This window comes from Geotrypetes seraphini, chromosome 1, assembly GCF_902459505.1.
Source record: "Geotrypetes seraphini chromosome 1, aGeoSer1.1, whole genome shotgun sequence".
Lineage (NCBI taxonomy): Eukaryota > Metazoa > Chordata > Amphibia > Gymnophiona > Dermophiidae > Geotrypetes > Geotrypetes seraphini.
Window position 1 is genome coordinate 130597008 of NC_047084.1, and position 834176 is coordinate 131431183.

General features: G+C 44.5%; 4 protein-coding genes across 5 annotated transcripts; 3 read left to right on the plus strand and 1 right to left on the minus strand.

The window, feature by feature from the left end:
• The first annotated feature begins 9832 nt into the window (after window positions 1-9832).
• On the plus strand, window positions 9833-97462 carry FGF2 (fibroblast growth factor 2). The gene is made up of 3 exons (XM_033938690.1): window positions 9833-10041; window positions 38924-39027; window positions 96021-97462. Exons 1-3 carry the CDS (start codon window positions 9876-9878, stop codon window positions 96204-96206), a joined length of 456 nt encoding a protein of 151 aa, XP_033794581.1. The 5' UTR covers window positions 9833-9875; the 3' UTR covers window positions 96207-97462.
• Window positions 97463-97919: 457 nt separating this feature from the next.
• Window positions 97920-200452, minus strand: NUDT6 (nudix hydrolase 6). The gene is made up of 5 exons (XM_033938675.1): window positions 200149-200452; window positions 195294-195497; window positions 148926-148981; window positions 109733-109787; window positions 97920-98348 (listed from the first exon to the last, which is right to left on the minus strand). Exons 1-5 carry the CDS (start codon window positions 200387-200389, stop codon window positions 97954-97956), a joined length of 951 nt encoding a protein of 316 aa, XP_033794566.1. The 5' UTR covers window positions 200390-200452; the 3' UTR covers window positions 97920-97953.
• SPATA5 (spermatogenesis associated 5) lies at window positions 166982-627783 on the plus strand. 2 transcript variants are annotated; one of them, XM_033938624.1, is made up of 16 exons: window positions 166982-167095; window positions 211344-211468; window positions 222835-222992; window positions 239177-239235; window positions 246256-246846; window positions 259497-259626; window positions 267719-267775; window positions 271752-271875; window positions 276535-276790; window positions 297161-297315; window positions 304488-304697; window positions 318950-319003; window positions 328257-328336; window positions 382128-382254; window positions 566921-567085; window positions 626292-627783. In XM_033938624.1, the coding sequence occupies exons 1-16, from the start codon at window positions 167029-167031 to the stop codon at window positions 626466-626468; spliced, it is 2535 nt and encodes an 844-aa protein (XP_033794515.1). In that variant the 5' UTR covers window positions 166982-167028; the 3' UTR covers window positions 626469-627783. The 2 variants fall into 2 exon arrangements, with proteins under 2 accessions (XP_033794515.1, XP_033794506.1); XM_033938615.1 differs by lacking the exon at window positions 166982-167095 and adding an exon at window positions 201946-202125.
• Window positions 627784-666572: 38789 nt separating this feature from the next.
• Window positions 666573-672700, plus strand: SPRY1 (sprouty RTK signaling antagonist 1). Its single transcript, XM_033938702.1, has 2 exons — window positions 666573-666818; window positions 669997-672700. The coding sequence occupies exon 2, from the start codon at window positions 670051-670053 to the stop codon at window positions 671023-671025; it is 975 nt and encodes a 324-aa protein (XP_033794593.1). The 5' UTR covers window positions 666573-666818; window positions 669997-670050; the 3' UTR covers window positions 671026-672700.
• Window positions 672701-834176: the final 161476 nt, after the last annotated feature.

Below are 834176 nucleotides of genomic sequence, written 5' to 3' on the forward strand. Positions count from 1 at the left end.
TGAGTAGTGGTAGTAGCAGAAGCTGTTTGAACGCTCAGTGACATCACAATGCATCTAGGTCATACCCTGAATTCTTGATGACATTATAATGCAGTGTATTGATGCACCTTCTTATCCAGTTTGTCTGTTGACTAGATTATAAGCTCTTTTGAGCAGGGACTGTCTCTTCTGTGTTTTGATATACAGTGCTGTGCATGTCTAGTAGTGCTATAGAAATGATTAGTAGTAGCATGGAATGTTGATGCTCTTTGGAGATTCTTCATGGAATGTTGATGTTCTTTGGAGATTCTTCATGGAAAGTTGATGCTCTTTGAAGATTCTTCATGGAAAGTTGATGCTCTTTGGAGATTCTTCATGGAATGATGATGCTCTTTGAGGATTCCACAGAATAGCAACATTCCAGAATCTCAAAGAACATCATCATTCCAGAATCCAGACTTGATACATCAGGCTCCGTCTCTGGCAGTCTTCAAATTCAGACTCAAAGCCCACTTTGAAGTTGCTTCAATTCCATACTCCAACCCACCTTCTAAGCACCAATTATCATTCTCTCTCTAATTCCCCCACCTGAGCACTGTGTCTAGATGCACCTTCTTGTCCAGTTTGTCTGTCTTAACTAGATTGTAAGCTCTTTGAGCAGGGACTGTCTTTTCTGTGTTTTGATGTACAGCATGGTGTATGTCTAGTAGCATTACAGAAATGAGGAGTGGTAGTAGTAGTATTATTTTCGATAGGACATCTAAGTCTGAGTTTGAATGTTATGGGAAAAACGTCCATAAATCCAGTAAAGAAAATGTCCATTTTCGAAACGACCAGACATCTATTTTTGGGGTTTTTTAATGATTTATCTAGACATTTTGGCCCTATGTGCATCTATGTTTTGGGCTATTTTTTAATATGAAAGCATCCAAATGAAAAACACACCAAAGCAAGCCATTGGGACATCCAAGCAGCCAGCTTTCTTAGCAAACTGTTCAGGGGCAGCTGAGCATCCAACGTACAGCAGAGGGCGCTCTAAGGATTACTGCAGTGAATGCCACAATAAAAAGTCCCAGATACCCATATCACTATAACCTGCTTATATTGTATGGGGAGCCCTCCAAAACCCACCCCAAACTTACTGTTCATTACATAATAGTCCTTATGCCTGAGGGTGTCACCTTTATTTAGGTGAATGGAGAAATGGAACACAGATAATAGTTAATATCTTGAGTTTTTGCTGACTGTATGTCAAACACATTATTTTCCAGCATACCAAAGCAACCAGGTTGACACAGAGGTTCGAATGCACTAAAGCAGGGGTGGGCAAACTTTTTGACTCATGGTCCACAATAGGTTCTTAAATTTGACAGAGAGGCCAGACCACGAGCACCTTTCTATCTCTCCATCCCTCCCATCCCCTTGTGCAGCAGAACCCTTGCCCAGCTTCTACCCTTCCCTCCCTCGTGCAGCAGGACCCTTGCCCAGCTTCCATTCTTCCCTCCCTCCCATCGCCCTGTGCAGCAGAGCCCTTGCCCAGCTTCTATCCTTCACTCCCTCCATCATACCATCCCCCCTGTGCAGCAAAACCCTTGCCCAGCTTCTATCCTTCCCTCTTTCCCTCCCATCCCTCGTGCAGCAGAGCCCTTGCCCAGCTTCCATCCTTCCCTCCCTCCCATCCCTTGTGCAACAGAACCCTTGAGCATCCTTCCCTCCCTCCCTCTTTCCCTCCCATCCCTCGTGCAGCAGGACCCTTGCCCAGCTTCCATTCTTCCCTCCCTCCCATCGCCCTGTGCAGCAGAGCCCTTGCCCAGCTTCTATCCTTCCCTCCCTCGTGCAGCAGGACCCTTGCCCAGCTTCTATCCTTCCCTCCCTCCCTCTTTCCCTCCCATCCCTCGTGAAGCAGAGCCCTTGCCCAGCTTCCATCCTTCCCTCCCTCCCATCCCTTGTGCAACAGAACCCTTGAGCATCCTTCCCTCCCATCTGAACCCCGCTGAACGCGAGCTCTACATACCTCCCTCCATAGCAGCATCGGGCCGGCAGCACTCTAAACAGGCTGCTTCACGGCCTTCTCTCGTCAGGGCCTTCTGTGTGCCGTGTTACTGATGTCATCATCAGTGATGTGGCAGAGGGAATTCCCCGACGGGTCGGCGGGGTTCGGATGGTCGGCAGTCCGAATTAAAAAACTAAACAGGCCAGATATGGCCTGCAGGCCGTAGTTTGCCCATATCTGCACTAAAGTCACCGTGCATTTACCAATTATTGCTAAACCGGTCGAACCAGTTTAGCATTGACCTAATTTAACTGACCAATGCACACAATGGCTCACCACATGCTTTTCTGTGCATCAATTGCAGTCTCTGACTCTGCTATGCAAATGACCTCATTAGTATTACATAAGGTCATTAATATTAAAATCAGCCCACCAATCAATGCCCTAACATCACTTTGTGATGCACAAAATATAGCGATTACTTCTAATGACCCCCCCCAAAACCTGACAGGTTACCAATAGGTCTGACATATTGTCCCTCCCCCCATAAAAAAGAGAGGTAGGAGAGATTCGCACTCCCTCCTGCCTCGGCCACCCACACAATACCAGTGCCTATTAAGAAAAAGTCTTCCTGTCCCGAATAACTGAGCCCCGCCCTCCCGCCCTCCAGCCGACCTCTTCGTTTTTGCTTTCGTCGGGGGTCAGGTTCCTGAAGAAGGGCTCCTCCCCGAAACCAGCGTGGTTGAACCTTTTCTCCTGGCGCGGTTTTTGCTCGTTAATGTGTGAGAAGTGTCTCAGATAAGTATTTTTTTCAACTTGTAGGTGATTTTTTGTTTTTGATTTTGCTGAATGTTTTTGGGGGGGTCTGGCTGGCAGGGTTTTGTTTGGGGGTCGCTCAGGTATTTTTCGTTGAATTACATTTGATTTATTCACTGATTTATTATTTGAATGATTTATTGAATTACTTAATTTGCAGCACACCAGGGTGCTCGATGATGGTGTGGGGGTGGAGGCTTTTCGCCTTGACCCAGAAGTGAAGTGCCGGAGCTGGACTCCTATCGCTGATGGTTCACACTGAGAGTACCCTTCACTTATATTATATTATATTATAATCACATGATTCTGGTTGTGAGTTGTGAATATAGAAACATAGAAAGATGACGGCAGAAAAGGGCCAAGGCCCATCAAGTCTGCCCACTCTATAGACCCTCCCCTTAATATTATACAATGTTTTACCCTGACCCACTTAGGGATCCCACATGGGCGTCCCATTTATTCTTGAAATCTGGCACGCTGCTGGCCTCGATTACCTGTACTGGAAGCTTGTTCCATTGATCAATCACTTGCTCCGTGAAGAAATACTTCCTGGTGTCGCCGTGAAATTTTCCGCCCTTGAGGTTTAGTTCCCTGAGCGCCCTTCAAACAAACCCTGAAGTGACTTGAATTGCCTCGTTACGTTGTTTCTACAGGAGGTTGCTTCGGGGCTTCCCCTGCCAGGTGTGTACATGTGTGAAAGTCACTTTTCCAATAACTGGTGGGGTGGGATTAGGGCCAACCTCCAAGAAACTAATTTGCATGCAAACTCAGCTGAAATCAATCACCATTTTAAAATTGGACAGTTAATTAGCCCACAGCGACCCACATGGACTTAACAATGATTTTTCGTACCTGAGCTAAGTACAGAGAGGTGAGAAAATGTGTTTTCCTGCAGGGTTCTCTCAGGGTTTCCGCCTCTGACATTGTGCTTGTTGCAGGTTTCCGGGTCTCGCTGTGTCTTTGTCGGGTAGACTTCAGAGCATACCCTGAAGAAAGCCACAGCATGGTGGCTGAAACGTCGGTTTCTACCTGACAAAGACGCAGCAAGACCCGGAAACCTGCAACAACCACAATGCCAGCTGCGGAAACCCTGAGAGAACATCTAATCCAGCTCCACGGGGAGAACATCTTTAAACTTACCAGAAACTTTTCCACTCTATGGACTTTCACAACAAAATTAAAATTTCAGACCAACTGACTTTCCCGCCAAAATTCAAATTGGTGGACTGCCCTGTTCCCAATCAGGTCCGTGAACCCACTACTTACAAACTCTTCAGAGCATACCCTACCAAAAGACGTAAATTGTTCTACCTGGGTGCAACAAGGGACCATCCTTACATATAGATTCCTGTGGCTCTTCACTATTTACCCTCCTCCAATGAGAAAAATGGTCATTTAACCCTATCCTCTGGTTTTCTGTCCAATAACCAATTCCTAATCCACAACTGAACTTTGCCACCTATCCCCATGACTGTTGAAGTTCCTCATGAGAGGCTCCTGAGAAAATTAATCAAAAGCTTTCTGAAAATCGACATCAACCGGCTCGCCATTATCCACGTTTATTCACACCTTCAAAGAAGTCAAGCAAAATGGTGAGGCGAGATCTCCCTCGGCTGAACCCATGTTGACTGTCTCATTAAATCATGTTTGTTTACACGTTCCACAATTTTGGATTTTTATAATCGTTTCCACTATTTACCCTTCCCTATTGAGAAAAATATCTATTTAACCCTACCCTCTGTTTTCTGTCCAATAACCAATTCTTAATCCACAACAGAACACTGTATCCTATCCCACGGCTTTTTATAATTTTCTCACCTTCAGGCTTCTGGATACTGTTTACATGCAACACAGTCCAGGACTTGGTATCAGGGTCTGGGACTTCTGCCAAAGTGAGTTGGAATGGAATTTAGTGGAGGAATACTGGTTCCTTTACTCCTGGGCACTGCCCTCTGGCCATAATTCTGAATTTTCCTCAGTATAAGCAGCAATTACCATCCTACAGCCACAAAATGACTAAACCCAAAAAATACTTTACTGCAGTTCAAACAGGCCAACAACAAAGAAATTAAAGTATATACTTAGACCACAAGTGGTTTAAGAGAAAAGAAATGAGGTCAGGTTAGTAGAGAGAAATCCATAAAGAACATACCATAATATCGAATCTAATACTGGGAGGTGAGAAGCTGATATGCACGGACGGGGAGAGGGACCTTGGGGTGATAGTGTCCGAAGATCTAAAGGCGAAAAAACAGTGTGACAAGGCAGTGGCTGCTGCCAGAAGGATTCTGGGCTGTATAAAGAGAGGCGTAGTCAGTAGAAGGAAGAAGGTGTTGATGCCCCTGTACAGGTCATTGGTGAGGCCCCACTTGGAGTATTGTGTTCAGTTTTGGAGACCGTATCTGGCGAAAGACGTAAGAAGACTTGAGGCGGTCCAGAGGAGGGCGACGAAAATGATAGGAGGCTTGCGCCAGAAGACGTATGAGGAGAGACTGGAAGCCCTGAATATGTCTACCCTAGAGGAAAGGAGAGACAGGGGAGATATGATTCAGACGTTCAAATACTTGAAGGGTATTAACGTAGAACAAAATCTTTTCCAGAGAAAGGAAAATGGTAAAACCAGAGGACATAATTTGAGGTTGAGGGGTGGTAGATTCAGGGGCAATGTTAGGAAATTCTACTTTACGGAGAGGGTGGTGGATGCCTGGAATGCGCTCCCGAGAGAGGTGGTGGAGAGTAAAACTGTGACTGAGTTCAAAGAAGCGTGGGATGAACACAGAAGATTTAGAATCAGAAAATAATATTAAAGATTGAACTAGGCCAGTTACTGGGCAGACTTGCATGGTCTGTGTCTGTATATGGCCGTTTGGTGGAGGATGGGCTGGGAATGGCTTCAATGGCTGGGAGAGTGTAGATGGGCTGGAGTCGGTTTTAACGGAGATTTCGGCAGTAGGAACCCAAACACAGTACTGGGTAGAGCTTTGGATTCTTGCCCAGAAATAGCTAAGAAGAAAAAAATTAAAAATTTAAATTGAATCAGGTTGGGCAGACTGGATGGACCATTCGGGTCTTTATCTGCCGTCATCGTCATCTACTATGTTAATCATGTCTTATATATCGAATATTCTTCTAGAAATAGGAGCTCAATTTGATTTATATAATTAGATCACAAAGAAAGATCCATTAACATTCATTGGAGCTAAAGCCTAAAAAGCAATGAAACTTAGTGGTTTTTAAGGTTTTACAAAAGATCTAAAGAGATAAACACGATCTAATCTGAGGGAGTACATTCCAGCCTGTTCTCATGGTGGCCAATCCAGGTCATTAGAACCTGGCCAAAACCCAAAGAGTGGCAACATTCCAGCATCTCAAAGAATAGCAAGATTCCGGAACCCCAATGAGAGCAACATTCCAGAGCTGAGATTGTGATGTCATAATGCCTCATTCCATCAATGCCTCAGAGCCAACCTCATCAGTGATGTTACAATGGCTCGATTGTCCTTACTTGGCACATGTAAGAACATATGAATAGCCTCACTAGGTTAGACCAATGGCCCATCAAGCCCAGTAGCCCGTTCTCACGGTGGTCAATCCAGGTCCCTAGTACCTGGCCAAAACCCAAAGAGTAGCAACATTTCAGCATCTCAAAGAATAGCAAGATTCCGGAACCCCAATGAGAGCAACATTCCAGAGCTGAGATTGTGATGTCACAAGAGGGCATCCCTGGAAAATCAGAGGCGGGAAACTACGAGGTGACACCAGGAAATTCTTTTTCACTGAAAGGGTGGTTGATCGTTGGAATAGTCTTCCACTGCAGGTGATTGAGGCCAGCAGCGTGCCTGATTTTAAGGCCAAATGGGATCGACATGTGAGATCTATTCATTAGGCAAAGGTAGGGGAGGGTCATTAGGGTGGGCAGACTAGATGGGCCCTGGCCCTTATCTGCCGTCTATTTCTATGTTTCTATAATGTTTCATTCCACCAATGCCTCAGAGCCAGCCTCATCAATGATGTTACAATGGCTTGATTGTCCTTACTTGGCACACGTAAGAACATAAGAATAGCTTCACTAGGTCAGACCAATGGTTCATCAAGCCCAGTAGCCCGTTCCCACAGTGGCTAGTCCAGGTCACTAGTACCTGGCGAAATCCCAAGGAGTAGAAATATTCCATGCTACCGATCCAGGGCAAGAAGAGGCTTCCCCCATGTCTTTGTCAATAACAGGACTATGGACTTTTCCTCCAGGAACTTGTGCAAACCTTGTGCTATCTGCTCTTACCACATCCTCTGGCAACATGTTCCAGAGCTTAACTATTCTCTGATTTGTATAAATGAAGTAATGGGGGAGAGGGGTAATTTTTGAAGTTTCATTGTTTATTATGAAAGGAAAGGATACTCTTTATTACAGTATATGATTTATATATTATGATATATTGAAGGGTAGGGAGGGAATGGGATAAATTATATTGAATATGAATAATTATATAGTGATGTTTTTAAGTTAAAATGAGGCTACTTTTTATTTCACTTGATGTAAGTTATAAAAATGAATAAAGAAGTAGAACGGGTACAAATGGATCAATTTTTCACTCTGTCAAAAATGACAAAGACTAGGGGACACTCGATGAAGTTACAGGGAAATATTTTTAAAACCAATAGGAAGAAATTTTTTTCACTCAGAGAATAGTTAAGCTCTGGAACGCGTTGCCAGAGGTTGTGGTAAGAGCGGATAGCGTAGCTGGTTTTAAGAAAGGTTTGGACAAGTTCCTGGAGGAAAAGCCCATAGTCTGTTAATGAGAAAGACATGGGGGAAGCCACTGCTTGCCCTGGATCGGTAGCATGGAATATTGCTACTCCTTGGGTTTTGGCCACGTACTAGTGACCTGGATTGGCCACCATGAGAACTACTAGGCTACTAGGCTTGATGGGCCATTGGTGTGACCCAGTAAGGCTAGTCTTATGTGCCTGGTCAAATATATACAGGAAAGGAGAGCAACAGCACCCAAGGACAAGACGCAGGCAGCAAATTCATGCTGTGAAAATTAAAAAGGTATGGGAGATGGGAATGGAGGGTGTGTGTGGGTGGGAAGGAGCTGGGAGGTAGAGAAGAGGGTGGGGGAGGGGTGCCCTTGCCATGCCACTGTGTGTGCCAGTACAATGACGCTGCTGAACTGGACATAGCACAGAATTGTTTTTGTTCACTCAGAAATGCTGTACCTGTTGCAGTGTTATGGGGAAGAAGAAAAACCAAAGAAAAAGAAGACCCAAGAATCGATCCAACGGAGAGCAAAAACAGACAGTGGTAAGATGTTCTGATGATGATTTATTCACAATAAAATCATAAAAATGCAATTACAAATGCAAATAGAATACATGTCTTCCTCAGGGGTCCAGTTGATGTATAAAAATAAAAAGGACTAAAAGCAAAGAACTTGTCTTTGTGCAGATAGCTGAAAGTAACTGAAGACAGTCAGAATGTCGGGTAAAAAGTTTTGATTTTAGTCCTTTTTATTTTTATATTTTTGCATCAACTGGACCCCTGAGGAAGGTGGTTGGACTATTATATTTCTATTTGTGATTGCATTTTTATGATTTTTTTTTTTTTTTAATCTTTATTCATTTTCAAATCAAACAAGTGCACAAAAATATATCATACAAGTAATTCCAATATAGCACTATAATATCTAACACATAAAATCTAATAGTGTAAAAAAAAAAACCTCCACCCACCCTTCATCACATTTTCAACTAAAATAGAGTATACTATATGTATATAACATATGATAACAAATCTTATTAAATTACCCCCCAAATCCACCCTCCCCCTTGAGTGTGCTAAACAGGGCTAAGAAAGAAAAGAAAAGAATTGATGTCTATTCATTGCAATACTTTGCCAATGGCCCCCATATCTTTACAAAGTTATTATATGTCCCTTTTTGTATCGCTATTGCTCTTTTCATCTTATAAATATGGCATAATGAATACCACCAAAATGTGTGATTAAGATTCTTGTAATTTTTCCAATTATTGGTAATATGTTGAATGGCAACCCCTGTCATGACTAATAAAAGTTTGTTATTATATGACGATATTTGACTCTTCTTCCTCATAGCCATTCCAAATAAAACATTAAAAAAATGGCATTTTTATGATTTTATTGAGAATAAATCATCTTCAGAACATCTTAGCACAGTCTGTTTTTGCTCTCTGCCTAAACAAGAAAGTGTGGGTTTGGGGTTTTTTTTTTTAGTGCTGCTGCCGGTTTCAAGGGCTGTTGAAAAGTTCTCAGCCCAGAGAATGTCCTGGATACAGTTAAATGAATGATCTGAATTTGAAACATGTCAAAAGAGAGAATTTTGCTTCTGTAATTTGGCACTTCAGCTCCAGTGGCAAAATAAGGCTCTGAATTTAGGAAGTTGGTTGGTTGGGGCTGAGAACTTTTCAGCACCTGCTCCTATGCGATACAAATGAGCCAAGTCTAGGACAATTGAGTCATTGTGACATCACTACTGAGGTTGGCTCTTAGGCATTGGTGGAATGAGACATTATGACATCACAATCTCAGTTCTGGAACGTTGCTACTTTTGGGTTTCTGCCAGGTACTTGAGACCCGGGTTGGCCACTGTTGGAAACAGGACACTGGGCTTGATGGACCTTGGGTCTGTCCCAGTATAGCAACTCTTATGCGAGCTAAGTCTAGGACAATCGAGCCATTGTGACATCAGCGCTGAGGCTGGCTCTTAGGCATTGGTGGAAAGAGGCCTTGTGACGTCACAATCTCGGCTCTGGAACGTTGCTAGGAGGAGGTGCTGAAAAGTTCTGGCCCAACTAAGAAGAGAATGGAGTGGATGCTCAGAAACAATATTGGCACTTACTGAAATAAGAAAACGCTCTGAATTTAGGAAGTTGGCAGGTCGGGGCTGAGAACTTTCCAGCATCCCGTCCAACTTAACAGTGGCCAGACCGGTCCTAAAGCTCGGCTTAGCGTGGGAGAGTGGGTGTGTTTGGGACGGAGGAGGAGGAGGAGGAGAGGGACTGGGGAAGATGGGCTCAGAGGGTGCGTGAGAAGGCTGCACTGGAGCTCGGCATGGCCGCCGGAGACATCACCACCCTGCCGCCCAACCCCGACGACGCCTTCCCCCCGGGCAGCTTCAAGGAGCCCAAGAGGCTCTACTGCAAGAACGGGGGCTACTTCCTGCGGATCAACCCCGACGGTCGGGTGGACGGCGTCCGGGAGAAGAGCGACTCCTGCAGTGAGTGCGGGGGGGGGGGGGGGGGGGTTGGATTCGGCTCGTGGCTGGGCCGATCTGGCCAGGGCAGGATCCCTGCATAGGCAAGTGCCTAGGGTCTCCTCAGTTGCTGCCCAGCCTCTGGTGAGGAGGGGGCTGCTGGGCTGATCTGGTTTATAGTATATCCCCTGCTGGTAACAGCCAGGGCAGGATCCCTGCATAGGCAAGTGCCTAGGGTCCCCTCAGTTGCTGCCCAGCCTCTGGTGAGGAGGGGGCTGCTGGGCTGATCTGGTTTATAGTATATCCCCTGCTGGTAACAGCCAGGGCAGGATCCCTGCATAGGCAAGTGCCTAGGGTCCCCTCAGTTGCTGCCCAGCCTCTGGTGAGGAGGGGGCTGCTGGGCTGATCTGGTTTGTAGTAAATCCCCTGCTGGTAACAGCCAGAGTAGGATTCCTGCATAGGCAAATTAGGCACGTGCCTAGGGCCTCCTGAGGTTATTCTCCAGGCAGCAAGCAGCGTATCTTCCCTCCTGTGTCATCCTCTAATGGTTTTCCCATTCTGAAACTTTTTGAAATGTATTTATACTATGACCTGGGGGGAGGGGGGGCAATTGGCTTATTTGCCCAGAGCTTACCAATGCATTAATCCTGCTTTGACACAACGAGCCCTTGTAATTTTAAGGAGCTTTAAACGAAGGGAAAGAGCAAACAAAATCAATAACGTCCCCAATGCAGTGGCTGGGATTGGAACTCATTTTGCTGGTTGATGAGAGATCGGGGGGGGGGTGTCATTTCACATCCCTTTCTTCTAACTTTCTGCACGTGACAATTTTTCTCGTGTTGCCAAAGCAGCACATTAAGTGATTTAAGTAAAACTGGAAAGAAATGATTTATAAAACTGAAAGAAGGGGAAGGTGAAATTTTCCAGGAAACCCCATGTTGACTTTTCTCACTTAATCAGGAAAAAATAACTTACTTTTAGCCAGCAGCAAGTCATGCACCACAGAAATCAATTTCTTTCACCAAAGGACGTTTATATAGGATTCTGAAATCCTGTTTTTACAAGCTCCTGGGAGATCAGGGTGCTGTTGTGCTGATTGTCATCAGAAGCTGATGGTGGGAGCAGCCTGATATATGAAAGACTGAGAGCTAAAAAAATCACCCCAGGCCCAGCTGAATTTAAAAAGTTGGAGTCCATAGGCAGGACTAAAGGGCAGTGAGGGGGGGGGGAAGCAAGCAGAAACAGGGTGCTCTTTCCACTTGAGAGTTGGAGCCTTCCAAATTTGGCACTCTAGGCAATCGCCTGTGTTGTCTATTTTAATTAAAAACCCTTTTATCCTGCACTACCTTCAGTTCTAGACAGCATACAAATTACATAATCCAAAAGGAAAATCGTAAAGCAATATTTATCACTATATTTATACCAGTGTCTCTCAAACTGTGTGCCCCCCCCCCCAAGAGATTCTGGGTTTGCCATGACAGGTTCCAGAATTAAAAGTTCCCTTCATAAGTATACACTAGAATAGATGACATGTACGTCATATGAATTTATTTATTTTCAAAATAGGACGAATTGTGGCTAGTTTTTAGATTTGAAGAAAAACTCCAGATGTTGGGCTATGATTAATAATAGACAGTAGGATGGGGAGGGGAGTAAGCTTGAACTAGATGCTTTAAACCAGGTGGAGGGAATGGGGTCCCTTTGGCTGTAAGTTCTTTTCATTTTACTGACTTTTAGATAGGGAAGTCAGAAATTGCATTGGAAATGAAGACCAGACAGAGATGAAGATGTGGGTCAAAGTTTACATCTAAGGCCGGTAGTGAAGGAAGATGATGGTGGAACTCCAAAAATGGACAAAATTTCCATCAAGGGCATTGAGCTGTGGGAATCGTGAAGAGGTTTGAAGATAGAGTAAAGATCTTTTGTAGGAATAGAGCAGGGGTAGGCAATTCCGGTCCTCGAGAGCTGGAGCCAGGTCCGGTTTTCAGGATATCCACAATAAATATATGTATGAAATAGATTTGCATCTCAAGGAGGCAGTGCATGCAAATCCATCTCATACATATTCATGGTGGATATCCTGAAAACCTGACCTGGCTCCGGCTCTCGAGGACTGGAATTGCCTACTCCTGGATTAGAGGAATCATGCAGTCTTTTGGTGATATAGGTCTCTTTTGCCTTTTTTGAACTAATAGTTGCCAGATTCTGGCTGCCGTCTGCAAAACTGCATATCAATTACGCTTGGGCGGGGAATGTTTGATGGGTCGCGTGGGGTTTCTTAGAGATGCAATGGGGATGTTGACTGGCTTACTTCTGCTGTTTTCCCTTTATACCAGGGCCTCCTAGAGGGCCGTAATCCAGTCGGGTTTTCAGGATTTCCCCAATGAATATGCATGAGATCTATGTGCATGCACTGCTTTCAATGCATATTCATTGGGGAAATCCTGAAAACCCGACTGGATTGCGGCCCTCAACAAGGGACTTTGAGATCCCTGCTTTATACCATATTGATATTGCTTAGGCTTGTCTTGTTGGCTGGTTGTACAGTCTGTATTGCAATTCACAATAAATATACATATATAACACCACCTATCAGAAAATATAGGTGTCTGCAATATAGGTCAGCGTTTAACTGGTCTACATTGCAGACGCCTAAGTTAAGTACATAGGAGTTGCCATACTGGGTCAGACCAATGGTCCATATAAGAACATAAGAATAGCCCTACTGGAACAGACCAAAGGTCCATCAAGCCCAGTATCCTGTTTCCAACAGTGGCCCAAGTACCAGACAGAAACCCAAAGAGTAGCAACGTTCCCAAGCTGAGATTGTGATGTCATAATGTCTCATTCCACCAATGCCTAAGAGCCAGCCTCAGCAGTGATGTCACAATGGCTCGATTGTCCTACACTTGGCTCACTTAAGAACATAAAAGTTGCCATACTGAGACAGAGTAATGGTCCATCTAGCTCAGTATCCTGTGTCCAACAGTGGCCCAAGTACCAGACAGAAACCCAAAGAGTAGCAACGTTCCCAAGCTGAGATTGTGATGTCATAATGTCTCATTCCACCAATGCCTAAGAGCCAACCTCAGCAGTGATGTCACAGTGACCCGATTGTCCTAGACTTGGTTCCTATACATGCTCACTTATGCGTACTTTATTTTTTAGTTGGTTTTTAAATGATGCAGTCAATAACTGCTCTAATAAAAGCCAAATAAAATAATTAAGTTAGGCCACAGTAGGGCACCTAAAGTCATCTAACTTATGATGCCGTTAGAATATGACCCTAAATGTATATCTGAGGTACTAGAGCAGGGGTGTCAAAGTCCCTCCTCAAGGGCCGCACTCCAGTCGGGTTTTCAGGATTTCCCCAATGAATATGCATGAGATCTATTTGCATGCACTGCTTTCATTGTACGCTAATAAATCTCATGCAGATTCATTGGGGAAATCATGAAAACCCGACTGGATTGCGGCCCTCGAGGAGGGACTTTGACACCCCTGTACTAGAGGATTAGGTTAAGTTCATTTGAATCTTGGCTTTAATAAATGAAACAAAGGGTGAACATATTATAATACTTGGTTTCTTTGTTTGGTACACACACGTGCAAATGGTTATCGGTACTAATGGACGTGTGTCCCTCCTAATGAACAGCTGAGCAGCTGATGTCAGTCAACGGCAGGGTAGCTTTCAGAATTCTTGCCGTCAGTGTGGTTTGCTCTGACCTCCGGCTGAACTGCCTTATTGCTCTCCAGAAAATCAAAGAAAGGGGACTTTGAGGTGAGAATTGTGGGTCGGGGGCACTCTATTATCTGAAGCAGAAATTTGCATGAAATGGGATGGGGGGGAGGAAGGGCAGCTAACAAAACCCTGATGCTATTGTAAAGCCAGTTTCTCGGCAGGAAACAAAACAATTTCTTAGAAATATTGGCAAAAGCCTGAATTCTAGTATTGAAACCAGGCTTTTACAGTCCTCCAAAACACCCTTCCCAATCGTACTCTCGCCCATTGCACTTCAATTTCAATTGTGTGAGTTCTGCCCGAGCAGCCCTTCCAGTCGGGGATCCAAGAAAAAGAATTGGGGGGGGGGGGGTAGCTGCTTATTTTCATGCCAACAGAAAGGAAGGACATCAAACAAAGCTGAGTATGGAGGAGCTCCAGTGTGAGCTGCAGCTTCTCTCCTGCACGGGCCAGTCTGGTCTGCTGCCACAGGCGCATGAGGGACAGGCGCTGGAGCAGACAGAGCAGCTGCCCTTCTGTGCTTCCCACCCAGCTGCCTGCACAGAGGAAGAGGAGGAGGAAGGAGCCTGCAGTTAGTGGTAGACTCTCAGGCAAGATGTTGAGTGATGGGAGGGAAATGAGGTGAAATGAATGCTGGATGGGGGAGATGGAGGAAGAGGATGTGAATGTCAGGGGAGTGAGATTAGGTGAATGACGGGTGAATATCCATCCCCTCTGCACTCTGCCATGCGGACTTGGTACAGTTTTCCTCAGGGCCTGCATTAGGGGGATGCAGACAAGGCAGTTGCTCTGAGCTCTCATGCTACATGGAGCCCCCCCCTACTTGTGTGAAACCGAAGGAGATACAGCCAGTTGGTAAGCTTTGGGACCCCTCACAAATTTCTGTCCTGGTTTTCCTCTGGGATAGGCCCATGGGATCTGCAGAGAGAGAAAGAGATAATGGTTACTGCGGATGGGCAGACTAGATGGGCCATTTGGCCTTTATCTGACGTCATGTTTCTATGTTTCCTAGATGTACATTGCCATCTGTTCTGCAGCAGGTGTGTAAGAATCAAACCTGAAGAGATGAGAATGGCATAGTGGCATACCAAAGGGGGGGGGGCGGGGGGAGGTCCGCCCCGGGTGCACGCCTTAGGGGGGTGCACAGCCGGCTAGGTCCGGGTTGTCTGTTGCCGGTCCGCGCAGGGCCGGCAAGATCGAATTGGGACCATCGGCAGCGTTTGGGCTGCAATGGCGATGAGCGGCATCAGCGACCTCCCCCGCGACGCAATTCATGATCGGCAACACCTTCCCCCCCCCCCCGCGATGACACTTAAGTTAGGCAACAGGCCTCCTTCTACCCCCGGCATCAACAGAACTTCAGATCGGCAACGCAGTGCTCAGTCCAAAGCTTCCCCTCTGAACTGCCTGAGCGGAAACAAGAAGCTGAGTCAGAGGGAAGCTTTGGACTGAGCACCGCGTTGCCGATCTGAAGTTCTGTTGATGCCGGGGGTAGAAGGAGGCCCGTTGCCGATCTTAAATGTCATCGCGGGGGGGAGGGGGGTTGCCGATCTTGTTGCCAAAATCGTAAAGGTGAGAGAGATGAGCCTGTGGTGGATGGAGAGATTGAGAGAAGGGGGCAGATGATGGAAGTGGGGAGAAGGGGGAGAGAGAAGAGGGCAGATGATGGAAGTGGGGAGAAGGGGCAGATGATGGAAGTGGGGAGAGAGAAGAGGGCAGATGATGAAAATGGGGAGAAGGGCCAAATGATGGGAGTGGGGAGAGAGAAGAGGGCAGATGAAGGAAGTGGGGAGAAGAGAGAGCAAATGCTGAATGGAAGTGATAAAGAAAAAGGACATATGCTGGATGGGGAAGAAGATAGAGTTAGTGAGATAGAGTTAGTGGAGGGGTGAATGAAAGGGGTGGTATGCTGTGGGTAGACACAGTGAAAAGAGGGAAACTGAGGACTGCATAGTAAGAAAGAATTTAATTTAGACGGAGGCAGAAAATAAAGAAGAAAGACCAGAGAAGGAAAGGGAAGAGAGAGAGATGCCAGAGAACGGGGAAGAAGACAGAGATATCAGATCTGAGCAGAGGAAATGAGAAGAGAGAGATGTTAAAAACCACAGGGGGGAGGGAAAGAGAGATGAAAGGAGAAATATGCCAGACCATGAGGGAACAGAGGGAAGAAAATGGATGCCAGACCAAAAGGGGGGGGTCTAGAGGAGAGATGGCAGGGAGAGACAGACAGTTTCTGGAAGGGGCAGATGCTGGATTGAAGAGACAGGGCAGATGCTGGAAGGAAAATAATGAAAGGAAGATAAAAGCAGAAACCAGAGAGAACAAAAGGTAGAAAAAATCATTTTATTTCTATTTTGTCATTAGAATATATTAGATTTGAAATATATATATCCTGCTAGAGACGTAACTGGGGACTGCAAAGCCCAGGCAGTGCTTCTTTAGCTAGATGGAAGGAGGGGATAAATAAAAGGAGGGCACATGATGGGGGGGAAAAGGATTGAGTTAGGGAAATACTGGAGGGGGTGAGGGAAAGAGGTGGGGAGCTGTAGGTAGACAGTAAAAAAGGAAAATGATAACAGGGTAGTAAGAATGTAATCTAGATGGATGCACAAAATAAATTGAAAAAGAAAATGAGGGAAGAAAGGGATTGCAGAAGAGAGGTGTGGGAGAGGGAAGGAGAGGAGAGAGATGCCAGATCAATGGGGGTGAAAGGAGAGATGGAAGGGGGAGGCATACGGTTTTTGGAAGAGGCATAGAAGGAGAGAGGATGCCATATAGGGGCAGAGAGACGGCAGACAGTGGATGGAATGAAAAGAGAACAAGAAGATGAGGAAAGCAAAAACCAGAGAAGACAAAGGTAGAACAAAAATTTTCTATTTATTTATTGCTTTAGGAGACATATGTCACTGTTTCTGAGGAGTCTTAAATAGTTTATCAGGTTTAAATTTCTTAGCTTACAGACCTCAGTGGTACCACCTGTATGCCACTAAATGTTTAGATCATACAGAACACTGGCACCCCTATTCGTCATTGGACTCTTATGATAATAGCTTTAAGACTCCTCAATTGATACTTATATCCTTTTGACTAAGTGGAGGTCTGAAAACTAATAGAGCCGGTTGTTTGATTTGTATTGACTGTTTCTGTGGAGCATTTTATGCAGAGTCCAGCTTCTTGCTGGTTCAATTTAACCTTTGTCTATGTATTTCTATTTTATCCCCCCTTTTACAAAACTGTGGAGCGCCAGCCGTGATGGTAGCAGCTCTGATGTTCAGAATTCTATAAGCGTCAGAGCTGTTAACCACCGTTGCTAAAATCCATACTACAGTTTTGTAAAAGGGGAAGAGGTTAGTTTGTTATGACATATTCCATACTAGGCGAAGGTGTTTTCTGTGTTCTGTTTGTTCGAAAAACATGATTTTCTGTTAGGATTGACGGTGTAGGATTGATCTGTACTAGTCTGGCTTGTTTAGTTTTACAATGGGTGTATTGATGTACTGTTCACTGCAATATGTAAGATGCTGCCTTTTCCTAGGTACTCATGTGTGACGTGTGGCTTGTTACTAAAAATCATGTTTTTTCTTACAGATGGGGGGGGGGGGGTGCCAAAAAATGATGGGCCCCGGGTGTCACATATGCTAGGTACACCACTGGAATGGCACTTTGAGTAAAGCGATGGGCTCCTTCTGAAACTTTTTTATATGGCAGCTTGGAATCTTTTTGATCTGGCAATTTCCTCATTTTGCTTTGGTCTTCCAGCTCAATCTGGTGCTGCAAATCTATATTACCTCTCTACTTACTTTAGTTCGATCTCTGTAGTGAGAGTTATTGCCTGGGGCTTTCGAAATCCAGCCACTTGCTCTCACTGGCTCCCTCTGGTTTGTGTAGGATATTCAGTACTACTAAACCAGTCGCCTGAAGATCCGAGCCAGGACACGGAACTGATTTTCCTCAATGCATAGCACGGAGATAACCATCAGGGCCTGGAATCTGAACTTATGTCACCATTCAGTTCGCTTGGGACTGGGAGTGTGTGGTGCAAGGGTTAGAGCTACAGCCTCAATACCCTGTGGCTGTGGGTTCAAATCCCTTGCTGTTCCCTGTGACCCTGGGCAAGTCATTTAATCCCCTCATTGCCCCAGGTACACTAGATGGAGTTTGAGCCCACCAGGACAGATAGGGAAATATGATAAAATACCTGGATGTAAACCACTTAGGTCAGGATATAAGTGGTATATAAATAATTAAAAAAATTAATTAATAATAAACACGCACACAAAAAAATTAATGTGACTAGGAACTGCTGAGTAATAAGCTAAACCAATTAATGTCTTACATGTGAGTGACAAAGGCTCTAAATCAGTGGTCTCAAACTCAAACTCTTTGCAGGGGCGCATTTTGGATTTGTAGGTATTTGGAGGGCCGCAGGAAAAATAGTTAATATCTTATTAAAGAAATGACAATTTTGAATGAGGTAAAACTCCTTATAGTTTATAAATCTTCCCCCCCCCCCCCGAAGACCTGCATGTTCCCCACTTCTTTGCAGTGTCCTCCAGCTTCCCCCCTGGCCTCCCAGTCTTAGTTTCAGCTAATTAACGCAGCCTGCAGAGAGGATCGCCGGTGCTGTGATGTTCCTTGCAGGCCATTGGCCTCCGCAACAAGTTCCCTCTGCCGCAGTCCCGCCTCTCCTCTGATGTCAGGGGCAGGATTGCGGCAGTGGGAACATGCTGCTGAGGACCACGGCAGCCTGCAAGGATTGCTGCAGCACCGGCAATCCTCTCTGCAGGCCGTGGTAATTATTTGAAGGTAAAAGTGGGAGGCCAGAGGACACTGCAAAGAGCGAGCAGCACTAGTAGAGGCCACGGGCCGCAAAATAGTACCTGGCGGGCCGCGAGTTTGAGACCAGTGCTCTAAATGAACTCAGGAAAGCATGGGTCAAGCAAATAGAATCTTTAAGGGAGAGGAAAGGATAGACGGGATCCATCATATGGCCTTTATCGACCTTCTTTTTCTATGCTGCTTCGTTTTCACATATATAGCCACTTCAAAAATTAAAGATGTTTCAGTTTAAGAGGTGAGGCGAAACCAGTGGAGGTACCACATAAACTTTAGGCGAGCATTTCTGTACACCACAGGCCTCTTAATTTAGGCCTCTAGAATTTAGTCAGGCTTCAAACTGTGTACTAGGCCTTAGAAGAAAACAAATCAAAATTCAGTAAATTATATATATTTTTTTCCTACCAGCTTTGTAATGCTTCTTGTAAGAACTGCAGAAAACAAGCTTTCACTTACCTTTTCTCAGCTTTTGTGCTTTTAGTTCCTACATAATAGGCCGTTTCACTCAGTCTCAAGTTGAAAAGTACAAACGTACCCCCTAATTCTATATAGGTGTCAATTAGGTGTCTAAATTTATGCTTACATGGACATTAGGCTAAGGTGAGGAATGGCTAGGGTTACCAGATGTCTTGGGAAACTCTGACATGTCCTCTTTTGAGAGGACTTTCCAAAATCCGGCAGTTTGTCCAGGTTTTGGAAAGCCGGCCTCCAGCCACATCTGGAGGGACGATGTCACATAGGCATCCGCACCTGCTGGAGGCCCTCCCAGAGGTGGCCTGGAGGTCAGGGAAAAAAGAAACAAGGCTGTTTGGGGAGTGGGGCTGAAGGTGGAACGGAGCTGTGCTGGAGGAGGAACAAGGTGGAGCTGGGGCAGGGCCTTGCATCTGGGTTTGCCCTTCGTTAAATATGGTAACCCTAAGAATGGCCTCCTGGCGGAGGTGGTGGAGACGAAAAGTGTATTTTAATTCAAGAAAGCTTGGGATAAGTACATTGGATTTCTATGGGAGTGAAAGGGGTAAGCCATATGGCAGGGGTGTCCAATGTCGGTCCTCGAGGGCCGCAATCCAGTCGGGTTTTCAGGATTTCCCCAATGAATATGCATGAGATCTGTGTGCATGCACTGCTTTCAATGCATATTCATTGGGGAAATCCTGAAAACCCGACTGGATTGCGGCCCTCGAGGACCGACATTGGACACCCCTGCCATATGGTCTTTATCTGCCTTCATTTTCTTATGCTTCTAAAGCTGCCAATGGGATCCAGATTTGCAGGACAGGGTTGACTCAGTCCTGGGTTTACTCCAGTGCATACAAGGACTTGTAGTTCTGATTTCCCCATTCCATTTCCTAAGAAAAGCAAGACTACAAATCCCGGCACGCACCTGGGTAAACTCAGGAGTGAGCCAATTGTGTCCTTTGAATCTGGCTCCAGTTGGTAGCCAAATGGGGTAAATGCGGGCGCTTTTCTGTAATACCAAAATTAAAAATATAAATATTTGGGCCCCACCAGCTGAAGACCTCCCTCCAGTCAGAACACTTGCAACCTAGACAGCGGATGGCAATGTCCCCGAGCCACAACCACTGCCAGCCTACCTACCTGTGTGAAATTTGTGCGCAAGGGAAGGGAGAGGGAGCAGAGGAGCCAAGAGCAGCCAGGAGGTCTATGCCACGATGTCATCTGTCAGTGATTATGTGTCTGTTTAAAGCATTAACTGGCAGAAACCTTTTCTTGTAGCTACGTACCATATTTGAAATGGAGTATTAATACATGAGGCGAGTATCTTTTGAAGGCTGTCAGTGGAAGCCTTTCCTTAGAAGGGACTGTGCTTGCAAAGCATGAGATGACACTAACTTCGTAAATATTTGGGATGCATGGCTTTTATTGCCAGGGAACAAGAGCGGACATTTAGAAATGCAGAAGATGTTACCAAAACTGTTATCTTGTGCAGGGCCTCTAAGTTTTTACATTTTTATTCAATTTTCCATACATTCTCCCAGGGGAGCTCAGAATGGTTTAGAAATACATGAATTTATTCAGATACTCAAGTAGTATTTTTCCCTGTCCTGGTGGGCTCACAATCTATCTAATCTAATTTGGGGCAGTGGGAGATTAAGTGACTTGCCCAGGGTCACAAGGAGCAGCATGGGTTTGAACCCACAACCTCAGGGTACTGAGACTGTAGCTCTAACCACTGCGCCACTCTAGAAATCAAAATGCAGCAAAAGTGAGCCAAGTATAGGACAGTCCAGCCATTGTGACGTCACCGATGAGGTTGGCTCTTATTGGTGGAATGAGGCATTATGATGTCACAATACCAGCTCTGGTTATCAGAGGCTGGAACTTTTCACACTACTGTATTTATTTATTCAGTTTTCTATACCATTCTCCCAGGGGAGCTCAGAATGGTTTACATCAGTGTATCACAAACTGTGTGCCTCCTGAGATTCCAAGTGTGCCGCAGCACACTGAGGAGGAAGAGAAGCACTGGCCAGCTGACTTGCCTCTTGCTGTGAGGCACCTCCTGTAGGGCCAGAGGTTCACCTGCCAGCACTGTATCTTCCTGTTGTTGTTGCGTTTCTCTCTGCACCCCCCGACCATCACCCCCGGTCCAGCAGTGGCAGCTCCGTGTGCTTTTTAATTTGGTCACACAGCTGCCGCTAGGTTTAATTTAGACGCGGTTTCATCCAGGAGCATCAGGGCCTTTGCTAGGTCGGCCGGCATCCTCAAAACGGGCCAGCCTAGCAAAGACCCTGATGCTCCCGGATTAAACCGCGTCTAAATTAATCCTAGCGGCAGCTGTGTGACCAAGTTAGAAAGCACACAGTGAGCTGCCTCTAGAGACGGGAGAAGTACTGCTGGACAAGGGAGGAGGGAAGGCTTAAGGAGGCTGTCATAGGGGAAAACACCTTCCAGGGATTCAAGACAAAGTTAGACGAGTTCCTGCGGAACTGGAACGTACGCAGGTAGGACTGATCTTGGTTAGAACACTGGTCTTTGACCTAGGGGCCACCGCGGGAGCGGACTCCTGGGCACGATGGACCACTGGTCTGATCCAGCAGCGGCAATTCTTATGTTCTTATGAAGGGAGAAGGGGGAGGATGGAAGGGAGAAGGGGTACTGCTGGATGGGAGCAGGGAAAGGGAAGGGCGAAGAGGTGCTGCTGGACCTGGTAGAAGGGGAAGGAAAAGAAAGATGCTATACACTGGAGGGAAGGGTGAGATGGTGGATGGGGAGAGAGCATATTAACTGTGAGTGGGGTTGGGGGGAGGGAAGGAAGGACAGAAAATTGTTACAGGAGGAGTGAGAGTGATGAGAAAGGGAGAAATGGACATGGGGTGGAGGAGATGGAGAAATGATACATGGGGAAAGAATATGGGATGGGGAGTGGGAAGGAAGGATGTCACTCGAGGGAAGAGGCAAGGAGAGAGAGAAAAAGTGTGCAGGAGGCAGAAAGGGTTGGACTCATGGAGAGGGTGAGATGGATGGGGAGGACAGAAAGGAGGGAAGGAGAAATGTCACACTTGGGGGAAGGAGGAGAGGGAAGAGAATGAAAAGTTGGACTCATGGAGGGAGAGAGAGATGTTGGTCAGGAGAAGGAAGGAGAACCGAAGGAGAAGAAGCATGCAGGAGGAAGAGAGAAAGAAATGTTGAACTGGTGGAAAGGAGGGAGAAATGTTGGACCGAGAGCGGGGCCAGAAAGAAGGAAGAGAAGGGAGATGGACTGCAGGGGGCAGAAAGGAGGAAGGGAAAGAGAAATGTTACATTGGGAGGAAGGGGGGGGAAGAAGAGATGACAAAAGGAAGGGAGAGATACCAGACCAGGGAATAGAAGGGAAGGAGGGGAGCTGGTAGTGCAATAGAAATAATAATAATAGTAGTAGTAGTAATAATAATAGAGAGAGATACTAGACTGGGAAGGGGGAAAGGAAGGAGAGAGATGTCGGACCACTGGGAGGAGGGAGGGAAGGAGAGAGATGTCAGACCATGGAAATGGTGAGGGAAGGAGAGAGAGAGGAAGGGAAGGGAAGACATGGAAAAGTAGATTTTGAGAAGAAAGCAGAAAAATGGAAATATTGAATGTTAAGTTAATGCCAAAGATGGATGCAAGTTTGTTCCAAACAGACCGGGGATTTTAAATTACAGTCCACTTGAGGGGGCAATACTTTCAAACTAGAACAAAACACAAAACCCCCCTCTCATCAATACTGGGCAAGTTTCTCAAATAATATCATCAGATAACATTTAAAGGCTTTTAAATATCTAAATGTGCTCATAAGCTCTTCAACAAGGCGCCACAGCAGCGGTACAATGTCGCTGGAAAGGTGCTTGAATGTTAATCATAACACATTGAATGGAGCAAGGATTCTCGCTTCTCCTGGAGTGGCAAATGTTTTGGCTCTACAAAAGCTGTTTAACAGTAGACCACTTATCTGAAAAGGTCAGTTCACGGCTCCAACACAGTCTGTGTTTCGCTACGCTGCATCAGGGAGCCGGAAGGATGAGCTTTTTATATGGGTTTTATTTGCAGTGTGCAGTTTCTAAGAAGAAGAAGGTGCTATGAAAATTGTGCTCATAGTTAAGAAACAAAATTCATTATAAATACAGTGGTACCTCGGTTTACGAGTGCACCGGTTTGCGAGTGTTTTGCAAGACAAGCAAAACATTCGCAAAATCGGCGCCTCGGAAACCGAGCGCGCTTCGATTTGTGAGCGCCCCCCCTGCGAACCGGCACCCTCCCCCCCGCGATCCGGCAGCCCCCCCCCCCCCGCCGCCATCGGGCCCCCCCCCCGCCGCGACCTGAGGTCCCCCCCAACCCACCCGAACCCTCTTCTTACCTTTCTGTAGCCTCCGCAGCGGCACTGGCACCAGCATGTCCTGTGCGTGGTGCCGGTGCCTGAAGATCTGCTTCCTGTGCTGGGCCTGAGAGTTCACATCGAACGTGAACTCTCAGGCCCAGCACAGGAAGCACATCTTCAGGCACCGGCATGCACAGGACATGCTGATGCCGGTACCGCTGCGGAGGCTACAGAAAAGTAAGAAGAGGGTTTGGGTGGGTTGGGGGGACCTCAGGTCGTGGTGGTGGTGGGGTGCCGGATCGCGGGGGGGAGGGTGCCGGGTTGCGGGGGGGCCTTCGGGGGGAGCAATGCCGGTTCTCGGGGGGGGGGGGGGGGGAGCAGCGCTGCTGGCCTGGGGGGGGGGGGGGGGGTGGGAACATATCAAAGCAAGTTTCCCTTACTTCCTAGGGGGAAACTTGCTTTGATATACGAGCATTTTGGATTACGAGCATGCTCCTGGAACGGATTATGCTCGTAATCCAAGGTACCACTGTATATAATAACCATGTATTTAGAACATTGTTGTAGTCTGGCTGCACGGCAGGTTACCTGATGAAGCTGTGAACTGACCTTTTCAGATAAGTGGTCTACTGTTAAACAGCTTTTGTAGAGCCACTCCAGTAGAAGCGAGAATCCTTGCTCCATCCAATGTGTTATGATTAAAATTCAAGCACCTTTCCAGCGACATTGTACCACTGCTGTGGTGCCTTGCTGAAGAGCTTATGAGCACATGTAAACATTTAAAAGCCTTTAAATGTTATCTGATGATATTATTTGAGAAACTTGCCCAGTATTGATGAGGGGGGTCTTTTGTGTTTTGTTCTAGTTTGAAAGTGAAGACAGAGGGAAAAACAGTCAAAGGACAAGAAGGTCCTGGAAATATAGTTAAAAGCACAGAAAAATAAAGTCACCAGACAAGAAAGGTAGGGAAAATGATTTTATTTTCAATATAGTGATTGAAATGTGTCAGTTTTGAGAATTTATAGCTGCTGTGTATATGAAAAAGGAATGGAAGAAAATTGCATTACAATTAGTAAAGGGGGCGGGATCTGGGGAAGAGCTTGGGAGGGTCTAGGGCGGAGTTTGGGAGGTCTGTGGCTGGGGGAACTCAGTTGATATTTGTTAGACTTCCCTGCTGGCATTTCAGGGCCCGTCTGGAGGGCCTCTGCGCATGCCTGGATGTCAGCGTGATGTCATAACGGTGACGTCCACGCACTTCTTTAGTGTGCCCCGGCTCGAGAAAGATTGAGAGACACTGGTTTCCATGAATTTATTGAGGTACTCAAGCATTTTTCCATGTCTGTCCCACAATCTACCTGGGGCAATGGGGGTTTTCTCTTATATAACATTGTATTTTATGATTTACTGGTTACAGAAGCCAAATCAAGCTGAACTACCTTGTTTTCACTTGGGTTACTGGCATGCACACTAGAGAGTTGCACGGGGACAGAAATCCCACCCATCCCCGGCAGGAACCTCTCCATCCCCACCCGTCCCCACTAGGATCCTCTCCATCCCAACCCGTCCCTGTCAGGATCCTCTCTGTCCCAACCCGTTCCTGTCAGGATCCTCTCTGTCCCCACCCATTCGCACTAGGATCCTCTCCGTCCCCACCCGTCCCTGTCAGGATCCTCTCTGTCCCCACCCGTTCCCACTAGGATCCTCTCCGTCCCCACCCATCCCTGTCCCCACCCGTCTCCACCAGGATCCTCTCCGTCCCCACCCGTCCCTGTCCCCACCTGTCTCCACCAGGATCCTCTCCGTCCCCACCCGTCCCCGTCAGGATCCTCTCCGTCTCCACCCATCCCCACAAGGAATTACCTCCATCCCCGCCCGTCCCCATAAAAAGTAGCAATTACTTCTGACAAGATAATCAATTTCACAGTTTCTTTTGTGTTTGTGCTGCAGTTTTCCTTGTGGAATCTCTTTGGTGAAACCCTTTTTTTGTTTTATGTTCAGGTAATTAACTTATAAACCCCCTCTTTTACTAAGGCTGACACGTCCATTACATTATATGGACGAACTCTGCTTCCAAAGCCTTCCATCCCTGTGGGAGTCCCGTCGGCTAGAGGGGGGTCCCCGTGGGAGTCCCGTGGGCCAGAGGGGGGTCCCCTTGGGAGTCCCGTGGGTTAGGGAGGGATTCCTGTGCGATCCCCGTTCCCGTGCAGACCTCTAATGCACACAAAGCTGGGGAGTAAAATTGAATTACTGGAAAATAAATTGTCCTGGCCGGGATCATGAGCGGAGGAGTCTTGTCTCCTGTACAACAGGCTTGTGATCATCCCAAGAGGCCGTCGCATCTTCTAGTTTCAAGTTTCAAGTTTAATCTTTATTTGATGAATCGCTTATAACAATATCTAAGCGATGTACAGTATAAAAACCATCAGATTGTGGTAATACATTTAGTTTACAAAAGTCAATTAAAAGACAGACAATGTTGGACTAACAAGAAGGGGTGGGAAGGAAGGGGAAAAGTTACAATTTTGTTTTATAATAGAAATTAACATCAAAAGGGAAGCACATTGGGTAGTAATGGGTTAAGATGATATAAGAAGAATGTGAAAACTTAAAATGTTATGTTTTATGAATCGAATGCGTCTTGAAATAGATATGTTTTTAAAATTTTCTTAAACGTGACAAGGTTTGTTTCGTTTTTAATATAATTAGGAAGGGAGTTCCATAATGTAGGGGCTTTCACAGAAAACATATCATTTCGTCTTGTACCTATGATTCTTAGCGAAGGGATTGAAAGCAATTGTAATGAAGATGATCTTAACGAACGAGAGGATTTGTATGGGACAATCATTTTTGCAATATATTGGGGTTCGTTAAAGGTCAGTGTTTTGTAAACCAAAAATAAAATTTTAAAGGTAATTCGATGAGTTATGGGAAGCCAATGTGATTTGATTAATAAAGGGGTAACATGGTCAAATTTCTTTGCATTGTGAATTAATTTGACTGATGTATTTTGGATGATTTGGAGACGTCTATTTTCTTTTTGAGTTATGTTGATTAGGAGAGAATTACAGTAGTCCAATTTAGAGATGATAAGAGAGTGAACTAAAATATTGAGTGATTTAGCATCTAAGAAACTAGAAATTGAACGTAAGAGCCGTAATCTGTAAAAGCATGATTTAACTATTTCGCTGATATGATCATGGTCAAATGTGACCCAGTTGTAAAGGAAAAACGGATAATGGTGCATATCAGAGTCAAGATTGGGACATTATAACAAAGCACTGAGAATTGCCAAATAGTTGACAGAAAGATTCAAAGGTAGTTTCCGTGGGTTCAAAAGAATTTCCACACATATTTTGATGGGTTGCCTCAGAATGTTACATCTTATGAAATCCAGAAGGAAACTCTCTTTGGCACGATGCATGTGTGTAAACAGTCAGAGAGACACAGAATGTGGAGACATTTGCCCCTCAAAAGGAAGGTGTCTCGGTGGGACCACAGCTGCAGTACCTGAGGTGTCTAACAGCACAAACATCTCGTTTCTCGAACACACAACTTATCAGAGGGAGTGAATGATACAGGTCCATTCCAGTCTTCCACCGTAAACATTGTTTATCCCTTCCAACTATTTTCTCTCTTTAGTCTTTGTAATTTTTCATTCCTGCTAGCTTTTTTTTTTCCTATTTCTCTCTCTTTCTTTTTATAATAATCTTTTATAATAATCATCTTTCTTGAGTCAGGTTATAGTATTTTTAACTTGGCCTTTGGCTGGCTAGGGGCATGATTATATGGAAAGTATTTTGGGCTTTTGTAAGCTGGCTCATCGCAGCACTATGACTGTGTCTTCACTATAATTTGGATCCAGTTCTGTTTCATGACTGTTGAACAAACTCACAGGGAAACCTGATCCCACCCAGAGGTATTCGTGAAATGGTACATTTGGTACTTTTTGAAATGTGAGGGTTAAATTCTAGCTTGCCCTGATTCTGCTGGTAGGCCGTTCCAAACCTTGTCTTTGGTTCTTACAAGTTTCTTAAACTCTTTTATGGGTTTTTTTATCACCAAGTTTTGAAACAATCCACACGGCCACTTAAATTAGAGAGATTGTTGTCTGAAACGTCTGGCCACTCGATCGTACGTGTTTCCCTGGCCTTCTTAGAAGCCCGATGCAGCTGCTCATAGGGTTGTGATCATAGCTGCTTCACAGTAACATAGTAAATGATGCTAGAGAACGATCTGAAAAGTTCTCAGCTCAGCTAAGAAAAGAATGACATGGACAGGGTTCAATCAATGATCTGAAACAATGTCAAAAGAGAGAATTTTGTTTCTGCAAACTGGCACTTAACGAAATAAGACAACCCTAACCCCTTCCTGCAGGCCCCTCATTACCTCCTTCTGTGTTTTCCCTTATTGTCTCCTTTTCTTTTAAACATTGTAGTTCTCCCCCCCCCCCCCCCCCATTCCTCCCATGGTTAAGAGAAAACACCTCAGCACAGGCAAAAAAATGCTAATTATTCAACTAGATCTCACCGTAGCATTTGACCTGGTAGACCACGACATCCTGCTACAAATACTAGATACAATAGGAATCACAGGCAAAGTACACACATGGTTTCCAGGATTCCTACAATCCAGGACCTACAGAGTAAAGACAAACAAAGAAAAATCAGAACCATGGTCCAACCCCTGTGGCGTACCCCAAGGATCGCCATTATCCCCAACACTCTTCAATCTCTACATTGCATCCCTCGGCACCTGCCTAGACAAAATAGGCTTAACCTCCAATAGGTATGCAGACGACATCACCATCCTCCTTCCTTTTGAACAGCCATCGCCCACCATGACAGACACACTACACAGAACTCTAGAAACAGTGGCAACATGGATGAAAGACCACAAACTAAAACTGAACCCAGACAAAACAAAATTCATACTTCTCGAAAAAAATAAAACCCCCAACCATAACAAACCTAGTAATAAACTCAATCACATACCCCATTCAACCCGCTCTAAAACTTCTGTGAATGACGATAGACAGATGCTGCACCATGCAACCACAAATCCACAAAACAATACAGAAATAATTTGTGGTCATGAGAAACCTAAGGCAAGTTCGAAAATTCTTCGACAGAAAACAATTCCAGCTCATGGCCCAGTCCCTAGTGCTAGGTCTCCTTGACTACTGCAACATCCTATATCTCCCCTGTCCCGCAACAATGATAAAACAACTACAAACAGTACAAAACACAGCTCTGAGACTAATCTATTCACTAAGAAAACACGACCACATCATCGACTCACACTGGCTCCCAATTCAAGCAAGAATACTATTTCAATTCTACTGTCTATTATTTAAATCCATAAATGGTGACAGCCCAGCCTACTTGAACAACCGCCTAATCCAAACTACCACAACCAGACACAGGAGAACCCAGACACCATTCACATACCCTCCAATCAGAGACATCAAACAGAAAAAACTGTACGATGGCCTTCTAGCCACACAGGCAGCAAAACTAGACCACCAACTCTCCAATCTACTAATCGCGACCCCAGACTACAAAACTTTCAGAAAAGAAATAAAAACCCTGCTATTCAAGAAATCCATGAAGACGAACTAACACCGTATGAAACATTTCAATCTACTCTGTAACACCTCTGGACATGTCCAGAAATCCTCTTCTGTAATCTGCAAGGTAATGGCGGAATAAAAATCACTAATGTAATGTAATGTAATGTTATTCGTTGTTTGTCCTCTCCCATTTTTATAAAACGCTTAGAATTTGATAAGCGTTTAATCAAAGTTGTAATAAACTTGAACTGGAATTCTCTTCAGCTACGGTGGCAAAATAACGCTCAGAATTTAAGAAGTTGGCTGGTTATGCTGAGAACATTTGCTCACCCCCTCGTATGTAGTGAAAGTGAGCCAAGTGTAGCACAATCAAGCCATTGTGACATCAGTGATGAGGTTGGCTCTTATAGGCATTATGACATCACAGTCTCAGCTCTGGTTATGAGACTGAAACAGTTCACACTACCAGGGGGTGTTGAAAAGTTCTCAGCCCGACCAATAGAGAATGACATGGATATGGTTCAATCAGTGTAGGCGATGAAGCTGGATGATTAACGCTCATTTCCCTGACGAAGCTTTAGCGAAACAGGGGGCCCTGTTGGAAATCGTGGTGTGCAGCTTATGCTCCACTTTGCGGGTTTTTCCTGCTTCTACAGCCCAGCATTATGAAGACAACATTTCAGATAAGTTCGATGATGTTTTGACAACTGTTCTTTAATTAGATAAGAAGTATTTTCACTTATCTTTGGAGTTTTTCAGACTGAGGATGTGTCTTCCTGCTTCAATAATTGCATATTGAGGCAGGTTTGTCTATGACTTTGATTGTACCCCTATTAGACACGGAGGTCTTTTCTCCAAATTTTTTTGGCATAATCTATGCTTCATTATATTGATGTGTATAGTGCTGGGTACATTATTGGATGTTTATTTCTATAGAAACATGATGGCAGATAAAGGCCAAATGGCCCATCCACAGCATCCACTATCTCCTCCTCTCCCTATTGGCTAAAGCTCTTAACATTTGCATCTCCTCTTCCTATAGGCTAAGGCTCTTTACACCTGCATTGTGAGGTCATAGAGCTTTATGGTTATAGAAACATGGAGGTAGATAAAGGCCAAATGGCCCATCCAGTCTGCCCATCTGCAGCATCCACTATCTCTTCCTCTCCCTATTGGCTAAGGCTCTTAACATTTGCATCTCCTGTTCCTATTGGCTAAGGCTCTTTACACCTGCATTGTGAGGTCACAGAGCTTTAAGGTTAAATAAACATAGTAACATGATGGCAGATAGAGGCCAAATGGCCCATCCAGTCTGCCCATCCGCAGTAACCATTATCTCTTCCTCTCTCTAAGAGATCCCACGTGACTATCCCAGGCTTTCTTGAATTCAAACACAGTCTATATCTCCACCACCTCTTCTGGAAGACTTTTCTCCGCATCTAATATCCTTTCTGCATAAAAGTATTTGCTTAGATTAATCCTGAGCCTATCACCTCTTAACTCCATCCTATCTTAACTCTCATTCCAGAGCTTCCATTCAATTGAAAGAGACTCGACTCATGCGCATTTACATCACGTAGGCATTTAAACGTCTCTATCATATCTCCCCTCTCCTGCCTTTCCTCCAAAGTATACAGACTGAGATCTTTAAGTCTGTCCCCATATGCCTTATCACGAAGACCACAAACCATTTTAGTAGCCTTCCTCTGGACCGACTCCATCCTTTTAATATCTTTTTGAAGGTGCGGCCTCCGGAATTCTACACAATATTCTAAATGAGGTCTCACCAGAGTCTTATACAGGGGCATCAATACCTCCTTTTTCCTACTGGCCATACCTCTCCCTATGCAACCTAGCATCCTTCTAGCTTTCGCCGTCACCTTTTCAACCTGTTTGACCACCTTAAGATTATCACATAAAATCACACCCAAGTCCCGCTCTTCCATCATTCACATAAGTTTTTCACCCCCCCTAAACTGTACCGTTCCCTCGGGTTTTTGCAGCCCAAATGTATGACCTTGCATTTCTTAGCTGCCAAATTTCAGACTATTATTCAAGTTTCGCCAGGTCTTTCTTCATGTTATTCACTCCATCCGGCGTGTCTACTCTATTGCAGATTTAGGTATGATCCATAAAGAGGCAAATCTTACCCGACAGCCCTTCAGCAATATCACTTATAAAAATGTTAAAAAGGACCAGGCCCAAGGACAGACCCTTGAGGTACACTATTTTGCCTAGCACTGAAGTCAGGCATTTCCCAGTCTGTAATTTCCCAGATCTCCTCTGGAACCCTTTTAAAAATCAGTGTCACCCTCCAATCTTCAGGTACTACAGATAATTTTAGCGAAAAGTTATAAATCACTAACAGCAGGTCAGCAATTTCATGCTTGAGTTCTTTCATTTCCCTGGGATGTATACCATCCAGTCCTGGTGATTTATCACTTTTTAACTTGTCAGTTTGGCTTAATATGAACTTCGGTCATTCACTTGTATTTTTCTAATTTTTCTACATCTGTGATCTGCTTGAAAATCAGTATTTGGGAGTGTTTGTTTTGACAAGTTTTCAAATTTTTCAAAGCCTCCCCTGAAATCATGAAAATTCTCTATTAATGACTGGTAGAGATGTGTACATGTCTTTAAAATTTACTTCAGAATCTTAGAGAGCTCGACTCATTCTGTGAAAATGCTGTAAAATGTCATTCCACATAAATACAAACTCTAGCGTTTGCATTTGGTTGGCAATGTTTCCTGCTTTTTTTGGTATCTACTTTTTGCATCTGGTCCTCAGTAAGATTTTCTAAGGCATCCAGTATCTGAGCGTATGATTCCAAAATTGCACTCGTTACTGCTGTGTGTGCTTCCCAACAGTTTGGTAAAAAGGCAAGTTAAGCAACATCGTCTCCATCGAGAGCTATACACTTAGGGCCAGATTCTGCAAATTGGCAGCCACTGCGATCACGTATCAATCATGTTACAGCGCTGTTTACAGAATCGTGGCTAATGTCAAAGGTAGGTTTTATAAGCCTACATTTCCGGTGCCTACCTTTTATAAGAATTGCATCTACAGAGATGTCTAACGGCACCTAAGGGTATTTCAGGCATAAACCATGCCTATTTTAACCTTATATGCCATTAGGCATCCCAGTAGACATAATTGCAGTGTCCTTTTTTGCAGGTGGCTCTGGGTTTTTTTATATCACTTTTCAATTGGTTTTAAATGATGCGGTCAATTGTCACGCCAATTAGCACAAATTAAAATGATTGTTAGGCAGTGGTAGGGTGGTTTCCAGTTTTTTCGTATCATAGGAAAATAGGTTTTGTCAAACTCTGTAAAATACTCATTGACGTCATCCATGACTTAATGGACTGTGGCGCCATCTCTTGGACATTTACCAGATTTTTCAACCCACTCTCGTATGAAATAACATTCATTATGTCTTAAAATTTTCTATTGCATGCCTTTTATAATGTCTTGAGACATTGGCAGCCTGTCATAGGAGTGGCCCTTACACTTTGAAAAATCAACTTTGCGAGCTTCACATAAATAACGAAACCCTTTTTGATTTGTAATTTCTTTACCAGTATGACTTTTCAAGTTAATAAATGCGATAAATCACTGGGAAAGTTTTCCATCTTTTGGAGACATATATCTTCAAACCATTTTTAGCCCTCTCCCTTGTAAGCCAAATGCCTCATTATTTCAGCCGCTCTCTCAGGAGTACTGTAGAATTTTTAACAAGGCTTTTGTAGTGTGACAGTGTTAAGTTTATGGTTCAGGGTCAGGACCCTGGTGTAGTGTATGTGAGGTTCTGAGCATTGTACTCTGAGGGTATAAAGGTTTTGTTCAGGGTCTTCGGGCTAGATTCACTAAGCAAACCTATCGTGTACCGATCGGTTTGCGAGCCCTTTGCGACCCGATTCACTAACTTCTGTCCCGGTCATCCTCCGATCTACGCATGCAAATGAGGGGGGAACAGCATTCAAATGCAGACAGGAAGCAATTCACTGAAAAAAAGCAACACTGACTGGGCTGGCTGATCCAAAATAAGCAACTGCTGAGGACCAGTCGCTGAGGTCCTTTCCGACTGCCCTGCTTCTCTGCCCCGATCTCTTGCTATGCCCCGAATCTCTCCTGCCACCCCGATTCTCCTGCCCTTCCCCATATTGCGAGCCCATGGTTTTAACCCATGGGTTTAAAGCGGGTTAAAACCACAGGCTCGCTGGGCTAGTAAAAGTTTAAAAAAATAAAGGCGCGGCTCTAGACACTCTTAGACGCATGTGCAGACCATCTGCATCGGGACCGCAAACTAGCGATCCATGCGGTCGGAGGGGGGCGTTCCTCTGATCGCCCTCATTTAAATTTTTTGTTGTCAATTTGTCGGCTTGCACGGATTGGCCACGGATCGGGCATGAAAAGGAGGTTAGTGAATCTAGCCCTTTGTTCTGATAATGTGGCAGGGTTTAATTAGCGCTCCTAATAGAACCAATATAATAATTTCCTGTGCGGTGATTAGATATCCTCTGTGAATGAAGCAGAGTTTTGTGACTACCTTTAAACATAGACTAAACTTTATTAAACTGCCTGACTGTGTCTAATTTCTAATTCATCTTGAAAAAGAAAATTCTTTCTTGTATCAGTTTGAAGCTGAGGTTTTTGGGGGAGACTTTTAGAAGGGAATATTAATAATTCATGTTTTTTTATTTAGATAGTTAGGGAAATGGGAATTTTATGCCCCCTTTACAAAACCGTAGCACGGTTTTTAGCGCCAGCCGTGGCGGTAACAGCTCTAACCGGAGGAGTGTGTGGCGCAGTGGTTGGATCTACAGCCTCAGCACCCTGGGGTTGTGGGTTCAAACCCCGCGCTGCTCATTGTGACCCTGGGCAAGTCACTCAGTCCTCCATAGCCCCAGGTACGTTAGATAGATTGTGAGCCCACCGGGACAGAGAGGGAAAATGCTTGAGTACCTGATTGTAAAAACCACTTAGATAACCTTGATAAGTGGTATATCAAATCCTAATAAACTTGAAACTTGATAACGCGCATAGGACTTCTTGCTGCTTTTTGGAACCCTGCTAGGTACTCGTAACATAGACCAGTCGCCAGTGTACTGGGTTAGATGGACCCTTGCTTTCAACCAGTAGGAAAACTCCGATGTTCTTATGGTGAAGGTTCTTTTCATTGCTGTCTAGACATGCCTTATGAATCACCTATGAGACAGCCTCGGTAGTTCAGCGAGACGGTCAGTGACACACAACTTTGGGTGATGCCTCTGGAGGGAAGGACATGTGAGAAGTCCGAACATCTGCCCGAAAGAAAGAAGAATTAGAAAACTCAAAAGTAGCATTCTGGTGTCCTCGTTTGTAAGTGGCGAACACAAATCTTATGCTGCGGCTTGTATAAGTCTTGCTTGTCTTCACTGAGAAGTATTGAGTCATCGCAGTGAAATGTAATTCCTTACCACTGTCTGACAGCAGTGAGAGAGTCTCCCTTTAGCTTTCAGCAGACGGAAAAATGATTCTGCCCCACACATTTGGACCACAAATGGGTCACACCGCAAATGTATATAAACCCACAGAAGCATGCAGCACACACTCACACACGCCAGAAACACTACAGACAGACGCCAAAGGCTTCCCCTGGACTTACACACAGCTTTCGCATTGCCTTCTTGGTCCCTGCCCCTCTCTTACATACAGGGCAGGATTAAGCCCTTTGGAGGCCATTGGCAGGCAAGTACATTGGGCCCCACGTGGTAATAAAAAAGCATTTAAAACCCAAAGGGGCCCTTAAATGCACTGCTTCTGGATTCCTTCTGCCGATTGGACAATGCACAGGAGGATAGATAAAAGTGGGGAAAGCCACAGCTTATCCCTGAAGTGGAGTAACATGGAGTCTTGATAATTTGGGGGATTCTGCAGGTACTTATGACCTATACTGGGCTAAATGACCCTTTGGTCTGACCCAGTACAGCAAATCTTAGTAGTAAGAGGCAGGAGGGATGCCAATTCCATCCTGCCTCTGGGCTGCTCTTCTTAAAATGGCAGTGCCCTGCTACTGCCCGGTGCATCCTGAGATGCACCAGATGTGGCCTCAGTACCTTATAAGGAGTTTTTTTTCCTTATATGGTACCTGGGCCCCACCCAGAGATGGGGCCTCACCGTTTTGAAAAGGGAAGCACAGAGCCAACAGGAGGGAATAGCTATCCCTTCTCCTCCTACAACTAAGGTACGTGGAGGGATGGGGGATTGGGCTCAGCCTGGTCTGGGGGAGGTTCAAGAGTCCATTAGACTGCTGGGGCCAGTGGTAGTTAGGGGGTTAGGTGGTGCTGAGAGTCCACTAGACAACTGGGGCCAGTTAGGGGATTACCTTAGCTCAGTGTTTCTCAGCTCGGTCTGGGAGTACCCCCTTGCCAGTCAGGTTTTCAAGATATCCACAATGAATATGCATGAAAGAAATTTGCATATAATGGAGGCAGTGGATGCAAATCAAGTTTATGCAAATTCAATGTGGATATCCTGAGAACCTGACTGGCAAGGGGGATACTCCAGACCCGAGTTGAGAAACACTGCCCTAGCCCAGCCCCAACTGGCCTGGGGGGGGGGTTCAAGACACCAGGGCCACTGGTAGTTTGGGAGTTGGGCTCGGCCTGGCCCAGTGGGGGAAGGATCAGGTCAGGGGGGTTTGGGACTCCACTAGACCACCAGGGCCAGTGGCAGTTAGGGGTTTGGACCCTGCCTTGGTAGGTCTGTTTGGGCTTGGGATCAGGGAAGGGGCTGGCATGCTGTGGCATGCTTTTAAAAAAAAAATAAAAAATAAAAAATTTTTTTTGACTTGACTCAAACTTTTTTGTTAATGCCTGAGCCAATTAGCAGGAAAGTTAGTTCAGAGTAATGAGCAACAAATTGCTGCTGCTGTTTTAACGTGGCATGAATTTGCATGCTCATTACTGTGAATCTTTTGAACATGGGCCCAAGGGAGAGGAATGGCCAGCCCTTATTTAAATGTCCAGTTGTGAAACCTCACCTTCAAAATGATCTAAACAGGGTGGAGTCAGTCCAGAGGACAGCTCGTAAAATCTTCAAGACTTCAAGATCTCGATACGTAGAGTTTGGAAGAGGAGATATGATGTAGACATTTCGATCCCTCCACAAAGGAGGCGAGTCTCTCAGCCGAAAGAAAGCTGTGGAACAAGGGGCTGTAGGATGACGGTGAAAGAAGATGGATTCAGGAGTAACCTCAGGAAAATTTGATGGTGGAGAGGAGGATTGTATCTCGATTCAAGAAGGTTTGGGCCGATGCCAGAGGAAGAGGAATTGATTGTAGAGCTTAAAACTAAACTAAACTAAAGCTTAACTTTGTCTACCGAGTCATCATTCTGAGAAGGCTCGACTCGGTTTACAGCAATTAAATAAACAGGGAATGATTTACAAGTGATAAATAGAAGACGATAGCAAAATTTCAAAAGAATTAATTTTCAAAATGTTTGGCAAATAGAGTCGTTTTTAACGATTTACGGAAAAATTGAAACGACCTGGAACTCCTTAAAGAAAAGGGGAGATCGTTCCAGAGTTGAGAGAGTTTAAAGACCAACGATTGACTGAAGATCTTGACGCCTTTAATCCCTTTTTTAGAGGAACGGAGAGTTAAAATTGTTGGATACCTCTTGCAAAGGAGAATCAATAAACGTTCCAAAATAAAGGAATAAGAGGATTAAGGATACCATGTAGAATTTTAAAAGAAATACAAGCGCATTTCAATTGAGTTCTAAAATAAACCGGGAGCCAATGAAGACTCTGAAGCAAAGGGGCCACATGGTCAAATTTACGTTTTCCAGTTGCATGGATACGCTCAGGGTTTTTTTTTTTTTTTTCCAGCTGATACATGGTACCCGCAGCTGCTCAGGGTATTTTCCCTAGTGAGCTCAGAACGGGCTACAGGTTAACATACATAATATACAGGGTGCCCACAAAAACACTCCTTGATTTTCAAGGGTTATTGGAATATGTTTATAAATGAGATGACAGCAAATACAAGTCCCAAAAAGCACGCTTAGCAAGATCTTGCACAAGCGTTTGCACTTTCACCCTGTAGACAGTCAGCCGGCATCTCGCGGCACACCTGGAATAGTTTGTGACACGCTTTAACCAATATGTTTTATCAGTTAAAATAAGACGCCATAATAATAATCATGAGTTTATATTCCGCAAGGCCGTAAAGTTCTATGCGGTTTACAATAGTTAAAAAAAAAACAATAAAATAAGTTGAATAGAAATAAAAAAGTTAAAAGCCAATAATTAGAGTCACTAAAATGATCAAAATAGTGCATAATAAAAAATGTTTACGAATTAGCTGCCTAAATACTTCAAAAACAGAGATGTTTTTCGATGGCTCCTAAATCCCCCAGAAGCAAAAGCAATTGTTCTAAATCCTGACCCCATAACGCTGCCTGATATGAACAAAGATTTTGATGATGCTTTTTAAGAGGCGGAAAACCAAAATTCAGATGTGAGTTTCTCTTGTGTCTGCTGGTTGCAAAAGAGAAAAAAGCTCAATTATATATTTGGGAACTAAACCAAACAAAGCCTTAAAACTTCGCCCGCGCCTCCGTTGGCAGCCAATGCAGTACTCGATAGGAGGGTGTGACGTGATTGTATTTCTTCCATCTAAAAGTCCTAAACTACCCCTCAAAGTGACTTCCCCCCACCCCATTGCAACAAGCACATTCAGTGGCGTAGCAAGGGTGAGAGGTGCCCCCCCCCCGATCCCACACCCCCTCTTCCCTTGTACCTCTAGCTGAAGTAGTTGCTTGTGGTGGTCAATAACATGCTCCTTGTGACCCCCGTTGGCTCTCCCTCTGATGTCGCTTTCTAGGGAGAGCCAACAGGGTCGCAAAGAGCACGCGGTTGAGTGCAGCGAACGAGAAGTTCAACTAGAGGTATGGGGGAAAGGAAGGGAAGAATGGGAAGAGGCGAGAAGGGGTAACGGTGGCCCAGGGCGGACTGCCCCCCCCTTACTATTCCACTGGGTGCATTAGAGTGTGAGCCCACCGAGACAGACAGGGAAAACGCTGGAGCACCTGAATAAATTCATGTAAACTGTTCTTTTTTTAAAAATAATTGTCCAACTTTGTCTTGAATCCCTGGAGGGTGTTTTCCCCTATGACAGACTCTGGAAGAGCATTCCAGTTTTCTACCAGTCCTGGATGGCTCCCACTCTTTCTAATGTACCTGGGGCAATGGGAGGATTAAGTGACTTGCCCAGGGTCACAAGGACCAGTGTGGGTTTAAACCCAAAACCTCAGAGTGCTGAGGCTGTAGCTTTAACCACTGCGCCATGCACTCCCTTGGGAAAACAGTATAGAAAACTGAATAAATAATAGTGTGAAAAGTTTTAGCCTCTGATAACCAGAGCTGGTATTGTGATGTCATAATGCCTCATTCCACCAATAAGAGCCAACCTCATCAGTGATGTCACAGTGGCTTCATTGTCCTATACTTGGCTCACTTCTAATACATTTTGATTTCTAGAGCGGTGCAGTGGTTAAAGCTCCAGCCTCAGCACCCTGAGGTTGTGGGTGCAAATCCCACGCTGCTCCTTGTGACCCTGGGCCAGTCACTTAATCCCCCCAGTGCCCCAGGTACATTAGACAGATTGTGAGCCCGCAGGAATAGACAGGGAAAAATGCTTGAGTTCCTGAATAAATTCATGCAAACTGTTTTGAGCTCTTTTGGGAGAATGGTATAGAAAATTGAATGAATGAATAAAAGTGGCTTTTCCTGGATTCTGCATTTCCTCACTTCAAACTAGGACCGGGTAATGTTCTTATTTATATCACGGGTATGTTGTACAGCAAGTATCTCTTTATTTTTCTGCAGAAGGACATATGGGGGGTTGCACCATAATATAATTTCTATATTAAAATGCAGTAAGACATTGCTAATTCATTTTCCTCTTGATTTCAGTCAAACTGCAGCTTCAAGCGGAGGAGCGGGGTGTGGTGTCCATCAAGGGCGTGACTGCAAACCGCTATCTGGCCATGAAAGAAGATGGTCGCCTGTTGGCACTGGTAAGTCATCATTGCTTTACAGTTCCCCAAAACTGGGGCCTTGATTCTGCAAAGTGCGTCAAGATTGTAGGCAGGTGTAGGCATCCTACAGCTGATAAATCAGCCAATCGGGACGCACATTTTAAAAAAAAATGCTCCCCAGGCAGGCCGCCTATATTGAAGGTGCCTCTGGGAGCCTAGGGAGGCCCGCAAGACCGGTAGCCTTAGGCGGCCCTACGCGTCTCCCTAGTAGAACGGTAGACACTTTCAATGTAGGTCCGCAAAATGCTGGCCTACATTGTAAGTAGACGCGGCCGCTATACTTATCGCAGCAAGGGATCTCTGTACCGCAATAGATATAGCAGCCACGGCCGCCTGTCCCCCCCCCCCCCCTCCTGACGATCGCCGGCAGGATGGTGCCTAACCCCTCTTGCCAGAAGGCCGCCCAACCCCCCGATCACCGGCCGCCCAACCCCTCCTGCTGGCATGAGGGTGCCCAACCTCTCCTGCCGGAGGATGCCCCCCTCCGAACTCCTCCAATACCCCCCCTGCTAACCCCCCCAGCACACTAACCTTTTAACGTTGGCCAGCCGGCCGGTTCTTCTCATTGAAATGAGGCAGGCCCGCCCCTTTCCGGCCCATCCTTGATAAGCCTAAGGCCTGATTGGCCCAGGCTGTAGAAGCCTGGCCCAATCAGGCCTTAGGCTTATTAGGGATGGGCCGGAAAGGGGCGGGCCAATCAGGCTCATCAACTTTATCAATTTTTGACAAGTCAGTGTTAGGTACTTTTGCAACCTTCACATATGGCAGTGAGACTGCTTGAGTATATGTAGTTTGAAGCAATGTTTGTTTAAAAGGATTTCCATTTTCACAATTATTGAGTATTATTGAAACACACAGTTGGGGGCTCAGTCAGTGATGGTGTGTGGAACAGAAGCAGTTGCATTGGTGCATTCTGGTATAGCTTATGACTTCACCCCCTCCCCCCATATTCACTTGTTAATTAATTTAAAAGCTAACATCTAATCCAGAATAATTGATTGAAAAAAATTGTTTGGACTGTTTGATTAGGCATTTTGTGGTTGTTTTCCTGTGAGGACTTTATCAATTTTTGACAGGTCAGAGTAAGAAAACACAACTCAGCGGTAGTCTGGTTATTCGCAAATAAAACCTTTACATAGCAACTTAAGTAGAAAAAATGCAGGATACACCATTCGGAAATCCAAATGCAGCATACCCAGTCCAGAAACATGAAATAAACCAAATCTGCACACACCACAGACTGTGATGTGGTCTCCACTCAATTTTAAGGGAGGGACCCAGATCCAAAGCGGCTGGAGGAGAGCTGACAAAATTCTTCCCACAGAGGGCAATGGATCAACCAGAGGTACAGCTAGTCAACTTATTTTAACTCCTTCACACTCTCTCTCTGTTTAGTGGTTACAGCTCCAGCCTCAGCACCCTTAGGTTGTGGGTTCAAACCCCACACTGTTCCTTGTGACCCTGGGCAAGTCACTTAATCTCCCCCCCCCATTACCCCAGGTACATTAGATAGATTGTGAGCCCACCAAGACAGATAGGGAAGATGCTTGACGCACCTGTATGTAAACCGCTTTGAGTCCCTTTCCCTTATGTCATAATACCTCGTTCCACCAATAAGAGACAACCTCATCAGCGATGTCACAATGATGTCACAATTGTTCTATACTTGGCTCACTTCTAAGATTGCATTGGAGGAGAGTGTGGTGCAGGGTTAGAGCTCCAGCCTCCGCACTGCACTCTGAGCTTGTGGGTTCAAATCCTGTGCTGCTCCTTGTGACCCTGGGCAAGTCATTTAATCTCCCCCCCCCCATTACCCCAGGTACATTAGTTAGATTGTGATCCCACCAAGACAGATAGGGAAAATGCCTGAATACCTGATTGTAAACCACTTTGATAACCTTGATAGGCAGTATATAAATATCATTTATTTAAAATTTTATATGCTGCCTAATTCATAATGCAATAAAATTATGTCATGGAAACCAGGGGATTGGACTTGTATACTGCCTTTTTGCGGTTGAACATTCAAAGTGGTTTATTTTGTACCTGGAGTAATGGAGGATTAAGTGACTGGCCCAGGGTCACAAAGAGCAGTGCTGAGATTTGATCCCACAACCTCAGGTTGTTGAGACAGCGGCGTTACTCCTAGGGCTACCAGATGTCCGGGTTTGGATAAGTTGTCAAAACCCAGCAGTTGTCCGAGTTTTGAAAACCTCGTCTCGTCAGTGCCACTTCGAAAGGGCCTCTGTGCATGTGCGCATGTGTCGCATTGCATCCGTGCATGTGCAAACGCAGACCCTCCAAACGCAGTCCTGAAGAGTCTAGGCTTGTGTGGGGTCGGGGATAGAAGGCAGAACGAGGCGGGGTGGGGCGGGGCCACACATCCTTTATTTTTTTTTTTTAACTAAAATCTGGTAACCCTAGCCACTCCTCACTCCATTGTTAGACAGGAAAGCACCCTATCCCTCAAGAGACACTTTTTCACAGAGTTATTGCATGCTATCCATAACCCTACCATTTGTGTCAAGTGAGAGCAAGAACAGACTTGCACTCTGCCATCTTTTCAAATGCTGCTCTGAAAAGACCTCTCCATGTCCCACAGAAAAGAAAATGACAGATCCCCTTACGCAGGTCCCAGGCAATATTCAGCTAGGACCTAGAAAAGTATTTTATGCAGGCCCCAGCAGACCGTATGACTTTGGGTGGCCAGCAGCAATCCAGTCAAATCCAGCTGTTCAGCTAGTGTCTGGAGGTAGCCTGGTCTAACTTAGCCATTGATGGTCAGAGTTTAAAAAAAAACGCTGACTGCCATTGGCTGAATATTGACAGTAACTTAGTCCCATGCTCTCCCGGCATGAATTGGCATTTTTTAATTTGAATCTGAACTCTAGGTCCCTGGGAGAATTCCCAGATTCTTCATGCGTAAGGACATAACTCTGTTACCTTCCTGCATATCAGAAAATACTAAATTAAATCACCCGTGCCTCTGTTGCTCAACTCAAGGCAAGCCAAATGCTGAAGTGCTAGGTAGACGCATACCTGAATGTACATTAGCTCGGATTGCCAGATGGCTTCAAGGCGTTGGATTTGATGCGTTAATGAATTTGCAGTGTGAATTTCCTCAAGGAAGCTCAAATGTGATCTGGAGTTCTAAGTGACCGAAGGCACCCTGTCATGTGTTACTCCCGACACACCATCTACCCGATTCGACAGGGAGATGGTGGGGTTCCGAGGCTTTCTCCTCCTCACTTCTATACTCTGGTGGTATTGTAATTTGAGATATTTGGCATATAGCATACAGGTTTGGTTGCATTCATGCCGTCCTAATCCTGTGCCACATATTCCAAAATTTATTGTTGACACCCGCACTTTGGTCATTGTGGTTTATTCTTTATTTGCTTGAGTTTTTCTTACTACGTCTCTTAAGAATCCCTCCTTTTAACTCTCAGACCTGGCTTGTAGTCATGGTACAATGAAGCTGTTTTTGAATGAATACTTTCTATTCAACCACTTCAGTCATAATTCCTTCCAAAAGCAACATACCAAGTCTGAAATGATTACAGGTTAATTCTTTTTCTCAATGGCTAGGGAGATGACTGTACGTAGAAATAGTTGGGCATTCCAAAGAAATTTGGACTCGATGGACTTCTGGTTGTCTTTCATTCCAACTAAGTGACTCTGACCTGATGCCAGATTACGAGTCTTGTAGGTTAAAAATAGAACCTTTTTTTTTTGTGTTTGTGTCAATAAAGCTTATTTTTCTGAAGTCATAGAGGAGAGGACGTGAAAGTTAAACATTGCTAGTTGCCTTATTAGCTGCCAAACCAAGGTTTGATTAGGACTTTAATGCACAGCAGACTTCTTATCCCACAAGGCAATGGCACGGACCCAGTTACCCGTAGCAACACAACCCCAAGACAAATATTAGAAATCCTGCTGTGGTAGTGAAAGTTTTCAAATGGGGGAAGGTGGTTTGGATTTTCTGGGATGTTTAGAACTTTTTGAAAAGTTCTAGGTGCTTCATGAAACGTTTTAGGCTCCATCAACTAGTTTTTGAAAATTCTTCTCACCAGATATTTTGCAGAACAATACTGAAAGAAGTTTGACTCTTAAGACAAGGCTGCCCCAGATCAACAGATCTAATCAGATGCCACCAGGTTGTCAGAGTTTGTAAAAACAATCTGCAGCATCCACTATCTCCTCTTCTTCCTAAGAGATCCCATGTGCCTTCCCCATGTTTTCTTGATTTCAAACACAGTCTGTCTCTACCACCTCTGCCGGGAAACTATCCCAAGCATCTACCACCCTTTCTGTAAAAAGTAATTTCCTTATATTACTCCTGAACCTCTTAACTTCATCCTATGCCCTCTCACTCTGGAGTTTCCTTTCAATTGAACATAAGAACATAAGAATTGCCGCTGCTGGGTCAGATCAGTGGTCCAACATGCTCACTAGTCCGCTCACGCGGCGGCTCCCAGGTCAAAGACCAGTGCTCTAAAATGAGTCCAGCCTCACCTGCGTACGTCCCAGTTTAGCAGGAACTTGTCCAATTTTGTCTTGAATCCCTGGAGGGTGTTTTCCCCTACAACAGACTCCGGAAGAGCGTTCCAGTTTTCTACCACTCTCTGGGTGAAGAAGAACTTCCTTACGTTTGTATGGAATCTATCCCCTTTTAACTTTAGAGAGTGCCCTCTCGTTCTCTCTACCTTGGAGAGGATGAACAATCTGTCTTTATCCCTTCAGTATCTTGAATGTTTCAATCATGTCTCCTCTCAGTCTCCTCTTGTCAAGGAAGAAGAGGCCCAGTTTCTCCAGTCTCTCACTGTACGGCAACTCCTCCAGCCCCTTAACCATTTTTAGTCGCTCTTTTAGTCTGGACCCTTTCGAGTAGTACCGTGTCCTTCTTCATGTATGGCGACCAGTGCTGGACGAAGTACTCCAGGTGAGGGCACTCCATGGCCTGGTACAGCGGCATGATAACCTTCTTGGATCTGTTCGTAATCCCCTTCTTTATCATTCCTAGCATTCTGTTTGCCCTTTTCGCCGCTGCCGCACATTGCGCGGATGGCTTCATTGACTTGTCGATCAGAACTCCCAAGTCTCTTTCCTGGGAGGTCTCTCCAAGTACTGCCCCGGACTTCATGTATTCGTGCATGAGATTTTTGTTACCGACATGCATCACTTTACACTTATCCACGTTGAACCTCATCTGCCATGTCAATGCCCATTCCTTGAGCCTGATTATGTCACTTTGTAGATCTTCGCAATCGCCCTGCATCTTCACTATTCTGAATAACTTTGTATCGTTAGCAAATTTAATCACCTCACTCGTCGTGCCAATGTCCAGATTGTTTATAAAGATGTTGAAGAGCACGGGTCCAAGCACCGAGCCCTGCGGCACCCCACTGGTGACACTCATCCAGTCTGAGTATTGTCCATTTACCCCCACTCTCTGCTTCCTATGGATTCATGTGCATTTATGCCATGTAGGTATTTAAATATCTTTGTCAGTTGGTTTTAGAACCCACATAGATGGGGTCATATTGGACTTAGTGCTTACAAATGGGGAAAGGGTTTCTGATCATCTGGCATCCAGTGATCACTGCATGGAAAGGTTTAATTTTAAGATGGATATAGAGAGGGCTCATTCAAAAGTGTTCTAGGTTTAAAAAAAAACTAACTTTGTTTGGATGAGGGATTACGTCAAGGAATTGTTGTCTGGATGGGAACATCTGGAAGAAGTAGAAATGCAGTGGGCAAAACTGAAAGGAGTTATTGTAAGGGCAACAAAACCTTTTTGTAGGCAAGTAAATAAAAGTAAGAGGAAAAGAAGGCCCTTTGGTTCTCAAAAGTAGTAGCTGAGAAGGTAAGGAATAAGAGGTTAGCTTTCATAAACTACAAAAGATCGCAGAAAGAGGAAGATGGGCAAAAATATCTGGAAAAGTTAAGAGAGGCTGGTCTTGTAGTCAGGAAAGCAAAGATGCAAATGGAAGAAAAAAAATAACTGACACGGTAAAACAGGGAAACAAGACATTTTTTTTAGATATATTAGTGATAGGAAGAAGTGCAAAAGTGGCATTGTGAGACTCAAAGGTGAAGGGGAGGAATATGTAGAAGCTGATAAAGAAAAGGCCAAATTGCTTAACAAATATTTCTGTTCTGTGATCAAGGCTAAAGTGCCGGGAGCTGGACCGCAGAAGACAAACGTGAATATGGATTGGGGAGTAATAGACCCTGATCGGGGTTGTGTTCATGAGGAGCTAGCTAAAATAAAGATATACAAAGCGATGGGGCTGGATTGTGTACATCCGAGGGTACTGAAGGAGCTTAGGGAAGATCTGATAACTCCACTGACTGACCTTTTCAACGAGTTTCTAGAGTTGGGAGTGGTACCGGAGGACTGGAGAAGGGCAGATGTGGTCCCTCTCCACAAAAGTGGAAGTAAGGAAGAAGTAGGGAATTACAGGCTGGTAAGTCTGACTTCTGTGGTAAGTAAATTAATGGAAACACTTTTAAAAAACAGAGAATAGTGCAATTTCTGGAATCCAGTGGATTACAGGATCCAAAGCAAAATGGATTCACTTGAGGCAGGTCTTGTAGACAAATCTGATCAAATTTTTTGATAATTGGATAGAGGGAGTGTGCTAGATATGGTGTATTTAGATTTTAGCAAAGCCTTTGACAGTGTTTCACACAGACGTCTAATAAATAAACTGAGTGCCCTTGGGATGATTCCCAAAATGACGGGCTGGTGAGGAACTGGTTAAGTGGAAGATGACAGAGGTTAGTGGTCAATGGAGATTGCTTTGAGGAAAGGAGAGTTACCAGTGGTGTGCCTCAAGGTTCTGTTCTTGGGCCTGTTCTTTTTAACATTTTTATAAGCGATATTGCTGAAGGGCTGTCGGGTAAGATTCGCCTTATTGCGGATGCTGCCAAAAACTGCAATAGAGTAGACACGGAGTGAATAACATGAAGAAAGACTGGTGAAGCTTGAAGAAGTGTCTGAAGTTTGGCAGCTAAAATTTAATGCTAAGAAATGTAAGGTCTTGCATTTGGGCTGCAAAAACCCAAAGAAACAGAACAGTTTAGGGGGTGAAGAATTTATGTGCGCGAAAGAAGAGCAGGACTTGGGTCTGATTCTATATGATGATTTTAAGGTAGCCAAACAGGTTAAAAAGGTGATGGCAAAAGCTAGAAGGATCCTAGGGTGCATAGGAAGGGGTATAGTGAGACTCTGGGGAGACCTCATTTAGAATATTGGGTACAATTCTGGAGGCCAAACCTTCAAAAAGATATAAAAAGGATGGAGTTGGTCCAGAGGAAAGCTACTAAAATGGTGTGTGGTCTTTGTCATAGGGCATATGGAGATAGACTTAAAGATGTCAACATGTATACTCTGGAGAAAAGGCAGGAGAGGGGAGATATGATAGAGACATTTAAATACCTACGTAATATAAATGCGCATGAGTCGAGTCTCTTTCATTTGAAAGGAAACTCTGCAATGAGAGGGCATAGGATGAAGTTAAGAGGTGATAGGCTCAAGGAAATACTTTTTTACAGAAAGGGTGGTTGATGTGTGGAACAGTCTCCCGGAAGAGATGTTGGAGGCAGGGACTGTGTCTGAATTCAAGAAAGCGTGGGATAGGCACATGGGATCCCTTAGAGCAGTGGTCTCCAACTCAACCCCTTTGCAGGGCCACATTTTGGATTTGTAGGTACTTGGAGGGCCGCAGAAAAAATAGTCAATGTCTTATTAAAGAAATGATTTCCAGTGATTTCCAGAATCCATTTCAAATGCTCCTGCCTGGCTTTTAAGATCATTCACGGCATCCTTCCTCCCTTAATCCCACTATCTTATAACTCCTCGATTCCGACTCTACGAGACCCACCCAAAGGTATAAATTATCCTTCCCCTCTCTACACGGCATTCGCTATGCAGGCAAACTGGGAAAATCCCTTCTCTTCAGAATCACAGGTCTTTGGAACGACCTTACTAGCCCGCTGCGGAACCTGGGCTCCCTCCAATTATTCCGCAAGCAACTGAAAACCTGGTTTTTCACTAAAATGTAATTCTATCCCCCCTTACTCTTCTCTTCTATATATAAGTTCATGTAAACCTTTTTTTTCCTTCTCTTCCTATATTTTAAGTTCTTGTAAACCGTGCCGAGCTCCACAACATCCGTGGAGATGATGCGGTATATAAACTTAAGGTTTAGTTTAGTTTATTTTAGTTTAGGTAAAAATCTTTATAGTATATAAATCTTTCCTTTGAGCTGTCTTAATAATAATATTGTCATTTATAGCTAAAGAGACATATGATCAAGAAACTGTTTTATTTTTCTTTTGTGATTATGATAAACATACAGAGGGCCTCAAAATAGTACCTGGCGGGCCACATGTGGCCCCCGGGCCGCGAGTTTGAGACCACTGCCTTAGAGGAAGAGATAATGGTTAGTGCGGATGGGCAGACTGGATGGGCCATTTGGCCTTTATCTGCCCTCATGTTTCTATATCTCCTCCTCCTGCCTTTCCTCCGTGAAAAGCTGGCCTATAGTTGTCTAGATTCTACAGGAGCCGAAACACACCTTGGAATCCCTTTGCATAGAAATTCCATGTGTAAAGGGGAAAAGGATAGCGATAGGAATGTACTACCACCCGTCTGATCAGGATGAATAGACAGATGCTGAAATGTTATCAGAAATGAGTGAGGCTAACAAACTGGGTAACACAATAATGGGTGATTTCTACTCCTTCAATATTGACAAGGTAAAAATGTAACATCGGGGCATGCTAAGGAGGTAAAATTTCTTGATGAAATCATGGACTGCTTTATGGAACTGTTGGTTCAGGAACCAACAAGAAGCAAAGCAATTCTAGACCTACACTTCTCCCTCCGGATTCGCGGGGGATAGGGGCAGAGCCGGACCGCGAATGGCGAAAAACCGCGAATATCCGGCTCTGACCCACCCCTGCCTCCTGCCCACCTTCCAGGCCTTACCTGGTGGTCTAGCGGGCTTTCGGGGCAGGAGTGATCTTCCTACGCTCCTGCCCCGTGCAGATCGCCATTAGGAAATGGCTGCTGTGAGTTCCCGTACTCTCTCGAGACTATGACAGGAACTCCCTACAGCTATTTCTTAATGGCGATCTGCATGGGGCAGGAGCGTAGGAAGATCGCTCCTGCCCCGAAAGCCCGCTAGAACACCGACTGGGATGCCGGGGGGAAGACTTAACGATGTTTTTTTTTCTTTTTTCCCCCTCCCCAAAAAATCTCGAATATGTGAAATCGCAATTGCCGAAACCGCAAATGGGGAGAGGGAAGTATAGTTCTTAGTGGAGCGTATGAATTGGTAAGGGAGGTAATGGTGCTGAGGCTGCTTGATAACAGTGATCATAACATGATCAGATTTGATATAATCCCTTAAGTTCACAGAGGAAATCCAATACAACAGCATTTAACTTTGAAAAAGGGAGACGAAGACAAAATGAGCAGAATGGTAAAAAAGAAACTTAGAGGAGCAGCTGCAAAGGTCAAAAATTGACATCATGTTATTCATTAGTACCATCCTAGAAGCCCAGACTAGATATATTCCATGTATTAAAAAAGGAGAAAGGAAGACCAAACGGCAGCTGGCATGGTTAACGACTGAGGTGAAGGAAGCTTTTAGAGATTAAAGCGAATCCTTCAGAAAACGGAAGAAGGATCCGAGTGAAAGTAATTGTAAACAGCACGAGAAATGGTAAGTCAAATGCTAGGTGCTAATGAGGAAAGCAAAGAGAGAGAGACCTTGAAAAGAAGATTGCATGGGAAGGTGTCACACTGCAGGACCTGCCTAGCTTGCAAGTGGCCTGCATGGTGTCTTTTCTGAGGCCTTGGCGTGGCTTCCCTAGGAAGAGGGAAGTCTCTCTTCAAGTAGGTAGGAAGACTCATGCACTATTTCACCAAGTCAGAGCGCCGTTTGTAGAAACATGGAAACACAGGCCAGTGTAGTTCTTTAAACAAAATCAGATTTTTATTGTTGGTTTGTCAAGCCAGGATTGAACTTTCCAAAACAGAATCAGTCTTTCAGAGAACATAAGTCATTGTTGCAGTTCAACAGGGGAAAAAAAATGAAAGCAATTTTTCTGCATAAAGTTATTATTTCCAAAGTTCAAAAATTCACACACCTTCTCCCCCCCCGGTATGAACAATCCTTGCTCCATTATGGTCCTTTCAGGTATGAGTATTTTATGAAAGTTATTACTTCAATATGGAAAAGTTCACAGGCAAAAGAAATTAGCTCAGCGCTTCCTTGAAACAGGGAAAGAGCACAAAATTTAAACCCCAGCTTGGGAGCTCCAGACACACTCAGCCCAGTGTTTGTTCAAACTTTTAAACAAATAACACAGCAGGGAGTCTTGAGATTAGCTTTCAGTCTTAGGAAGGCAAAGGCCTATCACTCTCTTGCTCTTTAATTAGAGTCAGCTGTACACAGTTCCCTCCCTGCAAGAAACAAACTGTATTGCTTCAGTTTACAGATACTACTGCCTCAAAGACTGATATCCATACTTTCTGTATCAGTCTGTACTTCCCCAAAAGGGTATCTATTAATTCTTCTATGACAAGTACTCAGTCATTTCTACATCATGACCCTTGCCTGTTTGAGGGGAATAACTCCTCCCTTCCACCTCTGGCTTGGCTGCTGACCTTTCCTCAGGTCTGTTCTCCTGCTGTCTGGCTTGCCAGTTCTCCCTCTCTTTTGCTCTCAGAGCACTGAGCTTAAATGGCGCTAAGCCCCGCCCTTCTCTCCTGGGAAAGAGGCTTAGCTCCAGCTCATCCAGGTAGTGAGCCTGAATTCCCCCTACTGGGTAACCAGGGCTGAGCTTTTCTTAAAGGAGCATGATTCCATTTCCTGTCCTCATGAACCTTACCAGGTTTTCTACTTCTTTTAAATCTGGAAGGTACATACTACTGAGGAACCTTATACTGCTGCCATTCAATAGCTGATTCAGGATTTGAGGGATAGTCAGCCCACTCTAACTCCTTACTGTTTACTTGGTCAGCTCTTCTGACCAGGGACCGTGCTTTCCTTTCCCTAATTCCTGGGACAAAGTCAGAGCCCACTGTGGGTTTGTCACAAAGGAAAAACACATAGTAAAAACTTTTTTTTGATATATTAAAAGCAAGAAGCCGGGAAGATAATCTGTTGGACTGCTAGATGACCGAGGGGTAAAAGGGGTCTCAAGGAAGACAAGGCCATAGTGAAGAGATTAATTGAATTCCTGGTTTAGCTATAATCCTCCGTGACCACTTCCAGTTCCAAACTCTCAACTCTAAACTAACCAATGACCTGGAAATTCTCACCTGCAAACTAACCAAAGAAGACTGTAAGGATAATCTGATCGTTACAGTATTCTATACACCCCCTAACAAATGGAACCTAGCAAAAGAAGATCTCTACAAATTCCTCCTCACAAACTCGGTAGCCGGTGCCTATAATCTTCTTGCTGGCGATGTCAATCTACACCTTGAGCAGGAAGAGAATTCCAATGTTGCAGATTTACTTTCCTTCCTCACATCTCTAGGTTTTTCCAAACCTCCCCCAACAAAAACCCACAGGAAAGGTTACCACCTAGACTTGATCACATTTCTTTCCAATGCCCCAACTTCCCCGAGCATAAGTCTTTATGGTGAAGCCTGGGCCAACACCCCCTGGTCTGACTACCTTCTATGCAATTTTAAATTACACTGGCTCAAAAATCAAACCAAAAGGCATCCAAAGATCAACCACAAAGATAAAATGACTTGGACAAGAGGTCAACCAAACCCATTAGAATTTTTGTCACACTATAACGTAATATCCATCCCCGACTTAGACACAAACTTCATCCTAGAATGGAATAATTTCAGCAATCAGGTCCTAAATGACATTGCACCACTGAAAGTTTGTAAGAAAAGACACCGTCCATCAAACAGCTGGTATGATGCTGACCTATTAGCAATTAAACAAGAAGTTCGCAAAGTAGAAAGAATATGGTGCAAATCAGGAAAAGATAATGACAGATACACCTGGCGCCTAAAAGTCAAAGAGTACAAAAGAATGATTAAAGATAAGCGCTGCAAACACTACTCCCAAATAATCAACTCTCCTTCGCTGAACAGCAAAGAACTCTTTAGAATAGTCAATTCCTTATTTGATGTCGTTCTCCATGTACGTTCCCACTCAGATCTTCCATCCTCTGCTACAAACCTAGCCAACTACTTCGCCACTAAAATTAGTAATCTGAAAATGTCTCTCACTGCTACAAACGCTGACCCATCAACCAATCCACCTGCTCTAGAAAATGAAGGCTCAACTACAGTCATGAACTGAACTCATTTCGAAAACCCAGACTGGAACCAATTCCTCAAGTTCTACTCTAAATACGCTAAATCCAACTGCCTGCTAGATAACTGTCCACCGACTATCATGAAAACAGCCCCCTTCCCATTCAAAGCCAAACTTTTCCACTGGGTTCTCTTTGCTTGTCCACTGGCTACTTCCCAATAGAACTCGGCCACATTCTTGTGACTCCAATCATCAAAACCCCCAAAGAACCAATCTCATCAGCCGCCAACTACAGACCCATTGCCAACATACCTCTCTTCCTTAAAGTAATGAAAGGCCTAGTCAATCATGACCTCATGACATACCTAGAGAAGTTTAACATTCTTCACGACTCCCAGTCAGGATTTTGCACCAACTTCAGCACAGAAACTGTCTTAGCTTCGTTAACTGACCACCTCTGAGGAAAAAGCACACTGGTACTTCAGTTTGACTTAAACAGTGCCTTCGACCTTGTAGACCACGACATTCTGATCAGTTGCCTCGATTCTATTGGCATTTTGGGACAGGTACTAACCTGGTTCACAGGCTTCCTAAAAAACCGCACCTACCAGGTTCACAGCGATGGAACCTTTTCCCATTCTTGGAGTAACCCCTGCGGAATTCCACAGGGCTCCCCTCTCTCTCCAACTCTATTCAACATCTACATGGCATCACTTGGTCATATGTTATCCGCCTTAGAATTGAAATCATTCATATATGCAGATGACATTACAATTATCATCCCCATAACCTCTTTGACAGAACAGACTGAACAATTCACCTCATCCATTCTCACTATGGCAGAACAATGGACTACACAATTCAAACTAAAACTAAACCCAGGAAAAAAACAAACTTTTCCTCGCAAGTCCCAACCACAAACCAACGAAGACCTCTCTGAAATTAAACGGGCTAACCTACCCAATCAATGCCACCACTAAAATCCTTGGAGTCATCCTAGATCGATGCCTGACTTTTGAAGACCGTACCAATGCTCAGGTTAAAAAATGCTTCTGCTCCCTCTAGAAACTCCGTACCATCAAACCATTGACTTCCTCTCCTTCCGATTGCTGGTCCAGTCTCTAATCTTAAGTACCTTAGACTACTGCAATATCATATATCTAGGATCCTTCAAGAAAAACATCAAATACCTGAGAATCATCCAGAATACTGCCGTCTGCCTCATTTTCGGTCTCAAAAAGTCGGAACATGTAAGTCCATTCTACCGAAAACTTCACTGGTTGCCGAAGGAAGCAAGGATCATCTTCAAGTTCGCCTGCCTTTGCTTCAAAACCTTAACGGGTTCATCCCCGATCTACCTGTCGCACCATTTTGTGTTTCCAGGCACCACCTGCACACGTAGCGCCTACCTATTTGCCTTCTCCTCCCTGAAAGGCTGTGTCTACAAGTGATTCCTTGATAGAACACTGTAATTCCAAGCTGGCAAATGGAATAAATGTCTAACCACCCTCATTTCAAGTGCTCCCTCTTACCAATCCTTCAGGAAATCTATTAAAACCTATATCTTTGATAAATTTCTCTGATCCCTCCCCACCCTGCTATATCACTGAAATTACCTGCTGTCTAATATCCCTCCTATACAAAAACTTTATTTCCTTAAAAGAACTATGATGGAAAAGAAAGAAGAGGAAGAACAAGAACAGTTAGAAATCTCTGAGCTACTGGAATCATCTGAAATTGAAATTCTGGGTCGTGCTACTTTGATAGTATCTTTTGTTTTTCTTTCAAGATAAGGACATGATTTTGAAATTATATTTTAATTTGAAGCAGAATTTCTATTTGGGGGGAAAAATTTATATTTTTCCTGATGTTTCACGATGGACTCAGATTCGAAGGAAGGAATTTATTCAATATAGATCTAAGGTTATTTCTTTGGGAGCTTCTTTTCAGTTGAGGTTTCCCTGTAAATGTCTTATAAATTACCAACAAAATAAGTATATTTTCTTTGAACCAGAACAGCTGCGATTTTTCCTAGAAGGGAAAGGGATTTTCGATGCTCCTTAGGAAGTACAGGTTTATTCACGTCTGTTAATATTAGCCAAGGTTAACTGCTCTATTCTTTAAACATTTGTATTTGTTTCCCTTTTTCCTGGAAGGGTTTATTTACTTACTTTGTTCTCCCAATTGTGGACTATATATTAAGTTTGTGGAAAGTTTGTGTCTCAATGATATCGATGATATTTTTTCTAATTTTCTTTTCAAAGTTAATTCTTTGTCTGTAATTAATTGATAATAAATAAAGATTTAAAAAAAAAAGAAATTACCTGCTGTACCTCTGACATATTTCCGGTTATATCTAACCTCTCTTGGCTCACCAATATAATTTGAAATCTGTTACCAATGTACTTGACAATACTTTCTGTAACATCGCTGTATATGTACAGTCTCTTCCTCTGTAAACCGCTCTGAACTGTTTGTGGTATTGCGGTAAACAAAAATAAAGTTATTATTATTATTGTGGCGAGCTGCAGGCATCGACTGAGACGGACCCTTGACGTCACGCCGTTCTTTAGATATATTAAAGGGAAACAGCCGGCTAGGGAAGAGGTGGGACCACTGGACGACGGAGACCTGAAGGGAGCGTTGAAAGGAGGCAAATTCAAAACTAATGCTAGGAAGTTCTTCTTTACACAACGTGTGGTGGACACCTGGAATACAATTCCAGAGGAAGTTATAGGACAGAGTACAGTACTGGGGTTTAAGAAAGGTTTGGACAAATTCCTGCTGGAAAAGGGGATAGAGGGGTATAGATAGAAATTTACTGCACAGGTCCTGGACCTGTTGGGCCGCCGCGTGAGCGGACTGCTGGGCGCGATGGACCTCGGATCTGACCCAGCGGAGGCATTTCTTATGTTCTTATGTCACCGGGTCCGTCTCGAATTGGATTCAAAGTGTGCCGCCGCCGCGGACAGACCGGGAGCAGGAGAACCTATCTGGGGGAAAGGAGAGTGTGCTGTAGTGGCTACCCCCGTGCTTTCCACAGCAGCGGCTTTTCTTTTTGTTGGTAGCGAGCTGCCTTGACGTCACCGGGTCCGTCTCGAATTGGATTCAAAGTGTGCCGCTACCGCGGTTGCGGCCGCAGGGTGTGGCCGAAGGGGCGTGCCCAAAGCGGCACGCCAAGCCCCTTGGGAGCCCCTTGGAGCCACGAGGAGCCGGGGAGCCGGATCAGAACGTTTATGGTAACTTCATATAATTAATGTTGGGTCAGCATGGGGAAAAGGAAAATTAAACCAAAGAGTTCAACTCCAGCTATTTCTGGCCCCTTGGATAGGCATTTAACATTAGTGACTGGAAACTCTGCTATAGCACCAGTTAATATGAATTCTTCTTTGTCTGGTGCTTCTATGAGCCCTCTTGAACGATCTCCTCCCCTTCATCCAGTATCCGGTGATAGCAGGAATTTATTCCGAACAGGTGGTAACCCCCACTCAGATAAACAAGTTGGTTTTCTCAGAAATACCTAAAGTTTTGGATTTTGCTGGTCTAGTGGAGGAACAATCGCCTACGGGGGAAGCACAAGATATTACACTCAAAGATTTGTGGTTAGGTATTACTAGGACTGAAGGGTTTCTTAGGTCAACGATGAAACAAATGGGGGATTTTTCACAATCTGTATCTTGTAAATTAAAAAATGTGGATTCCAATTTAAGTTGTTTGGACAAACATTTAAATGCTACGGAAGCTCAATGTAACACATTACAAGCTGTCTCAGTCTCAGCTGTTAAAGATTCTACTGTGATACATGCTAAAATAGAATCTATGGAAAATATGAATAGAGCGAGAAATCTCCGCTTGGTCAATTTCCCTGTAACTCATTTATTATAACCTGAAATTTTGTTAAAAATTTTTTTAAAGAAATACTGGGGCTGCCCAATGCGGAGAATTTTCCAATAAATAATTATTATTATGTACCTCAAAAAAAAAAAAAAAAGAATCTGCCCAAGAGGTGGACCGTCTGGTCGCTACAGAAATTAATTTAACTGAATTTTTGGAAGACACTCAAGATGTGATTCAGAGTCGGTCCACCCTGGTGATAACATGCATGAGTGAGATAGATAAAATGTTAATCATGAAACTTTACTTTAAAAATAGGTTAACCAAATTTTGTGGTGACTTAGGATTTTTCCTGACGTTTCTAGAGCTACTCAGTTTAGAAGGAAAGAGTTTTTGAAGTTAAAGCTTAGAGTCTTGGCCCTAGAGGCATCTTTTTATTTAAAATTTCCCTGTAAATGCTTAGTTAAGTTACATGATGTTGAATGTATTTTTTGGGATCCCATTCAACTGCAACAATTTTTGGTTGCGCGCGAGCAGAAATAGTATTATTTTTTACTGTATTGTTTCATTCCTAAGATTTTGAGGAGGAATGTATCCCTATAACAGTAAGGAGTGATACAAGGTTCGCAAAGGCGAGCTGAGAATCTTTCCTTTATGTTTTCTTTTACTTTTTGTTGTATTAGTACCCTGCTCCCCTGTTTTGTGGGCTTAAAAAGGATTTATGTATAATGAAATTATGTATTTTGATTGTAGATTTCTCTTTTTTTTCCTCTTATTAATGGATAATATATTATTTAAATTATAATAAAAAACTTATTGAACTATTATTATTATTTTAGTCTTCACTAGAGATGATATGGAGAAGTTACCAGTGCCAGAAATGGTATTGAAAACTGATGAATCAGAGAAACTCAAACAAATCTATATAACACTGGAAAATGTAATGGGTCAATTTGATAAATTGAACAGTAGCAAATTCCTTATTTCAGTCTTCACTAGAAATGATGTAGAGGAGTTACTGGTGCCAGAAATAGACTTGAATTCTGATGAACAAGAGAAACTCAAACAAATCTCTGTAACATTGGAAGATGTAATGGGTCGATTTGATAAATTGAACAGTAGCAAATTGCCTGGACCAGATGGTATACATTCCAGAGTGCTGATAGAATTGAAAAATGAACATGCAGAGCAATTGTTAGTAATTTTTCCAGCATCGTTCTGGAAGACTGGAGGGTGGCCAACATGATGCAGATTTTTGAAATGGGTTCCAGAGGTGACCTGGGAAATTATAGACTGATAAAAGCAATGGAAATAAAGCCCAGATGCCTCAATCTGTCCTCTTTACTTCCATTGCTTTCAATGGAAGTAAAATCTGGATTTCTCAATCCATCCTTCTTTTTCTGCAGCCATATGGTAACCCTAGCGAGACTGGGACAATGGGCATCAAAATGGCAGATGACGATTAATGTGAGCAAGTGCAAAGTGATGCATGTAGGAAAGAGGAACCCGAACTATAGCTATGTGATAATGGGTTCCATGTTAGGAGTCACCATCCAGGAAAAGGATCTAGGTAAAATCGTTGAGGATACTTTGAAACCCTCAACTCAATGTGCATTGGCGACTGAAAAAGCAAATAGAATGTTAGGAATTATCAGGAATGGAATGGAAAACAAAGATAAAAATGTTATAATGCCCTATGGTTCGGCCGCACCTCGAGTACTGTGTGCAATTCTGGTTGCCGTATCTCAAAAAATATATAGTGGAATTAGAAGAGGAATCAGAAGTGGGATTAGGGAGAGGGTGGTGGAATGTGCTCCCGAGGGAGGTGGTGGAGAGGAAAATGGTGACAGAGTTCAAAAAAGCGTGGGATGAACACAGAGGTTCTCGAATCAGAAAAAATGAAGGCCAGTACTGGTTCGACTTGCATGGTCTATGTCCGTATATGGCTGTTTGGTTGAGGTTGGGCTAGGAAGGGCTGGTTTAGATGGGCTGGAGTGAGCTTAGATGGAACCTATGTATAGAACTGGGCAGAGCTTTAGATTCTGGCCCAACAATAGCTAAGAAGGATAATTTAAATTTAAGTTAGTAATTAAAAGAGTGGGTAGGGTTGGGCAGACTGGATGGACCATTTGGGTCTTTATCTGCTGTCATCTACTATGTTACTATGTAGAAAAGGTAGAGAAGGGCAATAAAAATGATCTTATTGAATCTAATCATTAGTCTCATACCCAGAGGGACTCGAACCGGTTAACAAAATATTATCTTAAGACCATAGATAAACAGTCATAAAAAGGAAGAATCAGTAAATATCAGCTAGGGAATTCTATCAATTATCAGTAAGATATTTTGTAAATAGATACGTTTTCAAGGTTTTTCTAAAACAAATCAGCGAAGAGAAATTTCTAATAACCGACGGAAGCTCATTCTAAATTTTGACCATAGTGAATGGCAGAGAATGTGAAAGCCTACCTAAAGTTTGAATCCCTGGCAGGGAACATTAATTTAAATGTATGTATATTCCTTGTGGACTGAAAACGATAGGAATTAAAAGAAAGAGGAAATAATGGGGAAAAGATCCCATATAAACTCTTAAAGATCACATTTGCACATTCCAATATATCGGAAGCCAGTGCAATGCCTTCAACAATGATAAAAGGGATGGGATGACTTCCCTATGAGGAAAGGCTAAAGCGGCTAGGGCCCTTCAGTTTGGAGAAGAGACGGCTCAGGGGTGATATGATAGAGGTCTATAAAATACTGAGTGGAGTGGAAAGAGTAGATGTGAATCACTTGTTCACTCTTTCCAAAAATACTAGGGGACATGCGATGAAGCTACTAAGTAGTAGATTTAAAACAAACTGGAGAAAATATTTCTTCACTCAACATGTAGTTAAACTCTGGAATTTGCTGCCGGAGAATGTGGTAAAAGCAGTTAGCTTAGCACAATTTTAAAAAGGTTTGGTTAATTTCCAAAGACAGAAATCCATAAGCCATTATTAAGATGGACTTGGGGGAAATCCACTGCTTTATTCCTAGGATAAGCAGTATAAAATCTGTTTTACTCCTTGGGATTTTGCCAGATACTTCTGACCTGGGTTAACCACTGTTGGAAATTGGATACTGGGCTTGATGGACCTTCAGAATGGCAACTCTTATGTTCTTATGACTTTTCCTCCAGGAACTTGTCCAAACCTTTCTTAAACCCAGCTATGCTAACCACTGTAACCACATCCTCTGGAAACGGGTTCCAGAGCTTAACTATTCTTCAAGTAAAAAAAATTTTCTCCTAATTGTATTCCCTTGTAATTTCATTTAGTGTCCCCTGGTTTTTGTACTTTTTGAAAGGGTGAAAAATCTATAACACTCAGGAATTTGTAGACCTTAATCATATACCCCCTCAACCATTTCTTATCCAAGCTGAAGAGCCCCAACCTCTTTAGTCTTTCCTCCTACGAGAGGCGTTCCATTCCCTTTATTATTTTGGTTGCTCTTCTTTAAACCGTATCTAATTTAAAAAAAATAATACTGTTGACCTGAGATCCAAAAAGGGCCAGGAGAGATTTGTTTATTACGGCCTAGAGGTTTTCATTATAGCAAAGTATTTGTAATGTTTATCTGAGGCTTGAGGACGCTTCTGTTTCGCTCTCCTCTCCTGCACCAAAAGCATCAGCCTTGAAGAGAATTTACAACAGTGTAGCCTGGCTAGTGAAAGGGTAAAATTCAGTGCTATGATAACAACATGGCCTGTCGTCTTTGAGTATTTGCAGACATTCTACCAAGCTAAGACAGAGACCAAAGAAACTACAGTTCTTAACCAGAGAGAAAATTGAATTCTGTTTGAAGTCTCTCCATGGTATCCGTCTGCCCCCCTGTTGCTCTTTTGAACCTCTCTACAGTCCAATTCAAATGCGCCCCCTACTTGGTATGCCTAGAAGACCATTGAGTTCCTAGATTTTTGACATTCCATCCCCCATCCCCGTTGCCTTTTACCTAAACCTTGCTACTCTTCTGCTCTCCATGGCTTGCCACTGTGACATCTAGACCATCTCCGTTGGGAGATCTTTGCAGGCGTCTAGCACCCTCTCAGTAAAGAAGGATTTCCTCTGAGCCTTTCTTCTGCCAGATTTAAAGCATGACGCCTTGCTCTTGAATTTCCTTATCTGTGGAATATTTGAATGCTTCCATCATATCTTCCCTTCTTTCCTCCAGCAAGTACAACCTCTCTATGTTGGATCTATGACCTTCTCTGAACAGCTTCCATCATGTTTTTTCAAAGGTCTGACCCTCAAAACTGAACTTAGAATTCAAGGTGATCTGTACAAGGACTTTAGTGTCACTTTTTCCAGTCATGTCCCTCCAAGACAATTTGCTGCAACCGGTCACTGCTCCAGTGTAAGTGGATTGGAATTTTGGTTCTAACTTGGCAGATTCTTTTAACTGCCTATCCGCAGTAACCCACGTGCCTATCCCACGCCTTCTGGATTCAGACACAGTCTCTGTCTCCACCATTTCTTCCGGGAGACTGTTCTACGCATCTATCACCTCTTAACGTCATCCTATGCCCTCAAATTCCAGAGCTTCCTTTCAAATGAGAGACTCTACTCACGTGCATTTATGCCATGTAGATATTTAGAATTATTCTAATGCAAGGAGAACAAGGCATATTGGCCCCATGTGCTAATGAATGCCATGTGCCATCCACTTGTTAAGCAATTCCACATGTTAATGAAACTTTACCGTACTTGCCTTTCGAAGCCTATGCGCAGGGCATCTGTCAGTTCAAGTAGAAAAGACATTCCTCTGCCCCAGAATCACAGGGAATGTCACGGGGGAGGGGAACAATTTTCCTCATTCTTATACTAGGTCACTCCTATAGGTGCAAGCTGTGGATCAGCAGAGATATATTATTCTTAGGAGTTGGTCCTATGTAACATTTGCCAGTTCCTATACTTCTTTTTTGTAATTTTAAAATTTTATTTGCACATTCAAAAAAAACAAACTTCCGGAGGCTGTTATAGGGGAAAACACCCTCCAGGGATTCAAGCCAAGGTTAGACAAGTTCCTGCTGACCTAGAACGTACGCAGGTGAGGCTAGACTCAGTTAGGGCACCGGTCTTTGACCTCAGGACCGCCACTTGGCATGATGGACCACTGGTCTGACCCAGCAGCGTCAATTCTTATGTAAGATACACTTAAAGGAAATCCTAAGATATTACATAAATTTATCATTAGACCTTAATTCCACCTACATTTTTATCTTTTTCTTTTATCTAATAGAAAACTTTCTAATTGAGAAGGACAGTGTAGCCGATGCCAGACAGACTTCTACGGTCTCCATCCCATCTACCACATTCAGATCGTGGGGAAGGGAAACCATCTGAGGCTGGAACTTAGCAAGTACAATGAATACTGGTTATTGCTTCAACATTGCCTTGAGAATGAATGTGCCTGATGGGCAGACTGGATGGACCACACAGGTCTTTTTAATAATAATAATAATAGTTTATTCTTATAAACCGCCAAACCATCAGTTCATGGCAGTTCACAATAATAATGCACTGGGCATTGGAAATACAAAGTCATAAGGCACTGATTAAGAATAGAAGTTACAGAATTCAGAATAATAAAACATTACTGTCTTACTATGTAGATAATACTGTAACTGGGTTCTGGCGATGGATTTAAATCCCAACCTTGGGCTCTCTTTTATGGGACAGATATTTTGTGTGTGTAATACCTGTAAAATATCAGTGCCAATTAAAAAAAGTGGAACCCCCCCCCCCCCCCAGTTACCGACTGGTCTAAAGCAGTCGTAAAACCCGATGCAAAATAGCCAAGCAATGTAAGTGAATCAATCGCTTGGCTATTTGCATGGCCGGATCGGAAAATGGGCGATTGAGGGGAAAAACACGCGGTGGGCTGTTTTGTGAATCGGGTCGATGAGCAGCAAGTTTAGTGGCGATCGCTGACTTTAGTGAATTGGGGCCTAAGTCGTAATAGAAGTTTCTACTTCAGCCCGGGGTGCTAAATGCTGCTCTGATGCCCGAAGGCTTTCTGGAGCAGCTTCAGAGCATTTAACGCTCCAGGTTGCGGGAGAAACCTCTTCCACAGAGCTTTATTACTGGGGTTCCCAGAAAGGTGGTCAAGCATATGGTAGCTGACTGTACTCTGAAAGTGATTTTCCTTTTTCTGGCACAATCCAGTATAGTACCACAAAAGCCGTTCAATCATTTACTCAGTTCAGAAATCAAGGTGAACAATAAATCTTCCACATAGCTCACTCCTCCAAGATGCTCTTCAGAAGGACTTAGGCCTAGGAGTAGAATTTCTCTATTCATTCATTCAGACTCCGTGGAAAATGTGCATCCACTGGTACCTTTATTGGCTTCTTGACTAGTAGAGACACAAGCAGAAAACCAGTACCCCTCCCCAAAGAAAGAATGAAGATGACACAACCAACTGCAGAGCTCACCATTTATACTCACTGGCATGACTCACTTCCACTTTCTCTAGACCAGGGGTGCCCACACTTTTTGGGCTTGCGAGCTACTTTTTAAATGACCAAGTCAAAATGATCTACCAACAATAAAATAAAAAAAAAAAACACAAAGCACACTGTACGCATAGAAAATGTTACTTATCATTCCTATTCCAGGGTTTTCAAAGAGGTCAAAGCAGATGACTCTATGCACTATCACCTCAGTAACAACCATACAAAAATAGACAAATATACCCCCCTCCCTTTTTACTAAACCACGATAGCAGTTTTTAACGCAGGGAGCTGCGCTGAATGCCCAGCGCTGCTCTCGACACTCATAGGCTCCCTGAGCTAAAAACCTCTATTGCAGTTTAGTAAAAGGGGACCTTAGTGTAAAATATAGACAGCAGATATAAATTCAGACACATTTTGATCACTAAATTTAAAATACAATCATTTTCCCTACATTGTCTGGTGATTTCATGAGTCTCTGGTTGCACTTTCTTCTTCTGACTGTGCATACAATCTTTCTTCCCTTCTTTTAGCCTGTATGCTTCTTCTCCTCCAGACCTCATTTCTTCCCCCAACTTTTCCTTCCTCTTCCCTGCCCTTTCTTTCTCTCTGCCTCCCTTTCATTTTTTTCTGTTTCTCTTCTTTCCTTCTGTCTCCCTGCCTGCCCTTTTTCTTTCTTTCTCCCTGCCCTCCCCCAAGCCACTGCCATCGGGGACCAGGACCCAAACGCCACCAATAACAGGCCCCAAGCTCTCCCTGCTTCGGCCAACCAGCATTCCTCTCCCCGACGTCAATTCTGCCGTCGGGAAGAGGAAGGCTGATCAGCCCAAGATCGTGATCAACCTATTGGGGAAATGCTGCCGGGTCCTGCCTTCGCGGAAACTGAAAGTAGGCAGGACCCGGCAGCAAGAAGATGCTTCATTTACTTGTCTCCCGCCTTAGCCCGTAGTGAATGCTTGCTTCAGGGCTCTCAACATGTGCGTGCCGGCTTCCCTTCTCCCCTCCCCCCCTGACATAACTTCCGGTTTCGGAGGGAAGAGAAGAGAAGCCGGCACGCACACTTTAGAGCCCAGAGCATAAGTTCGCTACGGGCTGAAATCTCCAAGCCGGTTTTTTGGGTTTTTTTTAATGTTCAGCAGCGGCAGGTGACAGCTGGGCGAACCGCCCAGCTAAAAGGCCCTAGGGAGAACACTGGAGAGGAAGGCTGATCGGCCCGTAGATCAGGACGGCTACACGAGTCTGCGATCGACTCACGTTGCCTTCCTGAGCTACTGGTCGATCGCGATCGACGTGTTGGGCACCCCTGCTCTAGACTTAAATACATAGCCATTTCTGATAGGACTTCTAAGTCTGACTTTGGACATTTTCCACAAGATGTCCAAAGGAGAAGAGAAGAAACAACCATTTTGAAACTGGCCACCGGAAGACGTCCACACTTTTTTTTTTTTTTGGGGGGGGGAGGAAAAATTGCCTACTTAGATGTCTTGGCCGCCAGGATGTCCAACCCTTAGGACGTCCAACTTTATTTGCCATTTTCAACCACAAAACCTTCCAAGTTCAAAATGTCCTACTTCAGACCATTTGGACGGGGGAGGGGCCAGCATTATAATGGACTGGTCACATAAACATACCAGTACAGCAGTGGGGCATCTTAGACGGTACTGCTGTGAATTTCACAAAAAGGGTGCCAGAAGTACATTTTACCTTAACTTATTTTTATTATTTATTTATTTATATAACACTTATCAAGGTTATCTAAGCGGTTTACAATCAGGTACTCAAGGATTTTCCCTATCTGTCCTGGAGGGCTCACAATATATCTAACATACCTGGGGCAATTGAAGATTGAGTGACTTGCCCAGGATCACAAGGAACACCATGTAGGGTGTATGGTGAGCCTTCCAAACTCCTTAAAGCACAAGGCACTGGTGATCAATCAAACCAAAAGCATAAAGCTTAGGGGAGGACCTCGGAGACCTTTTTAAGCCAATATGACAGAAAGAGACTTGGGAGTACTAGTCGACAAGTTGATGAAGCCGTCTGCGCAATACGGCGAAAAGGGTGAACAGAATGCTAGGAATGATTAAGAAGGGGATCACAAACAGATCAGAGAAGGTTATCATGCTGCTGTACTGAGCTTTGGTACGCCCTCACCTGGAATACTGCATCCAGCACTGGTCGCCGTACATGAAGAAGGACACGGTACTTCTCGAAAGGGTCCAGAGAAGAGCGACTAAAATGGTTAAGGGGCTGGAGGAGTTGCCATACAGTGAGAGATTAGAGAAACTGGGCCTCTTCTCCCTCGAACAGAGGAGATTGAGAGGGGACATGATCGAAACATTCAAGGTACTGAAGGAAATAGACTTAGTAGATAAGGACAGGTTGTTCACCCTCTCCAAGGTAGGGAGAACGAGAGGACACTCTCTAAAGTTGAAAGGGGATAGATTCCGTACAAATGTAAGGAAGTTCTTCTTCACCCAGAGAGTGGTAGAAAACTGGAACGCTTTTCCGGAGGCCGTTATAGGGGAAAACACCCTCCAGGGATTCAAGACAAAGTTGGACAAGTTCCTGCTGGACCAGAACATACGCAGGTAAGGCTAGACTCGGTTAGGGCAATGGTCTTTACCCTAAGGGCCGCTGTGGGAGCAGACTGCTGGGCAAGATGTACCACTGGTCTGACCCAGCAGAAGCAATTCTTATGTTCTTAAATCAGGTTAAAAAAGCAGGTCAAGCCTCAATCATTGGTCGAACCCCAAAAGCTTGCTTATGAATATTAGTAAGTATTCAATGTTAGTAATCTTTAACGTCACACTTATAAATTTAAATCGTTGTGTATGCTAGGAAGTTATTGGAGCTATAGAAATAGCAATGAAGAACCGCACTTCAAAGAGATCAACATGCCTGAGACACACTTTGCACAGTACCGGCACCCCCGGACCAGTCGGTCATTTTTGGTCATCAAAAGCCAGCGCCACGCTTGGGGAATCACCCAGTGATGATAGAGAATCACCCAGAATGTTATTTTAAATATTAATGAATCCATTTTACTACCTCTTTAATATTCATGACTTTGTTATCGTATATTTGCATGGCAGAATCGGAGTCCGCCAGGAAGCTCGGAAAAGACCACAGTGAGCCGTTTTGAAAAATCGGCCGGTAAAATACTGCCTCATTAAACCGGCGGCCATTGTTAACTTTTGAGAATCCTCCCCTCCGTCTGCAGTTTATCTACATTTACACACACAGAGTTGTGGGAGGGCACTTTATGCCCCATACCACAAAGGCATGCAGAATTATACCGTTTGATATCTTTGAAGGGCAGTTTCTAGAGGCTACACTGTCTTTCTAGCTTTCTAATGAGGCCTTTCTCCTTGGGCAAACTAGCTCTGCCCATCCCAACTCTCTTTTAATAATAAGGTACATACTGGGTTCTCCTAAAGTCCAGTTTCACCACCTGCTGTCCTGGGGGCTACGTAAAGGTCACCCTTATCCATCAAAAGCATTTAAATGTCTGCATTATATCTCCTCTATGATACAGACATTTATTTATTAAAAAATTTATATATCGCATACAACTATGCAGTTTCCATGTCACAAACCCAACACTTATATCCTCCAGTTCAAACGCTGAAGCTAAAGCTCAAGGCTTAACTCTTTTCTACCTAAAGCATACAGTTGAAGCACATATGCAGGGGAATTTGCCTCAGAAGCTACCGGGCAGTCATTGCTCCAGAGCTAGGAAGGAGAACCCGAAATCCTCATTGGTTAACCTTCAACATTCTATTATAGGCAACCCCACTATAACGGTAAGGTGATTAAATCTTAATCTAACAAAGTGCAAGCCACACTTATCTGTTGCTTCACGACAGACCTTACCGTTATAGTTGGCACAGTGGGGTAGTATATGAGAGAATATTGAAGGTTAACCAATGAGGAATTCGGGTTCTCCTTCCTAGCTCTGGAGCAATGACTGTCCGGTAGCTTCTGAGGCAAATTCCCCTGCATATGTGCTTTATCTGTATGCTTTAGGTAGAAAAGAGTTAAGCCTTGAGCGTTAGCTTCAGCATTTGAACTGGAGGATATAAGTGTTGGGATTGTGGATTTTTGCTCCGGTTCCTCTTTATTTTTCTTTTTGGTTTCCGTATCACGTACATAAAATCTTTTTTCCCTCTGATTATCACATATAACGAAGATATGTCTAAACAACATCCTTAATCGTCCCTGTTATAAACAGGGATAGAGCGCAAATTTGATCAATTCAGAAATACAAGCAAGCTTTAAAGCATACATTGCTGTCAAAAAAATTCTAAAAGGTGATTATATCCCTTAGCATAAGAAGGCATTGGCAAATCATTGGGTTTTCAGCATTTTCTTAAAATTCATCCTCCCCACACAAAACCGCAGGTTACCAGGCAAAGGCGTTCCATAATTCTACGCCAACCACGGATATCATTGATTCTACCATGCATGGTCGACATTCTACCCTCCAAACTTAATTTCATCCCATTTACATCTTTAAGCTCTCTTCTCGGTTTATAGAACTCAAAGAATTCTTGTAAGATCTTTGGGGAAGCAGGATACAATATCTGATGTATAATTGCAACAATCTTAAATACTTAAATATACAAGCATATTTTCTTCTCTAATTCCACTGCAGTTTCTCTAATAAAGATATTAAAAGTAATTACTGTAGCCTCATTGTAGGGCCTTATTTGCGTGAGCCAGATGGAGCTCAAAAGCAAGGCCAAAAAAGTGGGACATAGAAACATGATAGTAACATAGTAAATGACGGCAGATAAAGACCCGAATGGTCCATCCAGTCTTCCTAACTGTTCATGCTCCATAAATTAATCATTTAATTTAAATGGTCCTTTTTCTTAGATATTTCTGGGCCAGAACCCCAGAGTCCTGTCCGGTAGTGTGCTTAGGTTCTGTCTACTGGAGTCTCCGTCAAGGCTCACTCCAGCCCATCTTAACCATTCCAGCCATCAAAGCCCTCCCTAGCCCGTACTCAACTGAATGTCCATATACGGGACACAGACTATGCAAGTCTGCCCAGTACTGGCCTTAGGCCTGGATGCAGTAAAGATAATCGGTAATACCGACTGGATTGACCGATTCTCAGGCTGATTCTGAACTAGCGATCAATACACTACCAAATTTGCAGAGGAAGATTTTCACGGAGCTACAAATCATTTGCATGCAAACTCAACAGATCAATCGCTCAGTGAGCGATTGACACATGCGCAAAGCCCTAACACCAGTCATAGGGGAAGCAGTCTTCTGTCACAGAGAACAGTATAGAAAATAAATAGTGTGAAAGGTTTCAGCCTCTGATAACCAGAGCTGGCATTGTGACATCATAATGCCTCATTCTACCAATAAGAGCCAACGTCATCAGTGATGTCACAATGGCTTCATCGTCCTACACTTGGCTCACTTTTGCTGCATTTTGATTTCTAGAGTGGTGCAGTGGTTAAAGCTACGGCTTCAATACCCTGAGGTTGTGGGTTCCAACACAAGATGCCCCTTGGTGGGTGAATGTGTGTACTATATACAAATATGAACAAATTAATGCAGAGTGTAGGGGACTTAGTGGAATATTCAACAAAATATGGTGCCCATTGACTACATTTGTACAAATATAATACTGTATTTTGTCTTACTTTTTTCTTGGTTTATTTATCTATCCCTGGAGAAGAGGAGACTTAGAGGGGACATGATAGAAACCTTCAAAATCCTAAAGGGCATAGAGAAAGTGAATAAGGACAGATTCTTCAAACTGTGGGGAGCCACAAGCACTAGGGGTCACTCGGAGAAATTGAAAGGGGACAGGTTTAGAACAAATACTAGGAAGTTCTTTTTTACCCAGAGGGTGGTGGACACATGGATGTGATAGGCCAAACTCTGTACAGGGGTTCAAGGAGAGTTTGGATAGGTTCCTGGAGGATAAGGGGATAGAGGGGTACAGATAGAACTTGAGGTAGGTTATAGAAGTGGTCAGAAACCACTTCACAGGTCACGGACCTGATGGGCCGCCGCGGGAGCGGACCGCTGGGCGAGATGGACCTCTGGTCTGACCCAGTGGAGGCAACTTCTTATGTTCTTATGTACACATCCAGGGAGGGTGGGGGGTTGGGAGGAAATATTGATAATGATATTTTAGGTAACTTGGTTTCATTTTATATTATTTACTTGGTTCTTATGTTATTACTATATGCAAAATAATGTAATTATTGAATGATAGTTCTGTTATCTATATAGATATTAGTGTTATGACTGAATGCAATAATATACTGTTCTTTTATTTATATAACACTGTTCTTGTTTAAAAATCAATAAAGAATTAAAAAAAACAACAAAAAAAACCCCAAGATTCCCCTTGTGACCCTGGGCAACTCACTCACTCCCCCCATTGCCCCAGGTACATTAGATTGTAGGACAGACAGGGAAAACTGCTTGAGCACCTGAATAAATTCATGTAAACTGTTCTGAGCTCTCCTAGGGAAATGGTATAGAAAATTAAATAAATAAAAGTGCAGAACAAGCCATTTGTAAAAAATTATTAAAAACACAGGGCTTCTTTTACTGAACCGTTTTTTTGGAAACCATCTAGGATTTAGGCCGTGGGACCGCTGGACGACGGAGACAGGAAGGGAGTGGTGAAGGAGGAGAAAGAAGTGGCAGAAAGGCTTAACACGTTCTTTTCGTCTGTATTCGCAAACGAAGACACATCCAACATACCGGAACCTGAGCAATTCTTCAATGGAAGTCAAGCGGAAAAATTAACATCCATGGAAGTGAGCCTTAAAGACGTGCGCAGGCAGATAGAAAAACTAAAAACTGACAAATCCCCGGGTCCGGACGGAATCCATCCAAGGGTTCTGAAGGAATTAAAGGAGGAGATAGCGGAACTACTGCAGCAAATTTGCAATCTGTCCTTGAAAACAGGCATGATCCCGTTGGACTGGAAGATAGCCAACGTTACACCCATCTTTAAAAAGGAATCAAGAGATGACCCGGGAAACTACAGACCGGTGAGCCTGACCTCGGTTCCGGGGAAAATGGTGGAAGCACTGATAAAAGAAAACATCGATGAACATTTTGAAAGAAACGAACTTCTGATAACCAGCCAACATGGTTTCTGCAAGGGGAGATCGTGCCTAACGAACATATTGCACTTCTTCGAAGGGATTTACAAACAGATGGACAAAGGAGACCCCATAGACATCATATATCTAGATTTCCAAAAAGCCTTTCGACAAGGTGCCTCATGAACGTCTACTCCGGAAACTGAAGAACCATGGGGTTGAAGGAGATGTACATAGATGGATCAGAAACTGGTTGGAGGGTAAGAAACAGAGGGTAGGGGTGAAGGGCCACTACTCAGACTGGAGGAGGATCACGAGTGGTGTCCCACAGGGCTCGGTGCTCGGGCCACTGCTATTTAATATATTCATAAATGATCTAGAAACAGGGACGAAGTGCGAAATAATAAAATTTGCAGATGACACCAAACTATTTAGTGGAGCTCAGACTAAAGAGGACTGCAAAGAATTACAAAGGGACTTGAACAAACTAGGGGAATGGGCGACAAGATAGCAGATGAAGTTCAACATTGAGAAATGTAAAGTATCACATGTGGGAAGCAGAAACTCGAGGTACAGCCATACGATGGGAGGGATATTATTGAATAAAAGTACCCAAGAAAGGGACTTGGGGAGTAATGGTGGACAAGACAATGAAGCCGTCGGCACAGTGCGCAGTAGCCGCTAAGAGAGCGAATAGAATGCTAGGTATAATCAAGAAGGGTATTACAACCAGAACGAAAGAAGTTATCCTGCCGTTGTATTGGGCGATGGTGCGCCCGCATCTGGAGTACTGCGTCCAATATTGTTCGCTATACCTTAAGAAGGATATGGCGTTACTCGAGAGGGTTCAGAGGAGAGCGAAATGTCTGATAAAAGGTATGGAAAACCTTTCATACGCTGAGAGATTGGAGAAACTGGGTCTCTTTTCCCTGGAGAAGAGGAGACTTAGAGGGGATATGATAGAGACTTACAAGATCATGAAGGGCATAGAGAGAGTAGAGAGGGACAGATTCTTCAAACTTTCAAAAAATATAAGAACAAGAGGGCATTCGGAAAAGTTGAAAGGGGACAGATTCAAAACAAATGCTAGGAAGTTCTTATTTACCCAACGTGTGGTGGACACCTGGAATGCGCTTCCAGAGGGCGTAATAGGGCAGAGTACGGTACTGGGTTCAAGAAAGGATTGGACAATTTCCTGCTGGAAAAAGGGATAGAGGGGTATAGATAGAGGATTATTACACAGGTCCTGGACCTGTTGGGCCGCCGTGTGAGTGGACTGCTGGGCATGATGGACCTCGGGTCTGACCTAGCGGAGGCATTGCTTATGTTCTTATGTGTATAAATGTAAAAAATAAAATCAATTATTACTATGCTGAACCTTGTACCTCTGAGCTGACATCCCTGCCGCCTAGAGCTTACAGTTGAAACTGTGTGTACGCAAGGGATCCCATTTGATCTGTTTCAGTTTCCCGAGTCTGGCAGATTAAATGAAGCTCAGCAAATTCTTTCCATGTGGGCTGCATTTCTTCTTTGGATGTGACACTTCATTCTTAATTACCGGAGAAATCCCCAGTCTGTGATTACTGCGTAAGAGCTAAGGCCCAAAACACCCTTTCCAGTCAGTCGCTTTGGCAGCCCATCAGATCCCTGGGGTTTGGGCAAGGCAGAAAAAAACCTTATGGAGCCCAAGAAGGACTACTGATGAGAAAAAGCACTTTGAAAAAGTGTTATTTGCACTTGACTGTTCCCCCTCCGCTCAGCTCAGCTTGGGAGCACAGAGACATAAATGCAGACTATGGGAGCAGGAAGGGCAGTGAGCAAAGCCTCCGCAGTGTCCGCACCCTGTGGTGGGGGGTTCAAATCCCATACTGCTCCTTGTGACCCTGCAGCTTATTCAAAACACGGCAATCAAACTCATATACAAAGCAGGAAAATATGATCATATCACTCCACTGGCTACCTATCTCGTATAAAATCCTACTGCTGGCTTTTTTTTTTTTTTTTGTTCAAAATATTTTTATTGATTTCATAGATATAAAATAGAAAATATACAACAAAGGCTTCCGAGGAAGATGGCTTTTAAAATAAAACTTACGCGCTCACCAGCTTTCCTTGACAAACTTATTTTCTACGGACCCTCAGATCAGCTGACCAGAAACACTAATCTCTCTGTTACAGCTCCAGCCCTTGACATCCGCCTCGGGGGGGGGGGGGGGGGAGGAAGAGAGAGAGCGGAGAGAGTACGGTGCGCAAGGGAACAACGGCGGCGGGGACGGCCAACTTTCAGGAAGGGAGGGAACACAGGCGGGGATCGTGAGAGTAGCCACCGCTGCGTCTTTCAACAGGGAGCAGGCCAGACCGTAAGCCGCGCATGCGCACTTCCTATGGGTCGCTACAGCTCACAGAAAACCGGCGCATGCATAGGAAGTGCGCATGCGCGGCCTAGCGTTTTATTATATTAGATGATGTAATTACAAATCTTCCCTCCTCCCTCCCTCTAATTTGCGTAAGTCGTCGTATTTGTCCATTTAATGTGCAACCTTTTCTTTTTACCCCATTCCTAAATTTATTTTAATGTTTTTAGCTTTGTAAACCGGCCAGATACATGATGATGGTCAGTATATTAAAATGTAAATAAACTTGGAAACTTAATCCCACCACCGCCCCAGGTACATTAAACGGAAAAATACTGGAATACCTGAAGAAATTCATGTAAACTGTTCTGAGCTCCCCCGAGAGAACAGTATAGAAAACTGAATGAATAAATAGTGTGAAACATTTCAGCCTCTGATAAGCAGAGCTGGTCTTGTGACATCATAATGCCTCATTTCACCAATGCCTAAGAGCCAACCTCATCAGTGATGTCACAATGGCTTGATTGTCCTTTACTTGGCTCACTTTTGCTACACTTTGATTTCTAGAGTGGCACAGTGGTTAGAGCTACAGCCTTAGCACCCTGAGCTTGTGGGTTCAAATTCTATACTGCTCCTTGTGACCCTAGGCAAGTCACTTAATCCCCCCATTGCCCCAGGTATATTAGATAGATTGTGAGTTCACCAGGACAGACAGGGAAAAGTGCTTGAGTACCTGAAGAAATTCATGTAAACAGTTCTGAGCTCCCCCGAGAGAACAGTATAGAAAACTGAATGAATAAATAGTGTGAAACATTTCAGCCTCTGATAACCAGAGCTGGTATTGTGACATCATAATGCCTCATTTCACCAATGCCTAAGAGCCAACCTCATCAGTGATGTCACAATGGCTTGATTGTCCTTTACTTGGCTCACTTTTGCTACACTTTGATTTCTAGAGTGGCACAGTGGTTAGAGCTACAGCCTTAGCACCCTGAGCTTGTGGGTTCAAATTCTATACTGCTCCTTGTGACCCTAGGCAAGTCACTTAATCCCCCCATTGCCCCAGGTATATTAGATAGATTGTGAGTTCACCAGGACAGACAGGGAAAAGTGCTTGAGTACCTGAAGAAATTCATGTAAACAGTTCTGAGCTCCCCCGAGAGAACAGTATAGAAAACTGAATGAATAAATAGTGTGAAACATTTCAGCCTCTGATAACCAGAGCTGGTATTGTGACATCATAATGCCTCATTCCACCAATGCCTAAGAGCCAACCTCATCAGTGATGTCACAATGGCTGGATTATCCTTATACTGTACTTGGCTCACTTTCTAGAGTGGTGCAGTGGTTAAAGCTACAGCCTCAGCACCCTGAGGTTTGGGTTCAAACCCATGCTGCTCCTTGTAACCCTGGGCAAGTCACTTAATCTCCCTCATTACCCCAGGTACATTAGATAGATTGAGAGCCCACCGGGACAGATAGGAAAAAATGCTTAAGTACCTGAATAAATTCAGGTAAACCATTCTGAGCTCCTCTGGGAGAATGGCTTAGAAAATTGAAAGAATAAATAAAAGACCAAAGGGCCCATCTAATCTGCTCTAATTTACAGAGCCGGCCTGTTCCTAGGCTTCCCCTTTATATTTTTGCATGCAAGGACAGAAACAGTGGATAAAACATCAGAGTGGAAGTGTACCCTAATGATTAGTGCAGTGAATGTTGATTCTAGGGAACCAAAGCTCCTTGTGACCCTGGACAAGTTACCACATCATTGCCCCAGGTAAAAAAAAAAAAGATTGTGAGCCCACTAGGGACTGAGAAAGAACCTGCATATAGTGTGTACAGCACTGCATGCATTAGCACAGATCAGTGGTATTCAACCCAGTCCTCAGGGACCACCCAGCCAGTCGGGTTTTCAAAGTCTCTGTCATCCATATTCATTGTGGATATCCTGAAAACCCGACTGACCGGGTGGTCCCTGAGGACTGGGTTGATTACCACTGAATAGATTATGCAAATATAAGTCAGAAGAGAGAGATCACTGGAGAAGGACGGTTAGAGCTCTTCAGATTGGAAAAGAGACGGAGATAGGATTGAAGTCTACAAACTCCTGAGTGGAGTAGAACGGGTACAAGTGGATCCATCAAATATTACAAAGACTAGGGGACACTCGATGAAATTACAAGGAAATACTTTTAAAACCAATTGGAGGAAAATTGTTTTCACTTAGAGAATAGTTAAACTCTGGAATGCACTGCCAAAAGATGTGGTAAGAGCGGATAGCGTAGCTGGATATAACAAAGGTTTGGACAAGTTCCTGGAGGAAAAGTCCATAGTCTGTTATTAAGACATGGGGGAGCCTCTGCTTGCCCTTGATCGGTAGCATGGAATGTTGCTACTCCTTGGGTTTTGGCCAGGTACTAGTGGCCTGGATTGGCCATCATGAGAACGGGCTACTGGGCTTGATGGACCATTGGTCTGACCCAGTAAGGCTATTCTTATGTTCTTATGACATCGTGTTTGGGAAGATTGAAGGAACCAGGCAAAGAGGGCGACCTGCAATCAGATGTCTGGACACGTTGACCACAACCATGGGGATGACGCTGGAGGACTTTACCAGATTAACACAAAACCAATCTCGTTTAGATCTGTAATTACATTACATTACATTACATCAGGGATTTCTATTCCGCCATTACCTTGCGGTTCAAGTCGCTAGACTCCAGCATGAGTCGATGGCACCTGAGTAACTAAAGTTAGTTGCCTATCTTAATTAGTAAATTGACATCAGTAATGAACTTTAACAAGCTCATAAGTGGAAAAAAAAATTAACTGGGAGCTGCTTATCTTCTTAAGCACAATTCTACAAAAGATAGTCACCTAATGCATGGCGCCCAGTGGCGCTTAACACCTAGGACAAGAAGCTATATTGTACTGATGGGCTGCATATTACTACAGTAGGAAAAAGAAACCTTCCAGAAAAATCTAGACAATATGTTTCTAGGCATTTAAACTAGAAGGTGGGGGTGGTGTATGTACGAAGGACAATTATAGAGACCACCCCCGGCAAAAGAAAAGATGTGATAGTAGTAAAGGCTGCAACATAAGCAATATCAGCAATTCATTTCTTAGTATTGCAACGGAAAGTGAAACGACACAAAAATCCATACGAAAAAGGAGATTATCGCTGAAAAATAGCTGGAAAGCGATGACCACAAATGCTCGCAGTCTAAGCAACAAAGTTCATGATCTGCAAACCCTGATGTTAGAGGCAGATCTAGATATTGTCTCTATCAGTGAATCACATGGATGGGATGCAAACATACCGGGATATAATCTTTTTAGGAAGGACAGAGATGGTCATAAAGGTGGAGGAGTAGCTCTCTATGTAAAGATCAATATCCAAGCGACCGAAATGCAAGGGACCTGGGGAGAGGAAGAAGCGATATGGATTGCTCTGAAAAGAGAAGATGGAACTTCTATCTACGTGGGTGTAGTCTACAGACCTCCGACTCAATCGCAGCAAATTGATAAGGATCTGATTGTGGATATCCAAAAGTTTGGAAGGAAAGAGGAGGTTCTGCTGTTGGGAGATTTCAACCTGCCGGATGCGGACTGGAATGTTCCGTCTGCGGAATCGGAAAGAAGTAGGGAGATTGTGGATGCCTTTCAAGAGGCTCTGCTCAGACAAATGGTGACGGAACCCACAAGGGAAAAAGCGATATTGGATCTGGTCCTCACAAATGGAGAGAGTATCTCTAATGTTCGAGTGGGTGCTCACCTGGGAAGTAGCGATCATCAAACGGTATGATTTGATATAACGGCTAAAGTGGAGAGCAGCTGCACGATACTTAAAGTCCTAGATTTCAAACGTACAGACTTTAATGCAATGGGAAAGTACCTGAAGAAAGAGCTGTTAGGATGGGAGGACATAAGAGAAGTGGAAAGACAGTGGTCTAAGCTGAAAGGAGCGATAAAAGTGGCTACGGACCTTTATGTGAAGAAAATCAATAAAAACAAGAGAAAAAGGAAGCCGATACGGTTCTCCAAACTAGTGGCGGAGAAAATAAAGGCGAAAGAGTTGGCGTTTGTGAAATATAAAAAAACCCCAAGAAGAGGAGTGCAGAAAGGACTACAGGATGAAACTGAAAGAAGCCAAGAGAGAGATACTTCTGGCGAAAGCACAGGCGGAAGAACAAATGGCTAAAAATGTAAAAAAGGGAGACAAAATTTTTTTCAGATATATTAGTGAAAGGAGGAAGATGAAAAATGAAATTGCTAAACTAAAAGATGCTGGGAACAAATATGTAGAGAGTGATGAGGAAAAAGCAAACATGCTAAACAAATACTTCTGTTCTGTGTTCACAGAAGAAAATCCTGGAGAAGGACCGAGATTGTCTGGCAAAGTTACACGAGAAAATGGAGTGGATTCTGCGCCATTCACGGAGGAGAGTGTTTATGAGCAACTTGAAAAACTGAAGGTGGACAAAGCGATGGGACCAGATGTGATCCATCCCAGGATACTGAGGGAACTCAGAGAGGTTCTGGCGAGTCCTATTAAAGACTTGTTCAACAAATCTCTGGAGACGGGAGTGATTCCTGGGGATTGGAGGAGAGCGGATGTGGTCCCTATTCATAAAAGTGATTACAGGGATGAAGCAGGAAACTACAGGCCGGTGAGCCTCACTTCAGTTGTTGGAAAAATAATGGAAGTGTTGCTGAAAGAAAGGATAGTGTACTTCCTTGAATCTAATGGGTTACAGGATCTGAGGCAACATGGCTTTACAAAAGGTAAATCGTGCCAAACGAACCTGATTGAATTTTTTGATTAGGTGACCAGAGACCTGGATCGAGGACATATGCTAGATGTAATTTACTTGGATTTCAGCAAAGCCTTTGATACAGTTCCTCATAGGAGGCTGTTGAACAAACTTGAAGGGCTGAAGTTAGGACCCAAAGTGGTGAACTGGGTCAGAAACTGGCTGTCAGACAGATGCCAGAGGGTGGTGGTTAATGGAAGTCGCTCGAAGGAAGGAAAGGTGACTAGTGGAGTCCCTCAGGGTTCGGTGCTGGGGCCAATCCTGTTCAATATGTTTGTGAGTGACATTGCTGAAGGGTTAGAAGGAAAAGTGTGCCTTTTTGCAGATGATACCAAGATTTGTAACAGAGTAGACACCGAAGAGGGAGTGGAAAATATGAAAAAGGATCTGCAAAAGTTAGAGGAATGGTCTAATGCCTGGCAACTAAAATTCAATGAAAAGAAATGCAGAGTAATGCATTTGGGGATTAATAATAGGAAGGAACCGTATATGCTGGGAGGAGAGAAGCTGATATGCACGGACGGGGAGAGGGACCTTGGAGTGATAGTGTCCAAAGTTTTAAAGGCGAAAAAACAGTGCGACAAGGCAGTGGCTGCTGCCAGAAGGATGCTGGGCTGTATAAAGAGAGGCGTAGTCAGTAGAAGGAAGAAGGTGTTGATGCCCCTGTACAGGTCATTGGTAAGGCCCCACTTGGAGTATTGTGTTCAGTTTTGGAGACCGTATCTGGCGAAAGACGTAAGAAAACTTGAAGCGGTCCAGAGGAGGGTGACGAAAATGATAGGAGGCTTGCGCCAGAAGACGTATGAGGAGAGACTGGAAGCCCTGAATATGTATACCCTAGAGGAAAGGAGAGACAGGGGAGATATGATTCACACGTTCAAATACTTGAAGGGTATTAACGTAGAACAAAATCTTTTCCAGAGAAAGGAAAATGGTAAATCCAGAGGACATAATTTGAGGTTGAGGGGTGGTAGATTCAGGGGCAATGTTAGGAAATTCTACTTTACGGAGAGGGTGGTGGATGCCTGGAATGCGCTCCCGAGAGAGGTGGTGGAGAGTAAAACTGTGACTGAGTTCAAAGAAGCGTGGGATGATCACAGAGGATCTAGAATCAGAAAAGAATATAAAAAATTGAACTAAGGCCAGTACTGGGCAGACTTGCACGGTCTGTGTCTGTGTATGGCTGTTTAGTGGGGGATGGGATGGGGAGGGCTTCAGTGGCTGGGAGGGTGTAGATGGGCTGTAGTAGGTTTTAATGGAGATTTCGGCAGGTAGGAACCCAAGCACAGTACCGGGTAAAGCTTTGGATTCTTGCCCAGAAATAGGTAAGAAGAAAAAATTAAAAAATTTAAATTGAATCAGGTTGGGCAGACTGGATGGACCATTCGGGTCTTTATCTGCCGTCATCTACTATATTACTATGTAAAGTAGGTGTTCAGAGGTGGAGAAGGACTTAGGCATCACTAGGTCTAATTATTTAAAGGACTTGGGTGCCTAAAATGTAGGCCTTTAAAACCCTGGCCTAAATTCCAGCCGTCTAAGTTTTAAGACGCTGCAAAGCTTGATTCTGTAATGGATGCCTAAGTGTGATTGACATTGGAGAATGACACGGGGTCCCCGCAGGAACTCAATTTTCCCCATCCTGTCCCTGTGAGTTTTGTCCCTGCCCCATTCCTGTAAGCTCTGCCTTAACCGCACAAGCCTCAAACACTTATGATTTCAAAGTGTTTGAGGCTCGTGAAGATGAGGACGGAGCTTGCAGGAAGGGGGGAGGGACAGGAAAAGAACTCGCGGGGACAGGACGGGAAAATGAGTTCCAGCGGGGACAGGGAAAATTTGTCCCCGTGTCATTCTCTAATTGACATGCAAGAGGCCTAACTTTATTAGTAGGCTCTTTCAAGCAGGGACCATATCTTGTATGTTTAAGGTAAAGCGCTGCAAGCGTCTGGTAGCGCTAAAGAAATAATAAATAGTAGAAGTAGTAACTTTGAGCGCTTATCTTATTTTAGGTGCCAATTACAGAATTTGGTCGTTCACAACTCTAAAAAAGAAGTTACAAAAATGCTTGAAAAAATTGCTATTCCAAAATGATCAGAATTGATTGTCTGAATACCAAGAGGATCTTTTAAGTTGTTAGAACCCTCAAGGATGTATCTCCCTCTCAGAATGAGTTCTCAGAGAAGATCCCTACTGTTGATCAATTAGCTGATTATATCTAGAGTAAATTAAGTATTCCCTGATATAATTTTGAAAGATATTTTTCCATGACAGCAGATACAGCAGAATACAGCCCTGAGACTTGTCTGTTCACTAAAAAAACATGACCCTATCACAGAGGCAGACCATGACTCGCATTGGCTTCCAATAGAAGCGAGAGTGAACTTCAAATTCTACTGCTTACTTTACAAGGCTATCAACGGAGAAAGCCCAACTTACTGGAATAACAGACTCAATCAACCCTCCTCAATCAGACACAGAAGATTATTCACTATTCTATTACCCACTATCCAAAAATGTCAAACGAAAAAAACTTTATGACAACCTAATAGCCTCCAAAGCAGCTGAGTTGGACAAACAACTCACCACTCTGTTATCTTCATCCACAGATTACTAAACCTTCAAGAAAGAAATTAAAACCATACTCTTCAAAAAACACAACAATCCCAACCCAACATCCAACACTCTATAAACCCTTAGTACTCTCTAATATTTTTTCTAATTACCAAACATTATCTAAACCCCATAATTCTCCCTTAAAATTTTATCTCATCGTTTATTCTATTACTTCAAAGTTGAAATGTAATTCTTGTTTTTAGTTTGGATGTAATCCGCCTTGAACCGCAAGGTAATGACGGAATAGAAATCACTAATGTAATGTAATGTAATAAAGATCTGAACAGTTCATCCAATCTGCCCTATAATTACATGCGTTATAATTTCATGATTAAATTAAAATGTCTTTATTCTTTTTTATTTCTGGGCAATAGACCTTAGAAGTCCCGCCCGGTACTGTCCTTAGGTTCCAACAGCTCACTCCAGCCTATCCAAACCATCTCATCATTTGCAGAATTCAGACCACAGAAGTCTGCCTAACACCGTCCTCATGATCCAAATTGCTGGGGCTTCCATTGAAGCCCTCCCAAGCCCATCCTAAACTGATGATGGGAAGGATAGTTTGAAGCATTTCGATACTTGTGAGTTGAAGAAGGATGAGGGATTTTAATATCAGAGGTTAGTCCATCTCAGTTTTGCCCATAGATTGCTTTATGAACCATGCAGGCTTTCTTGAATTGGATTTGCTTTTTCATGGACAGCCAGTGCAGTTGTTCTATTAGCGGATTTACCCGCTTGTACCGATTCGTTCTGAGAATTAGTCTTGCAGCCGTGTTTTGTAGTACTTGGTATTTTGCGTTCTTTTTCTGTAATGACACAGTATTGTCCTTAGTTGTCTCATCCTAAAGAAGATGTTTTTCTCTAATGAGGTGATGTGTGTGTTGAAGGTTAAATTTGAGTCTAGTGTGACTCCCAGTACTTTGGAAGAATTTTCTATCTTTAGTCTCTCGCCTGTGGACAGTTCTAGCTCTGTGCTTGGTAGAGTTATAGTCTCCAAACAATAATATTCTTGTCTTTGATTTGTTTAGTTTGAGGATGTTCCTCATCGTCCATGCTCGTACGCTGTCAATGGTATTTTTCAAGTGATCTAGGGCAGTGTTCTTCAACCACCGGTCCACAGAAATTTCCTGCCGGTCCACAGGGCCAGCATGTGCATCAGGCCCAAAACAGTGTTCTTCAACCGCCGGCCCAAGGTGCGATCGATGCGGCGTTATCTTCAAGCCAGTTCCCTCTTCCTAACTGATTCAGTGCACAAAGCCATGGGCAGAGGCTCCTACAGGCATCCTGTGCCTGAACCGGAAGCCTTCTCTCTGGCATTGCAAAGTCAGAGGAAAGGCTTCCAGATGAGGCACTGAATGTGCAAGATGCAATTAGTACTATTATGGGGGTGGGGTCTGGGATGGAGATTGAGTAGAGATGGGCAGGGTCTGGCCCACGACTTAGCCGAGTGTTCTTCAACCGCCGGTCCATGGACCGATGCTGGTCCACAGAATAATTCTTTTATTTCTGCCGGTCCATAGGTGTAAAAAGGTTGAAAAACACTGATCTAGGGTATTTTCAAAGGATTTTTGGCTATACAAAGAATGAAGATGTCATCTGCGTAAGAGAGGATGAGATTCTGGGTTGAGAGCAGGTTATTTCCCAGAGCTCTCAAATAGATGTTCAGCAGTCCAGGTGATAGTGGAGAGCCTTGTAGAACACTGCAGTTGACCTTCCAGTGCTAGGATTTCTTGTCATCTTTCCAGACTTCATAGGTTCTGGGGTTTTTTTTTTTAAGAATTGTGTAAACCATTATAGTGCCAGTGGCATACCAAGGGGGGGGGGGGTCCACCCCAGGTGCATGCCTTAGAGGGGGTGCACAGCCGGCCAGGTCCAGGTCGTCCTGCCCTACGGTGCAATAGGACCTGCACCTCAGCATGGCTGCCGGTGGACCCCCCTCTGATGTACTTGCTCTAGAGCAAAGTCAGCTGCTGCGCTGACGTGCAGGAATGTCCCCCGATGACTCGTCTGCCGGCTTTGCTCCAGAAGAAGTAAGTTACGTCGGAGGGGTTGGACCCGGCAGACGCAGTCATCGCGGGACCTTGCCGCAATTCTCTGCGTCTGCCGGGTCCACCCCCTCCGACGTAATGTACTTCTTCCGAAGCAAAGCCGGCAGACGAATCATCGCTGTACCTTCCAGCAAGCGGTTGCCGACTCTGCTCCACAGCAAGTACTTCAGAGTGGGGTGGACCGGCTGCCGGCAGCTACAGTCATCGCGAGAAAGGAGCAGGACTGCTGGAATGGAAGAGTGGTGGAGGGAGAGAAAGAGGGCAGGGTGGTATGGAAGGGTGGTGCTGATAGAATTGATGTACAGGGAAAGGTGAGAGAGACATAAGGGGAAATGATACTGGATGGAATTGGATTGGAGGGAAAGAAAGGGGCAGATGCTGATTGAAGAGGAGTGGATGGAGAGAGAAAGGGCAGACATTGGATGGTAGTGGGAAGGGAATAGGGGGAGTCTATGCTGGATGGAAGTGCGGGTGGGAGAGATAAGGGAACAAATGCAGGAAGGAAATGGGAGGAGAGAAAGAGGGGAGCAGATGCTGGATGGAAGTGGACAGAGAGAGGAGAAGGTACTAGATGGAAGGGGTAGAGAAAAAGGGCACACGATGGAAGGAGGGGATAAATAAAAGGAGGGCACATGATAGAGGGAAAAGGATTGAGTTAGGGAAATACTGGAGGGGGTGAGGGAAAGAGATGGTGAGCTGTAGGTAGACAGTAAAAAAGGAAATTGATGAGAGGGTAGTAAGAACGTAATCTAGATGGATTCAGAAAATATATTGAAAAGGAAAATGGGGAGAAAAAGGGAAAGGGATTGCAGAGGATAGGTGTGGGAGAGGGAAGGAGAGGAGAGAGATGCCAGACCAATGGGGGTGAAAGGAGAGATGGAAGGGGGAGGCGTACAGTTTCTGGAAGGGGCATAGAAGGAGAGAAGATGCCATATAGAGGCAGAGAGACGGCAGACAGTGGATGGAAGGAAGAGAGTAACAAGAAGATGAGGAAAGCAGAAACCAGAGAAGACAAAGGTAGAAAAAAAACCTTCTATTTATTGCTTTAGGAGACATGTGTCACTGTTTCTATGGTGTTGCATTGTATGCAGAGTCCAGCTTCTTGCTGGTTCAATTTAACCTTTATCTATGTATTTCTAATTTATACCCCCTTTTACAAAACTGTGGAGTGTTTTTAGCGCCAGCCTGTGGTGGTAGCAGCTCTGATGCTCAGAATTCTATGAGCGTCAGAGCTGTTACCACCGTGGCTAAAATCCACACTACAGTTTTGTAAAAGGGGGAAGGGCTAGTTTAGTGATGACATATTCCATACTAGGCGAAGGTGTTCTGTGTGTTCGAAGACATGGTTTTCTGTTAGGATTGATGGTGTAGGATTGATCTGTATTAGTCTGGCTTGTTTAGTTTTACAATGGGTGTATTGATGTTGTTCTGCTCACTGCAGTATGTAAGATGCTGCCTTTTCCTAGGTACTCATGTGTGACGTGTGGCTTGTTACTAAAAATCATGTTTTTCGTACAGATGGGGGTGTTTGTGCCAAAAAATGATGGGCCCCGGGTGTCACATATGCTAGGTACGCCATTATGTAGTACCATACACTGTATTCCTAGTTCATTTAATTTGAGAAGTAAGAGTGAGCTATTCACTGAATCAAAAGCTACCAAAATGTCAAATTGTAGCAGTTTAGATTGCTTTGCTTTTCTGAGTTGATATCTTACTTTAGAAACATAGAGTATGATGGCAGAAAAGGGCTGTCGGCCCGACAAGTCTGCCCACTCGAATAACCCTCCCCCCTAAACACTCCCTCGAAGTGACCCCACATTTTTGTCCCATTTTTTCTTAAAATCGAGCACGTTGTTGGCCTCTACTACCTGAAGTGGAAGATCATTCCAATGATCAACCACCCTTTCGGTGAAGAAATACTTCCTAATGTCACCATGAAATCTCCCACCCCACTTTGGATGTTAGTTCAGATTGTATTTTCAAGTTTGTGCCTATCGTGTTCTGGTATTTTTTTCCTTTACTACCATGATCAGTTTCTTTTTATCCAGCTGTTTTTCATTCAGATTGGGACTGTCCCTGGTGATCAATCACTCTTCATTTTCAACAATTCTCTTAGTCACGATTCTCTGACAGCATTTTTTTTTCTCTCAGGGTCATGATCCCAATGCGTTTCCAGTTCAATAATGCTGCAGTGTTCCAAAATTTCTAATGGATGAGATGTATTATCTTATTATGCCTTTCCGTATAGAAATTTTCTGCCAATAGAATTTCACAACAGCTAAGAGATGAGTAACTGGTTCCAGCTCTTTCTTACAGAATCTACATACAAGGGGCTGCTGAAAAGAAGAGAATGATATACCACTTATAATAGCTGTCTAAGCGGCGTACAGAATTACAATATAAAAAATTTAAAAATTTTGAGGGATAGAACAAGGACTTAAGATGTAACACAACATACTGGAACAAACGGAGAGAAGGGTTGAACTACAATTGAAACAGGACAGAAGCTTCTAACGATTTATGGGTTCGATTAGATCTGATTTTACAAGTCTCCAGTAAAGATAATTGAAATCTATGTTGTATCAGTATGATGCATTAAGCAAGATGATTGTATGACTGTACTAGAAGGATGATTTAGGGTTTAAGAGTGGGAGGGGGAGGAGGGTTAGGGTGGGAGGGTAGGAAATTGGATGATTATTATATATGACTGTTGTTGCAATATGTTGGTTCAAATAGCCCAATTAGGGCTTACAATTTGTTAATTATTTGATTTTTTTTGTATTTTAAATGAAAAATTCTCACTAAAAATATATTTTAAACATAAAAAAAAGGACAGAAGAACAGAAATTGATGGCACATTGCTCTTCCTTAGTTGGAATCTGGAGGAGTAAGGATGTCAAAGGTTGTAAGCATCCTGAAATAAGAAAGTTTTAAAATTTGTTTTAAATTTGTCAACATTTGACTCTTCTCTTGACACTTTTTGTTTCAATGATATGAAATGAAAAGTGTCACAAAAAAGTGTAGAATAACCTCGTTATGTTCTTGGTTGGGCTGAGACCTTTTCAGTGGCCCTTCGTACGTCTTTTTTTTTGGTCCGTTGCCCAATATCTTCGCAGAATTTTCAACCTGAGCTGACTTGGGAGCCCATGAATCAACCCAAGTTCAAGGTTATTGTATTCGATATACCGCCTAAGTACCTCGGCGGTTCATATAAAATGGTAACATTTGTTCAAATGCTTCAAAGGTAACCGTACAAGTCTGCCCAGTAACTGGCCTAGTTCAATCTTTAATATTATTTTCTGATTCTAAATCTTCTGTGTTCATCCCACGCTTCTTTGAACTCAGTCACAGTTTTACTCTCCACCACCTCTCTGCGAGCGCATTCCAGGCATCCACCACCCTCTCCGTAAAGTACAATTTCCTAACATTGCCCCTGAATCTACCACCCCTCAACCTCAAATTATGTCCTCTGGTTTTACCATTTTCCTTTCTCTGGAAAAGATTTTGTTCTACGTTAATACCCTTTAAGTATTTGAACGTCTGAATCATATCTCCCTGTCTCTCCTTTCCTCTAGGGTATACATATTCAGGGCTTCCAGTCTCTCCTCATACGTCTTCTGGCGCAAGCCTCCTATCATTTTCGTCGCCCTCCTCTGGACCGCCTCAAGTCTTCTTACGTCTTTCGCCCAGATACGGTCTCCAAAACTGAACACAATACTCCAAGTGGGGCCTCACCAATGACATAACCCAATCTAGATGATGAGGGAAGTCTCATACCGCCTTTAGCATCTGTGAGGGCCAATACCAGAGCTTCCCAAATTGTGGGTTAGGTACCACAGATGGAGTCACAAATCCTTCTTTTGGGGAATCTCAATTTTACTTGGCCGCTACTTTCAGTTCAGCTTTGCTTTCTGGGTGTTCAAAAGTAGAGAATGACACGGGGACCTCCATGTCCCCATCCCGTCCCCATGAGCTCTGCCCCTGCCCCGTTCCTGCAAGCTCTGCTGTAACTGCACAAGCTTCAAACACTTATGATTTTAAAGTGTTCGAGGGTTGTGCAGATAGTACGTCACGCTCTTTAAGATCCACCAATCAAAAACTCTTAACAGTTCCATCACTAAAAATCATTGGAACTTGTCGCCCCGACATTTTTTCTGTAATAGCCCCACAATTATGGAACAGTTTGCCCCAGTATCTTAGAGTAGAAAATGATCTGAAACAGTTTAAAAGCAGCTTAAAGAGTTTCCTTTTTAAAGATGCGTTTAATTTATAAGCTTAATTAAGGATTATTATCAAATTTTTCCTTTTCTCCCCTACCTGTTGTTTTTACCATTTATGTTTTCTTTATATATACGATTGTAGTTCTACCCTTTCTTTCCTCATGTATCTGTTAGTTTGTATGACTTTATTTATTATTTTGTATGATAATATGTCAAATTTATGTATCCTTTTATAATTAATCTGATGTATCTATTTTTTATCTGTAAATCGCTTAGCAAATTAAATTAAGCGATTCAATAAGTCAAAAATAAACTTGAAACTTGATGAAGACAGAGCATACAGGAATGGGACAGGGACAGAGAGACTGTGTGGCGACAGAGAAAATTTGTCCCCATGTCATTCTCTATTTCAGATTCAAGTTGACCTTCATTAGAACAGAATATTGAGCTAGTATCCAACTGGTCTGGGTGGCAAGAACAGAGAAAATTAATTCCCTAGAAATGATCCGCTTCACTGACTGACATGTTTCTAGTAACTGTTTCCTTAGAAAAACAAGAATAAAAACCTTCTGAAAAGCCATAAAAACAAATGTCAGTGCGTAAAATCATAAACAGATAGAGATGAAAGGCTCTGCCTCGGGGTAGGATCCACTTGCCAAAACCATGTCAGACAGATGTTTGAATTAGAAACTAATCCCTCTGACCAGGCCATCATAGTCAGCTTATGCTTTGTCTCAGCAGGAAAACATTCTGTCCATTAAAATTTCTTAAATGGGAGATGGTATGTCTTCTCTACTGCTTGGCCAAGATCGAGTAGTTCCACTGGTTCTAGAGAATACTGGATCCGTCGCTGTTCTAATGTATTACAACAGCGACTTCTGTAATAAAGCATTTGTAAAGCTGTCTATACGTAGAGACATGTTAGAAACAGACCCTATTCTGTGTACTTTACATAACATAAGAACAGATTTCTAGACCGCATAGCCAAATGTTCAATGCTATGGAAAAAAATACAAAGAATGTTGTAAGAAATACGTAGATATCTAATTGGTGAAAAATTTAGAAAAGAGAAAGGTTTTCAACAATTTTCGAAAGTGTTCATAAGAAATAGATCTCAGTAGCAATGATTGAAAATCGTTATCATGATATGAGAGAGTGTGCTGGTGACATTTCTTGCTTTTACAGCCCTTAACTGATGGAAACGTGACTAAAGCGTGGGATTTTCCACTGTTCTTAGGTGACCCATCGACAAGGTATAATGGAGCGACTCCAAAGCGACTTTATAATATACACAGCTCGAGTTTTTATTTTTTATTCATTTCTATTTGTTACATTATTAACAAATCCCAAGAAAAATATATTTTTTTTAAAATATAGGAAAAAATACACTCATAAGTCAACGTAAAGTCCACATTATTGGGGCTGTTTTATTCCTAAGTAGGCAAAGAAAATATGGGTTCCTTTTACGAAGCCATGTTAGCGGCTTTATCGTACGCACCTTTTTAGCGTGTGCTAATCCCCGCGCTAGCCGAAAAACTACCGCCTGCTCAAGAGGCGATAGCGGCTAGCGCGGCTGGCAAATTAGCGCGCGCTATTACGCGTAAAAGGAGCCCTAAGACGCGTTAGGGCATTAACGTGTGGAATAGCGCGTGCTAGACCTTAACGCCAGCATTGAGCTGGTGTTAGTTCTAGCCACGTAGCGCGCGGTAATTTCGCGCATGCGCTAAAACCGCTAGCACACCTTAGTAAAAGGAGCCCTATATCGAGGAAAGCAATCTCAAATTTTACAGTCGTGGCGGGCATAAATTTTTTCCTTTAAATCACTTATCTTCAACCCCAATGTTAGTTTCTGACACTTTCTCAAGTAAAGGTTTATCTTTTAGAAATAACTCTAGTTGGGATGGATCCACAAATATGTACTTATTCCCTTAGGATACTAAACAGTTACATGGAAATCTAGAACCGAAGGCTTAAGAACATAAGAAATGCTTTCACCGGATCAGACCATAAGTCCATCTAGTCCGGTGACCCACACACGCGGAGGCTAAGCTAGGTTTTCCCTGATGAAGACCTTGTCAACCCGTATCCCTCAATGTGATTTGCACGAAGGTGTGCATCCAACTTGCCCTTGAATCCTAGAATGGTGGTCTCCTTCACAACCTCTTCCGGGAGAGCATTCCAAGCGTCCACCACTCGCTGTGTGAAACAGAACTTCCTGACATTTGTCCTGGGCCTGTAGCCCCTCAGTTTTAGTCCATGACCTCTTGTATGAGTCACATTTGACAGTGTGAATAACGATGTTTCTTGTTCTATTTTGTCGAATCCTTTAAGTATTTTAAAAGTCTCTATCATATCCCCTTGCAGTCTTCTCTTCTCGAGGGTGAACAATCCTAGTTTGCCGAGGCGTTTTTTTGTAGCTCAAATTCCCCATACCTTTTACTAGCTTCGTGGCTCGCCTCTGCTTAAGCTGTAGGAACTGTCTCCTCCGAGATTGTGTCTGCTTGGCCACATCAGGAAACACTTTTAATTGCTGACCACAAAACACGGCCTGGTTCTTAGCCAAGTACAGTGACCAACAACGTAGCACGCTTTGTAATATAATCCTTAGAGGATTCCAGGCGTCGAGATCTATTTAAACTATCAGGAGATACTAACTGATCCATTTCCCCTTCCTCTGCCACACTCTTGGAGCTCCTGGAGATGTAATAAACATTACCAGGGGTGAAAGAATCCAGGAGTTCCAACGGGGCCAATAGGAAAATGAAGAAACCTAAGATTCCTAGTTTTGATTAACCCCCTCTTTTCCTAAGGCGCGCTGCTAAACTCTAACGTGTCCATAGAATATAATGGACGCGTTAGCATTTAGTTTTCCATCTTCTCTAATTGAAAATGCAATGATACACTATCCTTAATATTTAACTTCACAGAAGATTGTAAAGTAGACACCGAGGAATCCAATTTATCCAATCTATTTCCAATCAGAGTTAATTAACTCTCACGTTCAGTTACTTTTCTAGTCATCTCCAAAGAAAATTGACAAAGCTTGGAAACGGCATCTTGCAAAGAGGTTTCAATTCGATTCACCACCCTAAGAACATAAGATTTGCCATTGCTGGGTCAGACCAGTGGTCCATCGTGCCCAGCATTCCGCTCACGCGGCAGCCGTAAGGTCAAAGACCAGTGCCCTATTTAAGTCTAGTCTTACCTGCATCTGTTTTGGTCCAGCAGGCACTTATCTAACCTTTTCTTGAATCCCTTTTAACTTTAGAGAGTGCCCTCTCGTTCTCTCCACATTGGAGAGAATGAACAATCTCTCTTTCTCTACTAAGTCAATTCCCTTCAATATCAGTCTCCTCTTTTCAAGGGAGAAGAGGCCCAGTTTCTCTAGCCTCTCATTGTATGGCAACTCTTCCAGCCCCTTAACCATTTTTGTCGCTCTTCTCTGGATCCTTTCGAGTAGTACTATGTCGCCATACATGAAAAGGACCAGTGTTGGACGCAGTACTCCAGGTGGGGGCATACCATGGCCCGGTACAATGGCATGATAACCTTCTCTGATCTGTTTGTGATCCCCTTCTTAATCATTCCTAGCATTCTGTTTGCCATTTTCGCCGCCGCCACACATTGCACGGACGGTTTCATTGACCTGTCTACAAGTACTCCCAAGTCTCTTTCCTGGGAGCGCTCTCCAAGTACAGCACCAGACATCCTGTATTCGTGCATATGATTTTTGCATCACCTTGCACTTATCCATGTTGAACCTCATTTGCCATTTCGCAGCCCATTCCTCAGGTGTGTTTATATCTCGTTGTAGGTCTTCACAATCCTTCTGTGTCCTCACTACTCTGAATTGCTTTGAATCGTCTGCAAATTTAATCACCTCGCTCGTCGTCCCAATTTCTAGGACGTTTTTAAATATGTTGACGAGCATGGGCCCGAGCACCGAACCCTGCCACTCTCCACTTGTGACGCTTTTCCAGTCCAAGTACTCTCCATTTACCCCCCACTCTCTGTTTCTTATCCGCCAACCAGTTCTTAATCCACATGAGTATTTCACTCTCGATTCCATGGTTTGCAATTTTTCGAAGTAGACGTTCATGGGGAACCTTGTCGAACGCCTTCTGAAAATCTAGATAAACGATGTTGACCAGGCCACCCTTTACTATCTATCTGCCTATTTACTCCCTCGAAGAAATGCAGTAAGTTTGTCAAGCAAGATCTTCCTTTGCTGAAGCCGTGCTGGCTGGTCCTCATCAAATTGTATTCGTTAAGGTGATCAATGATGCGATCCTTTATCAGCGCCTCTACCATCTTTCTCGGTACCGAAGTCAGACTCACTGGTCTGTAGTTTCCCGGATCTCCCCTCGAACCTTTCTTGAAGATCGGCGTAACATTTGCCACTTTCCAGTCTTCCGGAATCTTTCTTGATTTGATTGACAGATTTGTAACCTCTTTTATCTCTATTCTCTATGAATTTCACTGTATATCTTTTCTTTCCCTTATGCTTTATTAATTTTATTGTGAACTATGTTGAGCTCTATTCTTAAAGAGAAGATGCGGTATATAAGCTTAAAGTTTAGTTTAGTTTAGATTTGCTATTAGTTGAAGCAGTTCAGCTATAACCCCTTTCAGTTCCTTGATAACCCTTGGGTGGATGCCGTACGGTCCCGGGGTTTTATCGCTTTTAAGCCTATCAATCTGTCTGCATACCTCTTCTAGACTGACCGTCAACCCTGTCAGTTTCCCTTCTTCATTTCCAGTGTGTAGCCTGTTGGTTTCTGGTATATTGGATAAATCCTCTTCAGTAAATACAGACGCAAAAAATGTGTTCAGTTTGTCAGCGATGGCTTTGTCCTCCTTTAGCACTCCCTTTATTCCATGGTCATCTAATGGCCCCACTACTTCCTTCACAGGTCGTTTCCCCTTAATATATCGAAAGAACGGCTTAAAATTTTTTGCCTCCTTGGCAATTTTTATCTCATAGTCTCTTGTGACCCCTCTCACTGCCTTATGGCACTTGCTTTGATGTTGTTTATAGTTTCTATAGTTTATAGTTTATTCAATTTTTGATTAAACGCCTTTTCGATACTTCAAAGCGTTGTACAGAGTAAAAAGTATTAACATTTCACAAAAATGACGATTAAACATACTTTCCTATAGTAAACTACAGGAATACAGACCGTACAAACTGGGTAAATGTTGACCTATTTACCATAGAAACATAAGGATAAGTGGGAAGAAATACACTTGTAATAGAAAAGTGAGGAACATTTAAGGGAAAAACACTTAGGACTAGGGGAACAGTATAAAATTAATAGTTGAGGAGAAGTGGTTCAATTAAAAGCGTCGTTAAAAAGAAAGCACTTTAAATTGCTTTTAAAAGTTTTTAGGTTTTTTTCCATTTTTATATACAAAGGCAGAGCGTTCCAGATTGTAGGGGCTGTAACAGAAAACGTAGTGGTGCGACGTGTACCAATGATTTTTAAAGAGGGAATATGAAGGTTATATTGAGAGATGGATCTTAGAGTTCTTGGGGGGTCGTATGGGATCAGAAGTCTATCTATGAAAGCTGGTGAGTTGGTCTGCATTGTTTGTGCTTTTTCCAGTTTTTGTCCTTTTTCATTCCTTAAACAAAGTCTTCTTGTCTCTCATCGCTTCCTTTACTGCTACAGTGAGCCACACCAGTTCCTTGTTCTTCTTCCCCTTGGAACCTTTGTTGATACGTGGTATATAAAGATTTTGCACCTCGGTGACCATGTCCTTAAAAAGGGACCATGCTTTCTCTGGCGGGTCGCATTTTCTTATACAATATGATGGTAGTGCCTCGCTGGTTATACCTGCTACAGACTTTACCAATCTGGTTGCGCAGGGTGGACCTGGAGGAATTGTATGGTGCTTTGAGGGTATTTCTGTGGCGGGGGCGGCGGCCTCGACTACCCCTGCGGGTCTTGATGTTATCAGAGGCGCAGGGGGGTTTCGGTCTATTAGACCTACGAGCCTATAATCTAGCGTGTGGTATGAGATTCGTCCGAGATTGGTGTCTGGAGAGCTCCTCCTTCTTGACTTTCTCGGTGGAAAGGGACTTTTTGTATCCGGTTTCAGGATTGTTTCTGCTGCATGCACCTTCGGCCCAACTAGACCCATTACAACGGGGACATGTGGTTTGGGCTTATATGAGACTCATTTGGAAATTGCTATGCAAACATCTGGGTATAAATTATGGGGCTTCTCCCATGTTACCATTTGTGGGGAATCCCCAGTTTAGCCCGGGCAGTGACAACCGGGTTTTTCGGCTCTGGCATTCACGGGGAATACGTAGGATTGGGGATGTTCTTGACGACCGTGGGGCCATTTTATCCGCCGCCGGACTGGCGTCCCTATATGGATTGGATCGAGTGGATGCTTTTAGCTATATGCAACTTCGCCATTATGTGCTCTGTCTCGAGGGAACCGTCCGGAGTGCTTCGGTGGTGAAGAGATTGGGTCAATGTCTGGCTTTATGGGAGGACACAGCTCCGCGCCTTCATTACTATGTCACTGAGCTACAGATGCCTTTACTAACAGAGAGGGCTGGGGCATGGAGCGCTGACTTAGGGTGCAATATTACGTCCCAATTGCTTTCTCATTGTTTTGCTTCTTTACGCACTCTTTCCTGCAATATGTTACATAGGGAACAGGAGTATAAATTCCTCCAGAGAATGTTTATCTCTCCACGGAGGGCTTACAATGCGGGCTTTGCGGAACATGCGTGGTGCCCCAAATGCCCTGCGAGTGGGACATATGTGTTGGGGCTGCCCACTAATACAGGTTTTTTGGAAGCGAGTGTGGGCCTCCTGGCTTCCCTATCTATCAAGATGCCAGCGTGTACCCCGGATATTGCGCTTTTTCATGCTGGAGAGGCTCTCTCCAGTTGTACAGGGGGGCAGAAATTATTGGTATTCAAGGCTTTGCTCCTGGCTAAGAAGGCCATCCTGATATTCTGGCGGGTTTCATCTATACCCTCTTTTCCTCAGTGGCACGGGTCTCTTTATGAGCTAGCGCTTATGGAGCGTAGGATGGTGGGGACTCATGATGAGGGCAGATGGTCTAAATTTCAGGATGTGTGGGAGGGATACTGGTTATCCTTTTCACATAGGGAGCGGAGCATGTAACTGAATAGTTAATCGTTTGGGATGTGCTGAACTGGGTGGGGGATCATGCGCTCTTTCCTCTTGCCCCTGACGAGATTGGATCTTTGCTTTTTGATTATTCTTTTTCTCTTTTCTTTTTTCTCTCTCTTTCTCTATTCTCCTTCAGAAGGTTTATACACCATACGGGTCTGGGTTTGGGGGGGGGGTTGGGGGAGGGGGAGGGGAGGTTCTATAAGGGGGGTGGATGGGGGTTAAGGAAAAAAAAAAAAATACTGTATTGGGCTGATGTGGATTTATGCTTACATGCATTTGTGGGTACTCCAGTTGTGTTTGTATTTTGGTGTTACTGACTTGTACCTGTACTGCGTTGTACTATATGTTGATGTTTTTGCCCAATAAAGAAATATTATATTAAAAAAAAAAAAGGGACCATGCTCTAGTGTATTTACAGTGCTTATCCTCTTCTTCTTCCTCACCATGACTCTCATTCCTTTGTAGTTCCCTTTTCGGAAGTTCAGTGCCGTGGCAGTCGTTTTGGATCGAGTTTTTGTTCCCGTGTCTAGGTTGAAGTGGATCATATTGTAATCACTGTTTCCCAGCGTCCCTTCTACTTCTATATCTTGTGCCAGTCCTCATAGTCCATTTAGAATTAAGTCCAGAATTGCATTTCCTCTCGTATTTTCCATGACATGTTGTTCCAGGAAGCAATCGCCTACAGTATCCAGGAACTTTGTCTCCCTACTGCAGCTGGAGTTGCCTAGGTTCCAATCTATCCCCAGATAATTGAAGTTGCCCATGATAACTGTGTTGCCTCCCTTGCATTTGCGTTTGATCTCGTCCATCATTTCTCCATCAGTCTCTTCGACTGCCCTGGAGGTCGGTAGTAGATGCCGATCTTGGTATCCATTCTATTTGTTCCTGGTATTTTGACCCATAGAGACTCTACCTTATTGTTCATTTCCGGCATGTTCTCTCCAGAAGACTAAATTCCCTCTTTTATGTATAGGGTAATACCCCCACCTTTTTGGCCTACTCTGTTCCTGCGGTATAGTTTGTATCCCGGTAGCACAGTGTCCCAGACATTGTCCTCGTTTCACCATGTTTCCATGATGCTGATGATGTTTAGGTTATCTTTTTGTGCCATAGCTTCCAATTCCCCCATTTTATTCCCAAGGCTCCTCGTGTTTGTATATATACCAGCCAGACATCTTGTAACTGTTTTATCCTTAGAGAAAGAATCTATACTTGGCTCTGGTACCATCTCAACAGGAGCCAAACATTGTGCACTAGTTGTTACTATGCCCTGCTTTAAAGACTCCATAGTTGGGTCCAAAACCAATAATTGTGAAGAGAGTGATTCTTTCCTGTCTTTGGAGTTTGAATCAATCCTTCCCTCTGAACTTGGAACTAGTTGAAGAGGTGGTGAAGGTTCCCCTGATGATAAGGAAGCAGATTGAACAGATACGTTTACTTTATCATTAAGAAGTACTGCTGGAATGGGGTGAAGATGACGGTCCATAGGTTCAACAGCCGAAGAAGATAAAGAAGAAATCATTTTTGCTTTTCTTTTCCCTATTACTTAACAAAAAAAAAAATCCTGCTCTCTGCTCTTCAGGGCTTTGAAGGGGCTCATAAAGGGTGTGTCCTGCCCCTTAGGCCATGCCCCTTCAGACTCACGGCATGAAGATTTTAAGAGGCCAAATAGGACCTCTCTTTTTCGGCATTGGTCTCAGTAGCTGGCCACAGGGGGTGCCTGTTTGCGATGTTCAAAGATGCCCTCCAGCTCGAAAACAGTCCTCCGTGCAGCGCAGCATGAAGATCTTAAGAGGCCAAATAGGACCTCTCTTTCCCGGAACTGGTCTCAGTAGCTGACCACAGGGGTGCCTTTTCGTGATGTTAAAGGTGCCCTCCAGCTAAAAAACAGCCCTCTCTTTGCAATTTACAATCTATAATAATAATAATAATAACTTTATTTTTTGTATACCGCCATACCCAAGGAGTTCTAGGCGGTTCACATTTGTTTATCAAAAAAAAATTACAAGTGGTTTAAAACAATTGAACACTATTAGAAGCGAGCAATAAATTACAAGTGGTTCGAAACAATTGAACAATATTAGGAGCAAGGAAGTAGCTGAGGTTAGAGAGAGAGGGGAGAGTGTAGGTCGGGGGGGGGGGGTTGGAGATGGGTAGGCTGGGAAAGAGTTGGAAGGGGGCAGGAGGAGGTTGTTGTTCATTGGAGAGGGGTGTTAGGTGTCTTGTCCATGGAAAAGGTGAGTTTTGAGAGATTTTCTAAACCCGAGGTAGGTGGGGGCCTCAAGGACAATTTGGGCTAGCCATGGGTTCAGTTTGGCAGCCTGGAAGGCGAAAGTTTTGTCAAGGAATCTTTTGGAGTGACATAGTTCAGACAGACAAGACAGATAGCTTAGCTAGTTTTAAGAAAGGTCTGGACAAGTTCCTGGAAGAAAAGTCTGATATTGAGAAAAATACAGGGGATACCAGTGCTTGCCCTGAATCGGTAGCATGGAATATTGCTATACCTTTGGTTTTGGCCAGGTACTAGTGACCTGGATTGGCCACCGTGAGAACGGGCTACTGGGCTTGATGGACCATTGTTCTGACCCAGTAAGGCTATTCTTATGTTCTTACCCCGAGGATAGAACATATCACTCCAGTTTTGAAAACAATGCATTGGCTTCCAGTCCAGTCCAGTCAAGTCCAGTCCACAAAGTGATCTCGACCATGCACCAAGTGGGAAATTTATTAACCAGCCCGTAGGTTATGATCCGAGGGTGGGATGAGGCTGATTAACGAATTTGTTTAACCGATCGTAACCTATGAATCTAGTGTATCTCTCCTCCCAACCTGTACCTTATTTTTGATGACTTTGCATTGTTACTTCTTCGACTTTGTATTGTAACTACTTCGCTGATTGTCCAGCGCCTCTTGTTGTAAACCGCCTCGAACTTTCATGGCTTTGGCGGTATATAAAATAATATATTAATAATATATTAATATATATTATTAATTATTATTAATTAATTATTATTATTAATTAATTATTAATTATTATTATTATTAATAATAATAATAATAAGGAAAAAAGAATTCATTATGTGAGGTCGAGGAACTCCATGTTTTTAAAGTAATTGTAAAATTTTGAAATTCGCTTCCTGGGGGTTTGAGATTATGTAAAGATCGTATGAATTTCAAGAAACAGCTGAAAACCCAACTGCTTGTAGATGCCTTCATGCGATGTTTAGAGGGGGGTTCATTGACCTAGTTTGGGCCTTGCTCTGTCCCTTAGGGCTGAGAGATGTTTAATGTGGTGGGAGTTGAATGATGATGTAGCAATGCCAACTTTAGATTATTATGGAATGTAAACATTATATAAAGTCTGTTTTTAGGGCATTTGGTCTGTTTTAATATTATGTATGTTACTATGTACACTGCTTAGATTTTAAGCGGTTTATACATTTTTAAAAATACATAATCAGGGAAAAGATTTCAAAGGTGGGTTAATGGGTACAATTTAATTGACCACTGGAATCATATTATTGGGATACAGCTGTAAAAAATCAAATCTTATAGTACAAAATAATCGGTGTAGGAGCAAAGTGAAATGGGGCAGGGGGGCCTAATCCTACTAGGCTTTATGAGATGGCTTTATATGGCACCATATAATCAAGCTTCCCAAGATGCTGCCTGACCCGGTACATGAGTCTCTGTCTCTGGCAGTATTCAAGTCCAGGCTGAAGGCCCACTCCTTCGAAACTGCGTTTAAGTCCTAACTCCACCCATTTTGTAAAGCACCATATTTGTCATTCCCTCTCCTTCCCCTTGTATTTCCCTACACGAGCAGCAAATATTGATTCACCGTTTTTGTCCAGTGTGCCTACCATAGATAGACTGTAAGTTCTTTCGAGCAGGGACCGTCCCTTGCGTGTTTAATGCATAGCGCTGCTATAGAAATGATAAATAGTCACGGAGGTCTATTCTTCGGTCACTCTGGTGTGCCTCAGGAGCTGTGCTTGAGAAGGCCATGCTAACACCACTTTCCCTTCTTCTTTCAGAAAATCATCACAGACGAGTGTTTCTTCTTCGAACGCCTGGAGCCTAACAACTATAACACGTACCGTTCCCGGAAATATACCAATTGGTACGTGGCACTGAAACGGACTGGCCAGTACAAAAATGGATCCCAAACTGGACCGGGCCAGAAAGCCATCCTTTTCCTGCCCATGACAGCCAAGAGCTGAGTTCGATGATCACCTCGAACTCGGGACATTGCGACACTACAGACTGGCATATTTTCTTCTTTTAAAGAAACAGATCTGAGTGAACGTCTGCTGTCGCTATCATTTTTAACTACTTTGGCAGACCGGAAATGAAGTGTCGTGGCAGTTATGCTGCTGCTTAGCCAGTGCTAAGGAATGAAGGAAAAAGAAGAGTTGTGAAAACCTACCGAGCCACTTCCAGCTCAGTAATGCTTCTCCTTCCCCGTTTTTGAAGCCTAGTTCAGACTAGAATACGAGGGGGGGGGGGGTTTCTGAAAAGTTCTCAGCCCAACCAGGAAGAGGTTCAATCAATGATCTGAAACAAGGTCAAAAAACATAGAATTTCGTTTCTGCAAATTGGCACTTCATGAAATAAGAGAACACTCTGAATTTAGGGAGTTGGTTGGTTGGGCTGAGAACTTTTCAGTCCCCCCTCGTACTCATTTAACATTTTACATCATAAAAGAATACGAGACATTTGCATTTTTAAAATAGTAACTTACCTTTGATAATATCAGAAAGTTTCTTTTAATAATGGGGTTAATATAAGGTGTACTGGAATAAACCAGTGGGACTTCTACTGGAGATTTTTGGAAAGAAACTTCAGCAGACTATCGGCCTCTTTTACAAAGCCACGCTAGTAAACAGCCCCGAAGCCCTTTAACAGCCCCGAAGCCCTTTAAATCTCTAGGGCTTTGTAAAAGAGGCTGTCTGTTTCTACTCTAATATTGCACTTAATACATGTATTTTATTGGGTTTGATTTTTTTCTGTGATAGACTGCAAAAATACAGAGAGTCGGACTTGCCATAGGGCACATGGTATTCCAGGAGCTAGAGAGTCCTGTTTTGCCCATGTACTTGAACATAGTATGACGTTAACATATGTTTTGTGTCTAAACTACATGTCCTGGGTTCTGTTTGATTACAACTACTTGTGCTGGCTGAGGGCTAGAAGGAAGAACTATTTGAGACTGGTTATAAATGTTTTGGGAGTAAGCCTGATTGGGGATTGGGCCTCCTTCCCTCCGTTGTGTCACCTGTATGGAGTTCCCATTGCCTGTGGCACCACCATTCCTAGGTACTTTTGGCCTTAATCTTCTTTTTGAGTTTAGCCTGGCTGTCTGCTGCAAACTTCTCTAATGAATTAATAATAATAACAACTTTATTCTTGTGTACCGCCCTACCATAAGTTCTCGACCAGGAATTCATTTTCCCTGCTTGAAAGGCAAACGTTTTCTCCAAAAATTCTCTTAAATCACCAGGCTTTTAAGGTAGGGTACATAAACATATGATTATTTTGAGTATTCCTTTTAGCTTTATACAACTTAAATTGGGAGGACAGATCTCCTGGAGCCAATTCAAATAACGCTTTAAAGCAAATACATCCAGATTTAAAGAGAGCTCTTGCCTCAAATGATAACCCATGAAGCCATTGATAATAAGAGCTCACATGATCACATTTTCTTCAGCCCAAATATCAATCGGACTGCCGTATTTTGTATTAATCGAAGTCTTTGTAAAGTTTTTTGGTGAGGCCCTAAGTGATGTCACAATAATCAAGAACGGACAGAATTGAGGACTGAACTAGTTTGAAAGATGCTTCCAAGACCATGGTCTCTATCTCTTGCAAGCCTTTCCTTCTGCTACACTACCAATAATTCCACAGTATCAAAACCAAACCAAAGGCTTTTATTTATAAGCTCTGAATTGATCCTTAATGTGAAGTTTGTCATAGGCCTGTCCCATTTTGGTAAGTCCTGGGGAGCTCCCTGTGGTAGAGTTTGTAGAACAGACCCGTATAAACGGCAGGAAATTCTCTCATAGGCAGGTCAATCTTCTCAAACCCTTCTCGAAACCCATAGAGAAGCAGATTGGCCACTCTGCTTGTGATGGGCGTGGTGTCCTTCATCTGGGCCAACTTCTCTAGGTCCATCCACTCGCACTTCAAGCATTCCTGTGGGCAGAAGCTTATGCTGAAGGTGAGGGGCTTCAGGCGACAAATCAGATACATGTCAGACTTTCCAAATGCTCCAGGGTGCTTATGCTGCTGCCTTATGCTAAGGAGAGACTTGAACTCAGATCTGATGCCGGTCTCTTCAAAAACTTCCCGGATCGCTGTATTTCCTAAGCAGAGGAGCATAGTACATGATCAGCTAGGAAATAATAATCACAGTATAATGAACTATCTAGACACAGATAGCCTTTAATCTCAAATATCTTTCAAATAACATTAAATAGAGAAAAAACATCAACTCCAAGAAATATGTACAGTATGTTAAAACTGTCTATAAGTAACACAAACCTGCCTCAGTTGACACATTTTATAATAAATTGACGCCCAGATTAGAGCAAGGATGTTTAAAAGAAAGAATGAGGAGGGAGGAGAGGAAACTGAGAAGAAAGACATTTAACACTGGTGGGAGGAAATGGTTTAAACCTGACTAAAACAGAAAGAAAAGGCAAGCGTGATGTCCAAACCAATGACTAAATTTATTGTGTGAATTACAACACATCCCACAAGGTTCCTTGTTTCGGCATATAAAATGTGGCAAGGATGTGGTAAGAGCGGATTGCATAGCTGGTTTTAAGAAAGGTTTGGACAAGTTCCTGGAGGAAAAATCCATAGTCTGTTATTGAGAAAGACATGGGGGAAGCCACTGCTTGCCCTGGATTGGTAGCATGGAATGTTGCTACTCTTTGGGATTCTAGAATCTTGTTACTCTCTGGGATTCCGGAATCTTGCTTTTCTTTGAGATTCTTAATGGAATGTTGCTACTCTTTGGGTTTTGGCCAGATACCAGTGACCTGGATTGGCCACCGTGAGAACGAGCTACTGGGCTTGATGGACCATTGGTCTAACCCAGTAAGGCTATTCTTATGTTCCTCAAGGGACACTGGAGCTTGAACGAGCGAGCAAAATAAAAGAAAATAACCATCCACAACACTGTTGCTTAGATTCAAGCTTTAAGATCTCATTCTATCTAGTTAGATTGCAAGGCAGAAATTCTGCTTCATCAAGACCCTCTGCTAAGATGTCCAACTTCTTAAGTAAATTTCTGTAGTACGCTATATATGAGTATGTTTAGTGTCCAGTGTCTGGTTATTTTCAGACCAGAGAACTGCGACCAGACCAGACCAGAGGACTGCGAAGAATTGCAAAGAGACTTGAACAAACTAGAGGAATGGGCGACGAGATGGCAGATGAAGTTCAACGTTGAGAAATGTAAAGTACTACATGTGGAAAGCAGAAACCTGAGGTGCAGCTATACGATGGGAGGGATATTATTGAAGGAGAGCACCCAAGAAAGGGACTTGGGGGTAATGGTGGACATGACAATGAAGCCGACAGCACAGTGCGCAGCGGCTGCTAAGAAGGCAAATAGAATGCTAGGTATAATCAAGAAGGGTATTACAACCAGAACGAAAGAAGTTATCCTGCCGTTGTATCGGGCGATGGTGCGTCCGCATCTGGAGTACTGCGTCCAATATTGGTCGCCGTACCTTAAGAAAGATATGGCATTACTAGAGAGGGTTCAGAGAAGAGCGACACGTCTGATAAAAGGGATAGAAAACCTTTCATACGCTGAGAGATTAGAAAAACTGGGACTCTTTTCCCTGGAGAAGAGGAGACTTAGAGGGGATATGATAGAGACTTACAAGATCATGAAAGGCATAGAGAGAGTAGAGAGGGACAGATTCTTCAAACTTTCGAATAAAAGAACAAGAGGGCACTCGGAAAAGTTGAAAGGGGACAGATTCAAAACGAATGCTAGGAAGTTCTTCTTTACCCAACGTGTGGTGGACACCTGGAATGCGCTTCCAGAGGACGTAATAGGGCAGAGTACAGTACTGGGGTTCAAGAAAGGATTGGACAATTTCCTGCTGGAAAAGGGGATAGAGGGATATAGATAGAGGATTACTGCACAGGTCCTGGACCTGTTGGGCCACCGCGTGTGCGGACTACTGGGCACGATGGACCTCTGGTCTGACCCAGCGGAGGCACTGCTTATGTTCTTATGTTAATTCTATTTCCTCCAGAGAACTCTCACCCTCTCCATGTCCTGTCTCCTCTCCACTGGCTTTGTGAACTAGCTCCAGCTCCGAATCTTTGCCATGATGTAGGAGGAAGGGATATAAGAAAGGTAAGGGCTCCTGCATCTTCATTTGTGGCAGGGCGTACGAAACGTGTTCATATTTCCAGCAGTGATCAAGGCTCCGGCTCTTGTGAAGGATGAAAGTGTACAAGTGGCCATTTGGTTGAGGATGGGCTGGGGAGGGCACTGGATTCTGGCCCAAAAATAGCTAAGAAAAAGGACCATTTAAATTAAACAGTAATTTAAAGAGAAGGTAAGGTTGGGCAGACTGGATGGACCACTCGGGTCTAATATGATGAGGGATGGGCTGAGCTGGGCAAGAGAGTAATTCCAGGCTTTCTTAGGGTCTACAGAGGCAACAGAAAGGGAGGATATGTCTGTCTTATCAATCAAACATGCCAGTCTCCCTTTACTGAGAGGAATAAGGATGGTGAGTGGACTACACCCTAGTGAACCCAATAAAGTCTCCATAGGACAGCTTAATGTTGGGAAATGGTGCGGCTCTGTGGTTTGCACAAATGTGAGCTACATGTCAGCATTAGAGGACAGTTCTGAGTGCATTTTCAGTATTATTTTTAAAAACGAGGAAAGCTTTTTACAGTCATATTTTGAGCTTTGTCTTGGCCGACTCAGAGGTCTGCTGGGAATACAGCACCAATCTGCAACTGAGTCACAGGCATTCAAAAAGTCTGAAACAAGCCCCATGCCCCGAGATTCCCATCATGAGCTTCTTTTGTTCTGGTAGATAAAGGCCAAATGGCCCATCCACAGCATCCACTGTCTCCTCCTCTCCTCAAGAGATCCCACGTGCCTATCTCACACTTTCTTGAATTCAGACACAGTCTCTGTCTCCACCACCTCTTCCGGGAGACTGTTCCACACATCTACCACCTTTTCTGTAAAAAAGTATTTCCTTAGATTACTCCGGAGCTTGTCACCTCTTAACTTCATCCTATGCCCTCTAATTCCAGAGCTTCCTCGACTCGACTCATGTGCGTTTACACCACATAGGTATTTAAACGTCTCTATCATATCTCCCCTCTCCCACCTTTCCTCCAAAGTATACAGATTGAGATCTTTAAGTCTGTCCCCATACGCCTTATCATGAAGACCACGCACCATTTTAGTAGCCTTCCTCTGGACCGACTCCATCCTTTTTATATCTTTGTATATTCTACACAATATTCTAAATGAGGTCTCATCAGAGTCTTATACAGAGGCATCAATACCTCCTTTTTCCTACTGGTCATACCTCTCCCTATGCACCCTAGCATCCTTCTAGCTCAGGGATCTCAAAGTCCCTCCTTGAGTGCCACAATCCAGTCAGGTTTTCCCCAATGAATATGCATTGAAAGCAGTGCATGCAAATAGATCTCATGCATATTCATTGGGGAAATCCTGAAAACCCGACTGGATTGCGGCCCTCAAGGAGGGACTTTGAGACCCCTGTTCTAGTTGGTCCTTCTGCACTGTCCTTTAACCCAGCACTGGTCGTCAGGATTCAGCGATTCACTTTGGCTTCCTGTTTGTAGTTTCTTTCTTAGATATATTTAACTTATAAAAATCAGGGAAAGAAAAGGGGAATTGGGAAATGGCTGTGTGGTGTCTGAATGCTTTACATCAGCCTGGTTTCTGAATATGTACTTTCACCTTTTTGGCCCTGGTTTTCCCCTGCTTTATCACACAGATGGAATTGCCTTCCCTTCCTCCTTGGAGGGGGAGAACGAGGCCTCCCACAACATTCCTAGAGCAAAGCACAGCCAAACTGTCCTGTATTTTCCCACTTCAGCAGCAAATGGTCCCTTAGAGGCACCCACGTTTTCCACATGGGTTCCGAACTCCTTCATCCACCTCCACACACACTACTCTTAGCACAGAGACAATGGTTGAGAAGCAAAAATATAGCTTAATATATTCTTTGACTAGCTTCCAAGTGCTAAGACTCCTTTCCTCAAGCCAGAGCGAAATGATTTAAAGACGACATTACCAGAAACTAGAAGTGAATCAGAAGACGATAGTCAACAGGAAGAGGAGTGAGGTTGATGGATGATTAGAAGGTAAAAGGCCACAGAATTAAGGAACCAAGGTCTGTCTCCCTGCCCATCTCATTTCTATTTAAAAAAAAATGTTCTGTTTATTGACATTTTCAAATCATAAATCCTACTAAAAATTCAAGATATAGAGGAAAATAAGAGTTGGATTAAGAAAATAAAACTATTTACCATTACTACAAAGTCCTCCATTTGGGGGGCTAGAGAATACATTTAGGAGCAAATAAACTAAGATAATACATTTCAATAAAATTCTGAGTGGAGCAGAAACAGATAAATGTGAACCAATTGTTTACTCTTTAAACAATAGAAAAACCAGGGGATATGCCATGAAGGTACTAAGCAACTAAAATTCAATGCAAAGAAATGCAGAGTAATGCATTTGGGGATTAATAATAGGAAGGAACCGTATATGCTGGGAGGAGAGAAGCTGATATGCACGGACGGGGAGAGGGACCTCGGGGTGATAGTGTCCGAAGATCTAAAGGCGAAAAAACAGTGTGACAAGGCAGTGGCTGCTGCCAGAAGGATTCTGGGCTGTATAAAGAGAGGCGTAGTCAGTAGAAGAAAGAAGGTGTTGATGCCCCTGTACAGGTCATTGGTGAGGCCCCACTTGGAGTATTGTGTTCAGTTTTGGAGACCGTATCTGGCGAAAGACGTAAGAAGACTTGAGGCGGTCCAGAGGAGGGCGACGAAAATGATAGGAGGCTTGCACCAGAAGACATATGAGGAGAGACTGGAAGCCCTGAATATGTATACCCTAGAGGAAAGGAGAGACAGGGGAGATATGATTCAGACGTTCAAATACTTAAAGGGTATTAACGTAGAACAAAATCTTTTCCAGAGAAAGGAAAATGGTAAAAAAAAAAAATAAATACGCGACGTCAGTTTATTTTTTCAGTCACTGCACCCCAGACATGGAATTCTCTACCGAGCTTTATAAGGGAAGAATCTAATTTAGGAAAATTTAAATGTAAACTAAAAACATTCCTATTTAATGACGCATTCTTAAACTAACTATGCTTCTAAGTATCTTTTTTAAATAATCATGAGAATTTTATAAATTTTTCTTTCGAGTTTCATTTCCTATTTAACTCTCTTACTAAATTTTATCTTTTTAAAATTATTATCATTATCCCTCCCTTATGTGCTTTCCCTTTATGTTTATTCTTTTTATTTAAAATGTAACTTTTTCCCCATACTTTCCTCTTGTCTCCAGTTTCGTCAAATTTGTTTGTTAACCTTGTGAGTAATACCTTCTATGATTCTGTTTTTACATTGTATTTTATTATATTGTACATCGCTTCGAATTTAGATGAAGCGATTAATCAAAAACATATTAAACTTGAAACTTGAAACTTGAAACTTGACATAATTTGAGGTTGAGGGGTGGTAGATTCAGGGGCAATGTTAGGAAATTCTACTTTACGGAGAGGGTGGTGGATGACTGGAATGCGCTCCCGGGAGAGGTGGTGGAGAGTAAAACTGTGACTGAGTTCAAAGAAGCGTGGGATGAACACAGAAGATTTAGAATCAGAAAATAATATTAAAGATTGAACTAGGCCAGTTACTGGGCAGACTTGCACGGTCTGTGTCTGTGCATGGCCGTTTGGAGGAGGATGGGCAGGGGAGGGCTTCAATGGCTGGGAGGGTGTAGATGGGCTGGAGTAAGTCTTAACAGAGATTTCGGCAGTTGGAACCCAAGCACAGTACCGGGTAAAGCTTTGGATTCTCGCCCAGAAATAGCTAAGAAGAAAAAAAAAAAAAAAAAAAATTTTTTAAATTGAATCAGGTTGGGCAGACTGGATGGACCATTCGGGTCTTTATCTGCCGTCATCTACTATGTTACTATGTTACTATGTAGTACAGTTAAAATAAACTGGAGAAAATATTTTACACTCTTATAATTAAGCTCTGGAACTCTTGATAGAGGATGTGGTAAAAGCAGTTAATGTAGCTGGATTTAAAAAAGATTTGGATAAATTCCTGGAAGAAAAGTCAAAACATAAGAATAGCCTTACTGGGTCAGATCAGTGGTTCATCTGACCCACTAGAGACTTAAGTTAAAAAGTTGTGGAGGAAAAAAGCCTCAAACTTAACAGCCAATGGGAAATGGGTGGTTGCTTTGCAGGCTTGCATATGGATTTAACTACTGTCCTTGACAAGCTGAATCTTCAGGTGAGTTACATTTCAGCCACAGTAGGTATTTTCAAGTCCCAGTGAGCTTACAATCTAAGTGCTAGATTTGCTAACTGTGCTACTGTATTAGCATCTAACAAGCTTGCCTATATCCACGACTTCTTCACATCTCAATCTCTCCATCTGCTCGCACTGCGACCTCAATATGCCCATATACTTATCACTATCTCTCCTACTATAGTCCTATCTATCATATCCTCAACCTATCACTCTCCACGAAGACTGTGCCCGACACCTTCAAATATGCCGTCTTCATGCCGCTCCTCATAAAACCCTTGCTGGACCCTAATTGCCCTTCCAACTATCGCCCCGTCTCCCTCCTCCCCTTCTTATCCAAGCTACTTGAACGTGCTGTTGAGCACCGTTGTCTTGACTTTCATCTCGAGCTATCCTTGACCCCCTTCAATCGGCTTTTCACCCTCTCCATTCCATAGAAACTGCCCTTATTAATGTCTCCAGTGACCTGCTCTTGGCCATCCTCATCCTCCATGATCTATCTGTGGCTTTTGACTCAGTAGATCACCGCCTACTCATCGAGACCCTATTCTCACTAGGGTTTCAGGGCTGTTATCTCATGGTTTTCTTCCTACTTTTTCCATCATAGTTTTAGTGGATCCTCTGGTGAATCCTCCTCAAATACCATCCTGCTATTGGTCGATTTGCCTCAGAACTCTGTCCTGGGACCGCTTCTGTTTTCCATCTACACTGCTTTCCTTCGTGCTCTAATTTCCTTCCATGGCTTTGCCGATGACTCACAGATCTACCTCTCTACACCTGAAATTTTCACATACATTCAGGCCCAAGTCTCAGCCTGCCTGTCTGACATTGCTACCTGGATGTCTCACAGGTATCTAAAATTAAACATGGCAAAGACCGAACTTTTTATCTTTGTTCCTAAACCCACCTCTCCTCTGCCCTCCCCCCCCTTCTCTACTGCCATAGACAATGCTTTCATCCTCCCTGTCCTGTTATCTCGCAACTTCGGGGTGATCTTTGACTCATCCCTCTCTCCTCTTCACAAACTCAAAAGGCCACCAAAACCTGTTGTTACAGAAGAGAGAGAGCTTCTCTTTGTTGGACTTTATTATGAACTAAAATCTGTAGCATTTCTGGCTGGATTTAGACATCTTGCTTGCCTCTTTCTTGTTTTTGTGTTACTTTCTCTACATCGCCAAAATTCGACCCCTCCTTTCTGACCACACTGCTAAGACCCTCATCCATACTCTCATTTCCTCTCACCAATACTACTGCAAACTGCTAAACCATGTCTCTCCCCTTCAATCCATCCAGAACTCTGCCGCACTTCTCATATTATGCCGGTGCAGCTGTACCCACATGACTCCTCTCCTCATGTCATTCCACATACAATTCAAACTACTCTTACTGATTCACTCCACAGCTCCTCAATATCTCTCCTCTCTCCCTATACTTCTCCCCGGGAACTCCTCTCATCAAGTAAGTCCTTCTTATCTGTACCATTCTTCTCTATGGCCAACTCCATACTCCGTCCCTTCTACCTTGCTGCACCGAATGCTTGGAACAAACTGCCCGACTCGTAACATCAAACTCCATCTCTTGCAGTCTTCAAATCCATACTCAAAGTCCACTTCTTTGATGCTGCTTTCAAATCCTAACTCCAACCCACCTGCTGAGCACCAATATCTGTCTTATCATTCCTTCTGTAATTCTCCACCTGAGCACTGTGTATAAATGTACCTTTTGTCCAATTTGTCTGTCTTAACTAGATTGAAAGCTCTTTCGAGAAGGAACTGTCTCTTCCATGTTTAGTGTACAGCATTGTGTATGTCTGGTAGCACTATAGAAATGATAGGTAGTAGTAGTAAGAGTTGCCATACTGGGACAGACCAAAGGCCCATCAGTCCCACTCTCCTGTTTCCAACAGTGCCCTACCCATGTCCCAGGTACCTGGTAGAAACCCAAAGTAGCAACATTCCAGAGCTGAGATTCTGATGTCATAATGCCTTATTCCACCAATGCCTAAGAACCAACCTCTGCAGTAATGTCACAATGGCTCGATTGTCCTATACCTGGCTCACATAAGAACATAAGAGTTGCTATATTGGGACAAACAGAAGGCCATTCAAGCCCAGTATCCTGTTTCCAACAGTGGCAGAAACCCAGAGTAGCAACAATCCAGAGCTGAGATTGTGATGTATTCTTCATAATTTTAAGCAAATTTATATTTGTGAAGTAACAAGAAAGGGGTATTGGAGGTTATATTTTCTTCTCTCTCGTTCCTGTATATATTATTGAACCCACGATTTACCCTTCTCCATTGAGAATATTGACCATTTAAACCCACTCTCTGTTGTCTGTCTTTCAATCAGTTCTCAATCCATGACTTTCTAATTTCCTCCAAAATCTTTCATGAAGCACCTAGTCAACTGCCTTTTGAAAATCCAGATACACAATATCAACTGGTTCACCTTTATCCATATGTTCATTCACCCTTTCAAAGAAATGCAGTAGATTGGTGAGGCAAGATTTCCTTTTTCCAAATCCATGTTGACTTTCTCTCATTAATCCATGTTTACATGTATGTTCTGTAATTTTGTCCTTTATAATAGTCTCTACCACTTTGCCCAGCACCGACATCAAACTCATCAGTCTAGAATTTCCTGGATCACCTCTAGAACCCTTTTAAAAATTGGCATTATGTTGACAACCCTCCAGTCTTCCGGTACCATGCTGGATTTTAAAGATAAATTACAAATCACTAACAATACATAGAAACATGATGGCAGATAAAGGCCAAATGGCCCATCTAGTCTGCCCATCCGCAGTAACCATTATCTCTTTCTCTATTGGCTGAGGCTCTTAACATTTGCATCTCGTCTTCCTATAGGCTAAGGCTCTTTACACCTGAATTGTGAGGTCATAGAGATTTATAGTAATAGAAACATGACAGATAAAGGCCAAATGGCCCATCTAGTCTTCCCATCTGCAGTAACCATTATCTCTTTCTCTCTCTATTGGTTGAGGCTCTTAACATTTGCATCTCCTCTTCCTATAGGCTAAGGGGCTCATAATCGAAAGAGAAAAACGTTCAAAAACCGGCCTAAATTGGCACTTGGATGAACATTTCTCTAAAACGTCCAAGTGCCGATAATCAAACCGTGTTTTGGATGTATTTCTAAATGACTTAGGCCTTCATAGAGCCGCTCATCGTCCAAAGCTAAACAGGGCATTACGGGAAGCGTGTCGAGGGCGGGATGTGGGCCGGCTTAGACTTAGTCGTACAGCATGTATAACCGAAAGTTAAACAACAGAGCCTAGAGGAAACTTGGATGTTTTGACTTAGACCATCTAAAACAAGGTCTAAGTCACTAAAACCCACCTAAACTCACCAGATAATCACTGAAAACACATAACACAGACCCCAACACACTACCCCAATGATCACTAACACCCCCCCACCCCAATAAAAATTTTAATCATAACTTGAAATTTCAGCCTCCAGACCATCATCACCTGGCTGCCTAGCATAGGAAAGCCTAGTCGTCCAACCCAGAGGCAGCTTAAGTCATCTTGGGGGTGGGTTTGGGACCCATAGAGAGATGGACCCATGCCCATAAGCTCCTGTAATCACTGCATTGTTACTGAAACTTGTGCACTCCCCTATACACCCCCAAAACCCTTTTGTACTGGCATATAAGTGGCTCCTGCATCCATAAGGGCTATAGGGGTGGTAGATAAGTGGGTCTAGGGGATTCTGGAGGTGGTTTGGGGGGCTCATCGTCACCTATAAGGGAACTGTAGTGAGGAGAAGCCATGGCACCCTGTTTGTGAAGTTCACAGCAGTGCCCTGTAAGGTACCCCACTATTTAGGTGCCCTGTCTGGGTGTTCTATCAATCACTTTGCAGACCCCTCCCACGTCCAACAGGGCTTGTTCTAGACGTTTTTGACTTGGACGGACATTTGTACGAAAATGGACTATAAAGATAGACGTTTTAGATCAGATCTGCAGGACGTATAATTTGGACGATTTTCGAAAGTCAAAAGAAGTTGGACGTCTCTTTCGAAAATGTCACTTAGGCACTTTTTGACTTTGGACGACTTGTGAAATGGACGTAAACGGACTTAGACATCCCTTTTGATTATGCCCCTCTTTTAAGGCTCTTTACACCTGAATTGTGAGGTCATAGAGCTTTATAATTATAGAAACATTGTAACATGATGGCAGATAAAGGCCAAATGGACCATCTAGTCTGCCCATCCGCAGTAACCATTATCTCTTTCTGGCCTCATTGTAAGTAATGGGACCCGATTACTATAACACAATAGACATTACAGAGTTTAGCAAATCTATGCATTCATTCCCAGAGAGCTGAAAAAATATTTAAATAATACAATCATTACAAAGTTGAATTTCTAACAGGACATCTGGGCTATTCTCCACCCCCAGGAAACAGCTATGCGTAAATCATGTAAAAGTCGACACTAGAGGGCTGATATTGAAAAGGGACAGTGCCACGGAATATTTCCTCTGGCCACCTGTGCTCATAGTGCCACGGTGACTCCAGATGGAACTTATGCAAATAGTGGAAAAGGATCTGCATAACTATGGACAGAGCATATTATTTGTACCATTGATGATTATTAAGTGTTATATTTATTGTTAATTTGTTTGGATATATTGTTACACTTATTGTAAATTTGAAAATGAATAAAGAATTAAAAAAAAAAAATAAAAATCTATGGACAGAAATAAACTAAGCTCTCCTTTTCCTAAGGTGTGCGCTATATTGCCGTGCGTGCTAACCCCACACTACGTGCCAAAAACTAACGCCAGCTCAATGGAGGCGATAGCGTCTAGCACGCGCGGCATTGCAACGCACGCTAAAAGCGAATGTGGATTGGCCATATGGATAGTGGTTGACCGCAAAGTCAGCATAATGGTTCTGAATAGTTGGATCTTTTTTAATCCACAATTACTGGTGATTAAAAAAAAATGCTGACCAATGCAGGCTCAGTCTTTCCTCCTATCTGTTTGCGCAACTCCAGGCAATATTCTGAACTCCAGATCTCCCATTAAATCACTCCTATGTGTCTCATATTGAGACCAAACTGCCTTTAGGGAGGTCTAATGAAAGGATATGCTAAGAGGATTGCACTAATTATAATTAATGTCAGAATACCTACCAATGTCTTCACCTGGCTCGGATAGACCTCCAGGAAACTTCCAGGCATTTGTGGCCTGCAAAGAAATGAAACCCAGTAAGAAAGATATGCCAAAACCCTGCCAAAATGGTGGTTAGTCTACTTACAGAGAGCTATGTCCTTAACCAGCAGTTAAAGGTTGACGGAATGGAGGCAGCTTTTTCAGGGGAAGTTATTAACTGATATGGACATGAAAAAGATTTTATACTCATAAGAACATAAGAATAGCCTTACTGGGTCAGACCAATGGTCCATCTAGGCCCGTATCCCATCTTCACAATTATCTGGCAAAAACCCACATAGAAACATGGTGGCAGATAAAGGTTAAACAGCAAGCAGTAGCTTCTCCCATATCTGTCTTAACAGCAGACTACAGACTTTTCCTCCAGGAACTTGTCCAAACCTTTTTTTTTAAAACCAGCTACATTAACTACTCTTACCACATCCTCTGGCAACGAATTTCAGAGCTTAACTATTCTCTGTGTGAAAATAATATTTCCTCCTATGGGTTTTAAAAGTGTTCCCTTGTCTTTGTAAATTTTGATGCAGTAAAAAAATGGATCCACTTCTACATGTTATACACAACACAAGATTTTGTAGACTTCAATCATATTTCCCCTCAGCCGTCTCTTTTCCAAGCTGAAAAGATCTAACCTTTTTAGTCTTTCCCCATGCAAGAGGCGTTCCATCCCCTTTATCATCTTGGTTGCTGTTCTTTGAACCTTTTCTAGTACCGCTATATCGTTCTTGAGCTAATGAGATCATAACTGAACACAATACTCAAGGTGAGGTCACACCATTGAGCAATACAATGGCATTATAACATTCTTAGTCTTGTTTACCATCTCTTTTCTAATAATTCCTAGCATCTTGTTTGCTTTCTTGGCCGCTGCCACATATTGGGTGGATGTTTCAGCGTATTGTCCACAATGACACCCAGATCTTTTTCTTGAGCCTCCAAGGTGGACCCTAGCATCCATGATTTGTCTTATTCTTCCCAGTGTGCATCACTTAGCATTTATCCACATTAAATTTCATCTGCCATTTGGACGCCCAGTCTTCCAGTTTCTTAAGGTTTTCCTGCAGTTTTTCACAGTCTGCATGCGTTTTAGCAACTTTGAACAGGTTTAGTGTCATCTGCAAATTTAATCACCTCACTCATCATTCCAATTCCAAGATCATTTATAAATAAGTTATATAGCATCAATTCCAGTACAGATCTCTGTGGCACACTACTATTTACCCTCCTCCATTGAGAAAAATGGCCATTTAACCCATCCCTTAGTTTTCTGTCTGATAAACAATCCACAACTGAACACTACCTCCTATCTAATGTTTTCAGGAGCCTCTAATGAGGAACTTTATCAAAATCTTTCTGGAAATCTAGATACACTATATCAACCGGCTCACCTTTATTCACACCTTCAAAGAAGTCAAGCAAATTGGTGAGGCAAGACCTCTCTCAGCTGAACCCATGCTGACTCTTGTCTCGTTAAATCATGTTTGTCTACATGTTCAACAATTTTATTTTTCATAATTGTTTCCACTATTTTGCCCGGCACTTAAGTCTCAAGCTTACCGGTCTGTAATTCCCTGGATCTCCTCTGGAACCCTTTTTAAAAATCAGCGTAACACTGGCCACCCTCCAATCTTCAGGTACTACAGATGATTTTAGTGATAGGTTACAGATAACTAACAACAGATCAGAAATTTCATGTTTGAGTTCTTTCAGTACCCTGGGATGTATACCATCTAGTCCAGGTGATTTATCACTCTTTAACTTGTCGATTTGGCTTAGTACATCTTCCAGGTTCACCAAGATTTCTTTCAATTCACCCGCACCAAGATTTCTTTCAATTCACCCGCCTCATCACCCTTGAAAACCATTTCCTGTTCAGAAAGATTTCTTACATCTTCTGTAAAGATCAAAGCATAGAAATAATTCAGTCTCTCTGCTATGGCCTTATCCTCCCTAAGCGCACCTTTTACTGCTTGATCATCCAATGGTCCTACGCATTCCTTTACATGTTTTCTGCTTTTGATGTACCTATAAAAATAGTTACTATGAGTTTTGCCTCTTTGGCAAGTTTTTCTTCAAATTCTTATTTAGCTGTCTTTATCAATGCTTTGCATTTAACTTGCCAGTGCTGCTTATTTTCTTAGAAACATGATGGCAGATAAAGGCCATAAGGCCCATCTAAGCTGCCCATCTGCAGATCCATTGGGATCTTTTTTCCATTCTTTGAAGGATGCTTTTTTTTGTTGTTGTTGTAATAGCCTCTTTCACGTCGCCTTTTAACCATACATAGTAACATAGTAGAAGTCGGCAAATAAAGACCCGAATGGTCCATCCAGTCTGCCCAACCTGATTCAATTTAAATTTTTTTTTTTTTTAATTTTTTCTTCTTAGCTATTTCTGGGCAAGAATCCAAAGCTTTACCCGGTACTGTGTTTGGGTTCCAACTGCCGAAATCTCTGTTAAGACTTACTCCAGCCCATCTACACCCTCCCAGCCATTGAAGCCCTCCCCTGCCCATCCTCCACCAAATGGCCATATACAGACACAGACCGTGCAAGTCTGCCCAGTAACTGGCCTAGTTCAATATTTAATATTATTTTCTGATTCTAAATCTTCTGTGTTCATCCCACGCTTCTTTGAACTCAGTCACAGTTTTACTCTCCACCACCTCTCTCGGGAGCGCATTCCAGGCATCCACCACCCTCTCCGTAAAGTAGAATTTCCTAACATTGCCCCTGAATCTACCACCCCTCAACCTCAAATTATGTCCTCTGGTTTTACCATTTTCCTTTCTCTGGAAAAGATTTTGTTCTACGTTAATACCCTTCAAGTATTTGAACGTCTGAATCATATCTCCCCTGTCTCTCCTTTCCTCTAGGGTATACATATTTAGGGCTTCCAGTCTCTCCTCATACGTCTTCTGGCGCAAGCCTATCATTTTCGTCGCCCTCCTCTGGACTGCCTCAAGTCTTCTTACGTCTTTCGCCAGATACGGTCTCCAAAACTGAACACACTACTCCAAGTGGGGCCTCACCAATGACCTGTACAGGGGCATCAACACCTTCTTCCTTCTACTGACTACGCCTCTCTTTATACAGCCCAGCATCCTTCTGGCGGCAGCCACTGCCTTGTCACACTGTTTTTTCGCCTTTAGATCTTCGGACACTATAACCCCAAAGTCCCTCTCCCCGTCCATGCATATCAGCTTCTCTCCTCCCATCATATACGGTTCCTTCCTATTATTAATCCCCAAATGCATTACTCTGCATTTCTTTGCATTTAATTTTAGTTGCAAGGCATTAGACCATTCCTCTAACTTTTGCAGATCCTTTTTCATATTCTCCACTCCCTCTTCGGTGTTTACTCTGTTACAAATCTTGGTATCATCTGCAAAAAGGCACACTTTTCCTTCTAACCCTTCAGCAATGTCACTCACAAACATATTGAACAGGATTGGCCCCAGCACCGAACCCTGAGGGACTCCACTAGTCACCTTTCCTTCCTTCGAGCGACTTCCATTAACCACCACCCTCTGGTGTCTGTCCGACAGCCAGTTTCTGACCCAGTTCACCACTTTGGGTCCTAACTTCAGCCCTTCAAGTTTGTTCAACAGCCTCCTATGAGGAACTATCAAAGGCTTTGCTGAAATCCAAATAAATTACATCTAGCATATGTCCTCGATCCAGCTCTCTGGTCACCCAATCCAAAAATTCAATCAGGTTCGTTTGGCACGATTTACCTTTTGTAAAGCCATGTTGCCTCGGATCCTGTAACCCATTAGATTCAAGGAAGTACACTATCCTTTCTTTCAGCATCACTTCCATTATTTTTCCAACAACTGAAGTGAGGCTCACCGGCCTGTAGTTTCCTGCTTCATCCCTGTGACCACTTTTATGAATAGGGACCACATCCGCTCTCCTCCAATCCCCAGGAATCACTCCTGTCTCCAGAGATTTGTTGAACAAGTCTTTAATAGGACTCGCCAGAACCTCTCTGAGCTCCCTTAGTATCCTGGGATGGATCCCGTCTGGTCCCATCGCTTTGTCCACCTTCAGTTTTTCAAGTTGCTCATAAACACCCTCCTCCGTGAACGGCGCAGAATCTACTCCATTTTCTCGTGTAACTTTGCCAGACAGTCTCAGTCCTTCTCCAGGATTTTCTTCTGTGAACACAGAACAGAAGTATTTGTTTAGCACATTTGCTTTCTCCTCATCACTCTCCACATATTTGTTCCCAGCATCTTTTAGCCTAGCAATTCCATTTTTTATCTTCCTCCTTTCACTAATATATCTGAAAAAATTTTTATCTCCCTTTTTTACATTTTTAGCCATTTGTTCTTCCGCCTGTGCCTTCGCCAAACGTATTTCTCTCTTGGCTTCTTTCAGTTTCACCCTGTAGTCCTTTCTGCTCTCCTCTTCTTGGTTTTTTTTATATTTCATGAACGCCAACTCTTTCGCCTTTATTTTCTCAGCCACTAGGTTGGAGAACCATATCGGCTTCCTTTTTCTCTTGGTTTTATTGATTTTCTTCACATAAAGGTCCGTAGCCATTTTTATTGCTCCTTTCAGCTTAGACCACTGTCTTTCCACTTCTCTTATGTCCTCCCATCCTAACAGCTCTTTCTTCAGGTACTTTCCCATTGCATTAAAGTCCGTACGTTTGAAATCTAGGACTTTAAGTATCGTGCAGCTGCTCTCCACTTTAGCCGTTATATCAAACCAAACCGTTTGATGATCGCTACTTCCCAGGTGAGTACCCACTTGAACATTAGAGATACTCTCTCATTTTATGTTCTTCCCACCTTTTTTAATATGTGGAATATATCTGGTCTGGACTTCCACAATGGTATTTTTAAACAACATTCACACCTGGTTTACACTTCTGACCTTTATCACAAACACTTTTAGCTTCTTTTTAACCATTTTTCTCATGGTTACCCTTGTGAAAATTAAATGCCACCATAGTAGATTACTTTAGTGATGTCATTCCAGTTATCAGCTCAAATTTGATCATGTTATGATCACTCTTTCCCAGTGGACCCAATGTAGTTACCTCCCATCCTGCATTCAACTAAGGAATAAATCTAAAATAGTTCCCCCTCTTGCCAGTTCCTGGACCAGTTGCTCCAAGAAGCAATCATTTATGATGTCAGTAAGCAGCTTAAAACTATTCCCCACCCCCACACGTTGCTAAACTGCAATAGAGGTTTCTACTGCAACCTGGAACCCTAAATACTCCGATACTCATAGAATTCCTATGAGTGTCGGAGCATTTAGCGCCCCGTGTCTCGGTAGAAACCTCTATCGCAGCTTATTCCTTGAGGGAGTTGAGAGAGTTCTAGTTGGGAAGAATCAGACAATCCAGTTTTGAGCGGTCATGCTCTACACGATTTTTGTTCCTGGAAATAAGCGTAATTTCCTAATTACTCATGCCTAAAAGTATAGAAAATGTCTGTTATTTCCATAAAACTTTGTTTTTGTGACCAGGATAGACACATTTTGCAATTTACTTTTTTAAAATGCGAGAACACAGAATTTTCTTCTTTTCATTCATAAAAAATCAAACAAAGCAACATATGAATCATAATTAACATGCATTTATACTGAAGTTATACAAAGATTTGATTTTAATACTTGCTATACCGCTCAAACCAATGGTACAGCGATTTACAATCCTAAAATCATCACATATCCCCCTTCTACTAAACTGCTATAGCGGTTATTAGTGCAGGGAGCCATGTTGAATGCTCCGCGCTGCTCCCGACGCTCATAGCAACTCTCTGCGCTAATAACCACTATCGCGGTTTAGTAAAGAACATAAGCATTACCTCTGCTGGGTCAGACCAGAGGTCTAGCATGCCCAGCAGTCCGCTCACGTGGCGGCCCATCAGGTCCAGGACCTGTACATAACCCTCTATCTATACCCTTCTATCTCCTTTTCCTTCAGGAAATTGTCCAATCTCTTCTTGAACCCCAATATCGTACTCTGTCCTATCACATGCTCTGGAACTGCATTCCAGGTGTCCACCACCCTTTGGGTGAAGAAGAACCTCCTAGCATTGGTTCTGAATCTGTCCCCTCTTAATTTTTCCAAATGCCTTCTCGTTCTTGTAGTTTTCGAAAGTTTGATGAATCTGTCCCTCTCCACTTTCTCTATGCCCTTCATGATCTTGTAAGTCTCTATCATGTCCCCTCTAAGCCTCCGCTTTTCCAGTGAAAAGAGCCCCAGTTTCTCTAGTCTTTCAGCATACGAAAGGTTTTCCATACCTTTCATCAATCTCGTTGCTCTTTTCTGAACCCTCTTGAGTAACGCCATATCCTTCTTAAGGTACGGCGACCAATATTGGACGCAGTACTCCAGATGCGGGCGCACCATCGCCCAATACAACGGCAGGATAACCTCTTTCGTTCTGGCTGTAATACCTTTCTTGATAATACCTAACATTCTATTCGCCTTCTTAGAGGCCGCTGCACACTGTGCCGACGGCTTCATTGTCTTGTCCATTATTACCCACAAGTCCTTTTCTAGGGTACTTTCACCCATTACCAGCCCTCCCATTGTATAGCTGTACTTTGGGTTTCTGTTTCCCACATGTAAGACTTTACATTTCTCTACATTAAATTTCATCTGCCATCTCGCCGCCCACTCTTCTAGTTTGTTCAGGTCCCTTTGTAAATCTTCACAGTCCTCTTTTGTCCCAACTCCACTAAAGGGGGGGATAATGCAATAAAATTATCATTTTAATAATAAAAACACTTGTATCACAATTATATAGTTCATCAAGATCAACCAGCTCTTATTAGTAAATCTCCATATATCACCATGGCATTCTATTTATAAGTTTGTAACAATCCGATTCAATTTATTTCACAAAACACTCAATGAAAAGCCAAGTTTTCAATAATTTCCAAAAACTCAAATAACTTTGCATTGGTTGTATTTCAATTGGCAATCTATTCCACAAACTAGAATTTGCATAACAAAATGCCCTTTATGGGGTCTTAATCGATTTCACTTTATCCAGAGATGGTAGTAAATGCTTCTGTGATGAGCACAAAGACCACGATGGGGCATATGCTGTCAACTGATCTGACAAATACGTTGGAACCTTCTACTGCGAGGCTTTAAATACCAGACATAAAACTTTGAGGATTAGCGATAAAAGATTGTAGAAGTGAGACTTTTTTGAGATTTGCAATTATGTTGTAAGTCACTTTCACAAATCAGCCCCCAGATGTAATCTCCCATTGAACTGGATAGAATCATTTTTATTCTTTTTGCTTATTTTGATAACTATGTTTTCTTTTAGTATTATGTCTGTTTTACTGTGAGCCACTTAGGCTTTTAAGCAGATTATAAATATTTTAAATAAAATTTAAAAAATCACATTCTCATTTGCTGTTTATAGTAATGGCTTTTGAAGTCCAGTATATCCTTGTGGAAGCACTTGCCTTGCTCTTCTGAGTATGCTTCTATGTTTTCCTTGAATGTCTTAAGAAGAGCATCAAGGATCCTACAGCCCATTTTATTGTAATTCTTCACCAGAGTCTCAACCAACTCCATATAGTTTTCAGCCTTGTGATTGTCCAGGAAGCCCCAAACTACTGCAAAAAAACCCCCAAAAAACAAAACACTAAAAAACAACACAAAAGCCACTTTCTCCTTCCTAGTTAGCTTCTTGTGGAAATTCCTTGCACTCTAGGGCACCAACTTTGACCTTTGCCTCAGACAGATTAGGGAAGATAGCTTGAAGGTACTTGAAGGTTGCTAACTCCTTATCTAGAGCTCTGACAAATTGTTTCATCAGTCTCAATCTGATGTGCAGTGGTAGCATCAGCATGTTCTGGGGGGTCCATTAGTGGTACCCATGTGATGCTGTTTTCCCCCACAGACAACTCAGTCCGCTGTGGTCATTCATGCCTTTGGCAATGTGTCTTTGTGTCCCTACTGTCCTAAAGGCAGAGATAGCAGGGAAACTTGGTAAAACCACCTTGGAGACCTATTAAGAATGCCACCATTTTGAAGTCTCCAATGACCTCCCAGCTATACTCATCATATGTTAAGGCGCCTAGTAAGGTCTTGACGGTGTTGCAATCTTTGAGGTGCACTGAGTGAGCCAGTAGAAGAGATGGGTACTTGCTCTCATTATAGAGCAGCACAACTTTGATGCTCCTGGATGAGCTGTTGATGAAGAGACGCCACTCTTTCGAGTTACAGGTGATTCCAATTGCCTCAAACAGACTGGTCACATTGTGGCAGAAGCAGAGTTGGGTGAAGAAGATGGAAAAAGCTTGGTGACGCTGTTTCTGAACTGTGACTTGCACACTTTCATCCAACAAGTTCCACTGCTTGAGCCTAGACATCAAAAGCTCAGCACTGGACTTGGTGAAGCCAACTTATAAGAACATAAGAAAAGACTTACTGGGTCAGACCAATGATCCATCAAGCCCAATAGCCTGTCCTCATGGTGGCCAATCCAGGTCACCAGTACTTGGCAAAAACCCAGAGTAGCAACATTCTCTGATCAAGTCGCTGAGGTGTTTTTGGTTTGGAAAGTATGAGTTTCTTTCATCATCTACACTACTAATATTGTAAACTGGATGTACAACGTCTTCCTTACTCTCTGACTTGCTGCTCTCTTCTGAAGACGGCTGCTCTCTCTCTGGGGGAATGGTTATGGGGAGTTCAGGGCAATGTGGCACCGAGGTGATAGATAAAGGAATGTCCTATGAGATTGCAGATGCATGCTTCCAGTTCGACAATTGGAATAGTCTACCATGCAGAAGTATCAGTTGCTTGAGTGGTCAACGAGTTTCTGCAAAATTCTTGGGATAGCGAACTTCTTGTCTCTCTTTACCTCTCTGTACCATCCTGTAGGAGAACAAAATGAAATCGTGGTAATGAAAATAAGGAATTTATTTCACATATGACTAATGTGTATGAGATTTTTGCAACATATTTCATATTTGATATGTTTTCAAATAACATTGAAAATTTTTAAATTTAAATATTTTTAAAAATTAAACATTCTATGAAAGTTTATAGTGGAAAATTCCACAATCCTAGTGAGAAACAAAATTGTCTTACCTTCCAGAGTTGTTTTGGCAGTGCTCACGTGTGAAGTGAGGTACCCAAGATTTGTCTTAATCCTCAACAGGCATGCCGAAATATTCCTTGTAGGCATCGCACATCTTAGCAGATGCTTCTTTGGAGTAAGGTTTCCCTCGTCTTAATAAATTGGCCACACAAAGCAAAATGCATCTGCCGGATGTTTGTGCCTTAGTATAAAGGTCCCTAAGTTTACTCAGCTTGAAAACCATCTGGAATGTTCTGCAAAAAAGGTACATTTCAAAATATCAATGTCCCAGTCACAAAAGCAAAGTTTGAAGGGAATAATAGCCATTTTCTGTGCTTTTGTGGCATAGGCAATTGAGGAAGAACATATTACTCAAGAACAAAAAACAAGAACATTTGATTACATGATGATACCAGGTCATGAATGTGTTATGAAGTTTATGCTAGCGGATGAGTTTTTAATTTTTATATTTTGTAAACTGCTGTGAATGAATTTTGGCCACACTGGCAGTATAATTTATAAATTGTATTCAACGAAATTAAACCAAGCACTTGGGCTCAGAAAGATCAGCCAAGCTAAGCCCACAATGAAAAATGCTCTTGGTTCTCCATTGGAAAAGCTGCAACATCTTAACCAGATTCTGTTAGAAGTGCTTTTTTGATTCGTACGCTTTCATCAGGCTTTTGGGAATATGATGCCAAAGATAGCATTACCTGTCTGTAAGGATAAACTAGGGAGTGGTGAACAGCTGCTAGTGGACGTCCCTGTTAACAGACTTCGTTCCCTATGCGCTGGGGTGGGCTTTTCTTGAAAATAACCTCCCATTCTAGTGCTCAGGATACTGGGCTTAGACCAGGGAAGTCAGTGTTAAAGCCCTGCTTCTTCCACTGGTGATCTTGGACAAGTTACCTTATCTTCTCCTGCTTCAGGTACTGAAAGTATCAGCTCTTCAGGGCAGGGACATACTTGTATCCAAATACATATCACAACAGTACAGCACTGCATCTATCCAGCTGTATCATAAAGATGAAAAGTATTGCCATCTGATAATGCTTTGCTGTACACATATCCCTCCATATTCGCGAGGGTTAGGGGCAAAGCCAACCTGTGAATACCAAAAAATTGCTAATAACTTTAGGGTTGACTCTGACCCACCCCTGCCTCCCAAACCTCTCCACTGTACTTACTTTTTAAAGCCTGGTGGTCTAGCGGTGAAGCGGGGCTCCTACGCTCCTGCCCCGTGCAGAGCCGGGAACAAAAATGGCTGCCGTGAGTTCCTGCGAGAACACGGGAACTCACGGCAGCCATTTTTGTTCCCAGTTCTGCACAGGGCAGGAGCGTGGGAAGATCACTCCCGCCCCGCTTCACTGCTAGACCACCAGGTTTTAAAAAGTAAGTTAGTGGAGAGGTCGGGGAGGCAGATGAAAACCGTGAATAACCGAAGTTGCGAGTTCCGAACCCGCAAATATGGAGGGAGATGTGTTCTCAGACAAAGAAAGGGAAGCTGCTCTGTAGTGAAATGGAATGCAATCTGCTTAGGCCCAGCAAACTGTAAAACTGTTTCTTCATCCAGCACTGCTAAATGGAGTTTGCACCGTCTTTTTGTGGTTACACATTCAAAGTGGGCCACATAAATACAGGGACTTATTTTGTATCCAGGGCAATAGAGGCTTGGAGGACGTTCAAGACCAATAAAAGGATTTGTAGAGTTCTCGAGCATTCCTAGCAGTCAGTCTTTCTTTTTTTAATATTTTAACTGAAGGAAAAGCTAAGCCTCAGCATGACAGAGCTGTGCTTTAAAGGGTGTCAGGTCAAAAGGACAAAGGCGCGCGCAGACAATTGAGCACAGCGCGGAGGTGCGCGCCGAAGAAAATGACTGTTTTTAGGGGCTCCAACGGGGGTGTGTGTGGGGAACCCCCCCCCCCCACTTTACTTAATACAGATCGCGCCGCGTTGTGGGGGCGTTATGGGGGGTTTACTGAAAACTTCACTTTTTCCCTGTTTTTGGGGAAAAAGTGAAGTTTCCAGTAAAATGTGGGGGGTTACAACCCCCCAAACCCCCCACAACGCCGCCGCGATCTGTATTAAGTAAAGTGGGGGGGGGGGGCTCCCCAATAAAAACCCCCGTCGGAGCCCCTAGAAACAGTCATGCAATGTCCCTCCCCTGATTTTCGAGGGCATCCATGGAAAATCAGGGGAGGGACATTGCATGGCGACACCAGGAAATACTTCTTCACCGAGAGGGTGGTGGATCGATGCAGGTGGTTGAGGCCAGCAGTGCGCCTGATTTTAAAGCTAAATGGGATCGAAAGGTGGGATCTCTTCGCAAAGGGAGGTAGGGGAGGGTCATTGGTGTGGGCAGACTTGATGGGCCTTGGCCCTTATCTGCCGTCACTTTCTATGTTTCTATTTTCTTCGGCGCGCGTCTATGTCTTCCGCGATTATGTCTATGAACCCTTTAATGTAATGTAATTTATTTCTTGTATACCGCTACATCCGTTAGGTTCTAAGCGGTTTTAAGAAAATATACATTTAAAATTAAAAATAAGAAGTAAGAAAGGTGCTTAATAAATTCCCTTACTGTCCCGAAGGCTCACAATCTAACTAAAGCACCTGAAAGTTGTTAAAGAAGTGAAAAATAAAGAAGAAGATTAAGGTTAAACATTTTAACTAGACAGCATTGATCTGAATAGTACTTTGGTAGTGGAAGAGAGGAGAAAAAAGGAATAGATGTAAAAGGGAGAACCGTTGGACAATAGAATTTTGGAGATAATTTAAATGAAGGAGATAGAACATAATAAAGGCAGAATTAAAAACAATAGATAAGGTTAAAGAAAATTCATAATATGATAAGAAAAATAAAGTAAAAATGAAAAATAGTGTCTTTAATCACAGTTTCAGCGTCATTGATGAACTTGGATCAAGCAAGCTGCTCCTAGGAAGTAGCATCATACGAGGCCCACAGTGACTACTAGATTACCCTCTTTGTGGGAAAGCCGCCCGGTGTTGAAAGACTGTGTACGCTGATGCCGTTGTTACTAGGGTAAATAGGGTACTCCTGTCCTGTATTTACTGTGCCAACCTGGGCCGACGGACAGCGGGACACCAGGGCAGAAGTCCTCCGAATCTCGGGTAGGCAGGTGATGACTAGACCAACGCTGTTGAAGTCTTGCATGCAGGATATAGGCGAGGGAGGCAAAAGCACTGCAACAGTCATAAGTCTCCGAGCTTTAAAGCGTTCCTTTGATGGTAGGAGTCCATGTAGAAAATTCAGGCCTTTGTGTAGCTGTTTTGTGATTTCTGCTTCACTTTTGCTCAGTTCGGTGGGTATCTTACACAGCTTCTGCTCAGTGAAACTGAAAGGTTAAGGCCAACGCGTTCTCAGCATTCCACTGCCTAATGCCAGCAGCCAGGCCTTCTTACTCTGGTTTCACTCTGCAGCAGTTGAAGTCTGAGCACAACGTGGAGCAGGTTGACTGTCACAGAATGGCCACATGTGCGCAATTCAAAGTTCTCACTGTGTTCGGTGATGATGTGAATTCACAGGAGGAAAGACTGAAAAGATTAGGGCTCTTCAGCTTGGAAAAGAGAAGGCTGAGGGGAGATAGGATTGAAGTGGAGTAGAACGGGTAAGAACATAAGAACATAAGAAGCGCCATCTCCGGATCAGACCTTCGGTCCATCAAGTCCGGCGATCCGCACACGCGGAGGCCCTGCCAGGTATACACCTGGCTTACCCTATAGCCAACCATATCTCTATATGCCTCTCTCAAGGAGATATGCATCTAGTTTGCCCTTGAAGCCTAGGACTGTCGATTCTGCAATAATCTCCCCTGGGAGAGTATTCCAGATGTCAACCACTCTCTGTGTGAAGCAGAACTTCCTGATATTAGTCCTGAACTTGCCCCCCCTTAGCTTCATTTTATGTCCTCTTGTCCGTGTCAAATTGGACAATGTAAATAATCTTCTCTGCTCTATTTTGTCGATTCCTTTCAGTATTTTGAAGGTCTCGATCATATCCCCACGCAGTCTCCTTTTCTCAAGGGAGAACAATCCCAGTGTTTTAAGTCGATCCTCATATTCCAGTTTCTCCATACCCTTCACTAGTTTGGTTGCTCGTCTCTGCACCCTCTCCAGCAGTTTTATATCCTTCTTTAGGTAGGGAGACCAATGTTGGACGCAGTATTCCAAGTGTGGTCTGACCATTGCCCTATAAAGCGGCATTATAACTTTCTCCGATCTACTCGAGATTCCTTTCTTTATCATGCCCAACATTCTATTTGCCTTATTTGCCGCTGCCGCGCATTGTGCCGACGGCTTCAGGGTCCTATCTATCAGTACACCCAGATCCCTTTCTTGTTCACTTTTTCCCAGAGTTGCACCTGACATTCTGTACTCGTATTCCTTATTTTTACTGCCTAAATGCATTACCTTGCATTTCTCCACATTGAACTTCATCTGCCATTTCTCCGCCCAGTTTTCTAACCGACACAAATCGCTCTGGAGTTCCTCACTGTCCTCCTGCGATCTGATTTCCCGGCAGAGTTTTGTGTCGTCTGCAAACTTGATGATCTCACTGGATGTTCCGTTTTCCAGGTCATTGATATAAATATTAAAAAGGATCGGCCCAAGTACCGAGCCCTGGGGTACACCACTAGTCACTTTCTCCCAGTCGGAGAACTTCCCATTTATGCCCACTCTCTGCTTCCTATTTTCCAGCCATTTGCCTATCCATCTTTGTATATCTCCCTCTATGCCATGGCTTTGTAGTTTCCTGAGAAGTCTTTCGTGTGGAACTTTGTCGAACGCTTTCTGGAAGTCCAAGTATATTATGTCCACCGGCTTTCCACTATCAATTTGCTCGTTCACGGTCTCAAAGAATTGGAGTAAATTCGTCAAACACGATTTCCCTTTCCTGAATCCATGTTGACTGGGTTTCATCAAGTCGTGTGTGTCCAAGTGCTGAACTATGCTATCCTTGATCAGTGATTCAATCATCTTGCCGGGGACAGACGTAAGACTCACAGGTCTATAGTTGCCCGGTTCTCCTCTCGATCCTTTTTTGAAAATTGGCGTGACGTTTGCTTTCTTCCAGTCGTCTGGTATCTGACCAGTTCTGATTGACAGGTTTGCAAGTTTTTGCAATAACTCTCCGATTTCAACCTTCAATTCCTTCAAGACTCTTGGGTGAATTTCATCCGGTCCAGGGGATTTGTCACTTTTAAGTTTGTCGATCTGATAGTATATCTGATCTAAGTTCACTTCAACTGTGGTGAGGCTGTCCTCTATTTCTCCTGTAAACAGTTTCTCCGCTTCAGGTATTGTTGAGGTGGATTGATTTTTCACTCAGTCAAAAATTACAAAGACTAGGGGACACTTGATGAAGTTACAAGGAAATACTTTTTAAACCAATAGGGGAAATTCTTTTCACTCAGAGAATAGTTAAGCTCTGGAATGCATTGCTAGAGGTTGTGGTAAGAGTTGATAGCGTAGCTGGTTTTAACAAATGTTTGGGTCTTAAATCTATTCACACTCTTACCTCTCAAGTGACCCTCATTGAATTGAACTATAAATTCTACTTACGTCTTTACAGATCACCAACATACCTGTATCGTGCTAACCTCAGTACATCAGATGCGTGTATTAAATGCGCTCAACCAAGAGCAACACTGGGTCATCAGTTTTGGTCATGTCCATTGATATTGGGCTTTTGGATACAACTACAGCGGCATATTGCCTCCATGTGGCACCAAGGTTATGTTAACCGTCCGGAATTGTTGTTCACGATGGAATCACTCCCCCGGGTGTCTCCGAAAGGCTTCCGAGGCTTTTTGGCCCGGACTTTCCTCATGGGAAAGAAAACAATACTACATTGTTGGATTGTATCGGACCCACCAACTTTGTCATTTTGGAGAATTCTGATGCTTCGTCAAGCATCGATGGAGCGTATGTCCTTAACCTCATTGGACTCACCTAGAGGCCGGATATTTTGCTCTGTTTGGGAACCCTTTTGGTTAACGTTGACTCATAAAGCACGTAGTCACTTGTTGAACCCGTAATAAATTGATTGCTGGAGGATGATCATTGTTACAGAGGGAAGTTGGGGGGGTGGGGTGTTGGGGATAGGGAGGGGGAGGGTGGGGGGATGATATTAGTTTGACTTGTGTATTTCTACTTTTCTTGCAAAATCAATAAACATATTTAAACATAACAAAGGTTTGGACAAGTTCCTGGAGGAAAAGTCAATAGGCTGTAATTGAGAAAGATATAGGAGAAGCCACTGCTTGCCCTGGGTCGGAAACATGGAATATTGCTACTCTTTGGGTTTTGGCCAGGTACTAGGGACCCAGATTGGCCACCAAGAGGATGGGCTACTGGGCTTGATGTACCACTGGTTTCACCCAGTAAGGCTATTCTTATGAGGACACTTATGAGTAAAGATTGCTGCTAGATCATTAATTAAAATCTTAGTGAAGCTGCTATATGTAGGTACACATGTTAATTAAATCACCTGTATACTCTTCTTATACATTGTCTTAAAGTTATAGAGTGTCTTTTATCATTCTCACTGCACTGGCTTCAGAGTTTTGTCCATTGAATGACATCTTTTGATCATCTGTATTTACTTGTCAATGAAATAAATACCTAAATGCTTTAATTTGCATTCCATTCTCATTATTTGTGCATTCCTGATGCATGATTTTGTGTATCCGTGGTTGCAGCCATTGTGACCAATATTCTCCATTCATGCTGCTGTGTTCACGTATTCGCAGACCCATTTTCACTTTGTGATCTGCTGTTTGCTTCCAGCTATGGTCCCCCAAGTGTCCGGAGAGTGAATTACAACTATCTACAGGCTCCGAGTGCTGTCTCGTGCAGGAACCTAACCCAATTTTTCCAGTTGGATCCATTGTTCACTTTCCGTGGTCTTGAGACACAACGTGTAATGCTGGAACCTAACCTCTTTTTTCCCCATAGATTCAGCATTTTGTTATTCATGATTTCAAAGTTCACGAACATTTTTAGGAGCCATACTACCGCGAATAATGAGAACAGACTGTATAAGTATCGTGTGTAAATTCAGTACATAAGAACATATGAATTGCCACTGCTGAGTCAGACCAGTGGTCCATCATGCCCAGCAGTCTGCTCACGCGGCGGCCCTCTGGTCTAAGACCAGCACCCTAACTGAGAATAGCCCTACCAGAGCACGTTCTTGTTCAGCAGAAACTTGTCTAACTTTGTCTTGAATCCCTGGAGGATGTTTTCCCCTATAACAGCCTCTGGAAGAGCGTTCCAGCTTTCCACCACTCTCTGGGTGAAGAAGAACTTCCTTACGTTTATACGGAATCTATCCAGAGAATGCCCTCTTGTTCTCCCTACCTTGGCGAGGGTGAACAACCTGTCTTTATCTACTAAGTCTATCCCCTTCAGTACCTTGAATGTTTCGATCATGTCCCCTCTCAATCTCCTCTGTTCGAGGGAGAAGAGGCCCAGTACACCAAAGATGTTTCCTGGCAAAAGCCAGAAACCATTACATAGTAACATGGTAGATGGCAGTAGATAAAAGACCTGTCCAGTCTATCCAGTCTGCCCAACATTTTCAGGACACAGACCAAAGAAGTCTGCCTAGCACTGGCCTTGTTTTCCAATTACTAAAGCTGTCATCCCTCCCTCCCAGTGACTTTGTGCAACTAGCCCGCCCCTCCTCTCCCAGTCCCCCTGCATGTCTACCTTAGGTTCCTAGTGGTCCAGCAGTGAGGCGGGGCAAGAGTGATCCCTTTACACTCATGCCTGAAAAAATGACTGTCACGAGTTCCCGGGCAAGCTTCACCCAGGAGTTTTGACCTGGACCTCGAGTCATCTGGGCCCCCATACCACTAGAGAGACCAGGGGAGGCTAAGCCAGTGGCTCCCACCCCCTGTCACATGCCGCTTGGCACGTGGAACATGGACAGTCCTCGGCCAGCCAATCAACCCAAATCTGGAATGAATCCTGGCATCCTGGCCTGAGGAGTTCATCGAAGGTGATTTTAATCCAAATTAAGTTGTTTTGAGGCAGATACAGACTTTTATTCTAAAACTAGGAAATCCAGGATGGCTACCACAGTAGCGATTTTAACATGAAAAAAACAGCCCTTGGGAAGTGAATAAGGGGTCAAAAAAATTTCACAGAATAGGATTTTAGAGGGGGGGGGGACCCTGTCCCTAGCCCCAGAAACCTTTAATAAACAACTTATGCCCTCAGAGTCTGTTTTCTCTTGCAGCCAGAGATGTTCCATAACTGTGATCCCCTGCAGCACCGAAAACCTCACAAGTGGATAAAAACCCCAAATTAAAAGAAAAATATATTTATTTATGACAGGCTCACACACACACAGAGTAAATGATGGCAATAAAGACCTCATGGCCATCCAATCTGCCAACAAAGTGGCGAGAGCAGTGCCCGCCACGCTGTGCGGGGCCCCAGCCACCCATGCTTAACCTAGAGAATGACACGGGAACAGGGACAAGTGGGTAACATAGAAACATAGAAACATAGAAATAGACGGCAGATAAGGGCCACGGCCCATCTAGTCTGCCCACCCTAATGTCCCTCCCCTACCTTTGCCCTGTGAATAGATCCCATGTGCCGATACCATTTGGCCTTAAAATCAGGCACGCTGCTGGCCTCAATCACCTGTAGTGGAAGACTGTTCCAGCGATCAACCACTCTTTCAGTGAAAAAGAATTTCCTGGTGTCACCTCGCAGTTTCCCGCCCCTGATTTTCCACGGATGCCCTCTTGTTGTCGTGGGACCCTTGAAAAAGAAGATATTTTCCTCCGCCTCGATGCGGCCCGTAAGATACTTGAACGTCTCGATCATGTCTCCCCTCTCTCTGCGCTCCTCGAGCGAGTATAGTTGTAATTTGTCAAGCCGTTCTTCGTATGGAAGATCCTTGAGTCCCGAGACCATCCGGGTGGCCATTCTCTGCACCGACTCCAGTCTCAGCACATCCTTGCGATAATGTGGCCTCCAAAATTGCACACAGTATTCCAGGTGGGGCCTCACCATGGATCTATACAATGGCATAATGACTTCCGCCTTACGGCTGACGAAACTCCTTCGTATGCAACCCATGATTTGTCTTGCCTTGGACGAAGCCTGCTCCACTTAATTGGCAGACTTCATGTCCTCACTGATGATTACCCCCAAGTCTCGTTCTGCTACCGTTTTTGCTAGGAACTCGCCATTAAGGGTATAAGACTTGCATGGATTTTGGCTGCCCAGGTGCATAACTTTGCATTTTTTGGCATTGAAGTTGAGTTGCCATGTCCTAGACCAGCGCTCCAGTAGGAGTAGGTCATGCATCATGTTGTCGGGCATTGAATCTTCGTCTGTTGTGCATTTGCCCACTACATTGCTTAGTTTGGCGTCATCTGCGAATAATGTTATTTTACCTCTAAGCCCTTCTGCCAAGTCCCTTATAAAGATGTTGAATAAGATCGGGCCCAAGACTGAGCCCTGTGGCACTCCACTGATCACCTCCGTCATTTCGGAGAGGGTGCCGTTCACCACCACCCTTTGAAGCCTACCTCCAAGCCAGTTCCCAACCCATTGCGTCAATGTGTCACCTAATCCTATAGAACTCATCTTGCTCAGCAACCTGCGGTGTGGTACGCTATCGAATGCTTTGCTAAAGTCCAGGTACACGATGTCCAGGGACTCCCCAATATCCAGTTTCTCCGTCACCCAATCAAAGAAGCTGATCAGGTTGGATTGGCATGATCTCCCCTTAGTAAATCCATGTTGTTGGGGATCCCGTAGATTCTCTTCATCCAGGATCTTATCCAATTAGTGTTTGATTAGAGTTTCCATTAGTTTGCTCACTATCGATGTTAGACTCACTGGTCTGTAGTTTGCCGTCTCCATCTTGGAGCCTTTCTTGTGGAGTGGAATGACGTTAGCCGTCCTCCAGTCCAACGGGACGCTGCCTGTACTAAGGGAGAGGTTGAAGAGCGCGGACAGTGGCTCCGCCAAGACATCACTCAGCTCCCTAAGCACCCTGGGGTGCAGGTTGTCCGGCCCCATTGCTTTGTTAACCTTGAGCACGGTAACAGCAAAATATGTGCCAGAATGACTGCAGATATAGAAGCCAACGCATGTTCGGCCCCTTGGGAGTGGTAAAACAACAGGTTCCTGCGGTTAAAAAAAAAATGACATTTACTGAAGATTTTACCGATTTCCTTCCTCTGATTCTGCTGCCGCACTCACCTCCTTCTCTCAATGCCAACGAGGCTCTCTACAGCAGATCTCGCGATCAGAAGTACACAACCTACAGATTCAAGAGCGATTTGCCTATTGAACTCAGAATTGACAGTGTAGGTGCCCCTTTGCTCTGTTATAGGATGTGTGGCAAGCTAGTTCAAATATAGAGTGAGTGGACAGAAGTCACTACAACCCACATAAGGTTTGGGAGAAGAGCCAGGACTACAGTTTTTAACCCTTCTTTCCCCTCAGAATCTCAAGGTGACGAACAGTATAAAATATGTGTACATTGTTCCCCCGGTCATTCACGGTTTGCGGTCCCGGTCATTCAAGGTATTCTCTGACCAGGACTTCCTGTGCTTAAGTCAGGCTTCACCAATCAGGAGCTGCGTGTCAAAACGGCTCCTGATTGGTGAAGCCTGACTTTAGTGCAGGAAGAGGCAGTCGGAGCATACCGCGAGTGATTTCCTTCACTCGCCAGCGTTCCAGCTGCCCTCTCCTGCCATCCCAGGTGAAAAACCGTATTTGCGGTTTTTCGATATTTGCAGGGGTTCCTGGAATGGAACCTCTGCGAATATCGGGGGGAGTACTGTATATCTGAACCTTTTATAAAAGATGATAATTTTATATATGCTTCATTTATATTCAAATAGAAAAGAAATAGTTCTCTCTCATTCTGCAACAGCTTGCTATGATGGGTTACAGTTACCATATGGCTCCAGAAAAAGAAGGGCGGATTGAGACATCCGGGTTTTGCTTTCATTGCTTTCAATGAAAATAAAAAGAGATTATGTATTTATCCTGGTAAGCTCTTTTCCAGTAGATAGGTGAGACATTCTAGATAGAAACATGATGGCAGATAAAGGCCAAATGGCCCATCTAGTCTGTCCATCCGCAGTAACCATTATCTCTTTCTCTTTCTGAGAGATCCCACGTGCCTATCCCAGGCCCTCTTGAATTCAGACACAGTCTCTGTTTCCACCACCTCTTCGGGGAGTCTGTTCCACACATCTACCACCCTTTCTGTAAAAAAGTATTTCCTCAGATTACTCCGGAGCTTATCACCTCTTAACTTCATCCTATGCCCTCTCATTGCAGAGTTTCCTTTCAAATGAAAGAGACTCGACTCAAGCACATTTACATTACGTAGGTATTTAAACGTCTCTAACATATCTCTTCTCTCCCGCCTTTCCTCCAAAGTATACAGATTGAGATCTTTAAATCTGTCCCCATATGCCTTGTCACAAAGACCATGCACCATTTTAGTAGCCTTCCTCTGGACCAACTCCATCCTTTTTATATCTTTTTGAAGGTTTGGCCTCCATAATTGTACACAATATTCTAAATGAGGTCTCACCAGAGTCTTATACAGAGGCATCAATACCTCCTTTTTCCTACTGGCCATACCTCTCCCTATGGAACCTAGCATCCTTCTAACTTTCGCCGTCACCTTTTCAACCTGTTTGACCACCTTAAGATCATCACATACAATCACACTCAAGTCCCGCTCTTCTGTCGTGCAGATAAGTTCTTCACCCCCTAAACTGTACTGTTCCCTTGGGTTTTTGCAGCCCAAATGCGTGACTTTCCATTTCTTAACATTAAATTTTAGCTGCCAAATTTCAGACCATTCTTCAAGCTTCGCCAGGTATTTCTTCATGTTATTCACACCATCCGGCGTGTCTACTCTATTGCAGATGTTGGTATCATCTGCAAAGAGGCAAATCTTACCCGACAACCCTTCAGCAATATCACTTATAAAAATGTTAAAAAGAACAGGCCCAAGAACAGAACCTTGAGGAACGCCACTGGTAACATCACTTTCCTCAGGGTGATCTCCTTTGATCACTACCCTCTGTTGCCTTCCACTCAGCCAATTCTTGACCCAGCCCGTCACTTTGGGACCCATCCCATGGGCACTCAGTTTATTTATCAAACGTCTGTGTGGAACACTGTCAAAGGCTTTGCTAAAATCTAAATACACCACATCTAGTGCACATCCTCTATCCAATTCTCTGGTCACCCAGTCAAAGAAATTGATCAGTTTTGTCTGACAAGATCTACCTCTAGTGAATCCATGTTGTCTCCAGTCTTGTAATCCACTGGATTCCAGAAACTTGACCATTCTCTGTTTTAAAAGCATTTCCATTAATTTGCTTACCACAGAAGTCAGACTTACCGGCCTGTAATTTCCTACTTCTTCCTTACTTCCACTTTTGTGGAGAGGGACCACATTCGCCCTTCTCCAGTCCTCCGGTACCACTCCCGACTAGAGACTCATTGAAAAGGTCAGTCAGCAGAGCTACCAGAACTTCTCTAAGTTCCTTCAGCACTCTCGGATGTACACCATCCGACCCCATCGCTTTGTCTACCTTTATTTTAGCTAGCTCCTCACGAACACAACCCTCTGAAAATCGATCAGGGTCTATTACTCCTTCATCCCTATTCACGTTTGTCTTCTGCGGTCCCGCCACATGCTGCAGAAGGAATCCACTCCAAATTTTTCACTCTGGCCAATCGGAATCTAGGCCACTCCCAGTGCATCCCAGAATGCCAAGCAGGGGTGGGGAGAAGGGAAGGCAGCAGCAACAGCTCTGTTGCCAGCTGCAGAATTTGGAAAGTTCTGGTCACTGGACCTGAGGTGGGGGGCAGTGCTCCCTCTAAGCGGGCGGGTGTTGTGAGCAAACTTTTTTCGCTGTGAGCTAAAAATATCGGGCGCCAGCAAGTTATGAGCCAACTCGCCCGATTCTCCTCTCGCCGCCCTGCCATCTGCCGTACGCCGTGCGCTGTGACGAGAAACTTGTGCGCTGCGAGGTAATATTTTGTGCGCCAGCGCATGCCAGCGCAGCTTAGCGGGAACACTGGTGGGGGGAAGGTGGCCGTGAGTTGGTGAGGCATGGAAATCCCCACCAGCTACAGCAAGGGAGATGTTCATTTTGAGGAGGCCTAAGCTCAAAGTGGGAGGTCCAGCCCCTTCTCATGGTTATGCTTTATTTGTGTTCCAAATGAAGTACAGTACTTGCTGAGTTTAACGTTTTGGGATTTCCAGTTCAGCTTTGGCATTCATATTTCAATTTCTAATTTGTGATCCATTGTTCTATATTTGGTGAAGGTCTGTCTGTCTGTCTGTTTTGTGTGAGAAGAAGTCATTTAAAGGTGGGTGGGGAAATTTGGAGACGGGCAGGTAGAAGAGGGGCCCTCTCCTTAATTTCTGCCCTAGGCCCCAGCATGTTTAAATCCGGCCCTGCTCCCCTCTCCTGCCTTTCTTTCACAGTCCACATACTTTAAGTCTGTTCCAATACGCTTTATGATAAAGATCAATGGAAAGATACAAATTGCCTGGTCACACGGATCCTTAAAATTTGATCCCTGATGCCAGTAGTCTGTAGATAGCAGAGTCTCAGCACTGAAAGGAGTCCCCAGTTCAGGAGCATAGAGGAAACACTGCTGCCTGTGGGTAACGCAGTGGCACAGCTGGTGTGCATTGACTTGTCAGTGTTCACTAAAACCTAAAGTTTGGTTTATGAAGACAGAGAGGATAAGGAACATGCTAAAAAAAGATTAAAGAGCAATATGTCTTGCAAAATACTAGGAAAAGCCAAACAGCAAAAATAGAGCAAAGGAAAAAATGAACAAAACACATATAAAAACTTTAAAAAAGCACACCTTACAGGGAAGAACTCGTATTTCCTTGGCATTCACAAAATACTGGCTGGTTCTCAAGTTCTCAATATTTTTCCAGCAGCAGACCTTCCTTTGAAAAATGAAATCCCAGAAGCAGAAAGAAAGGGTGGCAGTGCACCTTGAGGGCCTACGAGAAGACAGACGAATTCCAGCACCTTCAGAGGAAGGGAAGCATTTCTCTAAGTGCTGAAACCATGAACCAGTTTTACTAATGCAAACATCCTGCCGGCTACAACACTCAATCATGTCAACGTGGAAAACGGGCAGGATTTTAGAGGAAAAACTAATGATGGGTACGGTGAAGTAATTCGGTTTTAAACAAAGGTGCTGCTCCAGGAGTTGCTGTCCAAGCTCACTCCAGCCTATCCAACCATCCCGTTGTGTGCAGGATACCCACCGTAAAGTCTGGCCAATAATGTCCGCATGTTCCAAGTTAATGGGGTTCCCTTGATGCCCTCACCAGCCCATCCTACACCGAATCACCATATATAGGACACCGACGGTGCAAGTCTGTCCAGTACCGGCCTTAGTTCTTTCATTTTTACCATTCAATTTCTAATTAGAGATCCTCTGGGTTCAACCCATGTTTTTGAATTCCGTCACCGTTTTCCTCTCCACCACCTCTCTCGGGAGGGCATTCCAGGCATCCACCACCCTTTCCATGAAAAATAATTTCCTAACATTACTCCTAAGTCTTCCTCCCCACAACCTCAAGTTATGCCAAGGAATTACGGTACGTACAGTACTGTGTGGGTGAAATATAATCATTCAATCAACAGTATAATGGATTATATGATGAAAACTACTTGGGCAATGTATTTGGACAAAGCAAATAAGCTTGGGGGGGAGGGGGCTTACGCTTGGCATTTATGAAGTAAAGGAGTTAAGTGTATGATCAGAGAGATTCGGCATGGAGTTTGGGCTTGAATGTCCTCAATAGGGAGCAGAGGCTGAGTGGAAACCCCGTCTTCCATAGTCTGACCAGGAGGAGAACAAAATTTAGATGCTCTTGTTTCTGCTGCAGTTTCAAGTTTTATCAAAAATTTGATGCATTCATGCAACATCGTAGGCGTCAGAACGGGGGAGGCCTCAGGGGCCATGGCCTCCCCCCAAATTCTCGGTTGTCTTTTTCTTCTTCCGTTTTTGCCCTTCTCCCGGGTGACTTGTTTAAATCCTGTTGGGAGCCTACCGCACAGCCGCCGCACAGTGTCAGACAGCAGGCCTGCCCCGGAACCCTTCATTCTACTTCCGGGGTCAGGCCTGCTTGTGGAAGCTGCACGACGCCGGGAGGAGGTGGGTGGGAGACTCTGGAGCTCCTGGGCCCCTCCAAACGAAGCAGCATTCCGCTGCCTATGTGCAACATACGAAGCTGTTTTAGACTTTTTTATCGCCAGTCGCAGCTCATAGGAATTCTATGGTGATAAAAGAAAAGCTTAACGCAGCTTCGTAAATGGAGGGGATTAGTGTAGTTTATGATTAGCTTTCGAAGGTAACCCCTTCTTCCTCAGGTCAGAAATAAGCAAATGTTGGCACAATCAGTATATATAAGGGATACGTGAAAGCTTTTCAAACATAAGAAGTAAAATATACACTACGGGGCTGATATTCAGAGTATGGGAGGGAGGCCAGTAAACTCCCGTGGTTGGCACCAAGTCCAGATATTCAATGTCGGGCCATTTCAAGTGATCGGTGTTGAAAATCTGATCTATTTTTTGTCATCTCCAATGTAGCCATCTAAGTCAATTTTAAACACCAGCCAGTTAAGTTATAGCGGCAAAAGATAGACCAGCTATTTATATCATGGCCCAATTTGGACACTAAACTTGGCCTGGTTAGCTCTTAAAATTGGTGATCCTTGTGCGATAGAGCCAACAAAGTTTTAACAAATAAGGCCTGGATTCTCTCCATGTGCACTGTTAGAACCTAACCTCTATTCTCAACGTTTTGTAATTTGCAATCTCACAGTTCACAAACATTTTCGGAAACCATACTACTTCAAACAACAAGAACAGACTTTACTTAATGAACAGAATTGCAATATGGAGGGTCCCGTTTATCCAGCAAGAGGTACTCAGAATTATAAAAGAGACGGGCTCAGGATCAGAGTATTGGCCTCTGAGAAATAAGATGGCTTCTGCCACTGTCTGCCTCTAAATGTAGGTAAGTTGCTAAATCTGCCTCAGTTATCACATCTTTCTGCAGTTGTAAACCAAGGGCTTGCCTTATTCTATTCTCAAATTCACATTTTTGGGTATTAAAGTTTCATGATATCTTGAGTTGGTTGCAAAACCAAAAGAAGGGCTGCAGAGGTGATGTACTAGGCTCAGGAGCTTTACTGCAGACAATAAAATGTTGCTTTCCAAAGAATGGATCACATTGGCTAGAAACCGGGTCCTGACACAGTCCATGTTTCGAAAAACACTTCTTCCTCAGGGGTCCAAGATGTTGAAATTCGGTATTCCATGAACCATATGGAGAATAGCAGTTGAACATCAAATTCATAGAAAACATGCGGCGAAAGACTCCTGTGGTGAAACGTAGCTCAGTTAGGAGCTATGGTAAAAGTGGTACCCAATCCCCCCCTCCCAGCTAGACTTGAAGTGTGCAGCTAGAGGTGCCAAGCCAGTTAAAACCAGAAAAACAGAAGTACTGCAAACATTGAGCTGTAAGCTGTTCTTCCTATGTTGGAAATACTTTATCATGTCTAACTGGAGAACATTCCTCTTTCAGCTGAGCCTTCTTGCCAAGTTTACGCATTGACAGGCAGCAATACTGATTAAGAGGGGGGCCCTTAAATACACAAGAGGAGCTCAATTTAGTCTAAGGCTTGTGAAATTCTTTTATGTCTTCTCTTCTAAAGGAAAATGGGGAATGGGGTGCCTCTTGCCTTCGAAACTCTGGATGTAGTACAACTTTGCTCTGGTCATGAATGCATCTTTTCATTCAAGTCATTAGCAAACCTAGCCCGGAGGAACTCTAAAGCTGCCATCCACTGAGCAAAAGCTGGCTTACCTCAATGCAGAAACATGAGCTACATATAAGAGGAAAGAGGGTGGGAGGGAGACTGCTGCTTCCATCACACACAGCACTGGCAGTGCTCCCCCCCCTCTGGGACCTGTTTACTACATGCAACAGAACCAGCAAAAGCGCAAGAAGTTCAAACAAGCAAAACCTTTATATCTCCTCCCCTTTTCACTTGTAGCTGCATTCACCATTGTGAATAAACTCCCCCCAAAACTGAAGAGCACCACTGAGTTGATCCCTGCTCCCCTATAAAGAGCTTCATGCTAGCGTCACATAGACTCGTGTAACTCATGAATACAGCATGGACAGCTGCAGAGAAAATCCTCATCTGAACTTTATGCATCTATCACACAGCACAAATGAATGAATGAATGAATACAGCATTTCCAGCAGAAGAATGCATCTTCATCAGAGCCCCATGGAGGTTTAAAACATGAAGACAGTTTGGACAACTGACAAGCGATTGTTGACTGATAATAAAGTGTTGTGTTTTGTCAATAGCGCTTACGGTGGAAATGACGTCATGAGACACGGAGCTATAAATCAGGCAAAGTAGTGGCGCCAAATTGTGGACGGAATAGGAGGGAACTCCCTGAAGCAGCCATTCGTTGGTGACACAAGAGCCTTGTTGGATCTTGACAACGGTTCCTTATCTTCACTTCAATGCCGAAAATGTTAGTATAGGGAGATCATTGCGGCAGATTGCGATCCTGGTTTTGTTAACAGCTGTGAAGATAAGTGAAACTTTTCCTTAGGTTCTTTTACCTGTTCCCTGTGCACAGTGGTGGGGTATGTTGCCGTTTTGAAAGATTACATTTTTGAGAAATAGTGGAGTTTTTTGCCCATGATACAGAATAAGAACGGCTGAAAAACTCATTGGGTTGCTGTCTGCATATGAAATAAGTGGAGGCTTTTTCTCCACTGTAATGAAATGGTTTTTCAGTGGGCATTTCCACCACTTGGCTAATAACATTTTTTTTTTTTATTAGTAATTGATTTAAATGTTTCTATCATATCTCCCCTCTCCCGCCTTTCCTCCAAAGTATACAGATTGAGATCTTTAAGTCTGTCCCCATACGCTTTATGACAAAGACCACACACTATTTTAGTAGCCTTCCTCTGGACCGACTCCATCCTTTTTATATCTTTTTGAAGGTGCTGCCTCCAGAATTGTACACAGTATTCTAAATGAGGTCTCACCAGAGTCTTATACAGGAGCATCAGTACCTCCTTTTTCCTACTGGCCATACCTCTCCCTATGCAACCTAGCATCCTTCTAGCTTTCGCTGTCACCTTTTCAATCTGTTTGGCCAGCTTAAGGTTATTTTACTGACTGTATACCACCTAGATATTTTTTGATAGACAGTATATCAAAAAAATAATAAACTTGGAATCACATACAATCACACCCAAGTCCCACTCTTCTGTCATACACATAAGTTCTTCACCCCTTAAACTGTACCGTTCCCTCATGATTTTGCAGCCTGACCTTTCATTTCTTAACATTAAAGTTTAGCTGCCAAATTTCAGACCATTCTTCAAGCTTCGCTAAGACTTTCTTCATATTATTCAAACACCATCCAGGGTGTCTACTCTATTGCAGATTTTGGTATCATCTGCAAGGAGGCAAATCTTACCTGACAGCCCTTCAGCAATATCGCTTATAAAAATGTTAAAAAGAACAGGCCCAAGAATCAGTGGCATACCTAGGGTATGTGGCACCCGGGGCCCATCATTTTTTGACACCCCCCCCACCCACCCTCCATGTAAAAAATATTTTTTGTAATAACCATGAAACGGTATAAATGGTCAGAATAGAAACAGGGAGTGAAAATATTCTTTTATTGAACCTCATATATGTAACCATTATTCCAAACATAACATAACATAAATTATGGCTGAATTGTCATGACATTAGAAGTACATATGGAGTAGTTGCAGGTGATGCTTGGGACAGTTCTGATTGTGTTAGTTCGGTTTTATGTGTTTTTTGAATAGAAGGGTTTTTATTTCTTTTTGAAGGTTTTGCAGTCTGTGGTTGATATCAATTGGTTGTAGAGTTGGGGGTCGAGTGTTGCAGCTCGAATGGCTAGGAGGTTGTCGAACAGTTTTTTCCTTTTGACGCTTTTGGTTGGAGGGTGTGTGAATGGTGCGTGAGTTCTCCTATGTCTGTTTGAAGTGGATTTAATTATTTAGCTGAAAAAATTAGTTCCCCCCCCCCATTCCACACACATTAATTCTCTTCCATTTTTGTTCCCATTATAAAAAACACTGATAAGTTCCCAGAAAAAAAATACATTAAAATAAGAAGTGAAACCAAAGGCCCCTACAGATGAGAACATAACATAAGAATAGCCTAACTGGGTCAGACCAATGGTCCATCGTGCCCAGTAGCCCATTCTCATGGTAGCCAATCCAGGACACTAATACCTGGTCAAAACCCAAAGAGTAGCAACATTCCATGCTACCGATCCAGGGCAAGCAGACACTTCCCCATGTCTTAATAACAGACTATGGACTTTTCCTCCAGGAATTTGTCCAAATCTTTCTTAAAACCAGCTAAGCTATCTGCTTTTACCATAACTTCTGGCCACTTCATTTTTAAGCTTAGATCTTTCCTTCCAAACAGAGACCTTGCTAGAGGTCAAATACAACACAAGGGAACTTCACACAGACTTAGCTGTGCAGGAAATGTGAATCTCCTCATACACCCACCTATAGTGCAAAAATGTGCAAAGGTCTGTTTTTTTTTTTTCTTTCGATCAATAAATAGCCTAATGCCACACAAGCAGCACTGTTATAAAAGGTCAATGCTAAGGTTAACAAAGTTTCCTTCCTTGGACCACAAGGAGATACTGACAAACCACTGGAAGAGATCCCAAAACAACTACCTAGGCACAATACCCAAAGACCCACTCAGTGTGTGAACCAGTTGAGTGGAGTGGACTAACTGGGGGGTGGAAATGGGCCCGGAGTTTGCTCAGGAGAATTTCCCAGACCACCTCTTCCTCTCAACACATTGACACACTGCCACCACCACTAGGAACACCTCACTGGGTAGGCCAGCAATGCTTAAAAACTTTATAAAACACATTATTATATTTTTTTTATAAAGCACATATTTTAACTGAATTCTCTGACATCCTTAGCCTTTCCATTCACAAAAATAGAAGGAAGAAAAGTTCCCATTTCCTGCTGTCTCATGTCCCCAGCCTATACAATATTTTTCTTCTGCAGACCCTTCAAAAGTCTGACCAAATCCTCATTTCACTTGCATTATAAAGTACTGAGGATGCCATCTCTCCCCAATCCCAGGTCCTAAAGTCTGAGACAGTAGTGCAAACTGCCCGATTCAGGAAGAAAAATTTCGATTCAGCCTATTTAATTGGTTTTTTGATTCAATTTTTCTGCCCAGTTGGGTGATTTTTTTCAAAAATCCTGGTGGGTTTTATAGCTTTTTCACCCCCTTTGGCTTCTCCTAACCACACTGGTGCTGTGGTGTAAATAAAATAAAGAAACAAAAAGGACTTTTCCTCTCTCTGTTAAATCCTAGCTCACGTTTGCGGTCTAACACCAGCTCTGGCAGGATACACATTTCAAATCTGACATATTGTAATCACAAAACAGAAAATAAAATTAATTTTTCTACCTTTTGTTGTCTGGTTATTTTTCAAATCTTGTTGGTCCCAGGCTCTGGTTGTCTTCTGATAACTTGCTTGCCAGGGTCTCCTTCTTTCTTCATGCTAATCATCCATCTGCCATCTCTGTCCTCCCTTTCCATTTCCCTTCCCTCCCCAGGAAGTCTGGTATCTTTCCTTTTTTTCATCTCCCTCCACAGATCCACCTTTTCTTAACTACCCTTTCATCCGGCATCTCTCCCTCCTTCCCCACCACCCCAGGGCCCACCATCTCTCCCTTTCTCTTCCCAATTACCCTCCTATCCAGTATCTCTATCCCTCCTCCAAACCATCCCTTATGTCCAATTTCTCTCCCTTTGTGTTCCTTCCCTCCCTAAATCCCATGGTCCATCATCTCTCTCCCTCTCCTCTATTTTCAGACCCATTATTTCTTCCCCCCCCAAAGTCTGGCATATGCACATCTCTTTGAACACCCCCTTCCCTCTGTGTACTTCTATACCAGGGTCCCCCCCAAAGGTCTGTTCCCCCCCTTGAAGACCTGCACCCCCCTTGAAGGTCTGCACCCCCCCGAAGGTCTGCACCCCCCGAAGGCCTGCACCCCCCCGAAGGCCTGTCCCACCCCCTTGTAGGCCTGTCCCCCCCCTTAAAGGCCGGCCTGCCTGTCCCCCCCTTGAAGGCCTGCCTGCCTGTCCCCCCCCTGAAAACCTGTCTCCCCCCCATGAAGGCTTGTCCCCCCCCCTTTAAGGCCTGCATCTCCCCTTGAAGGCTTGTCTCTCCCCTTGAAGGCCTGCACCCCCCCGAAGGCTGCACCCCCCAGAAGGTCTGCACCCCCCAGAAGGCCTGCACCTCCTTGAAGGCCTGTCCCACCCCCATGTCCCCCCCCCTTAAAGGCCTGCCTGCCTGTCCCCCTCCCTGAAAGCCTGTCTCCCCCCATGAAGGCTTGTCCCCCCCCTTTATAATAATAATAATAATAATAACTTTATTTTTCTATACCGCCATAGTCAGGCGACTTCTAGGCGGTTTACATTGTAAGAAGGCTGGACATTCAGCGAATAACAAGTACAGTACAATACTAATACAATACAATAAATCCACATATAATACAGTAGAGTGAGTCTAAATACAATACCATACAATAAGTTTAAATACGGTACCGAATAAAGAGTCTAGATGCAGTACAATAGTCTAAATGGTAAACTTACATACTAATTGGAGATCTAAGGGTAATGAGTGTCTGAAAGATTTAGAACATCCGTGAGAGGGGTCTTAGTGGGGGAGGGGACCGTTTTAGTCAATGAATTTAGCGAATAGGGTGGTTTTGATCGATTTGCGGAAAGTATTTAAGGCCTGTATCTCCCCCTGAAGGCTTGTCCCTCCCCTTGAAGGCCTGTACCCCCCCCCCAAAGGCTGCACCCCCCCAGAAGGCCTACACCCCCCCCCGAAGGCCTGCACCTCCTTGAAGGCCTGTCCCCCCCTTGAAGGCCTGTCCCACCCCCTGTCCCCCCCTTAAAGGCCTGCCTGCCTGTCCCCCCCAAAAGCCTGTCTTCCCCCATGAAGGCTTGTCTCCCCCCTTTAAGGCCTGCATCTCCCCCTGAAGGCCTGCCTGCCCGCCCCACCCCGAAGGACTGCTCGCCCCCCCTCCCACCCCCCATCCAGATGTCCGGTTCTTCCTCTCTGGCCTCCCCGCACCATTTAGAGTAGAAGCAGCCTGCAGCAAGATCGCGATGTCAGCGATCTTGAGCTGCTTGTGCTGTCCTCCGCCGCGGTCAGTGGAGGGGGCGGGACCGCGGCGGAGGACAGCATGAAGCAGCGCAAGATCGCTGACATCGCGATCTTGCTGCAGGCTACTTCGGTACTCTTAATGGTGCGGGGAGGCCAGAGAGGAAGAACCAGACGTCGGGGGGGGGGGGGGGGGAACGCCAGAGCATCCCCTCAGGGCTCGCACCCGGGGCAGACCGCCCCTCCCGCCCCCCCCCTTGGTACGCCACTGCCAAGAATAGACCCTTGAGGCACACCACTGGTACCATCCCTTTCCTCAGAGCAATCTCCATTGACCACTACCTCTGTCATCTTCCACTCAACCAGTTCCCGACCTAGTCTGTCACTTTGGGGCCCATCCCAAGGGCACTCAGTTTATTTATTAGACATCTGTGTGGAACACTGTCAAAGGCTTTGCTAAAATCTAAATATACCACATCTAGCACACTCCCTCTATCCAATTATCAAAAAATTTAATCAGATTTGTCTACAAGACCTGCCTCAAGTGAATCCATTTTGCTTTGGATCCTGTAATCCACTGGATTCCAGAAATTGCACTATTCTCTGTTTTAAAAATGTTTCCATTAATTTACTTACCACAGAGGTCAGACTTACCGGCATGTAGTTCCGTACTTCTTCCTTACTTCCACTTTTGTGGAGAGAGACCACATCCACCCTTCTCCAGTCCTCTGGTACCACTCCCAACTCTAGAGAAGCATTGAAAAGGTCAGTCAGCAGAATGGTCAGAACTTCCCTAATTTCCTTCAGCACCCTCCTTGTAGAGTGTGCCCTCAATGAAATCGCTGGAGAGAGAAAGAGATAATGGTTACTGCGGATGGGCAGACTAGATAGGCCATTTGGCCTTTTACTGCCGTCATGTTTCTATGAATAAATAGCCATACAAATCCATCTTGAAATGGAAGCCTTAAAAGCTGGCTTCCCCAGGCATCTAAGATTGCTTAGTACTAAAAGATGATCTGAGAGATGAAAATTATTCATCTCCTCAAGATAACGAAGAATAACTCCCCTAACATCCATTAATGGCAAGACTTTGTCCTTTTTCTTTGAACCCGTGGCATAGAACGCAGGTAGCTGGTCTTCCTGATTTACGTGGAAGGCCGAGACCAGTTTTGGCAGAAAGAAAGGTACCGTGTGTAGCGAAAACCCAGTCTCTGTAAACCTGAGGAAAGGCTCTCTATGTGAAATAGCCTGCTGCTTCACAACCTTTCTTACTGAGGCTACAGCTACCAGAAAATCCATCTTAACAGTAAGATCCATTATCGACACCTCTTGCAAGGGGCCTAAGTTTGGAACAGCCAATGCGTAGAAGGATGCAGCTGCATTGCTCCTTTCAAAAATATTGCTACATCAGGATGTGAAGCCAAATAAACTTTCTCCACTTGAGCCCTAAAGCAAGAGAGGCCCACCACCTGTATTTTGAAAGAACAATCACCAGGCCCTTCTCTATCACATCCTGAGAAAATGCTAGAACCACTGATAGCAGAGCCTGAAATGGCTCCACATTCTGCTTAGCACACCAGTGCTGAAAAGTCTTCCCAGGCTTAGCACAGGCTGCAACAGTCGCCGGTTTCTTAGATGTTAGGAGGGTAGGCATGACCACCTCCGGGTAGCCCTTGTGCCGTAAGCCAAAAGTGTTCCAGATTCCCCCTCCAGGGTTACTGAACCCTGTGAGAGGAATTGAATGAAGCAGCAGTTTGAGACATTGGTCCCTCTGTAGATGGACCAGATCCACGTATCACAGTCAATGTGGCCAATCTAGGGCAACCAGGATTATCAACCCCTGGTGGGTCACTATTCTTCAAATGATCCGCTCTATCATGGGCCACAGGGGAAACATGTACAACAGTTCCTTCTCTGGCCAAGGTTGTACTAGAGTGTCCATGCCGGCGCTTCAGGGCTCAGATCTTCTGCTGAAAAGTGAGATACTTTTTTGTTGGCTGCTGATGTCATCAGAGTGAATGTCGGATGTCTCCAGATGCCACCATTGCTTTTTGATCCTCACTTTAATTCATTGATACACAGGGTGTATAGCAATCTGTGCTGGTTGTTCCCTTTCATATTTCCTCACTAAGCTTTAATATTATTATCTCATTCTCACATTTCACCGTGGTATGTGCATACACTACTTCCATCCAATCTACATAAGAATATAAGAACATAAGCAATGCCTCTGCCGGGTCAGACCCGAGGTCCATCGTGCCCAGCAGTCCGCTCACGCGGCGGCCCAACAGGTCCAGGACCTGTGCAGTAATCCTCTATCTATACCCCTCTATCCCCTTTTCCAACAGGAAATTGTCCAATCCTTTCTTAAACCCCAGTACCGTACTCTGCCCTATTACGTCCTCTGGAAGCGCATTCCAGGTATCCACCACCCGCTGAGTAAAGAAAAACTTCCTAGCATTTGTTTTGAATCTATCCCCTTCCAATTTTTCCGAATGCCCTCTTGTTCTTTTATGTTTTGAAAATTTGAACATCTCACATTCTCCTTATCACAATCTTCCCATAGAACCCCTGAGGAAGGAGTGTTTTCCAAAGCACGGACCGCGTTGGGTCCTGTGTACTCACACAAGAGAACCATTTGTTTGGAATGCTACATTGCATTTTTTTCAATAAAGATTAGACTTTCATACCTTGCACATCGTTTCTGCAGTTTTTCTCCTTGTTCTTCTCCTTTGTTCTGCAGATAGGTTGGATTGATTTTTTGGGTGTCAGGTCATAAACGCGCCTGGACAAAGGCGCGCGCAGACAACTGAGCGCAATGTGGAGGCGCGCGCCGAAGAAAATGACTGTTTTAAAGGGCTCCGATGGAGGGTGTGGGGGAGGAACCCCCAACTTTACTTTATACAGATCGCGCCGCGTTGTGGGGGCGTTGTGGGGGGCTTAGGGGGTTGTAACCGCCCACATTTCACTGAAAACTTCACTTTTTCCCTAAAAAACAGGGAAACAGTTAAGTTTCCAGTATAATGAGGACGGTTACAACCCCCCAACCCCCCCCCCATTGCCGCCGCGATCTGTATTAAGTAAAGTGGGGGGGTTCCCCAACAAAACCCCCCTTCGGAGCCCCTAAAAACACTCTTTTTCTTCAGCGCGCGCTTCCGTCTTGCGCTCAGTTGTCGGCGTGCGCCTTTGTCTTCGGCGGTTTTGTCTATTAACCGTTTTTTGTTTTGATTAAATTTTCAGAGACATATTTTGACCTTGGACAGACACTCTCAGCCCTTGTCGTTTAATTCTTTCTAAATTCCACTAGGTTGAAAAAAATAAGTACACGTCCCCCTCCGTGAATTCCATATCTACGGATTTGCTTATTCGCGGTCTTAAACCAAAAAATGCATATTCATTTTTCAGGCTATTTTAAGCCCTGTAAGCCCCCCCTTAAGCCTTACCTGGTGGTCTAGCGGGTTTTCGGGGCAGGAGCTATCTTCCCACGCTCCTGCCCCGTGCAGATCGCTCACAGGAAATGGCTCGAGAGACTACAGGAGCTCAAGGCACCCATTTCCTGTGAGCGATCTGCACGGGGCAGAAGCGTGGGAAGATCACTCCTGCCTGAAAACCTGCTAGACCACCAGGTAAGGCTTAAGGGGGGGGGGGCTTTCAGGGCTTAAAATAGCCGGGGGAAGAGGGGGTTAGGGGTAGAACCAGCCCGAATATTATTTGCGGTTTTTTAAAATTCATGGGCCGGCTCTGTCCCTAACCACCGCGAATACGGAGGGGGAAGTGTATTATACTATATTATATATTATATATATATTATATATACTATATTATATTATACTATTACTATATGAACACAGAAGATTTAGAATCAGAAAATAATATTAAAGATTGAACTAGGCCAGTTACTGGGCAGACTTGTACGGTCTGTGTCTGTGTATGGCCGTTTGGTGGAGGATGGGCAGGGGAGGGCTTCAATGGCTGAGAGGGTGTAGAGGGGCTGGAGTAAGTCTTAACAGAGATTTCGGCAGTTGGAACCCAAGCACAGTACCGGGTAAAGCTTTGGATTCTTGCCCAGAAATAGCTAAGAAGAAAAAAAAAAAAAATTTAAATTGAATCAGGTTGGGCAGACTGGATGGACCATTCGGGTCTTTAACTGCCGTCATCTACTATGTTACTATGATACTAACCCTGTATGCTTGCAGTTTAGCAAAGTTAAGTTTTCTTAAACCGCTTTACTTAACTACCCTAATGAATAAATAGAAAATAAAAGCTAATTTTAGAGACGGAAACAAAGGAGGATTTTAGACTTATTGAGAAAGAGGCTCTAATATAATGTAGCCATCGATTACAAGGGATGGAAAACCTCTCATATGCTGAGAGATTGGAGAAACTGGGTCTCTTTTCCCTGGAGAAGAGGAGACAGAGGGGATATAATAGAGACTTACAAGATCTTGAAGGGCATAGAGAGAGTCGAGAGGGACAGAAAGAGAGAGAGAAAGGGAGACAGAGAGAAATAGAGAGAGAGAAAGAGAAAGGGAGAGAGAGAAAGATTGGAGAAACTGGGACTCTTCCCTGGAGAAGAGGAGACTTAGAGGGGATATGATAGAGACTTACAAGATCATAAAGGCATAGAGAGAGTAGAGAGGGACAGAAAGAGAGAGAGAAAGGGAAACAGAGAGAAATAGAGAGAGAGAAAGGGAGGCAGAGAGAAATAGAGAGAGAGAAAGAGAAAGGGAGAGAGAGAAAGATTGGAGAAACTGGGACTCTTCCCTGGAGAAGAGGAGACTTAGAGGGGATATGGTAGAGACTTACAAGATCATGAAGGGCATAGAGAGATTCGAGAGGGACAGAAAGAGAGAGAGAAAGGGAGACAGAGAGAAATAGAGAGAGAGAAAGAGAAAGGGAGAGAGAGAAAGATTGGAGAAACTGGGACTCTTCCCTGGAGAAGAGGAGACTTAGAGGGGATATGATAGAGACTTACAAGATCATAAAGGCATAGAGAGAGTAGAGAGGGACAGAAAGAGAGAGAGAAAGGGAGGCAGAGAGAAATAGAGAGAGAGAAAGAGAAAGGGAGAGAGAGAAAGATTGGAGAAACTGGGACTTTTCCCTGGAGAAGAGGAGACTTAGAGGGGATATGATAGAGACTTAGAAGATCATGAAGGGCATAGAGAGAGTAGAGAGGGACAGAAAGAGAGAGAGAAAGGGAGACAGAAAGAGAGAGAAAGAAATAGAGAGAGAGAGAGAGAGAGAAAATTGGAGAAACTGGGACTCTTTTTCCTGGAGAAGAGGAGACTTAGAGGGGATATGATAGAGACTTACAAGATCATGAAGGGCATAGAGAGATTCGAGAGGGACAGAAAGAGAGAGAGAAAGGGAGACAGAGAGAAATAGAGAGAGAGAAAGAGAAAGGGAGAGAGAGAAAGATTGGAGAAACTGGGACTTTTCCCTGGAGAAGAGGAGACTTAGAGGGGATATGATAGAGACTTAGAAGATCATGAAGGGCATAGAGAGAGTAGAGAGGGACAGAAAGAGAGAGAGAAAGGGAGACAGAAAGAGAGAGAAAGAAATAGAGAGAGAGAGAGAGAGAGAAAATTGGAGAAACTGGGACTCTTTTTCCTGGAGAAGAGGAGACTTAGAGGGGATATGATAGAGACTTACAAGATCATGAAGGGCATAGAGAGATTCGAGAGGGACAGAAAGAGAGAGAGAAAGGGAGACAGAGAGAAATAGAGAGAGAGAAAGAGAAAGGGAGAGAGAGAAAGATTGGAGAAACTGGGACTCTTCCCTGGAGAAGAGGAGACTTAGAGGGGATATGATAGAGACTTACAAGATCATGAAGGGCATAGAGAGAGTCGAGAGGGACAGAAAGTGAGAGAGAAAGGGAGACAGAGAGAAATAGAGAGAGAGAGAGAAAGAAATCGAGAGAGAGAGAGAAAGAAATAGAGAGAGAGAGAGAGAGAGAGAGAGAGATAGAGAAAATTGGAGAAACTGGGACTCTTTTCCCTGGAGAAGAGGAGACTTAGAGGGGATATGATAGAGACTTACAAGATCATGAAGGGCATAGAGAGAGTCGAGAGGGACAGAAAGAGAGAGAGAAAGGGAGACAGAGAGAAATAGAGAGAGAGAAAGAGAAAGGGAGAGAGAGAAAGATTGGAGAAACTGGGACTTTTCCCTGGAGAAGAGGAGACTTAGAGGGGATATGATAGAGACTTAGAAGATCATGAAGGGCATAGAGAGAGTAGAGAGGGACAGAAAGAGAGAGAGAAAGGGAGACAGAAAGAGAGAGAAAGAAATAGAGAGAGAGAGAGAGAGAGAAAATTGGAGAAACTGGGACTCTTTTTCCTGGAGAAGAGGAGACTTAGAGGGGATATGATAGAGACTTACAAGATCATGAAGGGCATAGAGAGATTCGAGAGGGACAGAAAGAGAGAGAGAAAGGGAGACAGAGAGAAATAGAGAGAGAGAAAGAGAAAGGGAGAGAGAGAAAGATTGGAGAAACTGGGACTCTTCCCTGGAGAAGAGGAGACTTAGAGGGGATATGATAGAGACTTACAAGATCATGAAGGGCATAGAGAGAGTCGAGAGGGACAGAAAGTGAGAGAGAAAGGGAGACAGAGAGAAATAGAGAGAGAGAGAGAAAGAAATCGAGAGAGAGAGAGAAAGAAATAGAGAGAGAGAGAGAGAGAGAGATAGAGAAAATTGGAGAAACTGGGACTCTTTTCCCTGGAGAAGAGGAGACTTAGAGGGGATATGATAGAGACTTACAAGATCATGAAGGGCATAGAGAGAGTAGAGAGGGACAGATTCTTCAAACTTTCGAATAATAAAAGAACAAGAGGGCATTCGGAAAAGTTGAAAGGGGACAGATTCAAAATGAATGCTAGGAGGTTCTTCTTTACTCAACGTGTGGTGGACACCTGGAATGCGCTTCCAGAGGGCGTAATAGGGCAGAGTACGGTACTGGGTTCAAGAAAGGATTGGACAATTTCCTGCTGGAAAAGGGGATAGAAGGGTATAAATAGAGGATTACTGGACAGGTCCTGGACCTGTTGGGCCGCCGTGTGAGCAGACTGCTGGGCATGATGGACCTCAGGTCTGACCCAGTGGAGGCATTGCTTATGTTCTTATGACCATTAATATCTCTGAGGTCTTTCCAAGTTTATTTAATCTTTGATATACCGTTTATCAAAAACATACCTAAACGGTTTACAATTATCAGAATATTGTTAAAATAAAATATAAACTTCAAAGTAAATAGTGTGTGGGGGGGGGGGGCGACAAAACAAATAGACTTACTGGAATAAAAAGGAAAAATGGGAAATGGTAAAAGCTTAAATACAATGAAAAAAATAAAATGTTAAAAGGGAGGGAAGAAACAAAAGGGCTCCTTTTACGAAGGTGCGCTGACGTTTTTAGCGCACACTGCCACGCGCGCAAACCCTGCGCTATACGGAGAATGCTAACGCCAGCTCGTTAGGGTCTAGCGTGCAGGGCTAAAAACGCTAGCGCACCTTCGTAAAAGGAGCCCTAGGTTAGGGAATCGCTTCAAAAGAAGCGTTTCAGTTCGCTACTGCCGACTACAAAGAAGCTGTTAGGGCTCTGGGAGAATAGAGTCAAACTGAGAAGGCGCCTTTCAAAAGGAATGGTTTAAGTTTACATTTGGAGAGGTTCTGGTTAATATATAACATTAAAAAATTTTAAATGGCTTCATTTTCTGTTAAACGTTAATGAATACATGGTAAAGGCTTAAGATTAACCCAGAGGTAAACTTACTTTATTTCTGTCTTGGACCACCAGCACTTTCCCAGTATCCACGTCTAATACAGCGCCTGAAGGGGAGGAAAAGAATTAGCTGGTTATTCAGTGGAAAGATGGTTTTCAAAGTCATTTCAAAGTCATGGGTCAAATGGCCTGCAATTCCCCTATCTGGCTGTAGAGCAGAGGTGCACAACTCAGGTCCTCGAGGGCCGAATCCAGGATTTCCCCAGTGAATTTGCATGAGATCTATTTGCCAGTACTGCTTCCATTGTATGCAGATTGATCTCATGCATATTCATTGGGGAAATCCTGAAAACCTGGCCTGGCGAGGGCCGAAGTTGTGCACCCCTGCTGTAGAGACATGTGGGCTTCAGCTGACTGCATACTTTTATCTCGGTTAAAAAGAGGTGCGCCTGGGGATGTTTATGTCTGGGGAGGAAAATAATGTGTGTACACTTGATTTTCAATGTGTGTGCACTATTTTAACTTTGCCCGCCCTCTATGCAAACAGCAGGTGTGAGTACCTGGGCAAATTGAATGTGTCTACTTTACAGCTGCTGATTTTCAAACAAGAACATGGTGGTTAGTTTATTATTGAAAACTGGCTGCAATGTGGGTTATTTAAACTAGCCTCTGTTAGGAGTTCAGGCCTAGAATTGTTGTCTTTCCCTCCCAGAGGAACAAGGCAATAGCAAAAGCCAGCAGGATGCTTTCCGCATAGAGAGAAAATGGCCTTCTGGAGCCAGGCAACTCTCGAGGGGAGGAATACTGGTCTCTGATCTAACCCTCGGTAAGCCTGTTAGACCAGCCTGCCCGATAGACCCTGGGGGTGACCAGGAGGGCCCAGTGGTGATGTGAGAGACCAGAGAGTGATGGGGCTGTCCTCATGGAGAACGGCTGAGGGGACAGGAAATCTCTTTGTGAAACAGTTTGCCCCAGAGAATAATACAGTAAACTAAACCTTAAGCTTATATACCGCTTCTTCTCTATAAAGATAAAGCTCGACACGATTTACAAAAAAAATTAAAAGGAAAGTGGATAATGCCTTTTAGTGAGGGGAAAAATAATTTGAACTTTTGGATAGATCTGGTCTCACAGAATTCCAAGATAGAGGAATTAAAGGGGGAAGAGTGGCATGCACGATCTTAAAAGTTAGGCAGGCACATTTAAAGTAGGCCCTAGAAATTACTGGGAGCCAGTGGAGTTGTAACAAGAGTGGAGAAACCTGGTCAAATTTGCTTTTTGCAAAGAGCCACCTAGCTGCAGTATTCTGGATCTGCTGAAGTCTTTTCTTGGTCAGGCTTAAATAGACCGAAATACAATAATCCAACCTCGAAAGAATGATTGATTGTAAAAGGACAGCAAAATGTTCCTCAACATATGGAGACTAAAAAAATTTTTTTTAAACCAGAGAATTAAAAGGGTGATTAAATGAAAGTGCTGAGTCTATAATGCCACCTAAAATTTTACTTGAGAATTCAATCTGCAGTGAAGATCCAGAAGGTAATGTAATGAACGGAAGTAGCTGATCTAATTTTGGGCCAAGCCACAGTAGTTTTGTTTTGGACTCATTCAGCTTCATTTGAAGAGCAAGGGCCCAAGATTGAAGTTTCATTATGCATTCTATTATATGCATTCTCAATGAGGTTAGTAAGATTCGAGTCTATCTCGAGAAGGACAAAGATGTCATCTGCATATGTATACAGTATTTCAAAGGGGAATAAATAGAAAAGCTTCAAGATAGACATATAGATGTTGAAAAGAATAGGGGACAGAGGTGATCCCTGCGGAACTCTGCATAACGGCTTCCAAGAAGATGATATGGTGCCATTTATATTAACAGTTTATGAGCAGGATTAAGAATATAAGAACATAAGAAGTTGCCTCCGCTGGGGCAGACCAGAGGTCCATCCTGCCCAGCGGTCCGCTCCCGTGGCGGCCCATCAGGCCACTGCCTGAACAGTGGTTTCTGACTAATTTTGTAATTTACCTCTAATCCTGTCCCTATAACCTTACCTCTACTCCTATCTGTACCCCTCAATCCCTTTGTCCTCCAGGTACCTGTCCAGACCTTCTTTGAAGCCCTGTAGCGTACTTCTGCCTATCACATCCTCCGGCAGCGCGTTCCATGTAAGACTATAGAATCAATACCTATCTTAGAAAGTTGGTAGATCAATTAATCTTGGTAAATGTCATCAAAGGCCACAGATAGATCAAATTGTAATAGAATTGCAAACTTATTACATGAATGTAGTTGTTGAACCTTTGAGATTAATGAGACCAATAGAGATTCGGTACTGAAATTAGGGCTGAAATCATATTGGCAAGGTAAAAGAATGGAAAATCTCTCTAGATATGAAAGCTGAGCAGATATGATAGACTCTTAATATTTTGGTCAGGAGAGGAATACAGTACTCCCCTGATATTCACGGGGGTTCCGTTCAAGAAACCCCCACGAATGGTGAAAAACCGCAAATATGATTTTTAGCAGGGGAGATATGAGAGGGCAGCCGGAGCGCCGGTGAGTGAAGGAAATCACTTGCAGTATGCTCCGACCGCCTCTTCCTGTACTAAAGTCAGGTCTCACCAATCAGGAGCTGCTTTGACACGCAGCTCCTGATTGGTGAGGCCAGTGGCGTACCTAGCATATGTGACACCCGGGGCCCATCATTTTTTGACCCCCCCCCCCCAATCTGTACGAAAAACATGATTTTTAGTAATAAGCCACATGTCACACATGAGTACCTAGGAAAAGGCAGCATCTTACATATGCAGTGAGCAGTACATCAATACACCCATTATAAAACTAAACAAGCTAGACTAGTACAGATCAGTCCTGCAGTCAATCCTAACAAAAAAACCATGTCTTTCGAACACACAGAACACAGAAAACACCTTCGCCTAGTATGGAATATGTAATCACAAACTAACCCCTCCCTCTTTTACAAAACTGTAGTGTGGATTTTAGCCACGGTGGTAACAGCTCTGACACTCATAGAATTCTGGGCATCAGAGCTGCTACCACCACGGCTGGTGCTAAAAAACGCTCCACAGTTTTGTAAAAGGGGGGATAAAATAGAAATACATAGACAAAGATTAAATTGAACCAGTAAGAAGCTGAACTCTGCATACAGTGCACCACAGAAACATGTCTCCTAAAGCAATAAATAAATAGAAAATTTTTTTCTACCTTTGCCTTCTGTGGTTTCTGCTTTCCTCATCTTCTTGTAACTCTCTTGCTTCCATCCACTGTCTGCCGTCTCTCTTCCCCTATATGGCATCTTCTCTCCTTCTATGCCCCTTCCAGAAACTGTATGCCTCCCCCTTCCATCTCTCCTTTCACCCCCATTGGTCTGGCATCTCTCTCCTCTCCTTCCCTCTCCCACACCTCTCCTCTGCAATCCCTTTCCCTTTTTTCCCTCATTTTCCTTTTCAATTTATTTTCTGCATCTGTCTAGATTACGTTCTTACTACCCTCTCATCAATGTCCTTTTTTACTGTCTATCTAAAGCTTGCCACCTCTTTCCCTCACCCCCTCCAGTGTTTCCCTAATTAAATCCTTTTCTCCCCATCATGTGCCCTCCTTTTATTTATCCCCTCCTTCCATCGTGTACCCTCTTTCTCCAACCCTTCCATCTAGTACCTTCTCTCTCTGTCCACTTCCATCCAGCGTCTGCTCCCCTCTTTCTCTCCTCCCATTTCCTTCCTGCATTTGCTCCCTTATCTCTCCCATCTGCACTTCCATCCAGCATAGACTCCCCACTACCATCCAATGTCTGCCCTTTCTCTCGCCATCCACCCCTCTTCAATCAGCATCTGCCCCCTTTCTTTCCCTCCAATATCCTTCCCCCTTATGTCTCTCCCCTTTCTCTGTACATCAATTCTCTGTACATCAGCACCACCCTTCCATAACACCCTGCCCCCTTTCTTTCCCTCCACCACTCTTCCATTCCAGCAATCTTGTTCCTTTCTCTCCCTTCATTCAGCAAGGTCCCACGATGACTGTAGCTGCCGGCTGCCAGTCCACCCCACTCTGACGTACATGCTCTGGAGTGGACACAGCAGCCGCATGCTGGAAGGTCCCGCGATGACTCGTCTGCTGGCTCTGCTCTGGAAGAAGTAAGTTACGTCGGAGGGTGTGGACCCGGCAGACGCAGGGAGTTGTGGCAACTTACTTCTTCCGGAGCAGAGCCGGCAGATGAGTCACCACGGGACCTTCCTGCACCTCAGCGCAGCTGCCGACTCTGCTGCAGAAAAAGTAAATCAGAGGTAACGTGACCATTTATTTTTTTCATCAAAAGGGGACATCTATTAATTGACTGTGTATCCTTTCTTTCATTTCTTTCTTTCTGCACTCAGGCCCAACAATTGTCCCTTTCTATTCCCTCCCTCCTTCCTTCCCATGTCCTTAGTGGCCCCAAATTCCTTGCCTAATCAGATGACCTCTCTCAGATATTCTTTCCCCTTATAACCCTAATGCATTATGTAATTTCTTTCTCTCATGTATTCCTTCCCTATGCTTCCCTAATTATTATGTAACTTCCTTCTTCTTACATTGAGTAATTCGCTGATTGTCCAGCCTTCTTTCTATGTGAACCGCCTAGAAGTCAGTTGACTATGGCGGTATAGAAAAATAAAGTTATTATTATTTCTGTCTCTATGGCATTACTGAATTGAGGTTCAATTATGAATAAATCCCATGTGATACGAGATCTGATTCTTACTCACAAATTAGATCTGTGCTGTCTGCTAGAAACATGGCTAACAGAATCGGGTGCAGCCTATTTAAACCAAGCTGTTCCAACAGGTTATCGAGATCATTTAAATAATTGACCATCATATAGGGGAGGAGGCGTTGCGATCCTTTTCTCCCCTCAAATACAGATAGATAACATTTCTCTTTTTTGGAATGATCTGATAGAGACTCTTCAATTTACACCTTTCAATAGAAAGACTTATTTTATATCTTCCTCCTCCTGTATCTAACTATTCTATTAGACACCTTCAGGAATTTGTGTTTAAATACCTACTATCCTTTATATTAGGAGATTTTAATATACAATTCAACAACACCGAAACATCAATAACTAAAGATTTTAGTACATTTGTTACTGATTGGGCCTTAATATGCATGTTCAAGAACTTACTCATAAAGCAGGTCATTCTTTGGGCCAAATTTTATCTAACCAACTACCTAATCACTTTATTCATGATATTAATTTACATATCCTACCATGGAGCAACCACTCATTGATGTAGTGTATCTAGAGTTTCAGAAAGCTTTTGACAAAGTACTTCATGAGAGGCTCCTGAGAAAATTATAGTTCAGTTGTGGATTAGGAATTGGTTATCAGATAGAAAACAGAGGGTAGGGTTAAATGGTCATTTTTCTCAGTGGAGGAGAGTAAACAGTGGAGTGCCACAGGGATCTATACTGGGACCGGTGCTATTTATCTTATTTACAAATGATCTGGAAATTGGAATGATGAGTGAGGTGATTAAATTTGCAGATGACACTAAACTGTTCAAAGATTGAGGAAAAATTGCAGGCAGACCTTAGGAAATCGGAAGACTGGGTGTCCAAGTGGCAGATGAAATTTAATGTGGACAAATGCAAAGTGATGCACATTGGGAAGAATAACTCAAATCACAGTTACTGTATGCTAGGGTCCACCTTGAGGGTCAGCGCAAGAAAAGGATCTGGGTGTCATTGTAGACATTACGATCAAACCTTTTGCCCAATGTGTGGCAGCAGCCACAAAAGCAAACAAGATGCTAGGAGTTATTTAAAAAGGAATGGTTAACAAGACTAAGGGGTCTTAGCAGGGTTAGCGCGTCAGACATTTCATCACGTGCTAACCCCCGCAGCCAGCTAAAAAACTAACGCCTGCTCAATGCAGGCGTTAGCAGCGAACGCGGCAGGCGGTTTAACGCGTGTTAAACCCCTACCACAGCTTAATAAAAGAACCTCTTAGAATGCTATAATGCCCCTGTATCGCTGCATGGTGCGACCTCACCTAGAGTATTGCGTTCAATTCTGGTCTCCTTATCTCAAGAAAGATATAGCGGCATTAGAAAAGGTTCAAAAAAGAGCAACCAAGATGAGAAAGGGGATGGAACTCCTCTCATATGAGGAAAGACTTAAAAGGTTAGTTCTTTTCAGCTTGGAAAAGAGATGCTGAGGACAGATATGATTAAAGTCTACAAAATCCTGAGTGAAGTAGAATGGGTACAAGTGGATCGATTTTTCACTCCGTCAAAAATTACAAAGACTAAGGGACACTCGATGAAGTTACAGGGAAATACTTTTAAAACCAATAGGAGGAAATTTTTTTCATTCAGAGAATAGTTAAGTTCTGGAACGCATTGCCAGTAGATAGCGTAGCTGGTTTTAAGAAGGGTTTGGACAATTTCCCGGAGGAAAAGTTAATAGTCTGGTATTGAGAAAGACATGGGGGAAGCCACTGATTGCCCTGGATTGGTAGCATGGAATGTTGCTGCTCCTTGGGTTTTGGCCATGTACATGGCTACTGGGCTTGATGGACCTTTGGTCTGACCCAGTAAGGCTATTTTTATGTTCTTATCACATTCTATCTTTCATCTTCGGGTCCTACACCATTATTGAACTATAAACAATCAATAGGGATTTTAGTAAAATTGCATCCAATACTTTACTGAACAAATCTCCGTTAAATCTAGAATCTAAATCTCTTTCATTACAAGAACAAACAGTTATCTGGAATGAAAGACTTAAATCATCTTTGGGTGAATGCGTACCTTTGATAGTTAGTGAATAAGTACAAAAGACTCACCCAAGAACTACTTTGTCTGAAGAGACAGATAAAAGAAGCAGAACGCAAATGGCATCGCGATCGCTCCCAGAATACACTGCTTTCTTATAAGACAACAGCTATTGCTTGCAAGAAATCCAATTACTCTCAAAAAAATTAAGAGAGAACCAAATACCGTGGTATTATATAAAATATTTAAATCTCTAACAACGTATCACATGACAAAACCTAAAAATAATGAAATGCCATTTGCACAAAATGTAATGGAATATTATCAAAATAAAATTAATACAATAAAACAGACAATTCCTGGCACCACATCAAAGAAGTCCAACATACTTGACTCAGATGAAGATTTAAGAGTAAGAAGCAGTATGGCGAATTTTAACAAACCATCTCTGGACCATCTGTCTAGAATTATATTGAGCCTTAATATGACTATGGCTCCATCAGATCCAATTCCATCTACATTACTCAAGAAGTCTCGTACATGGCTACTTCCTTTTATATAACAAATGAAAGTGAATAGTCTTCAAACAGGTAGGTTTACAGAAGAATGGAAATATTGAGGCCAAAATTCAAGAACATATCATCAAAAAGTCCGATAGCTAATCTTCCAATTTTGTCAAAAATTATAGAAGCAATTATACATATGTAATTACAAGATTTCGTGACCAAAATGAATGTACCTCATCCTCATTAGACAGGGTTTTACCATCATCATAGTACAGAGATTACCTTAATTGAAATTACTTCCTTTATTCCCAGGGCTTTTGATCATTTCAAAAAGGTTCTGATTATATCATTAGATCTGCCATCAGCTTTTGACAAAGTCAGTCATTCGTTACTACTACTGTAGTTTGATTACAAGAGATAGGTATTAAGGAGATGGTTTGGTTCATACTTGGATAAACGTCCAACTAGAGTAATAACAGGAGATTTGAAATCTGTACCTTTTAGTTCAAATATTGGTCTTCCTCAAGGATCAATATTATCACCGATCTTATTTAACATCTTCCTTGCTCCACTTCTTACTCTAGCTCAATCGCGTGGTTTTACGATGTTCGTATACGCTGATGATATTTAAATTCTTTATACTATGGACTCTGATTCTCCTCTGAAATCACATCTGATTCTCCTCTGAAATCACATCTGTTAATTAGAATCTGATACACATAGCAAATTGGCTTACTGAAAATAAACTTAAAATTAACCCAGAGAAATCGACACAAAGTTAAGGGAACAGAAACCCCACATAAAATCCAACAAAGAAAGAACAAGGGTCATCAATTGGATCCTTTCAACAAAAGGACATCACGTTCATAAGACGTTTTATACATGTGTTTCCGTATTTATTTTGAATTTATAGAAATAAAAGATTGTCTCAAGGTTGACATATTCTATCCCACTCCCCACTTGTTCTAACATGAGAACATAAGCAGTGCCTCTGCTGGGTCAGACCAGAAGTCCATCGTGCCCAGCAGTCCGCTCACACGGCGGCCCATCAGGTCCAAGACCTGCATAGTAATCCTCTATCTATACCCTTTTATCCCCTTTTCCTTCATGAAATTGTCTAATCCCTTCTTGAACCCCAATACCGTACTCTGTCCTATCACACCCTCTGGAAGCGCATTCCACGTGTCCACCACCTTTTGGGTGAATAAGAACTTCCTAGCATTGGTTCTGAATCCGTGCCCTCTCGTTCTTGTAGTTTTTGAAAGTTTGAAGAATCAGTCCCTCTCCACTTTCCTTGTTAGATGGGAAGGGAAGACATAGAGAAGTAAATCTATTTTGAGAAGAAAGCAGAAAAATGGAAGAAAGTTGAATGTTAAAAGTTAATGCCAAAGATCGATGTAGGGCAGAAAGTTGAAGAAGAGAAAAACAGTTAAAGGATAAGAAGGCCCTGGAAACACAGTTAAGAGCACAGACAGAAGGAAGTGCAGCCAGAGACTGGGAAAAAATGGTTTGAAAAGCAAAACCACCAGACAACGAAGGTAGGGGAAATTATTTTATTTTCAATTTAGTGATTGAATTGTGTCAGTTTTGAGAATTTACATCTGCTGTCTACATTTTGCACTGGGGTTATACTGCATGCATAGTCTTACATCTTAGGGCTTCGTTTGTATATATTAGAACTTTTAGTTTGTGGTCCTGTATTTGCATAGGGCTATCTGTGTTCAGGTACGAATGACTGTTGAGAAGCATACAGTGTGCTTTGTGTGGTTAACTATTATATGTTGTTAATCTAATATAATAAAACGGTAAGCCGCGCATGCGCACTTCCTAAGCGTGGGTCCGTTTTCTGAGAGCTGTAGCTAGGAAGTGCGTATGCGCGGCTCACCCCCTGCCCTCTCCGTCGTCTCCCGGCTCCAGCGGCGTCACAGTTTTCAAAGAGGCGCCGGATTGTTTCAACGCCGAACCACCAGTCGTTAAAGCTTCTGGCGCTGACTCCCGACGGTGGAGGAGAGGCAAGGTAGAAGAAGATTTCCGCCGCCCCCCCCTTCCCTTACCGTGGCCCCAACTGGCGATTTAAGCAGCGTGTCACATGCTGCTTCGGGCCCTTCTACTACCCTGATTTGCTCCGGATGTGCCAGAGTAAATCAGGCCAGTAGAAGGGCCCAAAGCAGCGTGTGAAGACTGGTGGACACGCTGCTTGAATCGCCATGTGTACTCGGACCCGCGGGAAGGGAAGGGAAAGGGGGGGCCGCCGGCAAAGGACTCGGGCCCGCGTTTGTAGTCGCAACTGTGGGAAGTGAAAGGGGGTAGAGGAAACAATAATGCTGCTGCACAGAGAGCTGGTGTGGGGGGAGGGAAATGGAGGGGGAGGGAATGCTGCTTTGCACACACAGACAGAGGGAGGAAGGGAGACAGAAAGACAAGAAGAAAGACACAGCGGCAGGTGCACAGGGAACTGGTATGGGGGGAGGGAAATGGAGGGGGAGGAAATGCTGCTTTGGACAGACAGACAGAGGAAGGAAGGGAGACAGAAAGACAAGAAGAAAGACACAGGTGCAGGGAGATATACAAACAGACAAAGAGGGCCAGGGACAGAGACAGACAGAAAGAAAGACAGCGGGAGTCGTGTCAGGAGGGGTGCGGGATGCCGCAGAGGGAACTTTTCCAATGGGTGCAACTGGGCGGCTGTCGGGAACCTCTGATCAGGGGCAGAGCAAGGTAACTGTATCATAGGGATAAGAAGGAGGAGGGGGGGGGAGAAAAAGGAAGGGACGCCTACTGCTGGACAGGGGGAGAAGGAAAGAGGTGCTGATGGACAGGGGGTGGGTGAAGAAAAAGGAACGGAGGCCTAATGTTGGACAGGGGGAGAAGGAAAGAGGTGCTGATGGACAGGGGGTGGGTGAAGAAAAAGGAACGGAGGCCTAATGTTGGACAGGGGGAGAAGGAAAGAGGTGCTGATGGACAGGGGGTGGGTGAAGAAAAAGGAACGGAGGCCTAATGTTGGACAGGGGGAGAAGGAAGGTGCTGCTGGACAGGGGGCAGCTAAAACAAAGGGAGAAGGGCTGCTGCTGCATAAGGAGAGCTGTGAAGGGGTGGTGGTGGACACAGGAGAGGTAAAAGGAAGGGAGAATGGACAGGGGGAGCAGGCAAGGGGTGGTGATGGACAGCCAAGGAAAAAGAAAGACAGAAAGAAAGAAAGCGGCTAAGGAGAGAGAGAGAAAAAAAGAAATAAAGAGAGAGACACACACATATATTCTAGCACCCGTTAATGTAACGGGCTATAAGACTAGTAAGATTATATTGTGTGTATATAGGAAAAATGAATGGAAAAAATTGTATTACAATTAGTACTATTATGGGGGTGGGGTCTGGGGGCGTTCCGTTGCCTCTGCCTAGAATGACTATTTGAATAAAGTTGGGATTAAGTATGGTAACATCTATGAGGTGAAAATAACCAGGTGAATGGCTGGAATGGCATCTCAGGACGAGGAAGGATCTATACTTCTACTAAGACTAAGTGTCTTAATAAAAAATTCAGCCTGCGACTTAGCCTGTGTTTTAGATTTCAGGCCCTTATGTAATTGAGTTTGACACCCCGTGTTAACACATTCAACAGGCCGCCAAAACCTGTCATTTCTTTCTCTGCAACATCGCTAAAATCCGGACTTTCCATTCAGAGCCCAACGCTAAGACCCTTATCCACGCTAGACTACTGCAACTTGCTTCTCACAGGTGTTCCGCTAAACCATCTCTCTCCCCTTCAACCTGTTCAGAATGCGGCTGCATGCCTCGTATTCCGCCAGGGTCATTATGCTCACATGACCCCTCTCTTCAAATCACTTCATTGGCTTCCTGTTTCCACCTACAGCTCAAACTCCTCTTATTGACTTACAAGTGCCTTCGCTCTGCAGCTCCTCAGTATCTCTCCAATCTCTCCCTATACTCCATCCCTCCATCCTCTAAGCTGTCTCTTATCTGTACCGCCCAGGCCCCATCTTGGTGGGGTGCCAGCACACATCCTCCTCTCTATCTCCCTGCTCTTTCTCCACCCTCCACTACTTTGCACACTCGCCCCCTTCCCTCCCCAGCACTTAGTTAACGTTCCCGGCGTGAGCAGCAGCGCCAAACTGCTGCTCACACCATCATCAGCTCTTCCTCTGGTGTTATTTCCTGGACCCATGCCTAGAAAGTAACGTCAGAGGAAGAGCCAAAGCTGTCATAATGACTTATAGATTGCACGCTCTTTTGAACAGGGATTGTCTCTTGTGGGTTTAATGTACAGCACTGCGTGTGTCTGTCTGTGCTATAGAAATGATAGGTACAGTATAATCTCGTTATAACGGACTCGCTTATAACAGAACCTCACCTATAGCGGATGAGGTCCGCTGGTCCTGGCCGTGCGCTATTATAAACATACAGAAAATCATCGCATATAGCGGACTCGCATATAACAGACTTTCGGATATAATGGACAACCAATTTGGTCCCCAGATCCGCTTTTAACTGTAGTTTCCTTTGGCTATAATGGACACGAAGGCTCCGCCTACAAGGCGCGTGGCGTGCCGGTGATATAGTATCAAAATGCAGACCAGAAGAAAATGACAGAGTATTTTTCTTTGCAGGACAGTGTGACATAATGCTTTAGAACATCTTTTAGGGCCTGTTTACAAAGCCGCGTGGTAACGGCCCCGAAGCCCATAGAGATTTAAAGGGCTTCGGGGCTGTTACCGTGCGGCTTTGTTAATCAGGCCCTTAGTGTTCTGGTTTTGCAATCATTTCGTGCCATAGCAGTGTTTTGCTGAGTTTTGTTATTGATGTTGCTGATACGCTTGTGCAGTGACTGTTGTTCATTGATTGAACGTTGTTTCAAGTTGACCTAAATAAAGTTTTTAAAAAAATGCAACTCTAGAATTATTCCAAAGGGACATGAGTGGGCCTTCAGCAACAGAGATCTCAGCCGCTGCGTCTAATAGTTGAAAAGCATGTTGCGTTGCACTCAGCAAAGAATACTTTCTCAAGTGTCTAGGTATCGACACTGTAAGGAAGCAAGAAATGTGTAGTGGTGCACATAAAAAGCATTCCATTTCAAACCATGCTGGTTGATCTTGTGGATAAGAGTCAACAATCCAGTGAGCTCCGTATTTGGCTAAGGATGCGATGTAATAATAATAAAAATCAGGTAAATTTAAGCCACCTTTAATTTTAGAGGCCTTCAGCTTGGCAAGAGCGATACGAGGTTTTTTCTTGTTCCAAATAAATTCAGAAATTTTCATATTAAGCCAATGGAAGAGCGGTTTATGGCAGAGAAGGGGAAGCATGGATAGAATATAATTAATTTGTGGGGCTAAGGTCATTTTAATGGAGGCTATTCTACCCCACCAGGACAGATAAAGCGGGAATAAAATCCCTTTGGAATAATTCTAAAATTCAAAATAAGGGTAGATCCCTTTCATGGAAGAAGTGGCAGCGGGCGGGTGTGTGGTTTGTTCATCAATTGATTTCCTCTACTTCATTTATCCCATTTGATACTTTTTGTTCTGTAAACTCACTCTCATCCTCTGTATATCCTCAATGGCTTATACTTACTGGAATATTATCTAATGTGCAAATGCACCCTGACTTTATGACCTCTCAACAAACTATTCGGCACTGGTCTACTTTGGCTTTACTGAAAGGTAAGGCGATATCTCTTTTTTATAGTATCTTAAGAGATCATACCTTCACCTTCACACCTCAATCCATGAACCATTGGGGCTCTATTCTAAAGACCACGCTTTCTGAAATAGATTGGGAACTCTTCTGGTCATCTACAAATCGTCCTCTATTATCCTCAAGAGTTTCGCAATCGATGTTCTTTGTTATGTGGAATGCAGTATGGACTCCATTTTGAATGTGGAAAGCGAAACTGAAACAAGATCCTACTTGTTGGAACTGTTTGAAAGAGCCTGGAACTCTTGATCACATGCTTCTTCACTGCACTATGGTTCATTCCTTTTGGATTTGTATCTGGGACACCATAAAATCTATTACCAAATGTTCAGAAGATATCTCCATAGATATTATAATCCTTCGTTCTCAACACCCTTGTTTTGCATTATCTAACTGTCCTCCTAAACTTATTGACACCATGTTTGTGACAGCTCTTATGCTCATTTTGAAAAATTGGAAGTCACCCGCACTATTAGACTACACCTTCTGGTGGAACTCCTTGAGCATGTACCACAAATTCGAATCATATGCATATGAAAAGAACATGATATTCTACAAATTTGATGCGAAATAAATCACCTTGGTCATTCTTAGATTCATATGTTCATTCTACCTTGTAGACACTTTTGCCTCTCTCTCTTTTTCTCTCTCTCTTTCTTCATCTCTCTTTTTTCTTTTTATTTCATCCTCTTTGCTTCTCTATCCTCTCTATTTCTTTTCTTAGCAGTTTCAAATACTCTGAACTCTTCTTACTAATCTATTATATGCAAATGACTGCAATTATGATTTCTTTTGTTCTACATCACTATTTCTTATTCAATTTTTATGTATTTGAACTGCTTTCTGTATATTACTTATAATATTCAATAAAATTATTGAACTTAAAAAAATGCAACTCTGGATAGAACAGACTGATTTTCCAGGTCCCTTCAAGTCTGATATAGCCTTTGTGTGAAACGTGGCCACGTCAGGTACTTTTGGGTTTCTTGGTCTGCTCTTGTGCTTTGCTTTTTAAAAAAAATTATAGTGCAGAAATTGTGCCGTGTGGACGGCTTCTATGGTCCCTATTCTCCCATCCAAGTGCTAATCAAATTTTGTTTTCTCTGCAGCCAAGGTTACCATCTCTGTTATTAGCCCTATATGAATCCGTGTAGGAACAAATTACAGCACTTCATCCTTTCAACTCTGAAACAATGCCTGCCTTTGTTTCCAGTCCCTTCCGTGATCTCACTGCCATGAGAGGTTTAGCTAGCAAATGTCCAAATGAACACAGCTGTTTTAGCTGCTTCTTTCAGTTTTGGTTGTCCCTGCTCTTTTTATTAAAAAGAGCAAAACAATGTGAACAGCAGAATAATGTATTAGGAAGCATCTCTGTTTATTAAGAAACCCATTTTAGTGTCTTTTTTAGTTCTACAGTACTCCCGCGAATCTTGAAAAACCGCGAATACGGTTTTTCATGGGGCAGACTGGAGAGGGCAGTGGGAGAGGCAGGAGAGAGCAACCGGAGCGCTGGCGAGTGAAGGAAATCACTCGCTGTATACTCCGACCGCCTCTTCATGCACTAAAGTCGGGCCTTACCTGCGTGTCGAAGCAGCTCCTGATTGGTGAGGCCCGACTTTAGTGCAGGAAGAGGCGGTCGGAGTATACAGCGAGTGATTTCCTTCACTCGCCGGCGCTCTGGCTGCTGTCTCCTGCCTCTCCAGCTGTTCTCTTCTGGTCATTTGTAAAGACCCAACACTAAGGATTTGGTCTGATGCAAAGAAGAGTGTTCGATCTGTTTTCTAATGTGGAGAGGGGGAGCGTTAAGGCGGAAGAGGGGAGCATTAAGGATTTCAATGGACCAAATCCTTAACGCTCCCCCTCTCCACATTAGAAAACAGTTCGAACACTCTTCTTTGCATCAGACCAAATCCTTAACTCTCCCCTCCCCCCCCTCAACACGGCCCACCTTTCTTTACTCTTTCCCCCTCCTCCCCCCTTCCAAGATCCCTGCCCCCTCCCTCTCATAATATGCATGTTCCCCCCTCTCATAAATTCAATTGTACTCTCTTACAGTACATACCGTATGTGCTCTGTATTAGCCCTTCCTGCACCTAAATTGTCAATGTAAACTAGTTTGACCCTTCGATTGCCTTGTTATGTTCTTCTTTTTTCAATCGCACTGTATGTAATTCAACTATTTGTTGTGAACCGCCTAGAACTCCCTGGGTATGGCGGTATACAAAAATAAATGATTATTATTGTTATTAACTGAAATCTTAACCAACTTAAGTGGGAAAAAAATGTAATAGGGAGAGTGTAAAAGGAAGGAGATGCAAGGGGAGGGGAGATGGAGATTTCATATTAAAATGTTAATTACTGCACACATTTATGCCTATGAAAAACTTGATAAACCGCCAGGCTCTATCAGATCTGGGCAGTTTAAAGCATAAATAAAAGATGGAATTTGAACAGGACTTAAAATAATTTGACGAAAATCTTTTTCCGCAATTTAAAAACACCATTCTATGTCATACTGAACATTATCCCAGGACAAGCAGGCATGATATTCTCACATGTGGGTGACGTCATCTACGGAGCCCCAGCGCGGACAGCTTTTCAAGCAAACTTGATTGAAGTTTCAAGTTTGCTACACTGCACCACGCATGTGCATGCCTTCTTGCCCACTAGAGGGCGTATCTCCACCTCGTGGTCCTCAGTTCAGTTTTTTCCGCAGAGCCAGAAGCCCTGTGGAAATTGTGCTCTCTCTTTTTTTTGCCTTCTGTCACCCACAATAACTGACCACTAAATCTTAACTCTGTTAGTACTACTCAATCTGTAACTTTGTAATCATTGTAAACCGCATAGAACTTCACGGTCCTGCAGTATATAAACTGCTATTATTATTATTATTATATACCCAGATGTTACTAAAACAACGCAGGAGCGTAGGAAGGTGTTTCTTTCCTATAGACAAGAAGTCCTGGAATTAGGTGCAACTTTTAGGTTATCTTATCCTTGTAAATGCTTTATAAGATTTGCTGGGTTGAAATATATATTTTATGAACCAGATCAACTGAAAGCCTTTATAGACTTCAAAAAGATCACCAAGGTATAGGATGATGGGACTTAATTAGATATAGCTGTATTGTGTTAAGGTCTTTAAACCTTTAGTTGATTTTCCTCGTTGAATTCCTTAGATTTAGAGCTTTTTGGCCCCCCTACCCCTTTATTGGTGGTCTAAGGAAGATGGGGTTTCGTGAATTTTGTTTGACTATTTTCTTGTTTTTAGATTTCTTTTCTGTAGCAGGTGGATATTTGTGTACATTAGTTGGAAAATTCAATAAATAAAAAGAAGATGGAAAAGAACTCTATCAATATACAGGAAAAATCCATCCACTCAACCAAGACACAATCATACTATCTTCATGCAAATACACTGTTCCCCAAGACACAAATGGCAATCAGACCAAACTACATGTCTTTAAGTCCCCAAAATCTAAATACAGTATCAAAAGCTTGCTTAAAATAGCAATATTTTAAGAGAGTCTTTTTTGTGTGTGATTTGTTTTATTTTGAATATTTGGGTATTTGAGAAAGACGCATTTTGAATGCAAGCAGCATCTTTCTCACTGCTCACCACATATTAGATTCTCTACTTATTCACCCTTATAGGACCCTCAGGGACCCCTGAAGAAGACTTTTTGTCGAAACGCGGACCGTGTTGGGTCCTGCGCCCCTAGTGGACTAGGTCCTTTAAGGTTTTTATGTGGATTACTTTATTTTTATGTGGATGATTTTACCTTATGTGGATGGTTTTAGTGTACTTTGGAAACTTTGACATTTACAAATAAAGTCCTTTTAAGGAACATCATCACTCCACAGAGTTTCTTTTGCTTTCTCCTGCAAGGCCTCCCTTTTCCTCCTATCTAAGCTTGAATCCTTTGTCTCACTGCTGTATTTCCTGGTCACCTCTACAACCTTTGCCCTCATGTGTCAGAAAATGTATAACCTCTCTCTGCTACCTGTTGCCAAGCTCTGTCCTTATTGGTCTCATCTCCCCACCCTCCAGGCTTATGGTTGTTCCCTGAGGATCCTTTGTCTCGGGGGTCAGTCACGCTTTTCCTTCCCGCTGAAACCCATGTGGCTCTATCCCCAAACAAAGGACTAGTCTTTTCACCTTAAGCTACCCGACCACACATAAGAATAATTCTGCATTTCATCTCTGGAACTTGGAAAACCTTACTGTCTAACTATTCTCTCACCTCTGCCCACAAAGCCTCTGTTCAAATTTTCACCTTCATCCTTAGCTGCAATATTCAGAAGTCCACTGACTGAGTACATCCACTATATTTATATTTCAGAAAATTATAAGGACTTCCCAGGTGTGTGTTGGTGTGCTAAGGTTTAACTTTCTGGAGAGTATAACATACAGTATGTCTACTTAGAGAGTCCTGGACTTGATTATAGTTCAGTGCTCAACTTTAATGCCATCAATTGCTGTAAGGTTTGTTTGTAAAATAGGGATAAAACAGAGACTTACAAAGATGAGGTACGAGAAGACAGTTTATATAGTTGTGGAAATTATCTTCATTTTAAAGAACGTTTTTCTAGTTTCTTGTTCGTGACCCCATGTCTCTAACCACTGCAGTTGCTAAAGGAGATATCTTGTTAAATCTGCCTTTGAAGATTATAATTGAAAATATCAATCACTTCTTTGACAACATCCTACAATCCCCACATTTCATTTCTGACACAGGACAGCATCAGCTACAGCAGTAACAGATGTTCAGGCCATGAGTGGCTCAGACCATTTAATGGCTATAAACACTTTACAAATGTTTTATAAACACTGCCTCAGCAAAAGAGGGGTTTTTTCTCCCAAACATAATTTGCAAAATGTTTTTCTTTAAAGGAAACTCCAGATTTCCTCAGAATGCCTTATCTTCCACTATCTCAGCGATTGATATACAGCAGCTGTTTGTGTTACAACATCAATCCTCGCAAAGAAACCTTTTTGTTTACTCCTGCCCAACTTTCAAGCTTTCAGGCACAGCAAAACAGAAAATGCTTCCCATGCCAATAGCAAAAAGTCAAAAGGTAGAGGAAGGCTGAATGAGGACTCCTACCCCTTGAAATGTACATAACAGCATGGAAGTGGCCCATAGAGCCTACAGGGATAAATGGACAGAAATGATGGAATACAAGGCCCCAGTCTGCTGGCTACTGCTCTTATCACTGCATTCTTGGGTATGTTTTAGTTGTTATGTTGCCAGTTGTCAGAGATTTGCAATTTGTTTCATGCTTATATGTCTTCTCCTCTCATCCATCCAAGTGTACCATCTCCTCTCTCTCTTCCCCGTCCTCTTCCTGTCCCCTCCATCCATGTGCACCATCTCTTCTTTTCCCCATCCCTCCATCCATGTGAACCATCTCTTCCCTCTCTTCTTTCTCCATCCATCCATCCAAGTGCACAATCTCTTCTTTCTCTTCTCTTCCCCTCCTATCCATGTGTACTATCTCCTCTCTCTTCCCCCTCCTCTTCCTCTCCCCTCCATCCATGTGCACCATCTCTCCCCTCTCTTCTTTCCCCATCCCTCCATCCAAGTGCACAATCTCTTCTTTCTCTTCTCTTCCTCCTATCTACGTGTACTATCTCCTCTCTCTCTTCCATCCTCTTCCTCTCCCCTCCATCCATATGCACCATCAGTTCCCTCTCTTCTTTTCCACATCCCTCCTTCCATATGCACTATTTCCTTCCCCTCCCCTCTATCCTTGTGTCCCCTGTTTCTCTCCTTTTTGCCCCTCCCATTCAGCATTTCTCCCTTCTTCCTCCCTCTCTCCTCACCTAGTTCTTAAGCCCCCCCTCACCTCATAAACTACAATGAGATCACCAACGCATGAGCAATTCTCTTGCACTACCTGCGGCCTTCTCTGCACAGTTCCTTTTTTGTGGCCCATCAACTAGAAACAGAAAGTTGCTTCACAGTGGTGGTGGACCGAGGAAGAACAGTGCAGAGAAGGACCCCCGCAGATGAGGAGAATTGGGGCTGCGCAAGCACCCTCCTTGCAGTTTTTGAGGTGAGGGGGGCCTTAGAACTTGGCAGGGAACTATGAGCCTCACAAGAGGTTCTATTGCTAATTTTTTTTTGGGGGGGAGGTCATGACGCGCCCCCTCCCCCCTGTTCCAATGCCTATGTTTAGCACTACTTATATGGATAACTATCCTATTGAGGAAGTCTGTGGGCAAAGTCAGAGATTATTCAGTTATCAGCTATATTCAGTACTTCAACTTGGAAAACCATCCAGATAAGTTAGAAAAAGTATCCCAAGTGATATGCGGAAAGCGATTCAATATCGTTTCTATCTGGAAGTGCTGCCAGTTTACCCCTCCGCTAAGCCAAGGGAACCTGTCACCAGGAGTGGGATCCCTAGGATAGTAGACTTGGGGGTGGGTCAGTGGAGTGGGCAGACCTGATGGGCTATGGCCCTTATCTGCCATCATCTTCTATGTTTCTATATCTAGATATGCAGATTTTTTTTTTGTCTGAGGTGACTGCCATAAAAATGCTGCCTGTTGCTGGCTGACACTGGGAGGGGGAAGCGGGAAATACTACTACTACTATTAATTATTTCTATAGTGCTACCAGATATTCCTCTTTCTTATTACTAGCTCTGTGCTTCTGATCATAGAAAGGATCTTCCTACAGTCAATTGTATAATGGAGATGTCTGACATGACCTCTCTTCCTACCATGCATGATCCTCACAACTTCGGGGTCATCTTTGACTCCTCTCTCTCTTTCTCTGCACAAATCCAACAGATTGCCAAAGCCTAACGTTTCTGTCTCTATAATAACACTAAAATCCAACCTTTCCTTTCTGACCACACTACCAAAACCCTTAACCACGCTCTTATCACCTCTCATCTAGATTACTGCAACTTGCTTCTTACGGGTCTTCTACTAAACCATCACTCTCCCCTTCAATCCATTCAAAATTCTGCGGCACAACTTATATTCCGCCATCGTCACTTTAGCCCCCTCCTCAAGTCACGTCATTGGATCCCTATCCATTTCCGCATACAGGTCAAACTCTGCAGCTCCTCAGTATCTCTCTTCTCTTATCTCTCCTTGTACTCCTCCCCGGGAACTCCGTTCATCAGGTTTATTGTTTATTGGGAAATCAATTCAGAGCGGTTTGCATGAGCTTCTGTAAAAGGTGTTACAATACATGAGTTTCTGTAGAGGTGTTAAAATAGAGTTATTAATACCAGCATAATTATGGCATAGTCAATCAATCATTCTACTTATGTTACTGGCACATCAATCGTCCTACTTATATGTATTTGTTCATATCAAATCAATCGTCCTACCTATCTTCACATCTAATATTAGGTTTGCTATTGTAGCTAAACACACAATATTTATACACCTCATATGGAGTTTGGCCTATTCAACTAAATATAGTTTATATTTAAATCTTTTTTATTAACAAGAAAGAACCACAAAAACATTAGCAATAACACAATCAAGAAGTTTACAATCAGATCTACCTACCATGGAGGACTGCACTCTGATATCCTCCATTGCCCCACCAAACTGTCCCCCCCTCCCCCGGAAAACCCAACCCACCCTCCCCCCCATCCCCAAACAGTCAAACAACCAACAAATAGAGACATAGTGAAGGTTATACAGGTGGATTGTTAAATAGCTGAAGTCGATTTAAGATGCGACGACGACTTCCCCGGAGTCAAAATGTTCAAATAAGGAGTCCAAAAATTGACAAAATCTCTGCTTCTTCTGCGAGAGGAATAATCCAGCTTGGCCTTCAGGCCCATCAGTTCCTGCAGTTTGTTTCTCCAGTACCAAAAGGAGGGGGATCTTCAGCCAACCAATAATTCAAAATACACTTTTCCCCCAAAATGTAACATTTACTCAAAAGCAGTTTCTCTGCTGAAGTATACACAGAGAGCAGAGAAAACTGAGCAAACAGCATATAAAAAGGATGGATTTGGTCCAGAGAAAAAGGCTAGTAAAATGGTGTGTGGTCTTTGTCATAAGGCGTATGGGGACAGACTTAAAGATCTCAATCTGTATACTTTGGAGGAAAGGCGGGAGAGGGGAGATATGACAGAGATGTTTAAATACCTAGTAATGTAAATGTGCATTAGTTGAGTCTCTTTCATTTGAAAGGAAACTCTGGAATGAGAGGGCATAGGATGAAGTTAAGAGGTGATAGGCTCCAGAGTAATCTAAGCAAATACTTTTTTACAGAAAGGATGGTAGATGTGTAGAACAATCTCCTGGAAGAGGTGGTGGAGGCAGAGACTGTGTCTGAATTCAAGAGGGCCTGGGATAGGCACGTGGGATCTCTCGAAGAGAGAAAGAGATAATGGTTACTGCAGATGGGCCATTTGGCCTTTATCTACCGTCATGTTTCTATGAAGTACAGATATAAGAATGGGTACCTGCAAAACCCCCTGCAGATAGGAAGTTAGGTCCTCTCAAAAACCCTGAATACACTCACAAAGCCAGAGGCCATGAAAATAAGAGTTCACTTCAATAATGCACTTTTTACATAACTGAGTATCCACACATCCCATTTGATAAGCCTGACTTTGGGAAACATACGCTCTCAATAGGGTTCTATAATGACATTCACGGAGCTCAGCATTATGTACAAGAACAGGAGTTCGTTTAAGAGCTCCAAGTAAAAGATCCGCTCTAAGTTCTTTCCTCAAATCATGATGCCAGGCCCCCAGTATGGAAGAGAAATCACGGGAGGGACTGAGGTCAGTGAGCTAACTATGAAAATAGGAAACCGAGTTCTTGGCCCCAGGATCTGCCATCAGAAAATGGATCCCAAAATCCTGAGATAAAGAGCTCGCGGATAGAGAGCCCACATAATGCTGCAACTTACAATGGGCATAAAAGAGTCCAGGATGTGATACGCCCCTAGGCAACAGCTCATCACATGAATTGAGCGCTCCATCATCCCGCAAGATGTGCAAAAGATGCTCAACTCCCCCAGCCCACCACCTACCAAAAATAGAAGGAGCTACCTCAGGGGGAAAGAGAGATTTCCTACCAGAGGTAATAGGACACTAACATGGGAATCCTGATTCCATAAAGGAAGCAACCACTGCCACACCACCCAAAGAGGTCTAAATAAAACATTACCTCTGCACTGTTGGGGCAACTCTGCCAGCCAGGCATGGAAGAGATAAAGGAGGTGAATGGGATAAAAATAATCCCACTCCATAGTTATATCAGCATACAATGTAGTACCCAATATCCAATCCCGGACATGATGTAGGAGACATGCCTGGATATAGATAACAATATTCGGCACTGAGCCCAAGGCCCCCCCCCCCCAACAAAACTTAGATAACAATGAATATAAAGCTCTAACATCTTTCTGTAAGAGACACAAAGGAAGGGTCTGGAGAACACAAAGCCATTTAGGGAATAAGACCATCCTAAAGAGATGCACCATCCCCATCAGAGAAAGCGTCAGATCCCGCCATACTGGTATCTGAAAGCAAATGGTCAACGTTCAGGCGATAAAGCTGCTGAACATCCATAGATAATCTAATCCCCAAATATCGAAAAGAGGACCACACCCATTTCAATGGGAAATCCCACCCCCAGGACCTCCGAAGCCGCTCAGAAGAAACTAACGCCTCTGACTTCCCCAAGTTCAAAGCATAACCAGAAAAATCACCATATTTACATAAGCTTTCCAGTAAAGTGGGTTAGTCAGAAAGACCAAGAGGTCATCAGCGAACGCTACTACTTTAAAATGAGTAGCTCCCAAATGTAAGCCGCTGATGTCTACATTAGATTGCAACCCTCTGATCAAGGGGTCTAAGGAAAGCACAAATAACAATGGCGACAAAGGGCATCCTTGCCGAGTGCCCCATTCGAATCACAAAAGGGGTCGAAAAACCCCCATTCACCAAAATCTGCACCACTGGATCACTATACAGTACCCGAATAGCGTTAAAAAAGAAGGGACCCACCCCATAAGCTCAAAGCACAGCAACAGGTACCCTCGCACGGTCAAAGGCCTTTTCAGCGTCAAAGCTAATAAGTAAGGAGGGGGCCCCGTCCGCACAAGCCTTCTTCAAGGCCAACAAAATCCGTCATAGGTTCTTAGATACCAGGTGATCACGCACAAATCTCACCTGCTGTTCCGACACCAAAGAGGGCAGGACCCGGGCTAGGCAATTAGCAAGAACATTAGCCAAAAGTTTAGCCTCATAATTCAATAAGGAAATTGGCCTATACGATTCTGGTAAAGACAAATCCCTTCCCGGTTTTGGAAGAACAACAATCTACGCAAGATTCAAATACCAGGGTAGGAAGCCCTTAGCCACACTTAAATTGAATACTGCCGCCAACACGAGAGCAAACTCATCCACGAGGAGCTTGTACAACTCTCCCCTGTACCCATCTGGTCCCGGTGCTTTTCCCATAGGACTCGCCCGAATCATCCATTCCACATCCTCAGCAGAAACAGATTGCTCCAACATGTCCGTTTCACGAGGAGACAGTCAAGGTAAATCCATACTATACAATTATACTTACTTATCTAGAACCCCAGGCCCCGGAGGATCATACAAAGCAGCAAAATAATTCCACAACGTATCACCAACGGGAGCGTGCTGACATCATCAACCAAGATGGCCACTTGAACACCGGGCTCCGCGCTCCTCACCATTCTAACAGCCAAAATTTGCATCCTACCTGGTAGTTGGCGGTTTTCCTTAGCTCCCCCTTCTCGGCACTAGTGCGATGCATCGGCTCATACTCGGGATGGCCCAAGCGGGGAAACACACCATTAAGGATTACGCGTATCAAACGCGTGCGGGAGATGGCCCAAAATCAGCTTGATCTATTTATATCCCAATGTGTTTTTCTTATCAAGTTCCTGATTGGGGGGAGAGGGATGGGTCTAGCCAACTGTCTCCTCTATGTTGTTTTATTGGCTAAAGTAGTCTATGAAGAGGATGGTCTTTATCCCTTTCTTGAACTTTCTGGTTTCTTTTTCTAGTTTTAGTTCCTTTGTGAGGGGATTCCACCAGCTTGGAGCCATCACGACTCTTCTCTACTGCCAACTCCAGACTCCATCCCTTCTATCTTGCTGCACCATATGCCCGGAACAGACTGCCTGAGCTAGTACGTCAACCTCCATCTCTGGCAGTATTGAAATCTAGGCTAAAAGCCCACTTTTTCAAGGTTACATTACATTACATTACATTACATTAGTGATTTTTATTCCGCTTGTACCTTGCGGTTCAAAGCGGATTACATAAGAAGAGAACTGGACATTTCCAGGATGGTACATGACAATAGAGAATACAGTTTGAGGATAGAGACTTAATAACAGAATGATAGTAAAGACTTAATAACATCGGAAGATGTTTTGGACGGCAGTGTTTTGGTTTCTTGGGGGATGGGGTGAGGGAGGTTAGGCAGATTGTATATGCTTTTTGAACAGCAGTGTTTTGATTTCTTTACGGAATGTCTTGAGGTCTGATGTTGTGGTTAACAATCTGGTGATGGAAGGTTCGAGTTTTGCAGCATGTGTTGCCAGGAGGCTATCATAAAGCTTTTTGCGGTAAGTACCCTTGAGTGGTGGGTATGTGAATGATGTCAGTTTTCTTCTTGTTCTGGTTACTTTTAACTCCTAGCGCCTACTCATTTGTAAAGTACTCAAGTCTGTTTTATCATTCCCTCTGTAAGAAATTCCTGATCCCCTGTTTGTCGGTTGTAATTAGACTGTAAGCTCTATTGAGCAGGGATTGTCACTTACATGCGAACGTCTAGCTGGACTATAGAAATGATAAGTAGTAGTCGTAATAGAGAGGCTTCCAACCAGGTCCTCATTCACCCTGCAGCAGACAAAAACTCAGAACTAACAGAAGACTGAACTCTCACCCATCAACGTAACATTAACATATCCTCGTTTCTCATGCACGGATGAGATTCCTGAAATAATTTCAACATCCAATTCCTTCACTTTGTTCATTCATCCTCTATGTCACAACATACAAAGAATATTTGCAACCTTGAGGCCCTAATTAGTTGTTTTGAATCCAAATGTATGTTTAAGCAAATGATATCCAGCTGTCGATCCTTTGAGCTGGGGATCTGACATTGTTTAGCAAGCTTTCTAAAAGCTAAATGAAATCCTGTGGGTGGAAAAGTCTCCCTGACCAGGACCAAATTCACCTATTAGAGGTGAATTTGGCTCTTAAGAATGAGGTTAAGAGTCTTGGGGTGATACAGACTCTTCTCTGTCTTTAGAAGTTGAAGTGAAAGCTGGATTTTATTTTTTTTTTATTTAAAAAATTTCGATACCGTCTAAAGCAGTGTCCTGCAATCTTTCTCAAGCCGCAGCACACTAAACGTATTGGCCGCGGCTTGAGGCATCCTGAAGTGTGCGGATGTAACTGTGATGATATCTTGCACATGCATGATGTCATCACGTCAATTTCTGCCCATGCACGAAGGCCATCCAGACGGGCTCTGAGATGCCAATGGGGGTGGGGTAGGGTGCTGGAGAGAAGGAGAGGAGCTGGTGCTGGCTGATTGCCGCGAGAGGCACATCCTGTAGGCAGTCAGCCAGCATCTCTCCTCCTCCCGTGTGCTGTGGCATACCTGAAATCTCCGGAGGCACACTAGTGCGCCACGACACACAGTTTGCGATACACTGGTCTAAAGCCTAAACGGTTTACAAAATCTTACATACATAAGTTTTAAAACAAAATAAAAAACAAATACACTTCTCCATCCCTATTCGCGGTTTTGGCGATTGCGGTTTTGAATATTTGCGATTTTTTTTTTGCCTGGGCTCCCCTACAGAATCACTTGGAGGCAGCCTGTATCGACCAGAACCAGCCACGGGACTTGGATCAGGGCGCAGAGGAGGAGGCGATCGGAGGTGAGCAGGAGCAGAGCCCTCAGCTGTAGACGCAGCTCCAGTGGCAACTTCATGCGTGGACCTTACCTGGTAGTCTAGCGGTGATGTGGGGCAGGTGCGATCTTCTTACACTCCTACCCCATGCAGAGCCTTGCTGTGCACCCATGCCGCGAGTTCCCGTGTTTTGTGCTAGTGGAAACCCAGCCCCCTGACGACGCAGAAGCGAAACGGATCTCCCGCTGAGGCGTTTGCAGTATTGAAGAAAATGACTGTGGATCTACAAAAAGTATCCTGTTCCAGCTTGATTGGATGACTACCTGTTTTTGATTGGTCTTCATGCTTCAATTTTGACAAGTTGTGGCATGGACTGTGTGTTCTTTTCTTTTTTTCCTGCTGGAACTTATGGCCTGTTTTACAAAGCCGCACTAGTGGCTGCAGCGCGGTATTGGCCCCGAAGCCCATAGAGATTTAAAGGGCTTCGGGGCTGTTGCTTTGTGGCTTTGTAAAAGAGGCCTTTAGACTGTCTACTTCATACTTATCTACACTTCTCATAAAGAGCAATTTTTCAAGTTTATTAACATTTTGATATACCGACCATCATAAGTATCTGGTCGGTTTACAATAATAAAAAGTAAGAAATTAATTAAAATATTACAGTTGCCTGCTGTGGATTGGGAAGGGGATTCGAGGGCTCACTCTTTTTACAGCTTAGCTCTGTTATGATGAGTGCCTTGATGGACTTGAGGCCTTTTTCTCCTTCACTGGGTTTTACAGCAATTTTGCTTCCCTCTCACCAGTAGAAGGAGATTCATTTAGTAGTGTTTTTAGTAATTGAAATCACTCATTATTATAGTGTTGTCCATTTCTCCAGCTTTCCTAATCTCTGAAAACATTTCTTCATCCGTCTGCTCATTTTGTCCCGGGGGACGGTAGTATAACCCCACCTTTATATTCCTTCCCTTCCCACATGGAATTTCTATGCATAAGGATTCCACACTGCTAACTATGCTATGCAGAATGTTTATTTGATTTAATTCAATTCCCTCTTTAACATATAGCGTAACCCCCCCTCCAATATGATCCACTCTATCCTTGCGATATAATTTGTACCCAGGTAACACAGTGTCCCATTGATTGTCCTCCTTCCACCAGGTCTCCGAGATACCTATTTTAGCTATTTCATCATTCAGTGCTATAAACTCTAACTCTCCTATTTTATTTTTTAGACATCTAGCATTTGCATACAGACACTTCAAATTGTGTTTTTTCCTTGCAACTACAGGCTGCCGAGAAGACAGGGAAAATGTGAGTCTTTTACTCTGCCTTCCTCTTAAACCCTCCTGGCTTTCATTCACCATTATTGGAATCTCTCTACCGGGACTCCCTAAATATTACATTACATTACATTAGTGATTTCTGTTCCGCCGTTACCTTGCGGTTCAAGGCGGATTACATAAAGGATCTATCTGGCCATTTCCAGAGGAATTATAGAATAGATAGATTGGTTCGTAGAGATGAGGTGGTTCTTGTGGCATTAGGTTGTTTTAGAGAGTAGAGATGCTTTAGGTTGGTTTCAATTGTTGGGAATCAGGGTATGGTTTTTATTTCTTTTCTAAATGTTCTGTAGTCGGGTCGTTATCAGCAAAGTAGAGAGTTGGTGGTCTAATCTCGCTGCTTGTGTGGCCAGGAGGCCATTGTACAGTTTTTTCCATTTGACTTCTCTGATTGGGGGGGTATGTGAATGGAGCGTGGATTCTCCTCTGTTTAGTTGAGGTGGTTTGGATTAGGCGGTTGTTTAGGTATGTTGGGCTGATGCCGTCCATGGTTTTAAATAGAAGATAGTAGAACTTGAATTGTTTTCTTGCTTGAATTGGTAGCCAGTGTGATTGGAGGAATGCCTCGGAGATGTGGTAATGTTTCCTCAGTGAGTAGATGAGTCTCAGGGCTGTGTTCTGGACTGTTTTGTGAGGCAGGGGAGATAGAGAATGTTGCAGTAGTCTAGGAGACCCAGCATTAGGGCCTGGACTAGGATCCAGAATTGTGCTTTGTTGAAGAATTTTCGCACTTGTCTTAAGTTTCTCATGATTGTGAAGGATTTCTGTATTATTTTATTGATTTGTGGTTGCATGGTACAGCTCCTGTCAATCGTCATTCCTAGTAGTTTTAGGGTGAGTTGCATGGGGAATGTGGTTGAGTTGACTACTAGGTTTGTTATGGAAGGGGTCTTATCATTTTCTAGGAGAATGAATTTTGTTTTGTCTGGGTTTAGTTTCAGTTTGTGGTCTTTCATCCAAGTTGTTATTGTTTCTAATGTTTTGTGTATAATGTCTGTCATGGAGGGTTTTGGTTGGTGAAAAGAGAGAAGAATGGTGATGTCTGCATAGCTGTAGGAGATTATGTTTGATTTATCTAGACAGGTGCCAAGGGACGCGATGTAGAGGTTGAAGAGTGTGGGGGATAAAGGGGATCCCTGAGGTACTCCACAGGGGTTAGACCAGGGTTCTGACTTTTCGTTGCTTGATTTTACTCTGTAGGATCTGGTCTTTAAGAATCCTTGGAACCATGCGTGTACTTTGTCTGAAGAATGTTATGGTCTACCAGGTCAAATGCTGCGATTAGATCTATTTGTATGAGGAGTATTTTTTTTCCTGTACTGAGGTGTTGTCTAGCTGTGTCCAGGAGGGATCCTAGTAGTGTTTCAGTGCTATATAATTGGTTCTGAAGCCAGATTGTGTATGGTGGAGAATGTTGTGGTCTTCTAGTCAGTGAGTAGCTTGGCTACTAGGCCTTCCATTATTTTGACATAAAGTGGTATCCTGTTTCAATAGTATCCTCCAAGGATACCTCTCACCAAACTATCCGCTCCCGGGTGACTGTCGGCTTTCTCCCACTTCTCAGTTTAAAAGCTGCTCTATCTCCTTTGAGCGTTACAAAGGATTTCATTTGCCACTCATCAATAGTACATCCTATTTGTAATTTATAAATAGTTGTACAGAATATTGTCCCTTTTTATACTTTAACAAAAACATTTAAATGTAAAATCACAAGTGTTCGAGGGTTGTGCAAATGTGCTGATGGGGCGGAGACAGAGCTCGCGGGGAAGGGGCTGAGATGGAACCTGCGGGGATTGGGCCAAACCTTGCCCCCATGTCATTCTCTGAATTAAGAACATAAGAACATAAGCAGTGCCTCCGCCGGGTCAGACCATAGGTCCATCCTGCCCGGCAGTCCGCTCCCGCGGCGGCCCAAACAGGTCACGACCTGTCTGCATCACCAGAAGGGGCTCCCTTGCCACCTTGGTTTCTCATTTAAGTCCTATCTTCCCATCGTAGTCCTAACCCTCCGGTCTTGCACATGCACGACCTGTTGGTTTTCTATACTTATTTATTACCTGGTTAGCTTTCTATACCTGTGTTACATCCCAGCACCTCTCTCAGTATCCCACGATCCCTTTATCCCTCAGGAATCCGTCCAATCCCTGTTTGAATCCCTGTACCGTACTCTGCCTGATCACTTCCTCCGGTAGCGCATTCCAAGTGTCCACGACCCTTTGGGTGAAAAAAAACTTCCTTGCATTTGTTTTGAACCTATCTCCCTTCAGTTTCTCCGAATGCCCCCTCGTACTTGTTGTCCCCTTCAGTCTGAAGTATCTGTCCCTATCCACCCTCTCTATGCCCCTCATGATCTTGAAGGTCTCTATCATATCTCCCCTGAGCCTCCTTTTTTCCAGAGAGAAGAGCCCCAGCCTATCCAATCTCTCGGCGTATGGGCAGTGTTCCAGCCCCTTTACCAGTTTCGTTGCTCTCCTTTGGACTCTCTCAAGTACCGCCATGTCCTTCTTGAGGTGCGGTGACCAATACTGAACGCAGTATTCCAGATGTGGACGCACCATCGCTCGATACAATGGCATGATGACTTCCCGCGTCCTGGTTGTTATGCCCCTCTTTATGATGCCCAGCATCCTGTTGGCTTTTTTCGAGGCTGCTGCGCACTGTGCAGATGGAATTGTGCACCAAGAAATTGCATCATCCCCCTAAGAGCTGCCTTTTGATTATCCATATACTTAAAAGACCACAGTGGAGTGAAAAACCCCTCAGCATTTGCTTAATTCAACCAGCCCTTATGTAGTATGTCAGTTCAAACGAGCTTAAAGCAAAGCAACACATCACAAGTGAAAAAAGAACTCCACTATGTTACAGTAATTTAACAAGTAACTACAGTCCAAATTATAAACAAGTAAAGGCATGAAGTCTCAAAGCTGCTCACAATGTCCTCTTGTTTTAGAAGGTCAGCAGCATTTCCAACTCAGATCTTGGCATTCTAGTTCAAACTTCTCAGTAGAGAAATGTCTGTTTCACTTCATGCTGCATCAGGAAATTTACAAGCACTTGAGAACATAAAAATAGCAATACTGGATCAGACCAATGGTCCATCTAGCCCGGTAGCCCATTCGCACGGTGGCCAATCCAGGTCACTAGTACCTGGACAAAACCCAAGGAGTAGCAACATTCCATGCTACCGATCCAGGGCAAGCAGTGGCTTCCCCAATAACAGACTATGGACTTTTCCTCCAGGAACTTGTCCAAACCTTTCTTAAAACCAGCTACGCTATCCGCTCTTACCACAACCTCTTGCAACGCGTTCCAGAGCTTAACTATTCTCTGAGTGAAAAAATATTTCCATATATTGCAGTTTTGTATTTGTGACCACTAAGAAGTAAATATAAAAGACAGAAGTTTTACCCACTTCTTTATCTGCTATTAGATTAATGAGTGTGGAGCAACAGTCTGATCTCTTAAAGCCAAATGGACAAGAACAGAGGCCCGGATGCACTAAAGTCACTGTGCATCTAACGACTGTCGTTACACTGGTGGACCCGGTTTAGCATCAACCAAATTTAACTGACCGATATACACAATGACTCACCACGTGCTTTTCCGTGCATCCGTTGCAGCCTCCGACCCTGCTATGCAAACGACCTCATTAGTATTAAAATGAGGTCATTAATATTAAAATCAGCCCAATGATCGATGCACAAAATATAACGATTACTTCTAATGACCCAATTAAAGAGCACTGCCAGCAACCTTGCTGGCTCAAGACTCTTGCAGTCTCTTCAGTCCTTGCTACACCGGAACAGGAAGTTACATCAGCCGTTCCAGTATAGCAGGATATAGCCAACTCCTGCTGCCACTGCCCATAACGGTCTACTTTATCCCCTCCCTCCCTCCCTCTAATTAACCTTTATAAACTGATGGCGGTGCTAGTGATTGATTAAAGTAGAGTACTGCTAGCAGGCTCACCAGCTCCTACCTCTTACGGTCTCTTCAGTCCCTGTAACACCGGAACAAGAAGTTACATCAGTTGTTCCAGTATAGCAGGAGCTGAAGAGATTGCGAGAGGCTGTGGAGCTGGCAAGCCTGCTGGTAGTGTTCTACTTTAATCGCTAGCACTGCTGGCAGGCTATAAAATGTTAGTTAGAGAGAGAGAAGGAAAAAGAGCGACTAACCTGACCCACCCACGGAGGGAGGAACGAAGGATAGATACCCAATAGAGAATGACACGGGGACAAATCTTTCCTTGTCCCCATGGGAACTCATTTTCCCGTCCTGTCCCCACGAGTTCTTTTCCTGTCCCATTCCTGCGAGCTCCATCCTCATCTGCACAAGCTTCAAACACTTTAAAATCATAAGTGCTCGAGGTTTGTGCGGTTAAGGCGGAGCTTACAGGAATGGGGCAGGGACAGCAACAAAACTCATGGGGACGGGATGGGGAAATTGAGTTCCTAATTCTCTAATACCCAACCACAGAGGGAGGGAAGAGAGAGAGAGAAATACCCAACCATGGAGAGAGGATGGCAGGGAGGAGAGGATCACAGGAAGATTTGTTGGGAGAAAGAGGTGCAGATAGGGGGATCTTTGAGAGGACCAGATTTTGAAAATGAGGGGAGGGGGCAAGGGAAATGGTGACAGGAGGGAAGGAGAGAAATGGTGAGCACAGAGTGGTGAAGAGAGGGAGGGAGGGGAGGGAAGAGAGGGTACCCATGGAAGGGAAGGGAAAAGAAAGGAAGGGGAGGGAAATGATGGTGCCCATAAAGGGAAGAAAAAAAGAAGAGATGAAAACTGTAAGGTTTAGCTCCCCAAATGTAAGGTTTGGAGGGGTAATGTTGAGGCAGCCTTACAGTCTCCCAGGTTCCGGGTTCAATACCCTCACAGAAGATTAATTAGGAAGTAAAATCAAATGACAAGCACAGACAGAAGTGATTACATTGGCTTCCAATCCCAGCAAGAATACAATTTAAATTCTACTGTCTACTATTTAAGACTTTATACGGAGACAATCCAAACTATCTGAATAACTGCCTCATCCACAACACCTCAACCAGACATAGGAAAACTCACATCCCATTCTCATACCCCCCCAATTAAGGAGGTCAAATGGAAAAAATATATGATGGCCTCCTGGCCACTCAAGCAGCCAAACTAGACAACCAAATCGCCAATCTACTGACGGCATCCCTAGACTACAAGACTTTTAGAAAAGAAATAAAGACCATACTCTTCAAGAAAGCCCTGAAAAAGAAATAACACCGCAAGTTTCAAACACCACCTCTCACTAAAGGCAACTACCCCAAACAAATAACCATACTCATTTCTTATTCTCTTTGAAAATGACTAATTTTCTTTTTCTTTTGTAAGTTCTAGTTGTAATACATCCTTGATAATTCTTTTGTAATCCGCCTTGAACTGCAAGGTAATGGCGGAATAGAAATCCCTAATGCTAGAGGAAACAGTGCTGGGACTAAAAGAACTCCTCACCTTTGAAGAAGAAATCCGCGAACAGGAGAAGCTTCTAGTGGAGTACAGTCCAAATCACGAGGTTAAGAAGCTAGAGAGATACATCGAGGAAGCTCACCAAAAGCATGTGGAGAACTGTACCCAAACAACCCAGGAAGAAGGCCTGGTTGAGAGAAGAGAAGACACCCCTGCAAATTCTGGAAGAACGGAAGCAGAGATAAGGGGCGATCACACACAAGGAGTAAGAGGGAGACTGCAAGGGGACATCCCCCACCTAAAGAACAGAAAACAACTTCAGGAGTACCGCAGGAGGGAGAAGATTGGTCCTATACCATGGATGTCGACCTATGACCCCTAAGGAACCCCCAAATAAAGAAGATGGGGATCATCGTGGGAGACTTCATCGTACGTCATGTGGACAGCCACACCGCAGGAGGGAGAGAGGATAGAATCGTCACCTGCCTGCCTGGAGCAAGAGTGAAGGATGTGGCCAACAGGATCTCCAGGATCATAGACAGTGCTGGGGGAGAGGACACTGCTGTGCTTATCCACGTGGGAACCAATGATGTGAGCGGACGGAAGTATGACAGGGAAGAAAATTGAAGATCAGGGAGATGAAGGTGGCCTTCTCCGAGATCCTCCTGGTACCAAGAGCGGATGGAAAGAGACAAGGGGAATTGTAAGCGATCAACGCCTAGATGAGACGATGGTGCGAAGAAGAGAGTTTTGACTTTGTGCGCAACTGAACAGCGTTCTGGGGAAAAAGCAAGTACTACAGAAAGGATGGACTACACCTCAACAAGGAAGGAGCAAGAGTATTGGCAGGCAACATGAAGAGGGCCATTGAGAAGGCTTTAAACTAAAGGACAGGGGAAAGTCGACCTTTCTAGACCAGCCAACTCCACCCTTCTCTCTCCTCTGCCCTTCAAGTAAGCCATCTCCATCTCTCATTCTCTCTCTCCACTTCCAATCAAACCATCTATACCTCTCTGCTCTTCCCTTCCAGTCCAGCCACCTCCATTATTCTCTCCAACCCTTCTAGACCAGCCAACTCCACCCTTCTCTCTCCTCTGCCCTTCAAGTAAGCCATCTCCACCTCATTCTCTCCACTTCCAATCAAACCATCTATACCTCTCTGCTCTTCCCTTCCAGTCCAGCCACCTCCATCTCTCTCTCCAACCCTTATAGACCAGCCAACTCCATCCTTCTCTCTCCTCTGCCCTCCACCTCTCTCTCCACTTCCAATCAAACCATCTATACCTCTCTGCTCTTCCCTTCCAGTCCAGCCACCTCCATCTCTCTCTCCAACCCTTCTAGACCAGCCAATAATAATAATAATAACTTTATTTTTCTATACCGCCATAGTCAGGCGACTTCTAGGCGGTTCACATTGAAAGAAGGCTGGACAGTCAGCGAATGATAAGGAGCCTAAAATAGAAAAGTTACATAAACAAGGTACATACTAATTTAAGTTCCATGGGTAAAGAATACATGAAAATTGGAGCTTCCTGAGAGATTGAATAGCGTTTATGGGGGGTTTGTTTTAGTTTAAGGGGGGTCTATTTTAGTCAATGAATTTTTCGAATAGGGCGGTTTTTATTGCTTTTCGGAATGCATTGTAAGTCAGTTTGGGTTCATTTATGCAGTTTCGCAACCAGACTTGTTGTTTATTCGCTTGGAACATGAAGGTTCTATCCAGGAAGGATTTGTATCTGCAGCCTGAGATCTTCGGGTAGGCAAAGATGTTTTTGTTTCTGGTTGTTCGTGTGGGGTTGTGCAGAACGAAGTGAGTTTGCAGGTAGGAAGGTGCTAGTCTCCAGACTTGTTTGAAACAGATACAGTACATGCAAATTTGAATAGTATTCGCACTTCTATTGGTAACCAGTGTAGCTTTTTGTAGTAGGGGCTGATGTGGTCTTTTTTTCTCAGTCCGAACATTAAGCGAACAGCGGTGTTTTGTACTAATCTCAATTTTTTTTACTGTTTTTTGTGGGATACCCAGGTAGATGATGTTACAGTAGTCAAGGAGGGATAGGATCAGTGATTGCACCAGCAACCTGAAGGATGTTGGGTCGAAGTATTTTTTTATGGTCCTTAGCTTCCACAGCGTGTAAAAACATTTTTTCACAAGTAAGTTTGTGTGGTCAGCCATGGTTAGATGTGTATCTAGAGTGATACCCAGTATTTTTATGGTATTGGATATTGGGTATTCGTGGTTGTTGATTTTTAGCGATGTTCTCGTAATTTTGTCATTGGGGCTTGCCAAAAAGACTTTTGTTTTCGCTGTGTTTAATTTCAGTTTGAAGGTGGTGGTCCATTTTTCGATTTCTGTCATTGTGTTTGAGAGGTTGTCGGTAATTTCATTTGTGATGTCGGTTAGAGAGATTAAGATGGATATGTCATCTGCGTATATGTAGTGCTTTAAGTTTAATTTTTGTAGGAGATGACCTAAGGATGCGACGTAAATGTTCTCTCTCCTCTGCTCTTCAAGTAAGCAGTACAAGGCTCTTCCTCATCCTACCTAAACAACCGCTTAAACCAGATCTCCACCACAAGACAAAGAAGAACCCCAAATCCTTTTGCCTTCCCTCCACTCAAAGGCACACAATGCAAGAAAATGTTTGACAACCTTCTGGCAACACAAGCAGCAAAACTCAACCATTCCATCTCCAACCTGCTGACAACATCGGACGACTTCAAAACATTCCGTAAAGAAATCAAAACCCTGCTTTTTAAAAAATTCATCCAAAAACCTTAAACCACTTCACATACCTTCAGCTAAGTTCACCTACCTCCAGATAATTCACCTACCTCGACTGAACTCATCTACCACCAGACAATCCTCCCCCAATTATCACACCTAATCACCCTTCAAGTAAACAGACCATAAAAAGATTGTAATCTTGCCTACTCTAACTGTATTCCATTTGCTAATATCACACTGCTAGGCACTGTCAGTTTTCTATCCAACCCATAAGATCCCCAAGAAAAAAAAAAAAAAAAAATTGTATCCTCACTGGAAAATGTCCAGTAAAATCCTCTGTAATGTGATCATCACTGGAAATGTCCAGTCAAATCTTTTGTAATCCGCCTTGAACTGCAAGGTATAGGCGGAATAGAAATCCGTAATGTAATGTAATGTAATGTAATCTCCACCTCTCTCTCTCCACTTCCAATCAAACCATCTATACCTCTCTGCTCTTCTCTTCTAGTCCAGCCACCTCCATCTCTTTCTGCAGTTCCTGACCAAGTTTAGCACTTGCATCCCTCTCTTCCAGTCCAACATTGAATTCTCTTCTCCCTGGTTCCTCAATCCTCCCTCTCATGTGTCAGCATAACAGATGTACAGCTTTGTGTTGCCCCTGGGTCTAGCCCCTATGGCAAGAGCAACTGTATGTCAAAGGGGGTGGGACCCAGCAGACACACACAGTATGTTTGAGCTGATGCAGAGCTGTACTTTGCAATGCTGACTTTGGAGAGAAAAAGCTGGGAGGCTTGGGTGGGGGGGGGGGGGGGCTGAAGCCAGAGGGCAGGGGAAAGAGGGGAAGATGATGGACCAATTCAGGGAATGCGGACATGGCAATGGAAAACAGGAAGGACTGGGGAACAGGGGTCTGAAATCAGGGACAATTGGTAATCCTGTGCAAGGATTATGCCATCATAAAGGTAAAGCGTGCTAGGGCAGGGGTAGGCAATTCCGGTTCTCGAGAGCCGGAGCTAAGTGTTTCAGGATATCCACAATAAATATGCATGAGATAGATTTGCATCTCAAGGAGGCAGTGCATGCAAATCCATCTCATACATATTCATTATGGATATCCTGAAAACCTGACCTGGCTCCGGCTCTCGAGGACCGGAATTGCCTACCCCTGTGCTAGGGAGATACAAAAGAGCACATTATGGGCTGTGGATATTTGAAACACACAGTAATCCCTTGCATTCGATTTCTGGATATCAAACCTACAGTTTTAGGAACTCTGGTCAGATCTTTCAGATGCTGTTATAAAAAAAATCTTTTTTTTTGTTTTGTTGGAAAAGATTTTATTTTCATTCTGTATACAAGTTAGAGAGTGCATGCAAAGCAATATACTGAATATAAACTGAGATTTTGGGCCCCCCAAAATGGCCCATCCTGCACCCACCGCGAGCCTCCAGTACTCCCTGGTGGTCCAATGGTGTGAGGAGCCGGAGCTGTCATCAATCCCTTCCTCCCCGTGACTTTGTGCAACTAGCCCACCCCTCCCCTCCACTCCTGGTCCCCCTGCACTCAAAGCAATGTATTGCTTTTTAGCTCATTTATTTAATTCATTTTCTATCATGTTGTCCTCAAAGAGCTCAGAACAGGTTACAGGTTAAACATACTTTGTATACAATTAACAGGTTACGATTTGCACTGGATTTGTCATCTGCTGTAAAGTGACATCACTCGAGTACCAATGTTGATCAGTAAGAATGGCCTTTATGTATATCCCCCCAGGACTGCAGATGGTGAAACTAGACTATAGGTGAATTCATCTTGTACCAGTAGGTGTCTTATTATCAGTAAGGAAGACAGTATGAGAGAATGAGGAAATTAGGAGGCCAGGATGGGTCAGGAAGCTGCAAAGACTGCAAATGGGAACCTCACTGAGGCTACAGAAACAGAAATGAAGAAAACTGTATAAATAGTTAGGACTTTGTGCTACAGGGCAGATCATTTGGGGAAATCTTCCTGGAGTGTTCTCCCACAGCTGTGTGTATCAGTACTTTGAAAAGGTAAACGGTGTCATTATTTAGCTGCTTGGGACTAACCAACAAATAAAGAGCTCACTTTGTTTAAGGATTGTGCCTTGTTTCTTCAATGTCGGTGATTCCAGAAGGGGTTTGTTTGTTTGGTTTTTTTATAGGATATGAAAAATCTTTACTTTTGAACTATGCCAGTGTCATAAGAACATAAGAATTATCACTGCTGGGTCAGACCAATGGTCCATCCTGCCCAGCAGTCCGGTCACGCGGCGGACCCTAGGTCAAGACCAGTGCTCTAAATGAGTCCAATCTCACCAGTTTAGCATGAACTTGTCCAACTTTGTCTTGAATCCCTGGAGGGTGTTTTCCCCTATAACAGCCTCCAGAAGAGCGTACCAGTTTTCTACCACTCTCTGGGTGAAGAAGAACTTCCTTACGTTTGTACAGAATCTATCCCCTTTCAACTTTAGAGAGTGCCCTCTCGTTCTCTCTACCTTAAAGAGGGTGAACAACCTGTTTATCTATTAAGTCTATTCCCTTCATTATCTTGAATGTTTCGATCGTGGAAAATCAGGGGCGGGAAACTGCACGGGGACACCAGGAAATTCTTTTTCACTGAAAGGGTGGTTGATCGCTGGAATAGTCTTCCACTTCAGGTTATTGAGGCCAGCAGCATGTCTGATTTTAAGGTCAAATGGGATAGACACGTGGGATCTATTCACAGAGAACGCTAGGGGAAGGTCATTGGGGTGGGCAGACTAGATGGGCCGTTGCCCTTATCTGCCATCTATTTCTATGTTTCTATGTCCCCTCTCAATCTCCTCTGCTCGAGGGAGAAGAGGCCCAGTTTCTCTAATCTTTCGCTGTACGGCAACTCCTCCAGCCCCTTAACCATCTTAGTCGCTCTTCTCTGGACCCTTTCGAGTAGTACCGTGTCTTTCTTCATGTATGGCGACCAGTGCTGGATGCAGTACTCCAGACCCCCAAGACAAATGGAAGACATGGACACGGAATTAATTGAAGACATAGAGAATATCACTCTACGGGGCAACACTGTACTGCTTGGGGACTTCAACATGCCTGATGCAGACTGGAACACATTTCTTAGAGCATTGGAACAAGCTTCCAGTACAGGTGATCGAGGCCCACAGTATCCCAGACTTCAAGAATAAATGGGATACATATGTGGGATCACTGCGAGGGTCATACCAATGAATAGGGTCGCTAGGACATAGACTTAATAGAGCAGGTCAATAGAGTTAAGGGGGCCAGTAGACTTAAAAGGGTGGGTCAATGGTATGGGCAGACTTGATGGGCTGTAGCCCTTATCTGCCGTCATCTTTCTATGTTTCTATGTTTCCAGGTGAGGGCACACCATGGCCCGGTTCAGCGGCATGAAAACCCTCTCCGACCTGTTTGTGATCCCCTTCTTTATCATTCCTTGCCTTCTGTTTGCCCTTTTCGCCACCGCTGCACATTGCGCGGACGGCTTCATCGACTTGTCGATCAGAACTTCCAAGTCTCTTTCCTGGGAGGTCTCTCCAAGTACCGCCCCAGACATCCTGTATTCGTGCATGAGATTTTTGTTCCCGACATGCACCACTTTGCACTTATCCACGTTGAACCTCATTTGCCATGTTGATGCTCGTTTCTCAAGCTTGATTATGTCACGCAAACTTTTTGGCGCCAAAGCACACTAAACCTGGTGCCATATCCGGAATGCATCCAGAAGTGCGTGGATGTTGATGCGATGATGTCATGCGCATGCTTGACGTCATCACGATGTCTGTGCTTGCGCAGAAGCATTCCGGCTGTGACCCTGAACCTGTCACTTTGCCAGTGGGGGATCCAGGTGTGAGGAAATGAGACGCCGGCAAGGAGGAGAGTCAGCGTCATCTGACTGCCTACAGGACGTGCCTCTTGCGTTGAGAGGCACGTCCTGTAAGGAGTCAGCCGGCACCAGCGCCTCTCCTTGCTGGCGTTTCACAGCACACTTGGAATCTGCCGCGACACACAGTTTGCGATACACTGAACTATGCAAACTCAAATGTCACCAACAGTGGCGTACCAAGGGGGGGGCAGTCCGCCCCAGGTGCAAGGCCCGAGGAGGTGTTCAGTTGGCCACTTACCGGGGAATAGGCGCTGAATTCTCCCTCCCTGCTGCTTCTCTTCCCCGAGCCGAGCAACTCTAGCCATCCGATGTCAATTCTGACGTCGGAGAGGACGTTCTGGGCCAGCCATTCGCTGCATGGCTGGCCCGGAACGTCCTCTCCAACGTTAGAATTGACGTCGGGCAGCCAGAGTTGGTCGGCCCGCGGGAAAAGAAGGAGGGCGAATTCAGCGCCGGCCTGTTTCCGATGGCCAGTGGCAGCCTTTCCCCAGCGGTGGTGGCAGCATGGTGGTGGTAGCGGCGGTGGCATGGGGGAGGGAAGGGAGAAAAAAAGAAAGGGGGGAGCCAGGGAGCCAGAAAGAAAGCAAGGGGGGGACAGGGAGCCAGAAAGAAAGAAAGGGGGCATGGTGAAAGAAAGAAAAAAATGGGGCATGGGGAAAGAGAGAGAAAGACAGACATAGAGAAAGAAAGGGGGCATGGAGAGAGAAAGAAAGAAGGGAGCAGGGTGAAAGAAAGAAATGGGGCATGGAGAGAGAGAGAAAGACAGACATACAGAAAGAAAGGGGGCATGGATATAGAAAGAAAGAAGGGGACAGGATGAAACAAAGAAAAAGTTGGGGGAAGGAATGAAGTCTGGAGGAGAGGAAGCATACAGGAGGCTGAAAGAAGGGAAGAAATATTGGATGCACAGTCAGAAGAATAAAGTGCAACCAGAGACTGATGAAATTACCAAACATAAGGGTAGGAAAAATGATTTTATTTTCAATTTAGTGATCAAAATGTGTCCGTTTTGAGAATTTATATATGCTGTCTATATTTTGCATTATGGGCCCCTTTTACTAAACTGCAATAGCAGTTTTTAGTGCAGGGAGCGTCGAGAGCAGCGTGGGGCATTCAGCGCAGCTCCCTGCGCTAAAAAACGCTATTGCGGTTTAATAAAAAGGGAGGGGTATATATGTCTATTTTTGTATAGTTGTTACTGAGGTGACATTGCATAAAGTCATCTGCCTTGACCTCTTTGAAAACCCGCGGAATATAAATGATAATTAACATTTTCTCTGCGTACAATGTGCTTTGTGTTTTTAAAATTTTATTGTTGGTAGATCATTTTGATTTGGCCACGAAGGTAACGGGGAGGGAGGGAGGGGAGCTGCCGAAAGACATCTAGTAATCCTTGTAGGCTTGACTGCAGGGAATTATTTTTGTAAAATCATGTTTTGTTATGTGACTGGCATTATTTAGACTTTAATTTCTATGAATGAATAGAATGAAAATGATATAAAATTACTTGCTTGTTTTTATGTGCGTGCGCTGAAGGAAATTGGAGAGAGAGTGGGCTGAGGACGCTGAAGGAAAATGGGGAAGAGAGAGTGGGGAGAAGATGCTGATTTATAAATTGACAACTGTACAGAATATTGTTTCTTTTTATACTTTAATATAATAAGTTCAATATAAAACAATTCAAGGCTTGTGTGGATGGAATCAGGTGGTTTGTGGGGATGAGTACCGAGCTTACGGGGATTAGTCCAATAAAATGGTATTTTCATATTTCTCATTATTTGTTTTATTTTTATTTGTTAATTTGTAAAGTGGTGATTGTTATATATCAGTTTTTCAAATTTACATCTACTGTCTTTATATTTTGCACAGTATTAGAGGACATGTATTACTGTTTTTGTGGTGTTGTGGTGTTGCATTGTATGCAGAGTCTGGTTTCTTGGCAGTTCAGTTTAACTTTTTGTCTACATATTTCTATTTTTAGTTTGTGATTATTCCATATTGGGGTGTATCTGTCTGTGTGTATGAAAGGGACATGGCTTTCTGATAGCATCGACTGTACTGGATCAATTGACTGCAGGATCTGGTTTGTTTAGTTTTACAATGTATGTGTTGGTGTTCTAGTGCTCACTGCAGTGTTTAAGATGCTGCCTTTTCCTAGGTACACTCTTGTGCGATATGTAGATTGTTACTAAAAATCATATTTTTCATATAGATGGGTGGGTGTCAAAAAATGATGGGCCCCGGGTGTCACATATGCTAGGTATGCCACTGGTCACCAGTCTTCTTTCTTGAACTTGTAGCCTAAGCTTTGCAGCTTGAAGGAATGATAGCGTCTGTCTTCATACAAAATTTACTGTCTTTTCCTGATAATAATAAACTCAATGTTACATCAAGATGCTGAGTTTGCTCAACCTTTGGAAAACATGTTCAAACATGTCCATTGAAAACAGTCAGCCCAATGTCTTCATTCTGCTGCCCTCTGCTGGTCAGTGCTGTAATACAAAAAGCCAGATGCAGTGACTTTTAATGCATATCAGAGTGAGTATAACATAGAAACATGAAGGCAGATAAAGTCCAAATGGCCCATCCAGTCTGCCCATCCACAGTAACCATTATCTCTTTCTCTCTCTGAGAGATCCCATGTGCCTGTCCCAGGCCCTCTTGAATTCAGGCACAGTCTCTGTTTCCACCATCTCTTCCGGGACACTGTTCCATGCATCTACCACTCTTTCTGTAAAAAACGTATTTCCTTAGATTACTCCAGAGCCTATCACCTCTTAACTCCATCCTATGTTCTCTCATTCCAGGGTTTCTTTCAATTGAAAGAGACTTGACTCATGTGTATTTATGCCACGTAGGTATTTAAATGTCTCTTATCATATCTCCCCTCTCCCTTTCCACCAAAGTATACAGATTGAGATCTTTAAGTCTGTCCCCATACGCCTTATCATGAAGACCACACACCATTGTAGTAGCTTTCCTCTATGGCTGCTAAAAAGGATTATTTTGACCATAAAATTGCGCTTGTGAATTATTTAAGGTCATGAAGAAACTAACCGCCACGCCAGGATGTGACATAGATTGTGCTTTTTCGAGTCATCAATTTGTACAGCATTTTACGGTGAAGGTGCATGCTATAGCTGATTGTTGGTTAAGTTTGACACGGTATCAGGGGAAGATGTGAAACGTATTATTCGTTGTCTTAATAAATTGACCGGCTTCCTAGACCCATGCCTGTGGCAGTGCTTCCATCTATAGCAGAGGTGTTGGTACCATCATTATTACAGACTGATTAAATCTTTAGACGCAGGATGTGCTCTGCCTACATTAAAAGGAGCTGTAGTGTGTCCGCTGTTAAAAATTTGTAAGAATGGAACGGAATTAGATCATTGATTTTCTGGAGCTTCATCAGTTGCTGGATAGTTCTCAATTCAGCTTTAGACCTAGGCACTCAGCAGAACATCTATTGTTATCAGTAGTGGATATGGTGGGTCTAGGATTGGATCGCGGAACGTCTTATTTCATGGTAATGCTGGATGTGTCGGCAGCGTTCGATACTTGTTGGATAGGTTGCGTGCCCTTGGAATCAGAGGAGTTGTATTAGAGTGGTTTTGATCTTTCCTAGAGAATAGAGAGTTTTGTGTTGAGTTTGATCAGACGAAGTTGGGGTGGTCTTCCTTGCACTGTGGGGTTCCTCAGGAATCAGCTTTGGCTGCATTGTTATTTAATATATATTTGTTATCACTTTGCAAAATGTTCAAAGATCTGGGGCTGCATTTCTCTCTTTATGCGGACGATATACAGTTTTTGATTCTGAGTCGGCATTCTATGACTGAGGCCCTGGGAGTGCTTCATTGAGCATTTCAGGTGAAGCTGAAAGTCTCTAAATCAGAGATACACTTCTCCCTCCATATTCACGGTGATAGGGGATTAACATGACCACGAATACTGGAAAACCGCAAATAACTTTTTCATTTGTTATTCGCAGTTTTCTTTTAAATCCTCCCGCATTTGCTGAAACTGCGAATAACAATCTCGCGTTCCGGTAGCTCACCCTTATTCCAACCTTACTTCATTCCCGCTCCCCACATTCAAACCTACCTTTGATGTTGCCCGTTAACACTGAACCTACAACTAACCCTGGAGCTTTCCATTTCCCGCCTCCTCTGACACAACCACTTTCCCTGTGCCACGCCCCCCTCTTCCCTCTTGACTCAACTTCCTCTTTCTGGCGGGGTGGGACGCAGTAGAGAGAAAGCTCTGGGGTCGCCGCACGCAACCCCATGTAAATTACCATGCAACCTCAGAGAAAAGTTTGAAGGTAGAACCAGTGGGGTTTGAGAATGAGCGAGAGATGCCAGACCTTGGTCGCAGTACTGTGGATGGGGGGGGAGGTATGCTGACTGGTGAGAGTGAAAGAGAGAGGAAGATGTCAGACTGTGAGAAATGGGGGAGGGGGATCCCTGGTCCTTGAGTGCGTATGAACGAGGGGTGCGCTGCGTGTGAGCGCAGCCAAATGCATGTGATTTGGTCTCTTTTGACTGATTCTTGACAAGAGGTGGGAATCTGCGATTTTCTTTGTGCACGCTGCGAATCGGTGCTTGGAAAACATGGCAAAATGTTTCTCTGCAACCATGGATGACCTAATTCGGGTGGGAGGAGCAGAAAGAAAAAAAAAATGTGAATAATCGAAACCGCGATTGCTGAAACCACAAATACGGAGGGAGAATTGTACTCTGTTTCGGTCGACAGAATCATTTACAAGCATTTCCCTCTGAGGTCATGTTAGATAATGCTACAGTCCCTGTGTTGCGGCAATGGAAATATTGGGGGGTCATACATGATTCCGCATTATCTCTTTAAGGCACAAGTAAAAGCAGTAGTTTCGGGGGTATTTTATCGGTTACGTATTTTACGTAGATTAAGAGATTCATAAATGATCTAGAAACAGGGACGAAGTGTGAGATAAAGAGACTAAAGAGGACTGCAAAGAATTGCAAAGGGACTTGAACAAACTAGGGGAATGGGCGACGAGATGGCAGATGAAGTTAAACGTTGAGAAATGTAAAGTATTACATGTGGGAAACAGAAACCCGAGGTACAACTATACGATGGGAGGGATGTTATTGAGTGAGAGTACCCAAGAAAGGGACTTGGGGGTAATGGTGGACATGACAATGAAGCCGACAGCACAGTGCGCAGCGACCGCTAAGAAGGCAAATAGAATGCTAGGTATAATCAAGAAGGGTATTACAACCAGAACGAAAGAAGTTATCCTGCTGTTGTATCGGGCGATAGTGCATCCGCATCTGGAGTACTGCGTCCAATATTGGTCGCCGTATCTTAAGAAGGACATGGCGTTACTCGAGAGGGTTCAGAGGAGAGCGACACGTCTGATAAAAGGGATGGAAAACCTTTCATATGCTGAGAGATTGGAGAAACTGGGTCTCTTTTCCCTGGAGAAGAGGAGACTTAGAGGGGATATGATAGAGACTTACAAGATCATGAAGGGCATAGAGAGAGTAGAGAGGGACAGAAAGAGAGAGAGAAAGGGAGACAGAGAGAAATAGAGAGAAAGAGAGAGAGAAAGAAATAGAGAGAGAGAGAGAGAGAGAGAAAGAAATAGAGAGAGAGAGAGAGATAGATAGAGAAAATTGGAGAAACTGGGACTCTTTTCCCTGGAGAAGAGAAGACTTAAGGGATATGATAGAGACTTACAAGATCATGAAAGGCATAGAGAGAGTAGAGAGGGACAGATTCTTCAAACTTTCAAAAAATAAAAGAACAAGAGGGCATTCGGAAAAGTTGAAAGGGGACAGATTCAGAACGAATGCTAGGAAGTTCTTCTTTACCCAACGTGTGGTGGACACCTGGAATGCGCTTCCAGAGGGCGTAATAGGGCAGAGTACGGTACTGGGGTTCAAGAAAGGATTGGACAATTTCTTGCTGGAAAAGGGGATGGAAGGGTATAAATAGAGGATTACTGCACAGGTCCTGGACCTGTTGGGCTGCCGCGTGAGCGGACTGCTGGGCACGATGGACTTCAGGTCTGACCCAGCAGAGGCATTGCTTATGTTCTTATGATTATCTGTCCGAGAATCATTTTAAAACACCGTAATGCTAATGATCAATCCAGTGCTGGATCATTGCAATGCTTTGTACATAGGCTTACCACAACGTGTTCTTAGGTCCATGCTCAAAACACCACTGCCCATTTGATGACGCATGTTTCTTGGTCTGTGCACATTACGCCAGTTGTGAAAGTTCTGCATTGGCTGCCTATCAGGGCTCATATCGCGTTTAAGACTCTGTTTAATTTTTATACTTTTGAATGATGGTGGTCCGGAGCTGTTGCGATCATTGGTGAACTTTTACGTTCTGTCATGGAGTTTACGCTCTAGAGTTCAGCTTTGTCTTGCTGTGCCCTCCCTTTCTGTGGTTAACCTTTGAGTCATTGGAAAGTGATGTTTTTGGTTCAGGCTCCTATCTGTTGGACTAGGCTTTCTATGGACACCTGGAATGCGCTTCCAGAGGGTGTGATAGGACAGAGTACGGTTTGGGGGTTCAAGAAGGAATTAGATAATTTCCTGAAGGAAAAGGGGATAGAAGGGTATAGATAGAGGATTACTATACAGGTCCTGGATCTGATGGGTTGCCACATGAGCGGATTGCTGGGCATGATGGACCTCTGGTCTGACCCAGCAGATGCATTGCTTATGTTCTTATGTTAAACATTTTTGAACCAGAGATAAGCATTAGGTAGTCTCCATCAGATAACTTTGAGTAGTAAAGTCTCATATCTAGTGTTTTGGCAACAATGTCAGCCACCGACCTCCTGACTTTCCTATACTGTATAAGGAAATTATAGTGTGGAAAGTAACTTTCTTACCACCCCATCACATGCTCAACAAAGCAACTTGGCTCAGCAATGACCATTTATGAACACAGGCCCTTGCATGGTTGGCAACGATAATAACATTATAAGCAGTGCCTGGCCCCTCTAAAATACAGCACAGGAGCTGGCGAGGCACTGTGGGTCCTTCATCACAAATATTCTTCAAGCAAAGTCAGAGTACGATAAACCTCTTGATTTATTTTGAACTGACCTGCAACTCCAACTTGATGAGTAGCAAACCCTGGCAACCTGCTCTGGCCTTCTCTTAGCCAAAGCGTGAGTGTCGATGTGTCGAGTTCTGCATGGTGAAATGTGAAGCCTTCGGCCGCTGCAACAGCTATAAATCTGCTCTGCAGGATGGGAATATGCATCCAGACCGCAGCTCTGCCCTCTGCTTTCCATTGCTTGATAGACTCTGGAACGTGAAAGGATACGACACTCCTCAGACCCTTGAAAAGATGGTGCAGTAACAGGGTGCAAAGACTAGGGGACACTCGACGAGACTTAAAGGAAGAGGCTACAAAATCCTGAGTGGAGTAGAACAGATACAAGTACAGATACAGATACAAGTGGATCGATTTTTCACTCCATCAGAAATTACAAAGATTAGGGGCACTCAATGAAATTACAGGAAAATATTTTTTAAAACCAATAGGAGGAAATGTTTTTTCACTCAGAGAATAGATAAGGTCTGTTATTGAGAAAGACATGGGGGAAGCCACTACTTGCCCTGTATTGGTAGCATGGAATCTTGCTATTCTTTGGGATTCTAGAATCTTGTTACTCTTTGGGAGTCTGGAATCTTGCTATTCTTTGAGATTCTATGTGGAATGTTGCTACTTTTTTGGGATTCCGCATGGAATGTTGCACTCTTTGGGGTTCCAGAATCTTGCTTACTCTGAGATAATGGAATGTTGCCACTCCTTGGGTTTTGGCCAGGTACTAGGACCTGGATTGACCACCGTGAGAACGGGCTACTGGGCTTGATGGACCATTGGTCTGACCCAGTAAGGCTAGTCTTATGTTCCATATATCCACCATTTTCAAAATCTATTTATCTGTTTATAATGATAGGGCTAGAGATATGATAGAGACAGAAATTTATTTATTATTTATTTAAAAAATTTATATTCCACATATTCTGCAATTCTATGCGGAGATGACTCCTTGGTCTATCCATTTGGATTGATTGGAAATCATTTACAAAGTCAGTATCGCATTCTTGCACCGCTATGAAATTCTGGTATTGAGTACTATTCTTGCACTGAGCCTTTTTTTATTTTGATTGACATCCAGATAATGCCATTTATTTTTATTGGTCATACCAGATTGTGTTTTTGTCAACTATTTGGCTTTATTCATTTTGTCACTGTGCTGAATGTATTGTGGTGCTATTTTCTGAAATGTACACGGAGTGTATGTGTGTTGTTTTGTTTGTGGTTTTGAAAAAATTTAATAAAACATTTCTATAAAACTAATAAAGAAATATAAATAATAAAAAAAATATAAAACTAATAAAGAAATATAAATAAAAATAAATAAATAAAACTAATAACAAAATATAAATAAAAAAACATTTCTGAACTTAAAAAACATCAACAACCAAATTACAGCCTTATCATACTAAGCATATTACAATACAAGAAGTAACAATAATTTTTAAAAAAGGCCAACTATCTCCCTCTGCTCTCGCTTGATAGAAACTGGACTGCTGGCACATCACTCTACTTCAAGTTGAAAAAGTGCGCAAAAACCGAACAGTGTTTAAGCTTTTTTCTAAACTGAACTACCGAAGAAGCTTGCCTAAGGTCCAAAGAAAGCTTCTTCCAACAAGTCGGGTCCTGCACAGAAAACATCACTCGGAAGTTGAGCTACAGACAAGGAGGTCACATCAAGACAAAACTTCTCTTGAACCAGATGAATGAGATGTTTAAATACCTACAAACCGTGTTTCCCCAAAAATAAGACACTGTCTTATATTATTTTTGGGCCTCTAAAATGCATTAGGTCTTATTTTCGGGGAAACTGCCCAATCACAAACCCACACCATCTTTCTATCCCCACTGCCATGCAGCCAAACCCCCACCGACCCTTCCATCTCTCCCTCCTCCTGCCGACCCCAAGACTGACATATCATTACCTACTTCCAAATGGCAGCATCGCGGCAGCAATCTAAACGGGCTGCTTCGGGCCTTCTCACGTCGGGATGCTCCACCGCCGCGTTGCTGATCATCAGTGATGTGGCAGAGGAAAGCCCCAATGTGAGATGGCCCGAAGCAGCCCGTTTAGATTGCTGCCGCGATGCTGCCTTTTGGAAGTAGGTAATGATGTCATTCTCTTGGTCGGCGTGGGTTGGGAGAGATGGAAGGGTCTGCTACGGCATTTAGGAAGATCCTGGACTTTTATTTTGCTTTTCCCTACACCAAAAATAAGTGCTTCAACTAGGGCTTATTTTTGGGGTAGGGCTTATATTAAGACCTACCCTGAAAATTATGCGAGGTCTTATTTTCGGGGAAACATGGTAAATGCGCCTGGGGCAAGTCTCTTTTAACTGAGAGGAAGCTCTGGAATGAGGGGGACAGGATGGCGGTGAAAAGGGAGAGATTCAGAAGTAACCTCAGAAAATATTTTTCCACAAAAAGGGTGGTCAATGCAGGAACGGCCTCCTGGTGGAGACGTGAAGCGTATCAGAATTCAAGAAAGGTTGGGACAAGTATGTTGAATTTCTTGCAGAGCCTGTAGGGAATCTATTGTCTTCTGAATGCTGGCTTCCTTGATGCCTCGCCTTCCAGGAGACTCCAAGAAGAGCAACCGGGAGAGCTCTAACCGATACTCTTCTCTGATGATCTCCAAGTCACACTGGTCCGACATACAAAATGTTGAAGTTAACCTCCCACTGGAAGGCGAGTGGGCCAGCCTCTTATCATTGTGAACTTTGAGAAGAGGCAGAGGGCTTTCCCCACTGCATCCTGACTTGTCTGTATGAAAGGAGAATTGCTTGTTGGCCAAATGAGAACGCTGGTTGAACTGCTGACAACCAGGCCTATAATGCCTGCTGTCCTGAAAGTGAGAATAGACTAAACCAGAGCCCGACTGAGAGGAACTCTGGCCTGTCCTCAGGCAAATGCTACAGTTTGGTCTCCCCCAGTTCCTTCACTAAATCAGTGAGTTCCTCGCCGAATAGGCAACAACCCCAAAAGGAAAGACATACAAGCCAAGACGTAGAGGCTGAATCTGCCGCCCAGCTCCTTAGGCAGAGCAGCCAGTGTACTACCACTGCCAGGGACATAAGAACTGCCATATTGGGACAGACTGAAGGTCCATCAAACCCAGTATCCTGTTTCAACAGTGGCCAAACAGATTTTATGTGGCTTATCCTGTTTCAACACATTCTCCGGCAACAAATTCCAAAGTTTAATTATACATTGTGTGAAGAAATATTTTCTCCGGTTTGTTTTAAAAACTACTACTTAGTAACTTCATCGCATGTCCCCTAGTCCTAATGTTTTTGGAAAGAGTGAACAAGCGATTCACATCACCCCCTTTCCACTTCACTCATTATTTTATAGACCTCTATCATATCACCCCTGAGCCGTCTCTTCTCCAAACTGAAGAGCCCTAGCCGCTTTAGCCTTTCCTCATAGGGAAGTCATCTCATCCTTTTTATCATTTTCATCAACCTTCTCTGTACCTTTTCTAATTCCGCTATATCTTTTTTGAGATACGGTGATCGGAACTGCCCACAGTATTCAAGGTGCAGCCGTACCATCTTTGTTTTCCATTCTTTTCCTGATAATTCCTAATATTCTATCTGCTTTATTAGCCACCATAATGATACCTAGAACCTTTTCCTACTCCTAATATGGATCCCTGCATCTCGTAGCTATAGTTCATTCTGCAGCCCCTTAGTATTTCTCCTCTCGCCTCTCCTTATACATCTCCCCAAGAACTCTGTTCCTCCGACAAATTGCTTTCATCTATGCCCTTCTCCTCCACTTCCAATTCCAGACTTCAGTCCTTTCATCTTGCCTCCCCTCATGCCTGGAATAAACTACCTGAGTTTGTCCGCCACTCCCCTTCCCTTGTTCAAAAGTAGGCTGAAAACCTACCTTTTTAAGACAACCTTCAACTCATAACCCTACTCTCCTCTGCCCTTTGCTCACCACTACCATCCCTTCTAACTGTAACCCCTACCCTGGCATCCTGTTTCTGTCTTGATTGTAAGCTCATTTGAGCAGGGATTTTCTCCTTTGTGACTCTGCTCATAACATAACAATCTGCTTTTATACTGCAATACCGTGAAGCTCTATGTGGTTTACAAAAGCAAAGTACAATAAAACCTTGTATTGCAAGTAACTTGGTGTACAAGTGTTTTGCAAGACGAGCAAAATGTTTTATTAAATTTTAACATGATAAACAAGTGATGTCTTGCAATACGAGCACGTATATGCGTAGCATGTCATCACAACTGAGCCGAAGATGCTGTGAGGCCTTGCAATACAAGTACGCACTGTATTCACGCGTCACAACTGAGACGATGGTTCTTCTCTCTCTGACATGGGAGTGTAATGACCGTACTATATTTTCTATTAAAGTTTTTGGGTTGTTAAACGAATTGTCGGAGTTTCCATCATTTCTTATGGGGAAATTCGCTTATATATTCGAGTGCTTTGGATTACAAGTATGTTTCCGGAATGAATTATGCTCGCAAACCAAGGTTTTACTGTAGTTACAATTAGATGAGATGTCAGAGGAAGAGCCGACGCTGCTCGCACCAGGAACGTTAGAGGTATGGGGGAAGGGAAGGGAAATGGTGCGCACATGGGGCGGGGAAGGAGTGTGGATGTGGGGGGGAGGGGGTGAAGATGGCGGGGGAGGGTGCCACTGCCACTTGCTACACTACTGTATATATATATATTGCAAACATAGTATTATATAGCAGCTATTCAGAGTTCTGTCAGGGAAAGCAGCGCAAGTTTTCAGCACTGTCTGATCCCTGGAAATGAGAGTCAAGGCAGGGGCTGAGTTGCTGGACGCAGTATCTGATGTCAGATTTCTTGCTTTACCCTGCAGCCAGCTCTGGAAGGCCCCTTCGTGTGCAGTGGGGAGCTCCTGAGGCAGGTGGACGGTGACGCCCCCAAACTTATCCAGCAGTGCTTCCAGAGGCAAGAAAGAGTGGGGCGAGTGCTTCTGCAGGGACATGCTGAGGCTTAGCTTTGGCACCCTGCACCAAGGGGTCCGACAATAGATGGGCACCCCAGAGGCCCAGCACCGTATGCTAGTCTGTGTCAACATCCCCACTGGCATCACTGATCCCAGGAGCAAAGTCTCCAGTCCAGGCAGGCCATACACAAAAGCAGAGCAGACAAATTACCAAATATCTCTTAATAGAAGAGCCCGCTAGAGTAATCTCATCTGAGGTACAGCTCCATCCCTGTGAAAGGAGCAAATATACCTCTCAGAACAGAAAAGGGATGATGGCTTCTGTTAACGACATAAAGAGAGAAATATTTGGTGGGATTATTCAAAGCATTTATGTTATTAGATGAGTAACCTAACTGTAACCCCTAAGGGGTAACTATGGCAATGGGAGCTAGCAAAGCTGCCTAAGGTACGCTGATTTGGGAGATTGATACTTGTGGATGTCCTGAAAATATAATTGACAGTGTTTGTATGCATGGGGTGGGGGAGGGAGGCATTTGGATGGTATAAAAGCATCTGCATTACTGAGAGGGTGGCCTTTGGTTGCCCACACTGTCTGCCAAGACCCAAGAAGGGGGGGAGGGGGTGTCCTGTTCTGGTATAAGAAGCAGGGGCTTCAGAAAAAAAATATGGATTGTCTCTGCTCAGTAACAGAGGCAGACTGAGACAGTCATGAGGACTCTGGGGCAAATGGATTAACACCTCATGAGCAATGCAGGTGGGCAATCAGCTGGAGTGGGTGAAGAGTACCACACTTTAAAAAGGTGGATGGGTCTAGGTATCTGACAGCAGTGAGGGGGAGTTGAAGAGCTGAATTTCTATAGAGTGTAATGTAAAGGAGCAATAGACGGTCCCTGCTCAGAAGAGCTTACAATCTAATTTAGACAGGACATTTCAAGGTCTAGGTATTTGACAGCAGTGAGGGGGAGTTGAAGAGTTGAATTTCTTTAGAGTGTAATGTGAAGGAGCCTTTACAATAGACAGTCCCTGCTCAGAAGAGCTGACAATCTAATTTAGACCGAACACTTCAGGGTCTAGGTATCTGACAGCAGTAAGGGAGAATTTAAAGGTTGAATTTCTATAGAGTGTAATGCAAAGGAGCCTTTATAATAGACAGTCCCTGCTCGGAAGAGCTGACAATCTAATTTAGACAGGACATTTCAGGGTCTAGGTATCTGACAGCAGTGAGGGGGAGTTGAAGAGTTGAATTTCCATAGATTGTAATGCAAAGGAGCCTTTACAACAGACAGTCCCTGCTCGGAAGAGCTGACAATCTAATTTAGACAGGACATTTCAGGGTCTAGGTATCTGACAGCAGTAAGGGAGAATTTAAAGGTTGAATTTCTATAGAGTGTAATGCAAAGGAGCCTTTATAATAGACAGTCCCTGCTCGGAAGAGCTGACAATCTAATTTAGACAGGACATTTCAGGGTCTAGGTATCTGACAGCAGTGAGGGGGAGTTGAGAGTTTTGGGGCTTTAGGAGAATTATCTAAGGTTCTGCCTCGAGCCCCCTTTTCCCGCTTCGCCCAAACGGTCCGTCTCCCGCGCCTTTACTCGTTGCATTTCGGCGCCGCTTCCTCTTCGCCCCGGAAGTAGAAGTCGCCTCAGCATTTGGCGCCGTAACTAGGGCAACCGCAGCGGGCAGCTGGCTCCGTCCCGGAAGTCGCTGCGCTGCTCCGGAAGTTGTTGCGTGGGAGCGGCCGGGGCCGGTCATGTCGGCTTCGCGGAGGAAAAGCCGGGGGCGGGCGGCGAGAGACGGGCTCGGTGCCCCCGAGGGCAGCTCTCCGGGGACGGCACCGGCGGCCGGGAGCCTGAGCGTGACGGACTCCCTGGAGACAGGTAGGCGAAGGGCCGCCGACGAGAGCTGGGCCCGAATGGCGGCGATTCAAGACCCTGAGCTGAAGGTTCGAGGCAAAGAGGGGGCGAAGTTTATCAAGTCCGGTTCAATGGACTCAAATAGGGCGCGATGGACCACTTCTGTTGTGAATCGGTGTCGCTCGGCACACCTGCCCTTCCCAGCCACTATATACTATTACTAGTCTTTAAGCCCGTTACATTAACGGCTGCTAGAACATATGTGTGTGTGTCTGTCTGTCTTTCTTTTTCCTTGGCTGTCCATCACCACCCCTTGGCTGCTCCCCCTGTCCATTCTCCCTTCCTTTTACCTCTCCTGTGTCCACCACCACTTCACTGCTCTCCTTATGCAGCAGCAGCCCCTCTCCCTTTGTTTTACCTCCCCCCTGTCCAGCAGCACCTCTTTCCTTCTCCCCCTGTCCAGCAGTAGGCGTTCCTTCCTTTTTCTCCCCCCCTCCTTCTTATCCCTATGATACACTTACCTTGCTCTGCCCCTGATCAGAGGTTCCCAACAGCCACCCAGTTGCACCCATTGGAAAAGTTCCCTCTGCGGCATCCCGCACCCCTCCTGACGCGACTCCCACTGTCTTTCTTTCTGTCTGTCTCTGTCCCTGGCCCCCTTTGTCTGTCTGTCTTTCTGTGTATCTCCCTGCCCCTATGTCTTTCTTCTTTTCTTTCTGTCTCCCTTCCTCCCTCTGTCTGTCTGTTCAAAGCAGCATTCCCTCCCCTCATTTCCCTCCCCCCACACCACTTCCCACACCACAGCAGCATTAGCATTTCCTCTATCCCCCTTTCCCTTCCCATGGTCCCGACTACAAACCTGGCGATTCCAGCAGTGTGTGCAGCAGTCTCCACACGCTGCTTCGGGTCCTTCTACTGCCCTGATTTAAGTTTCAAGTTTTCAAGTTTATTAGGATTTGATATACCACTTATCAAGGTTATCTAAGTGGTTTTTTACAATCAGGTACTCAAGCATTTTCCCTATCTGTCCCGGTGGGCTCACAATCTATCTAACGTACCTGGAGCTATGGAGGACTGAGTGACTTGCCCAGGGTCACAAGGAGCAGCGCGGGGTTTGAACCCACAACCCCAGGGTGCTGAGGCTGTAGATCCAACCACTGCGCCACACACTCCTCCACATTTACTCTTTCATGTCCCTAATGACATCATCAGAGACGCGGCAGAGTAAATCAGGGCAGTAGAAGAGCCCAAAGCAGCGTGTGAAGACTGCTGCACACACTGCTGGAATCGCCAGGTTTGTAGTCGGGACCACGAGAAGGGAAGGGGGGGTGGCAAAGGACTCGGGTCCCGGGCGGCGGGGTCAGTTTAAGAGCCGGGGCGCAAAGTTGCTGGACTCCTCAGTGGGGGCGCTGAGTGTCCGCAATCCCTCTCCTCCGAGACACCCCCCCCCCCCGGCGCTGGAGGAACGGAGATCGGCAGCTGACTGCGGTCCCGGCTTGTGGAGGTGATCGGCGGCTGGTGACGTATAAGCACGCATGCGCACTCCTGCGGCCACAGACCTACTGATCATGGAACACACAGATAGGAGTGCGCATGCGCGGCTAGCGTTTTATTATATAGGATAGGAAGCTTTTGGTTTGGTTAAGTCCCACCACACATAACACGGACTCCTGCCTAGATTCCCTTAAGAGCATAAGAATTGCCGCTGCTGGGTAAGACCAGTGGTCCATCGTGCCCAGCAGTCCGCTCACGCGACGGCCCCCAGGTCAAAGACCTATGCCCTAACCAAGACCAGCCCTACCTGTGTTCATTGTGGTTCAGCAGGAACTTGTCCAACTTTGTCTTGAATCCCTGCAGGGTGTTTTCCCCTATGACAGCCTCCGGAAAAGCGTTCCAGATTTCTACCACTCTCTGGTTGAAGAACCTCCTTACGTTTGTACGGAACATTTCCCCTTTTAACTTCAGAGAGTGCCCTGGGAGTGAAGTGGGGTGATATCCATGTTAGTACCTTACTGTCCATCTAAAGCCCTCAGCTCAACTTCTCAAAATCTCTTAACGATTCCATCTTTGAAGCACATCAATACTGTACCTGCCCCTTCTCTTTGGAACTCCATCCCTAACCATCTTTGTTTAGAAGCATCCCATTCCCATTTTAAAAACATTCTTATTTCAAGATGCTTTTTGATACCTAACTGCCCTTATTACGGCTACATTTTTAAAAATAATATTTATTCAGATCCTCTCCTAACATATCTTTCCTTTTCTGTTCACTTTCCTTTGATTATTGTAGTTCTTCCCATTTTCCCCTCTTGTTCCTGTTTGTCTACAGTTTGTGTATTATTTGTTTTACTAACTCCCCATGAAGTCTATTTTTGTAAAGTTTTAACCTACACTTCTGTTGTTGTAAAAAAAAAAATATTTTTTAAAATTATTATTTGTACACCGCATAGAAGTTTGATTGAGCAGTATAAATTTTTTTAAATAAAACTTGAAACTTAGTCCACTTTCCAAGGTAGTATGAAGAAATAAAACAAAGTAAATAGGGTGATACCTTTTTTTATTGGACTAACTCAACGCATTTTAAGATGAACTTTCGAAGGTAACCCTTCTTCACATCAGAAAAAAACAAATGTTAATAAATATCAATATATAAGGAAAACATGAAATCATTTCAGGGATAGGAAGAGGAAGGGCGGCTGGGCAGCAGACAGAAAGATGGCACAGCAGGTTGAAATGTCTTTATACTACTTTAGATTTCCTTCATAACAAATTTTTTTTGGGGGGTGGGAGGAAGAGGAGGAGAAGAAGAAGAAAGAGAATGGACCACATGGGGAGAAGGATACCTTATCCTCCACTGGGAAAAAAAACACCCAAATTCCAGGAGAAAGAGGTGCTAGCTGGGGGTGATGTGGCATAGTGAGGAAAAGAGAAGAGATTGGATGATGGGGGAGAAACGGTGGAGCCAAGGGAAGGACAGAGAGATGCTGGGGTGAGAGGTGGAGGGGGACCCCAGAGATGGCCAGAGGATGGAGAGAGATACTAGACTGTAGGGTGGAGAGACAGGGACAAATGCTGGTCCTAGGATAGAGAGGGGAAGAAGCTGGACATGAGGAGGCACATGGTACAGAAGGATGGTGCTTCACACTCGGGGGGAATATGGGGACAAAGAGGCCCAGGTGCTGAACATGAGAAAAAGGATAGAGACAGGGACACATACGCAGAGAGAAGATGCTAGGGCATAGATGGAATGAGGGTGGGCATGAAGAGATAAGAAAATCAAATGGACAAGAAACCCTGGAAAGAGCAGAAGATGGATGTGACTCATGGGTGGGTGAATTGTGGGGGTAGAGAAGGGAATTATAAATTGGAGAGGGAATTTTGAGGGGTAGTAAAATCTGACAATTGTTAGGCATGAGTGGGTATGTTTTGATAGGTTGGGAGAAGGAGTAAAATGGGGGAGGTAAGAGAAAAGTGTTAAACGTGTGGGGAAAGGTTGAGACATAAAAACATAAGAATTGCCATACTGGGACAGCCTGAAGGTTCATCAAGCCCAGTATCCTGTTTCAAAGAGTGGTGCACCCAGGTCACAGGTACCTGGCAAGATTCCAAGGAGTAGAACAGATTTTATGCTGCTTGGATTTCCCCAAGCCATCTCGATAATGTGAATGACCTGGAAGACTGTAGAGAAAGAGGTGTTGAAAAGGTTTGGGGGTTCTGCAGAGGAGTATGAGAGGAAAGGGGCAGATCTCTGAAGGGATTGAGTGAGGGTGGAAATGAGAGACAATGGGAGACAGGGATGGATCTGGGGTTGGTGAGGGCAAGAGAGGTAGTGGAGGGTAGATGAGGGCTGAGAGGATGAGTACAGAGGATGAAAATGGAGCACTAAGGTGTGCATGAAAGATGTGACAAGGGACTAGGAGAGGGGGCAATTTGAATATTTTTAGTATGACATGTAAGAGAAAGAGCTCCGTTGTTGGAGAATATGGACAATCCTGTAGAGAATCCAGATTCCACTTCCCACAGAAGAATTTGTTGAATGATGCTATCTATTATAATGGCAGTTTTACTGAGCAGTTGAAACTAGCTGGAGGAGGAGGATTTCTTTAGTCATAGAAAGCCATGGTGTCTTATATTGCTAATTTTAAAGGGGGGGGGGGTGTTGGGGAGAAGAGTGTGTGATGTGATGGGCATGATGCCCCCACCCACATACCTAGCTTTGCCCCCTCAAATATTTTTGTCTAGACACACCACTGGTTTGAAGCTTCACCTGTCACATATGCAGCCATTTTTTTTGGTTCAAACAATTTTTATTAATGCAAACACAGCAAATACAACACTAGCGCACCCCAAAGGTGCACAGTACAAATAATAATGCATCATATACAATAATAGAACAAGCATATACAATAAAAGAGTAACATCAACCAAACTCCCTCCCCTTCCTTCTCTACATAGGGCAAGTGAGATTAATGAGGGTGGAAAGGTACTCCAAAGCCATGTACTCTTATGAAACCCAAAATTGTCACACCACCCCTTCCCCCCACCTGAACCACTTATCCTTTCTTTGACTAATTGCCAGAACCTTCAATACACCCCATTTCCCCTCCTCAAACCCCCCCTCTCCTCCCCCCCTAATGATACTCTCCACCCCGTTCCACCAGTACTCGCCATTACTCTCCCAACCCAACTAACTAACAAATTAGGACACCCATCTTAAAACCGCACTGCGACCCTTAGGATGTAAGACTTGCAGATAAGGCTCCCATATATTCAAAAACAACATCTTTCATTTCCTAGACCCTCCAGAATCTCGCGCCCCCCAAATGACCAACTGATGCATTGGTTCCACCAATGCCAATATGCCGGAGGGTCCGGAACCGTCCAGCACTGAAGAATACATTTCCTGGCCAGTAAACTCATCTTCCTACACAAAGCTAGATGCCCCCTAGGTAAATGGCCAAAAGCCTCTGGCAAATCCAAGACAAAGTGGTCTGGGGTACTGCGTAAGACTCTCCCAATTAACCCTGACATATATAAGAGATTATACGCCTCCAGAAGCGCTGAATAATGGGCAGAACCAAAAGACATGTCCCAAAGTATGACCCCCGTCCCACATTTATGACATAGTAGTGTAGGAAGACCTCCACTATAAAACATCTGTGTACGAGTGTAATAAGCACGAAAGGTCACCCTATAATACGTTTCCCACAACCAAGCACACGGGGTCACCCCAGGCGTCGCCCTCAAAGTACGGGCTACATCCCAATGTCTCAGATTAATCTGCAATTCTTTTTCCCATTTACCCTTGATGCTCTGGTAGTCCCTGGCAGGTTGTAAATCTTGCAGACTTTTAAATCTTCAGGTCATTGAAGATCTAAGATAAAGCAGAATTTATCAGAATTTGACCAGATCTTCAATTCTGCCCTAGTTCTTGTGATGCTTAGAGTGGAATGCCATTACAATTTCTTGTTTTGTGTTTAAAGTTTCCTATGCAGATACACTGGAAGAGTTTTTGGCAATGATATTTCCTATGGGAAAGCTCCCTTTGCAGACAATGTACGAGAACTCTCAAGCTTATGAATCAAAGGTGTTTGCTCTAAAAACTTGCTTGAGCAATCTTTTTCCTTTAAGGCAACCTTAATTTGGAATGCTCCTCCTGAGACTGTTAGATTCATTAACTTTCTGTTTAAGGGATAATTGATGTAATGCTTAGTTTCTTCTTTTAAAATTTATACATTGTTTTTGTTTCAATTTTTTTTTTAAACACTTTGGGAGCTTTTTAAGGGAAGAAGTAGTATATTAGACTGACTAGTCTTATAGCCCCCTTTTTTTTCCTTAGGAACCTTTCAGTCATGCCGCCACAGCCTACTCTCCACGTGGCCTGCTAAAGTCCGAATGCCGTCTCCAATGAAACCCCCTCCCTCCAACATGTCCACACTTGTAGGCCCGTTTCCTACCACCCGGACAAATATTTGTTGGCGTTAAAAACCCAGTCCACGGCTGACAATAACACCTCCGCTGAAGAGTACCGTTCTCTTCCCCCTCTCGTTGCTCACACTGCGTTTACCTCCTTTCGCGTCTGCCCTCCGCCACAGATGTCTCAAGCCGCCGCGCATGTGCCTGAAGCCGAGCTGTGAGTGTGGGGCTGTTTATGGACGAAGTTCATTTTTAATTTTGGGTGTCACGGTGGCTCCCCTTCGTCGGAATCCTTCTCCGTGAGAGGACCCACTGCAGCAGTGATAGGTGGAGAGCAAAGAGGCTTGTCTGGCGTGCATGCGCACTCCTACCGGCCACAGCCCAACAGATCAGATCTCAGGGAACACGCTGGTAAGAGTGCGCATGCACGCTTAGCATTTTATTATTATAGATGAATCTATAATAATAAAACACTAAGCGCGCATGCGCACTCCTACTTGCATGTTCCGTTTTCCGTGATCAGTAGGTCCCTGGCAGATAGGAGTGCGCATGCGCTCTTAGGGTTCTGTTTCTGTGCAAGCACACTCGCGGACTTCAAGGTGAAGTTGTTTATTTATTTATTTAGATTTTTATCCCGTCCTCCCAGTAGCTCAGAACGGTTTACAAGTAAGCATTCACAATGGAGTGAATTGGACATACAAGATTATACAGTAGATATAAATACTTGGACATACGAGACTGTACAGCAGTGTAAATATAGGGACTATACACCAAATTAAGAACAGTAGTTTAAATATAAGTAGTTTAGTTTAGATACGAGTTATTTGAGTATAGGTTGAGAGTGGACTATACAGAAATTTTTGGCAGAAGATTAGAATGGAGAAAGAAGGGTAGAGGTGGGGTTTAAGGGGGTTGGATGTAGACTGAGGGTGACCTTTAGTTGAAGAGGAGGGTCTTTACCATTTTCCAGAATGTCATTAGTGAGTTCTGTAGTCTGAGTTGAGGGGGAGTTGGTTCCAGAGTTGGGGAATGAAGTGGCTGTAGGAGCGTTTGCGGGCAGTTTCTGAGAGGAGGGACCTTCCGGCTGGAATGCATAGGCGTATCTCCGTTTCTGAGCGGAGGGTGCGGGTGGGGATGTAGATGGGTAACTTGGATTTTATGTAGGAGGGGGTGGTGGCATAAATTTTTTTGTGTGCTATTGCCAGGGCCTTGAATGCACAGCATTGGCTAATTGGGAGCCAGTGTTCAGCGCGGAGTGCTGGGGAGATGGGATCATGGTAGTTGAGGCTGTGTAGGAGGCGGATAGCTGCGTTTTGGACCCTTTGGAGGCGCTTGAGATCTTTTTTTGGTTATTCCATTAAGTAGGGAGTTGCAGTAATCCATTCTGGAGAGGACATATGCGTAGAGGAGTTGGGCTAGGTCAGGTATGGAGATGTAGGGTTTGATCCTTCTCAGTTGGTGGAGGTAGTAGAAGGAAGTAGAGACTACTTGGGATATGTGGGTGGTTAGGGATAGATGTCCGTCTAAGGTTACTCCTAGGCTGCGTACTTGATCTGTTGCTGTTAGTAGAGTGGAGTCCCATGATAGTGTTGGGCGTGTGTATTTGATGTTTTTTTTCCTGATCCATAAGAGTTCGGTCTTAGAGGCGTTCAGTTGTAGTTTGTTGTTTGTCATCCAGGTTTTCATGTCAGAGAGGCAGTGTTGGAGGTTAGCAATTTGGGACGATGGTTTTTTGCCTAGTGGGAGGAGCAGCTGGATGTCATCGGCATAGGAGTGGATTTTAATGTTGTACTTTTGCGCTATATCAATTACAGGGCTGGCCTGCTCCCTTAGTGCCTTGCCGTAGTGCATTTTTAAGTTCAAAGACGCGGCGGTGGCTCCTCTCACAATCTCCATCTGCATCAGAAGTCCAACGCAGGTGGGGATCGTGAGAGGAGCTGCCGCAATAACTTTAAACTTACAAATAATTCTGCCAGAGTCGGCCAGACAGCAGGAGATGAAGGGCGAGGGTGTAGGGGATTCTTAGAGGGCTGGAGAAATGTAATGGGGGAAGTTAAGGCGAGAGGGAAGGCCATGACAAAAACAGAGAGGGGTAGGAATTTGAATTAACATCGGGGAGAAGGCAAAGGGGAAAAGTCCAGGAAATCAGAAAGTTCAGGGTAGGAGGGAAAGAAGGAAGGAGAGGGTCCGGTTAGTTCCTCGGCCTGGAGGAGGGAAGTAGATAATAAGTAGCGTTGTATCGGGATTGGAAAGGAAGGGGTGCTGCTGGACAGGGGGGAGATAAAAGTAAGGCTGCTAGCACCCGCTAATGTAACGGACTAAAATACTGGTAGAATAGAATTCTCCATCTATGCAACAGAGCCAACTATTTAGGAGACAGGAAAGGTTAACCAGTTCGAATGGTGCTAATATCAGCATGCTAGCTCAGCACATCCCTACCCATTCTCCGCCAGACACGAAATGAATGATGTTCTTGCAACAAACACAGCCAGTCAGGTTTTTAGGATATCCACAGTGAATATGCATGAAAGAGATGGCTTAAAATGGAGGTAGTGCATGCAGATCTACCTCATGGACATTCATTGTGAATATCTTGAAAATTTGACTGGCTGTGTTTGTTGCAAGAACACCATTCATTTTGTGTCTGGCGGAGAATGGGCAGGGATGTGCTGAGCTAGCATGCTGATATTAGCACCATTCGAACTGGTTAGCCTTTCCTGTCTCCTAAATAGTTGGTAAGTGCTGCTTGGTAAGTTTTCTACATGACCACAAACTAATGCCATTGCCAACATTAATGCGTGGCCAGAAATAGGAAAATGGGTTTAGTGTGTACAAAAAATCCTCTTTAAAAGTTATGCTCCTAAATTGGCCTCTGAAAATTTACTAGGGAATGGTCCCTAAATTTTTACTCAAAATTTTACTGAACTCCTAAATTTAGGAAAATAAAAAGGGATGACAACGAGTGGATCTAAGGCAGAGAAAAAACTTTGAAGCTTAACGCTGTATTTCAACATTAGATTAATAATTTAGGCAAATGAATGGCAAGCCTATGCTTATAAGTAAAACTTAAGTTGAATTTTCAGCTGAAAATAAGGCACACTTTAGAAGCCTAATAAACCACCCTACACAATCCCTTTTACCAAACCACATTGCAGTTTTTAGCACCGGTCGTGGCTCATAGAATTCCTATGAGCGTCAGAGCTGTTATTGCCTCGGCCGGTGCTAAAAATCGCACTACGATTTTGTAAAAGGAGGGCTAGGAGTTCGTTTTTTTTAATTCTTTGTCTGTTTTTTGGGCCCAGTGTTTGACTTTCATTTTCTTTCAGGTGAAGACAAGGTGCCCAGGGCTTGCAGAAGTTTCCTGGTCCAGCTGGGCCTCAATAGCATGAAGTCAACCAACATATGCATAGGTCGCCCTGTCTTGCTTACAAGTGCTGAGAGGAGACAAGAGGTGAGGACTCTCTTCTCGCCTACATTATGGCACTGATTATTAGAAATGAAATGAAATTGCTGGGGGGTAATTGGGCAGTGTGCTGACTGACTACAGCTTTGTAGACGCCATGTTTTTGTGGGGTTTTTTTTGTTTTGGGGGGATGTTACCAAGTGATGCCAGGTGAATGGGAACAGGCTGAGTCATTCCTAGGTCTGGCTTCTAACTTTTACAGTCCATGTTTAATGCTTTTTCCTGAAATCAGGTTCTGCCTATTTGGACTTACAAATAGTTTTCAAATTAAAAAGAGAGGAGGGCTATGGAAATGCCTCAGAACAAGGACTTATGAGAATCCTCGCTCACTTTTTGTAAACAGCTATGACTCATGGAAGAGTCCAGCCACCTTCAAGCATGAGTTCTCAAGCTCTCAAAAAATAACAGGAGAGCAAGTATTCCTTAAACTCTCGGAATCAGAGAGCTTGTCTCAAGATTGGGCAAATTCAGAGTGGAGCAACAGTACGTGAAAGACGGGTGCTTTGTGGTTCAGACCTAAGTACTTGTAATGCACAAGAAGCTGGCTACTGAAGCCATTATCTGAATCTCTGAGAATATTTTGGAAATGATTGGCTGTCAGTGGCATATATTACCTGAGAGTGGAACAAGTTTGCAAGAAAGCTCTTAATACTGGCTGCTGTTTAATAATCTGGTGGGGCTGCCAGAGGTCTCAAGGCCCGCTTATTGCTTTTTAGGAATATTTTCATTTGTTAAATTTGAGGGATTGTGATTGATTGCCAACTTTATGGGCCAGAAGAATTAACACTTGCTGGAAATGGTTGTCTTCTGAGAGTACCATACCTCCTTCGGTTTATTCTTCACTCTGTCCATCTTGGTTATTTGATACACACGTCCAAGAGTTCCATACCTCCTTTGGTTTATTCTTCACTCTGTCCATCTTGGTTATTTGATACACACGTCCAAGAGTTCCATACCTCCTTTGGTTTATTCTTCACTCTGTCCATCTTGGTTATTTGATGCACACAATCAAAAAATATCAGGGTTTGATGTGATGAAAACCCTAGAATTAAGATAGAAATATTGCTGTATTGTGAAGATGCAGGAGGGACGAGACTGCCAAGCCTGGGTTGCACAACTGCTGGGAATTGGGGGTAGTTAGCAGCAGCATATGAGCAGTCTTGGGTAAGCTGGGAAGAATATTGTGCTGAAGAAATGGATTTGATGGCTATATTGGACAGTATAAGACAGGGATCTCAAAGTCCCTCCTTGAGGGCCGCAATCCAGTCGGGTTTTCAGGATTTCCCCAATGCACATAGATCTCATGCATATTCATTGAGGAAATCCTCAAAACCCGACTGGATTATGGCCCTCAAGGAGGGACTTTGAGACTCCTGGTGTAAGACCAAGTAAAGTAGTACAGGGAGGGTCATGGGAGATATCAGTGGTACATTAATATGTGCAGTAAGACAAAAACCACTCTGCAAAAGTACATTTACAATCAAGTAATAGGTTGACCATTAAACTTGTCAATAATAGTTGACCAAGCAGCATGAATATTTATCATGTAATGAGCTGATGAGGATAATTAATTGTAGACTATCAACATTTATTTTTAAATTTTATTGTTGTCTCCATGCATATGTTATCAAGAATGAATTTTGAGGAGTGATAGGCTCAAGAGCAATGTAAGGAAATTCTTCTTTACGGAGAGGATGGTGGATGCCTGGAATGCACTTCCGAGGTAGGTGGTGGAGAGGAAAACGGTGACGGAGTTAAAAAAAGTGTGGGATGAACACAGAGGATTTAGAATCATAAAATAATAGCAAATATTGAACTAAGGCCAGTACTGGGCAGACTTGCATGGTCTGTGTCTGTATATGGCTGTTTGGGGTAGGGTGGGCTGGAGAGGGCTTCAATGGCTGGGAGGGTGTAGATGGGCTGGAGTGAGCTTTGATGGAGACTTCAGCAGTTGGAACCCAAGCACAGTACCTGGCAGAAGAAGAAAAAAAAAATTAAATTCAATCAGGTTGGGCCGACTGGATGGACCATTCGGGTCGTTATCTGCTGTCATCTACTATGTTAAGTCTGACACAATCACAGAAAATCCCAAGTTACCATAAAGTAAAGAGAAGCTAGACATTAACTGGTGTCCGATCATGTGTGGTAAGCAGCTAGCGTGTGTCGCTCAAAATCTTGAGAGAAGTGAAGAAACCATCAAAATCCTTCACCTTAAGAAATAGACAGCACTAGAAGACAAGTTGGAGCTGCTGAGGAGAGATGGCTTTCAAAGGACCTTCAGTTCCCCTATGATTGTAGGGGATGGAGCTGGAACTCAGCAGGTGTCCTGACCGAGGTAGAAAGGGAGAGCTAGAGAGCTGGGGCAAAGCTTCCTGGTAAAAACCCTATGGATGCCAGCCAGGAGGAAAGGTGTGTCTTCCAGCCAGATGGAGTGGAAAACCTGGGAACACTAGAAGCTGCACATGTTCTATCGCAAACTGTGTGCCTCCTGAGATTTCTGGTGTGCCACGACACACTGGCGAGGAGGAGAGTCACCCATGCCAGCTGCCTGACTAGCACATCCTGTAGGAAGTCAGCCGGCTTGGGTGATTCTCCTCCTGGCTGGCATGTTTCCTCCTCTTTCTGCACCTCCCGGATCCCTCCTGCGGTGGGGTCACAGCCAGACGGGCCTCCGCGCATGCACAAGTGTGATGTCATCACGTTGCCACCCGGGTGCCCTCCGGCTGGGGCACTGGATTTGTGTGCTGCTGGCTGGAAAGTTTGCGACCCTGTACTAGAGAAAACCTAGATGTGGACTTTCGACATTATGAGCTGTTTTATTCTGGTTAGTCTTTTCATGTGCAAGCATTGAAGAAAGACTACTAGGAATGTAGGCTTTTCAAAGCAGAAATTTAACAGTTTAATGGATGTTTTGGTTAATGCTCCTGCAAGTTTGTTAGGGAGGGGATTAGAATCCTGGTTTTGAAGCCAGCATGAAACTACTTGAGTGCCTAGGTTACTGGAGATGAAGAAATCCTATGCAGAGCAGCAGAATCCCAGAAAGTATACAGTACTTCCAAATGAAAGTTTGAGAAAGACTGTAAAGCTTGAATAGCTTTGAGAATTATATTGCTGCAGTATTTGTGCTGGGAAAGAAAATGATGCTGTCCTGTAGTTTGGTCTGTAACAAAATGATGAAAAATAAAAATACTACTCCTTTTTCCAAAGACTGTTTATTTTGCCACTGTAGTAATAAAAGGATCTGAACAGTCTTCTATAGTGGAGGAGGGGCTATAGTTCCAAGGAAGTACAGTACTCCCCCCGATATTCGTAGGGGTTCTGTTCCAGGAAACCCCGCGAATCTTGAAAAACTGCAAATACGGTTTTTCATGGGGGAGAATGAAGAGGGCAGTGGGAGAGGCAGGAGAGAGCAGGAAGGAAATCACACGCTGTATGCTCTGACCGCCTCTTCCTGCACTAAAGTCGGGCCTTACCAATCAGGAGCTGCGTGTCAAAGCAGCTCCTGATTGGTAAGGCCCGACTTTAGTTTAGGAAGAGGCGGTTGGAGCATATAGCGAGTGATTTCCTTCACTCGCCGGTGCTCCGGCTTCTCTCTCCTGCCTCTCCAGCTGTCCTCTCCTGGTTGGCGGTTCGCAGTCGGAAAATATAACGAATGACCGGGACCGCGAATGACTGGGGAACACTAGTAAAATGCTGCCTGAGAACATCCAAATGGGCATATCGTAAACACTGGCTGCACCCTGCCAAAAGAAGGTGGCTTACCCAATAGTACTGGCATTGACCTTGAGGAGGTGCTGTGTGATACAGGACAGTGAACTTGTTCAGACTAGATCAGACATGGGCAACTCCAATCCTTGAGGGCCGAATCCAATAGGGTATGCATGAGATCTATTTGCATGCACTGCTTTCAATACATATTCATTGGGGAAATTCTGAAAATCCAATTGGATTTCGGCCCTTGAGGACTGGAGTTGCCCATATCTGGACTAGATGGATGTTCTGTTCTTATTGACGTTTTCATGGGTGTATTTTTGCCTTTAAGCGATCCAGCTCATGTTTGGGAATTTGCCGCCATCTGTTGCTCAGAGTGTGAACTGCACTTTCTATATAAACTGCTTGTTGCAGGTTTCCGGGTCTCGTTGCTCTGAAGACTGTAAATAGTGGGTTCACTGACCTGATTGGGAACAGGACAGTCCACCAATTTGAATTTTGGAGGGAAAGTTAGTTGGTCAGAAATTTGAGTTTTGTTGCGAAAGTCCATAGAATAGAAAAGTCTCTGATAGGTTTAAAGATGTTCTCCTCATGGAGCTGGTTATTTAAACTGTTGGTCTTGTTTGAGACAGGGGAATCCAATGTTACGATTTTGGTTCAGTGGGCTGTAATTGAAAAGTTGCTTTGTTTTGGCTCTTTTGAATTTTGGATGGTGCTGGGAATTTGTTGTAAGGTATTTGCTTTGTCTGAAAGTACAAAAAGACCTATATTGTGTAAAAAAATAAAAAATTGCCTACGCTAGATGTGCAAATGGACAGTAGCCAGGGTTGAAGCCTTGACGATGGCGCTACTGCTCACAAGTTTCCAACTTGTGCTAATTCAACCCTTTGTGTGTATGCTTAGCTCTGTACAACACAACAAAAACAAAAAGAAGGGTCCCTTGTTTGGTAAAAGGGTTTTACTTTAATAGATTTTTATTGTCACAATAAATTTTGCCTGCATCTTGTACACATATCTGCAGTTAAGTTTTGTTAGCTCTGTACAACCACATCACTACCTCATAACTCCCACTTTAGAACTCTTTACAGATTTTAAGACAGCCCCATTGTAAAGTAATGCACATTATGGCTCCTCAGTAACTCATTCCTGATTATCCTGAAACCACTCTGGAGGTAGTAGTTCTGAAAGGGGGTATTTTCTACAAAAGTAATAAATGCATTCTGCATCTAAGGACTTTTCCAGGCCAATCCTCTGGCTTAGAAGTGATAGCAGAACTCAGGGTGCCATTACTTGTTCTCTTTGGGTATCCTGGCTTTTCTAAAGAGGTGATAGAGGTGTTCATCCACCCTCTTTTTCAGAATGTACATAAGAGAATATATAAACTCCACACTTCTGAGGGTCAGAAGGTGAAGAATAATAATATACCGCCCAACCATAAGTTCCAGGCAGTTCACATCAAAGAAGGGCTTTACAATCAGTGAAACATACATATATGCAGAGATACAACAATATTCAAGTTACAAACTTATCAAACAGATAAGTTTTAAATAACTTCCTAAAAGCATAATATGATTGTGCTTGAGGAATCAGAATACTTAACCATGAATTCATTTTTCCTAACTGAAATGCAAAAGTCTTGTCCAGAAATCTCTTATAACGACAAGCTTTTAACGATGTATGCGTAAACATATAATTAATTCGGGTATTTTTGTTAGACTTATGTAACTTAAATTGGGAGGATAGGTATCCTGGAGCCAGACCAAACAGTGCTTTAAAGCAAATGCAACCAAATTTAAACAAAGTTCTTGCCTCAAATGGCAACCAATGAAGCCATTGCAGTGTTTTCCCCAGAAATTTTTTTCTAGCCGGGTGGCATGAAAAAGTAGCCGGATGGGGCGGGACGGGAAAATTTGGTGGCGGGGAAAATTAAATGTGTACTGTTTTTATTAGTTAATTATTATTAATTATTTTCCAATGCTCAATATGACTTCCTTTTTTAAGGTTTGACACTTGTTCCAGAATATTTTTATTAAATTTAAGAAGTATCCAATTCTAGACGTGAATAATTAGATATTTCCCCTCTTTCAAATGGTATAAAGCAGTGTTTTTCAACCTTTTGACACCTAACTAAACTAAACTAAACCAAACCTTAAGTTTGTATACCGCATCATCTCCACAGAAGTAGAGCTCGGCATGGTTTACAGTAATTGGTATAGAAAGAAACTACAATGAAAAGTAGAAGGGCTTAGAAAGAGAGGCTTAGTGGGAATTAGTAAATCGATGAGGGAGACCGGCGGAAATAAAATAATTATTTTGTGGACCGGCAGTTGAAGAACACTGGGCTAAGTCGTGGGCCAGACCCCGCCTATCTCCAACCAATCTCCGCTCCAGACCCTGCCCCCATAATAGTACTAATTGTAATACCATTTTTTCCATTCATTTTTCATATATACACACACACACACAATATAATCGTATTAACCACAAAATTAAACTACACAAAGCACACTGTATGCTTCTCAACATTCATTCCTACCAGAACACAGATAATCCCATGCAAATAAGGGACCGAAAATGAAAATATATACAAATGAAACCCTAAGATTCAAGACTCTGCAAGCAGTACAACCCCAGAGGAAAAGAAACAAATGCATTTCTTCCTGAACAGACAGCAGATATAAATCAATTACTAAATTAAAAAATAAAATTATTCCCTCCCTGCTGTGCCTTGCTTTCTGGTCTGCTCCCCGGTGTTATCTTCGGGCCGGCTCCCTCTTCCTCAGTGCTGCAGTGCACAAAGCCGTGGGCAGAGGCTCCTATGTGTGTCCCGCGCCTCATCTGGAAGCCTTTCCTCTGACGTTGCAACTTCAGAGAGAAGGCTTCCAGTTCAGGCGCAGGACGCGCATAGGAGCCTCTGCCCACGGCTTTGTGCATTGCAACACTGAGGAAGAGGGAGCCGGCCCGAAGACAACGTTGCATCGATCGCACTGTGGACCAGTGGCTGAAGAGCAATGTCTGGGGCCTGATGCACGTGCCAGCCCTGTGTACCGGCAGGAAATTTCGGACCGAAGCCTGAAGAACACTTGTATAGAGGTTTAAAAAATGGAAATACATTAATGAAGTCATTAGGTTCAATCTAGCCATTTATTTATAAGAATTACCGCTGCTGGGTTCAGACTAGTGGTCCATCGTGCCCAGCAGTCTGCACGCGCGGCGGCCCCTAGGTCAAAGACCATAAGTGAATAGCCCAGTCATAACACCTGAATCGAACAGAAAATCAGTGTCAGGACTGCAAGATTGTTAGAATCCTCAGTCAGATTGAACAAGACTGGACTATTCGGCCAAGAATGAGCAAAAACTACACCATCCCACCTATTATATTAGTACAGAACTCAGAATAACCTCCCACATTTTATTACACTGGCCCTTAAGGACTGATTGCTGGAAAAGGATGACAAATAATGAGTATGGCACAAGTCTAGGGCAGGGAAGAACAATGAAAATGTACAGGATTTTACACAGAACTTTTATTTTTGCATAAACTCCCCAGGAATATTCTTTGCACAGGTGGGGCAGGGAGACTTTTGCTGCTGCAGCTGTGACCTTAACAGAAAATGTCATTGTGAGGTGACATACTGTATCGACCCAAGAGAAATCAAGCCATTGTCCCATTTCAATTGCACTTCTCCCCCCCCTTTCTGCTACTAACCTACTCAGACTCTCAAGTGTAGCCCGACCTGATTACACTAGTGAAGACAGAGCAAAAATAGTAAATGAAATAATAATTTAAAAAAACACATTTAAGATGACCATGGAAATAATATCCCAGTGGCTTCAGAATTTGACTTGACTGACAGCCTGCATGTTTTTCTACTGTTCTTGAGGTGTTTTGTTTTTTTCCCTTTTAGCTTAAACGAGATACTGATGTGTATGAAATAAACAATTTGATTCATCAGACTGGTACACAAGATAATGTTTTAGCCCTGACAAGTTTAAAAGCTTCTTACTTTCCCACAGGAAAATACCACAGGAAAAGGGCCCTCCTTCCTTCCCATGGTCTTGGCATCTTTTTTCCTCTCCTCTCCCTGGTCTTCCCCCCAAAAAAAAATTAGGTGCAGCAGCAGCATTTCTCTCCCCCCCCCATAGACCTCTCCCCCCGGTCAGCAGATTGGCTACAGGCTAAAGCAGGAGATAGGTTAGCGATGGAGGGAAGCTTACAACTTGATACTCTTGCTTGCTTCGGGCCTGCCTTCAGGGAAACAGAAAGGAGGAAGGCCCGAAGCAAGCAAGAACACCAAGTTGTAAGCTTCCCTCCTTGCCCTAACTCCCCCCTTAGCCTGTAGTGAATCTATTTCTCGGACCTGCTTTATTCCTCTTAGGCACCTTCTCCCTCCTTTTCTGTGTGCCAGCAGCAGTTACTGAAACACGCAGCTACTAGCTTCCGCCTCTCCTCTTTCTGAAGAACCAATGTCCAGCCTGTCTTGCAGGATAAGCAGCAGAAAGATAAGCACTCGGTCATAATGAGCGAAACCAATCAGAATAATAAAGCGAAACCAATCAGAAAGAAGCGCACTTGTCATAAGGAGCGAAACCAATCAGAAAGAGGTGCACTCGTCATAATGAGCGAAACCAATCAGAATAATAAAGCGAAACCAATCAGAAAGAGGTGCACTCGTCATAATGAGTGAAACCAATCAGAAAGAGGTGCACTCGTCATAATGAGCCTGCAGCCCCTGCCTCCAACTGTGACCGTAAAAACTAACCAGCAGTAGGAAATTTTTTTTAAAAAGTAAAGCTGAAAACCCACTTACTGGCGCTTTAAAAAAAAAAAAAAAAGTCAGGCTTAGGCGAATTTGCAACCGAAATGACAGCCGGGCACTCACCTAAATTAGCCGGGTGGAGCGCCCGGCTAAAAGGCGCTAGGGAGAACACTGCATTGATAGAAAGGACTCACATGGTCACATTTTTTTTAGCCCAAACATTAAGCGCACCGCCGTGTTTTGTATTACTCGTATCCAATTTAAGATTTTCTTATAAGATGCCAGGTAAATGATATTGCAGTAATCAAGCAGCTCCAGGATATGGCATTCTCCAGTTGCCACACCATAGAGAGATTGTCAAATTCTGTCTCTTAAAAGGTTGAAGGACTCGTGCCTTGGTCTCTTCAAGTCTTGAGTCTAAGATTTTAATCATACTGGGAAGAGTAAACCAGAAAGCTATTCTTCTGATCAAATTTATATAGTTGAATAACTGCATTCCATTTTGCAGGATGCTGCAAAATTTGAGCTTTTCCACCAAGAAAGGTAAAAGGAATTTGAAACCCTTATGGAAAGGAGCAAGGAATGTGAAAAAAGATCTCATTTGAATTTGATTTTTTTCCCCAGCAATGTCAAGAGCCTTTGCTGTGAATATTGACACCCACAAATTCATGGCTATGTACTTTGGCATTCTGTGAAGATGGGCATGAAAGGCTTGCTAATAAGTAAGCAGTTTGTATCCAAAGAATATGGTCCATATAAGGTAATAAACCAGGACCCGACACGGTCCGTGTTTCGAACAACACTGCTTCCTCAGGGGTCCTAAAGGTATAAAAACCACATTCTTGGAAACTATTTGGTATACAACTGGATAAAAGAGTGCAATTTAGTAGCATGGCACTGCGATGTTGCTCACCGGATTCATTTTTTATCTACTAAATTGCACTCTTTTATTCAGTTGTATACCAAATAGTTTCCTAGAATGTGGACCCCTGAGGAAGAAATGTTGTTTGAAACACGGACCACGTCGGGTCCTGGTTTATTACCTTATGTGGACCATATTCTGTGGATACAAACTGCTTAGGTATTGATTAAAGACTTGGTTTTTTGTACATCATCTCTGCAGGTCTCTTTTTTGTTTGCTGTTTGACATATTACTGCCGTTCTGTTGGATTCTTTTTGCTTGTGCTTGCCTTTCAGGCTTGCTAATATGCCATACAGCAGAGAGAAGATCTCAGAAGAGGTGGATCTCTTTAGAGATGAGAATTGCATACGGGAGACCTTCTCTGATGCCAAAAGTATCAGGATGGCTTCCTGAAGGTAGCAGTTTTTTCTTCTCAAGAGCTCTTAGTTGAGGCCTCTTCTTTATAAGTCTCTAAGGAGCCTGGGGATATAGGGAGGCCTGAGTTCAAATCTTGCTTTGCAGGCTGATCCTTTTAAGACCTTGGGCAAGTCACTTCACAGTCCGCTGACTCAGGTACAAACCTTATTTTACAAGCCTTCATGGGGGAGTAATGTAATGTAAAATCCAAATACGGTCATTAGATGAAAATTAGGGTTAGCGTGTTGATTGGATCCAGAAGAAATAGCCATTTCTCCAGTCTGTTCTAGAAAATCACCCTGTAAAAAGGGGTGAGGGGGGTGATAAGGGGTGCATTTGAGGTTTTATGCAAAACTTTGGGCTCCTTTTACTTAGCTGCGATAGCGTTTTTAGCGCACGCTAAACCCGTGCTAGGCGGCTAGAATTAACGCCAGCTCAATGCTGGTAGCATCTAGCACACGTGGTAATTCAGCGCACGCTAAAACCGCTATCGCAGCTTAGTAAAAGGAGCCCTTTGTCCCCCTTAGAACCTCAAGCTGGGGCTTTCATACCATGAGGAATGGCTACGAATTGTTTTGATATCCAAAATTGCTTTTCCAGAAGAGCTTATCAGGCTGGAAATCTTTTGTACCACCTTTTTTTTCTTTCAAGGAGTTAAGTTAAATTTCTTGAAGTAACTGACACCAGAAGTAATGTGTCAATACAAGGGGGAAAAAAGATAACAAAGGAAATACAATCAATAATTTTAAAACCCCTCCCAGCAAAACCAAGCCCATCCTAGCTGTTGGGAAGCAATTTATAATACATTCTTCAGACATAAAGAGGGGCATTTTCAATAGGACATTGAAGTCTGAGTTTGGGCATTTTGGGAGTAGAGAAAACGTCCATTCTCAAAACAGCAAGACGTCTTATCTTTTTTTATAATGACCTATCTAAACATAACATAACATAACATCATACTTATTAACTGCGTGACCATAAGTTCTATGCGGTTTACAAAAGACTATAAACTAAAGACAATTTAAGAGTGACAGAAATTATTTGACCAACTATTTTGAAAAGATTATAAACTTAGTATATCTCTCTCTTTTGACCGTTCTCAAATATAAAAACATCCACATCAAAACGCACAAAAGCAAGCTTTTCAAACATTCAGTCAACCAGCATTCTTAGCAAACTATTCACAGACAGCTGAGAACAGCAGAGGAGCACTAAGGATTACTGCAGAGAATGCCATATTAAAAGTCCCAGGTACAGATGTCACTGTAACTTGCTTCTATAAAAGTCTGTCCAGCATTGGTCTTGCATCCGAACTCCTGAAGCTCCATCTATTAAGTATTCACCATACTTTTTCTGAATAGTGACTCTCTGTTTTTATCCCAAACATCTATGAGATAATTCAAGAATGCTTGGGATAAACGCAGAGGATGGATGCAAAAGACTCTTCCATTGTAACATCAGTGGTAATACTCCTTTAAGGATACAAGGCAGGAGCAATGTGAAAATTAAAATAATTACCTGGCCCTTGTGTGAGGCAGCAGTGCTTTTTCTTTGCTTATTGGCAGGTCTGTACTGCGTGGCCAGTCTCTGGATTCCCTTTGGGGAAAGTTGGTCTGAGTTCACCGACACAGAGGAGTCTACAGGTCAAACCTGGGGATGGGGTTCTGGTGCAGCCTTTGACGGGTGCAGTCCTGGAGGCAGAGGAAATCCATCTATCTCTGAGGTAAGGCATGAACTACTTATACTTAAAAGTTCTTGAAGGTGAGTACGGAAACCAGCCAAGCTGAAGAGCTATTATTCTCTGGTTAACAAATGCTGTTAGAGCTAGGCTTTCAGACATAGCTCTTAAAACATTTGTTAGCCTAAACATAACATAACATCATTCTTTGTATACTATATTGACCAAATAGCTCTGAACAGTTTACAGAATAATAGTTATCAAAGATAATACAAAAAAACCTATTAGAAGTCGATCTAAGAGTTAAAATGCTTCTGAATCAACCAAAACTTCAGCTGTTATGAATTTTCAAATCATGTTCTAATCTAAGATCTTTTGGCCTAGAATTCCATAATATTACTCTTGCAAAGCATCAAAGAAGATAGAGCAGGAACAGAAAGCTTTGCTGAAACCATACCCAGTCTGAAAAGAGACTAAAGAAGACAAATACTCAGGGCTACCGCCATACCAAATTTGGAAAATTAAACATAAAATTTTAAACTCTAGTCTAGCAGCTATAATAATAATAATAATAATAACTTTATTCTTATATACCGCCAGCAATCTTGCGACTTCTAGGCGGTTTACAATACGAGAACTGTAAATACAATAAAGAGAAACTTTACATACAACGAATTAGTCGGTTTACAATACGAGAGACTGTAAATACAATAAAGAGAAACTTTACATACAACGAATTAATGAGTATAGCAGTGTGCATCTGATAACATTAATAGGAGACCAATCTAAGGATTTTAGTAATGGACTTACCCTGTCAAAAATTTTGATTTATAAAGCAACACTTCACTGATAAAGTAGACAAAATATGGTCTCGCTTTCGACTCCATTGCACAACAGACTCAGACAAAATAACTAAAACCACAACTGGGAATCTATCTCACTTCAAAACTATCTCCCAAAATAGCATCAATGAGATACTAGACACTATTCGCCCTTCCAGCTCCAATCTGGACTCGTGTCTGCCGCACCTTTGTAGACTCCATCCTTCTCTCATCAACACCTCTCTAAAAACAGGTGTAGTGTCCACAAACTGGAAGTTGGTGGTCATCACACCTATCTTGAAAAACTCATGCTCAACCCTAACGTGGCCGGCAACTTTAGACCTGTCTCCAACCTACGCTTTGTCTCCAAGATCCTGGAAAAAACAATTGCACTCCTTCATCAACGAACAAGGAGCCCTATCCGTTTTTCAATTGGGATTCAGGAAATTCCATAGTACTGAAAATATCCTTCTCAACATCGTTGGCGACTACTGGAAACTCATGGACAAGGATGATGATATCCTTCTGGTACTGCTGGATCTCAGTTTGACGTTCAACACTATTGACCATCCTCTCCTCGTTGCACAGCTCTCTGAAATTGGAATCTGAGACACTGTGTTACGATGGTTCACCTCCTTCCTGAATAATAGATCCTAAAGTGTACTGCTCAACGATGAGCTATCGAAACCCAAACCGATAAAATGTGATGTTCTGCAGAGGGCTCTGCAATCCCCTCTATTATTCATGCTCTACATTAGACCTGTCCTAGATGTAGCCCGCAAATACCAAATACAGATTCACTCCTTCGCAGATGACATCCAAATATACCTATGCTAGAAGAAAACTAGGATGCCCAAATTGCTAAACTTCTGAACTGCCTCTCAGAAATCAAAAACTGGATGTCCGTCAACAAATTGCAACTAAATGCCTCCAAAATGGAACTCCTTTGGATCCGCAAAGAATGCTGCAACCGCATCTGTCCCTCGCTACGTTGGAACTTGACTACTATAACTGCAAAAGGCCAAGTATGCAGCCTAGGGATACTCTATAATTCCAACCTATCACTCTCCAACCATATCTCACAGGTGGTATCTTCCTCATTTTACTACCTGCGACAACTCCAAAAAATAAGGAACCACTTTTCAGAATCCGATTTTAGCCAACTACTCTATGCTTTAGTACTCTCCCGCATGGATAAATCTAATCTAATCTTCCATTTGTGAGTCGCACATACCTATACAGGCTCAAGGCGACAGGATTACTGCAATGCACTATTCAGTGGTCTTGTGGCAAAGAATATACTATGTCTCCACCATGTCCAAAATGTGGCAATCAGACTTCCACGCAGGCGACCCTGTCTCCCAGGCTCTATTGGCGGCTCACTGACTGCCTGGTCAAACATTATGTCTTCAAGGACCTTATACTAGCATTTAAATCCTTGCACGGCATGGCGCCAGGCTACGTGTCGACCAAGCTCCCTCTGTACGTACCAAACAGGTCCCTCCACTCCCAGGATGAAATATGCCCCCTGGTCGTGCCCGTCAACTGCAAACCGCCAAACAACATTCCTACTTCCATGTCAATACTGAGCCATTGGAATCGATTGCCCCCGCACATCGGATCCCTTGAAGGACTCCTCAACTTTAGGAAAGCACTAAAAACATACCTCTTCACCTCCCCTTCCCATGACCAAAAGATTACAAAGAAATGTACATCAGTACTAGATCCCTGGTATGTGTTACGTTAAGATAAAATTTGTTTAAAAAAAATCTTAGACCCCTAGTATGTGTCAAGTTAGGATAAAAACTTGTATCGTAAATTAGTACTGAATATATTATGTATGTTTAACCTGTAACCCTTTCTGAACTCTTTGGAGAAAAACAGGATAGAAAATGAATTAAATCCCAGATAACGAGTTCTTAGGAAGATCCAAGTACAATGATGTGCAATAATCAAGTCTAGAAAATATTAAAGCATGAATAATTTTTGCATGCCCAAAAGGAAAATAGGACCGAGCTAAAAACAAATACAGCTGAGATTACGGTAAATGTTGATTTCAGAATCTCCTTGTAGTCAAGAATCCAACCAGAGCCCTAGGCTATGAACCTTGGATTGAAGATTAACTCTTTTACCGTTCAAAGTTAGAAGAACTGGAGGTTTCCTGCTCGCTCATAATAGCCATTTTTCTGGGATTCAAATTGAGGCAATAATCTGTTTTGGCTTGGTTTCTCTTTTTTTTCACAGCTTTATTTTTTTTAACTGTTTAATTATTGCTTTATTTATTTAAATTCATTTTTCTATACAGTTCTCCCAGGGGAGCTCAGAATGATTTACATGAATTTATTCAGGAGCTCAAGTATTTTTCCCTATTTGTCCCGGTGAGCTCACAATCTATCTAAGGTACCTGGGGCAATGGGATTAAGTGACTTGCTGAGGGTCACAAGGAGCAGCGTGGGTTTGAACCCACAACCTTAGGGTACGGAGGCTGTAGCTTTAACCACTGTGCCACACTAAGTTTCCATGTAATTCAAGGTGGTTGTATAATAAAAACTAGGGTAAACAAATTATACTAAAAAACAACGTAAAGGGACAACAAACAGATTACATTAAGACTGGACAAACAGGTACAAAAGGGAATAGGGAGAACTACAATATAATTTTAAGGAAAGAGAAGAAACCGGGAAAGAACAAGAGGGCAGGGTAATAAACATGTAAGTCTAAAAGAAATGGACTAAGAAAAGTTTAAAAATCCTTATGACAGCTAAACTTGGAAAGCATCTTTAAAGAGGAACGTCTTAAGAGAAGACGTGAATTTCTCAAGGGTGATTGTCTCTCTTAACAAATTTGGGGCTGAGTTCCAAAGGGTGGGAGCAACCTAGTATTTATATGGTTCAGTGACAGAATAGCTAGTAAGTTTTCATCAGAGGATTGAAGGGTGTGTGATGAAGGGTATGGAATCCAAAGTCTATTGATAAATTCTGGCTGACCTGTTGTTCTAGTTTTAAAAGTCAACAATATGTAACTCGATGATTAATAGGGAGCCAATGAGCTTTAATTAGAAGAGGAGTTACATGGTCAAATTATTTTAACGGCAGTATTCTGGATTATCCATAGACGTCTTAACTTGTTCTTGGTGATTCCATGGTATAAAGCGCTTCCGTACTCCAAACAGGAAATGACCAGAGAATGAATGAGTGTTTAAAGCAGAGTGGTCAAGAAGTTTAGCTAAGGAATGGATCATTCTTAGACAGAGCGCTTACAATTTCTGTATAAAGGCTGCATGGTATTATGTGGGATGGCCTGAAGGAAGGCTAGATGACCCCGGTGGTCCTGAGGCTCTATGATGTCCAAGTGAAGTATGAGTGGCCCAAGTAATCTCTCCATACAGAAGAGATGGTGGTGGGAAGCGGCTGGTCCCAAGACTTTAAATTAAGATCATCTATAGCAGTGTTCAAACAAAGTTCTCCTGACGGAATTCTGTGCAAAAAATTCTGAATTCTGCACACAATATTCTGTAAGTTTATTTGTCAAAACTGAAACAATATTTTTGCTGATGATTATTCATATTCCATTTATGGGGTTTTTTCTCTATCATGTTGGTTCCAGCTTCTCTTTTCTTCTTTTTGTCATCATCTAATTCTCCTTCAAGTTGTTTCTATCCATTTGTCTTTTCCCTCACTATATCTGCCTCTGACATATTGATAATTTCTTTTCAGCTCTTTCCTGCCTTTTTCTCCTCTTTTTCACTTTTTAGCTACCTATCAAATTTCCATTTTTTCTCCCATTCCTCATCTCATTCCTTCCTCTGCCCTCCATTCCCTTTCATCTTCAACGCATCTCCTATTACTATATTTCTACCCTCTGAAATATCTGTCCTCTCATCTGTTTGCTTGCCACCCTCTCCTACCCCTCAGAGTTCTACCATTCTCATCATCTTCCTTCTTCCACTCTTATAGCCCAGCACCTGTTCCCTCTTTCTTCCCTGACATTTCCCTCTCTCTTCTCTCAGGCACTATCCCCTGTTCTCCAGCATTTCTCCCACTCTCATCCCTCACTCCCATTGCCATCACTCCATTCTGCTCCTGGATCCAACATCTTCCTCCTCCCCCCTCTATCTCCTGTGTATCTCTCCCTCGCTCTTATCAATCCCCATGTCCAACACCCATCTCCCTCCCTCCCCCATGCAGCATTCTCTCCCTCCCTCCCTCCCTTCTACTGCCATATCTAACATTTCTGTTTCTTTTCCACCATCTCTCTCTCTCCCACTGTCTTGCGCCCTGGGTTAAACCTCTCTATCCACCTCCATGCATCATTTCTTCCTTCCTCCCCTCCATTATCATGTGCAACATTTCACCCTCTCCCCTCACCATGCAGAATTCTACCAGGTGTAACAAAGGCAGAAGAGGGAGAAGATGAATTTCTGTGAATGTCTGTTAAGTGGGAATATTATACAGACCTTTAGCACAGGGAAAAGAAGTGTTTGGGGAAACATCTTAAGGCCAATGTGCCAAGGAGGTAGATCCTGCTTTTGTGTTAACTTGTAACCTTTCCTCGGTTCTTTTTGGAGGATGGGTAAAAAAGATATAAAAAGGATGGAGTCGGTTCAGAGGAAGGCTACTATAAATTTATCATTGAATGTAATACACATAACAAAGAATATGGAACAGTCAAATAACAAATATGATACAAAGAGGTTTTCCAAAAAACATCAAGCCTATATTATTGAGAGAAGACTGTTTCAAATTCAAAAGTAAACAATAAAGGCAAATAAAAAAAGAAAAATTATCCAAATGGGACCAGCCAGACCCACAAGGAATTTTCTTTAAACTCTCAGCACTGGAAAATATTAAAGGACCCTCAGTCAAAATCAGAATAATCACTTCAAATTAATTTTCATTACCCTGTAAGAATAACTCTAATTGTGTTGGTTCCCAAAAATATAATCCTTATTTTGTAAGTGTATCGAGCACTTACAGAAAAACTTTAAAAAGAAGGTAGCTCCCAGCCACAGAGCTCTAGATTTTAAAGCCACAAAGGTCTGGCCACGTCGGGAAACATCATAATCTTATCACCAGAAAATTTAGCCTCTTTATTTTTAAAGTATAATTTTAAAATCAATATCTTATCCACTTCATTTAAGCAGGAGACCAATAAAGTGGACCTTTCCTGTATCAGATCTTGGGAGTCTTCAAGAAATTCTGTCCAATTAAGATCAACAGACACAAGCTGGTCCGTTCCGTGCTCTCCTGCCACTTTTTTCTTTTGAGGTATATAATATATATTGGAAAAAACTAACGAATCTGCACTTGCCATACCCAATATCTCCTTAAGATACTTCCTAAAGTCAATCAATTTGTACCTTTGCTTAATCTTTGTAAACCGCATAGAACTTCACGGTATTGCGGTATATAAGCTGTTATTATTATTATTATTATCTCTGGGGAGATCAAATGTGTTTTAGGGAAATTTATCAAGTGCAGATTCTTAGCCTTTGCCAAATTCTCCATCATTTCTAATTTCAGGTAAATATTGTATGAATTCTTAATTGATGATGCAGAAAAAGAATGTAAATTTAAAAATTGGTTTTCAGCTAAACCTGTTCTATGATCAAGAATTTTTATATTAGAATCAGCATTTTCAAGTTTATTCACCATTTCTTTAGAGAATACTTGAACTTGATTAGTAACTGATTTTAACATATTCTCCATCTGTACATTTTGTTTCCACAAATCGCTCAATGTAGCTTCCTGTGGTATTTCCTGTTGTTCCTCAGCCATTCCAGAAGAACTAATAAGTTGTGGAAGTTCCAAGTATGTCATAGTCATGGAAGGCTGAGGAACAGGAGCAATTTGGGAAAGACCCTCCTCTATACCAGGCCTTAATCCCTTAACCACAGGGGGAGGAGGTGGTATCCTGTCTGGAGAGCTAAGAGAGGCTTCAGATATTAATTCTACTCTATTAACTTGCATTTTTTGTTGCTCATACTAATTAAGTGTCGATCTATAGGACCAGACTGAACTGGTGTTGATACATGAATTTTAGCTTTATGTTTGCCCATAATAAACATTAAAGTCAGTAAACACTTAGCGTTTTCCCAGATTGGCTCTCCAGGCTCTTTGTGGCTCCTAAGGGGCTCCCGAGGGGCAGGGTGGACCCCTTAGGGCTCGCCCTGTGGCTGCGGGCTACTTAAGTGTCAGCTTTTTCACTCTGAAGAATGAAGCCCCCGCTGACTGGTAGGTGGCTGTTAATAGTGCCTGGTGTTCAAATTGGCACTTTCAGGGTCCAGGAAGTCAATCAAAACAAGTATTCAGAAAAGCAGTGCTGCTCGGGGACAGACTTAAAGATCTCAATCTGTACACTTTGGAGGAAAGGCGGGAGACAGGAGATATGATAGAGATGTTTAAATACCTACATAGTGTAAATGCGCATGAATCGAGTTTCTTTCATTTGAAAAGAAACTCTGCAATGAGGGCATAGGATGAAGTTAAGAGGCGATAGACTCAGGAGTAATCTAAGGAAATCCTTTCTTACAGAAAGGGTGGTAGATGCGTGGAACAGTCTCCTGGAAGAGGTGGTGGAGACAGAGACTGTGTCTGAATTCAAGAAAGCCTTTGATAGGCACCTGGGATTTCTTAGAGAGACACTGTCAAAAGCTTTACTGAAGTCCAGGTACATGACGTCCAAAGACTCTCCCAAGTCCAACTTTCTTGTTCTGGGTAACAAGAAAGTTGGACTTGGGAGAGTCTTTGGACGTCATGTACCTGGACTTCAGTAAAGCTTTTGACAGTGTCCCACACCGCAGGCTGCTAAGCAAGATGGAATCGATGGGGTTAGAAGAGACACTAACTGCATGGGTCAATGATTGGCTGAGTGGCAGACTTCAGAGGGTGGTGGTTAATGGTACCCTCTCTAAAACATCGGAGGTGACTAGTGGAGTGCCGCAGGGCTTGGTCCTGGGTCCACTCCTTTTCAACATATTCATAGGGGATCTGACTCAAGGGCTTCAAGGTAAAATAACACTATTCGCCGATGACGCCAAACTATGTAATATAGTAAGTGAATGCAGTTTACAGAATTATATGGCGCAGGACCTGCTTACATTGGAAAGTTGGTCCTCAACCTGGCAGCTAGGCTTCAATGCTAAGAAATGTAAGGTCATGCACCTCGGAAGCGGAAATCCATGCAGGACGTACTTCTTGAACGGAGAAACTTTAACTAGGACTTCAGCAGAACGAGATTTAGGAGTAATCATCAGTGCAGACATGAAAACTGCCAATCAAGTGGAGAAGGCTTCATCTAAGGCAAGGCAGATATTGGGTTGTAGCAATAGAAGTTTCGTCAGCCGAAAGCCTGAAGTCATAATGCCGTTGTACAGGGCCATGGTGAGACCTCATCTGGAATACTGTGTGCAATTCTGGAGGCCACATTACAGTAAAGATGTGCGCAGAATTGAATCGGTTCAGCGGACGGCCACCAGGATGATCTCGGGGTTCAAGGGTCTCTCGTACGAAGAGAGACTGAACAAATTGCAGCTCTACACTCTCGAGGAACGTAGGTAGAGGGGAGACATGATCGAAACATTTAAGTACCTCACAGGACGTGTCGAAGTGGAAGATGATATTTTCTTTCTCAAGGGACCCTCTGCCACAAGAGGGCACCTGCTGAAACTCAGGGGCAGAAAATTTTATGGCGACACCAGAAAGTATTTCTTCACAGAGAGAGTGGTTGATCATTGGAACAAGCTTCCAGTACAGGTGATCGAGGTAGACAGCGTGCCAGACTTTAAGAATAAATGGGATACCCATGTGGGATCCCTATGAGGGTCAAGATAAGGAAATTGGGTCATTAGGGCATAGACAGGGGGTGGGTAAGCAGAGTGGGCAGACTTGATGGGCTGTAGCCCTTTTCTGCCGTCATCTTCTATGTTTCTATGTAAGAGATAATGGTTACTGTGGATTGGCATACTGGATGGGCCATTTGGCCTTTATCTGCCATCATGTTTCTATGTTTCTAAATAAACTTGGACTGGAGTCTTTGGAAGTTCTGGATGCTGCACAGGGGTGCTATTTGTTCTAAGCATGCTCTAGAGCAGTGGTCTCAAACTCGTGGCTCGGGGGCACATGCGGCCCGCCAAGTACTATTTTGAGGCCCTCGATATGTTTATCATAATCACAAAAGTAAAATAAAACAGTTTCTTGATCATATGTCTCTTTAGCTATAAATAACAATATTATTATTAAGACTTGGCCAAAAGGAAAGATTTATAAATTATAAAGAGTTCTACCGCAAGCAAAATTGTCATTTCTTTAATAAGACATTAACTATTTTTTCTGCGGCCCTCCAAGTACCTACAAATCCAAAATGTGGCCCTGCAAAGGGTTTGAGTTTGAGACCACTGCTCTAGAGGAGTCTACATGATTTTTGGGACTGACAAATGGATATGGTGTCACTAGCTGCAGGATGAGGGAAATTGTGTCTAGTGATGAGAAAAATTTTCAAAGTCAAATATGCAAGTAACTCATAATTCAGTACCCCAAAAATGGGACATCCAAGACTGTAAGATGGCATGCCGAGTGAAGCAACTCTTCATAGAGTGTAGAAATCTGTCTCTGACCTTGACCACAGGTCATAATGAAATATTTGGCAGATCTTAAAGAGAAGATTCATTCCTCGTTTGTATACTCCCAGGATAAGCAGTGGCTTCCCATGTGTACCTAACCACTAATTATTTATGGACTTTTCAATCCAGCAATGATGGATGCCTTGACCACATCCTCTGGCAACAAATTCCATGGCTTAACTGTAGGTTGAGTGAAAAAAATACTTCCTCTAATTTGTTTTCAATCTGCTGCTAGTTTCATGAAGTGTTCCACAGACTTGGAACTGTTCGGAAGGGTAAACAATTGTTTAGTATGTACCTATTCCACCCCACTCATGGTTTACTAAACCCTATATCATATCTGCTGTCCCCTCCCCCCCATCACTGAAGAGCCCTAATCAGTTTAGCTTCTCTTCATAGAAGAGCTGTACCTTTACATAGAAACATGACGGCAGATAAAGACCAAATGGCCCATCTGCAGCATCCACTATCTCCTCCTCTCCCTATTGGCTAAGGCTCTTAACATTTGCATTTCCTCTTCCCATAGGCTAAGGCTCTTTACACCTGCATTGTGAGGCCATAGAGCTTTATCCCAGGACAAGCAGGCAGCATATTCTTGACTCATGGGTGACGGCACCGACGGAGCCCCGGTACGGACAATTTTAGAGTGATTGCACTCTAAGAACTTAGAAAGTTCTAGTTAGGCCGCACCGCGCGTGCGCGAGTGCCTTCCCGCCCGACGAAGGCGCGCGGTCCCCAGTTTCTTATTTTCCGCGGAGCTAAGAAGAAGTGTGTTTCCAACGGCTGTTGGAAATTTTTTTCATTGTTACTCGCCTTCCCGCTCGCGTGTTCTTTTTCTTCGAGAATTGTTCTCTTTCTTATTTTATTTCGTTTGTGTTAAAAAAAAAAAAAAAATCACTTTTTTTTAATTTTTTTTCGGTCGGCCTGTTGGCACCATCGAAGCCTCGGGCTTCGATTTTGCTACGGCCGTTTTTCCCTTCATGCCCCCTTCACCGGGTTTTAAAAAGTGTTAGCGGTGTGCGCGCCCTATATTATTATCCGACCCGCACAAGTGGTGCCTGCAGTGTCTGGGTCCGGACCATAGGGCAGAAACGTGCACCCGCTGTAGTTCTCTTCAAAAGAGAACTTTAAAAAATCGTCAAATACAGCAGCGGATCCTTTTCGGTACCGCTATGGAAGTTCCACCGGTATCGACTCCTGCAACTTCCTCCAAGTCGACACTGGTAGTGTCGGCACCGCAAGATCCATCGCCGGTGTCGCACCCCGTAGGTAAGCCGGCTAAGAAGCCTTCCCCTACTGTTCTCGGGCCGCCAGTCGAGCATGCAGTGAGCCAAGTCCTGCAGACTGCGCGCCGGCCCCGTAAGCGCTCCGCTCCCATTGAAGTTACTGCCTCTTCATCGGCATCGACTTCGCCTGAGCTTCGAGCTGCACCGCAGGTACCGAGCAAGAAAAAAGCGGTACCGGTGCCATCGGGACCGACTCTGGATGAGCGTATTGCCTCCATCCTACAGGTCCAACTTAAGGAGCAACAATTGCTCCCGGCTCTACTGACTCCAAACCTTCCAGTGTCAATACCTACTGAGCCTTCGGTGCCGATTGTCGACCAGCCTCTTTTATCGGCATCGACGTTATCGGCACTGCAAAAATCTATATCTATGCCTGTTCTGTCGGCAGAGCCGAAGTCTCTTCGGCGTACTGCTTACTCGGCTTCTGATCCGGTACCGTTCTCTGACACCCGTACCGCTGTGCAGTCACCGGGTACGGTATCGACACGTTCAGGGAAATCGGTACGCAAGACCAAGCATACCGAATCCTCCACTCCCCTTTCTCAGGGCCGTCTTCAATCGGTACGGGACCCTGACTTGTGGGATGAGTCTGACGATCCCCTCGGTACCGAGGAAGATTATTCGTCTGATGAGGATGATCCATCGGTGCAGGATCCTTCTAGTAAGCCAGAGCACTCCTCCTTCACCAAGTTCCTAAAGGAGATGTCAGACACCCTTTCAATTTCTCTAGAGTCTGACTCTAAAAAATCCAAGGCATTTCTCGATGCTTTGGATTTTGACCAACCTCCCAAAGAGTTTTTGAAGTTACCCCTCCATGACATCTTGAGGGAAACTTTTTACAAGAATTTGGAAACTCCTCTAACAATTCCAGGAGTCCCTAGGAAACTGGAATCACTTTATAAAGTGATTCCTATTCCAGGGTTTGACAAACACCAACTTCCCCATGAGTCTCTGCTGGTGGAGTCGACCCTGAAGAAATCTACGGGAGCTAGTGTATATGCCTCTGTCCCTCCTGGCAGAGAGGGCAAGGCCATGGATAAATTTGGGAAACGTCTTTACCAAAATGCGATGTTGGCCAACCGTTCAGGTAATTACGCGTTTCACTTCTCTTTTTACCTGAAACATCTCATCCAACAGGTGGCCTCTTTTCAAAAGTATATTCCGGACCGAAAACTTCCTGCACCTCCAGCCTTTTGTAACTCAGGAAGTTTATGGTCCGTTCAATTTATGATACTTTTGAACTGACATCACGGGCCACTGCTATGTCTGTAGCGATGAGACGGTTGGCATGGCTCCGAGTCTCAGACCTGAATGTGAACCACCAGGACCGGCTTGCCAATGCGCCCTGCCTAGGGGATGAGCTGTTTGGGGAGTCCATGGATACCACCATGCAAAAGCTTTCTGCCCATGAAACACGGTGGGACACCTTGTTGAAAAATAAGAAGAAGCCTCCTCCTCCTCGTCCATTTAGACAACAACCATCGTATCAGAGGAGGATTTCTGCTCGGCCGGTTCAGCCTCATCCTCCTCAACCTCGGAGGCAACGCCAACAGCACCAACAGGCTCGTCAGCAACAGCCGCCTACCGTAAAGCCTGCCCCTCAAACTAAGCCGACGCAGCCCTTTTGACTCCCTTCTCCAGGGCATTGCCAGTCTTCCTCCCTTGATGCGCCTTGAGATCTTGGATAAATCACTTAACCCTCCTTTGCCTCAGGTACAAACCTTAAATTGTAAGCCCTCAGAGGACAGGAAAAGAGCTACTTTATTTACCCAAATATAAATTGCCTTGAGCTATTACTGAGAAAAGTGTGGTCTAAATCCAAAATTTAGTACCAGGCATAATTTAAGTAAAAGAAAACACCAAAAATGTCACTCAGGATCTAAAATTCTACTATACTATTTATTTACGGTATTTATTCATTCACTTTTCTATACCGTTCTCCAAGGGGAGCTCAGAATGGTTTACATGGATTTAATCAGGTACTCAAGCATTTTTCCCTGTCTGTCCCACAATCTATCTAATGTACCTGGGGCAATGGGGGGATTAAGTGACTTGTATAACCAAAAAATCTTCTATACAGGAATGAGAAAGAAAATCAAATCCAACTCCTATAACTTTCTCACTGGTATTCAAGAAATAATTTACTTATGCCACAATTTCATTGAAAGTTTCATGCACATCAATTCTTATAATAATGAATGAGGGGAGAGCCTCAGAACCCCGTGCGTAATGATTTCAATTACTGCACTAGAAAGGGAAAATATCTTCACCGGATCTTGACCCCCCTCCTACCTACAGCAGACACAGTAAATGTTTCAAAATGGTGTCGGAAAAATCAAAACTACTTAGCTTGTAGGTAGAATGTTCAATGATGTTGAAAATGTATTTTAGTCTCTGCCAGTCCTAGGCTAGCTACCGTTTCGCTAGACAAGCTGTGTCAGGGCTCCAGACAGCATAGCAGCGTACTGATTCACACAATAAAGGGCAAAATGAACTCAACTCTTTAGACTGTTGAGTGACCAAAAATGAGTAATGCAAATTTTATGAAATAGTCACTCTGTAAAGTCAAAATGGAGTAACCTAAATATGGTACATATCAACTCCTAATCGAACTCTGCTTAGAGACATGAAGGTAGATACCACCGCCTCACCACCCAATCATTGCAGTGTTCAGTATGAGTTACAACTAGTGCTGATGGTAATTAATTACATTTTCACAAGCCACACGGGCTATAGAGTATACATCATATGTTCATGACTTTTAGATCTACTAAAGTTTATGAGACTTAGCTTTTAAGTTCATTGGTTCCGACGTACCACGTTTCGGTACTGCTTCAGGGAACCGGCACTAAACTTCAACTTAGTTTCAAACACAGGGCGTAGTCTCAAATATTATGCACGGGTTGACATTTTCGCCTCGTTTGCTTTCTTCTTAATGCTTAACGCGTTGATGAGGCGGTGGTCTTCATGCCTCTGAGCAGCGTTTGATTAGAAGCTTTAATTTCAACAGGCTTGGCTGTAACATGAGTGTTAAAAAAAGGTCCATTATCTGCACAAGTCACTTAGATCGCTTCCCAGAGAACCTTAGAAACATGATGACAGATAAAGGCCAAATGGCCCATCTAGTCTGCCCATCCGCTGTAACCATTATCTCTTTCTCTCTCCAAGAGATCCCACACGGGCCTATCCCAGGCCCTTTTCAGTTCAGACACAGTCTCTGTCTCCACCACCTCTTCCAGGAGACTGTTCCATGCATCTACCACTCTTTCTGTAACCGTCATGACTTAAGCAAAGAGCAAGGTAAAAGATTTTGCCAAGACATAAAACAATGGAAGCCAGATACCAAGGAAGATGGGATGCATACATGATGGCAGACTATGGTTGGAATCTTATGCGGGGTTGTCCTGGTAGATCCTTCATAGAAGTCTTACAAAAGGAGCTTCTTGTGTATCGAATGACTGGAAAGTTTGTATCATCTTGTACACTTTTCTATTCATTTGTAATGTTTCATTCATGCTTAAAAGATATTAATTTATTGTAATAATATTGTACACTTGTTGAGAGAAATAAAAAGGAATAAAGATTAAAAAAAAAAGAAAAAAAAAAGATATTACCGTAATTTAAACACTACATTAAAATATCCTGATTTTTTAATGGGCGAGTAGAGTGAAGAGTGGTATATGGCATATGTTCTGTATCTCGAAAACTAGAGCTGATAGGAGAAAACCGGTGCCATTTTTGGAATCAGCAGGTCAAATATACCCAGAAACAGGTCGAACATTTGAGGCACCAAAATGAGTGTTGGGCTCGTGTTATTCATGTAGAAGGACCTTATGAAATTTGAAGAACATAAGAATTGCCGCTGCTGGGTCAGACCAGTGGTCCATCATGCCCAGCAGTCTGCTTCCGCGGCGGCCCCTAGGTCAAAGACCAGTGCTCTACCTGCGTACGTTCCAGTTGGAACTTGTCCAACTTTGTCTTGAATCCCTGGAGGGTGTTTTCCCCTATGACAGACTCCGGAAGAGCATTGAATACATAGCATATATGTTACCTGGACTTACCACGTCCCAGTTTTCTACCATAGCCAAATGACAGATGAAATTTAATGTGGGCTAATACTCGGACTGGAGGAGCGTCACCAGTGGAGTGCCACAGGGCTCGGTGCTTGGACCCGTGCTCTTCAACATCTTTATAAATGATCTGGGCATAGGTACAATGAGCGAAGTAATTAAATTTGCGGACGATACGAAGTTATTCAGAGTAGTGAAGACGCAGAGGGATTGCGAAGATCTGCAACGTGACATAATCAAGCTCGAGGAATGGGCATCAACATGGCAGATGAGGTTCAACGTGGATAAGTGTAAAGTGATGCATGTAGGTAACAAAATCTCATGCACGAATACAGGATGTCTGGGGCGGTACTTGGAAAAACCTCCCAGGAAAGAGACTTGGGAGTTCTGATCGACAAATTGATGAAGCCGTCCGTGCAATGTGTGGCGGCGGCAAAAAGGGTGAACAGAATGCTAGGAATGATAAAGAAGGGGATCATGAACAGATCGGAGAAGGCTATTATGCCGCTGTACTGGGCCATGGTGCGCCCTCATCTGGAGTACTGTGTACAGCATTGGTTGCCGTACATGAAGAAGGACATAGTACTACTCGAAAGGGTCCAGAGAAGAGCGATTAAAATGGTTAAGGAACTAAAGAAGTTGCCGTACAATGAGAGATTAGAGAAACTGGGCTTCTTCTCCCTCGAATAGAGGAGATTGAGAGGGGAATGATCGAAACATTCAAGATAATGAAGGGAATAGACTTAGTAGATAAAGACAGGTTATTCACCCTCTCCAAGGTAGAGAGAACAAGAGGGCACTCTCTAAAGTTAAAAGGGGATAGATTCCATACAAATGTAAGGAAGTTCTTCTTCACCCAGAGAGTGGTGGAGAACTGGAACGTTCTTCCGGAGTCTGTCATAGGGGAAAACACCCTCCAGGGATTCAAGGCAAAGCTAGATAAGTTCCTGCTGAACACGGACGTACGCAGGTAGGGCTGGTCTCAGTTAGGGCGCTGGTCTTTGACCTGAGGGCCACTGCGTGAGCGGACTGCTGGGCATGATGGACCACTTGTCTGACCCAGCAACGGCAATACTTATGTTCTTATGGGCAAATGCAAAATGATGCTAGTTTCCATTGAGTCACCACCCAAGAAAACGATCCAGGTGTCATTGCAGAGACTATGGGCTCCTTTTACTAAGCTGCGTTAGGTCTTTCACGCGCAGAATAGCACGCACTACACGCATTGAGCTGGCATTAGTTCTAGCCGCGTAGCGCGGGGTTAGTGTGCGCAAATCTGCTGCGTGCACCTTAGTAAAAGGAGCCCTATGTTGAACACATCTGTTTGGTGTGCGGTGATGGCCTAAATTTATTCTTTTCTTTTACTTTCTTTTTTCCTTCCCTAATATCATAGTGGCTCTGTATTGCTCTGATTTTGTTTCTATTGTAACAGGGAGAAGGACAACTGCATCAGCACGGAAGAGCTCTCTGCCTTTATTCTTAGGCATTTTGGTAAGACAAAGCCTCTTTTATTAAAACAAATCTCACCTAGTGCTCTCTCCAGTCTGCAAGGTTTGCTGGCCCTATACTGAGGCAGGATGGGGCTCATATTCAGAGCGATTTAAGCAGGTCGCTGCCTGAGTGGGGATAGTGAGTGGCACTTAACCAGAGAGTACGGCTGAATAGCCCCTCGGACTACCCAAGTAAAATGATTTCTGTATTGTTTGGTTGGAGGAGTGTGTGGCGCAGTGGTTGGATCTACAGCCTCAGCACTAGAGGTCTGCACGGGAACGGGGATCGCGGGGATCCCGCGGGTCCCGCGGGGATCCCGCGGGTTCCCCCCCTGGCCCACGGGACTCCCACGGGGACGCCCCCTGGCCCACGGGACTCCCACGGGGATGCCCCCCTGACCCACGGGACTCCCACGGGGACGCCCCCTTGTCCACGGGACTCCCACGGGGATGAAAACAACCTACCTAAATTCTGGCGATGCAAGTCTGGCGTCGCGTCGGGAAATAGCCATGTTGAGCAGTGAGCTCAGCACGTACACAGATGAAAGCCTTGCTTGCTGATTGGTCCGGCGGCCCCGCCCCACCGTGCCGCCGGACCAATCAGCAAGCAAGGCTTTCATCTGTGTACGTGCTGAGCTCACTGCTCAGCATGGCTATTTCCCGACGCGGGCATTAGGCTGTTTTTTGTCATTTCGGGTGGGGGATGGCAGCGGCAGCAGCAGCCTGAAAAAGAAATCATCCTGGCCGGGTTCGGTGTCATGCTCCGGAGCTTCTACAGCCTTCCTATCTCCCTCTCCCTTCTACCTGCTTCCGGCCACATCCCCTGCTCCGCGGCTCTCTTCGGCAACTCACCAGCAGCTTCTGACGTCGGGGCCTACCCTCTGCGAGTCCCGCTTGTTTCAACTTCCTTTTTCCACAAAGGCGGGACTCGTAGAGGGAAGGCCTCGATGTCGGCAGCTTGTCTTGATCACCGCTGCTGACGAGTTGCTTAAGAGAGCCGCGGAGCAGGGGGGTGTTGCCAGGTGCAGGTAGAAGGGAGAGGGCCAGATGCAGGACTCGTGGGTGAGGGAGGAGAAGAGAGAGGGGAGAGAAACAAAAGGAAATATTTCATACTGGGCTGGGCCGGAGTGGAGAGAGGGTGGAAAGATTCTGGCTACAGGGTGCAGTAACAAAGGAAAAGAGGGGAAAGCTGAAAATGGAGATAGTGACACAAAGAAGAGAAAGGGTAAGCAGGACCTTCTGAATAAGGATAGAGATACAGAGGGGACATGAAGAGGAGGTGAAATAGAGACATAGAAGTAATGCTGAAAAAGTGTGTGTGGGGGGGGAGATAAAGACATTGAAAGGGCAAATGGTGAATATGGGGTAAAGACAAGGACAGAGACAAATGAAGATTCTGAAAAAGTGGTGAGATAGGGATATAGGTGAGATGGACACAAAGAAGGGTGATGCTGGAAAATAGGTGGAATGGTAATTCTGACAGACACAGAAGGGAAATGCTGGATCAAGGAGAGATGGGGCTCAGGCTGGATGGAATGAGGAGAAATGCCTTGTTGGCCCGGAACTTCCTCTCCTACGTCAGAATTGACGTCAGGGAGCGGAATGCTGGTCAGCGCGACGCTTCTGCAGGGAAAGCTTGGGACAGCGGTGGCTTGGGGACTATTCCCCGATGGCGGTGGCAGCAAACCGAGTGGCTTGGGGGAGGGCACGGAGAAAGAAAGAAAGGGGGCAGACAGAGAGACAGAAAGAAGGGGGAACAGGGAGACAGAAAGAAAAAGTTGGGGGAGAGAATGAGGTCTGGAGGAGAGGAAACATACAGGAGGCTGAAAGAAAGGAAGAAAGATTGGATGCACAGTCAGAAGAAGAAAGTGCAACCAGAGACTCATGAAATCACCAAACAGCAAAGGTAGGAAAAATGATTTTATTTTCAATTTAGTGATCAAAATGTGTCTGTTTTGAGAATTTATATCTGCTGTCTATATTTTGCACTATGGCTCCCTTTTACTAAACCGCAATATTGTTTTTTAGCGCAGGGAGCCTATGAGCATTGAGAGCAGCGCGAGGCATTCAGCGTAACTCCCTGTGCTAAAACCTACTATTGTGGTTTAGTAAAAAGGGAGGGGGTGTATTTGTCTATTTTTGTATTTTGTTACCGAGGTGACATTGCATAGAGTCATCTGCCTTGGGAAATGTATATGGCAGATATCTTTGTTTTGTGTTCAAAAGAAAAGGAAATGCATTTCTGGTTTTATTTCTACAGTGTTGAAGTACTTGTTGGCCCTTGCTGTGACTGGTGGGGATCCCCAAGCACCGCCAGCAGAGGACCTCCTCTAGAGATGGTCAGAACTCCCCTCCACCAAGCGCAGCAGTCGCTGGCAGCATCCATGAGCCACTGAGGTGCCAGCATCTGTGACTCAGGGACGCTACTGCTGCCTGCCAAGCTTGGCAAAAGGGACCCCAGGCCAACTGCAAAGGAAGTCCTCAGCTGACAGTTTGTGGGTTCTCATCAGCTGAGTATTTATATTTTATATTTACATTAGAGGTTCTGGTAGAAACCCATTTACAAAGTATGTATTCTTCCCAATTAATATTTCCAAATTAATAGTCTCTTTGCTTATTTGTAAATGGGTCTCTACCAGAGCCTTTAATTCAGTAGCATAATTAAATAAAATAACTATTTCTGAAGTTTATAGGGAAGGATGGTGACGGAGGGGATTCCTCGCGGGGACGGGTGGGGACGGAGGGGATTCCTCGCGGGGACGGGTGGGGACGGAGGGGATTCCTCGCGGGGACGGGTGGGGACGGAGGGATTCCTCACGGGGACGGGTGGGGACGGAGGGATTCCTCACGGGGACGGGTGGGGATGGGTGGGATTTTGGCGGGGACGGGTGGGGACGGGTGGGATTTCTGTCCCCGCGCAACTCTCTACTCAGCACCCTGGGGTTGTGGGTTCAAACCCCATGCTGCTCCTTGTGACCCTGGGCAAGTCACTTAATCCTCCATAGCCCCAGGTACGTTAGATAGATTGTGAGCCCACCGGGACAGAGAGGGAAAAATGCTTGAGTACCTGATTGTAAAAACCGCTTAGATAACCTTGATAGGTGGTATATAAAAACATAATAAACTTGAAACTTAATAATAAACTTGATTTGTGATTGCATGGTGCAGCATCTGTCTATCGTCATTCCCAGAAGTTTTAGAGCGGGTTGAATGGGGTATGTGATTGAGTTTATTACTAGGTTTGTTATGGTTGGGGGTTTTATTTTTTTCGAGAAGTATGAATTTTGTTTTGTCTGGGTTCAGTTTTAGTTTGTGGTCTTTCATCCATGTTGCCACTGTTTCTAGAGTTCTGTGTAGTGTGTCTGTCATGGTGGGCGATGGCTGTTCAAAAGGAAGGAGGACGGTGATGTCGTCTGCATACCTATAGGAGGTAAAGCCTATTTTGTCTAGGCAGGTGCCGAGGGATGCAATGTAGAGATTGAAGAGTGTTGGGGATAATGGCGATCCTTGGGGTACACCACAGGGGTTGGACCATGGTTCTGATTTTTCTTTGTTTGTCTTTACTCTGTAGGTCCTGGATTGTAGGAATCCTTAAAACCGTGTGTGTACTTTGCATGTGTGTAATCCGCATAGAACTTGCAAGGTGTTTACAGCATATAAGAACATTTGTAAAGTAATGCAAAATAAGTGATCAGGGAGTTTATTTTGGGAATGTTGAAAATATGGGCATTGAACAGATGATGGGGTTTAAGAGTTAAGAGCAGCTGCAGTCACCCATGCTCATACTTGATAACCACCATTTTACCTAAACATGCTAGGGTGAAGTTCTGGTAAATCATCTCTACAGTTCCTTGATAAGGACCAGCTCTGATAGAGTTTAAGAAAGCATGGGATAAACAGAAGAGGCCTCTTGGATTTATATGTCCCAGAGAACACAAAGTGATGGAGAAAATAAACTGGAACAGGGAGTTGAAAGAAAGGAGCGTGATGGAGCTCTAGTTTGGGTTCCTCTTTTCCACATTCATCACTTTGCACTTGTTTATATTAAATGTCATTTGCCATTTTGACACTCAGTCTTCCAGGTTCACAAGGTCCTCTTGCAATTTCTCACAACCCTCTTGCGATTTAACTCTGTCATCAGCAAATTTAATTATCTTATTAGTTATTCTCATCTCTAGATCATTGATAAACATGTTAAAAAGCAGCGATCCCAGGAAGGACCCCTAGGGACCCTTCTCCATTGAGAATATTGACCATTTAAACCTACTCTCTCCAGTTCTTAAGCCATAATAGGACATACCTCCTATCCCATGACTTTCCGATTTCCTTGGAAGTCTTTCTTGTGCTACTTTCTCAAATGCATGAGTAGGCCTGAGCAGAGGAGGACAAAAAGGGAGTAGGTGGAAGAAAAGCATGAGCAGCCCTGAGAAGGAAGCAGGCGTGGCATTCCTCTATATTTTTAGGCACCCATGAATACCTGAAAGTGCCACGTTTACTCTGTGCAGATACGTGGCACCAGCTAGGTGGGTCCCAATTTCTTTCACTCTTTATCCATGTTGGTAATTATTACATAAGACTCATCAGTGTCCTCATGGTGATTTGTAGTGCGGTGGAACACTTCAGAACATAAGAATAATTTATTTACAACCTGCTATACCTTAACAGTTCAGAGCGGTTTACAACAAAGAGAATCTGCCAGACGCAGATGGAACACATGGGAATTGTGTAACTAGCATGGTTGGGTTTGTTTCGCCAAAATTGTCATACAAAAGAGATTTCACAGGTTTCCTTAAACATTTAGGAACATAAGAACATAAGAAGTTGCCTCTGCTGAGTCAGACCAGAGGTCCATCCTGCCCAGCGGTCCACTCTCGCGGTGGCCCATCAGGGCTAATTGCCTGAACCGTGTCCCTGACTAATTTTGTAACTGCCTCTAATCTACTAATCCTATCCCTATTACCTACCTCTACTCCTATCTGTACCCCTCAATCCCTTTGTCCTCCAGGTACCTGTCCAGACCCTCTTTGAAGCCCTGTAGCGTGCTCCTGCTTATCACATCCTCCGGTAGCGCGTTCCATGTATCCACCACCCTCTGAGTGAAAAAGAACTTCCTGGCGTTTGTTCTAAACCTTGGTAAGGGGAAAAATTCACAAAAGAGGTTTCTCAAGGAAATTTGTCATACAAATAAGATTTGATAAGACAATGAATTCATAAATAGGGCACTTAAGGTTTTGCTCCAGACACCAGTCTGGTAAGCTCAAGTTTTGTCCAGGAATCTTTTTACAGTACATCCCTTTAGCGTAGGAAGAGAGAATAGAGAAATTCTCCTTATGGGTCGAAGATTTGTAGAGAATGCAAAGCGGTTGACAAGATACTGAACTTTTTTCCCTTTTTCCTGCATAGCTACCTCAGGTGAATTCAAAGTGTTGAAATGTAATACTCTGGATATTCAGAGGGGCATAAAGCACAGTTACTTACCGTAACAGGTGTTATCCAGGGACAGCAGGCATATATTCTCACATGTGGGTGACATCATCCCCGCATCGGGGCTCCATAGATGACATCACCCACATGTGAGAATATCATGCCTGCTTGTCCTGGGATAATCCAAAGAAACGTCTAAGTCCAATTGGGACGTATAGTGCTAAATGCCCAAAGTTGGCAGTGGGGAAATGCCCATTCTCGAAAAATATGTCTAAAATATATATATTTTTTGAAAATCGTCTATCTGGACGTCCAGACCGCCAGTATGTCTATCTTTATACCACATTCTCGACCAAATTTTTGTCCGAGACCCAAACTCCCAGAACAAAACCGTTTGGACGTGGAAAGGGTCTGCAAAGGAAGGACTGGCTGCGAAAGGATCTAGCCCTAAAAAGAGGAAGGACGCAGTTCTAAAGCATGTTAAAAGATAAGTCAAAATCTCTTATGAATTAAAAAATTGAAAAGTTTAATATCAATTCATATCAATAAAGAGATTTAAATTGAGCATAAAGGAGGAGGTGGAAATTTGGGTCGATGATTAAAACTGCAGTGTTTAAAATCAAGCAGGTCTCTGAGACCCTTCATCCTCCTGTTAAAAAACAAAGTGGAATTTTTCATTGTTTTGGACTCCCCCCAGAACACCCCCAAAACCCACTAAACCCACCTGTCTACAACCCCAATAGCCCTTATGGCTGCAGGTGCCATCTATATGGCAGTAGAGTAGGGTTTTGGGGGTTTTGCTGGGCTCACATGTTCTACCATGAATGTAGTGGTTAGAGTGGCTTATGGGCCTAGGTCCTCCTCACTATGGTTCATTAGGCCATTTAAGAGACCTGTGTGCAGCTCTACTAGGTTTTCCTATACTAGGTGCTGATGTTCTGGAGACATGTATGTACGTTTTTATTCCAATCTTTGTGAAATCAGTGAACACTGGGGGAGTGTGGGGGGGTCTTTACTTTGTCTCTACAGTGGTTATCTGATCACTTTGGATACCTTTGGGCACTATACCTGTTTTTACATTGTCTAAGTCACAACGTATAAGTTCCATCCAGGAAGTCTCGTAAAACCTTCAATTATCCCTGAGGGACGACCAAGTCTAGGTTGGCCCACATCCCACCCTACCCACTCCTCCAGAAATGCTCCTTTTAGCTCTGGGAGCACAGCGGCATTCAGAGGCCTAAAAAGTCTCTGGATACGTCCAAAAAATAGGTTTGATTATCGGCACTTGGATGAGCTGTCTTTTAGGTCGTCCAAGTGCTGACTTGGGAGGATTTTTAGACGTGTTTAAGTTTCGATTATGAGCCCCATACTGTCTGGTGTAAAACTTGAGCCCCCCCCCAAAGAGGTTTTCACTTTATACAGTGGATTGTGTCGAGCAGAAAACCTACTACGATGATGTGAGCACTTTTCCGTGCAAGGAAACGAGAGGCGCTCAGTCTCTGCCAAACTCAAGTGGTGAAAGCTTCACTGTATTAATACTGCCACAGTACTATTGGAAAAAATAATATTTTCACTCCTTTTTATAAATCTTATGCAGATGGGAAGATCGTTTTGCCTGGCAACCTCCTGAGCGTGGTGTTCCTTGGAAGACCTTGCAGTTTGATGGTGACAAGGGTGAGAGGAAGCGATGGTGCCACGCTGGCAATGCCATGTGAGATCCCATTCAACAACACACAGGAACCAGCTCTGGACACCCACGGCCTCAATCTCTCCTTACAGCTCAGCCAGTTGGACATCGGAGAGAGCCCAACTGCTGCCAGCACACCACAGAAATGGGAAGAACCCAGAGCATCACTAGAACTTAGTGCTGTAGGGGAAAACTCTGCACTGGAAGAGAGCCCAGAGCCCCTACAGAGCTCTCAGTCTGGTCAAGGAGAGAGCAGAGCACAGGGGAGCTGGCTTCAGCCTGTTACAGATTTGTCAAAAAGCAACATTGAGGCTTTCTACAGCATCTCTATAAGAACTAGGATGAGTTTCACAGTGACTAAGCCTGGTGCTGAGACTCAGAAAAGACACAAGGCAGCCAGAGTTACTTATGATATGATAGGAGGTTTGAGCAGCCAGCTGAAAACCATCCAAGAGACCATTGAACTACCTCTAAAGCAACCAGACCTGTTCAAGAGCTATGGTAAGGTGCCTGTGACTGTCTTCAGCTTGTACTTTCAAATCTTGCTGCAGGCTATCTAATTTCTAACATAAAGTGGTGGAAATTTCTGCTCAGTTAGTCTTTGTGAAATGAATTAGTTTTGCCAGTCTACTTCAGTGGCCATAGCTGAATCATATTATGGCACCTATATAAGGGCATAAGATGTACCATACTGGTTCAGACTAAAGGCCCATTGAGAGAAGCCTCCTATCTCTTAAGAACATAAATGTTGCTATACTGGGACAGAATGCAGGTCCATCAAGGCCAGTATCTTGTTTCCAATAGTGGCTAATCCAGGTCCCAAAAGAGTAAAAGAGATTTTATGCTGCTTATCCTAAAAATAAGCAGTGGATTTTCTCAAGTCCATCTTAATAATGGACTTTTCTTTTAGGAAATTAGCCAAACTGGTTTGTTTGTTGGGTTGTTTTTTTTAATCCCTGCGGAGCTAACTGCTTTTACCACATTTTCTAGCAATGAATACTAGAGTTTAATATCATGTTGAGTGGAAAAATATTTTCTCCAGTTTGTTTTAAAATTACTACTTAATAGCTTTATTTATTTAAAACATTTATATCCTACATATCCCAAAATCCATGCGGGTTACATAAGCATACATACATAAGCATAAATAAACAAACAGCCAAACATATGCACATTAGCAAAAACATTCCTAAACATTCTCTTATAAATCTCCTAAAATAAGTAATAACTAAAAAAACCCTGTACACTACCAAAGGCTTCCTGAAATTCTAATCTAATCTAATCTTTGGTTTATAGACCGGGTCATCTCCCAGTGGAGCTCGACTCGGTTCACATATAATTAAGACTAGAGTACATAGCAGAAAACATAGGAGAAGGAAGAACTAATTAAAAACTAAAGTACATAAGAAAAAGAACTATAATATTATCATTTCGTTGAGGCTGTAGTTAAACCATTTAAAAATTGCGAGAACAACAAAGTTTTCAGGAATTTGCGAAATAATTGCAGCTGGCCTAAAAGCCTAATGGAGTCAGGAAGTTCTATTGTAAACGCAAGCAGCGTCTCACTTCCGGTTCACCACACAATTGTTTCCCACGTATTCACCTTTATAAGACCCCCAGGGACCCCTGAAGATGACTTTTTGTCGAAACGCGGACCGTGTTGGGTCCTGTATCCCTAGCGGACTAGGTCCTTTAAGGCTTTTATGTGGATGATTTCAGTGGACCTTTGGAACTTTGACACTTTCAAATAAAGTCCATTTAGGAACATCGTCACTCCACAGGGTTTTTTTGGTTTTCTCAGGAAGTTCATTCCAGATCTCTACAGACTTGAAAACAAAAGATCGACTGAGCTTCCCAGCAGATAATAAGCCTTCAAGCAGTTACGAAAGGGCACATTGCATGCCCCCTAGTTCTTGCATTTTTGGAAAGTGTAAACAAGTGATTGCACTCCACTCCGTATTTTGTAGAGCTCTCTCGTATCTCTCTTCAGCCATTTCTTCAGCCCTCACCTCATTAGCCTTTCCTCATCCCCTTTATCATTCTCATTCTCCTTCTTTGTACTTTTTTTTTTTTTTTTAATTCTTTATACATTTTTAAAAAACTTACAATAAGTGTATCAGCAAATAAAAACATTTTAAACTTAGATACAACACTTAATATTCTGCAAAAATCCAGTTTAGAACTTATCTCCCCCTCCCCCCAATCAATAACAATCTTTAAACACAGAAAAACATTTAGGGCTCCTTTTACGAAGCCGCGTTGGCAGCTTTATCGCACGCACCTTTTCAGCGCGCGCAAACCCTCACGCTAGCCGGAAAACTACCGCCTGCTCAAGAGGAGGCGGGAGCGGCTAGCACGGCCGGCAAATTAGCGTGTGCTATTACGTGCGTTAAACCGCTAACACGGCTTCATAAAAGCAGCCCATAATAATCCCCATCTCCACATTCCTTACATTTATACAAAGACCAAAATCTACCCCCCCCCCCTTCCCCAACTTTGGACATACATAATTAAGGGGAAAAATAGAATTCATTCATTACAATAATTTGTTAAAGACTCCCAAATATCCTGAAATTTTCTTAAATGCCTCTGCTGTGTGGCTATTACCCTTTCCATCTATATAATAAAACCCTAGCCGCGCTTGCGCACTCTTAACTGCGTGCTTCCATGATCCGTAGGTCTGTGGCCGCAGGAGTGCGCATGCGTGAGTCCCCAGACTACCCACACTCGCTGACGGGACTGGCCGCCAGCGCTGGACTCCCTGCTCTCCCCCAATATTCGGCCCTTCTCACCAGCGGCGGAGAAGGCTTCCGACGCTGGCGGGGATCGAGAGGAGCTGCGGCGACACCTTGCGGGATGGGAAGGGAAGCGCCGAAAAAACACTCTAGCCGCTATGTTCTTCGCGGTCCCGACTCCAAAATTGCCGATTCCAGCAGCGTGAGCAGCACTCTACACACGCTGCTTCGGGGCCTTCTACTGCCCTGATTTGCTCTGCTGCGTCTCTGATGATGTCATCAGGGACGTGCCAGAGTAAATCAGGGCAGTAGAAGGCCCAGAAGCAGCGTGTGTAGAGTGCTGCACACGCTGCTGGAATCAGCAGGTTTGTCGGGACCGCAGGAAGGGAAGGGGGGTAAGGGAAACGCTACTGCTGCACAGGGAAGTGGGGGGGGGGAATTGAAATGCTGCTGTACAGGGAAGTAGGGTTGGGGGAAATGCTGCTGCACAGGGACATGGAGGGGGAGGGAATGCTGCTGTGGCTGCTGCACAGGGAAGTGGGGGGGGGGAAAGAAAGACAGCTAGCACCCGTTAATGTAACGGGCTAAAATACTGATTTATACGACATAAAGAATTCCACCAGAAACTATAATTCAGTCTACTCCAGTTCTTTCAATTGTGCTTTTTTAAATTTCACTACAGTATATCTTTTTTGAGATGCAATGACCAGTAATAATAATAATAAGAACTTTATTTTTCTATACCGCCATAGTCAGTCGACTTCTAGGCGGTTCATATCAAGAGAAGGCTGGACATTAAGCGAATTCCAAATGCATGAGGGGAAAGTTACTGGAGAAAAGAGTTGTAGGGGAGGGAAAGTAAGGGGTGGGGGTAGGAATTGCCTGAAGAATTGCTTAGGGGTTTGAAGGGGGAAAAAGCATAGAGAGCGCAGAATGGTCTGTTTAGGTGATTAATTTGTTAAAGTATTCGAGCTGCAGTCACACCATGGAGCACTATAAAGGCATTATAATAATAATCATCTCATTTTTCTTTATCTTTTCCTTTTCTTTTTTTCTCAGGAAGAATTTTTACTGAAAAATTTTCATATTACAAAAACAAAGCATTATGATGGATACTCATATAGGATATAGATCAGGGATCTCAAAGTCCCTCCTCGAGGGCCGCAATCCAGTCGGGTTTTCAGGATTTCCACAATGAATATGCATGAGATCTATGTGCATGCACTGCTTTCAATGCATATTAATTGAGGAAATCCTGAAAACCCGACTGGATTGTGGCCCTCAAGGAGGGACTTAGAGATCCCTGGTATAGATGGTATCTGTGATAAAACAGTGTTCTCAGGCAATTCCAGTCCTGGAGAGCCACAACCCAGTCGGGTTTTCAAGATTTCCACCACAAATATGCATGAGATTGATTTACATACAATGGAAGCAGTCCATGCAAATTAATCTCGTGCATATTCATTGTGGAAATCTTTAAAACCCGACTGGGTGGAGGCTCTCCAGGACCGGAATTGCCTAGAAAAATATCTAATATTAGAATAATCACCATGGTAGAAGATGGCCAATGGACAAACTGTAAGGGGCTCATAATCAAAAGAGAAAAACGTCCAAAAACTGGCCTAAGTTGGCACTTGGACGATCATAAACGAAAGACGTCCAAGCGCCGATAATCAAACCGGGTTTTGGACATATTTCTAAATGACCTAGGCCTTCATAGTGCCGCTGAACGACCAAAGCTAAACGGGGCATTTCAGGAGGAGTGTCGAGAGCTGGATTTGGGTGGGACATGGGCAGGTTTAGACTTAGTCGTACAGCATGTATAACCAAAAGTTTTACAACAGAGCCTAGACACAACTTGGACGTTGTGACTTAGACCATTAAAAACATGGTCTAAGTCACAAAAACCCACCTAAAGTCACCAGATAAGCACTTCAAACACATAAAACAGACCCCTACACACTACCCCAGTGATCACCGACCCCCCCAACCCCATAAAAATCGTAATCACACCTGTAAAATTCAGCTTCAAGAACATCATCACCTGGCAGCCTGGCATAGGAAGGCTTAGTCGTCCTGCACAGAGGCAGCTTAAGTCGTCTTGGGGGTGGGTTAGGGACCCATAGAGAGGAGGCTCCATGCCCATAAGCCCCTGTAATCACTGCATTGATACTGAAACATGTGCACTCCTCTATACACCCCCTAAATCCTTTTGTACTGGCATATAAGTGGCTCCTGCAGCCATAAGGGCTATTGGGGTGGTAGATAAGTGAGTCTAGGGGATTCTGGAGGTGGTTTGGGGGGCTCACCATGACCTATAAGGGAGCTGTAGTGAGGAGAAGACATGGCACCCTTTTTGTGAAGTTCACAGCAGTGCCCTGTAAGGTACCCCACTATTTAGGTGCCATATCTGGATGTTCAGTCCATCACTTTGCAGACCCCTCCCACGTCCAACAGGGCTTGGCCAGTGATGGTTAACCTTTTTGAGCCCGAGTGCCCAAACTGCCGCACAAAACCAAAGAATTTCCTCAAAGTGCCAGCACGTCAATTAAACCTTAATAACAAGATTTTAGTATCTAAAAACTCTTTATAAAGTTGCCTGAACTATGTAACATCATTTTTAAAGGTTGGAATCTTTGTATTGTCAGAGAATCAATTTGATTCACAATCCTTTGGTTTTCATTTCAATTTATAATGTTTTAATGATTTCATTCATGGGCCGAATACACACATACTTTTCTCTGTCGCCGCACTCTTTGACCAAAAGATTTGTAAGCCTGCAACCACGTCAAGGTAGACTCTTTCAGCAGCTCCCCTCCCTCCCCCTTACCTTTGTGGCCATGTCAAAATGATCTACCAACAATAAAATTTTAAAAACGCAAAGCAAGCTGTACGCAGAGAAAATGTTAATTATCATTTATATTCCGCGGGTTTTCAAAGAGGACAAGGCAGATGACTTTATGCAATGTCACCTCAGTAACAACTATACAAAAATAAACAAATATTCCCCCTCCCTTTTTACTAAACCGCGATAGCGGTTTTTAGCGCAGGGACCTGCGCTGAATGCCCCACGCTGCTCTTGAAGCTCATAGGCTCCCTGCGCTAAAAAACGCTATTGCGGTTTAGTAAAAGGGGGCCATAGTGCAAAATATAGACAGCATATATAAATTCTCAAAACGGACACATTTTGATCACTAAATTGAAAATAAAATCATTTTCCTACCTTTGGTAATTTCATCAGTCTCTGGTTGCACTTTATTCTTCTGACTGTGCATCCAATATTTCTTCCCTTTTTTCAGCCTCCTGTATGCTTTCTCTCCTCCAGACCTCATTCCCTCCCCAAACTTTTTCTTTGTTTCACCCTGCCCCCTTCTTTCTTTTTCTCTCTCTCCATACCCCCTTTCATTCTGTATGTCTGTCTTTCTCTCTCTCTCCGTGCCCCATTTTTCTTTGTTTCACCCAGCCCTCTTTCTTTTTTTTTTTTTGGCTCCCTGTCCCCCCCTTTCTTTCTTTCTCCTTGCCCTCCCCTATGCCACCACCATTGGGAAAATGCTGCCACCGCCACTGGGGAATAGGCTGCCACTGCCGCTATCGGGAACAGGCCGGCGCCGAGTTCGCCCTGCTTCTCTTCCCCACGGGGCTGACCAACTCTCGCCACTCGACGTCAATTCTAACATCGGAGAGGACGTTCTGGGCCAGCCAGGCAGCGATTGGCTGGCCCAGAATGTCCTCTCCGACATCAGAATTGACGCGGGTGGCGAGAGTTGGTCGGCCCCACAGGGAAAAGCAGGGAGAACTTGGCACCGGCCTGTTCCCAATGGCGGCGGTGGCACTCAAGTGGCTAAAGAGATGCAGTTTGCCAGCCTAGGGAGAACACTGGGGCGTAAAACCGGGGCAGACCGCCCCCACCCCCACCTTGGTATGCCACTGTCTGTACCTCACTCCCTCCCTATGACCAAAAATTCTCCTTTCTTCTATTCCCCGTGTACACAACCATCTTTTTCCCTCCCTTCCTCTCTCCCAAGTCCTTGCCTTCTGTATCCAAAAACACATTCCCTCTCCCACCTCAGCATCTCTTTCCCTCCCTTCCTCTCTCAAAAGTTCATGCCTTCTGTGTCCAAAAACCCATTCCCTCCCACACCTCAGCATCTCTTTCCCTCCCTTCCTCTCTCCCAAGTTCATGCTTTCTGTGTGCAAAAACCCATTCCCTCCCCCACCTCAGCATCTCTTTCCCTTCTTTCCTCTCTCCCAAGTTCATGCTTTCTGTGTCCAAAAACCCATTCCATCCCCCACCTCAGCATCTCTTTCCCTCCCTTCCTCTCTCCCAAGTTCATGCCTTCTGTGTCCAAAAACCCATTCCCTCCTCCACCTCAGCATCTCTTTCCCTCCCTTCCTCTCTCCCAAGTCCATGCCTTCTGTGTGCAAAAACCCATTCCCTCCCCCACCTCAGCATCTCTTTCCCTCCTTTCCTCTCTCCCAAGTTCATGCTTTCTGTGTCCAAAAACCCATTCCATCCCCCACCTCAGCATCTCTTTCCCTCCCTTCCTCTCTCCCAAGTCCATGCCTTCTGTGTCCAAAAACCCATTCCCTCCCCCACCTTAGCATCTCTTTCCCTCCCTTCCTCTCTCCCAAGTCCATGCCTTCTGTGTCCAAAAACACATTCCCTCCCCCACCTCAGCATCTCTTTCCCTCCCTTCCTCTCTCCCAAGTTCATGCTTTCTGTGTCCAAAAACCCATTCCATCCTCCACCTCAGCATCTCTTTCCCTCCCTTCCTCTCTCCCAAGTCCATGCCTTCTGTGTGCAAAAACCCATTCCCTCCCCCACCTCAGCATCTCTTTCCCTCCTTTCCTCTCTCCCAGGTTCATGCTTTCTGTGTCCAAAAACCCATTCCCTCCCCCACCTCAGCATCTCTTTCCCTCCCTTCCTTTCTCCCAAGTTCATGCCTTGTGTCCAAAACGCACTCCCTCCCCCTTTTGTGTTCCCCGTTTGTCTCCCAGCCCATCTAAGCAACTTTCTCAGCAAAATGTAGCTTGAGCCGTGTAGGCTTGTCTTCTATTTCCTGCCTGTCCCGCCGCGCACACATAGCTGATCGGAAATCTTCCCCGACTTCAGCGCTGACGTCGGAGGGCGGACTTTGCTTAAGCCCTGATGCCCTGATGGCGGCCCTGCGCGTGCCAGCTGCAAGGCCTTCGCGTGCCACAGTTGGCACGCGTGCCATAGGTTCGCCATCGCTGTTCTAGGCGTTTTGGACTTTGACGAAAAGTTGGACAGAAATGTGGTATAAAGATGGACGATTTAGCGATTTGGACGATCAGATCAGCAGGATGTATAGTTAGATGATTTTCGAAACGAAATAATATTTGGACGTACTTTTTGAAAATGTGTCCTAAGCTATTTTTTACTTTGGACGACTTGCGACTTGGACGAAAACGGACTTAGACGTTCCTTTCGATTATGCCCCTCTAAACTTTCAAATCAAAAAGTTAACAATCAAACAAGCCAATTCTTCATGAGCAATAGTACAGTATAATTATACAATATGTTCTTATATAAGAGACCATCTTCCAATTATTTCCACAACAGCGCTGAAGATACTATTTCATATTAGTTTCATTTCATTTCAACCACAAACTGAAAGTACTCAATGGGAGTTCAGACTTCCACTCAAATTAAACAATTTCTGGTGGTGGTAATCTTCATTCTTCCCAGTACTTATTCTTTTTTTCTATTTTTCTAATTTCACTCTAAATTCCTTCTTTCGTTATGTTCAAAATACCCAACATATATTACCTTAATTTCTCGACAATTCTTTTGTAATCCGCCTTGAACCGCAAGGTAATGGCGGAATAGAAATCACTAATGTAATGTAATGTAATGTAATTATCCATATTTCATTGTTTCATTCTTTCATTTATTTCCTAAATTCATTTAATAAATAAATAATTTATATAAATAGCTTCATAACTTAGCTTTAGTAATGACCACTTCCCCTTCCTGACGTGTTTCGCATAGCTTTGTCAAGGTCGGGGGAACTGTAAAAAAAAATAAATAGAAAAGCAAATGAGAATACAGATAATTTACCGCATAGTAAAGTAGCTCGTAATCTAATTTTTAATACCCATACATTCCCTATTTTTTACCTTAAAGATGAGCTTCTCCTATTTAAACCAGCTACTGGCAATCCGAAAGATGGCCACAGCGTTCTGTAGCAGCGCTGAAATACACCCTCCCGTCTTATGACGTCATGACGCCAACTCGCCACCTAGCAACCTGACAATCAGACTGGATGGCTCAAGTTGATAGTTAACAATACGTTCTTTGGAGGAATCTGCTCCGTAGTGATTGCTTGTCAGGTTGCTAGGTGGCGACTTGGTTACTACTTATCACTTTATGTATATGTTTACAAGGTGGTGGTAAAGATTTGAGGGCAGTATCGCCATATTTCTTGTAAAGTAAAATAGTGTTCAACCAGAAATAAATCGATAATGATGAGTTATTCTTCCAAAGTTGGACAGTTAATTTCAAGACAACTGATATTAAGAAATCATATAATAAAGCGTACATATATATTGGACAGATTAGTTGATGTTAAAATGGATTTCCGAATGACACATTTAAAGCTTATTGGGATGCAGTATTTTAGAAATTTTAGACCAAATATCTGACCAGAATAAAGAAACATTGTTACATTCAAATAGAATGTGCTTAAAATTACGGGGTTTAGTTTTACAAGACCAACAAAGAACATCTACACTTTTTACCACATTTCAAGGATTCGATGAGTAGCCGATGAGACCTGTGCTGAAGTAGGCATAAGGACTGAGTCATAGCGGCGGATAATGGTGGTCTAGGTCCATCTAGCCAGAAGAACGTTGGTTTTCTTTCCATTGGTTTCTTAGCTGCCACTGCTCACTGAGAAGAGGGTTTCAGCATATCAACGATGACACCTAGATGATTTTCTTGGGCAGCGACTCCTAATGTGGAACCTTGCATCATGGAGCTATAGTTTGACTTCCTCTTTCCTACACACATCGCTTGGCACTTGCTCACATTCAAGGTCATCTGCCATTCGGATGCCCAGCCTTCCAGTCTCATAAGGCCCTCTTGCAATTTTTTCACAATCATCTTGTAATTTAACAACTTGGAGTAACTTTCTCATCAGCAAATTTAACCTCTAGTTATTCCCATCTCTGGATCAATTATAAATATGTTAAAGAGCTGCGGTCCCAGCACAAACCCCTAGAGAATCCCACTATCTGCCCTTCTCCATTGAGAATAATGACCATTTAACCCAGTGGTCTCCACTCAAACCCTTTGCAGGGCCACATTTTGGATATTGTCGGTACTTGGAAGGCTTCAGAAAAAAATAGTTAATGTGACAATTTTGCAGGAGGTAAAACTCTTTATAGTTGATAAATCTTTCCTTTTGGCTAAGTCTTAATAATAATATTGTCATTTATAGCTAAAGAGTCATATGATCAAGAAACTGTTTTTATTTTACTTTTTGTCATTATGATAAACATACCCAGGTCTTCAAAATAGTCACATCTGGGCCCCGGGCTGCGAGTTTGAGACCACTGGTTTAACCCTACTCTCTCATCTTTAACCAGCTCTTAATCTACAATAGGCCTCTACCTCCCATCCCATGACTTTCTAATTTCCTCAGGCGTCGTTCATGAGGTACTTTGTCAAATGCCTTTTGAAAATCCAGATACACAATATTAACTGGCTCACCTTTATCCACATGTTTATTCAGTGCTTTAAAGAAATGTGGTAGATTGGTGAGGCAAGATTTCTTTTGATTAAATCCATGTTAGCTCAATAGTGGCAGATCTGAAATAGTAGATGATTTCTTTGCTTCTCACTCCAACTTAGCTAATAATAGATGTTCCTTTTCCTTTTTGTATGGGCTGTACAGTCCAAAGTGCATGTTATCCCCTCCTACCAACAGGTTGAGGTAGAGCACAGGTGTCAAACGCAAGGCCCGCCTGGCGCTTTTATGCGGCCCGCGGTGCGATGCGGTGTTTCCATTGCTGCACCTGGGTGTTTTATCTTTTGGCCAGCTCCCTCCTCCTCAATTCCGCCATGTGCTCAAAGCTGCAGGCAGTGGCTCCTTGCGCGTCCCGCGCCTCATCCGGAAGCATTCCCTCTGATGTTGTGACATCAGAGAGGAGTCTTTCGATTCAGGCGCAGGAATGTGCTTAGGAGCCGCCACTTGCGGCTTTGAGCACATAGTGGAAATGAGGAGGAGGGAGCCAGCCAGAAGATATACTGCTTGAAAGCTATGGAAGTACTTTCCAGCACAGGACAACAATCTGTCAAAGCCTGAATGGGAACGAGAGCTTCTGGCTGGCCTGATCGCCTTTGGACCTACTCTCAGAACTTACTTCATCTTCCAAGGCTGCATTGACACAGAAGACACAAGAGCACAGGTACCTGGGGAAGATCCTCATTCTTCTAATGAAGCCCCTCTCCCCTTCCCCTTAGGTTTGAACACGTGGAACATCAATGGCTACTAGGATTTCATGACTCGTAGCCTAATCCTGGTTAAAGAGCTGAGAAAGCATGTGTGTAGTTGTGATGGAAGCGAGATTCTAATGAAGTACAGAAAAGATTATGGCAAGCCTGCGCGCTGTGTTGTTCTAATTTTGTGATTAACCATTTTGTTGTGCATAAGATTATATTGTGTGTAAATATGAAAAATGAATGGAAAAATGGTTTCCAATTAGTACTATTATGGGGGCGGGGTCCTGGGGGCGGAGATTGAATAGGTCTGGCCCGCGACTTAGCCTGTGTTTTAGATTTTGGCCCCCTTAATGTGATTGAGTTTGACATCCCTGAGGTAGAGAAACGGATCTTTCCTAGAGATATCATTGGTGTAATCTGTTGGTGCTTAGTGGAAAATCACAGTATTTCTCTAACCTCCAGCAAATGGTAGGATATTTCAAACTAATGCTCTTGATCTCTGGCTTAGCTCCCAGCTCCACAGGCTACATCTGCACAGCTTGATCAAGACGAATGACTGACTTCCGGATTTCCAGATCTGCTCCACTGCCCCTAGTTGTGTTGATAGTGTCCATTGGCAGGTTCCCATTCCCTCTCTGTTGCCCATGCATCCTGTTTGGGTGTTCTCCCCTTGGGCTCTCCTGCAACTCCCTGACAAAAAAGAATCTAATTGTCTATTCCTGAGCTAGCCTTGTGGTAAAAAGCAATGTGTTCATCTTCTAGTGTGAATATTGAACTAAAGTATTCATTCTAGTGCAGTGGACTTCACAGTTTTTTAGGATGGGGCCACTTGGCATTCAATTGAGCTGAAGGAGAGCCACCAAATATCTTCCCTTGACTGATGACCAGTGTGTGTCCATTGCTTCCAGCCTTCTTTCTTATTTTTATTGGGGATGGGTATTTCCAAATGCTTTCTCTTCTATTGAGAAATATCCTTCAAACATGTAGTTCTTCCTCCCACCTGCTTCTCCCTTTCTGACCTAAGAAGCAGAGAATAGGGAAAAAAAATCTGAATGACAATGGGGGGCCACCATTGGCCCCTGGGCCTTGCGTTGAAGAACAATGTTCTAGAGCAGTGTCCCGCAAATTTTCTCGAGTTGCGGCACACTATAGGTAGTGGCCGTGGCTCGAGGCACCTGGAAGTGCACGGATATTGCTGTGATGACATCACATGCATGCGTGACATCATCATGTCGATGTCCGTGTGTGTATGAAGGCCCTCCAGGCGGGCCCTGAGACGCCAGTGGGGGGGTTCCAGAAGGGAAGAGGGCCAGAGAGAAGGATAGGTGCTGGCACCCACTGATTGCCACGAGAGGCACATCCTGCAGGCAGTCAGCTGGCACCGGCGTCTCTCCTCCTCCCCAGTGTACCGAAGCACACAGTTTGAGATACACTGTTCTAGAGCAATGCTCTCCAGTCTTTCTACGGTTTTGACCCTATGGAAACTGCGCAACCTCTGGGGTGTGGAAAACAATGATGTGCTATGATGCACCTGCCCAGGTCATGACTCCAAACGGAGGTTTCACAAGCTCTCTACTAGAGGTGTGTTTCCTTGTGATGACTAATCCCATCTTTCGGTTTGATTTGCACTGTTTCTTCCTGACTGCATGGAGACTCGCTCTTCCTGTACAGATTCACAAGGCACTATGCCCCTCTCCTATTAATGATGCTCAGATGATATCCCTTGTAGTTAACCACATGCTCTTTGGTCATGTGTTAGGCAAAGAATAGAAGACACGCATCAACATACGCTACTCTGTATAACAACCTGAAGCACACCCGCCCTGTGGTGTGGAAGCACTGATGACTTTGCCTCCTGTACTTCAACAGATTTGCATTGTATCTCTTGCTGTTTTGGAATGAACGTTTGAGTTGACTAAGCACTAATTTGTTTTGTGTTTGTTTTAAAGGGATTCCTCCTCCTCGTGGCGTATTACTCTATGGCCCTCCAGGCACAGGCAAGACCATGATAGCCAGAGCCGTGGCCAGTGAAGTCGGAGCTCACGTTTCAGTCATTAATGGGCCAGAGATTATGAGCAAGTAAATATCAGTTATGGTCCAGAAGTGATTCCAAGGCTGCAAATGTGCTCTTTGCTTTGGCTTTATTTAGTGTGATGGGGCGAACCTGAGGCGTTCTGTTTTCTTGGGGCCAGAGAGAAAGATCTACTGCCCAGAGATGGGAATAGAAAATGATTTCAGAATTGGGACGTTGGGTTGGTACTGGCTGTGAATGAAGAGCACACCCAATGCCTTGGTGAAACATTGGGTCAGTGAGAGTTGAATAGTGTTCCCTGAATTTCCCTACTTGTGTGCTTTCAGAACTGATCAGGAATGCCATGGAAGTAGCCACCGCTTGGTGCCTGCCGTGTCATTAGGCTGGGCTTCCTTTTCTGGTCATTGGTAGTGGCTCAAGAGCATTTCTTCAGTGGTCTGACTCTACTTAGCTCTACGTTCTCATGGGAACAGAGCCCAGTATTGATCACTTGGGTGTAGGCAGTGAATCATAAAACTTTCCTTGTGACCTCACAGCGGACTGGATTTTCAGTATATCTCCAGGAAATACTTATAAAGTCTCAGTGGATAATTTGGGGAACCATTTGGAGATTGCACCTTGAAAAGAATATAAAACAAGATGGTCCAGAGGGTGTGTACTAAAATGGTCAGTGGTCTTTGCCGTAAAGTGTATAGAAACAGACTTAAATATTGCAATATGTATACTTTGGAAGAAAGGCAGCAGAGGGGGAGATAGAATAGACATTTAAATACCTTTTGTGGCATAAATGCACTGGAGGCAAGTCTATTTAAACTGAAATAAGCTTGGGAATGAGGGGTTTTGGATACTCCTAATTGGAAAGGATGGTAGATGACTGGAATGGCTTCTTAATGGAGGTGGTGGAGACCGAGACTGTATCTGAAATCAGATACATAGGATCTGTAAAGGAGAGAACTTAGGAGATATATTAAGGCCATATAGTCTTTATGGGCTGTCATTTTCTGTTTCGAACCAAAATTGTAATATAGCAACATTTGTGTGTGGGACCATCAGTCAGAGTGGAAATCTGGTCTTTATCCATCCATTCCTATAGACCATATTATTTAAAAGACCACAAGTACTAGGGGTCACTCAGAGAAATTGAAAGGGGACAGGTTTAGAACAAATGCTAGGAAATTCTTTTTTACCCAGAGGGTGGTGGACACATGGAACGCACTTCCAGAGGTTGTGATAGGCCAGAGCACAGTACAGGGGTTCAAGGAAGGTTTAGATAGGTTCCTAAACGATAAGGGGATTGAGGGGTACAGATAGAAGCAGAGGTAGGTTATAGAAATGGTCAGGAACCACTTCACAGGTCATAGACCTGATGGGCCGCCGAGGGAGCGGACCGCTGGGCGCGATGGACCTCTGGTCTGACCCAGTGGAGGCAACTTCTTATGTTCATCTGGTCTCCAGTTGTGTCATATTGCTCCAGTTTGATTCTCCAACGTCATCAGAGCTGCAGTTTCAAAAAGTACTGTGAGTTTTATTGCTCCCAATAAGTAAATCAAACCGTTTTCTCTTTATATAACGCCAACTCCACGCTCAAGACCTTCAGGCTGATCTCAGCTTTTCACTGACACTTCCACACAGCACAGTTACTTACCGTAACAGGTGTTATCCAGGGACAGCAGGCAGATATTCTCACATGTGGGTGACGTCATCTACGGAGCCCCAGCGCGGACAGCTTTACAAGCAAACTTGATTGAAGTTTCAAGCTTGCTATGCCTTCTCCCTCCACTAGAGGGCGCATCCCCACCTCGTGGTCCTCAGTTCCATAGCAAGTATGAACCGAAGACCAAGTGGCAGCCTTACAGATGTCCTTCACAGGAGTAGACCGGAGGAAAGCAACAGAAGCTGCCATAGCTCGGACCTTATGCCCCGTGACTCGACCATGGAGCGTGAGACCAGCCTGAGCGTAGAAAAAAGAAATACAAGCAGCCAACCAGTTGGACAAGGTGCGCTTGGAAACAGGACGTCCCAACCGATTAGGGTCGAAGGACAAAAACAATTGAGGAACCCTCCGATGAGACTTAGTGCGTTGAAGATAAAAAGCCAACGCCCTCTTACAGTCGAGCGTGTGAAGTGCCACCTCTCCAGGATGAGAGTGGGGCTTCGGAAAAAACACCGGAAGAACAATGGACTGATTGAGGTGGAAATAAGACACAACCTTAGGCAAAAATTTAGGATGGGTGCGAAGAACCACCTTGTCATGATGGAACACAGTAAAAGGGGGGTCCGCAACCAAAGCCTGCAGCTCACTAATCCATCGAGCAGACTTGAGCGCAAGCAGAAAGATCACCTTCCAAGTGAGAAACTTAAGATGAGATTTGTCAAAAGGCTCGAAAGGAGGCTTCATCAGTTGAGCCAAAACCACATTAAGATCCCAAACCACAGGAGGAGGTTTCAGAGGAGGATGAACATTCAAAAGACCCCTCATGAAACGAGTAACCAGAGGATGAAGAGAGAGAGAGCGACCCTCGAGATGCTGATGGAAAGCAGCAATAGCACTGAGATGCACCCGAATGGAAGTCGTCTTCAGCCCAGACTGGGATAAATGCAACAAATATTCCAGGACCGAAGTCACCGGAACCGAACTCGGATCCAGATGGTGCGAGGAACATAAGAACATAAGAAGTTGCCTCCACCGGGATCAGACCAGAGGTCCATCGCACCCAGCGGTCCGCACCCGCCCATCAGGTCCATGACCTGTCAAGTGTTCCCTGCCCTAAAAAAACCTATCCTTACTTCTATCTGTATCCTTCAATCCCCTTTTCCTTCAAGAATTTATCCAAACCTTCTTTGAATCCCTGTAGTGTCTTCTGCCCCACCACAACCTCCGGGAGTGCGTTCCATGTGTCCACCACTCTCTGGGTGAAGAAGAACTTCCTGGCATTGGTTCTAAACCTATCCCCTTTCAGTTTCTCCGAGTGCCCCCTTGTACTTGTTGTTCCCCACAGTCTGAAGAATCTGTCCCTGTCTACCTTATCTATGCCTTTCAGGATCTTGAAAGTTTGTATCATGTCTCCTCTAAGTCTCCTCTTTTCCAGGGAGAACAGCCCCAGCTGTTCTAGCCTGTCGGCATATGAAAGGTTTTCCATACCTCTTACCATTTTCGTCGCTCTTCTCTTCTCTTCAGGATGAAAATCTGGTCCACTTCTGGGAATAGCAAAGCCCAGTCGAGACCTTGCGTGAGGCTTCCAAAACCTCCCGTACAGACTGAGAAACAGGAACCGAAGTCAAGGGGAAAGGAACCAAGCCGTCAGATGTAAGGACTGAAGACTGGGATGCAACAGCGAACCCCGACCCTGAGACAGCAGAGAGGGAAAAACAGGCAGAAGCAGAGGCTCCCTGACACTGAGTTGAAGAAGCAGGGAAAACCAGTGCTGATGAGGCCACCGAGGCGCAATGAGAATCATAGTGGCTCTGGACGATTTGAGATGTACCAACGTTCTCAAGATCAGAGGGAAAGGAGGAAACGCATAAAGGAACCTCCCTCCCCAGTCGAGAAGAAAGGCATCGGCCTCGAGACGGTCCATACATCCGAGAACAATAGAGGGGCAGTTTGTGAGTCTCCGGGGAGGCAAACAGATCCACCTGAGGAGTCCCCCAGCGGTCGAAAACTTCGTGCAGAACTCGGGAGTTGAGCGACCACTTGTGCGACTGGAGAAGACGACTGAGTTTGTCGGCCAGACAGTTTCTCTCTCCCTGAATGTAAACCGCCCGAAGGAAGATGTTCTGAGAGACCGCCCATTCCCACAGGCGCAGGGCCTCCCGGCACAGGGACCAAGAGCCCGTCCCTCCTTGCTTGTTCACATAGTACATTGCCACTTGGTTGTCCGTCAGCACGAGGCAGAACGCACGAGCAGCCAGAAAAATGGCTAGAAGATCCAACACATTGATGTGACGAAGACGGTCCTCCGCCGACCATAGACCTTGAGTCCGCAGACCGTCGAGATGAGCCCCCGAAGAGTCCGTGGTCAGGACCTTGCGATGCGGAGGGACGAGAAAGACCAAACCCCGGAAAGATTGGAAGAGTTGGTCCACCAACGGAGCGAGCGCCTCAAGGAAGGAGTCACTGTCACCGGAAGGGAAACCGGGTCCCGATCCTGACGCCACTGGGAGGCCAAGGTCCGCTGAAGAAGCCTCAGGTGTAAGCGGGCGAACGGTGTGACATGAACCGTCGACGCCATGTGGCCAAGTAGAATCATCAGACGCTGCGCCGACACCGAAGGCAGGAGCGAAATCTGTCGACTCAGGCGAAGCAAGGCCTCCAACTGTGGAGGAGGGAGGAATGAACGGAGGCGAACCGTGTCCAGCACGGCCCCGATAAACTGAAGGGATTGAGCAGGGCACAGTTGGGACTTGGGAAAGTTCACTTCGAACCCCAGACGTTGAAGGAAGATGATAGTCTGTCGGGTCACTGAGATAACCCCCTCCCTGGAAGGGGCCTTGATCAGCCAATCGTCCAGGTAGGGAAAGACCTGCAGACCCTGAGAACGCAGGGCCGCCGCGACTACCACCATGCACTTCGTGAAGACTCGAGGGGACGAAGCCAAGCCAAATGGGAGGACACGATATTGAAGGTGCAACTCCCCCACCTGGAACCGAAGATACTTGCGGAAGGCGGGATGCACCGGAACATGTGTATAAGCTTCCTTCAGGTCCAGGGAGCACATCCAGTCCCCTTCTTCCAACAGTGGGTACAGGACCGGAAGCGACAAACATGTGGAACTTCTCCTGGACAAGGAACTTGTTGAGCTTCCGGAGGTCCAAAATGGGGCGCAAGTCCCCGGTTTTTTTCGGGACCAAAAAATAACGGGAGTAAAACCCCCTGTCCCCGTTGTTTGGGGGGTACCGGCTCCACCGCCCGAAGGCTCAACAAGGCCCTGGCTTCCGAGAGGAGAAGCGGAAGCTGAGCTCGGTTGGAGAGAGACGCGCCAGGCGGATTGTCCGGCGGCGTATTCCTGAAGTTTAGTGAGTAACCCTCCGAGATGACACGGAGCACCCAAGCGTCCGAAATGATCAGAGTCCAGGCCGAATGAAAGGTCTGCAACCGGCTCCCGATGGGAAGCGGGGATGGCATCAGCGCGGAGGGGGCCCGCCCCCATCCGCTCAGAGCGTCAAAAAGACGGCGCCGGCTTAGACGCCCCTTGCGCCTGAGGCTTCTGGTGTGATGCCTTGGCCTGCTGAGGGGGTCGCCGGGGAGGAGGCCTGGAGAACGCAGGCGTGGACTTCTGCGGGTAGCGCCGTGGCGGAGGTCTATACGGCTTTGGAGTCACCAACTTGGCTTTGGGACGGACCAACGAGGCGAAAGAGCGCTCGTGCTCGGATAGGCGTTTAGTAGCCGCCTCCAGGGACTCATCAAAAAGTTCCGAGCCCACACATGGCAAATTGGCCAGGCGCTCCTGCAAATTCGGGTCCATGTCCACAATGCGCAGCCACGCCAGACGGCGCATTGCCTCCGCAAAGGCGGAGACCGGGGATGACAATTCAAAGGCGTCATAAATGGCATGGAAAAGAAACAGGCGCAGCTGCGACAAAGTGTCCATGAGTTTGCCAAAGTCCCCCTTATGCGAATCAGGCATGACCCCGTGATAACGGGGCATTGCCTTCACCAGCTGACGCAGATAGGAAGAGAAGGTGAAAGCGTAGTTAAGCACCCGGTTAGCCATCATCGAATTGTGGTAGAGGCGGCGCCCAAACTTATCCAGGGTCCGCCCCTCATGCCCGGGCGGGAACGCTGCCGAGACTCGAGAAGGCTGGGATTTTTTCAAGGACGACTCCACCAGCAAAGACTGGTGGGACAATTGCGCCTTCTCAAAGCCCTTACAGGGGACCGTGCGGTACTTTGATTCCATTTTCGAGGGAACCGCCATGACCGCATAAGGGGAGTCCAAGTTCCGCAAGAATGTCTGATGAAGAATCTTGTTCAAGGGCAAACGCGGAGACTCCCGTGGAGGAGATGGCAAATCCTGTTCCTCCAAAAACTCTTTCGAATACTGGGACCCCGATAAAAGGTTGCGGTCCAAAGCTTTCCCCATATCCATAACAAACCTCGAGAACGAGGAGGGCCTCGATGGAGGGGAAGGGGAGCAAGAGGCCCGCGCCGCCAAGAAGGACGGGGATGCCTCATGGGAGTACCTGGGCTCCCGACCGGTGCCAGACTCCGAACCCCAGGAAGCCACACCGAAGGACTTTGTTGGAGTCGGAGACCTCCGAAGCCCCGAGGAACCCCTCGGGGAAGTCCCCGGGGTACGAGGCACCGAGGCAAGCTCCCTCCTCCTCGGGGAGGAGTCCCTCGATCCCCTCCCCGCAGGGGAACGGAAAAGCCTTGGGTTATCCAGGCGGAGCTCCGAGACCCTCAGAGTCTCCGCTCCCCGGGTCGGCGAGGAGCGACCGCGCCGCCGAGGCGACCCCCGAGGGCGCTTGGGCTTTCTGGGCTGACGCTTCGCCTGAGGCCGACCCGAGGGTGAGGACCCGCGGGAGGACCCCGACGAGGAGGTGGAAGAGGAAATCCTGCGAACCCGGCGCACCTTGTCCCGAGGCCGCACACTCCGCGCAGGCTGGTCTACTGCCGAGGTCGAGGGCAAGGTCGGGGCCAAGGCCGGGACCACCACCGGAGCCGAGGCCGGGGCCGAGGTCGGGGCTGCCGAGGCCGAAGCTGGCTGCAGGTGGGCCAGGGCGCAGGACAGCTCCGAGGCGATAAGCGCTCGGAGCATGTCCTGGAACACTGGGATCGCCATCATAGATGGCATGTCCGAAGTCGGCGGGTGCTCCCTCGAGGGCGACCTCGGCAATGAGTATTCCCGCGGAGCACCCGACTTCGACGCCCGGGGCAGGGCCGAGGACGACCCACCCGCCCCCGTCGAGGAGCCCGAGGATGGCTTCTTAGAGGACCCTGGAGTAGAGGAAGGAAGCGGGGACTTACCCAGGGTCGGCTTCGGGGTCGAGGACGCAGGCTTCGACGATGGAGGCAGCCGCGGCGAGGTCGAGGGAGTCGAGGCCGAGGTCAAGGCCAGGGCCAAGGCCGACGTCGAGGCCTTCCCTGCCGCGGGGTCCACACTGAAGAGCTCCGCCATGCGAGGCTGGAACGTGGAGCACCGAGTGCAGGAGTCAGTTGGGTGATCCGCACCCAGGCAAACCAGGCACCACCGGTGGGGATCGGTGATAGAAAGTAACCGATCGCGCCGGGTGTACTTTTTTAAAGCCCGTCAAAGGACGGGACATGAACACAAAAAACGGCCGGGAACAAACGAGGTCCCGCAGCCGCAGCTCCCGGGAGCACCCGGAGCCGAATGAAAAAGTTTTTTGGTTTTATTTTTTTCGACGGTTTCAACAACGCGAACAAAAGAAAATAATAAACAAAGCACAGCGACCGAGAAAAATAACCCAGCCGCGGTGGCAGAAGGCAAAAAGGCACGGAGCACAAAATCAACAGGGCTTCTGGCTCCGCGGAAGAAACAGAACGGAGGACCACGAGGTGGGGATGCGCCCTCTAGTGGAGGGAGAAGGCATGCACATGCATGGTGCAGCATAGCAAGCTTGAAACTTCAATCAAGTTTGCTTGAAAAGCTGTCCGCGCTGGGGCTCCGTAGATGACGTCACCCACATGTGAGAATATGCTGCCTGCTTGTCCTGGGATAATGCTAATGTTTCAAAACGTCTAGTTCATGGACAATAATGTCTCAAGCAGCTTGGTCATCTTCCAGTTGCATTTGCATTCGTGTAAACAGATGTGTCAAAACCACTCTGACTGGGTTTTTAATAGTATCTTTTTATTTGCTTATGGTTTTATGGATTTTTTTTTTTTTAATTTGTCGCTGTTCAGCTGCTTGTTTTTCATAAACATATTTATGGTATGGTTCATAGTGGCTGCAGATGGGTTGTTGCTTTACCATCCTCTCTGTGGGATATCTTTATCTAAAATACTCTTTCACAAGTAGTCAGCTTAATTGTGGGAAATAAAGAAAAGATTTGCAACATTTCCATACCTTGCATGTCAGGTCAAGATGAAAAGCACCCGTTACAGTGAGAGTAAGAGCTGTCACATGCTGGATGTCAAAACTCCTTTATTAACATCTCCTCTGTCCTCTATAGGTTCTACGGAGAGACGGAAGCCCGACTGCGCCAGATATTTGCAGAAGCCTCCCTACGGTATGCCTGCTTCAGATGTTTGTGAATGTGGGAATTCAAACCTTTTTATTATTATTTTTTTTTTAATCTTGGGAGAAGTGGTAAAATTCACGGCTTAGGACTTGCAGTAATGTTTGGGGAACGGAATTCTCTTGAACTGCCAGGGAATGATTTCCTTCCGCTTTCTAGTATCCAACCTTTTCCACTGACTACATCAAGCTGAAACGACCAGGACTTGGAGAACAGTGATGTCAAGTGGCTGCCCTCACATACCAAAGACACTTCCCCCCACCCCTCCCCAGATCTTACAAGTATAAAATGAAGGCACATCCACCATGCTCAATTCTAGTCCTAGTGGGATGCCATTGACCCCGTCTGGCCTGCCTGTTTGTGAGATTCTTCCTTTCTTGATCGTCTAAATCAGAGTTTCCCAACCCTGTCTGGAGGACCACCAGGCCAGTTAGGTTTTCAGGATAGTCCTAATGAATATGCACAAGAGAGATCTGTATATAATAGAGGTGCCAGGCATGCAAATCTGCTCCATGCATATTCATTAGGGCTGTCCTGAAAACCCGACTGGCCTAATGGTCCTCCAGGACAGGTTGGGAACCAGTAGCTAACTGAGTATCCCTATATGATAAGATGATGGCTATCCTTGAGGTTTTTTATTTGATAATGTATTAATTGACTTTTATGTATATATTACCTGTTACTTGCTTAGTTGATAAGCAGCATAGAAACTTATCCCCTGCTGCTTTTGTTAGGTCCATTTTTGCATCAGGTGGTACTGCCTATTGCTGAGGGTTGCTGGAGTGGAGGAGTGGCACCCTGAGGTTGTGGGTTCAAGCCCAGTGCCACTCCTTGTGACCCTGGGCAAGTCACTTAACCCTCTTATTGCCCCAAGTATCATAGTTAGATTGTGAGCCCGCCAGAACAGATAGGGAAAAATGCTTAGAGTACCCAATTAGATGGCGGTATATCAGATACCAAATGAATATGAACATGCACTAACAAGCCTACGTGAGGGGGTGCTGAAAAGTTTTCACCCGATCAACCAACTGAAAAGAGTGAAGTGCCAATTTGCAGAAATGAAATTCAGTGTCTTACCTTTAGCAAGGAGATGCTGCTGCTACAATCGTGCTCTCTCAGCCACCATTAACGTGTCAGTGTTTTTGTTATGTGGGATTCCTCAAGAATCGATCCAGCTACTGTTTTGCCAGTGGCTCTGCTTGGAAGCAGCAGCATTCGGGACTTCCGTAGGAGGAGAGTGTAGTGGTTAGAGCTACAGCCTCAGCACCCTGGGCTTGTGGGTTCAAACCCTGTGCTGCTCCTTGTGACCCTGGGCAAGTCGCCTAATCCTCCACAGACCCAGTTATATTAGATTGTGAGCCCACCGGGACAGATAGGGAAAAATGCTAGACGTACCTGTATGCAAACCGCTTTGAGTCCCTTTCCCTGATGTCATAATGCCTCATTCCACCAATAAGAGCCAACCTCCTCAGTGATGTCACAATGGCTTCATTGTTCTATACTTGGCTCACTTCTAAGCTTGCATTGGAGGAGAGTGTGGTGCAGTGGTTAGAGCTCCAGCCTCAGCACACTGAGGTTCTGGGTTCAAACCCCACGCTACCCTAGTGACCATGGGCAAGTCACTTAATCTCCCCCATCGCCTCAGGCACATTAGATAGATTGTGAGCCCACCAAGACAGATAGGGAAAATGCTTGAAGTACCTGGATCTAAACTGCTTTGAGTTCTTTTCCCTGATGTCATAATGCTCGTTCCACCAATAAGAGCCAACCTCCTCAGTGATGTCACAATGGCTTCATTGTTCTATACTTGGCTCACTTTCGATATTGCATTGGAGGAGAGTGTGGTGCAGTGGTTAGAGCTCCAGCCTCAGCACCCTGAACTTGTGGGTTCAAACCCTGTGCTTCTCCCTGTGACCCTGGGAAGTCACATAATCCCCCACTGCCCCAGGTACATTAGGTAGAGTGTGAGCCCATTGGGATGGTTAGGGAAAATGCTTGAAGTACCTGTATGTAAACCGCTTTGAGTCCCTTTCCCTGATGTCATAATGCCTCTTTCCACCAATAAGAGCCAACCTCCTCAGTGATGTCACAAAGGCTTCATTGTTCTATACTTGGCTCACTTCTAAGATTGCATTGGAGGAGAGTGTAGTGCAGTGGTTAGAGCTCCAGCCTCAGCACCCTGGGGTTAAGGGTTCTACTACTATTAATTATTTCTCTAGCGCTACCAGACACACCCAGTGCTGTACAGAGTCACAAAGAGCTTACAATCTAAACAGGCAGGTCACTTAATCCACCACTGCCCCAGGTACATTGGATAGATTGTGAGCCCACCAGGACAGATGGGGAAAATGCTTGAAGTACAAACCGCATTGAATGTGGTTGTAAAACTACAAAAAGGCGATATAAAAGTCTTAATCCCTTTCCTTTTTGTATCCTCAGGCCACTAGTGTCTCAGTACCAGGCATCTAAAAGGAATAACTGAAACTGTTAAATATTTTTTTACAGAAAGGGTGGTAGATGTGTGAAACAGTCTCCCAGAAGAGGTGATGGAGACAGACTGTCTGAATTCAAAGCGACCTGGGATAGGCGCATGAGATCTCTCAGAGAGAGGAAGAGATAATGGTTACTGCGGTTGGGCAGACTGGATGGGCCATTTGGCCTTTATTACATTACATTAGTGGTTTCTATTCCACCTTTACCTTGCGATTCAAGGCGGATTACATAAGAGTTGTTATGATAATAGGAAGAAACATATTGTTAAAATATTAAGAAGTACTGAGGAAGAGTTTGAGCATTTTCTAATTTCTTAAGGAGTAGTTGGTAATTGCAGGAGGAGTTCCGAGCCTGTTTGGTTGTGTTATATTGGTTTTATGTATTTTTTGTAGTCTGTGGTCGAAGTCAGCAGATTGGTGAGCTGTCAGTCCAGTTTTGCTGCTCTGGTGGCCAGTAGGTTATCATATATTTTTCTTCTTTTGACATTTTTGGTTGGTGGGTGTGTGAAAATTGTGTGGGTTTTCCTGTGTCTGGTTGAGGTGGTTTGTGTTAGTTGATTGTTCCAGTAGGTAGGGCTGTCTCCGTTTATAGCTTTGAAAAGAAGGCAGTGGAATTTGAAGTGTACTCTGGCTTGTATTGGGAGCCAATGTGATTCGTGGTATGCTTCTGTGATGTGGTCATATTTCTTCAGTGAGTAGATAAGTCTTAGGGCTGTGTTTTGCATTGTTTGAAGTTGTTTTATCGTGGTTGCTGGGCAGGGAAGATATAGTATGTTGCAGTAGTCTATTAGGCCTAGTATTAGTGATTGAACCACTAGTTGGAATTGTTTCCTGTCAAAGAATTTTCTGACTTGTCTTAGGTTTCTCATGGTTGCTAATGATGTTTTTATTATTTTGTTGATTTGTGGTTGCATGGTACATCCTCTGTCTATTAGTACTCCTAGGAGTTTTAGCGAGGGTTGACTGGGGTATGAGACTGAGTTTATTACTAGTTTAGTCAAGGATGGGGTTTTGTTGTTTTCTAGGAGGATAAAGTTTTTTTTGTCAGGGTTAGATTTTAGTTTGTGTTCTTTCATCTATGTTGCTACTTTTTCAAGTGTCTTGTGTATTTTGCCTATCATGGTGGGCTCAGGTTGGTCGAAAGGGAGGAGTAAGGTGATGTTATCTGCGTAGCTGTAGGAGGTAATGCCTAGTTTGTCTAGGTAGGAGCTTAGGGAGGCAATGTTGGAGACAGGGGTGATCCTTGGGGAACTCCACATGGGTTGGACCATGGTTCTGATTTTTCTTTGTTTGTTTTGACTCTATAGGTTCTGGATTGTAGGAAACCTTTGAACCATGTTAATACCTTTCCTGTAATTCCTATTGAGTCTAGAGTTTGTAGGAGGATGTCATGGTCAACTAGATCAAAGGCTGTTTTATTGCCTAAGAACTGTGCTTATTTGATTGGCCATTGCTTTCTGTTGTTTCTTTTTCAGCCGGCCAGCCATTATATTTATCGATGAGCTGGATGCTCTGTGTCCGAAGAGAGAAGAGGCTCAGAATGAAGTAGAGAAGCGAGTGGTGGCCTCATTAATCACCCTGATGGATGGCATTGGGGCAGTGAGTATCCTGATACCAAACACTGATGATAGTCAAGGGCTTACAAGGGGCATCTCTTGGTTGGAGATAGCAAAGTCCCTACAGCAATGCCTGTGTCACAGTGCATATGACAGACTCAGTATACACTTATTGCGTTGTGAGGACATGCAAAGAATATTATGAGGTAGCACAGATGATTGTAAGATAAAATTCAGAGGTTTCTGTGACATATTACCCAGGGATTAAGAGATGAACATATTGTGGTGTAGTGTTCAAGTCTTCTTACCCAGATACATTTGTTTCTTAGATTTTGGTCCTTAAAGAGTAATTTTACAGTGGGACACCTCTTTTTTTTTTTTTTCTTTATTTAATTTTTCAGATACATTTCCAAGCATAATCATCTTGAACAGAAAGATTGACAGAAATAAAATCTCAAATCTAAGGAAAGCACTAAATCAAATTTCAGGAAATATCAAACAATTTCTATCATTCTCAAGTCTTCAATTATAGAGATTCCAAGATTCAATATGTGACTAAATATAATAATCAGGAAACTTATATCAAAAGGAAAAAAGAAGGCAGCCTATAATGGTAGGAGATTAATTCTACTTTAAGAGGTTGTTATGCTTATTATTTATCAAGGCGTTTTAGAGACAAAAATCCAGTCAGCTGGGATGGATCAAAGAAAACATATTTATAGGGTTTATATCTAATTATGCATTTGCACGGATAGCGTAGGAAAAAAACTCCACCAATAGAAGTTACTGCTGGTCTCATCAACAGAAATTCTCTCCTTCTCTGAGTATCTTTGGAGATATCAGGAAACATTAATATTTTTTGTCCCCAAAATTTTTTTGACTTATTTTTAAAAAATAACCTCATTATCCATTCCTTATCAGGCGCTAAAGCCACTGTTACAGTGTTTCCTCAGAGGTTTCCAGCAATTTGGAAACATCAAGAGGCTTGTCCTGATAATTTTGATCTTGGTCCGATTGTTCCTGGCATTTCTTATCAGGAAGATAATACACTTTAATAAAAGGGGGTAATGATTGTTCTGGAACATTCAGGACTTCCAAAAAGTATCTCTTCAACATGTCTCTAGGAGTTGTCATAGGAATTTTAGGAAAATTTAAAATCCGTAAATTATTTGCCCGATTATAGTTTTCAAAAGATTCTAATTTTCTCCGAATGCTGATATTATCTTTAACTTGCACTTCCTGAAGATTTTTAATTATTTTCAATTCTGTATTCAACTTCTTGTTTCAACTGCAAAATTTCTTCTTTCTGTATCTTTAATTTTCCTTCAATCTTGCGGGGAAAGAGTTTTCCCCAAGTTCACCATTAAATCCCAGATGGTTTCCAGCGTGACTTCTGGTGGTTTTACTAACGAGGAGAAATCTTGCAAAGGCATTACAGTCTTACCGGCTGTTGGTTTTGCCTCCAATGTCCCTTGTGCCAGCTCCTCAGATGATCTTCCAGCCACAGGCAGCTCTAGGGACTCAAGTTCCCCCACTGACTCCAACAACAAGCCCTCAGATGGACTAGCCTCTCGCAGTGTGAGCCCTGCGTCTTTGGGCATGCTCAGTTCCTGCAGAGAGCTTGCTTGCTATGGCTGTGGGGGCAGAACTCTATGGTCTGGGCTCAGAGTAGCGCCAAGCCCCAAGTCGTCCGCAATGGCGTCACTTGCCGGCATGGCAGCAGGTGATTCCCAGACTGGTCCAAACCTCTGGTAAGACAACGAAGAATTTCATCTATCATGCCACTAGAAGGGATCCCGAGATGTCGGGAGGCTCCACTAGTTCCTTTCCCCCTCCTTTTCGGCATAATGGAAAGCAGAGAAGGTATGCAATTGGAAAAAAATCCTTAGGCGTTTCTCCCATTAAGTGGCTGCTGCGGCCATCTTGGAATCCCTCAGGACACCTCTTAAACATTTGAAAAGTATATTCCTTTTCTGGCTAGACCAGTCCAGATGAGTGGGCTATGTCAAGCCAACCTACCAGTTTTTAAACTCTGCTAAGCTAATTGATTTCACCACGTTATCTGGCAAGGAATTCCAGATTTTAATTACACGTTCTGTGAAGAAATATTTTCTCCGGTTTGTTTTAAATCTACTACTTAGTAGCTTCATCTCATGCCTCCTAGTATTTTTGGAAAGAGTAAACAAACAATTCACATCTACCTTTTCCACTCCAATCAGTATTATATAGACCTCTAGCATATCACCCCTGAGCTGTCTCTTCTACAAGCTGAAGAGCCCCGTCTTGCACTTACTCCATGTTCTGGTGGTGATATCACTGAATTATCAGTGTTCTCTGTCTCCATCTCCCACATGCCTTGTCTAGTCTAGCAGGACTCAACAGAAAGGAAAGTAGCAGGTAAGAACACATGTCACCTCCTCTTTAGGGTGTTCCTAATCCTTTCCCTTCTCTTTCATCAGAAGGTAGGCAGACCAACTGATGTCACATTTTTAGCACAAGCTTTTCCAGTCCTGGTTTTACTCCTAATGTACAATGGGGACTGTGCTCTGATTTCCCTGAGCAAAGCATAGGATGATATCTTCATGCACTCAGTGGGGCTAAACTAGGACTTGATGAACCTGCTGGTATTAGTACAGGGCACATTTGAAGATTCTTGAAAGAAAATGGCCCTGTATTGATGGCAGAGATCACCTGGTGTTGAATGGTGATTTTACTCTTTTTTTTTTTTAATCTTTATTCATTTTTTAAAACTCACAATAAGTGTAGCACAAAATACAATCATTTTATACTTTAACATCACTTAATATATCATCAGATTATAGCTCTCATCAAATATCCCCCCTCCCTTATACCCAACAATTAATCATAAGCAAAACAAATCATAAAATATTCCCACCCTGGACGTGTATGAACAAAAGGGAAAAAATGAATATTTATTCTATGCATTAATTTCAGTCTTTACAGTATCTTGCTAATGGCTCCCAAATAACCTGAAATTTTATTTGCTGCATGGCAATTACCCTTTCCATTTTGAATATGTAACGCAAAGAGTTCCACCAAAAGCTATAATTCAGCCTCTTCCAATTTTTCCAGTTAGGCGTAATCTGTTGTATGGCAACCCTTGTCATAATGAGTAGCAGCTTATTGTTATTAGAGGATATTTGACTTTTAGCCCTCATTGACATGCCAAACAATACGGTATCATAGGATAATGCCACCGGATTATCTAACAAACTATTCATTTGACCCCAAATTGATTTCCAAAAGGCAAGTATCAACGGACAATAGAATAATAAATAATCTAATGTTCCAGCTTCGAGATGACAGTGCCAGCATCTATTACATTTAGAGCTATCTAACTTCTGTAAATGAACCGAGGTCCAAAATGTTCTATGTAACAGAAAAAAACCAAGTTTGTCTCACCGATGCCGACACCGTACATCTCATCCTCCAAGCCCAATACGTGGCCATTGAAATGCAGTAATTTGATGCTTGATCTCAATGTTCCAAATGTCCCGAAGACCAGTTTTTGGTTTCTTATTTAAAAATTCAGATATTAATTTCTACCACTGAGCAGCCTGATTTTACTCTTACCATAAGTGAGGAGCTCTGCTGTCAGGATACCTGCTTGGTTGGAACTAAAAACATCATGAAAATTTTGGAGTAGGCAAGTTAAAATACATTGGGAGTCTGATTATACTTGTGGATCTGCATAAGTCTTCCACATTTCTCCAGTCATGAGCAGTGTTTGCTGTTTCCAGCAGAAAAGAACCTGAGGGAGCTACTGCTGACAGGCCCTGATGCTCCAAAGCTTTCCATGCCTGTAAGACTTCTTCAAACAGTCTTACGGGCATGGAAGTTCAGCTTCTGATTCACAAAAGGGTTCTCTGAAGCTGCTGTCGATCCTTATAGCAGCCACCGAGAACCCTATGCAAATGCATTACAAGGAGCTCTTTAGTTTTCTAATGAGCTTTCCTTGTGATGCACTGAAAGGGACGCCTCCTCCTCCCACTTTTACAGGGAAACTTTTCCAGCTGCTCTGTTGCTGCCGGTAGCTGTGCCTTCCCCAAAGGAAGAAAAACCCCAGCCTCTGTTCTCCCTCTCTGCCCATCAGATGGCGGCTCTGGAGCCGTGATCAGTTGAGAGCCGGCAGAGAGGAGAGCACGGCTGCTGGCTTGGCAGATTCATGGCTTCCCCTGCCTCTCAGAGCTCGGGCTCTGCAATCAACTGATTGAGTCTTCTACCGGCACCTGCACTGAAGCCAGCAGGGGAAACCCCAATCAGCTGATTGCAGCTCTGGAGTTGGCAGGAGAAGCCCCGATCAGCTGAGCCGGCAGCCGCTGCTCTCCCCTCGGCTGGCCCTCAGCTGATCATGGCTGCAGAGCTGCCATCAGCTGGGCAGAGGGGGAGAATGGCAGCTGCAGGCAGGAGGAAGAGCTGTGTTTAACGATTGCTCTTCTGAGCAGGCGCAAGGCACAGATCCTCCCCTCTTTTACGGGACTACTCCACACAAACTATTTGTATATGATTTGCATGCTATTTGTGTGTGCATAGCCCTGTAAAAGAAAATCGCTCCCAACCTGGAGCATTGTGTATCTAGCTCTCAAACCTTTCAGTTTCTTGCAGCGTTGACCACTTGTTCTTAGAGATGACTAGTTTCTCAGCTATATCAGATCTGTTCTCTGTCTTGTGTCTGCTGCAGGAGGAAAGTGAGGGGCAGCTCTTGGTACTTGGTGCCACGAACCGTCCCCACGCCCTGGATGCTGCTCTTCGCCGGCCTGGCCGTTTTGATAAGGAGATAGAAATTGGAGTCCCTAATGCCCAGGACCGTTTGGACATCCTGCAGAAGCTGCTAAAGAGAGTGCCTCACTCTCTAGCGTTGACTGAGCTGCTTCAGCTGGCAGATGCTGCCCACGGGTATGTGGGGGCAGACCTGGCGGCACTGTGCAAAGAAGCAGGTGAGGCTAACGGCTTATGGCTTTGGACTGGAGAAGGGACTGCGTGTGGCTTTAAATCTGGGCTTTTTGTGTTGCAGGATTATAAATGTTAGAGAGAAAGCGAAAACCAGAAGCTGTGCCACAAAGTGCTGGCAGTGTACCCTCTACTCTAAGAAATGTCTATATAGCAAAAGCATGTTGCACCAAATGGAAGTCTCGTTCCTGGTTCTATCTTTCTCAGGGTTTCTTGTAGAAGTTTTAGCCTTAGGCTTTCGCCTGTTGGGCTTCTTTTTTCTATAGCAGGACACTCTCATTCCTGCACCATCTGGATCGCTTGCTCCATCCAATTTTCGTAATCATTTTCGGGACAGTAAGGGAAATTTTCAAGTACCTTTCTTATTTCTAATCTTAATGTATATTTTCTGTAAACCGCTTAGAACCTAACGGATGTAGCGGTATATAAGAAATAAATTACATTACATTACATTACACCTTTCCTATTGTAGAACAGAGGCAGTGTCACTAGAAGCCATTTCTCTGAGACTGCGCATTAGTTTAATGTCAGCTAGTGTTCTGCCTCACTGATTTAAGAGTTCCTTCTCTACAGTGCTCTCCTGAGGGGGGCATTAGCTTCTTTCACTGCTAGAATTTTCCAGTCTGGTACAATCTCCCCCTGGAAGTGTTCTAGGATCTGTATTATGAGGACATACACACAGGAGGTGGAGTTTTTCCTACCTAGGATTGTTATACCTTCCACAGTCTGAATTTCCAAAGGAAACTCTTGTAACAGAAAGGCTCTTGCGGATTCAGTTCCCTCTCCTGTACGCCAAGTTTGTATTACCATTTTCACTGTAATATCCCGAAAGCACCCAAACCAGTTTCTATTTCAGATCTTTTTCTTGACACACTGGGCTCCAAAGTGGTTAGAATGAAGTGTAGCAAAATATACCAAAATTAAGGTAAGCTCTTTGGGATAGGTCCCTGTAGTTCGGGTACCATTTGTGTAGCCCCTGGCCTCCTATGGTAAGTTATGTGCACAGGAGGCAGGCTAGAAGGACACTATTAGGTAAAAAGAGGGTAAGTAGGACAAATAGAAATTCCCCCTTTACCAGTACATTCAGGGGTTTGGGACACTGATCTCCAGAGCTATATGTATAGAGGTAACCAGCTGTTTAGAGAAATTTTCTTCCAGCTCCCACAAAACTATTAACCAGAGAGAGCCAAGCTGCTTCTCCCTACTTCCAAGTGCTCCCTTCCCCTTCTCACTCCAACCGCTGTTCTTAATTGCAAAGCCCTCGAGCCAATGGCAGCCCGCAGGGAGCTCTTGTGCGGCTCTCAGCTCCCCAGCAGCGATTCTCCAGTGCTGCCGGTGCCCTCCTCTGAACTGTTCTGTTGTAGTCCACCCCCCCTCTAAAGCAACTTCCTGTTTCAGCTTGGATAGACTGCAGCAAAAGAACCATGCAGAGGAGGCTGCAGGCAGAGCTAGAGAATTGCTGCCACGCCAGCGACCGTGTAGTTTTCGTGGTGAGGGAAGCTTTAGAACTGGGTGGGGAGAATGTTTGGTGGAACCAGAGGTTGTGGGGAGAGATGGAGGAGGAAGAAGGGAGAGATGCTGAAGGGAAGGGAAGGAGATGTGGTTGCACATGGATAGAGGGAACTGGGAGAGAAGAGAAGAGAAGAAAGGGAAGATATGGTGCACATGAACAGAGGGGAGATGGAAAAATTGTGGTGTGCATGGATGGAGGAGAACGGGAAGAGTTGGAAAGATAGATTTGAGACTGAGGCAGAAAAATGTAAGAAAACTGAATATGAAAATCGGTGCCAAAGAAGGATGTAGTGCAAAAAGGTGAAGGAGAGGAAAGAAGGAGCAAATGCATAAGGAGGCCTTGGAAACAGAGTTCAGATGGAACAAGATGATCAGAAACATAAAATCACCAGATAAAAGCCTTTGTTATTTTCAGTTTAGTGATTGAGATATCTCGGTTTTAGACTGTTCAGGACGAAATGCATTTCTTTCCATTTTTCTTGTGGTGGTACTGTCTGGCATACGAGGGTTTCGTTCGTGTCCAACAGTACTTTTACTTTGTGGATTTGTGTTCGAAGAGGGGTTTTTCCGTTTCTGCTTATGTGGCTTGAGGCCAGGTGTTCTGGTGGGGATAAGAAGTCCAGAAACTTTGGTGTCGTAGCCCCCAAGTAGGAAAATATTTGTTGGCTTTGCATCAGCTTTTTTGGACTCAAAACGGTCCAGACTTAAAAATGAGTGAAAACCACAGGCCTATACTGTTCTCAAGCAAAAAAAAAAAAAAAATTTCCTCTGAATCTTTCAAAACAGCCAATAGTAGCTCTCTTCTCTTGGTAGTGGGAGGCATCTATATAATGGACAGACAGTTTTCCTCTTGGACAGTTTTCCTCTTGCTGTGACTTCAGAGGCATATTTGTTGAATTTCTGTACTTTGAAAGATTCAGGGCTAGATTCTCAAAAATTAGCGTTAAAAATCAATGGCCGCTGTCACAGCCGTTATTGTAACAATTTTAAAAAAGTGCTCATGCAAATGAGGCTGGTGGAGAGTAGCGAAGGTTTGCTAAATTTGCATGTGCCCATCGCTGGTGATGCACAGAATAAACAGAACCCCTCCCATCCAACAACAAATGAAGCTGCTGAAGTCGAGCAACCCGACCCCCTCCCCTAGCAGTGGGTGAAATGCCCGCTCTCTCTTGCTGCCAAGCAACACATCCCCTGACACCACCCGGTAGCAGGAGATAGGCCCACTCCCTCCCGCTGTCGACATCAAGTGACCCCCCCCACCCACCCGACACCCCACCCCAGCAGTGGGAGAGATGTCTACTCTCTTGCCGCCAAGCAACGCACTCCCTGACACCTCCTCTGGCAATGGAAGAGATTCTCCCGCTGCCACGTAGCCATCCCCTGACACCCCGCTCGTGCTTCCAGTGACTCACCACCCCTTCTACCTTACCTTACTTATGATGGCTGGCTGGAGGGATGCCAACTTCCTCCAGCTAGAAGACCTACCTCTTCAAAATGGCTGGCCTTCCCCTCCGTGCTGCATCCTGGGATGCACTGGGGAGGGGCCTGAGGCTCTGATTGGCCCAGGTTGTTTAAGGCTCCTCCTATGGGAGATTTGCATGGAGTAATCATTTCGATATTAATGACCCCGTTGTACTACAGTCTCAGAGACTGCTAGAAACCTCGGGAAAAACCTCAGTAAGCTGTGTTGATAATCCGCCACTAAAATACATGCACACTAAACCAGCTGGAACTGATTTAGCGAGCACATTAATAATAATAATAATAATAATAACAGCTTATATACCTCAATACTGTGAAGTTCTATGCGGTTTACAGAAGATTAAGCAAAGGTAAATTGATTGACTTTAAGAGGGGAGGAAGAAAGAGTATTAATAGGACAGGAAATTCATTGTTGAGGAGAGAGTGATCAATAGAACAAGTTAATTGCTATAGAGGGGAGAGAGAAGAGAGGATCAGTTGTCTAGATGCTTTAGGAACAAGTGTGTTTTTAGATGTTTCCTAAATTCCCCATAAAAAGTGGGCGAAAGCAATTGTTCTAGGTCTCTACCCTATGATGCTGCCTGGTGTGAGAGAAGATGTTCATGGTCTGAGGTAAGTACCTTTACCGCAAACGAATCGCTAGGAGACAATTTGACTCAAATGGGTGGCTCACAACAGGAGCTTAGCAAACAGAAAGAGTGGAGAGCTATGTATGTTAACGCACACAGCCTAGGGAATAAATTTCTAGAACTAGAAACAGAAATAGTTAATGCAGACATAGACATAGTAGCAATATCCGAAACATGGTTCACAGAATCTCATGGGTGGGATATAACCATACCGGGATACAACCTGATTAGACAAGATAGAGAGGGTAAGTTAGGTGGTGGGGTAGCACTTTATATCAAAGAGAACATTAAGACAACCAGGATCACAGATGTCAAGTATACTGGGGAATCCATCTGGATAAACTTGGCCAGAGGTGGAGAAAAATGCCTGTACCTTGGTGTGGTATATAGACCTCCGAGACAATCGGAGGAAAAGGACGTAGAATTAATTGAAGACATTGAGAATATCACCTTACGGGGGGGGCTGTTCTATTGGGAGACTTCAACATGCCTGATGTAGACTGGAACACACTATCAGCGACAACTTGTGATAGCAGGAGGATATTAACGTCCATGAAGGGAGTACGGCTCAAACAAATGGTAGTAGAACCCACTAGGGCCCAGGCATCCTGGACCTGGTACTTACGAATGGGGAAAGCGTCTCGGACGTCTCGGTGGGAGAGACGCTGGCCACCAGTGACCATAACATGGTATGGTTTAACCTTAAGAAAGGCTTCCCTAGATCACAAACAAAAACAAGGGTACTCAATTTCAGGGGCACTGACTTCGCACGCATGGGAGATTTCGTCTACCAGACGCTGCAGGTTCAAGAAGTAACTGATAATGTGGAAGCTATGTGGACAACCTTGAAATCGATCCTTCATGAGGCAACTATCCGCTACATAAAATCGGTAACCAAACAACAAAAAAAAAGGAAACCCCAATGGTTCACAGATGAAGTATCACACCTTGTCAAGGAGAAGAAAAGAGCATTTCTATCATACAAACGCATGGGGGAAAAAGAAGCAAACATTGAATACAGGACAAAGTCTGCAGCAGTCAAAACAGCAGTCAGGGAGGCCAAACTTCGTATGGAAGAAACTCTAGTGAAGAACATCAAGAAAGGGGACAAATCCTTCTTCAGATACATTAGCGACAGGAAAAAGAACACAAACGGGATAGTACGCCTTAGAACGCCAGACAGGAATTATGTGGAAACTGTCTCCGATAAAGCCAAACTACTGAATAGTACGGGATAGTACGCCTTAGAACGCCAGACAGGAATTATGTGGAAACTGACTCCGATAAAGCCAAACTACTGAATGATTACTTCTGTTCAGTCTTTACCTGCGAGTCACCAGGGCACAGGCCTCGGCTGGATGCAAAGCAAAGCATGGATGACCCATTTCAGAAGTTTGAGTTCACACCAGCTGATGTTTACAGAGAACTGTCAAGACTCAAGGTGAACAAAGCCATGGGACTGGACAATCTGCACCCAAGAGTGCTCAGAGAGCTATGCGATGTTTTGGCGGAACCGTTAGCCATGCTCTTCAATCTCTCCCTAAGTACGGGGAGAGTCCCCCTGGACTGGAAAACTGCCAATGTTGTTCCTCTGCACAAAAAGGGTTGCAGAGTGGAGGCTGCGAATTACAGACCAGTAAGTCTCACATCAATAGTGTGCAAACTCATGGAAACTCTACTTAAAGGGAAATTAGACACAATATTGGATGAGGGGAATCTGAGGGATCCCTGTCAACATGGATTCACTAGGGGCAGGTCATGCCAATCCAATCTTATCAGCTTCTTTGACTGGGTGACAGGAAAGCTAGACTCGGGAGAGTCTCTGGACATAGTGTACTTGGATTTCAGTAAAGCGTTTGACAGTGTCCCACACTGTAGACTATTAAACAAGATGAAATCGATGGGGTTAGGTGAGAAACTAACGGCATGGGTCAATGATTGGCTGAGTGGAAGACTTCAGAGGGTGGTGGTCAATGGCACCCTCTCTAAGACATCGGAGGTGACTAGCGGAGTGCCACAGGGCTCAGTCCTGGGACCATCCCTTTTTAACATATTCATAAGGGACTTGACCCGAGGGCTTCAGGGTAAAGTAGCGCTGTTTGCCGATGACGCCAAACTGTGTAATATAGTAGGTGAAAGTGATCTCACGGATGGTATGGTGCAGGATCTGATCAAGTTGGAAAACTGGTCTTCAACATGGCAGCTGGGCTTCAACGCAAAGAAGTGTAAGGTGATGCATCTCGGCAGCAGAAATCCATGCAGAACATACATCTTGAATGGAGAAACACTAGCTACGACCTCAGAACGGGACTTGGGAGTAATCATCAGTGCAGACATGAAGGCTGCCAAACAAGTGGAGAAGGCCTCATCCAAGGCAAGGCGGATGATGGGATGTATCAATAGAAGCTTCGTCAGCCGTAAACCTGAAGTCATAATGCCACTGTACAGAACCATGGTGAGACCTCATCTGGAGTACTGTGTGCAAGTGATCAAGGCCACTAGCGTGCTCGACTTTAAGAATAAATGGGATATCCACGTGGGATCTCTACGTGGGTCGAGCAGCACTCTGACTTAATGGGGTGGGACAGTAGAGTGGGTAGACTTGATGGGCTTTAGCCCTTTTCTGCCGTCATCTTTCTATGTTTCTATGGTGTTTTTTCAGTTTACAACCTCTCACTGGGGGGGAAACGAAATTGGAATGTGAGCTTCTCTTGTATCTGTTGGCTGAGAAGACGAAAAGGTCAGTTATATATTTAGGGGCAAGTCCGTGTAGTGCTTTGAAGCAGAAGCAGGCAAATTTAAACTTTACGCGCGCCTCCATTGGCAGCCAATGCAGCTGCTGGTAGTAGGGTGTCAGTAGGGTGTCACGTGGTCAAACTTCCTCAGCCCAAAGATCAGTCTGACTGCTGCATTTTGCATCAATTGTAAACGTTGCATATTCTTTTGGGAAATTGCTAAATAGGTGATGTTACAGTAGTCATTAAAGGCAGATTTTAGTTTTGAGACTCTACCCTTCAGTGAACACAGAAATCCCCCTGCTCACATTTCTATAAAAGACTCTCTTTGAAAGTACCTGTTCTCTCTGTGACTTCTGGCCCATATCTTCATTAGTTAAGAGACTATTCTTTATTTATTAGATTCTCATAAGAATTACCGCTGCTGGGTCAGACCAGTGGTCCATCGTGCCCAGCAGTCCGCTCACGTGGTGGCCCTTTGGTCAAAGACCAGTGCTCTAAATGAGTCCAGTCTCACCTGCATACGTTCCGGTTCAGCAGGAACTTGTCCAACTTTCTCTTGAATCCCTGGAGGGTGTTTTCCCCTATGACAGACTCCGGAAGAGCGTTCCAGTTTTCTACCACTCTCTGGATGAAGAAGAACTTCCTTACGTTGGTGTGGAATCTATCCCCTTTCAACTTTAGATGGTACAGACAGAATCCAAAGGTCAGGATGTGTTCTTTAGTGGCTGATATTAGTCCACAGAGAGTCATTTTCTGAAAATAGTTGTAAATAGGGGTAAAAACAGAACTTTAAGAACATAAGAAGTTGCCTTCACTGGGTCAGACCAGAGGTCCATCGCGCCCAGCGATCCGCTCCCGCGGCGGCCCATCAGGTCTATGACCTGTGAAGTAGTTCCTGACCATTTTTATAACCTACCTCTACTCCTATCTGTACCCCTCAATCCCCTTAACCTGGCCTATCACAACCTCCGGAAGCGCGTTCCATGTGTCCACCACCCTCTGGGTAAAAAAGAACTTCCTAGCATTTGTTTTAAACTTGGAAGTTCTTTTTTACCCAGAGGGTAGCAAAAGATTCATCCTCTCTTTCATTTTCAAACTAACCGAGCTATATATGGATAAATTCAAAAAGATTTGGGGACCATTAACAAAATATTGTAATAATTGAATTTCATTTTCCCATAATAAGAAAATAGTTAAAGAAGAAAGGGAGGGAGGGGATATGGGAGGGGGGTTTATACTCTTTATTATAAATTATAAATAAAATATTATTAATAGATGGTATTCTTACATGAAAACAATGTAATAAAGGGAAGGGAAAAAGGTTAATAATTTAAAAAATAATTGATAAAATCATTACAATATATATGTTGTATAACTTTATAAGAAAAATAATTACAGTTATATGATATATAAAATCATAAGAAATATAAGATAAGAAATGTTATGAATAAAATACATTATAGAAATATCAAGTGTATTATTAAGATAATTGTATGAAAATTTATGACACTTGTTGTTAAATGAAAAAAAATCAATAAAAAAACTTAAACAAACTAACCGAGCTCTGGAATGATTTACCACTTTCACTTAGAAGTCCAGGCCCCTTTGTTTTATTTCGGAAAACTTTCTTGTTTACTAAACACTTTCGAAACTAAGGGCCTGTTTTACAAAGCCCTGCTAGCGGCTGCTGCACGGTAATGGCCCCGAAGCCCATAGAGATTTAGAGAGTTTCGGGGCTGTTGCCGCGTGGCTTTGTAAAACAGGCCCTAAGCCAGGGGTGTCCAACCTGTGGCCCTGTGAAGTATTTTGTGCGGCCCCAGTCGAGGGCGATACAGTGTTTTCCTCTGCTGCCCCGAGTTGTTTACCATCTTCCGGCTCCCTTCTCTGTCTTGCTGCAGTGTTTGCGCATTTGTGCGGCCCCAGAAAATTTTTTTTCAGCCAATGCGGCCCAGGGAAGCCAAAAGGTTGGACACCCCTGCCCTAAGCCATTCTAGATTACAGTTTTCATTTATATTTAAGCACTATACTTACATAAGAACATAAGAACATAAGCAGTGCCTCTGCCGGGTCAGACCACAGGTCCATCCTGCCCAGCAGTCCGCTCCCACGGTGGCCAAAAACAGGTCAAGGCCTGTCTGAATCATCAGAAGGGGCTCCCCTGCCACCTTGGTTTCCCATTTAAGTTCTGCCCTCCTATCGAAGTCCTAGCCCTCCGGTCTTGCACATGCACGACCAGGTTGGTTTACTCAGTATCCCACGATCCCTCTATCCCTCAGGAATCCATCCAATCCCTGCTTGAATCCCTGTACCGTACTCTGCCTGATCACTTCCTCCGGTAGCGCATTCCAAGTGTCCACGACCCTTTGGGTGAAAAAAAACTTCCTTGCATTTGTTTTGAACCTATCTCCCTTCAGTTTCTCCGAATGCCCCCTCGTACTTGTTGTCCCCTTCAGTCTGAAGAATCTGTCCCTATCCACCCTCTCTATGCCCCTCATGATCTTGAAGGTCTCTATCATATCTCCCCTGAGTCTCCTTTTCTCCAGAGAGAAGAGCCCCAGCCTATCCAGCCTCTCAGCGTATGAGCAGTGTTCCAGCCCTTTTACCATTTTTGTTGCTCTCCTTTGGACTCTCTCAAGTACCGCCATGTAAACCGAGTCGAGCAACTTTTGGTTGAAGACCCGGTCTATAAAATTAAGTTTTAGTTTAGTATGATGATAAATACCAAAGAGGGATCACCTACTGAGCTTTGTACATGGTTTCCTCCGAGGACAAGCAGGCCATATTATCTTTCATGTGGGTGACATCAACCACAGAGATCTGGTGTGGATGCTCAAAGTGTTCCTTCACTTGAAAAGCTTGAGGGTGCCTTCCTGCCAGACTCACGAGTCAGAGCGTAGCAGTCTCTTTTTTTCATCTGTGGTGAGAGGAGAACATTTTGTTAGCAGCTCCTCTCAGCCTTGTTTTTGGCATGTTGGGGCCTTTTTTTCTCTCTCTCTTAAATTGCCGTTGGGTAATTTTTCCTTCCTTCCTCATACTGTTTTTAAGTTTTCTTTATTTTTGAGGCTCACAAGGCCTTCTTAGGCATGAGCATTGGCCAGGAACTTTCCCCTTCTTTTTAAATCAGCGAGTGCCCCTTTTTTCACCGTGTAAACTTTCATGAAAGCAGAGTGAGTAGCAGCTTTACGAATGTGATGAGCAACTTTTGAATCTTAACTGGCAAACCAATAAGCCCTATCATGACCCTTGAAGAAGCCCATTGGTGCGAAACGGACTGGGCCTCCGTCGGGTTACTAAGATAAGTGCTTAGTAGTATTTCACAGATAAGCAAGATGCAATCAGTTGAATTTTGAATACACAGTTGCTGGTCACTTAATGCTCATTAACAAGAACAATTTAATATTTAATCACTATATTATTTAGTCTAAAGTTAATTACAAAAGCAAAATGAAAATGTTATAAAAAGTTTAAAACAAATTTTTTTTTAAACATTCAAGGGTTTTTGACCAGTGATGATACCCAACCCCAAAAAGATTGTGACTTATTGATCGCATTCTTGGGGTATTTTGAGGTCTTTTTTCCCTTGATTTAAATTACATTATATACATCATTAGTGTTCCATCATTTTTGTACAACCTTTTTTCACCATGGCCATTTGATTTAGCCACGGCTGTTTTTCCTTCCATGTCATTGAAGGCTCCCAGTGACTTCAAACGTTCTGTTCGGTGCAATCAGACTTTCTCTTGTTCTGACAGCCATTCCTGGTGTATTCAGCATTTGGCGCCAAAACTTAACCTACACTCAGGAATTTTGGACGCCAATTATTCCAATCTGTTGGTTTTAGTTTCATATTCTTTAAGTCTTTCTTTTTAATCTCGGGGCTAACATGGCTGACTTTACAGGAAAGCTTATAGCCTTTCTCCTTCTCTACTTGCTAGGTGCGAGACGTTGGGTTTCAAGAGCCTTAGCATTTGAACCAATCCCAACCTACTTTACATGGGATAGAGTCACTAGGCCTGAAAAATCACTTGGCCCCCCTCGTGTCCTTCACGACTGCATGGAAACAGGTCCTTTCCCAATCCCTGTGGTTAATGCCGCCTGCCATTCCTCAAGACCATCGCACAAAAGAAAACGATTCCTAAAAAACTTACAATGTTCTGAGCCCTCAGCTCCTTCGGAACAGTACAATATTTCTGGAGCATATCTGAACATTCGTTCAGTTAGGAACCAAGCACAATTAGTAAAGACTGGCTGGAAGAAACCCACCTGGACATTTTACTTTTAACTGAAACATGGCTAATTTCTGATCAGGATACTATCATAGGTGATATACTACCTTTAGATTACAAAATTATTCCTCTATCAAGAAACTCAAAAAGAAGAGTTGGTTTAGCAATAATTCTTTGAGATCATTTTGAGGTGGCAGAAAGATTCAGAAATGTTCCCAACTGCATTTGGCACTGCTGGGCAAACGGAAAAAACATTTCCCAGCACACCCTGTACATGCTACTTCCTATCAACTTTACAAGGAAGCCCTATTTGGCTCAGTGCAAGCTCTAGCACTAGATTTGACGGATTGAGCATACCCTGGTTTAGGAGTGAGGTTCATTGCTGTCATGGTTTGCAGACACTGCCCCAAGGGAAAGACCTTCTATTGTGCTTTATTTCAGCTGGGCCTGCTACGTACAGCCTGAGGTGTGACAGATTCTCTATGGAAATGTCTGTGTTACAGCCTCTGGGTCTCAGATGATACGCCCATTAATTGGCCCGTGCCCTCTCCTATTGATTCCCTCACCCTGTAAGCTGCGCACTGGGAAACATTCTGAACTCTTAACTCTGCAGTGGATTCTGGAGTGTGGTCGAGGGCCTAGTTTTCCAAATATAGTGATTTCTGCTAAACTGGTCCTTGTAAGGCTGCGGGTGCAGGTTCACTGCTGCTAGGAGTTTGCTCTTGGAGAGTTTATAGTGAGAGAGGAAGTGTTTTGCCATGTGAGCCTCTGATCTAATCTGCAATAGCCTTCCTCACTGCAGTTCATTTAGTCTGTTGTTGGGAAGCCCTTTGCCCCTGCCTGAGATTAATGCCATTATTTACAGAGGAATCGTGGAAACCTGCAAATGCCTTAACTTCTAGACTGGCTGCGTGTTCCTGCCTTTCTTCAGCTGGCAGAGTCAGAATGTGGCTTGTTTTTTTTTTTTTCAATGGAGCAGACGTGAGCAGTAAGAGGAGAGCAGAGATCAGAGGGAAGACTTTTTCATTCATCAGGGACTATTATGATTACACTCTTGGGGCTGGATTCTCAAAACGTACCGTGCCCTTAACAATGGCCACTAAACCAGTTCCAGCGGCTCAACGCGGTGTTTTCTGAGCTTCCTAGCAGACTCCGATTCTGACATGCAAATGTAGTACAACAAGACCATTAAAATTAATAGTAAAATGGGCAGTTCTCTGTCATCACTGAGTGATTCCCTAACCTCGTTTTGTGCTACATTTGCAGGCAAAATTTTCCTGCAGGGTTTGAGCTGTCATAGCCTTGCTTTCCAGTCAGTGCCTGAGCACTGATTGATTCGGGCACCGATAGGAAAGAAAGGCTTGACAGCTCAGAAACCCCCCCCTTAAATAAAATTTTAAAAAAAGACAATTCCTCCCACCCTCCCTCTCACTGATTCCTCTTTCCAGGACCATTTGATGCCCCCGTTTGGCAGGAGGGATGCCCACTCCCTCCTGCTGCCTGCCACCGTTGTCCCCTGCCCCCCTGACAGCCCTTTCCCGCACCTTTAGACTGAAGGACGGTAGGAGGGATGCTCATTCCCTCTTGCTGCTGGGGGTCCCCTGCCCACCTGACAACCCCTCTCATGACCCCCTCTCGTTCTTTTAAGATGAAGGATGGCAGGAGAAATGCCCATTCTCTCCTGCTGCTTGGGTCCCCTGCCCCCAATGACCCCCAACAACTTCCCGCTCCCTTGTACCTTTAAGACGAAGGTTGGCAGGATGGATATCCATGCCGTCCTGCTGTTGGGGTCCCCTGTCCCCCCCCCCCCCAACAACCCTCCCCCCCTCCGTATCTTTAAGACAAAGGCTAGCAGGAAGGATGGCTTCTCCCTCCGACTGGCAGGCCCGCCTCTTCAAAATGCTGAGCCTTCCACTTTCCGGTGCATCCAGGGATGCACTGGGGAAGGTCCTAAGCCTCTGATTGCCAGAATGACTGTCTAACAAAGTTTGCTCTTTTGCAGATGATACCAAGTTCTATAATAGGGTAGACACTCTGGAGGGTGTGGATAACATGAAGCGGGATTCTGGCGAAGCTTGAAGAATGGTCAGGCAATTGGAAACTAAGATTTAATGCTAAAAAATGTAGGGTCATGCACTTCGGCTGCAAAAATTCAGGAGAACGATATAGTATAGGAGGCAAGGAACTTCTGTGTGCAGAAGAAGAGTGGGACTTGAGGGTGATTGTGTCTGGTGATCTTGGTGTAGCAAAACAAGTAGAAAAGGCAACAGTCAAAGCCAGGAGGATGCTTGGGTGCATAAGGAGAGGAATGGCCAGTAGGAAAAGGGAGGTGATAATACCATTGTATAAATCTCTGGTGAGGCCCCTTTTGGAATATTGTGTGCAATTTTGGAGATCCCACATTCAAAAAGATATAAATAGGATGGAGTCGGTCCAAAGGGCTGCTACAAAATTGATTAGTGATCTTTGTCAAAAATCATATGGGGACAGACTTGGAGAACTTAATATGTATTCCCTGGAAGAAAGATGGGAGAGAGGGGATATGTTAGTAACGTTTAGATATCTCTGTGGTGTTAATGTATAGGAGGTGAGTCTTTATGAAATGAAGGAAAACTCTGGAAGGAGAGGACTTAGGTAGGACGAAGTTAAGAAGTGATAGGCTCAGGAGTAATGTAAGCAAATACTTCTTTACAGAAATGGTGGTAGATGTGTGGAATAGTCTCCTGGTGGAGGTGGTGGGGATGAAGACTGTATCTGAATTCAAAATAGTATGGGACAGGCATTTGGAATCTCTTAAGAGAAAAGGAGATAGTGGATGCTGTGGAGGGGCAGACTGGATTGGCCATGCGGCCTTTATCTGCCTTTAGATAATTCTGTTAACCGCATCGAACTACCAGGTGTATAGCGGTATATAAGTAAAATTTTATGTTATGCTATGTCATGTATCTATTTCAAATTTTTTTTTTTTTTAAAAGACACATTTTCTGGCTGCCCCTCCCTATACCCCATTTAAACAGACAGGATTGGTATCCCACCACTCCAACTTGTTCTAGAACATACGTGTTCTTGGAAGCTGGAGAGCTTCAAATCCGTACAGATAGGGCTAGTACAAGGGTATTAGTCGTCCTATGTAAACCTTCATCCTTAAGCCCCGCCCTTAACCATCATGATCACCCCAACACCAACTTTGTCATATTTATGTAAATGGGGTCGGTTACAGTGGACTTTACTATTGTAGGATCGGGCACCAAGATGGTCACCCTCCCCTTTGGCCTGTCTACTAGAAAAGAAGGTATAATTAAATCAGACTAGATGGACCATTTGGCCTTTATCCGCCGTCATTTTTCTATATAAATTTCATTTCTCTAGCTCCCTGCCCTTCCCCTCATTCTACATGATTTCCAGTCTGGCTTTCGTACAAATTACAGCCTTTTTCATTTGTTTTCTTGGGGAAAAAGTGCATTGGTAGTGTACTGCAGTTTGACTTGAGCAGTGCCTTTGACCTTGTTGATCACGACATCCTGCTGAGAGCCTTGATTCCATCGGCATCTCCAGACAGGTACTAAATTGGTTTATGGGTTTCCTAAAAAAATGTATTTAGGTCTACAACGAAGGAACCTTCTCCCAGGCTTGGTCCAATCCCTGCGGAGTGCCACAGGGCTCCCCACTCTCCCCCTCACTTTTCAATATCTACATGGCATCACTGGGAAATATGTTATCCGATTTTAAAGTGAAATCATACATATTGCTACACCTTGGATTTTGGCCAGGTACTAGTGACCTGGATTGGTCACTGTGATAACGGGCTATTGAGCTTGATGGACCATTGGTCTGACCCAGTAAGGCTATTCTTATGTTCTTATTATTCCCATAACCTCCCTGACCCAAGAGACAGAACAATTCATCTCATCTGTCCTTACCAAGGTAGAACAATGGACAATGCAATCTAAATTAAAACTGAATTCAGAAAAACCTAAGATTTTCTTGGCAAGTCCTAAAGCAAGATCATGAACATCTCCTTGAGATTAAATGGGTCAGACAACCCAATTAATCCTACAACCAAAGCCCTTGGTGTCACCTTGGCCTGAAGTCTGGCTTTTGAAGACCACACTAACGCTCAAGTCAAAAAATGTTTTCTCACTTTATGGAAACTCCATACCATTAAGTAAAACAGGGGAAACAAAACCACAAACTCAAAAGCAAAAAAACAAAATGGAATTGTCCCAATCAGAAAGGTGAGCACTAAAAAAGTGTCCTTCATCTCATCTGATAAATTCAAATGCCCAAAATCTTGTGTGTATATCCAAAGACTCAACGACTTTGGATATACACACAAGATTTTGGGCATTTGAATTTATCAGATGAGTTGAAGGATACTTTTTTAGTGCTCACCTTTCTGATTGGGACAATTCCACTTTGTTTTTTTAACTCCATACCATTAAACAAAAGCCAAAACCATCCACGTCCAGGCCGTTCAGGGCCCCTCCGCGCCGCTACCCACAAAAATCCACTCCTGCCTTCTCGCGGCCTCCGCCCAGGCGCCCGCAAGCTCACCATCGGGCCCTGCCCAAGTCCCAACTGCCAGCGACTACCAAACCGTCCCCGTCCTTTTGACGGGACACGCGGAAGGGGGCGGGCCCCCTCCACCGTAGTCCCAGGCCTCCTTCCCATCGGTGGTCGCCTCAAGGTCTTTTACCTTCGCTGGGAACAAGTCACGATGGACGCATGGGTCCTTGGCGTGATCTCATCAGGATACTCTCTCAACTTTCGGGCCATTCCTCCAGACAACCCCCCAAGGAATTGCCCTCCCAACCGGACGCAGCTACCCCTACTCCTCTCCGAAGCTCGAGATCTGCTTCACCTGAGAGCAGTGGAGGAGGTTCCCCCCGGCCAACGGGGGAAGGGCTTCTACTCCCGTTACTTCCTGGTACCGAAAAAAACGGGAGACCTTCGCCCAATACTAGACTTGAGACGCCTCAACAAATTTCTGGTACGGGAAAAATTTCGGATGCTTTCCCTACCAACCCTCTACCCCCTGATCGACGAGGGCGACTGGCTCTGCTCCCTCGATCTGAAGGAGGCATACACACATGTTCCAGTGTACCCCGCTCACCGCAAGTTCTTGCGTTTTCAGGTGGGAGACCTGCACCTGCAATACCGAGTCCTCCCCTTCGGCCTAGCATCGTCACCTCGGGTCTTCACCAAGTGCCTCGTGGTGGTCGCAGCTACCTTACGCTCCCAGGATCTTCAGGTTTTCCCCTACCTGGACGACTGGCTGATCAAAGCCCCATCCAGGGAAGGGGTTATCTCAGCGACCCAACAGACTATTATCTACCTACAGAGTCTGGGGTTCGAGATAAACTTCCCAAAATACCAACTACGGCCCTCGCAGTCCCTACAATTCATCGGGGCCACGCTGGACACGGTTCGCCTCCGTTCCTTCCTCCCCCCTCCGCGTCTAGAGGCGTTAGTAAGTCTGAGCCGAAGGATCTCACTGATGACCTCGGTATCAGCTCAACAGATGATGACTCTCCTGGGCCACAAGGCCTCCACCGTCCATGTCACACCCTTCGCCCGTCTCCATCTGAGAATCCCTCAATGGACCCTGGCCTCTCAATGGTGTCAAGACCGGGACCCGATCAATCGTCCCGTGACAGTGACTCCTTCCTTGCAACGATCGCTCCGCTGGTGGGCCGACTCTTCAAATCTTTCCAAAGGTTTTCTCTTCCTCGCCCCTCCTCACAGCAAGGTACTCACCACAGACTCGTCGGAGTATGCTTGGGGAGCCCACCTGGACGGCCTCCGCACTCAGGGGATGTGGTCAGCAGAAGACCGCCGCTGTCACTTCAACGTGCTAGAACTCCGGGCCATCTATCTCGCAGCTGTAGCTTTTCAACATCTGCTTCACGACCGGGTGGTTCTCATCCGAACCGACAACCAGGTAGCAATGTACTACGTAAACAAACAAGGAGGGACAGGGTCTTGGCCCCTCTGTCGGGAAGCCATGCGCCTCTGGAAATGGGCAATCTCCAACAACACCTTCCTTCGAGCGGTGTACATACAAGGAGCACAAAACTGTCTGGCGGACAGACTCAGCCGCCTCCTCCAGCCACACGAGTGGTCACTGCACTCTCAGACCCTACGACAGGTGTTCGAAAAGTGGGGGACACCGCAAATAGATCTGTTCGCATCCCCCCACAATCACAAACTGCCCCTCTTCTGCTCCCGGATACACTCCCCGGACCGACTTGAGGCCGACGCCTTCCTCCTCTACTGGGAGGGAAGGTTTCTGTACGCGTTTCCGCCGTTCCCTCTGATCCTGCGGACGCTGGTCCACCTGAAAACGGTGAAAGCCACCCTGATCCTGATTGCTCCTCGCTGGCCACGCCAGCCTTGGTTTTCCCTTCTACTTCAACTCAGTGTCAGAGATCCACTGCCTCTGCCTCGGTTTCCCTCTCTACTATCACAGAGTCAGGGTTCGCTGTTACATCCCAATCTTCAATCTCTTCATCTGAATGCTTGGTTTCTTTCCCCCTGACTTCTCTCCCCGTGTCTCAGTCAGTCAAGGAGATATTGGAGGCCTCTAGAAAGACCTCGACGAGAACCTGCTATTCTCAAAAATGGACCAGATTCTCAGCCTGGTGCTCCTCTCACAGCCAGGACCCGGTGTCGGTCCCCGTCCCTCTGGTCCTTGACTATTTACTTCAATATATCTCACTCCGGCCTAAAGACCAACTCCATTCGAGTACACCTCAGTGCGATTGTGGCCTTTCATCAGCCCCTGGAAGGAAAAGCCCTCTCGCTCCACCCCTTAGTCTCTCGCTTCATGAAGGGTCTTCTGAATATCCACCCTCCTCTCAAACCCCCTCCGGTGGTTTGGGACCTTAACGTGGTTCTGGCTCAACTAATGAAACCTCCATTTGAGCCCCTAGACAAATGCCATCCTAAATTCCTCACGTGGAAGGTGATTTTCCTGCTTGCACTCACTTCCGCCCGGCGAGTTAGTGAGCTACAGGCTCTGGTAGCGGACCCACCCTTCACTGTTTTCCACCATGACAAGGTAGTACTCCGCACACATCCAAAGTTCCTGCCTAAAGTAGTGTCTGATTTTCACCTCAATCAGTCCATCGTCTTGCCCGTGTTTTTCCCCAAGCCCCACTCTCACCCCGGAGAGGTGGCGCTTCACACTCTTGACTGTAAGAGAGCGTTGGCCTTTTACCTCCAACGCACTCAACCACACCGGAAAGTCCCACAATTATTTTTGTCCTTCGACCCAAACCGGTTAGGCCACCCAGTTTCCAAGCGCACCTTGTCCAACTGGTTGGCCGATTGCATCACCTTTTGCTACGCTCAGGCTGGTCTCGCGCTGCATGGTCGAGTAACGGGACACAAGGTCCGAGCGATGGCAGCCTCCGTAGCGTTCCTCAGGTCCACACCTATTGAGGAAATTTGCAAGGCTGCCACGTGGTCTTCGGTTCATACTTTCACCTCCCACTACTGTCTGGACTCACTGTCCAGAAGCGATGGCCGGTTCGGCCAATCGGTATTGCGAAATCTATTTGCTTAAATTGCCAACTTCCCTCCATCTCTTTTCAGTTAGCTTGGAGGTCACCCACATGTGAGAATATCATGCCTGCTTGTCCTGGGATAAAGCACAGTTACTTACCATAACAGGTGTTATCCAGGGACAGGAGGCATATATTCTCACAACCCGCCCACCTCCCCGAGGTTGGCTTCTTTGCTAGTTAAGTGAACTGGAGACCACAAGGGGATGCGCCCCCTAGTGGAGCAGGAAGGCACGCATGCGTGGAGCAGCAGAGCAAACTTAAATCTTCAATCAAGTTTGCTTGAAAATGCTTCCGCATTGGGGCTCCGTAGATGACGTCACCCACATGTGAGAATATATGCCTGCTGTCCCTGGATAACACCTGTTACGGTAAGTAACTGTGCTTTTTTGCACTTAGGAGCTTCGTTTTTGCTCCAAACTTCACTGATGAAACGCAAGCGCAGTTTCGGAGACAAGTTCTATAAGTCATCTGAGCATTCTAGATTAGATGCACGCAGAGTGACTCTGGCTGCCAGAGAATTCCCCCCTAATCCCCAGAATTTGTTAATCTGATGTATCAGGCGTTCCTGGTTTAAAAAGACCATGCCTGTTTCTTCAACTCAGAATCCAGTGCAGCAGATGGGATCTTCCAGCATGTCTCTTATGTTCTCTCTCATCGCTCCTGCTTCGGTCTCTTTGCCCCTGCTGCCGCAGGTATGCTCGGCAGCATCAGCTGATGTGGCTAATCTTGCGGATCTGCGTGATCCCGATGAGAGTGGGTCCTGCGATCTTGGGGATGACCCATCTGTGAGCAGGCTGTTTGAATCTTGCCGCCTGACGGATATTATTACTGAGTCTTTATGAGAGTTGAACCTGAATAATTTCTTGTTTCTGCTGGGGGGGGGGGGCACAGTGAAGAGGAGCATGGGGCTGGCAGCAGGGCTGCTCTGTGAATCACTGCTGCCGCCAGGCAACCTTTGTGACAAATCTAAAGGTAACCAGGCGGATGGACACAAATTTTGATTGGGGATGAAAGGATTAGATGCCGTAAAGGGGAGCAGCAAGATGCATCTCCCACAAGCATGCCGTCTAAGTTGGCCTCATTATTGGGCCATCCCTGGCTGTTATGCATTTCATAACTCACATGTTTTTTGCCAGGATTATATGCAGGGGAGTGTGTGGCATAGTGCTTTAAGCTACAGCCTCAGCACCAAACACATACTGCTCTCTCTAATCCTGGACAAGTCAATCCTCCATCGCTCTAGGTACATTAGAAAGATTGTGAGCCCACCTGGACAGACAGGGAATAATGCTTGAGTACCTGAATAAATTCATATAAAGTGTTCTGAGAACAATATAGAAAATGGAATAAATAAATAAATAGTTAATCCTCATACAAACAGAAACAAGACGGCAGATAAAGGCCAAATGGCCCATCTAATCTGCTCATCCGTGGGAACCAGAAAAATCCTTTGCTGTCTACAGTTGAGGCCACTGAGCAGATAATTTTTGTCTGAGCATCTGCTAAATTAAAAAAAAACAACAACCCCCCCATAACCCTCCCCCCCAGCACTCTCAATGGGAAACATTGCAGGCCTAAAATGTGAGTCAGACCTTAAAAATTTTCTGGGTAAGTCAACCATGGATAAAAGATAACAGGATACAGGTTCTCGTCGACTTACGACCTATTCAAGTTACGACTTTACGACGCGTTTACTACGGTTTCCCCGCCAGCTGTTAGCAGACCCCGTCTCCCGCCCTCCCAAGTGTCGCTACGCAGATTGTGCTGTGCTTGACTTAGAAAGTAAGAAAATGTTGATAAAATATTACTTTAAGATGATTACAATATCTAATACAGTATTCTTACCTTAGTCTAACATAGGCCGACTTACGTCCTGTCAGTCGGAACCAATTACGGTCGTAAGTCGACGAGTCCCTGTATGTGAAACTGGCTGTAGTCATTTACTTCATATTTTCAGATAGTTTATTGAGAATATCTGGATGGTGATAACTGAATAAATGCTGCTGAACATTGCTGCAAATGAGAGAGAGAGAGATAAAACTGAAACCCAGGCTCGCTGGCGTTTTGAGAGCTCCGAGCTTGCCTGTCTACCTGAAAGCCTGCAGTGTTCTGTTTAGGCCATTTCCTATCTGGCTTGGAAGGGATTTGTGTTGCATTTCTTGTGTTTGTGTTCTTAGGATGAGCATCTGTTATTTCTTGCAGGCTTAAACGCTCTGCGGAGAGTGCTGGGAGCTGTGGCCAAGCCTCCAGACGGCGAGGTGGCTGGGTCGGTGATGATTACTCTTAACGACTTCCTGCAGGCGATGAATGATGTCAGGCCCAGTGCCATGAGGGAGGTGGCCCTAGATGTGCCAAAAGTAAGCCATTTCCTTTGCACACAGTGGATCCATTGTTACAGGAGACACATAATAGGGCTCAATTACCAGATGCCTTGCTCCCGATTTCTCTCTTGCTCACACGCGCACGTGCGCAGACACACACAGCCCAGCTGCCTTCACCAGTCAACTCAGTCCTGGAGTAACCCCTTTGGCAGTCAGGTTTTCATTCTATCCACAATGAATATGCATAAACTTGATCCCATCTGCTGCACTGTCGGCCAAGTCTCTTCCCTGAAGAAGCCCTTTTTCTGGAAACTAAAATCTTGTTAAAATGTTTATTTTATTTTTATTTTTCCTCTAACTCTACTTTTCACTTCTCTATTACCCTCCAGGTACTTTAGTTAGATTGTGAGCCTTCGGGACAGTAAGGGAATTTTTCAAGTACCTTTCCTATTTCTAATCTTAATGTATATTTTCTGTAAACCGCTTAGAACCTAACGGATGTAGCGGTATATAAGAAATAAATTACATTACATTACATTACATTACAAACCATGAAAAAAGAGGAACTGGAGTAATGAACTATTAATCGTTATAAATCTGCACCTCTAACCAACATGCCATTAAAACTTAGTTCTAACAGAGAACAGCAGGAGGAAAAAGCCACAAAGAGAGATTAGTACTTCTCCAGCTGATCTTCACAAGGACAATCTGCACAAACCTGAAACACCTAACCCCCAAACCCTGTCACCAGATCTGGAAACTCACCCTTTTCCCCACACCTGAAGAGCTACTGAGAGGATCTGCTCTGCTGCGAAAATAAAAAACACATCCATTGCAACATTTTGTCTGGTGGTATTCAAACTTGGGAAAGGTAAACTTGGGTTTTAGTGGGTTATAGTTCTCTTATTTAGCTCAGCAAAATCAGTCAGGCAGTGGTGTAGCCTTTAGAGTCTGTTGGAGAAGGAGGGAAGAGGACATTCTCCTTCTGAGAGGAGAAAAGGAGAAGACACATCGGAAGAAAAGCTCAATTGTAGATTCCCTTCTAAAGAGCTTTGGGGAGAAAAGCTCAATTGTAGGTTCCTTTCTAAAACCAGTTTAGATCTTAAAAGAACAAACTTTTATTAAAATCCTAAGGTTCTATATACTAGTCTGATATATTCCTAGTAGCTTAAAAAGGTTAATTTGCTCGATAACAAGATTAATAATAATAATAACAGTTTATATACCGCAGGACCGTGAAGTTCTATGCGGTTTACAATGATTAGAAAGATGCTACAAATTGAATGGAACATACATAGTTAGAGATTAGTGGCTAATAGTTTACGGGATCAGATTTAGGGGAGAGATTGTGATGGGAGCAATTGTACAGATTCGTTACCTAGGTAATTCAAGAACAGGTATGTTTTTAGGTGTTTCCTAAATTCGCCATAATTATTTGCGTGTATAATTAGTTTTTCCAGGTCTTTGCCCCATAAGGCTGCTTGATACGATAGAAGTTGTTGATGGTGTCTCTTAAATTTACATCAGACAGTAGTCCAGCAGCACGAGGGTTGCTATCCAGTCTTTTGCATTGAGTTTAACATGTATGACTTTCTCCAGGTTGGCAGGAAGTTATATGTGTATGCTCGCTGCAAAGAGTTCCTCCTCTCAGAGAATGAGTACGTTCCCTTGAGGCAAGAGTAGCAGACTTGGAGGAGCTGAGGGAGACGGAAAAGTACATAGAGGAGACCTACAAAGATGTTGTAAAGAAGTCCCACCTCCAGTCTGGTATCCCCTATGCTGCCTTGGAGGAGAGAGGTTGCCTAGAAGGAGAGCATCACCCTGGTGAAGCAGGAAATAATCCTGTAGCTAAGACTCACCCATCAGGGATGCAATATCCTCTCGCACCGAGGATGTGTCTCCGGGGGCTTCTGCCCACGAGAGAAAAGTTAGGACAGCGGTTATAATTGGTGATTCGACAGATAGAGTGGCGCTAGAAAAGGCTCAAAGAAGAGCGACCAAGATGGTAAAGGGGCTGGAACTCCTCTCGTATGAGGAAAGACTAAAAAGGTTAGGGATCTTCAGCTTGGAAAAGAGACGGCTGAGGGGAGATATGATTGAAGTCTACAAAATCCTGAGTGGAGTAGAACGGGTACAAGTGGATCGATTTTTACTCCATCAAAAATTACAAAGACTGGGGGACACTCGAAGTTACAGAGAAATACTTTTAAAACCAATAAGAGGAAATATTTTTTCATTCAGAATAGTTAAGCTCTGGAACATGGTGCCAGAGGATATGGTAAGAGCAGATAGCGTAGCTGGTTTTAAGAAAGGTTTGGACAAGTTCCTGGAAGAAAAGTCCATAATCTGTTATTGAGAAAGATATGGGGGAAGCCACTGCTTGCCCTGGATCGGTAGCATGGAATGTTGCTACTCCTTGGGTTTTGGCCAGATACTAGTGCCCTGGATTGGCCACCGTGAGAACGGGCTACTGGGTTTGATGGACCATTGATCTGACCTAGTAAGGCTATTCTTATGTAGCTGTGAAGGATAGAGCTATGTAAATTGGCTCACCTCCACGCTTCTATCATGGGCATAAAAACTCCTATTTGCTTACACTCTGTCTATAATATAATAACAAACAAGTCTTATCTGTGCTGTGCTGTTCCTTGAGCAGCCAGGGATCACTCAAATGCTGTCACATTCACTGGAAAATTCCATGTTGCAGAAGCTCTGACACTCGTTGCTTAAAGTTCCTTAACTTATGACTGACGCCGAATCCTTCTTACATTTGCCGATGATGGCCAACGTTTCACGACCAACTAGTCGCTGCTTCAGGGCTCTTGAAGTGTAAAAAATAAAAGCCTAAATCCAGGGAACAAAAAGGCATAAACCTCCAAAACAACGGAAATCACATTAGGCTGCAAACATCACTACTATCACTTAGCTGCAGGAACCAAGCAAAAATGGCACCTTATCATCCATTCATAAAACAAGTCAGACCATTCTTGCACAACTGCGATTGGACGCTGAGAAATCAAAATTGAAAAGAGCCAAAAAGATGCAGAAAACCTGCAAATCCCCCCCCCCCCCCCAGATGAACAAGAAGAATAAATCTATAGGGCACGATTTAATAAAAATAAACCCAAACTATCGTTGAATTAAGTTCATAATGCTAAACGGTATTTAATTTAAATTGCTGTTTTTTTTTACTTGTTTTCCAAATCTTTCTTATGGATTGTACATAGTGTTCCCTCTCAAATTTCACTGGATGTATTTTTACAGGGTATGCGTAAGAGGATCTGTCACCGAATATCTTGGTAAAGGTCACCGGATCTATTGCAATATATTTCTTCAGTTAAGGGCCTAAAACATATAAGAAGCAAAATAGTAGTACAGGTAGAAGATCCTTTTTTCCAGGCATAGTTTGTTTTTCGGAATTTTTCAGATTTTGGAATGGTAATGTTAAGTCAGACCAAACTTTTATTCAGCCATTCTACAGATACACCATGATGAAGAGGGGGGAAGAAGCAGTGTTGACCACCACAGGGGGTTTAAGAGAGGGGAAGGAGAGATGCTTAGCCACCAGAGGGGGGGGGGGAGTTAGAAAGGGAATGGAGAGATGCTGGGGTAGAGAGGGGGAGGGATTTAGTATCCACTTTGGGGTGGAGGTGGCACACTGCTGAAGGTTTGCCTAGGATGTCATATGCTTTTGGAATGGTCCTATGTGAAAGTTAGCAAATGAAGAAAAAAAGTTAAGACAATAATCATACCAGTCAGTAGGGGGCAGTAGAGCAGAGTTAGAGATCAACTGAGGAGGTTAAAGCAAAGAGCTTTATTTCAGTTTGATTAGGTGACTTCAAAAATGCCCAAAGTGCTTTACGGTATAAAATAATTTCAAACTGATCCAATCTCAATCCCACATCTACCCAATCCACTCTCCTCATATTATTTCTATCCCTCAGATATCTGTAATCCCCATTGATGCACCCGTAGAAGGGTCAGGGGGATGATCACTGTGGAACTTAGTTCTTAAGAATGAAGGGTCAAGGAAGAAGGAAAGCCAGAAGTCAAAAGGAGTGAAGAGTTTATCCAGGGGATCAATAAATGACATCTGTCTGGCAAGATAATCAGGTTATTAAACAGATGAAATGGAAGAAAAGGAATGCAATCAAGGTAGGAGAAAGGGTTGATCTCTACAGGATGGGCAACACCACCAGCAAAGCCTAAAAATTAAGAAGGCCATTGGAGAAGCAATTACCTTAATCTCAGATCAACAACTAAGACAGTCCTCAGTAATAATAATGAGAATAAACTTTATTCTTGTATACCACCATACCGTTTAGTTCTAGGCGGTTCCCATTCAAGCGAGACTGTACAGTTCAGTGACAATACATTCTTAGAGAATACAGAGTATAATTGATGTTTAATTTACAAATTTTTCAAAAAGATATGTTTTCATAGATTTTCGAAAGGTCTGGGAAATGATTGTACTTAACCAATTGTTCAATTTGCCTGCCTAAAATGCAAACTTTTATCAAGAAATCTTTTATAATGGAAAAGCCGAGGATGGGAGATGAAGGTTATTAATGTTGGAAGACTTGCTGGAAATAATGGACTTTCCATTGGAAACATGAAAAAAAGAGGATGGAAGAGAAATGTTTACATTTGCAAAGATGGGAGGACAGTTGCCTTAGAGAGCCAGGATTGGGATTGATATCCCCCATTTGCAGGAAGCGTAGGAGAATATGGAGAAGAGAGAAGAGATGCAGTGACGGCGATGAGGATGAGAAGTTTTCACGGAGAGTAGAGTTTGGTCCTTTACTACACTATCTACCTCAGGTTATAGCATTGATATCAGGAGACTCCTTAACAATTGAATTTTCATCTAGAATTCTTGGTTTTATTTTAGATTCTTCTTTATCTTTAAATAATCAAATTAACAATTTATCTAAAAAGTGCTATTTTAGTTTATGGATGTTGAGGAGAGTTTGAGGGTTTTTTCATCAAAATCATTTTGCGGTTTTGGTTCAAGCGATTATTTTGGCACATCTGGATTATGCAAATTCTCTGTATATCGGATTAACCAAATTTAATCTGAAGAGGCTGCAATTTATTCAGAACACTGCGGACATAAATATGATCATAAATATGAGGTTATTTCATTGGCTTCCTGTTTACTGGCAAATTCAATTTAAGTGTGCCAATATAATTTTTAAAATTTTACATGGAATTTTTTCGCCTTTATTAGCTCTTTGGTTTCACACTACCAGGAATACACATACATTTAAATTGCTCTTCCCTTCTGTTAAAGCGATTAAAACCCTAGGTAAATTCTCACATTCCTTATCCTATTCCTTGGTAAAAGTTTGGAACGATCTTCCCTCGATTATCAGAACGTCATTAACTCTATCACTTTTTAGGAGATAGATTGAAGTAATCAGTTATGTCATGATAAATTTCTTAACATGGTTTTGATTTCTCTTCTGAAGGTTTTGTAGTTTGGTGCTGAGGTCAGCAAATCAGTGAAGTGGTTGTCTAATTTCGCTGCCTGCGTGGTGAGTAGCCCGTCATGCATTTTCTGAAGCTGTATACCTTTTATTGGGGGGGGGGGGGAATGAAGGGAGTCTGTGTTCTCCTTGGTCTGGATGAGTTGTTCTGAATTAGGTGATTGATTAAGTAGATTGAACCATTGCCATTTAGAGCTTTGTAAGGAATGCAGTAGAATTCGAAAAGTATTTTTGCTTGTACTGGGAGCCAGTGAGTGTCTAAGTAGGCCGCGCTGATGTGGTCATATTTCTTCAGTGAGCTGTTTTTTGCACTGTCTGTAGTTGTTTTATCATGGTTGTGGGGCAGGGTAGGTAAAGGATGTTGCAGTAGTCTAGAAGTCCTAATATCGGGGCCTGGACCAGTAGTCGGAATTGAGTTTTATCGAAGTATTTTGGATATGTCTTTTTGAACTGTTTTGTTGATTTGTGGTTGCATGGTACAGCCTCTGTCTAGCATCACCCCTAGAAGATTTAGGTGAGGTTGTAAGGGGTATGTGATAGAGTTTATTCCCAGTTTTGCTATGGTTGGGGTTTTGGAGTTTTCTAGAAGTAGGATTTTTGTTTTGTCAGGGTTTAGCTTCAGTTTGTGGTCTTCCATCCATTGTTTAATGTGATACTGCTACAGGGTGGTGGAAGCCCCTGTAGGTTGTGGTCTCCAAAGTTTTGAAGTAATGTAAGCATGGAGATGAGCTTCAAACTTCCCAGTATGTGGCCAGGTGCTCAAGAAGCGCAAGGTAGTAGCAGCAACCCGGGCCCGACATGGGTCATGATGATGGCGTTGACCACCAAGGCTGCTGAGAAAGGTAAGCAGATGAACTGCAACCCTCCCTGTACTATTAGAATATCTCCCATTCCTGTGTTTGAGTTTCTTACAGTAACTCAGCGACTAGAGGATGATGATTGGGACCTGGTCTTGGCTGAGCAGGAAGCTTAGAACGTAGAGCACACTCGTAAGATTAAATAAGTATTAAAGCTGTGGACTTGTAATAAAAAAGAGTTACTCTTGCCGCAGTCAACTGGACTTCTTGGATATCAAAGTGATACCCCCACACAGACTTTTCTGCCCCTGCCCTGTCCCCATTTGAGGTGAGGAATTACACATGTACCTAAGAGAAACATTTGGTTCTTGCCATCCTACCAAATACAATTCTTCACTTACTTCTGTTGCATATTTGTGATCTGGTTCCACCTCTTAGGTACTTTGTACATATATGGTCTGACTTGTTCAGTGTAACTTTTGTTGTCCACAAAGACATTCTTGTCTGACTTGCTGGGCTCTCTGATCTCCAGGTGAACTCAGTTCGATCCACTCTCCTGTGGCTCGGGGCCTTTACAGGAAGCAGCTCACTGATTTTGGAGATTGTTTCAGTGCTGCCTGGAGCCCTAACTTTTCTTACAGCAGAACGCTGAGAAGTTACCTGATCTGCTGCACCTGGCGAGAGAGGAATTGTTGCTTGAAAACCATTACAAAGTCCCTATTAGCGACTTGAAGCTTTTTTCTAAGGCTGGTGATGCCAGGAACATATTTTTCCACTCTGTCCCTCTTTATACCACACACATGCCACATTATGAATTTCAGAATGCTGTTACCTAAGCAGATGAAAAGAAAGGGTCACTTCCTCTCACCTGCTGCTCTGACATGACTGACCCCCCCTCCCCCCCCTGTGCTCTGCTTTCCAGGTATCCTGGTCGGACATAGGAGGACTGGAAACTGTGAAGCTGAAGCTGAAACAGGCAGTGGAGTGGCCACTCAAGCACCCGGAGTCTTTCCTCCGTATGGGAATTCAGCCACCGAAAGGGGTCCTGCTTTATGGACCTCCTGGCTGCTCCAAAACGATGATAGCCAAGGCCTTGGCCAATGAGAGTGGATTGAACTTCCTGGCAGTAAAGGTAGGGCTTCAGTTTGTAATAGTCCTGCACGTTTGACCAGAGAGTTAAGGTACTAACTTATACTTTTGCTACCAGGGTATGTTGTCGCATTGGCTGGAAATCAAGAAGTCAGCATAATATTTTCACTCAACAACTAGAGAGGGGCATTTCATTCCCGCTGACATGCACTTCCCTGGGGGAGTTAAGCAGAGAAATGGCTAGAGTGAAATGTAGAAGAAGCTGGCAGCTCTGAATTAGAGAGTTGCGCGGGGACAGAAATCCCACCCGTCCCCGCCAAAGTCCCACCCGTCCCCACCCGTCCCCGTGAGGACTCCCACCCGTCCCCACCCGTCCCCGTGAGGAATCCCTCGTCCCCACCCGTCCCCGCGAGGAATCCCCTCCGTCCCCGTGAGGAATCCCCTATGTCCCCGCCCGTCCCCGCGAGGAATCCCCTACGTCCCCGCGAGGAATCCCCTACATCCCCACCCGTCCCTATAAACTACAGAAATAGTTATTTCATTTAATTATGCTACTGAATTAAGGCTCTGGTAGAAACCCATTTAAAAATAAGCAAAAAGACTTTATTAATTTGGAAATATTAATTGGGAAGAATACATACTTTGTAAACGGGTTTCTACCAGAGCCTCTAATGTTTATAAATTTTTATCAACACAACTAATATACTACTTTATCCTTAAGCAAAAAAAAAAAAAAAAAATGAATTTTTTTCCTACCTTTGTTGCCTGGTTTCTGCTTTCTTCATGTTCTCATTCAATTCCTTCCATCCACTGCCTCTCTTCTCTCTGTGTCTTCCATTTGCTCTGTTACTGTGCCTCTCCCATTTTCCCCCCTCCCAAATTGGTCTGGACTGGCACCCATCTTTTTTCCTCCACTCCCCCCATAGTCTGGCACCTCTGTCTTCTTCCCTGCCAGCGTCTTCTTCCCATTCCCTCTTCCCCATTTCCTTTCAGTGTCCTTCTCCCCCTCCATCTTCCCCATGTCCTGTCAGGCAGCATCCTTCTCCCCCCTCTGCCTTCCCCATGTCCTTTCAGCGGCCTTCTCCGCCCTCTGTCTTCCCCATGTCCTTTCAGCGGCCTTCTCCCCCCTCTGCCTTCCCCATGTCCTTTCAGCATCCTTCTCCCCCCTCTGTCTTCCCCATGTCCTTTCTGCGGCCTTCTCCCCCCTCTGTCTTCCCCATGTCCTTTCAGGGTCCTCCCCCCCCTTCCTCCCGTTTACCCCATGTCCTTTCAGCGGCCTTCTCCCCCCCCCCCTGTTTTCCCCATGTCCTTTCAGCGGCCTTCTCCACCCCTGTTTTCCCCATGTCCTTTCAGTGGCATTCTCCACCCCTTTGTCTTCCCCAGTGCTTTCAGGTTCCTTCTCCCCCCCTCTGTCTTCCCCATGTGCTTTCAGCATCCTTCCCCCCCTCCTCCCGTTTACCCAATGTCCTTTCAGCATTCTTCTCCACCCCTTTGTCTTCCCCAGTACTTTCAGCGGCCTTCTCCCCCCTTAAGCGTCTTTTCTTCTCCACTCCACCTTTCCTCCCTCCCTTTGTGGCGCTTTCGCACCCCGACCGACAACAGAACAGGCCCGGTCGGACAAATCTCCCTGTCCTGTAGCCGCGAATCTAAATTACCTTCTTACAGCAGCTGGAGTAGTGAAGCTGCTGTAAGAGGTAATTTTAGATTCGCGGCTACAGGGCAGGAGATTTGTCAGCCGGGCCTGTTGTCGGTTGATCGGGGGACCTGACCGGCTGTGCACATTCTCCGGGGCGGACCGCCCCCTCCCCCCTCTTTCGTTCGCCATTGCGCCTTCTCCCTACCTGCCCTGCCGCACACAGCCGACCAGAAGTCTTCCTGATGTCAGCGCTGACGTCGGAGGAAGGGAGGGCTTTGCTTAATGCCCTCCCTCAGACGTCAGCGCTGACATCGGGAAGACTTCCGTTCGGCTGTGTGCTGTGACAGGGCAGGTAAGGAGGAGGAGACTACCCTCGCGGCTCGAGTGCACTGCGATCCAACCCCGCAGGAAACCCCGCGACCCTCGGAGGCGTCCCCCACGAGATCCCCAGCGACCCTAAGGGGCGTCCCCACGGATCCCCATGACCCAAAGGGGGAACCCGCGGGATCCCCGCGGGATTCCCGTCATCCCCGTTCCCGTGCAGCTCTCTACTCTGAATTTGGCATTTGCTCTGTGACACTGGACACGGGCTGAGGATGCTGCCAACATAGAAACAGCAGTGGCTTGTTCTGGTGTATGTCGCAAGCAGACAGAAAGAAGAATGTGCTCTTTGTCTTAACTGTTTAGCTTTTGTGACATTTCTATCCATGTAAATCCCTATTGAGTTAGTTAATGTAAATGATTTTAAACCTTTTTACTGTAAACCACTCAGATAAGTCATATTAATTAAATTTAATATAGACATATCTAGCCTGCCTTTTACTGTAAGAACAGCCATACTAGGACAGACCAAAGGTCCATCAAGCCCAGTGTCCTGTTTCCGAAAGTGGACAAACCCAGGTCCCAAGTACTAAGCTAGATCCCAAGGAGTAAAACAGATTTTATGCTGCTTATCCTAGGAATAAGCAGTGGATTTCCCCAAGCCATGGACTTCTCTTTTAGGAAATTATTCAAGCCTTTTTTTAAACCCTGCTAAGCTAACTGATTTCACCACATTCTCTAGCAATGAAATCCAGAGTTTAATTACATATTGTGTGAAGAAATATTTTCTCCAGTTTGTTTTAAATCTATATTAGTACAGTAGAACCTTTGGTTTGTGAGCATAATTCGTTCCAGAAGCATGCTCGTAAACCAAAGTGCTCATATATCAAAGCGAGTTTTCCCCATAGATAGTAAGGAAATCTCGCTATGATTCGTTCCACATTCCAAAAAGATCCCCCCACCTCCGAGGCCACTAGCGCGCTTCTACCTCCAATCTCCGGGAACCGGCTTCGCCCAACCCCACCCCCGGGGAACCAGCATCGCCCCCCAAACCCTTACTGCGATTGGGCACTGGCACACAGCACCAACCCACAGGACATGCTGGTGCCCAAAGAGCCTGATTCTGTGTCTCCAAGAACGTGAACTCTCAGGCCTTGAGCATGCGCACATGCTCAAGGCCCAGCACAGGAGGCAGTTCTTCGGGCATCGGCAGGACATGCTGGTGCCGGTGCGGAGGCTACACTGAAGTAAGAAGAGGGTTCAGGTGGGTTGGGGGACCTCAGGTCGCGGCGAGGGGGGTGCCGGATCGCAGGGGGGGGGGGTGTTGCTCGCAAATCGAGGCGCGCTCGGTTTCCGAGGCGCCGATTTTGCAAATGCTTTGCTCGTCTTGCAAAACACTCGCAAACCGGTGCACTCGTAAACCGAGGTACCACTGTATTTCACTAGTTATTCCCATCTCTAGATCATTGATAAATATGTTAAAAAGCAGTGGTCCAGCACAGATCCCTGGGGAACTCCACTATTTATATAGTGGGAGTGTGTGGCACTGGGGTTAGACCTATAGCCTCAACACCCTCAGGTTGTGGGTTCAAATCCCTCGCTGCTCCTTGTGACCCTGGGCAAGTCACTTAATCCCCTCATTGCCCCAGGGACACTAGATAGAGTTTGAGCCCACCGGGACAGATAGGGAAATATGGAAAATACCTGAACGTAAACCACTTAGGATAAAATATGTATAATACTCTCCCAAAATCAAAATGTATTGCTGTTTATTAGTAATCACATAAGTGTTGATACTACAGAGCGATACACAACACCAGCAAGAGAGCACAGATTTCTCGAAAAGGAGGAAAAAGCCTCAGATCCCCGTCTGCCGCCAGAGTTTGATCTTCGCAGGCAGACTGGAAAGGGAAATCACCTCATTGGCTGTAAACCCCCCCCCCAAAAAAAACAAAAAACACCCCTCCTCTTTCCCCATCCTATATACACTTATTTTCACTCAATTTCTAATTATCTAAAACTTTCATATATATTTATTTGTGAAGGGTAAGATACTTAGCTTATCGTAAAGCTTGTTGCTCTCAACTCTGGTTAAATAAGTTTGCCGTCTGTGGCCGCCTGGGGCAACGGGACTCGCTCATCAATTTTTTTTCAGTAACTGCTCCTCAACTTTGGAACTCTATGCTGATCCATTTACAAGAAGAATCATCATTAAACCGCTTTAAATCAAAATTGAAAGACGCCTTTGATTTATAAATTTCCTACAGATGGGATCTCCCCTCCCCCAATGTACTAACCCTATATGTCTCTCTACCTGGTCCACTGAAAAGACAGGTGAGAGCCATGTCTGTGGAGTGTTTGGGACGAAAGCCAGTTTGCAGAGGATCAAGAATCTTGTCGAATTGAAAGGAAGTCCAAGGTAGCGATGGAGAAGAGCCACGCTTTGAAGTAGATTGGATGGGAAACGGAAGAAGGGAGACAGGGCGAGAGTGAGGTCCAGCAACGGTTTGAAGGCAAGTGGAATGGATAGGTTGAGAATATGGCAGCCTGTGAGATGGGGGTCGAGTAGGGTCTGAGGGGCATGTGCGGTTTCAGAGAAGGAAGGAAAGTCAGCGGTCGTTGACGGAGGGTCGAAGAGGGTGGGATCAGGCGAGGGGAGCTTCCTATCACACCACTACTTTTCATGCTCAAAAGTGCTTTCACCCCCTAAAGTGTCTGTCCCTTGGTTTTTGCAGCCCAAATGCTGCTACTATTAGCATTTCTATAGTGCTGCCAGATGCATGCAGTGCTGTACATTACATGTATGACCTTGCATTTCATAGCATTAAATCTTAGCTGCCAAATTCTGGACATTAGCTATAGGTGAAGAGTAGCCTGGTGGTAGAGCTGCTGCCTCAGCACCCTGAGGTTGTGGGATCGAATCCCAGCACTGCGCCCCTGACCCGTGAGATTGTGATGTCATAATGCCTCATTCCACCAATGCCTAAGAGCCAACCTCAGCAGTGATGTCACAATGGCTCGATTGTCCTGGACTTAAGAACCTAAGAACAACCTTACTGGATCAGACCAGTGGTCCATCTAGCCCAGAATCCCATCTTCACGGAGGCCAATCCAAGTCACAAGTACCTGGCAAAACCCCAAATAGTAGCAGCATTTCATCTCACCGATCCAGGGCATGCACTGGCTTCTCCCAAGTCTGTCTCAACAGCCGTTTATGGACTTTTCCTCCAGGAACTTGTCCAAACCTTTTTTAAAGCCAGCTACATTAACCGCTCTCACCACATCCTCAGGCAACGCATTCCAGCGCTTAACTATTTTAGGATACCCAAAATGAATGTGCACGAGAGAGATTTGAATACAGTGAAAGCAGGAGCGTTGCAAATTTCTCTCATGTGTATTCCTTGTGGCTTTCTTTGAAAAGCTGACTGGTTTGCTGCATCTCGCGGACCAGATTTGAAACCCTTTACATGAATCACATCACTTTAAAGAATTACCCTCTTAAATGTTTGTTTGGCTTATTGTCCCTCTCTCTTTCCTCCTTCCTTCGCCTCTCCTCATTCTCTTCTCCTGTGCTTTTTTTTTTTAAGTTAAAGAATGTTGTTGACATGACAGATTGTATGTCATGAGTTAGTCTGTTCCTCGTACAGTATGTATACCTTTCTCCTGCCTTCTTCACTCCCATATCTGCAGGCAGGGACGCCACTGGCTTCTTCATCAGCCTGGTGAGCGGGAAATGAATTTTCTATGTGTACACATTCAGCACCTTGGATTTATCACTGTCGAAGTTTGGCTGGAGTTTAGTGTGAATATTTTAACTTAAAATTACTACTCGTATATAAAAATAGGCCTCATTTTAATTAGCCTATCATTTCTCCTTCCTCCAAATATTTTTTTTTCCTATTTGTTCTGTTACAAAGATTAGAAGATAGCCTTGAGTGTAGAATTTGAAATAACTCTCTGTTTTGTGCATTTAATAATCCTGCCAACTCTGGTACTGTTTAAGCATGTTGTTGATCTCTTTTTAGTGGAATTTGTATGTTGTGAGAGCTGAGCATAAGCAGAAGCCTTTATTAAACATATTATATGAGTTAGTGAAGGGAATAAATCCCAAACTTTGCTCTGAGCCTCCCCTAAACTAAAAGGCATGTCCGCATTTGTGGCTCGCGTTATGTTGCTGGGTAAAAAGACGGTCCTGGCTGGCTGGCTGGCCAATGCACCCCCTGATCTGCAATGATTGTACAATCTTCTTTGGAACGCAGACAATTTGCTTGATTTGGGAGCCTTTTTGGAGGGACTTTACACCAGTTGCGAGAAGTCGTTTCTTGAATACGTGATTCCTTTTCCATTCCATGGTATATGGTGCCTTTCTGGGATTATGTTGGTAGGGGCGGGTTAGGGGGGTAGAGGACTGGGGTGGCAGTGGGGTAGGGGATTGTTTTTGGTGCTCTTATACTAAGAAAATGGTTGTATTTTGATGTGAATGTTTCTTTGTGCACTTTGTTATCATAAAACACATTTCAATATAAAACTTTGCTCTAAAGCCAGTAATTAAGGAGGAAAAGCCTCAGAAAGCTTCAATATACAGTGTTCCTCCACGAATTCGCAGTTCGCGGTCTCACTCATTCATGGTCTGCTCCGAATCGCTTCTTCATATGGTCAAACCTGAAATTGACCCTACACGAGGCAACTAACCGCTACATAAAATTGGTACATAAACAACAAAGAAACAAAAAACCCCCATGGTTTTCACTGAAGAGGTCCTCGTACCTCGTCAGAATTTTGAGTTCACCACCAGCTGATGTCTACAGCGAATTGTCAAGACTCCAGATGAGCAAAGCCATGGGTCCCAGACGAATTGCACCCTAAAGAAGGGGAGAGTCCCCCTGGATTGGGAAAACAACGAATGTTGTTCCTCTGCATAAAAAGGGTTGCAGGGCAGAGGCTGCGAATTACCGACCAGTGAGATCTCACATCGATAGTATGTAAACTCATGGAAACACTAATTAAACGTAAGTTGGACACGATCTTGGATGAGGGGAATCTTAGGGATCCTAGTCAACATGGATTCACTAAGGGTTAGATCGTGGTCAATCCAACATCATCAGCTTCTATTGATTGGGTAACAGGAAAGTTGGACTCAGTGAGTCTCTGGACATAGTATACTTGGATTTCAGCAAAGCTTTTGACAGCGTCCCACACCGTAGGCTACTAAACAAGATGAAATCAATGGGGTTTGGGTGAGACGATAACTTGCATTGGTCAATGATTGGCTGAGTGGTAGACTTGAGAGGGTGATGGTCAACGGTACCCTCTCATGAAACATCAGAGGTGACCAGCGGAGTGCCGCAGGGCTCGGTCCTGGTCCTCTCCTTTTTAACACATTCATAAGGGACTTGACACGAGGGCTACAGGGTAAAGTAAACATTATTTGCCGACGACGCAAAACTGTGCAACATAGTAAGTGAAAGCTTTTTACAAGATAGTATGACACAAGACCTTTGTACGTTGGGAAAACTGGTCCTCGGACATGGCAGCTAGGCTTCAATGCTATGAAATGTAAGGTCATGCACCTCGGTAGTAGAAATCCGTGCAGAACTTACACCCTAAATGGAGTAACATTAGCCACGACCTCAGTAGAACGAGATTTGGGAGTTATCATCAATGCAGACATGAAGGCTGCCAAGCAGGTAGAGAAGGCCACATCCAAGGCAAGGCAAATGATGGGATGTATCAATAGAAGTTTCGTCAGTCGGAAACCAGAAGTCATAATGCCGCTGATACAAAACCATGGTGAGACCATCATCTGGAATACTGTGTGTGCAATTCTGGAGGCCACATTACCGTAAAGACGTGCTTAGAGTTGAGTCGGTTCAACGGATGGCCACTAGGATGATCTTGGGGTTTCAAGGGTCCTCTCGTACGAAGAGAGGACTGAGCAGACTGCGCTCTACACTCTAGAGGAACGCAGGGAGAGAGGGGACATGATTGAGACATTTAAATACATCACAGGACGTGTCGAGGTGGAAGATGTCATCCTCTTCCCCAAAGGACCCTCGACCACAAGAGGGCATCCGCTTAAACTCAGAGGAGGGAAATTTAGTAGTGACACCAGGAAGTATTTTTTCACAGAAAGGGTGGTAGATCACTGGAATTAAAGCTTCCGGTGCAGGTGGTCGAGGCCACCGGCGTGCTTGACTTTAAGAGTTAAATGGGACATGTATGTGGATCCCTACGTAGGACGAATCACTAGCATCTAGACTTATTGGGGTGGGTCAGTAAAGTGGGCAGACTTGATGGGCTATAGCCCTTTTCTGCCGTCATCTTTCTATGTTTCTATGTAATCAGGAGCTGCGTGTCAAAGCAGGACTTTACTAACAGGAAGAGGCGGTCGGAGTAGACCGCGAGTGATTTTCTTCACCACGCCGACGCTTCAGCTGCCCTCTCCTGCCTCCCCTGCCTTTTGACAGGTGAAAAACTGTATTTGCGTTTTTTTTGAATTCGCGGAAACCCCGCGAATTTTGGGGAGTACTGTTCAGCCCCAGGGTCAGATCAAGGGACTGTGGTACCCTGTGAAATTTGATGTTGAAATAGAAACATGATGGTAGTTAAAGGCCAAATGGCCCATCCAGTCTACCCAACCGCAGTAACCATCATCTCTTGCTCTCTCCGAGAGATCCCACGTGCATATCCCAGGCCCTCTTGAATTCAGACAGTCTCGGCCTTCACCAACCTCTTCCGGGAGACTGTTCCAAGCATCTACCACCCTTTCTGTAAAAAAGATATTACCTCAGATTACTCCGGAGCTTATCACCTCTTAACTTATCCTATGCCCCTCTTGTTGCAGAGTTTCCTTTCAAATGAAAGAAACTCGACTCAAGCGCATTTACATTACGTAGGTATTTAAACGTCTCTATCATATCTCCCCTCTCCTGCCTATTTCTACCAGGAGTATACATGTTGAGATCTTTAAGTCTGTCCCCATACGCCTTATGATGAAGACCACACACCATTTTAGTAGCCTTCCTCTGGACCAACTCCATCCTTTTAATATCTTTTTGAAAGTGCGGCCTCCAGAATTGTACACAATATTCTAAATGAGGTCTCACCAAAGTCTTATATAGGGGCATCAATACCTTCTTTTTCCTACTGGCCATACCTCTCCCTATGCAACCTAGCATCCTTCTAGCTTTTGCCGTCACCTTTTCAACCTGTTTGGCCACCTTAAGATCATCACATACAATCACACCCAAGTCCCGCTCTTCCGTCGTGCACATAAGTTCTTCACTCCCTAAACTGATACCGTTTCCTTGGATTTTTGCAACTCAAATGCCTGACCTTGCCATTTCTTAGCTATAATATTAGCTGCCAAATTTCAGACCATTCTTCAAGCTTCATTTAGGTTGTCCTCATGTTATCCACACCATCCGGGGTGTCTTCTCTATTGCGATTTGGTACCATTTAAGATGAGAGTCACTGGTGTCAGAACAGGTTTGGGAGAGGGACCTGTGATCCAGCATGCAGTAGTTTTGATGGGTTCAAAACCAATTTCTGGGCACTAGAGCTGGTCTTATAGAGCAGGACTATAAAAGATTTAGGTCATGGTGAAAATGGGAGATGTTAGAAAAAGTAGAATACCATCTGCATAGAAAAAGATCTAATGTTTAACTCTTGAATCAGTGTAGCTAAGGACTCATAAAAATAGTGAAATGTAGGTGGTTAGCGATTTCCACTGAACTGGACGAAGGAGTTTGAACAGTGGAAGGATAAGATGAGAACCAATGGTAAACAGCTCCAGATAGGCCACTATTGTATAATGAGACAGAAGTAGTGTGCAATCTGTCAGGTCAGTTGTTGCTGAGAAGTCCCAGCGATATCAATAGGACAAAGATTTTTTTTTAAAAATATGTTTTTTATTGAAAATGTTTTATATTACAAACATATACTTGGAATACTGTGTCCAACACTGGTCTCCCTACCTAAAGAAGGATATAACCCTGCTGGAAAGGGTGCAAAGATGAGCCACGAAGCTAGTTACAGGTATCAAGAACATGAGCTACAAAGAACGCTTCGGAAAACTGGGATTGTTCACCCTCGAGAAGAGAAGACTGCGAGGGGACATGATAGAGACTTTTAAATTATTAAAAGGATTCGACACAATAGAGCAAAGAAACATCGTTTATTCACATTGTCCAATGTGACTCGGAAAAGAGGTCATGGATTGAAGCTTGAGGGGCACCAGGCCCAGGACAAATATCAGGAAATTCTGCTTTGCACAACGAGTGGTGGACGCTTGGAACGCACTCCCGGAGGAGGTTGTGATGGAGACCACCATTCCGGCATTCAAGGGCAAGTTGGATGCACACCTTCTCGCAAATCACATTGAGGGATACGAGTAAACAAGGTTTCTCAACAGGAACACCTGGCTTGGCCTCACTGCGAGTGCGGGTCGCCGGACTGGATGGACCTAGGGTCTGATCCGGCGAAGCCATTTCTTATGTTCTTATATTCTTACATGCCAAACAGAACAACAGTACAATAGTCAACAGCAGACAACACAAAAACCTCCAATGATTGATCCATTCACGAAGGCCTAAAAGACCCCCCCGCCCAAAAAGACCCACCCAACCCAACCACCACCCACCTCCCCCCAACCCAGCATCTCCAGTGTCAAAAGTTCAAGAGAGAACTTCTGGCTCTATGAGACAGACCGTCCTATACAGGGGCCCAGATTCTCTGAAATTTCCGCCAGAGACCAGGGCCACCCTTACGCACATCCAAGTATTCAAATTTTAATAGAGTAAACAGTTCATTTCTCCACATCATAACCTTAGGCACCTCAGGCTGTCGCCAGAAAACAAGGATACATTTTCTGGCCAATAAGGAGGCCTTGTGGAATAGCAAGTTACCCCCTCTAGATAAACCCAATGTAGTAACTTGGGAAAAAACTAAAATATCTGCCCGCAAAGGAATCGGCTTACTCAATGTCATTTGTAAATACAAAGCAACAAAAGAGTGAAAGGTCTGAAGTCGGTCACAGGACCAAAACATATGAAGCAGGCCTGCTGGGTGGACTGGCACTCAAAGATTTTTTTTTAAATTTACTACTTCAAAAACCATAAAACATACTTTTAATGATTACAATCACAAGCATCAGCTTGTATAAAACAACGAAGTAGAAAAAGAAAAACCTTTACTTAAGTATGGATGGATGAATTATGCCACTGAGTTGGCCACCGACTTGTGGGGAATCCCCCCTGTGAAGTTTCATGGCCTTCTCCCACGCAGTAGTGTCACAGCTGCCCAAGATAGGGCCTCTCAGCCTACACCACCTGGCATTCCCAGGCGGACTCCAGTCAGGCCCGACCTTGCTTAGCTACTCAGGGTGGCCAGCACATACACAAAAATACAACTCTTCTCTTAATTAATGAAAATGGAAAAGGACATCATCCATCAATCTAATTAAAAAACTCAATATATTCTTCAAGTCCAGGAAAGCTCTAAGTTGATCAGGAGCCAAAAAAGATCTATTTAATTCCAGCATAATGAACCAGGACACTTGCAAGGGTGACTTAGGAAAAAAACTTGCACCAAGATCTTTAGTTTCCTGTCTCATGGTTAGAAATAATTTCCTGTGTTCTTGAGTCAATTTTGTTCCAACATCAGGATAAATGCACGCCCTCTGACCCTGAAACACATTTGCATAATTGCATTAAGATCTTGCTCAAACGCAAAGGAAATTAATTAAGTAGATCGAACTTCATTCTTCAGTCAAAGAGTTCTCAAGAAAATCTGATAAATTATTTCAAATCCAATCTTGGTCCCAGATTATTCACTTCTGAAGAATTCCTTCTGGTTTCTTCCTTATAGCCATATAATATAATCAATTTATTGGAGGTATAGGGCCTCTTTTACAAAGCCGCGCAGCCCTTTAAATCTCTGTGGGCTTCATGGCCATTACCGCAGTGGCCCGCTCTAAATGGCTTCGTAAAAGAGGCCCATAGTCTCTGAGGTAAATCCCAAATTATTTATTAGGTATTCAGTGTTCTCCCCAGAAATCTTTTCCCAGCCGGGTGGCAATGAAAAGTAGCCAGGTGGGGCGGGCAGGGAAATTTGGTGGTTAGATAGGGTCATTAATAATAATAATTTTATTTTCTTGTATATTGCCCTGCCATATTCCTAATTTAAATACAACATCAATAAGAAATACAATTCAATAAAGTACGAATTAAAACACACCATCGTTATTAACTGTTTATAAAAAAAACATTCTTGCTTATTCAAATAGGTAAGTTTTCAATAATTTCCTAATTTGAGATAAGAGTAAGACTGGATGATCAAAGGGCACCATCCAGGAGTTCATCTTCCCCGCTTGATATGCTCATGTCCTGTCCAGAATGGTTTTATAAACGACAGGCCTTTAGAGCAGGGAAGATGAACATACCGGAGTTTTTTATGCATTTATTTGACCTTGAATAATTTCAGGTAAGATACTAGATAAGAAGGCAATAAACCAAAAAGTGCCTTGTAACAAATACAGCAAAACCTTGGAGTGCAAGTAACTTGGTTTGCAAGTGTTTTGCAAGACAAGCAAAACATTTTTATTAAATTTTATCTTGATATACAAGCAATGTCTTGCAATACAATGTACATACAGTATATACACATCACAACTGAGCCGATGGTTCTTTTCTCTCTGACGCTGCAAGAGTACAGTGACTGTTCTAAACGATGCGAGGTCTTGCAATACGAGTACATACAGTATACATGCGTCACATCATCACAACTGAGCCGATGGTTCTTCTTTCTCTGACGCTGCGGGAGTGTAGTGGACTGTTCTAAACGAGCAAAGTCTTGCAATATGAGTACATACAGTATACACGCGTCACATCATCACAAACTGAGCCAATGGTTCATCTCTCTCTGACGCTTGCGGAAGTGGAGTGACTGTTCTAAACAAGCGAGGTCTTGCAATACGAGTACATACAGTATACACGCGTCACATCATCACAACTGAGCCGATGGTTCTTCTCTCTCTGACGCTGCGGGAGTGTAGTGACTGTTCTAAATGAGCGAGGTCTTACAATATGTACGTATAGTATTCTGTATTAAAGTTTTTGGGTTGTGGAACGAATTGTCAGAGTTTCCATTATTTCCTATGGGGAAATCTGCTTGTGATATACGAGTGCTTTGGATTACAAGGCATGCTTCTGTTATGAATTATGCTCGTAAACCAAGGTTTGACTGTACAATCCAAATTTAAAAACACTCTGATTCAAAACGGGAGCCAATGCAATCTAGTATAAAAAGAACTCACGTGGTCATATTTCTTTAGACCAAAAATCAAGCGGACAGCGGCATTTTGAACTAATCGAAGTCTTAATGAAGTCTTTTTGGTTAAACCTACAATAATCCAGGGTAGACAGTATGGTAGACTGAACTAATAGCCGAAAGGACTCTGTATCGAAATATTTCTTAATGTTCCTCAGTTTCCATAGTATTGCATAACATTTTTAAATTAACAGATCCGTATGTTTCCTAAAAGTTAAACTGCGGTCTAAAGTTATTCCCCAAATTTTCAAACTAGGTACTATTAAATCCAGTGGCATACCTAGTATATATAACAGCCAGTGCTGATCATTTTTAACAACCTTCTCCTCTATATAAAAAAGTTGTTTTTAGTACTAAGGCTCCAATTAATTCAAAATACAGCCATAAAAATCAGCACATTGGCTACCAATATTACATTGAATTACACACAAAATTATATTATTAGTGTTCAAAATTCGCTCCATTATTTCTCAGTCAATTTCTGACACCCTACACTCCATCTCGAACTCTAAAATCCCTAAACCACAATCGCTTAGTAGTTCCTAATTTTAGAGAAATATTTCTTGATTCAATTTGTAACTCAATAGTTGCCTTCAGGGTCCAAAATTATGGAACGCTCTTTTTAAGAAAGATCTCAAAACTTCTATTTTCCAATGCGTTTTTATAAGCATCAGCTGTAATATCAATCTCACCAGATGAAGCATATAGACCATCCTTCCCCTGTTCTTTTCTATCATAAATTGTATTTCTTTCTTTATCCTCCTGTCACATAATGTTTTATCATTATTTTGTTGTTTTAATTTTAATTTTTTTAATTAATTTTATCAGTTTCTAATTATTTGTAATTATTATTTTATGTAAGCCGCTTAGCTGTTACATGATTTGCAGGATATCAAAAATGAATAAACTTGAAGATTCAGGGTTTTCAGAAACACCGCGTTACCTGGACTAAACTGAGTGGTATATTCAAAAAGTAATGGAAGGAAACTGTTTTTTTTTGTTCTTCTCAGGGGCCTGAGCTGATGAATAAATTTGTGGGAGAGTCAGAGCGCGCTGTGAGAGAGGTAAGAAAGCTGTGTCTTGCAGTAATCATCCCCACAAGCAGTTATTGCTGGTAATCCATTTAAACATAAGAACATAAGAATTGCCGCTGCTGGGTCAGACCAGTGGTCCGCTCATGCGGCGGCCCTCCGGTCAAAGACCAGCGCCCTAACTGAGTCTAGCCCTACCTGCGTTCGTTCTTCTTCAGCAGGAACTTGTCTAACTTTGTCTTGAATTCCTGGAGGGTGGTTTCTACTCATAGACCAACTTGGTTAACTGGAGCTATTCATGAAATCCATAATCTAATAGTTGATCTACTAGGACATGTTTGAAGTGAAATGTTCGATTGAATTTCTATTGCAATGCATTAGGATAGTTTTTTCTGTTTTAAACTAAAAGACGTTTTTTCAAAGGCCGTCTCTTGAGCATGCTCAGGTGGAAAACAATGCCTGCTTCAGGCAGAGTGTGTGTTTTGCAGAGAGGAAGAAAAGGAAGAGTGACTGCCTGTGTTTCTTACAGAGGCTAAGTTTATGTGTTAAGGGAGTGACAGTGTGCAAGCGTTTCTCAGAGTAGGTGTTTTTCTCACTGGGAGAGTAAATAAACATATTCCTTACAAAACCATTGATCTAAAAACAGCAAGGATAATATCAAAATGTCCCTACTTAGGAATAAAGATAGTGAGTCAGTCGCTGTGGCCGGCCGATTCTCTGGCTGATTCTCCAACAGCAATTGTTTGCGTGCAAATGCGACTGATTCAATCGCTCAGTTCTAACACCAGTGACAGGAAAAGCAGCCTCCTGTCATTGCTGTTGGGATGTGCAATCCCATGCTCCCCTGTGCCGGTACCTCCGAGCCACCCCCGAACCCCTCAAAAATATGGCAGGAGAGATGCCCACTCTCTCCTGCCACCAGACGCTGACACTCCTGCTCCCCACTCAACCCCCACGAGCCAAGAAAAAATGACAGGAGGGAAGCCTACTCTCTCCTGCCACCAGATGCTCCCCTCTCCCCTGCCAAACTTAAATATGGCAGGAGGGATACAGAGGGAACCTAAGGGAGTCCCTGATTGGCTCAGACTACTAAGACCCGGCCGAAGGAGAAGGGCTTGAGTCATCTGAACCAATCAGGGCCTTAGGCCCCTCCCTGTGCATCAGATGATGCAGCAGGGAGGGGCCTAAGGCCCACATTGCAGACAGTGGCCAACGGATGAGAAAGAGGGACTGACTGAGCACCCCTCCTGTTCCCGCTCTAAAGGTACAAGGAGGGAGTGGGCATCACTCCTGCCATATTTAATGTTATTTAGGGGGGGAAGCATCCTCCTGCCATTTTTTTTGGTTCGGGGAGGGAGGCGTGTCCGTTAGAGTGCTGTGTGCACCACTTAAACTAGTGTCCCACGAACATTTTGACTCTGCGGCACATTAAACTCAGCGACACGGCTGGAGGGCATTTTTGATATCTTGCAAATCATGTAACAGCTAAGCGAATTACATAAAATATAAGTACAAATAATTAGAAATTGATAAAATGAATTTAAAAAAAATTAAAATTAAAACAATAAAATAATTAAAAACAATATGTAACAGGAGGATAAAGAAAGAAATACAATTTATGATAGAAAAGAACAGGGGAAGGCAAGGGCAGAGCCAGAGAGGATCGAAATACGGAGGGCGAACGACTGGCTGCGAGGATGGTGGCAAGGAGATGATGCTTCGGGTTTCTGCACCATGGAGAAGCACTGCAAAGGGCTACAGGGACAGGATGGGCTACACCTGACCAAAAGAGGGAGAGAATGTCCTTGGACACCGTCTAGCCCGCCTTCTCCACAGGCTTATAAACTTAGGTAAGTCGGGGGAGGGTACAGGCATAAACAACATACCTGGCGAGCTAAACTGCCTAATACTTTTTTGAGGCTGAGGTAAGTAGTCACCAAAATTCTGGATCGGGGGTGAGTGCACACACTTTCAAGTCGGGAGTAGGGTCATATCATATTTATGGGTCACATTGTAATTCTGGGTCTAAGGGGAGTACACACTGTAGTTCTGGGTATATGGGGAATACACATTGTAGTTCTGGGCCTAAGGAAAGCACAAATAACGCAAACAATGCTAAAGGTGTTCAAATAGCTCAAGCAGAAATATCCCCATTGAGACATAACAGAAATACAACATGGAGGGCTATGTACGTCAACGCACACAGTTTAGGAAACAAGATCCTGGAATTGGAAACAGAAATAAGTAATGCCGACCTGGATGTGGTGGCGATATCCGAGACCTGGCTCACAGACTCCCACGGGTGGGATATGGTCATACCGGGTTACAACTTGCTTCGCCGGGACAGGGAGGGCAGAATGGGAGGAGGTGTAGCATTATATACTAAAGATGACATTAAGGTCACGAGAATCACAGATGTCCAGTACACTGGGGAATCCCTTTGGGTTAATTTGGCCAGAGGGAAAGACAAATGCTTGTATCTTGGCATAATTTACAGACCCCCCAAGACAACAGGATGACCTGGATATGGAAATAAATCGGAGATATAGAAAAATATCACCTTGCGTGGGGACACAGGTATTGCTAGGTGACTTCAACATGCCTATGGGATTGGGTTACACTGTACCTCTGCTTCCGGAAGCAGCAGGAGGCTATTAAACACTATGAAGGGAGCAAGACTCAGGCAACTGGTGTTGGAACAACAAGGGATCAGGCTAATACTGGACCTGATACTTACCAATGGAGAAAGTGTCACAGAGGTCTCGGTGGCGACACATTGGCCTCCATGTGACCACAACATGGTATGGTTCAATCTCAGGAAAGGTTTCACTAAATCGTACCACACTGACCAAGGTCCTCAAATTCAAGGACACAAATTTCAAAAGAAATGGAGACTTCGTTCACCAGGCGCTACAAAGCCAAGCTGAAACTGATAATGTGGAAGAAAATGTGGTCGACCTTGAAAGCCACCATACAAGAAGCAACAAACCGCTATGTTAAATCAGTAAGTAAACGGCGAAGGAACAATAAGTCACAGTGGTTTACTGCAGAGATCTCAAACCTCATCAAGGAGAAGAAAGAAGCTTTCATCTCTTACAAAAAATCAGGGAAGCAGGACTCTAGAGCAGACTACCTGACCAAATCAAAAGCCGTCAAAACAGCAGTCAGAGAGGCTAAATTCCACATGGAAGAGTCTCTGGCAAAGAACATCCAGAAGGGAGATAAATCCTTCTTCAGGTATATCAGTGACAGAAGAAAAAACTCAGGCGGGATTGTAAGTCTTAGGAATCCAGACGGAGACTATGTGGATAAGGATTCGGAAAAAGCCCAACTATTAAATGAATACTTCTGCTCAGTCTTCACCCGAGAAGCGCCGGGGCTTGGCCCTCAGCTACAGACAAGGGTTGGCTCAGTTGACCCTTTTAGTGACTTTGAGTTTACGCCCAGCAGTGTCTACGGTGAGCTGTCAAAGCTCAAGGTTAACAAAGCAATGGGCCGGACAACCTGCACCCCAGGGTGCTTAGGGAACTGAAGTGATGTCTTGGCGGAGCCACTGTCCGCGCTCTTCAACCTCTCTCCTTAGTACAGGCAGCGTCCCGTTGGACTGGAGGACGGCTAACGTCATTCCACTCCACAAGAAAGGCTCAAAGATGGGAGACAGAAAACTACAGACCAGTGAGTCTAACATCGATAGTGAGCAAACTAATGGAAACTGCTAATCAAACACCAAATTGGATAAAATCCTGGATGAAAAGAATCTACGGGATCCCCGACAACATGGATTTACTAAGGGGAGATCATGCCAATCCAACCTGATCAGCTTCTTTGATTGGGTGACGAGAAGCTGGATATTGGGGAGTCCCTGGACATCGTTGTACCTGGAGCTTTAGCAAAGCATTCGATAGCGTACCACACCGCAGGTTTGCTGGGCAAAGATGAGTTCTATAGGATTAGGTGACACATTGACGCAATGGGTTGGGAACTGGCTTGGAGGTAGGCCTTCAAAGGGTGGTGGTGAATGGCACCCCCTCCGAAATGACGGAGGTGATCAGTGGAGTGCCACAGGGCTCAGTCTTGGGGCCCAATCCTAATTCAACATCTTTATAAGGGACTTGGCAGAAGGGCTTCGAGGTAAAAATAACATTATTCGCCGATGACGCCAAACTAAAGTAATGTAGTGGGCAAATGCACAACAGACAAAGAATTCAGTGCCCGACAACATGATGCACGACCTACTCCTGCTGGAGGCGCTGGTCTAGGACATGGCAACTCAACTTCAATGCCAAAAAAATGCAAAATTATGCACCTGGGCAGCCAAAATCCATGCAAGTCTTATACCCTTAAATGGCGAGATCCTAGCAAAAACGGTAGCAGAACGAGACTTGGGGTGATCGTCAGTGAGGACATGAAGTCTGCCAATCAAGTGGAGCAGGCTTCATCCAAGGCAAGACAAATAATGGGTTGCATACGAAGGGGTTTCGTCAGCCGTAAGAGGGAAGTCATTATGCCATTGTATAGATCCATGGTGAGGCCCCACCTGGAATACTGTGTGCAATTTTGGAGGCCACATTATCGCAAGGATGTGCTGAGACTGGAGTCGGTGCAGAGAATGGCCACCCGGATGGTCTCGGGACTCAAGGATCTTCCATATGAAGAACGGCTTGACAAATTACAGCTATACTCGCTCGAGGAGCGCAGAGAGAGGGGAGACATGATCGAGACGTTCAAGTATCTTACGGGCCGCATCGAGGCGGAGGAAGATATCTTCTTTTTCAAGGGTCCCACGACAACAAGAGGGCATCCGTTGAAAATCAGGGGCGGGAAACTACGAGGTGACACCAGGAAATTCTTTTTCACTGAAAGAGTGGTTGATCGCTGGAACAGTCTTCCACTACAGGTGATTGAGGCCAGCAGCGTGCCTGATTTTAAGGCCAAATGGGATAGACACGTGGGATCTATTCACAGAGAAAGGTAGGGGAGGGTCATTAGGGGTGGGCAGACTAGATGGCTGTGGCCCTTATCTGCCGTCTATTTCTATGTTTCTATGTTTCTATATGCTTCATCTGGTGAGATTGATATTACAGCTGATGCTTATAAAAAACGCATTGGAAAAATAGAAGTTTTGAGAGCTTCCTATAAAAATTTCTTATCCTAATCAGGATTCAAGGCGGTTTACCACAAAGGGGGATACAAAAATGAATAAACAAACGAAGCATAATGTCCCCTGTATCGTTGCATGGAATCTTGATTACTCTCTTGGATTCCGGAATCTTGCTATTATTTGAGGTTCTGTATGGAAATGTTGCTACTCATTTGGGTTTTGGCCAGATACTAGTGACCTGGATTGGCCACCGTGAGAACGGGCTACTGGGCTTGATGGACCATTGGTCCTGACCCAGTAGAGGCTATTCTTATGTTCTTATGAATTACAAACCAAAACAGCAGACTGGAACAGGAACGAATGGGAAAGAGAGGAAGAACTACACTATTCAGATAGAAAAGTATAATTGGGGAAGGCAATTACATTCAGAGCACTGGCGTAGGGCAGTGGGAGGTACTTGGGGCGGTGGAAATCCTCTCCCTTCCCCATACCTGTTTAGTTTCCCCAGCGCAAGCAGTATCTCCAACTCGATGCCGGCGTCGGCTCTCCCTTTGATGTCACTTTCTAGTTGCAGGACCTGGAAATAACATCAGAGGGTAGCGCCGAGGCTGGTGCGAGCAGCAAGTTGGAGCTGCTCCTTGTACCGGCGAAGATCTAGGGGTACAGTGGGGGGAAGTGAAGGCACAGGCGTGGTGTGGGCAGAGAGGGGCCGGCGCCCCCACCAAGACGGCACCCTGGGGCGGTCCGTATTCCCCTGCCCTGCATTCAGGTACAGTAGGGTACAGTGGCATACCAAGGAGGGGTGCGGGGGGGGGAGCGGTCTGCCCCAGGGTGCACGCCTTGGGGGGTGCACCGCCAGCTGTTCTCACTGCCTCTAACGCCAGACATGCAGCTTCCGGACTTCTCTAACCCCCTATCGCTATTATTTTAAAACGTTATGGCAGCTGCGGCGCTGTATCCATCGGAGGAGACTTCTAATCTCGGCCTGCCCCGGAACTCTTCCTGCAGCAAGCACCTGCCTAGGCGGGAACAGGAAGTTGCTGTTGCAGGAAGAGTTCCGGGGCAGGCCGAGGTTAGAAGTCTCCTCCGATGGATACAGCGCCGCAGCTGCCATAACATTTAAAATAATAGCGATCTGTGGTGGGGAGCAGGTGTGGGGAAATCTGGAGCTGCAGGGCCGGCGTTAGAGGGACTAAGAGATGATGGTGCCACAGGGTCCCGCGTTGGGGGAGGGAGGAGAGAAAAGAAGAGTAACCGAAGCATTGGCAATTTGGGGGGGAGCAGCTGTGGGAAGTCCAGAGCTGCAGGGGAGAGTTTTGCTGTACCCAGCTGGAGGGAGAAGGAAGATGAGGGAGGGAATGAAAGGAGGATGCCAGGGCTTGGAGGGAAGGAGGAAGGTATGCTAGACTAAGGGAAAAGGAAGGGGGAGATCTCAGAGCATGGAGGGGGAGGGAAAGATGGAAGGAAAGGAGAAAAATGCCAGAGAATCAGGGAAGGGCAGATACCAGACTTGGGGTGCGAAGGAAAGAAAGGATAAGAGAGAGATGCCAGAGCATAGGGGATGGGTTGGTGACAGAGAGAAAAAAATGGAGAGGTGGCAGAGCTGAAATCAATCATGTACAAAGGAGAGAAGGGGCACAGGATAGATAGTTATGAAAGGAGCATAGAAAGAAGGAAGATGTTGTATGGAAGAGAAAGAAGGCAGATATTGGATGGAAAGGGAAGAGAGGGGCAGTGACTGGAAGGGGCGAGACAGAAGGTGAACAGTAGATGGAAGGGGTAGAGAGAGGGACAGACACTGAATGGAAGTTTGAGGGAGAGGAGGGAAAGCCACTGAATGGAAGGTGTGAGGGAGAGGGGAGCAGATGCTGGAAGGAAGTGGGGAGGAGAAATAAAAAAGGGCACATGCTGGATTGAGGACAAGGATAGAGATACTGAAGGATGAAGGAAAGAGGTGGCAAGCTTTAGGTAGTAAAAAAAAAAGGACATTGATGAGAGGGTAGTAAGAACGTAATCTAGACCAGTGTTTTTCAACCTTTTTTGGCAAAGGCACACTTGTTTCATGAAAAAAATCACGAGGCAACACCACCATTAGAAAATGTTAAAAAATTTAACTCTGTGCCTAATATTGACTATATATAAAGTAATTCTCTTGATAGGAATCAAATAAACACCAAAGAAAGTATTTTATAATGCTGCCACCGCCAACAACACCGTTGGCGGCGGTGGCACTCAAGTGGCTAAAGAGCCGCAGTTTGCCGGCCTAGGGACAACACTGGAGGGTGGCCAGCTGTGCACCCCCTTGGGACGTAAACCCGGGTGGGGCAGACCGCCCCCCCACCCTGGTATGCCATTATCTATACCTCACTCCCTCCCTATGACCAAAAATTCTCCTTTCTTCTATTCCCCGTGTACACAACCATCTCTTTCCCTCCCTTCCTCTCTCCAAAGTCCATGCCTTCTGTGTCCAAAACACTCATTCCCTCCCTTCCTCTCTCCCAAGTCCCATTTTCTTCTGTGTCCAAAAACGCATTCCCCTCCCCCACCTCAGCATCTCTTTCCCTCCCTTCCTCTCTCCCAAGTCCATGCCTTCTGTGTCCAAAAACCCATTCTCTCCACCACCTCAGCATCTCTTTCCCTCCCTTCCTCTCTCCCAAGTTCATGCCTTGTGTCCAAAACGCACTCCTCCCCCCTTTTGTGTTTCCGTGTTTGCCTCCCAGCCCATCTTTGCAACTTTCTCAGCAAAACGAAGCTCAAGCTGCAAGGCTTGTCTTCTGCTTCCTGCCTGCCCTGCCGCGCACAAATAGCCGAACGGAAGTATTCTCCGACGTCAGCGCTGACGTCGGAGGGCAGGCTTTGCTTAAGCCCTCCCTCCGACGTCAGCGCTGACATCGGGGGAACGCTTGCGATCGGCTATATGTTAGCTGCAGGGCAGGCAGGAACAGAAGACGAGCCTCGCGGCTCGAGATGTATTGAACTCCGCGGGTCCCCCGTCCAGCTCTCTCCTGTCCACGTGGGGCGGACCGCCCCTCTCCCTAGACTGGTGGTACTGCCTGATGGCGGCCCTGACCGTACGGCACACCAGGCAACATCTCCGCGGCACACTAGTGTGCCGCGGAACAGCGGTTGAAAAACGCTGATCTAGACAGATGCAGAAAATAAATTGAAAAGAAGAAAAATGAGAGGTAAAAAGGGAAAGGGTTTGCAGAGGAAGGGTGTGGGATAGGGAAGGAGAGGAGAGAGATGCCAGACCAATGGGGGTGAAAGGAGAGATGGAAGGGGGAGGCATACAGTTTCTGGAAAGGGCATAGAAGGAGAGAAGATGCCATATAGGGGAAGGAGAGATGGCAGACAGTGGATGGAAGGGATTACAAGAAGATGAGGAAAGCAGAAACCACAGAAGACAAAAGGTAGAAAAAAAATTTTCTAGTTTATTTATTGCTTTAGGAGACATGTATCACTGTTTCTGTGGTGTTGCATTGTATGCAGAGTCCAGTTTTCTTGCTGGTTCAATTTAACCTTTGTCTATGTATTTCTATTTTATCCCCCCTTTTACAAAACTGTGGAGCGTTTTTAGCGACCAGCCGTGGTGGTAGCAGCTCTGATGCCCAGAATTCTATGAGTGTCAGAGCTGTTACCACCGTGGCTAAAATCCACACTACAGTTTTGTAAAAGGTGGAGGGGTTAGTTTGTGATGACATATTCCATACTAGGCGAAGGTATTTTCTGTGTTCTGTGTGTTCGATAAGACATGGTTTTCTGTTAGGATTGACGGTGTAGGATTGATCTGTACTAGTCTGGCTTTGTTTAGTTTTACAATGGGTGTATTGATGTTGCACTGCTCACTGCAGTATGTAAGATGCTGCCTTTTCCTAGGTACTCATGTGGGACGTGTGGCTTGTTACTAAAAAATCATGTTTTCTGTACAGATGGGGGGGTGTCAAAAAATGATTGCCCCAGTGTCACATATGCTAGGTACGCCACTGAGTAGGTATACTCCGGTACTCGGGGGGCTCAGAACTGGAACTGAGACAACGGAGGAGGAAGTGACTTGCCAAAGATGGCAGGAGCTCCCTTGATTCTCCTTAATAGTGTGTTTTGTCTTTGGGGGTGCAGTAGGCAGGCCTGTTTTCTTTTAGCACTTATTTTTCCAAATCCTTTTCCCTCTTTGCATTCTTTTCCTAGATCTTCCGGAAGGCCCGGGCTGTGGCTCCTTCCATCCTCTTCTTTGATGAGATCGATGCTCTGGCTGTTGAACGGGGAAGGTAAGAGACACTGTATAAAAAAAAGAGAGATTTAGGTCTAGAGGCACTAAACCAGTTGTCTCAAACTCGCGGTACTATTTGACGCCCTCGATATGTGCCTCGAAATTACCGAAAAACTATCTAAACTTCACTTTCTGCATGTTGCACTGCTTTCAGCTGTGTATAGCTGAAAAGATCAGAAGCGATAAGGAAAAATTTATAAACTCTAACGAGTTTTACCTCATGCAAAGTTCTCATTTCTTTAATAAGACATTAAACTCTTTTTTCTGAGGCCATTCCAAGTACCGACAAATGCAAAATGTGGCCCTGCAAAGGGTTTGAGTTTGGAGACCGCTGCACTAAACTCATCATGCGGTTTAATGATTGTCAAACTAAACTAGTTTGAACTGGTTTAGCATTGAAATAAATTTACCAACCGATGCACACAGTGGCTACACCATAGAAAACATAGAAATTGACGGCAGATAAGGGCCACGGCCCATCCAGTCTGCCCACCCTAACGACCCTCCCCTGCCTTTACTTTGCGAATAGATCCCATGTGTCTATCCCATTTGGCCTTAAATCAGGCACGCTGCTGGCCTCAATCACCTGAAGTGGAAGACCATTCCAGCGATCAACCACCCTATCGGTGAAAAAAGAATTTCCTGGTGTCACCACCGCAGTTTCCCGCCTCTGATTTTCCACGGATGTCCTCTTGTTGCCGTGGGACCCTTGAAAAAGAAGATATCCTCCTCTGCATCGATGCGGCCCGTGAGATACTTGAACGTCTCGATCATGTCCCCACCCTCTCTCTGCGCTCCTCGAGCGAGTATAGCTGTAATTTATCTAACCGGTTCTTCGTACGGGAGATCCTTCAGTCCCGAGACCATCCCGGGTGGCCATTCTCTGGACCGACTCCAGCCTCAGCACATCCTTACGGTAATGCGGCCTCCAGAATTGCACACGGTATTCCAGGTGGGGCCTCACCATGGATCTATACAGAGGCATAATGACTTCAGGCTACGGCTGAACGAAACCTCTGCGTATGCAACCTATGATTTGTCTTGCCTTGGAAGAAGCTTGCTCCACTTGATTGGCAGCCTTCATGTCCTCACTGACGATCACCCCTAAGTCCCGTTCTAGCATACCGTTACTTGTTAGGATCTCGCCATTAAGGTATAAGTCCTGCATGGATTTTGGGTACCCAGGTGCCATAACTTTGCATTTATTGGCATTGAAGCTGAGCTGCCATGTCCTTAGACCAGGTCCTCTAGTAAGAGAGTAGATCGTGCATCAATATTGTCGGGCATTGAATTTTTTTCTGTTGTACTTTTGCCCACTACATTGCTTAGTTTGGCGTCATCGGCAAATAATTGTTATCTTACCTCGGAGCCCTTCTGCCAAGTCCCGTATAAAGATATTGAATAGTATCGGGCCCAAGACTAGAGCCCTGGGCACCCCGCTGATCACCTCCGCCATTGCAGAGGGGTGCCGTTCACCATCACCCTTTGAACCCTACCTCCAAGCCAGTTCCCAACCCACTTCGTCAATGTGTCGCCCAAACCTATGGAAACTCATCTTGCTTAGCAACCTGCGATGAGGTACGCTATCGAAATGCCTTGCTAAAGTCCAGGTATACGATGTCCAGGGACTCTCCAACATCTAACTTCCCCGTCACCCAGTCAAAGAAGCTGATCAGGTTGGATTGACAGGATCTCCCCTTAGTAAATCCATGTTGACGGGGATCCCGTAGGTTTTCTTCATTCAGGATCGTATCTAATTGGTGTTTGATAAGAGTTTCCATTAGTTTGCTCCCTATTGATGTGAGACTCACTGGTCTGTAGTTTGCCGCTTCTGTCTTGGAGCCTTTCTTGTGGAGTGGAATGACGTTAGCCTTCTTCCAGTCCAACGGGACGCTACCTGAACTAAGGGAGAGGTTGAAGAGCGCTGACAGCGGCTCCGCCAAGACATCACTTAACTCCCTGAGCACCCTGGGGTGCAGGTTGTCCGGTCCCATTGCCTTGTAAACCTTGAGCTTTGACAGTTCCACGTAGACACTGTTGGGCGTGAATTTGAAATCGCCAAATAGGTCTACTGAGTCAGCCCTTGTCTGTAGCTGAGATCCATGCCCCGGCGCTTCTCGGGTGAAGACAGAGCAGAAGTATTCATTTAACAGTTGGGCTTTTTCTGAGTCCTTTTCCACATAGTCTCCGTCTGGTTTCCTTAGACGTACTATTCCCCCTGAGTTTTTACTTCTGTCACTGATATACCTGAAGAATGATTTATCTCCCTTCTGGATATTCTTTGCTAGAGATTCCTCCATGTTAAATTTAGCCTCCCTGACTGCTGTTTTGACGGCATTTGACTTGGTCAGGTATTCTGCTCTGGAGTCCTGTTCCCTTGATCGTTTGTAAGAGATGAATGCTTTTTTCTTTTCTTTGATGAGGTCTGAGATCTCCGCAGTGAACCACTGTGGTTTATTGTTTCTACGGCGTTTACTTACCAGCTTAACATAACGATTCGTCGCTTCCTGTATGGTGGCTTTCAAAGTCGACCACATTTCTTCCACACTATCGGTTTCTGCTTGGCTTTGTAGCATCTGGTGAACAAAGTCACCCATCTCTTGGAAGTTTGTGTCCTTGAATTTGAGGACCTTGGTTAGTGTTGCAGATTTAGTGAAGCCTTTCCCAAGATTGAACCATATCATGTTGTGGTCGCAGGCTTTTCCGTGCATTTGTTGCGGCCTCTGACTCTACTATGCAAATGAGCTCATTAGTATTAAAATGAGGTCATTAATATTAAAATGAGTACTCCAACTGATGCCCTAGCATTGCTTAGGGATGCACAAAATCTAGCGCTGACTTCTAATGACCCCAAATAGTCACTCCTGCCTCGGACACTCAAACCTCCCCCTATACTCCTGAGCTCCCCTAGAAGATTGCGGCCACCAATTGAGGCCTTTAATTTAATTGAGGAAATTATTTTTTACAGAAAGGGTGGTAGATGCGTGGAACAGTCTCCCGGAAGAGGTGGTGGAGACAGAGACTGTGTCTGAATTCAAGAAGGCCTAGGATAGGCACGTGGGATCTCTCAGAGGGAGAAAGAGATAATGGTTACTGCAGATGGACAGACTGGATGGGCCATTTGGCCTTTATCTGCCATCAGGTTTCTATGTTTCTAAAAACATAAAGCTCTATGACCTCACAATGCAGGTGTAAAGAGTCGTAGCCAATAAGAAGAGGAGATGCAAATGTTAAGAGCCTTAGCCAATAGGGAGAGGAGATGCAAATGTTAAGAGCCTTAGCCAATAGGGAGAGGAGGAGATAGTGGATGCTGCAGACAGGCAGACTGGATGGGTCATTTGGCCTTTATCTACCTCCATGTTTCTATAACCATAAAGCTCTATGACCTCACAATGCAGGTGTAAAGAGCCTTAGCCTATAGGAAGAGGAGCCTGTATCCGAATCCTCGGTCCTCAAACTTTGCCTGATATCCTGCAACTGCTCCTTAGACCCATTCCCCTCCTACCTATATGAGGAAATTTCCGCGCAGGCCATCTCTTCTATTACCGAATTCATCAATTCCGCCTTACACTCGGGCCTTTTCTCCCCAGAAATGGGCCATATTGCCCTGTCCCCTCTACTGAAAAAATCAGACCTAGACCCCTCCATACCATCCAGCTATCGCCCAATAGCAAATATCCCTCTATTAACCAAGTTGCTCGAGTCCATCATAGCCACCCAACTCACATCATATTTAGAGAGATTCTCTATCCTCCTACCTTACCAATATGGATTTCGTCCCAATTTCAGCACCAAATCACTACTGACCTCCTTAATCTCAAAGGTCCAACTACTTCACTCTCGAAATAAGTTTGCAGTCCTCCTTCAATTCGACCTTTCCACTGCTTTTGACGTTGTTCACCATGACATCCTAGTCTACCAACTCTCCGAGATAGGCATCAACTCCACAGTTTTAGACTGGTTCTCAAAATTCTTACGTTCTTGTTCTTACACCGTCAACATGAATGGCACCTCATCCGTCCCCTGGCAACCAACGTGTGGAGTCCCGCAAGGCTCTCCTCTTTCTTCTATTCTGTTTAACATCTATATGTCCTCCCTTAAACTCCTCCATCTATCCCCCCCTAGAAACAATTTACACTTATGCTGACGATATCCTAGTCCTCCTCGAGACCGACCCAAACCTTACCAACCTCTCGGAGAACATATCCTCCTGTATAATGAACCTCCAGTCCTGGGCCCATACTGTCAAAATAAAACTGAACGAGTCCAAAACTAAACTACTTTGGCTCAGTCCTAAACTAGACCAACTTCCCACCTCCATCCCCCTGTCATCTGGCTCCACTCTGCAGCTGGAGTCCTCAAGCAATGTTCTGGGCATCATCATCGACTCCACTTTGTCCTTCAACGATCACCTCAATTCCTTGGCAAAAAAATGCTATTTCAACCTTCACATGCTGAGGAAAGTAAGATCCTATTTCCATCAAAATCACTTTACCGTTCTCGTCCAATCTATCATCCTGTCCAGACTGGACTACTGCAACTCAATCTACCTAAGCCTTACCAAGAAAAACCTTCATAGACTTCAGCGAATCCAAAATGCTGCGGCCAAGCTCATCTTTGCAAAAAGTAAATTTGACCATGTCTCACCGCTCCTGTCTAAGCTTCACTGGCTTCCAATTATCGCCAGGGTCCACTTTAAATGCGCCTGCCTAATTTTCAAAATCCTTCACGGCATCCTCCCTCCCTTCATCCCACTCTCCTGGAACTCCTTAAATCTTAATACCACCAGACCCACTCACAAACTAAAATTATCCTTTCCTTCATTAAAAGGCATTTCCCGTGCAGGAAAACTAGGGACCTCCCTCCCCTTCAGATTCACTGAGCTCTGGAACAACCTTACCTCCCCACTCCGGATCCTGAGTTCTCTCCAACTCTTCCACAAACATCTGAAAACCTGGCTTTTTTCAAAAATGTAATACCTACCCCATCTTTGGCATCCTAAGCCCCCCAAATATCCTTCGCACTATACCCTTTAACCTTATTGGAGTTCCTTTCTCTCTCAAATCTTGTAAACCGTGCCGAGCTCTATGATTGTGAAGATGATGCGGTATATAAACCTAAGGTTTAGTTTAGATTAGTTTAAGAGCCTTAGCCAATAGGGAGAGGAGGAGGTAGTGGATGCTGCAGATGGATAGACTGGATGGGTCATTTGGCCTTTATCTACCTCCATGTTTCTATAACCATAAAGCTCTATGACCTCACAATGCAGGTGTAAAGATCCTTAGCCTATAGGAAGAGGAGATGCAAATGTTAAGAGCCTTAGCCAATAGGGAGAGGAGGAGATAGTGGATGCTGCAGATGGGCAGACTAGATGGGCCACTTGGCCTTTATCTGCAATCGTTTCTGTTAATGCAATATGGGTCTATATGCATTTAGCACAAAAACAAAACTTCAAGTACTTACAGAAAATAAAGATAATGTCGACCCCTGAGGCACCTCACAACCAAGCTCTGATCATTCTGAGTGACTTGCCCCAACTTCGACACAAAACAATCTTTCAGACAGAAAAGAGGAGAGGTTGGGTTTTGGTAATATTATAGAGGATGAAGCTGTAAGCTCTCTGGGCATTTGCATCTTCCACCTGTGCTTGGAACAGGGTGTTTGCAAATGCCAATTTTCCTTTTCCTCTTCTGCTAAAATCTTTCTCAGCCACTTGATGGAGCACTCAGACAGATTCTTCCAAAGTCTTTTGGAATAACTATAGCAATCTAAAGTCAGCATTGCAGCTATTTCAGAAGATGCAGAGAGAAGCTGATGGACTCTGTGGACAGCTGGCTACCCAAGGAACACCATTCTCGCTTGATTCAGTGCGACATCCAGTGTGCTGCAGAGCCACTGCTGACTTTCCTGGAGGAGCAAAGAAATTTGTTCAACAGCTACGAAGGTAAAGAAGCTCTTAGAATGTGCCTAATCGAATCTAATACAAGATTTATAAATCACACTAATAGCAAATCGTTTAAGGTGATTTACATTAAAAGAAGAAGATCCAAAATCCAATCTAGACATCCAAAATAAAAAGTAAACAAAAAAGTTTTTAACATCTTACAAAACCTTAGATAACAAATTTCAATTCTTACTTGCACTGGTAAATTATTCCAAATAGCGATTATAAGAACATAAGGATAGCCTTAGTGGGTCAAACCAATGGTCCATCAAACCCAATAGCCCGTTCTCACGGTGGCCAATTCAGGTCACTAGTACCTGGCCAAAACCCAAGGAGTAGAAATATTCTATGCTACCGATCCAGGGCAAGCAGTGGCTTCCCCCTTGTCTTTCTCAATAACAGACCTATGGACATTTCCTCCAGGAAATTATCCAAAACCTTTTTAAAACCAGTTACGCATTTACAAAAGAGAAATTAAATTGATGTTTAAATTGTATTCCTCTGAATTGTGAAATGTGTAACAAGAGAGTCCCACTTAACCTGATAGATGAATAGTGTAAGTGAGAGAAAAATAAAGCAAGGCAATCAGAAGGTCTTGTATGATGAGTCGAAGAAGCAGTTTTAAATTCAATACGTTTCTCAAAAGACAACCAATGAAATGTTTGGTATGCTACAGAGGTGTTATCATATCTCTTCAAACACAAAAATGAACTGCAGAGGTGACGTACAGGAACTTTATTGAAGATAAAAAAAACTGTTGTTTTCCACAGTTAGGTTCTCACTGCAGGAGTCCAATCCTAATTCTTCAATCAGGCTGTTACAAACCAGTTGCACTCCAAATAGTTTTCCATAATTGAAGTTTATGGTCAAATATATTTTATTGAGCAATCAAGAAAACAAAGAGACACAACAAGGTCAAAAACCAGCTCAAAAGAGTTTGAAATATCCCCCCAAAGAACCTCCCTCCCCCAAACCCAACCCAAAACACCCGCCTTCCCCCCCCAATCCCACCCCTGGGTCCTCCTTCCAATCACCCAAAAAAGAAACAAAGAGCAAGTTATACATAAAAGGAAACAAAAAGATAAGCACAACAAAAGCATCAATTAAGTATCCGTCTACGAGCCAGAGGGGTTAAAGTAGTCCAAAATGGTTCCCAAGTGGTCTGGAAGAGGCGGCCCTGGCGAGAGGACAAATCAGTCACATCCCGGCGCTCCCACATCAAGAGAGCAATCATACGACTCCTCCAAAGGGAATAGTCCGGAGCTTCGGCCTCAAGCCATTTCAGCAAGATACATTTCACAGCAATCAGGATAGACCACTTGAGGAAAGCTGCAACTCCTTTGGAACGTGGAAAGTAGTGAGGTATAGTCCCAAACAAAAGCAAAGGTGAGCTACGAATGGTAACATGCCAGAGATTCTCCACAAAAGCAAAGATAGCAGTCCAAAAAAGCTGTACCTGAGGACAAGTCCAAAACATGTGTCCCAAACTGGCTTCTGGAGCCTGACAACGAAGGCAGGCTGCGTTTAAATGAAAGTGAGCCAAATAAGCCCTTTTAGGAGAGATATGTAAACGAAAAATCAATTTAAAATGTTGTTCCCAAAAGGTGGTATATTTACGAAATGCTGGCAGACGTCGGACAGCTTGAAGAAGTAGGTCTGAAGGCAAGTCTACAGCAAGATCACAAGACCAAGCATCTCGCAGCCGAGAATGGTCAAACAAAGGGCATTCATCTTTCAAGTGGCGATGATGGAACTTGAGGGGGACCGGCTCCTGTGAACCAATGGTAAAGGCCGTGGACAACAACTCTTGGCAGGAGGCCTGCAAGGAGCTAGAAGGTAAGGAAGAAATGTAATGGTGGATTTGCATATAAGCAAAAAAGTCAGAAGGGGGAAGAGCAAATTCTGTTTGCAATTGAGCAAAAGATTTAGGGGTACCATCATCAGTAACCAAGTGAAATAGATAATGAATGCCCTTCGTTTCCCACCGAGCAAAACTCGGCCCATCAATCCCAGGCAGGAAAGAACCATTAAAGCGAAGAGGTAGAAAGGGAGAAACAGAGGAAGAAAGAGTGTGAAATTTACAGACCCAACGCCAAACCTTCTGCAAGGGTCGATGCAATACTTTCAGAGAAAGAGACTCAGGTGCAACAGAAGGGACAGAATGCAGATAGGCACTAAAGTGAGCAAAATGAAAACAAGTAAGTTCTAGAGAAGTATTAGTGATCGCTGAAGTACCCCTAAAGAGATCGTTAATATGCTGCATGCCACAACCAATTGTCAAATAGCGAAGATTCAATAAGCCCAAACCCCCTCTATACCAGGGAGTCACCGCCCGCTTATAAGACAAACGAGGTCTCTTACCAGCCCAAAGAAATTTCTGGACCAGGCGCTCCAGTTGGCGCTCGTCACGAAAAGTCAAATAAAGGGGAAAGACCTGAAAAACATAAAGCCAACAGGGAACTAGCAGCATGTTATACAAATGCACTCGACCCAAAAGCGAGAAAGGAAGAGATTCCCAAAGATGTAACTTATTTTGTAAAGCCTGAAACAACGGTGTCACATTTAACCGGTACAGATCAGATAAGTCCAGTGGAATGTGAACCCCCAGATACCGCAAAGCGGAATCAGCCCAACGAAGAGGAAAAACACCTTTCCATGAAGTTCGTAAATCCGGTGGAAAAGGTAAGGCCAAGGATTTATCCAAATTAAGGGACAGCCCCGGATAAAACCCAAATTCAGAAATTAGATCCAGAGCTGCCCGGAGAGAGTCTTCAGGGCGAGTAAGAATTAAAAACAGATCATCGGCATACGCCAAAGTCTTAAGTTCGAAGTCGCCAACCGAGAGACTTCTGACCTCCGCAAACCCCCGAAGAGTGCATAACAAGGGTTCCAAAGAAAGAAGGAACAGAAGAGGGGAAAGAGGGCAACCCTGCCGGGTACCACGAAGAATAGGGAAAGAGTCTGAGCGAGTCCCATTGACAAGCAAAGAAGCATGCGGATTAGAGTAGAGGGAACTCACGGCATCCAAAAAGAACCCTCCGAGCCCCACATACTCCAAGGTACGAAACAAAAAAGACCAGTGAATGCTATCAAACGCCTTGGATGCATCCAGGCTAACAAATAGCGTCGGAATTTGGCGAGAATGGCACTGAGCAAGAGCAAGAAGTACCTTGCGGACATTGTGTACAGACTGGCGGCCCCGAACAAAACCAACCTGATCCTCATGTATAAGCTGTGGTAAATGAGGAGCAAGACGATCAGCCAGCATGCGTGCGAAGAGCTTGAGGTCAACATTAATTAGAGAAATGGGGTGATAAGACCCCGGCAAATCAGCATCCTTACCCGGCTTCAAGAGCAAAGTAATAAGGGCCTCATTCGCAAGGCGCGGAAAAGAACCACGGGCAGTAGCTGCATTAAAATACATCAACAAAGGTCCATAAAGAGAAGAGGAAAGGAGCCGATAGAAGTCACCCGAGAACCCATCTGGGCCCAGAGCCCGATCCGAGCGGAGCGACTTAATGGCAGACTCTAATTCAACCGCCCGGAATGGACTATTAAGAGAAGAAATCACAGCCTCTGACAAACGAGGAAGCCCAGAAGAGTGAAGATAGTCCGTCATCATCTCCAAAGAAGCATCATCCGGAGCTTCATATAACCGACGAAAAAAGTTAAATAAAACCCCAGAAATCTCAGAAGTTTGAGACACCACCCCACCGCCCCGGGTCCGCAAAGATAAAATCGGCTTCCTACCAGTCGTAGCGTGAACCAAACGAGCCATAAGACGTCCAGGTTTGTTCCTGTAGCGAAGAAAACGATGTTGATCAAAGACTTTGCATTTTTGGGAACGAGAATGAAGAAGGGAGTTCAAGGCCACCTGAGTAGACAGATAACAGTCTCGAGTCTCCTGAGAATGGTGAAGAGAAAAGGACCGCTTCGCCAAACGTAAGGCCCGTTCGAGAGTAACGATCCCTTGGTTAATACGCTTGTTACGAGCACACAGAAATGAAATGATATGACCTCGAATCACCGTCTTCCCAGCCTCCCAAAACAAAATAGGATCATCCATGTGGGAAGCATTATTCGTTGAATAGTCATCCCAATGGGCCTGCAAAAAGGTACAAAATTCCTTATCCTGTGCAAGATAGAAGGGAAACCGCCAGGATGACGCTCGGAGGTACAAAGAATCCAAGAAAACATCTACCCAAATCGGGGCGTGATCCGAAATAGACAGAGGTCCAATCTCAGCCGATTGAATGGAAGGAAACATAGAGGAAGACATGAAGATATAATCTAAGCGAGACCAAGTGCCATGGGCACGAGAAAGATGAGTGTAGTTGTGAACTTCAGGGTTCAAGAGGCGCCAAGGATCCACAACCGAAAGAGAGTCACAAAAGTCCGAAAGAAGGTGACCCTTAGAACCCAAAGAAGAAACGGGAGATCCGGATTTATCCTGATCAGGAGTCATGACCAAGTTAAAATCTCCCAGGAGAAATAGAGGATCACCAGGAAAACGAGAACAAATTTGGAGCAACCGCTGCAAGAAGGCCGATTCACCAGAATTAGGGCCATAAACCACTAACAAAAGATAGGAGCGCCCTCCCAAGGTAAGGCGTAAAAGCAGGGATCGACCATCAGACTCCTTATCCAAAACCTGGACACCAATGGGAGAAGACTTGCGGACCAACACAGCAATGCCCCCATGACGGCCCGAAGAGGAAGCAAAATACACCTCCCCCACCCAAGAACGACGCAACTTAAGATGTTCTGCATCAGTCAATCTGGTTTCTTGTAAACAAGCAATATCAGACCGATAGCGCTGTAGAGCAGCAATTATTTTGGATCTCTTAACAGGCGATGTAATCCCCCCTACATTCCAAGATGTAATTCTAAAAGGGGTACTCACAACTGAAAGTCAGAAAAGATGCGAGAGGAGAGAAAGGAATCCAAAAGAAAACTACCCCAAGGGCCCAGCCCCCCCCCCCCAGAGTAGCAGCGACCACTTAAGGAGAACAATACAGTAAACATTATACAAGAGAGCATAGCAAAATTGAGGCAAACATACTGAAGGAGGACCCCCCACCCCCCAAAACCCACCCCACCCACACCCAAACCCCCCAACCCAGCAACCCAGTATCCCCAACAACAACAATCCCGTCCCATAAAAGAAATGGAAAGAGAGCCACGTTAAGATGTGTCAGGGGCCCCCAGTCCCCGTACCGCACACACCCCAGGTCAAGCCACTACATCCACAACCAGGCCAGTCATCCAACAAACCACGAAACCGGGGGTTGAAAGCTAAAAGAAACTAGAAACATAAAGACACAAGACCCAGGACTCCTCAGCCCCAGAAGTCCATGGAAAGCAACCCAGCCCCCCCAGACACTCACCGAACAAACCACCCAACCTCCCCTCCTCACAAGGCAATGCTGACAGGCACCAAAACCCAGGCTATAAAATCCGGCCCCAGACCCACAAGCAAGTCCCATGCAAGCAACCAACAAACAACCCCCCCCCCACAACAGCACTATCCCAATGGGGCTCATGCACACCACCTCCCCAGCCCAAACACAAACACCACAACCACTTACCAAGCAATCAAGAGACAACAGGCACACAAACAAAAGGGAGACAGGCACCATAGAAGCTACACAAGAAAGGCCCAGGTACCCAGTCCCAGAGGGTCTGAAAAAATATACTCTAAGCAGGGCAGTCGGGACCCCATGAGGCGCAGAGCACACTGGGCCAAAGTCACCCTCACACCAGAGTCACCCCCGACACCAAAACCAACGTCCCCGGGCAGCCCGTCCCAGAACAAACATCCAACAAAGTGGACTAAACCGCAGTCATTCACATCAAAACAACAAATACAAATGGTGAAAGGCACAAATATTTAGCACAAGTGCCAGAGGGTAACAAACAAGAGTCAGGAAGTCCAAATCATGGTGCAGGCATACGGACTGTGGGGCTTAGGACAACTTCATAAGTAGTCAGTGGAAAACCCAGCCCATGTCAAGATATGCCAAATACAGGAGGTGCCAGGAAACCGAGAAAGCACCGCAGGGCCAGCCCCAACAAGAAACCAGAAACACCATTAGCCATGAGTCTGGAACAGGACGCCCCAGCCATGCCCAGTGCTCAGGGGGCTGAGGAAGAAGGCCAAGACTCTCCCGGCAAAGCATCAATGTAGGCTTGAGCTGCCTCCACCGAGGCATAGGTTGCCCACCCTTTAGAGGTCCAAATCTTCAACTGCGCTGGATACAGAAGTTGGAAGCGCTGTTTTCGCTCAAACAGCTCCGAGCACACTCTAGAGAAGCGACGACGACGCTCTTGCAGCGCGGGCGAGTAGTCTTGGAAGAGGCGCACCGGAGTCCCCTCATAAAGAAGGGTATTCCGATGTTGGCGGTACTGCTTCATCAGCTCCGCTTTGACCGCCGAGTGATGGACCTTGAATATGGTAACCCTAGCGCGATCACGGTCATTGGTGCGCCGGCCCAGGCGGTGCGCTCTATCAAGCTTCAGGGGACCCACTCCAGCCGGAAGGGGCAGTGCAGACTGGAGCCACGACTCCAGCACAGTTAAAAGGCGAGATTCAGAAACTGTCTCTGGGAGACCCACCAGACGGAGGTTGTCCCTTCTCGAGCGATTCTCGAGATCCTCCAGCTTGTCTGCTTGTTTCTGGAGCTGGGCCTTCAGGGACGCCACATCCGCCGCCGATGTCACGTGGGAGTCTTCAACCATCGAGACTCTGTGTTCCAGCTCTCCTGTGCGTCTGGTGGTTTCCCCCAAGAGGGACTCAAGCGACGCAAGCTGGGAGGAGATCTGGTCGAAGCGGGAATCCAACGCCCGCACCACCGACGCTGACAGTGCGACAATGTGTGCCTCCGATAAGGGAAGCGTGGAACCCAAGTCTCCCGCCGCCGCCATCTTGGAATCCAGCCGTGCCGACCTCGTCTCCCAATCTTTAGTACTGCGGCCGGACTTAGCGCTCATGACAGGGCTAGCGCGCTGGAGAAACCCGTCCATACACTACCCCGATGGTCAGGGGAGAAGTGGGACCCGAAAAGATCAAGAAATTATTCACGAAGAGACTCGGGGCCCCGGAGCACGAGTAAGTCACGTCTTACCCGGTCCAGCACATCACATGACTCTCATAATTGAAGTTTATAACAACTTGGACCCCTGAGGAAGAAGTGTGTATCGAAACATGGACCATGTCGGGTCCCGCTTTTTTCCATTGAGAACCTAACTGTGGAGAACAACACATCACCTCTGGGTTTGGCTGCTCCTCTCCACTGCAGATCTGTTGCATTTCTTTTTGTTTTTTCTTCTGGAATCATCTCTCTTCAATCCATGAATCAACTGCTTCTTTTAAACCTATTTTGAATTTAAATTCAAATGCAAAGAATTGCATTAATCGTCGAGGTAAGAACATAAGCAGTGCCTCTGATGGGTCAGACCAGGGGTCCATCCTGCCCAGCAGTCCGCTCACGCAGCGGCCCATCAGGTCCAGGACCTGTATAATGATCTCTGTCTATACCCTTCTATCCCTTTTTTCTTCAGGAATTCATCCAATCCCTTCTTGAACCCTGATACCGTACTCTGTCCTACCACGCCCTCTGGAAGCGCATTCCAGGTGTCCACCACCCTCTGAGTGAAGAAGAACTTCCTAGCATTGGTTCTGAATCTGTCTCCTCTTAATTTATCCGAATGCCTCTCGTTCTTGTAGTTTCTGAAAGTTTGAAGAATCTGTCCCTCTCCACTTTCTCTATGCCCTTCATGATCTTGTAAGTCTCTATCATGTCCCCTCTAAGCCTCCGCTTTTCCAGGGAAAAGAGCCCCAGTTTCTCTAATCTTTAAGCATATGAGAGGTTTTCCATACCCTTTTATCAATCGCGTCACTCTTTTCTGAACCCTCTCGAGTATCGCCATATCCTTCTTAAGGTCCGGCGACCAATATTGGACGCAGTACTCCAGATGCAGGCGCACCATCGTCCAATACAATGGCAGGATGACCTCTTTTGTTCTGGTTGTAAAACCTTTCTTAATAATACCTAACATTCTATTCGCCTTCTTAGATGCCGCCGCACACTGTGCCGACGGCTTCATTGTCTTGTCCACTATTACCCCCAAGTCTTTTTCTTGGGTACTTTCACCCATTACCAGCCCTCCCATCATATAGCTGTACTTTGAGTTTCTTTTCCCTACATGCAAGACTTTACATTTCTCTACATTAAACTTCATCTGCCATTTCTTCACCCACTCTTCTAGTTTGTTCAGGTCCCTTTGTAAATCCTCACAGTCCCCTTTAGTTCCAACTCCACTAAATAGTTTGGTGTCATCTGCAAATTTTATTACTTCGCACTTCGTCCCTGTTTCTAGATCATTTATAAATATATTGAACAGCAGCGGTCCAAGTACCGACCCCTGCGGAACACCACTCGTGACCCTCCTCCAGTCAGAGTAGTGGCCCTTTACTCCTACCCTTTACTTCCTATCCGCCAACCAATTTTTGATCCATCTATGAATGTCCCCATGGTTCTTTAGTTTCCGTAGTAGGCGTTCATGGAGTACCTTGTCAAAGGCTTTATGGAAATCTAAGTATACGATGTCTAAGGGGTCCCCTTTGTCCATTTGTTTGTTAATTCCTTCAAAGAAGTGCAATAAGTTCGTTAGGCACGATCTTCCCTTGCAGAAGCCGTGCTGGCTTGTTTTCATCAGTTTGTTTCTTATCTAGATGTTCATCAATGCTTTCTTTTATCAGTGCTTCCGCCATTTTCCCCGGAACCGAGGTCAGACATACCGGTCTGCAGTTCCCCAGGTCACCTCTCAATCCTTTTTTAAAGATGGGCGTAACATAAGCTATCCTCCAATCCTCCGGGATCACGCCTGTTTTCAGAGATAGGTTACAAACCCGCTGTAGTAGTTCTGCTATTTCCTCCTTTAGTTCCTTCAAAACCCTAGGGTGGATTCCGTATGGGCCCGGAGATTTGTCACTTTTTAATCTATCTATCTGCTTATGTACGTCCTCGAGGCTTACCTCCATTGATGTTAATTTTTCTGCTTGATCTCCTATGAATATTTTTTCAGCTTCTGGCATGTTGGATATATCCTCTTTTGTAAATACTGATGAAAAGAACATGTTTATTCTATCCGCCACTTCTTTTTCTTCCTTCACCACTCCTTTCCTATCTCCATCATCCAGCGGCCCCACTTCCTCCCTTGCAGGCTGCTTCCCTTTAACATAACTGAAGAACGGTTTGAAATCTCGCGCTTCCCTGGCTAGCTTCTCTTCATATTCTGTTTTTGCTCTTCTAACATTCTTTTTGATGCTTCCTGTGCTCTTTCCAGTTCTCCACGGTTTCCAGTTCTCCCCGGTTTTGTCCTTTTTCCATATCCGGAATGAATATTTCTTGTCTCTTATTGCTTTCTTCACTTCTTTAGTTATCCACGCCGGGTCTTTTGTTCGGTTCTTTTTGCATCCTTTTCTAAATCTGGGGATATACAGGTTTTGCGCCTCGTTCACCGTGTCCTTGAATAATAATAAAATAACACTAGGATTTGAACTAGCAATGCAAAATGATGTTCAAAAAATAGGACTTCTCGTGAAGGAAGCGATCAAGACAAGTTCCTGCTAAACTGGAACGTACACAGGTGAGGCTAGACTCATTTAGAGCACTGGTCTTTGACCTGGGGGCAGCCATGTGAGCGGACTTCTGGGCACGATAGACCACTGGTCTGACCCAGCAGTGGCAATTCTTATGTTCTCATAATATCTAAAGTCTTCCTCCAAAGATTAGCGATTCGATCGCCATATGTAAGAAAAGTATCTATAAAACCCCGTAAGACTTTTGAGGTTTTTTCAACTGTGAGAGAAATACCACTTTGTATAACTGACATTTGTCGATCCCAAATGGTGACGTTTACGACTTTACTCTCAAAGGCAGGAGAACATTTGACAGACATAATTGAATGTGGCTGTGAACAACATAACCAACAGTCTCAGGTACTGTCTTGATGCTTCGGCATACTTTTTGCTACGGTACACTGACCGTAGAACGAAGGACATTGGCGTGCCGACTATTCCACTCAGTCAAATGTGTACAGCGACAAGTGCACGCATGAAGGGAATGGAATTGTCGGGGCGCAAATGTAGTGGGGGGTAGGGTCGCGGCAATCTTTTAATTTAGAGCGCGAGAGCATGAAATTGTAAAAGGTTCCCCCCCACACCCGCGTCAGAGCGAGAGCACGAGTTGTAATCGAGTTCTAAGTGTAGTAGGGGGGGTCCCCCCATCCCCTGAACGAGAGCGCCAACCCCCCCTGAATGACAATGGGGGGATTTCCCTCCCACATCTCCCCTGAGAGCAGAAAACGGAAGGAATAGGGCGGCATGCTTGTGTCCTGCGCGAAACTGTCGGGGCTGAATTGTCAGCACACCAGTGTCCTACGTGCATTTGATGGGTCACCTTTTGACCTTTCAAGCGCCTCTCAGAAACAGATCGTTTGACCCGGAAAGCAGCTGGGCAATGAACTGATTCAGCGGAGAGAATTTGTCACCTACTATCATGGACAGAAATCAGATGGCAGAAATGGATGGATGCTGGGCTGAAATCTGAGTTGCAATACACTTCTCCCTCCATATTCGCGGGGGTTAGGGGATTAACATGACTGCGAATACTGGAAAACTGCAAATAACTTTTTCATATGTTATTCGTGGTTTTCTTTTAAAAACCCTCCCACATTTGGTGAAACCGTGAATAACAACCTTGCGTTTCGGTAGCTCAACCTTATTCCAACCTTACTTCATTCCCGCTCCCCCTCTGACGCAAGCACTTTCCCTGTGCCATGTCCCGCCTCCCCTCTTGACTTAACGTCCTGTTTCTGGCGGGGCAGGACGCGGCGGAAGGAAAGCTCCAGGGCTGCCATAGGGAACTTATGTAAACCACTGCTACTGCCGGCAACCTCAGAGACAAGTTTGAAGGTAGAACCAGTGGGGTTTGAGAATGAGCGAGAGATGCCAGACCTCGGTCGCAGTAGGAACGTGGAGGGAAAGATACCGGACCATGGGGGGGGGGGAAGCATGCTGACTGGAGAGAGCGCAAATGCGCGTGACTTGGTCTCTTTTGACTGATTCTTGAAAAGAGACTGGTAATCTGTGATTTTCTCTGTGCACGCTGCGAATCGGTACTTGGAAAAATGTGGCAAAATTTTTCTCTGCAACCATGGATGACCTAATTCAGGTGGGAGGAGCCAGAAGTAAAAAAAAACGCAAATAATCGAAACCACGATTGTGGAAACCGCGAATACGGAGGGAGAAGTGTATCTATATAGCTCTGAAACAGACTTTAACCTTACCAAATTGTGAGGAACAGCGGTCGGTCTCACCTATGGGATGGATAAAAATTGAGCTGTGTGCAAGGATGAAACAGGAGCAACTGAATTCATTTCACTCGTGTCAATTGAAAGTGATAAGAACATAAGAAGTTGCCTCCACTGAGGCAGACCAGCGGTCCATCTCGCCCAGCGGTCCGCTCGCGCGGCGGCCCTCCAGGCCCGTTGCCTGAGCAGTGGTCCCTGACTAGCTCTATAACCTATCTCTACTCCTATTCCTGTAACTTACCTCTACTCCTATTCCTACAACCCATATCTACACCTACCTATACCCCTCAATCCCTTTGTCCTCTAGGAACCTATCCAAACCTTCTTTGAAGCCCTGTACAGTGCTCCTGTCTACCACGGCCTCTGGAAGCACATTCCATGTATCCACCACCCTCTGGGTGAAAAAGAACTTCCTAGCTTTTGTTCTAAACCTATCCCCTTTCAATTTCTCCGAGTGCCCCCTTGTACTTGTGGTTCCCCTTAGTTTGAAAAATCTGTCCCTGTCTACTTTCTCTATGCCTTTCAGGATCTTGAAGGTTTCTATCATGTCTTCCCTAAGTCTCTGCTTCTCCAGGGAGAACAGTCCTAACTGTTTCAGTCTGTCAGTATGTGAGAGGTCTTCCATACCCTTTATTAGCTTAGTTGCTCTTCTCTGGACTCCCTCAAGTACCGCCATGTCCTTTTTGAGGTATGGCGACCAGTACTGGACACAGTACTCCAGATGCACGATATAGTGGCAGGATGACTTCCTTCGACCTGGTGGTGATACCCTTTTTAATGATACCCAACATTTTGTTTGCTTTCTTCGAGGCTGTGGCGCACTGCGCCGACGCCTTCAGTGTTGTGTCTACCATCACTCCCAGGTCTCTTTCAAGGTTACTGACCCCTAGTAGTGATCCCCCCATTTTGTAGCTGAACATCGGGTTCTTTTTCCCCACATGCATGACCTTGCATTTCCCTATGTTGAAGCTCATTTGCCACTTTTTGGCCCACTCTTCCAGTGTCGTTAGATCCTTTTGGAGATCTTCGCAGTCTTCCATGGTTTTAACCCTGCTGTATAGTTTGGTGTCATCTGCAAATTTAATGACCTCACATTTTGTTCCCACCTCTAGGTCGTTTATTTTTTTATTCATTTTTTCTATACCGTTCTCCCAGGGGAGTTCAGAACGGTTTACATGAATTTATTCAGGTACTCAAGCAGTTTTCCCTGTCTGTCCCGGTGGGCTCACAATCTATCTAACGTACCTGGGGCAATGGGGGTTATGTAGATGTTGAACAGGAGCGGTCCCAGCACTGACCCCTGCGGAACTCCGCTCGTGACCCATTTCCAGTCTGAGTAATAGCCCTTTATTCCAACGCAAAAGCTTCAATGAAGGTGCTGTATTGTAAGCCCTGTGCCTTCAAGAGCAATAAATCTCCTAGTAATCTGTTAGGCAGCCAGTGAGCTAGATCCTTGATTAGACACATACTTGAAGAAGTGTAAAACACTTGCACAGTGTGACTCAGTGGTTAGAGCTGCTGCCTCAGCACCCTGAGGTTGCGAGTTTGATCCCAGCCTGCTTAACCCCCTATTGCCCAGGTACCTAAGAGTACCTGATAACATGTCATGGCACATGGGCTTGCGTGTATCTGAGAAGCTGAAAGCTGTGCTGTCGGTAGTTTCTCAGCGGAGATGCCAGACTAGGCAGCGGCACATGGGCAGTGTTGGAGGCGGAGGATCGCATTTGATGCAACAACGGTGGCACCTTCGATTTTATATACTGCGCAGAAATAGTGTTTCTTGTGTAATGGCTATCGACTGGGAAGGGGGAGAAAGGCCTTACGTTGTTGCTGGCCCAGTCCTTCCAGCCATTATATTAATATGGGTCTGTTTAGATGAATATAGAAGTTAGAAAGTCAAAGGGAGGCCGAGCAAAGTTTGAGTGAAGAAAATCATCTTCATTAAATGTTTTTGGAAGTTCCCTAAACCTAAGATTACCAACGCAGTGGTTTGGCGTGGGAAAATGCTTCCCCTCCCCTGCTCTGATGGGGGTCACCTGCTTCTTCTGGCTTCTAATTTTTCCTTCCTTCCCAGGATTCCAACATTGGCAGATGTGCACCACATCACAGCAGGGGCATGAAATTGGCTCTTTTATGCTAAGTCTTTCCCATGTGGGTAATTGTAGGGTCCTGTGATGAGTGTGCTCCTTTTTCTCTTTCATGCTTGCTTCTTGCTTTCTCACTTGGGCAGTTCTCAGAAGGTTCAGGGTGAAGGAATCCCTCATTCACACTGGCTCTGCATTTCTGTTCGTCTAATTCCTGTATTTAATCTAGGCTGTCGCATACAAGTTACACGCATTATGTCCCGTTTAATACTCGTCACATCAGCAGGGTTAATTATCCTTTAGGACAGTGATTTCTCAATGCAAGCTGATGTAATTTGGTGGGAGAAGTCAGCAAGCTAAAAACCATGAATAATCGAAATTGCAAATGCTGAAACCGCGAATACGGAGGGAGAAGTGTACTTAACATTGTCTCTTTTATACAAGTAGTTTTAAGCCCATCTTCTGGGTGCAAAACCCCAGACTGCCTCTAAGTGGCACTGCTGAGCCTATGAGAGACCTGCAGCTCTGATTAGCTTCAGTGAGTGCTGGAGCTGTTTTGGTGTGTGCCAAATGGTGAACAAGGGACAGAAAGACGTCTGATTTATTCATCGATCCTCTATATCAGTTTTCCCAAGTCAGTGTTGGAGTACCCTTTTGCCAATCAGGTTTTAGGATATCCAGATGAATCTCCTGCATTTTCATTGTGGATACCCTTTTCCTCTACAGCCAACTCCAGACTCCGTCCCTTCCACCTTGCTGCACCCTATGCCTGACTCAGATGATTCAAATGATAGGATCGACTTAATTATACTTTCTGGTGGGCAAACTTGTGTTCTAGTTATAAATATCAAAGAATGAATGCTGAAATTTTAGGTTATAGTAAAGTATTTCACATGGTGTGGAGCCCATTGGCATCATTTAGTGAGTCACAATAGATGTCATGTACCTTTTCTTTTTATCTGACCTCCTGGGAGGGAGGGTGGTGAGAAATGTATTATTGTTTCTTATTCCTATTTTATTTATTATATATCTACTTTTATTAGTTAAGGGGGGAGGGGGAGAAAATGAGTGTTTTTCGAATTATTTGCATATTTAAAGTGCGTTTCTTGATTTGTTTATGTTTAAATTCATTGTATTGCACTATTTATATTTTAAAATTAATAAAGATTTACAAAAAAAAATACTACTTTCAAACTGATTTATTGAATTAATACTTACCATTGGAAGCTTGTGTATCAACATAGTACTTTTTTGGCTTCCTGCATGCTTTGTGACTTAGTCCATTATTTTCAAGGTACTGGCTGGCCAATGTCTTTCATCAATAAATGAGCACGGAGATCTACTTCACAGCACAGGCTGCTTGAGACTCAATCAGAGCAAGGTCTCATTATATCCAACTAGAAAAAAATGTCAAATTGATTATCTGGGAGCTAAAATCTGGAATGACCTACCGCATGAAATTAGATCTATATCTACTGACAGCTCTTTTTGCAAATTGCCGAAAACTACTACTACCACTAATTATTTCTATAGCACTGTAAATCAAAATACAGAAGAAATAGTCCTAGCTCCAAAGAGCTTACAATCTAGTCAAGACAAATAAACTGGACAAGAAGCAGCATCAATACACTGTGTTCAGGTAGGGGAACCATATACAGTTGTCATCAGGAATTCTTGCTATGACCTAGATGCATTGTAATGTCACTGAGCATTCAGACAGCTTCTACTACTACCACTACTCATTTCTATAGCGCGGCACTGTACATCAAAACACAGAAGAGATGGTCCCTGCTCAAAAGAGCTTGCAATCTAGTCAAAGCAGGCAAACTGGGCAAGAAGGTGCACCAATACACAGTGCTCAGGTAGTGGAATTACAGAGGGAATGATAATTGGTGCTTAGAAGGTGGGTTGGAGTTTGGAATTGAAGCAACTTCAAAGTGGGCTTTGAGTCTGGATTTGAAGACTGCCAGAGACAGAGCCTGACGTATCAAGTCAGGATTCTGGAGTGTTCTTTGAGATTCTGGAATGTTGCTACTCTTTGGAATCCCCAAAGAATAGCAACATTCCAAGAAGAATCTTCAAAGAACATCAACATTCCATGAAGAATCTCCAAAGAGCATCAACATTCCATGAAGAATCTTCAAAGAACATCAACATTCCATGAAGAATCTCCAAAGAGCATCAATATTCCATGAAGAATCTCCAAAGAGCATCAACATTCCATGAAGAATCTCCAAAGAGCATCAACATTCCATGCTACTACTAATCATTTCTATAGCGCTACTAGACATATGCAGCACTGTATATCAAAACACTGAAGAGATGGTCCCTGCTCAAAAGAGCTTACAGTCTAATCAAGACAGAGAAACTGGGCAAGAAGGCGCATCTTTGAGTAATGGGCCCTGCTCAGCACATGATGCCTTATAATGCTGCCTTTAATTTTTAGTCCTTATCCACTCTTTGTTTGTTTATTTATTTATTTAATTCAATTTCTATCCCGTCCTCCCAGTATCTCAGAATGGGTTACAAGCAAACATTCACAGTGGAATACATTTGGACAGGACAAAGACTATACAGCAACTTAAATACAGGTCAGGAATGGCGAGGAGAGAGTACAAGGGATGATTGCAGTTGGAATTTGAGTTGAAGAGGAGGGTCTTTACCACTTTCCGGATGGTTATCAAGGAGTTCTGTAGTCTGCAATAAAACATTTTAATAGAAAGCAAAGGGTCTAAGAAGAGGTCGAACATACAGTAGACAAGACAGAGTAACAGGAGTTGGAAAATAAAGGGATTAATTTAAAGAAAGTTGCACATGAGGTCAGTGTATGGCGCAGTGGTTAACGCTACAGCCTCAGCACCCTGGGGTTGTGGGTTCAAACCCACGATGCTCCTTGTGACCCTGGGCAAGTCACTCTTCTGCCAAAATTTCTATCTTTAATTGTTACCAGTTTTTCCCACTGGTGCCCGTCCTTCGTTCAAATGTACCAAGTTAACAACTTACTTCTCATCAACATCTTAGGTTATCTTTTTCACCTTCGCAGTCTTGTAACTCAAAGCGCAATCTCCTTTCTCTTCTCCTACTTATGCTCTGAATATCGTCGACTGTATAATGCTACTCATTGTGAAACCGTGTAATACACAGACCCTGTAACTCTCCTGTTACTATCACTAGATGTTCAATGCTATACTCTGTAATTCGCTGTCTGTACAGTTTCTCTTCATTGTAAACCGCCTAGAAGTCGCAAGATTGTTGGCGGTATATAAGAATAAAGTTATTATTATTAATCCCCCTCTTGCCCCAGTTACATTAGGTAGATTGTGAGCCCGCCGGGACAGACAGGGAAAAATGCTTGAGTATCTGAATAAATTAATGTAAACCATTCTGAGCTCCCCTGGGAGAACGGTATAGATAAATTGAATTAAAAAAAAAAAATAGTAAGGTGCTTAGTCCTGCTATAGTATATGCAGCCGGTGTGACTAATAAGTTAGTTACCCTGTTTCTCCAAAAATAAGCCCTAGTTAAGATCCCTCCCTCCCATCCCTTTATACACCGGAACCCCATTGACCCTCCCATACCTCCAAAGCCTTCCCTCTGCCACGTCACTGAAATTCTGTAACTTCATAAGAACATAAGACTCAGCATTCCCGCAGGGAGATCCCTCCGAATGAGTACGGCGTACAAAAGATCCTACAGCCATTTCCTACCTCAGCTATGGAACCGACTACCCACACAGATCAGGTCGCTAGACTCGCTAATGACCTTCCTCTTCCGCCAATTGGGCCATTAGAAACTGCCTCCTCAATAGACTTCTCCTAGTACTCTTCGCTATGACCAGTCTGGTCTCTAAATAAGTTCTGTTATTGTCTACTGTAACCTATTTGTTGTCATGACTAGTCTGTCTTCAAACGATTGTGAATGTCTACTTGTAACCCGTTCTGAGCTTCTGGGAGAACGGGATAGAAATCGAAATAAATAAGAATTACCGCTGCTGGGTCAGACCAGTGGTCCATCGCGCCCAGCAGTCCGCTCATGTGGCAGCCCTTAGGTCAAAGACCAGGCTCTCTACAACAAATACAATCATGCAGCCTACAACCTCAAACACTACGCCCCATATCTGTTAAAAGCAACCAGCACTAAATTCCGTACCTACCTCATGCGGTGGATCAGTTACATAGTAACAGGGAGCCAATTTCCACAAGACCTATCCGAAATCATCATAACCCCTATCCTGAAAGACTCAAAGGGAGCTACAGATCAGCCATCCAGTTATAGACCTATAGCCTCCATACCGCTTTACATCAAGCTAATGGAAGGCTTCGTAGCAAAACCTCACCGAATACTTAAAAAACCACAACATATTCCACCCCTCACAATCAGGCTTCATAGACAACTACAGCACAGAAACACTACTAGCCTCCCTCTTAGACACAGCCAAACAACACCTAAGTAAAGGCAAAAAGATGCTACTCATACAACTCAATCTCACAGCAGCATTTGACCTAGTAGATCACAACATCCTACTACAAAAACTGGAGGCAATAGGAATCACAGGCAGAGTCTACAATTGGTTTGAAGGATTCCTCCGCTCAAGAAAATACAGAGTTAAAGTAAACAAGGAACAGTAGGAATCCTGGAACAACCTTTGGAGTCCCCCAAGGCTCCCCGCTATCTCCAACACTCTTCAACCTTTACATAACCATACTTGGCACACGCTTATATGAAATAGGCATAACTTAATTCAGCTATGCAGATGACATCACCATCCTCCTGCCTATCGACCAAACCAACCCCAACACAACGAACAAACTACACACTGCACTAGAAACAGTGTCAAAATGGATGAGAGACCACAAATTAAAGCTGAATCAAGACAAAACCAATTTCTTACTTCTAGAAAAAAACAAAACCCCAACCATAACAAACCTAGAAATAGACTCCATCACATATCCCATGAAACCCAACCTAAAACTTCTGGGAATAATGATAGACAAAGGCTGCACCATGCAACTTCAAATCAGCAAAATGATCCAGAAGGCATTCGTAACCATGCGCAACCTAAGGCAAATCCGAAAATACTTCAACAACGAACAATTCAAACTCTTGGTACAAGCGTTAATCCTAGGACTCCTAGACTACTGTAACATCCTATACCTGTCATGCCCAACCAACATGCTAAAACAATTACAAACAGTCCAAAATATAGCTCTTAGACTGATTTACTCGCTGAAAAAATATGACCACATTACCACCGCCTTCCGAGATTCACACTGGCTCCCAATACAAGCACGCATACAATACAAATTCTACTGCACCCTTTTCAGAGCTCTAAATGGAAATGGACCAAGCTATCTGAGCAACCGCCTAAACAGGACCAAGGAGACCTCATGCACACTTTACCCACCCCCAAATCAAAGGTATACAAAGCAAAAAAATATACGACAGACTATTAGCCACCAGAGCAGCGAAACTAGACCACCACCTCAATAGTCTGCGGATTATAATGCCCAACTACAAAACATTCAGGAAAGAACTTAAAACCTTTCTATTCAAGAAATTTATCAAATGATCTAAAAAACCTGATCGACCCTCTACAGATCCCGATGCATACAACATCTATTAACCATATATTCTCCCTGGAAAGGCCCAGGCCAACTCTTGTTGTAAACCGCCTAGAACTGAAAGGTATTGGCGGGATAGAAGATACCAATGTAATGTATTTGAGTCTAGCCTTACTTGCATATGTTCTGTTCCAGTAGGAACTTATCCAACCTTGTCTTGAATCCCTGGAGGGTGTTTTCCCCTATAACAGCCTCCGGAAGAGCGTTCTAGGAGAGGGGAAGAAGAGGCAGGAGACTATGAGGGGAATCGGCGAGAGTTAGCTCTGCCCACCCCCGACATCGACCACCGAAACTCCCCCTTAAAAGGGGAGGGGCCAACGGAGCGGAGTTAATCGGAGCTTGGGCAGGCAAGCAGGAGAGAAGAAGCAGTTGGTGAGAGAAGTAGAGGGAGAGAGAAGCAAAAGAAGAGAAAAGCGCAGGAGAGGGGAAGAAGAGGCAGGAGACTACAAGGGGAATCGTCAAGAGTTAGCTCTGCCCACCCCCCGACGTTGACCACCGAAGCTCCCCCTTAAAAGGGGAGGGGCCAATAGTGCTCAGCCGTTCAGCGCACATTGAAGGCGAGCGTTAAAGGCGCTCGCCTTAGCGAGAGCGCTTTTGCTAAAGGCCTTGAGAAGGGACGAGCCACCGCTAAAGGAGAGCAGAAGGAGACCACAGCAGACACAGAGGACACAGCAGGCGCAGAGGACACACAACCAGGCAGACACAGCAGGCACAGAGGACACACAACCAGGCAGACACAGCCGGTGCAGAGGACAAACAATCAGGCAGACACAGAGGACACAGCAGACCGGCAAGCGGGCAGTAATGGAAGCATCAGACAGAAGCAGGATGTTGAACTACCCAGTTTTCTGCACCATCTGCCATATGTATGACTACCTCCTCTCTGGGAGGTGGTCTTATATATGCGTTTGGTGCGGAGAACTGGAGAGCCTGAAGAAACAAGTCAGACTCCTGGAGGGCAGAATACTGGAACTGGAGGCACTTCAAGCAGTGGAGGAGGAAGACAGAGATGCAGAGAACATCAAGCCAGAGGACACCATCAAGGAAGAAGTCCGAGAGCTGGAGAGGTTCATAGAGGAGGAATACAGAGAGGCCGTGGAAAATCACCAGCAACAGTGGAACTGCCGAGATACACCTACAGAGAGTGTGCACCACCTGATGGACAACCACCAGGAAGAAATGGGTGACACAGCAGCGAGATCTGGAAACAGTGGAGGGAACCCACAAGAAAATGAGTCCGGTGCAAGCCAACGCCAGGATGAGAGAAAATGGGATGGGAACAAAGGACACGGACCTACGGCTGGAGAGATGGACATACACCAGGGACACAGACCTGCGGCTGGAAAATCAAGAGAAGATAGGACAGCAATCGTCATGGAGGACTCCATCATCAGACAAGTTGACAGCCACATAACGGGAGGAAGACTGGATCGGCTGGTGACCTGCCTACTAGGTGCCAAGGTAGAAGACATAGTGAGCCGCATCGACAGGATCATTGACAGTGTGGAAGAAGAAGATATGGTGGTGGTGATCCATGTGAAGGCAAACAACATGAGCAACAGGAACTACAGGGAAGTACTGAAGGACCAGATCCAGATGCTAGGAAGGAAGCTGAAGACCAGAACACAGAAGATAGCATTCTCGGAGATCCTGCTGGTACCTAGGGCCGATGAGAAGAGGCAGATGGAGCTGCAAGCAGTCAACGCGTGGATGTGGCGCTGGTGTGAGGAAGGTTTCCACTTTGTGTGCAACTGGACAACGTTCTGGGGGAAGAGCAAGCTATTCAGAATGGACAGACTCCACCTCGGCAGAGACGGAACGAGGCTACTTGCAAGCAACATCAAGAGAGAAGCTGAGAAGTTTTTAAACTAGGAAGAAGGGAAAAGCCGACAGTTGACCGAGAGAGAGAAAGATAGAAACAAAGAAACATAGAAATAGACGGCAGATAAGGGCCACGGCCCATCAAGTCTGCCCACTCCAATGACCCTCCCTATCTATCTTTGCGGATAGATCCCACGTTTGTCCCATTTGGCCTTAAAATCTGGCACGCTTCTGGCCTCAATAACCTGAAGTGGAAGACTATTCCAGCGATCAACCACGCTTTCGGTGAAGAAGAACTTCCTAGTGTCACCGTGCAGTTTCCCGCCCCTGATTTTCCACTGATGCCCCCTTGTTGCCGCGGGACCCTTGAAAAAGTTCCACTGTTGCTGGTGATTTTCCACGGTCTCTCTGAATCAGGTTGGGCAGACTGGATGGACCATTCGGGTCTTTATCTGCCGTCATCTACTATGTTACTATGTTACTATGTTACTATATCCTCTTCCACCTCGATGCGACCTGTGAGGTACTTGAATGTCTCGATCATATCTCCCCTCTCTCTACGTTCCTCTAGTGAGTAGAGCTGCAACTTCCCTAACCGCTCCTCGTATGGGAGCTCCTTGAGTCCCGAGACCATCCTGGTGGCCATTCTCTGGACCGATTCCAGTCTCAGCACATCCTTGCGGTAATGCGGCTTCCAAAATTGCACACAGTACTCCAGGTGCGGTCTCACCATGGATCTATACAGTGGCATAATGACTTCAGGTTTACGGCTGACGAAACTCCTGCGTATGCAACCTATGATTTGCCTTGCTTTGGATGAAGCTTGCTCAACTTGATTTGCAGACTTCATGTCTTCCCTGACAATCACCCCTAAGTCTCTTTCTGCTTCAGTTTTTGTCAAGATCTTGCCATTTAGGGTGTAAATCTTGCATGGATTTCGGCTTCCCAGGTGCATGACTTTGCATTTTTTGGCATTGAAACTGAGTTGCCAGGACCTAGACCAGTGCTCCAGTAGAAGTAGGTCATGCATCATATCATCTGCCATTGAATTATTGTCTGTTGTGCTCTTGTTCACTACATTGCTTAGCTTGGCATCATCGGCGAATAATGTTATTCTTCCTCGGAGCCCTTCTGTCAAGTCTCTTATGTAGATGTTGAACAAGATCGGGCCCAGGACGGAGCCCTGTGGCACTCCACTTATCACCTCTGACATTTCGGAGGGGGTGCCATTCACCACTACCCTCTGAAGCCTACCTCCAAGCCAGTTCCCAACCCAATTTGTCAATGTGTTGCCCAAACCTAAAGAACTCATCTTGCTTAGCAACCTGCGGTGTGGTACGCTATCAAATGCTTTGCTGAAATCCAGGTAGACGATGTCCAGAGACTCACCAGCATCCAGCTTCCTCGTCACCCAGTCAAAGAAGCTGATCAGGTTGGATTGGCAGGATCTCCCCTTAGTAAATCCATGTTGGCGGGGATCCCGTAGTTTCTCCTCGTCCATGATTCTATCCAATTGGTGTTTGATTAGGGTTTCCATTAGTTTGCTCACTATCGATGTGAGACTCACTGGTCTGTAATTTGCCATCTTTATCTTGGAGCCTTTCTTGTGGAGTGGGATGACGTTAGCTGTCTTCCAGTCCATCGGGACGTTACCTGTACTAAGGGAGAGATTGAAGAGCGCGGATAGCAGTTCCGCTAGGACATCACCCAACTCCCTGAGCACCCTAGGGTGTAGGTTGTCAGGCCCCATTGCCTTGTTGACCTTGATTTTTGACAGCTCGCAATAGACGCTGCTGGGTGTAAACTTGAAATTACTAAACGGGTCAACTGATTTAACCCTTGTCTGTGGCTGAGGGCCGATTCCCGGCGCCTCGCGGGTGAAGACTGAGCAGAAGTATTTATTTAACAGTTGGGCTTTTTCCGAGTCCGTTTCTACAAAGTCTCCGTCTGGTTTCCTGAGACGTACTATCCCGCCCAAGTTCTTATTTCTGTCACTGATATACCTGAAGAAAGATTTATCTCCTTTCTGGATGTTCTTTGCTAGAGACTCCTCCATGCGGAATTTGGCCTCCCTAACTGCTGCTTTGACGGCCCTTGACTTGGCCAGATATTTTACTCTAGAGTCCTTTGTCCCTGATTGTTTGTAAGAGATGAATGCTTTTTTCTTCTCTTTGATGATGTCCGAGATCTCCGTAGAGAATCACTGTGGCTTGTTGTTCCTACTCCATTTGCTTACTGATTTAACATAGCAGTTTGTTGCTTCCTGTATGGTGGCTTTCAGAGTTGACCACATTTCTTCCACGCTGACGGTGTCTGCTTGGCTTTGTAGCGCCTGGTGAACGAAGTCTCCCATGTCTTGGAAGTTTGTGTCTTTGAATTTGAGAATGGGAACCGGTATACCCAGAGGATAACGTACAGGAAAATAGAGGGGAAGACTCACCAGAGTATACCGTACAGGAAGATAGAGGGGAAGACTCACCGGATCACAGGTAAGACAGATCGTAAGGGACACGAGAGAAGGAAATGCAAGAAAGGAACAGGCCGCAAACTCAAGTGTATGTACATGAATGCAAGGAGCCTTAGGAATAAGATGGGTGAATTAGAAGCTATGGCACAAAAAGATAACGTTGACATCATCGGCATCACGTAAACATGGTGGACTGAGGAAAACGTCTGGGACACTGGGATACAAACTATATCGCAGACACAGAGTGGCTCAAAAAGGTGGGGGCATTGCCATATATGTTGAAGAGGGAATTGAATCTACTGGAGAGAACACGTCACAACCGATGGATAAGTTAGAGTCCCTATGGATCAAAATTCTGGGAACAAATGGACTGGAAACGAAGATCGGCATCTACTACTGACTCCCAGGGCAGTACGAAGAAATTGATGGAGAAATGGTGGATGAGATTAAACGCAACTGTAAGGGAGGCAATGCAGTTATCATGAGTGACTTCAACTATCTGGGGATAGACTGGGACCTAGGTACCTCCGGCTGCGCTAGGGAGACCAAGTTCTTGGATGCTGTAGGCGATTGCTTCCTGGAACAACTTGTCAAGGAAAATACAAGAGGAAATGCAATTCTGGACTTAATTCTAAATAGACTGCGAGGTCCGGCACAAGGTGTAGAAGTAGAAGGGATGCTGAGAAACAGCGATCATAATATGATCCGCTTTGACCTGGATGCAGGGGCAAAACATCGGTCCAGAACGACGGCCACGGTACTGAACATCCGAAAAGGGAATTACGAAGAGATGAGACTCATGGTGGGGAAGAAGATTAAGAAGAGGATAAGCACTGTAAAAACGCTAGAGCAAACTTGGTCCCTTTTTAAGGACACAGTCACCGAGGTGCAAAATCTATATATACCGCGTATATATAGATCCAAGAGGAAAAAGAACTGGCATGGCTCACTGTAGAGGTGAAGGAAGCAATCAGAGACCAGAAAACTAAGTTTAAGGAATTGAAAAGGTAAAAAATGGATGAAAACTGGAATAAGCACAAACAACATCAACGCAGGTGCCATAAGGCGGTAAAAGGGGCCAAAAGAGATTACTAGGAAAAAATAGCCAACGAGACAAAAAACTTCAAACCGTTCTTTTGATATATTAAGGGGAAATGACCCGCGAAGGAAGCGGTGGGGCCATTAGATGACCAAGGAATAAAGGGAATGCTAAAGGAGGACAAAGCATTCGCCGACAAACTGAACACATTTTTTGTGTCTATATTTACCGAAGAGGATATACATAGCATACCGGAACCCATCAGGCTATATGCTGGAAACGAAGACAGGAAACTGACAGGGTTGACGGTCAGTCAAGAAGAGGTATGCAGGCAGATTGATAGGCTTAAGAGCGATATATCCCCGGGACCGGATGGCATCCATCCGAAGGTCATCAAGGCACTGAAAGGGACTGCTTCAACTAATAGCCAATCTGTCGATCAAATTGGGAAAGATTCCAGAAGACTTGAAGGTGGTGAATGTTACGCCGATCTTCATAAAAGGTTCGAGGGGAGATCCGGGAAACTACAGACCAGTGAGTCTAACCTCGGTACCAGGAAAGATGGTAGAGGTGCTGATAAAGGACCGCATCACTGATCACCAAGATGGACACGGTCTGATGAGGACCAGCCATAATGGTTTCAGCAAAGGCAGATCTTGTTTGACGAACTTGCTGCACTTCTTTGAGGGAGTAAACAGGCAGATAAACAAGTGTGACCTGATCGACATTGTATATCTGGATTTTCAGAAGGTATTCAACAAGGTTCCACATGAACGACTACTTCGGAAAATTGCAAGATATGGAATCGAGGGTGAAATACTCACGTGGATTAAAAACTGGCTGGAGCATAGGAAACAGAGAGTGGGGGTAAATGGACAATACTCAGACTGGAAGCTTGAACCCGTGCTCTTTAACATCTTTATAAACGATCTGGATATTGGTACGATGAATGAGGTGATTAAATTTGTGGATGATACAGTTATTCAGAGTAGTGAAGACACAGGGGGATTGGGAACATCTGCAACGTGACATAATCAAGCTCGAGAAATGGGCATCAACATAGCAAATGAGGTTCAACGTGGACAAGTGTAAAGTGATGCATGTCGGTAACAAAAATCCCATGCACGAATATAGGATGTCCGGGGCGGTACTTGGAGAGACCTCCCAGGAAAGAGACTTGGGAGTTATGATCGACAAGTCGATGAAGCCGTCCATGCAATGTGCGGCGGCAGCAAAAAGGGCACACAGAATGCTAGGAATGATAAAGAAGGGGATCACGAACAGATCGGAGGTTATCATTCTGCTGTACTGGACCATGGTATGCCCTCACCTGGAGTACTGCGTCCAGCACTGGTCGCTGTACATGAAGAAGGCCATGGTACTACTCAAAAAGGTCCAGAGAAGAGCGACTAAAATGGTTAAGGGGCTGGAGGAGTTGCTATACAGTGAGAGATTAGAGAAACTGGGCCTCTTCTCCCTTGAAAAGAGGAAACTGAGAGGGGAAATGATTGAAACATTCAAGAAACTTAAGGGAATAGACTTAGTAGATAAAGACAGGTTGTTCACCCTCTCCAAGGTAGGGAGAACGAGAGGGCACTCTCTAAAGTTGAAAGGGGATAGATTCCGTAGAAACGTAAGGAAGTTCTTCGCCCAGAGAGAGTTAGAAACCTGGAACGCTTTTCCGGAGTCTGTTATAGGGGAAAACACCCTACAGGGATTCAAGACAAAGTTGGACAAGTTCCTTCTAAACTGGAACGTACTCAGGTGAGGCTGGATTCATTTAGAGCACTGGTCTTTGACCTAAGGGCCGCTGCATGAGCGGACTGCTGGGTACGATGGACCACTGGTCTAACCCAGCAGCGGTAATTCTTGACCACCCCATCTCCAACTTACTGACAACAATGAGCGACTTCAAATCATTTCTAAAAGGAATCAAAACTCTGCTATTCAAAAAATTTATCCAGATATCTTAACTCTTCCCCTTGTCCTTCTCCTTCCTTGTAATAGTCTCACCCCTTCTTGTAATTTTTTCTCTCTTAAGTATCAATCATGTATTCAATTCAAATTCTACTGTCTATTATTCAAAGCATTAAACGGCTCCGCCCTTCCCTATCTAAACAACCGCCTAAACCAGATCCTCACCTCAAGACAAAGAAGAACTCCAAACCCTTTTGCCTTTCCTCCACTCAAGGGCACTCAGTGCAAAAAGATGTTTGATAACCTTCTGGCGACGCAAGCAGCAAAACTTAACCACTCCATCTCCAACCTGTTGACGGCAACGGGTGACTTCAAAACTTTTCAAAAATAAATCAAAACCCTACTTTTCAAAAAATTTATCCAGATATCTTAACCCAACCCTTCCCCCTCCTCCTACATAAATTCTCCCCCAAAACCTCCACTTAAATAATCTCTTCCTCCCCAAAACACCAACCAAGTATTCAGATCCCTGAAATGTAACGTAATCTTATTTGTACTCTAACTGTAATCTATTTGTTATATCACACAGTAACGTACAGTCAATTTAATATCCAATTTGCAAGTTCTTCCGAATTAATCCAGCTACCTCTCCTCCCTTGTAACCCCAAACCCCCCCCAAAAAAACCCCAAACTGTTATAACTTCACTGGAAATGTCCAGTTAGCTCTTTTGTAATCCGCCTTGAACTGCAAGGTATAGGCGGAACAGAAGTCCCTAATGTAATGTAATGTATTCCACTATGTAACTTGCAAATCTTTTGGAAATATCCAGTTGGCTTCATTGTAATCCTAATACCTAAACTGTAATGTTCCTAGAAATGTCCAGTTAGCTTCTTTGTAATCCGCCTAGAACTGCAAGGTACGAGCGGAATAGAAGTCACTAATGTAATATCTAATCTAATCTAATCCTTAGGTTTGTATACCGCATCATCTCCACGTTCGTAGAGCTCGACGCAGTTTACAGTAGGAGAAATAGGAAGGAACTACAACAGAGGGTTAGAGGTAGAAGTGTGAAGAAAGTTTAGAGGACTTGGGATGCCAAGATATAAGAGTTTCCTTGATTCCTAAGTTGGAGGGAGACTTACATTTTTTGAGTAATTCTTATCTTCTTATGTTTACAACTCTCTGGGTGAAGAAGAACTTCCTTACGTTTGTACAGAATCTATTCCCTTTTAACTTTAGAGAGTGCCCACTCGTTCTCTCTGCCTTGGAGAGGGTGAACAACCTGTCTATCTACTAAGTCTATTCCCTTCATTATCTTGAATATTTCGATCATGTCCCCTCTCAGTCTTCTCTTTTCAAGGGAGAAGAGGCCCGTTTCTATAGGCTCTCATTGTACAGCAACTTCCCCAGTCCCTTAACCATTTTTGTTGCTCTTTCTGGACCCTTTACAGTAGTACTATGTCCTTTTTCATGTACGGCGACCAGTGTTGGATGCAGTATTCCAGGGGGGGGGGGGGGCATACATTTTTGATGCAGAATAAATTCAAATAGCATTAACTTAGCAAAAGAATAAAAGTAATGGTTTGCTTCTTTTGTTTAGGCTTTCACTGCGATCACCGTTTTAATGCTATGAGGTTTTCACGGGCAACGGCTGTTTTGCGGCCTTCCCTCAACTGCGTCACTAGTAACCCTAGTTAGGCGCCTCTTACAGAATTTACCCCCTCCCCCCGAGCTGCTGTTTCTTAAGAGATCTTCACGTTTGAAGGACAATATCGTCAAGAGAAGAGAACTTCATTTCAGAATGCATTTTTCTGGAACATGGCCCAGATTCTGCCTCTGAGCTTGCATATGTGGCACACGGAAGAATTGATATAATGTGCTTAGCATACATCGCAGAGACTTAATTGGTTCTCCTTGTGCTAAAAAAGCACAATATCAGATTTCCCTATCCATACATCTTCTTTGGATCCCTTCAATAATATATATACGTTCTCGGTATCACAGGTTTCTGTTTTAAAAATAACCCTCGAGCAGAGAAGACTGAGAGGGGATTTAATAGAGACTTTTAAAATAATAAAGGGATTTGATAAAATCGACCAAGAAGAAGCATTGCTAACTTTTTCGGATGTGACACGGACAAGAGGTCACAGACTGAAACTGAGTGGCAGCAGGTTCAGGATGAATGTCAGGAAGTTCTTTTTTACGCAGCGCGTGCTGGGAATTTGGAATGCTCTCCCGGAGGATGTTGTGACAGAGATGACTGTTCTGGGATTCAAGCGCAAGTTGGATGCACACCTTCTTGCAAATCATATTGAGGGCTACGGTATAACTGGGTCTCCAATCAGGAGTACCTAAATGGGCCGCCGCGTGTGCGGATCACTGGACTGGATGAACCTCGGTCTGATCCGGTGAGGGCTTTTCTTATGTTCTTATGTTCTTAACAGCAAAATGCAGCCTTCATTTTTTATTTATGAAAGGAGACATTTAATACAGCAGGAACGGGCATGGCGGAGGGGGCCCTGCCAGGCAGGAAAGAGGGTAGAGACAGAAGTTGCTTGTGATGGGGGAGAGAACCCCACAATTAGTAACATGGCCAATATTTGAAGAAATTATACATTCACGGGGGGGCCATTGATCTCATAGTTTGCTTATATTGTCAAAACTTTCCAATAGCTTTGGGTCATTTACGTTTGTAGCTGGCTGTCAACATGTGCTCTCCTATACAGGTTCAAGAAGAACCTTCTGGGTCCCTGCTCCACAAAGGTGCAGTTTATTCTAAGAAGGTGTCCCGATGGGACTAAAGCTTGAGCCTTTAGTGGGGGGTTTAAAACGCATCAAGAGATGGGCCAGTGAGGAGATATAAAACTGTACTGAGTTGGTTACCCCATTCTAGGGTCTACAGGAGTAGAGAATGACTTGGGGACAAATTTTTCCCTGTGCCCGCGGGAACTCATTTTCCTGTCCTGTCCCTGCCCCATTCCTGCAGCCTCTGTCCTCTTCTGCATAAGCCTCAAACACTTTAAAATCATAAGTGTTCAAGGCTTGTACGGTTAAGGCAGAGCTTACAGCAATGGGACAGGGACAATGACAAAACTCGCGGGAACAGGGAAATTGAGTTCCTGCAGGGACGAAGACAAATTTGTCCCATGTCATTCTCTACACAGGCGCCTTGGCTCCCTGCTCAAGGGGTTAAGGAGAAGGAGGAGAGCACAGGGATTGACAGTGCATAGTGAAAGGAGCAAGATCTGTTCCCACGAGCCAGTCTGATCCACAGCTGTCCCCTGGTGCATATTGGAAGGCGAGAAGTTTGAACCCAAAAAACTGAGGTATAGAGTACCATAAGCAAGGAATGATTTGTCATCAGGGAGACCTGATCCTCTGAAGGAGAGTAAAAGCATGAGCTACTGTCAGAAGGATAAGGATGTGAAAACTTGGAGCAGTGGAGCTGGTGGGTGCTGATATCTTAAAGAGACAGCAGATAGTGTAATACCAAGTCCTATCAAATGACCTCTTCTGAAGGGATAATAAATACAGTAAAACCTTGGATTGCAAGTAACTTGGTTTGCAAGTGTTTTCCATGACAAGCAAAACATTTGATTAAATTTTAACTTGATATACAAGCAATGTCTTGCAATACGAGTACATACAATATACACGCATCACATCATCACAACTGAGCTGATGGTTCTTCTCTCTGATGCTTCAAGAGTGTAGTGACTGTTCTAAATGAGCGAGGTCTTGCAATACGAGTACATACAGTATACACGCGTCACATCATCACAACTGAGCTAATGGTTCTTCTTTGACGCTGCAAGAGTGTAGTGACTGTTCTAAACGAGCAAAGTCTTGCAATACGAGTACATACAGTATACACGCATCACATCATCACAACTGAGCCGATGGTTCTTCTCTCTCTGACGCTGCGGGAGTATAGGGACTGTTCTAAACGAGCGAGGTCTTGCAATACGAGTACATACAGTATACACGTGTCACATCATCACAACTGAGCCGATGGTTCTTCTCTCTCTGACGCTGTGGGAGTATAGGGACTGTTCTAAACGAGCGAGGTCTTGCAATACGAGTACATACAGTATACACGTGTCACATCATCACAACTGAGCCGATGGTTCTTCTCTCTCTGATGCTGCAGGAGTTTAAAGACTGTTCTAAACGAGCGAGGTCTTGCAATACGAGTACATACAGTATACGCGCATCACATCATCACAACTGAGCTGATGGTTATTCTCTCTGATGCTTCAAGAGTGTAGTGACTGTTCTAAACGAGCGAGGTCTTGCAATACGAGTACATACAGTATACACGCATCACATCGTCACAACTGAGCTGATGGTTCTTCTCTCTGATGCTTCAAGAGTGTAGTGACTGTTCTAAACGAGTGAGGTCTTGCAATACGAGTACATACAGTATACACGTGTCACATCATCACAACTGAGCCGATGGTTCTTCTCTCTCTGACGCTGCGGGAATGTAGTGACTGTTCTAAACGAGTGAGGTCTTGCAATACGAGTACATACAGTATACACGCATCACATCATCACAACTGAGCCGATGGTTCTTCTCTCTCTGACGCTGTGGGAGTGTAGTGACTGTTCTACTCGAGCGAGGTCTTGCAATACGAGTACATACAGTATACACCCGTCACATCATCACAACTGAGCCGATGGTTCTTCTCTCTCTGACGCTGTGGGAGTGTAGTGACTGTTCTACTCGAGCGAGGTCTTGCAATACGAGTACATACAGTATACACCCGTCACATCATCACAACTGAGCCGATGGTTCTTCTCTCTCTGACGCTGCGGGAGTGGAGTGACTGTTATAAACAAGCGAGGTCTTGCAATACGAGTACATACAGTATACACGTGTCACATCATCACAACTGAGCCGATGGTTCTTCTCTCTCTGACGCTGCGGGAGTGTAGTGACTGTTCTAAACGAGTGAGGTCTTGCAATACGAGTACATACAGTATACACGCATCACATCATCACAACTGAGCCGATGGTTCTTCTCTCTCTGACGCTCCGAGAGTGTAGTGACAGTTCTAAACGAGCGAGGTCTTGCAATACGAGTACATACAGTATACACGCATCACATCGTCACAACTGAGCTGATGGTTCTTCTCTCTGATGCTTCAAGAGTGTAGTGACTGTTCTAAACGAGTGAGGTCTTGCAATACGAGTACATACAGTATACACGTGTCACATCATCACAACTGAGCCGATGGTTCTTCTCTCTCTGACGCTGCGGGAATGTAGTGACTGTTCTAAACGAGTGAGGTCTTGCAATACGAGTACATACAGTATACACGCATCACATCATCACAACTGAGCCGATGGTTCTTCTCTCTCTGACGCTGTGGGAGTGTAGTGACTGTTCTACTCGAGCGAGGTCTTGCAATACGAGTACATACAGTATACACCCGTCACATCATCACAACTGAGCCGATGGTTCTTCTCTCTCTGACGCTGCGGGAGTATAGTGACTGTTCTAAACAAGCAAGGTCTTGAAATACGAGTTCATATAGTATTCTGTATTAAAGGTTTAGGGTTGTGGAACGAATTGTCTGAGTTTCCATTATTTCCTATGGGGAAATTCGCTTTCATATATGAGTGCTTTGGATTACAAGCATGCTTCTGGAACAAATTATGCTCGCAAACCAAGGTTTGACTGTACCAGAGAATACAGGGCCACCATGGAATGAGATTATGGATACAAAAGGAACTGTTTCTACCAAGAGAGAGGAGAAGGGGCTCAAGGAACTAATAAGGGAGGTGATAGGCACCAGACAAGGGAGTAAGGATTGTTACTACTTTCCAGTCTCCAGTCTTCAAAGATGTATGAGCTGGAAGTGAAGAGCCCTGCTCAGACAAACCCTCGGAAACAGTTTATTGTTTTTTCTCCCTGTGTATTGGAGAGCCTTATATATGAGGATTTCTCGTACTATACTTAGAATGGTCTTCCAGTTTCATTGGTGGCTTTGAATGTACTAGGCCTATTTAATATGAGCAAGTGCAAAGTGATGCATTTGGGAAAGAAGAACCCAAACTTATAGCTAAGTGATGCTGGATTCTGTGTTAGGAGTCACTTCCCAGGCAAGGGATCTAGCCGTCATTGTTAAGGATAGCGTAGCTGGTTTTAAGAAAGGTTTGGACAAGTTCTTGGAGGAAAAGTCCATAGTCTGTTATTGAGAGAGACATGGGGGAAGCCACTGCTTGCCCTGGATCAGTAGCATGGAATATTGCTACACCTTGGGTTTTGGCCAGGTACAAAGGACCTGGATTGGCTACCATGAGAATGGGCTACTGGGCTTGATGGACCATTGATCTGACCCAGTAAAGCTATTCTTATGTTCTTATATGTTGAAACCCTCAGCTCAATGTGCAGTGGCAGCGGCTAAGAAAGCAAACTGAATGTTAGCAATTATTAGAAAAGGAATGGAAAGCAAAAATGAAAATGTTCTAATGCCCTTGCACGACTATGGTATGGTCACACCTCAAATACTGTGTGCAGTTCTGGTTGATTATCTCAAAAAAGATATAGTGGAATTAGAAAAGGTACAGAGAAGGGCGATGAAAATGATAAAAGGGATGGGACGACTTATGAGGAAAGGCTAAAGTGGCTAGGGCTTTTCAGCTTGGAGAAGAGATGGTTCAGGAGTGATATGACAGAGGTCTATAAAATACTGAGTGGAGTGGAAAGGGTAGATGTGAATCACTCGTTTACTCTTTCCAAAAATACTAGGGGGCAGATGATAAAGCTACTAAGTAGTAGGAAAAGATTTGGTTCCAAGATGGCAGCAGCTTACCTTCTGCGTCTCTGAGGTCGATCTAAGCAGGAATAATTTTTCTTGTTTCCCAGTGTTTCCTCATCGTGGCGAGTATGCCACATTCAAAGTGAAAGGGAGCTGTTCGTGTCGAGCCCCCTGCAGCACGAACTTCTACTCCCTCACAACGCTCCACGTTCAAGTTCATCGGAGTGGCTCCCTCGACTATCGGTGGAGAGTCCGGCGGTACCCCGGCTGGAAGAGAGGCTGGGGCTTTGGACTGGGAGGTTTCTCTCTCCCCCCGATGTCTGAGCCACCGCCGCCTCTGGCGTTCATCGCGGCTGAGCCGGGTGTGTCTCCCGATGTGACTTTCTTGAGGGAGACCCCGGCAGCAGGGGCTGTAGCCGCGCGGAAACTGCTGGAGGGAGGAGAAATCATGGAGATAGCTCCTCAAGAACGAAAATTTGCGGCTGTGTCATTGGAGAGCATTTGGGAGATTCTCATGAAGATCAATAATACAGTTTCCGACTCTTCTAGAGAAATTGCAGCGCTCGTGACTACAGTTAATGCCTTGGGGGAAAAACTGCAAGGTACTACAGAGCAATTTAATAAGGAAATTACCCAGGTTAAATCTCAAGTTTCTGACTTACAGAACCTATCTTCAGATCTGGTTAAAGACAAACTAAATTTGAATAGGAAAATAGAACAACTGGAAAATTACAATAGAAGATTAAATGTGTCCAGTACTGGTCGCCATACCTCAAGAAGGACATGGCAGTACTTGAGGGGGTCCAGAGAAGAGCAACTAAATTGATAAAAGGTATGGAAAACTTTTCATACGCTGACAGGTTGAAAATGCTGGGGCTGTTCTCCCTAGAGAAGAGGAGATTTAGAGGAGACATGATAGAAACCTTCAAAATCCTGAAGGGCATAGAGAAGGTAGACAGGGACAGATTCTTCAGACTGTGGGGAACCACAAGTACTAGGGGTCACTCGGAGAAATTGAAAGGGGACAGGTTTAGGACAAATGCTAGGAAGTTCTTTTTTACCCAGAGAGTGGTGGACACATGGAACGCGCTTCCGGAGGTTGTGATAGGCCAGAGCACAGTACGGGGGTTCAAGGAAGGTTTGGATAGGTTCCTGAAGGATAAGGGGATTGAGGGGTACAGATAGAAGCAGAGGTAGGTTATATAAATGGTCAGGAACCACTTCACAGGTCATGGACCTGATGGGCCGCCGCGGGAGCGGACCGCTGGGCGCGATGGACCTCTGGTCTGACCCAGTGGAGGCAACTTCTTATGTTCTTATGATTCTCAATTTTCCTAAGGCTACCTGAGTGCCTCCTATAGAAATGTTAAGAAAATACCTCATTGAAGTTTTAAAATACTCATCTGATCTAATTCCACCAGTTAATCGGGTATACTATATTCCTTCAAAGAAACGGATAGGAGCCATTCCTGAACTAGGAGCAGCTGTGGAACAATTAAATCTTACAGAAATAATTGAGTCATCAATTACAGATTCCACAGAGAGAGCTACACTATTAGTTTCTTTTGGTTTTGAGCAAGATGCAAATTCCCTTTTGAGATTATATTATCGGAACTCTCAACTACCATTTCCGGGGAGAAGGGTTTGGATATACCCAGATGTTGCAAGACAAACACAAGAGAGACGTAAACTTTTTCTAGCAATGAGATCTGAGACTGTGACACTAGGCGCATCCTTTTTGCTTGACTGTCCATGTAAATGTTTATTTAAATACCTTGCAGTTAAATATGTTTTTTATTTATCTGCACGCATTTCTTGATTTGAAGAAGTTGTCTACTGGTAGTGTTAATTAATGTAATATAGGGAACCTTCTGCTAAACCTAATCCAGATTACTTATTACATTATTATTGCTGTTTCTCTTCACATTTTCCAGGAACTGTTCAATCATGGATTGTGGTCTAAGAAGGTTTTAATAATTTTCTTTTTTCTCTTGGGATTTACTTTGTATTGTAACGCAGCTGTTTTTCTTAAGCAAGGTTGTCTTGTGTTAATTTTGAAAATTCAATAAAGATAAAGTTAAAAAAAAAGAAGCTACTAAGTAGTAGATTTAAAACAGATCGGGGAAAAAATTTCTTCAATTAAACTCTGGAATTCGTTGCCAGAGAATGTGGTGAAATCAGCTTTGCGGGGTTTAAAAAAAGATTTGGCTAATTTCCCTCGCCGGCTGCTTTCCTTTCACATATCGGAAGAATGGTTTAAAATTTCCTGCTTCCCTGGCTAGTCTCTCTTTGTATTCTTTTTTTGCTTTTCTGACCTCGCGGTGAAATTCTTTCTGATGCTTCCTGTGCTCTTTCCAATTTTCCTCAGTTTTATCCTTTTTCCATTTCTGGAATGATTTTTTCTTGTCTCCTATCGTCTTCTTAACTTCATTGGTTATCCACGCCGGGTCTTTTGTTTGATTCTTTTTGCACCCTTTTCTAAATCTGGGTATATACAGGTTTTGCGCCTCGTTTCCCGTGTCCTTGAATAAGGACCAGGCTTGCTCCACAGTCTGTGCATTCCTGGAGCTTTTTCTGAGTTTCTTACTCACCATTAGTCTCATGGCATCATAGTTCCCTTTCTTAAAGTTAAACGTTGTTGCATTGGTTCTCTTCCCCTTTCTCGTATTGCAAGACCTCGCTTGTTTAGAACAGTCACTACACTCCCGCAGTGTCAGAGAAAGAAGAACCATCGGCTCAGTTGTGATTTGGCATTCCTAATTCCACTTTGAACTGGATCATGTTGTGATCACTGTTTCCTAAAGGTCCCACTACTTCCACTTCCTTTGCAGGTCCTTTCAACCCGTTGAGGATTAGATCCAGGATAGCAGTCCCTCTCGTTGGTTCTTTGCAAAGCTGTTCCATGAAGCATTCCCGTACAGCCTCCAGGAACTCCATTTCCTTTGTACATTTTGAAATTTCAAGACTCCAGTCTATACCGAGATAGTTGAAATCTCCCATAACTATGGTGTTTGCATTTTTACATTCCCGCCTCAACTTGGCTCCCAGTTCTGTATCCTTGGCTTCAGTTTGCCCAGGTGAGCGGCAGTACAGACCCATCTTTATCTCGGTTCCATTTCTTCCTGGTATTTTAACCCATAGTGATTCCAGTTGGTCATTTGTCGCTGCTGCGTCCACTCTGGTCGAGTGAATGGGGTCCTTTTATGTATAGTGCTATTCCTCCTCCTTTCTGATATGTCCTGTCTCTTTGGTAGAGTTTGTACCCTGGCAGTACTATGTCCCATTTGTTTTCCTCATTCCACCAAGTTTCCGTGATCCCTATGATGTCTAGCTTCTCATTTTTGGCCATAACTTCTAGCTCCCCCATTTTGTTCTTTAGGCTCCTTGCATTAGCGTACATGCAGTTCAAGTCCTGGTATTTTTTCTTCCTTGTTATTTTCTCTTGCGTTTCATTTTTCTTTCTGTCCCCTTCCAGATGCTCCGACTCCAGATTTTTGTCTCTTTTGTCTTCCCCTCGTGGTACGTTCTTTTGATCCTCCTCTTGTTCCTTCCCTTCGTCTTGCTCCATTTTGACTTCCCCTTGTAGTACGCTCCTCCTATCCTCATCTTGTTTCGTCCAATTCCCTTGTTTTTTTCAGCTCCTGTTGTGTGCCATTTGTGTCTTCCCAGCATTTTTCCCACTCAGTATCTTCTCGGGATACTTTCTCACGAATCATCGACACCTGGTCGAATGTCGGCTTTCCCCTTCTTCTTAGTTTAAAGCTTGCTCTATTCCTCTCCTGACATTGTTTGCTAGTAGTCTAGTTCCCGCCGTGCTCAGGTGTAGTCCATCTTTCCTGAAGAGCTTGTTCTTGCCCCAGAACATTGTCCAGTTCCTCACGAAGTGAAATCCCTCTTCCTCACGCCATCTCCTCATCCACGCATTTGTTGATTGTAGTTCCGTCTGTCTCTTCACATCTGCCCTCGGTACTGGCAGGATCTCTGAGAACGCTATCTTCTGGGTCCTCATCTTCAGCTTCCTTCCTAAGATCTTGAACGGTAAGTGCATTCCTGCTGTAGTCTCTCCTGGCGACATCGTTCGTCCCAACGTGGACTATCACTGTGTTTCTTCCGTCTCAGCTCCTTCCAGGATTCTTTCAATTCTGTCGACGATCAGGGAACACGCAGGTAAGAGTGCGCATGCGCGCTTAGCATTTTATTATGGATATGGATATTAGAAGGATATGGCGATACTCAAGAGGGTTCAGAAGAGAGCGACGCGTTTGATAAAAGGTATGGAAAACCTTTCATACGCTGAAAGATTAGAGAGACTGGGGCTTTTTTCGCTGGAAAAGCGGAGACTTAGCAGGTATATGATAGAGACTTACAAGATCACGAAGGGCAAAGAGAAAGTGGAGAGGGACAGATTCTTCAAACTTTCGACAACTACAAGAACGAGAGGGCATTCCGAAAAATTAAAAGGAGACAGATTCAGAACCAATGCTAGGAAGTTCTTCTTCACCCAACGGGTGGTGGACACCTGGAACGCGCTTCCAGAGGGAGTTTCAAGTTCAAGTTTATTCAGATTTGATTAATCGCTTTATCGTAATTCAAAGCGATGTACATAATAAAATTACAATTTAATAAAGTAATACATTAAAGAGTATTGACAAAACTAATGACACATTTAACAATACTGGAAACACTTAGGAAAGAGAGGGGCAAGAAGTTACATTATAATATAAAGATGGGGAAAACATTTAGGGAAAGTACATGAGGCAGGGAAAAGAACAAAGTCTTGGAATTATTTTATAATGAAATTATTGTTGACTTATGAAGGCATCAATGAATAAAAAAGATTTCAGATTACTTTTAAATTTTTCTAAGTTGGTTTCTTGTCTCAAATGGTAGGGTAAGGAATTCCAGGTTTGGGGTGCAGTAACAGAAAAAATGTATTGGCGTCGTGTATTTATGATTTTAAGAGATGGAATTGTTAACAAATGTTGTTCAGTAGATCTTAGTGTTCTATTCGTTGTGTAAGGGATAAGTAATTTATAGATAAAGGCCGGAGTTTTAAAAGAAAGAGATTTGAAAGTGAGCAAACTAAGTTTATATATGATTCTATGAGCAACAGGAAGCCAATGAGCTTCCTTAAGAAGTGGAGTAACGTGGTCGAATTTTTTGGCTTTGAAAATGAGCTTGATAGAAGTATTTTGTATGATTTGTAAGCGTTTGATTTCCTTTTGAGCTATGCCTTTAAAAAGTGCATTACAGTAATCAATCTTTGAAATAATGAGAGAGTGAATAAGAATATTAAGAGAGTTATTGTTAAGGAATTGTGCAACAGAACGGATTTGACGAAGCCTAAAGAAAGATGACCTTATGACATGACTGATATGAGTATGAAAAGAAAGTTTATGGTCAAAGATGACGCCTAATATTTTAATATTGTCTACCTCTTGTAAGGGATGGTCCTTGATAGTAATCGGAAATTTAAGCTTTGGATTATCTTTCCAAGGAAACAGTAATACATTGGATTTATTAATGTTTAATGAGAGCCTGTTATTATTTAACCAAAGATGTATTTTCTCTAATTTTGCATTAATCTCAGAAGTAATTAAAGGGTTATCAATGTCTATGGGGTGTAAAAGTTGAATGTCGTCAGCGTAAGCGAAGACATTAAATCCGATTGATTGACATAGAGTTAATAATGGGGCAAGAAATATATTAAATAATAGCGGAGACAGTATTGAGCCTTGTGGGACGCCATTTACGGAAGTAAAAGTATTAGAAGTAGTGTTATTAAAACAAACTGAAGAGGAACGATCTGAAAAGTATGATTGAAACCAGGAGAGCACTTGGTCTGTGATTCCTATTGATTGAAGTCTATGTAGTAATAATTCATGATCGATCGTGTCGAAAGCAGATGAAAGATCCAATGAGATTAACAGAACAGACTGGTGATGGTCTAAAAAATAATGAATTATAGTAGACATGCCTATTAGCGAGTGTTCGGTAGAGTGATGTTGCCTGAAGCCAGTTTGGTTTGGGTGAAGAATGTTAGTTTTTTCAATGAAGTCTGAAATCTGATTAAATACTATCTTCTCGGTTAATTTTGACAAAAATGGTAAGTTGGCAATAGGTCTGTAATTTGACATGTCTTCTACGCTAGTTTTGTGGTTTTTGATAATAGGGTAGATGATAGAATGTTTCCAAGTTTTGGGAACGATGCCTTGTTTTAGACTTTCACTAACCAAGGTAAGTATTGCAGGGCCAAAGATCGTAAAAAATCGTTTAAGAAAAAAAGGAGGAACTGGGTCGTTTTGAGAACCTTTTATGTTAATAGAGTTAATAATGACTTTTAACTCTGTTAGATTAGGAATGTTAAAAGTGGAACATTTTGAGGATAGTACATTAGAATCAATTTGCACTTGACTAGGGGAATTTAAAGTAAAAGTAGATCTGATCTTATCAATTTTCTCGGTAAAATAAATAGCTAGTTCCTGAGCAGAGAGGTTAAGTTCACCTTCATGATTTTTCCGTTTATTAGAGTATGTGATAGAATTTAGTATGCGATAGAGAGAAGAAGAATTAGTAGCTTTCTGAAGGAAAGTTCAAGAAGGAATTGGACAATTTTCTGAAGGAAAAGGGATAGAGGGCTAGTATACAGGTCCTGGACCTGATGGGCTGCCGCATGAGCGGACTGCTGGGCATGATGGACCTCTGGTCTGACCCAGCAGAGGCATGGCTTATGTTCTTATTATAGTAGATAATTCAAAATGTCTGTCATATGTTGCAATGGATGTACTAAATGCGTCCGCCTGGCTGACAGTCTTTACTGGGGTTTATTTTTGGGGTCGGGCTTAGATTACGAGCATCTTGAAAAATCATGCTAGGGATTATTTTATTTATTTATTTATTTTCCCAATTTTCTATACCGTTTTCCCAGGGGAGCTCAGAACGGTTTACATGAATTTATTCAGGTACTTAAGCATTTTTTCCTATCTGTCCCGGCGGGCTCACAATCTACCTAATGTACCTGGGGCAAGGGGGGATTAAGTGACTTTTCCAGGGTCACAAGGAGCAGCGTGGGTTTGAACCCACAACCCCAGGGTGCTGAGGCTGTAGCTTTAACCACTGTGCCATTTTCCAATTAGGTCTTATTTTCAGGTAAATATGGTACTTGGGACCTGGGTTGGCCACTGTTGGAAACAGGATACTCGGTTTGATGGATTCTTATGTTCTTAATAATGATTAGCAACATTTATGCTTACCATTAGGGAATCCATTATTGGTCTGTGTTCAGTAAGAGAGAAGGATTTGAAAGATCTGAGGTGTTTTAGCCATGTCCCGCCCTTGTACAGCAGGAAGTTACATCAGAGTTACAGGGAGGTACTCGTACTTTTAAAAACCAATAGGAGGAAATATTTTTTCACTCAGAGAATAGTTAAGCTCTAGAATGCGTTACCAGAGGATGTGGTAAGAGCTTAGTCCCCATAATTTCTGTACAAGATTACAATACATGTTTTTATCCTAACTTGGCAGATTCTAGGGGTCTAATATTAATATGCATAATATACAGATTTTATTGGTTACAGTTTGGCAAAGTACAAGGTTTTCAATATAAGTTTTGCTTACGTGACACATATGGCCTCTTTTACAAAGCCACACGGAAACAGCCCTGAAGCCCTTTAAATCTCTATGGGCTTCGGGGCCACTAGTGCGGCTTTGTAAAAGAGGCCGATACTGGTTCTGATACCAATATACATTTCTTTGTAGTCTATTGGTCAAGGGCAGGGGTTTAGGTGAAGAGGTATGTTTTTATTGCTTTTCTAAAGTTGAGGAGTCCTTCAAGGGATCTGATCTGTGGGGACAGTCGATTCTAGGGGCTCGATATGAAGTTGAGAGTGGGACTGTCGGTTGGCGGTTTGAAGTCGAAGGGTATGACCAGTGGGCGTTTCTCATCCTGGGAGTGGAGGAAGTTTAGCCATCAAATAGCCCGGTGCCATGTCGTGCAAGGATTTGAATGCTAGCTTCAGGCCCTTGAAGACGCAATGTTTGGCTACAGGCAGCCAGTGAGCCGGACCTAGAGCCTGGGAGACAGGGTCATGGGCACAGAGGTCTTTTGGTCTCTTGAGTCATCCTAGATTATTCCAGATAAGAATTGGCGCTGCTAGGTCCATCGTGCCCAGGAGTCCGTTCACACGGCAGCCCTTAGGTCAAAGACCAGCGCCCTGAGACCAGCCCTACCTGCGTACGTTCTAGTTCATTAGGAACTTGTCTAACTTTGTCTTGAATCCCTGGAGGGTGTTTTCCCCATGACAGACTCCGGAAGAGCGTTCAGTTTTCTACCACTCTCTGGGTGAAGAAGAACTTCCTTACGTTGGTGCGGAATTTGTCCCCTTTCAACTTTAGAGAGTGGCCTTTCGTTCTCCCTACCTTGGAGAGGGTGAACAACCTGTCCTTATCTACTAAGTCTATTCCCTTAAGTACCTTGATTGTTTCGATCATGTCTCCTCTTTTCTCTAATCTCTCGATGTACGGCAACTCCTCCAGACCATTTTAGTCGCTCTTCTCTGGACCCTTTCGAGTAGTACCGTGTCCTTCTTCATGTACGGCGACCAGTGCTGGACACAGTACTCCAAGTGAGGGTGCACCGTGGCCCGGTACAGCGGCATGATAACCTTCTTCAATCTGTTCGTGATCCCCTTCTTTATCATTCCTAGCATTCTGTTTGCCCTTTTTGCCGCCGCCGCACATTGCGCAGACGGCTTCATCGACTAAGTGATGTCATGTTGCTATATAATATCTTTAACTATTAAGAGCTGCTGTTCTAGGGAAGAAGGACCTGTTTTATATACATTTCAAAAATACATCAAAAGTGAAACACAGTTTGAAAAAGTATTTATGGACGTTGGCAGTGATGAGATACTGTTTGCAGCCACCACGAGTGATTGTGGAGTCAGTGGGTGGTAGAAATTAATTTTAAGTCTCATCCACCGTACAATGTGAAAGGCACAATTGATTTTGTAAATTTCAAATTGACAAAATAATTCATTTAATAGTTATTTATAATCTGTTTTCAATATCCACATGGTATATTGCCAAAGGAGTTATAATATACATGCAACCAATTTATCACGTTAATGGAAATATCAGTTACAGATCTCCAGCAAATATTGGAACCCTATTGATTAGGAAAAATGAAACAAACGGTGAGAATTGAGGTGTATTGTCCACCTTGGTCTGTTTTCATTTGAACTTTGCACATGGGATTCCCTCCGGACTGTCCCTTGTGATCTTATGTCCACAGTTCTGTCTTAAAGGATTCCAAAATACCAGCGAACGGACGAGCTCCACGATACTGAGAGTGCCTAATGAAAGAGTCACTTTTTGCCCCAGAAATCATCTTTTCCTTGTCTGTAGCTGACTTGAGGTTAACTGGCCGGGGGTGGGTGGGGGGGGGAGCATGTGGTCTTTGTCCCTTGCTTGTTCTATGGCAGGACATGGATGTCAGAGCCATTAGCGCATATAGAGGTCAGGGAGAGCAGCTCGGGTGCAGACTCCTTTACATACTCTGTAAAGAAGAGGCTGCAGGGGTTAAGCTCCGATTTGCTCAGCCCTTAGACGGCTGCATTTATGTCCGAAGTCTCGGCAGCATCTGTCTGCAAAGCACACGGTGTCCTCAGAGTTACAGCTTCTTGGAGCTCACACCAGGTTTTCTACAAGCCGGGTGCTTCTCTGGGATATTGCACGAACTCCCTCCCACCGCAAAGTCGGCTTGCCAGAGGATTGTACCTAATATGGCTTTGTTTAGTTGTCCTGGTGTGGCGTGCAAGATGTCTGCAGAGAAGGTCAGGACATTCATAAATCTCACTAGTCCATTTTCAGGCATTTTGGTGAATGGCGACTTGCCCATGCGTTTGAAATCCTTTGGCAGGAAGCATGCGTGACCCAAAAGACCTTAGCACCAGGTTAGCATGCATAATATACGATTAGCCAATCTTTCCCCCTTCCGTATTCCAGCATCTTTTCTCGTCTTTGCTGTGTTTTGGTCCAGGGATGTGTGAAGGATGACTCTTGTTTGGATAAATGTCGAAGGTGATAGCATTTTTTTCATGTAATGTATATTAAGTTAGAAAAAGCGAAATGCTCTTCAAGCCATTCTTCAAAGGTTTATGTGGAATTTTGCAAAGTACAAACACTGCAGTTCGTTAGCAAATCTACTCCCATCTCGCCCTTAGTGAATGAATATATCTCGCTCCTGTAGGTGGTGAATTTCTTGATGCTTTCTCGGCAATAAGCTTTGATTCGCCCTGTTTGCATTGGTTTTCCTTGTCTATTTGAATGTCACAAAATGTTCTTGTCTTCATGATGCTTTCAATAAATAAATACATTTTTTTATTCCGCTTCAAAACCGAAGCAGATTACGCTGGTAACATACATAATATTACGTCAGTGCAACGATATCACATTCTACAGACCCTGCCTGACAATTCAGTTTTTAAAAGTTTCTTCAAAGCTTTCCAGTCTTGACAGCTCCCATCCCATAACCGTGGACCATCCCTGCTTTTTATCGTGTTCTCCCGGGACATCTTCATTGTAAGGAATATTGTTGGCTTCCAATAGAACAACAAATCAAACTTAAAATCCTTTTCCTTGTGTTCAAGCCTTTCCGCTACGGTCTATCCAAATACCTTCATTGTCTAACTATCCCATATGCCCCACTACATACGCTTCGGCCCATAAATGATTACCGGCTGGAATCCACACGACACGGTGGGTTTTTTTTTCTTTATAGCATTTATATACCAATTATAGCCTAAGTAGTTTACATTTTCCCCTGTCTGTCCTGGTGGGCTCACAATCTATCTAATGTACCTGGGGCACTGGGGGGATTAAGTGACTTGCCCAGGGTCACAAGGAGTAGTGTGGGATTTGAACCCACAAGCTCAGGGTGCGGAGGCTGTAGCTCTAACCTCTGCACCACACTCTCCTCCAATGCAATAGCAGAACTGAGCCAATGAAGCCATTGTGACATCACTGATGAGGTTGGCTCTTATTGGTGGAACGAGGCATTATGACATCAGGGAAAGGGACTCAAAGCGGTTTACATACAGGTACGTCAAGCATTTTCCTTATCAGTCCCAGTGGCCTCACAATCTATCTAATGAACCTGAGGTGATGGGGGGATTAAGTGACTTGCCCAGGGTCACAGGGAACCCTTAACCCCAGGGTGCTGAGGCTGGAGCTCTAACCACTGCACCACATTCTCCTCCAATGCAATAATAGAAGTGAGCCAAGTATAGAACAATGAAGCCATTGTGACATCACTGAGGAGGTTGGCTCTTATTGGTGGAACGAGGCATTATGACATCAGGGAAAGGGACTCAAAGCGGTTTACATACAGGTACGTCAAGCATTTTCCTTATCAGTCCCAGTGGCCTCACAATCTATCTAATGAACCTGAGGTGATGGGGGGATTAAGTGACTTGCCCAGGGTCACAGGGAACCCTTAACCCCAGGGTGCTGAGGCTGGAGCTCTAACCACTGCACCACATTCTCCTCCAATGCAATAATAGAAGTGAGCCAAGTATAGAACAATGAAGCCATTGTGACATCACTGAGGAGGTTGGCTCTTATTGGTGGAACGAGGCATTATGACATCAGGGAAAGGGACTCAAAGCGGTTTACATACAGGTACGTCAAGCATTTTCCTTATCAGTCCCAGTGGCCTCACAATCTATCTAATGAACCTGAGGCGATGGGGTGATTAAGTGACTTGCCCAGGGTCAAAAGGAACAGTGTGGGGTTTGAACCCAGAACCTCAGGGTGCTGAGGCTGGAGCTCTAACCACTGCACCACATTCTCCTCCAATGCAATAGCAGAAGTGAGCCAAGTGTAGAACAATGAAGCCATTGTGACATCACTGAGGAGGTTGGCTCTTATTGGTGGAACGAGGCATTATGACATCAGGGAAAGGGACTCAAAGCGGTTTACATACAGGTGCGTCAAGCATTTTCCCTGTCTGTCCCGGTGGGCTCACAGTCTATCAAATGCAGTGGAGGATTAAGTGACTTGCCCAGGGTCACAGGGAACCCTTAACCCCAGGGTGCTGAGGCTGGAGCTCTAACCACTGCACCACATTCTCCTCCAATGCAATAGCAGAAGTGAGCCAAGTGTAGAACAATGAAGCCATTGTGACATCACTGAGGAGGTTGGCTCTTATTGGTGGAACGAGGCATTATGACATCAGGGAAAGGGACTCAAAGCGGTTTACATACAGGTACGTCAAGCATTTTCCTTATCAGTCCCAGTGGCCTCACAATCTATCTAATGAACCTGAGGTGATGGGGGGATTAAGTGACTTGCCCAGGGTCACAGGGAACCCTTAACCCCAGGGTGCTGAGGCTGGAGCTCTAACCACTGCACCACACTCTCCTCCAATGCAATCGTAGAAGTGAGCCAAGTATAGAACAATGAAGCCATTGTGACATCACTGAGGAGGTTGGCTCTTATTGGTGGAACGAGGCATTATGACATCAGGGAAAGGGACTCAAAGCGGTTTACATACAGGTACATCAAGCATTTTCCCTAACCGTCCCACTGGGCTCACAATCTTTCTAACGTACCTGGTGCAATGAGAGGCTGTAGTTCTAACCACTGTGCCACAGCTCCAGCATTATGCAATTCATGACCTTTAGCCATTTGCAATGAGTCTTATTGAAAATTGCTGTAAAGACATGGCTGTTTGGTCTAATGGCTGTGATCCCAGAACCGTTGGTTCAATTCCCCTTTCCCCTGTTACGTTGTCGGTATGGCTGGTTCTATCCTATCAAGATTTGTAGTTCTGTTCCAGCATTTTAAGTTGTAGATTCTGCACTGCCTTGCTCTACTATCGTAGTTAAAGGTGGTATCATAAATTCAAAATAAAGAATTAAAACTAAATCTAATATGTCTGGGATCGCTTTGGATCTTGTGTGAATACACATCGATGGTCAGGTGGCTCCAACAACCACGCCAGATGGATAGGAGAGCATTTATTGATGGCTTAGTTCTCAGCCAAATAAAACACAGTTGGAGAGGGGGAGGTTTGTCTCCATGAAGTCTTGCAATTGCGTGAATGTCAGGTTTGAGACAGGTCTGGAGCTGCTTGGGTTGTCTGGGTCCATGGCTGCTTTTACTATAGCTGATTTCCAGCTCTGTGGAACTACACCTGTCGTAAGGGACTCGTTTATTAGGGGCAGGATGGATTCCAGGAATAGCTCGTTTGTATCCAGGAGTGTAGTGGAGAGACATGGGTCCAGGATCGAGGTCGTGGGGCGCACGGAGTTGATTGTGGTTTTAAGGTCGTTGAGGGAGATCGCTTTGAAACTGTTCAAGGTTTCTGTCTTGTGTGGAGTGGTTTGGGAGTGTTTTGGCCTCTGAGTCTTAAACAGTTCTTACCTCAAACTTCTGTATGTGTGTAAGCATAAAATAAGCTGCTTTCAAATACCTAATATCAGGGGGAGAAAAAGCCTCAGGAACTAAAGTTCTCACCAACCGCCCTCTCAGCTTAGAAACTCTTTTAGAAATTGTACTTCAATTTGGGCAAAAATAGTTCACATTAAATAACGGTATAAGGTTTCCTGCTGCTGATGCCAGGGTTTCACTGAAATAAGCTGCTTCAGGGCCCTGGGACTATGCGAAATTGTGTGGGCATGGCTGCTCCCAATGAGTTTCTCAGCTGTTGAGGAGGCATTTTCAGTAGTTGCTGAGAACTTGGGCCCTGGAGCTTTTTCTCCTCCTGTTATTAGGTATTTGAACAAAACTTATTTTATTCTTTAAGGACATGAGATGACTTAAAGCGGTCTAGAGGAGGGCTACGAAAATGGTAGGAGGTTTGTGCCAAAAGACGTATGAGGAGAGACTGGATGTATACCTTAGAGCAGGGGTGTCAAAGTCTCCCCTCGAGGGCCGCAATCCAGTCGGGTTTTCAGGATTTCCCCAATGAATATGCATGAGATCTATTTGCATGCCCTTCTTTCATTCTATGCTAATAGATCTCATGCATATTCATTGGGGAAATCCTGAAAACCTGACTGGATTGTGGCCCTCGAGGAGGGACTTTGACACCCCTGCTCTTGCCCCTCGTTAAAAGGCGTCATGTATGCAGATAAATGAGCCTAGGTTCCGCAGCGAAGCAGGGAGGTTGTTCCAAAGCTCAGTGAATCTTTCTTCAAATTTACTGAGCTTTGGAACAACCTCCCTGCTCCGCTGTGGAACCTAGGCTCATTCCAATTATTCCGAAAGCATCTGAAAACCTGGCTTTTCTCCAGAACACAAAGCTGTCTATTGAAAATGTAAAGCTAGCTCTCCTCTTCACAACCTCTAATTTCCTATTATGTCCTTCCCTCATTTACTGAATTACCTGTAAACTGTGCCGAGCTCTATCTTTATGGAGATGATGCGATATACAAACTTAAGGTTTAGTTTAGTTTATCCCTGGAAAAGAGATGGGGAGAAATGGATGGACGTTTTGGGATCGGCTGGGAATGTGCAACCAGGTATGGTCACGGGTTGGGCTCAACGGTGCTTTACTTTTCCTTTCATCTTATGATTGTTCCTTTGTGTCTATATATTTGTTTTTTTGGTGCTATCTTACATTTTTGTACTGCTACTGAATGTGAAATTAAGACAAAGACACCTTTATATTCCATGTGCTAGTTTTCAGAGTCTGCTGGATTTGCTGATTTTAGAAGGGAAAAATCATCCTGTTTTTTCTTCCTTCAGTTCTGCAGGCACTGGAAACGTGGCCGATCGTGTCCTGGCTCAGTTGCTCACTGAAATGGACGGCATAGAACAGTTAAAAGATGTCACCATTTTGGCAGCCACCAACCGACCAGATATGATAGACAAGGTAAGGAGAGTTTCACATGTGACACTGTTGAACCTTTTGGCTTGCTAATCTAATCTAATCTAATTTTCATTTTATATTCCGAATCTACTCGGTTTACAGTTCGTTAAAAAATGAAACTTAACAAGTAAAAACTGTGGGATAAAAACAGAAATTGGTTAGATTAGATGGATGGAAAAAGTTAGAAAAAAGTATGTTGAATTGCTTCAAATTACTAGATGACAGCTAAAATCAAATTAACCATTGTGAAAACAATCAGGTTTTTAAACTTTGTCGAAATTGAAATAATTGATCAGAAGCCCTTGGTGAAGTTTATTTATTTAAAAAAAATTTATCAACCGCTTATTCCTAAGCGGCATTATAAAAGTAACATACATAAGATAAAGCAAACAGGTTTTATACAAATCTCTTGAATTACAAATGCAATAGTTACATCTTAAAACCCAGATTTCATAGATCCTCACAGCACCATTTCTCTTAAAACTAGCAGTAAACAACATATCTCTTATTGAAATGCTTCTAGAACTAAAAAATACTATCTGAATTCCTGAATAAAAAGCCAAAAACTAGTCTTCGGGACATTTGGAGCATTGAGATAAAAAGCATCAGATTTCTGCATCTCAATGGCCATGAATTTGGACTTGGAGTGTCGGCATCTATGAGACAAACTGTTACATAGAAGTTTCTGGACCCCTGCTGGCACTGTCGTCTTGATGTAGGGACACTGGATCATCTGCTCTTCTATTGTCCTTTGATACTTAACTTTTGGAAGTCAATATGGGGACAGATTAATACCAAAGTGGAGGCATGAATTCCATTGACGTATGCGGAATGTTATTGCATATTAAGCCTCCCCACGGATCGCTATAAATGCCGGCTTTTTCTAATTATGACCGGGATAGCCATGCAAATGATTACTCGCAATTGGAAGAATTGGGATCGCTTTAGTTTTCCTTTTTGGTTGGCAAGCTTATGTTTAACTTATAAATATGAGAAAATAAATGCTGACTTGCTGGAGCATAATAAGATATTCAAATTAGTTTGGGGTCTTTTGTAGATTTGCTATAGTCGTCTTTTATCTTTATTTTCCGTTGTTTTTTCACCCACACATCCAGAGGGGGGTGGGAGCGGGAGGGGGGGGTATTATTCCTATGGTAACGATTGATGGGGAAGGGAATTTTTATCTTTTGTATAGATTCTGATTGATTATAAATGCTTAGTTGATTATCATTATTTGTATATAAATTGTATTGCACTTTTTGTTGGCATTAAAAACTAAATAAAGTTAAAAAAAAGAAATGCTTCTAGAAATAACATGGTTTATTAATAATAATAATAATAATAATAATAATAATAATTTTATTCTTATATACCGCCATACCCAAAGAGTTCTAGGCGGTTTACATCAATTAGGTTAGGATCCGCATTGACATACAGATTTACAACAATATATCAGGTTTACAACATAATTAGCCGAGTTTGGCAGATGTAGAAGGAGGAGGGTAGCAGAGAGGGGGGAAAGAAGTGATCAAGAAGGAGGAGCTGAGCCGGGCAAAGGTCAGGCGATTACCGGGAGGGGGCGGTTAGGGGGTCTTGTTTGCTGAATAGGTGGGTTTTGAGTAGTTTTCTAAAGCCGAGGTAAGTGGGGGCCTCCAGTATCATTTGGGCTAGCCATGGGTTCAGCTTGGCTGCTTGGAAGGCGAAGGTTTTGTCTAAGAATCTTTTGAGGTGACACAGCTTTAGCGAAGGGAAGGCGAACAGCTGAATTCTGCGGGATTTCTTGTAAGAGCAGTAGAGGTTAAAGTGGGGATTGATGTATCTTGGTGAATAGCCATTTACCAATTTGTAACAGAAGCATGCGAACTTGAAGAGCACTCTGGATTCGAAAGGCAGCCAGTGGAGTTGGTGGTAGAACGGGGTGATATGTTCCCATTTCTTTAGGCCATAAATGAGGCGAACGGCGGTGTTCTGGATCATTTTTAGTCTCCTGGTAATTTTCTTCGTGGAGTTCAGGTAGATAATATTGCAGTAGTCTAGGATGCTTAGAATGGAAGCTTGCACTAGAAGGCGGAATGAGGTGTCATCGAAGTATTTTTTTATAGTGCGGAGTTTCCAGAGTGCCGAGAAGCATTTCTTGACTATGAGGTCGGTGTGATATTCTAGGGATAAATTTTTGTCAAACATGACTCCCAGGATTTTTAAGGTATGTTCGAGGGGGAAAGTCATTCTTTTCAGTTGAATTGTAGTGTCCCTGATTTTATCTTTGGGGGTGGCTAGGAAAAATTTTGTTTTATCAGGATTTAGTTTCAGTCTGAATGATAGCATCCAGAGTTCAATCTGGTTGAGGATGTTTGTGATGTATTCGAGTAGTTCTGGTGAAACACTGGTTAGAGGGATGGCTATTGTGATGTCATCTGCGTAGATGAAAAATTTCAGCTTGAGGGTGTGTAGGAGGTTACCTAGGGAGGCCAGGTAGATATTGAACAGTGTGGGGGATAGGGGGGAGCCCTGCGGGACACCGTAGATGTTGTCCCAGCTATATGAGAAAGAGTTATTCTTGAGTACCTTGTAGGTTCTGTTTTTTAGGAACCCCTGAAACCAGTTGAGGACCTGATCGGAGATGCCAATGTGTGCCAGGCATTCCAGGAGAATGGTGTGGTCGACCAGGTCAAAGGCACTGCTCAAATCTAGTTGTATGATTAAGGCACTAGAGCCTTGACTAAAGAGCGTGTGGAGATAGTCAAGAAGGGCGGCTATGATGGTTTCAGTGCTGTGATCCGCGCGGAAGCCAGATTGGTTGTCGCTTAGGATGTTGAATTTCTCTAGGTATGCGGAGAGCTCAGCTTGTACCATCCCTTCTGCTATTTTGGTGAATAAGGGGATGCTTGTAGTTTGATGGGGAATTTGGTGATTCTTTTGTGTTTTTTATGATAGGGGTAATCATTATGTGGCCTTGCTCTGGCGGGAAGTTTCCTGTGGACAGTAGGGAGTTAACCCATCTCTTCATGTTTGCTTTGAAGAGGCTCGGGGCGGTTTTCATGATGTTTGGTGGGCATGTGTCCAATTTGCAGAAGGAGTGGGTGTATTTGTTGTAGTAAGTATTAAAGGTTTGCCAGTCTATTGTTGAGAATTGTTTCCAGCTAAGGTCGGTTTTGGATCCTGGGTCTGGGTTAGGTAAACCAGGGTCTGGGAGAATGGGGAACAGTTCGAGGGGATTGGTCCTGGTAGGTAAAGTTGATCTTAATTTTTGAATCTTGGTGTTAAAGAAGTCTGCAAGGGAATTGGCGGTTAGAGTGGATTCTTCATGGATGTTTGTGATGGTTTCGATATTGTATAGGTCATTGACCAATTTAAAGAGGTTCCTACTGTTGTTTTTAATGTTACCAATTTTGTGAGAGTAAAAATTTTTTCTTTTTTCGTTGGTGAGGTTTTTGTAGTTTTTTAGTTTTATTCTTCAGGCCAGTCTGTGTTCTTGGGTTCTTGATTTATGCCATAGTCTTTCTGCTTTTCTGAGTTCCTTCTTTAGTAGTAGCAGTTCTGAATCGAACCAGCCTTCTTGGTTTGAAGTTCTTATTCTGCGGGTCTTAATGGGGCGATCTCATTTAGTATGTTAGTACTATCCTTGATCCAGGAGGTCATGAGTTGCTCCATTTCTTCGGATTGATTGGTGGTTAGTTCGAACCGAGACCAAAAATCCACTGGGTCAATCTTTCCTCTGGTAGTGTGGGTTTGGATGATTCTAGTTTTGCTGTTTTTTGGGGGATTATGTTGGCATCCTATTGAGAAGGTGCATAGACAGTGATCCGACCAGAGAGAGTCTGACCAGCTGCCTTGTTTCCAATAGAATATGGGATTGGCTTGTTCCTTGGAGGAGAAAGTTACCAGGTCTAGCTGGTGACCCCTTTGGTGGGTTTTGATAGGGGGTTGTTTGGCATAGCCTAGTTGGGTGAGAAGTGACCATAAGTTCGAGATTTCTGGTTGGTCAGTTTGCTCCAGATGGATGTTAATATACCCGCATAGTAGGTTATAAGGGCTTGTTAAAGAGTTGGTTAGTAGGGATTCCTCAAAGACCTCTTTGGCCAGGGTCCATTTTTTTGGAGGGATATAAAATAGAGTGATAGTTAGTGAGGCGGGTAGTGATTTTGGGGTTAGAGAGATGGTTAGAATTTCTGCGTTAGGCGAGGATATTGTGTTGAGAGTGGTACAGTTTAGCCGGTCTCGGAAGATTATTGCTAATCCACCTCCTCTTCCCCATGTTCTGGCTAGTGAGAGAATCTTGAATCCTGGGGGTAGACAGTCTTTAATGATAATGTCCTTGTCTGATTGCAACCAGGTTTCCGCGAGAAGGACAAAGTCGGGGTTAGTTTCCGTCAGCCAATCTTTGATCAGAATCGATTTATTTCGCATAGATCTGATATTTAGGTATGCGCCAAGTAGGGGCTGGTGGTTGGTATGGTCAGTTGGGGAGAGGTGGGAGTACACCAGTTTTTTTAGTGTTCTTGGTTTCTTTGGGCGAGGCTTGGTCTGTTTGTGGGGGAGGGGGTGGGTAGGGGGCGATTGGAGTTTGGGTGGTCTTGAGTAGTGTGGAGAGTGCAAGTAGGGGATTTGGGTTTTACTGAGCGGTGTAGGGAGATGTGAATGGGGATGGGGGATGTGTTAGAGTGGTCTGCATTGCAGCATCTAGTGGTGAGCAGGTAGAGTAAGAGTAGTGCTGCGCATTGATGAGTACGCAGTACTGTTAAGTTCTATGCGGTTTACAAAAGATTAGTGAAGTACAAGTTGATAGAACTTAAGGGAAGGGAGAACAAGTGGGGGAGAGGACCAGTGAATCGTTAAGGAGGGGAAAGAGAGGAACGGGTCAACTGTCTAGGTACTTCAGGAACAGGTGAGTTTTGAGGCGTTTCCTGGTGGGCGAGAGGAGTTGTTCTAGTTCTTTACCCCATAAAGCTGCTTGATGTGAGAGAAGGTGTCCATAGTGTTTTTCTAATTTGCAACCTCTGACCGGGGGAGAAACGAAGTGCAAGTGGGAGCTTCTCTTGTGTCTGTTGGCTGAGAAGGAGAAGAGCTCAGTTATGTATTTAGGGGCAAGACCGTAAAGAGCTAGTTTAAGTTGTTCCCTGTGTGGAGGAGGAGAGTCTCGGTTGGTCTTAGAAGGCGTTTCAGGCATCAGGGTGGCATAACCAAACGTGCCAAAATCAGGGCTACTGGGAGAAAACCGTCTTGTGCCCCCACAGCACAGGGAGCCAGAGTGCACTTGCCCTGCTTTCCACCTAGATAAATACATGGGAAGGGGAAACTTGTGTAGGGTGAGAAGAAGTTTAGGCTCCTTCGTTTCATTCCAGAAAGCTCTCTTGTTTTTTTCTGCTTACGTTATTGTTAACCGAGTCGAGCTGCTTGTGGTTGAAGAGTTTTAGTTTAGTTTAAGGGCTGATGCGGGTCCATCTGCCGACCCACTTTATGTACATCCCCTGTAAGCACCACGATCAGTTTCTCTGTGATAGTGCATTAATCGGGTGCTCCCCAGTTTATTATTTTTATTAGAAAACTTTCTACATCGTTTAAACCTAAACGGTTTCCATATCGTTACATACAGTTTTCCTTGAGTTGCGCTAATAAGATCCCACACAGAGTATCTTGTTTAGTTCTCCTTCCATAAAATCCTGCCGTTCTAAGAAGTTCCCTGAGAGAAGCCTCTCGTTTCAAGCCGCTAAACTGAATTCATGGCTTGGAAAATCTTCCTATTTAGACACACCTTTTGGATAGGTTGGTATCTTAACACACTGCTATGTTTTTAATAAGTCTTTTTAGCTCTATTTGATGTACTTTTATCTGTATTATATGCATCAACTTTGCTGGTTAGGTTAGTTTTTAACTCATTCTTTTTTAAACTGTTAATTAGTTTAGACTCAGCTGATATTTTATTTGTATTATATGCATTTCTTTTATCTATTGAGCTGGTATTTTATCAGCTTTCTCTTTATTTCTTAATGTATTTTATCTGCATTATATTGTAAATGCATTCCACTCATTATTGTTAAGTTTCTCTTATTCCAATCTGTTGTATTTCATCTGTATCTTATGTACTTGCCCAGTTTGTTGTGAACCACCTAGAACTTTTTTTAGTATGGCGGTATATAAGAATAAAATTATTATTATTATTATTCAGTAAGACAAATAAAATCAAACATTAACATATAATCATCAGAAAATCACATAAAGTGCCCATCAAAAGAACAATCGCAAAGATCAGTTCCTAGAAAAATGCATTAACAAATAACTACGTTTTTAAAAGTTCTCAAATATTGTGATTCTTTGTGAGCAGCAGATATCGATCTGTTCAACTCCAAGTAGCATTAAAGAATGTCATTCATGCTGAAAATCCCTTTGTGAGATCTGCCCGTTTATGTTCTGGCTGCGTGATATAGAGTGCTTGCTGATATGACCCCACCTTATGACACTAAACTAAACTAAACCTTGGGTTTATATACCGCACCATCTCCGCAGATGCAGAGCTCGACACGGTTTACAGGAAATAGGGTGAGAGAGAACTCCAGTGGGGAGTTTAAGAGTAGGAGTAGAAGGGAGGGTGGAGGGAGAGGCCTAAGAGGGGAGAAGTGTTACAGTTTTGAGAATAGCCAGGTTTTTAGGTGTTTACGGAAAAGTTGGAGGGAGCTTGAGGTTCGGAGCGGGGAAGTAAGGTTATTCCAGATCTCAGTGGTTCTAAAGAGGAGGGATGACCCAAGTTTGCCTGCATGAGAAATACCTTTTGTGGAAGGGAAGGATAGTTTAAGAGTTTGGGAGGGTCTGGAGGAGGTAGGGGTTGGGGAGTTCCAGGATAGAGGGATGATGGCAGGAAGGATGCCATGTAGGATCTTGTAGGCTAGGCACGCACATTTGAAGTGGATCCTGGGGATTACAGGGAGCCAATGAAGCTTAGATAGAAGTGGCGAGACGTGATCAAATTTGCTTTTTGCGAAAATAAGCTTAGCCGCGGCGTTCTGAATCCGCTGAAGTCTGTGGAGGCTTTTCTTGGTTAGGCTAAGGTAGATAGAATTGCAATAGTCCAATCTGAAAAGGATGATGGATTGTACTAGGACTGCAAAGTGTTTTTGGTGAAAATAGGTCTGACTTTCCTTAGCATGTAAAGGCTGAAGAAGCATTTTTTTACCAAGGATTGGAGATGGTCGTTGAAGGATAGTGCGGAGTCTAAGGTGACACACAGAACTTTGCTTGAGAACTCGAGCTGTAATGAGGATCCGGAGGACAGTGGGATAGAGGAGGGTAAATGGTCTAATTTTGGGCCGAGCCAAAGGAGTTTTGTTTTGGACTCGTTCAGTTTCATTTGAACTGTGAGTGCCCAGGATTGGAGGTTTGATATGCATGAGGATATATTCGTAGAGAGGTTAGTGAGGTTCGAGTCGGTCTCGAGGAGGACGAGGATGTCATCAGCGTAAGTGTAAAGAGTTTCAAGGGGGGATAGTTGGAGTAGTTTCAGGGAGGACATGTAAATGTTAAAAAGGATTGGGAGAGGGGTGAGCCTTGCGGGACACCACAGGTCGGGATCCAGGGGGAGGTTGAGGTGCCGCTCATGTTGACCGTGTAAGAGCGGGAGCGCAAGAATTTGGAGAACCAATCAAGAACTGTGGAGCTAATGCCTATCTCGGAGAGTTGGAAGATTAGAATGTCGTGGTGGACAACGTCAAAAGCTGCGGAGAGGTCGAATTGTAGAAGAACAGCAAACTTGTTACGAGAATGCAGTTGTTGAACTTTAGAGATTAGGGAGGCCAATAGGGATTCAGTGCAGAAGTTGGGTCTGAAGCCATATTGGTAAGGTAGGAGGATAGAGAATCTTTCTAAGTAGGAAGAGAGCTGGGTAGATATGATAGACTCAAGCAGCTTGGTGAGGAGAGGGATATTCGCTATTGGACGATAGCTGGATGGTATGGAGGGGTCTAGGTCAGCTTTTTTCAGAAGAGGGGTCAGTGCGATGTGTCCCATATCCGTAGAGAATAAGCCCGATAATAGGGCGGAATTTATGAGTTCGTTAAGAGATGTGATGGCCTGTGTGGGGATTTTCTCATATAGGTAGGAGGGGAATGGGTCCAGGGGCATTACATCATGGCATTTGTAAGCTGCGTGCTATTCTGACATCGGTAGGTCTTATAGGGATCTCTGTGAACTGCTTCCCTGTTTGGATTATCCACATTTGCTTCTGATCGAGTTGTCGTTAGCTTCTGGGATGGATTCTAGGTGATTTTCACTTTCCACCGCTGAATGGCATCAGGTGTCGTCATCAAAACATGACAAATCTCCATTATTGGCCTGATTTCTTAACGGGATGCCTACATTCTATAGACACGCTAGGCTCCCCCTAGTGGACAAATGCTGATGTGCCTTCGTTTAGGCGTCCCGAAGACACATGGATTAGTCGATTCTATTGTAGCACTGTCCTTATGGAATCCTCTCCCAGACTCCTTGTCTACATTCAAATCAGAACTTAAAACCCTAGTCAAAGATGTTTACGATCATTATGCCTTCTCTCTTCGATTGCATTTCCTTTCCTTCTTCCCTTCTGTCTCTGTCACCGCCTAGATTTTCTTAGATAAGCGGTTTATCAAAACCTTAATAAACTTGAAACCTAATGACACTTGGACAACCCAAGTTCTGTTCTAGAATAGTAGCGTCACTTGGTATCATTGTGGCACCAGCCATAGTCCTTGAGTAAGTACGGGCGATACACTAACGGTAGCACGAAGGACATTGGCACGCTGACAATCCCATCCTGACATTTGCACACTGGACAAATGCGCACCACCCTATTGTCTATTGTAAGTGGAGTTGGGGGGGGGGGTTGCGGGAACGGTGCGCGTCAGCATCCCCCGATTGTAGTGAGGGCGGCTCCCCCCCCACACAAAGGGAACGTATGGAGTTCGTGCGAGGAAAGCATGAGTTATAAGTGGAGGGGGGGTTCCCCCCTCAACGAGAGCAGGAGTGTATTAGGGGGTTCTCTCAAATACCCTCTTCAGTGCGCAAACGGGAAAGCAAAAGCTAAGGCAATAGGGTGGAGCACATTTCTCCTGTGTGCCGATGTCGGGGCGGGATTGTCGGCGTGCCAATGTCCTGCGTGCATTTGACGGGTCACCATGCGGGCACCTAAATGTGGCAGGATCACTATTTTCTGTAAATTATGTGCAATGGCATAGTAAGGAAGGTTGGTGGCCGGCATCGCTGCGCCTTGCACCCCCACTCTTCTCTGACGCTTGAGGCACCCCCCTATGTACCTCTTGAAATGTTCGCAGGCCCATGGCAACCAGAGGGCATCCGCTAAAACTCAAGGGTGGGAGATTTCATGGTGACATCAGGAAATACTTCTTCACCGAAAGAGTGGTTGATCGATGGAATGGTCTTCCACGTCAGGTAGTTGAGGCCAGTAACGCACTTGACTTCAAGGGACGATGGGATAAACATGTAGGTTTGCTCAGGGGAAATGCTTAAAAAGAGGATTCTTGTTGAGGAAGGGTTGTTGGAGTGGGTTCGCTCCAAGAAATTCTTAGAGGGAGGGTTCTTGTTGAGGGAGGGTTCTTCGAGTGGGCCAACGGCCCTTTTCTGCCATCATACTCTATGTTTCTATGTTTCCACCCACTGCTCGCACCTCTCTTGGCTACCCTTTGACATCACATCCTGGTTCCACTGCCAGGAAATGACATCAGAAGGGAGCCAATGCTGCTCGCGCCAGTGAACATTTAAGGAGGTGAGGAGGAGAGGCACTGATGCTCCACCCGGGGCAAGACAGTACCAGGTGTGGTTAGCCCGCCTGCCTCCCCTCCCTTATTATGTCACTGGTTATATGTACAGATTTTTTTTGGGGGGGGGTTACAGTTTACTGCTTTTCGACAAATGTTTAGTTTGTTAGGAATTTTCTAAATGGTTTATAATCCAGGATAAATAAAAACCAAAACAAACCCCCCCTCCCCCTTCAGAACAGATAAAATACATTGACCGGGAGCCCCACCCCCCTGCCCCACCCGTTTGTGCACCATATTAGTTGGGTGCCTGTACAGAAGAGCACGGTCAAGGGCAAGTGTGCACTTCAACGTGTAAATTCTAGTGTTCTACACATTTGCACATGGAAGGGGCTCTTTAGGTGTATTTGCACCGAAAACGTAAGAACACAAAGTACATTAACAACAAAAATGTTATTCACCTAAAAACCTAGGTGGCTTACAGGAAAAACATATTTAAAATAAACAGTTAAACATCCCCCCAATTCAACCAATTGCCTGTTTCCTACCCACATATTATATAAACTCTGCATACACATTGCATCTCTGCCCAAACAGTGTCCTCAGGAATGCCCGCTTGGATAGGCACAGAAGAACATAAGAATTGCCTTACTGGGTCAGACCAATGGTTGACCAGCACATGCACAACCAAACCCATCAAACCAAATCAAAGATCGGCAGGAGAAACACCCACTCTCTCCCGCCACGCTCACACAACCTCCGGACACCCACCCCTGACAGCGGAAGAGTTGCCCACTCCCTCCCACCATCACCCATCCCCTGACAACTTTTCTCGTGCCCCCTGTGACCCTCCTCTCCTCCCTACCTTAGGCCCCTCCCCGGCACATCCCAGGATGTACTGAGAAGGGATCAGCCCACCATTTTGTAAGAGGCGGGCCTGCCAGCCGGAGTGGGAAGGCATCCTTCTGGCTGAAACTTCATGAATAAGGTAGGGAGGGGCAGGGGGCAGTTGTCAAGGGGGTTGAGTGACGGAAGGGAGTGGGCCTCTCTCCCGTTGCAGGGTAGAGGGGTAGTAGTGTCAGGGGACTGTACGGCAGGAGGGAGTAGGCCTCTCTCCTGTTGCAGGATGGGGGTGGGTGGGTATAGTTTTGGGTGATTGTGAGATGGGGTTGGGGAGAGTGGACATCTCTCCCGCTGCAAGGTGGAGGTGGGGTAGTGTCGGGATTGTGTGGTGCAGCAGGAGAGAGTAGGCATCTCTCCTGCCAATCTTCGATTAGGGGATTATTTGTTTGTTTTTAAATTTGCATGTGGGGGGGGGGGTCTTAGCTGTTAAACTTTACTTTCCTGTCAGTGCGTGAGCCAATCAATGCTCAGGTACTGATCAGAAAATAAGGCAACGACAGCTCAGACCTGTCCGCAAATTTTGGCCTCAAATGTGGCACAACGAGGTTAGAGAATCACTCGGAGTGTTCCTTTTAATATTAATGACCTCGTTGTAGTGCATTTGCATGGCAGTATCAGAGACTGCTGGGAAACTCGGAAAAGCCTGAGAGCCGTTTTGATAATCGGCCGCTAAAATACATGCAAGCTAAAAAAGCTGGAATCTTCCCCTGCACCTACCTCCAGCGGATGCCAAGGTCGCTGGTTAAGGAGGAGCAGAGTCTAATTGAGCCCACATCCTGCAATTATTTCCTAGATTTACTGACTAGAATGAGGCTGGGGTCATTGGCATTCCCACATCGTTTTCCTGTTTTTATTGAGAGCTATTCTTGTTTGCTCATTTTCTGAATATGAATGCACACGCCAACACCAATGTCTTTATTATAAGTAATTTATTTACTTCCTGGCAACTTCATTACCAAACTCATAAGCTAAGTCCTTTCCCACAACATCTGGTATGAAGACTGAAAGTGTTCTGGGAGCCCCAGGCAAACAGAGAACCTGAGTGCAGATAAGTCTCATCTGTCTGCCATTGCCTTAGGCTCCAGTTGATCTCTTGGCTTTCCTCTGTGCCCATCCCGGACTATATTTACTGCTTGTGACTCCACCAGCTCCTCTGGGAGGCTGTTCTAGGCATCGACCAAAATTTCCATGATTAAAGATTTCCTGATGTCCCCTTAGAGTTTCATACCTTGATCTCTTCTACTCAGCACATGACACATCGACGCAGTGGTTAGAGCTATAGCCTCAGCACCTTGAGGTTGTGGGTTCAAATCCCATGCTGCTCCTTGTGACCTTAGGCAAGTCACTTAATCCCCTATTGCCCCAGGTACATTAGGGAGAGCAGTGTCCAACAAACTTTTCCAGCCGGCGGCGCACTAAATGCAGCGCCTCGGCTGGAAGTCGAATGCACAGAGGCCCGTCTTGCTGCGACTCCGCCGTTATAAGGATCCGGGAGGTGCAGGGAGAAGTGGAGAGACGCTGGCCAGGAGGAGAGTCGTCCACGCTAGATGATTTCCTACAGGACGTGCGTCTCGCCGTGAGAGGCATGTCCTGTAGGCAGGCAGTCGGCATGGACGACTCTCCTCCTCGCCAGTGTGTCTTAGCACGCCGTTTGTGATACGCTGAGGTAGAATGTGAACCCACTGGGAAAATGCTTGAGGACCTGAATATAAACCACTTAGGCTATAAGTGGTATATAAATACGAAAAAGAAATACATTTTGTAAGTGGGCCTAAATGACATTCATCGAAAAGTCCCGCCTAAGTCCAAATCTCCTCCGGTTGGGCCTCTGGCACCGTTTTCCCAACAATGTGGCATTCACTTCCATTACCTCAGAGGTTTGACTAGCTATTTTAGCTTTAGAAAACTTGGCTTTTTAAGCAGGAGTTGACTTGATTATTTGATCCGTTAAAGCCCCACTGTGTTGCTCATAGGATTCCATTTAAATGAAGATTTCTTACTTGGAACATTAACATAAGAACATAAGAATTGCCGCTGCTGGGTCAGACCAGTGGTCCGCTCCTGGGGCAGCCCTTAGGCCAAAGACCAGCGCCCTAACTGAGACTAGCCTTACCTGCGGACGTTCTGGTTCAGCAGGAACTTGTCTAACTTTGCCTTGAATCCCTGGAGGCTCTTTTCCCCTATGACATTTATGGACAGACTATTACTACCTCAAGATTCCTTCGATCCTTTCAATCCCTTCCCTCAGCCAGATAGTTTCTCGGTTGGGGCCCCCACTTTATGGAATTGCCCTTCGCAATCATCTTAGACAGCAAAACTGCATTTCTAAATTTAAATCAAACCTTAAAACGTTTTGGTTTAAAGATGCTTTTGAGGTTTAACTTGACTTGTTCTTTGTAGAACTCTCTTTTATTACCCCTTGCCCCCTAATGTTCTACCCTTTTTCCTATATGTAGAAAAAAATGTAACTTTAAACTCTACTTTCCTTTGTATCTACCGTGTTTCCCTGAAAATAAGACACTGTCTTATATTAATTTGGGGCCCAAAAAAGGCACTAGGTCTTATTTTTGGGTCCCCTTCCTTTCTCTCCCCCATCCCCTTCTGCAATATCTTTCTATCCCTCCCGTCCCCCCCACCGCCACCGCCACCGCCACGCACCCTGCCACCCCCCTGCTGACCCTTTCATCTCTCCCTCCCATGCGAACTCCGTCTGCAAGCCAAAATACCTGAAAACAAACGGCAGTGTCGGCAGCACAGGCTGGATCACAGCCTGCCCGTCTCACGTCCGGCCATTCCTCTGCCGCATCACTGATGATGTCATCAGCAACACAGCACGGCCAGGCGTGAGAAGGGCAGGCCGAGAATCCAGCCTGTGCTGCCGACACTGCCGTTTGTTTCCAGGTATTTCAGCTCACGGTCGGGGTTCACTTGGGAGGGAGAGATGAAAGGGGGGGAGGAGGGAGAAGCGCTGCTGCCAGCAACTAGGGCTTAATTTGGGGGGTAGGGCTTATATTAAGACCTACCCCGAAAATCATGCTAGGGCTTATTTTTGGGGAAACACGGTAGTAGTGTTATTTAGTTGCCTGTTTCTTAATTTTAATGTAAACCGCTTAGATTCCAAGATAGGCGGAATATTAAATAGAAATAAACTTGAAACTTGATTTTTTTTTTTGCAATTGTAAGCTATAGAGAACTTATGGCCATGACAGTATATAAGAATTCTGTTTAAATAATCCACCTTTTACAAGGCGGATCACAATATAAGTATTCTTGATTACTGTAATATTATATATTTAGGTTCTTATAAGAAAATTCTCAAAAGATTGAGAGTGGTTGAAAATAGTGCTGTCCACCTCATTTTTGGTTTGAAAAAATGGGAGTATATTTCCCCTTTTTATCAGAAACTCCATTGGCTGCTGATAGAGTCCAGAATTTTCTTTAAATGTTCTAAAGCAGTCTTTGGTTATCTTGTTCCTCACTTCTCTCTCAGCCATCCTACTAAGAGGACACGTAGAGTGCCTATGTTTACATGTCCCTCCATACAAAAGGTTCTTTGAGAGAATCCTTTCATTTCAGGCCGCTAGAGGTTCCTTCTTCTTCTGATTTTAGAAAATTGTTAAAGACACAACTGGTATCCTAATGCATCCTGTTTCTACCTTTGAACTGTTTTTCTTTTACTTTCTCATGTATTTTATCTGTATTAGTTCTATTGCTCTGAACCGTCTAGAACAGTGGATTCCAACTCCAACCCTTTGCAGGGCCACATTTTGGATTTGTCGGTCCTTGGAGGGCCTCAGAAAAAAAATAGTTAATGTCTTATTAAAGAAATGACAATTTTGCAGGAGGTCAAACTCTTTATTTTATTTAATTCCATTTCTATCCCATCCTCCCAGTAGCTCAGAATGGGTTACAAGGTTTATAGTTTATAAATCTTTCCTTTTGGCTAAGTCCTAATAATAATATTGTAATTTATAGCTAGAGACATAGGATCAAGAAACTTTTATTTTGCTTTTGTGATTATGATAAACCTAATCTAATCTAAACCTTAAGTTTATATACCGCATCATCTCCACGAATATGGAGCTCGACACGGTTTACAAGAACTTAAATAATAGGTAGAGAAGGAGGAAGGTTTACATGAAACTTATGTGTAGAAGGGAGGAAAAAAAGGGGAGAGGATAGAGTTACAATTTGGTAAAAAGCCAAGTTTTCAGTTGTTTGCGGAATAATTGGAGGGAGCCCAGGTTCCGCAATGGGATGGTGAGGTCGTTCCAAAGTCCTGTGATTTTGAAAAGAAGGGATTTTCCCAGTTTGCCTGCATAGTGGATGCCGCGTAGAGAGGGGAAGGCTGGTATATACCTTTAGGCGGTTCTGGAGGAGTCGGGACTGGAGGAGTTGAAAGATAGTGGGATAAGGGGAGGAAGGATGCCGTGAATGATCTTAAAGGCCAGGCAGGAACATTTGAAATGGATTCTGGAGATAATTGGGAGGGACTCAAAATAGTATCTGGCGGGCCGCATGTGGCCCCCGGGCCGCGAGTTTGAGACCACTGGTCTAGAACCTCTCGGTATGGCGGTATATAAGAATAAAATATATATATATATATATATATATATAACATTCATAATAAAATCTTCCAAATACTAGAGCACACAAAAAAATAAAACCTGCATCAACACAAAACTCATTCTGAGGCTCAACTCTGTGAACACAAAAGTTCCCCTAATGGGTCAGACCAAAGGTCCATCTAGCCCACTACCATGTTTCCAATAGTGATCAGTCTCTCTTATGAGGAAAGACTAAAGAGATTGGGGCTCCTCAGCTTGGAAAAGAGACGGCTGGGAGGAGATATAATTGAGGTCTACAAAATCCTGAGTGGTATAGTACATTGATTTTCATCCTTTTAAAAAGAACAAAAACCACATGGGAACACTTTTAAAACAAATAGGAAGAAATAGTTCTTTTACTCAAAGAATAGTTAACTCTAGAACTTGTTGCCAGAGGAGGTGGCTACAGCAGTTATTGTAGCTGGTTTAAAAAAAGGTTTCGACATGTTCCTGGAGGAAAAGTCCATAGTTTGTTATAGAGATATGGGCATGGGGGAAGCCACTGCTTGCTCTGGGTTTGGTAGGACTAGGGGGAATGCGATAAAGCTACTAAGTAGTAGATTTAAAACAAACTGGATAAAATAGTGTAATTAAATTCTGGAATTTGTTGCCAGAGAATGTGGTGAAATCAGCTTAACAGGGTTTAAAAAGGTTTGGATCATTTCCTAAAAGAGCAGTCCATCTAGGTCATTATTGAGACGGCTTGTGGAAATCCGCTGCTTATTCCTAGGACAAGCAGCGTAGAATCTGTTTTACTCCTTGGGATCTAGCTGGGACCTGGGTTGGCCACTGTTGGGAACAGGATTCCGGGCTTGATGGACCTTCAGTCTGTCCCAATATGGCAGCTCTTATGTTCTTGTACTGGGGACCGGCATAGGGGATGGGGGCGATGTTGAAGCATGGGTGGGGGAGACAAAAGAATAATTGTTTTAATTGTGATTATTTTTTAAAATCACAATCCATAATTATGGCTCCAATTGCAGATTTAACTGTGACTAACTTGCAGCCCTGGTGCTTATGTTACGTTTCACAGTTATTTGCTTCGGTTCCTCAGAATCATCATCATCAAAGACTTTTGCCAGGTGAAGACCAAAGCAAAGAATTGCTTAAATATAGCTGTTATGATTGTAAGTGCCCAAATGCTGGATATTTATTGGTCCAAATGATTCCCTTGCAGGCTTCTTATTTTTGAGGCACTTGAAGTTGGGTTTTTTATTTTTGTAGCAAGTTTCTCTTTTTTAATCTTTTTTTTTTCCTGTCTTATGAATGTTGTAAAACTGATGTCCATCCTTCTGCTGTATTCTGTTTTCCTTCTGATTTTTTTAAATGCCTCTCATGCCTCTCCTAAGAACATAATAGCCTTACTGGGTCAGACCAATGGCCCATCAAGCCTAGTAGCCCCTTCTCACGGTGGCCAATCCAGGTCCCCAGTACCTGGCCAAAACCCAAGGAGTAGCAACATTCCATGCTACCAATCCAGGGCAAGCAGTGGCTTCCCCCGTGTCTTTGTCAATAACAGACGATGGACTTTTCCTCCAGGAACTTGTCCAAACCTTTCTTAAAACCAGCTACACTATCCGCACATCCTCTGGCAATGTGTTCCAGAGCTTAACTATTCTCTGAGTGAAGAAATATTAACTCCTATTGGTTTAAAAAGTATTTCCCTGTAACTTCATCGAGTGTCCCCTAGTCTTTGTCATTTTTGACGGAGTGACAAATCGATCCACTTGTACCCGTTCTACTCCACTTCAATCCTATCTCCCCCCAGCCGTCTCTTTTCCAAGCTGAAGAGCCCTAACCATTTTAGTCTTTCCTCATACGAGAGGAGTTCCATCCCCTTTACCATCTTGGTCGTTCTGTGAACCTTTTCTAGTTCCGCTATATCTTTCATGAGGTAAGGCGAATTATGCTGGAAATCTTTAGGTCTTCCCTGGATTGCCACTAACTGTCCAGCTTTCCTGAAAGAGCTTCTACCTGTATTTAACTATCTCACGGGTTAATCTCCCTTTCGTTCTCGTGGACATCTTCCAAAATGCGCGCTGCTTTCTCCCTGTTCACTCCTCTCCTGCCAAGGTTCTGCAGCTGTTTCCATTGCTGTGTTTAATCACTCCAGCCTGGTGTGTCCCCTCCTTCCTATAAACAGCAGAGAGCCAGCGGCTTTGTTTATGGATCCAGCCGGGCACCGTGTTTCAGCCCTGCCTGGGATGTGGACGTGCAGGACATGTTCCTACCAAGTTCGCTTTTTGGCCTTTTCACATCACAGGGGATCAAAGATTTGGGCTGCTTCTAAACATCCTGCCCTCCCATCCTCTTAATTATTCTAGTTGTTAAAGCAAATAGATCAAGTATTGTTCTGGGCCTCCTCAGTCCTCTCACTTTTAACAAGCCTGCGAGTGTGATGGGAGCGCAGGTCTCAAGTGTCTGTTGGAAGTGTGCTCGGAGCAGCAATAAAACCCGTAATGAATGTAGCTTCCTCTAAAACCAGGGAAGGCTATTTTTGTAAACGTTTGTGATGCCAGAACAAAATGCAGCAGGGAAAGAGTGGAAAACAGCCAAAGAAAGGATTCTGGGAAAGGGAGCTGAGTGCAGGACTGGATTTAGCGAAATTTCTGGTGGCCCCAGGTTTGTTCAAGGCGAGGTATGGTTTAACATAAAATGGACAATTTTGTTAGCAGCATAACATTTATAAAATGAGCAATCAAGGAGGTAAACTGGAGATGACAAAATGAAGCCTAGTAATCGGACTGAGAGGAGATACGATTGAAGTCTACAAAATCCTGAGTGGAGTAGAACGGGTACAAGTGGATCGATTTTTCACTCCGTCAAAAATGACAAAGACTAGGGGACATTCGATGAAGTTACTGGGAAATACTTTTAAAACCAATAGGAGGAATTTTTTTTTTCACTCAGAGAATAGTTAAGCTCTGGAACGTGTTGCCAGAAGTTGTGAAAAGAGGAGATAGCGTAGCTGGTTTTAAGAAAAGTTTGGACAAGTTCCTAGAGGAAAAGTCCATAGGCTGTTATTGAGAAAGACATGGGGGAAGCCACTGGTTGCCCTGGATCGGTAGCACGGAATGTCGCTACTCTTTAGGTTTTGGCCAGGTATTAGTGACCTGGATTGGCCACTGTGAGAATGGGCTACTAGGCTTGATGGACCATTGATCTGACCCAGTAGGGCTATTCTTCTGTTCTTATCATGATACAGAGCGTGGGGGCTCTTCCTGAGAACGCTTCTTTTGACGAGGGTGTAGATAGTGATGCCCCTTGAAAGGACCCTAGAGGCTTTAAAGGCACGTAGGGGACTAGCTTAACCCTCTCTTTTACGAACGCATAGCGTGCTTTTAGCACCGGCAGCGGAATTCCTATGTGCGTCGGAGCAGTTACCGCTGCTGCCGGCGCTAAAATCCGCACTATGCATTCGTAAAAGAGGGTGTAATTCTTTAGGGACTAAGGACCGCCAAAATCAAAGATAGAGTTTTAATGTTGGGGATAGCCCTAATGAATATGCATGGGGCAGATCTGCATTCCTATCATCCTCATTACATGCAAATCTCTTTCATGCCTATTCATTAGGGGTATCCTGAAAACCTGACTGGCATTGGGGTCACAGGAAGGGGTTGTGATATGGCTACACTGCTGAAGCTAGTGCAACTCTTATAAGTTTGACCAATGTACAGGACACTCAGTAGTCTAGTTGTAATGTTTTGGCAAATATGGCTGACCTGAACTCTGCCACCTTTGCAAGAGGTTTATAGCAGGGATCTCAAAGTCCCTCCTTGAGGGCTGCAATCCAGTCGGGTTCTCAGGATTTCCCCAATGAATAGGCATTGAAAGCCCGTGCATGCACATAGATCTCATGCATATTCATTGGGGAAATCCTGAAAACCCGACTGGATTGTGGCCCTCAAGGAGGGACTTTGAGATCCCTGGTTTATAGCCATAGGAGTAAGAGTTCTTTTTGGAAATCCTGTCCACATCTGCCACATTTTACCGAGGGTGGTGGCTTCTATTCCCCCTGACTGCTTTACTCTTAAGAAAGAATATTCCTTCTTTTATCCCAGGATGCTGGGATTGTCAACTATCTGACTGATGATCTGGTAAGCTTTATTTTAAGAGCAAGGTGGGAAAACTCCATAGTACCAGTCTGCTGACAATTAAATTAGATTGTCTTTTTCCTTTGATATTTCTAGAATCCCAAAGAGTAGCAACATTCCATGCTGTCGATCCAGGGCATGCAGTGGCTTCCCCCATGTCTCTCTCAATAACAGACTATGGACTTTTCCTCCAGGAAATTGTCCAAACCTTTCTGATTAGAGATCCTCTGTGTTCATCCTACACTTTTTAAATTCTGTCACTGTTCCTCTCCACGACCTCCTTCAGGAAGGTATTCCAAGCATCCACCATCCTCTCTGTGAAAAAGAATTTCCTAACATTACTCTTAAGTCTACCATCCCAAAACCTCAATGTATGCCCTCTAGTTTTATCATTTTCCCTTCTCTACATAAGAACATAAGAATTGCCGCTGCTGGGTCAGACCAGTGGTCCATCCGCTCACGTGGCAGCCCCCAGGTCAAAGACCAGTGCTCTAAATGAGCCCAGCCTCACCTGTGTACTTTCCAATTGAGCAGAAACTTATCCAACTTTGTCTTGAATCCCTGGAGGGTGTTTTCCCCTACAACCGACTCCGGAAGAACGTTCCAGTTTTCTACCACTCTATGGGTGAAGAAGAACTTCCTTACGTTTGTACGAAATCTATCTCCTTTTAACTTTAGAGAGTGCCCTCTCATTCTTTCTACCTTGGAGAGGGTGAACAACATGTCTTTATCTACTAAGTCTATTCCCTTCATTATCTTAAATGTTTCGATCATGTCCCCTCTCAGTCTCCTCTTTTCAAGGGAGAAGAGGCCCAGTTTCTCCAATCTCTCACTGTATGGCAACTCCTCCGGCCCCTTAACCATTTTAGTTGCTCTTCTCTGGACCCTTTTGAGTAGTCCCCTTGTCATTCTCTAAATTTTGAACCCTGGCTTCACTGTTTCTTAGCCCACTGCTCTAACCATTAAATTGCTTCTCTGCTCTGCTTTGAAAGCAGATAGGCCGTTGCCTTGGGTGAAAGATCTGCTGGCACATTTCAGGACAACTTGAATGTGTTGGAAGAAACCGGATGAGAAGGAGAAATCTTGATTTGTTTTAAAATGAATGATTTTATATCCATGTGAAGGGAATGGGACTTTCTGTGTGGTTAGACCATCAAAGTGGTTTACTTATTTTAGATAGGTACTTATTTTGTGCCTGGGGCAGTGAAGTGTTGCCCACAACCTCAGGCCTGAGGCAGCTGCTGTAATGACTAGGGCCACACCTCACGCCGAATTCTCAACAGGATTCAACTGAACCTCCCCTCGACAAAACATCTCCAATACAGAAGAATCTTCTAATCCATGTTCACCTTCCTTGGAGTCAAAATCTGGAACAATCTCACAGAGACTATAAGAACTGAAACCAATCATGCCCTTTTTTGGAAGAAACCGAAAACCTCACTCTTTGACAACTAATTATTCAAAGACCGTCTACGCACCTGCCCTTCTACGTAATATGATTAGGATCTTCTCCTCCCGTCCCCCCTCCTCCACCCTCCCGCGTTCCCCTCGCTTCCCTTTCCTGTCTGCAAGTCGCCTAGAGCCTGATTACGTATGTGTGACACACAAATACTAGATTAGATTAAGTGCTAAATCTTATCAATGAATCTGGCATTATTGATAGGCTGATCACACCAGCAATTTTTTCAGATAGTAAGTGTATTAGGTAAGTAGATGTCCTGAAGCCAGCCTGGATTGCTGTCTTCTTTCCCTGCCAGCACAGACTGTAGGCCCTGGGCACATAATTACTGTCCTGGTGAGGGCTAAATCCCTTCTTCCTCTTGAATCTGTACAGCGACACTGTGTCCCAGACTCACAACCCAGGGGAGCTCAGACAGGAAGGGAGATGGGGCTTCCTGAATCAGATTGTTTGGCCTCCTGCTGGGCCAGATTTGAATGTGGAAAACATCAGCCCTGATGGGAAACATCCAAGGGGCTGGAATGATAGAGCCTGGGACTCCTGACGGTTACACAGTGCAGAGAAATCGCATCCTAGATGAGCCAGTTTGCATAAGAAAGACAGGCTGTGTCAATAGACAAATGAAGATGAATGAGATATTTGGCATTGAGGGGGGGGGTGCATTAGTCAGACCTGTTGTATTTAGATGGATAATAACCTGGTTTCTCTCACCGTTCTGACACTTCAGACCCAGGGAAAATACCTGCAGTGTCCAAACAGCTGGAGCAGAGAGAGATATGGAGCGTTCACCCCACTAACATGACAGTTTCATATTAAAACCTAAGGTGGAAATTTGAAAGCCCATTTTCATGTTTGCCACGTGGAAAATGGCTTTGATAACATTCCGTGACTGAATTCAGGTGACAAGGTGGTGCATTGGCATTCCCAGAGGTGTGGCTTGGGTGCGGAAGGGATATGAGAACACGCACACACAGCATAGGGACACGCTGCACCTTTTTTGGCTTTTCTGTCCTAGGTGCCCATATAAAATCCACCAAAGAGTCATTCGTAACTGATTTTTTACTTCTCCTTTTCCCCATTTAGTCTAAAAGTTATTATGTTACAGCCTGATTAATTCATGCAAAGGATCCCATTTCTCCTGTGCTTTTCTGGGTTAATACTTAGAACTAGACAACAGATGGCGCTGTTGTACAATCAGGCAGAAGCACTACATTCCTCCAACCAACCCCCACCCCAACTGAATTCCAGAAGGCTGCCAAATTTCTTTTCAAGTAGTCTTGTCCCGAAATACAATATGGGAAAGGAGGAGCAGAGAGTAGAAGGAAAAACACCTTGATTTTGGCCCTGCAGGGCTTGTGAAGTCTCAGACTGAGGAGGTGTAACAAAAAGGTTCAGAAATTCTTGGCCATGGTAAGGGAAGTGGGGGCTGCAAACTTGCCCATTTATCAGATTGACATGCATCAGGGTATTTGAGTGCTGCTAGCAATACAATGAAGTCAGAGGTGAAACCGACAGAAAAACACTTCGGATTAGCTAGAAGTATTTTCACTGAAGTCCTGCCAGCTTCCCTTGCTCTGTGTTGGGCTGGGCTTGTCACCATCCTTTGCCAGTCTTTTCTGTTCAGTCAAGAACACCACACGATGCAGCAGGGAATCCTACAAAAAATCTCCAGTACAAGCGTATTTTTCAGTCCATGCTAAGCTTCCTCACAGAAACTACCGGAACGCGGAGCCTAACCACACCGAATTCTGGAAATAAAATGACACCATGAATCTCCTGGTACTCCCCTCCCTCCTTGAATCTCTTCTGCTCTTTTTTTCCTACCTTCTTCTCTCTGTTAGTCGCCTTGAGCCAGCCGTAGGTATGAGCGACCCGGTGCTCTGTCAGGTGCTATGGAGAGTTTTTCTTTTTAAAAAACCAGATTGCAAGCGCTGTCCGGCACTTGAAAATGACCCTTAATGTGTCTCTCCAGGCAGGGCTGTGCACATTTGGTAGGTGCTGTATAACTGATCCTTAAGAATAATCGGCTGGCTTTTTGAAAGGTTGAGGGGCCAACACAGAAAGCAGCTGGTTAATGAGTGGTCTATGTGCTCGTTACTGACCGTATGATACAGAAAGGGCTTTAGAAGCAAAGTTAATATGTGCAGTAGACAGAAAGACACAGTACGTTAAGATGTTAAGTAAGCAGGTTATTAGTTATCCGCAGGCATTGTGCGCTAACTCACGAGCACAAGAGAAATGTAGCCTCAAGTATGAGGCAGCATAGAAGAGTTTGTTGAGAGGATATTTAGACTTCCCTTAACATAAAAAAATAACACAAGAACATAAGAACATAAGCAGTGCCTCCGCCGGGTCAGACCATAAGTCCATCCCGCCCAGCAGTCCGCTCCCGCGGCGGCCCGAACAGGTCACGGCCTGTCTGAGTCACCAGAAGGGGCCCCCTTGCCACCTTGGTTTCCCATTGAGTCCTATCTTCCCATCGAAGTCCTAACCCTCCGGTCTTGCACATGCACGACCCGGTTGGATTTCTATACTTATTACCTGGTTAGCTTTCTATACCTGTGTTACATCCCAGAACCTCTCTCAGTATCCCACGATCCCCCTATCCCTCAGGAATCCGTCCAATCCTTGTTTGAATCCTTGTACCGTACTCTGCCTGATCACTTCCTCCGGTAGCGCATTCCAAGTGTCCACGACCCTTTGGGTGAAAAAAAACTTCCTTGCATTTGTTTTGAACCTATCTCCCTTCAGTTTCTCCGAATGCCCCCTCGTACTTGTTGTCCCCTTCAGTCTGAAGAATCTGTCCCTATCCACCCTCTCTATGCCCCTCATGATCTTGAAGGTCTCTATCATATCTCCCCTGAGCCTCCTTTTTTCCAGAGAGAAGAGCCCCAGCCTATCCAACCTCTCGGCGTACGGGCAGTGTTCCAGCCCTCTTACCAGTTTCGTTGCTCTCCTTTGGACTCTCTCAAGTAGTCTAGCAGCCTCCCAACTCAACTTCTCCCTGCACTTACATTATAAAAAACATCCCTGGTATTCCATCAGCCTCTAGACCTGACACCCCCCCCCTCCGAAAATAAAAAGAATACTTCTCTGACCTTCTGTTCCCCCTCCCCGGTATGACCCCCATCTCCCCAACTTAAAAAATATCCCTAGCGTCTAGTGCAGATATAGGCAACTCCGGTCCTCGAGGGCCAGAATCCAATCGGGTTTTCAGGATTTCCCCAATGAATATGCATGAGATCTATTTGCATGCACTGCTTTCAGTGTACATTCAATGGGGAAATCCTGAAAACCCGATTGGATTCCGGCTCTCGAGGACCGGAGTTGCCCACCTCTGACCACCTGCGCAGGCCACCTCCAAAACGTACCTTCAAGATGCAGGAGCAATGTCCACTTGTTCTGCCTCTGCATGCCATCTTGGAAAATGGTGGTTCCTGACCCTAGTGGTGTATCTTTGAATGTACTGCGCAAGGCCAATCTGTCAAAAAAGGCCATTTCTCTCTTATTTGGTGGTCTGGGCAGAGACTATCAAATAAGGGGAAAAATCTTTTATTTGTCTGGCTGACCCCACTCTATACATCCCAGAATGCACTGTGTGGAATCTCAGGAGTCAGGCCCTGATATTTTCAAAGATGGCAGCTTAGAGGTGGGAGCAAATGAGCATCATTGCTACTACTTAAAGTTGGATGTGTGTGTGTTGGGGGGGGGATGCAATAGATTATCAGGAAATTTTTCTTTTTATGCAGGAGGAGGTTGGTTTGGGTCAGGGGACGGGAGCCACTAGACTACCATGGATTTTGTTCTTTTAGGGGTTTTGAAGACAACAACCTTTTTTTTTTAAATGTCATCCTTCCTCACAGTACGTGAGCCACTGACAGGAAGGGGGCGTTTTTGCAAAGAGGTGTGGATAGTAATTTGCATACTCATTGCGTGCTCTATAACCAGAGTATAATTTACTGTTAATTTTGGAGTAGAATCCACGCGTTGAGCCATTGGTTCCTAGCTCTACCGTGCGACTTTCTGAATCAATCCCTAAATTTGTAGAACATTGTGTGCCTCTTGTGTTAGTCAAATTTAATTACAGAAATAACAATTAATAAATAAAAGAGAGAACAAATAAATCTGCTATATTAATTCCCTTAGCATGCATGCGCACTTCAAAGTTGGTGGGTCTATGATCCGTGGCGCCGTGCCCACATCAGCTGATTTCCTGATCTCCGACGCTGCCTGACTTTTGACTACGATGTGCTTGCCGGCTTCCCAACCCTGATTCCTCCGAAACCGGAGATGGGGGGAGGGAGGCGAAGCGAAGCCGGCAAGCACAGTATTAGAGCATGTCCAAAGTCGCTTCCTGACTAGGACAGCATTGAAGGAAGATAGGGCAGGGAGGGAGGCTTCAACTCGCTGCTCCTGTTTGCTTCGGGCCTTCCTTGTTGTCGGGTCCTGCCTTTGCGGAAACAGAAAGTAGGTGAGACCCGGCAGCGACGAAGGACCGAAGCAAGCAGGAGCAGCGAGTTGTGAATGCTGTGCTGCCGATGACTGTGTGAGACCCGGGGGGGAAGGGGGGAAATGAGAAATGCTGTGAGACCAGGGAGGAATGCTGCAGCAGCATCCTTTTGGGGAGACAGAGGGAATGAGGGAGAAGGAAGACAAAGGGGGGGGGAAGAGAAATGCTGCTGTTGCACAGGGTGAAGGTAAAAGGAAGAGAGAAGGGCTACTGCTGGACAGGGGGGAGAGACAGAAAGAAAGAAAGAAATACAGACAGACAGCGGACAGGAAAGACAGACAGACAGGGGGCCAGGGAGAGAGAAGGAAAGACAGACATACAGAAAGAAAGAAAGAAATACACATCTATTCTAGCACCTGTTAATGTAATGGGCTAAAAAACTAGTAGAATATAAATTGATGATAATCTTATTGTCTTAACTTAGTAGCTCTTGGAAGCTAAAAACTCCTTCCTCAGGTCAGGATGGAATTTATAGGTAACAGTGGAAATGCTGCCTAGAGGTTCCACTTGAGATCCACAGCAATGATCATCCTATCACCACCCCTCCCAGAAGGTTTCTGCAAAACAGAGAACTGGACATTAGAGATAAGAACATAAGAATAGCCTTACTGGGTCAGACCAATGGTCCATCAAGCACAGTAGCCCATTTTATTTTTCTATTTTTGTGAACCGCATCAATCCGTGAGGTTTTGCAGTCTAGAAATGTAATGTAATGTTCTCACGGTGGCCAATCCAGGTCACTAGTACCTGGCCAAAACCCAAGGAGTAGCAACATTCCATATAGAATCTCAAAGAATAGCAAGATTCCGGAATCCCAGAGAGTAACAAGATTCTAGAATCCCAGAGAGTAGCGACATTCCATACAGAATCTCAAAGAATAGCAAGATTCCGGAATCCCATAGAGTAACAAGATTCTAGAATCCCACAGAGTAGCAACATTCCATACAGAATCTCAAAGAATAGCAAGATTCCGGAATCCCAGAGAGTAACAAGATTCTAGAATCCCAGAGAGTAGCGACATTCCATACAGAATCTCAAAGAATAGCAAGATTCCGGAATCCTAAAGAGTAACAAGATTCTAGAATCCCAAGAGTAGCAACATTCCACGCTACCGATCCAGGGCAAGCAGTGGCTTCCCCCATGTCTTTCTCAATAACAGATACATTTAAGATAAGATGTACTTTTGAGTTTATTTTGATGATTATGACTTTATGTTATTTTTCAACTAAAATTCAAAATATGCAATGATTGGTCGGTGAGGCTTTAAATGTGAGATAAATATCTCCCACAGTCTCCAGATCTCTGAGCATATTTTAACACACTGATGCAATGTTTTTGTAGTTAAAACAGTTTTAATGCTGTTTTACATTCTTGCACAACAAGAGTATAGATATATTAAATATATGTCCACTTACATAGAAACATAGAGTATGACGGCAGAAAAAGGCCGTCGGCCCAACAAGTCTGCCCACTCGAAGAACCCTCCCTCTAAGAATTTCCCGGAGCGAACCCACTCCAAGAACCCTCCCTCAACAAGAACCCTCTTTTTTAAGCATTTTCCCGGAGCGAACCTACATGTTTATCCCATCGTCCCTTGAGTGCGTTACTGGCCTCAACTACCTGACATGGAAGACCATTCCATCGATCAACCATGTCACCATGAAATCTCCCACCCTTGAGTTTAAGCGGATGCCCGCTGGTTGCCGTGGGACCCGTAAGGAAGATAACTTCCTCCATCTCAATACGGCCCGTAAGATATTTGAATGACTCTATCATGTCGCCCCTTTCTCTGCATTCTTCGAGAGAATATAACTGCAGCCTGCTTAGACGTTCTTCATATAGGAGATCCTTAAGTCCTAAGACCATCTTAGTGGCTATACGCTGAACCGACTCCATTCTCTTCACATCCTTTTGATAATGTGGCCTCCAAAACTGAACACAGTACTCCAGATGACCTGTACAATGGCTTATGATTTCAGGCTTACGGCTGATAAAACTTCTCTGGATGCAACCTAGCATTTGTCTAGCGTTGGCTGAAGCTTTCTCCGCCTGATTGGCAGTTTTCATATCTTCACTAATGATTACACCCAGGTCTCCGATGGTTCTTGTTAAGTTTTCACCATTCAGGGTGTATGTTCTGCAGGGGTTACCGCTACCAAGGTGCATCATCTTACACTTTTTGGCATTAAAACTCAGTTGCCAAGTATTACACCATTGTTCCAGTAAAAGTAGGTCCTGCCTCATAGTGTCGGACTCGGTTGCGCTGTCCACAATGTTGCATAGTTTAGCGTCATCCGCAAATAACGCAATTTTACCTCGAAGTCCCTGAGGTAGATCCCTTACAAAGATATTAAATAGTATCGGACCCAAAATCGAGCTTACCCTGTTGTTGCTAAAATTTACTCTTTCTCTTGAGTTTTATGACATGGTCAAAGAAAGGGCATATGCAGTAGAGAATGACACGGGAAAAAAATTTATCACCGTTCCCGCCCCGTCCCCATGAGCTCAGTACCCCAGCCCTGCCCCATCCCTGCGAGCTCAGTCCCCAACCCTGCCCCATTCCTGCGAGCTCAGTCCCTGGCCCTGGCCCTGCCCCATCCCTGCCCCGTTCCTGCGAGCTCAGTCCCCATCCCTACCCTGTCCCCGCGAGCTCAGTCCCCATCCCTGCCCTGTTCCTGCGAGCTCAGTCCCCATCCCTGCCTTGCAAGATCGGTCCCCGTCCCCGCCCTGCAAGCCATCTGATCCCATTTGCACAAGCCTCAAATAGTTATGATTGTATGCTGAACTTATTTTATTAAAATATAAAAGTATAAAAAGAGAATATTCTGTGCAATTGTCATTTTATAAACACAAATAATACAGAGCAAGGATCAACAAAACCCATCTCCCCTCTCTTTCACAAATATCCCCTTCACTATTGTGAAAACTGAACAAACCAAATTACTACAGAATGCTACATAGAAAAAATCAAGCTAACAGAATACTTTAGTCACACATGGCAAGAATAATGTTAGGGGAGTGCAACTAGGGCAACTTGCCCCTGGTCAGAGAGAGAGCCCTAAGCCAGCTGGAAGCTAAAGAAGCACAGCCTGGGCTTTGCATTCCCCAGTTATGTCTAATACCAGCTCTAGCAGGATACATATTTCAAATCTGAAATATTCTAATCACAAAATATAAAATCTTTTTTTTTTTTTTTCTTTTTGTTGTCTGGTAATTTTATTCTTCAAATCACATTTGTCTCAGGCTTTGGTTTTGGGTTCCTTCTGTCTTCATCGTGGCATGGCTGGCTCCTGAAGGTAAAATAGGCCCAAGAGGAGCTGGGGAGGAGATGCTGAGTCTGACACAGGCACAATTTTTTTTACCACAGGAGCAAGACTTTTCACTGCTTCCATGGGGTGGTGAAAGGTCTTGTCCCCATTCTTGCGGTAAACCAGTTGCAAATATCTCCATTCCTGTGGATTTACTGTGGTGACCACGGTTTGCCGCAGTACATGGTCCCCGTGTCATTCTCTAATATGCAGCAGAAGATGGACTGGAGGATAGGGGCTTAGCTATAGGCTGGCCCTGTCCGCCCAATCTTTGCTTAGGCCCGCCCAGTCTTTCCCATGGCAAGCATGTGGAGGATACCATCCCAGCATTCATCCATGCAGTGCAGGCCAAGAAGAGCTTGCTGCAGTGGCTCAGGCACTGCGGTTGGGCCAGGCTGTAGCGATGGTCCTGATTGCACCCCCCGTGTAGCCCAGGGCTCTGCCTCCCAGGAACAGTGATTCGCTGTCTGCTGCAATCCCAGCTCTGGAGATTACGGGATAGGCAGGGTTCGATGGCACACTTAGTGGGGTGTTGGAAGGGAGGGGAAGAGAGAGGCTGCATGGGCTGTGTTGGGGGGGGGGGTCAAGGGAAGGAAAGAGAGAGATGCCCACTTTGGGCTCAGGCCGGCCCAAAATTGGCTGTCTGGAGGAGCAGAGGAATGGATGCTGAGGCAAGTAGGAAAGGTAGGGTAAATTAATATTGGAGCAGGAGGTAGGTGGGCAGATGCTGGGGAAGGGGGTTTGGGAAAGAGATGGGGGAGAGGTGAGATAATGGGGACAAAGAGGGCTTTGAAGGTGAGAGACAAAGGAAGGGGACAGGTCTTTGAAGGAGGTGAGAGAAAGAGTGGAAATGAAAGTATAAAGGGGAATGGAGTCTGGATAAGATGGCGAGATGTAAGAAAGAGTCTGGAGGTGGAATAAGGATGAGTTGCAGGATTTGCGAGGGGATGAGAGGCAGAGGGTGGGAATGGGAAGCTAGAAGGTGCCTGAAAGATGGCAATGAGATGACTAGAGAGACAGAGGACTAGAAGGGGAAAGGAGGAATGTAATCTAACTAAAAGACAAAAGCAAGGGAGGGAAAACATAGACAGCAGAATAGGGGGAGGGAGGGGGGTCACAGGAATCATGGCCCTACAGCACCAGAGGAGGGCAAGGGCAGGGACAGAACTTGGCTTGTAGACTCTCAGTTAACCGGCACCCATGGGGATGGATACATGTCGTTTCTGGTTGCTTGAGACTTACTATAAAAATAGGCCTAACTAATACTATGCCATACCATAAACTGTTCCGGACAAGTGGTAGGCAAAGCATGTGCGTACTCAGGTGTGGCGTGCCAAGTTAACACTTAAATTTCCATCACAAATTGATTTTATTTTCATTTTTATTTAAAATATTATAGTAATTCTTTGATTTATTTTTTTTTTGCTGGTTGCTTGAGTTCCATTTAACAGAGTCCACTGTAAGAGGATGTTCCACTGTCACAGAGGAAGAATTCCAGGAGGGTGAAGGAAAAGAGAAGGAGGCGGTGAGAGAGGAATGTGTACTATGGAGGGAGAAGCTGAGAGATATTAGGGAAAGGTGTGAGGAGTGAGAAGGAAAGCGAGAAAGAAGGGAGAGAAAGTGGAGAGAAGCAGATGGGAAAAAGCAAGAGAGGCAGAGCAAGAAAAGGGAAGGTGAGAGATGAGAGGGAAAGAGGACGAGAAGCAAGGAGGGAGGAGGAAAAGAGCTGAATGGAATTATGGAGAAGTGGGGAGGAAGAATGTAAGGAGGGAGGAGGGGAGAAGCAAACGGAAGAGTATAGAGGAATAAAGGAAAGCCAAAAGAAATGAAGGGGGAGAGAGTAAGCTAACCAATGCCGATTTGAGGGGAGGGAGAGAAAACTCTCTGACTTTTGCCCTCCCCCCAATGAAGTAGTCAACCGATGCCTAGGGTAAAGCTGAATTTAGATTGGATTTGGACAGGCAAAACGTTCCATAATTTAATGATTGTTCCAGGAAGGAGTCTGTCCCTGTGGAAGTGGTGAAATCTGTTACTCCTTCATTTTCAAGAATGCATCTTGTTTGGTTTGGCTTAAACTTGAAGCTGCTTTGGCAAAAAGATTTCCTGAAAGATCCTTGTGAGGCTCTTTGATGTATTTTTGTAGAGTAACACAGATTAAAGACAGTGTGACCTATCTAGTCTGCCCAGTAAGGTGTTTGGTATTATTTTCTTATTAAACGATAGGTTCTCCTTCCCATGCTTTTGCTTATGGTATATCTGGAGTTCCTTGCAAATTAAGCCTTTGGTTTGGGTGGTAAGAGCCACTCCGCTCCCTGTGGGCACACCTGTTGTGAAGTATAAGAACATAACATAAGAATTGCCGCTGCTGGGTCAGACCAATGGTCCATCGCACCCAGCAGTCCACTCACGCGGCGGCCCTCTGGTCAAAGACCAGCGCCCTAAGACTAGCCCTACCTGCGTACGTTCTGGTACAGCAGGAACTTGTCTAACTTTGTCCTGAATCCCTGGAGGGTGTTTTCCCCTATGACAGGCGCCGGAAGAGCGTTCCAGTTTTCTACCACTCTCTGGGTGTAGAAGAACTTCCTTATGTTCGTACGGAATCTATCCCCTTTCAATGTTGTTTGACGTTGTTAAGTTAAACTGCTCTGTAAGATTTTATTCTCTTGCTGTATAGAGATCCCTCTGTATTTATTCCACACCATTTCCAATTTTGTCGTTTTTGTTTCCACCTCCACCGGGAGGGCATTCTAATCATGGTAGATGGGCTTGTCATGCCACTGGGGCTTGCGCGCATCTAAGAAGCTGAAAGCTATGCCTTCGATAGTTTCCCTTCCAGTAGGGCCTCCCAAGGCGGACAGGTTTCAGCGGAGACGTCAGACTAACGATGTACCGCCCATCTGGGCAGCAGCAGCAGGTGGGAAGTGTTGGAGGCGGAGGATCGCGTTTGATGCGGCAATGGCGCCAACATCGAATGTATACTGCGCAGAAGAAAGGCCCGGCAATCTGCTTTTGTATTCTGCCATGAAAACTTGATGGGTCATCAAGTTTGAAAGACTAGAACAAGAGTTGATAGCACCAAAAAAGAACCACCAGAAAAATGGTAGAAAATGGATTTCTCTACAAAAGTGGTGACAGTAAAGAGGTAGAAAACTGTCGGCCAGTAAAGCTCACTTAGGTGTGAGGACAGGATAGAAAACCAAATAAATAAATACACTTCTCCCTCCGTATTTGCGGTGGATGTGGGCGGAACATAGCCGTGAATATGAAAAAACTGTGAATAACTTTATACATGTTATTCGTTGTTTTTTGTAAAAGTTAGCGTTTTTAGTATTGAAACCGCGAATAACACTTCAACAGTTATTCACGGTTTTGGGGGAATAACAATATTTATTGCACAACAATACAGTAGTACAGTAATAATCTCAGGGCTTAGGGCAGGCAAGCAGCGATTCCCAGCGATTTTCAAGGTACATGATTTTCTCCATGCATGCTGGGAAGCAGCGTTTCTCTCTATGGATGCTGGGAAGCAGCGATTGTCAGAGTGAATGTTGGTAAGCGCTAAACTTTTTTATCAGTACAGTAAAAGAAAAGGAACTTTACTCATGATGTAATTTTGGGGGGTGGAGTCAGCATGCGAAAAATCGCGAATAAGTGAAACCGCGAGTGCTGAAACTGCGAATATGGAGGTAGAAGTGTAACTACCTTTTTTAAAAGCCCAGGATGCCTTTGTTATGTTAATATTAGGGGATGTTGTTTCCAGTCAGTGGTGCGCTTTGGAGAGTTTGTGTCGTGTAGGCTATGTACAGGGAGTGGAGATTCCATTCTCTGAGGAGATTAATAATAAATAAACTTTATTCTTATATACCGCCCTACCATAAGTTCTGAGCGATTCAAATAAAAAGAAGACCGTACATTCAGTGAAGCATACAAACAGTTAAGAAAGAATACATCGAGGATATGGCGATACTCGAGAGGGTCCAGAGAAGAGCAACAAGAATGATAAAGGGCATGGAAAACCTTTCATATGCTGAAAGGTTGGACAAGCTGGGGCTCTTCACCCTGGAAAAGCGGAGACTTAGAGGCGACATGATAGAGACTTATAAAATCATGAAAGGCATAGAGAAGGTGGAGAGGGACAGATTCTTCAGACTAGCGGGGACAACAAAAACAAGAGGAGACAGGTTCAAAATGAATGCTAGGAAGTTCTTCTTCACTCAGAGGAAGGTAGACACCTGGAATGCGCTTCCAGAAGAGGTGATAGGACAGAGTACGATATTGGGTTTCAAAAAGGGTTTGGATGATTTCCTGAAGGAGAAGGGGATTAAAGGGTATAGATAGAGGGTAACTATACAGGATAGTAAAAGAATAGGGAATAAACGATTTAGGTGAAGGATCACTTGCAGGTCATGGACCTGGGGAGCCACCGCGGGAGCAGACTGCTGGGCACGATGGACCCCTGGTCTGACCCGGCAGAGGCAAAGCTTATGTTCTTATGTTATGTAAATTTCACAATTTATCAAACGATTTAGTCCTAAAAGAATAGTAGGACTGGGCTTGGGGAATGAGAGTTCATCTTCCCTGCCTGGAAAGCAAACGTCCTTGCAAGGATTGGGAGAGCAAAACTTGACAGAAGTTATTTGCTTACGTTCCAAATTTCATTCATTACTTACCTTTTCCAAATCTGAGCTCAAGGTAAATTACATTTAGTTATTTTTCTGCCAAGTTCTACCCGAGGCAGCGGAGGATGAAGGTGACATGCCCAAGGTCATGGAGCGCCAGTGGGAAGAGCGACATTTGAACCCTGGCCTCTGTAATTCACAAGCCGCTTCTTGAACTACTAGATGACTCTATTCTGTGTTGCAGGGAATCTGTATGAAACGGATTGTTAAGGCCATTTTTAGAATTGGAGTGCCAGGATCAATTATAAACACCTTCAAGTATTGTAATGCTCTCTATGTAGGGATATTACAGAGGCCTGCAAAAAGATATAACATTTGATGAAACGGCAACTGGAAGAACTAGGAGATGTCTGTGGCATGGAAAAGGGCAGATCGGATTTTAAAAATCAAAATGGTGGCAACCCTACGTCTGCTTGGCCCACCAGACACTATTTTTATGGGGTCATGTGGTGTGGGTTTTATTTGGACCATCATGGGCTATTTTTGTGAGGTCTGGGGATGAAATTAGGCACTTAGGGGCCCTTTTTGGCCAACTTGTTTTGTGGGGTTGGAGGACCAAGGAAGGTTTTGGAGCGTTGAGGGGGGGGGGGCACTAGGTTACAAAAGAAATTTTGTGGTGTTAGTTGGATATGAGGGCGTAGGGGGTTCAGCAGGCCTGGATTTTTTTTATTTTATGTCATTCTTCCTATCAGTATTACAAGTCGTTCTTTGCTCATGCACTGACAGAAGGGATTTTACTCTCCATGCCGCAGATGTGCTTTATTTTTCCTGACAGCGCACACTTTATAACGCCACTGTAATAAAGATTTTTAGAATGTTATGCACTGAAGCTTAGCACTCTGTTCTAAACCCTTAACGGCGCAGAGGTCAAAGTCTGTGCCAGAGCTGGGATTGGAGCTAACTTAGGCACAGGGAAACAAATTGGCTCCCCCAGGGTCACCCAAGCACTCTGAGACCAGGATAATAAAGTGAGGGAATTGGAACTTGTATCTTAGACTGGCTTCTATTGCACGCTAAATCTGAGATCGCCAATTGCAACAGAGAAGGAACTGGGGGTTGTCGGAGGATGTGTTTAAATGAAAACCAAGACACATTTTCCAGGTCGGTAACAGTGGCTTCTTTTTTTCTCTCTTCTCCCTTTTCCCGGTGTCTGCGTTAAAGGCTGTAGTAAATCAGAGAAGGCAGCTTTCAGGCTACCATGCAAACTGAGAAACACTGTGCCTTGTTCCTCCTCTCCACATTTATTACTTTCCTGAAGTAAACTAGTCGGTCTGCATATTTCCGCCTTTTACACATATATTGCAGCCAGACTTCCATAAAGCATCCTCATTTTGTTTTACAAGCATAAATATAATAGCTAGGCACTGACTTGCAATTAGAGGAGAAAAGCCAGCCTGTGTTTGCATTCGGTATTGTGCCACGTCTGTGACTTCATTTAACAATGCATGGTTTTTCTACCACTGCTCCGAATAACTTTACAGTCTAAGAGCTCCACTCTGTACCTGTAGAAATAATCTGTATTCTAGTGCAATGGACAGTAGGTTGTTCTCTCCATGCCCCCGAGCCCTGCAGAAGGAATCCACTCCAGGTTTTCAATTCCACTTCCTTCATCAGAGGACTCTGCTGCCTCCTTTAGTTTTTCCTTCCGCACATGAGCTGGAAGTTGTCTTTCTGATCTGCTCTGCATATTTCTTTATTATTTTGATATTTTCAAAGTCTTCGGTGCATCAGAGCTTCTCAGTGTGGGGGAAAGCTCTGCTTGCCTGGAGTAGAAGCAGACTTGGGTCTGCAACCGGCAGGTTAATCCCTTGGGGACCTGTTTGGCCAGTCTACAGAAAACTTTGTGAAGAGCTTGGGGTCCATATCCCTAGTTATTTAGGCCGCCTACTGATTCATAGGGGCTTGAGCGCAGGCTGTTAGGCATTCGCAGGGGGCTCAGTGGGGCTCTTCAGGGTGCTGGCTGCAATTTTCCTCCCCCTGCCTTGCATTCACAGCTCCGCAGGGGTTGAGGATCAGTCCGACTAGCAGTCAGAAGATCACAGCATTTGGAGGACCGGCTGATTGAGGCAAGGTCTCTTCTCTCAGATTCAGCTACAAGTTAAAGCTGAGGCAGGCTGCAGCATCTTCAGAGCACATTGTATACCGAGTAAGGCTCTTACAGTCTATGGGCATAATCGGGGAAACCTGCCATATCCCTATCTCTAAAATCCTGTTTTCAGAGTTATTTTACTTTTCATTAAAGCATTTCTGAACTGTTTTTTGGCGCTAAAACGCTGCTGTGGCATCCTTCTTGGATTTTCCAATTTTTTTCAAAGTTATCCAGATCATTCAAATCACCTCATTTTGCCTCAGAACTGGCAGGGATGGAGTCCTCAAGCTCTTTTACCCCTAATTCATGCCAGATTTGTGCTGGATGGATGCCAAAGCAGTGCCCTTGTGCCTTGTATCACGCAGCAAATGAAGGGCAGGCGGGAGCTTCGGACTTAGCCTCATCTTTAGTCTCTAGGGCTGAGGAACCTTTGGGGAGACCTGTTTCTTGCAGAAAATCTCTCCCAGAGTCCCGGACCAATAGCATACCTAAGCGTAAGAGCAGAGAAGCTGTGAAGCCCAAGAGACGTAAGGTGGAGTTACCTAAACAGGACTAAGAACATAAGAATAGCCTTATAGGGTCAGACCAATGGTCCATCAAGCCCAGTAGCCCATTCTCACGGTGGCCAATCCGGGTCATTAGTACCTGGCCAAAATCCAAAGTGTAGCAATATTCCAGGTTACTGATACAGAGCAAGCATGGCTTCCCCTATGTCTGTCTCAATAACAGACTATGGACTTTTCCTCCAGGAACTTGTCCAAACCTTTCTTAAAACCAGCTACACTATCCGCTCTTACCACAACCTCTGGCAACCTGTTCCAGAGCTTAACTATTCTCTGAGTGAAAAAAAATTTCCTCACAGTAATTTCATCGAGTGTCCCCTAGTCTTTGTAATTTTTGGTGGAGTGAAAAATCGATCCACTTGTACCATTCTACTCCACTTCAATCCTATCTCCCCTCAGCCGTCTCTTTTCTAAGCTGAAGAGCCCTAACCGTTTTAGTCTTTCCTCATACGAGAAGAGTTCCATCCCCTTTACCATCTTGGTGGCTCTTCTTTGAACCTTTTCTAGCGCCACTATATCTTTCTTGAGATAAGGAGACCAGAATTGAACGCAATACTCCAGATGAGGTCGCACCATGGAGCACCACTTCACCTTTTAACCACACCGGCTCTAGTTTCCTCCTCTTTCCACATTTGCTGATACATAGAATGCATCTGGTCTGGGCTTCCACGACAGTATTTTTAAATAACATCCACACCTGGTTTACAGTCCTAACCTTTGCAACTGATCCTTTTAACCATTTTCCTCATTTTATCATTGTCGCCCTTTCGAAAATTAAACGCCCTACAGTAGATTTATTTTGCGACGTTACTCCCGGTATCAGTTCAAATTTGATTCAGAGCTGCCTAGTACAGGCTTTTCTCATGAATTTGTTAATTTGATGTGGAGAACCTATTTGGATAGCTGGGATCCTCATAGAAGATCTAGCGCTGAGCCAGGGGTCACGCAAGGGGGCTTGGTCTCCCTCTTCACATCAGGGTCCTTGGCAGAAGCTGTCCAGGACCCTGGGGACATTTCTGACAGAGACTCAGAAGGTGAGGGATAAGTTATTATGGCCTAGATTCAGTAAACTCACCGATCCAATCCATGGGCGATCCATGGCTGAGTCTTCCCGGGCAACCGATTCACTACACCTCCCCATGCAAATTAATGCGATCAGAGGCACGCCCCACAGCGACCCCCAGAGCGATCCTGACGCCTGCGCTTGCTCTCCACACAAGCAAGGTCAAAACAAGGGGGGCTTTAATGAAACAGAACATGCTTCTGCCTGTCTGTCTTATCCCCAGTGCTGGAAAGCATACGTAAAAGGCAGTGAAAGAGGATGGAGAAACTGAATTTTAAGGCGCTGATGGAAAAGTTCAAAGCCACCAGTCTCCATCTCAAGCACCTTTCTCAAAACGTACCAGCCTTATGGCTCTGAGTTCTAATTCAATTCAGGAGCTGCATGGACACAGGGCTGGAGGGGTGACGGGGGAGGGAGAGAGCATTAGTCCCTGGCTTTAAGAAAAGAGGTTACCCCAAATGGAAAAGAACATGCTGCAGCCAGGAACAGAACACGCTTTTAACCCGCGGGTAAAACCACGGGCTCGCACTGCAGGGAAGGGTAGCAGAGAGCAGGAGACGTGTTTAAAATGTTTTATTTTGTTGGTTTTATATTTTTGATACTGGGATTTCATGCTTCAGAGCCCATGAACGTAAAACTCCTCTGGCTTTGCATTCAGACATATCCAGATTCATAAAGGGGGCACTGAGGCTCAGACCACTGGTAAAACAACTGTTTCTGTCGTGGAACCTTAACATGGTTTTCCAGGGCCTCAGTCAGGCTCTGTATGAGCCTATTCAGCAGGTGTCCTTCTTGGATCTTACAGTCAAGACTGTTTTCCTCATGGCCATTACATCAGCAAGATGAGTTTCGGAGCTGCATGCCCTGCCATGCAGGGAGCTTTTCTTCAGGATCACAGAGGAAGTATTGTCCTTGTGCATGGTTCCATCCTTTTTGCCAAAAGTCATTGCAGCATTCCATGGCAATCAAAAGGTAAGATTACCAGAATTCCAGACCACTTGGTCAAAGAAAAAGAACCAGATTCTGAGAAAGCTGGATGTGAGGAGAGTCCTCCTATGTTATCTAGTGATCACTAATGAGTTTTGACTGTCGGATCATCTATTTGTGCTCACCAGTCAGGCTAGATGTGGTAGGCCAACATCTAAAGCTACCATTTCAAGATGGATATGGATGGCCATCTTGTCAGCATATATTGCCTGTGGCAAGCAATTGCTAGTCTCTTTGAAAGTGCATGCCACAAGAAGCATAGCCTCTTTGTGGACAGAAGCACAGACAATTGCACCTGGAGAAATTTGTAGGGCAACGATCTGGTCCACTCTGCACACATTCTCCAAGATCTGCAGAGTGGATGTGGCAGCACAGGAGGACACCATCTTTGGGTCATTAGTGTTACAAGAAGGCACAGAGGTTCCACCCTAGATTTCTAGAATTGCTTTTGTACCTCACGAATGACACACCTATTGCACTAGGAAAAGAGATTAGGTTCTTACCTTGCTCCTTTTCTAGTAGATAGGTGTGTCATTCTGAAATCTCAGCCTGCCAGTTATTTCTCTGCCTGCCTACTGTCTCAACCAGAAGTTTGAGTCAAAACTAAGAGTTTGATGCTATAATTCATTGGGGAAATGTTTGAGCTCCATAAATGTTTCTGATTGAAGTTCAGGTGGTCATTGGGGGTAGAAGGTAAAGCACCTGAGCTATTTTAGATGGGACTTGGGAGTTTGGGGCTGCAGCTTGGTGACCTGGTGGACTAAAATTGCATTTTAGATGCCTTCCATATAGCATTAGACCATTTCCACAAGAGTCAGATACAGAGACTGAGGTTGATGACTCGTGTAAAAAATCAAGTTTATCTTTTACCACACCTTGATAACCTCGTATTAGTTTCCTTTTTTATTTCTGATACTTCTTATTTATGTATTGATTGATTGTTTGATTGATTGGGATTTATTAACTACCTTTATGAAGAGGTTCACTCAGGTTGATATACAGCTTAACATAATAAAAATGATCAAATAAGCCTAAAGACGATAACCCTCCCCCCCCTTTTACAAAACTGTAGCGCAGTTTTTAGCAGTGGCCGTGGCTCATGGAATTCCTATGAGCGTCAGAGCTGTTACCCCTGTGACTGGTGCTAAAAACTGTGCTACATTTTTTAAAAAGGAGGTGAATGAGGTAAATTTGGAAATGGAACATTTAAACCTAATATTAAGATTACCGTTAAACAGTAAACATTTAACAGCACTATGGAACAACTGTGCAACAGACATTTTAGGTTGGATTTGATTTAAATCAAATCAATTTAAATCACTGGTCAGAAAAATGTAATTTAAATCATGGTTTTCTACAGAAAGACTCATTCTTGCTGATATAATCTTAAGATTTACAACCAGTTAAAGGTTTCATTTTTTGAAAAATAATTTTTCAGATTAGTTTTATGATTACATCAAAAAATTATTGATTTGGTTATACAATTAGAAATAATTATGAAATTATTGTGAGGGGAACTATCTCCAATTTAATAGGTTAACCATTCATACTTAGACAACTTTTCTGCTATACTTTATTGAAAAGAGAAAAATAATCACAATTTAAGGACTTCTCATGATGATATTTCATTTGGGCCTCCAGGCCTTGCATTTCTTTGTTGCGGTGTTTGCATTTTGCATGCATGCCTGCCTTATCCCGAAAACAACTGAAAACCTGGCTCTTCTCTAACATCTAACATCTCTTTCCCCTGTCCACATGCTCTTGTAAATCTTTCTCCTCTCTCTTCCTATATTTTTAAACTTTGTAAACCGTGTCGAGCTCCACTTCCGTGGAGATGATGCGGTATATAAACTTAAGGCTTAGTTTAGTTTAATTTAGTTTAGAAAAACTTCATTAAAATATTCCCAAATTGGGTGTTTTTTACAGTCTGCTGCCATTGTAAGTTTTCACCTCCTAGGAGAGAATAATATGATAAACCTCAGGCTGTACACACAAGGATCCCAAGACTTGTGGAGTATTTTGCTCAAAAGGTTTCACTTTCATTTTTACTGCTTGCCCTTCCCTCCCTACACTTAGCTCCTTGTGCAGATATATAAACTTAGCTCTTAAGAGCTAAGGGGTTGATTCTGTGTGCAATCGATTTGCAAAGGAACAATAGAACTAAGATCTTTTTCTCAACTCTGTATATTTAATAACATTTTTGCTGTGAAGAAGCAGCATGCTATCTCTGCAGACAGTTTGAGAAATGCAAAAACCAAACATCCGAGATAACATTTTCTAGATAAAATATTGCCCATGATATTTTGAATAGTTTAGTGGAATTCATTTACCCCCCAAATTTAAACATTGCATGAATATACAGCCTCATGTTACATAATTAAAAACTAATTCTTATTTCATGATGAATATATAAAAACAGGGTATAATAAAAACATACATTAAAAGCAAATAGCAAACCAATGCTTCAAACGATCACACACTGACAAACATTGACTTACCGATATGATAAATGTTAGTACAATATCATAATAGACATCAGGGGAGAACATTCTAATATTGGAGGTATAATACGATGGCAGCAGCAATACTGATGACACCCAAGATGGCTGTGGCTGTGCCATAGAAAAGTGGAATATCAAATCCATTAAATTGTTGCATTACATTCAATAGGATGCAGCAAATTATTCTTAGTAACTGTATATCTAAGCCTTCATTATCAAGTTCCGCAGTGCCACAGGGGTTTTTCCGAGGGATCTTATCTGTAGCAGTTGAACTAAAATACTTTCTATATGTGGATGATTTCCAACTTTACATATCTCTGGGCAAAGATCAGGCTGAGTCTGTGAGGAAGTGAATCATATGCCTGGAAAGATCTCAAAATAGTCCATCCTAGACTGTCTCAAGCTTAACCCTCTGTGTATTTGAGATTATGTGGTTCAGGCGTCCCCTCTACCTGCAATATGGAATAATAATCAGCCACAAGAGATGACGGGTGAGGAGTCTGGGAGAAGTCAAACAAAATAAAAACAACCTGCTATGTTTAGCTTTCTTGTCAACATGGTTCGAGAGAAGCTGGTTGTACTGGTCCAGCTTGATTAATCACCTGTAAATCACTTTAGGGCCCTTTTACTAAATTATGGTAAGTTTCACCCTTACCGCAGGTTCAAAGCAAAGGGGGGGAAGGGTGCATTCAATCTGCCCAGCATCCAATGCACAAGGCAGACATTTTCCACATGGCCACTGTGGTATTTGCAGCACCTACTAGTGTTGGAGCGCTCGATTATCAGGCATTGCATGGAATGTGGTGCAGACAACAGTAAATAGAGACATAAGAGTTGATGTGGTGGCATACGTCCACTTCTGCTTCCTCCCCATGATTTGATCCCTCTAGCCACAAACTCCCACCCCTGATTACACTCTTGAATGATTCAGATGTTCAAATACTTGAAGGGTATTAACGTAGAACAAAATCTTTTCCAGAGAAAGGAAAATGGTAAAACCAGAGGACATAATTTGAGGTTGAGGGGTGGTAGATTCAGGGGCAATGTTAGGAAATTCTACTTTACGGAGAGGGTAGTGGATGCCTGGAATGCGCTCCCGAGAGAGGTGGTGGAGAGTAAAACTGTGACTGAGTTCAAAGAAGCGTGGGATGAACACAGAAGATTTAGAATCAGAAAATAATATTAAATATTGAACTAGGCCAGTTACTGGGCAGACTTGCACGGTCTGTGTCTGTGTATGGCCGTTTGGTGGAGGATGGGCAGGGGAGGGCTTCAATGGCTGGGAGGGTGTAGATGGGCTGGAGTAAGTCTTAACAGAGATTTCGGCAGTTGGAACCCAAGCACAGCACCGGGTAAAGCTTTGGATTCTCGCCCAGAAATAGCTAAGAAGAAAAAAAAAAAAAAAAAATTTAAATTGAATCAGGTTGGGCAGACTGGATGGACCATTCGGGTCTTTATCTGCCGTCATCTACTATGTTACTATATGTTAGAGAGTTGCACGGGGACAGAAATCCCTCCCATCCCCGCCCGTCCCCGCCAGGATCCTCTCCATCCCCACCTGTCCCCGCCAGGATCCTCTCCATCCCCACCTGTCCCCGCCAGGATCCTCTCCGTCCCCACCCATCCCCGCAAGGAATTACCTCCATCCCCACCTGTCCCCATAAAAAGCAACAATTACTTATAATAATAAATAATAATAACAGTTTATATACCGCAGGACCGTGAAGTTCTAGGCGGTTTACAATGATTAGAAATGTTACAGATTGAATGGAATAAACAAAGTACAGACTTAGTGATTGATAGTTCTAGCGATCGTTTGTTGAGGACTAAGATTGTATAGGTTGGTTTCCTAAGTATTTCAGGAACAAATGTGTTTTTAGGCGTTTCCTGAATTCCCCACAGCAATTGTTCAAGGTCTTTACCCCATAATGCTGCTTGATGTGTGAAAAGATGTTGGTGATGACTTTTAAATTTAAAACCTCTAACCGATGGAGAAACAAAGTTCGGATGTGAACTTCGCTTGTGTCTGTTGGTTGTGAAAAAGAAAAGGTCTGTTATGTATTTAGGGGCTAAGCCATAAAGTACCTTGAAACAAAAACAACCAAACTTGAATTTCACAAGTGCCTCCATCGGCAGCCAGTGTAAAAGTCGATAGGAAGGTGTCACGTGATCAAACTTCTTCAGTCCGCAAAGTAGTCTAACTGCTGCATTTTGTATTAGCTGCAATCGCCACATATTCTTCTGGGGGGAGTGCCAAGTAGGCGATGTTACAATAATCGAGTTGACTCAGTATAAGGGATTGTACCAGAATTCGAAATGATGAGACATCGAAGTAAGCTCTGATGGACTGAAGCTTCCAGAGGGTGAGAAAGATTTTTCTGATCAAGGAGTCTACCTGGTCTTTCATGGTCAGATTCTGGTCAAGTGACAGGATCATCAATTCCACAGTTTATTTTGTGTTTGCGCTGCTATTTTCCTTGTGGAATCTCTTTGGTAGAACCCTTTTTTTGTTTTCTGTTCAGGTAATTAACTTATAAACCCTCTCTTTTACTAAGGCTGATGTCCATTATATTATATGGACGAATCCTGCTTCCAAAGCCTTCCATCCCCATGGGAGTCCCGTTGGCTAGAGGGGGGTCCCTGTTCCCGTGCAGACCTCAAGGATGCCGTGGACCACCAGAAGAACTAACAAATCGATTCTGGAAGAGATCAAACCGAAGTCCAAATGATGAAGTTACGACTGTCTTATTTTGGTCACACTATCAAAAGAGAGAGATCATAAGAACATAAGAACATAAGAACTGCCTTCTCCGGATCAGACCTTCGGTCCATCAAGTCCGGCGATCCGCACACGCGGAGGCCCTGCCAGGTGTACACCTGGCGTAATTTATAGTCCACCATATCCTTATATGCCTCTCTTAAGGAGATATGCATCTAGTTTGCTCTTGAAGCCTAGGACGGTCGATTCCGTCATAATCTCCTCTGGGAGGGCATTCCAGGTGTCAACCACTCTCTGAGTGAAGCAGAACTTCCTGACATTAGTCCTGAACCTGTCCCCCCTTAGCTTCATTACATGTCCTCTAGTCCGTGTCAAATTGGACAATGTAAATAATCTTCTCTGCTCTATTTTGTCGATTCCTTTCAGTATTTTGAAGGTCTCGATCATATCCCCACGCAGTCTCCTTTTCTCAAGGGAGAACAATCCTAGTGTTATAAGTCTGTCCTCGTATTCCAGTTTCTCCATACCCTTCACCAGTTTTGTTGCTCGTCTCTGCACCCTCTCCAGCAGTTTTATATCCTTCTTTAGGTAGGGAGACCAATGTTGGACGCAGTATTCCAAGTGGGGTCTGACCATTGCCCTATAAAGCGGCATTATAACTTTCTCCGATCTACTCGAGATTCCTTTCTTTATCATGCCCAACATTCTATTTGCCTTCTTTGCCGCTGCCGCGCATTGTGCCGACGGCTTCAGGGTCCTATCTATCAGTACACCCAGGTCCTTTTCTTGTTCACTCTTCCCCAGAGTTGCACCTGACATTGTATACTCGTATTCCTTATTCTTATTGCCTAAATGCATTACCTTGCATTTCTCCACATTGAACTTCATCTGCCATTTCTCTGCCCATGTTTCCAACCGACACAAGTCGCTCTGGAGTTTCTCTCTATCCTCCTGCGATCTGATCGCCCGGCATAGTTTTGTATCGTCTGCAAACTTGATGATCTCACTGGATGTTCCTTCCTCCAGGTCATTGATATAAATATTAAAAAGGATCGGCCCAAGTACCGAGCCCTGGGGTACACCACTAGTCACTTTCTCCCAGTCGGAGAACTTCCCATTTATGCCCACTCTCTGCTTTCGGTTTTCCAGCCATTTGCCTATCCATCTTTGTATATCCCCCTCTATGCCATGGCTTTGTAGTTTCCTGAGAAGTCTTTCGTGTGGAACTTTGTCGAACGCTTTCTGGAAGTCCAAGTATATTATGTCCACCGGCTTCCCACTATCAATTTGCTCGTTCACGGTCTCAAAAAATTGGAGTAAATTCGTCAAACATGATTTCCCTTTCCTGAATCCATGTTGACTGGGTTTCATCAAGTCGTGTGCGTCCAAGTGCCGGACTATGCTATCCTTGATCAGTGCTTCAACCATCTTGCCGGGGACAGACGTAAGACTCACAGGTCTATAGTTGCCCGGTTCCCCTCTCGATCCTTTTTTGAAAATTGGGGTGACGTTCGCTATCCTCCAGTCGTCCGGTATCTGTCCAGTTCTGATTGTCAGGTTTGCAAGTTTTTGCAATAACTCTCCGATTTCAACCTTCAATTCCTTTAAGACTCTCGGATGAATCCCATCCGGTCCAGGGGATTTGTCACTTTTAAGTTTTAAGTTTGAAAAGATCGAAGGAACCAGGAGAAGAGGGCGGCCTGCAATCAGATGGATGGACACGTTGAAAACAACCATGGAGATGACGCTGGAGAACCTTTCTGAACTAGCACAAAACTGATTTCTTTACAGATCCGCAATTCATCAAGTCACTAGGACTCGAGTACGAGTCGATGGCACCTAACAACATCTACCACTTATAGCCTAAGTAGTCTACATTCAGGTATTCAAGCATTTTTCCTTTCTGTCCCAGTGGGCTCTAAATCTATCTAATGTACCTGGGGCAATGGGGGGTTAAGTGACTTGCTCAGGGTCACAAGGAGCAGCGTGGGATTTGAACCTACAACCTCAGGGTGCTTCTTGAAGGGCTGTTCCTCCTAACACACCAAGCTTGCCCCATGCAATAAACCCCCACTCTCCAAAGCACACCCCTCCCCCAACTCCTTCCTCTCTGGGTCTTATCTGGTCACTTCATTAGTAGTTTAGGGGGTCTCGGACAGCAGTGTTCACTCTTTGCTGCCGCCATTCAACATGAGGCTAATGATCCCTAGTGGTAGTCTTGTGGTAGTACTGCTAGCAGTCTTCCTTCCATATAAGGAGCAAGGACCACCTGAGATTCCCTGAAATATTGGTGCCTACATATGACTCAGAAAAGTTGGGGTGGCAGGTGTGACGTGTCAGGAGGGCTAGTTCAATAGTGGTATAAGGGGCGTCAGGGGGAATGCTGTCAAACCTCCATCTCCAGCATGCTGTACTCCCAGATTGCCAATAGCACAGCTGTACTTTACAGGCGGCAGTAATGTCAGCTGTGTGTTTGGCAGTCATGATAGCGAGCATGTGGTGCTAAACTGTCCACCCACGCTACGTCCATTTCCTGCCGTCCTCCTGCATTAATAACAATAAGAACAACTTTGTTTTTATATATCGCAATACCACAAACAGTTCAGAGCGGTTTACAGAGGAAGAGACTGTCTACAGACAGCGATATTACAGAAAACTTTTGGAATTACAGTAGCATGTTAAGGTTAATCAAATTTGTCTGCATCAAGGCAGAAGTGGAGTCAGAGAAATTTATCAAATTGATTGACTTCCTAAAAGTTTGATAAGAGAGTACGTTTGAAATAAAGTTGGTTAACATTTATTCCATTTGCCTGCTTGGAATGATAATGTTCTATCAAGGAATCTGTTAATAGCACAGGAGACGACAGAGCAGACCCCTACTATTGTCTAACGAACAGTAAAACCCATGTTATCTGCCATAGGCTTTCTTTATAAGAGGCTTGGGGAGACTAAGCTTCCCCAGCCCCAAGCACTAACTTTCCCTCCCTGCAAATGCTCACTCTCTGCTGCTATTCCCCCCAAGTCCAGAAGCTGCAAAGAAAATTAAATCATGACTGGGACCAGAGCCCTGTGTATACCACTACAAGTTCTGCTCATCTCTTCCCTCCACAAAACAGGAAGTTACATCATGGGAAAGGGAGGGATATGAGCAGATGCGGTAGTGGCATGCACAGGGCTCTGGCCCTGTGCATGATTTAATTTTTTTAAGCTTCCGGAGTCAGGGGGACAATGGAAGGGAAAGTCACACTTCCTATTTGTTTTACCACCACAGACTAGGGCAGGAAGTAGCCCAAAAGAGGTACCAATGAGTGAAAGGGGGTGGAGGGAGAGAAAGGGTGAAGGGATGAGATAGGACCATGGAGAAGTACTATTGGGGGGAGAGAGGCAGAGGGACAATGTACCACCACTTCTCATATCATCGTACCTTAGTAACATAGTAAATGACAGCAGATAAAGACCTGAACGGTCCATCCAGTCTGCCCATTAGTTATACCCATTAAAAATACATGATTAAATTAACTTGTCTCTTCTTTGATATTTCTGGGTCATAGACTGTAAAGTCCCACTTTTGCCTCCCCAAACATCTGCGTCACCGACCACCTATGTCATCTGCTTCATGCAGCTTAGTAAAAAGGCTGCTTTTACATGTTATCAATATTATGGCGTTTTTGATGGAATAGTTACCCCTACACTTCAAAAGACCAATGTTCCTAACCACCCCTGAAAATATGTGTAGTCTCTCCCAAGAATGTTCCAAAATGTGGCCTCACCTTCTTCCTCTCCATCATGGTTGGTATTTTCCTACTGTTCTCTCTTGACATTGTCATAATGACCGGCTGCCTTCATATCATTAGAGGGGATTGCCTGCACCTCAGTTCCCTCTAGTTAGTCTCTTTCTGGTGTGGTGACTGCTAATTCTTTCTTTTCAAACAGCGTTTGATTCTGGGATTTCTGCATCTTGTTTTAACATTACTTAAGTATAGCCTTTGACCACTTTTGTTTCTATCAGAGAATATCCAAGGGAGAGGTAGTGATTTCAGAGCTTAGTAGTTGGTGCAAATGGGCAGACTTAATAGCCATATGGTCTTTGTTTTCTAGAGGGCTTTTTTTTTTTTTTTTTTTTTTTTTTTTGGGGGGGGGGGAGAGATGATAGGTTTTCCTGGCTACTTTATTCATTTCACTTAAAGGCTCATGGTGCCTGAGTCAACAAGGTCTGTTCTTGGACTGTGGCACCAAGAACTTCCATTCACAATCCCTTCTTTATGAGTCCTACTACCCAACCTAACCACTTGCAATGACAGTCCTTGGCCAAGGGGCTTCCTTTGGAACTTGCTGTGTGTTCTCCGAGTTGACCACTAGATGGTGCTGTTGAGCTGTGACACTGCCTCCCTCCTCAAGCAGCTGTGAATGTTGCCACCTCTGGACCTTGGCTGATTTTGGTCCTCCAGTCTATGGGACCTGACTTGGTAGCACACAGCATGACCTCCTTTCCAAATTGTTTAAAGTTCTTCTTCATCTTATGTAGTGTTGTCAACTTTCATATGACTGAAGTAATAAGGTGGGAAATATGGTCAGGCATTAAGAAGGAGCTTTGGTGGCTTTGCCTGAGTTTGACTTGGTTTGCTACGGCTCTCCTTTCGTGCAGGTAAATTTGGGTTCACAAACTGGAGCTGAGGAAGCACATCCAGAACTGCAGAATGAAAGCCCCGAGTGACCCAGCTCTCCATCTGGTTGATTTGTATAGGCCTCCTGTTCCTGGCTGGGGTTCAGTTGCATGGCTGCCCTTCATGCTTGGGGAAAGGCTCTGACAAAGAGCAGCGTGTGGGATTCTGGTGGGAGGGCTGTGGAGATAGATGAGTTGAGGAGGAGGGGGGCAGCCTACGTCGCTACATAATCCTCATCAGACAAAAGCCATGGAGACAGGAAGTCAACAGAGTGTGAAAAAAAACAACAAACAGCAAGGTCCTGCAGGATCACAATTCCTTTATCCCTTCAGTCAGCCCCAACCTCTGCGGGCATCTGGCTCTGCCTTTTAATGACAATGGTGGTATGTTAATTGTCATCCCTTGACAGGGCCAAGGCTGTCCTGCCATTCTTTAATCCACATGGGGAACGGGGGGAGGGGGGGGGAGGTGGCTGTATTTTACATGGAGGCTTTCACACTATGAAGCTCAATGCAGCTTCCACAATTGTCATTGGTTTTGTGCTTTCTGCAAATAAAAGGTCCATGAATTTGGAAGCCCCGGAGCAGAGAGAGATCCAGTGTAATTGCTTCCCTTCCCACAGTCCAGCAGGATTCATACCGTACTACAGAGAGATCCAACCTGCCAGTTGGTTGTTTCTTGACTTTTATTCTTCCTAAGGCAATTTTTCTTTGAGTGGATGGTAATCCAAACATAACCTAGAACAAAACGCCCCCCGCTCGTGCCTTCAGCTGCCAACCGACGGTCCTACTCCCACTGGAATCGACTGACCCCGCAGATCAGATCCCTTGAAGGACTCCTCGGCTTTAGAAAAGCAATAAAAGCACACCTCTTCACCTAAACCCCTGCCCTTGACCACAAAGAAATGAATATATAAATGTACCAGAACCAGTATGTGTCACGTAAGGAAAACTTGTATTGTAAAATCTTGCATAGTAACTATGGCAAATCTAATCTGGATAAAACTTATATCGCAAACTTGTACTGAAATTATGTATGTTTAACGGGATAGAAAGCGAAATAAATAACCCCCTCCTTTACAAAGCCGCGCTAACGTTTTTAGCCCCGGCCGTTGCTGTAACAGCTCCGACGGTCCTAGAATTCCGTGGCTGGTGCAAAAAACGCTAGCGTGGCTTTGTAAAGGAGAAGATAACGAAACAGGTGGGGAGTGCTGGAGGCTGTTGGCTGCATCCTAGACCCTTTTGACCATCCCTGTGAATCGGTGAGGACATTTCTCATAGTGGCGCTTTTGTAGATTCTTCCCCCTCTTTTACTAACGCGGAGTGCGGGTTGTAGCGCTGGCAACTGCTCCGACGCTCGTAGGAAGCGGAAGTGGAAAAAGAGAATCCCTGGAGTGAGTGAGGTTTGCGGGAGTTAAAACAAAGATCCCTGCGGACCCCACGTCATGGCCATTTTCACTTTAAATACGTGAGGTCCACGGGATCCTGATTTTACCCATTCCATCGCTCTTCTGTCCAGCTGTTTATTTCAACTGGTCCTATTTTTGTCCTGGTTGAATTTCTGATGCGATGGCTACCACAATTAGAGAGCCTTTTTTCTGAGCATCTAGTGGCTTAGGGCCCTGTGGTCTTACTGAATGGCACCCAGTAAATGCTTCATATGTGTACTTACATAAGGACATAAGGATAACCTTACTGGGTCAGCCCAATGGTCCATCTAGCCCAGAATCCTGTCTTCACAGTGGCCAATCCAGGTCACAAGTACCTGACCAAAACCCAAAGAGTAGCAACATTCCATACAGAATCCCAAAGAATAGCAAGATTCCGGAATCCCAGAGAGTAACAAGATTCTAGAATCCCAAAGTGTAGCAACATTCCATACAGAATCCCAAAGAATAGCAAGATTCCGGAATCCCAGAGAGTAACAAGATTCCATGCTACTGATCAAGGGCAAGCAGTGGCTTCCCCCATGTCTTTCTCAATAACAGACTATGGACTTTTCTTCCAGAAACTTGTCCAAACCTTTCTTAACACCAGCTACGCTATCTATTCTTACCACAACCTGTGGCAACATGTTCCAAAGCATAACTATTCTCTGAGTGAAAAAAAATTAAGAGGGGGAGCTAGCTGCCTCAGGTGCTGTCTTGGTGGAGACATGGCACTCAGGCTCATGCCCTCTCCCCCCCGTACTTCTATAAATCTTCATCAGCATGAGCACTTCTTTGGCCTGCTGCTCCCCTCTGAATTCACGTCCAGGTCACAGGGCCAGGAAGTGACATCAGAGCAAAAGCTAACACTGGTGCGAGCAACAGGCCAGAGAAACTGCTCACATCTCATATCTCAGTTCTGTAAATTCATGATGAAAATCTTTGCAATGTACCACTAATGGCTCCTCCATTCGATTCGTGTGGTATATTGCAAAGAATCACGAATCGAATGGAGGAACCATTAGTGGTACATTGCAAAGAATTTCATCACGAATTTACAGAACTGAGATATACAATTCTAGAGAAATGCAAAGTAGCTACAAGAAGAGGCAATTGTCAACGCTATCTCCGACAAAGAGAACAATGGTGGATATACCTTTGGGCACTGTTAGCCCAGGAGGTTTGAATAACAGAGTGGAGGGGTCTGCCTTTTTTTGAGTAATGTTCTTTTTCTAGAATGTAAATGCAAAATCGTGACAGTTGCAAAGAATGGGCTTTTGTGAAGTTGGTTGCCTTTTAAAATCTTTTTTGTATGATTGCTTTTTGTGAATTATTGCACTTTGAATCAGTCTGGACAACACAGTGTTAATTTCTGTATTTATTTTTGAGATCCACCCATGTTACTATGCCATTTTTTGGATTTCACCAGCAGTAGACTGAGGGTCCACCCGGGACCGACGTCATTAAAAGGGGAGGAGCTACGACTTAGTTTAAATTATGCCTGAGCGTCTTTGAAACCACGGCGCCATTTGGATTGCTTCTGTATGAAGGCATATTTGCAGCGGTGCTGTCTTGTTGGTATCCCCTGACGCAGCTTTGACAAGCGAAACGGGGACTCCCTGTCGGGTTACCTGAGAAGGGACATTAGAACTTCTACTTGAAATGGACCGGCAGAGAAAGCAACATCGCTGGACCCAAAGCTGAAGCTAAGAGGTCATAATGCCACTTTATAGAACAATGGTCCGACCGCACTTAGAATACTGTTTCCAACACTGGTCTCCAAACCTTAAAAAGGATATAACTCTGGTGGAGAAAGTGCAGAGGCGAGCCACAAAACTTATCAAAGGAATGGAACATTTGAGCTACAAAGATCGACTCAGGAAGCTAGGGCTGTTTACCCTTGAGAAGAGAAGACTGAGAGGGGATTTGATAGAGACTTTTAAAATATTAAAAGGATTTGATAAGATAGACCAAGAAGAAGCATTACTGAAATATTCTGATGTGACACGGACAAGAGGACATAGCCTGAAGCTGAGTGGCAGCAGGTTTAGGACAAATGTCAGGAGATTCTGTTTCACACAGCACGTGGTGTGTGCTTGGAATGCACTCCCGGAGGAGACTACTGTTCTGGGATTCAAGCGCAAGTTGGATGCACACCTTCTTGCATATCATATTGAGGGATACGGTAAATCCGGGTCTCCAAAAAGGAGTATCTAAATGGGCCGCCGCGTGTGCGGATCTATTTGACCCCACACAGTCTATATTGGATATCATTTCCCATCTTTTGGTACAATCTTTAGAGAAGGGCGTCATTACAGAGAAGGAATTTAAATTTTTGAATTGTCCATTTCCTCGGATACCAGTTATTTATTTTGTTCCTAAAGTGCATAAATCGTTGTCTAACCCTCCGGGTAGGCCGATTGTATCCGGGATTGGATCTCTTCTTGAACCTTTGTCTGCTTTTGTTGATTTTTTTCTAAAAGATAGAGTCCCATTAGCCCCTTCTTATGTTTTGGACTCCACCAGTATCATCCAGTTTTTGTCATCTTTTCAGGATGTACCCAAGGATGCGATTTTACTTACCTTTGATATTACTGCCTTGTACACCAACATTCCACAGCAAGAAGCTATTGAAGTCATTAGAGAAGAATTGCAATCTCTTGAGCTATCTGACACACGAATTCAGTTTCTACTAGATGTAGCACATGTGGCACTCAGCATGAATTATTTTCAATTTGACCAGAACTTTGACCAGATTAAAGGCACGGCCATGGGGTCTAAAATGGCCCCGTCTATAGCCTGCCTGTATGTTTCTCAATTTGAACATAAGTTTTTATATTCATCTGAGTATGTAACATGCACAAGAAACAGGCACCGGGACTCAAAAGGTTACTGTAGCTGTGCAAAATGCTAAAATGTTATTTTTGGAATATAGTATGATTTCAATTACCCCAGCATTGACTGGTTAAATGTTACATCAGGGAGTGCTAGGGAGGTAAAATTCTTAGATGTCATAAATGACTACTTCTTGGAGCAACTGGTCCGGGAACCGACAAGAGGGGGTGCTATTTTAGATTTGGTCCATAGTGGAATGCAAGACATAGTACGGGAGTTAAATGTGTTGGGTCCGCTGGGAAACAGTGATCATAACGTGATCGAATTTGAGCTGATACCGGGAGTAACGTCGCAAAAGAAATCTACTGTAGGGGCGTTTAATTTTCCAAAGGGCGACTATGATGAAATGAGGAAAATGGTTAAAAAGAAGCTAAAAGGATCAGTTGCAAAGGTTAGGACGGTAAACCAGGCGTGGATGTTATTTTAAAACACCTTCGTGGAAGCCCAGACCAGATGTATGCCACATATCAGCAAGGATGGAAAGAAGAGGAATTGAGAGCTGACGTAGTTAAAAGGTGAAGTAAAAGAGGGTATTAGAGCCAAAAAACCCATCCTTTAAAGAATGGAAAAAGGATCCAAATGAAGCAAATAAGAAGAAACACAAGCACTGCAAGTTAGATGCAAAGCATTGATAAAGACAGCTAAGAAAAAATATGAAGAGAAACTTGCAAAAGGGGCAAAAAAACCCATAGCAATTTTGTTAGGTACATCAGAAGTAGAAAACCTATGAGGGAATCTATGGGACCGTTGGATGATCAAGGAGCGAAAGGGGCGCTCGGGGAGGATAAGGCCTTAGCAGAAAGACTGAATGAATTCTTTGCTTCGGTCTTTACGGAAGAAGATGTAAGAGATCTACTTGAACCGGAAATGGTTTTTAAGGGTGATGATGTGGAGGAACTGAAAGAAATCTCGGTGAATCTGGAAGATTTACTGAGCCAAATCGACAAGTTAAAAAGTGATAAATCGCCAGGACCGGATGGTATACATCCCAGGGTACTAAAAGAATTCAAACATGAAATTGCTGACCTGCTGTTAAAATCGTCTATAGTACCTGACGATTGGAGGGTGGCCAATGTTATGCCGATTTTTAAAAAGGGCTCCAGGGGAGATCCAGGAAATTACAGACCAGTAAGCCTCACTTCAGTGCCGGGCAAAATGGTAGAAACGATTCTAAAAAATAAAATTGTGGAACACGTAGACAAACATGATTTAATGTGACGGAGTCAGCATGGATTCAGCCGAGAGAGATCTTGCCTCACCAATTTGCTTGAATTCTTTGAAGGTGTGAATAAACACGTGGATAAAGGTGAGCCGGTTGATATACTGTATCTAGATTTTCAGAAAGCTTTTGATAAAGTTCCTCATAAAAGGCTCCTGAGAAAATTTAGTTGTGGATTAGGAATTGGTTATCGGAAAACAGAGGGTAGGGTTAAATGGTTATTTTTCTCAGTGGAGGAGAGTAAACAGTGGAGTGCCGCACGGGTCTGTACTGGGACCGGTACTATTTAACTTATTTATAAATGATCTGGAATTTGGAACGATGAGTGAGTTGATTAAATTTGCAGATGATGCTAAACTAAATGTCACATCCTTCAGCTACGCAGACGACATCACCATACTCCTCCCCTTCGACCCATCAGATACCACCACCACAACAAAGCTGGAAACAACCTTAGATACAGTAGAAAAATGGATGATGGATCACAAACTAAAACTAAACTCAGAAAAAACAAAATTCCTCTTGCTCGAACAGGCCAAAACGCCTGCCATCACAGAACTGAAAATCAAAAACACCAAATACCCAATACAACCCGAACTAAAACTCCTAGGAGTTATAATAGACAGATGTTGCACAATGCAGTCCCAAATCAACAAGACGACCCAGAAAGCTTTTCTAACCATGAGAAATCTACGTAAAATCAGAAAATCCTTCAACCCAGCACAATTCAGACTAATTGTCCAATCCCTAGTCTTAGGTCTGCTGGACTACTGTAACTCCCTCTATCTTCCTTGTCCAGCCACTATGATAAAAAGACTCCAGACCATCCAAAACACCGCCCTCAGACTGATCTACTCACTCAGAAAATATGATCACATAACTACTGCCTTCTTAGACTCTCACTGGTTACCCATACAAGCACGAATTCAATTCAAATTCCACTGCCTATTATTCAAAGCGTTACATGGCTCTTCCCCTCCCTACCTAAACAACCGCTTAAACCAGATCTCCACCTCAAGACACAGAAGAACCCCAAACCCTTTTACCTTTCCCCCACTCAAAGGCACACTACGCAAGAAATTGTTTGACATCCTTCTGGCAACACAAGCAGCAAAACTCAACCATACCATCTCCAATCTGCTGACAACATCGGACGACTTCAAAACATTCCAAAAAGAAATCAAAACCCTGCTTTTCAAAAAATTCATCCAAATATCTTAACCATTCTTCACCTACCTCAAGATATTACTTCCCCAAATAACCCACCTAAACACCTTCCAAGCAAACAGACCCCAAAAATTAGATGGTAATCTTACTTACTCTAACTATATTCTCTTTGTCCATATCACACAGTTCGGCACTGTCATTTTACTATCCAACCCCTAAATCCCCTTAGGAATCTATCCAGCTATCTCTCCTCTGTCAAAAAAAAAATTGTATCTTCACTGGAAAATGTCCAGTCAAATCTTTTGTAATCCGCCTTGAACTGCAAGGTATAGGCGGAATAGAAATCCGTAATGTAATGTAATGTAATGTAAACTGTTCAAAGTTGTTAAAACGCATGCGGATTGTGAAAAATTGCAGGCAGACCGTAGGAAATTGGAAGACGACGTCCAAATAGCAGATGAAATTTAATGTGGAGAAATGCAAAGTGATGCACATTGGGAAGAATAACCTGAATCACAGTTACCGGATGCAAGAAAAGGATCTGGGTGTCATCGTACACAATACTATGAAACCTTCCGCCCAATATGTGGTGGCGGCCAAAAAAGCAAAAAGGATGCTAGGAATTATTTTAAAAAGGCATGGTTAACAAGACTAAGAATGTTATAATGCTCCATCTAGTCTGGGCCACCCTCTTCCATTCTGCACCCACCCATCCATGACCCCTCACACCACCCCACCCAGCCAACTGCCTCTCTCGCTTGTACACTGAATCCCTTCCCTGCTGCCCATGGTCTGGCATCCCTATTTCCCTCTCTCCACGGCCAAGCATCTGTTCTTCCTTTCCCACCACCCCTTTCTGGTCTGTTTCACTCCTTCTCTCTACCATTCCTCCTATTCCTACTTGTAGGTCCAGCATCCATGTCCCCTCAACCCACCCCACTCTACCACCTCTCTCACTCGCAACTCTTCCTCCCTTTCCATCCTCCTTTCTAGTCTGGGTCACTTTCTCCCGCACTCCCACTTTTGGGTCCAGCATCCATCTCCCCTCTCCTCCCCTTCATCCTGCGGATCCACCATCCATGTCCCCTCCCTCTTCCCTTCTGCGAGTTTGCCCTCTCACTCTCTGACCCACATGGGAGAGGAAAGGGGTTGTCAGATCAGGAGCAGGATGGCAGGGAGATGCCACAAGTGTGTGTGTGGGGGGCACTTGTGGCATCTCCTTGCCATCCTGCTCCTGTCCTGACAACCTCCTTCCTATCCCATGTGGGTCTGGCCTCCAGTGGACCTCCTTCTCTGTATGAAGCCAGTATCTCTAACCTGCGGGCCCTCCCAAAGCAGCAGCACCTGCTTGCAGCCAGGAGTTTTCCTCTGTTGCGTCGGAAGTGTTTACAGCGCTGCTTCGGCTGACTGGCCACCGCTGCTGCTTTGGAAAGGCCCGTGGGTAAAAGATACTGGCTCCACACGGTGGGGGGGGGGGTTTCAATCATGGGGGGGGTTGATGGATCAGGAGCAAGACCAGGAGTGCGGGAGATAATAGGTCTGTGTAGAATTCTGTGCAGATGGGGAATACGGCGCAAATTCTGCACAAAATTCCAGCAGGAGCAAAACAGGTATAAGTCTAAGCATGTTTATACCCGGGCATAATTTCTAGAATGAAAGGATACGCATACTTTAATTTTGAAAATTTGCTGAGGCCCAAATAAGGAAACGTGTGTATATACATGCTTGATATAATGTGTGGTGTTCTTCAATTACCCCTATAGATTTACAAAAGTCGAGAGATAAGGATTAACAAGCAAGCTGTAGGTGAGACCTGTGATAAGCTGTAAAAGGCCAGTGACTGGCTGAAGGCGTGTTATCACCTCTTACCTCCCTCTTGATCCTTATTTCCACATATCCAAGTAGATTAACATGGCAAATTGCATTTCTTTGCACAGTATCCCAAAGGAATTCATGGTGGCTTGCAAGACACCTTCAAAACGCAAACAGAACCAGCTCCAGATCTTTGTGGAATTAGAATCGGAAAAACCAGTCCTGGAGTACTAGAGACATACAAAAGCCCTCTCCGTTATTACAATGCAAAATACAAAAATATCGGACAGGTAGGGCCTCGTTCGCCTAACTTCTAGGTGGCGGTCAGCACGGTTGTCAATCAAGCGCTAGGCGCTGCTTATAGAATCATGCTTAGTGGCGCCTAGGTATGCTTACGCATTGGTATGCTTGGCCGGCACCGAACTCGAACAGCTAGCGATTCCTGTCAACCTCGCCTATTCTCTGCCCTACTTTTCAGGAAGAGGTCAGAGGGCATCTCGACTTAGATGTCACTAGGCACCATGCAGATATCGGCAGACAACCTAAATTAGTAACAAAAATAAAAAGATTTGTAATGTGTTTTTAATTGCGTGGTCAGGTACCTTGCCATTTAACCCTTTAAAAATCAATTAAGTTATATGCAAATTATACACACACACACCCTTTTTTTTTTTTACAAAACCATAGTGTGGTTTTCAGCGCCGGAGGTGGTGGTAACAGCTCCAACGCTTATAGGAATTCTATGAGTGTCGGAGCTATTACTGCCGTGGCTGGCACTACAGATTTGTAAAAGTTTGTGGGGGGGGAGGGGGTTAAGGCATCTGCAAATAGGGCGCCTGGCGGCACCTAGCATAGGTGCTATTTACAGAATCAGGTCCACAGTTCCCAAAACTAGCGTAGAAAATCCATGGCTTCCTAGCGAAGAAAGAGCAGGCACATTCTGTACATCCCGAGGGGTACAGGAGCAACAGCAGCCACTAGGCCGGAGTGAATACGTCATGCTCCGTCTTTAGCAGTCATCATGATGATCCAAGCGAAAAGCCCACTTTCTTGAAGCTGCTTAAACTCTTTCAGAAACTGCCCAACCAGAAATGTCCTCTCTGTCCAAATTAGGACTGTAAGCCCTTTTGAGCAGAGAGTGGTAGAAATCTGGAATGCTCTTCCGGAGGCTGTTATAGGGGGAAACACCCTCCAGGGATTCAAGACAAGGTTAGACAAGTTCTGCTGAACCAGAATGTACACAGGTAAGGCTAGACTCAGTTAGGACTTAGGTCAGTTAGGCTAGACTCAGTTAGGTCTTTGACCTAAGGGCCGCCGCGTGACCACTAGTCTGACCCAGCAGTGGCAGTTCTTATGTTCTTAGTTAAATGTACAGTTCTGCATATGCCTTTCAGTGCTTTAGAAATGATAAATAGAAGTCGTAGTAGGCAAGAAACGGAACTTGAAGACAGTACGAGCCAGCTCTGTGCTGTTAGTTTACCTACTTTTCTTTGTAGATTACTAGCGTCATTGGGTATGCATGAAACATAACATAGTAACATAGTAATGAAGGCAAGGAGATAACACTCCAAATGGAGATCGGACTTGCCCACGCACTCATTTTCTCAGTGATCAGTTATGGATGTGAAAACTGGACACTACGGAAACATGACAGAAATAAGAATGACTCATTTGTGCTTTGGTGCTGGAGAAGGATTTGAGGTGTGCCGTGGACCACCAGAAGAACTAACAAATCGATTCTGGAAGAGATCAAACCAAAGCCCAAATGAGGAAGTTACGACTGTCTTAGTTTGGTCACACCGTCGGAAGAGAAAGATCATTGGAGAAGGACGTTATGTTTCGGAAGATCGAAGGAACCAGGTGAAAAGGGTGACCTACAATCAGATGGCTGGACACATTGAACACAACCACAGGGACGACACTGGAGGATCTTACCAGACTAGCACAAAACCAATTTCTTTTTAGATCCAAATTCATCAAGTCACTAGAACTCGAACACAAGAATTGCCGCTGCTGGGTCAGACCAGTGGTCCATCGTGCCCAGCAGTCCACTCACGCAGCGGCCCTTTGGTCAAAGACCAGCGCCCTAACTGAGTCTAGCCCTACCAGCGTACGTCCTTGTTCAGCAGGAACTTGTCTAACTTTGTCTTGAATCCATGGAGGGTGTTTCCCCCTATAACAGCCTCTGGAAGAGCGTTCCAGTTTTCCACCACTCTCTGGGTGAAGAAGAACTTCCTTACGTTTGTACGGAATCTATCCCCTTTTAACTTTAGAGAGTGCCCTCTCGTTCTCCCTACCTTGGAGAGGGTGAACAACCTGTCCTTATCTACCAAATCTATTTCCTTCAGTATCTTGAGGTGTTAAGACTTTTTCAGGGATTTCTTGAAGAGTATAGTCTTTATTTCTTTTCTGAACATCTTCTAGTCTGGGGTTGTTATCAGTAGATTGCAGATTTGATTATCTAGTTTTGCTGATTGAGTGGCCAGGAGGCCATCGTACAGCTTTTTCTGTTTAACTTCTTTGATTGGAGGGTGAGTGAATGGAGGGTGAGTTTTCCTATGCCTGGTTGAGGTAGTTTGGAGGAGGTGGTTTGTTCAGGTAGGTTGGGCTCCTTTTACAAAGCCGCGCTAGAGCCTTAACGGATGGAATAGTGTGCTCTAAATTGCCGCGCGCGCTAGCCACTATCGCCTCCTTTTGAGCAGGCGGTAGAAGGAGCCCAAAGTTTTCTCTAACTACGTTTCCTCCTGCTCCAAGCTCATGCTGTAACTTTGCTGCGTTCAGGCAGCCTCTCTTGGTATAAACTGCCTTGAACTGAAAGGTAGGACGGGATCGAAATAAAGCTAGTGCATTACGGGACGCAACGAGTCAGAAGATGATATCTCCTCGACCATCAGAGGGCATCCGCTGAAGATCAGGGGAGGGAAGTTTCATGGAGACTCCAGGAAGTACTTCTTCACCGAAAGAGTAGTGGATCATTGGAACAGACTCCCACTCCAGGTGATAAAGGCCAGCAGCGTGACGGATTTTAAGAGAAAATGGGATCTTTAAGGGAGTAAATTCAGGGGAGGGGATACTTGGAATGGGCAGACTTGGTGCCTTTTCTGCTGCTTTTTTCTATGTTTCTATGATGGCAGATAAAGGCCAAATGGTCCATCCAGAGCATCCACTATGTCCTCCTCTCCCTATTGGCTAAGACTCTTAACATTTGCATCTCCTCTTCCTATAGGTTAAGGCTCTTTACACCTGCATTGTGAGGTCATAGAGCTTTATGGTTATAGAAACATGATGGCAGATAAAGGCCAAATGGCCCATCCAGAGCATCCACTATCTCCTCCTCTCTCTATTGGCTAAGGCTCTTAACATTTGCATCTCCTCTTCCTATAGGTTAAGGCTCTTTACACCTGCATTGTGAGGTCATAGAGCTTTATGGTTATAGAAACATGATGGCAGATAAAGGCCAAATGGCCCATCTGCAGCATCCACTATGTCCTCCTCTCCCTATTGGCTAAGGCTCTTAACATTTGCATCTCCTCTTCCTATTGGCTAAAGCTCTTTACATCTGCATTGTGAGGTCATAGGGCTTTATGGTTATAGAAACAGACTCCCACTCCAGGTGATAAAGGCCAGCAGCGTGACGGATTTTAAGAGAAAATGGGATACTCACGTGGGATCTTTAAGGGAGTAAATTCAGGGGAGGGGATACTTGGAATGGGCAGACATGGTGGGCTATAGCCCTTTTCTGCCGCTTTTTTCTATGTTTCTATGTTTCTAGTGATTTTTATTCCGCCATTACCTTGCGGTTCAAGGCGGATTACGGAAGAGGATTTCTGGACATGTTCAGAGGTGTTACAGAGTAGATTGAAATGTTTCATACGGTGTTAGTTAGTCTTCACGGATTTCTTGAATAGCAGGGTTTTGATTTCTTTTCTGAACGTTTTGTAGTCTGGGGTCACGGTTCGTATTATCATTATTATTATGATCTGTTCTTCTTACTGAACCTGTTGCTCTGGTTTTTGTTTAGGTTTAAAGATTTAAACTTCAAAAATGATAGGGAAGGCGCCAAACAAAATAGAAAGGGGACCCCCCTCCCGGACGCAAAGAGGAGCTTGCTCAGTACTGGGATTGCTCAGCGCCCACTGGGCCCCACTCAGCCGGCTCCTATGTTCTCTTTTTAGAAGTTTCTCAAACCCAGCAGTTTGTCCAGGTTTTGGAAGTCTCTGAGCTCAGGGCTGCATCTGGAGGCCCTTGGCGCATGCGTGGATGTTGACGTAATGACATCCGAGCATGTGCAGGGGCCCTCCAGACCTTGGAAAACAGAGCAGAGCTGAAGGCAGGACGGGGCCAGGTGTGCTCTTTCTTTTTAAGAGGAATTCTGGCAGCCCTGCCTATGGTATACAGTTATTTTATTTGACCTGGGGGCTGCCGTGTGGGCGGACTGCTGGGCGCGATGGACCACTGGTTTGACCCAGCAGCGGCAATTCTTATGTTCTTATGGTATACCGCCATTATTAACAAAAAAAAGTTAAAGCGGTTACTAGGATGAGTGTGATTGTAGTGGAAAATATGAAAAAGGATCTGCAAAAGTTAGAGGAATGGTCTAATGCCTGGCAACTAAAATTCAATGCAGAGTAATGCATTTGGGGATTAATAATAGGAAGGAACCGTATATGCTGGGAGGAGAGAAGCTGATATGCACGGACGGGGAGAGGGACCTTGGGGTGATAGTGTCCGAAGATCTAAAGGCGAAAAAACAGTGTGACAAGGCAGTGGCTGCTGCCAGAAGGATTCTGGGCTGTATAAAGAGAGGCGTAGTCAGTAGAAGGAAGAAGGTGTTGATGCCCCTGTACAGGTCATTGGTGAGGCCCCACTTGGAGTATTGTGTTCAGTTTTGGAGACCGTATCTGGCGAAAGACGTAAGAAGACTTGAGGCGGTCCAGAGGAGGGCGACGAAAATGATAGGAGGCTAGCGCCAGAAGACGTATGAGGAGAGACTGGAAGCCCTGAATATGTATACCCTAGAGGAAAGGAGAGACAGGGGAGATATGATTCAGACGTTCAAATACTTAAAGGGTATTAACGTAGAACAAAATCTTTTCCAGAGAAAGGAAAATGGTAAAACCAGAGGACATAATTTGAGGTTGAGGGGTGGTAGATTCAGGGGCAATGTTAGGAAATTCTACTTTACGGAGAGGGTGGTGGATGCCTGGAATGCGCTCCCGAGAGAGGTGGTGGAGAGAAAAACGGTGACTGAGTTCAAAGAAGCGTGGGATGAACACAGAAGATTTAGAATCAGAAAATAATATTAAAGATTGAACTAGGCCAGTTACTGGGCAGACTTGTACGGTCTGTGTCTGTGCATGGCCGTTTGGAGGAGGATGGGCAGGGGAGGACTTCAATGGCTGGGAGGGTGTAGATGGGCTGGAGTAAGTCTTAACAGAGATTTCGGCAGTTGGAACCCAAGCACAGTACCGGGTAAAGCTTTGGATTCTCGCCCAGAAATAGCTAAGAAAAAAAAAAAAAATAAAATAATAATTTAAATTGAATCAGGTTGGGCAGACTGGATGGACCATTCGGGTCTTTATCTGCCGTCATCTACTATGTTACTATGTTACTATATGTTACTATATTGTCTGAATTATGCTGAAAATATACCTGCACCAGCCCTGCCTAAAATGGGCAGAGAAGGAGCCTGGCCCCTGTTGACCTTGCTGGACAAGCTTTCGGGCTCCCTCTGGGACCTCAGTTTCTAGTTGCTCCATTGCTTCAGTGCACTTGACGTTCTAGAGGGGTGGCAGGGTGTTCACCTCTAGCGCTCGACCTCATGAGCAGCATTTTGTCCAGCTGCAGGGTCATGTCAGGCTCTCTTTTTCACTGTTACATAAGAGAAAAGAAAAGGAGGAAGAAATGTAATTAAAAACAAAAAATGCCCTGACTTAATAAGCCAGCTCGGTGCCAGAGGGATATTGCCCTGGGATTGGCAGCTGCTTGCTGGCTCGCCTTCCTCTGTCCGTTTCCCGGTGCCCCACTAATAGCTCCCTTGTTCCTGACAGAACAAAACCTGCACTTAGTGCTCATTCAGGGAGAGTCATTAAAAGCAGGAACACGCTAATTGTAAACATGCAGAATGCCTCCCTAGCCCGGCCCAGTGCTCAGACCTCTCCCTCCACTGTAGCTCAGGGCACAACAGTCCCAGGTTCTCTGGCACCAGCGTTCACAGTGGGCTTCAGAGGTGAAAGCCTGTCTCCTCTGACTGCTCTACCAAGCTGCAAAGAGCAAACCAAAAGGACAGCATTTAGAGCCCAATGGGGCTACTATTTATCACTTATATAGCGCTGTACATTTTGACATTTCATAGACGGTCCATGCGCAGAAGAGCTTACAATCCAACTTGGACAGACAGACATGACAATAAGGATGCAGAACCCAAGGAGAGAGGAGTTAGGAATTGAAAGCTCTCTCGAAGAGGTGGGCCTTGAACACTGCCAGAGACGGCCTGCTCTTGTGATACAGCAGAGCTCAGGATCTGCCCTCTTTCTACAGCAAGAGTTAAGTCCAAGAGGAACTTGATCTCTCACCTTCACTCCTTGCCTTTATTATGGAAGAGGAGTTTAGTGCTTGTCCCTATTATACAGAAGGGGCTTGGTTGCACTTTTGCTTTAGTCCATAGGATACAATGAGAGCGTTGTTCCTGTCCTAATTATACAGGAGGAAGTCAGTCCCTGTTATACAGAAGGGCTTGGTCCCACCTTTAAGATACAATAAGAGCTTTCTTCCTGTCCTTATTGTACAGGATGTCAATATCCCTGTTATTAATATACAGGAGGAAGTTAGCCTCCGTCCCTCTTATACAAGAAGGCTTGGTCCTACATTTCTTACAGATGAGGATGCGATCGGAATTTTGTTCCTGTCCTTATTATAAAGTGTAGGCTCTGTGAGAGTTCCCTCCCTTCCTTCCTTATACAGGGAGGGGTGGTGGGATGTAAAAACAGAATCACATTAATACATTTTTTTGTAAGAATATTTGTTTCCAAAGCTGTCCGGAAATTGCAGAGATAATTAACGTACAGCCACAGGCTGCTGTCAGCTTGTAGAGCTCAGCCCTGCAAAATTCTTATTTACTTCTTTGAAAAAGTATTAGCCAGGAAACCCAGATTAAGGGGGGGTCCTGGAGAAATTAAGTCAAACACTTAACAGCATATCAATTACTTAAATCTCTAATGAAAACATTTGCATGTCAGTTCAGCTATTAGATATTCCTGTCCGCAGATTGGAAGCTGCAGAGGGCAGAACATTTGTGCGGGAGCTGGAAGCTCCCTGCTTTGCTCAGAGCACAGAACCCGAGCCCCACAATGTGCACATGAGCACAAAGGTTTTGTGGTAAGTGCAGCTGTTGTGCTCATGCCCAGGCAAACCCGGAAGCGCAAGCACACATCAGGGTATGAGGGTAAATCAAAAAGTAACAGCAAAATACATTTAATGGCTTTAATAGAAGTAACTCTGAGCAATTGAACAGATCACTTTTCCATTTGTTGTCTTCTGCATTCCTACAGAGAAGTTTTTCGGCTGCTCCCAAAGCCAGGTGAGCACCACTTCCTTTACTTCATCATAAGAACATAAGAACTGCCGCTGCTAGGTCAGACCAGTGGTCCATCGTGGCCAGCAGTCCACTCACGTGGTGGCCCTTTGGTCAAAGACCAGTGCTCTAAATGAGTCCAGTCTCACCTGCGTACGTTCCAGTTTAGCAGGAACTTGTCCAACTTTGTCTTGAATCCACTATAACAGCCTCCGGAAGAGCTTTCCAGTTTTCCACCACTCTCTGGGTGAAGAAGAACTTCCTTCCGTTCATACGGAATCTATCCCCTTTCAACTGTAGAGTTCCCTCTTGTTCTCCCTACCTTGGAGAGGTTGAACAACCTGTCTTTCTCTACTAAGTCTATTCCCTTCATTATCCTGAATGTTTCAATGATGTCCCCTCTCAGTCTCCTCTTTTCAAGGGAGAAGAGGCCCAGTTTCTCTAATCTCTCACTGTACAGCAACTCCTCCAGCCTCTTAACCATTTTAGTCTGTCTTATTGAATTTCAATGCTGCTAATAAGTTTATTTTTCATAAGAACTTAAGAATTGCCACTGCTGGGTCAGACCATTGGTCCATCGTGCCCAGCAGTCCGCTCACGCTGGTCAAAGACCAGTGCCCTAACTAAGACCAGCCCTACCTGCATACGTTCCAGTTTAGCAGGAACTTGTCCAACTTTGTCTTGAATCCCTGGAGGGTGTTTTCCCCTACAACAGACTCCGGAAGAGCGTTCCAGTTATCCACCACTCTCTGGGTGAAGAAGAATTTCCTTACGTTTGTACAGAATCTATCCCCTTTTAACTTTAGAGAGTGCCCTCGCGTTCTCCCCACCTTGGAGAGGGTGAGCAACCTGTCTTTATCTACTAAGTCTATTCCCTTCATTATCTTGAATGTTTCGATCATGTCCCCTCTCAGTCTCCCCTTTTCAAGGGAGAAGAGGCCCAGTTTCTCCAATCTCTTTGTCTTTTGCTCTCTGGGTCGCAGTGATGCACCCACATCTCATTGTCAGTGACAATTCTCTCCAGAATACTCAGATCTTCTTCATACCGTCTCAGGAAATCGGTTGCAACCTCCACACACCGTTGCTTGTGCAAATCAGTAAGCTGTTTGAGATCCCGCAATGCGCAGACTTTCCCTTATCCCAAGTCATCATGCATTGTGGCAAATGCAGATCCATAGTTGATATCCAAATTTGCAGCCAATTGAGACATCGTTGTGCATTGGTCATCTCTAATCAAGGCATCTACTCTGTCAATGTGCTCTTGTATGCGCGATCAGAATGACCTTGCACCCACTCATAAATCTTTCACTGATTCATGGTGCTATGTCCATAGGTATGTCCGATCTGTACCCTTAGTGAATCTGGCCCATTGTTCATATAGCCTTCCTGGGATGACTGCTGTGCTCTTACTGAATACTGTATATGAAACCAGTTTCCCATTATGGGGCCCAATTTGTGCTAATGGAATTAGCATGTGCTAAATTCCAAGAAGGCCATTTTATATCGATGAGCAAAGACTAGGGGACACTTGATGAAGTTGCAGGGAAATACTGTTAAAACCAATAGGAGGAGATTTTTTTCCACTCAGAGAATAGTTAAGCTCTGGAACGCGTATGCTAGAGGTTGTGGTAAGAGCGGATAGCGTAGCTGGTTTTAAGAAAGGTTTGGACAAGTTCCTGGAGGAAAAGTCCATAGTCTGTTATTGAAAAAGATACGGGGGAAGCCACTGCTTGCCCTGGATCAGTAGCATGGAATATTTCTACTCCTTGGGTTTTGACCTGGATTGGCCACTGTGAGAACGGGCTACTGGGCTTGATGGACCATTGGTCTAACCCTGTAGGGCTATTCTTATGTTCAATAAGCCATCAGAAGCCAATGTAATTGTTGGCTTTTTTTATATGAGCTGAATGTAGAGGTGTAGGGAGAGTGACCTGACCTGATGGTGCCCTAATGATAGCCAAACTGGACAAGGTAAAGAGTAAATCCCTTCAGGAAAGAATAAACCAAAAATGAAACAAGACCCATGAAAACAAAGACTCTCTGCAGCCTTGATTCACCTTTTTATAAGGCAGTGTTGTAAATCAAGCTCCACTGCTTAGGCAACAGGAAGACTGGAATGAAAGTTCAATTACCTGTTGCTTTGAAATTCAGAAGCAAAGGAAACAGAGAGATGTAAGATAGAAATGCTACCTGCCTGGACAAGATCAGAGAATGAAAAGCAGGCGGAGGGAGGGACAGGTGAGATGGGAAACCATCGCTGTGCGTGAAGCAGCATTTCCTGGTGGACTGGTGTTTTTGCTTTTGCATTCAGTGGCTTTTGTACTAGATGTGAGCAGATCAGAGCAGAATAAATCCCCATCAATGGAAAGAGTCAGGGGGTTAATATGTTCATTAATGATTCCAAAGGGATTATGTGGAATGGGCACCTAGCATGGCAGGGTACAGGTACAAGATCCTTGATCTGAAATCCTTGGCACCAGGCGTATTTTGGTTGTTTTTGGAGCTTTTTGGTTTTCGGAATAGCAATGTTAAGTCAGAGAAAGACCATAAAATTGCCAGCACACTTTTTTAAAAAAATTTTCAAAGCACGTCAGACACAAACATGTTCCAAACTATGGAACTGCTTCTCACTGCCACCCTGAGTGGAATCTGCAGCTCTCTTTGGCATTTTTTTCCAAATCTCATTTACGTGTCAGAGTGGTTAGCGAGGGTGGGGTTACCAGGTGTCTGTCCTCTTTGTAGAGTGGCGGGGCCACGTGTCCTCGCAATGGCGCTGCATTCCGATTTAGGCTCGGGCTGCTCGGTCATTGTGAAGTGTGTTAATAAAGCTGCCGCGTCTGATAACCCACCAAACTGCGTAATGAGTTTTGATTTATTGATTTCAAATATTTACCGTCCGTACAATCTACAATTCTGTTCCTTCCTGGATGTTAAATAGAAAGAAAACAGAGAAAAGAAAAGAAGGTGATACCTTTTTTAAAAAAAATTGAACTAACTTAATCCATTTGTTGATTAGCGTTCGAGCAAATATTGACAAATATCCGAATATACTGTATAAGCAGTTGCGTAGAGAGGGTGAGAGGTGCCCGGGGTGGTGGCGCACCTCCCCCGCCCTTGTCTCTGCTCCTGCTCTCCTTTCCCGCTCCCCCCTGCCGCATGCACGCCCCCCCATCCCTTCCAAAAGCAACAAGAACTTCAGCGTACTCCTCTTGACCCAGAAGTGATGCCAGTGGGAGAGCCAACACTGTCGCGAGAAGCACGTTAAAGTTGTTGCTTGTGGTGGCGAACACCTAGAGGTATGGGGATGGAAAAGGGGCGTGTGTATGGCGAGGGGAGGAGGGGTGCAAGTGCCTCCACCAACATGGTGTCCAGGGCGCTGAATGCCCCTCGCAGCTTCCAACGCTAAAAACCACTCTCGCAGTTTAGTAAAAGGGGGCCATATATAGATAGCAGATATAAATTCTCAAAATGGACACATTTTGACACTAAATTGAAAATAAAATCATTTTTCCAACCTTTTTGTCTGGTGATTGCACTTCCTTCTTCTGAATGTAAATCCAATATTTCTTTCTTTCTGTCCCCCCCACCCTTTTCTTTCTGTCTCTTTCTTTCTCTCTCCCCCTGCCCCCCCAAGCCCTCACACTGATTTCTCCACTTTTCCAATTCTTTCTCTCTCCCTGCCCCCCCAAAGCCATCGTGCCAATTTCTCCACTTTCCCAATTCTTTCTCTCTCCCTGCCCCCCCCCCCCCCAAGCCACCACGCCGTTTCTCCCTGCTTCCCTGAACCAGCCTGGCGCATAGAAGCACCAGGCCCACAAACCTTTCCCCTCCCCCCCCTACGACGTCAATTTTGACGTCAGAGAGGAAGTTCCAGGCCAGCCAGGCAGTGACTGGCTGGCTCAGAACTTCCTCTCCGATATCAAAATTGACGTCGGAGGTGAAGGTTTCTGGGTCCGGCGTATGTACGCACCTGGCCTGGCTCGGGGAGGCAGGAAGAACAAGATCTCAAAGGCTCGCGTTGCTTTTGCGATCTACTGGTCGATCGCAATCGACCATTTGGCCACCCCTGATCTAGCCCAATATCTGGTCTTCACAGTGGTCAATCCAGGTCACAAGTACCAGGCAAAAACCCCGAATAGTATCAATATTACCCTGCTACCAGTCCAGGGCAAGCAGTGGCATAGTGGTTAGAGGTACAACCTGTGCTGCTCCTTGTGACCCTGGGCAAGTCACTTAATCCTCCACTGTCCCAAATTCATTAGATAGATTGTGGCCCACTGGGACAGAGAGGGAAAATGCTTAAAGTACCTGTATGTAAACCACTTTGGGTGTGGACTTTTGCTCAAGGAACTTGCCAAACTTTTTCTTAAAACCAGCTACATTAACCACTCATATTACATCCTCTGAGTGAAATTTTTTTTTCTATTGGTTTTGAAAGTATTTCCCTGTAACTTCATCGAGTGTCCCCTAGTCTTTGTCATTTTTGACAAGAGTGAAAAATCGATCCACTTGTACCCGTTCTACTCCACTCAGGATTTTGTAGACTTCCATCATATCTTCCCCTCAGCCGTCTTTTTTCCAAGATGAAGAGCCCTAACCATTTTAGTCTTTCCTCATATGAGAGGACTTCCATCCCCTTTACCATCTTGGTCACTCTTCTTTAAACCTTTTCTAGCGCTACTATATCTTTCTTGAGATAAGGAGACCAGAATTGAATGCAATACTCCAGATGAGGTCAAACCATGGAGCAATACAGGAGCATTATAACATTCTTAGTCTTGTTAACCATCGCTTTTTTAATAATTCCCAGCATCCTGTTTGTTTTTTTGGTGGTTGACGCACATTGGGTGGAAGGTTTCAGTGTATTGTCTTCATTGACACCTAAATCTTTTTCTTTGACACTAACCCCCAAGATGGACCCTAGCATCTGGTAACAATGATTTGAGTAATTCTTCCCAATGTGCATTATTTTGCATTTATCTACATTAAATTTCATCTGCCACTTGGACGCCCAGTCTTCCAATTTCCTAAGGTCTGCCTGTAATTTTTCACAATCTGCATGCATTTTAGCAAATTTGAAAAGTTTAGTGTCGTCTGCAAATTTAATCACCTCACTCGTCATTCCAATTTCCTGATCATTTAAAAATAAGTTAAATAGCACCGGTGCCAATACAGACCCCTGCGGCACTCCACTGTTTACTCTCCTCCATTGAGAAGAATGACCATTTAACCCTACCCTCTGTTTTCTATCCAATAACCAATTCCTAACCCACAACTGAACTTTGCCACCTATCCCATGACAATTCAATTTTCTCAGGAGCCTCTCCTGAAGAATTTTATCAAAAGCTTTCAGAAAATCTAGATACACTATATAATAATAATAATTTTATTTTTATATACTGCCAAAGCCATGAAAAGTTCGAGGCGGTTTACAACAAGAAGCGCTGGACAATCAGCGAAGAGGTCAACAAAGACATCTATACAATCTTATATAATGGAAGAAGTAGAAAGCTATATAGTTCTTAAGGTTAATGGTTGAATTTGCAGTGCTATAAAATTCTTAGTTTACAAATCAATTGAACAAACTCGTTTTTATCAATTTTCTAAAATTGAGGTAGGTTGAGAAGTGCGTGATAACGTTACTCAGCCAATCGTTCCATTTGCCTGGCTGGAAGACGAGGGTTCTGGCCAGGAATCTTTTATAGTGGCAGGCCTTTATTGTTGGGTAGGTGAACAGATGTATTCTTCGTGTGGGCCTAATAGAACTTGCCAGATTAAATTGGGAAACTAGGTAAGTGGGGGCCAGACCAAGTATTGATTGATAACACAAACAAGAGAACTTAAACAGAATTCGCGCCTCCAGGGGCAGCCAATGGAGTTTTTGATAATAGGGGCTTATGTGATCCCATTTCTTCAGGCCAAAGATCAGTCTCACCTTTATCCACATGTTTATTCACACCTTCAAAGAAGTCGAGCAAATTGGTGAGGTAAGAATTCCAATGAAAAGGTATCAACTGGTATTTTTTTGTTGTTTTTTTTCTTTGTTAATCTTTATTTATGTGTATTTGGGTAGACTAACACAGCAGTTACACGACTTTGCCATGCAAAGAAATCAATATATAGTATATAGTCATTCTGATATCTTTTTCATGGTCTCCCTCTTTTTTGTGCCTTAAAGGCATAGCTCTGCATTTTTTAATACTGAAATTTCTCTCCTGAAGCTTCCTTCAATCAGACAGAGTAGCAATTAATTTACTAAGTAGTAGATTTAAAACAAATCTGAGAAAATATTTCTTCACACAACATGTAATTAAATTCTGGAATTTGTTGCCAGTGCAGGTGGTGAATGCAGTTTTGGCTAATTTCCTAAAAGCCCATAAGCCATTATGAAGATGGACTTGGGAAAATCCACTGCTTATTTCTAGAAAAGCAGCATAAAATCTGGATTTTGGCAGGTACATGTGACCTTGATTGACCACTGTTGAAACGAGAACACTTTTGGTCTAGTCCCAGTATGGTAACGCAGATGCTTTAGGGCAGGGGTCTGCAACCTTTAAGACATAAAGAGCCACTTGGACCCGTTTTCGAAAAGAAAAAAAAACTTGGAGCCGCAAAACCATTATAAAACAAATCTAACACTGCATATATTGTTTCTTATCTTAATGCTATATACAGGATCACTAAATTGAAAATAAAATAATTTTTCCTACCTTTGCTATTTGGTGATTTCATGAGTCTCTGGTTGCACTTTCTTCTTCTGACTGTGCATCCAATCTTTCTTCCTTTCTTTCAGCCTCCTGTATGTTTCCTCTCCTCCAGACCTCATTCTCTCCCCCAACTTTTTCTTTCTGTCTCCCTGTTCCCCCTTCTTTCTGTCTCCGTGCCCTCCCCCAAGCCACTCGGTTTGCTGCCACCGCAATCGGGGAACAGCCCCCAAGCCACCGCCGTCCCAAGCTTTCCCTGCAGAAGTGTTGCGCTGACCAGCATTCCGCTCCCTGACGTCAATTCTGACGTAGGAGAGGAAGTTCCGGGCCAACAAGGCATTTCTCCTCATTCCATCCAGCCTGAGCCCCATCTCTCCTTGATCCAGCATTTCCCTTCTGTGTCTGTCAGAATTACCATTCCACCTATTTTCCAGCATCACCCTTCTTTGTGTCCATCTCACCTATATCCCTATCTCACCACTTTTTCAGAATCTTCATTTGTCTCTGTCCTTATCTTTACGCCATGTTCACCATTTGCCCTTTCAATGTCTTTATCTCCCCCCCCCCCCACTTTTTCAGCATTACTTCTATGTCTCTATTTCACCTCCTCTTCATGTCCCCTCTGTATCTCTATCCTTATTCAGTAGGTCCTGCTTACCCTTTCTCTTCTTTGTGTCACTATCTCCATTTTCAGCTTTCCCCCCCTTTTCCTTTGTTACTGCACCCTGTAGCTAGAATCTTTCCACCCTCCCTCCACTCCGGCCCAGCCCAGTATGAAAGATTTCCTTTTGTTTCCCTCCCCTCTCTCTTTCTCTCTCTCTTCTCCTCCCTCACCCACGAGTCCTGCATCTGGCCCTCTCCCTTCTACCTGCACCTGGCAACACCCCCCTGCTCCGCGGCTCTCTTCAGCAACTCGTCAGCAGCAGTGATCAAGACAAGCTGCCGACATCGAGGCCTTCCCTCTACGAGTCCCGCCTTTGTGGAAAAAGGAAGTTGAAACAAGCGGGACTCGCAGAGGGTAGGCCCCGACGTCAGAAGCTTGTGTCGATCGCTGCTGCTGAGTTGCCGAAGAGAGCCGCGGAGCAGGGGATGTGGCCGGAAGCAGGTAGAAGGGAGAGGGAGATAGGAAGGCTGTAGATCTCCGGAGCATGACACCGACCCCGGCCAGGATGATTTCTTTTTCAGGCACCTTACAAGTCCAGCGTCGCGGCGGGAAATAGCCATGCTGAGCAGTGAGCTCAGCACTACACAGATGAAAGCCTTGCTTGCTGATTGGTCCGGTGGCACGGCGGGGCGGGGCCGCCGGACCAATCAGCAAGCAAGGCTTTCATCTGTGTATGTGCTGAGCTCACTGCTCAGCATGGCTATTTCCCGCCGCGACGCTGGACTTGTAAGGTGCATGCCTGTGTGACACACTACCGGAGCCGCAGCAAAGGTGGAAAAGAGCCGCATGCGGCTCTGGAGCCGCAGGTTGCCGACCCCCGCTTTAGGGGGATGACTAGTACCAGTAGGCCATGATAATGGCCTCACCTGGAATATTTGTCCTCTTTAGCACATAGAGGAAGATTCTCTAATATTGGCGGTAAAATCTGCTGGGCCACTCTCGCAACCATAAATGTAACAATTTCAAAAAGACGAGTCATTCTCGAAAAACCGTTCATGCAAATGAAGTTCACAGAGGTTCACCAAATTTAAATGAGATGAGTCACTGGTGACAACAATCGGCACATGTGCAGAACAGATCATGGTAAGAGGCGTACGTGGGCGAATGTGCTGGGAAAAGCTACGCCATAAGCACGCATATCATGCATGTGCCTTGGAGCACAATACCTGCACCGATGGATGGCATGGGTGAATGTTGTGTCAACCAAAGGCATGCCAGTGCTATTGGATGAAGGGAAAGGAGGGGAGGACAAAGTGTTGGCTTTCAACAAGCACGCAAAGATAGCCTTTAATGCATGTGCTTGAGAAGTGAGCTCTTGAAATCTTTTTCCTCGAAAACTACAATAATTTATGTGCATGGTGTATTTTTTTTAAATTTTATGATGAGCCACAGCCAGAAGCACGTGCTTGAGACATGCTTTGTGCCATCCTGGCACTCCCGGACCAGCTCGTAATTGTTGGTCATCAAAAGCCGGCACTGCGCTTGGAGAATCACCCAGTGATGACAGAGAATCTCCTGGAGTGCACTTTCAACACCAAGGTATCTCGTAGAGTAATGCTTTAAAAATCAGCACAAGAACTTTTTTTTTCTGTGAAAATGTATTTCTAGAGGATGCGGAATGAGGGGTACTATTAGGAAGTATTTCTTCACAGCAAGAATGTGGGAGACATGAATCAGAGAACTAGATTAGATAACACTGAGTCAGACCAAACTAGTTCTTTGTTTCCAGGAAGAGCCGTGGTTGCAGCTAGGAAAACGGAGGAGACTGACAGAAGATGTCCCTGGGGAAATGAATGCATCTTTGGGTGGGGCCGGAGGCCCGGCTCAGCATCCTCAGCAATTAGAGCAAAATGCCAATTTCCCAAACAAAGGTGATAGCAATTATCCTCGCCTTCCCGTTTCTTTTGAAGTGGCAAGCATTGTAGAAACAGCAGGGCTGCATTCCCGTGTCTTTGTTCTGCCATTAGCAAGCCCCAAAGCTCTGTTTAATAAATAGTAGGTAGAAGATGCCAGATCCAGGTATCCCCAGAGGATAAGATTACATTATCAAGCGCGGTGGGATCAGGAAAGGCAAGGAGAAGGGGGATCTGCCCCAAACCACAAGCTAATTACAGGGTGCCATAATTGCCGGGGTGTCTTCTTTTTTTGTTGTTGTTCAAGTCTTGCTTAAGCATGGCACGTAATTAAAAGCAGAATGGATACAGGAGTGCACATTTTCACAGTTTGGTTTTGCAACAAAAAGGATTTGCACAAAAAAGTCCAGAACCCCTTTGCCTGTGCCGATGGCTTTTGCCTTCACAAAATAGCCACCGCTGCTTTTAGATCCTCTGGCTGCTAAAATAATGAAGATCCCCCTTGTCATGGGGCATTTCATTCCTGAGTTGTTTCCAGTCTTTGAAGTGCTTCCTGTCATTGCAAATCTCAGTAAATAGAAAGCACATACTGCAAAGCACGAATAAGGCTGCAAATGAAAAGAAAGCTTTGAGACAAGCAGACACCAAGGTGTGCACAGGGCCTACCCTATCACTGAATCGACCAGGTATCCACCTGGGGTGGTGGCGAGACACTGGCACAGCCTGAGAAGAGCACAAACCTGTGCCAACCCTCTCACCCCTACAGGAGGTTGGTGTTAGAGGGAGTGGGATGCAGCACGGCCTGGAGCATAGACTTTTGCTCAAATCCTCATACTGTGCTGAGTTTAGCTTTGCCGTGGTCTCGGCCTGGATGGAGGTAGCAACAGGCCTAGCATTGGAAAGGAAAAAGGGTGAGAGATGCTAGTAGCAAACATGATATGAGATGCTGAGCAACTTGGAGGAAGGAGGGCAAGGGAGGTGTTGGGTTATGAGAGTAGGAAAAGGAAGAGGAGATGAGATGAGATCCTGGACACAATGGATGGGAGGAGGGCTAGGGACGGAAGGGGAGATGCTGGATTACTGGAGGGAGGGGAGATATTGGACACTTTGGAGGGGTAGGGAAGGAAAGATGCTGAACTATGGTAGAATAGGGAAGGGAAAGAAGGCTTGGGGAAATCCACAGCTTATTCCTAGGATAAGCAGCATAGAATCGGTTTTACTACTTGGGACCTAGCTAGGTTCTTGGGACACTGGGCTTGATGGCAATTCTTATGTTCTTAAGTGAGCCAAGTATAGGACAAAGAAGCCATTGTGTCATCACTACTGAGGTTGGCTCTTGGTGGAATGAGGCCTTATGACATCACAATCTCAGCTCTGGAATGTTGCTACTCTGGGTTTCTGTCTGGCATTCGGGACCTGAGTTGGACACAGTTGGAAACAGGACACTGGGCTTGATGGCAATTCTTATGTTCTTAGGAGATGCAGCGACCAGAATCGCCACAATACCCGAAAGCAGTCACACCACAAAGCGACACGGAGGCATCACAACATTCTCTGCCTTGTTCTCCACCTTTGTCTTAACATTTCCCGTCCTTTTTATCATTTTCATCCCCCTTCTCTGTACCTTTTCTAATTCAGCTTCATCTTTTTCCGAGATGCAGCGACCAGAGCTTTTCGGCTCTCTACTAGATGCGACAGAGGCATGGTAACATTTTCATCTTTGTTTTCTATTCCTAATATTCTAATGCAAAAAGATTGGAAACATAAAAACATGACAGCAGATAAAGGCCAAATGGCCCATTCAGTCCCCATCCACTATCTCCTCCTCTCCCTAAAAGAGTTTTCCTTCATTTGAAAAATGCTCTCCTCCTGTACATTAATTTCACAGAGAGATTGATTGAGTTAAAATATTTCTATCCTGCAAATCCAACAATGCTAAGCGGGTTCCAAAATTGCATACGTAATCAAAAAACTACACTAAAAAAATACAAAATCTGTGTAATAGCTAGAAAAACATCTCTATAATATTACTTATTTCTTCTCTCCCACATTTGTTTATTTATTTAAAAAATTTCTATACCACCGTCTAAAACAGGGGTGCCCACACTTTTGGCTTGCGAGCTACTTTTAAAATGATCTACCAGCAATAACATTTAAAAAAAACACAAAGCACACTGTACGCTGAGAAAATGTTAATTATCATTTGTATTCGGATATTTTTTCAGAGGTCAAGGCAGATGACTTTAAAATATGCACTGTCACCTCAGTAACAACGATACAAAATAGATAAATATACCCCCTCCCCTTTTACTAAACCGTGTTAGCGGTTTTTAGCGCAGGGAGCTGCGCTGAATGCCCTTCGCAGCTCCCGACGCTAAAAAACACTTTCGCGGTTCAGTAAAAGAGGGCCATAGTGCAAAATATAGACAGCAGATATAAATTCTCAAAACGGACACATTTTGATCACTAAATTGAAAATAAAATCATTTTTCCTACCTTTTTGTCTGGTGATTTCATGAGTCTCTAGTTGCACTTCCTTCTGTAAATCCAATATTTCTTTCTTTTTGTCTTTCTGTCTTCCCCTTTTCTTTCTGTCTCTAATTCTTTCTCTCTACCCCTGCCTGCCTGTCTTTCTTTCTCTGTCCCCTGCCCCCCTCTTTATTTCTTTCTCCCCCTGCCTGCCTTTCTTTTTCTCTCCCCTGCCCCTCCCCAAGCCATCGTGCCGATTTCTCCACTTCCCTGATTCTTTTTCTCTCTCCCTGCCGCAACCCCCCTCCCCCTAAGCCACCACGCCAATTTCTCCCTGCTTCCCCGAGCCAGGCCTGGCCCAGAACTTCCTCTCCGATGTCAGAATTGACATTGGAGATGAACTCTTGTGGGTCCGGCACTTGTATGTGCCTGGCCTGGCTCGGGGAGGAAGGAAGAACAAGATTGCAAAGGCAACATGATCAACTCGCATTGCCTTTGTAATCTACTGGTCGATTGCAATCGACCATTTGGGCACCCCTGGTCTAAAACCTAAATGGTTTACATAAAAGCCCATGGAGAGGGTGGTGGATGCCTAGAATGCACTCCCGAGGAGGGTGGTGGAGATGAAGATGGTGCGGTGTTCAAAAAAGCGTGAGATGAACACAGAGGATTTAGAATCAGAAAAGAATAGCAAATTTTGAAGTACTAATGCCAGTACATCTGTATATGGCTGTTTGGTGGAGGATGGGCTGGAGAGGACGTCAATGGCTGGGAGGGTGTAGATGGATTGAAGTGAGCTTTGATGGAGACTTCAGTAGTTGGAACCTAAGACCAGTACCAGGCAGAGCTTTGGATTCTTGCCCAATAGCTAAGAAGAAGAAAAAAAAGAAATATTTAAATTGAATCAGGTTGGGCAGACTGGATGGACCATTCGGGTCTTTATCTGACGTCATCTACTATGTTACATGCTAATCAGTTCGCATGCTCAGTGTGGTAGGGCCTACCAATTAGTTCTGAACCTGCCCCCTCTCCATCCCCAGATATGCCCCCATGGGTAGCGCTCACCTACCCAGGCACCAAAACCTACCTGTCTAAGGAGGCTTTTAATGTATAACCATCCTGCTAAGGATGCGACTTTCCTTCTCCTCGTGTTCCTTCCATTGGTGCTTCTTATTTCAAATAATGTCGTTCTACCAGGTCCCTCTTGTTCCAGTTTGTTTTGTCAAGTCTTTGTGTGAGAAATGAAAATGCTTTGCAAAACGAGCAATTAGTATGAAGAGCCAATGTAGATTTACGCGGGTGACAGTAAGGGCTCACACGCTATCTCTTTTAATGGCCACGCAGTAATTTATTTATTTAATTTGTTTTCTATCCTGTTCTCAAAAAGCTGAGGACAGGCAAAATTACCCCCCCCCCCCTTTTTACAAAACCAAGGAAGCATTTTTTTTCGTGCTGGCTGGCGTGCTGAATGCTCTGCGTTGCTCCTGACGCTCAGGGGGGGGGAAGGGGAGTTAGTGCTGCCCATTAATAAACACAAAAAAAGGAAATTCCCCTATTGTACCCCAGTGATAAAAATGGTCTTAGCTTAAGAGTGCGCTCAGACCCCTTAAGGAATTCTTTGTTTTGGGAGATTTATTTTATCCTCGTGCTGATTGGCTAAGGGCTAGATTCACTAACCTGCCTTGGCCAATCCGTGGCAGGCCGCCAAATTCACATGCAAATGGGGGCGATCGGAGGAACGCCCCCCCCCCCCACCCACCGCATGGATCACTGGAGAGCGATCCTTGAGCATGCGCAGACCATCTTCCTTGACTGTTCATGGTCTACGCATGCGCTGGCCCTTCGTGCCCAGCAGAGCTTTTTTCCTTACTTTACTGGGTTTTTTTTTTTAACTTCACGAGCCCGTGGTTTTAACCCGCTTTAAACACGCAGGTTAAAACCACGGGCTCGCACTGCGGGGAAGGCCAGACGAGTCGGGGCTGAGCAGGGCGGCAAGAGGAGAGCAGGTCATAGAGGAGAGCAGGAGAGTCAGGGAGGCAGAGAGCGGGTTTATTTCAGGGCTGGCAGGACAGTCGGAAAGGAGGGGAGTGACTGGTCCCCAGCAGTCGCTTCTTGTTGATTGGCCAGCCCAGTCAGTGTTCAAGAGTTTTGTTTAGTGAATTGCGCCCCTGCCTACTTTGCATGCCATTTCCCTCATTTGCATGCACGGATCGGAATCAGATCAGTGCACAGGTTAGTGAATCGGGTCAGAGGGAAATCAGTTCGCAAAGGGCTCGCAAACCGATTGGTACACGATCGGTTTGCTTAGTGAATCTAGCCCTAGGGAGGTAAAGCAGGTGTACAAGCTTGAAACGTGTGAGGAGTAGCACTTTTCCTCAAGGCCCCCGCTGCCTTCCTTGAGAATGCCACCCGGCTTGGACCCAGGGCAGGTTCCTGCAGTTGAGAGATCCTCAGACTTCAGACCCAGCATCCAGCAGAGCTGAAACAAAACCTTTGTTTACCTTGGCAAGTTCTGGGTGATTAGCTGTTGGCAATGAGCTGATATGAAGTGATAAGGCTAAGAGAGCTGGGGTAATGGCAGGGCTCTTGGGGCCTCAATGAGAGGTGCGTCCGTCTCTTGCCCGAAGTAAAACTGATGACATGGTCTGATAGACAAGTTCTCTCACAAAAGGCAGTGAGGAATTTACGGGCACCTGAAGGCAGTACAAGGCCTCGATGAAAGGCCCACTGAGTGCTCGACACTAATTCATGGCAAATTGAAATGCGGGTAGAGGCTTTGAGTTTGCAACTGGAAAACCCACCTCCAACTTTCAAAGGCAGACTGCTTGTAATTCAAGTGTGCTTCGGTGCCACTGTGAAGTTCACAGGAGAAATATTAATTAGACCCGAGATGCAAACTGTTTATTATAGCATGAAATGGCTAATCAGATCCTTGTTTTATGAACACCACTTTGCTATCTTGGTTCAAATGTTAATCCTGTCATAACTAGACTACTGCAACTCATTATACGCAGGTCTACGTTCCTCACAACTACACAGATTACAATTGATTCAAAACTAGCACAAAAAGTGGATCTCACAAACATATCTGAAAAAATGATAAAGGTGCTCAGTAAATGAACAAAACCACCAACAGGTAATGGCTAAATCTGGAACATCATAGAACCACCCCTACAATTCAAAACAGAATTGGAAAAAAAAGATCCAAAGACGTTCCTCAAACAGTTCAACAAGTGGCAGATCTTGGTCCCAAAACAGCTGAGGATGAGCACAGTCCAAACGTGAACAAAAAACACATCCAGACCATACGGTGAAACCTCGTGAAAAAAGCTCAGTCCCAAAAAATACACCCTGCAAAATGTCCCTCATCCATCAAGGCAAATCCATCCAGAGTGCACTAGGGTCAGCTGCTCTGCACAGTGGATGGATTTGCTTTGATCTTATTCATTTACTTTTAATGAACATTGCACTCCACAGTCTCCACCTTTTTGGTAACCTTCTCTTACTGTGGGACCCTTGAGCTTTTGTTGTTTGTTTATTAGATTATTACAATGTTTACATTTTTAGACTGTCCCAGAACAATTTTTTAAAACCCTCAAAACTCCAAACTTTGCAAAATACAGCTGTAAGACTAATTTTGAAATTGAAGAAGAGTGGTAGGATCACACCTTATCTACAGGAGCTTCACTGGTTACCAGTTGAAGCTAGGATCTATTATAAATTTTATAGTATAGTGTTTAAAATTCGCTATGGGGACCTTCCAGATTATATACCACAACTTTTTAAGCTCGCAACTGAGACAGCTTTTAATTTAAGGCAAAACCATCCTTATCGTTTTCCTGAAATTAAAAATAGAAAATATACCAGAATTTATAATTCAACCTGGGCTTATCAAGCGGCTGAACTGTGGGAAAAACTGGCTATTCAAATTATTCAACAAATTAACTTTAAGTGTTTAAAAAAAAAAATCTGAAGGCCTATTTTTTTGAGGAATTTGTACTTACGAAGTTTCAATTGTAGGATAAGCATTTCACAATTTTTGTATTAACTCATTTGTTTTATGTAAACCGCTGAGTGGACTGCTGGCCACGATGGACCACTGGTCTTTCCCAGCAGCGGCTGTTCTTATGTAAAGATTGTACTGTATATGTCACACCAACCTATCTGAGGCACTAGTACACATATTCTTGGAACTCCACTTCTCATCAACCAGAATATCTAACACCTCGCAGATGATCTGATAAGGACAAGACTGAACTGCTTAACAATTATTTCTGTTCTGCACATGAATGAAAGATCGGGGGTAGGACCATTGAAAATGAATGCAATTGGGAATGGATGTGTAGTAGAACAGGAGAGATTCTCAGAAGACTGTGTTTGTGAGGAGCTAACTAAATTAAAGATGGGGCTTGATGAGATATGTCTGAGGGTACTCAAAAGAACTTAGAGAAGTTCTGCCAGCTCTGTTGTCTCATCTTTTCAGTGTTTCCTTAGGGTCTGGTGTGGTCCCATAGGACTGGAGAAGGGCGGATGTGGTTCCTCTGCACAAGAGTTGAAGTAAGGAGGAGGTTGGGAATTATATAGGCTGGTTAGTCTGACCTCGGTAGTGACTAAACTAATGGAAATGCTTCTTAAGCAGAGGATAGTGAGATTTCTAGAACTGAATGGACTGCAGAACCTAAGGCAGCACGGTTTTACAAGAGGCAGGTCTTGTCAGACAAATCTCATTGATTTCTTTGACTAATTAACCAAATGGTTGGATATGGAAGGGGTTCTAGATGTAGTGTACTTGGACTTTAGCAAAGCTTTTGACATGGTACTGCATACAGTATGGGCTCTAAAGTGACAAACTGGATTGAAAGCTGGTTAAATAGAAGGAGGCAAAGAGTAGGGGTAAATGGAGTTTGCTCGAAGGAAAAGGATGTTTTATGTGGAGTCCCTCAGGGATCTGTTTCTGAGCCGCCTCTTTTTAACATCTTTGTGAGTGATATTGCAGAAAGACCATCTAGCAAAGTTTGTCTTTTTGTGGATGATACCAAGCTCTGTAATAGGGTAGACCCCCCCTGGAGGGTGTGGATCTGGTGAAGCTTGAAGAATGGTCTGGTAATTGGCAACTAAGATTGAATGTTAAAAAATGCAGGGTCAAGCACTTGGGTTGCAAAAATCCAGGAGCAAGGTGAAGTACTTCTGTGTAAAGAAGACTAGGGCTTAGGGATGATTGTCTCTGATGATCTCAGGGTGGCAAAAGAGGTAGAAAAGCCAATGGTCAAAGTCAGGAAGATGCTTGGGTTAAGGAGAGGAATGACCAGTAGGAAAAGGGAGGTGATAATGCCATTGTTTAAGTCTCTGATGAGGTCCCATTTGGAATTCTGTGCAATTTAGGAATCCACACCTTCAAAAAGGTATAAATAAATGGAGTCGGTCCAGAGGGCTGCTACAAAATTGGTTAGTGGTCTTTGTCATAAATCAAATGGGGACAGACTTAGAGACCTCAGTATGTATACTATGGAAACATTGATTCACTCAGAGAATAGTTAAGCTCTGGAACGCATTGCCAGAGGTTGTGGTAAGAGTAGATAGCCTAGCTGGTTTTAAGAAAGGTTTGGACAATTTCCTGGAAGAAAAGTGCATAGTCTGTTTTTGAAAAAGACATGGAAGAAGCTATTGCTTGCCCTGAGTCGGTAGCATGGAATGTTGCTACTCTTTTGGCTAAATGGACCATTGGTCTGACCCAGTAAGGCTATTCCTATGTTCTTATAGACCTCAATATGTATACTCTGAAAGAAAGACAGGTGAGAGGGGATATGATAGAGACATTTAAATATCTCTGTGGTGAGTCTTTTTCAAAGGAAGGCAAACTCTGGAAGGAGAGGGCATAGGATGAAGTCAAGAGGCGACAGGCTCAGGAATAATCTAAGGAAATACTTCTTTACAGAAAAAGCTCGAAAAAGCCAAATCTCCTACCATCACAGAACTGATAATCAAAAATACCAAATACCCAATACAACCCGAACTAAAACTACTAGGAGTCACCATAGACAGATGTTGCACAATGCAGTCCCAAATCAACAAGACGACCCAGAAAGCTTTCCTAACCATGAGAAACCTACGCAAAATCAGAAAATTCTTCAACCAAACACAATTCAGACTAGTCGTACAATCCCTAGTCTTAGGTCTGCTGGACTATTGCAACTCCCTTTATCTTCCTTGTCCAGCCATTATGATAAAGCAACTCCAGACCATACAAAACACCGCCCTCAGACTGATCTACTCACTTAGAAAATATGATCACATAACAACCGCCTTCTTAGACTCCCACTGGCTACCCATACAAGCACGAATTCAATTCAAATTCCTCTGCCTATTATTCAAAGCAATACAAGGCTCTTCCCCATCCTACCTAAACAACCGCTTAAACCAGATCTCCACCACAAGACAAAGAAGAACCCCAAATCCTTTTGCCTTCCCTCCACTCAAAGGCACACAACGCAAGAAAATGTTTGACAACCTTCTGGCAACACAAGCAGCAAAACTCAACCATTCCATCTCCAACCTGCTGACAACATCGGACGACTTCAAAACATTCCGTAAAGAAATCAAAACCCTGCTTTTTAAAAAATTCATCCAAAAACCTTAAACCACTTCACCTACCTCCAGCTAAGTTCACCTACCTCCAGATAATTCACCTACCGCGACAGAACTCATCTACCATCAGTCATTCCTCCCCCAAGTATCACACCTAATCACCCTTCAAGTAAACAGACCATAAAAAGATTGTAATCTTGCCTACTCTAACTGTGTTCCATTTGCTAATATCACACTGCTAAGCACTGTTAGTTCTCTATCCAACCCATAAGTTCCCCAAGAAAAAAAAAAAAAAAAAAAATTTGTATCCTCACTGGAAAATGTCCAGTAAAATCCTCTGTAATGTGATCATCACTGGAAATGTCCAGTCAAATCTTTTGTAATCCGCCTTGAACTGCAAGGTATAGGCGGAATAGAAATCCGTAATGTAATGTAATGTAAAGGGTGGTAGATGTGTGGAATGGTCTCCCAGTAGAGGTGGTGGAGAAAAAGACTGTTTGAATTCAAGATAGCATGGAACAGGCATGTGGGATCTTTTGAGGAGATTGTGAATGCTGTGGATGTGCAGACTGGATGGGTCATTTGACCTTTATCTGCCTTCATGCTTCTCTAAAATACAAACAGATATTCTGCATCGGGAAGCAGGGAGAGCTTGGGGCAGCGGTGGCTTGGGGCCTGTTCCCCGATGGCGGCGGCAGTGGTTTGGGGGAGGGCAGGGAGAAAGAAAGGGGGCAGACAGGGAGACAGAAAGAAGGGGGGGCAGGGAGACAGAAAGAAAGAAAGGGGGCAGGCAGGGAGATAGAAAGAAAGGGTAGGGGGTAGGGAGAGAGGAAAAAAAAGTTGAGGGAGGGAACGAGGTCTGGAGGAAAGGAAGCATACAGTAGGCTGAAAGAAGGGAAGAAATATTGGATGCACAGTCAGAAGAAAGTGCAACCAGAGACTCATGAAATCACCAGACAACAAAGGTAGGAAAAATTATTTTATTTTCAATTTAGTGATCAAATTGTGTCCGTGCCCCCTTTTACTAAACTGCAATAGCGGTTTTTAGCACAGGGAGCCTATGAGCATCGAGAGCAGAATGGGGCATTCAGTGCAGCTCCCTGTGCTAAAAACTGCTATCGCGGTTTAGTAAAAAGGGAAGGGGGTATATTTGTCTATTTTTGTATAGTTGTTACTGAGGTGACATTGCATAGAGTCTTCTGCTTTGACCTCTTTAAAAAAAACCCAGAATATAAATGATAATTAACATTTTCTCTGCGTACAGTGTGCTTTGTGTTTTCTAAAAAAATTGTATTGTTGGTAGATCATTTTGACTTGGTCATTTTAAAAGTATCTCGCAAGCCGAAAAAGTGTGGGCACCTCTGATCTACCAATAAACACAGGAACAAGAATCCTGCTGCCTAAAATTCAGAAAAGAGCTAAAAACATTCCTATTTGACCTAAAGTAATCTAATCTAGTCTTTGGTTTATATACCGGGTCATCTCTCGGCGGAGCATGACTCGGTTTACAAATAGTCAGGAGTCCAGAATATACATAAATGATAGAAAATAAAAATAGAGTTTAAATGAGAAAAACTGTCATAAAAATAGATCTTACCTTATTATCGGTTAGTGGATTCTGCATGTACACTTTTTAAATATTGTGAGAAGAGCAAGGTTTTTAAGGTTTTCCAAAATAATTGAAGTTGGCCTATCATTCTAATAGAACCCGGTAGTCCGATCCGAATCTCTACCAACTTAAAAGTATGACTGACAAAGTTTCCCAGCTGATTTAATTCCCTTAAAGGAGGGACATGATAACTTATACGTCTGTGTGCTCCTCACATGGTAGGATCTGTATGCATTCCAATATAAAGGAATCCAAGGGTCAAATATTCCATAAAGAAGTTTAAAAATAATGCTTGTACATTTAAATTGAATCCTATAACAAACAGGTAACCAATGAAGCTTTCTAAGCAAAGGAGAAACATGATTGATCTTTCGTTTCCCGAAAATGAGTTTCACCTCTGTATTTTGTAACAACTGAAGGCGTTGCAAACTGCCTTGCTTGATGCCCAGATACCCAGAATTACAGTAGTCCAATTGAGCAAGCACAAAAGACTGAACCAACAATGAGAAATGCTCCTTATAGAATAATGGTCTAAATTTTTCAGCATGTGCAGACTGAAGACGCACTTTCTCACTAATGAATTTATTACATTACATTACATTAGAGATTTCTATTCCGCCATTGCCTTGTGGTTCAAGGCGGATTACAAAAGAATTATAAAAAAAAGTATTACAAGAAGAAGATATCTAGAAATTTCTAGAGGAGATAAAGAGTAGATGAGGTTGCTTTGGGGAAATGGGAAGGAGCTAGTGGTATTAAGTCATTTGCAGGAATTTCTTGAAAAGTAGCCTCTTTACTTCTTTTCTGAATGTTTTGTAGTCTGGGGTCATAATTAGTAGATTGGTGATTTGGTTGTCAAGTTTTGCTGCTAGGAGACTATCATATAGTTTTTTCCATTTGACTTCTTTGATTGGAGGGTGCGTGAATGGAGTGTGGGTTTTCCTGTGTCTAGTTGATGTAGTTTGGATGAGGCGGTTGTTCAGGTAGGTTGGGCTGTCGCCATTTATGATTTTAAATAGTAGACAGTAGAATTTGAATAGTATCTGGTCACAAAATGAAAAGGAAGAATCCAAGATGATACCTAGAACTGTGGAAGAGAACTCAATGTGTAGCGTGATACCAGATTTCAATGTAACAGACCCAGGAAGAATTTCCAACTTTGGCCCGACCCACAGTAATTTTGTTTTTGCAGCATTCAATTTCATTTGAATGGACCTTGCACATGATTGAAGGTTAGAAACACAACAATCTATATTTGCAACCAAGTTATTAAGATCAGAATCAACCTCCAACGAAATGAAAATATCGTCTGCATATGCAAACATAGTTTCCACAGATGTAAGACAAAAGTTTTCAATGAGGTCAAATAGATGTTAAAAAGTATTGTTGACAAAGGGGAGCCCTGAGGAACTCCACATCCAGGCTTCCAAATAGAAGATGTATTACCATCCAAATGAACCTCATAAGATCGTAATGATAGAAATTTAGTAAACCAATTCAAAACTACTTGATTTAGAACTATATCTGAAAGCATATGGATCAAAATATCATGGTGAACTACATCGTACGCGGCCAACAGATCAAATTGCAATAATATTACATATTTGTTCTGCACTCGTATATTTTGAATCTTTGAAATTAATGACACTAGAAGAGTTTCAGTGCTAAAGTTTGGTCTGAACCCATGTTGAAATGGTAAAAGGATGGAAAATTTCTCCAAGTAGTTGGAAAGTTGGTTAGCGATGATAGGTTCCATCATTTTTGTCAATAATGGTATGCTTGTGATTGGGCGATAATGAGAGGGTCCAAATCAGCACCTTTCAATAAAGGAGTCAGGATTATGTGTCCCATACTTGATGAGAAATGTCCATTTTCAAGAAAATGATTCAATAGTGAGGTCAGCTATGTAATAGCTTGTGGGGGCGGAAAAGGATCCAATTTGCTACCACATTTTTTCAATTTCTCACATAGCTTTAAAACCTGACTTTCAGAGACTTAATCAAAGGTGTTCCAAAGATGTTCCAAAGATGGAAAAAGATTAGGTCTATGAACCTCTCAGTCTCATTTCATCAGTGCTAGTCTACAGATGCTGATCCTCCCTCCTCATGAGCGGTTTCTACTGCTTCAGCTTTTTTTCTTTTCTCCCATTTTCATTTTGATTCCTTTATCTTCTATAGAACAAAATAACTAAAACTTCTCTGTGCACTGGGATCTGATGATACCATTAGATATGCCTATGATAGTAGCTTGATAGGTATAATCTATTTCTATAAGACCCATCCCTCATTCAGATCTAGGAATGTACAGTCTAGGTATACTTTGATTCTTATAGATGACCTGGTGGGCATGGAGGAATTTTCTCATTCATTTCGCCTAGTTTTTCAAGGGCTTTAAGAGGCCAGCCTACAATACCAAAGGTGTTTGACAGTGCAGGAAGTAAGAGTTGATTAATTCTTATTCCATGATCTTAATGCACTCTTCAATATCAGTTTTAGTTTCCTATAATATTCTTTCCAGGTTTTTGTCTCAGCAATTTCTGCTTGATAGCTGTTCCTTTCTTCATGCCTACATATTTATAGATGCCTTCCTGTTCAAGTTCCTTTATCTCACAGACATCAATTAGAGAAACATTTTCCATTTTTCTCAACTTTCCACACTTGTCCAGCCCAAGCGTCATCTTGATGTCCTCTGAAAACCTTTGTTCCGCTAATTATTGGTCACTGGAACTGTAGTGTTTTAGGTCATTCATAAAGAGTAAGGGCTCCTTTTACTAAGCTGTGGTAGCGTTTTTAGTGCGTGCTAACCCCCGCGCTCTGCGGAAAAACTAACGCCGGCTTAATGGAGCTTTGTAAAAGGATCCTAAATGTGATGTAGTTTGTAGAGATCTGGAATGAACTTCCTGACAAAACCAAAAAAACCCTGTGGAGTGACGATGTTCCTAAATGGACTTTATTTGAAAGTGTCAAAGTTCCAAAGGTCCACTGAAATCATCCACATAAAAGCCTTAAAGGACCTAGTCCGCTAGGGATACAGGACCCAACACGGTCCGCGTTTCGACAAAAAGTCATCTTCAGGGGTCCCTGGGGGTCTTATAAAGGTGAATACGTGGGAAACAATTGTGTGGTGAACCGGAAGTGAGACGCTGCTTGCGTTTACAATAGAACTTCCTGACTCCATTAGGCTTTTAGGCCAGCTGCAATTATTTCGCAAATTCCTGAAAACTTTGTTGTTCTCGCAATTTTTAAATGGTTTAACTACAGCCTCAACGAAATGATAATATTATAGTTCTTTTTCTTATGTACTTTAGTTTTTAATTAGTTCTTCCTTCTCCTATGTTTTCTGCTATGTACTCTAGTCTTAATTATAGGTGAACCGAGTCGAGCTCCACTGGGAGATGACCCGGTCTATAAACCAAAGTTTAGATTAGATCTTTTGGAATGAGCCTGAATCCATCGTACTTGGTGGATTTAGGGCTCCTTTATACAAAGGTTCGCTAGCAGTTTTAGCACACGCACTGGATTAAGAACATAACATAAGAACATAAGCAATGCCTCCGCTGGGTCAGACCTGAGGTCCATCGTGCCCAGCAGTCCGCTCACGCGGCAGCCCAACAGGTCCAGGACCTGTGCAGTAAACCTCTATCTATACCCCTCTATCCCCTTTTCCAGCAGGAAATTGTCCAATCCTTTCTTAAACCCCAGTACTAGCTAAGGCAGAAGTGGGGACAGGGAGTATCTCTGAAATCTGCCTGGCTGAATTTCGAGGTTAGGAATGACAAATTGTCCATGCCAGATTTTCATGGTAAACGTGATGCATTTGATCACTTCAGGATTTATTTTGTATATTTCAAGGCGACTTATTGTCCAGGATTATGAGATCCTATCAAAACCTTTCTTGTAGTCAATCCATGGTTTATTAAGATTTCTGCGTTTCTTAGTGCTGACCATGATGGCTTTGGTCAACATTAACTGATCTTTTGTTCCCTCTGTTTTCGATCTATAATTTTTAGGAATGTTACTTGGATCTTCCTTTGGAAGAAGTGTTATCAGCCAGTGTGGTGGAAGATCGCAGCTACCTACCTAGTCAAATATCCTACACGTTCATACACATAACCAAAAACCCCTTCAGAAGCCCCTTCCATACCACACCCACCACCCAGGCATGCAGAAACACACATATATATCCCCATCCCCTTCCCCTCCTTCCACAGGTGGATTCTGTGTTGCAGCCAGTTCCCTTTTATTTATGTTTTGCAGGTACTGGTTTCATAGACCCTCTCACTGCTTTCTTTGGCAGATAAAACCCTAAACAAAGCTGCAGGCGGTAATAGCACTTCATAGCAGACTTTATCTGCTGTTCACCTGAATATGTGCTCTTGGGTTCTCCGATTACCTCCTCTCCTTCTCAGTGAGCATATGCCCTCCATAGGTTCTAAGTTTGGCCATAAAGGATTTTTGCAGTGTTTGGAGTTGAGCTTGTTGTGGCCCATCTTTGAGAAACGGGGTTTGGCGTGGTCTGGGACTGATTTTCTAGGAGAGCTTTTGGCTTTCTGTGTGCATTTTCTTTTTCTAATGTAACCCTCTCGCTCTTGGCTAACGTGAAGGGGTACAATTGGGTGTTGCGTGGCCTTTGAATTCTTCAGGGGTCAATGGAGATAGGACACGTTTTCCACAGAGAACAAAAAGGCACAGTTCACACTGGCATGCATTATTCCTAAAATCATACCTAGTTACTGAACTGAAAGATGCAGGTTATTCCAGAGAAAAATGGTACTTAGCTTGATGGGCCAAATTCCAGAGAGCAGGAAAGGTTAAATGCCACTTTGTGGTTTCTCTAACATTATGGCTGTGCCTATGGAAACAGGTTCTTTGATAGTAAAGGAGAGGGTTGTTGGTTTTTTTTTTAATTATGAATAAATCTTTACTGAATAATAAAAAAAAAAGTATCAACATCGCATAAAATATCACACTGAACTCAAACCGCAATACATAACTCCTGGCCCACCCTCTACAGGGGTAGCCCTACGTAGACTGCAGAAAACAGTAAAATACAAAATACAGGACCCCCCTCCCCTCCCAACAGCCAAGCACAAATACACCGCAAAATTTCCCCAAGTCCCCCAATCCAAATCCCACCCATAAGGTCCACTGATATTCAGTCCTTCATTTTCCGAAGAAGCAAGGTCCAATCCCTCTGATGCAGATCAAAATAGCCATGCTGTTTTGCAGTTACACTTTCCATATGGCTTTGAGGTCCAATCCGGTCCCGCCATTCTCCTTCCTTGGGCACCACTCCCGTCTTCCAATGAAGAGCAAGCAAACACTTACACGTACAAAATTCAGTAATCATTTTCTCAAGTTAGTTAATCCCAACAAAGAAGTCTGAGGTGTGAATTAAAGCTACTCCCCCAACCAGGTGGTCAGACACCTAGTAACCATAACCCAATAATTACTCACCAAGGGGCAGATCCTCCAAATATGCAAAAAGGTACCGCCATTCCTCCCATATCTCCAGCAAACATTGGAGTATAATACCATCTGGAAACAATCTTGTAGGCATTTTCTTGAACCAAGAGGAGTGTGTGGTGCAGTGGTTAAAGCTACAGCCTCAGCACCTGGGGTTGTGGGTTCAAACCCCTGCTGCTCCTTGTGACCCTGGGCAAGTCACTTAATCCCCCCATTGCCCCAGGTACATTAGGTAGATTGTGAGGCCGCCGGGACAGAAAGTGAAAAATGCTTGAGTACCTGAAGAAATTCATGTAAACCTTTCTGAGCTCCCTTGGGAGAACGGGAGAGAAAATTGAAGAAATAAATAAACAAACAAACCGTTTCCCACTGTTCCTCAGTCAAGTGAACTCCCAAATCCTCCCCTAAAGGAACACACGGGTTTAGTCCGTCCCCTAAGAAAGGCATACCACACAGAAATGAGACAGGCAACCCGACTCCATAGATTCTCCACTTGCTCCTGATTCCCCTGTGAGTCTTCTATCGACCCCTGGGCCTTAGCTGCAAATACTGGAATAGATCACTAGAAGGCAAAGAATATCAAAAGGTATCACGAAACACCCAAATCCCCAACCTTTCCCATCGAGCAAACACAGCAAAGAAGAGTTTTAGGACCCCTGCACTCCTTAGCTAAGGTTTTAGGGAAGGGAATTAGTGACTCTTCAGTCCTTTGGAAAGCGAGAGAAGTTAGCTTGGTGGATTGGTTTGATGCTTTGTGATTGAAAACATTTCACCGTAAGATCATAACAGTTGCCATACTGGGACATACTGAAGGTCATCCAGCCCAGTATCCTGTTTCCAACAATGGCCAATCTAGGTCACAAGTACCTGGCAAGATCCCACAGAGTAAAACACATTTTATGCTGCTTATCCTAGGAATAAGCAATGGATATCCTGAAACTATCTTATAATGGTTTATGGACTTTCCTTTTAGGAAGTTATCCAAACCTTTTTTAAACCCTGCTAAGCTAATCGCTTTCACCACATTCTCTGGCAACAAATTTCACAGTTTAATTACACGTTGAGTAATATATGTTTCATATATGTATCTTTAATTGTTTTATTATGTGATATATGTGTGGGTTTTGGGATTTGTTTGTTTTTACTTACTTGATATGAGTCACTGCAAGAAAACCAGGTTTTTGGTCATTATTTACGTCAATTTAATTGTTTTGTGAACCACTTCAAATTTTTTGGGCCCTGTTTTCAAAAGAGATTCGCTGTTCTGACCTTGTGCTAAAAAAAACTCATGACAATAGATGTTAATTTACCTGTCCATATCTCAGTCCTTCAGAGCATCACGTTGAGGTGAATTTTGAACATTTTAGCTTGGTCACTAAAGGGCCAACTCTATAACTTGTTGACTGTTTTAATGCCGTGCTCTGAGTACCGTTTCTATAATGGCATCATTGTAGAATACTAGTGTAAGTTGGCATCGATATGCCTCCATTTAGCCACACCCACTTATACCAGGCCTTTGGCTGTTGTAAATTGGGTGCCATGCAGGAGATAGATTTGCATCTTAAGGAGGCAGTGTATGCAAATTCATCTCATACATATTCATTGTGGATATTCTGAAAACCTGACCTGGCTCCAGCTCTCGAGGACCGGAGTTGCCTACCCCTGCCATAGAGTGTTAATACAGGGTGGTTGAGGATGTCAGAAACCGGCTTGGACGTAAGTGAATGAATCTCTAGGCCAAGACTTACAAGTTCCAAGTTTCAATCATTGATCCTCAAAACCTGCCCCTCCTTCTATGATTATAAATTCTATTCTTTATTATTTCTTTCTTTAAAATGTTTCCCACAGTGGATCGTTCTTCTTATATTCTATATAGATTATTATCCACCCAGCAAAGAAGCAAAATACCTTATCTTAAGTAGATGCAAATGATCTAAAGCCCGACTGGACCCATTTCGCCCTTTATATAGGCTTTCTCAAGGGTTCAATAAATGATGCTGTATCTAATGTTATCTGCGTCACTCGGGCCCCATCTGGCTTTGGATCATTTGCATCTACTTAAGATAAGTTATTTTGCTTCTTTGCTGATCTATAGAGAAGACTAGCTGATGCCCCGAGACCCCCAGAACATATCATCCCAGGCATACCAAGTTTCGTTCAAATCGGTCAAGCCGTTTTTGAATTACTGTGAGAATGTCAGCTTTTTACATTTTTTCCATTGACATGAATGGGTGAAATCTGATTTTCTGTTTGTAGCTCTGCCCACGTGTGCAGGTGTGCCGCGAGACCCCCAGAACATATCACCCCAGGTAGTGAGGGATCTGCATACCAAGTTTCGTTCAAATCGGTCAAGTCGTTTTTGAATTACTGTGAGAATGTCAGCTTTTTACATTTTTTCCATTGACATGAATGGGTGAAATCTGATTTTCTGTTTGTAGCTCTGCCCACGTGTGCAGGTGTGCCGCGAGACCCCCAGAACATATCACCCCAGGTAGTGAGGGATCTGCATACCAAGTTTCGTTCAAATCGGTCAAGCCGTTTTTGAATTACTGTGAGAATGGCAGCTTTTTACATTTTTTCCATTGACATGAATGGGTAAAATCTGATTTTATGTTTGTAGCTCCGCCCACCTGTGCAGGTGGGCCGCGAGACCCCCAGAACACATCATCCCAGGTAGTGAGGGATCTGCATACCAAGTTTCGTTCAAATCAGTCAAGCCGTTTTTGCGTGATCGCAGCACATACATACATACATACACACATACATACCTCCGATTTTATATATATATATATATATAGATAAGAAGAAGGATCCACTGTTGCAAAAATTTTTAAGAAAGAAATAATATAGAATAGAATTTAAAAGGAGGGGGAAGGTTTTGAGGATCAATGACTGAAATTTGGAACTTGTAAGTCTTGGCCTAGAGCAGGGGTGTCAGAGTCCCTCCTCAAGGGCCACAATCCAGTCGGGTTTTCAGGATTTCCCCAATGAATATGCATGAGATCTATTTGCATGCACTGCTTTCATTGTATGCTAATAGATCTCATGCATATTCATTGGGGAAATCCTGAAAACCCGACTCGAGGAGAGACTTTGACACCCGTGGCCTAGAGCTTCATTCACTTACGTCCAAGCCGGTTTCTGACATCCTCAACCACCCTGTATTAACACTCTATGCTTCAGTCTACAGGATTGTATTTTTCCTGTAAATGATCCCTTTCTGATCCCATACACCATCTTTTCAGACGTTGTTGTGAGTTCGATCCCAGCCCCATCCTTGTGACTCTGGCCAAGTCATTTAACCCCCAGGTACATATTCAATGTATTGTGAGCTGCTTTGGTTGAATTTTCATGAAAAGGCAGTTGATAAATCCCAGTGAATAAATTAATATCCTGGCCGTCCTCCACTTACACAGTGCTTCATAGAAAAGTGCACAATGGACCTGCAGGCAGTTATAAATCTGTCCCTTGACAGGCTCAATCATTAAGATGTTATCAATACATTTGGGTCCATTTGTCCTTGAAATGCAAAAGAACCATAGGGGCCTGGATTGCACGAAAGGTGTTGAAAAGAAGACAGGACAGAAATTTATTTTCTCAGGGCTCCGCTTGTCATCATCCGCTCTCCCAGCTTCAGAAAAAGGTCAAACTGACCTGCATCAGGGCTTTGTGTGGGCCTGAACCTGACTGAAGGGCATCAGAACAGACTCAGCTGCTAATGGGTTCATTTCCTGGACCAAACATATGGGGAAGCCATCTCTCTGCTGCCTTCTAAAGAGAAAAGAAGAAATATACCCCAAATCAAGCTACCGTGTTTCCCCGAAAATAAGACAAGGTCTTTTTATTAATTTTTGCTTCAAAAAACGCATTAGAGCTTATTTTTGGGAGCTGTCTTATTTTTTTTCATGTACAACATATTAGCATCTTTTTATCCCTCCCATCCCCCTGTGCAACAGAACCCCACCTACCCTCCCGCCATGGTACCTCGGAATCCGAACGCCCCAGAACTCAAACAACTTGGAATCCAAACTATTTTTGTTATTAATTTTTGTCCCGAATCCGAGCGTACGAGAACTGCAAGCGTTGCTCAGCCCAAAGCTTCCCCTCTGACGCAGCTTCCTGTTTCCGCCTGGGCAATTTGCGTCAGAGGGAAGCTTTGGGCTGAGCAATGCTTGCAGTTGCCGATCTTGCTGTCTATGTCACAGTACATTCTTCCTGCAAAGCCCAAAACAAATCCAGTGTGTTTACTGTTAAATTTATTTGAAAATCTAAGTTTGTGGGACCCAGGAATGGATTAATCCAGTTTCTATTATTTTCAATAGGAAAAATTGTTTTGGAACTCGAACGGGGTTCTGGAACAGATTAAGTTCGGATTCCAAGGTACCACTGTACCTCCGCTCCGAAGCCTCCAAAAACAGCAGCGGCAGCAGTGCTCTGAACAGGCTGCTTTGTGGCCTTCCTCCTGCCGCGTCACTGATGATGTCATCAGTGATGCGACAGAGGGAAGGCCCTGGCAGAGAAGGCCGGGAAGCAGCCCATTCAGAGCGCTGCCGCCGCCGCTGCTTTAGGCTTCAGAGTGGAGGTATGTCAGGTCTCACCGGGGTGGGGGGGATCGCTGAATCGATGAGTTCAGTTTTTTCAGCGAATCGGGCAGCACTAGTATCAGGGATGGAGTTGGGAACATTCAGGGGAGACCTTGGGAGTCGAGCTTAACTAGGGACATATTAAGAGCATCTTTAAAAATCATGCTAGGGCTTATTTTGGGGGGAAACGCGGTATTGCTTGTCCCTTTCTTCAGCTTCAAATTCCCTTCCTCCTGCTCCTTATTCACTATTTTCTGTTCCTCAATCACTGCTCCTCCTCCTGCCAGCTTCAGTCACTTTCATCAAAAAGGTATCTACACCTCTAGCCAGATTTCTTCTAAGGTCCTTAGGTTTGGCTGCGTTTCTATAGTATAGTTGAAAATTCAGAGATAAGAGACCCAAACATGCTCCCTGGAGCAGTTAAATACAAAAGGATCTCAAGGCTCTGAACTCTCCCCTTAGGCATGCTGGCTGTATTTGTAAATTGTTCTTACTGGTCCCTGTTAGGAAATGCACCACTGAACTGGGAGGAGAGTCAGTGGGAAGAGAAAAGGCAGAGAGCAGGCACAGGAGTTGACCTTTATCTACTTTCTCCTATCCTTCCTAAAAGTGCAGTACACGGGGGTGGGGGGGGATTGCTGACATGCCCCTGCTGGTCTAAGGAAAGCAGTAATCACCAAAGTGAGAGGAACAGCAGCACGATATTTCTTGCCGCAGGATACTGATGCTGGGACAGACATGGGCACACGTAGGAAATGCCAGCATTCTCCTCATTTCGTATGTCGGAAGGATATTTAAGGTGATCTTCTATAGACAGGGTTATCAGACTCCAGCACAGGTCATCAACCTGTCCCAAAGACGGCTGCAACTTGTATTGAAATGGCAGTGAGCTTACTCAGGATTCCCTCCCGTAACACTGAAAACATTGAAGCATTGAAGGTTCAGAATTTCTGCTTTTAAACTGCCTGTTTTTTGCTCTTTTCAAAGTGGTTAAGGGCTGACTCCACCCCCAGAAGGCCCTCACAAGAGCTGGGTGGGCAACTCCGGGCCTCGAGGGCCGGAATCCAGTCGGGTTTTCAGGATTTCCCCAATGACTATGCATGAGATCTATTTGCTTACACTGCTTTCAATGCATAGTCATTGGGGAAATCCTGAAAACCCGACCGGATTCCAGCCCTCGAGGACTGGAGTTGCCCACCTGTGTGCTACCACTGATTTTCAGCTGTGATAACTGGTTAAGTGCCGCTGAAAATTAGCGGATAGCTCCGAATAAGCGATTTAACCAGTCAGCGGCCATTTCTGGCCAGTTCAGTTGTTTTCAATACGGGACCAGATAGTTTATAGCAGGGGTGTCAAAGTCCCTCCTCGAGGGCTGCAATCCAGTGGGGTTTTCAGAATTTCCCCAATGAATATGCATGAGATCTATTTGCATACACTGCTACTCTTTGGGATTCCAGAATGCTGCTGTTCTTTGAGATTCTGTATGGAATGCTGCTACTCTTTCGGATTCTAGAATGTTGCTACTCTTTGGGATTCCAGAATGCTGCTGTTCTTTGAGATTCTGTATGGAATGCTGCTACTCTTTGGGATTCCAGAATGCTGCTGTTCTTTGAGATTCTGTATGGAATGCAGCTACTCTTTGGGATTCCAGAATGCTGCTGTTCTTTGAGATTCTGTATGGGATGCTACTCATTGGGATTCTAGAATGTTGCTACTCTTTGGGATTCCAGAATGCTGCTGTTCTTTGGGATTCTGTATGGAATGCTGCTACTCTTTGGGATTCTAAAATGTTGCTACTATGTTGGATTCCAGAATGCTGCTGTTCTTTGAGATTCTGTATGGAATGCTGCTACTCTTTGGGATTCTAGAATGTTGCTGTTCTTTGGGATTCTGTATGGAATGCTGCTACTCTTTGGAATTCTAGAATGTTGCTACTATGTTGGATTCCAGAATGCTGCTGTTCTTTGAGATTCTGTATGGAATGCTGCTACTCTTTGGGATTCTAGAATGTTGCTGTTCTTTGGGATTCTGTATGGAATGCTGCTACTCTTTGGGATTCTAGAATGTTGGTACTCTTTGGGATTCCAGAATGCTGCTGTTCTTTGAGATTCTGTATGGAATGCTGCTACTCTTTGGGATTCTAGAATGTTGCTGTTCTTTGGGATTCTGTATGGAATGCTGCTACTCTTTGGGATTCTAGAATGTTGGTACTCTTTGGGATTCCAGAATGCTGCTGTTCTTTGAGATTCTGTATGGAATGCTGCTACTCTTTGGGATTCTAGAATGTTGCTGTTCTTTGGGATTCTGTATGGAATGCTGCTACTCTTTGGGATTCTAGAATGTTGCTACTATGTTGGATTCCAGAATGCTGCTGTTCTTTGAGATTCTGTATGGAATGCTGCTACTCTTTGGGATTCTAGAATGTTGCTACTATGTTGGATTCCAGAATGCTGCTGTTCTTTGAGATTCTGTATGGAATGCTGCTACTCTTTGGGATTCTAGAATGTTGCTACTATGTTGGATTCCAGAATTCTGCTGTTCTTTGAGATTCTGTATGGAATGCTGCTACTCTTTGGGATTCTAGAATGTTGCTACTATGTTGGATTCCAGAATTCTGCTGTTCTTTGAGATTCTGTATGGAATGCTGCTACTCTTTGGGATTCTAGAATGTTGCTACTATGTTGGATTCCAGAATGCTGCTGTTCTTTGAGATTCTGTATGGAATGCTGCTACTCTATGGGATTCTAGAATGTTGCTGTTCTTTGGGATTCTGTATGGAATGCTGCTACTCTTTGGGATTCTAGAATGTTGGTACTATGTTGGATTCCAGAATGCTGCTGTTCTTTGAGATTCTGTATGGAATGCTGCTACTCTTTGGGATTCCAGAATGCTGCTGTTCTTTGAGATTCTGTATGGAATGTTGCTACTCTTTGGGTTTTGGCCAGGTACTAGGGACTTGGATTGACCACCGTGAGAATGGGCTTCTGGGCTTGATGGACCATTGGTCTAGCCCAATAAAGGCTATTCTTATGTTCCTATACCATGAGAACTTCCCTCCCCCCAATCTTTTTGAGGTGTCTATAAAACAGCCAGTTATGGTAGATGGGCTTGTCGTGCCACTGGGTCTTGCGCCCATCTGAGAAACCGAAAGCTATGCTGTCTGTAGTCTCACTACCAGCAGGGACTTCCAAGAGCAGTATTGGAGGCGGAGGATTGTGTTTGATGTGACAGTGGTGACATCATCAAATTGAACGGCCTGGCAATTTACTTTTGTATTCTGCCATGAAAACTTGATGATGTTCACCAAGTCGCTGGGGCTTGAATATGAGTTGATGGCACCTAAAAGTAAAACAGTTCTCCTATTTATGTCCATTCCCCCCCAAATAAAACCCCCAGTCTGGCTCATTTTCTATATCTGATCAAGAGCAGATGACAGCAGCGACTTAGGGCAGGTTTGTTTTGCTCTGTGCTGAGCTTAAAATCTGAGCAATGATTAAGATAAATAGAAAAAGGATTTCTATAAGTCCATGCAATAGAAGAAAACCTGGAGTGGCTCAGACCTCCACTGGTATCCTTAATCGTCCCAAATGGGTGTGAGCATAATGAAATCCTATTTGGACAAACGAGTGATGTTATAGGGATGTGAGTAAAAGAATGAATGGTTTTAGTGACAAATTCTCTTTGCTCTTTCTTCCATGAACAGATGTAAGGATCCTCCCTGTGTCCGCATGAGTGGGGTCACAGCGGATGCTCATTGTTCTGTACTGTGGGGAGGCTTTGGTCCTAATGGGTGGATTAAGGGAGTAGGATGCCCCCGCTGCTTTCTTGCCTGCAAAAAAAGCTAGAAAATATGGCCCGGAGTCCTGGGCTTATAGGCTCAAAAATCTGTCAAATTGCAATCGGGATGGAGGAGCAGGAGACTGAGCGTCAGGGCGGAAATCCCAATCCTGAGCCACGATGTCCACGCGATAAATCCAAAGAGTCGGAGAGTTCTGCTGCGGGACTTGATTTTACCTTCCATTTCGACACCCCCACACCCGTTCAAGTTGGCAAATCAGCGGTGCCGCCATGCCAGTTGTCAGAATCCGTGAGACCAGGCTCGACTTATGACAAGAGAAGGAGCTTTGGCTTTTATTCCAAACATGCAGAAAGCAGTAGTCGTATCTTTGGACTGAAAGGGAGGGAGGCGTAAGCCAGTGCAGGCCAGGCAAGTACCCTATGAGAGGAATGCTCAGCAGTGCTGGGATCTGTTGACATGCGCTGACCACGCGATACCTTTTTTTAACCCACAGAAATGCAGGCTTGTCAGATTCATAACCCCTGTGCGTAAGAGAATCCAAACATTTTGGAGCTTTTTGAACCCCTAGGGGTGCAGCAGTGCATGGTAGACATGCGTTCAGCGTGCGGGGGTGCGAGTGTCTTAGTTTCTCTGGAATTCGATTGAGCAATATCTCGAGAGAAGATCCTCCAGCCTATGTGTTAGAAGCTATCGCTTAAGCAAGAGAAAATACCTGTTGCATAGATTGCTGGTACTCGTTCTTTAGAAAGCAAACTCTCCAGGCTGAACTTGAAAATTCTTGGCTACGTTTGAGTGTGTGAGCAAACTCCTTAGTCTCAAAGCTCAGCTGGAAGAAAGCATGGTGGAAGTTTCAGAAACCCTTAAGATTTGGGGTGTGAGGGTAAAAAGAGGTTTTGAAATGCTGTACTGGGAACAGAAAAGGGGCTGGGATTTGATGCACTGCTTTTTCTGAGCGGTTTACCTGGGGCAATGAAGTCTTAAGTCACTTGCCCAGAGTCACAAGGAGCTAAAGTGGGAGTCAAGCTCACTCCTCAGGGTGCTGAGGCAGCTGCTCTAACCACTTGACCACTCCTCAAAGCTCTAATCCACCTGTTCTCAGGACTCCACATCTGCCCAAATCTCCAACGCTTCATTGATAAGAACATAAGCATCGCCTCTGCCGAATCAGAAACATAGGTCCATCGTGCCCAGCAGTCCACTCCCACGGCGGCCCCCCAGGTCAGTGACCTGTAAGTGATCCTTTACTTAAGACATTTTATCCTATATAGTACCCCTCTAACTATACCCCTCAATTCCCTTTTTCTTCAGGAACTTGTCCAACCTCTTTTTGAAACCTAAAATCGTACTCTGCTCTACCACCTCCTCCGGAAGCGCATTCCAGGTATCCACCACCCTCTGAGTGAAGAACTTCCTAGCATTTGTTCTGAATCTGTCTCCCTTCAATTTTCTTGTTTTTGTTTCCCCCGCCAGTCTGAAGAATCTGACCCTCTCTACCTTCTCTCTACCCTTTATGATCTTGTAAGTTTCTATCATGTCCCCTCTAAGTCTCCGTTTTAAGTCTAAAATTCAAAACAATAGACAAATATAGTGCAAAATATAGACAGCAGATATAAATTCTCAAAACTGACACATTTTGATCCCTAAATTGAAAATAAAATAATTTTTCCTACCTTTGTTGTCTGGTGATTTCATGAATCTCTGGTTGCACTTCCTTCCGGTTGTGCATCCAATCTTTCTTTCTGCCTCCTGATGATTCTCCCCTCTCCCAAAGGAACGAAGTACAAATGTATTTTCACCTACATCACCATCAAAACTTGGAACAACCTACCAGAAAGGAAACGAAGTACTTAATACTCAGAAGAAAGCTGAGAACATTTTTATATGATTAATTGTCTGGACAGATCTCTCAATATAACCCTCAAATAACATAACTGTCTATATAAATCAATAACCTCTCTATTGACTGTGACGTGGTCTACTAAACAAAAACACTTCTCATTTGACTGTAATGTTAGTACCTCAGTTCTTCAGACTTCCATCTAAAATTCTGTATTAGTTCATTGTTCTACCTGGGGACCCATCAAATGAGCGCAGGACAACTGCGCTCCAATAAAAGCGTCCCGACAATTGCGCGTAGGACTAGTGTGGCCCTGATTTGCTGACACTCCTCAGGCCCCTCCCAAGGGACGGGGCCTGAGGAGTTGTCCTGCGCGCACTTGCTCCTGCGCTCATTTGTCGGTGTGCCATTCTACCTAGAACCTGTTCTTTGTATTCTCCCCATGCTTTGTATGGGTCTCTTAACATTGTAAATCACCTTGATCTTCTTTAGGCTAAGAACAATCCACAAATTGAGATTAGATTAGATATGACTGACAGACGGAAAGAATTCCTTGTTGTTACCATAGAAGTCTCTTCTGTGCAGAGAAGACTCTAAAAAAATGTTGTTTCGATATCTGTCCGGCTAATATGCTGGAACATATCCCTTTAGGTTTCATGTCATGGCTGACTAATTTTGTTAAAAAAGGGCATATTCCCCAAAACAACTTCTGCCATTGCCCCAGGATTGGATTTATCTAAAGGAACAAACTTTAGGCCATGGCCTGCCAAACTTATTGACAGTTCGGTGTCAATGTTCAAGTCTCCGATTTTCTATGTCTAACTAATAGATTTCACAGCTTCAGGGCTATGCTAGAATTAACGTCAAAAGCAAAATTGTACCTAAACAAAGGAAAACAAACTGTCCTGTTGCAGCTTGACATCTCTGCTGCTTTTGATGCAGTGACGCACTCTCTCTTGCTTCTAAAATTGAGTTTTAAAATGGTTTACAGAATTCCTAGGCAACAGAGCATACAAAATAAGAAAAGACAATAGAAGGTGACGGCAGAAAAGGGCCACGGCCCAACAAGTCTGCCCACTCTAATGACCCATCCCCTAAATTCTTCCCTGAAGTGATCCCATATGCTTATCCCATTTTCTCTTGAAGTCCAGCGTGCTGCTGGCCTGGATTACCTGCAGTGGAAGACTATTCCAATGATCAACCACCCTCTCGGTGAAGAAGTACTTCCTGGTGTCACCATGAAATCTCCCACCTCTGAGTTTCAATGGATGTCCTCTTGTCGCCATAGGTCCCTTAAGAAAAAAGATATCCTTTTCCACCTCAATACAACCCGTGACATATTTGAACGTCTCAATCATATCCCCCCTCTCTCTACGCTCCTCAAGTGAGTATAGCTGCAGTGTACCCAGCCTTTCCTCATACAGGAGATCCTTGAGTCCTGAGACCATCCTGGTGGCCATTCGCTGAACCGACTCCATTCTCTGCACATATTTTTGATAATGTGGTCTCCAGAATTGTACACAATATTCCAGATGAGGTCTCACCAAGGATCTGTACAACGGCATTATAACTTTGGTCTTCCGGCTGACGAAACTTCTTCGGATACAACCCATCATTTGTCTAGCCCAAAGCTGGAAGGCCTTCTGTGGTGTTCCACAGGGCTCCCTGCTGTCCCCGTCCTTATTCAATGTGTATTTGGGAGCCCCAGGTAAGAGATTCTCCTCTACTCAAGCTGACACATTTTCTTATGCAGACGATATCAAAGAATCCTACTTAACAAGGCTCACTGAGGTCACAGAAGAAGATATTTGGCATCTCATTCCCTGTTGCATGACTCAATCAGGTTTTAGATCTCACGTTAGTACAGAGACGGTGTTAGCTTCACTTTTGGACCATCTGAATAGCCTTTTGAGTTGGTGCTTCAGTTTCATTTGAGCAGTGCTTTCGATTTAGTTGTTCATTGTAAATTGCTTGAATTTTTGGATTCTTTGGGAATCCAGGGTAAAGTATTCTCATGGTTTAAAGTATTCCTGGAATCAAGATTTTTATCAGGTTAAATTTAAGGATACCCTTCCAGTAATCTGGAAGAACCCGTGTGGAGTCCCGCAGGGCTCCCCACATTCTCCTACACTCTCGTTGGGTTATTGGATGAGTAACATGGGCTTGAGGTTCTTCAGCTGACAATATTACAATATGTTGCAATACATTATTCAACAGTACTCAACTTATTGAGTCTGTGTTAAACATGATGGAAATCCTGGATGCAAGAATTCAAGCTGAAACTAAACCAGGAAAAGACTAAATTCTTTTTTGTGCCATCACAAAATATTATTTTTGAACCAACAATAATAACTTTATTCTTCTATACCGCCACAGTCGAATGACTTCTAGGCGGTTCACAGCGAAGAAGGCTGGACAATCAGCGAATTACAGAATGCAGGAAGTGAGGGTACAACTTATTACATAAGAAATAGATAAAAGGAAAATATGAATCTTAAGTATATAGTGTAGGTCTCTTGTATGCAACCCAAGGAATAAAGCTGGACAATCTGCAAATTTTTGAATAGAGCTGGACAATAAGGCGAATTGCAGAATAAAGCGAAATACTGAAAAAAGTGAATTACAGAATAAATTAAGATCAATTCAGTATCATTTACAATAAGCTCAACAATTAAAATCTTGGGAGTGGTTTTTGATCAATGCTTGACTATGAAATAGATACAATAGTTCAGAAGGGTTACTATACCTTATGGAAACTTCGTCCCATCAGATCCTACTGCCTTCACACTCTTGGTTCAAACATTACTTTTGAGTATTCTAGATTACTGTTACATTGTATATCTGGCAAGTACTAAGAAAAATTTGGCCAGGTTGACTTTGGTTCAAAATACAGTGGAACCTTGGTTTACGAGCATAATTCGTTCCAGAAGCATGCTCGTAAACCAAAATACTTGTATATCAAAGCGAGTTTCCCCATAGGAAATAATGAAAACTCGCTTTGATACGTTCCTCCCCCCCCCCCCCCCCGAGGCCAGAGGCGCTCCTCCCCCCCACTCCGCGCGAACTGGCACCCCCCGCCAGAACAACTTAAACTTACCCCCCCCCCCGAGAATCTTGGCGAGAGGGAGATCTGGCGCTCCCTAACCTCCAAAAGAGACCCCGCCATGCTCCCCTCCTCTCCCTTAGCCGATGTTCTAGCAAAATTCTTCAACGATAAGGTTTCTTCCTTGAGATGCTCCTTCCCTCCTTCAGTCTCCTACAACTCCCTAGTGCCCTCCGATTCCACTCCCACCCTAATGGTCTTCAACCCTATCCCAGCTGACAGATCCTGGACCACCTTTGAGCGCGTATCTGAATCCCTGGTCCTCAATCTCTGCCTCAAACTGAAATCCTGTAACTGCTCCTTGGACCCATTCCCCTCCTACCTATACGAGAACATTCCCGCTCAGGCTATCTCTTCTATCACCAATCTCATAAACTCTGCCCTTCAGTCGGGCCATTTCTCCCCAGAAATGGGTCATATCGCCTTGACCCCACTACTGAAAAAATCTGACCTTGACCCTTCCATACCATCCAGCTATCGCCCAATTGCAAATATCCCTCTCCTAACCAAGATGCTAGAGTCCATCATTTCTACACAACTCTCATCATTCTTAGAGAGATTCTCTATTCTTCTACCCTATCAATATGGCTTTCGTCCTAACTTTAGCACCGAATCCCTACTGTCTTCCCTGATTTTAAGGGTTCAACAACTTCACTCTCGAAACAAGTTCGCCGTCCTCCTACAATTTGACCTTTCCGCTGCTTTCGACGTTGTCCACCATGATATTCTTGTTTACCAACTCTCTGAGATAGGCATCAACTCCACAGTCCTAGATTGGTTCTCTAAATTCCTCCGCTCTCGTTCTTACATATCCTTTTCAACATCTACATGTCCTCCCTAAAACTCCTCCACCTATCCCCCTTGAAACAATTTACACTTATGCAGACGACATCCTCGTCCTCCTCAAGACCGATTCGAACCTCACCGACCTGTCTAAGAACATATCCTCTTGTATAATGAACCTACAATCCTGGGCCCTCACTGTGCAAATGAAATTGAATGAGTCCAAAACTAGACCACCTACCCACTTCCATCCCATTACCCTCTGGCTCATCTCTGCAGCTTGAGTTCTCGAGCAAGGTCTTGGGCGTCATCATCGATTCCACATTATCCTTCAATGACCACCTCCAATCCTTGGTAAAAAAATGCTTTTCCTCCTTTCAGCTGAGGAAAGTTAGATCCTGTTTCCATCAAAAACATTTTACCCTCTTTGTCCAATCCATCATTCTTTCCAGATTGGACTATTGCAACTCTATCTACTTAAGCCTAACTAAGAAAAACCTCCACAGACTCCAACGGATTCAGAATGCCGTGGCCAAGCTCATCTTCGCTAAAAGTAAATTTGACCATGCCTCCCCGCTCCTGGCCAAGCTCCACTGGCTTCCGATAATCGTCAGGGTCCACTATAAATGCGCCCCTCCCTTTATCCCTCTTTCCTGGAATTCCTCAAACCCTAATACCACCAGATCCTCCCACAAATTAAAACTATCCTTCCCCTCGCTAAAAGGCATTTCCCATACAGGAAAGCTAGGGATCTCCCTCCACTTCAAAATCACTGAGCTCTGGAACAACCTTACCCTCCCCTCTTTGGAACTTGAGCTCTCTCCAAGTTTTCCGCAAACATCTGAAAACCTGGCTTTTCTCAAAAATGTAAGTCTCCCTCCAACTTAGGAATCAAGGAAACTCTTATATCTTGGCATCCCAAGTCTTCTAAATTTTCTTCACACTTCTACCTCTAACCTTCTGTTGTAGTCCCTTCCTTTATTTTCTACTGTAAACCGCGCCGAGCTCTACGAACGTGGAGATGATGCGGTATTCAAATCTAAGGATTAGATTAGAAGTCCTTGAGCATGCGCAGATGCATGCTCAAGGCCGGCAGAAGCAGGAAGATCTTCTAGCGGCATCGGCACGTCCTGTGGGCTGCGTGCAGGTGCCAGGACCGGGGGGGGGGGGGGTAAGTTTAAGTTGTTCAGGCGGGGGGGGGGGGGCCTTTGCGAGCAGGAGGGTAGGTCCTTCCAATCCAATTTCATCAGCTTCTTTGACTGGGTAACAAGAAAGTTGGACTTGGGAGAGTCTTTGGACGTCGTGTACCTGGACTTCAGTGTCCCACACAGCAGGCTGCTAAGCAAGATGGAATCGATGGGGTTAGGAGAGACACTAACTGCATGGGTCAATGATTGGCTGAGTGGCAGACTTCAGAGGGTGGTGGTTAATGGTACCCTCTCTAAAACATCGGAGGTGACCAGTGGAGTGCCGCAGGGCTCTGTCCTGGGTCCACTCCTTTTCAACATATTCATAGGGGATCTGACTCAAGGGCTTCAAGGTAAAATAACACTATTCGCCGATGACGCCAAACTATGTAATATAGTAAGTGAATGCAGTTTACAGAATTATATGGCGCAGGACTTGCTTACATTGGAAAGTTGGTTCTCAACCTGGCAGCTAGGCTTCAATGCTAAGAAATGTAAGGTCATGCACCTCGGAAGCGGAAATCCATGCAGGACGTACTTCTTGAACGGAGAAACTTTAACTAGGACTTCAGCAGAACGAGATTTAGGAGTAATCATCAGTGCAGACATGAAAACTGCCAATCAAGTGGAGAAGGCTTCATCTAAGGCAAGGCAGATATTGGGTTGTATCAATAGAAGTTTCGTCAGCCGAAAGCCTGAAGTCATAATGCCGTTGTACAGGGCCATGGTGAGACCTCATCTGGAGTACTGTGTGCAATTCTGGAGGCCACATTACAGTAAAGATGTGCGCAGAATTGGACGGCCACCAGGATGATCTCGGGGCTCAAGGGTCTCTCGTACGAAGAGAGACTGAACAAATTGCAGCGCTACACTCTTGAGGAACGTAGGAAGAGGGGAGACATGATCGAAACATTTAAGTACCTCACGGGACGTGTCGAAGTGGAAGATGATATTTTCTTTCTCAAGGGACCCTCGGCCACAAGAGGGCACCTGCTCAAACTCAGGGGTGGAAAATTTCATGGCGACACCAGAAAGTATTTCTTCACAGAGAGAGTGGTTGATCATTGGAACAAGCTTCCAGTGCAGGTGATCGAGGCAGACAGCGTGCCAGACTTTAAGAATAAATGGGATACCCATGTGGGATCCCTACAAGGGTCAAGATAAGGAAATTGGGTCATTAGGGCATAGACAGGGGGTGGGTAAGCAGAGTGGGCAGACTTGATGGGTTGTAGCCCTTTTCTGCCGTCATCTTCTATGTTTCTATGGTCAATGGTCCATCTAGCTCAGTATCCTATTTCCATAGTGGTGAATCCAGCTCCCAAGTATTTGGCGGTAACCCAAAGAGTAGCAACATTCCAGAGCTGAGATTGTGATGTCATAATGCCTCTTTCCACCAATGCCTGAGCCAGCCTCATCAGTGATGTCACAATGGCTCCATTGTGCTATACTTAGCTCACATAAGAATAGCCCTACTGGATCAGGTCAATGGTCCATCTAGCTCAGTATCCCATTTCCATAGTGGTAAATCCAGGTCCCAAGTACCTGGCAGAAACCCAAATAACAACATTTGAAAATACACTGTTGTCATAACTGCCACAGGTTTTTTTAAAATGTTGTTTTGTTCCATTGTGAATGGCTGATTTGAACATGGTAAATCCCTTCAAATAAAGACCAGTTGGGCTGTCCAGTTTGTTGAGTAGAAGTTGCAGTGTTCGCCTCGCAGAGCCACCCTTTACCTTCCCTCTGTTTGGAGCTGCTGCTCTAGGAGGTTTGACTGGGGCAATCAAAGTCATCTAACTGATGCTCACCATGCCAATGACCGTTGGCGCACACATGATTCCCTAGACTGAGCAGAGGTGCTCCTGAGGGCGAGACTGGGGAGAGGCTTGCAGATGTGAATTAGGACAATCCAGTAACTGGGCGCCCTCATTAATACGCAGGATCCCTTGACACTAATCTCTAACAGTGTGCATAAGTGGCGTGGTGTAATATGGGCGGGGCTCCCACTTGGACGCATAACTTACTGCACTGAGGAAGTTTCACGCATCCCTGCTGCATTTCTCTGACTGGCGCCACTGTGGCGATACTGGTTCCATTATTCTTCTGTAACAGCCCAGATGCCATTATAGGAAAGGCTTTCACCGTATGGCATCAGGTGTCAATGCCCCGGGATAATGTTTGGTTTGACCTACGCGGAGGGAAGATTGACGGATACTGTTTACACGTATGCATAATTCTAGAATGGCCTCCGTAAAGAGCATTCTCTGGACAAAAAATGGGTCTATTTAAGAGCTCATGGGCAGTATGTGTAATTCTGGGTATTAGCCTGGACCCATGATCTTGCCAAGGCAGTATTAACGTAATGACTGTTGTGCGTGCCCCAGGGAATGGAATTTGTGGCAGCTTGTGACTGATAAGCACATGGAAGGTTTTAAACAGCTTTTTTTTTTGACCATTTGGCTAAGAGCTGCCGTATAGTTCCTGCTCGAGACAGACAGAGCAGCTGTTTGTCCAAACTGAGTAATGTAGTGGGCAAATGCACAACAGACGAAGATTCAGTGCCCGACAACATGATGCACGACCTACTCCTACTGGAGCGATGGTCTAGGACATGGCAACTCAACTTCAATGCCAAAAAATGCAAAGTTATGCACCTGGGCAGCCAGAATCCTTGCAAGTCTTATACCCTTAATGACGAGATCCTAGCAAAAACGGTAGCAGAACGAGACTTGGGGGTAATCGTCAGTGAGGACATGAAGTCTGCCAATCAAGTGGAGCAGGCTTCGTCCAAGGCAAGACAAATCATGGGCTGCATACGAAGGGGTTTCGTCAGTCGTAAGGCGGAAGTCATTATGCCATTGTATAGATCCATGGTGAGGCCCCACCTGGAATACTGTGTGCAATTCTGGAGGCCGCATTATCGCAAGGATGTGCTGAGACTGGAGTCGGTGCAAAGAATGGCCACCCGGATGGTCTCGGGACTCAAGGATCTACCATACGAAAAACGGCTTGACAAATTACAGCTATACTCGCTCGAGGAGCGCAGAGAGAGGGGGGACATGATCGAGATGTTCAAGTATCTTATGGGCCGCATCGAGGCGGAGGAAGATATCTTCTTTTTCAAGGGTCCCACGACAACAAGAGGGCATCCGTTGAAAATCAGGGGCGGGAAACTACGAGGTGACACCAGGAAATTCTTTTTCACTGAAAGAGTGGTTGATCGCTGGAATAGTCTTCCACTACAGGTGATTGAGGCCAGCAGCGTGCCTGATTTTAAGGCCAAATGGGATCGGCACATGGGATCTCTTCACAGGGCAAAGGTGGGCAGACTAGATGGGCCGTGGGCCCTTATCTGCCGTCTATTTCTATGTTTCTATGTCTTGGCAGTGGGTGTTAATTGGCACGCCTGCCTCAGCTTCCGCCTGCAGAACCCTAGCTTGTACACACATAGGATTGCCTAAATGCAGCTTTCATGGCATATCCACAATGAATGTGACTCCCCCTTTCCCTCTCACCCCACTCCCCCAGTTTCCCCCGCCTTTCCCCCTATTTTTCCCTCCCCCTCCCCTTTTTCCTCTTCCTACCCCCCAACACCCCACCTAATACTAATGCATCACTGAAGCCATCTGCACAGTGCGCAGCAGCCTCGAAAAAAGCCAACAGGATGCTGGGCATCATAAAGAGGGGCATAACAACCAGGACGCGGGAAGTCATCATGCCATTGTATCGAGCGATGGTGCGTCCACATCTGGAATACTGCGTTCAGTATTGGTCGCCACACCTCAAGAAGGACATGGCAGTACTTGAGAGAGTCCAAAGGAGAGCAACGAAACTGGTAAAAGGGCTGGAACACTGCCCATATGCCGAGAGGTTGGATAGGCTGGGGCTCTTCTCTCTGGAGAAAAGGAGGCTCAGGGGAGATATGATAGAGACCTTTAAGATCATGAGGGGCATAGAGAGGGTGGATAGGGACAGATTCTTCAGACTGAAGGGACAACAAGTACGAGGGGGCATTCGGAGAAACTGAAGGGAGATAGGTTCAAAACAAATGCAAGGAAGTTTTTTTTCACCCAAAGGGTCGTGGACACTTGGAATGCGCTACCGGAGGAAGTGGTCAGGCAGAGTACGGTACAGGGATTCAAACAGGGATTGGACGGATTCCTGAGGGACAAAGGGATCGTGGGATACTGAGAGAGGGATGTAACACAAGTATAGAAACCCAACCAGGTCGTGCATGTGCAAGACCGGAGGGTTAGGACTTCGATAGGAAGATAGGACTTAAATGAGAAACCAAGGTGGCAAGGGGGCCCCTTCTGGTGATTCAGACAGGTCGTGACCTGTTTGGGCCGCCGCGGGAGCGGACTGCCGGGCGGGATGGACCTGTGGTCTGACCCGGCGGAGGCACTGCTTATGTTCTTAACCCCAGTACCCCTTCCATATATATATATATATATATATATATATATATATATATATATATATATTTCACATTTTTTTCATATTCTTCTATTGAGATATGTCTGCTTTGTTTATAATTATTTTGCTCTAACATATGTGGCCTTTCAAGTCTTGATGTATATATGTTTAATATAACAATATCATGTAATTCGCATGTCTTATATATAAATGGTGTCTCATTATTTTAATGTTTTATTATTTTTAATTCTGTGAATTATAAATGTTTTTTATATTTTTTCAAATTATTTTATGTTGTAAACAGGCCTTACCGAAACACGTACATGTCGGGTCTTGAGTGAATAAAAGGATTGAGCACCAAAGGTTGCCTCATTTGGCTTTCTTGGGAGCGTGTTCTGCACATCCTGGAATCCAGCTGAGATACTGCAAATATGCCATGATGCTTTATGCTACCCGGGCAGCCTCCCTTGACAATTAATGTAGGTATGGATTACGGTGCCCTCTGCCAACTCACAGAGCTCTCTACCACTGCTTTGGGGGGATGCCCAGCCAACTAGGTTTCCTGGAAATCCACAGTGACTATGCTATATTTGAGAGGGTTCAGAGAAGAGCGAAAAGAATGATAAAAGGTACGGAAAACCTTTCATACGCAGAGAGGCTAGAAAGGCTGGGGCTCTTCACCCTGGAGAAACGAAGACTCAGAGGAGACATGATAGAGACTTACAAGATCATGAAGGGCATAGAGAAAGTGGAAAGGGACAGATTCTTCAGCCTATTGGTAACTACAAGAACAAGGGGGCACTCGGAGAAATTGAAAGGGGACAGGTTTAGAATCAATGCTAGGAAATTTTTCTTCACTCAGAGGGTGGTGGACACCTGGAATGCGCTTCCGGAGGCTGTGATAGGACAGAGTACATTAAGGGGATTCAAAGAGGGATTGGACAAGTTCCTGAAGGATACGGGGATTGAGGGATATAGATAGAGGTAGAGATAGGACCATGAAATGGTATAGATAGAAGAAAAATGGGGATTAAAGGGTTTTAGGCAAAGGATCACTTACAGGTCATGGACCTGATGGGACTGCTGGGCGCGATGGACCCCTGGTCTGACCCAGCAGAGGCAACTTCTTATGTTCTTATACTGTTCTCTCAGGTGAGCTCAGAACGGTTTACGCAGGTACTCCAGCATTTTTCCTTGTCTGTCCCGGCGGGTTCACAACCTGGGGCAATGGGGGATCAGGCGACCCATCCAGGGTCACAAGGAGCAACGTGGGCTTGAATCTACAAGCTAAGAAGATAATATGGTGAGACAAGGCGTTGCAAGCATAGTTTGGCATGGCATGACTTGGCAAAAATGGTAAGGCAGGCGTGCATGACAAAACAAAGCATGGAAGACACGGAACGGCAAACAATGGCTAAGCTCTGGAGGATCTTCCTCTGCTGCCATTCTGCTGTCAGTTGGCGTACCTCAAGGATCTGTCCTGGGACTTCTCCTTTTCTCTCTAATTTCCTCCCACAGGTTCCAGTACTACCTCTGTGCTGATGACTCGCAAATCTACCTCTCTACCCCTCAAATTTCTACAGGAATCCAGGCCTGCCTCCCTGACATTGCTACCTGGATGTCTCACTGCCATCGAAAATTCAACTTGGCCAAGACTGAACTCTTTCTCTTTCCTCCTAAACCCGCCTCTCCCTTTCCCCCCGTTTTCTATAGCGATGGATAACAATCTCATCCTCCCTGTCTCGTTGGCTTGCAACATCTTTGACTCATCGCTCTCCTTCTCTTCGTATATCCAACAGACTCAGAACTTGTCGTTTATTTCTCTATAGTATTGCTAAAATCCATCCTTTCCTTTCTGAGCACGCTGCCCTCATCCACACACTCATCACCTCGTCTGGATTACTGCAATGTGCTTCTCGCAGGTCTTCCGCTAAACCATATCTCTCCCTTTCAATCTGTTCAAAAAGCTGCTGTGCACCTCATATTTCACCAGGGACGTTATACCCACATTATTCCTCTCCTCAGGTCGCTTCACTTTCTCCCTGTCCGTCTCTGAATACAATTCAAACTAGGCAGGCTGTTCCAGACTCCTCAGTATCTCTCCTTTCTTATTGCTCCCTATACCTCTCCCCACCCCACTCGGGAACTGCGTTCATCAGACAAGTCCCTCCTGTCGGTACCCATCTCCTCTACTGCCAACTCCCATCTCCGTCCCTTCTACCTTGCTGTGTCGCATGCCTGGAACAACCTTCCTGGCCTCTTATGTCAGGCTCTGTCTCTGGCGGTATCCAAATCCAGACTGAAAACCCACTTCTTTGAAGCTGCGTTTAAATCCTAACCCTACCAACTTATCTGTCTGTCATCCCCTCTATAGTCCTGTACCACCTCTCCATCCCCCTCTAATTCCCTTCATGAGCACTAAGTTCTGACTCCCCTTTTGTCTTGTGTGACTGTCATAATTAGATTGGTAGCTCTTCTGAGCAGGGACCGTCTCTTGCGTGTACCATGTGCAACGCTGCGTGCGTCTGGTAGCGCTATCGAAATAATCAATTGTTGTTGTTCTTTCCAATGAATGCAGCCTTAGCTCTGGTCAGTTTCCTCAAGACAAGTTCTGCAGACACATCTCAGTGCCCTCTGCCACCTCTGCACCTGGTAAGCCTCCCCCGACAATTCCTGCAGATGTACCAGGCAGCGCTTTCTGTCGCCTCTGCACCTAGGGCAGCTTCCGCTGACAATTCCTGCTGACCCTGAGCAACAAAGCTTGCTTCCCTCAACCTTGGGATCCGGCACTTTGATCTCCCTGGGAAGTTTCCTGTCTCTTGTCTTGACTTGAAAGGCCTGAAGCCTGTGAATGCTCTGCCTCTATTTTCCCAGTGGGGCCAAATGGTACAGGAACACTTTCAGCTGACCCTGCTTATTAACTTCAACAGGGAACCTCCTGCTGTAGAGCTCAAAGAATGTGCCTGCTGAAAGCTTAGTTTCTCGGCCGGGTAAAAGGGGCGGTAGGAGGCACTTGGCATTTACCCTACACCTTTTGGTCATTCAATTACTTGCACTTCAGCCGAGTGGTCTGTGAAAGTTCATGAAAAAAAAAGCAGGGGTTTATCTAGAGATCGTCTCTCTTTCCACGTCTCGCCCTTCAGTATCCTCTTCTTCATGTGGATTCAGCTTCAGAAAACTTTATTGACACATGACAGGCAGGTGCGGCTCACTATAAAGGGTCACAGGTGCTCTTTCAGCAGTGGAGATAAGCATGGCCTCCAATGTTGACAGTGCTGGTTGGGGGGTGACCTTGCAAACCTGAAGCACTTGCCTACCCTTGTGCACAATGCAGCACCCTGTGTTTTAGTGAGGGGGCATATTGTAAGCTCACTTTCCCTGCTTTTCCTTATGGTTAGGTGAAGAATGGTTTTAGTCACCTGTGTGAGCAAAGTTAGGTTGACCTGTGCAGATCGGATAAAATCTGTGAATAAAGTGTAGATCAGGGATCTCAAAGTCCCTCCTTCAGGGCCGCAATCCAGCCGGGTTTTCAGGATTTCCCCAATGAATAGGCATTGAAAGCAGTGCATGCACATAGATCTCATGCATATTCATTGGGGAAATCCTGAAAACCCGACTGAATTCCGGCCCTCGAGGAGGGACTTTGAGACCCTTGGTGTAGAGAGTCACAACAAGAAGACCAGTTTTTCCCAACCCTGTCCTGGAGGACCACCAGGCCAGTCGGGTTTTCAGGAGAGCCTTAATGAATATGCATGGAGCAGATTTGCATGCCTGGCACCTCCATTATATGCAGATCTCATGCATATTCATTAGGGCTATCCTGAAAACCCGACTGGCCTGGTGGTCCTCCAGGACAGGGCTAGACTAGACTAATCATCCTCAGTCCCCCTTCATTACCACCAGATGAATTAAATTGGGGAGGGAGGGGGTAGGAGAAGCTGCTACCTGGATATCTCTTGCTAATTGGGACAAACCTCAATATACCTCGGCTAGTGCCACTGAATATCCGAATAGATCACCTTGGCAGTATCTGGAAGTCTGAGGGTAGAGTCTCAACAGTGGCAATATTTAGCCTGCGAACTAGGTAACTTGCTATACAGACCAGCAAAAAAAGGTTGTTCTAACTTTATCCAGGAGTCATCTGGTGCTGGGCTGAATATTGCTTGTTAGGGTTACCAGATTTTACATACATAAAATCTGGACCCATAGACCTGCCCCCAGGCCCTCCAAGTTCCACCCGTCCACGCCAGGCCCCAGCCTCGCCCCTCAGCCTGCTCGTCGGTCATGCACGGATGCCCTTCCCAACACAATCTTTTCAAAACCTGGACAAAGTGACGTTCACAGCAGTGCCCTGTAAGATGCCCCACTGCTCTGTTGCCATTTATGGGTGACCAGTCCGTCACAGTGCTGGCCCCTCCCACATCCAAAAGGTTTTGTTCTGGGCATTTGGGACTTGGATGAAATTTTGATCAAGAATGTGGTATAAAGATAGACGACCTGGCGGTCTGGATGAACAATAGCCTGGACGTTCAGATAGACGATTCTCAAAAAAAAAAAGTATTTGAGTCGTTTTTTTCAAGACTGCCGACTTTGGGCGTGTAGTGCCATACATCCGAATTGGACGTATCTGTTTATTCCTAGCATAAGCATATCAGTACTTGGTCAGGATACTGGGCTTGATGGACCTTCGGTTTGTCCCAGTCTGGCAACTCTTATGTCCTTAAGAAGTGGCCCTGGACTGAGGAACAAGGGCGGGACCTGGAGCATCTCACCACCGCAGGTACAAAAGGATTTGTTGTAAGGAGATTGGGAACATGAGGAAGAATTGAGTAAAAATGTGTCTGAAAAATGCTTTGAGAAACTTTTGTAAAATAGCTCTGAAAGTTGGAATTTCAACTCAGATTTTCAAGTTATTAGTTTTTCATCAGTTTCAGCTTGATTTATTTCAGTTAAGTGAAAGACTGTATGAAGTGATTTGAAACCAGGGAAAATTATTAGGATTTTTTTATTAGGATTTTTTTTTTATTAGGATTTTTTTTTTTATATACCGCCTATCAAGGTTTTCTAAGCGGTTTTTACAATCAGGTACTCAAGCATTTTCCCTATTTGTCCCGGCGGGCTCACAATCTCTCTAACGTACCTGGGGCTCTGGAGGATTAAGTGACTTGCCCAGGGTCACAAGGAGCAGCGTGGGGTTTGAACCCACAACCCCAGGGTGCTGAGGCTGTAGCTTCAACCACCGCGCCACACACTCCTTCAGCCCAGCGGAGGAAGTGCAGCCCCAGCCTGCGCCCAGCTCGAAAACCTGCACTTTGTTTTCTAGATCCTGAAGAGAGAACTGATGCCCCAGAACCATTGTGAGCGAGTCCAGTGGCACTGGAGAAAAAGCCATTTAGGTTCATTTAAATGTACTGATTTTTTTGAATGTTTTTACAATTCGTTAAGACTCTTGACAAAGGCATATTTGCCGAAACACTGTCAGTGTCGAGTCTACAGATTGGTACGGTGGACAGTGACATCTTTTCCTCACGACTTTCTTCCTTGGCTTAAATACCACTGGCCATATTATTTATTTATTTAAAAAAAAAAAAAAATTATAACCCGCCTATTAACAAATCTAGGTGAGTAACAAAATGACATACACAATGCGCTAAAAACAAGCCCAGAACCATCATAGCATACAAAGTACGTATAAAAGAGCCAAATTTAAACATGCTTCAAACTGGTACCAAAAAAAACGTTCATACAGCAAAGTCTTGAACCCTTTTCCAAAATGCAAAAGCATATTAGTTTGGCCCAAAAGTTAAGGAAGAGCATTCCAAAGCATTGACATGAGTCACACCACCGCCAGTGAAGGAACTTCCAAACCAATTTTATCAGAGGTCCGTAACTTGGGATGAAAGTCTGTGGCAGCCATTAGTTTAAAAATTCATTCATTTGTATTTCACATATCCTACAATTCTATTATGCAGGTACTGATGCATTTTTCCCTGTCTGCCCCGGTGGGCTCACAATCTATCTGATGTACCTGGGGCAATGGGGGGATTAAGTGACTTGTCCAGGGTCACAAGGAGCAGCGTGGATTTGAACCCAGAACCTCAGGGTGCTGAAGCCGTAGCTTTAACCACTGCACCACTCTAGAAATCGAGATGCAACAAAAGTGAGTCAAGTATAGGACAATGAAGCCATTGTGACATCACTGATGAGGTTGGCTCTTATTGGTGGAATGAGGCATTATGATGTCACAATGCCAGCTCTGCTTATCAGAGCCTGAAACTTATTTAGTCAATTTTCCCAAGGGAGCTCAGAACAGTTTACATGAATTTGTTCAGGTACTCAAGCATTTTTCCTTGTCTGTCCCAGAAGGCTCACAATCTATCTGATGTACCTGGGGCAATGGGGGGATTAAGTGACTTGTCCAGGGTCACAAGGAGCAGTTCGGGATTTGAACCCACAACCCCAGGGTGCTGAGGCTGGAGCTCTAACCACTGCACCACACACTCCCCACAATTGCAGGCAAAAATGACTACCTGAGTTGATCTTTTCTTCAACAAAAACCACAAATCATTTGCTACTCCTTTACCTCCACCAGTTCAATTTTGTATCATAGAATCTTAAAAAAAATATATAAATAAAAAAAGGCTGGTTTGATCACTTTGTGCTTCCCTTTCTAACGAGTGCCTACTTCAGATTGAGCAGCGCTGTGTCTAGTGTCAGTACAGAATATTCTTCTTTGGAAAGATAATGCAGAAAAGAGCCCAGCAGGCCTCGAAATGTGATGTTGGATGAAAGGGGGCTTTGTAGCTGTTCATAGCAGCATTGCTGAGGATTTATCAGGAAAAGGAGACTTAAGAGCATCAGAAATTTGTGCCACTGTTTAATGAGGAGGAGGAGTACAGAGCCCTTTTCTGAGGAGTCAGTTTTCCTCTCCAAATTCACAGAAGCTGAAGTTGAGTTTTCCTTCCAGAACTGGATATCAGAACCCTACAGCTTATATTAATGTTAAGGGCACTCAAAGTGGGGAACCAGACAGGGTTGCCCCTTGTCACCCCTTTTATTTGTCTTGGTTATGGATCCTTTGATTCGAGAGGCTTTAAATAATCCTGAAATCAGAAGATGATATTTTGGTTCATCTGTTGGAGCTTCAGTGGACTCTCTCGGGATTGTTGGAGATTTTTGGTGCTTTAAGCTAAATATAAATAAATCTGAAGCTTTATCCCATACTGGGACAGATCAAAGGTCCATCGAGCCCAGTATCCTGGCCAACCCAGGTCCCAAGTACCTAGCTAGATCTCAAGTATTAAAACAGATTTTATGCTGCTTATCGTAGGAATAAGCAGTGGATTTCCCCAAGCCATCTTAATAATGGGCTATGAACTTCTCTTTTAGGAAATTATTCAAACTTTTTTTAAACCCTGCTAAGCTAATTGATCTCACCACATTTTCCAGCAACAAATTCCAGAGTTGTGTAAAGAAATATTTTCTCTGGTTTGTTTTAAATGTACTACTTAGTAGCTTTCATCGCATGCTCCCTATTCCTAGAAGTTTTGGAAAGAGTAAACATCTCTACCTTTTCCACTCCACTCAGTATTTTATAGACCTCTATCATATCACCCCTGAGCCATCTCTTCTCCAAGTTGAAGAGCCCTAGCTGCTTTAGCTTTTCCTCGTAGGGACGTCGTCCCAACACTTTTATCATTTTTGTCGCTCTTTGCTGTACCTTCTCTAATTCCACTATATCTTTTTTGAGATCTACACACAGTATTCGAGGTGCGGCCGTACCATAGAGCGATACAAGGGCATTTTCATCTTTTTTTCCCATTCCTTTCCTGATAATTCCTAACATTCTGTTTGCCTTCTTAGCCCTCGTTGCACCGTGTGTTTTTGCTAACTGTGCTATCTTCTTTTCAAAGTGTCTCTTTGCCTTCCTTATTAGCGCCTGACATTCCTTGTTCTGTTTACAGTTATTTTCAGTCGGATCCTTTCACTTTCTGAACGATTCTCTTTTAGCTAAAATAGCTTCCTTCACCTCACTTGATAACCACGATTGCTGCCATTTGCTCTTCCTTCCTCCTTTTTTTAATACATGGAATGTTAGAGATTGTCTTCTTCATGAGGAATCTCTTACATCATTGGCCTTGGGTCATTCCGATGCAGCCTAATTATGCGCTGCACGCCCGATCTTTCCTTGAAGAGGAACATCTGCCTAAAACCTATACGAGCAGAGCAGAAGAAATTGGTTCACTTTGGGGGAGGGATATTTTAAATGTGGGCAACAGTGCCATAAGATGACTTTCCAGAACCAACCAATCCGGCAGATTCTCCGTGAGTTCAGGAAGGATCCATTTTCTCTACCGTTCTCCCAAGGGAGCTCAGCACGGTTTACATGAATTTCCTCAGGTCCTCAAGCATTTTCCCTGTCTGTTCTGGTGGTGGACCTGGGGCAATGGGGGGGTTAAGTGACTTGCTCAAGGTCACAAGGAGCAGCGTGCGTTTGAACCCACAACCCCAGGGTGCTGAGGCTGGAGCTTTAACCACTGCGCTATACGCTCCCAGTTGTCATATCTCCTGTTTACATCGATTGGGTTTTGCAGGGAGGGATGGATTTTTTCTGGAAAGCATATCGGTGCTCTATATCTGTTCGTGAGCTTTGCAGGAGCTTCTTTCTTGGAATGATTATACTGAGGCCCTAGGTCTTTGTCACAATGTTTACCTGGAGCGCTTTGTTATGGGAATGTCCTTTTCTAGGTTTCACCCCAGAACTAGCTCCTCTCCTCTCTTCCCTTGGATGTTTGAAGTACTCCTTGTCTCATGGTTTTTGGATTTGCTCAAAGATACAGCATTTTTGGTCTCAGATGGATGATAGATGCAGCTGATGGAGGGGGTTTTTATTTGGAAACCCGCTGGCGTGTGACCCATTGAATAAGGGGGAACTGCTCCTACTGGCTAAGGTCAGTCTAGTTGGCAAGAAATGTATTTTCCAAGGTTAGGTTAAGATTACTGGAAACGGAGAAATGTACTCTACACCTATATGACCCTAGAGGCACGGGATACAAGACACTCCTTAAAATGCCCAAACTTGGTTTTGGATAGATGGGATGTTTATATACAATCCCTTCCTGCTAGAGTTCAAAGCTTAGTTAACAGCTTAATGTATAATTTATAACTCAGCCCGGTTCCTGATTAAACATTGGATTTTCTGGGGAGGAAGGTTTTTTTTGGAGAATACGGAGAGGTTTGGAGAGGGTATGTTGGATAACTTGGTTTGTATTACACAACTTAACAATATGCTCTTGTTTCTGGTTTTATTTTTGTGATCTGTGTTTGTGTGGAGAGTGTGTGGCGCAGTGGTTAAAGCTACCCTGGGGTTGTGGGTTCAAACCCACGCTGGGGTTGTGGGTTCAAACCCACGCTGCTCCATGTAACCCTGGGCAAGTCATTGCCCCAGATTGTGAGTCCGCTGGGACAGACAGGTAAAAATGCTTGAGTAGCTGACTAAATTAATGTAAAAAAAGGGAATCGTCAAAGAACCCAAAATGTGTCCTGAAAACTTTGCCCTGTGTGGCCTTCATCCATCTGGCTGCCATAGGCACCGTCTCACCCAGCTCATATAAATCAATTCAATTGGTCAGCAGTGATGGCCATAGAGAAGTGGTAGGTTATGTCTGGAATATTTCCAAACAAAGGAAAACATCTCTGGAGAGTCAGGCAGAAGACCTGCAGACAGTCAGCTGTTGCCTAGGGAGGGAGGAGGTGTCTCTCACACACATCAGGGTTGATGGCGGCAGCCAGTCTGTCCTGGAAGGGAGCCCCCCCCCTTTAAAATTGGAAGTAGCAGTAACTAGCCCTGCCTGGGAAGGATATCAGGTGGCTGCTTCACCTGACACCCTGGGGCTCAGGCCCTGCTTGTGGCTTATGCCTCTCTGCTGAAACAGCACAAACCCAAAGCCATATGCTCCCTTTTCTTGGGTAATAGAAGCATGGGCCTCCATGCCAGGAAAACTTGCCCGCACTCAGCAAGAAAAGGAACTGGTGTCCAAAAGTTTATGTTTAGAAAAGAATGACATATGAATAAATACGAGGAACGACTTAAGAGACTGGGATTGTTCTCCCTTGAGAAAAGGAGACTGCGAGGGGATAGGATCGAGACTTTCAAAATACTGAAAGGAATCGACAAAATAGAGCAAGAAAAAAAATGATTTACAATGTCCAATGTGACACGGTCAAGAGGACATAGACTGAAGCTAAGGGGGGGACAAGTCCAGGACAAATATCAGGAAGTTCTGCTTCACGCAACGAGTGGTGGACACCTGGAATGCTCTCCCAGAGGAGGTTATTGCGGAATCCACCATTCTAGGATTTAAAAGCAAACTAGACGCACATCTCCTTACGAGAGGCATAGAGGGATACGGGTGACTAAAATTACGCCAGGTGTACACCTGACTGGGCCTCCACGTGTGCGGATCGCCGGACTTGATGGACCGAAGATCTGATCCGGAGATGGCAGTTCTTATGATAATCATCATGGTTTGAGTCTTATACGACAGGGACATCAATACCTCCTTTTTCCTACTGGCCATACCTCTCCCTATGCAACCTAGCATCCTTCTAGCTTTCGCCGTCAACTTTTCAACCTGTTTGGCCACCTTAAGATCATCACATACTATCACACCCAAGTCCCGCTCTTCTGTCGTCACCCCCTAAACTGTATCTTTTCCCTCAGGTTTTTGCAGCCCAAATGCATGACCTTGCATTAAATTTTAGCTGCCAAATTTCAGACCATTCTTCAAGCTTTGCCAGATCTTTCATGTTATTCACACCATCCGACGTGTCTACTCTATTGCAAATTTTAGTATCATCCACAAAGAGGCAAATTTTACCTATTGCTTATAAAAATGTTAAAAAGAACAAGCTCAAGCACAAAACCTTGAGGCACACCACTGGTGGAAAAGTATCTTTTTCTTAAATCCTAGAAGCGAGAAGGGAAAGCCTTGTCCTGAAACACAAGCCAAACCACCCTGACTACGTCACTCTGGGTCTGGAATGGGGGGGACACCCTGGTATTTTCTTTTGTGTGCTGGTTCATGAGAGCTATTGGAGACAAGTACTGAAATTTAACAGCAAAAACAGTGACAGTATTCAACTGATGTGGGATAAATACAGAAAATCCCGTCGTGTGAGGATGGAATCAAATGACACGGAAGCCCAAGTTTATTTAAAATTTGATTAAACGCGTATCTTGAATTCTAGGCGATTTACAATGATAAAAATGGGATTCAATATTTAAAATAATAGACGTGTACAAACAGAATAGGAAGACATGAAATAAAGTTAAACAAAAGGAAAAAGGGAGAACTACAATAAAGTTAAAAGAAGCATTCAAGGAACTACTGAAGAAATAAGGCAGAAAAGAAAAGTCATTGTTCAAAGGCGTCTTTAAGTAGAAGACAATTTGTCGAGATTTTGCTCTTCTCTAATATGAGTTGGCAATGAGTTCCAGGTCATGGGGGTGGGCACTAATGATCCCGCATGCCACCAATCACCCCTCCCCACCTCAATATCCCTCCCAGCTGTGGGAGGAATGTTCACTCCCGCTGCCACAACCCCCCAACGCCCCCGTTACCTTGTTTACAAAGGCCAGCCAGAGATATAGGAACATAGTCCTATATCTCTGGCGGTCCAGAGGAGGGGGTCCAGAGGAGGGCGACGAAAATGATAGGAGGCTTGCGCCAGAAGACGTATGAGGAGAGACTGGAAGCCCTGAATATGTCTACCCTAGAGGAAAGGAGAGACAGGGGAGATATGATTCAGACGTTCAAATACTTAAAGGGTATTAACGTAGAACAAAATCTTTTCCAGAGAAAGGAAAATGGTAAAACCAGAGGACATAATTTGAGGTTGAGGGGTGGTAGATTCAGGGGCAATGTTAGGAAATTCTACTTTACGGAGAGGGTGGTGGATGCCTGGAATGCGCTCCCGAGAGAGGTGGTGGTGAGTATAACTGTGACTGAGTTCAAAGAAGCGTGGGATGAACACAGAAGATTTAGAATCAGAAAATAATATTAAATATTGAACTAAGGCCAGTTACTGGGTAGACTTGCACGGTCTGTGTCTGTGTATGGCCGTTTGGTGGAGGATGGGCAGGGGAGGGCTTCAATGGCTGGGAGGGTGTAGATGGGCTGGAGTAAGTCTTAACAGAGATTTCGGCAGTTGGAACCCAAGCACAGTACCGGGTAAAGCTTTGGATTCTTGCCCAGAAATAGCAAAGAAGAAAAAATTTAAAAATTTAAATTGAATCAGGTTGGGCAGACTGGATGGACCATTCGGGTCGTTATCTGCAGTCATCTACTATGTTACTATGTTACTATAGTGGGTCAGAACAATGGTCCATCTAGCCCAGCATCCCATCTTCACAAGTAGAGAACGATACGGGGGCAAATTTTCTCACCCCCGTCCCCGCAAGTTTTGTTGCTGTCAGCTCTGCCTTAACCGCACAATTCTTGAACATTTATGATTTCAAAGTGTTTGAGGCTTGTGCAGATGACGGCAGAGCTTGCAGGAATAGGGCAGGGACGGGAAAAGAAGTTCCCGGGGGGCCAGGAAAAAATTTCCCCCCCCCCCCCCCCCGTGTCATTCTCTGGTCACAAGTATCTGGCAAAAACCCAAATAGTAGCAGCATTCTATGCCACCAATCCAGGGCAAGCAGTGGCTTCCCCCATGTCTGTCTCAACAGCAGACTATGAACTTTTCCTCCAGGAACTTGTCCAAGCCTTTTTTTTTAAAACCAGCTATATTAACTTCTCTTACCACAACCTCTGGCGATGCATTCCAGATCTTATAGGCCTAAAGAAAGACGTGGGGGGAACCTGCATGTTTCTTCACAGAGCAACAGCAATGACTATCCACTTTTCTGGGCAAACCTAATGCGCCATGGCTGGTCTGTATCTGACATCTGTTACTCTGACTCAGCATTAGCCACATGAAAACAGGGAAAAGACCATCCTTACCACCTCCTATCTCTTCTTTCTTAGGGATCTTGTTTGCTTGTCTTCATTCACTTCCAGTCTTTGTCTCCACCACCACTTGGATCCTTTATTCAAGCAATCTGGGTGTACATGGTGCAATTCAGAGTATAGACCCAACACGGGCCGTGTTTCGGTCACAAAAGACCTTCTTCCGAGGTTCGGATTGCAAAGAAGCAAAACAAAATACTGCCTGCAGATAAATCGTTGCCAATCGAGGCACCTAGTTTCTCCCCTTTATCTTCATCCTGGGCCGCCTCATTCCAGAGGTTCCTTTCAATGAAAGCGATTCGCTTCCTGCCTACTTTTGTTTTCACTCATTATTGTAGCAGTTCCTCTATATCCCCAGAACAATCACATCCACTCTGCAAGAAATATAACTCCAGGATTCAAACAGTCTTCACAGCTCAATACATTTCATTGCTCTGAGATTTACACACCAACTTCCTTATTAGCCCTTTTCCCCCACACTCAGGGGAAAATTCTCAAATGTTGGTGGTAAAATCCAATTGGCCGCTGCCGCTACTATAACGATTTCAAAAAGGTAAGCCATTCTTTAAAAAAACTGCGCATGCTAATGAGGTTCGCGGAGGGTCGCTAAATTTGCATGTGCCAGTCGCTGGTGATAGTGATTGGCAGGGGAGAGTGTGGCGCAGCCTCAGCACCCTAGGGTTGTGGATTCAAACCCATGCTGCTCCTTTATGACCCTGGGCAAGTCACTTAATCCCCCCTTGCCCCAGGTACATTAGGTAGATTGTGAGCCTGCTGGAGCAGACAGGGAAAAATGCTTGAGTACCTGAATAAATCCTTGTAAACCGTTCTGAGCTCCCCTGGGAGAACAGTATAGAAAACTGAGTAAATAAATAGTGTGAGGAGTTTCAGCCTGGTATTGTGATGTCATAATGCCTCATTCCACCAATAAGAGCCAACCTCCTCAGTGATGTCACAATGGTTTCATTGTCCTAGACTTGGCTCACGTCTAATACATTTTGATTTCTAGAGCGGTGCAGTGGTTAAAGCTCCAGCCTCAGCACCCTGAGGTTGTGGGTTCAAACCCCACACTGCTCCTTGTGACCCTGGGCAAGTCACTTAATCCCCCCAGCGCCCCAGGTACATTAGACAGATTGTAGGACAGACAGGGAAAAATGTTTGAGCACCTGAATAAACTCATGTTTACCGTTCTGAGCTCCCCTAGGAGAATGGTATAGAATAAATAATAGAAATAGAAAATAGAATATATAATAAATATATTTTCAAAAAAACCTAAAATCAAAGATTGGCAGGAGGGATACCCACTCCCTCCCACCAGCGACGTCAAGCAACCCCCAACCCAAGCAGCAGGAGGGATGCCCACTCCCACCACCAATCAACACCTCCCCCCCCCCCACTCACTACTGCTACCAAGCAACAGCCCCTCAACACCAGTCCCCCCCCTCCCAGCAGCAGGAGAGATGCCCACTTCCTCCTGCCGCTAAGTACCCCCCTCAACATCCCTCCCAGCTGTAGAGGAATGCTCACTCCCGCTGCCAAGTAACAACCCCCAGAACCCCCCTTACCTTGTTTACGAAGGCCAGCCAGAGGGATGCCTCTTCAAAATAGCAGACCTTCCCTTCCCCAGTGCATCCTGCGATGTGCCTGGGATTGGCTTAGGTTGCTGAAGGCCCCTTCACGCTACACTTGTATATATGATACTATATTTGCCATGCTATGCTTGTCTGTGTGACTGTCTGCCATGCTAAGCTGCCATCCTATGTTTGTCATGCAATGTGCTGTGTCATGTTGTGTCACACTGGGCCACGTTTGTTATGCTATGTTTTACCAGGCTTTGCTATGTATGCAAGCTTGTGACTCATTCTAGGCTCTCCTGGGAGGACGGGATGTCATTAGGCATCTATTCCTTCCTTTACTAACTAAAGCAATCTCACATATTTTAAATACCTCATCTTGTGGAAAACGCCATTCATCACGGCTCTTTCTGGACCAAAATGGCGAAGGCATCAGAAGCTCGACTTTTAAACCCTTGCTCACTCTTCCACCATCAGTCATATAAGTAATATGTAATTGCTGGAGGAAGTTGGTGTGTAAATCCTAGAGCAATGAGATGTGGCACTGCTGTGAAGATTGTTTGAATCCTGGAATTATATTTATTGAATTAGTGTTATAGCCCGTTACATTAACAGGTGCTAGAGTAGATGTCTGTCTGTCTGGTTTTTTTTAAATATTTGTCTCTCTCTCCATGGACGCTGTCTGTCATTCTTTCTGTCTGTGTCTCTCCCTGGCCCCCTGTCTGTCTATCTTTATTTCTAACTCTATCCTCTTCCCTCGATCCTGCATGTGCCCTTTTTTCTTTCTCCTCCCCACTTCCTTCCAACGTCTGCTCCCCCTGTCCCTCAGACTTCCATTCAGCAGCTGTCCCTCCTCTCCCCCACACTTCCATTCAGTGTCTGTCTCCCTCTCTCTACCTCTTCCATCTACTGTTCACCCTCTGTCTTGCCCCTTCCATTCACTGCCCTCTCTTCTCTTTCCATCCACTATCCACCCTCTCTCTCTCTGTTCCATATGGCATGTACTCCTTCCTTTCCCCTTGGTCTGGCATTCCTTCCTCCTTCCCCCCCTTCCCCTTACGACTCTCTTCTCCCTATCCTTTTAACCACAACCACATCGTTGCCTGTAACTTTGATAAATTGATGTGATTCCGCTTGTAATCTCTGATCTTTGTTTAATTGATGTGAACTGCCTAGAACTCCCTGGGTATGGCGGTATACAAGAATAAAGTTATTATTATTATTATTCCCTCCATGCCCTGCCATCTCTTCTTCCCTCCAAGCCATTCTCTCCCCCTCTGCTCCCTTTCCTCCTTGAACTTCATCGGGCAGTAACAGCAGCATTCACAATTCATTGCTGTTGCTGGCTTCAGGTCATTAGTGACGCGGCAGAGGGACTCACCGGCAGGAGAAAGCCGCAAAGCAGCCTGTTTAGCGTGCTGCAGCTGCCAACGCTGGAGGGAGGTTTGTTGGATTTTGCTGGAAGGGTCACATGGGAGGGAGAGATAGGAGGGTCAGCGGGTCCCAGAGCGAGGATGCTGCCGCTTAGTGAGTGAGTGGAGGAGTCAAAACGCGCATGTGCACTCTTGCCGGCCACGGACTGACGGATCACAGAACACACCGGTAAGAGTGCGCATGCACGCTTAGGGTTTTATTGTCTATGTATGGCCGTTTGGTGGGGAATGGGCTGGGGAGGGCTTCAGTGGCTGGGAGGGTGTAGATGGGCTGGAGTAGGTTTTAACGGAGATTTCGGCAGCTGGAACCCAAGCACAGTACCGGGTAGAGCTTTGGATTCTTGCCCAGAAATAGCTAAGAAAAAAAAAATTTTTAAATTTAAATTGAATCAGGTTGGGCAGACTGGATGGACCATTCAGGTCTTTATCTGCCGTCATCTACTATGTTACTATTAGAAGAGATAGTGGTTTCAGCTGGAACTGGCCATGTGTTTTGGGGGAAACCTGGAGGACTGGAGCATACAGAGGTGGAGATTATCAGAATTTCATGGCGTAAAAATCATTTAGACAGATGGATATAATTATCTATATATCAGAACCTATATCCCTGCCCTAGAGAGCTTAAGGGCCTGATTTACTAACCTGTGCTAAGAGAAAATAGGCTTATGTTAAGTAGAGTGCATTCACTCATTAGCACGTTCTGGTTCAATAGAGAGTAATGTTACTTGCCCAAGTCACAAGGAATTAGTGGGATTGAACCTGGCTTCCCTTGCTCTAAACCTGCTGCCCCTTCACTTTGCTGTTTGTTCTAGGTGTATTGGTGCAGCGACCCCTTTATAAGATGATCAGGGACACCCAAGTTGCAGCGAGCCTGGGGTTACCATGGAAAAGAGGATTTGGGGGATAAGCAAAGTTCCTCTCTTCTGCTATAGATGTGTGATATATTTCTATGCACTATACCTTTGGGAAGGTAGGCTGCCTTGGAAAATTTCAAAGGGATCCCCTCACGGCCATATGTGGTTATCCAGGGAAAAAGCTCTTATCCTTCCTCCCAGCCTCATTCAGAGAAAACTTCTTGCCTCCCTGCAGAAACCAGCTGTCCTGCAAAGCTGTGCTGAAAATAAAGTCACCACAAAGGCCGTCTTATGATTACCGGGATTACTAAAATCTCTGCTGGAAAGCGGCAGTGGGGCTTACTCTTTCTCTTCCACTTGCACAGGAGACTGTAGGTTTTGGAGAGGCAGACTCCCATCGGGGAACACCCAAATCACCGGTCCCGCTCTGCTTTTTGAAGGGTGGGAAGGAATACATGGTCTGTGAAGCCCAGAGGTTAGGGCTAGTGCTCATATCATCACAAAAATTGTTCTGCAAAGCTGCCCTTTCTCTGTTCGTACACAAGCTCTGCTTCTCGTTTCAGGATACACTTCTCATATTTTTGCATTCGGGTAGGAGTCCATTAAGTTTGCAAGAGTCTCTGTATGGATCTCAAGGAACAGAGCTGTAAATCCCTGCCAAAGTACAAGGGTGGTCAGTAGCACTAGAGGACATAAGAACATCAAACTAGCCTTACTGGGTCAGACCAAGGGCCCATCAAGCCCAGTAGACCATTCTCACGGTGGCCGATCCAGGTCTCTAGTACCTGGCCAAAACCCAAAGAAAAGCAACATTCCAGCATCTCAAAGAATAGCAAGATTCCAGAATCCCAGAGAGTAACAAGATTCCAGAATCCCAGAGAGTAACAAGATTCCATGCTACCAATCCAGGGCAAGCAGTGGCTTCCCCCATCTCTTTCTCAATAACAGACTATGGACTTTTCCTCCAGGAACTTGTCCAACTCTTTCTCAAAACCAGCTACGCTATCTGCTCTTACCACATCCTCTGGCAACGCATTCCAGAGCTCAACCATTCTCTGAGTGAAAAAAATTTTAAAAGTATTTCCCTGTAACATCATTGAGTGTCCCCCTAGTCTTTATAATTTTTGGCGGAGTGAAAAATCGATCCACTTGTACCCATTCTACTCCACTTCAATCCTATCTCCCCCTCAGCCATCTCTTTTCCAAGCTGAAGAGCCCTAACCCTTTTAGTCTTTCCTCATACGAGAGGAGTTCCATCCCCTTTACCATCTTGGTCGCTCTTCTTTGAACCTTTTCTAGCGCTGCTATATCTTTCTTGAGATAAGGAGACCAGAAATGAACGCAATATTCCAGATGAGGTCGCACCATGGAGCGATACAGGGGCATTATAACATTGCCCCAGGTACATTAGATAGATTATGAGCCCACCAGGACAGATAAGGAAAATGATTAAGTACCTCATTGTAAACTGCTTAGGTAACTTTGATAGGCAGTATATAAATACCTAAATAAATACATAGCATAAGATGAGATTGCATTGTGGTAGACTCAGCTGGAACATCAGGAAATACTTTTTCACGGCGAGGATAGTGGATGCCTGAAATGCCCTCCCTGGAAAAGCGGTAGAGGCAAAAACAGTGACGGAGTTAAAAAAATGCATGGAATAGATATAAAAATCCCTGAATAAAACGAAGAATTGTACAGATAATGGTGAGCAGGAATGGGCTGAAATGGCAGCCCCAGCAGTGAAGTCAATGCCAGAAGGACTTCTATGGTCTGAGTTGATTATGTAGCAAGACAGATCGGGATGGGCTGGACTTCTACGGCATTACCGATCGGGAGCAATCATAGAGTCGGAGTACAGGGGAGAGGGGGAAACATGGTGGAACTTAGCAAGTAAAAGTAATAATGAATGTGACTGTTGGACCACACGGCCGTCATCTACTATGTCAGTCTGCTTGGGGGTTATGGAGGGGGGGTGGAGAGCCATGTGCAGAGAACAGTCACTAAATGGTGCAAGAACCTGAAGGAAGGGGTTGTAATGGTCCCAACTTCTTTCTGCTTCTCTTAGCTTCTTGCGGTTCCTGCTGGGCTGACTCTGTTTTCCTGTACTCAGGAGCTCCCCTTCTAATCTCAAACATCCTTCCCTGCTCTCTGGAAAGAGGATTGTTTGATTTTCTCTTGCTTTCATGTTTTGAGACTTCTGGTGGCTCACAGCCTGCAGAAAGAAATCAAACAATGCCCTGCTGTCTTTTGATGTCTTTTGTTGTGGTTTAATTCTTGTACTGTTGTTAATTAGATTCCCTGTGCCCCCACCCCACACACACACTTCACCCAGTTCATTCAGCAGAACACATGAAACCATCATGGAACCTTCCTTTAAATGAACCTCTCCTTCTCAGGACAAATTTTGTATCAGGAAATCCCCAGTGGTCTGAGGAAATAGTTCTCTCATACCCTAACTGAACAGAATGAGCTGAAATCCCCATTTGGGAAAGTTAATTTATCTCACTGTGTCTCAGTTCTGGCACTATCTATCTTTGTGGTACCTGAGTTCTAATCCCAGCTCTGCCAGTGACTATCTCTGTGACTCTGAATAAGTCACTGTACCTCCTTGTACCTGAGTTCTAATCCCAGCTCTGCCAGTGACTATCTCTATGACTCTGAATAAATCACTGTACCTCCTTGTACCTGAGTTCTAATCCCAGCTCTGCCAGTGACTATCTCTGTGACTCTGAATAAGTCACTGTACCTCCTTGAACCTCAGTTCTAATCCCAGCTCTGCCAGTGACTATCTCTATGACTCTGAATAAATCACTGTACCTCCTTGAACCTCAGTTCTAATCCCAGCTCTGCCAGTGACTATCTCTGTGACTCTGAATAAGTCACTGTACCTCCTTGAACCTCAGTTCTAATCCCAGCTCTGCCAGTGACTATCTCTGTGACTCTGAATAAGTCACTGTACCTCCTTGAACCTCAGTTCTAATCCCAGCTCTGCCAGTGACTATCTCTGTGACTCTGAATAAGTCACTGTACCTCCTTGTACCTGAGTTTTAATCCCAGCTCTGCCAGTGACTATCTCTATGACTCTGAATAAGTCACTCAACCTCCTTGTACCTGAGTTCTAAGTATTTATTTATTTGGATTTATTAACCATGTTTTCATGAAGAGATTCACCCAAAGTGGTTTACAATAGATTGAATAGAAATCAGGGACTCTTAAGTATTTTCCCTATCTGTCCCATCAGGCTTATTGTATGATGATTATTTTGTACAGGATATCTAGGCAAAAATGGATCTTCAAATCTGTATGTCCAAACTGCCCTAAATGAACCTTTTTAAAAATATATATAACACCACAAAAATTAGGTAAGTATTTGTCATGGTGGGAGTGGGCTAATGGTTAGAACTGCTGCCTCAGCACCCTGGGGTTGTGGGTTTGATCCCCTTGTCACTCTTTGTGACCCAGCCAACCAAATCCAGAAGGGACGTAACAGAAAATGCCTTTGTGTCACTCCATGGTGCGACCACATCTAGAATACTGTGTTCAGTTCTGGTCACAGCAGAATTAGAGAAGGGCAAGGAAAACTGAAACAGAGAAAAATGAAGACAGGTAAAAACCATATGGCCTATCTAAAGGGCATTGGATGGCCTCCCTATGAAGGCTAGAGCTCTTTAGCTTGGAGAAGAGACAACCAAGGGGGAGATATGATATAGGCTTATAAAATACTGAATAGAGTTGAATGGGTAGACATGTTTACCCTTTCCAAAAATACTAGGACTAGAGGACATGCAATGAAGCTACTAAGTAGTACATTTAAAACAAACCAGAGAAAAATATTTCTTCACTCAATGTATTGTTGTAATAATAATTGTTATCGTTATTATTAAACTTTGTAATTTGTTGCTGGAAGATGTAGTAAATGTAGTTAGCTTAGCAGGGTTTTAAAAAAAGGTTTGGCTCATTTCCTAAAAGAAATGCCCATAAACCATTAAGATAGACTTGGGAAAATCTGCTGCTTGTTTCTAGGATAAGCAACTTAAAATCTTTTTTACTCTTTTGGGATCTTACCAGGTACTTTTGACCTGGATTGGCCACTGCTGAAAACAGGATACTGGGCTTGATGGACTTTTGGTCTATCCCAGTATGGCAACTCATATGTTCTTATGAGGAAGTTGTCTTATGCAAATGCCATGCTGGCCATCTAGACCTGACTTGAAAATTGGTAGCTTCAAGTCATGAGAAAGTAACACTTTGATATTTATTTGAGCTAAAAATATATCATCACATCAAGCCTAGTATCCTGTTTCCAACAATGGCCAATACTCCTTGGGATCTAGCTGGGTAATGGGATGGTGTTAGATCCTACGGGGACGTTTCTACGAGTGTGTCTAAAATGACAGCTGATTGTGAAGGTAGTTCTGCAAGGGTGGCTGGGAAGGTGCAGTCCATTCTTTTCAGCGGCAGGGCTATTGTGAATCCTCAGGGAAACCCAGTTCAAATCCCACTGTGGTTCCTGTGACCTTGGGCAAGTGATTTAACTCTACTGCAGACATGTCAAATTCTGGCCCACGGTGTAATAAAATTTGGCCTGCCAGACAATTTCAAATTTGCACTTAAGCTGGCCCGTCGGTACAAGCTCTGCATGAACTGTAGGTTCACACAGATTCCCGGTCTCACATTAATGGAGCCTACAGAGGATTGTTGGTCGGCTGTAGCGATCCTAGCAGGCTGCCGTAGCCTCAGCAGTGCGTTCCCTCTGCCACGGTCTCGTACATCAGAGGAGGGGCGGGACTGCGGCAGAGGGAACGTGCTGCGGAGGCCGACGGCAGCCTGCTAGGATTGCTACAGCTGACTGGCGATCCTCTGCAGGCTGCTTTAAGTGAGATTGGGAAGCCGGGAAGGAAAAGAAGGCCAAATATCGGGCCAAAAGGAAAGATGCCAGACCTCCGGGGGAGGGAACTGAAATGGAAGGGAAGAAGAAAGTAGGAAACCCTGTCAAGTGAGTTATCAGAAGATAACCAGAGCCTGGGACCAACATGATTTGAATAATGACTAGACAACAAAAGGTAGAAGAAAGAATTGTATTTTCTGTTTTGTGATCACAATATGTCAGATTTGAAATGTGTTTCCTGCCGGAGCTGGTGTTAGACAGCGAGCGAGAGAGGAAAAGTCTTTTTTATTTGCTTTGTTTACATCACAGAGCCGGCGTGGGGTTGGAGAGGTTGGAACCCTAGACTTCTACTAAGACGAAGGGCTCCTTTTATTAAGGTGCGCATTTATCGTGCGCTAAATCGGTTAGCGTACCTTAATAAAATGACCCCTAAGTCTCTTAATAAAAAATTCAGCCTGCAACTTAGGGCTCCTTTTACTAAGGTGCACTAGCATTTTTAGCACGCGCTAAACCCGTGCTAACGCTCAATACTGGCGTTAAGGTCTAGTGTGCACGCCAATTCAGCGCGTTAAAGCCCTAAAGCACCTTAGTCTGTGTTTTAGATTTTGGCCCCTTATGGGATTGAGTTTGCTCTATTGCTTCTGATTAGACTGTAACGTGCTCCTGAGAAAACATCCAAGATAGTAATGGAAGCAAGGGAGGGTTCATTTTAATTTTAGGGTCTGCGAAAGATGCTAACGTCCAAGTACTTGCTTTCCACTACATGTGGTTGATGTGGAAACACAAGACAGGAGGAAATTGCTGAGATGAATCAACAGTTCATCTAAATTAGTACCAAAAGCTTTCCTGCATTCCTTTCATGTGTTTTATGCCATTCCTCTTTCTTTCTTTCTTTTTTTTAATCGCCTCCTGTTTACGCTTTTATGGTTGATAGGATGTAGTAGTGTCACGTATAATAATAATTTATTCTTGTATACCGCCAAAGCCATAATCGTTCGGGGCGGTTTACAATGAGAAGTACTGGACAATCAGTGAAAAAAAAAATACAATACAAATCATCAGAAATACATTCAAAATAAAAGATGAAAAACAGTGAATCGGGTTACAAATCGATCAAACAACTGTGTTTCTACTAATTTTCTAAAAGTAAAATAATACCCAACTGGTCATTCAATTTGCCTGCCCGAAATGCAAGAGTTCTAGCCAGAAATCTTTTAAAGCGACAAGCATTTACTGTTGGGTAAGCAAACATTTTGATTCTGCGTTAAAACGGTCTAGAAAAAAAGGAGAGACCAGGTGCTCAGAAGCCATCCCAAATATTGATTTAAAACAGATACAGAAAAATTGAAACCAAACTCTTGCCTCCATCGGTAACCAATGTAGTTTTTGATAATAGGGAGTAATATGTTCCCATTTTTTTCAAACCAAAAATCAGCCGAACTGCTGAATTTTGAATAACTCAAAGCCTTTTCAGTGTTTTCTTATATGTACCCAAATAAATAATATTGCAATAGTCGAGCATACTTAAGATGGAAGACTGAGCTACCAGACGAAATGATGCTACATCAAAATATTTTTTAATGGCTCGAGGTTTCCATAAGATCGAGAAACATTTTCTGACTAGGCAAGATTTCTGCACCTAGAAAAGGAAGAACAGCATTGCTGGCTTTGAGCAGCTGTTTTCTGACGGTTCTTCTGCAAAACAGTGCCGGCTCCCAGGGTGAGGAAGGATAAGCTTTCAGCACTGAATTGAACAGAGTGGGTCTGAAGTTGGGGGTTGAGCCAGGCCCTTGTGTTCACAGCACTCCTGGCCTCCCAGCCCTCTCCTTTGTGATCTTGTGTCCCCATGGCCTTTCTTCCCCGCTTCTTCTCAGAATTTATGGAAAAATGTTACACTATCCCTAGTGCTGTGCAGTTTTGCTCTGATAGGTGTGTTGAACAACAAATCTTGATTTTCCATCACCTCTGAGCTTTCTATTATCCCATTCTCTTACTTTTCTCATCTCTAGACTTTCATCTCTCTCCTTCCTGCAAGTTGTTTTGTTTCCTTCCTTCCCATCAAACACTTCCTCTACCATCTGCACATTCCCTCTTTCCCCTCCAAGTCTTTCCTTCCAAACTCATAGCCTTTCTCCTCCCTCACCTGCCAGGACTCTCACCTCTCACCTCCCTCTCGAACCACCAATTTTGTCTTTCTTTCCTCACTTCCAAACTCTCATCTCCCCTTCCTTTTGCATCACATGTTCTTCCTATCTCCATTCCTTTCCCACTTGCAAACTCCTTCTGTTATAGCTTTCCTTCTCTTTTTTTTCCAGTCTCTGTTTCTTATGTCTCTCCTCCCTGACACAGTCTCTCTTTCCCTTTTCCTCTACTTCTACTACTTATCATTTCTATAGTGCTGAAAGGCGTGTGCAGTGCTGTCCATTTGTAGATTTGTTGGATCTGAGCAGAGAAGAAGAGAGAGGAGTCAAAGATCACCCCGAGGTTGCGAGCTGACGAGACAGGGAGGAGGAAAGAGTTATCCACAGAAATAGAGAATGGTGGAAGGGAGAAAAGATAAGAAGTTTGGTTTTAGCCATATTCAGTTTTAGATGGTGGTGAGACATCCAAGCGGCAATGTCGGACAGGCAGGCTGAGATACGGGTCTGAATTCCTGTAGAGATAGCAGGTGTGAAGAGGTAGATCAGGGAGTCATCAGCATAGAGGTGATATTGAAAACCATGGAAGGAGATCAGTGCACTGGAGAAGAGAAGAGGAGAGAGCCCAAGATGGTGCCTTGAGGTACATCGATGGACAGTGGAATGGCAGCAGAGGAGGATCCACCATACCATACACTGAAAGTAGGGTAGGAGAGATAGGAAGAAACCAAAAAGAGAACAGAACCCTGGAATCCCAGCAGAGACTGTGTTGGTGATCAACAGTGTCGAAGGCAACAGACAGATCGAGAAGGATGAGGATAGAGTAGAGGCCATTGGATTTGGCCAGGAACAGGTCATTAGAAACTTTAGCAATGGAGAGGGCAAAAGCCTGATTGAAGCGGGTCAAGAATATCATGAGAAGAAGGGAAGGCCAGGCAGCGGCAGTGAACAGCACGTTCGATTAGTTTGGATAGGAAGGAGGGAGGGGGATGTGGGGTCCTATAGTTCCTACAACTTTTACCCTATATATCTAGTTATGATACTGTATAGATATACCGCCTTAGGTGAATCTCTTTCCCTCCTCCCTAATGATGCGCAAGTTTTGTCTGTTAGATATACAATATGTTGTATGTTTTGTTCCCCTGAAAGTTATAAGGATTTTAGTTATGAGCATTGCTTTGAAGTCTGATTAAGTGATCAATCCAATTTTAAATAAACTTGGAAAGACGGGAACAGAAATAATTTTCTTCCCTATTCCTTATCGTTGACAGAATGAAAGCTTCTTTTTTTTTTAATTCTTTATTCATTTTATCTTTTACATCAAATGCACAGAAAATATAAACCATGAAACTAAAACATCACTTGAGATTCCACAGTTTCCTTAAAATAAGAAATATCCCCAACCCTCCCACCCTATCAATATCAGATAATATATATAACACTAGTTGTTTAGCCCGTTACATTAACGGGTGCTAGCAGCCCTTCTCCCTTATTTTTACCTCCTCCCTGTCCAGCAACACCTCTCCCCCTTTCCCTGCTCCCCCCATATAGCAGTAGCCCTTCTCCTTTTATCTCCCCCTGTCCAGCAGCACCCCTCCCATTCCCTCCTCCCCCTGTCCAGCAGTAGCCCCAGGAAAAGAGTGAGGATCACAGGACCAAAGCTTTTACTGACATCCAAGTAGGGGAAATCCACTCTCCCCACCTCCTTGCTCCTGCTGCACTTCCTCCTTGGCTATACACACGCGCGCGCACACACTTACATACAGCTCTCCGGCTCCTCGCGCCCCTCCTCCACATTCCACTTCTTCGGCGGGGGCCAACGTTTTCTTTATTTTGTTTTCTTTTCACGTGTTCCTCCTTCATGGAAAAACAGCACTACCGGCCAACTTAGTCCCTTGCCGCCCCCTTCCCGCGCCGCACAACCACCTTTCCTTCCCTCCCTCCATCAGGTGCAGTGAATCCACCAATGTTAAAAGGAGCCACGTCGAAATCGGAGGCCTGCCACTGCCGTAGCACTTTCCCCTCTGCCTTGGCAGAGAGGAACGTGTTACGGTGGCGGCAGGGCTCCAATTTCAAAGCAGCTCCTTTTAACATAGGCGGAGTTGAACTGACCTGATGGAGGAAGGGAAGGAACGGTGGGGCAAATTTCGGCAACAGCAGGAATTGTTTGGCGGGTCAAGCACCGTGAAACTTTGTTTCTTTAGGCAGCCCCGGGGGGGGGGGGAGGGGGTTGAATCGTCGATGTGCAGGCCGCTGAGACGGGAGTGAGCAGTTCGGCTTCCCCTATCTGGGGAAACCGGGGAAATCGCCGTGCCGAACTCAGCTGCGCATCGGGAGTGAGTTTTTCGACTTCCCCTATCTGGGGAAACCGCCGTGCCGAACTGAGCTGCGCATGGGGCCGTAGTAAGCGCGGGGCATGCTGCAGTCTTGGCGGCCACGGACATACGGATCATGGAAGCACGCCGATAAGACTGCGCATGCGCCGCCTACGGTTTTATTATATAGATGATATAATAAATACTATCCACCCCCCACCCCATACAAACATTTATTTTAAACAGGGAAAAATGATAATTATTCATTACAATAATTATAATAATTGATTAAAGCTTCTAATATTTAGTAGTGGCTCTTGGTTTTAAGCCAGGGCATAGGGATTCAATAGCTAATGTCACTTTTTATGGACCAGAGGGGAAAGGGATTGGAACTTGGATACCACCTTTTCATAGTTGTACAATCACACTCAAAGCAGTTCACATATATACAGGTACTTCTTTTGTATCTGGGACAATGGAGGGTCACGGGGCGCAGTGCTGGGATTTGATCCCACAACCTCGGGGTGCAGAGTCAGCAGCTCTATCACTAGGCCACTCCTCACCTCTGGCTCCTGCTTAAAATCCTCCAGTCCAATGCCGAGTGTTGGCAGCTGTGTAAGGCCCTGTGGGGATCCACACACTTTTGCTTCCCGTTTTCTCCAGTTGACTTTGGCACTTGTGCTGCTGCAAGGGAGTGGCACAGTGTTGCTCCTGCCGCTGTCACAGTAGTCAGGTCCTTTTTGTTTGTGCGTGTGCCGTAGGGGGCCTGACTTTCCCAGGCCAGGTGGTAGAGAGAGCTGAATTTAGCTCTCTAGTCCACAAAGAAATCCGGGAAGAAACCTCCCCCCCCCCCCCCCCCCCGAGTGAATGGCCAAAAGAGTTCACTATGCTGACGACATAAATTTGTTTGAACTGACTTTATCATTGCCTAAGTTAAAAAAATATTTCTTTTCAAGTTTGCCCCCTTTTTTTCTTGCAGTCTAACAAGTTTTAATTAGAAAAAGAAACAGTTGAGACATGATGTCTTCGGATCTGAAAGAAGTGCCTCTGTTTAAACACAAAATGATGTCATGTTCGCGAGAGCTTGCAGGGCCTCTAGAAGAAGAGAAAATCCCCTCTCCTTCTTGTGGTGAGAGAGAGGCTGATTTATGAGGGTTTATTGCTCGCAGGCTCTTTGACATCGTAGTGTTCCCACAGTTCTCAGGATACACTGTCTGTGTTCTGGGGGGGGGGGGCTCCTCCATCCCATAATTTCCTCAGGATAAAAACAGCAGCATTAGTAAACCAACTTGGATTATGAAGAGGTAGACATTTTGCAGTGCAGTGGGAGAAGGAAGGAGACTGGTCATCTCACTGCCAGCCTCAGAACCAAGACGTGAAATGCTAATACCAGTACTTTTGTTTTAAATGCATTTCCTTTTCATCAGTTCATAGAATATACCTAAGAATAAGAACACAAGGCTAGCCTTACTGGGTCAGACCAGTCTTCACAAGTACCTGGCAAAAACCCAAATAGTAGCAAGATTCCATGCTACCGATCCATTATGAATTTCTAAAACTGTTATACTTTTAGCAGAACAGAATTCTTTATTGTTAATTATTACTCCAAACTAATTATTACTCCAAACTAATAGGCACAGAATCCTTAGACACAAAGAAACTCTTCCAACTTGTGAAGAACCTCACCGACACTCAACCATTCCTAATCCACCCTCCAACGGCCACCCAACTAGCGGACCATTTCAAGAATAAGATCGCAAATATTAGAGCCTCCTTCAACAACTCACCGTCCCTCCTAGACGAGATCATAATAAACCCTACAACAGATGAAGCCACTGCAGCTGACAGGCACTGGTCCAACTTTACAAAGGTGCAATGGCTGGACATGAACAGACTCTACAGAAAATACAGTCGAGCGTCATGCGACCTGAACAACTGCCCGTCATATCTACTGACAAATGCATCCCCCAAATTTAGAGCTTGCCTCTTGCAATGGATGCAAACAACTCTCATGGAAGGCCAATTCCCACAAGACCTAGGGGAAATCATAATCACCCCAATACTGAAAGATCCCAAAGGACCAATAGACACCCCCTCCAACTACAGACCCATCGCCTCAATTCCATTATATATTAAACTAATAGAAGGTCTGGTTGCCAAATACCTCACCAACTACCTTGAAGACCACAACCTACTCCACCCAACTCAATCGGGGTTCAGATCTAACCACAGCACCGAGACACTGCTAGCTTCCCTTCTACATATAGCCAGACAGCACCTTAGCAAAGGAAGAAGGATGCTGATAATTCAACTCGACCTCTCTGCCACATTCGACCTGGTCGACCACACCATACTTCTTCAGATATTAGAAGCAATAGGGATCTCAGGCGAAGTATACAACTGGTTTCAAGGATTAAGAACATAAGAACATAAGAAGTTGCCTCCGCTGAGGCAGACCATAGGTCCATCCTGCTCAGCGGTCCGCACCCGCGGCGGCCCATCAGGCCCATTGCCTGAGCAATGGTCTATACCTATCTATACCCCCCAATCCCTTTTTCTTCTAGGAATCTATCCAAACCTTCTTTGAAACCATTTAATGTTTTCTTGTCTACAACAGCCTCTGGAAGCGCGTTCCATGCATCCACCACCCTCTGAGTGAAAAAGAACTTCCTAGCGTTTGTTCTAAACCTGTCCCCTTTCAATTTCTCCGAGTGCCCCCTTGTACTTGTGGCGCCCCTTAATTTGAAAAATCTGCCCCTGTCTACTTTTTCTATGCCCTTCAGGATCTTGAAGGTTTCTATCATGTCTCCTCTAAGTCTCCGCTTTTCCAGTGAGAAAAGTCCCAACTGCTTCAATCTGTCGGTATATGGGAGATTTTCCATTCCCTTTATCAGTTTAGTCGCTCTTCTCTGTACTCCCTCAAGTACCGCCATGTCTTTCTTGAGGTACGGCGACCAGTACTGGACACAGTACTCCAGATGCGGCCGTACCATTGCACGATACAGCGGCATGATGACTTCCTTCGTCCTGGTCGTAATACCCTTCTTAATGATACCCAGCATTCTGTTTGCTTTCCTAGAGGCTGTGGCGCATTGCGCCGATGCCTTCAGTGTTGCGTCTACCATCACTCCCAGGTCTCTCTCCAGGTTACTGACCCCTAGTGATGTTCCCCCCATTTTGTATGTGAACATCGGGTTCTTTTTACCCACGTGCATGACCTTGCATTTCCCCACGTTGAAGCTCATCTGCCACTTTTCGGCCCACTTTTCCAGCTGCGTTAGATCCTTTTGGAGATCCTCGCAGTCTTCCTTGGTTTGAGCCCTGCTGTATAGTTTGGTGTCATCTGCAAATTTAATGACTTCACACTTAGTTCCCGCCTCTAGATCATTTATGTAGATATTGAACAAGAGCGGTCCCAGCACCGACCCTTGCGGAACTCCGCTCGTGACCCCTTTCCAGTCTGAGTAGTGTCCCTTTACGCCAACCCTCTGCTTCCTGTTTGCCAGCCAGTTTTTGATCCATCAAAACAAGAACATACAGAGTAAAAACAAAGGATCTTATATCGGAGCCTTGGACCAACCCCTGCGGAGTACCCCAAGATTCCCCACTGTCACCCATGCTCTTCAATCTTTACATTTCCTCCCTTGGTACCCTGTTAGACAAACTCAAAGTAACTTCATTCAGCTATGCAGACGATATCACCATACTCCTCCCCTTTGACACACAAGACCCCACCAAATCAGGCACCCTGGAAAAAACTCTAGAAGCAGTGGAAAAATGGATGACAGAACATAAACTGAAGCTCAACCCAGATAAAACTAAATTTCTACTGCTTGAAAAGGACAAAACCCCTTCTATAACTGAACTAGAAATAAAAACTACCAAATATCCCCTACAACCCACTCTCAAACTCCTTGGAGTAACAGTAGACAGAGGTTGCACTCTTCAGGTGCAAATCAACAAAATCACATAAAAAACTTTCTTCACCATGCGCAACCTTCGCAAAATCAGAAAATTCTTTGAAAAAGAACAATTCAGACTCATAGTTCAATACCTAGTCCTAAGTCTATTGGATTACTGCAATATCCTCTACCTTTCTTGTCCTACCTACCTAATAAAACAACTACAGACCGTGCAGAACCCTGCCCTCAGAATGATCTATTCCCTTGGAAAATTTGACCACATCACCAACGCCTTCCTAGACTCACACTGGCTTCCAATACAAGCCCGCATCCAATTCAAACTATACTGTATGTTATTCAAAACCTTAAACGGAATGGCACCCACCCACCTAAACAACCGTCTAAACAGGAACATCTCAACCAGACAGAGGAGAACCCAATCCCCTTTCTCCTTCCCCCCTTTTAAAGGAACTAAATGCAAAAAGATGTATGACAACTTACTTGCAACACATGCAGCTAAATTGGACCCCTCCATCACCAACCTACTGACAGCATCAACTGACCTCAAGGCTTTCCGCAAAGAAATCAAGACCCTACTATTCAAGAAATTTACCCAAACGTCCTAATCCCTTCCTTTTCCCCTCTCTCCCCCTCTTAGAATCTACTCATCAAAATTGCTTTAGACCTTACGCCTTAATTGTAATTTGTATTTCTCTTCCTGGAAATGTCCAGTTATCGTTCTGATGTAATCCGCTTAGAACAGAAAGGTACAGGCGGAATATAAGCCAGTAATGTAATGTAATGTAATGTAATTGAAAGCTTCTATACCGCTGCTAATGATTGGGAGAGTCGATTTCGAGCTTTGTAATGGTGTTACAATACATGAGCTTCTGTAAAGGTGTTACAATACAGAGTTAGCGTTTTCTGAGTTGGTTCTCAATACAGCCCCCTTAAACCATAATCAATCCTTTTTCTTATTTCCTCGCCTATAATATATAATCAGTCTGTCTGCTTATACATACAGGGCCTACTTGTACATACCTATATAAAATATATCATACATTTATTCATATTATTCCTTCTTCAAAACTGCATGCATCATTCGCCATATACTTTACGGAAACTCCGCGGCTCCTCTCATCTAATTCTTCTCCAAGGCATGGTCTACTTCCCGTAGACCCCTCAACAGAATATTTCTAAATCTCCCTTCCACAAAAAATCTGCAATACAAACGTGTTTTCCACTCCATGCTCACCTTTCTAGACGTAAAAACCTTACTGAAATGACCAGGACGGAACCTAACTACACCATATTCCAGAAGGAACTGAAAACTCATCTATTTGACACTTAATCACCTCTCCTCCCTCTCCACCCCTCTTCCTACTCCCTCCTCACCCCCCTCTTTAAGTCGACTTGAGCCTACCTAGGTATAAGCGACGCAAAAATAGAAGATTAGATTAGATTATACACACATATAGCGACACGTCTGATAAAAGGTATGAAAAACCTTTCATACGCTGAGAGATTGGAGAAACTGGGACTCTTTTCCTTGGAGAAGAGGAGACTTAGAGGGGATATGATAGAAACTTACAAGATCATGAAGGGCATAGAGAGAGTAGAGAGGGACAGAAAGAGAGAGAGAAAGGGAGACAGAGAGAAAGGGAGAGAGAGAGAGAAAGAGAGAGAGAGAGAAAGATTGGAGAAACTGGGTCTCTTTTCCCTGGAAAAGAGAAGATTAAGAGGGGATATGATAGAGACTTACAAGATCATGAAGGGCATAGAGAGAGTAGAGAGGGACAGATTCTTCAAACTTTCGAAAAATAAAAGAACAAGAGGGCATTCGGAAAAGTTGAAAGGGGACAGATTCAAAACGAATGCTACGAAGTTCTTCTTTACCCAACGTGTGGTGGATACCTGGAATGCGCTTCCAGAGGGCGTAATAGGGCAGAGTACAGTACTGGGGTTCAAGAAAGGATTGGACAATTTCCTGCTGGAAAAGGGAATAGAGGGGTATAGATAGAGGATTACTGCACAGGTCCTGGACCTGTTGGGCCGCCGCGTGAGCAGACTGCTGGGCACGATGGACCTCAGGCCGACCCAGCGGAGGCATTGCTTATGTTCTTATGTTAATCCATATTTAGTATCGTGTAATGTGTTCATACTACTCCTATTTTAATTTGCGCCGTCTGTATTGTGATCTATGTTCATCTTGGAAGTACTAACTTCCCGAGAAGTCCAATTATCTGTGCTATGATTCTCTTATCCCCTATAGATGTTCCTAGTGGGGACTAGTCAACTCTCTCCTCTTTGTTGCATTATTGGCTATAGTAGTCTGTGAAAAGGATGGTCTTCATCCCTTTTTTGAACTTTCCAGTGTCCTTTTCTAGAATACTTATTGTGTGAGAATTAGTAGGATGGTGAGTCCCCTACATGGGAATGACGTCAACTGATGGAGCCCGGGAAAGTTCTTACCATGTGTGTGCAATGAAGCTTCTAGAAAGACTAGGGAGAGCTTTCTGGCATCCAGATTCTATCAGTGACATGACCCCCATACAAAGACTTTGATCCTGCTGTCCACGGAGAACACGTCCTACAGGTAAGTAACTCGTTTCAATTTCTTAAAAAAGACAGTAAATAAATCCTAATAAACACATGAATAATTTTATAAGGAGAAGAATGACATTCCAGCAGAGATGATTGGAGAGGGCGGAGATGAGTGAAACTTTGGCAAATATGGAAGAGTATAATCAAAACATATGTCTAAGTCCAATTTGGATGTATGGCGTTAGATGCCCAAAGCTGACAGTGGGAAAATGCCCGTTTTTGAACAATACGTCTCAAAATTTTTTTTAGAAATCGTCTATCTGGACACCCAGACAATCAGGTCGCCCAGATCTCCAGGATGTCTACCTTTATACCATATTTTGTCCAAGTCCCAAAGGCCCAGAACAAGACCATTTGGACGTGGGATGGGCCATTCCTGTAATATCACACAGTAACGTACAGTCAATTTAATATCCAATTTGCAAGTTCTTCCGGAATTAATCCAGATACCTCTCCTCCCTTGTAACCAAAAAAAATAAATAAATAAACCCCAAAACTGTTGTAACTTCACTGGAAATGTCCAGTTCACTCTTTTGTAATCTGCCTTGAACTGCAAGGTATAGGCGGAATAGAATTCCCTAATGTAATGTAATGGACTGGCCACCTAGACATGGCAATAGAGCAGTGGGGCACCTTACAGGGCACTGTTCTGAACTTCACATAAAGGGTGCCACATAAACATCTCACCAGAAATCCGTTACAGGTTATGGTGAGCCCCCCCAAAAGCCACTTTACCCAATAGCCCTTATGGCTACAGGTGGCACCTATATGGCAGTAGAGTAAGGTTTGGTGGGCGTACATGTTCCACCATAAATGTAGTGATTAGAGTGGCTTATGGGCCTGGATCCTCCTCTCTATGGTTCACAGGCTATTTAAGACACCTGTGAGCAGCTCTACTAGGCTGATGTTCTGGAGACAGGTATGTATGTTTTTATTCTGATCTTTGTGGGAATGTGAGGGGGTCAGTGAACAATGGGGGGAGTGTTTGGGGTCTTTACGATGTCTCTCCAGTGGTTATCTGTCCACTTCGGATACCTTTTGACACTAACTCACAATGTCTAAGTTTCATCCAGGATGTCTAAGTAAAAACATTTGATTATCCCTGCGGGATGACTAAATCTAGGTCTGCCCCCATCCCACCCACATACTGCCCTAACTCCTCCTCCAGATAGGCCCCTTTCAGCTCTGGACGCACAGCGGCATCCAAAGGCATAAGAAATCCCGCTACATGTCAAGAAAGTCAGTTTAATTATCGATACTTGGACGTCCTGTCTATTAGGATATCAAAGTGGACGTTTTAAAGTTTTGATTCAGGAGCCCCATAGGGTATCCTGAATGATAAGAAAGCAAAAGCAAATTTAGATATCAGGCAATACCTTCAGTATAGCATTAGGAAGGGGGATCTGGTCAGGCTGTCTATGCCTGTCCGGATTTGCCGTATCTTTCACTGCTTTTTTTTTTTTTTTTTTTAAATCACGTTTTAGTCCCAGGAATAGTTATTAGCAAGTGAAGACCATACATGGAAACAGCCAAATAGGTTTGTTCATTCATTCATTAGGATTTATTTACTGCCGTTATGAAGAAAATCACCCTAGGTGTGGTGTAGAGCAAGAGTAACTTAAACCTATGAATGGGCAATAGACAATTACAGCAGTAAAAACATCGAAATAACAGCTACATGCAATGTCAATACAACATACAATAAAACAGACAGCATAGGTGTAAGCAAAGGTGGAACATATTGGTAAGATAGGTTAACGGGGATAGAAAATAAGGAGACTCATTTCACAGCATAAGCACTGCCATACTGAGGTAGACTGAAGGTATCCTGTTTCCAACAGTGGCAGAAACCCAAAGAGTAGCAACATTCCAGAGCTGAGATTGTGATGTCATAATGCCTCATTCCACCAATGCCTAAGAGCCAAACTCATCAGTGATGTCACAATGGCTCGATTGTCCTATACTTGGCACTCATAAGAACATAGGAATTGCCATACTGGGACAGACCGAAGGTCCATCAAACTTAGTATCCTGTTTCCAACAGTGGCCAATCCAGGTCATAAGTATCTGGGAAGATCCCAAAGATGCATAAATATAATCTCAGCTGGGGTAGGAGTGGATAAGCAAGTCTTACTGCCCTGTGAAAGTTACCGGTAGTTGCTTCTTCCATTAAAAGTAGGGTTACCAGACATGTCCTCTTTTTGACTGTCCGGTTGCCCGGAGGGATTTCCAAAACCCAGCAGTTTGTCCGGGTTTTGGAACTCCCCAAGCTCAAGGCCACGTCTGGAGGCAATCTGCATTTGCACGGACGTAGATGCGATGACATCATATGCATGTGTGCATGTGTGTGATGACATCATATCGACATCTGCATATGCGCTGATGGCCTCCAGACCTTGGGGAAGGAAACAGGAGGTTCATTGGGGGGCGGAACTGGGGTAGGATTGAGACGGTGCCAAGTGTCCTCTTTTTTTTTTTAAGAGAAAATCTGACAACTCTAATAAAAGTCCTGGATGAAGAGCCAAGCTTTCGCCTTCCTGAAGTAGAGATAGTCTTGTGTTCAGCAAAGCTTTGTAGGAAGTAATGCCAGAGTGTGAGGGCTACTCTGGAGTCTTGTTCTTTTGGATTTTAGAAGAGTTTTCTACCATCCATATTCCAATTAATGTCTGTTCCAGCTTTCCTGACAGAATTTCTGTCCTGTGCATCGATTCTATCAGAGCAGCAGAGGGGTGTGTCACTTTTAACTTTTATTAAGTTCCTCTTGAAAACAAAACTTTTGATGATCATGCTTATACATGGCTAGACAAGACATCCATATGCAGAAGTCAGTAATTGACACTAAAGACTGAGATGTGGAAACGGGTCATTTGAAACACTCGGTAATCATTCTTCTCAGGGTGGTATCCTCTGAGTAATTTGTTCATTGATTGCCGCTGGCCATTCTGCTCTGTGTCCAGTATTCCTTGTAAGCTGTGCGCGTGTGCACGCACCCACGGGCCAGAACGGGAATGCACGTGCCCTAGAAACTGTGCAGACAACATTCTTGCTGACTTTCTTTATTTTAAATGTAGGCTATACCGTACACATCAAGTCAAGGCTGAAAACTTGCTCACAAAATGTTTTTCATGTGCACTAAGGCCAGCAAAAATTCAAGGGCATTGTTGTCTGTGTCCCCAGCAGTGTTTCTGAGAATGAGCCAGTATGCGATGGGTTCACGTCATTTGCTTGTGGCACTGGGTGCTACGAAGTGAAGTGGGGCTCAGGATGCCAATGGTGCAGTACAGTGGGATCAGAAATTAACTGGCAGTGGAGTAATTCCATGTCAACTGGTCCAATTTCAAGGAGGGTCCCCACTCGACATCTTCCACGGATACCAAAAAGGGGCCCCTAACTCTGGACCTAGTTGAGACCATGCCCCAAATCTTTGGATAACTTCATTAGAGGTCCCAACATATCCCCTGAAAAAATGGCATCAATTTCTGAGATGGTCAAGCAGGGAGCTCTGGACCACTTGACATGGAATGACCCAATGCTTGCTACTTCCTGCCTCTCTCATATCTTCCCCTGCCTCTGCATTGCTGTCATGCAGATTGTTGCATGTGTGTGACTTACCAGGGAAGATGAAGTCTGCATTTTCCCTCCCATTTAAAAATTTTGAAACCCCTACAACTTAGGATAAGAAGATAATACCATGCAAGTTCTCTTCACTTTTCCTCATCCAAGCTTAAACTAGGCAGAGCTCTTACCTATAAGGGTATACTTACTTGTATTTCATAGTCCAGTAGGGCCCAGAGCCACTCCTGAATTTTCCAGAGTCTCATGTCTGCTCCTGCAAAGTGCAATCACCCCCATGGTTAAATACTTATACTCTGCTCCTACTATTAACATTAATGGCTCCTCATCCCTCCCGTGGAAACCGATTTGTGGAGTTCCTCAGGGTTCACCTCTATCCCCAATTCTTTTCAATGTTTATATGTCCTCCCTGAAACTCCTCCAACTGTCCCCCTTGGAAACACTTTACACTTACGCCGATGACATCCTTGTCCTCCTCGAGACCGACTCTAACCTCACCAATCTCTCTGAGAACATCTCTTCATGTATATCGAACCTCCAATCCTGGGCCCTCACCGTACAAATGAAACTAAACGAGACCAAAACAAAACTACTATGGCTCGGCCCAAAATTAGATCAGCTACCCACCCTCATCCCACTATTCTCTGGCACCACATTGCAGCTTGAGCACTCAAGCAAAGTTCTGGGCATCATCATTGATTCTACACTGTCCTTCAACGACCACCTTAACTCCTTAGTAAAAAAATGCTTTTTCAATCTTCACATTTTAAGGAAAATGAGATCCTGCTTCCATCATCAACACTTTGCTGTGCTCGTACAATCCATCATTCTTTCCAGACTGGATTACTGTAACTCCATCTACTTAAGCCTAACAAAGAAAAGCCTTCTTAGACTTCAGCGGATTCAGAACACCGCGGCTAAACTAATCTTCGCAAAAAGCAAATTTGACCACGTCTCCCCGCTTCTGTCTAAGCTTCACTGGCTCCCAGTAATCCTTAGGGTTCACTACAAATGCGCCTGCCTAACCTTCAAGTCTTTACACGGCTTCCTGCCTCCCCTTTTTCCACTATCTTGGAACTCCTCTAATCCCAACACCACCAGATCCACTCAAAAATTCAAACTATCCTTCCCCTCTTTAAAAGGCATATCAGGAAAATTAGGGACTTCCCTCTTCTTCAGGATCACCGAACTCTGGAACAGCTTTACTGCCCCGCTTCGGAGCCTGATCTCCCTCCAACTCTTCCGAAAACATTTGAAAACTTGGCTTTTCTCTAAAATGTAATGACCCCTCCCGCTTCGATATACTAAGTCCCTCTAAACTTCTCTTTACTAAGTCCTTCTACTTTTCATTGTAGTTTCTTTCTATATCAATTCTTGTAAACTGTGCCGAGCTCTACTTCTGTGAAGATGATGCAGTATACAAACTTAAGGTTTAGTTTAGTTTAGTTCAAATCTGAAAAAGGACCTGTAGGACCAGGGCAGCAAGCATCTCTCCTCTTGGCTTTAAAGGAGTCTGTCCTTTATATCAGGAGAGACCAGGATCGTGGCATACTCTGATGTATGAGTGACCAATTCTCACCTAGAGATTTCGTGACTTCAGTGAGCAGAGAGACTGAAAGGGACCATCTATTCTTTCCTGCGGACTGGGATGATTCATCGCAGCTGTTTCATTGCGGGACATTTCAGTGCAGCTGCGATGAATCAGCCACGCTGAATCTTCCCTTTCCAGTGGGAGTGCTTGAGGCGTTGCCCCCTCCTTCCCAAATACTGAATCGGGGCAGCAGCACCGTTTATGACGCTATTCGCTGGGTGCGCAAGGGCAAACACTGCGAGATAGGCCAAAGCAGCTTCCTCCACACGCGCCAAGTTCAAGTTCAGTTTATTTGATATACCGTAAATATAAAACCAGAAGGCAAATCTTAAGTGGTTTACAATTTAAAAAAATTTAAATTTAATAACAAAATAGAAAAAAAACAAATGAAATAGGGTAAGACCAGAAAGAAGACAAAACGTAAAGGAAAACAATTGAGAACATGGGGAAAGAGGGAATCGGGGATTGCAATAAAAATTAAAAGGGTGGGGAAAGAGATGAGCAATGTGGTAAGGGAGGGAACAAAAGAATTTAAATCTGCCCACAGAGAAGAAAAGTAGCCATCAGGAGGAAGTTAGTTAAGAGCTAAAGGCCAAAGAGAAGTCATAGGCCTTTAATTGGGCCTTGAAGGTGACAAATGATTTCTCGGAACGAAGGTAAAAAGGCCAAGAATTCAAGAGCCATAACACAGAATGAAGAACCGCTAAGGATGTCCAGGAAAAGTTGTCTAAATGAGAGAATGACTAACAACTGCTGTTGTGAGGAGCGAAGGGTTCTTTCAGAGGAGATTGAGAGGGTACATGATCGAAACATTCAAGGTATTGAAAGGGATAGACTTAGTAGATAAAGACAGGTTGTTCACCCTCTCCAAGGTAGGGAGAACGAGAGGGCACTCTCTAAAATGGAAAGGAGATAGATTCCGTACAAACGTAAGGAAGTTCTTCTTCACCCAGAGAGTGGTAGAAAACTGTAATGCTTTTCCGGAGTCTGTCATAGGGGAAAACACCCTCCAGGGATTCAAGACAAAGTTAGACAAGCTCCTGCTGAACAAGGACATACGCAGGTAGGGCTGGTCTCAGTTAGGGCGCTGGTCTTTGATCTAAGGGCCGCCGCGTGAGCGGACTGCTGGGCACGATGGACCACTGGTCTGACCCAGCAGTGGCAATTCTTATGTTCTTATGTTCAGGCGAATGTGGGACCGGAAGACTATATAAAAATGGGGAAGATCACTCGAGAGAATCTGGTGGGAAAGAAGCCCATCACAGAACTGCCCAGCTCGAGCTGTTTTGGTTATTTCAGCACGATTTACTAGCTGCAATGAATCGTCCTAGACCCTCCTTCCTGAGCTGAGACCATCTGTCTGTTCAGGGGGAAAATAAAGACTCTTTACTTTCAAGTGCCGTTGGGCTAGTCTCTTTCACTAAAATTCTCTCGGAAAAAAAAAATCAGCAGGTGGAAAAGCGGGAAAGAAAAGGCAGTTGTTTGTGAGATTGCAGTGCCTGGCTCCTGTAGAGTAAGGAAGCCAAGACCGTTCAGCAGGCACTGAATGGCCCTCGGCCTTGAGATCATTGTGAGTGGAGAGGAACAGCCTTCCAGCCCTGAAATGAAATATTAGGTAGTATGTGACAGGAGAGGGCTTGCACTCTTGGCAAGAGCCAGGAAGAGCTTAGCCCAGGCTTTTCCTTTTCATGCCAAAGGGCTGGGCTTTGGATTTTCGTTCCCTACGTCTGCTACTCTCTAGAGCTTGATTAACAGTCAATTGTGCAAGAGTTGGGAAGGTGTCTGTGGCCTGGATATGGCTGTGAAGGTTGAGGGAATGAGAGGCAGAAGCACAGGAAGCCTTGTAATAAAGCTGCAAATGTTTCAGATATAGAGCTGAGGGAACTTTGGCTTCTGAAGCATATTTACAAGGTAACACGAGCATTGGAAAGGAAATTCCATGAAATTCAGAGAAATCTTTTTTAGCATGTATGCTGTGACAGTACCTAGGGACCAAATAATAGACCAGGGGTAGGCAATTCCGGTTCTCGAGAGCCAGAGCCAGGTCAGGTTTTTCAGGATATCCACAATAAATATGCATGAGATAGATTTGCATCTCAAAGAAGCAGTGCATGCAAATCCATCTTGTGCATATTCATTGTGGATATCCTGAAGACCTGACCTGGCTCCGGCTCTCCAGGACCGGAATTGCCTACCCCTGGAATAGACCAATACTGTTTGCATTTGAAGATCAGATCTAAGCACAGTGCACCTTAGGTATCCCAGTGGTAATGGTATCAAGAACATAAGAAGTTGCCTCCACTGGGTCAGACCAGAAGTCCATCGTACCTAGCGGTCCGCTCCGGCGGCAGCCCATCAGGTCCGTGACCTGTGAAGTGGTTTCTGACCATTCCTATAACCTACATCTACTTCTATCTGTACCCCTCAATCCCCTTTTCTTTTAGGAACCTATCTAGACTCTCCTTGAACCCCTATAGCGTGCTTTGGCCTATCACAGCCTCCGGGAGCGCGTTCCATGTGTCCACCACCCTCTGAGTGAAAAAGAACTTCCTAGCATTTGTTCTAAACCTATCCTTTTTCAATTTCTCCGAGTGCCCCCTTGTACTTGTGGCTCCCCACAGCCTGAAGAATTTGTCCCTGTCTACCTTCTCTATGCCCTTCATGATTTTGAAGGTTTCTATCATGTCTCCTCTAAGTCTCCACTTTTCCAGGGAGAATAGCCCCAGCATTTCCAATCTGTCAGCGTATGAGAAGTTTTCCATACCTTTTATCAGTTTTGTCGCTCTTCTCTGGACTCCCTCAAGTACCGCCATGTCCTTTTTGAGGTACGGCGACCAGTACTGGACACAGTACTCCAGATGTGGGCGCACCATTGCCCGATACAGCGGCAAAATGACTTCCTTCGTCCTGGTAAACCTCAGTTTGTCACTGCATTTCTATGAATTGTTAGCTAGTATTTGAAGAGAAGGAACTTTTTATGTCTGTTACTATATTCTTGAGATTTATTAGAAACATAGAAACATGACGGCAGATAAAGGCCAAATGGCCCATCTAGTCTGTTCATCCGCAGTAACCATTGTCTCTTCTTCTCCCTAAGAGATCCTACGTGCCTATCCCAGGTCCTCTTGGATTCAGACACAGTCTGTCTCCACCACCTCTTCCGGGAGACTGTTCCACGCATCCACCACCCTTTCTGTAAAAAAGTATTTGCTTAGATTACTCCGGAGCCCTTCACCTCTTAACTTCATCCTTTGCCCTCTCATTGCAGAGTTTCCTTTCAAATGAAAGAGACTCGACTCATATGCATTTACATCACGTAGGTATTTAAACGTCTCTATCATATCTCCCCTCTCCCGCCTTTCCTCCAAAGTAGACATATTGAGATCTTTAAGTCTGTCCCCATACGCCTTATCAAGAAGACCACACACCATTTTAGTAGTCTTCCTCTGGACCAACGCCATCCTTTTTATATCTTTTTCAAGGTGCAGCCACCAGAATTGTGCACAATATTCTAAATGAGGTCTCACCAAGGTCTTATATAGGGGCATCAATACCTCCTTTTTCCTACTGGCCATACTTCTCCCTATGCAACCTAGCATCCTTCTAGCTATTGCCGTCACCTTTTCAACCTCCTTGGCCACCTTAAGATCATCACATACAATCACATCCAAGTCCCGCTCTTCTGTCGTGCACATAAGTTCTTCACCCCCTAAATTGTACCGTTCCCACGGGTTTTTGCAGCCCAAATGCATGACCTTGCATTTCTTAGCATTAAATTTTAGCTGCCAAATTTCAGACCATTCTTCAAGCTTCGCTAGGTCTTTCTTCATGTTATTCACTTCATCTGACGTGTCTACTGTATTGCAGATTTTGATATCATCCACAAAGAGGCAAATCTTACCTGACAACCCTTCAGCAATATCGTTTATAAAACTGTTAAAAAGCAGAGGCCCAAGATTAGAACTTTAAGGCACACCACTGGTACCATCCCTTTCCTCAGAGCGATCTCCATTGATCACTACCCTCTGTCTCTTTCCACTCAACCAGTTCTTGACCCAGCCTGCCACTTTGGGACCCATCCCGAGGATACTCAATTTATTTATTAGACATCTGTGTGGAACACTGTCAAAGGCTTTGCTAAAATCTAAATACACCACATCTAGCGCACATCCTCTATCCAATTCTCTGGTCACCCAGTCAAAGAAATTGATCAGATTTGTCTGACAAGACCTACTTCTAGTGAATCCATGTTGCCTCCGCTCCTGTAATCCACCGGTTTCCAGAAACTTGACCATTCTCTGTTTTAACAGTGTTTCCATTAATTTGCTTACCACAGAAGTCAGACTTACTGGCCTGCAATTCCCTACTTCCTCCTTCCACTTTTGTGGGCAGGGATCACATCTGCCGTTCTCCAGTCTTCCGGTACTACTCCCGACTCTAGAGACTCGTTGAAAAGGTCAGTCAGCTACCAGAACTTCACTAAGTTTCTTCATCACCCTCAGATGAACACCATCCAGCCCCATTGCTTTGTCTGCTTTTATTATAGCTAGCTCCTCATGTGCCTAAGGCCTCTCCCAAGGGCGAGGCCATAGGCACCTGGGCCAACCAGAATCCTAGGTTTGCCCATGTGCCTAAGGGCAGGGCCAACCTAAGATTCTGGTTGGCCCAGATGCCTAAGTCCCCTCCTATGGGAGAAACCCGAGAATCTCATTAGAATCTCGGAGAGAGCGGGAGCTAGAAGGCCTTGAGCATGCGCAGATGCTCAAGGCCCAGCAGAGATCACCAGTAGGCGGCAGACTCCTTTGGCACCGGCATGTCTGGTGCCCGATCATGGTAAGGGTTTAGGCGGGCGGGCAGACAGGGGGCAATGCCGGTTCTCGGGGGTGGGGGCTCGCAGATCAAGTCAACGCTCGGTTTGCGAGGCAAGATTTGTGAGAATGTTTTGCTCGTCTTGCAAAACATTCACAAACCGCATTACTTGCAAACCGAGGTTTGACTCTACTAGCATAGCACTTGAGTAGAATGGGTGAATTAGTGACATTAGGTATTTCGAGTTAGTTGTCTACGGTGTGTATGCTTTCAAAGAAGAGAGTTTTTCATTTTTTGGGAATCTGTTGTAGAATGTTTCCATCCTGATGTCAGTAGGGAGGTTGTTCTAGGTCTTGGTACCAAGATATGTGAAGAGTGAATCTAATATGCGTTTGTATTTAACCTTCTTGGGAGACGGGAGGATCATATGAAATAATTTCAGTTTTCTGGCTGACATAGACCAGGAATTGACAAATAGGTTTATGAGTAGTTCTGCGGTTTTTGCATAAAGGATTCGGAACTTTATGCATGAAAGTTTGAAGGTGAGATGAGGCAGCCAGTGTAAGTTCTTATAGTAAAGTGAGACGAAGTCAAATTTTTTTTAGTTTGAATATCAGTCTGACCGCTGTGTTATGAATCATCTGTAGTTTGTTTAAGGGAGTAGAGTTTAGACCTGCATAGAGGGATTTGCAGTAATCCAACTGGGACAGTATAAGCATTTGTGTCAACACGGCAAAGTGGCACTCTTGAAAAAAGGGTCTGATAAGTCTTAGGCTTCTCATATTGTAAACGGTTTTCTTCCTTAGGTTGGATACTTGAGATTTGTATGATAAGGTGGAGTCGAGTATGACTCCAAGAACCTTGAATGTCTTGTTTATATCCAGTGTGGATCCAGAGGTTAGAGTTACACCAGAAGGAACTGTGTGTGCAGCGTTATAAAACCATAGAAGTTTGGTTTTGTTGAGTTTGTTGGATGCGGTCCAGGTCTGTATTTTGTCTATTCCATTTGATATTATCAGCGTTGTGTTGTTAGAGTCTCAATTAATTGGGATGAATAGAAGAACGTAATTTGCATCTGAAAATATGCATTCATTGTTGTTGGATTTGGTATGGCCTAGCGAGCTCATAAAAAGGTTATAGAGAATCGGTGATAACGGTGATCCTTGTGGTATTGCCAGTTTTTTGAAAACACATCATCTTTGTAGATAAGGTATTGTCTGTTTTGTAGGAAGTCTTTGAACCAGTTCAGGACGGTTCCTACAATGCCTATTTCGTTGAGTTTGGCTAGTAATAGTTGGTTGTTGACCGAATCGAAGGCTGCCGATATATCAAATTAAAGGAGGAATGCTTGATTTTGGTGGTTAATGTCAATAACAGGATCTCTGTGCTGTGATTTGAGCAGAATCCAAATTGAGTAGGATGGAGGCAAGAGTGTTGCTCAATGTAGGTGGAGAGTTGTTGGCTGACGTGTGTTTCAAGAAGTTTGGTTAGTATTGGGATTCCTGCTATGGGTCTGTAATTTGAGGGGTTAGAGAGGTCTATGTTCTGAGCTTTGGGGATCGGCATGAGAGCAATATGCCCCATTTAGGGTGGTAGTTAGCCGTGGTGATTGTTTAAGAGTTTTGTTAGCCATTCTATTATGTGGTCAGGGGCTTCTACTAGTAGATGGTTGGAGCATCGGTCAAGGATACTGCTGCAAGTGGATAGTTTGTTCAAGAGAATAACAGTGGCTATTTGGGATAAAGGCTGGAAAGTGCTCCAGATTCGGGTTTGCTGGGTTTGATTCTGGAGGTATTTCATTCGGCTGGATAGATATAGGGGCTGTGATGGTAGCTTTTTTGACTTCTGATTATACTTTTTAAATCTTGTTTTGGAAGAAGTCCGCTATGATCTGCGCATTAGTTTGGGAGCCAATGTCTGAATGACCTAGGATTGGGGGTGAAGGCGTGGTACGGATTAGGCAGAATAACTTTTTGATGTCAGTTATTGTTCTCAATTTCAAGAGTGTAGTAGGTTTTTTGGCCTCAGCGATATGGAATTAGTAGTTGTTGATAGCTGATCTTCACATTGATTTGTGTTCTGGGAGATTGATCGTTTGCCATTGTCTTTCCTGTCTTCTACAAGACTGGAATTTCTCCCAGTCTCTTTCCTCACTCCCATCACCAAGCATCGCTCCATCACTCCATTCCGGATCCATCTCCCTCTTCCCCCTCCACCTCCTGTGTATCTCTCCCTCCCTCTCATCCATTCCCATGTCCAACACCTCTCTCTCCCTCCCTTATGTCCCGCCCCCCATGCAGTACTCTCTCCCTTCCTCCCTACCACTGTCATTTCCAACATTTCAGTTTCTTTTCTACTGTCCACCATCCCCCTGCCTTGTGCCCTGGGTGAAACCTCTCTATCCCCCCTCCATCACCATCTCTCCCTTCCTTCCCTCCATTATCAAGAATCATGTGCAGCATTTCACCCTCTCCCCTCACAATTCATGTCTCACATCTTTCCTTCCTATCCCCCCTCCCCTGGTGCAAACAACTTTCCTTTTTCTCACCTCTCCCCTTGTGCCAGCTTCTTTCCTTCCTCTCCCCTCCCCCATGCCAGCATCTTTCCTCTATCCTCTCCCTTTATTCTCGCTCTCTAAATAAGGCTTGCTTTACTGGGTCACAGCTTCGGTAGCAATTACCACACACTGCCTGCCACTAACCCTCTGATGTGGAAAAGCTTCTAGGTTAATGTCAGGCAGCGTGTGAGAATCGCTGATGATACCACAACCCGATGGAGCTGACACTGTCGCCGAAGGCGATTCTTTACGACTGTGCAATTCTTCTGAAATTCTACATTGAGCAGTTGTACAGAATTCCACCAGGAGTAAATTACCCTCCACATATGCATATGTACACATGCAAGAAAAAGACCAGAAAGTTTTAAAACAGTAGATTATTAAAACATGGCTTTTCCTTCCTGAGGACATATGACACTTTCGTCACAATCAGGCTTCCTCACCTTCAGACATTTTTTGGATTGTCAGAGAAAACTGCTCTGAGCTGTGTTCTTTCTATCTTCCTTCCCTGGTACTCTCTGTTTTCTTTTCCTAATCCCATTGGTATTAACCTCCAGAGCTCTGCAGGCAAAGTATGTGACATCCAAACAGGCCTGCCTTTCAGTGCTCAGACAGCAAGCACGCAGCCTGCGATCGAATGAAACAAAGCATGCAGTGTCATTTATCAGATCAAGACCCTGAAGTTTAGCTCATGAAGGTGATCAAAAATATGGAAGGCAGCGCCAGGTAAGGAGCACGGTTGCTGCAAACAAGAAAATCCTGGAACCTGAACGTAGCCCCCAGTCGCACTGTTTCATTGAATCTCTGTGTGAACAGAAGCAGCACAACCTCTGCACCGATGCACAGTTCAACTCAACATTTTTCATGTATAATTACTATTTATTTATAAATTGTTTATAGATTCAGTGGGTTCTAAATTTTGTCTCTTTTGGCAGATTTAAATAACAGCTTCCAAAAGTTTCCTGCAGCTAGTTTTTCTATTCTGGCTGTGTCTGTATTTTTTATTTTGGTTACTGTATTTATTTAGGTATTTAATAGAGCACTGTTCGAAAATATGGCATCGCTCTTCCTTGCAGATCTCAGAAATATTCTTAGATCTCCTGGTAGCACTGCGTCTTTGAGATCTTCCCACAGATCTTCAGTGATGGAGATTGTGAGGACCATTACAAAATCTTCCTCATTCTTTCCTATACTGTTTTTGAGGTATGTTTCAGCCTTAATTTCTTCACTGACTATGGGACATTAGCTTCTAACACAGTGTACGTCAATGCAAGATCCGGCAACCAGTGGCAGCCTGTGGATACTTTTGGGGTAACCCTCATCATCAGTCTGGCTTTTTTTTTTTCTGCTACTCTTTGCCTCTCTAAACAAGTGCATGATAGAAAGGGGCAGGTGGATGGGAAGAAGAGCCACATGCTTGAAGAACATGGCATTTCTCAATAGGTGAAGAGAATGCATTTGGAAATGTCTTCAAGATATGTCCAATAAACAGTTTGAAGTTGGGCTGGTGGGATGGATGTCATTGATACATAGAAACATAGAAACATAGAAATTGACGGCAGAAAAGGGCCATAGCCCATCGAGTCTGCCCATACCAATGATTCACTCCCTGATTCTTACTCTCCTAGAGATCCCACATGAATATCCCATTTTCTCTTGAAATCTACCACGCTGCTGGCCTCAATCACCCGCTGAGGCAGCTCGTTCCAATGATCGACCACCCTTTCGGTGAAGAAGTACTTCCTAGCATCACCCTGAAATTTCCCTCCCCTGATTTTTAGCGAGTGTCCTCTGGTTACCGAGGGCCCTGTAAGACTGAAGATATCATCTTTCACCTCTATACGCCCAGTAATATACTTAAAGGTCTCAATCATGTCCCCTCTCTCTCTTCGCTCCTCCAGTGAGTACATTCGCAGTTTTTTTAACCTTTCTTCATACGTGAGATCCTTGAGCCCCAAGACCATCTTGGTAGCCATTCGCTGAACCGACTCAATTCTCAACACATCTTTTCGGTAGTGTGGTCTCCAGAATTGAACACAATATTCGAGATGAGGTCTCACCATGGATCTGTACAGTGGCATTATGACTTCAGGTTTTCTGCTGACAAAACCCCTACGGATACAGCCCATCATTTGTCTTGCCTTGGACGAAGCCTTCTCCACTTGATTGGCAGCCTTCATGTCGTCGCTAATGATCACTCCTAAATCTCGTTCCACCGTGGTCCTGGACAAGGTTTCACCATTTAGTGTGTAAGTTCTGTGTGGATTTTTTTTGCCTAGGTGCATTACTTTACATTTTTTAGCATTAAAGCCTAGCTGCCAAGTTGATGACCACTGTTCAAGCTTTTTTAGGTCCTGCGTCATAAAGTCAGGCACACTGCTTTTATTAACTATGTTGCATAGTTTGGCATCGTCGGCAAACAGTGATACTTTTCCTCTAAGTCCTAGGGTCAAATCTCCTATGAATAAATTGAATAGAATCGGCCCTAAGACGGAGCCCTGAGGTACTCCACTCATCACTGCTGACGTTTTGGAGGGGGTACCGTTTACCATCACCCTTTGAAGCCTACCATCTAGCCAATCCCTTACCCATGTAGTGAATGTATCTCCTAATCCCATCGATTTTAGTTTGTTCAACAGCCTGCGGTGTGGGACGCTATCAAAAGCTTTGCTGAAGTCCAAATATATCATGTCAAGGGACTCACCGGCATCCAGATGATTGGTCACCCAATCAAAGAAGTCAATCAGATTAGATTGGCAGGACCTTCCCCTGGTAAATCCGTGTTGATGAGGATCACGTAAATTTTCTTCGTCTAGAATTTTGTCAAGTTCCTGTTTGATCAATGTTTCCATGAGTTTGCACACTATGGATGTGAGACTCACCGGTCTATAATTTCCTGTCTCTGTTCTGCAGCCCTTTTTGTGGAGTGGAATTACGTTAGCTGTTTTCCAGTCTAGGGGTACTTTTCCCGTGCGCATGGAAAGATTGAAGAGTACGGATAGTGGTTCAGCCAGAACTTCACTCAGCTCTCTGAGTACCCTGGGGTGTAGATTGTCTGGCCCCATGGCTTTGTCTACTTTGAGTCTTGAAAGTTCGTGGTAGACGCTACTAGGTGTAAACTCGTAATCACGAAACAGGTCATTTTGGCTATCTCTTATTTGCAGTTGTGGACCATTTCCCGGTGCTTCACAGGTGAATACTGAGCAAAAGTATTCGTTTAGCAGTTCTGCCTTGGCAATATCAGATTCTGCGTAGTTTCCATCTGATTGCCTAAGGCGTTCTATTCCATTTTTGTTTCTCTTCCTGTCGCTAATGTACCTAAAGAAGGATTTGTCCCCTTTTTTAATGTTCCGTGCTAGATCTTCCTCTGTTTGAAGTTTGGCTTCCCTGACTGCCTTTTTGACAGCCTTAGATCTGGCCAGATAGTCTTCTTTTGCCTCCCTTTTCCCAAGATGTTTATAGGTGATAAATGCTTCTTTTTTCATTTTAATGAGGTCCGAAAGTTCCTTGTTAAACCATTGTGGTTTTTTGTTTCTCCGGCGTTTGCTTACTGTTTTTACGTAACGGCTAGTTGCTTCATCCAGAATGGATTTTAGATTTGACCACATAGTTTCCGGATTGTCAGTTTCTGCATGGTTTTGCAGCTCTTGATGGACAAAGTCTCTCATGTGGTCGAAATCTGCCTCCCTAAAGTTGAGGACCCTCGTTGCTGTGTTTGATTTAGAGAAGCCTTTCCTGAGGTTAAGCCATACCATGTTGTGGTCACTGGAGGCCAGCGTGTCTCCCACTGATACTTCCGAGACACTGTCTCCATTTGTGAGTACCAGGTCCAGTATTGCTTTTTCTCTGGTGGGCTCTAATACCATTTGTTTGAGTTGTGCACCCTTAATGGAGGTTATTATTCTTTTGCTACCGCTCATAGTTGCTGAGAGGGTATTCCAGTCTGCATCTGGCATGTTGAAGTCGCCTAACAGTACTGTGTCACCACGCAAAGTGATGTTCTCTATGTCCTCAATCAATTCTTTGTCTTTGTCTTCCTGTTGTCTCGGAGGCCTGTATACCACACCGAGGTAAAGGCATTTTTCGTTCCCTCTGGCCAGGTTTACCCAAAGTGATTCCCCTGTGTATCTAACATCTGTGATCCTGGTAGTTTTGATATTATCCTTAGTGTATAGTGCTACCCCCCCTCCTAACTTGCCCTCTCTGTCCCGACGAAGTAGATTGTAGCCTGGTATAACCATATCCCACCCATGTGAGTCTGTGAACCAGGTCTCGGATATCGCTACTATGTCAAGGTCAGCATTCCTTATTTCTGTTTCTAGTTCCAGGATTTTGTTGCCCAAGCTGTGTGCATTAACATACATTGCTCTCCAAATTTGTGATGATATGCCTATCCCCGTTAGTGTAGCTCTTGTTTTTTTGTATATACTATGGGTACTTACCTTAGGTTCAGAAGTGTGTGTATTACTTTCTTCCCCAGGATGGATCCTTACTGCTCTGGTATGTATGTGTGAACCCTCCCCCAACTTACCTAGTTTAAAGCCTTCCGAAGTAGATGTGCTAGTCGATGTCCAAAAACTTTCTTGCCTCTCTTTGTTAGGTGAAGTCCGTCAGGTCCCTGTAGTCCTTGTAGCGCTGCTCCGTGGTCTAGGAATCCAAAGTTCTTCTCTAAACACCATTCGCGAAGCCACTCGTTGGTCCTCTGCCTTTGTCTCTTACCGGGAGAATTGATGAGAAGACCACCTGTGCTCCTGTCTGCTTTAGCTTCCTTCCCAGGGCCTCGAAGTCTTTAGGGATGTTGTCTGATGTGTTTCTGGCAGTATCGTTGGTACCTACATGGATGAGAAACATAGGGAAATGGTCAGTAGGTTTCAGAAGTTTGTCTATACTGGTGGTGATGTCGCAGATCCTGGCTCCAGGGAGACAGCAGACCTCCCTCGACTGCAAATCTGGTCTGCAAATTGGACCTTCGGTGCCTCTTAGCATGGAGTCTCCGATGACCACCACTCTACGCTCCTTCCGAGGGGGGGTGGATCGGGCAGCGAGAACTGCAGCCGGTGTTCTGTGTTCAGAATCCTCCTCTGCTTCATCCTCGTCAGTTCCTTCTTGAAGGACGTGAAATCTGTTTTTCAGGGAAAGTTGTGGCGTTGGTGTTGAACTGCCCTGTTTGAGAGAAAAAGAAGAAGAAGGTGAGAATGGGGGGGGGTTTCTTTGCTTGCCAGTAGAAGAGGTTACCAGCTGCCAGGGACCGGCATCTCCAATCATTTCCTGTATTCCGATCGTTGAGTTTAGAGCTGTAGGTTTGGGAGTGCCAAGGATGGTCTTGTCAAGGCTTCGTTCTGCAATATGAGACATTTCCTGGATGGCTTCGTCGATGAAGGCCTCATCCTCCCTGATGCACCTCAAGCGTTTCACCTCCTCCCTGAGGCTCCGCAGTTCCTGCATAACGTCCTCGTCCGCTTCTACCTGTTTCATCTCGTCTGTCTGCGTAGAGACCGAGGCATACATATGGTCAACAGTGTCATAACTTCACATGGGAAGATATGGGAAGATATGTGGCGATTCTCTTTCAGCTCATTAGATCCAAAGTGGCTATCTTAAAAATGAGTGAAGACCACTGTTCTAGGTCATGGTGATATTTAGTTGAATCTAGTCTTCCTTCCTATTCAACATCTTTATAAGAGACTTGGCAGAAGGGCTTCGAGGTAAAATAACATTATTCGCCGATGACGCCAAACTGAGTAATGTAGTGGGCAAATGCACAACAGACGAAGATTCAATGCCCGACAACATGATGCACGACCTACTCCTACTGGAGCGATGGTCTAGGACATGGCAACTCAACTTCAATGCCAAAAAATGCAAAGTTATGCACCTGGGCAGCCAGAATCCATGCAAGTCTTATACCCTTAATGGCGAGATCCTAGCAAAAACGGTAGCAGAACGAGACTTGGGGGTAATCGTCAGTGAGGACATGAAGTCTGCCAATCAAGTGGAGCAGGCTTCGTCCAAGGCAAGACAAATCATGGGCTGCATACGAAGGGGTTTCGTCAGTCGTAAGGCGGAAGTCATTATGCCATTGTATAGATCCATGGTGAGGCCCCACCTGGAATACTGTGTGCAATTCTGGAGGCCGCATTATCGCAAGGATGTGCTGAGACTGGAGTCGGTGCAAAGAATGGCCACCCGGATGGTCTCGGGACTCAAGGATCTACCATACGAAAAACGGCTTGACAAATTACAGCTATACTCGCTCGAGGAGCGCAGAGAGAGGGGAGACATGATCGAGACGTTCAAGTATCTTACGGGCCGCATCGAGGCGGAGGAAGATATCTTCTTTTTCAAGGGTCCCACGACAACAAGAGGGCATCCGTTGAAAATCAAGGGCGGGAAACTACGAGGTGACACCAGGAAATTCTTTTTCACTGAAAGAGTGGTTGATCGTTGGAATAGTCTTCCACTACAGGTGATTGAGGCCAGCAGCGTGCCTGATTTTAAGGCCAAATGGGATCGGCACATGGGATCTATTCACAGGGCAAAGGTAGGGGAGGGACATTAAGGTGGGCAGACTAGATGGGCCGTGGGCCCTTATCTGCCGTCTATTTCTATGTTTCTATGTTTCCACACATTGCCACTGGCTTCCAAATAACGCAAATCAGTATAGATCCACTTCTGGGATTAATAGTTAGTCTACTAAGTTTCCCTAAGCAAGTGTTCTTCAAGGCAAGGCTCAGGGGCCAATAGCAGCCTCCTCCTCACCTTTCAAGGAGGAAGAGTTGCATGCTTGAAGGACATAGCATTTCTCAGTAGGTGCAGAGAATGCATTTGTAAATGCTTAACTTCTTGAGGATACTGGCTATATAAAGTTTTAATAGAAAAAAAGGACAGCAATAAAGCTCTAATAGTTTCTTAATCAAGGACCCCTAGCCTCAATCACAATAAAAACAAATTTGCAAACATAATACAGTACTTCAAAATTTGCACTGAAAACACATCCTACTTATTGTCTCATATGGTCTTGTAGTTATTAACTTCAACACTGATCAATATATGATCAATGTTGACCATAGATGACATATAATCAGTGAAGGAACTTCATACTTATAATTGGAAAGAAGATCATAAGGGCCTCTTATAGCTTGTGGCTATTGCAGTGCCCACTCCAGTAGTCCAAATCTTATAATAATCTGTTTCTCCCACCACACTCTCCCATCACTTAGTCACATTGTAAGAATCCAGATTTCAAAGTTCTAAAGCTCAAAGATTATTGATAATCAGTTGACGCAAAACAAATTCCCAACACGTGGGGTGATACATGAGCACAGCGCTGTAGTCTTAACGGACACTTAAGTATCACCCCACACATTGGGAACTTGTTTTGTGTCAATTGATTTTCAATAATAAGAATAGCCGTACTGGGTCAGATCTATGGTCCATCGAACCCAGTAGCCCATTCTCACGGTAGCCAATCCAGGACACTAATACCTCGGCCAAAACCCTAGGAGTAGCAACATTGCATTATCTCAGAGTAAGCAAGATTCCGGAACCCCCAAAGAGTGGAACATTCCATCCGGAATCCCTAAAGAGTAGCAACATTCCATACTATCGATCCAGGGCAAGCAGTGACTTCCCCCATATCTGTCTTTTGATTCTTACAATGTGACTAAGGGTTCCTTTTATCAAGCCGTGCGTGACTGTTCATCACGCGTTAACCCCCGCACTGGCCCAAAACTACCTGCTCAAGAGGAGGTGGTAGCGGCTAGCGCGTCCCGCGGTTTAGCGCACGCTATTACGCCCGTTAAACTACTAGCATGGCTTGATAAAAGGAACCCTAAGTGATGGGAGAGTGTGGTGGGAGAAACAGATGATTTTAAGATTTGGACGACTGGAGTGGGCCCTTATGATCCTTTTTCCAGTCATAAGCATGAGGTTCCTCCACCGATTATATGCCATACACTTCCCCCTCCCCATTCGCGGTTTCGGCAATCGTGATTTCACATATTCGCGATTTTTTGGGGAGGGGGAAAAAAGAAAAAAAACCCCACAGTTTAGCCTTCCCCCTGGCGTCCCGACCTTACCTGGTGGCCTAGTGGGCTTTCGGGGCAGGAGCGATCTTCCTACACTCCTGCCCCGTGTAGATCGCCAATAGGAAATGGCTGTGGGAAGTTCCCATCATAGTCTCGAGAGACTACGGGAACTCATGACAGCTATTTCCTATTGGCGATTTGCACGGGGCAGGAGTATAGGAAGATCGCTCCTGCCCCGAAAGCCCGCTAGACCACCAGGTAAGGCCGGGAGGGAGGCGGGAGTGGGTCAGAGCCGGACCAGAAGATATTGGTGGTATTTCACCATTCACGGTCTGGCTCTGCTCCTATCCTCCGTGAATCCGTAGGGAGAAGTGTTTATGCTACGTTGATCAGTGTTGAAGTTAATAACTATAAGACCACATGAGACAATAAGTAGGATGTGTTTTCAGTGCAAATTTTGAAGTGTTATGTTTGTAAAATTATTTTTATTGTGATTGAGGCAAAGGGTCCTTGATTAAGAAACTGTTACCATTGTTGCTGTCCTTTTTTTCTATTTTGATTTTGGGTCAGCATTAGTTTTGTGATTGGATCATCTTTAGGAAAAGTTTTAAGGTAGACTGATGGGGATGAATGTCGTTGACACACACTGATCGGCCTCAAAGGAGAAGATATCTGGTTGCTCATTTGGATCCAAAATGAATGAAAACCACTGCCCTCAACAATTAACTTGGGAATAAAGCGCATGCCAGCAGAAGGCCCATTTGACAATGTGTCCTAATTTCCATCTTATCTACCCAGCAGAGAATCAGTGGAAAATTGGCAGCAAATAAACGGGATTACATTAACGTAATGCAACAGTTATCGTGGTGCAGTTAACTTAGGGTTGCCAGATTTCCTCTTGGAAAAATGAGGATGCCTGGCTCCGCCCCCATTCCTCCCTCAGCCCAGCCCCCACACAAACCTCCCCGAGCTCGAAGGCCGCATTTGGAAGCCTTGGCGCATGCATGGACATCGATGCAATGACGCGATACGCATGTGTGCGCGCCTATGATATCATCACGGTGACGGCCATTCAGGCACAAAGGCTTCCAGACGCGGCCTCGAGCTCAGGATTTCCAAAACCCTGACAAACTGCCCGGATAGTCCTTTAAAAAGAGGACATGTTTGGGTTTTCTCGGACGTCTGGTAACCCTACGTTGTGTAATGCGCAATGCCATTAACACTAGCTGTTTAGGCGGATGCTGTAAATAGTCGCAGTAGCCCTGTATTAGTCTGGCCAATTAACTTACGGTAACTGCAAAGCCTCTTCTAATGACACATTTGAAAACCGTTTCTTTTGATTTTTTTTCGATTGCTTTTGCTGTCTTTTCTCTTATCGGTGTGTGTGAACTGCAAAGCCTTACCATACTTCGGTAAATCAGTTCCTAAATGTTCTTGTGGTTGTGGCTAAATCCTTAAATTTTCCTTTCACTTTGTTCCAAGAAGATTCAGGCATATTAAGGTTTTCCTTTTTTCATATTTACTGAATGACTTTTGCAGATCACCAATGTATAATTAGCAGAATATTGTGGACCTGAGGACAACTACTGCAGAGACAGCTAAACTATTCAGCAGATCATCTGTTAATCTGACCAGCTTCTAGTTAATTCTATCAGAGACTTTTCTTGGCATGTCAGATCCTGCCTTTATCTCAGCAGCTCCACAAAACTTCCAGTTCTCAGCAGTGTTTCTGACAGTTGAAATTGCAAATTGGAAGTGGTGAAAGATCTTTCATAGAAACATAGAAACCCAATGGCAGATAAAGGTTAAATGGCCCATCCGCAGCATCCACTATCTCCTCCTCTCCCTGTTGGCTAAGGCTCTTTACACCTGCATTGTGAGGTCATAGAACATTATTGTTAACACTTATATCATGAGGTCATAGAGCTTTATGGTTATAGAAACATAGACGGTAGATAAAGGCCAAATGGCCCATCCACAGCATTCACCATCTCCTCCTCTCCCTATAAGATCCCACGTGTCTGTCCCACACTTTCTTGAATTTAGACAGTTTTTGTCTCTACCAGCTCTACTGGGAGACTATTCCACACATCTACTACCCTTTCTGTAAAAAAGTATTTCCTTAGATTACTCCTGAGCCTATCACCTTAACTTCCTATGCCCTCTAATTAATCTGGACCTTCCCTTCAAATCAAAGAGACTCACCTCATGCACATTTAAGCCACGTAGGTATTTAAATGTCTCTATCATATCTCCCCTCTCCCACCTTTCCTCCAAAGTATACTGTACAGATTGAGATCTTTAAGTCTGTCCCCATATGTCCCTTATGACGAAGACCACACACCATTTTAGTAGCCTTCCTCTGGACCAACTCCATCCTTTTTATATCTTTTTGAAGGTGCGGCCTCCAGAATTGTACACAATATTCTAAAGAGGTCTCACCAGTCTTATACAGGGGCATCCTCCTTTTTCCTACTGGCCATACCTCTCCCTATGCACCCTAATATCTTGCTAGCTTTTGTGCCTGTTTGGCCACCTCAAGATCATCATATACAATCACATCCAAGTCCCTCTCTTCTGTCGTGCACATAAGTTCTTTGCCCCCTAAACTGTACCATTCGGGTTTTTGCAGTCCCAAATGCATGACCTTGCAATTCTTAGCATTAAATTTTAGCTGCCAAATTTCAACCATTCTTCACACCATCCGGGGTGCATATAAAATAAATCTGTTAAAAATAATATTTTTAAATGATGAGAAAAGGAAACTCAGAATATCATAAGAAAAAATTCCTAGAAACTTTAAAAACACGTCTGAAATCCAGCATCACCTTGAGACTACCCAAGCACACATCTCACCTGCTGCACCTTCTGAAACCTTCTAGTGCATTCTGAGAACTGCCAAATTCTGCTTTCCTGTGTGTCCTGAGGCTCCAAGCCCACATAAACATCCCCATGCTCCCGTAATTAATCCCAAAATGAGACTTTACATAAGAATTGCCATGCTGGGTCAGACCACAGGTCCATCTAGCCCAGATCCTGTTTCCAACCATGATTAATCCAGGTTACAAGTATCTGGCAAGTGCCCAAAAAGTAGCAAGATTTCTTGCTGTTTACCCTCCAGGGATAAGGAATGGCTTGCCCAGGTGTATCTTAATATTGACATTTGTTCAAACCTTTGAAAACCCAGCTACATTAGTTGCTTTTGCTGTTGTTCCAGCAATGAGTTCCAATGTTTTCTCCAATTTGGTTTCAATGCATTATCTTTGTAAGAGTAAACGGCCAATTCAAGTTTATATTTTCTGTTCTGTTCCACTCAAGATTTTGTAGACTTCTGTCATATCTCAGTACTGAAGATGCGGACGCACCATTGCCCGGTACAGCGGCAGGATAACTTCTTTCGTTCTGGTTGTAATACCCATCTTGATTATACCTAGCATTCTATTCGCTCTCTTAGCAGCCGCTGCGCACTGTGCCGTCAGCTTCATTGTCATGTCCACCATTACCCCCAAGTCCCTTTCTTGGGTACTCTCATTCACTAACATCCCTCCCATCATATAATTGTACCTCGGGTTTCTGCTTCCTACAGCAGTCTCAAACCTTAGCCAACCTCTTTAGCCTTTCCATTTGCAATTTGTTCTGTCATCTTAATCATTTTGGTTGCCCGTCTCCTTATCTTTTTTAATTTTGCTGTATCTATTTTGAGATGTGGTGACCAAAATCGAGCAAGTTCTCAAAGTGCAAGGAGTTATCAGGAAAGGAATGGAAAAGAAAGATGAAAATGCTATGGTACGGCTGTACCTCAAACACTGTTTGCAGTTCCGGTCGCCGTATCTCAAAAAGATATAATGGAATTAGAAAAGGTACAGAGAAGGGCAACAAAAATGATAAAAGGGATAGGTCAACTTCCCTATGAGAAGAGGTTACAGCGGCTAGAGAAGAGACAGCTCAGGGGTGATATGATAGAGGTGCATAAAATAATGAATGGAGTGGAAAGAGTAGATGTGAATCACTTGTTCACTTCCAAAATACTAGGACTAGAGGGCATGTGATGAAGCAAGTTTCAAGTTCGTATTAAAATTTGATGTACACGCTTTGTCAAGTATTTCAAAGCGTATTACAAATTTAAAATGGGGGAAACAGTATAATAAATTAATACAAATTAATATATACTTACAAAAATCCGATACAGGTACAAAAGGAAAGGGGGGATGAACTGCAATAATTAAAAGAAAATGTAAGCTAGGATTTAAGAGAGAGAGGAAAAGTCTTTTTTGTTTGTTTATTTTGTTTACACCACAGCGCCAGTGTGGTTAGGAGAAGGCAAAGGGGGTGAAGAGGGTATAAAAGGGGTGAAAAGGCTATAAAATAAACTTACCAGGATGTCTGAAAAAAAAAAACACCCAATTGGGCAGGAAAATAGAATCGAATCGAAAAACCAATTCAGTAGGCTGAATCGAATCGAATCAAAATTTTTTTTCCTGAATTGGGCAGCACTAGTGCAGAGGGAAGGAGAGCTATAGAATGGGAAGGTAGGGTAGTTGAAAAGAGAAAGGGAGAGATGGTGAACCTGGTGGGGTGAGGGAAAAATAGGGAAGGAGAGGGTAGTTGTTAAGAGAAAGGGGCAGATGGTGGACTTGTGGGAAGGAGGAGGCAGGAAGAGATATGGGATGGGAGGGCAGTTGGGAAGAGAAAAGGAGAAAAGTTGGGTCTGAGGATGGAAAGAAGGGAGGGAGGGAAATTTTAGGTCTGGGGTAGAAGGGAGAGAGAGATGCAGCATCTCTTTTTTTTCCCCCTTCCTCTCATTGTTCAGCATCAAGGAAGGAGGGAAGAACAACAAAACAGAGGGAGAGATGTTGGACTATGGGGAGAGAGGATGAGAGATGGGCCCATGGGAGGGCAGAAGGGAAGATAGGTGGGATAAGAAGATGCTAGGAGATGGCGAGAAAGGGACAGAAAAATATAGCCTGACGAGTAGAGAGAGGGAGGAGGATTCTAGAAGTGGTGAGCCATGTAGACGAGGTCAAAAGAAGGATGACAAAAAGATGAGTGAGGGAACAGTTAGTACAGTGGTAGAAATGTGGTAGTGGGGAGTAGATAGAAGGAAATAGGCTGGAACAGGAGTGAGATGGGAAATGGGAGAGCTAGAGAATGAGAGGAGATGGAAAATTGATAGATGAAAATTTAAAAAGAAGGAGAGGGTGAGATTTGAGTGGACAGGCAGGAAAGAATGCTGAAAGGGAAAAATCAATATGTTGGAAACAGGCATTAGAAGGGAATGGAACAAAGGAGAAGAGGAGAAAAACCAGACAGCAGAAACTGGAAAGAGAATTAGTAGAAGACAGACAAAAAACAGAAAGAGAAACTGGAACCAAGATTATAGAAAAACAAGTTCCTGGAAGAAAAGTCCATAGTCTGTTATTGAGAAAGACAAGGGGGAAGCCACTGCTTGCCCTGGATTGGTAGCATGGAATGTTGCTACTCCTTGGGTTTTGGCCAGGCGCTAGTGACCTGGATTGGCCACCATGAGAAAGGGCTACTGGGCTTGATGGACCATTGGTTTGACCCAGTAGGGCTATTCTTATGTTCTTATGTTCTAAAAGTGTTTCATTTTGAATTTATTAAATGGAATATTTTAGCTTTGAGATATGTGCATTGTGTTCAGTGGCCATGCCAACCAAAGACCTCTTCCTCCAGTCCAGCAACCAGAAATCTCCAAGCTTTGCAGCTAGTGGCAGCTTTCTCATGCATGAAATCCAAACTGGGGGTGGGGGAGGGAGGCGGCAGCAGCAGAAGCTCTGAAATACTGCTGCCAGCCGAAGAACTTGGAAAGTTCTGGTCACTGGACCTGAGGAGGAGGTGAGAGGCCTAGCCCCCTTTCATGGTTTTGTCACTGATTATGTTCGGTACAAAATGAAGTACTTGCCGAGTTTAGCTTTTGGGGCTTTCCAGCTCAGTTTTGGTATTCATATTTCTATTTCTAATTTGTGATCCATTGGTGTGCCCTTGGTGAAGGTCTGTGTGTGTTTTGTTTGTGAAGAAGTCATTTCAAGTTGTTTTACATATGTAGGGTTGACAGATTTTCCTTTTGGAAAATCCGGATCCCTAGCTCTGCCCCCAGGCCCACCCTAATCCCGCCCCCAAGCCCGTCCTAGCCCTGCCCCCCACTGCCCTTGTTGGGCAGGTAGGAAGTCCGCGCATGCTCAGACGCTACGTGATGACATCACGTGCACGCACGGACTTCCTCCCTGCCTGACACAGCTTTTCAAAACCTGGACAAAGTGCTGGGTTTTGAAAGGCCGTCCGGATCCCAGACATGTCCTCAAAAGGAAATCCGGACATCTGGTAACCCTATATATATGGTAGTAATGGTAGGTGGGGAAATTGGGGGATGGGCCAGGTAGAAGAGGAGGCCCCCCACTGCTAAATTTCTGCCCTGGGCCCCAGCATGTATTAAAGCAGCCCTGCTCGGATCTTGTAGCCTATTGAATTCTAGGCAATTCATTATCCTTTCTTTCAGCAACGTTTCCTACTTCATCTGTGCGATAACTTTGGTGAAGAGGGACCACATCCTTTCTTCTCCAATCCCACAGAACCTCTCCCATCTCCAAGGATTTATTGAACAAATCTTTAAGTGGATCCTCCAGAACCTTCCTGGGATGGATCCCACCTGGTCCCAAGGCTTTGTCCACCTTCAATTTTTCAAGTTCTTCATAGATACTTTCTTCTGTGAACAGTGCGGTATCCACTCCATTCTCCAGCCAATCGCGATCCTTCTCCAGGATTTTCTTCCTTCCTCCTTTCACTAATATACCTGAAAGAATTTTTGTAATACACCCAAAAACAACTTTGATAGCAGAAAATATGTATGGAATTCTTCTCCCCTTAGTTTCGTGGTGGCACCAAAACCCTTTCCCAGCCGTGAAGGCGATGTCACAGCAGCAGCCACCTTTAACCATTCATGGGGTATCACCTCTGGTTCTTCAAGAACATGAGAACATAAGTAATGCCTCCACTGGGTCAGACCTGAGGTCCATCGCGCCCAGCAGTCCGCTCATGCGGCGGCCCAACAGGTCCAGGACCTGTGCAGTAATCTTCTATCTATACCCCTCTATCCCCTTTTCCAGCAGGAAATTGTCCAATCCTTTCTTAAACCCCAGTATCGTACTCTGCCCTATAACATCCTCTGGAAGCACATTCCAGGTGTCCACCACACGATGGGTAAAGAAGAACTTCCTAGCATTCGTTTTGAATCTGTCCCCTTTCAACTTTTTTCCGAATGCCCTCTTGTTCTTTTATTATTCGAAAGTTTGAAGAATCTGTCCCTCTCTACTCTCTCTATGCCCTTCATGATCTTGTAAGTCTCTATCATATCCCCTCTAAGTCTCCTCTTCTCCAGGGAAAAGAGACCCAGTTTCTCCAATCTCTCAGCGTATGAAAGGTTTTCCATCCCCTTTATCAGACGCGTCGCTCTCCTCTGAACTCTCTCGAGTAGCGCTATATCCTTCTTAAGGTACGGTGACCAATATTGGACGCAGTACTGAAGATGCGGACGCACCATTGCCCGGTACAGCGGCAGGATAACTTCTTTCGTTCTGGTTGTAATACCCATCTTGATTATACCTAGCATTCTATTCGCTCTCTTAGCAGCCGCTGCGCACTGTGCCGTCAGCTTCATTGTCATGTCCACCATTACCCCCAAGTCCCTTTCTTGGGTACTCTCATTCACTAACATCCCTCCCATCATATAATTGTACCTCGGGTTTCTGCTTCCTACAGCAGTCTCAAACCCAAGTTGGCCGCATATCGATGCCGAAATGTGTGATGTAAGTGTCAGCATTAGTCTTCATGCAGAAATTGTTGGACTAGGTGGGAATCTTGAGAAATAATCAGAAATAGATTTTGAAAATGTTTGCCCATAGCTTGTCTTTACTCTGGAGAGAAATGCGTGCCGTGCCGCTTGGATGACATTCTGGCAGGAGGCGAGGGAGAAGGTCTCCATCGGAAGAAGCAGAGACTAGGCTGTCTTTCTGCTGTCATTCCAGGCCTGGCACTCTGCACAAGTCTTGAGCCAGCCCTGGTAATTTAATCATTCTGCAGTGGTTTTAGAGGGGGGAAGAAAAACACTGTCTTACCACTTTCCAAAAGCTTCTGAATAGACTTGTAGTCCTTGGCAAAAGTTCAAGAGATCCTATCTAAGGAGAGCTTGGATTCTTTTTTTTTTTTTTTTTATTTTCCTTGCATGTCAGTTTGAGGTTATAGAGTAACATCTGTCAAACGTTTGCTCACCTCTGGCCTTCAGCTGCTGCAGCTATGGCATTTCCTCTCCTGCCTTGTTTTCCCCTCCTCTCGACCCCTTCCCCCTCTTCTGCTTGCTCCCTTTTAACCAAACACTTTAGGTGGGATGACGTGATTATAGAAGCATCTCTCAGCGCAGAGAGAGCTTTGCCAAATCTGGTATTTGGGTTGGAAGTCAGGACTTCCCAGCTGCTTGAAAACAGGAAGTATCTCTGCGAAGTGATGGATGACTCGCCTGTGCTGAAAGAAAGGAAGAAAAGTCTCTTTTACGCCTCTGGGCCAATAATTCACTTTTCCAGTTGTTCCATATATTCGTATGGTACATTGAAAAATGCAAAACACTAAAGAAATATAAAGTGTACATGACCAATCTGTTTCAGAACTAGTCACAAATCACCTGCAGGGGTCTAGGTTTGATTCTGGGCTAGCCGGAGTGGGGAGGGCTGCAGAAGCAGGGTCCACAGCCCCCCGAGAAAGGGAGTGTTGGCTTTCACTTACCAACAATGCCTGCTGTAGACTCAGGAGGAGCACATTCTGGCCTGACCAAGAACTATCATTGGGATATCTGAAACAAATTAAAATAAGGGAGAAACCCCAGAGGTGATTGTGGATGAAGGATTATCGTTTTATACGTAGTACCCTAACGGTTTACACAATGGCCTAGGAACCATGAAGCTCTTCATGACCTTGGCTAAACCATTTAAGCTTCCGTTGCTCCAGGTGCAAAGACTAGATGGTGAGACCACGAGTAACTGAGAAAGTAACGTACCTGGAAGTAATATGTAAGGTGCTTTGGTAGTACCACAGAAAAGCAGTGTATCCAAAATATAACATTTTCCTCAGTAGAAGCCTGTTTAGGTTTTGTTAGACAGTCATGAAGGAAGAGGAATAAATTGCTTGGCCTAAAATTAAAAAATAGGCTTTGGATTTAGGCAGATCCCTGGGCAATTAGATGTCAGGAATAATTCTAATTCCAGGTTCCTTTGAATAGAATTATCTTTTCTAAGGTGTGTGTGTAGGGGGGGGGGGCAGTGAGTTGGGCCTGCATGGGAGAGTCGCTCTGCTTCCCTATACTCCTGCCTAAGACGCAAGCCAAAGATGCGCTTCTTTGCGCAGTTTACAAAAGCAACTGAAATCCAAACTGAGAACAAGAGCTACATTACCCTCACATCCACAATATAACATACATCAGTGGACCAGAAGACAGTCGGCTGTTTGAAACCTATAATGTTCCACTTAACAACCAGGCTGGCATGAGCAAAAGGCAGAAGTTGCTCGCATTAGAGGTATGGGGTGGGGGAAGGGATGGCGCGAGGGTGGCATGGTATGGTAGGACGGAGCAGAGAGGAGCCAGTGCCCCCAAGGCGGTCTGCACCCCCCTTTCTACACCACTGATTTTGTAGGTCAATAAGAGGAATTTGAACTGTAGATGATAATAGCCACCATTGCTTTGTGCCTAGTTGATTGAAAAATAATTCTGAATGATAACCATGGGCATGTAATGCAGAAAAAAAAACAGGCTAGAGTTCAAAGGGTTTACTCTCATCCAGTGGTTTCAGGGCATGAAACCTGAGCTGAAATAGTCTATTAGTCTAAAGAATCTTTCCATGGAATCCTGTGCTCATTGGCGGGATCTTGGGGACAGTAGCATTACGTTCCAACGTTTTAACCCCTGCAGTAGGCAACAAGGCGGAAGACCAATAGATTTGGGAGGGATTGGGATGGAGCTCTCTTGGTGTCATAACAGACCAGAAGGTTATGTGGCAAATGGTTTCATAGTATGACTTTCTGCAAACACCCAGACTGGGATGCTGTCAAGATAGAGTCATCTTTAGTACTGGGAGGGGAGGAAGTTGTAAAGGGGTTTGTTTAAAGCCTTCTGAATAACTTTGTGATATTATTCTTGAACTTTAGGGATTTAAAGGCCCTATTCTACCTCTGGAACCATCAAGTGAAAAATTGGAACAGTTATCTCAGGTACTTTTTGATGAAAGTTTAAGAAGAGAAAGAAAAAAATATCCTCTTTGTCATCTTTTGGACATATCTGTACATTTTGGTAGGTCAAATAATAAGTTCCAGTAATTGAAGGAAGACTTCTTAAAATCACTTGGCCCTACCCTTTTTAGGAGGAATACAGTTCAAACTCCTCTTACTAATCTAATCTAATCTTTAATTTCTGGATCGCTCTGTGCCTATCTAGGTTCAAAGCAACTTACAAATCAAGAATTTGACATTACATTTAGAAATTACAATGCAATATAAAATTTCAAGTTTTATTTAAAATTTGATTAATCCTTTAATCTTACTTCTAAGAGATGTTCAAGAAATAAAAGGTTTAAAGACATTCAAGGAAGTACAATATATGAGACTATGGGGAAGGGAGGTAAGAAATGCAATATAAAATGGAAAGCAACGGATATGGGAAAAATATAAGGTAGGGATTTGAGAAAGGAAAAGGAGAAAGCGAAAAAAAGAAAAGGGTTATGAAATAGAGTTAAGCTCGGAAAGGAGCTTATCGTAGCTTAAAGAGTCAGAGATCGAAGGCATCCTTAAAAAGAAAACATTTAAAATAGCTCTTGAACCTGTCGAGAAAACATTCCTCTCTTAAATAAGTGGAAAGAGAGTTCCATGTTTGAGGTGCAGTGACTGAAAAAATATATTGTCGTCTTGTATTAATGACTTTGAGAGAATGGACTGTTAATAAATGCTGATCATTTGATCTGAATGGGGGCGTATGGTATCAGAAGTCTGTCAATGAAAGATGGGGCCTTGGCAAGAATTGTTTTAAAAGTACTGTATTTTTCGCTCTATAAGACGCACCTGACCATAAGACGCACTCACCTGTAGAGGAGGAAAAACAAAGGAAAAAAAATTGTGAACCAAATGGTGTACCCTGTCCTACCGCCATACCCTGTACCCCCTCTGGTGGTCTAGCAGTAGGACAGGACAGGGTATAGGGCAGTGTTTTGGAAATCCCTCCGGGTTTTCCCAGATGTCTGTAACCCTAAGCAGTATACTATGAGGTAGTTACCAGAGATAGTAGAGGTAGTAATCATTCAATAAAGGGGAACATTGAGCTGTCATGAAATTACACTACAGCAGTTTGAAGTACCATACAGTTGAGTTAGATACAAGTAGATTAGTGCGATTATGTCATGTTGGGTTTGGAGAGGGACCTACAAGTACATTCACTCTGCAGCTACTCAATATCCCTTCACACTTATCTCCCCCCTATTCTCCCACCCCACTCCCCGTGAACTCCTTTGAGCAAGTCTCTCCTATCCATACCCTTCTCTTCCACTGCCAAATCCAGACTCCAACCCTTCTCTCTTGCTCCTTCCCAGTATTCAAATTCAAGCTAAAAACCCACCTTTTTGTGGCTGCTTTCAACTCCCAACTCCCACTCACCATAAGATATGTCCATCCTATCATTCTCTCTGCAATTAACTCCTCAACCCCTATATGTCCTGTCTGTCCAAATTAGATTGTATGCTCTTCTGAGCAGGGACCATCTATTACATGTTAAATGTATAGTACTGCGAACGCCTTTCAGCACTATAGAAATGATAAATAGTAGTAGTATTTTGAAGGATAAAAATCCAGTTACAATTTAAAATTAGTGTTAAGGCAGGCAGTGACAATATTATCATGAATACATTATTTATATGCTGCCTATCAATGGAAGTTGTCAAAGTGGTTTACATACAGGTGCTCAAAATGGAGGATGAAGTGACTTTCCCAGGGTCACAAAGAGCAGCGTGGGGCTTGAACCCTCAACCTCAGTGGCCACTCCATCCTCATTTCTTACAAGCAAGCCTTGCTGCAGTATCATTCTAGCACTTCCTATGACCCTCCCAGCCTCATCAACATTGCCATCCACTATTCCCTGCGTCTCTCCCCACAATTACACCTGGTGTAACAGCTGCCTGGCTGGCCCGGAAGTCCCTCCCTGACATTAGAATTGACGTCGGGTGGCGAGAATTGGTCGGCCCCGCGCTGGGGAAGATAAGCAGGGAGAGTTAAGACGTCGGCGCGGCCTGTTCCCCGATGGTAGTGGCTTGGGGGAGGGCAGGGAGAAGTAAGACCTCGGGTGCTGGCCTGTTCCCCGATTGCGGCGGTGGCAGCCTGTTCCCTGATGGTAGTGGCTTGGGGGAGGGCAGGGAGAAGTAAAGAAAGAAAGGGGGGACAGGGAGACAGAAAGAAAGAAAGAAGGGAGACGGGGCACAGACAGAAAGTAGCATGGAGAAAGAAAGAAAGGGGGCACGGAGAGAGAGAGAGAAAGAAAGAAGGGGGCTGGGTGAAAGAAATAAAAAGTTGGGGGAGGGAAGGAGACAGATGCCAGACCAGGGGAAAGGAAGGAAGGAAGGAGGGAGGGAGATAAAGGAAAGAAAGAGATGTCAGACCATGGAAATAGGGACAGAAGAAGAGAGAGACAGAAGGGAAGGTAAGACATGGAAACGTAGATTTTGAAAAGAAAGCAGTTAATTTCAAAGATGGATGCAAGGCAGAAAGTGAAGATGGAGAGAAAACCAGTCAAAGGACAAGAAGACCCTGGAAACATAGTTAAATGCACAGAAAAATAAAGTCACCAGACAACAAAGGTAGGGAAAATGATTTTATTTTCAATATAGTGATTGAAATGTGTCAGTTTTGAGAAAGGAAAGATATTAAACTTTAAATGTGAGGGCTGCAGAAAAAATAGTTAATGACAATTTTGCATAAATTAAAACTCTTTATAGTTTATAAATCTTTCCTTTAACTGTTAAAGGAAAGATTTATAAACTATAGTTTTACCTCATGCAAAGTTGTCATTTCTTTAATAAGACATTAACTATTTTTTTCTGCGGCCCTCCAAGTACTACAAATCCAAAATGTGGCCCCACTAAGGGTTCGAGTTTGAGACCACTGCTTTAATCCTTCTTCTAGAAATTCAGAGGACCTCAGATTTAGTTGGATTCAATTCATTATGACACAATAAAGTTCCTATTTCCTCCAGACATCTGTTTACACACTAAGTCCCTCCATCTGATCCATGTTTATCCTCATGATGAGCTTGATATCGTCTGCAAAAAGATGACATTTTGCATCTTTGGATAATGAGTTCAAGGAAGTTAAGTTCATATTGAAGCATGTGGGGGAAACGATGGCGCCCTGGAGGACACTAAAGAGAGAGAACTTAAAAGAAACTGATTCTGGGCTCTGGTCGAATCTAATCTAATCAGGATTTCTTAATCACACTTCTCCAGAATAGGTTCAAGGCAATTTACAAGATAAGAGGCCCATGCAACATTATGGGGAAAAGTTACATCACAGAAGGAGGGGAAGAAGTGACAATACATTAAGGAGGAGATCTGTGTAATAACAGGGAAAAGTTACATAAGCCAGGTGTTATTGGCACAGACTAAAAATGATCTAGCAGTTAAGAAGGACTCAAACCATTGATGCGTTCTGCCTCATAAGCCAATCAATTGCACTCACCCCTTGCGTTTCAAAAAAGCTTTCCTGGACATCATGTACTTGGACTTCAGCAAAGCATTTGATAGCGTCTCACACCGCAGGTTATTGAGCAAGATGGGTTCGATGGGACTGGGTGAAACATTAACCGCATGGGTTAGGGACTGGCTTAGAGGTAGACTTCAGAGGGTGGTGGTAAACGGTGCCCTCTCCGATTCGACGGAGGTGATCAGCGGAGTGCCGCAGGGCTCAGTCTTGGGCCCGATCCTATTTAACATCTTCGTAAGAGACTTGGCTGAGGGGCTTCGAGGTAAAATTACATTATTCACCGATGACACCAAACTATGCAACATAGTAGGTAACCGCACAACAGATGAAAGCATAGTGCCCGACAAAAGCTCAATGCCCGACAGTATGACGCAGGACCTACTCCTGCTGGAGCATTGGTCAAAGACTTGGCAACTAAGTTTCAATGCCAAAAAATGCAAGGTCATGCACCTTGGCGGCAAAAAATCCATGCAGGACTTGCACCCTAAATGGTGAGATCCTAGCAAGGACTGTAGCAGAACGTGACTTGGGGGTTGTCATTAGCGAAGACATGAAGACTGCCAATCAAGTGGAGAAAGTTTCATCCAGGGCTAGACAAATCATGGGCTGTATCCGTAGAAGTTTCATCAGCCGTAAGCCCGAGGTCATAATACCGTTGTACAGATCCATGGTGAGACCCCCATCTGGAATACTGTGTACAATTCTGGAGGCCGCATTATCAAAAAGATGTGCGGAGAGTTGAGTCGGTTCAGCGAATGGCCACCAGGATGGTCTCAGGTCTCAAGGATCTCCCGTATGAGGAACGACTGGGTAAGTTGCAGCTGTACTCACTCGAGGAACGCAGAGAGAGGGGAGACATGATCGAGACGTTCAAATATGTCACAGGCCGTATCGAGGTGGAAGAGGATCTCTTTTTCCTTAAAGGGCCCACGGCAACAAGAGGGCATCCGTTGAAAATCAGGGGCGGGAAATTTCATGGCGACACCAGAAAATATTTCTTCACCGAAAGGGTGGTTGATCGCTGGAATAATCTTCCACAACAGGTAATTGAGGCCAGCAGCGTGCCAGATTTTAAGAAAAGATGGGATTGGCATGTGGGATCTCTTCATGGAGGTAGTTAGGGGGTGGGCCATTAGTGTGGGCAGACTAGATGGGCCGTGGCCCTTTTCTGCCGTCATGTTCTATCTTTCTATGTTTCTATGTAACCACCCCACTAATATGTGGTAGCCCCCCCTAACTCATTCGTGAATAACCTACAAAATCATCCTTTTAACGTTCAGAACACTCCGTAACAACCAGCCAGAATTCTTAAACCGTTTTCTAATTCTCTACACCCCCAGCTAGAACACGGAGATCACAACCACGAAATCTTTGAACGGTTCCATCTCTCCATATTATTAGCACTACACGGGCAACAAACTTCTCCGTCACAGCCCCGTCTCTTTGGAACTCATTTACCCCCGGAACGACGGGATGAACCCATGCCAGATCGTTTCAAAGGAAAACTAAAATAAAACTTTTTAGAGATGCGTTCCACCTCTAATGCACTTCCCTTATGAAACATTATCTTCATTTCTGCTTTGCTTATCAGATGGGATCCCCCCTTCCTTTTGTATTTCCCCTATATGGCTCTCTTTCCTTAATCCTATCGTTCCAGTAGGTCCTGTATATTTTAATGTATGTTACCCAATTTTATTATGTACAAACCACTTAGAAGACTGATAGGTGGTATACAAATTTTTATTCAACTTCAACTTCTTTATCTATATGTTCCTGTGGCCTACTGTAGTTGAATTGTATTCTATGAATCTATAGCTTTAACATTACTACTGCTATTACCATTTATAAGAATAGCCTTAGTGGGTCAGACCAAAGGTCCATGAAGCCCAGTAGCCCGTTCTCACAGTGGCCTATTCAGGTCCCTAGTACCTGGCCACATTCCAACATCTCAAAGAATAGCAAGATTCCAATCCCAAAGAGTAGCAACATTCCATACAGAATCTGAAAGAATAGCAAGATTCCGGAATCCCAGAGAGTAACAAGATTCTAGAATCCCCAGAGTAGCAACATTCCATGGTACCGATCCAGGGCAAGCAATGGCTTCCCCCGTGTCTTTCTCAATAACAGACTATGGACTTTTCCTCCAGGAAATTGTCCAAACCTTTCTATAGCGCTATGTAATAGATCGTCCCTAACTTTATGCCTTTAATAAAATTATACACATTTAAAAATAAAGAGGAAGTGAGCCAGCAAGGGGGGAATCCAGGAAGTGGTTGGCATTGTTTTTTTGTCAGCGGAGTGAATGGTTGCTGTGCTTGCTTTCATTATCAGGGCAGGCAGGGATGTGGTGACATGGGGATTCTTCCCCCCCCCCCCCCCCCCCCCAGCTTTGTGTATGAGTGGCAAAAGCTTGTTAATATGCTTCTCTTGGCAAGCTACTGGTTTTCATTGTGGCTATACAAAATCTCTAATGGCAGGCGTGTATGAGTAGTAAAGCCCGAGGGGTCATTCTGACTGAAGAATTAGCATCTCCCACTCAAACATAAGCCACAATTAGTTAGCTCGGGTGTTATTGGCACAGATACAGTGTTTCTCTGGTAAGTGTCACAAATGCTTGAAAAGAGCTCAGGATTGTGAACTGAATTGATCACAGAGCTTCCCACCTTTTCATACTTTTCTTCTCTCCCACATAGGCACTAGATAGCATTAACCCTTTGCGCAGGCGTGTGCTGCCGTCAGCAAAGTGGCATAGACGGAAGGCAATTTTTAGATGAGTCAACAGGTGCAGTGGGTAGGCATGAGGCATTTCCTCTCCACACAGCTCATCCTGCTCCCCCACCAATCTTAAAAAATTAATACCTTTGCTGACAGGGATCCCAAAGTCCCACCAGCTAAAAACTTGCTCAGAACGAACCCTCAGGTCATCAGAACACTGTGGCAGTCAGTGGCAGGGCACTAAGAAATAAGAATAGCCTTACTGGGTCAGACCAATGGTCCATCAAGCCCAGTAGCCCGTTCTCACGGTGGCCAATCCAGGTCCCTAGTACCTGGCCAAAACCCAAGGAGTAGCAACATTCCAGCATCTCAAAGAATAGCAAGATTCCGGAATCCCCAGAGTAGCAACATTCCATGCTACCGATTCAGGGCAAGGAGTGGTTTCCCCCAGCTATGGACTTTTCCTCCAGGAAATTGTCCAAACCTTTCTTAAAACCAGCTACACTATCCAGACCTTAACTCTTCTCTGAGTGAAAAACTATTTTTTCCTATTGGTTTTAAAAATATTTCCCTATAACTTCATCAAGTATCCCCTAGTCTTTGTAATTTTTAACAGAGTGAAAACCTCATTTAATATAATGCTTACAATTCTGAAGGCCGCACCTTCAAAAAGATATAAAAAGGATGGAGTCGGTCCAGAGGAAGGCTACTAAAATAGTGTATGGTCTTCGTGATAATGCGTATAGGGACAGACTTAAAGATCTCAATGTGTATACTTTGGAGGAAATGTGGGAGAGGGGAGATATGATAAGAGAGGTTTAAATACCTATGTAATATAAATGTGCATGAGTTGAGTCTCTTTCATTTGAAAACTCTGGAATGAGAGGGCATAGGATGACATTAAGAGGTGATGGGCTCCGGAGTAATCTAAGGAAATACTTTTTACAAAAAGTGGTAGATGCATGGAAGAGTCTCCCAGTAGAGGTGGTGGAGACAGAGACTGTGTCTAAATTCAAGAAGGTGTGAGAGGAAGAAATAATGGTTACTGCGGATGGGCAGCCTAGATGGGCCATTTGGCCTTTATCTGCCATCATGTTTCTATGTTTCAGTGTGAAAAATGAACTGCCATAGCAGAGTAAAGAACAAAATCCATAGTTGCAAATCACTGTGACCACCATATTACCAGAGAATAAAATAGGTCTCAAGTCTTCAGCCTTATTAAATATTGGTGCTGGTATCCGTGAACACAAGAGCTTCTTGTTCAAGGAGGAATGTATCTAGATCACTGGGTGAAAGGTAAGTTTATGTTTTGTTATGTAATCTTTATGTGAGTGGGAGCAAGCAGGCCCTAAGAAATGTTCAGAGCTTATAGGTGAGGCCTCCAATGCCAAAAATTGGCACCATTTTTCAGCCATAGCTTTCGTAAAATCAGGTGTAATATAAATCATTTGGCCTTGCCATTGGATTTCATGCAGGGAACGCATTTTAGTCAGAATCTTTTCTACCTGTGGGTACCGAAGCACTTTAAGGAATACAACACAAGGACGTTGATTTCCAGTTGAGGCATGTTCCGGCACACGGTGAGTCTGCTCCAACCCAAATGGCTTGTTAAACGATAGATTGAGGATTTCAGTGGATCACCTCCTTCAGATTTCTCATAAAGCCCAAGGATATGTAAATTATTTCTTCTGCTTCTGTTGCCATAATCCTCCAAAATCGAATCGAGGCGATCAATGTCTTTTCGGTCGCTGCTGCTGCACCACCGACACATCACCTAGTAACTTATATTTTCACTCCAAGACACCCAAACACGTTTCCACTGCTGAAAGTCAGGCAGTAAGTTGGACAATCTCAGCTTTGATATCTTTAATTTCAGCCAAGAGAGCAGAGATTTGTTTCCGGTACTCCTCAGCCATAATGTCATCCAGAGTAAGACTTTGCTGATCTTTAGAAGGAGAAGGCGGATCTTGCTTTGGTCTTTTGGCAGCGGAGTTCAGACCAAAAGTAGCTTCAATCTTCCCCGATTTCTGATGCGGCACATTGAAGGAAGTAGCTGGAATCTATGTGTAGGAAGGCAGTAGAAAATAATAGACTAGCGATCTGGAAAGTTGGAGCTAACACGCTATGGAAACATAGAAACATGATAATAATAATAATAACAGTTTATATACCGCAATACCATTAAGTTCCATGCGGTTTACAATAGACTAAGCGAGGTACAAATTGATTGAATTTAAGAGGGGGGAAGAGGAGAGTTAATAGGACCGGAAATGCGTTGTTGAGGAGAAAGAGATTAACAGGACAGAGGAATCACTATGGAGGAGAAAGACGATGAGTGGGTCAGTTGTCTAGATACTTTAGGAACAGTTGAGTTTTTAGACGATTTCTGAATTCCTCATAAGTACTGGGCGAAAGCAGTTGATCTAGGTCTTTACCCCACAATGCTGCTTGATGTGAAAGAAGGTGTCAGATAAAGGCCTGATGGCCCATCCAGTCTGCCCATCCGCAGTAACCATTACATCTCCCTGCTCCTTTCTTATCACTTCACTTCTCCATGAAATGTACAATCTTTCTGGGTTTCAAAGAATTTAGGAATGATCACTGTTATGCAGAAATTGGAAGTCTGGGGTTAGTCTTATGTTTCTTCTAGAGATGAAGGTTGCCCTGAAAAACTACACATTTTCTTTGATTGAGAGACCAAGGTAGCATAATGCCATTCTAGCAAAAGTGCAATGATGCTAGTGAAAACCCATCTTCCATTGCATTGGCGCTCGGGGAGTGTGGTTTCGGTCTTTGCGTAATGGCTGCTTTTGTGTTATTTATTTTAAACAAAACATGGCATCTCCTAGCATTCTGGATACATTTTCCATCCTAAAATACCACGAGAATCTTTTTAAAGAAACACTAAGGAAGGGTGTTAGCTTCTTTGGCGCTTTGTAGGAAGGAAGGCTCTTTCCTCCTATTTTTTTCAGCAGAACTTTCACCGACAGAATGAGGCTGGGAAAGAACAGGCTGGCCAAGAGCCCAGGACAACTGTACAAATCTAGGGTCAACAGGGATTCAGCGTGCAGTGCCCTGGAGATGGACGTAAACAGCAAGAACCAGCTAAAGCCCAGCATCTTCAAAATGGCCTCTATGGTGTCAAAACTGGAGGGAGCAGGTGGAGTGTATTCGTTTTTATATGGTGATGTATGCAGTGCTATACAAAGAAAGCAAGCAAGAGAAGCAAAGAGACACACAATGATAACTCGAGGCCCTGCAGACACATCGAGAACTTTTCATTTAAATAGGAGAAAAGGGAGGTAGAATAGGAAGCAGAAGGATGACTGAACCTTTTCAAATGTAGACCCCATCAGGTGGAGCAGTGATCATGACAGACCAAAGGTCCATCAAGCCCAGCATCTGGTTTCCAACAGTGGCCAACCCAGGTCCCAAGTCCCTAGCTAGATCCCAAGTAGTAAAACAGATTTTATGCTGCTTATCCTAGGAATAAGTAGTGGATTTCCCCAAACCATCTCAATAATGGCCTATGGATTTCTCTCTTAGGAAATTATCCAAACCTTTTTTAAACCCCGCTAAGCTAACTGATTTCACCACATTCTCCGGCAATGAATTCCAAAGTTTAATTACACATGTGAAGAAATATTTTCTCCGGTTTGTTTTAAATCTAACACTTCATTGTATTTTTGGAAAGAGTGAACAAGCGATTCACATCAACCCTTTCCACTCCACTCATTATTTTATAGAGCTCCATCATATCTCTCCACAGCCGTCTCTTCTCCAGGGTGACGAGCCCTAGCCACTTTAGCCTTTCCTCATAGGGAAGTCGTCTCAAACCTTTTATCATTTTTATCGTCCTTCTCTGTACCTTTTCTAATTCTGCTATATCTTTTTTGAGATGTGGCAACCAGAACTGCACACAGTATTCAAGTTGGGGCCATACCATAGAGTGATACAAAGGCCTTATATATGATGGATGTTATTTGATATATTTGTAAACTGTTGAGGTTTAAGCAGGTTAGAAATGTTATAAATGAATAAATACTTTATATATAGTACATACTTGTCTGTATGATAGCTTCAGGTGTTAAAACCAGTCTTAGTAGAGTAACAAGTAAGTTCCTGAAATGGCCTAGTGGGCGGTGTAGTCAACCATAGAGATGGAGATTCAGGCCCATACCTCACCTATGGTGGAATATGTGAGCCTTCCATAATCCACCCAAATCCCACTGTATCTACTTATAAGTTTCAGCTTCCATTAGTTTTGGGTGGGTTTTGGAGGGCTCACCATACAATGTAAAGGAATTATGCTGAGATGTGTACCTGGGTCTTTTTAAGTGAAGTTCACTGCGGTGCTGCCTAAGAAGCCCCACTGCTCTTCTGGGATGTCTTTGTGGTCAGTCTACTAAAACTGCTGGCCCCTCCCACATCCCAATGGTTGTTTTCTATGGTTTTCTTTTAGACTTTTTTCTCCCCCAAAAATGGTCAACAAAGATAAACACACTAATGATGAGCACAACTATAAATGTTCATTTTCAGGGAAAAAAAAGATTAATGTTTTAGTGTTTCTTCATATTTCAGAATTCATTATTATTTTTAACTTATCAATTCAATACTTTCATGAATAAACTTAGCTTAGTTCAGCTGTGTTGTTGCACTGCTCCCACCAACGCGTTTCGAATCTTCTTCAGGACGGGACTAGTGCTGCAACAACATTTTAAGCTCCACCGCTCTACTTATCCAGCAACCATTCTGACAATGTTGTTGCAGCACTAGCCCCACCCTGAAGAAGATTCGAAACGCGTTGGTGGGGAGCAGTGCAACAACACAGCTGAACTAAGCTAAGTTTATTAATGAAAGTATTGAATTGATAAGTTAAAAATAATAATGAATTCTGAAATATGAAGAAATTGAGAGATACAATGAATCAGAAGCCAAAGATGAATTGCCCTATATAAGAGATAAGAAGCATTATTTATTAATATTTAATAGAAAATAAGTATTTGCAATAGTCACGATATCCACAGGGTGAGAATATCTTTGACTAGTTCTTTGCAAACTTGATTTCATATGGCAAGAGATATTTGTTAGAACTTTATCCTAGGAATAAGCAATTCCCAAGTCCATTTTAATAATAGTTTATGAAATTTTCTTTTATTAATTATTCATTAATTAACTTAATTTTTAACCTACTACTACTATTAGTAAATTGGTTCCATTGAGAATAATACTGTATTAATCTAATGCTTAGAAGGCCCCTGCCTAAGGGGGTATAAAAGTTACCTACAATTCCTGAATTTGAGCTCACTTTGAACGTGGATTTAATTGCAGATGTAACTAATGTATAAACCAATATATTTTATCCCATGGTTTGCAAAAACAATGGAGAGATTCATAACAATACATTGCATTATTGGAATATTTGGTAAAACATAATATTTTGCTTGAATCAGAGAGACTAGAAGACACTGGCTTAGAAGTTTATTGAGCAAGGGAAAACAAGTTTGAATAATTGTGTTTGATTTAGCTTCTGCTTTTGATGTGGTGGACCACAAATTACTGTTTTGAAGCTTAATGAAATTGGAATCCCAAGAAAGGTATGGACTTGGATTGATGCTTTTAAAATTTTTTTCCGGATTAAGATGGAGGGGAAGTTATCTGACTCTGTGAATGCCTCAAGAATATCTGTTATTAACATGATTTAGCCTAAATCACCAGTAATCTGTTTTTCTTTGAAGTGCTGGTGACCAGCAGACCCTTGGCATGTTCTCTGGAGTGGCATCCATGGCAGCTGAGGGAGGCGGATAACCCACATGCCTCATTTTCTCATTGCAGGCTTTGATGCGCCCTGGACGGATTGATAGAATCATCTACGTGCCGTTACCAGACGCTGCCACGCGCAGGGAGATCTTCCGACTGAGCTTTCGCTCCATGCCCGTCAGTGAGGAGGTCTGCCTGGACCAGCTGGTCGAACAGACTGAGACGTACTCAGGAGCTGAGGTAAGGGTGTCATCGAAAGATCACCAGGACTCAAGATGCCTCTAATTCTCTGACATTTACCCCTATAATCTAGTGCTGAATATTTTGTTAGAGGTGGAATGAAAGATTATTGTATTTTGTTTACTGCTGTGTTAGTAGACAGTAACATAGTAAATGACAGGAGTAGTGGAATATTATGTAGACACCAAAAAATATTCATAAAATGAATCCAATACCAGATACTTAGTAAAGCAGGTTTCTGAATTACTACGGAGAAAAGACCTCAGTATTTCCTGAGAACAAACTCGGGAAACTACTATGGCAAGTGCATAATTGTTATAGAAAAACACATCCTTGGTCTAAGAATAAAGTTCAATAAATAGTGTTTCACAAAAATGATTACAGTGCTCCCCCGGTCATTCGCGGTCGCGGTCATTCTCTGTATTTTCCGACCGCGAATGACCGGGCAGGAAAAAGCAGCCGGAGCGCCGGCGAGTGAAGGAAATCACTCGTGGTATGCTCCAACCCCCTCTTCCTGCACTAAAATTGGGCCTCACCAATCAGGAGCTGCGTGTCAAAGCAGCTCCTGATTGGTGAGGCCCGACTTTAGTGCAGGAATAGGCGGTCGGAGCATACCGCGAGTGATTTCCTTCACTTGCCAACGCTCCAGCTGCCCTCTCCTGTCTCCCCCGCTAAAAAACGTATTCGTGGTTTTTCAAGATTCATGGGGGTTCCTGGAACGGAACTCCCGTGAATATTGGGGGAGTACTGTATTTCAAATTCGCTTATACAAAATAGGAAACTTATCTTGTTAATATCTTTGTATCCTCTGGTATAGGAAAGATCACCGCAGTTCTATGTTTCTATTCCATGTTCTATGTTTCTATTCCATTGAAAATCAGGGGTGGGAAATTTCATGGCGACACCAGAAAATATTTCTTCACCGAAAGGGTGGTTGATCGCTGGAATAATCTTCCACAACAGGTAATTGAGGCCAGCAGGATGCCAGATTTTAAGAAAAGATGGGATTGGCATGTGGGATCTCTTCATGGAGGTAGTTAGGGGGTGGGCCATTAGTGTGGGCAGACTAGATGGGCCATGGCCCTTTTCTGCCGTCATGTTCTATGTTGAAAGTAATCACCCAGCGCTATTTAATTTAATTTAGCAATGCACGGGGGACGATCTTAGAGTTCCCGACAGGCCCTGTTTTGCAATCATGCTGCATCAGGGGAATTTATTGAAAAAAGAGCTACCGCTTCAAGGATCTTCTTTGAGTAGTGGAATGCCATTTTGGTTGCCCACGCTCTGCTCTGAACTGTACTCCACCTCCAAATCTGTCCCTGGATCTGGCATCTCAACTTCTCTTCCCTACCATCCCATAGTCTTCCCTCCATCTTTTCTCTCCTTCCCAATCTTCCCCCCCCCCCCCCATGGTTTCAGTCCATTTCTCTCCTCCTTACTTACCTAAAACTAAACTAAACTAAAACTTTTCTTTATCTACCAGGTCTTCAACCAAAATGGAGCTTGACTCGGTTATCAGTAACTAAAAAAATACAAAGAAAAGTAACAGTCAGAACATATTAATGTGACTGATTTCCAAAGTGTTTGGCAAATAAAGTAGTTTTTAAAGATTTGCAAAAAAATTGAAAAGGACCAGGACCCCTTAAGATAAGAGGAAGTTCATTCCATAGTTGAGATAATTTGAAGACCAAGGATTGACTGAAATTCTTGATTCCTTTGATTCCTTTCATTGAAGGAAGGGAGAGTTTGAATTGTTGGGTGCCTCTTGCATAGGAGAATCTCTAAGCTCTGTACAGGTTTATCTTTCAACTACTAACCAATTATCCATCTCTTTTTCTCATACCATGGGTCTCCTGGTTCCTGTCTCATTCCTTCCCCAGCCTTCTAATTCTTTCTCTTTCCTCTATTCCCTATTATCATATTTTTACCATCTGTACTTACTATCATTCTTTCATTCATTTCCTTGACCTCTCCTACATGATTCCCCCTTTCTCAGTGTTTCCTCTCTCCCCTCCCCCCACCCTTGCACCTGAATGTTTATGCCCTCTACCCCCAGCATCTCCCTGTAACATTTCTCTCCCTCTCTCATACCTCCCTCACTACTCCTGTGGTCTTCTTCCTTCCCTGCCCCATGGTCCAACATCTCTTCATCCATCCTCTTCTTTCCTGCATCCATCATTTCTCTCTTTCTTCTCTGTGATCCAATGTTTTTCCTCCCTCTCCTCCGCCCTCAGGCCCATCATTTCTTTCTTTCTTCCCTTTTACCTCTCCATCCCCTTCTGGGTCCATTATTTCTCTCTTTCTTCCTTTCCCTATGATCCAACATCTCTTCCTCCTTCCCCTCCACTCTCAGGCCCATCATTTCTTTCTATTTCTTCCCTTCCTCAGTTCACCATTGTTCTCTTTTTTCACTCCATAGGGTCCATCATTTCTCTTTCTCGCCTCCCTCTCTCCCCCATTGGGTCCATCTTTTTCTCTCTCTCTTTCTCTATCACTTCTCCTTTTCTTCCATCCCTCCTCTCCACCCCCTTCTGAGTCCATCATTTCTTTTTCTATACTCCCCTAAACTTCTCTTTCTTCTCTCCCCTTTTCCCCTGGGTCCATCATTTCACTCTCTTCTCTCCCCCAGTTGCATACCTTCTCTTTCTTCACCCCCTGAAACCATCCTCTTTCTCTCCCTCCATCATCTGCCCCCCAGTCTACCTGAAACAGCGTCTTCAAGAGGTCTCCAACAGCGGCAATTCAGAGATGCTGCCAGTGGCCTGCTTGAGGCCTCTCATCTGATGCGAATTGCCCCTCTGACACAACTTCCAATGTTGAGAGCATCTATGAATTGCTGCCAGTGTCTTTCTGGATCACAGAAAGGAAAGAAGAAAATAGGAGGCATTAGACTGTTCCTAGCCCTTGAGCACCACCCCGGAAGGAAACATCTTTCCGTCTACCCGTGTAAGCCACATGCTCTCCTCCTGTGGATAAAATGACACAAAATGACACCGATTTTGTGCCAAACTAGAGCCCGTAATGTTGACCTAATAATACAATCATAGGCCCACCTAGATCATTCGTGGTACTGAAAGGAAGAAGAAGTGTTCTAAGATCATAGAAACATAATAACACAATGGCAAATAAAGGCCAAATAGCCCATCTACTCTGCCCTTCCACAGCATCCACTATATCCTGCTCTCCATAAGAGATCTTATGTGCCCACACTTTCTTGAATTCAGACACAGTCTCTATCTTCACCTCCTCTTCCGAGAGAATATTCCATGCATCTACCACCCTTTCTGTAAAAAAGTATTTCCTTAGATTACTCCGGAGCCTATCACCTATTAACTTCATCCTATGCCCTCTAATTCCAGAGTTTTCAAATGAAAGAGACTCAACTCATGCACATTTATATTACGTAGGTATTTAAACCTCTCTTATCATATCTCCTCTCTCCCACATTTCCTCCAAAGTATACAGATTGAGATCTTTAAGTTTGTCCCCATATGCCTTAACACGAAGACCAAACACCATTGTAGTAGCCTTCCTCTGGACCGACTCCATCCTTTTTATATCTTTTTGAAGGTGTTGCCTCCAGAATTATACACAATATTCTAAATGAAGTCGCACCAGAGTCTTATACAGAGGTATCAATACCTCCTTTTCCCTACTTGTCATACCTCTCCCTATGCACCCTAGCATCCTTCTAGCTTTCGCTGTCACCTTTTCAATCTGTTTGGCCACCTTAAGATCATCACATACAATCACGCCCAAGTACCGCTCTTCCGTCGTGCACATAAGTTCTTCACCCCCTAAACTGTACCGTTCTCTCAAGTTTTTGCAGCCCAAATCCATGACCTTGCATTTCTTAGCATTAAATTTTAGCTACTAAATTTCAGACCCTTCCTCATGTTATTCACATCATCAGATTTGTCTGCTCTATTGCAGATTTGGTATCATCCACATAGAGGCAAATCTTACTTGACAGCCCTTTAGCAATATCGCTTACAAAAATGTTTAAAAAAACAGGCCCAAGAACTGAACCTTGAGGCACATAAACAGCTTGAATCAAAAAGCACAAAAGAATTAAAAAGTAAGTAAAAGTAACCTATTACTTTCACATGAATTTAACATATTACGGTCATTAAACAAGTAAGTGTTGTTGTTGTTAGGTGCCATCGACTGGTGTCCGAGTCCTAGCGACTTGATGAATTGCAGATCAAACCCGCCCCCAGGCCTACCCATCCCCGCCCCATTCCTGCCCCCACTGCTTGCTCTGATCGGGCCCTCTTGCTTCACACAATTTCGGGGGAAGCTTTTGAAAACCCAGACAAAGTGCTAGGTTTTGAAAAGCCATCCAGACCCCCTCAAAACCCGGACATCTGGGAACCTTAAATATACACATTTTTGATTCCTGAAAAAATCCGGACAGTTGGCAATCCTAGCCTTCTGAATTCTGAGCACATCTGACAGCCCCTTACCCGTCCCAACTTTTGGGCTTGTGGCACATGCCTAGTTTACTTATGTGTTAATGGGGGGGCTGTCTCTATATGTACACATGAAGTAGTCAAGTATAGGTAGATGGTCTTGCGCTAGTCCGGAGAGATCCTCCAGCGTCATCCCCATGGTTGTTTTTCCACGCGTCCAGCCATCTGATTGCAGCTTGCCTTCTTCGCCTGTTTCCCTCAGTGTTCCCAAACATGATGTCCTGCTCCAGGGATCTCTTCTGTTTCCACAATTGCCGATCCAGGTCACAAATCCAAAGAGTTATCGCCATTCCATGCCACCGATCCAGGGCAAACAGTGGCTTTCCCCATGTCTGTCTCAAGAGCAGACTGTGAATTTTTCCTCCAGAAACCTGTCCAAACCTTTTTTTTAAAAACCCATCTATGTTACCACAGCCTCTGGCAACGCATTCCAGAGCTGAACTAATCTTTGAGTGAAAAAAGTATTTCCTCCTGTTCTGCCTCCAACGGCCAGCCACCACTGCTGCTGTTTTAGAAGGTAGGCTCAGAGGTATGTAAGCTGTCTCTTTGTCGGCAGCCTGAACTCGCTGCTCGGCCAGAGACGGGCCTTCCTTTCTGCCGGTCCTGCCTACTTCTTGCTTCCTTAAAGGCAGGACCCGGCAAAGAGGAAAGCCCGACACCGGCAGAGCAGCGAAGTAGTTCCCGGACCATGACACCAACGCTAGAAGCATCCCTTCACGGCCTGCACCTGGGGTGGACCCCTCCCCCCTTGGTACATCACTGGGTAAAAGCGTTAGGTCTACAATGACATCTAGATCTTTTTCATGGGTGCTGGACCCTAACATCTGATAGCTATCATTTGGATTATTCTTGCCAATTCACATCACTTTGCTTTGGTCCACATTCCATTTTCTCTGCTATTTGGATGCCCAGTCTGCCTGCAATTTTTCACAGTCTGCATGAGTTTTAGCAACTGAACAGTTTAGTGTCAAGAACTGGTACAGGTGAGGAAGCCCCAAATACAAGGGATGGGCACGGCTCCCTGAATCAGCTCTCTCTGCAATGCTCCCTTGACAATATGTTGACTCGGTGTTCTGGTGCAACAGTGGGGAATATACCACCAGAAGGAGAGACTGAAATGAGAAAAGTGTGATGTAACTTTTTCCCTCCTCAGCCCTCTTAGGACCATCCTGCTATGTCCTGCACTGGCCAAGTTTCCGAATTAATGCAAAAGTTTGTTGTCATTTAAAAACAGATGGGAATCCAATGCTGGAGGAAATCCAGAATCTTTCTTGGTTGATGCTGCTGTTTCCTGGTTTGGGGATTTTGTCTGAATATTATTTTTAGCAGGTTATTACCTAGGCAGCCTTGGAAACTTTGTGTTCAGGAAACAACTAACCACAGTTCCGTGCATTTGGGTTTGGAGCCATTCTCTCAACAACTGGCCATTTTAATTTGGATGACTTCAAGTGAAACCAACAGATTGGCTGAAATAAAATGAGATAGTTTCAATCATTTTTAGGCAGCCGTTCAAACCATTAGGCTATGGCTTCATGTTCAATCAGTTTTATTAGTCTATCATTCCAATTATCCACTAATAGGGGGACCAAAACCCTTTTCTAGGCTCTCATCACCTCACACTTAGACTACTGCAACGTACTTCTCTCAGGCCTCCCACACATCCATCTCTTACCCCTTCAATCCGGTCAAAATGCTGCTGCACAACTCATAGTCCATGACACCTGCTATTAGATTATATTACATTAGTGATTTCTATTCCGCCATTACCTTGCGGTTCAAGGCGGATTACATAGGAGTTATCAGGATGTTACAAGAATTGTAACATTACATAAGAATTGTAGGAATTACACAAGAATTACATAAGGATTGTCGAGAAGTTAAGGTGATGCCTGTTGGGTAATTAGAAACATATTAGATTAGATATGGGTAGAGAGTGGGTAAGTGGAGTTTGGGAAGGAACTGGTCGTGTTAAATAGGTTTTATGTATTTTTTGAAGAGTAGGGTTTTAGTTTCTTTTTTGAAGGTTTTGTAGTCTGTGGTCAAAGACAGCAGATTGGTGATTTGTCTGTCTAGTTTGGCTGCTTTGGTGGCCATTAGGTTGTCATATAGTTTTCTCACATTATCCCTCTCCTCAAGTCACTTCATTGGCTCCCCATCCATTTCCGAATCCAAGTCAAACTCCTCTTACTGACTTACAAGTGCATTCATTCTGTAGCCCCCCAATATCTCTCCTCACTTATCTCCCCCCTATGCTCCCTCCATGAACTCCATTCATCGAGCAAGTCCCTCTTATCTGTACCCTTCTTCTCCATTGCCAACTCCAGACTCCATCCCTTCTTTCTTGCCGCGTCATATGCCTGGAACAGGCTGCCTGCATCAATACGTCATGCTCCGTCTCTAGCAGTCTTCAAATCCAAGCTAAAAGCCCACTTTTTTGAAGCTGCTCTGAACTCACTGTTAGACACTTATACCCATTGTTCCATTCCATCTACCAGAATTTCCCCAACCCTAAGATGTCCTGTCTGTTCAAATTCGATTGTAAGCTCTTCTTAGCAGGAAATGTTATATTTACAGCACTGTGTACGCCTTTCAGCACTACAGAAATGATAAATAGTAGTAGTAGCAGATGGGGATGGTTGCGTTGACACCACTGTTCATTCTAAGCTGTGTGGGAGTCCTCCAGCTATAGTCCTGCCAGTGGGAGGTGCTGTTTCACTATCACATTTTCAATAGTGAGGGACAGGCAAGCCTGGCAGTTCTCCAGGTTACATGCCTGTCTCTAGTAATTGAAAACACAATATTGAAGCATTGCCCCTCCCCCCATGGCAGCAATTCAGTTGGTGGTCTCTAGAGAATGAGACGGGGACAAATTTGTACCCGTCTCCGTGGGATCTATCTCCATCTCCATTTCAGCTTATACAGATGAGGACAGAGCTTGCAGGAATGGGGCAGGGACAGGGATAGACCCCTTGAGGATGGGGACAAATTTGTCCCAGTGCCATTCAATGACTGGCCAAGATGTTAGAGGATGTGGTAAGATTACAATTATAAGAGCACCTTACTCAACATCAAATATTAGATTCCAGACAATCGGGTTTTCAACCTAATCACAGCACTGAAACTGTTCTTTGAGAACTAATTTTATGCAGCTGGATTTATCTGTTGCAGTTGACCTGGTCAATCATGAAAAATTGTTGGACAGATTAGAAAAATCTGGTGTTTTTCTGTATTTTTAAAACTAAACTAAACTAACTAAACTAAATCTTGGGTTTATATACCGCATCATCTCCGCAGATGGAGCTCGACACGGTTTACATGGTTAGGGAAGGAACGGAACTCCAATGGAATTATATAAGTAAGAGAGAAGAGAGGTTAGGTGTGAGGGTGCCAGGAGGGGGACGGGGTTACGTTTTGGAGAAGAGCCAGGTCTTCAGATGCTTACGGAATGGTAGAAAGGGGCTCAAATTGCGGAGAGGGGAAGGGAGACTATTCCAGAGCTGAGCGATTCTGAAAGGGAGGGAAGAGCCAAGTTTACCAACAAGGGAGATGCCTTTTAAGGAGGGGTAGGATAGTTTTAATTTTTGCGTGGATCTAGTGGAGATTGGATTCAAAACATTGAAATCTCCAGGTTCTGTGGAATAAGTCATTGTCAGAACCTTGGAGAACGCTTTGTGATGTGCATTTTTATTTCATGTGTAAGAGTAAAGTGCAGAATGTTCTAGATCTCTGGATATAACATACTTTTCCTGTGCAGACGATATTTCACTTTCGTTTCCTGTGACTATAACTTTTCAAGCGACAATTGAGGTGATTGAGAAGATTTCCCAGTGGATGCTTATAAATGAATTAAAAATCAATCCAAACGTATTCTGGGTGGCAGGCACAAATTAAGTTAACAATCGCTGAAGTCCTAAATGTATTTATTTTTTAGTTGGGGGGTGGTGGTTGGATTCCACTTTGGATATGGAAAAGCAATTTAATGTGACCGTGAAGAAGGCTTTTTTGAAAGTGAAAATGTTTCACCATCTTAAGCCACTGTTAGAACCTTCTGACTTTAGAACCATTTATAATCTATGCTTCTAAGTCAGATCATTTGCCATATTTTCGCAACCTTCTGATGACCACCCCAGACTACAAGACATTCAGAAAAGAAATAAAAACTATACTTTTCAAGAAATTCCTGAAACAGCCCTAACTTCACATATTCTTAACAACGCTAAAATTGACAAAAGATCTACTCTTTACTACTCTAGTAAATCAATTGCTCTCCCATTGTAACCCCATTTTATAAATCTTTTGTAAGCCGCCTTGAACCGCAAGGTAATGGCGGAATAGAAATCTGTAATGTAATGTAATATATACCCCACACTTGGATATAACCTGCTCCTATGTATAATCCACTGAAATCAAGCTTTAATGTAAAAAAAACATTATAGCTAGCCCACACCTGTTGATTCAGCAAATTCTTAATTCCTTTAATGGCTCCCAGTGGCATAGTAAGAGGGGGGAGGAGTGAAGGGGCAGTCTCCCCCGGGTGCCATGTTGGTGGGGACACCGACACCCCCTCTTCCATTTCTCCCCTCCACATGCGTGCCCCCCTTCCCTTCTCCCATACCTCTAGTGGAAGTTGTTTGCAGCGGTCAACACCGTGTTCTTAGCGACCCCGTCAGCTCTCCCACTGACATCACTTCCGGGTGCCACGTATAGGAAGTGACATCAGAGGGAGAGCCACGAGCAACAACTTCAGCTAGTGGTATGGGGAAGGGAAGAGGGCACACGCAGCAGGAGGGATTTGGGGAAAGAGCAGAGGGGGGGATGGAGCAGGCAGGATCGGGGGAGGTGGAGACTATGGTGGGGGAGGAGTGCCACTGCCCTGGGCACCTCTTACCCTCGCTATACCACTGATCGCTTCCCTATATCGGTAGCATGGAATGTTGCTACTCCTTGGGTTCTAGAATCTTGTTACACTCTGGGATTCCGGAATCTTGCTATTTTTTGAAGTTCTGAATGGAATGTTGCTACTCTTTGAGGTTCTAGAATCTTGCTACTGTTTTGGATTCTAGAATCTTATTACTCTTTGGTTTCTGGAATCATGCTATTCTCTGGGATGCTATATGGAATGTTGTTACTCTTTGGGTTTTGGCCAGGTACTAGTGACCGTGAGAATGGGCTACTGGGCTTGATGGACCATTGGTCTGACCCAGTGAGGCTATTCTTATGTTCTTATCCTATCGTTTTTTGCATAGACCCATTATAATTGCAGAGCTGATGATTTGGGGGCTATATATAGGCCTACACAGTAAGCCTTTTCAGTGCTCATCATTGCATTGTAAATGGATCTAGCAGTATGTAATATTTGTGAGATGAGAACACAGCGGAATTCAAGCGTACTCGTAGAGTATGCAAAAGAACACGGAAACCGAGCAGCTGGATGAGAGCTTTCGAGAAATCTGTTCGTGAGCGGCGCAAAGAAGACCATCTGAAAGCATTACATCAAAATCAGGGGCGGGAAACTACGAGGTGACACCAGGAAATTCTTTTTCACTGAAAGAGTGGTTGATCGCTGGAACAGTCTTCCACTACAGGTGATTGAGGCCAGCAGCGTGCCTGATTTTAAGGCCAAATGGGATCGGCACATGGGATCTATTCACAGGGCAAAGGTAGGGGAGGGACATTAAGGTGGGCAGACTAGATGGGCCGTAGGCCCTTATCTGCCGTCTATTGTTTCTATGTTTCAACGTTAAATGGCACGAAATGGTAAGACTGCGAATGGCCAAAGTTGGAGGAAAACCTGGAAAGCTTGGTCCTCTCACAAAGGGAAAACCAATGGGTTGTTTCGACCATCTCTTCTAATGGCGAATTTGATAACTGAAGCCTATGAGGGATCTGTACATTTATCTTCATTAGGTTAATTAAAAGGACATTGTGTTGTGTGTGTTTTCTCTATAAGCATAATTACCACTATACAAAGGCCTCCATCTGTGTAAAAACATACTGATTTAATTCCCCGCACCCCGTCTGCCAGGAAGCCAAAACTGTATGACCCGTGGGTAATATACGTGAAAATACAATACTGTAATATTGCTCTGTTGGGTTTGCAAGATACGCAAACCCAGTGAACATAAGAACATAAGAATTGCCGCTGCTGGGTCCATCGTGCCCGGCAGTCCGCTCACACAGTGGCCCCAGGTCAAAGACCAGTGCTCTAAATGAGTCCAGCCTCACCTGCGTATGTCCCAGTTTAGCAGGAACTTGTCCAGTGATTTCAGATTATTTATTTATTTAAAAAAATCTATATATTGCCAAAATCTAGGCAGTTTTTAAAACAACATAGAGAATAAATAATAACAATACAACTTATATTCATAAACTCTCCTACATCCTCCGTTATGAACATCCTCATTTCGCTCACATAAATACATTGTCCTATAACTAAATCTTCCTGAGTTTTTAAAAGTATCACTGAAATACTCACATAAATACATTGACAAATAACTGTGTCTTCAAAAGTTTCTTAAAAGTATCCCTGGGTTTACATAATCGTAACTGGCCTGTCAATGAGTTCCAAAATTTCACCCCTACTATTGAAAACAGAGAATTCCCGACCCTGGTATGTATCACATCTCTCCCTTTCATCAATGACAATCTCATATCCTGTGCAGATCTTAGTTCCCTTCTTGGCCAATACAACTCCAACACATTTCGAAAACATCCAGGGGCTGTTTTCCAGACTGGACTATTGCAACTCCATCTATTTAAGTCTAACCAAGAAAAGTCTTCAAAGACTTAAGCAGATTCAGAACACTGCGGCTAAGCTAATCTTCGCAAAAAGTAAATTTGACCATGTCTCCCCGCTTTTGTCCAAACTTCACTGGCTTCCAGTAATTTCCAGGGTTCATTTTAAATGCGCCTGCCTAACTTTTAAGATCCTACACGGCATCCTTCCTCCCCTTATTCCACTATCTTGGAACTGCTCGAGCCCTGATACCACCAGATCCACCCAAAAATTTAAACTACCCTTCTCCTCGTTAAAAGGCGTCATCTATGCGGGAAAATTAGGGACATCTCTCTCCTTCAGAATCACAGAGCTTTGGAATAACCTTACTACCCCACTTCGGAATCTGGGCTCCTTCCAACTATTCTGAAAACATCTGAAAACTTGTCTATTCTCAAAAATGTAGCACTTTCTTCCCTCTATATTCCTCCTCCAACCCTTACTACGGTGCTCCCTCTTTATACTAAGTTCCTTTAAACCTTCTTCTTACTAAGCTCCTGTAAACCATGCCGAGCTTTACGATTGTGGAGATGATGCGTTATATAAGCTTAAGGTTTGGTTTAGTATGATATAAAACCTGATGTACAATTGAGACTGTTTTATATTGGACTCTCTGCTGTACAGGAAGCCAGTGTAACTGGTGTCCCACAGGGGTCAGTGCTGGGACCGCTGCTGTTCAATATATTCATTAATGACCTGGAAACGGGGACAAAGTGCGAAGTTATCAAATTCACGGATGACACAAAACTCTCCAGCAGGTCAGAACTGTTGAGGAATGCAAAGATCTGCAGAGAGACCTGAACAAACTGAGTGAGTGGGCAAATAGATGGCAGATGAGCTTCAGTGTAGAGAAATGTAAAGTCTTGCACATAGGGAAAGGGAACCCCATGTACAAGCTATCCGATGGGAGGGAGGGTACTGGGGGAAGGCAAACTAGAAAAGGACTTGGGGGTTCTGGTGGATAAAACAATGAAGCCGGTGGCACAATGTGCAGCGGCCTCAAAGAAAGTGAACAGAATGTTGGGCATTATCAAAAAAGGTATCACTACCAGAACGAAGGAAGTTATCCTGCCACTGTATCGAGCGGTGGTGCGCCCACATCTGGAATACTGCGTCCAGTACTGGTCGCCGTACCTTGAAAAGGATATGGCGATACTCGAGAGGGTCCAGAGTAGTGCAACAAGGATGATAAAGGGCATGGAGAACCTTTCATATGCCGAAAGGTTGGACAAGCTGGGGCTCTTTACCCTGGAAAAGCGGAGACTGAGAGGGGACATGATAGAGACTTATAAAATCATGAAAGGCATAGAGAAGGTGGACAGGGACAGATTCTTCAGACTAGCGGGGACAACAAAAACAAGAGGGCATTCAGAAAAATTGAAAGGAGACAGATTCAGAATGAATACTAGGAAGTTCTTCTTCACTCAGAGGGAGGTAGAGACCTGGAATGCACTTCCAGGAGAGGTGATAGAACAGAGTACATTATTGAGGTTCAAAAAGGGACTGGATGACTTCCTGGAAGAGAAAGGGATTACAGGGTACAGATAGAGGGTTACTTTACAGGATATTAAATAAATAGCATATGAACGTTTTAGGTAAGGTGCACTTACAGGTCATGAACCTGTGGGGACGCTGGGCACGGACTGCTTGGCACGATGGACCCCTGGTCTGACCTGGCAGGGGCAAATGCTTATGTTCTTAACTGCTTCAGAACTGGCATAATATGGGCCATCCATATTATTGCGTGAAGCACCCGCAATCAGTCTTGCCCTCCCATGGGAGGTGGTGGAGAGCAAAACGGTGACAGAATTCAAAAAAAGTGTAGGGCGAACACAGAGGATCTCTCGTCAGAAAATGAAGGCTATAAATTGAAGAACTGAGGCCAGAACTGTGTCCCATAAATGACTGGTTTAGGATGGGCTGGGGAGAACTTCGACGGCAACTCCAGCTGGTCTGACCTAAGGTCAATGGCCCAGAAATATCAAAGAAAGACAACTGAATTTATAATGCGTGGACCTCTTGGGCATTCAGGTCTTTTATCTGCCGTCATTTGCTATGTTATATGTTACTAAATGCAGGAACATATTTCTCTTATTGTAATCTGCCTAGATCTTATTGGTAAAGAGGAATGGAAATGCTTTGATTCGATTAGACTCACCTGAGTACTGAGATACTTCCGGTTGGCGGCTGCCTTCTAGCCTTGATAACTTCTGCAGTATGCCCTAGTCTTTGTACTTTTTGACAGACACTTGATTTGCGTTTCCCTGTCCATCTCCAGTAAGGATTTTATATAAATCTATGGGCAGACTGGAGGGGCCATTTAGCCTTTATCTGCCATCATGATTCTGTGACCTTCAGCCATCTCTTCTCTAAGCGTACGTTTTAATTGTTAAGAGTCATGCATTTGATATACAGCCAAAGCTTTTTATATTTTATATACAGGCACTTTCTCTTCATGCAGTTTGATGAAGCTCCTCTGTTCAGCTGTCCATGCTGTCTTCATGATTTGTATTTATCAGTATGACATTTCATGAAGCTTTGATGGTCAGCTCTTCAGCTGTCCATGCTGTATTCATGCTTTGGAGCTCTGCTGCTCTTTGTACTGTTTTCCTACTTTATATCTCTAGTGCCAGTCAGCAGAGCAGTGTCTGTCTTAGATTTGAGTGAAATGGTGTGGTGGCCGTGTTAGTCCATATTCAAAGATAGTACACTTCCCCCTCCGTATTCGCGGTGGTTGGGGCAGAACTAGCCCGCGAATATTAAAAACCGCAAATAATATTCGGGCCGATTCTGCCCCTAACCACCACTTCCCCCGGCATTTTTAAGCCCTGAAAGCCCCCCCTTAAGCCTTACCTGGCGGTCTAGCAGGTTTTCAGGCAGGAGCGATCTTCCCATGCTCCTGCCCCGTGCAGATTGCTCACAGGAAATGGCTGCTTTGAGCTCCCGTAGTGTCTCGAGCCATTTCCTGTGAGCGATCTGCACGGGGCAGGAGCGTGGGAAGATCGCTCCTGCCCCGAAAACCCGCTAGACCACCAGATAAGGCTTAAGGGGGGACTTACAGGGCTTAAAAGAGCCCGAAAAAGCATTTTTTGTTTTAAAACCGTGAATATGGAGGGGGAAGTGTATAAAGAAATAAAGTAAATAAGGTGATACCTTTTTTATTGGACTGACTCAATGCAATGTATGAGTAGTTTTCAAATGTAACCCTTCTTCAAATCAGAAAAAAAGAAAATGTCAAGAAAGCATTTTGGGGGTAGGAAGAGGCAGGGGTGGGTGGGCAGGAGATAGAAGTCTTTCTAGTGGGAAAGAAAGGCCAGATCTGGGTTAAGCTCCATCTGTGCTGGTCTTCCATCAGCCACCTAATTTGAAACAACCAAGCTCCCCACACAAAGTCACAGAGAAGAGAATGGCACACATCCTTGTGATGTGACAAACTTCAAACTGTACAAGATCCCACGGTCACTCGTATGGGAAAAACATTCAGCAGAAAGGGATCCTTCCCAGGTTCCTCTTCTAATGTGGTATAGTGCAAAGAGGCATGTTCCATCGGTGCAACAAGCCAAATGCTACAGACCAGACTCAACCTACTTCAATATCATATTAAGACTTGCAATACCAACCAGGATGTCACCTCTGTCGGAGAACACTTTGGAAAAACTGACCACTGCGCCAGTGATATTATGGTGAGAAGACTAAAAGGGAACTTGAGGACAATCCAAGAACGTCAAACCTTTGAAATCAAAATAAGGTATTTTGACACCTACCAGACAGGACTTAATGCTTTCTTTCCCACTAGAAAGACATTTAAACCTGCTCTGCCCCCCTTCTGTCTCCTGCCCACCCACACCTGCCTCTTCCTACCCCTGAAATGCTTTCCTGATATACACTGATATGTGTCAACATTTGCTTTTTTCTGAATTGAAGAAGGGTGACCTTCCAAAGCTCATCATAAAATGCATTGAGTTAGTCCAGGGGTAGGCGATTCCGGTTCTCGAGAGCCAGAGCCAGGTCAGGTTTTCAGGATATCCACAATGAATATGTACGAGATGGATTTGCAAATCTATCTCATGCATATTTATTGTGGAGATCCTGAAAACCTGACCTGGCTCCGGCTCTCGAGGACCGGAATTGCCTACTCCTGCGTTAGTCCAATAAAAAAGGGATCACCTTATTTCCTTTGGTTTATACTATCTTGTCTTAGATTTCTAATGATGGAAGGAATGTTCAAAAGCAGGATTCTCTCCTCTGGAATGAAAGAAAAATTTGGCTCATTGGTCCAGGGTCTTGATTTGGCTTCACTGTTGCTGGCAATTTGTGGTCCTTCTTTTTCCCTTTCCTAGAGAAGTGGTCATGGACTCTAAGTTCTGGATGTAATTATTTGCCTTTCATTACCTCAGCTCAAGACATTACAACTGTTGTTTTTAAAAAAAAAAATTGGATTAACTGCCTTTCTCATGAAGAGATTCACCCAAAGCAGTTTACGGTACATTGAAGAGTAATCAGGCCCTCTGAAGTATTTTCCCTATCTGTCCCGGCAGGTTCAGTGGAGGGTTAAGTGACTTGCCCAGAGTCACAGAGAGCAGGCTGGGATTGAACTCACAACCTCAGGGTGCTGAGGCAGCCGCTCTAACCACTAGGCCATGCCTCCACTGGCTTTCCTGCCCCAGAGAGCTGACAGGCAGGTGCGTCTGTATGTCTCATGCACGAACCATGATCAGCACGCAGTAAGCAGAAAAGCAGCCCGACTGCTGTTCAAGTTGGCTGGAGTGCTCCTGTAAGAAATAGCAAGGCTTACGCTGTATCAATAAAGTTCAAGCAGGTTAAGTTTTATGTAAGTTGGCATGAAAAGGAATTTTTTTTCTTTTTTTTTACTACACGTACCCGGAGGCTAATACAGATAGGATGTTTACAGCAAAGAGAAAACAAAGCTTTCGTGTGGGAACACTCTGTGCACCGTAACTGCCCTGCTGCCAGCGTGCCAGGCACAAGCCACTGTCTGCCTGCTACCCCCCTCCCCCTCCCTTCGAGCTGGGAAGAGAAGGGGAGGAATGCTAAGCTCAACTTTGTGGAAGGGGAGATAACGCTGGCCGCTGGCCATTGTTTGTCTAAAATCAGAAATCCTTTACGGACGGGTGATCCTATCGCCATCACTTATCAGCTTTGATTATGGACCGCGTCAACGTGGATCTCGCTGCCAGCCTGTCCTGTGCATTTTCCTCGCAGCTTTATTAAACCGACGGGCTCCCTATCTGCATTAGCATTTTTGTACTGCGGTTAAGAATTCCCAGAGCTTCCTGGTAGGAGCGTACCTGAGCTGTCCCCCTCTCTTTATCCATCACAGTAACTGGAAGCTCAGCTAAAACCGGTCAAACCAGGAGCCTGTCTCTTAGCTGCATGATCTGGAGAAGCAGGATGGTCCAGGCAGTGCCTTGAGAGCTGATCGTACAGCACCATGGCGAAATCTCTTACTGTATAAAACTTGGAGCCACTGAATAGATAACTTTGTGTCTGGGCCTCTTCATGTTGGATGAGGGAATTGAGGCATTAATATGGACTGTGCCAAGAAAGTTAACTGAACAGCGCCAATAATCACCCCTATCAGAATACACAAATGGTTCACAAAAAGTTGCTCAGGTAACTTATGCAGGTAAGATTACGACTGTGTGTTTAGCAGTCCAGTGTAACCAGGTAAGTTACGGAAACGTCTGGTTGAAGGTTAAGGTGCTGGTGGCCAGTGTAGTTTCTGCAGGAAGGGAGTGAGGTGCTCCGTTCTGAATTGGTTAGAGCAGGGGTGTCCAATGTCGGTCCTCGAGGGCCGCAATCCAGTCGGGTTTTCAGGATTTCCCCAATGAATAGGCATTGAAAGCAGTGCATGCAAATAGATCTCATGCCTATTCATTGGGGACATCCTGAAAACCCGACTGGACTTCGGCCCTCGAGGAGGGACTTTGACACCCCTGAAATAAAGCATCAAGTAAGAAGAAAACATGGTTCAAAGTTCATCTAATTCAGGGGTAGGGAATTCCGGTCCTCGAGAGCCATATTCCAGTCGGGTTTTCAGGATTTCCCCAATGAATAGGCATTGAAAGCAGTGCATGCAAATAGATCTCATGCATATTCATTGGGGAAATCCTGAAAACCCGACTGGATTGCGGCCCTCGAGGACCGACATTGGACACCCCTGGGTTAGAGCAAATAGAAACTTGTTTTGGTTTGACCGGCACTCTCACCCAACTGGCAAAAGAATTGCTGGTTAAAAAAAAAAAAAATGCCCCTCGAAGCACCGGTGGCAGCGGTCCTGAACCGCAAACCCCCCTCCCCCTCTCAAGCCCCGAAGGGGCAGAAGCAGGCGGTGGTCTTTGAGCCGTGAATCCCCTCACTTGCTCCCTCCCTTCCTTACCCCAAGCTCAGCCAGTCAGTGGGAGGCAGCCTCAAAAGAGGCTGCTCGCGGCCATCCCCAGCAGGGCCTTTCAGAATGGTTTTCTATGAATTTCTTCAGGTCCTCAAGCATTTTTCCCTCCCACTCTATCTAATGTACCTGGGGCAATGGGGGATTAAGTAACTTGCCCAGGGTCATAAGGAGCAGCGCAGGATTTGAACGCACAACTTCAGGGTGCTGAGGCCGGAGCTCTAATCACACACTGCGCCACACACTTTAATAAAAATTATTTAACATAAAAATGTAGAAATGTAATCACTCAAGGAGATCACATTTTATACAGGTAGATTTAGTGATGGCTTAAAGCTGATATTGTGGCTATTGAACCCTAAATTTCATTATAGTAGGACCCTAAATGCAGTTATAGGAGGAATATTCTGGGCCCTTGCTTCAGAGAAGGTGAGAATATGGCCCCAAAACATCAGAGCTTTCGCTTTTGGAGGGAAATCCAAAGGTGTCCAACTAGGATCATGGAGAGAAGCAACGAGTGGGGAACCCCATCCGGGGACCCTGCCCTAGGGAGTAAGAGAAAGGACGGGCTTGTCAGCCTGAATCTCAGCTATTTCTTGGTGCACCAAGGAAGGAGACAACTGTTCCTATAGGAAGTGACTTGAACAGGGGAGTTCAGCAGGTCTGGTCCCAGACAGACCAGAACCTGAACCTCAGTCGCAGAGAACAGAGTGAAGCTCTTCACAACAGACAGTCCCAGCCAGGGATGGGGCTTGCATCTGGGAGCAGTGGAGACAGAGGGAAAGGCTGAAGGACCATCATCAGGAGCGAGTTTACATTCTGAGAGTGGGAGAGACTCTAGAGTGGGAGAGGCCTAGAACTGTTCACCCAATGAAGTTGTTGGCATTGTTTCTATGGACAATCTGCGTAACTAGTTTTCTTTTGTACAGACTTATTCACTCTGGAACACCCATTAAAGGGAGTTTTGAACATTTGGTTACCTCTGGCTGATGGTTTCTCTACTACAGTGTCTTTCAAATTTTTTCGAGCCGGGGCACACTAAAGGTAGTGGCCACGGCTCGAGGCACCCAGAAGTGCGTGGACGTCACCGTGATGACATCACGCTGACATCCAGGCATGCGCAGAGGCCCTCCAGACAGGCCCTGAAATGCCAGCAGGGAAGTCTAACAAATATCAACTGAGTTCCCCCAGCCACAGACCTCCCAAACTCCGCCCTAGACCCTCCCAAGCTCTTCCCCAGATCCCGCCCCCTTTACTAATTATAATGCAATTTTTTTCCATTCCTTTTTCATATACACAGCAGCTATAAATTCTCAAAACTGACACATTTCAATCACTATATTGAAAATAAAATCATTTTCCCTACCTTTCTTGTCTGGTGACTTTATTTTTCTGTGCTTTTAACTATGTTTCCAGGGCCTTCTTGTCCACTGACTATTTTTCTCTCCGCCTTCACTTTCTGCCTTTCATCCATCTTTAGTAATATCGGAACACTGCCCAAAAAATTACCTAAATAAAGCTATACATATGTAAAGATCAGCTCAGAGGCATGGAGGGGCTTTTTCAGAAGGTAAACCCCCCCCTATTTTGCCACCTCACCACCCAATCATTGCTGTATCTTTCATACTTTAAAGCAGTAAATAGTGCCAAATTTATGCCAAATTCATACCAAATAAATATTAGAAAACAAAAAATTTGCTTAACTTAAAGCTTGGTTTCTTGGTTTCAACGTGCACACGTTTCATGCTCTTGCTTCAGGAAACCAAACAGCATTAGAATGCAGCCGCTCTCAACTGAATGTTCTGGGTGGCAGCTCAAATCTTCAATCAGACACTCTCATAAGAGACTTGTGTATTGTTGTATTAAAATCCTAATAAAGAGATTTTAAAATGAAAATTAAAGGCAAATATCACCTTTAGTTCTCTTTTTCCCCATTTTCCTTATTGAGCCCAGGAGATATTATTTCTTCTACATGTCTAAGCTCAGTGGAAGAGGAAGGCTAGAGACGAGACGCCACTTAATCGAAGAGGACCCAATACATGAAGCGGCCGCTACATCACACAGAAGAAAAACACATCCTTCCTATTCAAACGCAAGCACTTTTCTGCCTCTGTGTCTCTGCTGTTACCCCTTTATCCTGGACTTGCAATGCTATATGATCAGCACACAACTCCTGGAATGGTTCTATCATAAAAGTCCTATAGATTTGTTAGTTGACGAGGCCTGGAAAACAGACATGGGTCTGTGAGTGCTTTAATTGTTTGTTCAGGGTCAGAACAGGAAAACAAATTGAATACAAAAGAGAGTTCTTAGTGCTGTTTTGCTTTTGGACTTTGTTCCTTGTAAGCTGTAAATCTGTTTTGTGGAAATGTGCAACCATTAATTAAAAAGCTCTGTTTTATTTGCTTCCTGACTGGGTTTGGCTCCGGCCTTAAACCTCAGTGACAGTGCCAGATTTAATATTTTATCTGGGCCTACACACTTTCAAACCAAGGATATACAAACACACCAGTTCAGGCCAGAAAAATGCTACAAGTGACCTTTTGTGGGCTAGCCGCATTGCTTGGTGGTAATGTGGTGTGCTGTCAGGTGGAAGCTCCCTGGATCAGCTGAGGGGGTGGAGGCCATGGTCTTCACTCACTTCACTTCTAAATTTGCTGATGACACAAAGTTGTTAAATCGCAAGAGGATTGTGAAGAATTGGAAGAGGACCTTGTGAGGCTGGGAGACTAGGCGTCAAAATGGCAGATGGCGTATAATAGGAACAAAAAAAGTGGGGAAGGGACACAGGTCAAACCACTGTGTAAACAAATACGTTTATTTAAAATGTGAAACAAATTTCAATTAAAATCACACAGATTTATAAATAAATAAAATGTGGCAAGCATATAAAGTCCTTTGTAATAAAACATATACTGGACCCCAACACAGTCCGTGTTTCGGCCACCACAGCCTTCTTCAGGGGTGTAAAAAGTAGCCCAGTAGATGGCGTCAAAGGACATAAAATCAAGCAAAAATGAGGTAACTTGCAGGAAGAATTACAAGGTTCCGCTTTACTGCAACATCAAGTTACCTTGTTTTTGCTTGATTTTATGTCCTTTGGCGCCATCTACTGAGCTACTTTTTACACCCCTGAAGAAGGCCGTTGTGGCCGAAACACGGACCGTGTTGGGGTCCAGTATATGTTTTATTACAAAGGACTTTATATGCCTGCTACATTTTATTTATGTTTACACAGTGGTTTGACCTGTGTCCCTTCCCTACTTTTTTAGTTCCTATAGTTCGCCCGTGGGGTTACGTTTTTTTCCTTTGTATTGTATGATACATTAGATGGCGTATAATAACATAACATAAGTCTTTATTTGTATACCACACAATGCCTTGCGGTTCTAGGCAGTGTACAGAAGGAATACATCAAGGATTGCCAATTTTAAGGTGAAGTTAAAGACATTTCTCTTCCTTGATGCTTTTGTAACTTAAACTGTCCTTTTAAGGATGACTTAGACTCAAGAAAGGTTTCTACCTTCAGTTCCCCTCCCTTTGTTATTCTTTACCTTGAGTGTTTTCTTTCTTTCTCTCAAGTGTAGTTCTAACCCTTCTTCCCTTTTGTTCCCATTCGTCAATGTCTTTAAAAAATGTCATTTGTTTAAATTGTATTTTAATTGGCGTATTGTTTTGGCGTTTTTGTACACCGCCTAGAAGGCTTGATTGGGTGGTATAAGAAATTTTAAATAAACTTGAAACTTGATTAGACAAGAAAAACCATGGCATAGTAATAAGGCGCATAGATTTTCCCTGTCTGTCCCGGACTGGATCACAATCGAAGCTATGCAGCCTGAAAGTGGTAGTAAGAACTTTGTACATATAGTAGAAAGAAGAGAACAATATTAAACATTTAATAAAAGAAAAAGGAATGGGAAAGAAAAGCAAAATATGTGAAAAAAATTAAGGCAACAGTAGGATATAATGGCCGAGATGGTCCTTCAGTGTCAGTCCAACATTGGCCAAAGACGATCTCTGGATCCCAACCGCAGGAGAGGGCCAACAGCCGAAGACTGCTGGCAAAGGGAGGAGGCACGCCATAACAGATCCAGCATCCGAGGGATCTCCCCTCCACAGCCTCTCCGATGTCTGTTGCATCTCCTGATCTTCCGACATCAGGTCCGACCAACTTCAGCACCTGATCCTCCAGCGTCCGTGAAAAACAGCGATCACATGTCCCCACACCGATCCTCCGCTGACGCTACTCTGGGACGCAGAACGTCAACCAGGCCCAGTCAGACAGGGGCCGCAGTAGCTCGAAGGAAATAGAAGTCTTCCCAACACAAAGGACACCGCCAAGAAGAAGCCATCAGTAGGACGGAAGCGACAGCAATCTGAAGAACTTCTGGCACAATGCACAGGTCCATTCATCAGGCACACAGAGGTAGGATTCAACCGTTACAGGAGTTTTGGTTGGAAGGAGTGATTGAATATAAATCATGAATTGGATAAAAGTAAAGGAATAATCAACATAGAAAGATGAAAAGAGAAATCTAAAAGTAACAAAAAAAATAAAACAGAAAACAGCGGTAGGCACCTCAGCTCTCTACACAAAGTACCCCCACCTCCTATTCCCTCCTCACTCTCCCCCCAGATGATGGCAGAGTTCTTCCATGACAAGATTCACAAGATCCACCTTGAATTCTCAACCATGATCACTTTGTGGGAATTAATCAAGGAGAAAAGACGAGGAAACTCACAGCAGATGTGCTGCTGCTTCACGACATGTCTCAACAACCATAGGCTGCCATCCGAGAATGTGAGTTTCAGCAGCTGAACCCTGACCTGGCTCCCTCAGATTATTTCCTGTTCCGAGTTTTGAAGAAATCTCTCAAGTGATGAAGATGTCAAGGAAGCTGTGACATCCTGGTTTGAAGGTCAAACAGAAGAATTATTTTCAAAGGGATTAAAGTTATTGCAGGAAAAGTGGATGAAATGTATGAAAAATAAAACAAATTTTTTTTTAAACCTCTTTTCTTTCCTACTGAGGTAAATAAATTATTGATTGTCCCTCATAACACTCTTTTCAGCTACAGAATTTCACGCTCAGAATTTAGAAAGTTGGTTGTTTAGGCTGAGAACTTTTCAGCACCCCTCTCATACATGGGGAATGCGTTACCAGAGGATGTGGTAAGAGCGGATAGTGTAGCTGGTTTTAAGAAAGGTTTGGACAAGTTCCTGGAGAAAGACATGGGGGAAGCCACTGCTTGCCCTGGATCGGTAGCATGGAATATTGCTACTCCTTGGGTTTTGGCCAGGTACTAGTGACCTGGATTGGCCACCGTGAGAACGGGCTACTGGGCTTGATAGACCTTTGGTCTGACCCAGAAAGGCTATTCTTAGGAAGAACTACTGGACATTGCTAGTTTCAAGTTTATTAGGTTTTTATATACCGTCTATCAAGGTTATCTAAGCAGTTTTACAATCAGGTACTCAAGCATTTTCTGTATCTGTCCCGGAGGGCTTACAATCTATCTAAAGGGCTATGGAGGACTTAGTGACTTGCCCAGGGTCACAAGGAGCAGCGTGGGGTTTGATCCCATAACCCCAGGGTGCTGAGGCTGTAGCCACACACTCCTCCCTGACGCCCACTGGAGTCAGAAATATGAAAGACAGTATTTCCTCCATCTATCGCCTGGACAGAGGTGAACAGGCCTATCTGTCAGGCACCACTAATATGCTATTGCTGCTGTTACTCTCCTTCGTGGAATGGCCAAATTGCTGCCCTTACCTGTATGAGAGAAAACAAGCCTCTGGAACAGAAGTGGCTAGTAATACTGTCCAATTCACCGATTCACTTCAGTGAATCGATTTGTTGTCTGAGAAAATCGGACTCACCAATTCAGCGACCCCACTCCGGTGAGACCGGACATACCTCCGAGGCTTCCTAAAGCTACAACAGCAGCGGTGCTCTGAACGGGCTGCTTTGCGGTCTTCCCCATTGGGGCCTTCCTTCTGCCATGTCACTGATGACATCATCAGTGACATGGCAGAGGGAAGCCCTAGCGGGGCAGGCCACGAAGCAGTCCTTTCAGAGCGCTGCCTCTGCGTTAGGAGGCCTCGGAAGTATGCAGTCTGACAATGGGAGGGTCGGTGGTATGCTGCTGCACAGAGGGATGGGTAGTAGGGGAGGAAAGATGTTGCACATGGGGGGAGAAAGAGAGGAAGAACTGGGGTGGAGGAGAGGAAGAGAGAGATGAAACAAAGAGGTAGAAAGGTGTGAGAGAGAAATCCTGCATATGGTGGAAGGGAGGGAGAAGAGAGAGAGAGAAATGTAGGACATAGGGTGGAGGGCAGGGAGAGATGGTCCATGGGGAGAGAGAAAGAAATATTACACATGATAATGGAGGGGAGGAAGGGAAAGATGCTGCATGGAGGGGAATAAAGAGTGTGAGAGAGGTAGACAGTGGGACAGAAACAAATGTTGAATATGGCAGTGGAAGACAGAAAAAAATAATTTTATTTTCTATTTTGTGATTACAATATGTCAGATTTGAAATGTGTATCCTGCCAGTGCTGGTGTTAGACAGTGAGCGTGAGCTAGGATCTAACAGAGAAAGGAAGCGTATTTTTATTTTGTTTATACCACAGCGCCAGCGTGGGGTTGGAGAGGGCAAAATAAACCTGCCAGGATGTTTGAAAATAATGCCCAATTGGGTGGGAAAATTGAATTGAATTGAAAAATCGATTCAGTAGGCTGAATCAAATCGAAACGAATCAAAAATTTTTTCCCTGAATTGGGCAGCACTAGTGGCTAGGGTCAAGCTACTACTGGGCCTAGAAGGAGGGAAGGAGAAAGCGAGTGCCCCTGAAAGGCTAGAGAAGCAACTTTCAAGGTAGGGACTCAGGAACTGAAGAGTGAGTGATGGAGACAGAGGGAGGAAGAGTGAAGAAAAGAGGGATGAAGAACAATACCACCCTACCTTGATCAACAGCTTACATACCTGCCCATATGCTACGATCTCCTCAGCAAAACCTTCTTTGCTGTACGTACCGCTCAACAAATAGTATATGACTCTAGACGTTCTTCCATCTTTTCTGTAACAGGGCCTTGGTTTTGGAATGCTCTCCCCTCAAATCTCAGATTAGAAACCTCACTCGAGATATTCAAGGCTACTCTTAAATCTTATCTTTTTACAAACACATATGAACCCTGAGTAATGTGAGATTCATGATCCATCCTGGCACTCTACTCGCTCCTCTTTTCTTTTATTGACTATGGCTCTCTCTCCCCTCTCTCCTTCCTTCCTTTCATTCTTCTCTTCCCCTTCCCCCCCTTCTTTAACTATTAAAAAAACCAAAACTGTATACCACATTATTACAATTTTGAAATGCAGTATATCAAACCTTAATAAAACATGGAAACTTGGGAGAAGAGAAACACAATGAGGCATAAGGGAAGAGAGGAAGACATGAGTGTTGCATGTAGACAGAGCTTGGCTGGTTGGTGTAAGCATCAAGCAGGCTACTAGGCCAAGTTCTGTGATGCTGCAGCCACAGGTCTACCAAAATGGTGTGTGATCTTCGTGTTAATGCGTATAGGGATAGACTTAAAGATCTCAATCTGTATACTTTGGAGGAAAGGCGGAAGAAGGGACGTTTAAATACCTACGTGGTGTAAATGTACATGAGTTGAGTCTCTTTTATTTAAAAGGAAACTCTGGAATGAGAGGGCATAGGATGAAGTTAAGAGGTAATTGGCTCTGGAGTAATCTGAGGAAAGGGTGGCAGATGCGTGGAACAGTCTCCTGGAAGAGGGCCTGGGATAGTCATGTAGGATCTCTAAGAGAGAGAAAGAGATAATGGTTACTGCGGTTGGGCAGACTAGATGGGCCATTTGGCCTTTATCTGCCATCATGTTTCTATAATCAAAGTTCTATGGCCTCACAATGTAGGTGTAAAGAGCCTTAGCCAATAGGAAGAGGAGATGCAAATGTTAAGAGCCTTAGCCAATAGGGAGAGGAGGAGATGGTGGATGCTGCGGATGGGCCATTTGGTCTTTATCTGCCATCATGTTTCTATAATCAAAGTTCTATGGCCTCACAATGTAGGTGTAAAGAGCCTTAGCCAATAGGAAGAGGAGGAGATAGTGGATGCTGCTGATGGGCAGACTGGATGGGCTATCTGCCATCGTGTTTCTATGTTCTAAAAGGCAGAAGCCCTAGATGCAACTTTAGCAGCTTAGCAAGGTTGAAAACAGAAGGCAGGTCTGCAGCTGGAAAGTGCTCACTTCTTCTCCAGAAATAATTTAGATATTCTCAGGAAACCCTGAAGTAAGACAATCCAGCGGGAGTTTTATTTAAAACTGGATATACACGCATTGTCAAATATTTCAAAGCGTATTACAATTCAAAAATGGGGAAAACAGTACAATACATAGACAAAATTTCAGACAGACATACAAACCTGGACTGGTACAAATTGGAAGAAGGGATGAACTACAACAATTATAGCAAAGAAAGGGATAACACAGCCAGGAGAGGCAAGAAGTAAAAATAGAAATATGTAGAAAGGACGTGAAGACTCTATGAGATAGGATGCGTTGAACCAGCCTGTCCGTTGGCAGTATCTACATCCAGTGATGCTTTAAGGGGTGGGGGTGGGGGTCTTTGTCACATCTTAGACCTTCACAGGATCAATAAGACTTGAGGTTAAAGGTTGGACTCTGACGCCTTCCTGATAAGGGCCAAGAGCACTGTTTTATCTCACCATGTCTTATCTAGAGTGGACACTTCCTTTGGTTAAAAAAAGCATGCAGTCTTCAGAGAATACACACCCTTTTTGGCTTTTCTGTCCATTCATTGTGAAACCAGTGTATTAATTTGTGCACTAGAGTGGTACGCTGAAACTCGGCTGATGGGGGGGGGGGGTAGCTCTGGGTTAGCGCGCACATGATTGTATATTGAATGCTGTAACGGGAGTCGGTAGAGGGGCCGGGTATTCACTAGATCAGTGTTTTTCAACCTTTTTACACCTATGGACTGGCAGAAATAAAATAATTATTCTGTGGACCAGCATCGGTCCATGGACCGGCGGTTGAAGAACACGGGGCTAAGTCTTGGGCCAGACCCCGCCCATCTCTACCCAATCTCCACCCCAGATCCCGCCCCCATAATTGCACCTTGCACGTCCCACGCATCATCCGGAAGCCTTCCCTCTGATGTTGCAAAGTCAGGAGAAGGCTTCCGGTTCAGGCGCAGAATGCCACTGCCCGTGGAGCCACTGCCCGTGGCTTTGTGCACTGAATCAGTTAGGAAGAGGGAGCTGGCTCGAAGATAACGCCGCATCGATCGCACCATGGACGGCGGTTGAAGAACACTGTTTTGGGCCTGATGCATGCGCTGGCCCTGTGGACCGGCAGGAAATTTCTGTGGACCGGTGGTTGAAGAACACTGCACTAGATCACGAGGCTTCCCCCCTTCATGTCAACTTTGCTGTTAGTGGCTGAGCCAATCACCACTCAGACACAGGCAGGAAAATTGAATAAATCTGTAAGTTAGCACAGAGCGCTGAGCAGAAAATGACTGCTTCTGCCCCATCATACAGCGTAAAAAAATACACGACGGGCTACTCGCCACGCAAGCAGCGAAACTAGACTGCCACATCTCCAATTTACTGATCTCAGCACCAAACTACAAAACCTTCAGGAGGGAAATAAAAACCAGATTATTCAAGAAATACTGTATATCATGATCAATTCATGATACAACCGATAACCTCACTCCACGAAGCCGCGTTAGTGGCTTTATCGCACGCACCTTTTTAGTGCGTGCTAATCCCCATGCTAGCCGAAAAACTACCGCCTGCTCAAGAGGATGCAGAGGCTTCGTAAAAGGAGCCCTAAATGTTCCAACCAATAGCTTTCCTGACCAGAACCTCATCTTTTTGTAATCCGCCTCGAACCGCAAGGCATGGTCATTACTCTGCGCACACCACAGCGATTTTTTTGTGTGCTAGTCTCGCGGTAGAGTTCCAGTCTACTACGATCCTTTGAGCATCGGCCTCCATGGTTCTCTGGTGCAGCTCATGCTGTGGTGAGGTCATATTCAAATAGTTTACTTATAAAATATCTGCAAACACGGAAAGCGTGGCAGTCATTGTGGAAACGGCCACGCACCAGTAGCAAAATCAATATTGTACTGGCATCTGGAGTGGCATGTGCATACATTATACAGATGTGCATGTCTGGAATGAGGTGCTAGGCTCCGGAGTAATCTAAGGAAATCCTTTTTTACAGAAAGGGTGGTAGATGCATGGGAAGAGGTGGTGGAGACAGAGACTGTGTCTGATTTCAAAAAAGCCTGGGATCGCTCAGAGAGAGAAAGAGATAATGATAATAATAATAATAATAATTTATTTTTATATATCGCTATACCAAAAAAGGTTCAATGCGGTTAACAACGTGATAAAATACATACATACAATCAATAAAAAAAAACAACATTACAATCAATAAAACATTAAAACAATCGATTAAATTGGAATATATCAATTAAGAAACAATAAAATTGAAGTACACTTCCCCCTCCCCATTCGCGGTTCCTGCAATCGTGATTTTTTTCTGGGGAGGAGGAAAATAAAAAAAACAGTCTTAATGTAAAAAATTCCATCTTTTTTTCCTCCCTGCCGCCTTCCCGGCCTTACCTGGTGGTCTAGAGGGCTTTTGGGGCAGGGGCGATCTTCCTACACTCCTGCCCCATGCAGAATGCCATGAGGAAATGGCTGCTGGGAGTTCCTGTAGTCTCTCGAGACTACGTCAGCCGTTTCCTGATGGCGATCTGCACGGGGCAGGAGCGTAGGAAGATCGCTCCTGCCCCGAAAGCCCTCTAGACTACCCGGTAAGGCCGGGAAGGTGGCAGGGAGGTGGGGGTGGGTCAGAGCCGGATAATCGCGGTTTTTCGGCATTCGCGGTCCGGCTCTGCCCGTATCCCCCGCGAATGACGAGGGAGAAGTGTAAATCAGTTAAGAGATAAAAGAAATTTAAAAGTTATGGTTCTAGGATATAGACGTGTCAAACAGGCAGGTCTTTAATGTTTATCTAAAATCAAAATATGAAGAGGTGTGTAGCATATTCAGTTTAGCGGCCTGGTAGGAAAATATTCTGTCAAAAAACTTCTTGTATTGGCAGGATTTTGAAGGGGGATAGTTGAATAGATTTATTGTTAAGATAATTCATCAAGAAGTGGGAAGCAAGATAGGCCATTTGACCTTTATCAGTCATCGTGTTTCTATTCTTCACAGAAAATTATAATATATCATTTATATTTAGATATTTCTCTATCAGCATTATCCAGAAATCTGAGATGTGGGGACTTTGGGAGGAATTCTATAAACAGCGCCTAGCCAAATGTGTTCATTGACTTTAACTGGCTTTTTAATTGAAAACACCATTAAAAGTCCATTTAAAAAAAAAACATTAATTTTAACTGACGTTGCAGACAGAATTCAACATGGTGCCTACTGACGCCTAATGAAGCCTACCTGAAAAATGGGCATGGTTAGGGGCAGAGAACAGGTGTGGTATGACTTAGAAACATAGAAACATAGAAAATGACGGCAGAAAAGGGCCATAGCCCATCGAGTCTGCCCATACCAATGACCCACTCCCTGATTCTTACTCCCCTATAGATCCCACATGAATATTCCATTTTCTCTTAAAATCTGACACGCTGTTGGCCTCAATCACCTGCTGAGGCAGTTCGTTCCAATGATCAACCACCCTTTCGGTGAAGAAGTACTTCCTAGCATCACCTTGAAATTTCCCTCCCCTGATTTTCAGCAAGTGTCCTCTGGTTACCGTGGGCCCTGTAAGACTGAAGATATCATCTTTCACCTCTATACGCCCCGTGATATATTTAAAGGTCTCAATCATGTCCCCCCTCTCTCTTCACTCCTCCAGCGAGTACATCCGCAGTTTTTTTAACCTTTCTTCATACGTGAGATCCCTGAGCCCCAAGACCATCCTGGTAGCCATTCGTTGAACCGACTCAACTCTCAACACATCTTTCCGGTAGTGTGGTCTCCAGAATTGAACACAATACTCGAGATGAGGTCTCACCATGGATCTGTACAGTGGCATTATAACTTCAGGTTTTCTGCTGACAAAACCCCTACGGATGCAGCCCATCATTTGTCTTGCCTTGGACGAAGCCTTCTCCACATGATTGGCAGCCTTCATATCATTGCTAATGATCACTCCTAAATCTCGTTCCACTGTGGTCCTGGACAAGGTTTCACCATTTAGTGTGTATGTTCTGTGTGGATTTTTTTTGCCTAGGTGCATTACTTTACATTTTTTAGCATTGAAGCCTAACTGCCAAGTTGATGACCACTGTTCTAGCTGCCATAGGTCCTGCGTCATAAAGTCAGGCACACTGCTTTTGTCTACTATGTTGCATAGTTTGGCGTCGTCGGCAAACAGTGATACCTTTCCTCTAAGCCCTTGGGTCAAATCTCTTATGAATAAATTGAATAGAATCGGCCCTAAGACGGAGCCCTGAGGTACTACACTCGTCACTGCTGACGTTTTGGAGGGGATACCATTCACCATCACCCTCTGAAGCCTACCATCTAGCCAATCCCTTACCCATTTAGTGAAAGTATCCCCTAATCCCATTGATTTCAGTTTATTCAACAGCCTACGGTGTGGGACGCTATCAAAAGCTTTGCTGAAGTCCAAATATATCACGTCCAGGGACTCCCCGGCATCCAGATGACTGGTCACCCAGTCAAAGAAGTCAATCAGATTAGTTTGGCAGGACCTTCCCCTGGTAAATCCGTGTTGGTGTGGATCACGTAAATTTTCTTCGTCTAGAATTTTGTCAAGATTCTGTTTGATCAGTGTTTCCATGAGTTTGCACACTATGGATGTAAGACTCACCGGTCTGTAATTTTCTGTCTCTGTTCTGCAGCCCTTTTTGTGGAGTGGAATTATGTTAGCTGTTTTCCAGTCTAGTGGTACTTTTCCCGTGCGCATAGAAAGATTGAAGAGCACAGATAGTGGTTTAGCCAGAACTTCACTCAGCTCTCTGAGTACCCTGGGGTGTAGATTGTCTGGTCCCATGGCTTTGTCCACTTTGAGTCTTGAAAGTTCATGGTAGACGCTACTGGGTGTAAACTCGTAATCATGAAACAGGTCATTTTGGCTGTCTCTTATCTGTAGTTGTGGACCAGCTCCCGGTGCTTCACAGGTGAATACTGAGCAGAAGTATTCGTTTAGCAGTTCTGCCTTGGTAGTATCAGAATCTGCGTAGTTTCCATCTGATAGCCTAAGGCGTTCTATCCCATTTTTGTTTCTCTTCCTTGGGCACTGATAAATTAGGCCGGGAAAACCCTGGCGCCTAACACGACGAGTTAGGCACTGGTTGGCATGATTCTGTAAATGGTGCCTAGCAGTTGACTGATAACGGCGCTGAGCGGCAGGAGTTAGGCAAAAGAGAAATTCTCACTAATGTTAGCCGCAGACGTACAACATTAGGAAACCTTCACGTCTTCGTCACACTTCTCTGCAGAAACGATGTAAATCCTTGGATTATAGACAGGTCCCCCTAGGTTCCCTCTTTTGAAACTTAGTCCTCATGGGTCATAGATTGGTTCCCTGTTGTCTTTGAAACTATGTACGGTATGTTCTTCTGTAACCCATCCTGTGCTTTCTGGGAGGACGGGATATAAATCGAGCTCAATCAATCAATCAATCCATGTTTAATAGCTGATGCATTTAAGTAAGCGATGTGCTAATGTGTGCACAAGTCTTTGTACACAGCCTTCTTGTGCACTGAACACCTTCCTGCATAGAGTGATCATAGTAGCATTAAACTGTTCGGAAGCCCTGTTAACGCTCTACACCAGTGTCCAGGGCTGGATTTTCCTATAGGCTAATTAGGCTTCAGCCTAGGGCCTCAAGACCAAGAGGGGCCTACATTCAAATTGTTAGCAAAATTAAAATTACACTATTCTAAAAACAGTGAACACTAAAACACTGAACCGAAAATAATGAGAAATTCTACGCTTCGGGATCGGAACCGGCTCCGGCCGCAACGGGGCGTCGACTCGGCTTCTCCCTTTCTTTTTCTCGCCCTGGGAGGAGGATCGGGGAGGGAAAGACGTCAGTCCGGAAACAGCTGGGCAAAGCCCAGCCCCGCGGGGAGAGAGGCAAAACGTGGATCCGTCAGGACAGGGCGGCCCAAACTGGCATCGGGTAGGGGGGTTCAGTGGAAGGGAGATGGGAGGCAGGCAGGCTGGCATCGGGGGGGAGGGGGGGTTCAGTGGAAGGGGGATGGGAGGCAGGCAGGCTAGCATTGGAGGGGGGGTGGAGGGGTTTAATGGAAGGCAGGCCGGCAGGATGGCATGGGGGGTGTTCAATGGAAGGGGGATGGGAGGCGGGCGGGCATCGGAGGGGGGGTGAGGTGAGGAAGGATGCACTGGGGGCACTATGGACATAGGAAGGGGCAATGTTGTGTGTTATGTTTGATTAGTTATTGTTACAAGTACTATATATGGTGCTGAGAATAAATGTCCAAATAAGTGTTCTCGACTTTTTTTTATTTGTTATCCGTGTCACATTTTTTATAAAGGTTAGTACCAATAACAACATGTTTCATTTAACATATTGATATATATCACAGTAATGATGTATTTTATTATCTCACATGTAATTTACAAACTTAAAAATGGGAGGTGAAAGGGCCTCTTTTCATCTAAATCCGGCCCTGCCAGTGTCTCACAAACTTTCTGGCCAGTGACACACTAAATCCAGTGCCCCGGCCAGAAGGCGCCTGGAAGTGCATCAGCGCATGCGTGGAGGCCCATCTGGCTGTGACCCACTTTGGCGGAGGGATCCGGGAGGTGCGGGGAGACGAGGAGAGATGCCGGCCAGGAAGACAGCCATCTGCGCCGGCTGACTTCCTACAGGACATGCCTCGCAGCGAGAGGCATGTCCTGAAGGCAGTCAGCCAGCGTGGATGACTCTCCTCCTCGCCAGTGTGCCTGGATCACAAGTTGGAGGGGTGGGGGGAGGTAGAGAGAGATACCAGATTGCGGGGGTGGAGGGTGCCATGCAACAGTTGGCTCAGGGCACCACAGTCCTTGAGCCAGCCCTGATATGGCCTTATTTATTTTATATAATTTGATTTCTATCCCTTCCTCCCAGTAGCTCAGAACAGGTTACAAGCCAGCATTCACAGTGGAATACATTTGGACAGCACAAAGACTATACAGCGACTAAAGCACAAGTTAAGAAGAATGCGCAAAGAAAGGGGGGGAGGGGGTTGATTGCAGCTGGATTTTTAGTTGAAGAAGAGTATCTTCACCGCTTTCCGGAAGGTCATCAATGAGTTCTGTAATCTGATTTGCGGGGGGAGTTGGTTCCAGAGTTGGGGGATGAAATGGCTGTAGGAGCGTTTGGGGGCGGTTTCTGACAAGAGAGACCTTCCTGGGGGGATGTACAGAGCGGAGGAGGCGGGTGGGGGTGTACAGGGTTAGCTTGGATCCTATGTAGGCTAGGGGGGGGGGGCGTAGAGTCTCTTATGTGCTCTTACCAGGGCCTTGAATGCTTATCCAGTTTGCCCAGCCATGCCGTCTTCTCTCCCTTCTTCCCATATGCAATCAAGGTAAACGAGCAAAACAGCTTCTTAAGGTCATCCAAGGAGCTATTTGGGCAGTGGTCAGCACTGAATCCAGATATTTAGCACTGGCACTGAATATCCAGATTTAATTCAACTGTTGCTGTTGGTGTTTCAAACCAAATGCTGACCACCTTGGCTGACTATGGACTTAAAGAGGTGAAGAACTCCTGTTTGAAATGCTGGAACCGTTTGTAAAAGCCATCCCTGCCCCCTACTTTTGTCTCACTTCTGGGATCAGAAGCAGCATTGCCACACTCTGGGAGCAATAGAGACACTTTGGAATTACAATGCAGTGCTTTCAAGCTCCCTGCACTGAGCCCAGCACCATAAAGCCTAGTCAGGCCTTGCTGCTCTTTTTCTGCCGTCATTCACTATGTTACACTGGCTTCCAGTTCCTCAGGTAACAGCTGTGCTTCAGCATGGAGAATGTAGTTTAGATGTGAGGGGGAGACCAAAGCCTCTTCCTATGATAGCGTAGCTGGTTTTAAGAAAGGTTTGGACAAGTTCCTGGAGGAAAAGTCCATAGTCTGTTATTGAAAAAGACATGGGGAAGCCTCTGCTTGCCTGGATCGGTAGCATGGAATATGGGTTTTGGCCAGGTACTAGGGCCATAGATTAGCCACTGTGAGGATGGGCTACAGGGCAAGATGGACCATTAGTCTTTTTTTCTTATGAATGTAATGTCCTAGTACTTCAAATGTCTCATCAGACGCTACAGCTGTCACAGTCTTGGGCCATTTTCCCTACCAAAAGAACCCTAGATACCAAACTATATAGCAACCTAAGGTCTTCCTTGAGTACCCTAATTGGTAACAACTGTCGGACATAAAGCCATTTAGGAAATAGCATCATCCTGAAAAAATGATTTGTCTATCTGGATTTATTAACCTCCTTTATGAAGATAGTACTACATGAGGAAGGACCTAGCAAAGCTCGAAGAATGGTCTGAAATTTGGCAGCTAAGATGTAATGCTAAGAAATGCAAGGCCATGCATTTGGGCTGCAAAACCCAAGGGAATGGTACAGATTAGGGGGTGAAGAGCTTATGTGCACGACAGAAGAGAGGGACTTGGCTGTGATTATATATGATGATCTTAAGGTGGCCAAAGAGGTTGAAAAGGTGACGGCGAAAGCCAGAAGGATGCTAGGTTGCATAGGGAGAGGTATGGCCAGTAGGAAAAAGGAGGTATTGATGCCCCTAAGACTCTGGTGAGACCTCATTTAGAATACTGTGTACAATTCTGGATGCTGCACCTTCAAAAAGATATAAAAAGGATGGAGTCGGTCCAGAGGAAGGCTACTAAAATGGTGTGTGGTCTTCGTGATAATGTGTATGGTGACAGACTTAAAGATCTCAATCTGTATACTTTGGAGGAAAGGCGGGAGAAGGGAGATATGATAGAGATGTTTAAATACCTATGTGGCATAAATATGCATTAGTTGAGTCTCTTTCAGTTGAAAGGAAGCTCTGGAATGAGAAGGCATAGGATGAAGTTAAGAGGTGATAGCCTCAGGAGCAGTGGCTTACCATGGGGGGGGGAGGGGTGGTCCGTCCCGGGTGCACGCCTTAGGGGGGATGCACAGCCGGCCAGGCCCGAGTCGTCCGGTGCAGGTCCGCGCAGGGCCGGCAAGATCACATTAGGGCCATCAGCAGTGTCTGGGCTGCAACGGCGATGAGCAGCATCAGCCCCCCCCCCCCCCACTGCGGTGCAATTCATGATCGACAATGCGCCCCCCCCTGCGATGACACTTAAGATCGGCAATGGGCCTCTTTCTACCCCCGGCATCAACAGAACTTCAGATCAGCAACGCAATGCTCAGTCTAAAGCTTCCCTCTGACTGAACTGCCTGGGCGGAAACAGGAAGCTGAGTCAGAGGGAAGCTTTGGACTGAGCATCGCGTTGCCGATCTGAAGTTCTGTTGATGCCAGGGGTAGAAGGAGGCCTGTTGCCGATCTTAAATGTCATTACGGGGACGGGGCAAGGGGGAGCATTGCAGATCTTGTTGCCAAAATTGGAAAGATGAGAGGAAGGGAGAAAGATGGGCCTGTGGTGGATGAAGAGATTGAGAGAAGGGGGCAGATGATGGAAGTGGGGAGAAGGGGGAGAGAACTTAAGAACATAAGCATCGCCTCTGCCGAGTCAGACCATAGGTCCATCATGCCCAGCAGTCCGCTCCCACGGCGGCCCCCCAGGTCAATGACCTGTAAGTGATCTATTACTCTAAAGCAGTGTTTTTCAACCTTTTTTGGGCAAAGGCACACTTGTTTCATGAAAAAAATCACGAGGCACACCACCATTAGAAAATGTTAAAAAATTTAACTCTGTGCCTATATTGACTATATATAAAGTAATTCACTTGAGTGCCACCGCCGCCATCGGGAACAGGCCGTCGCCAAGTTCTCCCTGCTTCTCTTCCCCGCGGGGCCGACCAACTCTCGCCACCCGTCGTCAATTCTAACGTCGGAGAGGACGTTCTAGGCCAGCCAGGCAGCGATTGGCTGGCCCAGAACGTCCTCTCCGACGTCAGAATTGACGCGAGTGGCTAGAGTTGGCCGGCCCCACAGGGAAAAGCAGGGAGAACTTGGCGCCGGCCTGTTCCCGATGGCGGCGGTGGCACTCAAGTGGCTAAAGAGCCGCAGTTTGCCGGCCTAGGGACAACACTGGAGGGTGGCCAGCTGTGCACCCTCTTAGGACGTAAACCCGGGGTGGGGCAGACCGCCCCCCCCACCCTGGTATGCCACTATCTGTACCTCACTCCCTCCCTATGACCAAAAATTCTCCTTTCTTCTATTCCCCGTGTACACAACCATCTCTTTCCCTCCCTTCCTCTCTCCAAAGTCCATGCCTTCTGTGTCCAAACACTCATTCCCTCCCCCACCTCAGCATCTCTTTCCCTCCCTTCCTCTCTCCCAAGTCCATTTCTTCTGTGTCCAAAAACGCATTCCCTCCCCCACCTCAGCATCTCTTTCCCTCCCTTCCTCTCTCCCAAGTCCATTTCTTCTGTGTCCAAACGCATTCCCCCCCCCCACCTCAGCATCTCTTTCCCTCCCTTCCTCTCTCCCAAGTTCATGTCTTGTGTCCAAAACGCACTCCCTCCCCCCTTTTGTGTTCCGTGTTTGCCTCCCAGCCCATCTTTGCAACTTTCTCAGCAAAACGAAGCTCAAGCCGCGAGGCTTGTCTTCTGCTTCCTGCCTGCCCTGCCGCGCACAAATAGCCGAACGGAAGTATTCTCCGACGTCAGCGCTGACGTCGGAGGGCAGGCTTTGCTTAAGCCCTCCCTCCGACGTCAGCGCTGACATCGGGGAACGCTTGCGATCGGCTATATGTTAGCTGCAGGGCAGGCAGGAACAGAAGACGAGCCTCGCGGCTCGAGATGTATTGAACTACGCGGGTCCCCCGTCCAGCTCTCTCCTGTCCACGTGGGGCGGATCGCCCCTCTCCCTAGACTGTGGCCTAGGACCCTGGGGGAGCCCGGGGCCCCTGAATGCAGGACTGGTGGTACTGCCCTGATGGCGGCCCTGACCGTACGGCACACCAGGCAACATCTCGCGGCACACTAGTGTGCCGCGGAACAGCGGTTGAAAAACACTGCTCTAAAGCATTTTGTACTGTATAGTAACCCTCTAATTGTACCCCTCAATTCCCTTATCCGTCAGGAACTCGTCCAATCCCATTTTGAAACCCCCAAATCATACTCTGCTCTACCACCTCCTCTGGAAGCGCATTCCAGGTGTCCACCACCCTCTGAGTGAAGAAGAACTTCCTAGCGTTTGTTCTGAACCTATCCCCCTTCAATTTGTTTGAGTGCCCTCTAGTTTTTGTTGCCCCCCACCAGTCTGAAGAATCTGTTCCTCTCAACCTTTTCTATACCCTTCATGATCTTGTAATTTTCTATCATATCCCCTCTAAGTCTCCGCTTTTCCAGGGAAAAGAGCCCCAGCTTCTCCAGCCTCTCAGCATATGGAAGGTTTTCCATGCCCTTTATCATTTTTGTTGTTGTTCTCTGGACCCCAGTATCGCCATATCCTTCTTGAGGTTCAGCGACCAATACTGAACGCAGTACTCCAGATGCGGTCGCACCATCGCCCTATACAGCGGGAGGATAACTTCCTTGGTTCTGATAGTGACTCCCTTTTTTGATAATGCCCAACATTCTATTCGCCTTTTTTTGAGGCCGCTGCGCATTGTGCCGCTGGTTTCATTGTTTTATCCACCAAAACCCCCAAGTCCTTTTCTAGGTTGCCTTCTCCCAATATCTTCCCCCCCCCATCATGTAGTTATACATCGGGTTTCCTTTCCCTATGTGCATGACTTTACATTTTTCTACATTCATCTGCCATTTATTTGCCCACTCACTCAGTTTGTTCAGGTCCCTTTGAAATTCTTTACATTCCTCTACAGATCTAACCTTACCGGAGAGTTTTGTGTCATCCGCAAATTCTATAACTTCGCACTTGGTCCCTGTTTCCAGGTCATTAATAAATATATTGAACAGCAGTGGTCCCAGCACTGACCGTTGCGGGACGCCACTCGTGACCCCTTACCACTCAGAATAGTGGCCCTTTACTCTTACCCTCTGTTTCCTGTCCGCCAGCCAGTTTCTCATCCATCTATGTATGTCCCCTTCCACCCCGTGGTTCCACAGTTTCCTTAGTAGGCGCTCTTGAGGTACCTTGTCGAAGGCTTTCTGGAAGTCCAGGTATACTATGTCTATGGGGTCACCTTTGTCCAATTGTTCGCTTATTCCCTCAAAGAAGTGCAGTAGGTTTGTTTGGCAAGATCTTCCGGTACAGAAACCATGCTGGCTTGTTCTCATCAGCCTATTTTTTTCTATATGCTCATTGATACAGTCCTTGATTAATGATTCGGCCATCTTCCCCAGAACCAAGGTTAAGCTGACCGGTCTATAATTCCCCGGGTCGCCTCTGGATCCCTTCTTGAAGATAGGTGTAACATTCGCTATCCTCCAGTCTTCTGGGATTACCCCTGTTTTCAAGGATAGGTTGCAAATCTGCTGCAGTAACTCCGCTATTTCGCCTCTAAGTTCTTTTAGTATTCTCGGGTGGATTCCATCCGGGCCCGGAGATTTGTCAGTTTTTAGTTTATCTGTTTGAGTACGTCTTCGAGGCTTACCTCCATGCACGATAATTTCTCCTCTTGATCCCCCTTGAAGAATTTTTCCAGTACCGGCACATTGGATGTGTCCTCTTTCGTGTAAACTGATGAGAAGAATGTGTTTAATCTGTTCGCCACCTCCTTTTCCTCCTTTTCCTCCTTTACCACTCCCTTCCTGTCACCCTCATCCAGGGGTCCCACCTCTTCCCTCGCCGGTTGTTTTCCTTTCACATATCGAAAGGATGGTTTGAAATGCCGTGCCTCCTTGGCCAGTCTCTCTTCATACTCTATCTTTGCTGTTCTGACCACGTGGTGACATTCTTTTTGATGCTTCCTGTGCTCTTTCCAATTTTCCTCGGTTTTATCCTTTGGAAATTGAAAGAGAAGAGGGCAGATGATGGAAGTGGAGAGAAGGGGGAGAGAGAAGAGGGCAGATGATGGAAGTGGAGAGAAGGGGGAGAGAGAAGAGGGCAGTTGATGGAAGTGGAGAGAAGGGGGAGAGAGAAGAGAGCAGATGATGGAAGTGGGGAGAAGGAGGAGAGAGAAGAGGGCAGATGGTGGACGTTGGGAGAAGGGGCAGATGATGGATGTGGGGAAAAGGAGGAGAGAGAAGAGGGCAGATGATGGAACTGGAGAGAAGGGGGAGAGAGAAGAGGGCAGATGATGGAAGTGGGGAGAAGGAGGAGAGAAGAGGGCAGATGATGGAAGTTGGGAGAAGGGGGGAGAGAAGAGGGCAGATGATGGAAGTGGAGAGAAGGGGGAGAGAGAAGAGGGCAGATGATGGAAGTGGGGGGAGAGAAGAGGGCAGATGATGGAAGTGGGGAGAAGGGGCAGATGATGGAAGTGGGGAGAGAGAAGAGGGCAGATGATGGATGTGGGGAAAAGGAGGAGAGAGAAGAGGGCAGATGATGGAACTGGAGAGAAGGGGGAGAGAGAAGAGGGCAGATGATGGAAGTGGGGAGAAGGAGGAGAGAGAAGAGGGCAGATGATGGAAGTTGGGAGAAGGGGGGAGAGAAGAGGGCAGATGATGGAAGTTGGGAGAAGGGGAGAGAGAAGAGGGCAGATGATGGAAGTGGAGAGAAGGGGGAGAGAGAAGAGGGCAGATGATGGAACTGGAGAGAAGGGGAGAGAGAAGAGGGCAGATGATGGAAGTGGGGAGAAGGAGGAGAGAGAAGAGGGCAGATGATGGAAGTTGGGAGAAGGGGGGGAGAGAAGAGGGCAGATGATGGAAGTGGAGAGAAGGGGGAGAGAGAAGAGGGCAGATGATGGAAGTGGGGGGAGAGAAGAGGGCAGATGATGGAAGTGGGGAGAAGGGGCAGATGATGGAAGTGGGGAGAGAGAAGAGAGCAGATGATGGAAGTGGGGAGAAGGGAGAGAAAATGCTGAATGGAAGTGGAGAAAGAGAACACATACTGGATGGAAGGAGGGATAAAGAAAAAGGACATATGCTGGATGGGGGAAAAAGATAGAGTTAGTGAGATAGTGGAGGGGTGAAGGAAAGGGGTGGCATGCTGTGGGTAGACACAGTGAAAAGAGGGAAACTGAGGACTGCATAGTAAAAAATAATTTAATTTAGACGGAGGCAGAAAATAAAGAATGAAGACCAGAGAAGGAAAGGGAAGAGAGAGAGGAGAGAGAGATGCCAGAGAATGGGGAAGGAGACAGAGATATCAGATCTGAGCAGAGGAAATGAGAAGAGAGAGATGCTAAAAACCACAGGGGGGAGGGAAAGAGAGATGAAAGGAGAAAGATGCCAGACCATGAGGGAACAGAGGGAAGATAATGGATGCCAGACCAAAAGGGGGGGGGGATCTAGAGGAGAGATGGCAGGGGGAGACCGACAGTTTCTGGAAGGGGCAGACAGTGGATGGAACAGACAGATGCTGGATTGAAGAGACAGGGCAGACGCTGAAAGGAAAAGAGTGAAAAGAAGATAAAAGCAGAAACCAGAGACAACAAAAGGTAGAAAAAATCATTTTATTTCTATTTTGTCATTAGAATATATCAGATTTGAAATATATATCCTGCTAGAGACATAACTGGGGACTGCAAAGCCCAGGCAGTGCTTCTTTAGCTAGATGGAAGGGGTAGAGAAAGAGGACACATGATGGAAGGAGGGGATAAATAAAAAGAGGGCACATGATGGGGGGAAAATAATTGAGTTAGGGAAATACTGGAGGGGGTGAGGAAAAGAGGTGGTGAGCTGTAGGTAGACAGTAAAAAAGGAAATTGATGAGAGGGTAGTAAGAACGTAATCTAGACAGATGCAGTAAATAAATTGAAAAGGAAAATGAGGAAAAAAAGGGATTGCAGAGGAGAGGTGTGGGAGAGGGAAGTAGAGGAGAGATATGCCAGACCAATAGGGGTGTAAGGAGAGATGGAAGGGAGAGGCATACAGTTTCTGGAAGGGGCATAGAAGGAGAGAAGATGCCATATAGGGGCGGAGAGACGGCAGATAGTGGATGGAAGGTAGAGAGCAACAAGAAGATGAGGAAAGCAGAAACCAGAGAAGACAAAGGTAGAAAAAAATTTTATATTTATTTATTGCTTTAGGAGACATGTATCACTGTTTCTGTGGTGTTGCATTGTATGCAGAGTCCAGCTTCTAGCTGGTTCAATTTAACCTTTGTCTATGTATTTCTATTTTATCTCCCCTTTTACAAAACTGTGGAGCGTTTTTTAGCGCCAGCCGTGGTGGTAGCAGCTCTGATGCTCAGAATTCTATGAGTGTCAGAGCTGTTACCACCGTGGCTAAAATCCACACTACAGTTTTGTAAAAGGGGGAGGGGTTAGTTTGTGATGACATATTCAATACTAGGCAAAGGTGTTTTCTGTGTTCTGTGTGTTCGAAAGACATGGTTTTTTGTTAGGCTTGACTGCAGGCTTGATCTGTACTAGTCTGGCTTGTTTAGTTTTACAATGGGTGTATTGATGTTATATTGCTTACTGCAGTATGTAAAATGCTGCGTTTTTCTAGGTACTCATGTGTGACGTGTGGCTTGTTACTAAAAATCATGTTTTTCGTAATGATGGGAGGGGGGTCAAAAAATGATGAGCCCTGGGTGTCACATATGCTAGGTATGCCACTGCTCAGGAGTAATCTAAGGAGATACATTTTTACAGAAAGGGTGGTAGATGCGTGGAACAGTCTCCCGGAAGAGGTGGGGAAGACAGAGACTGTGTTTGAATTCAAAAGGGCCTGGAATAGGCACATGAGATAATGGTTACTGCGGATGGGCAGACTGGATGGGCCATTTGGCCTTTATCTGCCATCATGTTTCTATGTTACGTATGCAGGTGAAGTTGGACTCATTTAGAGCACTGGTCTTTGACCTAAGGGCCACCACGTGAGTGGACTGCTGAGTACGATGGGCCACTGGTCTGACCCAGCAGCGGCAGTTCCTATGTTCTTATTTCTATAGTGCTGCACATTAAACATTTAAGAGACAATTCCTGCTCAATAGTGCTTACAATCTAATAGCCAGCACTCTGTCCATATCGGGTCCTACTCAGCCAGAGCAGCCTAAAATGAACTGTACAAGCCTAGACCCGTTCTGAATTTGCAGCTTACCGAGTTCCTCATGTAAAGGGATCAGCTTCCTGCTGAGAGCTGCCAGCTCACCCTTGTCTGGAGAAATCAATTGACCGTTCTCAGGTCTGCCCCATATGCACTTCATTTCAACTTCATTCCCCTGAAATGAGCCTGGCTTCTTTATCAGTTTTCATTACGCCAGCCAGTTATAGCCTCTAGCTATTTGCCAAGTAAATCTGATTCCGATCTCTTTTACCCTCACTTTCTAGTACCCAGACTTGGTGATATCTGGAGTAAATCTGACCAGCTAGGGAAGATGGGATGGAAGGCAGGGATCCAGTTCCGATGAGTTTTCCAGTTTACATGGAGAAGTCTCCATCAGTATGCACTCTCAGCTGTAACCAAGATGCAGACTTCCCCGATTATGTCAAATGGCTTTCATATGGAGCTGAGGTTAAGCTTTATTTTTCTTGGCATGTCCCCACTGCAGCAGACACTTCCTCTTCACGTTGAAAGGACGAAGCTCTGCTTGATTTATACATTATTTCATTTCCTTCAGAAAATTGGAAGCAGGACTTTGAGGAATGGACGTCAGTATATATATATATATATATATATTTTTAAATATATAACATGAGGAGGTGGGTCCCGTAATGAAGCTCAATCTATAGGCAATGGGTGAAATCCAAAAGGCTTTTTCTCAGCTTTGAAGAGCGTATTTGCCATCCACCTGTCCCTCTCTTAGGTAGGCTGGCCAGAAGAGCCCTTTACGCTCATTAGGCCACATCTGTAATCACTTTTGGATGCTATGCTTTCTGGAATATAATTTAAGTGTCTAACTAATTTTGCAGAAAGAGTTGAGTTGGTCTGGGGGTTTCCTTTGGGGCTGACTTTGCATTCAGTTCTGCAATTAAACGCACACATGCCAGGGAGCGGGTGCCAAAGACGGCTTGAAAATTTCACATGCAGTGAAGTCAGGAAATTAAAAATTAACTCTGGAAAGGAGATCCTGTATTACTTGGCACTGCAATTTGAATAATGCGTCTATTAGGGATTAAAGTTCTTTCTTGTCCCCGCAGGGAGCTTGCATATTGAAATCTCTTTCAGGAGGTTGGTAAGCCATCTCTGGTTCAGGAAAATATCTGACTAGTTAATTAAAGACATGTTGTACAGAAGGTGGCTCTCTCCTCTTAGCTCAGATCCATATCCTATTATAACATTTGTTATATGTAAAGCCCCTTCTGTCTCTAGAACACTGTTCACATGCTTAAAATTGTGCTCTTTCAATGAACTTCAATCTAATACGGTGGCCATTTTACGATTTTGATCCAAACTACAGCCAAATCCAAGAAATACAACCAAAGGGTTGAAAAAGCTAGGTAGTTTGGTATAGATGTTATCTTTGTAAAGCTAATGAAAGCTTCAAGAGCAAAAAAGGTAAGATGTCATTTCTGCTGAACTTGTATTGGTTGCCTTTGATGCAATTTTTGAAATTAGAACCGGGGCAGGACTGCGCATAGTTGTACAGATGGCCAACCTGGATTGTACCACAGAAAGGTGGTACATCGAGAATATAATACAGTAATAATAATGAACACGCCTTGCTACCGCAGGAAGGGGACACAAACTTGGGACATAGGATGAAGGGAGGGGAGGGAAAGATGCTGAGGTGGGGGTAGAAATAGAAAGGGAGAATTGTTGGGTGTGAGTGAGAGTGAAAGAGAGATGATGCACAAGGGGAATGGAAGAAAGAGGAGAATTTTGGGGCACAGGGAGGGAGAAGAGTGAGGTACAGATGCATGGGGAAGAGAAAGATGAGAGGGAGAAATGTTATGGTGGTGGAGAAGGAACAGTGGGACAGATTGAAAGGGATGGAAGAGAGAGGAATGTTGTACATAGTGGTTGAGGGAATGAGAGAAAGAGAGATGTTGGACAGTGAGAGAGAGAGGAAAACATGTTGCACATGGGGGTGGAGGAGAGAGAAAGAAATGCTGTGCAGAAGGGGGCAGGGGCAAATGAGGGAGATTGATCCTGGACAGAAGAGAGGAATGGAAGAGAGAGGGAGAAATGCTGGACCATGCTAGGAGGAACCAACAGAAGAATTTGCAAAAGACGGGAAAGCAGAAAAAAGAGAAACTGGAACTAACTTGATGGAAAAATAAATCTCCAGACAACAAAGGTAAAAAAGGAATTTATTGACTGAAATATGTTAGCTTTGGGAAATGTATATAGCAGATGTCTTTGTATTGTGTTCAAAAAGAAAAGGAAATGCATTTCTGGTTTTATTTCTCCAGTGCTGACTCTTGCTGTGGCTGGTGGGGATTAGAGAATGACACAGGGGATCGTTTACCACAGTAAACCGTGGTCACTGCAGTAATGGGGACATTTGCAACTAGTTTACCGCAGGAATGAGGCCAAAACCTTTCACCGCCCCGCGGGAATGGGGACAATACCATTCACTGCCCCGTGAAAGTGGTGAAAAGTCTTGCTCCTGTGATAAAATAATTGCACCTGTGTCAGACTCGGCATCTCCTCCCCAGCTCCTCTTGGGCCTATTTTACCTTCAGGGGCCAGACATGCCACGATGAAGACAGAAGGAACCCAAAACCAAAGCCTGAGACCAATATGATTTGAAGAATAAAATTACCAGACAACAAAAGGTAGAAAAAAATTAATGTATTTTATATTTTGTGATTAGGATATTTCAGATTTGAAATCTGTATCCTGCTAGAGCTGGTATTAGACATAGCTGTGGACTGCAAAGCCCAGGCTGTGCTTCTTTAGCTTCCAGCTGGCTTAGGGCTCTCTCTCTGACCAGAGGGCATTGCCCTAGTTGCTCTTCCCTAACACTATTCCTGCCATGTGTGACTGAAGTATTCTCATAGCTTGATTTTTCTATGTAGCATTCTGTAGCAGTTTGGTTTGTTCAGTTTTCACAATAGTGGAGGGGATATTTGTGAAAGGGAGGGGAGACAGGGGTTTTGTTGATCCTTGCTCAGTATTATTTGTGTTTATAAAATGACAATTGTACAGAATAGTCTCTTTTTATACTTTAATAAAATAAGTTCAGTATAAAATCATAAGTATTTGAGGCTTATTTGGATGGGATCTGACAGTTTGCAGGGCGGGGGATGGAGACCGAGCATGGGGATGGGGACTGAGCTCACGAGGATGGGGCGGGGATGGAAACTGAGCTGGCAGGGGTGGGGATGAGCTCATGGGGACGGGGAAGGAACGGTGAAAAATTTTTTCCCCGTGTCATTCTCTAATGGGGTTCCCCAATAACTGCAAGCTGAGGACCTCCTCCAAAGACAACCAGAACTCCTCTCCCCCAAGCTGGGCAAAAGGCATCCTTGGCCACCTTCAGAGGTCCTCAGCTGACATAGCTCGGGAGTCTTCATCAGCTGGAGTATTTATATTTTATATTTACATTAGAGGCTTTGACAGAGACCCATTTACAAAGTATGTATTCTTCTCAATTAATATCTCCAAGTTAATAAAGTGTCTTTGCTTATTTGTAAATGGGTCTCTACCAGAGCCCTTAATTCAGTAGCATAATTAAATGAACTAACTATTTCTGAAGTTTATAGGGATGGGTGGGGACAGATTTGATTACTTGTGGGAACGGGCGGGGATGGGTTTCATTCCAGCGGGGACGGCCTTGATTTCTGTCCTTGCGCAACTCTCTAGTGTCAAGCTAACTTGCCTCTTGATTGATTGATTTGCCCGCACAGTCCTTTGATTACCCTTTTACTTTGGACATTGGACTTTTTATGCCGTTGGTTGCTGGATACAGCTTTTTAGAGTTATCCATGAGCTCTCTCAGCTGTCCATTCCTGCTGAAGATGACTCGCCCCCCCCCCCTCCCCTTATACCTTCTTGGGTTATTTTTCCAGTAATGGCCTTTCATTAGAAAGGATTTGGCTCTAATGTGAAAGATTCTTTTAGTTGGGTAGGGAAGAACCCTCTGTTCTGGTACATAATATAGATATTTGATGGGAAGCATTAGTTTCTGATGGTGAGTTGGCTTCTCAGACTTTTTCTATTTGTAGCACTTGGGACTGATTTAATTTACCCAATAATGGGTCATTTATTTTTTTTTTAATGTATTTATTTATAGTTTTACATTCAATTTCACAAGAGTAAATCTTGCACCATTAAACACATGGAGTAAAATCAATTCAAGGTATTAGAAATCAAACTTACATCAATCAAGCAATAATCCCTTTCTTAGACCACAATTTAGGGTGTCAGGTCAAAACCACGGAAGACAAAGGTGCACGCCGACAACTGAGTACAGTGCGGAGGTGCGCGCCAAAGAAAATAACTGTTTTTAGGGGCTCCGACAGGGGGATGTGGGGGGGCCACTTTACTTTATACAGATCGCGCTGCGTTGTGGGGACGTTGTGGGGAGTTTGGGGGGTTGTAACCCTAAAAACAGGGAAAAAGTTAAGTTTACAGTATAATGAGAGGGGTTACAACCCCCCAAACCACCCACAATGCCGCCGCGATCTGTATTAAGTAAAGTGGGGGGGCTCCCCAACAAACCCCCCCGTCGGAGCCCCTAAAAACTGTCATTTTCTTCGGCGCGCGCCTCCGTCTTGCACTCAGTTGTCGGCGCGCGCCTTTGTCTTCCGCGGTTTTGTCTATGAACCCAATTTAGAGTGAGTGGTCAGTTTATATGAGAGATGAAAAAGGGTATTTAATTAAGTTAAGAAAGACTTAATGTATCAAACAACTGCTTTACTTCAACACCCTTTCTAAAGTCATTTCTTGATGATCTTTTTAACATCTATAAATTCCTTCAGGTGGTCTGGAGAAAAGAAGGTCTACTTGACTCCTAGGGATCTAACCAGGCACTTGCAGGGGTACTCCAAAAGAAACCTAGCACCTAATTTGATTGTTTCTTGGCGCAAAGAAAGAAATTATTTCCTCCTTTCTTGACTAGTCTTAGCAACATCGGGATATATCCATATTTTCTGTTCCCCAAATAATTTTTGAGAATTTTTAAAATATAGTTTCAAGATCCTATTAACATCCTGCTCAAATACAAATGAAACCAAGAACGTTGCTCTATCAGTATCAGCTGTTATTCTTTGTTCAAGAAGAGCAGTCACATTAGCAAAATCTATCTCATTGTTCTTTTTCCTTTTTCTTTTTCTTCTTCTCTTCCGGGAATTTTTTAATAGGCAAATAATAAATCTTATTTATATGAATACTATTTGAAGAAATTCTTAAATTTTCAATGAAATACCATTTTAATAAATCCAGAAGTAACACTCCTGGAATTAATGGAAAATTTAGGAAATGAAGATTCAACCATCTATTAAGATTCTCAGATTGTTCCAGTTTCCTATGTATTGAAGAATTATCTTTAATTGACACTATCTTGAACTGTTGCAAATGGATTATTTCCTCCTGCATTTGCTTAGTTTGGCCTGAAAAATCCATTTTCATTAGTTCCACAGTTTTAGTTAGGGAGTCAAGTTTATCTGTTATTTTAGTTCTTCTGTAGATTTAGTCATTTTATTCTCCATACGCTGAAGGAGAAGCCAGATGTTAGTCAAGGAGGCCTCCGTGGGAGAGGACAAAGAATCCTCTCTCTTGCTTGCAGTCATCAGCTGTTCTGTCGTGGACGTTGTGCCCTCGCTAGGAGACCCCATGTCTCCACTTCCAGGATCGCGTATCTCCTGCCTCAGCGCCCCGGCAGTCGCTGGACACGGAGGATTAAGGGAACCTGGAGGAGATAACGATGTTTCCATGCCCAAAAGGATGAAAAACTCCCTCTCATCTCCGCCCACCGACGGGCTCTCCACTCCAGACTGCGCAGTTGTTGGAAGGGCCACAAAGAAGCAATCCATTGTCTGCTGGACCGGGGTGGACACCAGGGCCGGCGAGGAAATGGCCCTGATCACCCCCTTCCTCTTCGTATGGGGCATGAAGAAAAACCAGGTAGAAAATACATAGAGAGGAAAGCAGAGGCAGTTAGGTCTTTACTGCTTCTCAGTCGGCTCCTCACACCGCCGCCATCTTGCCACCCAATAATGGGTCATTTTTGAGTAGGAGGACCATTAATAAGAGTACACTGGGATTCTGCCTTGCCCAACCCTCAAGTATCTCTTCTTACACCCATATCACTAATAGCCTCTCTGGGACTCGCACCGTATATCTGTGCTGATGAAATCCAGATTCTTGTCTTCTTGGATACTATGAACTCTGCTTCTCTTGTAGAGATTGAAGGCAAGTTGATTCGGGTGGAGGTTTGGCTTAAAGCTAACAAACTGATGCTTAATGTGCAAAAAACATGCTTTCAAATATTCCATAAGGCCTGGTGATTTCTTGCACCACCTACTCTTGACCCTGCAGGCCAGTCATACCATTAAAGGCCGCTGAACTCTACCTTCTCCTTCAAGGCTAATGTGTTCTTTGTTATCAAAGTCTGCTTTTACAAATTATGACAAATTCAGTCTATTCGGCATTTATGTGTCTGTCCTAATTCATGCTCTTCTTATTACATGTCTAGACTACTGTAATGTTCTCTTTAGAGGCATTCATCAGAGAGATTAAATGATTGCAGTGATACCAAATATCTAGGAAGTATGACCACGTGACCCTTTTGCTATTAACTGAACATTGGCTCCCGGTGGACTACCTCACAATCTGGAACATCTCATCTCATACATTCCGGAAACTGATGTTCAAAGTAGTAGGGCTCATGCTATGGAATGCCCTTTCCATGTCACTACATATTCAGGTTTTTCTTTCTTCATTCAAAGTGCTATTAAACACGTTTATTTTGACTAGTCTTCAATACATGAAATAGTTGATGCTAAAGGTGGACTGCTGCTGATCCTGGAGCCTGTTGGACACTGGAGATGTGAAGAACTCTGGGGTTTGTTTGTTGTTTTTTTTAGTATATTGCCACAAAATATTTTTTGAATCCAGCAAAACTGTTTTTTTTCTTAAGTCCACTGTTGTCAAATCTAAAATTCCATAGATTTGAAGAAATTTGCTCGGCCTTGGTGTAATTTTGGTCTAGGCTCCTATATTAAGAGAACATAAGAATAGCCTTACTGGGTCAGACCAATGGTCCATCAAGCCCAGTAGCCTGTTCTCACGGTGGCCAATCCAGGTCACTAGTACCTGGCCAAAATCCAAGGTGTAGCAATATTCCATGCTATAGATCCAGGGCAAGAAGTGGCTTCCCCTGTGTGTTTCTCAATGACAGACTATGGACTTTTCCTCCAGGAACTTATCCAAACCTTTCTTAAAACCAGCTACGCTATCCGCTCTTACCACAACCTCTGACAATGCATTCCAAAGCTTAACTATTCTCTGAGTGAAAAAAAATTTCCTGCTATTGGTTTTAAAATATTTCCCTGTAACTTCATCGAGTGTCCCCTAGTCTTTGTCATTTTTGACAGAGGTATGAGCTGGCACAGTTTTCCCCAGATTCCTGCCTTTTCTATCGTCAGGCCTTGGTACTCGTATTTTGTTATTTTTTTTCAATTCATTGGCGTTAATTTTTGTGTCTCCTGGCATCACGGTGTTGGTGAAGGTCTTTGAACTGTAAATGTAATTCCTAGTTTTATTTTATTGACTTATGTACGCCGCTTAGAAATGTGATAAGCGGGTTGACAAGTTTTAATCAACTTGAAACTTATTATTTTTGATTACCTTGATTTATATTAGGTGTGTTATGTTAAAAATTTCAGCCCATTTGAATTCAATGACCCTTAAAATTGTGACGTTTCCATTCCTTTTTCTCTTTGGTGGCTATAACACCATTGGTTGACACGGAAGTCTTCCTTCTTGCACAAGCTCCAGGGGACCATTGCTTAGCTACCCTGTGCTGACATTGTATGTGGTCAGTTTGAGCGATCTTAACTCCAGCCTCTGAGTGAGTGGTCAACGGTTTCATCGTTTTCTTTTTATATCGGTTGAGAGATGTTGAATGTTCGCTTTCATGCAATTAGTTTGTTTCTGAGCTGCAAAAACCAGTCCTTCAGTCTCCTCTCTCTCCGTTTTATGGAACTAATCCATAGCCATTCCCAGTTCCTGGCATTATCCATGGAATTCTCAATTTCCCTAAGATATTGTCCATTTAAGGTCTTGCCTTTCCAGTCAGTCACACATGTTTCCAGCTGTTCATTTTTTTGTCTCTGGCGCCTTTCTCTGGAAACTTCAATTAACATTTTCTCTTGTTTTCCCTCAACAACAGTCTAACTTGGAGCAAACCTGGACTCTCTTTAGGTTGTTTAACTGCTCCATGTACTTGTAGTTTATATCTAAAGATAAATATTTGATCAGTTTTCCATTCTCAAATCATACTCTTCTGTTTCCTCAGCTTTGCCCTTCATTATACTAATCGCGTGCTTGCCCAATCCAAAGTCCATCAATTCGTTGAGGGTCTACAGATGCCATCTTTAACCTTAGAAGATTGAAAACTGTTAAATGCCTCTACTGTGTTCCACGGTGATTCAGCTTCAACTTTTGAGGTCCTATAAAGTTTCAGATCCTCCAAATGTAGCAGGTAGGAGAAGAGACGGCTGAGGGGAGATATGATTGAAGTCTACAAAATCCTGAATGGAGTAGAACGGGTACAAGTGGATCGATTTTTTACTCCGTCAAAAATTACAAAGACTAGGGGACACTCGAAGTTACAGGGAAATACTTTTAAAACCAATAGGAAGAAATATTTTTTCACTCAGAGAATAATTAAGCTCTGGAACTCATTCCCAGAGGTTATGGTAAAAGCAGATAGCGTAGCTGGTTTTAAGAAAGGTTTGGACAAATTCCTGGAGGAAAAGTCCATAGTCTGTTATTAAGACATGTTGCTACTCTTTGGGTTTTGGCCAGGTACTAGTGGCCTGGATTGGCCACCATGAGAACAGGCTACTGGGCTTGATGGACCATTGGTCTGACCCAGTAAGGCTATTATGTTCTTATGTTATGTTCCATTCTGTTTCAACCCTCCATAGCCTCATTTTGTTTTCTTGAGGCATAGCCTAGTGGTAGAGCTGCTGTCTCTTAAGAGGTTGTGAGATTACATTACATTACAGATTTCTATTCCGCCATTACCTTTCGGTTCAAAGCGGATTACAAAAAGCGTTATGGAAGAAGGGTTACAATGTTAGATCAGAGATCGTTTCCAAGAGAAGGATAAGAAGGATCAGGGGGAGGGGAGGGGATGGTAAGAAGGGGTATTCATGGTATTAAGCTTTATTAAGGGATTTCTTGAAGAGTATAATGTTTATTTCCTTTCTGAACATCTTGTAGTCTGGGGTTGTTATCAATAGGTTGGAGATTGGGTTATCTATTTTTGCTGCTTGAGTGGCCAGTAGGCCGTCGTATAATTTTTTCCGTTTTATTTCTTTGATTGGGTGGTAAGTGAAACATAGAAACATAGAAATAGACGGCAGATAAGGGCCCACGGCCCATCTAGTCTGCCCACCTTAATGTCCCTCCCCTACCTTTGCCCTGTGAAGAGATCCCATGTGCCGATCCCATTTGGCCTTAAAATCAGGCACGCTGCTGGCCTCAATCACCTGTAGTGGAAGACTATTCCAGCGATCAACCACTCTTTCAGTGAAAAAGAATTTCCTGGTGTCACCTCGTAGTTTCCCGCCCCTGATTTTCAACGGATGCCCTCTTGTTGTCGTGGGACCCTTGAAAAAGAAGATATCTTCCTCCGCCTCGATGCGGCCCGTAAGATACTTGAACGTCTCGATCATGTCCCCCCTTTCTCTGCGCTCCTCGAGCGAGTATAGCTGTAATTTGTCAAGCCGTTTTTCGTATGGTAGATCCGTTTTTCGTGAATGGGGTGTGTGTTTTTCTATGCCTGGTAGAGGTGGTTTGGATGAGGCGGTCGTTCAGGTAGATTGGGCTGTCTCCATTTATAGTTTTAAATAGTATACAGTAGAATTTAAATTGTATTCTTTCCTGGATTGGAAGCCAATGTGAGTTGATGAAGTTGATGAAGCCAATGTGAGTTGATGAAATCCCAGCGCTGTCCCTTGTGACCCTGGACAAGTCACTAAATCCTCCATTGCCCCAGGTACAAAATAAGTACCTGTATGTATGTAAACCACTTTGAGTGTGATTATGCAACTACAAAAAGGCAGTATACAAGTCCCAATCCCTCCCCCTCCCCCCCAAGTTAAGGGTTGTATCTAACTCAAGACTACTTTTACTTCAGGATGCAGGTAAAAGCCTCTTCTCTCAAATGGATTAGATCTTTTGGCAAATGGAATAATCTGGTATACACAAACTTAAATATAATAGCTCCTCTGACTAGATGTTCCATTCCTATGAAATCTCTTAATCCTTGGTTTAACGAAGAAATATGATGCTTAAAAAGAGAATGTAGATGACTGAAATGGACTTGGGAGAGAAACCTGAGACCCAGATCTACAGATTGTTTGGAACGAATCCTCATATGCTTCTGGGCTCAGGTGTTTTTAGCCCAATCCAGACGGAAGAGTAAGATCTTTCTCTGACTCAGTTTGTTATCAATTTAATTGCAGCTGAAACTTTGTCTTCTCAAAGTCTGAAGGTTATACAATTGGAAACTCGGTTTGCACCAAACCTGAAAGAATTTTAACATTTTCAAACACCTTTTTGCAATGGTCAGTATTCTAATTCTTGGAGTAACCCTTGTGAGGCACCTCAAGGATCACCATTTGCACCCACTTTGTTCAACATCTATGTTGCTTCCTTGGCCAATCTTTTACAAAGCTTAAATGTAATTTTTCATATTTATGCCGATGACATCACAATACTGATACCAGTTATTTCTTTTACTACTGAAATAAAAAACTAGATCACTTTTATCCTAAATCGGATTAAACTCTGAAGAAACCAGATTTTTCCTGGCTAGTCCTAACCATAAAATTACAGATAAAACTCTTTATTTAAGAGGACAAGATTATCCAATAGTCTCTTCTCTTAAAATTTTAGGAGATGTACTTGATCGCCATTGGAATTGGGGGAACATACCGATATGCTTGTAAAGAAATGTTTCTTTGCATTATAGAAGTTGCGTTCCATCAAAAAATACTTTGACCCTACTTCTTTCAGATTACTAATTCAAGCATTCATTTTATTTATTCTTGACTACTGCAATATAGACTATTTGGGAGCTTATAAAACCGTCTTTGGAAGATTAAGGCTAATCCAAAATACAGCGGTCCGTTTAATTTTCAGATTAAAAAAACAGGAACATGTCAGCCCTTCCTACCGTCAGCTGCACTGGTTGCCAATGGAAACATGAGTACTTTTCAAATTTGCTTGTATTTGCTATAAGATGCGCTCTATCTCCTCTCTCATTTTGAATGGTACCATTCAACTAGGGCTACTCGGCGTACTGGTTTATTTACTTTTCCTAATCCCAAAAATTGTCGTTTTAAAAAAGTATTTCGATCGATCTTTGGCTTTCAAGCAGGTAAAGTTCAAGTATGGTTAGACGGTCTGATTCAACAATCTGCATCTTTAGAAAATTGATTAAGGCCTATTCAAAAAATGTCTTACTTGATTGATGATTTGTCATAGTTTCATATTGTATTTTTCATTATTGAAATCTGGTACTGCCTTTTTTGTGTGCTTTGTATCATCACTGGAATGTCTTTTTATTTTGTGAACTGCCTAGAACTTTTGGGGTGTTGGTGGTATAAAAAATTAAGTTGTTATTATTTTAGCATTCTGATTTTCTGTCTAGTCCTGTTCACCGATTTTGGGAAGAGTTTTCCATTTGCACAACTATGTTGAAATGTTTTTCTCAATCTTATTATGCCTTGGATGTTTACATTTCATATCTGTGGAATTCTGCTCCTTTTTCCATATCACTTGTACTGACATTTATCTGAATTCTGTTCTATGATTGTTTTGCCTTGTTTTTCAATGTGTAGATTTTTGATTCTGTATCATGTTAGTCTTATTACCATATACCGTAGGTTTCAATTTGCCTTAATTCCAAGTTTACCTCATTGATTGTATTTAGGGTTATGTTTGATTATTTTATTATTCGTACATTGCCTTGGGCGAATTGGTTAATGGATTTCAATAATTTATTATTAATAGTAACAATAATATTTATTCTATTAGGGCTCCTTTTATAAAGCTGCGATAGCGTTTTTAGTGCACGAATTTTAGCACGCACTAAACCCAGGCTACGTGGCTAGAACTAATGCCAGCTCAATGCAATCGCAGCTTTGTAATTTTGTGGTTAACCATTATATGTTGTTAATAAGATTATATTGTGTATCTGTGAAAAATGAATGGAAAAAATAGTGTTACAATTAGTACTATTATGGGGGCGGGGTCTGGGGTGGAGATTGGGTAGAGATGGGCGGGGTCTGGCCCATGATTTAGCCCAGTATTCTTCAACCGCCGGTCCACAGACCGATGCCGGTCCACAGAATAATTCTTTTATTTCTGCCGGTCCATAGGTGTAAAAAGGTTGAAAAACACTGGCCTAGACTATGGCGGTATAGAAAAATAAAGTTATTATTATTATTATAAATTAATTTTGATTCTGATTTTGAATTAATTGTAATTTGTATTTTTCTGAGAAACCATTTGACGATTATTGTAATTTGCTTTATGTCCAGCTTTTTTCTTATTGTAAACCGCCTCGAACTGAAGGTTTGGCGGTACATAAAAATAAATTATTATTATTACTTAGGGCTCCTTTTACGAAGCCGCATTAGCACACGTGACTTTTAATCACGAGCTAACCCCCGCGCTGGCCGAAAAACTACCGCCTGCTCAAGAGGAGGCGATAGCGGCTAGTACGGCCGGCGGTCTAGCACACGTAAAGCCGCTAATGCGGCTTTGTAAAAGGAGCCCTTAGTCCTGAATGCTTGGATCTTGGAAACGTATCTTCAATACCCAATTACTCTGCTATATTTCTCTTGGCTGATTTTATTCTAAAAGTTGTAATACTTTCTATTGGATACAGTGTAGATGTTTTATTTGTTGGGGAGAACCACAGAGATTTCAGTGTTTAGTTCACATATACAGGGTGTCCAGGAAATAACGAGACCCCCCCAACCTTTTTTCAAATAACCCCCCAAAACTTCCTACTGCAGCAGAAGCTTCTACCTGAAATCTGAGACGTTTCGGAGTCCTTAATGAACGAAACCCCACAATTCCTTGAGCTAACCTGTCCAAGATTTTGTGAATGTGTCAAGGTTGAAGGACAGGGCTTGCATGCTACCTTTTGTGGCAATGGAAGATGAAGTAACTTGCCCAGGGTCACAAGGAACAGCGCTGGGATTCGATCTCATGATCTCAAGGTGCTGAGGCAGCAGATCTTATCACTTTTTTTTTTAATTTCTATACCGGTTTTTTCCGAGACAGTTTACAAAAAGTTACATACATAAAATATTTAAACAAACGTAGGAACAAAACCAAACAGATTCAATCCTTACATAAGGTCAATTATTCATAGAAATGCATCTACAAATAAGAACATAAGAAATGCCGCTGCTGGGTCAGACTAGTGGTCCATCGTGCCCAGCAGTCCACTCACGTGGTGGCCCTCTGGTCAAAGAACAGTGCCCTAACTGAGCCTAGCCTTACCTGCGTATGTTCTGGTTCAGCAGGAACTTGTCCAACTTTGTCTTGAATCCCTGGAGGGTGTTTTCCCCTATAACAGCCTCCGGAAGAGCGTTCCAGATTTCTACTACTCTCTGGGTGAAGAAGAACTTCCTTACGTTTGTACAGAATCTATCCCCTTTTAACTTTAGAAAGTGCCCTCTCTCGTTCTCTCTATCTTGGAGAGGGTGAACAACCTGTATTTATCTACTAAGTCTATTCCCTTCATCTACTCGCTCAGCAAATTCGACCACGTCACCCCCGCCTATGTAGACTCTCACTGGCTTCCGATAAAAGCAAGAACTCAATTCAAACTCTACTGCTTACTTTTCAAAGTAACCCATGGTATGGCCCCCAATTACCTGAACAACCGTCTTTGCCGCTACCGACTACCCAGATCAAGAAGAACTCAGAACCTTTTCACCTTCCCCCCTCATAATGGTACCCGACATAAGAAACTTTACGACAGCCTTCTGGCAACTCAGGTAGCGAAAATTGACCCCACCATCACCAAACTGATGATCAAAACAACAGACATCAAAGTGTTTCGGAAAGAAATCAAAACATTTCTTTTCAAAAAACACGTCCTTACTTAATATTCCCCTCCCCAATCGCACATGCACTCTCACCAGCAAATAACATACTAGTCATTCCCTTGAACCTTATTTACGAAAAATATCCAAACTCCTAAATAAGCATCTCCCTTAGGTATCCACTTAACTGATTCCTTCAAAGTTAGGTACCTTTCTTCAGTTGCCTATATTGTTTTCCCCACCGAACCTGTAACTACTTGATCCCTGTCATAAGAACATAAGAAATGCCTCCGCTGGGTCAGACCTGAGGTCCATCGCGCCTAGCAGTCCGCTCACGCGGCGGCCCAACAGGTCCAGGACCTGTGCAGTAAATTTCTATCTATACCCCTCTATCCCCTTTTCCAGCAGGAATTTGTCTAATCCTTTCTTAAACCCCAGTACCGTACTCTGCCCTATAACGTCCTCTGGAATTGTATTCCAGGTGTCCACCACACGTTGTGTAAAGAAGAACTTCCTAGCATTAGTTTTGAATCTGTCCCCTTTCAACTTTTCCGAATGCCCTCTTGTTTTTTTATTTTCTGAAAGTTTGATGAATCTGTCCCTCTCTACTCTCTCTATGCCCTTCATGATCTTGTAAGTCTCTATCATATCCCCTCTTAATCTTCTCTTTTCCAGGGAAAAGAGTCCCAGTTTTTCCAATCTCTCAGCGTATGAAAGGCTTTCCATCCCCTTAATCAGTCGTGTCGCTCTCCTCTGAACTCTCTCGAGTAATGCCATATCCTTCTTAAGGTACGGTGACCAGTACTGGACGCAGTACTCAAGATGTGGACGCACCATTGCCCGATACAGCGGCAGGATAACTTCTTTCGTTCTGGTTGTAATACCTTTCTTGATTATACCTAGCATTCTATTCGCTCTCTTAGCGGCAGCTGCGCACTGTGCTGTCGGCTTCATTGTCATGTCCACCATCACCCCCTGTCGAGTTATTCTATCGATAAATCCAGATATCTTATACTTGTATTTCTATACCACAACATATAATTTACTTAAATCGTTGTAATGTAATTCTCTCAGTAATGTCCTGATCTCTTTTAACTGTAATCCGTTTAGAACCGCAAGGCACAGGCGGAATAGAAATCACTAATGTAATGTAATTATGAATGTTTCGATCATGTCCCTTCTCAGTCTCCTCTTTTCAAGGGAGAAGAGGCCCAGTTTCTCTAATCTCTCGCTGTACGACAACTCCTCCAACCCCTCAACCATTTTAGTCGCTCTTCTCTGGAAATGAAAATGTTGTGTTTTTAACATTTCCCTGAATGAGTTCCTGTCTCTACATTTTCGAATTTGACCCACAAGGGCTATTCCACAGGTTAACTCCTGCACATATAAAAGTCATAGCATTCGTTTCCACATATTGAAGATTAGCCTTTGTTTTCAGCAATGCTGAATTTTCGTAGCGCAATGATCTTGATGGTTCATAACCAGACATCAAACCCCGGTCTGTGTGGTGTAGTGCTACAGCCTTGGCATCCTGAGGTTGTGGGTTCAAATCCTGCACTGCTCCTTATGACCCTGGGCAAGTCACTTAATCCCCATGGCCCCAGGTACATTAGTTAGAGTAGGAGCCCGCCGGGACAGTTAGGGAAAAATGAGAACCTGAATAATTTGTAATCCGCTTAGAATTGTAGGATATGCGGAAAAATTTATTTTTTTTTAAAAAGTATCCTAAATATAGCTAAAGTACTTAATACTTAGCAAAGATTGTGAAAATCTTGGTTCTGGGATTTGATGTCTCGTCTTGCTGGAGATGTCGTTTGGTCGACGTGTAGCTACGCCACACTGTTGCCAGAATGAAGGAATCTGCACGAAGGGATGCCTGTTTTGTAGGTCTGGGGAAGGTTTAATGTGTCACTTAGACAAGGCAGAAAAAGTAGGACTATGAGTACACTTCGAAGCATTCTAAACACGTCCTGTGTTCCTACACATGTCTGTACAAGTCTGTCATATTTCTCTGTTGGGTGTTATGTAAGCTGCATGCCACGGCCCCTGAGGAAAACAAATCGTCTAATGCACCCAGAGATCGGCACATGTGGGTTTCCAAGTGTATTAGTTATTCACAGAGCACCCATGGATGGAGATTGTCTAAGCGTGGGATGAACACAGAGGATCTAGAATCAGAAAAGAATAGCAAATAGTGAAGAACTAAGGCCAGTACTGGGCAGACTCGCAGGGTCTGTGTCTGTATATGGCCGTTTGGTTGAGGAAGGGCTGGGGAGGGTGTAGATGGGCTGGAGTGAGCTTTGACGTAGAGCTTTAGATTCTTGCCCAGAAATAGCGAAGAAGAAGAAGAAAAAAAAACTAACTAATTGTTAGATCGAATCAGGTTGGGCAGACTAGATGGACCATTCGGGTCTTTATCTACCGTCATCTACCATTTGAAGCTATAGGTCCCATACTGTGGGCATTGGTATACAAAGCTTTCCCCTTTGTCTCATTTCAATAACGGTATTTGATGTCCATTTACCTCCCATAACTCCCAGAGCCTTCTGTCTTTCCTCGCGCCTTCCTCCTGCTTTCTGCTCCGTCTAGCTGGAGGTTTTGCCATTTCCTGAAGCTTCTTGCGGATGGGATGGAGCTCATCTGGTTCCGCTTCCTCTCTGCCTTTCCTCATTGGCGTGTTTATTCTCTAACCATTCTGGGTTTCTCTTGCTTATAATCTCACTGTTTCTCATTATATTGAGGTGGTTGTCATTTTCTGATCCTATTGCTCACTTTCAAGAGCTTTTTTGTCTGCCTAAACATTCAGGTCGTTCTTCCTCCGAGACTGCATTATTTGTTTTAACCACTTGCTTTCTGACCTGGCCTTCCAGCGGTCTTCACTCTTTCTCCTAATCTCTCTCTTTCTTTCTGTCGTAAATCCCTATGTTGATGTTCACCTTGTCTCATCTAGGCTTACTTTACCTGTGTCTGGATTTTCCCAGTAAACTTTCAATTCTGCCAAACTGTGTTATATTATCCTTATCACACTTTACGTTTCAGGTTATCAGACGATCTAAATTCACCTGCCAAACTCTAGTACTGAAAACAAATTTCTTTTCTGTTGGCAGATAACAGCCATTTGCCGAGAAGCTGCACTTCAGGCTCTTCAAGAAGATATTGAAGCCAAATGCATTTTGAGAAGACACTTTAAGCACGCTTTATCCGTTGTGACACCAAGGATCCCAGAGTCACTAAACCAGTTTTATGCAGCTTATCAGCAGAGCAGTGGAGTTCATACACTTTGAAAAGTGTGTGTTCAGGCAGAGACCTGTGTACAGTGTATGTGGCACGTACGGAAGATGAAGATCAAAGAAACTCTTCCTCTAGAGTCAACACAGCTCCACAAAGCTACGCTGACTTCCCACTCTAGAAATGAGGTGGGAGCTGAAATCTAGATCCTAGGTACTGGTCAATTTGGAGTCCTGAGCAAGTCACATTCTCCAGCTGACCCAGGCCAATCATTCCACGTCCCCTTTAGGGCAGGGATCTCAAAGTCGCTCCTTGAGGGCCGCAATCCAGTCGGGTTTTCAGGATTTCCCCAGTGAATATGCATTGAAAGCAGTGCATGCACATAGATCTCATGCATATTCATTGAGGAAATCCTGAAAACCCGACTGGATTGCGGTCCTCAAGGAGGGACTCTGAGACCCCTGCTTTAGGGCCTAGCAGACAGTGAAAGTGTCAAATGCAGACGGCACATTTCTAAGACTTTAATCTGAAGAGCATGCTAGGATCTAGTTTTAATGCAACAAATAATTATTTCTGAAGGTGACTACTAGAAGAATTCATGGCTACAGTAAAGGGCAGGGGTAGGCAATTCCGGAGCCAGGTCAGGTTTTCAGGATATCCACAATAAATATGCATGAGATAGATTTGCATCTCAAGGAGGCAGTGCATGCAAGTCCATCTCATACATATTCCTAGTGGAGATCCTGAAAGCTGACCTGGCTCCAGCTCTCGAGGACCGGAATTGCCTACCCCTGGTATAGGGAAACAGGATTTCTGTCTATTGTTAAGAGAGACACTGTTTTATTGTGAGGACCACCTAACCATCTCACTAGAAAGCCATTTTCTCAATGACACTGCCGCTCAGGCTCGAAAGAAGTAGTTGATTTATGGAAGTCTAGATCAGGGGTCTCAAAGTCCCTCCTTGAGGGCCGCAATCCAGTCGGGTTTTCAGGATTTCCCCAATGAATCTGCATGAGATCTATGTGCATGCACTGCTTTCAATGCCTATTCATTGGGGAAATCCTGAAAACCCAACTGGATTGCGGCCCTCAAGGAGGGACTTTGAGATTCCTAGTCTAGATAGTCCCAACATGCCAAGGATGCCTGGAAGCTTCCTGGGCATTCATAGCAATGGTGGCAAAATTCACAATTCCCATCCCACTTGATCGATTTTGGAGTTCAAAGGATCTATGTAGACTGCAGGGACTTAGCGAAAAAGGAGCCCTTTTTAAAACAAGGGTTTCCTGCACCAGCAACTCTTTCCACTAATGAGAAAGGGGGAAATGTGTTTATTTGGCTTTTCTTTTTTTGAATAAAGGAAATACATTTTTATGTCTGGTGTTCTTTATGGACTGTTTTAATCCGTGAAAGTCCTGAGTGAAGATGGTACTAAAGTTCAAGTTAGGCTAAGACTAGTTGTAGGCAAAGGCTCAGACTTAGAAAAGTGTTGCATCTGACTTAATTCATGGGATGCCCTTCACACCTCCAAAACGAGAGCCAAACTTTTCTATACCACTTAATGGCTTCTTATGGTCAGATTTCAGCAAGGCAGGCAAATGACCTTGGGCTCTTGTGACCCCAAAATGTCCACCAGGCCTTTCATGGTACGCTTTTTCTGGCGTATGCCCAGCTTTAGTTGAAGAGTAGCCTAATTGTTAGAGCAGTAGCCTTAGAGCCAAGAAAGCTGGGGTTCAAATCCTGCTCCTTGTGACCTTGAACAAGTCACTTCACCTTATGTTGCCTCAAGTACAAACTTAGGCCATGTCATTAGTAAATCAAGCCCTCGGGGGACAGGATTAAAATACCCGTTCTACTTGAATGTAACTTGCCTTGAGCTACTAGTGGAAAGGACTGAGCTACATAACAGAAATACTTTCAAGGGCATTCTTTGAGGATCCCAGTTCAATAGAGCTGTCAGGTTGTTGCCACACCTCTACAGTAAAAAAGAAAGAGGTGGAAATATTACATTACATTACGGATTTCTATTCCGCTTGTACCTTGCGGTTCTAAGCGGATTATATTGGAAGATAACTGGGCATTTCCAGGAAGTTACATTACATTGGAAGGTAGTTGCTTTCAAGTTACATAGTGAGGTTTCAGGTTATTTTGTGACATAGAGAAGAAGATTCCAGCATGATGGGATTCATGTTAGGTTAGATTAACCGAATATGTTTTTTGAATAGTAGTGTTTTCATTTCTTTTCGGAATGCTTTAAAGTCTGTTGTTGTAGTCAATAGGTTGGATATGGAGGGGTCAAGTTTCGCTGCTTTAGTAGCTAGGAGGCTGTCGTAGGGAGACAGAGGAACCGATGCTCCAGACCTTAGTGGCTGGGACCAGTGAAACCCAATCCCGTTGACATACTGTATAGCAGAGGTATCTAGTGGGTCACAAAACAAAAGAAACTGTGGAGAAGATGTTCTAGACGCAGTCAGTAAATAGTTGCAATAACTATCCACGTGTCTGAAATGAAAAGGACCCAACACGGTCCGTGTTTCGACAAACGCATCTTCCTCAGGGGTCCTACCAATACAAATGTTTGTATGAGCGTAGAGAACAACTGAAAACGGTGTGAGGAGATGAAATAGGTGAATATGAGAAAAAGGGTTAAATAATTGTAATTTGATCGTGTGTATGGAGTAGAAAGGAATAAAATGAACAGTGCTAAGTGAGTAATATAAACTATTGATTGAGGTGATGAGTGAAACAACCGTGCAGTCAGAAGAAAAAGATGACAAGGCATATAATACATGCCTTCCTTTTGAAAAATTTGGCTTCAATGTATTTAGAAACTGTCCCTTTTGTCCCAGGTACATCAGTGTGAACTTGTCCAATATTTTAAACATTTGATAAGATATTTCTTTTAATTTGACTCTTTTTATTTCTTTTTAATTTCATTTTATTAGACACCGTTTAGAGACTTGTTTGGTAGACGGTATATCAAAAATAAAGAAACTTGAAACTTGAATAGAATCAACATAAACCCTTAGAAATTAATGTCATATTTTAAAAAATTTTAATATAAAGAGATCTTTAATTAAAAATGAAACAGATAAATTAAGTAAAACATAAAAATATACCATAAAAACTACTAAGTACAACTTATGTGGGACTATGAAGTAGAGAATGACACAGGGACCATTTACTGTGGGAAACCGTGACCACTGCAGTAAATCCGCAGTAATGGGGACATTTGCAACTGGTTTACTGCAGGAATGTGGCCAAGACATTTCACCGCCCCGTGGGAGTGGTGAAAAGTCTTACTCCTGTGGTAAAAAAAATTGCGCCCGTGTCAGACTTGGCATCTCCTCCCCAGCTCCTCTTGCGCCCATTTTACCTTCAGCAGCCAGTCGTGCTTCGATGAAGACAGAAGGAACCCAAAACCAAAGCCTGAGACCAATGTGATTTGAAGAATAAAATTACCAGACAACAAAAGGTAGAAAAAAATTAATTTATCTTATATTTTGTGATTAGAATATTTCAGATTTGAAATATGTATCCTGATGGAGCTGGTGTTCGACATAACTGGGAACTGCAAAGCCCAGGCTGTGCTTCTTTAGCTTCCAGCTGGCTTAGGGCTCTCTCTCTCTGATCAGGGGGCAGTTGCCCTAGTTGCTCTCCAGTAACACTATTCCTGCCATGTGTGACTGAAATATTCTGTTAGCTTGATATTTCTATGTAGCATTCTGTAGTAATTTGGTTTGTTCAGTTTTCATAATAGTGGAGGGGATATTTGTGAAAGGGAGGGGAGACAGTTTTGTTGATCCTTGCTGGTATTATTTGTGTTTATAAAATGACATTTGTACAGAATATTGTCTCTTTTTATACTTTAATAAAATAAGTTCAGTATAAAATCATAACCATTCAAGGCTTGTGCGGATGGGATCTAACAGTTTGCAGGGCGGGGACAAGGACTGATTGTGCGGATGGGGCAGGGACAGGAACTGAGCTCGCAGGGACAGGGCATGGACGGGGACAAGCTCACAGGGACGGGGCGGGAACGGTGATAAATTTTTTCCCCGTGCCATTCTCTACTATGAAATAAAAACTAACTTTAGCCATCCATGAAAAAAAGGCTAAAATAAGAGCTAAAACATATGAAACAAGTAATAAAAATCAAGTAATACATTTATTTATTTATTTATTCAATTTTCTCTACTTTTCTCCCAGGACTCAAGCATTTGTCCCTATCTGTCCTGGCGGGCTCACAATCTATCTAATGTACCTGGGGCAATGGGGGGATTAAGTGACTTGTCCAGGGTCACAAGGAGCAGCGTGGGGTTTAAACCCACAACCTCAGGGTGCTGAGGCTGGAGCTTTAACCACTGCACCGTTCTAGAAATCAAAATGTATTAGAAGTGAGCCAAGTATAGGACAATCAAGCCATTGTGACATCACTGATGAGGTTAGCTCTTATTGGTGGAATGAGGCATTATGACATCACAATACCAGCTCTGCTTATCAGAGGCTGAAACTTTTCACACTATTTATTTATTCAGTTTTCTATACTGTTCTCCTCAAAGGAGCTCAGAAAGGTTTACATTAATTTATTCAGGTACTCAAGCATTTTTCCCTGTCTGTCCCGGTGGGCTCACAATCTATCTAATGTACCTGGGGCAATGGGGGGATTAAGTGACTTGTCCAAGGTCACAAGGAGCAGCGTGGGTTTGAACCTACAACCTCAGGGTGCTGAGGCTGGAGCTTTAACCACTGCACCGTTCTAGAAATCGAAATGTATTAGAAGTGAGCCAAGTATAGGACAATCAAGCCATTGTGACATCACTGATGAGGTTAGCTCTTATTGGTGGAATGAGGCATTATGACATCACAATATCAACTCTGCTTATCAGAGGCTGAGACTTTTCACACTATTTATTTATTCAGTTTTCTATACTGTTCTCTTAGGGGAGCTCAGAACAGTTTACATGAATTTCTTCAGGTACTCAAGCATTTTTCCCTGTCTGTCCCGGTGGGCTCACAATCTATCTAATGTACCTGGGACAAGGGAGGATTAAGTGACTTGTCTAGGGTCACAAGTAGTCTAGGGTCACAAGTAGCTCTAACCCCTGCACCACACTCTCCCCCTTAAAGAAGGTAAACAACCATGTGAAACTTGTTGAGGCTATCAAGGGGGCCATGCCTGAAAAGATTGCTAAACCAAAATTGCGACATATGAATGGAGTGATCATAGTGCGATCTGGTGCAATTAGTTGGTGACATAAAGTAAAGTATAATATGTACTAAAATATAACTTGTTAAAGGCATGCCAGAGGGGAAAACTCGAGGATAAAAAACAAGTGATCCAAATAGGGCCAGACATGCGAAAACTTAGGACAGACACAATGTGCCAAACCCGAAAATATGTGAGGATTAAGATGTCACAATTGAACTAAGGCACTTGGCCCATCTGGCTGACAGGAAAAATAGCTCAGTATGGCAGCCAGAAATGAAAACATTATTGGAGGAGTGTGCGTAAGCGTCCATGGTTGGTAAATGAAAATAAAACATCTAAGAGAGATATTTTTATAGCATCTCATAGGAATAGCAGAAAGTCACTCGCTCTTTTCATCTTTCCGTCCGTGAAAGGATGCAAATGTAAGAAATATCTTGACCGTACGCTGGCATATCATGATAGAGATTTTCAACATTTACTTCTTACATCTTCTTCTTATAAACAATTCAGAAAACAATTAAAAACTTTCCTTTTCTCCAAATTTCTGACCTTACATTCTCTATTGTATCTTTTTGATAAGCTTTTGTAAATCGCATAAAACTTACGGTTATGTGGTCTAGACATCCGGTGTTATATTATGAGATAACTTTAAAAAGCAACTAGATTAAACATGCTATGATAAAACCAAAAATCAAAAGCATGGAGGCCAAACAAACCGTAAAATATGAAAAATCCGATTTACCGATGCCTAGGAGTATCCTGCGAATGGCTGCACTACCGCTAAAACAGCGAGAGAGGACGCGGCGGGAAAACCAGACATTATGAATGCTGGGAAATGTGGTCATAGCGGCGCTGGCAAATAACAGCTAGCAAGAAAGCTCAAAAAACTAATAGAAAATAAAAATAAGAAATAAAGAAACTGCCAACCTTTTAAAACTGATGCTGTATATGAATGCACTTCCAAAATCAAATGATGTCGCCGCTAAAATATGACATCATAAAGCTTCAATGGCCATGAAAAATAAACTCAATAAATGGAAATTTGAAGACGTATGAAAGGGAGATTTGGAAGAATGAGATATATGATGGCATATGTGTTTAATTATGGCGATGTAGACTTGTGTGTCCCCAAGTTCAGGAAAGGGTGCAAGAAAAATAGAACAAAAAACCCAGTGTGGATAACAAATGCAGTGAAAAAGGCAATAAGCGATAAGAAGGCATCATTCAAAAAACGGAAAAAGGACCAGACAGAAGACAACCAAAAGGAGCATAAAAGACACCAAAAGGAGTGTCACCGAGTGGTTAGAAAAGCAAAAAGAGAATATGAAGAAAGACTGGCAGGGGAAGCAACAAACTTCAAATCATTCTTCAGGTATGTCAAGGGGAAGCAACCAGCTAGGGAGGAAGTAGGACCCTTGGATGATGGAGACAGAAAGGGAGTGGTAAAAGAGGAAAAGGAGATAGCAGACAGGTTAAATGAGTTCTTCACGTCAGTTTTCACAATGGAGGACACAACCAACATTCCGGAACCCGAGGAGATCGGAAAAGGAGATCAGGATGAAAATCTGGTCCAACTAGAGTTGAGCAAGATGGATGTCCTCAGGCAGATAGACAGGCTAAAGTGCGACAAATCGCCAGGTCCGGACGGCATTCACCCAAGGGTACTCAAGGAATTAAGGAACGAAATAGCTGAGCCACTTCGACAAATATGCAACCTATCCCTAAAAACTGGAGAGATTCCAGAGGACTGGAAAATAGCAAATGTCACGCCCATCTTCAAGAAAGGCTCAAGGGGAGACCCAGGAAACTACAGGCAGGTGAGCTTGACCTCGGTCCCGGGAAAGATGATGGAAGCGCTGATTAAAGACAGCATCTGGGAACACATCGAAAAAAATGGGCAGCTAAAGTCGAGCCAACATGGCTTCTGCAAGGGCAGGTCATGCCTCATGAACTTATTATACTTCTTTGAGGGGGTAAACAGCCAGGTGGATAGAGGGGAATCCATAGACATCATTTACCTTGACTTCCAAAAAGCCTTCGACAAGGTAATGTAATGTAATGTAATTTATTTCTTATATACCGCTACATCCGTTAGGTTCTAAGCGGTTTACAGAAAATATACATTAAGATTAGAAATAAGAAAGGTACTTGAAAAATTCCCTTACTGTCCCGAAGGCTCACAATCTAACTAAAGTACCTGGAGGGTAATAGAGAAGTGAAAAGTAGAGTTAGAGGAAAAATAAAAATAAAATAAACATTTTAACAAGACAGCATTGATCTAAATACTTTGGAAGGTAGAAGAGAGGAGAGAAAGGAATAGAAGCAGAAGGGGGAGCCGTTGAACAGTAGAATTCTGGAGAAATTTAAATGATAGAAATAGAACAAAACAATAGATAAGATTAAAGATAAATCATAAGCTGGAAAGAAAAATAAAATAAAACTTTGTCTTCAATCCACGGTTTCAGCGTCAGTGATGAAGTGGAGCAAGTAAGTTTAGGAGGAGCGATTGACGTTTCCAGAAAGGGCTTCTTCAGGGAAGAGACTTGGCAGACAGTCCCAGGATGCCTATGTCTCCTCCCCTGCGATGTTCTCCCATCCATGCATTCCCTCCCAGACACACTGCCCGTGCCCCAGCCGCCCAAGGAGGCTGCCCCAGATGAGGCCCACGGTGAATGCAGGATTCTCTCCTCTGCGGGAAAGCCGCCCGGAGCCGACAGTCGATCTTCTTAGCGGATTGCATGGGGGGAAGAGTTCACACTCTTGGTAGGATCGGGTCTGTGTGCTCTCGGTGGTTGTGGCTGGTCTCGTTGCTGCTTAGGTGTAAAAGCAGTTGATCTCCACTGCTGCTGATATTTAAAAGCAGGCAGATTGATCTCTCCAATGGACTGCAGGGGGAGGAGTTCACACTCCTGGCAGGATCGGGTCTGTGGGCTCTTGGTGGTTGCGGTAGGTCTCGCTGCTGCTTGTATGTAAAAGCAGTTGTTTTTCTACTGCTGCTGATATTTAAAGCAGGTAGATTGATCTCTTAAACGAGATATAGGGGGAGGAGCTCACATGCCTGGTTGGTACCACACGAAAGACTGCTAAGGAAGCTATGGAACCACGGGGTGCAAGGGGAGGTCCACCGATGGATCAAAAACTGGCTGGCGGACAGGAAACAGAGAGTTGGAGTAAAGGGCCATTACTCAGATTGGCAATGGGTCACGAGCGGAGTTCCACAGGGGTCGGTGCTGGGACCGCTCCTGTTCAATATATTTATTAACGACCTGGAGGCGGGAACAAAATGTGAGGTTATTAAATTTGCGGATGACACTAAACTATACAGCAGGGTCAAAACCACGGAGGACTGCGAAGACCTCCAAAAAGATCTGACAACGCTGGAAGAGTGGGCCAAAAAGTGGCAAATGAGCTTCAACATAGGGAAATGCAAGGTCATGCATGTTGGGAAAAAGAACCCGATGTTCACTTACAAGATGGGGGGATCACCGCTAGGGGTGAGCAACTTTGAAAGAGACCTGGGGGTGATGGTGGACACAACATTGAAGGCGTCGGCACAGTGCGCCACAGCCTCAAGGAAAGCGAACAGAATGTTGGGTATCATTAAGAAAGGTATCACGACCAGGACGAAGGAAGTCATCCTGCCACTGTATCGTGCAATGGTGCGCCTGCACCTGGAGTACTGTGTCCAGTACTGGTCGCCGTACCTCAAAAAAGACATGGCGGTACTTGAGAGAGTCCAGAGAAGAGCAACTAAGCTGATAAAGGGTATGGGGGACCTCTCATATAATGACAGACTGAAAAAGGTGGGGCTTTTCTCCCTGGAAAAGCGACGACTTAGAGGAGACATGATAGAAACCTTCAAGATCATGAAGGGCATAGAAAAAGTGGACAGGGACAGATTTTTCAAACTAAGGGGAACCACAAGTACAAGGGGGCACTCGGAGAAATTGAAAGGGGAAAGGTTTAGAACAAACGCCAGGAAGTTCTTTTTCACCCAGAGGGTGGTGGATACATGGAACGCGCTGCCGGAGGATGTGATAGGCAGAAGCACGCTACAGGGCTTCAAAGAAGGTCTGGACAGGTACCTGGAGGACAAAGGGATTGAGGGGTACAGATAGGAGTAGAGGTAAGGTTATAGGGACAGGATTAGAGGTAAATTATAAAATTAGTCAGAGACCACTGTTCAGGCAGTGGGCCTGATGGGCCGCCGCAGGAGCGGACCGCTGGGCAGGATGGACCTCTGGTCTGCCCCAGCAGAGGCAACTTCTTATGTTCTTATATGTGTAAGGAATCAGCCCCACGGGTTGTAAAGAGGTGATGTGTGCAACAAAGAACAATTCATGGTCCCAGCTCTAATCCTGGGCCTCCTGGACTATTGTAACAGCCTAAACCTGTCAGGCCACACCTATACCTTAAAACAATTACAAACGGAGCAAAATACAGCTCTTAGATTGATATATTCTTTGAAAAAAATACGATCGCATTTCCACTGCTTACCAAAACTCAGACTGGCTCCCAATACAGGCACGCATACAATATAAATTCTTTTGCACCCTCTTCAGAGCCCTAAATGAATCTGGTCCCAGCTACCTAAACAAACACCTGATCAGAAATAACACTTCAAGACCAAGGAGAACACAGGTTCTCTTCACCCATCTCCCAGCAAAAGGCATTCAAAGCAAAAAACTATATGACGAACTACTAGCCACCAGAGCAGCGAAAATAGACGGCCACCTCTCCAAGCTACTGACCAAGACGACCACCTACAAAACATTCAGGAAAGAACTGAAAACTATACTTTTCAAAAAATTGGTCAAATGAGCTAATCAAAAACCTTATAAATCTTCCCCCAAAACCCATCGCTCATGCTAGTCATCAATTCGTGTAAGCTCACTCTATCTATCAACTCTGTACACTCCCTTTTTGTAAACCGCCTTGAACTGAAAGGGATTGGCGGGATAGAAAAGACTAATGTAATGTAAATTATGTGTATATGACATTGAACCTGTGATAAACTGCCAGAAAAAGTCATCCAAACCATACATACGCAAACAGGTGGAAAAAGGCACAACAGATTTAAACCTCGTAAATGTATTTATTTATTTACTGCCTATCAAGGTTATCTAGGCGGTTTATAATCACAATCTGTCTAATATACCTGGGGCAATTATGTGACTTGCCCAGGGTCAAACAATCACTGCTTCTTCCTCTATCCAGCAAACATGGCACCTTGGAAAACCACTCAATCTGATTGGCCGGTGAAGACGGATAGTCCTGGCTCTGAACCAATCAAAACATATCGGTAGGGTTACAAACTCATTTGGCTCTCCTGTGTTCAAAGTGTAAATCCAAAATTGTCCTTTACGTTGGAGACTCATTTGTTAACTCCTCGAATATAGTGAAGGACAACACATTTAAGGTCTTCAAACCCATGTGAATAAGCCATACAATTCTCTTTTCTCTCTCTCTCTCTGAAAGAACTCTGATTGTCATTCATTTGTACATAGAAACATGTCGGCAGATAAAGGCCAAATGGCCCATCCAGTCGTCCCATCCGCAGTTTACTTTATCTTTTTCTCTCTCTAAGAGATCCCATGTGCCTATCCCAGGCTTTCTTGAAATCAGACACAGCCTTTTCCGGGAGACTGTTCCACGCATCTACCACCCCTTTCTGTAAACAAGTATTTTCTTAGATTATTCCTTTGCTCTCGCCTCACGTACATTTATGCCATGTAGGTATTTCAATGTCACAATCATATCTTCCCTCTCCAGCCTTTTTTCTAAAGTATGCATATTGAGATCTTTGAGTCTGTCCTCATATGCTTTATGACACAGAACACTACCCATTTTAGTAGCATTTCTCTGGACCAACTCCGTCTTTTTGAAAGTGTGGTCTCCAAAATTGTACTAATTCAAGCAATCAATGGAGGAATAAATAACTATATTCTGTGATGAGAATCTTCAATAATTTTAAATAATCACAGCTCTAATTTATAAATAAATTATGACTTAATTAATATCCTTATTTAAATGTGAAGTGCTCAGACCTTATAACCAGTGTTTTTAGTGATGTCACTAAAATTAAAACCCGTATCATAGAGCACCTGAGCAGCATTCGCACTGGACGCATCTCCGCCCCTCTAGTTCCTCATTGGCTGAGTGAATCACATACGCTTGAAGATTTACGATACACAGTATTGATTCACATAAAACATTTTGAAGGAGATCTTTCTAAATTATTAATTCAGAAAGAACAACGTTTTATATACAATTGGCATACTCTTACCCCAGAAGAGTAAATTCCGAGATCGAATGGTCATTAACATAAAGGATTGTAATGATGTCATTTTTTCTGGTTGATCTCATATCCGGTTCGGTCTAACATAGCTTTTCCGGTTCCCTTCCTTATAAAATCATTGTCCTGGGCTCAGGGCTTCAGTCTTCCCAACACTTTGGTTAGGTCCAGTCCCAGTGAGCCAGTAATAGGTATGTAAATTTATTGAGTACATTGGTAACATTTTCACGATTTAATAGAAGTAACTACATTGTAATTAATTTAGACCTTTTTTAACAATAGTTGAGTTAAAAATATGTCGTTTTTATGTATTTCTTTCAGTATCAATGTCCCTCCCTGACGAAGACACGAAACCTGGGTCGGGGGGACAGGGACCATAAGTAGAGAAAAACACAGAGTGAAAAATTTTTTTAAGCTCACACAACACGGTTCTTAAAATTTCTCAACGAGGTTTAACATTACCATCAACCACCTGGCGAAGATAAGTATATTATAAACAATAGCAATTCACGTGGAGTGTTTTGTTTATACAATAATGGTGGTTTGGGGACGGTGAAGGCGATGATGGTCCCCTTGTTAACCCCGTTTTAGTGACATCACTAAAAACACTGGTTATAAGGTCTGAGCACTCCAAAATTGTACACAATATTCTAAATGAGGTCTCACCAGAGCCTTATACAGAGGCATCAATACGTCCTTTTTCCTACTGGCCATACCTCTCCCTATGCAACCTAGCATCCTTCTAGCTTTCGCCATCACCTTTTCAACCTGTCTGGCCACCTTAAGATCATCACATACAGTCACACCCAAGTCCTGCTCTTCTGTCGTGCACAAAAGTTCTTCATCCCCTAAACTGTACCATTCCCTCTTGGTTTTGCTGCCCAAATGCATGACCTTGCATTTCTTAGCATTAAATCTCAGCTGCCAAATTTCAGACCATTGTTCAAGCTTCGCCAGGTCTTTCTTCATGTTATTCACACCATCCGGGGTGTCTACTCTATTGCAGATTTTGGTATCATCTACGAAGAGGCAAATTTTAACAAACAGTTCTTCAACAATATCGCTTTCAGAAATGTTAAAAAGAATAAGCCCAAGAACCAAACATTGAGGCATAGCCCTGGTAACATCCATTTCGTCAGAGAGATCTCCACTGACCACTACCCTCTGTCACCTTCCACTCAACCAGCACCCGACCCAGTCGGTCACAAGATGGGAAGCCAACCCTAAAGTAACTGAAATGGTAATTATAACAGCACATTTCTAAATAGTTTAATGCAACTCCTGGGACATAGCGATGGTCTACTTCAGTGGTTCCCAAACCTGTCCTGGAGGACCACCAGGCCAGTCGGGTTTTCAGGATAACCCTAATGAATATGCATGAGAGCGATCTGCATATAATGGAGGTGCCAGGCATGAAAATCTGCTCCATGCATATTCATTAGGGCTATCCTGAAAACCTGACTGGCCTGGGGGTCCTCCAGGACAGGTTTGGGAACCACTGATCTACTTGAACTTATAGCTATGTATTTGTAACTCTGATCTAACTGTATTAGTAACTGGACTGATCTACCTGTATTGCATGTCCGTGGCAAACTGTCTGTTGTAACTTCCCGGGTAACTGACCCGACCTTGAAGTGAATAGGTAAAGGCGGAATAGAAAACCTGATTAACAAAATACAACATAGCATAACACAACGTGGAGCCTATCCCCAGTGCACTCAGTTTATTTATTAAATACCTGTATGGAACACTGTCAATCACGTTGCTAAAATCTAAATGCACTCCTTCTACCCATTTCTGTGGTTACCCAGTCAAAGAAATTGACCAGATTTGTCTGGCAAGAACTGGCTCGAGTGAATTCATGTTGCCTCGGGGCCTGTAATCCATTGGATTCCTGAAATTTCACTATTCTCTGTTTCCATTCATTTCCTTACCACAGAAGTCAGACTTATTACCTATTTAGTGGAGAGGGACCAATCCTCTGATACCTCTGCCAACTCTAAAGAAGCATTGAAAGCCACCAGGAGTTCCCTAAGTTCCTTCATTACCCTCGGATGGACCCATCGCTTTGTCCACCTTCAGTTTAGCTAGCTCCACACAAACACAATCCTCTGAAAATTGATCAGGACTACTACACCGTCTGCCTATTTGCTTTCGTCTTCTGCAGTCCTGCTCCCGGCGCTTCAGCTGTGAAGACAGAATAGAAATATCTGTCAGGGGTGTCCAATGTCGGTCCTCGAGGGCCGCAGTCCAGTCGGGTTTTCAGGATTTCCCCAATGAATAGGCATTGAAAGCAGTGCATGCACATAGATCTCATGCACATTCATTGGGGAAATCCTGAAAACCTGACTGGATTGCGGCCTTCGAGGACCGGAGTTGCCCATCCCTGATATAGACACTCTAATCCAGGGATCTCAAAGTCCCTCGTTGAGGGCCGAATCCAGTCGGGTTTTCAGGATTTCCCCAATGAATAGGCATTGAAAGCAGTGCATGCACATAGATCTCATGCATATTCATTGGGGAAATCCTGAAAACCCGACTGGATTGCGGCCCTCGAGGACTGACATTGGACACCCCTGTGTTAAGCAATTCGGCCTTTTCTTTATCAGTTTTTAAATATTCCTCCCCTTCATCTTTGAGTCTCACAAAGCCACTTTTGCACTTCTTCCTATCACAAATATATTTATAAAATGCCTTGTTCCACCCCCCCCACACACACTTTTTGCTATTTCAAGTTTTATTTAAAATTTGATGAATCGCTTAATCTTAATTCATAGCGATGAACAAATCTAAAAAAAAATAATATATCACAATATGTGGGGAAACAGTACAAATAACATAGACAAGTCACACAACGCAGGGCCAAGAGGGAAGAGGGGGTAGAAATACAACGTTTGAAAGGAAATGAGATGAGTGAGGGAAATAACAAAAGGGAGGGTTCAAAAAGATTAGGGGTAGAAAATCCGAAGGAGAGACTTTTGTGTACCGTAATGTACCGTATATACGCGAATGCAAGCCAAGATTTTGGGTCAAAAAAAAAATGGGCCAAAATTAGGGGTCTCAGCTTATATTCGGGTCTAGGTCCCCCCCCCCTCGACCTGTTGCAGGCCTCTGCCAGGTGTGTCGTAAGGCCGGTGGGCTGGGACAGGAGGGATCCCTCCCGCCTCCTGTCCCCAGCCTACTGTTATAACTTACTTCCCTCCTGCCTCCCCCATGTACCTTTAAAATCCCTGGTGGTCCAGTAGTGAACCGGAGCAGGAGTGGTCTTCCACCACTCCTACCCCATACAGAGCCACTAGTGAATGGCTACATGGGGAAGGCAGGAGGGAGGTAGTCGGCTGGGATAAGGAGGTGGGAGGGATCCTGTTGATTTTGCCTTTCAATTGCTTTTAGTAATCCTTATAGAATTTTGATTGTTTATATTACCAGCACTGGAGTGACACCTACTGGACCAACAGACACATACCGATGAGACAGGCCTCCACATGGGGGCCGAAACACGGACCGTGTCGGGTCATTAACAGAATCCCTCCAATATAAGGACATTATTTCCATAGGACTGTTTATACATGTTTTTATTCGCGTGCTCTCGTATTTATTTTGAATTTATAGAAATAAAAGTTTGTTTGTCCCAAGGTTGATGTGTTCTATCCCATTCCCCGCTTCTTTTCTTTTGGAAGGTAGCTGCAGTCATTTCTCTTGGTCTAACGTTAGTCTTCGATCTTGCAGATCATTCCTTCCTTTTGTCTAGACTTGCTGCTTTGGGTATTGTTCTAAAGTGGTTCATCCCTTTTCTACAAGACAGACCATTCTCCGTTGTCTGCTCCTCCATATCTTCATCCAAACATCCTATCATATGTGGAGTTAAGAACATAAGAATAGCCTTTCTGGATCATCAAGCCCAGTAGCCCGTTCTCGCGGTGGCCAAAACCCAAAGAGTAGCAACATTCTGGAATCTCAAAGAATAGCAAGATTCCAGAACCCCAATAAGAGCAACATTCCAGAGCTGAGATTGTGATGTCATAATGCCTCATTCCACAGTGCCTCAGAGCCAACCTCATCAGTGATGTTACAATGGCTTCATTGTCCTATACTTGGCTCATGTAAGAATAGCCTTACTGGGTCAGACCAATGGTCCATCAAGCCCAGAAGCCCGTTTTCACGGTGGCCAATCCAGGTCACTAGTATCTGGCCAAAACCTAAGGAGTAGCAATATTCCATGCTATCGATCCAGGGCAAGCAGTGGCTTCCCCCATGTCTTTCTCAATAACAGACTAGGGACTTTTCCTCCAGGAACTTGTCCAAACCTTTCTTAAAAGCAGCTACGCAGGGCTCAGTGGTAGCCCATTTATGACTGAATATCTTCTGAAATCCAGATACTTTCAGCTATGCTGATAATATCCTTCTCATTGATATTTTAAGCTTACCAAAAGGTAACATGTCTGAATACTTGGGCAGCTTGCCTTTTGCTAATGGCCTTGCATTGAACTTCTCTAACACTGTCTGGTGTCAATTATCTAAAGGAACATTTTTTTCCTCCCTCTTCTCCAACACTGGTTGGAGCGCCTGTCACTATAGTTACTGAATGTAAGGACCTGGGTGTACTCATTGATCAACCGGAATGTGCTCAGGTAGGGCTAGTCTCAGTTAGGGCACTTATCTTTGATCAGAGGGCCACCGCGTGAGTGGACTGCTGGACACGATGGACCACTGGCCTGACCCGGCAGCAGCAATTCTTATGTTCTTAACACCTCTCTTTTGCTAGTCAGATAACATTTCTGGTAAGAAAAAATGCTTTGGGCATTAAGACAGTTTCTCCGTGGGGGGGGGGGGGTGATGTGCACACCCCGAAGTAAAGCTCCGGGAGCCGCTCTGACTAAATTTGCTATTTCCCCTGGGCTTCCTTCTTGAATTTGCACCATATAGACCTTAGTAGCTTCATCGCATGCCCCCTAGTCCTGGTATTTTTGGAAAGAGTGAACAAACGATTCACATCTACCTTTTTCATTCCACTCAGTATTTTATAGACCTCTATCATATGGCACAATTACTGCCCACTCATTTTTCCCTTAGGTCCACTTAAAATCCGCTCTCTGGCTATGCTACCACTGCATACAGTAAAAAGTATTTTATCCCTCACTCCCAAGTTCTCTTTACAGGTCCCCCCTCCTACCTTGCCTCACTAGTAATTAATCATACCGCCTCCCAAGCGCCCTACACTCCTTACCTGATGGGGATTGTATATGCTGCTCGCTTTGACTCTAAGCATGAGAAGGTCTTCATCTGGGCAGGTCCCCTTCTCTGGAATTTTGTGCCCTTGGAGCTACACACTGAGCCGTCTTCTCTGAAATTCAGGGCAGCCTCCAAAATCTTCCCGTTTGATGGACCCTGTGGGAACCACGGAGAAACTCTCTATACTATAATATATGTACTTTGTTAATTAAGGAACCCTACGCTCTGCATGTCACTCGTTTTCTCTCCTTTTATTTCAAGGGTATTTCTTTCAGAAATTTTATTTTGTAAACTGCTTTGCTACTTACGAAGCAAAGGAGGACATGAAGTAAAAAATAAAAGCCATAAAACGTATTAAAATGATCAGAAAGTGTAAAGGGTTGAGGGCGTAGGGGTCCAAAGTTTCCCTTTCCTTTCTCTTTTCCCCTTCATCCCATGTACTCTCTGCCCCCTCCCCTAAAAATGCATCCATGTTCAGCACAGTTACACAAACCCAGATGCCATACTCTTTCCCAGATTGTGGAAGCAGCAGGCTTTTGTTTTTGGTGTCTGTGCATCAGCTGCTAGTGTGGTTTGCTGCCTACACAATTTGGGGAAAAAGTGGGGTATTGAAGTCTTCTACTGCCATTCTCCTCTTCAAGCTGCTGTGGTTTGTGCCAGCTGGCCCCACAACACGATGGGGTGCTGAAAAAGTTATCAGCCCAACCAAGAAGAGAATGAGGTGGATATGTTCAATCAATGATCTGAAACAGTGTCAAAACATAGAATTTATTTTTTTTTTGGGGGGGGGGGGAGTACTAATCTGTGGCATCTAGTGATAGAGAGTGAGATTTTGTTTCCTGTCTCCTACCTGCCTCCAGCTTTTTCAGCGTTTTTTCAGCTAAGTGCTGTGAATCGGGCAGGCACTCTGCAGGTCCCCCCTGTGACATTATTTGGGTCTTAACCATCTACCTGAAAACGCTGACGCTCTTGTGGTGCACAGACACAGGTGCATGGCCACAGGGTGTGGCCAAAGGGGCATGCAAGGCCCCTTGGGAGCTTCGGGGAGAGTCGGGGAGACCAGGTGACTTTTAAGTTATTTGTCTATTATTGAAAGAAGTTCTGTATTTTTCTAATGAGGAAATGTAAAAGTAAAGTCTCTACTCCTATAGCATCAGGTCCTATGGACCGCCACGTGACTTCTCTTAATTTAAATTCTTCACTATTAATAAGATCTGAAGTTTCAGGAGCTTCTTTTAGCTCTCTGGATAGAACTCCTCCTCCCCCTCCTGAATCTCATGTAGATCTGGGTCCCGTTGGGGGGGTCCCAAGGCCTCGGAAGAAGCTTCTGATCCTCAAACCAATCTAAAAATTTCTTTTTCCAGAATGCCACAGATTTCTACTTTTGAAATAGAGGAGTTTGAAGATTCAGATGAGAATATACAGGAAGTTTCCCTTAAAGATGCAATGTTAGGAAGGAGAAACTGTTGAAATCTGTAGTTGACCAATCTCAAGTATTCTCTAAGGAAGTGATAGAAAAGTTTGAAAATGTGGACTCAAATATTAGAAAACTAGACCCCTGCACTGCCAATGTTCTCCACCTCTTCTATGAAGGATTTTCATTTAAGATAAGCAGCAAAACTTGACAACCAAATCTCCAATCTACTAATTATGATCCCAGACTACAAAACATAAAGACTCTACTCTTCAAGAAATTCCTGCAAACGACTTAATACCGCTAGCTCCTTCCCACTTCCCAATACCTTCCCGATTCCCCAAAGCAACCTCATCTACTCTTTATCTCCTCTAGAAATGACCAGATATCTTCTTCATGTAATACGTTTTTTGTAATCCGCCTTGAACCGCAAGGCAGTGGCGGAATAGAAATCTCTAATGTAATGTAACATATGAAACGTGAAGCGATGGAGAACAGTGCAAGGTCTAGAAACCTGAGAATGGTCAATTTTCCAAAAACCCATTTCATCTCTCCAGAGATCCTTTTTGCTAGGTATCTCAAGGAGATCTTGGGGGTTAGTGAACCTGATAAAGTTCCAATATCAACTCTCTATTATATTCCTTAGAAAAAAATAGCAATGGAACAAGGTATAGATCAGTTAGTTTCTTTAGATATAAACGTGGCTGATTTTCTTGAGGATTCTCAAGATATAATACGGTCAAGAGCTACTCTTTTGTTAAGATGTCTTCATGAGAGTGACAAAGCTTCTATTATGAAAGTTTCTTCAAGCAAGATTGCTTGTCAGGCTGTCCGCACTGGGCTCCGTGGATGACGTCACCCATATGTGAGAATATCTGCCTGCTGTCTCTGGCTAACACCTGTTACGGTAAGCTACTGTGCTTTTTGGTAGCCTGCTACACATGAAAGCAATTAGAAGATGAACCTTGAACGTCCGTGGCATTCGTTCTCTTGTAGTAAATTGAAAAGCCCCAGTCTCTTTAGAGTTGTTCTTGTCAGTTCCCAAGCCTTTGATCATTTTAACCTCAAATATCTTATCTGCCAGAATCTTTCTGAACTGGCCTTTTAATTTTCTGATCACTGATGCTGTTGTCTGGTCCTGAAAAGTGTTCCGCCTCAGTTGTGTCGTGTACGTTGGTGTTGCTGTCAGTTTATTCTTGTCTTTCACTTCTGGCCTGTTTCAGCCCCTTCATATCTTTGTTACTATAGAGCAGGAGTGTGAAACGGGCCCTCATGCTGAATTTCTTTCCCTTGTGAGGGTCTTGTGGTATTTCAGGGATTTGTGCCACTCACTCACTTATAAGAATACCAGAAAGTTTAGCAAAAGTCAAGTAATGCTAAATATGTAAATAGATCAGTCCCTTCCCAGCGAGCTGAGCATCTGTGACCTCCCTGCCTTCCCTCTTATGCTGAAGTTATGCAGACAATTGAAGCATGTGTGGAGGGGGGAATGCAACCGCCTGGCCTTGGGCAGTACGCCTTTCTCTCTAAGCTCTGGGGAGACAGCATGGGCACTGATGGATTTGACTCATAGGAAGTGGAATAGGAACTGTTCTTCTGTGAACAAGGCCCTGGGGATTTCCTCTGCCTTAGAAAAGCATTTCACCCCTGCCATTCTCTTCCGCTCCAATAATGGAAAGACAGCTGGGGGTTGCTCCGGCCATCTGCTGGACTCGGTTCATGCATGGGAAAGGGAGCAAGATAGAAAGGGCTGTACCCAACCTTTAGGAGCATGTAATCCACAGTGGTGTACAGAGCCACAGTTATACCAAAGATTTAGGGAGAGTTTTGGCAAAACAGCCCTGATGGGTTGTAGCTCTGGCAGTAAGATGGGATATCTCAAAGTATCCTGAGAGCTTTAGTGTGCACAGAGGAAGCCTTCATGTAATGCCTCTTCTGAGAGAAGGCCCTTCAGGAGCGTGCACCTGTCACCCTAAAACCATGCTCGGACACTGGCCCTGTGTGGGCTTATAAGTAAGGCTTCTAATCCTAAGAGTTTATTCCAGAGGCCCTTATCTGTGTTGGGTGAGGGGAGGGCTGAAGGATGCTGTCTGCTTTCTCTAGGGCACACCACAAAATTCACTGGCCAGGCCAGTCTCTCGATAAACACTGGAGTCAGTTATCAGACTCAGCAGCTGGCATTTCGTTTAAATACCCAAATACTCAGCACTGGCCACTATCAAGATCAGGGGTTCTGACTGTCCAGATATAACAGACGCAGCCACCATCATCTGGATGATGGCAATATCCTGCGATATTATCTGAGAAACCATCCAGATGATTTAGGCAGTTTTCAGCTTTTCTGCTCCTGGCTCTGGTGCTGTCTGGGTCAGACTCTGGATAACTCCCAGCCCTGCTCGGATCATCCTCAAAGTAACTCCCAGCTCTTTCCTCTCTTACTACTTGGGACCTGGGTTGGCCACTGTTGGAAACAGGATGCTGGCTTGATGGATGCTGGCTTTGCTCTGTCCCAGTAGGGCAATTCTTATGGGCCCTAGTGCTGTCTGGTAACGTCTGCCCTCAAGCGTCTCCAGTACTATCTGAATAGCACCAAGGCAGTCTACAGAGATTTTCAGAGGAATGATCAAAATCAGGGGTGGGCAAACTTTTTGACTCGTGGGCCACAATGGGTTCTTAAATTTGACAGAGGGGCTGGACCAAGAGTATCTTTCGAAATGGGTTGGGAGCTGGCTTGGAGGTAGGCTCCAAAGGGTGGTGGTGAACGGCACCCCCTCCGAAATGACAGAGGTGATTAGTGGAGTACCACAGGGCTCAGTCTTGGGCCCAATCCTATTCAACATCTTTATAAGAGACTTGCAGAAGGGCTTCGAGGTAAAATAACATTATTCGCCGATGACGCCAAACTGAGTAATGTAGTGGGCAAATGCACAACAGACGAAGGTTCTGTGCCCGACAACATGATGCACGACCTACTCCTACTGGAGCGATGGTCTAGGACATGGCAACTCAACTTCAATGCCAAAAAATGCAAAGTTATGCACCTGGGCAGCCAGAATCCATGCAAGTCTTATACCCTTAATGGCGAGATCCTAGCAAAAACGGTAGCAGAACGAGACTTGGGGGTAATCGTCAGTGAGGACATGAAGTCTGCCAATCAAGTGGACCAGGCTTCGTCCAAGGCAAGACAAATCATGGGCTGCATACGAAGGGGTTTCGTCAGTCGTAAGGTGGAAGTCATTATGCCATTGTATAGATCCATGGTGAGGCCCCACCTGGAATACTGTGTGCAATTCTGGAGGCCGCATTATCGCAAGGATGTGCTGAGACTGGAGTCGGTGCAAAGAATGGCCACCCGGATGGTCTCGGGACTCAAGGATCTACCATACGAAAAACGGCTTGACAAATTACAGCTATACTCGCTCGAGGAGCGCAGAGAGAGGGGGGACATGATCGAGACGTTCAAGTATCTTACGGGCCGCATCGAGGCGGAGGAAGATATCTTCTTTTTCAAGGGTCCCACGACAACAAGAGGGCATCCGTTGAAAATCAGGGGCGGGAAACTACGAGGTGACACCAGGAAATTCTTTTTCACTGAAAGAGTGGTTGATCGCTGGAATAGTCTTCCACTACAGGTGATTGAGGCCAGCAGCGTGCCTGATTTTAAGGCCAAATGGGATTGGCACATGGGATCTATTCACAGGGCAAAGGTAGGGGAGGGACATTAAGGTGGGCAGACTAGATGGGCCGTGGGCCCTTATCTGCCGTCTGTTTCTATGTTTCTATGTTTCTATCCCTCCATCCCTCCCATCCCCCTGTGCAGCAGAACCCTTGAGCACCCGCCCCCACTGCGCAGCCAAACCTCCATTCGAACCTCACCAACTGCGAGCCCTACATACATCCCTACAGGCTGCTTCGTGGCCTTCTCTCATCAGGGAATTCCCTCTGCCAAATCACTGATGATGCACATGAAAGGCCCCGACGAGAGAAGGCCGCAAAACAGCCTGTTTAGAGTGCTGCCGGCCCGACGCTGCTCTGGAGGGAGATATGTAGGGCTCACGGTCGGGGTTCGGATGGTCGGCGGGCCGCATTAAAAACCTAAACGGGCCAGATATTGCCCGCAGGCCATACTTTCCCCATGTATGATCTATATAGTGCTGCTGAAAATGTGAATATGGCCTTAGGTTTATATACCGACATGCAGCTCCTGATTGGTGAGGCCCGACTTTAGAACAGGAAGAGGCGGTCGGAGCATATCGCGAGTGATTTCCTTCACTCGCAGGCACTCCGGCTGCCCTCTCTTGCCTCTCCAGCTACCCTCTCCTGCCCGGTCATTCGCGGTTGGAAAATACCACGAATGACTGGGACTGCGAATTCACAGGGGAGCACTGTAGTCTGCAAAATAAAGCAGATGTAAATTTGAAGAAACTGACAAACAATCACCACTTTACAAATTAACAAATAGAAATAAAACAAAAATTGAAAATAAGAATATTCATACCATTTTATTGGACTAATCCAATTTTCAATTAACTTTCAAAGGCCATAGCCTCCTTCTTCAGGTCAATATATTATACTGCTGTTACATTACACTGTCCTCACCTGAGAAAGGGGGTTTTGTTCTCTAAAAGTTAGTAAAAAATGTATTAAAATTAGTCCAATAAAAAGATTACCTTATTTTCTGTTTATAAAAGTTTTATCAATACAACTACAATACTATTTTATTCTAAGGCAACAAAAAAATCTTTTTTCTACCTTTTGTCATTTCTGCTTTAATTATCTTGTCTTCACTCTCTTCTTTCTAGCGAGCATCTGTCCTCTCTCTATCTTCCATGCAGCATCAGCCCCTTCCATCCACTGCCGCCCTCTCTCCGTTCCATAAGGTATCTTCCCTCTTTCTATGCTTCTTCCATAAACTGTCTATCCTGTGCCCCTTCTCTCCTTTATACATGATTAATTTCAGCTTTAACCCATTTTTCTGTCTCCACCCCTTCCCCTATGCTCTGGCATCTCTGTCTCCTTCCTTTCCCTGATTCCCTGGCATCTCTCTCCTTTCCTTTTCTTCCATATCTCCCTCCCCCTCCATGCTCTGACATCTCCTCCTTCCTTTTCCCCTTCCTTTTCCTTTGGTCTGGCATACCTTCCTCCTTCCCTCCATGCCCTGGCATCTCTTCCTCCCTCCCTCCCTCCCTCTCTTCCCTCTATGCCCTGGCATCTCTTCCTCTCTCCCTTCCCTTCAAGCCCTGGCATCTCCTTTCATTCCTTCCTTTCCCTCCCTCCCTCATCTTCCTTTTCCCTCCAGTTGAGTGCAGCAATTATCTCCAACTCTGCTCCCTTTCCTCCTTCTGTCACCCCGTCCCTGGTGTCATGAACTTCATCGGGCAGCAGTAGCATTCACAATTCACTGCTGTTGCCGGCTTCGGGCCCTCTTTTCTGTCAGGTTCTGCCTTCATGGAAACAGAAAGTAGGCAGGTCCCGGCAGAGAGGAAGGGCCGAAGCCGGCAACAGCAGCGAATTGTAAGCGCTGTTGCTGCCCAAAGAAGTTAATGATGCCAGGCCTTGGAGCATTCGGGGGTAAACTGCTTCTCCTCTCTCCCCCCCAGGGTATGTCCAAATCTTACTTTTCAGCAGGGCCCCAACACGGCAGTCATTCTCACAAGCTGCCGGCAGCTGCCCCAAAGTTTTCCCTCTGCCACAACTTCCTGTTTCCAACAGAGCAGATCGCCGCAGAGGGAAAGCTTCAGGGTATCCGCTGGCAGCTTGTGAGAAATGGCTGCCGTGTTGGGGCCCTACTGAAAAGTAACAGATCGGGAAGTGAGGGAGATAGAGAGAAGGGGAAGATAAGTTCGGCCCCCTGGACCTATGGGGTCCAGGGCAGCTGTCCTGTTTTCTCCCTCCAACACCTGCCCTGGGGCCCCTGTGACAATTTCGGGCTCTGGGCATGGGCCTCCTGGGCCTACCCTTTAATCTAGCCCTGGGTAAGAGACACTGATGCAGCATAACTAGGGCTTATTTTGGAGATGCTGTTGCTGTACTTACAAGAAACCCCTCAAACATCTCACAGCTGAAAGAATTCTGCATTGAGGAGTAGGCCAAACTTTCCTCAGACCAATGTCAGAGGCCAGTAGATGGCTAAAAGAAGCATCTCACTGCAGTTATTTCAGCCAAAGGGGGTAATAATAGCTATTAGAGTGTAGGGTGTCTAATTTATCCCTCAGTTAGAATACACATTTTTGTGAATATATTTTGTTTCATGAGTAAATCAAGGAGAATTGTGTTGTTTACCTGCAATCACATCACTTTCTTTTGCAGAGATAAATTAAAAAAAGATTTGACATCAATATGTGAACATTTCTTAAGAAAGAACTGAATATTTCATGGGGTGTCCTAATTTTTTCACATGACTGTATATGAATCTAATTATCGTTACAAAACATATCCAAAATAGACACCTGCTTGCACCTACTGCACCTCTATATTCAATGGCAGTGGCCAAAGAGATAGCGCTAATCGTCGTATGATTTGAAAACGTGTATGTTTGTCATTTCAAATTATTTGTTCACCGCACGGCAGAACATTGACCTTATTACCTGCATATAAATCTGGAAATGAAATCACAATCATTATCTTAATTGATCCTACATGAATAAATAATCACAGTGTTGTGAGAAGTCACAATATGTTAAGATTTGGCGAGCGCCTGGACAAATGCCAATGAATTTTCTCTCCTTCCGTGGTGCTTTCTTCATATATTAAGCCGAACAATTAGAATCTGCAAATCTTATTGTACGTCCCACCCATAATCTGAAAAGAAAAAAAAGTCACTGTCGTACGTCTGTTTCTGCCAATGTCCCTAACAGTAATAGTTAGCCAGTCGCGCCAAAAGAGACCAGCACCTGTGGTTCGATCGTGGATGCTGTTCCCCTTGCTTGTGCCCTGAGTGGGCAGGCGTAGAGGATGGAGGGAACAGATGGAACAGAGAGAAGGTCCGCCACACTTTACTGGCATGACAATTTGTACTTCTGCGCACACAAGAGTTCGCATAAACAGTTGGGCTCTAAGCCGGCACAGGAGGAAGAAATGACCGTCAAGCCCGGTGACTTAAGGCCCAGTTCTACTTAAGGCCTACGTCGGCTGGTTGTTCCAAAAATGGTGCAGTCCACGTCTCAGTCACGCGCAAGCGCCGTTAAGAGAATAGCGGCTTACATCTAGCATAGGTGCCGGTAATGTAGGCCAGGGTTTTGGAAGTCTACATGACCAGTGCCTATGTTTGATGAGCATGTCTACAGAGGTGTTTCCAGCATAAACCACACCTAACAGCGCCTCTGTAGATGCGATTATGGTGTCCTTTTTTTGGGAGGTGCCTACATTTTGTTAATAATTACATTTTAATTGGTTTTAAATGACAATTACTGACCGATTAACACCAATTAAAACAAGAAGCAGTAAGGCGCCTGCCACCATCTAAATTACAGAACCATTAGTAGAATCTGGCCCTTACAGCATTGTCCCAGACCATATAGAAACAGAGTATGACAACAGAAAAGGGCCATCGGCCCAACAAGTCTGCACTCCACGAACCCTCCCTCAACAAGAACCCTCTTTTTAAGCATTTCCCTACATGTTTATCCCATCGTTCCTTGAGTGCGTTACTGGCCTCAACTACCTGACGTGGAAGACCATTCCATCGATCAACCACTCTTTCGGTGAAGAAGTATTTCCTGATGTCACCATGAAATCTCCCACCCTTGAGTTTGAGCGGATGCCCTCTGGTTGCCGTGGGACCCATAAGGAAGAAGATATCTTCCTCCACCTCAATATGGCCCGTAAGATATTTGAATGACTCTATTATGTCACCCCTTTCTCTGCATTCTTTGAGAGAATATAACTGCAGCCTGCTTAGACGTTCTTCATATAGGAGATCCTTAAGTCCTAAGACCATCTTAGTGGCTATACGCTGAACCGACTCCATTCTCTTCACATCCTTTTGATAATGTGGCCTCCAAAACTGAACACAGTACTCCAGATGAGGTCTCACCGTTGACCTGTACAATGGCTTATGATTTCAGGCTTACGGCTGATAAAACTTCTCTGGATGCAACCTAGCATTTGTCTAGCGTTGGCTGAAGCTTTCTCCGCCTGATTGGCAGTTTTCATATCTTCACTAATGATTACACCCAGGTCTCCGATGATTCTTGTTAAGTTTTCACCATTCAGGGTGTATGTTCTGCAGGGGTTACCGCTACCAAGGTGCATCATCTTACACTTTTTGACATTAAAAATCAGTTGCCAAGTATTAGACCATTTTTCCAGTAAAAGTAGGTCCTGCCTCATAGTGTCTGGCACGGTTGCGCTGTCGGGCTCGGTTGCGCTGCCTACAATGTTGCATAGTTTAGCATCATCCGCAAATAACGCAATTTTACCTCGAAGTCCCTGAGGTAGATCCCTTACAAAGATATTAAATAGTATCGGACCCAAAACTGAGCCCTGTGGCACTCCACTGGTCACTTCCGACATTTCCGAGGGAATACCATTTACTACCACCCTCTGAAGTCTGCCACTAAGCCAGTCTTTAACCCATGCAGTCAATGTATCTCCCAGACCCATCGTATTCATCTTGTTTAATAACCTACGGTGTGGGACACTATCAAAAGCCTTACTGAAGTCTAAATACACGATATCCAGGGATTGTCCCCCATCCAGTTGTTTCGTTACCCAGTCAACGAAGCTTATCAGATTGGTTTGACAAGACCTTCCCTTTGTAAATCCATGCTGGTGGGGATCCCTCAGTCTTTCGTCATCCAGAAACGTATCCAATCTGTTTTTAATCATCGTTTCCATAGGTTTACACACTATTGATGTGAGACTCACCGGTCTGTAATTTTCAGCCTCCAACCTGCTTCCCTTTTTGTGAAGCGGAATGACGTTAGCAGTTTTCCAGTCCAAGGGGACTTTTCCCTTGCTTAGGGAAAGATTGAAAAGCGCTGCTAACGGTTCCGCCAGGACATCTCTTAATTCCCGAAGTACTCTGGGGTGTAGATTATCCGGCACCATGACTTTGTTTACTTTTAGCTTCGATAGTTCGTGATAGACATTGCTCTTGGTGAATTCAAAATCTCGGATCGGGTCCCCCTTGTATGTGCCTTATAGAGATATACAATAACCCCTGGACTCTATAAATGGCATGCAAGATTGTGCACCATCCCGAGATGCATACACAAGTCAATCAGCAACAATCTCACTAAGCGCTAGTCTATGAAGATCTTATAACGACCCTTGTTATGTATACCCTAAGTCTCATTATGTATGTAAATTTGGATCCCGTTCTCAGCTCTCTTGGGAGGACAGGAGATAACCCCCCCACAAAAGGGTGGCTGGCCATGGGAGGGGCATGGGCAGCCAAAAAAATATGGTGAAGGCGACCTCTGGGTATTCTGTACTTTTATTTAATCAAATGGAGACGCAATGCATAGGTGTTTTGGCCAAAGCAGCCTAGGAAGGAAATCGAATGATCACCTTTGTCTTGTCCTTGAAGTAGCTCTGATAAATGCCCAAATTATATAGCACAACGAAGTGTGACACAAGCAGTTTACAAGAGTTCATACTTGAAGAGAAAATTGCCTGTATCGCTCTTCGTTGTGGTATATAATTTTGGCATTTATCAGAGCCACATCAAGAACACGACAAAGGTGATTATTAGGTTTCCTACCTCTATTCAGACTCCTGATGCAGGCCGCTTTGACCGAAACACCTACGTGTTGCATCTCTATTTGAGTAAATGAAAGTTCTGCAGCACCCAGAGGTCAACTTCACCGTCTTTTCTGGCTTCTCCAGTGTGAGAAGGTTAATTTTCTTGCGTTTGCCACAGAGGCTTGGGCAGGTTGGGGTGATCAGTAAGGACGCGCAGAGTATCACCTGGCATGGGAAAGCCTAGTAGAGCATCACAACGGTGTCGTAAGTAGTCTAGTGGGTGGGCTAGTGAGCAGAAACCAGGCTCATAAGACACTCTAACCACTACATTTATGATGGAAAGTATGAGCCCACCAAAACCCTACTAAACTGCCATATAGAAAGCAAAGTTACTTACCTGTAATGGGAGTTCTACCTCTGTCATGTGGTTTCTGCTTTCCTCATCTTCTTGTCATTCACTTCCTTCCATCCAGTGTCTGCCCTTTCCAGAAAATCTTTTCCTCCCTCTGCTTCCCCCGCCCCTCTTTGGTCTAGCATCCATCATCTTCCCTCTGTTCCCCCCCTCCCCGTGGTCTGGCAACTCTCTCATTCCATCTCCTTCTCTCTCCCCTGTGGTTTTTAGTGTCTCTCTCTTCTCATTTCCTCCACTCAGATCTGATATCTGTCTCCCCCGTTTCTGGGAATTCTCCTCTCTCTTCCCTTTTCTTCTCTGTTCTTCCTTCTCTATTTCCTGCCTCCATCTAAATTAAATTATTTCTTACTATTCAGTCCTCAGTTTCCCTCTTTTCACTGTGTCTACTCACAGCTTGCCACCCCTTTCCTTCATCCCTCCTCTATCTCACTAACTCTATCTTCTCCCCCCCCATTCAGCATGTGGGGAAAGTAGCAGCAGTGATAAGGAGATGAGGGCCCCTCACCTCCTCACCGCTGCTGCTTTCCCATATGTGCCTGAAGCTGACGGCACAAGTTCTCCCCATCATCTGCCCCCTTCTCTCTCTCTCTCCACCCCAGGCAATTCCATCAGTTATCCTGCCCCCCTCAGTGAATTGCCTGGGGTAGAGGGAAGGAGAGAAAAGAGCAGATGATGGAAGTGGGAAGAACTTGTGCCGTCAGTGTCAGGCGCATGTGGGAAAGCAGCAGCGGTGAGGAGCTAGAGGTTATCTTCCTCTCATTCATGTCCTTGCCACCCCTGTCCCTTGGTTGGTCCTACAATTTCCAGCATATCCCCTCCCTCCATTCTTGTAGCCCAGAATCTCCTCTCCTGACATCTCCATGTCCTTTTTCCTTCACTATCTTCCTATCCCATCTCTATTCCCTTCTGGCCCTTCTCCCCAAGATCAATCATCTCACCACCTCTCTCTTCCCTCCCCCTCAGGGTCAAAGATTGCTTCCACTCTCTTTCCTATTATTCTCTTCCCTCCTGTCACCCTATGATCTAGCACCTCTCCTGCCCTTGTCCAACATTTCCCCTTCTCTCCCTCCCTCTCATCCCCTGCTCCAACATAATGTATTTCTACTGCCCTTCCATCTTCCCCTCCCCACTCATTTACTGCTTTCTCCTGCCTCTGGCGAAGCCCGCCCCCCCTCCTGCAGTGATCGGCAACACAGGGCCCCCCCTCGATCGGCAAAACAGGGCCGAAGCCTGTAAATAACTTGAACACACGCCGCGGGACTCTAACAGTGCACGTGCTGCCGACGGCTTCCTTCCTCCTTCCTCCCCCCTTATGACGTAACTTCCCATTTGGTTGATGGAGGAGGAGGAGGAGCAAAGCCGGTAGCGTCACGCGCAATGTTAGAGCCCCGCGGCATGTGTTAAAGTTATTTACAGGCTTCGGCAACGCCGGGAGAAAGCAGTCGCCGGCCCTGTTTCGCCGATCGAGGGGGATGGGGGGCCCTGTGTCGCCGATCACTGCAGGGGGGCTGGGCTGTCGCCGTCTGAAATTTTTTTCCTTCAGTGGGCCCCCCTAAACATTTTGGGCCCTAGGCACGTGCCTACTTGGCCTAGTGGTTAATCCGGCCCTGCTTCGATGATCTATAGGAAGCCAGCTTCTTCCTCCAGTTTGAGCCATGCAGCACTCCTCCCATCCTTTTGCAGCCTCACCAATGCACCTCCTCCCTGCGCCCGGCGCTCTCAACCCTTTTGCAGTCTCATACATGTAGCACCCATCCTCTCCAGTAATCTCAAATATGCAGCACTCTCCCACCCACCCACTTCCCGCAGTCTCATTCCTTCTGCTAAGCCCCGCTCCTTTTTGCAATCTAGGCAGTTTCATGTTACTTCCCCCCACCCGGCAGTCTCATTCCTTTTACACCACTGTGCTCTCTTTTGCAATCTAGGCAGTCTCATATATGTTGCCTCCCCCCACCCTGGCAGTCTCATCCCTTCTTCAAAGCCCTGCATCTTTTTGAAATCTAGACAGTCTCATATACGTTATCCCCCCCCCCAATCTCATCCTTTTTGCAAAGCCCCGCTCCTTTTTGCAATCTAGGCAGTCTCATATATGTTGCCTGCCCCACCACGGCAGTCACTTTCCTTTTGCACCACTGCACTCTTTCTTGCAATCTAGGCAGTCTCATATATGTTGCCTCCCCCCACCCTGGCAGTCTCATCCCTTCTTCAAAGCCCCGCTCCTTTTTGCAATCTAGGCAGTCTCATAAATGTTGCCCATCCCAGGCAGTCTCATTCCTTTTGCACTCCACTTCTTTTTGCAATCTAGGCAGTCTCATATATGTTGCCTCCCCCATCTGGTCAGTCTCATCCCTTCTGCAAACATCTGCTCCTTTTTGCAATCTAAGCAGTCTCATTAATGTTGCCCCTCCCAGGCAGTCTCATTCCTTTTGCACTCCGCTTCTTTTTGCAATCTAGGCAGTCTCATAGATGTTGCCTCCCTCAGCAGTCTCATTCCTTTTGCACCACTGCACTCTTCCTTGCAATCTAGACAGTCTCATATATGTTGCCTCCCCCCACCCTGGCAGTCTCATCCCTTCTTCAAAGCCCCGCTCCTTTTTGCAATCTAGGCAGTCTCATAAATGTTGCCCTTCCCAGGCAGTCTCATACCTTTTGCACTCCACTTCTTTTTGCAATCTAGGCAGTCTCATATATGTTGCCTCCCCACCTGGGCAGTCTCATCCCTTCTGCAAGCATCTGCTCCTTTTTGCAATCTAAGCAGTCTCATAAATGTTGCCCCTCCCAAGCAGTCTCATTCCCTTTGCACCACTGCACTCTTTTTTTGCAATCTAGGCAGTCTCATAGATGTTGCTCCCTCAGCAGTCTCATTCCTTTTGCACCACTGCACTCTTTTTTGCAATCTAGGCAGTCTCATAGATGTTGCTCCCTCAGCAGTCTCATTCCTTTTGCACCACTGCACTCTTTTTTGCAATCTAGGCAGTCTCATAGATGTTGCTCCCTCAGCAGTCTCATTCCTTTTGCACCACTGCACTCTTTTTTGCAATCTAGGCAGTCTCATAGATGTTGCTCCCTCAGCAGTCTCATTCCTTTTGCACCACTGCACTCTTTTTTGCAATCTAGGCAGTCTCAAAGATGTTTCTTCCTCAGCAGTCTCATTCCTTTTGCACCACTGCACTCTTTTTTGCAATCTAGGCAGTCTCATAGATGTTGCTCCCTCAGCAGTCTCATTCCTTTTGCACCACTGCACTCTTTTTTGCAATCTAGGCAGTCTCATAGATTTTGCTCCCTCAGCAGTCTCATTCCTTTTGCACCACTGCACTCTTTTTTGCAATCTAGGCAGTCTCAAAGATGTTTCTCCCTCAGCAGTCTCATTCCTTTTGCACCACTGCACTCTTTTTTGCAATCTAGGCAGTCTCATAGATGTTGCTCCCTCAGCAGTCTCATTCCTTTTGCACCACTGCACTCTTTTTTGCAATCTAGGCAGTCTCATAGATGTTGCTCCCTCAGCAGTCTCATTCCTTTTGCACCACTGCACTCTTTTTTGCAATCTAGGCAGTCTCATAGATGTTGCTCCCTCAGCAGTCTCATTCCTTTTGCACCACTGCACTCTTTTTTGCAATCTAGGCAGTCTCATAGATGTTGCCTACCTCAGCAGTCTCATTCCTTTTGCACCACTGCACTCATTTTTGCAATCTAGGCAGTCTCATAGATGTTGCTCCCTCAGCAGTCTCATTCCTTTTGCACCACTGCACTCTTTTTTGCAATCTAGGCAGTCTCATAGATGTTGCTCCCTCAGCAGTCTCATTCCTTTTGCACCACTGCACTCTTTTTTGCAATCTAGGCAGTCTCATAGATGTTTCTCCCTCAGCAGTCTCATTCCTTTTGCACCACTGCACTCTTTTTTGCAATCTAGGCAGTCTCATAGATGTTGCTCCCTCAGCAATCTCATTCCTTTTGCACCACTGCACTCTTTTTTGCAATCTAGGCAGTCTCATAGTTGTTGCTCCCTCAGCAGTCTCATTCCTTTTGCACCACTTCACTCTTTTTTTGCAATCTAGGCAGTCTCATAGATGTTGCTCCCTCAGCAGTCTCATTCCTTTTGCACCACTGCACTCTTTTTTGCAATCTAGGCAGTCTCATAGATGTTGCTCCCTCAGCAGTCTCATTCCTTTTGCACCACTGCACTCTTTTTTGCAATCTAGGCAGTCTCATAGATGTTGCCTCCCTCAGCAGTCTCATTCCTTTTGCACCACTGCACTCTTTTTTGCAATCTAGGCATTCTCATAGATGTTGCTCCCTCAGCAGTCTCATTCCTTTTGCACCACTGCACTCTTTTTTGCAATCTAGGCAGTCTCATAGATGTTGCTCCCTCAGCAGTCTCATTCCTTTTGCACCACTGCACTCTTTTTTGCAATCTAGGCAGTCTCATAGATGTTGCTCCCTCAGCAGTCTCATTCCTTTTGCACCTCTGCACTCTTTTTTGCAATCTAGGCAGTCTCATAGATGTTGCTCCCTCAGCAGTCTCATTCCTTTTGCACCACTGCACTCTTTTTTGCAATCTAGGCAGTCTCATAGATGTTGCTCCCTCAGCAGTCTCATTCCTTTTGCACCAGTGCACTCTTTTTTGCAATCTAGGCAGTCTCATTGATGCTGCCTCTCCCACCCCGGCAGTCTCATTCCTTTTGCACCACTGCATTCTTTTTTGCAATCTAGACAGTCTCATAGATGTTGCTCCCTCAGCAGTCTCATTCCTTTTGCACCACTGCACTCTTTTTTGCAATCTAGGCAGTCTCATAGATGTTGCTCCCTCAGCAGTCTCATTCCTTTTGCACCACTGCACTCTTTTTTGCAATCTAGGCAGTCTCATAGATGTTGCTCCCTCAGCAGTCTCATTCCTTTTGCACCACTGCACTCTTTTTTGCAATCTAGGCAGTCTCATAGATGTTGCTCCCTCAGCAGTCTCATTCCTTTTGCACCACTGCACTCTTTTTTGCAATCTAGGCAGTCTCATAGATGTTGCTCCCTCAGCAGTCTCATTCCTTTTGCACCACTGCACTCTTTTTTGCAATCTAGGCAGTCTCATAGATGTTGCTCCCTCAGCAGTCTCATTCCTTTTGCACCACTGCACTCTTTTTTGCAATCTAGGCAGTCTCATAGATGTTGCTCCCTCAGCAGTCTCATTCCTTTTGCACCACTGCACTCTTTTTTGCAATCTAGGCAGTCTCATAGATGTTGCTCCCTCAGCAGTCTCATTCCTTTTGCACCACTGCACTCTTTTATGCAATCTAGGCAGTCTCATAGATGTTGCTCCCTCAGCAGTCTCATTCCTTTTGCACCACTGCACTCTTTTTTGCAATCTAGGCAGTCTCATAGATGTTGCTCCCTCAGCAGTCTCATTCCTTTTGCACCAGTGCACTCTTTTTTGCAATCTAGGCAGTCTCATAGATGCTGCCTCTCCCACCCCGGCAGTCTCATTCATTTTGCACCACTGCATTCTTTTTTGCAATCTAGACAGTCTCATGGATGTTGCTCCCTCAGCAGTCTCATTCCTTTTGCACCACTGCACTCTTTTTTGCAATCTAGGCAGTCTCATAGATGTTGCTCCCTCAGCAGTCTCATTCCTTTTGCACCACTGCACTCTTTTTTGCAATCTAGGCAGTCTCATAGATGTTGCTCCCTCAGCAGTCTCATTCCTTTTGCACCACTGCACTCTTTTTTGGAATCTAGGCAGTCTCATAGATGTTGCTCCCTCAGCAGTCTCATTCCTTTTGCACCACTGCACTCTTTTTTGCAATCTAGGCAGTCTCATAGATGTTGCTCCCTCAGCAGTCTCATTCCTTTTGCACCACTGCACTCTTTTTTGCAATCTAGGCAGTCTCATAGATGTTGCTCCCTCAGCAGTCTCATTCCTTTTGCACCACTGCACTCTTTTTTGCAATCTAGGCAGTCTCATAGATGTTGCTCCCTCAGCAGTCTCATTCCTTTTGCACCACTGCACTCTTTTTTGCAATCTAGGCAGTCTCATAGATGTTGCTCCCTCAGCAGTCTCATTCCTTTTGCACCACTGCACTCTTTTATGCAATCTAGGCAGTCTCATAGATGTTGCTCCCTCAGCAGTCTCATTCCTTTTGCACCACTGCACTCTTTTTTGCAATCTAGGCAGTCTCATAGATGTTGCTCCCTCAGCAGTCTCATTCCTTTTGCACCAGTGCACTCTTTTTTGCAATCTAGGCAGTCTCATAGATGCTGCCTCTCCCACCTCAGCAGTCTCATTCCTTTTGCACCACTGCACTCTTTTTTGCAATCTAGGCAGTCTCATAGATGTTGCTCCCTCAGCAGTCTCATTCCTTTTGCACCACTGCACTCTTTTTTGCAATCTAGGCAGTCTCATAGATGTTGCTCCCTCAGCAGTCTCATTCCTTTTGCACCACTGCACTCTTTTTTGGAATCTAGGCAGTCTCATAGATGTTGCTCCCTCAGCAGTCTCATTCCTTTTGCACCACTGCACTCTTTTTTGGAATCTAGGCAGTCTCATAGATGTTGCTCCCTCAGCAGTCTCATTCCTTTTGCACCACTGCACTCTTTTTTGCAATCTAGGCAGTCTCATAGATGTTGCTCCCTCAGCAGTCTCATTCCTTTTGCACCACTGCACTCTTTTTTGCAATCTAGGCAGTCTCATAGATGTTGCTCCCTCAGCAGTCTCATTCCTTTTGCACCACTGCACTCTTTTTTGCAATCTAGGCAGTCTCATAGATGTTGCTCCCTCAGCAGTCTCATTCCTTTTGCACCACTGCACTCTTTTTTGCAATCTAGGCAGTCTCATAGATGTTGCTCCCTCAGCAGTCTCATTCCTTTTGCACCACTGCACTCTTTTTTGCAATCTAGGCAGTCTCATAAATGTTGCTCCCTCAGCAGTCTCATTCATTTTGCACCAGTGCACTCTTTTTTGCAATCTAGGCAGTCTCATAGATGCTGCCTCTCCCACCCCGGCAGTCTCATTCATTTTGCACCACTGCATTCTTTTTTGCAATCTAGACAGTCTCATAGATGTTGCTCCCTCAGCAGTCTCATTCCTTTTGCACCACTGCACTCTTTTTTGCAATCTAGGCAGTCTCATAGATGTTGCTCCCTCAGCAGTCTCATTCCTTTTGCACCACTGCACTCTTTTTTGCAAGCTAGGCAGTCTCATAGATGTTGCTCCCTCAGCAGTCTCATTCCTTTTGCACCACTGCACTCTTTTTTGCAATCTAGGCAGTCTCATAGATGTTGCTCCCTCAGCAGTCTCATTCCTTTTGCACCACTGCACTCTTTTTTGCAATCTAGGCAGTCTCATAGATGTTGCTCCCTCAGCAGTCTCATTCCTTTTGCACCACTGCACTCTTTTTTGCAATCTAGGCAGTCTCATAGATGTTGCTCCCTCAGCAGTCTCATTCCTTTTGCACCACTGCACTCTTTTTTGCAATCTAGGCAGTCTCATAGATGTTGCTCCCTCAGCAGTCTCATTCCTTTTGCACCACTGCACTCTTTTTTGCAATCTAGGCAGTCTCATAGATGTTGCTCCCTCAGCAGTCTCATTCCTTTTGCACCACTGCACTCTTTTTTGCAATCTAGGCAGTCTCATAGATGTTGCTCCCTCAGCAGTCTCATTCCTTTTGCACCACTGCACTCTTTTTTGCAATCCAGGCAGTCTCATAGATGTTGCTCCCTCAGCAGTCTCATTCCTTTTGCACCAGTGCACTCTTTTTTGCAATCTAGGCAGTCTCATAGATGCTGCCTCTCCCACCCCGGCAGTCTCATTCATTTTGCACCACTGCATTCTTTTTTGCAATCTAGACAGTATCATAGATGTTGATCCCTCAGCAGTCTCATTCCTTTTGCACCACTGCACTCTTTTTTGCAATCTAGGCAGTCTCATAGATGTTGCTCCCTCAGCAGTCTCATTCCTTTTGCACCACTGCACTCTTTTTTGCAATCTAGGCAGTCTCATAGATGTTGCTCCCTCAGCAGTCTCATTCCTTTTGCACCACTGCACTCTTTTTTGCAATCTAGGCAGTCTCATAGATGTTGCTCCCTCAGCAGTCTCATTCCTTTTGCACCACTGCACTCTTTTTTGCAATCTAGGCAGTCTCATAGATGTTGCTCCCTCAGCAGTCTCATTCCTTTTGCACCACTGCACTCTTTTTTGCAATCTAGGCAGTCTCATAGATGTTGCTCCCTCAGCAGTCTCATTCCTTTTGCACCACTGCACTCTTTTTTGCAATCTAGGCAGACTTATAGATGTTGCTCCCTCTGCAGTCTCATTCCTTTTGCACCACTGCACTCTTTTTTGCAATCTAGGCAGTCTCATAGATGTTGCTCCCTCAGCAGTCTCATTCCTTTTGCACCAGTGCACTCTTTTTTGCAATCTAGGCAGTCTCATAGATGCTGCCTCTCCCACCCCGGCAGTCTCATTCATTTTGCACCACTGCATTCTTTTTTGCAATCTAGACAGTCTCATAGATGTTGCTCCCTCAGCAGTCTCATTCCTTTTGCACCACTGCACTCTTTTTTGCAATCTAGGCAGTCTCATAGATGTTGCTCCCTCAGCAGTCTCATTCCTTTTGCACCACTGCACTCTTTTTTGCAATCTAGGCAGTCTCATAGATGTTGCTCCCTCAGCAGTCTCATTCCTTTTGCACCACTGCACTCTTTTTTGCAATCTAGGCAGTCTCATAGAGGTTGCTCTCTCAGCAGTCTCATTCCTTTTGCACCAGTGCACTCTTTTTTGCAATCTAGGCAGTCTCATAGATGCTGCCTCTCCCACCCCGGCAGTCTCATTCATTTTGCACCACTGCATTCTTTTTTGCAATCTAGACAGTCTCATAGATGTTGCTCCCTCAGCAGTCTCATTCCTTTTGCACCACTGCATTCTTTTTTGCAATCTAGGCAGTCTCATAGATGTTGCTCCCTCAGCAGTCTCATTCCTTTTGCACCACTGCACTCTTTTTTGCAATCTAGGCAGTCTCATAGATGTTGCTCCCTCAGCAGTCTCATTCCTTTTGCACCACTGCACTCTTTTTTGCAATCTAGGCAGTCTCATAGAGGTTGCTCCCTCAGCAGTCTCATTCCTTTTGCACCACTGCACTCTTTTTTGCTATCTAGGCAGTCTCAGAGATGTTGCCTCCCTCAGTAGTCTCATTCATTTTGCACCACTGCACTCTTTTTTGCAATCTAGGCAGTCTCATAGATGTTGCCTCCCTCAGCAGTCTCATTCCTTTTGCATCACTGCACTCTTTTTTGCAATCTAGGCAGTCTCATAGATGTTGCTCCCTCAGCAGTCTCATTCCTTTTGCACCACTGCACTCTTTTTTGCAATCTAGGCAGTCTCATAGATGTTGCCTCTCCCACCCCGGCAGTCTCATTCCTTTTGCACCACTGCACTCTTTTTTGCAATCTAGGCAGTCTCATAGATGTTGCTCCCTCAGCAGTCTCATTCCTTTTGCTCCACTGCACTCTTTTTTGCATTCTAGGCAGTCTCATAGATGTTGCTCCCTCAGCAGTCTCATTCCTTTTGCACCACTGCACTCTTTTTTGCAATCTAGGCAGTCTCATAGATGTTGCCTCCCTCAGCAGTCTCATTCCTTTTGCACCACTGCACTCTTTTTTGCAATCTAGGCAGTCTCATAGATGTTGCTCCCTCAGCAGTCTCATTCCTTTTGCACCACTGCACTCTTTTTTGCAATCTAGGCAGTCTCATAGATGTTGCTCCCTCAGCAGTCTCATTCCTTTTGCACCACTGCACTCTTTTTTGCAAGCTAGGCAGTCTCATAGATGTTGCTCCCTCAGCAGTCTCATTCCTTTTGCACCACTGCACTCTTTTTTGCAATCTAGGCTGTCTCATAGATGTTGCCTCCCTCAGCAGTCTCATTCCTTTTGCATCACTGCACTCTTTTTTGCAATCTAGGCAGTCTCATAGATGTTGCCTCCCTCAGCAGTCTCATTCCTTTTGCATCACTGCACTCTTTTTTGCAATCTAGGCAGTCTCATAGATGTTGCTCCCTCAGCAGTCTCATTCCTTTTGCACCACTGCACTCTTTTTTGCAATCTAGGCAGTCTCATAGATGTTGCCTCTCCCACCCCGGCAGTCTCATTCCTTTTGCACCACTGCACTCTTTTTTGCAATCTAGGCAGTCTCATAGATGTTGCTCCCTCAGCAGTCTAATTCCTTTTGCACCACTGCACTCTTTTTTGCAATCTAGGCAGTCTCATAGATGTTGCTCCCTCAGCAGTCTCATTCCTTTTGCACCACTGCACTCTTTTTTGCAATCTAGGCAGTCTCATAGAGGTTGCTCCCTCAGCAGTCTCATTCCTTTTGCACCAGTGCACTCTTTTTTGCAATCTAGGCAGTCTCATAGATGCTGCCTCTCCCACCCCGGCAGTCTCATTCATTTTGCACCACTGCATTCTTTTTTGCAATCTAGACAGTCTCATAGATGTTGCTCCCTCAGCAGTCTCATTCCTTTTGCACCACTGCATTCTTTTTTGCAATCTAGGCAGTCTCATAGATGTTGCTCCCTCAGCAGTCTCATTCCTTTTGCACCACTGCACTCTTTTTTGCAATCTAGGCAGTCTCATAGAGGTTGCTCCCTCAGCAGTCTCATTCCTTTTGCACCACTGCACTCTTTTTTGCTATCTAGGCAGTCTCAGAGATGTTGCCTCCCTCAGTAGTCTCATTCATTTTGCACCACTGCACTCTTTTTTGCAATCTAGGCAGTCTCATAGATGTTGCCTCCCTCAGCAGTCTCATTCCTTTTGCATCACTGCACTCTTTTTTGCAATCTAGGCAGTCTCATAGATGTTGCTCCCTCAGCAGTCTCATTCCTTTTGCACCACTGCACTCTTTTTTGCAATCTAGGCAGTCTCATAGATGTTGCCTCTCCCACCCCGGCAGTCTCATTCCTTTTGCACCACTGCACTCTTTTTTGCAATCTAGGCAGTCTCATAGATGTTGCTCCCTCAGCAGTCTCATTCCTTTTGCACCACTGCACTCTTTTTTGCAATCTAGGCAGTCTCATAGATGTTGCCTCCCTCAGCAGTCTCATTCCTTTTGCACCACTGCACTCTTTTTTGCAATCTAGGCAGTCTCATAGATGTTGCTCCCTCAGCAGTCTCATTCCTTTTGCACCACTGCACTCTTTTTTGCAAGCTAGGCAGTCTCATAGATGTTGCTCCCTCAGCAGTCTCATTCCTTTTGCACCACTGCACTCTTTTTTGCAATCTAGGCTGTCTCATAGATGTTGCCTCCCTCAGCAGTCTCATTCCTTTTGCATCACTGCACTCTTTTTTGCAATCTAGGCAGTCTCATAGATGTTGCCTCCCTCAGCAGTCTCATTCCTTTTGCATCACTGCACTCTTTTTTGCAATCTAGGCAGTCTCATAGATGTTGCTCCCTCAGCAGTCTCATTCCTTTTGCACCACTGCACTCTTTTTTGCAATCTAGGCAGTCTCATAGATGTTGCCTCTCCCACCCCGGCAGTCTCATTCCTTTTGCACCACTGCACTCTTTTTTGCAATCTAGGCAGTCTCATAGATGTTGCTCCCTCAGCAGTCTCATTCCTTTTGCACCACTGCACTCTTTTTTGCAATCTAGACAGTCTCATAGATGTTGCCTCTTCCACCCCGGCAGTCTCGTTCCTTTTGCACCATTCCGCTCCCTCTCGCAATCCCTTCCGTTTTGCAGCAGCCCGCAGTAAGGAGCCCTCGCGGGGATCGCTGGTCCGTACGCTGCAGCTCCCAGCACGAGCCAAGCCGCGGCAGCGTTTTGAGGGCCGGCCCCCTCCCCCGCCCCGCCTCCCCCCGCCGACCAATGGCAGCGCGCCGCTCTCGGCTCTGCAACGCAGGCAGCCAATCGGAGCACTGGCAATGAACAAACCCCGAGCCGCTGGGCTCCATTCATTCAGAAAGCGAGGAGCGCGCGACGTCGAACGTTGTCCTGGAGCGCGAGGGGAAGCGCGCGGCGGGGAGGACGACGCGCGCTTTGCAGCCGCCCGGAGCCCTGGGATTTACCGTGCTGGGCCGAGCGGGGACGGCTGGGGAGGGGGCTCGCCCCCGGCCCGCGCCTAGCTGCATCTCGGCGAGACGCCCATGGACCGACTGGCGTCAGCCCGAGCACCGGAGCCGGGTATGTGCCTTGGGGGTCGGCTTGTGCAGGGGGGGAAGGATCGGGGTTGGCCCCTTTTGCAGCTGGAGGATCGGGGGTCGCTTGTTTGGCAACCGATCTGGTGGGGAGTAGCTGAGAGAAGGAAGGGTCGGGGGAGGCCTCTCTTGCAGCTGGAGTTGGTGCAGAGAAGGAATGGTCGGGAGTAGGTTGTTTTGCAGCTGGGACTGGGGGGGGTAAGTGGGAGAAGGAAGGATCGGGGGTGGCCTCTTTTGCAGCTGGTGCAGAGAAGGAAGGATCGAGGGTAGGTTGTTTTGCAGCTGGGATTGGGGGGTAAGTGGGAGAAGGAAGGATCGGGGGTGGCCTCTTTTGCAACTGGTGCAGAGATGGACGGATCGGGGGTAGGTTGTTTTGCAGCTGGGACTGGGGAGTTAGTGGGAGAAGGAAGGATCGGGGAGGCCTCTTTTGCAGCTGGGACTGGGGGGTTAGTGGGAGAATGAAGGGTCGGGGTGGCCTCTTTTGCAGCTGGGACTGGGGGTTAGTGGGAGAAGGAAGGGTCGGGGTGGCCTCTTTTGCAGCTGGGACTGGGGGTTAGTGAGAGAAGGAAGGGTCGGGATGGCCTCTTTTGCATCTGGAGCTGGTGGAGAGAAGAGAGGATCTGGGGTCGCTTATTTGGCAATCCGGTCTGGGGGGATGATTGCAGAGGAAGGAAGGATCGGGGGTGGTTCACTTTGCAGGCGGGAATTGCTCATTTTGTAGATGGGGGGTGGCTCACCTTGGAACTAGTGGGGTGGGGGTTTCAAAGGAAGGACAAATCAGGAATCGATCCTGTTGCAAGCAGGGGGCAGTGGATGGGGGGGGGTCGCTGGGGTCGAAGAACTGGTTTGGGCCCGAGCCCCTCCCCCGCCCGCAGGACTTTTGTTTTCATTCATAAATTTTGCCTTCCTGCCCTCCCTTCCCGGGCTGCAGCTGCTCCTGTCCCCTTATTCCCCCTGCCCCGGGCTGTCTGCCTTCCTGCTGGCTGTAGCATTTCCTTGCTCTGTGGGTTGTTTCAAGGACAGCTTCCCTGTAGGGTCTCTGGTATGGTGTACCTCCCCTTTTTGTTGTGGGGGGAAGGGGGGAATTACCAAAGGGAAAGGAGTTGTCCATCGCAGATGCTTGCACTGGAGGTTTTGCAGTCTGTCCACCCTTGGAGTTGGCATTTGGTGAACTCGCTTGCTGGCTTTGTCTTCTTTCCCAGAGGACGGAGACCCTTTTCTCCAGACTCAAACTTCAATCCCTTTCAGAAGTATCTATGGAGAAGTGCAATCTCCCCCTGGCTCTCTCTTTTCAGGAAAGGGGACTCCGGCAGCTCAGGAAGTGGTGTTATTTAGGGCTGATCTGTGGCTGAGCTAAAACACTGTACATTAACCAGAAAGCAGCTTGGCTCCAGATTGAGGATCTTGGACTTCTAAAGCTGCCGTCCCAGTGTTTATTGTGGTGGTAAATCAGACAACACCCCCCCCCCCCCCCCGGTACTGAGTGTGTGCAGCATCGTAGGTTGGGAATCCTTAAATTTGCTGCTGTACTTGCAAACCTTTTGCTTCTCACAGGGCTTGGCTGTTGCAGCTTTACTAGCCCAGGAGCCAAAGGGTGAGGAAAGAGCCCCCACCACACACACACAAGGTGGGAGTAGCTGAAGGAAAAACAGGCTTTTCCAGGCTCGCTGATCTGCCTCCATTCTCGGGAGAAATGGTCACATTCCCACCTTTTTGTTGAAATGCCAGTAGGAAATCCGTTGCAGCGGGAAAGGTTCCACCCAAGAGCCCCTCCAAGAGAATCTGCTCACTTTGTTGTCCATGTTCAGAGGGGGGTGAACATAATTTTAAGAGGGTTGGCCTATGCGGTGAGTCTGCTCCTAAGGAGACCAGATGTCTTTTGTGGTATAGTCTCCAGCGGGTGCCCACCTGATCCTGGGGGGAGGCAGGAGTTTCCATCTGGCAGCCACTGATACCGTAAGATTTATTGAACACATTTCGGTCCCACATTTTCTCTAACCGGACTGATGGAAAAATCCCAAGGCTGGTCTGGCTTTTGCCCCTTTATTGGGTCCTGGGATCTGAGTCAGCACGGATGCCGAGAGAGAGCCTTCCTTCTTTATAAATGGATTCGTAGTATTTTTTTGTACGTGTAGGGGCAAAACCTTTTTTTTGTTGTTTTCCTGCTTCTTCTTCTTTCTGGCTTGTTCTCCTTTTTGGATAAGTTGCAAAGCCGTAAGCAACGGCCACCCTGAAGTTTCCTCCGAGGTAAAGGGCCACCTGGCCGCATTCATCCACAGTCGCACTTTCTTGGCTCCAGACACGTGTACACATGCATGTGCATATCACGCCTGCAACATAAACAGTGGCCCATCCGCTCTGCCCAGCACAGTGTTGAGCATTGTAGCAGTTGCTCCATGTCGAATATACACCGACAGGCTCCTGCTTGCAGCTGCTGCCCCATCCCACCCCCACACACACCCTGTTATAAGGAGCGTCCTAGCCAGGCACATTCTTTTCTCTGCTTTGGAGCCTCTCGTGTGAGCCCCTGTCCCCTCCGAAGCCATATGAGAGAGAGTAGAGATTCCCTGGGCTGCCGCCGTGGCTATCCCGAGCCTCCTTAGCGGACACATCGCCCTTCTCTCTTCCTGTAGTGAGGGCTGCAGAGGGTGTGAGTGCTCTGTCCTGGCAATGGCCTGTGGTGGGGAGGGCAGGTAGCTTGCTTTCCCAGGGCCTCGGGGTTTCCACTCCGAAGTACACACTAGCTTTTATGTCTTACAATGAAACCAGAAGAGGTCTCTTTGGGTCTTTTGCTTTTCCACATCCCCTTTGGGACTCCTGAATGAGAGTAGTCGTAACTAGCTGATGTCACTTCCAAGCACCATCGGACCCTGCTCCTAAAACCCCTAGCGACCACGAAGGTTGGTCCGCAAACATCCCCCAACCGCAGAAACTGGGCCAGGAAATTGAACCCGGGTCTCCTGAAGCGTAATGTCTGAATGCCATTCATATTTTTATTTTGGCTAAACTCCTCCATGTGCTCAGGTCTCCTCTGCTTTGTCTGGCCCGTTGCCAGCACCATGGCATCTACCGTCTTCTGCTGCTTAGGGGCAATTAATTACTTAATTCTGTGGTACGTTGAAGACTTGCTTTGTTTCCTAACTCTCTCCCTTTTTTCCCGTTAGATTTCAGATGCACGCCCAGTTCCCGTTGATCACTAGAACTCAAGACCACTATCGATGGAGCTTCAGGGGCAGCATGGCAGTGGAGGTGCATTAGCTGCAGTTCGGCAGCCTTCCCCGGAGAGCCGGCCTTGGGCACACCATGAGAGGGACGTGCAACCAGTCGCCATCCTATCGCTGGAGCAGATCCGCCCCAATCGAGGCAGGAACGAGTACACGGAGGGGCCCTCGGTGGCAAAGAGAGCCAGTCCAGGGCATGCACCCCGGCCAGAGAAACAGGAGAGGACTCACGAAATCCTTCCGGTCAATGTGAATAATAATGCCGGGTACCAAGCTGGCGGCAGCAGCCAGGCGGTGCCAGGACAGATCCAACATAGCACCCGGCCCCCTGTGCTTAGCAGATCTACCAGTACGGGCAGTGCGGCCAGCTCTGGCAGCAGCAGCAGCGCCTCCTCTGAGCAAGGACTGCTAGGGAGGTGCCCCCCTTCCAAGTTGGGCCAACGCTGTGAGACTATAGTGCGCCTGCAGCCTCAGCCCGCCAGCGGGGACCTGCAGAAAATCTGTGCGAAGCAGGCGGAGCCAAGGGAGGAGCAGCATCGCTTCATCTGCGAGCGCTGCGGGAAGTGTAAATGTTGCGAGTGTACGGCCCCGCGGGCACTGCCTTCTTGCCTGGCCTGTGATCGCCAGTGCCTGTGCTCTGCCGAGAGCATGGTGGAGTACAGCACCTGCATGTGTCTGGTCAAGGGCCTCTTCTACCATTGTTCCAACGACGACGAAGGCGACTCGCCTGCGGACAGCCCCTGCTCCTGCTCCCATGCCCACTGTTGCTCCAGGTATTTGTGCATGGGCGCCCTGGCCCTGTTCCTGCCGTGTCTTCTCTGCTACCCACCTGCCAAAGGCTGCCTGAGACTGTGCCGAAGCTGGTATGACCACATGCACCGGCCGGGCTGCCGCTGCAAGAACTCAAACACTGTCTATTGCAAGCTGGAGAGTGGGCCTCCCGATCGGCAGGGTCGGGGCAAACCCTCCTGAGTTTTTAGCACCCGGTGCTGCTTGTGGACTCGAGTTTTGCTTTTCAGGTTGCCCAGAATTCTAGCCTTTCCTCTCTGCTTTCTGCACTTCCCTTCTCTGAATGGACTATTTCTTTCCCTTCCTAGTGGAAGCTGGCCTTGGGGACATGGACTCTATGTGAGTTCATTTCCCCTCTTTTGATGACGGGAACTGGGGCAGAATTAATATAATTTGTGGGAAGGTGTTGGGGATAGTCCTTGGCTTTTCACATTCCCCAGCCCCGGTGCATTCTGGTACTGCAAGTGTTATATGTAAGATGGTAGATGCAAGATTACTCGTGCTATAGGGCAGTGATTCCCAACCCTGTCGGGTTTTTGGGACTGCCCTAATGAATATGCATGAGTGCGATTTGCACATAATGCAGGTGAAAGGCATGCAAATCTGCCCCCATGCATATTCATTAGAGCTATCCTGAAAAGCTGACTGGCTGGTTGAGAACCAGTGCTCTAGGGTTTGGAGAGCTTATCTTCATCGTCTGTTTTGGAGTCGTTTTTATGCCTGGGAAGAAGCCGGCCCCTTCCACACACATCATGCAGAAACCCCCAAAACAGGTGGCTCTGGATTTGGTTTTAGGATTTAATTTGAACCTAAACCAGGTTGCAGTTGCTCGAGGTTGGGCTTCTCCATTGAGATTCCTACAGATACCTCTTCACGCTTGGTTGGGTTGAGTTTCCTGGGGTGGGGGAGCGCAAGGTTAAAAAAATTGCCCTTCCCTCTAAAGTTTTCATGGTACTTTGGTTCCTATTGGTCCTTTGTTGGGCAAAAGGGCCTTGGAAAAGTCAGGGCCAGTCTTTCTCTGACCTCCTTGCTAGGTCTTTCACTCTTCTGTGGCTGCTTAGTTTTCGGTAGGCCTCGAAGCCTGAATTTGACACGAGGCCATCTTGGTTGCCTTTCCCCTGAAACGAGGGCCAGCTCTAACGTTTTCTGCTGCCTCAAGCACATAATTTGCATCCTTCCCCCCTCCTCCCCGAAAAATAATTTTATGATTCCCTCTCACCCGTGCTTGTGTTGTTGCCGTTTTAACATGCAGAGATCTCGTGCACATTAACAAACAGAATCTTGAATTGGCAAAGTGTTGTCTGAAAAGCTGCCCCTGTGAAAGGTGCTTTTAGAGACGGTCCTGCCCCTACTTGTAGTCGCACCGACTTCTCCCTCGCCTCCTGCCGCTGGCTCCCCTCCTCTCCTCTTGGGATGTCTCCGCCATTTTCTTTAGCTGACTGAGTTTGAGGTTACCTGAAAGTCAAAAGTTCTTCAATCTTCAAAAAGTAGTTTTGTTCTCTCTGTGAGTGAGTCTGTCGCTGCTCTCCCCATCCCCCGTTATTAACCTGATCATGTTTAATTGCCTTTTGCCACAAATTGTGGTTTTGTTTTTTGTTAATATATATCTCTATATATTTTTATGTACAAATCACAAAGTTGAATTGACTATTTTTAAAAAGAAAAGCCTGTTAACTTTTTTTTTTATTGTAAAGAATATTTATTAAGTGAGTCTATTTTATAATATTTATTACAAAATTCAGCTGAAACATTACTCCAATCTTGTCTCGATATAACAAAAAGATCTGTACTTTTAAAGAGGGGTGAGACATAAGGAAGTGCATATGTTCATTATAAAGCAGACAATATATGAATTGACTGCAAAGTGTGACGTGCCTTATTTCTAACGAGCAGCGTGGGGGCTGAACCTCTTCCTTCTGCCACAGATGTGGCCACAGGGTGGAGGAGAAAAGGGCATGGAACGATCTGTCCTGAACTGAGTCCTGGCAACGGCTCGGAGCGAGAGCCCTGGGTTTTCAGGTGGTGGGATTAGATTTGGTTAAGAAAGCCTGACCCACTTTTTTACAGTTTGTAGCCTAAGGGTGGGCTGAGAGTGAGGGAAGCCTCGTTCTAAAACCTGTCTTCGGCCTTTAGTTGGTTAGTTTGAATGTTGCCACTAATGGCACTAGGTGACAATGTCCAGATCTTCAGTGCCAACCAACCAAGTGTTGGACATTTTTTGAGGGGGGGATTGCTCGCCATGCTGACCTCCTAAGGCTGAATGTCCTTCCCTGAGATTGGAAGGTCTTCAGGAACAGAATCCCTCAGTACCTCCAGCATGACTCTTGTTTCAGCTCCTATAGAAACTGTGAGCTAAATCCAGACTCCCTATTTGCAAGGGGTGTGTTTGTGTGCACCCCATTCATGTGGACTTAGCCTTGGACAATCGTCTATATGTGTGTATGTGGTGGTGTGTGTGTGTAGGGGGGTTATGTGTGCTCCCCATCCACGTTGACTTATCCTTGGGCGATTGTCAGTGTGTGCGTGGGGGTGGTGGGGTTTGAGTGCTTCCCATCCACGTGGACAGCCTTGGACAATCGTCTGTGTGGTGGTGATGAAGGGTTTATGTGTCCTCCCCATCCACGTGGACTTAGCCTTGGGTGATTGTCAGTGTGTGGGGGTATTTATGTGTGCTCCCCATTCACGTGGACGTAGCCTTGGGTGATCGTCTGTGGGGGTGGTGGGGTTTATGTGTGCTCCCCATCCACGTGGACTTAGCCTTGGGTGATCGTCTGTGGTGGTGGAGGGTTTATGTGTGCTCCCCATCCATGGGGACTGCCTTGGGCGATTGTCAGTGTGGTGGTGGGCATTTATGTGTTCTCCCCATCCATGTGGACGTAGCCTTGGGCGATTGTCAGTGTGTGCATGGGGGTGGTGGGGTTTATATGTGCTCCCTATTCTCGTGGACTTAGCCTTGGACAATCGTCAGTGTGTGTGGTGGTGGTGGTGGTGGTGGGGTTTATGTGTGCTCCCCATCCACGTGGATGTATCCTTGGGCAATTGTGAGGGTGGAGGTGGTGGGTATTTGTGTGCTCCCCATCCACGTGGACTTAGCCTTGGGCAGGGGTGGGCAATCCTTGAAATTGACTTCCATGTACTACTTCCATTCTTTGCAAATAGTTCTTTTGCATATTCGTTGTGGAAATTGTGAAAACACGACTGGGTTGTGGCCCTTGTGCAAGAATCTCGCCTCGCCACCCAGTCATTCCATATAATTGAACGTTATTCAAAAACACTTTCTTCACTGCCAGAGCAGTCAGGCTTAACTTTATGCTATTTAAACATTTATAACAAAGACCTTTATCTTTGTCAAAGGTTCCGATGTGGCTTGTTTCGATCCTGCATCAGGGAGCCAAAATGCAAGTTTTAAGCAAAGGTTTTAAAGGTGGTTCCAAAAATGCAGGCTTCCTCCGCCGTTTGAAATTGGCGGAGGAAGCTTGCATTTTTGAAGAGTTTTCAACCTTTATGAGACTGAACCACTTTTAAAACCTTCTATCCCGCCAATACCTTTCAATTCTAAGCGGTTTATAACAAAGAGTTGGCCTGGGCATTCCCAGGGAGATTACACGTATCCCTCCGTATTCACGGTTTCAGCAATCGCGGTTTCGATTATTCACGGTTTTTAGCTTGCCGGCTCCTTCCCCCCAAATGACGTCAGCTTGCATAGAGAAATCGCTGACTCCAAGCGTTTATAGAGAAAAATCATTGATTCTCAGCACTTTCTTCACCGTGTTTTGCCTCTCCTTCAGGAAAAGGCCAGGTCTCCCACCATGTTGGTGGTTTTTCTGTATTCGCGAGTGTTAATTCCCTATTACAGCGAATACGGAGGGAGAAGTGTACATGGTTAATAGACAAAGCCTTCAAAAAAGAAACAAAACCCCTTATATTCAAAAAACACATAAAACCATTATAACATAACCAATAATGTTCCGAATCCCGCCTACATTACCAACTACTCCATAGCAATTTAGAAAATGTTCAAATTATTCTTAAGTACTTCTTAATATCTTTTCTTTTTTTTTTTTTATTTATAATTTTGAATACTTTACAATATCCAACAATTCAAAAGAAAAAAGAAAATCATATAAAACAATACATAATCAAATCATACATACAAAGCTCCTTTGAAGCCCACATTAATGGGGAGTATATCTTGCTATTTCTAATAAAATAAAGTTCAAGAAATATAAAGGATAATATCTTTTCACTATGTACTTCTTAAGATCATAACAACTCTTATGTAATCCGCCTTGAACCGCAAGGTAAAGGCAGAATAGAAATCACTAATGTAATGCAATGTATTATGCGTCGGGATTTGTGGAGAGTCAATCGGGTTTAGTTAGATCATTTGACAAATTTCTTGTACTGGGCGTCGTCGTCCGCAGATTGATGTGGCGGTCTAAAACCTTTGCTTAAAACTTATATTTTGGTTCCCCGACGCAGGATCGGAACCTTTGACAAAGATAAAGGTCTTTGTTATGAATGTTTAAATAGCATAAAATTAAGCCTGACTGCTCTGGCTTCAGGGAAGAAAGTGTTTTTGAATACCGTTCAATTATATGCAACTAGTCTTTAAGCCCGTTACATTAACGGGTGCTAAAATAGATCTGTCTGTCTGTGTTTCTTTCTCTCTCTCTCTCCTTGGCCGCTGTCTGTATCCTTCCGTCTCCCCCCCACCCCTCTGAGCAAAGCTGTCTGCCCCCAGGACACACCTCCCCCCCAAAGCAGGCCCCTTTCCCTCTCCCTAACTGTCTCTCTATGGCCCTCTTCTGTCCCCAGCACACCTCCCCCCAAAGCAGCCCCCTTTCCCTCTCCCTATCTCTCCATGGCCCCTTCTGTCTCCCCCCAAAGCAGCCCCCTTTCCCTCTCCCTATCCATGGCCCCTTCTGTCTCCCTCCAGCACACCCCTCCCCCCAAAGCAGCCCCCTTTCCCTCTCCCTAGCCATGGCCCCTTCTGTCTCTCCAGCACACCCCTCCCCCCAAAGCAGCCCCCTTTCCCTCTCCCTAGCCATGGCCCCTTCTGTCTCTCTCCAGCACACCCCTCCCCCCAAAGCAGCCCCCTTTCCCTCTCCCTAGCCATGGCCCCTTCTGTCTCTCTCCAGCACACCCCTCCCCCCAAAGCAGCCCCCTTTCCCCCTGGCTCCTGGTATTGATTCCCTTCTTACCCTCCCAACATCCAGGCGTCTTCTGGCCTGCTCCTCTTCACCAAAGCAGCCTGCGATCGTGGTGGCCGGCTTTAGCGAACCTCGCAGGCTGCTCTCCAACTCGGTAGCACGTTCCCTCTGACGCAATCCCGTGCGTCAGAGGGAGCGTGCTACTGAAGCTGGAGAGCGGCCTGCGAGATTCTTTAAAGCTGGCCACGATCGCAGGCTGCTCTGAAGAGGAGGATCAGCGGCGGCAGTGGCGAGTGAGGGTGGGAGGTGACACGGCGACTCCTTCTGCACGGAGGTGGAGAGGGGCTTGCGAGGTTCGCTACAGCGGCTGGCAAACCTCAGCAGGCCGCTTTGAAGAGGAGCGGGAGGGAGGAGTCGCTGGTGTCTTCTGCACAGTCACGCGCAGGCGCCGAGAGAACTGGCACAGAAGCACACCTCACGGCGCCACCGCTCACAAATTTTCAAGAGCGCATGAGCGCCTCTAGCATTTTATTATTATTGATGACGGGGTGGTGAGGCGAGATTCTTGGGGTTCGCCCTTTGTTTTTGCCTTCATGTCTCTGAGCAGATTTTTGACTTTGGGATGATATTATGACCCTTCCAAGTCTTCTAGGAGAGAGATTCTTTCTGTAGGATCTGGCAGCAAAGGGACACAGGGAAGCTGGCTCTTTTAATGCCCTGTCTCCATTCATCTGCTGCTTCGTGATGGATTCAAGGACACGGAGTCCCCCCGATGTTCAGCACAGAAATCTGATGGTCCTAGAGCTTCTGCACAGGTTCTGGGTACCTAGCTGAGCTTCAGCCTTATATCCATCTCCTCCATTCATTTCCATGTCCTGAGCCTCCAGTCACCCCCTCCCCTCCCCCCCCCCCGATAAGTTTGACCACCTAATCTTGCCCGGTGGTTGGGCTAGTCCTGCATGTGAGAACGGGGATAAAGGTGATTAATTCTGGTGAGATTTAAAAGATGACATTAATTAATTCGTGAATCTCTTCCAGGAAACTCTCTGATATCACTGGCTTGCTTCGATGGACCACTGGTCTGACCCAGCAGCGGCAATTCTTATGTTCATGCTTTGGTCTGCTCTTACAAACCCCACCCTTTCTTTCCTGTTTTTTTGGTGCCCTGGAAAGCTGCTGCTAAGTGACAGTCACCAGAGAGGGGATTTTCTTCTATCTCTGGCACAGACTCATCAGATCCCTCCCTGTCTGTTGGCTTTTCATGGTCCTGCCTGACCCCCAGGGCCTCTCAGTGGCTGGAAATAATCTCCTATTGCCCAGTTGCTCAGTGACCTTTTGCAGGCGATTAGATAGCATTGTTGGGGTGTGGCGGTGAGATCCTGTGGCAGGAAGAACGGCAGCCGTGCGCAGCTCAGAGCCCAGGGGAAGGAGAAGCAGAGAGCAAGGCCTTGTGGCTTGTGATTAGTTGTTGAAATAAATCTGACCCTGATGAGAAAGAGATGCCTTTATGCTTCCACGCATCTGAGCTAATTAAGTGAACATCCCAGGCGACAAGAGTCTGTTCCTCCAGGTTTCTGAATAAAATAGTTGCGTGCTGTTTCATGCCACTTGGGGGACGTAGAATTAAAAGGGCGATGCACCTAATTTCTAACTGCTTTCTTTCCGATCGGAAGTACGCTTGAATTTTGGTATCCTTTTGCAACCCTTCCTGGTTAATTAGTGCTGACATGAGTGAGAGGAGCAGGGGCTGCATTGCTGTGAATGTATGTTGACAGACAATCGGGCCCTGTCTGTGGCCCCTTCAGTGGAGCGAAGACGTGAGGAAAACACTTCAGAGAAGGGTGAGGGTTTGAAGCCCCTATCTCCCTCCCGGACCACCCTAAACCATATTATTCCCCAGTACAGAATCTTTTCCCAGCCAGCTGTTGCTCATCACCTCGGACCAAGCTTTATTCCGCCGCTAGCGGGAACATCTTATGGGGAAGTAGACAATGACATGGGGACAAATTTGTCCCTGTCTCGTCCCACGAGTTCTCAATATCCCTGTCCAATTCCTGCAAGCTCTGCCTTAACCGCACAAGCCTTCAACACTTTTGTAGATGAGGACAGAACTTGCAGGAATGGGGCAGGGACAGGAGAGGAATAGAGAGATCTCGCAGGGCCGGGGAAAATTTTGCCCCTGTGGCAGAAATCCTTATGTAATGGCTGCCTATACATGTGTTAGTGGTGCTCTGGCTGTGAATTACAAGATTTGGTTGCATGGGATGTCCTGACAGTTCTACCCAGAACAAGTTTGGGTTTATACAGTAATGTTTATCTGAAACAAATCATGATATCCTGTTCAGTTATAGTGTACCTCTGGGGTGCACAACCCGGCATCACTTTCAGGTAACGATAGGAGGAGCAAGATCCTCGCTGTGATCCAGTTACCGTCGAGTGGATCGAGGCGCAGACTGGTGACGTGACTGTCCCCGAGGTTCCAGAAAGTGAGGGCTGGAGCTGGGATTACAGCCGAGGCACAGGGATGCAAGTGACCTGCCCAAGACTAGCTTTTGAACTTAGCTGGAGTTCAGATGGGAGGTTGTATCAAACCCTACGTTGTTCCTTGGATTTGTGACAACTACATCCTACACCTTATATTCCACTCATTCTCTTTCTGCCATAACTGCAGGAAAAACTGCGCCAATGTGGATTGGGAGTCGGAGGACAGAGCGCGAGAGGTAGTGCTCTCTACCTTCACACACTGACTTTTGTCCCCGTATGAGGAAGATGCTTGCTTCAACCGGGATAAGCGTGGTTATCTCCTGAGCTCTCCTAGACACATAGTCTTACCATCCTGTTTTCCATGTACTTCCATTGGGTACAAACAGATCTGCATCTTTGTTGTGGAAACCCAACGGGGGGGGGGGGGGGGGCATGGCCCTCGAGGACTGTTGAATGATAAATCCATAGATGTAGGAGTGACTCAGCTTGCCCGTCATGGCGTGGAGCCCGTTGGCTGAAGACAGTCTTTACAGCAGTCTTTTCCAAGGTGGGGCTGGAGAACCCCCCCCCCCATTCCCACTCAGGTTTCAGGATGTCCACAATGACAATGCAGGAGAGAAGATTTGCAGACCACAGAGGCTCTCCTGTATTGTGGATATCCTGAAAACCCGACTCTGGGTATGCTGGAACAGTGAATGGTCCCAGATGCGAAGAAAAAGCTGCTCTGTTTTGCAAAGTCATTTCTGTAATATAACATTACCCCATGGATGCCGTCTCTGTTCGGCCTGAATGCCAGCCACAGCATTTAAACATATGCCCAAATATTCACATGGCTGCTGTTTCTCAGCGCTGAGTTTTGCTGCGGTAATTCTGCAAATCATTCTTTTGGTTCCTGCACTGCACCTCATCCCATTCTGGAAGCCCCAAGCGCCCTGGATCCTTTCCCAGACCATCTTGGTACTGTCTGGAGTGTGCAGAGGCCGTCTGCATGGATGGCTCTGGTTGGTGACACTTGCCCAGCAGCTATGGAAGTAGGTAAATGCTGCTAATATACATCAAAACTGCTTTTTTGGCCTCCTCCTCTCTCTCTTCTCTGCTCCTCCATACAATGGACAGTCCCTGCTCAGAAGAGCTAACAATCTAATTTGACAGGACATCTCAGGGTTGGGGAGATTCTGGTAGAGGAAATGATACAGTGGGTCTAGGTATCTGACAGCAGTGAGTGGGAGTTAAGAGTTGCAAACGGATTTTAAAAAGTGGGCTTTTAGCTTGGGTTTGAACGCTGCGAGGGATGGAGCACGTCGGATAGATTCAGGCAGCCTGCTCCAGGCATACGGTGCCGCAAGAAAGAAGGGACGGAGTCTGGAGTTGGCAGTGGAAGAGAAGGGTACATTAAGAGGGGCTTGCTCGATGAACGGAGATCACGGGGAGGCGCAAAGGGGGAGATAAGTGAAGAGACATATTGGGGGCTTCAGAGTGAATGCACTTGTATCTGATGACGTCTAGCTCGCAGCAAGGCACTTTCATGCTGTGCATATTTTGGTACAGGGAAAGAAAGAAAATATGACAGGAACAGGAAATCAGTCATAGCAACATAGTAGATGATGGCAGATAAAGACCCAAATGGTCCTTCCAGTCTGCCCAACCTGATTCAATTTTTTTTAAAAATTTTCTTAGCTATTTTTGGGTAAGAATCCCGGTGTTGTTCTTAGGTTCCAACTACTGAAGTCTCCTTCATAGCTCCCACCAGCCCATCTACACCCTCCCAGCCATTGAAGCCCTCCCCAGCCCATCCACCCCCAAACGGCCATATACAGACACAGACCGTGCAACTCTGCCCAGTACCGGCCTTAGTTCTTCAATATTTGCAATTAGTCTTAGTGAAAAAACAGGTCGAGTTATTACACATTGCCCTAAAAAAGGAATAGGCCAAAAGTCAGCATTCGATTAGGTCCAGAAGCCATAAACTCGGACGGGGGAAATTCTCACCATTCGTACAAGAGCATTCGCTGGGGAGATGCCACTCCACCCCATCTTTTTTCTTCTGTGCTTTTCTTACAGCTTCCACGCACAGATGTTCCCTGGCAGCTGGAGGAGAGATCATTTTGGGTTTAGGGCCAACGGTGGTCAGTGGGTTTTGGCTGTTGCTGTTATGCCCAGGTACTCAATGCCGGGTCATGTCCAGGGTTAGCCTTACGTGGTCTGATTTGTCAGGTTATTTTAGGAGGTTAAAATTTGAATATAGGCACTTAACGGCTTAAGTCAGGGGTGTCAAAAGTCCCTCCTCGAGGGCCAAAATCCAGTCGGGTTTTCAGGATTTCCCCAATGAATAGGCATAAGATCTACTAGCGTACCATTAAAGCAGTGCGTGCAAATAGATCTCATGCCTATTCATTGGGGAAAACCCGACTGGATTGTGGCCCTCGAGGAGGGACTTTGACATCTCCCGCTCAAGTGGCATAACGAGGGGTATTGGGGGGAGGAGCAGATGACTCCTGGCTACGTCTTGGTGCGAGTGCCAGCATCTCTCCACTCACCCACCTATCTCTTCAGTGAGCGGCATTTGATGTCAAAGGAAGCGCTGAGGCTGGCACAAGCAGCAGGTTAGAGATGCCACTCACTGCCGGCGATCTTCTGAAGAGGTATGCTGGGGGGAATATAGGGAGGGGAGGCCATGGTGGCAGGTGCGTGGCATCGTTATGCTGGGCACCTTCCCTCAGTATGCCACACAAAATAGATAGATTGTGAGCCCACCAGGACAGACGGAAAAATGCTTCAGTACCTGAATAAATTCATGTAAACCGTTCTGAGCTCCCCTAAGAGAACTATAGAAAACTGAATAAATAAATAGTGTAAAAGTTTCAGCCTCTGATAACCAGAGCTGGTATTGTGATGTCATAATGCCTCATTCCACCAATAAGAGCCAACCTCCTCAGTGATGTCACAATGGCTTCATTGTTCTATACTTGGTTCACTTCCAATATTGCATTGGAGGAGAGTGTGGTGCAGTGGTTAGAGCTCCAGCCTCTGCACCCTGAGCTTGTGGGTTCAAACCCTGTGCTGCTCCCTGTGACCCTGGGCAAGTCACTTAATCCCCCCATTGCCACAAGTACGTTAGATAGATTGTGAGCCCACCAGGATAGACAGTGAAAAATGCTTGAGTACCTGAATAAATTCATGTAAACCGTTCTGAGCTCCCCTGGGAGAATGGTAAAGAAAATTGAATTAACAAATAAATAGCCCGTTAGTGCTTTAGTAATTAGCGTTGATGTTTAATGGCACTGAAGAGAAGCCATTTGCAAGATTAAATCATAAGAACATAAGAATAGCCCTACTGGGTCAGACCAATGGCCCATCAAGTCCAGTATCCTGTTTCCACAGTGGCCAATTCAGGTCAGAAGTCCCTTTGCAGAAACCCAAAGAGTAGCAACATTCCAGAGCTGGTATTGTGACATCACAGTGCCTAAGAGCCAACCTCATCAGTGATGTCACAATGGCTCCATTGTCCTAGACTTGGCTTACAAAAGAACTTAAGAATAGCCGTACTGGCTCCCACTAATGGTCCTTCTAGCCCGGTGACCAATCCAGATCTCTAGTATCTGGCAAAAAAAAATAAACCCAATTCACCAATTGCAACCATTTACGTCATTGAAAATAATTTGTCTATTGGAGATCATTTAAGCAACGTGGTGTAGAAAAGGTGAGTGCACCCCTGGATTGCAAAGTCGTAACCCCATACTCTACCAAACGGTAACCCTATGTAATCTTATATTTTAACACTGAATGTTAAACTGTAACCAGTTCTGAGCTCTCCGGGGAGGACGGGAATTTCCCTCTTTTCTCTGGGGGAGACTGAGAAAGCCTTTAAATCTTCAAAATATTTAACAAAGTTGATTGGATGCTCCTTGCTAAAGCTCCCAAATAAATAAATAAATGGTCTTTCACTCCTCTGGTTAGATTAATTTAATTAGATTTTATTAACTGTCTTTTCAAATCCAGGTTGAAGACCAGCTGCGGTTAAGTCCTAACCCTACTGACCTGTAAACCACCATTATCTGTGTCATTCCCTTCACTGTCCTCCCACCTGAGTCATATGCATAGATTCACTTCTGTCCTGTGTGTCTGTCTTAATTGGATTGTAAGCTCTTTTGAGAAGGGACCATCTCTTGAATGTTTAATGCACAGCACTGTGTAGCACTACAGAAATAATAAATAGTAGTCGTTTTCATGAAGAGATTCCCCCCAAGCAGTTTACTATTCAATGTAATCAGGCACTTGTAAGTATTTTCCTTGTCTGTCCCTATGGTAGTGGAGTGTTAAGGAGCAGGCGGGGATCAAACTCGCAACCTCAAGCTGCTGAAGTAACAGTTCTAACCACCAGGCCACCCACTCCATTGTTTGCTAACTAAACCCTTTTTGTTCGATGAGCAGAAAAAAAATCCCAACATTTTAAAATAAAGAGAGAGAAAAAAAAGAAATCATGTGGAAATAAGAAACATAGTAACATGATGGCAGATAAAGGCCAAAAGGCCCATCCAGTCTGCCCATCCGCAGTAACCATTATCTCTGAGAGATCCCACCTGCCTATCCCAGGCCCTCTTGAATTCAGACAGTCTCTGTCTCCACCACCTCTTCCGGGAGACTGTTCCATGCATCTACCACCCTTTCTGTAAAAAAAGTATTTCCTTAGATTACTCCTGAGCCTGTCACCTCTTAACTTCATCCTATGCCCTCTAATTCCAGAGCTTCCTTTCAAAAGAATATTATGTAGGTATCTAAACATCTCTATCATATCTCCCCTCTCCCACCTTTCCTCCAAAGTATACAGATTGAGATCTTTAAGTCTGTCCCCATACACCTTATGACGAAGACCACACACCATTTTAGTAGCCTTCCTCTGGACTGACTCCATCCTTTTTATATCTTTTTGAAGGTTTGGCCTCCAGAATTGTACACAATATTCTAAATGAGGTCTCACCAAAGTCTTATACAGAGGCATCAATACCTCCTTCTTCCTACTGGCCATGCCTCTCCCTGCACCCTAGCATCCTTCTAGCTTTCTCCATCACCTTTTCAACCTGTTTGGCCACCTTAAAATCATCACATACATTCACACCCAAGTCCCGCTCTTCCGTCGTGCAGATAAGTTCTTCACCCCATGAACTGTACCCTTCCCTCTGGTTTTGCAGACCAAATCTATGACCTTGCATTTCTTAGCATTAAATTTTAGCAGATAAATAGATGGAGGTGTGAGCAGGGGGCTTGGCCAGGAATGGATGGGGCAGAGAGCCCAATGTACTTGTGTGCCTAGAGCCCACTGATGAATTAATCCTGCCCTTGGGATGGAGCTGATGTAATACAGATGTTTGAATACTTGAATTGTATTAATCTACAAACAAATCTTTTCCAGAGGGAGAAGTGGCGATATGAGGTTGTGGGGCGGAAGAACTTAGGAGTAATGCCAGGAAGTACTTTTTCACAGAGAGGGTGGTGGATGCCTTGAATGCCCTCCCTGGCGAGGTTATAAGAACATAAGAATTGCTGCTGCTGGGTCAGACCAGTGGTCCATCGTGCACCGCAGTCTGCTCACGTGGCGGCCCTCTGGTCAAAGACCAGTGCCCTAACTGAGTCTAGTCTTACCTGTGTACGTTCTGGTTCAGCAGGAACTTGTCCAACTTTGTCTTGAATCCCTGGAGGGTGTTTTCCCCTACGACAGCCTCCGGAAGAGCGTTTTAGTTTTCCACCACTCTATGGGTGAAGAAAAACTTCCTTATGTTTGTACTGAATCTATCCCCTTTCAACTATAGAGAGTTCCCTCTCGTTCTCCCTACCTTGGAGAGGGTGAACAACCTGTCTTTATCTACTAAGTCTATTCCCTTCATTATCTTGAATGTTTCAATCATGTCCCTCTCAATCTTCTTTGTTCGAGGGAGAAGAGGCCCAGTTTCTCCAATCTCTCACTGTACAGCAACTCCTCCAACCCCTTAACCATTTTAGTCGCTCTTCAAAATATGTGGGACAGACACAAAAGATCCCTAAATAGAAAGAGGACAGTATCAAGACAAAACTCAGCAGATCGGTGGCTGTAACTTCGCAGGAAAAAACTTTGGTGAAAGTTTAATTTCCAGCATTGTTTAGGAGGATGTTCTATGATATATAAACTAAGCCATAACTATGCCTGTCCACGATGGTAGATTATAGATAGATAGTTTGATTTCCTTTAAAAAGCTGGCGACCATTATAATGTGGACTAGATACGCATGTAGTGGCAGTGCGAGGGTTGACTAATTACCTTATATATGTTTCAATGTATTTTTTATACAGAGTTTTTGTTGATATTCATGAATATTTGTTATTACTGTAACAAATAATCAAAAGAAAGAATTTTTTTTTTTTTTTTAAAGAGGAGAGTATAAACACAAAACTCAGCGGATCGATGGCGGTAACTTCACTTATGATGCGCAGGAGGGAGGCTTAAATGGAGTCCTGGCAGTGGGGCGGTGTAGCTGATGCTGGACTTACCTCCACAGTCTGTGTCCGTACGCAGCAGGAAGGATTAAGAGCAAGCATGTGGCATAGTAAGGGGGAGGGGCAAGGGGGCGGTCCACCTTGAGCGTCGTCTTGGTGGGGGTGCCTGCACCCTGCTTCTTCCTCTCCCTCCACTACCATGTCTTTTCCCCTTCCCTTGTACCTCTTCAATGTTTGCGGCACGAGCAGCAACCGCAAACTGCTGCTCACGTCAGCGTTGGCTCTTCCTCTGATGTCACTTCCTGCCCTGCGCCTAGGAAGTGATGTCAGAGGAAGAGCCGACGCTGATGCGAGCAGCAGGTTGGGGTTGTTGCTTGTGCCGCAAATGTTGAAGAGGTATGGGGAAGGGAAGGGTCACACGCGTGCAGCTGGAGAGGGCAGGCAGGAAGCAGATGAGGTGGGGGATGGGGAGAGGCACCTCTCACCCTTGCAATGCCACTGCATGCGTATGTTGTAACATAACCTAAGAATAGCTTTACTGGGTCAGACCAACAGTCCATCAAGCCCAGTAGCCCGTTCTCACGGTGGCCAATCCAGGTCCCTAGTACCTGGCCAAAACCCAAAGAGTAGCAACATTCCATTCTGAATCCCAAGGAATAACAAGATTCCGGAATCCCAGAAAGTAACAAGATTCCAGAATCCCGAAGAGTAGCAACATTTCATTCTGAATCCCAAGGAATAACAAGATTCCGGAATCCCAGAGAGTAACAAGATTCCAGAATCCTAAAGAGTAGCAACATTCTATACAGAATTCCAAGGAATAACAAGATTCCAGAATCCCAGAGAGTAACAAGATTCTAGAATCATGAAGAGTAGCAACATTCCATTCTGAATCCCAAGGAATAACAAGATTCCGGAATCCCAGAGAGTAACAAGATTCCAGAATCCCGAAGAGTAGCAACATTCCATTCTGAATCCCAAGGAATAACAAGATTCCGGAATCCCAGAGAGTAACAAGATTCCAGAATCCTAAAGAGTAGCAACATTCTATACAGAATTCCAAGGAATAACAAGATTCCAGAATCCCAGAGAGTAACAAGATTCTAGAATCCTGAAGAGTAGCAACATTCCATTCTGAATCCCAAGGAATAACAAGATTCCGGAATCCCAGAGAGTAACAAGATTCCAGAACCCTAAAGAGTAGCAACATTCTATACAGAATTCCAAGGAATAACAAGATTCCGGAATCCCAGAGAGTAACAAGATTCTAGAATCCCGAAGAGTAGCAACATTCCATGCTACAAATCCTAGCAGGGCTTCCCCCCATGTCATATCATCTGAGTACAGGACTGGCCTATCTCAGGGGAGGGAAAGACATCTTACAGGGGAACTTAGCAAGGAAAATTAATAATTATTAGATGGTTCAACGTTGCCTTAATGATGAATGCGACTATTGAGGAGACTGGATGGGCCATGTAGGTTTTTATCTGCCATCGTTACAGAACCTACATAGAGAAACTGTATAGAACTATTTTCCCGCCTATGAACTGAAAGATGCATCCTAGCGCTATCCGTAGCTCTCCCCCCTCTCTTTCCAGTTAAAAGTCGTCATTCTAAATGCATTGAATTAAAATATGAAATCCATCAAGGCCCAAGTTTGAATGAAAGCTGTCGTGTGAATGAGCTGGTGTACAGAGTAAATGCACTCAGGTGCCCCAAAATACCTGCTGGGGGGGGGGCTGGTTAACATTTCAATAGGCACCAAATGTTGACTCAGAGCCCTTTGCTTCAGTGGCTCCCACCAGAAAGCGCCTTTGTGTGGGATAGCCAGGGTTTGGGGGGGGGGGGGTTAGGCTCCTTTAATGTATTTGGTCATGCAGAACACTGGACAGGAAGGAAGGAAGAGGAGGAATCCCTGGTGGACCATTGTCTAGCTCAGGAGCTTAACCAGCACAAATCCTTTCAGACAGGGACAGACAGCACAAATCCCAGATCCCCACCCCCACCCCAACCAGAAACAAAACAAAACAAAACAAAAAAATGGAAAATAACTAAATCAATATGTCTTGACAACTTTGGAAGGTCAGACCTGAAGAACGCAAAACAGGTTAAGTTAGGGCAAAAAAGGTATCGTCTTATCGCCTGTTTTTCATTTTGTTTGATTTCTGTTGATTGGAAGCAACCCACAGCCAAAAAAACAGGTTTCTGTACAACTAGAAGAGGAAAAGGTCTCAGAACTCCTGCGCTTTCAATGAATAATCAGTGGACAGGTCAGGTTATCTCTATCGACCCAAAACCTCTTCTTTTATTTTATCTTTTTTTTATTTTAAATAACTTCAAATAAATATATATAGTAAAGATGCACTTCTCTTTAGTGCTCCGTTTTAAGGGGCAATCGTCCAGTTCAATGTGAATTTGCCCAACGGGTCCCGTTTAGCCACCATTAATGACTTCCTCGGGGGTCCTTTATTGAACTGGACGACTGGCCTAAAGAGAAGTGCATCTTTACTATATATATTTATTTGAAGTTATTTAAAATAAACCACAAAAAAAGATAAAATAAAACAAAAGAGGTTTTTGGTCGATGATTATTCACTGAAAGCGCAGGAGTTCTGAGACCTTTTCCTCTTATCATACAGCACTCTGTTTTTGGACTGTGATTTCTCTTTATTACTTGTAAAAGTGGACTAATGGGGCTCCTGGAAAGTACCCTTTTACTAATCTGCTTTAACTGCTTAGCGCGTTTAAGGCAGGAAAAATGACCAAACTCAGGAGGTGCTAGTTTTGCAATTTGTAACCATGTCGTCTTTTTTTTTTTTTTTAAACATTTTTGGAGGGGTGTGTCAGGGTGCTGAATGGCTACGGTAGCTCTATTCAGCCACTTACTGGCATCACCAGCGAACTAACTGGTTAACACGTCCATAACGCGCTTTCTGATAGGTAAGTACACCTGCGTTAATTTTTGAAAATGGCTCTGTCCTGATGATGTCTTTTTTTTTGGCCCCTTTACAAGCACAGCTTAGTCAAAGCGGTCCTACTGCTGGTCCTGAAGCTGATTGAGGCCCTGAGCAGCCATCCATCTCAGATACAAATGGCTTTGTCCCATTCAGTGCCCAGCTCTGAGGAAAATCTTTCTACGTCTGACCCCTAATTTCAAATTAGAAGCTACTGCAGTGAGAACTGGTGCCTCCACTTTCCAGGTTGTCAGCTATATTTCTACACCAGGAGAGAACATAAGATTAGCCTTACTGGGTCAGACCAATGATCCATCAAGCCCAGTAGACCCAGGTCACCAGTACCTGGCTAAAACCCAAGGTGTAGCAATATTCCATGCTACCAATCCAGGGCAAGCAGTGGCTTCCCCCGTGTCTTTCTCAATAACAGACTATGGACTTTTCCTCCAGGAACTTGTCCAAACCTTTCTTAAAACCAGCTATGCTATCCGCTCTTACCACATCCTCTAGCTTAACTATTCTCTGAGTGAAAAAATATTTCCTCCTACTGGTTTTAAGAGTATTTCCCTGTAACTTCATTGAGTGTCCCCCTAGTCTTTGTCATTTTTGACAGAGTGAAAAATCGATCCACTTGTACCCGTTCTACTCCACTCAGGATTTTGTAGACTTCAATCCTATCTCCCCTCAGCTGTCTCTTTTCCAAGCTGAAGAGCCCTAACCCTTTTAGTCTTTCCTCATACGAGAGGAGTTCCATCCCCTTTACCATCTTGGTTGCTCTTCTTTGAACCTTTTCTAGCACCATTATATCTTTCTTGTGATAAGGAGACCAGAATTGAACGCAATACTCCAGATGAGGTCACACCATGGAGCGATACAAGGGCATTATGACATTCTTTGTCTTGTTAACCATCCCTTTTTTAATAATTTCCAGCATCCTATTTGCTTTTTGGTAAGGGGGTATCACAGTCCATCTTGATGGGCACATACAAGTGTGACGTGGAAGGACTTTATTTCAGTAGGTACTGGATCTATGATTGCAGGCACTCCAAAGGGGGGAGGGGGGAATCTCCATTTAGGACTCGTATAAAAGCTTTTTGGCATGATTTCTCATATTTTAGCATGCCCTAAAAATAAATATTTTAAAGCATTTAGTATGCCTATCTCCCAGTTCATTTAAAAAATCTTTTTCTGACTCCACTCTGCAGCTGTCCGTGCTGTGTTCATGCTTCATCCGTGTCTATCAGTGTTCTTCCTGCATGGGGCCATTATGAAGAGCTGGTTTTTTTTAGTTGGTATGTGCTGTTTTCATGCTTTATGTGTATCAATAAGATGCCTTCAAAGAATGCCAAGGAAGATTCTCTTGTCAACCGTCTGTGCTGTCTTCATGCTTCAGCGTGTGCTGGCTAAAACCTGCAATTCATTTGCCTGTGCTGTGTTCACACTTCACCTACATAAGGCCAGGATTTGTATAAGGGCAGAGCTTAATGGTTTACATTTGATGGGGATGGGGCGTTAAAGGAAGAAGTGCTGTGGGGGAGGGGACTTTGGAGTATGTGGGAAATATTACTTAGGGCTTTCTGTCCTTTAATGATTTACAACAGGTAGTATGTGGAGCACAAGATGCAAACTGCTTCTCTGGAGGTGTAGTTCATTTTGCATGGATTAATGCATATTGCAAAGGTTATCACAGTCTGTGTTGCTCTTTATTTTTCAATTAAGATTTTACATCTAGTAACAGAGAAAGACCTACGGGGTCCGTCCAGTCTGCCCATTATCAAGGTAATGGTGAACCAAGCCAGTAAATAATTGCATGTTACTTCCTAAGTTCCACTATGTCTTCCCCTTTCCCCGAGATTTGCAAGACCTGTACTCAGACAATATGAATGGCATAAGATACAAATACCGTATACACTTCTCCCTCAATATTTGTGGGGGTTAGGGGTAGAGAATGACGTGGTGACAAAATTCATCACCGTTCCCGTCCCCGCGGATAACCGCAGGAAATAATCCCATATCATTTTCTAATGTCTATTTCAACCTTAATCCTTCTACACCAGCATTCTTCAGAGCAAAGCTTGCGGGTCAGTGGTTGTGGCCATTCATACTCTGATTCTTCCCTCTCTCCTTAAAGAATGACATGAAGATGGTTTCCCGCGGTTATCCGTGGGGACGGGAACGGTGATGAATTTTGTCACCGTGTCATTCTCTAGTTAGGGGCAGAGCCGGACCGCAAATATTAAAAAAACGCGAATAATATTTGGGCTGGTTCTGACATCCCCCCTGCCTTCTCCCAGAATCCTGGACCTTACCTTAAGCCCTCTGAGACTCCCCGGAACCTTACCTGGTAGTCTAGTGGGCTTTCGGGGCAGGAGCGATCTTCCTACATTCCTGCCCCGTGCAGATCACTCATAGGAAATAGCTGCCGTGAGCTCCCATCGTAGTCTATGAGTGATCTGCATGGGGCAGGAGCGTAGGAAGATCACAGGAGCATAGGAAGATCGATCCTGCCCCCAAAGCCTGCTAGACCACCAGGTAAGATTCCAGGGAGTCTCAGAGGGCTTAGAAATAGCCCCCCCCCCCAAAAAAAAAAAACGTTTAAAAAAATTGCGAATAATCAAATCCACAGATACTGAAACCATGGATTCAGAGGGAGAAGTGTATACTCGAATATAAGATGATCCAAATATAAGTCAAGGTACCCTTTTCCCTCCATAAAGGAGGAAAAAAGGTATATAAGCCGGGGGGGAGGGGGAGTGTTTAATATTCATGTGCCCTGCCCTGCCCAGATCTGCTCCCAGCCCCCCTCACTCCCTGCCCTGCCAGGCTTTCCACCCTGTTCCCCCTCCCTTCCTGCCAGGCCCTGCACCCTGTCCAACCTTCCTGCCCTGTACCCTATCCACCCCTCTCTCCCAATGTCTTGCAGGCCTCCACTGAGCCTGCCGAATGACCTGCTGGTCCAGTGGTAGGTCGGGACAGGAGGAATCCATCCCATCTCCTGTCCTGGCCGCCTCCCCCTGTGTACCTTTTTGAATCCCTGGTGGTTGGGCGGTATACCAGACAGGAGCAAGCGCTCCTGTCTGGCACTGAGCCCCTTCCTGAATGGCTGCCATGAGTTCACGCGGCCCAGCGGTGTACCGGGCATGAGTGAGCTTTTTTCTCAGGGCCAGGCTTGAGTGCAAAAAGCTTGCTTCTGCCCGGTACACCACTGGACCACCAGGGATTCAAAAAGGTGCATGGGGGGAAGGTGAGAGGGAGGTAAAAAAATTGTCAGAGTCAGCCAGGACAGGAGATGGGAGGGATCCCTCCTGTTCTTGGCTACTAGGTTATAGGGCAGGTCAGCGGAGACTGCAACAAGTCCAGAAGGGTGGGCGGGTGGGCGCTGACCTGAATATAAGTCGAGACCCCGATTTTTGGGCCCAAAATTTAATCTTATATTTGAGTATATCTGGTACTTGCTCTTGATTCATCCTTGCTATTTTCAGGGCTCAGACTGTAAAAAAAAGTCTGTCTTTTACTGGTCCTTACTTTCCAGCTACCAAGATGCAGTCAAAACCCATCTGGAAGTCCGTCCATCATCGTCTTCACTTCCCCACTGCTGGAACTACCATTTAAGCAAAGTGATCGTTGTTGATCTGTGTCGATACTCTCCTCTTTCCAGTTAGGGATCCTTTGTGTCTATCCCATGCATTTTTGAACTCGGCTACTGGTTTTGTCTCCACTACCTCTACTGGGAGGGCATTTCAGGCATTCACCACCCTACAGGGGTGAAGGTGTGGCTCACCGGTTGTGAGATCAAATCCCAGGGCAAGTCACCTAATCTTCCAGTGCCCACCACCTTGATTACCAAAGCCCCTTCCCTCTAATTTGATCACTTCTCTGTCTCTGGAAAAGATTTGTCTGTACCATGCAAATATATAAACATCAGTATCATATCTCCTCTATCCCTTCTTCCCTCCGGGATATTCAAGCCTCTTCTCATACATCACTCGGCACATTCACAAAACCATTTTTGTCGCCTTCCTCTGGACCACTTCAAGTCTTCTTACATCCTTAGCAAAGTACGGCCTCCAATATTCTAAGTGGGGCCTCACCAGTTTTAAACATTTATATTCCTCTTAACTCAAAAGAAGTTCACAGTTCTAAGTTTCAGGAATAATAAACCCGGTTAAGTTAAGCACTTCCACCCCACTGAGGAGAAAAATAACAAAAAAAAAGAAATTTTATATGTGTATATATATATAGGAACATTAGAGTCGCCATACTGGAACAGCTCTGCATCCTGTTTCCAACAGCGGCCAACCCCGGTCACAAGTACCTGACAAGATCCCAAGAAACAGACTACAGTAAATAAGAGCGCTGGTCCCCATATGCTGAACGAGCTCCACCTAACCCATCCCTACATCCTGATCATCACCAGTTCAGGCATAATCTGTAAAGCAAATCCACCAGCTGGATATAGTCATCCTGTAGACATCTGTCCAGCTGAGTAGAAGCCAGATAGACAGATTTAGGATCTTAGAAAATAAGGCATTGCAAGGGGAAGCTTGAGGAGGGATGGGAAGCCAGGTACACCACTGAGTTTGAATCCATACAGCTGCAGACAGCATAAATGGCAACCTGATTCCCTGGCAAGACTATCACTAGTACCATTGTGGAGAATCAAGCCAGAGAGCGCAGGAGCAAATAGGGTTTGAATAGTAGGGCTGTAAGTTTCTTGGTGGCCCAATGCTCTGGGTTGCTGGAATAATGCCGTTTGTGAGGTGGTTCGTATTTAGGTGGGATTTCAATAGCCTGCATAGCCAAGGGTGGGCAGGGCCTACTCAGCTGTAGTTCAGGCCCACCCAATGGCACCAAACATTGTCACTGTTGCTGGTGGGAATTCCCAAGCCCAGCCAGAGAAAGAGTCTTCTCCGGAGCCTCCCCAGGCATCGTAACCCCAGAGCAATCAGCTTATCGCTTCCAGCCACCATTGCTGAGAGTCTTCCATGTATGCTTAGTTCATGCAGCGCCCCCCACTGGCAGAAATGTAGGTGGAGGATTTCTGTACAGCATACAAGGAGCAGTGGTTGGTGACTAGAAGCATGCCCCCAACGGGATCCTTGTGAGCCAAGGTACTAATTTTTTACTGCTTGTGGGAGGATGGGGTACTAGCAGGTGGAGAAGAAATGTGTGGACCATGCCTACCTAGTCCATTTCCAGGTCCACCCAGAAATTGAGGTCTGGCTATGCTGCAGCCGAGATACCACAGGTTGGTGATTCCCATAATAGAGCAAAGGTGTGGTAAAGCTCCCCATTCACGGCACTGTAATCATTTCATCTCTAAATGAAATGAATGAAATCAAGTAGACATTCCAGATTAGGTCTTCAAAGAAAGATGTTTGGACACTACTCATTAGAATTGCCTTACTGGAACAGACTGAAAATCCATCAAGTCCAGTGTCCTGTTTCCAACCGCAGCCAAACTAGATCCCAAGTAGTAAAACGGATTTTATGCTGCTTATCCTAGGAATAAGCAGTGGATTTCCCCAGGCCATCTCAATAACTGCCTATGGACTTCTCTTGTAGGAAATTATTCAAGCCTTTTTTAAACCCTGCTAAGCTAACTAACTGATTTCATCACATTTCTCTGGTAATGAATTCTAGAATTTAACTACATGTTACGTGAATAATTATTTTCTCTGGTTTGTTTTAAATCTGCTACTTAGTAGCTTCATCGCATGTCCCCTAATCCTAGTATTTTTGGAAAGAGTGAACAAGCGGATTCACATCTACCCTTTTCACTCCACTCAGTATTTTTTACAGACCTCTATCATATCACCCCTGAGCCGTCTCTTCTCCAAGCTGAAGAGCCCTAGCCTTACTCATACGGAAGTTCTCTCATCCCTTTTACCATTTTTGTTGCCCTTCTCTGTATCTATTCTAATTCCGCTTTTTGAGATGGGCCGACCAGAATTACACACAGTATTCAAGGCACAGCCATTTCCAACAGTGGCCAACCCAGATCCGAAGTAGTAAAACAGATTTTAAGTAATGGATTTTCCCAAGCCATCTCGATAATGAATCCAAGTTTCAGCAATCCAAGTTGTCTTCATCAGGGGTAAACGGTTATAATATCAATGCAACCTTTAAAAAGGCTTGTTTGTAGCTTATGTCAAACAGATATGGGAGCTTTACAAGTGAGTTGGAGTTAAGCTAAGCTTTGCAAAGAGCCCGGTGTATTTATTACTTTGGACCCTGGGAGTCCCGTTTTTCTGAGGTGGCATCCCTAATCTTACATCTCTGGACAGTGCTTCTTCTTTTGTAAGCTTGAGTCTAGACTACCAAATCCTGTCCCACATCTGTTACAAGATACAGAAAGCTCTTTAGCGGAGTTCTGGAGAATTTCAGTATCGTAAGATTCTGGCACGGAGCAACAGTGTTCCTTCCCGTTACCAATATTCTTTTTTACCACATCCTAAAGCCTGTTTAGTGCAGAGAAATTGCTGTCATTATGTGAAGTAACTTCCCTTCCAGGTAACTCATTAACTTTAGGGATTTTTGCTCTGTGGTTACTATGGCTTAATGCTATTAGAACAGAGCTCCTTGAAAGGGGCGTTCTGTTAACTCAAGGTGACTTATTATCCAACCTGGTGTACAATGAATTTTAGACTGCAGGCTCTCTACGCTCAAGAACACATCCCGCAGTCAGTATGTCCCTCATACAATAGGATAGAAACCTGATGGCAGATAAAGGCCAAATGACCCATCCAAAGCATCCACTATCTCCTCCTCTCCCTATTGGCTAAGGCTCTTAACATTTGCATCTCCTCTTCCTATAGGCTAAGGCTCTTTACACCTGCATTGTGAGGTCATAGAGCTTTATGGTTATAGAAACATGATGGCAGATAAAGGCCAAATGGCCCATCTAGTCTGCCCATCCGCAGTAACCATTATCTCTTCCTCTCTCTCCCACATGCCTATCCAACACCTTCTTAAACTCAGACACAGTCTCTGTCTCCATCACCACTTCCGGGAGACTGTTCCAAGCATCTACCACCCTTTCTGTAAAAAATGATTTGCTTAGATGACTCCTGAGACTATCACCTCTTAAATTCATCCCATGCCCTCTCACTCTGGAGCTTCCTTTCAACTGAGACTCACCTCATGCATATTTATGCCACATAGGTATTTAAACGTCTCTATCATATCTCCCCTCTCCCGCCTTTCCTCCAAAGTATACAGATTGAGATCTTTAAGTCTGTCCCCATAAGCCTCATGACAAAGACCTTGCACCATTTTTGGAGCCTTCCTCTGGATCGACTCCATCCTTTTAATATCTTTTTGAATGTACACAATATTCTAAATGAGGCCTCACCAGAGTTTTATAGATAGGCATCAATACCTCCTTTTTCCTACTGACCATACCTCTCCCTATGCACCCTAGCATCCTTCTAGCTTTTGCTGTCACCTTTTCAACTTGTTTGGCCACCTTAAGATCATCACACAAAATCAAGCTTATTTTTTTTTTTTTTAAGTTTATTTAAAATTTGATTGATTGCTTATCCAAGTCCCGCTCTTTTGTCGTGCACATAAGTTCTTAACACTAAGGAACCCCCTCCCATATAAGATAGTTCAGAGTCTCAAAAAGAGAAGTGGATGTAGGTATCAATCGAAGGGCTTCACAGAGAGAGGTGGCAGGAGGGCCACAGTAATCATAAGAAGTACAAACGGAAATCTTGCCTCACCAACTTGCTACATTTCTTCAAAGGGGTGAATAAACATGTGGATAACGGCAAGCCAGTTGTTATTGTGTATTGGGATTTTCAAGAGACTTTTAACAAAGTACTTCATGAAAGACTTATGAAGAAATTAGAAAGTCAAGGGATAGGAGGTAATGTCTTATTATGGATTAAGATCTGGTTGAAAGACTGAAAACAAAGTGGGTTTTAATGGTCAATATTCCCCATGGAGAAGGCCTCTCAATGAAATATTTAATCTCTAATCTAATATTTATGTGTCACGCACACCTAAACAGGCTCTAGGCGACTTGAAGAAGGAAAGGGAAGCAAGGGTAAAGAGGGAGGAAGGAAGAGGAAGGGGGACAGGAAAAGAGGATCCTAATCTTATTAAGTAAAAGGACAGATATGAATGGCGATCTTTGAAGAATTAGTTGTCAAAGAGTGAGGTTTTCAGTTTCTTCCGGAATAGGGCATGGTTGGCTTCAGTTCTTATCGTCTCATACTCTGTACACTACAGATCTAAGTAAAACGTTGTTTCAAACCCAGGACTCTGGCAGTCTCTAAAGGAGTCACCTCATTGGCTCAAGGGGACATAAGGAGGTTTTTTGAGCCAATGAGGTAGACTCCCTTTCTAGTCTGTAGGCAAGACTTGTTCTGGCTGCAGACAGGGATCTGAGGCTTTTTCCTCCTTTAGAGACTGCAAAAGTCCTGGTTTGAAGCAACGTTTTACTTAGATCTGTGGTGTGCAGAGAATGAGACGATAAGAAGCTAGTTAAATAGTTCATTGAAAGGTTGTATATTTTAAGGAATTGATTTGGACCTCTGTCTGCTTGTATTGAGAGCTTATATAGTGGGGTTCCCCAGGGGTCTGTGCTGGGACTGCTGCTTTTTAACATATTTATCAATGATCTAGAGATGGGAATAACTAGTAAGATAATTAAATTTGCTGATGACACAAAGTTGTTCAAAGTTGTTAAATCGCAAGAGGATTGTGAAGACATTGTGAGACTGGAAGACTGGGCGTCAAAATGGCAGACGACGTTTAATGTGAGCAAGTGCAAAGTGATGCATGTGGGAAAGAGGAACCCGAACTATAGCTACGTGATGCTGGGTTCTGTGTTAGGAGTCACTGCCCAGGAAAAGGATCTAGGTGTCATTGTTGAGGATACGTTGAGACCCTCAGCTCGATGTGCGGCAGCTGCTAAGAAAGCAATAGAATGTTAGGAATTATCAGGAAAGGAATGGAAAACAATGATGAAAATGTTATCGTGCCCTTGTATCGCTCTATGGTACGGATGCAACTTGGATACTGTGTGCAATTTTGGTCGCTGTATCTCAAAAAACATATAGCAGAACTAGAAAAAGTACAGAGAAGGGCGACAACGAGATAAAAGGTTTGGGACAACTTCCCTATGAGGGATGGCTAAAGTGGCTGTAAGTAGTAGATTTAAAGCAAACCAGAGAAAATATTTCTTCACACAACATATAGTTAAACTCTGGAATTCATTGCCGGAGAATGTGGTGAAATCAGTTAGCAGGATTTTAAAAAGGTTTGGATCATTTTGAGCATTCTTGAGATGCCTTGTCAACTTGGGACCTGGATTGGCCACTGTTGTAAACGGAATACTGGGCTTGAGGGAACGTTGGTCTATTCCAGTATGACAAGGGACCTGGGGGTGATGGTCGACTCATCACTGAAACCATCGGCGCAATGTGCGACAGCCTCAAAGAGAGCAAACAGAATGCTGGGCATCATCAAAAAGGGTATCACAACCCGGACGAAGGAAGTCGTCATGCCGCTGTATCGCGCAATGGTGCGCCCGCACCTGGAGTACTGTGTTCAATACTGGTCGCCGTACCTCAAGAAGGACATGGCGGTACTAGAGAGAGTGCAGAGGAGGGCGACTAAGCTGATAAAAGGTATGGAAAATTTTCCATACACTGACAGGTTAAAAATGCTGGGGCTGTTCTCCCTGGAGAAGAGGAGACTTAGAGGGGACATGATAGAAACCTTCAAAATCCTAAAGGGCATAGAGAAAGTGAATAAGAACAGATTCTTCAAACTGTGGGGAGCCACAAGCACTAGGGGTCCCTCGGAGAAATTGAAAGGGGACAGGTTTAGAACAAATGCTAGAAAATTCTTTTTTACGCAGAGGGTGGTAGACACATGGAACGCGCTTCCGGAGGAAGTGATAGGCCAGAACTCTGTACAGGGGTTCAAGAAGGGTTTGGATAGGTTCCTGGAGGATAAAGGGATAGAGGGGTACAGATAGAACTTGAGGTAGGTTATAAAAGTGGTCAGAAACCACTTCACAGGTCGCAGACCTGATGGGCCGCCGCAGGAGCGGACCGCTGGGCGAGATGTACCTCGGTCTGACCCAGTGGAGGCAACTTCATATGTTCTTATGTTCTAATTCTTATGTTTCTTATGAAACCACACCATTCCACTGTGCAAAGCTAGGAGACCCTTATCCCAAATGACTCGAAGCTGCTATTTCTAAAAAAGGAGTTTCCACGAAGTACCAAATCAATGGGAGTGAAAACTTATGCAATCAAGACTTTTTGGTTTCTTCATTACTTTTTAAATATTTCTATAATTGTTCTTTCAAACTGAAAGCAAAACAAGCTCCTAATGAATGTGTTTGAGGCGAGTCCCTTTCATTTGAAAGGAAGCTTTGGAATGAGAGGGAATAGGATGAAGTTCAAAGGTGACAGACTCGGAAAGGGTGGTAGATGCATGGAACAGTCTCCTGGTATAGGTGGTGGAGACAAAGACTGTGTCACGTGGGATACGGGATTGTGAGGTTAGCAGATTGGACGGACCACTTAGTCTTTATCGGCCATCATGTTTCTATGCTTAATTGTACTCTCTGGATAGCAGGTCACCCCGTCAGAAGAGAGAGACCACTGGAGAAGGACATCATGTTTGGGAAGATCGAAGGAACCAGGCGAAGAGGGCGACCTACGATCAAATGGCTGGACACGTTGAAAACACCCATGGGGATGACGCTGGAGGACCTTCCCAGACTAGCACAAAACTGATTTCTTTTTAGATCTGCAACTCATCAAGTCACTAGCATGAGTCGATGACAACTAGCAACAATAGAAAAATGTACAGTAAGCTCCCAGTACAAGCACGCATACAGCACCCTATTCAAAGCCCTAAATGGAAATGGACCAAGCTATCTGAACAAGCGCCTAATCTGGAAAAACACATCCAGACCAAGGAGAACTCAAGCACACTTCACCCACCCCCAATCAAAAGCATGCAAAGCAAAAAAATATATGACGGTCTACTAGCCACCAGAGCAGCAAAAATAGACCACTACCTCTCCAATCTGCTGACCACAACACCCAACTACAAAACATTCAGGAAAGAACTGAAAACCATACTATGAATTTGTCAAATGCTCTAACCAAACCGTATCAACCATTCCCAGATCCCGACGCATACTATAGCTATCAACCTTTTAATCTCCCTGGTAATGCCCAGTCTAATTTCTTGTTGTAAACTGCCTAGAACTGAAAGGTATTGGTGGGATAGAAGACATCAATGTAATGTACTTAGAGAAGCTCCCTCAATTTTCGGTTGAATCCAAATGCCCATGGAGATTGTATGAGGGATCAATGATCTGCTCCATGTGGCATGAGCGGTTAATGTAGCTGGTTTTAAAAAAAGGTTTGGACAAGTTCCTGGAGGAAAAGTCCATAGCCTGCTGTTGAGACAGACATGGGAGAAGCCACTGCTTGCCCTGGTTCAGTAACATGGAATGTTGCTGCTCTTTGGGATTCCAGATTCTTACTATTCTTAGGATTATGGAATACTGCTACTATTTGGGTTTTTGCCAGGTACTTGTGTCTTGGATTGGCCTCCGTGAAGACGGGATACTGGGCTAGATGGACCATTATCAGAAGGATACTGTGGATCAGATCCTGGAGCAAATAAAATGTCCTCAGAAACGTCACGCTCTTATTTAACCTCTGTTCCCAAGTCTCCACCCTCTCAATTCCAAGTACCAGTTTGCACAGTGGACAAGGTTTGGGAAAGGCGAACCAGGCCAGGGAGAAGCCCAGTGGAAGAAATAGATCAGGCAGGTTAAGTAAAATTGTCCTGTCAATAAAGTTAAATGAAACTCAGTCTCAGATGGTGGGGAGGGAATGTGAAGGGGAAGATAGTCAACAGGTATAAAGATACTGCCAGTTGTATACCATCCAGTTGGCCTCAATCCTCAGTCTACCTGGCTGCAGGCCAGCATGACCCTTGGAGAGGATGTGGAAGTTGCCCTTTTAATGGAGAATTACAAGCAGGTTTACAGACCATTAACTAAAACGCCACAACAGGTTAATGATTTATAAAGTGTCCCAAGATTACCTTCTGCTACACTGCACTTCGGAACAGGGGTTTAAAGAGCTGATCTGCGAGGAATGCAAAGAGCTCTAATGATCAGGCTATTCACAATATTCAGGGACTATATTTGCATGTATTTTGTCCAAGGCACAAGCTAACTTGTGTGACTCATTGCATCACTGGAGGACTAGAACTGAATGGGTCCCTTCTTTAGAAGCCTGATAGAGGTTTAAAAGTTGTGTAGTCTGTCTATCTGAACCCCTCGGCCCACCAACAACTTGCAGAAACAATGTGTACAACTAACATAGTTTGAAAGCCGAGAGGGGGGCGCGTGTGTGTGTGGGGAGGGGTTTGAGCTGTGTTGCTTACGCTAAAGACTGTGAAAAGGAGCAAAAAGTCATGTCATGACATTGTTATATTGCACCCTTGTCAAAATCCCAACACAGTGACAGAATTTGTCACCGTATCCACGGATAACTGCCGGAAACCATCCCGTGTCCTTCTTTAGTGTCTCTCTCAACCTCAGTCCTTCTACACCAGCATTCTTCAATGCAAAGCTTGAGGGTCAGTGGTTGGAAACCATCCCGTGTCCTTCTACTGTCTTTCTCAACCTCAGTCCTTCTACACCAGCATTCTTCAATGCAAGGCTTGAGGGTCAATGGCTGGAAACCATTCCGTGCCCTTCTTTAGTGTCTATCTCGACCTCAGTCTTTCTATACCGGCATTATTCAATGCAAGGCTTGAGGGGCAGTGGCTGTAAACCATCCCATATCAATCTCAACCTCAGTCCTTCTACACCAGCATTCTTCAATGCAAGGCTTGAGGATCAGTGGTTGTGCCCATTCATACTCTGATTCTTCCCTCTTCTTAAAGAATAACACGGGGATGGTTTCCCGTTGTTAATTACCCTGAACTCCCTCTTAGGCAGTCTCCATTGTTACCTGAATGCTTTGGTACCTCATTCCTGAGGATGAAGGGTATTAGTGGGTAGGATTTCCCCCTCTTTCCCGCCAGGATAAAATCAAAACCTAATTTGGCTGTATTAACTGTTTCTACTATACATTTAAAGCAAGTACTAACAGTTCACTTAACCAGCTGAGGTGTTAAACTCTTTGAAGCCTAATCATTCAAAAAATAGTAGGAACTCTTTATAAATTCCTATAAATCAATCAATTGCAGTACCAATCCCAACCCACTCTTAGCGGGTAGGTAAGGAACCTGCTTCTCTTTGTGGCTGCCTCTTCTTTCCAGCTGCTTTGTCTCCTCTCCATAACCAGACTTCCCTCTCACCTGGAGGAATCGCCTCCTCTCAGCAGCTGTACAACTTCTGGTAGGGCCTTTAACTTGGGAAGGGATTCCATTAGATCTCAGCTAAGTCTAAGGTTCAGTAGCTGCAACTTTGTGCAAGTTAAACTCTTAGCAATTTTAGCAAACAGACCCCATGAACTGGAGATCAGCTTTTCCAGGCCAAAGGGAAGGTGGCTTGGGCTGGGAATATGTCACACACTTGTGAGGAGCTGCATTGGTTTAGTATGGGGGACACAGAGATGACAAGTTACCCAGTTCCAGGCTGGGGATTTTGGGACAGTCTTGCATTTCTGACCAACCCATCATGGCGAAATTTTTATAACCCAAATCACTCAACATAATAAAACATCTGTAGTAATTTTCAAAAATCGACTACTGCAACTCCTTATTCAAGGGCAATACTCAAAAGGAAATAAGACGTCTTCAAATTATTCAAAACACGGCCATAAAACTTATTATGAATGCTAAAAAATTCAACCATGTCACACCACTTCTTGAAAAAGCACACTGGCTTCCAGTCTCTTACAGGATCATATACAAAATAAACTTATTGACGTTTAAAACACTTACTTCCATGGCTCCTTCCTTCATAGATAGACTTCTTACGCTCCTTCACGGTTACTCAGATCGAATGATCAGCGTTTATTATCCATTCCTTCTTTGAAAGTTATTAATACATTTTTCCATCACAGCACCTCATGTATGGAATTCTCTATCAGCCCACCTAAGGGAAGAAAGTTCACTCGATTAATTTAAGGGTAACTTAAAATGCTTTTTATTTAAAGACGCCTTTTACTTACAACTCCTTGAAGCTGATTCCATCAAATACAAATTAGACATCCATCCCCTTCTGCTCCCAATCTTCTTCAACTTTATTTCCCAGCCCCTTCCATAATGGATAATTCCTTTTTTTTGGTTTCTATCCTATCAAAATTGTATTTCACCCCTTCTCACCAATTGATTCTATTTGTCTGTCTGTATTTAGGTTGTGATTTTTATCAAAATATATTTGTCCCTACATTTGTAACTATTTTAATTTTGTACATCAGTTAGAAGCTTGATAAGCAATAATCAAATTTTAAATAAACTTGAACTTGATGGTGCATTATGGGACTTGCTTTACTGATTTCGGTGGGCTGGATCAGGCACTACAAATCCCACACTGCTTTGCAAAGAAGCCAACTCTCACTCATTAGGAGTGTGTCGCGCTCACTTGAAAGCTTTCTCAGTCTCTCATTTTCCTAAATCGTACGTAACGATTGCATGATCTTAACGCAAAAGGCAGTGCATTCCAGACATCAGACATCAAATCAAGAATAAAGAGTGAAAATTGATCGATTTTAGCTTGTTTGTTCATGGAGACCATGATACTGTAAATACTGATTAGGAGTTTCATAGCTTGCATTAGGATCATGAAGTAATGTCATGAAATCCATCATAAATGCAGGAGCTATCCCCAACGGTAATACAAAGCTTAAACTGTACCCTAGCTTTAATGAGTAACCAATTTCATTCAGAATGATAACTTTGAATTAATATGCTCCTACAGTATGTCATTTGAAAATCAACTCGATTGCAAATTGTGCAGAATAAAGCAATCAATGACTCAAAGCCTTACAGGATACTGCCAACGAGATGTTGCAATCATGAGATCTGGCCATGATGAGTGATTGAACAAGAATTCCGATTGTATCAGTAGAGAAACTTTTTTTTTTTATAGCCCTCAATTTCCTGAAAGTATGGAAAGATTTCTTCACTATCAGATCGACATGGCATCACACTGTTAACATCTTCATCACTGCTTTCACGAGAGGGAAGCCTTAGAGACGTAAACCAAGAGGTCCAACCAGTGGGAAGAAATCTGAGCGCACTATCCTTCCTACTGCTTACTTTTGCCACATGTGCTCGGAGACCGATGTGCGTACTTTCAACCACTGGGCGGAAGACAATTTTCAGTCACAAAATTTGCCCAATTGATCCCCACTTTGTCTGTATTCTTTCAGAGGCTCCAGTGGTGCCTTGATTCATTTGCAAAGTAATACTACACTTGAATCTTTCTAAATTTATACCTTGAATGTACCATCTGAAAAATCTCACTCTTTGGGATGGTTCACCCTTGGCAACTCTGGCTTTGGGATGTAAGTTCATAATCAGGACTGGCCATAAGAACATAAGCATCGCCTCTGCCGAGTCAGACCATAGGTTCATCGCGCCCAGCAGTCCGCTCCCGTAGCAGACCCCAGGTCAGTGACCTGTAAGTGATCCTTTACTTAAGACATTTTGTCCTGTATAGTACCCCTCTAACTATACCCTTCAATCCCCTTTTCCTTCAGGAACTTGTCCAACCCCTTTTTGAAACCCAAAATCATACTCTGCTCTACCACCTCCTCTGGAAACGCATTTCAGGTATCCACCACCCTCTGCGTGAAGAAGAACTTCCTAGCATTCGATCTGAATCTGTCTCCCTTCAATTTTCTTGAGTGCCCTCTTGTTCTTGTTTCCCCCACCAGTCTGAAGAATCTGTCCCTCTCTACCTTCTCTATACCCTTTATGATCTTGTAGGTTTCTATCATGTCCCCTCTAAGTCTCCGTTTTTCCAAGCCAAAATGTCTCCAGCCTGAAACCAGTCTTCTTCTTGTTTCTTGGGACATTGGGTAAAGACAGCCTGGTGTTGCTTCCCAGCTCAGTGACTGCCAAGTGTTGACTTAAGTTGTACCTCTATGGGCTGTTCCAGTATCTGGGCCACCCTAGCTGGAGGAGTGTGGGTAAAGGCAGGGGGGCTGCTGCCTTCAAAATGAAAAGAGGTGGGTGCGGATGCCAAGTTATCCAGTTCTAGGTTGTAGATTTTCGGACAGTCCTGGATCTCTGACCAACCCATCATGACTTTGCATTTTTTGGCATTGAAACTGAGTTGCCAGGACCTAGAGCGCTGGTCTAGGTCCTGGCAACTCAGTTTCAATGCCAAAAAATGCAAAGTCATGCACCTAGGAAGCCAAAATCCATGCAAGATTTACACCCTAAATGGCGAGATCCTGACAAGAACTGAAGCAGAAAGAGACTTAGGGGTGATTGTCAGGGAAGATATGAAGTCTGCAAACCAAGTGGAGCAAGCTTCATCCAAAGCAAGGCAAATCATAGGTTGCATACGCAGGAGTTTTGTCAGCCGTAAACTGGAAGTCATTATGCCACTGTATAGATCCATGGTGAGATCGCACCTGGAGTACTGTGTGCAATTCTGGAGGCCGCATTACCGCAAGGATGTGCTGAGACTGGAATCGGTCCAGAGAATGGCCACCAGGATGGTCTCGGGACTCAAGGAGCTCCCATACGAGGAGCAGCTCTACTCACTCGAGGAACGTAGAGAGAGGGGAGATATGATCGAGACATTCAAGTATCTCACGGGCCGCATCGAGGCACAGGCACAGGCAGGCTTCGCCGGCATCGGTTTCTTTTCTAAAGCGCAGTGAAGGTAAGGGGAGGGGGGGTAGGGAGATAGATTTGGCCGGAGGGAGGGAAGGGGCCGTGCGCAGGATCAGTAACCACGTGCCTTCCCTCCTTTAAGTTTCTTTATGCCGCAAAGGTAAGGGGGGAGGGAGTGAGATTCTCAGGCCACTGAAGGGCGGTGAGGTGGCGAGAGGGAAGGGTGGATGCTGTGGGGACGGGGCAATGAAGGGGACGGCAGGTTCAGGGATGAGGCGGTGAAGGGGATGGCGGGGTCGAGGCGGGCTCTTGACTCCATCATACACCTGAAAGCCTATATCACTAAAATCCTCCAAGGGCGATTGGGGGCATTTCACGTAGCGAACATGTGTCTCCTTTGTTAGCAGATTTTGCACTGGCTTCCGGTTGCCTGGGGGATTCAGTTTAAGATTGTGGTATTAGTGTAGAAGGGTTTTTTGTGTGCTGTGATCTGCCAGAAGAACTAACAAATCGATTCTGGAAGAGATCAAACCAGCTTTGTCACTCGAAGCTCAAATGATGAAGTTACGACTGTCTTATTTTGGTCACACCGTCGGAAGAGAAAGATCATTGGAGACGGACATCATGTTTGGGAAGATCGAAGGAACCAGGCGAAGAAGGTGACCTGCAATCAGATGGGTGGATATGTTGAAAACAACCATAGGGATGGCGCTGGAGGTCCTTACCAGATTAGAACAAACCCGGTTTCTTTTTAGATCTGTAATTCATCAAGTCACTAGGATTTGAACATGAGTCGATGACACCTAACAAAATTAGTTTTACATCTTTCCGCCTAAACCTGTCTCTCCTCTTCTCCTGTTCTCTATTTCTGTGAACAACACCTTCATCCTCCCTGTCTTGACGGCTCGCAGCCATGGGGGTAATCTCCTTCGCTTCACATATCCAACAGACTGCCAAAACCTGTTGTTTCTTTCTCTACAATATTGCTAAAATCAGACCCTCATCACCTCTTGACTAGACTACTGCAACCTGCTTCTCACTGGCCTTCCGCTAAACCATCTCTCTCCCTTTCAATCTGTTCAGAACTCTGCTGCACCTCTCATAATCTGCCAATGTCTCGCTATGCCCCCATTAACCCTCTTCTCAAGTCACTTCATCGACTCCCTATCCATTTCTGTATACAGTTCAAAGTTGTCTTATTGACCGACAAGTGTATTTGCTCCACAGCTCCTCAGTATCTCTTCTTTCTCATCTCTCCCCACACGCCCCCCCCCCCTCCTCCCATCCCCAGGCATTCTGCCTATCAGATAAGTCTCACTTATCTGTACCCTTCTCCTCTACAATCGGCTCGACTCCGTCCCTTCTATCTTGCTGCTTCAATTCCAAACTCCAACGCACCTTCTAAGCACCAATTTCTGTCTTATCATTCTTCTAACTAAGGTGGGTTTTTAATGTGGCAGGCCCTCAACTGTAAAATGCCCTTCCAGAAACAGTTCATCATATACCCTCATTTTTAACTTTATATAAGTGTCTGAAGGCACATTATTTCCATAATTTGTGATGTGATGCTGTTGCAATTAGGGATGCCGTTTTTGGTGTTTGTTTTATGAATTAGGGTTTTTTACCTGCCGCAATCGTTGTGGTGGGGGGGTGGGCAGGTTGCCGGGGCCGCTGAGCTGATCGCGGCCCCTTTTCGGAACTTATACCTGTTTTGACTTGGTCTAAGTCAAAACGTATAAGTTAAGAACATAAGAACATAAGAAGTTGCCACCACTGGGTCAGACCATTGGTCCATCGCGCCCAGCGGTCCGCTCTCACGGCGGCCCGTCAGGTCCATGACCTGTAATGTGGTTCCTGTCCGTTTCTGTAACCTACCTCTTCTTTTTTATCTGTAACCCTCAATCCCCTTTTCTTTTAGGAACTTGTCTAAACCTTCCTTGAAACCCTGCAATGTGCTCTGGGCTATCACAACCTCCGGAAGCGCGTTCCATGTGTCCACCACCCTCTGGGTAAAAAAGAACCTCCTAGCATTTGTTCTAAACCTGTCCCCTCTCAATTTTTCCGAGTGACCCCTTGTGTTAGTGGTTCCCCACAGTCTGAAAAATCTGTCCCTGTCCACTTTCTCTATGCCCCTCAGGATTTTGAAGGTTTCTATCATGTCTCCTCTAAGTCTCCGCTTTTCCAGGGAGAAGAGCCCCAGCATCTTCAACCTGTCAGCATACAAATAGTTTTCCATACCTTTTATCAATTTAGTTGCTCTCCTCTGGACCCCCTCGAGTACTGCCATGTCCTTCTTGAGGTACGGCGACCAGTATTGGACACAGTACTCCAGATGTGGGCGCACCATTGCACGATACAGCGGCATGATGACTTCCTTCGTCCTGGTCGAGATACCCTTTTTAATGATACCCAACATTCTGTTCGCTTTCTTTGAGGCCGTTGCGCACTGAGTTGATGCTTTCAATGTTGTATCCACCATCACCCCCAGGTCTCTTTCAAGGTTGCTTACCCCTAGCAGTGATCCCCCCATTTTGTAGCTGAACATCGGGTTCTTCTTCCCTACATGCATGACCTTACATTTCTCTATATTAAAACTCATTTGCCATTTTTTTGCCCACTCTTCCAGTCTTGTTAGGTCTCTTTGCAGGACCTCATAGTCTTCCGCGTTTCTAACCCTGCTGCAAAGCTTGGTGTCATCAGCAAATTTGATAACCTCACATGTCGTCCCCGTCTCCAGGTCGTTGATGAATATATTGAACAGGATTGGTCCCAGCACCGACCCCTGTGGAACTCCACTCGTGACCCATTGCCAGTCTGAGTAATGGCCCTTTACTCCAACCCTCTGCTTCCTGCCTGCCAGCCAGTGTTTGATCCATCGGTGGATATCCCCCTGCACCCCGTGGCTCCACAGCTTCTTAAGTAGTCTTTCGTGAGGTACCTTATCGAAGGCTTTTTGGAAGTCAAGGTAAATGATGTCTATGGATTCCCCTTTATCCACCTGGTTGTTTATTCCCTCAAAGAAATACAGTAAGTTCGTGAGGCACGATCTTCCCTTGCAGAAGCCGTGCTGGCTCGCCTTCAGTTGTCCATTGCCTTCTATGTATTCGCAGATTGCGTCCTTGATTAGTGCTTCCATCATCTTTCCCGGAACCGAGGTCAAGCTCACCGGCCTGTAGTTTCCCGGGTCACCCCTTGATCCCTTCTTAAAGATGGGCGTGACATTGGCTATTTTCCAGTCTTCTGGGATCTCCCCAGTTTTTAAGGATAGGTTACATATTTGGCTTAGTGTATCTGCTATTTCGTTTCTCAGTTCTTTTAATACCCTTGGGTGGATGCCGTCCGGACCTGGTGATTTGTCGCTCTTTAGTCTGTCTATCTTTCTGAGAACATCCTCTTTGTTCCAACTAGGTAACCCGTTCACGGTTTAGATTATACTTGCTGTACGACTAAGTCTCGGTCGGCCCACCTCCCGCCCTTTCCCCTCCTCTAAAAACGCCTCTTTTCGCTCTAGGTGTTTAGAGGTAGGGGAAAGGCCTAAGCTGGTTTTAGATACGTCTAAAATCAGCTTTGATTGTCAGTACTTGGACGATCTGGCTTTTTGATTGTCCAAGTACCGATTTAGGCCCCTTTTTGGACGTTTTTTTGTTTTGATTATGAGCCCCAAAGGTTTTTAACTCTTTGAAATTTTGCAAAAATTTTTAGCTGTCTTATTCCAGCCGATAGCTGATTCCACAAGTAAGGACAAGCCATATAAAATAGTGTGATCCGAAATTCTTCCAATGTAATTCTCTGAAAAGAAGGGCAAGGATTTATTAGCAGATCTTAGGGAGTCGGTTGATGCGTAATTGTGCGGCGAGAGCTGCAGAGGTTTGTCCAGTTAGTTCTTTGTGAACCAAGCAAAGCACTTTAAACTTTCTCTTATATTCTATCGGGAGCCAATGGAATTCCTTTAAAATAGGAGCGATGTGAGTGAAATGACACGCAGAGCTTAAAGCAACAGCCTCAGCCCCCTGAGGTTATGGGTTCAAACCCACACTGCTCCTTGTGACCTTGGGCAAGTCACTTAATCCCCCCATTGTGATTGTGAGCCCTCTGGGACAGGCAGGGAAAAATGCCTGGGTACCTGAATAAATTCATATAAACTGTTCAGGGCTCCCTTGTATAGAAATTTGAATGAATAAATTATAACCTGCTAGAGCCCAAGCCACAGAAGTTTTTGCCATCTGTAAAGCTTTAAGCTGATTTTTCTGAACACCCAGCAACGCCTCATTTCAAAAATCAAAACAGGGGATTACAATAGATAGTGTCATTGTACGTGACACCTTATTACCGGTAGTTGCACTGGTAGAAGCCCACGTAAAGTTTAAATTCGCCTGCCTCTGCTTCAAAGTACTTTATGGACTAGCCCCCCAATACATAACGGACCTTTTCTTCTTTTCCACCAAAAGACGCAAGAGAAGCACACATTCAAACTTCGTTTCCCCTCCAGTTAGAGGTTGCAAAACTGAAAAAACACCACGAATACCTTCTAAACTAAACTAAAGTAAACCTTAGGTTTGTATACTGCGCCATCTCCGCAAGCGCAGAGCTCGGCACGGTTTACAGAATTAAGAGGAAAGGAACTACAATGAAGGATAAAGGAGAGGGACTAAGAGGATAGAGAGGGACAGAATACTGGAGAATGGGAGGTGATTAGATTTTTGCAAAGAGCCAAGTTTTCAAGTGTTGGCGGAAGGATTGGAAGGAGCTTGAGTTTCTGAGTGGGGATGAGAGGTTGTTCCAGAGTTCTGTGGTTCTAAAGGGGAGAGATGATTCAAGTTTTCCTGCGCGGGATATACCTTTTATAGAGGGGAATGATAGTTTCAGTTTTTCGGAGGGTCTGGTGGAGTGTGGTTTTGAGGAATTCCAAAAGAGTGGGATAACGGGAGGAAGGACGCCATGTAGGATCTTGAAGGCTAAGCAGGCACATTTAAAGAGGACTCTGGAGTATACTGGGAGCCAGTGAAGCTTGGAGAGGAGTGGGGAGACATGATCAAACTTGCCTTTTGCGAAAATAAGCTTAGCCACGGCGTTCTGAATTAGCTGAAGTCTAAGTTAGGCTTATATAGTCTTAGTTAGGCTTATATAGATGGAGTTGCAGTAGTCCAGTCTAGAGAGGATAGTAGATTGAACGAGGACGGTAAAGTGAGAATGATGAAAGCAGGATCTCACCTTCCTCAACATATGAAGGCAAAAGAAGCATTTTTTTATCAAAGAGTTGAGGTGATCATTGAAGGAGAGCGAGGAGTCTATGACGATGCCTAGGACTTTGCTTGAAAACTCAAGCTGAAGAGTGGGGCCAGAAGGTAATGGGATGGAGGTGGGTAAATGATCTAATGTTGGGCCGAGCCAAAGTAGTTTTGTTTTGGACTCATTCAGTTTCATTTGTACAGATTGGGCCCAGGATTGGAGATTCGTTATACAAGTGGATATGTTCTCAGCGAGGTTAGAGAGGTTCGAGTCAGTCTCGAGGAGGATGAGGATGTCATCGGCGTAGGTGTAGAGAGTTTCTAGGGGGGATAGATGAAGGAGTTTCAGAGAGGACATGTAGATGTTGAAAAGGATGGGAGAGAGGGGGAGCCTTGCGGGACTCCACATTTCAATTTCCAGGGAGGGGATGAGGTACCGTTTAAGTTAACGGTGTAGGAGTGGAAGCGTAGGAATTTCGAGAACCAATCTAGGACTGTGGAGCTTATGCCTATTTTGGAGAGTTGGAAGATTAGGATATCGTGATGGACGACGTCGAAAGCTGCGGAGAGGTCGAATTGTAGGAGAACAGCGAATTTGTTGCGAGAATGGAGTTGTTGCACCTTAGAGATTAGTGAGGCCAGAAGGGATTCGGTGCTGAAGTTGGGTCTGAAGCCGAATTGGTGGGGTAGGAGAATAGAGAATCTTTCTAGGTAGGATGAGAGTTGAGTGGATATGATGGATTCTAATAACTTGGTTAGGAGGGGGATATTTGCTATTGGGCGGTAGTTTGATGGACGGCCTTTTTCAATAGAGGGGCCAATGAAATATGTCCCATGTCGGAGGAGAAGAGGCCCGATGTTAGGGCTGAGTTTATAAGTTCGGGGAGGGAAGCGATGGCCTGTGTAGAGGTGTTCTCGAATAGGTAGGAGGGGAAAGGGTCCAAGGTGCATTTGCAAGTTTTTAGTTTGAGGCAAAGTTTGGAGACTTGCGATTCGGAAACAAGTTCGAAGACGGTCCAGGATCTGTCGGCTGGAATGGGGGTGGAGACAGGTAAGGTAGGGTTGGGGTCAGTAGAGACCAGGGAGTTGTAGTAGACTGTGGGTGGGAAGGAGCGTCTTAGGATGGTAACCTTTTCATTAAAGAAGATTGCAAGGGCATTGGCTGATATGGACGGTGGGAGCAAGGATGGGTCTTTTTTTGTAGTTAGGGAGCGCCAGATGTTAAACAGTGCACTGGTCCGGTTGTTGGATCTAGAGATCTTGTCTCCGAAGAAGTTCTTCCTGGCTTTTTTTTAGTGTTGAGTTGTAAAGCTTAATATTGGCCCTCCAGGTCTGTCTATCAGAGGGGGATTTCTCTCACACCAAGCAGCCATATGGGGTAAAGACCTAGATCAATTGCTTTCACCCATCACTTATGAGGAATTCAGGAAGCGCCTAAAAACACACCTGTTCCTGAAATATCTAGACAACTGACCCGCTCTTCTCTCTCTCCACAATAAAGGTCCTCCCGATCTCTTATCCATTCCCTCTCCCCTCATAAGTCCGCATAGAATTTCACGGTTCAGCAATTTATATAAACTGTTATTATCATATTGTAATTTTTTCGCTGTATTTTTTGAAACGCGTTACCTTTTCCTAACGGGTCCTCTCAGAAATTTCATAGCAAATTGTATAACCTATATTCTCGCTCAGCAAACCTTCTTAAAATTTCTGCACTCTGTATTTCTTCTGATCATCTGCATATTGTAACCCACTGAATGTTCAGCTTCCTTGATTGTAAACCACCTAGAAGTCGCAAGATTGTGACAGTATAGAAGAATAAAGTTATAGAAGAATTATAAAGTTATTAGGTGAAAACAGATCTTTTAATTTTCTCAAGCGTCTTAATTTCAGAAATACATTTTTAATCATTTTTCTGGATCTGAAACTTCAATGTTAGCGCAGAATCACACACACAACTCTCAAACTAAGAATTTGAGTCATTGGAATCGGAATTGCATCGGCTTCAGACTTAAAGGACGACGGAAAATCAGGTTCAGGATAATTAGTTCAAAAGAATCTGTGTTTTTGCTACGTTTAATTTCAAATGATCAAGCTTTCATTCAAGCTCATATCGCACATAAACAGAAGGACAATTTATCAAAAGTAGCTCCAGAAGATCCATCAACAGGCACTAAAAACTGGGTCATCTGCGCAGATTCTGAACTCAACATTCAAACAGTGCAAAACCCTAAACAAAGGCTCTAAAAAGATGTTAAAAAGAACAGCTGAAAGGCAGGAGCTACAATAGATGAACTCATAACCCTAGATCTATCAGACCCATTAATTAAACATAGAAACTTGACGGCAGATAAAGGCCAAACGGCCCATCCAGTCTGATCATCCAAAGTAACCATTATCTCTACCTCTTTCTAAGAGATCCCACCTGCCCATCCCACACTTTCTTGAATTCAGACACAGTCTCTGCGTCGACCACCTCTTCCGGGAGACTGTTTCACACATCTACCACCCTTTCTGTAAAAAAGTATTTGCTTAGATTACTCCGGAGCCTATCACCTCTTAACTTCATCCTTTGCCCTCTCATTCCAGAGTTTCCTTTCAAATGAAAGAGACTCGACTCATGCGCATTTACATCACGTAGGTATTTAAACGTCTCTATCATATCTCCCCTCTCCCGCCTTTCCTCCAAAGTAGACATATTGAGATCTTTAAGTCTGTCCCCATAGGCCTTATCACGAAGACCACACACCATTTTAGTGGCCTTCCTCTGGACCGACTCCATCCTTTTTATATATTTTTGAAGGTGTGGCCTCCAGAATTGTACACAATATTCTAAATGAGGTCTCACCAGAGTCTTATACAGGAGCATCAATACCTCCTTTTTCCTACTGGCCATACCTCTCCCTATGCAACCTAGAATCCTTCTAGCTTTTGCCATCACCTTTTCAACCTGTTTGGCCATCTTAAGATTCACACCCAAGTCCCGCTCTTCAGTCGTGCACATAAGCTATTCACTCCCTAATCTGTACCATTCCCTTGGGTTTTTCCAGCCCAAATGCATGACCTTGCACTTCTTAGCATTCAATTTTAGCTGCCAAATTTCTGACCATTCTTCAAGCTTCGCCAGGTCTTTCTTCATGTTATTCACACCATCCGCTGTATCTGCTGTACTGCAGATTTTGGTATCATCTGCAAAGAGGCAACTCTTACCAGACAACCCTCTAGCAAAATCGTTTATAAAGATGTTAAAAAGAACAGGCCCAAGAACAGAACCTTGAGGCACACCACTGGTAACCTCCCTTTCCTCAGAGCGATCTCCGTTGATCAGTGCCCACTCAACCAGCGCCTGACCCAGCCCGCCACTTTGGGGCCCATCCTGAGGGCACTCAGTTTATTTATCAGATGCCTGTGTGGAACACTGTCAAAGGCTTTTCTAAAATCTAAATACACCACATCTAGCACACTTCCTCTATCCAATTCGCTGTAATTCCATACTTATAGTCATGTGATAAAATTACAAACATCCAATAACAAACGGTGTTACTGATGCATGAAAAACCTTCTTAACTGAATCCACTGTAACATCTCTAAATGTAGACCAATGATCTGCTAACGAGAGCAGATGGGACTCTTCTCCAGAGGGATGAAGCCCTTCAACCTGTGCAGCTATTTTCATGATTTTACTTAGAAATCTATCTGCAACGCACCCAGAGCTAAAATTTAAATTTTGGAGCAACACACCTACCCTCCTCGACATCCTGTCAAATTCCCCTTCCGTTCTGAGGAAACCACCCACCTCAAGCCCCAGCCAGTCAGGTTTGAGAACCCACTATATGAAGAGAAACTGCCGCCCTCACAGCAAAACCCTGAAGAAAGGCTGAAACGCCAGTTACACTTCCTCAAATGTTGCAAGACTGCGACAACTGCGACAATCAAAAAGATGTATTATTCACCAATATAGAGAAAAGCGAGTCTGGGAGGAGATGCATACAGAAAACCCGATTTTCTGTGTCAGAAATAGCATAGTAAAAACATCTAGAGTGTGTTTGACATTTATTCCCTTCTCTTGCTAACTTTTTCTTTTCCCGACACCTCTTTTTAGTGGGATCTCAGAGGAATAATTCCAACTAGAGAGTAAACACTTTGCGAGAAGTACGCCAGGCTGTTCCTCGATGGGGACTGGAGCCTGTAACGCAGTCTTGGCGTGCCAAGGGGAACCTTTTTTTCTTTTTAATAAACAGCCTAGGCAGAAGGAAATCATACTGGCCGGGGCTTGTTTTTCTGGCTCTGGGCCTCCCTCCAGCGAGTTGCAAGCAGCTGCAGAGCGCATCCAGGGAGAAGCCCTGTGCAGGAGGCCCAGCAGAGGAATCGAACTTCCACAGGTTGTTTGACTGGGCTCTTTGCCAGAGGCGAAGTTCAAAGTGCAGTTTCCAATAACGTGTTGTTACTGGGCCGTGGGCTGCCCAGGCCAGGACAGAAGCATTCGACTGGAAGCAATGTTTCCTGCCTTCTGTCATCTCCAGAGTTGGACTGTGCTGCAAAAAAAGGATTGTTCGTAACCCTCTTCTCTCCCTTTCCCCCTCCGCAGTTCTCCATTCCTCTCTTCTCCTCCTCATCATTCCCTTATTTTCCCAGTTCCCAAATCCACTCTGGATCTCCCCTCTGCTAGGGTTTTTATATATTATCTGAATGTATTTTCTTTTGTTCCTTCAATAAAAATGTTTACATATAAAAAGGCAGCGAAGTGCCACAATATTACTGGCTCATTTGGGAATTTACCCTTAAGCTTGAGAAAACTTTAATTTCCAGAGCAATCACTTCAGTTTAACAATCCCCTTATCCAAAGACATTGCCAGTGGTACAGTACCCTCATTAGCATCATACGTGACACTGGGTCAGAACCCTAATACCAAGCTCGGACCCTGGATCAGTACTGGCTGACGGGAAGGAGATTCCCCTGAATGTGCATCACTTTGATAGGTTTTGTGCTTTGTAGGTGGACTATAAAAATGAAATACTGTCCTGGCTCAGATGAGAGTGTGCCCCCTACTGGACCATCCACACCACTGCCTGGAGCAGGTGCTGTTACATGTGCAGCTCAAACCATGACCAAGAGCTAACCGTGCCCATCTCTGCTTTCTCATGAGGTCAGAGCCCAAGACTGCAGAGATCAGCTTATCTTTAGTGAGTAAACAGACACAGGAAACCAGGCTGAAGACAGACTCTTGAATGTCTACAGAACTTTGAATTTGATCTGGGGTGGCTTTTGTAACCAGTTGGAAAAATATATTTTTTTGAAACCTAGGGAAGCCATGATGTTCCCATTAACTGTGCTGAGAAGATGGACCGGGCACAGCAGTAGCTGGACCCACAAACCTGGAAGTGAAGAGCCACAGGGTAAGAGAGGAAAGGAGCAGGCAGAGCTCCAGGATTGCAACATAGAGACGTTTAAATACCTATGTAATGTAAATGCACATGAGTCGATTCTCTTTCATGTGAAAGGAAGCTCTGGAATGAGAGGGCAAAGGATGAAGTTAAGAGGTGATGGGCTCCGGAGTAATCTAAAGAAATACTTTTTACAGAAAGGGTGGTAGATGTGTGGAAGAAGAGGAGGTGGAGACAGAGACTGTGTCTGAATTCAAGAGGGCCTGGAATAGGCACGTGGGATCTCTCAAAGAGAGAAAGAGATAACGGTTACTGTGGATGGGCAGACTAGATGGGCCATTTGGCCTTTATCTGCCATCATGTTTCTATGTTACTAAAGTTCGGTGACATCACAATGCAAGTGTAAAGAGCCTTAGCCAATAGGGAGAGGAGATGCAAATGTTAAGAGCCTTAGCCAATAGGGAGAGGACAAGATAGTGGATGCTGCAGATGGGCCATTTGGCCTTTATCTGCCATCAGGTTTCTATAACCATAAAGCTCTATGACCTCACAATGCAGGTGTAAAGAGCCTTAGCCTATAGGAAGAGGAGATGCAAATGTTAAGAGCCTTAGCCAATAGGGAGAAGAGGAGATAGTGGATGCTCTGGATGGGCCATTAGGCCTTTATCTGCCATCATGTTTCTATAACCATAAAGCTCTATGACCTCACAATGCAGGTGTAAAGAGCCTTACCCTATAGGAAGAGGAGATGCAAATGTTAAGAGCCTTAGCCAATACGGAGAGGAGGAGATAGTGGATGCTGCGGATGGGCCATTTGGCCTTTATCTGCCGTCATGTTTCTATGACCTGGAACATAAGACTAGCCTTACTGGGTCAGACCAATGGTCTATCAAGCCCAGTAGCCCGTTCTCACGGTGGCCAATCCAGGTCACTAGTACCTGGCCAAAACCCAAGGAGTAGCAACATTCCATAAAGAATCCCAAAGATTCTGGAGTCCTAAAGAATAACAGGATTCCTGAATCCAAAACAGTAGCAAGATTCTAGAACCTCAAATAGTAGCAAGATTCCATGCTACCAATCCAGGGCAAGCAGTGGCTTCCCCCATGTCTTTCTCAATAACAGACTATGGACTTTTCCTCCAGGAACTTCTCCAAACTTTTCTTAAAACCAGCTATGCTATCTGCTCTTACCACAACCTCTGGCTTAACTATTCTCTGAGTGAAGAAATATTTCCTCCTACTGGTTTTAAAAGTATTTCCCTGTAACTTCATCGAGTGCCCCCTAGTCTTTGTCATTTTTAATGGAGTGAAAAATCGATCCACTTCTTCCCGTTCTACTCCACTAAGGATTTTACTTCAATCCTATCTCTCCTCAGCCGTCTCTTTTCCAAGCTGAAGAGCCCCAACCATTTTAGTCTTTCCTCAAACGAGAGGAATTCCATCCCCTTTATCAATTTGGTTGGGACAGCACAGTCTGGTGGCAGGCGGCAGTGAGCACAGCAGTGCGGAAGAGGATCCTGGACTTTGGGGCAGTTCGTCCTCATCGTCTCCCCTCACAATATCCCCTCCACTATCAGGAAAACTTAACAAGTTAAATTACTACAGAATGATACATAGAAAATTCATTCTAACAGAATATCTCGGTCACACACACACAGAACACAAATGCCAAATGCATAATATCCTAAGAAGCCACACCTTCTATGTGGTAGAACACCAAAGAAAGGTCCATTTCCTCCTATACTGTGCAAAATATAAAGATCACTCATTCTGGGGGTGGTGGAACTAGGGCAACTGCAACCTGGCCAGAGAGAGCCCTAAGCCTGCTGGAAGCTGAAGGTGATGTGGCCTGGAAGTGGGCTTTGGGGTCCCCTCCCAAATTTCTGCCCACTAGCACCAGCAGGATAAACATTTCAATTACAAATAGAAAATGAAATTATTTGTTCTACCTTTTGCTGTCTGGTCATTTTATTTTTTAAATCATGCTGGTCCCAGGCTCTGGTTTCTCTTTCCCTCTGTCTTCTCTTAATTCACTCGCCAGGGTCTCCTGCTCATTTGAAATTTCTTCTTGCTCTGTGCTCACCATTCATCTTTCAACTCTGTGCACCTATCTTTCTCTTCTCTGCATCCCCTAAATTCTTCCCTGTCCAGCATCACCCCTGCATCCATCTCCTCGCTTTTATTATCGGTACTTTATGTCTCTAACCCCTCTCCCTGCGTCCCTATGTCCCCCAAGTTCAGCATCTCCCATCTGTGTTCCTGTTATCCCCTATATCTAACACCTTCCCTCTGGGTCATATACTCCCTCCCAAATATGGCTTTGCCGCTCTATGCGGTGGCATGGTGAGAGGACAGGGGGACAGACCACCCCAGATACCTCTTCTCCTGTCATCCCCCCCCCCCCCCATTTGCATCTCTGTCTGAGGGGAGACAGGGGTGAGAGAGTTGCTGAGGAGATACAGGGGTGAGAGAGATGCTGTTTGGAGGGGACAGGGCTGAGAAAGATGCTGGCTGAGGGGACAGGGATGAGAGAAATGCTGGCTGGGGGACAGGGTAAGAAAAGGTGAGCGATGTTGGCTGGGGAAAGGTGGCTGGCTCAGGGGGACAGGGACAGATAGCATGAAATGCTGGCTGAGAGAGGGAGAGGGAGAGATGCAGACTTGTGGTAATAGGGGAGAGAGGCTGTCTCAGGGGTGGCATATTCTGAACACCAGTGTTTTTCAACCTTTTTACACCTATGGACCGGCAGAAATAAAATAATTATTCTGTGGACCAGCATCGGTCCGTGGATTGGCGGTTGAAGAACTCTGGGCTAAGTCGTGGGCCAGACCCCGCCCCCATAATAGTACTAATTGCACCTTGCACGTCCCGTGCCTTATCTGGAAGCCTTCCCTCTGACGTTGCAACGATGCCTGCAGGATGCCCATAGGAGCCACTGCCCCTGGCTTTGTGCACTGAATCAGTTAGGAAGAGGGAGCTGGCTCGAAGATAACGCCGCATTGATCGCACCGTGGACCGATGGTTGAAGAACACTGTTTTGGGCCTGATGCACGTGCTGGCTCTGTGGACCGGTAGGAAATTTCTGTGGACCGGCACTGGTCCATGGACCAGTGGTTGAAGAACACTGCTTTAAGGGATCTGATCTGCGGGGGAAGTTGATTCCAGTGGGTTGGTATGAAGTGAGAGTAGGTTTGCAGTTGAAGGGCACAACCAGGGGGCGTTTAGAGGGGTATGTATTTCATCCTGGGAGGATTAAGTGACTTTCAGGAGACACAAGGAACTGCAGGGGGGAATTGAACCCACTTCCCCTGGTTCTGGGGCCCCTCTAAGGCCACTCCTGCAAGGAGGAATCCAGCGTTCCAGATAAGTACAACATATAGTGGATTTACCTTCATTCTGACAGTTTTTCTCGTATTTGAGTGTCATTGAATGTAGCGAAGATAAGAAAGAAACAGACTTTGAAATAGTTGAATACAAAGAAGTAGAAAACAAAACCCTGCTATACAACTCTTCAGGATATAATATATAAGAAAATATAGAAATAACAAATTCAAAAGATAATTAAAAGAAACATATGATACAGTAGAGTAGGTAGGCTTGTGGTTCTTGCCAATGATTAAAATCAGGGGCTTGAGGAAATACTAAAATGTTTAGGGCTCTTCACCTTGGAAAAGAGACGGCTGAGGGGAGATAGGATGGAAGTCTGCAAAATCCTGAGTGGAGTAGAACGGGGACAAGTGGACCAATTTTTCACAAAAGACTAGGGGACACTCGATGAAGTTACAGGGAAATATTTTTAAAACCAATAGAAGGAAATATTTTTTCAGTCAGAGAATAGTTAAGCTCTGGAACATGTTGCCAGAGGTTGTGGTAAGAGCAGATAGCGTAGCTGGTTTTAAGAAAGGTTTGGACAAGTTCCTGGAGGAAAAGTCCATAGTCTGTTATTGAGAAAGACATGGGGGAAGCCACTACTTGCCCTGGATAATGGAATGTTGCTACTCCTTGGCTTTTGGCCATATACTAGTGACCTGGATGGGCCACTATTAATATGCCAATTGGCCTGGGCTTGATGGACCATTGGTCTGACCCAGTAAGGCTATTCTTATCTTCATATATATAGACATCGGCTGGTGCTGGTGCTGGTGCTTGTGCTCCCGATCTGAGGCTTTTTCCACCAAACAAAAGAACGATATAGCTTTATAAAATAGAGAGCACTGTTCTTATAAAGTGGTTAAATTAATGTTTTCTCACCTTATGGCAACAACAATGCAAACGCTGGACAGAAATTCAGCTAAATGCTTTTGTCCTTTCCAGCAGCCAGTGGTATTTGAGGGGCTAACGTGGCACGGGCGTCTTTCCATTTCACCCTCTGCAAGCAGAACCACTGGGCAAGATTTATCTACCCCCAAAATAGACGAGAAACTCATCCCAAACTTTCTCAACAGAGACGTGAAGCGCAGAATCACTGCTGACAGCCGGACACTTTATCACAGGGCCCGAGATCCTCTTAGGAATGTCAGGTCAGCCGTCCTCTGAGTGAAGAATTTCTTACGCACATCAGCCCAGAAATGTGTGGTGCCTAATCCCCGTAATATGATTTTTTATGGATTGATTGCAAGAGGAATTTGGAGGCAGGCTTTCACTAGCCGAAGAGCTTGCAGGCCACAACCGACTTTTGTCAAGATGTGTGTTCAGAGGTGGCCTCTCGATTGTTCTTGGTCCTGTGGCTTCACGCCTCCAAAATTGATTTTCAAGATATGATTGTTCCGGCGACTTTCAGCCCTTTTTCTTCTAATGCTTCTCTTTGATGCCTGCGGTTCTACCAGGGAAGGGCTTGACAGGGGACCTGCTGGAGTACTTTGTAAGGACACCTGCTGGCCTCTTCTTTGAGCTGTAAATCTGGTGACCCGGCTCTGTTAGATGGTTTATGACTTTTGTTTTTGGTCCGAGCTGAAGTTTCATCTATATTTCAGTTGCCAAGGGTGACCAGCGATGGGCAGATTTTCTCCGTTATATCGTAGGTAGAAATGTCGGCTGCTGCTTCGTCCGTGGGTTGACTAGAAATGGTGACCAGTGAGACACAGCGGTTCTTCTCGGGTGGAAACGAATCTGGCAAGAGGCCGTTGTTCTTTTTTTAAATTTCAGGTTAAAGCAGACACTGATTGATTGATTGATTCTGCGGCTTTTGCTCTTTGGCCACTGCAGGTTCAATAGAATGGGATGAGGCTGTACCTCTCCCGAACCGCTGACCTGTCTCGGTTTACAGTACTACTTCTTAAAATATCAAGGTTTACTCAACCTCTATATTCTTCTTTTTTGCCTGATCTGAAGATTATTGAATAATTTATTTCCTGTTAATCTTTTTCTTATGATTTGGTGATATCAACAGAATAAGCAGCCCTCATATAATGTGGTCTTGAAAAGATTTTCTTTTATGTTGAAGTATTTTCCTTGATTATTGTTTTCATGGAATAGTTATAAGTTGTAACCAAAAAACAAAAAAAAATATCAAGGTTTAAAAAAAAAAAAAAATCAAGGTTCAAAATATCTTAAATATCATAATAGGTAAAGAAATAAATCTTACATTTCTATAAAGGAGAAATTAACAATCCAAGCAATGATAAAACTATAAAGGTAATATGTAGAAATCAAGAGAAAAACGAATACTCTTTTACGAAGCCCTTTAATTCTCTATGGGCTTTGGGGCCGTTCTCGCAGCGCAGCCCCACAAGGCAAACCAGAAATTGCAATCTATTCGCATATCCAAGCATTAGCGGCTGTAAATACAAAACCTTCCTGGTTAGAACTTTCATGTACCAAGCAACAAACAACATTGGCTGGACAACTGCATAAATGGAGCTAGACTGACCTACATCGCCTTTAGAGAAACCATAAAAACTGCCTTATTCGACAAATATATCACCTAAACTTCAACTACATCAGTTTTCGTTTTCCTAATATGTCCCCTCTGAATTTCTAAACAAACTGTATATTGTAATTGCTGCTTTTCCATGATTCTGTATACTGTAATTTCATTAATTATCTGCATATTGTAACTCGCTGATTGTCCAGCTCTCTTCAGTTGTAAACCGCCTAGAAGTCGCACGATTGTGGCGGTATAGAAGAATAAAGTTATTATTATTATTAGTGCAGCTTCGTAAAACAGGCCCTATGAGAAGGGCAAAGAAAATGATAAAAGGTATAGGACGACTTCCCTATGAGGAAAGGCTAAAGCGGCTACGGCTCTTCAGCTCGGAGAAGAGACGGCTCAGGGGTGATACGACGGAAGTCTACAAAATACAGAGTGGCGTGGAAAGGGTGGATGTGAATCGCTTGTTTACTCTTTTCAAAAATACTAAGCCTAGGGGGCATGTGATGAAGCTACTAAGTAGAAGATGTAAAACAAAACCAGAGAAAATATTTCTTCACACAACATGTAATTACTCTGGTATTCATTGCCAGAGAAAGTGGTGATAGCAGTTAGCTTAGCAGGGTTTAAAAAAAAAAAACCAAAAACGTTTGGATAACTTCCTTAGACAAAAGTCCATAGGCCATTATTAAGATGCTTTGGAGAAAGCCACTGATTATTCCCAGAATAAGCAGCATAAAATCTTGCCAGGTACGTGTGACCTGGCTTGGCAGCTGTTGGAAACAGGATACTAGGCTTGATGGACCTTCAGCCATCAGGTAAGGTGAGGCGTGGCCCAGCGGTGGAGCCGTTGCCTCAGCACCCTGAGGTTGTGGGATTGATTCCAGTACTGCTCCTTGAGACCTTGGGCAAGTCACAAAATCTTCCATTGCCCCAGATACAGTATTTGTATATATGTGAACTACTTTGAATGCGCAACCACAAAAAGGTGGTGTACAATCTCCTTTCCCTCTTAGGTTCTTAATATTGACCCGTGACTTTCTTGCTTAATGTGAGAGATCAAATCTCAAGCCATCTTGTTCAACTTTGCCACAGGACAGCCTCAGAATCTTAGAAAAAATTGCCACGGAATTTGCTTAAACCATTTTTACAGAATCTTGAACGACCTGGCTGGAAACCTGGGGCTGTGCCTTTAGACCCCTTCCTACTGGAGTACTCTGTCCTAGTTCGCCTTTCCCATCTTACGTATTATTAATGTCATATTTTGGATTTAGCACACCCTTTTTTCTGTAGAAGTGACACAGCCACGGGTGGGCCTGGGCCCACCCAACATTGTGGCACCGTGCTAAGGCTGGTGGGGGATCCCCTTAAGCTGGGGATCCAGAATGCAGCCAGCGGTGCTCTCTGTGAGGAGCTGCTGCGCCAGTTCGCCCCTCCCGTGCTTTGCGCGTACAGGAGGGAGGCCAGCTGGCTTGGCTGCATCTGAAAGAGACTGCTGCCGGCTTCAGCAAAGACCTCTTTAGGTGGAGGGGCTCGGGGATCTCCCCCAGCTCAGGTATTTATTGAAGTTTGGGGTCTAGAGGGGGCAGGCAAATGTGTATGCCACTCCCTTTGCTCAGGCCCACCCATATTTGAACATCTGGCTCTGACACCGTTCAGTGGTAGCTCAAAGTGATTTGCAATTAGATGCACTAGGTGTTTCCCTGTCCCGGGGGGTGGGGGGAGGGTGGAGGGAGGGGACTCACAATCTAATTTTGCACCTGAGGCAGGGGTGTCAAAGTCCCTCCTTGAGGGCCAGAATCCAGTGGGGTTTTCAGGATTTCCCCAATGAATATGCATGAGATCTATGTGCATGCACTGCTTTCAATGCATATTCATTGGGGAAATCCTGAAAACCTGACTGGATTGCGGCCCTCATGGAGGGACTTTGACACCCCTGACCTGAGGCAATGGAGGGTGACGTGACTAGCCCAAGATCTCTTTCAACCTTGGATCTCATTTTATGCTGGGGGGGGGAATTCCCTCTGTATATCTGTTTTAATGCTTGAGCCTTTGTTTTGTATTAGCCCCTTCCCCCCTTTACAAAACCGTAGCATGTTTTTTAGCATGGCCGTGGTGGTAACAGCTCATAGAATTTCTATGAGCGTCAGCGCTGTTACCACCGTGGACGTCGCTAAAAAACGCACTACAGTTTTGTAAAAATAGGGAGGCGGGGGAGGGTGATAGCCATTTAGGGATACTTTTATCAAGCTGCAATTAAATTATGGCCTTAGCTCACCCTTACGCAGGTTTCCCACTTGCAAATGTCCTTTTGGGTCTTGTTTTTTGTGGTTTTTTTGTATTGACGGCCATGTACTCATGTTGCCGTTAAAAAAATTTACCATGTGAGTTTTGTCTGCCACCCATTTTGTTGGCAGGGCTCACACCTGATTCATACACTTGATAACGAAGCTCTGCTCCTGCCACGCCCTCTCAGAAACAAACTTTGTGCATAAGGTCAGCGCGTGCATTTTCGACTGAGCGCATCCCATGGTATGCCACTTTAAGCCGCGTTTGGCCTTCTTAGGGGCCCTTTTACTAAAGCGTGGTGAAATGCATTCACTCCGAAGCCCCTCAATATCTCTCCTCCCTTAGCTCCCCCTATCCCCTCCCAGTGAACTCCATTTATCCCTCCTCTCCGTACCCGTCTCCTCCACTGTCAGCTCCAGACTTCGTCCCTCCTATCTTGCTGCACCGTATGCCTGGAACAGACTGCCCGAGTCATTACGTCATGCTCCGTCTCTAGCAGTCTTCAAATCCAAGCTGAAAGACCACTCTCACTCACAATAAAATAACCTATGTCCATCCTATCGTTTTCCTGTCTGTCCAAATTAGATTGTAAGTTCTTCAGAGCAGGGACCGTCTATTATGTATCAAATAAGAGCACTGCATACATCTTTCAGCACGATAGACATGGTAAATAGTAGTAAATCTGGGCTTAATGTGTTTTAACACGAGACTTTCTCATGTCCTAAACCAGTGGCATTGTGATGAGGAAGCACATGTGCTGGAGGGGAGAAGTTAGGACACAATAGAGACTCAAAACACTTTTTCTTTTTATTTTGCCTCACACTATACAGAAAGTTATAAGAACATAAGCATCGCCTCTGCCAAGTCAGACCATAGGTCCATCGTGCCTAGCAGTCCGCTCCCGCGGTGGCCCCCCCAGGTCAGTGACCTGTAGTGATCCTTTACTTAAGACATTTTATCCTATATAGTACCCCTCTAACTATACCCTTCAATCCCCTTTTCCTTCAGGAACTTGTCCAACCCCTTTTTGAAACCCCAAATCGTACTCTGCTCAACCACCTCCTCTGGAAGCGCATTCCAGGTATCCACCACCCTCTGAGTGAAGAAGAACTTCCTAGCATTTTGTTCTGAATCTATCTCCCTTCAATTTTCTTGAGTGCCCTCTTGTTTTTGTTTCCCCCGCCAGTCTGAAGAATCTGCCCCTCTCTACCTTCTCTCTACCCTTTATGATCTTGTAAGTTTCTACCTCAGCCAAGCAGTAGAGGCATCAATCTTTTCCCCACAGCTCTACCCTCAGCTGATGTCTAGGGAAAAATCAGGAGGTCTCTTCTCTCTCAGGGACCTCCCCGAACTGATCCCAGGCTCATGCATAGGTTCTCCTCCCTGCCTGAGGACCACCCCTGTGACTCAGCAGGACTGCTGAGCCCAGTGCATCCTGGGAGCTGTAGTTTCTTCTGTACTGGGCCAGCATCCTCTGCTACTCAGTGGTAGAATAACATCATTACTGAGAGAGAAAATCCCTGACTCGTTTACAGGCATCTTAAAAATTTTTTAAATTTTTTTTATAATATTTGCAGAGTGTGCACTAATGAACCCATTAGTGTGTGAGACCCGGAAAAAAGTTACTATGAGAGCATGGACTCTCTCCTACGTAGGTGGTGCCAGGTGCTCCTACATTAACTCCGTATTATCCAGTTAGGCTCAAATTCTAAAAACGGCACCTGAAGTTATGTGCCTAGGTTGGCGTGATCTAGAAGAAATAGAAGTGGTTGACAGCTTTGTTTTCCTTGGATCCCTCATTGATCACAGTGGCGGTTCAACAGCAGAGATCAAGCGTCTATTAGCATGGGGGCATGCAGCCACGGTGAGCCTGGGCCAAATATGGAAATGCAAGGACGTCTCAGTCACCATCAAACAAAGACTATTCACTGCCATTGTGTTCTCAATCGCGACATATGGCTGCGTGACAAGGACACTCACAAAAACAGATAGAAGAAAAAACGCCTTTGAGCTGTGGTGCAGGAGAAGACTTCTACGAATCCCATGGAGAGCTAGGGTCACCAGCAAAGATGTTCTTGATCATATAAACCCAGTGTTGTCCCTGGAAGGCAAGATTACCAGACAGAAACTGACCTATTTTGGACATGTGATGAGGGCGAATTCACTAGAAAATTCTTTGACAGAAAACAATTCCAGCTCATGGTCCAGTCCCTAGTCCTAGGTCTCCTTGACTACTGCAACATCCTCTATCTCCCCTGTCCCGCAGCAATGATAAAACAAGTACAAACAGTACAAGACACAACCCTGAGACTAATCTATTCACTAAGAAAACACAACCACATCACCGAGGCATACCTCGACTCACACTGGCTCCCAATTCAAGCAAGAATACTATTTAAATTCTACTGTCTATTATTTAAATCCATAAATGGTGACAGCCCAGCCTACTTGTACAACCACCTAACCCAAACTACCACAACCAGACACAGAAGAACCCAGACACCATTCACATACCCTCCAATTATAGACATCAAACGGGAAAAACTGTACAATGGCCTTCTAGCCACACAGGCAGCAAAACTAGGCCACCAACTCTCCAATCTACTAATCGCGACCCCAGACTACAAAACTTTCAGAAAAGAAATAAAAACCCTGCTATTCAAGAAATCTGTGAAGACGAACTAAGACCGTATGAAATATTTCAATCTACTCTGTAACACCTCTGGACATGTCCAGAAATCCTCTTCTGTAATCCACCTTGAACCGCAAGGTAATGGCAGAATAAAAATCACTAATGTAATGTGCTACTCGGAATGGTCAGTGGTAAAAGGAAGCAGGGGAGACTAAAGGCCCGTTGGCTAGAGACCTTTACAGGACATTGGTGAGGCCCCACTTGGAGTATTGTGTTCAGTTTTGGAGACCGTATCTGGAGAAAGACGTTAGAAGACTTGAGGCAGTCCAGAGGAGGGCAACGAAAATGATAGGAGGCTTGCGCCAGAAGACGTATGAGGAGAGACTGGAAGCCCTGAATATGTATACCCTAGAGGAAAGGAGAGACAGGGGAGATATGATTCAGACGTTCAAATACTTGAAGGGTATTAACGTAGAACAAAATCTCTTTCATAGAAAGGAAAATGGTAAAACCAGAGGACATAATTTGAGGTTGAGGGGTGGTAGATTCAGGGGCAATGTTAGGAAATTCTACTTTACGGAGAGGGTGGTGGATGCCTGGAATGCGCTCCCGAGAGAGGTGGTGGAGAGTAAAACTGTGACTGAGTTCAAAGAAGCGTGGGATGAACACAGAAGATTTAGAATCAGAAAATAATATTAAAGATTGAACTAGGCCAGTTACTGGGCAGACTTGCACGGTCTGTGTCTGTGCATGGCCGTTTGGAGGAGGATGGGCAGGGGAGGGCTTCAATGGCTGGGAGGGTGTAGATGGGCTGGAGAAAGTCTTAACAGAGATTTTGGCAGTTGGAACCCAAGCACAGTACCGGGTAAAGCTTTGGATTCTTGCCCAGAAATAGCTAAGAAGAAAAATTAAAAAAAAAAAAAATTTAAATTGAATCAGGTTGGGCAGACTGGATGGACCATTCGGGTCTTTATCTGCCGTCATCTACTATGTTACTATGTTACTATGTTACATGGGAATGGACATCAAGCGATTGGAAGAAGCTGTGGAAAACAAGGAAGTCTGGAGAAGACTGGCCGACAGAGTTTCTAAGAGTCAGGCATGTCTGAATGGATAGCAGTAGCATATAGTAACATAGTAGATGACGGCAGATAAAGACCCGAATGGTCCATCCAGTCTGCCCAACCTGATTCAATTTAAATTTTTTTATTTTTTCTTCTTAGCTATTTCTGGGCAAGAATCCAAAGCTCTACCCAGTACTGTGTTTGGGTTCCAACTGCCAAAATCTCTGTTAAGACTTACTCCAGCCCATCTACACCCTCCCAGCCATTGAAGCCCTCCCCTGCCCATCCTCCACCAAACGGCCATACACAGACACAGACCGTACAAGTCTGCCCAGTACCGGCCTTAGTTCAATATTTAATCTTATTTTCAGATTCTATATCCTCTGTGTTCATCCCACGCTTCTTTGAACTCAGTCACCGTTTTCCTCTCCACCACCTCTCTCGGGAGCATGTTCCAGGCATCCACCACCCTCTCCGTTAAGTAGAATTTCCTAACATTGCCTTTGAATCTACCACCCCTCAACCTCAAATTATGTCCTCTGGTTTTACCATTTTCCTTTCTCTGGAAAAGATTTTGTTCTACGTTAATACCCTTTAAGTATTTGAACGTCTGAATCATATTTCCCCTGTCTCTTCTTTCCTCTAGGGTATACATATTCAGGGCTTCCAGTCTCTCCTCATACGTCTTCTGGCGCAAGCCTCCTATCATTTTCGTCGCCCTCCTCTGGACCGCCTCAAGTCTTCTTACGTCCTTCGCCAGATATGGTCTCCAAAATTGAACATAATACTCCAAGTGGGGCCTTACCAATGACCTGTAAGGCCCCACTTGGAGTATTGTGTTCAGTTTTGGAGATAAAGCAGGACACTCCCTCTCCGCCCATGATACCCCTCTCCCAAAATTACAATGTGAGGGTTACCACATGCTTTGACTTGTTTTGTGGCAGCTTGTTCAATGTGGGCCATTTAGTAATAGGAACCTTCGTTTCAGGAGTTAGTTCGTGATTTCTCCGCTGCAAAGAACGGAAGTCCTTCCTCTGGGCACGAAGCCCCTTCTGTCCCCCCCTTCTTGATTCTGGCCTCACACTTTCTGAAGCCCATAAAAAAAGATTTTACCTCTGAATAATGTGAGTTGCTGAAAGGTATGGGGGTTGGGGGTTGGGGGTGGGAGAAATACAAAATCATTTCAGAGAATTTCTAATCGACACACCAAACTCCCTCTGCTGTGATTGAAGGGAGCTGTGCACCTTGCTACGAAAACCCAGACAGAAGTATCAGATCACCAAAAGCAAACCAATTATCAGCCCCCCCCCCCCCCCACCTCCCCTCCTCTACCCCTATGCCCACAAAAGGCGAGATTTAAGTTGATGGGATAGGCTACAGTACTTCTCTCTTGGCATGTTCCCACCTCCCTCTGAAAAACCTGCCACCCACCAAGCCGCTCGGGACGCTTACAAACCCAGGAGGGAAGATGTGAAAAGCATCCATGATTAGGAAATAGCTGATTTACTTCTTGGGACCCATCTGAGTTTAATTTCAAGCAAAGGAAGTCCTGAAAACTCAAGCCTTTAGGTATAATTAGCTCCAGACTGACCTTTTAAGCACAGAGGACACTGCTTAGCTTTAATTAGCCCGTACTGGTGGAATTTCTAAGAACCCGCAGCTTAGGAAACTCTCAGATGCTTGAAACATTTCCTGCTGTGGCGAAGGACGGGGCCTCTAGCAGAGAGAGCCTCATGATGAGGTGAAAACCACAGCAGAAAATGAACGGTGTGGTGGGATGGACATGGTGTAGATGTTTCAAAGTAAGCTAAAGAAAAAAATAATAATTCCAGGGATAAGGGACAATTTTATATTACGGCTCCCGAATGGCTTTTCGAATCGGCATTACGGAAACGTTTCCTAATGGATATAAAAGCGGTCCAGAGAAAAGTGGCAAAAATGGTACAGGGCTTGCACCAAATGACATGCGAGAAGAGATTGGAAGACCGTAATAGAAACATAGAAACATAGAAATTGACGGCAGAAAAGTGCCACAGCCCATCAAGTCTGCCCATACCAATGACCCACTCCCCGACTTTTACTCCCCTATAGATCCCACTGAATATCCCATTTTCTCTTAAAATCTGACACGTTGTTGACCTCAATCACCTGCTGAGGTAGCTCATTCCAATGATCGACTACCCTTTCAGTGAAGAAGTACTTCCTAGCATCACCTTGAAATTTCCCTCCCCTGATTTTCAGCAAGTGTCCTCTGGTTACCTGTAAGACTGAAGATATCATCTTTCACCTCTATACGTCCCGTGATATACTTAAAGGTCTCAATCATGTCTCCCCTCTCTCTTCGTTCCTCCAGTGAGTACATCCGTAGTTTTTTTAGCCTTTCTTCATACGTGAGATCCCTGAGCCCCAAGACCATCCTGGTAGCCATTCGCTGAACCGACTCAATTCTCAACACATCTTTCCGGTAGTGTTTACTCTAGAGGAGAGGAGAGGAGGGAGCGGGGAGATATGATACGGACGTTTAAATACCTGAAAGGTATTCACATAGAAACAAGAAAAATGGTAAAACTAGAGGCCATGAATTGAGGTTGCGGGATGGCAGTCTTAGGAGTAACAATAGGAAATCCTCTTTCACAGAGAGGGTGGTGGATGCCTGGAACGCCTTCCCGAGGGAGGTGGTGGAGAGGAAAAGGGTGACGGAATTTAAAAAAAAGGGTGGGACGAACACAGAGGATCTCTAATTAGAGAATGAATGGCAATGGCATAAATCAAGCTAAGGCTGGGACTGGCGATTTGTTTTAGGATGAGCCGGGGAGCTCCAGTGACAGGATGGTTAGAATGGGCTTCAATGGCGAATCCAGCAGCGGGAACCTAAAGACAGCACAAGGCAGACTTCTAGGGTCTATTGCCCAGAAATAGTAAAGAAAAGACAATTTAAACATCGAATGTGTAATGAGTGTGACGGTCTTTATCTGCCGTCACACTATGTTATTATGTCATTTGTAATCCACCTTTCCGAGAGGATTATCCGTAGAAGGTGAAGTACAATAAACACCATAAAAACGATTAAAACTAGCTCTTAGAATCACAGAATGAAATAAGAGTGGGAAAAAGTCTGTTCATTTGTAAGAATTTTCAATTCATAGTAACATAGTAGATGACGGCAGATAACGACCTGAATGGTCCATCCAGTCTGCCCAACCTGATTACATTACATTACATTACATTAGTGATTTCTATTCCGCTTGTGCCTTGCGGTTCTAAGCGGATTACATTAGAAGATGGCTGGACATTTCCAGGCGATGACAATACAATTATTTGTATAACTTTACAAACTTTGCAAACCTAACTTTACTTAACTTTTCGTACATAACTTTACATAACTTTACGTACATAACTTTACATAACTTTACGTGGAGTTACTTTGTGTTACTTTACATTATCCTTACCGTGCTTGCATAACTTGCATTAAGTTTACATAATTTATCTTACATAATTTATCTTACATAACTTTACAAGACTTTACGTAGAGTTATTTTATGTTATTTTACCTTATTATTCCAGTACATTGCATAACTTACATTACATGATATTACAAAGCATAACCTTATGTTATATTACAACGTATAACCTTATGTTAATTTACATAATATTACAACGCATAATCTTATGTTACCAAAAATCGTCTGTTCCTAGGTTGCTATATCTGATTTTTTCGGTATTTGGGGAGACTGTGTTTCTAGATATGAATTGGCTTTACGCCCGATGCAGCTAGATTAGATGTTGCCTATGGGGACGAAGTTGCAGTTGGTTGTGAGTTGCAGTAGGTTATGAAGGGAGAGAAGATGATGGTAGATTATAATATTGGGATGTGTTTTTTGAATAGTATGGTTTTTATATCTTTTCGAAACGCTTTGTAGTCCGTAGTTGTGGTCAGCAGCTTGGATATGGTGGGGTCAATTTTCGCGGCCTGTGTAGCAAGTAGGTTGTCATATAGCTTTTTGCGTTTTGTGCCTTTGAGTGAGGGGTAGGTGAATGGAGTCTGGGTTCTCCTTACTCTAGTTGAGAGGTTTCGGGTTAGGCGGCTGTTTAGGTAGAGAGGTGCTGTTCCGTTTAGTGCTTTGAATAATAAACAGTATAGTTTGAATTGAGTTCTTGCTTGTATCGGTAGCCAGTGTGAGTCGAGATAGGCATTAGTGATGTGATCGTATTTTCCTAGCGAGTAGATAAGTCTGAGTGCTGTGTTCTGTACTGTCTGTAATTGTTTGGTCATGTAAGCGGGGCAGGGTAGATAAAGGCTGTTGCAGTAGTCTACAAGTCCTAGTACAAGTGATTGGACTAAGATCCTGTATTGAATTTTGTCAAAGAATTTTCTTATTTTTCGCAGGTTGCGCATGGTGTAGAAGGCTTTTTGGATGGTTTTGTTAGTATGAGTCTGCATTGTGCATCTCCTGTCTATTGTTACTCCCAGGATTTTGAGTGCTGGCTGTATTGGGTATGTGATTGCATTTGTCGTCAGATCAGTTAAGGTAGGTTCTTTGTCTTTTTCTAGCAGCAGGAATTTGGTTTTATCCGTGTTCAGTTTCAGTTTGTGGTTGGTCATCCATGTTTCTACCGTTTCCAGAGTTATTTTCAGTCGTCCTGATGAGTTGGGGTCTTGGGTATTGAAGGGGAGAAGGATTGTTATGTCGTCTGCGTAGCTGAATGAGACTATATTTAGGGAGTCTAGAGTGGTGCCCAGTGAGGATACGTAGAGGTTGAAAAGTATGGGTGATAATGGAGATCCTTGTGGTACTCCACAGGGGTTTGACCAGGGGTCAGATATGTGGTCTTTTGTCTTTACTTTATAAGTTCTAGTTTTTAGAAAGCCTTGGAACCAGTTGAGTACCAAACCTGTGATCCCTATGGCGTCTAGTATCTGGAGTAGTATGTTGTGATCCACTAGGTCGAAAGCTGCTGAAAGATCTAGTTGGATAAGTAGTATCCTGTTCCCTTTGCTGAGGTGTTGGTGTGCTATATCCATTAGAGATACAAGTAGTGTCTCTGTGCTGTGGTTTTTTCTGAAACCTGATTGTGATGGGTGTAGTATGTTGTGGTCTTCTAAGTAGTTGGTGAGGTATTGTGCTACAAGACCTTCTTGTAGTTTGATATATAATGGGATTGATGCGATGGGTCTGTGGTTGGCTGGATTATTGTTTGGAGCTTTGGGATCTTTCGGTATGGGGGTGATAATAATCTCGCCTAGTTCTGGTGGGAAGTGGCCATCTGTGAGCGTGGATTGTAGCCAGTTCATGAGGTTAGCTTTGAACTTGATGGATGCGGTTGTTAGCAGGTACGATGGGCAGCTGTTTAGGTCACAAGAAGTTTTACTATATTTGTTGTATAGTCGTGTCATGTCGTTCCATTGTATTTTGGGGAAGTTAGTCCACGTTCTGTCAGCTACTAAGGCTTCATCTATTGTTGGTGTTGTTATAATCTCATCGAGGAGGGTTAATGAATTGTTGAATGTGGATCTGATATTGGTGATTTTGTGCTTGAAGTAGTCTGCTAATTGGTGAGCTGAAGGAGATTGGTTTCCTTGAGTAGCTAGGAAAGGTTTGGTGTCTGTGAGTTTTCTTACAATATTGAAGAGTATTTTTGAGTCTGGGTTTTCAGTGCCTATTAGTTTGGAATAGTATGCTTTCCTTTTTTCCTTTAGTTTGATGTTATATTGTTTGATTTGGATTCTCCATGCTACTTTTGTTTGGTCTTGTTTCTGTTTTTTCCATATTCTTTCGAGGTGTCTGCATTGTCTTTTTAAATGGAGAAGTTCAGCATCGAACCATTTGTCTGAAGGTCTACAGATTTTGTTTTTTGTTTTTATTGGTGCTAGCTCGTTCAAAGTAGCTTCGCTAATGGTACGCCAGTGAGTTACAAATTCTTTGGGGTTGATTTGGTCGAATGCTGGATCTACCTTCTCCCAAAATGTAGTAGGATTGATTTTCTGTCGTGTGTTGATGTGGATTTTTTGGGGTGCGGGTTTGTGGTTGTTTTGAGCCCAGTTTATGGTGAAAGTGTATTTGTAGTGGTCTGACCAGAGGGAGGGGTGCCATATACCGTTGGATGTGTGTATGTTTTGAGTGTCAAGATTATGGGTCGTGAATGCTGCAATGTCCAGTTGGTGGCCTTTTTCGTGTGTGGGTTCGGGGTTAAGTATCTGATAGGATAGGGTATCGAGATATGAGAGTATTCCCTCTACTTGTTTGGAGGAGTGGTCTTCTAGATGGAGATTTAAGTCTCCGAGGAGTAAGTTGTGGGTGGAAGTTAGTGAATTCTGGAGAATGAATTCTTCGAGTTCTTGTTTTGATGTGGACCATTTCCCTGGTGTGACATAGCATAGAATGCAGGTCAGGTTTCCAGAGAGAGTGTTATCGGAGAGTTGACATGCTAGAAGGTCCAGGTGAGGGGATGAGTTCTTGGCTAGGACTTTTAAGTTAAAGTTGTTTTTTACTATGATGGCTAACCCTCCCCCTCGTTTGTTTTCTCGACAGACAAGCTCTAATTTATATCCTTTTGGGCAGAGATCTATTATGCTTGGGTCGGAGTCTGAAGTGATCCAGGTTTCAGCTAGGAATAGGCATCCTAGATGATCTTTGATTAGCCAATCTTTGATTAATTCCACCTTTGGATTGATTGATCTTATGTTCATGTAAGCACATTTTATTGGTGTGAAATTTGTGAAGGAGAGTTGTGAACTGATTGAGTTGAGGAAGATTCTTGGGGGTGTCAAGTGTTTATGGCTGTTTATCTTGGGTTTTGGCGGAGGTCGTTTACCCCAGAATGTTGGGATGCTTTCTAGGCTGGAATTAGGACATGGTGTCAGAGTTCTGAAGGAGTGGAGTTTCCTGGCTGGTGGAGTTTGCCTGAGGTCTGTTGTAATGATTGGGATGGAGTAAGTATGGAAGCCTGCTGTTTTCCAGTTGGATATGAGGAGAGCGAGCAACAGAAGGACAAGCAGGGTTTTAGGAAGGCGGGTTTACATTTTTTCTTCTTAGCTATTTCTGGGCAAGAATCCAAAGCTCTACCCAGTACTGTGCTTGGGTTCCAACGGCCGAAATCTCAAGATCATTCAAATAAACAGAACCAGGAATCTAATGTGACTTGTTTCTCTCTTAACGCAGGGAAAAGCATATATGATATCTTTGATCAAGCTGCGCTCTCGAGAAGGCCTATGAGATCTTACTGGTGTGCTTTGGCTTTCATAATTTCATTAGTCATTGCATGCTTGAAATGGTTATAAAATTACACCTTATGGGAAGGACCGAGCAGGAAAATACAAGAGTGGCTTTTTATTTTTATCTAATACAAAGTGCCAGGAATTATACAGACATTAATAATCAAAACAAGCACTTGTGTTCAATCAATAACAATGCAGAAGAAAAATATCCCTCCCCTCCCATCCACTACATTTAATCAAAGAATAAACCAACAAGATATCCCCTCCCCCTGTCCTGGATGTATATGGAAATAAACAAAAATTAAAACCAAAAGATCCCTTTAATGAAGTTACAAAGGATGTCAATGGGCCCCAAACCAGTTTGAATAAATTGCTATGCCCCAACATATCAGCATTCATCTTCTCATATCTGTAGCATAAACATAAACTCGCTCATCAAAAAGGAAAATTAAGGCAATCGCAATTTTTCCAATGGCTATCCCTGTCATAATTAGGAAAAGCCTACATTTATAGTGGTCCATGGGGGGGCTTAATATGCAGTAATGTTCCACATATGACTACCTCACAGGGCAATGGAATTGTTGATGCCAATATGAGATCAATCTGTCCCCCTATTGACTTCCAAAAGTTGAGTATCAAAGGACAAGAGTGGCTTAACCATTGCACCAAATCAGACACTGGCTAAAGGCACCAGTGATAAAGGGATTGGGATATGTATACCACCATTTTGTAGCCACACTCAAAGTGGTTTACATAGAGGTACTTCAAGCATTTTCCCTGTCTGTCCCAGTGGCCTCACAATCTATCTAATGTGACAGTGGAGGATTAGGTGACTTGTCCAGCATTACAAGGAGCAGTGTGGGGTTGAACCCACAACTGCAGGGCACTGAGACTTTAGCTGTAACCACTGCACCACACGCTCTTCCTGAAAGGGCTAGACTCCCATATCTCCTGGTCTAATGGTTGAAGCCTTTTCTTCTGCCTCCTCTCTAGAGACCCATCATCTCTCCCTCCCTTGTTCAGTCCAGTGTCTCTCCCCACCCAACCCAGCAGGCAGGAGAATGCAAAAGGAAAACCAGGGCCCGGCCAAAGGCAGCCTGCTTAACACACAGTTTGCAGGTGGAGGGAAGAGGGAAAGAGGATTAGGAATAATGCCGGACCGCAAGGAGGAGGGTGTGGAGGGAGGAGTGAGAGAGAGAGAAGGGGAAAGACGCTGGACTGAAGGAGGGAGAGAGAAATGCTGGACCTGGGGAAGGGGCAGGAGCAATGTGCATGTATGGTGGGAATTAGGGTACATATAGCATATGGAGATGTCAAAGATGTCAATCTGTATACTTTGGAGGAAAGGTTGGAGAGGGGAGATATGAGAGAGACGTTTAAATACCTACAAGGCGTAAATGTGCATAAGGCGAGCCTCTTTCATTTGAAAGGAAACTGCAATGGGAGAGCATAGGATGAAGTTAAGAGGTGACAGGCTCTTTTATAGAATACTGAAAGGGTGGTAGATTCATGGAACAGTCTCCCGGAGAGGTGGTGGTGACAGAGATTGTGTCTGAATTCAAGAGGGCCTGGGATAGGCATGTGGGATCTCTCAGAGAGAGAGAAAAAGATAATGATTACTGCGGATGGGCAGACTAGATGGGCCATTTGGCCTTTATCTGCCATAAAGCATAAAGCTCTAAGACATCACAATCCTATATAATAAAAAGCTAGCCGCGTATGCGCACTCAGACCTGCGTGATCTGTGATTCCTGATCTGTGATCTGTAGGTCCATGGTCAGAGTGCGTATGCGGCGGCCAGACAAATCGGGAAAGCAAGCACAGCACAGCGGGTGACTCCCCCCTCCCACCCTCACTCACCGCCAAAACCACCACCGCCAAAGCCTCCTCCTTCTCGCCGGCTCACCCGCGTTTAAATTGAAAAAAGTGCTGCACTGCACTAACGCTGGCTTTGCCATCTTCTGTCCACTGCGGCCCGCCCTCTCTGACTACTTCCTGTTTCCGCTAGGGTTGGCTGCAGTGGATAGAAGACGCCAAAGCCAGCGGTAGCGCGGTACAGCGCTTTTCTCTCAATTTAAATGCGGCGGCTGGGAAGGGGGCGGCGGGAAATGCTGCTTCTGCACAGGGAAGTGTGTGTGTGGGGGGGAAATGATGCTTCTGCACAGGGAAGGCCAGGAAATGCTGCTGTTGTACAGGGAAGTGTGTATGGGGGGAAATGCAGCTGTGTGGGGTGAAATGCTGCTTCTGCACAGGGAAGGCCGGGAAATGCTGCTGCTGCACAGGGTAGTGTGTGTGTGTGTGTTGGGGGGGGAAATGCTGCTGCTGCACAGGGTAGTGTGTGTGGGGGGGGGAATGCTGCTGCTGCTGCACAGGGAAGGGCAGGAAATGCTGCTGCACAGGTAAGGATGGGAGGGAAATGCTGCTGCTGCTGCAAAGGGAAGTGGAGGGGACGGAGAGGGAAAGGGGGCCTGGGAGCAATCTTGGTTTGCTTTGGGAAGGGGAGACAGAAGGGGGCCATGGAGAGACAGGCAGGCAGGCAGCGCATTAGAACGAAAGACAGACACACAGAAAGACAGCAGGCAGGAAGAGAGACAGAAAGAAAGAAAGACAGACAGACAAGGTGCCAGAGAGAGAACCAGAAAGAAAGAAGGACAGACAGCGGGAGGGAGAAAGACAGAAAGAAAGGAAGAGAGAGACAGGGGCAGGGAGAGACACAGAAAGTAAGAAAGAAAGACAGACAGACATATATTCTAGCACCCGTTAATGTAACGGGCTTAAACACTAGTGCAAGTATAAAGAGCCTTAGCCAATAGGGAGAGGAGGAGATAGTGGATGGGTCATTTGGCCTTGATCTGCCGTCATGTTTCTAGGTGCAGGGGAGAAGTGGTGGAATCGATGTTCAGGGCATGCCGATGCAAGCTGGCTTAGGGTGCCACAAGACTTTGAGCGAGCCATGGGAAAAATATATTCCGCTATATTCACATATCTTAAAAAGACCATATGAAGCATTAGGGGAGGAAGCGATCTACAGCGTTATTTTTATCACTTATTTTGTGAAACTTTATTGTTCATCAGTTTGTGCTTATTAGATGCTTCATAAGTATTATGTCTCCGTTTTAGTATGCATTTGGATTCCAGTGCTGTTAATAATTATATTTTTGAAGCTGTTTCATGGTCGTCCTATTACTAAGATTCAATTTACTGATTTAATTTAACTCTATCTCATTCATTGTACTGTATTTATGTTTATATCTGGTCTTTTTATTACTGTTATGCTGTTAACAAAATTGTAAGTTGTATGTTGAATTATACCTGCTGTACACCGCCTTGAGTGAATCTCTTCATATAGACGATTAATAAATCCCAATAAATAAATAAATATTTCATATGCCTGTGGAGTAGCCACTGTTGCACTAGAGCTCAAGCACTACGGACAAAAAAAAAACCTCCAAGTTGAATTCAGTTATAAAGCAAGTAAAATTTAGCATTTGCACAGGAATTTACGTATAATGTTAGTTCCTTCCTCATTACAAGAAAGGCCTTGGGCCTTGCTGTATCACCCTTGACAAGTCAGGAAATGTCATGACTTTATGTACCCAGAAAATTCATTGATAAATCTAATGTGTAACTACAGAACAGAGTTCAGATCCAGCTCCAAAAAGAACATTCATGCTGGGTCAGGCTAAGGGTCCATTTAGCCCAGTATCTTGTCTTCATGGTGGCCAATCCAGGTCATAAGTGCCTAGAAAACCCCATAATAGCAACATTCCAACCCAAAACGATGCCCATACTTGTGTAGACGAATACCTAGCATTGTAGCATCCGGGTCTCCGGGTAGAATTCAACGATGCACTGGAGGTAGCCCTCCAAGGTCTGGATTTACTTCCACGCTTGACCATTTGTCTGATGACAGGTGATACAGAATCCCTAACAATTTAATTCCTATCACAACAAAGCTATAAATTGGGATTCCCGGTTATGAAAATACTCCTTTCTCTGAGAGACAGAGCTCTTTGCTTGAAAGCAGTTGAGGTACGCAGTCTTTGTTCTGGTCACCATTGTCATGTTGGTTGTTTATATTACTTTGATCATAAAATAGATAAGTGTTTATATGTCAACAGACTTCCTTCTAAGCTCCTGCAGTGTGCAGTCCATTTGGGTAATGGAAAGTCATAAACCAGTCTAGCTTGAAGGCTGACGTTTTATGGCCATGCTCAATAAGTGGGATTGGATTTCAGGTGCGAGCCAGATCAGGTGCACTTATCTCACCCAGAGGTTGTGGTAAGGGCAGATAGCATAGCTGGTTTTATAAAAGGTTTGGACAATTTCCTGGAGGAAAAGTCCATAGTCTGTTATTGAGTGAGCCACTTCTTGCTCTGGATCAGTAGCATGGAATGTTGCTATTCTTTGGGTTTCCGGAATCTTTTGTTACTCTTTCGGATTCTGGAATATTGCTACTCCTTGGGGTTTTGGCCAGGCACTAGGGACCTGGATTGGCCACCATGAGAACGGGCTACTTGGCTTGATGGACCATTGGTCTGTCCCAGTAAGGCTAGTCTTATCTTCTTATGTTCTAAAGGGAGATCAGGAAGTCTTCTTGGGATCCAAGTGGATCTTGTACCTAGCTTGTCATTTCCACCATCAGGTTTACAACAGTAACATGCTGAGGTTCAACTTTGAGCCTTCTCAGCTTTGGCCAGGACAAAGACATGACATAGAGATGAGTCAGAATTGACTTTCATGTTGGAAAAACCAAGTCAAATTGGCCCCCGAATTGGTTTCATGCATCATGAAAGATCATTTTCCTACTTTCCACCGCATCTTTTTGGCTAAAAAGGGTAGCGGTCTGGACTGTATAAATGCCTGTGTGATTAGGCTGAAGGGCATGGGCGTTTGTGGCACTTGAGGACCTGGTACATTAGATATAGTGGGAGCCCACTGGGATAGTTAGGGAAGAATTTGTAGGATATACGGAATATAAATTATATATATTGTATAAATATGTATATATAAAAAGAATTGTTGAAATCTTGAAACCCCCCCAGCCGTTAAGGAAGGATATCTGGAGAAGGAGAGCCTAGTGGTTAGGGCAAAGGGTAAGAGCCAAGGAAGCCAGAATTCAAATTCCCCTTCTCCCAGTGATGTACATTTTGATCTGCTGCTGGTCACCCTCCATTGCCGGAGATTTAACTGAGCTAGTACGTTTTCTTGGTCAGGGGCCTACCAACTGCGCTTGGATTTGGAATAAGTGAATAAATGAATCCCAATCTTATTCATCTGAAGATTTAATGACGGAGCTGTCCCCCGGCTTTTCACTAAGATATATAATCAGTGGAATTTTAAAAGTCACTGGGAAGATGAAATGGTAATGAGTTTGAGAAAAATACAGGGAACTTCCCTCCCTCCCTCCAAAACAGAAAGTTCAAGCAAGCATGGCCAACTGAAGGATGAAGAAGGTAGACGGTGGAGAAAGAGCAACCCTAAACATTCGTTCATTCCCGTCTATTTCATCACAAATGATGTACCCTAATAGCTTTTTTTGCTAGCGAGACTGACAGACAGAAACACTGACAGTGTTTGAAAGAGAGAAGGAAGAAAGGAGGGAGAGAAAAGAGAGGAAAGCAGAGCTTTTGCAAGATAGCTGGAACATGAGCGGAATTGCTAAATGTCTGCACTGGGCACTCTGTATTCTCTCTTGTCACGAGCTCGAAGCCAGCACCTTTTTATGAAGGGAAAAAGAACAAGGCCCCCAACCATCTCTCCCCGGTGTCATCTGTCATGGTTACCAAGGAAACCACTGTGTATCCTTTCAGGCCAGGTTTGTGGGCCTCAGGAAGGAAATTCTCAGCCGCTGGCCCTGCTATTTTTGTAATAATTTGACCTATTAAAACATCCTTTCCCAGTTTATTGCAGAGAGGGGAAATTAAGTTTGCCGACTTCTAAAAATGTTTGATGGAGGATGTCAGGTGACTTTCTCTTGGCCCTCGGCCACATAGCAACAGTCTTTCTCTTATGGGTAATCTGGGAGGGCGCCCGGCCTGCTTCTCTGCATGCAAATCACGGGAGGACATTGAATTTCTAAGCAGTTCCAGGCCTGTGCAAGCCGTATGCGTGTCACTAACCGTCTCCTGAGAGGGAAGACAAAGGAAACAGCTTAGCCAGCCAGGGGGTTATCAAGTTTAAAAGGGGAGAGCACTGGGTGTTTGCAAACACGAAGCCTCTCTTTCCAGGCCTGCCTGAAAAGTGTAAAGGCCTATCCTGTATCCCTCTAATACTTGTATAATCCTGTGTATACATTTTCACGATTAATGTGTTCATTTGCACAGGCAGGTTCTAGAATACTGCCAGCTATGCATGTAACTTAATTGTTAAATTAGGTATTAATTGACTATAGCAACAATTTGCTCCAATTGAGTTAATTGTTGCTAATTGAAAGTTCACGTGCATAACTTCACTTAGTATTCGACAAACCTACATAGGGGACACTCCGTGAAATTACAGGAAAATACCTTTAAAGCCATTAGGAGGAAATATTTTTCCACGCAAAGAATAACTAAACTCTGGAATTTGTTGCCAGAGGATGTGGTAACAGCAGTTAGCACTGCTGGTTTAAAAAAAAAAAAGGTTCCTGGAGGAAAAGCTCAAGGTTGGACAAGTTCCTGGAGGAAAAGCTCAAGGTTTGCTATTGAGACAGACATGGGGGGGGGGGGGGAGCCATGGCTTGCCTTGGGATCGGTAGCATGGATTCTTGCTACTTTTTGAGATTCCAGAATCTTGCTACTCTTTGGGATTCTGGAATTTTGTTACTTTGGGATTCTGGAATATTGCTGCGGGGTTAGATGGACCATTAGTCTGACCCAGGATGGCTATTCTTATGTTCTTATACTATTGAGAGCGACATGGGGGAAGCCACTGCTGCCCTGGGATCGCTTGCATGGAACGTTGCTACTATTTGGGGTTCTGCCAAGTACTTGTGACCTGGATTGGCCACTGTGGACACAGGATAGTGGGTTAGATGCACCATTACGGTAGTCTGACTCAGTAGAGCTATTCTTATGTGTGCCAAGTCTAGGACAATGGAGCCATTGTGACATCACTTACGAGGTTGGCTCACCTCCCATTCAGCGCGCACATATGTCGTGTGCGCAGTTGTCGGAACGCATTTGATGGGTCACCGGCTGATGCAGCAGATGGATCGGCTCCGGTGGCTGGGCTCAAAACATTGAATACAGGACAAAGTCTGCAGCGGTCAAAACAGCAGTCAAGGAGGCCAAACTTCGAATGGAAGAAACTCTAGCAAAGAACATTAAGAAAGGGGACAAATCCTTTTTCAAGTACATTAGCGACAGGAAAAGGAACGCAAACGGGATAGTACGCCTTAGAACGCCAGACGGAAATTATGTGGAAACAGATTCCGATAAAGCCAAACTACTGAATGATTACTTCTGCTCAGTCTTTACCTGCGAGGCACCAGGACACGGGCCACGGCTGGAAACAAAGCAAAGTATGGAAGACCCATTTCAGAAACTCGAGTTCACACCTGCTGATGTTTACAGTGAACTGTTAAGACTTAAGGTGAACAAAGCCATGGGACCGGACAATTTGCACCCAAGAGTGCTCAGAGAGCTAAGCGATGTTCTGGCGAAACCGTTAGCAGTACTCTTCAATCTCTCCCTAAGTACGGGGAGAGTCCCCCTGGACTGGAAAACAGCCAACGTCATTCCTCTGCACAAAAAAGGTTGCAGAGCAGAGGCTGCAAATTACAGACCAGTAAGTCTCACATCAGTAGTATGTAAACTCATGGAAACTTTACTTAAAAGTAAACTAGACACGATTTTGGACGAGGGGAACCTAAGGGATCCCTGTCAACATGGATTCACTAGGGGTAGGTCATGCCAATCCAATCTGATCAGCTTCTTTGATTGGGTGACGGGAAAGTTAGACTCGGGAGAGTCTCTGGACATAGTGTACTTGGATTTCAGTAAAGCTTTTGACAGTGTCCCACACCGCAGACTATTGCACACGATGGGGTTAGGTGAGAAACTAACTGCATGGGTCAACGATTGGCTGAGTGGAAGACTTCAGAGGGTGGTGGTCAACGGCACCCTCTCTGAGACATCGGAAGTGACTAGCGGAGTGCCGCAGGGCTCGGTCCTGGGACCATCCCTTTTCAACATATTCATAAGTGACTTGACCCGAGGGCTTCAGGGTAAAGTAGCACTGTTCGCCGACGACGCCAAACTGTGTAATATAGTAAGTGAAAGCATTCTCAAGGATAATATGACGCAGGATCTGATCACGTTGGAAAACTGGTCCTCGACGTGGCAGCTGGGCTTCAACGCTAAGAAATGTAAGGTCATGCATCTTGGTACCAGAAATCCATGCAGAACTTATACCTTGAATGGAGAAACACTGGCTAAGACTTCAGAAGAACGGGACTTAGGAGTAATCATCAGTGCAGACATGAAGGCTGCCAAACAAGTTGAGAAGGCCTCATCTAAGGCAAGGCAAATGATGAGATGCATCAAAAGAAGTTTCATTAGCCGCAAACCTGAAGTCATAATGCCACTCTACAGAACCATGGTGAGACCTCACCTGGAATACTGTGTGCAATTCTGGAGGCTACATTACCGTAAAGATGTGCTTCGGGCTGAGTCGGTCCAGCGGATGGCCACTAGGATGGTCTCCGGACTCAAGGGTCTCTCATACGAAGAAAGACTGGGCAAGTTGCAGCTCTACACTCTAGAGGAGCGTAGGGAAAGGGGTGACATGATTGAGATGTTTAAGTACATCACAGGTCGTGTCGAAGTGGAAAACGACTTATTCTTTCCCAAGGGACCCTCGGTCACAAGGGGGCACCCGCTCAAACTCAGAGGAGGGAAATTTAATGGTGACACCAGGAAGTATTTTTTCACAGAAAGGGTGGTAGATCACTGGAACAGACTTCCAGTGCAGGTGGTCGAGGCCACCAACGTGCTCGACTTTAAGAATAAATGGGACATCCACGTGGGATCCCTACGAGAGTTAAGGAACTAGGTCATCAGCATTCAGACTTAATGGGGTGGGTAAGTGGGGTGGGCAGACTTGATGGGCTGTGGTCCTTTTCTGCCGTCATCTTTCTATGTTTCTATGTTTCTAAAAGGCTACTACTGCTGTACATTTAATATTCAAGAGACATCCCTGCTCAGAAGAGCTTATAATCTATGGACAGACAGACAGGGCATCTCAGGGCTGGGGAGATTCTGCTAGAAGGAATGATACAATGGGTCTAGGTATCTGACAGTGAGGGGAGTTAAGAGTTGAAAGCAGTTTAAGAAAAGTAGGCTTTTAGCTTGGATTTGAAGATTCTGGAGACGGGGCACAACAAGATCTATTTGAAGTCTACAAAATCCTGAGTGGAGCAGAACAGGATCGATTTTTCACTCAGTCAAAAATGACAAAGACTAGGGGACACTCGATGAGAAGCTGAGGGGAGATATGATTGAAGACTACAAAATCCTGAGTGGAGTAGAACGGGTACAAGTGGATCAATTTTTCACTCCACCAAAAATTACAAAGACTAGGGGACACTTGATGAAGTTACAGGGAAATACTTTTAAAACCACCAGGAGGAAATTCTTTTTCACTCAGAGAATAGTTAAGCTCTGAAACGTGTTGCCAGAGGATGTGGTAAGAGCGGATAGCATAGCTGGTTTTTAGAAAGGTTTGGACAAGTTCCTGGAGAAAAAGTCCATAGTCTGTTATTGAGAAACAGGAGGAAGCCACTGCTTGCCCTATATTGGTAGCATGGGATATTGCTACTCCTTAGGTTTTGGCCAGATACTAGTGACCTAGATTAGCCACCGTGAGAACGGGCTACTGGGCTTGATGGACCATTGGTCTGACCCAGTAAGGCTATTCTTATGTTCTTACATGAGCCAAGTATAGGACAATGAAGCCATTGTAACATCTCTGATGAGGTTGGCTCTGAGGCATTATGACATCACAATCTCAGCTCTGGAATGTTGCTCTCATTGGGGTTCCGGAATCTTGCTATTCTTTGAGATGCTGGAATGTTGCTACTCCTTGGGTTTTGGCCAGGTACTAGGGACCTGGATTGGCCACTGTGAGAACGGGCTACTGGGCTTGATGGACCATTGGTCTGACCCAGTAAAGCTATGTTCTTAGAACTGCGCATCTAAGTATTCTACAAAGTGGATGTTCACACGGGAGGGGCAAGAATAGGTCATGGGCGTTCCAATTAATTCAGCATGCACTTAGGCGCCTGACCAGTGGCATAGTAAGGGGAGAGCGGACTGCCCTGGGTGCCGTCTTTGCAGGGGCACCGATGCCTCTGCTCCTCTCCGTCCTCTCCCACACACCTTTTGGAATGCTTGCTGGTACGGGCGGCATCTTCCACCTGCTCCTCGTGCCAGCCTTGGCCTCCTTCTGATGTCAATTCCTGGTCGCAGGACCAAGACGTAACAGAAGGGAGCTGAGGCCAGCATGAGCGGCACATTTCAAGGGGTACGTGAGGGTGGGGGAGGTGCTCCAGCGGTGAGGGGTGGGGGTGTGCATGGCACGTCAGAGAAGAGCAGGGAGGGGCACATCACGGCGATGCTGGGCGCCAACCTTCCTAGCTCTGCCACTGGCCCTGACTGCTTCATTTAGGCTCATCCAGTTACAGCTGCCATACGTGGTGGCGTCTAAATTTGGACTTAATTGCTGGGGTTACGAGACGTAACCCCTCCTTTTCGAGGGCAAGTCTGGGGATCTGGACAGCTTTTCAAAACTCGGCCCTTTGTCCGGGTTTTGAAAAGCGTCCAGCTAGCATCGACGTCATCGCATCACACCAGCGCATGTGAAGATGTCCTCCCGACAAGCAACCAGGTTGAGGGGGCGGGGCTGGGGATGAAATGGGGCATGACTTGGGCAGAATGGGGTGGGCCTGGGGGCGGGGCCATGGGTCCTGATTTTCATTCCTGAAAATCTGGTAACTCTAGTAATTTGCTGAATTTGCTAGTCCTATATAATAAAATCCTAAGCGTGCATGCGCACTTAGGGTTTCGTGTTCCCTGCCGCTGTGGTGTGTGATCCGTGGCCGTGTTCCATTTTAGAACCTGGCAGCAGGGAACATTCTGGCCACTCCCCTCTTCCCGCCCTTATTCACCATTTGGAAATGCAGGCAAGCTCTCTCCCTACCCGCGTCCTCGGCAGGGAACACACCTCCTGCGCTCACTCACCGCTGCCGCCGCCGCTGATCCTCCTCTTCAAAGCAGCTTGCGATGGTGGCCGGCTTTAGCGAACCTCGCAGGCTGCTCTCCAACCTCAGTAGCACGTTCCTTCTGATGCATGGGATCGCGTCAGAGGGAACGTGCTACTGAGTTGGAGAGCGGCCTGTGAGATACGCTAAAGCCAGCCACCACGATCGCAGGCTGCTTTGAAGATGCCGGGATGGAGGGAGGGTAAGAAGGGGATCAATACCGGGGGCCAGGAGAAGAGGGAAAGAGAAAAGGGGCTGCTTTGGGGGGAGAGGTGTGCTGGGGGGAGACAGAAGGGGCCATGGGGAGATAGGGAGATGGAAAGGGGGCTGCTTTGGGGGGGGGAGGTGTGCTGGGGACAGACAGCTTTGTTCTGGGGGAAGACAGAAGGGGCCATGGAGAGACAGGGAGAGGGAAAGGGGGCTGCTTTGGGGTGAGGGGTGTGCTTGGGGCAAACAGCTTTGCTCTGGGGGGGGAAGACAGAATGGGCCATGGAGAGACAGGGAGAGGGAAAGGGGGCTGCTTTGGGGGGAGGGGTGTGCTGGGGGGAGACAGAAGGGGCCATGGAAATATAGGGAGAGGGAAAGGGGGCTGCTTTGGGGGGGAGGTGTGCTGGGGACAGACAGCTTTGTTCTGGGGGAAGACAGAAGGGGCCATGGAGAGACAGGGAGAGGGAAAGGGGGCTGCTTTGGGGTGAGGGGTGTGCTTGGGGCAAACAGCTTTGCTCTGGGGGGGGGGGAAGACAATGGGCCATGGAGAGATAGGGAGAGGGAAAGGGGGCTGCTTTGGAGGGAGGGGTATGCTGGGGGGAGACAGAAGGGGCCATGGAAATATAGGGAGAGGGAAAGGGGGCTGCTTTGGGGGGGAGGTGTGCTGGGGACAGACAGCTTTGCTCGGGGAGGGAGGGTGGGGGGGGGGAAGACAGAAGGACACAAACAGTGGCCAAGGAGAGAGAGATAAAGAAACACAGACAGACAGACACATCTATTCTAGCACCCGTTAATGTAACGGGCTTAAAGACTAGTGTTCTATAATGCATTAGGAGGACTAATTTGCTCTTATAGAATATTAGTTTCATGCATAGATTTGGGGAGCCTAACTTTTAGTACACTATATTGGGTTGCCCCTTAGGGGTCTGATTCTAGAAACATCGCCTAACCGTGGCTAAACTTGTAGGCGCCGGCAGGCATGGTTTCACTGCTAGGTGCTGCTTACAGAATCATGCCTAGCACCACCTAAATCAACCACGCCCCTGACCACGCCTACTTTTCAGGTAGTGCCTCAACTTAGGTGTCGCCAGGCCCTGCACTGATGTCCGCAAACAATCTAAATTGATCATTAAAATAATGTTTTCTAAATCATACCATACCGTACTGATTCTTGTATCCTGGAAATGTTGACTAGGAATCATTGCGGCTTACATAATATTAGAGATGATACAGGGGTATAGACCACATGTACATGAATACGCTGTTATCGATCAGTGCAGCAAAGAGAATAGATGTGTTTTCTTTTTTTAAAATATATTTTTATTGAGAATGGCAAATGGCCCAGACACAAAATCACAATCAGCAAAACAACATTACAGGAAGAACAATAGTAACAGTGGAAGATCTAACAAGGTCAACCTCCCCAAGAAGAGAGTCCAGCCGGGAGCAGTCCGGAGTCCTGAAACGAGAGGAACATTGGGCCGACCCAGACTCACAGCACCCGGGACTAATACAGCTCCAGATGGGACCATTAGCCATAGTATTTTTATGCTAGGAAACCCACCAACCCTCAGACAAACAAGCAGCAACCCATACACCCCAAACCACACAACAAGCATACAGCAAGCATACTATATCCACCTGCCCTGAATTGGAAGAGTGTGGTAAGTCGTCGTAAGCTGCTCGGAAGTTCGTTCCAGACTTTGGGTCCTTGGAATTCAAAGGTGGTCTCGAAGAGAGCTTTTCTCCGGACCTGGCGTGGGGAGGGGAGTGGCAGCTTCCAGCGTTGAGTTGTCCTCGAGTCATTGACCGGGATGGCAGAAATGAGTCCGGCTGCCATTTGGACCAATTAAAACCAAGTTGTGCGCGGAACTAAGTTACATTTCTCTAGGCGTCTGTGATTAGGGCACTTAGAGATGCTTAACCTAGGCACCATTTATAGAGTCAGGCTCAAAGTGCATAACTTTAGGCGAATATTTGAGAATCACTTTCTGTGCGCCTTGGAGATATGTCAGCATCTTAAATAAGGCTGTAAAGTTATCCTCACTGCATCTATTAAAAGGCCCCCTATGTAGGGTTACCAGATTTCCTCTTAAAAATAAGGGAACATCTGGCCCCGCCCCATTCCACTCAGCTCCGCCCCCCCATACGAACCTCGTGCCTCTTTTCCTGAGTCCTGGGCCTTGTCCAGAGGGCCTCTGCACATGAGCGGATGTAGACGCAGCCCCGAGTTCGGGGCCTTCCAAAACCCCGGACAAACTGCTGGGTTTTGGAAATCCCTCCAGGCACTCAGACAGTCCTCTAAAAAGGACATCTGGTAACCCTACCCTTATGTGAAACAAACAGTCCCTCTCCCAGTAATAGCAGAGTGCTGGTGAGCAGATGACCTTTCTCTCCATAGGCCCTACCCAGACACATACAGTCACCTCCCAGACTCAAGTGAATTCGCGATATTCTTGAGGCAGCTCAGAAATTTGTTGGTGCGTGTTCCTCAGAAACGCAAAGCCTACGTTTAATCCACCTTTGAATAAGCAGCTCATCTGACAAGAAGGTGCCCTTGCTCGGCTTGCTAAGAGAAAGAGGGAGGGCCTGGTTATTTATAACTTAATAATAATAACTTTATTTTTATAAACTGCAATACCACAAATAGTTCAGAGCAGTTTACAGAGGAAGAGACTGTATAGAGGCAGCGATAATACAAAAAACTTTCAAAATTACATTAGCATGTTAAAATTAATCAAGTTGGAACCTGGAGGCTGAGTGAATGGCTGGCTAAAGACTGAGCTCCCTCCTCTGAACATCTAATAGAAGAATTCAGTATTCGATAATTGTCTTGTTTGTGGGAAAATCTTCAAAGATGACATCTACTAAACAGAAGATACAGGAAATTTCAACAAAGTCTGTAGGAAAAAAACAAAAGATTAAAGGAGGATCCACAGACATCAAGTGGAAATTCATCTATAAATACATGGATGTTATAGATGTTATGGACAAATTGGAAAACATAAATTTGAATCTGATGGAGATGAGAAATGAAATGAATCATATGAACAGAAAACTGGATATAATTACCAACAGAAATGATAACATGGAAAACAGAGTAGGAAAAATAGAACAACTACAACAAGAAAATAAAGAAGATCGTGAAATGTTAAAAGTTATATACCCCACAAAATATATTGCACACACACACGTCTACTTGAGGATATGAATAATTATGAGTTATGAACACACACACACAAGGGCCAGCCTACTTGAGGATATGAATAATTATGACTTATGAACCCTAAAGTGCCTACTCTTAGGTGCCTAGACGGTATGTCTATCCAATCTAGGCATCTAACTTAATTTTTTAATTGGTTCAGTCAGCGCTGTTAATTGAACAGCGCCATTAAAACCAATTGAAGAGATAAAATGACCAAATCGGCACCTAATTTGGTAGGCGCTATGTAGACATCTACACCAAGGCGCCTACTGGCATATAGCATTCCGGACTGCGCTAAAAACGCTATCACGGTTATGTAACACGTAAGGTAAGTTTTATGTTGAATGCTCTACAGTGCGTTGGGTGAATCTCTTCATAGAGGTGGTTAATCAATCTCAATAAATAATACTAACATATCCTTCTCTGCTGAAAGATGAGCTGCCTGACTGCTGTTAGCTCTGGAAAGCCCGGCTGCGAACCTACTCTCTGTTTCACACCAAATGTCTGATTCGCGAGCATACGTTGAGGACAGGGTTTCATTGTCTCCTCCACTTAATTATCATCCTCATCTCCCTTCAAAATAGTCCTCTGAAGTGTGTCAGTTCTTGTTATAACAAGGGGGGGGGGGGTGTCCAGAAATATCATTTCTTTTTTTTTTTTTTTACTTTCATGAAAGGACCTTTTATAGCTGAGAGTACCTTATTGTAGTAAGATTTGCTTCAGATATCATGAAAAGCATAAAATCCCGTTTTATATTCACAAGCACCCAGGCTGAAAACACAAAACTTCCTTGTAGCCTGGCACTGATTTGCTGTAAACCCACACCGTCTGTTTGTGCAGGGTGATCTGTCCCTCTCAGGAGTTCGTTCTTTGCCAAGGGCAGCTTAAATACTGACCTCTGTCTTGTATTTCCTGAGTGAATCATGATTCAGAGAAGACGGCGAGAACATGTCTTTTTTTTTTTTTTTTTTACAATGAACTAAAGTCATGTCCGCCCCCAAAATGTATCATGATATGGTGTAATGGCATTTGGGTTAGGGGCGTAGCTTATGAATGCTTTTCCCCCACTTACTCTTCCTGTAATTCTTTGTCATGGCAAGTTATTCTTTCATGCAAACACATTGGCCTACACTTCTTCCTCTTCTGGGGCTCTGGGTGGAGCTCCCCTTGCTTTCCCTCCTGTGAGTACCAAATAGGTCAACTTCATATTCTCAGTCCCACCTCACAGTTTATGGGCCGATGCTTGTGTAACAAGAGGCAGGGTGTGTGTGTCACCCACTGTAGAGAGCATCACTCAAATAAAGAATTTATTGCTTTGGGTCTTTGGCCGGGACCAGCAGAAACCAGTTAGGTAGACACAGCGATGGGGCCGGATGGTGTACATCCGAGGGTGCTGAAGGAACTTAGGGAAGTTCTGGTGGCTCCGCTGATTGACCTTTTCAATGCGTCTCTAGAGTCAGGAGTGGTACCCGAGGACTGGAGAAGGGTGGATGTGGTTCCTCTCCACAAAAGTGGAAGTAAGGAAGAAGTAGGGAATTACAGGCCGGTAAGTCTGACTTCTGTGGTAAGCAAATTAACGGAAAGTGATGCATGTGGGAAAGAGAAACCCGAACTATAGCTATGTGATGAGAGTACCCAAGAAAGGGACTTGGGGATAATGGTGGACATGACAATGAAGCCGACGGCACAGTGCGCAGCGGCCGCCAAGAGAGCGAATAAAATGCTGGGGATAATCAAGAAGGGTATTACAACAAGAACGAAAGAAGTTATCCTGCCGCTGTACCGGGCAATGGTGCGTCCGCATCTTGAGTACTGCGTCCAGTATTGGTCACCATACCTTAAGAAGGATATGGTGTTACTCGAGAGAGTTCAGAGGAGAGCGACACGACTGATTAAGGGGATGGAAAACCTTTCATACGCTGAGAGATTGGAGAAACTGGGTCTCTTTTCCCTGGAGAAGAGAAGACTTAGAGGGGATATGACAGAGACTTACAAGATCATGAAGGGCATAGAGAGAGTAGAGAGGGACAGATTCTTCAAACTTTCAGAACATAAAAAAACAAGAGGGCATTCGGAAAAGTTGAAAGGGGACAGATTCAGAACAAATGCTAGGAAGTTCTTCTTTACACAACGTGTGGTGGACACCTGGAATGCGCTTCCAGAGGATGTTATAGGGCAGAGTACGATACTGGGGTTTAAGAAAGGATTGGACAGTTTCCTGCTGGAAAAGGGGATAGAGGGGTATAGATAAAGGATTACTGCACAGGTCCTGGACCTGATGGGCCGCCGCGTGAGCGGACTGCTGGGCGCGATGGACCTTAGGTCTGACCCAGCGGAGGCATTTCTTATGTTCTTATGTTCTTATGATGCTGGGTTCTGTATTAGAAGTCACTGTCCAGGAAAAGGATCTAGTGTCATTGTTGAAACCCTCAGCTCAGCTCAAAGCAAATAGTTATCAGGAAAGGAATGGAAAACAAAGAAGAAAGTGTTATAATACCCTTGTTCACTCTATGGCAGGCATGTCAAACTCTGGCCTGTGTAATAAAATTTGGCCCACCAGACAATTTCAAATTTGCACTTAAGCTGGCCCGCTGGTACAAGCTCCACAGATTCCCGGTCTCACATTAATGGAGCCTGCAAAGGATTGCTGGTCGGCTGTAGCGATCCTAGCAGGCTGCCGTAGCCTCAGCAGTGCGTTCCCTCTGCCACAGTCCCGTACGTCAGAGGAGGGGCGGGACTGCAGCAGAGGGAACGTGCTGCGGAGGCTGACGGCAGCCTGCTAGGATCGCTACAGCTGACCGGCGATCCTCTGCAGGCTGCTTTAATGTGATATTGGGAAGCCGGGATGGAGGGAGGGAAGGAAAAGGCCAAATATCGGGCCAAAAGGAAAGATGCCAGACCTCCTGGGGAGGGAAGGGAAGAAGAAAGAAGGAGACCCTGGCAAGCGAGTTATCAGAAGATAATCAGAGCCTGGGACCAACATGATTTGAATAATGACCAAACAACAAAAGGTAGAAAAAAAGAATTGTATTTTCTGTTTTGTGATCACAATATGTCAGATTTGAAATGTGTTTCCTGCCGGAGCTGGTGTTAGACAGCGAGCGAGAGAGGAAAAGTCTTTTTTATTTGCTTTGTTTACATCACAGAGCCGGCGTGGGGTTGGAGAGGTTGGAACCCTAGACTTCTACTAAGACGAAGGGCTCCTTTTATTAAGGTGCGCATTTATCGTGCGCTAAATCGGTTGGCGTACCTTAATAAAAGGACCCCTAAGTCTCTTAATAAAAATTTGGCCCGCAATTTACCATAGCCTATGTTTTAGATTTTGGCCCCTTATTTGATTGAGTTTGACACCTCTGTTCTAGACAGAAGCTAAAGGACCGCAGGAAATGGAGAGGAGAATGAATGAAAGCAGAGTTAAGAGGAGAGCGAGTCTGTGGAAGAGACAGGAACCAGTGGAGATGGAAAGCTTGAGTGCGATTTTTCTCAATGACAAGGAGTATTTTGATTTGGAGCGTTTTTACTGCTTCATGAGACCAGCACTCTGGAAACTGAACTTGGCCTGGGAGAACAGCGAAAGGAAAAGTTGGGGAAAAAGGGGCAATCGTTTTCCAGCAAACAGCAGCATCTGGGTGGGTCCTGGTTTAATGATTTGATGGCATTTCCATCGTGAAAGGACACCATTGATCCTGCCTCTTGTTGTGAATGTCCATGTAACCTCTTGGCTTTGGGAGCCATGATTCACCACATTCAGCAAATGCCTGTGCAACAAACAACAAGAGAAAGTGCCTTATATATGAAGGGGTGAAGAAAAGTTCTCAGCTCAACCAACCAACATCCTCAATTCTGAGCGTTATTGTGCCACTGTTGCTGAAAAAAGCATGATCTTTTTTCATGAAGTGCCAATTTGCGGAAACAAAATTGTCTGTTTTGACATTGTTTCAGTTCATTGATTGGACCATATCCACGTCATTCTCTTCTTGGTTGGGACAGAACTTTTCAGCACCTGGTAACTAGAGCTGAGATTGTGATGTCATGATGCCTCATTCCACCAATAAGAGCCAACCTCATCAGTGATGTCACAATGGCTGAAAGGTTCTCAGCCCAACCAACCAACTTCCTAACTTCTGAGCGTTATTTTGCCACTGTTGCTGAAAAGAGGGTTATCTTATTTCGTTAAGTGCCAATTTGCAGAAACAAAATTCTGTGTTTTGTCATTGATCGAACCATTTCCACCTCATTCTCTTCTTGGATGGGCCAGAACTTTTCAGCACCTGGTAACTAGAGCTGAGATTGTGATGTCATGATGCCTCATTCCACCAATAAGAGCCAACCTCATCAGTGATGCCACAATGGTTTGATTGTCCTAGACTTCGCTCACTTTTATTACATACGAAGAGGTGCTGAAAAGTTCTCAACCCAACCAACCAACGTCCTAAATTCTGTAGCTATAAAGAGTGCCAATTTGCAGAAACGAAATTATCTGTTTTGACATTGTTTCAGTTCATTGATTGGACCATATCCACATCATTCTCTTCTTGGTTGGGACAGAACTTTTCAGCACCTGGTAACTAGAGCTGAGATTGTGACGTCATGATGCCTCATTCCACCAATAAGAGCCAACCTCATCAGTGATGTCACAATGGCTGAAAGGTTCTCAGCCCAACCAACCAACTTCCTAAATTCTGAGCTTTATTTTGCCACTGTAGCTGAAAAGAGGGTTATCTTATTTCGTTAAGTGCCAATTTGCAGAAACAAAATTCTGTGTTTTGTCATTGATCGAACCATTTCCACCTCATTCTCTTCTTGGATGGGCCAGAACTTTTCAGCACCTGGTAACTAGAGCTGAGATTGTGATGTCATGATGCCTCATTCCACCAATAAGAGCCAACCTCATCAGTGATGTCACAATGGTTTGATTGTCCTAGACTTCGCTCACTTTTATTACATACGAAGAGGTGCTGAAAAGTTCTCAACCCAACCAACCAACGTCCTAAATTCTGTAGCTATAAAGAGTGCCAATTTGCAGAAACGAAATTCTCTGTTTTGACATTGTTTCTGATCATTGACTGAGCCGTATTCACCTCATTCTTGGTTGGGCTGAGAACTTCTCAGCACCCCTTTCTGTATCGTGTTTCAGGCTCCACCCCCTTCCATCTTGCTGCTCTATATGCCTGGAATAGACTTCCTGAGTCATAAGTCAAATCTAGGCTACAAGTCCACTTTTAACCCCTCACTCCTAATCACTTGTAAAGTTCCCGTCTCTGTTTTGATCACTCCCACTATAAGAAATTCCCTAACCCCTATTTGTCCTCTTTGTCTATTTTGATTAGATTGTAAACTCTGTTGAGCAGGGATTGTCTCTTATGCGTTTAATGTTAAGGGGATGGAATAGTTGCCGTACAGCGAGAGATTGCAGAAGCTGGGCCTCTTCTCCCTTGAAAAGAGGAGACTGCGAGGGGACATGATCGAAACATTCAAGATACTGAAGGGAATAGAATTAGTAGAGCAAGACAGACCTCTCCAAGGTAGGGAGAACAAGAGGACACTCTCTAAAGTTGAAAGGGGATAGAGTCCGTACAAATGTAAGGAAGTTCTTCTTCACCCATAGAGTGGTAGAAAACTGGAACACTCTCCCGGAGGCTGTTATAGGGGAAAACACCCTCCAGGTATTCAAGACCAAGTTAGACTAGGGCTGGAGGAGTTGCCATACAGTGAGAGATTAGAGAAACTGGGCCTCTTCTCTCTTGAAAAGAGGAGACTGAGAGGGGACATGATCGAAACATTCAAGATACTGAAGGGAATAGACTTAGTAGATAAAGACAGGTTGTTCACCCTTTCCAAGGTAGAAAGAACGAGATGGCACTCTCTGAAGTTGAAAGGGGATAGATTCCGTACAAACGTAAGGAAGTTCTTCTTCACCCATAGAGTGGTAGAAAACTGGAACGCTCTTCTGGAGTCTGTTGTACGAGAAAACACCCTCCAGGGATTCAAGATAAAGTTGGACAAGTTCCTGCTCAACTGGTGAGACTGGATTCATTTGGAGCACTGTCTTGACTTAGGGGCCTCCGTGTGGGCGGACTTCTGGGCACGATGGACCATTGGTCTGACCCAGCAGTGGCGATTCTTATGTTCTTATAAAATAAGTAGTCCTAGTAGTACCTAGTGTTGTAATGTTTTAAATGTGAACTTATTTGGTCGAGAATTTCCAAATGCTGATTCTTGTCGTTATTTGGGGGGTTATTGTAGACGATAAATGATCTTTCTCGACCCATGTTGCAGCTTTGGTACGTACTGGATATATGTTATGGCGTCAATTACGCTGTGTTTGAGGATTACTTACCCAGCAGGCATTTTAAACTTTGGTATATTCACTGTTAACAATATGTCTAGATGACGCAAATACTCTTTTGGTTGGATTTTCTTCTGTTTTGCAGAAACCACAAACTCTACAGAATTCTGCTCTAAGGTTGTTGGGTGGTGTTGGAAGGTTTCAGGATTCAGTTTAAGATTTTAGCATTTGTTCACAAAATCTTGTGTTCCACAGAGAAAGTACCATTGACTAAGTTGGTTTCTCCTTATAGTTCCTTGTAGATCTTTGCGATCTAGTGTCAGACATCTTCATTGCTAGTCCTGAACCTTAGTCTCTACGTTTAATGAGGACATGTAATAAATCTTTCTTTGTTTCAAGCTCTGTTGTTTTAGAATGTGCTTCCTGCATTTTCACAGGTGGAAGAGGGGGAGAGTGTGGTACAGTGGTTAAAGCTACAGCCTCAGCACCCTGGGGGTTGCGGGTTCAAACCCCACACTGCTCCTTGTGACCCTGGGCAAGTCACTTAATCCCCCTATTGCCTCAGGAACATAAGCATTGCCTCAGCCGAGTCAGAACATAGGTCCATCAGTCTTCTCCTGTGATTTTGCCTTGTATAGTATCCCTCTAACCATACCCCTCAATCCCCCTTTCCTTCAGGAATTTATCCAATCCCATTTTGAACCCCCAAATCGTACTCTGCTCTACCACCTCCTCTGGAAGCGCATTCCAGGTGTCCACCACCCTCTGAGTGAAGAAGAACTTCCTAGCATTTGTTCTGAATCTGTCTCCCTTCAATTTCTTCGAGTGCCCTCTTGTTTTTATTGCCCCCGCCAGTCTGAAAAATCTGTCCCTCTCTACCTTCTCTCTACCCTTCTCTCTACCCATTAGACAGATTGTGGGTCAGACAGGGAAAAATGCTTAAGTACCTGAATACATTCATGTAAACTGTTCTGAGCTCCCTTGGGAGAACAGCATAGAAAAATGAATAAACATTCCATAACTCATAAGAATAGCCTTACTGGGTCAGACCAATGGTCCATCAAGCCCAGTAGCCCTTTCTCACAGTGGCCAATCTAGATCACTAGTACCGGGCCAAAACCCAAGGAGTAGCAACATTCCATTATCTCAGAGTAAGCAAGATTCCAGAACCCCAGAGAATGCAACATTCCATATAGAATCTCAAAGAATAGCAAGATTCTGGAATCCCAGAGAGTAACAAGATTCTAGAATCCCAAAGAGTAGCAACATTCCATACAGAATTCCAAAGAATAGCAAGATTCCAGAATCCCAGAGAGTAACAAGATTCTAGAATCCCAAAGAGTAGCAACATTCCATATCGAATCTCAAAGAATAGCAAGATTCCGGAATCCCAGAGAGTAACAAGATTCTAGAATCCCAAAGAGTAGCAACATTCCATACAGAATCCCAAAGAATAGCAAGACTCCAGAATCCCAGAGAGTAACAAGATTCTAGAATCCCAAAGAGTAGCAACATTCCATACAGAATCCCAAAGAATAGCAAGATTCCGGAATCCCAGAGAGTAACAAGATTCTAGAATCCCAAAGAGTAGCAACATTCCATACAGAATCCCAAAGAATAGTAAGATTCCAGAATCCCAGAGAGTAGCAACATTCCATGCTACTGATCCAGGGCAAGCAGTGGCTTCCCCCATGTCTGTCTCAATAACAGTCTATGGACTTTTCCTCCAGTAACTTGGCCAAACCTTTCTTAAAACCAGCTACACTATCCGCTCTTACCACATCCTTTGGCAATGCGTTCCAGAGTTTAACTATTCTCTGAGTGAAAAAAAATTCCTCCTATTGGTTTTAAAGGTATTTCCCTGTAACTTCATCGAGTGTCCCCCAGTTTTTGTATTTATTTCAGTCAGCATCATCCAGCCCATTAAATTTATGAGTGAATGTTTTAATGTTTTAATGTTTTAATCCAAGCTTTGCAGCAGGGTTAGAAACGTGGAAGACTGTGAGGTCCTGCAAAGAGACCTAACAAGACTGGAAGAGTGGGCAAAAAAATGGCAAATGAGTTTTAATATAGAGAAATGTAAGGTCATGCATGTAGGGAAGAAGAACCCGATGTTCAGCTACAAAATGGGGGGATCACTGCTAGGGGTAAGCAACCTTGAAAGAGACCTGGGGGTGATGGTGGACACAACATTGAAAGCATCAACTCAGTGCGCAACGGCCTCAAAGAAAGCGAACAGAATGTTGGGTATCATTAAAAAGGGTATCTCGACCAGGACGAAGGAAGTCATCATGCCGCTGTATCGTGCAATGGTGCGCCCACATCTGGAGTACTGTGTCCAATACTGGTCGCCGTACCTCAAGAAGGACATGGCAGTACTCGAGGGGGTCCAGAGGAGAGCAACTAAATTGATAAAAGGTATGGAAAACTATTCGTATGCTGACAGGTTGAAGATGCTGGGGCTCTTCTCCCTGGAAAAGCAGAGACTTAGAGGAGACATGATAGAAACCTTCAAAATCCTGAGGGGCATAGAGAAAGTGGACAGGGACAGATTTTTCAGACTGTGGGGAACCACTAACACAAGGGGTCACTCGGAAAAATTGAGAGGGGCCAGGTTTAGAACAAATGCTAGGAGGTTCTTTTTTACCCAGAGGGTGGTGGACACATGGAACGCGCTTCCGGAGGTTGTGATAGCCCAGAGCACATTGCAGGGTTTCAAGGAAGGTTTAGACAAGTTCCTAAAAGAAAAGGGGATTGAGGGTTACAGATAAAAAAGAAGAGGTAGGTTACAGAAACGGACAGGAACCACATTACAGGTCATGGACCTGACGGGCCGCCGCGAGAGCGGACCGCTGGGCGCGATGGACCAATGGTCTGACCCAGTGGTGGCAACTTCTTATGTTCTTATGTTCTTATTTATTTAAAAAAATCTTTGGGGGGGGGGGTGTCTTTCCTATTAAATTTTGTAGTTCCTTTCTGAAATGTTTTTAAATTGTTATTGTAAACCACTTTGATTGCTTTTGCATATTAGGTGATATATCAAGTGAAATAAATTTGTAATCTTAATAATTTCACCCAGATTGCTGACTTTGTTGCACTTAGGGAAGATTATAGTCTAATCTAATCTAATAAAACATTTCTATACCGCATAACCGAAAAGTTCAAAGCGGTTTACATAAATTTTAAAAATACCATACAATAGAATCAGATTAGTTAAATACCAAACAGATGAGTTTTTAATTGCTTTCTAAAATCATAATAAGACTCAGAAGAAAGTAGCAGAGGTTTTAGTTCCCTGTCCCAAAGAGCTGCTTGGTAAGCAAGCAGACGGTGATGACATTTTAAACACTGACATCCTTTAGTCAAAGGAAAACTAAACAAGCCATGAGCACTTTGCTGATGTTTGGGTCCAGCGATGGAGAATGAATCGAAAAGATAAATGGAAGTCCTACCAAAAATAACTTTATAACAAAAACACCCAGACTTAAATTGAACAACCGATGCAATTCTCTGTAAAAGGGACTGGCATGATCCTACTTCCTCAAGCCAAAAATCAAGCCAACCATTTGCGTGTGGTTTTGATGCAACCAGGACAGGGCTAAGGCATAGGCAAAGCTGAGACGTGAATGTCTAGAAGGGGGCTCTGTAAGTCAACTTGGGGACCAAAAGAAGAGTGGAAGGGGAGATAAAGCTACTCTTGCTCGCTGAACGTTGTCTGATCTCCTCTAACAAAATAACAGACTCATTGCTTCATGATGCACGACCTACTCCTACTGGAGCGATGGTCTAGGACATGGCAACTCAACTTCAATGCCAAAAAATGCAAAGTTATGCACCTGGGCAGCCAGAATCCATGCAAGTCTTATACCCTTAATGGCGAGATCCTAGCAAAAACGGTAGCAGAACGAGACTTGGGGGTAATCGTCAGTGAGGACATGAAGTCTGCCAATCAAGTGGAGCAGGCTTCGTCCAAGGCAAGACAAATCATGGGCTGCATACGAAGGGGTTTCGTCAGTCGTAAGGCGGAAGTCATTATGCCATTGTATAGATCCATGGTGAGGCCCCACCTGGAATACTGTGTGCAATTCTGGAGGCCGCATTATCGCAAGGATGTGCTGAGACTGGAGTCGGTGCAAAGAATGGCCACCCGGATGGTCTCGGGACTCAAGGATCTACCATACGAAAAACGGCTTGACAAATTACAGCTATACTCGCTCGAGGAGCGCAGAGAGAGGGGGGACATGATCGAGACGTTCAAGTATCTTACGGGCCGCATCGAGGCGGAGGAAGATATCTTCTTTTTCAAGGGTCCCACGACAACAAGAGGGCGTCCGTTGAAAATCAGGGGCGGGAAACTACGAGGTGACACCAGGAAATTCTTTTTCACTGAAAGAGTGGTTGATCGCTGGAATAGTCTTCCACTACAGGTGATTGAGGCCAGCAGCGTGCCTGATTTTAAGGCCAAATGGGATCGGCACATGGGATCTATTCACAGGGCAAAGGTAGGGGAGGGACATTAAGGTGGGCAGACTAGATGGGCCGTGGGCCCTTATCTGCCGTCTATTTCTATGTTTCTATGTTTCTAATGGTCATGACTACCCGATTATTAAGAGCTTCTTTAATAAGCTGCGATAGGGGTTTTAGTGCACGCAGAATTACCGCGCACGCTAGACGCTAATGCCAGCACTGAGTTGGCGTTAGTTCTAGCCGTGGAGCATGGGTTTAGCACACGCTGAAAATGCTATTGCAGCTTAGTAAAAGGAGCCCTAAATCTTTCATAATTCTGGGAGTCCCACTAGACCAACATTTAACACCAGCAGAACACACAAACTTAGTGGTACAAAAATGCTTTTTTACATTGTGGAAATTAAGAACCATAAAAAAATATTTGGATCCTTTATCGTTCAGACTATTGGTGCAGGCATTAGTTTTATCTATTTTAGACTATTGTAACATCATCTATTTAGGAGCACCCAAAAAAATTCTAAGGAAATTAAGGATAATTCAAAATACAGCTGTTCGATTGATTTTTGGTATATAAATGAACGACCATATTAGTCCATATTATCGTTTACTTCATTGGCTGCCTTTGGAGGCAAGAGTATTATTCAAATTTAAGCTGATATCGGGATTGTCTCCAGCTTACCTTTTTCCTCATTTTGTGTTGCATAGACCATCAAGAGAAACTAGAAACTTCTACTTATTTGCCTATCCAAAAATGAATGGGTGTAGATATAAGACCTTCTTAGATAGGACCCTACATTTCAAGCTGGTAGGCAACAATCTTGGTTAGGTAAATGTATTCAGCAAGCTATGTTATCGGAAATTAATTAAGACCACCTTGTTCGATAAGATTATTAGTTAGTGAGTTCTATTATTGAAATTCTATTTTACAAATATTTGTATTTTTTACTGTATTATTGTATTTCGCTGATTGTCCAGCTCTTTTTAGTGTAAACCGCCTAGAACTTTTGGTTATGGTGGTATAAAAGAATAAAGTTATTATTATTCCCTGCTTCTTCCTCCTGCACCAGTTTATCTCTGTCTATAGGAGGAGTGTGTTGCACAGTGGTTGGAGCTACAGCCTCAGCATCCTGGGGATATGGGTTCCAACCCCGCGCCGTTCCCTGTGACCCTGGGCAAGTCACTTAATCCTCCAGAGCCCCAGGTACGTTAGATTGTGAGCCCACTGAGTATCTGATTGTAAAACCGCTTAGATAACCTTGATAGGCGGTATATATAACCACAATAAACTTGAATTTGAAAATGCATTTATATTACGACGGGGGACCCAAGGTGTTTGAGTGCCTAATCCTCATTTCACACTGCTTTGAAGAAAATCCTTCAGTGCAACATGTCCAGTCGTAATAAAAATAATTGGGGGAACCAGTTGAGAATTAACTGGGAGAGGTTTAGTTGCAGAAACCTGTGTGCACGTGGCAGAAGTGACCCTCTTAGGGTAAACCAGCAACATGAAGACTCTTGAACATATATAACAGATATAGAAATGGGTAGCATAACAACCAGGACGCGGGAAGTCATCATGCCATTGTATCGAGCGATGGTGCGTCCACATCTGGAATACTGCGTTCAATATTGGTCGCCGTACCTCAAGAAGGACATGGCGGTACTTGAGAGAGTCCAAAGGAGAGCAATGAAACTGGTAAGAGGGCTGGAACACTGCCCATACGCCGAGAGGTTGGATAGGCTGGGGCTCTTCTCTCTGGAAAAAAGGAGGCTCAGGGGAGATATGATAGAGACCTTCAAGATCATGAGGGGCATAGAGAGGGTGGATAGGGACAGATTCTTCAGACTGAAGGGGACAGCAAATACGAGGGGGCATTCTGAGAAACTGAAGGGAGATAGGTTCAAAACAAACGCAAGGAAGTTTTTTTTCACCCAAAGGGTCGTGGACACTTGGAATGCGCTACCAGAAGAAGTGATCAGGCAGAGTACGGTACAGGGATTCAAACAAGGATTGGACGGATTCCTGAGGGATAGGGGGATCGTGGGATACTGAGAGAGGATCTGGGATGTAACACAGGTATAGAAAGCTAACCAGGTAATAAGTATAGAAATCCAACCGGGTCGTGCATGTGCAAGACCGGAGGGTTAGGACTTCGATGGGAAGATAGGACTCAATGGGAAACCAAGGTGGCAAGGGGGCCCCTTCTGGTGACTCAGACAGGCCGTGACCTGTTCGGGCCGCCGCGGGAGCGGACTGCTGGGCGGGATGGACCTATGGTCTGACCCGGCGGAGGCACTGCTTATGTTCTTATGTTCTTAGCCATCTGGTTGGCCCAATTTCATTACTCTTTCCGTACTTATAGACCTCAATTGGTCACATCTTCACAACTAGGAATTTATCTCAGGCGCTCATGAATTCTGTTACCATTACCATCTCGACAAAGCAGAAGAAACACCTCCACAAGCTGAAGACTCACAGAAAAAAACAGTGGCGATGACCAAGGGTGCTATGATGCTTTACTGTTCAACTAGACAGACTCGACAGAAATGTGTTTCGACCCTATGGCCTGCATCAGGAGTCTCGACTCTCCTGCAATAAGTTGGTGGAAAAAAGCGCTGTAGAAGCCTGAGTGTTTCTCTAAGGTAAAACCCTCTGCACATCCATGGACACACCAAACTCACGGACTCAAATGCAGAAGCAAAGTCTCTGGTTTTCAAACAAAAGTCTGTAACAGGCCTGGGATTGCAGGTTCCCACGTGCTAGCTCTGGCCTGAGGCTTCCATGCCCCAAACACAGGGTTCAACTGTCTTTTAATTAGTTGTCCAGGTCCGGTCTTAGCCAGACCCTGGAACTGGGCTCACAGTCTTTAAGCAAACAGTGTTTGGCTTATCTCAGCCTAGGGTTACCAAACGTCTGGATTCCCTGGACATGACCTCCTTTTCAAGGACATGTCCAGGGGTCTGGATGACTTTTCAAAACCCGACACTTTGTCCAGGTTTTGGAAAAACTTCCCTCAAAATCGTGTCAGCGCAAGATTCTAGAATCCCAAAGAGTAGCAACATTCCATGCTACTGATCCAGGGCATGCAATGGCTTCCTCCATATCTTACTATGGCCTTTTCCTCCAGGAACTTGTACAAACCTTTCTTAACACCAGCTACGCTATCTGCTCTTACCACATCCTCTGTCAATGCGTTCCAGAGCTTAACTATTCTCTGAATGAAAAAAAATTTTCCTCCTATTGGTTTTAAAAGTATTTCCCTGTAACTTCATCGAGTGTCCCCTAGTCTTTGTCATTTTTGACGGAGTGAAAAATCGATCCACTTCTACCCGTTATGTTAGTCCTTGTAGTCTGTCCCTGTCCACCTAGTGATGCTGAACTCAGGCCTGAGAATAAAAATTTATGGAAGGGATCTGCTATTTGGAAGCAGGATGATCTGTATGAAGTACCCAAAGGAGAAAAACTTCTATTTATAAGACTGTCTCTTACCTAGACGTGGTAGTGCCTAGGGGAGTCTCAAGAATAGGACCATATCTTGGGAAAATGTTTCTGGCTTAGATAAAACCTTACTTCTTACTTTTTTTCTCAAAAGCACTTTATTAATAATTTAAATACTTTTTAAAACATCAATCTTATATAGTCAAACTTTTAACAATACATTAGTTCATTTGATATCTTATTTCTTAATAAATACTAAGAATATCAATGTAGCTAGATATCTTCCATGACCCACCCTCCTTTCCTCCTCCCTCTCTCCTTTCCCACCCCGTTGAGAGGATGTGTGCAGGAGATTCATAGATTATAAAAGTGTGATAGGCCATAATTCAGAAATTAATGGGACTCCTCCATTGGGAGCTAATCCAAGTTTCATATGTGTCCAAATGATATTATATCTATGTATCTGGTTTCTCTGGAGAGCAGTTATTATTTTTTTTTTAATCTTTATTCATTTTCAAAGCTAATACAAAGTGCCATAAATTATATATACTTTAATAACAAAATAAGCACTTAAATTCCATCAATAACAATGCAGATAATAAATATCCCTCCCCTCCCATCCAACAACTTAATGAAGAAATGAACCAGAAAAATATTCCCCCCACCCACCCCGTCCTGGATATGTATAAAAATAAACGAAAGTTTAAAGAAAGACAACTATGTTGAATTAACAAAGGATGTCAATGGGCCCCAAACCAATTTAAATAATTTGCTATTCCCTAATATATCTGCATTCATCTTTTGGCCCACCAAAACGGAAAGTTGAGGCGGTCGCAACTTTTCCAATTGCGGGGTTATCATTTGCATACCTATCCCTGTCATAATCAAGAAAAGTTTGCCTTTCTAGCGATCCATGGGAGGCTTTATGCAGCAATGTTACATTACATTACATTAGGGATTTCTATTCCGCCATTACCTTATGGTTCAAGGCGGATTACAAAAGAGTTAAAGAGGGTGTTTTACGAAAAGATTTCTGGTCCTTTTTGGGGAAAAAAAGAGTAGAGCAGGTTGATTTGGGGGTTGGGGGGGTTAGAGGGATGTAAGAAGGAAGCTTGAGAGGTTAGGACTTTTCCAGGGATTTTTTGGAAAGTCTAGTCTTTATTTCTTTTCTGAAAGTTTTGTAATCTGGGGTCGTTATCAGAAGGTTGGCGATTTGGTTGTTGATTTTTGCTGCTTGAGTGGCGAGGAGGCCATCATATAGTTTTTTCCGTTTAACTTGCCTCATACGTCAAAGGGATTGTTGATTCCAGGATGAGGTTAATCTGTCCCCATATTGACTTCCAGAAGTTGATATCAAAGGACAATAGAACAACAGATGATCCAGTGTCCCAATGTCTAAATGACAGTGCCAGCATCTATTAGATCTAGAACTGTCCAACATTTTCATACCTTACTTCTTGATTAATTTGAAGTAGACAATCTCTGCTGTGCTTTCGCGAACCTATTTTTAGGTTTTACCGTGTCATTTATTTTCAGTATTTTCCAAAGCATTAAAATCTGTCTTAACAGGTACAAATGAAATAATTGAAAAGAGCAAAGTTCCAGCAGAAAACTCTTGAACGATGCCTCTCTGGCAGAGCTCAGAAAGTACAGGGACGGTTAGCAATTCCCATGCTAAGTCACTGGCCAGCTGGGAGGGCAGCGGGGGTGATGTAAAAAAAAGGCTATGAACGTGGGAGAAAGAGTTTTGAGAAACTGCAGAACCCGAGGTGGTTCCAAGAATCCAAACCAATCTTTCCTTTAGTCAGAAATCCCCAGTTGGTGAAAGTTAACCACTTTTTTTTTTTTCTCTTGGGGGAAGAGAAGAATGACATCAGTCCATGAGTAAGACAGAAAGTAGGAGCAAAATTTTGGCAAAATAAAGGCCTTTTTCCCAGCTGCTCTAGACACTTGTAGCTAAGGAGATGGAATTTTCCCTAGTAATAACATATATATTTTGTTAACATCTGCCACCAGATCTGGGTATGTGCTGACAGCCAGATGTTGAGGCCTGTAATCGGGCCCAGTGAGCAGGGCCGTGCATCCTGTCTGCTAAGCACTTTTCTAACTGAGCATGGCTTGTGTGTTCATCCATTACTCTTCATGCCATGCTCTCCGGCCCACCTCTCTGCTGTTCTTCCCTTGCTGCATTCCTGAGCTTAATGACCTCCCCACCTGCTGAAGCCACATGTTGCTCTTTTCCCATTTTTAGGATGACCAAAAATGGAAATGCAGCGGAGCACTGCTACTACCATCTTCCCTGATTTTGTATCATTTTCCTGGCGCTCCCATGTTGTACTTTAGAATGATCAGGTTTGTAAGGGAAAGACTTGTGCAATAATCACGACTAGAAATATCAAAATTGTGCTCTGTGAAACTGAAACCTCAAGAAGAACCCTTAAGTCCGCAACATGGAGAGGGCAGTAACTCATGATATGTAGCCTCTCCAGACGGGATTCTTGCTATTAAAATCAGAAATGGGTTTGTGCAAAAGCTTTTCTAGGTAGAAACATAGAAATATAATAGCCAAATGGCCCATCCAGTCTGCCCATCTGCAACATCCACTATCTCCTCCTCTCTCTATTGGCTAAGGCTCTTAACATTTGCATCTCCTCTTCCTATAGGCTAAGGCTCTTTCCACCTGCATTGTGAGGTCATAGAGTTTCAAGTTTCAAGTTTATTGATTTTTGATATCCCGATCATAAAACAAATATCTGACCGGTTAACAATTTAAAAAAACAAGAAATTAATAAGGAGAAAAGTTAGAACTAGTTAATAGTGTATTGGAAAAATTAATAAAAAACACATTAGACATATACTGACAAACGTGACTGTGAGGAAAGTTGGGAAGGAGGGAAAAAGTTACATAATATTTGAGGAAATGAGATAGAGGGAAGGGATAGAACATGAAGGACAAGGGTGCATGGTATAAATGATATGCGCAGAAATAAAAAGATATTTTTTTGAAAAGGATGAGTAGGTAAGTGGATATAAAAGATTAGGATTTATTGAAGGCATCCTTGAATAGGAAAGTTTTAAGATTAGTTTTAAATTTAGGTAAATGAATTTCGTCTCGAAGAGATTGAGGGAGAGAATTCCATAGTGTAGGGGCTATAGGGTTATAGAAACATAGAAACATGATGGCAGATAAAGGCCAAATGGCCCATCCAGAGCATCCACTATCTCCTCCTCTCCCTATTGGCTAAGGCTCTTAACATTTGCATCTCTTCTTCCTATAGGCTAAGGCTCTTTACACCTGCATTGTGAGGTCATAGAGCTTTATGGTTATAGAAACATGATGGCAGATAAAGGCCAAATGGCCCATCCGCAGCATCCACCATCTCCTCCTCTCCCTATTGGCTAAGGCTCTTAACATTTGCATCTCCTCTTCCTATAGGCTAAGGCTCTTTCCACCTGCATTGTGAGGTCATAGAAACATGATGGCAGATAAAGGCCAAATGGCCCATCCAGAGCATCCACTATCTCCTCCTCTCCCTATTGGCTAAGGCTCTTAACATTTGCATCTCTTCTTCCTATAGGCTAAGGCTCTTTACACCTGCATTGTGAGGTCATAGAGCTTTATGGTTATAGAAACATGGAGGTAGATAAAAGCCAAATGGCCCATCCGCAGCATCCACTATCTCCTCCTCTCCCTATTGGCTAAGGCTCTTAACATTTGCATCTCCTCTTCCTATAGGCTAAGGCTCTTTACACCTGCATTGTGAGGTCATAGAGCTTTATGGTTATAGAAACATGGAGGTAGATAAAAGCCAAATGGCCCATCCAGTTTATTCATCTGCAGCATCCACTATCTCCTCCTCTCTCTATTGGCTAAGGCTCTTAACATTTGCATCTCCTCTTCCTATAGGCTAAGGCTCTTTCCACCTGCATTGTGAGGTCATAGAGCTTTAGGGTTATAGAAACATAGAAACATGATGGCAGATAAAGGCCAAATGGCCCATCCAGTCTGCCCATCCTCAGTATCCACCATCTCCTACTCTCCCTAAAAGATCCCACTTGCCTGTCCCGCGCTTTCCTGAACTCAGACACAGTTCCCGCCTCTACCACCTCCACCAGGTGACCACTCCACACATTCAACGCCTTCCCTGTTAAAAAGCATTTCCCAAGCCCATCACCTCCCAACTTCATCCCATGCCTTCCAATTTTGGAGCCTCCCCTCAAATGAGAGAGATCTGTCTCGTGTGCATTTACATCATGCAGGTATCTAAACATCTCCATCACATCTCCCCTCTCTCCCCACCTCCTCCAAAGCACACACACTGAGATCTCTAAGCCTGTACCCACACGCCCCATGACGAAGACCACCAACCTCCTCTGAACAGACTCCATCCTGTTCACATCTCCCTGAAGGTATGGTCTCCAGAACTGCATACAACATTCCAAACTAACTCCCATCACCGTCCCACACAGAGGCATCAATACCTCCCCTCTCCCACTGACCACACCTCTCCCCATGCCTCCACCATCCCTCCAACCTGCTTGGCCACCCCAAGACCACCACACACCATCACACCCAAGTCCCACTCTTCCACTGTGTACAAAAGCCCTTCACCCCCTAATGTGTACCTTTCCCTCAGGTCCCTGCAGCCCAAATACATGACCCTGCTCTCCTGGCACCAAATCCTAGCTGCCATATTTCAGACTACTCCTCAAGCCTCGCCAGGTTCCTCCCCATGCCATACACACTATTAGGGACATCCACTCCACTGCAGATCCCGGCAGCATCCACAAATAATAATAATAATTTTATTTTTATATACTGCCCTACCACATAGTTCTAGGCGGTTCACATACAGTAAAAATTATACAATCAATGAATAAAATACAATTCACTAAAAAAACAATATATAAAATACAATTTGTTAAAAGTGCATTAAAATCCGCTAAAATATGCAAGCTATAAAAAAGTCCAAAAACCGGCCTTAGTCGGCACTTGGATGAACATTTCCCAAATACGTCCAAGTGCCGATACTAAAAACGGGTTTTGGATAGTAACATAGTAACATAGTAACATAGTAGATGACGGCAGATAAAGACCCGAATGGTCCATCCAGTCTGCCCAACCTGATTCAATTTAAATTTTTTTTTTTTTTTCTTCTTAGTTATTTCTGGGCGAGAATCCAAAGCTTTACCCGGTACTGTGCTTGGGTTCCAACTGCCGAAATCTCCGTTAAAACCTACTCCAGTCCATCTACACCCTCCCAGCCATTGAAGCCCTCCCCAGCCCATCCCCCACCAAACGGTCATACACAGATAAGTACTGGCCTTAGTTAAATATTTAATATTATTTTCTGATTCTAGATCCTCTGTGTTCATCCCACGCTTCTTTGAACTCAGTCACAGTTTTACTCTCCACCACCTCTCTCGGGAGCGCATTCCAGGCATCCACCACCCTCTCTGTAAAGTAGAATTTCCTAACATTGCCCCTGAATCTACCACCCCTCAACCTCAAATTATGTCCTCTGGTTTTACCATTTTCCTTTCTCTGGAAAAGATTTAGTTCTACGTTAATACCCTTTAAGTATTTGAACGTCTGAATCATATCTCCTCTGTCTCTCCTTTCCTCTAGGGTATACATATTCAGGGCTTCCAGTCTCTCCTCATACGTGTTCTGGCGCAAGCCTCCTATCATTTTCGTCGCCCTCCTCTGGACCGCCTCAAGTCTTCTTACGTCTTTCGCCAGATACGGTCTCCAAAACTGAACACAATACTCCAAGTGGGGCCTCACCAATGACCTGTACAGGGGCATCAACACCTTCTTCCTTCTACTGACTACGCCTCTCTTTATACAGCCCAGCATCCTTCTGGCAGCAGCCACTGCCTTGTCACACTGTTTTTTCGCCTTTAGATCTTCGGACACTATCACCCCAAGGTCCCTCTCCCCGTCCGTGCATATCAGCTTCTCTCCTCCCAGCATATACGGTTCCTTCCTATTATTAATCCCCAAATGCATTACTCTGCATTTCTTTGCATTGAATTTTAGTTGCCAGGCATTAGACCATTCCTCTAACTTTTGCAGATCCTTTTTCATATTTTCCATGTATTTCTAAACGACCTAAGCCTTCATAGTGCCGCTGAATGACCAAAGCTAAACGGGGCGTTTCGGGAGGCGTGTCGAGGGCGGCAGTTGGGCGGGACCTGGGGCAGTTTAGACTTAGTCATACAGCATGTATAACTGAAAGTTTAACAACTGAGCCTAGACGGAACTTGGCCGTTGTGACTTAGAGAGATTTGCATATAATGGAAGTGAGAGGCATGCAAATCTGCTCATGCATATTCATTAGGGCGAGCCTGAAAACCTGATTGGCCTGGGGGAACCACTGGTCTAAGTCACAAAAACCCACCTAAACTCACCAGCTAAGCACTGCAAACACATAAAACAGACCCCCACACACTACCCCAGTGATCACTAACCCCCCCCATAAAATCATTAATTGCACCTTTAAAATTTCACCTCCAGACCATCATCACCTGGCAGTCTGGCATAGGAAAGCCTAGTCGTCCAGCCCAGAGGCGGCTTAAGTCTTCTTGGGGGTGGGTTAGGGACCCATAGAGAGGAGGCTCCATGCCCATAAGCCCCTGTAATCATTGCATTGATACTTAAACATGTGCACTCCCCTATGCACCCCACAATCCTTATGTACTGGCATATAAGTGGCTCCTGCAGCCATAAGGGCTATTGGGGTGGTAGATAAGTGGGTCTAGAGGATTCTGGAGGTGGTTTGGGGGGCTCACCGTCACCTATAAGGGAGCTGTAGTGAGGAGAAGTCATGACACCCTTTTGGTGAAGTTCACAGCAGTGCCCTGTAAGGTACCCCGCTATTTAGGTGGCATATCTGGGTGTGCAGTCCATCATTTTGCAGACCCCTCCCATGTCCAACAGGGCTTGTTCTAGGCGTTTTGGACTTGGACGGAAAGTTGGACGGAAATGTGGTATAAAGATGGACGATTTAGCGGCTTGGATGATCAGATCGCAGAACGCATAGTTAGACGATTTTCAAAACGAAAAAAAAGTTACATAGTAACATAGTAACATAGTAGATGACGGCAGATAAAGACCCGAATGGTCCATCCAGTCTGCCCAACCTGATTCAATTTAAATTTTATTTATTTTTTTTTCTTCTTAGCTATTTCTGGGCGAGAATCCAAAGCTTTACCCGGTACTGTGCTTGAGTTCCAACTGCCGAAATCTCTGTTAAGACTTACTCCAGCCCATCTACACCCTCCCAGCCATTGAAGCCCTCCCCTGCCCATCCTCCTCCAAACGGCCATACACAGACACAGACCGTACAAGTCTACCCAGTAACTGGCCTAGTTCAATCTTTAATATTATTTTCTGATTCTAAATCTTCTGTGTTCATCCCACGCTTCTTTGAACTCAGTCACAGTTTTACTCTCCACCACCTCTCTCGGGAGCGCATTCCAGGCATCCACCACCCTCTCCGTAAAGTAGAATTTCCTAACATTGCCCCTGAATCTACCACCCCTCAACCTCAAATTATGTCCTCTGGTTTTATCATTTTCCTTTCTCTGGAAAAGATTTTGTTCTACGTTAATACTCTTCAAGTATTTGAACGTCTGAATCATATCTCCCCTGTCTCTCCTTTCCTCTAGGGTATACATATTCAGGGCTTCCAGTCTCTCCTCATACGTCTTCTGGCGCAAGCCTCCAATCATTTTCTTCGCCCTCCTCTGGACCGCCTCAAGTCTTCTTACGTCTTTCGCCAGATATGGTCTCCAAAACTGAACACAATACTCCAAGTGGGGCCTCACCAATGACCTGTACAGGGGCATCAATACCTTCTTTCTTCTACTGACTACGCCTCTCTTTATACAGCCCAGAATCCTTCTGGCAGCAGCCACTGCCTTGTCACACTGTTTTTTCGCCTTTAGATCTTCGGACACTATCACCCCAAGGTCCCTCTCCCCGTCCGTGCATATCAGCTTCTCTCCTCCCAGCATATACGGTTCCTTCCTATTATTAATCCCCAAATGCATTACTCTGCATTTCTTTGCATTGAATTTTAGTTGCCAGGCATTTGACCATTCCTCTAACTTTTGCAGATCCTTTTTCATATTTTCCACTCCCTCTTCGGTGTCTACTCTGTTACAAATCTTGGTATCATCTGCAAAAAGGCACACTTTTCCTTCTAACCCTTCAGCAATGTCACTTACATACATATTGAACAGGATTGGCCCCAGCACCGAACCCTGAGGGACTCCACTAGTCACCTTTCCTTCCTTCGAGCGACTTTCATTAACCACCACCCTCTGGCGTCTGTCCGACAGCCAGTTTCTGACCCAGTTCACCACTTTGGGTCCTAACTTCAGCCCTTCAAGTTTGTTCAACAGCCTCCTATGAGGAACTGTATCAAAGGCTTTGGACGTATCTTTCGAAAATGTGTCATAAGCTGTTTTTTACTTGGACGACTTGCGAGATGGACGTAAACGGACTTAGACGTCCCTTTCGATTATGCCCCTCTATACATTTAGCAGTCAGAATTCTAAAACATCAGTTTACAGACGTGGCTCATTCCACCAATAAGAGCCAACCTCATCAGTGATGTCACAATGGTTTGATTGTCCTATACTTGGCTCACTTTTGCTACATTTTGATTTCTAAAGTGGTGCAGTGGTTAGAGCTCTGGCCTCAGCCCCTTAGGTTGTGGGTTCAAATCCCATGCTGTTCCTTGTGACTCTGGGCAAGTCACTTAATCCCCCCATTGCCCCAGGTACATTAGATAGATTGTGAGCCCACCGGGACAGACAGGGAAAAAGGCTTGAGCACCTGAACAAATTAATGTAAACCATTCTGAGCTCCCCTGGGAGAACGGTAGAGAAAACTGAATATATAAATAGTGTGAAAAGTTTCTGTCTCTGGCAACCAGAGTTGAGATTATGATGTCACAATGCCTCATTCCACCAATAAGAGCCAACCTCATCAGTGGTGTCACAATGGCTTCATTGTCCTACACTTGGCTCACTTTTGCTACATTTTGATTTCTAGAGTGGTGCAGTGGTTAGAGCTCCAGCCTCAGCCCCCTGAGGTGGTGGGTTCAAATCCCATGCTGTTCCTTGTGACCCTGGGCAAGTCACTTAATCCCCCCATTGCCCCAGGTACATTAGATAGATTGTGAGCCCACCGGGACAGACAGGGAAAAATGCTTGAGTACCTAAATAATTTGTAATCTTAGAATTGTAGGATATGTATTATTAAAACAAATAAATTGTAAAACTGCTTCAAACACTTTGTCCAAATAGTATATTAATACAGGACATTTGTCTCATGCTGTCCAGCAGGGGGACATTTAAAAAACCAACCAACCATGGGCATTCTGCATCAAACCACCTAGAAAATGACATGGTGACAAAATTCATCATCATTTCTGTCCCCACGGGAAACCATCCCATAAGAATAGCCTTACCGGATCAGACCAATGGTCCATCTCGCCCAGTATCCTGTCTTCAGAGAGGCCAATCCAAGTCACAAGTACCTGGCAAAAACCCAAATAGTAGCAGCATCCCATGCCACCGATCCAGGGCAAGCAGTGGCTTCCCCCATGTCTGTCTCAACAGTAGTTTATGGACTTTTCCTCCAGGAACTTGTCCAAACCAAACTTGTGTCCATCTTTAATGTCTATCTCAACCTCAGTCCTTCTACACCGGCATTCTTCAATGCAAGGCTTGAGGGTCAGCGGCTGGGGCCATTCATACTCTGATTCTTCCATCTCTCCTTAAAGAATGACATGGGGATGGTTTCCTGTGGTAATGGTGATGAATTCTGTTACCCTGACCCCACCCCCACCCTCAGCCTCCACCCACCACTCACCCCTGACTGCAAAACCAAATCTCCTGGTAGTATGGTGGCCCCCATCCCTTCCTCTATCCCACCCCCATAAATCCACCCTGTTACTTCAATATTATATAAAGGAAAGTAGTTGTTTCATTTTTTTCTATAGGACCATCTCCTACCAAATGCTCTTTCCTAAAACGGCTCTTTTTGTAACGTAATCGATTGCCTATGTCATTATCTATTTCAGAAGGCCTGTTGTCTTCATAAAATACTACGGCCAAAGTAGCAGAAATCACGCCTATACCAAAGCCTACATTCACCAGCTCAGGACCACATGTTTGCGCTCACGAGTAGAGTGCATATATTAATTATGGTCCCCATCTGTGCTTCTGAACGTGTAGAAAACCTTTCATGGAATTAGCACCTCAGGGTATGAGTGGCGGATTTTTTTCAGGGGAGCCAATGAAGGAGCTGAACTCTGAACCAAACTTTTGCAGGAGGGTGAGATGGAGACTGGGGAGCTTAAGAAAGATTTTACTCTGGGGAGGGGGCAGACTTCCTGGCTCCACTTCCTTATTATCGACCATTGCATTGGTTACTGATAGAGGCAAGAGTTCTGTTCAAATTTGCTTGCATCTCTTTTAAATCGTTATTTGGTCTGGCTTCAATTTACCTTTCCTCTCACTTTGAGATGCATGGGCCTATTAGGTCTGCTCGAAGCTCCCATTTATTCACCTATCTGACATTAAAATCTTGTCTGCATATGAGATATTTGGATATAACACTTGTGTTTTAAGCAGGCAAAATGAATGCCTGGTAAGGCGCAATTATTCCTTTAGAAAACTGGTGAAGACCTATCGGTTTGATAAATTTATTACACGATATCTCCGTTTCTTCGATTGTATTTCCTGAATACCTGTAGTTTTCACTGTGTGGTGTGGCGGGAAACAAGAATAAAGTTATGATGATTATTTCCAACTTTCTTTTTATGAATTCATATGATTAGATTTGAACATTTTTCTTGGTTATTAGAACAGGCTACATCAATACTGCACAACCCTTCTAACAAAACTAGAACCAGAGGAGGAAACAAGCGTTTTTGTTAGAACCCCTTCGATAGTCTAGTCAAGTGTCAGTGTTCAATATTACACAGCAGAGATGAGAGACAGGGATCCCCGTCACACCAAGCGGAAAAGGAAAGCGGAAGAATACAGGCCCTGCGACCCAACACAAAAGGATCCAAGGTTGGAGCAAAATCACAGCCGCCTGTAAACTGCAGAAATTCCACATGACATGAACTGGAAAAAAGAAAGCGACCTTGTTAAATTCACATCTCAGATAAGTAAGAGAAGGTCGGGTCATTTAAATTGCCGCTAAGCTGAAACGTAGAAACATGATGGCAGATAAAGGCCAAATGGCCCATCCACAGCATCCACTCTCTCCTCCTCTCCCTATTGGCTAAGGCTCTTAACATTTCCATCTCCTCTTCCTATAGGCTAAGGCTCTTTACACCTGCATTGTGAGGTCATAGAGCTTTATGGTTATAGAAACATGATGGCAGATAAAGGCCAAATGGCCCATCCACAGCATCCACTATCTCCTCCTCTCCCTATTGGCTAAGGCTCTTAACATTTGCATCTCCTCTCCCTATTGGCTAAGGCTCTTTATACCTGCATTGTGAGGTCATAGAGCTTTATGGTTATAGAAACATGATGGCAGATAAAGGACAAATGGCCCATCCAATTTGCCCATCCACAGTAATCATTATCTTGTCCTCTCCCTAAGAGATCCCACATGCCTATCCCAGGCTTTCTTGAATTCAGACACAGTGTCCGTCTCCACCACCTCTTCCGGGAGACTGTTCCACGCATCTACCACCCTTTCTGTAAAAAAGGATTTGCTTAGATTACTCCGGAGCCTATCACCTCTTAACTTCATCCTATGCCTTCTCATTGCAGAGTTTCCTTTCAAATGAGACTCAACTCCTGCCTTTCCTCCAAAGTATACAGATTGAGAAACTGCTGGTGTAGCTAATCAGGGCCAACCCAACCACTAGGCAAGACTAGGTAGCTGCCTAGGGCAGCAAAACACAGAAGCTGCAGTCAAAGCAAAACTACAGGTCCTAAAACAGCCACACAAACTCAAAGAAACATCAACACACCCTTTTGCCTATATTGTTATGTCTATGCGATGATCGTATCTGTTGAGTTGAACTATCAAAATCTTGGGGGTTGCAGGCTGAAGGTTAATTGAGGGGGAGGAGGTGTAAGGCTCAGGGTTCTCCTTGGGGGCCTACGACTCCTGCATAGTCTCTCTCTCCCTTCCTATATTTACTACCATTACTATTTATCATTTCTATAGCACTGAAAGGTGTACACAGAGCTGTACATTTAATATTCAATAGACAGTCCTTGCTCAGAAGAGCTTACAATCTAATTTGGACAGACAGGACATCTCAGGGTTGGGGAGATTCTGGTAGATGGAATGATACAATGGGTAAAGATATCTGTGAGTTAAGCATTGAATGCAGCTTCAAAATGTGGGCTTTGAACTTGGATTTGAAGGCTGCTAGAGATGGGACATGGTGTATTGACTCTTCAGCTTGTTCAGCATGGCAAGAAAGAAGGGGTGGAGTCTGGAGTTGGCGGTGGAGGAAAAGGGTACAGATAAGAGGGACTTACCATCAAGTGTCTGCACCCCTCCCTCGCCCAAGTGCCTTTTCCCTCTCTTCCTTTAGTCCAGGATCTCCCCTTTTTTCCCCATCCAGCATCTCCTCTTTGTCTTCCTACCCTTCATGTCTATCATCTTCGTTTTTCTTCCTATTCCCCTCCCTCCTGCATTCATCATTATTTCCTGTTTCTCTCCTCTAAACCCACCATCTTTCTTTTCTCTTTCCTAAACTAAACCTTAAATTTATAGACCGGGCCATCTTCAAAAAAATGAAGCTCAACTCGGTTAACAATCATAAGGTGAACCAGTAATAATAATGATAATTTTAAAAAAATCAGATAAACCTAAATATACAAGTAAAAAAAGAAATTTAAACAGAGCAAATTGCTAAATGCTTAGAAAACAAAAAGGTTTTTAGTGCTTTACGAAATAATTGGAGTTCAGATTTCATATCATAGATGGAATTGAATTCCAAACCTCCGTTAATTTAAACATGTAAGAATTCATCCGTTTTCCTTTAGATTTAATTCCCTTAAAAGAAGGGAAAGAGAGTTTTAATCTTTGTGTATTTTGCGAGAAACAAGATCTTTGAACCTTCCAGATTAACGGAATCAAAGGAGTGAAAATACCAAACAAGAGTTTAAAAACGATACAAGAACATTTAAATTGAATCCTGAAACAGACAGGAAGCCAGTGTAGTCTTTCCAGCAAAGGGGATAAGTGGTCGAATTTCCGTTTCCCCAAAATCAGCTTGGCCGCGGTGTTTTGTATCAATTGCAATCTTTGCAAGTTGCCCTTAGGCAATCCTAGGTAAATAGCGTTGCAGTAATCCAACCCTGTTAGCTGTCTATGGCCTAGTATCTTCCCTTCAACAAATGTGGTTCAGCATCTCCTCTTTCTCTTCTCCCATGCCCCTGATCCAGCATCTCCGCACTCTTCCCTCTCCCCTCACCCAAATGATCCAGCATTTCACTGAAACCTCCCTCTCTCTGGCTGTGGTCCCCTCATCTCACTAGGCCTGCAGCAGTAGCGGAACACACATCTCAAAGACCCTGCTGCATCCTGTCCCCATGGACATAAGCCGTATGCAACAGAATTGGTGGGATCTGACAAGACCTTCAAGGAACTCATGTATTGGTTTGTAGGCTCTGTGAAACTGTCTCATTGCTGCCGCCGCCACAGAAGGAAGGAGGGCTGGAGGTGGGGACTGTGGCGGCAGGGAGGGAGATGCTGGACCATAGCGGGAGATGAGACAGTAGAAGGGAGATTGTCATTTATGGATATACCCCGGCTGCTAGCCAGGAGCAAAGGGAGGCAGCCGCCGCCAGGGCAGTTTAGTGGCACCTGTCACTCCCGAAAAAAAAATTTGCCATCTGAGGCAACAACCTCATTTCACCTAATGATGGAGCCTTAAATGTAAATGTGTAGCATTTCAAGTAGGCTCCAGAAAAAGGAGGATGGATTGAGACATCCGGGTTTTACTTCCATTGCTTTCACTAGAAGTAAAACCTGGATGTCTCAATCCGTCCTCCTTTTTCTGGAGCCATATGGTAATCCTAAACCTGAGAATATGTCCGTGTCAGTTTTCACATCTGCTCTGAGTCACTCATAACTGTTGGCTAACTTCTCATTTGAGCCTGGGTTTTGGAGAAGAGCTTGAGGGGATAGTTGCACTTATCTCTTGCTTCCAGGCAGAAGATTTAACATTAAAAAAAAAAACATAACACATCTAACATGCTCCGCAGATGCCCCTGTCTTCACATGCGGTTAAGGAGGGGGTGAGAGGTGGGGACAGGCATACACATGCTTTAAATCTACCAATCTAGGTACTGAGCTGGTATTTCTATGCATTCCACTTGGAGCGAATGCTATTAATGTGGCATGCAAACCATATCTTAAAACCTAAAGACAGAGAGAGAGAGTCCTGCCCCCCCAATCCCCCAGAATGCACGAGGGGCTCCACTGGCAGCTCTGCTGCCCCATGAAGCCGAACTGCCGGCTATACTGTATGTCCTGTGTAGCATGTTTGCACGCCAGGGCCTGCGCTCTGTTTTACTGTGTACATTGCGGCCTGTCAGGGCTTGAAACCTCCATAAACACGGAACTCCTGTTGCCATAACAGCAGTAAGAATAGAATGGGGATATGGCTTGTAAATATAGCCAGGGCCTTGGGGAATGGGAACATTTCTGAATGGTTTGGAGCTTTGTCACGGCATTGTCTCCCTTCATGCAAACGTGAACATGAACCGGTGACTGCACGCTGGACCTGCGCCAGCTGCTCTGCCGAGCTGAGAATTTTAAAGAGTGGTTATGCAAAGGGATTATCTTTTTTCACATCCGGCAGTTATCTTCTTTCTGGTTTAATGGTTCACCTAATCCAGCGGATATGAAATGCATTTTAACTCAGGCACAAGGCCTGGGAGTGATTAGAGCTGGCCTCGTGCAGGAAGACTTTAGGTAGTAAGAGAGCAAGTTTAATCATTAACATAGAGAGGAACTGGCCTGAGCTCACTGGGCCACCAAGGCAGGTATTTCTATCAAAGTGGCATTAAAGCAAAACAGAAAGAAAGGAAAAAAAAAAAAAAAAAAAAAAAGGCGGGGGGGGGGGGGGGGGGGGGGGGACGACAACGACTAATTTCACAGTGAAAACAATAAATCCCCTGCCAGAGACAAGTTCTGTCATGGTGAGTCGATTACTGGCTGTATCAAAACAACAACAAAAGTGTGTGTGACTCAGGGCATAGTAAGTTAAGAACCCAAGAGTTGCCCTACTGGGACAGCCCGAAGGTCCATCAAGCCCAGCATCCAGTTTTCAACAGTGGCCAACCCAGGTCCAAAGTACCTGGCAGAAACCTAGAGTAGCAACATTCCAGAGCTGAGATTGTGATGTCATAATGCCTCATTCCACCAATGCCTAAGAGCCAAACTCATCAGTGATGTCACAATGGCTCGATTGTCCTATACTTGGCTCACATAAGAACATAAGAGCTGCCATATTGGGACAGACAGAAGGTCCATCAAGCCCAGCATCCTGTTTCCAACACTGGCCAACCCAGGTCCCAAATACCTGGCAGAAACCCAGAGTAGCAACATTCCAGAGCTGAGATTGTGATGTCATAAGGCCTCATTCCACCAATGCCTAAGAGCCAACCTCATCAGTGATGTCACAATGGCTTGATTGTCCTATACTTGGCTCACATAAGAACATAAGAGCTGCCATACTGGGACAGACAGAAGGTCCATCAAGCCCAGTATCCTGTTTCCAACAGTGGCAAACCCAGGTCCCGAGAACCTAGCTAGATCCCAAGTAGTAAAACAGATTTTATGCTGCTTATCCTAGGAATAAGCAGTGGATTTCACCAAGCCATCTCAATAATTTAATTTAATTTTAATTTAATTTAATTCTTATATACCGCTAATAACCGTGAGGTTTCTAAGCGGTTTACAAAAATGATGCATTAAAGATACAATAAATAAAAACTAAATAAATAAGATAGGTACTTGGAAATTCCCTAACTGTCCCAAAGGCTCACAATCTAACTAAAGTACCTGAAGAAACAGTATGAAAAATAAAAATAAAAAGCCTAAGGACTTCTCTTTTAGGGAATTATCTAACTCTTTTTTAAACCCTGCTAAGCTGATTTCTAGTCATGAATTCCAGAGTTTAACTACACCTTGTGTGAAGCAATATTTTCTTCGGTTTGTTTTAAATCTACTACTTAGTCACTTCATCGCATGTTCCCTAGTCCTAGTATTTTTGGAAAGAATAAACAAGCGATTCACATCTACCCTTTCCATTCCACTCATTATTTTATACATCTTTATCATAACACCCCTAAGCTGTCTCTTCTCATCATAGGGAAGTTGTCTATTCAAAATTGAAGGTTATGAGAAGAGATCCATCATTAAAGGTGAAAGATTTATTCGATTTGAAAATAACCCAGAGAAATTCAGTCACTTGCCCAATTTTTATGTGTACAACTATGGGGCTCATAATTGAAAGAGAAAAACATCCAAAAACCAACCTAAGTCAGCACTTGGATGAACATTTCCCAAATACGTCCAACTGCCAATAATAAAACCGGGTAGGTCCTGCCAATCAAACCTCATCAACTTCTTTGACTGGGTAACAAAAAGACTGGACGAAGGAGATTCACTAGACATAGTGTACCTGGACTTCAGTAAAGCTTTTGACAGCGTCCCACACCGCAGACTGTTAAACAAGATGAAATCGATGGGGTTAGGAGAGACTCTGACGGCATGGGTCAATGATTGGCTGAGTGGCAGACTTCAGAGAGTGATGGTTAACGGTACTTTCTCTGAGACATCGGAGGTGACCAGCGGGGTGCCGCAGGGCTCGGTCTTGGGTCCACTCCTCTTCAACATATTCATAGGAGATCTGACTCAAGGGCTTCAAGGTAAAGTAACATTATTCGCCGACGACGCCAAACTATGTAATATGGTAAGCGAGGACAATCTACAAGATATTATGGCGCAGGACCTGCGTACATTGGAATGCTGGTCCTCAACCTGGCAGCTGGGCTTCAATGCTGGAAAGTGTAAGGTCATGCACCTGGGTAGCAGAAACCCATGCAGAACTTATACCTTGAACGGGGAGACCTTGACCAGCACTACAGCAGAACGAGATTTAGGAGTAATCATTAGTGCAGACATGAAATCTGCCAATCAGGTGGAGAAGGCTTCCTCAAGGGCAAGGCAGATGCTGGGTTGCATCCGTAGAAGTTTCGTCAGCAGAAAGCCTGCAGTCATAATGCCATTGTACAGGACCATGGTGAGACCTCATCTGGAATACTGCGTGCAATTCTGGAAGCCACATTACCGTAAAGACGTGCAGAGGGTCGAGTCGGTCCAAAGTATGGCCACCAGAATGGTCTCAGGGCTTAAAGGTCTCTCGTAAGAGGCAAGACTAAACAATTTGCAGCTCTACACTCTCGAGGAACGCAGGGAGAGGGGAGACATGATTGAGACGTTTAAATACGTCACCGGACGTATAGAAGTGGAAGATAACATTTTCCTTCTCAGAGGCCCCTCAACCACAAGGGGGCACCCGCTCAAACTCAAGGGCGGGAAATTTCACGGCGACACCAGGAAGTATTTCTTCACGGAGCGAGTGATTGATCAATGGAACAAGCTTCCAGTACAGGTAATCGAGGCCAGCAGCGTGCCAGATTTCAAGAATAAATGGGACGCCCATGTGGGATCCCTATGTGGGTCAGGGCAAAACATTGGCTAATCTTAAGGGGAGGGTCTATAGAGTGAGCAGACTTGATGGGCCTTGGCCCTTTTCTGCCGTCATCTTTCTATGTTTCTATGTTTCTATTTCTAAATGACCTAGGCCTTCATAGTGCCGCTGAACGACCAAAGCTAAACGGGGCATTTTGGGAGGAGTGTCGAGGGCGGGAGTTGGGCGGGACGTGGTCCGGCTTAGACTTAGTCATACAGCATGTATAACCGAAAGTTATATAGCCCACGATCGACGGAACTTGGTCATTGTGACTTATACCTTGTAAAACATGGTCTAAGACACAATAACCCACCTAAAGTCACCAGATAAGCACTGCAAACACATAAAACAGACCCCCACACACTACCCCAGTGATCACCGACCCCCCCCCCCCATAAAAATATTAATCACACCTTTAAAATTCAGCCTTCAGACCATCATCACCTGGCAGCCTTGCATAAGAAAGCCTAGTCGTCCAGCATAGAGGTGGCTTAAGCCGTCTTGGGGGTGGGTTAGGGACTCATGGAGAGGAGAACCCATGCCCATAAGCCCCTGTAATCACTGCATTGATACTGAAACATATGCACTCCCCTATACACCCCAAAACCCTTTTTTACTGGCATATAAGTGGCTCCTGCAGTCATAAGGGTTATTGGGGTGGTAGATAAGTGGGTCTAGGGGATTCTGGAGGTGGTTTGGGGGGCTCACCATGACCTATAAGGGAGCAGTAGTGAGGAGAAGACATGGCACCCTTTTTGTGAAATTCACAGCAGTGCCCTGTAAGGTACCCCACTATTTAGGTGCCATGTCTGGGTGTTCAGTCCATCACTTTGCAGACCCCTCCCACGTCCAACAGGGCTTGTTCTAGGTGTCTTTGACTTGGACGAAAAGTTGGACGAAAATGTGGTATAAAGATGGATGCTTTAGCGACTTGGACGATCAGATCAGCAGGACGCATAGTTAGACGATTTTCGAAAGAAAAAAATTTTTGACCGTATTTTTCAAAAATGTGTCCTAGGTTGTTTTTTTTACTTTGGACGACTTGTGACTTAGATGAAAACAGACTTAGACGTCCCTTTCAATTATGCCCCTCCACATTTTTTATAGAAATAAAAATTGTCCCTTTTACCACTAGGATAGCAAGTGAGGGGGGGGGGGGGGGGGAGGCGGACCGCCCTGGGTAGAGCTACCAGACATCTGGATTTCCCAGGACATCTCCTCCTTTTGGAAAATCTGGGACCCCTAGCCCTGAGCATCATCTTGGTGGGGGCGCTAGCTCCTCTCCTTCTTTCCACCCACCCACATACCCCTTTAAATGACTGGCGGCAGCATGCAGCCTCTCTAACCTGCTGCTTGTGCCGGCCTCAGCCCTCCCTCTGACATCATTTCCTGGCCTCAGAACCAGGAAGCAATATCTGAGGGAGGGTTGAGGCCGACCCGAGCAGCAGGTTATACATGTTGTTTGCTGCTGGCGAGCATTTGAAGAGGTACGCTGGAAGGAATGGGGGGAGGAGGAGCACAGCACGGTCATGTTAAAGCATTTGGCGACATTATGCCTGTTTGAGCGCACTAAACCGCACGCTATTAGTTATTTAAAAATATTTTTTTTTGGGGGGGGGGTTGTCATGGGGGAAGAGTGAGCATGGAAGGGTTAACCAGCTAGTGTGTTATACTTAATATGTGCTGACCCCCCCCCCCAAATTTTGCAAATGGCGCCTTATCTTGTGCAGGGAAATCCAATCCTTAGTTTTATATACCGGGTCTTTCCCTGAAGGGGACTCGATCCGGTTGACAAAATTAGCCGAAAAGGGTAGGAGAAAACAATAATTAAACAGGAGTACAACTGTTACAATCCATTATTCATCAGTTAAGAATTTCTTGAAAAAATACGTCTTCAAGGTTTTTCTGAAACAAGTCAAAGAGGAAAGGGATCTCATTTCTGGAGGAAGGTCGTTCCAGATTTTTACCAAGGCATATGGGAGAGCCTTCCTAAAGTTCGAATACCCTTAATAGACGGAAATGCTAATTTAAATTTATGTATTCCTCTAGGAGAGAAGGGGTGTTGCGAATTGAAGGAAAGTGTAAGTAATGGGGGAAAAAAAATCTCATATAGACTTTTAAATACCACACTAGCACTGGACCCTCTAATACACTGGAAGCCAGTGTAACGCCCTCAGCAATGGAGTGACATGATCACATCTCTCTCACCAAAAATTAATTTGGCAGCTGTATTCTGAATAAGCTGCAATCTCCTTACTTATGTTCAAACATTTTTATTGAGGGAACAAAAAGAAAATACATTCATATAATATATAAAAATATTTCTTACAAATAAATTCATAAATCTACAAATTCCACTCCATATAATCTATATATACACTTGTATATTATCAAATAATATCATTCCTCCAAAAATTTTATATTATAAACCATAATCTCCCTTTATCACCCCCTCTCCATTTTCCCTCTCCTTCCCTCCCGCCCCTTCTCCCCTCCTCCAAACCATTCCCCAAACTCTCCAACCCATTCTCCCTACCCCTTCCAGGATGAAAGGTGACAAAAACAGACAAGTTTACTATCGTACTAGCCTTGCCAGCTTGGAACGACAAAACATCATGGCCTACCCTACCCCCACATTGACATTTTATTCTTTAATCAGGGCCAGTGAAAGGTCCAGTCTGATAGGGGTGGGAGTAAGCACAGAATTATTTATGAATGCATGTTAGGACTGAGAGAGAGCCTGCATTCCTTGTCTACGTCCCACCATTTTGTATGGGAGCCAGGAGGAGGTTGAAGGGGCATGAAAGGGGAACATATTAGCTCTTTCTAAGTCCTTCACCCATAGGGAGTCAGGAAGAGGCAGGATCTTGGAGTGGGATTCATGCTTCCCTCCTCTGCGAGATGGGGTGGGGTAGGATTACCATTAAACTGATGTAAAGAGAATTTGCATAACCCAGATGAGCTAATATAATAGCCTGCACTAGCAAGGCAAAATGATATTGTTGGAAAAAACAATGTATCCTCCTCAACATCCGTAAACTGAAAAAACATTTTTTTCGATACAATATTAATTTGATTAGTTAGAGAGAGAGAGTAGAGCCAAGAAGAACCCAAGAATTCTAGATGAAAATTCAATCTTCAGATTATCACCAGAGATTAATCGTATACAAGAAGGTAAGTTACATACAGTAGAAACATAGAAAGATGACGGCAGATAAGGGCTACAGCCCATCAAGTCTGCCCATACCATTGACCCCCTATTAAGTCTACTGGCCCCCTTAACTCTACTGACCTGCTCTATTAAGTCTATATCCTAGTGACTCTATTTATTGGTATGACTCCCGCAGTGATCCCACATAGGTATCCCATTTGTTCTTGAAGTCTGGGATACTGCGGGCCTCGATCACCTGTACTGGAAGCTTGTTCCAATGCTCTATCACTCGTTCCGTGAAGAAGTACTTCCTGACGTCTCCACGAAACTTCCCTCCCCTGAGTTTGAGTGGATGTCCTCTTGTGTTCGAGGGTCCTTTGAGAAGAAAGATATCATCTTCCACCTCGACCCGTCCCATGATGTACTTAAATGTCTCAATCATGTCTCCCCTCTCCCTACGCTCCTCGAGAGTATAGAGCTGCAATTTGTTCAGTCTCTCTTCGTACGAGAGACCCTTTAGCCCCGAGACCATCCTGGTGGCCATCCGCTGAACCGACTCAATTCTGAGCACATCTTTACGGTAATGTGGCCTCCAAAATTGCACACAGTATTCTAGATGAGGTCTCACCATGGCTCTGTATAATGGCATCATGACCTCAGGCTTCCTGTTGACGAAACTTCTCTTGATGCAACCCATCATCTGCCGTGCCTTAGATGAAGCCTTCTCCACTTGAGTAGCAGTCTTCATGTCTGCACTGATGATCACTCCCAAGTCTCGTTCTGCTGTAGTCTTGGTCAAAGTTTCTCCATTCAAGGTGTAAGTTCTGCATGGATTTCCATTTCCGAGATGCATGACCTTACATTTCTTGGTGTTGAAGCCCAGCTGCCAGACAGAGGACCAACTTTCTAAAGTACGGAGGTCCTGTTCCATAGTATTCTGCAGATTGTAGCCGTTTATGATATTGCATAGTTTGGCATCATCAGCGAATAAGGTTACCTTACCTTGAAGCCCTTGAGTCAAATCCCTAATGAATATGTTGAAGAGGAGTGGACCCAGGACAGTAGGGTCAAACCATAGGAGTTCTTCATACGTACGAAGGAAGCCCAGTCTTGAAGTCTGGAAATGCAAGAATTAATGTCAACTGTTAAATTTGACAGAGATGGATCAACATCAAGTGAGATGAAAATATTTTAAAGTCGTCATATATATATATTAAATAATATGGGGGACAGAAGAGACCCTTGAGGTACCCCACATACAGAAGACCAAGATGGAGAGAATCTACCCTCAGCATGTACTTGATAAGATCGTCATTTCAAGAAACCATTAAACCAATTCAGAACTCTATGATCTAAACCGATATCAATCAATAGTTGCATTAAAATATCGTGATCAACATCAAAGGCTGCAGAAAGATCGAATTGTAACAAAATAGCACATCGACCATGAACCCAAAAATTTGGAACTTTTGCAACTCGTGAAATGAGAAGAGGCTCAATACTATGATTTGGACACACACAGCTGATTTGCACGCACAACTGAAGTGTTTAAAAAGTCCAATCAGCACCAATTGGCAATTGGCCTTGTAGTTGACGCAAATTAAAAACTGTGTGCACAGCTTGGTAGGCATAATCTATAAAATGCTACGTGCCAGTTCTGGGGCATAAGAAATGGAGTGCAGTGGGCAAGTTCATCCGGGAGCCCGGACAGTCCTCTCTAAAGAGGACATGTTTAGGTTTTCCTGGACATCTGGTAGTCAGTGAAGCCAACCGTGCAATGTGCGGCAGAGGCGAAAAGGGCAAACAGAATGCTAGGAATGATAAAGAAGGGGATCATGAACAGATCGGAGAAGGTTATCATGCCGCTATACCGGGCCATGGTGCGCCCTCACCTGGAGTGCTGCGTCCAGCACTGGTCACCGTACATGAGGAAGGGCACGGTACTACTCGAAAGGGTCCAGAGAAGAGCGCCTAAGATGGTTAAGGGGCTGGAGGAGCTGCCGTACAGTGAAAGATTAGAGAAACTGGGCCTCTTCTCCCTCGAGCAGAGAAGATTGAGAGGAAACATGATTGAAACATTTAAGGTACTGAAGGGAATAGACTTAGTTGTTCATGCAAGGTAGGGAGAACGAGAGGGCACTCTCTAAAGTTGAAAGGGGATAGATTCCGTTCAAACGGAAGGAAGTTCTTCTTCACCCAGAGAGTGATAGAAAACTGGAACGCTCTTCTGGAGGCTGTTATAGAGGAAAACACCCTCCAAGGATTCAAGACAAAGTTGGACAAGTTCCTGCTAAACTGGAACGTACGCAGGTGAGGCTGGACTCATTTAGAGCACTGGGGGGCCGCTGCGTGAGCGGAATGCTGGGCACGATGGACCATGGGCTGACCCAGCAGCGGCAATTCTTATGTCCTTATGTACTTTAAAAGCCACTTCAGTTTCATATTTGGCTGTATCTGATCAAGTCCTCTCCAAGAAGCTAGTGGCCCTGAAGCAGGCTTTTTGCCAAACCATGGGCCATGTCAGATCCTTAAATCTTGCTTCCTCCACTTGGCGGCTCTGCCTTTTTTCTTCCCATCCGGGCCCACTGAGCTCCATTTCTTCTGTTGATTCCCTCTGGCTTGTGATGAAAGAGAGTGCGTTTAGCGTATGGTGTGAGAATGGGAGAAGAAGCCTAGTTTAAAAATGTCTCTCTTGGCTTTTGACCCTCCTTTGAGGACACAGAAGTCTTGACAAGAGCACAGGATGAGTAATGTTGGGGGCAACTGTATTCGCTCCCCTAACTCCTTTATTCAGCCTTAAAAAGTAAACTATTGCCAATTGTGCTAATTGGCAGCATTTATACATATGACTTGACAAAAATACAGATCAGACCTCTGCATAGTTGCTGGTGATGCTGGCAATCACAAGGAGCTGCTGGAAAGTTCTAGAAGAGAAGGATGTGGAGCCAGGAAAGTCACAATTTATTCCACACTTTTCTTGACATTTTTGTTTCGTTCTATATCATTGAAATGAAAAGTGTGGAATGACTTGTAAGATTCATGGCTCCACATCATTCTCTTCATGGTTGGGCTGAGAACTTTCCAGCGGCCCCTCACATTGTGATGTCATAATGCCTCATTCCACCAATGCCGAAGAGCCAACCTCACTGGTGATGTCACAATGGCTTGGTTTCCCTAGACTTGGCTCACATAAGAACAGAAGAATTGCCCTACTGGGACAGACCGAAGGTCCATCAAGCCCAGTATCCTCTTTTCAACAGTGGCTAAACCCAGGTCCCAAGTACCTGGCAGGAACCCAAAGAGTAGCAACATTCCAGTGCTGAGATTGTGATGTCATAATGCCTCATTCCACCAATGCCTAAGAGCCAACCTCAGCGGTGATGTCACAATGGCTTGACTGTCCTATACTTGGCTCACATAAGAACTGGGACAGACCGAAGGTCCATCAAGCCCAGTATCCTGTTTCCAACAGTGGCCAACCCAGGTCCCAAGCACCTACTATAGCTAGATCCCAAGTAGTAGAACAGATTTTATGCTGCTTATTCTAGAAATAAGCAGTGGATTTCCCCAAAGCAGCTTAACAATGGCTATGGCAAGGATTGTGACTCTCTGGTTGAGTTGCTGCTTCTGCATACAGAGACTGTGAGATTAAATCCTAGTACTGCTCCTTGTGACCCTGGCCAAGTCACTAAATCCTCCAGTGCCCAATGCTTTGAAATGCCAAAGCAACAAAAAGGTGGTTTACAAGTCCCCTTTCCCTATGGACTTCTTTTTTTGGACATTATCCAAGCCTTTTTTAAACCCCGCTAAGCTAACTGATTTCACCACATTCTCTGGCAAATAATTTCTCTGGTTTGTTTTAAATGCATGCTCCCTAGTCCTAGTATTTTTGGAAAGAGTAAACACGCGATTCACATCTACCCTTTCCACTCCACTCATTATTTTATAGACTTCTATCATATCACCCCTGAACCGTCTCTTCTCCAAGCTGAAGAGCCTTAGCCGCTGTAGCCTCTCATCATAGGGAAGGATTCCTAAACCTTTTATAATTTTTGTCGCCCTTCTTTGTACCTTTTCTAATTCCGCTATATCTTTTTTGAGACCAGAACTGCAAACAGTATTCAAGTTACGGCTGTACCATAGAGCGATACAAAGGCGCTATAACATTTTCATCTCTGTTTTCCATTCCTTTCCTGGTAATTCCTAGCATTTTATTTGCTCTCATAGCCGCTGTCGCACATTTGCTTCTGGGTCTTCGTTTTTAGAGATGCACTGAAGGCCTTTTCTTGAATACAGAGCAATAAATGTCAGAGCCCAAAATGTTCACTGAATTGTCACATTGTGTTGTAGACTTCTGAACTTTTCAATGCTCTGTGTCTTGAATTCCAATCTTCCCACTCTACATCCAACTGCAGACCCAGCAACCTATGGAGAAGGGAGAAGAGGGGTCGGGAGAAAGGCTATGTGTTAGAAAGAAGGCGCTTGATTTAATGCCATAAGTCCTAACAAATTTGACATTGTCTGCTAGTAGTTACCAGAGGACAATATTCACCCTATATTTTGACAGAAGTGGAGAAAAGACAGGCCATTGTATGCTGACTCCAGAAATATACAGACAATTGTCTGAGTCCTGATAATTTTAACCGAGCTATTCATCTCTCGCTGATTTACACAGGGTTTAATATACTTTCTGAACTAACATTTTTCAGAGACAGGGAAGCAGTAGAGCTAGAGGCCATGAGCGGAGTTTGCAGGGTGGGAGACTTAAGAGCAGTGTCAGGAAATAGTTTTCTCAGAAAGGGTGGTGATGCCTGGAAAGCCCTCCCGCGGGAGCCTGTGAAGACAAAAATGGTGACGGAATTCAAGAATGTGTGGGATAAATAGAGGATCACTATATAGAAAAATGATGATCCCATAGCTGGAATGAGCTTTGACGGCAGCTAAAATCGTCAATAGTAACTGAAGATTGGAGGGTGGCCAATGTTAGGTTCGATTTTTGAAAAGGGCTCCAGGGGGAGATCCGTGGAATTGCAGACCGGGAAGCCTGACCTCAGTGCTGGGCAAAATAGTGGAAATAATTATAAAAAAATAAAATTGTGGAACATGTAGACAAACATGATTTAATGAGACGGCGTCAGCATGGGTTCAGCCAAGGGAGATCTTGCCCCACCAATTTGCTTGACTTATTTGAAGGTGTGGATAAACATTTGGATAAAGGTGAGTCGGTTGATATAGTGAATCTAGATTTTCAGAAAGCTTTTGATAAAATTCCTCACGAGAGGCTCCTGAGAAAATTGAATTGTCATGGGATAGGTGGCAAAGTTCAGTTGTGGATTAGGAATTGGTTATCGGATAGAAAACAGAGGGTAGGGTTAAATGGGCATTTTCTCAATGGAGGAGAGTAAACAGTGGAGTGCCGCAGGGGTCTGTATTGGCACCGGTGCTATTTAACTCATTTATAAATGATCTGGAAATTGGAATGGCGTGTGAGGTGATTAAATTTGCAGATGACACTAAACTGTTCAAAGTTGTTAAAACGGTGCGGATTGTGAAAAATTGCAGGCAGACCTTAGGAAATTGGAAGACTGGGCGTCCAAGTGGCAGATGAAATTTAATGTAGATAAATGCAACATGATGCACATTGGGAAGAATAATCCAAATCATAGTTATTTGGATGCTAGGGTCTACCTTGGTGGTCAGTAGTCAAGAAAATGATCTGGGTGGACAATACGGTGAAATCTTCTGTCTAATGTGTGGCGGCGGCCAAGAAAGCAAGCAAGATGCTAGGAATTATTAGAAAAGGGATGGTAAACAAGACTAAGGATGTTATGCCTCTGTATTGCTCCAAGGTTAGGATTTCCAGATTTTCCAATTGGAAAATCCGGTCCTCCAGGCCAGTCGGGTTTTTGGGATAGTACTAATGAATATGCATGAGAGAGATTTGCATATAATGGAGGTGACAGACATGCAAATCTGCCCCATGCATATTCATTAGGGCTATCCCAAAAACCCAACTGGCCTGGTGGTCCTCCAGGACAGGGTTGGGGACCACTGCTCTAGACCTTGTCCCCAGGCCCGCCCAGGCCCACCCATCCTCGCCCTGTAACGCCCTAATCCTGCCCCCAGTCCCACCCTAGCTCTGCTCCCCGCTGTCTGCTCTTGTCGGGCAGAGAAGAAGTCCGTGCATGTGTGGATGCCATGTAATGACGCCATGCACATGTGCGTGTGACATCATCGCGTGGCGTCTGCAAATGTGCGGACTTTCTCCCTGCCCGATGTGATTTTAGGAGGCTTTTGAAAACCTGGAAAGAGTGCTGGTTTTTGAAAAGCTTTCTGGACATGTCTGGGGAAATCCGGACTTCTGGTAACCCTAACAGGTGTCAAAGTCGGTCCTCGAGGGCTGCAATCCAGTCGGGTTTTCAGGATTTCCACAATGAATATGCATGAGATCTATTAGCATACAATGAAAGCAGGGCATGCAAATAGAAAACCCAGCAGGATAACTGAAAGCAATGGAAATAAGGAGGAGAGATTGAGATTCCATCGAAAGCGACGGAAGTAAAACCTGGATGTCTCAATCCGGACTCATTTTTCTGGCGTAACCCTATGTATGATGTATCTAGATAGCAAAACAATGGAAACCAAGCATTGAATGTTTCAGTTCAAAACACTGCTGAAATTCCATTCTGCACTTCTCTAAAGATGGCGGTTGTAGTGGACGCAGGGGGTTAAGTTGCAAAGTGGCAGTTATAGCGCTCACCACTTTACTGGGCAGACTGCATGGGCCATTTTCAGTTTATCTGCATCCTCTATAATAAAACCCTTACCCGCGCATGCGCAGTTGACACGGCGTGATCCCTGCCACCATGATTTCTGCTTCTGTGCCATGTTCTTTTTATGGCTTGTGCGCTGGCTTGAGGCGCTTGCGCTGGCTTGCAGTGTGTGCAGCCATTTCAGCGGCGGTGGTGGTTTGACTCCTGTGCTGCTGGGACGCCTCTTCTCACACCCGGACCAGCAAACGCAGCAGCCACGGGACATTTGCTAGGCTGGCCCACTTCGATAATGCGGGTGGGCCGGCCTAGCAAAAGCCCCGAGATTGCCCGGGCTACTGGATGCTAGACAAGGGGAGCAGGGAAAGGAGAAGGCCTACTGCTGGACAGGGGGATCAGGTAAGAGGTGCTGCTGGACAGGGAGGGAGGTAAAAGGAACAGAGATGAGCTGCTGCTGGACAGGAGGGAGGTAAAACAAAGGGAGAAGGGCTGCTGCTGGACACGAGGAAGCAGGTAAGGGATGATGGTGGACAGCCGAGGAAAGAGAGAGACAGAAAGAAAGACAGACAGCGGCCAAGGAGAGAGACAGAAAGAAAGAAAGACAGACAGACAGCAGCCAAGGAGAGAGAGAGACAGAAAGAAAGAAAGACAGACAGCGGCCAAGGAGAGAGAGAGACAGAAAGAAAGACAGACAGAAAGCGGCCAAGGAGAGAGAGAGACAGAAAGAAAAAAAGACAGACAGACAGCGGCCAAGGAGAGAGAGAGACAGAAAGAAAGAAAGACAGATGGAAAGCGGCCAAGGAGAGAGAGACAGAGAAAGAAAGACAGACAGACACACATCTATTCTAGCACCCGTTAATGTAATGGGCTTCAAGACTAGTCATCTATAATGTTTCCAGATAAGTTTAATGTCTTCTTAAAGTAAAAACTCCAACGCTGGCCTTCTTGATTTCCTTGCATGGGGGGGGGGGGGGGGTTGCATGTTTTTACCCTTTCCTGGAAAGAAGCTGCTTCCCAAAAGTGTCCCAGACCCTGGAGAATTACTCTGTGGCATCATTCCTAGACTGTAAACAGAGCTCTCTGCAGAGCAAGGAGTTTCCTGCAGTCCCACTGATGGTTTTTCTTATTAGGGTTTCGCTCCTAGTATCGCTAAAAATAACTCGGGTGGGGGTGAGGGGGTTAGATTACAGACCCTTCTCCTATGTTAAATGGAGAGTGTTGTTAAGAAGCAGATTCTTTGGCATTATAATTTTACCTTTTTGTTAAATAAAGCATCACCTGAAAGCTGTGTAAAGGATTTTTCAAAACAGCTTATTCTAAAATTAAATTTGGTTATGAAAAGCAACATTTATGGTGTGTTTTTGTTGCATGATACAGAAGGGGAATGGAAAAAGGACCGAAGAGCTTACTTTTCCTAAATGTGAAATATGTTGGCTGATCTGATTTATTTTCTTTATATGTATACACAGCAAAGTTATCCCGGGACCAGCCACCAACATGTTTCTATAACCATAAAGTTCTATGACATCACAATTCAGGTGTGAAGAGCCTTAGCCTATAGGAAGAGGAGATGCAAATGTTAAGAGCCTTAGCCAATAGGGAGAGGAGGAGACAGTGGATGCTGCAGAGGGGCCATTTGGCTTTTATCTGCCATTAGGTTTCTATAACCATAAAGTTGTATGACATCACAATTCAAGTGTAAAGAGCCTTAGCCTATAGGAAGAGGAGATGCAAATGTTAAGAGCCTTAGCCAATAGGGAGATGAGGAGACAGTGGATGCTGCGGATGGGCCATTTGGCCTTTATCTGCCATCATGTTTCTATAACCATAAAGCTCTATGACCTCACAATGCAGGTGTAAAGAGCCTTAGCCTATAGGAAGAGGAGATGCAAATGTTAAGAGCCTTAGCCAATAGGGAGAGGAGGAGATGGTGGATGCTGCGGATGGGCCATTTGGCCTTTATCTGCCATCATGTTTCTATAACCATAAAGCTCTATGACCTCACAATGCAGGTGTAAAGAGCCTTAGCCTATAGGAAGAGGAGATGCAAATGTTAAGAGTCTTAGCCAATAGGGGGAGGAGGAGACAGTGGATGCTGCGGATGGGCCATTTGGCCTTTATCTGCCTTCATGTTTCTATGTTTCTATAACCATAGAGCTCTTTGACCTCACAATGCAAGTGTAAAGAGTCGTAGCCAATAAGAAGAGGAGATGCAAATGTTAAGAACCTTAGACAATAGGGAGAGGAGGAGATAGCGGATGCTGTGGATGGGCTGTTTGGCCTTTATCTGCCGTCATGTTTCTATTTTCACACCCCCAGGTAGTGAATGCCGTCTACACTGGCTTAACATTTCATACGCTTTTATGATGTTTCTGTTAGTACTGTGTACCGTGCAGTTTATTCAAGGCCTTATGAAAGAGATAACACAAAGACCCAGCAGAGTTTACCCGAGTGCCATTTTGCCTCTGGACGTGGGTCAGATGTTGGCCCTGAGTGGGCACACTTATCCCCCTGGGGTATCCCGTAGTAAGCATGACATTGATCCTAAAACGCTACTGTGAGAACTGAACCTGGTTAATGTTCTGTTTCTGGTTAACAAGACCTGTCATGTGATCTCGTGAGAAACCGTACAGCCATGAGAACAGTTTTCAAGTTAATCCTTGGCAGGGCTCTCCTTAATGAAACCAATCTGGTTACGACTGCAGCGCCAAGCGAGATTTAGATTTGGGGTTGTAAACCAAGCATGGTTTTTTCTGAGTAAGCACTATCGACAGTCCAAATGCATGGTCTGAGGCGAAGGAAACACTCTCCCGTCCCACCATGTGATGGTATTTTCAAGCCCCACTTCAAGTGTTCAATATGGAATATATCTTCTTGCAAGCAGGAGCTTCAAAGGGAGACCAAACCCTGAAAAGGTTTCACATATGGACCATGAAGGGGAAAATTCTCTGATGTGCAAACATTTCCTTGGTTTTCAGACAGCAGCGGCAAGAGCCACACTGTTCTAAAAACGATGGCAGATAAAGAGCAGATGGCCCGTCCATATGAATTGTAAGCGACTTTTCCTGTCTCATAAAAACCTGGAGAATCTGAGCATGTATCAATGTGGACAAAAATGTATAGGCACACTTTGGACTATATAACACCAGTACCTCTGTGCATTGAAGCAGGTGTGAGTTCTGCAAGGTAAGAAGAAGGAGGATGCAGTGGGAGGGGCCGAAGGCCCTGATTGGCTCAAAATTGCCATTTTACTTATTTCATTCAATTTTCTAAACTGTTCTTCTTTGAAACTTTTCTAATTCTGCTATACAGTATTTTTTCTGAGATACAGTGACCAGAACTGAATGCAATACTCAAGGTGAGGTCGTACCATAGAGCGATTACAAAGGCGTTATAATCTTCTTGGTCTTATTTACCATCCAATTCTATTTGCCGCAGCTGCATACTGGGCAGAAAATTTCAACATAGTGTCTACAATGACACCCAGATCTGTTTCTGGGGTGCCGCTGTGTGTCCAGAGCTCAAAGAGGCATGGTGGGAGGTGTGTCATGAGCGGGAATTGGGCGGGCATCCACATGGATGTTCTGAAGCAATATGTGTCCCCAAGACAAACAAACTGACAAGATGACCACTGGAGGGTTTGAAGCATGACACCCCTCTTACCCTCCCAGTAGTCATGACCCCTCCCACCATCCAGAGATGGGGTGGGGAGGGGAGTGGGGGGGGTGAGGGGAGGAAGGAGCACATTGAGGGTTGCGCAGCAGAGAAATCCCCATCAGCTGAGTCAGTTTTGGGGATTCCTGCTGGCTCAGCTGCCAAAATCAGCTGGAGCCCTATACCCCTACCCGACACCCTCCCAACATCCCCCCATATCTCCCAATATTTCTGCCCCCTCCCTATCACCGGACACCCACGACATCAGACAACATCCCCCACATCACCAGACACCCCTGACTTTGGGCAACATCCCCCACATCAGTGGATACCACCCGACTTCAGGCAATCGACCACCCCCGTACCTTGTGCTGCAAAATTGGCAGGAGGGAAGCCCACACCTACAGGGCTGCGTGCTGCAAATGATGGGCCTTCCCCCTCCTGTTGCATCTTGGGATGCAGTGGGAGGAGCCTAAGGCCCTGATTGGCTCAAAATCGCCATTTTGTACTAGCTATACACAAATGTGTAAGATCCAGTTCTTTCTCAGAAGAGCTTACAATCTAATCAAGCCATAGAGAACAAATGAGGTAAAAGGGGAGTTATTTGTGGTGGAAGTGATTAAAACAGACATGAGTACCGAACAGGTGAAGAAGGGGTTACGAGTTGAAAGCAGCCTCAAACAAGAGGCTTACACAGATAAAGGCCCCTCTTTCTGATGCAAAGTGAAGGTTCTTAAAGCCATTTTAAGACTACGATGCGTTTTTGTTGTTATTTCAATTTGCCAAGAGGTACTGCCCTCGCATTTCCTGAGTCACTGTGAACACTTCTTTTAATGTAGACCTCTCTCGTCTTCAATTTCAAAACAGCGACTGCGGCTGAACGCAGAGCCTTTTCCCACTGGCTCGTTAGATGTGCAATGGGATTCTACTTTGACTTACTGTCAAAACCCCCCCAAACCATTAGCCCGGTGCCTACGCTCGAAAGAAAACAAAAAAACAGATTAGGTTTCTTTGCATTTTCTCTAATCTGTTGTTAATAAAAAAAAAAAAGTTGAAAGAGGACAGCTTCTTCTAATAAACACATCGAACTAATGGGTACCAGAGGAGTTCAGACTTGTGTTTCTTGTTTGGTGTTTAGATTTCTGGCCGAATTAATCCACAATGGATGGGGCCCGTTCCATTTATTAACAGCACAAATTCCCTCTGATTCAGTGCCAGGGCCCTTTGACTCAGTGGAGTAGAAACTGGCAGGGGTACAGGACCGATAAATACTTGCATCCTTGCAGCTAAGGGAAAAGAGAAAGAAACAGTGAGGCCACACCATTGGCATAAATTCTCTGACAGCCATTTTGAATTTAGCTCTTTACAGCAAAGCTGTGAATAGGAAGTCATTGATTCAGGAACACTGGGGGCTTTTCTTCAGGAAGCCGTCCACTGTGCAGATGGCTAGACTGCATAATCCGGCCTACTTTTGTCTTTTCTTGTCCCCTTAGACTGCGGGTTTTCCTTTTAAATTTTGCTTTCTTCCCCCTCTATATGGCGCTTTTTTTAAAGGCATATGGAGAGGGCAATATGCACCTCAGTGGGACTCAGCAGAAAACCAACAAGAGCATGCCAATGGAATGCCAAGTAATTATTGAACACAAGTGAACAGCTTAGGAAAACCAAGGAGACCTAATTATAAATTTATCCAGAGATCTGAAGACTATTCAGTGGCTTTTGGGTGGCCTTATTGGTAGATTTACCTTCGCCATGGACTGCAAAAGAGTCATGGGTGGGGGGAATGCTCTTCACTTTGCAAAATGATTCCACTTACACCATGCATGCATAAATCTTGTCGCAATATGGAACAACATCTCCTTGAAGCAACAGTAGTCTGATGCGGTATTCTGTTTAGGGGTTCAAGCATTATGCGTCGGTGGTTTTCCATTGCGTTCCTTTCGCCGAGGAGCAACATCGCACCGCCTGCTCCAAATTCTAACCAGCGGAAAAGAGAAAACCCATTTCAGAGGAGAGTGTGGCGTAGTGGTTAAAGTTACAGACGCAGCACCCCGGGGTTATGTGTTTACACCCCATGCTGCTCCCTGTGACCCTGAGCAAGTCACTTAATTCTCCACTGGTTTTAGGAAAATGCCTGAAGTCCCTGTATGTAAGCTGCTTTGAGTGTGATTAGATGACAGGCAGTATATAAATCCCTTTCCCCTATTTATCATATGTCAGATTAAACTGAAATCTTACATGTGTACCCTGTTTGCCCTGTAAAGGTCAGGTGCGTTACTAGAACGATTTGTATATCGGTCAGGGCTGGGACCGGCTTCTGCCAGGAGGCCATTGGAACGGCTAGTTCACTCGTTCCACCCTCAATGGACCTGATTCTATAAAAGACGCCTAACTTAAATGGTTTTAATTGGTTAATTGGCGCTGATAATTGAAAGTGCTATTACCTATGCAACAAAGAATGCAGTTCAAGATTGTTGCAATTATACATCAGATATTGTATCCTGCTTCCCCAAAGATCTTACAAGAATTCTTTGAGGTCTATAAACCGAGAAGAGAGTTTAGAGATGTAAATGGAATGAAATTAAGTTTGGAGGGTAGAATGTCGACCATGCATGGTAGAATCGGAGCATCAATGATATCTGTGGCTGGCGTAGAACTATGGAACGCCTTTGCCTGCGGTTTTGTGTGGGGAGGATGAATTTTAAGAAAATGCTGAAAACCCAATGATTTGCCAATGCCTTCTTATGCTAAGGGATATTTCAGTCGATAATCACCTTTTAGAATTTTTTTGACAGCAATGTATGCTTTAAAGCTTTCTTGATTGAATTTGCTTAGGCACGTCTATGCTATATGTGATAATCGGAGGGAAACAAGATTTTATGGATGTGATATGGAAACCGCATAGTTGTATACGGTATATAAATTTTAAAATAAATAAATAAAAACCAGTTAATAAAATTAATTAGATGGTAGGCATCTAACTCAGTAGGCGCCCACCACCCTTCTTCGGTAGACATCTGCACTAAGCCACCTACCCAGAAAGTAGGCATGGTTAGGGGCAGCGTTTGGGCGTGGATTGCATTCGGTATCTACATTAGGCCTTGGTTTAATACACCAAGAAAGCCCTGGTTTAAAATATTACATTACATTACATTACATTAGTGATTTCTATTCCGCCATTACCTTACGGTTCAAGGCGGATTACAAAAGGAGTTATCTGGCCATTTCCAGAGGAATTGAAGGGTAGAGCGAGTTGCTTCAGAGAACTGGGATGAGTCTTGCGGTGTTAGTTTGTCTTCAAGGATTTCTTGAATAGCAGAGTTTTTATTTCTTTTCTGAATGATTTGTAGTCTGGAGTTGTTATCAGTAAATTGGAGAGTTGGTAGTCTAGTTTTGCTGCTTGAGTGGCTAGAAGGACGTACAGTTTTTTTTTCGTTTGAAGTCTCTGATTGGGGGATGAGTGAATGGTTTGTGAGTTCTCCTTTGTCTGGTTGAGGTAGTTTGGATTAGGTTGTTCAGGTAGGCTGGGCTGTCTCCATTTATGGTTTTAAATAGTAGGCATTAGACTTTGAATTGTATTCTTGTTTGTATTGGGAGCCAGTTTGAGTCGAGATATGCCGCCGTGATGTGGTCATGTTTCCTCAGTGAACAGATAAGTCTTAGCGCTGTGTTTTGAACTGTTTGTAGTTGTTTTATCATGGTGTGATAGAGAATATTGCAGTAGTCTAGAAGACCTAGGACTAGGGACTAGACCAAGAGCTGGAATTGTGTTCTGTCGAAGAACACAATATCCTGGGGTCTAACATTATGATGCCTCCTGGCACCTGTTGATGTAAGCGCTGCTAGATGCAATTCTACGAATGGTGCCTGATTGACCTACGGTAGCTTGCTGCTTTGCTAAACGTCTACCGAGCTAAGCGCTGTTTATAGAATTTATTTATTTATTTCATTCATTTTCCATTCCGTTTTCGCCAAAGAGCTCAGAGCGGGTTACAGGTTAAACAGACATAATATACAGTTATCAGGTTACAATGTCGATAGTACATCAGATATTGTACCACCTATCTCCCACTGTTCTGCAAGGATGTCTCAAGATCTATCAACCCCGAAGGAGTTTAAGATCAGAAAATAGTATGAGATTATGTGCGGGTGGCAGGATGACAATTTCTCACTCCAGGATTGGCGACGCTATGTTATCAGTGGGGGGTGTAAAGCTTTGGTATGCCTTGCCAGGGATTTTGCGCTTCTGCGCACTTAGGTTGGGTTTTAAGAATATGTTGAAAAACGCAATTGTTTGTAAATGCTTTTCTTATCCTCTATAATAAAACCCTAAGCATGCATGTGCACTTTCTTCTCAAAATATTTATTATGTAACTTTTCCCCTTTTATCATTATGTGTCTTTGTGTTTGTCTGTTTCTTAACTTGATATTATTAATATGTCTTTTAAAACGCTTATATTTGTCTTAAAATGTTTATGTGTTTGTCAGCTCATGAGTGTTTTTTATCTCGTACTTGATATTATTAACATGTTTTTAAAATGCTCATGTACCTTATTGTAAATCGCTTAGTAAATTATGGATAAGCGATTCATCAAATGAATAAATAAACATAAACATAAACAACCCCATGTTCCCTGACAGCGTGATGTGTGCCTCCGTGCTGAATTAGATTTCAGGCACGTGGGGCGGCTTGCGGTGCATGCAGCAATTTGAGCGGCAGTGGCGGTTTGACTCCTGCGCTGCCGCTGCTGCTGCCAGGACGCCTCTTCTCACCCCCGGACAGGCAACCACAGCAGCCTGTCCGGGGCATTTGTTAGGCCAGCCAACTTCAGTAATATGAGGTGGGCTGGCCTAGCAAAAGCCCTGAGGCTGCCCGGGCTAGCGGATGCTGGACAGGGGGAACAGGGAAAGGAGAAAGCCTACTGCTGGACAGGGGGAGCAGGCAAGGGGTGGTGGTGGACAGCCAAAGAAAGAGGGAGACAGAAAGAAAGAAAGAAAGAAAGACAGACAGACAGAAAGCAGCCAAGGAGAGAGAGAGAAAGAAAGAAAGACAGACAGGCAGAAAGCGGCCAAGGAGAGAGAGAGACAGAAAGAAAGACAGACAGACAGACAGAAAGCGGCCAAGGAGAGAGAGAGAGAAAGAAAGAAAGACAGACAGGCAGAAAGCGGCCAAGGAGAGAGAGAGACAGAAAGAAAGACAGACAGACAGAAAGTGGCCAAGGAGAGAAAGAGAAAGACAGACAGACAGAAAGCGGCCAAGGAGAGAGAGAGAGAGAGAGAAAGAAAGAAAGAAAGAAAGACAGACAGACAGAAAGCGGCCAAGGAGAGAGAGAGACAGGCAGACAGAAAGCGGCCAAGGAGAGAGAGAGAAAGAAAGAAAGACAGACAAATAGACAAAAAGCGGCCAAGGAGAGAGAGAGAAAGAAAGAAAGATAGACAGACAGAAAGCGGCCAAGGAGAGAGAGAGACAGAAGGAAAGACAGACAGACAGAAAGCGGCCAAGGAGAGAGAGAGAAAGAAAGAAAGACAGACAGACAAAAAGCGGCCAAGGATAAAGAGAGAAAGAAAGAAAGACAGACACACACACACACACATCTTTTCTGGCACCCATTAATGTAATGGGCTTAAAGACTAGTGATGAGATGTTGTTTGATGTAATTACCTGAAAATGCCTTTTTGATAGCTATTCTGGATTTTATAGCAAAGTTTTTTTATGTATGTACTGTCTACTATTTATGACTGTTAATATGTAAACCGTATAGGATTTATACGGTATATAAATTTGCCATAGTTATAGTACAAGTTTTTTCAATTCATGTTTTTATCCTAATTCGATATATACTAGGAATCTAATACCAATATATATAATATACAGTTTACAGGTTAAATTTCTCACAGATACAGTGCAAGATTTTTTAATACAAGTTTTTATCCTAATGTGACACATATATTTCTTTGTAATCCATGGGTAGGGGTCTGGCTCAATATGTCAAACCAGAGCAGAAGTTTATTCTGAACAAAAAAAGATTTACATAAACTTGGATTCTTCAAGCAAACAATTGGACAACTTCTCAGTATTAATCCTGGCGGAATTTTGTGCCCCCCCAAAAAAAAAAAAAAAATTCTGCAGAAAAAAAATCTCAAATTCTGTGCATAGAAATTGAAAATTCTGTTTTACTCCTTTGGATCTAGCTAGATACTTGGGATCTGGGTTGGCCACTGTTGGAAACAGGATGCTGGGCTCAATGGAACTTCGGCCTGTCCCAGTATAGCAGCTCTTATGATCATAGCATAGGACAATGAAGCCATTGTGACATCACTGCTGAGGTTGGCTCTTAGGCATTGGTGGAATGAGGCATTATGACATCACAGTCTGAGCTCTGGAATGCTGCTACTCTTTGGGTTTCTGCAAAGGTACTTGTGACCAGTGTTGGCCACAGTGGAAACAGGTCTGACCCAGTATGGCTGTTCTGTTCTTACCACAGGATGCGTGAATGTGCCCTGTGGCAAGGTCTGTTTTGGTGCAGTAAATACACGTTAATTCTTACCGCATCTTAGCAAAAGGATTTCTTGATGATGGTGGCTTTACAGTAGGTTTTTCGCATGATTTCTGGTTTTGATTTTTGTTATTAATAGAGAAAGCAATGTTTTAAATGTTGGTTTTATTTATGTGGCTTAATTTACATATGTTTCATTTTTTTAATAAACCGCCTAGTTTTAGGCAGAGTCTACATTTCATTTTGTTTAGTTTATTGTAAACTGCTTGAAAACCTGGCTGTTTTGAGCAGTCCATCAAATTAATAAATCAAGTTGATCTGCATGCGTTTAAAACATAAGAACATAAGCAGTGCCTCTACTGGGTCAGACCCGAGGTCCATCGTGCCCATAGTCCGCTCAACAGGTCCAGGACCTGTGCAGTAGCCCTCTATCTATACCCCTCTATCCCTTTTTCCAGCAGGAAATTGTCCAATCCTTTCTTGAACTCCAGTACCGTACTCTGTCCTATTACGTCCTCTGGAAGCGCATTCCAGGTGTCCACCACACGCTGGGTAAAGAAAAACTTCCTAGCATTCGTTCTGAATCTGTCCCCTTCCAACTTTTCCGAATGCCCTCTTGTTCTTTTATGTTTTGAAAGTTTGAAAAATCTGTCCCTCACTACTCTCTCTATGCCCTTCATGATCTTGTAGGTCTCTATCATGTCTCCTCTGAGTCTCCGCTTTTCCAGGGAGAAGAGCTCCAGCCTCTCCAATCTTTCAGTGTATGAAAGGTTTTCCATGCCCTTAATCATTCGTGTCGCTCTCCTCTGGACCCTCTCAAGTATTGCCATATCCTTCTTAAGATACGGTGACCAATACTGAACACAGTACTCCAGGTGCGGGAGCACCATTGCCCGATACAACGGCAGGATGACTTCTCTCGTTCTGGTCGTGATACCCTTCTTAATAATACCCAACATTCTGTTTGCCTTCTTCGTGGCTGCTGCGCATTGTGCTGTTGACTTCATTGTTGTGTCCACCAGTACACCCAAATCTCTTTCAAGGCTACTTCTCTCTAACACTAATCCCCCCATTTGGTAGCTGAACATTGGGTTCTTTCTCCCTATATGCATGACCTTGCATTTCCCTACATTGAAGTCCATCTGCCATTTATTCGCCCACTCCTCCAGTTTGTTTAGGTCCCTTTGTAGGTCCTCACACTCTTCCGCATTTCTAACCCTTCTACAGAGTTTAGTGTCATCCACAAATTTGATAACTTCACACTTCATCCCCGTTTCCAGGTCATTGATAAATATATTGAACAGCAGCGGTCCGAGTACAGAATGTGTGAAATGCGCTGAATAAAAAAAAGCCCAAAATGAACATTAAAAGACAGAAATATTGTCCCTCTGAACCTCACTATAAAATAAAACCGCATTGGAAAGTTCATATTGGGTCTGTTTTCATCCTGGGGGGTGGGTGGGAGGGAGGAAATGTCTTTCTAAGACAGCACAGGTGGAGAGCAAGCTGGACCTTTTCCTTTCAGGGCTCTCGGCAGATGTTAATAAAACTTGTCAGATTCATGAAGGCACTTTTGGGCCTACGCCAGCCCTCCGGTGTGCTACGTGCCCTCCTAGCCCGGCCTCTAACAGATGGAGGAAAGCACCAGTGAGAAAGCCGCCCTGCTGCCAAGCCAAACGTGCCTCTCGCTGTGAAACCTCATCAGGCCGAGCCTTCCAGCCTCTCACCATGTGACTTTCTGTTAGGCTGTCCAGGCATTTTTTGTGGCCTGACCATGTGGTTCCCTTAACCCTCTTTTCCAGAGCCTGGGTCTAATTTTCTGTGCTTCGCTGACACTTTTTTTCTTTCTCTCTCTCTCTCTCTCTTGAAAGCAAGGCTTCCCCACCAGCAGTGCACTTAATTCAGTTTATGAATATTTTTTTTATAAAAAAGGTGGTTTTCAGAGGAAAACTAAATACCCTGTGATTAAGGAGTCCCAGGGTCTAAAATAACTCCTTTGAAACCTTTTCTGTCTCGCTTTGTTTTGTTTTTTTCTATTTTTAGCCAAGTACCCCAAAACCCAAGAAAAAAAAAATCCAGCTGTCTGTTCAGGAAGTTAGTGGGTAGCATTACTCAGAGTTCCCAGGGACACACTGGTTGGTGCAGTTTACCAGCTGAACCAGTAATAATTACAGCATTTGAGATCCTGTGTTGGAGCAGGGCTTCCACCTCACATGCATTTTCCTGTAAGCTGTTTCTCAGGCCATTTGCTCTAGTTGAATTCTCTGTATATACTGATGCCCTAAAAAAAGGTCAGAACTTCACTGCTTATCCTAAAGTGGTATCCAAAATCTGCTTGGGGTTAGACACAACCAGAAGATGCGGAAAACATGAGACGGGATGTAGGAAAGCTTGAACAACGGTCTAGAATTTTGCAACTAAGAGTCCATACTAAATAAACAAAACAGCACCGCAGGGTCATGCATTTGGGCTGCAAAAACCCGAGAGAATGGTACAGTTTAGGGGGTGAAGTTCTTCTGCGCATAAAAGAAGAGTGGGACGTGGGGGTAATCATATCACTACTGCTACTGCAGCGCTGTACATTTAAACATACAATAGACAGTCCCTGCTCAGAAGAGCTTACAATTTAATTTGGACAGACAGGACATGTTTCCAAGTTTATTTAATCTTTGATATACTGTTTATCAAAAGCATACCTAAACGGTTTACAATTATCAAAATATTATTAAAATAAAACAAAAACTTAAAAGTAAAAAAGTGAAGGGGACGACAGAACAAATAGACTTACTGGAACAGAAAGGAAAAATGGGAAAAGGTTGGGGAAATTATGGCAGAGGAAATGATACAGTGGGTATAGGTAACGGGACAGGAACCCCCCCCCCGGACCTCCGTTACCTTTTTGTAATCCCGGTGGCTGCCTCCTGTCCTGATGTCTTCCGGCAGCGGCAGAACTGTGCACAAGGCAGGTGCGAGCTTTTCGCGTGCCTGCCTAGTCCCGCGCCGCTCACTGAATGGCTGCCGTATGTTCTCGCAGGACTCGCGAGAACTGAGGGCAGCCATTCAGTGAGTGGCGCGGGACTAGGCAGGCGCACCGCTCTGCCGCTGCTGGAAGACATCAGGACAGGAGGCAGCCGCCGGGATTAAAAAAAAAGGTACCGGGGGATGGAGTATATGTGTGTGTGTGGAGGGCTTTATTCGCTACGGTACAGTACTTGTTTCTTCAGCGGGCCCCTGAAAACGGGACATTTCAGCATCCCAAAACTGTGCTTGGGAACAGCGGGACAGACTACCTATAAATGGGATGGTCACATTAGGTCTAGATATCGGATGATTTTAAGGTGATCACACAGGTAAAAATGGTGATGGCAAAAGCCAGAAGGAAGTTTGGGTGCACCAGATTTCCACTTATCATCTCTTGCCTTTTCCTTCAAGCTGTGCCTCAGAACTGTGACAGAATTCAAGCATACTTGAGTCACGGGGAATGCAAGAAAGGAATGAAACGATGGGCAATCAAGCGGAGTCTCCAGCGACACATGGAGGAAAGCAGGCAGACTGAGAAAGGAGTCTGTATCTGCCAGCGGTCCTGATGGTGGAGACTCTGTTCTTTGTCTGCTGGGTGTCTGCCTCCTGTTTCCTATTGCCTGTCATTGTTCTTCTAGCCTTCTGCCCCTGGAAACTAAAGAAACAGCTTGTGTGTTTGACCTCTGAACTATTAATTCCGGCGTTTAACCTTTGAACTCCTATCTCTTCTCTTGATGTGTGGTGTGCGGCTAAACACAACAGTAACCCAGTGGGTCCTTAACCTTTGTCACTCGGGAGTATTCTGTCCAGCTCTGGAGCCTGCACCTTTGAAAGACAAAGTCAGTCCTGAGAGCTACCACGACGGTGGAATCAGAAACGAAACCCAATGAGATGAATCTGAAAGACTCAAAGATGTCTATTTGGGAGGAGGGAGGGGAGGGAAATATCACAGTTGTAGAACTAGAAGCCATGGTATGAGGATCCAAGGAATGGGCAAAGAGGTAGACTCAAGTAACATTAGAAAAAAAATGTTTTCATGGAAAGGGTGCTGGATGCGCACGGTGTCTTCCCAGTGAAGGTGATGACGTGAAAACCAATGTCAAAATCTTGCAGAGAGAGAGAGAGGACACTTAGTTCCAAAGAAGCAAAGGGAACATCTATTGTAAGATCAGCTGAGATCTTCAACATTCCACAACTGAACAAATTGGGCAGAGAAAAAGATCTTCGTTGTCCAAGTCTACCATGATATTCTACTGTAAAACCCACAGCCCTAATGGAAAATAAGTCAGTACATTAACATGGGGAATGGATTCGCCTTGTTTCATTCCTGTAGTAAGATGAATAACGAACAAGTGCAGGCGAGGGATATTGGGATTTCGGAGAGAATTGTAGAGAGAAAGACGAGAGTATAAAAAGGGCTGGAGTTGGTATGGCATAGGGGAGCTACATGGAGAGACTTCTTGCTACACAGAACAGGAGAAGTAAACTCAGGTAGGATATTCTCTTTCGTAAGTCTAAAGAATCTGGAGGGAGTAGTAGCACTCGGACAAATCTGATGAATTTCTTTGACTGGGTGACCAGAGAATTGGATAAAAGGAGTGTCCTAGATGTGATGCACTTAGATTTTAGCAAAGCCTTTGACAGTGTTCCACACAGGTGTCTATTAAATAAACTGAGTGCCCTTAGTGTGGGCCCCAAAGTGATGGACTGAATCAGGAACTGGTTGAGTGGAAGGTGACAAAGGGTAGTGGTCAATGTAAAGCTCTCTGAGGAAAAGGATGTTACCAGTGGTGTGCCTCAAGGTTCGGTTCTTGGGTCTTTTCTTTTTAATATTTTTGTAAGTGATATTGCTGAAGGGCTGACCGGTAAGATTTGCCTGTTTGCGGATGATACCAAAATATGCAATAGAGTAGACACCCCTGAAGAAGGATCTAGTGAAGCTTGAGGCATGGTCTGAAATTTGACAGTTAAAATTTAATGCTAAGAAATGCAAGGTCATGCATTTGGGCTGCAGAACCCGAGGGAACGGTACAAGTTTAGGGGGTGAAGAACTTTTGTGTACAAAAGAGGAACAGGACCTGGGTGTGATAGTATGTGTTGATCTTAAGGTGGCCAAACAGGTTGAAAGGGCAATGGCAAAAGCTAGAAGGATATTTGGGTGCATTGGAAGAGGAATGGCCAGTAGGAAAAAGGAAGATGCCCCTGTATAAAACTGGTGAGACCTTATTTAATATATTGTGTGCAATTCTGGAGACCACACCTTCTAAAAGATACAAACAGGATGGAGTTGGTTCAGAGGTTGGCTACTAAAATGGTTGATGGTCTACATCATAAGGCGTATGGGGACAGAATCAAAGATCTCATATGTACACTTTGGAGGAAAGCTCAGAAGAGGGGAGTTATGCTAGAGAAGCTTAAATGTGCATGAGTCGAGTCTCTTTCATTTGAAAGGAAGCTCCAGAATGAGAAGGTATAGGATGAAGTGAAGAGGTGATAGGCTCAGGACTAATCTAAGGAAATATATTTTTACAGAAAGGGTGGTAGATACATGGAATAATCTCCCAGTAGAGGTGGTGGAGACAGAGACTGTGTCTGAATTCAAGAAAGCCTACAATAGGCACATAGGATCTCTTAGAGAGAGGAAGAGATAATGGTTATTGCAGATGGGTAGACTGGATGGGCCATTTGGCCTTTATCTGCCATCATGTTTCTATAACCATAAAGCTCTATGACCTCACAATGCAGGTGTAAAGAGCCTTAGCCTATAGGAAGAGGAGATGCAAATGTTAAGAGCCTCAGCCAATAGGGAGAGGAGGAGATAGTGGATGCTGCGGATGAGCAGACTGGATGGACCATTTGGTTTCTATCTGCCCTCATGGTTCTATGTTTTGGAAAAATCCTCCCTGTAGAAGATCTTCCGTCTGGATGGTGCAATGGGCAGCAGGACCAGCAAAGGCAGAGGTTGCCTGGAAAGATCCTGAAGAGGACAAGAGATGCTTAGAGGAATAAAGCAAGCCTTATCCACAAGAAGAAAGGGCTGCATGTGAGATAGACAATTGATTGCTCTGACCCTATTAATGAGTTTACCGAAGGCCAACCACCCTGCTAATAGTCTGCCAAGAAACCATCATGGAAGCGGCAGCTTCTATAAGTTATTCACAACCATGGCTTCTCTATATAAGCGCGGTGCCATGCATGCGTCTTTGGTACAGTCAATGAAGAGAGCGGAACTTTGAAAGGGCAAGAGAGAGCTGTTATATCAAACAGTGTGAGAAGAATGAGTAGAAAACTCCTGGGCTTTGGTGTCCCTGAAGTACGTGCAATTTGCTTTCAGGGAAGAAGAGCAAAAGTCCAGTTTTCTGGTCTGAAATGGAGTCAACTTAGTGGGATGACTAGAGCTGGATTAATGTGCTGTTGAGCTGAGAGACTGATATCACAGCGTTCAAAGAATACTAGAATAGGAAGTCCTCTAAAAACCCGAGGAGCTGGGGTTTGCTCTCTAATTACATTACAAGTGGAGTTTTGGATCCGCTGTTTGATCTGTTTACTTATCTTACAGAAGAAGGGAGTCAACTGATGTGACCTCTCTAAATATTGGCCTAGTACATTTTGAATTTGCTGTTAATTAATGCAATTCTTTGGGAACCTCATCCCAATGTTTGACTGTCTACTTAGGGTTCCTTCTCACGAGAGTTCAAATACAACTTTGACTCATGCTCCAAATTCCTCAGTACAGAAGTTTGAGGGGGGGGGGGGTTTTCTCTGTGTGAACCATGTAAGCCATGAGACGGGTGCTCCCCTGACCTAGTTCAGCCCACGCAGACTAAGCTAGTGATGGTCATCGTTGCAAAAAGCATATTTAGAGTTGAAATCCAGTTTTTGGGAACGGATCCACTGGTAGTATAAAGCCCGTTCTCCCAGACCCTTCACTCAGTCTAACACTCACCCAACATACACACACGAATCAGTCATTCCCCACACTCAGACACCCCCAGCCCCACCCCTATACGAGAGACTATGTGGCCTGTTGCCATTATGCTGCCTATCCTGTGGGTGGTTTTTTGTTGGTTGGATGGATTCAACATGGGAGCGCTTGCTGCATTTTATACTTATCTCATGTTTTATGATGTTGGCATTTTGAACCCCCTTTTTTGGGGGGGACCATCTATGAGCACTGTAATACAATAGATGTTCACAGTGAAAGAAGTACAAATTTGAAGAACAATGTCAACTATATTCAGCCCCCCCACCCCCTCAATAAAATAGATCTGCAGAGAGGAAAGAAAAGATACTACATACTTTAGTTATTCTGGCCATGCAGTGAAAGAAGGATATAGGGAACTCCTATTTTGTAAGAAAGGAATCTGGCCTTCCGTAGCCAGGAGGTAGATCTTACAGGAACGTCTACTCTGAAACACATTTAGCAGTAAAGTGAAATATGAATTAGCAGTGAAAAAAAAGCTCATTTTAAGGATGGGGTTAAAAGCCTTCCGAACAGGTATTTCCTTCAAATACGACTACATCATCATTGCCGTCAACATATCCAGTTCCAGGAGGGAAATTGAAGTCCAGTCCTGCATTTCTGATCAAGCCATCCAGCTGCACCTTGGGACCAGTAGCCCTGATTTCAGTGGGTAGAATCAGGGACTCCTTGGGTTGCAAGTTCAAAACCCAGGGTGGCCTTAAGTATTCCAACTGGAACAGGGTGATTTGGCAGCTCCAACTCTTCCGGCCAAGGATTCCGTTTCCAGCAGCTTCTAGAAGGAAAACTTGCTTCAGAAAAGCCATAGAAATAAGGGCATAAAACACAGCAGGAGTAATTGTAATCCTTTTCTCTCTTCCAAAAAGGAATCAGATCAAAGCAATGTGCTCAGTTTCCAGAGCATGTTTTCTACAAAGCTTGCATTTTTCCCCCTTCACAGATGATTATTTCTTCAGCCAGCACCGACTTGGTGATTTTGATTTTCTTTTTCCACTTCTGGCAGCCACAAACTATATATAGTCAGAACAGTTCTATATTTAATCTGTTTTGGAGGAGTGACATGAGTCTGACTCAGTCCGCTTTGGCATAACAACATAAGAACATAAGACTAGCCTTACTGGGTCAGACCAATGGCCCATCAAACCCAAAAGCTCAATAGTTCTCACGGTGGTCAATCCAGGTCCCTAGTACCTGGCCAAAACCCAAAGAGTTGGAACATTCCAGCATTCCAGATTTCATTACCCCAATGAGAGCAACATTCCGGAGCTGAGATTGTGATATCATAATGCCTCATTCCACAGTGCCTCAGAGCCAACTTCATCAGTGATGTCCTATACTTGGCACATGTAAGAACATAAGAAAACCCACCAATGCACAACTATATTATAGTTTAAGGGAGCTATAACTATCAAACAATTTCTCCACCTGATAGTACAGTTTTCTATCAGCTGTCTTGCATCCCTTCACTTTTTTTTAACTGTTTTTGGGACCCTCAGCGCCACCACTCAGAGCTCAATTCGATTTCATTGCTCTAAGCTTTATGTGCCAGCTCCTCATCGGTTCCCTTGATTTTAATTTCAATCTTATACGTTTAAATATTAGCTTTTGTTTACTCTATTTTATTTTATTTTTTAAGCATGTACTTAGCTTTCAACTTGTGGTCTCTGGCTAGGGGAAACATCACGCCGACATGTTTCGCTGCTTGAGCTTTATCAAGGCTTTGCCCCTATAAATTTCACCGCCAAACCTGTGACCACTCTGTCCTCAGATATCCTCAGATTGAAATTAAATCAAGGGAACCGATGAGGAGCTGGCACATAAAGCTTAGAGCAATGAAATCAAATTGAGCTCTGAGTGGTGGCGCTGAGGGACCCAAAAACAGTTAAAAAAAGTGAAGGGATGCAGAACATAAGAAAAGCCATACTGGTTCAGACCAATGGTCCATCTTGTCCTGAAGTCCGTTTTCAAGGTGGCCAATCCAGGTCCCTGGTACCTGGTCAAAAACCAAGGAGTAGCAACATTCCACCATCTCAAAGAATAGCAAGATTCCGGAACCCCAATGAGAGTAACATTCCAGAGCTGAGATTGTGATAATAATAATAATAATTTTATTCTTATATACCGCCAAAGCCATATAAGTTCGAGGCGGTTTACAGCAAGAAGCACTGGACAATCAGCGAAGAGGTTACAATCAAAGTCAGCAATACAATCTTACATAATAAAGAATATGAAAGGTTCATAGGGTTGCAGGATTGAATAAGAAGTGGTGAGTAGATTCTTAGTTAACAAATCGATTGAACAGACTTGTTTTTAATAGTTTTCTAAAATTGAAGTAGGATGAAGAGTGCGCGAAAACGTTACTAAACCAGTTGTACCATTTGCCTGCCTGGAAGGCAAGAGTTCTGTCCAAGAATCTTTTGTAGTGGCAGGCTTTTATTGTTGGATAGGTGAACAGAGGAATTCTTCTTGTGGGCATAAGATAATTTGCCATATTGAAGTGGGAAACCAGGTAAGTGGCTGCCTCTAGGGGCAGCCAATGGAGTCTTTGTTAGTAGGGGCTTATGTGTTCCTATTTTTTCAGCCTAAAGATCAGTCGAACTGCCGAATTTTGAATAACTCTGAGTCTTAGAATGGTTTTTTTAAAGGAACCCAAGTAAATAATATTGCAATAATCGAGCAAGCTCAGGGAGATCAAGGAGTCTTTGATTTTGTTATTAGGACTTGCCAGGAAAAATTTAGTTTTGTCAGTGTTGAGCTTCAATTTGAATTCGGTCATCCATCGTTCGATTTCATTTAGAATGGATGATAGATGAATCTTTATCTCGGAGGTCAGAGAAGTAAGGGGAATAACAATGGTGATATCATCAGCATAGATGTCATAATGCCTCATTCCACAGTGCCAAAGAGCCAACCTCATCAGTGATGTCCTATACTTGGCACATGTAAGAACATAAGAATAGCCTTACTGGGTCAGACCAATGGTCCATCTTGCCCTGAAGTCCACACACAAGGAGTAGCAATATTCCATGCTACTGATCAAGGGGAAGGGGCAAACACATCACTCTTCCCTTGCCCGTGGGGCACCAGAAGAATGTATTGCGTGCGAACAGGGATTTCAGACACAACTAGCTGCAAAATCTGAATCCCTGGGGATTTGATAAGGGGAATACTGGAGGGCTCATGTTTTCATGATATGCCAATACAGTTAGGCTGGAGACTGTTGCCAAGGAGTGTAGCTGGGTACATGGATATATTGAATCCATCTCTCTCTCTAAGGTTCACAGTAGAGTCTTCACTGTACAGTGAAATTTCTGCTAAAAAATTGACATGGCACGCTAAACATAATGAGCACATAAATTGATGCCACGTTAAAACCATGACAGTAATTTGTGCCTCAGTGTTAAATGTCACTCTCAGGGCTTGAGTGGTGATTTAATGTACAGCACTTGAAAAGGTTCAAAGAAGAGCAACCACGATGGTAAAGGGGATGGAACTCCTCTCGTATGAGGAAAGACTAAAACGGTTGGGGCTCTTCAGCTTGGACAAGAGGCGGCTGAGGGGAGATAGGATTGAAGTGGAGTAGAACGGGTACAAGTGGATCGATTTGTCACTCCGTCAAAAATGACAAAGACTAGGGGACACTCGATGAAGTTACAGGGAAATACTTTTAAAACCAATTGGAGGAAATTTTTTTTCACTCAGAGAATAGTTAAGCTCTGGAACGCGTTGCCAGAGGTTGTGGTAAGAGCAGATAACGTAGCTGGTTTTAAGACGGATTTGGACAAGTTCCTGGAGGAAAAGTCCATAGTCTGTTAATGAGAATATGGGGGAAGCCACTGCTTGCCCTGGATTGGTAGCTTGGAATGTTGCTACTCCTTGGGTTTTGGCCAGGTACTAGTGACCTGGATTGGCCACCATGAGAACGGGCTACTGGGCTTGATGGACCATTGATCTGACCCAGAGGTAAAGAAAGCAAATAGAATGTTAGGCATGATAAAGAAAGGAATCACGAGTAGATCGGAGAAAGTTATAATGCCGCTTTATAGGGCAATGGTCAGACCACACTTGGAATACTGTGTCCAACATTGGTCTCCCAACCTAAAGAAAGATATAAAACTGCTGGAGAGGGTGCAGAGATGAGCAACGAAGCTAGTAAAAGGTATGGAGAACTTGGAATACGAGGAACGACTTAAGAGACTGGGATTGTTCTCCCTTGAGAAAAGGAGACTGCGAGGGGATAGGATCGAAACTTTCAAAATACTGAAAAGAAGCGACAAAATTGAGCAGGAAAATAAATTATTTACAATGTCCAATGTGACACGGACAAGAGGACATGGACTGAAGCTAAGGGGGGACAAGTCCAGGAAGTTCTGCTTCACGCAACAAGTGGTGGACACCTGGAATGTTCTCCTAGAGGAGGTTATTGCGGAATCCACTGTTCTAGGATTTAAAAGCAAACTAGATGCACATCTCCTTACAAGAGGCATAGAGGGATATGGGTGACTAAAATTACGCCAGATGTACACCTGGCTGGGCCTCCGCGTGTGCGGATCGCCAGACTTGATGGACCCAAGGTCTGATCCGGAGAGGGCGGTTCTTATGTTCCTAACATCTAGCAACACTATAGAAATAAGTAGTATGGTAGTAATAGTATTTGACAGGCTCTGACAGAAGAGTTGATAAACCCACCTGGAACAGCTTACATTTGCCCCAGTAGCGTAGTGAGGGTGAGAGGTGCCTTGTTGATACGTGGTATATATAGATTTTGCGCCTCGGTGACCGTGTCCTTAAAAAAGGGATCATGTTTGCTCTAGTGCTTATCCTCTTCTTAATCTTCTTCCCCACCATGAGTCTCATCCCTTCGTAATCCCCTTTTCAGAAGTTCAGTGCCGTGGCTGTCATTTTGGATTGATGTTTCGCCCCTGTGTCCAAGTCGAAGTGGATCATATTGTGATCACTGGTTCCCAGCATCCCCTCTACTTCTATATCTTGTGCCGGTCCTCGTAGTCCATTTAGAATTAAGTCCAAAATTGCATTTCCTCTCGTATCGTCCTTAACAAGTTGTTCCAGGAAGCAATTGCCCATAGCATCCAGGAACTTGGTCTCCCTAGCGCAGCCGGAGGTGCCTAGGTTCCATTCTATTCCCAGATAATTGAAGTCACCCATGATAACCGCATTGCCTCCCTTGCAGTTGCGTTTAATCTCGTCCGTCATCTCTCCATCAATTTCTTCGGACTGCCCTGGGAGTCGGTAGTAGATGCCGATCTTCGTTTCTGTTCTATTTGTTCCCAGAATTTTTACCCATAGAGACTCTAACTTATTCTTCGTTTCCGGTGTGTTCTCTCCAGTAGACTCAATTCCCTCTTTGACGTATAGGGCAATGCCCCCACCTTTTTGACCCACTTTGTGTCTATGGTATAGCTTGTATCCCCGCAGCACAGTGTCCCAGACGTTTTCCTCATTCCACCATGTTTCTGTGATGTCGATGATGTCAAGTTATCTTTTTGTGCCATAGCTTCTAGTTCACCCATCTTATTCCTTAAGCTCCTTGCATTCATGTCTATCAAGCCCAATAGCCCGTTCTCAAGGTGGCCAATCCAGGTCCCTAGTATCTGGCCATAACCTAAGGAGTAGCAACATTCCATACAGAATCTCAAAGAATAGCAAGATTCTAGAATCCCAAAGAGAAGCAACATTCCATGCTACCAATCCAGGGCAAGTAGTGGCTTCCCCCATTTCTTTCTCAATAACAGACTATGGACTTTTCCTCCAGGAACTTGTCCAAACCTTTCTTAAGACCAGTTACGCTCTACGCTCTTACCAACCTGACTAAATCTCGTATATACTATTCCGGGATCCGTCCCCGATGATTTCTAAAGAATTGTCAAAACTCTCCTACTGTTGTAATAAGTTACTGTTATGTTGCAGCTATTAATCCCAACTCATATGCTGGATTCCATACTGTGTACAGAATTTGTCCTACTACTGTGTCTGTGCCCATATTGTTAAACAATGCCTTAACAATTGTCTTCTAGCTGTAATAGGTCCCAATGCATATATTTGATATTCCATACAGTATATAGAAATTGTCTTACTATTGTATATAAAAAGTGCCCGTACCGTGAAAATGGCCTTATCTTCGTTTAAAGCTCTTATACCTACTCTTATCGCTTTGTCATATCCTTATTTGCAGATCTTACTCCAACTATCTTATCGCTAAACTTTATTATGTACAGTGGCATAGTAAAGGGGTTGGTAGGGGTGGAGTAGGAGGAGGTGGTCTGCCCCGGGCACGATCTTCATAGGGGCGCTAGAACCCGTCCTCCTCTCTTACTCCCCGCTCCTTCCTGACCCCCTCTGCCGCACGTGTGCGCCCCTTCCCTTCCCTCCCCTCCCCTCGTGCCTCTTTAATTTTCTCTGCGCGAGCAGCATTTCGAACTTGCTGCCCGTGTCGGTGTCACCTCTCTTTGATATCACTTCCAGGCCCCCACACCTAGGAAGTGACCTCAGAGGGTTAGCCGACGAGATGCCTGGAAAATGAAAAAGGTACAGGGGGAGGGAATGGGGGCACGTGCGCATCAGGGGAGGTCGGGAAGGAGCGGCGGGGGAGGGGGGGCATGGCCCACCTCCCCGGGTGCCATTCACTCTTGCTACACCACTAATTATGCATGTAAACATGTAACCCATTCTGGGCTCTTTTGAATAAATAGTTTTTTTTTAAAATAATTCTTTATTCATTTTCAAAATTACAAAAAGTGTTATATATGTTCAATCACATTAACAATAAATACATCACTTTAAAACTATCATTGGTACATTACATAAACTCTTATCCCTCCTCCCTTCCCACCCCTCCCTACCATATATTCCATTATCTTATAAAATGTAATAATAAAATATCGCCTCCCCTTCAGAATAAATAGAGTTTTAAAAGTTGAAGCTTTATTATATTTTGTTGCAGGGGGATCCCTTGAAGCAGCATTATAGAAACAAATGACCCATCCAAAGCATCCACTATCTCCTCCTCTCCCTATTGGCTAAGGCTCTTAACATTTGCATCTCCTCTTCCTATAGGCTAAGGCTCTTTACACCTGCATTGTGAGGTCATAGAACTTTATGGTTATAGAAACATGATGGCAGATAAAGGCCAAATGGCCCATCCACAGCATCCACTATCTCCTCCTCTCCCTATTGGCTAAGGCTCTTAACATTTGTATCTCCTCTTCCTATAGGCTAAGGCTCTTTACACCTGCATTGTGAGGTCATAGACATTAAATGATGGCAGATAAAGGCCAAATGGCCCATCCAGAGCATCCACTATCTCCTCCTCTCCCTATTGGCTAAGGCTCTTAACATTTGTATCTCCTCTTCCTATAGGCTAAGGCTCTTTACACCTGCATTGTGAGGTCATAGAGCTTTAGGGTTATAGAAACATAGAAAGATGACGGCAGATAAAGGCCAAATGGCCCATCTAGTCTGCCCATCCACAGTAACCATTATCTCTTCCTCTCTCTCAGAGATCTATGTGTCTATCCCACACTTTTTTGAATTCAGACATACTCTCTGTCTCCACCACCTCTTCCGAGACACTGTTCCACGCATCTACCACCCTTTCTGTAAAAAAGTAATTCCTTAGATTACTCCTAAGCCCATCACCTCTTAACTTCATCCTATCCCCTCTCATTCCAGAGCTTCCTTTCAAATGAGAGTCAACTCATGTGCACATCACACAGGTATTTGAACATGTAGCTCGAAGAGACCTCCCCTAGCCGCTATGATATTTCAAACCTAATAAAGATGAGTATAAAGACAGTTAAGTAAAAAGATATAAGAGAAGACATGATTCAATAACACGCTACAGGAACAGAATTAAGAGATTTTACAAAATTATTTGGCTAACTGATGACGAAGTTGGTGCATGAAGTCTGCATGATAGACTTGTAATCCCACAGCAGTACCACTGAGGTCTTATATGTGTGCAGGGATTCATTGACTATCTGAATTCAAAAGGGCATGGAAGAGGCATGTGAGATTTCTGAGGGAGATTGGATGAGTCTTTATTTGCCATCATTTTATGTGTTTCTATGTGAGACTTCTAATGGTCTCCAAATGAGAGAAAGAAGGTGTCAAGAGTATGACCCTGAGAGAACCTTCAAATAAGTGTGATACACTCCCAACAAGTGAGAGAAGGAGATTAAAGAGTGAGAGGTTAGTCTTCAAGTGTTTGTGACACGCTCAGTGGCGTACCTAGGGTATGTGGCACCCGGGGCCCATCATTTTTTGACACCCCCCCCCCCCCCATGTAAAAAAATTTTTATTTTTATTTTTTTTGCAATAACCATGAAATGGAATAAATGGTCAGAATAGAAACAGGCAGTGAAAATTTTCTTTTATTGAACCTCATATATGTAACCATTATTCCAAACATAACATAACATAAATTATGTCTAAATTGTCATGACATTAGAAGTACATATGGAGTAGTTGCAGGTGATGCTTGGGACAGTTCTGATTGTGTTAGTTCGGTTTTATGTGTTTTTTGAATAGAAGGGTTTTTACTTCTTTTTGAAGGTTTTGCAGTCTGTGGTCGATGTCAATTGGTTGTAGAGTTGGGGGTCGAGTGTTGCAGCTCGAATGGCTAGGAGGTTGTCGAACAGTTTTTTTCTTTTGACGTTTTTGGTTGGAGGGTGTGTGAATGGTGCGTGAGTTCTCCTATGTCTGTTTGAAGTGGATTGAATTATTTAGCTGAAGAAATTAGTTACCCCCCCCCATTCCACACACATTAATTCTCTTCCATTTTTGTTCCCATTATAAAAAACACTGATAAGTTCCCAGAAAAAAAATACATTAAAATAAGAAGTGAAAACAAAGGCCCCTACAGATGAGAACATAACATAAGAATAGCCTAACTGGGTCAGACCAATGGTCCATCATGCCCAGTAGCCCATTCTCATGGTAGCCAATCCAGGACACTAATACCTGGTCAAAACCCAAAGAGTAGCAACATTCCATGCTACCGATCCAGGGCAAGCAGACACTTCCCCCATGTCTTAATAACAGATTATGGACTTTTCCTCCAGGAATTTGTCCAAATCTTTCTTAAAACCAGCTACACTATCTGCTTTTACCATAACTTCTGGCCACTTCATTTTTAAGTTTAGATCTTTCCTTTCAAACAGAGACCTTGCTAGATGTCAAATACAGCACAAGGTAACTTCACATGGACTTAGCTGTGCAGGAAATGTGAATCTCCTCATACACCCACCATATAGTGCAAAAATATGCAAAGGTCTGTTTTTTTTCTTTCGATCACTACATAGCCTAATGCCACACAAGCAGCGCTGTTACAAACATATTCTGTAGGTCAATGCTAAGGATAACAAAGTTTCCTTCCTTGGACCAGGAGATAAACCACTGGAAGAGATCCCAAAACAACACCCAAAGACCCACTCAGTGTGTGAATCAGTTGAGTGGAGTGGACTAACTGGGGGGTGGAAATGGGCCCGGAGTTTGCTCAGCAGAATTTCCCAGACCACCTCTTCCTCTCAACACATTGACACGCTGCCACCATCACCACTAGGAACACCTCACTGGGTAGGCCAGCTATGCTATAAACTTTATAAAACACATTATTATATTTTCTTATAAAGCACATATTTTAACTGACCTCTCTGACATCCTCAGCCTTTCCATTCACAAAAATAGAAGGAAGAAAAGTTCCCATTTCCTGCTGTCTCATGTCCCCGGCCTATACAATATTTTTTTTCTGCAGACCCTTCAAAAGTCTGACCAAATCCTCGTTTCACTTGCATTATAAAGTACTGAGGATGCCATCTCTCCCCAATCCCAGGTCCTAAAGTCTAAGACAGTAGCGCAAACTAATGCTGCCAGATACAGGAAAAAAAAATTTTGATTCGATTCAGCCCTATTGAATTGGTTTTTCAATTCGATTTTCCTGCCCAGTTGGGTGATTTTTTTCAAAACTCCTGGTGGGTTTTATAGCTTTTTCACCCCCTTTGGCTTCTCCTAACCACACTGGCGCTGTGGTGTAAATAAAATAAAGAAACAAAAAGGACTGTCCCCCCCCTTGAAGGTCTGCACCCCCCGAAGGCCTGCACCCCCCCGAAGGCCTGTCCCCCACTTGAAGGCCTGTCCCACCCCCTTGTAGCTTCTCCCCCCCCCCCCTTGTAGGCCTGTCCCCCCTTGAAGGCCTGCCTGCCTGCCTTTCCCCCCTTGAAGGCCTGTCCCCCCTTGAAGGCCTGCACCACCCCCCTCGAAGGCCTGCACTCCCTTGAAGGTCTGCACCCCCCCCCGAAGGCCTGTCCCCCACTTGAAGGCTTGTACCACCCCCTTGTAGCTTCTTCCCCCCTTGTAGGCCTGTCCCCCCCTTGAAGGCCTGCCTGCCTGCCTTTCCCCCCCTTGAAGGCCTGCACCCCCTTGAAGGACTGCACCCCCCCCGAAGGCCTGCACTCTCTTGAAGGTCTGCACCCCCCCGAAGGCCTGTCCCCCCCTTGAAGGCCTGTCCCACCCCCTTGTAGGCCTGTCCCCCCCCTTGTAGGCCTGTCCCCCCTTTAAGGCCTGCCTGCCTGCCTTTCCCCCCTTGAAGGCCTGTCTCCCCCTTGAAGGCCTGCACCCCCCCTTGAAGGCCTGCACCCCCCCTTGAAGGCCTGTCCCACCCCCTTGTAGGCCTGTCCCCCCCTTGTAGGCCTGTCCCCCCTTTAAGGCCTGCCTGCCTGCCTTTCCCCCCCCCTTGAAGGCCTGTCTTCCCCCTTGAAGGCCTGCACCCCCCCTTGAAGGCCTGCACCCCCCTTGAAGGCCTGTCCCCCCCCCCTTGTAGGCCTGTCCCCCCCCCCTTGTAGGCCTGTCCCCCCCCTTGTAGGCCTGTCCCCCCCTTGAAGGCCTGCCTGCCTTTCCCCCCTTGAAGGCCTGTTCCCCCCCTTGAAGGCCTGCACCCCCTTGAAGGTCTGCCCCCCCCCAAAGGCCTACACCCCCCCCCCCCCCCAAAGGCCTGCACCCCCCTGAAGGCCTGCCTGCCCCCCTTGAAGGCCTGCACCCCTTGAAGGTCTGCACCCCCCCCCCGAAGGCCTGTCCCCCCTTGAAGGCCTGCCTGCCTGCCTGTCACCCCCTCCCCCTTGAAAGCCTGCTTGCCTGCCCGCCCGCCCCACCCTGAAGGCCTGATGCCCCGACCCACCCCGAAGGACCGGTCGCCCCCCTGGCCTCCCCGCACCACCTATGAACAGCCGCAGCAGGATCGCGAAGTCAGCGTCAGCGATCCCTGCGCTGCTTCCTGCGCCACGGTCCCGCCCCTCCTCTGACATCAGAGGAGGGGCGGGATCGCGGCGCAGGAAGCAGCGCAGGGATGCTGACGCTGACTTCGCGATCCTGCTGCGGGCTGCTTCACAGGTGGTGCAGGAAGGTCAGTGGGGCGAGCGGTCCTTTGGGGGTGGCGGGGGACTGAACGGCAAGGCCGGGAACACCCCCTTAGGGCTGGTACCCGGGGCGGCCCGCCCCCCCCGCACCCCCCTAGGTACGCCACTGGACACGCTGCTAATGAGTGTGAGAAGAGGCTCAGAGAGTGAGAATCCTCAAATGCCTACAACACACTCCTAATGAGTGAGACTTGGCATCTCTGCTAGCGCATCGGTCTTACTGTTTCCCAGAGAGAGGCTAGGATGGTCATTCTGGTGGTGAAAAACATCTCAATGAAATACGTAGTCTTCGGAGAGAGTGGAGATATTATCCCCCTTGACTCATGGTGGTTTTAGACCACTGGAAACCCCTGAGTTCAAGGAGCCCCCACCCTCCTCTGATGCATCACTAGTCAGAGGGTAGGAGGCTGGATGTCATATGAATCACTACAGGAAAGATGGCAAATGTTATAGGGAACAGAAGGATAGACATTCTGAGTCAGATCAAGGGACCATTTAGCCCAGAGGTCAATCTAGGTGACAAGTACCTGGCAGAAACTCAAACAGTAGCAACATGTCATGCTACTGATCCCAGAGCAATAACTGGCTACCCCACACGTGTGTCTCAATAACAGAGTATGGGATTTTCCTCTAGGAACTTGTCCAGATCTTTTTTAAACCCAGCTACACTAACCACTGTTACTGAGTTCCAAAGCCGAACTATATTCATTGAGTGAAAAAATATGCCCTCCTATTTATTTTAAAGATATTTCCATGTAACTTCACTGAGTGTCCCCTAGTCTTTGTAATCTTTGAAAGAGTATAAAATCAATTCACTTTTACCTGTTTTGCACTACTCAGGATTTTGTAGACTTCGGTCATATCTCCCCTCGGCCGTCGCTTTTCCAGAAAAGCCCTAACCTAAACTTGCGTTTGCAGGTGTCGAGGGCATGTATGTTTCCTTGTAGAGGCCCGCAGGCATGGAATGAGATTCCTCTATACATCCGGGAGCAGGGCATTTGAAAAATTTTAAGAAATTACTGAAAAAGCATTTGTTATGTAAGATGAAATATGGGAACTGAAGTTTTATGATAAGTATAAGCGCTGGCCGGCGATATGTTTTGTTTCTTTGATTTGTTTATATTGTATGTGATGTGGTAATATTATGTTAGTACTTTCTGGAACCCATTTTGTATAAAGCGGGATATAAGCCAATTAGCCTTTCCTCGTATCATTATGATTTTTCTTGCTCTTCTTTGAAACTTTTATAATTCCACTGTACAGTATTTTTTTTTTCCTGAGAAACAGTGACCAGAACTGAATGCAATACTCAAGGTGAGGTCGTACCACAAAGCGATACAAAGGCATTATAATCTTCTTGGTCTTACTTACCATCCCTTTCTGTTTGCTTTTTTTTGCCACTGGGCAGAAGATTTCAACATAGTGTCTACAATGACACCCAGATCTTTTTCTTCAGCGCTGAGCTGACCCCCAGGGTGGACCCCATGTGATTCAGGTTATTCTTCCCAATGTGCATCACTTTGCATTTGTCCACATTAAATTTCATCTGCCATTTGGACGCCCAGACTTCCAATTTCCTAAGGTCCGCCTGCAATTTTTCACATCTGCAAGCGTTTTAACAACTTTGAACAGTTTAGTGTCATGTGCAAATTTAAGCACCTCACTCGTCGTTCCAATTTCCAGATCATTTATAAATAAGTTAAATAGCACCAGTCCTAGTACAGACCTCTGTGGCACTCCAATATTCACTGTACTTCATTGAGAAAAATGGACATTTAACCCTACCCCCTGATTTCTGTCCAATAACTAATTTCTAATCTACTGTTTCATTTTATCAGGAGTCTCTCATGAGGAACTTTGCCAAAAGATTTCTGAAAATCTAGATACACCATGCAGTAGCATAGTAAGGGGGGGGGGGAAGGGCAGACTGCCCCATGCTCGCACCCACCACTCCTCCCCGTATCTCTTTAAACCTTTGCCAGCACGAGCAACCTCTCTGGCCTGTTGTTCGTGCCGCCCTGGCTCCTATCTGAAATCACTTCCTAGTTGCGGGACCAGGAAGTGATGTCAGAGGGAAAGCCAATGCTGGTGTGAGTAGCAGGTCAGAGAAGCTTCTTACACTGGCGAAGGTGTAAAAAGGTACAGGGGAAGGGAGGGCGTGAGTGTGGTGTGGAAGGAGTGGGTGAGTGCAGAAGGAGCAGGGGGCAAAAAGAAGGTCACAGAGGTGCCACCGCTCCAGGCACCTCCTCCCCTCAATACATCACGTCAACTGACTCACCTTTATTTCATGATGGAAGCGTTTGTGTATTTGTCACTTGGGAGAGGAGAGTGTTTACAAGTGAGATTTCATTTTTTTTTCTTGGAACTTGTATACTGTCTTTTTGTAGTTTTACAACCACACTCAAGGCAGTTCAAGCATTTTCCCTATTTGTCCTGGTGGGCTCATCTATATATATATAAAATTGGAGGTATGTATGTGTGTATGTGTGTATGTGCCACGATCACGCAAAAACGGCTTGACCGATTTGAACGAAACTTGGTATGCAGATCCCTCACTACCTGGGATGATATGTTCTGGGGGTCTCGCGGCCCACCTGCACACATGGGCGGAGCTACAAACATAAAATCAGATTTCACCCATTCATGTCAATGGAAAAAATGTAAAAAGCTGCCATTCTCACAGTAATTCAAAAACGGCTTGACCGATTTGAACGAAACTTGGTATGCAGACCCCTCACTACCTGGGGTGATATGTTCTGGGGGTCTCGCGGCCCACCTGCACACGTGGGCGGAGCTACAAACAGAAAATCACATTTCACCCATTCATGTCAATGGAAAAAATGTAAAAAGCTGCCATTCTCACAGTAATTCACAAACGGCTTGACCGATGTGAACAAAACTTGGTATGCAGATCCCTCACTACCTGGGGTGATATGTTCTGGGGGTCTCGCGGCCCACCTGCACACGTGGGTGGAGCTACAAACTGAACATCAGATTTCACCCATTCATGTCAATGGAAAAAATGTAAAAAGCTGCCATTCTCACAGTAATTCCAACTACCTGGGGTGATATGTTCTGGGGGTCTCGCGGCCCACCTGCACACGTGGGCGGAGCTACAAACAGAACATCAGATTTCACCCATTCATGTCAATGGAAAAAATGTAAAAAGCTGCCATTCTCACAGTAATTCCAACTACCTGGGGTGATATGTTCTGGGGGTCTCGCGGTCCACCTGCACACGTGGGCGGAGCTACAAACAGAACATCAGATTTCACCCATTCATGTCAATGGAAAAAAGTAAAAAGCTGCCATTCTCACAGTAATTCAAAAACGGCTTGACCGATTTGAACGAAACTTGGTATGCAGATCCCTCACTACCTGGGGTGATATGTTCTGGGGGTCTTGCGGCCCACAACTCTATGTTGCTTGCTCAAGGGTGGGTTCACCCAACAATTTATATGTTCTTGCTCCTGGAGGTGAAACTAAAATTGTTGTTTATAATCACGTTTTGCGTTAGTTGTATTGTATTCATTTTGTCAAATATTTCACATTATAATTTGAATATTGTACTTTTTATTAAGCTGTAAAAAAATAATTTCATTCACCACTATAAAGTATCTTTATTTGAATCCATTTACAGTTTTGTAAAAGGGGGGGATAAAATAGAAATACATAGACAAAGGTTTAATTGAACCAGCAAGAAGCTGGACTCTGCATACAATGCTCCACAGAAACAGTGACACATGTCTCCTAAAGCAATAAATAAATAGAAAATTTTTGTTCTACCTTTGTCTTCTCTGGTTTCTGCTTTCCTCATCTTCTTGTTATTGTCTTCCTTCCATCCACTGTCTGCCATCTCTCTGCGCTTACATGGCATCTTCTCTCCTTATATGCCCCTTCCAGAAACTGCATGCCTCCCCCTTCCATCTCTCCTCTAGACCCCCCCTTTGGTCTGGCATCCATCATCTTCCTTCTGTTCCCTCATGGTCTGGCATCTTTCTCCTTTCATCTCGCTTTCCCTCCCCTCCTGTGGTTTTTAGCATCTCTCTCTTCTCATTTCCTCTGCTCAGACCTGATATCTCTGTCTCCTTCCCCGTTCTCTGGCATCTCTCTCTCCTCTCTCTCTTCCCTTTCCTTCTCTAGTCTTCCTTTCTGCCTCCGTTTAAATTAAATTCTTTCTTACTATGCAGTCCTCAGTTTCCCTCTTTTCACTATGTCTACCCACAGCATGCCACCCCTTTCCTTCACCCCTCCACTAGCTCTATCATCTTCCCCCATCCAGCATATGTCCTTTTTCTTTATCCCTCCTTCCATCCAGTATGTGTTCTCTTTCTCCACTTCCATTCAGCATTTGCTCTCCCTTCTCCCCACTTCCATCATCTGACCTCTTCTCTCTCCCCTTTCTACCCACTTCCATCATCTGCCCCCTTATCTCAATCTCTCCATCCACCACAGGCCCATCTTTCTCCCTTTCTCACCTTTCCGATTTTGGCAACAAGATCTGCAACGCCCCCCCCCCCCCCGGGACAACAGGCCCAGTCCGACAAACCTCCCTGCCCTGTGGCCGGCGATGTCTACACTGCCTTCTTACAGCAGCTGGAGCGTTGTAGTTACATATGGCTGCCGTAAAGGTCGTCTCTGATGCAACTTGTGTCAGAGATGACCTTTACGGCAGCCACACGCAGCTTCAACGCTCTAGCTCAGGGGTGCCCACACTTTATGGGCTTGCGAGCTACTTTTAAAATGACCAAGTCAAAATGATATACCAACAATAAAAAAAAAACAACCCCACAAAGCACACTGTACACTGAGAAAATGTTAATTATCATTCCTATTCTGGGGTTTTTTCAAAGAGGTCAAGGCAGATGACTCTATGCACTGTCACATCAGTAACAACCATACAAAAATAGACAAATATACCCCCTCCCTTTTTACTAAACCACAATAGCAGTTTTTAGCGCAGGGAGCTGCGCTGAATGCCTAGGGCTGCTCTCGACACTCATAGGCTCCCTGCGCTAAAAACTGCTATTGCGGTTTAGTAAAAGGGGCCATAGTGCAAAATATAGACAGCAGATATAAATTCAGACACATTTCGATCACTAAATTGAAATTAAAATCATTTTTCCTACCTTTGTTTGGTGATTTCATGAGTCTCTGATTGCACTTTCTTCTTCTGACTGTGCATCCAATCTTTCTTCCCTTCTTTCAGCCTGTATGCTTCCTCTCCTCCAGACCTCATTCCCTCCCCCAACTTTTTCTTCCTCTCTCCCTGCCCTTTCTTTTTTCTCTCTTCATGCCCCCTTTCTTTTTTTCTGTTTCCCTTCTGTCTCCCTGCCTGCTTCCCTTTTTTTCTTTCTCCCTGCCCTCCACCAAGCCACTGCTGCCACCATCGGGGAACAAGCCCCAAAACTGCCGCGGCGGCTGCCCCAAGCTCTCTCTGCTTCCCTGCGTCGGGCCGACCAGCATTCCTCTCCCCGACGTCAATTCTGCCGTTGGAGAGGAAGTTCCGCCCCGCCAGGCAGCGATTGGCTGGCCCGAACTTCCTCTCCGACAGCAGCCTTAGGGGGGGTGCACAGCCGGCCAGGTCCGGAAAATGGTCGATCGCCAAGGCAAAGTGAGTCTATCACGGAACCTGGGATGGGCTCCGCGATCGACTCACTTTGCCTTGGCGATAAATCATTTTCTGGACCTGGCCGGCTGTGCACCCCCCTAAGGCTGCACCCAGGGTGGACCGCCCCCCCCCCCCCCCCCCCTGGTACGCCACTGTTCAAGACTTGGCATTCCACAAAATAGTAAAAACCTTCTGAGCAGCTTCAGTCTAAAAATTAGGGAGAGGGAAAGGGTCTTGTAAAGGTAACATTAACAGAGAGTGAGGTTAGGTGGGTAGAACGACAATTTGCGAGGGGATAGAGGAGAGGGAAGAACACAAAGGCAACCTATAAATAATACGAGTCACGGAAGCAATTTTTGGTGTTGAAGCCCAAAGTTTTGGCCCTAGAAGCTAGCTTAGTTCGTCATTTCCCTTGTGCATTATAATAAGAAGAAATATATATTTTTTGATTCTTCAAATCTACAGAAATTTGTCAAGGAACAAGAAAAATCATAGGATTAAAGGGGTTAGAATACGGTTAGTAGGTTTACACTCTCCTTCCCCCTTTTACTAAGCTGTGGTAAAGGCCTGGAGCATTAAATTTTCAAACACAGCTCTTTTTAAATAAAAAAACTTTATTTAGTTTTTATGCCAACAAAAAGTGCAATACAATTTACATACAAATAATAATCATCAAATAAGCACTTATAAACAATAAGATAAAAAGATAAAGATAAAAATTCCCTCCCCCATCCATCATTACCATCAGGAATAATACCAAAACAAAAGATATACCCCCTCCCGCTCCTACCCCCCCTGGATGTGTGGGTGCAATACAATGGAAAATAGAGATAAAGATATAGGGCAATTATAACAAATCTACAAAAGACACCAATGGACCCCAAACCAATGTGAATATCTTATGCCCCAGCAAGTCAGCATTCATTTGCTCATACTTATAAGTAACTTGGCTTTCCCACTGTTAAAGGAAGAAAAACTATGGCCAATTTTGACAATCATTTTCTTTTTTTTTTTTTTTTTATTTATCAAATTTTAATTTTACCAGTCAAGTATCCACTTGTTCAGAAAGTTAAAGAAAAGCAAGCAAATAATAAACGACCCTTAAAATATATTGTAATTGAGATAAGTAAGATATTTAGCTTAACTTCAGCTCAAGTCCTCCAATTAGATCCAAGATTAAATATAGCCAGTCATATTAACAAATATTTGAATCACATGTAAAGGAAAATAATATTCAAACTGCACTTCACTTATATTTTCCCTTTATCCATTAGAGCTGTCAGCTGGAAAGAAAACATATTTTTTCATACAATATTGTATTACGCATTTACATGGATGACGAAGAAAAAAGGTCCCTCCAAGAGAGATAACCTCTGGCTTTAGCATAAGAAATTCACGCCTTCTTTTTTGAGGGTCCCGTGCCAAATCTGGAAACATTAATATTTTTTGGCCAAGAAATTCTTTCAATTTATTCTTAAAGAAGAGCCTAAACAACCAGTTTCTTTCTGGCGCAAAGGCTACGGTGAGGAGTAATGTTGCCGCTGTTCCAGGATTGCTGAGACATTGAGTGGTTGATTATCTTCTTGTGGTTGTGGTAGTGGTTCATTTCTTTTCATAGGCAAATGATAAACTTGGGTGAGTGCTGGTAATATATCCTCTGAAATTCCTAGAATCTCCATCATGTAATGTTTCAACATATCCCTAGGAGGGTTCATAGACAACCCCGCTAAAGACAAAGGCGCGCGCCAACAACTGAGCGCAAGACAGAGGCGCGCGCCGAAGAAAATTACAGTTTTTAGGGGCTCCGAAGGGGATTTTTGTTGGGGAGCCCCACCAGTTTACTTAATAGAGATCGCGCCGGCATTGGGGGGGGTGTTTGGGGGGTTGTAACCCTCCACATTTTACTGTAAACTTAACTTTTTCCCTAAAAACAGGGAAAAAGTAAAGTTTTCAGTAAAATGTGGGGGGTTACAACCCCCCACACACCCCACAATGCCCCCACAACACGGCGCAATCTCTATTAAGTAAAGTGTTGGGGGGGTTTCCCCCCACGCCCTTTCCGTTGGAGCCGTAAAAACTGTAATTTTCTGCGGTGCGCGCCTCCACGCTGCACTCAATTGTCTGTGCGCGCCTTTGTCCCGGCGCGCTTTTGAGCTGACACCCCCTAGGAGTCACCACCGCTATCCTAGGGAAGTTGACCAATTCTTTTCTATTCGTAGAAGTTTGGAATGAGCTTCCTTCTATAATTAGAGTTCTCTCTCATCCACCCACTTTTTGTGAAGTGCTGAAGACATATTTATTTCAGAAATTTACTAATGATCCTTCTTTTTCAAAGAATCAATTATAAAAAATATAATTCTGGCCTAAAAGATATAGGGCTCCTTTTTACGAAGCTGCGATAGCGTTTTTAGCGCATGCAGGATTTTAGCTCAATGCTGGCGTTAAGGTCTAGCGTGCGTGCTAAAACCGCTATCGCAGCTTAGTAAAAGGCGCCCATAGTTTCTGTTCTAATCTCATGTAGAATTTTATTAATATTTTGTTAACCGAGTCGAGCCCTCCCATTGGGATGAATCGGTGTAAAAAATCAAAGATTAGATTAGATATGTTTGATGTAATGTGATTTGATTGTATTGGAACCCAATTTTAGATTGTAAGCCACCCAGACGGTTTTTACCCTTGGTGCGGGATTGAAAGACATTAATAAACGTGAAAACTTGGTTATGCCTGGAATGGAGAGAATAGGACCATGTTTTCCCTGAGTCATCAAAGCTGACTCTGCTCTTCTGCATTGTTCCTGCCCACTTCTACCCAGTTGTGTGATCCGCAATGTTTCCAGAGGAGATGGAAGTTGGAGAGCTCTTCTTGGCCTCCTGCATCACTTAAAGAGTTTAATTTATTGCTCTTATTGCATGCATTTATATCTTTTTATTCAATTCACAAATATTTTTTATATATGGTAAGGGGTGGGAGGGGGGTACTCAAAACATTTTGTATGGGTTAAGAACATAAGATTAGCCTTACTGGGTCAGACCAACGGTCCATCAAGCCCAGTAGCCCATTCTCACGGTGGCCAATCCAGGTTCCTAGTACCTGGCCAAAACCCAAAGAGTAGCAACATTCCAGAATCTCAAAGAATAGCAAGATTCCGGAATCCCAGAGAGTAACAAGATTCTAGAATCCCAAAGAGTAGCAACATTCCATACAGAATCTCAAAGAATAGCAAGATTCCGGAATCCCAGAGAGTAACAAGATTCTAGAATCCCAAAGAGTAGAAACATTTCATACAGAATCTCAAAGAATATCAAAATTCTGGAATCCCAGAGAGTAACAAGATTCTAGAATCCCAAAGAGTAGAAACATTCCATACAGAATCTCAAAGAATAGCAAAATTCTAGAATCCCAGAGAGTAACAAGAATCCCAAAGAGTAACAACATTCCATACAGAATCTCAAAGAATAGCAATATTCCGGAATCCCAGAGAGTAACAAGATTCTAGAATCCCAAAGAGTAGAAACATTTCATACAGAATCTCAAAGAATATCAAAATTCTGGAATCCCAGAGAGTAACAAGAATCCCAAAGAGTAACAACATTCCATACAGAATCTCAAAGAATAGCAATATTCCGGAATCCCAGAGAGTAACAAGATTCTAGAATCCCAAAGAGTAGAAACATTTCATACAGAATCTCAAAGAATATCAAAATTCTGGAATCCCAGAGAGTAACAAGATTCTAGAATCCCAAGGAGTAGCAACATTCCATACAGAATCTCAAAGAATAGCAAGATTCCGGAATCCCAGAGAGTAACAAGATTCTAGAATCCCAAAGAGTAGCAACATTCCATGCTACCAGTCCAGGGCAAGCAGTGGCTTCCCTCATGTCTTTCTCAATAACAGACTACGGACTTTTCCTCCTGGCAGGATTAGCTGCATAAAAAAGCAGAGCTTGTGTAGTCGGCTCCAATTCTATCTCCCAATCTTCTATTTTTCTACTGTCCAACTCTAACTCCAACTCTAACTGTTATTAGGCTTTAAATTTGGGGTTCTGGATCTAAAGTACTGGTGTATATAACTTTGGATCCGGGACAAAGATTATGTTGTAAGTTTTTATGTTGAAGCTGGAGTCAGAGTTGTTACATTTTTACCCACACCAACTCTGACTCTTATTGCGAATCCTCTCAAAATGTCTTCCGACTCTGACTCCAGTCCCCTTGATAGTTCCTTCTACCCCTAGGCCTCAAAATAAAAAGAGGGATGAAGTGAGAGCTTGATTTATATGCAAAGTACTCTTTCTGGCTGTGTCTTGGAAAAGGAAGTTTTATAAATAATAAGAGAAGTAGACGTCCCATTTAAACTGATTCTATTACTGTCTGCTGGCATTTGAAAATGGCCTCTGATGATCAGAAAACACATGTTCTCTAGTGAAAGTGGAAATTTATCTCATTCTAACACCCTGCATGAGAGGAAGAGGCTGTGTGTTATTACCTTTTGGAAACTATAATGATTTTTAGTTATTTAGACACGTTGGCAAACCCTTCACAATCTCCGAGAGAGTAAACTTGACAGCTGGGCTGAGGAGAACCTTCACTTCATGTTAGACCTAATTTATACCAAATTAACCGAGGCACGCAATGCATAAAACTGCCCAGAAGGAAAAGTTGTTCGAGGGGATGTGTGAACCACTTAGAAATTTCAGTAGTTAATAAGTGTCTGCGGCTTCTTGTATGGGAGATCTGATAGTCTGAGAAAGATACCTGAAAACATAGTGGGGTTAATTCTCAAAAGGTCAACTAAAGTCAGGCTCTGGAATGATCTATGCTAACCGTACATTTATAGAATATTTGCATGTCTACAGTTATATGCTTAACTTAGTCCTAACTACTCCTTCAAAAATGCCCCTTCAGCTCTGGGCGCACAGCGGGAATCAGAGGCCTAAAAAGTCTCTGGATACGTCTAAAAACCTGTTTTGACTATTGACACTTGGACAACCTATCTTTTAGGTCGTCCAAGTGCCAATTTGGGTGGGTTTTTAGACATATTTCTGTTTCGATTATGAGCCCTTTAGTTTGATAAATGTTAAGAATATGATACGAGGGGCCACTGAAAAGTTCTCAGCCCAACCAACAAAGTTGGGGCAGTCTCCATTGAGGGCTATACACTTAGTTCAGTGATTTTACATTTTTTTTTGTTCCATCAAAAAAATACGGAACGAAAAAAGTGGAAAATCACTGGACTAAATATATAGCCCTTGATGGAGACTGGCCCAACTGTGTTCATTGGGCTGAGAACTTTTCAGAATCCCCTCATAGTACTCTGAAAAGAGGAAGTTGTGGGTTTCAACTCCTGAAGACACCATGAGCAAAACACAGAACTGTATTGAGTTGGAGGCACTTGGATATTGTTTCTGGTGACTGCGGGGTTAATTGTCTATACACAAATCGAAAGTCTTGGCATTTGGAATGATCATCTATCGTGAGTCTTAGACTTTATGAAAACATAAGAACATAAGCAATGCCTCTGCCGGGTCAGACCTGAGGTCCATCGTGCCCAGCAGTCCGCTCACGCGGCGGCCCAACAGGTCCAGGACCTGTGCAGTAATCCTCTATCTATATCCCTCTATCCCCTTTTCCAGCAGGAAATTGTCCAATCCTTTCTTAAACCCCAGTACCGTACTCTGCCCTATACCATCCTCTGGAAGCGCATTCCAGGTGTCCACCACACGTTGAGTAAAGAAGAACCTCCTAGCATTCATTTTGAATCTGTCCCCTTTCAACTTTTCCGAATGCCCTCTTGTTCTTTTATTATTCGAAAGTTTGAAGAATCTGTCCCTCTCTACTCTCTCTATGCCTTTATGATCTTGTATGTCTCTATCATATCCCCTCTAAGTCTCCTCTTCTCCAGGGAAAAGAGTCCCAGTTTCTCCAATTTTCTCTATCTCTCTCTCTCTCTCTCTATTTCTTTCTCTCTCTCTCTATTTCTCTCTGTCTCCCTTTCTCTCTCTCTTTCTGTCCCTCTCCACTCTCTCTATGCCCTTCATGATCTTGTAAGTCTCTGTCATATCCCCTCTAAGTCTCCTCTTCTCCAGGGAAGAGTCCCAGTTTCTCCAATCTTTCTCTCTCTCCCTTTCTCTTTCTCTCTCTCTATTTCTCTCTGCCTCCCTTTCTCTCTCTCTTTCTGTCCCTCTCTACTCTTTCTATGCCTTTATGATCTTGTATGTCTCTATCATATCCCCTCTAAGTCTCCTCTTCTCCAGGGAAAAGAGTCCCAGTTTCTCCAATCTCTCAGCGTATGAAAGGTTTTCCATACCTTTTATCAGACGTGTCGCTCTCCTCTGAACCCTCTTGAGTAACGCCATATCCTTCTTAAGGTATGGCGACCAATATTGGACGCAGTACTCCAGATGCTTACGCACCGTTGTCCGATACAACGGCAAGATAACTTCTTTCGTTCTGGTAGTAATACCCTTCTTTATTATACCTAGCATTCTATTCGCTCTCTTAGCGGCTGCTGCACACTGTGCCGTCGGCTTCATTGTCATGTCCACCATTACCCCCAAGTCCCTTTCTAGGGTACTCTCCTTCAATAACATCCCTCCCATCGTATAGTTGTACCTCGGGTTTCTGCTTCCCACATGTAGTACTTTACATTTCTCAACGTTGAACTTCATCTGCCATCTCGTTGCCCATTCCCCTAGTTTGTCCAAGTCCCTTTGCAAGTCTTTGCAGTCCTCTGTAGTCCGAGCTCCACTAAATAGTTTGGTGTCATCCGCAAATTTTATTATCTCACACTTCATCCCTGTTTCTAGATCATTTATAAATATATTAAATAGCAGTGGCCCAAGCACCGAGCCCTGTGGGACACCACTCGTGACCCTCCTCCAGTCCGAGTAGTGGCCCTTCACTCCTACCCTCTGTTTCCTACCCGCCAACCAGTTTCTGATCCATCTATGTACGTCTCCTTTCACCCCATGGTTCTTCAGTTTCTGAAGTAGGCGTTCATGAGGTACCTTGTCAAAGGCTTTTTGGAAATCTAGATATATGATGTCTATGGGGTCTGCTCTGTCCATCCGTTTACTAATTCCTTCAAAGAAGTGCAATAAGTTCGTTAGGCACGATCTCCCCTTGCAGAAACCATGTTGACTGGTTATCAGAAGTTTGTTTCTTTCAAAATGTTCATCAATGTTGTCTTTTATCAGTGCTTCTCCCATTTTCCCCGGAACGGAGGTCAGACTCACTGGTCTGTAGTTTCCCGGGTCACCTCTTGATCCCTTTTTAAAGATAGGCGTAACGTTGGCCATTTTCCAATCCTCTGGAATCACACCTGTTTTCAGGGATAGATTGCAAATTTGCTGCAATAGTTCCGCTGTCTCCTCCTTTAGTTCCTTCAGAACCCTTGGATGGATTCCGTCCGGACCCGGGGATTTGTCAGTTTTTAATTTTTCTAGCTGCCTGCGTATGTCTTCAAGGCTCACTTCCATGGATGCTAATTTTTCTGCTTGATCTCCATTGAAGATTTGCTCGGGTTCCGGTATGTTGGATGTGTCTTCATTTGTAAATACAGACAAAAAGAACACGTTAAGTCTTTCTGCTACTTCTTTCTCCTCTTTCACCACTCCCTTCCTGTCTCCGTCATCCAGCGGTCCCACCTCTTCCCTAGCCGGCTGCTTCCCTTTGACATATCTAAAGAACGGTTTGAAATTTCGTGGTTCCCTGGCTAGCCTCTCTTCATACTCTATTTTGGCTTTTCAAACCACACGGTGACATTCTTTTTGATACTTCCTGTGCTCTTTCCAGTTCTCCTCAGTTTTGTCCTTTTTCCATTTCCTGAATGAATTTTTCTTATTGCCTATCGCTTCCTTTACTATTTTAGTTATCCACGCTGGGTCTTTTGTTCGACTCTTTTTGCACCCCTTTCTGAATCTGGGGATATACAGATTTTGCGCCTCGCTCACCGTGTCCTTGAAAAAAGATTGATGACCGAGCGGAATATAGAATAAGAACTAATTTGCTATCCACATTTTAGTAGGAAACATTGACTTGGAGTTAGCCTGAGGTATCTTGTCTTGGGAATTATATACTGTTTGAGCACCTTTATGGATGATTAGGTTTTCCTTTGTAGATTCATGTGTTTGAAGAACTTTGCAATATTACCTTTGCGATTGGCAAGGTGTGAATGTGAGAAGGGAAGAAAAATTATTTGGTAAGTTTAAAAGTCTCCTGAAAAGCTGGCTTTTTAAGGATGCTTTTAATTGAGTTATGCTTATTTTATACCTTCAGGATACTCGTTAGAGTAATAGTAAGGTCGATAAGCGAAAATTGAGCGGGTGACCTTTCCCCCATCCTGTTGTTTCATCACCTTTTTGAGTTGATTTACAAATTGTATTTAATCCTTTTTTTAATTTTTCCTTCTGTGTTTGTCTGGTACATGGGCGTGTTAATTATCTCGTCTGAGTAATGTGTTTTTTCTTTTTTTACCCCAATTTTACTAGTACCTGTAAATTGCATTGAATTAAGATTTTGCGATCAAAATCAAAATTTTATTAAACTTGGAAACTTGGATGTGATATTCGTGTAAAAACATATATTTAACATAAGAACATAAACAGTGCTTCTGCTGGGTCAGACCAGAGGTCCATCATGCCATCATGCTCACGCGGCGGCCCATCAGGTCCAGGACCTTTATAGTAATCCTCTATCTATACCTTTCTATCCCCTTTTCCTTCAGGAAATCATCTAATCCCTTCTTGAACCCCAATACCGTACTCTGTCCTATCACACCCTCTGGAAGTGCATTCCAGGTGTCCACCACCCTTTGGGTGAAGAAGAACCTCCTAGCATTGATTCTGAATCTGTCCCCTCTTAATTTTTCCGAATGCCCTCTCGTTCTTCTAGTTTTTGAACGTTTGATGAATCTGTCCCTCTCCATTTTCTCCATGCCCTTCATGATCTTGTAAGTCTCTATCATGTCCCCTCTAAGCCTCCGCTTTTCCAGGGAAAAGAGCCCCAGTTTCTTCAATTTTTCTCACTCTCTCTCTATCTTTCTATCTCTCTCTTTCTCTCTCTCTTTCTG

Excerpts from the sequence above, each read along its gene's own strand:
- SPRY1 (XM_033938702.1), top strand. The coding sequence starts at position 670,051 with ATGGAGCTTCAGGGGCAGCATGGCAGTGGAGGTGCATTAGCTGCAGTT.
- SPATA5 (XM_033938615.1), top strand. The coding sequence starts at position 201,999 with ATGTCGGCTTCGCGGAGGAAAAGCCGGGGGCGGGCGGCGAGAGACGGG. Across the intron at positions 267,776-271,751 it reads TTTGCAGAAGCCTCCCTACG|CCGGCCAGCCATTATATTTA; the intron begins GTATGCCTGCTT and ends TTTCTTTTTCAG. Across the intron at positions 567,086-626,291 it reads AGACGTACTCAGGAGCTGAG|ATAACAGCCATTTGCCGAGA; the intron begins GTAAGGGTGTCA and ends TTCTGTTGGCAG.
- FGF2 (XM_033938690.1), top strand. The coding sequence starts at position 9,876 with ATGGCCGCCGGAGACATCACCACCCTGCCGCCCAACCCCGACGACGCC. Across the intron at positions 10,042-38,923 it reads GGAGAAGAGCGACTCCTGCA|TCAAACTGCAGCTTCAAGCG; the intron begins GTGAGTGCGGGG and ends TCTTGATTTCAG. Across the intron at positions 39,028-96,020 it reads ATGGTCGCCTGTTGGCACTG|AAAATCATCACAGACGAGTG; the intron begins GTAAGTCATCAT and ends TTCTTCTTTCAG.
- NUDT6 (XM_033938675.1), bottom strand. The coding sequence starts at position 200,389 with ATGCCAGTGGGGATGTTGACACAGACTAGCATACGGTGCTGGGCCTCT. Across the intron at positions 109,788-148,925 it reads TGGTCCAAGACAGAAATAAA|GCCACAAATGCCTGGAAGTT; the intron begins GTAAGTTTACCT and ends ATTTCTTTGCAG. Across the intron at positions 98,349-109,732 it reads CGAGCCAGGTGAAGACATTG|GAAATACAGCGATCCGGGAA; the intron begins GTAGGTATTCTG and ends TCCTCTGCTTAG.